The 1038328-nt window shown below is 38.5% G+C and overlaps 4 protein-coding genes and 3 pseudogenes across 9 annotated transcripts in view; 3 read left to right on the forward strand and 4 right to left on the reverse strand.

Moving 5' to 3' along the window:
- Positions 1–29677, forward strand: part of LOC131663400 (Bardet-Biedl syndrome 1 protein homolog) — a 517955-nt gene extending 488278 nt beyond the window's left edge. For both annotated transcript variants that reach the window (XM_058933792.1, XM_058933793.1), the window contains one exon: positions 29026–29677. In XM_058933792.1, coding sequence (XP_058789775.1) covers positions 29026–29658 — 633 coding nt within the window. In that variant the 3' untranslated portion in view covers positions 29659–29677. The remainder of the gene's footprint in view (positions 1–29025) is intronic.
- Positions 29678–112565: 82888 nt separating this feature from the next.
- LOC131663410 (arf-GAP with dual PH domain-containing protein 1-like) lies at positions 112566–113787 on the reverse strand (annotated as a pseudogene).
- Positions 113788–160617: 46830 nt separating this feature from the next.
- Positions 160618–939780, reverse strand: LOC131663397 (NADH-ubiquinone oxidoreductase 75 kDa subunit, mitochondrial). Of its 3 annotated transcripts, none has more exons than XM_058933788.1 (12): positions 939652–939780; positions 938740–938916; positions 862749–862856; positions 752261–752626; positions 631629–631850; positions 631434–631569; positions 561743–562095; positions 514760–514945; positions 415515–415704; positions 323450–323625; positions 218563–218697; positions 160618–160901 (listed from the first exon to the last, which is right to left on the reverse strand). In XM_058933788.1, exons 2-12 carry the CDS (start codon positions 938911–938913, stop codon positions 160746–160748), a joined length of 2202 nt encoding a protein of 733 aa, XP_058789771.1. In that variant the 5' UTR covers positions 938914–938916; positions 939652–939780; the 3' UTR covers positions 160618–160745. The 3 variants fall into 3 exon arrangements, with proteins under 3 accessions (XP_058789771.1, XP_058789770.1, XP_058789772.1); XM_058933787.1 differs by lacking the exon at positions 939652–939780 and adding an exon at positions 939395–939526; XM_058933789.1 differs by lacking the exons at positions 752261–752626; positions 939652–939780 and adding an exon at positions 939395–939526.
- On the reverse strand, positions 476397–478195 carry LOC131663398 (uncharacterized). The gene is made up of 2 exons (XM_058933790.1): positions 476669–478195; positions 476397–476585 (listed from the first exon to the last, which is right to left on the reverse strand). Exons 1-2 carry the CDS (start codon positions 477383–477385, stop codon positions 476574–476576), a joined length of 729 nt encoding a protein of 242 aa, XP_058789773.1. The 5' UTR covers positions 477386–478195; the 3' UTR covers positions 476397–476573.
- A 14690-nt stretch (positions 939781–954470) lies between the features above and the next one.
- On the forward strand, positions 954471–955893 carry LOC131663403 (pre-mRNA-splicing factor SPF27). Of its 3 annotated transcripts, none has more exons than XM_058933799.1 (4): positions 954471–954582; positions 954653–954913; positions 955001–955266; positions 955355–955893. In XM_058933799.1, the coding sequence occupies exons 2-4, from the start codon at positions 954839–954841 to the stop codon at positions 955662–955664; spliced, it is 651 nt and encodes a 216-aa protein (XP_058789782.1). In that variant the 5' UTR covers positions 954471–954582; positions 954653–954838; the 3' UTR covers positions 955665–955893. The 3 variants fall into 3 exon arrangements, with proteins under 3 accessions (XP_058789782.1, XP_058789783.1, XP_058789781.1); XM_058933800.1 differs by having other exon boundaries at positions 954533–954594; positions 954653–954917; XM_058933798.1 differs by having other exon boundaries at positions 954533–954594.
- Positions 955894–967309: 11416 nt separating this feature from the next.
- LOC131663412 (hydroxysteroid dehydrogenase-like protein 2) lies at positions 967310–970367 on the forward strand (annotated as a pseudogene).
- Positions 970368–981990: 11623 nt separating this feature from the next.
- Positions 981991–983070, reverse strand: LOC131663413 (hydroxysteroid dehydrogenase-like protein 2; annotated as a pseudogene).
- Between the last annotated feature and the right edge of the window lie 55258 nt (positions 983071–1038328).

Below are 1038328 nucleotides of genomic sequence, written 5' to 3' on the forward strand. Positions count from 1 at the left end.
CTCGAACGATAGAAAACTACTCTAAAATGTCATGTTTTATTACACCATAGTATATGGCAAGGTTTCATTTTGTGTTATGTGAAACGCTTTAGTTCTTTCTTACAAATTAAAAAAAATTTATTTTCTTTTGGCGTTACAAACCTTTCTATTTTATCTCGACTATGAATGAATGACGCTTTTATTGAGATTAACATTTGAAAACGAATTCATATAATTTTGCATTTGATTATTTAATTTTTATAAAATATAATTATCATTATTTATGAACTTGAATATTTTTGCAAGTTCCAGCGGCACTGGTCTTTTCTTTGAGTCTTTAAGGCTGTTCGTACACGCACAGCCTTCTTATTTTCTCTGCTTCCTCTTTCGCTTCTGCGAAAGGTTTTTAATACAGGGTGTGTAACGGGGAATCTTAGTCGTCCTTCTGCGGATGGCTCGCGACTGCCCGCACAAATTATTTGTTCGGGGATTCGGGAAGCAAGAGTCGTTTCCACGGCCGAATATCGCGTCGAGCACACGCGCTAACCGTAAGCGGATTGTCACGCGGGACCAGGAGTGACTGTGAGGAGAATAAACGAGACCAATTCTGAAGTAACAGTAGTCTTTAATAATAGCGGCGACAAAATGATAATTAATTAAACTCAGTTGCGGAACGGATCAATCAAAACAAAAGAAATTTAAATGGAGTACAAACTAATCAAAAAAAAAGAAAGAAAGAAAAGAGAAAGAAAAAAAAAATAGAAATACAAAACAAATGTTAGAAATACAAAACAGATGTTATAATAAATAACATTAATAAATAACACGCAATAAGAAAGGCAATATGAAATGACGGAGTGTGAGACAATAATATCACACTGATAAAATAATATAAATAACAATACAAAACTGGAGATACGCAGGTCGCAGAGTACAGGAGAAAATAAGTCGCATAAAAGAAAGAGGGAAGAGAATCGTGTGAGCAAAAAGGATAGGTGGGCCTCAATAAATGACCTCAAGGAGGCAGATAAATCTAGTTGGTAACGACAATTAATGCGAGTCATGTGACAACTACGTTGGAAGGATAGAAGGAGGAGAAGAGGGAGAAGAAGAAATAAGATCTAGACAGAAGACGGAGGAAGATTCAATATTCTAGGTTTTATGAGTTGAAGGGAGGGAAATTATAGGAGAGGTAGGAACCAGGTGTTTGCAGGTAATTTGGACTGTCAGTGAAGACTGAGACGTTGAAAGGAAGGGATACTGTGGGTAATTTTCGAAGGGATGAGAGATTTGTTAAGGATTCGGACGTGACCCTCTGGATGAAGTGCTGATGTTCCAGGACCGTAAAGAGGGAGAACAGCCATGACTTGAGCTCCTTATATCTGGAAATGTCAAAGTCAGTTATGGATAGTTGATTTAGCAGGTACATGGAACGAACTGTAAAAGAGAGGTTCTAAGTAGAAGTACGTGGAGCTGGATATGAGAAAGCTGAAGGTGGATTGCGAGAGGAACGTTTTAAATAAAGACAGTTTGGAGATTGGAAATAGGTAGTAAGGTATGAGGGATGAGAAAGACAAACTGTTTTGTACGCAAGAAGGATTAGTGAGATATTTCTGTGAGATTCAAGGGAGAGCCATCCAAGACGCAGTCTATGAAATCGTGGGATTCAATGTCAGGAGATGGGATGTAACCAGTAGCAAAACGGACGCAAGCGTTGTGAGCAACTTGTAGAGCAAGCCGCCTGGTTTTATCCAGGTTGTGGAAAGCAATAGAAGCGTAAGTGAAGTGAGGGAAGATGAGGGATTTGATTAGGTAGGATGGGGTGGAAATCGAAAGGGACTTCCTGTAAAACTTAAGTCAATTTAGATTCATGTAGATCTTTTTGAGCGTATTGTTGATGTGAGTTTTCCAATGTAATGATGAGGATATCGTGAGTCCAAGGCTTTTTACGGATGAGGAAAATGGAATGATGATATTATTGATGAAGATTTGGGGGAGGGAGTCAAGATGTAAAGAGGATAAGTAAAGCTCACTGCCGATAACAATGACACGGGTCTTGGAAACATTTAGTTGCAGACCATTTGAGGTAGCCCAGTCCACGACTTCCTGGGCGTCAAGTTGAACTTTAGTGAGGGCTGGAATGATTTCAGAGGAAGAGCAATTATGATAAATTTGAGTGTCGTCAGCATATATCATATGCTGACAGAAATACAGTACCTTGGGAAGATCATTAATGAAAATGGAAAATAGAAGAGGTCCAAGAACGCTGCCCTGGGGCACTCCTGAACAGACACGCAGCCAGTCAGACAATGAGCCCGCTCGATCAACCACAGCCTGCAACCGACCCGACAGATAGCCAAAAAACCAGCGAAGTGCTGAGTCAGCCAGGTTACAGGCCCGCAGCTTCCGGACAAGCAAGTCATGGGGAATACTGTTAAACGCTTTGTAGAAACCAAACAAGACAAGGATCGTGAGCTGACGCATCTCAACAGCACGTCTGACATCCTCCAGCAGACCAATCAGAGCGGTCTCAGTAGAGTGCCCCTTGCGAAATCCAGCCTGTCTTGGGTCAAAGAAATTGCTGGCCTCCAGATAGTTCAAGAGTTGCTTGTGAAGTAAGCACTCCAGGACCTTAGAAGACTCGCAAAGCTGAGCTACTGGATGATAGTGCGTTTCCAGGCTGAGGGAAAGACTGAAGTGAGGATGGATTGGTTTATTATGAGTGTGAGGAAGGAAGCTAGAGAAATAAGACCAAGTTTTAGCATTTGGGAGGAGAGGCCGTCGTTTCCTTTGCCTTTGGAGCGAAGGGCCATGACCTCGAACTCAACTTCACGCTGGGAGACAGTAGAGAAGGTGAAGGATTGTGGAAAATGAGAGGGAATCGGTTCGAATATAGGAGCATTAATTATGTCATCGAAAGCTTGTTTAGTTAGAGCAGGGTGACGAGAGGCAACTGAAACGTAGTAAACATTCAGAATGTCAGGGGAAAAGAGAAGTAGTGGAGAAGGAAGAGGGTTGGAAGCTACACCCATGTCCCGGAGGGCTCCCCATTCGTGTGTGATAGACTTTGCATTGTGGATGGCGTCATGAATGAAGGAATTCTTTGCAGTGTCTAGGGAATTTGAGATTTGATTACGAAGTGACCGGTATTGGGAAAGTACTTCAATAGAACCTGTCTTTTTGTAGCGAAGGAAAAGATGATCACGTGTGCGCATCTTGGATCGTAGCTTCCCAGAGACCCAGGGCTTTTTCATGGATGGGATAGAGATCTTGCGAGGTGGGGCAAGCTGATCAAAAGCAGCAAGTACATTGAGAGTAAAGATAGATTCAAGCTGATCAAGTGAGTGTGAGAGGCCCGGTAAAGGTCCGGAGGAGAAAACTGAGAGATTAGTGTCGATTATCAAATTAAGGGCTGAGGGATCAATGTGTTGGAGAGGACGGGAGGAAAAAGTTTTCATGGTATTTTTGATGTATGTAGCTGAGATTGAGACAGCGATTAAGTCATGATAAGGTACAAAGGGTGAATTAGATTGAGCAAACTGTAAGATGTTAGTTGAGTAGTTGGTGATAAATAAATCAAGGGTTGTGTGTGTGATTTCCCCAGTGGTTGAGATAGGATGATGTGTAGGTACAGTAGAAACAACCCTTAAAGCAAGAGAGTCCAGGTGATCACGAAAAGCACGAACATGTGGAAGATCAGAGCTGAGATCACAGTTGAAATCACCTGTGATTAGGATATCGTTGTAATAAGGAAGAAAAGTAGAGATGGAGTCAAAGAAGAAAGTAGGGATGGAGGCTGAGGGACGACGATAAACTACAGCAAAAAGTAGCCTATTACGTCGATTCAGTTGAATGTCGGCAATTATAAATTCAGGAGTATTGTCATAGACGGGATCAGACTCGGCTAGTATTTTGATCATCAATGGGTTCCGCGCAAAAAAACCAACACCTCCACCCTCCCTGCCCACACGATCATGTCGTACAAAATTGTAATCCGGAAGAGCAAGGTGAGCATCTGATACAAATTCATTGAGTTTGGTTTCGGAGATTGCTATTAGGTCGTAAGGGATGGTCAGGACTTCAGCCTCAAGAAGAGAGAAATGTGAGAGTACATTTAATCCATTAATATTGACGTGAGCAACAGTGAAAGATGAGTTTGACTCAGCTAAATTGTTGGATTTCAGTGAATTTCGGACTGCGTTAGTGTTAATTTGATGGGGCAAAGAGGGTAAGGGGGACGGTCGTCTGTGAGTATGAGTATGCTGAGAGGGTGGCCTCACGGCAGACGGTGTCACGCGTTGGAGAGGCATGAGCCCGCGTAAGTCAGCCTCAGTTAAAATGGGGATCAGCTTAGAGCGCTGAGTCTGCCTGCAGAACACTCTCAGGTTACGGACCACTGGCCAGGCATAACCAAGCTCAGCACTAACCTTTCTCGCTTTTGTGAGAAGATCGAAGACCGGCTTCGGCCATATAGGGCGAACGTAGACTCTCGTCGGTCCACCGGTACCAAAGATTGACTGGGCGGTGTGCTCCTTTAACTTCGGGGAGAAACGAAGAATCCTATCCCGGATCGATGGAGAGTCCACAAGAAAAGCGAATGAACGGCCAGACCGACGAGCAGCGCCAGGAAGTGATAGTGAGCTTTGGGAAGAGACTGAAGAATGGTTCCAATCATGCATGTTTATGATTTGCGGCAGATTGTGCATCCCGCCAAAACCGAGCGCAACAAGCAGTGAAGTTGCTGCCTAGAACAGTGTGCCCTGATAGTCTGAGGGAAGACCGTGGACGAGGAGTTCCGGCTCGTTTGTGACTGCAAAAAGAGCATCTCTGACCTGGTGCTCCAAGCGCAATTGGGACCACAAATCGCGCATCTCTTGATGTCTGCCGGCATTTAGTTGGGCCTCCCGCTTGAACCACTCAGGTGCATCCGCCATGGTAATAGAGTGATCTGCGCCTTGATAAGAGATTGAGTGCGGGGACGAATGCAGGCGGTTCTGATTCGTAGCGAAGACGTTGGTTGCAGGAACGAAGGAATCAGGTGACGAATGATGAGGCGCAGTACAATGTTGCTTGGTTACCGGCGACAATAGCGGCCGAGTAGGCGAGGCTAGGCGTTTCTTAGCCCGCAAGAGTATAGATGGAGAGTGTCCGGTAGGCGTGGCGAATAGCGCGGCTGTATTGGCGATCGGTAATTGGTTGGAAGGTGACAAATCAGTACAACATATAAATTCAGTATTTTTCGATATCGGCCTAGAATTTGGGGATATACAATTAAGGTGGTAAAGGGAGTTGCAGGAGCCGCACAAAAGAGATCTGTCGAGTCGTCGCAATGGAAGGTAACACTTTGCACAATCTCTAATTGACATTAAGAAATCGTAGCGAATTACAAGTTTAGGAATTAGAGGATTAAGAGGGAGTCGAACTACGTTAAACTCAAGAAGTAAATAAACTGGAGTGGAAAGAGCGAATTAACGTAGTCGAAAAGGTCAGGATAGTATGTGTGTGGCAGATAGAAAATTTGACGCGAACAAGAGTAAACGAGATCTGCGACTCCTACCTGCAATAAGATGAAATGCAAGATGTTTCGGAAATCGTGGAAAATGTGGAAAAATTCGCGGGAATGTTAATTGGTAGAGGAACTTAACCTAAATGGCGCTCAGAATTATGAGTACTTAAAATTAGTCGCTTAATAATAAATTGGCTGATAACTAACAGAAACAACAAAACAAATCACTCAGTCGAAACGGTAATGATGACGTTATAGGAGAAATTGATTAAAGGGCGCAGCCGGATAACGAGACGAGAATTAGATAAGATAGGGTAAAATAAGATTAGCGATTTTGATGTATCTCTCTCACGAAGCGGTGTGTAGGCGATGATAATGTGTTTTAGTAGCCGATGTTGCAGGAAACCGGTGTGCAGGTCAAATAAATGTAGTGATGATAGATGAAACCAGTAGCTGCTGAAGTCTCACGTCCGTTCAGATTAAGGTGGATCAGGTTATGTGACAACTGTAGATTGAGGTAATGTGTAATTCCAGGGCAAATTATGCACTAACTAGCTCAAGCCTAGCTGCCCCTTGGACAACACATCACCTGGAACAAGTTGCTCGCAGAGGTGCAACAAAATTATGTTAGTTAAACTGTAAAAACCTGGAGCCGATGTGAAGTGCGGGCGGCGCTCACCAGAGAGAGAGAGAGAGACGAAACCACGGCGACCTTTATCCTCGTTGACGGCGAAACGTTCTGGAACGAAAAACAAAGGCGGATGGATAGATACTGGTCCTCTTCTACTCCTCAATTCTCCTCCCGATTAAGGCTTGGCGATGTTGTTGTTGTTATTGATATTATCGTTGTTATTGGTATTGTCGTTGTTATTCCTGTTGTTGTAACTGTTGTTGACGTTGACGTGTTGGTGTGTTGGTGTATTGGTGTGTCGGTGTGTTAATAGTCTCCGAATGCGTGTGTGTAGCTGGCCGTTGTTGAGTGTGTATGTGCCTGAAGGTCTGCGTTGGCTTGTGCCTCGACTCGTGCCCAGGATCGGCGAGGAACTCTCGCTCACCGTAACTCACCAAGATGGCTGCACGCGCGCACACTCCCGCGTCACCTCGCCGGTTGCCCACGTGCACTGGTTCCGGCTCCGCTACCTCCGCGGACAAATATCCGAACAACCCACACTCCGCGCACCGGGCACGTATCCTCGAGAACCACGAGTCTTCGGCGACGGCGCGGGGACTCACTAATCACCAACGGAGCCAAGGAAACCAAAAAAAATGTGCGCGCGGCGGACCGTACGGCTGCTCAACGGGTACTGCCATCACTCCTCTTCACGCCAGCGAGATGCGCGCGCAGGTCTACTGACGCCTCGCTGGCTTTCGCCTATCCTCTATCTATCTCTCTCTCGCTGCGCTCTCCACGTCGGCTCCCTCCGATCGCTGCCGTAGTCGTCGCACCTCAAAAGAAAAGAACAAAAAAAAGAAAAACGGAGCGATTAGAGTGTACTCAACTAGCGCACACTCTCAGCTCGGCAAGGCGCACGGGGGATCAGTGAGAGCCCGACGGAGAGCAACGGTCGAGCCGTGATTCTCCGTCACAGGTGGTTCATTTGAATCGATGGGGTCGATTATTTTCTTTCGGAAACTTGATAGCAAAAAATAGTTCAGGTAAAAGTTGTAGGGCTCAGAGGAGGGGGGGGCTGATTGATGGTGACCTTCAATGTGACCATAAACTTGTTCTTTAAGGTCAACTTTGTTTTGTCATATTGGAACCCCAATTTTTGATCTCAGGTTCGGATAGAGCGGGGTATTCTATATTCTGATAAGGAATCATATGTGGAGTCCGGTCGATCCTACAAAAATCAGGTAGAGGTAATCTTAATCTTTTCTTGATCTTTTTTTCTGAATAACAGATCAATTATAAAGTTTAACTGAGACTTTTGTAGCAAAAATTTTCTAACTCAAGCCGTGATATATTTTCATAACCTTACCTTTATCTTTAGTGATAATTTTAAAGTTTACGTAGTCATCTGTAATGAACATATAAATCATTGAATAAATCATTTAGTATACTTTCTACAATAAGACGATTGAGTCTTAGAGGACGGGGATGGTCCCTTTTAGGATCACCACATACATATCACTATTTGATGTTTTTTATAGCAAAATTTGGCGTGTAAAATATAGAAAAAAAATGTAAAAACATTCTAGTGTGATCCTTGTCATTGAAAATATTTTCTCAAGGTCAAATTAAACTATTACAGTACAATTGTTATAGGTGGAATAAAAACTAGACACGTATTTATTAGAACGAGTGTTTTAGATTTATTTTAATTCCAAATTGCGTCAATAAGCGGCGTTTACAAATCCGCAAGAGAAAATTAACCTTTGAAAACTTATAATTAGAATTGTCGCTGCTTAGAATATAATTTTTCCATTGTTGAAAGTGTCTTTTTTGGTTCACACATACAATCATTTTAATATTATTTTTGTATTGGTTGAAAATAATACTCTTATAATTAGTAATAGAGAGTCTGAACGGAAGGAAAATCTAGATACAAAAAGCGAAGAAATCAATGACATGATTTAGAAAATTATTCTAACAAAGAAGAATTTTTTGAAGTCCTACATTTTTCTCAATTAAGGATTTCGAAGAAAGTTCCAAAATAAATCCAAATATCTTTATTCCAGGGAATAGACCAAACGATTAATTCAATTACTTTTATTCTTCTTTAATTGAAAAAATTATACAACAGATGAATAGTTAAAAAATACAATATAATGAAACATCATATGATTATACGTCACCTTGGAAACCTCTTATAAATAATAAATTTAAAAAATTTTCTTGATCTTTCAATTTTAATGAGCCACGTTCGCAATGACAATTTGAAAAGTTCTTAGATTACAGATCCTATGATTCACACTTTAATTTTTTCTCAAATATCTTGCAATAAATATACTTAAATTTTACGATAATTACATTTTTATGATAATATAAAAAATGTGAGACACTCTTTAGCAAAAATAAAGCCGATAATTGACCACTAATCTAAAAAAAATTGTTGATACTCTTATTCCAGGAGAAAATGTGTGCATAGATAAAAGTTTGTTGTTATAGAGAGGTAGGCTTCACTTCAAATAATATCTTCCTTTGAAGAAAAACTTTGGCATCAAGATTTTTATATTCGTAGATTGTGAAACTGAATTTATATTAGGTTTTTTTTTATACTGCTGCAGACACATATTACGGTAAGTTTGGTTTCAAAATTACACGCGATATTGTCACTCACTTTCTACAATTTCATTTTCATAAGAGTCATGGACAATTCGTACACATCTCCTACAGATACAAAAGGTACAAGTTGCTTATACTGATATTTGATAGCGATAAAATTTGAAGATAAACGTAGTGTTCGTATGCTCACTAGTATACATCAACTTCAATTTGAGATCACTGGAAAAAGCACTATAAAACAAAGAAAGATATTGTAAAACTAAAATGTGTTATTGATTATAACCTATTCGAGGTCTGTCCGGAAAGTATCGGGCCTACGTTTATATCTTCGCGCCATAGTGTTCGAGCGACCTCTACCGGACAAAAACGTCAACAGTAAAGCCTCACGAATCTATTGGTTACTTACTGACACCTGCCGAACGTATAGTTCATGCGCAGCGTGTCTTTGTTTGCTGTGCCTTTTTCGCGTTTGTCGGATTTTGATATTGTTAAAAATGACTGAAAAACAAGATCAACGAATTTGCATCAAATTTTGCTTTCAACTCGGAAAAACGAGTTCGGAAACTATTGAAATGATGCAAAAGGCCTTAGGAAGCGAGTGTATGAGCAAAACACGAATAAAAGAGTGGTATAAACGGTTCAAGGATGGTCGCACTTCTATCGATAGTGATTCTCGTTCCGGCCGATATTCGACGACAAAAACGGCAGATAATATTGAGCGGGTGCGACTTGCAATCGAACAAGATCGTCGTATGACTGTGCGAGAACTAGAAGAAGACCTTGAGATACCAAAAACTATCATTTAAAAAAATTTAACCGAAAATTTAGGAATGAAACGCGTGTGTGCGAAATTCATCCCAAAATTTCTCACAGAAGAGCAGAAGAACATTCGCTTAGAAATCGCTCTGGACAATCTGGAAATGACCAATAATGATGATAATGTACTTATAAAAGTTATTACAGGTGATGAATCATGGGTTTATGGTTATGATCCTGAAATAAAACAACAATCTTCACAGTGGAAGCATTCTGAATCGCTAAGACCAAAAAAAGCACGTCAAAGTCGGATCAATGTTAAGTCAATGTTGATGGTTTTTTTCGATTGTGAAGGTGTTGTACACCACGAATATGCACCAACAGGTCAGAAAATCAATAAAGAATACTACGTTCAAATTTTAAAACGTTTGCGTGATGCAGTAAGAAGAAAACGGCCGCACTTTTGGGAAAGTGGTGACTGGCTTCTCCATCACGATAATACGCCAGCGCATTCATCCAATCTTGTGCAGCAGTTTTTGAACAAACACAATATCGCATTACTTCGACAATCTCCATACAGTCCCGACATAGCCCCTTGTGACTTTTGGCCGTTTCCAAACCTAAAAAAACTACTCAAAGGACACCGATTCGATGACAAAACAAGGGTTGAAAACAATACGACGAGTGTACTTAAGGCTATCCCTAAAAGTGAGTTTCAGGACTGTTTTGAAAAGTGGGAACATCGATGGAATCGTGTTATTCAATCAAGTGAGGATTACTTTGAAGGATGCCAGCCACCAGATGATAAAGAATAACGCTAGCACGAAAATATAAAGGTAGGCCCGATACTTTCCGGACAGACCTCGTACATAGGTGGTGTAGACAATATCGATAGGCAATTATCAATAACAGCATTAATAAGAAAAATAATGAAGTGGTATCGGCAACTTTTGTTCCATCTCATCGATCTATCCTTATCTAACGCTAATGTTTGATACAAAATGAAAAAAGGAACCTCGATTATTTCCATCATTCGGAATGGAAATCGTAAGAACATTATTGGAACTTGATCCTACTGAAAATGCTCGTTACAGCAATGAATCTTCTAGCAAATTATCAGGTCAACATTTTCCAAAGCACTCCATAAAAAGAATATGCTACTTATGCAGAATAAGTCAAAATATAAGGTGAACAAATTATATATGTTCCACTTCATTTGTAACATTTCATTTGTAACGGTCTAGGCTGGTCATGGCCAACACCGTCCGTCCCTTCACTCTCTCTCCGATATCGACAAGGGCTCATGGCGGGCATCTGGCGCATGTGTGTTTCGTGCCTGATGCCAGTCTTTTGTTTCAGCATCGGTTTCTCTCTTCGTCAAGAAAGAAAAAGAGAGCAACAACAGTATTAGTGGCCAGGAGTGCGCAACAACATGCGCTCTCGTTCGTCATCGAGAGAGAAAAAGAGAGAGAGAGAGAGAGAGTGTTGCTATAGTGCAACTATAGTGCGGCTAGGCGCGCAACACTTGCCACACTTGGCGGTGCCGCGTGCCTCCGATTAGGCAAGTGAGGGGGGAGGGCGTGAGAAGCAGTCTTTCACGCACTATTGAGTCACTTCTCGCGAACATTAAGGAATTGATCCTGCAAGCGAGAGCATACCAGCTAACGCACCAGAAAAGTATCCTCGAGAGCGGCCCTTTGTCCACCAGTCACGCCATATCGAAGGAGGTCACCGGCCGGCAGAGAGACGGTCAACTCGCCAGCCCAGAGGACTTCGCCAATTAACAGGTAATACTCTCTCCTCTCGTTTCTCTTCCTTAATCGGTTTGAACCCTTTTTGGCTATTCGCGACTTGTGCGCTCTGCCAGGCCCTCGCGGGCCGGCACAGCTGAATTAGTGATTAAGTTTTCATTCTTTTATATCTAGCCAGTCGTGAGATGGCAAGGCGCTAACGTGCCGGTCATCTCATTTAGTGATAAGAAGTTATTGTGTATTACGTTAAGGTTTGATAGATTGTTTTATTCGCCATCGCTCGAGGTAGCGATTTTATAATAAACATATTTGGTTGGTAAAAGGTTTGAATGTTTATTGCGATCGTCTTTCCTCTTCTGCCTTGCTGGGAGCGATACACCGCCTCTCTTACCTCCCCCTCAAAGAATTTGGTGATAGCGGGAAAGGATTATCGGCCAAGAATGGCTGACGCTATTACACATTATGCATAGACCCATGCTTCAAAATGTGTCGCACTACCGATATTACCAGGAAATTAGATTTCCACAGTCGAGCAGTAGGAGCTTACGGAATAAAACACCCCAACGTGAGAGGCAAGGAGACTTGCGGAAATAAAGCACCCTGAAGGGATCGTCAATTTTCCATGTCCACGTCGTAAATTCTGGGTAACGCTATGGCTAAAATAGGGCTTAGTAGAAATAGTGGCTATTGCGAAATATCAATTTTGAAGGTAAAAAGAATCCTGTGCATCAATTTCTCTATTTTCGTCGTATTCAGCGCACCATAACACACACTTATACCAAATTTTAAGTTGAAATGATAAAAAATACAAATTTCACCCAAAAAAGAGTGACTGCCAATGTCAATTTGACCTTGACCTGTAGATGGTCAAAGTCAAATTTACTCTCTGCATCTTTTTCTCATTTGAATTCGAATTCATAACTCAAAAAATAGGTATATTAAATTTGCGGCTACAATAAAGCAAACAAATTTTTTTCATTGGCTTCCTTATAGGGACCACTTGCTGAGTCATGCATCAGCCGATAAAATTTATGACTAAACGTTAAGTCCACCAAGATATGCTGCTCCTTCCGCCACGGCGTGTTCGAGAGCTCCGGGTATTGATTGCCGTCTCCTAGACCTCGCCGAGGCTGTTCCACGGCGAAGCACCGACATCCAGTATGTTTGCGGACACTGATTCGGATCTACTCGACTGCGATATACAGCTCGCGTGTGAGCGCTATTTCTTTTTATATATTCGCGCAGCAAATGCGATCACGAAGTGCTGTATTTGTGTGTGCCTGTGGAATTGTGTATGCGCGTAAGGTGTTAATTGAAATAGTGATAACCATTTCATGTTCGTCTTCGTAAGAAATGAAGGTTCAAAACGATTTTATGTGGACGAACAGATTTAATGTACGTAGGTGTCTCGCGACGTGGTTCGGTTTCCCTGAACAGCCCATAGTCTCTACTAATTATCGGGCTGGCCTTTTGGATTGGTTAGCTCCGAATGCCCATCTTATAATTGCCTAAGACTAAATTTTACAGTCTTCTAAAAGTTAATTGCCAAAATAATGAACAGAACAAAACTACATTTAAATTTTTGGAGTCAATTTGAATTTCTTATAATTTTTTCTTACTGCATCAATTACGTGTGACGGAGAATCATGACATGGTCAGTGTTTGTGTTCAAGCTCTCACCAATGTCCGCGTATCGCGCCAAGCTGCGGATATGTACGTGTTGAGTACACATTCAAGCTTGTTTTTGTTTATGTTGAGGTACGGTGCAGAACGAGTGACAGAGTACAGGTGGTTAGGGGACGAAGAGCGAGAGAGGGATAGAGAGAGATAAAAGACCAAAAAGAGAAAGAGCTAGAAGAGAAAAAAAAGAATAAGGAGTTATACGCACACCCGTGCGCCGACTTTAGTCAATATCTGCAAGTTTATGCAGTGGGCCGTCACGTGCGCTGATTCTTTTAACGTTTTTTCCCGAATTTTCCCGTTACTTCGCCGACGAGGAATTTTTAAATACATGCCCGGTGCGCGGAAGTGATTTTAGTTATTATTGGCTGGGTCGCGCTCGCCCATTTTTTTGAAGTTTTGCTCGGTACCGTTGTATGCGTGAGATTTCGGTGAGGTAATTTAGGTGCTCAGGTGAGCGGCCATTTCCGCAAGAAGTGCGTCAGTAGCAATAGGCAGCAGCTACGAGTAGCGAGGTGTACGACAACACCAGCAACAACAATAGTGACAGGAGCAGCGACAATAACACTGACAATCATGACAACATAAGCAACACCAATAACAGTAGACGACGACAACAAGAACAGCAACACTACAATAATAGTAAGGACAACGACGACAATAGCGGCGACACCAACGGTGACAGCAACGGATCAAAGAGACAACGGACGAGGTCGGTACCGTGATTTTCTCTCTCTCTCTCTCTCTCTCTCTCTCTTTTGGCGCATGTTTGGGACGCCAGCTCCCAGGGGGCAACGTGACAGATATCCCAGTTACTCCATCGGCCGTGATCGACTAATTCTCTGCATGATTTTATTGCTGTGTTAATATTAAGGGTACATAAGGAAATCGGGTGGCAGCCCTTTAGATTTAGATCGCCCGGGCATTTAGATAGTCATTGAATTTTGTCACATATATATTGTTGTTATTTGTTTTCTTTTCTTTTGAATAAATACCTTGTAAAAACCTTTATGTTAAATGACTGTCACAGTCGTCTTTCACCAGTGTCACTCCTCATCCCTAATTCAACTTGCGCGATTTACGTGTTAATGCTCGGCGTGTCATTTAATCGTAAAAGCATTCGCGCCTCCCGAACTCCTGTTTAAAATAATTTTTACCGGCGACCGCGAATTATTCCAATACAGGAACGGTTGTAACTCCGTTACTCATATAAAATCATTTATACAATAATTTTTCACTGTATTAAATCAAATTATATCAATGATATTACCGATAAATTCTACAAAATAAAGCAATAAGTTGTTATCACAATAGAAAACAATTCATTACCATTTTTTTATACGAGAAAGCTTATTATTCATAGAAGTACATTGTGTACATTGTACACTGTGTAATCGTTTTCGATATGGCTGACTTCATTCCTACTGAAATTGTTGATATAATGTTGATTTTCGAAGAATGGCGTGGCAATTATGATATGGCTGCTAGACTTTATGTACAGAAATACCGACGCAGACGTTACCCAAATGCCAATTCCATTCGGACTATAAAAATACGAGCACGAAATGGTCATTTTGTCGCCAATGACGATATCATGAGTATGGAGCGAATAACATTTATGTTTTGGTAATATTAGTACTTCACGTAAACTCGCGTCAGATAGTGTGAGAAAAGGGCATTCAAGACAACGATTCTAAAGATTTTGCGAGCCCAAAAAAATTATCTATGCGATATTACCTTAGTTCAAGCTTTAACATCCAATAATTTGTCAGAACGTACTTATTTCTGTCAATGATTTTTACTAATGAGTGAATTGGATCAAAGTTTTATTCAATTTGTTCTTTTCTCTGATAACGTAAGATTTAAAAGTAATGAAAGCTTCAATCGGCATAACTGCCATTATTGATTAGATGAAAACCTTCACTGCTTTTGATCAGTTAATCATCAACATCGCTAGAGCAACAACGCCTGGTGTGGATTCATGAATGGTTACTTGGTTGGATTTTTTTCGATGACAATATAAATGGACAAACTTTTTGAGAATTTCTCCCCAATTAGTTCTCCCCAATCTGCGCTACTACAAGATGTAGATATACGAGGTGTGATCAAAAAGTAAGGTGAATTTTGAAATTTAGCGGGCTACGTCCGTTCGATCTTCGACTTTTTTATTTGGTTATGTCGGTACACTCGTCTAGAACATACGTTCCAAATTTCAGCTTTGTAGTATATTTGGTTTGTTTGTGAGAGGCATCAAGGTTAGAAGTGTTTTGCGTGCTCCACGATTTGCTGCTGTCTAAAAACATGGATCAAAGAGTTTACATTAAATTTTGTGTGAAAAATGGAATCAAATGTTCCAAAACACTTGAAATGCTGAAAGTGGCATACGGTGAGTCTACTTTAAGCCAAAAAAATGTTTACAAGTGGTATAAACTCTTCCAAGAAGGCCGAGAAGACACCGACGACAAACCTCGTTCTGGACGCCCCAGCACATCAACAACTGATGAGAATGTTGAAGAAGTGAAGAAAATAGTGTTGGGAAATCGTCGAATTACCATTAGAGGAATTGCTGATGATATTGGCATCTCATTTGGTTCGTGCCAATCAATTTTGACGAGTGTTTTAGACATGAGACGTGTGTCAGCGAAGTTTGTTCCGAAATTGCTCAATTTCGACCAAAAGAAACGTCGCATGAGCATCGCCCAAGAGCTACTGAATGACGTCAACGATGATCCAGATTTACTCAACAGGGTTATAACAGGTGACGAAACATGGGTATACGGTTATGACGTCGAGACTAAGACTCAATCGTCCCAGTGGAGGCATTCTGGATCACCAAGACCAAAAAAAGCACGCCAAGTTCGATCAAATGTAAAGGTTTTGCTTACAGTTTTCTTTGACTGCAGGGGCGTGGTGCATCATGAGTTCTTGCCACAGAGTAGAACAGTAAATAAGAAATATTACCTGCAAGTTATGCGCAATTTGCGCGAAGCAATCCGCCAGAAACGTCCGAATTTGTGGAAAAATAAAAATTGGCTTTTGCACCATGATAACGCCCCTGCTAACACATCGTTGCTTGTGCGCGAATTTTTGGCTAAAAGCAACACAGTAACGATGCCACAGGTACCGTATTCCCCAGATCTGGCCCCCTGTGACTTCTTCTTGTTCCCAAAACTGAAGAGGCCCATGAAAGGACGGCATTTTGCCACGATTGAGGAGATAAAGACGGCATCGAAGGATGAACTAAACAAGATCACAAAAAATGATTTTTTAAGTGCTTTGAGAATTGGAGAAAACATTGGTACAAGTGCATTATATCCGAGGGGGATTACTTTGAAGGAGATAAAATAAAAATTGATGAATAAATAAATATTTTTTGAGAAAAATAAAAATTCACCTTACTTTTTGATCACACCTCGTACACTACCAGTTATAAATTTTAGAAAAATTTGTGAAAAAAGCTATTTTTTTAAATTTCCTATTAAGAGAAATACTAATTTTTTATGCGTTGCGAAATTTTATAAAGTCATTTTCTATTTTTTATAGCACTTTAATAAGTATCAATTTTTCAAATTTTTAAAAATTTTTTCAATCACTTGTATTTTTGAAAATATCGGTGATTAGTAAGAAATTCTGATAGAGATCGAAAAATATTGCAAAAACCTACAATTAATTACTTATGACCTTTCTCACTACGACGCTCTTTTAAAAACAAGTGATTAAATATCACCACTAATGAAAAAGTAAATGTAGATTTACCCATTTTAAATGCATACACTCTTACTCAAATAACTCTTCTGAATCTGCAGAAATCAGTAAAATAGTCATTACAAAAGTTATAAGGTTTAAAGAAAAGTATTATGTGGTGAAATTGAATGTTTTCTTGAATTCAATTTTCAAGGTCATATATTAAGGTTAATAGCGGGGAGCAGAAAAGCTTTACACTATGGGGTAATTCAATGAATTTTGTGATAAAATTAAATTTCACGCGACTAAAATTACATAGAAGGATGAATAAACGGCATTTAAAAGGTGAAGGGATGGAAAATAAAGAAAAATCATTCCAGTTTAGAAATTTTGATTCCTATTTTTAATTCAAAAAAGAAACTATATCTAAAAGTATCCAAGAACGAGTAATTAATTAACCACAAATCGGTAACATCTGCCTTACCTGCACAATTGTCGCGATTATGCCCAGACTTACGTCTGTGAAAAAATATCGCTATTCCTTTTTCAGAACCATCCAATATCTTAACTTGAGTAGAAAACTGTACAAACGACTTGAAAATCTGCGGCGATAATCCTTTCATAGATCTCATTGGCTGCCCACGTCAGCGTAGTACGCAATCTATTTGCCTAAAAAGCTACTTGTGACGATTTTTCTCGTCGTTAATGTCCTTCACATTTACTCGGTGGCGGTCCATGCAATATAATTGAATAATTCCATTAATTTTATCTCTAATTTGTACACCAATAAAATTATGACAAAATTCAATATGGCAATTAATAATCAAAAATTTCAATATATGCGCTAGCGCCATAAGTCGGATATGATTAACAAATCGTAGTATTGAATAGCATAATTGTCAGGTAACAAGATGCTTATGACATAGATAATCCCTTACTTGTCAGATAGTTATAATATATTATACTCACAGCAATAGTAAAATGCAACAATAATATTAATTCAACAAATTTTTGTATATATGTTTTTGGTACACTGAAAAACTGATGAGTCTGTCATTTGAAGATTATAAAATTGAAAGTTTTAAGTGGTAAGATACTTGGGGATGGTGGACTTTGGATGTGAGAGCTTGACATAAGAAAAATTTGTTGTTTATAAGCTAAAAATAACCGATGCTAGATTAGGGTGTTAGTTAGTTTAGGACATGGAAGCTTACTCATTTGAAAATATCTATGATAAAAATAAAAACTTCTTTTACTTTATATTTTTTACGTAACGTTTATTCCCATAAAATCATGAATTTTTGTATGTGGGAGGGTAATTTCTTGAGATTTAATCATAAATGAATTAATAGGTCTGCTCTTACATACAAACTCCTTTATCATTGTGTCTGTGAAATATCCAGCTGATAATGGTTTTAGGGCAATGTAATGGTAATTATCGTGCAAAAGCTATGCGGTATACTGATTGTGAGTTGTATCTACAAAGAAAAATATCCTTTGATTGGTTGGGTTTATCAAGGCTTGTTCTACTTGTGACAACTATGACATTTCGCGTTTAGACCATTTTTTAAGCATTTGATCTTAATTGATCCTTATGGAGTCCACGAAAAAAAATGTTTGATGAACGGTTTTGGACGTAAAATTTTGGACGTAAAAAATGATTGTAACCTTGAAATAATCTTGAAAAATTATCTCAAGGTCAAATTGAAGGTGACCAAAAGTTGGCACTAACCATTTTCCTCTACACCATGTTTTTGTATCTGGCTTGCATTCGAAGAGATTTGGCTGCATAGATTAAAATGAGACACCGTGTATATAGGAGACTATAGATCTGATATCTATATCTGTCACACATGTGATGAGAGCAAGCAGTAGCCTGCTTCCGTGGGTCCCTTTCCATCTCCCCTTTTCCCTCGTCCAGGCTCAGTGATCAGTATTGGGCGCACTTTTTTTATGCGCTTAATACTGTATATCTTTTCCAGCCGCCGAAGATTGTCGAGACTGGCCGAGATGACCGGAAGAGAGAGAAAGTGAGAACGTTGCAGCTAAAGATAGAGATATTGATATTGATATTGATATTAACTTTATTAAACCGTAGGATATGACCCTGTATGGTTGTGTGATATACAAGCGATTCAAGTATTACAATGGCTATATGATAATAGCAGTATATTAACGATGACATGAGAAAATTCTTACTTATGTAGTATAATAGAAACAGGGAGAAATGAAAACGCATGATTATAACAATATTTAAGAGCCGCTCGTGTGTGTACAAAATAAGTCGCATTATTATCAAGTAGTCTTATGAGCTAATGGATTAAACTAGACTGACAACGTGTACAATTCTAATCGCTGTACAGTACACGCAGGTGCATAAAGTAAGGTGATTAAAACCAAAAGCTAAATATTATTGGCGAAATCATATCAAAGATAACGACCCGGTACCAATAGGTAGGCTGATGTCTTCGTGAACGCGGCAACATGAAAGGGATATTGAGCCTCGGGCAGCAATACAAAGGCAGGGATATTTACCATGTGCTCGTTTATAACCCTCGCTTTAAAATTTTGGAGCTCAAGAAGCTGCATAAGCTTGAAGAGCCAGTGCCTCAGTTCTTGCTGCCTGTCAGCAGATATGGACGTGACCGATAGCTGATTAAGGAGGTCCATTCCACGGATAGCTAATGAGCGTTTCCAGGTTTCTGTACGTGGAGCGCGGAAGTGGAAAGCTGCTGGCCGGTTTCTTGTGGATCTACTATTGATGGTTTGCTCATCAAGGAGAGACAAGTTAGTTACGAGATAGGCGGGCGCACTGTCACAAACGACCTTGTACAGGAGTCTGGCGAGAGCGATGTTACGCATGGAGGCAAGTGAGAGCCAGTTTAATTTCAACTGGTGGAATGAAACATGTGTTGAGAGGTCACTTGTTGGGATATATGGAATGTACCCAGCAACAAACCGGACGCAGGCGTTTTGTGCGACCTAAAGATCAGATCAGCGCTCTTTATCAAGGTCCATAAAAACAACCGAGGCGTAGTTGAAGATTGGAAATACAAGAGTTCCGACCAGGTTTTTCTTCATGCTCAAAGACATAGATTTCCGGTGGAATTTTAAAGAAGACAGAGAGCCATGAACCTTTCGGATGATATCGGAAGTGTGATACTTCCATTGGAGAGTGGAGGACAAAGTAACCCCAAGACTTTTGGCTGTGTTTGAGAATGTAATCGGTATGCCGTTTATCACAAATTGTGGCAGAATAGCAAAGTTAATCTCTGCAATATACGAGGTGTGATCAAAAAGTAAGGTGAATTTTTATTTTTCTCAAAAAATATTTATTTATTCATCAATTTTTATTTTATCTCCTTCAAAGTAATCCCCCTCGGATATAATGCCCTTGTGCCAACGCTTTTTCCAATCCTCGCATTTCAAAAAATCATTTTTTGTGATCTTGTTTAGTTCATCCTTCGATGCCGTCTTTATCTCCTCAATCGTGGCAAAATGCCGTCCTTTCATGGGCCTCTTCAGTTTTGGGAACAAGAAGAAATCACAGGGGGCCAGATCTGGGGAATACGGTACCTGTGGCATCGTTACTGTGTTGCTTTTAGCCAAAAATTGCGCATAACTTGCAGGTAATATTTCTTATTTACTGTTCTACCCTGTGGCAAGAACTCATGATGCACCACGCCCCTGCAGTCAAAGAAAACTGTAAGCAAAACCTTTACATTTGATCGAACTTGGCGTGCTTTTTTTGGTCTTGGTGATCCAGAATGCCTCCACTGGAACGATTGAGTCTTAGTCTCGACGTCATAACCGTATACCCATGTTTCGTCACCTGTTATAACCCTGTTGAGTAAATCTGGATCATCGTTGACGTTATTCAGTAGCCCTTGGGCGATGCTCATGCGACGTTTCTTTTGGTCGAAATTGAGCAATTTCGGAACAAACTTCGCTGACACACGTCTCATGTCTAAAACACTCGTCAAAATTGATTGGTACGAACCAAATGAGATGCCAATATCATCAGCAATTTCTCTAATGGTAATTCGACGATTTCCCAACACTATTTTCTTCACTTCTTCAACATTCTCATCAGTTGTTAATGTGCTGGGGCGTCCAGAACGATGTTCGTCGTCGGTGTCTTCTCGGCCTTCTTGGAAGAGTTTATACCACTTGTAAACATTTTTTTGGCTTAAAGTAGACTCACCGTATGCCACTTTCAGCATTTCAAGTGTTTTAGAACATTTGATTCCATTTTTCACACAAAATTTAATGCAAACTCTTTGATCCATGTTTTTAGACAGCAGCAAATCGTGGAGCACGCAAAACACTTCTATCCTTGATGCCTCTCACAAACAAACCAAACATACTACAAAGCTGAAATTTGGAACGTATATTCTAGACGAGTGTACCGACATAACCAAATAAAAAAGTCGAAGATCGAACGGACGTAGCCCGCTAAATTTCAAAATTCACCTTACTTTTTGATCACACCTCGTATGCCTCACTGCCAATAATCATAGCTTTAGTTTTGGTTAGGTTGATGTCGAAGCAGTTTGCTGCTGCCCAGTCGGCTACTGCCTGTGCATTAATCTGGGCTTGATCTAGGCCCATCTTGAGGTCATGGGGTGAGCAGTGGACATATATTTGCGTGTCATGAGCATAGATGATATGCTTAGCAAACTGAAGTACTTTCGGCAGGTCGTTTGTACAGATTGCGAAGAGCAGAGGTCCTAAGACGCTACCCTGGGGAACGCCAAAGGCAGCGTGAAGCCATTGAGTGACTGAGCCATTTTCCTCTATTACTGACTGAGTCCGATCGGCTAAATAGTTGAAGAACCAGGTAAGGGCGCTATGAGAGACATTGATAGCGCGGAGTTTCTTCAGGAGAAGAGTATGGGAGATGCAATCAAAAGCTTTCGAGAGAGAGAGAGAGAGAGAGAAAGAGAGAGAGAGAGAAAAAGAGACAGAGAGAGAGTTAGAGAGTTAGAAAGAAAGAGAAGGAGAGCACGCACGTATGCACGCACTATGCAGGCTTAGGCAGGCGTGCAACGCGCAACCAATTAGTGTTTTTGTACGCCGCCTAATAAGTGGAAATAGTTACTGACCGCGTATTAGACTTTCGCATTTGTCTCTCGTCATCAGTGAGTTTTTTGGATCAGTCGGCTAGAAAACTCTCCCTCGTGCTCGCCCATAGCCTTGATCATCCCTTTGTTCCTGCGAGCCGTTTTACCATTTGCCATTTTCAGAACCGGCTGCTCTCTTAGAATTGATGCGCTATTGCGATTTGGAAGACCTACGGAACCGATATGTTAGATATTTATTAACCTTTTAAGGACGGGACGGGTCGATATATCGACCACCAATTTTGTCAGGCACTCCACGTGACATATTCTTTCATTTTATGCACAAATATTGTGCAAAAAAAAAGTCAAATTTTAACTTAAAAATCCCCGTCCTTAAAAGGTTAATTAAGGAGCAACCAGATTTGTGACCGCCGCTGCATTCGAGCGATTTTGCATCTGGCCGAACCCCGAATTTGCTATACAATGAACAGCAGGAAGTATCAGCGGACGATGCACAAAGCGCAATGCACTTCAGCGACGAATTTACGATGGCTGCTGCGCCCTTGGCAGCTGTATTGCAGCGCGAGCAAGAACAAGCGCCGCTGGTAACGTGCGCAGCCATTCCTTGCAAGCAAATCTAGTCGCTGGGTAGAAGCATGGTTGCACTCGATAAAAATGTGTTGCCGTCGGCAGCTCGTCTGCCGTTAGGTAGCACAGAGAGATGCGCGCGCGAGTAGGACGCGCGAGATTAGGGTGAGCGTAGCACTAGTGTGCTAAGCCAGATCTAGGGGGCCCTTACAGCCGTGCCTCGCTAGATTTATAAGCAAGAAGCTAGACAGGGCATCGCGAATGATGCGAATGCAGTTTTTAGAGTGAAAAAAGAGACGGTGCATAGTAGGGGGTTCAGGCCGAGCAGCAGACTTCATTGCCGCCTCAGGCCAGACCGTCTGGCAACCACGTGGCGCTAAAGATGCCCGCGGCTGCGACTAAGCAAGCGTATACGAGCGCACAATGAGTAGGGCAGATAGTACGCGTATCAACGCTGATTCTAGCAGGTCAGCGAGTCAATGACACACGGTGCGCCAAGAGTCAACTCTTGGGTTGAAGACGACTTGAAGCGCGAGGTACGGGCAGCCACTACAAATGAAACACGAGCACCGACTTCATTCAAGAAAAAGTCGGCTGCAGGTAAGAAAAGTATAGTTAATATGAAGTAGAAAAAGCAAGTGGAAAAAGTAGAGATTTTCCAGATAAGTGATGCGAGTACGTGCCTGTCAGATACCAATAGTTACGATACGCGAAAAGAGAGACCGTTAAAAAGAGATCGGGTAAAAAAGGTAGAGAGATCGAGCAGATAGAACAGCCCTCCGCGAGTAAAGTATATCAATGGTATACTTGCAGACGGAATAAGCGCACTCACTGCCTGGTCACTCCGTTTTTCAGGTAAAAGATGGTATGAACACGTTGAGTTTTTTGTCAAGCTTTAACGATTGCCAGTGTTATTACAACATCCCTGACGAGCAGATACTTATCGCGATAGGTAGCGTATTCCGTGATAAGGCACGCTCGTGGTATGAGGTAAATCGTGGCAATTGGAAGACGCTAAAAGACTTTAAAAAAAGTTTTTTTGGCAAATTCTGTGACAGAAAACAGCTTTATGGTGAGCTTAGACAGAGAACGCAAGGCGGAGACAAGAAAATCATTGATTACATAGTGGCTTGTCAGACGATGGTGGGTCATTTCGATCAACCGGTTTCGATTAAGCATCTATCAGTCATTCTCATAGAAGGCTTACACCCGAGATACAGACGGTACCTTGAGATAAAAACGTTTGAAGATTTGAACGGTTTTAAAGAGGCAGGAATGGCGTTAGAAGATCGTATATCACGTTGGAAAAAGTAGCAACGGTAGTCAACAGTTGACGCAACGTTAATACCAAAATTTGCATACACTGAGACCAAGAAGTCTCAAGGTAAGCAGAAATTGGTAGGAGTTATTGAGGACCTTAGTCATGGGGTAGAAGAAGTTTTGATAGAGCCATCAAAGAAGAAAGCATAGCCAAAGAAAAAGTAAGGTGAAAAGAGCGAAAACCAGGAAGATGAAGTTGCCGTGGCTGCGGCCGGCAGGCAGCAACCGCCGGCGACGAGCCAACCTGCGAAAGAAACCGTACCTGCTCAGCAGAGCGCACAGGCTTCGCTAGCATCGGCTTCAATAGCAACCCTTAGCTTCATTCCACAGCAGAGCTCTCAAAGAAATGATACGTTTAGAAGCAATTGAAATACGGTACGGGGGACTGTTTGTGTGTAATTGCAACGTGGTAGGACATAGGAGCGTACAATGTCCGTGAATAATTTGAACAATTATTCTAATAAAATTATTCTAATAACTATTATTCTAATAAAATAAACAATTATTCTAATAAAAATCTAAAAAAAAGAAGAAGAAAGAAAAGATTGTGAGCTGAGCACGTACCGTCGCGTCGATTTTCGGCAGTATTTGCTGAGATACAGTGCGAACCGTCACGCGTACCATTTATTACAGTTTGTTTGGAGTTTTTTTATCTGCGTCCTCGACGACAAGTATTGTTCGGAAACGCGCCTTGTGCGCGGAGTGGATTGTATTATTGACTTGATCGCTTCCAGCTACCGGCTTTGTTTGTTTATCCGGCACCGGTGTGTATATGTTTTTGACGAGGTGACGCGGATGCACGCGTAAACAGCTATTGTCGCTAGGAGTGCGACAAGGTTGGACAACAGCAGTGACAGTTAGCGAGATGTGCGCTGCAACAGCAATAGGTAACAGCAACATCAGGCAACAGCAGCAGATAGACGACAGCGACGACAACATTAACAATAACAGCAACAATAGCGACGAAGACAACCACAGCAACAACGACATTGACGACAACAATGATAACAGCGACGATGTTAGGGAATGGTCAACGAAGTCGGTGTTACGGTTCTCTCTCTCTCTCTCTCCCTCTTGCATGCTTCGGGCGTCGTTTTGTCACGGGTAATGTGGTTGATCTACCAAATTCGGCCACTCGTTATCCTGCTGTTACTGTTACTCGATCTTTTGTTCTTGTTACTCGGAAGTCCTGCGGGTAGCGATAACGGCTGCTCACGCATGAACTGCGTAGCCACACCGGTAGCCCACAGGCATCGGTGCCGGGTATTTACTAAGGACGGCTTGGAAACAACACAGCCAACACAATACTGCTCACAAATCTCGTTCGCGCACGGAGCATGTATCCGTAATAATCTCGTTGGTGAGGTCACGGGAAAACTCAGGATAAACCGTTAGAAAAGGCTCCCGCAAAATTTTAGCAAACACTGCCGAAAATCGGCAACGAAAATGCACATGCAGCTCCCACTTCTCTCTCTCTCTTTGATAGTCATCGCAGTATCTTTTCAACGGCTCTTCCATCTTTACAGTTTATTTACCCATTCTGCATCACGCTTTCGAGTAAACTGTTCCAGATAGTGCATCTCCCACGAAGCCAACAAGCGTACGCCGTTTTCTGCATAATTATTTGTATCTTGCCCTGGAATTTGCATTACTTTCGCAACCGATACAACATAACCTGATCTACATGACGCACAATCAACACTTCTCAACTGTTCAATCTCTCTACTGGATCAATTTGCCGTACCATAGCTGCACCTGGAAACTTCATCACGAATTTGGCCGTTTTTGCTTTACCAACGACGAACATCATCGCTTAAGCATCTTGTAACGGTCCTATTTATGAGCTGTTATTAAATCACTGCAACTAGTCTAACGTATTAATCTGTTTAGTCAAAACAATACATTAAGCGGCGCTACCTCACTGTTTACGCGACTGTGTACAAATAAGAGTCGAGTCAAAACAAATAGCGTGACGTCACAAATAATAGACATAGATATAATGAATCATAACATTGAGAAAAATATGTTAATTATAGATAATTTGAATATAACAAAGTATCAATTATATAGATTTTAACATACAGATTCACAATATCTTATTCAATCATAAATTTATAACGAATATCGATATGTAAAGTTAATTTATTTATTAACATATGAAATATTAGAAAAATATAAATAATTTATATGTAAAATGAATAAGCATAGAACATGAGTAAGAATTGGTTTCATTAATAACAGCTAAATAACAACTGTTATTAATAAATAAACAACTAATAATTTATTTAAACAATAAGCGATATATAGAACGAAAATATTAAGTTAATACTTGATAATGACAATTTTATGATTTAGAAATCTTATATAATTAACCTAATAATCGCATATTAAAATTAAAAGAAAACCGTTACAAATATGAAAAATTAGTCATAATTCAAATGTTATTAATTAATTTAAATAATTAATTTTGGAAAATACTTCCAAAATTAATTAACTATAAAGTTATATGAAATTTTAATAATTTTCTATTGTAAATAATGTAATATCACGTTAATTAACTTTATTAGTTAATAACTTTTGACGACACTATTGGCGATAATTATATATTGTATAAAATCAACAAATAACTAGTTCTGTAAAATTTACATGTGTAAAAAACTTAATATTAATGGTTATTTACTTGTAAATGAAGAAAAATCATTTCTCAAAATTCGCGAATGTCTCTCGAATTTTCGATGAAATCTCTCCTGCAATAATAAGCGGGAAAATCTGTGTATAAATAGGCCCACCTTTGCACAGGCTGGATTCATTCACTTCTAGCCTTGCAAAGTGAGCGCATGAGTTTGAATAAACTTGGATCAACACCTAAGTTCTTTCTCTCATTGTGATTTACTAAGCAAGATTAACCTTTCCTTATAATTTGAGCTCGACTTATAGAACATCTCGCGCTATAAGAAACTTGGGCCGAATTATATCCTATCCAAGAAAGACTTTAGCTCTGCTTATGGGACAACTCGCACCATAAGAAACTAGGGCATTGTCTGACATTCCTCGATATTTTACAATTACTTATATATATTTGATTTACTTATTTATTATATTTGTTTCATTTATCTATATCCTTGAAATTAGAGTAAAATCATCGGAAACAAATTCTTACTCATTAGCTAAATTACGAGAGTTCGAATTATTTTTATTTATAAGTGATACGAACATCACAATCTTTTTCTTTTTCTTCTTGTTTGTTAAGTGAGGGAGATTTTTCTTTGTTTTCATCTTGTCGCCACTCTGTATTCGCTCATTCTACCATTCATTATATGTCATACTTGTTGCGAATTTGTAATTATCATCATTAAGATTAATTTGTAATTATCATCATTTAAGACTAAATTTACTGCGTTCTATCTAGCCTCATCCTCATTTTCATTTTCATTATCATTTTCTTTATTGATCATCATTAATTTTAAGTCGTTTGCGATTCCGGAGATAAGTGAAGTTATTTCGCGAATTTTTCGCGCCAAATTTTCTCTTAATACAATTTTGCGTTCCTTATTATTGCGAGAACCACTTTCTCGCGAATTTTGATGTTTCCGCTACACCTTCTATGATAATTCGCTTTTCCTAGGTAGATGTTACTTTTTCTAGTTTATCATAGCTGGTAGGTTGCGCGTGCCACCACGTCATTTGAATTTGCTCGCGCCCTTGGGCCACTTGAATTTGTGCGCGAATTTGCAAATATCATAAGCATTTCCAAACTATTTTAAATTATTTTGCCTATTTATGTCAAGCCACGTGTGTACCAAGTGCGGATTGATCGTGCGACGACCTGAGCAATTACTCCTCTGTGACTCCTGTAATTCCCTTTATCACAATCTCTGTATTTCACCTAACTAACTCAAGATCAGTCGATCATAATTCTGCCGAATTTAATTGCTGCCTCAACTGCTCGTTGAATGAAGACACACCTCTAAATAATACCGCCTTGGACATCTTCGCCACACCTATTGGACACTCCCCTTCTATCATAGCACTTGCCAGGAAACGTCTTGCCTCGCCAACACAACCATCACTGCTGCCGATCACCAAGCTTCACAGATCTGAGATGGTTTCGACTCCAGGGTATATGGTGCCACCACCAACTTCTTGCACCTCGCAGATGCTCATAGATTCGACACAGATTTCCTTGACTGCGCGTATACAGAACACTAATTACTCTGCTATGTCTGAGGTACCGGAATGGTTTCGCAGGAAGTCACAGCTGAACGTGGAGCATCACGCAAATAAAGCGCAACTCAACTCTGAGCGGTTTGAGAAGCTTTGTGGACTCTGAACCAAAACGCAGGAGGAATTTCGCGACGCCCAGTTTGCGATGGTTGATGAGCCTGAAATCCTGGTCCATGGTTTGCCTGCTGAATTTCGAGGTTCTCTCTTCCAGACCGCAACTTCTATTCTCGTTGCGCTTGATTTTGATGGAGAGCACAACCTGCCTGCGATCATTGCGACGAGGGAGTGGAGTCCCTCAACCACTGCTCGCTCTGCTGCGCCCCCAGATCGGCCGCAACTGTCCTCTCTCTTGAATCATAGCGCTCGTCGGAAGTTGTTTACCTTCCTGCTCAATTCACCATCCTCTCGAGACAGAATAATCAAGTATTCGCCCTGGCTTAAAGAGCATACTGCGCAGACGATCTTTGGCGAATATTGTATTATTTCTATTTTTATGTATGCATCATAACTTCATTCTCATATTCTTTACATATTACGCTTAACCTAAGTTAATATTTGCAAAGAGGGAGGGGAAGAAATATCCTTACAGACACAGCCGAGTGCGCCACTACTGTGCCTCTTGTGATTTATTTAAGGGACCTATTCCTAAATAATAAATTCTGTTCATGACATCGACTACCTCTTCATCCAATTATACAAAAATCATCAAAGGATTTTCACGTCATTCCGTGGTAGAACGTTGTTCCTTCTTTTTATCATTATAGTTGAGCGAAATCAGAGTAGACCGAATTATAACGTGATAAATAAATTTTAATCATAATTCAGTAGGAGTTAAAAATGAGTTTACGAGCGTTAAAAAATTGTTAACGCATAACTGTCCGAGATTGATCCACAGCCCCTTCTCCTTCAATACGTCTCTTGATGTAATACAATATGGTATAGCCCAAGTTACGTAAATAAGTAATATTTAGTATTGGATGTTCCAAGCAGTCCTAGTCATCAGCTTCTCCATGAATCTTGATAACGAACATTTTCTCTTCAACGATTATTTGATGTAGTTTTTAGTATGAAAGATAACATTTTTATAATACTACACTATGATTTTTTCATTTATATATTAGTATAAAATTGTATAATATGAAGTTAATTATATAAGATTCATTTTCAAAAAATCAAGTTTTAAAAATCATTTATGATTTAATAATATTTAAGAATAATTAAATAAAAAAGAAATTTTATGATTTTCAGTACGGTCGACTTGGTCAAGAAGAACGTGCTATTGCAATGATTACATGTAGTGGTGGCTTGAGCGTGAAAATATTGAAACGTACAGCAGATTTTAGCATACAGACAAATCAACAATCGAACTTCAATTTTATATATACTCAACAAAAATTCAGTATTCCAAAAAAAACAAAATTAGTTATCGAACAAACTATTAGGGAAAGGTCTGAACATGCCGAAATTCACACCACATTTCAGCAAGGATTTTTGAGGCTACGCCTTAAAGCAGCTAATAAAGTTCATGGAATGCTTTTATTCAATCAAGCAACTACATCTATGCCAATTACATTACAATTTTCAGTATTAGGTTTCGGACCAGATTATATTATAAAAATTATAATTACCCATACAACATCTGGATATTTCAATAGAAATTTATATTTAGTTTGTAGAAGTGATAATATCATGGTTAAATCAAGATTAATTAAACTACCTTTTCTTATAACAGGAGTACCACTCCCGATAACTTTTTCGATAACATCAAACATTCCTCTAACAAAAAAAATATATATCTTGTTATGTTTTAAAGGTCAAGTAAGACCATTAATCAATTTGACTGTCTTCATGCCAGTTATTGATGAAGATATTGATGCTTAGTTAACCTATATCTATAACATTCTTCTATACTGTAGCTTATTATCAAGAATAAAATTTTGATGATATTACCATTTCTCCGCATCAAATCTATTTCTACATCAAAATGCACATCTTCGAGATTGTTATTCTCTCTGACTTACTACTGTTATAAAAGTTTATACATATTCGTGCCTTATCCCCATCTTCTACATAGTATAAGACTTTGTTAAATAAGTACTGTAACGGGGTGAATGCTCCGTTTTATTCAGATAATTCGTTCGACGGGCGATTGTATCGAGATGCGCCCGGTGATATCGAAGTATTCAAATTCATTAGTTGGAGAGCAGGAGGGGACGGGAGTCAGTCAACCAACTTACTACTGGCTAGAATTGATAACAGTGAAATTATAATTCGAATCACATGCGAGTTAGTTTATTTACTTATACTCTACAATATACTTGGCCCGCGTGTTTATGTTTACGAAACGCGCGCGCGACAATAACATGCAGTGCCGGAGCGTTCACAGCTCTTTGTTCGCAGAGTTAATACATGCACGCTGCCGATTCTTACAGAGTACGAGGGATTAATAATTCGCTCCGCGCAGTCATATACAAAGTCGCAATACTAAGCTGGCCAGCTTACCTTATTATCGGTCGCACTATTAGAAGGGGGAGAAGAAAGTTCGTTTATCCGCCTCCGGGACGTCAGTCCTTGAATGAAGTGTCTCGCACTCTCGGTTTCGTCCTCGATGGCGAAACCTTTCACTCACACACACTCGCACTCTCACAACAGTGACGACAAAAGTACAGCTTTTGTAGATGTCTGTTCAATTCAGCTGGCTCGTTTCAGCACTCGGAAACTCGGGAAAACTCTAGTTGTTAATAACTGCAGTTGGATGCTCCAATGGCTAGTCCTCGACTGGTTATTTTATATTCGCACGCGTTCCGTCTCGTCTCATATCGAGTTCCCTTTTTCTATTTTCCCCAACCAATAGGTGCTGCCCTCGCAGGCAGCCGCATGATTGAGGCGATAGCGCTAACAAGACGTTTACCGTCACAGTACGTTTCTATTTTTATAGCAGTTAGCAGTCAATTAACTATTATTAAGTAATTATGTTTTCTGCTGATTCTTCATTTCTTTTTCTTTTATTTTCTTCTCAACTAATACAAGTGTTTAAGTCGTTTTTATCTTGAATAATTTCTAATTTATTATATAAATACTTACTAGCAACTATCATGATGTTGAATGTCCGCCATTCCACCTTCGCTGTGGCACTTTTAATCATCAAATTTATTTTTGATCCGAGATGGACGATTATTCGTCCTCTTCTGCTCGAGCATATTTTGCATTTAATCATTCTCTGTTACAAAGATGCTTATCGATTTTAGATACTATGCAGAGCTCGCAAGATATTTTAACATTATATCTTCTAACGCGAGATTCTCAAAAATACTGTGTCCATTAATATGTTGTGTCCAATATAATCGAAAGTCTTAGGAAAATACTAGAAAATACTATTGCTCCTTGGTCGATTCTATTTTCGAAAACATTTATTGCGTAATGATGTAATATGCTTATGTGTAGCACCTATACTACAGCAGTGCTCAAAATTATAAGGCACCCCTGATTTCGCTTTATTTTAGAATTTTTAAGCTTTACAGAGCCTTGGAGTTTTGAATTGTCATTCCCAATATTTTTTTTAATCAAAATTGGTGTTTTTCTAAACAAAAAAATGTCGATCCTATGTAGGGTTGATTCACTACAAAATTTTCATACAGATTTGAATTTCAAAAGTAATATTTTTTGAAACAATGAAGTATCGTCGATATCGTTGCACTTAAAACACTCTACAAATGTTATTTCATTCAAAAAATAATTATGGGGAGGAAAGTAGTGCTCAAAACAAAAAAATGACAAATTATTCGTTTGTTCAAAGCAAATAAAAACCAGACTGAAATATCTAAATTATTCAACGTAAGTAGATGCATTGTATGTAAGTATTGAATGTAAGTGTATTGTTTGTAAGTAGAAATTTCAAACCTTCAAGGCACTGTAAAGCTTAAAAATCCTAAATAAAATAAAGCGAAATTAGGGGTGCCTTATAATTTTGAGCACTATTGTACGATGTGATGACCACGGGTTATAATATTCTTTTGCGACTCTATAATTCCATTACACTGCTATGTTTAACTTCTTTTTATTCTTCTTCATAATAATAATAATTATTCGATATTTGAATTCTTGTGTACAGACGTGGATAGACCTCTTACTTTCATTGTTTATTTGCTTTCACTCATATCGGCTTAAACTATCTTGTTTATTTCAGGTTATGTTATCTCCAATACTCCATTGCTGCTGCGAGAATTAGATTTTCTGCCTAAAAGCCAGTAATATTTTCTCGACTGTACAGTGAGCTTTTCGTGTTTGATCCAAATGTAACTCCTCCACATTAGTCGATGTAATAAACGAATAAAAATTTTTCAATATTATACTTTTTTTTAAATATTGAACCTCGCATAAACAACTAATTAGTTTTTAGATTACACCACAATGAAAAATTTAAACACTAGATCATAACGAATAGTTAAAAAAAGTAACTAAAATTTTTAAAAAATATATAATATATAAATAAAATTGTTTTTGCTTTAAAGAAAATATGGAGCCACTCTATTTCTTTATGTCCCCGTCGTTGACTTTGGATAATGCTAAAATATATAGAATTATAGGTTTTACACATCTCGATATATCAATGTTATAATGTTATTCATTGAATCATTAATATTAATCAAATTGTTTGTAAAACAATAGTCCACACAAGACGCCTATGGGAAAAGTGGTTTCGGTTAATTTAGCTGTATTTTTGATATGATACGTTTCGTGGCATTCTGAACAAATGTCTCCATGGGAACAAAGCCCAAAACTAAATGGGTCCTAAGATAAGATTCATTGAAGTCAGTCTAATGGGGTACCAGTTATAATAGTAATTGGTTATGCTATTTTCGCTATTGGAAAGTATACTCGGTCAATATGGTCCAACTTTTAGTACATCATGTCTTTCGATAGCGTAAATCAATGCTGTAATAGTTCCAAAGCCAAAAACTTAATAGGACTCAATATAAGACTGGAGACAGTATAACAGGCCAGCACACATTGGTACAGTATAACGGGGAACCAGTTGTAAGGGTACAGGTGAGACTCTTAATAATATACTTCAAAGGCGTATGTGTATATTTATACAGTAGCATCAAAAAGTATCGGACCTCCGCGATTTTGGTAGGTAGAGTTGGGTTGAACAAGGTCAAGGTCATATCTATAGTAATTTTCAACAAGGAATCGAATAGTAACCTTCATTCTGTCCTTGAAAATAATCTTGACTTTTATTTCAAGGTTAGTTGATAGATTATGAATATGGTGGTATAAGATTTATATTTTATGTATTCTGGATTTTTTTGAGGTTAATAGGTTTCCGTTATGTGGCTTTAGGATTAAAGTTATGCGGGATTATGGTATGTAGATTTTACCTGAGTACAATAACTAATGTATAATAATTTGTATAATATAATAATGTATATTATAAATGTATAATATTTCAGCTGTCAACATGAAAAATAAGGGTTTTCATTGAAAAAACCTATTTGACCTTGAAATGATGGTCAAAGTCATTCTCAAGGTCAAAATGATGGTTACCATTCGATTCCTCGTTAAAAATTATTATAGATATGACCTTGATCTTGTTCAATTCAAGCCTACCTACTAAAATCGTGGGAGAGTCTCGAACTTTTTGATTGCACACTGTATAGTAAAACATATATAAACACACTCTCGAAGCTTAATGATAGACTGATCTGTAATTAACTTGGTGTAATTAATGTAACCATTTGCTATACTTGAAAGTGTTTCCATTAATGTGTCTGAATTTTCAGATATATTAAGTGTCTTGGCAGTTCAAGCAAACCCGTGAAAAAGAAACATTTAAAAAAAATTAAACAGGATAAAAATTAGTTGCTTTTAATGAATAGTTTTGTAACGGAATATCCGTATTCAAACAATAGTCAGATTATTCTGATAGTTTGAATTTGATATAAAATTGATAACAATAGCAGTTTTCAAAATTGAGTTAAAATCAATAGAACAGTCGAATGGCATTAGCAATTAAATAAAATATTTTATAATTATTTAGTTATTTTTAATACGGATATTTCGGATTGAAATTTTAGATTCAAGCTGTTTTTTTTATTTACTCCTAAGGTACATTACAATCTATCTACATGAAGACAATAAGTAAATTTTTATAACTGTATGATTAATTTACATGGATACAGAAGTATACTCCAGTGAGTATTCTTACTAGTTCTTAACATTATCGAGAGATATTCTACAATAATCTATTTAAACTTTCATTATTTTATGTTTCTTGAGTCTGGTGTTTTTGATTGCATCTTTGAGAAGTTTACTGATAAGTTCGTTTGTGTGGCTTTGAAGTTTAGTGTTGTATATTGCGTAGAAATTTTTAACTTTTTCTTTTACTGTTGGAATCTTTAGATCCTTTTGAATGATTTCGTTTGGGACATACCAAGGCGCGCGTACAATATTACGAAGTACTTTTGATTGGAATCTTTCCAGAATTTCAACGTTCGAATTTGAAGAAGCACCCCACAATTGAATGTCGTAGGTCCATACTGGTTTGAGTATAGCTGTGTATAATAAAAGTTTGTTTTTGATTGTCAGCTCCGATTTTTCTCTTATGAGCTAGTACATTTTCTTCTATTTTAATCCTGTTTTCTTTTTGTACATATGTGCTCTTTCCATGTTAATCTTCGATCCAAGTGTATACCTAAATATTTTACTTGTTCGCTTTGAGGAATGTATTTGTCATTTAATTTAATAGATGGACAGGTGTCTTTCCGAAGAGTAAATGTAGTGTATATAGATTTGCTCTCATTTAGTACTGTTCTCCACGAGTTAAGCCAGTAATGTAAATTTGATTTACGTATTCCTGTAATATTTCTGTTGCTATTTTTGTTTCATGATGTGTTGTTAGAATTACTGTATCATCAGCATAAGTTGCTGTTACAATGCTTGGGGACTTTGGTAGGTCCGACGTGTATAGCAGGTATAGCGTTGGGCCTACAACACTTCCATGTGGCACTCCTGCTTTTATTGCTTGACGTTGCGATACCTTATCATTTATTTTAACTTGGAATGATCTGTTATGGAGATATGCTTTTAATAACTTATAGTGACGTTCAGAAAACATTCCCTTAAGTTTATACAGAAGCCCATTGTGCCAAGCTTTGTCAAACGCCTGAGCGACATCGAGAAATATGCCTGTGCAGTACTCTTCGATGGGTTTTATCGCAATGTTAACAATTCTGTTAACTTGTTCAATCGTTGAATGATTGCATCTAAATCCAAACTGATGATATGGTATAAGTTTTTTATTAACAATAATTGGGCTAATTCTAGTTAGGATTAATTTTTCACAGACTTTTAAATGGTTAATAAATTATGTACACAAAGACAAATTCGCATTTTAACAAATCTACTTAAACCAAATAAAAGTTACATTACACTCAAACTTCGCAATACCGCAATACAAATTAACAAACCGCATAATGATACGCCGCATTGCACATACTCTTAACCTAATAAACACAACGACGTTCTTAACACCTATTACAAAAAAGAACAAATTAACTAACTAATCACGCCTACAAATCTATAGAAAACACAACGCGCGTCGCCCGGCAGATGATTGCCTTGACAACGAACAGACTTAAGCTATTTAGCTAAAAGAGAAAGTCGCCCGGCGAGGGATCACCTGGACGATTTCTCTTTGCGCGATTTATTACCCGACCGTCATTAGGGCAGATAGCCGGCGTGTGCATACCTTGCTACCCACCTAATATTAAAAATTACGCACAGTGCTGTCGATGAAGAGAGAGAGAAAGAGAGAGAGAGATTAATTTGAAAACTTGACCTTTATTTCTGGAGCGGAAGTCCTGGATGCGCCCTGCGCACGGTGTAGCATGTCGTAGCTGGGCAACTCCTGCCGGCTTGCCAGGTAGCATCCCGGGTAGATGCAGGACCAAGTCGTCTTCTCCTCTCGGTTTCTTCTCGGCCCTCTGTCCTCGGCTGCACTTCTATCACCGCTTGCCGTCCACCGTCTTGCTCCGATCGACTCGGAAAACCTTCTGAGTCTCTACTCGACTTACTACCGTCTGTGTCGCTCGTTTTTTCTCGTGGCCTACAGCTTCTTCGCCGAGCTTTTCTTTCCCCACTTGACCTACTTATTAAGCGGTGCGCGACCAACGCGCTAATTGGTTCTAAACGCGCGCCTGCCTAATCTTGCGTAGGGCACGCACTCCCCCGACTATTTCTCTCTCTGTTTAACATTTCTATACTATCGTCAGCGTAACAGCTTCGGACGTGCTCGGCCCCGCTCGGCAATCTCCGTCAGTTGAAACAGAGACCATGCATTAGACGCATTCTTAAATGCGCCCAACGCTGGTCACCGTGCCTTGCCGAGAGAGAGGGGAACTTGGGAAAATTTCGACGAGAACAAGCGCAACGCTTCCTCTCGTCACAAATTAAATTATAGGCATTGCAACTCCCGTTTCTAATAAAAATAATCTTGAAAAATTTATATGAATTCCTATTATAACCCTTTATGGTGAAAAATCTTATTTTTATACAGAATCGATAAAAATAGAAAATTATATTTAATCTATATTATCTTACATGACTCTACTTATAACTCATTTGTCTTTGTACCAATTTTTTGATAGAGTCCTGCACACTTACTAATATAAACTTTCGTAAAATTTAATACAATTTAGAAGAAACGGTTTTTTAACATTTTATATTTGTTAAAGTCTGAACAGTAATGATAATCATCAAAAAAATGTTTTAAAAACATAGGGACTTTTTACACCAGCTACAACGTATAATTGCAGCATTTTGGCAGTCTTCGATTTCGCATTTTGAACTACAAGAATCTCCGAAACTGAAATCAACAAATTATAAAATTTTTCCGATTTTCCTCGAGATATCTACTTCTAAACCAAGAATATTTCAAAAGATTTAAATCTCTTGGTGACGAAAATTAATTATGAACCAATGACTGAAGTCTAATAATATTATTTCTCAAATGTAAATCCATATTGTAATCCATTAAAATAACGTTATCTGAAAAACGTTGAACAAAGTTTTTCCACACTCGAAATCCGTATATATCTAATGGTTGGATTTTTCCTGTAGTTCCAGTTGGAATTTTCATAACATTAACGATCTTATTTTCTGGTCTAGTTTCTTCAATTACTTCTCCAAGAACCTAACAGCAATATACTGGTAGGACCAACATTTGGATGAAAAATGTTCTTCAACCAAATTTTAAAAAGATATGCAATGAAAGAATTTGTTCAACATTTTCCTACCAGCATTCTGTTATTTTCAAATTATATCTAATTATTACTTACCTAAAGTTAATTTTCCAGATTTAGATACTTCTACGTATACATTTTGAGGTTTGAACAATTTGGATTCTACAATTGGTCCAAACTGGCCAGATTGTTCCTTCAAAACTAAAAAGAGAGGTGACAAAACTTTTCCTTCACCTGATATTAGGGGTTGTATAGTATAGCTTTGTGTCATTGATGACACCGATTATACTAGACATTGAATCTAACTTTCGCCTTCCACCGCAAGTGTCTTTCCGGAGTGGATTTCCAATTGCAACCCACTTTGATCTGTATTATATGAGGGCGGGTCAATAAGTCTTTACAAAAAGAAGGAAAAAAAGTTTTGCGTAGATAATTTTTTTTTATTTTTTAACATAATCTCCTTGAAGGTCGATACATTTTATTAAACGCCCTTCCAGTTTTTTTAAGCCATCAGAAAAATATGATTTCTGAAAATCCTCAAAATAGGCATTTGTTTCGGCGATGACTTCTTCATTCGACGTGAATCGTTGTCCGGCAAGCCATTTTTTGAGGTTAGCAAATAAGAAAAAGTCACTGGGAGCCAAATCAGGCGAATATGGTGGATGGTCAATTAATTCGAACTTTAAATCGTTGATTTTTGCCATCGAAATTGCACACGTGTGAACTCGAGCATTGTCTTGAAGAAAGAGGCATTTTTTTTGTTCAAGTAAGGACGTTATTCTCTAATTTTTTCTTTCAGCTAACCTAATAATGACGCGTAATAATGCCCAGTGATCGTCTGGCCCTTTTCCAAGTAGTCGATGTAGATGATTCCATACGCATCCCAGAAAACCGTGGCCATAATCTTGCCAGCTAACTTTACTGTCTTTGCCTTCTTTGGAGCTGGTTCTCCTGCGGTAATCCATTGTTTAAACTGTTCTTTGGTTTCAGGAATGTAGTGGTTTACCCATGTTTCGTCTATAGTTACGAGTCGACGCCAAAAGTCTTCCGGATTACGACGTATGCGTGCCACAAGAGCCTCAGAGATGACCACGCGGGTTAGTTTGATTTCAACAGTGAGTAAACGCGACACCCATCTTGCTGATATTTTTTTCATCCCCAATTATTCAGGCAAAATTGAAATGATTGTACCCTTTGATACCCCTGTGGCCTCAACTAATTCTCGCAATTTTAATCTTCTATCACTCAACACCATATCGTGGATTTTGTTGACCATTTCGGGCGTACTCACTTCTACGGGGCGATCTGAACAAGGTTTATCTTTTGTTGTTGTACGGCCGCGTTTAAATTTATTTACCCAGTTATAAACAGTCTTAAACACTAGGGCAGACTTGCAATGAATGGCGTTCAACTCAACTGTGATTTCTTTTAGTGTAAGGTCTTTTAAATGAAAATGTTTTATCACCGTTCAAAAATCTGTTTTTTCCATTTTTCAAATAAACCAATAACTTTTTGTTCAACCAACGATCACAAAAAAACGACTTAATGAATCGAGCTGAAACTTTGTACGATATCTAGTTAGTAGTATTGCTTGCCAAAAACATCATAATTTAGGCGTGACGAGCACCATCTCTTGGATTTTGTAAAGACTTATTGACCCTCGTATGTATTATGAATTCCAATTTTTTGAATAGCTTTCTTCACATTTATAACAAATGTAAGATCTTGTTTCTCTGGTTCTGCTCTACTTTAGAAAGATTTTCGGATAACGAATTTGTTCATTTTTCTTGATACAATTCTGTAAGCAATTTTAAATCTTGATAATCAGTGTTTTGAAGCTTTGAATCTAAAATCTTCAAACTCTAGATCCTTTTTTGCGTGTAATGCCCAACGACGCAAATCTTGATCATGTACAATAAAACCAGCGACAACAGCAGATTTTTAATATTGTTATACATAATCACAAATTTGGGCAATTTTTTCTCTGTATGTACCACCTTAGTTGACTGTGTGAGCTTAACGCCTGTTTTGAGGGTAGATATCATACTTTAAACGTGTTTTTAGAATATTTTTATTATAATAATATCTATAAAGCAGTAACAATTAAAAAACTCGCTTTTAAATAATTTTAATATCGAAAGTTCTAATTTTCTTTAATAGGGGTAGCTTTACCCTCTAAAAACATTTTTTATTAAAAATGCTGGAAAACATAAACTTATTTTTTCCATTTTCTTTATAAATACAAAAATTTGGTAATAATTACACTATTTTTAAAGTTTTTACTGCAGAAAATGTTGTCAATTTTTCAATTTTTATGTATTAAAAATAGGGATTGGAATCCCCAAAAGTCAAACACACTAGAGTTTGTTTTACTTTTTATAAGGATTATTATCCAATTTGTTTTACTAAAAAATATTGACTAGAAGAAAAGTTATTTAAAAAAAATATTTTTGGAGGTGATTTGAGGGTGGATTTCACCCCTTAAATATGTTTTTCTGCCGATAAAAAAAATACTAATCTCTTACTTTTTTTAGTGTACTACAACGTATACAAGAATTATCAAAATCGGTGATTTCGGGTTGGGGCACCTTGGGTCGTAAACTCTGGGTAGTGCTAATGTAAACGGCAACGGTCTTTTAATTTTATTTTGCAAAATACAAAATTTTATTATTATTTTATTATTACTTTTATTTTATGTATATTTGGAATTATTTTCTCAATACATTTAATTGTGGACCTAATTACTATTAGAATAGGTATCGCGTTATACTGTCTCCAGTGACCCGTGAATGTTGTTGCGTTGTACTGTCTGCAGTCTTATATAGAGTTAAATTAAGTTTTGGGCTTTGGGCATTTTGCAGCATTGGTTTGCGCTACTGAAAGATATAATATACCAAAAGTTGAGCCATACTGACTGAAACCACTTACCAATAGAGAAAATAGCATAATCAATTTTTATAACTGGTACCCCGTTAGACTGACTTTAGCGAGCTCTATCTTGGAACTCATTGAGTTTTGGGCTTTGTATCCATAGAAACACGTTCAAGATGCGAAAATACGTACCATATTAAAAATACAGCCAAATTAACTGAAACCACTTTTGTCATAGGCGTCTTGCGTGGTCTTTTAAGTGACACTTAAATTATTTGACTTGCATTAACATTACATCTAACGATTCAAAAAAAGTCTCGCTACTATTATATTAATAACTCCACAAGTACAATTATAAATAATTGCTAAAACCAATTTTTTTATACGTTCAAACGTAGAATATGAAACATAATTTAGTGTAGAGTAATCCCAAAAACATATAAAATAGCCATTTAAGTCACAATTATATATTGTGCAACGGTAGTCGATTCAATCAATCGATACGTTCGCGATTCGGTAGTACTCGCGATCCTAGAGCGACCGTCTAAGAGAGAGAGAGAGGGGGCGCGCGAGAGTTCTAAGTTTCAGTTAAGCCTCAGCTGTTGTGCGATAGAGTACCGCCAAAAGTTTTGCACAGTGTTTTACCGAATTTCAATAGAAAGTTTTCTTGATTTTTAATACGTGCGCGAGTTATCGTAAAAGACAATCACAGCAGCAACAAACGAGCAGCAGCATTAAGTGCAGCAACAGCAGATTGATAGCGAGGTGAACCGGCGCAGCCTTTCCAGGGAGAAATTTGTTGGCCTACAATTAATTTTTTCAACAATTACGGCTGATCACCGTAATTGAACCACAGGGTAGGTGCACCTTCCTTTTTCTGCGAGACAAAATATTTACGAGAATATTTTGTCTATCGTGACCGTTTATGTGTTTGCGCCAAGCGTTAATTTTCGCGGTCGAATTTTGAATTCTGTCTGTCTCTCTCTCTCTCTTATTATTATTATTATAGCAATTATTGTATTTCCCCGTATTATTGTAGCAATTTGTTAATCCTACTCACGTGCGTATGTCTTTCGGTCCATCAAAACGGTAATCTTCTAGTCATAAACGATCTTGATTTTATTTGCTGCAACGTTATTTCGTTTCCTTTTGGTTTAACGGATCCATCACCGGTTAAATTTTGAACCGATTTCATCTAGGGGATTAATTGGAATAAGCATTAGGTCTCTCACACTTAAAATAGATCGAGTGTCACAAGTCAGCTGACTTAAGGTGAGTTCAACTCGGTTGGAAAGAAGACATCGGAACGAAAGTATGAAAAGTAAAGGCGGATACACGTATACTCATACGTGTTTAATGAAGCGGCGGTTAGCTCTGCATCGTGGGAGGTTGTTCTTTAATAAACCCATTTTGTTCCAGCTAATCCTCCCCGTTACAATTGTTAAAATGATAAAAAAGAAATGAAACTAAAACTTGGACGATTTACGTGTGAAACATTGCGTAAAGAAACGGCAAAAATTCATAACTTTGAAGAGTTAGTATTTTGACGTAGGTATCACATAGAATTGACTTACTATAAAAATTCAAAACAACCAAGATTTTTTAATTGGAATGTTTTCTAACATAAAAAAATAGTAATTTAAGATCACAATGAAAATCCTCCATGCATCCTTTTTTGAAGAAAAACAAGATTTTTTAGTTCAAATTCCTGATTGTAAATAATTATCCTGTAAATGTATGTATTCCATGACTGGAGTATAGATATAGCCATGCCTATATGCAATATGTACACAGCATATGTGAACAAAGAATGAATGTAAATAAACCTTAACCTTTTATTAATTTAGGCCGTAAAAAAAACTAATTTATAATTGGTATATTTACATTTCATTCACTGTTTTCATTTTGAAGAGTCCAGATCAATTTTACATAAAGACTATAAAATATAAAACGTATGACTAATAAATCAAACTATTTGTTCTTTGTTATCATCATTTAATTTTGACAATATCTATATAAGCTGATACTATCTTTTTATCGAAATATGTAATAATTTTGTGAAATACTAAGGAATGTTAATGAGATCATTAGAATTTTATATCATTCCTTAATAAATCTAATAAAGTAATAGCCAATTCTGCATAATTTTTTACAAATCTCGTATAAAAATTTTTAAATTCAAAAAATAATTCTAAAAATAATTGCAATTTTTTACCTTTGTTAGTTTTTTAAAATTTTCAATTGATGTTATTTTATTAAGATCAGGAACGATTGCATTCGGTATAAGAATACATTCTAAAAATTTGATTGTTTCATGATAAAATTTTAATTTTTTAAAATTAAAAGTGATATTGTCTTTCTTAGCTTGTTCAAAAAGCAATTCTAGATGACATAAATGTTCATAGAGATTTAGATCTCATATGAACATCATGCACGAATGTCAACAAAAAATCTGCATTCAGAAGTTACTTCACTAAATGGTCTAATTAATGTAGCTGAAATTGTTTTTATGATGAATGTCGAAACATTAAATTCTAACACTCTTGTAACGGGGTGAAACCGTTTAATTATTTAAATCGCGCAATTATACAAAGGGACGCGCGTAATTAATTATGCTCAGTATACGAAACGGAGAGCATGCGAGGACGGGCGTCAGTCAACCAGTAAATTGTCTAATCTAAGGAAAGTGTAAATAACCTATAATCAATCGGGAGTGAGTGGAAGCTATAAGATATGAGAGAATCAAAGAAAACACTTGTTAGTAATATAAATTGGATCTTTTATTATCCCTCATACTCTACAGAAGGTCGGCCCGCGCGTTTGTTTACGTTCACGCTCGCTCATCGACAACACGCTTTGCCGGTGGTACGCTCGCTGCTCTTTGTTATTAGAGCCGTTACATGCACGCATCAAATATTAGAATTAAATTATTGTTCATACGATCGCGATCGCGAAATTAAGCTGGCCAGCTTACCTTATACTTGCAGGCGATCGGAGAAAACGAAGAGCAGTCGCACTGCACGAAACTGTTTATTATTGTTTTGCTCGCGGGTCGCGAATGCGCGCACACACTGGTTTCGCCCTCGATGGCGAAACCTCACACACTCTCTCTCTCGTCCTGGTCTCGAGCTGTCGGATGGATAACACCTTGGCGGCTGCAATCCTGGATCACTGGCTGCTGCTGTTTTGATGTGCGTAGATATCAAGGGCACGTGAATCGGCAGATGCGATAGCGAAAGCGGGCGGACGCGACAATGGTCTATGCTTCACTGGTTCAAATTCTATTGCGCGCGTTCCGTCTGCTTGCGTGCCGAATTCCTTCGTTACCTATTTCGTCCCCCCCGGCAGGTGCTGCCCTCACAGGCAGCAATTAAGCTAAACAATCAGCGCTAATTTGACGTTTACCGTCACAGCCCCCTTCCAGTCTGGACTTATAGGGTCCTCGACGATAATTTCATTAGCGCTGCCCCTTCCGAGGAGGAGAAGAGGAAGGATAATAAAGGGTTATGGTCCAAGTGATGTTAAATTTGTACTTTATTGTACGACAGGGCGATATATCGGTGGCCCTGCGCACGGGGGCAGGGAATCATCACCTAGCTGGTCTCGGTGGCAGTTCCTGGCCCTGGTCGTCCAACGGCGGTTGGCCGCGCGCCTCCCACCCCAGCCTCTCTTGGACCAGGTCGGCGTGTTGCCGCACGCGTGGGCAGCGGTCCGTGCGGGTCACCCCGGGGTAGTGGCATACGTTGCACCCTTCCCACTGAGCACGGGAAAGGGTGCCCCGTGGGAGCCCTCGCTCTCTGGGGGTCAAAGGCAACCCGTTTCTACGATTCGGGGCGGACCACAATGGTCTTTCAACCGTGGAGTCCGCACCCGCGGGGCCTAAAACCACATTGATGTGGATGGGCCCCGTTGCTTGACCGCCCTGGCTCCCGTCCACATTTACCATCAGGTTTACCCCGCACTTTTGCGGGCCCTGGTGCGACGTGATCCTCGATGGCCTGGCGGTGACGCTGCTGAACCTCTCTAATCGCCGACGCGAACTGACGACGGCGGGACACCACCTTATCCCAATAATCTAAATCTTCCGGGTGGTGTCCCGCGGCTGTGTACGCATCGTATTCGGCGTACACAGCCCGTTGGAGGGTGTTGAGGGTCGCCCAGCCATGCTCGATTTCCCTCAACCCCTCGACGATGTCTCCCCAGGTCCGCCCGCCAGACGGGGGTGTCTGACTGGTGAACCTGGGGCGCCAGGTCGCGTCGGCGGCACCCTCCTCCGTCTGGGTGCCGATGGTCGAGGTTGGGGCCTTCCGGGGGATTGGTCCCGATGGGGGCCCGGGCAGCGGTGCGGCGTCACCACGCGCGATGCCGGGGCTTGTCGACGGCACCGCGGTCGGCTCTTCTGCCGGGAGCTCTTCTATGAGCACAGATGACGAGCTCTCGTGAGCTCGCACCCGTGCTCGCTCCTCTTCCTCCTTCTTTGCGGCGAGCAGGTGGAGGACGGCATGCACCACCCCCTCGACGGCGGGACCTAAGTCCAAGCCGATGAGGGCGGCTGCCGCTTGCTCGAATTGTTCGAGCATAATCTGCATCCTGTAAATGTCCAGCGAGTTAGTATCCTGAAATAATTTTGGATATCGAAGGTGGGCGCCTGTTCGGCTGCCCAGGGCCTTCGTCGCCGGAGTCGAAGGTGGGGTCCTTGGCGTCGGTCTCCCAGGTCCTTCGTTCGCCGTGTTTCATGCATCCACGGTTGTCGCTTTCGGTGGTCTGCCCCTCTTCCTCTTCCCGATGATGGGAGGAGGGGCTCGTGTAGTTTGCGCGGACTTACGAGGTCTTCCTCGTGGGCGCTTCGCCGGGTTAGTAGGAGGGATATCTAGTGGGACTCGGCTGGGGGGATTACGGCGAGTACGGCGAGGTGATTTCGGAGTTGTCGCGTCGTCATTTCGGAGTGTATTATCTGAAGTGTCGGCGCTCCCGTTTCCGTGTATCAATGTATCTCTCGCGTTGGGCGGGACGCTCATCGCCTCGGTTCCCTTGGTGGTAGGGGTCTCGTCGTCATCTCGTGTTCGGGATTCATCCTCCGGTGTATCGTCCTCTTGTCCATAATAGGGTTTGAGGTCCTTAGCGTGTATTAGCTCCGTGACCTTCTCCTGTTGGTTGGCGGGGTGATATGAGTTGGCGCCGAGTACCTTCGTGACGATAAAGGGGCCTATGAATTTGGGTGCTAGTTTCGCGGAAATGCCCTGTGCCGCGCAGGACAGTATGCGATTCTTTTTCCACAGCCAATCACCTTCTTTAAATCTGTGGTCCCTGTGCTTGGCATTGTAGTACTTGGACTGCCTCAGGGACTCATCCGAGGCGCTCTCGTGAGCTTGCTGAATGGCGGAACGGTTATTCTGCATGTGTTCGTTCCATTGCCCGATTCGGAGCAAACTCTCCTCTTGCGCGGCGAGCTCATCCATCCGTTTCCGGAGAGTATTCGGGGCTTCCGGTTGTCTACCGTAATTGAGCATGGCCGGACTAACCCCGGTGGAACTATGGACGGCCGTATTCAACGCGAAGATGAGTTCGGGTACCGCTCGGTCCCATTCCCTATGATTCCCCCGCAGATACGACGTTATCATCGTCTTCAAGGTGCGGTTAACCCTTTCCGTAGGGTTAGCCTGCGGGGTATAGGTTGGGGTGAAGGTCCGTTTTATCCCCTGATCTCTCAGGTACCCGTCCACCAACTGATTGCGGAACTCGGTGCCGTTGTCGGACAAGAAGATCTTTGGCGTGCCGAAACGTAGGATTATTCGTTCCCGAAGTTCCTTCACTATCGTCTTGCCGTTAGCACTACGTATGGGTATACATTCGACCCATCGTGTGAATACGTCGATGAATACCAGGACGTATTCGTGCCCTCGTGGGCTCTTCGGAAAGGGTCCGGCGATGTCGCCCGCGACCACTTGCCAAGGCATAGACCATGTTCGGTCCTGCATGAGCCCGCGCGGTGGTCGCTGCTCTACCTTGCACTGTTGGTAGACCTGGTACTTTCGGACGTATCCCTTCACATCCTTGTACATTCCCGGCCAGTAATAGGACTGGGCGACGCGGGCGAAGGTCTTCTCGCGTCCTAATTGTCCTGCCGTCTCTAGGTCGTGATTTTCGAACAACACCGCTTTGCGTTCTTCCGGGGGCACGACGAGTTTCCATTCGTCGCCATATCCGTCTCCTCCTTGATGATCGTAATTCGGCTTTCGGTGATACATCACCCGGCCGACAACCTTCCAATTCGGGTATTGCTCTGGTTGGCTCTCGACGCGTCGGAATTGATCCGTGTACCAGGCGCTGTCCCTTGGCTTCGGCTGGTCCATTGCGCCAACCTCTGCCTTCGTGGGCTCGAAAGCGCGTGATAAGGCGTTGGGCAACACATTGTCTGCCCCCTTTCGATATTCGATCTCGAAAGTATGGCCTTGAAGTTGTAAGGCCCATCGGGCGAGACGTCCAATCGGGTTTTTCAGGTTGTATAACCATTTCAGGCTATTGTGGTCAGTTACCACCCTGAACGGGTACGCTTCTATGTATGGGCGAAATTTTTGGATGGCCCACACGACCGCCAAGCATTCGCGCTCCATAGCTGAGTAGTTTTGCTCAGCTGGATTAAGGACTCTGCTAGCGTACTCTATGATTCGGTCGCCGTCTCCTGCTTTTTGTATCAGGACGGCCCCGATTCCGGTAGCGCTAGCGTCTGTCTCCAGCACGTATTGCCCATCGGGTTCCGGTAATCCCAGGCATGGTGCGGATATCATGAGTGCCTTAATTTTGACGAAGGCTTGTTCCTGTTCCTGTCTCCATACATATTCGCTCTTTTTTCCTGTTAACCTCGTTAACGGTTGAGCGTGTGTGGCGAAGTCGGTCAAGAATCTGCGGTACCGTGAAGCAACCCCCAGGAAGGTGCGCAGCTGTCGCACGTTTCCTGGTCGTGGGTACTCCATGATAGAGCGCACCTTTTCAGGGTCTGGCCTGATCCCCTCGCGGTTGATCAACAGGCCGAGGTATTTGGCTTCAGACTTGCAGAAGACGCTTTTCTCTCGATTGATCGAGAGGCCAGCTTCGCACACCCTGTCCAATACGGTTTTTAGATGTCGTAGGTGATCCTCGAAACTGGACGATACCATTATGATATCGTCCAAATAGGCGAAGGCGAATTCGCCTAATTCGGGACCGATCACACTATCGCTCAACCGCTGGAAGGTGGCACCGGCGTACGAGAGACCGAACGGCATTCGTACGAACTGGTAATGTCCCAGTCCGGGTACGATAAAGGCCGTAATCGGCCGAGATTCGATCTTGAGTGGGATCTGGTGATACGCGCTACTGAGGTCGAGCGTGGATATATAGCGCGCGTTTCGCAAACGCCTTAATATATCTTGCATAAACGGCAAGGGATACGCATTCGGCTCAGTGACTTTGTTGACCTTTCTGAAGTCAATACAAAATCTGTACGAACCGTCCTTCTTGCGTATCATAACCACTGGGCTCGACCAGCCACTGTTAGCTGGTTCGATTACCCCTTGGGTTAACATTTCCCTTACCAGTCTATGCATTTCCTGCTCGACCTTGTGCGATACCGGGTAGTAACGCTGTTTAATTGGCTTCGTATCACCGACCCGAATCTCGTGCTCGATGCCTGCCACACATCCCATGCCCGTCGGGGCTCGGGATAGGGCCTCGTCGATGGTCTTCTGCAGCATGGTCTGTTGTGTAGCCGTAACCTCGGCTAGTCCGATTGTGGCTAATCTCGGACCAGCCTCCAAGCTAGCTACTTCTAGCTCCATTTTGGCCTGCGATCCCTTGAACAGCAACGTGTTATCGTCTGGATCAAGTACCGCTCTGAACAACCTGATGAAGTTCACTCCTAAAATACATTCTTCGACGAGGGTAGGGAGGATGGCTACTCTCGTCGGCATCGTCAATCCTCCCACGGTGAAAGGTAGCATGGCGTGATCGACGATCGTTAACTTACGACCATCTGGTAATCCTGCTGTTCCCGCGTGGGTGGTGTCCAATCTGACGCCCAGCACAGACGCTATTTGTAGAGCATTACTACCCATGGCTGTGGTGGAAGCTCCCGGATCATAGAGGGCCCGTATTTGGAAGTTCCCTATCTTCACCGGTAGCCACCAACGCGTCTCCTGTTCCGGGGAATATCGGGAAACAGCTTCGACGGCTCCACAGCTTTGCTCTTTATTCCTCATAGCGCTAACCATTGTGCTCTCGCGTGGTCGAGTGACGTTACTTGTCGTCCGAGCCCCTTTGGTTCGGACGATCGGAGTTCCCATGGGGTTCTTCTTTGACGATTTATCTGCCTTAGCCCGTGCCCCCGAGGGCGTGCGCGATCCATACGTCACCGCCTCGGCTGGTCTAGGGTCTCTGGCTTTACTAGCGTCGTCACCCTTCTTCTCCAAGTGCACTCTACCGCCACGCTTATCTTTGGCGTCACTAAGGGAGTTCTCTTTCTCGACGCTCAACACGCTCGCTACTAACGGCGTGGACTGTGTTGGCGGAGGCTGCGAGATCTCTTTGACGGGGTTTGGGTTACTGGATTGAGGAATGGGATCAACCCCACCTATCCACTCCTTTGCTCGTTTCCCTTATTGCACTGGGGACAGAACTTCCTATAGTAACCCAGTAGGCCGCACTCGGCACATTTGATCGGCCCTGAGAACTCTCTTCCTCGTTTACGGGGAGTCTCCGGCCTTTTAGTTCAGTCCTCGGAAGTCAGGCTTTTGTCGACGCGGTTATTCTTCATTTCCGCCGTCATTTCCTTGATGGACAACAGCAATTGGTTAAACACGTCGATGGGCAGAGCCTTTTTCTCGCCATCAACGGATTCCAAACTCGGATTAGGTGTCGCCCCCGAGGGCGTCGGTGTATAGACGACCTGGTGCGTCACCTTTTCGAGTACTTTTTCCATGCGGTCCAATCTATCGCTGACTTCCGGTTTGTCACCGGACATTGATGCCACTTTCCCTTTACGACCCTTGCTCGCGTCGGTGCGGGGGTGATACGCCATCTCAGGATACAAAGTCGACTGAGGGTCCGGTATCGTCCGCTCCATCCTCCGCTGATGCAAGTTATTCTGGGCCGTCGTGGCCAGGTCGTTTGGGGTCCGTACGGAGTCCACTTTTGATCTCCGTATTTGGCTTTGGATTTCCGGCAGGAGATTGGCATGTAGCAGATCCAGCTGGCTCTCGTGCATCATTCTGGGGTTTAGCCGGCTCATTAGGCCCATCAAGTTCGCGATGTATACATTCGCGGGTTCGTCTGGGTCCTGGTATCGGCCTTGGACCTCTTTGGTTAGACGTTGCTGTTGTTGCCTGCTGGTCCCAAACCATGCTCTGGCGTCTGCCTCGAAATCCGCGTAGGAGAACCATTCATTCCGCATCGCCTCGAACCAGACGAGGGCAGGACCGGCGAGTAGCTCGGATACGGCCGTGAGCATCTCGTCTTTGGTAAGTCCAGCGCTGCTCCTCGAGTTGTCCAACCTTGATAAGAAGGTGTCGATACTCGCGTTGCCTTCTCCGGAGAACCTGAGTTTCCATCCCCGGACGATGCGTCCGACGTCCCTTGTTGTCGACAACGGGCTTGACGTCTGAGGTATCATTATTATTATTATTATTATTATTATTATTATTATTATCATTATTATTATTATTATTATTATTATTAATTAATTATTATCATTATTATCATCACCGCGAATGCCGGCGGGAGTTTAAACTGGCTGCCTTCGTCAGTCGTTATAGTAATTTCCTTCTTACTATTTGTGTTTTCTTCGCTGTCCAGGGCATTCGCGATGTTTATCGCGGTTTTTTGAACTCGCGATATTACGTCCGCACTCTGTAATAGTTGGGCTAGCGGGTGTTCTCCTTCCTGCTCGGATGCTGTGTGTTCCTGGCATAGGGACACAATTAGCTCCGAGCGTAGGGCGGCTCTTTTGGCTGGACTGCTGTGCTGGTTGTTGACTTCTGCGAAATCTGTTGCCGAGTAGTCACCAAGCAACCAGTTATGTAGTCGCGTAGCTCTCGAGAGCCTGGTCTCGCTTGTTTTGAGCGCCAGTTGCTCGAGGTATTCTTCGATTTCCTCCTCCTGGAGCGTCAATACCCAATTTTCTGTCTCTGTCTGAGTGCGGTCCATGATTGTCTGTTTGATTGCTAGCGTTGGATTTCTTTGTAAAATTTACAGTTATGTTACGCGGGTGCGAGTGTTGTATTATAATTCGTACGCCGAATGGAAAAATAATAAAATTTTATTAGCCAACACTGGGCTTGATCGACGGCGTTTTATGAATTATTTGCCGAAAGATTCTTCGCTCGTTAGTACGCAATATAATTATCCTACCTATCAGACGCACTAACTGTTTGTTAGTACGGCTGTGTGAGTTAGTATTTAAAATATTGTAACGAGCGTTGCGCGTAATCACCAACAACCGCAGTTAATAATATTAAAAAAAACATTTACGTTACGACAATATGATGTCAAAGAAAATTATTTAATTAAATTAATTTTGTTTGAAAATTGCCGGTGTTAGTTTTCCCCGGGCCAACGGGTATAATAATATTATTTGCGGCAACTTTCAAAATTCGTTGGTGTTTACGCTTGAGAATCTTTCGGTCGCACTCGCACGCGTTCACAGCTGTTATTTACAATTTTTCGCCGCGGCGGGCCTTCGCAAGCTAGCTAATACGTTTTGTTTACTAGTGTGGCCTTCGGTGTCAAGTGCGCACAACAACACTTGACTGCCACCTGGGTCGTTGGTTGACTGGGCGCGAGTTTATTACTGAGAACCGGTGTTTTGCACTATCAAAAACACCGTAGGTTCTTTAACGTTGGGCGCCATGTAACGGGGTGAAACCGTTTAATTATTTAAATCGCGCAATTATACAAAGGGACGCGCGTAATTAATTATGCTCAGTATACGAAACGGAGAGCATGCGAGGACGGGCGTCAGTAAACCAGTAAATTGTCTAATCTAAGGAAAGTGTAAATAACCTATAATCAATCGGGAGTGAGTGGAAGCTATAAGATATGAGAGAATCAAAGAAAACACTTGTTAGTAATATAAATTGGATCTTTTATTATCCCTCATACTCTACAGAAGGTCGGCCCGCGCGTTTGTTTACGTTCACGCTCGCTCATCGACAACACGCTTTGCCGGTGGTACGCTCGCTGCTCTTTGTTATTAGAGCCGTTACATGCACGCATCAAATATTAGAATTAAATTATTGTTCATACGATCGCGATCGCGAAATTAAGCTGGCCAGCTTACCTTATACTTGCAGGCGATCGGAGAAAACGAAGAGCAGTCGCACTGCACGAAACTGTTTATTATTGTTTTGCTCGCGGGTCGCGAATGCGCGCACACACTGGTTTCGCCCTCGATGGCGAAACCTCACACACTCTCTCTCTCGTCCTGGTCTCGAGCTGTCGGATGGATAACACCTTGGCGGCTGCAATCCTGGATCACTGGCTGTTGCTGTTTTGATGTGCGTAGATATCAAGGGCACGTGAATCGGCAGATGCGATAGCGAAAGCGGGCGGACGCGACAATGGTCTATGCTTCACTGGTTCAATTTCTATTGCGCGCGTGCCGAATTCCTTCGTTACCTATTTCGTCCCCCCGGCAGGTGCTGCCCTCACAGGCAGCAATTAAGCTAAATAATCAGCGCTAATTTGACGTTTACCGTCACACTCTATTTAATATCATCAAGCTATGTATTTTTTTACTTTCATCCGGTAAACCAAATCAATTTGCCATTAACTGCTTATTAAATCTAAACTTGATATAAATAGTTTTTTCGTACATCGGAATAGTACATCATCGATTGATGGTGGACATTCATATAATTATCCTCCAATTTTTCATTCAACTTACGCGCAAAATATATACAAATACAAAATATAAACTAATGTCGCTGTTATTTTTCGGTACAATAATCATTACATTTATGTAATTACTTCTCAATGATCTAATGGTACCTAATTTCAATATTTTGTTAATCTCTATTTCCACTTTAGTATAATGTATGGGAGCCGAATATGGTTTTGAATAAAATAGCTTATCGTCTTTCAAACGTAATTTATAAGTGTATGTGTTGATTAAACCCGATTTTTTTGAAAAAATATTTTTATATTCTAATATTAAGTATTTCAATTTTACAATTCGATCAAAACTTAGTTTATTAAAGTTTATTTTTAATTTCTTTATTTAAGAGATTAAATACGTTATCATTATAATTCGTACAATCGAAAAAAGGTTTTGGCTGTAATATATTATGATCATTTACGTCATTATTATATTCATATTATGTTCAAAGAAGTGTAATTTCTCATTTCGTTGCTCACGTTATAATGTAATTATTACTTTTTATTATAAAAATTTTTTGTTTGAATATTTACTTATAATATTAACGTTTACTGCTGGGTATCAATAAACATACATATAATAAAATTTCTCTAATATCTCAGTTACTTCCCTACTCGTATCAATTAATACTTCAACATTTGTATTATTGTTCAAGTAAATGCTTATCTCACAACATTGTGTCTCTTGATAATACTCCTCGTCTGAGTCAATATTCTGAACTAATAGTGCAGCAGTCAAAAACTCGACTTTGTTTGGAAACATACGCTTAGTAGTATCCCGAATACATTTATTTTATGTGATGTCCGAGTCTAGAGATACAACAATATTTAGTTTTCCGACTCCGACTTATTTGAATTTAATGCTTCCGACGAATCGAGATCCATATTAAGAATATCTATAGCATCATGAGTTTTTTTGCTATTTTTTGTTAACAAGAGGAATCAATTGTTCTTTGTTTTTTTCTGATTTTTACTTTTATCTTATAACGAATTGAAGTTTCATTCGTTATGTCTCTGTCTCTCCTCCCTTATGTATTAATATAAATATTATATGATACTTGCAACGGTAGTCGATTTAATTAATCGAATCGTTCGCGATTATGCTTCTCGCGCGTTAGTTCTAACAGTTAAGAGAGAGGGGGGGCGCGGGATCTTTTGAATAGGCAGTTTCGCCTCAGTTGTTCACGAGAGTTTACCGCCGATTTGTGTTTTGCACTTTGTTTCGCAAAAATAAAGTTTTCTTTGGGTTAATTACGTGCGTGAGTGCAACGGCATTTCCGTGACAGATAATAGCAGCAGTACAGAAGCAGCAACAAAGTTATATTGAGGCAGATCGAGGCAGCGCAGCTGGTAATCGAGGGGCAGCGGCAGTTGAGAATTTTTGTAACAACAATTACGGCTAATCACTGTAATTGCACCGCATGGTAGATGCACCTTCCGTCATATTAAGCGATACAAGATACATTCGGTATTTTGTATATTCGTGATAGCGTTATTTTTTGTATTCGCGTCGAGCGTTAGTTCGCGGTATAAATCGAATCTTCTCTCTCTCTCTCTCTTTCTCACCGAATATATCTAATTGTAAGATCCTATTCGCGTGCGTTAGTCTTTCGGCCCTACAAAGACTGTAGTAATTTTTATTAATTAAAGTCTGTGAAATTTATTCGCCGTTTTCGTGATTTAATTTTCCTAGCAGCTTAAGTAATTGAAAAAGGCTTAGGTTTTAATCCAATTACATATAGGGGATTAAGAAGATTAGGAGTAAAGTCGCTCACACTTAAAACTCAACGAGTGTCATAAGACACGTTACTTAAGGTGAGTTTAACTCCGTTTAACAGAAGACAACTAGGATAAATCATCTGAGGTTAAGGCGAATACACGTACTATCATACGTGTTTAACGGAGCGGCGATTTGCTCTGCATCGTGGGAATTTGTTCTTATATAAATTTCCCATTTTTTAGATAACCTCCCCCGTTACATGGCGCCCAACTGGTATTAAGACTCGTTTAGTGCGAATAGGATTGTGTGTCGAAGGTCGACGAGAGAGAGAGACGATTGCGCGAGCGTTTAGGAAGGTTTGAGCGGGTGGTAGTGCGAGATCGTGAGCGGTACTCCCTCTGCTGGGGAAAAAACGAAATCACTTCGAACTTTTTACTTAAAAAATTGTTAAGTTGATTGTAAAAAGGGCCGAAAGCGATAAATATAAGTGGGTCGAAGTGATTTCAGGTCGTTTGGAGTAATCAGGTGTTAACCCATTTTAGACATAGTTTGGTGGATAAAGGGGGGTTGGAAGCACCTGAATGACGATAAAAACAGAGAGCGTGACCCAAGCGTGCAGTCCAGAAAATATTAGCCAGGCGGAGCAAGCAAACAGCAGGCTCCGAGCCTACCTTAGGTAGCATATTTTTATAATATTTATAGATAGTTTGCGGAGACTGCACGCGCTCATAATCTCGCGAGTTTGTCCCTTATAAAAAGGAGGCATTAAGGGTAGTTACACTAAATAGCGTATACCCCGCTCATACCTTGGGTGATAGGAAGCGGTAGTGGTCGATTAGGCCGAGAATTTCAAACCTCGACCGCATCCTACACCTATGCGAAGACAAGATGGATGTGTTGTCAGCTCAGATCGACAATTAGGCATTAGAGCTGACCTCCGCACAGCGCGAAAGCTATTTGGCGGATTTAGAGCTGCGCAAGGATGGAAGTGTCATCCAGCAGGCGGCTAGGCTTGGGAGATGGTTGCTAGGAGAGTACACCGTCACAGATTTCGAAAAGACCATGCACAGTAAAGAGGTGGCGGGGCGCAGGAGGCGCACCCGACAAGCGTGGCTCGACACAGTCTGTGACGAGTTGGAAACCCACAGCGCAGACGAGAACAGCGACCATCCCCTGAGGATCATCAATAGGGGGAGAATATCCTTGACAGATATGTCAAGGACATTCGCCTGCCCGGATGAGGCCTCTGAGGGCGAAGCCAGCCGCCAAGAAGAGGATGAGCCCATCCAGAAGGCCCTACGCACCCAGGAGCAGAAGGAGGGGAAGAGGAGATGGAGCAATCCGGATCTCAGGTCGCAGGAATCATGCACCCGGAAGGAACCTCAGGAAGAATTATCCTTGAGTGAAGCTTTCCGGGAAATAGAGTACCTGAAGGAAGGAGTCGACCGTAACCGCAAGCTGGTTGGTCGAATCCTAGAAACCCTTCAGACTCTGCAGGGAATACAGGTGTGTGCGGAGCGCGAGGCACAGAACATGCGTCTACGAATACGAGAGCTGGAAGACGCAATGCATCAGATGGCCAATGCTAGCCGTTCTTCAAAACGCGACTCGGTTCAACCGCTCTCCGGACGTAATGTGGACTTTCAGGACACATTCACCTGTCACTACGATTCTGGGATTCCGGGAAGCACACCGGCTCCTCCAAGACCACTACCCAGAAGAAGGGACGTCACCCCACCGGAAGCTCTCCGAAGAAGAGGAGGTGAAGAGGATCCGGAAGAGTATGGAAGATCCGCACCTGTTCGACAGAGGAGTCGAAGCGGATCATCTGGCACTGGTGCTCAACTATCCTCAAGGCTCTCCATAACCCGAGATGTTGGAAAAATTGTCCGCAGATGGAAATTGAGGTTTGCTGGCAGTAGGGCACAGAGCGTAGATACGTTTCTGTCAAGGTTGGAAGATCTGCGCGTGGGCGCAGGGCTGACTGATGACGAAGTGCTTTGTTCCGTATCAGAGATCCTCGAAGGTAACGCGAGGACCTGGTACGATAACAACAAGTACCAGTGGCTTAGTTATGCAGAGTTCGTCGCTGACGCCCAGGATTGGTTCGGCACTAGTACGCAACAGCAACAAAGGCTGTTGCAGGAAGCCCATAACCGGTTCCAGGGTGAGGACGAACTAGTGCGAGACTACGTGTCCAACCTGGTGGCTCTTGTCAATAGACTAGAACCACCAATGCCCTTGGAGAGGTTATTAAACCTCCTTCCTAACATCCAAATTCAGCTGCGTCGGAGCGAGATGAAGTCGATACGCGAATTCAACAGGAGGGCGACCGAGGGATAAAACACCTTATCTTACGGTCGTCGTCCGCATGTGTACGCCGACCCCAACTCGACGATCTTCCCTCAGCACGCCTACCAGCCGAGCAAAAGAACGGCTGGTAATAAATCCCATACCGCTGCAATGGCCAGCGAAGGGAAGGCGCGTGCGAAAAGGAGGGAGATCCACAGCGCGGACAGGGCATGGAGAACCCTGCCAGGAGGCCTACCGAACAAGTATCGGTAGCGGCTACGCAAGCTTCCACTTCTGATAAGAAGATGGAAGAGCGTCTGCAGGGCATCGAGCGGATGTTGCGCAAGTTGGCCAATGAGAAGCAAGGCAGCCCTCCAGAACAGCGTAAGAGCCAATAGCGTGGGGGAGGGAAAAATTCTCCTTCTCCCAGGTCTCCTGGCGAGCGGCGAGAAGGACAGAGGCGGAAGATCGACTTCACTAAGCCTCTCCAAAGTTCCGCTTGTAACAAACTGGGATTTAGTCGTAAATTCGGCCCAGATTGCAACAAGGGAAACGGCAAGGAGAGCGAAGAGAAGAGGTCATCTTCGCGCCTCCAGTAAATTCGACCTCTCGCTGCGGGTCGCCGATGGGAAACAGCAAGTTGTCGGCGACCCAGGGATCCAAACAAGTCCTGGGAGGGCATCAAGAGAGCCCAGGACATAGCAGTGTATTAGAGCGGAAGGCAATTGAACCCGATGCCAGCCCTCGGCAGAATAGAGCAGTGGTCATTCTGGAAGGACCAGATGGCCATATACAGGTGGTGGAGGAGGGGGAAGATTCCAGGGAAGGCCTCTCCACACAAAAAGCTCCTCTGCCGAAGGGATCCACGAGTAGGAGCCAGTCCACCGTTGTCGCGGCCGCGGAAGGAAAAAAGCCGCTGAAAGGCACGATGAAAGGAGGCAGAGATGGGACTCGTGGATATGACCCTGAGGATGAGACCAGGTGGTGGTTGCGGGTAGACATAGGTGACTTTAAAATTAGAGCACTCTATGATACCGGCGCCTCATCCACGGTCATGAGTCAATTAGGGCTGAGATTGGCATCGGAGATGGGACTCGGATTGAATGTGACCAGAATGGGTGATGCAAGGCTCGCTGATGGGCGCCCATGCCTTATAATTGGTCACGTGATGTTCCCCTTTAAATTAGAAGGAATCACGAAGGAAATCAGAGTCGCCATTACACCACGCTCATGGACGTACTACGTAGGCGCGAACTTTATAAGAGAGTTCCGCGCAGTTTTGGATCCCGACGTGAATGAATTATGGCTTAAGGATACCCAGGTGAAAGTACCAATGGAAGTGGCTGGAATTGATGGTACGGCATTTCTCGCACCGGTAAGACTATGGGAGGTCACGGAGACACAGCTGGAGGAAATAGAAGACTTCGTTAATGGATTGATTCCTGACGGAGGTCAGGCTTTAGGCTGTGCCGTGGGGGTTGAGCACGAAATAGATGTTGCAAATGCTCGACCCATCAAACAGAAATACTACTCAGTCTCTGATAGAGTGCGAGAGGAAATACAACCGCTGGTCAAAGATATGCTGGAAAAAGATGTAATCGAACCAGCGACCAGCGGATGGTCAAGTCCAATAGTAATGGTAAAGAAGACTGATGGAAAATATAGGTTTTACGTGAATTACAAAAAGGTAAATGCGATTACCAAACTTGATGCCTACCTTTTACCATATTTGAACGACATCCTAAGACGGATAAGAGATGCAAAGTTCATATTCACTCTGGACTTGAGCAGTGTGTACCAGCAAATTTCCCTAACGAAAGAATTTCGTCCGATATCAGCGTTTACAGTACCTGGATTAGGGCACTTTCAATTCAAGAGAATGCCCTTCGGACTGTCATACGCAGGAGCGACATTCCAGAGGTTGATGGACAAGGTGATAAGCCCGGATATGGATCGATTCGCTTTTGCTTACCTTGACGACGTAATTGTGGTTTCGTCGTCCTTTGAGGAGCATAAGCGGCACCTAGAAATAGTATTAAAGAGAATTCTAGGTGCGGACCTAACCATCAACAAAGCCAAAAGTCACTTCTGCAAGACGGAAGTCAAGTACTTGGGAGTTCTTATAAACCAGGATGGAGTAAGACCAGATCCAGAGAAGATACGACCGATATTGGAATATCCAACACCCCGGACTGTCCAACAGGTGAAGCGATTCATGGGAATGACCTCGTGGTATAGACGTTTTATACCCGACTTTGCCATGATCGCTGAACCTATAAACCGCCTGACAAAGAAGAATGTACGTTTCTCTTGGGAGGAGGAGCAAGAGCGAGCTTTCACAAGGTTGCAGGAGGCGATGCCTTCCGCCACAATACTGCAATCTCCCGATCCTAACGTTCAGTTTATACTACAAACTGATGCCAGTGACAGTGGGATCGCAGGAGTCCTCACGCAAGATGTCGATGGAGAAGAGCGTGTGATAGAATACGCTAGCCGATCACTCAATAGCGCTGAGAGAAATTATACGGTCTCCGAAAAAGAGTGCTTGGCAGTGGTATGGGCTATTGGAAAGTTCCGGCCGTACATTGAAGGGCATCACTTCAGGGTCATCACTGATCATAGTTGCCTGAAATGGCTCCACAATATGAGAAATCCCACGGGAAGACTAGTGCTATGGGCGCTAGCATTGCAAGGCAATGTTTTCGATATTGAATATCGAAAGGGGGATCTCAATGTGGTGCTTGACGCATTGTCTAGGGCCTATGAGGAGGAGGGGATTGAAGTGAGTGCCATAAATAGTCGGCCGGAGACCACTGACGCCTGGTATTTGCAACAATACCAGGAAGTATGCCAAGACCCACACTCTCACCCTACTTGGAAGGTAGTGGGAGAGAGGCTGTATCATTATCAGCCTGATGAGGACGGTGAAGGGTCCATCGATAACAATGAAGCGTGGAAGCTTGCGGTGCCTAGAGAGAAAAGGCACCAGGTGCTCCAGGAAGTCCATGATGCTCCTACAGCAGGACATCAAGGACGAGAGCGTACGTTCTCCAGGGCTAGGCGCTTGTACTATTTGTACTTATGTATTTTCAGGTCAGGGAGTACGTAAAGAGTTGCCCGGTATGTCAGCAATGCAAGGTGGAACAAAGAGCACCTTGCGGGCTGATGGGTCGTAGACAAGTGTTACGACCCTGGCAGGTGGTGGCCGGTGATATCACTGGTCCATTTCCAAAAAAAATGAATATGTATAATGTTTGAAGGAAAATCAGACTATGCCCTAGTTTCTTATGGTGCGAATTGTCCCATAAGCAGGGCTAAAGTCTTTCTTGGATAGAATATAATTCGGCCCAAGTTTCTTATAGCGCTCGAACACATGCGCCGCTCAACCTCAACTTCGCGCCCCAGGTAGCCAAACAGCGATCCACTGCCGTCAACCCAAAAGACTGCTTCGCAACTTAACACAACGGACAGTTGCTTTAACCGGACAGTGTCTGTCTTTCCAGCTCAGCTATCTGAAGTGGTCACAAATCCATCTCTTCCAGTTTCTGGTCAATGATGCTAGCTAATCCAGGACCATACCCTGCCCTCTGCTTCCCTCTTTGTCGACCACATTAATATAAATAAACTAAATTCCCTCTGTCACTTTACTCTTCTCGAAGTACAAGCCCTTTTCTACATATTTTGACATCATAGCCATTACTGAAACCTTCCTCTCATCTAATTACTCTAACTCATACCTCTCCCTCCCCGATTTCAATTCTTTCAGGCTTGACCGAATTGGAAAACAGGGTGGCAGGATTGACCTTTATGTCAGATCTCACCTTAATTTTAGTTTTCTAGCTACTTCAGATCCAGTTTTTGATAACACACCTGAATTCATCCTTGGCGAAATAATGTCTGGCCAGACCAAGTTTTTGATGGCGGTGGTATACAGACGTCCTTCTGCATGCTCTCCCATACATTTCTTTAACTGCCTGGCCACTTACCTCCCCCTGTACGGCAATGTCATCATTACCGGTGATTTTAACGCCAACCTGAGTTAGCTCTCTGCCTGATGCTCGAGCTTTGGGATCTCTCGTCGACTTACACAACCTCCACATCATATCCACTGATCCCACACATCACTGTCTCAATATAAACCACCCTTCCCACACTAAACTTGACCTCTTCATAATGAAAGACCCTAATGCTATCCAGAACTTTGGAAAATCCGATACTCCCTTAATTGCTGGCCATGATTTTATCTCGCTCACCTATCGTTTCACCACGAACAAACACGTCACCAGAGTCATTAGGTCCCGCGGGTTAAATCGGGTGAACGAAGCGGCCTTAAATGAGACCCTTAGCTGTCTTCTTTCGTGTCTGGTCAACAAATTTCCAGTACGATTGAAGAGCTCTTCGGACCCGCCGATGGATGCAGACTTGCAACTCGGTGCACTCTCTTACTGAAGTCCTTATAAAGTCCTTCGACAAGGTAGCCTTTCTCACGTGCATCAAGTTGTCTTCTAGGCATAAACCCTGTGTGATTCCGAGCATTCTCGCTCTCATAAAAAGGCGTCACACTGCCTATAAACTGGTATTCTCCACCCGCTAAGGTCAGTGACGTCGCTGGGTAACGAAGACTTCGAAATTACGTCTCAAATGCCCTCGACTCAGCAAAAAATTCTTGTATCTCAATCAGGCTCTCCTCCGCAAGTACTAGTAAGGCCAGATGGAGCGAGTTATGAAACTGGGGCGTCACTAAGTGCGCTCTTCCATCTCCGTTTCGATTTTTTCCCCCAGCCGCACTAAATACCCACTTTGCCAACATAGTCAACTCGTCTCCTCCCATGACATATGACTTTTTTGACGCCCTTTTAGCAAGTATCCCAAATGTTCCTCACGCCCACTCCCGATTCAAATTTCGTGAGGTTACTAGCCAGGAGGTTATGGATGCACTAAACTCGTCCTCATTCAGAACATTCGGTCCCGATGATTTGTCTGTCAAGATACTTAAACTCGTTTCTTCTACGAGGGGGGTCAATAAGTATTTACAAAATCCAAGAGATGGCGTTCATCACGCTTAAATTATAATGTTTTTGTCAACTAGATATCGTATAAATTTTTAGCTCGATTTATTAAGTCGTTTTTTTGTGAGCGTTGGTTGAACAAAACGTTAATGGTTTATATGAAAAATGGAAAAAAACAGAGTTTCGAACGGTGATAAAACATTGTCATTTAAAAGGCCTTACACCAAAAGAAATCACAAATGAGTTGAACGCCGTTCATGGCAAGTCTGCCCTGTGATAAGACATTTTCATTTAAAAGGCCTTACACCAAAAGAAATCACAGTTGAGTTGAACGCCGTTCATGGCAAATCTGCCCCTGTGTTTAAGACTCTTTATGACTGGGTAAATAAATTTAAACGCAGCCGTACAACAACAAAAGATGAACCTCGTTCAGGATGCCCCGTGGAAGTGAGTACGCCCGAAATGGTCAACAAAATCTACGATATGGCGTAGAGTGATAGAAAATTAAAATTGTGAGAGTTAGTTGAGGCTACAGGGGTATCAAAGGGTACAATCATTGCAATTTTGCATGAAACATTGGGGATGAAAAAAATATCAATAAGATAGGTGTCGCGTTTGCTCACTGTTGAAATCAAACTAACCCGCGTGGTCATCTCTAAGGCTCTTTTGGCACGCATACGTCGTAATCCGGAAGACTTTTGGCGTCGACTCGTAACTGTAGACGAAACATGGGTACACCACTACATTTCTGAAACCAAAGAACAGACTAAACAATGGATTACTGCAGGAGAATCAGCCCCAAAGAAGGCAAAGACAGTAAAGTCAGCTGGCAAGATTATGGCTACGGTTTTCTGGGATGCGTATGGAATTATCTACATCGACTACTTGGAAAAGGGCCAGACGGTCACTGGCCATTATTACGCGTCATTATTAGGTTAGCTGAAAGAAAAAATTAGAGAATAACGTCCTTACTTGAACAAAAAAAATGCCTCTTTCTTCAAGACAATGCTCGAGTTCACACGTGTGCAATTTCGATGGCAAAAATCAACGATTTAAAGTTCGAATTAATTGACCATCCACCATATTCGCCTGATTTGGCTCCCAGTGACTTTTTCTTATTTCCTAACATCAAAAAATGGCTTGCCAGACAACGATTCACGTCGAATGAAGAAGTCATCGCCGAAACAAATGTCTATTTTGAGGATTTTTAGAAATCATATTTTTCTGATGGCTTAAAAAAACTGGAAGGGCGTTTAATAAAACGTATCGACCTTCAAGGAGATTATGTTGAAAAATAAAAAAAAAATTACATACGCAAAACTTTTTTTCCTTTTTCTTGTAAAGACTTATTGACCCCCCCCCACCCCTCGTACATGTCTGTCGTCTCTCACGCATCTTGTCAACAAATCATGATCGTGTGGCGTTTTCCCGACCTCCTGGAAACGGTCTCTCGTCACCCCTCTTACCAAAGTACCTTCGCCCGCTCTTTTATCGGACATCAGAGCGATAGCAAGGTTATCCGAGGTATCAAAGTTGCTTGAGAGGCTCGTTCGTGCACAATTTTCGTCCTATCTGGACCGTTGCAAGTTGCGTGACCCACGGCAGATCGGTATCGTGAGGTTCCACAGCACCCAGACTGCACTTCTGGATGTCCATGATGACATCAGCAGGACCATTGAAGAGCGTAAAATCACAATGCTCGTCCTGCTGGATTTTTCCAAGGCTTTTGATGTTATTCTTCATGGTCGTTTGATGGTCAAGCTCAGGAACCTATGCCTGTCTGATACTGTTTTAAGATGGTTTTTTAGATATCTGACTGACAGGTTTTAGGCTATTGTGGGGGAGGAGGGCAGGGTATCGGACTGGCTCAGGGCTGCTACTGGAGTGCCGCAGGATAGTATTCTGGGACCATTGCTATTTGCAATTTATATCTCGAACCTGCCCTCTGTCCTCTCCTTCATGAATTATATGTTTTATACCGATGACACGAAAGTCTGACTTCACTGTCATCTCGGTGGCCTTGCGGAGGCTTTGGAGAGGGTGCAGCTTGATGTACAGGCCATAGCGGACTGGGCTCTAAGAAGCGGTATTTCTCTCAACCTCACCAAGACTAAGGTCATGATACTAGGTAGCGAACAGTACGTTAGAGCTATAAATTTCAACGACATCGCGAAGATCATCATTAACGAGGTTCCACTCGATCATGTCACCAGTGCTCGTAACTGAGCGTGATACTAACTCCCACGCTAAATTGGTCCGAACACATGTCAGAAGGTTGACGAGAAGGGCAGACGGCTCTCTGGCTTCACTCCGCTTCCACAGAAAATCTCTCTCGACTACCCTTAGAGAAGTTCTTGGCGAGCAGCTCATTTTTCCGCATTTCGACTACCTCTCAGTGATCTGTATTCAGCTCGATGGAGAGCGTTCTTTTAAGCTTCAAGTTGCCCAAAATTCCTGTGTACGTTTCGTAATAGTATGGATCCCATATATACCTACTCTATCCCTAAACAGCCACATCATCCACCATAGATAAGCTCTAAGCTGGCTATCACTTACCTCGAATAGGTATAGAGCCCTCGCCGTTCTGGCCTACTCTGTTATGTCCCGAAAATCACCACACTATCTAGCTAAAAACCTGTCCGTCCTGCTTGATAGTGTCATTATCCGGCGCTCAGGTCACCATCGGCGTTTGAATACAAGGCCCCTCGAACTGACTCCTGAAACCATTCTTTTGCGATCCTTGCACAGAGGATACTCAATTCATTGAGCGTGACCTTGTTCTCCACCGATCGGATCTCTCACTTCAAGGATTGAACACGTGATCTGTTTTAAAATTATGAGGCTAGAGCATGAATTGAGAGGGTGACTCGCGAAAAACTAATGCTAATGCCGGCACTGTCCGATTACACTTGCATACCAAACAAGGTCAATTCAGTCGTGTTCTCCCAAAATTATTCATCCTCCCACAACCTACCCCTCTATCGACCTTTGGTTCATTAAATAGCTAATTAAACTTGGCTGTTTTTCAGCCAAATGCACTTTTACACCTTCCTCTTTTCAGTCCGTTTTCTGTAAAATAGGTGCCATCGCGCTTTTATTATTTTTATTATTTTTTACTATTTTTATTATTTTTATTATTTTTTACTATTTTGATTATTTTTATTGTTCTTATTATTTTTATTATTTTTATTACTTTTATTATTTTTATTATTTTTCATCTTTCATTATTGTTATTTTTGTTGTTTTATCTGTTATTTTAATTATATTGTTTTTTATATATTTTTATTTTACTATATTTTACATATTTTCTTCTATTTTTCATTTTTATATACATATTCTGAGATATTTTACTGTTATTACCATTGTAAACTCGCTGCTCACCGTACATAAAATTCACGCATTTCATCTAAATTCATCTTCTTTAAATAGTGAAATGCGTTAATATTTATTCTTGCATCTCTTCTTTTGTCATTTTTAAATTTTGTTATTGTTTGATTTGTACACTTTCTAAATTGCCAGACGGGGTTCCACCTCATTGGTGCAATAAACGAACTAATCTAATCTAATCTAATCTCTCTCTCTGTCTCTCTCTTACTTACCTTATGAGCTGCTAGGAAAAAAGGTAATTACATTCGAGTATATAGAAAATGATTGTAATTATGCATATAATTGTAATAACATAATGCAATGATAATTAGGAGAGAGAGACAACGAAAGTAAATCGATCGTTATAATATCTTCTTGTTTATCAATAGTATATGTTACATTGTAATGTTGTTCTTTATTACAAAGTACAATTTTTTCTTCTAATTTGGACCTCGCGTGTGATTGAATAGGTAGCTGAGTTAAAGTATGTTTTTAATATTTTGAGAAAAGGAGAATTAATTCATCAGACAAAAAAGCGTTTGTCTCATAGAAACTAAATATTACGATAGTTTAAGTGAGAATTTCATGGATAGAAGTTCGCTATAGCATCAACGCATTCAGGACGGGAAACCGAGATGCTTCATGGCGCTGTAAAGATCTCTATCACGGTTATCACGCTTCTCCTAAAGGAGAAACTACGGAAATTCTGGAATAGGGATATTCTACTGCTATCAAGTACCTGTGGGGATGGGAAGCCCACAGGAACGACTCACAGGGAGGTAAAGTAGGAAAGGACTTTCAGTAGGGAGCAAAGCATTCAATTCAACGATCAGGTGTTTAGGCTTATTTATTAAGTACAACGTTTGCTCGACCTTACTGAACTATAGCCAGAGCTAGAGTTATTCTAGTGTGGCGAGCTCCTCCTTTTATATCCGTTTCCGTTGGAACCTTCTACACTCAAACCCCCTTTTTATGCTATTTTTGATTTTGTGATCTGAAATGGTATTTATGATTGTCCTAATATTACAAATAAAAATATTTAATTCCTTATAACAATACAGAATAACATGAAAAAATACAATAATATTTTGTACAGGAAATATTGCGTTTAGCTGTATAAATGGAGATATGCAGACTATAATTTATACTTGAATAAGCCACAGTATCATTTCGAAATAGTCATAGCTATGTACAATTTTGTTTCGGTATTGATTTTGATAATGACGGGCCAGACGAGTACTCTTATAAAGTTTATTCGAATTTTGTTTTCACCATTGGAAACATTTCAACGCATGATGGTGTAACAAAAGCTCGCTCGTTATCAATTTTAAAGGTGGGCAAGTGAGGTGCACTCGCTCATAGCAATCGAGGAGGGGGGAAAGGGGGTGAAAGGTAAAGAAATGACATTAATCCAAAAATCACACAAAATCACAATCAAATTAAAATCTAATTATAATCAAAATCACATCTCAAATACCGTAAATAAACAAACTGTATAATTATACTTATAACCAACTATACAAACTCTTAACCATTAATTAACACAACGCTGTTACAAACACGTCGTAACACTACTGACCACAACAGTGTTCCTAACACGTACTACCATAAAAGAACAAAGAAGTAATTACCTAATTTAACGCGCTTACAAATCTAACCGACGTATAGAACGTGTCGCCCGGCAGGTGACCGCTATGACGACGAACCGACTTAGCCTACTTAAACTAAAAAAGAAAGCTGCCAGGCCAAAGGATCGCCTGGACGGTACGCTACCTGAACAAATTTATGACGCCGACCGTAATTAAGGCAGGTAGCTGGTGCGTACGCGCCTTGTTACCTACCTGACTCTTACGATTACTCGCTGTGCCATACCGTTGAAGAGAGAGAAAGAAAGAAATATTACGAGCCTTGACCTTATCGATGCAGAAATGGGAGGCCTGGCTGCGCCCTGAGGATGGTGTTGCTGGCCGTCACTGGGCAACTCTTTATCGGCTCATCTGGGTAGCGTCTCTAGCAGATGCTGGAAAAGTCCTCTGTTTCTTCTCGGCTTCTTCTCTCAACTCCTCGGCAGCGTATGCGTTCGGCTGACCTTTGCGCTCTCAACTGCACTCTGCACCGCCTATCGACTGAAAACCTTCTGTACCTCAGACCGACTAATGATCGTCTGTCCGCTCGTTCGCTTTCGCAATCGACAGCTTCTTCGCTCGTTTTTTCTCTCCCCACTTGACCTACTTATTAGGCGGCGCGCTACCAATGCGCTAATTGATTACGCATCGCACGTCTGTCTAATCCTGCGTGGGAACAAGCACAACGCTTGCTCTCGTCACAATGGTGTTAATGTTAAAAAACGAAATTGAATGAAAGGCCAATCTCTTAGAAATAAGCAACGTAAGCAATGATGCAACACGCATAAAATTATTTATATACCTTACATTTTTTCTATTAATCAAAAGCAACAACATTGATAGTGGGACTAGAGGAACCGCTACAATAGACAATGTGCAATATATATAACAGTTACTTATTTGTGATACTGATGATTAAAATCTAACGTGTTTTGGGGAATAGTATTTCCAACGAGCCATGCTAGGGCCCGTGCCCAAGCGTCGTATCACAAATTATTTTTAAAGGGGAAGGTAAGGGAGACTCTTTCGCTCCTCTGAACGGTGACGATGGGCCTCATCACTAAATTGGCGTTTTGGGCTTTGGTTTGAGAGGAAAGGAATGACAGGCGCACACAATAATCACTCACGATAACCGTTAACAATTTTTATTCTCGACGTTTAACAATAAAGAGCGACGACGCGACTTCACACGTCGTCCTCAACGCCGCGTGCCTGCGCTCGTCCGAAGAATCGCACGGGGGCATGGTACAATGATTTGAGAGGGTTACAAAGGAGGTACTCGTTCTAATCGTGAAATTTGCCGCGCTCGCAGAAAATCGCGAGCACTTCGCCGACGCGTCGCGCACTTGTAAATAGAGAGAGAAAGAGAGAGAGAGAGAGAAACGACCTGACTTGGTGAAGGCTGCTGGCAGGAATTGCTGCTGATGCTGCTGGCAGGAACTGTTGCTGAAGTTTCTGGTAGGACTTGTTGCTGAAGTTGCTGGCAGGAAATGCTGCTAATTCCACTGCAAACAGGAAATACTGTGGGACTGCTGGCAGGCTCGTGGTAGGCTCGGATGTGGATTCCTTGATTCAAGGGTCGTTGGAAGTCCTTTCCGTCATGCAATCTGCTCGTTGTCCTCTGGTTCCTATGTCTGTTTAGCTCTCTTTCACGTGCGCACGCTCGGCCGTCAAACGATCCGTCTAACTCAGAATTTCGGCTCAAACTCTCTCCCCTAATCGTTTGCGCGTCAGCTCGAGAAACGTCGCCGGCTTCGCTCTCGCGAGCGGATCGCCGAAGGTCACTTGCGCTCGCTTACTCTCTACTCGCGACGCGTCATTCTCTCTCTCTTCTTCTTGCTGCAGCCGCTCTCGATACCAATTGGCTTCTAATGACGATTCCCGGCTCAGGTATTGGTCCTGAAATAAAGCGGTGCGAGCATCGGTATCGATTCGTAATTTTCAAACGCTCGCCAGGGCAACAACGAAGGAGCGAGGCTGCGAGAGAGAGAGAGAAAGCCAGACAGGGCTGGCTATTCAAGCCAGGGCCCCCGTCATATCAATTTACTCGTCTAATGCAAATAACTGATTTCACATCGTTCTCTAGTTCATTTCAGGTACAAACTAACATATTTATTTTTTTAGTATACTTATTTGACGTTGTAGCTATAATAAGTGGGGTTATTCGAGTATAACATATTTTTGACAAAAAACATAAATAAGTAGCTATGAATTTGATTGTTCTTATGATTACAGCATTATATTCTACAAAAAAGGCTGGAATAAAATTGTTCAAAGAAACCAATTGTAATGGGGTAGATTAGCTGGTACAAATAGGGTTTATTAAAGAACAAACTCCCACGATGCATAGCTAACTACCGGTCCGTTAAACACGTATGAATATACGTGCAATAACAAGATGAAATCGATTTAAAAATTAACCGATGACGGATCCATTAAACTAAAAGGGAACTAAATAACGCAATACGGCTAATAAAATTAAAATCGTTTATCAGTAAAAACTACAGTCTTCGTTGGGCCGAAAGACTTGCGCACGCGAATAGGATTAATAAATTGTTACAATAATACGGGGAGAGAGAGAGGGAATTCAAAATTCAACCGCGAAAACTAACGCTCGGCGCGAACACACAAACGTTCGTGATAGACAAAATAATCTCGGAAGTATTTTGTCGCACAGAAAAAGGAAGGTGCACCTACATTGCGGTGCAATAATGGTGATCAGTCATAATTGTTAAAGAAAATCGAATTCATTCCCAGAAACGGCTGCGCTGGTTCTCCTCGCTGGAAATTGACTGTTGCTGTGCTTAATGCTGCTGCTTGCTTGCTGTTGTTCTGATTACTCTTACGTATCAAAAAATCCAGAAAGATAACTTTTGATCAGTAAAACGACAGGAACACAATATAAAACTATTTGGCGCTACTGTCATGAATAACAGCTAAGGTTTAACTGAAAAATTGAACTCTCGCGTGCCTCCTTTCTCTCTCTTAGACGTTCGCTCTAGCATCGCGAGTGTTACCGAATCGCGAACGTATCGATTAATCGAATCGACTACAGTTGCGCAATATAGCATGCAAAACTATTGAAGATTGCAGAACGAGTTTGAGTATAATAAAAAAATTATATGATTATTAAGGTAGATTTCCCCTATAGAGGTTGTAAAGGTTGGACACTGTAGAAGTTGGTAGGGCGCTTGATAAGCTATATGCTGGCTAGGTGAGGGCTCTCGGAGAGGGGGCAGCGTCTTTAGCTTGGTAAGCTATATTTTGGCTAGGCGTGAGCCCTTGGAGAGGGGGCAGCGTCTCTAGCTTGCTAAGCTATATGCTGGCTAGGCGCGTATACTATATAGCGTGGATGCTTCTCTCTCTCTCTCTTTCTCTTTCTCTTTCTGTCTCTCTCGCTTCCCTTCGACAGTAGGGCACTCAGTAAGCATATCCTGTCTAGATGCAGGCCCTCGAAGAGGGGGTAGCATTTTTAGCTTGAGGTGCGGTCTCTCTCCCGCTCTCTAGCTTGAGATGTATATAGAGGGGAGGATGCTGCATCAAGCTTATATTGAAAGATAGAGTTCAGTGCCTCACCCGCACTTAGCTCGCCAAGTAGTCTTCTCCTACGCTTTTCCACCCACCCACTCTCCAACTTTACACTCTCTCACCTCCCTTAGATATATTTATTTGTAGTAAGTAGACAATATAATTATTAGCAATTAATTTTCTCTATTTTGAACACTTGTCCTCGTAAATATATTCGAACAATACGATAGCTAACCTAGAAATGAGAACGTTCAATATATACTGTATTTAGTTAGATATCTCTGCAGTCGCTTCCCCACTTTTCAGTATAAGCTACTCCATCTATAGGCCACAACACTAGTTCAGTGTCGCTATAATCGCGTCCCCACTTTTCCGACAGAAGCTATCCCCTTCATAGCTCACAGCTCCGACGCCGCTGCGAACAGCGCCACCGCCTGGCTTTAAAAGTCAGTCCGTCGTAAGAAAGAATACACAATCTGTTAAGACCGTCTGTAGCCATAGTTGGTAGTTAAGAGTAGTCTCTATAGACTACTAGTATGGTAGTCAGGAAAAGTAGCTTAGAGTCCCTGTATAATTCCTAAAGTATCTTAAAAGCAACTATTAATTCACAAAGTAATTTACTGAGTATCTCAATAAAAATGTCTTCAATATCATATTTTGAACAAACTGTGAAAGATCTGTGGTCGGTCTATTATAAATCTCTTGACATAGAAGTTGACGTAGATGACTTTATTAGATGGAAAAATTTAGCGAATTCTACTTTCATTGTTCTTAATCGATATTTGAAGCTGAGTAATTTATCTCGAGCAATACTACGCACAAAGAGGTCAAACTTATACGACATACTTGATTGCCTTAGAAACACAATTTAATAATTTGATAAAAGTCGGTGGAACTATTGTGACATCACAGTTAAATATAGATGAAATTCAAGAAGATGGTGTTGTTTGTGACCTATTTATTCTGCTTTTGGAAATCGTATTAATACTATAGTTAAAGCAAATCAGCATCATGTGGATATAAAGTCGTCTTTAAATGCAGCAAAGAAACTTTTACAAAAGGAAATACCGAAGTTTCTAGCTATCCACAATGCATTGAAGATAAATATGGAATTTTCAGCTCAGTTTATTATTAAAAAGCATAATGAAGAAGATATTCAAATTAAATACTTTAACACTAAAAATCAATGCATTTATAAAAGTAGTGATCTAATTGAATGATCCGAAAGAAATATTGAAAATGTTTTACGTAAGAATATTGAAGAATTTCAAGAAAGAGACTCTCGTTGGTCATTAAAGACTATTGTTAGGCTTACAGTTAACATAAATAAACACAATCCACTCAAACCTTGCTCCTATATTCCATTATCTAAAGCCATAGAAATGAGAAAAGCGTGTATTAATGTTAAGAATATCGACAATGAATGTGTCAAATGGGCTGTACTATCAGAAGAGAATTCATCTTACTGATAGTTATAAAAACCACAGTTATAGAATTAGTAATTATACACGCTTTGAAAAAGAATTAAAATTTGATAATATAACGTTTTCTGTAAAAATAAAAAGTATTCCGAAATTCATAAAGTTAAATGACATCTATACACGTTTACATTCTTAAAAAATACAGAAAAAAATTTCAAGTGTCACCATGTCATGTAACTAGCTGAAAGAAATCCAAACATGTTAATCTTTTAATTTAAAAAGAGTATATTGATGAATATGATGATAAAATCCAAAATATTTGCGATGTAAAATGAATTTCCAACGAGTTTCACTATGTTTGAATTAAAAATTTGTCTGCTCTTGTTAAAAGTCAAATAACCTTACATAATAAAAAATCTATTTTTGTGAACGCTGACTCTACTATTTTACCGTTGGGGATCAATTGATAGCTCACGATATTGATTGTTCACAAATTAATAAGTGTAGAATCAATCTACCTGATTCTACACTTCAAACATCCGAAACGTAAAGAAATGGTTCCATATGTCATATATGGTAACTTAGAATGTTTGTCAAAACCAGTCGACAACAGTCGTGCTTTGCAAGAACACGAAGCTTTTAGAGTTGGATTATATATAAAATGTAGATATGATGGTTGTAATTCAGAGTATAAGTCTTATAGAAAACAAACAATTGAAAAAGAGACGCCTGCTCAATAGCTTATAAAACAATTTAAAATATTATTAGTTCAATTAGAAGAAGTATATAAAAATGCTTTAGCAATGAATCTTTCCATTATAGATAAGTATACATTTAAATGGGCTACGAAGTGTCACATTTGTAATAAAACTTTTAAGGAAGAAGAAAAGAAAGTTAGAGATCATTGTCATTTAACCGGTAAATTTAGAGGAGCTGCTCATAATCATTGTAATTTGAGTTATAAAAAAGCCTATTTCATTCCAGTAGTATTTCACAATTTTACATAGTATGACTCTCATTTTATCGTGACCAGAAATTGCTACTAATCTAGATTTCGAAGGAAAAATTTCTGTTCTAGAAGAGAACAAAGAGCGTTATATATCTTTTACAAAACATGTTCAGGGTTATGTCATTAGTTTACGTTTTATTGATTCATTTCATTTTATGTCTTCATCTCTAGATAAATTAGCATCATATTTACCTAAGCTAGATTTTGTAAAAAGAGAATTCGAGAAAGATAATTTCACAACAAGACATATTGATTTATTTTAAAGGAAAGATAAATTTCAATACGAATACGTTAACAGTTTAAATAGTCTGACAGAAAATCAATAACCTTCTATTGAAGGATTCCATAGTTAATTGACAGATAGTGATATGTCAATGGCAGATTACATCGACGCACAAAACGTTTGGAATACTTTTTAAATTAAAGATTTAGGTCAGTATTTTGATTTTTACCTGGAAACAGACGTTTTACTATTAGCTGATATTTTCGAAAATTTTCGTACAAACTATATGAATATATAAATAAAATCAATTTGTAACTGATATTACAAGGCTAAGGTGTTCACGCTTGAAGTTGAGGGAAAGGAAAATGCTAGAGTGATCTCGGTGAACTAATTTATTTAAAAATTCCCAACGTTTCGGAAAAATTAATTTTCCATTTTCAAGGGCTGAAAAAATTACAAGTGTTTAAAAGGTAGTATACAAAAAAAAAATTGTTTACAAGCGCAAGAAGTACAAAAAACATACCTAGATAAATAAATAGAACACTATTCTATCACAGTCAAATTACAGTACAGAGCAATGCTACTCTGCTTGTCACAGGCGAAATTTATAAACGTATAAAAGTATTGCAACATTTTTCTTAAAAAGAATTATTTGTGTGTAGCGAGTAAAATTGTTCCACTTGTAGTTCGTAAAAGTAAGTGTTAAAACCAAAGAAAGCCAGTCAAAACAGAGCATGCGGTGGGGAGTGATGAGTGTGTATATGTATGTGAAGGACACACAAATATGACACTCACTGACAAAACCGCTACATACTTTTAATGAACCTCTTGTAACTCGATTTTAAATACAACGTATCATCTATGCGGTTTAATGTATGAGAATGTGAATAGATTTGCAACATTTCTGATATGCGAGTTTTTTCAACACTATTACGTTCAATATCTAAAACATTTACTTTATTGAAATCTATTTCGTGACCAGTTTTTTTGTAAAACCTAAGCCTAAACAGTCTAAAGCCTAAACAGTCTTTGCCACATTAGGCAAAGACTGTTTAGATCATAATGAAAAAAGCAATCTAGTTTACCAAATTAATTGCAAACAGTGCAATAGTAATTATATTGGAATGACAGAGAGGAAATTAAAACTGCGAATATCTGAACATAAAAATGACGTAAAAAACACATCAGAGAGATCCGCTCTCTATATGCATGTCAAAAAAACTGGTCACGAAATAGATTTCAATAAAGTAAATGTTTTAGATATTGAACGTAATAGTGTTGAAAAAACTCGCATATCAGAAATGTTGCAAATCTATTCACATTCTCATACATTAAACCGCATAGATGATACGTTGTATTTAAAATCGAGTTACAAGAGGTTCATTAAAAGTATGTAGCGGTTTTGTCAGTGAGTGTCATATTTGTGTGTCCTTCACATACATATACACACTCATCACTCCCCACCGCTGCTCTGTTTTGACTGGCTTTCTTTGGTTTTAACACTTGCTTTTACGAACTACATGTGGAACAATTTTACTCGCTACACACAAATAATTCTTTTTAAGAAAAATGTTGCAATACTTTTATACGTTTATAAATTTCGCCTGTGACAAGCAGAGTAGCATTGCTCTGTACTGTAATTTGACTGTGTTCTATTTATTTATCTAGGTATGTTTTTTGTACTTCTTGCGCTTGTAAACAATTTTTTTTTGTATACTACCTTTTAAACACTTGTAATTTTTTCAGCCCTTGAAAATGGAAAATTAATTTTTCCGAAACGTTGGGAATTTTTAAATAAATTAGTTCACCGAGATCACTCTAGCATTTTCCTTTCCCTCAACTATATGAATGCGTATGAACTTGACCCAGCATATTATTTGATAACTCCAAGACTAACATGGGATGCTATGTTAAAGTGTACAAATATTGAATTCGAACTGTTCAGTGATATTGATATGGTCTTATTTATTTTGTAACAAAGCTCGCTCGTTATCAATTTTTAAAGGTGGGCAAGTGAGGCGCACTCGCTCATAGCAATCAAGACGGGGAAGGGAACGGTCAAGAAATACAATTAAAATACAAATCACGTTTAAAATACCGTTAAATGAACATACCATATAATTATATATTCTACAAACTTTCCAAACCCTTAATTTCTAACGAACACAACGGTGTTACAAACACGCCTTAACCCTACTGAACACAACACTGTTCTTAATACATACTATGTAATATAAGAGCGAAGAACAAATTAACTAATTTACCGCACTTACAAAGATCTAACCGACATACAGAACGTGTCGCCCGGTAGGTGTCCGCCTTGACAACAAATCGACTTAGCCTACTTATACTAACAAGTGAAAAAGCCTACTTATACTAATGAAAAGCGAGGGATCGCCATGACGGTACGCTATCTTAATAAAAATAATGCCGACCGTAATTAAAGCAGATAGCCGGTGCGTTCACGCCTTGCTACCTACCTGACCCTTACACCCACTCGCTATGCCATACCGCTAAAAAGAGAGAGAGAAAGAAAAAATAAAGAGAACGAGCCATGATCTTATCTATGCGGAAAGGGGGAGGCCTGGCTGCGCCCTGCGGAAGGTGTTGCTGACAGTCGCCAGGCAACTCTTTGGCAGCTCCTTCCGGGTAGCGTCCTTGGGAAGATGCCGGTAACGAGGCACTTGTCTTTTTTTTCCCGCCTGGTTTCAGCTCCTTGGCGGCGTGTGCGTTCAGCTGACTTCTGACTTTGCACACTGCACTGACTGCACAGGTGACCGACTAAAAACCGTCTAACCACTCGCTCGCTTCTACAATTGACAGCTTCTTCGCTTACTCTTTCTCTCTCCACTTGACCTACTTATTAGGCAGCGCGCGACCAATGCGCTAATTGGTTACGCGTCGCGCGCCTACCTAATCCTGCGTGGGGCACGCACGCCCTCCTCTCTCTCTCTCTCTTTTTCTAAGACCTATCTTTGTCGTCCATTTAATGACTTCGGGCCGGCTTGGCCTCGCTCGCAAAATACGATGAATAGTAAAAATTTCTGTAGACCAATTAGATGTATATCCTTTTCCAAAAACGTGTTCAGACTTGCTCACTCGCACTTCATTTCCTACCTGGAATTTCGGTTTTTTGAAAAGACGATGATCGTAAGAGAATCGTGTCAAGACCTGCATTTCATTTTCTTTAGTCACGTCTTTAGGCTTCATATTTATTGTGCGATGTTTTCGATTATTATAAGATTCTATTAAACTGGGGAGAAAGTCAATCCACTTATAATTTCCTATTAAACTGAATTTTTTCCACATAATATTTTTCAGTATTCGATTGAAACGTTTACAAATTGATGCTTTAAGATTTCTATAAGTAGAATATAGGTTTATTTTATATTTTTTTATTAGACTTTGAAAATTTGTATTGTAGAACTCTTCGCTTCTATCCACTTGGAGATTTTTAGGAATGCGCCACTTTTTTAATATAGACTCCATTACATTAGTGACATCTGTAGCAGTTTTCTGTTTTATTGGAACTCCGCAAGCATATTTAGAGAACGTATCTATAATAGTTAATAGATAGAGAAAACCTTTGTTCTCTCTGGAATAGCCTTGCATCTCAACAAGATCAGCTTGCCATGTCTCATCTATTCCGCGTATATCGATCGCGTTCATCAACCAATCTTTGATGTTTTCTTTTCAATATATTTGTTAAAATTGATACATAAAGTTAAACGATATATTCTTTAAGTCTTTGTTCTATCCTATAAGAATGACTATCATTTTATATGAATCTGCCATGAAGAACACACTGACATTGAGTCTCTCAGGAACATCATTCGTACTTGAAACACATTATTTTCCACCGATCGAACTGATACCAAACAAAAAATACGTTCTTGGTCTAGTTGAGCTATTAACATTTAATTCAATAATAAACATTGACGTTGGTTATAATAAATTTTGACTGGTAGCTACGAAATAGAAGATTTTAAAAGCTTTTTCAAAGAAGTATTAGCACCTAAAGGTATATCGTTTAGCCTGAAATCAAATAATAATACTTTACGTAGTTTCATTCAATGCAGTCAAGAAATACATTTTGAACTAAAGGATTCTATTAGATCAATTTTAGACTTCACTAGACGCACGCTCATTGGAAATGAAACGCATAATTTTGACTTACCTGTGGCTATTCTCAATGTCAACGCTTTACGTGTAGAGTGTAATATTACGACAGGCTCTTACGGAAGTGATCGCAAAGTACGTGCTATATATGAATTTTTCCCAGCAGTGCCACCTGAATTTAACATTATAGAAGTACCCTCTCACGTCATTTTCCAGTCACCTTCCAGTCGCTGTGAGGAGCATTGATCATTTTCAAATTCGTATAGTTGTGTAAGACGAAAACCTAGTTAAATTTAGAGAAGTCATCACAGTGCGAGTAAATATAAAAGTCATATCTTAGTAATAGGCATCATTTACAATATAAAGACCGGTCGAGGCTATATTAAAAGACAAAAATGTCAATCAGCGACCAGTCAATAGCGAGCTATCAAACCACTCACACTTCAGAACATTCAGTTCCTAAAACACTTGAGACTAAATGTCGTCGAAAATCGTGGAAGAAAATATTGTGCATATTAGTATGCTGTATACAACAACAATAACATGAACGGAATTCTAGACATTCATGAGTTTTCGATGAGTCTATAGCTCATGATGAAGTTCATGCGCATCAGCCTTATTCATTATCATATTCCAATGATAGCAGTGAAATCCATAAAGCAATTCAACATTAAGATTTATCTTTGTATCCATCACGCAGTATGTTTTATATTTGTGATCGGTTGACCAAGCCGGATGGTACTACGCCAATGGAGAACAATTTATTAGTCAACAACTCCCTCCGTCATTTTTTCGAGAAAAAACGATATGAAATACGTGCTATTGTTATTGTTATTGTTATTGTTACTTCAAGAACTACGTCCATGTGGAACGCTGCAGAGGTAAACTAAGTACTTGTACGCATTAGTCTTGGTTCCCTATAGTCATAAATATGCAGATTTACCTCCCCGATCATTTTTTAAATTGTGTAGAAGGATAAAGTTTAATACGCATCATGACTAAACCTACAGTTTATGGTGGAATCCGAACTACCGGAATCACGGTAACAGACTTATGAAAATTTCATTTCTGAAAATCTTCACATGTCCGGGACTCGAATCCGCGACCACTTGCACAGAAGCCTGGGCTCTTACCCACTGAGCCACTAAGAATTTATTGATTATAATTCTATGATTGATAAAATGAAAAATATGGGCTTAACGAGCCTCATAAAAAATTGGCTTTCACTCATCCATGTCAAAGCTCTATCGCTGAAAATGCCGGATAGAATGGTAATAACAATGAAGTTTTGATACTTAATGCTCTAGTTTATTTTGATGTGACTATCCCTCTCAGTATGTTAGTGAACTTTGCTGAAGATTACCGGAAAATTGTAGTTAATGTTAAGCATGAACTTATTCTCAAAAGATCAAGAGATGACTTGAATGCTATTTTAAGTACTCCAGTAGGGAATATTACTGCATCAGAAAAATAAAAAATTGATTTAACTAAGGTTGAATGATTGATACTATGCGTGATGGTTACAGACAAAGAAAAAATCAAATTACTCAATCAGATTGGACGAGATCGTGCAATTACTATGAGTTATCGTACTTGGGAAATGTATGAGTATCCAAAATTACCTCGTACATCAAAGCATGTTTGGAGTGTTAAGACTTCCAATCAATTGGAAAAGCCTCGCTTTGTTATTTTAGCTTTTCAAACTAAACGTAAAAGTTCAGCGAGTGTTAATTCTAGTAATTTTGATCATTGTAATATTAGTAATGTGAAGCTATTCCTCAATACACAATGCTATCCGTATGGAAATCTCAATTTAAATATCAATCAAAATCAGTTTGCTATTCTCTACGATATGTATACTAATTTTCAAAACGCTTGATATGGTAAAGAAAACGAGCCGTTACTCAATAAAAAAGATTTCATTAACAAAGTACTACTAATAGTTATAGACTGTTCCAAACAAAATGAAACATTAAAAAACGTACCAGTCGATGTTCGCCTAGAATTTGAAATTCGGACCGATTTTTCTGAAGATACTGCGGCCTACTGCTTAATATTATACGATCGTATTGTACAATATAATCCCATTAATGGTGATATTAAAAAATTAGTTTAAAATAAATAAGACATTATGTAATCAATGTACTTGTACACAATGCTTTTCAATAAAAAAGAAAATAAAATATATACATTGTTGAAATTTAATACAAACTACCCATAATCACACTATATAACTCAGGAGAGGGGGGGGGGGGGTATGGTGACTACGACACCCTCTACTTTCGAATGGTGAGGTATGGGCTCTATATAAAACAAAGCATACTCGTACATGTACTCTCATAACGGCTTTGGTATCTCGTAGAGTTCGCATTAACTTCTTCATCTGTTCAAATGGATTACGTATTAGATATTCAAAGCTTTCAAGGTTCAAACGAGTCTTTTGTATGTAACGAACTAACCTATTTACCTTTATATATTGATACTTTTCCAACTGTGCTTTTATTTGAATCACCTCATCATTGGTAACTTCTTATGATATGTCGTAAAGTGAATAAATTCTTAGAAATGTTTCATCATAGTATATTACGGAATTCTGGCATTATACTATATAAAAATTTACCACGTGTATTGAACAATCATTTACATAATTCTAGAAATATTTATGTAAAAAGATTGCAAAAGAAACAATGGTTACAAAAAATATTACCTAAAAAGTAAATATAAAAATTATTTTTTGTCAGAAATTAAAATGACTATTAATTAGAAACTTTTTTTTGTCTTTTATAGAAAAATTTTGGATCTCGAAAGTGATATGAGATATCCGCCATTGCGACAATTACCTTTACCATTAAAAACGTTGTGTATATTGTGACTTATTACATACAAGTCGGGTTTTTCTGCGACCCGAAGCGCTCGCGAATCTAAGTTGACGGAGTGGGAAAGCCAAGTGAATTTCCGTCTAGCAAACGAACAGCCTTGTCGTTTACGTCGGGAACTTTTAAAAGGCCGGAATAAAGGAATTTAGTTGTTTTTTACTATTGCGCTCGTACGTATCACTGGTCAGAGGATACATCGGAGCACAATACTCTATCTGCCTCTCCTCTGGCCTGATAGTATAAGGTATTTCGGGATGTATAATGTGATGTTCCTCGTTTAACGATGTGGTCAGGTCACGCGTTAGCAGAGATAGTCACGTCAGTTCGCTAGGAAGGCCAGAGCAAGAGTATCCCACCAAGCTCGTGCGCTCTTCTATATACTGTTTTCGCGTATGTTTCTTATTTACATTTATCCCTAAGCCTATTGAGAGTCTGCGGACTTCGTCAGTTCGTTTGGCTCTCTTTTCTGTGTTTATATTATTGAGTTCGATTATGTATATGTTACAACTGCCCCCCCCCCCCTTAAAGAAAATCGCAAATGAATATGGGGATTTTCTTTGCGTAAAGAGAAAGTGGAAGTAAGCGAACTCAAATAATATTTCTAACTATTAATAACTTTTTCGTGATTAACTAATATGTACAAGCTACTCTATCGTGTATTTCTTGCTTTTCATTTATGAAGTAGCCTACAAGGATTATAGGATCGATTAATATTAAAATAAATAATTTTGAATGTAAGCTCCAAATTTCTCCTCGATCGAGCGTCTGTTCTATCTACGCCGTCGCTGCCTAATATAAATAGAAATGCTCTCTGATCGGTTCAGTTGGTTGTTGGTCATTTAGCTATCGAAATGCCAAAAATTGAGCAAGGCACACAAACCATACCGTTCATCTCAACTCGAGATGTTGGTACACAGGTTTCGCCTGATGTAGCCGCTGTCGTGGAAGCAGCACCAGAAATCAGTCGGAGTTGTTTGTATGCCGGTGGGATTCTGAAGGTGGCCTTCGATATCCCCTTCCAACCAGACGAGCTAGGTTTTTACGAGTAGGGTACTTATACCCAGACCAGCGTAGTATCGAGGGGCACACAAACACCTCTCCAAAAGAATTAGGCATAAAAATGTCGCTTGCCTCGCAAAAACTTTGCAGCGGTACCATCCCAACCGTCGGGCCGATATCACCCATACTTCCGAGCAAGCGTAGGCGTAGCTTCGAACCGTGACGATCTTGACGATCCAAGTAATTTGGCATTATGGATACGACATGTAAATCAACGCAATAGCTCTTAAAATAAATTCGAACTGTTAATTTGCCACAATTAGCTGTGTTTTCTTTTAATCCTTGTATACTATTTCTTTCATGTCAGCCCTATAATAATGTAATTATACCTACGAGCCTGGTGCTATCTACTATATTAAGTTTACATTTCATTTTTATAATTTTGTACAATTGTTCACTTTTTTCGGCGCAATAAGGTTTGAGGTTTTTCGCGTGAAATTGTCCTTTTTCTCGTCCTTCCTCGTCAGCCAAAATATATGTATCTTCTGAGATGATTTTCTTTATTTCGAATGGACCCGCATAAACTTCAAAGAATTTGTGTACTTGATTATCTTGCGCGCTTGATACATTTTCCATTTTTAACATTACTTTTTCACTTATGTTGTATACTTTATGTATTTTATTGCTATTTTTTCGATTTGCTCGTTTAGTTAACATATTATGCATTTTTGTTTTTGCTAGGAACAATTTTCTTTCATATGGTATTTGATCGACATTCTCTATTTTAATGTATTTTTCCCATACTCTAGTCGGTTTTTTATTAAAATGTAATTCTATTGGTGTATATCCAGTCGTGTCATGATATGTTTCATTTATAATTTGACTGATTATATCTATGTATCTCGCCCAACTTTTATGCGCGTCCTTCGCGTAATATCGTAAAAATCTACTAATCTCTCTGTGAATTCTTTCTACAATATTTGACTGAGGATGACGTATTGATGAGAAAATTGATTTAATTCCTGAATTAGCTAATGTCTCTCTCCATTTTTTTTATGTGAATTGCGTACCATGATCCGACATAATCGCTAATGGTTTACCGAATTTCACAATATAATCTTTGAAAATTTTATTGATTACTGCAATTGTATTTGCTTTTTTAATTTTGTACAGTACTACATATTTTGAAAAAACATCAATTGTTGATAAGATATATTTTACTCCGCCCGTCGATGTCGGTAGTGGACCGTAAAAGTCTGTAGATAAGATTTCGTTTGGATTATTACATAATATCGGTTGCATCAAGTTATCATATCGAATTGTTAAGTATTTTGTCCGTTGGCAAACTATACATGATCTTAACAATTGTTTAATTCGTTTGTGCAATTTTGGTATGAAAAACGTTTCTTGAATTATTTTGTACGTTTTAAATGAGCCGATATGCCCGTATGCCGTATGTACATCCGTAATAAAATTTTCAAATATAACTTCTGGAATTACTATCTTATTTCTCGAGTTAACTACTTTATATAAAATATCATTTTTCAATTTGTAACACTTAACGATTGTTTCTTCGTTGTTTTCGATTCTATCCTTAATTTTACTACAATAAATATCCCTATTCTGATGATTTATTATTTCTTTTAAAAGTTTTACTGTATCTTTGCTTAATTCTATCTTAGCTACCGTGTTTATTATGATATCGGTTTCATTGTTTTCATCCGCTTTCGGATGTATCTGCCTGCTAAGATACTTCGCGCTCGAGTTTTGTTTACCTTTTATATGCTCAAGAGAAATATTATAATCTTGAATTGATAAACTCCAACGCGTCATTCTCGCGTTATTGAATCTACTGCAATTTAAAAATGTGACAGCTTGATGATCGGTGCGAACAATAATTTTCTTCGCCCCCCGTAAGTATGATTGCAATTTGTGCAATGACCATACTACTGCGATCAATTCTTTTTCTGTTGTGAAATAATTTATTTCGCTGCCCTTCAATGTGCGACTAACAAAACAAACAATTTGCTCTTCGTTCTTGTCATTTAATTAAGACAATACTGCTGCGATCGCGTAATCGCTCGCATCTGTAGTCAAAATAAATGGTTTGTTTTGATCAATATATCTTTATCAACACGATATCTTTATCAAATGCTGTAATAATCTTTTGGAATGCTATTCTACTATATGTTCCTGCGACCATTTGAATTTAACTCCTTTTCTCAAAAGATTTAATAATGGAATTGTTAGTTCTGCAAAATTATTTACGAATCGCGTATAAAAATTTATAAATCCTAAAAATGATTGTAATTCTTTGACTTTTGTTGGTTCTTTGAATTTTTTAATCGATGTTATTTTATCCGGATCCGGGATTATACCGTTCGGGGTTAAAATATATCCTAAAAATTCAATTGTTTTGTGACAAAATTTCGATTTATCGAAATTAAATGTAATATTATGTTTTTCTGCTTTTTTAAATAATAACTCTAAATGATATAAATGTTCCTCAAATGAATTCGATCTAATATGCACATCATCTACAAATGTCAATAAAAATTCTTGTAAATCGGAGGTGATCTCATTAAATGCTCTAATTAATGCTGCTGAACTTGTTTTAATGCCAAACGCAGAAACATTAAATTCGAATACGCGATTTAAAATCATGAAAGCTGTATATTTTTTAGCTTTCTTCTGATAACCCGATTTGCCAATAACTACTTGTTAAATCTAAACTTGACATAAAAGGTTTTTTTGTGCATCTTAATAATACATCGTCAATTGAAGGTGGACACTCATAATCATCCTCAAGTTTATCATTTAGTTTACGCGCGTCTAAACATAAACGAACATCACCGTTCTTCTTCGGTATGACGATTATCGGGCTTATATAATTGCTTCTCGACGGTCGAATAATACCTAATTTTAACATTTTATTTATTTCAATTTCAACTTTATTTCTATAATGTATGGGAACTGCATAAGGTTTTGTGAAAAATGGTTTATCGTCTTTTAGACGTAATTCATGAATATATGTATTAATTAAACCCGGTTTTTTTGCAAACACATTTCTATATAGTACTTCAATATCAGATTTTTCAACTTTTCGACTTGATCAAAGCTTAGCTTATTATGTGATTCAAGTTTGAATTTAATTTCTTCATTTGAGATTTTAAATTCGTTATCTATATAATTTGTGCAATCGAATAAAGATTTTGATTGCAATGTATTTTGGTCATTTTCGCCTATACTGCTATCTGAATATAATAATTTATGGTCATTTTCGCCATTATTAAATTCTATTATGTTCAAAGAAGAATAATTTTTCATCTCTATACAATCATTATATGATAATTTTTCGAATTGATTATTTACTGATATTGTTAACATTTTTTGTTGGGTATTAATAATCATATTTAATTTTTCTTGTGCGTCTATTCCGATAATACATTTTTTTATTAATTTCGGAACTATTATAAATATTAAATTTGTATTTATTTTGCCTAATTGTATTGACATCATAACCTGCAACTTTAATCTAACTGATTTGTTGCCCGTCGCTGATTTTATAAATTTCCCGCACAATGGCAAAGTTGCGCAGTTTTTAAAATGTTCCAAATTTTCATAATAAAATTTTTCAGATATGGCAGTTACTTCGCTGCCTGTGTCAATCAATGCATTAACATTCGCGCTGTTATTTAGACGTATATTAATCTCCGGGCATTGCGTTTGTTGACAATAGCTCATCTCCGGGTCAATGTCTTGGCATAAGTCTGTCCGCGATTCTATCAACGCGGCCATTAATATTTCTATTTTGTTTGGAAATAAGCGTTTAGTTGTATCCCGCATCCATTTATTTTGCATTCTATCCGAGTCCCGGGATACAACTATACTTAGTTTTCCGATTCAGAGTCATTTGCCTTTGATGCCGGTTCAATATTGATGCTTAAAATATCAATTGCATCATGAGCTTGTTTCGCTATGTTTTTGCTGGCCGGAGGTGTTAATTGCTCTGTCAACTTTTTCGGATTTTTACTTTTATTTATTTTCACCGTGTTTACCGATTTTTGCCACGGTCTTTTATTTTGATCTATATCCTTACTATTTGTTTTATCTTGTTTTACTGCGTTTTGTTCTGTTCTATTTTTTTCAAACATTTCTTTTTTTTTGTTTTCTATCTAACAATTTTTTATCGTCATTATCGTAGTCTAATAATATTTGAAATAGAGTGCTTTTATTTTTTACTCTCTGGCTCGAAAAAGCATGACGGATTCTCTTTTCAAAATGTTCGCATAATTTATCTGTTAATTCTTCCTCAGATAAGAATAATTCCAGCTCTTTTGCATATCCTAGAATTGTTGTCGCGTAACTAATTCTACTTAATTTTCCTCCCAGAAAGTATTGGCCGAATTCGAATTTCCTGCGCGTTTGCCGCTGGATATTTGTGTTCCAAAAACGTTCTTTAAATTCCTTTTTAAAATGGTTATAATCGACAATATGGTCCATGATAATGTACCACCAATCTTTGGCTTCCTCATCTAGTGTTTGGCTGATAAATGCGATACACTCATGTTCCTGAACATTCTTAACGGATATATATTTGTCTAAATCATTTAAAAATTTTACTGGCCTTTCTATCTCTGAACCTTTAAATAATGGGATAGGTATATTTATTTTTGATACCACATCCATGTTTGTGCTAGTATTGAAAATACTATTTGAATTTTGCATCATGTTTCTCAATTCATGTAACTTTTCTTCTAATTCGTTATATGATTCATCAATACGCGTTTGCAAATTCGATTTGACTTGAAGAAACAATTGATCGGTTTCATCAGAATTGACAAAATTATGAACGTTTTGTTTAAGCTTTTCAAATTTATTCGTCTTAAATTTTTCAAAGTCGTCCACTAATGCTTTAAATTTAGTATTCCATGATTTCATGGTATCCGATAACGCGTCTATTTCATCTTTCCGAGTCTAATTTTTGCGTTAACGTTTCCTTTTCTTCGGGATCATCCGTAAACAGATTTAAAATTCTATCGACTTTGTTTTCCAGTCCATTTTGTGCTTGATATAATTCCGTCAATTCGTGCGCGATTGCGTAAATTGTTTCGGCTTGCTTGATATTATATCCCTCCGCGTCATCATCAAAAGACATAGAATGCAGCTCTTTTGATAAACGAAGCGATTTTCGTCGGTCAACCATGATACTTTGCTATTTAAATAAGCGACTTTATAATATGATCAACTTCGCAGATTAAGGCAAGCTCAAAGCAAACACTGAATTTTCTGCCTCAAGACTACTTAGTTTTGCTTAATTCGAAAACGACACACGCCTCGCACCGAATTTAAATAATGAATACTCTATTTGTTCTTCGATATCTTCGAATTTTTGTTCGACACGCTTAAACAAATATACTATGTCTTTTTGTAATTTCGCATTATCGCGCTTCCAGTTGTCTATTTCCTGGTTGCAATCATTTGTCTGATTTTGCGCTATTGTTAATTCTAATTCTAACTCTCGAATTTTACTACTTTGTTCCTTTACCCTATAAATTAAACTATTTATTCTCGAGTTTTCATCTATGTTTGCACGACGATTTAGACGTGATACGCTTTGCTTGATAAACTAGGCTGTTGTTTGCCTAGTCATGTATATGCCTTTCTTTTTGTTTTTGTATAGTCTCCGTAACTGATATATCAACACGTCGCGTTAATACGCAAATTGGTTATTATACCGCGCTAGAGTTTGGGTTCTTATTTTGATTCTCGTTTGTTTTCACTAAATTATATTGTACCCTTTTAAATGAAAGAAAACGTTTTAAACAATTTTAAGTGCGTTTTATCGCAAAACTGACCTTATGAGCGGTAATATTTTACACAGTGTGTCCGAAAAAATAACATTCACCATGATTCTTATAATTCTAATTCACTATAATACTATATTCGCGATTAAACTATGCTTCGGGTCCCTGTTCGGGCGCCATTTTGTGACTTATTACATACAAGTCGGATTTTTCTGCGACCCGAAGCGCTCGCGAATCTAAGTTGACGGAGTGGGAAAGCCAAGTGAATTTCCGTCTAGCAAACGAACAGCTTTGTCGTTTACGTCGGGAACTTTCAAAAGGCCGGAATAAAGGAATTTGGTTGTTTTTTATTATTGCGCTCGTACGTATCACTGGTCAGAGGATACATCGGAGCACAATACTCTATCTGCCTCTCCTCTGGCCTGATAGGATAAGGTATTTCGGGATGTATAATGTGATGTTCCTCGTTTAACGATGTGGTCAGGTCGCGCGTTAGCAGAGGTAGTCACGTCAGTTCGCTAGGAAGGCCCGAGCAAGAGTATCCCACCAAGCTCGTGCGCTCTTCTATATACTGTTTTCGCGTATGTTTTTTATTTACATTTATCCCTAAGCCTATTAAGAGTCTGCGGACTTCGTCAGTTCGTTGGGCTCTCCTTTCTGTGTTTATATTATTGAGTTCGATTATGTATATGTTACAATATATTACGATAATCGAGCTAACTTTGTATGTGCCGTTACAAATGTACAAAAATTGTTTACATGGATTAAAGATAGATAGAAGTAATCTGAACTGGAAGGTATCGATGAAGTTGTTAGTAATAGATATAAAAATTCGATTAAATATTTCGAAATAGCTATGTCGATTACTTCTGAAAATAAAGGTTATAGACAGACTGTTCTGTATTCAATGTATAATAGAACAATAAATTAATAATTAAATGAAAATTCTATGAGTTCTACTAATTAATGATCGCATAAAATTAACTACAGGGAGACTACTTGCTTCGATAGAAAGAGAGAGAGAAATAGATCAGCAACTACGCTATACGGAGAGCGTACGCTGCTAGAACGCATGAGAGAGAGAGAGAGTAGTGTAACGGTCCAGTCTGATTTGCTCTTTCTCCTACTGCAAAATAGCAACCCGTCGTGCACGAGAAAACTAAAGAAAAGCGGTAATTGAGCGAAGGCGCTCTTCTCATATACATGTAAATGTGTTAGGGCAATTTCGGCGAAAACAAGACTATATAAGGAGCGTGACGTCACGAGCGTAGGAAATTTATTGTTTACATTGCAAAATCAACAATTGCAAAGTTTTTTCTAATGAACAAAAGCATGTTTTAGTAAATGTTGATGCGCTGATCTCGAATTTCAAGTTATTATAGTTATTATAGTCATTAAATATGTATTTGGTAGTTTAATTTAATTTACAAGTAAATAATGTTAGTTATTTTGTAACAAATAAGTATATTGCAAATTCGAATATACAATTGCGATCGTAACGTATTAAAACAGAGAAGCAAGAATTTGACACTTTGATAACTAATTTTTGACTGAGTTATCAATAAATAAAAAATTTATAATTTATTTAAACAATTAAAATTGCGTTGCTAAATAGCGATTCAACTGTATAGATCTATAAAATTAATGATAACGATTGTTATCTATTTGCTAATTTTTAAATGGCTAGAAGAGAAATTTACAAATTCATTTTTTAATTATTATTCAAAATTGGATAGTTAAATTAATCGTTTGTATTTTGAATAATGTTCCATTAATCACAAGCGATTTTTTTATGTAAAAATTTTCCATAAATTTATTGTAAATTTTGTGTTATTTAAATATAAAAATTATATCACTTATAACTTTAAAAGGCGATTTTTCCTTAAGGAACGATTTATGTTAAAAAAATTGTTATTTCATACTTAATTTTTTAAATCATTAAATTTCAATTTCGATCGAGCCATTTTGCGACAAAACCTGTACAAAGTTTATACTAATTTCAAAAATAGCGTTGTAGGGGCTACCCAGCGTAGAAAGGAGCCAATTTCGCAAATATAAATGCGCTCGTCGCTGCGGCAAAAGGATTCACTATCCTATCTTGCTTAGCAGCGCGAGCATTGAATCGAAATAAAGACTCAGCTATTTTCTGAGATTAATTTCATTATTCAGTGGTTAGCCTGCTAATTCCTTTCCTTACGATAATCTAAGCGCTCAATTCATAAGACTCTCTTTCTTATGAGAAAAAGTAGCCTTAGAATAGTTCCTCTCTAAAATCATTAATTACCTAAAAATAAAATTGAATATTTGTTGCGGTGCTGTCGGGCCCGATAGATGCAACAATACTCAATTATATTTTAAAACGGTTCATCGAAACAGCGAATATTGTGTTTGCTATTCGGTGAATATTGAAATTTCAATTCTGATAGAGTATATATGTGTCAATTTCTTGCTACTCTCGGAAACGCGATTAGAAATAAAACAGAAAGAGTCTGAACTATTTAATTGACTAACGCGAGATAGAATCAAACGTTACAGTAGCATCGCGTCCCCCTTTCATCTCCAAGCTAACAATTTTAATTACACACTAGTTTATACTATAAATTTATTTATTTATTTATTTATAATATAAATATACAATTTTTTTAATTTCTTGTTTTTCCATATGGCTTGAAAGGCCGTGTTGGTCTTCGAATGAAGCTACTAAAATCCATATTGATGACGTTTTCAACATTTACCACTCTTGGCTTCATCCTCAACGTGCTAACGGTGGTAGTAACAGCAGTGGTGGTGGTAATGAAGTTGATTGCGGTGGAGATTGCCCTTGGAACAGCATTTTCAATGCTGCTCATTGGTTCTCGAGCAGCATTGTTTATCTAAAAATAATAATTTTTATTTTTATTTTTTATTGTAGAATAAAATTTTATAAGCATACGTGTATTATTACTTATCCTCATAAATTTCTTTTTTGGCGGCAAACTCGCAAATAACTTCCTTTTTATAGTTGTTCCAATCCCTGCTTAGGCTGCAGCTTTTTGAACCGCTGCTTCGGTTACAGCCTTTTCTGCCGCTGCCTTTTTGGCCACAGTCCTTTCGGCTGCAACCCTTTCGGTCGCAGCCCGCTGTCTTGCTGAACGATCATCGTACTCCAACTCCTGCTGCAACTGAAAACAAACACAAATTTGTGTGTGTGTGTGTGTGTGTGTATAAAAGACTAAAATTAGTCGGTTTTGAGCTGAATCGACGATAATCGCATGAAGCTGAACAAAAATAATAAAATTAAATTATAATAATAAATATATATATGTTGTAACGGGGGGATAAACCTGCAAAATGAGAAATTTATATAAGAGCAAACTCCCACGATGCAGAGCAAACCGCCGCTCCGTTAACACGTATGTTAATACGTGTATTCGCCTTAACGTCAGCTGACTTAACTTGGTTGTATTCGATCAAGCGGAGTTGAACTCACCTTAAGTCACGTGCCCTGTGACACACGATGAGTTTTAAGTGTACTCGACTTTGCTCCTAATCCACTTAATCCCCTAGCTATGATCGGATTAAAACTTAAGCCTATTTCAATTGTTTAATCTATTAGGAAAATTTATATGACGAAATTGGCGAATAATTTTAATAGATTTTATTGATAAAAATCTCTACAGTCTTTATCGGGCCGAAAGACTGACGCACGCGAACAGGATTTACAATTAATTAACTTTCGGTGAGAAAGAGAGAGAGAGAGAGAAGATACGAAAATTGGCGCGATCTAACGCTCGGCGCGAATACAAAATTATCAACGCTAACGCGGCTGAACAAAATAATAAATATATTTTGACACGCGATAATAAAGGGAGGTGCACCTACCCTGCGGTACAATTACGGTGATCAGCCGTAATTGTTGATGTCAGCAAAATATCAACTGCCTCCGGTCCTAGGTTATCAGCTGTGCTGCCTCGTACCACCTATCAGCTGCAAATCTGCTGCTACCAAAACGCTGCAATCTGTAGGTCTCGTTGTTGCACTCACGCGCGTAATTATTATGGACCAGTAACTATTAGTCGACGAGAAAAAACAGTGCAAATAACTTCGGCGATATCTACTTGTCACAACAGCTGAGACGTAACTGCTAATTCAAAAGATCGCGCGCCCCCTCTCTCTCTCAATACTTAGAAGTAACGCGCGAAAATCAGAATCGCGAACGGTTCGATTAATTGAATCGACTACCGTTGCAGCTCCCTCCAAGTCCTGACTATCCGGGCAGGACGAATACCCGCGATTCGCTGCCATCAGGAACCTGAAAGTAATAAAGAAGGAAAGGAAACAAAATAATAAGTCCCTTCTTTATTTCGGCTAATTTATTTGCCCTCTAGGGCCTATATCATCGTTTGGCTACACCTGGCGCGCGATGTTTCAGGTAGCGCCAGTGTGTAGCCTTCATCGGGCACCGCTGGGAGTTGGTCACCCCAGGCTCCCCACAGATGTAGCAACCCCTCAGCTGCGACCGAGATTGAGCAGCCTCCCGATCTTGTGATGGCTGCTCAGCAGCCAGAGGGGATTGCTGGGCACTGACTCCCTGTGAGGAGGTGATGGTCACGCCTCCCACCGTGGCGGTCGCACGTCCATCCTGCGACCTGACCACGATGGTAGTATCAGGAGCCATGCGCCCGTCCACATGGACCGTGAGCGTCGGTCCAGCGTCAGTAGCTCCCGGGGCTCTCTTCTCTTGAGCCGGCGCCGGGAGCGCTGCGGAGGACTCTTGTCCGTTATCCACCCGCAGCAGGGCCTCTCCATAGGCCCTCTGACGCTGAGCCATCCCTGCCCACTCCCCGAGCAACTCTTCTGCGCCCTGGCGGCTCAAAAAGCGTCTCAGGTGCTCCTGCACCTGAGACTGGAGTTCTTGAGCGAACCGCCAGGCACTCCCCACCTCGTTGATCCCCAGACGCACGTGTCTGAAGTCGAGGAGGAGAGTAGGCTGCTCAGGGATCCGGGGATGATTGCAGACCCAGTGCGAGGCCCCACAGGTTTCCCTGGGTCCTGGGCATTGGCTCGCACTGTCCGACGTAAGGGTTACGCCGGACTTGAGGGTCTGCACCCCCTGGTCCATTGTAGACTTGGGACGTTCGACACTGTCCTGGTCCTTGGTCTGTGTCGAAGCGTCCCGAGAAGCCTTCTTCGGGGCGACCCACGACGAATCCCGGAGAACCTCTGCCACCGAGGCATTACGCCGATCCCTTCGGGTGGTCCCTTCCAACTGGACCCTGGCGAAGCTCCGCAGATCTTCAATTAGCTGCGTCGCATCAGAGCCCAGTTGCAGATCTAACAACATCTGCGTGACCACCTCGAAGGTCTCCTCTTCGACGACGTTTCTCCGGTCCATCTGAAACATCCAAAAAACAACAAAATTCAGATGAATCTCCCTGCGCGAAGAAACAATCCTAATAATAGCCGCATCCCACCGAGTTATACGCTCCCCCGCGATTCTTTGTGGGAACGTCCTGGCCCTCGTCGGTTACCGCTCGGTTTTATCGGCCCAACCGTCCTTTGTACGACGGGTACGGTCCTTCGAGGCCTACCTCTCCCTCTATTCACCTTCACGGGAGAGTTGTTGCCCCTCGCTGGACCGGTGACCGTCTCTGGAACCTTTCGAGGTCGACCTCGACCTCTCTTAGTTGGGGCAGATACCGGTAACTCCGACGTCTCGGTGGGAACTTTATCTACGACCGTGGGGGCTGTTAACTGGACCCGCTCGCTATCTGATAAATCCCCTCTCGGATTTTCGCGCGTATTCGCGGAATCGTTCGCATCCTCCGACGGCAGTTCTTCTGGCGGCTCGCGAGGTTCGATGACCTCCTCGCTTTCCTCATCCTCACCCGGACCATAATATGGTTTAAGGTCTTTGGCATGGAAGAGCTCAGACAGGATCTCCAGCTGATTGCCTAGCCTGTACGTGTTGGAACCACAAACCTCTTCAATCACGTACGGACCGGCATATTTCGGTGCTAATTTAGCTGAACTACCTTGAGCAGCTGAAGATAGAATCCTGTTCCTCTTCCAAACCCAATCTCCGACCTTAAACTCGGGTTGCCGTCTCTTCCGGTCATAATAAGCCGCCTGACGCGCAGCTTCCTCCTTTGACTTGGAGTTAGCTCTCTCCCACAAATTAGGAAGCTTCTCCATATGTTCAGCCCAATCTTCCACAGCCTGACCCTCCGAACATTCAAGGGCCTGCTGATCTTGGGTTCTTCTGAACGTCAAAGGAGGTACCGGCTGACGCCCAAACATGAGCATCGCAGGACTATATCCGGTGGCGCTATGGGTTGCCGAGTTCAACGCGAAGTTGAACTCTGACAGGTGTTCATCCCAGCTCTCATGATCACGGCTTACGTAAGACGTGATCATGGTCTTGAGTGTCCTGTTTACTCGCTCTGTGGGATTCGCTTGGGGATGATACACGGGAGTCAAAGCGCGCTGGATGCCGTTCATCTGCAGGTATGAATCGACCTCCTGATTCTTAAATTCGGTTCCATTATCCGACAAGAATACCTCTGGCGCACCAAACCTAGTGACGATCCTCTCGTGTAATTCCCTTGCGATTGTCTTCCCATTGGCATTGCGTATCGCAACACACTCTACCCAGCGAGTAAACAAGTCTATAAAGACTAAGATATACTCAAAACCTCGAGAGCTTTTGGGAAATGGACCAGTGATATCACCGGCCACCACCTGCCAGGGTCGTGATACTTGTCTACGATCCATCAGCCCGCAAGGTGCTCTTTGTTCCACCTTGCATTGCTGACATACCGGGCAACTCTTTACGTACTCCCTTACCTGATCATACATTTTAGGCCAGTAGTACAAGCGCCTAGCCCTGGAAAACGTACGCTCTCGTCCTTGATGTCCTGCAGTAGGAGCATCATGAACTTCCTGGAGCACCTGGTACCTTTTCTCCCTAGACACCGCAAGCTTCCACGCTTCATCGTTGTCGATGGACCCTTCACCATCCTCATCAGGCTGATAATGATATAGTCTCCCTCCCACCACCTTCCAAGTGGGGTAAGAGTGGGGATCCTGGCATACTTCCTGGTATTGTTGCAAATACCAGGCGTCAGTGGTCTCCGGCCGACTATTTATAGCACTCACTTCAATCCCCTCCTCCTCATAGGCCCTAGATAAAGCGTCTGGCACCACATTGAGATCCCCTCTTCGATATTCGATATCGAAGACATTACCTTGCAATGCTAGCGCCCATCGCGCTAATCTTCCAGTGGGGTTTCTCATATTGTGGAGCCATTTCAGGCAACTATGATCGGTGACGACCCTGAAGTGATGCCCTTCAATATACGGCCGGAACTTTCCAATGGCCCATACTACTGCCAAGCACTCTTTCTCGGAGACCGTATAATTTCTCTCAGCACTGTTGAGTGATCGGCTGGCGTATTCTATTACGCGCTCCACTCCATCGACATCCTGTGCCAGAACTGCCCCGATCCCACTGTCACTAGCATCAGTTTGCAGTACAAACTGACCGTTCGGATCGGGTGATTGCAATATTGGGGCGGAAGTCATCGCCTCCTGCAATCTCGTGAAAGCTCGCTCTTGCTCCTCCTCCCAAGAGAAACTCCCCCCAAGTACCTGACTTCCGTCTTACAGAAGTGACTTTTCTCTTTGTTGATGGTTAGGCCCGCACCTAGAATTCTTTTTAATACCCTTTCTAGGTGCCGCTTATGCTCCTCAAAGGACGACGAAACCACAATTACGTCGTCAAGGTAAGCAAAAGCGAATGGATCCATATCCGGGCCTATTACCTTGTCCATCAACCTCTGGAAGGTCGCTCCCGCGTATGACAGTCCAAAGGGCATTCTCTTAAATTGAAAGTGCCCTAATCCAGGAACTGTAAACGCCGATATTGGACGCGATTCTTCCTTTAAGGGAATTTGATGGTACGCACTGCTCAAGTCCAACGTAGATATGAACTTGGCATCCCTTATTCGTCTTAGGATGTCGTTCATATATGGTAAAGGATAGGCATCAGGTTTGGTAATTGCATTTACCTTTTGATAGTTCACACAAAACCTATATTTTCCATCTGCCTTCTTTACCATTACTACTGGACTTGACCATCCGCTGGTCGCTGGTTCGATAACATCCTTTTCCAGCATATCTTTGACCAGCGTGTGCATTTGCTCTCGCACTCTATCTGAGACTGGGTAGTACTTCTGTTTGATGGGTCGAGCATTACCAACATCTATTTCATGCTCAACCCCCACGGCACAACCTAAAGCCTGACCCCCGTCAGGAATCAATCTTCTGACGAGGTCTTCAATTTCTTCAAGCTGTGACTCTGTGGCTTCCCATAGTCCTACCGGTGCGAGAAATGCCGTACCATCAATTCCAGCCACTTCCATTGGTACTTTCACTTGGGCGTCCTTAAGCCATAATTCATCCTCATCGGGATCCAAAACTGCGCGGAACTCTCTTATAAAGTTCGCGCCTACATAGCAGTCATCTGTGAGCAGCGGCGTAATGGCGACTCTGATTGCCTTCGTGATTCCCCCTACTTTAAAAGGGAACATCACGTGACCAATTATAGGGCACGGGCGTTCATCAGCAAGCCTTGCATCGCCGGCCCTGGTCACATTCAATCCGAGTCCCATCTCCGATGCCAATCTCAGCCCTAATTGACCCATGACCGTGGATGAGGCGCCGGTATCATAGAGTGCTCTAATTTTAAAGTCACCTATGTCTACCCGCAACCACCACCTGGTCTCATCCTCTGGGTCATATCCACGAGTCCCATCTCTGCCTCCTTTCATCGTGCCTTTCAGCGGCTTTTTTCCTTCCGCGGCCGCGACAACGGTGGACTGGCTCCTACTCGTGGATCCCTTCGGCAGAGGAGCTTTTAGTGTGGAGAGGCCTTCTCTGGAATCTTCCCCCTCCTCCACCACCTGTATATGGCCATCTGGTCCTTCCAGAATGACCACTGCTCTATTCTACCGAGGGCTGGCATCGGGTTCAATTGCCTTCCGCTCTAATACACTGCTATGTCCTGGGCTCTCTTGATGCCCTCCCAGGACTTGTTTGGATCCCTGGGTCGCCGACAACTTGCTGTTTCCCATCGGCGACCCGCAGCGAGAGGTCGAATTTACTGGAGGCGCGAAGATGACCTCTTCTCTTCGCTCTCCTTGTCGTTTCCCTTGTTGCAATCTGGGCAGAACTTGCGACTAAAACCCAGTTTGCCACAAGCGGAACACTGGAGAGGCTTAGTAAAGTCTATCTTCCGCCTCTGACCTTCTCGCCGTTCGCCAGGAGACCTGGAAGAAGGAGAATTTTTCCTTCCTCCACGCCATCGGCTCTTACGCTGTTCTGGAGGGCTGGCTTGCTTGTCAGCGGCCAACTTGCGCAATATCCGCTCGATGCCCTCCAGGCGTTCTTCCATCTTCTTATCAGAAGTAGGAGCTTGCGTAGCCGATACCGATGCTTGTTCGGTAGGCCTCCTGACGGGGTTCTCCACGCCCAGTCCGCGCTGCGGATCTGCCTCCTTCTTCGCACGCCCCTTCCCTTCGCTGGCCATTGCAGCGGTTTGGGATTTACTACCAGCCGTTCTTTTGCTCGGCTGGTAGGCGTGCTGAGGGAAGATCGTCGAGTTGGGGTCAGCGAATACACGTGGACGGCGACCATAAGATAAGGTGTTCTGTACCTCGGTCGCCCTCCTGTTGAATTCGCGTATCGACGTCATCTCGCTCCGACGCAGCTGTATTTGGATGGTTGGCAGGAGGTTTGCATGGAGTAGGTCTAATAACCTCTCCAAGGGCATGGGTGGTTCTAGTCTATTGACCAGAGCCACCAGGTTGGACACGTAGTCTCGCACTAGTTCGTCCTCACCCTGGAATCGGTTCTGGGCTTCCTGCAACAGCCTTTGTTGCTGTTGCGTACTTGTGCCAAACCAATCCCGGGCGTCCGCGACGAACTCGTCATAACTGAGCCACTGGTACTTGTTGTTATCGTACCAGGTCCTCGCGTTACCTTCGAGGATCTCTGATACGGAACGAAGCACTTCGTCGTCAGTTAGTCCTGCACCTACGCGCAGATCCTCCAACCTTGACAGAAACGTATCTACGCTCTGTGCCCTACTGCCCGCAAACCTCAATTTCCATCCGCGGACAATTTTCCCAACATCTCGGGTTGTGGAGAGCCCTGAGAATATCTGATGTCCGGTGCCAGATGATCCGCTTCGACTCCTCTGTCGAATGGGTGCGGATCTCCCATAGACTTCAGAATCCTCTTCACCTCCTCTTCGTTGGAGGACTTCCGGTGTGGAGACGTCCCTTCTCCTAGGTGTTGGTCTTGGAGGAGCCGGTGTACTCCCCGGAATCCCAGAGTCGTAGTGACAGGTGTATGTGTCCTGAAAGTCCACATTACGTCCGGAGCGCGGTTGAACCGAGTCACGCTGAGAAGGACGGTTAGCACTGGCCATATCATGCATTGCGTCTTCCAGCTCTTGAATTCGTATGCGCATGTCCTGCGCCTCGCGCTCCGCACACACCTGTAATCCCTGTAGAGTCTGAAGGGTTTCTAGGATTCGACCTACCAATTTTTGATTATGGTCTATTCCCTCCTTCAGATACTCTATCTCTCGGAAGGCTTCACTCAAGGATAATTCTTCCTGAGGTTCCTTCCGAGTGCAGGATTCCTGCGCCCTGGGGTCCGGATTGCTCCGTCTCCTCTCCTCCTTCTCCTGCTTTTGCGTACTAAGGGCCTTCTGGATGAGTTCATCCTCTTCTTGGCGGCTGGCTTCACCCTCAGAGTCTTCATCCGGGCAGGTGAATGTCCTTGACATGTCAGTCAATGATATTCCCCCCCTATTGATGATCCTGAGGGGATGGTCGCTGTTATCATCCGTGGTGGAGTTTTCCAACTCGTCACAGACTGTGTCGAGCCACGCTTGTCGGGATCGCCTCCTGCGCCCCGCTACCTCTTTGCTGTGCGTGGTCTCTTGGAAATCTGTGGCGGTGTACTCACCCAGCAACCATCTCCCAAGCCTAGCCGCCTGTTGGATGACACTTCCATCCTTGCGCAGCTCCAAATCCGCTAAATAATGTTCGCGCTGTGCGGAGGTCAGCTCTAATGCCCAATTGTCGATTTGAGCTGACAACAGAGCCATCTTGCCTCCGCACGGGTGTAGGATGCGGTTGAGGTTTAAGATTTCGGTCTAATCGACCACTACCGCCTCCTATCACCCAAGGTATGAGCGGGGTGTACACTATTTAGTGTCACTACTTTTAATGCCTCCTTTTATAAGGCCTTTTAAAAGGAGATTATGAGCGCGTGCAGTCTCCGCAAACTTTCTATAAATATTATAAAATTATCCTACCTAAGGTCGGAGCCTGCTGTTTGCTTGCCCCGCCTGGCTAATGTTTGGACTGCACGCTTGGGTCGCGCTCTCTGCTTTATCGTTGATCAGGTGTTACCAACCCCCCTTTATACACCAAACTATGGTTGAAATGGGTTAACACCTGATTCTCCCGTACGATCTGAAATCACTTCGACCTATCAATAATTATCGCTTTCGGCCCTTTTTACAATAATCTTAACAATTTTTAACCAAAGGTTCGAAGTGGTTTCGTTTTTTCCCCAGCAGAGGGCGTACCGCTCACGATCTCGCTCTACCACCCGCTCAAACCTTCCTAAGCGCTCGCGCAATCGTCTCTCTCTCTCGTGCGTCGATTACCTTCGACGCACAATCCTATTCGCACGACACGGGTCTTAATACTAGTTGGGCGCCATGTAACGGGGGGATTAATCTGCAAAAATGGGAAATTTATATAAGAGCAAACTCCCACGATGCAGAGCAAACCGCCGCTCCGTTAACACGTATGTTAGTACGTGTATTCGCCTTAACGTCAGCTGACTTAACTTGGTTGTCTTCGATCAAGCAGAGTTGAACTCACCTTAAGTCACGTGCTTTGTGACACACGATGAGTTTGAAGTGTGAGCGACTTTACTCCTTCTCCGCTTAATCCCCTAGACGTAATAGGATTAACACCTAAGCCTATCTCAATTTCTTAAACTATTAGGAAAATCGTATGACGAAATCGGCGAATAAGTTTAACAAAGTTTATTCATAAAAAAATCTATACAGTCTTTGTCGGACCGAAAGACTGACGCACGCGAATAGGATTTACAATTAATTCACTTTCGATGATAAAGAGAGAGAGAGAGAGAGAAGATACGAAAATTGGCGCGATCTAACGCTCGGCGCGAATACAAAATTATCAACGCTAACGCGGCTGAGCAAAATAATAAATATATTTTGACACGCGATAATAAAGGGAGGTGCTCCTACCCTGGGGTGCAATTACGGTGATCAGCCGTAATTGTTGATGCCAATAAAATGTATCAACTGCCTCCGGAACTGTTATATCGGCTGCGCTGTCTCGTACCGCCTATCAGCTGCAAATATGCTGCTACCGTGATGCTGTAATCTGCCGATCACTTTGTTGCACTCGCGCGTGTAATTACTCTTGGTAAAACTATCACTAGGCGAGAAAAACTTTGCAAATAAAAATCCGGCGATATCCTCTCGTAACAACTGCTGAGGCGTAACTGCTAATTTGAAAGATCGCGCGCCCCCTCTCTCTCTCAAAACTTAGAACTAACGCGCGAAATTCAGAATCGCGAACGGTTCGATTAATTGAATCGACTACCGTTGCAATAGATATAATGATTTTGGATATTAAGAAAAATATGTTAATTAGAGATAATTTTAATATAACAAAGTATTGATTATATAGATTTTAGCATGTAGATTCATAATATTATAACAAAAATTACATTTAATTATGAAATAATAATGAATATCAATATGCAAAGTTGATTTATTTATTAGTGAATAAGCATAGAACATGAGTAAGAATTGGTTTCATTAATAACAGCTGAATAATAACTGTTATTAGTAAATAAACAATTAATAATTTATTTAAACAATAAGCTATATATAGAACGAAAATATTAAGTTTATACTTGATAATGATAACTTTATGATTTAGAAATCTTAGATAATTAATCTAATAATTGCATTATAAGATTAGAAAAAACCGTTACAAATATGAAAAATTAGTCATAATTCAAATGTTATTAATTAATTTAAATATTTAATTTTAGAGAATACTTCCAAAATGAATCAACTATAAAGTTATATGAAAATTTAATAATTTTCTATTGTAAATATTGTAATATCACGTTAATTAACTTTATTAGTTAATAACTTTTGACGACACTATTGGCGATAATTGTATATTGTATAAAATCAACAAATAACAAATTCTGTAAAGTTTACATGTGTTAAAAACTTAATATTAATGGTTATTTACTTGTAAATTAAGAAAACTCATTTCTCAAAATTCGCGAATGTCTCTCGAATATTCGATGACATCTCTCCTGCAAAAATAAGCGGGAAAATCTGTGTATAAATACGCCCACCTTTGCACAGGCTAGCATTCACTTCTAGCCTTGTAAGGTGAGCGCATGAGTCTGAATAAACTTGGCTAATACCTAAGTTCTTTCTCTTATTGTGATTAACTGAGCAAGACTGTCCCTTCCTTATAATTTGAGCTCGACTTATAGAACATCTCGCGCTATAAGAAACTTGGGCCGAATTATATCCTATCAAAGAAAGACTTTTCGTCGGTCTATGTTATCGCAGCAAATACAATAACTTATTTTTTAATAAATCAGATTAGATAAAAAAAAATATTGAGAAAGATTTTTAATTTCGTTTACGATATATCTAAGGAATTTGATATAAGAATATTGATTTCTTTTGGCAAATGGGAGTTTATTTGGATTGAACTTGGGAAAATGTATTTATTATTGGAAAATAAATGAGAATTTATAGGTTTCACACCAACGAAAATAAAAATTATATGAAACAAGTGTAGATTAAAATCAGTGAAATAATTTAGAAATTTATTGAAATTTGAATTAGTAAATTAATAAGGACGGTAAAAATAAAAAAAAGATAAAAAGAAATAAAGAGAAATTTTTATATCAGAAAAATTATAAACAAAATAAAATTTGGAATGAAATCTTGTGTTAATAGCTACCCAGGTAACATCAACCGTACCGGGAACGTACCCGCAACTAGTTTTTAGGAACTTTGGTACGAAAGGCGGTGCGGATGGGAATCGTATCGGGTACGTACCAGGATGGGTGACAATGTCCGCTATGGTAGAAAAAATATCGTTTCTGGAACGTTCCGGGCATTGTGTACTGCAAAGTTGCCGCAACGTTCCAATACCGTTCCATAGGATTCGTCTGGGTACGTTCCCGGTACGGTTTTGGAACGATCCCAAAATCGAAAAAAATTTTTATTATGGTATCCTGGATACCGATAAGAACGTACCTGGTACGTACCCAGGATGCAGACAGTGGTACGTAGCAGCCACGAATCCGGTACGTTTCAGGACGAGAAAAATTGCCATACCCTTGCATTAGGGTACGTTCCCGGTACGTACCAGTACCGCATTTTTCAATGGAACGTTCCTGCCCCGTCTATGATACGTTACTATCTCGTTCCTGCTTCGTCGCAGGTACGTACCAACTTTATTTGGAAATAATCAATAAGTTCATATATTTATTAATTCAAACGATATTTAGTAATTCACAGTATTAAAGTACTTATTTTTTCATCGGTAGAAAACTTTATTAATTTTTACAAATGCTTATAAATTTGTACCAATTTATACATAGTATTTCACAAGGTACCAAACTACACAATAATCTACTTAATCTAGAAAACACATTTGGTTTTTACGCTGACATTTTTATAAACTATTTTAACCAATCGACTGTTACATTATTTCATATACGTACAAGTATTTTCAATTGTTCAACTTTGCCTCACGGAAAAGGAGCAAGATAAAACAGGATTTGATCGGTAACTTTGCATCTTTTTTTAAGTAAGATTTTATACATTGACATTTTGGTATCTAATGATAGGATCTAAAACTTACAAGGAAGGTACCCGAGGTGTACCTCACCGATTTTCTTGAAATTGTGATATGTTGTAGAACATCAAAAAATATTCGACGCGTATTTTTTATACGTGCCCATAAGCCCATATAAGGGGTGAAACCCACCCTTGAAGTTCACCCCTAAAAACAAATTTTTTTTAATTTCTCGAATACAATTCGTAATTTTTTACTAAAAACAAAGTGGGTAACACTTGTTATTGAAAAGCACATATTTATGCATTGTTTTTAGTCATCAGACTCGTAACCCCCGTTTTTTATTAATGAAAAACTATATTTGATGACCATTTTTTTCACTATACACGTTCCAAAATCTGTTAAATCTTGACAAAATTAATTGTTTTATACACAATAATCAAAAATAAAGTTGACCTGTTCCGGCATTTTCAAAAAAAAAATCCCTTGAGGGGGTGAGCTACCCCTAACATTTATACTATTATATTTCATTATTCCATTACGATATCATGGTGTAAATCTCTTGGATACTATTAAAATTGTTAAGTAGTTGATGTAGTTTGAAATTTTCTGAAATCAGCCCTTACAAATGAATTCATCCCTAAAACTCAATCTCAAGTATTATTTTTTCATTACTTGAAAATACCCTAGGACTATTCAGTGGCGTAAAACGTGTAATAATATTAGTTCACATCCTTGGTATTGAATTAGAATTCTTCACCCCACTAATGTATCAACCCCTATTTTTCAATAAAAAAATGACACCCTTTTCCATATGAAAATACTAGTTTCTTGAGTTTGACGAAAAAAATTTTGACAGTATGCACAATACGAAATTGACTGTTCTCACCTTAATAAAAATAACCTATAATAAGGGGTGTACCAGCCCCACAGGAGATATTGTCATATCTCTATGATTTTATTCTTTTTCTATGGGACTTTCAAAAGTAATAAAAAATTAATGATTCAAAGTACAAAAAAATTTTAAATTTAATATTTCAATAGTTTCGAGTTTTAATGTTACTTTTTATAATCCTGGCAATAATGATAATCATTAAAAAAATGTTTCAAGCATAATGATTTCTTACACCAAGAGCATCTTACAATTGCTGAGTTAGAGCAACCAGGAACTTCACAACACTCATTACAATCATTACCAAAACTAAAATCTACGGGGTTATCAAATTTATCTGGCTTTGATTCAACGTAGCCACTTTTATACCATGAATATTTGAATAGGTTATTGTATCGAGGAGATGACAATTGATTATGTACCAAGAATTGGAGTTTTATAATGTTATTTCTTTTATGAAGTTCTATATCCTCATTCATTAATGTTACACTGTCCTCGAAGCGACGGACGTAATTTTTCCACACTCGGAAGCCGAAAGCATCTAGTGGCTGAATTTTGCCTGTTGTTCCTTTTGGAATTATTTTTACATCATCAATTTTGTTTGGAGGTGCTGCTTCCTTTACAGCATCAGGGCAATGCCCACTCCACGAATCAATTAATAAGACACTTGAATGCCCAACATTGGGAAAATACACATCCTTCAGCCATGTTTTGAAATGTTCTGTAACCATTGAAAAAACTCATTTTTATTCACATGACATAAGTTAAAAACTGTAATCATCAATAATAAATATCATACCTGAAGTCAGTTTGCCAGAAGCGGAAGGCATCACGTAAATATTTGATGGCTTGAATAATTTGGATTCTACTACCGGTCCAAAGGTTCCTTTACTTTCTTTTAAAACAATGAATAATGGAGAAAGCAGTCTCCCATCACCTGAAATGAGTGGTTGAATTGTGTAACTGTGAGTCGTCGAACTTACAGATTCTACAAGACATTCAATTTGCTTTTCGCCTTCAATAGCTAGTGTTCTTCCCGAGAACATTACAATTTGAAATCAACTCTGATCTGAATTGTAAATTGATTCCAAACCTTTGCTTTTCATTATTTTTTTCACATCTGAAACAAAATCATCAGCTGTTTTTTGTAAATATTCTCTCCCTTCAACAGTCTTTTTTGTTACGAATTTATTTATCTTTCTGCTGACTATTCTGTGAGCCTTTTTAAAATTTTGTAGCCAATGACGTGACGCTTTAAACCTTATATCTTCATGTCCAACGATTTTCTGAGCTTGTAATGCCCATTTTTGTAAATCTCTATCGTGAATTATATAACCGGCATCGGAAGCCGACTGAAAATTATCTAATACAAATTTATTGATTCTTCCAATTTTTTCTTTATAAGTGCCTCCTTTATTCAAAGTATGCGCCCATCGTTTCAATTGTGTAATTGATTGGACTTTTCGAAATCTATGCTGCACAGTTTGCAGAGCGAGATTTTTCGTAACTCCGCTTCTCCAATAGTCCACAGCTTTTCGTTTGTAATCCCAAGATAGATCTTCTGTATCCGCTGTACATACTAGTGAGTGTTCATCAACATCCGCTGACCAGATTTTATCAATATCTTCAACAATATGCATTTCAGTATCCTTAAATGGTTCTTGAAAAGCTAATGTAGATTCCACAATGAATTCTGGATCCTCAAAGTTATTTATACAATCAAGTAATAGTTTTTCTATATTATCCTTCAAAGCAATTTCATCTTTAGTAATGGGACTTTCTTGTATATTCATAGCTTGAAAAGATAATAATAATAATTGTATAACATTTATAGGATTAATAGTCATTTTTCCAATACCTAGAAATAATAATTATTATTTGTTTTTTATATGATGAAATCCGAAGCGCATTAATTTGAATATTTTTTTACAAAGTCAGGCAATAATTTTTAATATCATTTAAATCAACATTACACTGACAATTACGTATCAATTTCATTTCTAATTTCTTCGAACGATAATTGAATATTGAAAATTCCAAAATTTCTTGTCCATCTTTGATCCCTCACCAATTCTGGAAAAAGACCACATAAAAATATGAAGTATTGCATTTTATAACTCTTTATAAGCTATATCTAAATCACTAATTAAAAAATTATTTTCGTCAAATACGATGTGAGTATGAAAATTTTTGAGCTTTTTTCTTCGGAAAAATATTTAATTCAAAAATGTAGAGTAAAAAAAATGATGAAAATAATTTTTTATGGTTTCTTTAGATAGGGCTTGTAAAGAGCTGTAAAATAGAGTACTTTCATGTTCTGTGCGTTTTTTGAAAAATGGCGAGGGCATGTATACAATATCTATCAATTACCGCGTTAAGAAATTTTACGCAAAAGGAAATTTTACTTACAATCAGCAAATAAGTATTGACCAAAAATTATATGGTAGAATTAATATGTACGAATTCCAAAATACTATGTTATACTTTGATGAAATTTGAAGTTTGAAATTTGGTTGCACATTTATTGGATTCCAATGTAATTTCTTGTAAATTCAACAAACACTGCACTCACAATTAATATACTGATTCAAACGAGCTCGATGAAGTTCTGACTAAAGACTGATGATGAGAGGTAATATCGAGTATTCGAGTGTTGTTTTGGCGAGCTGATTGTGAGTTCAAGAGTGTGATCGCATCGTCGAAAAAGGTCTTATCTATCCAAAACATAGCAAGACGATAATTTAACCGTTGAGGTTTTTCCCACCGTCCGATCTCGACAACAACAACAAGAAAATGATAAATTTAATCTTATCTTGTTATTTTAAGCTGTTCACATCTCTTAATTTGATTTCCAAGCGTTTATACGTTTATTCTTCGTATGCATTTATTCGATAATTAGTTAGTTCTTCTTGCTTTGAATCATTAATTTTTTATTACTTTTGAAAGTCCCATAGAAAAAGAATAAAATCATAGAGATACGACAATATCTCCTGTGGGGCTGGTACACCCCTTATTATAGGTTATTTTTATTAAGGTGAGAACAGTCGATTTCGTATTTGAATATTGTGCATACTGCCAAAATTTTTTTCGTCAAACTCAAGAAACTAGTATTTTCATATGGAAAAGGGTGTCATTTTTTTATTGAAAAATAGGGGTTGATACATTAGTGGGGTGAAGAATTCTAATTCAATACCAAGGATGTGAACTAATATTATTACACGTTTTACGCCACTGAATAGTCCTAGGGTATTTTCAAGTAATGAAAAAATAATACTTGAGATTGAGTTTTAGGGATGAATTCATTTGTAAGGGCTGATTTCAGAAAATTTCAAACTACATCAACTACTTAACAATTTTAATAGTATCCAAGAGATTTACACCATGATATCGTAATGGAATAATGAAATATAATAGTATAAATGTTAGGGGTAGCTCACCCCTTCAAGGGATTTTTTTTTTGAAAATGCCGGAACAGGTCAACTTTATTTTTGATTATTGTGCATAAAACAATTAATTTTGTCAAGATTTAACAGATTTTGGAATGTGTATAGTGAAAAAAATGGTCATCAAATATAGTTTTTCATTAATAGAAAACGGGGGTTACGAGTCTGATGACTAAAAACAATGCATAAATATGTGCTTTTCAATAACAAGTGTTACCCACTTTGTTTCAGTAAAAAATTACGAATTGTATTCGAGAAATTAAAAAAAATTTGTTTTTAGGGGTGAACTTCAAGGGTGGGTTTCACCCCTTATATGGGCTTATGGGCACGTATAAAAAAATACGCGTTGAATATTTTTTGATGTTCTACAACATATCACAATTTCAAGAAAATCGGTGAGGTACACCTCGGGTACCTTCCTTGTTAGTAACTACTCGCCAACGCAATACAAAATTTTTACGGCTTTTTTGTTCATTAGGAAAGATTCTTCTAATGATTTAATTTTTTTTGTCTTCAATCGTTTGAAATATTACAGAAATGACAATTTTCAAAAAATACTTATAGCTTATAACGAGTCTTCAGATCATTTCTCGAAATACACTAAACATTTTTTTATGATTTTACATCTATAATAAATTATTTCAATTTCGCATGTAATAATTAGATCAAAACTATCAACAATTTAAGAAGTCGTTTTCCAGCTCAAATTTCAATATGGTTCAGTTCAAACTTTAAAAATGAAGACAGTTAAAAAATATATATCAATTTATCATGAAATTTATAGCAGATTCAGCTACATATTGTACAAAAGTTTGCACGAAAAAACCTCCTAACCTACAACATCAACTTTTCATTGCTATGTGACAGTGAAGGACCGTTTTCAATTTCGATAACATTTAGCATTTAATTTCATTGAAGAAAAAAAGTAAAAATATTCTCCTGATACACTGACAGATGTAGATATATTACAATTAAAATTACACCACTACAGATATATTACAATAAAAATTTTAATGTACTTTCTTTCGATAAAATGTTACTGTAACTATATTATTATTATATACACCTGCAGTCAGCTTGGTAAGCGAAATGTATGCAAGATTGGAAATATCACATAATTTTCTTTATATGACATGATAAATAATTTCGCTGTAATGCTATTTATGTGCCAATATAGTAACTCTAAGTTCTGCTGAGAACTCACAACATGTATTCCTAGATCAGTAGACGAATATGGTAACTCGTACAGTGAGCCAATGATGTTCAAGGTACGTCCGACTACGTACACATCACTATTATTTTTTACTATATTCAAGACTTCAACAGCATGTTTGTTTTCAATATAAACATAATTGTTTTCTCCATCATGACAATTGATTTTAAATAATTTAAGCACTGCTATTTTATACTGAATTGCATCTTTCAGCCTATCTGGTATAGGACCTGAAGTGTGTATGTGCCTTAAATCTGTATTATCATTTAAAGACGATGGTTTTTCTTGCAGCATCTCGATTTCTGAACACCTGTTGATCAACTGTTCCGATACTTTGTTACCACTTCTCAATAGACGTTTTATTCGAGCGATGAAATTTTCAAAACGAAATGCTGAGAAATTTTCCAACTCTCCGTACCTTCTTACATCTAAAGCCAAATGTTGAATATTATGAATATTGTGAGAAACATACCTAGTTCCATATAGATTTCTAAATTGTTGTACGAATATTGTGCTTAGCTTTTCTGCGTAATCGACCCACTGAGGAATGCGACAAAGTATTGGATTACTGTAAATAGTAATAATAATGTGGAGTGTCACAAAATTGTCGTAGATTTCTACGTTGACATTGTTTTTCAAAGCAACAACTCCCGTGTACAATTGAATTTGCCTTAATTCTGTTGCTTTAAATTGTTTGATGAATTTCAAATCTCTTGGTTTACGAGCAAATTCATAAGGGACAAATGGACTTACACCAATAAACATTTCTGAAATTTTATCTATAACTGCTATAGGTAATCTATGTTTTGTAGCAGCAAAGCGTAAAATTAAAAAAATTTTCTTCGTGCTACCAGATACAAGGTGCATTGGATCCACGGGAACTTGAGTCACTACGCCGAATCGTGGGATTTCGCATATTATTGTTTTCTTCAATTGATACCCTTGATTTTTATAGACATCGAAGGCTTGAAATTTGTCGTCTGTGCGCAAAACTCCAACTTCTCCAGGAAAACAAACGCATTCGCGATATGTTCCTCTTATTTCACACTTACTGCAACTGCAGTAACCACTGTGGCATTTTACTCCTAGTATGTATGCCTTAGCTGGTGCATCAAATATCATTCCATCAATTAAAATATTGTATTGAATATCATCTATATCAAATCCATTATTGATGAATAATTTTGCATCTTCCACAAACCAATATAAAAATTCATCAACGTCCTCGGGTTTGGACTTTCCAACATAGACGCCAATAATATATACTCTTCTAGTTATCGTGTCCGAACACAAAATTGGCCATAAATTCTTAACGCAATCGTTACCTAATGGTGCTCCATCTATATTTATTAATAAACCTATATCATTTTTTATAATCCTCTCAAAAATTCTATTCGCAACAATTTTCTTCAAGACATGTTTTAAGCCAAAATGGCAATACTCTCCACCTTTGATTAGATGAACTTTTCCATGTTTTGGCGCTTTAATAATAGTTCTTGGATCAAGAGGTAATTTCAGCATTGGGATATCATCACGTAATTTTCGCAAAAATTTCTTTTGAGCAGCTTTTGGAATCAGGCATTCGATAGCCCATTGACCAAATACATGTTGCAATTGAGTAGATATTTTCTGACAAATATCTTTGGCTGACTCTTCACTATTACATTCGCCATCGAATTCTTCATCACTCTCTTCATTTGAATCAGAATCATCGCAATCACTATATCTATATGTAACTTCATCATCTTGTTGTATGATCGCCTCATCTATTTCATCAAATATTAAATCAATACTAGTTTCAGTAACACTTGTTTCCTCTATAATGCTGCCAACTGATACAAGCTTGGGATCAGGAAAAATTTCTTGAACTTCTGAATTTTTATTTGAATTTTCATTTTTTTCCTTTTTGATCTCTTGAATTTCTTGAACAACTCGAACTGCTGTATTATTTTTAACAATATTTCTCTTCTCATTAAGTATCTGATCAATGAGAAGGGCTGTTCGCTTAGTATCTTTCTCATTTTGTTGTTGAACAAGGCGTCGTTTATGTCTTAGAGAGTAACTTTTGTTACGTGGTCCAGTTCTTCGACTATCCATCTGCAAACAAACAAAAAATCAAATAAAGAATTGGATCATCGTTTTATTTATAAAACAAGGCGTGGCATAAATAATACATTATTGTTCAGAGACTTTTCATAATATATATATAACCATTTTTATAATTTATTTTTGCCCAAAGGAGAGAGTCATCGTAACAACTTTTGGTGACTGCCCGATTAACCCATTAAGGCGTAAATGGTGTTTTTTTCTGAACTATTTTCGGCATCATTTTAGCTAGAATTTTGAAAAATTGTAAATGAAGCAATTTCTCGAGTTATGCAATTGAAACAACAAAAAAAAAAGAAATTTCACACGAAAAAGAATTTTTATTCCTTTGTTTTCGCATTGAAACCGTTAAGAAATTCCTTCAGTTCAAACATTTTCAGCGTCCATGGACCTCCACTTACAAAATCCTAGCATGCGATTTTTAAGATTCAAGATGGTAGCATTTAATATGGCGGTTTAATCTTAAATTTTTGTATATTTTTTATTATCTGTTTATTTAATGCGTATCCATATGGTGATTTTATATATTGGGATTTTTAAGGTCGCTGAATACAAATCTGCTATCAGATTTTATAATTCAAAATGGCGGGTTCAAGACGGCCAATAAATATTTTCAAAAAACGCAAAAGCGAAACATTTTACTTTTGGCAAAGGGCCCTCGTTCCAAACCAAATTGATTTATTATTGTCACTACCTGCTTTACAATTCTTAAATGTACATGATGAAAAAATGTGTATCAAAAGTGTATTCCATGTATCATGAAGACATATTTTGAATATAACTATATGAAAAGTCATGCAGTTTCACGTAAAGAAAGAAGGAAGATCCTTTATTTGGTTACGCAGGAGGCATATGAACAAGGTGAGGCGATGTTTTGATTTTAATTATATGAAAAGCAATTCACTTACATGTAAAATGGGAAATGATTGTGTTATGCAAAAGAGATAAAAAAAGTTATGATCAATGATCAAATGTGACCGTGACAAGGTAATGAGTGTTAGAAGCTGATTTTCGTATTTTCGTCGTTTTTTGCCTATTTTTTGTACATACATGGTTTGCAACGATTACTGAAAATCGTCAGACTCGCGCGAGGTTAATGAGCGGCTAAACGAGAGGAGCCGCGTTCGGTTCGCGAGGGAGAGAGAGCGCGTAGGGGCAATGACCGGGAGAGGAGGCTCCGACCGGCAGTATGACTGTGCCACTCAGTCCGCCTGTATCGTGCAGCTAACCTGTTTTCCGAGCCCTTTTACGTTTTCGGGTGGTGCGAACTTAGAGGTGACTTTGCGAACTTGCGTGCGGTGTGCTAACAGCAGCAACAGCAGTAGCAGCAACAACAACAGCAGCAACAGTAATCGCGGCGGTGCGGCGAGCAGCGAAGCGGCGTTTCAGCGATTTGTTGTTCGGGTACGGTTGGCCACCGTATCCTCATCGTCCTTGCGGTAGGTGCACCTTTCCCCCTTTTATTGTTGTAATTGGCGTGCGATCCCGCGCAGCGTGCGCGAGGAAATTAGTTGTTGCATGCGAGCGGTTAATTCGCGGTAGTCGCGGTTTTCTCTCTCTCTCTCATACGGCGTGCATTGTTATTCGCGCAAGCGTGCGCAAGACTCTCGGCAAAACCCCCGTGTAATTAACGTGCATGAATAAAGTGAACGTTAGCCTTTATTTGATCTAGTAATCATTATTGTGTCTTTCCTTTGTCCGGAGGTCGCGTCAGTGTTTGTTTACAGTTGATTCGAATTCGCCGGTAGCGTAGCACGAATCACGCGAACACCGGTAGACGCGAATCGACATCTTGGGTTCCAGCGGCGGCCGCACGAGCGCTACTAGTAAGGGGCGACAGCGCCGCCAAGCGGTGAGTTGGGGGAACCCAACTCGGAATAGTAAGGAGACTCTGCGCAGGCGCACTCCAAGACAAGGTAGGTTGCTGTGCTTTGAGCACAGAGATAACAAGGCGTCGTCTAGTCGTAGATAAAGGTACGTTTACAAGATTACAGACTAAACGGCAGCCTGTTACAGGTTGTAAATAATAGCGAAAATTTTTTTATACCAATTCCTTGCAACCTTATTCTTGGAGATTTTCTCCGTGTGTTTATAGCTTTTGAGCAAAAAAATCATTAATTATTCAAAAAAATTTTGTGGTTCGGGCGCCATTTTGAAAATACTAAGACCAAAAATTTTATTTTCAAACCATGGATTCTTAAAGTTCAGACATTTATTCCACCGGTTAAAAATATTACCCGTCGATTCCCAACGAGGAAAGCTTTGAAAACTAGATAAAAAAAAATGGGCGGAAAAATCACGCTTATTTTTTATTTTAACGCTATTTTTCATAAATAATATAAATTTTGAATGATTTCGAGTACATTATCGAAAAGAGCTTATTTTAAGCATTCAAAATATATCCGTCTCAATTTTTTCTAACGTCTATAGAATTAGTTATGAGATCCCAACGCAGAAACAATTTTGTATCTTTCGTTTCATAATATGTTCGTATTTGGAACTTTGGGAACATTTCGTTTTTACATTAATTTTAGAATCCGTTAAAATATTGTCTTTGCGTTAATTTAATTGTAATTGTTCAATAATTTGTATGAATTAATCGCAATAAAATGAATTACGGACATATGAAACGACTAAAATTCATGCAATTTTTCATTGGCAAATCTAATACATGGATTACTGTTTTATGATACTAGTGTGAGCACGTACACTCAAAGGGCATTAATTCTTGCAAACACAACCTCGTTTGCTCCATACAAGTTACCTACTGAGTAAATACAAGAATTAATATCCGTTGCGTATGCATAAGTTAAATCTGTATCACTATGTGGGCCCTCGACTCCCACGAGTGCACAGCATAGACATATAAAACTGTTGGTCTATACTTTATATGTCTATGGTGCACAGTCGATTTAGCTTCTGCTACAGAAACCTCGCCGTGGTCGTGAAGCATAACCTGTAAGAGTGCTGACGGCTGCTATAAGTAATTAGCGTCACTGTAATACTAATAGTTTTTTTATTATTTACACTCGCCCATAAGCGTCCCAATAGTCAAAATTTGTAAAATATTGATGCTATACGGTTTTGAAATCATTTCAAGATGTGGCCTGCCAAGTGAATTGCAGATAACGTGTTAATTATAGTTGTAGTTTTATAATACATAAGTTCAATGTATTTTCACAAATAAAAGCTGAATATGAGAGCTGGAATTTGAAGTTTTTTACAAGAACAAATATAAATTTCATGCGTGTAAGCAAATTTTCAAATTAAATCAGTGATGAATGTTTTATATTAATGAAAATTAAATATGTGCTTTTGCTGTGCTAATAAAGATTACAATTGATTAAATAAAGTGTTTGTTTTTTAGTATGATTGTGTTCAACTAATAAAATGAAAAAGTAGCTTAGTGTTGTATTTACAATGGAATAAAAGGCTGATATCGGTTTTTCTTTCTTTAAATAGTTTTTTTCCAGACTTAGAAATGCTCCATGCGCACGCAGTCTTGACCAAAATGACTCTATGTGGACTCAATTTCTTTCTCAAGCCTTACCGAACAAAAGTTGGCTTTGAAAATAGTGATACATGCAGCTGTAAACTGTGTCGAGAGATAAGTGTAAAATCAGAGAAATAAAGAAGATAAGAATATGGTAAATTTGAGGTTTCTATCAGTTTAGTGACATTTTGTGACGTACATCGGCATAGAATTAATTGAAATATTCTCTTGAAGCTAAGCTAAGAAGAGATTGAGTTCCCACAAAATAATTTTGATCAAGTCTGTATGCGCAGAGTTTTTAAATTGACTCTTAATAACAGCTTAATGTTAACCTATAAAATTATTTGCAAATCTTGAGAAAAGTTATGGCCTAAAAATTTGTGTTTTTTTTATGAAGAATCTATGCTTAAAGTTTTAAAAGTCAAAATCCAAAAGTAGAATTATCACTATCAAGTATTAACTACAAAAATAAAATAGAAAATTTTTAGTAACATAATTAGCATGGATGCCCATAAGTTATACAATAAATATCAGTTTTTGTTGTTTTGATAGTAATACAAAAAAGGGTAAATTTCACATTTTCTTTTCTTTTCAAATTTAATAACAAGTGAAAGCAGACATATACTAGTAATTTAAAATACATACCTCTGGGAACAATCATCAATTGGGATCTACCTTCTTCAGTTTAGGCTGAGAGAAGGTAAGTGCGATCTGAAGTATCAAGAGTAAACGAGAAGCCTTAATCACGAGCACCTGGAGGAACTCCTATTTTCACAGCATAACTTTCAGAACAATGTCCTAAGAACATTTCTCCTTTTGGATGAGCATCCTTTAAAAAATACATTTTCAAACAATTAAATATATTTTTGTACCAAGTTCATGAATTATTGATTTGACTGGATAATTAAGAAAAAGACGTCTTTATATTGTAAATATTTAAAATAATTATTTACCATAGGGTCATCATGATACATTAATTTGCAACCATCTAGTGTAAACCATCGTTTTTTATATGCATTACTATGTCTTGGTCCTGTTTTCCATAGAAATCATTCCTTTGGAAAGTCTTTTGTTAGTTGACATAATAATTCTGATTCACTTGTTCCTGGATAAGCAACTTGGAGACGATGTAAGTCAGCTCATTGTATAGGTAAATACCAATTAGTTATTATTTCTGGATTTTCATGATAAACATAAATATGGCATATTTAATTCTGATATTCTTAATACTGCTTTTGGTTCCTGTAAGAGAAAAAATTGTAGCATAATGTTTCAGGAATATTCAAATTCAAACAAGAAAGACTATAATGTATAATTTGTAAATCATATTTTGTAAATTATACCTTATTTTCTTTTACATAATACTTTAGGATGCCATCTGCCTCACTTAAAACAAATTTCCTAGAGTGATGATATCTCGCATCTTCTTTACCTCTTTTCATCACAAACCCTTTCGTCAATCCTGAGACATAATGATTTTATTTATCTACATGGCAAAATTCTTGCCTTTGATACTTAGCTCTGATCTATTGTTCTATTAAAATCCTGCCAATATTAAAACATTTTAAATATGTTGTGCTTTTCAATAAGACTACAAATGATTATGGCACTTACTGAGGTGAGTCTTGATTAGGTTTTTGATAACAAGGGGGAACTCTTTCTTCATAGTGCAATCATTGTAGCAGCATTCTCGTACTCAATTCACTTGTGAGTCTTCCCATTTATCGAGTTTTGGATGCAACTTTTGAAACAGCTGTTGAGAAATATTAATTTCTTTTTTGTTACAACCAAAAGTCCAAACTACTTTACATTATCTATACCTGAAAAAGATACATTTGTAACAATAAATATATTCTTAATTGGAATATTAGTCTTTAATTGACAAACAGAAACTGCTTACAACCCATACTGAACATCTCAGCCGAATGAATGTTTTATTTTTTCCTTAGTTGAAAATTGAAATCCATGTTATGTAGAGATGAATAAAAAAAGAAACAAGTGTGCCATGTAAGTTTTTAAAAGACACTGTTTTAAAAAATGTTTACACTTACTCAGTCAAACAGTAGTGACAGACGTAAAGGCATCATGAAGGGCTTGCCAATTGGGTCGATTGAGTCCTTATTGTAATTGCAACTTCTTAACTTTCCACAGTATCCTTTTTTTAAAAAATTGCATACAGCTCAGATTGATATATGTGACAATTAAAATTGGTATCTATAAAATAATATGGATATTATGAATGAAGCTTGATCAATGTAGTATTTATATAAAATCATTTGAAAGTGGATCAAAAGTATATTTTAAGTACTTATCCAAAAAATATTCATTTCAATTATTCTAAAAACAACTAATATAACATTAAAAAAGATACTACTCACCACTTAATTATTATAGAAAATGTTTTTTCTTTGTGGGCAAAAAATTTGGTTGTTCCAAGATCCTTTCTTATTTTTGTAGGTGTAACGGAAACACATCGTCGTTTATGTATTCGTAATCTAATAGTCAAGAGAACATGCAGCAGTCAATTTGAGTATGTTTATTGGTTTATTAAAGAAAATAATAATAACTCACTTGAATGTTTAACAGATTGCTCGACAGTTAACGAGAAAATATTATACGAATGTCGAGAATACATGATACACACACTGCAGGTTGCTGCCGGTTTTTGGTATGGCGTGCGCAGTTGCCAGATTTATACCGTTTGACCGAGTCTAAAGGTGAAAGCCAGCTTGAAGTAGAGCTGTATTAGGAGCTCTGCTTTGGAGAGGAAGGGAGGGGAGCTGAGCAGCAGTAGGTCTATAGTCGCACGAATGCCTGCTAAAACAAATGAGAGCATGTCGACTGTCAAATGTCCTAGCTTTCAGTAGCCGGCTCTGAACAAAGGCACGTATGGTCAATCTTTTTTACACACGGATGTTCTGTTTCTAAGTTGTTTAATTGACGCATGTTAACAAAATTAATTTACATTTTCTTTTCTTTAGTTTTTTCTTTGATACCAAAGATGCCGCAGTGGAAAATAGTACAATTTAAAAGTGATAAGAAGGTTAGAGCGGTGCCGCTGAATTGGATTTTTCATAATGAAAGTGAATCCACCAACGAACACACAGACTATGAATTTTACTGCCATTGGCCAGATAACGTAAAATTTGAATTCGACTTGAAAAAGCTTGTCAAGAAAGCACGTGAGCCGAAATTAACCTGGCCAAAGCACGACGTTATAATTCACACTACAGCAGGTAAGATGTATTTTTGTTGTTGTAATGTCAATTAATTCAACCTACAATGTATTAGTGACATCTTTTATTTCCATGGTTTTATATATTTTGTTTAATCAGTTCCGTTGCTTATCAAAATAATTTATTGTATTTATAGCCGTAACTTGAAATTTAATTATAAATGGAAACAAAGATTTTGTTTTTGACATTCTTACACACCGCAAATGCGGTTTCGGTATTGGGAATAAAGAATTCCGATCGGTTATTCGCCGAGTTATACGGATGGCTATTTCGTGAAAGAGATCGCGCGATGCCGCGTTTGTTTTAGTGTGATGTACTATACACATTTCCGGATTGTTGGAGTATTTTCTCAAATTCGACAACACTGTCTCTCTTCGTTTGTACATTCCTTTTATTTTCAACGCGCCATCGTTCATCGAATACGCACCCAGAGAAGAAACGCGTCCAAATATAGAAACATACAAATGGCACATGTTTCTTTTTTTAGTGCACGGAAAAGGTCATTCGAGCATTTGTTTCCGCGCACTCACAATTGCTATTCGTACCAACCGATACGTTTGTTTTTTTGATTTTTTTATCTTTGTGAGGTTTGATGTGTTTTTATTTTTGTCACTACATTTTTTATCAAACAATGCTGTTAGACAAAAGGAAACATGCTTGAAAGATTTAAGGAAGAAAAAATAAAAACGCGTTTTTTTACAAATTCCATCGTATGAAAATGTATGTTTCTTTTATACACGGTCAGGTTGAATATCAATTATATGATATTTTTGAATTGAAATAAAATACGCTTTGAAGGTAACGTGTAAATACAAAAAAATCGTTTTTCTATACCTATTATTTCTTCATGACATGAAACCGAAAAAATTATCATTAAAAAAATTTATTAACACTTGCAATGAATTCATAAAGTGAAAGAATTGAACATGATTGAAACCAATAATTTCTTGAGGGGATTTTTTTTACATCATTATTATTTCACTAATGTTTGTAACGATGAGAATTGTTTTTACAGACAATGAATGATCAAAAATTTATTAATTGAAGTATAATATTATCAATTTTAGAAAGCTTTGACGTGGCTGTTTGCAAGGAAGAATTGGCGCAGGTAGTCAGTGGAGATGAGATAGACAAGGAGTATGAAAAATATATGACTAAAAAGTCTGAAAAATGTGGATAAGACAGAAAAACTCGCAAACTACGCCACAAAAGGAAGCTAACAAGCTCGGATAGTAGCTCTGATACATCTGAATCTGAGTCGGATACAAATCCAAAAGAAGCTGCCAAAATTGAGTATCCATCTGTACCTCAGCTTCAAACTTCTGTCAATTCTGCAAAGTCAAACAACGGTGATTCTGAAAATAGAATGCTCACTCCATCACCCCCCAAACGTTTGAAGTTTGAGCCTTCCGTGGGTATGTTCCAATAAAACCCGTTTTTTTAAAAATAATTTTCTATATTATATTATAATTTTATATAAACTAGAAAGATAAATCTATGCAGATTGCCTTTAAAAAAGGTTTCTTTGAAAATTCAATATATAAGAGTTTAATTTTGAGGTTTGAAATGTCAGTCGATAAAGTATTTTTTACCGTAATTGAGAAAAAACGTGTGAAATTTATTTTTTTTTATTTCAAAATATCAATATAAAATTAATGTTTTCAAACGCCTCAAAATTCTGCGAGGTTCGTAAATACCTTATTTTGAAGTTTTGGTGTCCACAAACTCATTATTTTCTTTCGTTATTGTTAAACAATCTTATGCTAAGGTCCTCCCATACCCCTATACAGATATACGAATGCATACTAGTAACGGTCATCCTTTGCGCGGTGATTAAACGTTGGCTAAGCAAATTCGAGACTTGAAAAAATTAACATTATTAGATTTTAATACGTAGTTTACGCTAAATCTGCTCCAATTAATTCCATGCAGCTTTATCAGAAAAAAAATATGACCACGTAAAATCGGGTTATAAAAAAACAAAAGAGCGCTAATGTATAATTTAAACGCGAGTTTATCATTTTCTAAATTTTTCCCTGATAAAACGGCGATCAACTAGATCTGCTTTGGAGCACGCTAAAATTACAATCTATTAATAATGATTTTTTCAAGTCTCAAATTTGCTTAGCCAATATTTAATTACCACGCGAAGGATGGCCGTTTTGTATATCGATGTAGGAGTATGGGGGGACCTTAATATTGTCTCTCCGTATAAGTAGTTTTACTCTGTTAGTTAAACAATTTTACTAAAAACCTTTTTATAAAATATTCTCGAAAGTGAAATTAAAACATGTAAATGTCGAAATGTCGAATTTTTCAACTGAAATGCCAATGGATTCTATAAATGCCAAAATTTCTCCTATTACATATCGAAAACATATTCCAAATATCATGTTTTATATAACCTTCCAGAAAATTATAGTACTACTAAAAATGATCAGAAAACTGAAGTTGAGGTTAAAGAAAAAAATGAGTATTAGTTCTATGTATGTATGTGATGTAATACACATTGTGTATACCCACACACACACACACACACACACACACACACACACACAACTCCGCCACCGCCGGTCCCAAGCCCGGGACCCTGCTACTCAAGATGCAGGGAAGGAGGAGGGGGAGGAGTATCAACCTCGTTAAAAAACCAAGGCTCATCTGGCCCGGATGATAGCACCTTGTTAAAGGGTCCCCGTTCAGGGTAACGGACCCCCAAGCTGAAGGTGTGAAGCGACCCGTGCCGATGTAGCCTTGTTGGCTCTCGGGGGTAACAGAGAGTCTCAAACGGAGCCTTGGGAGCACCTGGCGAAACTCCCTCGTAATTAGCCTTACTCCGGCAACCGGGGCTCTGCCGGAGCGGACCGATAGTTCCCTAGGTACTCGTGGGAACAAAATGAGCAATATAACTAAACCAAATGAGAGAGAAGATATGGAGGAGCAAGCACTTGAAGCTGATAAATGCTTCAAGAGCTTAGAAAAGTAGGTCAAACAGCTGGTGCAGTTCATACTGGAGAAAAAGAACCTCCACGCTGAATTAAAGACCATGGCCAGAAGGGTAAACAGTACTATTGATGAGTACGCAAAGCTACGGTCTGCAGGTGGTACGAAGGAAAATGCCGACAAAACGGCAAAAGATGAAGAGACGCAAACGTCCCCCAAACCAGAGAAAAAGCGAAAAAAGCGGGACCCAAATTCGCCAATAGAGTCGCCAGTGGTCAAAAAGCCGAGGAAAGGGAAGAAGACACCGGCCGACGAAGCAGAAACAACCGAGCAAGAAATAAGGACGTCGAAACCCGGAACAGAAGAGTGGACAGAAGCCAAAAGAAGAGCCACAAAAAAGAAGAAGACTACGGAACAACATAATGACGATAGAAGAAGAGGAAAAATCACGGAGTCAGAACACCGAAAGACCAGTCGAAGAAAACCTCGCCCAGAAGCCATTAAGATCAAGGCACTGGACGGGACGTCGTATGCCGACATTTTGAGAAAGGTCAAGGCAGCACCAAACATGAAGGAGATAGGAGAACGAGTTACGCGAATACGGCGCACCAGAGCAGGAGAGTTACTCCTTGAACTGGGGAAACCAGGGACGGCGTCTCCAAATATCGAAGAGACAGTTCTGGCTATCCTACAGAAGTCTGCAGAAGTCTACCTGATGACCGATAAGGAAACCCTCAGGATCAAAGACATGGATGAGACAACCACACCTGAGGAAGTGATAGAAGCTGTAGCTGCAGTTATCGGACCAGAGGCAGCTGCGAGTAGCAGCATAAAAATCAGAGGACTGTACAACGGCACACAAGCGGCACATATCCAGCTCCCGGTAGCAGCGGCCAGAAAGCTACTTGAAAACGAGAAGCTGAGAATAGGATGGGTGAATTGTAGAGTTCAGCCTTTCACACCGACACAAAGATGCTACCGGTGCCTGGAGAATGGTCACATCGCAAAGGACTGCAAAAGCGATGAAGACCGCTCCAAGCAGTGTTTCAGGTGCAGAAAGGAGGGGCATAAGGCAGCGGACTGCACGGAAGCAAAGACGGAGGGACCTCACGCTAAAAATGACTAAAGTACTCCAAATCAACCTCAACCACTGTGCAGCGGCTCAAGACCTGCTGCACCAGTTGGTAAGGGAGGAAAGGGCCGACATCGTCATAGTTAGCGAAAAGTACCGTGATCTCGATGAGCCGAACTGGGTGAAAGATGCGACTGGTAGGGCGGCTGTCTGGGTATGCGGACACCTACACGTATCGGCAAGAATGATCGATCCAACCTCAAACTTTACGTGGATAGAAGTGGCTGGCATGCGTATATATAGTTGCTATCTCCCACCTAGCGAAGAGATAAGCGAGTTTAAGAAATCCTTGGATGACATTGTTACCAGCGCAATGACATCACGCCTACCGGTAGTCATCGCAGGCGATTTTAATGCATGGGCCGTAAACTGGGGAAGCGCGAAAACAAATGCTCGCGGGCATGCACTTCTAGAGGCGTTTGGAGTATTGGAGCTCGAGGTAGCCAATAGAGGAACGATCCCGACCTATTCCAAGGCGGGGAAATCGTCCATAGTGGATGTTACCTTCATAGATGCCAAACTATTGACGGAGGAGCTCAACTGGAGAGTCAGCGATCGGTACACGGGCAGTGACCATCAAGCCATAACGTACCGGCTCCAGTTGACCAAACCAGCGGTATCCATCAGGACAACGGAAAACAAGAGGAGATGGGCACCAAATACCTTCGACAGAGAGTCATTTCTCTACTCCCTCGAAGGAACATCAGTGTCCGGAACCGCGGAGGAAAAGGCGCAGGGTCTCACACGTGCTCTGAAAACTGCATGTGATGCATCCATGGCAGCAAAAAATAACGCAAGAGGTCGACTACCGGTATATTGGTGGAACGAAGACATCGCAAGCCTGAGACATAAATGTCTCACAGCCAGAAGGCGCCATCAAAGAGCACGGAACAAGCCCAACTTCCAGGCTCTGACCGAAAAATATGAGGAGCTGCGATCACTGCTCAAGGTCACCATCAAAGCAGCTAAGAGACAGTGCTGGCGAGACTTCTGCGAGGAAGTAGATAAGGACCCCGGGTCGGCCGTATAAAACGGTCATGCGCAAGATCAAGCCCAGGAGTGGCGCACCACCATCTTGCCCATTATTCCTCGACAGAGTAGTGCGACATCTGTTCCCAAGACATCGGGAGAGACCAGAATAAACAGGCCTAATGGAAAGAGACGATGTAACCGAGTTTACAGAAGTAACCCAAGCAGAACTGATAGTAGCCGCGAAGAAAATTCGAACCCGGAAAGCGCCAGGGCCGGATGGGATACCGGGAATTGCGATCAAGACGGCAGCACTGAATGCCCCGGAAATAATTCGCGATACATTTAGTGCGTGCCTGCGAGAAGGACATTTCCCAAACTCGTGGAAGCTGCAAAGACTGGTCCTGCTATCCAAGGGAAATAAGCCTCCCGAGCAGCCTTCGTCCTACAGACCACTGTGCACGTTGGACATTATAGGAAAACTGCTGGAAAGAGTAATCCATGCCAGATTGGAGGCAGTTATAGCCGAAGCGGGGGACCTGTCTGGAAACCAGTTTGGCTTCAGAAAAGGCCGTTCAACCTTAGGCGCTATTGGTCGAGTTGTGGACCTGGCCAAAGATGCCATTAGCGGAGGACGGAGCGCAAGACGCATGTGCGCTGTGATCGCATTAGACATCCGAAATGCGTTCAACTCGGCAAGATGGGACATCATTATGACAGCTATGGAAGGACTGAGGGTGCCGCTGTATTTGCGTAGAGCCCTATCGAGCTACTTAAGCAACCGAATCCTGCACTATAACACCGACGATGGCACACACTCATACAACATCACGGGAGGAGTGCCGCAGGGATCGGTGCTTGGCCCCTTGCTATGGAACGTCCTATATGACGGTCTAATAAGACAGCAGTTCCCAAGGGGAACAGAGATAATAGCTTTTGCCGATGATGTAGCACTAGTGGTCACGGCAAAGAGCGTTGAGGAAATAGAATATATAGGAAACGCCTCCATCGAGGTGGTGGCCCGATGGCTAAAAGAGCATGGGCTCAGTCTCGCTGCGGAAAAGACGGAAGCGGTGCTCATCTCCCGCACGAAAGCTCGGAAGTATGCCACATTCACGGTGGAAAATAAGCGAGTACAGTCGACTGACACGGTGAGGTACCTGGGAGTTATACTAGATGCGCGGCTATCGTTTAAGGAACACCTATCGAAAACAGGTGTCAAAGCCACTACCGTTGCTAGGGCGTTGGCAGGTATCATGCCAAACGTCGGGGGGCCAAAGCAACCACGCAGAACCCTCCTATCGTCGGTCGTAAGCTCGGTAATTCTCCACGGAGCTCCTATATGGGCAGATGCGCTAAGAAATAATGCAAGCTACGAAGGGACGTGTCAAAGAGCCTGCAGAGCAGCAGCGCTACGAGTTGCCCGTGCATACCGAACTGTATCGGACATTGCAGTCTCGGTAATCGCTGGAATAGCGCCTATCGACCTACTAGCATGCGACAGAGCAGAAATATATCGTGAAGGAGGTCGTAACGAAGAGAACAATGCTGATAGACATGTCCACAGCAAACGGTGGACGCAAAATTTAATGCGAGAATGGCAGAGAATATGGGACAACGCAGTGAAAGGTCGCTGGACTCATCGCATCATCCCGAACATTGACAAGTGGACAGGCAGGCACCACGGACACCTCACCTTCCAACTGACACAGGTGCTCACCGGTCATGGCTGCTTCCGCAGTTATCTCCAACGCATCGGTGTCTATGCGAGTGCCGAATGCCCAGCCTGTCCAGGCACTGACGAGGACGTAGAACATGTCCTATTTGTGTGTCCCCGCTTCGCTGAAGAACGGATGCATTTCCGCACAGAGTGGAATGATCCAATGAGTCCCGAAGGGCTCGGAGCTTGCCTGCTCGGCTCGCCAGAGGGATGGGAAACGGTAGTGACCTTTGCCACGTCAGTGGTAAACCGGCTGACCGAAGTAAGAAAGGAGGAAGAGAGAAGACGCGACAGGTCTTTCATGCATAGATAGAGCGAGGTGCCAGACTATGGGACTAAAAAGCGCTCCTAAACTACCACAGAGTAGTTGGTAGAGCGCGGTCACCCCATCCGATGCAGAGGAACGTAGGTGTCGAGGTGGAGTCTGTCCAGAGGATGACCGGACGATGCCGATAGAAGAAGACGACCGGACGATGCCGTTGGAAGAAGATGTGTAAATCGATGCCGTAAGAAGAAGACGAGGCTAACATAACCGAAGACGATGAAGATCGAAGAAAACGACACAGCCGAAAGGTAATGAAGAAGACAAGGCTAATATAGCAGAAGCCCCCCCGCGAAGTAATGCCTAGCGGCGGTTCCCGCGGGGGATACAGGCAGGACATAGAGAGATGGGAGTTTAGTGGGTATACCATGCTTAGGGATTCCCACACAGGACGAGCCGGAAGGCCGTTACGTGCATAAAGCATTCTCCAACTCTCTTTTTAAAAAAAAAAAAAAAAAACACACACACACACACACACATACACATCATTAATACCCAAAAATATGAAATTGTAAAAAATAAATTTCACTTTACTCAATGTAGGAGAGGCATTTAGTTTAGAATATGACGAAATTGAAAAGGAATTGAATAAAAATGAAGAATTCTGTGATTTCTCGGACGAAGAGAACAAGTCATTAGATTTTGACAAGCAGGATCTCAAACGTGCTGGTGAAAATAGAATTTCTGATGTTTCTGATGATTTTAAGGATAATGATGAAAAATTAGTTTTATTATTATTTGAATATTATTTGAAGAATGCCAAAACCATGAAGAAGAAAGTAAATTTTTGTTACTAGATTATAAAAAAAAATTTCAAATCAAGTTTCCGTTAAATTACTTATATTTTAGATGCTGAAGGATTTGCTATTATATTATTACAAAATTTTACTCAACCAATTCTTGTACCGTCCAAATGGCAGAGCTTGGATTTTAAGTATTGCTACTGGCCTCCAGAAGGTACGGTAAATATAATCAAAGAGTAAGTAGCGAAAAAAGTGGATCCTAGGATGAATTGGAGGAAAATCGATGTTCTGGAAAATTATACTTATGAAGGTATTAATATAAATTTATTTTTATTTCAAAACTAATAATAAACTTCCCCAAATTCTAGTATGGATATTCATATTTTTTTAGAAACTTACGCAAAAGGTATGAAGACTTTACTCATTGCACAAAAAGTTCATGAAAAAAAATTGAATAAGACAGTTAAACCACGTATAAAAAGTATTGTTACTGTTCCGGGAAGTCACGAAAAAAAGACTACTCCATCTCAAGCAGAATTCGACAAGCTAACTGAACGAGAATTGTTGACAGTCCTTTTTGGTAAGTAAGTTTGTTCGTCAAAGATGGTTGTATCATACTTGGAAGCAACTGACTCACGAAACATCATTTTAGATCAGTTGGAATCAGTAAATAATAAACAAAACAAAATATTGACTGAAATTCAGAATTCTCCAAACGTTTCCAATAACCACGTATCTGTTGTCAATCAAAAAATTGAAGAAATCTATGAAGACATACCCTGTAAAACTTCAGCAGAGCTCGCAAGATTAGAATCAAAATTGGATCAAGATAAAGAGTACAAGGCTGCTTTCGTGAGTAACTTAAAAATTTTATATTATAATAAATAAATGTAACATACGTTGGACGTGCAATTTTGATTTATTTTATTTTTTCGTCTTTTCATATAGAAAAAGCACCTGAAGTCTTTGTCCAGTATTGGTGGCCATCACTTAATGCAGCAAATGCTCAATGCAGTCATGACAACTAGACTTATGACAGAATTCAACTTTTGTGGGAAAAAAGTACCAGACGAAAATAAGGATAAGCAAAAAGTAGCCTTGAAGGATTTATTTGTATGGCCTGTGCTAAAAAGTCGGTCTGCTTTCAAAAGTAATCCATGAAAATTTTATCTTCATAACCAATTCTAACTATAATTACAGAGGCAGCTACTGAAAAATTTTATGAAAAATATTCAGAGTCGGACGCAATAGCAAGTGCCATGGATTGGCTTAAAAATGCACCAAAAAGATTAAAGCGACTCAATAACAAAACAGCAAAGTATGTTATACAATTTTCCATTATGATGGCCGTATTTCTAATGAACTTATATACTTTTTCCTCTAAACAGACCGAAATCTCTGAAAGATTTGTGCAAATCAGGAAAGGTATAAGAAAGTAGCAGCGACCACATGAAGATTTCGCTAATTGAATATTATTATTCGCTAATTGAATATTATTATTATTATTTATAACATTTTTCATAGCTGAATTTATTGGATGGCTGTGATAGGATCATATTGGTTAATGAAAACAGGGGTCGACATTAGGTGGTAAATGTTGTCGACATTGGAAACGGTCCTTCACTGTCACATAGTTTTTTAACATAAGAAAATAATAGCAATGAAAAGTTGATGTTGTAGGTTAGGAGGTTTTTTCGTGCAAACTTTTGTACAATATATAGCTGAATCTGCTATAAATTTCATGATAAATTAATATATATTTTTTAACTGTCTTCATTTTAAAAGTTTGAACTGAACCATATTGAAATTTGAGCTGGAAAACGACTTCTTAAATTGTTGATAGTTTTGATCTAATTATTACATGCGAAATTGAAATAATTTATTATAGATATAAAATCATAAAAAAATTTTTAGTGTATTTCGAGAAATGATCTGAAGACTCGTTATGAGCTATAAGTATTTTTTGAAAATTGTCATTTCTGTAATATTTCAAACGATTGAAGACAAAAAAAATTAAATCATTAGAAAAATCTTTCCTAATGAACAAAAAAGTCGTAAAAATTTTGTATTGCGTTGGCGAGTAGTTACTAAGTTTTAGATCCTACCATTAGATACCAAAATGTCAATGTATAAAATCTTACTTAAAAAAAGATGCAAAGTTACCGATCAAATCCTGTTTTATCTTGCTCCTTTTCCGTAAGGCAAAGTTGAACAATTGAAAATACTTGTACGTATATGAAATAATGTAACAGTCGATTGGTTAAAATAGTTTATAAAAATGTCAGCGTAAAAACCAAATGTGTTTTCTAGATTAAGTAGATTATTGTGTAGTTTGGTACCTTACGAAATACTATGTATAAATTGGTAAAAATTTATAAGTATTTGTAAAAATTAATAAAGTTTTCTACCGATGAAAAAATAAGTACTTTAATACTGTGAATTACTAAATATCGTTTGAATTAATAAATAAATGAACTTATTGATTATTTCCAAATAAAGTTGGTACGTACCTGCGACGTAGCAGGAACGAGATAGTAACGTATCATAGACGGGGCAAGAACGTTCCATTGAAAAATGCGGTACTGGTACGTACCGGGAACGTACCCTAATGCAAGGGTATGGCAATTTTTCTCGCCCTGAAACGTACCGGATTCATGGCTGCTACGTACCACTGTCTGCATCCTGGGTACGTACCAGGTACGTTCTTATCGGTATCCAGGATACCATGATGAAAATTTTTTTCGATTTTGGGATCGTTCCAAAACCGTACCGGGAACGTACCCAGACGAATCCTATGGAACGGTATTGGAACGTTGCGGCAACTTTGCAGTACACAATGCCCGGAACGTTCCAGAAACGATATTTTTTCTACCATAGCGGACATTGTCACCCATCCTGGTACGTACCCGATACGATTCCCATCCGCACCGCCTTTCGTACCAAAGTTCCTAAAAACTAGTTGCGGGTACGTTCCCGGTACGGTTGATGTTACCTGGGTAAGCAGTAAGAAATACAATATATTAGAATAATTGAATAGTTCTGCTGATGAAAGAATATAAACTCTAAGTGGAATAATAATTAGGAGAGATATTTAAAATCTTGAAGAAATCAATTAAACGAATAGGATCGATATTACAAGGGAATTGAATGGAATTCGTCTTGAATTTGATACAGGAAAATAGTTTGAGAACAAGTATAGGAATTCTGAAGAGTGAATTAATGAAATATATATTTTAAATTAATGATCGAAACAAGTTGGAAATTGTTGATAAATTACAAAGAAACGTTTAATGAAAATTGGATTTATGTTAGACAAGAATTGTGGCTGATTAAAATTTACCAATATTTATTAAAAATTAATTTTGTCTTTGAAAACTATTGACTAAGAGAATTTTTACATTATAAATTTTTTATTCGATATATAATTTTGTCGTTACTTAGATAAAATTTTTGCTTTTCTTCTCTTCTAGTTTTCCGTCTCATTTGTTATGCCACCTATAACGAGTTTGATGTCGACTCGTTATGTCTCTCTCTCTCTCTCTACGGCGATAATATTAAGAATATCATATATTGCAACGATTGTCGAAAATCGTCTGGACTCGCGTGAGCTAATAAGCGTGGCTAAGCGTAACAGCCGCGATCGGTTTGGGTTAGAGAGAGAGAGAGGGCGCGTTAGGGGCAATGACCGGGAGGGGAGAGTTAGCTAGCCAGTATGACTGTGACATTCAGTCCGGCTGCATCATAGCGATCGAGTTCCCAACGTTTTACCGTTTTCTGAGTGAGATCCAGGGAGTGCAGCATAATTAGTGAGAGTAGAGCGAAGGGAGTGACAAGTGCGTGCACTGTTAAACGTGCCCGGCTAAAGGAGTTGCTAGAGCAACCTCATCGTCCCCTGCTACCACGCTACAGCAACAACAGAGCTACAACAGCAGATCAGCAACCGCAGAGGCAATTGATCCGAAGCGCGTGCATCGGATACGGTTGGCCACCGTATCCCCATCAATTCCGCGGTAGCTGCTCCGCCTTATTAATTGTAATTAGCGTGCGATCCCGCGCAGCGTGCGTGGTGATATTATTAAAAGCGTGCGAGCGAATAGTCCGCGACGATCGCGAGTTTCGCTCTCTCTCTCCTCGTTTGTATTGTCATTCGAAATTGCGTGCGGAAGACTCTCGGCAAATCCCTCTCTTATACAAGTTTTAAGTAAATAAAGTGATCCGAAGTTAAAACGCAACGATCTCATTGTTTTGTCTTCCCTTTGTCCGAAAGCCGTGTTATTGTTTACGTTCGATTCTAACGCGCCGGTAGTTCAGCACGAACCAATTAAGCAATATACGGCGCTGCTCGCCAACCGAGTTATCGGCAGTGGCCGACGGAGCGCTGCGAAGCGAGCGCGCCAGCGCCCCTAGCGGAGAGATCGCAAACCCAACTTGGGACAGTAAGAGAACTCTGCGCAGGCGCACTCCAGGACAAGGTGAGTTAGTGTGCTTAAAGCACATAGATAACAAGACGTCGTTGACCATACGAATAGATACATTCAATAGGGATTAAAGATTAAACGGCGGCCTGTTACAATATATATATAAATGTTATATTACTTGAATTATGTTTCTCCTTAGCAGCAGCAGACGACGAGTGCGGAGAAGGTAAGAGAGAGCGCCGGCAGAGTGAGGTTGCATGCGCGTGTAGGCATAACGATATGTGACGAACCGCGTGCCGCGTGACGAAGGGTCGGCAATTAGCCGATAGCTCGCGAGCCGTGCAGAGGCATTCGGTCGTGCGTGTCCTCGTTTAGCTTTTAGCTTTTAGCTTTTCTTTGTGAATCACCTCGTGCCAAGAGAGTGACTTTTGACCGTGACAAGTTAGTGAGGTGCAAGTGTGCGTGCAATACCTCCTTTTCTTCGCGACAAGCGACTGTACAGTTAGGCGAATTCTGCAATCTTGCCGAATCGTAATTGAGAGGCTTCGATTGATGTAAGTACCGACCGTTCCTTGGATCTCTGTCTCGCTTTGCCTATCTCGCCTCTCCCTCTCTGAACCGCCTTGTACACTGACACGAACATAAACTATATATATTTGTATACTACTAAAATTGCATGTCTTCTCTTTTGGACTACCCTTTCCTTCCTATCGCTTCCCTCAATTTTCGCGATTTAAGCTGCGCGACCCACGACGCTCTCCGCGGGCCAGTTGTCGATCTGACCTACCAGGCAGATCTTGCGTAGCAAAACGCAATCCCGCAAAGAGCTGCAATAGTGCCAGCCACTACTTGATCTTGGTTTAATTAATATATTGTAGCGGTCTAAATCCTTGTTACACACCTTTTGTAAGTTAACAATTTTTGTTATTAACAATTTTGTTATTAACGATTTTTCAAACGACGTTATTGATACAGTTGATCAAGTAGTTGAATATATTATTTCATTAAAAGATATCCAAGATACAGTAATAGAAATAGTTACTAGATACGACGCTGCGATTACTAAAATAAATGTTAACGGTCGTAATCTTCGTGCACATGTTACACAACTAGAATTAGAAAATTAAAATAATCAAATACGAGCTAGTTTAGAAAATCTTTGTGCAGACTTAACTCAAGGTAAATACCTTCTTGAAGAAACAAGTTAAATCTCTTAAGAAAGAGTTAAAAATTAATAAAAGTTTGTTTAGTAAGAATATAGTTTCAAAAAGGGTTTTAACAATATAAGTTGATAAATTAGCAAAAATATTTGAGCACTTAAGTTTATAAATATTTTCTTTTTTTTAATTTACCATAATCTTTTATAAAGATTAAAAATATTGGCTCTCGCTATTAGATATTTATATAATAAAATTAGATTAAGTACCTATAGCAAAAGTATATGATGTTCAGACTTTTACTAGAATCATTTTAATATTGAAAATATTGTGTTAACACATGTTAAGCGTCTTTGGTTCAGTTTTTTATAGTGAAATCAGGATATAAACCATACAAAACGATTAACCAAAACACAGTGAAGAGCTCTCGGGAGAAGAGTCTGGGAATACAAGTTCGGATCGCCGAAAAACGAATATGAAAGAGGATTAAGAAAAACATTTAGGCAAAACAGAATAGAATCAGCTCGCCGGGTAGTCGTTTTGTCAATCCCAGGAAAAAATTTAGAGTTAAAAAAGGCAGAAAAGGTGCAAAACCCACCCAGATAATCTGTACCTTCACCAAATAATTTACAAATTCTAACTTCAGAAGAAAAGGTCATCTAGTTCCGAAGATCTTTATATTCGCAATCCCGGAAAGTTGTATCCGTTGCCAAGGAAAATTTAGGAAATATTATACAATCCCCTTTTGCAAAAATCAGTATCTAAAGAAAAAATATAACATCAAGGATACTACTTTTAATGTTAGTCGAAGTGACAAAAAATCTAATACATTAATAGACGATATAAAAGTAAATCCTGAAGTTTACGAGGTTTTACAAAGATCCCTACGCGCAATAAAGAAGATTAAAATAAGAAAGGTATCTAAGCTTGAAGTTCCTCCTATGCCAAACAAAATAAAAAGAAAGGCTTTAATAACTCCCCCTACATAACATAAGGAACATTCAATTAACCACAAGTTCTCTTCTTTTAGAAGATTAAAATAAGAAGTAGAAACTTTACGACCATTGAATAAATATAATAATAATTATTTTCTTGTAAAAATAATGTTACTTATAATATCATTAATTTGTAATAAAACCAATTAAATTCAAATTTCATTTTTATTTCCATTTTTTCAAATCATTTTTATTAAGAATAACTTTCACCCAAAATATTTTTAATATTAAGAAAAATTATTTATAAAATACACTTAAACATATTTATTTAAAGACAAAAGTTTCCTTTTCTCTTCCTTTCAAATTTTATAGAATTGATGAGTGATAACGAAAATAACAAGTTATACAATAGTCATTAGTCAGCTGAAGCAGTAAAATTTTGATTGGACTATGGATAAAACTAGCGGAAGTTTAAAGCGATCAATCGAGTCACTCCCTAACAAAGAAAAAAATTAAGATGTCTCTACCTCAAATCAAAATTTTAGTTCAAATAAAGGATTGCATCGAAATAACTCAGTGAGTTGTTTAATTACAAACCTTTATTTGAAATCACTAACCATTGAATAAGGATAGAAAGAAAAGGAACTGAAGTCATGTCCTTAACTGACCTTAGTTCAAGCACTCATTTACCGAATCCTTTTAGTACTTTAGCCCCATTTAATGATAATAAAATGCCGCCAAAATTAGATAACTATAATAATACCGAAGCAGGTACATACGCCGAAATCAAAATAATACTAGGACTTATAGTATCACTAAAAAATTCTCTAAGCGTATCTAAGTTTGCTCGAAGTACCTAAGTTTGACGGAAAATCAAGCCAATGGACCCAGTTTATGGACGGATGCAAAGAAGCGTTAGGCATAATTCTTCCAGGTATTGAAGAAAACTTAACTAAACTATTGTGATCAAAACTAGAAGAAGAGGCGCTTGCTAAAGTAGTAGGATTAACGTTTTCAACTGTAGATGAATTATTACTCCATTTGGCAGATATAATCATTTCCCACTCAAACTCTAAATCGTTAGTTAACGTTCCTAAAGCAACTGATAGTAACGGAAGGATGGTGTTAGACATGAGAGGATTAAATGAAAAAAACGATTGCTGATTCGTACCTGATACCCAATATTACAAAAATTTTTGACCGAATAGGAGGTGCTAGATTCTACGTCGTATTCGATCTTGCGTTGGGATTTAATCAAATCAAGACGCATCCAAAAGATGCACATAAAACAGCTTTTACTACCCTTTTCGGTCACTATGAGTTTGTGCGTACGAGGGAGGGTCAATAAGTCTTTACAAAATCCAAGAGATAGCGCTCGTCACGCTTAAATTATGATGTTTTTGACAAGCAATACTACTAACTAGATATCGTACAAAGTTCCAGCTCGATTAAGTAGTTTTTTTGTGAGTGTTGGTTGAACAAAAAGTTATTGGTTTGTTTGAAAAATGGAAATAACGGAGTTTCGAGCGGTGATAAAACATTATCATTTCAAAGGCCTTACACCAAAAGAAATCACAGTTGAGTTGAACACCGTTCATGGCAAGTCTGCCTCTGTGTTTAAGACTGTTTATAACTGGGTAAATGAAGTTAAACGCGGCCGTACAACAACAAAAGATAAACCTCGTTCAGAACGCCCCGTAGAAGTGAGTACGCCCGAAATGGTCAACAAAATCCACGATATGGTGTTGAGTGATAGAAGATTAAAATTGCGTGAATCAGTTGAGGCCACAGGGGTATCAAAGGGTACAATTATTTCAATTTTGCATGAAAAATTGGGGATGATAAAAATATCAGCAAGATGGGTGCCGCGTTTGCTCACTGTTGAAAATAAACGAACCCGCGGTCACCTCTGAGGCTCTTTTGGCACGCATATGTCGTAATCTGGAAGAGTTTTGGCATCGACTCGTAATTGAAGACGAAACATGGGTACACCACTACACTCCTAAAATCAAAGAACATTCCAAACAATGGATTACCGTAGGAGAACCAGCCTCGAAGAAGGCAAAGATAGTAAAATCAGCTGGCAAGATTATGGCCAATATTATGCGTCATTATTAGGTTAGCTGAAAGAAAAAATCAGAGAAAAACGTTCTCACTTGAACAAAAAAAATGCCTCTTCCTTGAAGACAATGTTCGAGTTCACACGTATGCAGTTTCGATGGCAAAAATTAACAATTTAAAGTTCGAATTAATTGACCATCCACCATATTCACCTGATTTGGCTCCCAGTGACTTTTTCTTATTTTCTAAACTCAAAAAATGGCATGCCGGACAACGATTCACTTCGAATGAAAAAGTCATCGCCGAAACAAATGCCTATTTTGAGGGTTTTCAGAAATCATATTTTTCTGATGGCTTAAAAAAACTGGAAGGCCATTTAATAAAATGTATCGACCTTCATAGAAGTTGTGTTAAAAAATAAAAAAAAATTACATAAGCAAAACTTTTTTTCCTTCTTTTTGTAAAGACTTATTGACCTCCCCTCGTATTCGTATGCTATTCGGCTTAAAGAATGCACCCGCAATTTTCCAGCGTTGAATGGATATGTTAGTCCAAGGCCTAGATGTGTTCGTATATTTAGATGATATAGTCATATATGCTAATACACTGGAAGAATACGACCGCAATTTCCGAATGTTAGTTGAAAAACTACGCAAGGCAGGATTGAAACTGCAAATTGGAAAATGCAAATTTTTTATGCGACTTGTCAATTTCTTCGGTCATATAAGTGAAAATGGTTTCGACCCAGACCCTCAAAAGGTCGAGGCAGTGAAAGAATTTTCACGGCTAAAGACGGTTAAAGCCGTACATCAATTTTTAGGGTTATGTGGCTATTATCGTAGATTCATTAGAGATTTTGTTAAAATCGCTAAACCTTTAACCAGACTCCTGCAAAAAGATACAGTGTTCGAGTAGACAGATAAAATCAAAAGTTTATTTTGTAAACTTAAAGATTTATTGTGTAGCGCTCCATTACTGCTATTTCCAAAGCTAAACAGAGATTACATAATTCGTACAGATACCTGTGGAATCGCGGTAGCAGGAATACTCTCACAAGGTCCAATTGGATGAGATCAGTCTATTGCATACACTTCTCGAGTACTACGTGGACCGGAATTGAATTACGAAGTTTACGAAAAAGAAGCACTTGCAAACATAGCATCAAAGCATTCAAATTACACTTGTTTGGAAGATACATTACAGATAGCTGATCTTAATAACAGGATCTTAAAATGGCCTTTCCAAATTTCGGAATTTGACTACGAAATAATTTACTGTCCAGGCAAAGCCAACGTGATAGCTAATGCATTATCACGGAAACCAATAGAACCACTTGATATAAAGATCTTATGTGAGGATGACAGTTCCAATCAAATATCGGATAGAAAAATTAAAAATCTAATCTATTCTTGTATTAGTAAAAAACAGATGAAGAATTCCTTTTCGTAATAGACTCAACTTCTACCACCAATGTTATTAAATTGTGCTGCATACCAAATGATATACCTATTCAGATAACTAATATTTTGCCCATGCAAAGCATTTTCTCTGAAGATGACTATCAAGAATGTGGATTTGTCAAACTACTGATAGTCGGAAATAAGGTTATATTTGATGCTGTTACAAATTGTCAAATATCATATATTGGAATCATAGGTAAAAACTTTTTGTATGACACCAGCATAAGAATAAATTATAATGACAACAGTATAAACAAGAGTAATACAGTGAAACCTATTATTAGTGAGAGTAACGTGCAGAAACATAGAGAATTTCGGGGGGTCTCAGCCGCATACTCGAAGCTTCCGCCACAAGGCCTGATTGACCCATTTTCCCCGATTAATTATAAGGGCGCCAGACCGCCGTACCTAATTAGGGCGATCGTCGAGGACAGGGCCAGAATATCGCGGCATATTTCTATTCGCCCATGGTGCGACTGCGCAGAGTGGACAGGTATACGTTGATCCGCGATTTTCTTGGATTCAGGCCGTTAGTGTCCAACAGTTCGATTCTTTCCGTCCTCTCGTGTCCTTGAAATGCCGGCAGCTCAGGTTGTGACTCTTTATCTCAGGTCGGAGATTCCTTCGAATTTGCGCTTATGTTACCTAATATCGAAACCGAAAATGGCAAACAAGTACTTCCCGTTATTAACCGTCCGAGACTGAAAATAATATCAGCATACAGGGAAGAGAGGGTAACGAGGCATAAAGCTAAGCGAGCTCTTAAATTGCTCTTCAATTGACAGTGCGAGGTACAGGAAATTCTAGTACTAACTTTGTACGGTCTGGGTCGGGCCGGAGTCCGTCGTGGTCTAATAGAAATCCCAGGCAGTTGAGGCAGGAGAATCCGAATTCATACTTCTTGGCGTTGATCTGTAAACCGACGTCATTTAGTCGCCAGAGTACTAGCTCCAAGAAATGTAGGTGGTCGTCAAAACTTTTTTGATGTCATCCAGGTAATGGAAAACGTATGGTTCCTAGTCCGGTCTGAATAGGGCGTTCGGCTAGTCGTTGAAACGTAGCCGGGGCATTTACAAGTCCGAATGGCATCACCACGAATTCCCATAATCCCTTACCAGGACTTGCGAAAGCAGTATACTGGCAGCTATCTTCTTCTAGGGCGATCTGGAAATAGGGTTGTCGCAGATCTATCTTGCTAATATACCGTGCATGTCTAAGTCAGCTAATATCGAGTCCATGTTTGGTAGTGGGTACGCATCTTTGCGGGTCGCCAAAGTGAAGTTGTTCAAGTCTCGGTAGTCGATACAAAACCTCCAGGTACCGTCAGGTTTCCGGATCATCACAGGTGCGCTCCTCCAGGCGCTCTTAGACGGTCTTATAATTCCTAGGTCGTACATTCTCTTTATTTCCTCTTGAACAACTTTCTGCACGGCTGGTGACATTCTGCGCAGCCTTGTCTAACTGGTTTCGAGTCTCCTACGTCGATCAGATGCTTTACTAATGGGCATGCGTTCCAGCTAGTAGGTCTCAGGTGGAAGCAGTCTCTCTGTCACTTCGTTTAATCTAGCGGTTTGGGCGGTCGTCATCTCTATCAGCCCCTCACATTCTGCGGAGAAGGCTGCGGTATCGCTTGGTTTGCGAGGTCTTAAGTAGTGCCATTGCCCCCATGTACCCTCCTTTCCTGTCCTTAAACAGCAACACCATGTCCCATTCAGTCAAGAAATCTAAGCCTAATATAATCGGCGGTCCGGTCAGATTCGTCGTTGCTTTGAAATGAAATCTTGCCGTATGCCTATCACAGCATATTTGGTGTGGTAGCTCCCTCTAATTCCTTTCTATTACTCTGGTCACTCCCTGTACTTCATTGAAACGTGATATTAGTCGGTCTCGCTACTGGCTGGTGATCGTAGGTCCGATGATAAATACTGACGCGCCTGAATCTATCAGGGCGTTGTATACTACTTTGCCGATTGCAATGGGGATGAAGAGATGGTTGTTGCGAAATGATCTCTAAACCTGGAGGATCCCTGGCTTATCCGTAGCCCCATTCTGGTCAGTTTTGGACTCGTCTAATCGATCGGTCTGTCCGGCGTCGAATGACGTAGTCTTCCCTGAGTAGTTGGCCAGCCCGCATAGCTGGGCGTCCTCCCTCCCTTGAGGTTTGGCTTGTAACTCCAAGTTATTTTTGCTGTCCTCAGAGTCAGCGAAGGTCACCATTTTATTCTTCTTCTTGGTATCAGCCACTATCCGGCCTGGCTCTCAAGTATTCATCGGTACATCCATCGTCCGTTTTTCTGAGTTGCTGCAGCTTTCCTCAGAGTCAACGGTGGTCATTTGCTTCTGCTTCTCTCTCCTGGAGCCTACATCTATCTGGTCTGGCTCCCAGGAGTTTGCTAAATTTCTTATCACTCCTGACTCTGAGTTATCCTTGCTGTCCTCAGAGTCAGAAAAAAGCTCTACCTCATATTTCTCCCTGGGGTCTACATCTATCTGGCCTGATTCCCAGGAGTACTTGCTAACGCCTATTGCTTGCTCTCTTGTAGATCGGTCGCTGGTATCCTAATCATTGTTGACTCTAGGGTTCGATGAATCCACGGCCCGGTCAACAGAGATCAAATTGTCCAGCTTCCTTTTACGCAGGGGTAGATACGAAGCGTTTTCCACCCGTGAGTCGGTTAGAATGAATGTGGTAGGAAGCTCTAGAATGAGAGTGTCAGCTTCCGTAGTAGCTTGCTCAAAGGCTCGTCGTCTGTTCAGAGAGGTCGGACGATGGACATATCTGACTCCTCAGAGCTCGTCTGTAGGCTCACTTGAGACATACGGTTACGGTCTGCTCCATCGATCTGTCTCGTCCGTTGCAAACCAACCGCAAGTATTTAGGTAACCCTAAATACTGGTTCAGGTTCACTGACGACATTATTTGGGCCAGCATCGGTGTGTCAGAAGACTCGTTGGGCGTCGTGGTCATCCTGGCTTTTGGCTTCTGGTCCTGTTCTGATTTTAGATCGGGCTGAGTTTCACGGTCCTTACTCAGCACTAGTTTATTAGATCGGACTGGGGAGACTTTGGCTGCTTTCTTGCTGGTCTTTCGCCGCTGCCGGAAATCGTGTTTTGCTTGATCGAGGGCGTTACTGTTCGTCCATTTCCTCGAGGTTCTCCCACTTACCCCCGTAGTGAGTCAGGTCACTGAAGTGCCGTATGTGCTTTCCGCCATATATTTGCGGTAGGCCGGCAACAGGTTACGTTAAACGATCTTTATCTGTGTGGACGTGGGCAGCGGGTGCTTGAAAAAGCTTGCGATATGTCGGAAGGCGTCGAGGTAGTCAGTGATTGTCTCTTCTTGAGCCTGTGATCTACGTGGCAGCTCCTTCTACATCATCGTCGGTCAATCGACGTCCATAATGATCCTGCAGGGCTCGCTTTAAGTCTTTTCAGCAGTGTATCACCCTGGCCAGACTACGGTACAAGGATGCGACTTCCTGAGTGAATGCAAACGATATCACGTTCAGCAAATAGTTACCAGTCATCCCAGTTCAGGCCTTAACCTCCTTAATTTGACCAATGAACTCTTCCGGGCTATCTGTTCCATTATACTTGATCTTTCTACTTGCTAATATCCTGATGTTTTTTTAGGTCACGCTTAGCTAAGTCGTATTCACCTCCTATGCCTATGTCGGTATGAACGCTGTCGGTGAGGGCTGCTTCGGAGGGCGCTCGAGTACTCGGATTCACTTCTCTCGGACGCGTTGTGCTCAGATTCTCGCCAATAGTCGCAATCATGTCTGCGTTGGTGGCGTGAGTGAGCTTTAGCTGGTCTGTGGTGGCGTACTGAGCTGTCCCGCTTACAGTTGCCGTCCGAGTCTGAGGACGAGTCTCTATTCCGACGAGAACGGCTCGAACGTTGGTCGGTCGATGATCACTAATTCTCACTATTGCGGATCGTTAATTACGGGTACTCCGATGGTGTGGGTCCCACGTTGGGCGCCATTTGTGACGGCAGAGGACAGGGGAAAAACAATTTATTCAGGTTTTTCATGGCCTCGACTGCCACCAGCGGCGCAGTCAGCCAATTATTTGTTGGGTGCCAGCTACCGTCCTCGCGTTAGGAAGGCGGGTAGCGCTGCAGATCGGCTGGTTCTGGTCGCAGAGATTCGGGCGGTTCCACTGTTTTCTCCGCACGTTGGTCTAGCTGATCACCTAGAGATGAAAAAGGAGAGCGTGAAGTCCTATCCAACGTACGAGGAAAATTATGAGCAACGGCTAGTTAATATGTCGGGGGCAAGGGCTCTTCTCTCAGCAGCGGATAGTCGGAGTGGCGTCGCAGGGCGCCAAGTCAGCAATCCAGGGGTAGTGAGACGTTCGGATGAATCAACCGCGTTAACAAAATGGCGTAGAAGCGTTGACGCGTTAGCTGGCTTCGCGCACCCGATCGCGATAGTTACGGAGGATAGGGAAAATTGATTAAGGTTGAATCAATGATAAAAGCATTTCGGCGGGAATTCTCATTTATTATTAAATACTAAACTGCTCTACCCGGGTTAGTCTGAGGTCGGTCATATCGTAGGTCGAAGTAAAAAGGGGGAAAAGGGGAGGAGAGGAGTGCTAATGGCATCCGGTTATCGCGCCTTTAACGTAATTCGGCTTCCTTTTTGTTCAACGTAAGAAACCTATTCGCGGCGGCCTACTTTGTCCGAATCCCCCTAAAAGGCTCGCGGATGGGGCACCACGACGCGATCGCGATTGTTTTCGTGGCGATCACGTAAAGGTCAGGTGGCGAGGGTTAATGCGCGGACGATTTCGGGGATCACACAAAGGTCTGGCGGCAATGATTGATGCGCGGGTAATTCGGTGATTACGGTCATGCGGCATTCCATTGATGTGCGAGTATGAGGGTGGTCCGATAAGTACTTAGCCTACAAAAGAAAAACGTAAATTTTGGAAAAGTGGCGTTTTATTTTTCAACATAGTCTCCTTTTAGTTCGATACACTTGGCCCAGCGATGCTCCAACTTCTTTAACCCGTCTGAAAAATACGTTTCCTCGAGGTCTGAAAAGTAGGCTTCCGTGGCAGCGATTACCTCCTCATTCGACTCAAATTTCTGCACGGCGAGTGACTTTTTCAAGTTTGGAAGAAGTCGCACGGGATTAAATCTGGAGAATACGGTGGATGGGGCAGCAATTCGTAGCCTAATTCGGCCGATTTGGCCATGGCGATGGCGGAGGTGTGAGCCGGTACGTTGTCATGGTGGAAGAGCACTTTTTTCTTCGCCAAATGGGACCGTTTTTTCTGCGATTCGACGTTGAATCGGCCCAATAATTCGGCATAGTACAGCCTTGTGACCATTTTGCCCCTCTCCAGGTAGTCGATGTAGATCACACCTTGTGAATCCCAGAAAACGGTGGCCATCACCTTTCCGGACGATGGGGCAGTCTTCGCCTTCTTCGGAGCACTTTCGCCGGGTAAAGTCCACTGTTTCGACTGTTCCTTGATATCTGGTGTATACCAGTGGATCCATGTTTCGTCGACTGTCACGAAACGACGCAGAAACTTCTTCGGATTGCGCTTAAACAGCGTCGGACATTGCTCTGAAGTTGTCTCACGGTTGCGCTTGTTGTCCGGAGTGAGCAAACGCGACACCCATCCCGCCGACGGCTTTCTCATGCCCAAAATTTCATGCAGGACATGATCCACGCGGTCTTTTGAGATGCCTATGATCTTAGCTATCTTGCGCACCCTCAATCGTCGATCTGCCAATACGAGATCGTGAATTTTTGTCACGTTATCCTCCGTGGTAGCCGTTTTCGGAGCACCTGGACGTGGCTCTTCAAAAATCGACGTGCGGCCACGTTGAAACTCGTTAAACCAATTTTTGACGGTTGCCATCGAAGGAGAAGAGTCACTGTACACAGCATCTAAGCGCTTTTTTATTTCGCTGCGCGATTTCCCTTCCAAAAACAAGAATCGAATCATCGACCGATACTGCTCTTTTTCCATTTTTCAAAAATCAACGGACACACTTGCTTTCACACGCTCTCAAAAATTAACTACAACTCCGATCCAGCTGAAATCTTGACAGTAACCATCGAGAAGGTTGTACTACGTGATAGAATATTTCTTTTGCGAGAGTGGCGCCATCGGGCGGTGAGGCTAAGTACTTATCGGACCACCCTCGTATCTATGATCACGTTAAGGTCATGCGGCATTCCAATAAACACGTGAATATCTAGGCGACCGCGCGAAGGTCAGACAACAATCTAATAAATGCGCGAGTAATTCGGTGATCGCGCGAAGGTTAGGCAACAATCTAATAAACGCGCGAGTAATTCGGCGATCGTGTGAAAGTCAAGCGTCACTCCCGTTGATGCGCGAGAATCTAGACGATCGAGCGAAAGTCAGGCGACAATCTAATGAGCACACGAGTAATTCGGCGATCGCGCGAAGGTCAGGCGTTACTCCCGTTGATGCTAGAGAACTTCGACGGTCGCGCGAAGGTCAGGTGGCACTCCTAAAAATTCGAGGGTCGATTAGGGTGGATGCGAATCAGAAAGAAAAGTGAGAGAGGGAAACAAAGTACTCATTCTTATCCTTTGGATTGTTAGTCGGATGCTGCTGCTGATTAATGCTGCTGTTGCTGCTAGTTAATGCTGTTGCTGCTATCTCTTAATACTGTTGCTGCTTTCTCTTAATGCTGTTGCTGTTATCTCTTAATACTGTTGCTGCTTTCTCTTAATGCTTTGTTCACTGTTCACAGTCACTCTCTGGGCCTACCGGCGCAACCAGAGCTCTACGGACTCTGCCGCGGCTTTTCGCAGCGTCGCGTCGCTTCTTCTCGTTTACTTCCCCTTTTTCTCGTGGGTTTTTATCTGATTGGTTTATTTTATTCCTAAGTCGATTATTAGCGCCGTCTATAATACTATCCTAGCCCGCGCAATTTGACTACTGGCAGGTTATTGGCACCTAATTTCCCTATTTGTTGGTTGGACAGTGTCGGTTTTATTCTATTTGTTAGTCCATCCCTATCTTATTACCGATTGGTTGGTCAAACAGCGTCGGTTTTACTCTATTTGGCGATCTACCCATATCTTATTACCGATTGGTTGGTCAAGTCGCGCGCGATGGTCGGTTTCGTGTCGTTATTAGCTATCTCTTTACCACACGCGCTCGTTAGCGCTACCGATTTCTCCTCGCTCGCGTCCGATCGTTCTCCATCGGTTGTCTCGTTCTCACTCACGCGCTCGATTGCCTCTCTCTCTAGGTAGTCAGGTCTAGCTCTAGCTTGCTATCGGTTGCCTCGGATCAGCTCGATCTCGGCTGCGATCTTTTCCGTCGTCTGGCTTCGTAGGGAAGTATCGGTCCGGGTTGTGAGTGCGCGAGTGGTTGTGCGCGGGCGTACAGGTCGTGCGCGTCGATTTGGTAGACCCTGAGATATTTTTCGCGAGGTCTCGGATATGCGGATGTGTGGGCTAGACGGCATTAGCTGATCGGTCCGCATCCTCTTGTTGGGAGAGGATTTCGCGCGAGCTTAATAGGTCAATTTTACTGTGATGACGTATCAACACAAAGAAATCAATAAGATCAAATCACTAAAATGCCCACGTAAACGGCCGTTGAAAAAACCTGTTGACAATAATAATGAAAATACTACTCTACACCCAGAGATACCTCTTATCAAGAAATTACCTACATCGGAACCCATAGTTCCTTCAACCAAAGAAGTTGTTTTAAAGAGTTATCCTAAGAGAACACGAAAGGATATACTGGATTACGAAGAAAGTGATCTTGACGATAATGAATTTAAAGGTGAAACACGGATTGTATTAGAAATGTCTGTACACCCTGATTCTTCACATAGTATACAGGAGAATGATTCTGAGGAAGACTGGATAAACAGCAGTTCGAACGAATTCGGAAACGATAATAACAACTTCGCTAATATAGTTAAAATTAAAGAAACCATTCATGTTCCTAATGACAATGTCGTTTACTTTATAAGCAGCAATGGACAATCTTTCGAGTAGAGACTCAGAAGGTTTTCCGAGTCAATCGGAGCAAGACGGTGGACGGCCAGCGATGATAGAAGTGCAGCCGAGGACAGAGGGCCGAGAAGAAACCGAGAGGAGAAGACGACTTGGTCCTGCATCTACCCGGGACGCTACCTGGCAAGCCGGCAGGAGTTGCCCAGCTACGACATGCTACACCGTGCGCAGGGCGCATCCAGGACTTCCGCTCCAGAACTAAAGGTCAAGTTTTCAAATTAATCTCTCTCTCTTTCTCTCTCTCTTCATCGACGGCACTGTGCGTAATTTTTAATACTAGATGGGTAGCAAGGCGTGCACACACCGGCTGCCTGCCCTAATGACGGCCGGATAATAAATCGTGCAAAGAGAAATCGTCCAGGCGACCCCTCGCCGGGCGACTTTGTCTTTTAGCTAAATTAGTAAGCGCGATAAGTTAGTTAATTAGTCTTTTGTAATAGGTGTTAAGAACGTCGTTGTGTTTATTAGGTTAAGAGTATGTGTAATGCGGTTTATTCTTATGCGATTTGCTAATGTGCGGTATCGCGAAGTTGATGTGTAATGTGACCTTGAGATGATTGGAATTATATTTGTTTAAATGCGAATGAGTTATGTGTGTATTAATTTATTACCCATTTACTTTCTTTGCCTCTTTCCCCTTCCCGCCTCAATTGCTATGAGCGAGTGCGCCTCACTTGCCCATCTTTAAATAATAGTTAACGAACGAGCTTTCGTTACAAAAAATTATGTACATATTACTTCAAAAATATTTAGCGACTTGCTAATTAGTAGTAATCAAACTGAAGTCTGCATTGCTCAAAATAAATACATAAAGTACTCAAGTTGGTCAGAAATAATGAATTTATTAGATAGTGTTTTTAGAAATAGTGGAATAAAAATAATAATTTGTATGGATAAGTTAGTGTATGTATCCTTGGAGCAACGCGACGCGATTTTTTATGAATTCCATAAATTCCTAATTGGAAGACATCGTGGGATTTCAAATACATTTTACCGAATCAGACATGAATACTATTCGAAAAATCTGAAAGATGATATATAAAAACGAATTCAACAGTGTATAGAGTGTCTATTAAAGAAATTAACCCACTTACAAACCAAACAACTCATGGTAATAATAAGAAACTGAAAAAGTTACCAAACAATAATTATTCGCGCAAGTGCAGTAATTTAATAACAAATTCGCAGTCACTTACACAAGACCAACAATTTTTTTCTCAATCAAGACATCATTCCGTAGCAAATTAAGGAAATAATCATTTATGGAAACCAGTTTTGAAAAAATTCATTTGGTTCTTTATTTTACAGTACTATAGGTTTTAAGACTATTGCAATTATTAAAATAGTTAAAATTATTAGTATGTTCCATATTATATTACCGTATTGCATATGCGCATAATAGTGGCAATTGCAAGTAATGGGTATATAATGTTGTAAGAAGATCACTCAGTCGCCTTAACGCCATCATTCCGTTCAGTTTGTACGTTTGTAACTTCATATTTATATACGCGGCATTTTTGAATCGCTCACTCTCTCTCTCGCTCTCTCTCTCGGTAGATTTTCTATATATATTTTATATATATATATATATATATATATACAGGGTGGTAAAAAAGTATGGAAACACCTGAAAATCTCAGAGGGTTGGTCATAAAAATAAAATTCTTAAGGTCAGGTCCTATATAACTTTCAACGAGGAATCCAGTGATGACCTTGAATTTGACCTTGGACCTTACCTTCAAGGTCATTTCAAGGTCAACCTCATTTTTTCAAATGAGAACCCCTATTTTTGATGCCGGAATCAAAATGAGCGGGAAATTTTACGTCCGGATACGTGGTTAGGTATGAGGTTAAAGTAACCTCTGGAGGTCAAATAGAGGTCAATGTCGGAAAAAGTATGGAAACCCCTGAAAATCTGAGCGTTGGTCGTAAAAATAAAATTGTTAACGTCAGGTCTTATGTAACTTTCAACGATGAATCCACTGATGACCTTGAATTTGACCTTGGACCTCACCTTCAAGGTCATTTCAAGGTCAAATTTCTTTTGTTAAATGGGAACCCACACTTTTGACATCGGCAATTGAAAGAGAGTCAAATTTTACGTTAAAATATGCCTTGAGGTCCAAGGTCGACGTGACCTCTGGAGGTCAAATAAAGATTAACAGTATATTTATATCGAAACTCCAAAAATGTGTCTATTTTGATTATTAAACAAGAAAACTAGTTTCTCAATCCAGAATCCTTCTTTTAGCGCTATCCAGGAACAACGACGTGGACGTAGAAGGATTCTGTTCCCTTTGGGGGGCTTTTTTAGAGTAAGTTCCGCTTGCCTTTCACTTGGGGTGCTTTGTTGAATAGGTTTTAGTATCACTGATCTCGATCACGCTACCCTGAACCTGAATCGGGATACACGGCTACACGGAAACACGGCGATTTCCAAAATTACTGAATAAGTTGGCTAAAATAAGAAAATAATTTAGAAAATCAGATATGTCGTTTGTAATAATTTGCAAAAACGATTCACTTGCAGAAATTTGCAAAAACTATTCATTTACGAAAATTTGCTAAAATGATTCATTTGCATAAATTTGGTAAAACGTTTCATTTGCAAAAAATTTCTAAATCGTAGCCTTTCAAACAAATAGCGAAAACGAAGTTGGATCCCGCAAAAATTCGTTTCTATTTTCATTAACATTCATTTACCATTCAAACCGTTACATTAAAAAAGTATTGCTAAGTTTAAATTAGACAAGAAAAAATTATTTTCGTTACGCCCGCTTCTACAAGAAAGAAAGAAAAGAAAGAAAGCCAACGTATCCACATTTTCAAATGAAAATCCGACGTGTCCGCTTTTACAAATAAAAACTCAACTTGTCCGATTATTCCGCCAAACTGACGAAATGTATCTATAACAAAATAGCTGTCTCATTAAAAGTCGAAAATTCAATATTATGTGTGGCTTTTTCATGTCCGCGTAGTTACATAAATGATATTGTTAAAAAAAGGTTTTCTTTAGATAGAAAATAAATTTATGAATGAATGAATTTTTATTTCAATTCGCTTGACGAATACATTTTTGGTATTACTGCATAAATAACACTCTGTAGTTGCAAGAGATAAAATTTGACAAAATCACCAAATATTTTTGTTGTATATTAGTTTTGTACGAAGAAGTCATTTTGAAACCAAAATGTTTCGATTGTCCGAAAGAGAACGGATATCACTTTTGATGATGAGAGGTTGGGGTGATATGCATAGGTCATATACACAGGTAACTAATCTGTTTAATGCAACATTTCGAAACGATGGTACTCCTATATCAAGAGGAACTGTTTCAAAAACAATAAGACGTTTTGATGACACGGGATCTGTTCGAAATCGTCCTGTTGCTGGTAGACCATCGACAGCAACAAACGAAGAAAAATCTTTACATGTTTTACAGTCTTTTGTAGAAAATCCTCATGAGACTCTTCGATCTGTAGCTTTACAACACGACATCAATCACACATCTGTTCTTCAAATTTTGAACAGAAACAAATTGCATCCCTTCAAAATTAAACTCGTGCAAGAATTAAATGAAGATGATCCTGATCGTCGCACTGAATTTTGTGAGACGATGATGGAAATGATAACTGACAATCCACAATTTTTAGGAAATATTGTCTTTTCAGATGAAGCAACGTTTCAGTTAAACGGTAATGTCAATCGACATAACTTTCGATATTGGTCTGATACAAATCCTCACTGGATGGACGCAACTCACACTCAATATCCTCAAAAACTAAATATGTGGGCAGGAATTGTAGACGACACAATAATAGGTCCCTTTTTTATCGAAGGAAATTTAAATGCACAAAATTATGAACAGCTATTGCGAAACCAAATTGTTCCAGCAATACAAGCTGTAAAAGGAGACGATTTCGAAAACACATGGTTCCAGCAAGACGGTGCAGCACCACATTTTGCAGTTAATGTTAGAGGATTCTTGAATGAAACATTCTTCGAAAGATGGATAGGTAGACGAGGTAGCATAGAGTGGCCTCCAAGATCTCCAGACTTAACACCATTGGATTTTTTCTTATGGGATTATTTAAAAGATAGCGTTTACAGAACAAATCCAGAAAATCTTGATGAATTAAGACGTAGAATTATTGAGGAAACTGCTCTCATTACAAGAGATATGATTCGACATGCAGTTCAGTCATTTTACATCAGGATTGGTTACTGTCAAGAAACAAATGGAGAACAATTTGAGCATCTGTTATAAATTTACTCATCTACTATAATAATTCATAAAAACGCCCTAAGTGAGAGGCAAGGGGAACTCACGATAATCCAGCACCCCAAAGGGAACAGAATCCTTCTACGTCCACGTCGTTGTTCCTGGATAGCGCTAAAAGAAGGATTCTGGATTGAGAAACTAGTTTTCTTGTTTAATAATCAAAATAGACACATTTTTGGAGTTTCGATATAAATATACTGTTAATCTTTATTTGACCTCCAGAGGTCACGTCGACCTTGGACCTCAAGGCATATTTTAACGTAAAATTTGACTCTCTTTCAATTGCCGATGTCAAAAGTGTGGGTTCCCATTTAACAAAAGAAATTTGACCTTGAAATGACCTTGAAGGTGAGGTCCAAGGTCAAATTCAAGGTCATCACTGGATTCATCGTTGAAAGTTACATAAGACCTGACCTTAAGAATTTTATTTTTATGACAAACCCTCTGAGATTTTCAGGTGTTTCCATACTTTTTCACCACCCTGTATATATATATATATATATTATATATTTTATATATATTTTATATATATTTTATATATATTTTATATATATAGTATATTTTCTCTCTGAGTAGCGACACACTGGTTTTTGAGGCTCTCTTCTTTGTTAAACATTTTCCTGCTTTCGCCACTTTCTCGAGCGGCATATTTTTGCAGGCGAGTTCGTCCAGCTGGCCACTGCGCTTCCTGCTCAAAATTCTTGGCTTTTAGTCAATTTTTTGGCCAGTGGATGAATAAACCGTCTGCCTGGTTACAACATAACCTTCATCAAATCACTAAATTTAACGAGTTCTTCATCTACACATCTCTGCAAACAACGCAAACAATAACACAGCCTCCACACCAGGACCGCTACACTTTACACACTACACACTACACACCTCACTGAATGCAACACTTCCAAAGTTGTTTGCTACTAAGTACCTGTATCAACAATTTTTACCGTTAATCCACATATTTCAATCTATTCGGAGAGACTCCTCACTGCCGGTGTTATTTCTTCGCCGCATCACATCTTTTAACTCAATCTGTCTTGCGCTTAGTCATCGCGATGGCTATTTTAATTTTTTTTAATTTTATTTTTATTTTACTTCATCTTGTTTTGTTTTATTTAATTTAATTTTGTTGTATTTTTCATCTCGCGCTATCTGCACGCTAGACAATTTTAATTCTAATTTTAATTTCAATGTAATTGGATCGACTGTGTTAAATCGCGTTTTCTTTTCTACCATTCACTTAATTTGTAATGTAATTTTCTGCGTTCGCTTCATCAATCATTTTCTCATTTCATTTTTGTGTATAAGCTACTTGTTATTTTTGCGTTTTAATCATTTCTAGGTTAATTTGCGAATCCCTTTACCGCCTCTTGTAAATAGCATCATTTTATTTTCCAATCTCCCGCCAATTTTTGGTCCTTAACTAACTGAGTTGGTGCCACTGAGGCGCCAATTTTCAAATCTTTCAAAATCTGACTTTTCACTGTTCCCGTTTATGACTGGTCAGTTACTCAAATTTTCGCGCGAAATTCAAACTTCCCAATTTGTCGTATCAATCTGCCCTTTCAAATTACCTCGTTTATTACAGTTTCTTGTGAAGTTTTGAGACCCGGGGAGGAGAGGTGGGAAACTTTTCGACACAAATTATGAATTTCTATTTTTTGTTTTAATTTGTTTTCAAATTCCAACACCTCCCACTTTTATCAAATGGTCTTGTCTTTATGCGCCGAGTGTTGTGAAGCGCTGAGTTATCGGGGTGTCAATATCTTGCAATGCGAGGCCTGTGATAGATCTTTCCATCAGCACTGTTCCGACATAACCTTAAACCCTGACCTTGCGACCTTTATTTGCCGTACCTGTTCGATTGACTCTGCGGTCTTGGCCAACTCTCGTCAGTCCGGTGGCGTGTTTTTAAAATACCCTCCTTCCACTTAAATCGACTCTGCTTCAGCTGGCACTTTGTCTTTCTTTGAAACCTCAGGCCGAAAGAGACAGGCACCACCTTACGAGCTTTACCCGTCGAAGACGTTGAAGGTGGAATCCCGGAGTGACTTCTCTGATACCGACCGATCGGTTGCCCTTCCCACTGTTTCTTCCCCTAGTGCGGACCAAATCCCCTTGCTCGATAGCATGGCTCCTACCACGGGCAAAAAACCGCCAGCATGGTTTTCCGGTTTCGTGAATAATGAATTCACCGAGTTTAGGAACGAGATTAGAGCCACCCAGACTTCCATCCTGACCAAAGTCAATCGTATCGCCGACGAAGTGAAGAGCCTCAAGTCTGTAGTGGGTCTCAAGGATCGCTCCGAACTCATTATTCTGGGCCTGCCGCGGGAGTTCCAGGGTTCGCTGGAGGAAGTTGCCGGTATGCTTTTCGAGGCGATTGGCTACCCAAACGCTAGGGGCCGCACAGCCGCCACCAGAAAATGGATTTCCACTCGTTCTCATCCAAACCCGACCAATACTACGTCCGCTTTCGTTGTGCGTATCGACTCAACGGTGGTGCGTGATGTCATTTTGAGCGCTCTGGGAAGCTCGCTGGGAAGACGGTGAGGAACGTTTTTAAGTGCGGTCTTGGAAATCCCGTTTTCATCAGCCAGCTGTTACCCCAGCCGATCCACAGTCTCTTTGTGAAGGCGCTTGTGCGTAGTCGTGAGCTGGGTTTCGCGCGCCCTTTCGTCTCGGGTATGGTCATACATATGCGGGAGAATACACGTTCCACCCCTATCCATATAATATCGGAGAGCGACCTTGTCAGCTGTACGCACTTGCCTCTCGACCAACATCCTGTCTCGGCCGCTCCGCGCTCTGGCATCATGTCAGTGGCTGCTACTCCGATCGGCACTCGAAGACACGCGCCACTCAACCTCAATTTCATCCTCCAGGTTGTCAAACAGCGACCCACTGCCGTCATCCCAAAAAACTCTACTCCGCAACTTAACACAACGGACAGTTGTTTTAGCCCGACAGTGTCTGTCTTTTCAGCTCAGCTATCTCAAGCTATCCCTATTTCATCTCCTCCAATTTCTGCTCCATGATACCAACTAATCCAGGACCATACCCCGCCCTCTGCTTCCTTCGTTGTCGGTCACATCAATATAAATAGACTAAATTCCTCCTGTCATTTTGCTCTTCTCAAAGCACAAGCCCTTTCTACACATTTTGATGTCATAGTCATTTTTCATTACTGAAACCTTCCTCTCACCTGATATCTCTAACTCACACCTCTCCCTCCCCGATTTCAATTTTTTCAGGCTTGACCGAATTGGAAAGCAGGATGACGGGGTTGGCCTGTACGTCAGATCTTATCTTAAATTCAGTTTTCTAGCTACTTCAGATCCAGTTTTTGATAACACGCCTGAATTCATCCTTGGTGAAATAAAGTCCGACAAGACCAAGCTTTTGATAGCGGTGGTATACAGACGTCCTTCTGTGTGCTATCCCACACATTTTTTTAACTGCCTGACCACTTACCTCCCCCTGTACGGAAATGTCATCATTACCGGTGATTTTAACGCAGGCCTAAGATCCAGCTCTCTGCTTGATGCTCGAGCTTTGAGATCTCTCGTTGACCTACACAACCTCCACTTCGTATCCACAGATCCCACACATCACTGTCTTGATATAAATCCCCTTTCCCATACTACTCTTAACCTCTTCATAGTGAAAGACCCAAATGCCATCCAGACATTTGGAAAATCGGATACTCCTTTTATTGCTGGCCATGATTTCATCTCGCTCACTTATCGTTTCACTACTAACAAGCATATCACCAGAGTCATTAGGTCCCGCGGTTTCAATCGGGTAGACGAAGCGGCCTTAAATGAGACCCTCAGCAGCCTTCTCTCGTGTCTGGTCGATAAATCTCCAGCATGACTGAAGCGCTCTTCCGATCCGTCGATCGATGCTGCCCTGCATTCCCTTGACAACTCGGTGCACTCTCTTACTGAAGTTCTTATAAAGTCCTTTGACAAGGTAGCCTCTGTAAACTGCATCAAGTTGTCTTCTAGGGGTAAACCCTGAGTGACTCCGAGCATTCTCGCTCTTATGAAAAGGCGTGACGCTGCCTATAAACTGGTATCCTCATCCCGCTCGGTCAGTGACGTCGCTGGGTAACGAAGACTTCGAAATTACGTCTCAAATACCCTCGACTCAGCAAAAAATTCTTGTATCTCAAGCAGGCTCTCTTCCGCAAGCACCAGTAAGGCCAGATGGAGCGAGATACGAAACTTGGAAGTCACAAAGCGCGCTCTTCCATCCCCGTTTCGATTTTTTTCCCCCAGCCGTACTAAACACCCACTTTGCCAATATAGTTAACTCGTCTCCTCCCATGACATATGACTTTTTTGACGCCCTTCTAGCGAGTCCCCCAAATGTTCTTCACGCCCACTCCCCATTCAAATTTCGTGAGGTCACTAGCCATGGGGTTATGGATGTATTAAACTTGTCCTCATCCAGAACATTCGGCCCCGATGGTTTGTCTGTCAAGATGCTTAAACTCGTCTCTTCTACTTGTCTCTCATCTCTTACGCATCTTGTCAACAAATCATTACTATGCGACGTCTTTCCGACCTCCTGGAAACGATCTCTCATCACCCCTCTTGCCAAAGTACCTTCGCCCGCTCTTTTATCGGACATCAGACCGATAGCAAGGTTATGTGAGGTATCGAAGGTGCTTGAGAGGCTCGTTCATTCCCAACTCTCGTCTTATCTGGACCGCCATAAGCTGCGTGATCCACGGGAGGCCAGATTCGTGCGGTTTCACAGCACTCATACTGCACTCCTAGGTATCCTGAATGATATCCGCAGGGCTATTGAGGAGCGTAAAATTACAATCCTCGTTCTGCTGGATTTTCCCAAGGCTTTTGACGTTATCCCCCATGGTCGTCTGATGGTCAAGCTCAGGGACCTATGCCTGTCTGACACTGTTTTGAGATGGTTTTTCAGCTATCTGACTAACAGATTTTAGGCTGTTGTGGGGAGGACGGCGGGGTATCGAACTGGCTCAGGGTTGCTACTGGAGTGCCGCAGGGTAGTGTTCTGGGACCACTGCTATTTGCAATCTATATCTCGGACCTGCCCTCTGTTCTCACTTTCGTGACTTACATGCTTTATGCCGACGACACGCAGGTCTACCTTCACTGTCATCCCGGTAGCCTTGCGGAGGTTTTGGAGAGGGTGCAGCTTGATGTGCAGGCTATAGCAGACTGGGCCCTAAGAAACGATATCTCCCTTAACCTTATCAAGACCAAGGTCATGATATTGGGCAGCGAACAGTACGTTCTGGCTATCAACTTGAATGACATCGTGAAGATCACTATTAACGAGGTTCCACTCGACTATGTTACTAGTGCTCGCAATCTGGGTGTGACTCTAACTCCCACGTTAAATTGGTCCGAAATTTTTCTCATGTCCAATTTCTCATGAAAAATCGAAATGACTTTACCTTTTGAAACCCCGGTGGCCTCAACTGTTTCGCGCAAATTTATTCTTCGGTCACTTAACACTATGTCGTGGATTTTATTGATTATTTCCAGAGCACTCACGTATACAAAGACGGCCTGAACGATGTTCATCTGCAGTCGATGTACGGCCATATTTTAAGTCATTTACCCAGTTGTAAACAGTTGAAAACACAGAGGCAAATGCACCATGAATTGCATCTAACTCAGCTTTGATTTTTTTCGGTGTAAGAAAATCTCTGGCGACAATGAAGCTATTAATCATAGAAGATACAAATTAATCCATACCAAAGAAATTAGCCATTTTTTGATATTTTTTCTATAAAATATAATTATTACGTAAGATCACAAATTTTCGATAATAATTGCATACACCTAATATACGTTGCAATGGTTTTTTATTTTTGGGATTTTCGAAATGTATTTTCATTGAAATTCTATCGGGATCCGGTTTTATGCCGTCTTATGAAACTATAAACTCCAAGAATGATATTTCACGTCATAAATATTTACATTTTTTCAAATTAATAGTGAAACCATTGGCCATTAGCTTTGAAATTATAGTTTGCAAAACTTGTTCATGTCTTTTAAAGGTCGATGTACCGAATGCACAATCATCAACATATGTTACTTTTTTCTCGCCAGATTCATATCAGCCAAGCCTGTGTTTTAAATCTCCCATTCGTGTGCATACTAATTTTCTAACTTTCATTCTTACTTTTCTAATTCGGATTGTATTTGTAATATATCAATGATATTTAAGTTGCGATAAGCGGTAATAATCTTTTAGCGATTATTACGTCCTGTCTTTCTTTTCCATTGATGATCAAGGACTCTCCTTCGACTTCTAATTAATCTTATCGATCGAATGTAAAGGACACTTGAAACACCACTTACAGCCACGCCCACCACTCAAGTCGAGAGGAATTGGCGAAGAGTTTAGATTTTACAATTAATTTCTCTAGAAACTATTTCGGAGGAGAAAGTTTATTCACTCCGCTTCTTTTATTACAAATCTCTCTCTGACGTCTCGTCTTTATCTGCCTTTCCTTCTTGATCTCAAAAACGAGACTCCTTCCCAAAAACTTTCAAGCTCCAATCCAATAGTGAAAAAGTAAATTGCTCATTAGTATGATGTTAATATCACCTATTATTTATATTTTGTTCGTACTCTCGTTGTCTGTCGCGTCAATGAGTAAAATTCGTTTGACTTTGAAAAATATATATGAATATTGAATTTGAAATAAAATCATATAATGAAATATCTATAATTATTAGGATTGGATTTTAAAGAAAAATAAGCTTTACTCTAGTTTCTCATAGCGCGAAGTGTTTTATGAGTCGAGCATAAATTACAATAGAAAAGGAAAGAATTGCTTAGCTAATCACTAGAGAGAAATAATTTAGGTATAAGCCAAGTTTATTCAATCTCGTGCACTCACTTTGCAAGGCTAGAAGAGAATACCAGCCTGTGCAAAACTCTGTGTATTTATACACAAATTTTTCCGCCTATTTTTGCAGAACAACCCTTTTCATGCTGTTTATGCAAGTATGCAAAATCATTTTCCCTTGTTTACAATAGACTAGACAAAGATAATGAAAATGTAAATTATATAAAAAATACAGAAGTTGATATAAATATTTTAAGTATAATTTACAAAAAGTGGAGTTAAAAGTTATTAACGAATGAAGTTAGTTAATATAATAGCACAATATTTACAATAAAATAATAAGAAAATTTTACATATAAAAATAGTTCATCGCTTGTAGAAGTAATTCCAAAAAAGAACTACTTAAAAGAGGAAGGTCAATAAGAGTCGATTTCGACCCCCTCTAAATATGATCTAAACCTATTTAAAAATGTTTGCTAATACTTAGAATAGAATTCTAGAGAATTTAGAGCTTAAACGTAGCATCTGAACATGTAGACAAGGTCATATGAAGGTCAAAATAAGCGAATTCGTGGTCTACAAACCCCTATTCCACAAACATTAAACCCCAAACCCATAAATCATTTCGATGTCATTTGCAGATCATTTTACGATTTTAAATAGTAAACCTACATTTTATATCAGTGGACATTGTTCGGGCACTACATCCGTGATCTTACTTTTAACATTGAACTCGATCTTCAAAGTCAATTGAATATTATTTCTTTATTTTAGTAAAAAGTACACAAACCCTATACTTTATACATAAAAAAAAGAGAAGAGAAATCATCGTTTTACTCGAAATAAAGTAAAAAAGACGTAGTTATTTTAAAATTTAAAGGATCCGACTATCTACCCAGAAAACTAAGACAAATATTACTTCTACAAAAGTTATAGGATTTAAGGAATATTTTTTTCATGCCAAATCGTACAATTTCGTACTAACCTATATAACCCCATATCAATCCATATTATCCCATACTAACATATAGTACACCGAACCAACTCCTGTACCGTATTGTCCCATACTAATCTATATTATTTATATCAAACTATATTACCCTATACTAATTTACCATATCCTATATCAACCTCTATTACTCCATACTAATTATCCTTGGTTTATATTAATTGGTATATATTGATACTTATCTCCCCACTCTTATTCTTAGTAACCAATATTTGTTTATAATAATTATTTTATATTACCTATTAAATAATATTTAAGTACATGAACATTAGAATAAGTAGTCTCGATCCCTTCCTGAATATTTCTTGTTGTCATCTCACATTCACACTATTATTGTCAAAACTATCAACTATTTGTACTCTTTTATTTATATTTTACAAATAAGTTCTTATAAATATTTTTTATCTTTCCTACTAGTACTTTTGCTACTTTTTACTAAAACTGTTTTTTTTTTAATTCCCATTATTACTACATTTTTAATAAGTTCTTTCTATAAATAATTCATCCTATATACAACTTCTTTCCACAACTATTGTACTTTACTAATTCCTGAAAATGAAATACATATAATGGATGATAATCGAGACGACCCACATGATTTTGTCGAATTAAATCCCGAAATTCCTGTCAATAAGACTATTCAGCTTTCTTTTAAACGTACTTCTAAATCTCACAAGTACTATATTATTTGTAAATTTACTAAAAATCTCATTGTAGTACTAGCAAGAGCAAAGTTTGAAGTTTTTATCAATCGTGCCTTAATTATGCAAGGTAAATCGCGGTACTGTAAAAGACATTTACATGGGAACATATTGAAACAAGAGGACTTTTATCGCATCAAGAAAAGCAAAAACTCGACCACAATGAGCGGTACGGAAATAGTTCAGCTTTTGAATGATATTTGCAAACTAGCCCAGCGGCAATCATTAGATTTTGATGAGTCAGAAGCTCTCAAGGATGAGGATTACCGTCGATTGACTGGTATATCCTCGAACAACTTTAATGACCTTTTCAGAAAAGTCAATCATAAAATTCGTAATTTTCAGGAGAGAAGTGCACGAACATGTCTTGCTCTATTTTTGATAAAGTTACGAACTAATATGTCTCCATCAGTACTTTCAACGCTTTTTGGAATATCTAGACGAAAAGTCAGTAGAGTAATTGGTTTTGCCAGGAGAGCGCTTATGGAATGCTTTGTACCCAAACATCTTGAGCTCTATCATATTTCTGGAGATAACTTCATAAATCTTGATACTCGTGATCGCGCTAAATATCTCTTCGCTGAAGGCCAAAATGTTGCTATACTTGTAGCAGATGTGAGTTATATACAGTGCCGCTCACGCACTTTTACCCCCCCACGGGCAAAATCAGTCTAACTTCAAAGTTTTAAATCTCTGGTAGAAATTAACGTACAGAGACGCGCGTAGGTGCGTTTGAAAGGTCTTTCGGAGAGCTTTCAAATGATATGACTCACGGTTGCCATCGATTGTTTTTTTAAATTTTGCAACAATTATGCAAAATTGAAAATTCTGAAATTTTTTTATTATTTTTGACAATTAGCCAATTTTGGAAAAAAAATCGTACGAAAATTTGAAGTACACCATTTTTTAGCTATTACCAAGCCCTATCTGAATCACTCATCAAAAATTTATTTTCGTCAAATATGACGCGCGCACGGGCATTTTTTCCTGGAAGTGACAGTTTTTTTCAACATTTTTTATCTCCGTCAAATTGTAACAATCGAAAAAAATTTATAGGAGAAAAAATGTTTGTTGTTTCACGTAGAATACTGCAATAATTTTTTTTTTGGTTTTTCGAAAAATTTTTTTTTTCGGTTTTTTTCAATTTTTTTTTCTCACAGTCGGTACGCTAAAAAGATGAGAAACCACAAAAAAAAATTTTTTTCCACCCATTCAATAATACTACATAACAAGTATCGTAAATTACATAAAAAAAAAATCTTTTTTTTTTCGACCTTGAAAAATAATTTAAACCGAAAAAAAAAATTTTTCGAAAAACCAAAAAAAAAATTATTGCAGTATTCTACGTGAAACAACAAACATTTTTTCTCCTATAAATTTTTTTCGATTGTTACAATTTGACGGAGATAAAAAATGTTGAAAAAAACTGTCACTTCCAGGAAAAAATGCCCGTGCGCGCGTCATATTTGACGAAAATAAATTTTTGATGAGTGATTCAGATAGGGCTTGGTAATAGCTAAAAAATGGTGTACTTCAAATTTTCGTACGATTTTTTTTCCAAAATTGGCTAATTGTCAAAAATAATAAAAAAATTTCAGAATTTTCAATTTTGCATAATTGTTGCAAAATTTAAAAAAACAATCGATGGCAACCGTAAGTCATATCATTTGAAAGCTCTCCGAAAGACCTTTCAAACGCATCCACGCGCGTCTCTGTACGTTAATTTCTACCAGAGATATAAAACTTTGAAGTTAGACTGATTTTGCCCGTGGGGGGGTAAAAGTGCGTGAGCGGCACTGTATATGGTACATAGAGAAAAGTAGTAGCGTTTCAAAAGTAATACGTTTCAAAGGTGCACGTTTTCTTTTCATAAAAGTAGACCATTAGTGAAATCCATGATGTTAGTTAGTACTACCGGTTACATTTTAGATGTATTTGGTCCCTATTTGGTTGATGGAAAAAACAACGACGCTAATATTTTGGATAGCTTAATAAAGCAAAAAAATTCCGAACTTTTAAAATGGCTGTGGCCTGAAGATAATTTTTTGTAGATCGTGGATTCCGAGACTGTATATCCACTCTAGAAGAATGTGAGCTGATTCATAAAATGCCTCATTTTTTGGGTAAAGGTTTCCAACATCACACTATAAGCGTAAGCGAAGCCTGGGTTATTACTAATATTCGGTGGGTAGTTGAGGCTGTGAATGGCTTAATAAAGATGTGCAAAATGTTGGCAAATATTGTCCCTAACTCTCAAATCCCTTATATTAAAAATTATGTTCGTATCGTATGCACTCTCTGTAATGTATATAGACCTCCCCGCGTTCATGCTTCATCGGACGATGAAATCATTGCAGAGAGAATGTGTATATTAAGTAGAAAAACGAACGTATTTCAAAAGATAGTATAAGATAATAAATGGGCTCATAAGACTGTAATATGGAATAAGATAGAAGCTGGATCTTTACTTGACTTTCCACGGTTAACATTTAACGACCTCCACAGAATCACAGTAGGAGTTTATCAGGTCAAACAGGCTAAATCGTATACGAGGGAGCATATGAACGATGATGGCAGTTAAGATGTTTATGTGCACAAGGAAAAAAGCGATATATTAAGAGTAAAATTACAATCACGTCATATTTCATCGAAGCAGTACCAACTTTGGATAAGATATCTAATAGATGACTTTGATCCAATTAAAGGTTGGTATTGTCAGTATAAGACCGCAGCTCGTACAGTAGGGTGTTGTGCACATATTGCCTCAATTTTATGGTTTCTAGGATATTATCGATATTTACAAGAGAAACAACAATATAATAGTGATAAGTAGTTCGAACACGAGTTAGACGCTATGAACTGGTCTGAATCAGACGACACGTTAGATGACAATGACAATTCTGACAACAGTTAAGAATTATGTATAGAAAAACCCTTTCGATATTGAAATACTTGATAGATTCATCAATCAGTAAAATACTAGCATACAATACAAAGATAGAAACACAGACTGATACAGAAATAAATAGACACATACAAAGACAGAGAGACAGACATGATGTGTAAAACCCGATCGCGCACGGTAATGCCGATGGTAATAATAATTACTATTATCAAATGATTTGATTTGTAGCTTTATGACTTGTGAATGGAAGACATTAAGAATTAACCAAGTTCAAGATCAAGAGCAAGGTCACTGATGTATTGTTCGATCCTACTTTTCATAACGGAGAGTACACTCCTCTAAATATTAAAATGAAATAGGGTCATGATTTATCGTAAACTCCACTCATTTAGATTTAACCTTGAACTCACCTTAGCCATGACTTGATCGAGTCAAACAGATCCCAAATTCAAATTCAGCAACTCCTAAAACATATAATTACATCGGTTTACTTTGTAAGTTGCTCATTCAGTACATTTAACCTTGAATTGACCTTGGTCCTGACCTGATGAAGTCAAACCAATCTTGAATTTGAATTCAGCGACCTCAAAAACATATGGAATACCTAATGTTGTTCGTGATGCACATTTGAAAAGATTTATGGATCTGTGACAGCTATCAGTTTCCTTATTGACTTTTCTCTTTAATTAATAACATTTGAATAATAATCAATTTTCGTAGTTTTGCAAAATCTTATAATATAAATATAAAATCGGTTAATTAAGATTAATAAATTATAACAATATTGTCATTATGTAAAGAATTAACTCTTTCGATTCATATACTATTATATGTTTAAATAAATTATTAATTACGTATTTATTGTAAACAGTAATAACTAAGTTGTTATCAATGAAAAGAATCCTTACTCATGTTTCTCAGATAGTCATCTTGAGTTCAGAGTATCCGCTCTATTATAATAATTAACATTTACAAAGTTATAAACAAATTAAGTTTTCACATTAAAATTTAATACGATTTAGTAGTTAAAAGTAATTAAAAATATTATAATCTTAATCTATGCCCTAAAAACTATATAAAAAATACTTTGTTTCATTGAAATTATTCTTAATAACGCATTTTAATTGAACAATAAAAATTATCATATCTTTATCTATAAATAGAGTGACGTCACGCTCCTTATATGGTTATGAAATTTGACTCTAGCACTAATACAATAATATAATATGTGGAGTGGCGCCATTTAATATATTAATTTATATATGTAGATTCATGAGTTTAACGGGTTGCAGTAATCCAGTGAAAATAAGAGAAGAGCTCATAGATAGAACCGTTACGTTAGCGCGACAACAAACGTCACCGACTAACCAGCTAATCACTTAATTCTCCACACTGTAAAATAAACCGCGAGGAAATATGATTTCCCCTTTCATGCGACAACTCTTGTGAAGGGGAGAAAGAGAAAACAAGTCCAAAAATTAAAGAGAGTGATTACGTTGGAGACGGAGAGAAACCAGAGACGGAATGAGAGAGAAATACTTCTCTCTCTTGCCTTCGCGATTCTATACTTATGAAGTGCACATCGAGCATATACACGTTTGTTAATTCTGCATAAGGCAGCCTCGACTCGCGGATAGACGTGTGTCTTTTTGTGACTGCAGAAAGCAACAAAATTGCGCATTTAGGCATTCTTATTTAAAAAACCTTGACATAAGCTTTCTCATACAAGTGATCGCTTAGTGACACCTGATCGTCTGATGTTTACTCTAGCTTGGGATGTAACACCAACGTGATACATATATTGCTGAAAGACCCAAAAAATCTGTTGTATTCTTTTTAGTTTTACATTCGTTACATTTTCTTGAAATTATTATTTATCGAATCCTCGCTTACCGTAAAAATCTTAGTTCGAATTGATTCTGCATTCGATTCGTATTCTTGCGCATTTGTTCCGATACAAAGAAGCGCATACGCAATAGACCTTAAGCATTGAACAGCAGATCGAGGCGACTATTATTCTCACACTGGGGGATACATTGTTAAAAGAGTTTAATAAATTAACTATCCGTTAAAATATAAATCAGTTATCTTGTTGTTTTTTCCAAAACAAAGAATTTCTGAAGATGGTTGTATAGTTACTGAAACGTTAACATAAAATTAATTTTGCATTGATTGGCTGGTTAAGAAAGATTTTGCCTTGACTGGCTGAGCCATGAAAGGTCTCGCCATAACTGGCTGCACTGTGCAGAATCTTGCTTTCACTGGCTGGACTCTGTAGAAACCTTGATTTGTCCGGCTGGTCTGGAAAGAGTAAAACTTATTTTTTGGATTAGTTATTTTTTTCCATCAAGATAATTGATTGAAGTTACGTACTTTAGCAGTTCTACAAAACATCTGAACAGCCCAAACCACTGTAACCTTAGAATCCAATTATCTTAACTCTCGATTTGTGTAGCCTGTGACCTTATAATCCTAAACCCTTAAAATCTAATTGCCTGAACCCCCAACCCCTGTAACCTGTGATTTTACTGTTGTTCGAAATTGATAAAATATTTAACATCAATTAATGATAGCTCAATGGAAAAAAGATATCACTAATCCAAAAAATGTAGGTTAAGGAATAAGAGTGATGATTTATGATGGTTTTACTAGTTTTAGGATACAGTTTATTCGCAGTGTTACATAATTCAAACATAACAAATAATCGTGATTTTTATACTTTGCAACGGTAGTCGATTTAATTAATCGATCCGTTCGCGATTCTCCTTTTCGCGCGTTAGTTCTAACAATTAAGAGAGAGAGAGAGGGGGAGCGCGATCTTTTGAATGAGCAGTTACGCCTCAGCTGCTCACGCGAGTTTACCGCTGATTTGTGTTTCGCACTTAGTTTCGCCAAAATAAAGTTTTCTTTGGACAATTACGTGCGTGCGTGCAACGACAGTATTGCAGCAGCAAGCAGCGGTGCAGAAGCAGCAGATTGCAGCAGATAAAGGCAGATCGAGGCAGCGCAGCTGATAAATCGAGGAGCAGCGGCAGTTGATATTTTGTATCAACAATTACGGCTGATCACCGTAATTGCACCGCATGGTAGATGCACCTTCCGTTATTATATGCGATACAAAATACATTTGGTGTATTGTCTAATCGTGTTAGCGTTATTTTTTGTATTCGCGTCCAGCGTTAGTTTGCGGTAGAATTCGAATCTTCTCTCTCTCTCTCTCTCTCTCTCTCTCTCTCTCTCTTTCTCACCGAACATAGTTAATTGTAAAATCCTATTCGCGTGCGTTAGTCTTTCGGCCCTACAAAGACTATAGTGATTTTTATTAATTAAAGTCTGTTAAATTTATTCGCCGTTTTCGTCATTTAATTTTCCTAGTAGCTTAAGTAATTGAAAAAGGCTTAGGGTTTAATCTGATTACATCTAGGGGATTAAGAAGATTAAGAGTAAAGTCGCTCACACTTAAAACTCATCGAGTGTCATAAGACACGTGACTTAATGTGAGTTCAACTCCGTTTGATAGAAGACAATTAGGATAAATCATCTGACGTTAAGGCGAATACACGAACTATCATAGGTGTTTAACGGAGCGGCGGTTTACTCAGCATCGTGGGAGTTTGTTCTTAAATAAATTTTCCATTTTTCAGATAACCTTCCCTGTTACAACTTTTAGGTTAGGATATTTCGAGAAACTTAGACGCAATGGATCAGTTCTGAAGTTATGTTCTGATTTAGCGCATCGAATACCTCTGGAAATATACTATCGCGTATCCGGGTTTTTTTAGATGTCGATCTATGTAATCCGATCGAGTTTGATCTGAGCAATAACTTGAAACTGTGTTTTTAAAAAATTATATTTTTTTATTATTTTCTTTACGTACGACAACATTTATAAAATAGCAAAATTTAACGTTTGTAAAAGCATTTTCCTATTAATGACGATTTATCCGCTAATTTATAAATTTGAAATTACTTTTATTTACAATGATGATTTATCTACATTCAATTTTACTTTGCTGTTTCAATACCGCTTGTACACATTTTGCCATAGTTGGTGATGCTTTAGAAATTGAGTCCGTCATATAAAACTGATCTAGAGTCTTTTGCTTGATATTAATAGGCTCCAAGAGAAACGGCTGATGATCGAGCTGAAAATAAAAATATTATTAATTAGTTTCAATAATAGTTGGAGTCATTGTAAATAATATATAAATTTAAATCCTATATTCATCTTAAAAGAAAAAATAAGCGTTATAAATAAATACTATATATATATTTTTTATTTCAAAAAGAAGTATATATTTTAAAAGATCTCATTCAGGAATTAAATAATTTGATAATGTATTAAATTGTAACGGGGTGGATATTACGTTTATTCAATTTAATGCGCACGATCGTATCGAAGAGCGCGCGTTCAACCTATACGTTCAAACACGAAAACCGGAGAGCAGGAGGGTACGGATATCAGTCAACCAACTATCTACTATTGAAATAAATACGATGAAATTCTAATCAATATCACATGCGAGATCATTTATTTCCTCTAAGCTGTACACTGTATTCGGCCCGCGTGTTTATGTTTATAGTACGCTCGCGCGACAATAACATGTGGAGTCGGATCGCTCGCCGCTCTTTGTTTGCCGAGATAATACATGCACGTTTCCTAGCGAGTACGAAAAATTAGTTATTTAAAAATTCTGCCACAATTGCGAAATTAAGCTGGCTAGCTTACCTTATTAACAGTTGTACGGCAACACGAGAGAATGTAGCTCACAATCGAGTTTCGGTAAAGTCTATTGCTTTTTTTTGTTTGCGACGAGAAAACTTGCATTCACGGTTGCGCCCTCGATGGCGAAACTCCTCATTCGCACACTCTTGCACGCACTCATAGTGTTCAGTATCAGGCACGGCTCCTGCAGGCTTAGATCAGCTCGTCTCGGTACTCAGAAAAGCTCGGGAACTATCAACTATCCCACCTTGCACAGCTTAGCGACCGGGTGCTAAGTTTCGACTCCTCTCAGGCGATATCGATAGCTGGTCCTCGACTGACTCATTTTCATACGCGCGCGTTCCGTCCCATCGCGTGCCGAATTCCCTCGTCACCTTTTCCCCAACCGGTAGGTGCTGCCCTCGCGGGCAGCCGCACGGCTGGGCCGTTAACACTAATAAGACGTTTACCGTCACAGCCCCGTTCCAGTTTGGACCTATGAGGTCCTCGATAGAATTATTAGCGCTATTTTTTTGGAGGTTAAGACGGTAAAGGATAATAACAGGTCACGTTCTCCGTGATATTTCGTTTTTATTGGACGTTGTTGTCGGTGTGGCCCTGCCCATGGGGCAGGGATCTTTAACCTGGCCGGTCACTGGGGTATCTCCCGGCTTTCTGCGTCTAACGGGGGGCGCCCGCGTGCCTCCCATTCCAGTCTCTCCGGGACCAGGTCGATGTGCTGTCGGACCCGGGGACAACGATCTGTACGGATCATCCCGGGGTAGTAGCACACGTTGCACCCTTCCCACTGTGCGCGGGAGAGGGTACCACTAAGGAGGCCTCGCTTCCTGGGGGTCAGCGGCAACCCGTCACGTCTGTTCGGGGTGGACCACAACGGTCTGTCGGCCGTGTGGTCCTCACCCGCGGACCTCATCACAAGGTTTATGTGGATGGGTCCAGTTGCTTAGCCTCCATTACTGCTGTCCACGTTTACCACGAGGTGTACCCCGCACGTCCGCGGACCCCGCTGCGTCGTGACCTCTGACCTGACCTCTAGAGCCGCTGGTCTGGCTCCGACGGCTGGAGGCTGGGTGGGACCATTAGGTGCGTCGCTGATCGGGCCCTCGAGGGCCTGGCGGTGTCGGCGTTGAACCTCTTTCAGCGCTTGTGCGAATTGGCGCCGGCGGGACACCACCTCGCTCCAGTAATCCATATCACTGGGGCGGTGTCCCGTAGTCATATACGTGTCGTATTCCGCGTATACGGATCGTTGGAGGGTATCGAGGGTGATCCAGCCTTGTTCGACCTCCTTCAAACCCTCCACTATCTCCTCCCAGGTTCGTTCACCAGGCGAGGGTGCCTGGCTAGTGAACCTGGGGTGCCAGGTCGCATCGTCGAAGGCTCCCTCCGTCTGCGTGCCTACGGAGGATGGTGGGGGCCTCATGGGGATTGCTCCCACTGGTGCTGCGGGTCGACTCTTTGCGCACGACGCCTTGCACTGTCGAGGGGCGCAGTGATTCTTCGCCAGCGACCTCCTCGATAATCACGGATGACGAGCTCGCATGAGCTCGCATCCATGTTTGCTCTTCTTCCTTCTTCTTCTCTCCAAAGAGGTATAGGGCGACGTACACGACTCCCTCGACGGCGGGACCTAGGTCCAGCCTAATGAGGGCGGCTGCCGCTTCTTCGAATTGCTCGAAGGCGATCTTCATCCTGTAACAGTCACGCGTATCAGAATCTATAACCCTTTCCTCGGGTATCGAAGGTGGGCGCCTGTTCGGCTGCCCAGGGCCTTCGTCGCTGGGATTGAAGGTGGGGTCCTTTGTGTCGGTCTCCCAGGTCCTTCGTTCGCAGGGCCTCATGCATCCACGGTCGGTGTTCTTGGCGGCCTACCCCTCTTTCTTTTCCCCACGATCGGAGGGGGAACACGTGGATTCTGTCGATACGGTGTAGTCTGGGTGGTTAGCGCGTTCTTACGAGGTCTCCCTCGCGGGCGCTTTGCTGTGTTAGTTGGACGGGTGGTTATCAGGATCTTATCGGAGGGATCCGAAGGGACATGACGAGGTTGGTTCGAAGTTGTCGCGCTATCATTCCGGATTGCGTTATCCGTAATAACGGCGTGTCCGCTTCCGCGTGTCGTCGCATCGCTCACAGTAGGCGGAATGCTCGTCGCCTCGGTTCCCTCGTGAATAATCAACAAACCAAGGTATGTGGCCTCGAGCTTACAGAAGACGCTCTTCTCTCGCTTAATTGAGAGTCCGGCTCGACATAACCTATCCAATACGGTTTTAAGATGTTGTAGGTGATCTTCGAATTTGGACGATACTACTATGATATCATCCAAATAGGCGAAGGCGAAATCGCCAAGCTCAGGTCCGATCACGCTATTTATTAACCGTTGGAAGGTGGTGTCGGCGTACGAGGGACCGAACAGCATTCGTACGAACTGGAAATGTCCCAGTTCGGGCACGGTAAAGACAGTGATAGGTCGATATTAGGTCTTGATTGGTATCGTATCACCGACCCGAATCTCGTGTTCAATGCCTGTTGCGCATCCCAGTCCCACGGGGGCCTGCGATAAGGCGTCGCCGATGGTCCTCTGCAATATCGCCTGTTGAGAGGCTGTTACCTCGGCTAGTCCGATAGTAGCTAATCTCGGACCAGCCTCAAAACTAGCTACCTCTAGTTTCATCTTGGGTTGTGATTTCTTGAGCAGTAATGTATCATCGTCCGGATCAAGTACCGCTCTAAATAACCTAATAAAGTTTACTCCTAGAATACATTCATCGACGAGGGTAGGGAGGATAGCTACTTTCGTCGGCATCGACATATCCCCCACGGCGAACGGCAACATGGCATGACCAACGATCGTTAACTTACGACCATCTGGTAGTCCTGCCGTACCCAAGTGGGTGGTATCTAACCTGACGCCTAGCACAAACGCTATCTGCAGAGCATTACTACCCATTGCTGTGGTGGAAGCCCCCGGATCATAAGGAACCCGTATCTGGAAGTCTCCTATTTTTACCGGTAACCACCAGTGCGTTTCCTGTTCCGGTGAATATTGCGAAACAAATTCGGCGGCTCCACAGTCCTGCTCATTGCAGATCATAGCGCTAGCCACTGTGCTTTCGCGTGGTAGAGTGACGTCACTTTTCGCTCCAACCACCTTGGTTCGGACGATCGGAGTTTTCATGGGGTTAACCTTCGACGGTTTATCTGCTGCTACCCGCGCCCCCGAGGGCGTGTGCGATCCATTCGCCACCACCTAGGCCGGTCCAGGGTCTTGGGCTTTACTAACGTCATTACCCTCTCTCTCCGCGTTCACTCTACCGCCACGTTCGTCATCGGGCGTCACCAGGGGAGTTCTCGCTCTCGTCGCTCAACACACTCGCTACTATCGGTGTTGACTGTGTTGGCGAAGGCCGCGAGATCTCGTTAACGGGGTTTATTTGGTAGGTTCAAGGAGTGGGGTCAACCCCACCTAACCACTCCTTTCCTCGTTTACCTTGTTGCATTGGGGACAGTACTTTCTGCTGTACCCCAGTAATCTACACTCGATGCATTTGAGTGGCTTGGAGAAGTCTCTCTTCTGTCTTCGAGGAGCTTCCGGCTTCTTAGTTCGGTCCTCTGAGGTCAGGTTTTTCCCGGCGAAGTTATTTTTCATCCCTTCCGATATCTCCTTGAGAGATAGTAGCACTTGGCTCAGTATATTGGTGAGTGGAGCCTTCTTCTCGCCATTAACTGCCTCTAGGCTCGGACTAGGTGTCGCCTCCGAGGGCGTCGGTGTGTAGACGACCTGGCGTGTCACCTTCTCGAGCACTTTCTCCATATGGTTCAACCGGTCGCTGATCTCCGGCTTATCACCGGACATAGATGCCACTTTACCCTTGCGGCCCTTGCTTCCGTCAGTGTGAGGGTGGTACGCTAACTCCGGGTACAAAGTTGATTGCGGATCCGATACCACCCGTTCTACCCTTCGCTGGTGCAAGCTGTTCTGTGCCGCCGTGGCCAGCGTGTTCAGGGTCCGTATGAAGTTCACTTCGGACCTACGCACTTGACCTTGAATATCCGGGAGAAGGTTGGCGTGCATCAGGTCCAATTGACAATCAGGCGTCATCTGGGGGTTTAGCCGCTTCATCAGGCCCATCATGTTAGCGATGTAAACATTCACTGGTTCGTCGGGGCCCTGATATCTCCCTCATTAGACGCTGTTCCTGCTGCACGCTGGTCCCAAACCACTCTCTTGCGTCCATCTCGAACTCAGCGTAGCAGAGCCTTTCCTCCTTCATTGCCTCGTACCAGGTGAGGGCGGGATCGACGAGTAGCTCCGATACCGTTAGGAGCATCTCGTCTTCTGTGAGTCCTGCGCCATTCCTCAAGTTGTCCAGCCTGGACAGGAAGGTGTCGATACTTGTATTGCCCTCTCCTGAAAACTTGAGTTTCCATCCTCGGACAATGCGACCAACATCCCTTGTAGTCGACCAAGGGTTTGGTGTCGGCTAAGATGACCACGTGCTCGGTGGGTGGTTATTTACTTCAGCATTAACTCCACTGAGTTAATGCTGTCCACCCTCTCCGAAAGGGAGCGTCCGGCGGGGGGTCCCGCCGGTGGCCCCCGTGGGCCTCTGTCCGGGTCCAGCTGGAGTACTTTGAGGTAACCTGATGTCGTAATGGTAGGTGAAGGCATCCTGGAATGCTACGCTCCTACGCGTGTTCTCTTGTTGACGCATTTCGCTTGATTTATTCACATTGTCTTGCTGTACATTTCTGTTTTCGGCATTTTCCAGTGCGCTCATCCTGGCAGACAGGTCGTCCAGTTGGCTCTTAACATTGCTGCTGTTGTTGTATATCTGGTCCAATACTTTCGTTAGACTGGACACATTCACTCTTAACGAGTCTAGCAGCTCGAGCTTCTTCTCATTCTCTCTGGACCGGAAAATGAGATCTTGAATCATCACAGCGAATGCCGGCGGGAGTTGGAATTGGCTACCATCATCAGCCGTTATCGTAATATACTTATTACTGCTCATGCTCTCGCCGTCGTCCAGTATGTTTGTGATGTTTATCGCTGTTTCTTGAATTCGCGATATTACTTCCGCACTCTGCATTAGCTGGGCTAGCGAGTGTTCTCCTTCTCGCTCAGATGCTGTGTGTTCCGCGCATAAGGATACTATTAGCTCCGAGCGTAGGGCTCCTCTTCTTGCCGGATTGCTGTGCTGGTTGTCGACTTCTGCGAAATCTGCCGCAGAGTAGTTGCCTAACAATCAGTTTTGCAGTCGTCCCGCTCTCGAGAGCTTATTCCCGCTTGATTTGAGCTCCAGGTGTTCGAAGTACTTGTTAATTTCCTCGTCTTGGAGCGTCAACACCCAGTCTTCTACCTCTTTTTGAGTGCGGTCCATTATCATCTGTTAGTTGTGTTGCGGCTAATTTTAACGAAAATTTACACGCTTATTTCACGCGTGATGCGAGTGCGAGTACTATATTAAAAATCAGTAAACAAGTGAATATTTGGATTTTATTAGCGGACGATAGGCTGAACCAAGGGTATTCACTACTGTATTTACCGAAAGGCTCTTTGCTCGTTATTGCGCAATATAATGATCCTGCCTATCAGGCGCACTAACTGTTTGTTAGCGCGGCTGTGTTGGTTAGTATCTAAAATATTATAACGAGCGTCTGCGTGCGTAATCACCAATAACCGCAGCTAACAATTTTTAAAAATTACATTTACGTTAAGGCAACACGATATCAAATAAAATTTTCGATTTGAATTTCTTTTGTTTGAATGTTGCCGGTGTTAGTTTTCCCCGGGCCAACGGGTACAATATTTATTTGCGGCAACTTTCAAAACTTATTGGTGTTTACGCTTCGTTAAGAGTCATTCGGTCGCACTCGCACGCGCTTACAGCGACTGTTTACAATTTATCGTCGCGGCGAGCCTTCGCAAGCTAACTAACAGAGAGGCTATGTTTACTATGTGGCTTTTAATACAAAGTGCGCACAACAACACTTTGATTGCCACCTAAGTCGCTGGTTGACTGAGCGCAAGGTCAATGTTTGGAACCGGCGTTTTGAACAATCATAAACGCATTAGGTTCTTTTACGTTGGGCGCCATGTAACGGGGTGGATATTCCGTTTATTTAATTTAATACACACGATCGTATCGAAGAGCGCGTGTGATTACCTATACGTTCAAACACGAAAACCGGAGAGCAGGAGGGAACGGATATCAGTCAACCAGCTATCTACTATTGAAATAAATACGATGAAATTCTAATCAATATCACATGCGAGATCATTTATTTCCTCTAAGCTGTACACTGTATTCGGCCCGCGTGTTTATGTTTACAGTACGCTCGCGCGACAATAACATGTGGAGTCGGATCGCTCGCCGTTCTTTGTTTGCCGAGATAATATATGCACGTTTCCTAGCGAGTGCGAAAGATTAGTTATTTAAAAATTCTGCCGCGATCGCGAAATTAAGCTGGCCAGCTTACCTTATTAACAGTTGTACGGCAACACGAGAGAATGTAGCTCACAATCGAGTTCGGCAAAGTCTATTGCTTTTTTTTTGTTTGCGACGAGAAAACTTGCGTTCACGGTTTCGCCTTCGATGGCGAAACTCCTCACTCGCACACTCTTGCACGCACTCGTAGTGTTCAGCATCAGGCACGGCTCCTGCAGGCTTGGATCAGCTCGTCTCGGCACTCAGAAAAACTATTAACTATCCCACTTTTCACAGCTTAGCGACCGGGTGCTAATCTTCGACTCCTCTCAGGCAATATCGATAGCTGGTCCTCAACTGACTCATTTTCATACGCGCGCGTTTCGTCCCGTCGCGTTCCGAATTCCCTCGTCACCTTTTCCCCAACCGGTAGGTGCTGCCCTCGCGGGTAGCCGCACGGCTGGGCCGTTAGCGCTAATAAGACGTTTACCGTCACAAATTATATAATTAAAATAAGTTGAAATTAAAGCCACAAGATCAAAAACGAACTGTAACTCATTCTTACTATGTACGGAGATGATTATTGCAAAATTAATAAATTTCAATTATAGAAAAGAATTTTAGGTCTCAATAACTGCACCTTATATTTATAACTCTTTCGAATAAAAATACAAGTTGTGAAACAACTTTACATTTTTCTACAGGCGCTTTTTGTTGAATTGATATATCAATTGAAAAGTTTCTTTCTTTATTCATTTTTTCCTCAGATTATCTTTTTTATGATAAATAGTTACTAAGATACCCAAATATCTAGTCAAAACCAAGTTTCAACCGTAATGTTGTTATATTAATGAAACTAATTAAAATAGCGATGAATGTATTTGCAAGAGTAGCAATGGTTTAGATAGCTACAGTAACCTAGATAATCTGAATTCAGTTGAATTCACTTTCTACGTGTTCGTTCTGTTACAGTATTCTTGTAACTGGAAAGAGAAAAATTGTAGAAACAATTGTAAAAGCGCTACAATCGTTTGTAACTATCGTAGTATAAATCTATCTCACATGTAACCCTTGCTGGTGACTGCCTCTGATTTTTATATAACTGTAATATGTTGTTGAACATGAAAAAATAAGAGAGAGTTTTTTTTTATCGGTGGAATAGCCATTTTAGGGGCTGAAAACAACCCTTAAAAATCATCCCAAAAAATAAACTTTTTTTAATCTCACTAAAAAAATAGAAAATTAATATAATTTCAACATCAAATTGTTTGTTATAAAATGGCAGTTCTATGACTATTGTTTGTATTTATAGAGTTGCAACCTCTAATTTTTTTAAGTAAAAATATTGGTTTCTTTTACAATTTTTCGAGTACTAGCTTTTTGAAATCGCTAAAATTAAATTGAAATATACATTTTTGTAAAGAAAACTGAAATTATTATCAAAAAATCGATTTACAGCGGTAACCACCCCTATATTTGCAAAATTGTAAGGTCAATAAAAAAAATATTCTTTCACAGAGTAGCTATGCAATTTAAGGATAAACGAGGTTATATAAATTTTAAAGTGGCAAAACAATAAAATGACAGTTCTATAACGATTAAATGTACCCTAAACACTAAGTTGTAATTTCGTGTATAAAATTTCCGTGATAACTCTTACTGATAAAATAAGTGCAAAGCGATCTGAAAAAGAAAAAACAACGTCCATAAAAATCATCTGCATTTTTACACTTTGATAAGCTGTTTTCATTTATTTAATTCCTGTGATAACTTCTAGACATAAGATTAGTCGAATGAGACATTTTAACAAAAAAAAAATAACATCTATCAAAAGCGTCTGGCAGTAAGTGTTTATGTTTCAATTGTGTCAATTGTAAGTATTCTAATATTTAACAACAATGAGAATCAATCCAACTAATATAATTAATCTTCTACAATATTCCAAGTTATGAATGTAAGAAACTCCTGTTAACCATGTAGAATTAGAATTTAAAGAATATTGTTGACGAGGTTATTTTTAGTTGAATGGTTTCTTCTAAAGAAATCACACTCGCTAAGAAATGCCGGTTTGATCGAGGAGTGATAGGGTCGTTGTTGTGAGAAATGTCACCGTGGTTCAAAATAACTAGTTTTATTCACCTTCACGTTTACACAATAAAAAGAGATAAGTTACCGTACAGTATAATTAAAATAAATGAGAACACTTTCACAAACTGGCGAGACCGCACGGAGATGACAGAAGTGCTCTCTTGTAAGAATCACTTAAATGCGAACGTTAACCGCGACCTCTACGCCAGACTGAGAGGCTTCCAATCCGGAGACGACAGCGCAGTTTGACAAGAGTAACCAGAGCAGTCACTATCACATCAGGTGGGCAAGCGCCAGGGCTGTCACGAAAATGAACAGGAGCAGTCGTCGGAAGCGTCATTGTGCAACAAAGGCTGGAGCGTTCGCTGGGTGGTCGACCAGATCTCAGGGGGAGGGGGGGGGGGGGGGGGGTAAGCGTTGCACACCTCAGTGGTAAATATATCGAGAGCTCACTATCACCGCCGTGTCACAAAGTATTGGCGAGAGGCCGAAGCTAGGATGGCCGATCCGCTGGTGAGCAGGAACAGAACTCGCGTGCTAGCTCGCTTGTCTCTCAGGCATCAACTCTGGTGAGCGCCTCGGCGCCGTCTCCTACTCCAGTGAGTGGACCTGTGGAGGGGGCACCGGCGCTATTCCCACTTCCGCGATCGCGGACGAAAACCATCACGCTCGCCGAGAAGTGCTGCCCTCTTGAAGCCTGCAGAGAGAGTAGTAGCCTGTTTGCTGATGTCACCAAGCAAGTTGTAACAAGCAGCAAAATAAGAATACAAAGAAAGAAAATAAAAGTGTTATTAATTCATTCAAAACAGGAAGTAAACAGAAAACAAATTAATGGATAATAGTTGACACTTAGGTGAAACCGGTGTAAACTTTCTTCGAATAACGTCACGGCTTCCTGTTATGTAGTGAGCTAAAATAAATTCGGCCAAAACTGACTTTGCGACGTTCATTCCGACCGGAACAAATATATTTAAAAAGTTTTTTGCAGGCTATGGATAACTTTAACGATAACTTTAATAAGCTACTGATGTTGATCAATATACTGCGGATGATAAAAAATCAAGTTATGAATACAAAAAGAAAGTAGTTGAATATTAAAGATCTGCAAAAACGGAAAATTTACGCATTGATACTGTTAGACAGAAGTATAAAAAAGCAGTCTGAATGACAATTACGTCGTTGGGCAAATAAGATTAATAAAGGCGGTACGTACACTGCGTGTCAATCACTTTTGCCATGCTTACCTCAAAATTAGGCAAACTTGAAAGTTTTGTATCTCGGTCGGAAATCATCGTATCACAAAAAACCGCAGGGCATTTTAAAGGTAATTGCAAAAGCTTCCATTTAAGACGTGCAGAGACTTAAAAATGAAAATGTGTTTTTTACAGTAAAAAAATTGATTAAAAAAATTTCAATTTTTTTAACCTCGACTTAAATCAATGCCAATTTAGAACCAGGCGATGGAGGGCAAATCGACCGGAGGGGTTCGGAGGGTAATGTTTTTACACTTAGTTTTAGTTTTTTTGTGATTTACTACGTCCCTAGACATTTTAAAACGAAGCGTAAAAAAAAAAGTTAAATTCCTTTATTTTTTTAATGCGCTAAAAAACCGAAAAAAAATTTTTTTCTCTATTTCTTTATTTTGACTTTATTTTGGTATTCTTAGGCACAAAATGAAACTTTTTTCTCCTTGGCATTTTTTTTCAAATCGTATGCAAGTCGAAGTAATTGAGGATTGAAAAAAAAGGTTATTTTTTTACAAAAAACGCCGTAACTCGGTTAAAAAACATTGGATAGAACCCCGCGGGGGCTATTTTTAAAGGGAAAGACATTACCCTCCGACCCTCTCCGGTCGATTTGCCCTCCGCCGCCTGGTTCTAAATTGGCATTGATTTAAGTCGAGGTTAAAAAAATGGAAATTTTTTTAATCAGTTTTTTTACTGTAAAAAACACAAATTTTCATTTTTAAGTCTCTGCACGTCTTAAATGGAAGCTTTTGCAATTACCTTTAAAATGCCCTGCTGTTTTTTGTGATACGATGATTTCCGACCGAGATACAAAACTTTCAAGTTTGCCTAATTTTGAGGTAAGCATGGCAAAAGTGATTGACGGGCAGTGTATATAGAAAAACTAAATGCAATTTTTGAATTACTTCTAAAAAATTTTTAAAGATTCGGTAAAAGTGGGCATTATTCATGATACTGATTTTTGCAAATAGACATTGCAAGCCAAGAATAATATAGGTATTCATGATGTAAGATTTCAATTCTTGGACATTCTTGGATATTCAAATTGAAGAAAGAGCATAGAATAGTGGACCGAAAAATAAATAAATTTATGAAAAATAACTTTATGTGATAAATCGAAGTTAAAAGTTGAAGCAAATACATTTGTAGATAAATCACGAAATTATATTCGTTGGTATGGAGAAGATAATATCTATTACTGTGATCAAATTGGATTTGAATGAGAAATTCATTTTAAACGAATACTAATAGAGGAAGAAAAAAAAAGTTTAGTGTATTGTTATATCAATTTCTGCAATAATCGATAGCTATACGGTACAATCAACAATAAATAGGAAAATTATTTTCGCCTTTTTTTTAATTACAAAGGAAACAAAAGATGAATTTGGATCGATAATACTAAAAAATTTATTTAAATCACCAAATATTTACGTGGTGGCATTAAAATCTGATAAATTGACTAAATGTATGTGTATTCTAAAAATACTAATTTTATACAACTTTTTAAGTATTCGTTATATTTACAGAGTATTTCAAAACTAGTTCGAAGTTAAAAGAAGTCTTTTATCCTAATATGAGGATAGTAAAAGTGTACTTCTAATAGACATATAGAGTGAAAATTGTCCAGGAGCTGTTTGAAAAATACTGTCAGAAGATGAAACATTAAAGTTACCTAAAGGTACAGTATTATAGATACAGACTTTAGATGTCTGGTTTTCGAATTTGAAGAAATTTTGTAAGGCATTGCTCCGATAATGTGATATTAGTAAATGAAGATTTTAATTTTCATTTGAAGAACAACATTATAATATTAAAAGCACTTAATCACAATCAAGTGTCTTGATTTAGATATATCAATCTTTTTAAGTACAGCTGGTTTAAAAGTAGTTATATTGTAATGTTTTGTCTTATTCTACGTTATAATAAAGTTCGGACTATAAGATATATTTGAAAATCGCGTTTCCGAGAGCAAGTAAAAAGTTGACATACAGTATTAGATGCTGGATATGACCGGAATAACAGTTGTCGGTGTATTTCAAGAATCGCTATTGAAACCAATCATCGAACAGCAAACATAGTTCGCTACTTCGACGGGCTGTTTGAAATGCAGCTAAGTATTGTTGCATCTATCGGGGAAAGGCCCGACAGCGCCGCAACAGATACTTAGTTGAATCTCTAGGCGGAATTCATTTGATCATCAGGAGAGGTGATAGTCTAAGGCCGCTTTCTTCTTATAAAAGAGAGGTTCTCATGAGTTGAGACCTTAGACTATCATATAGGAGAGGATAACCACTATCATATAGGAGTTAACCACTGAATCATAAATATAGATCTCAGGAAATAGCTGAGTCTTAATTTTAGATCAAACAGTGCTTGCGCTGCCGAGCAAGGTAGGATTCGAAGTACCTTCTAGCCGCAACAACGAGCGAATTTATACTTGCAAAAGAGACTCCTTTTTACGCTTGGTAGCCCCTATAACGCTGTTTTTTATATTTGCACAAACTTTAAACAAGCTTTGCCGCGAAATCGCGCGCATAAAGTTACAAGTAGGTGATTTGAAAAATTAAGTCGAAAATACCGAATTTTTCAGTATAAATCGCTTCTCAAGGAAAAATCGTCTCTAAAAATTATAAACGATTAAAGTTAAATAAATGAAAAATACAAAATTTACAATAAAATTATTAGAACTTTTTACACCAACAAATTATTTATGATACACGGAACATTATTTAAAATCAAAATCACCAATTTAATAAACAGATTTTGAATAATGACTAAATAATTAATTCGCAATTATCTTTTTTGCCATTGTAAAATCAACAATAGAATAACAATCGTTTTCAATAATTTTACATGTATGTACAGTTGAATCGCTATTCCACAACGTAATTTTAAATGTTTAAATAAATTATAAGTTTTTCATGTATTGATAACTGTTAAAAATCATTTATCACAGTGTTAAATTCTTACATCTCTTTCTTAAAGTGCTAAGGTCACTGCTATATATTTCAATTCGCATTATACTTATTTATTGCAAAATTAGCAGGGATATTTACTTACAAATTAAATTAAGTTAACAAAACATGTTAAATTATCATAATAACTTGAAATTCGAGATTAGGGCATTGAAATTGACTAAAAAAATGCTTTCATTCGTTTGAAAATCTTGCAATTATTGATTTTGCATAGTAAACAATAAATTTCTCACGCCTGTGACGTCACGCTCCTTATATGGTATTGATTTTAATCAAGTGTCCTAACACATTCAAGCGTGTATGTTAGGTAACGCCTTTGAATAGTACTTTTTCTCAGTTTTTAAATGTGTGCCGAGTTACTATTGCGCAGTCAACAGCGAAAAAAAAACATTAATCAGACTAGATCGTTACAATATAGTGTGACGGGCGAATCGATCGTTGGATTCGATCGCCCTGTTCGCCTCTCTCTCTCTTCCGCGTGCCTTCCCCTGAGCCGCTGCCACATCGGTCTTGGTTGAGTAAAACCGAGTATCGACGCACGATGTGGCTTTGTTGCAAGTCTGATTCCTGATCGGCGGAGATACCTGGCGCTGGAGGGATAGGCATAGGCGGAGAGCAGAGGAGGAGAGAGAGAAATAGTGTCGCCGGCATGAGCCGCACATGTGTGCGTAGCCGGCGGCGCTCGGCCGTTTTGAGTACCTATAGGGAGGGGCGTGTAAGAAAGCGCGGAAGGCGCGAGATCGCGGGCAGTAGAGTTTTGACCGGCAATTAATTGCCAGCTAGTCAAGCTTCGCGACCATAACGAGTGTTTGTGCGGTTGAGTACCATAGAGTGACCATCAGCAAGAAGGAAGACCGGCTGCATCGAGAATCCTGCCTTTCGAGAACTACATCGCTTACTCAGAGGACGTGGACTTCCGCAGCAGCACTCCCTCTCAAGGTCAGGTACCCTTTTTGGTTTATCGGTGCGCGCCTCGATTTCTCTCTCTCCGAACATCATATAGGCCGAACGCGGACGAGTGGTTAGATGCATGAATTCGCATCGCCCTCGTGGAATTCGCGGGACAAATTGTAAGGTGACGTTCTGTTTCCTGTGCGTTAAGTTGCACGGAACGAACTTAGCCCGGACTCGGCCGACGCACACGTCAAAAGCCGAATGTATAGTATTGTAGCAATAAAGAGAAAAATATTAGAATTGATGAGTTTATTCTGTTCGAACCTGTCTCTCTTATAATTGATTAAATTGCGATTATCTATATTACCGGACGACATAGCCCTCGTTAAATTTTCGCGACGAAGCGAATGCGCCTTCCGAGCCTTTCCCCTTAAATAATTTGTGACGCAACGTTGTTCGGGCTTAAATTATTAACGTACGTGTTACATGGCATCCCTTGTGGGGAAATCGCGGAAATCGGGATTGAGATGATCGCGAGAGGGAGAGACGCTGGGTGACTACCTAACCGCCTTCCAATGTATCGTTCGCCGTTTTGATAGGCCTCCTTCGGAGAGAAGGCAGGTGGCGATTTGCAAAGAAGGTTTGCATCCCACCTTCGCGAGGTATTTGTACGGGAAGTCGTTTGCTACGCTCAAGGAACTGAAGAGGGTAGGCTGCGAATTTGAGCGTCAGCGGGCAAGGGAGAAGAGGTGGCGGCCACCTCCGGCGGCCGACAGCATGCTGGTTCAGGACGCGGCGTATCGGAGCTCGGCGGGACCAGCGAGAAAGTTGGCAAGGACCGCTGTGTTAGAGGCGGAAAAGGGCGCCGAGGTGACACCGGAGGACGGATCGGGTGCGCGACGTTCTAAGAGGCGGTCAAAAGGAAAGAGTGGCGACGCGTCCAAGAGCGAGGTACTCACGGCTGCCGCGCAGCCCGGCGGGGGCGGGGGGCCGACCTCGGGTTCCGGAGCCGGCGGGGGAATCAGTGCGAATAATTCCGCAACCTCGGCCGTTCCGGCGGATCCAGGTGCGGCGCGGACACAGACCCCGGTTCCGCCAAGTTTAGTTCCCCAGCAGAGGGGCGCGCAGCGAGGCGGTGATGGCGCTGGCATGAGTTCGCACGCGTTCGGAGGTAATTGTTTTACGTGTGGAGGCAAGGGACATAGGAGCTCGCAGTGTCCGAATCGCGTTAATCGCGAGGGAGGTAGGCCGCCCCCCACCTGTTATCGGTGTAGGCAGGCCGGACACTTTGCTAATGTGTGTCCGGGGGCCGTGGTTAGTTGCCAGGTTTGCGGAACCGCGGGGGCGGTCTTCCAGAACTGCCCCACGTGTGCGGCTGGTCTGGCGCAACAGGGAAACTCGCAGGCGGGGGCCGAAACTCGCTCGTCGATCCCTGCTTTAGTCTGCTCGGGCGAGCGCGGTTGGCGCTTGAGTTGCACCGGAACAGGGTGGCTCGCGCAACGAGAACCGGTAACGGGAAAATCAATGGGAGTGAGAAGGTCGGGCCCGGGGAGGCTGCGTTGTTGTTCGCGGCCGAGGCGCCTGACCAGAATAAGAATGGCGCGATTGAGGGAACGGCGCGCGGAGTTGGAGGCGCATATCCGGAAATGGCTAAGAGTAGGTCAGAGGAATTTTGGGATAGTCTATCGCGCCGTTATGAGCGGTTGAATGTGTCGGATCTCGAGGATGTCCAGTTCGGAAAAGCGATAGGAAGCGAAAGAAAGGAAGATTGCACTGTCGGGGAAGGGAAGTTCGGAGTAGTGAAAGAGCGATCCGATTGAGCGCAGGATGAGCGCGTGGCTGAAGAGTCACCACGACGCTCCTCGCTGCTCTCGGATGCGCCAAAAACGAGTGAGCGATCCGATCGAGCGCAGGTTGAGCCTGTGGCTGAGGAGTCACCACGACGCTCCCCGCTGCTCTCGGATGCGCTAAAGATGAGTGAGCGATCCGAGCGAGCGCGGGTTGAGCGCGTGGCCGACGAGTCGCCGCGACGCTCCCTGGGGCCCTCGGGTGCACCTCAGGTAGGAGAGGGGTCCGATGGAGCGTGAGGGGGGCGCGGAGAAATGGAACCACCGCGAGCCTCGCCAAGGCTCTCGGACACCTGTGAGCGGTACAGTGGAGTGATGCGACAGGGATCGGTGGGCGAGGATCCGGCGAGCCGTGCAAGGGTGGCGGAGACGCCTTCCGTAGTAGCGGAGGGAAGAGCCGAGCCCGGCTCGGATGATCGGTTAGCGAGCCCGCGTGAGGATGATGACGTGGCCCAGGTGGCCGTAGTAGAGAATAGATTTTTTCTAGCTATCAAGATAAATGGGAAAAATTATCTCGCGTTGTTGGATTCAGGTGCGCAGGTTACGGTGGTGGGCCCAGGATTGGCAAATAGGCTTAGGTCACGGTTGAGGCCGCCAACGATATTTGTAAGAGGAGTGTCGGGTAAGGAACCGGACCCGTTGGGCGATCTGAAATTGTACCTCGAGATAGGGGGAAAGAGTGGGACGCTGATCGCGTGTGCCGTGGCGCAGTGCGCGCACGACCTAATTTTAGACGTGGATTTTTGGAATGCGTGGATGCAGGATATCAGCATCGAGAGACGGGAATGGCGACCGAGAGGCTCGCGAGAATGGATTCCTTTCGCGAATAATGAGGACGGGACGGCGCACGTATTCGCTGAGTGTGCGGGACTCGTGAGTTGCGTGAGCGCGCAACGTGAGCGGGTGTTGGCGTTGGTGCACCGCATCGTACCGGAACCCGGAATTGCTCCGGCTGTGACGAATTCGATTAAACACGTAATAGATGTGGGGGATGCGAGACCGATCAAAACGCCTATACGCCGGATGTCGCCGCCGATCTTAAAGTTTACCCAGGAGGAGACGACAAGAATGTGGCATGAAGGGGTAATCCGGCCGTCAGATAGTCAGTGGAGTAGCGCACCGGTCGTGGTGAAAAAGGCAGACGGGACGTATCGATTTTGTCTGGACTTCCGTCCGGTGAATAAAGTGACAAAGATCGATGCGTACCCGATGCCCAGTCTCGACTCGATTCTGGATCGATTGCGTGGCGCCGTATTTTTGTCGAAGGTTGATCTTAGGTCGGCGTTTTGGCAGATCCCTTTGGCCGAAAACAGTAAACAATTCACGGCATTTGCGGTTCCCGGGTTGGGGCTGTGGGAGTTCGAAAGAATGCCCTTCGGCCTGGTAAACGCGCCCGCGACGTTCATGCGCTTCATGGACGCTCTATTCGGACCGGAGTTCGCGCATAACGTTTTCTGGTATATGGATGACTTATTGGTGGTGAGCGCGAATTTCGAGGACCACATGCAGTGGTTAGAAAGAGTACTGCGGCGTTTAGTTGAGGTAGGGTTGGAGATCAACCTCGAAAAGTCGGACTTCTTTTGTACGCAGGTGACCTATCTTGGCTATAGGTTGGACGGCGAGGGTCTGCGCCCGGACCCGGATCGGATTCAGCTGATTATGGACTACCCGGCGCCTCGTTCGATAGAACAGCTTCGCAGATTCCTGGGTGTGGTGGGTTGGTACGCGCGATTTATCGAAAACGAGAGCGATATAAAGGTACCGCTCACGAAGTTATTGAGGAAAGATTAGTCGTGGGTTTGGGGCGAGGAGCAACAGGAAGCCTTTGAGCGACTGAAAAGAGCGCTCACTGAGGCTCCTGTGCTGGCGAGACCGGACTTTGAGCGGACGTTTTATCTGCATTGCGATGGTTCGTCATACGCGGTGGGAGCGTGTTTAGTGCAGATTTTTGAGGATGGGGAACACCCGATTTGCTATGCGAGTCGTATGTTAAACGCGCATGAGAAACGATATACGGTGAGTGAGATTGAATTTTTGGCGGTTCGATTCGCAGTTCAGAAGTTTAGGCCGTATATCGAGGGATTTCACTTCGTAGTAGTGACGGATCATAGCGCGTTGACGAGGCTTTTAAGCAAGCGAGATTTGACCGGCCGACTCGAGCGTTGGGTGCTGGATTTTCAACAGCTCGATTGCTTGATAGTGCATAGGAAGGGTGCCTTGCATCATGTCCCGGATGCACTCTCGCGCGAGTTTGAGGACGAGGCAGAGGTCGGCGAATTTACGGCAATCAAGGACTCTTGGTACCAGCGAAGATGCCAAGAAGTCCAGGAGCGGCCGGGGAAATATAAAAATTGGAAGGTAGAGGACGGCCTGTTGTATCGCTACATGACAGACTACCTGCTTGATCCAGTTACCAATCGTGAGGAGTGCTGCCGAATGGTTGTTCCGCTCGAGTATCGGGAAAGAGTTTTGCAGGACGCCCATTGTGCGCCTTCGGCCGGACATTTTGGACAGGACAAGACGTGCGATCGGGTCATAAGGGAATATTATTGGCCAGGGGTGCGATATGACGTGCGGACGTTCGTAAATCAGTGTCAGTTTGCCAAAAATATAAGGTCGAGCAGAAAGTACCGAAGGGGTTGATGGGAAGGCGGATGATTGAGCGCCCGTGGGTGGTGGTTGCGACGGACGTGATAGAGTTGCCGCGAAGTAAAAATCGATTTCGGTACATGGTAGTATTCCAGGATCTCTTTACTAAATGGGTCGAGCTCAAACCGTTGAGCTCCGCGGACGGAAAGTCGCTCTCGCACGCGTTTGAGGAAATGATCCTGTTCCGATGGGAAACGCCCGAGTATTTGGTTAGTGATAACGCGAAAGCTTATCAGAGCAAGGCGTTTCAGGATACGCTCCGAGAATACGGCGTTGAGCATGTGTTCTGTCCCCCGTACCATCAGCAGAGTGACCCAGTAGAGAGAGTTAACCGGACGCTGAAGACGATGATAGCTATGTTCGTGGACAACGATCACCGGAATTGGGACCGCTACCTGCACGAATTCAGGCACGCGATTAACACCGCGACTCAGTCTTCTACGAGGGTTACGCCGGCGTTCCTGAACTTCGGTCGGAATCCTCGGCCGGTGAAAAGTTTAAGGAGGGAAATAGAGCGGCGTTCTCCCGTGATCAGGATCAAACCCGAAATTTGGCAGGACCGATTAGAAAGGCTCAATGCTTTGCGAGACTTGGTGGGACGTCATATCGAGAAAGCGCAGGAGAGACAGAAGAGAGAGTATGACAAGAGGCGAAGGGACGTAGTATTTAGCGTAGGCGATTTAGTTTGGCGGAGGAACTACTCGTTGTCGTGTGCCGCGACGGGCAGGAACGCGAAACTGGACCCCGAATACACCGGACCGTATAAAATAGTGAAGAAAGTCTCGAACCTAATATACGAGTTGGAGACTGACAATAACTATCGGATCCCGATGGTCCACGTGAAGGACTTGAAGCGTTACGTTCCGCCGCGCCGTGTGGGCAACGGACGGCGACCGACCGCCGTCGGGTAACGAAGTAGATGGGTTAGATCGGATTTTCGTTTTTCTTCTTTTAACTGTTTTTTTTTTATTTACTGATTTTGACCGAAGAAAGATCAAATAACTAATACGCCTTAAATTTACAGATGGAGGATGAAATTACGACGTTGGCCGCTCTGACAGCCGAAATAGGCGTCAGGAGCGAGCCTTCCCCAGGACGAGACCGGACGGCGGATCCAGAACCCGAGAAATCGGAGGCAAGCGTGGCCGAGCCCTCGTCATCTTTGGCTCGGCCCGAGCAGTCGCTTGCCGGCTCCACGGAGGGTGATGGAGAAGAAGTACTCCCGGATCCGTGCGGCTTTGAATGCACGACCGGGGAAGCGGCTCCCGGGACTCTAGAAACCCGAGGTACGCGAGTGCTGAGGCGAGCCGTGGCCATGGTCCCTGAGCTTTCGGCCTATCGCGTCCTGAGCGTCGGCCCGGGGTTTCCTGAAGAGAAACCGGGCGCCGAGGGAGGAGAGGCGGCTGGCCTGATCGTGGACAGCAACGCAGCAGAAATGGAGCTGGAGGAGCTCCTGCTAAGGAGTCCTCCGGCGCAGCCGCAGGAGCTAGGGGGCGAGACGCCTGTGCGTGAATTCGCACGTCCGTCGAACCCCGGGGGCTCTGCGGACCTGCCCGGCCTACCATCAGCAGCAGCAGCGGACCGGCCCCAGGAGTTGGGCTTTACCAACGGGCGGCTGCAGTTAGAGGGGGAGCCGGTTCCGGGAATTGCGGCAGGCTCGGCAGCGGCAACGGCGGTGGTGCGGCCGGAGAGGCACATCCACGAGCCTATGGAGTGGGTGCCTATGTACCAGCAGCAGCTGGACCCGAGATATAGTTTCCGCCGGCAGGGACCGCCGTCGAGCATCCCGCCTGCCGGGTACCTGGAAGACGAGCGGAGGAGGACCGCGGAGGAGCAGCGGAGCGGCGGCAAGAAGAAAAAGAAGAAGAACAAGGGCCCGGATTTCTCGGCGAGCAATTGCGTCTCACCCCTGACCGAGGCCAGCGCGGAGGAACCGGAGCAGCCGTTAACCAGGAGCCTGGAGGCTCGAGTCGGCCACCGCCGCACCGAGGACGCTGGACCGGGAAATGAGTGCGTAAATTCGCACCGTTTCCATGGCGAGGCGTCCGCGGAGGCGAAAGCATTGGGGAGGCGTCCACGGAGGCTAGAAATAGGACGAGCCCGTGGGCTGCACTGCCCCCGTCGCTCCAGGGAGGCACGTGTTTCGCCTCCGCGTTCCGTTGGGGCGCCAATGGCGGGTGGCCATGGTGACCGTGATAAAGGGGTCTCCGCGAAGCCTGCCCTGGAACCTCGCGAATCGGCCGGTCGGGTGTCAGTGGCCGAGCCGCCACGTCTGGTGTTCCGGGCTGGGCGGTGGATCCGGGAGACGGACGGGGCCCAGCCGGTTTTGGGTTTCTTCCCCCATCACCGCCAACTAGAGTGGGAGATTCCTGAAGAGAGGCCGCCTCCGCCGGGGACCCCGCGCTTGCCTGCTGCTGTCCGACCCGAGCCGCGGCGAGGCGAGGAGGACGGGCCGATTGCGTCGAGTGAGGGCTCGCGGGCCCCGCTGCGGGACGCCTTTCCCGTCGAGACTCCAGCAGTAGGAGCCAGGGAGGAGGGCGTCGTGATGGGCCGATTGACGGGCACCTTTCTGGCCGGCCTGAACTCGGTGCCGTTCGATCGGGAGTTGGACGTGCGGCCGTTTACCTGTTTCAATTGCCGGACTGGGGAGCATCGCCGCTCGAGATGCCCGGAGCCGCTGAACCCGCGAGAATGCTGCAGGAATTGTGGGCGCCTGGACGCGACGGTTGCCCATTGCGTGCGATGCGCGGCCGCTTACGCGAAGTATTTGCGGACTCGATCGGGGGCTGACGCTGTAGCCAGGGCGTCTGGGGAGCAACAGCCCAAGGAGGCGGATGGACCTCAACCACCGAGGGAAAAGAGTGGAGGGGCTCGTAGCGAGGAGGCCGGAGAAGAGACGGCAACCGAGCCGCGTAAGAAGAAGCAGCGACGTGGTGGCCGTCTCCGAAGAGAAAGAATTGAGAGGAAACGAGCTCTCGAAGCTGAGCGGGCCGGTCCGGACGATGCATTCTTGAGGCTGCGAGAGGACGCGCGGCTAGAACACCAGGCTGCGAGTTCTCTTCAGCGAGACGCCGAGGTTGCCCTGCGACGCACTCCGCCGGGATCCAGCGACGATTCGGAGAGGGCTGATCCGGCCCCTGGTCCCTCTGAGGAGCCTCTTCAGCCCCGAGCGGAGATGGTAGGGTCGACGCTTGAGGAGCCGTGGACGGACGAACAGGCCCAGGAACTAGGTAGATTGGCTGGGGCGGTTAATCCTAGCCGCCCCATCACGGCCGAATACATCAAGATGGTGCGGCTGCGACGCTTTGCGTTGCAAGCCAGCACACCTGATGCCCGGAGTGCCGATTAAGGCAAATGGGTGAGTAGTGGTGAAGGTTATATTTAATTGGAGTGAATGTTGAGTATGATTGTTGGCGTGTGCGAGTGTTGCCCTTGTATTATATTTCCGTTTTTGTCCCTCTGAGTTTCCGAGGCCGATGGCGGCGGTGCTGGGGAGGTCGAGGTGGTCGTCCACCGATGATCGGGGGTATCGTTGGACTTGGGAGGGGGTGTGACGGGCGAATCGATCGTTGGATTCGATCGCCCTGTTCACCTCTCTCTCTCTTCCGCGTGCCTTCCCCTGAGCCGCTGCCACATCGGTCTTGGTTGAGTAAAACCGAGTATCGACGCACGATGTGGCTTTGTTGCAGGTCTGATTCCTGATCGGCGGAGATACCTGGCGCTGGAGGGATAGGCATAGGCGGAGAGCAGAGGAGGAGAGAGAGAAATAGTGTCGCCGGCATGAGCCGCACATGTGTGCGTAGCCGGCGGCGCTCGGCCGTTTTGAGTACCTATAGGGAGGAGCGTGTAAGAAAGCGCGGAAGGCGCGAGATCGCGGGCAGTAGAGTTTTGACCGGCAATTAATTGCCAGCTAGTCAAGCTTCGCGACCATAACGAGTGTTTGTGCGGTTGAGTACCATAGAGTGACCATCAGCAAGAAGGAAGACCGGCTGCATCGAGAATCCTGCCTTTCGAGAACTACATCGCTTACTCAGAGGACGTGGACTTCCGCAGCAGCACTCCCTCTCAAGGTCAGGTACCCTTTTTGGTTTATCGGTGCGCGCCTCGATTTCTCTCTCTCCGAACATCATATAGGCCGGACGCGGACGAGTGGTTAGATGCATGAATTCGCATCGCCCTCGTGGAATTCGCGGGACAAATTGTAAGGTGACGTTCTGTTTCCTGTGCGTTAAGTCGCACGGAACGAACTTAGCCCGGACTCGGCCGACGCACACGTCAAAAGCCGAATGTATAGTATTGTAGCAATAAAGAGAAAAATATTAGAATTGATGAGTTTATTCTGTTCGAACCTGTCTCTCTTATAATTGATTAAATTGCGATTATCTATATTACCGGACGACATAGCCCTCGTTAAATTTTCGCGACGAAGCGAATGCGCCTTCCGAGCCTTTCCCCTTAAATAATTTGTGACGCAACGTTGTTCGGGCTTAAATTATTAACGTACGTGTTACACACTGATGCAAGCTACCATGCCTTAGCCGCTGCTCTGTCTCAGTTAAATGAAAATAGCGAGGAAGAAGCCATTGTATTTGTATCTCGAACTTTGAAAGGAGCTGAGCTTAACTACTTTACTTTTTTACTTTAGGAGTTAGCTAGATTTTTATTTGAACAGAGCGCGTGCTACTACTCGGTGAAGCCTCGGGCTCAGACTTCCGCGAGACAGATACGACAAGCGTATTTATAAATGCGAGTTGGGGCTATTTTTCGTTAGATTATCCCCGCTACCTCGCCAGTACGCACAACATTGATTAGCTCATATACGAGGTATGATAAAAAAGTAAGGTGAATTTTGAAATTTAGCGGGCTACGTCCGTTCGATCTTCGACTTTTTTATTTGGTTATGTCCAAATTGATGAATAAATAAATCAATTTATAATACCAATCAGAAATGAATTTTCTTTGCTAAAGATATTTTGATAAGTTGCGCTAAATTATTAGTTATTATGCTTTTTCGTTAAAATATCATCATTTAATAGAATTCAAGTGTTCAAATTATATCCGTGTTAGGAGTAAGATGATTATAAATCCCTTTAATGGCTTTCGACAATATTTCCATTCATTGAAAAGTCCTTGTTTTGAAAACTGTATCGCCAGTTTAAAGGTCTGGCTACCTATGACGTCACGCTCCTTATTTGGATATGAGTTGATCATTTGTTTATGTTATGTAAAGTCAAATATGCTCTTGAGTCTTGATATTTCTTTAGCATTAAACGATGAGTATGCTGTCTTAATACAAAGGCGTTAAACGAGCAAATCATACTGGACTGTTACATAATATGGGTCGAAAGTTCGAGCTCAATTTTTGTATACTTTAGTATTGCATCCTATGTTAAACCGGGTGTTGTATAATAGTGTACTTAAACAAGTTTATATAATTGCACACACGTTGTACGAAAATTTTCAAAAATATCAGCTAATAATAGTACATCGCTTTTTAAATATAAGTCAGAGTACATTTCTAAATCTGTAATATTAAAAGTATTCCAAATATTTTGTGCATGATGATATTTGACTTCATTGATATCCCTATATGTTAATCAACTATATCTACGAAGATAATCAAAGCTCGTTTAATATACCAAAATTATTTATATATTCATGTGGGAAGATACCTTTTCTTTTCAATAATTCGATCTGATCTAGAGTATAACCATCTTTGTTGAATTCCCATGTAACTATATCTAATTTCATTAAATAAGATGGTAATTTCTCGAAAGATGATGGCATAAGGCGAAATGAATCTACAAATCGAAATTGAATTGGACTGTCTTTAACTTGTTTTGTGAAAGATATAGATCTCTCTTTATTTTAAGCTAATACTTTAACAGCACTTTTGAAATCAGGATGTATGGTAATTTCTTTTATAACAAAATGTGAGTCATAGCCAATAAAATTATGGAATACAATAAGTATAAAGGAAACATTTCTGTAATGTAAATTACACTTATTATGAGCAGCTCTTCTCAATTTACCTATTAAATGACAAATAGTTCTAACTTTTTTGTCACCATCTTTAAATTTTTGTAAGTAGTTGTGGTATTTTCTAATGGATTGGAAATCTTGAGCTTCAAAATCTGATTGATTCATTTTTATAGCATGATTATACACTTCTTGTAATTGTGTTAACAATATCTTAAATTGCTTTATAATGCATTGAGTTGGTGTCTGATCTTTATCGGTCTTCTTTCTATATTCTAAATACATAGATCTTAAATTATCAAAACTACTTTTCAAGTATATTCTTATGCTAAAAGCTTTATGCTCTTAAAATGTTCGACAATCATGTAATAGCGTCGGCCTGCAATGCCGATATCTTCACTACTATTACCAATTATTTGAAAGGGGGAAGGCAAGGGAGGCGGTGTATCGCTCCAAGCAAAGCAGGAAGGAGAACAGCGGGCAAAATGACTCCACACACAATTCGTTAACACACGTTTATTATAAACGCACTACCACGAGTGCCGACGAGAACACAAATCACTTATTACTAATAACACGCGAAACTTAGCCTAAACGAGATGACCGGCACGTTAGCGCCATGTCACCTCGTTAACCGGCTCAAACAATCACTTAAATTGCGCACTGCCGAAAACTACGCCGGCTCGGAAAAGCCTGGCGTAGCAACGCGAACCGTGAGAATCGCCGAGGAAAATTAGAGAGAGAAACGAGAGGAGAGGAAAACTAAACCTGACCAAATTCTGTTTGCTGCTTGGCAGGTGGGCTGTAGGTGAGGCGACTAGCGCAAAACGTGGCCCAGTCTTCTTTGTCGTAACGGCTCTCGCACTTCCTCTCTGGTCTGAGGCAGGGAAACAATGGTCGTCCTTCCAGTGCGGCCGATCTCCTCCTTCTCTGTCGATCTAGTGACGAGTGCGTGCGAGTCGGCTTCTCACGCCTTCTCCCACCACTTGCCTAATCGGCGGCACGCGGCACTGCCCGTCGCGACAAGTGCCGCGCGCCAAGCCCAATACTCAAACTATTGCTTCTCTCTCTCTCTCTCTCTCTCTCTCTCTCGCACTCTCAATACTCGAGCGCGTAGTCGCGTCCACGGCTTCTCCTTCCACTCTCGTGCGTAGCTGAAAAATACAGGGCAGGCATCAGGCACGTGGTAAAAACGTGCGCTTGATGCCGGCCGTGCGCCTTTGCCCAGGAAGGAGAGGGAGATAAGCGCACGGTGCAGGCCATGACGGGCCTACACCGTCACAGCCCCTCCGAAGGCCGAAGCTCTCCCTTGGAGACAAGGCCTTACCTCTCTTCAAGCTCTCTTTAAACTCTCTCTCTCTTTCCGGCAAATGGCTCACGGCTCGGTCAAACGCTACAAACTAAAAATAGCTTACACCTAAACTTATAACACTTAAACTAGCTTAATCTAAGTTTCATTATTTAAACGAAGATTCGAATTAATGACCGATCTATACGCGCTAAGTCTTACAACATCAAACACAAGAGCAAAACGATTATTCCAAAAGAAAATGAATCCAATCCAAAAAAAAAGAACTTTTAATTAACACACATCCCGATCGAATCACCGGCGCACTAGGACGCCACCCGCACGTATCCGCCTCATAAAGAATACCATACCTTTCTTTCGGAAACTAATCTCTCCTCTCCAAATACTTAAGACGGAGGGCTCTTAATTCCTCCGCCACTGGGGTAAGGGAGCCAGCACCATTGAGCCGTTGACCGCTCGCGACAGCTGCTACCGGCGGGCTCGCCTCCGATGTTTCCATCGGGGCAACTTCCGCCGGGAGCGAGCTCGACCCGTTGGGAGACCGAGACTCAACGTCGCTCGTCTGCTGCCGAGCGCTTTTTCGGGCCAACCTTTCGCGGTACGCCTTTCCCGAACGATGGCGTTTCTTCCTAACCACTCCCGTGGTGGCCGTCGCGACTGTTGATGGAACCGAAACCTGGGGCTCCGGTTCTCGAGGAGCCTGCTGTGGCGTGAGCCTGTCTGGTGGAACAGACACCACACTCGCCAGCGGCTCACTCGAGACCGAGGCCGGGGCGTCCCGAATCGCTCGCAACTGGGCTTGCTCCCGTGAATACGCCTGGCTACAACGCGGACAGTTGTCGACAATTGTGTCCAAACGGCCACAATTCCGACAAAAGTCGCGTCTGAGTGGCGGCCTCGTGCAGTCAGTCCTGCGGTGGGAGCCCGTCCGGCAGTTGAAACACCGGTACGGTGGGAGATCTAGTTGATCATCCCACGGCACCGAAGTCAACCCGCAGAGGAAGACTCCCCTCGCAAGCCTGACCTCAGGGTTCGAGGCGCCTACTCTAGCCGGCGTATTCATCGGCAACGACCTTTCCGCGCGTACACCCTCGCGCCTTACTGGTGAGCACGCCTCTGATGATGTCGAGGCGCGCTCAACAGTCGGCACGGGGAGGACCGGCGACGGCGACGGAGGAGACGGCGAGGGCACCGACGGCCCATCCACCTCCATAGCGCCGACACCACTCCCGCAGGGCCCAAGCCTTCGAGCCACAATGTGACTCACCGCTCGACTCGCCGAAGCCCCGGTACGTTGGTCGGGGTCAATTGACGCAACGTCCGCGACCAGGCGAGCCGAAGACGGCGGCATTGGGTCCCGCGAGTGCAGCGGCGACTCTATCTTACACGAGGATAGGTTGAGCCGACCTCGATTTCGCCTCCGTCCCGCGTTCACGCGCTCCTCGTGCTCGCGCCTTCTCTCATCGGCCGAATAACCCGCCGGTGCGAAGCCACCCGGGCCACCAGTTCTTACGAACTGGTAGGCCGGGTCGAGCCTCTGAAGCTCGAGAGGCTTCCACGGCAGAGGTTCGTGCACGTGCCTCTGAGGCGCCACCTCAGGCACATCAGCGGCCCGCGCACTCTTCTCAGTCGAAGTACCGTCGTCGTCGAGCATCTCGAGTACCCCGTTCGTGCCCGTGGAACGTGCCGACGGAGATGGCAACGGCGTACGGCCAACTCGTCTTCGCGAGTTCGCGCGCGTCTTCGCGGCTCTCCCTATTACTGGTCTAACGGTGCAACTGGCCGCGGGGAGTCGGTCCGGCGACGAATCACTCCGGGAGTCCTCTCCAGCCGGTGACTGGAATAAACCTGCCGAAGCGGACATCACGCGAGATTTCTCCGCGGCTTCGCGTATCGCGAGAGTTGTGAGTCGGAAGGAAGCGCACTTCCTCACTGCCTCCGACCAGGTCTGCACCGGCTTAGCCAAACGGAGCACCGTTTGCGGAGCCTTGCCTCTCCTAGTAACGCGCACCTGGCGGCCCACTTCGGCCGGGACCGGTCCCGCCGGCAATGGGGGAGGAATCGGTACGTCGCGGCCCGAACCGGCACTGCCAAGCTGGACAGTCGAGGCACTTGGAGGCAGTGGTTGAGCCTCGGCTTGAGAGGCCGCCTGCTCTTCCTGGGAAGGAAGAGCGGCAGGTTTCTCAACCTGGCTCGAATCCACCTGCTCCAGCGCCATCGACTGTTCGGCGCGAAGCGCGGCGCTTAACTCGATCGCGGCAACGGATTGCGCAGAGCGATCAGGCTCGACGGATGCGGCTGCCCCTGACTCCATCGGCGTACCTTCCATAGTACTAATAATATAAAACCTACAAACAAAATAAAACAGCACAAATGTTAAATAATTAAAATAAACAGATATACAGTCTACTCACAACCTTTAACGCTACGAGGTGGTATTTATCGCTTCAGTTCCGACACATGTACTCTCGTGCTACGGTGTTTGCTATCTGTTTGCAACTCATAAATTTCGGGTGAAACTACGCTAATAATTTTAAACGGACCGTCATACTTCGGATCTAATTTCGCGTTCTTACCCGCGGCAGCGTTAGAAAGCGTATGGACTTTTCGCCAGACTAGATCGCCTACTTGGAAAAGTACTTGCTTTCTACCCTTATCATATTGACGCTTTTGCTTTTCTTGAGCTTCTTCGATATGTTTCGCCACTAGGTCTCGAAGCGCATTCAATCGCGTTAACCGATCCGTCCACGCTTGCGTATCAATTTTCGTGATAGGCAACTTCTTTTCTAACTCTCTCCTAAGACTTTTAACCGGCCGAGGATCTCTACCAAAGTTTAAGAACGCCGGCGATACCTTAGTTGACGACTGCGTCGCGGTATTTAAAGCGTGTCTAAACTCGTGCAAATAACGGTCCCAGCTTCTGTGGTCTTTATCAACGAACATAGCAATCATGGTTTTCAGCGTCTTATTGACGCGTTCAACCGGATCGCTCTGCTGATGATAGGCAGGGCACAAAACATGCTCGATGCCATGCTCTCGCAACATACCTTGGAAGATCACGCTCTTGTATGCTTTCGCATTATCGCTTATCAAATACTCTGGCGTTTCCCATCTAAATAGAATTAATTCTTCCAAGGCAGCGGCGAGGGCAGGCCCGTCTGCCGACCTAAGTGGTTTCAGTTCTATCCACTTGGTGAACAGATCTTGAAACACGACCATGTACCGAAACCTGTTTTTGCTACGCGGTAGCTCGACTACGTCCGTGGCTACTACGGCCCAGGGGCGTTCAACTGCACGCTTTCCCATTAAGCCGAGCGGCGCCTGTTGTACTGTTTTGTACTCCTGGCACTTTTTACATTCGGCAATAAAGGTACTAACGTCGTACCAAACGCCCGGCCAGTAGTACTCACGTGCTAACCTATCGTAAGTCTTTTCCCGGCCTAAATGTCCAGAGGAGGGCTCACAATGAGCATCGCGCAACACGCGTTCTCTATGCTCGACCGGCACCACCATGCGCCAACACTCTTCTCTGTTAGTGATCGGATCGAGCAGGTGATTCTGCATGAATTTATAGAGCGTGCTACCCTCCACCCTCCAAGTTCTATACTTTTTCGGCCTAGATAACACGTCCTGTATTCGTTGCAAATACCACTTATCGCTCGTGTCCTCAAACGCGCATACCTCATACTCATCTTCGAATTCCCTAGATAGCGCGTCTGGCACGTGGTGTAATGCCCCTTTCCTATGTACTATCTCGCAATCATGCTGCTGAAACTCAAGTACCCACCTCTCTAACCGACCTGTAAGTTCTCTCTTATTCAAAATTTTCGTAAGCGCGCTATGATCAGTAACTACTATAAAGTGTGACCCTTCTATGTACGGTCTAAATTTCTTTACCGCGAATAGAACGGCTAAAAACTCTATCTCACTAACCGTGTAGTTACGCTCATGTGTGTTAAGCATTCGGCTGGCATAGCATATCGGATGCTCGCCATCGTCGAATATTTGAACTAGACACGCGCCTACCGCAAAAGATGAACCGTCGCAGTGCAAGTAGAAAGGGCGCGCGAAGTCCGGGCGCGCAAGGACAGGCGCCTCAGTCAACGCGCGCTTCAACCTTTCAAATGCGACTTGCTGAGCTTCACCCCAGTCCCACGGTTGATCCTTACGAATCAATTTTGTTAGAGGAACTTTAATATCACTTTCATGTTCAATAAACCTAGCGTACCAGCCTACCATCCCGAGAAAGCGACGCAACTGAGCTACATTGCTCGGAGCCGGATAGTCTACGATCGGTTGCACCTTATTGTCGTCCGGACGCAAACCCTCGCTGTCCAAGCGATAGCCCAAATACGTCACTTCTGTGCAGAAGAAATCCGATTTCTCGAGATTAACTTCCAAACCTACGCTTATTAATCTTTTTAACACCTTTTCTAACCAAAACACATGACTTTCAAAGTCCGCGCTAACCACTAGTAAATCATCAAGGTACCAGAAAACGTGCGGTTCGTATTCAGGCCCGAAAAGTGCGTCCATGACTCTCATGAACGTTGCCGGCGCGTTTACCAAACCGAACGGCATCCTTTCAAACTCCCAGAGACCTAACCCCGGAACTGCAAAAGCTGTATACTGCTTGCTTGGTTCCGAGAGCGGAATCTGCCAGAATGCTGACTTTAAGTCGATTTTCGAAAGATGGACCGCGCCGCGCAACTTATCTAAGATTGAGTCCATGCTTGGCATTGGATACGCGTCAATCTTTGTCACTTTATTAACCGGCCTAAAATCTAGACAAAATCTATAACCGCCGTCTTGCTTACGTACGACTACCGGCGCGCTACACCACTGACTGTTCGACGGCCTGATAATCTTTGCCTTCCACAGGCGCATCGTTTCTTCCTGCAGGAAGGCCAAGATTTTCGGCGACATTCGACGCATTGGCATTTTAATCGGGCGCGCGTCACCGACATCGATAATATGTTCGATAACGTTGGTGACTGCCGGTGAATCGCCAGACTCGGGGACGATCCGGCGGACGAGCGCCATGATCGTCTCGCGCTGAGTCTCTTCGTACCGATTCAAACCTGCGCATTCCACAAACACGTCAACTGCTTCAGTACCTTCGTCAGCAAATTGACACCAATCACTCTGATCACCTGACCGCCAAGCACGATTCCCGAAATCAATGTTAATTTGCCAGTTCTTACAGAAATCCGCGCCTAATATCAAGTCGTGTTTTAAAGTTGACACGGCCGTCACGGTCAGCCAGGCGATTCTACCACCTATCTCAACACACAGTCTAAGATCGCCTAATGTTCGCGCTTTTTCACCTGAAATACCTTGCACGAATATAGTTGGCGGCCTTAAACGTTCCTCGTATCTTTGTGCAAGTCTCGGTCCTACAACTGACACCTGAGCACCTGAGTCCAGCAGCGCGTTATAGACTTCATTGCCTATTTTCACCTTCAAGAAAAACCTATTTTCTGTCACGGCTACTAACGCTTGATCCGACTCTTCCGTTCTTAGTAAAGGTACTGAGCTATCCTCAGTCTCCCCCCTCACCGAAACGGACGGTGCGTCTGTACAGACAACCGGACGCTTGCCCAAAACCACGGAGTTGGCGGGTTCGTCAAATATGTGCGCATTATCTATGCGCGAATTTGTTGAACCGGCCGTGTCGTCAGATGTGGAAGAGTCCACGTTCAGCTGAGTTTTGTTCTTTCCGACCGCATCCCACGCATCGTATTTAAACAAAGTCCCGCTTGTCGCCTCGTCCCGTTGTTCATGACCGGCCCTAGCACTAACGCGTTGAATCGAGGCTTTTCCGCCGCGCGAAATGCTCGATTTTTGGTTTTCTGGCTTTAGGGGCCCGTCCAACGCCGAGGAAATAGACTCTCCATTAACTACGAGATCTGGTTTCTCCAGCTTCTCATCAGCTACATCGTAAACGACCTCACTACCCGGCCTACAAACGACTTGCTTACTTTCGCTTGCATCCGACTCTAACTTCTCGTCTACACCAAATACTACCGGCCTGCAAACGACTTGCTTTCTTTCGTTCGCATCCGATTCTAACTTCTCACCTACATCTAAAACTACCGGCCTACAGACGACTTGCTTTCTTTCGCCTGTATCCGATTCTATTTCTAACCTTACATTAATGATGCGATCGGAATTCCTTATTTCCGACGCAACAACCGAGTTGCTCTTCCTTTTTAGCAGCTCGTCTATCCAAACCGCCCGTTCGATTTGCTTTAAGCAGGAGTCGCTGAGCGGTCGGCGGCTCCTGCACCCGAGTTTCCCTGTCTTACTTGACTACAAGTCGGACAATTTCGGAAGACAAATCCAACGGTCCCGCAAACCTGACACTCTGGCTTGGCCTCCGTCGGTCTCAGTGGGCAATTATTTGCATAATGCCCTGGTTGTCTGCACTTGTAGCAGACAATCGGCTGCGCATTTTGCGCGGCCGGACACTGAGACCTCTGATGGCCGGCCAGACCACACGCGAAACATGCGCCTGCAAAAGGACGTGGTCCTCTCGCGGCACCTGTTTGAGCGCCATTAGCTTGTCCACGCTGTTGTGGAATCAAACTCGGCGCGGAGAACATCGGCACCTGGGCGGCCGGCGGCTGCGCCGCAACGTTCTGCTGAGCTGCAACATTCGGTTGCGCTGCAACGTTCGGTTGCGCAGCCTGCTGCGAAGAGCGGTTCGTCGCCTGCGGCTTCGCACCTTGGGTATTAGCCGCGGCGACTTCGCTCTTCGGCCCTTTCCCCTTGGCCTTTGCCTTCTTTCTGCTAGCGCGCGTTTCTTTAGCCGGTTCTACTGTTAAAACCTCATCTAATTCGTTCGCGACCTGCTCTACCGCGACGACTGCTTTCTTTCCGGCCAACTTCTTAGGCTCGGTGTAAGCAGACTCTGGTACGAGCGTAACGTCCGCGCTCGGTGGACGTTGCCACCTTCTCCAACCTATCATACGATCTTCTAACGCTAGGCCGGCTTCCTTGAATTGACTTAGATCTTTAAACGTTTTCGTCTCAAGATACCGCCTACACTGCGGATGTAACCCTTCCACAATGATAGCTACTTGCTTTTTGTCGGAAACCGGCGGATCAAAACGTCTCAAGATCGACTGGAAGGCCGCTACATATTCGGAGATGCGTTCGCGTTCTCCTTGCGACCTCTGCATCAATTCCCTATACAACTGCTGTCTACTAAGTCGACGACAAAAATTAGCTGAAAAGCTCTTCCTGAATTCCGATAAAGTCGCCCATTGCTTTCGATTAAGCTCGTACCAAGTACGCGCCTTACCACGCAAACTAGTGCCTACTGCGTTTAGCAACTCTTTATCCGGAATTCTATAAAAGCGCTGACAGTCCTCTAGTCCTGATAAGTAGCTAATCGCGCTCGTATTACCGTCGTCCGAAAAACGAAGCGACCAGGCATTTAGCGCACTAACACCATCGGCTGGCACACCATTGATATATTTGACGTGCTTTGGACTTTTCCTTTTTCTTTCAGCTTTCGTCGTCTTGTCGCTTCTACGCGACGCGCTTTTCCTTTGCTCTCCGATCTCTGACTCGGAGGAGCTCGAGAGGTCTACTGTGCTGCCATGGTCCGGCAAAATTTTCGCCTTGACCGGCTTGCACTCCGACGCTCTCGTTGAAGCTCTGGACTCCGAGTCCGAGTCTCCCTTTTCTCGCCTAAACACTCGCCCGCCTACGCTAACGGGCGCTCGCACAGCTCTTTCCCATTCAGAGATCCATGACTCTCTGTCCGATGGTGGGCACTCAGGAAAGAGGACCTGACTCACTGGCTGGGCGCTTGAGTGAACCTGGTAAACAGGGCTGGCGGCCGCTGGCACGTTGAGCGCCGCGCGGCCGGTCGTCGGATCGGCTTGCGACGGCTGTCGAGCCTGTTGCGCAGCCTGATCCGCACCACCCTGCATTGCCTCTCTCTCTACCCTATACACGGTGTTTGTGCCGTCAGTGATGCCTTGTTGCACTTCCCGCCGGTATATCCATCGCGGAACAGCTGTTATCGCATTCCACACCTGGCTCAAGGTGCCGGCACTACGTCTCTCTGACTCGGGCGCATTCGTCGCGCGCGCGCCTCGCTCTGGGGGGGTAGTTCTTACCGGACTGGCTTCCGGCGAGATAACCTCCTCGCGAATGGGCGTCATCGCTCTAGCACTCTGAAGCTGAGCCGTACTGACAGCGCCAGTTGCTGGCAAAATTACCTCCCCGCGTTCAGGAGTCGTAAGCCTAGCGCCCTGTAGCTGAGCTGGCCGATGCAGAGCGGCAACACTTTGTGGTGTCAAAGTCGCCTGCCCTGGCAAGCCTGGCTCTGCTGCCCTAGGTGACGCAACCCTAACGTATTCGACCGGACCAGCCTGGCTTTCGTCGCTGCTAACCACCGCGTGTGCGGGTTCGCGGTGCGAAAGATCAGGCACGCGACCTTCTTTAAAATCGCTCGGTTGAAGCGGCGCTCCTAACTCTGGCCTTTCTATCGCAAGCGTAAAGCGCAAGTAGCGTTCCCTCAACTCCTCGATCTCGCCGTGTAAAGAAAGTCTCCTATGTCGCATTAACTGTAACAATGCGACCGGCTCCGTTGAGTCAATACGGCGCTTGACTTCCTTGACGCGGGCATCGCGGAGAATTCTACGCATGGTTACGCGATCCTTACATGCAAGCGGCATGGTGCGATCGAATCGTTAACTTAAAAAAAAAAAAAAAAAAAAAATAAAATTCAAATGAAATAAATACAGAAAAAAAACTATTTTCAAATTCAACGACGCGCGCGAGTTGCCAACAGACAGCTAACACATTAAAGAAAAATATAAACGGAAAAACTGCACTACATGTAACCAGCCAAAAAAGAACGAAATAAATAATAAACGAATAAAATAATACAAAAAACTATGTTCCTTCAGTGTGCTAGGCCGGCAAGTTATCGCCTTGCCTAGAACGAGAAAGGAATGCAGCGTTCGAACGTAAACACACTCGGACGCTCAAATTCTTAGAAGCGAACACGTGCTGGCGCGAGCGACCTTTGCGCGTCGCGACCTGATACTGACGCTTCAAATTTCCACGTTTTCTCTCAAACAAAGGCGCGTTGTTTTTAACACGCTTTGCCCTTGCTAACAAAACGCGACAAAATCACTTTCACAAACCACACGACCGAATTAACCGTAAAAAAGAAAATGTAATTACTAATGCTACTTACTAACTATTCGCGCACACACATACAAACATTGCTCTCAATTCTGCTTTGCCCTTCCCCACAAGGGATGCCATGTAATAGCGTCGGCCTGCAATGCCGATATCTTCACTACTATTACCAATTATTTGAAAGGGGGAAGGCAAGGGAGGCGGTGTATCGCTCCAAGCAAAGCAGGAAGGAGAACAGCGGGCAAAATGACTCCACACACAATTCGTTAACACACGTTTATTATAAACGCACTACCACGAGTGCCGACGAGAACACAAATCACTTATTACTAATAACACGCGAAACTTAGCCTAAACGAGATGACCGGCACGTTAGCGCCATGTCACCTCGTTAACCGGCTCAAACAATCACTTAAATTGCGCACTGCCGAAAACTACGCCGGCTCGGAAAAGCCTGGCGTAGCAACGCGAACCGTGAGAATCGCCGAGGAAAATTAGAGAGAGAAACGAGAGGAGAGGAAAACTAAACCTGACCAAATTCTGTTTGCTGCTTGGCAGGTGGGCTGTAGGTGAGGCGACTAGCGCAAAACGTGGCCCAGTCTTCTTTGTCGTCACGGCTCTCGCACTTCCTCTCTGGTCTGAGGCAGGGAAACAATGGTCGTCCTTCCAGTGCGGCCGATCTCCTCCTTCTCTGTCGATCTAGTGACGAGTGCGTGCGAGTCGGCTTCTCACGCCTTCTCCCACCACTTGCCTAATCGGCGGCACGCGGCACTGCCCGTAGCGACAAGTGCCGCGCGCCAAGCCCAATACTCAAACTATTGCTTCTCTCTCTCTCTCTCTCTCTCTCGCACTCTCAATACTCGAGCGCGTAGTCGCGTCCACGGCTTCTCCTTCCACTCTCGTGCGTAGCTGAAAAATACAGGGCAGGCATCAGGCACGTGGTAAAAACGTGCGCTTGATGCCGGCCGTGCGCCTTTGCCCAGGAAGGAGAGGGAGATAAGCGCACGGTGCAGGCCATGACGGGCCTACACCGTCACAATCATCATCAATCTTTTTTAAGATACATTCGACATCAGCATATATGATAAATGGAAACTTTTCTGCTCGTTTGAAACTTTTAATTTTAAGCATATTATTTTTTGGTAGCTCAATCTCATATGTATTTATTTTCGCGCAGTCTATCTTATTCAGGCCGATGCGTCGACTTAATTAATTAATTTTAAAAAAAAATTTAATTAATCAACAATTGAATTGAAATAACGCACTCGTATTTTCGCGCATTTTCCTATATGTCCATGGGTTCAACTACCATCGAAGACCCCCACTTTCGCGAATTTGAAAGTTCGGCGCTTCTAGTTTTCGTACTGGATTTTTCTCGTTAACACGAATTTGGAGTACATCCCTTACGCAGCTCAGCACTGACGCTTCACTTTTCAACAAGTCAGCTAACATTTTGCTAACTCAAATTATAATAATTTTCAATCAAATCATAGTATAGTTAGTCTAAATAGTATTAGTTAAATAAAAAAATGAAGAAAAACTCAACAAATCACTTTGTCATTCTCATATATCTATAAAATCCTGCGCTCGACCTTCAACGACCTCAAGAAGTCAACAGCAATTTCCATTCCCAGTTTCCAATACGGCAAATCTTATTTTTCTGAATCTGTCTCCGTGAATTATTACTCTGCGCTGACGAGAGCCAATTTTCAGCAAGAAAAATAACGAAATTTTCATGATCCTCCAAGCCAGATAGTTTTGGAAAGCTAGGAAGTGGGCAAACTTTGTGGTCTTCGTCTTTTTTCTCTCTTTTTATCTCTCTGTCTCTGCTTACATCTTAGCATTTCGACCCAAGAAGTCGATTTCTCGAAATTCCTAAGTTGGATGGTAACAAGCATCTTCTTTTCTCTTTCTTACTTCTGGAAAAACGTCCGCTGGCGTTCGGCCAATCAGAATTTACGAGGAGCCTCGGGATATTCTCAAGACTACCTTCAAAATTTAAAACATGTTCAACGATCGCGCTGCGGCGTTGAACGAATTTGCATCACTGCAGTAAGTCAAGGGAGAAGCAGAAGACTTTTGTTGCTCCAAAGAAGCTAGCTCCCAAATCTCACAGCACACATACAGCCCAGGTGGATGCTAGGGAGGCTAACAAAGTCCACGACAAATCCAGCAAAAAGAAATTGCCTTACTCACGGTTCCAAGATAAGCACTTTGCTAGCTATTGCTCCAAGTTCGTAATGTTGATGGTGACATGAGATGGACTTTGGCGAGGAAAGCGAATTTCTGTTACAACTGTCTCCGATCAAATCGTGGGAGTGCAGATTGCTCCTCCAGTCAGCGTGTAGAGTGGATAATTGCAACTTTGTACATCACACTTTTCTGCATTCTAATAAGAAGTCAACATTTGCGACCTCCATGGCTACCAGTTTGACCCGTATCTCAGCTACTATTGTCTATCATGCCTAAACGACGGGAAAGCGCGCGATTCTCTTGGCCACTGCAAGAATTATGCTAATGACCGATGCTGAGGAGATCATGCTAGTACGAGCTTTCATAGATCCCTGCTCAAAAGTATCTTTCGTTTCTGAGCGAGTGGTGCAGGCATTGCATTGCAAAAGGCATTCCTGCACCAAAATCAGTGGAGTTGATGGCGAATCCATCGCCAAGGCTGTTGGAGAGGTGGATTTCACTGTGAGGGCCGCTTTGGGAGGCAACTTCAAGCTGCATTTAACAGCTCTCGTGCTACTTCGCCTTACTGCGCTGCTACCAAATCAGCCAGTACATCACGCCAACTAGGATCACCTCATAGAAATGGACTTGGATGATCCCAAGTACTATATTCTTGGCGGGATGGACTGCCTTCTTGGTTCTGATGTCTACAACTTGCTGCTACTGGATGATGTAAGGCGAGGTAGTGACGATAAGCCTGTGGTGCAAAACCACGGTGCTAGGATGAGTACTCATAGGCCCAACTACTGCTGCTGGTGCTGAGAGTACCCCAGCGACATTGGTGCATGTCGTGCACTGTTTGCACATCTCTAGCAGCTACTGTCAACTATGAGATGACTTTCGTCATTTTTGGGAGCAGGAGGAAGTGCAGTCCAAACCCATCCTCTCGGCTGCAAATTAGGAGTACAGTAAGCACTATGGTAGCACTCACGGCAGAGATGAGCAAGGGTGGTATGTATTGCTGCTCCCTTTCTCTAAGCAACCTGGCTTTCCAGGATCTATCAGCATCGCTAAGGCTCGGCTGCTGAGTGGCGAACGGTGGTATCAGCGCAAGCCTGAAGAGCGCCGAGCGTATATTGCCGTCATGTAGGAGTATAAACGACTCAAGCACATGTAACGAGTACCAGAAGCTGAGGTTCACAACTCTGATTGTTATTACATCCCGGACCACGCAGTCTTCATGAGCGATGGCCGTAACAAAATTAGGGTTATTTTTAATGCATTGTAACCAACTAAGAACGGACTTTCAACAACTGCTTGCATGCTGGCGAAAAGTTGCAAATCGACATAGCAGTGATCATCACATTGTGGCGATTTTTTAGGTTCACCTTCACGAGCGACATTATCAAGATATTCCGGCAGTTCAGCATCCATTCATCTATAGGACTACTTGTACTCCTTTTCGGGCCATTCGTACTCTCCATCAACTAACCGTGGACGAGCGCACCAAATTTCCTCTCGGTGCCAACGCAATGGAGCTCAGCCTATCTGGTATCTGCATGGATTTGCGGATGCTTCCGAGCAGGCCTACGCCGCTGCTCTCTATCTTGTCACCTGGAATAAACATCGTTGGAAAGCTCCACTGATCATCCGCAAGAGCAAGGTTGCTTCGATCAAAACTGTCAGCCTGCCATGTTTGGAGTTGTGTAGAGCTCTCCTACTCACTCGGCTGATTGCTGCCTTCGTGCCCCAGCTCAGACAAGCACCATCCAGAATACTGTGCTGGCTGGATGCTATGATCCTGCTTGTTTTCTCACTAGTACAGTGGTGAATGTTCCCTTTGTCAAAATGGTGCTGGGCCGTCTGAACTAATTAAAGAGCCCTACACTCCGCCACCACTGTAATCACTTCTTCAACCCGCGAGGCGATTTAGTGTAGATACTAGAGCATCGATATTTACAAAGGGCATGGCTGACGAGCATGTAAGTACCATCGCGTGATTAGGCTCTTTCTCTCCACTTATCCACTTTCTCTCTCTTTACTGCACTGCTTGTACGCTCTAAATATTTTCTTTTATATAAAGCCGATGTTATTTGCATTTGTTGCGTCTTTCTCGATTGTCTGAATCTTTTTTCATTTCCCTGCGGTTTCACTGCGCTTGTGTATACGAGGTGTGATCAAAAAGTAAGGTGAATTTTTATTTTTCTCAAAAAATATGTATTTATTCATCAATTTTTATTTTATCTCCTTCAAAGTAATCCCCCTCGGATATAATGCACTTGTGCCAACGCTTTTTCCAATCCTCAAAATATTTCAAAAAATCATTTTTTGTGATCTTGTTTAGTTCATCCTTCGATGCCGTCTTTATCTCCTCAATCGTGGCAAAACGCCGTCCTTTCATGGGCCTCTTCAGTTTTGGGAACAAGAAGAAGTCACAGGGGGCCAGATCTGGGGAATACGGTGCCTGTGGCATCGTTACTGTGTGAGCAGGGGCGTTATCATGGTGCAAAAGCCAATTTTTATTTTTCCACAAATTCGGACGTTTCTGGCGGATTGCTTCGCGCAAATTGCGCATAACTTGCAGGTAATATTCCTTATTTACTGTTCTACCCTGTGGCAAGAACTCATGATGCACCACGCCCCTGCAGTCAAAGAAAACTGTAAGCAAAACCTTTACATTTGATCGAACTTGGCGTGCTTTTTTTGGTCTTGGTGATCCAGAATGCCTCCACTGGGACGATTGAGTCTTAGTCTCGACGTCATAACCGTATACCCATGTTTCGTCACCTGTTATAACCCTGTTCAGTAAATCTGGATCATCGTTGACGTCATTCAGTAGCTCTTGGGCGATGCTCATGCGACGTTTCTTTTGGTCGAAATTGAGCAATTTCGGAACAAACTTCGCTGACACACGTCTCATGTCTAAAACACTCGTCAAAATTGATTGACACGAACCAAATGAGATGCCAATATCATCAGCAATTTCTCTAATGGTAATTGGACGATTTCCCAACATTATTTTCTACACTTCTTCAACATTCTCATCAGTTGTTGATGTGCTGGGGCGTCCAGAACGAGGTTCGTCGTCGGTGTCTTCTCGGCCTTCTTGGAAAAGTTTATACCACTTGTAAACATTTTTTTGGCATAAAGTAGACTCACCGTATGCCACTTTCAGCATTTCAAGTGTTTTGGAACATTTGATTCCATTTTTCACACAAAATTTAATGCAAACTCTTTGATCCATGTTTTTAGACAGCAGCAAATCGTGGAGCACGCAAAACACTTCTAACCTTGATGCCTCTCACAAACAAACCAAACATACTACAAAGCTAAAATTTGGAACGTATGTTCTAGATGAGTGTACCGACATAACCAAATAAAAAAGTCGAAGATCGAACGGACGTAGCCCGCTAAATTTCAAAATTCACCTTACTTTTTGATCACACCTCGTATATATTTCGGGCTTTCAGCTACCCCAATCCACGACATTCTACGCGGGCCACAAGGCAAATATATCTTAAGTGCAACTTACGAGGCTTGGCCATACACATGAAATTGTACTTGCCCTGTGGCGTTTAACTAATAATTTTTTGCCGAGCAATCAACCAAATAATCCCCTCCATTATAACGGCGAAGTATTTATAAAACCCGTTATAAGTGGTAGGATGTGAAAAAGTAAGGATTAACCCTTCTTTTTTCTTTCCTTTTTCCTTCATTTTCCCTTCTTTTTCCCTTCTTTTTATCTTTCTCTTTCTCTCTCTTTCTCCCTTTTTCTCACACACACAGACAATATTTTATATTATAATACATTTTTTATTATTTTATATTATACGTTATTATTTTATGTTATTTTATTTACTGGAAATTATAAGAAAATGACTACAAATTATTACAAATAATTACACTTATTGAAATCGATGGTTCAATAGCTGTCATCAAAAAAGAGTGATTCCTAAAACGGAAAAGAAAATATATAATTGATTAAAAAATAAATCATTTATAAAAAAATTTAGTCTTATGTTTTTATTACTATTCAGACAAAATATCTCCAGGTATATTTCTATTGAGAATATATTTCAGCAATAATTTATCTGATTTCAACGGGGTAATCTTCTTTCTACTGGTTTAATCGAAAAACAGATTTTATTCCAACAAAATACTTCTTTGATGATTCCCTAAATCTGTTTTATTTTTTTCGGTAATTCTTTTCACAATATTTTCAATACTTGCTATTCCATGAAATTTTTTTTTAATTATTACTGTGTAACCAAGGCTCGTTCGTTAACTATTATTTAAGGTGGGCAAGTGAGGCGCACTCGCTCATAGCAATATTGAGGCGGGAAGGGGGAAGAGGCAAATCAATGAAAATGTTTAGTAACTTTATACACACAAACACATTTGCATTTAAACAAATATAATTAAATCAAACAAAAATTAAATTACACTTAAACTTCGCAAATACCGCACATTAACAAACCGCATAGTGATAAGCCGCATTACACACACTTTAATCGAATAAACACAACGACGTCCTTAACAACTATTACAAAAAAAGAACAAATCAACTAACTTATCACGCCTACAAATCTATAGAAAACACAACGTGCGTCGCCCGACAGATGAGCGCCTTGACGACGAACCGACTTAAGCTAGTTGGCTAAAAGAGAAAGTCGTCCGGCGAGGGATCGCCTGGACGATTTCTCTTTGCGCGATTTACTGCCCTACCGTTATTAGGGTAGGTAGCCGGCGTGTGCACGCCTTGCTACCCACCTAATGTAAAATTCGCGTACAGTGTCGTTGATGAAGAGATAGAGAAAGAGAGAGAGATTAAATTGATATTTAGACCTTGGTTCTGGAGCGGGAGTCCTGACTGCGCCCTGTGCATGGTGTTGCAGGTCGTCGCTGAGCAACTCCTGTTGGCTTCCTCTCGGCCCTCTGTCCTTGGCTGAACTTCTTCGCCGCTAGCCGTCCACCGTCCTGCTCTGGTCGACTCCGAAAACCTTTTGAGTCTCTCCTCGACTTACTAGCGTCTGTGTCGCTCGTTTTTTCTCGTGACCCACAGCTTCTTCGCCGAGCTTTTCTTTCCCCACTTGACCAACTTATTAAGCATTGCGCGACCAACGCGCTAATTGGTTCTAAACGCGCGCCTGCCTAATATTGCGTAGGGCACGCACGCCCCGACTCTCTCTCTAACATCTCTATACTCTCTCTGTCGCCAGTGCAGCCGCTTCGAGCCTGCTCGGCCCCGCTCGGCAATCTTCGTCAGTTGAAACAGAGACCATGCATAAGACACATTCTTAAATGCGCCTAACGCCTGTCACCGTGCCTTGCCGAGAGAGAGGGGCATCGCTTGCTCTCGTCATAACTATATTCAGTGGGGAAATAACGATTTTTATAGATTTTATAATTATTTTACCTAGAGATTGTCTAGGTAAAATAATTTTCTAAGAAATCAAACATTACAAATACTTCATGAAGGCTAAGGTTTTCCTTTTTTTTATTTATAAACTAAGTACACTGCTTAGAATGAACTTTCAGAGTATTTAGCTTATTGTTTAGATCCATTAAATAATCTTCAACACTTAATGTCTATTTGGTTAATGCTACTCTATCAGTGTCAGTCCACGATGAATATTTCGTATCAGAAATACAGGAATCTTCTAATTGTTTACTTATTACAGATAGAATTTTTTCATTTCCTGCACATTTATTACTCTTGTTGATATAACAATCGAAAGTTGGATTAAAACAAACCATTTTTTCTATGCAATTTTTATAAATAGAAAGAGGAGTACTTTTATTTTCAGTCAATTGGTTCAGGTTTTTTGTATCGAACATAAGTTTCATATTTTGATGGATAGTACATACGCATACTGAATGCGTTTCAGATACTCCGGGAAGAATACAATTTTTTGGTTTTAGAAATGCAAATTTATTAAAAAAAATTTCGATTTTTAGATGAGTCTCTTTAAAACAAAAATAGAGTTCTTTTATATTCAATAATAATGAACGTTTACATTTTTCATTCCTGGCGCCATCTTTATTTTTTACAAAAACAACGTCTTTCTTTGATGGCATGATTCGAATGTGCATATCGGTTTTGTAAAATTCATTAATATTTTGCCTAGTTTCTTGGGACAAACTACGACCCGCTTTCGCATCGTTTCACTCAAAACCCCATTCATCGACTCCAGCCTTTTAGACTTTTGAACCAAATATCTTGAAGCATTAAACTCCTGAGCAATCTTTCTCGTGCTCTATGAACTTGAAGCAATAGTAAAAATCCTGACTAGAGAATCGTTCCTGCCCAAAGATGAAAATTTAGTTTTCAACCTATCTAGCATTTTCTTTAGATCAATTTCTCTTTAGGATCGAGCTTCTGGTTCCGATGACCTCTAGAATCAAGCTTTTCTTCATCCTTGGATTTATGAGAATCAACATTATAAGGTACATCAAAATCATTTCTATCAGCTTGAATAAATTCATCCTTTTCATTAGAATTTAAATCAGAAACCCTTTTTCGACAAGCAGCACAAATTCTAGAGTCGAGATGTAAATTAGGGAATTGTTTTATTAGAGCACCAAAAACTATATGAAGATTTTCTCTATAATGACCTTTTTAACCGGGTTTCCTAAACAAATCCACGCATCTGTCTGTTTTCAACTTATCGCACATCTTGATCAATACATTTAAAATATCTGAAAATATAGCGCCCAATATCTCAAAAAAACCGACTATCCTGAAAAAGATTGTGGCTATTGATTTGAGAATATGGGGCCACAAGTTTGAATTGAATCAATTTTACAATTCTATACATTGAAGGAAAATACAAATTTGTAAGTGCATAGGAAGAAACTTTTAAAATTTTATGAATTTAAAACCAATTAGAAACGATAAGGACCGTATAGGATTATATTTATTTTGAATTATATCATTAATTAAATCTCAGATCCGTCATAAAAATCGAACAACAACAAAAAACACATACCAACACAACTGAAGAATTTTTTAAGATCACGTTACCAATTGCTATGAGTCAACAAAAAATTTATTGTAAATTTTATTTAATTAAATCAACAATATAGTCAAGTTAATACTCATGATATAATACGTAGCAATCGGAAAACGCAATACAAATTGCAAGGGAGAAGTTATACGTCACGGTCAGTAAAAGACGGTATAGTTTTACAACGGATAGATTGCTAGATCCGGTGACAAATCGCCAGCAGTATTGGCGTTTGGTGGTACCGTTGGAACATCGAGCTTGAGTGATGAGTGATTATCTTCTATTCTTAATAAACATCAGTAGCTATATTTCATATAGAACTTGTTATATGTAATTTAAAAGAGCACTTGACACAGTAACACTTAGCACAGTCCAAACAAAAGCGTATTGTTCTCAATTGGCACGTCGGAGCAGAGCAGTTGCATGAAAAATTATCTGGCCAATTCAAATTTTATAATTAACTGTAGTTGAAATAATATAAAATAATAACTTTCATATACCATTATAAAATACATTTATTGTGCTACATTATAAAATAGTTAGATAGTTAAACATAACAATCAATAATTATTTATACCAAAAACGAAAATTTTTGATACTTCATAAATATCCGGCCAAACAGAAATTACTCCGTATATGTACAAAAAACTTACAAATAAATAAAAGGATTCATGTTGTTCATCAATATTTAGTAGCCATACCCTTTGCAGCTATCACAGCAGCACATCGGTGAGACATCGATTCAATCAGTTTTATAATTCGTTCTTGAGAGATATTTTGCTCTTCTTCTTGAGCTTTTTCCCACAAATCAGATTTATTTGTACAAGTTTCAGTCTCTCTTCTTAATTTTAATTCTTGCCATAAGTGTTCTATAGGATTTAAATCCGGAGATTGACTTAACCACTCTAAAACTCGGACTTCTTTCTGAGTAAAAACTTGTTGAAGGAGCTGTGATCGATGTTTTGGATCATTATCCTGCTGAAAGATCCATGCTCTTGGAATATTTTTACGTGCATAAAGCAGCATTATATCTAATATAGTGTCCCTATACTTGGTAGAGTCCATAATGCCGTCAATTTTGAAAATTGGACCAATGTCTTTCTAAGAGAAAGCTCCCCATAGCATGATGTTTCCGTTACCGTGTTTCACAGTTGATGTTTAATATCGTGGATCATTTCTGGTACCTTTAGGTCATCGAACATATCTTTTCCTATCGTTTCCAAATAAATGGATTTTAGTTTCATCCGAAAACAGCATTTTTTTCCAGTCCTCAACAGTCCAGCTCCAATGTTCTGTAGCAACTTCTAGTCTAGCCTTCTTATTTTTCTTACTGATCAATGGTTTCTTAACATCAATGCGTCCTAAAAATCCTACTTCGTTTAGTCTTTGAGACACGATACTTTCACTAATTCATAATACAGAATAAATAGCGTACTCAATGTTTATATATCACACGGAGCGAAACACATTATTTCCCGATTAGTAAATACTATTATAAATTTTGGCCGGATATTTATGAAATATCAACAATTTTCGTTTTTTTTATAAATAACACAAACCGACAAGGAAAAAAACCCAGAAACCAGACAGTACGTTCCCAAACGTTTTTGGTGCGCTGAAACCGAATCTGACTTCAGAATTGCTCCATCACCCTAGGTTTTCGAGAAACCCTAACCTAAAAGTTCAAAAAACACGATTTTTCACTATATTTCGCGTAGTATTACGTCGTAAGTCAATTTTATTTTAAAAAACGAGCAATGCTATCTCCAAGTACTACTCTTACCCTTCAAAACCCTTTTTTCAAATTTAAAAAATCTTTTTTTTCCATCGAGATATCGTAGATTGGATTTGAGTGATTTAGCGATTTCGTTACAGCACGAAATAGTGGCGAATTTCCGAATAAGGAGTTATAGTGTAATTATATGTTTTTTTGGTCACTGAATATAATCTCAATTCCCTTAACCCTAGAGCCCCATAACCTGCGACGCTGTAACCCCTGACCGACATACTCCAAAGTCCTTAACTCTCGAGCCCTTTAACCTGCTGCGGTATAACCCCCGACCCTCACACCCCAATTTTCTTAACCCTCGAGCCTTTAACCTACGAAGCTATAACCCCCGGCCCTATCGAGGGTTAAAGAAATTCGGGTTTGGTTGACGGGGAATACCGCTGGATCAATGGAACAATGATAGACGTCATTTCTGCGGTAAAAGAAGGTAGAAGAATTTGTGTCTGTGATAGGAAAATTCATATCCAACTTACGTATACAAGTACAATTTACGTTTACATACAAGTGTCTATAACTTGCGAAATCGATCAGCTAGGATTTTTAATCTTACATTTTTCTGGTCTACTAACGATGAAGAAAGTATCTACGTTAGTAGATATCGGATTCACTTAGGGTCTATATTTCCTTACTTGAGGATAACCGTGTATGACATTGCTCAAAAACTACAAATTTTTGTGCTTCGTTCTTCATCCGTGTTAGGAATCGTGTTTGAGCGGCAGGCTAACGGATAAGTCACTGGAATTGAATTTTTGGTATTATTTCTCGTACAACACTGTGTGCAGTACTTTCATTGATTTTTATTATAACTTCATTTTTCAGAAATTACCCCATTCCGGTATTAGAATAAGTTTATAATATTATTCGTGTTTTAACACTGCTCAAAAACTCCAAGTTTTTATGTTCTAGTCTTCATCCCTGTTAGAGATCATGTTTGAGCGGCAGGCTAACGGAGAAGTCACTGGAATTCAATACTTTCTATTATTTCTCATATAACACTGCGTGCAGTACTTTTACTGATCTTTATTATTACTTTGTCTTCTAGAAATTTAATTATATTTACCCATTTCGTTATTAGAATGAGTTTATAATATTACTCGTGATTTCCAATTAACTTATAAGTTATTGAAGATGTCGGCATGTAGAATTCCATGCAAAGGAAAAATCGATTCCTTTTGTAATATCTGCGGTAAATTTGAGGTAGCTCGACTTCGTCGATCAATCACTGATATCATTAAAGATCAGTTTGAAGAATGTTACGAGACACTTATGAAGAATTGAGACAAACCATGGGTTCCTAAATATATTTGTGAAGACTGTCGCCGAAGTTTGAAAAACTGGAATAAAACTAAAACCGAAGTTGTTCTCCAACCAACAATATGGCGTGAACCTAAAAATCACCATGATGACTGTTACTTTTGTAAATGTGAAACTTTAGGTTTTAATCATAATAACAAAGCTTCTCTCCTTTATCCGAACGTTTCTAGTGTAACAGCAGCTTAGTATGGAAAAATAGAAAGAAAAAAAAATTCTGATTCTGAGCCAAAAAAACATCAACCAATAGAAGTTCCGGTAACAGACAAAAGCAGCAGTAGTGATGAAGAAGATTTTTCTGACTCAGAAAAGCCCAAACTTTTCGACCAAAATTCTTTGGATGATCTGATCCGTGATTTGAATCTTCCGAAAGATTCTTCAGAAGTCTTAGCTTCAAGACTAAAAGAAAGAAATCTTTTATTACCTGAGACAAAAGTTTCTATTTACAGGAAGAGAGATATTAAATTTCGGTCATATTTTACTTGCGTGGATAACCTTGTTTACTGCAACGATATAAAGCATCTCATCAGTTTATATGGAGTGCAAGGAGGTTATAATCTAGAGAACTGGCGACTCTTCATGGATGCATCTGTACAAAGTCTCAAGGCAGTACTTCTGCACAATAGGAATGAGTATGCAGCTATTCCCGTTGCTCATTCCACTGTGATGAAAGAGTCTCACGATAACTTTCGATTCCTTCTTGAGAAAATCAATTACAATGAACACAAATGGCTCGTTTGTGGCGATTTCAAGATGATCAATATATTAGTTGGCTTGCAATCTGGAAATACAAAGCAACCCTGTTTTTTGTGTCTCTGGGACAGTCGTGCACGAGAAGAACATTAGGTTCGGAAAGAATGGACGAAAAGAATCGGAATGGTTGTTGGATCACACAATGTCGTCCATGAGAACCTTGTTGATACTAAACATATCTTGTTACCTTCACTCCATATAAAACTGGGCTTGATGAAGCAATTCGTCAAGGCACTAGATAAGGAAGGCGAATGTTACAAGTATCTTCAGGGCAAATTTCCTAAATTGTCTGAAGCGAAAATTAAGGAAGGCATATTTGTAGGGCCAGACATTCGAGCACTTATGAAAGATGATGAATTCCTCTTGACAATGACGACTAATGAGAGAAATGCTTGGATAAGTTTCAAAAGTGTCACCGAGAATTTTCTTGGAAACCACCGGGACCCTAAATACAAAACTATTGTGTCGACAATGCTACAGAATTTTCAAAAATTAAGGTGTTTGATGAGCCTGAAAATACACTTTTTTTTTCACATTTGGAATACTTTCCGGACAATGTTGGGGCGTTCAGTGAAGAAAAGGGTGAAAGATTTCAGAAACAAAGAGGAACATTATCAAGGTAGATGGAATGAGAGCATGATGGCTGACTATTGCTGGGCTCTACACTGACACGATACATTGACTGATCATCATAGACCCAAAACTCTTAAACGTTCATTTCGAGATAAACAACAGCGTTTTCATGAAAAAAAGAAGTGAAAAACTATAGGGTTGCAGATATTCAGATGCAACACTCACAAACTGAATAAATGAGATTTAAAACGCGTAATTGAAAGCTGCGTAGAATACAAGGCTTGGATATTGAAGGGATTGAAATGTAGAGACATACGGTTATACGATAGCAGCTTGAAGTGCTGATTGAGGAAATTCTGGCAAAGGAGTCTGAGGTTGCAGACTTGCAGGGCTCGGGGGTTGAATATAATTTGGAGGCTTGAGGTATTCTGCGTAGCGAATTTTAGTATGAGGGTTGGGGGTTATAGCGTCGCGGTAATAGGGCTCGAGGGTTGAGGAAATTGGGGTGTGAGGGTCGGGGGTTATAGCTTCGCAGGTTAAAGGCTCGAGGGTTGAGGAAATTGGGGTATGAGGGTCGGGGTTATACCGCAGCAGGTTAAAGGGCTCTGGTTTCTGGGTTTTTCCATTTTTTAAATTTTGTCGGCCTGTGTAATTATTGATTGTTATATTTAATTATCTAACTATGTAATAATATAGCACAATAAATGTACTTTATAACGGTATATGAAAGTTATTATTTTATACTATTTCAACCAAAATTAATTATAAACTTATGATTGGCCGGATTGTGCATGCAACTGTATATCGAAACAAAGATACACTTGCTCTGATTCGACGTGCAAATTGAGAACAATACGCTTTTGTTTGAACTGTGCGAAGTATTATTGTATCAAGTGCTCTTCCAAATTACATATAACAAATTCTATATAAAATATAGCTACTGATGTTTATTAAGAATAGAAGATAATAGAAAAATACATCCAAAAACAAAAAAAGAAAAGAAAAAACATAAAATAGAAAAAAAGGCTCATTAGACCGTTAACCTCCACGTTGGTATATGTTAGGTAACTTGTCTATTAGATGCGGCAGAAAGACGATAGGTGTTTCTGAATTTTTTTAAATTGTACCCTTGATTATTTATAATTGAATGAAGAAAACGTATGTGTGCAATTTCCTATTCCAATTAGATAAAATTCATAATTTAATTCGCCGTGTTAGATCCGTCAATTAAAAATTTTTTGGTTTCAATACTATCTATTTTCAGGATTTCTTCCGCCATCTTGGTTCCACTATCTTGAATTGTGCTAATCTGACCTCAAATTCGTAATTAGCAAACCCAATAACCTATATATATTAATTTTGGTTCAAACTGGTTGAATTTTGAAAAATCGACGTTTTTTACCTAGTACTGGCCGCCATCTTGAATCCGCCCTATTAAATTTCATCTCACTATTCATTTTATTTTTTAGCGAAACACAATATGCTGCCAGATCCAAAGAGTTAGTAATCTACCTTGATGACTTCTTGTTTAAATTGACCAATTGTTGGAAAAAAATATGTAATTATACATTTTTTATTTTGAGCCGCCAAAGATGGCGTCAAATATAACGATTCTAAGGTCTGAATAATCAGATAGAGCGTGGAAAAAATACTAAAATACACTACTAAAAAAATATTAACTTTATAAAAAAAATTTGTAAGGTACTTGGCACAATTACAAAAACAGGACTTATTCAAGGAAGATTACAAAAAAAGATAATAAATCGAACACGTAATCCGCAAGCTCTTTATAGCGTTCGTTTGCGACTGGCGAACAAAATGCAAAAGCAACAAGAAAAAAAGGTATTTCACTAATCACGGAAATCAGCGCGACAAGCAACAAAATAGGAGCGAATATGCCGATAACTTTGCGACAGGTAAGGCCAGAGTAATTTTAAATAAACCAACAGATTAAGGCAAAATTGTGCAGTGAACTCGTAGCCAAGAGCTCAACAATAAGTAAAACCAGTGGAAATACATGATGAACAACAAGAACAATGGCTTAATACAAACCCACATCATCACTTGCTTGGGCGTGCGTGTGACAAGTGACTGGACCGCTCAAGTATCAGCATCAGCTTAATTATCGACAATCATTACTCGAAATTTCGCTCAGAGTCCACGGTTAAAGGAAACAACCACACAGAAAAATATTACGAACTTAATTTGCTAACAAGGAAGGAGTGTTAATCACGTCTTCAATTCGCGTCGCGAGTAGAAAAGGTGTCCGCTCGTGGTCGTTGCTAAAAACTCTCCTTGATTCCTCGCAGATTTTTTGGCTTCTAGTACCCTTCTTCTCCTTCATTCAAATAAGTTTGAGTAGATAGTGGCGAGCAGATATGAGCGTGAGTGTCTGTATTTGGTTGATGTGAGACTAGCAGTAACCTTGATCAATATTGTCGTCAACAGACTGGTAACAAGTGTAGCTTTTATTTGTGTCACTTACTCCTATATTTCGAGGTTACCAAGAAAACAAACAAAATTAGCATATTGAAACATAAAGTTTCGTATTTTTTGAGTGGCCGAACCACCCTTTACACTACTAACAATAAGAAACAAATTCTACCCTAAATGGATTCCCTCATCCCCCCTATGCACCCTGAGCGCCTCTTAAAAAAAAGAATACACTGCTTCTATGAAGGGTTTTTGGCAGAAAACCTAATAAGAAAAATCCAGAAAGATACATATATAGGTTTTTAGGGTCGCTGCTTTCGAATCCGAAATCTGTTGACCTTGAACATATCAGATTCAAGTTACTGCAGATGTGATAATCTATACTCTACATCACACAAGAATAACAAGGTGGTTGTAGTAGATGATTATTCCATTTAAGGTATTTGTTTATCGTTAGTCCCTTTGCCTCTCACTGGAGTGTTCGTTTAACGTGAATTCTCTTTTTATTTATTTGTCACTCCCTTCTATTTCTTTTCCTTCCTCTTCTACTACTTTCTCACGTTCTTCTATTTTTTCTCTGTCCTCTTATTCTGCTTCTTCTTTCTCTTCATCTGACACTTCAAAATCAGCTGTATCAATTAAAAAATCAGGATAGTTACCATTAAAGTTTTGATGGTTATCAAAATGTCTGTAATACCCTAAGTACCAGAGAATAGACTCTATATATGCACAAGAACCTACTACTCTAACGCCATTTTTACACGGGCAATACCAACCATGAATACTGGTAGAAAAATGTTGAACAAATTCTTTTATTGCAGATCTTTTCAAAATTTGGTTGAAGAACATTTTTCATCCAAATGTTGGTCCTACCAGTATATTGCTGCTAGATTCTTGGAGTGGTCACTGCGAAAAAGTAATTGAAGAAACTAGACCAGAAAATAAGATCGTTAATGTTATGAAAATTCCAACTGAAACTACAGGAAAAATCCAACCATTAGATGTATACGGATTTTGAGTGTGGAAAAACTTTGTTCGACGTTTTTCAGATAACGTAGATCTGCCCATCAGTCACATTAGAATGGCTCGTCCTATGTACAGGGTCGGCCTTTCGTATCTTCTTATAACCTGGTATCTTGGCTGGAGTTCAAAAGAACTCAGACCGCAGCCAGGTTTCCCCGGGTGGATTCCCCACTGGCCAAGCCTCCAAAACCGATGGTGAGGGAAGCTCCTATCCCCTTCCTACCTTCCAGCGTCCCTCGACCTGCTAACCCTGAGCCTGTTGCGGAAGATAACAAAAATTCCAAACAACTGCTCCGTAGAGTAAGAAAGCGGATCGCCAAACTGGGGGCAAGAATAGCGAAGAAGGAAGAGGAAATAAAGAGGCTAAAAGAGGAAGCAACCACCAGCACCAAGAATAAAAAATAAATGTAAATAAATGAAAAAAAAAAAAAACAACAACAAATCAGACACCATCAGTCACATTAGAATGGCTTGTCCTATTCGCCATTCTAATGGGGGGCTATGTAACGGTCCAGTCTGACTTGTCCCTTTTTCCCACTGCAAAATAGCAACCGGTCGTGCACGAGACAATCAAAGAAAAACGGTAATTGAGCGAAGGCGCTTTTCTCACACATATGCAAATGTGTTAGGGCAACTCTGCGAAAACATTATCATATAAGAAGCGTGACGTCACGACCGTGGGAAATATATTGTTTACAATGCAAAAGCGACAATTATAAAGTTTTTCGAATGAACAAAAGCACCTTTATAGTCAATTTTGATGCGCTGATCCTGAATTTCATGTCGTTATAATTCTCAAGTCGGTATTTATTAGTTGAATTTAATTTACAAGTTAATATTGTTAGTAATTTTGCAATAAATAATCATATTGTTAATTCGAATATGCGACTACGTCCGCAACATGTTGAAACAGAGAAGCAAGAATTTGACACTTTAGTAACTAATTATTCACTAAGTTATCAATAAATAAAATATTTATAATTTTTTTAAACAATTAAAATTGCATTGTTAGATAGCGAGTTGATTGTATATATCTGTAAAATTGATGATTATGATTGTCACTAATTTGCTGATTTTTAAATGGTTAAAAAAGAAATTTGCAATTTCGTTTTATAATTAATATTCAAAATTAGATAGCTATATTAATCGTTTTTAATTTGAATAACGTTTCGCTAATCACAAGCGATTTTTTTATGTAAAAATTTTCCGTAAATTTATTGTAAAATTGGTGTTATTTGATTATTGAATTGTATTACTTATAACTCTAAAAGGCGATTTTTCCTCGAGAAACGATTTATGTTAAAAAATTCGTTATTTCATATTTAATTTTTTAAATGATAAAATTGCAATCTCGATCGAGCCATTTTGTAACAAAATATATGCAAAGTTTATATCAATTTCAAAAATAGCGTTGTAGGGGCTACCAAGCGTAGAAAGGAGCCCATTTCGCAAGTATAAATTCGCTCGTCGCTGCGGCAAGAGGATTCACTTCCTACCTTGCTTAGCAGTGCGAGCACTGTTTAGAAATAAATCCTCGGCAATTTCCTGAAATAAATTTCTTTATTCAGTGGTTAGCCTACTAATTTCTCTCCTTTCGATATCTAAGTGCTCAACTCATAAGACTATCTCTCTTATGAGAAAAAAGTAGCCTTAGATATCTCCCTACCTCAAATATAATAATTGTTGAGAAATTAAATTGAGTATTGGTTGCGACGCTGTCGGGCTTCTCCCCGATAGATGCAATCACGCTCAATTGCATTTCAAGACGATACATCGAGTTAGAAAATTTTGGGTTTCATTTAGAACATACACGTGTAACTTCTTGCTACTCTCGGAAACGCGATTACGAATACAACAGAAAAAGTCCGAACTATTGTTTTGATAACGCGGGAAAGATTCAAACGTTACACTATTTTCTTTCAAAACAAAAACATCTGCTCAAAACTAAGCCACTACGAAAATTCATGTTAATTTTTCACCTATCAAAAATAGGGGTTGCAACCCCCAAAAGTCAATATTACCAGAATTTATTATACTTTCGATAAGGAATATTACCCATTTGGTTTTACTAAAAAATATTGATTAGGAAAAAAGCTATTTAAAAAAACCTGTTTTTGGGGGTGAACTTTGAGATCTTTTTTATAGTGATTAAAGTTGCAACGGTAGTCGATTCGATGAATCGATACGTTCGCGATTCGGTAATACTCGCGACGTTAGAGCAAACGACTAAGAGAGAGAGAGGAGGCGTGCGAGGATTTGAATAGTTCAGTTAAGCCTCAGCTGCTTTCGCGATAGTATCGCCGTGATTAGTTTTTGCACTGTGTTTCGCCGTTATTTGTTGAAAGTTTTCCTGGGACTGTAAAATACGTGCGAGTGCAGATAAGTAGCTAAGAAGCAGCAGCAGCATTTACAGCAGCAGTATTTCAAGAAGCAATAGATTTGTAAGCGAGGCAGCGCAGCTGATCTGTGGAGCATCTTTAAACTTCGCTTCAGCAATTACGGCTGATCACCGTAATTGCACCACAGGGTAGGCGCACCTACTTCTATTATTGCGCGACAAAATACTTTCGAAACTATTTTGTCAATCGCGATCGTAAATTTTTGTATTCGAGCCGAGCGTTAAATTTCGTGGCAATTTTCGAAATCTCTCTCTCTCTCTCTCACCAAATTATATTTAATAATTGTGAATCCTATTCGCGTGCGTTAGTCTGTCCGCCCGTAAAAGATTGTAGTTTGTGTAAATTAAACTTTGTTAATTTTATGCGCCGTTTACGTCATTTCGTTTCCTATTAGTTTAATAAATCTATAAAAGCTTAAGTCTTAATCCGATTTCGTCTAGTGGATTAAGCGGATTAGGCATTAAATCATTCATACTGAAGATAGATCGTGTGTCACAAGTCAAGTGACTTAAGGTGAGTTCGTCTCGGTTGGAAAAAAGGCACTGAAACGAAATCATCAAACGTAAAGGCGAATACACGTATAACTATACGTGTTTAACAGAGCGGCGGTTAGCTCTGCATCGTGGGAGTTTGTGCTTCAATAAATTTCTCATTTTGTAGGATAACCACCCCGTTACAAAGTTCGGCCCGCAGCAATTTTTCAATTTTCTAAATCATAAGATTGCAAATTCAAAAATCTAATTAACAAAAACCTAAAAAATTTTGAAAATATTTTCTTTATTTGATTTTAAAACGTTTTTATTCTTAGGAAAATTTCGAGAAAAAAATTCATTTTTCAAACCATATTAGAATTTTTTTCTCGAAAACTACATTTTTTACTGAAAATTTTCTAAGAATAAAAATATTTAAAAATCAAATAAAGAATATTCTCCAATTTTTTCAGATTTTTTCAATAATATTTAAAAAAAAAATCCGTTTTTTTTATTTTTGACTTTTTGATGGTAAAAATTTTTTTGCGAGACTTTTAACCGGCATTTTTGAAAAGATTACCCTCTAAAACGTAGGCAATAGTAGTTTCTAAACTTTTTTTGTTCGATTTCATTGCATAGCAACTATTGAAAGGTAGCTCTTGAAAAAGCGTCGTGTCGGTGTTAATGGGTTAAACGCTATAAGAGTTTTAAAGCATAAATTTACTTATATCCGACGTAAAAAGCATCATTATTAATAGAAATGTAGATAATTTCTTCACTTTTCTTATCCGCCATTTTCTTGATTTTCGAATTGTTAGAAATCTGCTCTCAAATTTTCTATTAGTAACCTTAAACACCACTATATTCGCCAAATTTGATAGAGACAGGTTGATTTTTCGAAAATTCGTTCGCCATCTTCGATCCACCATCTTGTCTTTTAAAATTTCAGAAATCAAACTTTGGTGAGAAAATCGTATTCAGTAATCCAGAAACACCCTCCTACATACTGTGACGGTAAACGTCGTATTAGCGCTAATAGCCTAACCTAGTGGCTGCCTGCGGGGGCAGCACTTACCGGTAGTCGAAAAATGTAATGAGGGAATTCGGCACGCGACGAGACGGAACGCGCGCGATGAAAACGAACCAGTGAAGGATCAGCCATCGACACGCTTAGCCGAAAGTGCAGAATCAGCTACCGATACGTGAGCCAAAAGTCGAGAATTAGAACCCGATCACAGGGCTGCGCTACCAAGACTCTTGACGTTTCCCGAGCTTTTCCGGAGTGCTGATACGAGCCGAGTCGGAGCTACGACAGCGGTGCCTCCGCCTGCCTGAAAAGCGTGTGTGTGAGAGTGCGCGTGTGAGGAGTTTCGCCAGTGAGGGCGAAACTGAAAACGCGAGCTTCCTCGTAATAAAGACAGACTTTCCCGCAACGAGAGTGCGAACCGTTTCTTTCGTTCTTCGTACGACTACCAAAAAGGTAAGCTAGCCAGCTTAATTTCGCGGTCGCGATATAATTGCTACACGACTAATCCCTCGATTCGACAAAAAGCGTGCATGTAACATCTCGGCAAACAAAGAGCGGCGAACGATCCGACACTGCATGTTGTTGTCGTGCGCGCGGCATGTAAACATAAACACGCGGGCCGAATACGATGTAATGTTAAGAGGTAATAAAAGTTCTCGTATGTGATATTTACAGTACTTTCGAAGTGTTCTTTTCGTATTTGTAGATAGTTAGTTGACTGATACCCGTTCCCTTCTGCTCTCCGATTTTCGTATTTAACATAGGTAATTACGTGCGCTTTTCGATACGATTACACAGATAAATTAATTAAACGGTATTCACCCCGTTACAATACCAAATTTTGTATTAAAATGTTGATCTTATAAAATTGGATCCGCCAACATTAAATGTAGACTTTTATAAATTTGACTGCAAATTCATATTCAGAAACCCCTAAAAACCAACCCCATATTAAATCAAATTTGGTGTAAAGATGTTAGATTTTTGATATGTTGAACATCATCTTGGATCTGTCATTTTGAATTCCGAAAATATATACGTATATGAATTCCCTCCTCTCAAACAAATTTCGCTCTATGTATGGAGGAAAATATTTGATTGTTATCACCTTATCCACTATATCAGATTTTGATCTGCTATGTTGAATTTGAGTAACCTAAAATATCAACTATTTAGGGACATTCTTTATCAACAATTTTAGCCACAAAAACAATATTTGTGGCCAATTTTTTTGTCTGACAACTCTATTTTTCTTGAATTTCTAGCTGCCATTTTGAACTCTCATTTTGACATTTTCTTCAACGAGAGCAGATATGAGAATCAAAAACCAAAATTTTAAATTCAAAATCATGAAAATATATGAAAAGAAATTTTGGTATATATATATATATATATATATATATATATATATAGATTATATAGGAACTTACGCATATATACAAGTTCTAATACAACAAATCATTAACCTTATAGAGAATTATTAAAAGAAATATTTAATTGAGTTTTGTATGTTATGTTGCCTTAATTTTTATGTATACTTACTTCTGCCAGCTGGTAAACTTTATCTCCATAATTTGTATCTTCAACATCTCCATAACGTAATATATGTGGTGCTACCTCTGAAATTCTTTTCCTTACTTGATGTATATCATCATACGGGAGACAGCTACCAGCAATCTAAAACAGAATATTCCATTCTAATACATAAATATACTATTTACGTGTGACAATCTATCAGTGTAATTATAATTATGTAATTACAATTATGCATAACACATGTAAAACAAGGATAGTGAGAGAGAGAAAGATCTTATCCGAGCCTGATATTATCTAATTCAATTAATACATTTGACATTTGACATATCACACATTATGTACACGATAAGTTTAAATATTATAATATTCACTGCTAAACAATATTATCAATTAATATTATAAATCTTAAAATTGTATATTTTTCGAGAAATACGCTTATACATTAAGATCCGCGATCGCGGCATGCTTGTGGGTCGGTACATGAAATAGCTGTGCAGCCTAGCACCAGGTATATACAATAAGTTGACTAATCAGGACGTTCCCGAAAGTGTTTAATTATTTTATAAAATAAATTCGAAAGAAAAATACAAAAGCAAGAAATAAAATTTTGCTCGTTCGAGAAAATGTACTCGGAAATAGATTAACTGCTGCGGGTCGGCACGAATGTATGCCGTAAATTACTCAAATGGTTGGGCAAACGGAAACTTGGATCGATAACACCTCTGGAGTGCATGCGCACACGGTTATAGAGAAGAGAAGAGAGAGAGAGAGAGAGAGAGAGAGAGAGTAGTTCACGCTGCCGAATTCATTGCCGCTTATGCTGTGGTCGCTGGAACTACTTCTGACACATCTACTGTTGGACATTTCTGGATGCATAGATGGCAGTTGGTTATATGCTAACGAAGCCGTTACAAAAACTATATTTGACCCGGCTCACAAAACTAAACGTCAATGTTCAAATAAAATGGCGTAACGAATCGTTCTACCAGTTCCGCATGCTGATCCCCTCGCGGTCGTCTGCGAGTGCGAGTGCAACGTGGCTCTCAATTGCATTTACTCTCTCAACTTCAGTCATTTAAATGTGTTGATATAATTAATGACAAGTGAGTTATCTCTTGTACTAAAAAAAATCTCTTAATTTACAGCAACAAAAGGCGAATAATGTTGAAACAAGGTAAGCGTTAGTTGAAAGAGAAAGAGAGAGAGAGACGAACAATGCATAATGCACGTGTGCAATGATGCAAACGAGCGAAGTAAGTGAGAGTTAGTTCCTCACAATAATAAGCAGTTAAGTCTAAGAGACAGAGCACATCAGTTGATTGCTGATCTAGTCCTTTTATCTTTACGACTAATCGGATAATAATATTACAAAACTCCTATGACTAGACTACATTACAATATCAGCTGTGGACATATATTATCGTAAGTATATGAAATAATAGAGAAGAACAGAGCCATTAACGTACACTACTGTAAGCCACCTGTAACGGAGTTTCGGATGAGCGCCGATTCTGTGTTGGTATAAAAGATGAACGTTAACTGGTGAACGGGAGAAAAAGTTCGCTGAAAGAGTAGACGTCCGCCCGGCTTTCCTTGAGCCTGATCTTGAATCGAAGATGAGCGTAAAAAGTAAATAAACAACGCGTAAGGATTAAGAGAAAGTCGTTTAATATACAGAAGCATGGTACATGGAGAAATAGCAGCGATAAAAAGAGAAGCGAGAAACGCAGAAAGAGAAATTTACAATAAAACGGCGTGCACTGAATGACCCCGGGGATTCGCTAAAAGTGGTTAGCAATGTTTCTTATGGGCGGCTTCAAACCAACTCACGTCGCGCACTCACAAAGTCGCAAAAGAATATCGCACGCGTCACCTCAAGCTCGTGTAAACGAGTTGTCTCTCCTGGTTTTAGGGACTACCGTTGACAGAACTCTTGACGACACCATAAGATGGAAATCGAGGATGCGTGTGTCAATCCGTATCAGCAAAAATAGGTATAAGTTCGCTTGCACTCTCCCGCGTTGCGTCAAACTTGTACGTCTGCGTGCAGGCGTATGCGTGACCACGTGATAACGAGACAGATTGCGCTAGCCGCGAATTGTCTCTCTCTCCCACTGACTCTCGCTCTTTTACTTACCTTGTGTGTCAGCTGTGGAAAAATACGTATAATATTGAATATAAAATAATAGAATAATAGAGGGAGAGATATAAAGAGGAATTTTCCACTCGTTATATGCCCCTCTCCCAATCACAGGTAGCCAGGGCATACTAGTGCGAAACAATTAGTCTCTGTCTCGGTGCAATACATGAAATAAATTTGGATAAAGGCACGATAATTCTCTTTTTTCAAAGTAATTTATTTTAAGAGATGATTAATCAATAAAATAAATAATACTAAACGCTTAGCCTAATGCTAGGCACTTTTCTCGCAAACATAAAGTACAATTTATATTTATCCAAACGCACAGGTATTGTGAATAAAACTTAAAATAAAAATGCGTCAGTGCTGATTAAAAGGTGAGTCTGGTACGGCGAGAGACGTCAAAAGCCTCTCTGTCGGGCATGATGCACTAGCGCATAAGCGACTGACAAATCTTTACCGGGTAGCTTTGTTATCGATCGTTGGGGCAGCTGGAGGCTCGTTAAACGCCGGTAATGTAACATACGTTGCAGTACCAGATTGTGAGGTTGCATCGCAATCATACCCATTTATCACAGGGATACTCAATCTCGACCTTGAGCTTGGTCTCCAAACCACGGCGTATCGACGTAGTAAAGCGAGCCCGCGATCCCCCTTGGCTTGGTGCCGAGAGGTTCTGGCGTTCAGTTTCTTGCGCGAGAAGCTCCTTTTTGCACAGAAACTCCACGAGCTAAGCCTATATAGCCTTCAGCTCCCTTTACTTAGTCGTCTGCTTCTTCTCTACCTGTCGTCTTTTCTTTTTCTCTCAGCGGCGTCGCTCCTGGTCGACCTAGTTGAGGTTGCTTTAAGCAACTGGTACAGGTTTACGGTACCCTGGATATTTGCGATAACTTCGCCCGCGGGGCTTCAGGCAGGATAGAAACAGAGTGGTGTCAACTGAAATTTAGATAGATAACAGATGAATAAGCGTAATTAATTAACGAGAATCCGATAAGGTGAGCAGGAGTAGACAGAAATAAGCAAAAGGCAGGAAAAGAAGAAAGGAAAGTGGCAAGCAGTAGGAGCATATTTCTAAATAGTTTTGGAGTGCAAGTGCCAAGGTAATACTGGTTGCGAAGTCGAAGCGGCTTCTTGGAGCCGCGCGACCGAGCTCACTTTCTAGGCATCATAGTTGTGGGCAATTCATCCGTTGCCGGCACATCAGCACCAATTATCGGGTATGAAAGAGAGGGGCCTAATCCATGTTCCGTTGCCTCGCGACAGTCAGTTTCGTTAGCAAATTTTACCATCAGTGCCATCGCTGGATAATTGTTCTTTGATGAAGCAAGGTTTTAAGTTACACACGGCAACTATTCCGATATCAACTTCTCGTTCGTTCTGGATCTGATACGTATGTAGACATAAGAGCGCGATTACAACGAAGGATTTTGTATACTTAGGACTGAGGTTTGCCGCTAATGCTTGTGCCGCTGAAGAAAGTACGCGATTCCTTACTCATACCTGATTACCAATGTCGAAGCCAACATCGTGAAATTTCGCGTTGTAATATTTTTCTTGTCTCACCTCAATAGATTTAGAGTTTTCGAGAGCTTTAGCCTAGAGATCATCGACTTTTTGCATATCGTATTGCCAATTGTCGAGCATATGCATCGCTATTTCATCAACAGCAGAAAGCAGAAAGATCAATACATGCACAGTACCCTTGCATAATATTTCCAGACATCATTTCCCATGGACGTGAGAAAACTTGCTTTTCCATTAGTTCCGCTGAAACCTTCTCTTTTACATTAATCGGCTGAATTTGACAATTACGCGGGTAATAGGCAACATCCTTATAAATGTTAGGCTAATAACACAGGCCTGCAAAATAGAGAGTCGTCACTGTTCTTTTACAACTTACGGTCATTTCCGAAGTAATTTTTGGCGTAGAATTAGAATCCGTCGTCAGAATTGCTTCATCACGTCAGGTTTTTGAGTAATCGTCCCCTAAAGGTCGAAAAAACACGTTTTTTGGCCATATTCAAGGCTTGATTACATCGTGAGTTTATATTCTTTTCAAAAACGGTTGACGGCATCTTAAAGAAGCACTCTTACCCTTCAAAACCCATTTTTCAAATTTAAGATATCATTTTTTTTCATCAAGATATCATCAATGGAAATTTGCCATTTTTGAGGTTTCACCATGAGCTTAAAAATTCGGCCAATTGTCCTGGAAGAATACGATATATTTTAAATATAAAGTAAAGATACGTCTTGAGACGTAACAATTTCTTAGTATTTTTTGGATAATTATTCTAGAATCATTATCCAAAAAATACTAAGAAATATATCGTATTCTTCCAGGACAATTGGCCGAATTTTTAAGCTCATGGTGAAACCTCAAAAATGGCAAATTTCCATTGATGATATCTTGATGAAAAAAAATGATATCTTAAATTTGAAAAATGGGTTTTGAAGGGTAAGACTGCTTCTTTAAGATGCCGTCAACCGTTTTTGAAAAGAATAAAAACTCACGATGTAATCAAGCCTTGAATATGGCCAAAAAACGTGTTTTTTCGACCTTTGGGGAACGATTACTCAAAAACCTGACGTGATGGAGAAATTCTGATGACGGATTCGAATTCTATGACAAAAATTACTTCGGAAATGACCCTCAGTTGCAAAAGAACAAAACCTTGCAGGCCTGTGTAATAGTGTAGAACAACTCACTAATGCGTTTTATAACGGCCCAGGTGACTCGCTGTTGGTTCTTCGTGACATTCAGTCAAAACGATGCTCGCACGGCACGATAAGCTTCCATGTATCGTCGTTGTAGCTAAGCAAGTCGTCCACGACAGGATGAGGTCTTTTATTATATAGACAATCACTCACAATCTTCTAGTAGCAGTGCATCCTCGGATTCTCTTGTACCTTCAAAAGGTATCAAGAGTCCTTGCTGGTCTACGATAAGCGATGCGATGATCGTGTCCTGATTCTCATCGGTCTTGAAAATTTAAGAAAGCGTGTCTGGCACGACATTGTCTTTGCCTTTCCTGTGGACAATGTCTAAGTCATAGAGTTCAAGGCACAGCGATCAACGGCCTAGTTTACCATCGGGATACTGCAAATTTCTAAACCACGTCAGGCTGTAATGCTCTGATACTATGGTAATGTGGTAGTCTCCTATATACGGCCGGACCAAATGATAGTCAGACATTCTCGCTCATACATGACGTTCTCGCACGTAAACGCTGAAGCGGTGCCGAAAACATGAAAGTTTTCATGAAGTCCTTCATACATTTACGATATCAAGAAGACGTTCCTAGGAACCTGCGCAGCTGTTAAAAAATCCGCAACTTTACCTTGTTCGGGTATGGACAGATCCCATCTCAGTTAACCTGTACGATAAGATAACATATCTTGGATATACATCTTGGATATGCATCTTGGATATGCTACTTCAGGACTTACAAATAATCACGGTCAATTTTACTTCTTTAACTTATATTAGGACGAACTTGAGATACTTGACACGGTCCGCGAAAATCTTAGTCGCGATTATCGAGTCCAAATATGCGAAAGCATATGGCTACATTTCAGGCATGAACATTTTGTCAATTAGCATCTGAAACGTAGCCAAGGCTTCAGCAAGTTCAAATGGTATTCACACAAATTCGAATAAGCCTACTATAGTAATAGTGAATACGGTAATAAGAACGGCTATCACCATAAGAGAAATCTGCCAAACGGCGCTAGACATATCTAGCGCGCTTATAAGCCTATGTGCTGCGTGCTACATTTTGCGAAGAATAACGTTCATATAAGGTAATATATAGGCATAAACACGCATCAACGCGTTCACTTTTTGGAAGTCAATGTGTGACGAAAGCTCCGCTCGTTATCAATTTTAAAGGTGGGTAAGTGAGGCGCACTCGCTCATAACAATCAAGGAGGGGGGAAAGGTAAAGAAATGAAATTGATCAAAAATCAAAATTACTAAAATCACATCAAATCAAATCACATTTCAAATACTGTATAATTATACACATGACCGGCTTTACAAACTCTTAACCTCTAATTAACACAACGGTGTTACAAACACGTCTTAACACTACTAAATACAACGGTATTCTTAACACGTACTACCATAAAAGAACAATGAACAAATTAACTAATTTACCGAGCTTACAAATCTGACCGACGTACAGAACGTGTCGCCCGGCAGGTGACTGCCATGACGACGAACCTACTTAGCCTACTTATACTAAACGATAAAGCCGCCCGGTAAGGGATCGCTTTAACGGTAGACTACCTTAACAAATTTATGATGACGACCGTAATTAAGGCAGGTAGCGGGCGCGTACGCGCCTTACTACCTACCTGACTCTTATAACTACTCGCTATGCCATACCCCAGAAGAGAAAGAGAGAGAGAAAGAAATTAGATTACGAGCCTTGACCTTATCGATGTAGGAACAGGAGGCCAGGCTGCGACCTGTGGATGGTGTTGCTGGCCGTCGCTGGGCAACTCTTTGTCGGCTGCTTCGAGTAGCGTCCCTAGCAGATGCTGAAAAAGGCACTTGTCCTTTGTTTCTCCTCGGCTTCTCGTCTTAGCTCCTTGACGGCGTGTGCGTTCGGCTGACCTCTGCACTCTCAACTCTGCACCGCTGACCGACTAAAAACCGTCTATACCGTCTGTACGCTCGCTCTTTCTCTCCCCACTTAACCTATTTACTAGGTGACGCGCGACCAATGCGCTAATTGATTACGCGTCGTGCGCCTGCCTAATCCTGCGTGAGGTACACACGCCCCTAACTCTCTCTCTCTCTCTCTCTCTCTCTCTCTCTTTCGAACACCTAATCTTGTCGTCCACTCAACGATTTGGGCCGGCTCGGCCTCACTCAGCAATCTCCGTCTAACAAAGACTATACATTTAGTACATTCTTAAATGCGCCTAACGCTGGTCATCGTGCCTTGCCGAGAGACGGGAGATTGAGGAAAATACCAACGAGAACAACTGCATGCTTGCTCTCATCACACCCCCTTCAAGACCAAAGTTCGTACCGGCGAACGGCCTAATCTCCTCCTTTACAATCTTTCTCTCTCTCGACCGGCAACTGGCAACCAACGCTAAACGCTTGTACTTAACCTATTAACGCGCAAAATCGCATTTTTGTGCACACAATTTCAAGCGCCCGACTCATACAGAAAAAGACGGTTTCTTTTTCCCAAAATACCACCTAGGAGGTTTTCGAGGGTGCTCTTTCAGAATCTGGGACTAGTTTTATGTTAAATTGTCAACAACCCTATTTATTTTGCGTTTTAATAAAAAAAGACCCATTTTTTCCGTTTTTTTTTAAATTTTTTCTCGATTATTTTCCTGTTGCGGTATTCAAATTAATATTTTATTAACAGAAATCGCGGTCCCGATATTTGAGCTTTCAGAAACCGCCCGGGGAAATTTTTTTTTCTTCCAGCATTTTGACAAAATGGCGGTTTTTTATGGCAGTACTCTATGAAAGTTTATATTTTCTTACTCCAAAAGTAACAACTTTACAAAAAAAGTTAGTACTAGAAAAAATACTTCAAATTATTCAAAGAATACATGTGAATTTTTTCAGAACTGATTAAGAAAATTTTGAATTTTTTATTTTGACCATATTTTGAAAAATAAAAAATTTACGTAAAAATTCTGAAAAAATTCCAGCGAATTAACTTATGACAAAGAACTGTAACGTCGGGCCGTTTATTAGCAATAAATTATTTTTTTTCCCTCATGTACTTTAGTGTAGCTTAAATTTTAACTCGGTAAACTAGCGAAGGAGAGCCTTCAGCTGAAGCAGCTGGAGGACACGTGAAAATAGTCGTCCCTTTATCGCGCGCTTTCCGATGTTTACCTCGCACGATCATAAAGTTTTTTGAGTAGGTTTAGATAAAGAGTAAAGGAGCCGCGGAATTCCACCTGCATCCTGTTACTCGATTTCACCCAAAAGATTTCCACTTTTAGAAGTCAAAACTTTTGCTATATAAAAAAACCTTAATAACTAATTTTACATAAATAAATCGGGAAAATAACAGCATGATAGGAAAATTTCGCAGCTTCTTGAAACCTCCCACACACTTTCTGATTAGAAACATAGTTGCCGCGCAATCATTGAAAATAACTCGAAGTTTTAAAATTACAAATTAGAAAAATGAGGTAAATAATCGAAAACAGTTACTTGAACGAATTTTAGCAAATCAGTTATACAGTCCACAATTAAATAATACTCTTTTTTCGTTCGAATTTATTTAAACAACGAAGTGAGTTAATTAATTAAGTTACTAATTGTAAACATGTAGGATCAACAGATTTTCGCGTAAAATATGTTAAATAATAAGGAACTTGCGTTATTTTTAAGAATTAATTGTAATAATTTTATATAATAAATAACTTAATAATTATAAGAGAAACTGTACTAAAAATGGTACTTGGAGAGTCATCTAGCGAGATAAGGCCCAAACTCTTGAACGCGCGCCCCCAATTCTCACCACGCCCCCGAACCAATTAGGGCCCGAAATCCGAAAGAGAAAAGGAGGGAAAATTTCGGTTGGCCAATTAGAATTCACTGGCATTTCCACTCTTCCCAAATTTCGAGGGACTGAAAGAGGGATTTTCCTCCCAACCACCCCCAGGGTTTAAAAGGGCATGCGCAAGCGAAAATCGCTCTCTCACGCTCTCACGCTCCACACAAGCTTTTAAGTGCATCTTATTGACCAAGTGCCAGGTCCAGATTGACTTCTCCAGTACCAGTTAACTAAATAAAAGAAAAGTAAGTTGAAACAAAATTTTATTCACTATCTCTCCTTTTCCTCTTCTTGTTAGAGTAGCTGATCGAAACTCGTGAAAAATAGGTCTTCGAAAAAGTATTTCAGCAGGAATTGGGATACTTTTTCAATAAGACAGTCGCGCCGTTAAACTAAAATAAAATACTTTTTATGTGATAATTCCGGCAAGGTTTGGGATTTTCACATCCAAGTCCCGATTCCATTGGACCCTGGTGTTTGATGGAAGGCTTGTAGTCCAGTTTAATTTTTTCACTCTTTCTACGCGAAACGCGAAGTAGAAAAGCTCTAATTCTCCAATCGCTCGATCCCGGTTTAAGCGTACGCACGCAAACCAAATAGAGCGCCTGAGATTACGTCCACCTCAGACGTACCTGAGATAGTGACCCGGATGTCACAGAACTGAGAAAAATAATGTTTTCTCATTTTTTCATAATCCTAATAAAAGTTTTTATCACGAAAATTGTAATTTTAAATATTTTTTATTATCATTTTTTAAAATATATAAAAATTTTTTTTAATTTTATATTTCAATTGTCTTCTTTTTTGTTATTTTTTTGTAATTGTAGATATTTTCGCAATAATACTATATGTATTACTTTTTGATAAGAACAGATTCAAAACAATTTTTGCAGAAATATAATTTGCACTCTTTGCGAATCTTTCTAGTACTTAGAGAGCAACTTTGATTAGAGCAATTCTTTTGATGGGGACTTTGTTCTGCAATGTGAAGATTTTTTTTTGAAGATTTTTCCTTCAGATAACTCTTAGCAATAGCTAAAATAAGATTCTTTGTTCCAATTTTTTTACTTTTATTTTCAAATGCAGTATTCAATAAAACTGTAGCATTTGTAATTGCCATTTGGATGCATCTAAGAAAAATTACCCAAGTCAACTTTTTTGATCTTTATTACAATGTTGGTCGTGAATATCTATTCCACCCATATGACTATTGTATGCACAAAAGGCTCTTGGTGAATCAAGTTTTTTTTTATTTTCTCAGTTTTATTGTACCTTTCAATAGAACCGGTGAGATTTACACCAGCTGCAGTAAACAATACTGAGACTGGCTTAGAATCCATCACTGTGATATAATTGATACCGCTGTTCTTACCGTGCTTTACTTCATAATTTCCACGTTCATCTTTCTTTTTATCTATGTTGTGCTTTACAGGTACTCTGTCCTGTCTAACTGTTCCAGTACATCGCAATCCTAGTTTTCTTAAATGAACCAAAAGATCTGCAGAACAAAATAAGTTGTCAAAATATAAATAGTATTTTTGCATATTACGTGGTGTAGTTCGAGACAAAAACTGTTTCAATGTTTGAATTACGATACGACTACCAAGAAAAATTTTAGGTAAAATATTGCTTTTGCCATTTTTTCCACAGTATATATCAAAATCGCATAAAAATCCGTTCGCGCTAGTAAGACCTCACATTTTTATTCCAAATCTAATTAGTTTTGATTTGATGAATTGTTTCAAAGAACATCGCCCATAATATTTTATCATCATTTCATCTATTGATAACGCTGTAGAGAAAACCCCAAATTGCATAATATTTTCCCTCATAACATTTATAAAAGCTCTAACCCTCCAAACTTTGTCTTCCTTATTTTCATCATCGGGATGATGGAGTTTTAATTTAGATTTGATCATTTCAAACTGTTTGATGCCCATACATGATGCCACTATATCTGATCTCAAAAACTCCTCTTTTGACCAATAATCTTTTTAAGATAATTTCTTATCGAAGCAACTGAAAATTATGATTCCAATAAATTTGTCCAAGTCTTCCAAAGAAAGTTCATAGCCATTTGCTTTTGTACAATCAATGATATGTTTCTTAATTTCAAATGAAAAAAAAAAACTCAAAAATTTCTGTCAATGAACTATTCAAAATTTTTTTGCGATCACACTCTTTTAATAATATTTCATTTTCTAAACTTTCATTGTACTCAATTTCGCCTTCAACCTAGTCATAGATGTGATTTTTCTCTAACTTTGTTTGAGAATTAGTGTAGCATTCTATAAGTGTTCTAAAAGTTTTCAAAGAGCCAAGCTCTATTATTTCCGTAGAATCGCTTTCATCTTTACCTCCAAAATCGCTATACGACTCAGCAGAATCGTTAGAATCTCCAGATTCTTCGGTTCTGGTATTACAGAGACATCGTAATATTCATCACATTCTGTAACCTGTATTACAGGTTGGCGACGTCTTTTTTTTACATTACCACTTTTCTTTTTAGACATTGTAATTTTCTTCAGCTATACCTTGCAAATTAATCAAAAACTAAAAAGTAAAATATTGGACAATTCTTTTCAGTCCGATAATATTAGTTATAATCCATCAATGTATTTACCTCTCCGCAATCTACTCCAAAAAAGGCCTAATAATATGAATGACTTACTGAGATTTTTCTTTACATTACAAGCATCATTTATGTATTTTAACTAAAGCCAGTTGGTATTTTTCAAGCTGATATAATGAAACCATAAGATATTTTGGAAAAAAGTGATTTCGAACAACGCGTATGAAAGTATGGAAAAAATTTCAGATTTTTTTTATTGAAAAAAATTATTCTACAAAATTCTACAAAATATGCTTATAATTAGTCAGAAAACTCATAGGATATTTTCCAGAATTTTTACGTAAATTTTTTATTTTTCAAAATATGGTTAAAATAAAAAAATCCAAAATTTTTTTAATCCGCTCTGAAAAACTTCACACGTATTCTTTGAATAATTAAAAGTATTTATTATAGTACTAACTTTTTTTGTAAAGTTGATACTTTACAAAAAAAGAGTAAAAACATTATAAACTTTCATACAACACTGCCATAAAAAACAGCCATTTTGTAAAAATGCTGGAAGAAAAAAAAATTTCCCCGGGCGGTTCCTAAAAGCTCAAACATCGGGACCGCGATTTCTGTTGATAGAATATTGATTTGATTGCCGCAACAGGAAAATAATCGAGAAAAAATAAAAAAAAAAACCGGAAAAATGGGTCTTTTTTTTATTAAAACGCAAAATACGAGGTGTGTTCAAAAAATAACGAGAATTTTCGTTTTATGAAAAAAATATTTATTTTTTCATCTACATTAATGTTGTCGCCTTCAAAGTAGTCCCCTTCGGATACAATACACTTATGCCAACGCTTTTTCCAATCCTCGAAACACTTTTGAAACTCGATCTTTGTAATAGCTTTTAGCTCTTTCAGCGATTCGCTTTTAATGTCATCTATGCTTGTAAAACGACGGCCTTTTAATGTTCTCTTTATTTTTGGAAATAGAAAAAAGTCACATGGAGCCATATCTGGCGAATATGGAGGCTGAGGCATCGTTACAGTTTCGTTTTTGGCCAAAAATTCACGAACAAGCAATGAAGTGTGAGCAGGCGCATTATCGTGGTGCAAAAGCCATGAATTGTTTTGCCACAAATCCGGGCGTTTTTTTCGGATTGCTTCACGCAAACGACGTTGAACTTGTAGGTAGTACTGCTTATTGATTATTTGACCTTGTGGCAAGAATTCATAATGCACTATGCCATTAAAATCGAAGAACACAGTGAGCATAACCTTCACATTCGATCGCACTTGTCGAGCCTTTTTCGTTCTTGGCGATCCAGAATGCCTCCACTGGGACGATTGAGCCTTAGTTTCGACATCATATCCGTAAACCCATGTTTCGTCACCTGTTATAACACGTTTTAGTAGTTCTGCATCGTTATTGACTTCATTTAGCGACTCCTGAGCAACTTCCATTCGCCGCTGTTTTTGTTCGAAATTCAACAATTTTGGAACGAATTTTGCTGCCACACGTTTTATACCCAAAACATTCGAAAAAATTTGATGGCATGAGTCAACTGATATGCCAACATCATCAGCGACTTCTCTGATTGTGATTCGGCGATCGTTCATAACCATTTCTTTCACTTTTTTCACGTTTTCATCGGTTGTTGATGTGCTTGGGCGTCCGGGTCGTTCGTCATCTTCAACGTTTTCGTGGCCATCTTGGAAACGCTTATACCACTCATAAATCCTTGCTTTACTCATAGCAGACTCACTATATGCCTTTGTTAACATTTGACAAACTTTACTACACTTTATTTCATTTTTTACGCAAAATTTAATACAAATTCTTTGATCCATTTTTTTTCACAAACGAAAATCGCCGAGCTCGAAAAACACGTCTAACGTTAGCGGCTGCCACTTAAAAAGTAAACAATGAATATTGCTGAAAATTTTATCGTACTTCAGGGGCATGTCTACCAACATAATAAAAAAAATTTTATACAAGCGGACTCTCCAAACCCGCGAAATTTAAAAATTCTCGTTACTTTTTGAACACACCTCGTAAATAAGGTTTTTGACAATTTAACATAAAACTGGTACCAGATTCTGAAAGAGCACCCTCGAAAACCCCCTAGGTGGTATTTTGGGAAAAAGAAACCGTCTTTTTCTGTATGAGTCGGGTGCTTGAAATTGTGTGCACAAAAATGCGATTTTGCGCGTTAATGGGTTAATCGGAACGATTTCTCTTAGAGTTCGAGCGCAATAGTTATATAGTACGTAACGGGGTACGATGTTTGGTGGGCTACGTGGTGCGAAAGTTTGCGGGCTAGCCTCTTCGTGTACGTACAGATTAGCACAAGCTATGCGAGTATCGCCACGCTGAGGGTAATGGCGCACACTTTAGCACTTTCCGTGGGCTGCCCTCGCTGGCAACTGCATGCGCCTCTTTTGCACTGAATTTTGCACCGCGACCTGATCTTGGACGTGTGCTCTTGCTTCCGGGCGAAGTCCCCGTTAATCGCTGCCGGTATCTTTATTAGGCAGGTTCAGCCTTGCTTGGAAGTGTTGTTAAATTCTGTTAGCTAAAAAGAGACGCGAAAGCATAGAGGCATATGACAAAAACAACTATGCGAGTATAGGAATGGGCACTTCTGAAGGGTCAGTAATGATGAAATCAGTCATTCTTAATTATTACGACGGTATTCTTTATTAGACAATGGTCCGATTATAAATCGAGGCCTGTGCAGCGATATTAATTTCTAATACGTGGTAGATGCAGGCGCCATCACCTTGTCCACTGCTACGTGCACGCAACGATCGTTCGCCTACATGCGAGCTATTAATTGTCGCTATTTCCTAGTTCGCGTGAGATCAGCCGTTGACTCATCCGGACTCGCCTTATGTTGCATGCATAAAACAACGACGGATCACGTTAGTGTATTGCACGGAGCTGGCTAGCTTACATCGCGACATCTGAGATTTCGCATCATTGAAATCTCCTTAATCACGGAAGAAGGCTTCTCTTGTCTTTCCTGTAGTTATCGGTACGCTTATAGGAGGTTATGCTAAACGTCTCGTATCATCTGATATTCGCTTAGGAGGCCTTTCTTTTTTTTAGGAAGGTAACGCACACAGTAGCTCCGCGTTCGTCCAATGTCGAAGCTCGACAGATTATTTTTTCTGAATCGACTTTTCTAATATCAATGGTTTTTTGTTCATAGCATTCATTTACAAAATGGTAATGTATTTCTCTATATTTTGAATTTTTAGCCGAATTTCTGAATTTGGCTATAGCAATAGCATCAGAGTTGTCCTCAAAAATATTTATCAGTTTTTCTATATTTACTCTGAAATCATTCAATAAATTTTTAATAAGTTGCATTTCACTAACTAATTCTAATAAAACATATTCAGCAGCTATTGACGATTTAGTAATACTATCTTGTTTTCTAGATTTCTGTATACGATATTTTCAAATATTCTAGTTACATATCCATTTATTAATTTTCTGTCATTCCTATCATTCTGTCGTCGAATACCAGTCCAGTCAGTATCAACAAAACAATCCATTACTTCCAAACTTAAGTTTCTTGCTTAAGTTAATTTAAGATTTTTTGTTAAATAAAGATACGTCAGGATTCGTAATGCATATTTATAGTGAGTTTCATCATAATAGTTTTAGAATTACTTTAATAATGTACGCTATAACTCACGTTCAATCTTGTTTCCGCACTTATGTATAATAATGCTCTAATTATATTTATATATTTCAGATCATTTCATGCTGCCTGTGCAGGCTCCAATGTCAAGTTTTCTTTCATATGATACAATGTTTCTTCTAAAATAGTATATTTCTTTTCCAATGAATCAATATAATCACTCTGAAATGACGTGGAGTAAATTATTAATTCATTGAGATATTTTATACATTTATCTGAAACCCACTAGAAATGTACGTACGAAATTCTTACAGAATCCGTACAGGAACCGTGCGATTTTCCGTACAATATCTGTAAATTTTCCGTACGATATCCATACATTTTCAGTACGATGATCGTAAAATTGTCGTACGGACTTTTTTAGAAAAAAATCGTCTTCAGTGCGGCTTTTGTACGAATTCCGCATAATTTTTGTACGTAATCCGTACAAATTCTACATACGTAATATCCGAACAAATTACGTACGGATTAACTGAAATTAAAAAATAATTTATATTTAAATTTTTTTATCACATCAATAATTATGATGGTATAAGAAATTGATAGAATTAAATAATTAGGGATAATCAACCAATCGTTTTATTTATGTATATTTAATAATCAAATAACATAAATATTAAAAACTTAAATAATATGAATGATGTTTGATATATTTAGCTTACAGTTAATAAAGTAAAAAGTTGCATGATAGATGTTGTAAAATTCTATATTACACAGTCCTACAAAAATACCATAATTTTTTGCACAAGCAAACCATATATATTTTCTCAAAGAATTTTTGGCGCTGAAACCAAATCCGGCCTCAGAATTGCTCCAGCACGTCAGGATTTTGAGATATCTTAATCTAAAAGTGTGAAAATAGCGATTTTTACCTATATTCGAGGTTATTTAGCACCACGACATTATCTACACATAAAAAACTACAAACGACATATTAAAGAAGCAGTCTAGTCCTTTTCAATGCCGTTGAGTTTGCTCAGTTTGCTTATTTTTTCTTTGAGATATTAAATTTCAAAGTTTTTCATTTCATGAATATTGTACCTTTCAGAACATATAGCTTTGAACGTTTCGACGTCGAATTTTGTGTCAAGCGTCTTCAATCAATTACTGTTCTACAACAAAATTAAGATATATACCATGAACAGGTTAACCCAACTTTAACCTAAATTACGTCATCCCCACGAGCCCTTACAGCCCTTATAAACCATCCCTACCTGAGGAGGGGTATATCAGAGACAATGTCAATGAGATATTCATTTTTTTACAGAAAAGCAGTTGATTAAACTCGCTCTACCAAGGGTTAGGTGGGTTAGTTTGCTTGGGGGTTGGTAGAGGGGGTTTCTAAGGGTTGTAGGGTTTTCTGAGGATAGAGTACGTCAAGGAGACAAAAGGTAAGCCTATCTGGTTGAGATTTTACGTTCCTCATAGAAAAGCAATTGATTAAACTCGTTCTAACCAGCGTTAGGTAGGTTAGCCTGCTTGGGGGTTGGTAGGGCGGTTTATGAGGGTTGTAAGGGTATCTGGAGATAGAGTACGTCAAGGAGAAAACAGATAACCCTATCTGTGGTTGAGATCTTAGGTTCCTCATAGAAAAGCAGTCGATTAAACTCGCTCTAGCCAGATTTATCGTAGGTAGGTTAGCCTGTTTGTGGGTTGGCAGGGGTGGTTTTTAAGGGTTGTAAGGATTTGTGGGAATGATATAATTTAGGTTAAAGGTAGGTTAGCCTGTCTATCGTATATATCTTAATTTTCTTGCAGAACAGTAGTTGATTGAAGTCGTTTGACATAAAATTCGACGTCGAAACTTTCAAAGCTGTATGTTCTGAGAGGTACAATATTTATGAAATCGAAAAAATTTTAAATACAATATCTCAAAGAAAAAATAAGCTATTTGAGCAAACTCAACGGCATTTGAAAGGGCTAGGCTGCTACTTTAAGATGTCGTTTATAGTTTCTTGTGTATAGAGAATGTCGTAGTGCTACATAACCTCAAATATAGGCAAAAATCGCTATTTTCGCACTTTTAGGTTAGGATATCTCAAAATCCTGACGTGTTGGAGAAATTCTGAGGCCGGATTCGGTTTCAGCGCCAAAAATTCTTCGGGGAACCATGTATGGTTTGCTTGTGCAAAAATCTTGTCGGACTGTGTTATTATTACTACTCTTTTAAATACACTATTTTTTTTATCAATATTATTTAAATACAATTATATAATACGAAATTTTATAAAGTAAACTGTTACTTAGACGGAGACCTTATTACATGTTACGGTACATTCTTATCAAATCTCTATTTAAATTATTTATGTATTCAAATACACTTTTTTTACGTATCTCAATTGAATTTTACTTTTTTTTACGAATTGCTTCTCAATTTTAGAAAGAAATGAAATCTATTTTATAATAGCACGAAGACTAATTTGTTTAATACACATGGCTTAAACAAATTGACCTTTAACTTGCACACCTCATTTTGGCAACGTAACTGCTCGGTGGGGTAAATCTACCCCAACCCGAAAAATAACGAATAAATCAGAGAATTTTAGATATTGTAACGAGCGGGCTCGTGAAGGCGTGAATGAGCGATCCTCGAAAGTGCGCGCCATGCGCAAAAGACCCGCGCAGCGAGAGAGAGATAGATATAGCTACGACACGCGGGCAGAGTAGTACACGTGAGACCGGCAAGAAGGGAAGGCACGTTCGAAGTCCTATTGTTTGATCGGTGGAAAAAGAAAAACTGAACAGAGGAGCGGTTCTGTGTGGTGACCAACGAGCACGGTGTTGAGTGACTACCGCGAGTGTACGGGAAGACCGACTACGATCGAAGACCGGCGGAAGTCGATTCGAGGTTACCGTGCGACCCGAGGGATCAGGCACGTCGCCCACCATCGACAGGGATCGGCCGACAGGATACCCACCCTCAACGACTTTGGACGACGTCGATCAAATAATTAGGTCGGAATCCAAGGCGTAGCTGTCTGCAGCAGCATTCGCCCGTGTAAGTCTCTTCCGTTATAACAATACTACGTGCGAGAGCTCCGGGAAGCGAGCGTATGCGAACTGCGTCGGCTATGTGCCATTCGAAATTGTATTGTCTATCTCTCTCTCTCACGCGTACGTATGATTAGGATGTGTGCTGCGAATCTCTCGGCCAATATGGAATGCGCGCTAACGTGTAAATAAGTAATGAATAAAACCCGCTGTGAATATACTGAGTAAATCGGCGGATTCATTCAATAGCACCGAATTTTCTCTACGTTCCCTTCTCCTGCGCAACGTTTTCTAAGAACCTACAACCACCGCTCTTTCTTGTTGTTCCGTGCTTTCGCGCTCATTTTCAGGCTGCGCGTCCAGCACAGAGCTGGCTAAAAGAGGAAAACGGCAGTGATATAGATATTTTGTTAACGGATGGCGATTTACTCCCGAAGAAATCAACAACCGTTACAATATATTGCTATGAAAATTTTTTCTAGTATATTTCAAACCGTTTAATACAAAAAAAATATTAAGGTTAACAATTTTTAATGTTACACACACTGAAAAAAATTGTTGAAAAAAAAAAAAAAAAAAAAAATACATTTTTCTTAAAAATTGTCTGGAGTAAATCTAAATGCTATGGGGTACCCCACATAGCAGTTAAGGGTTAAGTAAGCACGCATCTAATAAATCAATGAGTCTGATATATTATTAGAAAATAGAACGGATGCTGAAAAATGTAGCTGAAAATAGCTTTGATATTTAATGTCATAGAACAAGTGATGTATTTATTTTTAAATATATTTTGTAACGGGGGGATAAATCTACAAAATGAGAAATTTATTTAAGAGAAAACTTCCACGATGCAGAGCAAACCGCCGCTCCGTTAACACGTATGTTAATACGTGTATTCGCCTTAACGTCAGCTGACTTAACTTAGTTGTCTTCGATCAAGCGGAGTTGAACTCACCTTAAGTCACGTGCCTTGTGACACTCGATGAGTTTTAAGTGTAAGCGACTTTACTCCTAATCCACTTAATCCCCTAGCTGTAATCGGATTAAAACCTAAGCCTTTTTCAATTGCTTAAACTACTAGGAAAATTATATGACGAAATCGGCGAATAAGCTTAACAGATTTTATTAATAAAAAATCTCTACAGTCTTTGTCGGGCCGAAAGACTGACACACGCGAATAGGATTTACAATTAAATAATTTTAAGTGAGAAAGAGAGAGAGAGAGAGAAGATTCAAATATTGGCGCGATCTAACGCTCGGCGCGAATACAAAAAAATTAACGCTAACACGGTTGGACAAAATACCAAATGTATTTTGTCACTTGATAATTAAGGGAGGTGCATCTACCCTGCGGTGCAATTACGGTGATCAGCCGTAATTGTTGATGTCAGTAAATCTATCAACTGCTTCTGGTCCTGGTTTATCAGCTGCGCTGCCTCGTACCGCCTATCAGCTGCAAATCTGCTGATCACGTTGTTGCACTCGCACGCGTAATTATTCTGGATAAAACAACTATTACTTGGCGAGAAAAACTGTGCAAACAAACTCCGGCGATATCCACTCGTATCAACAGCTGAGTTGTAACTGCTAATTCAAAAGATCGCGCGCCCCCTCTTTCTCTCAATGCTTAGAACTAACTCGCGAAAATCAGAATGGCGAACGGTTCGATTAATTGAATCGACTACCGTTGCAATTTATTATCACAATTCTAAAAATTACACATTGGAATACTTAGAGTTTTGGAAAAAGTGATAGAATAAAAATGAATGATATAATGTTATTTGTAACATTTACGTTAAGTATTAGTCACAAATAACTTAAATACATTTTAGATAACTTTCATTTTTGCCGGGACTCTTGCCTGATTATTATGAATGAAAATTTGTCTTCTGATTAGAATAAATATTAATTAAAAAAATTTACCGTGATTTAAATATTATTACATACTTTTCCAATAAGAAAAATGAATCTGATGTATGAAAATAGATATTGACATGTCATTATCAAACGCACGAATTTATTTTGTAGACCACAAGATGACCTTGAAGTTGTTTTCTACTACTATCTAGTAAACTAATTTCAGTAAATTATAAATGCATTCTTCTGACGATTCGTATTATCAATGACTTTACGTTTTAATCAGTATTTGTTCTTCTGATCTAAACTTGTTATGTTATCCATTACCAAGCTTCTGCAACCGATATACTTAGATCCAGAAAATTTCACGATTTAACCAAAAAGCTAATATCTAGATATTGTAGTTGTAAACTAAAAAATAATGATGTGAAATCATTTATATGGACGTATACACGAGTAGAGTTAAATTGTACGATACGAGTAACATGCATTGTGACGGTAAACGTCGTATTAGCGCTAACAGCCCAACCATGCGGCTGCCGGCGAGGGCAGCTGCTGCCGGTAGGGGGCGAAATGTATTGAGGGAATTCGGCACGAAACGTAACGGAACGCGCGCGTACGAAAACGAACCAGTCGAGGATTGGAATCCGATCGCCGAGCCGTGCAGAAAATATCTTTGACGTTTTCCCGAGTTTTCCCGAGTGCAGAGACGATAAGAGAGAAGCTGTGCCATAGCCTGACGGAGTGGAGCGCGTGCAAGTGTGCATGAGCGGAGAGTTTCGCCATCGAGGGCGAAACCGTAAGCGAGAGACAACATCGCCGGCAAATAAACATTACCGAAAGACATAGCGTGTGCCGAACGAGCCTCCTTCATCTTACTTGTTACCCTTGCGAGAATTAATAAGGTAAGCTGGCCAGCTTAATTTCGCGATCGCGATAGAATTGTCTATAACTAATCTCTCGTACTCGACAAAAAGCGTGCATGTAATAACTCTGCGAACTGTGAGCGGCGAGCGATCCGACAATGCATGTTGTTGTTGTGCGCGCGGCATGTAAACATAAACACGCGGGCCGAATGAAGTGTAATATTAAGAGGTAATAAAAGTTCTCGCTTGTGATACTAACGATATTTCCGACGTATTTATTTCGCATTAGTAGATAGTTGGTTGACTGACACCCGTTCCCTCCTGCTCTCCGGTTTTCGTGTTTGAACGTGTAGGTAATCACGCGCGCCTTTCTGTACGATCGCGCGCTTAAATTAAATAAACGGTATTAACCCCATTACAGCATATATTAAGTAAGTAGATTATATAATATATAAAATTGCTGAAAATACAAGTTATATTATTATAGAATTATTTTTTGTACATATATGAGCTTGATACTGTTGGCGAAGAGGCCCGGCATGAAAGAAAGTTATATAAAATGTATTTAAATTATTGGTGACTAGTACTTAACGTATATGTTACAAATAACAATATATCATTCATTTTTATTCTATCACTTCTTCCAAAACTCTAAGTATTCCAATATGTAATTTTTAGAATTGTGATAATAAATATATTTAAAAATAAATACTTTACTTGTTCTATGACATTAAATATGAAAGCTATTTTCAACTACATTTTTCAGCATCCGTTCTATTTTCTAATAATATATCAGACTCATTGATTTGTTAGATGCGTACTTACTTAATTTATTTAAGTCATGTTTATTAAACAAATTAGCCTTCGTGCCGTTATAAAATAGATTTCATTTCTTTCAAAAATTGAGAAACAATTCGTAAAAAAAAGTGAAAGTCAATAGAGATACGTAAAAAAAGTGTATTTGAATACATAAATAACACAGGCCAACAAATCTCAGAACCTGAGACCGGACCTAGTGTACCCGAAGTATTTTGGTGCGCTGACAACGAATCCGAGCTCAGAATTTAGCCTATACGTCTGAGTTCCGAGATATTCTAACCTAAAAGTGCAAAAAATACCGTTTTTTGCTCATTTTGAGGTTACATAGCATCTTGAATAAATTTTTTTTTCCAAAACGAGTAGAAGCATCACAAAGGAGCACTCTTGTCCTTTGAAATCCATTTTTCAGATTCAAGATGGCTTTTTTTTTCGTCGAGATATCATTGATTGAAGTTAAATATTTTCGCAGTTTTGTAACAACGTTGAAACAGCCTATGTAGCATATGTGAGACTATAAGCCCAATTTATAAGTGATCGTATTCGATCGAAAAAATCTATATATGGGTTTTTGAGGTTGCTGTTAAAGAATATAAGGACAGATTTTGAAAATTCAAAACGTGCGCCATATTGGATCCGCCATTTTGAATTTTCAAAATCTGTCCTTATATTCTTTAACAGCAACCTCAAAAACCCATATATAGATTTTTTCGATCGAATACGATCACTTATAAATTGGGCTTATAGTCTCACATATGCTACATAGGCTGTTTCAACGTTGTTACAAAACTGCGAAAATATTTAACTTCAATCAATGATATCTCGACGAAAAAAAAGCCATCTTGAATCTGAAAAATGGATTTCAAAGGACAAGAGTGCTCCTTTGTGATGCTTCTACTCGTTTTGGAAAAAAAAATTTATTCAAGATGCTATGTAACCTCAAAAATAGCAAAAAACGGTGTTTTTTGCACTTTTAGGTTAGGATATCTCGTAACTCAGACGTATAGGCTAAATTCTGAGCTCGGATTCGTTTTCAGCGCACCAAAATACTTCGGGTACACTAGGTCCGGTCTCAGGTTCTGGAGTTTGGTCAAATTTTGTCGGCCTGTGTAATTTAAATAGAGATTCGTTCAGAATGTATAGTAACATGTAATAAAGTAACCGTCTAAGCAACAGTTTACTTTATAAAATTTTGTATTATATAATTATATTTAAATAAAATTGATAAAAAAATAGTGTATTTAAAAGAGTAGTAATAATAATATAGAATTTTATAAAAGCATTCATGCAACTTTTTACTTTGTGAAAAGTGTTTTTTTAAAGATATCATTTATTTCAAGGTAAGCTATAGTTATTATTGATAATAATAAATATTAATAAGCGATGGTTCAAACAGAGATTTGATAAGAGTAGTATAGTAAAGAAGGCAACTTCTTTTTTTTTTCTTTGTCAAAAGTTTTTTGTTTTTAGATTTCACTAGTTTCAATTTAAGCCAAAATAATAATAATAAAATACGAACTGAAAGCAATCAGTTAGCCTCCATATGTAAATCATTTAAATGGAATAGTTGTTAAATGACAAAAGTATCTTTATTATTTTAGAATTTTAACACTTCCGAATGAATAATAATTTTTCTTTATACGAGGGTGGTCCGATAAGTACTTAGCCTCACCGCCCGATGGCGCCACTCTACCAAAAGAAATATTCTATCACGTAGTACGACCTTCTCGATGGTTACTATCAAGATTTTAGTCGGATCGGAGTTGTAGTTTATTTTTGAGAGCGTGTGAAAGCAAGTGTGTCCGTTGATTTTTGAAAAATGGAAAAAGAGCAGTATCGGTCGGTGATTCGATTCTTGTTTTTGGAAGGGAAATCGCGCAGCGAAATCAAAAAGCGCTTGGATGCTGTGTACGGTGACTCTTCTCATTCGATGACGACCGTCAAAAATTGATTTAACGAGTTTCAACGTGGTCGCACGTCCAGGTGCTCCGAAAACGGCTACCATGGAGGATAGCGTGACCAAAATTCACGATCTCGTATTGGTAGATCGACGATCAAAGGTGCGCGAGATAGTTAAGATCGTAGGCATCTCAAAAGACCGCGTGGGTCATGTCCTGCATGAAATTTTGGGCATGAGAAAGCTGTCGGCGCGATGGGTGTCGCGTTTGCTCACTCCGGACAACAAGCGCAACCGTGAGACAACTTCAGAGCAATGTCCGACGCTGTTTAAGCGCAATCCGAAGAAGTTTCTGCGTCGTTTCGTGACAGTCGACGAAACATGGATCCACTGGTATACACCAGAGACCAAGGAACAGTCGAAGCAGTGGACTTTACCCGGCGAAAATGCTCCGAAGAAGGCGAAGACTGCCCCATCGTCCGGAAAGGTGATGGCCACCTTTTTCTGGGATTCACAAGGTGTGATCTACATTGACTACCTGGAGAGGGGCAAAATGGTCACAGGGCTGTACTATGCTAAATTATTGGGCCGATTCGTCGTCGAATCGCAGAAAAAACGGCCTCATTTGGCGAAGAAAAAAGTGCTCTTCCACCATGACAACGCACCGGCTCACACCTCCGCTGTCGCCATGGCTAAATTGGTCGAATTAGGCTACGAACTGCTACCCCATCCACCGTATTCTCCAGATTTAGCCCCGTGTGACTTCTTTTTGTTTCCAAACTTGAAAAAGTCACTCGCCGGGCAGAAATTTGAGTCGAATGAGGAGGTAATCGCTGCCACGGAAGCCTATTTTTCAGACCTTGAGGAAACATATTTTTTAGACGGGTTAAAGAAGTTGGAGCGTCGCTGGGCCAAGTGTATCGAACTAAAAGGAGACTATGTTGAAAAATAAAACGCCACTTTTCCAAATTTTTCGTTTTTCTTTTGTAGGTTAACTATTTATCGGACCACCCTCGTATATCTATTATAGATGAATGTCTTTTTTGAGGGACATTAGTTTGTTCTAAAAATATTATATAAATATCTTTTGACCCTTTCGACCTCGGTTTTTTAACAATTTTCGAATTAGAAACATTAAACCAGTTAGTTAAATATTCAACGCGTAGTACGTTAAAATATTCTCCACATTCCAAATTTCACCCACTATAAAAAATTGCATTAATTACCTTAAAATATTTATCATTGATACAAATTTTATTAACAATCCATGTGTCTGCAGGTGGCAGTTTCAATTCAGACAATCGATCGAGATCTCGGAATCGATTATCGAGTGCTTGATGATCGAGCATGCGCAGTAAAATTGTTGAATAAATTTTTCACGGTTGGAGAAGAAAATAAAATTAGACCACCTGAGAAATAAGAATGATGAACTAATGAACAATCGTTGATGTAAATAACGAAATTAGTAGTTTTGTCACTTATTCTATTAACTATATTAACTATGAATAGTTTTGTAGATTAAACGCTTAATGAAACGCATAATATTGTCATTGTCCTCTAAGATATTCTTTAAATTATTTAAAGTAAAGCTTTGATTCAGTCATTTCACTCTTTTCAATATTATATTTCATATTGATGCCTAAATAATTATTCACTTGATCCAAATCCTTCATAGTGATTTTATTCGACAATTCAGTTTTGACTTTTTCCATTCCTTTCTATTCTTTCCACGGATCAACAAATCGTCTACGAATAATATCAAATAAATTTCATCATCTCTTTCATTTTTTATATACAAAATTCAATTTTTTAATATTATCATCAAAACATTTATATCAAACTCATTTCTCGCAATCTATACAAAACTTTTTCAATCTTATATACTTTATTCTATTATCATAATCTAATGGTTGTTGTACAAATACTTCTAATTTAACGTAACCATTTAAGAAAGCTGTTTCTACATCCACTTGCATAATTATTAATCCGTTTTGACGACGATAAGACAATAATAATTTTAAGTTTGTACGCTAGCTATAAGTCTTGCTTTCATTCGATTACCAGATTTATTTGTAAAGACCTACTTTAAATCTATTATTTTTTAATTTCTAAGTTATGTTTTTAATTAAGCAATCCATTTCTCTATTTACAGCTTTTATATATAAAACATTTTCATAGCTATTAAGTAGATATGCTATGTTTATTCTGGCGGATGACGTTACGGTGACAGGGGGAGCTGACGAGACACGATTACGATGGGAGCATTACGATGCACACATTACGATGGGAGCTGGTTAAAGATGCCATATAACGATGAGAATTGGCGGAGACGTCACGGGATCGATGGGAGCTGGTGGATGACGTAATAATAAATTAATTAATAAATTTATTGTAGGACGGATGCATTAGTCCCACGATAAATTGTGTATAGTTTTAATCAGTCCTGCTATCAGTTGTATATAGATTGATAAGTCTCGCAATCGGTTATGATAGCTCTGTAATTAGCTCTGTAATAATTTGATATAGTACTAGCAGGAGTATACCTACAGCGAGGGAGAGAGTGTGTAGCAATCAAAGAATATACCTATAGTGAGGGCTATAGTATACATCATTCGGTGTGCTCTAACGTTAGTATGATCCCGCTGAAAGGGATGATGGCGAGAGAGAGAGAGAGAGAGAGCACTCGGACCTAGATATATATCTTTTTCGACATCTCGACTGAGGTATGTCTTATTTGGCAACTAGGCATGATGGGACTGATAAGATAATTGCTAGAGAACTTTAGCAAGGTATTAGTATTTATGATAATACAATATATAGTAAGGATACTTTACACAACTAACTACTAATGCATAGATAAATGATTTTATCACAATAGGGCACCTTGTCTATTTTAAACTTTATCATTGCGTTATGAATTATTATGAATAGATTGATAGCTCGATGGTAATATGATGATGTGCTTATATAGTAAGCGTAGTGCCTACCTATAGTATATAGCATACGGGGCCCTTATAGAGCTAGCGTATTGTTATACTACATAGCGTCCTCACTTAACCACTAATAGTTTGGTTGATGATAGCCCTTTTTATCACTATGAGGTATATTTGCTTGGGTAAAATGCGTTCGTTCTCTATTTGAAATTTGATATAACCGAGATTGTTATAGGTAATTAAGTAATGAATTCCTTAGTATCGTATGTTTCGAAAACTGTGAAAAAGAGGATGGTTCTACTGAACTGTTATTGAAAGAGGATGGTCTCTGAAAAGGAAACGAAAAGAAATAACTAGTGAAAAATAAGAAGCAGCATCTCTATTCGTCGAAAGAGAAGATACTTTCTACAAGCAAGAGCTAGTAGAGCGTTTTCAGTAGTTGTAGCATCATCCGTTTATCTCAAAGCTTACGAATAGCATCGTCATTTTTACTATTGTTTTTTTTTCTATAAAACTAAGTTAGTTTTTGGTGGTCTTATGTCTGTAACCTATGCATTATGTTTTACTACCAATTGATTTCTTTGTGGAATTGTATCAGACTAAGCGAACTAAAAGCAACATGGAGGTATATAAAATTTCTAAGTTTTTATACATAACACACACACACAGACACACATATAACTGATAAAAATAGTTTATTTATATAATCACTTAATCTTTTTTACAGCAATCGAACATGACAGATATCACGAGTTGTATGAGTCAACATCACCTTATTGAACTTGGAGCTAAATGTAACCCAACATATACCAAGAACATTGAGTTATAAAATAATAACCCTTATTATTATGATAGTAAACAAATAACTTTTTTTAAATATTAGCTTTATTAAAAAATTATTAAATATTATTTAAAAACTAAATTTCTTACAGATACATCGAGATTATACGATCGAAAAAGCAGATCATGAGAAAGCTTTAATCCTACAAAAAAAAAGCTGACCTTAAAAAGCTCGATGATATCCGTCGAGCTGAAGTGAGAAGAAAGAAACAAACACTCGCACAGAAACAGCGGAAAAGAAAAACCGAAGAAAATGATGCTGAGTTTGTTAAGCGAGCTAACCTTTATATCGAGATGCAAAAAGGATTTTGCATCTCAAATATAGATGCTATCGTTCCACTATCACCAGAAATACAATAAAAAAAATAGTTATCAAATCAATCTCAGCTTTTATTCTACCAATAAAATTAATAATTATTAAACGTAATTCTAACGATGCAAAATGCCGCATGCCACTGCAGACGGAAAATAAATTGTAGCAGCCTTCTACAACAAACATAGTTATCAAAACTGAAGAGGAAGAGTTTATATATACAAAATTTGCATTCCAGCAGATGAAAATTTCTTGTTCGCTGGTCTGTATATATTTTCACATTCTCCAATACAAAACTATTCCTTATCTGCTAGAGTGGGTACCGCGATAAAGTTATAGAAGAGACGACACCGAGTAATAAAATTATAAATGTCAAAAAAAAACCTATTTGAAAAAATTCAACCATATGATGTTTCTGGACATCGCATTTGAAAGAACTTGGTCCGAGAATTTGCAGCTACTATAACATTGATAAATTCTGATTGGATTTCATATAAAAGAAATCGTATTATTGAACTTTAGTTATTAGTCCATAATAAACGACCTTCACCAACATATACTAATCTTTTTAAATATTTCTGGTTCATTAGTGATTACATCACCGAAAAATTAAAAAAATTTGACTATTCTGTTACTTATAGTTTTGAAGAATTGTGCAACTCGCATTGTGAAATAGGTTGCAAGATATGGCTATTATACGTTGCAGTTAGTGCAAAAAAATCATTATTTTTTAAGCAATTTTATGAAGAATATTGTTATTGCAAAAAGTATATACAAAAAAGAAATCCTAATAATCTTGAGTTCTTTTAATTAAGTACATTACCATTTTAATGCATTAAAAAAATGTTTACTTGATATTAAAAAAATTTTTCATTTTACTTTATGAAGCATCAAATTAACTCTAATAAGAATTAATTCTATTTTGATATACATATCAGTGTAATATTTTACTATTCAAATAGATTTTTATAGGATGGCTTTTATATGATGAGAGTAGATCAAAGAATAATTTCGAAAATGTTAACTTTACCAACTCAATCGATAAAATTACTTTTATTTAATATTTTTGGCAAGATTTGATTTTTTTATGAAAATAGGCAGAAACAGATCCTATTTTCTTTGCTAGAAAAATATAGGGGTTGCGATCTTCGTGGTTCAAACAACATGGATAAGTTTTACGTATACATTAAAAGTGATATAGTGTATATTTTCATTTAGAACCTGTAAATATTAAAAACGTTTTTTGGGGGGTGGTTTTTTTATTCTAATGGTATTTCGAATAATAATCTCAAACGGGTCTTTAGTCTTGTGATTAAAATACGATAATTTTTCCAGTTTTTTTTTTTGACTAGTTTAAAATTTTTTTCATTAAAATAAGCAGAAATCTGGTAGAATTGTTAATAAAAAAATTAGAGTTGCACTCCTTATGCTTGAAAACTCTATGTATTACTTCAGAATTTTCGTCAGAAGTGAAATGATATTTATTTCATTGTAAAATATTAATTAGAACTTGAGATAAATTACAAAATTAATTTTTGAGGGTGAAATTTGAGGGCGGATTTCAATCTTTCATTGATTAGGGTATTTCCTTGTTAGTTTTTTAAGCTTTTTTTTCTATTTGCGTGTTTCTTTTCCTGATATAATCTTTCATTTAAATCATTCGCTGCTTTGTTTAATTTAGCTTTATCTTGACTCCATCTGATTTTATGGCGTCTTTTTCTTAATGAATTTCTTTCTTTCATATTTTGCAGCTATTATATTGCAGGTAAATTGTTGGATTTCTTTAATATTTACAATTATTGAGTATTTATCTATAGCTTCGGTTAATAATAGTTTCAGAGGATTTTTATACTGTTTTCTATTATCTGATTTAAAAAGTACGTTACACGTTAGGCATTTATCAATGTAAAGAGCATATTTTTTCTAGTCTGCGTTCATGTAGCTGTTTACTGTTTTGAGCACTTGTGTATGCAATGTAATTAATACTGGTTCGATGCTAAGTCCAAGCGTGATAATATTTCAAAGAATTTTTTGTTTATAATTGTAGCGATTACAAAATGTATTAAATCTTATAGCTTATTCATATCTTCTGGCCAGACTATCGGTTCTCCGGTACACGTTAGTATGCAGTTATTTTTAAGTATGAGAGTGGATCAATATGTCCTTAGAAAGATAGAATAATTATTGTTTTTGGTAGATTCGTTCTTATTTTTAACATAATCTCCTTTTAACTTGACACTTTCCTCTCCCATACTTTTGTAGACGCCATTTCAGTTTTTCTAAGCCATCAGAAAAACATGATATTGGAAGTTCCACAAAATAGTCATTTGTTTGTGTTATGACGAAGAAATTTAAATCGTCATACTCTCACCAGCTATAATATAATATTCGATAGAAGTTTGTAATATGTATAGCTTGTTTACAGTTACGCAACTGTACGAGAGAGAGAGAAGACGTAAACAAGATGAGAGAGAGGGTAAGCTGGAGAGAGAGAGCTGGGCGGGGATGAGATGGGAGAGCAGAAGAGATACGCTGGCGGCGAGCTCGGACGTTTTTGGGGAAGATCGCGAAACAAGAAATACGATTACCTCGGAAAATACTGTGCTGGAGAACGAACCGGAGGTGGTTAGCGAGAGCGTGCGTCGTGCGTGTGTGACGGCCGATCCATTTTGGAAAATCTGCGAGCGTACGCGCATATTCGTAAGTGCCAGCTCTTATCATATAGCAACTCTCTCTCTCTCACGTTCCAACGTTCTCTCCCTTTCGAATATTGCTCGTCGAGGAGCATTCATTTGTAATTTTCTCTATTCTAATTCTTTTTATTTAATGAATAAACGTCTATTGTTTCGTTATTGAAAATACCATTTGGCTCTCCCACTTATTTGCTGACACCTTCCTCGCAAAATTAAGGACCCTGCCGCCTCCGCAAACACGAGTAAGCCCGTGTTTTAAAACTGCGCTAGCCGCTGCACAGTAGACCAGTGCAAGGTCTGCAACGTCTCGCGAACTCGCGAGAAACGAGACGAAAGTCTCGATTGTTTACGGTAGGTTTATTCGCGAATTTCGCATAAACACGAACTATTCAAAAAATTAACCGCACCGTTACAGTGTTATGACGTTCTCGTTCGAGATAAATCGTTGTTCGACAAGACACTTTTTTAGGTTTGGAAATAAAAAAAGTATCTAGGAGTCAAATCTTGTAAATACGGTAAATGGTGCACTAATTAGAACTTCTATTCCTCAATTTTAATCATTGAAACTGTGAAAATGTACACTCGTGCATTGTCTTAATGAAACAGAATGTTTTTTTCCAGTTAGGACGTTTTTCCTTTATTTTTTTACTTCCTTGGTTTAATAACGAGGCATAATACTTTCCGATTATTGTTTGATTTTTTTTGAAAAAGTTGATAAATTTAATTTCACGTGCATCTCAAAAAACGGTGGCCATAAAATTATTGGTCCAGCTAACCGTCTTTGCCTTTTTAAAATCTGTTCACCTTTAACAATTCACTGTTTTGGCTGCTCCTTCTTCTGCAGAGAGTAATAATATATTCATGTTTGATCTAGTTATGAATTACAGTAGAAAGTAGGCCGAATTACGGTGGATGTGAGTCAAGATGGATTTAGAAGCGACCAAACGACTGCGTTGATTCTCCATTATGAACAAATACGGCACTCATCTTGCCGAAATTTTTCTCATACCTTATTTTTTATACAAAATCGAAATGAAAGCATTTTTTTATACCCCTGTCATTTCAATTATTAGTCACAATTTTATTTTCCGGTCATTCACATCACGTCGTGCATTTCGTTAATCATTTGGAGGGTTTTCACTTCTATGGGATATCCTGAACGATGTTCATCTTTTGTTGATTTATGGTAATGTTTAAAATCATTTACCCAATTTTAAATAGTTGAAAATACAGTGGCGGATACGCCATAAACTGCGTTAGTCTCAATTTTGATTTCTTTCAGTGTAAGATCTTTTAGATAGAAATGTGTTATAACCTCTTGGAACTTACTTTCTTCTATTGTTGAAGGATATGCAAAAGTTGGTTACTTTGATCAACGATAAAAATGGAACCAGCGGATGGATTTAGCTGAAACTATAACAACACTCTAACTAGAAGTGAAGCTTACTGTATTAATATAACTTTTCTTCACCTTACGTGCCATCTCTTGAATTGTCTAAGGACTTATCGACACACCCTTGTATTATTTCATAAAGTATTCTACCTCTGGGGGTTGTAGTTAGTGATCTTTATTCTCACCATGCTTTGCATTATAGTTATCTCATGTTATACGTTGATTTCCTAGTGAGTAAAAAAAAAGTCTGTCTAATTTATTTTTATTATTATTTTATTTGGAAGACAGTAAATGGTCAAATAACTAACACTGGTATTGAACTTTTGTTGTTGTTTATAAGTATACTGGATATTTGTAAATCAATAGTTTGTGCGTGAATGTAATAATTTTCATGTGTTTCGTCTAGTGGGTGATTTGTTTCGTGCACCATATTGTTAAAAATATTGAGAAATTTTTTGATTCAAAAGCGTATTTCGGAAATTAGCATAATTTGGATATTTTCATAAGTTAAAAATTATCTTAATTCAAGATGCCACTCCATAGGACCATTTGCGTCCCAGATAGCAATTTTCAGTTTGTTCATTATGCCATATTATTGATTAGTATTGTTAATAAATTAAGCATTGGGTCCATGCTTTGCATTAATTATTTCATCTCGCGTTTAAGTTTGTTGTTGTCTTCATCACTAGTATGTTTATTTAGATCTGTCTGAAAAATTGTTTATTTTGATATTTTTGTCTCGCTCTGATAATTTTGTTTTGAAGTTCTTTGGAGATATGCAGTTTTTTGTCTCACTCTGTTGATACTAGCCCTTAAATGGCTGAACATATGTATTGTTTTAATTGAATGTTTTATATCGTAATCTAGGAAATAATATTTGTTGTAATTGTTTATGTTCTAGGCATCCTTTACAGCTTGCCACATAAAATTATTTGCATTTTCCACAGATTACTTCTTTTATTGTTTCTTGGATTTGATGCTTTTTAGTTGGGTAATGTTTTGCACATTTTACACATATAGGACTTATATAACGATAATTTTTTAGATGCCCGAGTTCTTAACGATGTTAACATCGAGGAATTTCTCTTTTAATGTTCGGTAATTCGAATTTAATTACTGTATTTAAAAGTTAGTTTACTTTGTAAATTTTGTAGCTCTTAAAATTACGATCTATTTGAATAATATGGTATTGATATTAAGGATGTTAATAGATTTGGAAAACGATGCCGCATATTATAGACGCTTTGTGCACGTGTTTTTTTAGAGCATTTTTTTAATTCTTCAATATTTACTAAGGGACTCATGCTTCTTAATATTACTTTGAAACCTTTATCTTCTTTACGTTAATATAAGTGGAATTGTATATTTTTTTCTCTTAGTGCGTTAATGATTGGTAGATTTCTTTCTTCCCCCGATTTAAAAATTGGGAAGATGTGAGCTTTTTTCCATTCCTCAGGTAACTCCTCTTTTACTTAAATCTCATTTATCGTCTCAGTTAATTCCATCAACCAGCCTTCTGTCATATTCTTGAAGTACTCTCCAGAAATTACATCTTGTCCAACCGCTTTTCCTTTTTTTAGTCCTTTTATTGCCCTCTCCACATTCCCTTTGATTATTACTCTGTTCGTGATACTCTGCTCACTCTATTTCTTCCTCTCACCCCCTCCTTCATTAATTCTCTTCCTTTTTCCATTCCTACCTTATCTATTACCAGCCCCCTTTATCTAACTGGTTCATCCTTCCTTCTCCATCAGGTTTAAGCTACTTCAACCACTCATCCTCTGTGATTCCCGAACCCTTCTTGCTTCTTTTTTTCCTGCAACTTTTCAAAACTTCCTAGAAGTCTGCCCCTCTCTTGCTGTTTTCTAGCCTTGTCTACTTTTCTTCTGCTATTTCCTTCTTCTTATTATTCTCTAACTCTCCCAACTTTCTTCCGTCGTTGCACTCTTCACTGTCCTTATCTTCCTTGGTTATTAAGAATTTGTTAAGTTTTTTCCAAACTCAGCTACTCAAATCTTTATATTCTTTATTTTGTCATTCTCTTGCTTCTACTGCTCTTTCTATCTTGTTTTTTATCTGTCTTGTAGTCCTATTTTTTCCCCTACGTCCAGTAGATTTCTCTTTATTCTTTTCCATCTTCCTTCTGCTATTTTCGTGTTCCAGTTCTCTTCTCTTCTCTACAGCTTCTTTCTGTAATCATTTCTCTTTTATTCCTCCGATCATAATCTCGTAATTTTCCTCTGTTCTCCATCGTCTTCTAGCTCAAAAGTAATGTGTAGATGATCAGATGCTAGACTTCTCTCCACTTTCATCCTTCTCACTATGTCTCCCATTTTATCCTGCCTCTCAGTAATACAGTCAAGAGTAAAGTTGAATCCCGTACCAATGTACATTATTTTGCCTTTCCAATACCCTTCTATTTCCATTTCTTATTATTCCCCCATTTCATTACAAAATTCTATCAACCTCACTCCTTCCTTGTTTTTTTCTTATCCTGTAATTTTCTTGTCCTACCGTCGGCCTCTTCATCATTCCCTTCTCCCACTCTTGCGTTAAATCTTCAGTTATTAGCAGACTGTTTCCTCCTACTCTCCTTTTCTCTATCATTTTTTCCAGGTCCCTCCTCACTTTGTTCATTCCTTCGTTATTATATATTACTGCTACGTCACATTTTCTTTATTCAAAGACTTTTATCCCTTCTGCAATTACTCCACTTTCCATTCTTTCATTTTCACTCCTGATGCTATCTGTTTTCTTACCCCAACCAAAACTCCTCCGCTTCTCCTTTCTTTTCTTTTTGATCTTACTGCTGCCTTCCCTCCCCACATGTGCTCGTCTCCTATTTTCTTCAGAAAGCTTTCCATTTTTTTCTCTTCCAACAATGTTTCCTGCAATATTATAATGTCATATTTTTTATGTAATTCCATTCTTTCCATATATTTCTAATTACCGCTATATTTCAGTCAATTCCCGTAATCTTCATATCCTTCCCCCACTTGTCCCGTCCCGTGTGTTGGCTACCCTTTTCTTTCTGCTCTCACCATAACTCCCTCTTTTCTTCTCCATTCATACCATATCCCCTCCACTACTATTTTCTAGTGTCGTGCTGCTGTTCTTCTTCTCCTTGATCTTTCTTTCCTCTCTGCCGTTCCTATCCAGTCTAGTATCACTTTCTCTCTTGTTGTTAGGTCATCCTCAATTCATATTGCCTTCCCTTTTAACTTGTACTTGTTTTTAATTATTTCTATTTTATCCTGTAGTGTACACATTGTTAAGACGGTCCTATCACTTGTAGTTTTCGTCCTGTAAATTTTAACTGGGATTTTTAATAGGGCCTCAAGTTCCTCCTTGTACCTTGATGATGCTTCCTTGCCTCTTCAACAAATCATTTTCCTCACAAGTATGTTGTTTTTTCTTGCCAGTCTTTCTTTCCTTTCATATTCCTGCTCTACTTCTATCATCTTGTCTGCTTTAGTTTGTAACGGTGAATTAGTGACCGTTCTCGTCTGGGTTGCTCGCGGCCGTCCGTACAAATTATTTATTCAGTGATTCGGGAAGCAAAAGATATTACCACGACTGAATGACGCGTCGAGCATAAACACTGGTAGCATAATAACTGGTAGCCAGCAGGTCTGCCGTGCTACCACCCATAAGTTGGCGCCCGAACATGCAAGAAAGAGAGAAACAAGAGAAAAATACAGCATCAACCTCGACCTTCAACCTCTCTGATGGCTAGAGCGCTCCGCAGTGTGACGTCACTGGTGTGATCCCTGCTAATCGTCTCGCTGATGTTTGTTGTCGTCGCTATTTGTCTTCTAGCTCGTCCTCTCGCTCGCTCCACAATACTGCTGCCTCAATCCGTATCTCGCTTGTTGATTGTTGTTGCTGTTATCTCCGCCGCCTCTCTGTTGGTCGGTACTACGGAAAATCGGTGAAGTATATTTGGGGTAGTTTCCTTGTAAGAGAAACTTAATTGTCACTTTACTTGACTGGCTAATACTTTAGCTTTTCGAGTAGAGCACAGTGTTGGCAAGTTTATTCACCTCGTTGAATGTACTGTGAATAGCTTAAGGATCGTTGCTACAGTTGCTGCCGAACGCCACAAATAGAGGATAAATGCTGACGAATCACTGGTCAACTTGTAAAGGAAGAGTCGGATTTTAAAGTAAATATTTGTCCGCAGTTCTATATATTAAATTATTTAGGCAGGGATTTTGAATGAAAATGCTTTGGCTACTGAGCAACTTGCCGGACATACAGGTTGCAACATTCGCGCGCGAGAGCATGGGAAGGAGAATCAAATCAATCTCAACTTTATAAATTACAAATCCCAGAGCCGACAATTTATTTATTATAAACAAAGAAAATATGAGGAAAATTACAGACTTACATAAAGAAAAAAAAAACGAAGAATAATCATATCAAGAAAAAGAGTCTTTCACGAGCGTGTCCCATGCGGACAAACGCCCAGGGCGAAACGGTGTTCACGGAGAGATGCTCAACTGCAAATCGGCATTACTGCAGGGCATGCAGCGATAAATCTCTCTGACAGACTTGGAAAATGAAAGGTCGCTCAGCGCTTGCAATCTAGTTCACCGCGAAACACTAGTTCGTCCGGAGTCCGCGACACCGCGGTTGTCATACGCACACCGGTGATGAGCCGAAAAACGAGGAAAGAGAGAAAGGAAAGAGAGAGCTCATACTGGATTGATCGACTCGAACTGCTACACCCCTCTCTTTTAGTGGACTAGGACGTCGGTGGTGATGGAGCGAACACTAATGAATCTGCTACAGTACTTATGACAATTAGGCCAAGCAACCTAGCTCTCAATCATAGGGTTTCGTGACAAAAAATAGTACAGGTAACGACTAGTGCTATCGTCTAGATTGTTTTGCGCCCTTTAATTTGGTATACTTTTAAACTCTGAAATATTATCAGAACGTTTGTCAATTAACAAATATATGCGAAAAATTAATTTTTTTTTTGTTATTTCGTTATATCTTTGAAAATAATAAAGCAACAATTACGGTATAAATATGAAAGTTGTAGGTAATTGGATAACGAAGAGAGTGAGCCGTCGCGTGACTTTATAACATTATTGGAAGCCAAGAAAATGTGGAAAAACGATGAAATTTTCATTTTTTTTATAAAATTTATATCTCCGTCAGTTTTTAACTTGGAGAGCCGAGATTTGGAACTATAGTAGCTGGGTATGTATACTTGCAAGTGCGCGAAACCCTGATTCTGTGCACCATTCTTTTTCCGCGCAATTATCTTTTAAACAATTTAAGGCAAAAAATTCGGACAAGTCTCTACTAAAATCGAACAGTTTAATTTTCATTTTGAAAACAGTTTCGAAAACTATACATTTTTCGCTTCAAAATGTATATTCTGAATTAGTAAAAAAAGTATTGTAAAATGCCTTTCAAAAACGCAGAAATTCAACGTTTTCGGCCGAGCGCATCAGAATAGTCGAATGGTGGGGGAACCATCAGCGAAGGATAACGGCGCATATATAGTAATACATGTGCCGCGCTTGCGGCTGGCGTATATTTTTATTGAATTTCATTATAAGAAATAATGATAACAGTCACTTTATAAAAAAGTTTATTGAATTTATAAATGTAAATAAAAAAACTTATTTTTCGTATAATAAACAAAAATAAATAACTTTTCTGATAATACATACATTATACATATTTTTATACACTATAGATGCGCATACATATAATGTTATAATTTATAATAATTCATAATAATAATAATATGCATTTATATTAATCTAATTTTTTTCGCACGATTCAATTCAACATTTTCATCATCATCAAGATCTAACGACGCAATATACTCTATCGTTTCATCATAACTATTCATATCTATTAAATATTTGTTCATTACATCATTATGAAAATCATTTTCTATATTTTCATCCATGCAATCTTGATTTTGCGATTCATCTTCCATACACTCGCTCGCGGGTACAACAGATTTTTCATTAACGTCTAAATTTATGCACGTGTCTTCTTGGCAATTAGTGCATAAATTAGAACACCTTAATCCGTTCTTTCTACAGCGGCAGGCATTGTCTACACAACCCTTTTTACTGCACGAGCAGGAAATTTGATTAAGTAATTTTATTGGGATTGGCGGATCAGTTGTACCTATTGGTACCATACGATTATTTTTGATTTGCCAACCCCAATCGGTTGCTTGTAAATTACAATTACCGAGCCAATTCTGCAGCTGATAAAAGACACGGAAAGCGTGTTGCTTATCGGCTCCTTCTGTTGGAGGCAATTTTTCTAATGCGAATTTCGATTTTATCTTAGCTTTACTATAATGAAGATATCTTAAGTCTCATAATGTGAATGTATTCGCTTTCGCTATAATATTTTTTTCGGCTTTGCTGCTATATAACCCTATTATTATTTCAAAAGCTGCTCTTGAAATTTGCTCATGAGTGGAATTAGCGTCATAAAATTTTAAGGCCAATTCTAGCAACCGTTCTGGTTCCAAGGGATCTATTAATTTATTTTTGCCAATATTATAAAATGCTGAAGTCGTGTCGCACCCGCAAAAGGCATGTAAAAAGGCAACTATTCTTTGTAATATTCTATATTTGAAGCTATTACTATTATACAACTCGGATGATGTCGAACCTTTTATTTCTCTGGAGAAGTATATATTACTAAGGTTTACTGCAAGTTGCGAGAAAATAACTAATAAGTCGGTGTCTTGCCCGACTATCAACACCATACTATTTAAATTTGCACGCGCTTCCTCTATCGCAGTGGTTACGATTAACCCATCAGCATCTTCCGGCACAATCTTACATCTAAAACCCTCTCTACTCAAACTATAAGAAAGCATACTAATAAGTCTTGCTTTATTTCTCTCATTACTAATAAATAATTTTTGGTTCACCGCAATCGTCGTATTCATGTCAAATGCTATATCGCGACCGATGCTTTTAGCTTGCCTTCGAGAACGTTCAACTGATTTAGTTGACATTGATTTATCGTCGGGAGAGCCGTCGAAAACAATGAAACTATTTGGAGAGCAATGCATTTTTACGTACGTCACGTATTTATCTACGATTTCTTATATTTTTAAGTGAGAAGGCCATACAATTTTATGGATGAAAAACCCGCCATCGAGTACATGAATAAGTGGAGTATCGGGATTATCGAGCGCGTCTGACATTTCAAAATTTTAAAAAAATTCCGATTTTTTTGTTTTGCGCATGCCGTTTTCGTCAAATAGTGATAACGGAATCGGTGAGAGTTCATACGAGCTTACGTACTCTTTTATATCTTTTTTTGTTTCTATATTGAGCGTTATTTTTTGAAAAATGAGTAATGGAGAAATGTATACATCTTCGTTGTCAGCGTTTTTCATTGTTGAATTGGCTGCCGCTGAATGTACGATTTTATTTTTTTTATGACACTTAATGTTCGTAAATACTTTATTGGAAGTCGCGTCCATGAACTCTTTGCCAATATCGAAAGCCCTATAACAATTAACATTCGATTCGCCAATAACGCCGGAATAAATGCCAATGATTTTATCAGTGTCTGGAAAAGGCTCGTACATATTAAAATAATCAAATATTTTTTGTAAATCAATGGCATCTCTTGACATACGCGAAACGCGATTATCTACGTGCTGTGCGGAAGATGAAAACGTTACATTACAAAATTATTCCATTGCATTACCGACTTCTAACACCGCGACTCGCGATAGAATCCATTTCGCAATAACACTTTCGGTTAACCCGCGACCGTGCGTTAATCCACCACTGCATTTCATTGCGCGCATAAGGACCTGTTCGATTGTCATGTCCGACCAAATCCCCGACCAAAATCTGTTTAAACGCCTAATTGTGAAATACCCTTGAGTGCAAAATTTCTCATATTCAATTACATCCATAATATTTTCTAAATTTAACATCTATTGTGCATATAGTAGGCACGCTTTCGCGTATAAATGATGGCCCGACGCAAAAAAAAGCACTACAGATTGAATATGTGAATTAAAGTTAGCTGATCTCTCAGCGTCAACGTATCGACACAATAAGAATATTAATTTAAAATAGACTATCCATAATTGGGCAGTGGGGCCACGACTTTCAATTTTACAAACAGCAGCAATAAACTTCTTTTTAATATTTTCTATTAATGGATCTAATAAATAATCATTTATGCTCTCTTCTCCTATTTTTTGTAGCCCATTTTATAAATAACTTTGCTCGTCATGAGTAAGCTCAATAGTTGAAAAAATAATCGATCCTAAAGCAGCTTGAACTAAAAGATGGCCTCTTACAGCCCTTGAGTAAGCGTGACCCGTTAATGCCTTATCTGCCGACAATTCCGCATAAATCGTGAAAAATGTCTCTTGAAGGCCGCTTCCTTTCATGATCGTATTTATCACACCGAGAAAAGACAGGAGAAGATGAAAACCACCGAGTCTAATTATAACCGATAACAAATTATAGTTATCCTTTTCGGGATCAATCGAAGCAAGGACTTCATTCGCCTTCATGTAAAGAGGCAAGTCAAAGGTCACGAAGCAGTGAATTTGATTATTTTTATTTGCTCTCAGTCTCGCATCTATTAAAGCAGTTAATATTGTAGTGTGATTACTGGGCGGCACTTTAATAAAAGGTAATGGGATCACTTTTGATGTACAAAATTCATTATTATAATTATGATATTTATTTATAAACCCTTGCTAATTTGACGTTTTTGTAGGCTCGGTATGCTTCCCGAAAAAATACAAAATGTCTAATGGTTTAATTTTAAACGAAAAATCAATGTCAAGATCTTTCCAATCATGAACTGTCACGGTATTTAATTTGAAAGGGCGACTACTTTTAAAATTAGTTAATGGAATAAATCCCGACGTGCTGTCAATATTTATTTTTGGCAATTCTCCTTTGAGCCGAGCAATTTGGCTTTTACAAGTAACGGATGTTGATGGTGTTACGCACATTATTCCCCCTGTATAATGAAAAGTATTCTTCCCATCGATAGTAGCCGTATTATGATCCGCATTATCATAAACAAATTGTAAATATGAGTCTCCAATTATGTCAAACGTTTCTGGATTATTTACGATGGAAGATTCAAAACGAACAGTTTCTGCATATGATGCGCAAAGGCCTATGTTACTCAAACAATCTATCAACCCTCTTGCTGCAAATTTTGTGTGCATCATACTCGACAAACCTAACAATATGGGCGAGCAAAATGATCTCGGCCTAACAGACGACATTAAAATATGTGCTGATGTTATAACTCTGTTATCCCACTTGTTTATGGAATCATTTTTCGGTTTACGTTTATGAGTCTTAATAATTATATCTAAAAATACCCTAAGCGATTCAGATATATCGGCGTTTACATTGTTGAGAAAATCAGAAGGCGAATTATAATTACTTAAATCAAATTCCATCGCGCGGATGTCTTGAAGGATTATATGGACCGCCATTTCTACGATTCTTTTTTTTTCATTTTTCTCACTATTTTGTCTTTGGGTATACTAATTTTCTTTAAGACATTTACCTAATGTTCTCTTGAAGCAGATAAACCTATCGTTATTTGAATGATGTATAACAATTTCATCTCCAAAATACTCAAGTAACTAATTTTCTATTCGGTCTACTCTAGGTAAATTATTTTTTCCATGTAGTTCCGTGTACTTTTTAATCATATCTCTCATTGAAAATTGACACTCTTCGTCGCCGTTCTGAATGATTCGATCAATAATAAACTTAACTATACTAGACATATCCTCGCTAATTGGCTTACCCTTAGCATTATTTGTCCTATATAAGTAACATTTATTCTGACAGATAACATGGTAATATATTTTGTTATCTATGTAATAATTATCATCGAAATTTTTCAACGGATTCAGCCGTGCGTGAATTAGTTTATTTGATTCTGTTTTCGGATAAATTTTCAGTTGCTCTAAAATACTATCAACTGTCAATTGTTTCGACAGACGCCTAATCTCTAATCTCGAGACAATATTCTTCGAACAGAAAAAGCAATTCTTAGAAAAATAAAAATTCTCCCTTCTATACATTCTCTATCGTGTCGCCGCGATTCTTTTGAGGTTTGCAAAGCTAATTTTATATTAGTATCTCTCGCATACATCACTCTGCAAACTTGATGCACGGTTATCTCCGTGAGATCCTTCAACAACTTATCTTTTTTATCTTTTCTCTTCATACTCGCCTGGATTAAAGTCTCGATGCCACGTTCTTGACAGTACATGTTTTGCATGATGCAGTGATTGGCTTGTCGCACAACATACAATTGTCATCCAATTGTGTGTCTTTTCGTTCTGATGCGGCTTCGGAGTAGCTAAAAACAACATTTTTATGTTAATGTTAATCGTGAAAATTTTTATTTATAAATTACTAGTGTCATCATGCATTTTGCTGAGCGCCTCGGTTTTAACTTGTGCTTTCTCTTTTTTCAAGCGCGCGGGACGACTTCCCCCAACACCACCACCCGCCGTCTACTTGTAGTATAGCGAATTGAAATAAAAATTTTCATACAATTAAAGGAGGATTATTGAAAATGTAGCGGACTTATCAAGCGAACAATAAATAGACAACGAATGGGGATACATAGTCATGAGACGCGTCATATTTTTAAATCGCAAGATTAAAAAAAATTGGCCTCACTCAAACATATATAAAACTATTAAAAAAAATTTTACCTTGTATTATCAGACGTGGACGCTTCGTGTACTCGCTCAATATCACCATCACCGCAAGATTCGTCTTCATGACTAAATAAAAAAACAATATCAATAGTTAAAATTACAGTCAGGTATATATAAATTATTTATAAATTAGAACATGTGTAAAATATTGTTTATATATTTACCTGTCGTCGTAAGACTCTTCTGCACCACTCATTCCATTCAATCCACTTTCGTTAGATTCTATTTTCACACGCCACGTGATGGAAACAGCTCCAAACTCTGACTGAGAAAAACGGCCGTTGACGCTTCCTCTTCCAAATAACGGAATACAATTTTTTAATAAAAGTTTCGCAACACAGTTCGTTTTAAACTTGAACAGGGCACACGCCAAGTGGTGGATATAGCTCAGAAAAATCTAACGACTACGAAAAAGCGACCGTTAGCACTGATTCGCTTCCTCGCATTCCAAAGGCAGCTGGACCCGACTAAGAAATGAGAGGAAAGGGAGAAAGAAAGAGAAGGGGGATATATATATATATATATATATATATATATATATATATACAGACCGATGGACCGACTTAAAAACAGGAAAGGGGGAGAGAGAGATAGATACACTAATGGACCCACAGAGAGATAATACAAATAGACGATATAATAGGATGCCAAGGTCGCCAAGACAATACGATGTATACAATATAATATTTGGAGGAATGTATAAAATATTCGGAGAATGAATGATTATCATCATATAAATAATTGTTAATAAAACATTATTTTATTAACAATTAATAAAATATTATTTTATTAATAAAATATTATTTTATTAATTTACGCCAAAGTTATGAAATTCAATAAAAATATACACCAGCCGCAAGCGCGGCACATGTATTACGATATATGCGCCGTTCTCCTTCGCTGATGGTCCCCCCACCACTCGACTATTCCGATGCGCTCGGCCGAAAACGTTTAACTTCCGCGTTTTTGAAAAGCACTTTATAATACTTTTTTTACTAATTCAGAATATACATTTTGAAGCGAAAAATGTATAGTTTTCGAAACTGTTTTCAAAATGAAAATTAAACTGTTCGATTTTAGTAGAGACTTGTCCGAATTTTTTGCCTTAAATTGTTTAAAAGATAATTGCGCGGAAAAAGAATGTTGCACAGAATCAGGGTTTCGCGCACTTGCAAGTATGCATACCCAGCTACTATAGTTCCAAATCTCGACTCTCCAAGTTGAAAACTGACGTAGATATAAATTTTATAAAAAAATGAAAATTTCATCGTTTTTCCACATTTTCTCGGCTTCCAATAATGTTATAAAGTCACGCGACGGCTCACTCTCTTCGTTATCCAATTACCTACAACTTTCATATTTATACCGTAATTGTTACTTTATTATTTTCAAAGATATAACGAAATAACAAAAAAAAAATTAATTTTTCGCATATATTTGTTAATTAACAAACGTTCTGACAATATTTCAGAGTTTAAAAGTATACCAAATTAAAGGGCGCAAAAAAATCTAGACGATAGCACGAGTCGTTACCTGTACTATTTTAAGTCATAAAAAAATACCTATTGCTTGGCCTAGATATGCAGCAATTCGCGGCGCTGAGAAATCATCTTTCTCATCGTACCACCTACGTCTCTTCGAATAGAATCCAGAAATCCCACTTCTGCTGCTACCACCGATGATCCACCGAGTCAAATCTCTGCATCAAAATTGTTCAAAACCTGTTTTCTTCACTTTTCCACCATTCTCTTTTATTTTCTATTCCCTCACCCCTCCCCGCTCACCTTCCTACGATCAGTCACTCAGGTCATTCATCCTCAGCTCCCTAAGCTGTTAATTTGCACCTCAAATCATGTAAACCGGGCATTAGTAATACGTTAACGCAATGACATCGATGCCCAGCTTAACGGTAACGCGCGCAGACTGCGAGAGGCTAGGTACGACAGGGAAATCATTACTAAACGGTTTTCCTCGTCACAAACTCCAACAACTCTCACACACTTGTGCATTTATTTTTAACGACGTAAGAATATTAAATTATTTAACCTTGAACCATTCATTACAGTCTAAAAATATTTACGTAGCTATATTCATCAAAATTAATAATTTTCCATAAATAGTATAAGGCCTAACGATGTAGCTACATTATATAAATAATGTTAATAGTCACAGTTTGAACATTATATGATAATGATAAAATATATAAATTAATACGGGGTTTCGACTCGTGGAAGGGAGTAGACGTGTCTTGATTGTGAATGCGAATTTTGGTGAGAAAGTTTGAGAGCAAAAGTGTTTGAGGAGAGAGATAGAGGTGAAAAGAGAGTGGAGGCGGAAGAGAAGTGGAGTAGAGAGAGAGAGGCTTGAAGAAGAGCAGGAAAAAGTAGAGGGAGAGGAATAAAGAAAAAAGAAAAGTTGAGGTTAAGAGAGAAAATTAGGAAGCGGGAAAGGCAGGTAGAGAGGAGGGGCGGTAAGAAGTAAAGGCGGAGACAGAAAAGGTAAGACAGGGAATAAAGGTGAGATCACGAGTAGAATAGAGAGACGATTTAAGGTGTACAGGATAGTGATGAAAAGATTTGCGACAACAGACAAATTAAGAGATAAAGGTGAAAGGATGGATAAGAAAGGGCCAGAGGAGGAAAAGAAGAAAAGAACAAAGGTGATGAGGGGGAGAAAAAGCAGAGGGGCTGAGGGAGAATATTCGAGGAGAAATGGGAGAGGCAAAAAGATGCAAGAGTGAAACTGAGGGGAGCGAGATGGAAGGGGTGGGCGGGAGAGGGATTGGATAACACGATAAGAGAAGTGGGAAAAAGTAGTGATGCAGAAGATATAATGGAAAAGATACGGGCAGATATAAGGGATTTAACAGAGGTATTGGAGGTAGAAAGGAGAGAATGGATAGAAATGTTTAAAGAAATGATGGAAAAAATGGAAAGAAAGGAGACAGAGGGGAAAAGAAGAGAAGAAAGATAGGAGAAAGAAATAGGAAAAGTTCGGAGAGAACAAGAGAGAGAGAGAGAGAGAGAGAGAGAGAGAGAGAGAGAGAGAGAGAGAAGAAAGAAGGAGTAAGACGAAAGAAGAAAGGGAAAAAGCAGAACTTAAAGAAAAGAAACTGCAGGAAAAATGGGGAGAGAGGATTAACCAGTTGGAACAAGAGTGCGTGAAACTAAAAGAAAGTATAGAAGGAGGAAACGATAAGCAAAGAGGAACAGAAGTTGGAAATAAGGAAGAAATAGAATATATGAGAGAAAAAATGGATAAAGTAGGATAAACAATATAATAGTGACAAACATAGAGGGTGGGTTAAGATGGGAAAAGAAGGGTGAGGCAGAGGACTGGTTAAGAGAGGAACTAGAAATGAAAGGGGAGATAGTGAATCTGAGAAGAATAGGAGGGACAGTGGGTAGGGATGATCGGAGAGAAAGAGGAAAAAAGATGTGGCAAATTAGATACGCTTCATGGGAACAAAAAGAAGGAATTATGAAAAGGAATAATAAGCTGGGACAGAAAAAGATCTTTTTTAGATCAGGACTGGACGTGGAAGTAGAGGAAGATAAGAAAGGAAGTAAGAAGGAAAGCGAAAGAAATGAAAAGTAAAGGTAAAGAGGTAAAGATGTGGCATAACGGCTTGAAGTTAGAGGAAGAAGAATGGTGGTGGAGTGAGAAAGATGGAAAAATTGTAGGAAAATGGGCGGAAGGGTTTCGAAAACAATAGGAAAAAAAGAGAAAGAGGGGAGGGAAGGGGAGAGAGGCAGTAAAGATACTATTCTGGAACGTGGCGGGGATTAGGAGCATGGAGGAAGACGACTGGGAATATGTTAAGGAATTTGATATAATAGGGCTAACCGAAACCTGGGTGAAGAAGCAAGGGGCAAAAACTGGGGTGGAGAAGCAACTGAAAGGATATAACATAGAGTGGAGAGACTCAAGAAGGGAAGGAAGAAAGGGGAGAGAAATAGGGGAGGAATAATGGCGGTAAGAGAGACGAAAGAGATGAGTAAGGTTGAATGGAAGAAAGAAAGGACAACTGAGGTAATATCAGGAGAAATAAAGATCGAAAGGAGGAAATACATGATAGCAACGGTGTATATGCAACATGAGAAAAAGGAAAACTACGAATATCTAAGCGAAGAGATAGAGGAGAATAGAGGAAAAACAATAATTATAGGAGGAGACTTCAACGCAAGAATAGGTAATGAAGGGAGAGAATGGGAGACAGAAGAAAACCTAGAAGAAATAAAAGCCAAGGATAAAGTGTTAAATGCAGAGGGAGAAGAAATGATAAAATGACTAGGAGAAATGGGTTTAGTGATAACGAATGGGAGAAAAGAAGGAGATGAAGAGGAAGAAATAACATATATAGGAGCGAGAGGAATGTCAACGATAGATTATGTAGTAGGTAACGAGGAAGGTGATTAGGCAATAAAAAGGGTTTAAATAAAAGAGAGGGTAAAGTCGGACGACTTACCAGTTGAAGTGGAATTGGGAGACAAAATAACAGAAGACAGAAAAGAAGAGGAAAAAAGAATGGTAGACGACTGGAGCGAAGAAGGTATAAGAGAGTATCAGAGATGGATAGACGCAATAGAGGGAACAGAAAAATGGAAAGAGATAAAAAATAGAGTGAGGAACGCAGCCGTCAAAAAAAAGATAAGGGAAAAAGAGGATCTAAAAAAAGCTGGTAGAGAGAAGAATGTAGGATAAAAAGGACTAAGGGGGTGGCAGAGTTTAATAAGGTAAGAAAAGGGGAAGAAGACAGAGGTAAATACTTTGAAGCAGAGAGAGAATACAGAGAAGAAATAAGAAAAGCGAAAGAATCTGAGGGGACAAGAGTGGCAGAAAAAATAAGAAAAGATAAGACGAGAAGAAAATTCTGGGATAAAGTGAATTGCAATAAGAAGAAAAGAATTGGATTAGATGAAAACATAGGAAAAGAAGAATGGTTCAAGCACTTCAAGGAACAATTGGGAGAGAAAGAAAAGGAAGAAAGCAAAGGGGAAGAAACCAAAGACAGCGAAGGAGAGGAAGATGAAGAAATCAAAGTAAGAAAAGTAAAAGAGGTAATAAGAAAAATGAAAAAGAAAGAGGCGATAGGAGAAGATGGTATAGCAAATGAAGCGTGGATGGAAGGCACGGAAGGCTTGTTAAAAGATATAACAAAATGCTTAAACGGAATATGGAACGGAGAAGGATATCCGGAAGAATGGAGGAAGGGAATAATAGTACCAATATATAAGAAAGGGAGGAAAGAAGAAGTAAAAAACTGCAGAGGAATAACGATGATGGACTAGGGATATAAAATATATGCGCAAATACTGAGAAAAAAGCTGGAAAGAGAACTAGATGCAAAAGAATCGCTAAGCGATACGCAGATGGGATTCTGGAAGAAAAGAGGAACAATGGACGCACTATTTATATTACAAACAATAATAGGAAAGGAAATAAGGGAAAAAGGAGAAAACTGTATGTATTCTTTGCCGACATGAAGGCTGCTTTTGACAAGATAAAGAGGAAGAAAATATGGGAAATCATGAAAGAGAAAGGGATAAATGGGAAAATCAGGAACAGAATAGAAGAAATATATAAGAAAACAGGGAGTAAGGTAAAAGTTGGAGAAGATATAATTGGGGAGTTTGAGACTTACAGAGGCGTAAGGTAAGGATGCTCTTTGAGCACCACGCTACTTAATCTTGCATACGCCGACCTGGAAATCAAGATTAAACAGATGCAAGCAGGAGGCATAGTGGTAGGAAGGAAGGTAATATGGAGGTTAGGATATGCTGATGATATAGTGATGATGACAAAGAGTGAAAGTAGAATGAAAGCGATGCTGAAAAAATTAATAAGATACCTGGAAGAAAGGGGATTAGAACTAAATGTAGGAAAATCAAAGATGAAAAAATGTAGGAGAGGAGGAGGAAGGGGGAAGGAAGAAGAATTTGAATGGGAAGGTGAGAAGATAGAGATGGTTAAAGAGTACAACTACTTCGGATATGTGATAAGGAGAAATAACGGAAATAAAAAGCAGATAAAGAAGGTAGAAGGGAAAATAAATATGGGACTCGGAAGACTATGGGGGCTAGGAGAAAAGCTATTGAGAGAAAATTGGTAGTTAAGGATCAACCTGTACGACGCACTGGCGAAAAGCGTGATTATGTATGGAACAGAAATCTGGGGATGGAAGAGATATGAAGAAATAGAGAGATTACAACTAAAATACATAAAGTGGGTATTGGAATTAGACAGAAACACGCCAAGTTACTTAATACGATAGGAAACAGGAAGACAAGAAATGAAAGAAACAGCATTAGAAAGAATAATGTGGTATGAAAACAAAATAAGAGAAGAAAAAGATGGCTCAATAAAAAAAGAAGCATGGAGAGAACTAATGAAAAGGGAAAGAAATGAAAAAGATAAAAAGGGTAGGAAGGAGGAGAGAGAGGAAAGGCTAGAAAAAAGTGAAATATACAGAGAGAGGGAAGAGCGAGAAGATATGAGAGAAGAGTTTTGGGAAGAAATAAGAGAAGAGCTATAGAAAAAAGAGGAAAAAGAACTAGAAGAAAAGCTAGAAGAGTCAAGATACATAAACGAGTGGAAAGAACTGAAAGAAGAAATGAAAAAGTATAGATTAAAGGAAATTCAAGGAGAGGGAAGAATAAAAGGCCTACAAATAAAGGAAAGGTTTAGGTTAGGTAACGAAACGAGAGGAAGCAGGTATTTGGAAAAAGAAGAAAATAAGAGATGCAGAATGTATATGAAAGAGGAAGAAAATTGAAAGCACATAGTAGAAAAATGTGAAAAAAGTAAAAAGGAAGGAGAAGAATGGGAATAAATAATAATAGGAAGCAAAGAAAAGATAGCGTGGATGATGGAGCTAAAATGGAAAAGAAGAAGAAATAAAGAAGAGAAAGAAAAACAAAATCAAGAAGACGAAATTACAAGACCATAAGGGCAGACGAAAACAGAAGGTAGAGATACAAGACTCGCAAACACATCTACATACGCACACATACAGACAAAACACGCACACACACGCTAACATACGAGGTGTGATCAAAAAGTAAGGTGAATTTTTATTTTTCTCAAAAAATATTTATTCATTCATCAATTTTTATTTTATCTCCTTCAAAGTAATCCCCCTCGGATATAATGCACTTGTGCCAACGCTTTTTCCAATCCTCAAGGCATTTCAAAAAATCATTTTTTGTGATCTTGTTTAGTTCATCCTTCGATGCCGTCTTTATCTCCTCAATCGTGGCAAAACGCCGTCCTTTCATAGGCCTCTTCAGTTTTGGGAACAAGAAGAAGTCACAGGGGGCCAGATCTGGGGAATACGGTGTTTGTGGCATCGTTACTGTGTTGGTTTTAGCCAAAAATTCGCGCACGAGCAACGATGTGTGAGCAGGGGCGTTATCATGGTGCAAAAGCCAATTTTTATTTTTCCACAAATTCGGACGTTTTTGGCGAATTGCTTCGCGCAAATTGCGCATAACTTGCAGGTAATATTCCTTATTTACTGTTCTACCCTGTGGCAAGAACTCATGATGCACCACGCCCCTGCAGTCAAAGAAAACTGTAAGCAAAACCTTTACATTTGATCGAACTTGGCGTGCTTTTTTTGGTCTTGGTGATCCAGAATGCCTCCACTGGGACGATTGAGTCTTAGTCTCGACGTCATAACCGTATTCCCATGTTTCGTCACCTGTTATAACCCTGTTGAGTAAATCTGGATCATCGTTGACGTCATTCAGTAGCTCTTGGGCGATGCTCATGCGACGTTTCTTTTGGTCGAAATTGAGCAATTTCGGAACAAACTTCGCTGACACACGTCTTATGTCTGTAACACTCGTCAAAATTGATTGACACGAACCAAATGAGATGCCAATATCATCAGCAATTTCTCTAATGGTAATTCGACGATTTCCCAACACTATTTTCTTCACTTCTTCAACATTCTCATCAGTTGTTGATGTGCTGGGGCGTCCAGAATGAGGTTCGTCGTCGGTGTCTTCTCGGCCTTCTTGGAAAAGTTTATACCACTTATAAACATTTTTTTGGCATAAAGTAGACTCACCGTATGCCACTTTCAGCATTTCAAGTGTTTTGGAACATTTGATTCCATTTTTCACACAAAATTTAATGCAAACTCTTTGATCCATGTTTTTAGACAGCAGCAAATCGTGGAGCACGCAAAACACTTCTAACCTTGATGCCTCTCACAAACAAACCAAACATACTACAAAGCTGAAATTTGGAACGTATGTTCTAGACGAGTGTACCGACATAACCAAATAAAAAAGTCGAAGATCGAACGGACGTAGCCCGCTAAATTTCAAAATTCACCTTACTTTTTGATCACACCTCGTACACACACATACACACACACACACAACACAAGTAATAGCAACTACACAAACGAGAGGAAGTAGGTATTAGACGACGGAGCAAGAATGGAAAAGAAGAAGAAACGAAGAAAAGAAGGAAAAAGGAAAACAAGAAGATAAAATTATAAGACACTAAGAAAAATAAGTGAGGTTGAGAAATGGAAGGTAGAGGGAGCAATAGGAAATGAGAAAAAGGTATAAAAGCCCTAATAAGGAGAAAGACAAGAGAAATGATTAGCAAGAAGGAGAGCTAAAGCAAAAGAAAGGCAAAGGTAAAAAGGCAAAAGAAAGTAGCAAAGAAAGAAGTCGAAAAAATAAAATAAGTAAGAAAGAGAAAAACAAAAGAGCGGAAATGGCAGATCTTGGAGAGAGAGAGAGAGAGGAAGAGAAGATTAAGCAACAGAAAAATGAGAAGAAAAGCTGAACAAACAGACGCAGAAGACAGAGACTCAAGAGTTGCAAACACACCTACATATGTACACATCTACACAAAACGCACACACACACGCACATACACACACAAAATACATACATTAACAACTACACAAACTAGACACGAGACACAAATAGTAAAGAAGAATTGTAAACTAAATGTAACATAGGTTGTAAATTAATATATATTTATATATACTCGTATATATATATAAATTAATACATTAATTAATATATAAATCAACTATTAACAAAACTTAACTCGTAATGCAAAATAAATTTGCAAGTTTATTTTAATGATATATTATAACTAGTGAAAATTTCGATATACTATATGCCTCTTTCTCTCTTTTCAAAATTTATATTTATATGTACATTTACTACGTATTACAACGCGAGAAACTACTTCCTTGCCACGAAGCAACGAGTAAGGTAAGTGAGAGGGAGTGAGAAAAGCACACACGCTGTGCTAGGCGTACACTTGCGAGTAAGAGAGAGACAACGGTAGGCCGAATAGTTAGCCGACGGATCAGCAGTAGGCTAGCGAGGAGAAGAGAAGAAAAAAAAGCCTTTACGTGCCGCGTGCCTCACTAATGAACGAGTCTGGTGCTGAACAGAAGGATCGAAGATCGATATATAAAAAAGCAAATTGTTGACGCGTTGGTGTAGAATTGTAACTGGTGAGATTGTCCAAGATAAGAAGAGCAAGAATCGTAACCAAGCCTCGTGGACAATTCCACCTGCAGAACAGGGAACTTTGGCCTTTGTAGCGATTTTCGCAGTTGTACTTGTAGTTATGATTTTCCACCGGTTGAATGGGTGTACGAACGAATCCCTGTACACAAGTACCAGTTTGATAGCTGTCTCCCCCCCCTCTCTCTCTCTGCTTCCCTGCTTATTCACTCTCTCACAAACCGTTTCGATCATTTTCTCCTATTTGTTAATTTTTTATCATGCACTTCTTGGTTTCTTATATTTATTAAAGTTACGTATTATTATTCACTTGCGCCTACTCCTACTCTGACTCTAATAATTTCTCGTCTGTTTCCATAATGCATTTGCTTTCATTTTCTTTCGCGAATTACTGCTGCTGTTTGGATGTATGACGTTCTTCGGAGGAGCAGTGGATTAATTAACCTTCTCTTCTGCTGCTAACTTAATGTAACTATCGGGCTGAGTTTCGTTGTAACCTCCAGCGTGGCTCACATCTTGTCATTGGTTTGTATCTCTCTCCTTCTTCAAATTATTTATATAGCGAGAGGCTCGCTATATAAATATTTGCTTTTCCTGAACTAAATCCCCATGTGTAAATACATGATTTAGAAAAGTTACTATCAAGTGTATTGCAACAAATGCGTATTCGTTATTATGGCGTGCATAAACGCAAGAGCGACCGTGACTTTTATATAGTGAGAGAATAATGAACGAAAATGAACGAAAATTTGGAAACACGGAGAATAGAGACAAGCGAGCGAAATGGAAGGGGGGAGCGGCACGCTAACAGAGGACCGAGAGTATCGCTTCGACCGACAAGAAGAGAAATTTTTGTTTGTTGATCAACCGCTGCTGCGTTTTCAACAAATCGGATGATTATCCGGCCCTTGATGACGGTATGAGGTATTGGCTGTTTCTACGCTCGAATACTATGGTTGATGTCTAGTGGTTTGCATCCATCGAGAGCTCGATGCCCAGTGCCGCGCAAAAAGGAAACGAAAGATTCCGAAACATCGCTCTCCGGACATAGCGTTGAACCGTGAGTCGACGAGTTCCCGCTTTATTTTACCAGCAGAACATTTTCTTCGTTTTTGCCGCTTCCTAGAGGATCATCGATCGCGACATCGTTATCTGCAGTAGCGATACCGATGAACGTCTTTTTCTTCTTGATTGAATTTCAGAAATGTTTTGTTGTGCGAGCGAAGCGATCTCTACTGGTTTGCAACTAGTTTTGGTTTTTTGGTTTTTTGTTTTCTCTCTCTCTGTTTCTCTCATTCTCTCATTATTCATCACGATCAACCAGCGCATTTTTGTTTTTCATTATTTTGCATTATTCAGCATTATTTCGTTTTTCATTTTCTGGCCGACACTTTTTTGGTTTCAAACCTTGTCACGTTTTTTGTTATGCAGACTAATTGTCTATTAATCCCCGCTCGCATAATTGAACCTCGTATTTAATTTCGTTCGTTTACCGTTTTGTTTCTTACTTTCGCGTTCGTTTTTAGTTGTACGAGGCATATGCGCGTCAACTGATCACTTCACAGAAGCAGATCGAAGCGGCGGTTAACTTCGCTCCGCATAATGAGATTAATTTCTTTAACGACAATGAACACATCAATTGGTGTATTTATCCGCCGTTACAATATATCTTTTTACAGATGAAAAATAATTATATGAATTAATGAAAATTAACTAATTTTATGATTACTAGTATAAAAATTAAATAGTAAGAATAAGAATATCTCTAATAGTTTTAAAAAATGCTTTAATGTAATTTTATGAAATATTTAAAACAAAATAACATTTAAAACGTAAATTTTCTCGAAAATTCTCAAAAGCGGGTCATATTTCATGTAAATAATTTTTGAATGACTGATTTAGATAAGATTTGGAAAGAGAAAGAAAATTCCGTTCTCAAAAATTTTTTTTTTATTTCCATGTTATTTACACTCTGTATATCGTATTAATTAGACAATAAATTAGTTTGCTTAAAATACGAATAGGTTAAAAGTTTTATGAGAGAAAGTTCCAGTGAATATCCTAGCTCTATTTTAAATATATAAATTACTTTTAATTACGTACACGCATAAGTATATTTAATAAAATAATTTAAAAATGCGATTGCAAGGCAAATAATTTTATTAAGTGAAACAGAATTATCTGTGGATATGTCAAAATAAATTTCATATACGCATACATTATAATATGTAATACATTAATTCAGTTATTATGAAATTAAAAAGTTAATTATAATATTTGTAACTAATTACCTGATAAATATGAAATTTAAAAAAATATAAAATTATACTATTTTTTTAAATTTTTAGATTGAAATATAGCTTTTATTTAAAACAAAACTAAATAGTATTACAGTTTTTATTTAAATTAATATTGATTTTATTATAAATTATAGAGTTTGTAATCATGTAATATTATAGGAATAAGAGAAAGTAAAAATGAGTTTCATACTATAGATTTTTATTTCATACAAAATATGAAAATCTATTATTAATCATGAATACATATGAAAATATTTATCAGTATAAATACTGAGAAGTAAATAATCTAAAATATGTGAGAACATTAATAACTAAATATGTAGTAAAATTCATAAATTTGCTTGAATAGGCTCTAAAACATAATGCATCGATAATTTTTTTATTTTTAGTCACTAGTGGTTTTCCTCGAACATCTTGTGCTAACAGAATTTTGATTTCTTGTCGAGCTCCAGACGAATAACAATCTAACAAATTGCTGAGACTTATACCAACATTAGCAATTTTATTAATCATGTTATTGATAAACCATGCTTTTGATCATTTGTGTGAGTTAAACATTTCAAAGATTCTTTCAAAGTATTGGACTGGAGCTTTCGTTTTTCTCTTAGTAGAAAATATTCACCTTTTTTTAAATTTTTAATAAAATCTTGTTTTGTTATATTAATATCAGTATGGTCAGTTAATTTTTAGAGTACATCAACATCATTGATTAGATTACGGACACCTTCAACGGGACCTAAAAAAAAAGCTTTTACTGGTCGTTTATGCTTTAATTTTTCTTTAAAAAGTGGTAGAGAATTAGAAAGCAGTAACTACTGATATAAATACTTCTAATAAATCTTCATTTTTCATAAGTGTTAATATAGCAGGTCCATCGAATTTAAAACAATTATGAGCAATTAATATAATATCGTTACCAATGCTTTTCAAGTATTGTAGAAAAGACATGGCACCGTCTCGCTCTGGTTAAGAAATTACAGGCGAACCATTATACAGTAACTGCCCATTTTGAACTGTCATACCGGTGACATTAGATGCTTGATATGCAATTCCTTGTGATGATATTATGTACGTTTCAAATTTAGTACACATATGTGTAGCTGCGAATTTGGATTATTTCTTTCTTTGCTCCAAATCCTGATGTTTCCAAATCAAAAATAACTAATTCAGATGTATTTACATCAGCACTTCTAGAGACTGGATTTACTTGATCAGTGAAATCTATTGCAAGATCTAATCCACAACCAGATTGGTAACAAATACCTTCTTTTTGTGCTTCTTTATTATTTTGGTTTAGTTATATATATAACTTGAATTTTGTTTCACTCGAAACTTTTTGGATAACTTAGTACTTGGTGAACTATTCATTTTTTGGAACACACCATTCATAAAGGTAAAACCTATATTTTTTTGAAGCATTGAAGCACTAACTCGAATATCATTTGAAGAAGATTCTTCATAATAAAGAGTTTTTGGAGCGATACTCTGGCTTGAGGCACATGGACTAAGTTTATTAGCATTTTTAGCAAAGGAATCAAAAATACGAGATTGGAGCTTGCTTTTATTCACATTACCTTTCTCAATTAATCCTTTTTATCCAGGCAACAATTTATATTTATAATTAACAGGATCAATTTTATATGTGCACCAGTCACCACATTTTGAATGGTCATCAATAGCATGAGGAACTATATTTATTATACCTTCCTTAGTTGACTCGGTATTATTTTTGTTTTTTTTAATACCAAACTAAAGCAATATTTAAAGTACGAGGTGTGATCAAAAAGTAAGGTGAATTTTGAAATTTAGCGGGCTACGTCCGTTCGATCTTCGACTTTTTTATTTGGTTATGTCGGTACACTCGTCTAGAACATACGTTCCAAATTTCAGCTTTGTAGTATGTTTGGCTTGTTTGTGAGAGGCATCAAGGTTAGAAGTGTTTTGCGTGCTCCACGATTTGCTGCTGTCTAAAAACATGGATCAAAGAGTTTGCATTAAATTTTGTGTGAAAAATGGAATCAAATGTTCCAAAACACTTGAAATGCTGAAAGTGGCATACGGTGAGTCTACTTTATGCCAAAAAAATGTTTACAAGTGGTATAAACTCTTCCAAGAAGGCCAAGAAAACACCGACGACGAACCTCGTTCTGGACGCCCCAGCACATCAACAACTGATGAGAATGTTGAAGAAGTGAAGAAAATAGTGTTGGGAAATAGTCGAATTACCATTAGAGAAATTGCTGATGATATTGGCATCTCATTTGGTTCGTGCCAATCAATTTTGACGAGTGTTTTAGACTTGAGACGTGTGTCAGCGAAGTTTGTTCCGAAATTACTCAATTTCGACCAAAAGAAACGTCGCATGAGCATCGCCCAAGAGCTACTGAATGACGTCAACGATGATCCAGATTTACTCAACAGGGTTATAACAGGTGACGAAACATGGGTATACGGTTATGACGTCGAGACTAAGACTCAATCGTCCCAGTGGAGGCATTCTGGATCACCAAGACCAAAAAAAGCACGCCAAGTTCGATCAAATGTAAAGGTTTTGCTTACAGTTTTCTTTGACTGCAGGGACGTGGTGCATCATGAGTTCTTGCCACAGGGTAGAACAGTAAATAAGGAATATTACCTGCAAGTTATGCGCAATTTGCGCGAAGCAATCCGCCAGAAACGTCCGAATTTGTGGAAAAATAAAAATTGGCTTTTGCACCATGATAACGCCCCTGCTCACACATCGTTGCTTGTGCGCGAATTTTTGGCTAAAACCAACACTAAAAGTAACGATGCCACAGGCACCGTATTCCCCAGATCTGGCCCCCTGTGACTTCTTCTTGTTCCCAAAATTGAAGAGGCCCATGAAAGGACGGCGTTTTGCCACGATTGAGGAGATAAAGACGGCATCGAAGGATGAACTAAACAAGATCACAAAAAATGATTTTTTGAAATGCTTTGAGGATTGGAAAAAGCGTTGGCATAAGTGCATTATATCCGAGGGGGATTACTTTGAAGGAGATAAAATAAAAATTGATGAATAAATAAATATTTTTTGAGAAAAATAAAAATTCACCTTACTTTTTGATCACACCTCGTATTTGATTAAAGGTGTCCTTAATTTCAACTGATATAAACACTTACAAGGGAACCACCCCAACCCATTCAACTTAGAGGCAATACAACTTGATAAAAATAGTAGCCTTGTATGCCATTAGAATATACTTTGGCAAGGAGCGATGCTGAACTCGTCCATCGGCAAATTTCATGTTACTGTTGAAACTAACAAGGGAACCACCCCAACCCGACCTCACCGATTTGAATGATTTAGGGATATGTTGTAGTACTTGAAAAAAAAATAGATACGTGTTTTTTTTATCGGCCCATAAGGGCTTTTAAGGGGTGAAATATACCCTGAAAATCAACCCCTAAAATCAGTTTTTTTAATATTTCTCAGCATCAAATGAATATTTTTCAGTAAACTCAACGTTAAAAAATTTCTTATAAAAAGGCGCTTGTAAGGACATAACATTTATACCGAAGAATTGCAACCCCCTTTTTAATAGGGGTAAATACACTATTTTTTGTACTGTTTTACGACATGTAATATTGTAAATCAGCTGGAGTGATTTAAAAATCGCACTGATAATGAGAAAATACCAAAATTAAATTGACGTGTTTCCGGATTTTTATAAAAAATATGTCTAAGAGGTGTTTCACCCCCTAGAAACCACCCCCGTCAAACTATCAGCAGGTTAATCCACCTAACCCTGGGATAAACATGTTTAGTCGTTTGTAATTTCTTGAAATAATTTAATCCTATACATCAGCGAGCTACCTCAACTAACCTGTCTCTAACCCACCAAATCTCCATAAATCACCCTTACCGAACCACATGCAGGCTAACCCACCTAATCCTGGGAAAAGCAACTTTAGTCGTTTGTTATTTCTTGAAATAATTGAATTTTACACTATAAGCGAGTTATCCCAGCTGAATCACATACCTCTTATCCACCTACCCCTGACCTATCTAACCCCGACTCTCATAAACCACCCTTACCGAACCACATGCGGGCTAACCTTATATAGATAGCGAAAAATAAATGTATTTCTTGAATAACATTCATGTTGCATAACGATATGTCCCAAGTATTACAAATTTTATGTAATAATTATTATTTTCTTTTCATTATAAATACAAAAAAGATAAAAATAATCAATAACGGCTTATAAATATAAGATTTGAGACTAAAATAAATTATAAATAATTATTAACTATTTTATTTTTTCGAAATTAATAATAACAGTTATAGTATCAGTTTTTTTTTAAATATTATTTGCATTGTATTACATATAGCTGTGTATAAAAGAGTAATAATAATAGTTATTATTTTTTAAACGTAAAGTTAATTCGTAATAAAGAAAAATAACAAGTAATAACAGTTAAAAATTATTAATTTCAAAAGTGGAAGTTGAATATAGTTATTATTTCTTTTTTAATCATTTACAATTTGTCAATCAGAAAAGAAATTATAACAAATAATTGATTATATTAATAGTTATAAATAGTTATTATAGTCTCAATTCCGATACTTATAAACTGTTTACTTTTTTCAATTTTCACTCGTGGTTTAGTTTACTTTTTGTTAGTACTTTACTTTGCTGCACACTTTATCTTATTTACAATTTTGTCTTATCAATGGCTCGAAGAAGATAAGTTATATCAAATCTACGACCCTTACGATAATAAGACATCTGATACATATTTCATAAATCATAGTAGTTGAAGAAAAGTCAAGTATTTTAAAAGTTAAAGTTTTTTTATAGCACTGGAATTATAAATAAACTTATTTCAATATTTACATACAAATTTTCCGAATAAGAAAATATAGTACATAATAAGAAGAAAAGTTTTTGTCTACTACGTAAGTATTTATGTCACTTATTATATATAATTTTATTCAAATATTTTGATTTGTAAACATGTGAAATATAACTGTTAAAAACGAATCGAATTCTATCTATAGACTAGATTTTCTTTTGTCTTTTGTAAAATTATTCAACTGCAAAAAAGAGTATTTATATCTTGATTTTGTTTTAGATTAAAACATGAAGATCAATCCTTTGAACGTAGTCAATTTATTATTAGCATATTTTCAAAGTTTACAAATACCAGATAGCGAGATTAATTTCAAAGAAATTAAATTATCAGAAAAGTTGAAAGGAATATTAATAGATGCCGTGTATGAGTTTAATGATATTGATATGATTGTTGAAGAAACGTTAGATTTTCATGAAGATTATAAAGATACTGACGCTAAAATAATCGAAGATTAAGTTCAACATCACTTTCCTGATCCTGATTTTGCACCAACAAATCAGTGCACAAATGATGATGAAAAAATCACATTTGATTATAAACAAAGAGCCGTAGAATTTTGGAGAAGCGGAAAAAACAAAAACTTAAAACTGGATACTGTATAACATAAATTCAAAAAAGTTTCATCTATAAATCAACTTATACGTTGGGCGAAAACAATTAATAAAAATGAAACTTACCGAGAAAAAATTGCACAAATTTGCCAATACACGTTTGATAAGTTAAAAGCCGCTATTGCAGCTGGTACGATAGTGCATGAACGAGATATACGGAAATGGGCATTGCAAGCTCAAAAAACTGTTGGCCATGAAGATATAAGATTTAAGGCTTCTCAAAATTTGTTACTAAAATTTAAAAAAGCTCATAGAATAGTATCTAGAAAAATAAATAAATTTATCACCAAAAAAACTTTAGAAAGTAAAGAAGAACTACTAATGCTGATGCTTTTGTAGCTGATGTTAAATCATGTATACCCGAAATCGGCATTGCAAACTTTTATAATTGAGATCAGAGTGGTTGCCAATTAGAAATGCACTCGGGAAGAATATTAGCAGTTGAAGGAGAAAAGCAGGTGCAATGCCTGGTACAGTCGGTTTCATCGACAATGCACAGTTATACAATTCAGCCAACTATATCAGCAACCGGGAAACTTTTATCACCACTTTTTATAGTATTAAAAAAAAAAAGTGGTCAATTTGGTCCCATAATGGAATCTTCATTATTTAGACCAGAAAATGTGCATGTGAAAGCATCTAAATCTGGAAAGTTTACGACAAGTTAGTATATTTTTGTTTATTATAATGTAATGACATACAAAAATTTTGACATTTTTTTAGTTTAGATCATTTTAAAATTTGGTTGAAAGAAGTTTTTTACCCAAATGTTGGACCTCAATCTGTACTTTTACTCGACTCTTGGAGTGGACATTGCGATAAAGCTGTAAGGGAAACGATGCCAACAAATAAAATTGTTAATATAAAAAAAATTCCCTCAGGAACGACAGGGAACATCCAACCACTCGATGCTTATGGAATTCTTATCTGGAAAAACTTCGTTCGACGTTTATCAGATCAAATAATTTTGATGGACTATGAAATGAATCTACATTTAAGAAATAACATTATAAAAATGCAGTCTTGTCCATAACCATCTTTCTTCATCAAGATATAAAAATATTTTTAAATACGCTTCGTATAAAAGCGGCTACATTGCTGAATAACCAGCTAAAACAGATAACCCTGTTGATTTTAGTTTTGGAGATTCTTGCAATATACATTGCGAAGTAGAAGCATGTAAAAATGTTGCTATAATACGGTGTGGTTGGTGTAAAAGATCATTATGTTTCAAACACTTTTTCGATTATCATTTCTGTAAGGAATTCGTTGAATGGTACATTTTAATTTACCAATAAATAAAAAAAAGAAAAAGATGAAAATTATTATGAAAATTCAAAATATATGTAGTATCGCGTACGATGGCTCTTACGTAAATATATTTATATATCTACATACGAATATAAACATATATGTATAGATCTATAAATGATAATTAGACCTTGTGTTATTCTCGTGTTTATTTTTAAGAGATATTTCTCGCCATTTTGGTACTATTAAAATAAAATGTTTAAACATATTTTTATTTGTCATAAATTATGTTTGAGCTACAGATATATTTTATCAAAAAAAAAATGGGATACCCCACGTACGGTGTAGAAATCAATTATTTTAAGAAAAAGCGACTGATAAACTCAATTCTCCCAAAGTTGTTCTATTAGCCTACATTTGGTTGGGTAAGGGTGGTTTATGGGGGTTTGGTGAGTTAGAGGCAGGTTGGTTAGTTAAGGTAGCTCGCTCAGGCGTAGGATTAAATTATTTCAGGAAATAACAAACGACTGAACTCGTGTTTCCCAGGGTTAGGAGGTTTAGCCTGCTTGAGTTTCAGTAAGGGTGGTTTATAAGAGTGAGGGTTAGATAGGTTAGGGGTAGGTGGATAAGAGGTATGTTATACAGCTGGGATAACTCGCTTATGGTGTAAAATTCAATTATTTCAAGAAATAATAAACGACTAAAGTTGCTTTTCACAGGATTAGGTGGGTTAGCCTGCATGTGGTTCGGTAAGGGTGGTTTATGGGGATTTGGTGGGTTAGAGGCAGGTTGGTTAGTTGAGGTAGCTCGCTCATGTATAGGATTAAATTATTTCAAGAAATAACAAACGACTAAACTTGTTTATCCCAGGGTTAGGTGGATTAACCTGCTGATAGTTTGACGGGGGAAGTTTCTAGGGAGTGAAACACCCCTTAAATATATTTTTTTTAAATCTGGAAACACGTCAATTTATTTTGGTATTTTCTCATTATCAGTGCGATTTTTAAATCACTCAAGCCGATTTACTATATTACATATCGTAAAACAGTACAAAAAATAGTGTATTTACCCCTATTAAAAAGGGGGTTGCAATTCTTCGGTATAAATGTTATGTCCTTACAAGCGCCTTTTTATAAGAAATTTTTTAACGTTGAGTTTACTGAAAAATATTCATTTGATGCTGAGAAATATTAAAAAAACTGATTTTAGGTGTTGATTTTCAGGGTGGATTTCACCCCTTAAAAGCCCTTATGGGCCGACAAAAAAAAACACGTATCTATTTTTTTTTCAAGTACTACAACATATCCCTAAATCATTCAAATCGGTGAGGTCGGGTTGGGGTGGTTCCCTTGTTAGTAAGTTTACATGATTTTTATCACTCCACTTTTTTATTTCATGATTAGCTTCAGCCCTCAATGTGGCTATAGTACAATATTCATCATCACCAATCAAAGTTCCAAGACGAACATTAACTTCTGAAAAATGAGGATTATGAAGAAATGTCACGAGCTACGAGTATGTCAGTCTCCATAACTTTTGATGATCCACTAAAATTTTTCCTTTCAATGCTCTTACAAGTTGCATAATGTTTGTTCCTAGTACTATAAGCAACTACTTTCCCTGTATGAAAACCAATACCTGTACCATGACCTAGAAGTAATACAATTTTCATAAGTATTACAGAATTTATTTTGGTAAAAAATTAATGTTGTTACATTACCTGTTGTACTGTTGTATGATCGACCAGATCCTTTCTTTTGCCATTCAGCGTCATAAGTAAGCGTTAAATCTACAGTATGACTTTCTGACCAATTACTTGCAAATTTAATAAATTCAAATAAACAAGATTAATTTTAAATAATTCAAATAAAACATATTAATTTAAGAATTACAGTTAATTAAAAAAAGTTTACAATTTAATTATTTCATTAATTAAAAATAAATTAAATTAATAATAAAAAATTAATTGTAAAATATAAAAATGCAATTGCATTCCTCAAAACGAAAAAAAAAATCATACAATTCAAATGAATATTTTAAAGTATTTAAACTACTATTTGTTTATAAATTATATTAAATTCTATGCTAACTCCTTCAAACGAAGGCCTTCCTTTTCAAATGTTATCCCCCTTTGTTCTCTCAAATTGTCTTAACAGCTTTTCTTTGCTAAGTATTCAACTGTAACACCTACTTTTTTTTCACAGCGTGTTAATGTAGAATTGGACATCGGTGGGATATTTATTGATGTAAGTAACTTATTCAGATGAGTTATACCTCTACTACTCTCAATAGTAGCTATTCAATTTGATAAATAAATAGCTTATTAATCTATATTAAAAATTAAATAATAATAATAATAAAAGAGTAATAAAAATTTGCCTGCAACAATTTTTTGAGTTAACCCATTAAGGCCCAGGCCAAAACTGGAAAAGATAGCGTCAAACTAACTATGCCATTCATAGGTAAATCGAAAAAAAAATATCCGTGTTTTTTCTTTTGCCATTTGCAATTGTTTATAAAAAGTTATTTAAACAAATTACCAAAAAAGTAATTTTTTTTGAAATCTAATAGCGGGAATCAATTATACGGGAGAATACATGAAAAAAATATATGTAACAGTTTTTTGTCGGACTTCAATTTCTCATGAAAAACAGCTATCAAACATTGATCATGTAATTCGATTGAATTTTTATTCAGTTTTATTTTCGTGATCTTCTCGGTGTCTTTTGCACAAGGGTATAGCACATTTTTGGCAATAAAATTCAGTTTTCATCTCACACGATAATACCCCACATGTTTTGTACATACCTTGTTTGATTACGTGTTTATGCAATGATGTGTCACTTGATCCCTTTCGCTTGTTAGGACGTTGATTCGCAAATTACTCAAGATAAAATTCACTAACTTCTTGCACAATATCTTTTGAACCTTTAGGCAAGTCTGGGTGCAGCTTATTATAAATCACAGTAGCATTAGTCAATGAAGCCTGAATAAGTCGGAAGAACAGACACCATGTACATTTTTTACTGCTAATTGAAGGCATCAAAGCATTGCAATGTTGATCATGCAAATCAACCCCACCCATGTTTTGGTTATAGGAAAAAAACGCTCGAGGGAAAAGAATGGACCTCTTAGCTTTTTCATGCCATCGCTGCACTTAAATTTTCGGTTCATCCCCAAATTTTGTTGATAACACTGATACAGGTTTGGAATCCATCACAGTTATATAATTCAGTTTGGAATTTTGATCGTGAAGAGCGATAGTTGTTCCCCTCTCAGCTTTTTTCGGCATTTCAACTTTTTTTTTGACGCGGTTTTGTCTGACCGTCCCAGTTGCTGATAATCCAATTTTTTCTAAATATACCATAAGATCTAGATTGGTGAAAAAATTATCAAAATACACATGATACTTAGTAAGATCTTCTTTATTAGTTACTTGTAGTAAAGACGATAGTAACTTGATAATGACTTTCGATCTCAAACAAACAGCAACTAGAGGGTTCCGTTCATCAAGTCCTGCTTTACCTGTATAAATATTCAGTTCATATAAATATCCATCTGAGGAACAAAGGGCCCATAATTTTATTCCAAATCTGATTGGCTTATTTCTAATACACTGTTTTATGCCAAACTTCCTGAAATATTTTACCATTATCTCATCTATTGATAAGTTGTAATCAAAAAAACCAAACTGCATACTATTTTCACGAAAATAATCATATAAACTTCTAATTTTCCAAACTTTATCATTTTTATTTTCATCTTGAAGTTTATAAAATCTTATTTTCTTCTTGATTTCAATAAATTTATTTCTTGTCATAAGTTCAGAAATAACTGGACATTGTAAAATTTTTTTAGTTGACCAATAACCACGGAGATTCTTTCTCGAATTGAAAATAGTAATCATTATGATAATAATAAATTTTTCTAGATCATTGACACTTAATTCAAAATTGTTTTCAGTTGTAGCTTCTATGATATAATTTTTCATTGAATTTGAGAAATATACTTCAAATAATTCCAAAGAGTTTTTAGAATACAAAGAGGAAATGGATTGAACGTTGAAGGGATCATCGTTATTCACAGTTGAAGTATCATTCAAATCTAATACTTGCCAATCGTAAACATGATTGGGTTCTAATAGTTTTTGAGTGCTGCTGTATGCGCTTTTTATATGTTCATACGAACCAACAGGAATCAATTCAAATGATATATTTTCGTCAACATTGCAATTAGAATCCCCATCTGAGCTTTCGTGATCTCCGGGAATGAACGATATATCGACATGAGCTCGGGAATCATCAATATCATCATCCTCAACAAAATCGGTTAAATCTTGAACCATCCGCCTTGTCATCTTTGCTTGGTTCAAAAATAGACAACAATTTACAAGAAATTATAGATTTTCGCTGTAAGTCAGATAGAAATCAAATTTTCGTATCAAGAAACAAAATCTCTAAATTTTCTTCAAAACCGTTGCCCGCCACTCAAACGTGATCTCTAACACGGTTTACAAATTTTTACAATCAAAAAAATTTTTTTTCCACTGAACTGAACTCAACCATCAGGTTAAATCACTTGTGACTGTCGGTATCAATTCAATGCTTGATAGCTGTTTTTCATGACAAATTGAAGTCCGACAAAAAAATGTTACATACAATTTTGTCATGTTTTTTTCCGTAGAATCGATTTCCGCAATCAGATTTGTAAAACAATAACTTTTTTGGTAATTTGTTTAAATAACTTTTTATAAACAATTACAAATGGCAAAAGAAAAAACAAGGGTATTTTTTTTTATTTCCCTATGAATCGCATAGTTAGTTTGACGCTATCTCTTCCAGTTTTGGCCTGGGCCTTAATAGGTCAATAGTGTATGTTGGTTTTGTCGTTGATGATTTATTAAAAGAAGGCTTTTCAACTTTTGATGTGTTTACTTCATATAATTTATTGCATGTAACACATCTTACTGTAAAAACACTTGCACGTGTAGCACCATAATTCTTTTTGGAGTAGTTTCGTATCAAATAAACGTCGCCCTGAAACCGCTGAGAAACGAAAAAATTAATTTATTCAATATTAAATATTTTAAATAATTGTTTTTTTATATACTTATAGATCTACATCAATTTAAATTAGTATTACGAAACTAAAAAATTTTTTAGATTATTTTAGGTTATGTGCAAGTGATTTTCATAATTACCTATAGGCTGTAAACGATTTGAAACTTCATGTCTCGTTTTGTTGCCCTCAATAACATTCTCTCTCCATTTGACAATATTTTTTTACAAAATCTTCCTTTGTAACGACTGTGATTCGGATTCATCTTGATCAATTAATAATATAAAATAAAAACTTATGTTGCATGCTCGCTTTTTTCTACAGTATACACTTTGTGTGTTGTGTTCACTACATATATACATTAAACGTTTAAAATTTGCGGCGTTGCCACGTCTTTTGTTGTCCGTAAAAAGTACCAAAAAAAGTGAATGAAGTTGATACTTTTTTATAATTATTTTAATGAAATAAATGTTAATAATTACGAAAATAGTTATGATAATTTAAAAAGGAATTCTAATAGTAATTTCATATGATCAAATTAAAAAAAATTACTTCTTTTGATTTACAAGTATCGAGTGAACATCCTTATCATCATTACTTGAATCTTCGAAATATTTTCATTCAGCTCTTTCTCTTTCTGAGCCTCTTCATCTAAATATTCCTGTCAATTAATTGGATTTCTGGATAGCGCATCTACATTGCAGTTTAATTTTCCAGATTTATACTTAAATGTATATTGATAGTCCGTAAACTTAAATATCCATCTCATAAGTCTTTGCCCTGGGTCCTTACGATTATGCATAAAATTCAGAGGCTCATGATCAGTAATTAGGATAAACTTCTTGCATAAGAGATAAGATCTAAACTAATTCATCGCATATACAACTACGACGCGCTCTTTTTCTGTTGTTGTATAATTTCTTTCAGTTTTATTCAGTAACCTTGAAAGATAAGTTACTGGCCATTCAACACCATCCACCTCTTGTGATAGAACTGCTCCTATTGCATAGTCCGAAGCGTTGATGGTCAAGATAAAGGTTTTCTCAAAATTGGGAAAAGCTAGAATAGAGGCTTCACAAAGCATCCGTTTTAAATTGTAGGCCTAGTCCATTTTTGTTAAATCATTAAGAGGTTTGGCTATCTTCGAATAGTCCTGAATAAAACGACGGTAATATCCAGAGAGTCCAAGAAAACATCTGACACTTTTCCTCCTTCGGGTGTCAGAAACTTTATTACGGTCTCAACCAATTTAGGATCCGGCTCCACTCCTCGGCCATTGACAATGTGTCCCAAGAATTTCACCTCTCTACGAAGGAAATTCACTTTGTTCGGTTGCAGGATTAATCATGCGTTAGAATGTCTTTAAAATAATTTTTCTACCTTAACTTGATGGTTATATGAATTTTTAGCGTAAACTATTATACTATCCAAATACACTAACATTTCTACATTTAATAGTCCCCGCAGCAACGCATTCATCATTCGTTGCAAAGTCGCTGGTGCGTTCATTAAGCCTTCCGGCATTTTGATATAATAAAAGTGTCCATCAAAAGTCGAGATAGCCGTCTTCTTTTCTCTTGGAATTTACAAACATATATATATTTTATTTAAAAAGAGAGATTGTTGGTTGTTTTTTTTATAAGTAAAAAATATTAACAACTTTCAGAAAAAAAACAAAAGCCAGGGAATACCACGCTCTGCTCCCAGTTAATAGGTGCTAATTCGCGTGAAACGAATTCGCTCTGTAAAATATAGGCCCTTTTCAACAGCTGAGCGGCTTCAGACTCGGGCGGTTGCCAAGCTTTACAGGCACCCCGACCCGCCCATGCTTTACTTGTAGAATATTCAGTTATAACGGGACCGCATGATATCGCAATCCAAACACTTAGACTTTATTATTCATTATTATGAAACTATAAACATCGAAATCACTAGTCGCGAGAGAGAATTCGAGTACAGACTCGGTGAACGGAGAAATACACACACACACACGCGCGCGCGCACGCACGCACACACATATATATATATATATATATATCTGAATTTGCCGTTTTATTACTCGACATTAATACATAAAAATTGAAAATTTATTGATTTAATAATCTGAAAAAGTACGTGGTTTAAATGAACAAATAATCACCAAATCCGTGCGCGCAAACAAGTGGATATAATTCATGTTTATAGCTATATGCAATAAAATAGTTAATCACAAAGAAAGAAAGGTGTGTATAATTTCGCCAAGTAATATCTATCACGAAGAGAAATTATACGAGTACTCATTTCTTTTCATTAATGAGTTGATGGTATATAATATACTATATAGGTCCAATGTATTTTATTTTAATACTGCAGTATTGAACGAAGTAGTTTCACTTTATTACAGTCCAATAAATTGAATGAATCCAATAATAATAAATCCAATAAACCCAATAAATTCAATAAACTCAATACTGTATTTATATGCAACATAATTCTTTCTATTTATTACAACCCAATAAATTTGATACTGCATATATGACTATATATATGACTATATATATATATATATATATATATATATATATATATATATATATATATATATATACAGGGTGTCCAAAAAGTTCCGGGACACCCCAGTAAGTCCTGAGATATAACTATTTCCGAGGAGATTAAGGTCATTCCTGTAGTAACTTTGAATGAGGAATCCAGTGGTGACCTTGGTTTTGACCTTGAGCTTGACCTTAAAGGTCATTTCAAGGTCAACTTTTTTTTTCAAATGGGAACCCCTATTTTTGACAACGGCAATCGAAAGAGCGGGAAATTTTAAGTCCAAAACGGTATTTTAAAATTTTTTTCATGGCCTTTAGAAAGTCGATTTAAGGTCAAATGCTTGAAAAACTGCCTAAAAGCGTTTTTTTAATTTTTAAGATATCGAAAAATGACCTCTACAAAATTTGTTCAGAACAGAGTGGGCCACTCAATGCACCAAAAACCTTTGTACTTTAACCTCATTTTGAAGGTCATTTCAAGGCCGAAGTGTTTTTTGTAATAGAAACCTCTCTTTTTGACTTCGGATTCGCACATAGCGCGAAATCCGACGTTTGGATAAGGTATTATGTTGAGTTTCGATTGATCGACGACGTTCATTGCTAAGGTCATGTGAAATTTGGATCCAATATTATTCGCGAAACATTTACAAAATGTTTCGGGCTAAATTTATTAAATTCTACTGGGAGCATGTTACAGTGACCTTATCTTTGACCTTCAAGATCATTTTAAGGTTATTTCCAGGTCACCTTTGATTGTTTGAATAATAAAGTAACGGGTTATCCAAACCGAAAGTCAAGTTGTTTCAAATGAGGAGCAAGCAGAGACATAGGTACAGTTTTTTTGCCGGATAAGTTTTTTCCATTCACTGCGTTTTGAATGTTTCTTTCTGATTTCGCGCTATGTGCGAATCCGGGGTCAAAAATAGGGGTTTCCATTACAAAAAACACTTCGACCTTGAAATGACCTTCAAATTGAGGTTAAAGGTCAAAAGTTTTTGGTGCATTGGGTGACCCACTCTGTTCTGAACAAATTTTGTAGAGGTCATTTTTCGATATCTTAAATATTAAAAAAAACGCTTTTATGCAGTTTTTCAAGCATTTGACCTTAAATCGACCTTCTCAAGGCCATGAAAAAAAATTTTAAAATACCGTTTTGGACGTAAAATTTCCCGCTCTTTCGATTGCCGTTGTCAAAAATAGGGGTTCCCATTTGAAAAAAAAAGTTGACCATGAAATGACCTTTAAGGTCAAGCTCAAGGTCAAAACCAAGGTCACCACTGGATTCCTCATTCAAAGTTACTACAGGAATGACCTTAATCTCCTCGGAAATAGTTATATCTCAGGACTTACTGGGGTGTCCCGGAACTTTTTGGTCAGCCTGTGTGTCTGCGTGTGTGCGTGCGTGCGTGCGTGCGTGCGTGCGTGTGTGTGTGTGTGTGTGTGTGTGTGTGTGGTGTGTGTGTGTGTGTGTGTGTGTGTGTGTGTGTGTGTGTGTGTGTGTGTCTATGAATCCATACTTATGCGGACGAAAAAAAATTAATATATTGACTGTAACGGGGAGGTTATCTGAAAAATGGAAAATTTATTTAAGAACAAACTCCCACGATGCAGAGCAAACCGCTGTTTCGTTTAACACGTATGATAGTACGTGTATTCACCTTAACGTCAGATGATTTATCCTAGTTGTCTTCTATCAAACGGAGTTGAACTCACCTTAAGTCACGTGTCTTGTGACACTCGATGAGTTTTAAGTGTGAGCGACTTTACTCCTAATCTTCTTAATCCCCTAAATGTAATCAGATTAAAACCTAAGCCTTTTGCAATTACTTAAGCTACTAGGAAAATTAAATGACGAAAACGGCGAATAAATTTAACAGACTTTAATTAATAAAAATCACTACAATCTTTGTAGGGCCGAAAGACTAACGCATGCGAATAGGATTTTACAATTAATTATGTTCGGTGAGAAAGAGAGAGAGAAGATTCGAATTCTACCGCGAACTAACGCTTGACGCGAATACAAAAAAATAACGCTAACACGATTAGACAAAATACCGAATGTATTTTGTATCGCATATAATGACAGAAGGTGCACCTAGCATGCGGTGCAATTACGGTGATCAGTCGTAATTGTTGATGTAAAATATCAACTGCCGCTGCCCCTCGATGAATCAGCTGCGCTACCTTGATCTGCCTCAATATAACTTTGATGCTGTTTCTGTACTACTGCTATTAACTGTCACGGAAATGCCGTTGCACACACGCACGTAATTGTCCCAAGAAAACTTAATATTGGCGAAACAAAGTGCAAAACACAAATCGGCGGTAAACTCACGTGAACAGCTGAGGCGTAACTGCTTATTTAAAAGATCGCGCGCCCCCTCTCTCTCTTAATTGTTCGAACTAACGCGCGAGAAGCAGAATCGCAAACAGATCGATTAATTAAATCGACTACCGTTGCATGACGTGTGTGAATGGTTCAAGATCCAAACTGTATTATATTTATGCAAAGTATATCGTTTTAAACCACCAAGAAATTGATAAATTCAATGTTTAGTAAATTATACATGTTTCCCTACTTATGCAGACATGTCTGCATAAGTCGAATATATAATGTATGATTGTCTTCATAAGTCGGAAAAAACTTATGCAGATATGACACCAACTTCTGCAGACGACCTCATAAGTACTTTAAAAAATTTACCTTCGAAACCATACTTATGCGGACATTATTTATTTATACCAACAATACCCTTTTGTTAATAACATTTCAGGAATCAATATATTTTATTAATAGCAATATATCTTACTTTCATTAAAATCGCTGTCCGTTCTTATCGAACCATTTGCTGGAGATAGCATATCGACTAATAATGTCAAATCGGAACGAATAAAGTACAATCGCATAGGAGACGTTATATTTATTAATAAGGCACGACGAAACCAATTAACAGTTTTAATTATATTTTAAATAAAAAAAAGCTAGTTGTTGAAATATTTGATTCAGTGGACCATATTATAGTGCCATGTTTTAACTTTAATTTGTTACAAAAATAGGAATGTTAGAACTTCAGCAACGGTGTTTTTATGATTGATCATGACGAAATAAAGTTCTGATTGCAATTTCATGAATCACGGTAAGTTTTTATTATTATTTTATTAAGTATTTTGTAATTTGTAATTTTTTGTAAACTCTATATTAGTTTATGCACATAAAACAGTCTTTTAACCGCAAATCCATTATAATGGAAAATAAATTTTCTTTATTTATTTAAAATATTTTTCGTGATTAATCTAGGGGACAATTATTGCTATCCAGCTAATTATATATTAATTAATGATTTTTAACAGTTGCTTTTTTCATACAATGTGAAAAAATATTAACTCTTCAAAAATTCAGTACATTTTTATAAATTAAAAATATGCAATTATTGATACTAATGTCTATTTTTGTTGATTCACGGAGTTAAAATACTGATTTAATATTCTCTATATTTCTATCAATCTTAAATGGTACTCCTGCTCATTTTACAAACAGAAATTTCGTTGTTTTTGTTATAAATGTAAATATGTGTTATTGGGTTATTGGGTTAGTGTAAAATTATATTATTGTTGGTATATTATTATTATTATTATTGTGATAGCTAAAAAGAAGAGGTAGATTGATCTGATATAATTCAAATGAAACCGAAATCTTCCTGAGAAGGTCTACACTCTCATGTATACCAATTATCCGTTAAACCCAGAATTTGACGAAAGACGCACGTGTCCTGGTAATCCGTTCTACGATTACTTTGCCCACGAGTAGAGCTAAAACGAACGGGTAGATTGATCTGATATACTTAAAACAAAGCCGAAATTTTCCTCAGAAGGTTGTAACGAGCGGGCTTGTTAAGAGATGAATGAGCGATTTTCGAAAAAGCGCGCCATGCGCAAAAGACCCGCGCAGCGAGAAAGAGAGAGAGATAGCTACGACACGCGGGCTCTGGAGAGTACACGTGAGACCGGCAAGCGGACAAGACGCACTCGGAATCCTTTTGTCTTTCGGTGTGGAAAAATCGAGTGATATATCAGTCCCGCGGATTGAGAATTTGGGAAGTGCGAGCACAGTGACCGAGGAAGGAACCCAGCAAAGATCCACGCGCGAGGACGAGCGAATCGAAGATCGCCATCCGAACAGTGAGAGCCGGCTCGTCGCCCACAATCCGTGAGGATCGACTCATAGGCCTCCCAACCTCGACGACCCTGGGCGACGGCCTCTGCGTAACCAGGCCCGAGATAAAAAGTGAAGCTGTCTGCAGCAGCGTTCATTCGCGTAAGTCCCCTCCCTTGTTTTTGGGATCGTGAGCGAGAATTCCGGCAAGCGAGCACATGTAAGCAGCACCGGCTGCGTGCCGGCCAAGTTTGTACTTTCTGTCTCTCTCTCACGCGTAAGCACGATTAGGTTGCGCATCGTGAATCTCTCGGTCAAAATGAGTAGCCGCGCCCTTGTAACTGTAAATAGCGAATAAATCCGGCAAAGATACATTATTAAGCCGACATATTTATTCGATAATCCTGGACATTCTCTACGTTCCCTTCTCCTACGCAACGTTTTCTAAGAACCTTCGACCATCGCTTTTCTTTGTTGTTCCGTGCTTTCGCGCTCGTTTTGAGGTTGCGCTTCCAGCACAGAGCTAGCCAAAAGAGGAAAACAGCGGTGACATAAATTTTGCTAACGGACGACGATTTATTTTTGAAGAAATCAACAACCGTTACAAGGTCTAAACTCTCATTTATGTCAATTATCCATTATAACCCAGAATTAGACGAAGGGCGCATGTGCCCTGGTAATCCGATCTACGATTACTTAGTCCACGAGTTGATTTAAAATGAAGGGGCAGATTGATCTGATATACTTAAAAAGAAGCCGAAATCTTCTTTAGAAGGTCTAAACTCTCATTTATGTCAATTATCCATTAAAACCCAAGACCAGACCATAGTAGCAAGGGTCATGAAAATCCGGTCTACGAGTACTTAGTTCACGAGCTGAGCTAAAACAAAAGGGTAAATTGATCTAATAAACTTCAAATGAAGCCGAAATCTTCCTGAGAAGGTCTACACACTCATGTATGCCAATTATCCATTATAATCCAAATTCAAACCATAGTTGCGAGGGTCGTTAAAATCCGGTGTACGATTAGTTGGCCCACGAGTAGAGCTAAAATGAAGGGATAGATTGATCTGATATACTTAAAATGAAGCCGAAATCTTCCTCAGAAGGTCTACACTCTCATGTATGAGACTCTAAGAAGAAGTAAGGGTCTAAATAGAGGAAATTCACTTTTATAAAGTATTTATAACACGATAATATTATGTTTGCATAGTATGCATATAAATAAAATTTCCGGGACGTCGTAGATGTAACTATTGTTCATAAAGAACTTCCAGGACGTCCCAGAAATTACTGACGCGTCCCAGAAATAACGGTTATTTGTAAAAAACGTTCTGGAAATAACAGATACGAATATATAATTTGTATAAAAATTATATTTTTATCAGAGAATGTTTAAATGGCTTTTTTTCCTTTGTGCCTTTAATTATAGTCAATTCGAAAAAAATTCAACTTCACTCCATATTTCTCAAGATAATTTCATCCTAATTTTCTTCAATGTATTAATTAATTGATATATAATTATGATCTTGATAATAATCTACTAATTGATGTAACGTTAATGTGAATTAGTAGTAATATCGTTGTTTTATTCAATCAATATTAGTTTGATCAAAATGAAATTTTATTCTACCACAGTTTTTCTGAATTATTGATATATCAAATAATTTTATAATTTTTCAGATTTGTTATGTTTATATAAATTTAAGTTTGTTAAAATAATTTTGAATTGCGTTGGTCATTTAAAATAAATGTCGGATAAGTGATACATTAAAATTTTTGCAATATATTCTATGACTTCACAACGTTTCTTTGGAAAAGTATGCAGAACAATTTTTGCACTCAACTTTTATTACTGTTTTTCTTGCGTCTTCTTTGATTTTCTTTGCAGGTATTATTATGTTTGTTAATTCTGTATAATGTGCAAGCCCTTGATTTCTAATGATATTTATTGTAGAATATCTTAGTTTCTTATTATTAGAACTTAAAAATCTTTGGTCAATATCTTCATAACTATGTTTATTTCTGAGGTGTCTTGAAAATTTTAATACAAAATCTTCACAATAGATGCAAAATGTGTTGTGACCTTTTTTTTTATTCTGATATTACTTAGTAAGCATTAAATCAATTTTTTCTATCTTTACGTATGCAGGATCAAGCTTTTTGTCTAATTTGACATATTTTGAGAAACCACAAAAGTCTACGTCAAACTCTAAAATTATCATAGTTTAATATTATTTAAAATATCTATAGAAACAAATATAAGGGACCATATCATAAATATGATTGAAGTAGACATCTACAAGCACGTTAGGACATTCAACAGAATATACATTTTTTGATTTATCTGGAAAAATAATTATCCAGCTTGATTAAAAAGATACCAGGCAAAATATTATATTACTAAATTAGCCACTTAATGCTTTTATCATTTTGGATGGATCAAAATTACTTAAAGTGATGTAAATAAATATACTTATAAACATTTGATTTCGAAACTTGAATGGAACTCCTCTTATTTGCGTAATTTTTAAAATAGTAATAGTCTAAGGAAATATTTAAAAAATACATTTTTATTAACCAATATGCCAGTAGATTATCTTATTCTAAGCAAACTTGATTTATATTTGAGTTTTCTTTAAAGTTGCTTCTCACGTTGAATGATTGGTCGAAGAGATTGCAATTTGAAACATTAATATCTGCATTATTATTTAGATAGATATTGACGACATCATTGGATTGAGTAGCAAATGACATGCCATTTTGACATGACAGGGCTTGGTTTGATGAATATTCTAAAATTATTAGAAGTTTGATTGATTTTAAATTTACTAATTAATAGCTTTTAGAAAATAACATATTCTATGATGTTATTATATCACTTGTTACTATATATCATATGAATCAATGTAACTTAAATATGGAATATTTAAGTGCATATATAATTGAATAATATCCGCTAAATTATTTTTAATTCGTCTAATATTCGCAGATGTTATAGGTAACAATTTATTCAATAATTTAAAAATCTTTGATTGAACTTCATCCGAAAGAGAACTATTTTTGTAAATTTTCCGAGTGGCAAATCCAATGAATGAGTTTAAAATTAAATATTTGCATAAATCATCTGTGCTTATTAAATTCCAACAATACATTTTTTTAGTTTTTTCTTTGGTTTTGTTTCTTCACTATTTGACATTTTTAAATTCACAATTATACTATTGGAAAATTTCTTAAGAAATAATGAAAAATCACATAGGCGTTATATACGCCAAAAAATATTTATATCTTCTATATTTATTTATATATTGTATGGTTTGACATACGAAATACAACTTGTGCGTACTGTCTGCATATTTTATGTTGGACTGGGAATTCGACTTATGAAGACTGTCCGCATAAGTATGGAAAGAATAACCATTTTTCCAAGGGACTTATGCAGACGTCTGCATAAGTAGGTGAAATGTCTGCATAAGTCGGTGTGTATTGTGATAAATGTTCTGGTCCTCGCTATTACTCCGCACACTTTAATTCCCACTCTCTCTACTTCACATCTTCTCTCGGTGAGTAGCGACACACAGGTTTTTGAGGCTCTCTTCTTTATTAAACATTTTCCTACTTTTGCCACTTCCTCGAGCGCCATATTTTTGCAGGCGAGTTCGTCCAGCTGGCTACTACGCTTCCTGCTAAAAATTCTTGGCTTTTAGTCAATTTTTTTGCCAGTGGATGAATTAACCGCCAGCCTGGTTACAACATAACCTTCATCAAATCTCCAACTTTAACGAGTTTTTGATCTACACATCTCTGCAAACAACGCAAACAATACAGTCTCCAAACCAGGACCGCTGCACTCTACACACTACACACCTCATCGAATGCAACACTTCTAAAATTTTTTGCTGCTAAGTACCTGTATCAATAATTTTTACCGTTAATCCGCATATTTCAATCTAATCGGAGAGACTCCTGACTGCCGGTGTTATTTCTTCGCCCCATCACATCTTTTAACTCAATCTGTCTTGTGCTTAGTCATCGCGATGGCTATTTTAATTTTATTTTTATTTTATTTTTATTTTACTTCATCTTATTTTGTTTTACTTAATTTAATTTTATTGTATTTTTTATCTAGCGCTATCTACACGCTAGACAATTTTAATTCTAATTTTAATTTTAATTTCTTTGGATCGACTGTGTCAAATCGCGTTTCCTTTTCTACCATTCACTTAATTTGTAATGTACTTTTCTGCGTTCGCTTCATCAATCATTTTTCTCATTTCATTTTTGCGTCTAAGCTCCTTGTTTATTTTTGCGTTTTAATTATTTCTAAGTTAATTTGTGAATCGCTTTACCGCCTCTTGTGAATGGCATCATTTTACTCCCCAATCTCATGCCAATTTTTAATCCTTAACTAACTGAGTTGGTGCCACTGAGGCGCCAATTTTCAAATCTTTTAAATCCTGACTTTTCACTGCTCCCGTTTATGACTGGTCAGTGACTCAAATTTTCGCGCGAAATTCAAACTTTTCAATTTGTCGTATCAATCTGTCCTTTCAAATTACCTCGTTTATTACAGTACTGATACTGACCGATCGGTTGCCCTTCCCACTGTTTCTTCCCCCAGTGCGAACCAAATCCACTTGCTTGATAGCAGGGCTCTTACCACGGGCGACAAACCGCCAGCATGGTTTTCCGGTTTCGTGAATAATGAATTCACCGAGTTTCGGAACGAGATTAGAGCCACCCAGACTTCCATCCTGACCAAAGTCAATCGTATCGCCGACGAAGTGAAGAGCCTCAAGTCTGTAGTGGGTCTCAAGGATCGCTCCGAGCTTCTTATTCTGGGCCTTCCGCAGGAGTTCCAGGGTTCGCTGGAGGAAGCTGCCGGTATGCTTTTCGAGGCGATTGGCTACCCAAACGCTAGGGGTCGCATAGCGGCCACCAGAAAATGGACTGCCACTCGTTCTCGTCTAAACCCGACCGATACTACGTCTGCTTTCGTTGTGCGTATCGACTCGACGGTTGTGCGTGATGTCATTTTGGAGCGCTCTGGAAAGCTCGCTGGGAAAACGGAGAGAGACGTTTTTAAGTGCGGTCTCGAAAATCCCGTTTTTATCTACCAGCTGTTACCCCAGCCGATCCACAATCTCTTTGTGAAGGCGCTTGCGCGTAGTCGTGAGCTGGATTTCATGCGCCCTTTCGTCTCGGGTATGATCGTTCATATGCGGGAGAACACGCGTTCCACCCCTATTCCCACACATTTTTTCAACTGCCTGGCCACTTACCTCCCCCTGTACGGAAATGTCATCATTACCGGTGATTTTAACGCAGACCTAAGTTCTAGCTCTCTGTCTGATGTTCGAGCTTTAAGATCTCTCGTTGACCTACAAAACCTCCACTTCGTATCCACTGATCCCACACATCACTGTCTTGATATAAATCCCCCTTCCCACATTACTCTTCACCCCTTAATAGTGAAAGACCCAAATGCCATCCAGACATTTGAAAAATCTGATACTCCTTTTATTGCTGGTCATGATTTCATCTGACTCACCTATCGTTTCACTACTAACATGCATATCACCAGAGTCATCAGGTCCCGCGGTTTGAATCAGGTAGACGAAGCAGCCTTACATGAGACCCTCAGCAGTCTTCTCTCGTGTCTGGTCGACAAATCTCCAGCACGAATGAAGCGCTTTTCCGATCCGTCGATCGATGCTGACCTGCATCCTTTGACAACTCGGTGCACTCAGGTAGCCCCTCTCAAGTGCATCAAGTTGTCTTCTAGGCGTAAACCCTGGATGACTCCGAGCATTCTCGCTCTTATAAAAAGGCATGACGCTGCCTATAAACTGGCATCCTCATCCCGCTAGGTCAGTGACGTCGCTGGATATCGAAGACTACGTAATGAAGTCTCAAATGCCCTCGACTCAGCAAAAAATTCTTGCATCTCAAGTAGACTGCCTTGCGTAAGCCCCAGTAAGGCCAGATGGAGCGAGATACGAAACTTGGGAGTCATAAAGCGCGCTCTTTCATCTCCGTTTCGATTTTTTCCCACAGCCGTACTAAACACTCACTATGCCAATATAGTTAACTCGTTTCCTCCCATGACATGGGACGTTTTGGACGCCCTTTTAGCGAGACCCCCAAACGCTCCTCACGTTCACTCCCCATTCAACTTTCGTAGTGTCACTAGCCAGGAGGTTACTGCACTCCTGGGTGTCCTCAGAGGTGGCTTCAATGGCCCCTGGAAGGGCTTCATCATGCGTGAACGCTGTTCGGTGAGCTGGTCCTTCCGGCACCACGACCGAAGCGATTGCCTCGGGGATGTGTGATGACGCCTTCGTTGGCGCGCCAATAGCCGGTTGGCTGAGAATACTTGGCAGCCGTGCCAAGTCGGCCGTGGTTGGGGTAACCAAGCCTACCAGGGTAGGTGAAGCTCCTGCTGTCAATAATTCATGCGTCAGTTGCGCAATCCCTTCGATCAGCTCCTGAGACACCCACAGCTGTTGGTCCGCCGACATTATCTGTAATTAAGTTAGATATAATCAGACAAGATTTCAGGCGTTAATAGGAAGGAGGGGAGAGGAATTTAAAAGTCTGTTCCCATCAGGGGTTCCTAGGGCGCAGATATCGCGGGGATGCGGCCACTGGGATTAACGGAGAATTCTTCGATCCTCGAGGGCATCCTCTCCTCTTGGGCACTACGGTCCGTGTAGGTTCCGTTTTAGTGATTTCCTCTCGACTCTTTTCCGCCGCATCCTTCCGCGTAATCACTACCGACCGGCCTAACTGAGGCTGAGTTTCGTCGGGTTCGTCGTTGAACTCGTCATCATCACTCTCCTCGTCATCGGGGAGCTGCGCTTGGTCGAAGTAGGGCTTCAGACCTTCCAAGGCAACCTTGCCGAAGTCTATACCATTCTCATCCTTGAGCTGGTAGGAATTTGAACTATTCTGATGTGCTATTACAAAGGGGCCGCAGTATTTCGGACTTCACTTGGCTGCGATAGCCTTGGCCGACGACGACAGTAGGTGATTCTTCGCCCACATTTTGTCGCCCACGTTAAAAGTTACATCGCGGTGTTTCCTGTTATAATAGATATCCTGGTGATCTTGAGCGGCTCTCGAGTTCTGCGACACCTTTGCTCTGTATTCCTCGAGCCTTTCCATGCGTGTGCGCCAGTCTTCTAGGGCTTCTCCTTGAAGCTCGTCCTCCACTTTCCTTTCCTCGTCCCTCTTCGTGGAGTTAGGCAACTCAGGGTTCCTTCCATAATTCAGAAATGCGGGGCTAGAGTGAGTAGCTTCCTGCACAGCAGTGTTATATGCGAAGGTGAACTCTGCCACGTGCTTATCCCAGGTATTGTGATGCTCTTCGATGAATGCCGAAATCATTGTCTTGATAGTCCTGTTAGCTCTTTCCGTGGGATTGGACTTCGGGGAATAGGGTGTGCATGTCGCATGAATTACTCCCTTAGACTCAAGGAAGCTATCCATAAGCTTCTTCTTGAATGGTGTCCCATTATCCGACAGGAATTTATCAGGGACCGGAATTTATACCGGACAAATATGCGCTCGTTGAGCTCCCTTTTAATAGTCTTCGCATTGGCCTTCCTAATCGGAATACACTCGATCCAACGAGTGAAAAGATCTACAAACACGAGTAGATATTCGTTACCCTGTGACGATATAGGAAATGGCCTCATCGTATCTCCTGAGACTCCCAGGGGCGGTGAACTATATGCCGACCCATGAGTCCCGCAGGAGCCCTTTGCTCGACCTTCACTTGCTGACAGGTGGTGCAATTTCTGACGTAACAGGCCACATCCTTATAAATCTTGGGCCAAAAATACTGTGTGATCGCCCGCTGATGAGTTTTAAAACGCCCTAAGTGTCCGGCCGTTGGTTCATCGTGGCATTTTGCGAGGATGCGTTCTCGCAGCTCTCGAGGGATCACGAGTTTCCACGCGTGATAATCTTGACCCAACACATCATCGACGGCAGGATTCGGCCTATAAGCGAACAGTTTACCCCCGGCGACCTTCCAGTGCGGGTGCTCAAAGGGACTTTCAAGGACTTTTAGTACCATCTTCCTGTACCATGGGTTCTTGATGTTCTCATCAACTTTTAACGAAGCAGCGGCGGCTATCACATCCTCGTCAGTCTCATACATACGAGACAAGGCGTCTGGCATAACGTTATCTTTCCCTTTCCGGTATACGATATCAAAATCGTACGATTGTAGGCGCAATGACCAGCGACCCAGCTTACCGTTCGGGTTGTTCAGGTTACACAGCCAGACCAAGCTATGATGATCAGTCACGACGGTAAAGTAGTAGCCTTCGATGTATGGCCTATATTTTTCTATTGACCATATCACGCTTAGGAATTCCCTCTCCGTGACTGACAGCTTTCGTTCTGAGGCAGAAAGGGTGCGGCTCGCGAAGGATAGGACTTTATCTTCCCCATCGATGTGCTGCAGCAAAACACTGCCTAGACCAGTATCGCTCGCATCACACTCGATGACGAACGGAGCTCGATAGTCCGGACGAGCTAATACAGGCACAGTAGCAACTAACGCCGTGTTTTTAGTTAAGTTAACGCCGTGAGGGGTTCACAGATCGTTGCGTAATCGCCTAAAAACTTCCTATACCACGCGGTCATCCCAAGGAACCTACGTAGCTGCTTGAGATTTCTTGGCGCGGGGTATTCAAGGATGGGACGAGTTCTCTCAGGATTAACCTTCGGGATTGACTAGTATTCCGAGGTAACGTAACTCAGTCATACATATTCGCAACTTCTTGCGATTTATCGTTAGACCGGCTTCTTTAATCCAATGCAGGATCATCTTAAGCCATTTGACATGGTCCGTGAACGTTTCAATCGCGATAATCAGATCATCTAAATATGCAAACGCATAGGATTCCATCTCTGGAGTAATCACCTTATCTGCCAACAATTGAAAGGTCGCTGGTCCACCGGCGAGTCCATACGGCATCCTCGAATAACTCCATACAGGGAACTGTAAACGCTGTGATCGGGATAGACCGCTGGGTCAAGGAAATTTGCAAGAATGCACCTGAGCAGTCCAGGGCCATGATGTATCTTGCATGCTGTAGCTTGCGCAAAATCACGTCCATGTAGGGTAAAGGGTATGCACTGACGCGTGACACTGCATTCACCTTCCGGTAGTCAATACAGAACCTATACGAACCATCAGGCTTGCGTACCATGACTACCGGGCTGGACCACTCACTGGTCGATTTACGAATTATGCCGGCCTCCAGCATCTTGCTCACATGTACGTGCATCTCTTTCTCTATCTTTGGAGAAAGAGGATAGTAGCATTGCTTTATATGGATTGCTTCTTCGACGTCAACGTCGTGCTGGATCCAACTAGTACAGCCTACTCGCTCGCACGAAGACTCTAGCAGCAGTTCTTCAATCACCTTCCGTATCTCTTCGCCCTGACTCTCCGAAACATCTTCTATTCCTAAAGAAGCCAACGACAGGGACTTCTCCGTATGTAACGAAGAAAGAATGGCGGGAATCTCCCTGCCTTCCGTTCCCATTCGAAATATATTCGTCTCGGGGTCTAATACTGCTGCGAAAGCTCGAATAAAGTCGCCCACTAGAGTACACTCCGTATCAGCCTCCTTTAAGATAAGAGTATCGATGAGGTGTGTCATCTCCGCGATTGTGAAGGGTAGCTCTACGTGGCCTAATATGGGTACACTATGACCGTCGACAGCCCGTACGACCTGGTCCGCACTATAGTTCACTCGGCAGTTCAGCGGTGCTGCTATCTGTAAACCTAAAGAGTTAAGGACCGTGCGCGAAGCGCCAGTGTCATATAAGGCTCGGAAAGTGAAATATCCGATGCGTACCGTCAGCCACCACCTGGGGTACTTTTCAACCGAGGCGCTTGCCACAGTACCTCCATCGCCTTGCGTCTGCGCATCCTTTGAACTGCCCGTGGCTAGCTTTGAGTCAGCTACATCGATACGCCGAGCTTTCGTTACTCCTGTGGTGCCATCAGTTTCCAAGGTCCGGGTGTCTAATGGGGCAGTAGGGACCTCATCTACTTGCCCCCCTCCTCGTTTTTTTCTTCGATCATTCCGGGGAGTCGCGCTTAGTGTAACCTGATGAACTACATCTCCAGCATAAGAGCTTCTCTGCAGGACCGGGTACCTGGTCCTTATTCTTGCTACTCTTGGGTGTGCGTGCCTTATTAGGTAGGCCCCGCTGCCATCCGCCACTTCGGCCACCCTTAGGTGTATCCGCCGAAGTTCCCTGCGATGACGCTACTACCCTTCCTCCGGGATCTCGTTGCGATGCGCGGTCCGTCGGTTGTTTCTTCATTCTTGGTGGAGAACCTTTGCCAAAATTAGGATCCATTTCTTTCATCTTCTTCTCGAAAAACTTCTGAAACAGCTTCTCCCAAACTGCTTCGAGGCCCTTGTTCGAGTCCTCGACGAGAGATACCAAGGCTGGCTTACTCTTCTGCGTCTTCGCTTTGAGCTGCCAGGCGGCCTCTGGTAGCAAACATTTCTCCGCAGGTGGAGGCGGCGTGTAATTTTCTTCGGATTCTTCGTCCTCAGCCTCCTGGGCCTTAAGCACCAACTGCTGGAGATCAGAGATTCCCTTGCGGTATCTGCGTATTCTCCAGCGCAGCTTCGGGAGCATGTTTTCGACGATGAGCTCTATTTGGTCTGTTATTGGCCAGGGGTGCTCAAACTGGTTTAAAATGGTATATAGGGAGGAGATGTAGTCTTGCACGGGCTCTTCGAGTCCTTAAGTGCGTCGGTATGCCTCCACAACCAAGTTACTTTTGTTTCTACGCGACTTTCTATACGTTTCCATTGCCGCTTTCCTGAAGTCTTGATATGTACACCAAGTCGGCCTGAGCATCCGGTACCAAAATAAAACTGGTTTTGCAAACAATGGAGTCAGTGAGTCCAACAACTCCTCATTTGACACATGGTCTACACGTCGGTTCTCTTCGACCTGTTCCAAGAATTCCTCGATACTTACGCCGGATTCACCTGAGAACTTAAGTTTTCATTCTCGTATCGTTTTGCCTAGGTTGTCCAAAGCCTGTTCGCACTGTGTCCGAATAGCTATGCATGTTCGTCGTAGGGCTCGTTGTATCATCCGCCGCGCCCACCCGTGTACCGCGCGCTTGCGAGAGCGTGGACTATGGCTCTGGAGCCAAGACCCCCCTCCCCCAGCTCGAGCATGCGGGGACGTCAGCCGGCGAGTGAGCTGCAGAGGCCATAGGCAAAGACGAAGGGTGATGTGCTGGGGGCGATGGCTGTAGGGCTCGTGATACGGGCAGTTTCGTCGTCGAGTGAAAAATTTGAGCATCCGGGTTTAACCTTGAGTCTGGTTGTAACAGTGATAGGTTTTCTATTTGGTCCGGGCCGGGCAACGTCGCAATCCTTCTCTGGATAAGGGCACACACTCCAAAATCGAAGGAAAAGGGAGGCGTCCGGTCAGAACTAAGATCCGAGCAAGGAAAATCGTCGGGACAAAGAACTCTGTCCGCTCGCTCGCTAGTCCACACAACAACAGCTCTCTAGCGTGCCGCCGGCTCGACTCTTGATTTCGTTCTAATGAGTCAATCAGTGCGCGCGGTCACTCGCTAAGGCGTTACTATGTCTCTCTCTCTCTCTCTCTCTTCGCGCTTGGCTGTCGCGCACGGAAGGATCCTTGCGTACTCGCATCTCTCTCTCACCTCACTCACCTTATATCCGAACAAAAGGGTAATTACATATACAGATATAAATAATAAATGAATATAAACATAATAAATTTATAAATACATAGGACAAGTTCGGAGGAATATGTTATATTTACATAACGTTACTAGGGAGAGAGAGATATAACGAGTTTGCAATTTCACTCGTTATAGGTGATAAAAAAGAGAATTTTTAATTTTAACTGCTTTATAGGTGTCGTAGCAGCAACAATATTCTAAAAACACATTTAAGGTGTAAAAACAGCTCTAAAAGTACACCGCCATAAATAGATTTTTTTAAATATTTTCTATTTGTAAACAATATATTTTTGTGGGCCTAAATGTAAATGAATCCATATAAAAAGTGTAGTTAATTCTAGTAGGTTTGATTTTTGGGAACTGCAAATTTATTTTTAATATGTGAAGAATTGGAAAACTGCCATGAACTTTTAAAGTAAAAAAATAGTTCAGTTTTGAAACGATATTCATGGTTAAAAAGAAACTAAAAAAATAGAGTTCTCCAATTTTTAAATTAGCAATAAAAGAATATTTTTTATAGGATAAAACCACTCTCGTAACATTCGTAAAGCAGCTATTTTGGACATTTCTTTTGCCACGAAGTCAAGCCATAGTTAAAATGTAATCTAAGATCTGGTGGCCTTCAATTTAAACGAAACAGAACACTGTTTCAGTATTAAATTCTTTTTATATCTTAGCTATGATAGGCGAAGATCAAATTATTTTATCTTTTTAAGGATGAGATACCATTAGTCGCACCGCTGCAGGCTCCTGAAATCTTTGTCCTAGAAGGCTAAAGGAAGGGGATGGTTTTCCAGTCACCCGATTGAAGTCCAATCAAAGAAGTCGTCACAGGCTTAAAGATCTTGTATCTTGAAATAACTTAAGAGTTGGAGGCTCCTTGATTGGAACAGCTCGAACAACGAACAAAAATTGGACTTAAAGGCCTAATGCACTGTTTTTCAAAGCGAGATTTTACTATCAGAGCTCTCATCCTTATGAGGCCCCTTGTAAGAGATATGGGGCTTATATACTTACAACCAACTAGTGTCGTAATAACAGACAAACATGGCCCAGTAAATATATCTGCTGTTAACTGCCCTCCATTTGTATTTTGCTTTGTATTTTGCTCAAAGTCTACGGGGTTATACCCCACGGCTCAATAAAGCTTATGTATCTATCTATCGATCCAAACAAAATAATAACTTAAGAAATATGAATAACATATTTTAAAAAAACTAGGAAACCAATTAATAATAGGAGGCGATTTCAACGCAAAACATCTGTGGTGGGGTTCAAGATCGCCGACTTCAACATACTGAGGCAGAGTATTATATGAAGTCTTGCAGAAAAACAACTACATTCCAATATCAACAGGCGAACCAACGTATTGGCCATCAGATATAAATAAGCTCCCTGACCTAATTGCTTTTGAAGTTATCAAAGGCATAAATAAAAGATTTTCAAGGCATCCTCCTGCTTGGAATTATCATCAGACCATTCTCCAGTCTTAATAACATTAAATGCAGATATAACTAACTCAGAACATTACCAGAAAATTATTAACTAGGAAAAATATCAAAACTACACCAAAGAACGCTTAAAGTGTAACATATCGTTGAAATCAAATACAAATATTGAGAACAATATTACTAATTTTAAACTACTATTAAATGAAGCTGTTGAAAACTGTTCAGTTAGTAGCAAAAATCGCAGAAGTCAACTATATATCCTCATCAAAATAGCTAAAAAAAATCAAAGAAAAGAGAATACTAAGGAAAAAATATCAGACTACTAGATCATATCAAGATAAAACTAAACTAAATAAAGCAATAATAGAATTAAAGAAAATTTTACACGAGAAAAAAAATGCTCAAATATAGAAATATCTCAGAGGATTGGAGCCAATAAAAGCAATAGACTACTCGTTACGCAAAACTGTTAGGTAGTTGAAAAATCCAAAAACTTTCATTCTATCAATCAAAAAACCCTGTAAAAATAGGCTAGAACAGAAATAATTTAAATTAATTTATAATATTAAGAACAAGAAAGTTCCAGAATACGACAAGGTCGCAGGAAAAATGATTAAAATGCTACCATAAATAGTAATAAGATATATGACAATAATATTTAATGCATGTTTTCGTTTATGATATTTTCCTACACAGTGGAAAGTGGTAGAAATTATATTGATACCTAAACCCGGTAAAGCAGCGGAACATGTAACATCATGCTGACCAATCAGTCTCTTGCCAATACTGTCTAAAATCTACGAGAAACTAATCTTAGCTAAATCAACTTTATAATATTTAATAAAAAGCTCATCCCAGAACATCAATTTGGTTTTAGATGTAACCACTCGACTATAGAACAAGTTTACAAAATAGTATTTGTCGCAAGAAAATCTATCGAAGAAAAACAATACTGCTCTACTGTTTTTTTTTATGTAGCTCAGGCATTTGATAAAGTTTGGTACGAGGAGCTATTACACAAGCTCAAGAATAAGTTTTCTTTTCACCACTATAAGTTGCTAAAATTGTATCTGCAAGGTAGATCATTTGATATTAAAATAATCAAAGTTGTATCGACAATAAATAAAAGCAGAAGTACCTCAAGGCAGTGTTCTTGGTCCTAAATTATATTAAATTTACACCGTGAATTTACCCAAGTCCTCGGGTATCACTACAGCAACCTACACAGATGACACAGCTATTCTAACTTCAGAATTTTCAATTGAGAATAAATTGCTCCTCTATAGTAGTGTGTTTTTAAACCAATTTTGACCTACGGTATCATCTGGGGTGCATCTTCAAATTCAAGTATTGAATAATTGAAAGAATTCAAACAAAAGTACTAAGAAATATTGTACAAGCTACCTGGTTTGAACTAAACGAAATAATTCACAATGACCTTAATCTACCAACCGTGAAAGAAGAAATAATAACATTCTACAAAAATACAAAACCAGACTTCGGAACCATCCAAATTAACTAGTCAGCGAACTCCGCAGCACATCTATTGAAAACTTCAGACTTAAAAAACATAAAATTCTAATTGCGTGAATTTGTTATAATTCTTTTGTAGATTTTTCTGTTTCAAGTTTACCTACTACTGTGGGCAAAAAGTAAGGTGATTTTGTTTGTAAAATGAAAAATCTTTATTTATTCTTCTACATCAATGTCATTCCCTTCGAAGTAATCCCCTCCCGATAAAATACACTTATGCCAACGTTTTTTCCAATCCTCGAAACATGCCAAATAGTCCCTTTCCGGTATAGCCATCAGCGCCTTCTTCGATTCAGCTCTTATCTCCTCAATCGACTCGAAACGCGTTCCCCGGAGTGGTCTCTTGAGTTTTGGGAATAGCCAGAAGTCACACGGAGCCAAATCAGGCGAATACGGTGGTTGCGGAACGATATGCGTCGAATTTTTGGCGAAATGGTCACGAAGAACGAGTGCAGTGTGAGATGGTGCATTATCGTGATGCAAAAACCAAGAGTTGTTGGCCCATAATTCTGGTCTTTTTAGACGAATTGCTTCACGCAAACGACGCATAACGCTCAAATAATATTCCTTATTAACAGTTTAGCCGGGTGGAAGGAATTCATAGTGCACCACACCACGAAAATCGAAGAAAACTGTCATCATGACCTTGATTTTTGAACGACTTTGACGTGCTCTTTTCGGTCTGGCCTCGCCTTTAGCACGATATTCGCTTGATTGGTCGGTTGTTTCAGGGTCGTAAGCATAAATCCAAGTCTCATCTCCCGTAATCATGCATTTGAGCTTGTCCTGATAGTCAGAAAGCATTGTTTCACACACATCAACGCGGCGACTTTTTTGCAAGAAATTGAGCGTTTTCGGTACCAAACGAGATTTGACTTTTCGTAGGCCCAAATGGTCTTTCAAAATTGTTTTCACAGATCCTTCTGATATTCCGATCATATCAGTAAGGTCTCTAACAGTCAACCGACGATTTTCGAGCACTAATTCCTTCACTTTATTGACGTGTTGGTCATCTGTTGACGTCGATGGTCGTCCGGAGCGCTCCAAGTCATCAACACGTTCTCGACCCTCTTTGAAGTCTTTGTACCACTTATAAACATTTTTCTGCGACATGGTAGAATCACCAAAGGCCTTCCGCAACATCCTCAACGTTTCCGCAGCCGAAATTTCATTCCGCAAACAAAATTTGATGGCACTTCTTTGCTCAATTAAATCAGACATTGTAAAAATCGAAACATGCACTCTTGGTCGTTTGGTAAACACAAGCGTAAATATATTACTGATGATGACATTGACATGAAATTTGTCCCAGGTGTCATTCGCAGTCCTACCAACTCAAGAAAAAAAGAACTAGCCCGAAATGTTAAGCCCGCGAAGTTTAAATTGAAAATTCACCTTACTTTTTGCCCACAGTAGTAGCTTCGGATCCAAACTAGGTGAACCGAAGGAAGGAAGCTTGCCTAGAACTCCAAACCTGGAGAAAAGAACGGTGACTGATGAATCTGTCATAGAAATTGTCGCGAAAGACACGGAAGACAACAAATCTGTCAAAGACTCATATTTAGGGAAATATATGCCAAGCGGGTGATACAAGTGGATGCAAGACATCTTAGATCGACTGAACTGCGAAAGTATAAGTGCCAGTGTTTCAAATTCAGACAACGAAGTTAGTACGAAACAGACAACTTTATCTCGGCGATCCTTGTTATCCTCACCTACAGTGGAAGATAAAGATACAAAATACGCTCAAGTCAGCAAGGATGATAGATCTCCGATAGAAGATCCACGGCGTGGTGGCCTAAGAAAAGAGATTAAAGCGGAACCAGGAGAGAAATCAGGTGAAGGAATTCAGAGTGATGAATCGGAGTCTGACAGTGTACCAGAGGATTCGAATACGGAACGAGTAGCGAGTGAAACGGGTACCGAACCTGTAGAACTAGTAGATAGTGGATCTCAAACTAGTGGAAGTTCAGGTGAACTTGAAGATAAGGTAATTAAAGGAAACGAAAGTGCGACCAAAAGATGCGAGGAACGAGCGAACGACGAATTTGGACAATGCATCATTTTATTGGGATGATATAGGACTCGTGCAAGACAATTAAACTATAGAAATGCCCTCTCATTTCTTGGATGGAGATGATCCTCCGCAAGAACTACAGAAAACACTATGGGACCTTGACCCTTACGATGAAGTAAATGATTCGGATGAAGTAATGGTGGACAGGATAATGAAACTAGTGGAAAAATCGCAAAAATTAGTAGGAACCCACCTAGAGCACAGCAGCGATCCGGACATGTACCGCTTGAAACACGAAAGCCAACGTCACTTGGATACTACTAAAGAAATAAGTCCTGGAAAAAGAAGAGAAGTCGAAGAAACCTTAGGGCAACCACGTTATCGTGAGATATCGGTAACCCCGAGATTAAAACAGGGATACCGGAGGCACCCCTATCGTTGAAGGAACTCGACCTGCGATGAGGTTTAAAAGTTTTTATGGTATATCCGAGAAATTAGACCCTAAGAATGAGAGTCCTGTGGAATTACATTTTTCGAAGACGCCAGTGGATGATGAAATATTTTTCATGTTGCCACCACCTGGACCAATCAACCAATACGAAAACCAAAGAATTACAAGAATCCGAGTTCGAGCAGTGATACCACCAATGGTAATATATCATTAGGGTTTGCGAGATATATCCTGTAAAATAATGTAAGCACGAATCAACAGTGCTTGACATGTAAACGGGATAATTTTGTGCATTTTGTGTCTCGAGATTGCAACGATCAAATCTCTATTTCGAAATTACTGAGCGAGGATAAATTCTAACGAATAAATACAAAAATCATAGTATTTTCTCTATTGTTATTAAAGATAAGTATCATGACAATATTAGTATAGAAACTATGAAAGTTGGACTGATGAATCTGACGAAAATATTGCTTGAGAAAAACGTAACGAGCTTCCAAATTGCTAGACAAGGAGACCAGAGATACCAAAAGATCAGAGTACGGTATTATTGGCTGTGGTTGTAGAAAGATGCATTAAATCATGTCCGGAAATGTCCGAATTGTCTTTAGAAGAAAATTGACCGACATAATACTAAGGAACCAATACTGATCATAGATACGCCGATCGAGGCGTTTGACAAAGTATCAATAGACACCGTAGGGAAGATCAAAGACGCCCCGAGAGCAATACTGTCAGATCTTGAAACAAGTTTTCGTTCGGAGATTCTGGAGTCATTACTACACTTGTTTAAAGTTGACAATTTAACGACTTCCGGATATAGACCTCAGACTAATGGCTCTCTCGAAAGAAGCCATGCACCTTTAGTTGATTTTCTACGAATGTACTCGGAGTAATTCGATGACTGGGATCAGCTAAAGCCCATTGCCGTTTTCACCTGTAATACGAGCATACATAATGGAACAGATTACACCGATCTTTGAGTTGGTTTACGGACGAATTACTCGTTTCCCTATGAAGATTCCAGAGGAGGCAAAGTTAGGCATTTTAAGCAATACCTGCATGATTTAATTTTACGTTTGACAGAACTAAGAATAGCAGCAGCCGAGAACCAAATGCGCGAAAAGGAAAAATCTAAGAACTGATCAAATAAGCGCGCTAGACCCATTAAAGGAAAAGTCGGTGATTATGCTCGGGTATTGAATGATCCCAGATTAGGAAAAGCCGACAGTTATTACAAAAAACCCTTAAAAATTATTAAAACCTTGAATCATAAAAACATTATGTTGGAACTACCTAACGGAAAGAGAATACACAAACACGTAAATAAACTTAAGCTTCAGGCATAATTATATGAATTCAAATATATATAATTATATATTTACCTATTCTTACACTTTTTATCTATACTATTTACTTTATTCTACTCTTCCAGGTTCTTTTCTTCCTTTCATTTAATATGTATCTGACTTTATTTTTCTTTATTTCCTTATTCGCCTTGTCTTTTACAAATCTCCGAGCTTACACCATAGAAAAGCAGGACTATATAATGAAAGAATGGATCCTATAAAAATAAAGAGGACGAATTGGAAAATATACATATCTATTAATATAAATTTATTTTTTTTAAGGACCACTGTTATATTTGACCTTCGCTCGTTATTACAAAATCGCACTAGCCATCTTGATGAAACAACGTGTATTAATATAATTGGCAAAGATTATCTTGACCTTGCTTTTGACATTGCTACTAACTGGACCATATTTCACCTAGAATGGAAGAAGTCAGCGGTATACACCAAGAGTCATCGGACCAATTGAGGATCGCCCCACTGCTGTATACGTGAGTTACGATGATTCTCAACAGGAAGCCACGGTCATTCATTTGTTTGAGACTGTAGGAAACATCCGATCAACGCAAATGGTACCATTACCAACGATCACTGTAAATCAAGGAAAGGTAATTATCGACTACCTCTCCGAAGTCGAGTACCTCACAGCAGTAATGAAATTATACTTATACACCACCGGAGACTGGTCCGAAGACAACGACAACGAAACAGACATAGACGAAAACATCCACGATGAAGAAGAAAATATAATGGACACGACATTGCACGAAAGCAAATCCGAAAGGATCCATCTGAAAGAAGATGACGCTGAAACAAGGTTTATCTGAAAGAAGATGACGCTGAAGGCATCTACATTTCTTGGTTCCACACCACGATGAACAGAAAAGACCGTGGCCAAAATAGCGGATATATGACGACTTCGGAAAGTTCAGTCCAATTGGTTATATCACAATATAGGAGGATTCATGCAGATCCATGGGCGTAATTAAATACATGTTCAGCCACAGCGCTAATTCGACGCTAATGAATTCCAACAGAAGATACAAGGCTAAATATTGTTCACCTCGCCACGTAGCAGCAAGCCTTTGAAATAGGTACCTGTATATCTACCTAGAGCGTGCAAATATTATGTAACGAGAACAGAGTTCGAGTCGCATAAAATCATGTACGGTTACCAAAATCGTAAGATACTACGAATCAATTGGTTTTGTGGAAGGGGTATCTATCTCAATAATTGGAACCGTCACTTGAAGACCTGTGATCTGAGGACTTTACGACCTTCGATTACAATGGAACCCCTTACGATGACATCGAGAACCTCACCTTATTCTTTAGAAATCTCTCCGGTAGTCATAATCGGGACCATAATTTGTTGAAGGATCAAAGCTCTTACTCAATCAATTTGAAAGGACATGATATGAGTGCCTGACAAAGGACCCTTCAAGTCACATTACAACGATCAAGAACACAACCAAGACCATGATACAGTCCTCATCAGTAATCATCGTTCTCTCCTAACCATTTATTTTTTGTTTCATTATTTTTTTGTCTTTCTCTTTTTTTTCCTTTTTCTTCATATGAATATTATGGACCATATATATTACCAATGCTATATCAATTTTTTTTTATTTATTGTAATTTACTGTGTCATTAACCCCTAATCGACGTTACCGTGGACGGGAACGGTTTTAAGGGAAAAGGATGTTATATAACGGACCATTTTCTTTTTTTATATATGTCTAAATCTAGAGAGAGACAGAGAGAGAGAGAGAGGTTGCCTGCAAGAGCCTCACTTGCGTCGCGCCAAGGCCAAGAGCATAGCGATAAGATGCTATGGTCAGTTGCACATGTGTGCATGTCTCGGGGAGAATGGGTGCGAAAGACCGAGCGGACTGCTATAGCATGCTGAGGCAGCATACTGCAGTCAGAGTGTTTACCAAGGACTAAGGCAGCGATTAAAAATGCCTAAATCAGAGAGAGAAGAAGTGAAGAAGAGAGAGTGGGAATCAAATGTGCGGAGTAATAGCGAGGACCAGGGTAGTGAATCAGAAGTGAGCGCCCGAGTAGTATTGATTTTGTTGTTTAATAGTATTGATTTTGTTTATATGTACACTCCCGCCCAATAATCTTTGCCCACCTAAGAACAAAACGACTATAACTTTGAAACTCCATATCTCGGCTGGAAATACACCTACAGAGCTCTGCGGGAGCTCATTTGAAAGGGTTTTTCGAGCACTTTTCAATTGTGTATATTAAAATCATGCTTAGATATTTCCCTTGCAGATAGGGCGGCGAATATCAAAACAAAAATTACGAAATTTTTGCTTTTTCTTTAACCGCTTGCCATTTCGAGAAAAAAAATCGTAGAAAAATTCTAAACATAGCATTTTTTAGCTCTTTTTCTGCACTATCCAAAACACTCATTCAAAAATAATTTTCGTCTAAATTCAGCGATTATATGAGCATTTCATTTAAAAACAGCATCTATATTCATTGCTCTGTATCTCGGAAAATTCGAATTGTATAGAAAAAAATTTTCTTGGAAGAAAATGCTCTATTTTGTAAGTAGAATACGTGAACGAAATTTCATAATCATATGAAAACATTTTTTTTTCAGTCGTAATATCAAGTAGTCTAATTTTTTCAATATTTCACTTTGGAATAATAAAACAGATCATTTATACTCGAAGCTATTCTATTAATTGTAGACAAATTTTAATTGTATGCAAATCTCGATCAACGAAAAATCTAAGTAGAAAAATTAATCTAATCTACCAAAACTGACATAACTAATGATTAGTGAAAAAAATTTTTTTTTAATGTTGTTCTAATCTTCTAAAAAATTGTTTACCATAGTAACATATTATTGAAGTATGGCACCGAGAGATTTTAGTAAACGTTATCAAGTTATTGGATTTCACATAAATGGTAAAAGCAATCGTTTCCGCGGTCTACCAGAGCGCTTCTTGTCTTCAACACTGCCGCTACTTTTAAATTTATTTACGTTGTAGTCTACGGTTCGACGAGGAATATTGAGAATACTAGCAATAACGTTTACTAAAATCTCTCGGTGCCATACTTCAATAATATGTTACTATGGTAAACAATTTTTTAGAAGATTAGAACAACATTAAAAAAAAATTTTTTTCACTAACCATTAGTTATGTCGGTTTTGGTAGATTAGATTAATTTTTCTACTTAGATTTTTCGTTGATCGAGATTTGCATACAATTAAAATTTGTCTACAATTAATAGAATAGCTTCGAGTATAAATGATATGTTTTATTATTCCAAAGTGAAATATTGAAAAAATTAGACTACTTGATATTACGACTGAAAAAAAAATGTTTTCATATGATTATGAAATTTCGTTCACGTATTCTACTTACAAAGTAGAGCATTTTCTTCCAAGAAAATTTTTTTCTACAATTCGAATTTTCCGAGATACAGAGCAATGAATATAGATGCTGTTTTTGAATGAAATGCTCATATAATCGCTGAATTTAGACGAAAATTATTTTTGAATGAGTGTTTTGGATAGTGCAGAAAAAGAGCTAAAAAATGCTATGTTTAGAATTTTTCTACGATTTTTTTTCTCGATATGGCAAGCGGTGAAAGAAAAAGCAACAATTTCGTAATTTTTGTTTTGATATTCGACGTCCTATTTGCAAGGGAATTATCTAAGCATGATTTTAATATACACAATTGAAAAGTGCTCGAAAAACTCTTTCAAATGAGCTCCCGCAGAGCTCTGTAGGTGTATTTCCAGCCGAGATATGGAGTTTCAAAGTTATAGTCGTTTTGTTCTTAGGTGGGCAAAGATTATTGGGCGGGAGTGTATATATATATATATTACTGAAGATTTATATTAGCTCAACTTTTTCAAAACTAAATAGTCACTTTGAAGCTTCATATCTTAGCTAAATAATAAAAATTGCTAATTGAATTTATCTCATAATATTATAAAGCTATAATTTACGCTTATGTATTATAGTTTTCATAAAATTTCTCGTTATATATATATATATATATATATATATATATATTGCAACGGTAGTCGATTCAATTAATCGAACCGTTCGCGATTCTGAATTTCGCGCGTTAGTTCTAAGTTTTGAGAGAGAGAGGGGGCGCGCGATCTTTCAAATTAGCAGTTACGTCTCAGCTGTTGATACGTGTGGATACCGCCGAATTTTGTTTGCACTGTTTTCTCGCCGAGTGATAGTTTTACCAGGAGTAATTACACGCGCGAGTGCAACAACGTGATCGGCAGATTACAGCATCACGGGAGCAGCATTTGCAGCATTTGCAGCTGATAGGCGGCACGAGACAGCGCAGCTGAGATAACAGTTCCGGAGGCAGTTGATACATTTTATTGGCATCAACAATTACGGCTGATCACCGTAATTGCACCGCAGGGTAGGTGCACCTCCCTTTATTATCGCGTGTCAAAATATATTTATTATTTTGTTTAGCCGCGTTAGCGTTAATAATTTTGTATTCGCGCCGAGCGTTAGATCGCGCCAAATTTCGTATCTTCTCTCTCTCTCTCTCTCTTTCCCACGGAAAATTATTTGATTGTAAATCCTATTCGCGTGCGTCAGTCTTTCGGCCCGACAAAGACTGTATAGATTTTTGAATAAACTTTGTTAAACTTATTCGCCGATTTCGCCATATGATTTTCCTAATAGTTTAAGAAATTGAAATAGGCTTAGGTGTTAATCCTATTACGTCTAGGGGATTAAGCGGAGAAGGAGTAAAGTCGCTCACACGTCAAACTCATCATGTGTCACAAAGCACGTGACTTAAGGTGAGTTCAACTCTGCTTGATTAAAGACAATCAAATTAAATCAGCTGACGTTAAGGCGAATACACGTATTAGCATACGTGTTAACGGAGCGGCGGTTTGCTCTGCATCGTGGGAGTTTGCTCTTATATAAATTTCCCATTTTTGCAGGTTTATCCCCCCGTTACATGGCGCCCAACTGGTATTAAGACCCGTGTCGTGCGAATAGGATTGTGCGTCGAAGGTAATCGACGCACGAGAGAGAGAGACGATTGCGCGAGCGCTTAGGAAGGTTTGAGCGGGTGATAGCGCGAGATAGTGAGCGGTACGCCCTCTGCTGGGGAAAAAACGAAACCACTTCGAACCTTTAGCTAAAAATTGTTAAGAATATTGTAATAAGGGCCGAAAGCGATAATTATTGATAGGTCGAAGTGATTTCAGGTCGTACGGGATAATCAGGTGTTAACCAATTTCAGCCACAGTTTGGTGGATAAAGGGGGGTTGGTAGCACCTGATCGACGATAAAGGCAGAGAGCGCGACCCAAGCGTGCAGTTCAATTATTAGCCAGGCGGAGCAAGCAAACAGCAGGCTCCGACCTTAGGTAGGATATTTTTTATAATATTTATAGAAAGTTTGCGGAACTGCACGCGCTCATAATCTCGCGAATTTGAGCCTTATAAAAGGAGGCAATAAGGGTTGTTACACTAAATAGTGTATACCCCGCTCATACCTTGGGTGATAGGAAGCGGTAGTGGTCGATTAGGCCGAAAATTTTAAACCTCAACCGCATCCTACACCCGTGCGGAGGCAAGATGGCTCTGTTGTCAGCTCAAATCGACAATTGGGCATTAGAGCTGACCTCCGCACAGCGCGAACACTATTTAGCGGATTTGGAGCTGCGCAAGGATGGAAGTGTCATCCAACAGGCGGCTAGGCTTGGGAGATGGTTGCTGGGTGAGTACACCGCCACAGATTTCTAAGAGACCACGCACAGCAAAGAGGTAGCGGGGCGCAGGAGGCGATCCCGACAGGCGTGGCTCGACACAGTCTGTGACGAGTTGGAAAACTCCACCACGGAGGATAACAGCAACCACCCCCTCAGGATCATCAATAGGGAGGGAGTGTCATTGACTGACATGTCAAGGACATTCACCTGCCCGGATGAAGACTCTGAGGGTGAAGCCAGCCGCCATGAAGAAGATGAACTCGTCCAAAAGGCCCTCCATACGCAAGAACAGAAGGAGGGGGAAAGGAGGCGGAGCAATCCGGATCTCAGGGCGCAGGGAACCTGCACCCGGAAGGAGCCTCAGGAAGAATTGTCCTTGAGAGAAGCCTTCCGAGAAATAGAGTACCTGAAGGAAGGAGTCGACCGTAACCACAAACTGGTAGGTCGAATCCTGGAAACCCTACAGACTCTGCAGGGAATACAGGTGTGTGCGGAGCGCGAGGCGCGGGATATGCGTCTGCGAATACGAGAGCTGGAAGAGACAATGCAGGATATGGCCAATGCAAGTCGTTCTTCTCTGCGCGACTCGGTTCAACCACGTTCCGCACGTAATGTGGACTTCCAGGACACATACACCTGTCACTACGACTCTGGGATCCCGGGAAGCACACCGGCTCCTCCAAGACCACAACCCAGAAGGAGGGAAGTCACCCCACCGGAAGTCCTCCAAAGAAGAGGAGATGAAGAGGATCCGGAAGTTTATGGGAGATCCGCACCCGTTCGACAGAGGAGTCGAAGCGGATCATCTGGCACCGGACATCAAATATCCTCAGGGCTCTCCACAACCCGAGATGTTGGGAAAATCGTCCGCGGATGGAAATTGAGGTTTGCGGGCAGTAGGGCACAGAGCGTAGATACGTTTCTGTCAAGGTTGGAAGATCTGCGCGTAGGTGCAGGGCTAACTGATGACGAAGTACTTTGTTCCGTATCAGAGATCCTCGAAGGTAACGCGAGGACCTGGTACGATAATAACAAGTACCAGTGGCTCAGTTATGCAGAGTTCGTCGCGGACGCCCGGGACTGGTTCGGCACAAGTACGCAACAGCAGCAAAGGCTATTGCAGGAAGCTCAGAACCGGTTCCAGGGCGAGGACGAACTAGTGCGAGACTACGTGTCCAACCTGGTGGCTCTTGTCAATAGACTAGAACCACCCATGCCCTTGGAGAGGTTATTAGACTTACTCCATGCAAACCTCCTTCCAAACATCCAAATTCAGCTGCGTCGGAGCGAGATGAAGTCGATACGCGAATTCAACAGGAGGGCGACCGAAGTACAGAACACCTTATCTTACGGTCGTCGTCCACGTGTATTCGCTGACCCCAATTCGACGATCTTCCCTCAGCACGCCTACCAGCCGAGCAAAAGAACGGCTGGTAGTAAATCCCAAACCGCTGCAATGGCCAGCGAAGGGAAAGAGCGTGCGAAGAAGGAGGGAGATCCGCAGCGCGGACAGGGAGTGGAGAACCCTGCCAGGAGGCCTACCGAACAAGCGTCGGTATCGGCTACGCAAGCTCCCACTTCTGATAAGAAGATGGAAGAGCGTCTGGAGGGCATCGAGCGGATGTTACGCAAGCTGGCCACTGACAAGCAAGGCAGCCCTCCAGAACTGCGTAAGAGCCGATGGCGTGGGGGAAGGAAAAATTCCCCTTCTCCTAGGTCTCCTGGCGAGCGGCGAGATGGTCAGAGGCGGAAGATCGACTTCACCAAGCCTCTCCAGTGTTCCGCTTGTGGCAAGCTGGGATTCAGTCGCAAGTTCTGCCCAGATTGCAACAAGGGAAACGGCAAGGAGAGCGAAGAGAAGAGGTCATCTTCGCGCCTCCACTAGATTCGACCTCTCGCCGCGGGTCGCCGATGGGAAACAGCAAATTGTCGGCGACCCAGGGATCCAAACAGGTCCTGGAAGGGCATCAAGAGAGTCCAGGACCTAGCAGTACGTTAGAGCAGAAGGCGATCGAACCCGATGCCAGCCCTCGGCAGAATAGAGCAGTGGTCATTCTGGAAGGACCAGATGGCCATATACAGATTGTGGAGGAGGGGGAAGACTCCAGGGAGAGCCCCTCCACGCAAAAAGCTCCTCTGCCGAAGGGATCCACGAGTAGGAGCCAGCCCACCGTTGTCGCGGCCGCGGAAGGAAAAAAGCCGCTGAAAGGCACGATGAAAGGAGGCAGAGATGGGACTCGTGGATATGACCCAGAGGATGAGACCAGGTGGTGGTTGCGGGTAGACATAGGTGACTTTAAAATTAGAGCACTCTATGATACCGGCGCCTCATCCACGGTCATGGGTCAATTGGTGCTGAGATTGGCATCGGAGATGGGACTCGGATTGAATGTGACCAGGGCGGGCGATGCAAGGCTTGCTGATGGACGCCCGTGCCCTATAATTGGTCACGTGATGTTGCCTTTTAAAGTAGGGGGAATCACGAAGGCAATCAGAGTCGCCATTACGCCGCTGCTCACAGATGACTGCTATGTAGGCGCGAACTTTATAAGAGAGTTCCGCACAGTTTTGGATCCCGATGAGGATGAATTATGGCTTAAGGACGCCCAAGTGAAAATACCAATGGAAGTGGCTGGAATTGATGGTACGGCATTTCTCGCACCGGTAGGACTATGGGAAGCCACGGAGTCACAGCTTGAAGAAATTGAAGACCTCGTCAGAAGATTGATTCCTGACGGGGGTCAGGCTTTAGGTTGTGCCGTGGGGGTTGAGCATGAAATAGATGTTGGTAATGCTCGACCCATCAAACAGAAGTACTACCCAGTCTCAGATAGAGTGCGAGAGGAAATGCACACGCTGGTCAAAGATATGCTGGAAAAGGATGTTATCGAACCAGCGACCAGCGGATGGTCAAGTCCAGTAGTGATGGTAAAGAAGGCAGATGGAAAATATAGGTTTTGTGTGAACTATCAAAAGGTAAATGCAATTACCAAACCTGATGCCTATCCTTTACCATATATGAGCGACATCCTAAGACGAATAAGGGATGCCAAGTTCATATCTACTTTGGACTTGAGCAGTGCGTACCATCAAATTCCCTTAAAGGAAGAATCGCGTCCAATATCAGCGTTTACAGTTCCTGGATTAGGGCACTTTCAATTTAAGAGAATGCCCTTCGGACTGTCATACGCAGGAGCGACCTTCCAGAGGTTGATGGACAAGGTAATAGGCCCGGATATGGATCCATTCGCTTTTGCCTACCTTGACGACGTAATCGTGGTTTCGTCGTCCTTTGAGGAGCATAAGCGGCACCTAGAAAGGGTATTAAAAAGAATTCTAGGTGCGGGCCTAACCATCAACAAAGAGAAAAGTCACTTCTGTAAGACGGAAGTCAGGTACTTGGGAGTTCTTGTGAACCAGGACGGAGTAAGACCAGATCCCGAGAAGATACGCCCGATATTAGAATATCCAACACCCCGGACTGTCAAACAGGTGAAGCGATTCATGGGAATGACCTCGTGGTATAGACGTTTTATACCCGACTTTGCCATGATCGCTGAACCTATAAACCGCCTGACAAAGAAGAATGTACGTTTCTCTTGGGAGGAGGAGCAAGAGCGAGCTTTCACGAGATTGCAGGAGGCGATGACTTCCGCCCCAATATTGTAATCGCCCGATCCGAACGGTCAGTTTGTACTGCAAACTGATGCTAGTGACAGTGGGATCGGGGCAGTTCTCGCACAGGATGTCGATGGAGTGGAGCGCGTAATAGAATACGCCAGCCGATCACTCAACAGTGCTGAGAGAAATTATACGGTCTCCGAGAAAGAGTGCTTGGCAGTAGTATGGGCCATTGGAAAGTTCCGGCCGTATATTGAAGGGCATCACTTCAGGGTCGTCACCGATCATAGTTGCCTGAAATGGCTCCACAATATGAGAAACCCCACTGGAAGATTAGCGCGATGGGCGCTAGCATTGCAAGGTAATGTCTTCGATATCGAATATCGAAGGGGGGATCTCAATGTGGTGCCAGACGCTTTATCTTGGGCCTATGAGGAGGAGGGGATTGAAGTGAGTGCTATAAATAGTCGGCCGGAGACCACTGACGCCTGGTATTTGCAACAATACCAGGAAGTATGCCAGGATCCACACTCTTACCCCACTTGGAAGGTGGTGGGAGGGAGACTGTATCATTATCAGCCTGATGAGGATGGTGAAGGGTCCATCGACAACGATGAAGCGTGGAAGCTTGCGGTACCTAGGGAGAAAAGGTACCAGGTGCTCCAAGAAGTCCATGATGCTCCTACAGCAGGACATCAAGGACGAGAGCGTACGTTCTCCAGGGCTAGGCGCTTGTACTACTGGCCTAAAATGTATGATCAGGTCAGGGAGTACGTAAAGAGTTGCCCGGTATGTCAGCAGTGCAAGGTGGAACAAAGAGCACCTTGCGGGCTGATGGGTCGTAGACAACTGTCACGACCCTGGCAGGTGGTGGCCGGTGATATCACTGGTCCATTTCCCAAAAGCTCTCGAGGTTTTGAGTATATCTTAGTCTTTATAGACTTGTTTACTCGCTGGGTAGAGTGTATTGCAATACGCAAAGCCAATGGGAAGACAATCGCAAGGGAATTACACGAGAGGATTGTCACTAGGTTTGGCGCGCCAGAAGTATTCTTATCGGATAATGGAACCGAGTTTAAGAATCAGGAGGTTGATTCATACCTCCAGATGAACGGCATCCAGCGCGCCTTAACTCCCGTGTACCATCCCCAAGCGAATCCCACAGAGCGAGTAAACAGGACACTCAAAACCATGATCACGTCTTATGTAAGCCATGATCACAAGAGCTGGGATGAACACCTGTCAGAGTTCAACTTCGCGTTGAACTCGGCAACTCATAGCGCCACCGGATATAGTCCTGCGATGCTCATGTTTGGGCGTCAGCCGGTACCTCCTTTGACGTTCAGAAGAACCCAAGATCAGCAGGCCCTTGAATGTTCGGAGGGTCAGGCTGTGGAAGATTGGGCTGAACATATGGAGAAGCTTCCTAATTTGTGGGAGAGAGCTAACTCCAAGTCAAAGGAGGAAGCTGCGCGTCAGGCGGCTTATTATGACCGGAAGAGACGGCAACCCGAGTTTAAGGTCGGAGATTGGGTTTGGAAGAGGAACAGGATTCTATCTTCAGCTGCTCAAGGTATTTCAGCTAAATTAGCGCCGAAATATGCCGGCCCGTACGTGATTGAAGAGGTTTGTGGTTCCAACACGTACAGGCTAGGCAATCAGCTGGAGATCCTGCCTGAGCTCTTCCATGCCAAAGACCTTAAACCATATTACGGTCCGGGTGAGGATGAGGAAAGCGAGGAGGTCATCGAACCTCGCGAGCCGCCAGAAGAACTGCCGTCGGAGGATGCGAACGACTCCGCGAATGCGCGCGAAAATCCGGGAGGGGATTTAGCAGATAGCGAGCGGGTCCAGTTAGCAGCCCCCACGGTCGTAGATAAAGTTCCCACCGAGACGTCGGAGTTACCGGTATCTGCCCCAACTAAGAGAGGTCGAGGTCGACCTCGAAAGGTTCCAGAGGCGGTCACCGGTCCAGCGAGGGGCAACAACTCTCCCGTGAAGGTGAATAGAGGGAGAGGTAGGCCTCGAAGGACCGTGCCCGTCGTACAAAGGACGGTTGGGCCGATAAAACCGAGCGGTAACCGACGAGGACCAGGGCGTTCCCACAAAGAATCGCGAGGGAGCGTATAACTCGGTGGGATGCGGCTATTATTAGGATTGTTTCTTCGCGCAGGGAGATTCATCCGAAATTTGTTGTTTTTTGGATGTTTCAGATGGACCGGAGAATCGTCGTCGAAGAGGAGACCTTCGAGGTGGTCACGCAGATGTTGTTGGATCTGCAACTGGGCTCTGATGCGACGCAGCTAATTGAAGATCTGCGGAGCTTCGCCAGGGTCCAGTTGGAAGGGACCACCCGAAGGGATCGGCGCAATGCCTCGGTGGCAGAGGTTCTCCGGGATTCGTCGTGGGTTGCCCCGAAGAAGGCTTCTCGGGACGCTTCGACGCAGACCGAGGATCAGGACAGTGTCGAACGTCCCAAGTCTACAGTGGACCAGGGGGTGCAGACCCTCAAGTCCGGCGTAACCCTTACGTCGGACAGTGCGAGCCAATGCCCAGGGCCCAGGGAAACCTGTGGGGCCTCGCACTGGGTCTGCAATCATCCCCGGATCCCTGAGCAGCCTACTCTCCTCCTCGACTTCAGACACGTGCGTCTGGGGATCAACGAGGTGGGGAGTGCCTGGCGGTTCGCTCAAGAACTCCAGTCTCAGGTGCAGGAGCACCTGAGACGCTTTTTGAGCCGCCAGGGCGCAGAAGAGCTGCTCGGGGAGTGGGCAGGGATGGCTCAGCGTCAGAGGGCCTATGGAGAGGCCCTGCTGCGGGTGGATAATGGACAAGAGTCCTCCGCAGCGCTCCCGGCGCCGGCTCAAGAGAAGAGAGCCCCGGGAGCTACTGACGCTGGACCGACGCTCACGGTCCATGTGGACGGGCGCATGGCTCCTGATACCACCATCGTGGTTAGGTCGCAGGATGGACGTGCGACCGCCACGGTGGGAGGCGTGACTATCGTCGCCTCACAGGGAGTCAGTGCCCAGCAGTCCCCTCTGGCTGCTGAGCAGCCATCACGAGGACGGGAGGCTGCTCAATCTCGGTCGCAGTTGAGGGGCTGCTACATCTGTGGAGAGCCTGGGGTGACCAACTCCCAGCGGTGCCCGAAGAAGGCTACACACTGGCGCTACCCGAAACATCGCGCGCCAGGTGTAGCCAAACAATGATGTAGGCCCTGGAGGGCAAATAAATTAGCCGAAATAGAGAAGGGAGTGTTTATTTTGTTTCCTTTCCTTCTTTATTACTTTCAGGTTCCTGATGGCAGCGAATCGCGGGTATTCGTCCTGCCCGGGTAGTCAGGACTTGGAGGGGGCTGCAACGGTAGTCGATTCAATTAATCGAACCGTTCGCGATTCTGAATTTCGCGCGTTAGTTCTAAGTTTTGAGAGAGAGAGGGGGCGCGCGATCTTTCAAATTAGCAGTTACGTCTCAGCTGTTGATACCTGTGGATACCGCCGAATTTTGTTTGCACTGTTTTCTCGCCGAGTGATAGTTTTACCAGGAGTAATTACACGCGCGAGTGCAACCACGTGATCGGCAGATTACAGCATCACGGGAGCAGCATTTGCAGCATTTGCAGCTGATAGGCGGCACGAGACAGCGCAGCTGAGATAACAGTTCCGGAGGCAGTTGATACATTTTATTGGCATCAACAATTACGGCTGATCACCGTAATTGCACCGCAGGGTAGGTGCACCTCCCTTTATTATCGCGTGTCAAAATATATTTATTATTTTGTTTAGCCACGTTAGCGTTAATAATTTTGTATTCGCGCCGAGCGTTAGATCGCGCCAAATTTCGTATCTTCTCTCTCTCTCTCTCTCTTTCCCACGGAAAATTATTTGATTGTAAATCCTATTCGCGTGCGTCAGTCTTTCGGCCCGACAAAGACTGTATAGATTTTTGAATAAACTTTGTTAAACTTATTCGCCGATTTCGCCATATGATTTTCCTAATAGTTTAAGAAATTGAAATAGGCTTAGGTGTTAATCCTATTACGTCTAGGGGATTAAGCGGAGAAGGAGTAAAGTCGCTCACACGTCAAACTCATCATGTGTCACAAAGCACGTGACTTAAGGTGAGTTCAACTCTGCTTGATTGAAGACAATCAAATTAAATCAGCTGACGTTAAGGCGAATACACGTACTAACATACGTGTTAACGGAGCGGCGGTTTGCTCTGCATCGTGGGAGTTTGCTCTTATATAAATTTCCCATTTTTGCAGGTTTATCCCCCCGTTACAATATATATATATATATATATATATATATATATATATATATAGAGTATACAACGAAGTAATAATATAAAAAGAGTACTTGTAACGTTACCTCAGATATAGCTCGAATAATTTTCCAGTCAGATCGTGCTAAACCTGGTGGCGTGATTGCAGCACTAGTTTGTTGAGATCTTCCTTCCAAATTCACGTAGGTGCCATATTTCTCAGTATATGCTGCGCCGGGTAGAACAACATCAGCTATTGAAGCACCATAATCGCCATGACTTCCTAAAAAAGTTACTTTAGTTTATTCTAGATACAGTTCATGAAATTTGCTTTAAAATTAAATACGAAATTCTATGAAAATTTATTCTTAAATGAAGAAAGTAGGATGTTTTTCAGATGAAACTAAAATATAGGCTTAACCCATTAACGTCCAAAATGTCCAAATTTCTTGCACGTTTTCAAAGTGATTTTTTCCTATGTAATTGGCGTTGAAAAAATTCTTGAACCACATATTCTGATGTAAAATTGCATGCTCTTTCAGAATCCGTGGCCAGAATCATGATAAAACTCACAGGAAAAGAGATATGCTCGATTGAAACATAAAAAACACCTAAATTTTCGAAAAAAAAAATTTTAGGATTTTTTTTCGAAGTGTTACGGTGAAGATATCACCTTGCGACCGTGATCAAAGGTGATCATGGGATTTGAAGTTTAACAGGAAATTTTTTTGTTTACCTTGAACCATCGCTTCTTTACAAAATGGCGGAAAAAACGAATTTTTTTTTTTTTCAATCTTCATCAACATTTTTCTCAAAATCTATGGTCTTTAGAAAAAAATTCATAAAAACAAAAATTTCAGAGCCTTAGAATCGCTCGAGGAACATTCTCAAATTTTTTCAGAATTTTTTGAGACAATTTTTGATTTTCCGGGAAACTTGGGAAATGGAATTTTCAAAAATGTCTCCAAAAATTCTGAAAAAATTTTAGGATGTTTTTCGAGTGATTCTAAGACATTTTTGTTCTTATGAATTTTTTTCTAAAGTCCATAGATTTCGAGAAAAAAATTGATAAAGTTGAAAAAATAAAAATTCGTTTCGGCCGCTATGTTCACTTTATCAATTTTTTTCTCGAAATCTATGGACTTTAGAAAAAAATTCATAAGAACAAAAATGTCTTAGAATCACTCGAAAAACATCCTAAAATTTTTTCAGAATTTTTGGAGACATTTTTGAAAATTCCATTTCCCAAGTTTCCCGGAAAATCAAAAATTGTCTCAAAAAATTCTGAAAAAATTTGAGAATGTTGCTCGAGCGATTCTAAGGCATTTTTGTTTTTATGAATTTTTTTCTAAAGACCATAGATTTTGAGAAAAATGTTGATGAAGATTGAAAAAAAAAAATTCGTTTTTTCCGCCATTTTGTAAAGAAGCGATGGTTCACGGTAAACAAAAAAATTTCCTGTTAAACTTCAAATCCCATGATCACCTTTGATCACGGTCGCAAGGTGATATCTTCACCGTAACACTTCGAAAAAAAATCCTAAAAATTTTTTTTTTCGAAAATTTAGGTGTTTTTTATGTTTCAATCGAGCATATCTCTTTTCCTGTGAGTTTTATCATGATTCTAGCAACGGATTCTGAAAGAGCATGCAATTTTACATCAGAATATGTGGTTCAAGAATTTTTTCAACGCCAATTACATAGGAAAAAATCACTTTGAAAACGTGCAAGAAATTTTGACATTTTGGACGTTAATGGGTTAATATCAATAAGAAAAATACCGAATTTAATATTGAATGATTATTACACTTATTTGAAAATATTGATTATTGACTAAATTATAAGACATGGAATATTTAATTATTTATTAAGCAGAACACATTATAACAGGGTTTTTATTTAAAACCGTCAATTTCGGTAGCCAACCGTAATATAAAATAGATTATTAATGAGAGAAGAAAATATAACTACAAGTTTCGAGCCTCGTTGGGATTGTAGTAAAATTCGACCCTACTAAACTTTACAGCAAAATTTCATTCGTTCATCCGGCGCACAATCGGCAGTTGAAATTCGCGAATAAAGAGAAGTGTGATCGTAACCGAAGAACCGACAAGGAAAACGAATTAAGTCAGGCATGGAATAGGCTTGAACAAATAAGTATGCCAGAAGTATGTGTATTAAAATCATTTACTGACAAGCCAATGAATACATTAGCAATAGAAACGGCAAGTGAGAGAAATACTAAGCAAGAAAGCAGTAAGTTAGAGAGAGACAGCTACGGAGTCAGTACTTACATTCGGTGTGAATCACTGCCGTCCTCAATATAAAAATTGTTAATTGACCGCGTAATCGCTAAATCTCTACATAGAGTGGAGGACAATTGTTGGTGAGAGGTAACACGAACATCACCAATACGTTATCTGTCTAATCTTGGTTGCGGATGATTAATTCACTTCACTGCTGGAAATCGATAACGATATTGATCTGCATTCCTTCCTTCTTTATAGCCAACTGCTACTAAAACGATTACAAAACTGCCTGCCACTGTCTCTCTCTAAAACGTGAGTGCCCGCTTGTCATAGCGTGTCTGTCTATTTCTCTCTCATTTACCTTATAAGTTGTTTCGCAGCGTAGAAGTAATTTAATGGTGACCATTGTAGAACAAAGCAAATACATATAAATATCGTAATAATATAATAGAAATAATAGATTAGAAATAGAGAGAGCAAGGTATAACGAGGTTAATTTCCGCTTATTATAACATATACAAATTACTGTCCCGTAATAAATATATATATAAATTATATTTATGACGCAATCCAGCAGGAAAGTAAATTTCTTTGGTAGAGTGATTCGCTAATTTCGTTTATACTAAAACTAAACATCAATTTCAAATCTAAATTTATGATATTTTTTCGCTCATACTTCAGTAGTATAGTACTACTAGACCAAGATAGATAGGTATTGTCCTTTAATGTTCTTATCTATTCTTCTTTACCAGTATCTGATTAGTATCTCAGTCGCTTTTATAAAACATCCTACACCTGTTTTCTTGTCTTTTACGTAAATGATTTTTTCTATGCTATTTAGTTGTGCCAGACATGTAAGTACAATAGTATAAATAACTCTATAGTGAGGAAAAATATATTGTATAGTTATGTCAGAACTTTAAGATGCTCAAAAACTATGTAAATCAACTACTACTAGGTCTTTGTTTGTTCGTTGTAATTTTAATAAATTCATTAAGTTGTTGTTAAATGTTTGTTTTCCTTTTTTACTCTATCAAAGTAGAGTATTGCTTTATTATTAGCTGAGTAATTGATGCTATTTTGGTTGCTATATTGGTTTACCCGGAATAGTTCTTATTTTTGTGGCCTTGGACTTATAACTGTTTACTTTAATGAACTCGTTTATTGTATCGAAAACTGTTTCAATTCGTTTCTATATTTCACTGTTTCTAGTGCTAAGCTTATCAGATTCCTAGATTGATGCTTTAATGAACTTTATTTTTTTTTAAATTTTGTTAGCAGGTTTAGTTACGTAGTGTATGACTGTATTTTGTTTCTTTCCTTCTTTTTAACTATTTAATTTAGTAAATTTATTTTCTATTTTCGTTATAATATTGAATTCTTCAGCTGATCTTTTTTTAATTATTTTCAATTGTATATTGTTACACTTTTATGTGATGTTTTATAGTCTATGTACATTGCTGCAAAGTGTTGCATATTTTATATGCATATAAGTAAGTTCTAACATCTAAAATTAAAATATCTGAAAACGTAGTCTCCTCATGGTCTTCCGAAGTAGATCCTTTATTCCCATTATAACTCATTTTACCTAACAAACGCTTTAATTGATTGCAACTATATTTTTTATCTATTAAGCATTCTTCTTTATCCATTTTTTAACCTTTGCTTCTTTTGGTTTTTCTTGTTGTTAATGTTTCTAGCCGTATCATTAGACACGGTTCATCTAAAGAATGATAAAATAAAAATGTCATATTGCCTTAAGTTATTTTTGCTTATGATTTCTACAATTATATCGACCTCAAGAAGCTATTTATGACCATAACATGACACTTTATATATACAAAAATAAACCGACATATAAATAAAGAGTACATAAAAAAATAATGCAGACTATTCAGTGTCATCAACGCAGAACATTGGGGACTCACAATAGACCCAAGTACAATTCAGCACAATAAGAACGTCGACGATCACTATAGACGAGGAACATGCGGAGACAGACAACGGACAGACGATCGACGGCGTCCAGCTGTTCCAGGCGCACCTCAAAAGGATCGATGCAACTCTTGAGAAGACGGAGACTTGAACGAAGATACAAAAGAACATTTGTACGGATATAACGACGGCCAACAGTGGCAATTGCATGGAATGAATAAACCACCTAAGCCTCTCCCTCGAAAATACCGTATACAAGACAGATGAAGGACAAAAAAGGAAGAGAGAGATCACTGGGGCCAATCCTAAGTAATGCGCAGTTTATTAAAGGATAGCGGATGGACAAGACTAGGTCAGGATTCTCTCCGAAAAGAGACCAAAAAAAAAGAGAATGACACAGCAAACGGACATACAGACACAACGACTCCAACTAGACAGACGATGAACCTCATAATAAAGGGATTGACAGCGTCGGTATCCGCCCAAAAACAAACAGAAACAGACAAGACTCGACCCAAGATGGATGGACCATCCTGAAAAGAGGGGATGAATATTATCTTGGTTCGGCCAAGGGACAAAAAGACATACAGGGATACATTGCACCGACTAAAAACGGATATAAATCCTGAGAGTTCAAAAGTGAATATCTCAGCATATCGAAAAATAAAGGACAGAGAACTGCTAATGCGTTTTCGCAGCGGTCGCAAGGCAGAAACAGAGGTTTGAAAAGAAGTTTAGGCATATCTCTCGAAGATGAAGAAATTGTAAGAGATTTGAAAAATGGACTGACACTCAAGATTTTAAATTTGGACTGTTACAGATAAAAATGCCGTTACGAACGCACTAAAATGAGAAACAAAACAAGAAGTACCCTTTAAGATCCACGTTTTCGGACTAATCAAGAATGACGTCTGCATGGTAATATGCGACAATGATAGAAATACTACACAAAGGCTGCTCAAGAATCAAAATCGGCTGGGTGAACTGCCGGGTCAGAGAAAGAATCACAGTAATCAGATGTTACCGGTGCATTTACAGACGCAATTACGGACACAGACGAGGAGACTATAAAAAACCGGACAGAGGTCAATACTGCTGGAACTTCAGGCAAGCCGGTCATATCAGGAAGACTTATACAATCATACAGCCGACATACTTCCTTTGCTTGGAAGTGCAGGTGAAGGAGAGTGCGTACGTCCCAGGAATGAGAGCAGGCGCGATAGAAGAGTGAAAAAAACAGATTAAAAACGACGGGAATTCTACAAGGTAACTTACGCAGGAGCGACTTTGCTTAGATACTACTCTCACAAATAGCGAAAGAACGAGACGCTGATATATTAATACTAAGCGAGCACTATGGAATCTACGGGTACAAGATGGCTGATTTTGAAACGCCTCTGGCACGTCATCCAATGGATAAAGGAAAATTCGATAAGAAGAATACAGATATCTGCAACGGGGGAGGATTGTACGTGGATGAGCGTGAGCGCTATCACCAACGTTAGTATATACATAACCCCGAACTGCACAGTGGCAGTGTTCGAAGATAAAATCGGCAGATTAGATGAGGTTTTCACAAGGAAGGTAACTGAGGTGCCTCTCGCCGATTTTAGTCTTTTTTTGATATATTGCAGAACATCGGTAATTAAGACACACGTGTTATTTTTTATCTATGAAAGAAATTTTTTAGGAGGTGCGACAGTCCCTCAAAATTTTAGTCGCCAAAGGATGGTTTAAGGATTTTTAATAGAATAACTTAATATTTTTAATTAAACTCAGTGGAAAATTTGTCTTAATGAAAAGGATGAAAAATGTCGACTTATTGACAAGATTTGAGTAAGTATAAATAAATGATTTATTTATAAATAATTCCATAAAAAATGACTTTATAAAGTTAATTTTGAACAAAAAAATCTGAAAAAATATATATAACACGCAAGTATATATCTCAGTTAACGTATTTCTGTATTTTTTCGAAATAGAATTTTTCAAGAAGGTAACCATTTTTCGAATCTTTTACCACGTATCAGTATAAAATTGGGTTCTTTTTCCGATATAATAGCATATTTTAATAGTTTTTTTGAAAAATGAGATCATGATGAGATGACGAACACATCATTTTTTATCTGTGGATTAACGATTTTAGGGGATAAAATAGCCTCTCAAAGTTAAATGTGTCAAAGGATAGTTATTTTAAAGAAATAATGAAGTAATACTGCAGATAATCACATGAAATTTTCTCTTTATTCCAAGCACAATCGAAATAAATAGGTATAATTTATGATACCAATTGTTTGATTTCTTCAACAGTATAGCTACATAAATTACAATCGTTAATATATTTTTCACTTCACACATTTTATTTCACAATTTCAATAACAATAAATAAAGTGAAAAACCGAATAGTGAGACAATGTTTAAGTTTTGTAACGGTGAATTACGGCCGTTCTACTAGGGTTAGCTCGCGGCGACCCGCACAAATTATTTTCAAAAGGGATTCGGGAATCACAAACACTTTCACAACTACATCACGCGCCGAGCATATGAGAATCGTACGTGCTTCGTTCAGAAGAAGGAGTGATACACTAGATAGATGAGTGTGACAGCGACTTTATCTAAAGGCTTTTACTCAAAACAAACTGTGACGGAGAATCTCGGCTAGGCCGATCTCGTCCGTTTGGCTCTCGCAAATATCCGTGCGCCGCGCCAGGCTGACAGTGTGTACGTTTGGCACACACACTCATGCTTGGACCTTTTGTTTGCGAGGTGCTGAACACGGGCTGAGCTGACGACTGGAGCGACGCAGATGGCGCAGAAGAAGAGAGAAAGAGAGAGAGATTAGATTAGATTAGTTCGTTTATTGCGCCAATGAGGTGGAACCCCGTCTGGCAGTTTGGAAATGTACATAACAAAATAATAACAAAATTTAAACATGACAAAAAAAAGAGATGCAAGGATAAATAGTGACGCATTTAACTATATGAAGAAGATGAATTACATGAAAATGCATGAGTAGTATATACGGTGAGCAGCGAAATTCCAATGGCGTTAACAGTAAGCACTAAGAGTATATATATAAAACTAAAAGTAGAATAAAATATGTGAAAATATAGTAAAATAAAATATATAAAGAACAAAGTAAATGAGTTATCAGATAAAACAACAAAATTAACAATAATAAAAGATGAAAAATAATAATAAAATAATAAAGACAATAAAGGTAATAGAGCATAATAAAAGTAATAAGAACAACAAAATACTAAAAGTAGTAAAAAATAATAAAAGTAGCAAAGTAGTGAGGACGCGAATGGCACTTGTTTTACAGAAGGGCGGTCTGAAAAGAGGAGAGGTATAAAGGTGGATCGACGTGCGTTTGGCCAGAAAATAACCGTTCAATCAGCTATTTCATGAACCATAAGTCGATAGCGGGGTGAGTGTGGGACGATGGGTAATTTTGGGAGAACGCGACTGGATTGACTCTGTTTGGTATGCGAGTGTAATCGGACAGTGCCGGTACCGGCATTAACTTCTCGCGAGTCGCCCTCTCAATCCATGCTCTAGCCTCGTAGTTTAAGAATAGATCGCGGGTCCAAACCCTGAAGTTAGGGATCCGATCGGTGGAGAACAGGATCACGCTCAGTGAGTTGAGTATTCTCTGAGCAAGAATAGCAAAGGAATGGTTCCATGCCTCAGTTCGAGGGGCCTTGTATTCAAACGCCGACGGTGGGCGGCGACCCGAGCGCCGGATAATGACACCATCGAGGAGGACAGACAGGTTTTTAGCCAGGTAGTGCGGCGATTTTCTGGACACGACAGAGTAGGCCAGAACGGCAAGGGCTCTATACCTATTTGGGGTGAGGGATAGCCAGCCCAGGGCTAGTCTATGGTGCGTGATGTGGCTGTTTTAGGATAGAGAAGGTATAAAAGGGATCCATCCTATTACGAAGCGTACGCAGGCGTTTTGTGCAACTTGAAGCTTCGACGAGCGCTCTCCATCAAGCTGGATACAAACCACTGAGAGGTAATCGAAATGTGGGAAAACGAGTTGCTCGACAAGAACTTTTCTGAGGGTAGTCGAGAGAGATTTCCTGTGGAAACGAAGTGAAGCCAGACAGCTGTATGCCCTCCTCGTCACGCTTCTCACGTGTTCGGACCAGTTTAACGTGGGAGTAAGTATCACACCCAGATTACGAGCACTAGTAACATAGTCGAGTGGAACCTCGTTGATGGTGATCTTCACGATGTTATTCAAGTTGATAGCCCTAACGTACTGTTCGCTGCCCAGTATCATGACCTTGGTCTTGGTGAGGTTTAGGGAGATACCGTTCCCTAGTGCCCAATTCGCTATAGCCTGCACATCAAGCTGCACCCTCCCCAAAGCCTCCGCAAGGCTGCTGGGATGACAGTGAAGATAGACTTGCGTGTCGTCGGCATATAGCTTATAGTTCATGAAGGAGAAAACAGAGGGCAGGTCCGAGATAAAGATTGCAAATAGCAATGGTCCCAGAATACTACCCTGCGGTACTCCAGTAGCAACCCTGAGCCAATCCGACACCCTGCCATCCTCCCCCATAACAGCCTGAAACCTGTCAGTCAGATAGCTAAAAAACCATCCCAGGACAGAATCAGACAGGCATAGGTCCCTGAGCTTGACCATCAGACGACCATGGGGGATAACGTCGAAAGCCCTGGAGAAATCCAGCAGGACGAGGATTGTAATTTTACGCTCCTCAATAGCCCTGCGGACGTCATCCAGGAAACCCAGGAGAGCTGTCTGGGTGCTGTGAAACCGCACGAAACCCGCCTGCCGTGGATCACGCAGCTTATGGCGGTCCAGGTAAGACGAGAGTTGTAAATGAACGAGCCTCTCAAGCACCTTTGATACCTCAGATAACCTTGCTATCGGTCTGATGTCCGATAAAAGAGCGGGCGAAGGTACTTTGGCAAGAGGGGTGATGAGAGACCGTTTCCAGGAGGTAGGGAAGACGCCGCACAGTAATGATTTGTTGACAAGATGCGTGAGAGATGAGAGACAAGAAGAGGAGACGAGTTTAAGCATCTTGACAGACAAGCCATCAGGACCGAATGTTCTGGATGTGGACGAGTTTAGTGCATCCATAACCTCCTGGCAAGTGACCTCACGAAAATTGAATGGGGAGTGGATGTGAGGAGCGTTTGGGGGACTCGCTAAAAGGGCGTCCAAAAAGTCACGTGTCAATGGAGGGGATGAGTTGACTATGTTGGCAAAGTGGGTGTTAAGTACGGCTGGAGAACAAAATTGAAACGGGGATGGAAGAGCGCGCCTTGTGACTCCCAAGTTTCGTAGCTCTCTCCATCTGGCCTTGCTGGTGGCTGCGGAAGACAGTCTGCCTGAAATGCAAGAATTTTTTGCAGAGTCGAGGGCATTTGAGACATCGTTGCGCAGCCTTCGATATCCAGCGACGTCACTGCCCGAGCGGGAGGAGGATGCCAGTTTATAGGTAGCGTCACGCTTTTTCATAAGCGCAAGAATGCTCGGAGTCACCCAGGGCTTACGCCTAGAAGACAACTTGATGCACCTAAGAGGGGCTACCTCGTCAAAGGATTTTATGAGGACTTCAGTGAGAGAGTGCACCAAGTTGTCAAGGGGATGCACGTCATGCTGCAGTCGTGTTGAAGAAATATCGACCAGATTCGAGAGGAGGCCCCTGAGGGTCCCATTTAAGGCTGCTTCGTCCACCCGATTCAAACCGCGGGACCTAATGACTCTGGTGATATGATTGTTAGAAGTAAAGCGATAGGTGAGCGAGATGAAATCATGGCCAGCAATAAAAGGAGTATCAGACTTTCCAAATGCCTGGATAGCATTTGGATCTTTCACTATGAAGAGGTCAAGAGTGGTATGGGAAGGGGGATTTGTATCAAGACAGTGATGTGTGGGAGCAGTGGATACGAAGTGAAGATTGTGCAGGTCGACGAGAGATCTCAAAGCTCGAGCATCCGGCAGAGAGCTGGAACCTAGGTCTGCGTTAAAGTCACCGGTGATGATGACATTTCCGTACAGAGGGAGGTAAGTGGCCAAGCAGTTGAAAAAATGTGTGGGAGAGCAAGCAGAGGGACGTCTGTAAACCACCGCCATTAAAAGCTTGGTGTTGTCGGACTTTATTTCACCTAGGATGAATTCAGGCGTGTTATCAAAAACTGGATCTGAAGTGGCTAGGAAGCTGAATTTAAGGTGAGATCTGACGTACAGACCAACGCCGCCACCCTGCTTTCCAATTCGGTCAAGCCTGAAAAAATTGAAATCGGAGAGAGAGAGGTGGGAGTCAGAGATATCAGGTGAGAGGAAAGTTTCAGTAATGGCTATGACATCAAAAAGTGTAGAAAGGGCTTGTGCTTCGAGAAGAGCAAAGTGACAGGGGGAATTTAGTCTGTTAATATTGATGTGGCCGACAACGAAGGAAGCAGAGGGCGGGGTATGGTCCCGGATTAGTTGGCATCATGGACCAGAAACTGGAGGAGATGAAGTTGGGATGGCTTGAGATAGCTGGGCCGGAAAGACAGACACTGTCGGGCTGAAACAGCCGTCTGTTTTGCTAAGTTGCGGAGCCGGATTTTTTGGGATGGAGGCAGTAGGTCGCGATTTGACAACCTGGGGCGCGAAGTTAAGGTTGAGTGGAGCATGTCTGCGAGTGCCGATCGGAGTGGCAGCCACTGACATGGCACCAGAGCGCGGAGCCGCCTGGGCAGGAGGCTGACCAGGAGGCACAGGCGCGCAGGTGTCAAGGTCACTCTCCGACGTGATTGGGATAGGGGTGGAACGTGTGTTCTCCCGCATATGGACGACCATGCCCGAGACGAAAGGGCGAGCGAAACCCAGCTCACGACTGCGCGCGAGTGCCTTTACAAAGAGATTGTGGATGGGCTGCGGTAACAGCTGGCGGATGAAGACGGGATTTCCGTGACCGCACTTAAAAATGTCCCTCGCCGTCTTCCCAGCGAGCTTGCCCGAGCGCTCCAGTATGACATCACGCACCACCGTTGAGTCAATACGCACGACGAAAGTGGACGTAGTGTCGGTCGGATTTGGACGAGAGCGAGTGGCAGTCCATCTTCTGATGGCCACTATGCGACCACCAGCGTTTGGACAGCCAATCGCCTCAAAAAGCAACCTGGCGGCATCCTCCAGCGAACCCTGGAACCCCTGCGGTAGGCCCATCATAAGGAGCTCGGAGCGATCCTTGAGACCCACCACGGACTTGAGGCTCTTCACCTCGTCGGCAACACGATTTACTTTAGTTAGAATGGAAGTCTGGGTGGCTCTGATCTCGTTCCGAAATTCAGTGAATTCATTATTCACGAAGCCAGAAAACCATGCTGGTGGTTTGTCGCCCGTGGTAGATGCCATACTATCCAGCAAGTGGGTTTGGTCCTCACTGGAGGGAGAAACAGTGGGAAGGACGGCCGATCGGTCAGCACCACGGAAGTCACTCCGGGATTCCACTCTCGACGTCTTCGATGGGAAAAGCTCGTAAGGAGATGCCTGTCTCTTACGGCCTGAGGTTTCGATAAAGGGCAAAGCACCAACAGAAGCAGAGTCAAATTGGGTAGAAGAAGGGGATTCCAAAAAAACGCCACCGGACTGACGAGAGTTGGCTAAAACCGCGGACTGAAAAGAGCAGGCACGACAAGTAAAGGTCGCAAGATCAGGATTTGAGGTTAAATGGAAACAGTGGCGATGGAAAGATCTGACATAGGACTCGCACCGCAAGACATTAGCACCCAGATCACTCAGCGCTTCACCACACTCGGCGCATGAAGACAAGACCATTTGATAAGAGTGAAAGGTTTGAAAATTTAAAACTAGTTAAAACAAAAAATAAAAATTTATAGATTGTGTCAAAAAGTTTCCCATATCTCCTCTCCGGATCTCAAAACTACGCAAGAAACTGTAACAAGTGAGATAGTTTAAAGGACCGATCGACACGACAAATTAAGCAGTTTGAATTTCGCGCGAAAATTTGAGTCACTGACCAGTCATAAACGGTAGTTGTGAAAAGTCTGGATTTAAAAGATTTGAAAATTGGCGCCTCAGTGGCACCAACTCAGTTAATTAAGGATCAAAATTGGCGGGAGACACGGGAGTAAAATGATGCCATTTACAATAGACGGTAAGGGAATTCGCAAATTAACCTAGAGATGATTGAAACGCAAAAATAAATGAGTAACTTGGACGCAAGAATGAAATAAGAGAAAATGATTGATGACGCGAACGCAGAAAAATTACATTACAAATTACGTGAAAAAACAAGAAAGTAAACGCGATTTGACACAGTCGATAGAATAAAATTAAAATTAAGATTAAAAATAAAATTGTCTAGCGTGTAAATAGCGCTAGATGAAAATACAACAGTATTAAACTAAATAAAACAAAACAAGATGTTGTAAAATAAATATAAATTAAAATGAGCTTAAAATTTAAACAGCCATCGCGATGACTGAGCGCAAGACACAAATTAAGTAAGAGAAGTGATGCGGCGAAGAAATAGCACCGGCTATGAGGAGTCTCTCCGAGAAGATTCAAATATGTGGATAACGGTAAAAATAGTTGACACTGGTACTTAGCAGCAAAAATGTTGGAAGTGTTGCATTCGGTGAGATGTGTAGTGTGTAGTGTGTAGAGTGTAGCGGTCCTGAAGTGGAGGCTGTGTTCTTTTTTGTGTTGTATGCAGAAGTGTACAGATCAAAACTCGTTCAAATTTGGAGAATTGATGAAGGTTATGTTGTAACCAGGCAGGCGGTTTTTTTTATCCACTGGCCAAAAAATTGACTGAGAGCCAAGAATTTTTAGCAGGAAGCGCAGTGGCCAGCTGGACGAACTCGCCTGCAAAAATATGCCGCTCGAGGAAGTGGCAAAATTGGGAAAATAATTATTAAGGAAGAGAGCCTCAAAGACCAGTGTGTCGCTACTCACCGAGAGAGAGAGAGCGCGCTCGAATTGCGGATCGCCGCGGAAAATTGGGGAGTCTCTGCTAAGCGAGGAGCGGAGGAAGTCGCGCGCGCGGATAAAACCGACGGTGACGGTTTTTCAAAGTTGGCCTCGCGACCTCGTCGACGATCGTTCGTTTTGGAGACACGCCCGGTGCGCGGACGAGTATCGGAGTGTAAGGCTGGGTCGCGCCCAGCCGTGTGCCGAAGTATACCCGGCACCGATGCGTGTGAGTTATCGGCGAGGTGCGCGGGTGCACGTGCGAGCAGTCAGGACGTGCTGTCGTCCAGAACAATAAAAAGGCGGCGAAGACAGCAGCAACAACGATCAACGAGCGGGTTGCGGTTGAGGCGGCAATATTGCGGAGCAAGCGAGAGGACGAGCGAGAAGACAGATAGCGACGACAAAAGAATATACCAGCGATACGGTCAGCGAGGAGCACACCAGTGACGTCACGGTGCAGAGCGCTCCAGCCGTCGGAGAGGCTGAAGGTCGAGGTCGGTGCCGTATTTTTCTCTTGTCTCTCTCTCTCTCTTGCATGTTTGGGCGTCAGTCTATGGCTGGTAGCACAGCAGACCTGCTGGCTACCCGTTGATAGCCTATCAGCGAAAAGTGTTTGTCGGGCATTTGTTATAATATCTAGTTTTTATAAGGGAATCGGCAGGCTGACCAGCCACCGATTCACCTTCGCGTTCGCGTTTGTTATTGTACCGCTCGTAGTGTGTAAGTCCGAGGTTGCCGTATTGTAATCGTTTGTTGACAATTAAAGACTAGCGTATTAATCCGCTGTGGTGTTTATTCGCCGCTGTATCACTCCTCATCCCGACTTCGAATCTGTGCGTTTAACGTGTTTAGCTCGACGCGTTATTCAGTCGTGAGAACGTCTTTTGCTTCCCGAATCCCCGAATAAATAATTTGTGCGGACGGTCGCGAGCAACCCAGACGGGTACGGCCGGAATTTTCCGTTACAAAACAATAATACAAAATGGCGATCTAGACGCCGGCTCTTCTACCCCCTCGACAATAATGTTCCCGCGTTCGTGAAAGTGAATCAGTAGCAGGGTTGCTACCCGATTCGGCTATTCTATCCTGACAGCTAATTTAACACCAAGAAAACATTACAACCGTACAAACATTAGTCGACAATCGCAGCCGACAGTGAAGTTGGTTGATCAGCCACACTACCCGCGACAAAACGGCGCCTGAAGCATGTAAAAAAGAGAGAGAAAACCGCAACACCGACTTCGTTGACCAGTTCCTAATACCATCGTTGTTGTCATTCTCGTCGTCGATGTCGTCTGTCTGCTGCTGTTGTCTGTTGCTGCTGTTGCCTATTGCTGCTCCAACGCATATCTCGCTACTTGTCACTGCTATTGTCCAACCTTGTCGCCCTCCTTACGGCAATGGCTGTTCACGCGTGCATCCGCGTCGCCTCGTCAAAAAAAAACTGGTGCTGGATAAACAAACAAATCCGATAGATGGAAGCGATCAAGTCAATAATATAATCCACTCCGCGCATCAAGCGCGTCTCCAAATAATACTCGTCATCAAGGACGTGGAGAAAAAAACTCGAAACAAAGTGTAATAAATGGCCCGCGTGACGGTCCTTACTGAGTCTCAGCAAAAACTGCCGAAAATTGACGCGATGATACGCGCGCAGCTCTCAATCTCTTCTCTCTTCTTCTTTCTCCTATCTCTCTCTGTATTTTTTTCCTTCTTCTGTCTCTCTCTCTCTGTATTTTTTTCCTTCTTCTGTCTCTCTCTCTCTGTATTTTTTTCCTTCTTCTGTCTCTCTCTCTCTCTCTCCGTCTCCTTCTTCCTTCTTCTGTCTCTGTCTTTCTCTCTCCTCGCTTTTCACTCTTCTGCCACTTGCACTATCAAGACTGTCTGATATAACGTTGTTATTATCAGATTTATTCTTGATGAAAACAAAAGAAAAAAAACAGATCTTGAATGGTTGAGCTAAGAGGATGTTGACTTGAAAGCAGGATTGAGAATATGCCACTGACCACTTTGTTATTTCACTGGAAAAGCCTTTGAGAGATCTGTAGCTAGTTGAGTTAATGACCTGAATGATGACAGATGCACTGATCTTTATACCGTTGCTCAGAGCGCTCAGAGCGTTCTCTCCCATTATGTAACATTTCGGGAGAAGAGGCAAGATGGTCCATACGGACTCGCCCTCTGGTGAGTTTTAAGATCAGTTTTGAGTGAATTATCAATATCATAGAAGATCTGATTCCAGTTGTTACTAACCCAAAATATAAAACAAGTATCATCAACAATCGTGTTACGAGTTAACAAGAAGCAAGACTCGACCTGTCGTTCTTGTTTATGGGCGAGATAGGAGACAAGACCAAACATTTATTTTTAATGTTTGTAAAGCCATGATGTCATAACTGTTTACAATGGGTCAATCGATTCGATAAAGAAACCAATCACACAAAAAAACTAAAAATGAGGGGAAAATCAGATAATGCAGGCCTGAACAAAAATAACGATTTAGTACTGAAAAATTTTTAGGACCAATGAGGGACCAAAGGAAACAATTATTTTGATCTTTTACAAAATAATATGATTAATCTTAAGAATGATCATCTAACAACTAAAGTATACTTCGTATCTGTCCATTTTAAACTGATAAATTTGAATTTTAAGTATTAATTACTTATACAGTGCCGCTCACGCACTTTTACCCCCCCACGGGCAAAATCAGTCTAACTTCAAAGTTTTATATCTCTGGTAGAAATTAACGTACAGAGACGCGCGTGGGTGCGTTTGAAAGGTATTTCGGAGAGCTTTCAAATGATATGACTCACGGTTGCCATCGATTGTTTTTTTGAATTTTGCAACAATTATGCAAAATTGAAAATTCTGAAATTTTTTTATTATTTTTGACAATTAACCAATTTTGGAAAAAAAATCGTACGAAAATTTGAAGTACACCATTTTTTAGCTATTACCAAGCCCTATCTGAATCACTCATCAAAAATTTATTTTCGTCAAATATGACGCGCGCACGGGCATTTTTTCCTGGAAGTGACAGTTTTTTTCAACATTTTTTATCTCCGTCAAATTGTAACAATCGAAAAAAATTTATAGGAGAAAAAATGTTTGTTTTTTCACGTAGAATACTGCAATAATTTTTTTCCACCCATTCAATAATACTACATAACAAGTATCGTAAATTACATAAAAAAAAAATCTTTTTTTTTTCGACCTTGAAAAATAATTTAAACCGAAAAAAAAAATTTTTCGAAAAACCAAAAAAAAAATTATTGCAGTATTCTACGTGAAACAACAAACATTTTTTCTCCTATAAATTTTTTTCGATTGTTACAATTTGACGGAGATAAAAAATGTTGAAAAAAACTGTCAAAATTTCAGAATTTTCAATTTTGCATAATTGTTGCAAAATTTAAAAAAACAATCGATGGCAACCGTGAGTCATATCATTTGAAAGCTCTCCGAAAGACCTTTTAAACGCACCCACGCGCGTCTCTGTACGTTAATTTCTACCAGAGATATAAAACTTTGAAGTTAGACTGATTTTGCCCGTGGGGGGGTAAAAGTGCGTGAGTGGCACTGTATATTCTCATTATCTCGTTGTTCGATTTCTAGCGGTCCTAGTTTAAATCCCCTTTGTATCTCGCTACTGCGTAAGCGGAATGAAATGGATGTCCTGTATTACGGTACTGAGTGATCTGTTTCAAACTACTTTTTTCTAATAAATAATGACAAATTATCAATTGAATACTATTTTAATGCATTTTATAGTAGCATAATTTCATATTACAAAAAATTTTTTAATTAATCTACGTTCTACTTTATATTTGTAATGAGAGCTTCATTATAAACTATGACGGAGAATCGCAAGATGACCATCATTCAGCCATCTGTTCTTGCCGAGGTTCACGAGTTAGGCCAAACTACGAGTGTACATATAGAGCACACATTCATGCTTGGTTTCCTTTGTCATGGTGCGGGGTGAGGTCGAGCGGCAAAGGAGTGTGCACGTGACAGAGGAGAGAAAAGCGAGGATAGAGAGACAAACAAAGACAGAACAAAGAAGAAGAAGATGGAGAGAGAGAGAGAGTGAGAGAGAGAGAGAGCAGAAGAAGGAAAGAAAGACAGAGAGAGAGAGAAAGAGAGAGCAGAAGAAGGAAAGAAAGACAGAGAGAGAGAGAGAGAGAGAGAGACAGGAGATGGAAGAAGAGAGAAGAGACTGTGAGTTGCGCGCGTACCATCGTGTCGTTTTCCGGCAGTATTTGCTGAGATTCAGTAAGGTCCGTCACGATCGCCATTTATTACACTTTGTTTCGAGTTTTTATCTCCACGTCCTTGATGACGAATATTATTTGGAGACGCGCTAGTGGTGCGCAGAGTGGATTGTATTATTGATGACTTGATCGCTTTCAGCTACCGGATGTGTTTGTTTATCCGGCACCAGTTTTTTTTTTTGACGAGGTGACGTAGATGCACGCGAGAACAGCCATTGCCGTAAGGAGGGCGACAAGTTTGGACAATAACAGTGACAAGTAGCGAGATATGCGCTGCAGCAGCAATAGGCAACAGCAGCAGCAGGCAACAGCAGCAGACAGACAACATCGACAACGAGAATGACAACGGTGATATTAGGGACTGGTTAACGAAGTCGGTGTTACGGTTTTTTCTCTCTCTTTTACATGCTTCAGGCGCCATTTTTTCGCGGATAGTGTAGCTGATCTACCAAATTCACTGTCGGCTGCGATTGTCGACTAATGTTTGTACGGGTGTAATTTTTTGTTGGTGTCAAATTACCTGTAAGGGTAGAATAACCGAATCAGGTAGCAGCCCTGCTACTGATTCACTTTCGCGAACGCGAGAACATTATTGTCGAGCGAGCAGAAGAGCCGGCGCACAGTAGCTGATTTTGGATTCAGTCGGTCATAACTTCGGTGACAAGCCAATTCTCAACCGAATCGAATGAATCTTTTTTTAAAATACTTGTAATTAATTGTAGTTGTCAACTTTCTTGCTAATTTTCGGTTCTGATTCTTTGAATCGTCGCAAAACGTCAGGAACGTCAAAAATCGTCGGAGGGTAACATCACCTTGAAGCATGTACTACACCTAGGTCATAGGCAGCACTAAAATAACTATTAGATACAAAAGTAAGTTCAAAATAAACATACCCGTATTTTTTTTTTGTCGATTTGAGCAATAAAAATAATTATTTAAACAAATTATAAAAAAAAACATTTTTTTTACATAAAAAATAAATTGCAGCAACCGATTCTACGGATAAAATCATGATAAAAACCTCCCTAACACTTTTTCCTTAGAGCTTATTTAACCAGTGTAAAACGGCAATAAACAATTTCACGATAGAATGTGAATCTCATTCGTCGCCCTCTTGGAATGAGTCTGGGTTAACCATCTTTGACTTTGGATGAACTATTGCTTTCACCAGAAAACTGAAAGAAAATAACAACACTGTTATTTTCCTACATGATTATGAATCATTTGATTAATTCATTCTTTTTTGAATTAATTAATTCTCAAATTGTGAACCGAGAAAAAAATCCTTTTTTCTTATCAACAATTCACGTGTCTATAAGAAAATTTATTTATATAAATAGTTAGTTAGTTAGTTTATTTATTTACAACTTATATGTTACATTTGGTTTACATTTCTTATATTACTATTTGTGTCTCGTATCCAGTTTGTGTAGTTGATTATGTATGTGTTTTGTGTGTATGTGTGTGTGAGTACGCGCGTGCGTGTGTGTGTGTATGTGTTGTGTAAATATGTGCCTTTGTAGGTGTGTCTGCAACTCTTGTGTCCCTGTCTTCTGCGCCTGCCTGTTCCTCTTTTCTTCTAATTTTTCTTCTGATTAATCTTCTCTTCCTCTTTCTCTCTCCAAAATCTGCCTTTTCCGCTCTTCTGTTTTTTTTTTTTCTCTTTCTTGCATGTTTTCTTTTCAGCTTTTCCTTTATTACTTTCTTTTGTCTTTTCACCTTTGCCTTTCCTTTGCTTTTGCTCTCCTTCTTGCTAATCATTTCATCTATCTTTCTCCTTATTAAGGCTTTGACACCTTTTTCTTGTTTCCTATTGCTCCCTCTGCCTTTCCTTTCCTCAACCTCACTTATTTTTCCTTAGTATGATCTTATGATTTGCCTTCTAGTTTACCTTTTTCTTTCTCTTCTTCGATTCTTCTTTTTTTCCATTTTGCTCCATCCTCCAATACCTGCTTCCTCTCGCTTGTGTAGTTGCTATTACTTGTGTCGTGTGTGTGTGTGTGCATGTATATGTTTATGTTTGCGCGTATGTTTGTGTTTTGTGTGTATGTGTGTGTATGTATGTGTGTGTAGATGTGTCTGCGAGTCTTGCTTCTCTGTCTTCTGTTTCCGTCTCTCCTTAGGGTCTTGTAGCTTCGTCTTCTTGCTTTTCTTTTTCTTTCTTCTCTTCATTTCTTCTTCTTTTCCATTTTATCTCCATCATCCACGCTATCTTTTCTTTGCTTCCTATTATTATTTTTTCCCATTCTTCCCCTTCCTTTCTGCTTTTTCACATTTTTCTACCATGTGCTTCCAATTTTCTTCCTCTTTCATACACATTCTGCATCTCTAATTTTCATCTTTTTCCCAATACCTGCTTCCTCTCGTTTCATTACCTAACCTAAACCTTTCCCTTATTTGCAGGACTTTTATTCTTCCCTCTCCTTGAATTTCCTTTAACCTATACCTTTTCATTTCTTCTTTCAGCTCTTTCCACTCGTTTATGTATCTTGATTTTTCTAGCTTTTCTTCTTGTTCTTTTTCATCTTTTTTCTTCAGCTCATCTCTTATTTCTTACCAAAACTCTTCCCTCATTTCATCTCCCTCTTCTCTCCCTCTGTATATTTTACTTTTTTCCAGCCTTTCCTCTCTCTCCTCCTTCTTACCCTTTTTATCTTTTTCATTTCTTTCCCTTTTCTTTAATTCTCTCTATGCTTCTTTTTTTATTGAGCCATCTCTTTCTTCTCTTATTTTGTTTTCATACTTCATTGCTCTTTCTAATGCTGTTTCTTTAATTTCTTGTCTTCCTGTTTCCCATCGTATTAGGTAACTTGGCGTGTTTCTATCTAATCATAATACCCACTTTATGTATTTTAGTTGTAGTCTCTCTATTTCCTCATATCTCTTCCATCCCCAGATTTATGCTCCATACATAATCACGCTTTTCGCCAGAGCATCGAACAGGTTCATCCTTAGCTCCCAGTTTTCTCTAAATAGCTTTTCTCCTAGCTCCCATAGTCTTCCGAGTCCCATATTTATTTTCCCTTCTACCTTCTTTATCTGCTTTTTATTTTCGTTATTTCTCCTTCTCACATATCCCAAGTAGTTGTACTCTTTAACCATCTCTATCTTCTTACCTTCCCATTCAAATTCTTCTTCCTTCCCCCTTCCTCCTCCTCTCCTACATTTTTTCATCTTTGATTTTCCTACATTTAGTTCTAATCCCCTTTCTTCCAGGTATCTTATTAATTTTTTCAGCATCGCTTTCATTCTACTTTCACTCTTTGCCATCATCACTATATCATCTGCATATCCTAACGTCCATATTGCCTTCCTTCCTACCACTATGCCTCCTGCTTGCACCTGTTTAATCTTGAGTTCCAGGACGGCGGATGCAAGATTAAATAGCGTGGTGCTCAAAGGGCACCCTTGCCTTACGCCTTTGTAAGTCTCAATCTCCCCAATTATTTCTCCTCCAACTTTTACCTTACTCCCTGTTTTCTTGTATATTTCTTCTATTCTTTTCCTAATTTTTCTATTTATCCCTTTCTCTTTCATTGTTTCCCATATTTTCTTCCTCTTTATTTTATCAAAAGCGGCCTTCAGGTCTGCAAAGAATACGAACAGTTTTCCTCCTTTTTCCCTTATTTCCTTCCCTATTATTGTTTTTAATATAAATATCGCGTCCATTGTTCCTCTTTTCTTCCTAAATCCCATCTGCGTATCACTTAGCGTTTCTTTCGCTTCTAGTTCTCTTTCCAGCTTTTTTCTCAGTATTTTCGCATATATTTTATATCCCGTATCCATCAGCGTTATTCCTCTATAGTTTCCTACTTCTTCTTTCCTCCCTTTCTTATATATTGGTACTATTATTCCCTTCCTCCATTCTTCCGGATATCCTTCTCCGTTCCATATTCCTTTTAAGCATTTTGTCATATCTTTTATCAAGCCTTCCGTGCCTTCCACCCACGCTTCATTTGCTATACCATCTTCTCCTGTCGCCTTTTTCTTTTTCATTTTTCTTATTACTTCTTTTACTTCTCTTTCTTTAATTTCTTCACCTTTCTCTCCTTCGCTGTCTTCGGTTTCTTCCCCTTTACTTTCTTCCTGTTCTTTCTCTCCCAATTGTTCCTCGAAGTGCTTTAGCCATTCTTCTTTTCCTATATTTTCATCTAATCCAATTCTTTTCTTCCTATTGCCATTCACTTTATCCCAGAATTTTCTACTCGTCTTATCTGTTCTTATTTCTTCTGCAACTCTTTTCCCTTCATCTTCTTTTGCTTTTCTTATTTCCTCTCTGTATTCTCTCTTTACTTCTAAGTATTTACCTCTGTCTCCTTCCCCTTTTCTTACCTTATTTAACTCTGCCATCACCCTATCCCTTTTTGCCTTACATTCTTTTCTCCACCAGCTTTTTTTTGATCCTTTTTTTTTCATTATCTTCTTTTTTACAACTGGGTTCTTCACTCTATTTTTTATATCTTTCCATTTATCTGTTCCCTCTATTGCGTCTATCCATCTCTGATACTCCCTTATACCTTCTTCACTCCAGTCGTCTATCATTCTTTCTTCCTCTTCTTTTCTTTCTTCCGCTATTTTGTCTCCCAATTCCACCTTTATTGGTAAGTGGTCCGACTTTACCCTCTCCTTTATTTGAACCTTTTTTATAGCCTCATCACCTTCCTCGTTACCTACTACATAGTCTATTGTTGACATACCTCTCGCTCCTATATATGTTATTTCTCCCTCTTCATCTCCTTCTTTTCTCCCATTCGTTATCACTAAGCCCATTTCTCCTAGCCATTTTATCATTTCTTCTCCCTCTGCGTTTAACACTTTATCCTTGACCTTAATTTCTTCTAGGTTTTCTTCTGTCTCCCATTCCCTTCCTTCGTTTCCTGTTCTTGCGTGGAAGTCTCCTCCTATAATTATTGTTTTTCCTCTGTTCTCCGCTATCTCTTCACTTAGGTATTCATAGTTTTCCTTCTTCTCATGTTCCATATACACCGATGCTATCATGTATTCTCTCTCTCCGATCTTTATTTCTTCTACTATTACCTCAGTTGTCCTTTCTTTCTTCCATTCAACCTTATTCATCCCTTTCCTCTCTCTTACCGCCATTATTCCTCCCCCTATTTCTCTCCCCTTTCTTCCTTCCCTTCTTGAGTCCCTCCACTCTATGCTGTACCCTGTCAGTTGTTTCTCCTCACCAGTTCTTGCCCCTTGCCTCTTCACTCAGGTATCCGTTAGCCCTATTATGTCGAATTCCCTAACATATTCCCAGTCGTCTTCCTCCATGCTCCTCACCCCCGCCACTTTCCAGAATAGTATTTTTACTGCCTTTCTCCCCTCTCTCTCCCCTCTCTCCTCTCTCTCTCTCTTTTATCCCTATTGTTTTCAAAACCATTCCACCCCCTTTCCTACAATTTTTCCCTCTCTCTCGCTCCACCACCATTCTTCTTCCTCTGATTTCACTCCGTTATGCCACATCTTTACCTCTTTACCTTTATTTCTTATTTCTTTCGCTTTCCTTCTTACTTTCTCTCGTATCCTTCTCTGCTTCCACGTTCAGTCCTGATCTATGTATATCTTTTTCTGTGCCAGATTCTTTTTCTTCTTCATAATTCCTTCTTTTTGTTCCCCTGACGCGCATTTAATTTGCCACATGTTTTTTCTTCGTTCTCTCCGATGATCGCTCTCCGCTGTTCCTCCTACTCTTCTCAGATTCACTATCTCTCCTTTCATTTCTAGTACCTCCCTTAACCAGAACTCTGCCTCTTCCTTCTTTTCCCATCTTAACTCACCTTCTAAGCTGTCACTATTATATTGTTTATCCTACTTTCTCTATCCATTTTTTCTCTCATATGCTCTAATTCTTCCTTATTGCCTACTTCTGTTCCTCTTTGCTTCTTGTTTCCTCCTTCTATGCTTTCTTTTAGTTTCACGCACTCCTCTTCCAACTGGTCCATCCTTTCTCCTCATTTTTCCTGCAGTTTCTTTTCTCTACGTTCTGCTTTTTCCCTTTCTTCTTTCGTCTCTTTCTTTCTTTCTTTTCTCTCTCTCTCTTGTTCTTTCCTAACTTTTCCTATTTCCTTCTCCCACCTTTCTTCTCTTCTTTTCCCCTCTGTCTCCATTCTTTCCATTTTTATCATTATTTCTTTAAACATTTCTGTTCATTCTTTCCTTTCCTCCTCCCATACCTCTCTTAATTCCCTTATATCTGTCCGTATCTTTTCCATTATATCTTCTGCACCACTACTTTTTCCCACTTCTCTTATCGTATTGTCCAATCCTTCTCCCCCCTCCCTTCCCTCGCTCTCACTCTTGCATCTCTTTGCCTCTCTCATTTCTCCTCTATTATTCTCCCTCAGCCCCTCCCCGCTCTCTCTCCCCCTCACCACCTTTACTCTTTTCTTCTTTTCCTCCTCTAGGCCTTTCTTATTTAACCTTCCACCTTTATCTCTTAACTTTTCTGTTGTCACAAATCTTTCCATCCTATCCCGTACGCCTTAATTCGACTCTATAACTACCCGTGATCCCACCTTTATTCCCTGTCTTACCTTTTCTGTCTCTGCCTTTACTTCTTACCGCCCCTCCTCTCTGCCTGCCTTTCCCGCTTTCTGATTTTCTCTCTTAACCTCAACTTTTATTTTTTTTCTTTATTCCTTTCTCTCTGCTTTTTCCTGCTCTTCTCCAGGCCTCTCTCTCTCTTCCCCACTCCTCCTCCACCTCCACGCTCTTTTCACCTCTATTACTCTCTTCAAACACTTTTCCTCTTTGACTTTCTCACCAAAACTCGCGCTCACATCCAAGACACGTCCACACTCCGCTCGAGTGAAATCTAACCTCCTATTTATATAAATAGTTTATTCGTTATTATTATTTGAAAAATTATTATTTGAAATACCAAACCTGTAGTGATTGATTTTATAGAAAAATCGTGAAGGAAATAAATGAATACTTATGATGCTCCTTGACATTGAATTAAATTTTGTAGCTTTCAGTTGTAACTGAAATTAATTTATTTTTACTTAAATATTAAGACAAGTTCATTTTCGATTTGATGATAATTATGGTTATGATTAAGTAAAATCGATTAAAAATGAACGATAGTCTATTTTGTCATCAATTGTTTGAAAGATTTTTACAAAAAATGATTATACGTTGAAAAAAGAATATGTTTTTAGAAACAAGATATTTTTATAAAAAAATTATCTAAGGTTTTACAGTAAAAGAATCTCATTTTCGTACAAAAAAATGGTTATCCATTAAAAAGATTTATTTATCACAAGAATTTGTACAGATGTATTTCATAATATTTAACATAACGTATAAAATATATCACACATTATTTTTCACATTGTTTTAACACACATTTTCGTAGCGTTGCTTGCTAATTATATTTAACAGCTCCATAGCTTCTTCAGTTAATTCTTGGCGATCTGTTTTATGCTGTACTCTCAAAAATATTATTTTTGGGTCCGAAAATTCCAATAAGTAGTGAAGAATATCCTCATTCGTCTTGCGTCTATCAGACATTCGGCTTCTGTGCTGTCGAGCCTCACAAAAGAATTTATTCATTGATTCCTGAGCCTCTTCAGAATACCAACCGCTGGGATGATCGAACCGCTGCATGATATCACCTCCGTGTATCAGGAGTTTATGAACTGATGGCGGCATGGTATACCACCAATATAGTTCTACAAACAACTTGGCAGTCTCGTGGCAATATACTCTGAATTTGCGGATATTCACAATATATTCGCATGATGCAGCTACTTACAAAATAGTATAGAGCCTAGTTATCACGCGTTCGTCCACTCCCGTGATTTCAGAAACCGTTTGAGCGTTCTGAAAAAAAGCTTTCGCAACATTGTCAGTGTTTGTTGTTCCAACTCCTTGCTTTACTCGATCAACCATTAACGACAAACGTTCATTCAGTTCTTTTTGAATTTTCTTCTTGCGTTCCAATGTTTTTTCGTCATTTGCTTTTTTTATAACTGCGATTTCTTCTCTACTTAATCCTCCCGCCTTCGGTTCGTCGATAGCATGATCGCATTCCAGTTGATACGATATATTCAGTACGTATTGCATGCATTTCATCCAGCCATGGAGGGGGGCACATCCTAATTTTAAAAGTTCCTTCTTCTCAATCTTCAGGTTTATAACTGCAGCAATATCGTTGATCTGTCCTAGCTTCACTAAGCATATGTAGCACGATCTAGTAGATTTTTGTTTGGCAATACTATTACACACCTTCCCATCAATCATGGTGCATTCAATGTCCAGGCTTACTTGTAACTTTTTTCCTTGACAATCTACACGAAGAGGTTTTTTTTAAAGTAAATATATCGTTGTACTTCTTGAAAGTAGACTGAATTAATTCGGTTGTTTCTTTTGTGAACTGAAACTCGATAGGTCGAGTGTAAAAAGGCGAATTAGGTCTATCGTTTTGCCAAACAACAATCGACTCAACTTTCAGTTGCAAAGGGCAAAATGTTACCAGAAAAACTGTACTGTCATTTTTCGCATCATCATCACTACTTCCCGAAGACCATCGCTGCCTCGTTGTCTGTTGTCCGTACGCGCCATCCATCCCCCATTTGCCAAAAAGAGTCAACTTTTTACCCGTCAACTTCTCCAAGTTTTCTTCATCTAGAGTTGAAATAATCCTGGTCACAGTGTGTTCTAATAATGGAATCAATTTGACACTGGCTCCATCAGCATCGATCGCGATGTCTTTTTCTTTCAGATAACAGGTTCTTTTTATCTCTGTTATTTTGTCGTAGCCAGGTAGAACTTGATCTTCGTTGATTTTTTTTACGTGCACCCTTATCTTGTTATAATCAAGTTTCGATAGTCGTGCATCGTGAAGCAATGCTAGTGGCTGGTGGTAATCTTTAACATTATTGTTGTTTTCATCTTGAGAAGAATCAGGCTCTGTTGCATTTACTTATTCCGAATGCTTGTCTCTTCGCTTAAGAGCTCGTTTCAATTCTTCGGTACTGTATCGCGAAAATATTTCGTCGTGGCGCTTACACTTCCCTCTTTGTGACAGGTCTTTCAAATCCTTTCGTGAGCGAACACCCTTGTTTTTTATCTTAACTGGTGGGGGCACATTTGGAAACTCAAAACTGTAGGGTCTGAACATGAATGTCACCTGATACTTTTTGATGAATTTAGTTTTAATACGATAAACTTCTTGCCACTTCTTACTATACTCCGTTAGGAAAGATAATTTCAAGCGGTTTTTAATAGCAATAAGTTGAAAATCAGCTACCAAAGGAAGTTCTTCTCTAACATCATCAGCTATGATCTCTTCTCCGGGCTTTTGCTTGTCAGGATACTTCCATAATAGTTCGCACAAATCTCCGAATGTTTTCTCGTACTGCATTTTCAAATGATGTTGCAGAAAATACAGATCGACAAATCTTCACCAGGAAACAAAATTTTCACCTGAAATGATAATTGACTCTTGAAATAATAAAATGATATGCCTTATAACTATTGAATATTAAGTATGATTCTGTTCAATGAAATAAAAAAAATATAAAATAAAAAAATTTAAAAGTTAATTTATACCGTCAGATAACTTCGGGACTTTGAAACATATCCGTGAGACTGTTTCATACTTTCGTTTTTCACGAAACGGTTTGAATACCGATGCTGATCAGCTTTTGTAGTTTTTACGCGGATGTGCCCACGGAAACATTGGTTAAACAATGGAAATATATATATGAAAAACTGATTTTTTATAACTATATATCAAACCAAACAAAGGACAGCAGATAAGAAAAAATTAATATCATTTCAAATAACGGAGTTTCACACCTGCCGTGCGTGCACTGGCCACACATAAACTTTTTTTTGGGAGGGTGAGTTTTCAGGGTATTTGCGGTTTTGTTTTTAGAGCATTAAGAAATGCAAACTGATTTGATTCAATTATATTCTTTTTAAAAATGTTGATCAATTGCTCGAATCTCAAAAAATGCGCATAAAACCTTAAAAAAGTCGAAAAACTTTCGTAATTAAAAGTATGAAAAGTCTTACGGTTATATTCCAAAGTCCTGAAGTGATAGGACGATTTAAAATAACTTTTATATTTTTTAGTACAACGTTTACGATTTAACCCATTGAGGCCCATGCCAAACCTGGGCAAGATAGCGCCAAACTAACTATGCCAATCGTAACTAAATCGAAAAAAAAAATACCTGTGTTTTTTCCTTTGCCATTTGCAATTGTTTATAAAAATTTATTTTAAAAAATTAGTAAAAATTTATTTATTTTGAAAAACCAAAATCACCATTCGATTCTACGAAGAAATTCAAGACGAAAACCTACATGACGTTTTTTTGTCAGACTCTATTTTGTTGGTGTAAAATCGTCATAAGCAATCGGAAATTTTTAAAAATTTTATGATTTTGAAAAAACTAATTGAACCATTCGATTCTATGAGAAAAATCATGAATAAAATCTATTGAGAGTTTTTTCATCAGAATTCATTTTGTTGATGTAAAATCGTTATCAACAAATTTCCATTCAAGTACTGATTCTTGAGCAGTGAATGTTTAAAACAATTTTACACCGGCAAAATAAATTCTGATGAAAAAATACCCAATAGGTTTTCTTCGTGATTTTTTCCATAGAATCGATTGGCGCAATTAGTTTTTCAAAATAATAAAATTTAAAATAATTTCCAATTGTTTATAACGATTTTACGCTAACAAAATAGAGTCTCACAAAAAAATGTCATATAGGTTTTCGTCTTGAATTTCTTCGTATAATCAAATGGTGCTTTCGGTTTTTCAAAATAAATAAATTGTTACTAATTTGTATAAATAACTTTTTATTATATTTTTTTACTTTTTACTTTTACTTTTATACTTTTTATAAATAATTGCAAATGGCAAAAGAAAAAACACGGGTATTTTTTTTCGATTTAGTTACGATTGGCATAGTTAGTTTGGCGCTATCTTGCCCAGGTTTGGCATGGGCCTTAATGAGTTAATAATTGGAATAATAGCTACTCAAACATTATGTAAGATTTAAACTAATTAAATTTGATGAAATAATTAAACTAGTTACATTTAATGAAATATCGTAATTACGTCTGTGTTACGTGCCAGTTTTGATGTCTCTTCAAAACGGGCACGTGTTAGACCGTTTTTAGCTCCGAGTGGTCCCGACTCGGGCAGACTAGACCTTCAGTACGGTACCCCGACCGTGTCGCCGAATGGATCGCGTCTTTACCGATAATATCCGAAGTTCGTCCTTGCGAGAGCCAGGCGGCAGTAATCAGGCGGGAAAAAGGGAGGGGGCTTCGCCGATTGACTTAAATGAACTTACGCCGGTATGTTAGATAAGTTTATGTATATATATTTTAATACGTCGGATAACACTTCTAATAATAATATCGCGCTACTATGTGGTTCGCGATTTATTAAAATAAATATTTTAATTTGCGCGGTCAGCGGTGTTTACACACTTGGTCCCGGTACGCAATCACGTGGATTCACCGAAAGGGGAACCTTGATTATGCTTAGTAATATTAGAGCGCAGAGGGGGAGAGATAATAAAGAAAAACAATAAGGAAGAGATTTCAGCTTATCGAAAATAGAGCCCAAAAGTACTCACTCTGTCGTCTAGGTCCAAAATATTGTTTGATTTGTGATATAGGTAATCACTGGTTTCGAACTCGTTCAATAAACTGGTCCAATATATTTTCTTTATTCAATAATATTCCAATAGTATTCCAATAGCAAATAAAGTGAGTCCTGGTATGACTTTTGTTCACGCAAGAAAAATCGTTAGAAATAACGATACTCGGTATTTCAATATAACTTTACTGTAATAGTTAGCAAACTCTTGCAGGCTTCTTAGTTGAGCGCTGACTTCTGACTGACTAAGGATTGGTTCGTTGTTTACGCCGGTTCGTTATATATCTTTTGTCCCTCGCTTTTCGTCTCTCTCTCACACATATACTTTAAACGTTTACGCTTCTCGTATTGGCTCGTCTTACCTAGCTAAGCACGCTGACCGAAGCATGCCGTCGCAGCATGCTGGCGCAGCGTGAATCAGCCTCTGCCGCACGTTCCCACCGAGTCGCGCACACGAATACTACTGATTATACTATGTCCGAACGGAAGTCTCGGGTCCGAAATATTATTTGACAAAAATAAAAAAATAATACAATGAAGCGTCACGTAACAGTCTGTGATCTTCAATTAATGGAGGATGGCAGCTTAAACTGTCGTGTAATGGTAATTAAGAATCTGAAACGATAGTGCATTAGAATTCACTTGGCTACAGAACACTGATTTGCTATACAACTATTCTCTCCGGAGAAAGGACAAGAAAAGAGTCGACTTCTAGCACTTAACGAGCAAAGACACCAGCAAATGAAGAGTGGAAAATTGAGGGTAATTATAGGCGAAACTTGCAACCAATCACAAGCTGTGTTTTCCAGGTGCACGATTGCACTCTGCAAGCCTACCTCAAGGTTGACCGAAAGGGATTAAAAGCCATGTAAATCGGTGACTGGCTAAGGAGGTAAATAGTCAGATGTCTAGCCTCAGTGTCGCCGACTTTTATGACGGTTAACAGTTTTCAGTGCATCAGCAGGTACACCTTGCCAGATTAGCAAGTGAAATTTCGGGTTGGAGGAAAATAAACTGTTCATGTTCATACAGGTTTTATTGACTTACCTGCTATTGCATATTCACGGAAAATTTGTGCATGCGCCTCTTCCTCATCCTTTCTCTAATCTCTATTTCTCTTCGTCTGTCTGCCTCACTCTATCTTAGCCTTTCCCTCTCACTCTCGCATTCTCATTCTCACTCTCACCTTCTCTTTTCATATCTTGTTGTACTTATACCTATCTCTGTGTATTGGTTGCCTTTTAATAGAAAAAGAATTGTTATCCGATTTATTTTTCTATTCATATAAGTGCTGTAACGGTCCTATATATGAGCTATTTATTAAATCACTGAATCACTGACTGAAACTAGTCTAACGTATTTATCTGTTTAGTCAAAACAATACATTGTGACGAGAGCAAGCAGTACGCTTGCTCTTCGTCTGCCCTTCTTCTCTCTCTCCCTCTTATCGCTCGGCATGGCGACGTGGTCAGCGTTCGGCGCATATATTTATTGCGCCTAACCACTGGCCTTTATGTTTTTCCAGCCGCCGAAGATTGCCGAGCAAGATTGAGAGCGCCCGAAGAAACAAGAGCGCAGCGACTATGAGGTAGAGAGAGACAGAGAGAGAGAGAGAGACAGAGAGAGAGAGAGTGAGAAAGAGAGAGAGAGAGAGAAAGAGAGTATTAGGCCTATGCAGGGATTGGCAGGCGCGCAACGCGTGACTGATAAGCGACGCGTCGCGTGCCGCCTAACTAATAGGTCAAGGTAGGGAGAGGAGCGAGCGCCGCTGAGCGACTGCAAGATGCGCGCAAGAATTAGTGCGTGAGAGAGTCGCAGCCGGGCCTTACTAGAGTGAGGTAGTTCCCGAAAGAAAGTTGAGGAGAGAAGTTGGAAGTAGCAGCGCAATGAGAGAAGAAGTACACGAGCAGCAGTGACCAGACCAGGGCGAGCCGAGGCAACGTGTGGAGGCAACACCTGCAGCAGGGCATTCAGTGTCGCCCTCGCCGCCATGCACGGCATGACTTCCAGGGGATTCACCACGGGCTATGCCGAGGAAGACATCCAGCCAGCGGCCAGGTCAACTCCCCGTTGCCGGCTCATCGCCAAGGACAAAAGTCAGGTTATCTCTCTCCCCCGGTGTTTCTCTCTCTCATGGTGATGCGCGGCCGCGTAGGAACGATAGGTAGCCAGGCGATCACTTGCCGGCTACGCTCATCGTAATGCGGTAGAGAGGTTTCAACGTATTCTTTCCTTTGTAAGGAGGTAAATGGCCAAGGCAATTTAGTCGCCGGGCCATTCGTCCTCCCGCGTTAGTTTAAGTTGTTCTGTATATGTGCGCGTGATGTAAACGTTATTGTAACTGATTTTGTATTTGTTTGTCTGAATAGATTTAAGTTGTACGTTCCAAGCAAAGAAAATTATTTATTCGCACGACCTATCCTCTCGTTCCCCGATTGTTAAAGAGCGAAAGTGCCTCTCTTACTCTCCCCTTAATTAATTAGTGACGTCAGTGCCGAATAAGGCGCTGCCCCCGTTACAACATTAAGCGGCGCTACCCCCCTTTTAACGTGACTGTATACAAATAAAAGTCGAATCAAAATAAACAGCGTGATGTCACAAAGTAATAGACATAGATATAATGATTTATGATATTAAGAAAAATATGTTAATTAGAGATAAATTTAATATAACAAAGTATCGATTATATAGATTTTAACATGTAGATTCATAATATCATAACAAAAATCTCATTCAATTATAAAATAATAATGAATATCAATATGCAAAGTTGATTTATTTATTAACATATGAAATATTAGAAAAATATAAATAATTTATATGCAAAATGAATAAGCATAGAACATGAGTAAGAATTGGTTTCATTAATAACAGCTGAATAATAACTGTTATTAATAAATAAACAATTAATAATTTATTTAAACAATAAGCTATATATAGAACGAAAATATTAAGTTAATACTTGATAATGATAACTTTATGATTTAGAAATCTTAGATAATTAATCTAATAATTGCATATTAAGATTAGAAAAAACCGTTACAAATATGAAAAATTAGTCATAATTCAAATGTTATTAATTAATTTAAATAATTAATTTTGGAAAATACTTCCAAAATTAATCAACTATAAAGTTATATGAAAATTTAATAATTTTCTATTGTAAATATTGTAATATCATGTTAATTAACTTTATTAGTTAATAACTTTTGACGACACTATTGGCGATAATTACATATTGTATAAAATCAACAAATAACTAATTCTGTAAAGTTTACATGTGTTAAAAACTTAATATTAATGGTTATTTACTTGTAAATTAAGAAAAATCATTTCTCAAAATTCGCAAATGTCTCTCGAATTTTCGATGAAATCTCTCCTGCAAATATAAGCGGGAAAATCTGTGTATAAATAGGCCCACCTTTGCACAAGCTAGCATTCACTTCTAGCCTTGCAAGGTGAGCGCATGAGTCTGAATAAACTTGGATTAATACCTAAGTTCTTTCTCTCATTGTGATTAACTAAGCAAGACTATCCTTTCCTTATAATTTGAGCTCGACTTATAGAATATCTCGCGCTATAAGAAACTTGGGCCGAATTATATCCTATCAAAGAAAGACTTTAGCTCTGCTTATGGGACAATTCGCACCATAAGAAACTAGGGCATTGTCTGACTTTCCTCGAAATATTGCACTTACTTATGTATATTTGATTTACTTATTTATTATATTTGATTGATTTATCTATTTTCTTGACTATTAGAGTAAAATCATTGGAAACAAATTCTTACTTATTAGCTAGATTACGAGAGTTCGAATTATTTTATTTATAAGTGATACGAACATCACAGTGCCATTTATTTTTATTGAAAATTTACTGAAAATTTCTACGAAGTGAATTTTAAATTACAATTTGGTCTTTTTAAAAAAGAGATTGTTGCCTTTTGCTTTTTGAAATAATTTTTTTAAAATCATTTAAATAATTGATAGTCATGTAGGAAAATAACAGTGTTGTTATTTTCCTTTAGTTTTGCTGTGAAAGCAATAGTTCATTCAAAGTCAAAGATGGTTAGCCCAGACTTGTTCCGAGACGCGACGAATGAGATTCACATTCTATCGTGAAATTGTTTATTGCCGTTTTACACTGGTTAAATAAGCTCTAAAGAAAAAGTGTTAGGGAGGTTTTTATCATGATTTTACCCGTAGAATCGACTGCTGCAATTTATTTTTTATGTAAAAAAAATTTTTTTTTTTATAATTTGTTTAAGTAATTTTTTTTTTATGGCTCAAATCGACAAACAAAAAAATACGGGTATGTTTATTTTGAACTTACTTTTGTATCTAATAGTTATTTTAGTGCTACCTATGACCTAGGTGTAGTACATGCTTCAAGGTGATGTTACCCTCCGACGATTCTGACGTTCCGTGACGTTTTGCGACGATTCGACGAATCAGAACCGAAAAGTAGCAGGAAACTTGACAACTACAATTACTTACAAGTATTTAAAAAAAAGATTCATTCGATTCAGTTGAGAATTGGCTTGTCACCGAAGTTATGACCGACTGAATCCAAAATCAGCTACTGTGCGGCGTCGAGATCGCCATTTTGTATTATTGTTTGTTTTGAGTAAAAGCCTTTAGATAAAGTCGCTGTCACACTCGTCTATCTAGTGTATCACTCCTCATTCTGAACGAAACACGCGCGATTCTCAAATTTTGCTCGGCGCGTGATGTAGTTGTGAAAGTGTTTGTGATTCCCGAATCCCTTTTAAAAATAATTTATTCGGGTGGCCGCGAGCTAACCCTAGCGGAACGGCCGTTATTCACCGTTACAAAACTTAAACATTGTCTCACTATTCGGTTTCTTACTTTATATATTTTTATTGAAATTGTGAAATAAAATGTGTGAAGTGAAAAATATATTAACGATTGTAATTTACGTAGCTATACTGTTGAAAAAATCTAACAATTGGTATCATAAATTATACCTATTTATTTCGATTGTGTTTGGAATAAATAGAAAATTTCATGTGCTTATCTGCAGTATTACTTCATTATTTCTTTAAAATAACTATCCTTTGACACATTTAACTTTGAGAGGCTGTTTTATCCCCTAAAATCGTTTATCCGCAGATAAAAAATGACGTGTGTCTCATTATTCAAAAAACTATTAAAATATGCTATTATTTTGGAAAAAGATCCCAATGTTGTACTAATACGTGGTAAAAGATTCGAAAAGTGGTTACGTTCTTGAAAAATTTATTTCGAAATAATACAGAAATACGTTAACTGAAATATGTATTTGCGTGTTACATATATTTTTTCAGATTTTTTCACCCAAAATTAACTTCTTCAAATCATTTTTTCTAGAATTTTTTATAAATAAATTGTTTATTTATACTTAATCAAATCTTGTCAATAAATTAACATTTTTCATCCTTTTCATTAAGATAAATTTTTCACTGAGTTTGATTAAAAAATATTAAGTTATTCTATTAAAAATTCTTAAACCACCCTTTGGCGATCAATATTTTGAGGGGCTGTCATACCTCCCAAAAAGTTTCTTTTACAGATAAAAAATAACACGTGTGTCTTAATTTCCAATGTTCTACAACATATCAAAAAAAGTCTGTCATCGACAAGTAATGACGAAACTAACAACTGCTTCGAATGAAGATGTGTAGAATGATTCGCTGTCCAGTTCATCATCGTAACGAAGCCGGCGATTGCGTTCTGCCTTGCAGGGGGATGCTAGGGTATGAGAATGAAGCCATAGTGTGGCTGAGAACGAACTGAGATTGTCCTCGTCAAAGTCAAAAAGTTCTCATACTTAGACCTGAGAAGGTATTCACATATAGAGCACTTCTCACAGAGTCTACGTGATTTCAGGAAGAGCAAGGAGACAGGTTCCATCAAGATAATAAGAAAATAGGAAAAAGATATCAAGAAAGATGAGATGTGAGCATGATGGCTGATTACTGTTGGTCATTGAGAAGGGAAAGCAATGACAAAGAGAAAAAACGTAAAACACAGCCACTTTTACGATATTTTCAGAATAAAAAAGTGAGATACCACAAAAAACCTTAGATAAATACAGGTTCTTGATATAACAAAGACAAGATACTTATAACGATTGCCTTTGATTACACGTATTTTTCTGCATTTGATCTTGAATTGATGTTCACCTTAACTTGATGGAGAAAAATTGACTAGAAATTTAGATTCGGCTAGAAGGATGTTTGTGGGAGTACTTTTAAGAAAGACCAGATCCAGTCTGATTGCAGTAAATTTCCTTCTCTCAAGTTTATTTATTTATTTAATTTGTAGGAAAGTAAATGGAGCAACCATAGTCAAGAAAAGAACAAAGTAGCTTTATAGATAGTTAAAAAGCGTTTCGGGGTCGGTTTCTTACGAATTTTAATATATTCAGGGATCGTATGCTATTAGCTATAACTGAGTCGATGTGTTGTTTGAAGTTTAGTTTATAATCGAGAATTCTACCTAACAACTTTACAGAGTCACTGAATTCTAAGGTTTTCGTAAAAGAAAAATCAAGTCCAAGGTCTGAAAGCCTACACTGAATTATGTTTATAGTTTTTTCGAGCAGTATGGTACGGGATTGGTTCTTTTGGCTACACGGCAATATTGTCAACTAATTGGAATATAATAATACTTTTTGGTAGGCCGTTGACAAACATAAATAAAAAAAAGTAAAGGGCTCAAGACACCGTCCACCGCGGTACCCCACAGTTTACTCTACTTGATGCTGAACTCAAGCTGCGAGTATAGATGATTTTTTCTCTTAGTAGAAACTGAATAAATTTGAGGAGCAGCCGATTTTGGCTAGCTTTTCGAGAAGCAGATCGATCATGACTTTATCAAAGGGACCACAGATATCGAGGAATGCAGCTAGGACACTGTTTTTGTTGGTGAAGCTCTTTTCAGCGAATATAAGAAAGTTAGTGATGTTGTTAGTTGTGCTTTGACGTTTGGTAATTTGTTTTTTATAGAGTTTGTAACGGGGGGGGGGTTAATATGAAAAATGGGAAATTTATTTAAGAACAAACTCCCACGATGCAGAGCAAACCGCCGCTTCGCTAAACACGTATGATAGTACGTGTATTCGCCTTAACGACAGATGATTTATCCTAGTTGTCTTCTATCAAACGAAGTTGAACTCACCTTAAGTCACGTGTCTTGTGACACTCGATGAGTTTTAAGTGTGAGTGACTTTACTCCTAATCTTCTTAATCCCCTAGATGTAATCGGATTAAAACCTAAGTCTTTTTCAATTACTTAAGCTACTAGGAAAATTCAATGACGAAAACGGCGAACAAATTTAACAGACTTTAATTAATAAAAATCACTTCAGTCTTTGTAGGGCCGAAAGACTAACGCACGCGAATAGGATTTTACAATTAGTTATATTCGGTGAGAAAGAGAGAGAGAGAGAGAGTAGAATCGAATTCTACCGCGAACTAACGCTCGACGCGAATACAAAAATTAACGCTAACACGATTAAACAAAATACCGAATGTATTTTGTATCGCATATAACGACGGAAGGTGCACCTACCATGCGGTGCAATTAAGGTGGTTACCCGTTAATATTAAAATCAAATTAAGCATTGAAAAGATTTTTGTATAGACCACGTCTAAGAAGAAAAACTTATTTACGGAGCAGCGTGCAGCAATTGAAGCCTTGCACAAACTTGATGAAAGCAATCGCCAAATTGCATATGATCTGAAAATCCCCAGACATAGTATGGATTATAATACATATAAATTACTGAAACATGGTAACACTAAAAATAGATATAGGGCAGGAAGTCCAAGAGTAAAATCCAAGCAAAATATTAATTATATAGCACAAATTAATTTACGCAATAGATGATTTACTGCGGCTCAAATCAAATCTCAAGTTGAAGCTAAATAGAAAATAAAAATAAGTGAAGTAACTATCAAAAGAAGACTTCAAGAATGTGGATTCTGTGGTCAAGTTACTGTAAAAAAACTTTTACTTTGATAAGTTAACAGAAAAAAAACAGAGAACATAGACATTAGACTACAGCTAATTGGCAAAAAGAACTATGGAGTGACGAATCTAAATTCGAAATATTTGGAAACAAATTGAAAATTTATGTGCTGAAGAGTGAATGAAAAATTTTCAGAAAATTGTTTTTTACCCACAGTTAAACATAGTAGTGGATCAGTAATGGTTTGGGGATTTTCCGAGTATTCCCATGTTGGCGACCTTGTAGAAATAAATGGAATTTCAAAGAAAGAAGGCTATCATAAAGGCATATAGTTCCTTTAGCAACTTGAATAGTTGACTCTAATTTTATATTACAACAAGACAATGAACCAAAATACACATTTAACCCTTTTAAAAAATATTTAATGAGTCTTGAAGAAAGAGAAAAACTTAAATGTATGGTTTGGCCCCTCCTCCAATATCCGAATTTAAATTCTATTGAATTGTTGTGGGAACAGCTTAATCGAGCTATACGAAAGGTATGCCCTACTCGCGGACAAATTTATAGGCTAAATTACAAAAATGTAATAAAATCTCAGAAAATACACTAAACAATCTTATTAACCCATTAATACCCAAGCCGAATCTAGCCGAGATAGCCCTAAACTAACTATTGCATCCATGGCGTAGGTAAGAAAAAAATTACCCGTGTTTTTTCTTTTAGCGATCCCAATTATTTATCAAAAATTATTTATGAAAGTAATGTTTAATTTATTCTCTAGTTCATTGTTATTTATTAATGATGTATCATCATCATTCTGTTAGAACTATTTATCATGCATTATAACGAGTCGCATTCTCGTTATGTCTCTCTCTCCCTGCGGCCAGTTTGTTTATTAATCATATTTATTCTTTACCATGCATTATAATAATTTGTAATTTGTAGCGCAGTTGAAATGTCAGCGAACAAGGTAAGAGTCGAATCCTACGATCTATACTATCGATAGTCCCTAGCGCGGATGTCGCGGAGAGACCGCGATCGCGAAGGAGAGGGAGAAGGAGAACGCGCAATGAGTCAGTTGGCATGCGAGCAGAGACAAGTACGGACGCTAGCATAGTTTGACAGTAAAATCTTTTCTTTTGCGTTACGAGAGATCTCGAAGGAGTAAGCGAGTACGCAGTGGCGATTATACGAGTCCAAAGATCGCCAACGATAAGCGAAGGCGCATAGCTGATGTTGACAGGAATTCCGTCAGCTATAAGGCTAGGAAGCGAGAACGCCCGCGCGAGTGTAGGACAGGAGTAAGCGTGGTCGCGATCCACTGTTCGTGCGTTGCTGCCGTTCTAATAACCGACGACAACTACTGTAAGTACCTAGTCGATTCTCTCTCTCTCTTAGGCTCTCTCTCTCTCCTATTGATTGCTAACTGCATTTGTCACTTTACTTTTTCGCCCGGCTTACGCACTCTGTCATTTTGCTCGGCATTGCGTCTTGCCTCGAGCCACTTTAAGCGAATTCGTTGTCCGATCTTGTTCGGTTGCTGACAAGATCGGCGCGCTGCGTTGCGTCGTCGCCTTGTTCGCTGCCGCTCACATTTCGCCACTACGCACGCTTGTATGTATTCGTAAGTGCCTGAAATACACGATTCGTTTCTACCAAAATCCACAGCAACTTATTCCGATACACCTGCCCTATCGTATAACTACTTCGCCGCGAGACTCTTTAGGTTGTCCCTCACCAAGTAACCTGTGGCTCATGACACTCTCCGCGGGCCGAATTTCTACATAAGGAAGGAGGCAAGCTGATGCGGCTGGACCCAAGCACTGTTCGCACTGGCGCACAGGGTTGCTTTGGATAGCGCACTTCGCTTTGTTAAAATACTAATCCGCGAGGACTATTTATTATATAACTGATTTAGCCCGAAAAGAGCACGAGCTAAAACCCCGTTATAGCATATTTAATACAATTGATAAATAGATTTATATATAATTACGATTAAAAAATAACTTATTTGAAAAAATAATGATTATGTTTTGGAAAACTGTTGTTTCATGATGATATACAGATATAATGACTTTACCAAAAAGTACAATGTTGCTTATATATATATTAAATTTAATAAAGGTCATTGTTATTTGAAAAAATAAACGGTATCTCCTACTAAGATAGTCAAAAAGGTACCCTAAATAGATTGTAAAATAAAGTTCATAGGTGCATTTTATATCGAAAAAGATTAAATAAGCTGCCGACCGGATCTTCCATGACCCCTCCAATATATAGGGTGATTCAAAAACATATGTAAGTACGGATACCCTTGGATTCGTCTTGAAAAGTTATTCAAGACGCCATTATTAGTTTTTTTCCGATAAATAGGTAATTAGATAATTAACTTGAAAGATCGACCAATCAGCGCGCGGCTTTAAAAGCCAGGGCGAGCGCGGAGCGGCTAGGGGGGCTAGCCAGCGCGCGCCGCGGCTATATGAAAGCGGTGCTCAACCTTGATGCGCGACATGAGCTACCCAAGTCGATAGACTCATATTCATTTGATAGATCGAGTCCTATCGATTGATCGACAATACTATAAAATTCTGAGAGGACGCACGATTAATTGACAAAATCAATAATCCAATTATAATTATTTTATAGACCTTGTAAATAATATAGCATCACATACGCTTTAATCCATACGAAAAGCAGCGCCCAAAAGTCAGATTGTTAACTGATAAATTCGTCAACGTGATTATTCGCACCAAGATTATGGTAATTACAAGACTGCAATCATGTAATCACGTCACTTGTAGAGTGAGGTTCTTGGGGTTGGGTTCTGAGTATCAGGTTAATTTTTCGACTAGCCTGGAGTTGCGTAAATTTTCCTGAGAAAATTTCTCCCCGAAATAATGGAAAATTTCTATTTTCGTTTTACGGCCGTTAAGAAAAGTCTATAAAATAATGTTAAATGAATAAAATAATATTCATTTTAAGCTCCAAATCAAATCATAGTATTTAAAACTAAACAAATATTGTAATTAATATTATAAAAAAAAATTAAATAGTGTTTTAGCAGCCATAGTAGTTTCATAATAAATCAGACGAGTTCACAAACAATTAATCATAAGATTTCTGTATTTTTGCGTCATATAAATTTATTATTGATTCCCTAGTCTTAAGTAACAATGTTGAATTGCAGTTAAGTACTGCGACAAACACCTATTTGCTGAAATTAATTAATAATTATTGATAATAAGAGGACTCTTTCCAGGACTTTATCGACGATTTTTTTGAGGACTTTTTCGAGGGCTTTTTTGAGGACTGTTTTGAGGACTCTTTCGAGGACTTTTTCAAGAACTTTATTGAGGAATTTTTCATTTTGAAATATGATATTTATTTTTAAAATTATTTTCGAGCATCATTTTGACATTTTTTAATAACTATACTTTCATTATTTTATTGTCAAAATTAAATACTTATTATATTGTTAAACTTTTTCTAGCTAGTTATTTTTATTTCGGTTACGTAAGTTATTACACATTTTGGTGAGTAATTTTCTGTAATCTTCACTCACGAGCCTTCGATCTGCTGCCAATCGATTATTGACGAATCCTAAAATGCATGAAGGTGGAAGTATAAAATCCAGTATTTTCAGAATTCAACATCTACATACGTTATACTCTATTGTAGATCATTTGCGGGATTGCCGGTGTCTTTCCTTTACCAGTTGGGATCATTTTGAGAAACTCTTCTTTTTTTATTATTAGCTTCATTAACTGGGTTACCATCTTATCTGTCCCGAATTTAGTAGCCACTTTTTCCAATTCTAACTCAACTACGTAAATGTTAGAACCTTCAACCAGTGGTATCTATGAAATTTTTTGATCACAAATATATGTATTAACATGTGCATATGCCTGTAGACATACGTTTTAAGGATAGCACGAGTAACTGCGGTGCATGTAAGTTCGTGCGTCTTTATATTACGCGTAGTGTAAGTGATGGGCTTAAGTGTGTATGTACGCGCGCGCGTGTGTGAGTGTGCGTGCCTGCGTGCGTGCGCGCGCGCTTGTATATGTATGTGTATGTGTATGTCTTTATTTACGCGTACGTGCGTATCAACGTATTTGTCATTGTATTTCTGTGAGTCTTTGTCCTCATGCGTCATGAATGTTTAGTATATACTTTTCCATCCCCTGCTTCGCAAACTGCGGCTTCCAACCTCAATATGTCCTTTAAATCGTGTAATTTATCTTCTATATTTTCTCCTCCTTTTCCTTTCCCTGCTTCTTCTTCTTGTTTTTCTTCTTTTCCTTCATCTTTTCCTTCTCCTTTTCTTTCTTCTCTTTTTATTTTACCTGCTCCGTTTTCTTCTCCGTTTCCTGGTTCTAAGAATTGATTGTTTTATTTCGTCAAGCTTTTTGAATCAAATATATTATGTTTGTAATATTAACTAGCCTCTGATTTTTGACTGTACAGTTCCATCAGTGTAAACATGTAATGTATCCAAGTACGCCTCATCATCTATTTAAAGAATTGTAAATTCATGCAATCATCTTAGTCATTACATAGTGTCTTTTTTTATTGTTACATCACATAATTTATAAGTAGCTTTAAGTTATTTAGTTTATAAGGTTTAAGTTTATAAGTTTATGAGGTTATAGGTATATGGATAAATAATTGCATGTAGTCAATTTAGCGCAAGTTAGACAGTAGTCGTTCCATAGCCGAGATGCGTACAAACTCAAATTCGAAAACCGCCTCAATAATTTTGTACAGCTGCCATCCCAGCACTTATGTGAATGGTAGAAATAAAATCCGTCACGCTTTCAAACTTGAAAGATCTTTATTCAGTGCTGAGGCAGCAATAGTAACAAAATCATCGATGCGCAGTTCAAATTGCAATTTATACGCATTTCGGTTACGGAAATACTACTGTTTCACTTTCGTTACATTGCCGGCGTTTAAGTGTTGAATCACGTGCTCTTAACGTTTAAACTTACGCGCATCTGCGATCGCCAAAACTAAGCTGTTTAACTTATAGTAAGAGGCTGCTGTAGAAAAAATTATGCACTCACCATTAGATGCAACTATTTCGATGTCAAACCACTTTCTTCCATATTTAGCCTGATATTGATTTCCGGCAAGCTTTACATGCTTCGTTGGGACAACACTAAACACTTTCGGCTCTTCTTTCCACAACACTAGACAAAACTTACGTAGCTCTTTCGACATAGTTAACGACACCGAGAATGCACCAGAAATAAAAGTAACGTCTTTGGTTATAAACAAAAAAAACAGCTGTAAATGTAATGTTTTTTTTTAATTTTGACCAATGTTCAAAAATTCAATTTCAAACATTTAATATAATATCGAATTCGACTTTCGAACAATATATGTTATCAGATAGGTGCAATTCCGTGGAACATTTTTCACCGCACTCTAAGCGGACAACAAAATTAAATTAGTTTTTGCACTGACTTTGTATCGATGTGATTTTAATTTTTTTAATGGTAATTTTCAATTACAATAGTTTTGTTAATGTACATATGTAAATATTAATTACTTGAGAAAATTGAATTTATTTATCATAACAGAAAAGTAGCTATTATTTTATTAATATCTACTTTACTTTTATGATAATTAAATAACTTCAATTTCTTCTAGTGAAAAATAATATTTACAAGATGAATACTAATAAATCTATTACGCAGATACAAATGTGATCTCGATCATTACCGTGCTTGTGGTGCAATAGGGCATTTCATGGTGATATCACTCCTAGCAACAGCCCGCTGAAAGAAACTGAGAAACGAAGGTCGACAGAACCAAAACATCGGGTTTTGCAGTCGACGACGTAGTTATCGTAACTATGGTGGCTGATCACCCCGCTTCTGCATTCTTGGAAAGAAACGTGACATACCCTTCATGAATCATGGTATCTAGGTATCTCCCCGAAATTGGTGCCGATGTACATCCAAGTAGGAGCCGTTTCGCTTCCAAACTGTTCGACGTACCAGATTCGAAGTGGCACTGCTGCCGCGTCGAGCTCGTAGGCTGAAAATACCAGCGCGCTGGCTACCTCGGTGAGTGAGAGTTGGCGCGTTGAGCATATCAGCACTATGGCACTCGGCAGCTAAGAAGTTTTTTGCCTAGCTAGATTCTTAATGCGAACCTCGCTCGGCCAAATTTGACTACCGTTTATCATGTATTTCGAGCCGCAAAATGCTAATTTAAAACTCGTTCATTCCAAAGTTAGAATTTTCCAGTGTTCAGCGGTATAATAAAAATTATAAAATATGTAATCAACAGTGTGAGCGAGTTCATATGGTACATTCTTGTTTATTTCGATAGCTACAAATCCACCATGACACTGATTTTTTTCAATTTGGTACACTTGTTAATATCATCAAAGTGAATATTTATATCATCAAATAATTGCAATCAAATAAAATCAATTGAAATTTGTCAAAAAGCTATAACTTCGTTGCTATTGAAGATATCAAGATGAATTTTTTCTAAAAACGTGAAAAATCATGTATTTATTTTTAAAACAATTGTATTTTTTTTAAGACCTAACGTTTGGATTATGAAAATTTTTTATACCATCGCGTTCCTTGAACTTTTTTACATAAGAATATGCAATAAAATTCACCGGCCCATTGTTAAATCACTTGCACTAGTAGCGAAAAAGCGAAGCGTACTGTTTCACGTCACCGCGACTTTCACCTAAATATACGGGCTCGCGCTCACTGCGCGCCATCTATTATCGTACTATTGTCACTCCCCTAGCGTTCCAATTAAGAAAGATTTCTACGAAGATTCAACTCTTTATAATCATTAAGATAAATAATCTTTGAAATAGAGCATTTTTTCCAAAGTTGCGAATTTGTGGCCATAACCGCGCGGCATAGTGCTCGTCGTAGCAGTAACATGATCATCCTTGCGCTATTACGGCGAGCCGGCATCTTTGGGAAAAAGGCTTCATTTCAAAGATTTATTGAATCTAGTTGAAGCTTCATAGGAATCTTCCTTAATTGTTAGCGAAAAAATGTCCCGCTTAAAGTCATTTCAGTCTTAACCTTCTCAGTATACTAAAAAAATAAATAAGTAAATAAATAAATAGCTCTATTGCAGACTAACCTTTGTATACATTCGATGTGTGCGCTAGATAATTACATGCATTTAAAAAAAATTGATTAATTTGGGCGATATTTGACAAAATAAAAGCAATTTATTTTGAAAAAAAATACAAAAATCACTTTCGAAATTTTATAGTTTTCAGTTTTGTCTTTGTAATTTAAAATTAATAAATGAAATAAAACAATTAGCATTTTTAATTATAAATAAAATGGTGATTTTCATTATTGACTACTGTGGGCAAAAAGTAAGGTGAATTTTCAATTTAAACTTCGCGGTTTTAACATTTCGGGCTAGTTCTTTTTTTCTTGAGTTGGTAGGACTGCGAATGACATCTGGGACAAATTTCATGTCAATGTCATCATCAGTAATATATTTACGCTTGTGTTTACCAAACGACCAAGAGTGCATGTTTCGATTTTTACAATGTCTGATTTAATTGAGCAAAGAAGTGCCATCAAATTTTGTTTGCGGAATGAAATTTCGGCTGCGGAAACGTTGAGGATGTTGCGGAAGGCCTTTGGTGATTCTACCATGTCGCAGAAAAATGTTTATAAGTGGTACAAAGACTTCAAAGAGGGTCGAGAACGTGTTGATGACTTGGAGCGCTCCGGACGACCATCGACGTCAACAGATGACCAACACGTCAATAAAGTGAAGGAATTAGTGCTCGAAAATCGTCGGTTGACTGTTAGAGACCTTACTGATATGATCGGAATATCAGAAGGATCTGTGAAAACAATTTTGAAAGACCATTTGGGCCTACGAAAAGTCAAATCTCGTTTGGTACCGAAAACGCTCAATTTCTTGCAAAAAAGTCGCCGCGTTGATGTGTGTGAAACAATGCTTTCTGACTATCAGGACAAGCTCAAATGCATGATTACGGGAGATGAGACTTGGATTTATGCTTACGACCCTGAAACAACCGACCAATCAAGCGAATATCGTGCTAAAGGCGAGGCCAGACCGAAAAGAGCACGTCAAAGTCGTTCAAAAATCAAGGTCATGATGACAGTTTTCTTCGATTTTCGTGGTGTGGTGCACTATGAATTCCTTCCACCCGGCCAAACTGTTAATAAGGAATATTATTTGAGCGTTATGCGTCGTTTGCGTGAAGCAATTCGTCTAAAAAGACCAGAATTATGGGCCAACAACTCTTGGTTTTTGCATCACGATAATGCACCATCTTACACTGCACTCGTTCTTCGTGACCATTTCGCCAAAAATTCGACGCATATCGTTCCGCAACCACCGTATTCGCCTGATTTGGCTCCGTGTGACTTCTGGCTATTCCCAAAACTCAAGAGACCACTCCGGGGAACGCGTTTCGAGTCGATTGAGGAGATAAGAGCTGAATCGAAGAAGGCGCTGATGGCTATACCGGAAAGGGACTATTTGGCATGTTTCGAGGATTGGAAAAAACGTTGGCATAAGTGTATTTTATCGGGAGGGGATTACTTCGAAGGGGATGACATTGATGTAGAAGAATAAATAAAGATTTTTCATTTTACAAACAAATTCACCTTACTTTTTGCCCACAGTAGTATTTTCCTATCTTTGGGAATGGGATTCCTAATGAGTCACATTTCGGAAAGGTCAAAGTATTATTACATACAACCGCATTATACCAGAGATGAAGGGTTGTCTTGACACTTTTTTCTTGGTGCATTTTAATATTAGTGTAATAAAGTGATTTTATCAGATCTACGTGCAGTTTTCATAAGAACGAAGCGTGGATGATATGACCAATGATACAAGTTCAACTTCCTTGTTTATGTATTATAAAATTTATATCCGCTTCCTGTTAAGTAAGTATGATAATATTCTGTAGTAGTTTTATTTTATTATAAATGTGATATAGAAAATATTTAGGTTTTTATATTTAAATGTTGAACGTTTAGAAATGATTCGAAATGACTAGGTTACAAGAGTCGCATTTGTTTTGGTGTATATTTGTTGTTAACGTTTGGTCGAGTTGTTGGTTGATGTTTACAGCATGCATGTTTAATATCGTGATTATTAAATAAAATGGATGAACGTCCGCAATTTACGGTAAAAGAGTACGTAGATATGGTGATTTTTTATGGTGAGGCTGGTTCTGGGCAAGGAAAATGTACTAGAGCTGCTCAACTGTGGCAGGCTCAACATAAGAGGCCGGTCGACGCTCGTACCATCGATACCACCGTGCGAAAGTTCAGGGAAACTGGCGCTGTCGGGGTTAGGAACCCAAATGGTAGTTGTCCACGTAATCAGCGTAATCGGCTCCACAATCCAGTCGTTGAAGCTTTCGAGGCAGATCCCACCATTAGTCTGAGAGTGGTTAGTAGCCAAGTGTCCGAAAACTTAAACGTGAGGTGCACTTATAGTATGGCCCAACATATCATGAAAGAGGACGGTCAGCATACATTCCGCTATCAACGAGTGCAAGAATTGCGTAAGTTTTTTAAAAATATAAAATTTCATTTTATTGCAATTTAAAAAAATATTATTATTGTTACGGATGGTACTCATTCAAGACGATTATCACGAACGCTAATTGATACGCGACATCAATTTAGCACTTCGATAGATACCCCGCCCCCTTTTAACAATTTTCATTTTCGCTACGTGCCCACGCGCTTGCTCCACAAAGTTTTAGACTCTTGAAATCATTGTGTATGTATGCGTGTGTATGCATTAACTTTTATTGTGAGAAAGATAATCAACTATATACATTAACATTTTTCAATATTTTAAACAAAATTAAATTTATTTTTACATGTTTTGTCCTTAAAATACTAACAGCATTTACAACAAGCGATTTGTGCTTGTACGCAACAACACATTTTATTGACACATACTTTACAGACACACTTATGTACAAACTCTTCTATAGGGGGTAATAATCCAATAACCGAATAACCCATGTCTGTGTCAGAGGTGAGTAAAAATACCTTTTCTTCTTTATTAATAGAGCTGTTTATTGATATGAAGCATCATTTTAACGTCTGCTTACTCTATATCATATCTTTGCAAAGAATTTAATTCAATACTATTATTCTCTTGCTGAACTTATACATATTCTTTATTAAAAATAGTACTAAAAACTAAATTTATTCCAGGCCATATTGTATGTGCATTTCGAAAAATACTTCTAAACATTCTTTATTCTTTTTCGATGACCAAAATTTATCATTTTGCTTCGGAAGCTTTGTATTTTCATCTATTTTATATAATTCAATTGTATCTTTTTTGTAACGCCTGCGTCTCTTAGAAGATTTTTGAAAATTATCAAAATAATCATCGAAAACAAAATCAATCCTACTACAGTACTATAGCGTACATTAGATTTTATTATAGAGCAAATGGTTGCAGCAAAATCTTTGAAGGTTGTCAAATTACTCCAATTACGAACCTTTTGATATACGAGTATAACATCTACAATAATAGTTATAACTGATTTATTAATTTCATAGTCGGTTGCTGTAAAATTTTTTTCTAATTCATGAATTAATTCGCTTTTATTGATTTCCTTTGTTGAAAATCCGCTGTTATCGAATAGATAATTATCAGACGTTATGCATAAGAAAGAAGCTGGTTAACGTTGTAGTTTCGTGCTCGTGAAATATCTAAAATACGTCTAAAGTGACTAACCGTTTTTTTACTGTTTGTCATCACACTTGACTTATTTTCTTTTTTATCTAGTTTTGTTCAAAAGAACGGAAAATTTGACTTCGGTATTGTTGTAGTAAGTGGTTTAATTTTCTCAATGATTCTGTCTATTCGGAACTGATTATAAATGTTACATCCATGCTCAAAAATTTATAAAATTGATTTTGCAACTTCAGACTCGACTAACTGCTCAGTAATAATATTTTGAAGAGGTTGGTTACGTACTTGAAAAGGATCTACATGTTGAATTATGTATTGCACAATCTTATTAACAGCTTCTTCGATGAATCTTGTAGTTGTCTCATTGAAGTCATGGTGAACGTGTAATTCATCGTTCGCAATGTTTGTATGAGTAAGCTGTTGATACAGACTAGTACTAGCTTGAGTTTCGTGAAAAGTCAATGTCCACCTGGTGACAGCTGCTTTATTTTGTGTTATTCCAATAACACCCGATTGACAAGATTTACTTTGCTTAATTATCAGCTGTTAAAGTGTTTGATCTGCTGAGGTCGAACTACATGGCGAGTTGGTTTGTTTTACCGTAAAATTCCCTTTTATAAAATATTCATATACGAGGTGTGTTCAAAAAGTAACGAGAATTTTTAAATTTCGCGGGTTTGGAGAGTCCGCTTGTATAAAATTTTTTTTTATTATGTTGGTACACATGCCCCTGAAGTACGATAAAATTTTCAGCAATATTCATTGCTTACTTTTTAAGTGGCAGCCGCTAACGTTAGACGTGTTTTTCGAGCTCGGCGATTTTCGTTTGTGAAAAAAAATGGATCAAAGAATTTGTATTAAATTTTGCGTAAAAAATGAAATAAAGTGTAGTAAAGTTTGTCAAATGTTAACAAAGGCATATAGTGAGTCTGCTATGAGTAAAGCAAGGATTTATGAGTGGTATAAGCGTTTCCAAGATGGCCATGAAAACGTTGAAGATGACGAACGACCCGGACGCCCAAGCACATCAACAACCGATGAAAACGTGAAAAAAGTGAAAGAAATGGTTATGAACGATCGCCGAATCACAATCAGAGAAGTCGCTGATGATGTTGGCATATCAGTTGGCTCATGCCATCAAATTTTTTCGAATGTTTTGGGTATGAAACGTGTGGCAGCAAAATTCGTTCCAAAATTGTTGAATTTCGAACAAAAACAGCGGCGAATGGAAGTTGCTCAGGAGTCGCTAAATGAAGTCAATAACGATACAGAACTACTAAAACGTGTTATAACAGGTGACGAAACATGGGTTTACGGATATGATGTCGAAACTAAGGCTCAATCGTCCCAGTGGAGGCATTCTGGATCGCCAAGACCGAAAAAGGCTCGACAAGTGCGGTCGAATGTGAAGGTTATGCTCACTGTGTTCTTCGATTTTAATGGCATAGTGCATTATGAATTCTTGCCACAAGGTCAAACAATCAATAAGCAGTACTACCTACAAGTTCAACGTCGTTTGCGTGAAGCAATCCGAAAAAAACGCCCGGATTTGTGGCAAAACAATTCATGGCTTTTGCACCACGATAATGCGCCTGCTCACACTTCATTGCTTGTTCGTGAATTTTTGGCCAAAAACGAAACTGTAACGATGCCTCAGCCTCCATATTCGCCAGATATGGCTCCATGTGATTTTTTTCTATTTCCAAAAATAAAGAGAACATTAAAAGGCCGTCGTTTTACAAGCATAGATGACATTAAAAGCGAATCGCTGAAAGAGCTAAAAGCTATTACAAAGATCGAGTTTCAAAAGTGTTTCGAGGATTGGAAAAAGCGTTGGCATAAGTGTATTGTATCCGAAGGGGACTACTTTGAAGGCGACAACATTAATGTAGATGAATAAATAAATATTTTTTTCATAAAACGAAAATTCTCGTTATTTTTTGAACACACCTCGTATTTCAGGCCATGTACTTTTTAAATTCAAAATATCTTCTACGTATATAGCTCCATATATCGAGTAATTAATACGATCCGGTCCTTAAAATATAGATTGTAATTTTAACACAGTATCAATGTGTAATAAGCAAACAAGTCTAACTCATTACATCTTATTTCAATAAATATTAAGAAATTATACTTGATATTTTGTGAATATTGAATGAATATGTTAAGAATATTCTGACCTTTTTCAAATGATTTTTATCTTATACAATCTTTTAACATAGCTATAAGTTCTATTTCGTTTTCATATTTTTTTAAAACAGTTTCAGAAAAAAAAAAAGATTGAAGCTGTAAGCGAATTAATGCTTGCCGTAAAATCAAATATGCTTTGACTGATCTATTGCAGTGCGATCCATTCAGAGCTTGTTCAGTCACGTTTACGTCAAACAATTCAGTTTCTATAAACACATTATCGATATCACTATCTTTCAAAAATTTTCCTATGCATGCAAAAACAACTTTGAGCATGTGGAATCTTCCGAGAAATACAAAAAGATTTTTAAATTCCTCCTTACATGTGATCGTTATATGACGAGCAATTTTGTACACCCCTTCGTCGCAAGCTATAAGGAACCTCATTTTGATCAAGCTATATCAAGCTATACGACTTCATTTGGCATACGCAATGCCGTATAAACAGTATCATACTCTGTTACCGGATGCGGAAGTATTGGTAAAAATCCTGCTTGCTGACACGGTCTATTATCGACAGTAAATAATGAATTGAAAGCTGACCAAGAAGGAATTGTTTGGTTTTCATTGTAATTTAATATCGCCTGATTAGTGATATAATCTAAATTCACTCTAATTAAACTCTAATTTAAAACCTTAGGATTAATAATGCGACGAAAAATACTTGCTTCCACCAATGTGTCATTTAGCTATACCGAAAAATGTTGTAGAAATTTATTTCTTTAGGAATCGTTGGACAAGTCTTTTTTCCTGGCATTTTAAAAGTTTATCGAATGAACGTGAAGTACTTTTTGATTGTTATTTCGGGCTTGTATTTAATAGTTTTATTTTCTTCTTGAAATAAAACCAAAACTGTATCATGCGTACCATGCAATTCTGGTGTTGTATTTTCTTCATAATGAAAGTTGTCTAAATCCGCCTTAGTGAATTTATGTGGATCAAAGTACTCGTAAGTAGGTAAAGGTACGATTGAATCGGATGATTCAGCCGCATACTCTGCTAAATGTCGTCGTATTCTCTCTACGTCATCATAAGATACAGATAATCCTGTGCGATTTAACATAGCTATCTAACATAGCTAGTAAAAGTAAATTATTACTTTTACTTAGATGAATTATAGTTTTTCCGATTAAAACATGTAATAGTCTGTGTTGTTTTCCATCGCCATATAAATAAAAAACAGTTTAGAGTAGCGAAAAAATCTTGAAAGCTCTGGCGTCATACTTGGCTTCGTCAGCAACACAATATTTAAATTTATTTAATCTAGCAATATTTATATTGAAAAGCTTTGAAAAAAATTGTTTCCAAAGCTTAGGCACCTCTGTATTTTTCAAGGATCTTTTTAAATCGTTTGCATCGCAATATTTATTATTTAGATGAAAATTCTCTTCACTTAAAGACTGCTTTAAAGTAGTGGCAGCATGTTCAATGGTTGTATCTGTTCGTAGCTTATGAGCTACATCGAGAGAATTGATTTTTGCGAAAAAAAAATAGTTGAGATATCATTTTCTGGCGCGGATAAGAGGAACAAACTTTTTCGTTAAAATGATCAATTATAAGTTCTTAACATACCGGTTATCTACTACTCAAGATAGGTTTTCGTTAATTCTGTTGTAACATTACTAAGTTCATACGCTACCCCTGCATAAAAATGTAGTTCTAATCTTTTTATGTAATTCAAAGCTGAAAGCCGCGTATCATCAACATTAGTTTCATTCGGCGGATTTTCGTTGTCAAGTAATAAGCTTTCACGAGTGCAGTTTTCAAATGATTCTACATTTTTATCAACAAAAGTCTTATTTTTTAATTTACGTGCGTTATACTCGTATTTATACATACAATTTTTATGATAATAAATCTGAGCTTCCATAACCACTTACGTGTATTATACAAAGCCGATAAACGTATGAAAACTTCGTCATCTTTTATTTTGAATATTTCAAGAATTTTATCTCGACCAATTTGTCCTCTGCAAATTTCGTAGGAACTCTTTTTATAACAATTGATACACAAGCTAACATTTATTTGATTTGTATTAATATGTCTTCTTTTGGCGCCAAAAAAATTATTATTTTGAAAGCTTAAATGTTTTCTCTTCATTCTCATAAATAGTCTTCACTAAAATTTTCATTTTTGGGGAGTAATTTTTCGAGCAGTAATACTGCTGTAGGCAATCTTTGCGTCGACAAACGATAGATATACAACCACGTGCACCACGAACACTCACTCAAGATGAGCTCTAACTTAGAACTTGAAGTCTGACATAGCATCAGCATACCTAGTGAATTAGATTCACCATCGTTAACTCTAGTTTTTAGTGACCAAACGAAAAACTTTTATAACCTTCTTTTTAATAATATTGCCATATTTTTGTAATGCACCGAATATCTAATTAATTATTTATAATATGCTGATTATTTGGTTTTGTGCACAGTGCCTCAAGATCGACGAAACCGCATACGATATAGCCAATGGTTACTTAATGCAATTGACGAAGATAATGGCATTTTGAATCGTATATTGTGGACTGATGAATCTAGTTTTGGCAAAATTGGCACATTTAATCAACATAACGAACATTCTTGGAGTCACGAAAATCAGTTCCTGATTCGACAAAGTACAATTATTTACACTTATAATAATTGCGTTGTGTAATACGGTAGATGTACCTAATATGAGAGTATTGCGTAAATAATTAAATGCCGAAAGATGAAGAATCGAGTTATCACAAGAGTATTTGAATACGGTAAAGTGGTTTAAATGACACATGTTTGTCTATGGGATATTCAATGTAATCAGAAAATTCGCTCGTTTGTGCAGAAAATAGCTGCTGTGAACGGAATTTTGAATTCGAAGATGTTTCAAAACTCGTGGAACTCTTATTATTTGATAGTACGAATTTAATTTTAAAAGCCGATGCGGTCACAAAGTGCTAAAGTTCGAAATCCTATCGTAGTCTCATATTAGATATCATTTCTCATTGGGTACACCCACCTTAATTTTGAATTACAATTTTAGAATTACTACATAGTGTAAATCGATATCTTTTACGATATTATTATAGATCGCTCGCAACTAAGGTACAGCGTTAATGTATGGGCTGGTATAATTGGAAATAGGCTTGTGGGACCGTTTCGGCTACCTCAAAATTTGGACGGTACAGCGTACCTGGATTTTCTGCAACATGATTTTCCGCGTCTCCTCGATGAATTTTTGACTCCTGAGCAACAAGGAAATATGATTTTCATGCATGATGGTGCTCCAGCGCACTTTGTTGTAGAAGTGAGAGATCACCTTGATTTGGTAAGTAGTAGAAAAGAACCTCGCACAAAACTTATGTACTTACTTCGTCAACCAATCTCGTTGGAAATTTTTTCTAAGATAGATTGTTATTCTTTGAAAAAATTCTCGCTTGACCTAAGTCGATCGGAGATATAGATAATTAGAAAAACATTATTAAAGTTGACGATGTCAGTCAGGGTTAGGTTTACAGTCTGCATTCAAAGTAAACCTCCTTTCGATGTTCAAAGCTGCGCTCATCGACAACAACAATTCATCTTGTGTCTACAATTTCTATAATTAATGAAGCATACGAATAACATAGCTGATAAAAATTCTTGACTATAATTCGTTTTCTTATAGATGTATCCTGTGTAGATTGGAGGAACACAGCCATGGCCACCTCGATCATCTGACAATAATCCTGTAGATTATTACCTGTGGGGAGCTTGCAAGGAATGCGTATACCATAATGGCGCAGCCGATACATATGATGAGATGTCGGAGCGCATTCAAGAATGGGCAGAATAACTAGATCCAGGTGAAATAGAACGAGCTACCCACAGTGTCAGACGTAGAGCAAGGCTATGCATACGCCAAGAAGGTGGGCATTTTGAACAATGCCTCAAACAACGACCATTGGGAGATAGTGACGAGGAAGATCGAGATGATGATGAAAATGCAGACGAGGATGAAGAAGAGGTTGCGGATGAAGAAAGTGATGAGGAAAATGCCGAACCTGACGACGATGATCATGCAGATTGGAACGTGGATATGGATTAAGAGGGCCAGATGGGCTTTCAGAGCGGAAAAGTAAGCATATTTTAAATCAATAAACGTGCGAGAATTAAGTAGTCGCGTCTCAGCTGGAAATCGGTACGGTGATATGCCTTTTCGTGCAAAAGTTCTCCAACATAACCCATAATTATTGAGTATACCGTGATTGTGAAGGTACTCAATCGATTCTTATTATTAATTTCTATTAATTAATTAGGATAAAAAAAACCCTCGACGAAGTCCTCAATAAAGTCCTCGAAAAAGTCTTCAAAACAGTCCTCAAAAAAGTCCTCGAAAAAGTCCTCAAAAAAGTTTTCGAAAAAGTCCTCAAAACAGTTCTCAAAAAAGGCCTCAAAAGTCCTTGAAAAAGTCCTCTTATTATCAATAATTATTGATTAATTTCAGCAAATAGGTGTTTGTTGCAGTACTTAATTGCAATTTAACATTGTTACTTAATACTAGGGAATCAATAATAAATTTATATGACGTAAAAATACAGAAATCTTATGATTAATTATTTGTGAACTCGTCTGATTTATTATGAAACTACTATGGCTGCTAAAACACTATTTAGTTTTTTTTATAATATTAATTACAATATTTGTTTGTTTAAATACTATGATTTGATTCGGAGTTTAAAGTGAAGATTTGGTAAAAGAATAGAGAGAGCCATAAGTATTTATAATCTAATATGAAAGATGAAATGATGCACATCGGACTATTTTATTTAATTCCATTCAATGGTAAATTTTAAAGTTTCTTCCAAAGAGAAATTTCGGTGGGAAATGAAATAAAGATTAAATTTCTATGGCCCACACTCTTATCGGCGTGATAGCGTTTCAAGACACATACGCGATAATCGGAGGATCCTATCAACACATGCTAATGGGACAAAGCAGGATAGAACATCGATTGTAAGGCCGGGTATACGCAGGCTTGGGCAATAATCCAGATTTACATAAACACCTTATTCCTGATGTGTTTTCATCATGGGAAACAATAAAAAAATCCTCGACGAAGTCCTCGGAAAAGTCCTCAAAAAAGTCCTCGAAAAAGTCCTCAAAAAAGTTCTCCGAAAAGTTCTTCAAAAAGTCCTCTTATTATCAATTATTATTAATAAATTTCCGAAAATAGGTATTTGTCGCAGTACTTAATTGCAATTCAACATTGTTACTTTAGACTAGGGAATCTAATAAATTTATATGACGTAAAAATACAGAAATCTTATGATTAATTATTTGTGATCTCGTCTTATTTATTATGAAATAACTATGGCTGCTAAAACACTATTTAGTTTTTTTTTATAATATTAATTACAATATATATTTAGTTTTCCTATAATTTATTCAAAGTAGCAGAAAAGTGGTAACCAAACTAAAAAAATCTTTTTAAATTCAAGTCGGTCTCAAATTAAGTCATATTACGTTGCCGGAGTTCATATTGTACTGTTAATTAAATTGTTAAAGCGGAAAATTATTTGAACAAAAAATGATTTTGATCACCCTCTACCAATCCCCAAGCAGACTAACCCGCCTAACCCTTGGCAAAGCGAGTTTAATCAACTGATTTTCTGTAATAAAATGAATATCTCATTGACATTGTCTCTGATATCCACTCCACAGATAGGAGTGGTTTATGAGGGTTGTAAGGGTTTGTAGAGATGAGGTATATCAGGGTTAAACTGGGTTAGTCTATCTGTGGTTGAGATTCCATTTTTCTTATAGAAAAACAATTAATTAAATTCGTTCTACCCAGGGTACGGTGGGTTAGCCTGCTTGGAGGTTAGTAGGAGTAGTTTATAAGGGTTGTAAGGGTTCGTGGGGATGATGTAATTTAGATTTCAGTTGGGTTAACCTGTCTATGGAATATATCTTAATCTTCTTGTAGAACAGTAATTGATTGAAGTCGCTTGACACAAAATTCGACGTCGAAACGTTTTAAGCCGTATATTCTGAAAGGTACAATATTCATGAAACCTTTAAATGATTTAAATAAAAAAACTTTGAAATGCAATATCTCAAAGAAAAAAGCTATTTGAGCAAACTTAACGGTATTTGAAAGGGCTAGGCTGCTCCTTTAAGATGTCGTTTGTAGTTTTTTGTGTATAGATAATGTCGTGATCCTACATAACCTCAAATGTAGGCAAACATCGCCATTTTCACACTTTTAGGCTAGAATATCTCAAAATCCCGACATGCTGAAGCAATTCTAAGGCCGTTTTGCTTGTGCAAAAAATTAAGGTATTTTTGTAAGACTGTGTAATTCTACGACACGAATAAATATTATAAATAAAATGGCAAAAACAAGTATTACCATATTCTACAATACAGATAATTATTTTTAACTTATAAATCACAAACAAAACAACAATTAACTTAGTTGGAATGAAACATTGCAAGCAGAGGCTATAGACTTAAGAGAAGAGAAGAATAGAAGAGGGTATATACCATGAAGTGAATCGCAGATCGTAGTCTATATCAGTTGTAATGAAGAATCACGGCCCGGCCGTTGCTCTCCGTCGAGCTCTCGTCAATGCCTACGCGAGTGCCAGGTTGAGAGTGCGTAGGTTGAGTTCACTCTCATTGCTTAGCTTGTGTGTTTGAGGTGCGACGGCGGTGACGGCGAGCAGGAATGGACACGCAAGACAGAAGATGACAGAGAGAGTGAGAGAGAGAGAGAGACAGAAAAAATAAGAAAGAAAGAGAGAAGGAGTTCCGCACGCATCCTTGAGCTGATTTTCGGGCAGTTTGTGCAACGCTTTTGCACAGGCTGTCACGCACGTGCTGTTTTCACGAGTCTTTTTAGGCCAAGCAACAGAGCATCAAAAGAACGATTTCGTGACATTAATCCTAGTTGCAAGCCGACTGTACCATCATGAGCAGGCCATATCAGACTTCATTAGGTATATGTTTTGGACAACCAAAGCTCATCAGCTTTTTTTTTATTAACATTTTTAACAACAAAATGGCACTTTTTTCGGTTTTTTACTCATAACTGAAAAAGTAATTAGGCTAGCTTAATACTGTCAATATACAAATTGTAGCTAATAATATAACGAATAAAATGCTTTTTCGAACAAATCAATCGGATAATTAGAAGCTGAGAAAACTTCGAAAAATCCGGAAAATAGAGCACATTTTAAAAAATTCATAAAACCGCCATTTTTTAAGTTGGAAAGCTCAGCTTTGGCAGAAATGTAGTATTTGATGTCTAGTTTATGCATGCGAAAGATTGGCGGTATAGGATGATTAGGTACCGAGTTATTGCAATTATAATTTTTTTTATGCCCTTAATTGTAAATCGCTGCTTGCTCCTGAGGTGGTCCAATTTCAATTTTAAAAACGGATTTGGAAAGTACGTAATCCACGCAACAAAATGTATATTTTCATTTTCCATGCAGAAGATGATAAAGTAGAGAAAAACGCGCTCAAAGACAACTCTGAACCGACGCTCGCGCGTTTGTGGTCGTGTAGTGGGGGGAAGCGGAGGATAGGAGAGGCAGCAGTATATAGTAATACAAGCGCGCGGCCCGGCACTACACGCGTCGCGTCGTTTTCTTTTCAATCAATATTTGTTTTTGTATTACTTATGTTTTTTTTACGTTATTTCATGTGTGGGTAATCGATACAATTAAATATGCATAGCGTGCAGTATGAGAAGTAATGTTGTTTTACTAGGAAGTATTAAATTCGTGATGTTCGTATAATATACAAATAGGTTTCTCTATTATTGTAATGTTTGAGAAATACAAAACATTATTGTGTGAGTACATTTATAATTAAAAACATAGCTTTTATTCAAAAAGAAAAAAACAGTAAAACGTATAAACATTTTTTTTACAGCAGTACATATAGAATTTTTCTTTATTATTTTACAGTTTGCTAAAAAATATTTATAGAAAATGGATACATTTTTTTCTATAGTTGAGCGCATACAATAAACTATTTCGTGAGTGTTACGAGTAGAAGTTACAATTTGTCAATCTTATAAGTATTAAGTAAATCTTTTTTTCTTAGCAGACGGCACGATTTCTGCCTTAATATTTAAATGGACATTATCCACCTGTAGTTCGTCAAATTCGTTATCGTCATGCATTAACTCTTCTTCCGACACATTATCATCGTCGGGCGCAATCGATTGGTTATTCGCATCTAAGTTAGAACATGTAGTATCATCGTGGCAATGTGCACATAAGTTAGAACATTTTAAACCGTGTTTTTTGCAACTGCACGAATTGTCTACGCACCCTTTTTTGCTACACGAACACGATATTTGATTAAGTATTTTATCGGGGACCGGAGGATCGCGAGTACCGACAGGAAATAAGTTATTATTTCTAACTTCCCAACCATAGTCTGTTGGTCGTAGGTTTTCGTTACCCAGCCATAGCTGCAGCTGATAATAAACGCGATACGCATGCTCTTTGGCAGCCCCTTCTGTAGGTGGCAATCTTTCCAATGAAAATTTTTTCTTAATGTTACTGTAGTGTAAGTAACGCAAGTCGCTCAAGCTGAAAACCTTAGCTTTATCTATCAATGCCTTCTCCATTTTCGTACTGTATAAGCTGATGATTATTTGAAATGAAGTCCAAGCTATTTTTTCTCGAGTGGCCTGGGCGTCGTAAAATATAGCTGCATATTCAAATAATTTTTCTTGTTCCATGGCCTCAATAATTTTGTTTTTACCAAGATTGTAGAAACAAGACGTCGTATCACAACCACAAAAACAGTGTAGAAACGCTACAAATTTTTTTAATGAAGGAAACTTAAAACTATTGCTGCTATAGTACTCGTCGGGGGAATTACCTTTCATTACTCTCTTAAAAAATATATTGTTCATATCCTCAGACAATTGCAAAAAAATCACCAATAAGTTCGTATCTTGTCTTACAATAATTACTGTATTATCCGAATCCATACGTGCATTGTCCACTGCTGTTGTAACTATCAATCTGTCTGCGTCTTCGACGGCGACTTTCGTTCGATAACCTGCTACGTTCAATGAATTACAAATTAATTGAATTAACCTCGATTTATTCTTTTCGTTATTGAGAAACAGTTTTTGACTAGTTGCTATTATCGTGTTCTCATCGAAGGCGATTTCACGGCCTATATTTTTTAATGTCCTGCGCGAACGTTCAACTGATTTCGTTGACAGAGTATCATCGTCTGGGTATCCATCGAATATTACGTAACTATTGAGATCGTAATTGTTTTTTACGTAAGTTATATATTTGTCTATTATATCTCTTATCATCGTATTACTTTGCCAAACAACTTTGTGCAATAAAAATCCACCGTCAACTACGTACGTTATAGTCCCGAGTGTGCCAGATAATTGATGCGTAAATTCGAAGTTGGAAACAAATTCTGACTTTTTTGTTTTTCTCATGCCATTTTCATCAAATAAAGATAAAGGAATAGGTGCAAGCTCATAAAAGCTAGCGTACTCCTTTATATCCTCCTTCGTTTCAATATTCAATGAAATTTTTTGAAAAATAATTAGTGGTTGGATATACACTTCTTCATTGGATGAATTTTTTATCGTTGAATTTGCTGCCGATAAATGTACAATTTTATCTTGCCTTTTGAATTTAACGTCTGTGAATTTCTTCTCAGACGTATTTTTGAATAAAGCCGTGCCGATCTCGAAAGCTTTATTGCAATTCACAGAAGAATCTGCAACAACGCCGGAAAATATTCCGATGAGTTTGTCCAAATCAGGGAGAGGATCGTAAGTTTCGAAAAATTATAGCACCTTCGCTAAATCTTCCGAATCTCTGGACATGCGTGACACACGGTTGTCAACATGCTGCTCAGATGTTGAAAAAACGACGTTGCAAAATAATTCCATCGAGTTTCCGATTTCTAACACGGCCATTCTAGACAAAATCCATTTTGCTATAACTCCTTCAGTTAATCCACGGCCATGCGTCAAACCACCAGAACACTTCATTGCTCGCATTAACACCTGCTCAATCGTCATGTCTGACCAGATTCCAGACCAAAACCGATTAGAACGCCTTATAGTAAAAAACCCTTGTTTACAAAACTGATCGTATTCGTTCAAGTCCATGATTTCCGGCATTTGTTGAACATACAAAAGACAAGCTTTAGCGTACAAATGGTGGGCAGAAGCGAAAAAGAAAGGAATCATCAACAAAATTGTTTCGAGGTGTTGTTCGAAATTTCCTGACCGTTCAGCATCGACGAATCGTTGTAATAAACAAATAAGTTTAAAGTAGCGAATCCACAATTGACAAGTAGGACCTTTCTTTTCAATCGCATCGACAGTAGCAATGAATTTTTGTTTTACATTTTCCATAATTGGATCAGCTAAATAATCATCGAAATCTGTTTCTCCATTTTTTGTCAAGCCTGTTTCTAAGTAAGCTCTTTCAGTATCATCCAGGTCGATATTTTTCAAAATAATACTTGCAAGAGCAGCTTGCACTATGAGGTGGCCTCTTACCGCCCTTGAAAACGCATGGCCTGTCAAAGCTTTCTCAGCGGATAGCTCTGCGTACATCGTGCAAAATGCCTCGTAAAGGCCACTACCTTTCATTATAACATTTATGCTTCCAATGAATGACATCAGGAGGTGAAAACCCCCTAACCGCAATATAATGGAGCGCAGATTGAAGGGATCGTTAGATAGATCTATCGAAGCTATTATTTCGCTGGCTTTCATGAACAAGGGTAAATCAAAAGTTACGAAGCAATGCTTCATTTTCTTTTCGTCGGCTCTATGTCTAGCGTCGATCAACGCGGTCAAAATAGTTTTATGTTCACTCGGCGGTGCTTTGATGAATGGCAAAGGTATAACTTTCGTTGTACAGTAGTCGGTGTTGAAATGATGGTAGGTATTCATGAAACCATGCCAATTTGCTGTACTATTCGGTGCTCTATATTTTCCGAAAAAATAAAGCACATCAATCGGTTTCAATGTCATCGAAAAGTCATTACTAGAAACTAACAGTTACGCTATCTAACTTGAAAGGTTTATTAGTTTTGAAATCGCTGAGTGGCACAAAGCCCGATGACGTTGCTGTATTTATCTTCGGTAAAACTCCTTTCAAGTGAGGAATTGAATTCTTGCATGTTACGGAAGACCCTGGCGTCGCACACATTATACCGCCCATACAATGAAATGTATTTTTACCGTCTATTGTTGCAGTATTGTGATCCGCGTTGTCATAGATGAATTGAATATACGTGTCGTCTTGTATATCATATTGATCTGGAGCATTGATAATTGAACTCTCCAACCGTACCGTTTCAAAGTATGATTCGCAAAGACCTATGGAATGCAACCCGTCAATCAATCCTCGCGCAGAATATTTGGTATGTATTGTGCTTGCAAACCCAAGTAATATTGAAGATCTAAATGATTTCGGTCTAACGGATGACATTAAGACGTGAGCAGCAGTGACGATTTTTTTCTCCCACTTATCCCAAGAGCCATTTTTAGGCTTGCGTTTATGTGTTTTAATTAGTATATCAAGAAATAGCTGTAGCGATTCTGGAACGTCGTTTTTAGCGTTTTTCAAAAAATCAGATGGCGAATTGTAATTATCTAGATCGAATTCCTTTGCTCGAATATCTTGGAGAATAATGTGCGCTGCCATTTCAACGATCCGTTTCTTTTCGTTCTCTTCGTTCTTACTACGATTATTATACCAGCTTTCGTGAATGGATTGGCCCAATGTGCGCTTAAAACATATGAACCGATCGTTTCTGCTTTTATAAATAACAATTTCATCGTCGAAATGTTCTATTAGCTGATCCTCAATTCTATCAAATCGCGGTAAATCGCAAACCCCACTTTGTTCAGTATAAAGTTGTAACAGTTTTTTCATAGAAAATTGACACTCTTCACTATTTTCAACTATAAAGTTGATCATAAATGAAACTACCATAGACATACTGTCGCTAATTGGTTTACCTCTAATATTACTCGGATTGAACGCATAAAAAGTAGGTAAACACTTACGATGGTAAGAAACATCATTAACAACGTAATAATCATTAGTGCAGTTTTCCAAAATCTTCAAACGCGATGCTATAACTTTATTAATTTCGGTTTTCGGGTAAACTTTTAGTTGTTCAATAACATTGTCAATAGTACTTTGTGTGGATACTCTCATACATTTTTGGCCCAGACTTAATTGATTAGAAGAAAAAAAGCAATGCGTAGAAAAATTGAAATTGCGCCCGAGAACTTGTCTTTGCCGATCGTTCGACCTTGTTTTCGTTATGATTTGTAAAGCAATTTTTATGTTACATTCCCGGCTGTACGTTCTTTGACACGACTGATGTACGCGCATTGTCGCTAAATGTTGAAAACCTAGGTATTTTTTATCTTTTCTTTTAATGCTTGCATTAACTAGTTTCGCAATCGCACGCTCTTTTACTATACAAGACTTTGATGGTTCTATCGGCCAATCGCACAACATACATATTTCTAAATACTCTGTTCGACATGTTTTGTGGACTGTTATTTGTTTCAAGTTTTCGATTTTTAATTTAAATCATTTTTTCGCTTCTTACTTGCTGCTACTAATGCATTAATGTCATCCTCCGTTAATACATCTGCTTCGGAAAGATGCAATGACTTGTCGCACATCGGACACGTTTCAATTGTTTGCTGGTGTACTGCATTATCATCGTTGCTAGAAAAAAATCATAAATATATATTTCTAATTACACATCACGTGTACATAAATCACAAAGGTCGTCTTGAATACATTCGATAAATAATACTTTAATTAAAATGATATTAACCTGGCTTTTCCAGAAACGGAATCTTCATCAACTCCTTCATTTCTTTCCTCGTCGTTAATTTCGTTGTCACCGCTAAATATAAGAAAAAAAAATCAATCTGAAAGTATTTTTTGACTAGAGCTATCGAAAACTATGCATACCTATCGTTTCTGGCTGACTCTTCATCCATTTTAGTTGCAGAGTTCTTCGTTTCAATTGTAGTATGATTCACTAATACAAAACATTAACTTGAAGGGCCAAAAGGCTCTCTCATAAACACGTTGACAATTTTGATGCAACTTCAACAATCAGAACAAAAAAAAATAGGTAATAGTCTTGTTGGCGGCACGTATTACATCCAACTGCTTTCAACACGTGGTTACGACTGAGCAAGCAGCGCCAAGCAAACAACCGTTGGCGTCGCTTTCTTTTTGCTTCAATTTAAAATACTATACTATATACCGCTATACCTATACAGTAGCTAGGCCTGTAGTAAGAATGAGAGAAAGCGAGAGAGAGACGCCACGGGATTACAGAACAGCTGCTCCAAACTCCGAAATATTTCAAATATAAATGTAACTGTAGACGATTCCTGTTTATCGTTAAATAATTATGAATATACACATATAATATATATATATATATATATATATATATATATTATAAATAACAAAAAAAGTAAAGTAACGCACGTTTATAATATATAAAATAAAACGAAATAACTGCGCAAAACTGAGTCCCCAGCCGCGCCCTTGTATCCGAACGCCTGTATTACTATATACTGCTGCCTCTCCTATCCTCCGCTTCCCCCCACTACACGACCACAAACGCGCGAGCGTCGGTTCAAAGTTGTCTTTGAGCGCGTTTTTCTCTACTTTAACATCTTCTGCATAGAAAATGAAAATATACATTTTGTTGCGTGGATTACGTACTTTCCAAATCCGTTTTTAAAATTGAAATTGGACCACCTCAGGAGCAAGCAGCGATTTACAATTAAGGGCATAAAAAAAATTATAATTGCAATAACTCGGTACCTAATCATCCTATACCGCCAATCTTTCGCATGCATAAACTAGACATCAAATACTACATTTCTGCCAAAGCTGAGCTTTCCAACTTAAAAAATGGCGGTTTTATGAATTTTTTAAAATGTGCTCTATTTTCCGGATTTTTCGAAGTTTTCTCAGCTTCTAATTATCCGATTGATTTGTTCGAAAAAGCATTTTATTCGTTATATTATTAGCTACAATTTGTATATTGACAGTATTAAGCTAGCCTAATTACTTTTTCAGTTATGAGTAAAAAACCGAAAAAAGTGCCATTTTGTTGTTAAAAATGTTAATAAAAAAAGCTGATGAGCTTTGGTTGTCCAAAACATATACCTAATGAAGTCTGGTATGGCCTGCTCATGATGGTACAGTCGGCTTGCAACTAGGATTAATGTCACGAAAAAATACCTGTTGCTTGGCCTATTTATGAGTTTCCTGCACCCTCGCCGATAATCGTCAGTTTTTCGAATACGCCCCCAGTACGAGGTAAAGTCTGATGCGCCATCGAACGTCGGCTGGGTCGCGCCCAGCCTAGATTATCTTGTTTTCGGCACCAGTGTGCGTGTATTTCTGGCGAAGTGATGAGGGCGCGCGCGGTGCCGTGTACTCTCTTTCTCTCTCTCTCTCTCTCTTTTTGTTTCCGTTGGTGCCAGAGAATCGGCTCGTAGCGAGGCAGATCTGCCAGCTATGCAGCCGGCCGCGAGTGTTGTTTGTCGCGCCGGGTTATATATATATTTGAGTTAGTTGACGATTCGGCGGATCTACCATCGATTCGTCTCGCGTGCGCGTATCTTTGTTGTCGTTGTGTCGTGATTAGCGACGTGGGGATCGCCGCATGTATCAATTTTGGAAGTATACCGATCTTAAGATAACGCCGTTGACACACTCATTGTTGCCTGAGTGACTTTTGATTCCAAATCCTACCTCGTACGTTTGTCGCATTTGCTCGGCGCGTCATTTAGTCGCGGGGACGTTCGAGCTTCTCGAATCCCCCTCGAAATAAATAATTTGTGCGATTAATCGCGAGCTGCCCTAACGATTTTCATCGTTACATGGCATCCCTTGTGGAAATTTCGCAACGCGTACGTAGTTTTTAGGTCAGGAGTGATTGTTGCCCGAGCGCGCAATCGGATCGCAAGTTTATGGCTACAAACTTTCGCGTTTCGGGTGCACGTGCGCGGCGGCTGGTAGATGTTTGTGATTTCTCCCCTAGTCTGTCTTTTTGTTGAGTTCTAGTAATCGACCTGAGTGCGAACAGCTTGCCTAAGCATACGAGGTGTGATCAAAAAGTAAGGTGAATTTTGAAATTTAGTGGGCTACGTCCGTTCGATCTTCGACTTTTTTATTTGGTTATGTCGGTACACTCGTCTAGAACATACGTTCCAAATTTCAGCTTTGTAGTATGTTTGGTTTGTTTGTGAGAGGCATCAAGGTTAGAAGTGTTTTGCGTGCTCCACGATTTGCTGCTGTCTAAAAACATGGATCAAAGAGTTTGCATTAAATTTTGTGTGAAAAATGGAATCAAATGTTCCAAAACACTTGAAATGCTGAAAGTGGCATACGGTGAGTCTACTTTAAGCCAAAAAAATGTTTACAAGTGGTATAAACTCTTCCAAGAAGGCCGAGAAGACACCGACGACGAACCTCGTTCTGGACGCCCCAGCACATCAACAACTGATGAGAATGTTGAAGAAGTGAAGAAAATAGTGTTGGGAAATCGTCGAATTACCATTAGAGAAATTGCTGATGATATTGGCATCTCATTTGGTTCGTGCCAATCAATTTTGACGAGTGTTTTAGACATGAGACGTGTGTCAGCGAAGTTTGTTCCGAAATTGCTCAATTTCGACCAAAAGAAACGTCGCATGAGCATCGCCCAAGAGCTACTGAATGACGTCAACGATGATCCAGATTTACTCAACAGGGTTATAACAGGTGACGAAACATGGGTATACGGTTATGACGTCGAGACTAAGACTCAATCGTCCCAGTGGAGGCATTCTGGATCACCAAGACCAAAAAAAGCACGCCAAGTTCGATCAAATGTAAAGGTTTTGCTTACAGTTTTCTTTGACTGCAGGGGCGTGGTGCATCATGAGTTCTTGCCACAGGGTAGAAAAGTAAATAAGGAATATTACCTGCAAGTTATGCGCAATTTGCGCGAAGCAATCCGCCAGAAACGTCCGAATTTGTGGAAAAATAAAAATTGGCTTTTGCACAATGATAACGCCCCTGCTCACACATCGTTGCTTGTGCGCGAATTTTTGGCTAAAACCAACACAGTAACGATGCCACAGGCACCGTATTCCCCAGATCTGGTCCCCTGTAACTTCTTCTTGTTCCCAAAACTGAAGAGGCCCATGAAAGGACGGCGTTTTGCCACGATTGAGGAGATAAAGACGGCATCGAAGGATGAACTAAACAAGATCACAAAAAATGATTTTTTGAAATGCTTTGAGGATTGGAAAAAGCGTTGGCACAAGTGCATTATATCCGAGGGGGATTACTTTGAAGGAGATAAAATAAAAATTGATGAATAAATAAATATTTTTTGAGAAAAATAAAAATTCACCTTACTTTTTGATCACACTTCGTACGCAGTCGAGAGCGTAAAGGCCAATCAACGTGCACAGGGTAGGTGCGCAGTAGTCGAGCCGGTTGCGCAGTGCCCGAATAAATTGCATAGGGGCTCGATCGGCTGCACTGTAGCTAGGACGGCTACGGCGTAACCGGATAGGCTGCGCAGTGGCTGGATTGGCTGCACAGTGACTGGATTAGCTGCGCAATAGTTGGTTTTCGATGCGAGGTTTTTCCATTGGAAGAAAAAGAAGTTTCAAGAAATCAGATATCTGCAATGCAGCATGATTTTCAATTAAAAATTTACTATGATGAATATTTTTGTTTTTGAGATATACCTGTTGATCCAAATTATTGCAAAGATATTTTTCACAATTGTGTTAAAAATGTCAGGTAAAATTAAATATATTTTTGTATTAAAAAATTCAATTTTAGTTTTGAAATTATATATATTTTTTGCGATATCTCGTGAAAACTTCATAATTGTTATAATTTCGATTATTATTTGTAGACAGCAGCAGATTAAACTTGATGAGATGAAGAAAATAAATGAAAAGAAGACTAATGTTATGGTCAATAATGACAACTGTATGGAAGACAACGGAATGAGAAATGTCGGAAAAGAAAGATGAAGAGGGAATCGATTAGCAAAAAGAGCGCCAGCTCAAGGTCGTTGTAAAAAGATACGGTCAAGGTATTACAGATCGATCGCTAGCGCCAATTCAAGTAAACGACATGCTTCATCCGGAGATGAAAGAGCTAGTTTATATTTTGAAGTAAACCAATCTTCACAAGATATTGTGGAACTGAAGATGAAAAAGGTTTATATCATGACTTTATTATTTGTCAGTTTTAAAACAAAAGTAAATCTTACGTTCATTCTAATTCAAAAAAAAGTGCTGAAAATAACTGTAATATTCGTATCACTTATTATTTATATTATAGTTCGTACTCTCATGGTCTGTCGCGTTAATGAGTAAGTAATTTTTTCGTTTTTCAAAATGCTTCTAATTTTTATTTTGAAATAAAATAATAAATAATATATATGATTATATAAGTGATATTTCAAGGAAAGATAGACTTTACCCTAGTTTCTTATGGTGCTAAGTGTCCCATAAGCAGAGCTTAAGTCTTTCTTATAAAAGGATATACACTGCCGCTCACATAACTTTGGCCACCCCATCAAAAATCTGTCAAACTTTGAAGTTTTGTACCTCTATAAGGAATCAATCGATCTAAAAAATTCAAAGTACGTTTTGAAGCTTGTACTAAGCCCTTCAATATATGATAAAAATATTTTTATAAATAATGTTTAATTAATTTTTTATAAACAAATGAAAAAAAAAAAATTTTCAATTTTTTTCGTCCATTTTCAAATTGGCATAACTTTGTTAAAAATAATCGGATTAAAAAAAAACAAAATAGAGGTTAAAGCTATGGTACTCCTCTTTAAAGTGCGCTATGCAGAATTTCGGTTTAGTTATTTTTTAGGGAATTTTGTAATTTTATGTAAAAAAAATCACATTTCTTTCAACAGCTCATAACTCAAAAACTATGAGTCAAACTAAAAAAATCATAAGAGCAAAAATTATGCGATTTTACTCATCGAATACGAATTCAATGTAAAATATTCAAATTTAAAAAAAAAATTTTTTTTTTTTTACCAGGAAAAAAAGATTTTTATTTACAATTATTTATTAAACTTTTAGTGAAATATTATATAATGAGTTATACGACTTGTATACGTAGTATAGATTAAAATAAATAACACAGCTCCACAAAAAAAAATGAAAGTATTTTCCCCGATATCTGACTGTATGTTCTTTATGTTTTTGAGGTCGCTGAATCCGAATCCGGGGTCCGTTTGACTCCATCACGTCAGGGTTAAGGGCATTTGAAGGTCAAATTGCGAATCGACCCGTTAAAAAATTTTAAAAAAATTCATAATATATTTTTGGGATTCCTGATTCCAAATCCAATCTTTTTTGAACCTCAACATGTCAGAATCAAGGTCAAACGGAGGTCAAATCATTCAAATCGGATGATACAATATTTTTGACTCCAGATTCTGAAAGAGCGGAAAATTTTACGTCCGAATACGTAGTAACTTTTTTTTTAAGCCGACTTCTGTAGGTCGCGTTGCGGTTATCCAAAATAAGACTTGGATATCTAGTTTTGGCCGGAACATTAAACGCAGATTAGAATTCTGGTTCTTTAGACAGTTGATCTTCATGTTTTTTGAGTCACTGATCACGAAGCTAGTCCTTTTTACTACATCGTAATGTCCGTTTAATTTAATGTCCATTTGTGATAACGGACTTGCTTTTGTTCAAACGATCTACGTAATGGTTTTCTTTTAGGTGTTACTGGAACTGTTTCTATATCTCGTTTTAAATTCCAGCAGTAGTCTGCCATCATATTTATACCCCATGTTCCTTGATAGCGCTTTTCCATATCTTTCATGTCTTGATGACATCTCTCTCCATGCTCTTCACTAAAATCACCTAATTTTTCTGGAAAGAAATCGAGATGAGAGTCTACAAAATGCAATTTGATGCTCATATTACATCCTAAATTCTTATAGTTTTCAATCATAACACCTACTAGTTTTTTATAATTCGGACTTTTATTGTTCCCTAAAAAATACTTAGAAACTTCATGGAAGCTAGTCCATGCCGCTTTCTCTAAATTTGTCATTTGAGATGTAAAATTGGGATCATTGAAGAGTGTTCGGATCTGTGGACCATAAAAAATGCCTGCCTTTAGCTTGGCTTCACTGAGTTTGGGCATTTTTTTCACTATATGTCTAAAGCAATCTCCATCTTTATCTAGAGCTCTGACAAATTGCTTCATGAAACCAAGTTTGAGATGCAGTGTAGGAATTAAAATTTTTAATGTATCTACAAGAGGCGGCTGAATGACGTTGGACGATCCAGGCTGCAGAGAATTTCTCATTGGCCATTCCTTTTTGATGTAGTGATTTTGACGATCCCTGCTGTCAAAAAGGCACAAGAAGCAAGGGTATTTAATATTCCCGCTCTGCATCCCAAGAAGAATTTCAATGATTTTGAGGTCACCACAGATTCTCCATTGATGTTCTTTGTAATTGATTTTTTCTAAAACAATTTTCATATTTTGGTAAGATTCTTTGAGAAGTGCAGAGTGAGCTATGGGTATTGGAGCCAGTACATTCGTATTGTGGAGCAATATCACTTTCAAACTGCGAATAGAAGAATCTATAAACAGTCTCCACTCATTCGGCTTGTAGACATTAACTTTGAAACTATTTATAAGTCCGTTGATATCATTGCAATACACCAATCCCACTGTATCATCTTTAGTAAAGAAACGTCGAAACTCTTGGTCTCTGTTCCTATAAATTGAAATCTTTACACCTTCTTCCAAAAAATTCTTTTGTTTCAGCCTTGAAGCCAAAAGTTCATGAGCTTCCTTTGAAAGTCCTAACTCTCTTCCTGAGTTACTCAATTCATTCTGCGTAGATTTTGCAGGCTCCTTATTCCTTTCATCCTGGTTTTCGTCACTTTCACTTCCTTTGTCTGTCTCTATCTCGCTGTCACTTTCCTCTGTTTGTACTTCTTCGGTACCTATTTCTTCATTGGCCAGGACGTCTACAACAGGATTCTTGGCATTACCACTATTTTTTGAAATCAAAACAGCTGGAATTACTTTATCGGTAAAAATATATTTGATTTTTGATTTATTTTTCCTATTGTATCCGTGAGTAATGGTACTGCAGAAGAAACAGTCTTGTTTTGCTTCTGGCATATTCCATGTCACTGATACAGAGTATTCCAACTTTGAAAGGTCCTTTTTTATATAACATGTCAGCAACATTTTATGACAGCGCAGACAAACGACATGTGGAACCCAATTCTCATCTTGATTCAATATTTCTGATGAAAAACAATAACTAAATGCAGTACGCACAGCACGAGTGATATTTTTCCGGCTATATGGTGGTGCGTATGCAGCACAAACGTAACAAAAATAATTTGGTTTTTCCGGGTTGTCATGCTCATGTCTAGAGGTTCTGGCTATACTTGTAGCTTTATACTTTGGTAAGGCCAAGTTAGCCACCTTAACAAAGCTACGGTCGCATGATGACGACGCCTGCGGGCCCGCTTTCTCACCCTGACCGGCCGCCGATACTGGGGTTCCGACCCCCTGCATCGTAAGTTTTTCCGGTGTGTTTGCCATGACGGCATGAGCATCATGACCCAGGAACTTTGCCGGATAGCGAGACAACTCCGTTGCCCGCCGTCACCACGGGGAGGTGTCCTGGATGCAAACGCATGGAAAAAACCGCTGCCAACAGATTCCAAAAATAGATATCTAAGTCTTATTTTGGATAACCGCAACGCGACCTACAGAAGTCGGCTTAAAAAAAAAGTTACTACGTATTCGGACGTAAAATTTTCCGCTCTTTCAGAATCTGGAGTCAAAAATATTGTATCATCCGATTTGAATGATTTGACCTCCGTTTGACCTTGATTCTGACATGTTGAGGTTCAAAAAAAATTGGATTTGGAATCAGGAATCCCAAAAATATATTATGAATTTTTTTAAAATTTTTTAACGGGTCGATTCGCAATTTGACCTTCAAATGCCCTTAACCCTGACGTGATGGAGTCAAACGGACCCCGGATTCGGATTCAGCGACCTCAAAAACATAAAGAACATACAGTCAGATATCGGGGAAAATACTTTCATTTTTTTTTTGTGGAGCTGTGTAATAGATAATTTTTACAATCGGTATACAATCTACTTTATAATGGTATCGTACCTATGATAATAGTAGTTCGTATACAATGAATGCACGCATATATATACCTTGATATAAAAGTAAAGACTATAAGTTTTGCGAGATTTCTGCGCCGCAATACACTGCTATGTATATGCGAAACAGTGTCTTGTGTTTACAAAAATTTTTTGTGACCATGGTTCAAGAAGAGTTACAAGTTTAATCGATGATTTACTTAGTTGTCTACGAATCTCGATCGATCGATAATCATGGCCAAGCACTTGACAGAGCAAGTTCGTTTGCAAATAATTATTTTGTATAAAACTGGATACAGTAGACGAAAAATAGCAAGTGAACTGCAAATCGCTAAAGGCACTGTAGATTATAACATAAAGAAGTTCTTGACTGAACAAAACATCGCTACAAAACCAAAGAAAAAGAAAAGAAAAACTACAGCAAAAGAAGATGACAACATAGCGCTTTTGAGTATTCGAAACAGACGTCTCACAGCTCCAAAAATCACGGCTCAAGTTAATGAACATCTTGACACACCAATAAGTGTATCTACTGTTAAAATAAGATTTGTTGAAAAAGGTTTACACGGCCGATTTGCAAAGACAAAACCATTATTAAAAAAAGTAAACGAAAAGAAGAGAATGGAATGAGCTAAAAAATATCGGCTTTGGAATTTAAGTGACTGGAAACGTGTGTTATGGAGTGACGAATCTAAATTCGAAGTTTTTGGTTCTAAACCTCGGACGTATATTCGAAAGGCAAAACAACCAAAAATATTTGGAAAGTTGTCTAATTCCATCGGTGAAGCAAGGCGGTGGGTTAGTTATGGTATGGGGATGTTTCGAAAATTCAAAAGTCGGTGATTTAAAAAAAGTAGATGGAATTTTGGTAAAGGAGAAGTACAAAAAAATTTTACAATATAATATGGTTCTGTCTGGTACACGACTCATCGGTCCATCCTTTATTTTTCAATAAGATAATGATCCGAAGCAAACAGCGAAAATATGTAAAAATTACTTAGCAAATCTTGAGAAAAAAAAATTACAAGTTATGGAATGGCCACCACAGTCACCGGATCTGAATCCTATAGAATTGTTATGGGAAGAACTTGATCGAAAAGTACGTAAATCATGTCCAACTTCAGCTGCTCATTTGTAAGAAATTCTACAAGATGAATGGGAGAAAATAGCAACAGAAACACTACACAAATTGTTGGAGAGAATGCCACGGTTGTGCGAAGCTGTAATCAAAAGCAAAGGTGGATTCTTTGACGAAAAAAAGTTTAAATTTGTTTACTTTGTGATATGTTATAACGGGGTTAATACCGTTTATTTAATCTAAGCGCGCGATCGTATAGAAAGGCGCGCGTGATTACCTACACGTTCAAACACGAAAACCGGAGAGCAGGAGGGAACGGGTGTCAGTCAACCAACTATCTACTAATGCGGAATAAATATGTCGGAAATATCGTTAGTATCACAAGCGGGAACTTTTATTACCGCTTAATATTACACTTCATTCGGCCCGCATGTTTATGTTTACATGCCGCGCGCACGACAACAACATGCAGTGTCGGATCGCTCGCCGCTCACAGTTCGCAGAGTTATTACATTCACGCTTTTTGTCGAGTACGAAAGATTAGTTATAGACAATTCTATCGCGATCGCGAAATTAAGCTGGCCAGCTTACCTTGTTATCAGTTGTAGATAGCACGAAAGTAAAAACGCTCGCACCCTAGTTACGGAAAAGTCTGTCTTTGCTGCGAGGTATCTCGCGTTCTCAGTTTCGCCCTCGGCGGCGAAACTGCTCACTCGCACTCTAGCACGCACTCCACTCCCTCAGGCTATGGCAGAGCTTCTTTCTTGTCGTCTCTGCACTCCGGGAAACTCGGGAAAACGTCAAAGGTATTTTCTGCACGGTTTGGCGATCGGATTCTAATCCTCGACTGGTTCGTTTTCGTACGCGCGCGTTCCGTTACATCTCGTGCCGAATTCTGTCAATACATTTCGCCACAACCGGCAGGTGCTGCCCTCGCCGGCAGCCGCATGGTTGAGCTGTTAGCGCTAATACGACGTTTACCGTCACAGCCCCCTTCCAGTCTGGACCTATGGGGTCCTCGACGATAACATTATTAGCGCTGTTCCTTTTGAGGTGAGGAGGGGAAGGGATAATAAAAGGTCATATTCTGTGTGATCTTCTGAGCAACTTTATTGCGTACCAGTGTGGGTGTAGCCCTGCCCACGGGGGCAGGGATCTTCAATCGGGCTGGTCGCTGGTCATCTCCCGTCCTTCTGCGTCTAAAGGGGGTAGTAGCATACGTTACACCCTTCCCACTGGGCGCGGGAGAGGGTGCCATGCGGGAGGCCTCGCTCTCTGGGGGTCAGTGGCAACCCGTCCCGTTGAGGACCACAACGGCCTTTCGACCGTGGGGTCCTCACCCGTAGACCCTACCACAAGATTTATGTGGATGGGTCCCGTTGCTTGACCCCCATTGCTGCCGTCCAAGACATTGACCACCAATTTTACCCCGCACGTCCGCGGGCCCCGGTGTGTCATGGCCTCCGACCTGGCCTCCGGAGCCGCTAGTCTGGCTCCGACGACTGGAGGCTGGGAGAGGCCCACAGGTGTGTCACTCACCGGGCCATCGAGGGCCTGGCGGTGACGGCGCTGGACTTCTTTTAGCGCCTGTGCGAAATGGCGCCGGCGGTACACCACCTTACTCCAATGATCCATATCACCGGGGCGGTGTTCCGCAGCCGTGTACGCGTCTTACTCCGCATACACGGCACGTTGGAGGGTGTTGAGGGTTGTCCAGCCTTGCTCGACCTCCCTCAAACCCTCCACTATCTCTTCCCAGGTTCGTTCACCAGGCGAGGATGCCTAGCTAACGAACCTGGGGCGCCAGGTCGCATCGACGAAGCCCCCCTCCGTTTGGGTGCCAACGGAGGTTGGTGGGGCCTTCAGCGGAATAGCTTCCACTGGAGGTCTAGGTAGCGGCGCGGTCTCGGCGCGCGTGATCCCGGGCGTCAATGGGGAGCTCCTGTATTAGCACGGATGACGAGCTCTCGTGAGCTCGCACCCGTGCTTGCTCCTCCTCCTCCTTCTTGGTGCTGAGAAGGTGTAGGGCGGCGTGGACCACCCCTTCTAGGGCGGGGCCCAAGTCTAGCTCGATGAGGGCGGCCGCCGCCTGCTCGAATTGCTCGAGCGTGATCTGCATCCTGTAACAATCCCACACATCAGTATCCATAATCTTTTCCTTGGGTATCGAAGGTGGGCGCCTGTTCGGCTGCCCAGGGCCTTCGTCGTCGGGGTTGAAGGTGGGATCCTTGGCATCGGTCTCCCAGGTCCTTCGTTCGCAGGGCCTCATGCATCCACGGTCGGTATTCTCGACGGTCTACCCCTCTTCCTTTTCCCGACAATGGGAGGGGAGATACGAGGATTCTGTCGATGCGGTGTAGTGTGTGTGGTTAGTGCCTTCTTGCAAGGTCTCCCTCGTGGGCGCTTCACTACATTAGTTGAGGGGGTGGTTATTGGGATCTTGTTGGAGGGATCGGAATGGGCGTCACGTTGTGGGCTCGAAGTTGTCCCGTTATCATTCCGGAGTGTGTTATCCGTAGTGTTGGCGTGCCCGTTTCCGCGTATCGTCGCATCGCTCGCAATAGGTGGGACGCTCGTCCCTTCGATTCCCTCGGTGGTAGAAATATCGTCGTCATTTCATCGTCGGGTTCCATCTTCCGGTAAGTCGTCCTCCTGTCCATAGTAGGGCTTGAGGTCCTTGGCGTGGACCAATTCCATACCCTCTTCCTGCTGGTTGGCAAGGCGGTACGAGTTCACTCCGAGTACTTTCGTGACGATAAAGGGACCTATGAACTTAGGCGCTAACTTCGCGGAAATACCCTGCGTCGCACTGGACAGCATGCGATTCTTCTTCCATACCTAGTCACCTTCTTTGAACCCGGCGGTCCTGTGCTTGGGGTTATAATATCTCGCCTGCCTCAGGGACTCGTCCGAAGCGTTTTCGCGAGCCTGCTGAATAACGGAGCGGTTATTCTGCACATGCTCGTTCCACTGTCTGATTCGAAGCAAATTTTCCTCTCGAGCAACAAGCTCGTCCATTCGTCTCCGAAGAGTGTTCGGGGCTTCCGGTTGTCTGCCGTATGGCAGGGCTGGTTCCCGTGGAACTGTGGACGGCAGTGTTCAACGCGAACGTGAGTTCAGGTAACGCTCGGTCCCATTCCTTGTGATTCCCTCGCAGGTACGAGGTTATCATCGTCTTCAACGTTCGGTTAACCCTTTCCGTAGGGTTAGCCTGTGGGGTATAGGTCGGGGTAAAGGTCCGTTTTATCCCTTGGTCTCTCAGGTACCCGTCTACCAGCTGGTTGCGGAACTCCGTGCCATTATCGGACAGGAAGATCTTAGGCGCACCGAAGCAAAGGAATACTCGTTCCCGGAGTTCCTTCGCGATCGTCTTACGGTATGCACTCGACCTATCGTGGGAATAAATCGATGAATACCAACACGTATTCGTGCCCTCGAGGGCTCCTCGGAAAGGGTCCGGCGATGTCGCCCGCTACCACTTGCCAAGGCGTGGACAACATCCGATCCTGCATGAGCCCACGCGGCAGTCGTTGTTCGGCCTTACACTGCTGATAAACCTGCCACTTTTGGACGTAACCCTTGACGTCCGCGTACATCCCTGGCCAATAGTAGGACTGGGCGACGCGGGCGAAGGTCTTCTCGCATCCCAAATGTCCCACAGTCTCAAGGTCGTGGCTCTCGAACAGGACCGCCTTTCGGCCTTCCGGCAGTACGACAAGCTTCCAAGTGTCCTCGTACCCATCTGCGCCTTGGTAGTCACAGCTCGGCTTTTGGTGATTCATCACCTTGCCAACTACTTTCCAGTCCGGGTAGTCTTCGGGGTGGTCCTCGACGCGCCGGAACTGTTCCGCGTACCAGGCGTCGTCCCGTGACTTCGGTTGGTCCATTGCGCCAACCTCAGCCTTCGTGGGCTCAAAAGCGCGTGATAACGCGTCGGGCAACACGTTGTCTGCCCCCTTTCGATACTCGATCTCGAAAGTATGGCCTCGGAGTTGCAAGGCCCATCGGGCTAGACGTCCAATCGGGTTCTTCAGGTTGTAAAGCCACTTCAGACTGTTATGGTCCGTTACCACCTTGAATCGGTACGCCTCTATGATGGGCGGAACTTCTGTATGGCCCATACGACCGCCAAGCACTCGCGCTCCGTGGCAGAGTAATTTTGCTCCGCTGGGTTAAGGACTCTGCTAGCGTACTCGATGATCCGGTCTCCGTCTCCTACCTTTAAATTAGGACGGCACCGATTCCCGTAGCGCTAGCATCTGTCTCCAGCACGTACTGCCCGTCGGGTTCCGGTAACCCGAGGCATGGTGCGGATATCATGAGTGCCTTAAGTTTGGCAAAGGCTTGTTCTTGGTCCGATACCCACATATATTCGCTCTTTTTCCCCGTCAATTTCGTTAACGGTTGAGCGTGTGTGGTGAAGTCACTCAAGAATCGGCGGTACCATGAAGCAACCCCCAGAAAGGTGCGCAGATGTCGCACGTTTCCTGGTCGTGGGTACGCCACGATAGAGCGTACCTTTTCAGGGTCGGGCCTGATACCCTCGCGGTTAATCAACAAGCCCCAGTATTTGGCCTCAGGCTTGCAGAAGACGCTCTTCTCTCGATTAATCGAGAGGCCAGTTCTACACAACTTATCCAACACGGTTTTAAGATGTTGTAGGTGATCTTCAAATTTGGACGATACTACGATGATATCGTCCAAATAGGCGAAGGCGAAATCGCCAAGCTCGGGTCCGATCACGCTATCTATCAACCGCTGGAAGGTGGCGCCGGCGTACGAGAGACCGAATGGCATTCGCACGAACTGGAAATGTCCCAGTCCGGGCACGGTAAAGGCAGTGATAGGTCGAGATTCGGTCTTGAGTGGTATTTGGTGATACGCGCTACTGAGATCGAGCGTGGAGATATAGCGTGCGTTTCATAAGCGCCTCAATATATCTTGCATAAACGGTAGGGGATACGCATTTGGCTCGGTGACCTTGTTGACCTTCTTAAAGTCTATACAGAAGCGATACGAGCCATCCTTCTTGCGTATCATAACTACGGAGCTCGACCAGCCACTGTCCGCTGGCTCAATCACCCCTTCGTCTAACATCTCCCTTACCAGTCTATGCATTTCTTGCTTGACCTTGTGTGATACCGGATAGTAGCGCTGTTTGATCGGTTTCGTATCACCGACCCTAATCTCGTGTTCAATGCCTGCCGCGCATCCCAAGCCCACGGGGGCCTTCGATAAGGCCTCGCTGATGGTCCTCTGCAATATCGCCTGTTGAGAGGCTGTCACCTCGGCTAGTCCGATCGTAGCTAATCTCGGACCAGCCTCTAAGCTAGCTACCTCTAGTTTCATCTTGGCTTGTGATTGCTTGAACAGCAACGTATTATCGTCGGGGTCAAGTACCGCTCTAAACAAACTGACAAAATTCACTCCCAGGATACATTCCTCGACGAGGGTTGGGAGGATAGCTACCCTCGTCGGCATCGTCATCTCCCCTACGGTGAACGGCAACCTGGCATGGCCAACGATCGTCAACTTACGACCATCGGCTAGTCCCGCCGTACCCGCGTGGGTGGTATCTAACCTGACGCCTAGCACAGACGCTATCTGCAGAGCATTACTACCCATTGCTGTGGTGGAAGCCCCCGGATCATAAGGAGCCCGTATCTGGAAGTCTCCTATTTTTACCGGTAGCCACCAGTACGTTTCCTGTTCCGGTGAATATTGCGAAACAGATTCGGCGGCTCCACAGTCCTGCTCATTGCAGTGGCGCTAGCCACTGTGCTTTCGCGTGGTAGAGTGACGTCACTTTTCGCTCCAACCACCTTGGTTTGGACGATCGGAGTTTTCATGGGGTTAACCTTCGATGATTTATCTGCCGTTACCCGCGCCCCCGAGGGCGTGTGCGATCCATTCGCCACCACCACGGCCGGTCCAGGGTCTTGGGCTTTACCAACGTCGATACCCTTTCTCTCCGCGTTCACTCTACCGCTACGTTCGTCATTGGTGTCACCAGGAGAGTTCTCGCTCTCGTCGCTCAACACGCTCGTTACTATCGGTGCAGACTGTGTTGGCAAAGGCCGCGAGATCTCGTTAATGGGGTTTGGTTTAGGGGATGAAGGAGTGGGGTCAACCCCACCTAACCACTCCTTTCCTCGTTTCCCTTATTGCATTGGGGACCGTACTTCCTGCTGTACCCCAGTAATCCACACTCGATGCATTTGAGTGGCTTAGAGAAATCTCTCTCTCGTCTTCGAGGAGCTTCCGGCTTCTTAGTTCGGTCCTCTGAGGTCAGGTTTTTCCCGGCGAAGTTATTCTTCATCCCTTGCGATATCTCCTTGAGAGATAGTAGCACTTGGCTCAGTATATCGGTGGGTGGAGCCTTCTTCTCGCTATCAACTGCCTCTAGGCTCGGACTAGGTGTCGCCCCCGAAGGCGTCGGCGTGTAGACGACCTGGTGCGTCACTTTCTCGAGCACTTTCTCCATACGGTCCAACCTGTCGCTGACCTCCGGTTTATCACTGGACATCGCTGCCACCTTGCCCTTACCACCCTTGCTTCCATCCTTCCACCGGTGCGAGGGTGGTACGCTAACTTCCGGTACAGAGTTGACTGATGGTCTGGTACCACCCGTTCTACCCTTCGCTGGTGTAAGCTCTTCTGGGCCGCCGTGGCCAGTGCGTTCAGGGTCCGTATGGAGTTCACTTCGGACCTCCGCACTTGACCTTGAATGTCCGGGAGAAGGTTGGCGTGCAGCAGGTCCAATCGACTATCAGGCGTCATCTGGGGATTTAGCCGCTTCATCAGGCCCATCATGTTAGCGACGTTTCATTCATTGGTTCGTCGGGGCCCTGATATCGGCTCTGAATCTCCTTCATTAGACGCTGTTGCTCCGATACCGTTAGGAGCATCTCGTCTTCTGTGAGTCCTGCGTCATTCCTCAAGTTGTCCAGCCTAGACAGAAAGGTGTCAATACTCGCATTGCCCTCTCCTGAAAACTTTAGTTTCCAACCTCGGACAATGTGACCAACATCCCTTGTAGTCGACCAAGGGTTTGTTGTCTGCTGAGATGACCACGTGCTCGGTGGGTGGTTATTCACTTCAACATTAACTCCACTGAGTTGATGCTATCCACCCTCTCCGAAAGGGAGCGTCCGGCGGGGGGGTCCTGCCGGTAGCCCCCGTGGGCCTCTATCCGGGTCCAGCTGGAGTGCTTTGAGGTAACCTGATGTCGTAATTGTAGATGAAGGTATCCTGGAATGCTACGCTCCTACGCGTCTTCTCTTGGTGTCGCATTTCACTGGAATTATTCGCATTGTCTTGCTGTACGTTTCGGTTTTCGGCATTTTCCAATCCGCTCATCCTGGCGGATAGGTCGTCCAGTTGGCTTTTCACATTGCTGCAGTTGTTGTATATTTGGTCTAATACCTTCGTTAGACTCGACACATTCAATCTTAATGAGTCTAGCAGCTCGAGTTTCTTCTCATTCTCTCTGGACCGGAAAATGAGATCTTGAATCATCACAGCGAATACCGGCGGGAATTGGAATTGGCTACCATCATTAGCCGTTATCGTAATATACTTATTACTGCTCATGCTCTCGCCGTCGTCCAGTACGTTTGTGATGTTTATCGCTGTTTCTTGAATTCGCGATATCACTTCCGCACTCTACATTAGCTGGGCTAGCGGGTGTTCTCCTTCTTGCTCGGATGCTGTGTGTTCCGCGCATAAGGATACTATTAGCTCCGAGCGTAGGGCTGCCCTTCTTGCCGGATTGCTGTGCTGGTTGTCGTCTTCTGCGAAATCCGCCGCAGAGTAGTCGCCTAACAACCAGTTTTGCAGTCGTCCAGCTCTCGAGAGCTTATTTCCGCTTGTCTTGAGCTCCAGGTATTCGAGGTACTCGTTAATTTCCTCGTCTTGGAGCGTCAACATCCAGTCTTCTACCTCTTTTTGAGTGCGGTCCATTGTCATCTGTTAGTTGTGTTGCGGCTAATTTTAACGAAAATTTACACGCTTGTTTCACGCGTGATGCGAGTGCGTGTGCTATATTAAAATCGGTAAGCAAGTGAAAATTTGGACTTTATTAGCCGACGATAGGCTCAACCAAGGGTATTCACTATTGTATTTACCGAAAGGCTCTTTGCTCGTTATTGCGTAATATTATGATCCTGCCTATCAGGCGCACGAACTGTTTGTTAGAGCGGCTGTGTTGGTTAGTATCTAAAATATTATAACGAGCGTCTGTGTGCGTAATCACCAATAACCGCAGCTAACAATATTTAAAAATTACATTTACGTTAAGGCAACACGATATCAAATAAAATTATCGATTTGAATTTCTTTTGTTTGAATGTTGCCGGTGTTAGTTTGACAACGGGTACAATATTTATTTGCGGCAACTTTCAAAACTGGTGTTTACGCTTGGTTAAGAGTCGTTCGGTCGCACTCTCACGCGCTTACAGCGACTGTTTACAATTTATCGTCGCGGCGGGCCTTCGCAAGCTAACTAACAGAGAGGCTATGTTTACTATGTGACTTTTAATACCAAGTGCGCACAACAACACTTTGATTGCTACCTAAGTCGCTGGTTGACTGAGCGCAAGGTCAATGTTTAGAACCGGCGTTTTGAACAATCATAAACGCCTTAGGTTCTTTTATGTTGGGCGCCACGAAACGAGATTAATACCGTTTATTTAATCTAAGCGCGCGATCTTATAGAAAGGCGCGCGTGATTACCTACACGTTCAAACACGAAAACCGGAGAGCAGGAGGGAACGGGTGTCAGTCAACCTATTATCTACTAATGCGGAATAAATACGTCGGAAATATCGTTAGTATCACAAGCGAGAACTTTTATTACCTCTTAATATTACACTCCATTCGGCCCGCGTGTTTATGTTTACATGCCGCGGGCACGACAACAACATGCAGTGTCGGATCGCTCGCCGTTCACAGTTCGCAGAGTTATTACATGCACGCTTTTTGTCGAGTACGAAAGATTAGTTATAGACAATTCTATCGCGATCGCGAAATTAAGCTGGCTAGCTTACCTTGTTATCAGTTGTACGATAGCACGAAAGTAAAAACGCTCGCACCCTAGTTACGGAAAAGTCTGTCTTTGCTGCGAGGTATCTCGCGTGCAATGGCCCTCGATGGCGAAACTGCCCACTCGCACTCTAGCACGCACTCCACTCCCTCAGGCTATGGCACAGCTTCTCTCTTGTCGTCTCTGCACTCCGGGAAACTCGGGATAACGTCAAAGGTATTTTCTGCACGGTTTGGCGATCGGATTCTAATCCTCGACTGGTTCGTTTTCGTACGCGCGCGTTCCGTTACGTCTCGTGCCGAATTCCCTCAATACATTTCGCCCCAACCGGCAGGTGCTACCCTGCAGCCGTATGGTTGGGCTGTTAGCGCTAATACGACGTTTACCGTCACAATGTTTATTTAGTTGAATAAAGAAGACCAAAGAAGTTATTTTTTGTATGACAAATAATTGATAGTTTTGATTGTTGTAATTGATCATAATTTATAAATTGAAGTTAATGACTTAAAAATGATTTATTATGTCAATAAGTGAATTTTTGTAATATGCTTATTGTTATTGTTAATGTGTTTAATGCTAACGTACTTATGTTTTTTGGTTGTATGAAGTTATTTATAATATGAAATTGATGGCTTGAAGTTTGTTATTATTTTAATAAATCTTCGACGTATTTCACTTTATTTGAATAGTTGTATTTATTTTTTAGTTAATACTTATGTTTATTTGCAACTGTATGTATTACCATAGCTTTAACCTCCATTTTGTTTTTTTTTTTAATCCGATTATTTTTAACAAAGTTATGCCAATTTGAAAATGGACGAAAAAAATTGAAAATTTTTTTTTTTCATTTGTTTATAAAAAATTAATTAAACATTATTTTTTGAAATAATTTCATCATATATTGAAGGGCTTGGTACAAGCTTCAAAACGTACTTTGAATTTTTTAGATCGGTTAGTTCCTTATAGAGGTACAAAACTTCAAAGTTTGACAGATTTTTGATGGAGTGGCCAAAGTTATGTGAGCGGCAGTGTAATTCAGCCCAAGTTTCTCATAGCGCGAAGTGTTCTATGAATCGAGCACAAATTATAATAGAAAAAGAGAGAAATTGCTCAGTTAATCACTTGAGAGAAAACTTAATGTGCATCAACTTTATAATGATCAATAGACTTATGATGAGCGACTAGTGTTTGTACAAAAAGTATTTCGATCATCTTTCACTTGACAGCAACAAATGAATACACACTTCAATTTTTCACAAATTTGATGTTTTTTCTTCTTTTTCCCAGAGCAATGTTCGCAATGATATTGAGATTGAATGTTGCGACATATCAGACTTTTGACTATCCGTAGTGCATTGGTTTTCTGAGGACATAATAGGACATTTATGTAGTTACAGCCTACTTTAGAGTTATAAACTATTACCATTATGAAACTTTTTTTATATGTAAACGAATTGTTATGACTTCACCTCAAAAATTAATTAAATAACCGTCTCGATCGACTAAACGTAACTGAACATGATTAAATACATTGACAGTTAAAGGCAAATATATGATCTGTTTAGAAATTTCAACAATCTTATATCCAGGTAATATGGCTGGAAAGAACTCATAATTACTGTGCCGTTATTATGATTGATATAAGCTTCCGATGTCATGTTACACTCGACATATAGAACATTCACTTTGAAAATGGCTACAGGCATGTCGGATTCATGGTTTATATTGGCTTCCAGCAATCGTGTGAAGCCAAGTAAGGATTCAATTGAGTTAGATGATTGAAAATCGTCACTGTCAGTGGATAGTTTAATCTCTTGCGAATCAACTTTGAACTTATTATGACCAACATCAATGTTTGGTATTGAATTGAATGTAAGTAATTCTACTATACCAAGAACATAAGTTTTATCTTTGTCTAATTCAATGAGTGGGAAATAATATGTTTCCAATACAAATGATGTACTAGATAAGCTTAGACTGAATGATTTAACCATGGTGAGTGATTACATCAGAATGAAACCTTTATTTTTCAAACTAGCTATTTATACATGTTGTAATTATTACTATATTCAAATAAACCACATAACAATTTTAAACATAAATGACCGCATACATAAGTATCATAATTCTGATAGTTTTTATAATTGTACTTAATGCGATTGACTTTGTAATATTTGATGAGATCTAAAGGTGATCTTAAATCACCAGAGCTGTCGAAGTAAAATACATCTTTACCATTTTCTTGATATCCAATCCAATGTGTGTCTGGCCCTGAACTATTATTAAAATTTACAATAGCACACTCTTTCACTAACGCGTCCTTGTTTTGGTAGAGAGTTTCTCATATAAACACCATGGGAATTCGGAATCTTCAATTAACGAGCATTCTTTTTTATATCATAATTTATTAAAGAACGATGTGGTAATCTTATTTCGAAGTTTGTATTACCTTCTCATTACTTTTTTTTCTTAACAATAGTTTTATTCTTAGCCTTCATTATTCTACCGGTTTTATTGAGGACTAAGTTAAAACTTTTTTGATGAGATTTCAAATATAAACTTTTGCCAAGTGCTAGAGCTTTAACACATTTATTATGTCTCGTTTATTCTTCCAATTGTTTTTTGGCTGCACTCGCTCGATTTATAGACGATGCTACTCTGGTCGCACCACCGACTAACGATCCAAGTGCGTTAAGTCTAGCAAAAACAGATATAAGTGCTGGAAGAGATCCTGCAATTTTAGGTATTGAAAGAATTCTTGGTAAACTTATAAACTAATATTCTTCTTTTCAACAGCAGTTACGATGGTTTTACGTGCTGCATATAAAGCACTCTTAATATCAATGTTGGAATCATTGTTAGGTGTTGTTATTTTTTTTGTGACGGTGATAAGTTTTCAGAGATCTTTTTTACAATGCTTCTTACCAAGCAGAATTTTTCTTTTATTCTTTCGATTTTTTCTAACACCCATTCTACGAGGGTCGTTTGAAAAATCCGTGCAAAAATAAAAACTGCTTGATTTTTTTTAATAAATGTTTTTTACTTTTCAACATAGTCTCCTTTTAGGCTTATACACTTCATCCAACACTGCTCTAGTTTATTAATCCCTTCCAAATAATAGGATTTGTCCACGTCTGTAAAATAGGCCTTCGTTTCTGCAATCACCTCCTCGTTTGAATAAAATCTTTTCCCCGCCAGCCATTTTTTCACATTAGGGAACAAATAGTAGTCCGACGGAGCCAAGTTTGGAGAATAGGGGGGATGTGAAACGAGTTGGAACCCTATCTCCATCAGTTTTGCGGCGACAATTGCTGAGGCATGAGCTGGCGCATTGTCGTGGTGGAAGAGGACTTTTTTGTGGGCCAATCGTGGACGTTTCTCTAGCAACTCGTCTTTCAAACGATCCAATAGCGATGAATAATATTCGCCTGTAATGGTTTTACCCTTTTCCAGATAGTCGATGAAAATTATTCCTTGCGAATCCCAAAAGACCATCACCATAACCTTCCCGGCCGAAGGAATTGTCTTCGCCTTTTACAGAGCAGATTCCCCCTTGGTAACCGATTGTTTAGACTATTCTTTGGTCTCAGGAGTGTAGTGATATATCCATGTTTTATCTACAGTGATGAAACGACGCTTAAAGTCTTGCGCATTTTGCTGGAACAGCTGCAAACCATTCTTGCAACACTTGACACGATCTCGTTTTTGGTCCATCGTGAGCAATCGCGGCATCCATCTAGCGGATAGCGTTTTCATGTCCAAATGTTGGTGCAAAATATTATGTATCCGTTCGCTCGAGATGCTTACAGTACTAGCAATCTCACGCACCTTCACTCTTCTGTCAGCCATCACCATATCATGGATTTTATCAATGATTTCTGAAGTGGTAACCTCAACAGGGCGTCCAGAACGTTCAGCGTCTTTTGTGCTCATATGGCCACTCCGAAAATTTTGAAACCATTTATAAACCATTCTAATCGAAGGTGCATATTCACTATAATGTTTATCAAGCTTCTGTTTAATCTCCTGAGGCGTTTTGCCTTTGAAAAAGTAATGTTTAATCAATACACGAAATTCTTTTTCGTCCATTTTTTTACAACCATTCGATTGCTTTGATTGAAACGAACATAAAACGCAAAGTAATTGGCCGATCTGGTTGAAACTTGGTGTGTGCTCTTCCAAGATATGCCACTAACTAAAAATAACCTTGATACGCACTAGTAGCGCCATCTCTCTGACTTTGCACGGACTTTTCAAACGGCCCTCGTAAGCTTGGTTTTGGCCTTCATAATGTTTTGTAACAGGATAAGCGGCAGCTTTTTCTCCCAAATTAGTGCTAGAACTACGTACGCATTGCCAAGTTTGTTTAGCTAACACTTTATCCGCAACGTTTCGCGCTTAAATATCTTAATTATATGAATAAGCAATATCGTGTTGTTTATATGCATTATCCAAAGGATTAATGCCAGGATCACCGCGAGATAAATACTTTTGAAGCTTCGTCCCCGGTTCGCAGTATTAATATCCAGGTATATGAGCTTCAAAAAGCAAAATGTTTATTAGATTATTCACGAACCTTCTATATTTTTTCTTTTTAACTTCCTATGAACAATCATCTTAATTCAAGTACTCTCGAATAAATGAACTACAATCTATATGAATAGGCTTTTATATTATTATTTATGATTTTATTTTATTTCAGTTTTTATAATAAATTAGCACGAAAAGAATATTCAGGAACAGTCACTGAAGCTCCTAATAATAAATTTTGATACTCTGATAGAGAGTAAAAAGAAAAAAGTCATCATCATTATAAAATTATAAACAATTTGTATTTGTCGCGTAGTAAAAACTTTTTAGGGGAGGAACAGGAACAGCCCGAAAATAATGAATTAAGCTATAAAAAAAAGGTTTTTGAAAAAATAAATTTGGAAGACTTACAGGAAAGCAATTATAAGAAATTAAAAAGTCACAGTCGTCTTCGTCATCTAACATTTAAAATTTATTATTCTGATTCCGTTTTGGTGCCCAAGTGATGAATAATACCATTCTTCACGTTGTATCCGGCATCGTTCGAAAGATTGAGAATATTTTGTCTCTTGCGACCCAAACCATTCGCATATCGCGAACCACCTAGAACGTATATGGGCCAAAAGATCACATTGCTATCTAAATTTCTAGATAACTCCTAAGTAGGGTTCTTTACAGATTTCATTTGCCTATCTTTTTACGCATCAATATCACCTCTGCTGGTTGCGCGGAATGGTTTTAGCTACGCGCCTTAGCTACTGAAATTTTGATTCATTACTCTAGGGCTTTTAATATTATCTCGTAAGCTATGCATATGCTGTTTAGAATTTGTTACCCATTTTTGGGTATTAGATCACTTCGAGACACAGAATCGATCAGCAACGGATTAAGGTTTTAAGGGGCCAGGGACTAAATTAGCGAAGGGGCCCACTTAAGGGTAGAGAAAATCTCAATTTTTGCCAAAAAAAGTCGGATTTATACATTGATAAATATATTTTTTTTTTTTTTTTTTTTTTTATTTAACGTCGCTCTATTTATGCTTCATCAGTGCTAATCAGCGATATATTTATATATCATAAATATATTTTATACATATGACTATATTTACAATAAACTATACCCACATGAATCAATTTACAATAAACGTTTTGGCACATTTAAATTGAAAACTTTTCTTTCTCGCTTTTTCTAAAGCAAATTTAGCTATTATATCATCAAAATTAATTGATCGAAGCAACTCTTTCTCAATATTCAACCTTGCTAGAGAGCCTAGCCTTTTATTCAGCATTATGGATCTAAAAATATTTTTGATTCTTTTTAAAGCCGAAAATGACCTTTCTGTCTCGTAATTAACTATTGGAATAGTCAGTAGTAATCTATATGCAATGTAGGCATTAGGAAAAATTAGAATCATGTCATTATCAGCTATCCAGTTCAATACTTTCAAAGGACTTATTATTTTGTCATTTTTTTTGTCACTTTCTTTGGAACGTCTTGAAAAAAAAACCTCTCTCGCAAATTTAAAAGTGGAATAAATTGCTTCAACTCAATAAATAATTTCTCATATAAATTATTTGCGTAAACTTCAACAAGTTTATTTGCTTTGATTTGTAAATCATTTCGCTCATATCCAACAAATGAAGAAGAAAACCAAACAATTCAGTGATGTGGTTGTAAGCTGCACATCGTTCTTGCAATTTAAAGACTAGATTGTCTATTATAACGTAATAATATGCAAAATTTATCTGATCCAGATAGAATACAAGCTTGCACTCCATCGTCTGCTAGATTCTTGGTAATTTTACGCTTAGCGTTGTCAGAGTATTCTTGTTTTACTAATGAACTGAGTGTTTTAGCTTTATCTTCAAACTCGGAAAACTTTTCTTGCATATTCTGGATAAAGTCAACTAAAGACGAAAGCGTCCGACTGGCAGAAATCAAATCGACATCGACTTTGTGCCGGTATTGACTTGTGACATCAAAACGATTTAATACACAGTCCCAAAAAACAGTCATGAATGCGTTCTCAAGCCCGGTGATGTGTTTCATTAAAGCCGAAACTTCGTTGCGTACTACCGACTTCTGATTTATGTTATTTGCTATTTTTTTCCAAAGTCTTGTAGATTCCTTCAAAATTATTCATTAAAGTACTGCAAGCATCTGATCGGCGTGACCATCTTGTCAGCAATAAGTTTTTCAAAATCGCATCTAGATCCACTAATATTTTTCACCGGCCAGTTGAAACAGAAAAAAATACATATAACTGTTGCAAAATACCAAAAAAATTTATGGCAATAAGGCACGACTCTACGCAACACTCTCCAACTAAGTTTAATGAATGGCCAGTGCAAGGGACGTAAAATGCTAAGGGATTTTCTTCGTATATGCAAGCTTGGATTCTGTTGTATTCACCAGACATATTGCAAGCATTGTCGTATGTCTGTGCTCGGCAATTTCCCAATTCAATAGAGTCCCTATCTAACAATGTGATTACATCTTTTAATATTGACCTGCCCTTGTGACTTTTAATGGGTATAAAATCAACAAAGCGTTCATAAACACGATCATTGAGATAATACCGAACTACCACCGATAATTGGTCAACATGCGATATGTCCAGAGTTGAGTCCAACACAAGTCCCCAATACTTTGCATTTTTTACTTCATTTATAATTTACTACAACACTTTTTAGTCAGAGCGTCTACAAATTTTTCGTAAGTAGTTTTCGATAAGTATGAAATATTTCCACAACCTTTATTTGCACATAATTTGATATGTTGTTGTATAAACGGATCATATTCGGCAAGCACTTCAATAATTCCTAAAAAATTTCCATTGTTTGGTGAACCGATTTTTTCGTCTGTTCCACGAAATGGAAGGCCTCTTTCAGCGAGGAATCCTACGACTGATAGAACTCGGTACCAATATTGCAATTCAGTTTCAAATGCTTCAAGCGTACTTTTGTCTATGCAAACATTTGTCGAGGATAAAGCCAAATATTGCACCATACACTTATAGTGTTCCTTACTATTTTCATGAGAACAAATATAGTCATTTGCTTTCTTCCAGTTGCAAAATCCATTTTTCACAAAAGGATTTTCAGTCTGATGAAAATAGCTTGCAAAAATAACAAAAAACCGTTCCAGTTGATTCAGAAAACATGAGCCATTTCCTCTCACATTTTTCACCATTCTAAAGATTTTTCTCAAAAAAATTTGACGAAAAATATCGATTTTGATTTTTATATGTTCATTTCGATGTTTTGAAACTAGAGTTTTTATTTTAAAAGAAAGAACAATCATTCTGTAAATATTTATTACGCTCATGGCTATTCTCACATAATTTCAGAGGCCACAAGGCAGGATCTTTCTCCTCGTCCGCTGAAAAATTATTACTAAATTAAAAATTAATCTCAAAGAATATTGACATATCAATTTTTTAATTTTTAAAGTAACATTTAAAATTGGAATTATCGTTTATTTCTTCAACTTCAACGAATATATTTATATTTTGAAAGTAGTCATAAAGTATTATAATTATATAATACTATATAAAGAATATTCATAAGCACGATATTTATTAATAATGTAATAGCTTGAATATACCTTCATTAGTCTCATCTTCAATCTTAAAACCGTAAACGCATTTTCAGCAGTACGTAAATTTACATGAATGTTTGTACTCATATTTTCATCATTAACTAGTTTAGTCTGAATTGACCCTTCTTCAGTGGTATTGGAAACAGATGCATCATTAGCTATATTTTCTATACAAATGCACTGTAAATGATATCTTTTGTTTTTGCATCGATTTATGACATAACTGCATGAAATATATCCTCAGTTGGTTATCCTACCTGATTTTGCTTAATAGCAGACTGAGGGAGTGGAAAATATTTTGTTACACTAGGCAGCTTCTTAATTGCTGCTTCTCTAGCATTTTGTAATTTTATTTTAGCAGCACCAGAAAGAGGCATAATAACCCTTCACAAATGAATACATTAGAGAAAAAAACAACTATTTTGTCACTTTCAGTATAAAATTTTATAAACATAGACAGAAAAGAAAAAAGTAATTGTTCGGACTGCAACTTGCTCTCGATTGATAGTAGGTAAGCTCCCCATGGCAGGCATGTCGAAAAAAATTCCTTTGTTTTTCCGCGAAATGTGTAAAACAAGCAACCCTCTCGCATCGTCATTTGACCTCACAACATAGTCTTATTACTTTTCAGTCAGTTTTGACAAATACTATAATAGTTTCGGTGTATATGTAATGTGTTACATTTTCAGAAACTTTGATCTGAAATACTATTCATTTTAAAGTAAACGATTTCCAAACGCCTAATCTTGTAAATATGCAGCTGAAACTAAAGAAATAACGTTTTTCTAATACATCAAGAAACCAATTTAAAAACTTAATTCAAGCATATACTATTTGTACATTCTAAAAATATGCAAGATGCCTATAGAATTTCGAGTAAATATATAATATAATGTGAACATTTTTGCAGAAAAAAATTTTTTTACTGGCATTAATTTAACGAAAAAATTTTTCATAAAACAATAATCGAATCCAGCGTTTATAGAATTAAAAAGTCGAGTACACTAATAAAAAAAATTTTTTATAGGTATCGTACAATTTTTTGTCTCATATTCTTTATTTGTGTTTATATTTTTCGAGAGTAAGAGGCCCCTAGGATTTCAGGAGCCCGGGGCTCTAGCCCCTACTAGCCCCATAGTTAATCCGGCACTGGAATCGTTCTCAACGATAGCAAGATATTTAAGCACATCAGCAGTAGACTGATAATACAGATATCGGTTGCACCCTCCGAATATTCCCATCATTAGTCAATATACAATTTAGAAAAGATAGCGCTGTTTTACTTGTTGCACCGTTTTACCATTCGTGGCAGGGAGAATTTGAAAATAAAGTACGTATTCTGTTAGGGCGCGAGTAAAGCAATATTATTTGACTGGTTACGGGGCGGCAAGGGACGGGGATGGCTTCTCTGAGGTGTTCCAAATAGTGCAACACTTTCAGGCAAAGCCTTGTAAGGTACCACATTACAGAGTTAAGACGTTTAATTGACTCATTTTCGGCTCCAAATGGTTACGTGTTTCCCACGAAGGTCTACTATTAATAACAAAAAATTAAAAACATGGTAATATTAAAAAAGATTATGATAAATTTGTTCCTTAAAAAAAGAGATAAAAATCAAAGTAAATTAAATGGCAGTACAATTAATAAATCAATTTTTTACAAAGATGATATTTACGTGTTTCAAAAATGTATCATCCCGAATTGTACATGATGCAAAGAGTAGTTAATCTACTCTTTTGAAATGGACTGGTACCTCTCTTAGGTAATGAAAAAGCTTTGATTTGGCAAAAAAGTTGTATGCTGTATCCAAAAATTATTAAGTAGGGGCATTCGAAAGTGATCAATGTAAAAAAACTTTTGAAACAAGCTGATAAATTAACAGATCCTCAAATTTTCAATGATATTGGAAAAACTTTTATCATTTCCTTCGTTGTAACTTTTAAAGCTATAAACAAAATTGTAGATTGCTGTTTCAAAACAATAAAAGATGAAACAAAGAATTTAGAACAACTGATTGAAGAATTTCGAAAAGAACTTTTGGCAATTGACGTGTCCAAAACTCTCAAATTACATATTTTGTTGGAATATTTAAAACAATGTTTGACTTTACTCGGTGATAAATATGGACTTGGACTATGGTCAGAACAAAGTGGAGAGTCCATTCATAGAGAATTTTTTATTTTTTAATAAATTTAATGGAAAATCCTGTATACATAAGTCTTTTGAAAAAAGCAGTTGGACAATTTTTTCAGGTCACATTTAAACCCTTTTTGTACGTATACAATTTTTTTTATAATTATTATACATATATACATATATATAATTATATTATTATATATATGTATATATGTATGTGTCTGTGTAATTATTTATATTTATTTCATTTAAAATTGAGTGTTTATTTAAAAAATCCGTATTTTTCGAAAAAAAATGGTAAATGATCAGATACGAATTACGAATAATGTTTTACGGTTATTGATTGGTTTTTTTATAAGAAAAAATACTATCTACTAAATTTACTAGATTTGATTTCAAACTTTATTTTCGTTTAGGACTGCCGTATATTGCCTTCAATATCCACGTAATCAAATAATTCATTAATAGTACAAGGAAGATTCTAACTTACTCCTATTATTGTGCATGTTACTTTGAATATCTTGAATCACATTACAAATAAAGCAGGGGAATGTGATTAAATTTTTCATCATTCAGATCATTTCAGCTTACCTAAATAAACGATGAAGGTTCCATTAAAATCTTCTTTTTGGATAGACTTATCATCGGCACCGAGAAGAAAAAGAACTTTCGGTTGACTTTTCTTGACATCGTCTAAAGAAATAACATAACCAAGATCCAGAGCAGCCACCTGAGATGCATTAGTATGAAGAATATTCATTACATCCCAATTTTCTGGAGTCTAAATTAAAAATATAACAAATAATTAACACAACATTACCACGTCTCTACACAATAAATTTTTATGCTAAATACTATAAATTATTAATATATTAAATATTTTGCTTCAAAAATTGCATTCATATTGAACGCTATAATGGCCACTAACAAAAGGACAGTCAACCTTCTGCCTGGTAAATTTTGATGAAAGTTTGTGAGGTGTCATCTTTTTTATAAAAAAGAAGGTCCTTCGAAAGATTCCATCCAATGAGCCCTCTGGACCAAGCTATCGATAGGCCAATATTGAAAAAATGTTATATTTTAACAAAAATGCATTATTTTCAACATATCAATTACAAAAAAATTGTATGGACTGATGAAGTAAATTCAGTCAATTGTTAACATAAATGGGTTCACGCACATATACAGTACCGTCCATTAATTTTGGATGGGGAATCCATTTTTTGCTCTGACTTCTCACGCGCATATCTTCTTCAATATTTGTCGGAAATTTTTTTTAAAAATATTATTGGAAAGTACTCCTTAAAAGCTTCCTTTTTGTGTTATTAATTATTTTTTATGCCGTTTTTGAGACTGTGAGACCCTTAAGCAATTTTACAATTTTTACAATTTTTTGATTTTTGTTCAACCAGCTACAGTTTTTTTAGTAATAAAGTTGGAAAAAAACGGAAAGCAGATATGAAAAGTACTTGCGAAATGCCATATGCAAGTATTTTTCAAAAAAATTTTAAGTCTTTTTGTTGTTAAATTTTTACTACGACAAGTCAATCGCTGCCTTTTTTTTATTACGGAGTATTAAATAAAAAAAAACATTTTTGTTTCAAGCATATTTATTAAAATTATAATTTTAGCATTATAACATTTGGATTAACGTAATCAATGTCGTATGGTACGTATATAATTACATTTTAAATATAGTTTGCACAACAAAATATACAATGAAATCACAACTCTTAGAAATCTTTGAACATTCAACAAAAATATGAAACTAGACTCAATAATAGAACAATAAATTATATATTTACAAGCAAACAAAAAAAAATATTAAACTTTTGATTCGTCGAAAAATTCTCCTTTGGCTTTAATCACAGCTTTACAGATTCTTGGCATTCTTAACACTAATTTTTCAAGCACAGTACGGTCAAGAGAGTTCCAGCTGCTTTCAAGGGCATTCCATAATTCGGAAAGGTTTTGTTTTGCTTTCTGCTTTTTCCGTATTCGTCTATCTAGCTCGTCCCACAATAATTCAATTGGATTTAAGTCTGGCGACTGAGGAGGCCATATCATTCTTTTTAATACTCCATTCTCTTCTTTTTTACTTAAATAATTTCTACACAGTTTTGAAGAGTGTTTGGGATCGTTATCTTCTTGAAAATGGAACCCATCACCAATTAAACGTAATGCAGACGGGATAGCGTGTCGCTGCAAGATGCTGTGATACATTTTCTTATCCATAATACCTTCTATTTTCTTCAAATCTCCCACTTGATTACACGCAAAACAACCCCACACCATAATACTTCCTCCACCGTGCTTGACTGTCGGTATAAGACACTGTTTAGAAAACCGTTCGCCAGGTCTACGCCGTACGTACTGTTGACGTTTGCTGCCAAATAACTCGAATTTTGATTCGTCTGTCCACAAAACTTTTTTCCAATCTTCGATTGTCCAATCTACATGTTCTTTTGCCCATGCAAGACGTTTTTTACGATTAATCGGTCGAAGGAGAGGCTTCTTAGCAGCAATGCGTCCGTTTAAGTTTGCTTCGTGTAAGCGGCGTTTCACTGTTGTTAAACTAACTGGTTTATTCTTCGATGCATTAATATTTGCTGTTATTTCAGGAGCAGTTACTCTTCTATCACGTTTACTCGATACAACAATGAACTCGTCTTCTTTGCTTGACGTTTTTCGAGGCTGTCCTTTGCGTGGGCGATCAGCATTATTTTTGAAATCTCGGTATCTTTGACATGCTCTGTATACTGAGCCATATGACATCCCAAGTTTTTTTGAAATTTCAGAATATGATAAATCTTCATTTCGTAAAGCTACAGCTTGTGCACGCTTTTCTTTTTTCGATAAAGCACTAGTTTTGAGTTTGTCTTGTTTGGTTTCACGTTTTCTTGATCTTTTCGACAACACTTTGCACACTCGATAGTAAGGGACGCGTAATTTTTGTGCAATTGCATGGAAAGAAACACCTAATTTTCGTAAATTTCGAATTTGAGATTGCTCTTCTCTCAATGTCCTCACCCGCTGGAAACCCATTTTCAACTTATGTGTGATATAAACATATCGAGCATTTTCACCTTTAGTACCTCGAAACCAAAGACAGGAGTTGAAAACGTAAACAAACATTACGTGTACTCAAGCGTCGGAGTTCTCATGATCGATTGTTATGTTAGAGAAATAAACCTATAGCTTTCTCTAATTATAACTTAAAACAAAATGACTTAAAATTTTTTTGAAAAATACTTGCATATGGCATTTCGCAAGTACTTTCCATATCTGCTTTCCGTTTTTTTCCAACTTTATTACTAAAAAAACTGTAGCTGGTTGAACAAAAATCAAAAAATTGTAAAAATTGTAAAATTGCTTAAGGGTCTCACAGTCTCAAAAACGGCATAAAAAAATATTTAATAACACAAAAAGGAAGCTTTTAAGGAGTACTTTCCAATAATATTTTAAAAAAAAATTTCCGACAAATATTGAAGAAGATATGCGCGTGAGAAGTCAGAGCAAAAAATGGATTCCCCATCCAAAATTAATGGCCGGTACTGTATTTCTTAATATTATTGACTGGTTTGAACCATTATATTCTATTCAATTCATTCATAATTTTTAATTTATTCACATATGTCATTTCTCATAATATAAGAAAAAAGTACTGCAAAAACTTTTCAGACTATGGGCTCTCTTTCTTTAACTTTTGACAGTAGGCTCTCATAATTACATTTAGAAGAATATACTCGTACATGACCAATATTGTAGCAAAGCATCACCATCCATGAAAAGTAAGAAGTGGACTTTTTCAGTATTTATAAGAATTATTGAATCATCTATTACTAATGTGATTATATTGTTTAATGCCGTGCCTCCAGAAGGGACTGAAAAATCGACTGTCAAAGATATTGCAATGAACATTGCACAAAATTATCTATCACAAACTAAATTAAAAAATCACGTCTATCTCAAAACTACCGTACATAAAAAGTGCTCATCCGATTGTGGTAAACGAAGTTTTTGGTATTGCAATCAATGCAATCAATACATTTGTCAAACTTGTTGGAATGACTCTCATGCTGAATGAAAACACTAACTTTTATAAAGAGTTTTATTACTGTTCAAATTATATTAAAAAATTATAAAAATTAAAAAACTATACAAAAAAAATTTTTCAAATTTAAAAAATGTAAAAAAAATAAAAAATAAAACAGACTCTATATCACGTTTACCTCCACATGGTAAGGGTCGGGCAACGACAAAAACGTTTTGTCGGCAAAAAGACGTGATAAAAAAAACGTTGGTTTACATTTAGTTCTTTTTTATGTAATTTATACTAGGTATAAAATTGATTAATTTTTTACTTAAAAACTATTGACTCAATAACAAAAGAGTCTTAAAATTTACCAAGGAGTACTCTCAATTTTTTTCAGATTTTTCCGAGTTAATTTTCGAATTCGTGGAAAATCGGAAAATCGAAATTTCCAAATTCGCTGTAAAAAAATCTGAAAAAATTTGAGAGTATTTCTTGACTAACTATAAACATTTTTGTTCTTAGAAATTTTTCACTAAACTTGATAGATTTGAAGAAAAAAATTCGTCAAGTTTAAAAAAAAAATTTTTTCCTTTCGAACGCCATTTTGTGTTCGCCATTTTGAATTTCGGAAAAAATCCGACGACATTTGAAAGAAAAGACATCTATAACACCGATAACAGTGTTTTCAATGTTGTGTGCAAACTTTTTCCATTTCAAAATATACTTTTTTTAGAAAAAAAACGCGAAAAATTTGTGAATTTTCCGGAAAACCGGCCTATAACGTTTCCGGCTCACAATTTAGGTAAATTTTGTCAACGGCATTCGAAAGAGGAGGTAAAAATCTATAAGATGTGATGCTTGATAAATTTTTCATACGATTTTTTCATTAAAAGATATGAGGATGAAAATTAAAAAAAAATTTGTGTTATTTGGGAGGAAAAGGGTTCAAATGGAGGAAAATGTACTGGCTCATCGGAACAAAATAGGAGCTGTCAATTGAAAACAAACTGCTGCTATATAATCAATATATAAACCAGTCTGTACATATGGCATTCAACTATGGGGTGCTGCTTCTAACTTCAATATCGAAATCCTGACAAGATTTCAATCGAAAGCCCTACGTAATATATTACGGGTCCCATGGTTCGTACTAAATGAAATTATCCAAAATGATTTACAGATACCTACAGTTAAAGAAGAAATTAAAAAATTCTACACAAAATATAATTACAAATTTCAAAACCACCCAAATAAACTTGTCAACAAACTTTTCAAGACATCCATTGCCAACATCAGACTGAAAAAATATAAATTAATGAATGCGCAAATAAACTAACTTAATTGATTTAATCATATTGTAAAAGAAAGAGAGTATACTTACTGGAATATACTGCTATTTATTATATAGACTAATAGCAACAAAATTTACTTATTATCTCGATACGTGAGACAGATTATAAATAGTCTTGGAGTAATAAAAAGAACAAAAAATTAAAGTACTACGTAGCATTCTGTACTTGGAAGCGCGAATATAATTTAAGTATCAAAGCAAAAGAAATTAAGTAGCTTCAAACAAAATTTCCATTATAAGATAAAATATCGATAATTACGTTCAATTTAAGCTTGTTTCACAAATATTGGTTACGGATCGGGTAGTCATATTGATATGACATTTCTTTCTTTCATTTTAGTTGTAAACAAAATTTAAGAAACAAATTTAAAATGATACAAAGTAAATTCTACATTGAAAGAACATAGGAATAATATTCCAGTTGTATTATTTTGAAAAAATGTTATTTGCATCGATAGCAATATCTTAAATCGATGTAAGTACATGCGAATGAACCTAATTTCACATTGGAGTTATCGCAGTATGAAGTTCCCAAGTATGTAAACATTGTTTGAAAAAACAAACTCCATAAATAATAGTTGATAAAAAAACTTACAAAGAACAAAAGTTGGAGCCAGCATGAGTTAGATAAGTATTTTTGTAAATTTGTAGCTTGTATAATTATAAAATATAAATTTTAAGAACTTTAATCTTTGTGCTTATATTTTTTAGATTTAAGAGTATGAAAGATGATTCTACATTGTCCTGCCTATGGTTCGAAAAATAATGTAAAGCAGCGGATATAATGTGAGTTAGAATCTTATTTTATTAATATAATTCTGTATAGGTAAATCATTTGGTAATGCTATTATATATATAAAATCATATATATATATATATATATTTTATATATAGATATACATATATATTATAATGAATATATATATATTCATTATATATATTATTTATATATATATAATTTATTTTTTTATATATATATAATGAATATATATATATTGTAACGGGGGGATAGCTGCAAAAAATGAGAAATTTATTTAAGAACAAACTCCCACGATGCAGAGCAAACCGCCGCTCCGTTAACACGTATGTTAATACGTGTATTCGCCTTAACGTCAGCTGACTTAACTTAGTTGTCTTCGATCAAGCAGAGTTGAACTCACCTTAAGTCACGTACCTTGTGACACACGATGAGTTTCAAGTGTAAGCGACTTTACTCCTAATCCACTTAATCCCCTAGCTATAATAGGATTAAAACCTAAGCTTTTTCTAATTGTTTAAACTACTAGGAAAAATCATATGACGAAATCGGCGAATAAGTTTAATAGATTTTATTAATAAAAATCTCTACAGTCTTTGTCGGGCCGAAAGACTGACGCACGCGAATAGGATTTACAATTAAATAACTTTCGGTGAGAAAGAGAGAGAGAGAAGATACGAATTTTGGCGCGATCTAACGCTCGATGCGAATACAAAAAATTAACGCTAACACCGTTGGACAAAATATCAAATATATTATGTCACGCGATAATTAAGGGAGGTGCACCTACCCTGCGGTGCAATTACGGTGATCAGCCGTAATTGTTGAAGCAAATTAAAGGTGCTCCTCCGATCCAAATCAGCTGTGCTGCCTCGATCGCAAATCTGCTGTTTAATAGCTGTCACTTTTGCTGCTGCTTCCGTGATGCTGCTACTGTTGCTGCTTCCTCGCTCACCCTAGCACAAGTATCCAAAATCCCAGTAAACTTTTTTATTGGCAAATCGTTGTAACACTGTGCTAAACTATTTTGGCGGTACTACACAAGTAATAGCTGAGACGTAACTGCTAATTCAAAAGATCGCGCGCCCCCTCTCTCTCTCAATACTTAGAACTAACGCGAGAAAATCAGAATCGCGAACGGTTCGATTAATTGAATCGACTACCGTTGCAATATATATTCATTATATATGTAAAACAAAATAAATTTATGTTGCAACGGTAGTCGATTCAATTAATCGATCCGTTCGCGATTCTTTTACTCTCGTATTAGTTCGAACGATTAAGAGAGAGAGAGAGAGAGAGAGAGAGAGAGAGAGAGAGAGAGAGAGAGAGGAAGCGCGAGAGTTTGAAAATAGGCAGTCAAACCTCAGCTGTTTTCGCGAGAATACCGCCAATTTCTTTAGTACTCTATTTCGCCGTTTCTTATAAGGTTTTCTGGGACTGTTTTATACGTGCGTGAGTGCAACAGTATTGTAGCGGCAGCGGGCAGCAGCGTTATTGCAGCAGCGAATAGCAACAGATTGGAGAGCGAGGAAGCGCAGCTGATCAATTAGAAGAGCATCGACCGTTGAATTTTCTTCAACAACAATTACGGCTGATCACCGTAATTGCACCGAAGGGTAGGTGCACCTTCCTTTATTGTTGCGCGACAAAATACTCTCGAAAGTATTTTGTCAACCACGATCTTAAATTTTTTTGTGTTCGCGCCGAGTGTTAATTTTCGCCGCAATTTTCGAATTCTCTCTCTCTCTCTCTCACACCGAATATTAATAATTAATTGTGAATCCTATTCGCGTGCGTTAGTCTTTCGGCCCATAAAAGACTGTAATTTTTATTGATTAAATTTTGTTAATCTTATTCGCCGTTAACGTCATTTCATTTCCTATTAGCTTAATCGATTTATAAAGGCTTAAGTCTTACTCCGATTTCATCTAGGGGATTAGGCGGATTAGGCATTAAGTCAGTTACACCTAAGATAGATCGAGTATCACAAATCAAGTGACTTAAGTTGAGTTCAACTCGGTTGGAAAGAAGACACTGAAACGAAATCATCTGACGTAAAGGCGAATACACGTATAATTATACGTGTTTAACGAAGCGGCGGTTAAATTTATTAAATAATATTTATTAAATAAATTTCTTATTTTTTGCTAGATAACCACGCCGTTAAAATGTTTAAGTTAAAGTCCTCGAAAAACTGTTGTTCAATTGATCTACCTACAATGAAATAAATAAATAATTATGTTAAAATATAAATATGAATCTAAATTTATGTATTAACATACGAGGTGTGATCAAAAAGTAAGGTGAATTTTGAAATTTAGCGGGCTACGTCCGTTCGATCTTCGACTTTTTTATTTTTGGTTATGTCGGTACACTCGTCTAGAACATACGTTCCAAATTTCAGCTTTGTAGTATGTTTGGTTTGTTTGTGAGAGGCATCAAGGTTAGAAGTGTTTTGCGTGCTCCACGATTTGCTACTGTCTAAAAACATGGATCAAAGAGTTTGCATTAAATTTTGTGTGAAAAATGGAATCAAATGTTCCAAAATACTTGAAATGCTGAAAGTGGCATACGGTGAGTCTACTTTAAGCCAAAAAAATGTTTACAAGTGGTATAAACTCTTCCAAGAAGGCCGAGAAGACACCGACGACGAACCTCGTTCTGGACGCCCCAGCACATCAACAACTGATGAGAATGTTGAAGAAGTGAAGAAAATAGTGTTGGGAAATCGTCGAATTACCATTAGAGAAATTGCTTATGATATTGGCATCTCATTTGGTTCGTGCCAATCAATTTTGACGAGTGTTTTAGACATGAGACGTGTGTCAGCGAAGTTTGTTCCGAAATTGCTCAATTTCGACCAAAAGAAACGTCGCATGAGCATCGCCCAAGAGCTACTGAATGACGTCAACGATGATCCAGATTTACTCAACAGGGTTATAACAGGTGACGAAACATGGGTATACGGTTATGACGTCGAGACTAAGACTCAATCGTCCCAGTGGAGGCATTCTGGATCACCAAGACCAAAAAAAGCACGCCAAGTTCGATCAAATGTAAAGGTTTTGCTTACAGTTTTCTTTGACTGCAGGGGCGTGTTGCATCATGAGTTCTTGCCACAGGGTAGAACAGTAAATAAGGAATATTACCTGTTAGTTATGCGCAATTTGCGCGAAGCAATCCGCCAGAAACGTCCGAATTTGTGGAAAAATAAAAATTGGCTTTTGAACCATGATAACGCCCCTGCTCACACATCGTTGCTTATGCGCGAATTTTTGGCTAAAACCAACACAGTAACGATGCCATAGGCACCATATTCCCCAGATTTGGCCCCCTGTCACTTCTTCTTGTTCCCAAAACTGAAGAGGCCCATGAAAGGACAGCGTTTTGCCGCGATTGAGGAGATAAAGACGGCATCGAAGGATGAACTAAACAAGATCACAAAAAATGATTTTTTGAAATGCTTTGAGGATTGGCACAAGTGCATTATATCCGAAGGGGATTACTTTGAAGGAGATAAAATAAAAATTGATGAATAAATAAATATTTTTTGAGAAAAATAAAAATTCACCTTACTTTTTGATCACACCTCGTATATTGTGACGAGAAACGTCAAATTAGCGCTAATAATATAACCTAATTGCTGCCTGCGAGGGCAGCAACTACCGGGGAGACGAAAAACGTAACGATGGAATTCGGAGCGCGAGCAGACGGAACGCGCGCGATTGAAATCGAACCAGTGAAGCTATGATCGCCATCACGATCGCCCGCTTGTCTTCTACGCTAATACCGATCCCCGCGCCGTTACGTAAAAGAGATAGGAGAGGAACGCCCAGAGAGTGCCATCAGTAATCGCTGTTGCCAAGGTGCCAGATAGCTGCCAAAAGGAGAAGTCTGAGGCGAGGGAGAAGCGTCGCCCTCCACGGGGCCAACAGAGTGTGTGTGAGGTTTCGCCATCGAGGGCGAAACCGCGTGCGCGCGACACAGACAAATAAAAAAGGAAACAGTTTCCACGCAGTGCGATTCTCCATCGTCCGCTTCATACGCCTGTGATATTAAGGTAAGCTGGCCAGCTTATATTCGCGGTCGCGATACAATAGCCCGAATAACAATTAATTTTCCGACATCTCAAGCGTGCATGTACTAGCTCTTCTAACAAAGAGCAGCGAGCGATCCGACACTGCATGTTGTCGTCGTGCGAGCGTCGAAGTAAACAAAGACGCGGGCCGATCTGATGTAGCATATAATAGATAATAAAAAGTTCTGTTCGAGTCATTAACGAATACTCTCGACTGTACTATTTCATATTGCTTCCACTCGTTTTTTTGTAGGTTAGTAGATTTACTGGTTGACTGACGTCTGTTTCCCCATGCTCTCCGGATTGCGTATTGAGCATAGATGATTACATTCGCCCTCTAATGAATCCGCGCGAATAAAAATAATTAAACGGTATCAACCCCGTTACAATATCGACACCACCCATAAACTTATTATAGGTCGTAAATGCAAGAGGCATTTTAATTTCAACTTTTTTTTTCATTTCTTTGGAATATCTTTTAACTTTACTTTCAGATCCAACTCCAGCAGCAGTAGAAAGCATTGACACTTCTTTTGAGTCCATCAAAGTTATCAAATTCATATCGCTAGTCTGATCATGTTTTACAATAAAAGTCCCGCGTAAAGCTTTTTTATCTAAATCATTCTTTTCTTTCACTCTATCTTTTCTTACAACTCCCGTAGCTCTCAAACCTAATGATTGCAAATGTACAAATAGATCAGGGCTAGTGAAAAAGTTGTCACAGTATCGATGGTATATTTTTAGTTTTTTTCTTACTGTGGTAATAAAAAGTTTTTCTAAAAGACCGAGAACCACTCTACTTCCCAAAGCGCATTTTTTCAAGTTTCCATCGATGGCTGCATTTTTTCCGCCGTAGATTTCACAATCAAATAAAAACCCATCAGCTCCACATAATGCCAACATCTTGATACCGAACCTTACTGGTTTATTACGTATAAATTGTTTGATTACCAACCTTCCGAAAAACTTAACCATCATTTCGTCAACAGCTATGGCAGTATGGAAAAAACCAAATTGTTTCAAGTTTTTCCGGAAAATTTCAAAGATAGTACGTACTCGCCACGCAAAGTTATTTTGATTTTGTTCAGATTTTTTGGAATATAACATTTTCCCTTTGATTTGTTGAAATCTATTATGGGACATAGCTGATTTTACAACGGAGCACTCCAATAATGGATTGGTGGACCAATAGTCACTTATCTCTGGTCTTTTATTGAAAATTGTTAGAATTATTATACCCAAATAAGTATTCATTTCACTCATTGATAAATGCAAATCATTTTCGGCAGAGGCTTCAATAAATGAGTTTTTATCTCGGCAGATAAAAATGTTTCGAACAATTTAGTTGGCGAACTCGCAAGAATCTCATCCCGTTATTTATCAGTCAATAAATATTCATTTTTAAGTGTTTCAGCGCACTTTTTTTCTCCTAATGTCCAATTATATTTATGATTTTCTTCTAGATACTTTTGATCAGAAGAATAATTGTTGGTAATCTGCTTGTAAGATAGTACCTTTTCAATTTCGTTTGACATTTGTTTATCAGATATATCATCATCGCTAAACAAGTCAATCCGGTTATCGTGTTCCAATAACTGACATGAATCTTCGAGCAAAACATTTGTAATGTTTTGGTGCGAGGATTTTGATGATGGTTGTTTTCGTTTCGGTATTGCGAAAAAAATAATTTACGCTATGTTTATTTTGTGAATTTTTAATGATTAGAAGTAACAACTATGGCTTTTAGATAAAACAATATTAATTAAAAATTCAATTTGTGATTTGTATAAAAAATAACTAAAACGAAGATTGCAAATAAAAATTTTTCAATTATTACTATGAAATTTTTAAGTACAACACGAAAGATTCGAACGGAATTCAAACACTACTATAGTTACTCTTTATGAGAAAATTTTGTATGGTTAAGCATGTATCAAGAAACAAAAATTAAAAGTTCTGCTTATAACTGCACAAGAATTTACGACAGAATATTGAAAACTGAAAATTTAACAACTCATAAAACTTAGTAAGAAATAAAATTTCAAAACGTTTACGTAAATGAATGTTTAACAATTTTTCACTGTGGGCTAAAATAAAAAATTTTTGAAAACCTAAACGAATTGACTCTTGAATTTTTTAAATGATAATAATGGCCTTAGACCGTAAAAGTAAATAAGGTGTCAAATTGGCCGAATATTGTCGCCCGAGGTTTCGCCTGATCTGAGGCTTTTTTATTTACGGCCGTGACTGACTACTGAATACTATTCTTCTGCTCCTCTTTCGCCTAAAGTCCTATCGCGTCGCGATCAGGCAAATTGACTTTTAGCGAGGGTAGCAGAAAAAAAATTGTTAGACTTGAAATTTTTTTAAATTTTGTGAAACCAATTTGAAAAAAATGTATACTAGGAATAAAATTGATTAATTTCTTACTCAAAAACTATTGACTCAATAAACAAATTCATAATAACAAGAGTCTTAAAATTTACCAAGGAGTACTCTCAATTTTTTTTAGAATTTTCCGAGTTGATTTTCGAATTCGTGGAAAATCGGAAAATCGAAATTTCCAAATTCGCTGTAAAAAAATCTGAAAAAATTTGAGAGTATTTCTTGACTAACTATAAACATTTTTGTTCTTAGAAATTTTTCACTAAACTTGATAGATTTGAAGAAAAAAATTCGTCAAGTTTAAAAAAAAAATTTTTTCCTTTCGAACGCCATTTTGTGTTCGCCATTTTGAATTTCGGAAAAAATCCGACGACATTTGAAAGAAAAGACATCTATAACACCGATAACAGTGTTTCCAATGGTGTGTGCAAACTTTTTCCATTTCAAAATATACTTTTTTTAGAAAAAAAACGCGAAAAATTTGTGAATTTTCCGGAAAACCAGCCTATAACGTTTCCGGCTTACAATTTAGGTCAATTTTGTCAACGGCATTCGAAAGAGGAGGTCAAAATCTACAAGATATGATGCTTGATAAATTTTTCATACGATTTTTTCATTAAAAGATATGAGGATGAAAATTAAGAAAAAATTTGTGTTATTTGGGAGGAATAGGGTTAAACCTAACTATTTATGTTCAGTAAATATATGCTCTTTTCTTGTAATTCTACATAGTACTTGTATAATAATTAGATATTTTACTTGATTGCTTTGCGGGATATATTTATCGTTTAATCATTTTTAAAAAAATCAAATAGGAGGACAGGTACCTTTTCGAAGTATGAATGTGGAATAAATTTATTTACTTTTATTTACTCTCATTCTCCAGAAGTTAAACCAATTTTGAAAGTGATTTTTTATGTAGTTTTGTAATGTTTTGATTGCTATTGTTGCCTCTTTCGATGTCGATTTAGGCAATGCTTTGCCATTTCTATCGGAATGAAACTTTTTTCATTCGAATGATCATTAAATTGAAAATTTATGCTACATAGCGTTAAATATACTATGCTATTTAATTTAATCATATTGAAAAATATCATATTCAAATATATTCAATCATATTGAAAAATTATTTTTTCTTTTGTTGTTGGGAATATTCGAACAAATCGATGTCTTAGTAACTGTTAAATGTTTATAACCAAATTGCTGATAGCGAAGTGGTTAGTTGGCAATTGTATTTTTTTTGGCTATGGCGGAAAATAAGTATATTTTGGTTCTGTGGAAAGGTGACCCAAAAGAGTATAGTGTTGTGCAAAGCAAAAACGTGAGACAGAATAAGAATAGAATCGAAGTAAAATTTGGGAAGAAATGGTTTGAAGCGGAAATAATAGAAAGTAGTAGTGAGTAATTAAAGTTATTATTTTACTCGTATTAAATAAAATTATGCTGAAACTGGAGCTTTATGCTTTTTGCGGCACAGTATGTACGAGTTACTTGGTTTAATATGGTATTTTCTGCATCGTATAAAAAATAACAATTATATTATTATTTGGTGACATTATCCGTATCAAAATATTCACTCTGCTCTACAAACTAGCAGATGACCCGACAATTGCTTCGCTGTCGCGATTCACCCGAGAATACCGAATCGCAGCCCGCTCTAATGTACCGCTGCGACGGCTGCCCCGAGAAAAGCCTGTGACGAAAACGTTAAATACTGCGCGTGGCCGCAAGAACTGCACACCATGTTGCAATAATGGCGTGATCCGGCGACTGCTAGTGTTCGGGCGCGAGCGAGAGAGAGAGAGAGAGAGAGCGACCGAAGGGGCTCACCGTAGTTGAGGCTGTTAATACTGTTGTTGCTAAGTTGTTGCTGAGTTTTTGTTGCTGAGCTGCGGCACTCAGGTATAGTTGCCCTCTCAGATGTATCGCCCACGATACTTCGTCGTCGTCGTACAAAAATCTTGTGTTGTTCGCTTGTTGCTGCGTGATGCATCTGCTTGCCACTAGCGCCGGATGGAGAAGAATATCTCCGCTTGCGGCGCGGACACGCGTAAAGTCGCCCCCAACGCGCGGACCCCGCTGTGTGCGCGTGCACCACACATGCTTTTCTCTTTTTCTCTCACGTCTTGGCTCTGCCCTCCTCGTCGCCGTTATCGTTGCCGTTGGTCCGTCGCCACATTGCCACGTCGCATCTCCTTAGTGAAAACACCATGTATCAGCAAGAATTCTCCTTGCTCATGACCTTGTGGCGACGGACAGGCACGGTGGAGCGAGAAACTGGGCAAGCTCGTGAGCGAGCATTCCCCGTTACATACTTTAGAACTTAGATGTGTATGAGATCAAACCCGATCAGCGCTTTGATGATTTTACGCCTTTGCAATCTGTAAATTTTATTTGCTATTAGACTCGATGATCACAAAGCAAGTCGACGCCAGAGAGTGTGCGGTGACGGGATTTAAAGTCAATTATAAAAGATAATCAGCGAGCACTTTTCTTTTCCAACTTGAATTTTATTTCGGCAAACAAAACATTTCGTTTCTCGTTTTCATTAAAAACGCGTGACAATTATATTAATCTTGGAGTCGAGTCTTTATCATCATATTCGGATTTCCGTGGCGCATTAATTCGCAAACATTGCTAATTTACAGACATTATCAAAACCTCGTATCGGAAAGGCAATTTGATGCTTACATAGCATGGAGATGTTGAGTCTTCTGTTATCCAAGTTAATCGGGTTCGCTGCGTTTCTGGCGATGATGCGATGTTTGAGATGTTGATAAGGGAAACGGTCTTCGTCCGATATACGTCTTATGACACAGCTTGCCAATAGTAATACCGTTTTAGATAGAATGTTATTTTATAAATAACATGCTATCTCCGGGGTGTTCTAGTTGCAAATGCCTTATCTCTATTAAATCTTTTTCTAATTCGTTTGGGACTGTTACGTCTTACGACGCATCCTTTTTGTAACAAATGCACATTCGTGACATTCAAAGCTGCTAACCTACTCGCACGTCAGCTGACGAAACGCGAGGTGAATGACACTCCGCAATAAAGTGTTACGGCTTAGGACGCATCCTTTTTGTAACAAATGCACATTCATGAAATTCAAAGCTGTTAAGATACTCGCACATCAGCAAAAAGCTGACGAAACACGAGGTAAATGACACGCCTAAATAAAGTCACCAAACGCAAAATTTATATTCAGCAAAAACAAAATGTCACACCATATCGCAATACCGACCTGACAAGAGCTATAAAAGATATAAAAAGGAATGAACAAATTACTCAGGCAGTTGATCAGTAGTCCGTCAATCAGTCAATAAGTACCTGTAAGACTCAACTCCGTACACACCGGTCCGACAATTGATGATTACTTTACTTAAGAAACTCGCGACTGTTACAAAGTAATATCGTGCAAGTAATTATTCAACAACCTACCCAAAACAATTCAACAAGCAGTTAGAGCCTGCTACATTTATATAATTCAACAAGTAGTTAGAGCCTGCTGCATTTCTGTCAACAATTAAAAACTACGATTATCAAGGTAGTGCAATTATCAGACATACATTTTGTTACGTGACGCTTCATTGTATTATTTTTGTATTTTGTCAAATAATATTTCGGACCCGAGATTTCCGTTCGGACATAGTATAATCAGCAGTATTCGTGTGCGCGACTCGGTGGGAACGTGCGGCAGAGGCTGATTCACGCTGCGCCAGCATGCTGCGACGGCATGCTTCGGTCAGCGTGCTTAGCTAGGTAAGACGAGCCGATACGAGAAGCGTAAACGATTAAAGTATATGTGCGAGAGAGAGACGGAATGCGAGGGACAAAAGATATATAACAAACCGGCGAAAACAACGAGGCGATCCTCAGTTAGTCAGGAGTCAGCGCTCGACTAAGAAGCCTGCCATATTCCTACTTAAATACAAGAGTTTGAGAATATAACAGTTAAATTACATAATCGAAATACCGAGTGCCTAATATTTCTAACGATTTTGCGTGAACGAAAATCATACCAGTATTCACTTTATTGGCTATTGGAGTATTATTGGATAAAGGAAATATATTGGACCAGTTAATTAACCGAATTCGAAAGCAGTAATTACTCATATAACGAACCAAACGATATTTCGGACCAGAACAACAGAGTGAGTACTTCCGGCCTTTATTCTCGATAAACCGAAATCTTTTCCTTATTGTTTTTTTTATCTCTCTCTCTTCGCTTCAATACTACTTACCGTATTCAAGGTTCCCCTTTTGGTGAATCCATTTGTTTGCGTACCGGGACCAGGTGTGTAATCGCGACCGACCGCGCATTTTAGAATATTTATTTAATAAATCGCGAACTAGTTAGTAGGCCGATATTGTTACTAGACGTGCTATCTGATGTATCAAAATATATATAAATCTATCCAACGTACCCGTGTAAAATCATTTTAATAAACTAGGGAGCCCCCCCCCCCTTTCTTTCCCATTACTCTCGCTTACCGCTCGTGCGGACGAACCTCGCATATTATCGGCAAAAACGCGATTCATTCGCTGACACGGTCGGGGTACCGTACTGAAGGTTTAATTCGCCCGAGTCAGGACCACTCGGCGCTAAAAACGGTCTAACACGTGGCCGTTTTGAAAAGACATCAAAACTGTCACGTAACAAATGGTAGCAGAGCGTGGTTAGTGCCTTCGATTAATTGCCGATGAATCATTGTGTTTTTTTATTCTATTGATTTTTTTTTATATATATACATTAACATGTTGAACGGGACGCGGAGTTGAAACCCGAACCGTTTCTTCCGCCGTATAAGTTGAGCTCTAGCGAGGAAGAAACTTTCGTTCTTTCTTACGCGTTTGATTTCGTTGAAGTCAGTGGGAAATTAGAACACCCTCGAATTTATAATCTATTTTATTTTCCTTCGAAATATTACTAATCTCATATACAAACAATGGTTAAGGAAAATCCCTCAAAAATGAGGGATTTTCCTTAACCATTGTTTGTATATGAGATTAGTACCCTCGAATTTCTTTTGCTGACTGAGTTTTTTTTCTTTCTTTTCTTTTATCCTCTTCGAGTGAATTCTTCGTGCTTTTTAATTATCTTGCAAATATTAACAAAATTAACTTAGAGGTTTTGTGGTCACCTATATATATTGTTCAATTTTAATTGAAATAATTACTTTTGTTAAGTACTTTTGTTTTAATACTTTTATGAAGGTGGAGTTTTTTTTTTTTTCTATTTTTCTCTTTTTGTTGATAAGTGGTTTGGACTAATTAATTTCATCCTTCTCTTATTTCTTTTAAATGATAAGGATTAGCGAAAAATTTAGATGGGATTAGTAAGAATCCGACACTTTTAACTAATGGGGAGCGACCGATAGAATTTTATTTGCAACTTTAGTCCCCTTTGTTGTCTTATACTTTGCTAGAAAATTTATATTATTCTCTCCTGTTAGGGAGGTTAGATTTAAAATAACGATTCGAATTACGGTAATTTTTCAACTTGTGAATTTGAGATTACTCCTTTTTTTTATTATTATTATAGTAAATATAATTTGAGTATTATTATCATTATTAATCGAATTTTGTTTTTCCCTTAGTTATATTAATTATTATTTATTTTTATATTATATAATCATTTTTGCTTGTAATTTAGTGATCGCGTCTTATATTATTTTTTTTTTCTCTCTCTCTCTCCTCCCTTCGTGTATTTTTGTCTCTTACCACCTGACAACAGAAAAAAAAAACAAAACAACAGAGATGGCGACTGAACAAGCGACCTTAAATCTTCTAACTAGTATGTCAGCAAGTTTTACTTTGCAAAATATTGTGCAAGGAATCACAGAATTCGATGGGAAAAATGTTCCCCTAAAAGACTTTATTCAGGATATCCGTAACGGAAAGGCACTTATAGCTGATACACAAGAAGCAAATTTTATTCGCTTGATTATAGCGAAATTAAAGGGACCAGCGAGAGATTGCACTTACGGTAAAACCGTAAATACTGCCGAGGGACTAGTTAAGATACTCAAGGAGCGCTTTGCCCCGTGTAAGGACTTCTCTTATTATGATTCGAAGATTCATAGTTTGCGAATGAAAAATGGGGACACGGTCGGAGATTTTCACGACCGTATCAATATCCTACTAAACTGCGCACAGAATGCGCTGAAAGAAGAACTTGGAGTTGAATATAGTGATGTTATAATGACCCCGATAAAGAATTCCACACTTAAGACCTTTATTGACGGGCTCCCGAAAGAAATCGGGGACTTAGTCGATATTAAGCAGCCGAAGTCTCTTGAGGAGGCTTACAAGGAAGCCCTTCGCATAGAAACTAGAAATAAGAACAAACCGAAAAATGAGGACCTTAATTTGAGTAAGTGGCTGTCGATTAACCGTGGATTTAACGTTGGCTATATTCAGGATCAGCAAGTTGAAGCTGAGGAACCATATTACGAAGAATAGGAAGAGTTACCCGCGGAAATTCAACAATTTTTTATCCAACGCCAGAATGGACGATTTTATCAGAATAATCAACGACAGCAATACCAGAATCAGAACCAGAAAAGCCAGCCTCAACAACAGGAAAGTTAGTCCCAGGGGCAGAGGCAGTTTATATTTAGAAATTGGAGGGGATGCCAGCAGAATAAAAATTTTCAAGATAATGGCTGTCACCCAGGACGATTGTATAATCCTGACACGGACATGTATCAAAACCCTACGGGACGAAGATACGGGGCAATTGCCTATGACCAACAACAGAAAACCAATGAGTTAAGACCGAACCCACCGTATCAGCACTTCGGAGAAAATGCTGGTAATTTAAACTCCAACAGGGCTCACCCTGGAGTGACGGCGGCGGGCCCATCTCAGACATCCCCGGCTCAGAATTATCGGCAGCAACAGGCGAAAACTCTGATAACGGAAGTTCGACAGATGCCGGAAGTGGAGAAACCGGGAGTACCGCCAGCGAAAGTAATGACGATACTGAAAAATTCGGAGACGTTTTCTCCGAGTCAGTCGTCGTAGTTGCCACAGATCGGGGACTTAGCGCAAGAGATAATAAAATCTATGCGCCTACAAGAGTAAGATTTCGAATACCCGAGACCGATAAACGGTGGACCGTATTTATGGTCGATAATGGATCGGCCGTAAATCTTATAAAATGTAATGCTTTACATTGGACTTTGAGGTTCGACCCAAGAGAGTCGACTACGCTGAGTGGAATAACTGCACACACTGTTCCGACTCTAGGCACCGTACTGTTAACGATAAATGGCAAGCCTGCTAAATTTCATATAGTGTGGAATAATTTCCCCATTGAAGAAGATGGCATGCTAGGAAGGGACTATTTAATAGACACGAGTGCAGTTATATCGTATTGTAATGGAACTCTAATGGTAAACAGTGATTTGATGAATCCGATACCATTTCTACCTGCTAATGTACCTATGGAGTGCTTGCAAGACAATCTTATCAAAGCTATGCGCATAGTCCCAAAAGACGATGAAATATCAGAATTTGGAGCTGATTCGGACATGGATTATGCGATAGAGCGACTTGGGAACGAAGGGATTAGCAACTCTAAGCCCGGTCGGGTAAAGGACGACGTCAGTCACGGTAAAGTCAGGTACACCATAGGACCAAGATCTCGTCAAGTTATTCAAATTAATTTGATCGAAACCGAGTTGACAGAAGGCTACCTGCCCAGGATTGACGTGAAGGACAAAAAGGTATTTCTTGGAGAGGGAGTAGTCGCAAATGCAAATAACACCTGTAAAATTATGGCGATTAATACACATGATGACGAGGAAGTCACCATTGAAGTGGACCCAAGAGAAATTTTACCATTCGAGCAGTTTAAATCGCAGTTTTCCGGCTCTGACGGCGAAAGTGTGTCGGAGTCTAAAGTAGCCGGGCAGGTCAATGATCAATATAAGAAGAGGGGAGAGAACCTCTTACAATTTATTAAGACCGGACATCTTAGTCCAAGCGAGCTCCAAAGCGTTAAGCGACTATTAAAAAGGTACCCACACGTATTTCTACTACCCGGAGAACCATTGCCCTGCACGGACTTAATAGAACACGAAATTCATCTTGAAAATAGAATTCCTGTAAATACCAAACAGTATAGGCACCCTCCCGTGCATAGACAATTTATTTCTCAAACGTTAAGAAAACGATTGGAAGACGGAATAATAGAAGAATCGAATTCACCATATAACTCGCCGCTTTGGATAGTACCTAAAAGCCCGGCAAGTGATGGAACCCCAAGGTGGAGAATGGTCATCGATTTCCGAGAATTGAATAAAAAAACTGTCGGTGACGCTTACCCTTTACCGAATATAGGGGATATATTAGATCAACTAGGGAGATCCCTTTATTTTTCAACGTTTGAACTTGCGAATGGATTTCAACAAATACCCTTAAGAAAAGAAGACAGGCCCAAGACAGCATTTTCCTCGTTTGATGGGCATTTCCAATATAAGAGGATGCCGGAAGGATTGATGAATGCGCCGGCAACATTCCAGAGAATGATGAATGTATTGCTGCACGGGCTGCTAAATGTAGAGATGCTAGTATACCTAGACGACGTAATAGTTTATGCTAAGAACCTTCATGAACATGAAGTGAAGGTTGGTGAACTTTTTGAGAGACTATCGGATGCGGGACTAGTCCTACAGCCCGACAAGGTGAATTTCCTTTGTAGGGAAGTAAAATTCCTTGGGCATATTGTAAGTGGTCGAGGAGTCGAGCCAGACCCTAAACTAGTCGAAGCTGTAATGAAGTTCCCAAGGCTAAAAGGAGTGAGAAGTGTTAGGTCTTTTCTAGGACTGTCCGGATACTATAGGCGATTTATTCAAGATTATTCGAAAATTGCCAAACCCCTCAGTGATCTTACAAAAAAAGGACAAGAATATGATTGGGGACCTGCACAGGAAGAAGCCTTTGAAAAGCTTAAAAAACTCCTATGTGTAGCTCCGATTCTAACATTTCCGGACTTCAATAAACCATTCACGCTAACTACAGACGCCTCAGATTACGCGATTGGAGCGGTACTTTCACAAGAAGAAGATGGAGTCGATAGGCCTGTAGCTTATTTGTCAAGACTGCTAAGTAAACCTGAAAGAAATTATACGACCACTGAGAAAGAGTGTATCTCAGTTTTATACGCGATGAATCAGTTCCGGCCATATCTCCTATGCAACAAATTCACGCTGGTCTGTGACCATGAACCTTTGAACTATATGCATACGCGCAAGGACCCTGGACAACGCCTTATGAGATGGATGTTCAAGTTTACGGATTACCAATACACCTTCAAGTATAAGGCGGGAAAATTGAATTGTAATGCCGATGCACTGTCAAGGAACCCGGTAAATTTACAAGAATACTTCGATGAAAAGGAACAAAAAGAGAAAGAACTGAATGAAAACATACCGAAAATTCAAGTAATGATGCTGAGAAATGAAGTGAGTAAAAGGAAAGTCACTAAAGAACAGACCGAAGAAGATCCAGAACAACCGGTAGCGATACGAAGAAGAGCGCATACCATATCAAACGAGCCTAGACCGAAAGGCAGGCCAGTAGGGGCCAAAACGAATAAAGGAAGACCGCAGCTGGATCATAGCACCGTAGCAGAAAGAACCAGAAGTAAAAGGCCTGTGCCTACGACCTCGAAAGATACTAAGAATGCTCGCCCAAATGCTATCGATACTGAAATACACGAGAAAACCTGGGCGTCAGCCGATAAAGAAAAGATGCGATCGAAAAGAGTCCAAGAGCTAAAGAATTACGAAGCGGAACTTCCCACAGACGAGTCAAGTACAGAACCCATCGAGGAGATCCAACAGAGAAAACAACTGACCAACCAAAACTATGAGTCCGTGGCAAATACTTCCGAAATAGAAATAGTTGTAAACGAAAATGCGAATGAGGACGAGAAACGAAAGTCGGCCCGTCCTAAATTACATTGGCGCGTGCAAGAAATTTTAAATCGATTGGACCGAGAGAGTCAAAGCTCGATTATGTCGGACTCTGAGGCGGATATGAGCAAACGACGGCCCAGTTCCTCGAGACGTTCTGTGATATCCTCTACTGGTGTAGAGGATGGGGACGCGAAAGAAGCTCATGATAGTACAGACAACCGGCCTCCCATAGAGGACCCGGGATATAGCGGACTAAGAAGAGGCAAAGATACGGAAATAGAAGCGAGTGAGGATCAAGAACACCAAACGAAGGGTCCGAAGATAAATAAGGCTAGTGGTACGACGACTGAGGAAGTTCTATCCGAAACAACCGAAGAGTCAATTGAAATACCGATCACTGGACCCCAAACTAGCGGGAGTTCTGAGGAACCTGAGGACGAAATCTCCGAGGAAAACGCAAATAGCGCAGGTCGAGGGGACCACGACGATTTAGAGAAGGGACCAAGGACCAGTCTGACATCAGACGAAATCTGGACATCGGCAGAGAAATTCGAAGCCAGTCTACGTCGACATAGGAGCTTGGACAACGTATCGTACTTTTGGAACGATTTGGGTCTAGCCCAAGATAACAAAACCATAGAAATGCCTGCTCATTTCTCAGACGGTGATGAACCGCTTCCAAAAATACAGGAAATACTATGGGAACTCGACCCATATGACGACGAAATCGAGACTAATGAAGAAATGGCTGGACGAATCAAAAATTGGTGGAAAAATCTCAAAGGGTCGTTGCCTCTCAAATTGAACAGAGTAGTGATAGCAATGAAAATGACGCCTTTTGTGTCCTAGAGAGATACTCTGGAAATCTTTTCGTTGTCGAGGAAGGCTCCGAAGGTCTTAACAATCGTCTGAAAATTCGAAAAATACTCCGGAGGTATCCCCAGTTGTCGAATGATACTCCGAAGGTTTTTTCAGTTATTGAAAGGGCTCCAGAGGTATTCTTAGTCATCAAGAGAAACTCCAAAGGGTCTCTCAGTCGTCTAGAAAGTCTGAACTTCACAATACTGACCAAACAGTAAAAAATTATTCTTTCAAGCATGATGTAAATCTTAGATCGCTTAATTGAAAATTGTTCAGCTTTTATAACATCATTGATATAATTATCGATTGATTAATGACTGTTTAACAAACTATAATCGGTTGGAGTTTTAAGAACATTTTTGAGTCAATCTCTTTATTCGTTCGGTGGAAATATAAATTATTTTTCTCAGTCCCTGCCGAAAACCTTATCCACCTGCATTAGTTGTTCTTTTTCTTTTAAAGTCGAATAATAAAAAAAAGGACTTTTTTGAAGACTTTTTTGAGGACTGTTTTAAGGACTTTTCTGAGAACTTTTTCAAGGGCTAATTCGTAGACTTTTCTGAGAACTTTATTGAGGACTTTTTGGAGAAATTTTTTGAGGACTTTTTCCATGACTGTTTTGAGGACTATTTTTGAGGACTTTATTGAGAATTTTGTTTCGAGAACTTTTTTGAGGACTGTTCTAAAGACTTTTCCGAGAACTTTATTGAGGACTTTTTTTGAGGACTTTTCCGAGGACTCTATTGGATACTTTTTTAAAGACTTTATTGAAGAATTTTTTGAGGAATTTTCAGAATTTTTTTGGAGATTGTTGTGACGAATTGCCTGGGGAATTTTTCAAGGATTTTCCCATGGACTTTTTTGATGACTTTTTCGAGTTATTTTTCATGGAGTTTGCTGCAGTTATTTCTTTTTTAAATAATTGTGATGTGGTACATCAGGCACCCACGTTTCCATAGATGATAAGAAGGTAACAATGGTATCAGATTTAAGTAACGAATAGAGGCCTGCTGATTCATACAAGCACCACTGAAAAAAGTTTCATGTGCTTTGTTCTCAAACACATTGCAAGCCTCCGTCGCTGATTAGCACTGATGGAGCATAAATAGAGCGACGTTAAATAAAGAAAAAAAAAAAAGTAACGAATAATTTTCCATTAATTACAATATACAGTATACAATAATAAATTAAACAGTTACAACTTTTTATGCAATTTTTTATGCAAATAATTAACACATTATTTGTACACATTATTTGTAACACATTATATTTTATAACAAAAAAAAGTGAATGTGTAAATAAGGAACAGTAATATAAGTAAACAAGTAAAACAATGAAACACTGAACCAAATTAGTAAAACATACGCGGTGATTCAAAAACATATGTAACTAATAATTCCATTCGATTCGTCTCGAAAAATTAATTTCGAATTGTGTTCTTAGTTTTTCGAATAAATAATTAGGTAATTAGATAATTAGCTTCAAAGATCGGCAAATCAGCGCACAGCTTTAGAAGAACGCGCGCTTGGTGACGAGCGCGGAGCAGTGAGGGGGGGAGCAGCGGCGCGTGCCGCCGCTAATTGCAAGCGGTGCTCAATCCAGTCGTGCAACACGGAGCTCCCATGTCTACATACTGATATACGTATTCATTGATTGAACGCGTATCAATAATAAGAACGGTTCAATACCGATTGACTAATAACAATGATGCACGTAAAAGCTTTTGTGTTTATTTTGCGAAATAAATTATTTAGTATTCGTGGTCGTCGTTTCTATTACGATAACGAGACAGATGATTACGTGTATCATTTTGGAAGGACGTACTACATTTAAATCTAAGAGTTCATTGGATATAACTATTTTCATTTCATTCACTTTATTTAAATCTAAGGGATCATTAGATGTAACTATTTTCTTTTCGTTCACTTTAATTCATTTAAAATATTAATATTAAATAGAAGAATTACTAATATAAGGAAGACTTTAGACATTAATGTGAGAAAGAACCAAGGATTATTAATAAAATAGACTTGACGTGAGGGAGTGTTGGAAATATGTAAAGGCGTCTCGCCTATTTTGCTCTGCGCATGTGCGTGACTGTACGTCTCGCTCTCTCTTGGCGGCTAGCGGCGTTGCCGCTCAATTCGTTCTAGTCTCTTCCGTGACGCGGACGCCAAAGGCTTTTTCTCGAAAAAAGCATTTCTTTTCTACAACTGTTTATTCACTTATTCTGCCTGCTTTACCCTTCCTTGCCAAAAATTGCATTACGCGATTTCTCCTAATGAAAGTCTTAACGCTCTGAAATTTCATGTAGGATAATTTTGTTGTGGCTTTATGCCAATTATTTGCTGAAGGAAATATTGCGCTGACTTGAAAGGAAATTTAATTACTTTTATATTATTCTTTATAAAAATATAAAAGTCGTTCTAGTACAGATAGCCTTATGAAAATTTTCTACTTTGTATCAAACTTGAAGAGTTTTATTTCCGTCGCTCAAAGATTTTCAAATCTCAATCAAAATCCGCTCTCCTCCTCTTTCCCTTTTATTTCAACTCTACTTTGAATATGAAATTTTTTAATCTCTACGTATGCTGCCAGTATTTTGATTACTCGTACTACTTTAGTCTACAGAAGTTTTAAAACCAACACAGCTTCATTAGTTTACTTCGGGGAGTATGTGAGAGTGCATTCACAGTACAGCGCTAGAAACCAAATATGTATATGTCTGTACATGCACCTGCATGTACAACTGTCGGCTAGAAAAATTATTGGTTTCATAACAAATTTTACGCAAGTATATTAAAATCGCTTATAAAATATTTTAATTCTTCAAGGTATATGGCGTCCATTGGATAGGCAATAATGGTTCAGTACGCTGGCCAGCAAGATCTCCTGATTTGAACCCATTGGACTACTTTTACTGGGAGACATCCAAAGAAGTAGTTTATCACAATGGCGGCCTTAATGACCCAAATGAAATGATTCAAAGAATCCAACATCACGCCCAGCATCTAGAACCCGAAAAAATACATGCAGCTACACATCAGATAAGACGTAGAGCTATTTTGTGTATTCAGCAAAAGGGGGGACATTTCGAACAATACTTGGATGGTGATGATGGTGGTAATAGTGATGATGATGTTGTTGAGAAGGAGGACGTGAAAGGTGATGATGTTGATGTTGATAGCAATGATGAAAATGGAGAAGATGATGTGATGATATGAACAACGATGGTGAAAATGATGGCAGCGAAGACGGTGAGGCTGATGATAGTATGGATGAAGATGATGACGACAGTGGCAACGATTGGAAGATATGAATTTACATGTTTTTTATATTTTTTCTTTTCTACTAAGGTTTTACTAAAAACTAGTCAGCCTAATAGTAGACGAAATTCGAATAATTCGATAAAACGTATACTCTTTGTAAATAAAGATGATTTGTTATTTAAATCTGTTTTTTCAATCATCTCCCTTAGCTGTTTTGGTTGTTCTCAATACGGGTCTCAATTATTTAAATTTTCATACACCACTGAGTTCATCACAAACAGTTATGGATAAGTGGACTTATGAAACATTTTTTCTAGAATTGAGGTAATTAGAAAAATAATTAAAAAGAAGAGTGATAATTTACTCGTTCAACTTCTAAAACTGGAATCAAGACAAATAATTGTGGGTGAGGTGACAGAATGTCAACTGACGAAAGGTCAAATAAGCGTAGGGTGGTGAGACCGTTCTCGTTATTCTACTTTTTTTTCCGCTCTCGTCCTTCCTTTCCCATATTTCCCAAAACATCGACTACGTCTAACTCTTGATCATTGACACTTATACCACAGCTTACCTTTGGTCTGATGTATTACCTGTTCCGCCCGTTACTTTTGTCTTTTCAATATTATCTTCACGTCTTCTACGGCTAAACCAGGCCACACTGTGCTCCTTTGCCTTTCTATCAAAGTCCATGTTTGACTCTGACTCTTCTATCAAGCAGTACTGAGCACATCTGCCCTTCACACAAATCTCTATATGCTTGACACACTTCTGAGACCGTCCTGAGGTTGACCGCTTTTTCTTCCGAGTCGTTGCTCTACCTTCCCATCTTCTTAAACTATGTTCACTCCGCCCTATTTTTTAAGACTCCGATTCGACTAACTCTTTCTCCAAGTCAGAATGGCCTCGTCCGCTCTCTTTTCCGAACCCAACTTCGTCTAACTCTATTTCAAACCTGCATTGGACACATCCGTCCTCTTTTTCCGAGAACCCGCTCCGTTTAATATAATTTCTAGTTAGTAATGTGGTCGTCTGGGATCATTTCCGCGCCCTTGCTCCGTCGGACCCATTCCTAAGACCCTACTATAACCGCCTTATCTTGTCCCCAAGTCGCCTGCTGTTATTGCTCGTCGTTAACTGTCAATCCAAGTTAACACTATGATCGATTGGCCTTTTCCAGCGAAGAAATGGGCTCGACCACCTTCTTATTCGAGCCCCACTTAGCCTGGCCCTTTTCCAAGGCCACCCCTACTCGTCTAGCCTACAAATAGCGCCCTCGCTTTTATATGCCGTTCTTCCCAGTCAGCACTGCGTTTGCCTAAGCGTTTTTCCGCACCCTCACTACGACTGACCCCTTACTAAAGCAGCACTGGGCTCCTTTGCCAATTTTTTCGAGTCTGCACTGCTTGAATCTTTTGCTAGGCCCCCCAATGTTGGACTGGCTACAACCTATGCAACCGCTTCGTCTGTCGTTTTTTCCATTCAGCACAACGCATCTGCACTCTTTTCTGCGGACTCGGACACGGACATAGAGCCCTGTGCTCGTCTACCCTTCTGAATGCAACCCCCCGCTCGTCCGTCCATTTTCACCCAGCCCTTGGCTCGTCTGCCCTTTTTCACATAGCGCTCTGCTCGTCTGCCCTTGAGGATGCAGCTGTCTGCTCGTCCGTTCTATTTCACACAGCCCTCCGCTCGTGTGCCCTATTTCACCCAGCCCTATGCCCGTCCGTCTTATTTCGACGTCTCCCTCTCGCCGTCCGTCTAATTTCGACGTAGCCCTCGGCTCGCAAGCCCTTTTTTTTTTCTCGACGTAGCCGTTCGCGCGTTTGCCTTCTTTCACACGGCCCCTCCACCCGTCCGTCTCATTTTACTGTGCCCTATTTCATCAAGCCCACAGCTCGTTTGCCCTTTCCGACATAGCCCTCCGCTCGTCCGTTCTATTACGACCCGCCCTCAGCTCGTCCGCCCTATTCCGCCCAGCCCCCAGCTTGTCTGTCCTTTATGACGTAGCCCTCTGCTCGTCTGCCTTTCATGACGCTGCCCTCTGCCCGTCCGGTCCGTCTTATTTCGATGTCTCCCTTTCACCGTCCGTCTAATTTCGACGTAGCCCTCCGTTCGTCCGTCTTATTCCAATGTCTCCCTTTCACCGTCCGTCTAATTTCGACGTAGCCCTCCCCTCGTCCGTCTTATTTCGACGAATACATCCCACCGTCTGTCTAATTTTGACGCAGCCCTCTGCTCGTCTGCCTTATATGTCGCAGCCCTCCGCCCGACTGCCCCATTTTACACAGCCCTCCGCTCGTCCGTCCTGTTTTAACATAACCCTCTGATCATCTGCTCTTTTGGATGTAGCCCTCCGGTCATCCGTCTTATTTCACCTTGACTCTCGCTCGTCCGCCCTATTCCGCCCAGCCCTCAGCTCGCCTGCCCTTTTCGACGTAGCCCTCTGCTCGTCTGCCTCTCATGACGCTGCCCTCTGCCCGTCCGTCTTATTTCAACATCTCCCTTTCGCCGTCCGTCTAATTTCGACGAATCCCTACCACCGTCCGTCTTATTTCGACGGATCCCTCCCACCGTCCGTCTAATTTCGACGCAGCCCTCTGCTTGTCTGCCCTTTATGACACAGCCCTCCGCCCGTCTTCCCCATTTTACACAGCCCTCCGCTCGTCTGTCCTCCTTTAACATAGCCCTCTGATCGTCTGCCCTTTTGGACGCAGCTCTCCCTCGTCCGTCTTATTTTACACAGCCCTCCGCTCGTCGGTCTTGTTTTAACATAGCCCTCACATTGTCTGCCCTTTTGGACGCAGCTCTACACTCGTTCGTCATATTGTGATCTAGGTCTCTGCTCGTCTGCCCTACATCATAGAGCCCTCCGCTCGGCCGTCCTATTCTGACGTAGCCTTCTGCCCGTCTGCCCTTCTAGACGCAGCCCTTCATTCGTCTACACTTTTTAACGTTGCCCTCGCTAATCTGCCTTTTTACAGATCCGCACTGAACTCATACCCCTTTATCGTAGCAACACTAGGCTCGTCTGCTCCTTTTTAGAGGAGCACTGGGCTCGTTCGACCTCATCAGACCAGCGCTCGGCTCCTTTGACTTTTCCCGAACAGCACTGGGCTCGTCTGCTATCTTCCCAGCGCCGTTGCTTCGCTTGTCGTATTTTCAGTCATCACTGCGCTCGTCTGCTCTGCTTAATCAAGTCCCAGCTTCCTCCTGTCTATTTCTAAGGCCGCGCCATGCTCGTCTTCTTTTCCTCCCCGAGCCTCTGCTATATGTGACCTTTTTCTCAGAGCAGCTTAGCGCACGTCTGCCCTCTTCGCCTAAATCTCAGCGTCATCAGAATTTTTACTTGAGCCTCGCTTCGTTCGCAGCTTTTCTGAGGCCGCACTGTGGTTTATTATGATCATGGATGAGCAAAAATCTTATGACCGTCGATTTCGGCTCTAAAAAAATTTTTAAAGCATCATGTTTTTCCCAAAAAAAATTTTTTCCATTGTATTTTTTGTCGTTGACCCCGAATCTAAAGTCAAATTGCCAGTTTGACAGTTAGCAGTTGTCATGACAGCTGTGATGACAATTCACTTCAAACTCGCGTCCAGGTAACGCGAAAACAGTAGGGTGACTTTTCTGTTTCCGCGTATCAAATTTTGTCGAACTTTTAAGTTGTCGAAACAATTTAATTTCTGATTCGTGTTCAGCGATGAAAAATACAATGGGAAACACATTTTCGAGATCGAAAAACAATTGTGGAGCGTACAATTGCCAGCGCGACCTTGCTGAAAGCGAAAAACTGAATTTCCCAGTTTTTGACTGTGAGCTCGAGAAAAAGTATCACACCGAATTTTGTAATCGCAAAAATCGGTATCCTTTTTCATTCTAGGCCCTTTAAGATACAACTTGCTGCATTCAAAATTTTTTCAGAGCCAAAATCGACGGTGATAAGATTTTTGCTCATTTTAAATTCAAAATAAACCTCAATGGGCCGCCCCGTCGGCGTCCGCAATTCTCTTAGGTCGCACTGCGTTCGTCTGTCCTCATGCCCCCCTCCCTCATCCTCCGTTCCGTTTATTCTTCTCAAAATGCGCACCTTAGCCACATCCACTACTCTCTCCGAGCAGCCTGGCACCGTTGACTCATTACGGATCTTCTTTCGTATGTTGGTTTTTTAAACGATGAAGTTACCATGCGGAACAGCGGCAACGAGAGATTGATTTTAAAAGAAATTATGGAAATTTGTTTTTGGAATTTCTTTTCACCGAAAAGTGGCGACGACTTTTATAATTTTCAGTTTTTTATTATTTATAATTCTTAATTCAACTTAGAAAAATTGATGTACACACATTTACGCGCTTTATAAAAAGCGTTTCGCTTCCCAAACTACGATTTAAAGTTCTAATGGGTTCTACAATAATCCTAACTATTTTGATAATTGTAGCTTGCTCGTTAGATTGATAATAATATCACTTCTGTATTTTTATTTATGCTAATAAAATTAATATCAAATTGGAAATAATTTCATGACTAATGATCATTACTGAAATTCAAATTTCACTTACTTGATTCGAGACGCCGAGTTGCTGCAAGCCATCGTAGCGACAGCATTTTTGTTTACGAGCCGCCTACTTGCCAAAACGCGTTTTTTCTCGGAAATTTAAAGCTCCTTCTATTATAGGCCCTATTAGAGTCTCACCCATAGTCTCAAATTCAGATGTGACACTATTCGCACGCGTGAGAAATTTTCGGATGGATTTCCTGTGTGTGACTAGTGTAAATCGTCTCGCATACGCGAATTGAGACTTTGTTCCAAGTGTGATGACACATCAGGGGTGAATTTCCCACATGGGAATTTTCAGCCGAGGATTGTCAGTATTTATTTATTATTATTTTATTTCTTAATCTTAAAAAAACGTATAACTAAGCTAATTGGAAACACACTGGACGCCTCTACCTATTGATCTCAATTTTCTCAAACGCAAAAAAAGCAATGATGTAGTAGCCGATCACAGCGATTTTCAGCATTAAATGAATATAATTCTTAAGTAAGACAGCGAGTTTGAATTCGACGACCACGGATACTAAATAACCTATTTCGCAAAATAAACACAAAAGCTTTCACGTGCATCATTGTTATTAGTCAATCGATATTGAACCATTCTTATTACTGATACGCGTTCAATCAATGAATACGTATATCAGTATGTAGACATGGGATCTCCGTGTTGCACGACTGGGTTGAGCACCGCTTGCAATCAGCGGCGGCGCGCGCCGCTGGCCTCCCCCCTCACTGCTCCGCGCTCGCCACCAAGTGCCCGTTCTTCTAAAGCTGTGCGCTGATTGGCCGATCTTTGAAGCTAATTATCTAATTATCTAATTATTTAATCGAAAAACTAAGAACACAATTCTAAATTAATTTTTCAAGACGAATCGAATGGAAATATTAGTTACATATGTTTTTGAATCACCGTGTATATAACAAAGAATGAAACATGAAAATCATGGAATTAAAGAAAAAATTGAATAAAAAAGAAATAAAAAAACTGTAATTGTAAATCTTCAAAGCTTGTTCCGTACGACCGAGTATAATTTAACCGTGGTTTGCGTGCAACGAAATCAAGATGCTTGTGTCAAAATCAAACCGATAACGTGCCGACGATAACATGTGTCTTAATTTTCATGGTGTGTTTCTATTTCAAATTTCTCTCTTTGTCCCATGATTCATAGCCGATATACGATACAACTTGTATACGCACACAAAATCCGATAAAGCCTTCGCTCTCGAATCTACGACCGTACAATCAAGTGTCGCCGAGCCGACACTCGAAAAATTCTTCGGAGAAGAAAAATAAATTGCAACGAAATGTACGCGATTACGCCATCTTTTAATATTATCTCTGCGCCGTTTTAGATTAAGTTTGGCTTGTAAAATGGCAGGTTTTTTCCTCTCAGACGGCGAGGTTTTTTATGCCCGCCATTTATTTAAGTTTTGTTTAATTGTAAACCGTTTCACGTTTTCTCTGCGACTATAACTTGTAACCTCCGTAGTATTAATCACCTAGACATAAGCTGAATGAATGAGCGCAATCATGATTTATTGGCGAAAATTATTGTAAACCGAGCGATTAAAACTATGCGGAATGATGCCAGCCGAGGCGAGTCGAATTATAACAAACATTGAGTAGAATTTGATCGAAAGTAGAACCGTACAATTGCCACATATCATGTTTAAACAAAAAATACGAAAGCTACTGCCACCTGCTCTCAAGCTTGCAACTCGAATCGCATGCACATCCATAGATCGGATGCATACCGCAATATATGCAACCTCGAACATTTATCGTGCAAAGGCATACCAACCTCGAACATTTATCGTGCAAAGGCACACCACCTTCGAATATTTATTGTGCAAAGGGACATCATTGTTGAATTTTTATCGTGCAAAGGCACATCATTGCTGAATGTTTATCGTGCAAAGACACATTCTCATTTAAGCATTTTTAGCGTGTAACATTACACTATTATTTGAACGTTTGAAAAGCCGTGCAAAGACACACGATCAATTGATAGAGCGAGCAGTATGGTGCGCATAGCTACGCGTATAGTCCAAATGATAAGCTGAAAACGAATACTGACGCCTTCCACCTCTAGATCCCTTTGAGGGGAAGAAAAGGATGGAGGAGAATAATGCTTTGGTTTCTCGGCTTGTTCGGCAGGCATCATTCAAGTATTAGTCAGAAAGCTATCAGCGAGGCAAGTTGTCTTTTCGTTATTAACTCGATTCAAACACACTTATAATTTCCGATCGTCTAAAGACATTATTTATTTTTACAATTTGATTTCATTTGTTTATTTATAATAAATAAATACTAATAATTTTTTGTCATAATAATAAATTAGATATAATTTTGTAATTGTTCGCGGCATCTGCGCTCCATGTGCGTAGCACGAAAGTAGAGAGTAATAATTTATAACATTTTTTTTGGTTGTTGTAAAAGTGAAAGTTTATTTAAAGATGCGGTCCTTTGTCGCTTAATGTTTTTTTTTTGCGGATGGGGAAAACCCAGGATATGAACATGTGCGGCATTTCCAACGGTGCGCGCGCGATGCAAAAAAAAAGGGTATGGTCGTCCAGCAATTGTCGCGCAGGTAAACGTTTGGAGGGAAATTCGGTACTATAACCCTGGCATCTCTAATTGGCCCCACGAACAGGCCCAATGCTGGAGAAAATTCTCTGATCCTTTTTCAGGAAGGAGGAAGCAGTCAGTAGTTCTCGAGAACTCGATCCTTGCACCTCGTATCTCTCTCTCTCTCTCGGCACCTCGTTGCACTCTCTTTCAGTTACCTAGTTACTCTCTCAGTTAACTTGCTGCTTTCAGTTGTATACGTCGTTGTGAAAGTTTATTGTAAATCATTCCTTCACTGGTAACGTGTGTGCTGAATGTGAGTGCAAGTTCCTGGTCTTACATCACGTTCTGTGGAAAACAGTTGCGTGCGAGCATAGTGTCATGCCTTTTATCCTGTGACTTGGCCTACCCACGATCGCAACAAGGGCTAAAGGCTCCGTTGGCCTAGCTGAGGATATGCGTGATATCCTCTGAGGCGTCTCCGACCTTGGGCAGCTCAAACAGCAATAACTCGGCCCTACTCTTAGATGCAGCATGTGCGAGCCGTGCCCGTGACCAAGACGTTGGCACTGTGCTGCTCTAGGAGACGACCTTCCTTCTCGCACAAGGTGAAATTAGCGTCGTGTGGTAAGCGAGTAGTTTTAACTTGAACGGCCATTCACAGGTAAAGCGAGCCTGACGAAATCTATTAATTGTAAATAAGTAGTATAACTCTTTGTACATTTGTCGATTGTATTTGCTCATATTTAGATGGCTTTTCCCTACTTATGACTGGGGTTTTTATGCCGGATAAATACGAGCCTAATTATACTTGATAAAAATTTAATAAAATTAAATCCATATCCTTTATTTATTCAATATTCACGCACCATATCCGTATTAATTTTCAAAGAACTTGATATACATGAGACTTATAAATTCTTTCTTATAGGTGATTCGAATGTCTGTGTTGATTATATTTAACTTGGAATTTTTACTAAAGAATTGTCCAATTTGTTCAGTAATAATTGTTTTTATTTACACTACTCTTATCGCGAACAAAGCTCGAAAAACAAAATATATACATGTGCTTGAGTATGCTGATCTGAAATAATACGACACGTTTATAATCTCAAATTTGTTATTATATTACTTTGAAAATTATAATAACTAACTTAGAGACAGTTTTCAAATTGTCGTCCTCCATTTTCAATGCAGCACTGCAATCGGCGTACAAAATTCCGTCTTACTGCAACTAACATTTCAGGCATTACGCTTTCAAACGCCATTGTTATTTTGTTTTCCAGATCTTCTAAATTTTCTATCTCTGTTCCGTATATACAATCTTTAAAATAACCCCATAAAAAAAATCAAGTAGACTTAAATCCGGTGATCGTGGAGGCCAATGGATTTCCCCACCTTGACCAATCCATCTGTTCAGAAACATATGGTTCAGCAGATTAATCACTCCAGCAGCTCGATGAGCGGGAGCTCTATCATGCTGATACCATATGTTTTGCCGATCTTCATTAGGTAAATAGCACAACAATCTCGGAAGCTGATTTTGCAGGAAGTCTATGTAATTATCAGCGCCGAAATAATTGGGCATTTGTACTGGACCAATCTGAATGTGAATATAATAAAAAAATTGTATTTTCAATATACTTGAGATACAGAGACTGATTTAAAAAAAAAAGGAAATACATCAAACGTAATAAGATTTAAGTTTAATTATTATTATTCATGATTGTATTTATTTATCAGGCTGATTTACAAGTGCTACACAAAAGCCTAGTAAACACTCCAACAATAATAACACAAATAAACTTGAACATATCATGCAGCAGCTGATGCAAAGAATGAACACTATGCTCAATCCCTTAACCGTATTAGTAAACAAACTATCAAAATGAGTAGTTTAAAACTCGATATCTGTAACGCAAGTGGTCTAATGCAAAGGTACTTGGAATTAAAATCATTCTTAAACTATTAAAATATAAACATCATGTTGATATCAGAAACACACTTTACAAGCAAGAACTATCTCAGTATACCAAACTACACCTTATATAAAACGAATCATCCACTCAATAAAGCATACGGAGGAACTGCAATAAGAATCAAAACAAAAATAATCCACTACGTTCACACACACACACCAGCGAAATTTACCTTCAAGCAACCCATGTAATAATCGAGGATAAACAAAGTACTATACGAAATATTACAATTAAACAAATACATTCCAACATCCACTGGAGAACCAACATATTAGCCAACGGACATGTTCAAGAAACCAGATTTGATTGACTTCGCAATAGTTGAAGGTATGAATAAAACACATATTTAAGCTTCCTCATGCTTTGACCTTACATTAGATCATTCACCGATAATAGTCACTCTAAACTCTACTGTGCACAAAACTGCAAACAACCTCACAATAACAGACTGGAAAAAATATACAAGCTTCCTAGAGGAACGTATAAATGTAATGTACCTCTCAAATCAACTACTGTCATAGAAGACAGTATACAAATATTAAACTCACTCCTAACTGTAGCTATTAACCAATGCTCCACTACTGTTATGAAGACAGAATATCAACAAATCATCTTTATAGTAGTAGTCGAACAAAAAATCAAAGAAAAACGACTACTGAGAAAAAGGTATTAGATTACAAGATTGAGCCAGGATAAAACGAATCTAGAATAGAGCAGTTAAAGAACTGAAGAAAGTATTGTTCATATAGAAAAATGCAGAATTACAGAAGAAACATTTTGTCCAATCGAAGCAACGAATTACTCACTATGAAAAGCGACAAAAAGATTAAATAGACCAACCTCATTCCTTCCACCCATACGTAAAACTGTGGAAAATGGGCCACATCGGACGAGGAAAAAATGGCAACTTTTGCAAATCATCTAAGCGAAGTGTTCCAACCACATCAACGTATAATCACTGAACAAGAAAAAGAAATCTTACTAGAAGATCATAATGTACAGGCTAACACTCCATCGAAACCAGTTAAACTAAAGGAAGTACTCAAAATTGTGACGGGCGAATCGATCATTAGATTCGATCGCCCTGTTCGCCTCTCTCTCTCTTCCGCGTGCCTTCCCCTGAGCCGCTGCCACATCGGTCTTGGTTGAGTAAAACCTAGTATCGACGCACGATGTGGCTTTGTTACAGGTCTGATTCCTGATCGGCGGAGATGCCTGGCGCTGGAGGGATAGGCATAGGCGGAGAGCCGAGGAGGAGAGAGAGAAATAGTGTCGCCGGCATGAGCCGCACATGTGTGCGTAGCCGGCGGCGCTCGGCCGTTGAGTACCTATAGGGAGGGGCGCGTAAGAAAGCGCGGAAGCCGCGAGACCGCGGGCAGTATAGTTCTGACCGGCAATTAATTGCCAGCTATTAGAACTTCGCGACGATAACGGGTTTTTGTGCGGTTAAGTGCTGTTTGGAGACCATCAGCAAGAGGGAAGATCGGCTACATTGAGAATCCTGCCTTGCGAAGACTACATCGCTCGCCCAGAGGACGTGGACTTCCGCAACAGCGCTCCCTCTCAAGGTCAGATACCCTTTTTAGTTTATCGGTGCGCGCCTCGATTTCTCTCTCTCCGAGCATCATATAGGCCGGACGCGGACGAGTGGTTAGATGCGTAAATTCGCATCGCCCTCGCGGAATTCGCGGGATGAATTGTAAGGTGACGTTCTGTTTCCTGTGCGTTCACTCGCACGGAGCGAACGTAACCCGGGCTCGGCCGACGCACACGTCAAGGCCGAATGTATAAAATTGTTGTAATAAAGAGAAAAATATTAGAATTGATGAGTTCATTCTGTTAAACCTGTCTCTCTGTAATTGATTAAATTGCGATTATCGATATTGCCGGACGATATAGCCCTCGTTAAATTTTCGCGACGAAGCGAATGTGCCTTCCGAGCCTTTCCCCCTTAAATAATTTGTGACGCAACGTTGTTCGGGCTTAAAACATTAACGTACGTGTTACATGGCATCCCTTGTGGGGAAATCGCGGAAATCGGGATTGAGATGATCGCGAGAAAGAGAGACAGGACGCGAAATTCTAAATAGAAAAGTAATTCGCGTAGACAAAAGAATTTGAAAAGGTCGGTTGACGCCGAGAGGGGAGGTGATCGAACGATCGGCCGAGCTGCGTTGAGCCGCGGCTCGAGCGGTGTTTGTTTACATTCCTCATCTCGGGTTCACAGAGAGCGCCGATCGAGAGAGAGATACGAGGCCGAAATTGTAGCATAGTTGTGTTGCCGTCGCTATACTCAGGCACGGGCGAGTGAGTCATCGACCTAACGTGTCGAAGGCCACTATTCATCATACCCACGGTATACGGCCAGTAAAAGGACGGATAGACAAGTCCATTTAAGAAGCGGGTGTTGTTAGCGTAGTTAGATACTTATGCGATATGGCCACTGGGTACTAATCTGTTTTGATCAGCGGATTAGAAAGGTGCGCCCTTGCCTGGGAGCCGCGACGAGAGTGAGAGTAGTTAGTCTTTGTGTTTTTATTTTGAGTTTTATTTTGAAATTAAGGACGCAGAGCAGTGCGTATAATTCGCACTGCCTGAAAGTTTATTTTATATTGTTGATTGAGTAACGGCCGAACGAAAGAAAGCGAATGCGTAGAAGTCGCATTCGCCGTCGATGAGAATTGGCCGGACGATAATTTAGGGCAAGTTAGTGTTGGTCGCTAGTGTTTTTTTTTTTTTTTTTTTGTTTGTTTAATTTCATTTTATTATTTGGACAGTTGCGCGACGCGGTCGTCGGTTGTGCCCACATCGCGAGCGTGATATTGGATCGAGCGTTCGGGCGGTGTGAGAAGCAGAGGGGCTTGTAAGGATGCCGCCAAGCGGGACGGCAGGCGCGATTATGCGCGAAATATTAAAAGATAGGTCGGTGCGGGCTCTTAAGCGGCGAATCAACGAAACGCCGCCCGCGGAGTTGCTGAGTCTCCTTAAGAGCTATGGCCTTAGCGTGACGGGTAGCTTCGGGGTACTTCAGGAGCGCATGCTGCGCTACATGATCTCGCGTGAAAGGCCGGAGCTTAATCCGCCCCTGAGCCCGGGTGACTTTGAGTCGGGCGTTATGCCGGGCCCGCCGGAGGCTATTCTGCGGGAGGAGTCGCGCGAGGTCAACATGGACCTGCAGCCTGATAGAGGCGAGGTGAGCCGCGGACGTCTGGAGAGCCAGATCGAGCCTGCGTTAATTCGCAGGCGAGAAAGCTTGGCATCCTCAGACGAGCGGCCGCCGCCGGTAGCAGCGCAGAGAAGCGGGCCAGAGCATAGGAGCGAAGACGGGCAGGATAGCGTCCGGGTTGCGTCACATGAGGGGGCGACGGCGCTCGCCGATGCGAGGAGAGAGTTGGCGTCTCACGGAGAGGTGGCGTTCCAGGGTGCCGCGGGAGGGCCGAACGTTTTCGGACAGGCGTGGAACATCGTCGCAAGCCTGCCTGGCTTAGTTATGCGGAGGGAAGTACGTGCGGCATTATCGGAAAGCGCGAATAACTTATATCGCGTAGAAGAGGCCGCGTTGGAGATGCAGGCGGGTAGGCGGGATGCGCCGCGCGCCGAGGACATAACGACGACTCGGACACCACATAGACGGGCGCGAGAGGAGCGACGATCTCGCTCGGCGTCGCGCCGGCGGAGGGAAAGTAGCTCGCGGGAGCCGGTTTCGGAAGACGAATTTTTCTCCGAAGTGGAAAGCGACGCCACCGAGGAGAGAGTATTGGGGTCGTTCGACCGGAGAACGAGCACCCCGGCACTGCCACGCGAGGTTGGAGAGGCCATGAAGAATTGGGAGGATTTAGTTAGGAAACTGTTGAAGGACGGCGCGCGAGAAAATTACGCTGTGAAAACCGAGGGAACGTCGCCGCGGGCCAGGCCACGGTTTGCCAACCCAGGGGAATTTGGGGAGAGGTATAGGCCGAGGTGCCCATCGGCAAGCGAATGGGAAGATAGTTGGAGCGAGTTCCCGAGTTCGGATGAGGACGGGCCGGATGGGGCGGGGTTGGTCAGTCGCAGACCGAAGCGCCGGAGTACTTGCAGGCGCTCAGGTCTGCGTCAGCCCCAACGTTATAAACCGGTGGACGCGGTGAAGGCCTTTCGTTCTTGGTCGCTGAAGTTTTCGGGTGACGGGGGAGCGGATGTAGACGGTTTCGTAAGTGATATTAGGAAATGCCAGGATTTTTACAGGTTGAGAAATGAGGAAGTACTCCGGGCGGTAGGCATAATATTAACAGGGAAGGCGGCGCTCTGGTACCGTAACAATGAAAATACTTGGCGAACCCTCGGGGAGTTTCTTACCGATTTAAAGGAGGAATTCGGAAGGCATTATAAGCGGGAGGATTTATATCAGGAGTTACGATTAAGGACGCAGGCAGAGGGAGAGACGCTGGGTGACTACCTAACCGCCTTCCAATGTATCGTTCGCCGTTTTGATAGGCCTCCTTCGGAGAGAAGGCAGGTGGCGATTTGCAAAGAAGGTTTGCATCCCACCTTCGCGAGGTATTTGTACGGGAAGTCGTTTGCTACGCTCAAGGAACTGAAGAGGGTAGGCTGCGAATTCGAGCGTCAGCGGGCAAGGGAGAAGAGGTGGCGGCCACCTCCGGCGGCCGACAGCATGCTGGTTCAGGACGCGGCGTATCGGAGCTCGGCGGGACCAGCGAGAAAGGTGGCAAGGACCGCTGTGTTAGAGGCGGAAAAGGGCGCCGAGGTGACACCAGAGGACGGATCGGGTACGCGACGTTCTAAGAGGCGGTCAAAGGGAAAGAGTGGCGACGCGTCCAAGAGCGAGGTACTCACGGCTGCCGCGCAGCCCGGTGGGGGCGGGGGGCCGACCTCGGGTTCCGGAACCGGCGGGGGAATCAGTGCGAATAATTCCGCAACCTCGGCCGTTCTGGCGGATCCGGGTGCGGCACGGACACAGACCCCGGTTCCGCCAAGTTTAGTTCCCCAGCAGAGGGGCGCGCAGCGAGGCGGTGATGGCGCTGGCGCGAGTTCGCGCGCGTTCGGAGGTAATTGTTTCACGTGTGGAGGCAAGAGACATAGGAGTTCGCAGTGTCCGAATCGCGTTAATCGCGACGGAGGTAGGCCGCCCCCCACTTGTTATCGGTGTAGGCAGGCCGGACACTTTGCTAATGCGTGTCCGGGGGCCGTGGTTAGTTGCCAGGTTTGCGGGACCGCGAGGGCGGTCTTCCAGAACTGCCCCACGTGTGCGGCTGGCCTGGCGCAACAGGGAAACTCGCAGGCGGGGGCCGAAACTCGCTCGTCGACCCCTGCTTGAGTCTGCTCGGGCGAGCGCGGTTGGCGCTTGAGCTGCACCGGAATAGGGTGGCTCGCGCAACCAGAACCGGTAACGGGGAAATCAATGGGGGCGAGAAGGTCGGGCCTGGGGAGGCTGCGTTGTTGTTCGCGGCCGAGGCGCCGGACCAGAATAAGAGTGCCGCGATTGAGGGAACGACGCGCGGAGTTGGAGGCGCATATCCGGAAATGGCTAAGAGTAGCTCAGAGAAATTTTGGGATAGTCTGTCGCGCCGTTATGAGCGGTTGAACGTGTCGGATCTCGAAGATGTCCAGTTCGGGAAAGCGATAGGAAGCGAAAGAAAGGAAGATTGCACCGTCGGGAAAGGGAAGTTAGGAGTAGTGAGAGAGCGATCCGATCGAGCGCAGGATGAGCGCGTGGCTGAAGAGTCACCACGACGCTCCCCGCTGCTCTCGGACGCGCGCAAAATGAGTGAGCGATCCGATCGAGCGCAGGTTGAGCCCGTGGCTGAGGAGTCACCACGACGCTCCCCGCTGCTCTCGGATGCGCTAAAGTTGAGTGAGCGATCCGAGCGAGCGCTGGTTGAGCGCGTGGCCGACGAGCCGCCGCGACGCTCCCTGGAGCCCTCGGGTGCGCCTCAGGTAGGAGAGGGGTCCGATGGAGCGCGAGGGGGGCGCGGAGAAGCGGAACCACCGCGAGCCTCGCCAAGGCTCTCGGACACCGGTGAGCGGTACAGTGGAGTGATGCGACAGGGATCGGTGGGAGAGGATCTGGCGAGCCGTGCGAGGGTGGCGGAGACGCCTTCCGTAGTAACGGAGGGAAGAGCCGAGCCAGGCTCGGGTGATCGGTTAACGAGCCCGCGCGAGGATGATGACGTGGCCCAGGTGGCCGTAGTAGAGAACAGATTTTTTCTAGCTATCAAAATAAATGGGAAAAATTATCTCGCGTTGTTGGATTCGGGTGCGCAGGTTACGGTGGTGGGCCCAGGATTGGCAAATAGGTTTAGGTCACGGTTGAGACCGCCAACGATATTTGTAAGAGGAGTGTCGGGTGAGGAACCGGACCCGTTGGGCGATCTGAAATTGTACCTCGAGATAGGGGGAAAGAGCGGGACGCTGATCGCGTGTGCCGTGGCGCAGTGCGCGCACGACCTAATCTTGGGCGCGGATTTTTGGAATGCGTGGATGCAGGATATCAGCATCGAGAGACGGGAATGGCGACCGAGGGGCTCGCGAGAATGGATTCCTTTCGTGAATAATGAGGACGGGACGGCGCATGTATTCGCTGAGTGTGCGGGACTCGTGAGTTACGTGAGCGCGCAACGTGAGCGAGTGTTGGCGTTGGTGCACCGTATCGTACCGGAACCCGGAATTGCTCCGGCTGTGACGAATTTGATTAGGCACGTAATAGATGTGGGGGATGCGAGACCGATCAAAACGCCTATACGTCGGATGTCGCCGCCGATCTTAAAGTTTACCCAGGAGGAGACGACAAGAATGTGGCATGCAGGGGTAATCCGGCCGTCAGATAGTCAGTGGAGTAGCGCGCCGGTCGTGGTGAAAAAGGCAGACGGGACGTATCGATTTTGTCTGGACTTCCGTCCGGTAAATAAAGTGACAAAGATCGATGCGTATCCGATGCCCAGTCTCGACTCGATTCTGGATCGATTGCGTGGCGCCGTATTTTTGTCAAAGGTTGATCTTAGGTCGGCGTTTTGGCAGATCCCTTTGGACGAAAACAGTAAACAATTTACGGCATTTGCGGTTCCCGGGTTGGGGCTGTGGGAGTTCGAAAGAATGCCTTTCGGCCTGGTAAACGCGCCCGCGACGTTCATGCGCTTCATGGACGCTCTATTCGGACCGGAGTTCGCGCATAACGTTTTCTGGTATATGGATGACTTATTGGTGGTGAGCGCGAATTTCGAGGACCACATGCAGTGGTTAGAAAGAGTACTGCGGCGTTTAGTTGAGGTAGGGTTGGAGATCAACCTCGAAAAGTCGGACTTCTTTTGTACGCAGGTGACCTATCTTGGCTATAGGTTGGACGGCGAGGGCCTGCGCCCGGACCCGGATCGGATTCAGCCGATTATGGACTACCCGGCGCCTCGTTCAATAGAACAGCTTCGCAGATTCCTGGGTATGGTGGGTTGGTACGCGCGATTTATCGAAAACGAGAGCGATATAAAAGTACCGCTCACGAAGTTATTGAGGAAAGATCAGTCGTGGGTTTGGGGCGAGGAGCAACAGGAAGCCTTTGAGCGACTGAAAAGGGCGCTCACTGAGGCTCCTGTGCTGGCGAGGCCGGACTTCGAGCGGACGTTTTATCTGCATTGCGATGGTTCGTCATACGCGGTGGGAGCGTGTTTAGTGCAGATTTTTGAGGATGGGGAACACCCGATTTGCTATGCGAGTCGTATGTTAAACGCGCATGAGAAACGATATACGGTGAGTGAGATTGAATTTTTGGCGGTTCGATTCGCAGTTCAGAAGTTTAGGCCGTATATCGAGGGATTTCACTTCGTAGTAGTGACGGATCATAGCGCGTTGACGAGGCTTTTAAGCAAGCGAGATTTGACCGGCCGACTCGAGCGGTGGGTGCTGGATTTTCAACAGCTCGATTGCGAGATAGTGCATAGGAAGGGTGCCTTGCATCATGTCCCGGATGCACTCTCGCGCGAGTTTGAGGACGAGGCAGAGGTCGGCGAATTTACGGCAATCAAGGACTCTTGGTACCAGCGAAGGCGCCAAGAAGTCCAGGAGCGGCCGGAGAAATATAAAAATTGGAAGGTAGAGGACGGCCTGTTGTATCGCTACATGACAGACTATCTGCTTGATCCAGTTACCAATCGTGAGGAGTGCTGGCGAATGGTTGTTCCGCTCGAGTATCGGGAAAGGGTTTTGCAGGACGCCCATTGTGCGCCTTCGGCCGGACATTTTGGACAGGATAAGACGTGCGATCGGGTCATAAGGGAATATTATTGGCCAGGGGTGCGATATGACGTACGGACGTTCGTAAATCAGTGTCAGGTTTGCCAAAAATATAAAGTCGAGCAGAAAGTACCGAAAGGGTTGATGGGAAGGCGGATGATAGAGCGCCCGTGGGTGGTGGTTGCGACGGACGTGATAGAGTTGCCGCGAAGTAAAAATCGATTTCGGTACATGGTAGTATTCCAGGATCTCTTTACTAAATGGGTCGAGCTCAAACCGTTGAGCTCCGCGGACGGAAAGTCGCTCTCGCACGCGTTTGAGGAAATGATCCTGTTCCGATGGGAAACACCCGAGTATTTGGTTAGTGATAACGCGAAAGCTTATCAGAGCAAGGCGTTTCAGGATACGCTCCGAGAATACGGCGTTGAGCATGTGTTCTGTCCCCCGTACCATCAGCAGGGTGACCCAGTAGAGAGAGTTAACCGGACGCTGAAGACGATGATAGCTATGTTCGTGGACAACGATCACCGGACTTGGGACCGCTACCTGCATGAATTCAGGCACGCGATTAACACCGCGACTCAGTCTTCTACGAGGGTTACGCCGGCGTTCCTGAACTTCGGTCGGAATCCTCGGCCGGTGAAAAGTTTAAGGAGGGAAATGGAGCGGCGTCCTCCCGTGATCAGGATCAAACCCGAAATTTGGCAGGACCGATTAGAAAGACTTAATGCTTTGCGAGACTTGGTGGGACGTCATATCGAGAAGGCGCAGGAAAGACAGAAGAGAGAGTATGACAAGAGGCGAAGGGACGTAGTCTTTAGCGTAGGCGATTTAGTTTGGCGGAGGAACTACTCGTTGTCGTGTGCCGCGACGGGCAGGAACGCGAAACTGGACCCCGAATACACCGGACCGTATAAAATAGTGAAGTAAGTCTCGAACCTAATATACGAGTTGGAGACTGACAATAACTATCGGATCCCGATGGTCCACGTGAAGGACTTGAAGCGTTACGTTCCGCCGCGCGGTGTGGGCAACGGACGGCGACCGACCGCCGTCGGGTAACGAAGTAGACGGGTTGGATCGTGTTTTTGTTTTTCTTCTTTTAATTGTTTTTTTTTATTACTGATTTTGACCGAAGAGAGACCAAATAACTAATACGCCTTAAATTTACAGATGGAAGATGAAATTACGACGTTGGCCGCTCTGACAGCCGAAATAGGCGTCAGGAGCGAGCCTTCCCCAGGACGAGACCGGACGGTGGACCCAGAACCCGAGAAAACGGAGGCAAGCGTGGCCGAGCCCTCGTCATCTTTGGCTCGGCCCGAGCAGTCGCTTGCCGGCTCCGCGGAGGGTGATGGAGAAGAAGAGCTCCCGGATCCGTGCGGCCTGGAAAGCACGACCGAGGAGGCGGCTCCCGGGACTCTTGAAACCCGGGGTACGCGAGTGCTGAGGCGAGCCGTGGCTATGGTCGCGGAGCTTTCGGCCTATCGCGTTCTGAGCGTAGGCCCGGGGTTTCCTGAAGAGAAACCGGGCGCCGAGGGAGGAGAAGCGGCTAGCCTGATAGTGGACAGCAACGCCGCAGAAATGGAGCTGGAGGAGCTCTTGCTAAGGAGTCCTCCGGCGCAGCCGCAGGAGCTAAGGGGCGAGACGCCTGTGCGTGAATTCGCACGTCCGTCGAACCCTGGGGGCTCTGCGGACCTGCCCGGCCTACCATCATCAGCGGCAGCGGACCGACCCCAGGAGTTGGGCTTTACCAACGGGAGGCTGCAGTTAGAGGGGGAGCCGGTTCCGGGAATTGCGGCGGGCTCGGCAGCGGCAACGGCGGTGGTGCGGCCGGAGAGGCACATCCACGAGCCAATGGAGTGGGTGCCTATGCACCAGCAGCAGCTGGACCCAAGATACAGTTTCCGCCGACAGGGACCGCCGTCGAGCATCCCGCCTGCCGGGTACCTGGAGGACGAGCGGAGGAGGACCGCGGAGGAGCAGCGGGGCGGCGGCAAGAAGAAGAAGAAGAAGAACAAGGGCCCGGATTTCTCGGCGAGCAATTGGGTCTCGCCCCTGACCGAGGCCGGCGCGGAGGAACCGGTGCAGCCGTCCAGGAGCCGCCGCCGCACCGAGGACGCTGGGCCGGGAAATGAGTGCGTAAATTCGCACCGTTTCCATGGCGAGGCGTCCGCGGAGGCGATAGCATTGGGGAGGCGTCCGCGGAGGCTAGAGATCGGACGAGCCCGTGGGCTGCACTGCCCCCGTCGCTCCAGGGAGGCGCGTGTTTCGCCTCCGCGTTCCGGTGAGACGCCGATGGCGGGTGGCCCTGATGACCGTGATGGGGGAGTCTCCGCGAAGCCTGCCCTGAGGCCTCGCGGCTCGGCCGGTCAGGTGTCGGAGGCCGAGCCGCCGCGTCTGGTGCTCCGGGCTGGGCGGGAGACGGACGGGGCCCGGCCGGTTTTGGGTTTCTTTCCCCATCACCGCCAACTAGAGTGGGAGATTCCTGACGAGAGGCCGCCTCCGCCGGAGACCCCGCGCTTGTCTGCTGTTGTCCGACCCGAGCCGCGGCGAGGCGAGGAGGACGGGCCGATTGCGTCAAGTGAGGGCTCGCGGCCCCCGTTGCAGGACGCCGTTTCCGCCGAGACGCCAGCAGTGGAAGCCGGGGAGGAGGGCGTCATGATGGGCCGATTGACGGGCACCTTTCTGGCCGGCCTGAACTCGGTGCCGTTCGACCGGGAGTTGGATGTGCGGCCGTTTATCTGTTTTAATTGCCGGACCGGAGAACATCGCCGCTCGAGATGCCCGGAGCCGCCGAACCCGCGGGAATGCTGCAGGAATTGTGGGCGCCTGGACGCGACGGTTGCTCATTGCGTGCGATGTGCGGCCGCTTACGTGAAGTATTTACGCGCTCGAGCGGGGGCCGACGCTGTAGCCAGGGCGCCTGAGGAGCAACAGCACAAGGAGGCGGACGGACCTCAACCACCGGGTGAAAGGAATGGAGGGGCTCGTAGCGAGGAGGCCGGGGAAGAGATGGCAACCGAGCCGCGTAAGAAGAAGCAGCGGCGTGGTGGCCGTCTCCGAAGAGAAAGAATGGAGAGGAGACGAGCTCTCGAAGCTGATCGGGCCGGTCCGGACGAGGCAGTTTTAAGGCTGCGAGAGGACGCGCGGCTGGAACACCAGGCTGCAAGTTCTCTTCAGCGAGACGCCGAGGTTGCCCTGCGGCGCACTCCGCCAGGATCCGGCGACGACGCAGAGAGGGCTGATCCTGCCCCTGGTCCCTCTGGGGAGCCTCTTCAGCCCCGAGCGGAGATGGTGGGGTCGACGCCTGAAGAGCCGTGGACGGACGAACAGGCCCAGGAGTTAGGTAGATTGGCTGGGGCGGTTAATCCTAGCCACCCCACCACGGCCGAATACATCAGGATGGTGCGGCTGCGACGCTTCGCGTTGCAAGCCAGCACACCTGATGCCCGGAGTGCCGATTAAGGCAAATGGGTGAGTAGTGGTGAAGGTTATTTAATTGGAATGAATGTTGAGTATGATTGTTGGCGTGTGCGAGTGTTGCCCTGGTATTATTTCCGTTTTTGTCCCTCTGAGTTTCCGAGGCCGATGGCGGCGGTGCTAGGGAGGTCGAGGTGGTCGTCCACCGATGATCGGGGGTATCGTTGGACTTGGGAGGGGGTGTGACGGGCGAATCGATCATTAGATTCGATCGCCCTGTTCGCCTCTCTCTCTCTTCCGCGTGCCTTCCCCTGAGCCGCTGCCACATCGGTCTTGGTTGAGTAAAACCGAGTATCGACGCACGATGTGGCTTTGTTACAGGTCTGATTCCTGATCGGCGGAGATGCCTGGCGCTGGAGGGATAGGCATAGGCGGAGAGCAGAGGAGGAGAGAGAGAAATAGTGTCGCCGGCATGAGCCGCACATGTGTGCGTAGCCGGCGGCGCTCGGCCGTTGAGTACCTATAGGGAGGGGCACGTAAGAAAGCGCGGAAGCCGCGAGACCGCGGGCAGTATAGTTCTGACCGGCAATTAATTGCCAGCTATTAGAACTTCGCGACGATAACGGGTTTTTGTGCGGTTAAGTGCTGTTTGGAGACCATCAGCAAGAGGGAAGATCGGCTACATTGAGAATCCTGCCTTGCGAAGACTACATCGCTCGCCCAGAGGACGTGGACTTCCGCAACAGCGCTCCCTCTCAAGGTCAGGTACCCTTTTTAGTTTATCGGTGCGCGCCTCGATTTCTCTCTCTCCGAGCATCATATAGACCGGACGCGGACGAGTGGTTAGATGCGTAAATTCGCATCGCCCTCGCGGAATTCGCGGGATGAATTGTAAGGTGACGTTCTGTTTCCTGTGCGTTCACTCGCACGGAGCGAACGTAACCCGGGCTCGGCCGACGCACACGTCAAGGCCGAATGTATAAAATTGTTGTAATAAAGAGAAAAATATTAGAATTGATGAGTTCATTCTGTTAAACCTGTCTCTCTGTAATTGATTAAATTGCGATTATCGATATTGCCGGACGATATAGCCCTCGTTAAATTTTCGCGACGAAGCGAATGTGCCTTCCGAGCCTTTCCCCCTTAAATAATTTGTGACGCAACGTTGTTCGGGCTTAAAACATTAACGTACGTGTTACAAAATCATTAATAACATAAATAATAAAAAAGCCCTCGGTTAAGATATCGTTACAGGAAAAATGATTAAAAAGCTTCCCACGATAGCAATTCGATATATAACAATAATATTTAATGCATGCTTCCGTCATTGCTATTTATCTTCTCAATGGAAAGTAGCAGAGATTATCTTAATACCTAGACCTGGTAAAGAAAATGAACTTGTGACCTCATACAGATCAATTAGTCTACTGCCTGTACTCTGAAAAGTCTCTGAAAAAAACATACTAGCAAGAATAAATCAAATCGTAATAGATAGAAAACTTATCCCGGACCACCAATTCGGATTCAGAAGTCATCATTCCATGATCGAACAAGTGAAAAGAATAGTATCAACAGCGAGGAATTCCATAGAAAACAAACTGTACTATACAGGCATATTTCTCAACATAGGGAGATTTTTCCCAAATGTTACAGTGATTTACTACAATCTTACCTGCAAGACAGAACATTTAAGGTAAAAATCAATAAAAAAGTATCAACATGGCAAGTAATAAAAGCAGGTGTACAACAGGGCAGTGTTTTAGGACAAACGCTATATCTGCTGTACACATCGGACCTACTAAAGTCTCCAAATATTCTGACAGTAACATATGCAGACGATACAGCAATATTAACAACACATCAAGAAACTACAATAGCATGGGAAACACTATAAAATTACGTTAATAACTATCTCCAAAATTGGCTAAATGCGTGGAGAATAATAGTAAACGAGAGTAAATCAATTCACACCACATTTACTCTCCGTAAAAATACGTGTGCACATATTTCGTTGAATGACAAATACATACGCAGAAAGACCATGTCAAATCTTTAGGTATACATTTGGATAGAAGGTTGACATGGAAAGAACATATATTCACAAAGAGGAAATAACTAGGATTGAAATGGAGGAAAATGTACTAGCTTATTGAGGAAAAATCGGAGCTAACAATTGAAAAGAAACTTCTGCTATATAAAGCAGTATTCAAGCCAGTCTGGACCTACGCCATTCAACTATGGGGAGCCGCTTCAAACTCGAACATTAAAATCCTAGAAAGATTCCAATCGAAAGTCCTACACAGCATAACACACGCGCCGTGATTCGTTCCAAGCGAAATTATTTCAAATGATGTACAGATCGCAACAGAGAAAGAAGAAATTCAAACTTCATTCGCAAAATACTACACAAAACTAGGAAAACCATTCAAACAAACGTATTAGCAAACTTCTTTCGGAATCGATTACCAATACAAGACTTAAGAAACGTAAAATAAAGAAGACACAATATAACTCAAGATAAAAAGCAGTACCTTCGCATTACAAGATCAAGATAGAATACTTACTGGAGTACTCTGCTCATAACATGTAAAATTGTCTATACTGTAAAATAATTTATTGATTGTCTTTTTTATTTAAGGTTGACAGATTGTAAATAAATTTTGTAATCAAATAAAAAATATATATATTTGTGTAGAAATATATTTGTATGTACTTACAACTTCATTTTTCACGATTCCACACCAATAATTCAAGGAAAATCGATTCTGGTGTCTAATAGCAAATAATTTACAATAGCTAATCTGGGATTTCCACAGCATAATAATGGTTATTATGCATGTTAAACGTTCCGTCTCTCCCAAACGTCAATTCATCGGTAAATAAAATGTTTTCTAAAAAATGTTCATCGTTTTCGATTCTACGTAATAACCTTTGGCAAAATTCAACCCGCACATGGTAATCTACTTCGTTCAGTTGTTGAACTTTGCGAAAGTGATACGCATGGAGGAAGTTGTCCTTAATGATCCGTTGTACCTAAGTTAAAAATATAGAATAGTGATTAGATATAAATTATCGAATATAAATTAAATTAATCTAACGACAAATAAAACATGTTTTGTGGATTTATATTTACTGCTATTACTAATGTATTACAAATGAAACCATTTAACGATGATGCTGTAAATGTAATACACAAAGGCTCTACACAATAAAATTATTTGAGCAGCCGGCCACTTTCTCTTAATTATTTTATTACTAAGTTTCTCGTTGGACATTGGTAAAACTACTAAATAGAATAGCCAAAGAAAACTATCCTTTGAAAATATTGGGATAAAATAAAATAAATATACAACCAACAGAACATAAAAAAAACATAACAGCGTAAAGAATAGAAAGGATTTAAAGTGATATTGAGAAGTCTATGCATCCGTCGGTCATCATTGACGATTTGAAATCTGCCATACGGAACGTGGATATAAAGTCTTAAGCATTCGGAATATTCGGCATCGCATAATAACTATACGACTACCATTATTCATTGAGTAAATTGAAGATGAATACGTTTTCTTCCACTCCTCTCTGGTTAATGTCAGAGGCTTTTCCGAGCATCGGCAAAAGTTTCACGAATACTTTATGTCCGAATGAAGAAGGTGCCATTCCAGTAAAAGTGTCACACCTCTGCCAAAAACGCCATCTAATTCGCGTAATTTCGTATTCCCAGCTACGCGCTTTCCCTTCTATATGTTACAAGGGACAGAGGCTTTTCCGAACGTCGGCAAAAGTTTTACAGCCTCCAACTATGATCATTCGAATGAAAAAGGTTTCTTTCTGGTAAAAGTGGCAAAACATTGCCAAAATCAACATCGAAGTCGTGTAACTACGTATTCTCGGCCGCGCGCTTTCCCTTCTATGTTGCAAGGGACAGAGGATTTTCCGAGCGCCAGCAAAAGTCTTACAAATGAAAAAGATTTCATTGCAACAAAAGTGGCAAAACATTACCAAAAATGCCATCGCAGTCGTGTACTCCGATATCGTCATAGACCGAACTAGGCTCTTAGGGTTAGTTATTTAAGGGCTGTTATTAAGGGTTATTATTGATTAATATGTAGTTTTATATCACTACTAAGGTCACACGAGTCGACTAAAATAATTAAAAATTAATTTCAAAATAATGTTTTACGTGCAAATTAATGTTACGAACTTCACATTCATAATTTGTTCCGGACGTTCCAAATATCGAGCAAGGGATTATGCAGACGAGAAAGAGTTTTTGAGTTGTACACGTGGTGTGCAGGACGGACCTTTGAAAATGAAAGCGTAGCACATTGGGAAAAATCAAAGAATGGACGAAATGGATCGCGTGAGATGAGACATGCACGTTCACGAGAAGTGTGAATCATAGTCTCCGCACAAACTGCTCGACTTCGAACCTTCGGCCGAAATCCGAAGACGCGCCATAAAAAATTAACTGCTGCTCTCAGGTCTGGGTATTATCACGCGGCGCGACAAGTAGGAAAATGAATCCACGACTGAGTAATTGATAAGTTACTTTAATTATGATAGTTAGTTTAGCTTGCGGTTAGAGGATAAGTCTGTAACGAACTCAGGATCGAGCGGCTTACGACAATTTATTGTTTTCGTTTGCTTGATAGGAGTGGACGTACGAGTACAATCGTCGATGTTGAGTGTGAAAGGTCAAACGAGAATGAATGTCGCAAGGATGTACATCGGGGCGGCTTATTGCGAACCTGCGATCGAGCCAGCGGTACTGCTCTCGGAGCTCAAACTCGACCCATGGACGTGTACGAGCGCGGGATGCGTTACGTGGCCGTGAAGCCAGAATTTTCAGATTCGCGGAGCTTGCTCCCCGAAGGCTGCAGACCCCGTTTGGAGTTTGACTCTTGGTTGTGTGGGTCACCTCATCTCACTTAATGAATTTTACGGATAGGACAATGTTGAGATTGCTCCTAGGACCGGCAGGCTGGCGAGTGAGAGCGAGCGAGAGAGCGGGAACGCAATAAGCGTGCCAGCGAGCCAAAGCGCGCCTGCAAGGCCCAAAAGAAAACATGTGCACGCGGCGGGGCAGCGTTGACGGCGAGGCTGGCGAGAAAATTCGGCAACATGTGACGTGAAACTGAGATGCGAGTCACTTTACGTCCAGATTCTAACGAGACGAGTTGTGCTTCTCTTTGGACTCGTGCGCGTTAACTCGATCCTAGTCGAGATCTTTAATTTGTAAAATAGCGGCTTTTTCCTCACACGGTGAGGTTTTTTACGCCCACTATTTAGTTCTAATTTAATTGTAACTTAGTTTATTAAAAAAAAAGAAATATTAAACTCAGTACTCTTTTATTCAATCTCTCCCGCACAATTGCTCACCCCTAACAAATTGGTGCCCCGGGTGAGGAACATCGTTCAAATTGTGCAAAGTCGAGATTGCTGCTGTAGTGGTTTGTTGTGCGGTTTCTGGTGTTCGTGAAGTTCATCTGTGTGTTTACGATGGTGATGAGAAAACGACGCCCGCCGGTCAACAAGCAGGGGCCACCTGCGAAGCAAGTCCAGCGAAAGGTTGTCGCAGCTGTGACAGCAGCTGCACCTACGGCACCTGCAACTCCTGTAGCAGCTCCGCCAAGGGAAGTTACCCGCACGAGGTCAGGGCGCGGTGGTGCGCAAAGGGCACCAAGGCCCACCCGCCGTCAATGGAAGGGAACAACCGAGCCACCTGTAGTGTCACCGACAGAATCGACTCCATCTGATGAACGGCAACGATCACAGCTGAGTCCTTCGCTCGAGCCGGATGTCAACGTCACTAGTACAGCGTCTTCAACAGCAGCATCAACGAGTTACGTGGTCACCAGCGAGGCGAATCGTCAACTTCATGATCAAGGTAGCGCAAGCGTTAGCGATTTTCAAGGCGTAAATTTACTCGAGAGAGCGGTATCATTATTATCCGGTAGTTTAATCAGTACAGCCAATGTAATCCGCGAAAGCGCAGCAAATAATGTTCTGGCGAGCGATCAATTAGATTATGACAAGCGATTACCGGAATTTTCCGGAAAGCCTCTGCAATGGATTCATTTTCATAGGACGTACGCCGAGTCCGCGAGTAATTTTAGCGATCGTCGTAACATCGGGCGCTTAGAAAGAGCGTTGAAAGGACGAGCCTACGACCTCATGAAGACACTTTTGGCAACAATCGAGGTTCCGAAAGATGTCATAACCGAGTTAGAAAAACACTTCGGGAATAGGTTTATGATATCTCAGGATCTCGTTCGTGACTTGTATGCGCTGCCGTGTCTGAAATCTGGCAAAGGCAAATTGGTTTCGTTCGCGACTCAGCTGAAATGCAGTGTTGATGGGCTGAAGTTACTGAAACTGAACGAATATTTGCATAGCATGGATTTGCTATTAAGCGTGGCTAGTAAGATCCCGGACGAATTGAAATCGACATACTATCGATACGTCGAAAATTCGAGCGACTTGCTGTCCGACGCATCGTCTCTGGAAAAGCTCGCGAAATTTATGAGCAGGGAGTCGGATATAGCAGTGCGTGCTGGGATATTCGACATCCAGATCGCGTCATCAAGGGGCAGCGACGGTTCAGCGAGGAGGCCGAAAGCTGCCGTGATATGCGCTGCAGCGGGGGACGATGAAGAAAGACCACCTGCGGGGAACAGATGTCTGCATTGTCGCCGCGGGAACCATGAATTGAGAAACTGCCGCGAGTTTAAAAACGAAAGTACTAGGCGCAGGTGGTTTTTGGTCAAGCAGTGGCGACTCTGCTTCAAGTGTCTGGGCGACAGGCACACGCGAAGGGACTGCGACGCGAAGAAAACTTGCGAAACTAGCCGTAAACGCCATCACACTTTTTTGCATTCTTTCGGTAGCCACGACCGCCGAAATAATTCTGACCGCGGAGGCCGACGTGATAATGCTGATCGAAGGGAAGATCGCGACAAGAGGGGTCGCAACAATGAGAGAGACCGTGGCGACAAGAGAGACTGCGACGAGAGAAGGCGTCGCGACGAATCACGCATCTGAGATCGCAAGTCAACTTCTCGAAGAAATTGTCTAGCGGCTCGCACGGGCCTTTTACGCGCCGTACCGCTAAACATCGACGGGCCAAAAAGGAAAGCGACGACGTGCGCATTGTTGGACTGTGGAGCAACGGCTACGCTAATCGACAGAGGATTCGCGGATCATGTCGGTTGACGGGGGAGCCCTTTAGGACAAGCATACGCAGCTTGTATGGTATGAGTGTGGTTCGATGCAAGAGAGTTAGTTTTTTAGTCAGCGGGCCGTTTGGCCAATAAAAGATCGCTCGTACGCTAATTGTACCAAAGCTAGATTTGCCTCTGCAAACGTTGTCGATAGAGCTCGTACAGGACGTTAAAAAGGAACACGATATCCCGATATACCCGTACAAAGACGCTAAGTTGAGCATCTTGATAGGACAGGACAATTGGCCGTTGATTATGTGTGACGAATCGCGGCGGATTGGGGATAGCGGGCTCGTTGTTTCACACATGCGATTGGGCTGGTCAGTACACGGATACATCGAAAACAGGCAGAATTCGAACAGAGATTCGCAAATACTCGCGAAATGTTTTATCGCTACCAAGGAGGAGATGACGGAACAACAAAAGCTCGCGGACTTAGAAAAATTAGTTCATGACTATATAGAAATGGAAAATTTAGGAGTAGTTAAAACCGAATCGAAAGACAAAAACAACGAACGGGCTTTAGCGATTTTGGAGGCGACTTCGCGTAAATTTAGCGAGGGATGGCCGGACACCTTCCAGACGTTTTATGGATCTTTTCTCGATTCCGTGATTTTTGAGTAATTCAAAGTTTGCGTATTTTGTTGTATAAGCGTTCTTTTTCTTTTTATATCTGTAATATTCTCGTAGTTTTAAATTGCCTGTTTTTTGTAATATTCATCGTCAAACGGTTCCTTGTATTTGTGAAATTAAATAAATCTAGAGTGTTATAAAAATTGAATCATGATTCGATTATTTTCACCCACCTCACCTGAACATAATTTATGTTACTTACCGTGGACTAAGTTAGATTCAGCATGCCTGCCACGTTTCTAATGCTCTTAGTCGGATCGTCTTCTAATCACTCTAATACATTTTCTTCATTTTCCACGTTGCATACAACACGTGGAGCACCAACTACTCCTTGTCCAGCACCTCGATGAGCAAGGGGAATGAGGTTACCATCCTCTCGACCACGATGTACCGCTCCTAAATTGACATTTGCATCCGGACGCCTTAAATCAGGCGGGTTCCTGCGGTCCAACGCAGCCGCGTACAAACGCGCGGCTTCGTTAGCATTGCACCCAGCCTCGCCGTAAAAAATAATCATTTCCGTATACTCGGCTCCCGTATACGGTGCACCACGACCGACAGGCCTTCCTCGGCCACCCGCACGACCTCCAGCTCGATCTCCACCTCTACCGCTACGACCCCCGCGATCCCATAATTAATGCCGGAATGTAGTTTAGAAATTGCCACTTTTATTCGCACCGAACGCAACTTAAACAAAATTGGTTGCACACTATGATGAAACTTATTGTAAAGGATAGCGCCACCACATGTTTGTAAAAAAAGAACTTTGACAACAAAAACGCATCAAATTTTTCAATAAACATGTTCTGATATTTAATTTTAAATACAAAAGTTTCCGTCAAATTCAATTTTTAAAAATAAAAAATTGTTGAATAATTGATTCAAAATATTTTTTTAAACAACAGCGAATGATAAAGAAAAAAAGTTTTATTCCGATAGAAATGGCAAAAAAATTCCAAAATCGACATCGTAGTCGCGTACTTTCGTACGCTTGTCCGCGCGTATTTCCCCTCTCCTCTGTAGCTAATGTGAGAGGCTTTTCGAAGTGTCGGCAAAAGTTTCACGGATAGTAATGTCACCGTCAGTAATACCGAATGGTGAGCGAGATACAATTAATCTCACTCAATAAGCAATAATTGAAAATAAAAAGTCTCAGTATTAAATTTTTACTTAAATGCTCTTTATTTGTATTTCTAGTAATAACTAAAAGAATCACTTTTGATTTGATTAGAAAAATTATTGTTAATTTATATGATTGTTATAAAGTTATTAACAAAAATAAATGATAAAACTTTCCCTCTCTCCTCTCTGGTTAATGTCAGAGGCTTTTCCGAGCGCCGGCAAAATTTTAGTCTCTCTCCTCTATGACCATTCGAATGAAATAGATTTCATTCGAATAACAGTGACAAAACATTGCCAAAAACGCCATCGAAGGTGGATACTCACGAGGATGCGGCTGCACGGCTTTCTCCCTCTCTTCTCCGGTTAATGTCAGAGGCTTTTCCGAGCGTCAGAAAAAGATTCGTGAACACATCTTATCATGACCTTTTGAATGAAAAAGGTTTCATTCGAATTCAAGTGGCAAAATATTGCCAAGATCGACATCGAAATCGTGTACTTTCGTACGCTTATTACGTAAAATTATTATAAAATTACGTAAAATTACTTTAAATGTATATGTTTGTTATAAAGTTATAAAAAAAATAAATTATAAGACATTGTTAGACCGTTTATTCTAAGAAAATGACGTCTTTACAAGGCGGTTCTTTCTTCGATGTACTGTTAAGCAACCAATGATATTTTGCAATGTTAGTTACCGCGTCGTCTCAATCACCGCTTCGGTTGCTACGGCCAAGTGGAGAGGAAAACAGCAAAAGAGGAGAAATTTGGTAGTCGACCGAAACGGCGCTCTGATTGGTCGAAATTATTAATTTTTAAAATTAATCTTTTTGGAAAGTATTGATGATAAAAATTTTTTGAAAACGGCAATCGATTCAGAAAATGTTTTTCTACAGCCCATTTTCGGGAACTATAATCCTTCTGAATCACCCTGTATATGTCATCAAGTACATTATTTTGTTAAAAGCCTCTTACAACTAATCGAGCTTTATATCTATTATCTATTTTTCTAGTGTAAACCCATTTTATATCAATAACCTTTTTATTATTTGCTCTATCTACTAATTTTCAATTTTTATTTTTATTAATGCATTCCATTTCCTAATCCATCGCTTTTTCCCAATTTTTACTATTCGCGCTATTTATTGCCTCCTCAAATATACAAGGTGTATCAATTTTATTAAAATTTACAAAAATATTATAAACTTCGGGTTCTGGATATCTTACAGTACTTTTCTTTTCTCGCACCAATCTACGCGGAATATTTTTTTCTACATGTTTTTCATTTTTAGTCTGTCCCTCAGACTCATCCCCACTTTCAAAAACGTTATCATCAAGGTCACTATCAGCATCATTCTCTCTTTCTCTACTTCACTCGAGAGTCGAAGTAGACGAAAGTGTATTTTTATTAGGCTCGTTCTTTTTTTCACCAAGGCTTATACATTTTACATTTTCCTCTATTATGTCTACGTGTCTCGCAACAATTACTCATTTCGACGTTCGTTTATGTTCCGGTACTCTGACACAAACTTTACTACCATGTAATCTTAAATGTTTAACGTCTGGCCTTTTCTTAAAAAATATCTCATACGGTGTTTTCTTTTCAATTATGTTTGCTAACGTACGATTTTTCAAATAATTCGCTGCGTAAATAATTTCGGGCCAAAACCGTTCGTGCACTTGAGCCTCTGTTTGTAAGCACCGCGCCATATCCATGATCGTTCGATTAAATCTCTCCGCCGTACCGTTTAACTCATGTACATACGCTGAGCATTTATTTAGACCAATTCCTCTATCTTCTATAAATTTATATATACGATTATTCAAATATTCTGTTCCGTTATCGCATCTTAAAAATTTTACTCTCTTCCCTGTTATATTTGCACTTTAATTTACAAAATTTTTTAAACAATCAAAAATTTCATTTTTACTTTTAATGCAATAAACTTTAGCAATTCTACTATAATCATCAATAAATGAAACAAAATAAATTTCTCCATTTAAACCAGCAATTTTAGAAGCATAACATACATCCGTATGCACTATTTCAAGTATTTTTTTCGCTCTAGTTCTTTTATTCTCAAACGGTAAATTGTGCATTTTATTCTCCATACAAGTTTTACATTTCATATATTCGTTTTCAAGATTGTTCGGAACACCCGTTAGCAACTGATGTTTACACAGCATATCTAAATACTTAAAGTCCACATGTCCTACCGTTCTATGCCATCTCTCCTTTTGACTTATAACATTTTGATTTGCGTATCTAACCGACTTTGTTTCGCGTTCACTTTCAAAACCCCGTAAGCCTTTCTTATACTCCTCGAAGGTTATATAAGAAGAGGAAGTTAAGTTTAACGTACTTTTCATTTTGACAATTTTATCGTCATTAAAGGCAATTGCTGTTACTTTATTATATCTATCAATTATCTTTGTTATATTTCCTTCAGAAATATTATTATTATTATTATTATTAGTATTATTATTATTATTATTATTATTATTATTATTATTATTATTTTTTTTTTTTTTTTTTTTTTTTTTTTTTTTTTATGGTGGTAAAAAAACAGGATAAATCCTCATGGACCATAACGGTTGGAGTGTGACGGCAGTTCACCGAAGCTACCCACCTACACTCTCCCACCCGCCGTGTGACGTGACTCGCTGATCCTCTCAGACCGGGCTGTTTCAAGCGATCTATCAATCGAACGCAAGGAGCCTCCGGGTCGTCGAAGACCAGCTGACCGCCCAAATCCCGCTTCTCTTCAACCGGAGGGTAAACCATCCGGGGAAGAGTAGTAAAGTCCACCTACACCATTCTCCAGCGGGGAACCGCGTAAGCATTACTTCCCGCTGGAGAACCGCGTCAAGTCCTCTCGTTGTCCACGGGTCCTGTATCGTTTCGTTACGTCCGTTTATTCACATTCATCCATTTGTTCATACCATTTACTCCCGCATTCTTCTCGTCTAACACTCGACTTCCAGGCAACCGTCCGCCTTTTTCCCTCGTAGGATAGTCTCAACGTACGTTGCCGTTACCGTCCAGTAGTCTTTGTCTTGTAGCATCTTTGCCACAATGTTGTTGGGCGTGATGTTTCCAAGCGTCGTCTCCAGTCTTTGCCTTTCGTCGTTCCAGTGTGAGCATTTGAAAAATGTATGCTCTGCGTCATCACATTTGTATCCACAGTATTTACAGTCGGCGCTGTTAACTTTGTTTCTGTCAAACAGATATTTCCTGAAATACCCGTGGCCGGTAAGAAACTGGGTCAGGTAAAAATTCACTTCCCCAAATTGCCTCTCCGTCCACGGTCTCAGGTCGTCAATGAGTCGTCTAGTCCATGCTCCGTTCGTGCTCATCCTCCATTGTTTGTTCCAGTCCGTCATCGTCCTAGTTCTTTCGTCCTGGGCAGCTTCCGTTCTGGTCATGTCGCTGTTTCGTTCGTACACGCGTTTCCGCTCTCTGGCGAGCATGTTTATCGGGATAACCCCCGCCACCACCAGGACAGCCTCAGCCGAGACTGTCCTGTAGGCGCAGGCTATCCTCAGTGCTCCCTGTCTTTGTACGTTTGTCAGTCGTTTGCAGTATTTCTTGACCCCCAACGCGTCGGCCCACACCTCCGCCCCGTAGAGCATGATCGAGTGGGTCGTTGTCATCAGTAGTCGTCTCTTCCATTGTCTCGGTCCAAATGTATTTGCCATAAGACGACTGAGAGCGGAAGTCCTCTCTGCCGCCTTCCTCGCTGTCTGTTGTATGTGCGGCCAGAAGGTCATCTTCGTATCTAGGGTCACCCCCAGATACTCGACCGCCCCACTGGTCCGCAGCGATACCTCTCCGACTGTCATGGGAATCAGGGTATTAATCCTGCTTCCCGTCAGAAGGATGAGTTCTGTCTTGGCCAGGGCAAGGCTAAGTCCGCGTTCAGTCATCCATCTATTGATTCGTAACATCGCGCGGTTCAGAAGCATTTGCGCCAGCTCCGGGGTACGGGCTATTATCACCACAGCCACATCATCGGCGTAGGCAACCAGCTCCACCCCCGGTGGCATCGGTAGTCTTAGTAGTGCGTCGTACAGTATGTTCCAGAAGTCGGGTCCAAGGATTGAGCCTTGGGCGACTCCTGCTGTGATTCGTCTGGTCACTGTTCTGTCGGTCGTCTCGTATCGAATCCATCTGTCGTGTAGGTACTCCCTCATCACCCGCATCAGGTATTCGGGAACCCTGAAAGTTTGTAGGGCCTCCAGAATATCCCCCCACCGAGCGGAGTTGAAGGCATTCCTGACATCAAGAGTCGCGAGAAGTACTATTGGCCTCGCTCCGTAGCACACGAGCCTCGTCCGCCGAAAGGCGTCGGTCACTTGTCGAATCGCCCCTATAGTTGAGCAGCCCCGTCTGAATCCGTACTGGTTTCCTGCAAGTCCTCCGTTTGCAGTTACCGCGTTCGTCAGTCTTGGTTTCAATAACGCTTCGTAAAGTTTACCCGCTGTGTCTAGAAGACTCAGGGGTCTATAGGAAGACGGACTATTCGGCTCTCCTTTTCCTTTATGCAGGAGAACCAGTCTAGCAGTCTTCCATCGTCTGGGAAAGATGCCCGCACGTAAGACCGCGTTATACTTATCCAGGAGGAGTCCTGGACGTACGCTCACGATCTGCTGGAGGATCTCTCCCGGTATACCGTCTGGTCCGGGTGCCTTACCAGGCTTGATCGTGGACACAGCCTTAATAAGCTCTGCCCCGACAAACTCTGGCACTGTCGTCTCTTGTTCGTTCGTCATTTCTTCCGTCTCTGGTTGGTTTGGGAAAAGTCCATCTACTATTGCTTTCATGGTGTCTTTGTCTTTTGGTTCAGAAGGGCCAAGGGCCCCCAATTTCTTGGTCACAATCTTGTAGCCAAGTCCCCAGGGGTCCCGCTCCACTTCTTCACACAACTGTCTAGCGCATCGGTTTTTACTGTCCTTTATTTTAGTGGTCAGTCTCTTACGTGCCATCTTGTACGCTGTCGATAGTTCGTCCGCGTCTGGTCTGCTCTTTTTCCGTGCGCGGTTCATCCTCCGGCGGCAGGCAATGCATTCTCCACGGAGGAGGCCAATCTCGTCCGTCCACCAGTACATTGCTCGTTTGTGTGTTCGGCCCTTGCGTCGAGTCATCGTGGCGTCGCACAGTTCCGTTATCAGTTCCGTTGTCTTGTCCGTTATCCATTCGGCACGCTCCCGCAGACCAAGCTCTGCCGGGACAGACTCGGCGGGTAACGGTGCCTCCCTTAGCAGTTTGTCAAACAGCTCTCTATCTTGTCGTCGTAAGTTCCAATACGTTGAAGTCCTGTCTCTAGTTTGTCCGTTTCGTATGTTCGTCGATTGATTTGTCACCTCAAAGACGATGTGCTGATGATCGCTGGCTGTATAGTCCTCGGTCACCCGCCATCCTCTTATCCGCGACGAGATCCTGTCTGACGTCATCGTCACATCGGGTATTGAGTATCCGAAGCCCGGTCGTCTATAGGTCGTTGTCGTCCCTTGGTTGACCACTACCAGATCAAGCCTTGCGGCCATTTCCAGAAGCAGTCTTCCTCGTTTGTCCGTCGTTGTCATACCCCACTCGACCGCTCTCGCGTTCATGTCTCCCGCGACGACAAAGTCACCCGGGAGACCTGTGAGGGCGTCTTCCAGCTTACCGACTTTTTCCTCGTACACTGCCATCGTGCAGTTTGGGGTCAAATATACGCTAACGTAGGTGACGGAATCTACCCTCACCCACGCGTAATCTTCCCCCCTGCCAGACGCTTGTATTCTCCTAGCCGGTTTGCCTTTGACCCATATGGCCGACGTACCGAGGGTATTCGAGAACCAGCCGTCCTGTTCTCGTAAGTCCCACAGTTGCTCGCTCAGTATCAGTATGTCTACGTTTCGTTCCTTCGCTGTCTGTGATATAAGCAGCTGGGCTGCCTCGCACCTACGCAGGTTTCCTTGTAAGATTCCTGTCATTGTCGTGTCTGCTTCCGGCACTCCTCCAGCGCTGCCCGGTAGGCCGCGCACGCTCCCGTTCCCGGGACGTGCGCCCTCTCCGTTGCACGCGCCTCGGAACATAGGAAGCACGTCGGCTGTTTGGTGGGGCAGGCTCTCCCGACATGGCCGGTCCCCCCGCACCTCCAACAGCACTGTCCTCTGTCAGGTCCTGTGCAGTCCGTTCGTCTATGTCCGTATCCGAGGCACCGGTAGCACCTCGGGACCGTCAATCTTTCTCTCAGCCGACAGTTGACCCAGCCGATCTTAATTCTGCCCTTCTTGAGCAGTTTGTGGGCCGTGTCTCTGTCTGCTTCGAACACTGCCATACAAACGTCGTGTTTATTCGGTCCGAAAATGTGGATCTTAAAGTCCGCATCTTGTCCTGTTTCTCGTTTCAATGCGTTCTGTACATCATTCGTGTCTGTAACACAGTCGAGGTCTAGTATCTCTAGCGTCTGTCCGTGTGTCATGTCTCGTACATTACCCTCATTTCCAAGAGTAACCTGGAGTTTCTCCTGGAACTTCCGTCTTGCGTCTGCGTTACAGCGAAAGCGCATGAGGAGTCCTCCGTCCTTAGTCTTCCGATATCCCGAGATATTCACTTTAGAGCCCTCGGGATTAATCTCCGTCTTTAGTCTGCGCAGGGTATCCGCGTACGTTCGTCCGTCGTTTGGCCGTACCAGTATAACGTTGGTCCCCCCCTTCCGGCGGGAACCACCCGCACTGGGCCGGTTCTTGTCCAGCTCGGGCCGTTTGTTCCCGTGGATAGGCGTCGCCGCTGCGGATGTCGAAGCTAGTGGCCTCTCCCTCCGCGCGCCCAGCGCCACCACAGGGGTAGTCTGTTGCGTCTTCTGTTTGAGGGAAGTCGTCTCCGTCGTTTGGTCATTAGTCTTCTGTTTAGACTTCCTCTTTTTTCTATTCGCGGAGTTCACCGTGGTCCAGCCTGACTCGTCCGCAACCCTTTGATAGGCCACGGCTTGCTCAGGGCTGGCCCCCGTGTCCTCCCTCTTTCTTTTCTGTCTTTCTGTCCTCCTGTCGTTTACGGACTCCAGGAGGGGATTTAGGCGGTCGCATTCACTCCATGCAATCTCCACCGCCTCCTTTATTACAGCCATACTAGTCGTTATGTCCGTACTAATATTTCTCTGTATCTTAGTCCGTGCCTCCATCTTTTCGAGCGCGGCATCAATGCGCCTGAGCTGCGTGCGAAACAGCTGGAGGTTTTCTGTCATATGTCCGTTGTCATTGTCCACGTCTTTCATGTCGGCGTCAGTGTTGGAGGTCTGCTTTTCGGAGCCCTCGTTTTTCCGCGCAGGTGGCACTTGTATGCGCCGCAGCGGTACCGTCATGTCTCGTGTATCACTAGTTCTTGTCGGTGTTCGTCCTGTCGTCGGTTCTTGGCCCTCAGCGGCAGAGACGTAGCTCACCCCGCTGCCGCCGCTTGACCCACTGTCCGTCCTCTGTCGTCTCGGTATGTTCAGTAGTTTCTTGTCGTTTTTTCCTGTCTTTCCCCCCATTCCCGTGCACAAAGTGCGGCCCTCAAAATCCGTGCCGCTGCCCGTGGCCACCGGGGCTTTCACCCGATCGGAACCCGGGGTGGATTCCTCCTGAGAAGGAGTTACCACTTGAGGTACATCAATGTTTTCATTGTGCATATTCATATTGTTGGTTTTGTCCCGTTGTGCTGAAGGTCCCTCGTGGTCGCGACTCCACGAACCGCGCTGGGACAGCGCACGGCCCCTGAGGTCCCCCCCCTGTATGTTTACCCTGTGTGTTCAGTGTTCCCCCCTGTGGTGTGTGCGTGTACGTGAGTGCCCATAGGCGAAACCGGGCTTCATTCACGGGGAGAGTCCGTTTAGAGATATCCCCTTCTCTCGCTTTCGGGCGACTTCGTTTATAGGAGTCCCCGACCATTCGCTTTTCGGTAAGACCCGTTTATAGGGTCACCGAGCATTCACTTCTCCGGTTTGCCAGAAGGCGTGTGTGTGTGAGTGTTTGCGTAGTGTGTGTGTGTGTATGTGTATGAGTGATTAATGGTTGGACACATCGGCAGAATACCATTATCTTTTGCGTCATTTGTGAGCCATATCTTCCTCTTGGCCGTATCCGTTATAGCGTTGCTGCTCAGAGCATTGACGCGACGGACAACGTTTCCACCGGGCACGTCGTGGACGTTGGAAGCTAGCATTTGCCCAGTGAGGTGTTACCACTCACTGGACCAGCCCGGCATTATTATTATTATTATTATTATTATTATTATTATTATTATTATTATTATTATTATTATTATTATTATTATTATTATTATTATTATTATTATTATTATTATTATTATTATTATTATCCAGAGTACATATAAATAATTACATAGAAATATCGTATGTATATATATAACAAAATTTTTTACAAAATTTGCAATCCAGCAGAGGAAAATTTCCTGTTCGTTAGTCTGGATGCACTTATTACTATATTAAAACTAATATGGTAGTTTAGATAAATTTTTTATTAAATAATTGCACTTTTTTAGTATTTTCTTTACCAGAATCTAATAAGTGTTGCTGTAGCTGTGGTATAATCTCCTATTATAGCATTGTGGTCCATAATGTGTTTTATTTTTTCACTGAGATTGAATCTTGTTGGGCAAGTAAGTCCAATTACACATGTTGTTCTGTGGTTGGGGAAAATTCTCCGATGTTGCTTTGTAGAGGCATATTGACAGGTTGAGGTGAATACGATGTCATAAAGTTTATAAGGAATAAGAATGTTGACTCGTTATGTCTCTCTCTCTATTAGTTAATTACCTTTCTATGTATTAATATTACTCGTATTATGTTGCATTCGAGATTGTGCAATATAGAATAACATTTACAGTTGTATGCGGATCAATTAATTATCGTTCACAATACTAGCACAAGGTAAGTGAGAGTAGGAAGAGAGAGAGAGAGGTACATATGCGACGGAGTTCTAACGCGCGTGAGTTAGACTGCGAGAGAGATACACGTGCACGCAACGCGAGCTTATTACTGCGCACGCTGATTCGTTGACACAGACGCGCGCGTGGAGAGTTAGTGGGGCCCGCGAGTTGAGTAACTTAGCGGAGAGCTTCGAAAGAGGACGGACGGAGACAGAAAGAAAAAGGGCTCGCCACCTCAGGGTTTTCGTCGACAACACATCTACAACAATCGCAGAGGAAAGGAGAAGACTCCTTATCGTGCATGAACCCTGTGTACGTAGTGACTGTGGCGAGTGCGGTACACGGATCGTAGAGGAAGAGTTGCGACTAGCGAGGACGCATTCGGCGGAACCAACGCTCTGATATATTTGTGACTAGCGAGGACGTAAAACTTGTAAGTACCCGCTCGATAGCTATCTCTTTCTCGCTTGGCACGATATATGCTCTCTCTCCCTCTCTCGTGTATCGTTGTTATCTCTGTATAAAAAATTACATTAAATATATGTTTATCGTGCATCTGTGAGTTGACTCTCTACCCTTTTACCTCGTTCCTCTGAGTCCATTCTACTCGCGCTACGTCGTATTTCGCGCCTTTTCAGCTAATGCGACGTATCCACGCCGTCTGAGCCGCACAACAAACGACGCAGACGCATTCCTGACGGCGCACCTAGCGTGCGTGAGATATAAATACTTACATCTCTTATATCAACGGGGTGAACCAGGCTAATTCCCCATTATAAGTTACAGTTGCCTTGTAAACATATATAGATCCTAACATCTAGTAGTGTCTTGGATTGGAAATTTGTATTCTCATGGATTTCCGATGCCAGATACATTATTCCTTTGTACCATTTAAGTAGTAGATGTTTCAATTGATTACAATTTAGTATATCTTCAATCTTCTCCATATTATTTGCGTTTAACATTGTTATAGATTTTTTTTATCCATTTTATTAGTTTACTTTTTATATTACTCGTATTGTTAATTGTTTTAAGCTAATTAGGTAATTTGTTAAACAGTTTTATGGCCCTTATATAACTAATTTTGATACTTATTTGTTTAGATCTTTTTGGTAGGTTTAAGCAGTTATACCTGGTTTTCTTGCTTTTGTTTTTGTATATTTGTAATAGGTTTTCATAATAATGTACTAGAGATTCCAAGGAAAAGGTTTGAGCAATATTTAAAGGGATTTTGTCAAATATAAAATGAATTTTATTGATTATTTTTATTAGTCTAGTCTGGAGGTTTCGAAGTCCTTTTATTCTACCAGAATATGTTCTGCCCTACGCAATTATGTATTCCATAGGTAATTAAAATATGGAATAGTGCAAAATAGAGCATCCTTAAGATATCTGTTGTCATTATTCTTGATAAATTGTAAAATATAAAAGTGATGTTTTTGATTTTATTGTATGAATTTTGCAAATGAATGTCCTATTTCATATTACTATCGAAATCTACTCCAAGTTACTTTGTGCTATCTACTCTGTTTATTGTCTTACTATGAATTGATATTTTCAGGTTTTTAAGAGTGCTACTACAGTTATTGCCGAATTTTAATGTTCGGTGTTTTGTCTATATTCAGTGATAATATGTTTATTACAAGCCAATCACCGATTACTTTCAACTGTTTATTCATATTTATTTTTACTTCTTGACAAGTTTTACCAATAGTTATTATAGCTGTGTAATCTGCAAAAGAGACAATTGTGTTTTCTGACATTGTTAGCAAAATATCATTTATATATAATATAAAAAGCAGTAAAAGCAGTGGTCCAAGGATAGTGCCTTGTGGTACTCCCATTCTTACTGTTTTTATTTGACTCTGTGTGTTGTTTGTTTTAACTCTTTGTTTTCTGTCTGTTAAATAATTTTTTATAAGATTATAAGCTTTGCCTCTAATACCATAATTAAATAATTTATCAATTAAAATTGTATGATCAACCGTGTGAAAAGCTTTGGCAAGATCGAGAAAAGTTATAGCAATCGGATCACTTTGATCGAGTTGTGGATATATAATAGTTGTTACATAATTTAATGCATCTTTAGTGCTTTTGTTCTTTTGGAAGCCAAAATGTTTACTTGATATTAAGATGAAATCTTCAATATAGCTTAAAAATATTTTGTGGATAATTTTTTCGAAAATTTTTGCTACTATTAGAGATTAGCGATATTGGCCTATAGTTATAAGGAAGATTTTTCTTTGGTTTTGTGTACAGGTATTATTTTTGCTTCTTTTAGTCCATTTGGCCAAATGTTTTTTTTTTCAATGCATAAGTTTATTATGGGAGATATTATAAATTCAGTTAATGTTTTTATTACTTTCGTATTAATGACATCGACTCCACTGTTTGTATTTTTCATTTTGGCAATGATCTCCTTTATTTCATGTGTGTATATAGGTTTCAAAAATACTCTTATTGAGTTTCTTTCTATAATTTTTATGTTATGGTTTAGTGGTGCGTTTATTTTACTACTAAGTTCTATTCCAATATTGCAAAAAATTAATTTATTTTGTCTGTTATTGTTGTTGGTTCAGTAATTTTGCCGTTATTATCAATGATGTAGTCATTGTAATTATTTTTCTTTGTATTTTTTAAAAATTTATTATTAATTATTAGCCATAGGCTTCTAGGATTGTGAGCTGTGGTTTGGATAAGATTTTTATCAAAAGTTTCTTTTTCTTTGTTAATAACGATGTTAAGTTTTTGACATAATTAAAAAAATTTTTTTTTATTGTATTAATTTCGTCAGTTTTACAGATGTTATAAAGTTTTTCTTTAGTTTTACATGATATTAGTATTGCTTTAGTTATCCATACTTTTCTAGGTTCCATGTTATTGTTGTTATTACTTATGTTGTTAACCATTTTAGCTTTTTGTACCCCACTAAAGTGCTGACGTTGTCGTACCAAAATTTAGAAAAATAAATTTTTTGAATATACCAGAGTTTAGTAAGTAATTATGTAACGGAAATTAGAAGCCGTTCCCGTCTGGGAAGCTCGCGGCCGTCCGCACAAATTATTTATTTGGGGATTCGGGAAACGAAAGACCATCCCACGACGGAATAACGCATTAAGCAAAACCACGTTAAACGTACGGATTCGAAGTCGGAATGACGAGCGATACACCGGCGAATAAACACAACGCCGGATTAACACACTAATCCTTTAATTGTCAACAATCGATTACAAGACGGCGATGTCACGTCGATATACTACGAGCGGCAAAATAACAAATGCGAGCCCGAAGGTCAATCGGTGGCTGGTCAGCCTGCCGATCCCCTTTTTAAATTTAAAATTATAGTAATGTCAAAAATCATAGTGTATGACATGACTATAATTTTAAATTTAATGACAGTAATTGCCGTAAAAGTTTGGACTATTAGCAATGGATAATATAAATTTTGAATTTCAACATGTTGCGTTGTTGAAAATTTAATAAAAGACCTGATGAGGCTGAAACGCAGACCAGCGAAACGTTGTCATAATTAATTGTGTATAATTATTTGGTTGGAGTTTTGGGTGTTACTCTCAAAAAACTTTGTAATTTAATTAAAGTATTTGAAAAATATCTCAGTAGTATGTATGTAAAACTTGTGTAGTGCACGATGGAAATGTTATCCGTTCAAACAATCAAGTGAAAATTTCTTACCAGATTGTGTTTCTGAATCAGGTTAATTGTCAGGAATATGTATTGGCTCAAGAAAGGTTCCTGAGGTATTTTCATTTTCTAGCAATAAAATCTCTTTTTTCTCGAAGGTCATTGTTTGTACAGTATCAATAATTTGGCGAGCAATTTCTGTGCCAAGTGTTTGTGTAGATAGTCGAGTGTCGCTAGGGTTGTTATTTAGATAATTGCAAGGTTTTAAAAATGCTACATAGGCTTGAATGCTACCTGTCACAAGTTGTTTTCTGCATTCTGATATATCACTATACATAAAAGGCTCTTCCATTTCAAAGAAAATTATCTAGGAACGAATTCTTTGCACATAAAATAAAAAAGAATCGCAAACACGTAAATTCTTCAATTATGTATTCAATTACGAACGAATCTAAAATTTTATTGAAAAATTACTATTACCTATGCAGCAAATTTATATATTTATTTTCAGTAAACCAAGGCTATCTTTTTCAATAGTACAGAGATATTTTTATATTACATTTTCTGTCAGAAAATTTTTATCTTTTAATAACTAAATAACTACATATCGAAAAAGAAAAAAACGTGATTATCGTAAATACGTTAAACCATTACTCAGGATTACAAAGCTTACAGAACAAAAATAATTAAACAAGCTTTAATCGTTGACGGATTCCGGCTGCATTATTTGTATTCATCAGAATATTGATTATCCATTCAATATTGATAATAAATTGTAAAGCTCACAGAAAAAAATTAATAAAACTAGCTCTAATAATTCCAACCGCTTATAATATTATTAATACGTTCGTCTTAATCTTCTTTCGTAATTGTCGCATACGCATCCGGTAGTCACATTGATGTAACATTTCTTTCATTTGTTTTAGTTGTAACAAAGCTTCAGCAATAAATTTAACATCGCAAAAAGCATATTCTGCATTGAAAGAACATACGAATAATATTCTGGTTGTGTTATTTTGAGAAAATTTTATTTGCACCGACAGCAAAATCTAAAGTTGATACATGTACATGCAAATAAACCCATTTTCACATTGGAGTTATCGTAGTATAAAGTACCCAAGTATGTAAACATTGTTTGAAAAAACAAACTGTGTAAATCATAACCGATAAAAAAACTAACAAAGAACAAAAGCTGGAGCCAGCATAAGTTAGATCAGTGTTTTCATAAATTTGTAACTTGTATAACACAGGGCTACAGCCAAAAAGACGTAGAATCATGACTAGGTACTACCGAAGGTTTTGGAGTCGCTGAATCCAAATCCGGTAGCAGATTTTGTCCATCACGTGAGGTTCCTGAGATATCCTAACCTAAAAGTGCAAAAATCATTGTTTTTGGCTAACTTTGATGTTATGTTAGATCTCTACTAAAAGTTTTTTTTTAAACAGCCGATGGCATCTCAAAGAAGAACTCTAATTCTTCAAAACCCTTCTTTCAATTTAAAAAAAATTTTTTTTTCGTTGGCTAGAAGACTGAAGTTTAGTCCACTTCATCTATATATATATAACCTGAACCACCACATCCCAATATGTTATATCTAAAAAATTCTCAAGAACCTAAATCCCTTATTTTTTTTATAAGAACGATTCCGTTTCTCTGCGAATGATCTTTTACGAGATTGTCGAACATGATTCCTGGAAAAGCTATGTCTTTGCAAAGACCAACAGTGATCCGACATTACTGTTTCGTCCCATCGGCCTCGATAATTTCGTTCTTTTTCTTTGATGGCTTCTTTTTCTTTGTCTCCAACATTCTCAGGGAAATAGTCAAAGTGCGAAAATAGAAAATATAATTTTAAGCTTATAAGACATTTTAAATCTTTGAAATTCTTCAGCATTGTTGCTACCATATTCTTATAATCTGGATCTCTATGATTTCCTAAAAAATTTTTAATAACGCTTACAAAACTTGTCCAAGCGGATTTTTCAGGATTTGTCAATGTTGTTACGAATTGTTCATCTTTTATCAGTGTTCGAATATCCGGACCTACAAATATACCTTCATTGATCTTTGCTTCTGATAGTAGAATGACCAATAGGGAGAGGAGCATATTTAATTTGATTATGTAGGAGTACAGCTTTGAAGCTGCACACTGAAAAATCAATAAAAAGCTGCTAGTGATCTGTGGAGTAATCTTCCAGAGTTCGATATAATCCAACTATATTCTTCACATTATTACAGTAAACAAGATCATCTGCATTCGAAAAATATTTCCAGAATTCTTCATCTCTTTGTCTATAGACAGTAATTTTTGTACCAGGTGCTAAAAGATTTCTTTCTTTAAGTCTTGAAACACATAACTCTGCAGCATCCTTGGGAAGATTCAAGTCACGAATGAAATCATCTAGAGAGTCTTGATCAAACAACTGTGGTTTTCCGACATCGAACGAAACTTCATAGTAATAGGAGGATTCGGTAATTATTTAATTCCTATAATAATAGGTGTTTCAGATATAGCTTTTCTACGAATAAATAATATAATTATTTGACTATTACCTCCTATATTAATATTATTATTATGAAGAATATTTATTAGTACAGGAACAGGAACAGGATGAACTGTTTATCCTCCTTTATCAAGAAATTTATCTCATACAAGGGTTGCTACTTATATTTTGAGCCTAATAATGAAAAGACAGTAATTTATTATATAAAATGGCTTTATTGTTTTCCGAAGATGATAAATGCACTTTTGCATGCGCTCGAACCAATTTTCGTAACACTTTTTCCACTCTGATTGAGGTACCTCCAAAACATGGTTTTTGAATGCATCAACGGCTTCTTCAGGCGCCGAAAAACGTTGTCCACGCAATTTATTCTTGATATGCGGGAATAAAAAGAAATCATTTGGTGCTAAATCAGGGCTGTATGGAGGATGACCTATCAATTCAACGTTTTGGCCAGTTAAATAGGAGGTTGTTTTAGCTGATGTGTGAGAGCTTGCATTGTCATGATGAAGAATGATCCTTCGTTGTCGCTTCTTTTTTCGTATTTCACCAAGCACTTCTGGCAAACAAATGGTTATGTATCATTCAGAATTCACTGTTCTACGATGCTCTAACGGTACAGTTGCCACATGTCCAGTTATTCCAAAGAAACAGGCGATCATCTGCTGCGAAGTGCTTCGCGCACGAATCACTTTTGTTGGGTTCGGCTCGTCTTGGAAGACCCATACAGTGGATTGCTGTTTTGTTTCGGGCTCATATGCATAAATCCAAGATTCGTCACCTGTGTAGATGTTATATACAGCGTTTGATGCACCGCGATTGTATTTTTTGAGCATTTCTTTGCACCAATTGATACGAGCATCTTTTTGAGCTTTTGTTAAATTATGGGGGATCCAACGCGAACAAATCTTTTTTACAGCTAAATGTTCATACAATATCTTATTGATGCTCGTCATACTAATGCCCAAGGATGCCTCAATCTCACGATATGTTACATGCCGATCTTGCTTTATTAGTTCGTGCACAGCATCAGTGTTTTCTGGCACAACAACTGATTTTGGACGACCTTCACGACTTTCATCCCCGAGCGAACTGCGGCCACGATTAAATTCATTATACCAGCGTTTCACAGTGGCAAGAGATGGGGCTTCATCGCCAAAAGTCGAAGTAAGTTGATCGATGCACTCCTGTCTTGATAGCCCACGTCGAAAGTCGTAGAAAATCATCGCACGAAAATGCTCACGAGTTAATTCCATTTTTTGCCCGAGATGAATTTTTCAAGTTACTGTGAACACAAATTGCACTCAAATGAAAAAATGTTCTGAAGAAGGTTATGGTTAAAAATGTCAAACTTTCCACTTGAAACGTGAGGTGGCGCCTCTAAACACTTAGTATTGCCAAGGCTCAAAATATAAGTAGCAACCCTCGTAGAGAAACATCAGTTGATTTGTCAATTTTTTCTTTATATATTGCTCTTATTTCATTTATTATAGCTTCAATTAATTTTATTACAACTATTATAAATATAAAAATTTTGTAACGGGGTGGGTACCGTTTAATTATATTTTTATCCGCGTAATCGTATTGAAAAGCGCACGTAATTACCTATGTTCAATACGGAAGTCGGAGAGCAAGAGGGAACAGGTGTCAGTCAACCAACTAATCTACAGGAGTGGAAACAATACGGAATAGACACGTCGAAAGTACTGGTTAATATCACGAACGAAAACTCTTTATTGTCCTCTCTGAATGTTACACTAGAATTGGCCCCACGTGTTTATGTTTACTGTGGCGCTCGCACGACGGCAACATACAGTGTCGGATCGCTCGCCGCTCTTTGTTAGCAGAGTTACTACATGCACGCTTCGCTTCGAGTATGGAAAATAGATTATTCGGCATGCAATCGCGGTCGCGAGATTAAGCTGGCCAGCTTACCTTTATTTTGCAGACGTACGAAGACGAAGGGAACGATTCGCACTCTCACTGCGGGAAAGTCTGTCTGTTTTATGTCGCGGACCGCGAATTCGCGAGCACGTGGTTTCGCCCTCGATGGCGAAACCTCACACACACACACACTCTGAATTCCGCAGGGAACGACGCTGCTTCAGCTGGCTCAGGTCTGCACCACGTATAGCTCGGTGACAACTATTTGATGAACTTTGGGACACGTACGGGCAATTAGTTCGCGAACCTCGAATTTCGTGGTCTCCGTATCGGTAGCTGATTCTTCACTTTTGGCTAGGCGTGTCGATGACCGATCCTTCACTTGCGGCTCTCCGTATCGGTAGCTAGTCCCATACTGGTTCGTTTTCAATTGCGCACGTTCCGCCTCGCGGTGTGCCGAATTCCCTCGTTACGTTTTTCGTCTACCGGTAAGTGCTGCCCCCGCAGGCAGCCACTAGGTTAGACTATTAGCGCTAATTTGACGTTTACCGTCACAATTTATAAAATTGAAACTATTTCTTTATTTTCATGATCTATAATATTAACAGCAATTTCATTATTATTATCATTACCAGTTTTAGACGGTGCTATTACAATATTATTATTTGATCGTAATTTAAATACATCATTTTTTGATCCTACAGAAGGATGGAAATCCTTGTTTTATATCAACATTTCTTGATTTTTTGGTCAACCAGAAATTTATATTTTTATTTTACCTGGATTTGGTTTAATTTCTCATATAATTAATAATGAAAGAATAAAAATAGAAATATTTTGTACTATAGAAATAATTTATGCAATAATTTCAATTCGATTATTAGGATTTATTGTTTGAGGTCATCATATATTTACTATTGGTATGGATGTTGATACTCGTGCATATTTTACTTCAACAACCATAATTATTGCTATTCCTACAGGAATTAAAGTTTTTAGATGATTAGCATCATTAAATGAAGTAAAAATTAAAATAAATATTAGAAATTTATGATTATTACAATTCATTTTTTATTTACTATTGGTGAATTAAATTTATTATTTTATTATTATTTTATCTAATTCTTCTATTGATATTGTTTTATATGATACGTATTATGTTGAAGCTCATTTTCATTATGTATTATCTACAGAAGCTGGTTATGCTATTTTTGGTAAGTTTATTTATTGATTTCCAATTTTAATTGGTTTATCAAGAAATATTAAATGATTAAAAATTCATTTTTTTATAATATTTATTGGAATAAATTTAACTTTCTTTCCATAACATTTTTAGGATTAAGAGGTATAACTCGGCGATATTCAGATTATCCAGATTTATATTTATATTGTGTGACGGTAAACGTCAAGTTAGCGCTAATTGCTTAACCTTATCGTTGTCCGTGAGGGCAGCACCTCCCAGGGGGACAAAAACATGTAACGAAGGAATTCGGCACGCGAGCAGACGGAACGCGCGCGACAAGATTCGAACCAGTGGAGCCGAGACCATCCTAGAGTCCACCCGCTATCGCTAGTTTCGCCATCAATTCACGTGCCCCGTTATCTGTACGCTTCTTCAATTAGTAGCCAGTGGTCCAGAAATACAGCCGCCAAGGAGCCATCGAGTGTCAGCCGGAGGCCACCGCGAGAAAGAGCGAAAGTGTGAAAGGTTTCGCCATCGAGGGCGAAACCAGTGCGTGTGCGCGCCCGCGACTCGCGAACACCAAAAACGACAATAAAACCGAGTGGTGTTGTGCTAGGTATCCATTGTTTCTCGTCGATCGCCTGCAAATAAAAGGTAAGCTGGCCAGCTTAGTTTCGCGATCGCGAGCATATCACAATAACTCGATACTAACTCTCGAAGCGTGCATGTAACAGTTCTCGCAACGAAGAGCGGCGAGCGTACCGGCAAAGCGTGTTCCGGCGAGCGAGCGTGCATGTAAACAAACGCGCGGGCCGACTCCATGTGAACTTTGAGGAATAATAAAAGATCCGATTCGTACTATTAACAAGTGTTTTCGTTTATTCTCTCAATTCACATAGCTCTTACTCAATTTAATTTAGGTTACAAACGATAATCGGTTGACCGGCGTATGCTTTCTCGTGCTCCCCCGCAATAGTAGTGAGCAATAACGATCCGCGCGTGTCCCCTTAATATAATCACGCGAAATATTTATTAAACGGCATAACCTCGTTACATGGCGCCCAACGTCAAAGAACCTACGGTGTTTTTGATTGTGCAAAACACCGGTTCTTTATATTAACCTCGCGCTCGGTCAACCAATAGCTCAGGTGGCAGTCAAGTGTTGTTGTGCGCACTCGACACCGAAAGCCACAAGTGTAAACAATACCTGTTAGCTAGCTTGCGAAGGCCCGCCGCGGCGAAAATTTGTAAACAAAACCTGTGAACGCGTGCGAGTGCGACCGAAAGATTCTAGTACGTAAACACCAACGAATTTTGAAAATTGCCGCAAATAATATTATACCCGTTGGCCCGGGGAAAAACTAACACCGGCAATTTTCAAACGGGATTAATTCAATTGAATAATTTTGTTCGACATTGTATTGTGTTAGCATAACCTTTTTTAATATTATTAAAAGCGGTTATTGGTGTTTACGCACAACGCTCATTGCAACATTTTAGATACTAACTCACACAGCCGTGCTAACAAACAGTTAGTACGTCTGATAGGTAGGATCGTTAAATTGCGTATTTACGAGCAAAGAATCTTTCGGCAATTAATTCATTAAGCGCCCTTGATCAAGCCCAGTGTTGGCAAATAAAAATTTTTTTTATTTTTCAATTCGGCGCACGAATTTTAATATAACACTCGCACGCGCGTATAATACCTGTATTTTTTTTTACAAACAAATCCAACGCAAGTAACCTAACAGAAAATCATGGACCGCACTCAGAGTGAAATAGAAAATTGGGTATTGACGCTCCAGGAGGAGGAAATCGAAGAGTACCTCGAACACCTGGAGCTCAAAACAGGCGGAACCAAGCTCTCGAGAGCTGCACGTTTACAAAGCTGGTTACTCGGGGACTATTCCGCAGCGGACTTCGCGGAAACCGACAACCAGAACAGCAGCTCAACCAAAAGAGCCGCCCTACGCTCGGAGCTAATAGTATCCATATGCCAGGAACACACAGCATCCGAGCAAGAGGGAGAACATCCGCTAGCCCAATTACTACAGAGTGCGGACGTGATATCGCGAGTTCAGAAAACCGCGATAAACATCGCGAATGCCCTGGACAGCGGAGAAAATAGTAATAGTAATAAAGAAATTACTATAACAACTGACGAAGGATACCAGTTTAAACTCCCGCCGGCATTTGCAATTATGATACAGGACCTCATCTTCCGATGCAGAGAACATGAAAAGAAATGGGAGGTACAAGAATCGCGAAACAGAAATGCGTCTGACCTAACCCAAGTGATGCAAGAAATCGTCCAGACCAACATCAGGGTGCAGGAACACATGGACAACCTCGCAACCAGGATCACGGAACTGGAAAATGCAGGAAGCAAAACTACGCGGCGTGACGATTCGCACAGCTCCAGCGAGGAACCTCGACCGGAAAACACGCGTAGGAGTGTCACATTCCAGGACACTTTCACATGCCATTACGACGCAAGACTACCCCAGAGCACTCCAGCCGGACCCGGACTGAGGCCCACGGGGGCCGCCGGTAGGAACCCCCACCGGACGCCCCATTTCGGAGAGGGTGGACAGCATCAACTCGGTGGAGTTAATGCTGAAGTGGATAGCCACCCGCCGAGCATGTGGTCATCCCATCAGACGACAAACCCATGGTCGACTACAAGAGACGTTGGCCGCATCGTCAGGGGATGGAAGCTCAGATTCTCCGGAGAAGGCAATGCGAGCATTGACACCTTCCTATCAAGGCTGGACAGCTCGAGGAGCAGCGCGGGACTTACGGAAGACGAGATGCTCTTGGCAGTATCCGAGCTACTCGCCGGTCCCGCCCTCGTTTGGTACGAAGCCATGCGTAACGAATGGCTCTCCTACGCGGATTTCGAGGCAGACGCCAGAGCATGGTTTGGGACCAGCAGGCAACAACAGCAGCGCCTAACCAAGGAGGTCCAAGGCCGATACCAGGGCCCAGACGAACCCGCGAATGTGTATATCGCGAACTTAATGGGTCTAATGAGCCGGCTGAACCCCAGGATGACGCATGAAAGCCAGCTGGACCTACTACATGCCAACCTCTTACCGGAAATACAGAGCCAGATACGGAGATCAGAAATTGACTCTGTACGGACCCTAAACGACCTGGCCATGACGGCCCAAAACAACTTGCATCAGCGGAGGACGGAGCGGACGATACCAGACCCTCAGTCGACCTTGTATCCTGAGATGGCATACCATCCCCGCACCGACGCGGGCAAGGCTCGTAAAGGGAAAGTGGCTTCCATGTCCGGTGATAAACCGGAAGTCAGCGATAGATTGGAACGCATGGAGAAGGTACTCGAGAAGGTGACGCACCAGGTCGTCTACACACCGACGCCCCCGGGGGCAGCACCTAACCCGAGTCTGGAAGCCGTCGATGGTGAAAAGAAAGTCCCACCCAACGACGCGTTCAACCAAATCCTGTTATCCCTTAAGGAAATATCGGCGGAAATGAAGAGTAACCGCACCGATAAAAGCTCGACTTCCGAGGACCGAAGTAAAAGGTCAGAGACTCCCCGTAAACGAGGAAGAGAGTTCTCTGGGCCGATCAAATGCCACGAGTGTGGCCTACTGGGCTATTATAGGAAGTTCTGTCCCCAATGTAATAAGGGAAACGAGCAAAGGAGTGGATAGATGGGGTTGATCACACTCCTCATTCCAGTAGCCCAAACCCCGCCGAAGAGATCTCGCGGCCTCCGCCAACACAACCCATGCCGTTAGTAGCGAGCGTGTTGGGCGTCGAGGACGAGAACTCCATTAATAACGCCAAAGATAAGCGTGGCAGTGGAGTGCGCATGGAGGATGAGGGCATCGACGCTAGTAAAGCCAGGGACCCTAGACCGACCGAGGCGATGGCGAAAGAATCGCACACGCCCTCGAGGATACGGGTAAAGGCGCACAAGCCGTCGAAAGGGAGCCCCAAGAAAACTCCGACCGTCCGAACCAAGGAAGCTTGGACGACGAGTGACGTCACTCGGCCATGCGACAGCACAATGGCTAGCGCTAAAATGAACAAGGGGCAAGGTTGTGGAGCTGTCGAAACTGTTTCCCGATATTCACCGGAACAGGAGACGCGTTGGTGGCTACCGGTAAAAATAGGGGAATTCCAAATACGGGCCCTCTATGATCCGGGAGCTTCCACCACAGCCATGGGAAGTAATGCCTTGCAAATAGCGTCTGTGCTGGGCGTCAGATTGAACACCACCCACGCGGGCACAGCGGGACTACCAGACGGTCGCAAAGTAACGATCGTTGGTCACGCCCTGCTACCATTCACCGTGGGAGGGTTAACAATGCCGACGAGAGTAGCCATCCTCCCTACTCTCGCCGAGGAATGTATTTTAGGAGTGAACTTCATCAGGTTGTTCAGAGCGGTACTTGATCCAGACGATAACACGCTGCTGTTCAAGGGATCGCAGGCCAAAATGGAGCTGGAGGTAGCTAGCTTGGAGGCTGGTCCGAGATTAGCCACAATCGGACTAGCCGAGGTTACGGCTACACAACAGACCATACTGCAGAAGACCATTGACGAGGCCCTATTCCGAGCCCCGTTGGGCTTGGGATGTGCGGCAGGCATCGAGCACGAGATTCGGGTCGGCGATACGAAGCCGATTAAACAGCGTTATTACCCAGTATCGCTCAGAGTCGAGCAAGAAATGCATAGACTGGTAAGGGAAATGTTGACCCAAGGGGTAATTGAACCAGCCGACAGTGGCTGGTCGAGCCCAGTGGTCATGATACGCAAGAAGGACGGCTCATACAGATTTTGTATTGACTTCCGAAAGGTCAATAAAGTCACCGAGCCGAATGCGTATCCCTTACCGTTTATGCAAGATATATTAAGACGCTTGCGAAATGCGCGCTATATATCTATGCTCGACCTCAGTAGCGCGTATCACCAGATCCCGCTCAAGATCGAATCTCGGCCGATTACGGCATTTACCGTACCTGGACTGGGACATTACCAGTTCGTACGAATGCCGTTCGGCCTCTCGTACGCCGGTGCCACCTTCCAGCGGTTGATCGATAGTGTGATCGGTCCCGAACTAGGCGAATTCGCCTTCGCCTATTTGGACGATATCATAGTGGTATCGTCCAGTTTCGAGGATCACCTACGACATTTAAAAACCGTGCTGGACAGGGTGTGCGAAGCCGGTCTCTCGATCAATCGAGAGAAAAGCGTCTTCTGTAAGTCTGAAGCCAAATACCTCGGCCTGCTGATCAACCGCGAAGGGATCAGACCGGACCCTGAAAAGGTGCGCTCGATCATGGAGTACCCAAGACCAGGAAATGTGCGACAGCTGCGCACCTTCCTTGGGGTAGCTTCGTGGTATCGCAGATTCTTGACCGACTTCGCCACACACGCTCAACCGTTAACGAGGTTAACAGGAAAAAAGAGCGGATATGTGTGGGGAGAGGAACAGGAACAAGCCTTCGCCAAAATTAAGGCACTCATGATGTCCGCACCATGCCTGGGATTACCAGAACCAGATGGGCAGTACGTGCTGGAGACAGATGCTAGCGCTACCGGAATCGGGGCCGTCCTGTTACAAAAGGCAGGAGACGGCGACCGAATCATAGAGTACGCTAGCAGAGTCCTTAATCCGGCCGAGCAAAACTACTCAGCTACGGAGCGCGAATGCTTGGCGGTCGTGTGGGCCATCCAAAAGTTTCGCCCATACATAGAAGCGTACCCGTTCAGGGTGGTAACTGACCACAATAGCCTGAAATGGCTATACAACCTGAAGAATCCAATTGGACGTCTTGCCCGATGGGCCTTACAACTTCAAGGCCATACTTTCGAGATCGAATACCGAAAGGGGGCAGACAACGTATTGCCCGACGCCTTATCACGCGCTTTCGAGCCCACGAAGGCAGAGATTGGCGCGATGGACCAGCCGAAGCCAAGGGACAGCGCCTGGTACACGGATCAATTCCGACGCGTCGAGGGTCAACCAGAGCAATACCCGGATTGGAAGGTGGTCGGCCGGGTGATGTATCACCGAAAGCCGAATTATGACCATCCAGGAGGAGATCAGTATGGCGATGAATGGAAACTCGTCGTGCCCCCAGAAGAACGCAAAGCGGTGCTGTTCGAAAATCACGACCTAGAGACAGCAGGACACTTAGGACGCGAGAAGACCTTCGCCCGTGTCGCCCAGTCCTATTACTGGCCGGGAATGTACTCGGACGTGAAGGGATACGTCCAGAAGTGCCAGGTCTGCCAACAGTGCAAGGTCGAGCAACGGCCACCGCGCGGGCTCATGCAGGACCGAACATGGTCTATGCCTTGGCAAGTGGTTGCGGGCGACATCGCCGGACCCTTCCCAAAGAGCCCACGAGGGCACGAATACGTCTTGGTATTCATCGACGTATTCACACGATGGGTCGAATGCATACCCATTCGTAGTGCTAACGGCAAGACGATCGTGAAGGAACTTCGGGAACGAATAATCCTACGTTTCGGCACACCCAAGATCTTCTTGTCTGACAACGGCACCGAGTTCCGCAATCAGTTGGTGGACGGATACCTGAGAGACCAGGGGATAAAACGGACCTTCACCCCAACCTATGCCCCGCAGGCTAACCCTACGGAAAGGGTTAACCGCACCCTGAAGACGATGATAACGTCGTATCTGCAGGGGAATCATAGGGAATGGGACCGAGCGCTACCCGAACTCATGTTCGCGCTGAATACGGCCGTCCATAGTTCCACCGGGGTTAGTCCGGCCATGCTCAATTACGGCAGACAACCGGGAGCCCCGAATACTCTCCGGAAACGGATGGACGAGCTCGCCGAACAGGAAGAGAGTTTGCTTCGAATCGGACAATGGAACGAGCACATGCAGAAGAGCCGTTCCGCCATTCAACGAGTTCACGAGAGCGCCTCGGATGAGTCCCTGAGGCAGGCTAAGTACTACAATGCCAAACACAGGGACCACAGGTTCGAAGAAGGTGACTGGGTGTGGAAAAAGAACCGCATACTGTTCTGCGCGGCACAGGGCATTTCCGCGAGGTTAGCACCCAAGTTCATCGGCCCCTTTATCGTCACAAAGGTACTCGGCGCCAACTCATATCGCCTCGCCAATCAACAGGAAGAGGTCACAGAGCTAGTACATGCTAAGGACCTCAAACCCTATTATGGACGAGACGACAACATACCGGCAAATGGGCCTCGAACGCGAGATGACGACGAGACCTCAACCACCGAGGGAGCCGAGGCGATGAACGTCCCGCCTAATGCGAGCGATACATCGGTACACGGAAACGGGAGCGCCAACACTTCAGATAATACACTCCGAAATGACGACGCGACAATCCCGAACTCACCTCGCCGTACTCGCCGTAATCCCCCCAGCCGAGTCCCGCTACATATCCCTCCTACTAACCCGACGAAGCGCCCACGAGGAAGACCTCGTAAGTCCGCGCTAACAACACACACCACACAACATCGACAAACGACACGAGCCCCTCCTCTCATCATCGTGAAGAGGAAGAGGGGCAGACCACCGAAAGCGACAACCGTGGATGCATGATACACGGCGAACGAAGGGCCTGGGAGACCGACGCCAAGGACCCCACCTTCGATTCCGGCGACGAAGGCCCTGGGCAGCCGAACAGGCGCCCACCTTCGATATTCAAAGTTGTTTGTAGGATACTAACTCGCCGGACATTTACAGGATGCAGATTACTCTCGATCAGTTCGAGCAAGCGGCAGCCGCCCTCATCGGCTTGGACTTAGGTCCCGCCGTCGAGGGGGTGGTGCATGCCGCGCTCCACCTGCTTGGCCAAAGGAAGGAGGAAGAGGAGCGAGCACGGGTGCGAGCTCACGAGAGCTCGTCATCCGTGCTCATTGAAGAGCTCCCGGCCGACGATTCGACCGCGATGCCGTCGAAGACTCACGGCATCGCACGAGATGACGCCACGCCGCTGCCCGGACCCCCGGGAGGACCAATTCCCCGGAAAGCCCCGACCGCGACCATCGGCACCCAGACGGAGGAGGGTGCCACCGACGCGACCTGGTGCCCCAGGTTCACCAGTCAGACACCCCCATCTGGCGGGCGAGCTTGGGGAGACATCGTCGAGGGGTTGAGGGAAGTCGAGCACGGCTGGACGACCCTCAACGTCCTCCAACGGGCTGTGTACGCAGAGTTCGATGCGTACACAGCCGCGGGACACCACCCGGAAGACTTGGACTACTGGGAGAAGGTGGTGTCCCGCCGTCGCCAGTTCGCGTCGGCGATCAGGGGCGTGCAACAGCGCCTCCGCCAGGCCATCGAGGGCCCGGCGAGTGGCGACGCCAACAGCCTCCCCCAGTCTCCGGCCGCCGGGATCAGAACAACGGCTCCGGAAACCAGGTCGGAGATGACGCCGCACCAGGGCTCGCAAGAAGGCGGGGTAACCCTGGTGGTCAACGTGGACGGGAGTCAAAGCGGTCAGGCAACGGGGCCCATCCACATTAATGTGGTCCTGGGCCCCTCGGGTGCGGATTCCACGGTCGAAAGACCATTGTGGTCCGCCCCGAACCGTAGGAACGGGTTGCCTCTGACCCCCCGTGAGCGAGGGCTCCCACGGGGCACCCTCTCCCGCGCTCAGTGGGAGGGGTGCAACGTGTGCCACTACCCCGGGGTGACCCGTACGGACCGCTGCCCTCGCGTGCGACAACACGCCGACCTGGTCCAGGAGAGACTGGGGTGGGAGGCACGCGGCCGACCTCCATTGGACGACCAGGGCCAGGAGATACCACCAAGGCCAGCTAGGTGATGATGTCCTGCCCCCGTGGGCAGGACCACCGATACGTCGCACCTCCGTCTAATAAAAAGAAAAATTGTCACACTACTCGGACTATGATCCTTTATTATCCTTCCCCATCTCCTCCTCGGAAAGTATAGCGCTAACGGGGTCATCGTCAAGGACCCTATAGGTCCAGACTGGAAGGGGGCTGTGACGGTAAACGTCAAGTTAGCGCTAATTGCTTAACCTTATCGTTGTCCGTGAGGGCAGCACCTCCCAGGGGGACAAAAACATGTAACGAAGGAATTCGGCACGCGAGCAGACGGAACGCGCGCGACAAGATTCGAACCAGTGGAGCCGAGACCATCCTAGAGTCCACCCGCTATCGCTAGTTTCGCCATCAATTCACGTGCCCCGTTATCTGTACGCTTCTTCAATTAGTAGCCAGTGGTCCAGAAATACAGCCGCCAAGGAGCCATCGAGTGTCAGCCGGAGGCCACCGCGAGAAAGAGCGAAAGTGTGAAAGGTTTCGCCATCGAGGGCGAAACCAGTGCGTGTGCGCGCCCGCGACTCGCGAACACCAAAAACGACAATAAAACCGAGTGGTGTTGTGCTAGGTATCCATTGTTTCTCGTCGATCGCCTGCAAATAAAAGGTAAGCTGGCCAGCTTAGTTTCGCGATCGCGAGCATATCACAATAACTCGATACTAACTCTCGAAGCGTGCATGTAACAGTTCTCGCAACGAAGAGCGGCGAGCGTACCGGCAAAGCGTGTTGCCGGCGAGCGAGCGTGCATGTAAACAAACGCGCGGGCCGACTCCATGTGAACTTTGAGGAATAATAAAAGATCCGATTCGTACTATTAACAAGTGTTTTCGTTTATTCTCTCAATTCACATAGCTCTTACTCAATTTAATTTAGGTTACAAACGATAATCGGTTGACCGGCGTATGCTTTCTCGTGCTCCCCCGCAATAGTAGTGAGCAATAACGATCCGCGCGTGTCCCCTTAATATAATCACGCGAAATATTTATTAAACGGCATAACCCCGTTACAATTGAAATATTATTTCATCAATTGGATCAATTATTTCAATATTTAGTATTATATTTATTTTCTTTATTTTATAAGAAAGTTTTATTAAATACCAAGTTATTATTTTCATATTATCTTTGACTAATTTAATTGAATGAATTATTATATGTCAATTTTTAAATATACATTCTATTTATAAAATTCCTAAAATTTTTATTAAGTAATATTTGATCTTTAACCCATTTCTTCCCAAGGCGCCATTTTGTAGTCGATTTGTTTTTGACCGAGGAAAACCTCAAAATAATCGAAAATGTATACTAGAATTCACTTTTCTATTGTAAAATTTCCCGCTCTTTACGAATTTGTAGTATGAATTAGGATATTTTTCACGGAAAATTACAAAATGGCGTCTTGAATGTTGATGAAAATTCAGTATTACATTAGAATTTTTCTTTCAGAAATTAGTTGCTGAAATTTATAGAATCAGGATGAAAATGTAGATTTACATTGAAAATGTTAGTTCTTTGATAAACCTAGGCATTACGAATTTTCCCGGAACATTTTTCCAAGATGGCGGCCAGCAACATGTTGACAAGCGGGGAAATCTAAAATTTTCTAAATAAAAGCCGATTTAGAGAATGAATATATACTACCTATATTTTCGATGTCGCTGAATACAATGCTAGTGTCAATTTCAATTTTACAAAATGGCGGATCCAATATGGCGTCGTTAATACCAAAATGATGAGCACCAGTGAGTGGGTACTCAATTCCTATGTTTTCAATGTCGCTGAATACAATGCTAATGTCCGTTTTCAATTTTACAAAATAGCGGATCTAATATGGCGTCGGTAGTACCAAAATCAGGTAATGTTGATAAAATTGCGAATCTAATTACTATATTTTTTTCTGGATTCTTTGTCCCTACAGTTGGATAAATCCTTTGTCTTCTCGAGTATTGTAAAGTGTGTATTTCTCTAACGGTCTTTTTCAAGATAGTTGGAGCATATTCACTCTTTTTCTTCGGCTGTCTCTCCAATAGTCCTTTTCAGGATAATTGGCGAGATTTTCCATCTTGTGGAGGATTGAAAAGTGCGTATTTCTCTAACGGTCTTTTTCAAGATAGTTGGAGCATATTCACTCTTTTTCTTCGGCTGTCTCTCCAATAGTCCTTTTCAGGATAATTGGCGAGATTTTCCATCTTGTGGAAGATTGAAAAGTGCGTATTTCTCTAACGGTCTTTTTCAAGATAGTTGGAGCATATTCACTCTTTTCTTCGGCTGTCTCTCCAATAGTCCTTTTCAGGATAATTGGCGAGCTTTACTATTCACCGAGTATTTTTTCAAGATAAATATTTATCAGATTCGGACTCTAAAAGAAGTTTCATAAAACTGGCAAAATCATGCCGAAACGTAAGTCGATGAGGAATGCCAGTGTTGATAGCAGTGTTGTAGAAAACAATGATCATAGTGATGAAGATGAAAATGATCATGAAGTTATGTGGGTACCCGATGATGATAATAGTGACGTAGAAGGTCTCGATAATGACGGAAAAGCTGATGGAACTTCTAGATTCACTGATGCAGTAGCCTTATCTTATGAAGAAATGTATCAAAATTTTTCCGCGAACGAGAAAAAGTTAGAAGCCTCACATAAATACGAATGGATAGATCAAGAAAGACCATACGATGTTCAACTTGAATCAGAAATATATAATTTTGAAGCAATAAAACAAAATGTACTAGGAAAGGAACCTCGAGAATTATTTGAAATGTTTTTTGTGATAGAATGAGAGATTACATTATTGAAGCGACAACTGAAAATGGATTTGAATTAGATCCAGATCATTTCAACAAATTTTTAGGTATTATCATTTTTTCCACTTCCAATATTCGTAAAAGCTATAGAGATTACTGGTCGACTGATGAAATGTGGCATTCCGATGTTGTTTCAGAAACGATGAATAGAAATTTGTTTGAAAAAATTAAGTCTAATTTGAAAACTTCGAAAAATTCGGATAAGACTGATAATGACAAAGTTTGGAAAGTTCGTGTAATTTTAAACATTTTCAGAGAAAATGTAAAACAGTTTGGATTTTTTGCTCTTCTTTTTCAATAGATGAAATGATGATTAAATTTTTCGGTCGCACGCTTCTAAAACAATTCATCAAAGACAAACCAATACGTTTTGGAATAAAATTATGGGCCCTTTGTACTTCTAATGGATTTGTTTTAGAAATAGATATCTATTGTGGAAAAAATGATTGTCAAAGTGACACGAAGTTCTCTAAATGCAGTTTAGGATCTCGGGCAGTGATGAATATGCTTCATGTTTTTCTAACATCGGTCGATAAGAATGATGTAGCTAAATATCATCTATATTTTGATAGATTTTTCACATCCTCTGATTTACTGGTACACTTGAAAAAACAAAACCTGCGTGCAACAGGTACGGTTAGAGATGATCGTGTTTTTAAAGGAGATGTTTCCAAAAGTGTTGGATAAATCAAGTAAAACCTCGAAAACATTGATCAAAAATCCCGAACAGAAGACATTGATAGATAAACATAAACTAGATAAAAAGAAAGCTGTTAGAGGATCTTATGTTGTACTATAAGTCATGATAAAACCAGTGGTATAAATTACATTACGGTAATGGACTCGAAACCAGTGTCCATATTATCTACAGCTGTTGGCGTTACACCTACTATTCCAATGGAACGATTCGATAAAACAGCTAAACGTAAAGTACCAATTGAATTTCCTGGAGCATTCAAGACATACAACAAATTTATGGGAGGAGTTGATCTTCATGATCAATACTGCAGTGATCTAAAAACGAATATTGGTTCAAAGAAATGGACATGGGTTATTTTATGTAGATTGATCGAGTCTTCACTGACAAATGCTTTGATTTTGTACAATATGGTGAACAAAAAGAGAATGTCTAGTAAAGATTTTGCAAAAAGTGTTGCAAAGTCTTATTTAGAGCAACCGATTGAAAAGTTATCAAAGCATTTGAAACTCACAATACCTGATCGTAGACGAATGGGTATAAAGTGTACCATAAGAACAATATTTTATTGCTATGAGTGCAAAACTCATTTCTGTGATACTTGTTTCAGAGAGTATCATCATATCCACAATAAATCCACAAAATCTTCACAAAGAATATGCAAAGCTAGCAATGACTGCAAGAAACGTACGAATATTTATTGCGAACAATGTCAAGAGTATCTATGTGCAAATTATTTTGACTCTTACCATCTTGAAAAAACAGGTACGCTTGATGAATAATTTCTTCCACTATTGCATCAATTATTTTGGAAAATACTAGAAAAAGTGCTAAAAATTCAAGACAAAATGTAGCACTTAGATTTGCGATTTTATCAACACAAACTGATTTTGGTATTACCGACGCCATATTGGATCCGCCATCTTGTAAAATTGAAATTGACACTAGCATTGTATTCAGCGACATCGAAAGTATAGGTAGTATATATTCATTCTCTAAATCGGCTTTTATTTTGAAAATTTTAGATTTCCCCGCTTGTCAACATGTTGCTGGCCGCCATCTTGGAAAAATGTTCCAGGAAAGTTCGTAATGCCTAGGTTTATCAAAGAACTAACATTTTCAATGTAAATCTACATTTTCATCCTGATTCTATAAATTTCAGCAACTAATTTCTGAAAGAAAAATTCTAATGTAATACTAAATTTTCATCAACATTCAAGACGCCATTTTGTAATTTTCCGTGAAAAATATCCTAATTCTGACTGCAGATTCGTAAAGAGCGGGAAATTTTACAATAGAAAAGTGACTTCTAGTATACATTTTCGATTATTTTGAGGTTTTCCTTGGTCAAAAACAAATCGACTACAAAATGGCGCCTTGGGAAGAAATGGGTTAATATAATATGGTAGATTAAGGTGGGTCCCTACCTCAAAAATGACCAAAAAATCGATTTTTTTTTTATTTCAGAAATGTATTCTATGTGTATTCTAGAATAAGAAAAACCAAATCCTAATGCAGGAAAAAATTTATTTCAGGATCAATGAATAAATAATTAAAAAAAATTTTTTTGTAAAAATTGTATTTTTTGTGTTTTTTATATTTTATGTTTATGATTAGTATTTTAAACATTTCATTTCAATATTTGAGCAAAATTTATTATTTAGGGTAATTCTGTACTCCAAAATTGTACAAAAATGTTTATAAAACATTTGATAAATAAGAAATTTTATAAACAAAAAAACAAACGGTCCGTTCTAATATTCTGTATAGCTTATGTGTAGATTCGAGTCTGAGTTCCACGCGCATGCGCAAACATAACTTAGAGTAGGTCTTGGCGGACTATGACTACAGCCATGTAGGCTATATATACAGTATATAACCTCCATGACTAACAGCACAAAAACAACAATGTGATATTATAATTTTAGAGCCTGATTCAGGCCATTAGTTGTAATTATTTATAAGTATAATTTATTAATTACCAAATACTGATTAGTTTTAAGTTTTAATTGGTAAGATGCACAGATTATCAAAAAAGTATAGAAAACCTGTAAAAGATAGAAGAAGAAGAAGATTGGCTGGCGCAGCAAATAATAGTAAAAAAACAAAAAAGAAGGCAACTCCAACAGAAAATACAAATAGATGCTAGTACAAGTACGAGAAAATTAAATTTTTTTAATGAACCCAATGTGCAAGATAGTTTAGCGAATAAGAACAGAAATCCAGTGCCTAATAATGAAACTGAAAGTAATAATACAAAAGATACAAAAGTAACAGATGATAAAAGTCATGAGCCGAAAAATATGAAATCTAATGTGTTCAGTCCAACAAGTCAAGATGAATTTTTTTTAGTACATTCGAGTATCCTTAGCTGTTCATTCAAGAATTATTTTTGTTTAAAGTGCAAAGAGATTGGTGCTCATTTTAAAGTTGTTAATAGATTTGGTTTTGCTAGTGAGTTTCACATTGTGTGTAATAATTGTGATGAAATCATCAATAAGTTGTATACTGCTCCACGCCAAAATAATTCCAGTTTTAATATCAATGAAAAGTTAGTTGACGCATTCACAGAAATAGGAGCTGGTCATGCTGCTATGCAAAAACTTACTGCTGCATTAGATATGCATTGTATGAGTTCAAAAACCTATTATACTCACCTAGAAAAAGTAATTGAAAAAGCAAGAGTTTTAAAAACAGAAGTGCTCGCTAGAAGTAGAAAGAAAGTTAGAGAAATACATGAAGACTTACACAATTTGAAAAAAGGTGAGACAATAAATTTAACTGTTTCTTACGATGGTACTTGGCATAGAAGAGGGCATGTTTCCAATTATGGCATAGCATTTGTTATCGATGTTATTACTGGACTGGTAGTGGATTATGAAATTTTGAGCAAATATTGTCATCAATGCCTGCAAGCTAGTAATGATTTGGGAGCTGATTCACCAGAATATGATTCCTGGTATCAACCTCATAAAAAATTTTGTAGCATTAACTTTCACGGTTCATCTGGATTTATGGAAGTAGCTGCTGCTGACATAATGTGGCGAAGATCAATTTCACAAGGCAACTTTAGATATACTACTATTTTGTGTGATGGAGATTCAAAGACATTTATTCATTTGGAAAAGCAAAACATTTACAATGGAATTCCATTAGTTAGAGAGCAATGTGTAAATCACGTTAAAAAAAGGATGACAACTGCTCTCCATGAAGAAATTAAAAAAGCAAAAGCTCAAAGTAAGTTACTTTTATTGAGAATGTATATTATATTATTTTGCAGATAGAAATTTAAATCTCATCTTTTTAATTTCAGAAGTAACGCTTGGTGGAAATAAAAAAGGTGCCTTAACTGATAAGTGTATTAAACATTTGAGTAACTATTACTTGAGTTGTATCAAAAGAAACAAAAACAACGTAGAGAAAATGAGAACTGAAGTCTTAGCTACTTTAGCTCATTGTTCATCAACTGATGAAAAACATGATCATTCGCTTTGTCCTAAAGGTATATATAATAAATTTTTCAGTATAATTAGATTATTCTACTTCATGAAATAATTTTGAATATTTTATTTTTCTTTCAGGTGAAAAGTCCTGGTGCTTTTTTAATAAAGCAACTACTCTTGGTCTTCGACCTCCAACACACAACAACATGCCTGTTTTCTTAAATTCAATAGTGAATGAACGGTTGAAGCCAATTTTTGAAAGACTCTCTAAAACAGAATTGTTAGCAGGCTATTCTCAAGGTTTAACTCAGAATGCCAATGAAGGGCTTCATTCAGTAGTGTGGAGGTTGTGTCCAAAAACAATATTTGTTTCAAAAGATAAAATTGAAATTGCTGCTGCTAAGGGTGTGGCTCATTTCAACTTAGGTGCATTAAAAACTGCTGAATTATACAAAAAACAAGCTTTGACTGACAACGCAATAAAAATTTTCAATTCTCAAGATTTGAAAAGACAGAGGCAGAGTGACATCAAGAGTTCTATTGAAGAAAAAAAAAGACGCATTGATAACAAGTATGAGAAAAAAAATGTAGAAAAATCAAAAGTGCAATCTGAAGGTGTGAGTTTCGCTAGTGGAAAATTTCATTGAAGTGTAAACAAAGTGAACAATTATTTCTTACAAGTGATGTGATAGTCACTTGAATTATAGTTTCAAATAATACTGTGATTATAAAATGTGATTATAAGATGTGATTCAGTGCTTAATTGCTCTATAAAGTGCTTTAATTATCTGTTTTAATTGTTTTTATCGCTCTTTTTATATAATTTTAGAAATATACGTGTGTTTATACATAGACAGTACATTTTAAAAGACAATATTTGAGGTTGTTTTAAACAGATATTGAAATGGCTAAGAAGATTTTAATGAGAAAATGTTTTATTAAATCAGTGATAAAAAAATTGACTGTTTGAAGAACTTTGTGTATTTTATGAAAAGTGCAAAAATATGATTTAAAATAATATCTGTGATCAAAAGTTCAAATAAAAAGTATTGGTTTCTCAGAAAAGTGATTTATTTGTTAGGTGTATGTTCATATTCATATAAATTGAGCCAAAGAATAGCTTGGTGTAGTTTACGATAGTGAAATAGTGTTTCATAACTTTAAATGCATTTTGTTCAGCTTATTGTTTTTTAGTGTTCAAAATGTTCCTTTCGCATTGGATTTTGAGGAAAATAAGTCTGGGTGGACTCATTTTCTTCGTTGAAACATGAGTAATAAAAGTTACTTACCCAAAAATTGTGAGATGTGATTGGATGTACGGTGGCTTAATAGTTGTGATGAAAAATATGGGAATTTTGAGATTTTTATGGTATTATCGATGTTTTGTGGTGTAATTAAGTATATCACTGATGAGGAAATTTTTTGGTAAGTAACTTTTGTTCTCTGAGTTTTAAGGAAGAGAATGAGACCTCGAACAATAATTTTGGTCAAACTGGAGTGCGCAAGGAATATTTTGAAATAAGGTCTAAAAATGGGTTAAAATGCTTATAAAATAGGTATAACACATGGAAAAAAAATTCTGGGGAAAAAAATATTTCTACATAAAAAAACAAAAATTTGTTTTTTTATGTAGAATATGTGGTTAAAATTTCAAAGATTTTGGTCATAAAATAAAAAAAATAGAGTTTGAGGTAGGGACCCACCTTAATGCAATAGATTTAAATTCTATATATTATAACGGGGTTAATACCGTCTTTTTATTTTAAGCGCGCGATCGCATAGAAAAGCGCGCGTGATTACCTGAATGTTCAAACAGGAAAATCGGAGAGCAGGAGGGAACGGGTGTCAGTCAACCAACTATCTACTAACGGGAAATAAATACGTCGAAAATACTGTTAATATCACATACGGGATTGTTTATTTCCTCTAAATTCTACACTGTGTACGGCCCGCATATTTATATTTACAAGACGCGCGCGCGACAATATGCAGTGTGGTTGCTCGCCGCTCTTTGTTCGCCGAGTTATTACATGCATGCTTCTTATGATGTACGAGAGATTAGTTATCGTCAATTACGTAGCGATCGCGAAATTAAGCTGGCCAGCTTACCTTGTTAGCAGTTGTACGGTAGCACGAAAGTAAAAACGCTCGCACCCTACTTGCGGAAAAGTCAGTCTTTGCTGCGAGGTATCTCGCGTTTTCAGTTTCGCCCTCGATGGCGAAACTTCTCACTCACGCACACTAGCACACACTCGTTCTGGTCTGGGTCAGGCACAGCTCCTAATCTTTTTGTCTCTGCACTCCGGAAAAACTCGGGGAAAACTCTGGTCCTTCTTAACAGCAGCTGAGGGCGCGGGTCTTAATCTTTCACTCGTTTGTTTTCATTCGCGCGTTCCGTCGCGTCTCGTACCGAATTCCCTCAATACATTTCGCCCCAACCAGCAGGTGCTGCCCTCACCGGCAGCCGCATGGTTGGGCTGTTAGCGCTAATACGACGTTTACCGTCACAATATATAATAAATTTATTATTTTTAGAAATATCAATTTAAAAACAAATATCATTACAAGATGCAAATTCTCTAATTATAGAAAATATAATTATATTTTATGATCATGTACTACTAATTACGGTAGTTATTTTAACTTTAATTATATATATATTACATATTATATTAAATAATAAATTAATTAATTTGGTTTTTATTTGAAGGACAAATAATTAAAATAATTTGAACTATTATTCCAATAATTTTTTTGTATTACCTTGTTGTTAAATTAATTTTTTTCGTAGTTGTAGAAATTTTGGCAACATCGAGCTGTTGTTGCTGACGTATTTGTCGTTCATGATGAAAATAAGAGTACCGAGATAAGTTAATCAAATGAAACACAGCACAATTTCACCAGTGAAGAGGCCGCGGATTTATTCTAAATAGCCAAATGTTCAACGTATAAAAGTAGAAATAAGAGATATGTTAAAACTAATCAAATTCACACACACACCAACTAAAACAGTACCACCCCACATTCTGAAACCAAACACAAAAGTCAGATGGACCTTCGAGTCCATCGAATCCTTGGTAACCAACGCCACATATTCTCAAGATGAACTAGATAAACTGCAGCAACAGATAATCTTTCCCATGGAGAAAACATCACTCCAAACTGTTATCGATCGAGAATCGTCTGAGGAACCAATCTCGAAAAATATTTTCACCGAGAAAAACTAGCTGAAAGTACGTGGAGCCTAATCATCAATAAACTCATTACTTGTGGAACTATCTCGTCAGCATTTATTATGCTATTAATTATACTGCATATACAAAAAATTAGTCATCAACACCATAATAGGAGAATAAACATTACATGCAACATATAGCTGGTCCATGCACTTAATAGGAGCAATATCCAGCTCCGTCATTCACCTTCTTACGAGGGGAGGTCAATAAGTCTTTACAAAAAGAAGGAAAAAAAAGTTTTGCATATGTAATTTTTTTTTATTTTTCAACATAATCTCCTCGAAGGTCGATACATTTTATTAAACGGCTTTCCAGTTTTTTTAAGCCATCAGAAAAATATGATTTCTGAAAACCCTCAAAATAGGCATTTGTTTCGGCGATGACTTCTTCATTCGACGTGAATCGTTTTCCGGCAAGCCATTTTTTGAGGTTAGGAAATAATAATAGTTACTGGGAGCCAAATCAGGCGAATATGGTGGATGGTCAATTAATTCGAACTTTAAATCGTTAATATTTGCCATCGATACTACATTCGTGTGAACTCGAGCATTGTTTTGAAGAAAGAGGCATTCTTTTTGTTCAAGTGAGGACGTTTTCCTCTGATTTTTTCTTTCAGCTAACCTAATAATGACGCATAATATTGTCCAGTAATCGTCTGGCCCTTTTCCAAGTAGTCGATGTAGATGATACCATATGCATCCCAGAAAACCGTGGCCATAATCTTGCCAGCTGACTTTACTGTCTTTGTCTTCTTTGGGGCTGGTTTTCCTGCGGTAATCCATTGTTTGGACTATTCTTTGGTTTCAGGAGTATAGTGGTGTACCCATGTTTCGTCTACTGTTACGAGTCGACGCCAAACATCTTCCGGATTACGATGTATGCGTGCCAAAAGAGCCTCAGAGGTGACCACGCGGGTTCGATTGTTTTCAACAGTGAGCAAACGCGGCACCCATCTTGCTGATATTTTTGTCATACCCAATTTTTCATGCATAATTGAAATGATTGTACCTTTTGATACCCCTGTGGCCTCAACTAATTCTCGCAATTTTAATCTTCTATCACTCAACACCATATCGTGGATTTTGTTGACCACTTCGGGCGTACTCACTTCTACGGGGCGTCCTGAACGAGGTTCATCTTTTGTTGTTGTACGGCCGCGTTTAAATTCATTTACCCAGTTATAAACAGTCTTAAACACAGGGCAGACTTGCCATGAACGGCGTTCAACTCAACTGTGATCTCTTTTGGTGTAAGGCCTTTCAAATGAAAATGTTTTATCACCGCTCGAAACTCTGTTTTTTCCATTTTTCAAATAAACCAATAGCTTTTTGTTCAACCAACGCTCACAAAAAAATAACTTAATGAATCGAGCTGAAACTTTGTACGATATCTAGTTAGTAGTATTGCTTGCCAAAAACATCATAATTTAACGTGATGAGTGCCATCTCTTGGATTTTATAAAGACTTATTGACTCCCCCTCGTACAACCCTGGAAAACCCAGAAGATTCGAAAATCAATATAATTCAATAATAAAAAAAAATGAGACAAGAACATCACGAAGTAACAGAACTGTAAGAAGTTAAAACAGAATTATTGAACTTCCAACAGTCAAAACCAATCTCTCTCCAATTTCAAGTATAACACCAATCCTCCCAAGACCGTAATTTTTTGTAAAAAATACAAAATCAATCAAGCCGCACGACATATTGTCGCTTTAACCTAGATTAGACAAAACTTAGGGCCATTGTTTTTTCAGTTGTCTCTCTCATGCTTTAAGAAATAACAATCACTTAAGTAAGGAGGGAAGCGATACAATCATTATTTTTGTTTTTATTTATTCTGGCAATTAATCTTAAATACAAGCAAACATTATAAATTTCGTATTTTATTCCTAATGTTGAGATCAAAAGTGTTAATATACATAATGTAAACATATTATTACTAAAACTTGTTAAATTTTCATCAACAGAAAAAAGTGTATTATTATCAACATTTAGCAAACCTGGTTTGCTAACAATTACTGAAACTTGCAAAATTTTGAAAATTCAAATTTGTAAAATGCAAAAAACGCACTCGCGATCGATGTACACCAATTTACTTTTATTGCAATCCGAAGATAGCAATAAACTTAGCCCTCAACATTTTACATCTTAAGAAGTTAAATTTTATTTGAAAATTAACTTTGAAATGAGTCGAAGTAAATCACGAATAGGTTACAACAAAATACAGCGTAAGCACTTAATGCGAAATATGATGTTCCACGCAATTTTAAAAAGCATAACGATACTTCTATTTGCCACGCTTAGGTTTAACATATCTCTTATTTCTACTTTTGTACATTGAACATTTGACTATTTAGAATAAATCCGCGGCTTGTTCACTAGTGAAATTGTGCTGTGTTTCATTTGATTAACCTACCTCGATACTCTTATTCTCATCATAAACGACAAATACGTCAAGCAACAATAGCTCGAGGTTGCCAAAATTTCTACAACTATGAAAAAATCAATTTAACAACAAGGTACTGTTAACTATATCCTTTTACCTAACAACCTTATTAGATTTTTATTCAAGCTTAATCCATTAACAACATATTGGAACGTCCCATTCATTAACTATTCCTAGTTGGTGGTCAAGATGTAAAATACAATGGTAACGTGTATGCTTCCATCCCGCTACTATTTTGAAACAATATTATTCAAGTCTTAAATTTGTATTAACCCATTAACGTCAAATGTGCACGTTTACTCATGTCCACTTTCAACGCTGTATAGATGAATCAAGATGAGCAAAAATGATCATGCAAACCATGATTTCTGATAGATTTTTCAATGAACTTTTAGAATATGGGGTGAAAATTCTGAAAAAAGCTTTTTTGAGCCTCATTTTTGCAATTGTAGGAAAAAAAATGTGAAAATTTTCAGATTTTTTTTGAAAAACCAAAATTTTGACAGAGAATCCTTTGAACTAGATGTCTAAAATCTCCAGAAATCGTGCACAAACTATTTTTTCTTTAAAATCGTATCTCTAAGAACATCAAAAATCAACTTCGCAAATCCAAAATGGTGTCCGAAAGTCAGAAAATATAAGAAATTATTAACTAATTTTTTACTCAAAAATAAATTACTTTATGAAAAAGTTTCACTGAACAAAAAGTGTTTAGAATCATTTATAGAATACGTGTAAATTTTTTCAGGACGTTCTGGAAAATGTTCTAATTTTTCCGGAAAATGGCCAGAATCAAAAAATCGAAAGTGGCCCAAAACATCTTGGAAAAATTCACACGTATTCTTCGAATGATTTTAAGCACTTTTTATCGTATGAAACTTTTTCGTGAAGCCAATCATTTTCAAATAAAAAAATAGCAAAGTTTTACTCTTGTTGAAACAACTAAAAATGTAGGCTATAAGCAAGGTACCTATGTTATCAGTCTTTTTAGACAAATATATTTTTGCATACCTACAAAGGCCACATAAAAAGTGACATAGCATGCCTATTACATAAAAATGGTGAAATATAAATTTGCTTCTATCATAAACCAATGAGTGCGGATCCAAGAGCTCGTCACTTTTCCTGTAGTTTATGACTCCAAACCGCCCGATAGTTTGTCCTTACTCCTGCATCAACTCATATTTCGGATATAGTGAATTCTCTCACTTTTTCTTTCTTTTACACGGGATTCTTGAACAGTTTTTGCACACGTATAAATTGCATTTTTTACGTAATCATCTTGTTCTCGTTGCGCAATTTTCGATTTGACAAGAATGTTGAGTATCTGCGGATTGAATTTCATGTTTTCCAATAACAGTGTAAGAACCTTTACTCAAATAATTTTCACTGATGCTCAAAACAAATTCTTTCGTTCCTTTTTTCTTTTCTGTGTTTGGAAGTGCTTCATTATATAAAACAGTGGTATTTGTAACAGCAGCTTGAAGCAATCTTATCATGATTATCCATGTCCATTTCTTCGAATATATGCTTGGCCAACACTTGATTTGCATGTTGATCATGCAAATCAACACCTCCCATGAACTTGTTGTAAATGCAAAAAACATTTGGAAATAGTATTGCTATTTTACTTCTCGATTCTTTATCATAACGGCTCACATTAGACATTAGAGTGACTCCTGAAACCGTCGAAAGGATAGATACAGGCTTGGAATCCATTACAGTAATGAAATTTATCCCACTCAAGTTATCGTGTTTTGCTAACCAGGTGCCCCATTTTGCTTTCTTATTGATATCATTTGTCGCTTTTATGCTATTACTTCTTACTGTACCAGTGGCTCGAAGAACAATTTTTTTCAAATGAAGTAATAGATCTGGACAGCAAAATAAATTGTCAAAATAACAATGGTATTCATTTTGTTTCCTTGAAGTGCAGTGGTGTAATAGGTGCTGTAACATTTGTAAAACGACACGTGAACCAAGAGCAATATTTGGTAGTAAATTATCCTTTGCATTCTTTCCACAATAAATCTCGAAGTGAAATAAAAAACCACTGTAGGAACATAAAGCCCATAATTTGATACCGAATCGTATCGGTTTCCCTTTGATGAACTGTTTGAGAACGCATCTACCTTAGTATTTAGCCATCATTTCATCTATGGACACTGCAGTCGAGAAAAATTGAATCTTTTGATGTTTTTATTGAAAATACCAACTATTTTCCGAATTCTCCAGATCCTATCCTCCTTATCTTCGTCTTCTGGCTTAGAATACTTCAAGTTAGATTTTCTTTCCTCAAACTCAGTTCTTCCCATTGCAAATACAACCGGATCAGGGCGTAAGAGAGGATTAGTAGACCAATAGTCTCTTTGAGAATGCCTCGTATTATAAGAAGAAAATAACGAAATACCTAGAAACACATCAAATCGATCGCGAGTAAGTTGATAACCATTAGATTCGGTACATTCTATGATGAATTTCTTCAAATCATCAGAAAAGAAATACTCAAATAGTTCAGTTGGCGTGCTAGATAAAATAATTTTTTTATCCTTCTCAGATAATAAGTTTTTACTAGTTACATCGTCTGGATACTGCTTTTCTCCATCAACCCAATTGTAATGGTGATTGTCTTCCAATTGTTTTTGGGACGAATTTTTGCATAAGTTCTTAAACAACGAAGTACCGTGAGTGGTATTCACGGCCGAAACGGGTTGATTTATAAATGACATAAATTGTAACGGGGTTGCTTACCATTTAATTATTTTTATTACGGTGATCGCGTAAACGCGCTCGCTAACACCTATGTCAAATAAGAAAGTCGGAGAGCAAGAGGAAACGGTTGTCAGTCAACCAATAAACCTACGAATCTACAAGGAGTGGAGTCATTACGGAATAAACACGCTGAGAGCACTTGTTAATATCACGAACAGAACCTGTTATTGTCTATCAGATGCTACATTAGATCGGCCCGCGTGTTTATGTTTACATCGGCGCTCGCTCGACAACAACATGCAGTGTCGGGACGCTCGCTGCTCTTTATTCGTAGAGATATTACATGCACGTTTCGGACGGATGATTAACCGAGCAGCAATCGTATCGCGACCGTGAAATTAAGCTGGCCAGCTTACCTTTATATTGCAGACGTACGAAGTGGACGATAACGAGTCGCACTGCGAGAAAACGATCTGTTACAGTTTTTGTCGCGGATCACGAACTCGCCCGCACGTGGTTTCGCCCTCGATGGCGAAACCTCTCACACACTTCCAAAGTCACAGGACACAGCGCTTTTCCGCCGGCTCCAGTGTGTACTCGTGGCAGCTGCACGGCACCTCGGCAACAGCGGCCACTCGGAATCAGCCTGGTACGGACGTTCTGCTCTTGGAATTCGCCCCTGCGGTTCTTGTAGCGGTAGTTAGCGTTAAGATTGCGGGCGAGCGTAATGATGGTCAAACCCTCACTGGTTCATTTTCAATCGCGCGCGTTCCGTCTGCTCGCGCGCCGAATTCCTTCGTTTCATTTTTCGTCTCCCCGGTAGGTGCTGCCCCCGCAGGCAGCAATTAGGTTAGATTATTAGCGCTAATTCGACGTTTACCGTCACAAAATATAAACTGATTATTATACTCCAAACTATTATACTATAGCTATTACTACATTAATTTATTATGATAGGTCTCGATAGAATCAGGAAATAATAATATTAATGTATAAGAGTGTTCCTTTCGATAGAGCTTTGAAAGTCTAAAAATAATACTTAAAATTTTAGCTCTTGAATAAAAGTGATATTGAATACCTAGCTTAATATTTATATAAACAAATACATATTTCCTACATATAAGCAACATAACATGAATATTTTGACTTACTTCAGTATCATTTTTTAATACTCTACATAAGCATTGAGTCTCTGCAAGGATTCTCGCGCCGTCTTTGCGAGAAAGTTGTTCTGCTCCGAGGATTACCATAGGCTTTTTAGCATTCATCAAAATTTCAAAAAATGGATGTGATCCAACTTGCAATTGTGAGATTATATCAGGAGTTTGTCCTAAATACTGGAAAGAAAGAGATCAATATTTTTAAATTATAATAATTGAAAACATTATTGATTGATAACTATAAAATCAATTTCAAGTACGCAATTCCAATCAGGTAACATGGTCTATATATGGTAACATATTATATATTTTAAATTCTTTGTAGTTTATTAGGTATAACTTTTGTAAAATTTAAAGCCTTTCACTAACTACAAATAAATAACGTAATAATATAAAAAACACATTCAAATAAATAATTATTTTCACTTCATACTTGTAAAAAAAAACATAAGTTTTAACGGGAGTTGAGCCTAGTTTACTCCGTTTAAATAAACATTTATATTTCATATGGCGACTCCGCAATGTGTCTATGCCGTCTGCTGGATTGCGGGAAAAGCGACTCAAATAGTGGTTACCGTAGTGATGTAGAGTAATCAAATCAAAACCATATGATCAATTATACTACACGGTATGTCTAATTAAAATTAAATAAAAAATGATTGTACCTTAAATTTTATTGCTGATCCTGTATCTTGGACCTGTATGGACATATCTTATTGTCTTATGTCTTATTGTCGAGATTTTAAATGTGACGCTTTCTTTTAATAACTCTATATCGATTTTTTAAAAATTCAGTAATTTTTCATCATTTTAAATCATTTTAAAAGTACGTAATCATGCAGGATCTTAAATGAAACTAGCTGAACTCACTACAGTGATATGTTTGTCAGACGCTTTAGAGAAAATTATAAGGAATGACAGCTGCAATTGGTTCAGAGAGTAATGGCTTGATAAAAATTGAAAAAGATTTTTTTTTTAAATTAAGGAAAAAATCCATTTATTTGATGAATTTTTTTAAGTACACAATCTAATTTTGTGAAAGAAAAGCAGAATGTCAAAACTGATTCAGCAGGGAAAGCCGTGATTTGCAAAAACTTATAAGGTTTAATAGATATTGTGATCAAACGACGTGGTTCTAATGAAGTACACATAAAATTTGGTATTGATGGAGGCTGTGAATATTTAAAATTTTGCATGTCTCTCGTATTAATAAATGTGTCAAGCGTTCAAGATGTACAAGAATTCAAGAAGAAAAAAGCTATAATAAAAACTTTTCTGAGAATGGTGTTAAAAAACTCTAATATTTGTATAGCTCCTGATGTTCAAGAGAATTACATCAATACGAGATGGTACTACATTTGCAGCTGACTTGAAAATTGTTAATATGGTCTGTGGCTTAATGTTAAGTGCATCCACTTATTCATGCCCCTATTGCAACGCATGTTCAACTACTTTGCTTAATGTCGGCGATTCAAAAACCGTAATTTAGTGTGAAAAAAATTACAAAGAATGGTTGTCATCTAAAAACTGTTCAAGAAAAAATGCTAAAAACGTCAAAAGCTTTGTGAATTCGCCACTGCTGCCATTTGTAAATACGAAAATTCTATGTTTCGTACCACCTCCTCAATTACATCTTTTATTAGGAACAGTGAATATAATTTTTAACAAAATATCAGCAGAATTAGAAAGTGTTGCTTTAGCATGGGTTAATAGATGTAATGTATCTAGAGCTTGTACTGCTTGTACTTATGGAAACTATGCTTTTGTGGGAAATGACTGTTATGACCTATTAAATTCAATTAATATTTTAGATTCAATCAAGTGCTTAGGCGTCTATAAATATGTTGAAGTATTGAGAAATTAAAAAAGTTGTTAATAGGTGCTTTTCTTTTAAATTAGATCTCAAATTTAAAGAAATTCTAGAAAGTTTCTAGTCAAGGTTTTTAGAATTAGAAATATCAATAACGCCAAAGATTCACATTATTTTTGAAAAAATATTAAAGAATTTTGCGAATGAAGTCAGCAAGGTATATTTATATTATTATTGCCATTGATATTATTATTTTATTTTTATTATCTCGTGACTATCACTATTATTATTTTAGGTCTTGGATACTATTCTAAACAGGCAATAGAAGCTGTTCATTACAATTTCAAGGCAACTTTTAATAATTATAAAGTATCCAAAAATAATGCTAATTACTTCGATAAATTTTTGAGAGTGTAACGGTCCTATCTATGAGCTAGTTTATTATGTCTGTAGTTGAGATCTTAATTTTCTTATACAAAAGTAGTTGAATGATAAATTTTGTAATGATGGAAAGAAGGGAAATAGTGATAGATGGAAAATCACTTAATTTTAATTATATTCAGCAACGTTTCGTCAGCACATTTGCTGACCTCTTCAGGTTTTATTAATAGATAACCAACAAATTATTAACAATAGAGTTTGTACAAGTAATTTTAATGGTATATAATTATATGAATATGTGTATACCTGATTTCTCTCGTAGTCAAAGTAGTTTTTGACAAATTCCTCTCGAAGAAGAAAGTAAAAAATATACAGCATTTATTATCGAAGGTAATACCTACGAATTTAATGTAGTGCCTTTCGGTACATGTACTAGTACAGCAGCATTAGTAAGAGCTTTAAATTTGTCAATTGACGATTTAAAACAATTTATTATATCGTTTGTGGAAGATATACTATGCATTTCTCAAACATTCAATGAACATATACGAGGTGTGTTCAAAAAATAACGAGAATTTTCGTTTTATGAAAAAAATATTTATTTATTCATCTACATTAATGTTGTCGCCTTCAAAGTAGTCCCCTTCGGATACAATACACTTATGCCAACGCTTTTTCCAATCCTCGAAACACTTTTGAAACTCGATCTTTGTAATAGCTTTTAGCTCTTTCAGCGATTCGCTTTTAATGTCATCTATGCTTGTAAAACGACGGCCTTTTAATGTTCTCTTTATTTTTGGAAATAGAAAAAAGTCACATGGAGCCATATCTGGCGAATATGGAGGCTGAGGCATCGTTACAGTTTCGTTTTTGGCCAAAAATTCACGAACAAGCAATGAAGTGTGAGCAGGCGCATTATCGTGGTGCAAAAGCCATGAATTGTTTTGCCACAAATCCGGGCGTTTTTTTCGGATTGCTTCACGCAAACGACGTTGAACTTGTAGGTAGTACTGCTTATTGATTGTTTGACCTTGTGGCAAGAATTCATAATGCACTATGCCATTAAAATCGAAGAACACAGTGAGCATAACCTTCACATTCGACCGCACTTGTCGAGCCTTTTTCGGTCTTGGCGATCCAGAATGCCTCCACTGGGACGATTGAGCCTTAGTTTCGACATCATATCCGTAAACCCATGTTTCGTCACCTGTTATAACACGTTTTAGTAGTTCTGTATCGTTATTGACTTCATTTAGCGACTCCTGAGCAACTTCCATTCGCCGCTGTTTTTGTTCGAAATTCAACAATTTTGGAACGAATTTTGCTGCCACACGTTTCATACCCAAAACATTCGAAAAAATTTGATGGCATGAGCCAACTGATATGCCAACATCATCAGCGACTTCTCTGATTGTGATTCGGCGATCGTTCATAACCATTTCTTTCACTTTTTTCACGTTTTCATCGGTTGTTGATGTGCTTGGGCGTCCGGGTCGTTCGTCATCTTCAACGTTTTCATGGCCATCTTGGAAACGCTTATACCACTCATAAATCCTTGCTTTACTCATAGCAGACTCACTATATGCCTTTGTTAACATTTGACAAACTTTACTACACTTTATTTCATTTTTTACGCAAAATTTAATACAAATTCTTTGATCCATTTTTTTTCACAAACGAAAATCGCCGAGCTCGAAAAACACGTCTAACGTTAGCGGCTGCCACTTAAAAAGTAAGCAATGAATATTGCTGAAAATTTTATCGTACTTCAGGGGCATGTGTACCAACATAATAAAAAAAAATTTTATACAAGCGGACTCTCCAAACCCGCGAAATTTAAAAATTCTCGTTACTTTTTGAACACACCTCGTACATCATTTACGAACATTATTTACATGTTGTCATAGAGATAATTATACATTGAAATTTTCAAAGTCTAAATTAGTTCAAGAAGAAATTGAATTTTTAGGACATATTATTACTCCATACGGTATAAAAACTCAAAAAAGTAAATTAGAAATAATTCAAAATTGTAAAGCTCCAAAAAATTCGTAAAGTTTGCAAAGCTTTCTTGGATTTGTTAATTTTTATATAAAATTTGCAAAAAATTATGCTGAAATATGTAGACCTTTAATGAATTTATTGCAACAAAGCAAAGGCTATCAATGGTTACCTGAGCATGAAACAGCTTTTAATAATGTGAAAAAAATATTTATAGATACTATTACTTTAAAATTTCCTGATCCCAATAAACCTTACATATTAACTACTGATGCTAGTTATCATACTATAGCCGGTGCTTTGTCACAATTAAATAATGAAGGTGATGAAGAAGTTATAACACTTATATCTAGAACTCTAAAAGGAACAGAATTAAATTATTTTACAACTGAAAAAGAACTTTTAGCTGTAGCTTGGTCATGTTTGAAATTAGAAACGTATCTAAGAGGTGCGAAAGAAATAATTATACGTATAGATCAAGCGTTGAAATTCTTAACTACTTGTAAATTTTCGAATGCGAGATTAGTGAGGTGGTGCTTGTTACTTAAAGACTACAACATTACGTACGAGTATTTACCAGGTAATACGAATAAAGCCGCTGATTTTCTATCAAGACATATAACGGACTGCAGCAATGACTACACCGATGAAATTCAAATAGCTATGTTGATGAAAAATCCTTCTCGAGATTTGATGAAACATTTCAAGAATCTGGATTTATTACAACAAAAAGATAAGTATATACAAATCTAAGAAATAAAGAAAATTTTGATCATAGATACATAGTTAACAATAATTTAGTATATAAAAAAGATAAAGTTAACAACAAATTATTATTGCCGGAAATAATAATTCCGGAATTGATCCAAGAAATACATGAAACCTACGAGGGTGGTCCGATAAGTACTTAGCCTCACCGCCCGATGGCGCCACTCTCGCAAAAGAAATATTCTATCACGTAGTACAACGTTCTCGATGGTTAATGTCAAGATTTTAGCCGGATCGGAGTTGTAGTTTATTTTTGAGAGCGTGTGAAAGCAAGTGTGTCCGTTGATTCTTGAAAAATGGAAAGAGCAGTATCGGTCGGTGATTCGATTCTTGTTTTTGGAAGGGAAATCACACAGCGAAATCAAATAGCACTTGGATGCTGTGTACGGTGACTCTTCTCCTTCGATGGCGACCGCCAAAAATTGGTTTAACGAGTTTTAACGTGGTCGCACGTCGATTTTTGAAGAGCCACGTCCAGGTGCTTCGCAAACGGCTACCACGGAGGATAACGTGACAAAAATTCACGATCTTGTATTGGCAGATAGACGATTGAAGGTGCGCGAGATAGCTAAGATCGTAGGCATCTCAAAAGACCGCGTGAGTCATGTCCTGTATGAAATTTTGGGCATGAGAAAGTTGTCGGCGCGATGGGTGCCGCGTTTGCTCACTCCGGATAACAAGCGCAACCGTGAGACAACTTCAGAGCAATGTTTGACGCTGTTGAAGCGCAATTCTAAGGAGTTTCTGCGTCGTTTCATGACAGTCGGCGAAACATGGATCCACTGGTATACACCAGAGACCAAGAAACAGTCGAAACAGTGTACTTTACCCGACGAAAGTGCTCCGAAGAAGGCGAAGACTGCCCCATCGGCCGGAAAGGTAATGGCCACCGTTTTCTGGTATTCACAAGGTGTGATCTACATCGACTACCTGGAGAGGGGCAAAACGGTTACAGGGCTGTACTATGCCGAATTATTGGGACGATTCGACGTCGAATTGCAGAAAAAACGGCCCCATTTGACGAAGAAAAAAGTGCTCTTCCACCATGACAACGCACTGGCTCACACCTCCGCCGTCGCCGTTATTCGTTGGTCGAATTAGGCTACGAACTGCTGCCCCATCCATCGTATTCTCTAGATTTAGCCTCGTGCGACTTCTTTTTGTTTCCAAACTTGAAAAAGTCACTCGCCGGGCAGAAATTTAAGTCGAATGAGGAGGTAATCGCTGCCACGGAAGCCTACTTTTCAGACCTCGAGGAAACGTATTTTTCAGACGGGTTAAAGAAGTTGGAGCATCGCTGGGCCAAGTGTATCGAACTAAAAGGAGACTATGTTGAAAAATAAAACGCCACTTTTCCAAAATTTTCATTTTTCTTTTGTAGGCTAAGTACTTATCGGACCACCCTTGTATGATCATATTGGAAAAAGAAAAATTACAAAGATGTTACAGGAATATTTTTATATTTACAAACTTCGTAAAAAAGTAGGTGTAACAATAAATCGTTGCGATTTATGTAAGCACACGAAATATTATACAAAAAAGACATTACCTATAAATCCATACCAATTTTAGCCACTATAAGATTTATCTTCTTTCTAAACAAATTTACAATATATATAAATGTTGGAGTAAGTGTGCTAATGATTTTGAGACAAGGAGGAATATAATCAACTTAAACGGATTTATCCGATCTAAGGAACTTTTTCCGTTTCCGTCAATATAAATATTAAAATAAAACAATAATAGAAAGCTCATAGAGAACTGAATCATGAGACTTCTTTCTTATAGATCATTCAGTTTCAAGAGGGGGCTATGTAACGGTCCTATCTATGAGCTAGTTTATTATGTCACCGAATCACCGCAACCCGTCAAACGCATCTATCTGTTTACACAAATTAACACCTTAAACGGCGCCACCTCACCGATTATTGGATTGTCTTAGTACAAGAGTCTAATTTCATAACCAAATAAGGAGCGTGACGTCACAAAGTAATAGATATAGATATAATGATTTTTGTTATTTGAGAAAAATATGTTAATTAGATGTAAATTTGATATAACAAAGCATTTCTTATATAGATTTTAGTACGTAGATTTAGAATATAGTAATACGAATTGCGTTTAATTATTAAAAAATAATGAATTTCAATATGCAGAGTTAATTTATTTATTACACTATAAATATGAATTATTAGAAAAATGTAAATAGTCCATATTTAAAATGAATAACTAAAGAACATGAGTAAGAATTGGTTTCATTAATAACAGCTTAATAATAACCGTTATTAATAAATAAATAATTATTAAATTATTTAAACAATAAGTTGTATATAGAACGATACTATTTGTGATAATTGTAAATTACACTAAATCAAACAATAACTAACTCTGTAAAGTTCACATGTGTTGAAAGTTTGGTATTGATGTCTATTTACTTGTAAATTAAGAAAATTCATTTCACAAAATTCGCGAATGTTTCTCGAAGATTCGAAAACTTCTCGAAGAGAACTCTCCTGTGAAAATAGGCGGGAAAATCTGTGTATAAATACGCCCACTATTGCACAGGCTGGGATTCACTTCTAGCCTTGCAAAGTGAGCGCATCAGATTGAATAAACTTGGCTAATATCTAAGTTCTTTCTCTCATTGTGATTAACTGAGCAAGACTTTTCCTTTCCTATAATTCGAGCTCAACTTATAGAACATCTCGCGCTGTAAGAAACTTGGGCCGAATTATATCCTCTACAAGGAAGACTTTAGCTCTGCTTATGGGATAATTCGTACCATAAGAAACTAGGGCATAGTCTGACTTTCCTTGAAACCTTATTCATATTCGCGTATATTTGATTTATCAATTTATTTTATTGACAATTAGAGTAATTTTACTAGAAACGAATTCTTACTCATTAACGCAACTAGATAAGAGAGTACGAATTATTATTTATAAGTGATACAAACATCACAAGAGTCAGACTAGTTTACAGTACTTTGCACTTGTGATAAAATATTTTCACGAGTTTGATTTCATTTCATAATTATGTAATTATATCAAAGTTATTTTGAATGTATAGTTCTGCAATCGTTGAGTTAATAATAAAAGATTTGTTACAGTTTATAAATGAATTATAACTGTCAACCTAACTTATTACGTCGTGTTATTCTGATTATCAATAAGTAAAATGAAAAAATTGTCAAAAATCGATTGATAAAAAAAGCGCCATCTCTATGATTTTGATCGCTTTATAAAACATGCCCATATAGAGCCAGCATACAGTATCAGCAATAACATTTGAGGTAAAGTCATTTTTCATTTAATTTTAACTAGACGCACCGTGGTATATCAGGATTCAAAAGGGTTAGCCTGTCTGTAGTTGAGATCTTAATTTTCTTATAGAAAAGTATTTGAATGATAAATTTTGTAATGATGGAAACAAGGGAAATAGTGATATAGATGGAAAATCACTTAATCTTAATTATATTCAGCAACGTTTCGTCAGCACATTTGCTGACCTCTTCAGGCTTTATTAATAGAAAAACAACAAATTATTAACAATAGAGTTTGTACAAGTAATTTTAATAGTATATAATTATATGTATATGTGTATACCTGATTTCTCTCGTAGTCAAATTATTATAGGCTAAACCGAATAGATCGTAGTACAATCAAGTTACAATAAAGTGAGAAATCAAGTATTTCAACCCATTGTAACAAGCTACCGTTTAGTCGCAAATCCCAGGCAATAATAATTACCGCTACGGCCAACCAGTGCTCTGTTAACTGTATGCTTCGAGCACACTGACTCACCTTACGTCGGTGTGCGCATGCGCCGAGTCCTCGCAGCAATCCAGCTTTGATGCTCGAACTATCCGCTAGAGGCGCTGGTGCACTTGCTTACCAGCGCTCCGTCGGCCGCTGCAGACAACTTGATTGACGAACAGCTCTTTCTATAGTATTCGCGACCTTTGTTGGATTATCGGCGCGTTCGAATCAAAATGTAAGCATAAACACCGACACCGGACAAGGTGAGACGAAATAATAAGATCGTCTCTTATTAGTTAATCACTTTATTGGACGAGGTAAATCCTATACAAGGGATGATTTGCCGAGAGTCTGAACGCACGCCGTATCTACAAAATAGATCGAACGGGGAGAGAGAGAGTTAATTTCGCGTACGTCGCGGACTAAAGTGCAGCGCACTTACCACAGATCTGATGAGGATACGGTGGCCAACCGTATCCATTTACGCGAGCAACGAGATGCCTCTGCAACCGGCTTTTGTTGCTGTTGTTGAGTTGCGCGGTGGATGCTGCTGCGAATCTGTTGTTGCCACAGTCTCTGTTGCTACGCACGAGGTGCAAGGCTCACACTCACTCACACACTCGGCACAGAATATCTTTAAAATAGCCTCTGTAATTTGCTATGAAAAACGTTGATGAAGGACACGATGTAGGAAGTCTGACGAACACTGCTATACAGACTCGCTAGCTCTCCCCTCCCGGTCGTTGCCCCTAACGCGCCCTCTCTCTCTCTCTCTCTCTCTCTAACCTAAGCCGATCACGGCTATTACGCTTAGCTACGCGTGACGGTTCGCGCGAGGCATAACGATTTTCGGCAATCGTTGCACCATATATATACTCTTCATCTATTATCCCATCCTCATCGATCTTAATAAAGGCTTATAGATGTGACTAAGATATTGTATATCCTCTTTTCTATTCAACGTGTTTTTATGTAAGCCAATGTGTAAAATTTCGGATATTCTTAAGGAACGTTTACTTTCATCTATATAAACCGCTGAACATTGTTTGCAGTTAAAACTGTAGACAACCAGTGTTGTCTAATAAATCAGATTTGTCTTTTCCTAAACGGATAAACTCTTGTAATGGTTTTTGTAATAAAGGGATAGACATAATGTTATGTTTTCTGAACACCGATGAACATTTTTTGAAGATGTTGCAATTATTGGGAATAGCAAATGTGCTGACGAAACGTTGCTGAATATAATTAAAATTAAGTGATTTTCCATCTATCACTATTTCCTTTCTTTCTATCATTACAAAATTTATCATTGAAAAAATCATAAGGGAATCAAGACAGTATGTTACGTTTAGAAAAGTAGTTGATTAAACTCGCTTTATCCAGATTTAGGTAGATTAGCCTGCTTAGGGATTGGTAGGGGTGATTTCTACCCTTAAAAAATGGACTTCGCCAAAATAAAAAAACACGGGTTCAATATTTTTTAGTGTTCTAACAATATGCCAAGTTTAGTTGAAATTGGTGAGTGGCACTTGGGTAGGATTACTTTTTAGTCATACGATGTGCGTGTGTCATGTGCTACTCATGCCCCACCTGTGCTACCAATTCTGTTGTATGTAGGTGCTAATTTCAAACTGGTTTAAAATTATTTATAAATATCTTACGTAAAAAAAATATATGGGTCGAGTTGAGCCAATTTTGCGGCTATAGCAATAGGTTCCAGTCGGTTCTCTGATTGAAGCTGCTACCTAGCGTCGTCGTAGGTCGCATGCGTACATTGCAAAATAGTGTGTAGTTATCTGTACCCTATCTATTTTGACATTAAGGTTCCATTTTTGACTGTATAGTCAAGTTACTAAATTTTTATGTACTAATAAAAAGATTTGACTTTGAATAACACAGGCCGACAAAAAATTTTACCAAGAACCCGAGTATAGTTTTCCGAAGGTTTTTTGCGCGCTGAATCCGAATCCGAGGTCAGAATTACTCTGGTGGCTCCGGTTTTCGAGATATCCTAACCTTAAAATGCAAAAAACGCGATTTTTGCCTATATTTGAGGTTATGTAGCAAAGAAAAGAAATTTTTTTTCAAAAAACTGTATACATCAAATTAAAGTATGAGTTTTCTTCTTTCAAATGCCGTTGAGTATGCTCGGATATCTTTTTTTTTCACGAAGTTACACAAATTTGAAAATTTCAAATTTTATGAATTTAAAAAGCACCACACCATTCAGCCCAAGCTATCTAACAAGTAACCATATTAAAGAGCCACTCACCAATTTAAACCAAACTTGGAAATATGACAAAACACTAAAAAATATTGTGAGCATCGTGCTTCTATTTACAAAATGCTCTCTTACGGGTAGAAACCACCCCTGCCAACCCCTAAACAGGCTCACCCATATAACCCTGGGTAGAGCAAGTTTAATTAACTGCTTTTCGATAAAAAAAACTCATTTTCCAATCACAGGTATGCGTACTAATCTCGACCTAGATAAGCCTCATCCCCAAATACCTGCTGAACCCTTTAAAACCACCCCTACCAACTCCTAAGCAGGCACACCCACATGACCCTGGGTAAAGCAAGATTAATCAACTGCTTTTCGGTAAAAAAAACTCATTCTCGGAGGTTTTGGAAACCCTTCAAGTTACTATTTTTCGAGCGAAATATTGATTTCAAATAGTAACTTGAAGGGTTTCCAAAACCCCCGAGAATGAGTTTTTTTTACCGAAAAGCAGTTGATTAATCTTGCTTTACCCAGGGTCATGTGGGTGTGCCTGCTTAGGAGTTGGTAGGGGTGGTTTTAAAGGGTTCAGCAGGTATTTGGGGATGAGGCTTATCTAGGTCGAGATTAGTACGCATACCTGTGATTGGAAAATGAGTTTTTTTTATCGAAAAGCAGTTAATTAAACTTGCTCTACCCAGGGTTATATGGGTGAGCCTGTTTAGGGGTTGGCAGGGATGGTTTCTACCCGTAAGAGAGCATTTTGTAAATAGAAGCACGATGCTCACAATATTTTTTAGTGTTTTGTCATATTTCCAAGTTTGGTTTAAATTGGTGAGTGGCTCTTTAATATGGTTACTTGTTAGATAGCTTGGGCTGAATGGTGTGGTGCTTTTTAAATTCATAAAATTTGAAATTTTCAAATTTGTGTAACTTCGTGAAAAAAAAAGATATCCGAGCATACTCAACGGCATTTGAAAGAAGAAAACTCATACTTTAATTTGATGTATACAGTTTTTTGAAAAAAAATTTCTTTTCTTTGCTACATAACCTCAAATATAGGCAAAAATCGCGTTTTTTGCATTTTAAGGTTAGGATATCTCGAAAACCGGAGCCACCAGAGTAATTCTGACCTCGGATTCGGATTCAGCGCGCAAAAAACCTTCGGAAAACTATACTCGGGTTCTTGGTAAAATATTTTTGTCAAATTCTGTCGGCCTGTGTAATTAAGACGAAAGTTGAGATGGAAAAATCTGTATATGCAAAAAGCGGCAAAAAAGAGTGAAAAAAAAAGTTTAATAATATATTTACGAATGTGACGTTTAGTAGTGAATCACAGACCTGTGCTTAAATCTCCACTAGAGTCTAGGAAACAGAAAGATCTGTGTTTAGATCTCTCGTATTTTCTATAGTTCTCAGGACGACTGGCGAGGTTGTTTCTGAGGTTCCTTTTTCTACAAGTTAAACGCACTTAAGCTCCTTTTAAAACTTGTAATCAATGTCGCATAGGAAGTATAGAGTAATGATTTTCAAGCAGCGAGCATCCAAAATATATGACTAGATGTCGTTACTTTTTACTTCACCAAGCTCAAACCTGTGTTAATCAAGATGGAGTAAATAGATATTATTCGTGAATGTCTAATTTAAAAAGAGCGTTTAGAAGAGAACTAGAAATTATTTAAACACAGTTACCAACTTTTTATTTTTTTTCCTTTTCACTGGTTCGATTTTTTAAAAGTTTTTATAAGTATTGCGCGCTTATTTTCTATTTTTAATTTTTTCTCTTTATCGATCCTTTGAAAAATTGGCAGGGTCCTCTTTCTCCTGTCTCTCTTCTTAGATTCTTGGCGGCTGAGGGCTGTTGACAGTTGGTAGTTGAGCTTCAAAGTGAGCTCCCTAGCGTCTCTTCCAGGCACGTGCACGGTCTTTTAAACCCTTGGAAGGTGACTGGCGGAACATTATGCTGCAGGAGACTATGAAGTCAGTTCCGATTTTCCGGATTAGTCTTTCGGTTTTCTTGTCCAAAATTAGAATCCTAATTGGTAGGAGAGCATGAATTTTCCGGGGAGGCCGGGCCTAACTTCGTAAACTTGGGTCTGTTCCTCGCGAGAGATGGCTCCTCGAGCATCGTTTTCTTATATTTCGTTATGTCTTTAATAATAACAAGATGCGCAAAGCTTTTACATTATTTATCTATGCAAAGCTTATTTTAATTTATAATTATTATGTAATATGTTAATATAATTCAAAGAAATATTCTTTATATAGCAAATAGGTAGTTTATATCGATTCTTTTATAATTAAGAAGTATTACATGGTGAAAGAGACTTAATTTGTCTAAACTATGTCATTTCAATTGATATTTGAACATTATTTTAATATAACTATTTTACTTAAGAATATACATTATACAGGAAAATATATAAAAAGGCATACATTTATATGTCTATATATTGAGGTTTTAAGTATGTGGTGGGGGATTTCGGGGGCCTTAACCGCGCTACCGAAGCTCTTCCGCCACAAGGCCTGGTTGACTCCTTATCCCCGATTATTTAGATCGCCAGACCGCCGTTTGACTAGAGCGATCGTCGGGGATAGGGCCTCACGGGATCGCGTATTCCGTCTTACTTTCACGGCGACTGCGCCGGATGGGCAAACAGGTGAGTACTCGCGATCTCTTCTTCTCCAGGCCTCGGTGTCCACCAACAAGTCGTTTCCTATTTGTCTCCTCGCTTATCATATGCCGGCAGCTCAGATGATAACTTCTTATTTCAGGTCGAAAGCTCGTTTGAATTCGCGCGTATGTTACCTTCGTGGGGTCCGAAAATATAGCGAATCAGCGTTGTCCGATTATAACCGCTCGCGGCTGAAAATCATCAGCATGCAAATGAGGCAGGGTAACAAAAGTAAATTTTATATAAAGAACAATTAATCACTTTTATTGACTTATTTATTAAATCATAAGCAAGTGGTCGGATTGATTAGAGTCAGTATGACTCTGTATAATTATGAAATAGCAAGGACACGAAATAATCGAAATACTAATATTTTTCCGGTTGGTCTTTGATGGACAAAAATGGTGGAATGGTCAGCGTAAATAATTAAATCACGAGTTTTAATTCGTCTACTTCCAATATTCGCAATAAATTACTATACGGGCAAAAGGTCAGCGCGAATAAGTAAATCACGAGTCTTAATTCGTCTACTTTCAATATTCGCAATAGATTATTAATTTGGCGAAAGGTCAGCGCGAATATCTTAAATCACGAGTTTTCTTTGTCTGATCCGAACACTCACGTTTGATTCTGCTAAATGGCGGACAGGTCACAGCGATTAATAGGATCAATGATTTTATTCGTCTAATTCTACATTCGCAATAACTACTATATTAGCGAAAGCTCAGTGCGAATAAATTAATCACTGCTTTTAATCCGTATGATCCTAATACTCACGTTTGATTCTACGAAATGGCGGAAAGGTCAGCACGATTCAATAGGCACCGGCATCGACGGATCCACGCGTCGCGACGATCTACTGCACTGAAAAATCCACTCCCGCACTCCGCGATTAATACTAATGAGTGGCACTTTGCCTACTTACGGTTTTCCTTGCTGAGATTCGTCGAACGAAATTAGCGTGAAAAGAAGGTGTCTAACGCAATTAATCCTGCATGACGAGAGTATCTGGCGCAAGCACCCTTCTGGCTAGAAGAACAGCGGCAAAATGGACGAGAATCGGCTTTTCGCGGTCAAAGATCGGTTTTCTTCTCCTCTTTCCGAGAAGAAATGTTATTATTGGTCGGTATGCTAATTCGGATATCGGTAGCGCCCTCCGAATATTTTATCATTGGTCCGTATGTAAATTAGAAGAATACAGCGCCCTCCTTAACTCTCCTACTTTCATCGTTATTTACCCTTCTCAACCCCCACTAAGATAGCTATCATTAATTGATGGTTAAGATCTACCACTACTCTTATCTATTTTTCTATGCGGACGGAAATCAAATTTTATTCTAATTCGCTTATTGGTCGTGACGTTACCAGCGAATTTCGTCAGAGGTTCGAATTCTGTCGGTTAATTTATTGATTAAATTTAACGCGGTATTTGTCGCTCGCTATTATAATAGGGGGTGTGTCGGTCGCATGCGAATTTTTATAATTCGGTATTTCTTTCACGTTCATTTTCTAATTATAATTTTAATTTTAATTCGTTGTGAATACATATATAATGTATGTCGTTTCAATTGTAGCGCCCCCATCTTTGCATTTACATATAATTCTATTCATCATTTCATATAATCTGTCTCGCTCGCTTTTGTTTAGTCTATTTCGCTCGCTCTGTCTCACTCGCTCGCTCTCAGTCTGTCTCGCTCGCTCTCAGTGGATCTCGATCGCTCATGCTCAGTTCATCTCGGCGCTTCAAAATGGCCGCTCGGTCTCTCGTGTGTATACCTCGTGTTCCCGTAACGGTCGTTGGAGCGCCTCCTGGGGCGCTCCCGTGTCGATTAAGTGACGTGTTCCCGGGTGTTTGTGTGTGGTCACCGTTGTGATTGTGTGTGGCGCTCAAGCTGTCGTCGATGGTATTCGACAGCCCGACCCAGCTGATTGCCGGCTGCCACTTCATCGGCGATTTTCTGCTCGCCCCAGGGGTGTCAGTGTTCTGTGAGTATTGGTGTTGGTGCCTGGGAGTTTAACGGATCTGCATGTGTCATCAACATGCATTTCCGCTGCATTTCCCAGTGAAGTTTTCCGTTTTTCTTTCGCCGGTCGGTAACACGTGGTCGTGAGTGAGTGTGTGCGTGCGCTCTCTTATTTCGTGGTGCGCTCCTTTTTTTCTCTTTTGAGTGTCCGTCGAATCGCGTTCGTCGCTTATTTCGTCAATATCTCCGGTTGTGGTATTCGGGCATGTAAAGGGTTAATTGTTTGTTTTAGTGCGCGTTTATTTACATTTTATGCAACTGGTTACGGGGCGGCAAGGGACGGGAATGGCTTTCCTGAGGTGTTGCAAATAATGCAACGCTCAGGAAAGGCCTTGTAATGTACCACATTACAAGTATAAAAAGGTCTTATAATAGTTAAATGCAGTTACTTTCCAAGTTTAGATGTTTAGCTTAAACTATTTGATTCTTTCTATTTATTTAACGAGAAAATACAGGACAGAGTTTAAAGTAATATAGTTACTATAAGTTGAAAAGGGTAATTTAGCCAATTTTAATATTGTACTATTAGTTTTTACAATTGTCTTGAAATATGCTTTCCAACAAAAATAGTTTCATGTTCTTTATGTCACAAGCAAAAGAAAAAGTTTTGAGGAAAAATTTTGGTAAACAGGATATAGATTGCGTTTTATTGCTTTCAGGACCGGCAGGAAGGCTGGGGAGCGAGAGATATAAAGTATGCCGGTTAGCGGCGGCCAACGCTTATCTTATGGAAGGATTTTTTTATAAAGGTTTCTGACTATTTTTCTTACACTCTAGCTTGCGATTTTTGTTTGAAAACTGAGAAATATTTTTCAAGCAAGAATACTTAACCTCGTTTTCTTAAAAGACAAATGTTCTCATTTCTTAATTTCAATTTGGAATAATTCGAGGGAAAAAAGAGGAGAAAGTAAAAAAAATTACTCGCCGTTACACACGTTAAACTATGAATATGTACTACTTTGATTGCAAATATTAAAACATTTGCTATAATTATTAATTTAATATTTGATGTTATTATTCTAAATGATAACAAAATTATAAAGTGTTATATATTTTATAAAATAAAGATCTCTTATAAGAATATACGAGGGTGGTCCGATAAGTACTTAGCCTACAAAAGAAAAATGAAAATTTTAGAAAAGTGGCGTTTTATTTTTCAGCATAATCTTATTTTAGTTCGTTACACCTGGCCCAGCGATGCTCCAACTTCTTTAACCCATCTGAAAAATACGTTTCCTCGAGGTCTGAAAAGTAGGCATCCCTGGCGACGATTACCTCCTCATTCGACTAAAATTTTTGCCCGGCGAGCGACTTTTTCAAGTTTGGAAACAAAAAGAAGTCGCACGGAGCCAAATCTGGAGAATATGCATGGTGTCATGGTGGAAGAGCACTTTATTCTTCGCTAAATGGGGCCGTTTTTTCTCCAATTCAACGTCGAATCGGCCCAATAATTTGGCATAGTACGGCCCTGTGACCGTTTTTCCGTCTCCAGGTAGTCAATGTAGATCACACCTTATGAATCCCAGAAAACAGTGGCTATCACCTTTCCGACCGATGAGGCAGTCTTCGCCTTCTTCGGAGTACTTTCGCCGGATAAAGTCCACTGTTTCGACTTTTTCTTGATTTCTGGTGTATATCAGTGGATCCATATTTTGTCGACGGTCACGAAACGATGCAGAAACTTCTACGGATTGCGCTTGAACAGCATCAGACACTGCTCTGAAGTTGTCCTACGGTTGCGCTTGTTGTCCGAAGTAAACAAACGCAGCACCCATCGCGCCGACAGCTATCTCGTGCCCAAAATTTCTTGCAGAATATGACCTACGCGGTCTTTTGAAATACTTACGATCTCAGCTATCTCGCGCTCCTTCAATCGTCTATCTGCCAATACAAGATTGTGAATTTTTGTCACGTTATCCTCCGTGGTAGCCGTTTTCGAAGCACCTGGCATGACTCATCAAAAACCGACGTGCGACCAAGTTGAAACTCGTTAAGCCAATTTTTGACGGTCGCCATCGAAGGTTAAAGAGTCACCGTACACAGCATCCAAGCGTTTTTTGATTTCGCTGCGCGATTTCTCTTCCAAAAATAAAAATCGTATCACCGACCGATACTGCTCTTTTTCCATTTTTCTAACACACCCGCTTCTACACGCGGTCACAACAGAACTATGAGTCCGATTCGGCTGAAATTTTGACAGTAACTAACGACAAAGTTGTACTACGTAGTAGTATATTTCTCTTGCGAGAGTGGCGCCATCGGGCGGTGAGGCTGTGTGCTTATCGGAACACCCTCGTAAATACTTGAATGATTTATTCGTTAACAAAGAATTAAAATAATAAGCAATAATTAAATATTATAAAACATAACTTATCGAAACATACGCATTTCCAAACATATTTCTTTGTAATGACTCAGTTGCCTTCGAGCGGTCAGTCGTGCGGCGGATGTACTATGTACGCGTTGCGCGTTCGTAAAAAAATTGCCATGGCTAAACAATAACAGATAATGAGCTGTTTTTTTCAACAAACTTTCTGGACAGCATAACGGACATTTTGGTACAATTAAATAAAATCGTCATTTTGTTTGTATTTATTATTAAAGGTCATACGTGGACTTAACAGACGCGTAATATATCATTTATTATTAAAGTTTATTACTAAAGTTTCAAAAAAAAATTTCGTCATTTGCGAAAGTTATAGCAAGTCGATGTGAAAATGTTTGAAAAAATTTGATCGCTCGAAATTTGCTTTTTATTCAAATAATTCATAAACTATAAAAATTATCAAAACAGTTTATCTGGAAAAAGGATGTGCAATTGCATCTTTTCGTAACCATATTTTTGAAATTAAGTTTTGAATAAGTTGATAATTTATTCGTTTGTACAATACTTGTAGGGCGGATTTTTGTTTCGTCCTCTTTCTGTTGCACGACCTTCAATTGTGTGAATTACTCTAAAAGTACGCGTTCATTATTCGTCAAGAATGCGTTTATTCCTGACGATATTCGAGACTGCGCGATGTCCCGGATTATTATGGTTAGTTAGAGCATATACGTGAGCACTAAGTCCGTGTCTTGATAAATAATTTATGAACGATTTACTCCAGATAAAAAAGCTAGCAATCGCCTTGTTTCGGTGAAAACTTTGGAAGAGCATAAACCACATAATTAAAATAGAAAGAAAATCAACAAACAAAATACATTGACAATATATGCAAATATTTAGCTTACTTAGTTTAACAGTTGAAAAAGCACCTCATTATCTCCAAATGAGGTTATCAACTAGCTAAAATAATATAGTATAATCGGCATATTACCTACTTTTCGCCTCGGCTTGTTAATGGATTAGCATATTACATATATTATTGAACTCTCTAATATAATTTTTCTTATTAATGATAGTACGATGATATTTGATATTCATCGGAAATCAATCATTTTTTCCAATGGCACTCAGACACAAGCTCAGTCAGTTTTTCGATCTGATTTCTAAACTGGGTCAAGAAAAAATTCACTTCATTAAGTGTGCTTTTCATCCACGGTTTCGGGTCGTTGATCATACTGCTCGTTCATGTCAGTCATGCTCATCCTCCATCGTTCATTCCAGTTCGTCATTGTCTTATTTCTTTCATCTTCCACAGCTTGTGTCCTCGTTAGGTTTGGGCTTCGTTCGTATATGCGCTTCCGTTCTATTGCAAACATGTCTATCAGAATCACACCCTCCACCACCAGAACAGTCTCAGCCGAGACCGAACTATAGGTGCAAGCAATCCTCAAAGCACCCTGTCTATGTACGTCCATCAGTCGTTTGCTGTATTTTCCGACTTACTACAGCGCATCGGCCCACACCTCCACCCAGTATAGCATGATCGAGTGGGTCGTAGACATCAGCACTTTTCTCTTACATTATCTTATTAGTCTGAATATGTTTGCTATCAGGTGGCTAAGTGCGGAAATCCTCTCTTTTGCTATTTTGGTTGTATCTGGTACGTGGCCAGTATCAGCTTCGTGTTCAGAATCACCCCCAGATACTTTACCGATCTTCTAGTCTGTGTCTCTTCGACTGACATGGGGATAAGAGTGTTTATCCTGCTTTCTGTTAGAAGGATGAGTTCTGTCTTAGACAGAGCCAAGCTCAGTCCATGTCTGGCTATTCATTTATTGATTTGCATTACCGCGCAGTTCGGCAAAGTTTGTGCCAGTTCAGTGCTTCGTATCGTTATCACTACTGCCATGTTGTCAGCGTAGGCGATCAGCATGTTCTCTGCATTATTAGCATACTGACATATCCAATCTAAGTAGCGTCATACAGTATGTTCCAAAAGTATGGAGCCACAGAACAGACTACTGAGCTGTTACGTCTCGTGCATCAACTACGAATAGCTAATGAATAAGACGTTCTAATATGTTGACTAGTGGTTGGATATGTCTCACTTATAATAAATGTATGTGGAAATGTATGTCTGATAATTGCACTACCTTGATAATCGTAGTTTTTAATGGTTGACCGAAATGCAGCAGGTTCTAACTGCTTGTAGAATTTTATAAATGTAGCAGGCACTAACTGCTTGTTGAATTGTATAAATGTAACAGGCTCTAACTGCTTGTTGAATTGTTTTGAGTAGGTCGTTGAATAATTACTTGCACGATATTACTTTGTAACAGTCACGAGTTTATTAAGTAAAGTAATCACCAATTGTTGGACCGGTGTGTACGGAGTTGAGTCTTACAGGTACTTATTGACTGACTGACGGACTACTGATCAACTGCCTGAGTAATTTGTTCATTCCTTTTTATATCTTTTATAGCTCTTTTCAGGTCAGTATTGCGATATGGTGTGACATTTTGTTTTTGCTGAATATAAATTTTTGCGTTTGGTGACTTTATTTAGGAGTGTCATTTACCTTGTGTTTCGTCAGCTTTTTGCTGACGTGTGAGTAGTTTATCAGCTTTTAATTTCATGAATGTGCATTTGTTACAAAAAGGGATGCGTCATAAGCCGTAACACTTTATTCCGGAGTGTCATTCACCTCGCGTTTCGTCAGCTGACATGCGAGTAGACTAGCAGCTTTGAATTTCACGAATGTGCATTTGTTACAAAAAGGATGCGTCGTAAGACGTAACACCCCAGGGCCTAAGATATTGCAATGTTTGCAAAAAAAAAAATACTTCTGAAATTCAAAGCTACTAGCGGTTTTACAGAAATTTTGCGATGTGTGCACTTTAATTAGTATATAAGGAGCGTGGTTGCTCGACTTTGTACAGTTCAATTTTGACTTGTAATTTACAATGTTTGGATTTCCAAGGAAGCGTCATTTGATGGTCTGCATAAGTATTTTACAAATTGATTGTGGTTCTTGTTACTTAGTTTCTATTTTTTTCTTATTCGTTGTTATTATTATCATTATATATTTTTCTTTGTCCTGTTTGTGGATTGGCAGCATTCCCGTGCGGTAAAGAAAGCCAGACGGGAGGGCTTGCCTTTACCAGTCGCGCCTAAATCCGGGACCCGAAAATATGTGAGAATAGATGTAAGTGTTTTACAATGTATATTTGTATATTGGTATATTGATATATCTGATTAATTTGTTTCCTGTTTGCTCGTTAGTTTCAGAGATGGAAATTAGTGCGTACTCTGAGGCATTGCGATCGAGTGACGCAGACGGCCTTCTTCTTGGGGGAGTACGGTCCAGATGAAGATACTTGGAATCTTCGTGAATTATTTTTTTATGATTTGTTAGTGTATTGTAATGGTTTTCGTCGAGTATGTGTGGAGGTTTTTAGTGAGTTTTACAATGTAATCATATGTCCAAGTGTAGACCATCGATATAATTGTAATTGTATATAAGTGTAATTATATTTGTAAACATAATTGTAATTTTGTAAAAATAAATCTTTTTTTTCATTTTGTTTTTTAGATAAGAAATTTGTTTTTAATTTAGATTCCTAAAGCGAATATCTCGCTTCCCTCCCTGCTTAAAATGTGGCCATGACGTAAAGCATTTGGGGTACTGAACAACACGACAATTAATTAGACTTTTGTTGAAAATAGGTCATGTTTGTATTTGACTAGTGATGATTCGAGAGGTAAGCTTTGTTGAGGAATAGGACAGTGGGTATCAGGGAAAATTTGTATCTTGACGTCTGTGTCGTTCAGGTTTGTGTGTACTGTGTCCAGTTGAATTTCTGCGTTTTATTTGTTATTTTTTGTCATACTGTCATGGTTTTGTCGTCCTAGTATCATTAGCAGGTGGGTTATTGAGCTGAAGAAGGCCCATAGTAGGTTCATAAACCAGCCATAAACCATGTGCAGCGTATATCCTCTGATGATGGTGTCAATCGTCAATTTTATTATTTGCAGTAATATTAATATCATTATGATTACTGACGAGATTGATCCACGCGTGATTAGTTTGTTGAATATGTGATTCCACGTGCTTTCAGCCAATTTCGTAAGTGTATTTTCTGTAAAAATGTCCTTTGTTATTCCTTCTCCTGATATTTCTTTAGCTTTAATATTTAACAGAGATGCTTTTTCCATGGGGAACATTATTTGTTGTTGTAATTGGTCCAATTCTTGTTGTGAGTATATGCCGCTAGTTAATAATGAATCTATGGATTCAAATTTCCATTTTATGTTTGTGTTAGGTTTGAGTGTTTGTGGTGGTATTGTTTCCACTGGTTTGGGCGTTAGTTTTATCCATTTGTTGTTTACTTTGTAGTATGTAGGTATTATGGAGTTGCAGTTCGTTGCATCTCTTCTTTTGGGAATATGTGTTTTTGGAGTAAGAAACCAGGTTTCATTACCTGAAATTACTGGTAATTCGTTGCAGCATTCGCTAAGGTGCTGTGCCTTCACTACAGTAGGGGTGCATTTTATGACATGAACTGCTTCTCCTGCGATCCTGGCAATATATCCAGGTTTCTTCATGATGCTGTATGCGAATTCGTCAGAGGAAAGGGTTGCAAGGGATAGGAAGTTTTGTATTGTTTTCCTCTCTACTTCGCACCTATCTGTAATGATTTTTCTGTAAAGGTCGTTCAGCTGTCTGCCCAAATGCTTTTCGACATATACAAATTTAGAATTTACGTATGTGAATAAATCTATGTTGACCTTGCTTTTGCTAGTAACAGTATCTTTATCAAATTTGTATTTGATGAAGTTATTGTTTTCTTCCACGATAAAGAGTTTTGGGTGTTCTGTTCTTATGAACTCTCTGTAGCATTTCAATATTTTATCTTTGGCTGTTAAAGCAAAGGTCGCGTCGCTAGTGTTTACCATGTATATTATATCGTTATTGTGTATGTTAAAATATTTTGTTACTGGACCTTTATATAAAATATCATAAGTGTTAGTAAAACATTCTTCCTGAGGTAAAATGTCCCAAAATGTATAACCCCCGTCAGAGTCTACGCAAGTTGTGTCTGAAAATTTACACGTCGTTCCTGAGCTTAAATGTAATTTGTCATTACTCAGACAAATTTTCGCATAGGCTTGTATTAATGTGATTTTAATTGTGCCTTGAACAAGTACCTTATTCCATGATCCGAACCTGTCTGCGTAGGCAACGCCGCTGCAGCTTCCTGCATCGCCAGCGAAAACTATGCCCTTGGTTGTTTTGGCGTTTATTTTTAAATCGGCAATTGTATGAAAATTGTCATACTTAAAAATTCTCGTTTCGTGGATAGTTTGGCATTGTTCATGGCTCAATTCATACAAGTATTCTTGTTCTCCGTTTTGTTCAGGTTCGAGGCGTCCGAATATTCCGCATTGGTATACTGTCCAATGGATTTCAATTTTGCATTGATGTACTGGAACATTTCTAAATTCGGCTGCTTGGATAAGTTCTATATTTACTATTGTTGAGTTTATGGTTTCGATGTTAAAGTCGCATTCGTCAGCGTCCAGTAGGGAGAATGTTGTGATGTTAGTGTTTGTGGTGCCGCAATGATATCCAATTTATGCATAAGTAATTTGAAAGAATGTAATGAATAAAGTTATTTTTGAATACATGATTTCTTTGTCCTAAAACAGAGAAAAGTTTATCAGTTTAAATACTCTTGTGTAATATTAATTTATTTGCATGAACTGTATTCGGTTTTCAACCCTTATTTATTGTTACGTTATATTTATCTGTGATGTTTAATATTTCAAAGGGACCCAGGTTGTGATTCTTTTCTAATTTTCCTGGTTTAGGTTCTTTAATGAGCCACACTTGATCTCCTATTTTGAAATTGCAAGGGTTTATGTGGCGAACATAATATTTTTTTGATTTTTCTTTTGCTGTTCTAAGGTTTTCTCGCGCTAAGCATGCAATATCCTGCATGTTTTGTATAAGTGTTGATAGATAATTATTGAATGTTGGTAATTGTTCTGAAGTTTTTAACGGTTCACTAGATGGTAATCGTGGTGGATAAGCGAAGACCAGTTCATGCGGAGTAAATCTATGTGCGCTGTGAACGCTTGTGATGTAATGAAATTGGGCTAATTCTAATAAATTGTCCCATTCAATTTTTTTACTAGAAAAATTTTTCAAATATTCACAAAGGGGGTGATGTGCTCTTTCTAGGGAGCCGTTTGATTGTGGTGAAAATGCGGTTGTTTCTATTTTTGCAAATTTAAATCTACGAGCAATGGCTTTTAAAATTTTACTTGTAAAGTTTGCTCCTCTGTCGGTGAGGACTACTTTTGGTGAACTGAAAATACATATAAATCTTTTGATTAGGGGGTCTGCAATTGTTTCTGCGGTTTGATCAATGAGTGGAACAACTATTATGAATTTTGAGAATAGGTCTTGTATAGAAAGAATGTATTTGTTCTGATTATTAGTAACGTTTCGAGGTCCTACTATGTCCATTGCGATTTTGTCGAATGTTTTCATGGAAGTGTTCGTTATTATCATTGGTTGTCTAGTTTTTATTCTTTTTAGTTTATTTCTTTGACAAGTTTCACAACTTTTAATACGGTTCTCTATATCAGTTTTCAGATTTACCCAATAGTATTTGTTCTTTATTCTGTTACATGTTCTGTTGATTCCCGAATGTCCTCCTAGTGCGCTTGAGTGATATTGGTTGAATATATTGTCTCGGTCTGTGAGTTTTACGTAGTCGATGTAATTTAGGCAAATGATAATTTTAGTTTCAGAAGTTTCGAATGTTGTTGTTGGAATGTTTTCTATTTCGGTCCAATGTATGTTTTTTAATTGTAGGTCTCTTGAGATGCTGAATGTTGTTATTTTCTTTAGAATTATTAATGTTCTTAATAATTTCAAGAGACCTTTGAGATTCTCCTTTATCCTCATAGCGGACTGTCTTGTGTCAAGACAGGCTATGAAGATATTTTTTGTTCCTAACCTTATTATTTCAATTTCCAGGGGCTGTAGATTTTTGTCTGGTTGTATCTGTTTAAATTTTATTAGTCTATCTGTTGCGTTATCTAATGATTGATGTTTGTTGTCGATAAAATGTATAATGTTGTCTTTTCTTGATTCGATGGATTTTTTCGTAAATCGAATGTTATGTTGTTTCTGTATTTTTGCTTCATTATTTGTTTTTTCTTCGTTTTCCATATGTACTTGTGCTTGTGTAATATTTTTATTTCTATTTTCTTTTTCTTTGTCTTGTTTTCTTGTTATTTTGATTTGTTCCTCTTGTTTTTCTTGTACTTGGCGTTCATTTGTTATTATTTCTATTGATTCTTCTTTTGCTTTTTGTGTTCTGGTAACTACATTTATTTTTATATCTTCCATCGGATTTCGTGATAGTGCATCGGCATTTGTATTTATTTTGGCAGGTTTGTAGATAATATCATAATCATAATCTGCTAGTTTTAGTCTCCATTTTTGTACTCTTGAATTGTTATCTGCTGATTTGAAGGATAACAATGGTTTGTGATCAATAACGATGGTAAATTTGTTTCCGTATATGTAATTCTTAAATGTCTTTATTGCGTATACTATGCCAAGTGCTTCTTTTTCGTATGTATGGTATTTTTTCTCTGCTGAATTTAAGATTCTTGATGCAAATGCTATTCGCCTGTCATCACCAATATCTCCTTGAGAGAGTACACAACCCAGCGCGTGGTTTGAAGCATCTGTTGTAATGATGAATGTTTTTTTCATATCTGGGTGTTGAAGAACTGGAGTTGTGCATAGGGCATTTTTTAATTTTTCAAATGCTTCTTGTCTTTCTTTAGTTCAAATAAATGGTTGTTCTTTTTGCAGTAAATCTATGATAGGTTTTGCTATTTGTGAGAAGTGTCCAATAAAGCGTCTGTAGTAGCTTGTTAGGCCTAAAAATTCTCTGATATTTTTGATAGTTTTCGGGATAGGAAATTTCTTTATTGCTTCTATTTTCTTTGGGTCTGTTTTGATGCCTTCTTCACTTATAATGTGTCCTAAGAATTCTACTTCCTTTTGGAGAAATTTGCATTTACTCGTTATAATTTTTAATCCTGCCATTCTTAATTTTTCTGATATAATTTTGAATCTTTTATTATGTTCTTCAACCGTATTTGCAACGATAATTATATCATCGATGTACAGGTAACAGAACCCTTTTTCCAATAGGTCTCCGAGTACTTTTGTTAGTGCTCTTTGGAAGACCCTAGGTGAGTTTATTAGTCCGAAAGGTAATACTTTCAATTCAAAACGTCCCAAGCCAGGGATACTAAACGCCGTTTTATGTATATCTGACTTTTTAATTTTTAGTTGATGAAATCCAAAAACCATATCGATGGTGGTGAAAACTTTGTTTTTTCCTATGCAGTCGAAAATTTCTAATATGTTGGGTATAAGATATGGATCTGGAATAGTTTCTGCATTTAATTTTCGATAATCTATTACCATTGTCCATTTTTTCTTTCCGTCTTTTGTTATTCCCTTTTTTGGCACGATCCATACTGGCGCGTTAAATGCACTTGTTGAGGGTCTAATTAAGTTATTTGTAATTAGCTTCTTTGTTTCATTACATGCGATTTGTTTGAGTGTATATGGAGGAAATTGTTTAACATATACTGGTTTATCATCAGTTAAGTCAATTTCGTGTTCTTCTATTGTTGCATTGACCAAGTTTATCTCCTTCTAACCAGCATATGTCTTCGAATGACAGTATTAAATTTTCTATGTTTTCTTTTTTACGTTGAGTCAGGTGTTCTAAGTTTATTGTATCTATCAATTACTTTCGTCGTATTTTTATTTCGTGTTCTTGTGTCTATTTTTGTGCGATTTCGTTGTGCGTAGTTGTAAATATATGTGTCGATTTTAAATTAGTTTCTTTAGGTGTGAATTTTTCATTGATGTTTTTGAAGTTATTTTCTATATCATTCATAATGTGAATTTGCTGGTTCGACATTTTGTCGTATTTTCTGTCAATCTCTCCTGCAACGTTATCTTTTAACGTATCGCAAAAATTTGAATAATCTTAATAGTGTAATTTTCTTTGGTTTCATTGGATTCGTCTTCCAGGGCTATTAGTAAAATATTTCCAATAAATTGTGCCAAGCTTGAGTGATAGTTAGGTTGAGATAATATTTTTGTTTCTGGATTCCCATATATTTGATCATTCGTACTTTTTTTCGTTTCTTTTTGTATGTCACTTATTATATTTAAGATTTGTGTTACATCTTTATGTATTGATACTTCTTTGCTGTGTGTTGTCGTATTTGTTTCGATATCATTGTTGTCTACTATGTATTTTTTGTCAAATGCTATGGGTTCCCATGTGTCATGATGTTCATTAATTTCTTTTGATGTTTGTACTGTAAATGTGTTTGTTTGATTTCTGCTAGTAGTTTCTTTTAATGGCACTTTTTGGTTGTTTATTTCCAAGTAACCTCTATCTAATCTTAATTTGTGTTTGGATAAAGCATTTATTCCTATTATTCCATCGTAAGGAATAGAAAAGTTATCTGGTGCTACATGGAAATCAAATGGTTCATCTGCAATATGCATTTGTGTTGAGCCTATTGTTCTTATAGCGTCTTCTGTGATTCCTGATATAGATATTTGTTTATTTCTATTTAAATGCTTTTGTGGAATGCTGCTATTTTTGATAATGTTTAGTTGTGCTCCACTATCTACTAGTAGTTGCAGTTTGTTATTCGAATTTGGTTCAAATATTTCTATATACTTGAGAAGGTTTTTAAGTTTGACAATGTATATTTTGGTATAGTCGTTTGTAATTTGTTGGTTAATATCAGTACTGTTTTTAGTTATATCTGTCTGTAGCATGGTACTCTCTATTTTCTTTACATTTTCTTCGAATTTGCTGTATATATCTGTGTGTTGTTTTGTTTGTGTTGGGAGAGTGGATGTTTCGTGATAATTCCTTAGGCGTTCCTTCCCAAAGGAGCTCCAGAGTTTTCCGAGTTTGTCCCATGTTTGTGACATTGTTCTGTTGTATGACCGACACCTTTACAGGTTCTGCAAAATACTCTTTCTTCTTGTAATCTTTTAATTTTTTCAAAGTTATCTATGTTATGTCCTGTTTCGTTGCAACCTTCGTATGTGATTGAAATATTTTGAGGTGGATAATTTTTTAGTGCTTGTAGTTTCCTACATTCACTTGCTGTGTGACCTATATTTTTGCAATAAGCGCAAAATTTTTTCCTTTGATCGTTGTTAAAATTGTTTCTGTAGCCGTTATTGTAGTTTCTATTGTAGGTGTTGTAGTTTTGTGGAGTTTGCTGGGTGTTTGCAGATTGTTGTGTATTCGCGATTTTTCTGCAGAACTTTGCTGTGTGACCTAATTGATCACATAATTGGCACTTGTAACTTGATTTGCTTCTTTGTTCTGTGAAATATATTCGCGCTCCTTCACAATCTTGTTCTTCATGTCCCTGTTCTTTGCATATTCTATAGGGTGATCTATTTTTACCTGTTGTGCAAAATTTGATAGAGTGACCTTTTTTGTTGCATTTTTTACAAAAGACTTCAGGGCACTCTTGCGTTGGATGACCTCCCTCTTCGCAAATATCGCATTTGTTTTCTTTTTGTGTGATCTTGTTTTTACACTTGATGGCTTCATGTCCCGTTTCTCCGCATTTTCAACATTTTATGTAGTCGGCAATGTAGGGGCATTGACCTACCTCATGTCCTAATTCTTGACAGTATTGGCAATGGATATTTCTTCGTTTGTTTAGTGGGCAAGCGCTTATTGAGTGTCCTTTTTGGCTACAGTATTTGCATATCAAATTGATTTTGTCTACTGAATTTTTATAGTTATTGGAAAAGTGATCTGATCCTTTACAATAGACGCATGCTGCAGAATAGCAAAATAGCGCTTCGTGTTGGGTGTCATGACAAATTTGACATATCATAATTTTTTTTGGTAGTTCGGGTCTATTATAATAATCATTGTAGTCGGCATATGTGTTGTTAATTGTAACATTGTCTGTTGCTTTTCTAATATTTATATCATTTTCAATTTCGATAGCTTTTTTGGACATTTTTTGTAATGTTGTCTCGTTGCCTAGTTCGTATTTTATTTCTGCTCGCATTCCTTTCTTAAAGCATTTTGCTGCGTCTGCATCTAATTCTTCATAGAAATTCTTCCTGGCTATTTCATTTGTTTCTTGTATTCTGTATATTTCTTTTATTTCTAATATAAGTTGACATAATCTATTTGTATATTGAATAATTGATTCTGTATTTCCTTGTGTTATTTTGCGTATCCTAGCACGCAGTTCGTGTCTTCTTGAATTGGATATAGACTTCGTATTGCTGTAATTAATTCGTCTATTGTTTCCACACACCTGTTTCCTAAAGCTTCTTCTGCTTCTCCCTTCATTCTCACTTTCAATAGTTCTACTACATTGTGTTCATCTTGGTCATCTACTAGATTTTTTACTCGTCGTAGTCTCCTGATGTACTTTGCGGGTGGCATATTTTTACGATCGAAGTCCGGGACATAATTTACCAATTCTTTGAGAGATAATTTGATTGGATGTGAATTTGCCATATTTATTGGGTTTGTTGCTGGGCTTGTGATACGTTGGTTTCCTTGAATTTTTTTTCCTTGAATTTGCTGAGTGTTTCTTTCACTCTCTTTTCTTTTGTGTATTGTGTTTTGTTTATTTGCCTATTGTCTTTTTTTGAGTCTTCACTGTTCTGGTGTTGGTTAATAGATTCGTCAGAGATTTTTGGTAATGCGTGTTGTGTGTAGACTGATTCTTCGTTTTTGTTTATGGTGAATAATATGTCCTTTGGTGTCCCTAATATTAGACTTTGTTCACCTAAAAATCCTCCAATGTCTCAATATCTATCGTGTTTTTCTAAGTCAAATGTGTCGAACGTCTGGTCTAGTAGTGAGTATCTGTCTGAATCAGTGTAGTCTGTTCTGTTTGTTTGCTTTTCTGTTAAATCAATTAATTGGTCAGCTGCTGGTATGATTTTCCTTATTGCTCCCGTGATTTTCTTTTTTTCTGCGATTTCTTCTTGGGTCTTGATCTTAGTCGGCGATCTTCGTAGTTTGTTACTTTTTTTGAAAGCTAATTCATCCAATCCTTTTTCTAAAAGGTCTTCTAATTTTGGATTCTTGTCGATTTGTGATCGCGTAAGTTTCCTAATTACGGATGATGTGTCCTTCGTTGTGCTGGACTTCTTGCTCATTTGGACATTGCACTTGATAATCAACGGAATAAACAAACGAAATTCGACAAAATCAAAATAGAGTGAAGTAGGGAAAATATATAAAATAAGAAAAATAATTGTTAGCAAAAAATTATGGTAGAAATATATAGAAACACAATTACTTATTGAGATGTTAAAAATAATTTGTTAGATAAATAATAATATATATTGTTTGAGTTTCGTACCGGAACCAATTATTACGTCTCGTGCATCAACTACGAATAGCTAATGAATGAGACGTACTAATATGTTGACTAGTGGTTGGATATGTCTCACTTATAATAAATGTATGTGGAAATGTATGTCTGATAATTGCACTACCTTGATAATCGTAGTTTTTAATTGTTGACAGAAATGCAGCAGGCTCTAACTGCTTGTAGAATTTTATAAATGTAGCAGGCTCTAACTGCTTGTTGAATTGTATAAATGTAGCAGGCTCTAACTGCTTGTTGAATTGTTTTGGGTAGGTGGTTGAATAATTACTTGCACGATATTACCTTGTAACAGTCGCGAGTTTATTAAGTAAAGTAATCACCAATTGTCGGACCGGTGTGTACGGAGTTGAGTCTTACAGGTACTTATTGACTGACTGACGGACTACTGATCAACTGCCTGAATAATTTGTTCATTCCTTTTTATATCTTTTATAGCTCTTTTCAGGTCAGTATTGTGATATGGTGTGACATTTTGTTTTTGCTGAATATAAATTTTTGCGTTTGGTGACTTTATTTAGGAGTGTCATTTACCTTGTGTTTCGTCAGCTTTTTGCTGACGCGTGAGTAGTTTATCAGCTTTGAATTTCACGAATGTGCATTTGTTACAAAAAGGAGGCGTCGTAAGACGTAACAGAGCTACTCCTGCAATGATTCGTCTGGTCACAGTTCCGTCTGTGGTTTCGTATCTGAGACATCGGTCTCGTAAGTAATCCTCCATCATCCGCATCAGTTATGAAGGAACTCTACAAGGTCTGTTCAAAAAGTATCGCGAATTTTGAATTTCCGCAGACTACGTAAATTTGATTTTTGATTTTTTTTTGTAGCGTTATGTTGGTACTGATGTCCCTTACTTATGATGACAAGGTCGGCCATTTTGAATGTTTAGTTAATTTTTGACAGCTGTTTTGCTTGGATATGTTTTAGCTCGTCTTCAATTTTCGCTTATTCTAAAAAATGGATCAAAGAATCTGTACCAAATTTTGTATGAAAAATAAAATAAAGTGCGCGGACGCATTGCGAATATTGACTGTAGCATATGGTGAAGCTACCTTTGTACTTTGGTGGACCAAAGTAACATTTATCGGTGGTACAAAATGTTCTCAGAGGGACGAGAAGATGTGAACGACGAAAAACGTGACGGAGCACGTCATCAACAGAGGAAATCATTGATAAAGTGAAGAAAATAGTATTGGCCAATCGTCGAATCACCGTTAAAGAAGTTTCTGAGGATATAAACATATCGATTAACTCATACCATTCGATTTTAACCAATGATTTGGGCATGAGTCGGGTCGCTGCGAAATTCGTGCCAAAACTGCTCAATTTCAATCAAAAACAGCATCGCTTTAACATTGCTCAGGAGATGTTTGTAACTGGTCGCTCGATTAAGAGCCTTTTAAATAACTGCAGAATGGTCCAAAAAGCCAACGACAGCTCTCCGTACTCCGAATTGCACTAGCGCAACGAATTGTAAAATAATTTACAACTAACAACTATTTATTTTAATTTTTTTCATATGTTGTTACGCGATGAGCACCAGCGTTACAAATTTACTAACTACTAATACCTGCTATTCTTCCACTGACTACTCCGAAAAGTCAATATATGAATTCAAGCACAGGAAAATAATCAACGCTGCTAAAGAAGGAAAAACCATCCTATGTACGCCTACATGATGCAAGAAAAATAAGGAGTCATCAAATGCTAGACGTACACGATATGGAACTCCAAGATCTACGTCCGAAAATGCACATACCATGCCTCAAATAATTATTTTAATCTTGCGTAAGCGTATCGGATATTTTCTTCATGTTGCCTACACACAGAAAATATTTTGTAATTTTGCCTATGGAAAGCAGCGATAACTTTCCTGATTTAATTAATATGCGCAATAATACTCGAAAATTTCGATAATAAAAATATGTAAAGATCGTCTTGATATTTATCTCGAATTTATATACCGAGAGATACAAATTAACCTCTCGCTATTATTTAATAAAATCCATATTAATATTCGTCTCAATTTAAATGCTGCTCGATATGCATATTCATATTCTACGCTAGCCACGCCCACTTACGTCTAAGCCTATGCGAAAAGAACGAGATAGCTTAATAGATAGAAAAGGACGGCGTATCACACTCGGCTTGCCTAGTAGATAGAGACAGAATAATATCTTGATCGATGCGATAGGGAAAGATAACGTCATGAGCGAAAATCATCGAAATCAAATTGTATTGCGACTATGAATATTCATGACTAGGAGAAAGTGGAGAGGGAAGAATTAGCAAGAGTTTGCCGATGGCTTTAGTCAAGTACAGACGTATAGTTCTGTCTCTTTGAATCATTTTGCAGATCTTTTCCTCGTGACTTTCCAAAGTTCAAGTGCCTGTGCACCATAGCTTGCTCGTGCTCACCGTGCCTAAATTTTGAGATTAATTGTCACATTATTGGATGGAATAGGCATTACTGGCGATAAGAGATTATTTTGAGCGTATACCAGATTTACATAAAATTAGAGTGAGTACCGCACGACTTATCGTTACCCAGACTTTTGCCAATTTCATTTCATTATTCATCTCGATCCGCATAAATGTGCCGTATACCAGCGAAATAACTGGCTTAATGAATAGTGCGAGGAAGAGTACGTAATAGCGCATTCGCGTTCGAAAACTCGTCGTGCCTATGTTTATATTGCGAAATCTTGTCTATTTTGTTATTAATAGTTTTAAGATAAGAGCCTATATCCTTAGACTAACATTTACGCAAAATACTATCGTCATTGTATGTTATCTACTCTTCACATTTACACAATCTCTTTGTTTAATAAATCGGCTCAATTAATTTTGAATCTAACTGTATGATATATTCTAAACCTCCCGCCTTGTCCTCTATCCATCCGACCTTGGGTTTCGCTCCAGCTTCGACAGAGAACCAGCGGAGTTAGTAAACATATAACCGATTTTGATCCGACTACTTGCTATCAAGGTAAGCCACGACCAAGCATCGATTGAACTAAGCCGCGGATAAATATCGCGGATAAACAAATCTGTACACCTATTGATTCGAGAATAATATTTTGTCAGCTTCATAGTTCAAGGGGATTAGCCTGATGAAATGCCAAATTACTCTCTATAAAATTATTTACAGTACGGGTTGAAAATTCCTAACGCCCGCCCTTACTACTCAGGGTGGCACTCCCCTGAAGAATCAATCCTGCTTAATTAGTAGTGCCTGGCGCCCAATAATCTAATAAATTAATTATCGCAATTTGTGCTTAACATTCCGCCAAGTAGCATGGTAATCATTTAGTCGGTGAAAGCACCATGTTACATGTTGGACTCGGTCCGTGACGACCCAAATGTGCTCCAGAGGATCATAACTGGTGATGAATCATGGGTTTATGGTTATATTGTGGAAACCAAAGCTCAATCATCTCAATGGAAGCTGCCGCATGAGCCAAGACCGAAAAAAGCGTGCCAAGTTCGGTCGAACGTGAAGGTTTTGCTCACAGTTTTCTTCGATTACAAGAGCGTGGAGTATCATGAGTTCTTGCAACAGGATAGTCAATAAGGAATATTACCTGCAAATTATGCGCAATTTGCGCGAAGCAATCCGCCAGAAACGTCCGGATTTGTGGAAGAACAAAAACTGGCTTTTGCACCATGATAACGCCCGCGCTTACACATCTTTGCTTGTGCGCGAATATTTGGCCAAAAACAACACAGTAATAGTGCCGCAGCTACCGTATTCCTCAGATCTAGCCCTCTATGACTCTTTCCTGTTCCCAAAACTGAAGAAGCCCATGAAAGGACGACGCTACGCCTCGATTGAGGAAATAAAGATGGCATTGAAGGAGGAGCTGAACAAGATCACAAAAAATGATTTTTTTAAGTGCTTCAAGGATGGAAAAAACGTTGGCACAAGTGCGAGGGATTACTTTGAAGGAGATAAAATAGATATTCATGAATAAATAAATAACTTTTGAAAACATACAAATTTCGCGATACTTTTTGAACAGACCTTGTAAAGGTTCGGAGCGCCTCCAAAATATTCCTTCACCTAGCGGTATTAAAGGCGTTTCTAACCTTCAGCGTCGCCAGACAACTATGAATTTCGCCACATTGTATATGCAGCTCGTCCGCAGGCCAGTTTCCGCAGGCAGTTTAATGGCTTCTTTGGAATCTATGTTGGTTTTCCGTCAGTTTACCGTTTGGCGTTATTGCGTCCATCATTCTCGGTTTCAATATAGCTTTGTACAGTTTTTCCGCTATGTCTAGAAGACTTAGGAGACTATAGAACGAAGGATTATTTGATTCTCCTTTTCCTTTATGCAGGAATACCAGCCTAGCCATTTTCCATCGTTTCCCCGCAATCCCACGGAGAAACTCTCTTGAGATACAGTCTGATCCTAGTACCTTGCCGGGTCTAAGTGTTGTCGTAGCTCAGCTAAGATCCGCCTCGGTAAAGTTCGACACTGTTATCTCCCAGTCTTCAGTCACTTCATTCATCACTAATGTATTTGACACATGTTGATATGTATAAGAATATAACAATTAATAGAAATAAATAAATAAATTTACGATGGAATGTGAAATTTTACGTTTTTTTTGTAAAGAAATTTTTTTAGAAATGCAAATTTTTTCATTGAAATTGAATATCATGTTCGAATATGCAATTTCCTTCAGAATTCGAATCTACTACAAATAACAAAGGATGACATTAAAAATTTACAAGTTAGGGCAGATTTGGGCTTATTATAAACATCAGACCCAAAAACTGTCTTTTCAATTTGAAAGAATGAAAATAACTGCAAAAAAAAAGACTATAAAGGTTTTGAAAATTCGAAATTCCTTACATACTAAACTACTAAGGCAAAAAAACCTTTTTTTACACATGTTTAAGCTTATGAAACATCATAAAATAATTATTTTTAAATAAAACGATACAATGTATTTTAAAGTAAGAACCTTTCCCTTCAAAATTAATTGTGTATCGTTCAGATATCTTTGCTTTTTACCAGGATACGATAATTTGAATTTAAAGTTTCACCAACTTACACACTCAAATACAGGATATGTATCTATAAATGGCAACCCTTTTTTACTCTCTAAATTACTACATGAGTCGCTAAAAAAATACGTGTACAATATTTTTTGATACTCTACATGTAATCAAAGTTTAAAGAAAATCAGGCACAGACACCTGCTTACTTTGTGGGACAATATGAAGGTACATGGTGGAAGTAACTCAATATTACTGATAATCGAACTGAACCTAGTAACCATCTTGAACACTGAGTTACGTCACCCATGAGGATCAGAACAGATTCTTCTCCGAGGTCTCGGAAAAAATCGTCAGAAAGCGGCTGACTTTCCAATACAATGGACAGTGGAGCGGTGAAGCTTACTACTGCATACTGGTGTTCAGTTACTATAAACATATGAGCAGTAAACTATAACAAGATCGTCATGTGACTGTGGGAGAACAAGAAAAAGACTTTGGGATACCAAAAACTATCATTTCAGAAATTTTAACCGAAAATTTAGGAATGAAACGCGTGTGTGCGAAATTCATCCCAAAATTGCTCACAGCAGAGCAGAAGAACATTCGCTTAAAAATCGCTCTGGACAATCTGGAAATGGTCAATAATCATAATGTGCTTAGAAAAGTTATTACAGGTGATGAATCATGGGTTTACTCATGTGACTTTTGGCTGTTTCCAAAACTAAAAAAACCACTCAAAGGACACCGATTCGATGACAAAACAACGGTTGAAAACAATGCGACGAGTGTACTTAAGGCTATCCCTAAAAGTGTGTTCCAGGACTGTTTTGAAAAGTGGAAACATCGATGGAACGGTGTTATTCAATCAAGTGGGAATTACTTTGAAGGATGCCACTCACCAGATGATAAAGAATAACGCTAGCACGAAAATATAAAGGTAGGCCCGATACTTTCCGGACAGTCCTCGTAATACTGAAACTCTCCTTCGATTTCAACGAAATCGTTTTTGAGTGTGCTGTTTCAAAATCTGATATGAGTTTTTACATGAGAAGTCACCATTTTGAAATACAGTCTAATTTTCACAAAAAAATGCAAAATTTGGCTAATTTTTTTTAACTCCAAGAGGCTTTTTTAACTGTCGGAAAAAATTTTTCCTAATTTACAAAGTAGTATTTACAGTGGTATACAAGTCTGTAATAGAAAACGCCAACGTTTATTTCCAAAAATCCAATATGGCGGATCCAAGATGGCGCTATTTTCTCAAAATTTGGCATTTTTCCGTCATTTTTCGGACTAAAGAGAATCTATACTTGAATAAAACTCATTTAGGAATTCAAAAGCATGTACTTTATTAGGCGTAGGGATATATTTAAAGAATGCGCTGATTTTTTATCGTAAATGTGTAATGGAGGACTAAAACTGTCACTATTTCCGGGAAATATTCAATTTTTTCACTACTTTTCTTAATATTTATAATGATTTTGTAAAAATAAGTTTATACCTATGTCGAGTAATAGTGACTAGGGACTTTGAAGATTCAATGAAGAAAATGTAGTATCCCAATCTCAAAATTTCACGTTTGTTATTGAAAACCGACGGGTGTTAAGTTTAATTTCGTTGTTTTTTTTCCAAATTTTAAGAAATTTCAATTAGAAGGAGAGTTCATAGCTGAGTCTCGTGAATTTGTATTTCATTATAGTGTTAAAATTCATTCACGTTCATCAAAAAAATATGACTGATAACTACATATTTGTCTGATAGCCGAGCTTTATATCTAACTTCAAGTATGAAATTATTGAAAATCTCATCAATCCTCATCTCATGTATACTACCCGTTTACCACATATACGCAATGCCCAGCATAGTGGAGATCAGCAGTTAAAGAGTCATTTTTTTTATTTTTCTTAAGTTTTTTCTTTTTTTTTATTCTTTTATTTTTATTTTTTTTTTTTTAATTTTTTTATGAATTTTTTCTCGTTCACATTTTTTGTCTAATTTATTATACATTTAAGATAGTTTCATATTTTTGTTTGATTTCTTTGTAACTTCCTGATTCCAATTCACATTTTATTTCTTTATTTTATGTTTGCTATCAAAACAAGGTTTACAATAATATAATTCACAGTTGACACAAAATTTTATTGTTCCTGTCTTACATTTCTTTCAGAACAAGTTTGTCTTTTCTTAGACATAGTTCCATGCTAGGTTACCATTTCTACCTAGGAAATCCTAGGAATACCTTGTTTCGTTGAAATCGAAGGAGTATTTCAATATTATTTTAAGGTATGAACACAAAAGGTATGCAATACTTATTATGACAATTTCAAAAATACTAAAGTATGCCTTCACGAATTCAGGCAACTATTTTTATATGTTTTGAAGATCGCTGAATCTGAATCCACGATTTGTTTGACTATAGCACGTCAGGTTCAAAAGCATTCGAAGGTCGAATTGAGGAAACCATTTAAGGAGGAATCACTAGCATTTTTATGGGTTTGAGGGTCACTGTTCTAAAGATATCAGCAATCAATGACGTTGAAATAACATACAAAGTCGCGATAAAAAATATGCAAAATATTATACCTGAACGTAAAATTTTCCTTACTTTCAGAATCTGTATTCATAATTTAATTTTTTGCACGATATGTACATTTGACCTTAGAAATAATCTTGATTCAGATATGTTGAGGTCAAACAGAATTTAGATTCAGATTCGGCAATCTTTTAAACCATAGAAACACTAGTTACATTTCTTAAAACTACTTTTTCTTGAGTTTGACCTTTAAATGCTCTTAATCCTGACGTGGTGGGGTGAAACTGACTTCGTAATCGTATTCAGCGTGGCAAAACAGATGGAAATATATGTGTTATTTTTGATACTGACTACCTATTTCTTTTTTTGTGTGCCTATATTATCGAACTAGCCTGTGGACAAAGTTCTGAATTCAAAAAAACTGCCTACAAAAGTATGTGTAGGATTCATATGGTATCTGTTAAGAGAATATCATCTTTATAATTCGGAAATATTATCATTTTGAAATTAGCGCGTTTACCATATTTTTCTACATTTACGATATAAAAATGATGCACGCTTAAATTTGGTCTCTTTAAGATTTTTGATTTTTAAATTGTATATGTAATGTTTAAAATTGACAATCAGTAAAAAAATGTTGCAAAATGTGTAATGGGAGCAAGTAAGGTGCTTGCTTCTGTCTGCTCTCTTTCTCTCTCTCTCTCTTTTCCTTCGACTCAGCAAGGCAGAATGGCCAGCGTTGAGCGCATTTTAGTATAGCGCCTAACTAATGGCCTTTGTATTTTTCCAGCCTTCGAAGATTGCATCCCGGCCGAGGTAACCCCAAGAGGAAGAGAGAGAGAGAGTTAGAGAGTGAGAAATTGATTGATTGATTAATTTAGCTTTATTAACCTTGGGGTATAACCCTGTAGGTTTTAAGCAAATACAAAAGGCATACAAACAAAATCAAATAAATAAAATCACTGAAATAAAACGAAGTCAACAAAACTAAAATTAACAAAACTTTTGCACAAAAGCACAAGTAAAGGCAATTGATTCAAGCATTTGAAAATTTAAAATATTAACGTTTTGCAGTAAGATATGTAATTCAGAAAAGATAATATTCACAAAAAATATAAGAATTAACATTAAGATATAAATTTATATAACGATACTAAGTAGCCTAATATATAACATTATTTACATTAAATTTTAGAGACAGAAACGTTAGAAAGCTACATAGGATTCCTAAGTATCATAATTATCACCCTGTAAGGAAGGATGAGTAAAAAATAAAACATCATTAAAAATAGCAGAGGGTTTACTAAGGGGAAGGATAAAGTAGTTAATAGAAGACTAAGGATAGGTAAAGAGAAATTGATCTAGAAAGTGGAGAGAATAATCAGGTGTAAATGTGGAATTAAAAAGATGAGAGATAAAGTTTAGAAGAATTTGTTAAATGGAGGGAAATTGAAGGAAAGGTAGTTGCCAGGAATTTGAAGGTAATTAGAGGAGGAGGTGAAGGCTGACACATTTAATGGAAGTGGGACTGTTGATAGCTTCAGTAGTACAGGGTTATTGGTTAGGAACTCGAATTCAACTCTACATCGAAAAAGTTGTTGTTCCAGGATCGTGAATAACGAAAACAACCATGTCATGAGTTCACTGTATCTGAGGATGTTAAAATCAGTGATAGAGAGCCGATTAAGAAGGAATATGCCACATATCGACGCAGAGTGAAGCCAAGCTTCCGATCGTGGTATTGAGTAAGAGAGAGCCATAAGAGGGTTGCGGTTCGATTGCTTTAAGTGGAGCTGGTATAGGGGGCAATGATACGTTGTGCGATACGAAGTGTGTTCAAAAACTAAGGTGAATTTTTATTTTTACGAAAAAGTATTTATTTATTCATCAATATTTATGTTGTCCCCTTCAAAGTAATTCTTCTCAGATATAATACATTTGTGCCAACGTTTTTTCCAATCCTCGAAGCACTTCTGGTAAGCACTTTCTGGTATAGCCTTAAGTACTTCCAGCGATATTTTCTTTATCTCCTCAATCGTTCAAAACCTCCGTCCTTTCATGGCTTTCTTGAGATTTAGGAACAGGAAAAAGTCACAGGGAGCCATATCCAATGAATATAGTACGTGAGGAATGATTGTGGTTTTGTTTTTGGCCAAAAAGTCCGACACAAGCAACGATGAGTGAGCAGGTGCATTATCGTGATGCAAAATCCATGAATTGTTTTCCCACTATGCTGGACGTTTTTTTCGTATTGCTTCTCGCAAACGGCGCATAACTTCAAGGTAATACTCTTTATTGACCCTACGACCTTGTCGTAAGAACTCTTGATGTACTATGCCACCATAATCAAAGAAAACATTGAGCAAAACCTTGACATTTGATCGAACTTGATGTGCTTTTTTCGTTCTTGGTTTTTTCTCTTCTAGAGTCTTCCATTACGACGATTGGGCTTTAGTTTCGACGTCATAACCATAAACCCGTGATTCCTCACCAGTTATGACTCTTTTGAGCATATCATGATCATCATTGACGTCGTTTAACAGCTCTTGAGCGATGCTCCTTCGACGGTCCTTTTGTTCAAAATTAAGCTACAAGTTTCATGCCCAAAACTTCGGAAAAAATTGCATAGCACGAGCCAACAGAGATGCCGACGTCTTCAGCCACTTCTGTAATAGTGATTCGACGATTTTTTAATATCATTTGTTTCACTTCTTCAACAGTTTCATCAGTTATTGAAGTGCTGGAGCGTCCAGAGCGAGGTTCGTCGTTAGTGTCCTCTCGGCTATCTTGAAAGAACTTATACTACTTGTAAACATATTTTTGAATTAAAGTAGACTCACCGTATACCACTGTCAACATTTCAAGTGTTCGGAGCACTTAATTTAATTTTTTTCCACAAAATTTTATGCAAAGTCTCTGATCCATTGTTTTCGACAGCAGAAAATCGCCGAGCACAATAACCACGTCTAACATTACTGTCTTGGAAAAAAAAGTAAACATGCAAACTAGCTGAAACTGTGAGCATATGTGAGGGACATGTATACCAACATAATAAAAAAAAATATCGATGATCGAATCTACGTAGCCCGCCCAATTTAAAAATTCACCTTATTTTTTGAACACACCTCGTATTCTGGATGCGATGTACAGACTGTTTTGTATGTGCAAAGGATAAGTATGATGTGTCTTAGAGATTCGGAGAGAGGCAAACTAGCTGTGATCTATGGAAGAATATGTGAGACTAAATATTGCTAGAAGGAATGAACGGGATGTAACAGATTATGAATCTCACATAAGCGTTATGGACAACCTGGAGGCAACTGATTTCGTTTTATTCAGTTTGTGAAAAGTCAGGGAAGCATAGGTAAAATGAGGGAAAATGAGAGTTTGGACAAGATATTTTCTGATAGAGATGGCTAGAAATTTTCTATAAAATTTGAGAGAATTTAAGTTTATGTAAACCTTTTTTAGAGTATTTGATAGGTGAATTTTCTAGTTCAGAGTAGATGAAATAACGAGGCCACGACTTTTGACTGGGGAGGAGAAAGGGATGTTAGTATTATTTATGATGATTTGAGGGAAAATATCTGGATTTAGGAGAGAAATGTAAGATTCTCTGCAGAGGATGATTGTTTTCATATTGGCCAGATTTAGCTGCAGGCTACTATCTCTGGCCTAGTCTACAACCGCCTGAGCATCAAGCTAAATCTTGGAGAGGCCTTCAAGGATTTTCGAGGGGAAGCAATGATGATAGATTTACGTATCATCAGCATAAATCATATGTCGATAGAAATGCATTACTTTAGGAAGATCATTGATGACAATCGCAAACAAAAGGGGAACAAAGACACTTCACAGGGGAACACCAGCATGGGATAGCAACTCACATGATCCCGACTCGTCCCGGTTGACCATAGCCTGTGCTCTCTCAGTTCAATAACTGAAAAACCATCGTAAGGATTCAGCCACATTGCAAACTTCAATCCTGAAAACAAACAAGTCGTGAGGGATGCTGCCGAAGGCCTTCGAGAAATCAAAAAGAATAAATATGGTTACTTGACGTAACTCGACAGTATGCCTGACATTGTCTAGGAGGCCATCCAAGACGGTCTCAGTCATTACATAAGCGGTCAGAGAGATTCTTACCAATTAGGGTATTAAGAGCGATGGAATCAAGGTGATTAAAAGATCGAGAGGTAAAAGTTTTAATTGAATTATTTGGCGATGAAGATGAAATTGAGAGGCAGAGTAGGTCATGATATGGAATGAAGGGGGAGGAAGACTATGAAATCAAGTGCACACATGGGCTGATTTGTAAGGAAGAGGTCAAGTGTTGTATGGGTGATTTTCCCACTCTTTGATATGGGATGATGTGTCGGCTTATAAGAGACTTCTGTAAGAGCAAGGGAGTCAAGTAAATCTCGGAGAGCAAGGACATGAGGAAGATCGGACAAGAGGTCGGAATTGAAATCGCCGGGAATAACTACATCATTGAAAAGCGGAAGATAAGGAGAAAGGCAGTTGAAGAAGAATCTGGAAATCGAGGCAGATGTACGATGGTAAACTACTGCGAATAATAATTTAGCATGATTAATGGATTGCACTTGAGCTATAATGAATTCCGGAGTGTTGTCAAAAATAGGATCAGATGTAGTAGGTACTTTAATTTTTGAGCCCGAGTAAGTATAAAGACCGACATAAACACCCTCCCTGCCAGAGCGATCAAACCTTTAAAAATTGTGATTTGTAAGGAAGAAGTAAGCATCTGAGACCAGAAATAGAAACAGCCTCTAGAATTGGTGCAGTAATGTATAGTCTTCGACAGGGGTGCTCGTATTAATTTACTTCATAGCTTATAGCTATATATATGCTACCGACAACGTTGCCCATTCAGTCCGTACGCTCGAGTTGGGGCGGATGGCAAACCATAATGATGAACTCGCTCATGATACCCAAGACTCTAAGGTCACATCAAGCTACTGGAGCTACACAGAGTCACGTCTGGAATTGTCCTAATTCTTTTCTTTTTTTAAGATCAAAAACATTGGTAGAACAGTTCGAGAATGGAAGATTAAATTCTCTAGAGACCAAGGAGTGAGTATTGAAGAATTTCTGGAGCAATTTTAGGAAAATAGGTGCCTGGATAGCGTCACACATGAGGAACTTCTTAATTCTATGACTTCAATGTTCGAGAAATCAGATCTTTACTTGTATCGCACCTTAAAGCCATCATGGCAGGCATACTTTTAAGGACTTTGAGAGAGCAGCCCTCAACAACTAGAGCAAGATTAGGAGGAATAAGCTTATTTACACACTCAAGGTGAGTGACAGTACAAGACTAGATAGTCTCAATTCTCATGATTTTGAGCCTCTTTAGATGTTCAAGATCAGGTTAACTTAGTCCTTAACAATGTACTTCTGAAGCTTAAGATGAAACTGAAAAACTTCACAGACACTTTGACTAATATACAGGAACTTCTAGATAAAGCTTAAGAAGCAGAAGACGACGAAGACAGTAAATGGAGATTCATGACCTCCAGCCGATCACAGTATGCTGTAACGAAAGCACGTCCGTTATCAATTTTTAAGATAGGCAAGTGAGGCGCACTCGCTCATAGCAATCGAGGGGGCGGGGGGAGGGAGAAAGGTAAAGAAATGAAAATAATTAAATATTAGACACAAATCATAATCAAAACAAAATCTAATTCTAAATCTAATCAAATCAAATCGAAATTACACTTAAATTTCAAAAACAGTACATGAACAAACCGCATAATTCTATTTATAACCAGCTTTTATAAACTCTTAACCTAATGAATACAACGGTGTTACAAACACGTCTTAACACTAACGAACACAACGGTGTTCTTAACACTTAATACAATACCAATACAATGAAGAAATTAACTAACTTATCGCGCTTACAAATCTAACAGACATACAGCACACGTCGCCCGGCAGATGACCGCGCCATGACGACGAACTAACTCAGCTTACTTAAACTAAAAGAGAAAGCCGCCTGGCAAGGGATCGCCTTGACGGTTCTCTACCTGAACAATTTATGACGCCGACCGTAATTAGGGCAGGTAGCCGGCGCGTGTACGCCTTGCTACCTACCTGACACTTACAATTACACGCTGTGCCATACCACTGGAGAGAGAGAGAGAGGGAGAGAGGGAGAGAGAGAGAGAGAGAGAGAGAAAGAGAGAGTGAGAGAGAGAGAGAGAGAACACAAAAATAAATCGGCGCGCGCTAACTCACGGTTCTGATATTTACACGGCGAATCGGTGCTAATCCTACCTATTACGAAATTCTATTCTAAATAATTTAACGAATACGGTAGGTATACGTACCCTTAATTGCGGTTACGGTGATCAGCCGTAATCGTTAAAGTCGATCGAAAACTGGTGCTCCTGGTCACTCCTGGCGTTAATGCTGCTGCTGTTGTCGATACAACTACCATGTGGTGGCTGTTGTCACTGCTGTTGGATGTTGCAGTTGCTGCTACTTGTCGAGGCAGATGTCACTTAGCACTTCACATGCAGTTTTTTCCTTTAATCAAGATAAAAGTTCGGCGCCGAAAATTAACGACGTGTACTTGATAATGGCTCAGACGATACTACTTCTAATTCCTGTGCGTGCCCACTCTCACTCTCCTATTAGTAAGCTCGCGCGCCTCGAGCGTTTCCGAATCGCTAATGAATCGATATGTAATCGATTAACATTGCAACAACCTTTTCTTTTTTTAAATCCAATTTTTAGATGGTTTTCAATGTGTAATAATGTTCGAATCTCACTAACCGGTGGTATAAATGTTTAAATATCATGAATAGATAACTCCCGAATCGATTTTTCAACTGGGGTATCCAAATAGTGCCTCGAATACTTAATTTTTTCCGTTATGATCACGAATTTTTTTCTAAAAAACTATAAGCTTAGAGAAAAAATACCAAGGAAGAAAAAATTCTTAGAATTATATAAGGAATACATTTGAAATTTTTTTAAAAGAATATTAAGAAAATTTTTTGTTTTTGCTGTTGGTTAATTTTTGCAAAATCAAAAAATTTCTCAAAAAAATCTTAAAAAATTCTCATATAGTCTTAAACAATTATAGAAATATTTTATTCTTAGTTATTTTTTCTATGTGTGTATCGCTTCAATAAAAAAAATAAATAAATATAAAACTTGTAACGGTGTGAATTCAGTTTTAATTTCTTTGTCTCGCCCGATGTGCAGTCATACCGGAAAAAGCGCGGTGAGATCGAAATAATCAAGTTTTGTTAGCTGACCGAGGAGCAGGAAGGACAGGTGTCAGTCAACCAACTTACTAATAGTAAAGACAACAATAGATTAACCTTTCAATAATGCACAAACTAGTTTATTTATCAAGTAATTTACAACGCATTTGGCCCGCGCATTTACGCTTTTACGGTGTACGCGACGATCTTACGCACCGTGATTTCATGTACAATCATTTTCTTACGATATTCGTTTGCATGCTCGCTCGCTACCGATTTTCTTGTGTTCGCAGGTGTGAGGGGAGAGCGAAGATGTTACGCGCGGTCGCTTATCGAAAACAATAACGCGAAGCTGGCCCGCTTACCTTATGCGATTAGTCGCGCTGTCGAGGGGAGCAGTTCTATGTCGTCTCTCAACGTGCGGCTCAGATTGCCACTTTTCCGCTTAGACACGAGGCTGTCTCTGTCGTTGAGCTGCTTCCGTCGGACGGATTCCACAAATTAGTGGCTGGCCTCCGACGGCGTCTCGGCTAGCCACTCGAATTCGCAGCAGCAACAAAGAACTATCGGCCGTTTAACGTTCACACGCACGCACGTCGTTGCCGGTGATAGAGGCACTTCTAGGTTCGGACACATTACTCGCGACTTTCGGGCCGCTGTACAACTCTAGCGTTAGTACTTCTGGACTCCTGCGCGTTGTTACCGGTGTCAATGGCGCTCTCCCACTGGTCCTTTTCTCTTCGTGCGCGTTCCTTCCCATTTCGGACCGAGTTCCCGTTTTCGACTTACCCGGGCCGGTAGGTGCTGTCCTCGCAGGCAGCCACGCGATCGAGACGGTAGCGCAAACCGGACGTTTACCGTCACAAACTATATAATTACAGTAAAATTACGCATTCGAGGCATCATTTTGGACACAATCAGGAGAAAAATCAATCCGAAAATAATATATTCGTCAAATTTAAACATTTATTTCATCGATTAGTGTGGTTCAAATATCATTACACACTAGAAAACTTTTGATAACTCGATTTAAAAAAAATGGTGTAAAAAATTGGTATGTTTATTCAACTACATTTTAGCCGGATAAACAATTTTTTGTGTAAATTTCGTAGGCGCCATCGACAAGAGTATCTCTTAAATTTTCACAATACGGCACTTACAATTTGTTTGACACCTGTAACATTAATTCTGAGCACTCAAAGACTAGTGTACCGAGAGTAGTGTTTGCGGCCAAAACGGGTTAACATAGCGAGACCGATGTACCGATGTATCGATCTTATATAAATCACTAGAGATGTACCTTAATATATAATTTTATGACAAATAATATGTTTTTAAAATGTACTTCTTGTTGTTTTATAGATAGATTGTAAATTAAGATAGGATAAAAAAAATTCTTGATATTGATATGATAAAACTGGTTGCGCCATAAAAAAAATACATCGAAAAACATGGTTTAAAAAGGTCACGCGATTTGCCTCAAGTTTGTACAAGACAATCATTTTTATTTTTTTAACGCATATTTCATTAATTTCGAATACTTTGAGCCGTGATTCTAAGAGATCTAACAATTTTTATGAATTATTTCCAAGATATGTCGAAGTAATTTTCCGCCGGACCGTATGCTAAATGAATTCTGTTGAATGATGTAATTTCTTTTATGTTATTATAAAATAATTGTTTTTAAATAGATGTTAATCTTAAAAACTACTTACTTGATAGTTATACGAGAGATTGATTTTTGGACCAATTATGCCGATAATTTGTTCGTTATTCAAATAACCCTTTCTAATTCTTAAATTCATAATTGGAGCTTCATATCGTGGATTTGCACCAATTAATAATAAAACATCTGCGTCTTCAAGATTACATATTTTATTATTAAAGAGATAATTTTTGCGAAAATCAACTCCAACACCACTTATTGGGAATGGTTGTTCAGTTGTTAAAAGCTCACTGCCTAAACTATTTAAGAGGTCTTTCATAGCTATTAGAGATTCTGCATCTGTCATCTTTCCAGCAATCGCCGCAGACTCATCAACTGAAAGATCTTGTAAAGCTTGTGCAACTATAAAAACAAAAATACAATATTAATATTAGGGATATATATAGTTTTCATGTCTGTTAACATATTATTAAAAGTACCGAGAATCGTACGAAAGCCAAAAAAATATTAAGATTATATAAGAGAAGAACTTTCTTTCATTAAAGTTTGTCATTTCTATTAAGTATGGACCGTACAAAATTAAAATATTGATTTTATCCAATTTGTGAAAAATACTTACATAATTGCCAAAACTACACTAATTATATATTATCATAAAAAATTAAATATTAATTCATTAAGCAATCATTTTATCAATTAAATATGTCTATATCTTTTAATCAAATGTTCATATCAGTTTTAAAAACATAAAGCTATATGAATGTTAACAATGGGGAATATATAGTCAATATGTTTTTATAAAGAACACACTTATGAATATAAAGTGTATAAAGTGAGATGTTAATATCACCTATTATTTATTATTTTGTTCGTACTCTCGTGGTCTGTCACGTTAATGAGTAAGAATTTAATTTTATCTTTGAAAATATTTATGAATATTGAGTTTGAAATAAAATTATAAATAAAATATCTAATGATTGTTTGAATTGGGCTTAAGGAAGGATAGACTTTACTCTAGATTCTTATAGCGCGAAGTGTCCCATAAGCAGAGCTTAAGTCTCTCTTGTAAAAAAGGATGTAATTCAACCCAACTTTCTCATAGCGCGAAATGTTCTATGAGTCGAGCGTAAATTACAATAGGAAAGGAAAGAATTGCTTATTTAAACACTTGAGAGAAAGAACTTAGGTATTAGCCAAGTTTATTTGATCTCGAGCGCTCACTTTGCAAGGCTAAGAGTGAATGCTAACCTCTACAAAAATCAGCGTATTTATACACAGATTTTTTCGCCTATTTTCGCAGGACAGTCCTCTTCGAGCTGTTTACGCAAGTGTGCCAAATCATTTTCTCTTGTTTACAATAGAAAAGACAGCAATAACGAAATTCTAAAGCATATAAAATTTATAGAAGTAGATATGGATTATTTAAGTATAATTTACACTTATCGTAAAAAGTATAGTCAAAAGTTATTAACTATTAAAATTAATTAATATAATAGTGCAATATTTACAATAAAATAATAAAATTTTACATATAGCAATAGTTTATCGCATGTAGAAGTGATTCCTAAAGAGAATTACTTAAATTAGGTATTTGATTTATAATCAATTTGCGTATTTTTACAAAATCTTATAATGCGAATATTAAATTAGTTAATTAAAATTAATAAATGATAAAGATGTCGTTATTATATACAAAATTAACGCTTTAGATTCATATATAATTATTTGTTTAAATAAATTATTAATTGTTTATTTATTGATAACAGTAATAACTAAGCTGTTATCAAAGAAACGAATACTTACTCATGTTTCTCAGTCATCTTGAATTCAGAGTATCCGCTTTATTATAATAATTAACATTTACAATGTAATAAACCAATTAAATTTGCACATTAAAATTTAATATGATTTGGTAGTTAAATGTAATTGAAAATATTATTAATCTATGCCCTAAAATCTATATAAAAATACTTTCTTACATTGGAATTACTCTTAATTAACGCGTTTTAATTGAACAACAAAAACTACTATAACTATATCTATAAGTAGAGTGACGTCACGCTCTTTATAAGGTCATGAAATTTGACTCTAGTACAAATACAGTCATATAATATATGAGGTGGCGGCGTTTAACATACTAATTGATGTAAGTAGATTCACGAGTTTAGTAGGTTGCAGTAATATAGTGAAAATAAGAGAATAGCTCATAGATAGGACCGTTGCAAAAGCTACTCATTCTTTTATAGACCATTATATTTTGATTGTTGCTGTATATAGATAAAGAGAATGACATAAATAATAAAAAATTATATAAAATAGTTAATATTGATTAATTTCATAATACATGATGCTAACTTGGTAACTGCCCTATACATTTTACAATACCAAAAATAGTAAGTATACCGTATAAAATTTAGTGTTTTAGTATGGAATTTATTATATTTACAATAATCTTTCGAATATCCAAGTAAAAATAGTGTAAGGAATTTTAACTAATCTTTTTCATTCTAACCGATTAATCAGTTTTCCAGCACTTACTTTCAAAAGCCGTTTTCTATTATTAAAATTATGACATTACACATATTTTGCAGAAAATGGTTAACCCTTTTGAAGGCTAATTTCGAAGTCATTTGAATTCTTTATAATTAGTTGGTATTCTTATTATTTGTAACAAGATTCTGCTATTTATCGTTGGGTAAACAGGGTGATTAGGAAATGAAATGACTACGCTATTCATTCCGTATTTAATATCATTGAATCACCAAGAAGAAAACGGTAAGTTTGAAAGTAAATACTGTAAGGTTACTTTTCGTATCCGCTTTCAGCAGCACCTGATGTAAAGTGTGCTCATAAGCCCGCTCACGATTGCTTCAAAACCAATTGAGTAAGTTGGTTCGTCCGAAGAGATTCGTTGGAAGTGATTCGTCAGTTTGAGAACAAAAATTCGGATGTAGACATAAACATACGATTGATAACGCAAGCGCTTTTTTATTACTTGACTACTCTTTGATCAATACATGAACTGTACATTTCAACACATGAGTAGCCGGGGCCCGCATTATCGTTGAGGTAGAGAGAAAAAACTATAATTTACATACTACGATTTTATGCAACTATGGAATCGACTGCGAACAACAAGTCAATCAGTCGTGGCGAATGTCGGTACACGCTAGCGGTATGTATATTTCAATGCTGACTAATTTATTACTCTTTGGTTGGTCATGTTTAGTGATATAATTTTCAATACAATATTGACCAGAAGAACGGTAGAACATGAAGTATTTATATTTTGAAAATTACATTGATTCATAGACTCATTCATTGGCACAACTTTAGCTTATCTGAAAACAAAAATATATTCAAATCATATGAATAACATAGGATCATAAAATGCGATCTTATTGAAAATTAGTTTAGAAAATTAGAAAATAATTTTATGTATTTTTGCCCGTTAAAACTAAATCTCAACTTCTTTAGTTTTCAATACGTCACATTCACGGGTATTTCAAGGTCAAATTTTTAATTTTTGTACAATAAAATTTCGAACTACAATATCGAAAATAGCGGGAAATTCTATATAATTTTATTATTGAGATATAATAAGGGGTTCAGATATAATTTTATTACTTTTTAAGTACTTTTTTCCGAATCATATTGAGGTCAAATATTGCAGATATTATACAAACATACATGTTCAGGTCAGTCGGCCTATATTTCCCAATTTTCATCTAAACATCGTTTTTTTCGTTCAAACCAACGACCAACAGTTAATAATTTATGACGTCATGGTTTTACAAACATTATAAATCAAAGTTTGGCCTCTTCTTCTAGCTCGCCCATGTACGCCAACAACAAGACGAATCCTGCTTCTCGTTAATTTATAACACGATTGTTCATGACACTTGTTATACAGGGTGAGTCATTTTAATTTCCCCAGTCTAATAACTTTTGAAACAAGCAAATTACGCAAAAATGTTTCAGACCAAAGTTGTAGGGGTTCAAGGGGGACATCTAGGGGTGACTTTGAAATTGACCTTGAGCTTGACCTTGACGGTTTTCTCAAGGTCATTTCTATTTTTTTAATGGAAACCCCTATTTCTGATCTCAGGATCAGAAAGAGCGGGAAATTTTACGTTCAAGTATCTATTTAGTTTTTTTTCATAAGAACATAAACAATATTTCAGTTTTTACTTAAGAAATTGAAGCCGCTTTCAAACATCAAAAGGTTTAACGAGCATCGAAGACCTTTGTCGTACTTCTATTCTCAATGTGAAGCAAAGGTCAAATTCTTGAAAATTCTCTTATTTTTGTTACATTTCGAGGCGAAGCTTTTATCGCATATGACCGTTGTTAAATAAACTTCCAAAGAATAAGGGACTGGCCATGTACTAACGATGCTGATGTTTAAGATCATAAACTTCCTATCTTTAGCACTACCCAGGAACAACGACGTGGACGTAATAGGATTATGTTCCCTCTGGGGTGCTTTATTAACGTGAGTCCCCTTGCCTCTCACGATTCGGGGTGCTTTATTAACGTGAATCCCCTTGCCTCTCACGATTTGGGGTGCTTTATTAATGTGAGTCCCCTTGCCTCTCACAATTCGTGATGAAACTAGAATAAACTTATTTCCTATCGGTTTTGCTCGAAATTATTACCATTTACGTCGATGCATTGCCTGAGCCTCTGTTCGAAGCTTTCAATAGTGCGCAGTAAGATATCTCTAGAGATTTGTCTACATGCAACTCTAATCCTTTCTATCATATTCTCCCTTGTTGTGGGCGCTTCGGCGAACACAGTATTTTTTAAGTATCCCCAAAGGAAGAAATCTGGGGAAGTTAAGTCCGGTGATCGTGCAGGCCAAGCAACTGGACCACCTCTTCCAATCCACCTTTGTTGGAAATTTCTATTTAAAGACTCTCGTACAATTAAAGCGAAATGCGGTCCTGCACCGTCCAGTTGTATCCACATTCGACGTCTAGTCTCAAGATCTACGTCTTCAAGTAAAAGTGGGAGATGATCCCTTAAAAGTTCTAAAATAGCATTGCCGTTGACGTTTTCTTCAAAAAAGAATGGCCCGATGAGATGACCATTAACTATTCCACACCATACATTTACACTCCAACGATGTTGATTATCGACTGGTCTGTACCAGTGAGGATTCTGATCAGACCAATAATGACTGTTGTGACGATTCAATTGGCCAGTACTATGAAACGTAGCTTTATCAGAAAAAAGGACATAATTAAAAAAATTCGGATCCTGCAAAATCATCTGTAGAGCCCACCGACAGAAATTTACTCTGTTTCTCATATCATTAGCATTTAATGCTTGCGTTAAGGTAATATGATACGGATGATATCTATTACTTCTTAAAATTCTAATAACGGTTCTTTGAGGTATTCCTGTTTCTCTCTCTATTTGTCGGCTGCTGATATGAGGATTTAGGTGAACCAATCCTAAGACAACCAAAACCCTAGCATCTCTATCATCATACTCATGTCTTGGTCGACTTCTTCGTAGATGCCCTTGTCGAGCTCTTTCTTCAAGACGATGAATGGTACGGTGATCAGGATGGCGCCTTTGTGGGTATCGAATTCGATACAACCTTGACGCTTCACGGTAATTACCTCTACATTCTCCTAAAATCCAAATCATATCAACTATCTCTGTTGGGGTAAAATCAGCCATATTTAAAAGATTTTTTCAAAAAACCTCAATACAAATCAACAAAGGCAAAGATCATAGAAAGGTGATACAAATTAAATATTACTGAAAACAGAGGCAATATTGTCCAAATTAGATTTCATATGATCGATGGCAATAAGAAAGGTCTCTTATTCAAATATGAAGAAATAATGATAGTGATACAATGAACACAAGCATAGTTAAAACAAAAGTAATATTTAAAGCTTTTTCAAAATTGAAATCACGACTGAACGTATTGCGATTACTTTCTAAACGACTTCCAAATGTAATAGATTCTTCATTGAACATGAAATTTATCCTTATGTATTTAACTTTTACTCTTATTTCTTTGCAGAACATCAGATTGATACTGAAATAGTTTCATTAATTTAATAGACTTGTAATAGCAAATTATTAGCAACAACTTCCAATATTTGAAATTTATTAATAATAATCATACAGTCCGGTGAAAAATAAAAAGGATAGGGAACGGAAACAAGAATAGTCCCGTAAAATTTAAAAAAATTAAATTTAAAAAATTTAAAAATTTAAAAAATTTAAATCCTGTAAAATTTCCTGCTCTTTCCGATTCCGAGGTCAGAAATAACGGTTCCCAATAAAAAAATAGACTTGACCTTGAGAAAGCCGTCAAGGTCAAGCTCAAGGTCAATTTCAAAGTCACCCCTAGACGTCCCCCTTGAACTCCTACAACTTTTTTCTGAGTCATTTTTTCGTATTTTGCTTACATTGTTCGATTCTTGTTCCAGGATAGTTTTGACCTTAGCATGACCTTAAGGGTTTATTTTGACCCATGTTAAAAGATGTTATCTGGATGTAAAATTTCCCGCTTTTTCCGATTCCGAGGTCAGAAATAGGGGTTCCCAATAAAAAAATAGACTTGACCTTGAGAAAGCCGTCAAGGTCAAGCTCAAGGTCAATTTCAAAGTCACCCCTAGACGTCCCCCTTGAACCCCTACAACTTTGGTCTGAAACATTTTTTCGTATTTTGCTTACATTGTTCGATTCTTGTTCCAGGATAGTTTTGACCTTAGCATGACCTTAAGGGTTTATTTTGACCCATGTTAAAAGATGTTATCTGGATGTAAAATTTCCCGCTCTTTCCGATTCCGAGGTCAGAAATAGGCGTTCCCAATAAAAAAATAGACTTGACCTTGAGAAAGCCGTCAAGGTCAAGCTCAAGGTCAATTTCAAAGTCACCCCTAGATGTCCCCCTTGAACCCCTACAACTTTGGTCTGAAACATTTTTGCGTAATTTGCTTGTTTCAAAAGTTATTAGACTGGGGAAATTAAAATGACTCACCCTGTATATTTTGGACTACAAGTAGTAATCAGAATCAGATATTCTCTAATGTCACAAATTCACCTAGAACTTATCTAAGAACACATCAGACGGTGACTTATTATAAGCCATCTTTGTTCCTTCTTCCAAAATTAGATATGAGTGAGCTCTCTATACGCTCTGAGCAAGACTATAAAGACTAATGCGCACAGTTATTCTTCCAGTTAACTTTAGCAGCTCAGCCATCTTCAGATAACACCAGCCTCATCTTCAATAAGGAATAGTGATTGCCAGTGACTACCTGTGCCTGCTGCTAACCCAAGAGAGTTTTTTGAAGCTTTTCCGATGGTTTTTCCTCTGATTTTTCCGAGAAGATCACCTGGAACTACCATTGTCTACTGACAAATCAAGAGAGTTTCAAGATTTTCCCAGTGGGTTTTCCAGATACTTTTCTGGAGACATAAACATCAGTGATCAGTGATAACGTTATTCAACCGGATCAACTCAACCTCTTCTCAACTCAATTATCCAAGGTCTACTTTTCATTTTCACCAATGTTCTATCTGGTGACAAGGAACTTGCTTTAGACAGTCTTGATCGTGAACAATAATAATAAAAGTACTCTACGCTCTACGATACTCATACATTTCATACATTTCAAATCTGAAATCAAATATATTCACCGTTTGACCTCATCTTTTTCGGGTCAAGGTTTAAAGATTAAATTAAAAGATTAAACAAAAAATCCAAATTAAAAAAAATGCTAACATAGTCTAGTATATTTCAGTACGCTAATATAAAACTTATTTTCGTGCAAAGATCAGTCAATGAACCACGTGGCATTTAGAATGTTGATTGTGCACATTTGAAATAATCAAGCGCCCTACTTGGTAGATTAGGTTATCTCGTGAGTAAATGTATAAAGGCTTGCCACGGACGTAAAAGTCGTGACCAATCGAAGTAAGAGGCACAATTATAAGCTCGTGCGAATGCGGGAGAGAGATTCTTGGAAATTTAACGCACAATCACCAATACGGTTTGAATGTTATCATACACAGATACTAATCAATATTGTACCATTGGCCTGCTTAGGAAAATAATAATATCGAGAACATTCAAAACAAAAGCTAGCACGGCACGAACCAAAGCAAATCGCAAATGCTGATAAAATCATTTAGGCACGATTTTTCAATGTCGGCGCGCTAACCAGTACTTATTGAAGTAGCTGAGAATTCCCACTAAACTAATACGGCACCACCTTACAGTGATAACGATTATATTGAATGAATTCAAACACAAACACTGTAAGAATATAAACTGTTTTATATTTTTTTAATTAAATAATAGAAATACGTTGTATTAATGTTTATAGCTGTGAAAATTGGTGTTTGAACGCAAATAAGCTCTTTTAGTAATAATTAAGTTTAATAAATTGTAACGGAGAATATGCAACCGTTCCCGTCTGGGTAGCTCGCGGCCGTCCGCACAAATTATTGATTTGGGGATTCGGGAAGCAAAAGAGGATCCCACGACTGAATAACGCGTCGAGCACAACTACGTTAAATGCACAGATTCGAAGTCGGGATGAGTAGTGATACAGCGATGAATAAACACAACAGCGAATTAACACACTAATCCTTTAATCGCCAACAATCAACTACAAGACGGCGATCTTACGCCTATATACTACAAGCGGCACAATAACAAACGCACACGCGAAGGTGAATCAGTGGCTGGTCAGCCTGCCGATTCTTTTTTTAAAACTAAATATTACAATCAATGCCCGACAAACACTTTCCGCCGTTATTTTATCAATGGAGTAGCCAGCAGATCTACCGCACTACCACCCATCAGCTGGCGCCCAAATATGCAAGAGAGAGAAACAAGAGAAAACACGGCACCGACCTCGACCTTCAGCCTCTCTGACGGCTAGAACGCTCTGCAGTGTGATATCACTGGTGCGCTCCTTCTCGTTGACCGCCTCGCTGGTGTTTATTATCGTTGCTGTTTGTCCTCTTGCTCGTCCTCTCGTTCGCTCTATCAATCTTGCTGCCTCACTCTGTTGTTCCGCTCATTAATTGCTGGCTTATCGTCCTCATAATGACAAGAATAAGAGTCGCAAGACTAAAGTGGGGGCACAGGCTCACGAAAAGCCACAGATCAACGATCGACTAGATTGGATGGAAAAGGTGCTGAAAAAAGTGACGCACCAGATTGTTTATACGTCGACGCAAGTGTTACCGACCTTGAGTACGACTCCAGCCGCGATAGAGAACGATAAGAAATATACATAGCCTGTTATCTCTTAAGGAAATATATGGTCCTAGATCCTGACGACGATACGCTGCTGTTTAAGAAGTCACAGACCAGAATGAAATTGGAAGTGTCTAGCTTGAAAACTGGCCAGAGATTGGCGACCATAGGATTAGACAAAGTAACAGCATCACAGCAGGCAGTGTTATAGAAAACCATTGACGAGGCCATATCCCAGGCCTCTGTGAGTCTAGGATGTGCTACAAGGATCGAATATGAATATTCGTGTTGGTGATACAAAGCCGATCAAATAACGCTACTGCCTAGTATTGCATAAGGTTGAGCAAGAGATGCATAAAATGGTAAGGAAAATGTTGGCTCAGAGAGTCATCGAGCCGACTAACAGCGACTGGTTGAGCCCGGTAATAATGATAAGCAAGAAGGATGGCTCGTATTGCTTTTGTATCGACTTTCCAAAGGTCAATAAAGTAACCGAACCAAATGCGTACCTCTTACCGTTTATGCAAGGTATATTGAGACGCTTGCGGAATGCACGTTCTATCTCCACCCTCCACCTTAGTAGCGCGTATCACTAAATACGACTCAAACCCGAATCTTGAGCGATCACCGCCGTTACCGTGCCAGGATTAGGGCAATATCAGTTCGTGCGGATGGCTTTTGGGCTCTCATACGCAGGTACCACCTTTCCGTGGTTGATAGATAGTGTAATCGATCTCAAGCTCGGCGATTTTGCCTTTGCCTACCTGGACGATATCATCGTAGTTTCGTCAAGATTTGAGGACCATTTGCAGCAACTACGGATTATGTTGGGCAGGCTTAACGAAGCTGGACTCTCAATTAATCGAGATAAAAGCGTCTTCTACAAGTCAGAAACTAAATATCTAGGATTATTGATTAACCGAGATGGAATCAGACCCGATCCTACAACTGCGAACTTTCGTAGGGGCTACCTCGTGGTATCGTCCCTTTTTGGGTGACTTCGCGATGTGCGCTAAACCGTTGAGCAAACTTACGGAGAAGGCACGTGAATATACGTGGAGACCAGACCATGAGCAAGTCTTCGCAAGAATTAAAGCAATCATGATCTCCGCATCGTGCCTCGGGCTTTCGAAACCTGAAGGACAATATGTGCTGGAGAGAGACGCTATCGCTACAGGAATCGGAACTGTTCTGATTCTGAAGGCTGGTAACGAGAACCGGATCATTGAGTACGCTAGTCTTGCCTGACACGTGGTCGCACGCATTGGAGCCCTCGGAGGCTGAGATCGGTGCAATGGATCCATGCAAAGGAGGTGACGACGTTTGGTATGGAAACCAATTCCAACAAGTGGCCACCAATCCAAAAAAATACCCTGATTCGAAAGTAACAGGTAAGGTGATGTAATACTGACGGCCAACCAGTGACTACCAGGAAGAATATGAAGACGAAGATGTCTGGAAATTAGCTATACCACCTGAAGACCGAGAAAGAGTTTTATTCGAGAATCACGATACGGATACCGCCAGCCACTTAGGCCGAGAGAAAACATTCGCTCATATCGCCAGGTCCTACTATTAGCCAGGCATGTATAATGACGTAAAAGGGTATGTCAGGAAGTACCAAATATGCCAACAGTGCAAGTCGAACAGCAGCTACCACGCGGGCTGATGAAAGACCAGGTATTGTCCGTGCTGTGGCAGGTCATAGCTGGCGATATCCATTTCCTCGCAGACCTCGAGGACACGAATATATATTAGTATTCATCGATTTGTTCACACGATAGAAAAATGTGTCCCAGTATGTAGCGCAAACGGTAAGACGATCGTGAAAGAACTCAGAGAGAGAGTGACCATACGCTTTGGTGCATCTAAGGTCTTCCTGTCCGATAACGGTACCGAATTTAAGAACCAGCTTGTAAATGGTTACTTGAAGGAACAGGAGATGAATCGGATATTTACACCAATTTACAATCCCCAGGTCAACCATACGAAAAGAGTTAACTGTACATTAAAGACAATGATCACGTCGTATCGGAATTACAAAGAATGGAATCCATTCTTGCCTGAATTCGCGTTTGCGCTAAACACCGCTATTCATAGCTCCACGTAGACCAGACCGGCTATGCTCAACTACAGTAGGCAACCGGAAGCCCCAAAACCCTTCGAAGAGAGAGGGATAAGCGTTCAGGACCATAAATGAGGACCTACATAAGTTGAGACAATAGGACGAGCATATGCGGTGTTACGTCTTGGAGGTTAGCTACCCGGTGAACCTAACATTTAAGACATACCAATATGAAATCTAATGGGCTAAGCTTATTTATTATTTTCATGTAGAAATATGAGCAAAGAGAAAACAGAGAAATAAATGAATGCGTGTTATGGTACCTGGACTCTTATCGTAGAGACGTCTTGTAGATCAGGTTTAAAGGAATATGCAGAAATAAGGTAATTTTAATATTTTCTGGCTAAGTAGAGTTTATTCAATGGTTTTAACAAAATGTGTTAGGCATACTTGCAACTATCATATATACCAATTTTACGTAACAGTGTGAAAACGGAGGACTAAGATGTAGTGTTTTACTTGGACTCTTATGAACTACTTGCTGTGGGGCTTCGCGGGCTTTTATAGCTGCCGAATTTTGTTAAATTATCGATATTTGCAATTTTAAGTAGATTTTGTTTGCTTCATCGTAATTTGCAGAGTAGACTTTTTAGTTTGCCATCTGTCTGAGAGTTCATGAGGGTACAATGACTTTTGCTGACGTATACAGATATTGAGTTTCTTTAAGAGCTTCAGTTTCGGAATTTTATAAAGGAATTTTGGAGGCGTCATAAGACGGAATATTTCAGGACTCGAGATGTTTCGGTTATTATGTATTAATCGCAATCTTTGGTTAAATAATAAAAAATGTAAAAAAGTTATTATAGTTCCGAATGTTCAAGCTCTTAAATTTTAACAATTCAGCGAGTGGCAAGTTTGTTTTCATTGAGTTGTGTTTCGCTTCGTTGACATGTTTTCTGTATATAAGTCGTATGTTGGTTCGCTTTTACATAGTTTAGTTTTATCCTTCGCGAGTGATATAAGTTGTATGCGAGTGTGATAGAGGATGAAATGTTAATGTAAGTATTGTGTGTATTTAAAATGCTATTTTATTATTATTACTATGCTTCTCATTATATGTGTATATAATGTATTATGTGTGTATGTATTATAGTTCGATGAATGGCAGCATACTCGCGCCGTAAGACAAACTAGGAGGAGTGGCTTGCCTGCTTCGCCTGAGCTTAAGGCGGGAATGAGAAAATATCGTTGGATATGTGTAAGTATATAGTTAGCGTGTTGGTGTTGTTGGTATTGTTTATTTAATTTTTTTGTTTTTTTTTTGTTAGTTTCACGATTGGGTTGTTCTGAGATCCGTAAGGCAATGTGATGGCTTTTGTCGACAAGTCTTTTATATGGGGGAGTACAGTCCCGACGAGGATACGCGGAATTTGAGGAGCCTGTTTTTCTTCGAGTTGCAGGTTTACTGCACCAGATTTCGGCTCATATACGAGATGTATTCAAGAAGTAAGGTGAATTTTTAAATTGGGCAGGCTACGTAGATTCGATCATCGATATTTTTTGTTGTTATGTTGGTATACATGTCCCTCATATATGCTCAGAGTTTCAGCCAGTTTGTATGTTTACTTCTTATTGCGAGACTGAAACGTTAGACGTGCTTATTGTGCTCGGCAATTTTCTGCTGTCGAAAACAATGGATCAAAGAGTTTGCATAAAATTTTGTGTAAAAAATGTTATTAAGAGCTCTAAATACTTGAAATGTTGACAGTGGTATACGGTGAGTCTACTTTAAGTCAAAAAAATGTTTACAAGTAGTATAAGTTCTTTCAAGATAGCCGAGAAGACACCGACGATGAACCTCGCTCTGGATGCCCCAGCACTTCAATAACTGATGAAAGTGTTGAAGAAGTGAAACAAATGATATTAAAAAATCGTCGAATCACTATTACAGAAGTGGCTAAAGACGTCGGCATCTCTGTTAGCTCGTGCCATGTAATTTTTTCCGAAGTTTTGGGCATAAAACGTGTAGCTGCAAAATTTGTTCCGAAACTGCTTAATTTCGAACAAAAGGACCGTCGAAGGAGCATCGCTCAAGAGCTGTTAAACGACGTCAATGATGATCCTGATATGTTCAAAAGAGTCCTAACTGGTGAATTCAGTGAATTTTCCGTGATGATGTTTTGCAATGTTTGTTTTCCAGCTGTCTATGACGTTTAAGAGTAATGCTTTCTTCATTGCGAACATTATTTGATTCTGTAGCTGGTCTAATTCTTCTTGAGAGTATATGCCGTTTGTTGCAAGAGATTCGATTGATTCGAATGTTCATCCAGTTTTGGTATGTGGTTTGAGTATGTGTGGGTGTGTTGCTTTAAATGGTGTTGGCGCGAATTTCATCCAATTGGGTATTATTGAATTGCAATTAACTTGTGTACCTTGTTTTTTCAAAATATGAGTTCTGGGTGTCAGGAACCAGGTTTCATTTCCCGAGAGGACAGGTATTTCACTGTAGCACTCTTTGAGATGTAATATCTTGATTGTTGTAGGTATGCATTTTATTATGTGTACTACTATATAAATTTCGAATTGATGTATGTAAAAAGATCTAAGTGTACGCTATCTCGGTTGCTAACGATGTCGTTTTCGAACTTGTAAGCGTTTAAATAGTTATTTTTTTGTGGTGATAAATAGCTTTGGATGTTCTGTTCTAATGAATTCTCTGTCGCATCTTGCTATTTTATCTTTAGCTGGTAGTACTGTAGTAGTATTTTCGCTAGTGTTCGACATATAGATTACTTCATGACTTTTATCACTAGTATATCTTATTACTAGCCCTTTGTATAGGATATCATATTTGTTTTTGAAACATTCGCTTTCAGGTAAGATATTCCAGAATATATATTCTCCTTCTATGTTCAACCAAGATTTTTCTGAAAATTTGGATACTACTCCGAAATTTAATATTATTTTATCAATATTTAAGCTAACTTTTGCGTTTGATTGAACCAGTATAATTTTAATTGTTACTTGGACGAATGCTTTATTCCAGAAGATGAAATTATTTGCATATGATACGATATGCAGGTTTTGCCTTCTGCGCTGCCAGCGAAGTCAACTCCTTTTGATGTTAAGGTGTTTATTTTTAAATTTTCTATTGTGTGAAAATTGTCGTACTTGAAAATTCCTGTGTCATGTATGAGTTGACATTACTCGTAAGTTAATTCGCAAATAAATGTTTGTACACCACTGCGCTCAGGTATAAGGTGTCCATCCCATCTGCATCAGTATACTGAATTTCTACTTTACATTGAGTTAAGTGTATTAATCGAAATTCGGCTATTTGAATAAGTTCGATGTCTATTATTGTTGAATTAGCGTTTGTGTTGTGGAAATCACATTCTTTAGAATCTAGAAGGGAAAAGTTGGTGATGTTTGGTGTTGTTAGTCCGCAGTGATATCCGATGAATGCATTGTTTACTTTACAGTTTGTAGTTAATAGCAATAATTTTATTATTATGATGAAAATTATCTAAAACATAGTAAGAAATTAATATTTTTCCTATGTATAATTAATTTATTTGAATGCACCGTGCATGGTTTTCCACATTTAATTATAGTGATGTTGTTATTATCAGTTTTATTAATGATTCCAACAATCCTAAATTTTGATTTTTTCTAATTTTCCAGGTTTTGGTTCTTTTATAAGCTAGACATAGTCGCCTTTTTTGAAGTCGGTTGGATTAATGAAACGGTCATAATATTTTTTTGATTTTTCTTTTAATAAAATCAGATTTTCTCGTGCAGCTTCAGCAAAATCATTCACATTTTTTATTCATTGCGAAATATAATTATTAAATGTTAGGCTAAAACTATTTCGTGTGGTATGATTTTATGTGCATTGTGTGTGCGTATACTGTAACGAAATTGTGCTAATTCCAGTAAGTTATCCCATTCTATTTTCTTTGAACCGAAGTTTTTTAGATATTTGCACAGTGAGCGGTGAGCTTTTTCTAGTGAGTTACTAAAAAAAAAACAGTATTTGATTGGGGTGAGAATGCTGTTGTTTCGATTTTTGAAAATTTGAATCTTTTAATAATTGCTTTTAATAATTTACTAAATATTTTATAATTTACTAATAATTTACTTATTAAAGATCAAAATTCTTTTATTGATGTCTAGGATTATTACAGAATGAAGATCACACTCGACAATTCAAGCAAGCAGCGACCGGCCTGATCAATCTAGATCTAGGCCCGGCCTTTGACGGATTAGTTCGAGCAGCTCTGCATCTAATCAGCGAAGCCTATAAAGAAGACGAGCAATACAGGTACAAACCCGCAGAGGCTCGTCGTCCGTGCAGATCGAGGAAGTCGAAGATAACGAGATGCAAGCCCCATCTACGTCCTCAAGTATACCCCATGAAGATATCATGGCGCTACCGGCACCGATCACGGGAATAATCCCGAGCCGCGCTCCAACTATATCGATGTCCATACAAACGAACGACGGGGGCATCGACTCAACCTGGCATCCAGAATTTCTCCGCGGCCATGGCGTTCAGGACGTATATCAATCATGCTCAAAAATTACATTAGGCCTACAAGAAGTCAAGAACGGCTGGACTACCCTCAGCCAACTACAACGTGTCGTACATCGCGTATTGAACGCGTTTGTTGCCGAAGAACGCCATCCGAATGAATTCGAGGAATGGACTGAATTGTTCACGCGTCGGCGACAATACGCTGTGGCGCTACAAGGCATACAGTAGCAACAGCGTTCAGCCTTCGAAGAACCACCATTGGAAGAGCCCAGAAAGGCAAGAACGCGTGAGCCGGTATCGATTTCGTCAAACCACAGCCGAGGTGGAATCAACCTTATGGTGAATCTGAGCGGTTCTCACAAGGAACAATACACGGGCCCCATCAAAATTAATGAGGTGATAAGCTCGTCCGCTGAAGAACAGCCTGAGCTTCCCCTGTGGACAGCTCTGAATCGCAGGGACGGGCTGCCATTGACGCCCGAGAGAAGGGACTACCTAGAGCAACCTTGTCACGGGTACAATGGAAAGAGTGTAACATATGTCACTATCCCGGCGTGATCCGTACATTAAGATGCCCTCGCGCCCAACAGTATCCGTAGATCGTTCTTGAGAGGCTGGAGTGGGAGGCCAGAGATCACCCAGCCTCGACGAAGAAAAGGAGGAAGCAGCAGACTTTCATGCCGATTACAGGTCTTGAGGGCTTCTGCCCTCGAGGGCACAGTCCTCGTACTACTATATTTTGTAATAAAATATATTAAATATAATCGGTTTTTCACTGCGTACCTTCCTATCCTGTTTCGATATGGAAGCACGAATGGCTGGATCGTCTCGAACCCCTTCTGGTCCGGACTAAAAGGGGGTTGTAACGATGACAGTTATATTCGCGCACTCGTCTCGTCGATGGAACTGCCCGCGTAGGCAGTATCTGCCGGCTAGGAAAGAATGGCACACGTCGTGTACGCGTTAATACATGGATACGCAAAGTAACGTAGAGACTGCTCTTGTACGCGCTCCTTCTCTTACGAATTCCGAACTTCCAAGCTTCGACGTCGGTCGAGCGCAGAGTCTGCCGTGTGCGATCTCTTCTCAAAAGAAAGAAAGACATCCTGAACGAACCTCAGAGGATACGAGACGGTGAGCATTACCTCCTATAAATATACCAATTTCCATGAGAAGGACAGCAGAACCCTTAGAACCCTTCTTCCCCAATTGAGGAGACATGAGCGACAGCGAAACCGCATATATCGTGAGATAAGCTGACCAGCCTCGGGCAATATATCCGTGCGATCTGTCACTGTTTTACGCATGTAATATAATACATAATCCGAGATGGATCACCGACCGATCTCACGCGAACTCGGAAATCGCGGCGATATAATTGTGCGCGTACCCGTAGGCGAACGATCGCTGCGCGCACGTGGCAGCGGTAAGATGGCGGTGTCCGCATCGGCCACGTGCAAGTTATAATCATCTCTACACATGTCCCAATTTGTAACCGAACCATTGACTAATAAAGGATACAGTCGTGATAATTAAGATCGACTTATCTTAATCATTGACTGACCCTTTAGAAGCGTCCATTCCTATACTCGCATATCTATTTCTGTTATACACCTTTTTTCGCATCTCTTTTCAGTTAGCGGAATTTAGCAATACTTCCAACCGAGGCTGAAGCTGCCCAATAAAAGTAACGGCAGCAACTTACGGGGCACCAATTCCCCCGGAAGCAAGGGCACACGCCTAAGGTAAGGTCTCAGTACAAGGTTCGGCGCAAAAGATGCGCATGCGGTTGCTAGCGAGGGCAGCTCACGATAAGCGCACAGAGCGCCGCTGAAATGGACGCCATTGCGCACGGCGCGGCGATACTCGCACGGCCCGTGATGATTCGTGCGAACACGAAGAGGCTTATCCGTGAACCTTTGCACCGCATAGTCCACCAAACATCCTACTCCGTTCGACTACCTAAAAATATTTAGATTTTTATACAAGTTCCGGAGTAAAGAGTTAATAAAAAAATTTCCATTTTCAAAAATTATTATCAACAATATAAGCTCATAAGCATTTGCTTTTCTAAAAAAAGAAATAGTTTATTGTTTCGAAATCCAAGTAACTTGAAAATTAACCAATAGTCTTAAAATTTTTAATGATGACGAAATATTGTTAAATAAACAAAAGAATTCCTGCTAGTTAGAAATATATAATTTATTTCTAGCAGCCCTCAAGTGTATGTCTTCAATCGTAAAATATAATTTTATAAAAATATATTAATTTTTTTATTTAATCAATAAATTTTATTAAAAAATATAGAAAATGTTACGTTTATTAGAATCGATCAAAGCTACTCGGACAGATTACTTGAATATATGCGTTACATAGAAATAATTTCAGTTGATGTCAGGCAAACATATGCAACCAAACTTCAAGTGTATACAGTCAAACCTCCATAACTCGAACACCCATAACTCGAATTCCTCCCTACCTCGAACTCTTGCCCTAGTCCCTTGACATTCCTAACTGATACATGTAAAAAAACCTCTATAACTCGAACTCGAATCTCCCTAACTCGAACCTCCCTAAATCGAACCTCCATAACTCGAACTTTTCGAATTCGAGCTCATAATTTTGCATCGGCTTTAAACGTGAATAGAGCGTAAACCATCTCTGGGCTTTCCCCGGGTTTTTCCCAACGACTGTCGCCCTAACTTTATTGCCCTACCTGGCCTTCTTTTATAATGGCATTTACTCACACGTACTTTGGAGCATAGACGATTCTTTGGATTTCCCACAAACTGGCGGGACATAATTGCGATACTCAGGTGGTGCAGGGTTTTTACCCAAAACTGTTGTGACGATTTTATTATCCTCGCTCTACATACATACTTGTCGTCACTGGAATGACTGAAATTTTTATTGCATGGTGTATGCTGGTTTTCATTGTCTCCCCCACACCAATCGCAGTCACCGTTCTTCGAACCGTTAAAAGGAAATCGAAAATCTGCAGAGGCAACAGTCTCCATCGGTTTTCCGTTGAGTACGTGTCTAAATTCAGTTTTTATCTTCGTTCTATCTACGTTCCTTGTGTTTTTGCCAGTTACAAAATGACTTGTATTCTGAGTACATTAACTAAAAAAATTTTGAAAACTTTGACTTTAGCTGAAAAAGTTGCTGTGATTAGAGAAGTTCAAAAAGGGATGAAGAAAAAGTCGGAAATTACTGTTGATTTCGGAATTCTTCGAAATACTCTTTCCACTTATTTAAAAAATAAGGATAAAATTATTCAACATTATTTGAATTCTCAGACGAATTAGAACAGAAAAAGATGCCAAGAAACAACGAATGAGGAATTAAATGGATGTGTAATGAAATGGTTTAAACAAGCTCGCGATAAGAAGATCCCCGTCAGTGGCCCGATACTTCAGACGAAAGCTCAAGAGTTCGCTAGCAGTTTGGATTGTTCTAACTTCAAGGCGAGTAATGGTTGGTTGCAGACGTTCAAACATCGTCACAACATTATTGCGAAAAAAGTATGTGGGGAAAATGCAGCAGTCGATATGAAAGTAGCAGAAGAATGGACAGAGAATCTCTTGGAGAAAATTAGAGGTGTCGACCCCAAGGACATCTTTAACGCTGACGAAACGGCTCTTTTTTATGAATGTTTGCCGAATAAAACGTTAGCTTTCAAGGGAGAAAATTGTAGCAGTGGCAAGCTAAGTAAAGTTCGCATCACGGTTCTTATTGGAGCTAATTCTGATGGCACTGAGAAGCTTCCGCTTCTAACGATTGGGAAATCCGCCAATCCCCGATGTTTTAAGAACGTTAAAACGAAACTATGCGAGTATGAGTCTAACAATAAGGCATGGATGACTCGCGATATTTTTGAGAAGTGGCTCCTCAAGTTCGATAGCAAGTTTGCCAGAGAAAAAAGGAAAATTCTACTTTTCATCGATAATTGCTGTACCCATGGATCAATCCCAGAACTACGAAATATCGACGTTGTATTTTTGCCGCCAAATATGTCGTCTGTTCTCCAGCCAATGGACCAGGGGATCACCAATTCCTTCAAGAGTCACTATCAGTCCATTTTAGTGCGTGATGTCTTGAATGAAAATGCAACATCGAGCAGAATTCAGGTGAAAATCAACGTTTTGCAAGCTTTAAGGATGTGTGGGGAAGCGTGGCCAGAAGTTAGTGCACAAACAATTAGAAATAGATTTGAAAAAGCAGAATTTCCTGTTGCAAAAGAGAACGCCGTCATCGTCGAAGAAAGCCTACTTGAAGAACCGAAGTTGGATGAGGAGTACGTGAGGATCGACGAAGACGTAGCTATTTGCGGCGAGCTTACAGAATTCGAGATTTTATAAGAAGTCAAGGAGAAAATGGCTCCACAGTTACCCGATGAAGAAGGAGAAAATCAAGAGCCATTTCCAGTAGATTCATCCTCCAATAAACCTTTGGAATGTCTTGCAAAATTTAGAGTGTTTGCTGAATCACGCTTAGATGTGAATGAAGAAATTTTTGTAGCTCTCAGCAAACTTGATAAATTTGCAACGAAAGAGAAAGTTGCCACCAGTTTGAAGCAATTCAGCATCTCTAACTTCTTAACAAAAAAATAAAATCCCCCACTCCTCTCCACATTATAAACAATCGGTCCTTCTAAGGACCAACAATTATTCGAACGTTAAACAAATAATTCATGAAAAATTATTTTATATAAACATTTATTTGAATATATCTGTATGTATATTGTTCTTATACTATTTATGATTGAATTTTAATTTTTTATATTTTTATGTCATAAATCATCCTTATATGTACATACATACTACAAGTCGAACCTCCCCCTTCCTAACTCAAACACCTCTATAACTAGAACACCTCTATAACTCGAACTTATGTCTCGGTCCCTTGCAGTTCGAGTTATGGAGGTTCGACTGTAGTTATAGGAGAACGGACACTATGTTGTAGTTACTTAGACAGCGAAGCAAAGACAGCGATTCTTTAAATGCTGCATTATGCTGTAGAGCGAATGAGGAAAATATTTCATTGCCTCCGCAGTAGTAAGCTAATTTTAACTATTGATTCAGATCTTAAGCTATTGATTGACATATAGATTAAGATTTTGTATTTGCCTTGTATTCGAGTTATGGTGGTATATAACCATTGAGAAGACAGAAATCTCATGACTCTACCTTTTTAGTTTAAAAAGTTTTAAGTCTTCAGGTATTATTTATTAATAGAGATTAAATTTCAATTTAGTGACTAAAACACCTGAAGAAAATGCATCGGCTCCACAGAAAATTTGTTTGGTTGCGGTCATGCTGTGAAAATGTAGTCAAATGGATCATTTTCAAGTGAAGATATTTCAGCGAAATATAAATATTTTTTAATCCAGAAAATAAGTTTGATAGGGAAAAGATAGAATTTTTTAATGGCAACACATTTTTTCGCAGTGTTATGTAACCTGAAAAATAGCAAAAAACCGTCATTCTTATTCATTTCGGTTAGAATATCTCGGATACCTAGAGTGATAGATCATTTCTGAGGCCAGATTCAGATTTAGTGCATCAATTTCTTGCGGAAACATAGTATCTGCTCTCTGTAATTTTTTCTTTACTGGCCTGTGTAATTAATCCAGAAAACAACTTAGTTAGTCCATAAAATATCAACCTTCCTCCACTAACGTTTTTGGCTTTTCAGGATATATATATATATATATTGTAACGGGGTAAAACCGTTTAATTATATTTTATTCGCGCAATTAAATCAAAGGGGCGAAAGTAATTATCTATGCTCAGAATGCAGTCCGGAGAGCATGTGAAGACAGGCGTCAGTCAACCAGTAATTCTTAATAACCTATAATAAATTGAGTGGAAGCAAAAGAAGTAAGCGAGTCGAAAAACACTTATTAGTAACACGGACAAAACCTTTTATTATTACTCAAATACTACATAAGGTCGGCCCGCGCGTTTGTTTACATCGACGCTCGCTCATCGACAACGCGTATTGTCGGGACGCTCGCTGCGCTTTGTTGATAGCGCTATTACATGCACGCTTCGGAAACGATAATTTATTTGTTAACCACGCAACCGCGATCGCGAGATGAAGCTGGTCAGCTTACCTTATTATTGCAGGCGTACGGAAAAAACGACAGTCACACACTGCGCGGGATTGTTTTTGTTTGTTTGTCGCCGGTCGCGAATGCGCGCACACACGGTTTCGCCCTCGATGGCGAAACCTCACACACTCTCCTTCAGCGACTCGTGCTCCTTCTCTCTGCGGGTGTGTGGCACCACGTCAACGGCAGTTACTATCCTGGCACTTCTCTGGACCACTGGCACGTGCTTTTGAAGACTTTCGGTATCGGCGGCACGTAAATCGGCGTTAGCGAAACAAAGGCGAGCGAACGTAATGATGGCCAGTGCTTCACTAGTTCGGTTTCAATCGCGCGCGTTCCGTCTGCTCGCGCGCTGAATTCCTTCGTTACGTATTTCGTCCCCCCGGTAGGTGCTGCCCCTCCTAGGCAACAATTAAGTTAGGTTATCAGCGCTAATTTGACGTTTACCGTCACAATATATATACAGTAGTGCTCAAAATTATAATGCACCCCTGATTTTGCTTTATTTTATATAGGATTTTTAAGCTTTACAGAGACTTGGAGGTTTAAATTTTCTAGTAGTCATTCCCAATATTTTTTTAATCAAAATTGGTATTTTTTAAACAAGAAAACGTCAATCCGATGTATGTTTAGTCCACTACAAAATTTTCATGCAGATTTGGATTTCAAAAGTAATATTCTTTTAAACAATGAAATATCGTTGATTTCGTTGCACTTAAAACACTCTACAAATGTTATATCAGTATATGACGGCATGATTTTTTTTCCTCATATTTTTTCAATTTTCAGCTTCAACTGATGAAAGTTTCAAATGGCTATGTATAAAATTGTTTAAACCACATAAAAATAACGTCTAATTTTCATATTTGAAAATCGCTAATTTTATTGCATTTAAGACCAATTTTTCAAATACCTCAGTCATTTTTTAATTTACTGCACACAAATTGCAGGAAAATACATTTTCTATTCGTTTTAAACCAACTGGTTTTGAAACAAAAATATTATAGATATTCTAAAATTTTCTTTACGATTTACAGAGGTTACAAAGGTTTGGAAGTCGCGACACGAGACTTCAAATTCTTTTCAACCAAACGCCTGTTTACTATTTGTCTGGATATTTTAACCTTTAGTTCTAGATCTAATTGACTTTTAATATTATTTGCTGTGATAATACGATTTTGTTTGGCTTCTTGAATGATAATTCTATCAATTCGAGAACATGTTGCGCGCGGTCTTCCTGTATTTTTCTTATTTCTCACCGTCTTACTTTTGTGGTAAGCAGTAATAGTATTTTGTACACAACATCTACTTATGTTCAATAATTTAGATATTTCAGTCTGGTTTTTATTTGCGTTGAACAAACCAATAATTTTCCATTTTCGGTTTCGGGCACTGCTTTCCACGCCATAATTATTTTTTGAATAAAACCTACAAATTCATTAGTTGCGTTGACAAAAAAAAACAATAGACGAACATAGAATAAAATATGTTACACTTACCTAAATTTTTTATCAAACGAAATAAACAAGCTATGTAACAATATCAGATATATTGTTATAAGAATCACCTCAATTTTGCCGAAAGATGAGGCACGATGTGATTTACAAGGATCTGAAGGTAGCATTCTATGACGTTTCCTCTTTATAATATCCAAGGATTGCAAAACCTTATAAAAATGTAAAGAAAATTTTAGAATATTTATAATACTTTTGTTTAAAACCAAATGGTTTAAAACGAATAGAAAATGTATTTCCTGCAATTTGTGTTCAGTAAATTAAAAAATGACTGGGATATTTGAAAAAAATTGGCCTTAAATACAATAAATTTAGCGATTTTTAAATATGAAAATTAGATATTATTTTTATGTGGTTTGAACAATTTTATACATAGCCATTTGAAATTTTTATCAGTTGAAGTTGAGAGTTGAAAAAATATGAGGAAAAAGGAATCATGCCGTCACATACTGATGCAACATTTGTAGAGTGTTTTAAGTGCAACGAAATCAACGATACTTCATTGTTTCAAAAAATATTACTTTTTAAAATCAAATCTGCATGAAAATTTTGTAGTGGATCAAACCTACATCGGATCGACGTTTTTTTTTGTTTAAGAAAACACAAATTTTTATTAAAAAAATATTGAAAATGACTACTAGAAAATTTAAACCTCCAAAGCTCTCTAAAGCTTAAAAATTCTAAATAAAATAAAGCGAAATCAGGGGTGCCTTATAATTCTGAGCACTACTGTATATATATACAACGAGTTGATGAAGTAAATTCATTCTACTCATTTTAATGAAGTAAACATCTACATTTAATATCCTGAAGAGGCCACAAATATTTGTACGTTAGAGGCAGGCATCCATTAAGGTAGCGATTAATGCAGTGTCTCCACGCGCGGAGCAATCTCCACAGCCGTGGGCCACTCCGACTAGCAATAATCTTCCCGTAGGATAATTCCGGCTTTGTTGTAATAAAGACAATGTTTTCTGTTGGTAGAAAAGATATTAAATTTTAATAAATAACGAAGATTCCATTCGGTTAGTAACCGGTAGAGGTCTTGCCTTGGCCTATGTAACAAAAGAAATCAAAACCCGTCTGTCACGATTGAGAACGTAGATTTGGAATGTACACACCTATCTACGAGTGCGCGGCAAAACCGTAAGTCGGTAGGATTTACCAACCGTCGGCAAAGACTCGTGTTCAGTGGTCGCTGTTATTATTTCACCCTTCAAGTGAAGGGAGAATGATTGCGACGGTACGGTAGTCTAGAACAGACGCCAGACGACCAGTGAACTCCTGTTTACCGTGCCTAAGGGTAAAGACTGTCGATCAAACTCCAGAGTCTTTACAAAAAAGTGATTAGGCGAATTGCCGTATCACTTGGCTTGACCGATCCGGTTTCTCTTGTATGGAGGTTGCCTACCTAGTATACTTCTGCTACTTTCCAGATGGATGTAGTTTTTGAGGTTCCAATAAAAACAAAAAGAGAAAACTGTTTTATTCCTTGATTATTTCCCGAGGCCTGATCTTTTCAAAATTGATTTTATTATCATAAATGTAGCAAACAAGAAAGCTAATAGATTTCATAATTTTATAAAATTTTTAGTGCTTGAATTTCAAGAAAAAAATAATAAAAAAAATTTACGGTGTTTTATATCGGTGTATTATATTTTATGACCGAAATCATAAAGAGTTGCTGAAAGTAGTTTATGTTATTTCCGACAAACAATAATGGTTTTGTCTACTTAACATTACATGAACATAAAAAGACAATTAAAAATATAATACCTTTTAGCATTCTTGAAGTTTGCAACGATAAACAATTTTTTCTACAAGAAGCATATGTTTATTGGGTCACATAACTGGTGATATATTAATTAGAACACAGAACATTTTTTTTATAAGCTCTCTACAACTTAAACTTCAATAACAAAAGTAATTATGCTATATTCATTCTAGTGGATGACATCACCGTGAGCGAATGGAAGTGGCGGGAGACGTCACATTGCGATGGAAGCTGGCGGAAGATATCATGTGACGATGGAAGCTGACGGAGATGCCGTAGGACCGAGGGAGATGGCGGATGACGTAATAAAATAACACAGGCCAACAAAATTTGACAAAGGTTCAGAACCAGAGACTAGACATAATATATTCGAAGGATTTTGATGCGCTGAATACAAATCCGAGCTCAGAATTGCGCCAGCACGTCAGGATTTTGAGATATCCTAACCTAGAAGTACGAAAATCAAGTTTTTTTGGCTATACGAGGTATGTTCAAAAAGTAAGGTGACTTTGTATTTTTAAGAAAAAATAGTTATTTATTTATCAATATTTATGATGTCCCCTTCAAAGTAATCCCCCTCAGATACAATACACTTATGCCAACGGTTTTTCCAATCCTCAAAGCACTTCTCATAAGCACTTTTCGGTATAGCCTTGAGCTCTTCCAGCGATGCAGTCTTTATCTCTTCAATCGTTGCAAATCTCCGTGCTTTCATAGGTATCTTTAGTTTTGGGAACAAGAAACAGTCACATGGGGCCAAATCCAGTGAATATGGTGGCTGAGGCATGATTGTGGTGTTGTTTTTGGCCAAAAAATCTCTCACAAGCAAAGATGAGTAAGCAGGGGCATTATCGTGATGCAAAAGCCATGAATTGTTTTTCCACAATTCTGGGTGTTTTCTTCGTATTGCTTCTCGCAAACGGCGCATAACTTCAAGATAATACTGTTTATTGACCGTACGTCCATATGGTAAGAACGCCTGATGCACCACGCCATGGTAATCGAAGAAAACAGTGAGCAAAACTTTGACATTCGATCGAACTTGGCGTGCTTTTTTCGGTCTTGGCTCATCTGGGCTCTTCCATTGGGACGATTGGACTTTGGTTTTGATATCATAACCATATACAAGGTGTGTTCAAAAAATAACGAGAATTTTCGTTTTATGAAAAAAATATTTATTTATTCATCTACATTAATGTTGTCGCCTTCAAATTAGTCCCCTTCGGATACAATACACTTATGCCAACGCTTTTTCCAATCCTCGAAACACTTTTGAAACTCGATCTTTGTAATAGCTTTTAGCTCTTTCAGCGATTCGCTTTTAATGTCATCTATGCTTGTAAAACGACGGCCTTTTAATGTTCTCTTTATTTTTGGAAATAGAAAAAAGTCACATGGAGCCCTATCTGGCGAATATGGAGGCTGAGGCATCGTTACAGTTTCGTTTTTGGCCAAAAATTCACGAACAAGCAATGAAGTGTGAGCAGGCGCATTATCGTGGTGCAAAAGCCATGAATTGTTTTGCCACAAATCCGGGCGTTTTTTTCGGATTGCTTCAAGCAAACGACGTTGAACTTGTACTGACTTGTACTAGTACTGCTTATTGATTGTTTGACCTTGTGGCAAGAATTCATAATGCACTATGCCATTAAAATCGAAGAACACAGTGAGCATAACCTTCACATTCGACCGCACTTGTCGAGCCTTTTTCGGTCTTGGCGATCCAGAATGCCTCCACTGGGACGATTGAGCCTTAGTTTCGACATCATATCCGTAAACCCATGTTTCGTTACCTGTTATAACACGTTTTAGTAGTTCTGCATCGTTATTGACTTCATTTAGCGACTCCTGAGCAACTTCCATTCGCCGCTGTTTTTGTTCGAAATTCAACAATTTTGGAACGAATTTTGCTGCCACACGTTTCATACCCAAAACATTCGAAAAAATTTGATGGCATGAGCCAACTGATATGCCAACATCATCAGCGACTTCTCTGATTGTGATTCGGCGATCGTTCATAACCATTTCTTTCACTTTTTTCACGTTTTCATCGGTTGTTGATGTGCTTGGGCGTCCGGGTCGTTCGTCATCTTCAACGTTTTCGTGGCCATCTTGGAAACGCTTATACCACTCATAAATCCTTGCTTTACTCATAGCAGACTCACTATATGCCTTTGTTGACATTTGACAAACTTTACTACACTTTATTTCATTTTTTACGCAAAATTTAATACAAATTCTTTGATCCATTTTTTTTCACAAACGAAAATCGCCGAGCTCGAAAAACACGTCTAACGTTAGCGGCTGCCACTTAAAAAGTAAGCAATGAATATTGCTGAAAATTTTATCGTACTTCAGGGGCATGTGTACCAACATTATAAAAAAAAATTTTATACAAGCGGACTCTCCAAACCCGCGAAATTTAAAAATTCTCGTTACTTTTTGAACACACCTCGTACACATGATTCTTCACCAGTTATGACCCTTTTGAGTAAATCTGGGTCGTCGTTGACGTCATTCAACAGTTCTTGAGCGATGCTCATGCGACGGTTCTTTTGGTCAAAATTTAGCAATTTCGGAACAAACTTCGCTGACACACGTCTCATGCCCAAAACGTTAGAAAAAATTTCATGGCATGAGCCAAGCGATATACCAACATCCTCAGCAACTTCTCTAATAGTGATTTGACGATTTTCCAGAACAATTTTCTTCACTGCTTGAACGTTTTCATCAGTTGTTGACGTGCTTGGGCGTCCAGAGCGAGGCTCGTCATTGGCATCTTCCCGGCCATCTTGGAAGAGTTCGTACCACAAGTAAACATTTTTTTTACTCAGAACAGTTTTACTGTACGCCACTGTCAACATTTCAAGTGTTTCGGAGCACTTTATTTCATTTTTTACACAAAATTTGATGCAACACCTTTGATCCATATTTTTCGATAGCAAGAAATCGCCGAGCACGCAAAACACTTATAACCTTTACGCCTCTCACAACCATACAACAAATGCTATACACTTGAAACTCGGTACAGATGTTCGGGAAGAGCGTACCAATATAACAAAATAAAAAAATCGATAATCGAAAGTACGTTGCCCGTGAAATTTGAAGTCACCTTACTTTTTGAACACACCTCGTATACGGTACCTTATAACATTGCGAATAATTTTTTTCGTGCAAAATTGACAACGGCATCTAAAAAGCAATACTTATCGTACAAAAGCACTAACATTCTTTAGTTTATGTCTTCTTTTATCGTCAATTGAAATGTACTACTTATCAATTGGTTTATACGGCAACGCAATGAATTTCGACTATTATAACTCAAATCTCTCATCTTGGAGCATTGTAACCTGCGGGGCAATAAAACTTGCCCACTTAACCCTAAATCCCTAAATCCCCGAGCCCTGTCACCTTCGATGCAATAATACCCGTCCCCTTAACCCCAAATATTTTAACCCAAGAAGGTTATAACAAGCACGGCAATAAAACCTGCCAACTTAACCCCGAATTTCTTCACCTCGGAATCCTGTAACCTGCGATACAATAGCCCTAGATTCCTTGTGGCGCAAATTACTGGGCTCAGACATTAAGGGATTTTCGTGACGGCATCGAGGGTTATAACATCACAGGTTTCAGGGCTACAGGGTTAACGGATTTAAGGTTAAGGAAGCAGTTAAAGGTTAAGGGGTCGGGAGTTTTTGGGTTAACGGATTTAAGGTTATGGCCACGCAGATTATAGCCTTCTAGAATATCTCGGAATACTGACGTGCTGGCGCAATTCTAAGCTGGGATTTGGATTTAGCGCATCGAAATTCTTCGGGTGCGTTATGTACAGTTTTTAATTCTGAAGTTTGTCGGCCTGTGACAGACAGACAAATATTAGAAATAAAAATTTAAATAATTTGTTTAAATAAATTTAAATGTACAAATCGGACATCAAACTCGTGACTAGTAACCCCCAAAATCATGGAAATGTGGTGCAGCTTGCAAAAATATTCTATTATACAGGAATTTGTTTAAAGAAATTTTTTAAATAAAATATATTTTGCAAATCTGATATCAGATTCATAACCAGAGATCTCAAAAATCAGCAAAAGTACGTGCAACTTGCAAAAACATTGAGTCTTGCAACATTTGTTTAAATAAATTGTTTAAGTAAATTTAAATGTACAAATCGGACATCAAACTCGTGACTAGTAACCCCCAAAATCATGGAAATGTGGTGCAGCTTGCAAAAATATTCTATTATACAGGAATTTGTTTAAAGAAATTTTTTAAATAAAATATATTTTGCAAATCTGATATCAGATTCATAACCAGAGATCTCAAAAATCAGCAAAAGTACGTGCTACTTGCAAAAACATTGAGTCTTGCAACATTTGTTTAAATAAATTGTTTAAGTAAATCTAAATTCACAAATCTGACATCAAACTCGTAATCAGTAACCCCTAAAACCATGGGAATGAGGTGCAAATTGCAAAAATATTCAATTGTGCAAAAATTTGTTTAAACAAATTGCTTGAATAAAATAAGTTTTGAAAATCTGATATCCGAAACGATCAGCGGAATCAAAAACCGTGAAATCTTTCATTCGTTTTTGAAATTCTGTCGATAGATGATGTAGAATATTACGTAACTTGAAATGTATGATTGTATGCTGAAGCTGAGATAGGTGAAAGCTGAGATAACTGAGTTTGTGACATGCTAATCCTTCCGTGTTAGAGATCACGTTTGAGTGGCGGGCTAACGGTTGAATTTCCTGTAAATGCTATTATCTTATTTTCTTCTACTTTATTTATTATAAGAATATTTATCATAAGAACATTTTTTATCCTCTTTGTTATTTATTATAAGAAAAATGAGTTCCAGAAGCCCTTGTCCAAGAAAAATTGATACATTTTGTTATGTTTGTGGGAAGTTTGAAACAACTTCTTATCGACGATCGATTAATGATTCAATCAAAACTCTATATATGAAATGTTATAAGGTTCCGATCGACAATTTAGATAAGACATGGGTACCATCTTCAATTTGTAATTCTTGCAGACTTGCTATGTTGAAGTAGGATGATAATAGCAGCAATATGAATGTTATTGAACCGACCATCTGGCGTGTGCCCAAGGACCATGAAACTGATTGTTACTTCTGCTTTTGTAATACAACGGGTTTCAATAAATAAAATTTAAATAAAATCATCTACCCTGCGGTAGCGAGTGTAACACCAGCCAAAGTAGGAAAGTAAGTAAATCCAGAAAAGAAGTTGGTTCGGCAAAAGTTGAACCGATGGATATTGATACAACTGAAGATGTCTCTTTTGAAGATAGTTCTGATGACGAGAGTCCTAAGCTTTTTGACCAAAGTTCGTTAGATGATTTTATTCGAGACCTCAATCTTCCAAAGGATAAAGCTGAACTCTGTGCTTCAAGACTCCAAGAAAGGAAGCTATTATTGCCTGGAACAAAAGTGTCAATTTACAGAAACCGAGAAGAGGCGTTTATAAAGTACTTTACAATGGAGGATGTGATGGTGTACTGTAATAACATCGAAGAATTGGTTAACTTGTATATCCAAGATTTGTACAAGCCAGAAAACTGGCGTCTCTTCATTGATTCTTCCACACAAAGTCTCAAAGCTGTGTTACTACACAACGGAAATGAGTATGCGGCACTTCCGTAGGTCACTCAACTGTACTAAAAGAATCATACAATAGTTTTTAATTTGGGAGAGCCGTGCAAGAGATAAGCATTGGGTAACAAAAAAATGGCCCACAAGATCAGAATGGAAAATAGGTTCTCATAATGTCGCCTACGTAGGTGTTGTTGATAGAGAGAGAGTATTACTGCTACCACTTCACATCAAATTAGGTTTAATGAAACAGTTTGTGAAAGACTTGAATAAAGAAGGTAAATGTTTCAATCATTTGAAAGCCACATTTCCGAAATTGAGTGATGCAAAAATTAAGGAAGGCATTTTCGTTGGGCCTGATATACGAAAACTCATGAAAGATGATACATTTATCGAAACCATGATTCTCGTTGAAAAGAATGCTTGGTTGAGCTTCAAAGATGTTACAGAAAAATTTTTAGGCAATAATCGAGACCCGCAGTTTGAAACTATTGTGTTCAACATGTTACAGAATTTCCGAAAAATGGGTTGAATTTCCGAAAAAATTCTCATTTGGACTATTTCCCAGAAAATCTTGGAGCATATAGTGAGGAGATGGGTGAACAATTTCACCAAGACTTTAAACAAAAGGAACAACACTACCAAGGAAGGTGGGATGAAAAAATGATGGCCGTCTACTGCTGGTCATTGAATAGGGATGATAATAACCCTACTAGTCACAAACGTAAATCTCTTCAACGATCGTTTGAAATGAAGCGCCAACGTTTTCACAAAAAGAAAGCATAACATCACAGAATTGGCGGTTATAGGTTTAAGAATATACATTCTAAAGATTGTCAGCTTCTTAGTGTAACCTCTCTAACTATATTGGAGCTTAGGTTGAAATGCTATGGATTACAGTCCACTTAAATTAATTTGTCCTGTGCTTTACCCTCACTGTTCACTGCATTTAGTTTAACCTGTTGTGAGTTTAGCGCTCGCAGATCATAGCGAACGTAAGTTCACCTGTAGTGGTCTAGAGCTCGAAGGTTACTGCGCATATAGGTTATAATGTCGTGGATTCTAGTTTGCAAGTTATATCGTAATCAATATACCTGTTGCGGATTATAGCGCGCTTAAATTAACCTGTAGCAGGTTATAGCGAATTTAGGTTAACTTGCCGTGATTTTGAGCTTGCAGGTTATAGCGCACTTGAGTCAACCAGCCACATATTATAACGTACTTAGCTTAACCTCTCGCGGGTCATAGAGCGCTTAGGTTAACTTGTCGTGGTTTTAAGCTGAGTGTAGGTTATAGCGCACTTAGGCAATCCTGTCATGGTTTTGAGCTTGCAGGTTATAGCGCACTTAAGTTAATCTGTCGCTGGTTCTAGAGTTATAGGATTTTCAGTGCATTTAGGTCATAACCATCTGCCTTAGCCTGCCCTAAATTTATAGCTGCTATTTTAAAGTGCATCTAATAAATTCAGCTGGATTCGCCGTAAATTAGTACAATGGTAGACCTTTATATGCCAGTGTAAGTTTTTCCTACTACTGAAGATTGCAAAAATAATCAAGATTTTTCATACTCCAGTATAAATCAATTGATAAATGGCACATTTCAATTGACGGTATCTCTGCTGGAAAAAGACATAAGAAAATTGGTAATGCATTTTCTCGGCCAAGAGTTGCTCTTTCAGATGCCGTTGTCAGTTTTGCATGAAAAAATTTATTCACAATGTTATAAGGCACCGAATATAGCCAAAAAAACGTGATTTTCGCACATTTAGGTTAGGATATCTCAAAATCCTGACGTGCTGGCGCAATTCTGAGCTCGGATTTTGATTCAACGCACCAAAATTCTTCGGATGTACTATGTCTGGTCTCTGGTTCTGAAACCTTGTTGGCCTGTGTAATTAATAAATTATTGTGGGACAGATGCATTAGTCCTACAATAAATTGTGTATAGTTTTAATCAGTCCCGCTACCAGTTATATCGTATATAGATTGATCAGTTTCGCGATCTGTTATGATAGCTCTGTAATAATGTGACAGCAGGAGTATACCTATAGCGAGGGCTAGAATGTGTAGCAGGCGAAGAGTGTACCTACAAGGAGTTTACTTGAGTCACTGCTCGAACAAGTCAAGTAGACGGCGGATGTACGCCTTACTACTCGGTTACCTGACTTAGGCCAAACACGATATTGTAGTTGCCATGAAACGAAAGATTATTAGAAAGAGAGTACTCGCGTGAGACGGGTAGTCAGAAAAAAGGGGAACACTTGACCTTGCTGGACGCCGAACCGCTGACCATGAGGAGGTGAACTGCTGCTGGCGAAGTTGTTTTCTCCTTTCTAGGCCTTTGGCAGGACGTTGCCGCTAGCGATGCTGCCTCTTTTCCTGGCTGCTCGGTCGCGGGCGAAGGTGTTAACCTACGCGTACTCAGTCTTAACTACTTCGACACTTCTGGCAACCGTAACTCAGCTGGGCACGACTTGCCCTGCTGTGACCTCTGACTGCCCACACTGCTGCTTTCTCTTAACTGCTTTCTTGCTCTCTGCCGATTCGACTCACACTCACCTTTCCTAAGCTGACTTGTCACCGCTCGCTATAGCTCTACTGCATTCCCACTTGACCTACTTTTTAGGTGGCGACAAACAATGCCAATTGGTCGTGCGTCGCACACCTGCCTAAACCTGCATAGTTCGTGCGTGCACTCTTTCTCTCTCTCTCTTACTTTCTCTCACTTTCTCCTTCGCTGCTTATTCAAGGCGCTTTCCTTCGGACTTGCTCAGCCTCGTCCAGCGATTATCGGTGGCTAAAACAAATGTCAGTAGTTAGGCGCATTTTCACTATGCACCCAATGCTAGCCACTATGCCTTACCGAGAGCAGGGGAAATTGAGGGACGGCAGATGCAGGACAAACAGACTGCTTGCCCTCGTCACAAATTGAATTGATATATATTGTTTAATTTAATAGTATGTAGAGAGTGATGATGAATGAAGTAACATAATGCTATATTTTATATAATTATTTTCAAATGTTTTTTTTCATCAAACGTTCAATCAGTTTATTATGAGCGGATGTATGAAAGAGCTTTCTAAATAAGTACTGGTTAAGCTTATCCCCATTATTTTTATATTTTAAAAATCCGTCTGAATGGCGCTGTTAGCAGCTGAAACCATCACTTTTCTACACCCCACCACTACAAATTACTTTTCCATGCTGAGCAGCGCCGAAGCCGCTCCGTACAGCACCATCATTTTCCATAAATGGTAAGATTCATTCGTAGTAGGCTCAGTTTCAAGTCACTTGACTGAGAACTTAAATACTTTATTGAATATAACATATACTATAATTTAATATATACTATATTTCACTATTATATATATATATATTATAGTATATATATACTATTAATAGTATTAATAGTATATATATATAGTATATATACTATATATATATATATATATATATAGTAACTGGTCGTTCGATTAAGAACCTTTTAAATAACTGCAGAATGGTCCAAAAAGCCAACGACAGCTCTCCGTACTCCGAATTGCACTAGCGCAGCGAATTGTAAAATAATTTACAACAACTATTTATTTTAATTTTTTTTTTCATATGCTGTTACGCGATGAGCACCAGCGTTACAAATTTACTAATTACTAATACCTGCTATTCTTCCAACGACTACTCCGAAAAGTCAATATATGAATTCAAGTACAGGAAAATAATCAACGCTGCTAAAAAAAGAAAAACCAACTTATGTACGCCTACATGATGCAAGAAAAATAAGGAGTCATTAAATACTGGACGTACACGATATAGAACTTCAAGATCTACGTCCGAAAATATACATACCATGCATTAAATAATTATTTTAATTTTGCGTAAGCGTATCGGATATTTTCTTTATGTTGCCGACACACAGAAAATATTTTATAATTTTGCCTATGGACAGCAGTGATAACTTTCCTAATTCAGTTAATATGCGCAATAATACTCGAAAATTTCAATAATAAAAAGATAGAAAGATCGTCAGATCTTTTCCCCGTGATTTTTTCAAAGTTCAAGTGCATGTGCACCATAGCTTGCTCGTGCTCACCGTGCCTAAATTTTGGGACTAATTGTCACGTTACTTAATGGAATATGCATTACTGGCGATAAGGGGTTATTTTAAGCAACTGTACCAGCTTTATATAAAATTAGAGTGAGTACCGCACGACTTATCGTTATCCAGACTTTTGCCAATTTCATTTCATTACTCATCACCGTCCGCATAAATGCGCCGCCTATCAGCAAGATTACTGGTTTAATAAATAGTGCAAGGAGGAGTACGTAATAGTGCATTCGCGTTCGAAAACTCGTCGTGCCTTCATTTATACTGCAAAATCTCGTTTATCCTGTTATTAGTAGTTTTAAGCTGAGAGCCTACACAATCAGACAAACATTTACACATAACACTATTTTCGTTGTACATTCTTTACTCTTCACATTTACACAATTTCTTTGTTTAATAAATCGGTTTAATATACGTACATTTTTTATGTTTCGGATGATGATGATATTGAATACATTTTAGAAGTAAACTTGGAGTATCCAAAAGAGCTACAAGATACTCATAAAAATCTACCTATGTGTCCTAAGCATAGAGCGCCACCTGGTTCAAATATGAAGAAAATTTAATAACATTATAATACAAAGAGCGCTAAGTCATTCATTATCGAGCATTATAACAGGCTCTGCAATATAAACTTAAACTAAAAAAGATACATCGAGCACTTCGATTCAATCAAAACCTTGGCTCAAGCTTTATGTAAATTTAAATACAGCCTTATGTAAATTCATTTAAATTAAAATTTAAATGAAATGAATTTGATAATTTTTTTATAAACTGATGGTGAATACAATATACGGTACGACAATGGAAGATGAACGTAAACGAAAAGATCTGAAAATAATTAATCGATGAGAGGATCGATTTGGAGCAGAAGTACGTATCGCTCTTCCTAATTTTTATAGCAGCTCTATTTTTGAGGAAAATTTAATTGCAATAGAATTATGTAGACAAGTATAGGTATAAATAAACCGATTTATGTAGAGCTTTGTGTTGTAAATATGTCAAAACACTCATGTATGAATTTCCTTATGGTTATATGTTAAATTGATTTGGCTCTAAATACAAATTATTATACAGCGATACAGACAGCTTTGTACATGAAATTGAAGATGTTGAAATACGTATATCAAATTATGAAAGAAAGTATCGTTAAATTTGATACATCAGATAATCCTGAAAATAATCAATTTGATATGCCACCCGCTACCTGAAAAGTTCTAGGAGTGATGAAAGATGAGTGTGATTTAAAGATATTCAAGAAATTCATAGGGTTACGAAGCAAAATGTACAGTTGTGATAAGAGCAAACAGTATGCTTGTCTTTCGTCTATCTCTCTCTTCCTCCCTTTAATTTTCGGTAAGGCACAGTGGTCAGCGTTGGACACACCATAGTATGAGTAAGAGAGAGGCAGCGAGAGAGAGAGAGAGAGTGCGCGCACGCACGAACTATGCAGGTTTAGGTAGGCGTGCGATGCACTATCAATTATCGTTTTTTGTTGCACGCCGCCTAATAACTAGGTTAAGTGGATATGCAATAGAGCGCTAGCGAGCGGCGATAAAGAAGCCGACAGAGAAGAAGTGTGTGAATAGACTCGGCGATGAGTAAAGAAGCAGTTGAGATCAAGTAGAGTATGTGGACTGTCAAAGGTCACAGTTAGTGTTTGTGTGTGTCACACTTTTCCGATTTAAGCGAGGCACAGCGTAATCAAACATTACCACCCTTCTCTCTGGACGCCAACAGGTTGGCACAGCCCACTGTCTTTCACTCCTTCGCTTTCAAACATTTTTGGAAATCCGGAAGTCAAGTTTGCTGCGACATTCCTGACGCACACAGTGAATCGGGACCTTTTTTTTTAATCTAAGGCGGCGATCTCCTCGAAAGTAGTACCGATCTTTTCAAGGTTCAACGCTCAAGAAGAACGGAACTAAAGGCTTGACCCTCGGTTTGGGCGCGACGGGACTCTAGTTGCCCCAACGTCGACCGTGTCGGAAGCACGCGGCATACAATTCTTACGAGATTTGCTTGACCTGGTACCACTGCTCCGCAGAGGCCAACCTAAATTGGGATGTCGCAAGAGGGACCCGGCTAGGACAGCCAGAGGAAATTCCTAAGACGATCAACCAGCTAGGCCAGCCCCTCCTGGGCTCTCGTTTAAAAAAACCCACCCTGCGTACCTGTATTAAGGGATTGCTCCCGCGACTCACAGATTCATCGCTTCGACGTACCATAGCGCGTCTCCCCATTGCATTTCGGTCTTCCCCGCTCACGCTGGTGGGTGTCCGTCATTCGAAAAGGTTGTATCCTGCCCATATTTTTGCCCATATTTTTGCCCGAGTCTCGGATTTCGCTTTCTATGGAAGGCTTTTATGACTCACTGATATTGATCTCTGCTCTTTCGATTAATATTTTCTGACTTGGGTCAGGGGCCGGGTCTCGCCTAGCCGACAAGGCGAGTTTTCAATATTCCCCAGGCAGTTTTCAATATTCGTGCCAATCATGCCACTCATTTGAATCAATTTCCGAGATCCAGGCTCAAATCAGGTGTTTTAGCGTTCGAAATTAGTGTTCAAATTGTGTTTTCTCACACAAGAGTGTCGGGCCTTACTCCCGGAGCTCGAGGCAAAGAACTTTGGGTGGTTGCTATGACCACGGCCGCGACTCTTTACCCACAATAGTGGCACCTACCGATTGCCAGTCGATAGGGAGTAATTTCTTATCTACCCGAATGAAATTCGGATTGCCGGGATCATTGGTCCTCTGCAACTAGCTCCCGGAGCGGTCTCCCGTCCTCTAAGAGGGCGCGCGGTACCACAATCTCGAGAGATTTCCCCTCAAGTGAATCCCGGATTTTGGCTTATCTGGGCTCGAGTTGAGCTCTTGGGGTGTGGTAGACTCCGCGTTGAATGTTTGGGCGTTTACAGGCCGCACTTCACCACGTGTTGTCATGGTCCGTGTTATTTCTTTTGTTTGGCCGATTGGCCTTTTGCCCTAGGGGCAAGCGTTGTGTATTTTGCTTACTATTTCTTTACAGAGACAGCGTTTTCAGCCCCACCACGTGAAGGTACACACTTCCGCACTTGTGATTGCAAGTCTTCGTTCAAATACACATTGCATTCCCTTCGGGTCGACTAGCATTAGTTGCTTGTCGAGGGCAATCGGTGACGCATTTTGTACTTCAGCATTTGCATTGGCATATTCCCGTACAGAAAAGAGAAGTTTACGATGTCCTCTCTGAAAACAACGAATTGTTTGTTTGAGAAGTCTCCGTTCTCTGTTGAGGAAGACAATTACTGTCCGCCGCTTTGACAAGAGATTTTTGCACAAAGTGACCTGGCCAGCCTCGCGGCTGGCCATATGGTGCACTATGTGCATCATCTATGTTTTTACTAAGCGGACCATAATCGAGCTTCCTGAGAGCGTCGTGATTGCAATCGCCTGTCAAAGGTCACAGCAGGACAAGTCGTACCCAGCAGTGTAGACTGCAATGCCGCAAGCATAAGCAGTAAGGGTAGAGTACGCGCAGGTCAACATTTTCGCCAGCGACTGAGCAGCTAGTAAGACGAGAGAACGTTGCCAGCGAAAACGTCTTGCCAGGGTCCAGAGGGGAAAATACGGTCTGACCAATAGTAGTTCACCTCCTCGTGGTTGGCGGTTCGGCGTCCAGCAAGGTCAAATGTCCCTTTTCCTGACTATCTCTCTCTCATGTGCGCAAGTACTCTCTCCTTACTAATTCTCTTCATGGCAATTACAAGGTCGCGTTAGGTCTGATTTAGGTAGTTGAGTAGCAAGGCGTTCATCTGCCGGCTACTCGATTTGTGGTCCGAGCAGCAGCTCGTGTAAAAGCGATTCCAATACCGGCTTGTCTTTTCGTGGTAATTTTAGGGTAATAGTGTGTTCGTTAAGTTAAAGTTACGATTTATGTTCAAGTTCGGTTCTTCTTTTTATAGTTGTGTTCATTAGATTAAGAATGCGATTTATTTTGTTCGTTCCTTGTGAAATATAGAGCGATCATTTGAAATGATGGTACACAATCATTCAATGACCTATTCTTTTTCTCTCCTTCGATCACTGAAAACGAAAGTGCCTATCTTATCCCTCTTAAAGAATTGGCGGCAAAGCGTGGAAAAGACGCGACAACTTTGTCATATGGCATTCCTTGTGGGGAAACAATGATCGAGGAAAGAGAATGGTCAGATAAATTGAGTATTGCGAATTATTAATGCGAAGATGTTAATTTCTCTTACGTACTAAGGGCAAAAGATTGTTTGTGCAACGAAAGTGTGAGAAGAAATTACGAATTTTAATTCTCGTTATTTCGGATTTCTTTTGTTGTGGACTACCGGTGACTTTTTTAAAGTGGAGGAGTTGGGTGACTGCGCATGCGTTATTGAGTCAGGTTGACGTAAGATGTGGACCCGTTATCATTCAAAGTTCAAATTTTTCATTTTTTTAATTTGTGATAATGTCATTAGCGTGCCGGGATCGAGTAATTATGCGTAGATTATTACGTGATGCGCACTCGAAAAGTCTAAAGTGCAGAATCGATACAACAGAGTCGGCTGTTCTGTTGGAATTGAAGCTCTATCACGGACTTATATTACGTGGTGATTCAGAAGAGTTTGGAAACCGGTATTTACGGGTTACCATAATTAGAGAGCGGCTAGATTTAAGGCCACCGCTACACTACGATGATTAGGTAAAATCCCGAATTTGTTATGCGATGAACAGCAAGAAGCCGAGGTATATCGTATCCAAAGCACGAGTTTTGAAGACGAACTCGTTGCGGCTGCTAAGCCCTTGGTGGCTGGATTACGGCCTGAGTAGAAACAGGCGGCACCGGTAACGAGTGCTGCCATTCCTTACCAGTAAACCCAGTCGTCGGGCAGAAGCATAGTTGCGCCCGATGCCGATATCTATCGCAGATATTTCGAACGAAATGTTAGAGATAGGGTGAACCTATTATTAGCGTGCTAAGCCAAATCTGGTGGATCCTGACAGCAGTACTGCACTGGATATATAGGCGAAATGTAATACACAGGATATCACGGATGGTGCGAATGTGGTTTTTAGAGTTAAAAGAGAGGAGATGTATAGTAGGGCGGTTCAAGCCGAGCAGCAGGCTTCATTGTCGCCTCAGGCCAGCAAACGGCGCTTAATGCGCCCGCGGCTGCGACTGAGCAACTAGCGCATGCAAGCGCATCAATATATAGAGCAGGTAGTATGCGCATCAATACTGATTTAAGCATATTAGCAAGCACAAGGTACCGAGCGCCAAGGGTAATTTCTTGGGTTGAAGACTGGGAGCATGAGGTACAGACAGCTATTAGGAGCGAAGCACGAATACCAGCATCGTTATACGAGAGCTCTATAGCCGACAGAAAAAGTGTGACTCGCGTGGCGCAACGTAAGCATAAGAGGATAAAGCGGTTAAGGAATTATAATGCATGCGATACAAGTACGTGTCCATCTGATACCGATAGTTGTAACACTAGCAGGGTGAGGTCACGGCAAAATGGTAGGTCGATTAAAGTAGAGACTGAGCAAAGTGAGCAACTCTCCACGAAGTGTATCAATGGTACACCCGCAGACGGAGTGAATGCATTCAATGCCTGGTCTCTCCGATTTTCAGGCAAAGACAGTATAAACGCCTTAAGTTTTTTGTTAGGATTAAGCGATTGCGAGCGCTATTCGGATGGGGAAATGCTATAATAGCAATAGGCACCGCATTTCGCGATAAGGCGCGTTCAAGGTATGAGGTAAATCGTGGTCTTTGGAAAACGCTTAAAGATTTTAAGAAGAATTTTTCAAACGAATTCTGCAGCCGATTATATAGAGAATAGCTTTCGGTGAGTTACGACAGTGAACAAGCACAAGAAGATAGTTGATTATGTCGTGGCTTGTCAGATGATTTTGCGCCAATTCGATCCGCCGGTTTCGGTCAAGTGGCAATTAGCTATACTGACTGAAGGTTTACACCCGTGAACAGGCTCTCGTAGTTAGGCGCTACATTAATCTTGCAAGTTGTGTGACGACCGGCAGGCATCTTTCATTGTTTCAGGGGCGACGCCGCCAACTGACAGACCCCGAACCATTTGTAATCATTAGCTTAATTAATAAACATTTCTAGTTACTTCTGAATTCGAGATTAATTAATTAATTAGACTATTCATTCCTACAGCCCGAATTATCCTCCCGGGAACTAGGTGCAGTCCGAGCACGCTCATGGATGCGGGGATTCCCCGCGCATGGTGTTGCGCGACGCTAGTAGCCACCTCCAATGCATGTGTACTCTAACGTTACAAACTTGAGAAGGAGAAACCATGGAGGAAGAAATGGAAATGGCGGCTCAAGTTCGCAGAGTGAGAATGCCCACAATAAAACCGAAAGCACTTCTCAGATGGGCACAGTTGTTCAGTGTCAGCTCAAAACATCAGTCTTTTATTTTCCTTTAATACTCTCAAATCATCATAACTATAATTTATAAAGTATGTTCTATTCAATTGTTCTTTTCTAAGCAATTAAATTAAATTTGTGCCTAATCAATTGAATTATTATTTGTTATAGAATGGGTTTCTTTGCATTAAACAGAGTGGTGAAGGAGTCCTTTCTTTCAAAGAAACCCATGTCGGATTTAAATGATAATTACCAATATGAATTTACAAATGTTCCATCATTAAATATTAGATACGGATTTAGCGCGGTGCTGACGATTGATAATCAATCTCAAGTATTCATTCCTAAATAATTCAGCTCAATATTGGCAGCTGATAAAATAATACTCCACAGTTTGATTACGAAAGCTAAGAAAAGCGAATTACAGATCCGTCACATCAAAGGCAGTACCTTTGAATTTATTTAAAATTATAAAACTAATTTAATAATGCTATTATAAATCACGTATAATGAAATAATGTTTATACCTGCTCTAATCGAAGATACTTTTTAACTTATTTATGTCATTAACCCTAATTTATAATCTCACATTAATATTAAAGATAATATATCTAGATATATCATATCTGAGCGGGTGCGGAGGCTCGAAAACATAATAGTGAGATGATTAAAATCTTTTAAGAACGAGGAGCATTTTGACTAACATCATTCTACTATATACTTAGTTAGTAAAAATGCGGGAAAGGGAAGGTTGGGACTCTCACTATTTATTAATAAATAAAAAGAGCGGGAGGCAACTTTTACAGCTTGAGAAAGCATAGTAGTGAGGTTAGGTCTTAAAATAGCTGTAAGAAGCTAATAGCTTGTCTGTCAGAAGCAGCGGTAAGAAGTAGAACAAGCTTGATCATATTAGCTATAAGAGACAATAAGAGATCTCACTCCTCTTTCAAACATGTACAGTTTGCGAAGAAAGTTAGAATTCATCATTAAAGGAATTTAGGAGCAGGAAGCACGAGATCGAGTGCGCTTCCAAAGGCGCATTACCGAAATGAGCTAAGTTATAACACAATTATTGTTCACGAAACGTATACTAATGATGAATTTAATGCTTGGTCCCATACTAGAAAATCATGATACGATATCTATGTTAAATAAGATAGAAATCTAATTTAAAGTAGAGGAAGGCGGTTGTGGTGGCTCAAAAATAAAAAAAGTAGGGATAAGTCTTGAAAGAGCTGCAAACCTCGAAGAGTTTCATTCTGTCTCAAGAATCGAGTAGGAGTTGTTGTAGCAGTAGTAGCAGACGTAAAATTCTCTATCTCTAAACCTATAGCAAGATACGAGGTCTGTCCGGAAAGTATCGGGCCTATGTTTATATCTTCGTGCCATAGTGTTTGAGCGACCTCTACCGGACAGAAACGTCAACAGTAAAGCCTCACGAATCTATTGATTACTTACTGACACCTGCCGGACGTATAGTTCATGGGCAGCGTGTCTTTGTTTACAGTGCCTTTTTCGCGTTCGTCGGATTTTGATATTGTCAAAAATGACTGAAAAACAAGATCAACAAATTTGCATCAAATTTTGCTTTCAACTCGGAAAAACGAGTTCGGAAACTATTGAAATGATGCAAAAGGCCTTAAGAAGCGAGTGTATGAGCAAAACACGAATAAAAGAGTGGTATAAACGGTTCAAGGATGGTCGCACTTCTGTAGATAGTGATTCTTGTTCCGGCCGACCTTCGACAACAAAAACGGCAGATAATATTGAGCGGGTGCGACTTGCAATCGAACAAGATCGTCGTATGACTGTGCGAGAACTAGAAGAAGACATTGGGATACCAAAAACTATCATTTAAAAAAATTTAACCGAAAATTTAGAAATGAAACGCGTGTGTGCGAAATTCATCCCAAAATTGCTCATAGCAGAGCAGTGAAAATATGGTGCATATTAGTACGAGGGTCGTTTGAAAAGTCCGTGCAAAAATAAAAACTGCTTCATTTTTTTTAATAAATCTTTTTTATTTTTCAACATAGTCACCTTTTACTGGACCTATTATTGTATTCAAGGTCATTTGAAGGTCATATTTTTATCCTACCATTAGCTTCACCCGGGAGCAACGACGTGGATGTAATAGGATGGTGTTCCCTTTGGGGTGCTTGATTAGAGAGAGTCCCCTTACCTCTCATTTTTTTTCAGAATTCAACGTAGGTTTTCAAAGATACCACCATTTTCTTGAATACATAATTGTATTCGCTGCTGAAATTGTTCTAATGTTCTGTGTAATACAGTCCTTGGGATGTTTTCACAAGCGGTTCGAATTTTTTGCATCATGTCTTCTTTTATTGTTGGTTCGTTTTCATAAACAATATCTTTTAAATATCCCCACAAATAAAAATCAGGTGATGTTAAATCTAGAGATCTTGGTGGCCATCGAACATCAAAATCTCCACGCTCGGTGCATCCAATCCACCTGTCACGATAATATTCATTAAGATATTGTCTCATTATTCGAGCGGAGTACTAGTATGTAGGAGCTCCATCGAATTGAGTCCACATTTTTAATTTTGTGTACAAATCTACTTCTTCGAGAAGTACTAGAAGATGGTCTGTCAGAAACTGTAAAAAATTGTGCATACGAGGATCGTTTGAAAAGTCCGTGCAAAAATAAAAACTGCTTAATTTTTTTTAATAAATCTTTTTTATTTTTCAACATAGTCTCCTTTTAGGCTTATACACATCATTCAACGCTGCTCTAGTTTGTTAATCCCTTTCAAATAATAGGATTTGTCCAAGTCTGTAAAATAGGCATTCGTTTATGCAATCACCTCCTCGTTTGAATAAAATCTTTTCCCCGCCAGCCATTTTTTCATATTAGGGAACAAATAGTAGTCCGACGGAGCCAAGTCTGGAGAATAGGGGGGATGTGAAACGAGTTGGAACCCTATCTCCATCAGTTTTGCGGCCACAACTGCTGAGGCGTGAGATGGCGCATTGTCGTGGTTGAAGAGGACTTTTTTGTGGGCCAATCGTGGACGTTTCTCTAGCAACTCTGTTTTCAAACGATCCAATAACGATAAATAATATTCGCCTGTAATGGTTTTACCCTTTTCCAGATAGTCGATGAAGATTATTCCTTGCGAATCCCAAAAGACAGTCGCCATAACCTTCCCGGCCGAAGGAATTGTCTTCGCCTTTTTCGGAGCAGATCCCCCCTTGGTAACCCATTGTTTAGACTATTCTTTGGTCTCAGGAGTGTAGTGATATATCCATGTTTCATCTACAGTGATGAAACGACGCTTAAAGTCTTGCGGATTTTGCTGGAACAGCTGCAAACCATTCTTGCAACATTTCACACGATCTCGTTTTTGGTCAATCGTGAGCAATCGCGGCACCCATCTAGCTTTTTCATGTCTAAATGTTGGTGCAAAATATTATGTACCCGTTCGCTCGAGATGCCTACAGTACTAGCAATCTCACGCACCTTCACTCTTCTGTCAGCCATCACCATATCATGGATTTTATCAATGTTTTCTGAAGTGGTAACTTCAACAGGGCGTCCAGACCGTTCAGAGTCTTTTATGCTCATATGGCCACTCCCAAAATTTTGAAACCACTTATAAACCATTCTAATCGAAGGTGCACAATCACCATAATGTTTATCAAGCTTCTGTTTAATCTCCTGAGGCGTTTTGCCTTTGAAAAAGTAATGTTTAATCAATACACGAAATTCTTTTTCGTCCATTTTTTTACAACCATTCGATTTCTTTGATTGAAACGAATGTAAAACGCAAAGTAATTGGCCGATCTGGCTGAAACTTGGTATGTGCTCTTCCAAGATATGCCACTAACTGAAAATAACCTTGATACCCACTAGTAGCGCCATCTCTCTGACTTTGCACGGACTTTTCAAACGACCCTCGTATGTTGCCTACAACAACGAAATGGACGAAATTCTAAGCATTCATTCAGGTGTCGCCTTTGATGACTCAATTGCTCATTACGCAGTCCATGCAAATAACCTTATTCATCTTTACAATTCAACAATAGCGATGAAATTCGTATAGCAATTCAACATCAGGATTTATGTTTATTACCATCTTGTAGTGTGATTCATATATGTAGTCGATTAATGCAAGACGATAAAGCTTCAACGGTATCCAGAACCGAGCACGTCAATAATGCTCTTTGTCATTTATTTTTAGAAATACGTTACGAAATTAATGCAATTGAGATATATAAACAAAAATTATTATTTTGACGAGTCTTATGAAGAATTGGCTTTCACTCAAATGACAAATAATGATAGCGATTTTGACATTATTATTCCCCTCAGCATTGTAATAGGATTTGCTGAAGACCTTCAAAAAATTGTTGTAAACATCAAGCATGAATTTATTCTTACAAGATCAAGACATGACAAGAGATGATCAAGAAGAATGACATGATTGTCGCTAAAGTTACTCCAACAGCAGGCACTACAGCTATTCTTGAAAAATTTTAAATTAATTTCACTAAAATAGAATGACTGATGCCTTATGTAATAATAGCTGATAGAGAACAAATCAAGCTACTAAATCATATTGGACGAGATAAAGCAATAACTATAAGTTATCGTACTTGGAAGTTATACGAGTATCCAAAATTACCTATTATATCAAAGCATGTTTGGAGTATGAAAACGTCAAATCAATTGGAAAAGCCTCGCTTTGTCACTTTAGTCTTTCAGCAAATTAAAAAAATAATGTCTGTGCTGATGCTAGTTTTGATCATTGTAATATCCGAAATGTAAAACTATTTCTTAACTCTCAGTGCTATCCGTATGGAAATCGTAATTTGAATATTGACAAAAATTAGTACGTAGTATTTTATGATATGTATGCTAATTTTCAAAATGCTTACTATAGAAAAGAAAATGAGTCATTGCTCAAGAAAAATTATTTTATTAATAATATTCCCCTAATAGTTATTAATTGTTCGAAAAAAGATGAATTAATCAAGACTGCACCTATAGATGTACGTCGTGAATTTGAAGCAAGAGATGATTTTCCTAACAATATTACTGCCTACTGTTTAATTTTACATCATCGAATCGTAAAATACAACCCAATTAGCGGTGATGTGAAAAAATTAGTATACGAGGTGTGTTCAAAAAGTAACGAGAATTTTTAAATTTCGCGGGTTTGGAGAGTCCGCTTGTATAAAATTTTTTTTATTATGTTGGTAGACATGCCCCTGAAGTACGATAAAATTTTCAGCAATATTCATTGTTTACTTTTTAAGTGGCAGCCGCTAACGTTAGACGTGTTTTTCGAGCTCGGCGATTTTCGTTTGTGAAAAAAAATGGATCAAAGAATTTGTATTAAATTTTGCGTAAAAAATGAAATAAAGTGTAGTAAAGTTTGTCAAATGTTAACAAAGGCATATAGTGAGTCTGCTATGAGTAAAGCAAGGATTTATGAGTGGTATAAGCGTTTCCAAGATGGCCACGAAAACGTTGAAGATGACGAACGACCCGGACGCCCAAGCACATCAACAACCGATGAAAACGTGAAAAAAGTGAAAGAAATGGTTATGAACGATCGCCGAATCACAATCAGAGAAGTCGCTGATGATGTTGGCATATCAGTTGACTCATGCCATCAAATTTTTTCGAATGTTTTGGGTATGAAACGTGTGGCAGCAAAATTCGTTCCAAAATTGTTGAATTTCGAACAAAAACAGCGGCGAATGGAAGTTGCTCAGGAGTCGCTAAATGAAGTCAATAACGATGCAGAACTACTAAAACGTGTTATAACAGGTGACGAAACATGGGTTTACGGATATGATGTCGAAACTAAGGCTCAATCGTCCCAGTGGAGGCATTCTGGATCGCCAAGAACGAAAAAGGCTCGACAAGTGCGATCGAATGTGAAGGTTATGCTCACTGTGTTCTTCGATTTTAATGGCATAGTGCATTATGAATTCTTGCCACAAGGTCAAATAATCAATAAGCAGTACTACCTACAAGTTCAACGTCGTTTGCGTGAAGCAATCCGAAAAAAACGCCCGGATTTGTGGCAAAACAATTCATGGCTTTTGCACCACGATAATGCGCCTGCTCACACTTCATTGCTTGTTCGTGAATTTTTGGCCAAAAACGAAACTGTAACGATGCCTCAGCCTCCATATTCGCCAGATATGGCTCCATGTGACTTTTTTCTATTTCCAAAAATAAAGAGAACATTAAAAGGCCGTCGTTTTACAAGCATAGATGACATTAAAAGCGAATCGCTGAAAGAGCTAAAAGCTATTACAAAGATCGAGTTTCAAAAGTGTTTCGAGGATTGGAAAAAGCGTTGGCATAAGTGTATTGTATCCGAAGGGGACTACTTTGAAGGCGACAACATTAATGTAGATGAAAAAATAAATATTTTTTTCATAAAACGAAAATTCTCGTTATTTTTTGAACACACCTCGTATTATTGGTGAGAAATATATCTATGTAAAAAAATTATATGAAACAAAATTGATAATGTAATCTCAATTTGTATGAAATTATTATATTATAATAAATGAAAGTTAAATTGAAAAAGAAAATATCTTTTATTTTTTAACTGAGTCAAGATATAGTTTGGTAAGAAACCTAGCGTCAGTTCTATAGGTAGCTACGGACGTCCTAGCATACTCCCCTCTATCAACATTATGATACAGTCGCCGAGCTCTCTCCCTCTCGAAATCGAAATTAAAACTTGAAATTAAAATAATTGAAATAATATTATTTTGTAGGATAATTGTAATTATACTATTAAATAAAACAATACATACCAATTTAATTAATCACTGAGAAGGATTTTGAAACTATAAACATCGTGGGGGTAAACTCAACCAGTACTTATATAGAGCGTTCTTTCATAAATCCGCTCATAATAAATTGATTGGACGCATGAAAAAAGAAAACATTTGAAAATAGTTATATAAAATATAGCATTATATTATTTCATTCATCATCATTCTCTGTACATTATTAAGTAAAACAATATATATCAATTCAATTAATCATTTATTATAGAGAGTAAGATAAAGGGAGTTCGAGTATTAATGCTGATCAGGCTTGGGAGAGTAGCCTGATCGCAGAGCTGTGGCAGTCGAACGACTGCGCTCTCTTGTTCTCGCTCTCTTACTCATCTTCTCGGACCGCGGTAGCGCGCACAACTATCACCCCTCATCTCTTCCAACAGGATCATACAAACGTTAGAATACTATTAACCTCACTATAACCTCAGCTATAGGTACACTCCCGCCCAATAATCTTTGCCCACCTAAGAACAAAACGACTATAACTTTGAAACTCCATATCTCGGCTGGAAATACACCTACAGAGCTCTGCGGGGGCTCATTTGAAAGGGTTTTTCGAGCACTTTTCAGTGGTGTATATTAAAATCATGCTTAGATATTTCCCTTGCAGATAGGATGGCGAATATCAAAAAAAAATTACGAAATTTTTGCTTTTTTTTTAACCGCTTGCCATTTCGAGAAAAAAAATCGTAGAAAAATTCTAAACATAGCATTTTTTAGCTCTTTTTCTGCACTATCCAAAACACTCATTCAAAAATAATTTTCTTCTAAATTCAGCGATTATATGAGCATTTCATTCAAAAACAGCATCTATGTTCATTGCTCTGTATCTCGGAAAATTCGAATTGTAGAAAAAAATTTTCTTGGAAGAAAATGCTCTATTTTGTAAGTAGAATACGTGAACGAAATTTCATAATTATATGAAAACATTTTTTTTTCAGTCGTAATATCAAGTAGTCTAATTTTTTCAATATTTCACTTTGGAATAATAAAACAGATCATTTATACTTGAAGCTATTCTATTAATTGTAGACAAATTTGAATTGTATGCAAATCTTGATCAACGAAAAATCTAAGTAGAAAAATTAATCTAATCTACCAAAACTGACATAACTAATAATTAGTGAAAAAAATTTTTTTTTAATGTTGTTCTAATCTTCTAAAAAATTGTTTACCATAGTAACATATTATTGAAGTATGGCACCGAGAGATTTTAGTAAACGTTATCAAGTTATTGGATTTCACATAAATGGTAAAAGCAATCGTCAGATTGCTAGTATTCTCAATATTCCTCGTCGAACCGTAGACTACAATGTAAATAAATTTAAAAGTAGCGGCAGTGTTGAAAACAAGAAGCGCTCTGGTAGACCGCGGAAACGATTGCTTTTACCATTTATGTGAAATCCAATAACTTGATAACGTTTACTAAAATCTCTCGGTGCCATACTTCAATAATATGTTACTATGGTAAACAATTTTTTAGAAGATTAGAACAACATTAAAAAAAAATTTTTTTCACTAATTATTAGTTATGTCAGTTTTGGTAGATTAGATTAATTTTTCTACTTAGATTTTTCGTTGATCGAGATTTGCATACAATTCAAATTTGTCTACAATTAATAGAATAGCTTCGAGTATAAATGATCTGTTTTATTATTCCAAAGTGAAATATTGAAAAAATTAGACTAGATATTACGACTGAAAAAAAAATGTTTTCATATAATTATGAAATTTCGTTCACGTATTCTACTTACAAAATAGAGCATTTTCTTCCAAGAAAATTTTTTTCTACAATTCGAATTTTCCGAGATACAGAGCAATGAATATAGATGCTGTTTTTGAATGAAATGCTCATATAATCGCTGAATTTAGACGAAAATTATTTTTGAATGAGTGTTTTGGATAGTGCAGAAAAAGAGCTAAAAAATGCTATGTTTAGAATTTTTCTACGATTTTTTTTCTCGAAATGGCAAGCGGTTAAAGAAAAAGCAAAAATTTCGTAATTTTTGTTTTGATATTCGCCGCCCTATCTGCAAGGGAAATATCTAAGCATGATTTTAATATACACCACTGAAAAGTGCTCGAAAAACCCTTTCAAATGAGCCTCCGCAGAGCTCTGTAGGTGTATTTCCAGCCGAGATATGGAGTTTCAAAGTTATAGTCGTTTTGTTCTCAGGTGGGCAAAGATTATTGGGCGGGAGTGTATATATATATATTCATTTCTAAAATTTGTATATATATAATAGGTGAGTAAATAAGAAACAGGGATTGATTTATATGTTAATTTTTTATTTATTTCAAACTTAGATATAAAAATCTAATTACATATCATCACGACTTTTGCGAGCGAGCATCCATCTACTGATAGCCAGCGCGTTTTTAAAGGCACATGGTGGATTTGATAGATACGCGTTATGGTTATTGTATACGGAAATGCTATTGTTTGAAAGATTCTTGAGTGATGGACAACCCAAGTCTTCAACGTTAATCACATTCGTTCTGTAAAAATAAAAGAAGCAAAAATAATCATTGGATATCATTTTTTTTTCTTTTTACGATAATACGCGATAAAAAGAAACTTACTGTGCATTGGTCAACAAATTTCGCAGAAATTTCGTTTTTTTCAAGACCTTTGATCAAAATAGTTGCTCCAAAAAGTGTTTTTCTCATTATTTTTCCAAGGTCGTCGTACGGTGAATTGTTAGATTCTCATGGAATACCATGAACATTTCTCGCTAACCACCGGTTTTCGCACTGATTTTTCTTTAATAACCACTCCCATAGGTAAGGTGGTTTAAACAGAAGCACCGATGGAGTTGGATCTTCTTCCAGAGGACAAACAGCAATCTCCTTGAATACGAATTCGTTTAAGGTAGTTTTGAAGCCCTGTACGTCTACAACAAAATCCATCGTAGTAACTGAGGAATCGACGACGACTGCGTTAATACAGTCGAATGAATGCCTTTTTATGCTGAGCTTTCACTCGTTGATGCCCCATATAATTTTTCGATCAATCACAATCGTTCATCCCCTCCATACTTTTTCCAATCAATCAGCAGTGACGAGTAGTGAATATAACGCGATGGCATTGTCAAATCTGCTCAGTTAAGTAATTAGCGTCATGGCTGAGTATTGGGATCGGAAAAGTTCGCATCAGCGCGCCTAGCGGCCAGATGCACAAGCCTTGGTACTAGGCTCTTCTGCTAAAATTCTCATGTAAACAGATAGGAAGGCTATAAAAGTTATAGTTTAATAAATACTAATAATCATTTTTACTGTTAAAATAGTGTCGCAAACAGTTCAAGATTAACTTATCTTACGACAAAGTATAAAATGTTACGCGAAATACCTACAAAATCAAGAAGTTTTTGCTGTGTAAAAAATTGTAATTCTCGAGCATGCAGTGACAGCTCACTGAGCTTTCATGCGTTACCTTCCACTGCAAAATTCATTTACAGAAAAATTTCCAAAAAGTAAAAGCTTATCTCGTTTCAGCAACATATTTAGAATATTGGTGATTAACCTACAAAAAAAGACATAAATTCGAATTGATTTTACTCGTAATTTTTGACATAAAAAACTGTAATTTTTGAGTGCGATCGTTGAGAATATCATGAAGATCAATTATGTCATAAAATCGTATCGCACTATTTGTTATTAATAATAAATATTGATGTAAACACTTACCCAATTATAATGTACTTTATATGGCGAATTTATTGCCAGCTAGTACCAAGGCTTGCGCATCTGGCCGCTAGGCGCGCTGATGCGAACTTTTCCGATCCCAATTTCAAGAACATAGCCTTGTTGCTTTTGCCCGCATATCGTCTGGCGAATGGTGGTCGTGCTAGTGTGGAAGCCATCGAAAGATGGTTGACACTGGGTTCATTGGCTTTGCGCAAAGCTGATGGCTTTCTCGTCCACCTAGCTTGATTGTATCTAGCTTAACCAATCTCAAACATCTAAATTTAAATACATTTTTAAGGCATGCTAAACCATTATTCCGTGCTCAAATTAAGGAGACCTCGAAGAAACGCTCGATGTAAAGCATTTCAATACGAATATGGCACCGATATAGCTAACTACAGACATAGACGAGTGGTTCATTGAAAACGTTTCAGAACCAATCAGTAAGAGCACGGAAGAATTTCAAGAGCAAGACTTGGGCTGGTCTCTTCGTATTATATTAAATTTAACCGTAAATATCAGCAAGCACAATCCTATCATGGCTGGTTCTTACGTTGAATTGCCCGAGCCTATTGGAAGAAAAAGAGTCTGTGTGAATGTGCAGAACAACGACAACGAATGTTTTAAATGGGTTATCCTTTCGGCGTTACATCCAGTCGCAAAGAATGCATGTCGTGTCACTGCCTATACTGCTCATCAAGATAAATATATTTTCAAAAATCTATCATTTCCGGTACACCCGAAAGAAGTCGTGAAATTTGAAAAAAAAACGATGTTTCAGAGAACTTGAACTTTTTATATTTGAATACTGGATCCTACAATGTTTTGACGCAACATTTGACCGATGAGAAAAAAGATAGGCGCGTGAATCTTCTTCTAGAGGAAAATTATTATATCGACGTTAATGCCGATGTGAACGAAGAGCAAATGGAACGTCCCAGTATACCTTACAAAGTGTACCATGTTTAGATAAAAGACTTATCTCGATTGATCTATCGACAGTTGTCATTTCGCAAATGTAAGTCGTACATATGCGATCGTTGCTTACACTATTTTCTAACTGAACAGAGATTGAAAATGCACAGTATCGACTGTAAAAATGTGAATATGTGTAAAATTGTGCTTCCCAGTGGGAGAGATAACTTTTTATAAGTTGAAAACTTTAAAAATAAGTGCGCAGTACCGTTCGTTGTGTACACCGATTTTGAGAGACTCTTGGAATTGGTGTCCAACGACGAACGGATCTATCAACGTCGAAAAACCGTACAGTGTTGGCTTTTTCGTCAAGTGTAGCTATGATGATTCTCTTTCGTGTTATCGAAGCTACAGATAGAATACCGTCGATGACGTTGGTCCAGCCAAGTGATTCGTTCACAATCTTTACGATTTGGCCAAATATGTGCACGAGTTGTACAAAAGCCCACAGCCTATGAAAAATTTAACATTCCAAGAGACATTTAGCTTTCTTCATGATACGATATGTCATATATGTAATAAGCCTTTGACAAGAAAAAAGACACAAAAGTTCGTGATCACTGTCACTTTACTGGAAAGTAACGTGTAATATTGCTTATTAAGAATCGAGAACTATACCCGTTTTTTTTCACAATCTCAGTGGATATGATACACATCTATTTATCAGAGAAATCGCGAACGAATTTCCAGGTCGAGTGAGCCTCACTCTTCAAACCAAGAAAAAATACATATTTTTTAATAAGAACGTGGAAGGTACCGATATAAATCTGCGGTTCGTCGATTCGTTTCGATTTATGGCGTCTTTTCTCTACAAACTATCGTCGTACTTGGAAAAACACGATATTCTAGAGCGAAATTTTCAGCAAGTTGACGAATACACACTGCCGCAGATTATCTTACTGAAGAGAAAAGGTGTATTTCCGTATGACTATGTATCGTCGTTTACAAAACTTGAGGAGACCACTCTTCTATGAAAGCAAGATCTTTACAGCAGTTTGTACGATTCGGATATCAGTGACGAGGAGTACAGTCACGCGGAAAATGTTTAGAGTACGTTCGATATCACCGATCTGGGCAACTATTCGGATTTGTATCTCAAGATAGACGTTCTCTTGTTGGCCGAAGTTTTTGAAAACTTCAGAGCCAAGTGTCGAATGGTGTATCGTTTGGATCAGGACCACTACTATACGACGCCTGGATTGAGTTGGGACACCATGATGAAATATACGGGTGTAAGGTTGGAGCTTTTGACGGATATCGACATGCTCATGTTTATCGAGCGCGGCATTCACGGTGGAATCAGCCAGTGTTGTAACAGGTAAGCTGCCGCGAACAATCCATACACAGGGAACGACTATGATCCACAGAAAGATGACAAATATTTTATGTATTTTGAGGTCAAAAACCTTTACGGATGGAGTATGACCGAGCTTCTTTCACTCGGTGATTTTGAATGGTGCGACATTGACGCAAACTTGTCTTTCGATATTCCCGATGATTCATCCTTTGGTTACATACTCGAGGTGGATTTGGAGTATCCAAAAGAAATTTACGATGCACACAAAAATATGTCATTTTGTCAGGAGCATAAAGCCGCTCCGGAATCCAAACAGAAAAAGCTCATGACGACTCTCGATGATTAGGAGCGTTACGTCATCCACTATAGAGCTCTGAAAAAAGCAATAAGGCTTGGCTTGCACTCGCGAAGATACATCGGGCTTTAAAGTTTCATCAGAGGCCATGGCTCAAGACGTACATTGATTTGAATAGCAGGATGCGTAAACAAACAAAAAACGAATTTGAAAAAATGCTATACAAACTGTTCAAAAATGCAGTGTACAGCAAGACTATGGAAAACGAAAAGCAAAGCATCGATGTTAAGTTGTTGAATAAGTGGGAGGGGCGATACGGTGCCGAAGCTCTGATAACTCGACCAAATTTCCACAGTAGCAACATTTTCGTTATCTGCAACGACAAGTAGTAAACAGCAGCAGCAGTCTTCTACTTTCATTCTTAGTCAACTTGCTCCAAGGAAAAGAAAATTACTGGAAGCTCGGTTTGTCGATAAAATTAGAAAAAAGAAAATTTCCGTGATTGAAATTATTGGAGGTAATTGTGAGTTTTTTTTTTTGTGTGGGTGTTTTGTTTCAAGTCAACTGAGTTTAAATATCATTTTTTTCTACAGATGGATCTGGTGCAGATGAATAATATAGCTTGTCATCAATTTAAACCCACTAAGAAGATTCGTGAATTCGAGACAGAATCCAAGTATATGATCAACAGACTCAAACAAGCTGTAACACGATTCCGAGCGAAGATCGTCCTCGAAATGAACGAAGAGTTCCAGCTGTTTCTACCACATAAGGTATCGAGTGCATTGATCGTGAATGAAAAGCTGCTGACCGATATGGCAGATTACGCTAATAAACGTATATTATTTCTCATCCATAAAGGTGATGATTGTATAGAATTTACTACTCCATATATATATATATATATATATATATATATATATATATATATATATATAAATGTATATAAATGTACGTATGAAAAAATAGAATAAAATTAAACTTTCTTTATATTTTTTCAAATCAAAATATGTGTTTTTATTTATTTATTAATTTTTCAATATACATAGTTTTCTTTTTTTTACAATCCGGTTCTATTTATCCAACTATTATGCGAATCATCAAATCCTAACCACTTTACGAAAACTTTATTACCACGCCACTTAATAACCTTTTCTACTAGATAGATGTCAGGATATTTGGTTTTCTGAAGTTCCTGTTCATAGAAGCCACATAGGATAGGCTTGCAAATGATAAGTATTTGGATTTGTTGGTGCCACGCGCACAATTGTAAATATTTCCGTTGACCAATTTGTGTATATCCTTTTTCAAATATTTGCTTTTCTTTGACTTTGTTGCCAACTTTGAACTTTGACTTTCTTCTTCTTCCAACGTATTGTATACATTTTTTTAATACTTGAGCTTGATTCGCCGTGGTAATTTGGACAGGTTTCATACCAATAGTTTTGTGTTTGCGATTATTGTAAGCAGCTGTGAGCTCCGGTAGTACGTCGAACCATTTGTAGTTCACACGGAGACTAAACTTTTTCCACATAGCGTCTTCAACGTACGATTAAATCATTCGCATATCGAAGCTTTGAGCAAACTATAGGTAGAGTATAGATTGATATTATATTTTTTTACGAGAATTTGAAAATCTGCATTGTAGAATTCCTTGCCTCTATCCGTATGAAGATTCTTTGGCCGTCTACCTTTCGCTAAAATAGATTTCATGGCCTCTGTCACATCGCGACCGGTTTTCCTTTTCACTGGCACAGTACACGCGTGCTTGGAAAAATTATCAATTATCGTGAGAAGACCATTGTAGCAGTGATTTTGTCTAGAATAGGCCTGCATATCGACGAGATTGGTTTGACTCGTCTCATTAATACCTCGAACATAGTACTTTCGTCTTGGATACTTACGTCTCGTTGGTTTGTGTAACTCCTCCATCACCGCTTCCATCTAAACGATTGTTTTCTAAATTTTGAACATTTAACTTTATTCGTGATAATTCTTTGATAATTACATCCAAATCCTCAAGATCACTCCTCAATCGTGCGATTACGTCTATCGTAGATTTGATTGCCATCTGAACGATGTTTTTCGCAGTTTCGCAATTTATAGCATCTTTAGTCTGCCGCGGAGGAGCAAGATTTTCCAATCTTTCATTCTCTAGATCGTAATGGTACTCACTCGTGAGTTTGAACCCAATACCGGATGGACCGCGAAGACCGTGGACTCTTTGCTCTTTAAATTTACGTCCGAATATATCGACATTCATTTTGATAATGCTCAAACGATAGGTGTGCTCTTAGTATATATACAGGGTGAGTCATTTTAATTTCCCCAGTCTAATAACTTTTGAAACAAGCAAATTACGCAAAAATGTTTCAGACCAAAGTTGTAGGGGTTCAAGGGGGACATCTAGGGGTGACTTTGAAATTGACCTTGAGCTTGACCTTGACGGCTTTCTCAAGGTCAAGTCTATTTTTTTATTGGGAACGCCTATTTCTGACCTCGGAATCGGAAAGAGCGGGAAATTTTACATCCAGATAACATCTTTTAACATGGGTCAAAATAAACCCTTAAGGTCATGCTAAGGTCAAAACTATCCTGGAACAAGAATCGAACAATGTAAGCAAAATACGAAAAAATGTTTCAGACCAAAGTTGTAGGGGTTCAAGGGGGACGTCTAGGGGTGACTTTGAAATTGACCTTGAGCTTGACCTTGACGGCTTTCTCAAGGTCAAGTCTATTTTTTTATTGGGAACCCCTATTTCTGACCTCGGAATCGGAAAAAGCGGGAAATTTTACATCCAGATAACATCTTTTAACATGGGTCAAAATAAACCCTTAAGGTCATGCTAAGGTCAAAACTATCCTGGAACAAGAATCGAACAATGTAAGCAAAATACGAAAAAATGACTCAGAAAAAAGTTGTAGGAGTTCAAGGGGGACGTCTAGGGGTGACTTTGAAATTGACCTTGAGCTTGACCTTGACGGCTTTCTCAAGGTCAAGTCTATTTTTTTATTGGGAACCGTTATTTCTGACCTCGGAATCGGAAAGAGCAGGAAATTTTACAGGATTTAAATTTTTTAAATTTTTAAATTTTTTAAATTTAATTTTTTTAAATTTTACGGGACTATTCTTGTTTCCGTTCCCTATCCTTTTTATTTTTCACCGGACTGTATGATTATTATTAATAAATTTCAAATATTGGAAGTTGTTGCTAATAATTTGCTATTACAAGTCTATTAAATTAATGAAACTATTTCAGTATCAATCTGATGTTCTGCAAAGAAATAAGAGTAAAAGTTAAATACATAAGGATAAATTTCATGTTCAATGAAGAATCTATTACATTTGGAAGTCGTTTAGAAAGTAATCGCAATACGTTCAGTCGTGATTTCAATTTTGAAAAAGCTTTAAATATTACTTTTGTTTTAACTATGCTTGTGTTCATTGTATCACTATCATTATTTCTTCATATTTGAATAAGAGACCTTTCTTATTGCCATCGATCATATGAAATCTAATTTGGACAATATTGCCTCTGTTTTCAGTAATATTTAATTTGTATCACCTTTCTATGATCTTTGCCTTTGTTGATTTGTATTGAGGTTTTTTGAAAAAATCTTTTAAATATGGCTGATTTTACCCCAACAGAGATAGTTGATATGATTTGGATTTTAGGAGAATGTAGAGGTAATTACCGTGAAGCGTCAAGGTTGTATCGAATTCGATACCCACAAAGGCGCCATCCTGATCACCGTACCATTCATCGTCTTGAAGAAAGAGCTCGACAAGGGCATCTACGAAGAAGTCGACCAAGACATGAGTATGATGATAGAGATGCTAGGGTTTTGGTTGTCTTAGGATTGGTTCACCTAAATCCTCATATCAGCAGCCGACAAATAGAGAGAGAAACAGGAATACCTCAAAGAACCGTTATTAGAATTTTAAGAAGTAATAGATATCATCCGTATCATATTACCTTAACGCAAGCATTAAACGCTAATGATATGAGAAACAGAGTAAATTTCTGTCGGTGGGCTCTACAGATGATTTTGCAGGATCCGAATTTTTTTAATTATGTCCTTTTTTCTGATAAAGCTACGTTTCATAGTACTGGCCAATTGAATCGTCACAACAGTCATTATTGGTCTGATCAGAATCCTCACTGGTACAGACCAGTCGATAATCAACATCGTTGGAGTGTAAATGTATGGTGTGGAATAGTTAATGGTCATCTCATCGGGCCATTCTTTTTTGAAGAAAACGTCAACGGCAATGCTATTTTAGAACTTTTAAGGGATCATCTCCCACTTTTACTTGAAGACGTAGATCTTGAGACTAGACGTCGAATGTGGATACAACTGGACGGTGCAGGACCGCATTTCGCTTTAATTGTACGAGAGTCTTTAAATAGAAATTTCCAACAAAGGTGGATTGGAAGAGGTGGTCCAGTTGCTTGGCCTGCACGATCACCGGACTTAACTTCCCCAGATTTCTTCCTTTGGGGATACTTAAAAAATACTGTGTTCGCCGAAGCGCCCACAACAAGGGAGAATATGATAGAAAGGATTAGAGTTGCATGTAGACAAATCTCTAGAGATATCTTACTGCGCACTATTGAAAGCTTCGAACAGAGGCTCAGGCAATGCATCGACGTAAATGGTAATAATTTCGAGCAAAACCGATAGGAAATAAGTTTATTCTAGTTTCATCACGAATTGTGAGAGGCAAGGGGACTCACATTAATAAAGCACCCCAAATCGTGAGAGGCAAGGGGATTCACGTTAATAAAGCACCCCGAATCGTGAGAGGCAAGGGGACTCACGTTAATAAAGCACCCCAGAGGGAACATAATCCTATTACGTCCACGTCGTTGTTCCTGGGTAGTGCTAAAGATAGGAAGTTTATGATCTTAAACATCAGCATCGTTAGTACATGGCCAGTCCCTTATTCTTTGGAAGTTTATTTAACAACGGTCATATGCGATAAAAGCTTCGCCTCGAAATGTAACAAAAATAAGAGAATTTTCAAGAATTTGACCTTTGCTTCACATTGAGAATAGAAGTACGACAAAGGTCTTCGATGCTCGTTAAACCTTTTGATGTTTGAAAGCGGCTTCAATTTCTTAAGTAAAAACTGAAATATTGTTTATGTTCTTATGAAAAAAAACTAAATAGATACTTGAACGTAAAATTTCCCGCTCTTTCTGATCCTGAGATCAGAAATAGGGGTTTCCATTAAAAAAATAGAAATGACCTTGAGAAAACCGTCAAGGTCAAGCTCAAGGTCAATTTCAAAGTCACCCCTAGATGTCCCCCTTGAACCCCTACAACTTTGGTCTGAAACATTTTTGCGTAATTTGCTTGTTTCAAAAGTTATTAGACTGGGGAAATTAAAATGACTCACCCTGTATATATCCACCCTCTCGTAATTCTTCGATTATCGAATGAATTTCGTTGATGTGATTATTGTTTCCAGCTGATTACTCAGCCACTAACAATCGAAGACGATCAACGAGCTGATTCGGATCATCCCAGTATACGTAATCCATATAAGTATTGTTTGGCGCAACCTTGTAGATAGGTAAAGACGTACCAGTCTGTAGCCCCTCGCCTCCTTTTGTATTTTTAGTCAAACTGAATAACGGACCAATTATGTTATTGAATTTGTTACTATTGTGCGCTCGTATAACCTCGTTTGGATTATTTTTCTTACTATGAATACTAGATATCTCCAACATTTTTTTGTAGTTCTTGAGATCATTGGAACTGATTAAACTTTGATCAGATTGCTTTGCTACCAGTAACTCCATTAAACCCTGTGTTTTTGGATACTTGAAACCATCGACGTCTACGTTATTTTTGTCAAAAATCACCGTAGATTTACCAAGCGTGTTGATCCATTTCGTTCTTTACGTACTCCATAAATCAAGTCCACAAAATTCGAATCACTTTTATCCAATTTGTGTACTTGTCACCAGCCAAATGCTCATCGTCGCTCGACTCGGATAAACTGTTATAAAACTGTGTAGTATTGTGCGTGACAGTAGTATCGCTATCTTCGCCACTAGTCTGAGCGGTGTCATATTTGTTGACGTCATCAGCAGAATAATTGATTTCCATTTTGATTTTTTTTTTATTTAGAAATTTCGGCTTTTTAACTGTAACAGCAGCTTCGGGAAGATTTTTTTTCTTCTCACTTATTAAATTTTTGATTGGATCTACTTTGCTTATTATGGATTTAAGAGGATCGACTATTGGTTTGAATGTCTTATTGAAAACTTCGTCGGTATAATCTCTGCTATGCTTCAATAAACTATATTTTTGTCTTATTGCGTCTTGCGCTTTTACGAGTTGAGATAGCACATGTTTTTCCCGTTGATAATCAGCCATGTTGACGCTTCAACTATTGTCGAGAGATTGTATACTGCATTACTATCGTAATATATTTATAACAAAACAATCAAAACCCTTTCGATATCTTCCACAGTTTATAGCTCATAGTTTATAGATAGGTTATCTTTGTCGATCACTAAAAACCCATATTTATCATCCAACCAGCATTTTTTACAAAGTTCTTTAAATTTATTGTAAGTCATATATGAATTCACATGATCGTCGTATATATGCTTCATATTTGCTTCGTTTTGTCGAAAAATTGCCAATAAATAGACGTTATCTCGCATGATATGCTTAGGAATACCCGCGTACGTTTGCGAGAGATAGAAATAGTCAACGCTTCTATGTCTGCTCATACAAAAGAAAGCGCGTACATTGCCCTGTTTCTCACAGGCGATGTCGTCGAATTTCGTAACTGAATTAGGCAATGCATGCTCGGGATCGATTTGTGCTCCTTGAACAGAAAATACTTCACTCCGTCTATCGGCTTTAACATCTCTTCCAATAATTTATACTTTGGCTGATCGAGAGATTTCGAGTACACGTAAACATTTTCAAATCTATCGTCATTGGGGTGAGTGATAAGCGCCAAAAACCTGTTGGTCTTACCACAGTTGGACGGACCAAAAAAAATTGCTCTGATACCATTCGGCATTAAATCTCCGTAACGTATTGGTTACTTATACTCCCGCACGATGACGTCAAAATTTTCTACGGGAAGTTTCACAGTTTGTTCTTTGAAATTCATACTCACGAGACAGAGTTCGAGTGATAACTGACCACATGGTTATATATGTACCTGTTTTTATAGTTTTAAACGTTAGTCGTGTGTTGGAGTTGATCGAATTATGATCATATGCAAACGTCAAAGAGCAAAGAAAGGACGAGGATTGGTTAATGATATCATCAATAAACTTCCATTTGAACTCCATATTTCAGGCTATCAATATTGCGAACTAGGAACTAAGTTACAGACACGTTTAGCTCGCGACGATCCAGGAATCAATCCTCCCGAGACAGCTTGCAAGCAACACGATATAGCGTACTCGAAAAATCGAGAAAATATACAGGTTAGAAATATCGCAGAGAAAATTTTAGCTGAAAAAGTGTTCAATAGAGTCTCCGCTAAGGATTCTAGTTTTGATGAGAAAGCAGCTGCTTACGCTGTATCTAACGCCATGAAATTAATATCAAAGTTTGGTATGGGTCTCACGAAGAGAAGAAAAAAACCAAGTCAAAAGGACGCAAGAAAACTAAAAAGTTAGTTAATTTGAAAAGCGTGATCAAAGCGGCCACATTCAAATGGTCCAACGCTAAATGTGCACGAAAGGTCATCGGTTCTGCTTTGAAAAAAGCTCGTACAACCGTTAAAAAAGTTGGTGAAAAAGCAAGCATCAACGTTCCACGAATTCTATCAATATCAACTAAGATGGGTGGAGCTTGGCCCTTGCTCATACCACTTTTTGCAAGCTTGAGTGCAACTAGCGCTCTAGCTAGTGGCGCCGCGGGAATCGCAAAAGCCGTGAACGATGCAAAGTCTGTAAAACAGCAATTGGAAGAGAACAAGAGACACAAAAGAACGATGGAGGCCATTACTCTGGGAAAAGGCTTGTATCTCGAACCTTATAAAAAAGGCTATGAACTTTACCTCACACCTTATCTGGGATCAGGTTTGAAAAAAGAAAGTTCAAAATAAATCTACTGGATAGAGGGCTCACAAACACCGACTTGATGAAGTATGCACAAATTTTGAACATACCAAATATTCGCGGAGTCTTCATGAGAAATGACTTAACGAGTTTAGGACCATATTATCACAAATCAGTTATAGTCAATCTTGATGACGTCGAAGGAACAGGAACGCACTGGATGGCTTGTCGAAAAATCGAAAAAAAACGTCACATATTTCGATAGCTTTGGAGATCTTAGGCCCCCTCGTGATTTAATGATGTATCTTGGTGATATCGAGATCAAATATATTACGAAAAGATATCAAGATTTCAAATCTGACGTATGCGATCATCTTTGCTTACAGTTTTTGTGCGAGGGTATAAAAGTAAAGGCAACGTGAAAATATTGGTAGTCATGTTCGGACAGTCATGTAGGATTCGTTAACTTTGACTATCTCGGGAAAATTTCATTAATTTTCGTGGTGAAGTCATAACCATCAGATTACACCTCAAAAGCGTATGATGGTAATCGTTTACGATTCAACGAGTGATAGGGGCTATATAAGCACTGAAAAATGCAAACCCACTATCAGTCGTCGACTGAAATTTAAAACATCAAAGCATAAAGTTCCGAAAATGCCGGATGGATAAATATAGAACAAGAGGACCGTAAAATAACTAATGCGAATGGCGGCTTTGATATTTTGATTCCTCTGAGCTTCATACTTGGATTCGCTGAGGACTATCGCAAAGTGCTAGTGAATATGAAACATGAATTAATTATCATAAGATCGAGTACCGATGTCAATGCAGTTTATCAAACGAAGAAGACCGTCAACGACGTTCAAGCTTACGAAGAATTCAAGGATGATGTAACACGTTTTGAATGGCTTATGCCCTATGTGACTGCATCGAATGTAAAGAAAATACGTCTACTCGACTTTCTGAAAAGCGAACGAAGTATTTCAATGAATTTTTGTAGTTGGGAACTGTACGAATATATAGCGCTGCCTGCAAACACAAATCACGCCTGGACAGTTAAAACGACAAATCAGTTGGAGAAACTACGCAACGTTATCTTAATCTTCCAAACCAATCGAAAAAATAAACCAAACTCTAACGCTAGTATATTTGATCATTGTAACATCAGAAATGTAAAACTGTACCTCAACTCTCAGTGCTATCCATACGGTAATCTCAACATTGATTTCAGTAAAAACCAGTATGCAATGTTGTACGATATGTATGCCAATTTTCAAAACTTATACTACGGTAAGGATGCCGAACCGATGCTCAAAAAACTCGAATATAAAAATTACATGCCACTCGTAGTGATTGACTGTTTGAAACAAAACGAATCATTAAAGAATGGTCCAGTAGATGTGAAGAAACTTATTTAGGAGAAGGGGGGAGGGTATTAAAGAATTGACTCCTTCCTTAAGTAGCTCAGTAATAATAGAAAGCTATCGCAATGGAGTACGTAGTGGATATGCAAGGCTTCATGATGCCTGGCAAAACTTATGCTGTTAAAGAGTTGGCGATACTTCTACTTAACTACAACAAAGAACCACTCATACGCTTGTTCAAACCTCCCTTTCCATGGCGAAGACTAACGGAGAAATATAAGCGAGAGAATCTCTGGTTAGAACTCTACTATCATGGATTAACATGGAACTCTGTCAATTATAGATATAAAGAGCATAAATTCATCATCATAGATACACTCAAAGATGCCACAAAAATTTTCGTTTCCACAAATCTGAAAAAAGAATGGTTAGAACGATATGGCTTCAAAGTTTTCGATTTGAATGATTGGGGCTATTCACCTTTCGAAAAATTAAAATCAATTACCGTATGCCCTAATCATAACGGCAAATACGTAACGACATGTGCATATTAAAACGTTAAATTAATAAAAAAAGTTTTACATCGATGGCTGTTGTATGGATTGGGAAGAGAGCGATGAAGTCGTTGAAGGATTTCTATAGTGATTTTGTTTTTTTTATTAAACCATCCAAAAAAAGCGAAATTCTTCGCTGATTCGGCGTAAGTGCTATATCACCATAGCCATGCTCGGCTGCCACATCTGTGCAAGGAGAGTGCCGTGCACAGGGCCAGCGAACATCGCTATAAACTCTGTTACAAAGTGCATCACAGTTATCGATTGATGAAATTCAATCAAATCAGAAATCGCCAGAGCAGTCAAATTAGTACAATTATGAATACTGAAAATCCATAATACGACGAGTGTATTACAAGCACACAATCAATTGAAAGTAATATTTCCACTTTTTCGTTGATTGAAACTATACTCGTTGAAACAGTATGTATGTCATTCTCAAGAAAAATCGCAGCTTATACATACTACTCGTATATCGCTAGATGATCTACAGGATGTATCTTTTGATACGCGCCTGCAAAATTTGTGAATAAGGAAATTTCCATTCCTAGAAGAAATAGGTGTTGCAAGAAACATTTGATAAAGAATAGATTTTATGAAGATGATTTGGCTGCTACAAAAATAGTGACACATAAATCATTAATAGAAACTTCATAAATAGAAAAATTGTTGAGTGTTTAATCAGATTACGCAGATTGTCGGGTTTTAAATCAATTCAATGACGAACATATGACTGAAGAAAGAGTTAAAGCTTTAATAGGTTATACATGGGGTAATATACCTGAATTAAGAAAACTCATGACATCAACGTGCAATTCAGAAAACCGAAATGTCTTACAAGCACCACTCACATTCTTACTCAAATTAAGGACTGGTAATTCAGATCGATGTATTGGGGCTATACATGATATACCTGAAAAACAGGTTCAAAAAAATATTGATGCTACATTAAAGTATTTTGAGAAAGATATTTTATCAAAATACTTTGGATATCATTTTAGAGTATTTTATGTCAATCAAACATCACTAGTAGCGAAGATACTACACAATTTAAAAAATTGGTTACCTATGTTATGCGATGGTACTTATTTGCGCCACCAAAAAAGTGCTAACAACGTATAGCAAAGAAAATCATACTCTGTACAGAAAAAAAGTCCACTAGTTAAGCCTTTCACGATCACTATTACTAATTGATACATAATTTATATTGCTGGGCCGTTTAACGCTGATAAGAATGATGTAACAATATTAAAGGAATTGTTCGACTCACCTTGAGGTCTTAATAGTATACTGAAAGAAGGAGATGTTTTTTTCCTGGACAGAGGTTTTCGAGATATTGTATCTTTATTGGAAGAAAAAAAATTTTAAGTGTTTATGCCAGCTTCAAAAGGCAAAGGAAACCATTTGTCGGTCGAATAATCAAATGCATCTCGATTTGTGACAAAAATAAGATAGGTAGTTAAAGCAAACCATGGGATCATCGGTCAGAAATGCAAACTTCTACACAATCAATTGCATTATTCTCTCCTACACAATGTTCATTTGTATTGTCAGATTGCTTGCTTTCTGGAGAATAGCTTTGGAAAACGTTTGAATTTGGATATGGATTTAATGGAATCAATTATTGTAAGATTACGTCTCAGAAAATAATTGAAGAACACTTTTGCTACTTTCGTAGCAGAAAAAAATTGGAACCGAAAAGCTGTACCGTTTCATATGATATCTTCTGATTATCTACATGACTTCCTAGAAATTGACTACTAACCCATTAAAGCCCACGCTAAGACTGGTTGAGATAGCGACAAACAAAAACTGTGCTATCTTTTGCATAAGTGAAAAATAAAATATACGTATTTTTTTTTATGTTATTTTCAATTGTTTATAACAAATTATTTAAACAAATTACAAAAAAATTCATAATTATCAAAATCTAAATGCGGGAATCGATTCTGGAGGTGAAATCAAGACGAAAACCTATATAACACTTTTTTGTCAGAATTCAATTTGTTAGTGTAACGTAGGAATAAACAATTGCATGTTGGGGAGAAAAAGTGACCATGTCAAGTCCCAAGCAAAATCTATCTGGAATAGCAAAAAATAAACTGTGCTATCCTTTGCATAAGTGAAAAATAAAATATATATATTTTTTCTTATGTCATTTGCAATTGTTTATAACAAACTATTTAAACAAATTATAAAAAAATTTATAATTTTCAAAATCTGAATGCGGAAATCGATTCTGGGGGTAAAGTTTAGACGAAAACCTATATAACACTTTTCTGTCAGAGGCCAATTAGTTATTGTAATGAAGGAAGAAACATTCGGCCTCCTGAGAGTGTTTCAAAAAATCGTATAAAATGAAGCTAATTATTGTATTTATCCATCAATATTGGCATGAATTATTGTAAATATAATCGGTGGGATTGAATTATTGTTCATTGCCATGTCCTTCTTTATGACTTTTGCAAACAGGCATAGAACATTTCTCACAATACCATTCCGTTCTTGTCCGACATGTTGAAATTCCACATTTCCTAAGACTCCCATGTTTCATCACGTGTTCTTGGGATGAAGTTTCACTCTGTTTCTGTCGTTTGGGGGGACGTTTGGAAGATAACTTGTCAATATAATATTCACAAACTTCTTGAACAATATCTTTGGAACCTTTTCTTTCGTCTGGATGTAACTTATTGTAAATCACTGTAGCGTTTGCTAAGGATGCTTGGATGAGCCGTAATACAAGGCACCATGTCCATTTCTTACTTCGAATTGTAGGCATCAAAGCATTACAGTGTTGATCATGTAGATCGACGCCACCCATGTGTTCATTATACATAGAGAAACAATGAGGAAAAAGAATAGATTTTTTCGATGATTCCTGCCATCTCTGCATTTCAACTTTTGGTTCATTTCCATATTTCGAAGAGAGAATCGATACTGGCTTTGAGTCCATAACTGTAATATAATTCAATTTTGAATTCACTTCATGCATTGAAATAGTGTATCCTCTTTTAGCTTTTTTTGGCATTTCGACTTTCACTTTCACACGATTATGCCGAACAGTTCCTGTCGCCGATAAACCATTTTTTTTCAAATGAATCATAAGACCTGGGTTTGTGAAAAAGTTGTCAAAATAAATATGATACTTTTTCAGTTCTTCTCTCTGTGTTTTTTCTAATAAATTCGAAAGTAACTTTATCACCACTCTAGACCCTAAACCAACGGCAACTAAAGGATTTCGTTCATCGATTCCTGATTTACCAGTGTAAATATCAAGATCATATATATACCCATCAGAAGAACAGACTGCCCATTCTTTTATTCCAAATCTAATGGGTTTATTCCTTATACATTGCTTGATACCAAATCTACCAAAGTATTTTACCATTATCTCATCTATTGATAAATTATAGTCAAAGAAACCAAATTGCATACAATTCTCACGAAACATATCATACAGAGTTCTAACCTTCCAGACTTTATCATTTTGATCAGTTTCTTGAAGTTTATAGAATCGTATGTTCTTTTTTATGGCAACGAAATTATTTCTAGACATAAGTTCCGCAATTACTGGACACTGAAGTATTCGCTTTTTTGACCAGTAATCACGAATACTTTTTCTAGAATTGAAGATAGTAATCATTATGATTGTAATAAATTTTTCTAGATCATCCATACATAAATCAAAATGATTTTCAGAAGTGGCTTCAATGATATGGTTTTTCATTGATTTCGAAAAGAAAACCTCAAACAACTCAAAAGCATTTTTGGATTGCAATGATGAAATAGGTGAAATATTGAAGTTGCTCTCGACATGCGGAGAAATATCATTCAAAGCATCATTTTTCCAACTGTACTTATGATTCGGTTCCAACAATTTCTGAGTACTTGTGTATGTACTTTTAACATGTTCGTAAGAACCTGATGGTAATTCATTTGATAATGTATCTTCATTTGGATCACCGTCCGAATCTCCATCTGAACTTTCATATTCATTAGGAATGAATGCTATATCAATATGTTGACCTTCATCACTATCAGAATCTTCAACTAAATTTGGTAGATCGCTAATTCTCCGTCTCGGCATTATCAGTAACGTTACCAATTTAGAACAAAATAAAAACTAAAAGTTTTCCGAAATTATTATTTCAAAGAATAGATCCAATGTATAAATGTTTTCAACCGTTAGCCCGCCACTCAAACGTGATCTCTAACACGGAAGGATTTACGAAATGAAATAAACTTATCCAATTACAGTATAAGATCTCAAAATTTATCAGTAAAAAATACTGATATGATTCCAGATACCATGTGTGAGAATGAAAACACTTATTTGTCAATAGTTTATTTCTACATAAAGATATCAAATTGAACTCTGACAAAAAAGTGTTATATAGGTTTTCATCTCAATTTTATCCCCAGAATCGATTCCCGCATTTAGATTTTGATAATTATGAATTTTTTTGTAATTTGTTTAAATAATTTGTTATAAACAATTGAAAATAACATAAAAAAAAATACGTATATTTTATTTTTCACTTATGCAAAAGATAGCACAGTTTGTTTGTCGCTATCTCAACCAGTCTTAGCGTGGGCTTTAATGGGTTAATGATCTTAAAATATTTTTCACGGGTGCCTATCAACTTGCGCAAGTCATATCATATCTAGCTAAGATGACAACTGAAAATAACACACTAGATCTTCGGTATGTTAAAGAAGATCCGGATATTATCAAATATGAAGCAAAATCCCGTCACCTGAACAGCAAGATGTACTCGTATAAGTGTTATGTATAATTCATTATCAACCACAAACGACTGGTATCAGTGGAATCAAACAATACTGTGCCAACGGTAATAGAACAGTTGGTTCTTGTTCACACGTTACTGCAATCATTTATTACATAATTTAATACTTTTATAAATCTTAATTTAAAATTTCGCAAACCAAGAAAGAAATACGATTCAGAGTGATTTATTTCTTTGTTTTTAAAAATTATTAGGATGAACTCGTAAAACAGAAATAATTTTTTATTTGAAAAATATAGAGATACATTATAAACTCTGTATACTCTGTATCTCGATTGAAATGGATTTAGTCGGCTATTATTATTTAATTGTACAAAATGTATCCTCAAACAAGATTTTAGTTCACGTTAATTAAATAAATTGTTTCTTAAGACCTCACGTAGATATTTTGATATATTAAATTTCATATTATTCAAATTCGGAATAATAAACATTTTATTACAAGTATATATGGCACCAAAAATATGCCACGTAACAGTTTTTCTGAAAATTTCATTAAAGTAAATTACCTGTAACTAAAGCATCTTCCCATTCCACATTTTGTAATTTACCATTTCGTTTTAACATTGGTGTAATTATTCTCTGTCTTTTTAGTCCATCATATGAAAACCGAGCCTTATCTGACAACCATTCTTCATTAATATCCTGTTCATATAAGATAAGTATTACTGTTAATCGTTATAAAATACTATATAAAAAATTACCTCGTTTACTCGTGGAAGAATTCTTAATACTTCCCCTGATCTATGCGATACTACTATATTACTACCAACTGCATCGTGAACATCAATGCTATCAGTTCGGTAATTTTCCCAAGGTCTAGCTACAAAAGCATACGGTTTACTGGTCAAAGCTCCCACAGGGCATAGATCAATAATATTACCAGATACTTCAGACATAAATAATTTTTCAATATAAGTTCCAACCTAAAAAATTTTTCAAAATTATTATATATAAAAATTTCTAATTTCAAATAAATTTATTTGATTCTAACCTTCATTGCAATAAAAAATCTTAGTAGTTACAGAAAATAAAACTTCAAGATAAAACAAAACATTAAAAATAAAATTGTAAAATAACTTTAAAAAAAATACTCTTACTGCCTTATCTGCTAAATACGGGTAAATATAAAATACAATTTTTATTCATGTTAAAAAATGAGTTAATTAAAGATATTTCCAAATATTTTTATAATATTACTATTTTATTTGTAATAAGTAAGTTATGTAATCGGTAACATGGGGAAAAGATATAAGATTTTAGAACGAATGAATGGAAATTGAAGCTTTTACCGAGTATTTTAAAATGAACAATTTCAAAAGAATTTTTTTATTAGTATCATCATAATATGATAAATAAGTATCATAGCAGGAGCCAGCGAGTCAGTAGGCATATCAGTGCCATGAATTTGCTGGTACTAATACACAGTAGGATGGATGATGCTGATCTACGTGATATTTTATTTTTTCTTAATTTCCCCATTCCCTATATAATTGACTGACATATGTATATATACACGCATACTAACGTGCACACATATATATATCTAAGTCAGACGAATATATTACCATTTTTATTTCACAAAAAATTTTAGTTAACTGGTAACTTGGACTATTGATTTGATTCTAACGAAGTCTACTTAATCGCACATAATAACATGGTACAAATCATTAAATTTCAATTTATTTTTCAATATGGTCCCCTTTGAACTCTATACATTTATTATAGCGGTGGTCAAGTTTTTTTATACCTTATAAAAAGTAACTTTTATCAAACTTCTCAAAATGCTCATTTATTGTAACAATTATCTCTTCGTTGGCTGAAAATTTTGTATCTACAAGCCAAATTTTCATATCAAAAAACAAAAAATAATCGAAAGAAGCCAGATTTGGAGAAGAAGGTAGATGAGGAAGTATTTCGTAAATCAATAATTTGGTCGCTGCAATGTAACTGTGTGAGTTAGTGCATTGCCATGATGGAAACGAACTTTTTTTTTGCCAGATGGGGCGCTTTTTCTTCAGTATAGCATCAAGTCGATCTAATAATGAGGCATAAAATACTTCTATAACAATTCTTCCACTCTATAGATAATCAATTAATATTATACCACTTGAATCCTAAAAAATTGTAGCCATAACTTTTTCAGCTGATCGTATCGTCTTCGCTTATTTCGGCGCAGATTTACCTGGCGCAGTTCGACTGATTTTTAGTTTCTGGCATATAATAATGAATCAATGTTCTATCAACAATAACGTAGCGTCGCAAAAACTCCTTTGGAGTACGTTGAAACATGCCCAAACATTGTTCAGAACCAACCACACGAGCTCGTTTGTTACCAGCTGTGAGCAAGCACATATTATAATTTATAGCGCAAACTTTATAATTTTTGACAGCTATGAAGAAGTAGGTACGAAATCTATGGAACGTCTTCATCGTAAAAAGATAGAGGACGAAAATTGAAAATTTCTAAGAAAACAAAGATTGCGCTTTCATCAAGATTGCTACCACTTTTTAGTATATGTTGGACACAAAAGTTTTTCTTTGAGGAATGAATCGAATGTTAGTAAAATGTTGCTGAATATCAGGAAATGTCTGAAGGTGGGTTAAAAATACATTTACGCTTCACTTTGTGAATGTGGAAAAGTTTTTGCATGCAACTTTTATATATGACGCTTCTCACAATATCGATACTTCATGGCACCGACAGCTCAAAGCATGCTCACTCAATATATTCATACGAGTAGTTTTGCGTCAGTGTTAACTGTAACTATATTATAATTTAGTTTGAAATATTATTTTTACTTCTATAATAAAAGTATTTATTTCGTTGTAAAATTTGTAATAGCGTCGGCGTGCAATACCGATATATTCACTACTATTACCAATTATTTATAAAGGGGGAAGGCAAGGGAGGCGGTGTATCGCTCCAAGCAAAGCAGGAAGGAGAACAGCGGGCGAAATAACTTCACACACACAATTCGTTAACACACGTTTATTACAAACGCACTACCACGAGTGCCGACGAGAACACAAATCACTTATTATTATTAACACGCGAACTTATTCTAAACGAGATGACCGGCACGTTAGCGCCATGTCACCTCGTTAACCGGCTCAAACAATTACTTAAATTTACACACTGCCGAAAACTACGCCGGCTCGGAAAAGCCTGGCGTAGCAACGCGAACCGTGAGAATCGCCGAGGAAAGACAGAGATATAGAGAGAGAGGAATCGGTGACCTGACCAAATTGGTGGACGTCGCTGTTGCTGGCAGCCTTGAAGGTGTCCCACCGGCGGCTAGTCTGGAAAACTCCTCGCTGCTGCGTGGCCGGCGACCTGGCAGAAAAGGCTGTCGGGTTCTGCCTCGGTGACGGCTTCTTACAGGGCAGCTGCTGCGTCGCTGGCAGAGGAAGTCCCGTCCGGCCGATCTGCTGAGGAATGCTGACTTCTTCCGGACAAAGGGCAGGCAGCGATGGTCACCAGCTAACTCTCCACTGATTGCTGTCGCGCGCGTCGCGTCACTCTCTGTCGCGAGTGCGTGAGAGCCGGCTTCTCACGCTTTCTCCCACCACTCGCCTAATCGGCGGCACGCGGCAATGCCCGTCGCGACAAGTGCCGCGCGCCAAGCCCAATACTCAAACTATTGCTTTCTCTCTCTCTCTCTCTCTCTCTCTCTCGCACTCTCAATACTCGAACGCGTCGTCGCGTCCACGGCTTCTCCTTCCACCGCTCTCGTGCGTAGCTGAAAAATAAAGGGCAGGCATCAGGCACGTGATAACAACGTGCGCTTGATGCCGGCCGTGCGCCCTTGCCTAGGAAGGAGAGGGAGATAAGCGAACGGTGCAGGCCATGACGGGCCTACACCGTCACAAATTTGTAAACGAATGTAAACGATACATGTATAAAAGTTGTAACGGAGAATTCCGGCCGTACCCGTCTGGGTTGCTCGCGACCGTCCGCACAAATTATTTATTCGGGGATTCGGGAAGCAAAAAACGTTCCCACAACTGAATAACGCGTCGAGCATAAACACGTTAAACGCACAGATTCGAAGTCGGGTTGAGGAGTGATACAGGGGCGAATAAACACAACAGCGGATTAATACACTAGTCGTTTAATTGTCAACAATCAATTACAATACGGCGACCTCGGACTTATACACTACGAGCGGCACAATAACAACGCGAACGCGAAGGTGAATCGGTGGCTGGTCAGCCTGCCGATTCCCTTGTAAAAACTAAATATTATAACAATATATGCCCGACAAACACTTTCCGCCGATAGTCTACCAACGGGTAGCCAGCAGATCTGCCGTGCTACCAGCCATAAGCTGGCGCCCAAACATGCAAGAGAGAGAGAGAGAGAGACAAGAGAAAAACATGGCACCGACCTCGACCTTCAGCCTCTCCGACGGTTAGAGCGCTCTGCACCGTGACGTCACTGGTGTGCTCCTCGCTGGCCGTCTCGCTGGTATTTTCTTTTGTCGTCGTTACCTTCCTCCTTCCCGTCCTCTCGTTCGCTCCACAATACTGCTGTTGTCTTCGCCGCCTCCTCTGTTGTTCGGTACCGCAGCACGTCCAAACTGCTCGCGCGCGCACCCGCGCACCTCGCCGGTTACCCACACGCACCGGTGCTGGGTATACTTCGGGACACGACTGGGCGCGACCCAGCCTTACGCTCCACTACTCGTCCGCACACCGGGCGTGTCTCCGAAACGAATAGACGTCGACGAAGTCGCGGGCCAACTTCGGAAAAACCGTAACCTTCGGTTTTATCCGCGCGCGCGACTTTCTCTGCTTACCGCTTAGCAGAGACTCTCCGAATTTTCCGCGGCGATCCGAAATTCGAGCGCTCTCTCTCTCTTCTTCTGCGCCATCTGCATCGCTCCAGTCGTCAGCTTAACCCGTGTTCAGCACCTCGCAAACAAAAGGTCCAAGCATGAGTGTGTGTACCAAACGCACACACTCTCAGCCTGGCGCGGCGCACGGACATTTGCGAGAGCCAAACGGACGAGATCGGCCTAGCCGAGATTCTCCGTCACAAAGTTTATTATCTATTACGTTACTTTTTATTCTAATGGTAGGTTCAATAAATATTTTATCGCATTTGTTGATGGCGGCGAGAGAGAAAGAAAGATAGAGAATAAAAATAAAGACAAACTCAAACTCATAACGGTCGCACCATTCGCTTGAACGAATAAAAAAAAACCTCGCGCTAATGTGTACTTTGACCTACCTGATATTCGGCATCATTGCTGCAGACAATGATGAGAGAGTAGTTGGTGTTTTTTTTATATCTCGATCGTCTCCAGCATGTGCACGAGGGATTTATGATATAAAACCTGAGAAGCCTTTAGTGCAGATGTTGTAAGAGACCCGAGAAGCCTTTAGCACAGATGTTGTAAGAGACCCGAGAAGCCTTTCGCACAGATGTTATAAGAGACACTAGTGAAAGTATTTCACTACGGGATTTCCTGCACGTGTTGTGGAGCCAACCGCCTAATTACGATGGGGTCCAGCTGTGAGACAGTCCAAGGAAACGGCTATACACTCAACGGGGTCAGTTTCAGATGACACTGACCTCGTTGGTCGCTTGCTAATGAGTGGGCGGACTCTCTGCCCTTTCCTCAGGTTTTTTCTATTCGGTACGTTGTTCTGGCGCGGAGGCTCGTCTCTCAGTAGTTAGTTGTTACCGAGTTGTTACGGGAATAACTACGGCATCTACGTCTCATAATTAGTGTAATATACGTTTTATTCTAAGTTAGTGTTTACTCTGACGCGTTTTTATTTAAGTGTCTGTTAAAGTTTATATTTGTGTGCGCATGCGAGGTTTGAGTGATCATTGAATTATTTGAGGGCTGTACCCTCTTCTATTCCACGGGGCTGTACCCCGCTGGATTAAGTTTCAGTTTCACTGTGTCGTGTGCGACGTCTAGACATAATAGTTTTGTAAGTGCATTAAGTTAAGTTTAATTATTGTAAACTTTAGTATTCGACTTTTTCCTCCACTCATCGAGTGATGGTTTTTTATGCCTATCGTCCTTTGTTGAATATACGTTCCCTAATTTTTTTTTATCTAAATAGTTTCCTTTATTTATTCTCCAGTTCAGACACTCTTACTAACATATATTAATTTGTCGAGGTCAACTCACCAAACTTAATCTCAAGAACAGTTGGGTAAATGTACGATTTTCTGACGTGGGAAAATAATTCGCCGACCTCCTGGTATTGGTAACATCCGGAAAGTGATGATCGGAATAATGTAAACCTTAAATGTCAGCGGTATCAGACGTCTAGGTCTCGACAGCATCACACAACTATGAGAGTAGGAAATACTTTTCTTTTTGTTCACGACTACCTTGTCGAGTCAATACGAAGTATTCTCAAGTCGCTCAAATCGCGTGCCGCTCTCCACCTTCCATTGCACTAGCGTACTTTTCGGTACGCTCACAAATTTTCGACCGGTCTTTCTCTCACTTTCATAATTTTCCGTCACGGTAACTCCTTAATCTACGCGTGTGCTTTAACGAATCTTTATTCCTTACAATATAATTTATTATAATTTGTAACGGGGTGGATACCATTTAATAAATTTATTCGCGCGGTCGTACTGAAAGGCTCGCGTAATTACCTACGTCAGACACGAAAATCGGAGAGCAGGAGGGAACGGGTGTCAGTCAACCAACTATCTACAAACACGGAAAGAACATTTCGAAAATACTGTTAATATTACATACGAGAACTTTTATTATCTCTTATTATTACATCGCATTCGGCCCGCGTGTTTATGTTTACATGCCGCGCACACGACAACAACATGCAGTGTCGGATCGCTCGCTGCTCTTTGTTTGCCGAGATGTTACATGCACGCTTTTTGTCGAATCGAGGTATTAGTCGTGTAGCAATTATATCGCGACTGCGAAATTAAACTGGCCAGCTTACCTTTATATTGCAGACGTACGAAGAACGAAAGAAACGCTTCGCACTCTCTTTGCGGGAAAGTCTATCTTTAATACGAGGAAGCTCGCGTTTTCGGTTTCGCCCTCGCTGGCGAAACTCCTCACACGCGCACTCACACACGCTTTTCTGGCAGGCGGAGGCTCCGCTGTCGCAGCTCCAACTCGGCTCGTATCTGCACTCCGGGAAAGTTCGGGAAACGTCTATAGTTTAGGTAGCGTAGCTCTGCAATCAGGTTCTAATCCTCGACTTTTTGACTCGTCTATCGACGACTTATTACGCACTTTCGGCTAAACGTGTCGGTGGCTGATCCTTCACTTGCCGCTCCTCGTATCGGTAGTTAGGCCTGCACTCTTTGGCTAAGCGTGTCGATGGCTAATCGTTCACTTGCGGCTCTCCGTATCGATAGTTAATCCTACACTGGTTCATTTTCAATCGCGCGCGTTCCGTCTCGTCGCGTGCCGAATTCCCTGATTACATTTTTCGTCTACCGGTCGGTGCTGCCCCCGCAGGCAGCCCCTAGGTTAGGCTATTAGCGCTAATTCGACGTTTACCGTCACAAATTATAATTTATTATAGCTTATAATTCTTTAGTTCTATAAATATGAGAAGAGTAAAAAATTGTTTATTTATATTAATTATTTTCGTTAAAAAAACAATTTTTTTATATTTATTTTCACTATATTATTATTTTTTATCAGTTTTATATCTTTTGAAAATTATTGTTCAATTATATCATTTTTATGATATCTACAACTATCTACATCTAAAATTGTAAAAATAGCGAAAAAAAATTTTTTTCCTATAAAAAATGAAAAAAAAATATTTTATTTTTTAATTTTTACTGTATTTTTTATTGTTTATCCAAAAACAAAGTTTTTTTCTCTCTAGTATTTATTTCTATACATATTGTATTCAAGATATGAAAAAAGTGGAAATAACATTTTTTTTTCAAATAGTTATAACTCTAATTAAAAACGTTACGGTGTCACCTTTAAAATTGCCCTGAGATTTAAACTTATCATCTATTTGTTATTATTTGGTATAAAGTTGAATCTAAGCTAAAAAATCGAAACTTTTGTTATTCGCTTTTTATTGATAAGAAACGCTATTTTTAATCTTTTTATTTGCCATATTATTCAAATAAAAGTTCACACATTCTTCCGTATTGTAAGTGCCTAAATTCCGTATGATTTTCTTAACGGTACAGACTCTGATGTGACCATAATTGCGTAAAAAAATGGTATTTTCGTAGATTTGAAAATAACAAAACAGAAAAATCATTAAAGTTATTCAGAGCAATGTGAATTTTAAAACAAAATGGAAATAAATGCTGCAATAAAATAGAGTAATAGATAATACAATAAAAAGTTTTGAAAATTTTAGTAATCATATGATATCTTATTTAATTCATTGAATTGAAGAATATGTCAACAAAGTAAAATAATAGATATTTTTTACACAGAAATAGATAATAGACAATTTTTATTATAAAATAAATACAAGCTGCAATTTTTCACGCTATTTGAGAAAGCTTACACAAACTGTCACACCATCTAAATTGTTTTTAAATTAAGAAAATACGTAAAATAATAACCATTTATTTACAGTACAGTCATTCATTATAATTGAATTAAAAAAACTACTTCGTGAATTAATGTCTGACGCTGTTTAAGCGCAATCCGAAGAAGTTTCTGCGTCGTTTCGTGACAGTCAACGAAACATGGATCCACTGGTATACACCAGAGACCAAGGAACAGTCGAAACAGTGGACTTTACCCGGCGAAAGTGCTCCGAAGAAGGCGAAGACTGCCCCATCGGCCACAAAGGTGATGGCCTCCGTTTTTTGGGATTCACAAGGTGTGATCTACATCGACTACCTGGAGTGGGGCAAAACAGTCACAGGGCTGTACTATGTCGAATTATTAGGCCGATTCGATGTCGAATTGCAGAAAAAATGACCCCATTTGGCGAAGAAAAAAGTGCACTTCCACCATGACAACGCACCGGCTCACACCTCCGCTGTCGCCATGGCCAAATTGGTCGAATTAGGCTACGAACTGTTGCCCTATCTACCGTATTCTCTAGATTTATCCCCGTGCGACTTCTTTTTGTTTCCAAACTTGAAAAAGCCACTCGCCGGGCTGAAATTTGAGTCGAATGAAGAGGTAATCGCTGCCACGGAAGCCTACTTTTCAGACCTCGAGGAAACGTATTTTTCAGACGGGTTAAAGAAGTTGGAGCATCGCTGGGCCAAGTGTATCGAACTAAAAGGAAACTATGTTGGAAAAGAAAACGCCACTTTTCCAAAATTTTCGTTTTTCTTTTGTAGGCTAAGTACTTATCCGACCACCGTCGTAGTGTTCCAACCTTGCTAGCTATTCTAGTGTGAACGAAAGTAACATTAATGTTACAATAATATATAAATCCACATGAATTATTTATTGAAATATTTGAACTTTATGAATTTCTACTAGATATATAAGCATCTATACAATTTCCATTTGTTATATCATCTGAAGGTTCGTTCTTCTTGGTAAAAACAATACCAGAACAAATTAGTTCACAACATTTTCTTTTGTTAGTTACAGAATGTGCTATATATCCTTCAGCAATTTTTGACTTTATCCAACTACCACGTCTTTCCAAAGTTTTAACGTTAGCTCCAGCATCAATTAAAAGTGTCATAAAAGTCCTTCTAAAATTATAAACTGTATACAATTTCGCATCAAGCAACTCCAAAAATTGAGTAACTGTACCTGGCACTAATCTGAAAATATTAACGCCAATGAGCTGTTGAGTACATTTTCCATCAGCGTATTTTTAAAAAATTAAAGCACTTTTACAAACTATAGGCTTGACTGCAATTTACTTTTTGCAAATACTATAGATCGCTCCACTAACAACTTTAAAAGTTCTTAATACTTTACTTTTAGTAATATTGAATTTGACATATCTTCCACATCTATAACATTATTCTTCACTAAATTAACCATCTTATCTCTTCAGAATGCACTAAGAATTCCAAATAAAACAACTCCCTGTCATAGATATACAAATGATAAATTACAACTACACGAAAATTTTTAATAAATTTTATACCTTTGTAGATAAATACATATCATCTGATGCTTCACTTAAAAACTTTGATATATTTTCACTAGTAAATACTATGGCTTTCTTTGGCACATAACCTTCCTTTATTCTTTTCAAGTACTGTATGAGTAATTTGAATGTGATATTATAACTAGATTATCGAATTTATTTGATAATAATGCTTAGCCTGTTGAAATCCATCACTAATTATTTATTTAGAAAGAAGAGTTTAGAATGTAAGAACACACTCCGCCGAAAATCTGAATGTCGGCCGGATTAGGCAGAAATTCTTGCTGGATTGTATTATGACGAAGGCAGGTTCAGTAATTTACTCACGCATGTACAATGAAAAATACTTTATTCTGTGAAATTTAATGGTAATTGTATAAACAGACAAAAAAGTAAAGCACGACTCCAAGCCAAATGCGCTCTCGATTACCAGAAAAATTGCGATGATCGCCGCGCTAATTCTGACTTGCTTGCAGGTCGCACGTCCGGACAAGAGAGAGAAAAGCTACTCGCTCCTCTTTCTTTCTTCGATCGTGGCTTTTTCATCTTATTATATTCTATAAGTAGTTAAAATTATTTCTATAGTTTGTTTTTAAAATAACAGGTTTTATCATTTCTAAATAGTGAGTGATGCTACTCTCGCGACTCTCAAGAAAAATGCCTTGGTCTGTGACCTCGCTGTGCACCTAAAACGTGCATTCGTCTGCTCCCTCTTACGCGGCTTCACTGGCCGTTATCGATGCTACTGTAGATGTGACTGTGGTTGCTGTTGCTATTGTTGTCTAGACGAGCTGCTATGCAGCTTAGTATGCAGTTATCCCGTTCACTATATCCTGAGCTTTATTGAATTCTATATAGCTAGGAAGGCTCCTCCAATGTGCGCTATCTGTTAACTGATTGTGTTTCTTCTGCATACATAGAAACTCGAGTACGGTTGCCAAAGATATCAATGTTCATACACATGTAAATATAGTGTGACGGGTGGTGTAGGGACGACTAAATAATTAAAGGGATTTCCAAGGCCACGTCCACCGTCGACACCAGTGGCGGCGAGCGCTCGCACAAGAGGGGGGAGGGGAAATCAGATAACGTTAGATTGCAGCTTTATTTGTAAGTAGAGCCGATCGCGATAGCTACGAAGGAGCGGTAGATTACAGGTTATGACGCAAAATTATCGAGAAAGTTAATTTATTTATTTAAACTAAAATATCCAACTGTCTGCCTAAAGTCGAACTTCTTTATGTTTACCACTATTGTGATGCTCTTATTTTCAAATTAGCTCTTTAAGGTCAAGCCTCTTTAAGGTGTAAGCTATGTTACATTCCTAACTGTTGCTATGCTCCTATGTTAAATTGTCTGCCTAAGGTTAAGCTATTCTATATTCCTAGCTGTTACTATGCTCCTATTTCAATTCGCTTAACTACTCTATTGCATGGTCTATCATAACTAGACGACGCGAAAGTCAACCCAGCGATTTATTTAAACTATTCGCGTCGACGCTATTCCCCGCTAATATACGATTCGTCACAAAGACACAGCGTGACGCGATCGCATTCGTAAGGTCAGGTCAGTCGGTCGGCTCGAGAATAAGTAGGAAACGAAAAAAAGGATGGACGACGAGGTACACTCACTGAATCGCGAAGCAATCCGCGAGGGAAGTCGTAATCCTATTCTAATACACGCTCTTCCGATCACGATATATACTTAGCAGTACTCACGATTATCTCCGAAGCGTTCTGTCCTTATTTTCTCTCTCTTTCTCTCTCTCTCTCTCTCTCTCGCTTCTTCGTTTCCACGGCATAATGCAGACAGAAAAATGGCTACTTCTCCGGGAGGTATCCCGTGGCTCAAACAAAGGCACTCTCATTTTGGTACTCCGTTATTAGTTGTCCGTCCTCGGCTGCGGTCTCCAGGGGAATTGGCCGCGACTAGCGCAGCGTTGTGTCGCGTCCCATCGCTTTTCTCACTTTTCGGACACGAACTTTCATTTCATTAGATCAGCGTATCGTCAACCCGATCATCAGCTCTGATTATTTTACCATTTCATTCCGCGTAATACTCTTACTGGTTATTTAGTTAGCGTCGATTTTGTCCTATTCGTTGGTTTACACCTATTTCTATTATCATTGGATGGTGAAGAGTGTGTGCCGGTCGATCTAGCATTACCCATATCGTGATCGTTTATCTTGTTCTCTCACACTCATTAGTTCTACCGGTCGCCTATACTAACATATCGGCATCCCTCTTCGCGCCTACTCTATCGGTTCTCTCGCTCGCACGCACGCTCTCTCCTAGCTCCTGATCGCGCCTATTCTTGCCACTCCTCGGTCGACTCACTCGCATTCAAACTGGAACTTACAGATCATATATGAATTATTAACCTTTTAAGGACAGGACTGGTCGATATATCGACCACCAATTTTGTCAGGCACTCCACGTGACATATTCTTTCATTTTATGCACAAATATTGTGCAAAAAAAAAGTCAAATTTTAACGTAAAAATCCCCGTCCTTAAAAGGTTAATCTTGTTGAGTTCTGAACTCGGGAGACCAGACTTATATTTATAATATAGTATATATTTCTGACGTAAATAATGTAACGACTTATTTATAATCGCTTTCAAACGACAGGAACTTACCTGGTTTATTTATTGCGGATCAATTGGTTACTTGGCTCTATCTCAATGAGGTATAAGTGAGGTCGATAAATAAGAATGCACGAACACTCGGTATTTGATATTTATTTATTCAAAACATTAATAATCAATAACAACGAATAAATTATGAATTTGTCAAAAAGCTGTTCAGCTGTCGCGCGTCGCGAATCAACTGTTGCGAGGATGCCGATATGTTAGTATGGGCGACCGGTAGGACTAATGAGTGTGAGAGAACTAGACGATCACGATATGGGTAATGCTAGATCGACCGGCACACACTCTTCACCATCCAATGATAATAGAAAAAGGGGTAAACCAACGAATAGGACAAAATCGACGCTAACTAAAATAACCAGTAAGAGTATTACGCGGGATAAAATGGTAAAATAGTCAGATCTGATGATCGGGTTGACGATACGCTGATATAATGAAATAAAAGTTCATGTCCGAAAAGTGAGAAAAGCGAGGGGACGCGACACAACGCTGCGCTAGTCGCGGTCTATACCCCTGTACACTGTACTGTATACCCCTACTTTATAGCCACTGACATACGGAATCTAAAACGTTTTAATTTTTTTGTTTCAGATGAACTGTGATCTAGTTTTGCGTCACGCCACGAGCATACCTACTTTTTAAGGGGTCACGTTTGCCAGCTATTATGATGTATCAAATAATAAAAAAACAAATTTTTTTCTACTATGAGACTGTAGTTATCAAACCCAAGAACTTTTATATTGATATATTTAATAATAACTTCAGAAAAAATTCACAAAAATAGCCTTTTTTTGCGCAAGAGCCAGAATGACCCCTTAATATAAAATATTCAGTAATTAATCGATTACATTTTGGTTGTATTAATATTCAATTGTAATGCTACGTGGATCACAATAAATTGTTTTATGGTGTGGTAGATTTTCATTTTAGGATCCTTATTAACATAAATTTTGTTCAATGCAAATCTAATGTGAAAAGTCGAATATTTTGTTTGTTAATTATGGAGATTTCATTTGAAGCGGGATCTGGGAGCGTGATTTTTGGTAATTGGTTGGATAAAATTGGGAGAGTTGGTAATGATTTTGGGGTTACGGTTTCTGTTTTGTCGGTTATTATTCCATCCAATTCATATTCGTTAGTTTTCGATGAAGCTTTGTAATTTTGGCTTGCTAGTGGTCTGTTTAGCACCACGCGGAGATGTGTTATTGAACTAAATATGGCTCTTAATAGGTATGTCGAGAATCCATATATAGCATGTAATGTGTGACCTTTAATTATTACATTGAATAGGCTTTTACCGCATTAAAATATAATGACACTTATAATGGCGGAACTTCTGGAACTGAATTTTGTTAGCTTTGTGATAAATTTATTCCAAGTGTTATCTGCGATGTTGGTCAGTGTCTTTTCTGTAAATATTAGGTTGGATACCAATTCTCCTTGCATGCTTTTCTCGCCTTGCATGCCTCTCGCATTTACGTTTAGGAGTGATTCTTTCTCTATGGGAAAGAGGATGTCATTTTGTAGGCATTGCAGGTCTTCTTGAGAAGAGATACCGTTGATCGGTAATGACTCTAGTTTAGTTGGCTTCCATGTTATTTTGGTAGTTGGTTTCAGAGTTAAGACTGTATTAACTATTTTTCTCGGTGCTGGTGTAAGGTTTATCCATTGGTTTCCTAGTTTATAGTACTGGGGAATGATTGTGTTGCAGTTTATTTCTGTTTCCGTTTTCAGCAGGATGTGTTTTTGGTGTCAGATTAAACGTTTCGTTCCTCGAACTTACTGCATGTTGCGAAATGTACTTATCCATATGGAATAGCGGGACTTTAGTAGGCATACATTGTCCAATATGTACGGCTTCTTCTGCCAGCCGAGCTATGTACCCAGGTTTTTCCATGATATTGTATTCAAATTCGTCAGATATAATTGATGTGAGGGATAGGGAATTATATAGGACTTTCCTTTCTAATTCACATTTTTCTTTCAAAATATCTAAACAAAAGCTTTTTATTTCGGCCCTGAAATGTTTCTCTACATACACGAATTTACTGTTGAAATATGTGAATAGATCATAATTAAGTATTCCTTGCCTTGTCTGAATATCATTATCGTATAAAATGTTGAATTGAGATCGCTCGTTTATAAAAAATCTTGGGTGCTCAGTTTTCATTAATATTCTGATACAAAACCTCATATTTCCTCTAGCTGACAATGCGAAGGATACTTCGTTTGTGCTCATACTAAATATTGTTTTCTGATCGGGTGAAATTATTTTGGTGATCGGCCCTCTATAAAATACATCGTATTGATTCTTAAAATCACAGTCTTCATGTGGTAATAAAGGCCAAAAGGTGTAGCCCTTTTCCATATCGATACAGTGTTGGTCTAAAAACTTACATATTGTACACGAATTTAATCTTATCTTATCATTATCTAGTGTAACAGCTGCATAACTTTCCAATAAAGTTATTTTTATGAGGTCCTGTCCAAAAAAATTACTCCATGTCCCAAACCTATCGGCATAGACCGCTCCCGAGCAAGATTTTCCCTGAATGTTCCCTACTAAATCTAGTCCTACGCTTTTTGTAGATTTAATTTTTAAATCAGCTATGGTGTGTATACTATCGTATTTAAAAATACCATAAATGTACTCTTGGATCGCATTTTCGGTTGGATCTAAATGACTAAATATACCGCAATGAAAAACTGTACGTCTTATTTCTATTTTATATTGAATAGTTTTTGTTGATATAAGTTTTGTTCTTTATAATAATTCTACTGTAGACGATGTCGAATTTACGAGTGTGAAATTTGCGTGACAATTTACGTTTTGTAAAAGTCATACTCTCCTGCGTCCAAGAGAAAATATGTTGTGATGGTGGAGTTTGTTGAACCGCAATCGAAGTCAATGAATCCTGTATTTGTTCGGAGGAAGGTGATTATGCTTAGTATAATCAGTGATTTCCATCCGTGCCATTGTGTTTTCTGAAAGTAAGAGAAGAGTTAATATGTGTGTTTAGTTAGGCTTATTTATTCGCGTGAACTGTTTTTGATTTCCCGTTGTCATTGATTATTATGCTGCCATTGTCAGTTACTTTTAGGATTCCAAAAGGGCTTAAGTAGTCATATTTTTCTAGTTTTTCCGATTTGAGTTCTTTCATAAACATGACTTTATCTCCGATTTTGAAATCTACTCGATTTATGTTTTTGTTTAACTGTTCCTTCGATTTTTTCAGGATATAATTAAATTATCTCTTGCAATTTGAGCAATTTCAGTCATGTTTTTTATAAGGTTTTCTAGATACCCTTTAAAAGTTGGTAGTTGTTCCGATTTTTTTAGTGGTATATTTGATGGCAATTTTGCGGAAAAGCAAAAACTAGTTCATGCGGTGTGATGTTGTGGCCAGTATGTACACTTGTATTATAATTAAATGGTGCTAGTTTTATTAATTTGTCCCATTCGCAGTTTTTCGATGTGAAGTTTTTGATATATTCGCAAAGAGGGTGGTTTGCCCTTCCGACTGACCCGTTAGAGTGTGGAGAAAAAAATGTAGTTTTTATTTTTTTTTAATTTAGCTCCGAAGATGCAAATGAATTTTTTTATAAATGCTTCACTTACTGTTTCAGCAGTTTGGTCTTCTAGTACTACTAAAGTAATAAATTTAAACAATTGGTCTTGAATAGAAAAAATGTAACGTTTACTATTTTTTGTAATGTTAAATGGCCCCATAATGTCCATAGCGACTTTATCAAAACTTTTCAAAGGTGTATCGATTATAATCATTGGTTGTTTCGTCTTTTTACGTTTTTAATTTGTTTCTTTGACACTCTTTGCACTTTGTGATTCTACTTTGAATACCTTTCTTTAAATTTTCCCAACAAAACTTATCTCTATTTCTGTTATACAGTGCCCGGCACGTTCATTTGTCCACCTTGATTCGAAATTTGCCAAATTTTAAAGTTTTATATCTCAGTGAAAAAGAGTCGTAGAATAAAAAACCGACGTCATTTTAAAGGTAATAGCAAAAGCTTTAAATAACATGAAGATAATATTATTTGTACTAGAATTAAGTTTTTGATGCTTAAAAACTGAACATAAAAAATTTCTTTTTTTTTGTCCATATACAAATTTATTTATTTGCTATGGAAATCAGAGAATCATTAAAAATCCAAGCAAAATTAAAAGGTGAAATGTTTCTCTTCAAAATAAGAGCGACAGAACTCATTTCTGATTGATTTTATACAGAAATATAGCTTTTCTATAAAAAAATCGTTTTTTTTTCCATCAGTTCATATCTCGATTGCTATGCATCAAATAAAAAAACTTTAAAGACAGAAGTTGTTTCTTTTTTGGTAAAGAATACAAAAATAAGATCTGAAACAAATTTCTTTTTTTCATTTTTTCATCCTAGCCATTTATGTTATAAATAACTATTTTTTCGTTACTTTGAAAGTATTATATTATTTTTCTTAAAGTTTATTTATTATAAAAAAAGTTGAATTATATTTACATAATAATAATATGATAATAAATAATTAGTATGTATTACTTTATAAAAGTGTCTAGAAATTATTTATTTCTATTTATTTATGTATTTTTTTATTTATTGGTAAACTTAACTAAAAATTCATTATAAAAAATTTATTTGAGACTTTTGATTATATATTTGTATTCTTTATATTTGTATATACTTTATATTTGTATTCTTTACTAAAAAAAAACAACTTTTATTTTTTTATTTAATGTATTTCAATAGAGATATGAACTGATGGAAAAAAATAGATTTTTTTTCTAGAAAAGCTATATCTCTATATAAAAAAAATCAGAAATAAGTTCTGTCGCTCTTATTTCAAAGAGGAACATTCCACCTTTTAATTTTGCTTAGATTTTTAATGATCTGCTGATTTGCGTAGCAAATAAATAAATTTGTATGTAGACAAAAAAATGAAATTTTTTACGTTCACTTTTTAAACATAAAAAATTTAATTCTAGTACAAATAATATTATTTTCATGTTACGTAAAGCTTTTGCTATTACCTTTAAAATGGCGTCAAGTTTTTTATTCTACAACTCTTTTTCGCTGAGATATAAAACTTTAAAGTTTGGCAACTTTCGCCTCAGGGTGGGCACAAGTACGTGCCGGGCACTGTATCGTATGTGCGGTTTATTCCTGAATGTCCTGCTAATTTTGAAAAATAGTACATTTCAAAAATATTGTCTCTGCTTTTTGGACTATTGACCTACTCTATATAATTCATGCAAATAATAATTTTTATTTTTGTTTCTTTGAAAACGTCATTTAACATGTTTTCTATGTTCTGCCAGTGTATATTTCTTATGTTGACATTTTTAGAAATACTAAATGTTGGAGTATCTGTGTGTAACATGATATCTTTTAGATCTTCGAATAATTATAGCAAATCCCTTTTTACTAGGTGAACTGATGCTTTAGTATTTAAGCACAATATGAACATTTTCTGTTTGCCAATATTTAAGATATTTATTTCGTTTTTAAATAGTACGGAGTTAATTATTAAATTCTTTGAATCTATTATACATTTCATATTTCAATCGAGGCTTTGTTTGTTGTCCGACACTATATGTACTATATTATTATTACGAATTTAGATTGATTTTTTGCTATAAACCGTGTTTTTGTTTGAGTTACTCACGTATTTGTCAATATTTCTTACTGAATCATCATTTTTCGTGGTTTGCGTTTTCTTCATGCCACTAGTTTTATGTTGACGTCTCTTTTTATTTTTTATTTGGGCTCTTTGATCGTTCAAAATTTTTATTTTATTATCGCTTGGCTGATAAATTATATCGAAGTCGTAGTCGACCAGTTTTAATCTCCACTTCTGTACTCTACTGTTATTGTCAGCAGATTTTAGGGAGAGCAATGGTTTGTGGTCGGTTACTACCGTGAACTTATTTCCAAATAAATATATTCTGAACGTTTTAATCGCGAGGGATTCCCTTTCGTAGGTTCGGTAATTTTATTCAGCTTTATTCAAAATTCTAGAAGCGTACGCAATGGGTCTGTCCGTATCTAATTCGCCTTGTAAAAGGACGGCATCTAAACTATGGTTTGAGGTGTCTGTTTTTATTATATATGGTTCGTTGAATTTAGGGTATTGTAAAATGGGTGCTTCATATAGTAACTTTTTCAGTTTTTCGAAAGTTTGTTGATGCTCTTTATTCCAAGAAAAATGTACGTTTTTGTGTAAAAGAATAGTGAGCGATTTTGTTGTTCTTGTCTTTGGGCTAGTTAATCGATTTTTTGACGCTAGTGTGTTAACCTGGTTGAATAAACCAACGTCTTTCTAACAATTGTGCCTTGATTATTATTTACTGTTTGAGTGGTTGTTTCATATTGGGGACTCGTCCAAAACTAATTTTCCGTGACTATGAGAGGCACAGAAAAATCACAGAAGACACAGAGGATGCCGATCAAAGTGCCGTTCCAGATGCAAACGAGGGCGGAAACGGTTGCCACTGTTGTTGCTGTTGGTACTGCTTGTACAAGCGGAATAGATATTCTTGATACAGATGTTGCAGAAAATTCTGTTCAGCGACAACAACAACAGGCAAGTGCAGTTAGCTCTTTCGTTTCTGAGCCAGCTATTCTCGCTTTAGGTAGCGTCGATGGTGCTTTGCATACGGTGGTTGCCGAAGTGCATTCTCAAGATGACGTACATTTGCCAACGTTAACGACTCTTCCACTACCTGCACTTCATGAAGCGTTCCTCGAGTTAAACGAGACGAAGGATCAGCTAGATGATTTACACCGTGAGTTGAACGACATCCGAGCTGAACGTGAAGTTGAGCGACAACACCGGACAGAACTTGAGAAGATCCTGAAATATTGTTCTTCGAATGAAAAGGATCTTGTAGCTGAGTTACATGCACACAATGCTGGTATCATCGATGATCGACGAATGATTGAAAAATTCCAAACAGAACAACAGACCCTACATCAACAATTCGCTCAGTTTAAAGAACAATTAAACCAGATAAGTCATGATTCACATATCTCTACACATACATCATCTGCACATGACAACACGACTACGTCCTCGAATAGGTAGATTAGTGATTTGAATATGCTTCTATTATTACCGATTGCCAATTCAAATAGTTCTGCTGTGCCTCCACGCGGTGATGGCGGGCAACGATTTAACAGAAATATGAGTTAAAAATTGCAAATATTGGATAGTCACGTTGACAACTTCCCTCGTAAGGTTGGAGATTTTAGTGAAGAGCAAGCAGAACGCTTCCATCAAGATTTTAAAGACGTAGAACAAAGATTTCAAGGTAGATGGGATGAAAATATGATGGCAGATTACTGTTGGCTCTTGCACAGACGACATAAAAATGGTAAGAAACGCAAAAGAAAGCCATTGCACAGATCATTTGAAGATAAACGAGTACGTTATAAGAGAAAGCGAAACAATGAATAGGTTGCTACCTAATGTAACGTTCGAGCCTATCTCGCGTTATCAAAACAATAGTTCGGACTCTTTGTATTGAATTCGCAATCGCGTCTCCGAGAAAAGCAAGAAGTTGACACGCGTGTAATCTAAATGATATATAAAAATCTTTCGAGTAGCAAACCACAAGGCTTTCTAACTCGATGAATTGTCTCGCAATGCAATTGAGAGTGATCGCATCTATCGAGGGAGGCCCGACAGCGCCGCAACCACTACTCAACTTAATTTCTCAACAGTAAATGTATTTTAGGTAGGAAGATATCTAAGGCTGCTTTTTTCTCATGAGAGAGATAGTCTCATGAGTTGAGCGCTTAGATATCTATAGGATAGGAGTTTAGCAGGCTAACCACTGAATAAGAAATTTATCTCAGGAAATTGCTGAGGCTTTATTTCTCTAACAGTGCTCGCGCTGCTAAGCAAGGTAGGATAGTGAATCCTCTTCCCGCAGCAACGAGCGAATTTATACTTGCGAAACGGGCTCCTTTCTACGTTTGGTAGCCCCTACAACGCTATTTTCGAAATTGATACAAACTTTTCACATGTTTTATCGCAAAATGGCTCGATCAAAATTGCAATCTTATGATTTAAAAAATTAAATATGAAATGACAAATTTTTTAACATAAATCGCTTCTCGAGGAAAAATCGCCTTCTAAAGTTATAAGTTATACAATTCAATAATCAAATTACGCCAATTTTACAATAAATTTATGGAAAATTTTTACATGAAAAAATCGCTTGTAATTGGAGGAACGTTATTCAAGTTAAAAATGATTCATGTAGCTATCTAATTTTGAATAATAATTAAAAAACGGATTTGCAAATTTCTTTTTTAACGATTTAAAAATCAGCAAATTAGTAACAATCATAATCATTAATTTTACAGATACGTACGATCGATTCGCTATCTAACAGTGCAATTTTAATTGTTTACAAAAATTATAAATTTTTTATTTATTGAGAACTTAGTGAATAATTAGTTATCAAAGTGTCAAATTCTTGCTTCTCTGTTTTAATACGTCGCGGACGTAATCGCATACTCGAATTAACAATCTAATTATTTATTGCAAAATAACTAACACTATCTACTTGTAAATTAAATTTGACTAATAAATACCGACTTGAGAGTTATAACAACACGAAATTTAGGATCAGCGCATCAAAATTGACGAAAATATACTTTAGTTTATTGGAAAAACTTTATAATTGTCGATTTTCTATTGTAAACAATAAATTTCCCACGGTCGTGACGTCACGCTCCTTATATGGTAATGTTTTCGCAGAGTTGCCACAACACATTTGCATATATGTGAGAAAAGCGCCTTCGCTCCATTACCGCTTTTCTTTGATTGTCTTGTGTAAGACGGGTTGCTAATTGGCAGAAGGAAATAAGAGACAAATCAGACTGGACCGTTACACTAAGGTTGCTACCTTCTGCTGAATAAGGGAGAAAATGCAAGCAATCTGAAATGACCAACGAGTCATGTGTCACTTTTCACATAGATTCAGAATTCCAGAGATATTACCGATTTTGCTCTGGATTTTGAGGCGGAATAGAAAACAATCAGATCAATTCACAGTATTGTACGAAATCATCTTATTTTGAGTCTTCTCATAACATTGCGGACTATATAGCAAGATGCAAAAAGTATTAATACTATTTATTAGAGTAGGGACTATGATTGTGCTGATCAGAGTACACTTTGACCTCTGCGTGACCTCGAGAGGTGAGGAAAAAATGTATAGAGACATATTTCGATGTAAAATTTCCCGCTCTTTCCAAACCCGTCACGGTGCGCTGGAAGTGCCTTTAAATCGAAGGTGAAGAGCACATCCAATTTTATTGCATAAATAGATTCTACGGTACTTACTGAGTAACTCTCTGCAAAAATTAAAATAATCCCCAGGGCCGTTTTTATTTTTTTTTTAGTTTTAAGCTTAGAAAATCAAATATTGAGAGGTAAACAAAAATTTGACGGAGCGTGGTCGGTGAAATAATTCGATGATGTAGAAAAAATCGTATAACATTTTATTAACTGAATAATTAACATCTGCGGACTGTATGTGCACATCTATATCAAATCTATACATATATACATATGTGTGTATATTTGAAATATATATATTAAATATCCAATAACAAACTATAACAAACAAAGAATAACGAACTATATATGTTGACTATTATATTCTTGCACCGCTTTGAGTAAATTGGCAGCATAATTTTCGTGGGATTTATTCAACTTATATTTCTTCCAAGTGTTTTCAAAATCAGAGTGAACAGACTCCACTGCTTGTTCACTGAAATAACCGAGTCCTCTTTGAGCTTTATCACAAAAATATTTGACATGAAAGAACACTGCGTGTACTTTTGGAATGATACTTATATTTAAATCTTCGTAACTTTTTTTAAAATTATCGATGTATAAACTGAAATTTCGATCAAGTTCAACTGTAAAACAAGAATCGACTACTTTGCAAAAATCTTCGAAGCACTTAACAAATTTCAAACAACCAATGTCTGCAATCGAGCGCAAAATGTCTACCTTCTTTAATAGACTGTGACACGCATTTCCAGCAAAACTAGAAACTCGAGTTCATTGGTTGTTTGAAATTTGTTAAGTGCTTCGAAGATTTTTGCAAAGTAGTCGATTCTTGTTTTACAGTTGAACTTGATCGAAATTTCAGTTTATACATCGATAATTTTAAAAAAAGTTACGAAGATTTAAATATAAGTATCATTCCAAAAGTACACGCAGTGTTCTTTCATGTCAAATATTTTTGTGATAAAGCTCAAAGAGGACTCGGTTATTTCAGTGAACAAGCAGTGGAGTCTGTTCACTCTGATTTTGAAAACACTTGGAAGAAATATAAGTTGAATAAATCCCACGAAAATTATGCTGCCAATTTACTCAAAGCGGTGCAAGAATATAATAGTCTACATATATAGTTCGTTATTCTTTGTTTGTTATAGTTTGTTATTGGATATTTAATGTATATATTTCAAATATAAACACATATGTATATATGTATAGATTTGATATAGATGTGCACATACAGTCCGCAGATGTTAATTATTCAGTTAATAAAATGTTATACGATTTTTTCTACATCATCGAATTATTTCACCGACCACGCTCCGTCAAATTTTTGTGTACGTCTCAATATTTGATTTTCTAAGCTTAAAACTAAAAAAAATAAAAACGGCCCTGGGGATTATTTTAATTTTTGCAGAGAGTTACTCAGTAAGTACCGTAGAATCTATTTATGCAATAAAATTGGATGTGCTCTTCACCTTCGATTTAAAGGCACTTCCAGCGCACCGTGCCGTGGTCAAAAATGAAGTTCATCAACAAATAATCCGTTTGACATTCATTTGACCTTGATCCAGACAAACTGAAATCAAGAAAACATCAAATTTGGATTTAGGAGGTCAAGAGACTAAGAGATTTTCTCAAACAGATGCGAAAAGTTAGAAATCCGTTTCATTAGAATCATAACTATGACTTTGCAGATTAGGGAATACTTTGATACACGAGAGGTTGAGAAAAAAATGTATAAATACATATTTCGATGTAAAATTTCCCGCTCTTTCCAAATCCGTGGTCAAAAATGAAATTCATCAACAAATAACGCAACTCGTTTGACCTTCATTTGACCTTGACTCTGATAAGATAGGATCAAGCGGACATCGGAATCAAATTTAGCGACCCAAAAAACATGTAAATATAGTATTATCTACTAATGGGAAGCTTATTTTTACAATCTGACCTTCACTTAACCTTGACTCTGACGTGATGGAAACAAAAGGTCAGCGGATTTGGATTTAGCGATCCAAAAAACATAAATGTATACCATTCTGTTTTCGAGAACAACTAACTTTTTTATTTTGTGTGCCTGTGTAATCTTCTTACTGCTTTGCTCATGGTTCTTTTGAGTCGTGGTTTTTTCCGTGAGCCGTTGGACGAATGTCAGAGCAGAAACAGAGGCATATATCTACAACGCGTCATTCCCCTCTCTTGTTCAAAGATGTTTGTCGAAGTTTCAACACGTTTTAGAAAAATCATAATAATGATGTTACTGGTGATATGCAAGAAGAATATCAACTTACAAGAGACGGGCCCTCTGGCTGATTTCCAGAGGAGCAGCCCGCTTGTTTAGAAAATAGTTTTTCTGGTAAAGAGATAACTGAAGATATAACTGAAGATTAAAGATTGAATTTCAAGATTCAAGATTTTCTGATTTGATAATGGTTTTGAATTATTCTACTATCAAGAGACGGGCCCTTTGACCGGATTAGTCAAAGGATCAGTCCGCTTGAGAGTTAGAAGATTTTAAGTGGATTTGAAAACGATTTCTGAAAGAAGAGGGAGTAATATGGAATATTTGTTTGGTTCGATTTATTACTAACTTCACTGTTGTTTGTATCTCTTTTGTTGTTCTTGTCTTTGAGCTAGTTAGTCGATTTTGTGACGCTAGTCTGTTAGCCTGGTTGAATAAACCAACGTCTTTCTAATAATTGTATCTTGATTATTATTTGTTGTTTTAGTTGTTGTTTCAATATTTTCAATTAAATTAATAAAGCTTGCGAGATTTTCTAAATCAAAAGAAGTGTAATAGAAAGTTTTGTCGTCTATATAAATTTTATTTTCTGTTAGAACATCTATATCTGATTTTCTTTTATTGTTGTTATGAATTGTTTGTAATCGTAGTTTTCTATGTAGGTGTCGTCAGCTACGAAGTATGTTTCGTTGTTCAATGCTACATTGATATGCTCGATAAGGGTTTCCATTTTTAAGGGATTTTTTTCTATTTGATTTTCTCATGTGTCGTAAGTCGGTATAAAAAATATATTTGCACGAATATTAGTATTTTGTTTCACATCATCCGAGACGTTTTAGAGGAATGGTTCTTGTTTTATTTCATTCCAATTTTTTTCTGTATTTTTTGTTTCTTTCAAACCTTTCGAAATTTCAGTTGTCCTGGGAATTTATACTAGGTCAGGTACTTGTGTGTCAATTTCACTTCTAACAGTGTTTGTGCGCACGTTATCAAAAGTGTCTTGGTTGTTGTTGATGTTTTGTGTTTCAATTTTCCAATTATTTTTATGATTAATTTCTTGTAACATTTTTCCTAAAAACCCTTTACGTTTTTCAGAAACCCTTGAATCTAATTTTTTTTCATATTCATTCGAAAAGGTTTTTTCATTGCTCTTCGCCGATGTGGATTTGGATTTTATTTTAATTTTATTTATTTCTAAATGCCCTTTTTCTAGTCTTAGTTTGTTTATTTTTAGAATTGATACACCTATAATTCCATCATAAGGAATAGAAAATTCTTCCGGTGCAATAAAAAAATTGGATAACAGCTCGCTAATATTTAGTTTTTGTTTCTATAGTTTTGTCTGTAATTTCTGATAATAAAATTTTCTTTGTGTTTATTATTGCGTTTGAAGGTACTTGACTATTTTTTATAATATTTATTTGAGCGCCACTATCAACAAGTAACTTTAAACTCATAGTGGAAAAAGAGATCGGTATTGAAACAATGTGGAGTAAATTTTCTATCTTAACAAAATACGCAGTTACCTCTGGTTCAGATACATTTTCTGTTTCCATTCCTACTTCATGAGTTTTATGGAAAGTGATAATTATTTGATTTTGATCGTGACGATTATTAATGTTTCCAATTTCAACTGGTGTTTCGAGGTGACTTGCTAAAGTAGTTTTTTCAAGGTCACAGAGTTGTTTACTCTCGTCAGCGTTTTCGCTCGTTTGCGGTATTACTATACTATCCTGCGATTCTAATTCTTTGCAAAGTGAAATGATGTTTTTCTCTTTAACGAATTCCTTAAGAGTTTCTATTTTTAGGCAATCATTTATTATGAGATTTCTTTGATTGCAATACTCACAGATTATATCATTTTTGCTCGGTCTCAAAATCTTTTCTTCCTTTTTGCAATTATTTGTTTCATCGTTGCATATTGCGCCTGTAATGTTATCAAAATTTTTATTACGCATTTAATTAAGGTAATGGCCCGACTTGTGATACTCCACGTTTTCAGCGCTTCGCAATGCTATTTCGAAATTGAGCAATTTATAATATGATTCTTTCACGCGCTTGTCTTCGGAAGAATTTATTTGTTTTTTAAGCTTCGATTTCTTGGACAATTGTTTAGGCCGTGTTTGTTGCTTAAGCATGAGCTACAAAATTTTTTTTGATTGTTTTTCTAGCGCTTTTATTTCTGGGAATGTATTAGTTCTGTGTCCTGGCTTTTTAAAAAAAGTACTAAATTCCTTCGATTTCGCGCCTTGCTGGAGAGCTCTAATTTTATAGCTATCATCAATAACGTGATTACTCATGCCGGAGTAATCGCACTTTATGTTATCAATACGTCTTTCATATTTGCTATGTCGTTGTATTTAATTATCAAAGTTACTTCCAAATCTTTAAGTTGGACGTCTATTGTTGTCAAATTTTTTGTTATTATTATCTATATATTTATTATTGTTTAATACTGTTAATGAAGATTTTTACTAGCTTGCAATCTTTCAATTCGTGTCCCTCTTCGGCGCAAATTGTACATAAAATTCCATACCCGTAATTTTGTCGGCCGTTTGAAATTGGACAATATTTTATTGCAAAGCCCACTTTATTGCAGCGTTTGCAAAATGCATAAAGACAGTTTTTTATCGTATGATCGGTCCCGTCGCAAAATTTGCATGAATTCGTTGATTGCAATGACCCAGAGCAGGTACGTAGGTCATGCCCGCTTTTTTTGTATTTGTGGCATATTTCGTATTCTCGTGTAAAACGACATTGTAGAACATCGTATCCGTACACCTGACAATATTGGCAATGACTACTCTTTGACTTGTTAAATTTACAGGCCTTTATTATTGCAAAATTTACAAATAAGTTCAATTTTTTTTCTCTGCAAATTTACAGTTGTAGGATAAATGATCCTTGTCTTTGCAGTACACGCATGCTCCGATATGGCAAAATAAAACTTGGTGATTATAGTCCGGACATATTTGACAATTATACATGATCGATATGCACGCTAAAGCTAATGTGGCGTTAGAAAGACTGGTTAATGTGCTAGGGTTGTCGCTTCTCAATAATTCCTAGTTTTTCAGATTAATTTTTATTTCTATAGCATTTTGTAGTGCTGTGTTTAAGTTATTATGATCTCGCATCTCTAACCGTATATTCTGTTGTAATCCATTTTTAAAATATTTTACTGCATCCATATTTATAGCGGTCTCAAATTCTCCATACTTTTCGTCAGTTATACTTGCTCCTACTCTCTTCATTTCTTTGATTTGTAAGACCAAATTTTGTAATCTATTCGTGTAACTTAATACAGATTCCTGCGGTTTTTGAATAATTTCAGTGAATTTCCCTTGTAAACTATATATATTATCCATCGAGGGGTAAAGTTGTCTTATTGCCTGTATATAGACCTCTTTTATCAATTTTCACGTTAACTAGTGCTGAATAATTTTCTCCATTTGATCTGATTTTCAAAATTGAAATCAAATTTGCTTCATCTAAAGCTGCAATAATGTTTTTCGCGTGTTTAAGCTTTTCAGCGTATTATTTGACAGGCATATTTTTACCGTCAAAATCTGTGAATAAATTTGCAACATATTGTTATGTATTCTCTTCTGATTTCGAACGAAATATGTTGCTAAGCGATTTAGTAGTGTTGTTTATTTCTCAGTGTGTGTTTTTGTGTTGAGACGAAAAACATATATTTATGGTTATTTTAAATAAATACGTTCTCGTTCGTTTTATAACAAAGTTATTATTATTATTTTGTGTAAGTGTACGTGTGAGTGTAACATTTTAGGGGCTCGTCCGGGATTTCGAGATGTCAGGAAAAACGCCGTGCACTCCAACGCATGTACCATTCCAGACAAAGACAAGAGCACAAATTGCCGCGGAGGAACAGTTGCTATTACCACTGCCGCGATTGCTGCTATGGCTGACGTTATGCTTGTTAACAATGACGCCGCTACTCCTATTGAACATCGACCGGAAGAACAAACAAGACCTACTAAAAATATAGGTACTGTTGCTCACACTAATACTAAAACTGCTCATGTCGATTCAAGGGACAACTCGACGGCTGACGGTTCGCGCTCAGGGAGCAATGTCCGGGTAGTGATTACGGACATTTTGCCAACGCCGCCGATGGTCACAGATGCTTCGGGTGCGCTGACCGATGAGTTGCGAACGGAAGCGCTGTTAACACTCAACGATGCAAAGCTTGAACTCGATAAGTACCGAAGACAACTGGAGGTTATGCAAACCGAACGAGAGACCGAGCGAGCATATCGTAGATAATTGGAAGAAAGATTACAACATCGCAGCGTCGAAGAACAGAACGTTACGACGAAGCTTCGTCTACGCGATGATACTGTTGTTGATCATCATCGAACCATTGAGAATCTACAGTCACAACAATGTCTTCTTGAACAACAACTGACCCAGTTCCGTCAACAACTAAACCAGATGAGTTCCTCTTCCTACCTTACTACACAAATTACACCAACAACAAATACAGCAAATACAAGTAACACGTGTACACAACAGATAGGGTTAGATAATAGAACAAATAGGGAGGTAAATACACTTATTGTAAACTCAGCCAAATCAATTGAAGTAGGGTTAGGCTATAACTTCAAACCTGACACTTATGATGGCACAACTCCTCTATGTGAATACTTAAATCAATTTAATTTAATTGCAAGAGCTAACGGGTGGAATGGTGAAAAAAAAATGATAGCATTAGCAGCTTCGTTACGTGATAAGGCAAAAGGTGTATTGAGTAGCTTTACCGATATGGAAGTTTTGGATTTGAAATCATTATTGGAGAAACTAGAAGCACGATTCGGTGAACATTTAGAATCAAGTAGTTATTTCTTGTTTCAAAATAGAAGACAGAAAATAGGCGAAGATCTTCCAACATTAGCTGCTGATATCGAGAAACTGGCATCGTTAGCTTATCCTGAATGTTCATTAGAGATTCGCGACAAAATTGCTTGTGCTCAATTTATTATAGGTATCTATCATACTGGGGTTAGGAAAGTTCTTCAATTAGAGCGTATCACTTTAAAAATAGCTTTAGCTCACGCTCTAGAAGTGAAATCGATCAAAGAAAGAAACAAGATTCCCGTCTTTCGAAATGCGCGAAATTTCCAGAATAACCCAAGTTCTTCAGAAAATAAATTTCAAAATGAAGCAACTAGTATAGATAATAGCAAACAGAGTCAACCATTCGATCTTCGAGAATGGTTGAAGAATATTGAATGCTATCATTGTCATAAAAAAGGACATACACGCTCTCGATGCCCGGAGCAGGGAAACTAGGGTGTGTCGAACTTTCAGGAGCGGGTTTGACATTTAGTGAACAATCTCCTTCCAATAATGATTTGTCGAATATGCGTGTTACTTATTAGAGGTATAAGCAAGTAAAGCTATTAAGGACACAATAAGAGAAAAAGATATATATATATACATATAAACTGAAGGTAATATTAATTGAGGGAAGGTGTATAAGGTAAATGAAACAGTGAATTCTCAGACTAAATGTTAAATTTTACTGCAATTTTTATAAGAAAGTCAGCCGGCATAAAAAACCCCAGTCATAGGTGGGGGAAAAGCCACATTTGACACAAAATACAAAATAAAATACTAAACTTGTCAAAAAGAGAGAACGTGAAAATAATAAGACAATAAACAAACAAAACAATTGCGCAAAATGCAAGCAGGGTAGGCGGTGCTACAAATCTGCACGGAGGCTCGCTTAGCCTTTACAAAGGTCGCGGATTGAATGGCCACTCAATATGTCTTAATACGTTATTGTGAAATTGTTAAACTTATCAAGAAGAGCTCGTTTGAGATTCAGAGTAGTAATGTAGTCATGGAAGAGTTGCACAAGGTAACCACACATAATTATTCAAGACGCAAATATTGCATTTCAATTATAGATGAGCAGAATTCTTCTAGACAAAATCAAAGCTATAATTAGCATCTGATAATCTTCGATAATATACGAGGTGTGTTCAAAAAGTAAGGTGACTTTTCAAATTTCACGAGCAACGTACTTTCGATTATCGATTTTTTTTGTATTGTTATGTTGGTACACTCTTCCCGAACATCTGTACCAAGTTTCAAGAGTATAGCATTTTTTGTTTGGTTGTGAGAGGCGTAAAGGTTAGAAGTGTTTTGCGTGCTCGGCGATTTCTTGCTATCGAAAAATATGGATCAAAGGATTTGCATCAAATTTTGTGTAAAAACTAAAATAAAGTGCTCCGAAACACTTGAAATGTTGACGGTGGCATACGGTGAAACTGTTCTGAGTAAAAAAAATGTTTACAAGTGGTACAAACTCTTTCAAGATGGCCGGGAAGATGCCAATGACGAGCCTCGCTTTGGACGCCCAAGCACGTCAACAACTGATGAAAACGTTCAAGCAGTGAAGAAAATTATTCTGGAAAATCGTCGAATCACTATCAAAGAAGTTGCTGAGGATATTGGTATATCGCTTGGCTCGTGCCATGAAATTTTTTCTAACGATTTGGGCATGAGACGTGTGTCAGCGAAGTTTGTTCCAAAATTGCTAAATTTTAACCAAAAAAACCGTCGCATGAGCATCGCTCAAGAACTGTTGAATGACGTCAACGACGACCCAGATTTACTCAAATAGGTCATAACTGGTGACGAATCATGGGTATATGGTTACGATATCGAAACCAAAGTCCAATCGTCCCAATGGAAGAGCTCAGATGAGCCAAGACCGAAAAAAGCACGCCAAGTTCGATCAAATGTCAAAGTTTTGTTCACTGTTTTCTTCGATTACCATGGCGTGGTACATCAGGAGTTCTTACCATATGGACGTACGGTCAATAAACAGTATTATCTTGAAGTTATGCGCCGTTTGCGAGAAGCAATACGAAGAAAACGCCCAGAATTGTGGAAAAACAATTCATGGCTTTTGCATCACGATAATGCCCCTGCTCACTCATCTTTGCTTGTGAGAGATTTTTTGGCCAAAAACAACACCACAATCATGCCTCAGCCACCATATTCACCGGATTTGGCCCCATGTGACTTTTTCTTGTTCCTAAAACTAAAGAGACCTATGAAAGGACGGAGATTTGCAACGATTGAAGAGATAAAGACTGCATCGCTGGAAGAGCTCAAGGCTATACCGAAAAGTGCTTATGAGAAGTGCTTTGAGGATTGGAAAAACCGTTGGCATAAGTGTATTGTATGAGGGGGATTACTTTGAAGAGGACAACATAAATATTGATAAATAAATAAATATTTTTTCTTAAAAATACAAAGTGACCTTACTTTTTGAACACACCTCGTATATCTAAGCATGCCTGGATGATACCAGTGAAAAAAAAACTAGAAAAGATGTAAAAATAGTTTTAAAATCTGTTTTGATAATGTAATAGTATCAGCCGTTGATGGCCGATTTTCCTGTCGCTATGATAAATTTTTTCAAAAGGGAAATGAGGGAGGCAGCGGATCGCTCCAGGCGAAGGTAGAATAAAAAGTACAAAATCATTTTATCTTATTAGCTAAATTTATACTATTTGCAACTTAATCTAATATACGGCAAGGTGACTAGTCAGCCAGCACGAGCGCGCCTAGCTACCTCACCTCACCAGCCGGCCTTGAAACAGTTCTTGCTTGGGCCAGCTCGTAAAAGCTAGGCCCCGATATCACCTAAATCGCCACTCATTTTATGTTATATATACCTATATAACATAAAATGAGTGGCCAGTAAACCGAAGGAGAAGAGAGTGATAGTCGTGACTTACGTGGACTACGGTAAAGATAACTCGTCTTCGAACTCCCCCAGTCTACTCATTCGAGTTGAGGGGAGCTCAGTGAATTGGCATGAAGCGAAAGTATTAGCTCCTCTACCAAATATCTACATAGAGCCACGCGCCAGAATTGGCTTCCGGGAGATTTTTTCACTCTGCTACGTATGATGAAAGAACAGGCCATATCATTGTCGTCTACGTGCAGAGATCAATATCAATATCGGGCAAGAAGATGATTCTCGGCATACACACAAGAAAGCTAAATAAGAAAATCTGAAATTGAAAACTTTGGTAGAGAAATTTCGATTGCCTACAATCTTCACAACAACCAGGGTCACTTATCGCGAGGTCAACAGTTGATGCACTATGGACCATTTTTTTTTGAGTGTGAAAAAATCAAATATTTCGGTTCAGAATGAAACCAAAAATATGAGCCGGGAAGCAAATAAAACCGAGACTAATGTACAATCCGAAGAAAAATACTATAGAGACAACAGTTCATTATATGACCTTCAAATGACCTTCGAAACTTGATGTAATCAAATTTTTACGATTTTTTCCTACCTTTACGAGTCTTAACCGTTTTAAAATTAATTTCAAAGCACAGTATTTTATATAGTGTAACGGTTGTTGATTTCTTCGGGAGTAAATCGCCGTCCGTTAACAAAATATCTATATCACTGCCGTTTTCCTCTTTTAGCCAGCTCTGTGCTGGACGCGCAGCCTGAAAATGAGCGCGAAAGCACGGAACAACAAGAAAGAGCGGTGGTTGTAGGTTCTTAGAAAACGTTGCGCAGAAGGGAACGTAGAGAAAATTCGGTGCTATTGAATGAATCTGCCGATTTACTCAGTATATTCACAGCGGATTTTATTCATTACTTATTTACACGTTAGCGCGCATTCCATATTGGCCGAGAGATTCGCAGCACACATCCTAATCATACGTACGCGTGAGAGAGAGAGACAGACAATACAATTTCGAATGGCACGTAGCCGACGCAGTTCGTATACGCTCGCTTCTCGGAGCTCTCGCACGCAGTATTGTTATAACGGAAGAGACTTACACGGGCGAATGCTGCTGCAGACAGCTGCGCCTTGGATTCTGACCTAATTATTCGATCGATGTCGCCCAAAGTCGTTGAGGGTGGGTATCCTGTCGGCCGATCCCTGTCGATGGTGGGCGACGTGCCTGATCCCTCGGGTCGCACGGTAACCTCGAATCGACTTCCGCTGGCCTTCGATCGTAGTCGGTCTTCCCGTACACTCGCGGTAGTCACTCAACACCGTGCTCGTTGGTCACCACACAGAACCGCTCCTCTATTCAGTTTTTCTTTTTCCACCGATCAAACAATAGGACTTCGAACATGCCTTCCCTTCTTACCGGTCTCACGTGTACTACTCAGCCCGCGTGTCGTAGCTATATCTATCTCTCTCTCGCTGCGCGGGTCTTTTACGCATAACGCGCACTTTCGAGGATCGCTGATTCACGCCTTCACGAGCCCGCTCGTTACAATAGTTTGCTACTAAAAATCTAAATCTGGCATAAAAAATTGTCTAACATTTTTCTAACGCTGAAAAAACGCCTATAAAGCCTAGCTTCTGCTTACATTTATAGTATTTCGATATTGTTAACGACGGAAATTGTAGAAAAATAAGGAATCATATATTGAAATGTAACTTTTTATACTCGTGACAATTTAATTTTGAAAAAACGCTGTACACAGTGTAGTGAAATGCAGAAAAAATTATTTTTCCTTCAAATAAATATATATATATATATATATATTGTGACGATAAACGTCCGGTTTGCGCTACTGTCTCGATCGTGCGGTTGCCTGCGAGGGCAACACCTACCAGCCAGGGGAAGTAAAAAGGGAACTCGGTCCGAAATGGGGCGGAATGCGCACGAAAAAAGAAGGACCAGTAGAGGAGTACCTCTAGGATCGGCAACAGCGTAAGTGCGTGTGAACGTGATAGCTAATAATCGAGGAGATTAGATACGAAATGGCTAGTTTTTTGTTGTTGCCGTTATCGCGTTACGCAGTTAACACGCCATCGTAGGCCAGCCACGGTGTCACTGAACCTACCCGGTGGAAGCAGCAAGGCGATTGAAGAGGCCTCGTTTTCATTGTAGAAAAGCGGCAACATGAGCCACGTATTGATAGACGACGTTGAATTGCTCCCCTTGATAGCGCGACTAGATATATATAAGCTAAGCTGGCCAGCTTCACGTTATGATTTTCATTAAACGTCCGCGCGTAATATCGTAACTCTCCCCTCACGTCTGCGAACATGAAGGAACCGGTAGCGAGCGGGCGTGCGAGCGAATTGAATGCGCGGTCTCGAATAAATGGCGGCACATGACGCTATCACACATTTAGAATAAATGTTTTGGCGCGGGCCAAATGCGTTGTAAATAAGTACCGTAAATAAACTAATCTGTGTGTGATCGAAATGATAATCTAGTTTTGTCCCTTTCATTAGTTAGTTGGTTGACTGATACCCGTCCTTCCCCACTCCTCGGTTAGTTAAGAAAATTGATTATTTCGTTCTCATCGCGCGCATTCCAGGACGACTGCGCATTAGGTGAGACAAAGGAATTAACACGGATTTTTACCCCGTTACAATATGTATATACGATCTTATATATATACATATATATACACCTTAATTAAGCACTTTGGGGTGATTTCATATTTTCGGAGATAGAATTATTAATATCATAGATAGGTTCTCTACTATTAGGATATTATTGTCAATTAGTCTGTTTCGCTATCTATGGCTTTTTAAACGATCTATGGTCATTTATAATAATGGCACTTCGCGGAGATCTCATTAAATTGCCATCTATGAAAGTAGATTTTCAAATCGACTTTCGTAATGCGTATTTCCCGTGACATTATGTTAAAACTTTTAAACTCTTGTAACATGGTGTTTTGCCGACTAACAATCACCATGGTACTGGGCGTAATATAAACTACAAGTTACGATAATTAATTTATCAGATTATTGGGCGCCAGGCACTACTAATTAATTAGGCATAATTAATTTTTCAGGGGAGTGCCACCCTGAATAATAATGATTGGTGTTAAGAATTTTAGCTAACACTGTAAGTAATTTCATATAGAGCAGTCTAAGATTTCGTCAGGTTAATCCCCTTGAACTACGAAGCTGACAAAATATTATTCGCGAATAAATAAGTGTATACATTTGTTTATCCGCGATACTTATCCGCGGCTAAGCTTACTTTGATGCCGGGTCGTGGCTTACCTTGATAGTAAACAGTCGGAGAAGGTCCAGCTCAAAATATTTACTAACTCCTCTTATTCTCTGTGGGATTTAAATAATATCCAAGGTTGGGTAGACAGAGGAAGCAGGTTATTGGAATAAGTAAAATAATTGGAATGGTATAAAATTGAGCCGATTTATTAAATAATAATTTATGTAATTATTTCGTGCACAATTAATGACCATCGAAATAACCGTTAGGTCATGCACTTATAACTTAAAACTACTAACCAAATAAAAATTTTAACTTTGAAATTAGGCACATGTAGAATGAGTTTCAAACACTAACGCGCTATTACGTACTCCTCTTTGCACTATTTACCTAACTCTTAACTTCGCTACAGTGCAATGCAGTGAAATGAATAGATGTGGAATTGCTGGTTAACAATAAGTCATGCAGTACTCACTTCTTTAGACTGGAGTATATTTGATATTTTTATTCCATCTAAATTGTCTATCGTTAAATTAACGGTTTCCACAGTTAGCAACGTGATTTTGTACAATTAGAAACCAGGCATGGTGAGCACGAGCGAGCTATGGTGCTTCTAAATAATTGCGCTTCGATTCTATGAAAATCACGGGAAAAATCTGCGAAGCGGTTCAAGGACACAGAACTATACGTCTGTATCCATTAAAAGTCATCGGCAAACTCCGGCTAATTCTTCCCCTCCCTCTTTCTCCTAGTCGTAAATTTTCGTAGTCGCAATATAATTTCGGTTTCGATGATTTTTGGTGTTTAATGTTATCTCTCTCTATCGTATCAATCCGTAGACAGGCTTGTCTCTGTCTATTAGGAAAGTTGCGCCGTCCTTTTCTATCTATTAAGCTATCTCTGTCTATTTAACGTAGGCATAGATATAGGTGGGCGTGGCTAATGCAGCATATGAATATGTATATCAAGCAGCATTTTAATTGCTATTACACTCAGGATATATTAGATAGATTTTACAATTATTTTTGATAGATAATTGTGAGAAGATAATTTCGATATTTTGACATACACTTCTGCAGCAAATATTAATACACTTTTACGTATTTTTGCTATCAGAAATATTTAGTCTTAATTGAGTACGCAGACCGAATCATAAAAGCTGCCCTACATTTATATAGGCAAAATTCAAGAAAATATGTTATCAACGTTGGTAGCATAAAGAAAATTTACGATACATTCACGCAAAATTAGGCAATGAATTACGCAAAAATAAAATACGAGTACATGTTAAATATATTTTTTGAACGATCTTCTTGAGTTAATCGACATGTCTGAGTTGATTGCTCCGTAATTCCTTATTTTCTTTCTTGCAATATATGTTTACGGCAGCGTTGGTTAATTTCTTCTTCTAGAAGTGAACAGCCTTTATTGGTATGACGACTTTCTTTTGACGGTTTTGGAAGAATAGCAGGTTTGTAACGCGGTACATTACAAGGCCTTTCCTGAGCGCTACATTATTTGCAACACCTCAGAAAGGCCATCCCCGTCCCTTGCCGCCCCATAACCGGTTGAATAAAATAAAAATAAACGCGCCCTATATAAAACAATTACCCCTTTTTATGTCCGAACAACCACACCGGAGATATTGGCAAAAAAAACTCGACAAACGCGATCCGACGGACACTCAAAGAGAAGAGAGAAAAAAAAAAGGAGCGCGCCACGGAAAAAGAGAGCACACGCACACACTCACTCCCTACCACGTGGCCGACCGGCAAAAGAAAACGGAAAAACTTGACTGGGAAATGCAACTGAAATGCATGTTGATGATACATGCAGATCCGTTACACTCACAGACACCAACACCAACACTCATAAAGCACTGACACTACTGGGGCGAGCAGAAAATCGCCGATGAAGTAGCAGCAGGCAATCAGCTGTGTCGGGCTGCCGAACACCATCGGCGACATCCTGAGCGCCACACACAAGCACAACAGCGACCACACAAACATCCGGGAACACGTCACTCAACCGACACGGGAGCGGCCCAGGAGGCGCTTCAACAACCGATACAGGAACACGAGGCGTACGCGCGAGAGACCGAGCAGCCATTTTGAAACGCCGAGACAGACTGAGAGCGAGCGAGCGAGACAGAGCGAGCGAAGTAGACTAGACAAGAGCGAGCGAGACAGACTGAGACAGAGCGAGCGAGACAGAGCGAGCGAAATAGACTAAACAAGAGCGAGCGAGACAGATGATATGAAATGATAAATAGAATAATATGCAAATGCGAGGATGAGGGATACAAATGAAAGGACGTATATTATATACGTATTCATGACAAATTAAAATTATAATTCAAAAAAAATGAATAGAGAATAGATACCGAATTGTAAAATTCGCATGCGACCGACACCCCTATTATGATAGCGAGCGACAACTATCCCGTTAGGTTCAAGCAATAAATTAACCGACAGAATTCGAACCTCTGACGGAATTCGCTAGTGACGTCACGACCAATCAGCGAATTAGAATAACATTTGATTTCCGTCCGGATAGAAAAATAGATAAGAGTAGGGGTAAATCTTTTCCGACAATTAATGATAGCTACCTTAGTGGGGGGTGAGAGAGGGTAAATAACGACGAAAGTAGGAGAGTTAAGGAGGGCGCTGTATCCTTATAATTTACATAAGGACCAATGATAAAATATTCGGAGGGCGCTACCGATATTCGAATTAGCTTACCGACCAATAATAACATTTCTTCTCAGAAAGAGGAGAAGAAAAGCGATCTTTGACCGCGAAAAGCCGATTCTCGTCCATTTTGCCACCGGTCTTCCAGCTAGAAGGAGTGATTGAGCCAGATAATTTCGTCTTATAGGACTAATTACGCAGACATTGTGTAATCTGAGCGCAGCAATCTGAAATTAGCTAATTTTGTTCACCGAAACAGTAAGAAAGAATCGTAAGTAGGCAAAGTGCCACTTACTTATATTAATCGCGGAGTGCGGGAATAAAATTTTCAGTGCCGTAGGTTGTCGCGACGCGTGGATCCGTCGATGCCGGTGCCTATCGAATCGCGCTGACTTCCCGCCATTTCGTAGATCGAACATGAGTGCTAGGTTTATACGAATTAGAGGTCGTGATTAATTATCCGCGCTGACCTTTTGTCGTATAGAATTTTATTGCGTACGTAGAAGTAGGCGAATAACATTATTGATTAATTTATTCGCGCTGACCTGCTCGCCATTTAGCCGAATAGATTTGTCGTGCTTATTTAATTGTGCTGATCTTCCCGCCATTTCGCAAACCGAATGTGAGCGTTAAGATCAGACAAAGAAAATTCGTGATTTAGGATATTCACGCTGACCTTTCGCTAACAATTTATTACGAACGCAGAATTAGCCGAATAAACTTACCGCGCTTATTTACTTGTGCTGACCTTCCCGCCATTTCGCAAACCGAACGTGAGCGTTAAGATCAGACAAAGAAAATTCGTGATTTAGTTATTTGCGCTGACCATTCCACCATCTTTGTTAATCGAAGACCGACCGGAAAATTATTAATATTTCGATTAATTTGTACCCTTGCTATTTTATAATTATACAGAGTTGTACTGACCCTAATCACTCCGACTTCTTGCTTATAAATTAATAAATACGTCAATAAAGTGATTAATTGTTTTTTTACATATAATTTACTTCTGTTACCCTGCCTTAATTGCATGCTGGTGATTTTCAGCCGCGGGCGGTTATATTCGGGTAACGCTGATTCGCTATATTTTCGGGTCCCACGATAGGTAACATACGCGCGAATTCGAACGGACTTACGACCTGAATTAAGGAGCCATCATCTGAGCTGCCGGCTTACCATACTTGAGGAGGAAAAATTGGAATCGAGTAGTTGGACACCGAGGCCTGAACTGAGGAAATCGCGAGTACTCACCCGCTTGCCTACCCTGCGCAGTCACCGTGAAGGCGAGCCGGGATACCTGCGATGAAACCCCATTTTGGCCCTACCCCCGACGATCGCCCTAATTAGCCGGCGGTCTGGCGCCCTAAATAATCGGGGGTAATGAGTCAAACAGGCTTTGTGGCGGAAGAAACTCGTAGAGCGGTTAAAACCCCCGAAATTCCCCGCCACAGGTTATAATAATTATTTATTAATAGTACCGCTAGTGCTCATCGCGTAACAGCACATGAAAAAAATTAATAAATAAATTGATAATTGTAATTTATTTTACAATTCACTGCGCTAGTGCAATTCGGAGTGCGGAGAGCTGTCGCTGGCATTTCCTGGACCACCTTGTAGTAATTCACCGACTGATATTATTACATCTCAAACAGCCCGTTACACTCTTTGATACGTTTTGATTTAATATAGTCTCATATTCATTAACTACATATTAATCGTAAAATAAATCCTTAAATAATAATTTATTCATTAAGTTCTTTTAATATATATCAATATCATTACGTAATAAAAGAAACTATCAAAAACCGATAGCTATTACAAAAAAAACTACATTGTATTTCTGTTTAGAAATAGGCAATAATTTCACAAATAAAATTTATTCTTTGAAACTATAGACTTAGGCTCTCGACTATTCGTCAACGATTATAATATTATAATATTAAAATATTGCCTATTAAACTCACTTTTTACTGCTATAATACTTTCTTTAATTAATCAATAATAAAATTAACAAAAATTTCTTCCAACATTTAAGAAAATATATTTTTAGGAAGATAAGGTTATAATTTTTGCAATTGCTGGAACTGCTTTTGAGAAAACCTTTTTAGTTTAATATATGTAATCTTATTTTATAGTGTGTGACGGTAAACGTCGAATTAGCGCTAATAATATAACCTAATTGCTGCTTGCGGGGGCAGCACCGACCGGGAAGACGAGAAATGAAACGAAGGAATTCGGCGCGCGAGCAGACGGAACGCGCGCGATTGAAAACGAACCAGTGAGGGTTCATACATCGTCACGCTCGTCCGCTTTAGGCTGTCAACTACCGATACGCGAGCCGCAAAAAAACCGAAAACCAACAACAGAACGTCCGTACCAGTGCCAGTTTGGAGTGATCGCTGTTGTGGAGGTGCTGTGCAGCTACCAAAGGGGCAGACCCGAGCCGACGGAAAAGCGTCGTCCTCTACGAGATCGACAGTGTGTGTGTGTGAGGTTTTGCCATCGAGGGCGAAATTCAATTTACGCGCGAATTCGTGATCCGCGACACGAAACAAAAACAGTTTTCTCGCAGCACGAATTGTTGTCGCCGTCTCCGTCGTCTACAAAATAAAGGTAAGCTGGCCAGCTTGATCTCGCGACCGCGATTGCATGTGTGACGACTAATTCCCCGCGGCCGAAGCGTGCATGTAGTAGCTCTTCGAACAAAGAGCAGCGAGCGTCCCGACACTGCATGTTGTTGTCGAGCGAGCGCCGATGTAAACATAAACACGCGGGCCGATCTAATGTAGCATTTGATAAAGTATAAAAGGTTCTGTTCGTGATATTAACAAGCGTGTTTATTCCGTAATGACTCCACTCCTTGTAGATTCGTAAATTTATTGGTTGACTGACACCTGTTTCCTCTCGCTCTCCGACTTTCTTATTTGACATAGGTGATAGTGAGCGCGTTTACGTGATCACCGTAATTAAAATAATTAAACGGTAAGCAACCCCGTTACAGGTGATATTCAAAATCGACTCCACATGACCTTTATCTTATACTACTCTTTATCTGTTCCATAGCAGAAAATTGTAATACACATTATAAAAACAATAATAACAAATTTGCAACAAATATATCTAATAAAATATGCAAATATCAATATATTGCCACTCAATAATTTAAACATTGATAAAATTTATAAACTAACGAAACATTTGAGTGGGCGGTTAGTGATGTTAATATATCGTTTGCGCATCATTCGTACTAATTATGTTTATAAAAAAAAACAAGTAAAATAAATCTTTGGTGTTGTTGTCTGAATTCAATTTCACTCTCCAAATACGGTGGCTTATAACGTAAAAAAAATTTTCTTTGAATAATCTAATCGAAAGTGCGTCTCAAGCATGATTTGCACACGCAGAAAAAGGTCAAAGAACTTTTTATTTAATTAATTACAATATCTTATCGAACATGCGTTCGTTCCAACCCCCTGCACTTGGTGCTGAAGGTACCGTTCGATATATTGTAATTTCACATTTATGTAGTGTAAGCATGATTTGGAACTGAAACTATTTCATATAAACTACATTTGGATTACATTCGAGTGCACGTATTAATCGAGATGATATAAATTCAATTGTACTAGGTACAAGCAAATACTCTAAAAAATTGTAACTACTACTAGTGCAATTTTTTACATAATTTAATCGAAAATATAAATATACAACTAAATTAGAAAATTTTTGAGTGTTAGTTCTTTAGGCAAATGTCACTTATTTTAATTTATTTTTCAAGAACACTGACATGCTGCTTGAAATAACTGAAGTCACTATAAAAACACTTCTAATAAAGTAAAAAGTTGCATGAATGATATTTAAAAAATCTTTTAATCATACAAAAACGTATTAAAATAATTTAAGTATTACATTAAAAAATTCTCAATATTAAATATTAATTCTCTTCCTCTCCAGTCGTGAAAATTTCTTTCAATCCTACGTTTGCTATCCCTCGATTTCTATCCGTCTCTGCCTTTATCTTCTTACCAATCTACATGCCGACTTTTATGCTTCTGCATCACGTTACTTTCCTCTTTCCGCTACTTTCTTTCTTTTGCATCTTTTCCCCTCTGCTTTTTGCTTTTCCTTACCTTCTTTAGCCTTAATTCTTTATTAAATTATTTTTTCTGATTCTCTCCTTTCTCTCACCTCTCTCATTCTACCTCCTCTTTTGATACTCTTTAACTACCGCAAAGGAAACATGCTGCTCTCAACTTTATTAATTAGATTACTTTATAAAATACAAAGGAATAGATTAGGCATTTCATTAATTTTTCATGTATGAAGTCAAAATTTTCAGTTCTAAAATAAAAAAAGTAAGTTAATTTTGTCAGTTTTCTTTTTATTTCAACTTAACTTGAATTGTATTATTTATCAATAAAATTCAATTTTTAGATTATCGTATAAGCTCATCAGACTCTGAATCTGAGGCTAAAACATCAGAGTCTGAATTTGAACCTTGGAGCGACGAAAGAAATAGCAGTGAAACTGATAAGTCTGATGGATCTAATTCAAGTGAATTAACGTCTGGCTGTATTAAAAATGATATTAGTTGTAGAAAGAAGTTTTCAAAGAAACGAAAAGATAAATGCAATATAGAGAGTGATTTATCTTTTCCAAATGCAGAAGATATATCTTTATCTTTATCAGATTCTAGTTATAAAAGTGAGGATAATTTAAAAATGCCATGTGATAAAGGATTGGAAAAACATAGTCTATTATCTTGTATTACACAGAATCATCCTCCAAATGAATTAAATATTCTAGATGACCATACACTTAGTAGTGCAACTTTGAGAGTGATTTTGGTTCGTCAAAAATTAAGAACTATTCATTTGTGACGGGTGAATCGACCGTTGAGTTCGATCGCCCTGTTCGCCTCTCTCTCTCTTCCGCGTGCCTTCCTCTGAGCCGCTGCCACATCGGTCTCGGTTGATTAAAACCTAGTATCGACGTACGATGTGGCTTTGCTGCAGGTTTGATTCCTGATCGGCGGAGATGCCTGGCGTTGGAGGGATGGAGCGAGAGCGGGAAACGGAGGAGGAGAGAGAGAAGTAGTGTCGCCGACATGCGAGAGCGGGAAACGGAGGAGGAGAGAGAGAAGTAGTGTCGCCGACATGAGTCGCACATGTGTGCGTAGCCGGCGGCGCTCAGTCGTTTTGGGTACCTTTAGGGAGGGGCACGTAAGACGTCGCGAAAAGCGCGAGATTGCGGCGTCAGTATGGCTAGTTAAGCCTCGCGACTGAGAAGTGCGTGAATAGTTAATTGCCACCGAGTGAACAGAATCGAAGAGAAGGACCATCTGCATCCACATAGAGTTCCGCCTTCTGAGGACGACGTAATTGGCCCAGCGGGCGTGGACTTCCACAGCAGAGCTTCCTCCTAAGGTCAGGTACCCTTTTTCGTTTCTCGGTGCGCGCCTCGATTCCTCTCTCTCCGAGCATCGTATTGGCCGGAAGCGGACGAGTGGCTGCATGCGTAAATTCGCATCGTACTCGCGGGAATTCGCGGAACAGTTGTAAAGAGATGTTCTGTATCCTGTGCGTTAATTCGCACGGAACGGACTAGCTCGGACTTGGCCGACGCACACGTCAAATGCCGTATGTAAATTGCTGTTTTAATAAAGTGTAAATAAATGTCTGAAATGATGAGTTTCTTTGTGCAACCTGTCTCTCTCGTAACTAGGTAAATCGCGATTGTCGACACTACCGGACGACATAAGCCCTCGTTAATTTTCCGCGACGAAGCGAGTACGCCTTCCGAGCCTTTCCCCTTAAAATAATTTGTGACGCGACGTTATTCGGGCTTATTTCCCGTACGGAATTCAAAATTATTAACGTACGTGTCACACCTTTCTATCAATGTAGAATCAGTAGGTCCAGTTTTACAAAAAAAAATAATGAAGTTTTATCTGACAATAAACAAGATTTAAAAAAAAACGTCTGTCTATATTGTTTATTGAAATTAATACTTACTAAATATAAAATTATAAAAATTTTGTATACGAAAATTGACTTAGCATTATGAAAAGGCTCATGCAAATGAAAAAGTAATAGTCAGATTGAATGAGATTAAAAATGTTCTAGTAGTTAAAGTACAACCAAAAAGTAGTAACCAAAAACAAAGAGAACAAATATTAAATTATTTAAGAAATAAGGCTACTGATCTAAATAATCGAAGAGCAGAAAATGTATCTAATTTAATTGTTTCTCGGCGACCAAAAGAAGGTAATGCTAATACAGTTGATCATTTAGCTCATGTTACAAATGTAAAAAGCAACTGTTAGTATCATCCCTACGCAAACATATTGCTAAATGTACACGTCTTTTATTCAAGAAGCAACATAGTGTAAAATGTAATTCAAGATCCACTGTAGGGGACTATCACCAAATAGTTTCTGATGAATCCATTAAAATAATATCAAGAATGAGAGAAAATGAAATACTGGATGCGATAAGGTATGGCTATGCAATTTTTTGTGGTTAAATAATAAAGCCTCCATGTATCTCTCTGTACTACATCATCACAAGAAAACAAGAGCTAGTTTTATAAGATTAAGAAAATTAAAATTACTCATGATTAGTATAAATGGCGAGATTACAGAATATAGTGATATTTTTAATGAGGATTTGTATGAAGATCTAATCATGTCAGTAAAAAGTATGGATAAGCTAGACGCAAATACCAATTATTTGCAAGTACCAGCAACTGCCAGCGATATGTATCATTTAATTAAAATGTTGCTCAAGTTTATGACGTCAAATTGGGTTCTAAAAATGAGTTAGAAAGAATAAAAGTCACTAATTTTCTAAAAGCTTTGAAGAAACAGTAGAGCATAGAGAACACAAATGCGAAGTCACAGGCTCAATATCCAAGAAATAAGATAAAATCGATTCCAGATATAGAAGATACAAGCAAGCTACGTAGTTATTTGGAAAAAAATGTCTAACAGTTATTCTCAGCTAAAATTAAAATATAATGATAAAACTTATGATAACTTGAGAGATGCTACTTTATTCTATTTACACATAACAAATTGCAGACGTGCAGGTGAAGTCGAAAGAGTGAAGATTTCAGAATTTGATAAAAAAGCATTAAAAACAAATCAAAGTATTAAAAACAGCTTTAACATAGCTTTTACACTCTTCAGCAATCTATCAAATCATCTTAAAACAATGGTCAACAAAATTAGTATTAGAAAAACATTAAAACAATGGATCAAAAGTAATCCTTGAAACTAGAGTTTTCGAAAACCAAACTGCATAAAATCGATTAAAAAGTAATCAATTAGTCATTAATCATATGGTCAAAGATTTTTTGTATCCTACTTCGGATGTCCATGAGGATACAAATCTCCTTAACAAAATTTTACTGGTCGCTAGAACATATTTATGTGCCTATGATTTATACAACTTATACAATAGAGCCCATAATAGATTAACGTCGTACAACTATACTAAAATGCAACGAAAGAGTGATAAAGTACTAAAAGTTATAACAGACTTAGCTCTCATAATACATTTTTAGAATCACGAACTGACTTAACAGACACTGTGAAAATCGATCTAAAATTAGACATAAAATCCTACACTAAGGGTATTAAATATATACAATTTCTGAAAACAATAATTACAAAATCAGAATCTAAAGAATCCAATTATAAGGCAAAATACGAACCCATCGAAACTATTTTGGACACTATTGATAACATAGCTGTTGAAAATAACAAGATTTTAATGCAAAAGGCACTGCTAACCCCTGGAAAACCATTACAGTGTGAAAACTGTATCAGCAATATCTACGGGTATACGAGGGTGGTCGGATAAGTACTTAACCTACAAAAGAAAAACGAAAATTTTGGAAAAGTGGCGTTTTATTTTTCAACATAGTCTCCTTTTAGTTCGATACACTTGGCTCAGCGATGCTCCAATTTCTTTGACCCGTCTGAAAAATACGTTTCCTCGAGGTCTGAAAAGTAGGCTTCCGTGGCAGCGATTACCTCCTCATTCGACTCAAATTTCTGCCCGGCGAGTGACTTTTTCAAGTTTGGAAACAATAAGAAGTCGCACGGGGCTAAATCTGGAGAATACGGTGAATGGGGCAGCAATTCGTAGCCTAATTCGATCAATTTGGCCATGGCGACGGCGGAGGTGTGAGCTGGTGCGTTGTGATGGTGGAAGAGCACTTGTTTCTTCGCCAAATGGAGCCTTTTCTTTCTGCAATAGGACGTCGATTCGGCCCAATGACTCGGCATAGTACAGCCCTGTGACCGTTTTTCCCCTTTCCAGGTAGTCGATGTAGATCACACCTTATGAATCCCAGAAAACGGTGGCCATCACCTTTCCGGCCGATGGGGCAGTCTTCGCCTTCTTCGGAGCACTTTCGCCGGGTAAAGTCCACTGTTTCGACTGTTCCTTGGTCTCTGGTGTATACCAGTGGAACCATGTTTCATCGACTGTCACGAAACGACGCAGAAACTCCTTCGGATTGCGCTTAAACAGCGTCAGATATTGCTCTGAAGTTCTCTCACGGTTGCGCTTGTTGTCCGGAGTGAGCAAACGTGGCACCCATCGCGCCGACAGCTTTCTCATGCCCAAAATTTCATGCAGGACATGACCCACGTGGTCTTTTGAGATGCCTACGATCTTAGCTATCTCGCGCACCTTCAATCGTTGATCTGCCAATACGAGATCGTGAATTTTTGTCACGTTATCCTCCGTGGTAGCCGTTTTCGGAGCACCTGGACGTGGCTCTTCAAAAATCGAAGTGCGACCACGTTGAAACTCGTTAAACCAATTTTTGATGGTCGTCATCGAAGGAGAAGAGTCACCGTACACAGCATCCAAGCGCTTTTTGATTTCGTTGCGCGATTTTTTCTTCCAAAAACAAGAATCGAATCACCGACCGATACTGCTCTTTTTCCATTTTTCAAAAATCAACGGACACACTTGCTTTCACACGCTCTCAAAAATAAGCTACAACTCGGATCCGGCTAAAATCTTGACAGTATCCATCGAGAAGGTTGTACTACGTGATAGAATATTTCTTTTGCGAGAGTGGCGCCATCGGGGCTAAGTACTTATCGGTCCACCCTCGTATCTCCGATAAAAACATCACTCCTATACTTACGCTTTACAGCGTATAGGTAAAATCGACTTTGACAGATTTTAACTCTTAAACTAAGATCCTTGGAGCTTTGGGCCTATGGAGATTTTTGTTCTATGTGTTAAGGACTATCAGCTTACAAAATTTCAAAAAAATTACCCGAAAGCCATTTCCATAAGGATTCTGCGGGGTCCTTTCAACCAAAACATGAAAACCTAATACTTGTAGATTACTGCCAAATTTAGGCAAGCTGTACAATTGTTGTTTTGTATAAATATTATTTTTCTTAGTTTTTAAATTAAAAATTTTTTTTTCCTTCTTTTCTTTTTTTCTTCTGTAATTATATGCTAGACCATCGCACAAGTATATATTACCTCTGATGAGTTACAATATTTTGTAATGTATGTATGCTTATTGCTAACCATGTAACTTATGTGCTTACTCTGGTAATAAATAAATAAATAAATAAAATAAATAAATGTCTAGGATATACACGTAAGTCGTATTCAGCTGTAATTACTTTATTCTTCGAAATTATCAATCAATGCTGCACATTTAGACGTTTCTGGTAATTCGTAATTTTTTGATTGACATTTTTATTTTGAACTAAATATGATTTGTATACTGGAAAATCACCATTTTTAGTTATTTCGTACAAATGTTTATATTTTGAAATATAAAGATTTGAATATTAAACATTACTTATTAAAGACATGTACTCTTCCTCTAACCTCTCATAACCCTACTAACGTAACTTTGACGTGAAAGAATCAGATGTCACGTGCAATATTTATAATTATCATAGTATCGAATTTGGTCCCTAAATTTTTTCCTGTGTAAGAGTTTTTTCAATTCTTTATTATATGACGTTAAAGGTGAAATGATAACTTTTCCTCCATGACAAAAAATGTTAAAAAATCTTTCATGAAGACAAAATATACCTTTCAAAAATGGATATTGTTCAATTTTTTTTCTATAATATTGATAACACAGGCCAATAAAATTTGACAAAGGTTCTGAAACAGAGACCAGACATAATATATTCGAAGGATTTTGATGCTCTGAATCCAAATCCGAGCTCAGAATTGCAACAGCACATCAGGATTTTGAGATATCCTAACCTAAAAGTGCAAAAATCACGTATTTGGGCTATATTCAGTACTTTATAACATTGCGAATAATTTTTTTCGTGCAAAATTGACAACGGTATCTAAAAAGCAATTCTTATCGTACAAAAGCACTAACAATCTTTAGTTTATGTCTTCTTTTATCGTCAATTGAAATGTACTACTTATCAATTGGTTTATACGGCAACGCAATGAATTTCGACTATTATAACTCAAATCCCTGATCTTGGAGCATTGTAACCTGGGGGGCAATAAACCTTGCCCACTTAACTCTAAATCCCTTAACCCCCCAGCCCTGTGACCTTCGATGCAATAATCCGCGTCCCTTTAACCCCAAATATTTTAACCCAAGAAGGTTATAACAAGCGCGGCAATAAAACCTGCCAACTTAACTCCGAATTTCTTCACCTCGGAATCCTGTAACCTGCGATACAATAGCCCTAGATTCCTTGTGGCGCAAATTACTGGGCTCAGGCATTCAGGGTTGGGATTTACGTAACGGCATCGAGGGTTATAACATCACAGGTTTCAGGGCTACAGGGTTAACGGATTTAAGGTTAAGGGGGCAGTTAAAGGTTAAGGGATCGGGGGTTTTTGGGTTAAGGGATTTAGGGTTATGGCCACGCAGATTATAGCCTTCTAGAATATCTCGGAATACTGACGTGCTGGCGCAATTCTAAGCTGGGATTTGGATTTAGCGCATCGAAATTCTTCGGGTGCGTTATGTACAGTTTTTGATTCTGAAGTTTGTCGGCCTGTGACAGACAGACAAATATTAGAAATAAAAATTTAAATAATTTGTTTAAATAAATTTAAATGTACAAATCGGACATCAAACTCGTGACTAGTAACCCCCAAAATCATGGAAATGTGGTGCAGCTTGCAAAAATATTCTATTATACAGGAATTTGTTTAAAGAAATTTTTTAAATAAAATATATTTTGCAAATCTGATATCAGATTCATAACCAGATATCTCAAAAATCAGCAAAAGTACGTGCAACTTGCAAAAACATTGAGTCTTGCAACATTTGTTTAAATAAATTGTTTAAGTAAATCTAAATTCACAAATCTGACATCAAACTCGTAATCAGTAACCCCTAAAACCATGGGAATGAGGTGCAACTTGCACAAATATTCAATTGTGCAAAAATTTGTTTAAACAAATTGATTGAATAAAATAAGTTTTGAAAATCTGATATCCGAAACGATCAGCGGAATCAAAAACCGTGAAATCTTTCATTCGTTTTTGAAATTCTGTTGATAGATGATGTAGAATATTACGTAACTTGAAATGTATGATTGTATGCTCAAGCTGAAATAGGTGAAAGCTGAGATAACTGAGTTTGTGACATGCTAATCCTTCCGTGTTAGAGATCACGTTTGAGTGGCGGGCTAACGGTTGAATTTCCTGTAAATGCTATTATCTTATTTTCTTCTACATTATTTATTATAAGAATATTTATCATAAGAACATTTTTTATCCTCATTGTTATTTATTATAAGAAAAATGAGTTCCAGAAGCCCTTGTGCAAGAAAAATTGATACATTTTGTTATGTTTGTAGGAAGTTTGAAACAACTTCTTATCGACGATCGATTAATGATTCAATCAAAACTCTATATATGAAATGTTATAAGGTTCCGATCGACAATTTAGATAAGACATGGGTACCATCTTCAATTTTTAATTCTTGCAGACTTGCTATGTTGAAGTAGGATGATAATAGCAGAAATATGAATGTTATTGAACCGACCATCTGGCGTGTGCCCAAGGCCCATGAAACTAATTGTTACTTCTGCTTCTGTAATACAACGGGTTTCAATAAACAAAATTCAAATAAAATCATCTACCCTGCGGTAGCGAGTGTAACACCAGCCAAAGTAGGAAAAGTAAGTAAACCCGGAAAAGAAGTTGGTTCGGCAAAAGTTGAACTGATGGATATTGATACAACTGAAGATGTCTCTTTTGAAGATAGTTCTGATGACGAGACTCCTAAGCTTTTTGACCAAAGTTCGTTAGATGATTTTATTCGAGACCTCAATCTTCCAAAGGATAAAGCTGAACTCTGTGCTTCAAGACTCCAAGAAAGGAAGCTATTATTGCCTGGAACAAAAGTGTCAATTTACAGAAACTGAGAAGAGGCGTTTATAAAGTACTTTACAATGGAAGATGTGATGGTGTACTGTAATAACATCGAAGAATTGGTTAACTTGTATATCCAAGATTTGTACAAGCCAGAAAACTGACGTCTCTTCATTGATTCTTCCACACAAAGTCTCAAAGCTGTGTTACTACACAACGGAAATGAGTATGCGGCACTTCCTGTAGGTCACTCAACTGTACTAAAAGAATCATACAATAGTTTTCAATTTCTACTGGAAAAAATAAATGACAAGACTCACAATTGGCTTGTTTGTGGTGACTTTAAGATGATGAATCTTATAGTCGGCTTGCAGTCGGGAAATACCATATTTCCGTGTTTCCTCTGCCTTTGGGAGAGCCGTGCAAGAGATAAGCATTGGGTAACAAAAAAATGGCCCACAAGATCAGAATGGAAAATAGGTTCTCATAATGTCGTCTACGTAGGTGTTGTTGATAGAGAGAGAGTATTACTGCCACCACTTCACATCAAATTAGGCTTAATGAAACAGTTTGTGAAAGCCTTGAATAAAGAAGGTAAATGTTTCAATCATTTGAAAGCCACATTTCCGAAATTGAGTGATGCAAAAATTAAGGAAGGCATTTTCATTGGGCCTGATATACGAAAACTCATGAAAGATGATACATTTATCGAAACTGTGACTCTCGTTGAAAAGAATGCTTGGTTGAGCTTCAAAGATGTTACAGAAAAATTTTTAGTCAATAATCGAGACCCGCAGTTTGAAACTATTGTGTCCAACATGTTACAGAATTTCCGAAAAATGGGTTGTCTAATGAGCCTTAAAATACACTTCCTTCATTCTCATTTGGACTATTTCCCAGAAAATCTTGGAGCATATAGTGTGGAGATGGGTGAACGATTTCACCAAGACTTTAAAGAAAAGGAACAACACTACCAAGGAAGGTGGGACGAAAAAATGATGGCCGACTACTGCTGGTCATTGAAAAGGGATTATAATAATCCTACTAGTCACAAACGTAATTCTCTTCAACGATCGTTTGAAATGAAGCGCCAACGTTTTCACAAAAAGAAAGCATAACATCACAGAATTGGCGGTCATAGGTTTAAGAATATACATTCTAAAGATTGTCAGCTTCTTAGTGTAACCTCTCTAACTACATTGGAGCTTAGGTTGAAATGCTATGGATTACAGTCCACTTAAATTAATTTGTCCTGTGCTTGACCCTCAATGTTCACTGCATTTAGTTTAACCTGTTGTGAGTTTAGCGTTCGCAGATCATAGCGAACGTAAGTTCACCTGTAGTGGTCGAGAGCTCCAAGGTTACTGTGCATATAGGTTATACTGTCGTGGATTCTAGTTTGAAAGTTATATCGTACTCAATATACCTGTTGCGGATTATAGCGCGCTTAAATTAACCTGTAGCAGGTTATAGCGAATTTACGTTAACTTGCCGTGATTTTGAGCTTGCAGGTTATAGCGCACTTGCGTCAACCAGCCGCGTATTATAACGCACTTAGCTTAACCTCTCGCGGGTCATAGAGCGCTTAGGTTAACTTGTCGTGGTTTTAAGCTGAGTGTAGGTTATAGCGCACTTAGGCAATCCTGTCATGGTTTTGAGCTTGCAGGTTATAGCACACTTAAGTTAATCTGTCGCTAGTTCTAGAGTTATAGGATTTTCAGTGCATTTAGGTCATAACCATCTGCCTTAGCCTGCCCTAAATTTATAGCTGCCATTTTAGAGTGTATCTAATAAATTCAGCTAGATTCGCCGTAAATTAGTACAATTGTAGACCTTTATATGCCAGTGTAAGTTTTTCCTACTACTGAAGATTGCAAAAATAATCAAGATTTTTCATACTCCAGTATAAATCAATTGATGAATGGCACATTTCAACTGACGGTATCTCTGCTGGAAAAAGACATAAGAAAATTGGTAATGCATTTTCTCGGCCAAGAGTTGCTCTTTCAGATGCCGTTGTCAGTTTTGCATGAAAAAATTAATTCACAATGTTATAAGGCACCGAATATAGCCAAAAAAACGTGATTTTCGCACATTTAGGTTAGGATATCTCAAAATTCTGACGTGCTGGCGTCATTCTGAGCTTGGATTTGGATTCAGCGCACCGAAATCCTTCGGGTGTACTATGCCTGGTCTCTAGTTCTGAAACCTTGTTGGCCTGTGTAATTAAGTGTAGCTTACATAATTTAGCTAATTTTTACACTTTCTTCTTCTTCTTGCTATATTTTAGGTCATTTTTGATGTCAAATATTTCCTTCTTGTATTTGTTATTCTACCTTCATTCATATTTGTTGCCAAATCTTTTCTTCTTTTGTTCAATGTTCTATTTCCATCCATATTTGATGCAAAATCTTTTTCTCTCTTCTTCATTAATGTATCTCCATCCATATTTGATACTAAATCTTTTTTTTTTGTTCTTCATTTATCTATCTTTATACATATTTGACAGAACATTTTTTCTTCTTTTCTCCGTTATTCGGTCTTCATCCATATTAGATACTACATCTTTTGTTTTTTTTACTTGTAATCTCTTCTCTGATATATTTTCAATCAAATCTCTTGCTCTTTTCAAAGGCAATTTTTCGTCATTCAAATTCCATACTTTTCTCTTTTTATTCATAATATTTTTATTACGATAATGATAAGACCTCTGATTAAAACGCCGTAAATCCTGATTGAAATATTATTGTAATCGAAAACGTCATAATGCCCATCATCTAATGTCGCAGAAAAATAAAAAAGAAATTTATGGCGATAATTTGATGAACTTGCTAATTTCTATGATTTACGAACTTAACGGTCGGAGACGCTATAGGATATAAATTAACAATACCTAGAAATTTTTATTTCTATACCGAATTTAGTTTAACATAACATATAATCGGGATAAGCATTTGCATGTGGAAAATTATCACTTATAATAAAATTTTATAGATAGATCAATTTTCAACGACATGAGTTATAATCCGTTGTCACAAATCATTGTCTGTCTTGATCATCGTACACGAACTGAACCAATGATCAGAATAAACAATTTTCTTTATAAGAATTTTTATTTTCCAACAGATAAAATGCTGAAACGTATTTCCAAAAGTTAACTCGATCTTTTTCATAGTATTCCATGTAATTATTTGGCATATTATTTTGAAATAAGAATTAATTATATTTTCAAGATATAAAATAAAGTTCCTATATACTCTTTAATGTGAGAATTTGAACATGATATATTTTGTCTCTTTATAAAAATTTATAATAAGAAAAAATTCTAAGAATAATTAAAAAATCATGGCAATCAATACTAAAAATTCGCGGAATACATTTCAAAAATTATGCCAATTAAGATCGGATACAATTGAATTGTATTTGTAAAGTACTTCTCGGATTACTTTAAAATATTATCTTGATACATCGAATTGCATTCCTGTTTGTTTCAACTTATGATCCATCTACATAAAGTACATATTCTAATTATTTTTAAAATTTATAAACTTATTCAAGTTTGAAATATGAATTTCACGTCATCGAATATTATCCTCAAGATAACTTAAATTAACGTTCATAAAAATTGTTTTTGATGAGCTGTACAATTAATATGAGTACTTGAAAGATTAGTTAGCCTTTTTTACTTATTTTTGCTATTATAGTCGGTTTCCATTTTTGGCGGTCCCGATTCTTTATCGAATTTTAGACGCAGACAGAATAAAAAAGAATGATATATAATAAAAAATTATAAGTTCATCACTCCGTGTTTCCTTTCCTCATGTTCCAATTTCATGGTTTCATAGCTTTGATTTTCGGTGAAAATTTGAAAAATTAAATAAATTGGATGTATTCTTATGCATGGAATATAAACACAAATACTATTGGATAAATGAAAAAAACTCATTTTTTTAAAACAGCACTTTTGTCACGTCGTTGTGTATCGTCATACTATACCCTTGGCTGATATAACTTTCCGCACGAGATGAACTTTTCTCCGTTAATTCAAAAAATATCGCCGTCCCAACACCTTCGGCCAAGACAAATCCAATTTTTAACTTTAACTATTCTTAGGACGACTGGCTAGGTAGCGATCTTAGGTCTTTGTGGGTGTTGGGTGGGATAGAGCCACCCAAAAACTCGCCGGGATGTTCTATTTATAAAGACTTTCAGATAGCGGATTTTTCCCTTTTGAAATCAATCCAAGACCTTTGGCTGAAATTTCGTTGAAACAATAATAACAACCTAATTCTAATTCTAATCTAAGGATATTATTCTAAAAATTTTCGCGTCGCGGATGATTCTATGTAAAAGTGAGAGAAAAAAATTAAAAGAAAATTTCTTTTAAAGTTTTACTTGCTTTTTTTCCGACAAAGTCCCTTCACGTTAACACTATTATAAGCCTTATTTTTCTCCTAAGTCTGGGTGACTGACGGTTGAACAGGTAGGCTTCCTTCCTGGAGTAGTGCGAGGAAGCAAACGTGCTTGCAAGCGGTGGGTAGGTCCTTTTTATCCTTGGAAAGGCGAGAGGGTACCTCCATTTTATGTCCCTCGAGAGTGGAAATGCTAATCCGGCCTCTTGTTTCATTATTAGCCCTATTTAATTTTCCGAGCCCTAATTGGTCGGAGAGCGCGAATTTTCCGGAGCTACTTAGGGTATGGATTCTTTATGTTTGGACCTTCTCTCCAGATATGGCTTCTCAAGTATATATTTCTTGGCTTGTGTACGTGTAGTTGTTAATAATAATACTTTTGTTTCTTTATTATTTCTATTTTCTGTTATTGCAAAAATTTTGAATAAATAAAATTGGCCGAAATATTAATCTTTGTTTTACAATTGGATCTTCTATGAAATAAATTTTATTGATCATATAGAGATTCTTCCCATTTTTAAATCTGACCTGCAGTTTTCGAGACGAAAACATTATAAAATTGATCGAAACAAAAGGCGCTACACCTCGTTTTTTATAGAAAAGCAAAGGTTCTTATTTAATTTAAAAAAAAAAAGAAAACGGTCCGCCGTCACACTTTTATAACGTTACTTTAGTAAAGTAGAATATCATCAAAAAGGCTTATTAAATAACAGTTTGCAAAAGCAAGAATATTCTATTCCAAGTTTCAATTTAGATGCTCAGTATTATAAAACATTCATCACATTATTTTCACTATAAGTCTGCAATTTGTAAAAAGAATAATACTACTTGCAACTTTTAAATTTAAGTGTTTAGTATTAAAATTTTTCATTTCAGTCGATAATCAATGTCCAGTCAGTTAAAATTTTTAGAATCAAAAGGGTTTTTAAATAACAACTTGTAAAAGCTATAATTTACTTTTTACATTTAAATTTTTATATTCAGTATTGAAATTTTTCATGCCAGTTGATTTTCTGATTCAAAATCACTGGAAAATATCTTATTCCAAATCACTGGAAAATATCTGTTTTAATTTTTTTTTTTAATAAAAACTATACACAAGACACCAATTTATAGACAACGTCCAATTTCATTAAATAACATAAATAATTTGTCAGTTATCAATACGAAATACGTTTGCAATACAAAATTAAAATTGACAATGAAAGTAATAAAAATATTAGTCTAAGTACAATAGCAATAAGTAAATAAATATTGAAGAAATATTGAACCTTAACATTTGTAACTATGATTATAGCACTGTATGAATATTGAGTGGCAGACACTCGTTCTTCGCGTTTATTGGTTTACTTTTTTTTAAGTTCCTGGTACTCACTGCTACAAAACAGAATAATCACAGCCTCTACCGCATTCTTTACATATTTTTTAATCAGACGGTCCGACAAATTATTCGAAATAAAAATTATAGATTATTAGAATCATATAATGTGTTAGAATATTATTACCCTTAGAATCATATGGTATATTATAATATAAAAATTATATTGTAACATGAAAGTGAGAAAATTCCCCGGCTTACTTTGTATAGTTGACATTACGATTTTTCAAATTATTGAAATTTGAAATCACTGCTATCGTGTCATTATAAAATTTCGAAGCCTAGTAATAATCTGTAAGATATGTCATTCTAAAATCACGGTTTTAGTAAAATAAATGTTGTATTACTAGATTATTATCGTAGTAACTTAAAACCTAACATTTATCTTACAGAAACCGAGATACGCCGACACCATGGATCCTCGCCGAAATACCACACGCACCGGTGCCAGGATAAGACACTGGCCGGGCGTAACCTAGCCATGAACGTTCATAAACTCATATAAATTCACCCACGCAGCGAGCGAGTATCTTCAATAATTTAAAACCCAGTAAAACCATGCCCAAAAACAAACAAGAGACCGTTGGAAAATTGGCGAAGTACCTGATCTGACAACGCAGCTGTTATGTGTCTAGAACATATACCTAATATTTAGGTATTGCCGAGCGATCGCTTGTGTCAGCAAACTCATTTCAAGCTTTCTTTCCTCTCTTGTCGCCGCCGATCCTCTCTCGGCTCCCGCTTAATCACTCGTCTTAATACTTAAACTGACTATTTTTTCACCTTTGCAAGAGCCATCGTACAATGATTTCTCACGGTTGATGTGACATAGTGGAAAGCTAAGTACTTAGCTCATTGAGCGCTGACGTTTATTGTTGCGCCAATGAGCGACCTACCTTAATTTTTATTTATCGGCTATTGGGGAGCCCTCGAAAATGTTCGAAAATGACCCTGCAAGAAGTCTTAACGATGCAACAAAGGTTGAGGAACAAATACAGCGCGACAGGTAAAACAATGGTTCTAATGAGTAGAGCAATCCTTCTGCCAACGGCAAACCATCCTTAAGAAGATAACTAACTGGTGCCCCTTGATTAGCGGAAAAAACCGCCTAGGGAATGCAGATACGAACAACATCAGCGCCGGCTCAATCCGGCCCATAAAGAAGACCTTGAAATTCTAATTGATTTTCGCCACCTTAATTTAACGAGAAACCGTACGATGTAGAAGCAGTTGCACTCATTGTAAAAGGATGGATCGTTATGTAAACAATTGCCTAAGCTTTAAGTATAAGGTGCAAAAAACAAGGAAAAAAATTAGCGGGAAACACAGGCAAATCCGCACCTCCAAGAAATACCAAGACCTGCCATATACCACTCCTCGGTAAATATAATCCTGACAGCGGTGGGGAAGAGTCAATATATCATGCAAATTTAAGATCCTCAGAAGTGATACCGGTAGTCGAGTTTGCATCAAACGACTTTTATTTAAAGCAAGTTGACGCTATATTCGACTCAGGAGCAAAGCCTAATATAATAATGATTTAATAAAGATCTCTTCAGAATTATACAGAATTCGCCTTTGATTCACAGAATAACAGACGGAGATGTTTACGGGTTGGGTACCACATAAGTTTGCCTGGCAGAATCTCAGATTAACTTTATAGTTGTAGGTGACGACTTTTCTATAATTACCACTGCCTTACTGAGAATCCGTTATTTCAAAATTAACAATGCTAGCGTTGATGTCACGTTGGAAACAATATTTGCTTGCACACGGGAGTATCCCTTTTTGAACAAATTAATACAAATTACCAAGCATATGTAACTTTAGTTCTCAGATTGCTCCTCAAGACAATATGGTTGAGTGGATGGACCTATCGGTCACCAACAATAACCCATTTATGGTCAAATTACGCTTTCCAAAACTTAGCGCGTATCCAGAAATTCAAATGAACCTAATGCCTAACTTCCTGATAAACCCGGATGGTCGTGAGTCGACTTGTGATCATGATCTGGAGTCGGTCTCCTCTTTTCTGACTCATTTATTCTCCGAGAAGACAAACGACTAAAAGAACGCAAAGTTAGATCAAATTCCTAACTAAAACTTCGCATGAGATTAATGATTTTAGGGAAGATTTAAATGAAAACACGTACGTGGACAGAAATATATTAGCTAAAAAAGAAACAGTATATGCCGGAAAAACAGAGAACTGACCTCATTTTAGCACTGCACAAATAAAAATGCCCTCCATCACAGTAAACAAATCAAATAAGAATTCAGACAGATCAGTTCAAATAAATTATAATCTTAGAAATAATATTAGACAACAAAAACAAGGTAGACGTTCATTAACTTCACGTTCTTTCTACGTATAAAGTTGACTCAGAAAGTAATACCAACAGTACATTTGACAATACTCCAGCTTACCAAGCCGCAGAACGGCCATCGTTGAATATTGATAGTCTTCAGAATATTAAAATTATTCGAGTTCAAATCGCATTCGAGTTGACCAGATTATGGATTTGATCAACTTCGATGACCTACTCGACGATAAAATACAGAGATTTCGAAATTTAGTTGAAGAAACAAACATGATTTTTCACATACCCAACCCACCGAAAATTTATCTTCTACCAACACGGCAAAATATAGGATAGTGACAACAGACGATATCCCTGTACATGTAGGCCAGTATCCGATTAACCAAAAAATGTTAGAAAGTGAAATTGTTGAACTTTCAGCAGCAGGCATTAAAAAATTTTCAAGTAGTGATAACAACTTTCCTCTATTCGTTATTCCCAATCATCAAAATGTACGGAGAGTTGTCGTCGACTATAAAGAGTTCAACAAAAAAACAAAATCTGATCCCTAATCCATACCAAACTTTAATCAATAATTAACACAGTTGGATGAAATAAACCTGTTCTCGATTCTAGATATGTAAAATGAATTTGATTAAATTGAGTTAGACCCTCGGGATCATCACAAAATAACATTTTCCACCCAGTTTGGCCTATCTTATTTTATTAAAATATCTTTCGATTTCAAAAATGTGCCTAGCACGTTCCAGTATGTATCTAATAGATAATGTATTAAGAAGCATCCAAAGAAAAATTGTATTTGTATACATCGATGTTTTTAAACGATTTTACTTGAGATTTTGATAATTGTGATAAGAAATTGCATTTAACCACCGAACTACTTATAAACTTCAATTCCAAAAAATGCAAGCCTCGTCACAAGAAAACCAATTATTTTGAACACGTCACATAAGGCCTCAACAATAGAAATTTATGAAAAAATAACGACAAAAAGTGAGAAGGGCGTTTCATTTGATATTACGAAAGGTATGAAAATTTACTCGAATCAAAATAATCAGAGCAAAGATAGTCGTCTTTCAGGAAATAAAATTTTTTTAATTTCCTGAATTATTATGTATAATACTACGATGTATTATTGTATACAATACTACGATGCTTCTTGTAATTTCTGTGTTATAATGTTAACTCTATAGTTTAAAACCCAATGAAAATATAGCAGTTTTAAAGAAATTTATGTTATTAACTAAAAGCGCGAGCATAAAATTAAACAAAACGACAAACTTTGTTGATAACTAGAATTTGGACTCGATAGACTTTTATCTCTAAAAGTTATGACCATATCTAAATTTTCAGACCCCTAGAGCACCAGGGGGCAAGATGGGACGCCATAATATTGGTTTGGGTATTTTTGAGATATCTCGGTTAATTTTTGAGCTAGAAAAAAAAAATAAACAGCAATTTGTAGGGTTTCTTAAGCCTTACAAACTTATTGAGCCTAAAAAACTTTTGACACGAAATTAAAATTTTTAAAGCCGTTCGAAACATTTCATTTGTCGCCATAATTTCATGTTATGACGTACAACAGAAAAAATATTTTTAGCACGTTCCTTTTATACAACAAAATGTGTGTGATTTTTTTCAGATTTTTAAAAGTGGCGGAACAATCATAAAAAGTGATAAACAATAAAAAATGCGATATTTCGCATTTGTATAATACAATGATGCTATTTATCGTAGGACTTATCTAAAAGATACTAGAAGCGAAAAAGCTCTGAAAATTACGGTTTTTTTTACTTCTAACGTTATATAGACAAGTTCTACTGTAAAACCAATAGGATCGTATTTTACGCAAAAAATACATAGAAAATATGTATTACATTTTTTGTAGCTATTCAACAATCGAGCATACTTTCTAGCATCTTCCCATCTCTCATAAAGACATTTTCGTTAATATTGTATTGCCAGATGTCGCTTTTTTCATAAAATCTATGTGATGTATGTAGCTTCAATTTTTGTCCCTTTATTATTGTTCAAGTTTTGTGTGACATTAGAACTCACTATACATGGTCGCTATCTCCGATTTCAATTCTTGTTGTAGCCTAAATATGAATATACTCTTCTCTTTCAACTTTAATTAATTGTGTTGTGAAAAAGAGATCATTACTAAGAACACGATATTTAACCATCACTAAAAAGTAGAGAACATTGATTCAGGTAGCAATCTCTGAAAAGTGGAAAATATTCACACAGGTAGCCATTACTCATAAGTGGCAAACATCCAAAGATAACACGAACAAAAATATGTGAAGATACTGATTGAGATTTAGCTTATCTGGTTTACAACCATAACTCCAGTGAGACTTCATAGTAAAGATGATAATCTCTTACTCAATCTAGAGATTTCGGATGTCACTTTCGATGAATCTGAGAACGAGATTATCTGATAAATCTGAGCCTTTAGAAGAACATGATAATGATATTAATGATTCACGAAATAACGAATGGACTTAGAAACTAATCAGTTTTGAGATACACTGATTTATTTAATTCTTCACCGTCTCAATGTTTTCTCAAATGTCTCAAATGTTTGAATTTAGTCTTCTATAGACAATTGTCACTGTTATCTAATAGATACGCAGTACAAAAAAATACTTAGAAATATGAAGAAACCAATATGAATGAAATATTAGAATACATTAGGATGCTCATTCCCATGGGTATCCATTGGTCATGAGAGATAGAAAACTATTTCAGTTCACATCCATTCCTCAGAGTCAAATGTATCGAGAGGTTTCGAACTATGATAAACTTCACAAACTAAGGCTTTTGATAGAACACATCAATCAAGCAAGTGGCGGAGTCTATAATTCTTCAAAAATTGTATCTGTTTATGAAACAATGAGCCCATCCTCTGGGCAATTGTTTTTCATTGAATACATGCCAATAAACGTCGATCATTGTTATGAGATTCGGTGTTAAGCTGATTCGACTACTACTATCAAATCTGATATATGGCCCATTCTCGCTTACGGCGAATGCCTCCAGACCTATATGTCATCGATTTTCATGAAACTTGGTAGGATGATTGTTTATATGAAGAACAATATCCGTACAAATTTTTAGGTCTATATATTAATTATTTAAAAAGTTATTAACAATTAAAAAATTTCAACGAATTTTTTTTTTCTATTCATATCTCGCTAACCGCAAAAGCTATCGACACGAATGTTTTTTTAAAATACGCACAAAACTACATACTTTTAAGATAATAATATAGAAAACCATTTTTTTTATTTTTTCAAATGTTATTAACTTTTGATTATAAAAAGTAAATTTTTTTCGATGACGGTAGTCTTGGATTTCAAAAATTCTTTTTCCATGTATTCCTTGGCCCTTTTTCTATGAAAAACCGTTTTAACATTTTTGTAATCGGCACTTCCAGCCTCGTAATAAACAATAAACTAGTGACGGCGCCGACGCGCCGTTCGGACGGCCGCAGACGCTCGAGCGGCTCACTAACCGATTGTAGCTTTCTTGTTGTATTTGTATTTATTTTTTACTACAATTTGGTCTTTATTACCTCTATTTTATTATACTATTGTTAACCTAATATCAAATTCAGCTTTTATATTAATAATGAAAATGAGGAAAGCTCTAAATAAAATATTCACTTTAATTTTTGTTTTATTTTGAATAAATACATTTGTACATTTATTATAGATATAACAATGGAATTATAATTAAATAACTACAACACGTTCTGTACAATAAATTGATTAGAATATGATACTTTCTTAATTTTTATCTGTTTTTCATTAAGCGGAATAAAAGCATGAGACATTTGTGTTCCACTAATAGTCTTAGCTTTTGCGAAATCTAGTTTTAGTTCTTCTGTTATTTTTGCGTGCTCTTCGTTTGTACAATACGCAAAAGTCATATTCGGTAATGCTGACACTACCCACTCGTACAATTCTACAGCATTGCTTATATATTTGCCTCTTAAACTAGCTCGGCGGGCTAATCTTTTCACAGTTCCGCCTACTCCATCACACGGACTTTTTCCGTGGTAACTTGCAAAAAAGTGCCACTCTGCATGGTTACAATACTTTTGATGATGATGGGCTAAATTAAAAAAATTGTATCGATTCTTGTACTGACTCGCAGCTCCATCAGACACATAAAAAATTTTGTGTACATTGTAGTTCTTACTTTTGATGTAATTAATAAGTTTTTCTTGAAACAACGACACTGCTTGTACGTTGTGTTGAAGGTTTTCGGAAATTATCACAAATGATTCCTTCTCTACCTTACCATTTACTTTTCTATAAATAAAAAATGGATGTACCGTTACTTGAGTGTAACGCCAGCGAGCAGCTTGGACTTCATCTTGATGGGTGCAAACATAATTTTCTGCAAAGTCTGACATCACAACTATTTCATCTTCACTCAAATTTTCTATTGTTTTTCTTACAAAGTCACCCTGATTTTTAGCGATATAATTGTGCAGTCTAAACTCTTTCATAAATTTTTGTCGGAAATGTTGAATGAATTCATTTTTTGTATACTGCACATCAATTAATTGACATCTATTGTCAGTAATAGCCCATTGCTTAAATTCAAGTGTCTCTATTGAATGTGATTGAAGTACATCGAGGATCTTACATAGTATATTATTTACACCAGGACAGTCAAAACATTCATCATAGTGACATGCTTCCGTTGTCTCTGAACATAATGCTTCATCTAAAATTAGTCGATAATTGAAAGGAATGTGGTCTTGCAATTTGAATTTTCTACATATTTTAAGTATAGGTTCTAGTAGCAGTTTAATATTTTGATGACTGATGCAAACACAAACATTATGAAAACGTTTTGATTCGTCTACTAAAATACATTGCGGAGGGCGATATCGACAAAATGTAGAAAACCCAAGGAACTTACCGTATTCCTCAGTAAAAAGAGCAAAAATTTCTTTCATACTGTGTAGCAGTAAACGTTTTTGGAGCTTTTCTGATGACTGTCCTAGTTTTACAGTTTTGGTATCCCTCATACCAGGACATTCTCTACTTATTTCAAAATTGAAGAAAAAATCTTTTACCATCTTGATTTGAACATCTGTTAGAGCTGATGACCTATTGCGTTGCACGGGCTGATAAAATATAGTTTCAGTTTCACGAATTTTTTTTGACTCACGAGCAGCATACATTGTACAACCTATTTTTTTCTGCATTTCAGATAGATTCCAAGTAGAAGGTGCAAATAACAAAATGTTAATTTTTTCTGAATAATTTTCAGCTTTATGGTACTTTAATTTTAAATCCTGCGTACATTTTGTTTCAAAATCACTTTGATTATCTGTAATGGCATTTTTGGAGTCTTTGAGGAATAACTTACTGAGACTTAATGTGACAGTATGTAGCTTTTTCTGTATAACTTCAAAATTTTTCTTATCGGCTGTGCTTATAATATCTATGTTCAATTGTTTGCACAATTTATTCACTGTTTCAAGCACTTCATTTTGTTGCTGACACAAACTTAAACTAAAATCTTCGTCTCTAGTGCCATTAGTATCAATGAATGGATTTTGAAATGATTCCGAATCGCACGAGTCTATCTCCATCGGCTCACCTTCCTGGCCTACTGCAGAAACAGATCTATTAATTTCTGATTCAATTTTGCTCTGCTTTTCTTGTTGTATATTTCTCACATAATCTTCTATCGAACGTGGAGTCTGATTATTATTGATCAGATTTTTTCGTTCTTTCATGATCCGATAACATACTACTCGGCAACGTTCACACAAAAATTCACCACTTTGCAAAAATGAAGAAAAGGCAGCATAGATCCCATCTGACAATTTTTTGAAATTCCCTCTACGGGCTTTTTCATGTTTATCAAAAATATTTTTGCAATATTTAATGCTTATGGGGCTCGTTCTTACCATTTTGAAAGCACAAAACTTCACTGGAATGGCAGACACAACCTTCTACGTGAACGTTCACTAGAAAACTAAATTTGGAGGACGAACCTCAGAGACTTATCTTTCGGCCAGCCTACCTCACACCTACAAATTTTCTTGATAATAAATATTGTCACTCTCACCTACACTATCTATGAGGCCATAAATTAGAACTGTCATTAGTGCGGCACAGCTAATTGCCAGGTGCTTAAGCCTGACGCCAATAAGCTGTACAACCGGCGCGTCTTAGGGCCCTTAATTATTATAGATTTGTATCACTAACACAAAAGCTGAATTTATTTGATATTAGGTTAACAATAATGTAATAAAATAGAGGTAATAAAGATCAAATTGTAGTAAAAAAAAAATACAAATACAACAAGAAAGCTACAATTGGTTAGTGTGCCGCTCGAGCGTCTGCGGCCGTCCGAACGGCGCGTCGGCGCCGTCACTAGTTTATTGTTTATTACGAGGCTGGAAGTGCCGATTACAAAAATGTTAAAACGGTTTTTCATAGAAAAAGGGCCAAGGAATTCAATGGAAAAAGAATTTTTGAAATCCAAGACTACCGTCATCGAAAAAAATTTACTTTTTATAATCAAAAGTTAATAACATTTGAAAAAATAAAAAAAATGGTTTTCTATATTATTATCTTAAAAGTATATAGTTTTGTGCGTATTTTAAAAAAACATTCGTGTCGATAGCTTTTGCGGTTAGCGAGATATGAATAGAAAAAAAAAATTCGTTGAAATTTTTTAATTGTTAATAACTTTTTAAATAATTAATATATAGACCTAAAAATTTGTACGGATATTGTTCTTCATATAAACAATCATCCTACCAAGTTTCATGAAAATCGATGACATATAGGTCTGGAGGCATTCGCCGTAAGCGAGAATGGGCCATATATCAGATTTGATAGTAGTAGTCGAATCAGCTTAACACCGAATCTCATAACAATGATCGACGTTTATTGGCATGTATTCAATGAAAAACAATTGCCCAGAGGATGGGCTCATTGTTTCATAAACAGATACAATTTTTGAAGAATTATAGACTCCGCCACTTGCTTGATTGATGTGTTCTATCAAAAGCCTTAGTTTGTGAAGTTTATCATAGTTCGAAACCTCTCGATACATTTGACTCTGAGGAATGGATGTGAACTGAAATAGTTTTCTATCTCTCATGACCAATGGATACCCATGGGAATGAGCATCCTAATGTATTCTAATATTTCATTCATATTGGTTTCTTCATATTTCTAAGTATTTTTTTGTACTGCGTATCTATTAGATAACTATGACAATTGTCTATAGAAGACTAAATTCAAACATTTGAGACATTTGAGAAAACATTGAGACGGTGAAGAATCAAATAAATCAGTGTATCTCAAAACTGATTAGTTTCTAAGTCCATTCGTTATTTCGTGAATCATTAATATCATTATCGTTGAAATTTTTTAATTGTTAATAACTTTTTAAATAATTAATATATAGGTCTAAAAATTTGTACGGATATTGTTCTTCATATAAACAATCATTCTACCAAGTTTCATGAAAATCGATGACATATAGGTCTGGAGGCATTCGCCGTAAGCGAGAATGGGCCATATACAGTGTTGAGTACGCATAGTTTTAAAAGTGATTTCAAATAAACTTGGCTATTTTGTAACGCAGGACAATTTTTGATCTTCTCTCAGAGTAGTTGAAAAACTCCTTCACTGAGGTATATATTCGATTAGGACATTCCGAAACAATCGGAAAGGTTTGCCCGGGATGATGAAATATAAAGAAAAAATGGCGCGAGGAGAATTCAACTACAGAACTAAAGATAAAGTTGCTGCTACAAAATGGATGGATACCAAACGTGTAACAATAACATCTGCTTTCTACCCTGCAGAGTGTTGAAATTTCTCGGAAACTGAAAGATGGTCGTCGGATTGCTATACCTTGTACCGTATGTGTATAAGCTTAAAATAAAATAATAGGTGATGTTGATCGATATAACTAGTTGCAAGAGGATAGAAGATTAGGAAGAAATCGAAAAAAATGGTTGTAACGGTCCTATCTATGAGTTAGTTGATTATGTTACTGAATCTCTGCAACCCGTCAAACGCATGTGTCTGTTTACTCAAATCAGCATATTAAACGGCGCCACCTCACCGATTATTATTAGCACAAGAGTCTAATTTCATAACCAAAATAAGGAGCATGACGTCACAAAGTAATAGATATAATTATAATGATTTTTGTTATTTAACAAAAATATGTTAATTAGAGATAATTTTGATATAACAAAGCATCTCTTATATAGATTTTAGTACGTAGATTTAAAATATAGTAATACGAATTGCGTTGAATTATTAAATAATAATGAATTTTAATATGCAAAGTTAATTTATTTATTATACTAAAAATATGAATTATTAGAAAAATGTAAATAGGCCATATGCAAAATGAATAAGAAAAGAACATGAGTAAGAATTGGTTTCATTAATAACAGCTTAATAATAACTGTTATTAATAAATAAACAATTAATAATTTATTTAAACAATAAGTTGTATACAGAACGAAAGCGTTAATTTTATACTTAATAATGAAAACTTTATAATTTATAAATCTTAGATAATTAATCTAATAATTCCGTTATAAGATTATAGAAAAAACCGTTAAAAATATGAAAATTTGTTATAATTCAAATGTTATTAACTAATTTGAATATTTTTTTTTAAAAATACTTCTAAAATTAATAAACTATAAAGTTATGTAAAAATTTAATAATTTTCTGTTGTAAATATTGTAATATTACATTAATTAACTTTGTTAGTTAATAACTTTTGACGACACTATTTGCGATAATTGTAAATTACACTAAATCAACAAATAAAGAATTCTGTAAAGTTCACATGTGTTGAAAGCTCATTATTAATGTTTATTTACTTGTAAATTAAGAAAACTCATTTCTCAAAATTCGCGAATGTTTCTGGAATATTCGAAGACTTCTCGAAGAACACGCTCCTGCAAGAATAGGGGGGAAAATTTGTGTATAAATACGCCCACTATTACACAGGCTGGCATTCACTTCTAGCCTTGCAAAGTGAGCGCATGAGTCTGAATAAACTTGGCTGATACCTAAGTTCTTTCTCTCATTGTGATTAACTGAGCAAGACTTTTCCTTTCATATAATTCGAGCTCAACTTATAAAACATTTCGCGCTATAAGAAACTTGGGCCGAATTATATCCTATCCAAGGAAGACTTTAGCTCTGCTTATGGGACAATTCGCACCATAAAAAACTAGGGCATAGTTTGACTTTCCTGGAAACCACATTCATATTCGCATATATTTGATTTTTCAATTTATTATTATTAGCATATATTGCAACGGTAGTCGATTTAATTAATCGACTCGTTCGCGATTCTGCTTCTCGCGCGTTAGTTCGAACTATTGAGAGAGAGAGGGGGCGCGCGATCTTTTGAATAAGCAGTTACGCCTCAGCTGTTTACGCGAGTTTACCGCCGATTTATGTTTTGCACTTTGATTCGCAAAAATAATTAGTTTTCCGAACAAATACGTGCGTGGGTGCAACAGTAGTATTGTAGCAGCAATCAGCGGTGCAGAAGCAGCAGATTTGCAGCATATAAAGGCGAATTGAGGCAGTGCAGCTGATTAAGCGAGGTGCAGTGGCAGTTGATAATTTTGCAACAACAATTACGGCTATTCACCGTAATTGCACCGCATGGTAGGTGCACCTTCCGTCATATTAAGCGAAACAAAATACATTCGGTATTTTTTGTCTATTCGTGATAGCGTTATATTTTTTGTATTCGCGTCGTGCGTTAGTTCGCGGTAGAATTCAAATCTACTCTCTCTCTCTCTCTTTCTCACCGAACATAATTAAATTGTAAAATCCTATTTTCGTGCGTCAGTCTTTCGGCCCAACAAAGACTGTAGTGATTTTTTATTAATTAAAGTCTGTTAAATTTATTCGCCGTTTTCGTCATTTGATTTTCCTGGTAGCTTAAGTATTTGAAACAGGCTTAGGTTTTAATCCAATTACGTCTAGGGGATTAAGAAGATTAGGAGTAAAGTCGCTCACACTTAAAACTCATCAAGTGTAACAAGACACGTGACTTAAGGTGAGTTCAACTCCGATCGATTCAAGACAACTAGGATAAATCATCTGACGTTAAGGCGAATACACGTATTATCATACGTGTTTAACGGAGCGGCGGTTTGCTCTGCATCGTGGGAGTTTGTTCTTAAATAAATTTCCCATTTTCAGATTTATCTCCCCCGTTACAATATTTGATTTATCTATTTATTTTATTGACAAATAGAGTAGATTTATTAGATACGAATTCTTACTCATTAGCACAACTAGATACGAGAGTACGAATTATTTATAAGTGATACGAACATCGCATGGTGGCATTTCATTTTGTATTATTACATAGACATGGCAAATATAAATTCTTATATTTTATACAAATGTTAGAGAGGAGATAATTGTCAAGATACATTGTACAGCCCAACGTGAATCTTAGTCATTAGATCAGACTAGTTTCCGGGAAAATTAAGGTCCCTGAATTCAAATCTGACCTTATAATTACTCTATCACATCAAGTTTTTTAAATATCTTAACCTAGAAGTGCAAAAAATACTGTTTTTCGCTGTTTTGAGGTACAATAACATCTTGAATACATTTTTTTTGAAAATTGAGTACGTTATCTTAAAAGAATACTCTTATACTCTAAAATTTTTTTTTAAGTTTAGAATATCTTTTTTCTGTCCAAGATATCGTCATTTGAAGTTTACTGTTATAGAAATTTCGTTAAAGCCTAAAAATAGAGTGAGTGATTTAAACAATCGATGTAACGTATTTTATTGTCATTTGAATCACCGAAACAATACTCATTATCGAAGTGTACCATAACCTGAGAATCCTGATAACTTAGTCTAAAAATTCGAAAATATCCTATTACGGATACCCATGAGATGTATTTTCTACAGATATAAAGCTAGTGTGGATGATTGAAATAGTATTTTTTATAGGACAAAGCAATACTGGACACCTTTTAATACCTAACGTATATCCACTGATACCGTAGGCATTTGAGCAGACGTCGGTTCAACGATGAACACTCTAATCTAAAGCAACAGACTCTTAGAACCCAATTTCCTTGACCCACGAGCCCGGTATCTTATAAGCAGGTGCTATTCTAACAAGTTCACCTTTTATCCACTTGGTGGCTACTATCTTCGTCTAGTGGAATAGCAGAGTTTGTTCTATTTCACTGAAGAGCTTAAAGGATGTAGTCGAACGATATAGTTCTTACTTGATAATAGCAGTGCAAATATTACTATCCGTGTTAGAGATCGCGTTTGAGTGACTGGTTAACGGAAAAGTATTCAAAATATCGAGAATTCCTTGCAAAGATGAAGTCAATTGTTTTTGTTTTACGGTACATTTCAAACGTTTATTTATTTATTTTGAATTTCTGTTTCTTACTTGATTATATTTATTTATTTTTCATTTTTCATTCTTATTTATTTTTGATTACTTATTTTTACTTCTTATTTATGTTCACTTCATAAAGTAGTAAAGTTGCTATTGTTAAATTAGAATTTTATTTTTAATAAAATTTAAAATTTTTATCCTTGTATTTTCCGTTATATCAAATACTTGTATCTTTGTAAATGGCAGACCTTCATCATTTATATTAAATTAGTTTAAAAACTGAAAATACTATATCTTTATCAATACAATAAACTGAAAACCTTCAGATAACATTAACGTAATCAGGACATTTTCTTAGCATTTCGTATTAAATAGTTTGTTAGTTACTGTTTTAAGTGAAAAACTTAAATTTTCATAAAAAATGTCTTTACGACAGTTTGTGAATGACCCGCAAAAGTTTTGTTATGTCTGTGGTGATTTCGTCCCAACTAAATAACGTAAATTCATAGCAACGTCTATCAAATTATTGTACAAAGTATATTTTTATAATGAATTGACCAATTTAAATAAAACTTGGTTTCATAATATAATTTGCGATACCTGCAGAGTAGGTTTAACATACTAGAAAAATGGAAAAAGAAAGTGTATGCCAGTTGGCACTTCCACAGTTTGGCGAGAACCAAAAAATCACGTTGATGATTGCTATTTTTATTTATGCCACGGTGATAAACAAATCAGTACCTTCAATAGCAAAAATAAATACACTATTAAATATGCAAACGTACAATCTATTACAAGACCTACTCCTAAAAATCCCATTCCTGCTCCAAAAACCAAAGTGGAAACAGTAGAAGAAGAAGAAGAAGAAGAAGAAGAAGAAGAAGATGAAGAAAGAGAACAAAGATATATCGATAACAAAAATGTAAATGAATTTGAAGTTGTTTGTGGTAGTAACGAACTGTGCTCATCGTTTGGTAAATCTTGTATGTTTAATCAGATTGAGTTGAATGACTTAAATAGAGATTTGGGGAATTCGAAAGAATAGTCGATGCTGTTAGCTTAAAGATTGCAAAAAGAGGTGCACTTTCTCTCGAGGTAACTTTTACTTGGTACAAAAATCGCGAGGAAGAATTTCCAAAAAATATTTTACGGAGGCGGAATCATTAACTTTTTGCAACGATGTTTCATGTATAACTCTTAACTGCTATGTGAGGTAGATTTACCCCAGACAAATTTTAACAATAAATAAAAATTTTTTTTTTTTCAACAATTTTTTTCAGTGTTATATAACAAATAAGAAAAAAAACGATAAAAACAAACAAAAAAAATTCATCAAAGTTCGTACTTACAACTTCTTGTAGTAATGGGTGTAAGTGAGTTGAAGGCTATAATAATCCTGCTACAATAACTCTGCACCCAATTTCCTAAAACTTCAGAAACGTTTTACTTGAAAAGTATATGATTAATCAGAAAATTACTAGAAACAGTTTCGACTACGTTTGTGACAGGAGCAGGCGACGACGTTTTATTGTGCGACGCTTCCTCCCCTTCCTTTGCTCTCGGCTGGCCTAGCAAACAACGTTGGGCGCATTCTGAGAGTGCGCCTAATGCGGTTTGTTTTCTTTCAGCGGTTAATAGTGATCAACGAGCCGAGAGAGTGGGCTAGCAAGGATGATAACAAGCGAGAAAAGGAAAGAGAGATAAGGGATCAAATGCCGGTATATTGGGCAATGGTTCGCGGAAGGCGCGCGACCGATTAGTGGTGTCGGATGCCACCGTGAAATTAAGTCAAGTGGGGATGTGACAATCGTGAAGGAAAAAAAAGAGTTACGCGACAGTGAGGCAGAAGTAGTGAGACAGTTAAGGACAGGTAGTTAGACATTGAGGTAAGAAGCAGGCGATTCGGCGAGTAGCGAGTCAGTCAGTGGAGACGTCAGCGGCAGAATCAAGTGCGAGGAGCGAGATCAGCAGAGTTCGTGAGAAGAAGAACTGAGCACGAGAAATAAGAAGTCCAGATGGAAGCTGTACAACGAGAAGACGACGACGCGTCTTCGAGGAAAGGTAGCCTACCGTTTCCCGCTTATCGAGGAGCCGCAGCAGGACAAAGGTCAAGTGCTCTTCCTGAGTTTTCTCTTTCTCTCTATCTCTCAGACTTGGCGATCGTCCTTGTACGTTACGGGTACCGCGATAGTTAGGCGTTCACCTGCCAACTATTGCGACGGTCCTTTGTACCGGTATTCGCGCCATTGCCGCGGCGATATCACACTAGGTAACGAGCTGACTGATTGTCGGGTTTCTTTGTACAGTAAGTTAAGTTATTGTGTAGAATATAGAATAAAATTTGAAATTGACGAATCTACACCCTTTATTTTTCCTTTCTCTTACACTAATCCTCTCTCAATTACTCAGAGAGTGAGTTATTGCCTCTCTCCGTCACGCTAAATGATTGGTGACGAACCGTATTATCTCGTTACACGTTTTCACGTGGAATACAGTAGTATTTCATATTATTTAAAATCTTGGATTTTTAAATTCGTCATCCGACATATTGTAATCGACATGTTGAATTTTGAAAATTTGACCCCAAATTCGGATTTAGCGACGATCGGAACCCTTTAAACTTAATTTCATTTGTCTGCACCGTAGCTACAATCCTTCAACCTGAAAATTGGTTAAAATAATCAGTTTTCATTGAGTTTCAAACTGTACAGTTAACTGTGATGTTCATATAACCTTATATTTATATTATTGTTCGTACTCTCGTGGTCTGTAGTGTAACGGCCCGGAAAATAATTAAATTATTCTCGCGGCCTGTTAACAAATTTATCTTTGCTGCTCGGTGCGAGGCTTACCGCCGCCCCGATCAGCTAGGCGCTTCCTGGTGTTCCGCCGCGTACGGGCGGACACGTACTGCCCTGAAAAGGGATCGCGAAAGTGCGGCTAAGCACGAGAACGTGCGTGGATTTTAACCACGGGCGTGGGAAGGGACAAAGGTGCCTTCCTGGGTACGCCCAACACAATGGCAACAATTGAGTAGGTCAAACCGCACTTTATTCACTCAATCAGATTTTTCTTTTTACACAATACCGCATGCCGAGATTTCGCTTCGAGTACTATCTTAGAGAGAGAGAGACGCTCGCTCGCGCAACTAACGCACGCTAAGTAATCGCTTACGAACGCAAAGAAATTCACCGGGTAGTAGCTGCTGCAGACTACTCCTTCTCGCTAATCGCCCTCGCTATCGCCCTTGTTCGGGCGGACAAGCTCTGCTCCTTGAATCGCCCACCGGAGATGACGGTCCACGGGCCCTGGTGATCCTCGGGGATGGCGTCAAACTTTCTAGCGCACTCACACTTTCCTTTTTCCACGATCGTTTTCCTTTCGTTCGCGCGCGCACGTGACGACAGCTCGAGCTCCCCGGTATCAGTGCCCGAAAATCGTCTCCTCTCCCCACTCTACCGCTGTGGCACGCGCCTCATCGAGTCTCCCTCTGTCTCCCTCTCTGCTTCGCTTCGCGCTCGCTTGCCCGCTTGACCATGCTCGGCCTCGTGCGCGGGCAACTTTCCGCGAAAACGGCCCCGGCCGTTATAGTAGCGTTAATGAGTAAGAATTTATTTCAATTTTCAAAAATGGTTCTAAATATTAATTTTGAAATAAAATTATAATAAATTATATGAATTGGATTTTAAGGAAAGCTAGATTTTATCCTAGTTTCTTATGGTGTGAAGTGTCTTATAAGCAGAGCTCAAGTCTTTCTTATAAAAGGATGCAATTCAGCACAATTTTCTGATAGTGCGAAGTGTTTTATGAGTCGAGCATAAATTACTATAGGATAGAAAGGATTTGCTCAGTTAATCACTTCAGAGAAAGAACTTAGGTATTAGCCAAGTTTATTTGATTTCGAGCGCTCACTTTGCAAGGCTAAGAGTGATTGCCAGTCTCTGCAAAAATCAGCGTATTTATACACAGGTTTTTCCGCCTATTTTCGCAGGACAGCTCTCTTCGAGTTTGTTACGCAATTGTGCGTAATAATTTTTTCTAATTTACAAGAGAATAACAATAATAATGAAATTTTAAAACATGTAAACTTTACAAAAGTAGATATTGATCATATTAGTATAATTTACAATTATCACAAAAAGTATCGTCAAAAGTTATTAACTAATAAAGTTAGTTAATGTATTAGTGCAATATTTATAATAAAATAATGAGAAAATTATACATAGATTAATAGTTTATCACTAGTATAAGTAATTCCTAAAAAGAATTATTTAAATTAGTTAATAACATCTGAATTATAATTAATTTTCGTATTTGTAATGGTTTTTTGTAAAAGCTTATAATGCAAATACTAACATAGTTAATTAAGATCAATAAATTATGGAGTTATCGTTGTTATGTACAAAATTAACGCTTTCGATCTATATACAATTATATGTATATATTATTTATTAATTGTTTATTTATTGATAACAATAATAACTAAGCTGTTATCAATTAAACAACTTCTTACTCATGTTACTTAGATAATCATAACGAAAGTATCCGCATTATTCTAATAATTAATATTTACAATATATTAAACAAATTAATTTTGCATATTAAAATTCAATATAATTTAGTAGTTAAACGTAATTAAAATTATTATAATCTAAATCTATGCTCTAAAATCTATATAAAAAAATGCTTTGTTTCATCGAAATAACTTTTAATTAACATACTTTAATAAAACAACAAAACTTATCATATCTGTATATTTAAGTAGGTGACGTCACGCTCCTTATATGGTCATGAAATTTGAATCTGGTACTAAAATAATTATATAATATATGAAGTGCCGCCGTTTAATATGCTAATTTATGTAAACAGATGGACGAGTTTAGCGGTTTGCAGTAATTCAGTGAAAATAAGAAAATAGCTCATAGATAGGACCATTACATAACATTACAAATTACAAGAAGCATGGTAGGATTATATACAATGCTGTATTATAAATGCAAACATAATAATTGTTTATACAGGGTGAACCATTTTAATCAATGTGGCCAATTATTTCATTCCGGAAGCATGATAGCGAAAAATAGTTCGGATAAAAGTTTTAGGGTTCGGAGGTGGACAGCCGATGATGACCTCCAACTTGACCTTGAACTTGAGTTTCAAGGTTATTGGGTTATTGTAAACTTTGGTTTTTTAAATGGAAACCCCTAATTTTTATCCGAAATTTGGATAGAGCGGAAAATTTTACGTTCAAATTATGTAATATGTGTGAGGTCCAAATGACCCCCACCCCACCCCCAAAGTCATTTTGAGGTCAATCTTACTTTTTAAATGGGACCCCTCATTTTTCGTCGCAGGTTTGAATTTTACGTGAAATTTTACGTTCAGATGATGGGATATTTATGGAGTTCGAATGACCCCCCGAGGGGTTATTTAGATCCGACGAATATTACATGATTTGAACGTAAAATTTCCCGCTCTATCTGAATCCGGGATAAAAAATAGGGAGTTCCATTTAAGAAAACAAAGTTGACCTTCAAATAACTTTGAAACGCAAGTTCAAGGTCAAGTTCGATGTCACCATCGGCTGTCCCCTCCAAACCCTAACACTTTTATCCGAACTATTCTTCGCCATCATGCTTCCGGAACGAAATAATTTGCCACCTCGATTAAAATGATTCACCCGGCATAAATATACGTGAAATTTCTATAAATGAATAACAAAAATTTTATTTTCAGAAAAAATAGAAAGGACTCCGCACAGTCCTTATAGAAAATAGGATCCGCTCAATTTTTTTGGAACTTTCTAAACTAATAGTTCACAACACGCTGATAAAAAATCTCATTGGGCGCAAAATACGAGAACCCCTCCAAGCCCCCCCAAAATCACCCCCTAAGGTCAGGATGCTTCTGACCTGTGCGTTATTATAAATTGTCTTATGGTAATTTCAATACTGCAGTCGAATCAATAGCAACGCCTACAATCACAAGACCCGAGTTATATATCACTTAACACTCGGACCCCTCCCAACCCTTGCCCCTCCCATCCTACCCTCACCACCACAACCTAGCAAGCCATCGATTTGACTTCTTCCCATTTACCAGTTATTATTTGATTTTTTAATTGCGAATTCCATTTCATGGCCAGCTACACGACTACTATCCAATGTTCTTGAACTTCAACAATGAACACTCACCCTCACTCCCACCCCCATCTCCTAACAAGCCAGCTATCTAACTTTCGCTGCTTATGGGTTATGAATTATTTAATTGTGGAATCTATTTCATAGTAGTTGCACGACTACTATTCAATGATCTAATGCCCCAACAATGAACATCCCCATCTCAACCTAGATGATAGGATGAGGTAGGATGAAGTACGAAGTCAGTCATCTGGCTGGCTTGGTAGGTGACTTTTGATATCAGGTTGTGGAATTATTTGATTATTCGTATATACATGTGCAGCAGTGATAATTAACTATTTCGATGTATACAATGTCCCTTTTTTGCATATTTTTTTACAGCAATCCTTTATAGTGTAGTTGGAGATCAACTATGGCGACACTTTTTTTCCAACAGTTCTTTGTAGGATAGTTGGATATCAATTGTGACGACACATTATATTTTTGGAATAGTACTTTACAGGCTCATTGGTTGGTTTTTGTTATGCGAGCCTAGTGGAGCTTGGTTTGGCAATTCGTCTCTACACCTGCTTAGATGATTTTCAGTCTACCGGCTTCCATCGCACGCTGTCACCCACTTTTCAAATCATTCCTAGGAACGATTCTACTTGTGTGGGACTCGGCCTAATAAGGATTCAGTTCACTAACGGATTCTAATCGGTAGATATATGCATTTAGACTAAGAGCAGGTACATCACTGGACAAGGATTCAGAGGCTACTGTTTTCACTTGAAACTCGCCATTAATCAGCGACGATCACTGGTACTATTTAGCGTTCTAGGCCAGCGCTATCCCTTCAAAAGCTGATCCAAAATCAGCCTCGGTCAGAGAAGCGTTGGGCCTCTGGTGAGTGATTTTGCTAGATGGCTTGGTAGATGATGGAAGCAGAGGTATCGCCCTTATTCAAAAGAGAATTAATTAATTGAATAAAAGATATTGGATAGCAGTTGTGTAGCTGGTTATGAGATGGAATGGATGATTAAATAATCAGAATCCATAAATCCGAAAAACTAAGATGACTGGCTAGGAAATAGAAGATGGAGGCGGGAATGAGGGTGAGTATTTATAGTTAGAGTTGGGTTCAAGAACATTGGATAGTAGTCGTGTAGCTGGCCATAAAATAGAATTCGCAACCAAATAGTCAAATAATAACTGGTAAATAGGATGACGTCAGATCGATGGCTTGCTAGGTTTTGGCGGTGAGGGTAGGATGGAAAAGGGTGGGGGTTTCGAGTGTTTAGTGATATCTAACTTGGGCTTTGTGATTGTAGGATTTGCCATTCGACTGCAGTATTGAATATTCCCGTAAGGTAATTAACAATAATGCACAGGTCAAATGCACCACCCTGAAAATTACCACCAAAACCTTTGGGGATAATTATCGGGAAATTGGAAGGGTTTTCGGATGAGCTCGTTGTACTTTTGATCAGCGTGTTGAGAACTATCAGTTTGCAAAAATTCAAAACAATTGGCCGGACAACAGTTAATAAGGATTGTGCACAGTCCTTTGAATGAAAAATGCGTATCCTTGCTCCAATGACCTTCTTTCGACTACATTTTCATACCTTTTGTAATAATAAATGGAAACTTATTCTCACTTTCTGTTGTCATTTTTGTAAAAATTTACGATCAATGTGGCTCTGTGTGCATTAAAACAGATTCCAAGAAAAGCGAAGCGATAGAGATAGATAATTTCCATTATCAAAAAAAGCAACGACTGCGCAATCGTTTCACGATTTGACCTGTTCCTACAACCGATTTATTTCGAATTTTTTTTAAATTGCTAAATTCTTAACAAATCTGCTCAAGTAAGATGTCCGATTTATTTAACGCGTATTTCAACAAAGTTCTTTCAAGTATTTAAAACATTGTCTGATTTCCGTACTTATTTAATTTTGACGAGCGCTTTTTCGTAACACAAATATAGGATGTTATAGAAGAATTTTTAAGCCAATAACGAGAAAATTTGTAGTTACTAATTTCTTTTGCCTCTAGAACATTCACCAAACTTTAAGTAAATTATAGAACAATATAAAAGGAACTGCTCGGTATAGTATATTCTATAAAAAAATTTCGGCCACTAGTCTGGCTATGAAACTTCAAAAACCCAAACTCACGTTTAAAGAGATAAGAATATAAGCTATCGGAATATGATTTCTCTAGTGTCTATAATTCTTCTTTGGCTTTCAATTAATTGCTTCGGTTACTCTCGTAGTACTTATCAAGTCTTGTACTTGGTTCCGTGATCTGTATCTCCCACGATATTAAACGTGTTTGAAGCACCAGTCACATCCATATATACGACACAGAGCGAAAGGGATTGACGGAGTGTTTCGATTTTAAAATTAATATTACTAGAAATATGTTTCACTTCTTTATTTACTTAATTAGAAACTCGACTTGATAGTTCTAATAAAATCTATTCGCGATTTTCGCAAACGTGTGACCACTGTCTTTGACTCGATCTCCGTATCTGCTCCTTTTTTAATGCTCCAAAAGTCGCGTCGAAAATCTTCTCGGGCTCCCGAACAGTCCATCAACGAAAACATAGGTGGGTCGTTCAATGGTGAGACAATAAACGTTACCAGCTGATGGACTAAATACTTAGCTCTTCACTCTGACAAATCAATCGCGAAATATTATTTCCCTTTTCGTTCGAAAAACGGTGTCAGTCAGGTATTAATGAGAATGATTAATTAGGAGCCAAGTAAAAAAGGCGGTGACGAGAGAAAAAGAGAGAGAGAAAAGCGCTTCTCCTCTTCCTCGCTTTCGCAATTCTATGCTCATAAAGTGGGCATCGAGTGCACTCCTATGTATCTTTGTCACTTTTCGCAAAAGGTAATATCAACTCAGACACACATGTGCCTTGTTACGGCTGCGAGTGCAACAAATTTTTGCAACTAGGCATTCTTGTACGAGGAAGCTTGAAATGATTTCCCTCATACAAGCGACTGCTCGATGACACCTTAGCGTCTGGTGTCCGCTGTAGCTTGGGACGTAACCTCAGCTCAAAGTTTCGACCGTTTCTGGCTACGCCAATCTAGTCCATCGTACCTCGAACAAAGAAACAGGCACAATTGTATTTTAATTGAAAAAAAGATATTTTATATTGCATGATTTACTCTTTTTACAAATTTTTCTCTTTGAGTATAAATCAATGTTATTTATATTTCAATAGTTGCGCAAAATTGTTTCGAAAGGAACACGTGAGGCCTAGAAAGAAAGCGAAACAAAACAAGAAAGTGGAATAGACAGAAGGAAAAAAGATAAGAGAGAAAAAAACAGACAGACGGAAGCTGCATCGTGTACATGCGTAGGAAGAGAAGTCAATGATAGCTAAGCCGATTAGACTTTACGGCAATATACATTGCAAGAGTATACATTGATAGTCGTAACGGAGAATAACGGCCGTTTCCACATAGGGTAACTCGCGGACGTCGGCACAATCAGGGTGCGGTGGATGATGTCTGTCCAATTAGCTGACCCCGACGTCGAAGGAGAATACTGACCCATCCCCGAGTCCTGACTAATGGCCTGAGTGAGCTCTGGCAACCATATGGACAGAAAATCCTTGTAGTACAGGTGAGCGCCTGTCTCTGGCTGCAACGCCACCACAGAAGTGCGAAGAAAGCGGTCCTGGAACACGGTCAGCTTTCCTTTCGAGCTCAGGCCCTCCTAGAGCACAAACTTGACCAGCGGGTGTGGCTGCATTCTTAGGATGCACGCTCGTAGCTTTTGGAGCTTCGGCTACGTCGATAGATGGCGAATATGGAAATCTTGTTTCGCTGAGCTGGATGACATCTTCCGTAAATCTTCCAAGTAATGGCGTGACTCAACAGTAAACCCAAAGATCTGCCGAAAACGGCAACAAGGGTGAGATGTCCCGGTGCAGGCATAACCTGCTGGCAGGTCTGCCGATGCGAATATCTTCTGCGAACGCACTAAAAGTCTTTCTAAACAGCCTGCACACACTTGTATGGCAGGTCAGCCCTGCTGGCGTAATATAGGCACCGGTACGGTACCTGTTCCTCACTGTTACGCCTCCGCATTTGCGAGAAAGTACACGCTTCCTACAACCGGCAACCACCAGTTCAAGCAACGAAAAACAAAGAAAACCTAATTTCGTGAAGTATAGGCCTTTCTTGTTTTGGCAATACCCATGTGGCCCTCCGTAGTAGTAATCCAGTCACAGCATTCCGACTTATCGTGCTGCAGTCGAAAATTCAGACTAAAACTTTCTGCGCATGCACCTGAGCCGCTCCACTTACCCTAGAATTGGTCATTGCACATGCCATTGAGTTACTGCGCAGCCAATCTGCTACAGCGCAGCTGATCCTGCTACTGCATACACCAAATGCATCGGTACAGCCGATCCTGCCATTGCGCAAGCCAATTGCCTCTGCGGAGCCGATTCAGCTACTGCGGAGCCGAGTTGGCCACTTTGTTGTCGATTGTCTCTGTGCACGTACACTCTAATCGCAAACTTTTTCTGCCACAACCTGCCGACTCGATCACGCGCCCGAGTAACCGTCACTCCTCACCTACTTTAACGGAAAATCATATGCGCGTTGCGAAGATCACCACAAGGAATGCCTTTAATGATAAATAATAGCTGTTTCCACTAAGTGTATCTTGCGGTCACCCGTACAAATTATTTTAAAGGGCAATTCAAGAGGCGCGAACGCTCTCACGACTGAATGAAACGCCGAGTTATAACGCGTCAATTGCACGAGTTGGATTCAGGATGAGTGACACTGGTAACAAACGAACGTGACAGCAACTTAATATTAGGATCTTTACTCAAAAAATATAACAACAAAACTATATTTACAAAAAATAAAATGGTGATAAATATGCCGGTTTCCCTACGCGTTGAATGAAATACGCGTGAACAATAGCTATGCGCTCGCGAGGGCAAATCGATCGCAGGGCTGCTACGATTCTCCTAGTTACCCTTAACTTTATCACAATAAAAAAATAAAACGCCCGTACAATTCAATTAACGATCATGGCTGACGTCGTAGCCGGCAAATCTGCTACGCTACCCATTGTTAGCTAGTGCCCGAAGTATGCGACAGAGAAAGAGAGAGAGAGAGAGAGAGAGAGAGCGAGAGAAACCACGGCACCGATCTCGTCCGCTGCCCTCCTGGTCTGTTAGCAGCAAGTCCGTTGGTAACGTCACTGGCCCTTCTCATCATCCCTCTGTCCTTCGTAGTTGTTTCTCCCTCGGTGTTGTTGTTGTCCTCCACTATCGTTGCTGTTGTCGCTGTTACTTTTGTTGTTGTCACTTGCTGCTGTTGCCATTGCTCAGTGCCAGTCACTACTATTCGACAGTCCTGCCAACAGCAATGGTCACTCACATGCGCACTCACGTTACCTCGCCAGAAGCTTTACATGCACCGTTACTGGGTATTCTTAAAGAACGGCTCGGCACAACCAAGCCAACAACACCAAAATCACTCATCCGCGCACCGGGCGTGTCTCATAGATAATTTTCAGCGAGGTAGAGGAAAAACTTCAAGCAAAACGGACGGAAAAGGCGCGCAGGTACTGTCCTAAAAATCGACGCAAAGGTACGGACTCAACTCGCGGTTCTTTTGCCATATCACTTCTTTTTTCTTTCTTCAGTTCATCTGTTTCTCTCTCTCTCTCTCTCTCTCTCTCTCTCTCTCTCTCTCTCTCTCTTCTGTCTCTTTCTATTCTTCGCTGTGCTCCTCTTCTCCTTCCCGCCTGTGCTCATCTCCGTCGCTCGTTCTCGCACCGTATCACTACACGAACAAAACAAGCATGACTATGTGCTTAACATGCACAACTCGCAGTTTGGCGCCGCACGCGGACATTGGCGAGAGCTCCACGGCAAAATATCGTCCGTGCCGTATTTCTCCATCACACAGTTTTCCAATTAATCATCAGTTAATATAAATCAATGTTATTTATACATTAACATAGTTAGGAAAAAATGTTGCAAAATTAAAATCTATGCATATTTGTGGGTAACGGAGTATTTGCTTGCGCTTGCTTTGAGAGATACGCATGTACGAGGTCTGTCCGGAAAGTATCGGGCCTAGGTTTATATCTTCGCATCATAGTGTTCGAGCGACCTCTACCGGACAGAAACGTCAACAGTAAAGTCTCATGAATCTATTGGTTACTTACTGACACCTGCCGGACGTATAGTTCATGTATAGCGTGTCTTTGTTTACAGTGCCTTTTTCGCGTTCGTCGGATTTTTATATTGTCAAAAATAACTGAAAAACAAGCTCAACGAATTTGCATCAAATTTTGCTTTCAACTCGGAAAAACGAGTTCGGAAACTATTGAAATGATGCAAAAGGCCTTCGGAAGTGAGTGTATGAGCAAAACACGAATAAAAGAGTGGTATAAACGGTTCAAGGATGGTCGCACTTCTGTCGATAGTGATTCTCGTTCCAGCCGACCTTCGACGACAAAAACCGCAGATAATATTGAGCGGGTGCGACTTGCAATCGAACAAGATCATCGTATGACTGTGCGAGAACTAGAAGAAGACCTTGGGATACAAAAATCTATCATTTCAGAAATTTTAACCGAAAATTTAGGAATGAAACGCGTGTGTGCGAAATTCATCCCAAAATTGCTCAAAGCAGAGCAGAAGAACATTCGCTTAGAAATCGCTCTGGAGAATCTGGAAATGGTCAACAATTATGATTATGTGCTTAGAAAAGTTATTACAGGTAATGGATCACGGGTTTATGGTTATGATCCTGAAACAAAACAACAATCTTCACAGTGGAAGCATTCTGAATCGCCAAAACCAAAAAAAGCACGTCAAAGTCGGAGCAATGTTAAGTCAATATTGATTGTTTTTTTCGATTGTGAGGGTGTTGTACATCACGAATATGCACCAACAGGTCAGACAATCAATAAAGAATACTACGTTCAAATTTTGAAACGTTTGCGTGATGCAGTAAGAAGAAAACGGCCGCACTTTTGGGAAAGTGGTGACTGGCTTCACCATCACGATAATGCGCCAGCATATTCATCCAATCTTGTGCAGCAGTTTTTAGCAAACACAATATCGTATTGCTTCCACAACCTCCATACAGTCCCGACATAGTCTTTTGTGACTTTTGTCTGTTTCCAAAACTAAAAAAACAACTCAAAGGATACCGATTCAATGACAAAACAACGGTTGAAAACAATGCGACGAGTGTACTTAAGGCTATCCCTAAAAGTGAGTTCCAGGACTGTTTTGAAAAGTGGAAACATCGATGGAACCGTGTTATTCAATCAAGTGGGGATTACTTTGAAGGATGCCACCCATCAGATGATAAAGAATAACGCTAGCACGAAAATATAAAGGTAGGCCCGATACTTTCCGGACAGACCTCGTATTGTTAAATTATCGTATATAACATTTAATGATAATAATTTTTTTACAAACCTGTTGGAGTCCGTTGATATACGGTGTTGTAATTTCAGTGTATGAAAGGTATCGTAACAGGTACTTAAAAAAAATTAGATACTACTTTTTAAAGTAGACAATTTGCCCTTTCGAATGCTTTTTCAGTTTTCGACTAAAATGGAAATTAGCAATGTGAGCGAAAAAACACGAATAAACAGTCTCTTTTGCACTGTTAGGTTAGGATATCTCAGAAACTGAGGGTAATGAATGAATTCTGAGGCCAGATTCAGATTCAGCACATCAATTTTCTTCAGGTAGATCTAAAAATTGTCGGTACATGTTATTGAATTATTGTACTTTATAGTTATAAGGATTTACTATTCCTTGGTATTACATGATCATTACTTGTTGTCAAAATATATTAAGAACATAATAATTTTGTGTAAATAAGTATAAATCATATCGTTATTCTTGCTCTCTAACCATCTCAAGACCAGTCTAAGGAAACAGAAAATCAAGTTCAGCGTAAAAGATAGGAAAGGAAAAGCCAATTCAAAAGGAACCAAGTCAAAAGAATAACAGAGAAAAAGATAAGAAGATAGAAAATGAACGAGAGTAAGAGTGAGCCTTGATAAAACCTATAACAAACACAATAAAAGTAAGTTTTTTGAATATTATAATATTTCTAGTTATTTTCCTTTTCTCTTTAGTTCTTGTATATTTTTTGGAAATCCATTAAACGAGAGTCTGGTGGATTTCCATTCAATTTCCATCAGAGCAGATTAAGCGCGAGTCTGGTGTGCTCGTAATAACACTTTGTTATTATTCCTAAGTCGAAAACAGTTTTCTCTAGCAGCAATATTACTCGTCCCAGCTCAAGCATTTTATGCAAGCCAAAGCAGTAATCCTGAGACTATGTTTACACCAAACGTACCTGAAAGTAACTCCAACGTCTCACTAGAATTTTGGAAGCCCCGGCGCGATTAAACTATTATGAGTATTATGAGAATACTATTAGGGTACAAATATCTTTACTTTTCTTTCCTTCGTTTCAGCAGCGAAGGTTATTGTGATTGGTTCAACAACACAGGCCGACAAAATTTAATAAAAGTCAAGACCTAGAGATCAGACATAGTGTACCCAAAGAATTTGAATGCGCTGAATCTAAATATGAGCTAAGAATCCACTCTATACGTCAGATTTCCGAGACATCTTAACCTAAAAGTGCGAAAAACAGATTTTTGCTATACTTTAGCTGTTCTTACATCGCGAATTTTAATTTTATTGATAATCCTAATGAAGACTTCAAAAGGACAAATCTTTTACTTTAAAAACCACTGCCTATTTTTCAGAATTGTATTTTTGCATAGTAAAATATCGTCATGTGAAGAAGACAAAATCTGAATTTTCTATGACACCAAAATACATCGAGAAAAACTTCCCAGGTGTTAGATGAGAAACTATTGCTTAATTTCAGTATGCGAATATCAATTTATAATAGAAGTTACTCAGAAATCATTAAATGAGTACAGCGATCGAAAATTTAAAATGGCGGACATGACGAGCCTGAAATGACATATCAGAAACATCGGAATACCAAACATAATAAATTAAAGCAAGCACTACACGACCTTCGATAATCAGAATCCCGTGGATTTATTACATAGATTCGAGACTACCATTATCTCAAAATATTGGACGCCACAAAGCTTAAACCTATTAAAGAACACATTAATAACAATTTGATAAGACCTGGAGTCTAATCCCAATACTTATGGTCGCTACAAATCTTAAGACTGCGACACATTAAACTTGAAACTCTAACCCTAAGATCCCTGAGCGCTGAAACCTTAACCCAACAGAAGGTTGACCTCGAAACTACAGCTCCAAGAATCCTAACCGTGGTAAATCTCAAACCCGTGACAGATTAATCTAGAAACTCAAATTCCAAGAACCCTGGGCACTGCAAACCTTAAGCCAGCAACCATTTAACCTAGAAAGTCAAACCCCAAGAACACTGGATGCTGTAAACTGAAAGTCCGCGGCAGGTTAGCTTGGAAACTCTAACCTCAAGAAACCTGGGCATTGCAAACCCTCAACTCATGTCAGGTTTACCCCAATGCTAACCCATAAGAACCCCGAATCGGCAAGTGTACAACATTAAATATTATAACATAAGTCTTCATAGCTTATTTTCCATAACCATCCATCCAGATGACTTACATTGCTATAATTTTGGAACTAGCTTAGGTAAATACGTTATTTCGTTCATGCACTTCACTAAAAATGTTAACTTTTTTCTTATGAAAACGTTGACGCTTCATATCAAAGGATCGTTGTAAGGACTTCCGTTGACTAGTAGGGTCATTGTCTTCTGTTTTCAAAGATCAGCAATAATCTGCTATTGTATTCTCATCCCATCGTCTTTGGTAATGTAGCTCTTTTTTATGAAAGCCTTGATGACAACGTTCTTAATGAAATTTAAACTTTATTTCATATTTTCATAGTTTTTACATGGTAGACATAATAAATTTATATTTTTTATCTCGATGGTTACTCAGAAATTTTTCTACCCCTTCTTTCAAAAAAACCCTAGCACTCTATTCAACAAATATCACAGTTTTGATAGTCATTGTCTATATGTAAAATATCCTCCTTTAGTTTTGTATCACTTATTTGAGGAAATGCTTTTTGACGTATTCAAAGTATTTTCGTTCAGTATTCAAAGCTGTAATAGTTTCATTAAATTGCGCTTAATGTGAAGTAGTGCTAATAAAATGTCTTTTCTTTCAACAAGGTTTTCATGAGCTACATTATGTTCTTTAATTTTCCATTCTCTTCTCTCTGACTATTTCGTTGTTATCCAGTCTTTATCTCTTGCACGGCTGTCCCAAAGACATAGAAAGCAAAGATATTTTGTGTTGTCTGATTGCAAATCTAGCACTAAATTTATCAACTAAAAAGTCACCAGATATAAGACATTTATGTGTCTATTATTGTAGCTTTTCAAGAAGAAATCGAAAATTATCATAAGATTCTTTCAATAGTTGAATGACCTACAGGAAGAGCTACGTTTTTATTCCCATTATGTAATAAGATTACTTTAAGGCTATCCGTAGAAGAGTCTATGAAAAGAAACCAGTCTTCTGACTTACATATATCTACTTTATATAAATCAAGAAGGCTATTAATATCGTTAGAGCAAACATGCCTCCTTCCTAACGAAAAAAGTTTAACAAACTCTTGTGCTCTTTTTCGGTATAGAATTACTTTTGTTCCAGGTAATAAGAGATTCCTTTTCTTGAGTATTGAAGCGCACAGCTCAGCTTTATTTTTAGGAAGATTAAGATAGCGAATGAAATCGTCTTATCCAATTTAATCAAACAACTTCGGACTGTGTTATTCAGAACTATCTTCAGAGAAAATGTATTCGGTTTTATCAACATTAGCAATATCCAACGATTGTTTATTAGAATGAATATTTTCTTCTTTGGAAAATCTTTTAGCACCAATTTTGGCTGGGTTCACACTTTTCACATCAGGATATTTGATTTTGTGCAAATATTTTTTGCTAAATATTTGCATATTACATTGAAAAAAGTAGCAATCTGTATCGTGATCCACGTGATTAACGTGAGATAGTTGCTTCTAGTAAAACACATGAAAGGGGTTACTTCTGTACCTATTTTGGTAAGTTTTTTCTATAAATATTATCGTAGCTACCCATGATTTGTCCAAATTTTACATCGACGATCCGTAACACTTCAAATATGAAACTTTGATCGTATCATTAATTAAGGGTGTTGCCTAGTCGGCGGGGTAAAAAAATTGCTATTTTTTGGAATTTTTTTTTGAGTAGATTATGAAAGATATGGATATAAAAATACATAGGTATAATGAATTAGATCTTAAATTCCAAAAAAAAATTTTTTTTTATTCATTTTTTTCAAGTTTATTGTACGAAATACGTAGTTGAATATTGAGCGGTAATTTCAAGACAGCTTAGTCGCAACATGATTTCTCAGTAACAGCTTATCTGAAACAAAAAAATCAAAGTGTTTTAGATTTGGTATGATAATAGCTACAGAATGGAACATAATTATTAAGTTTGGGCTAATTTTGTGGATTTTACTTAATAAAATGTGAAAAGGTGAAAAAAGGGCTTTTTTTTGGCATTTTTTGGAAAAAAAAAATAGTAAAAATCAAAATTATAACTAAAATTTTTTTAAATCAATTTTAGAGCCAACCCGTTGTGAAAAAAATAATAATCAAACAATCATCTCAGGTTACAACACGTGTGTTTCGTTGGTAAATATCCAACCTCATCAGATCTTTATTAAAAAAACAAAACGAGAAAATGGTTACAATAACAGATATAAACCAAAAACAAATAAAAATCACGCTAACAAAACATTTACCTCAATTCGCAAGTCACAATCAAATTAAATATCACAATAAAGTCAAAAATACACTGTCAAACATAATATTAGCTCAACTACACAAAATTCAAATCGGACAACGACTATGAAATAATGCAAATCAAAACAGTGTCTGTTGCCTTTTATACCAAAACAAACCACCGGTAGACACAATCAGATGTATCCCCTCTCCTATGCATGAAAACGGTACATTAAGCATCATTGTACATCAAAACAAAATAATAAAAAATATATTGTAAATAAATATGGGATCAGTCAGCTAAGATATCAAATAAACCTTTATATTGTTTACTCAGTAAACTAGTGTCTTCTTGTCTATTTATAGTGTTATAAGACAAATTAATATAAATCATTTCCGAAATTAATTTCTTACAATAGTTAGACTCTCTATCTAAAATTATTGTGTTGTCCCAGTCAAACGAATGTGTAGGATAATTTTTCAAATGCATCGGAACCGGAAGAGATTTATCTAAAGGTGTCTTCCTATGCTCCTCTATGCGTTTTTTTAAACATCTCTTAGTTTGACCAATATATACAGACGGGCAACTATCACAACAAAATTTGTATACTATATTTATCTCATTCCATATTTATTTACAATATATTTTTTATTATTTTGTTTTGATGTACAATGATGCTTAATGTACCGTTTTCATGCATAGGAGAGGGGATACATCTGATTGTGTCTACCGGTGGTTTGTTTTGGTATAAAAGGCAACAGACACTGTTTTGATTTGCATTATTTCATAGTCGTTGTCCGATTTGAATTTTGTGTAGTTGAGCGAATATTATGTTTGACAGTGTATTTTTGACTTTATTGTGATATTTAATTTGATTGTGACTTGCGAATTGAGGTAAATGTTTTGTTAGCGTGATTTTTATTTGTTTTTGGTTTATATCTGTTATTGTAACCATTTTCTCGTTTTGTTTTTTTAATAAAGATCTGATGAGGTTGGATATTTACCAACGAAACACACGTGTTGTAACCTGAGATGATTGTTTGATTATTATTTTTTTCACAACGGGTTGGCTCTAAAATTGGTTTAAAAAAATTTTGCTTAACAAAATGGAGAGTGTCAAGAATAACAAAATTATAACTTGTAAATGGTCCACTTTGTGGATAATTATGTATAGAATATGTGGTCTAAATTTCAAAAGGATCGGTCCACTGGTTCCGGAGAAATCATGTTGCAGATCCGAAAAAACGTTGTTTTGAGAAAAACGCGTTTTTAAAGTTTTTTTAAACAAAAAATATAAAAAATATCTTACCAAAATTTAATCTGCAATGCCTGCACCGTATGAAGTACCTTCTGATTGATCGAAACCTTGATTTTTTCCAATCTAGCCTTTTTTCTCGCTGTTCTAGACTCTTTGGAAGTATTCAAGCTGTGGCGATTTGCTTCTTGAACACGCGTGGAATCGTGATCAGCGATGTAATTCACAGAGCTCGGCCCGAGTTTCAAACCCAAAAAAAATACACTTATACTGCTCCGATCTTTATAAAAATTTAACACAATATTCTTACATACATTGCAACGATTACCGAAAATCGTTCGACTCGCGGAGGTTAGTAAGCGGCTGAGCGGAATAGCCGCGATCGGTTCGAGAGAGAGAGAGGGCGCGTAGGGGCAATGACCGGGAGGGGAGAGTTCGGTAAGCAGTATGACTGTGTTACTCAGTCCGGTGAGATCGTCTCCACGTTTTGTGCGCCAAAGAACTAGACATTGTTTATCGCCAAGTGAGATACAGGGAGCAAGGGTTAGTGGAAGTGAGTGGAGTGCGGAGTGTGCGTACGCAGCCACAGCAGCAACAACCACAGCAGCAACAACCACAGCAGCAACAACTTCAGCAGCATCACCATTAGCAACAGCAATAACAGCGGCAGTGCAGCGAGCAGGGGAGCAGCAAATCAGCGACTCGCGTATCGAATACGGTTGGCCACCGTATCCTCAACTATCTCGCGGTAGGTGCACCATTTCCAATTTTGTTGTTGTCGTGCGATTCCGCGCAGCGTGCGCGAAGAAATAATTTATAGCGTGCGGGCGGTTAGTTCGCGTCGATCGTGATTTTCTCTCTCTCTCCCACCTAGCGTATTGTCAATTGTATTTGCGTGCGCAAGACTCTCGGCGAATACCCCGTGTATTATTTTCACTCGAATAAAGCGTTTAACTGAGATTCTTAATCGAGTCATTGTTTCGTCTATCCTTTGTCCGGAGGTCGCGTTTGTTTACATTCGGTTCGAATTAGCCGGTAGTCTGGCACGGACCGCGTGGAGATAGCTAGAGGCACATTGCAAATCAAGTTTCGAGCAACAGCCGCCGAAGCGCTGCTAAGCAGGAGCGACAGCGCCGCCAAGTGGCGAGTTGGGAAACCCAACTAGGATTGGCGAGGAGACTCTGCGCAGGCGCACTCCCGGACAAGGTAGGTTGATGTGCTTCGAGTACATAGATAACTAGGCGTCGTTTAGCCATCAAATAGGTACATTCAAGGGAAATTACAGGTTAAACGGCAGCCTGTTACAACATATACATTCGAAAAATGTAAAAAAAAATCGATTTTTTCAAAGTGCCCGACTAGACAACACCCTTAAACGACGGCAAGATTCCATTTTGTACTTTCCGTAAATATAGCAGAATATACTAACTTTCTCAAAACAAACTGTTCTTAAATTCATTTTTCTTCTTTGAATGAAAAATAAAATAAATTTTTGTAAATATTTATAAATCAGACTAAACATAAAAAGAATTAGTAATACGTTAGGAATTAATCTAATATAAACAATGAATAAAAAAAATTAAAAACAGTCGATACTCAATAATACAATACAGCAAAAGTTCAGCTGCTACCCTTGAGCTTAATAGATTTTTGTCTCTATGAATATTCAATCACTATCATCACCCCATGCATCCAACCATTAGCCCGACACTCAAACGTGATCTCGAACACGGAAAGATTTTTACATGCCATATATTGCAACGATTGCCGAATATCGTTTGGACTCGCGTGAACTACTAAGCGTGGCTAAGCGTAATAGCCGTGATCGGTTTGGGTTAGAGAGAGAGAGAGAGAGAGAGGGCGCGTTAGGGGCAATGACCGGGAGGGGAGAGCTAGCGAGCCAGTATGACCGTGTCCTTCGGTACGCCAGCATCGCAGCTAATTGTGTTGAAAGCAACGACGTGACCTTTCTTTCCGAGTGAGATCCAGAGAGTTGGCGTAGATAATTAGCGAGTGGAGAGGCGAGTGTGCACACTGCGGAACGTGTGCACCAACAGTGGTACAGATAATTGTGAGTAGAGTGTCGAGTGCGCACACTGCTCAACGTGTGCGGCCTCGACAGCAGCGAGATCAACCTCAGCAGCTTCAACAGCAACGCGAGTGCCCCAACGGAGAAGCAGTCGCAGAGGCAGTTCATCGTCCTTTAGTATAGTTGGATACGGTTGGCCACCGTATCCCCGTCGATTTAGCGGTAGGTGCACAACACTTTTTAATTGCGTTTAGCATGCGATCCCGCGCAGCGTGCGCGGTGAATTTATTGGTAGCGTGCGTACGAATAGTCCGCGACGATCGCGAGATCTACTCTCTCTCCCCATTTAAATTATTGTGTCGGAATAGCGTGCGTTAGACTCTCGGCAAATCGTCCCTTTTACAAGTTCAGAGTTGATTAAATAAAGTGGTTAGAGATCAACGGAAAACGATCTTATTATTTCGTCTCCCCTTTGTCCGGCATCAGTATTATTGTTTACATTCGATTCGAATGCGCCGGTAATCTAGCACGGATCGCGCGAAAGCATATTAGGAGCTGTTCGTCGACCGAGGTGTTTGCAGTGTCCGACGGAGCGCTAGTAAGCTAGCGCACCAGCGCCACTTTGCGGAGAGATCGCGCACCCAAGTTAGATCGCTGAGTGGACACGGCGCATGCGTACACCGGATCGAGGTGAGTAAGTGTGCTAGAAGCATACAGCTAACAGTGCACCGTCTGGCCGTATTGAGGACTACAATTACGCGGGATTTGCGGCTAGGTGGCAGCCTATTACAATATGCAAATATTAGCTTGAAAGAAATGTGTGTTTTCTAACACATCAATTTATAGAAACAAATTTATAGAAACAACACACAATGTGTAAAATACCTGAGAGAATAGAAAATTGATCATTCTGTTTTTCAAAAATTAGAGTACACAGAATACAATAACATCGAAATCTACATTTTTCAAGCGCCCAGAGGTCTTGGAATTTGAGTTTCTAAGTAAACCTGTGGTGGGGTTAAGGTTTCAGCGCCCAGAGTCCTTAGGATTCTTGGAGTCTAAGTTTCGAAATTAACCTGTCGCTAGTTTGAGGGCTATAGTATTAAACCCCAGGTTTTATGAGGTTATTATTAAATTGAGTTTAAGTTTCGTGGCGTCCAATGTTTTGAGATTATGATAGCCTCGAAGCTATGTAATAAATCCACGGGATTATGATTATAGAAGGTCACGTAAATGCTTGATTTAATTTATTTGGTAACCGATATTTCATAATTTTTTAATAAATTGGTAACAGTACATTTCAGGCTCATCATGTCCGTCATTTCAAATTTTCGATCGTTGTATACGTTTATTGTAATTTAGTTAGTTTATATTTTAAATTGTTATCAGTATACTGAAAATTAAACAAGTCTCTTATCGCACTTCTGAGATATTTTTCTCGATGTATTTTTGTGCCATAGACAGGTCAAATTTTCTCTTCTTTGAAGGACGATATCTAACCTTGCAAAAATTCGATTTTAAAAAAGGGGTAGTGGTTTTTGAAGTATAAGACCTGCCTTTTCTAATACTTTTCCGAGATTCTCAAAAAAAAAATAAAATTCGATATATAAGAAGAGCTCAAATATATGAAAAAACAGTGTCTTTTGCAAATTTAGGTTAAAATTTGTCGTCCTGTGTAATTATTCAAGTTATTAAAATTTGGAAATAGAAAGTTTTTAGTTCTTTTGACGTGCTTAAAAAGTAAATTCTTTTTTTTTTCGATAATTATTGAAGCAGATATAATAAATTTATTTTCGTTTAGTAAATCAATTTAGATAGAAAGAATAGAGAAAATATTTTTATTTTGTTCGTAAGAAATTTAGAAATTTTGAAGAAAAAAAAAAGAAATTTTTTATTCTTTCTTTGGTATGTTGAAATTTAATTGAATTAAATTTCAGGAAAAATCAGAAAACTTCCATTAGAAAAAAAAATCAGTAGTCACATAATAAATTCATAAGTCGAGATTTTAGTGTTGGAAATATTAATAAAAATTTATATTTTGCATTCAGCAAAAATAAAATTTATATAAAGTTAGTATACAAGAAAATCTAGAAATTCGTAAATATTTTATAAATTGTACAATTTCTTTTAAAAATTTTTGACATATCTGTTCCGAAATACTGAAATTGAAAAAATTATAGATTTTTTGTCAGTCAGAAAAATGATAAGCCAAATAAAATTAATTTGCAGTAGAATTTTGTTTGAAAGTAAACTGGGAGAATCTTGATATGAGAAATACAATAAATGTATTATTTGAATCAAAAAACACTTGAAAAGTTCGAATCTATGCTTTGTTCTGAAATCTGTATTCTGAAAATTGTATTTTGAAATAAAAAGCAAATTTAGAAAGAAATAGGAAAAAGGGAAACACAAAATTGAGAAAATAATTTCAATTAAGAAAAAAAGGGGGAATGAATTTCTCTCTTGGTTGCTAAGCAAAAAGAAATATATATTAAAAAACAATAAATTTTAGAGTATAACGATTTATAAATTTCACTACATAATAGAGAGGAAATTACTATGAATTATTATAAGATATTAGTCTTGGCGATACTATGCTCGATTTGCTACCGGGTTTATGCAATGACTCATACTCGGCCGAGCCTGGTTCTTTGCATCAAAACTACCGCGTGGCCCGAGTAGAGTGTCGTGGGTAGATGTAAGAAAAATTGCCAATAATGAATACGAAGGGAATTATCACAGGAAAAGAACAAGAGTCAGGCGAGACAAAAGAATGCATAACCAGTATAACTGCTATTTGTATAAATAAAATTATAAATGTTACAAATGTAGAATTATGACAATGCGGTTTAATGAAACAGCGCAGAGTAAGAGAGAGAAAGCAAGCAAACCGAGAGAGAGACAAAGTACAAGGAGGTACTTACATTTTCCTCGGCCATGTCTTCTTCGAACGCTCGAGCGTCGAAATTCGTTGATGCAACAACGACTCGCTATCCTCACGTAAAACGTATTAATTGTATTCTCAGAACACCGCACACGTACACTTTATCCACCTGGAGGCTATCAGTAGTCGGTATCAATGGCAAAGCAAAAGTCGATATCCTTCTTAATAGAAAAGCCACACGAAATCGGCAAGGCCTCAAAAGCGGCGCGTCAATCGACACGTGTTCGCGGCTTTGAGTCGAACGACTAATTGTCGCTCGCGGTGTCCTTTCTCTCACTTAAGTCTCAGTAGCGCGCGTCCTGACCTGTTAAAACGCTCTCAGCGCGACGTATATGTTAGGGCATATCGCTCTCTCTCTCTTTTTTTCTAACGCGATTCTCTGTTGCTCTCTCTCTCACCTTTTGGTTGTGTCGGCTGCTGTTACGTCGAATACCTATACGAGGTGTGATCAAAAAGTAAGGTGAATTTTTATTTTTCTCAAAAAATATTTATTTATTCATCAATTTTTATTTTATCTCCTTCAAAGTAATCCCCCTCGGATATAATGCACTTGTGCCAACGCTTTTTCCAATCCTCAAAGCATTTCAAAAAATCATTTTTTGTGATCTTGTTTAGTTCATCCTTCGATGCCGTCTTTATCTCCTCAATCGTGGCAAAACGCCGTCCTTTCATGGGCCTCTTCAGTTTTGGGAACAAGAAGAAGTCACAGGGGGCCAGATCTGGGGAATACGGTGCCTGTGGCATCGTTACTGTGTTGATTTTAGCCGAAAATTCGCGCACAAGCAACGATGTGTGAGCAGGGGCGTTATCATGGTGCAAAATCCAATTTTTATTTTTCCACAAATTCGGACGTTTCTGGCGGATTGCTTCGCGCAAATTGCGCATAACTTGCAGGTAATATTCCTTATTTACTGTTCTACCCTGTGGCAAGAACTCATGATGCACCACGCCCCTGCAGTCAAAGAAAACTGTAAGCAAAACCTTTACATTTGATCGAACTTGGCGTGCTTTTTTTGGTCTTGGTGATCCAGAATGCCTCCACTGGGACGATTGAGTCTTAGTCTCGACGTCATAACCGTATACCCATGTTTCGTCACCTGTTATAACCCTGTTGAGTAAATCTGGATCATCGTTGACGTCATTCAGTAGCTCTTGGGCGATGCTCATGCGACGTTTCTTTTGGTCGAAATTGAGCAATTTCGGAACAAACTTCGCTGACACACGTCTCATGTCTAAAACACTCGTCAAAATTGATTGGCACGAACCAAATGAGATGCCAATATCATCAGCAATTTCTCTAATGGTAATTCGACGATTTTCCAACACTATTTTCTTCACTTCTTCAACATTCTCATCAGTTGTTGATGTGCTGGGGCGACTAGAACGAGGTTCGTCGTCGGTGTCTTCTCGGCCTTCTTGGAAGAGTTTATACCACTTGTAAACATTTTTTTGGCTTAAAGTAGATTCACCGTATGCCACTTTCAGCATTTCAAGTGTTTTGGAACATTTGATTCCATTTTTCACACAAAATTTAATGCAAACTCTTTGATCCATGTTTTTAGACAGCGCAAATCGTGGAGCACGCAAAACACTTCTAACCTTGATGCCTCACAAACAAACCAAACATACTACAAAGCTGAAATTTGGAACGTATGTTCTAGACGAGTGTACCGACATAACCAAATAAAAAAGTCGAAGATCGAACGGACGTAGCCCGCTAAATTTCAAAATTCACCTTACTTTTTGATCACACCTCGTATGATTGCATATAAAGAATATTGGCATAATTTATATAAATGATATGGATGATATGAAGGTAGAGAGAGACGTAACGAGTTTAGAAATAAACTCCTTATATCCCCAACCCCAGAATTTGGTAATGAGGGCGGTACCAACTCGAAACTTAGTCTCTCTCTGAAATAAGTGACTCATACATTTTAGAAAGTAAAGTTAACTTTACTATAAAGAACAAAAATAAATAAATATTTAATAGATTTTACTTGCTCTCTCTGTCTCTCTCTCTCTCTCTCTCTCTCTTTCTCTCTCTCTTTTTTAAATAATAATCGGGTAGAAGTAAGCGCAACGGCGCAATCGCAAAAGAGAATAAGCTATAAGGCAATACAAAATAAAACTTAAGGCACGGCCAAAGCAAACAAAAGATTCGCGGGTGGACGAGCGGTGTCCTCCGCATGTTTTCTTTCTTCACTTTGCTTTTTTCATTAATCTAATCATCCTTGTAAGGCTGTAGATCCTTAGCGGGGTGCACCGCGCGGTCCCAGCTCGTACGAGTAGTCGAACTTATGCTCCAATCCCCTTTCAAACTTCCAATGGTAGATGAAATTGGGGCAGTTGTCTGACCTTGAAATGCCCGTCAGGTTGGATCCGCTGCAAAAGCGGATTCCCCACTTCGTCAGGAACGAGCCGTTATACTTGCCGCATGGCCGCTCGTCGTAGCCATGCAGCATGGCATGTTGGGAAGAGCACTATGGGCATGTAGCCTTAGTGTAACTAGGCCAGCTACAAATCCAGCAGAGGAGTTGGTTGACACCAGGACCAGGTTCTTTATCCTGATTTCTGTTGGACACAGCAGTAACGACTGTAGCGCGATTGCCTCCGGAGCGTCCCCAACTTCTCCTATATCCACGTCCTCGTCCATTACTGCGAGATAAGTTTCCCTTGGAACTACTCGCGTTTTCTTTCGAAGATGGTTCTGGCTTCTGACTAGAACCTCCTTTCTTCTCTGGCAAAACAGAGGTCTTGAAACCTTTAAACTCTAGGTTTTTCTTCTCGAGGAACTTCATAAGTATAGATTAATTTGGTCTTGCATACTCCAGGGCGGATCGAGCCTTTTCATAATAGTGAATAACGAGACAGCATATTCGACTACAGGTTTATCAGCGCCTTGCGCACGCAAATGTGTCTCAATTCTTTTGTTCCTCCTTAATTGACTATAGGTAGCGAGAGCGTCCTCTTCGAATTCGCAGAATGTAGTCTACGAGGGCCTTACAGTGCAATACCAAAAGAGTGCTGACTTCTCGAAGAAGGGAGTCATAGAGTTTAACAGCTCCTCACCTGACACTTTATCTAACAGTCGGTTTTCTTCAACTCGCTCCAAAAATTCCTCGATGCTCAGCCCTTCATCTCCGGAGAACTTTATTTTCCACTTTCTTACTGTTTTTCCTAAAGGTTTAGTCCTGAGAGAGTATCCGGAAGACGTCGAATTCAAAGAAGTATTGGAAGGCATATGATTCTCCCAGTGCAAAGATGCAGAAGGATGCATTGTAGACAAAGATGACGTAGTCATCGCTAGCGACAACGGCTAGGGTCATTGTGAGAGAATTGCGGAGGACTGTGTTGTCGAATGGAACAACGGCGCTTGCGGATTGAGTGAGTATCGCATATGAGAATGCGATGTATTACCGAGTTGGCTTGAATGGTTATAATAGTTCATTTCAAAAGTGTCTGCAAATTGAACATTTTTGTTTCGTGTGGCTTCTAGGCATGCCTGCTCCGTAGCTTGATGTTGAGCAGTAGACACCACCGATTTTAATTGTTCCTGCAAATCTTGTTGTATCTTGGCGGAGTTGGCTTGTTCTTGAGTTATTATCCGTTCATACTCTGCTATTTTCGCTGGTACGTTTTCAATCTCCTATTCTAAGGACGATGTATGAATCAGGAAATGTTTATGTGCCAATAACGGATCAATTTCTACTTGCCAGTGTCTTCGAAGTTCGTATGCTACGGCGTAAGGCACAAAATGCGTCTTAGCATCTGGTATCACTATTTGCACGTTATTCATTTGGCTGTATAACTTGCTGTAGAACCGTAATTTAAAGTTGCTACTTTTGTTGACGTGATGCTAGTCATTGTTGCTGATGAAGCTATGTGCTTAGCAGTAGTAGTGTCTTGAGTTGATCCGGTATTTTGTGAGGTTAACTGCCGAGGTCTTGGTAACCATCTATCGTTATCTGCTAGGATCTCTGGTTCTTCGATGGCTCTCTCATGTGGCGAACTCGTAGTTAGATGTTCATTATCCTTTAAGTTCGACTGCCCCATGGCGTTGAGGGCTTCTTCTGCCTCTAAGGCAGTTTGTAAATCATTCCGAAATTCCGCTGGTAAAGCTTCTGACATAAAAAATAAACGACTAAGGTTGTCACGTCTTTCTTTTGCAGTTTCTTCGTTTAAATCATCTATTGTTATAAAGTCCTGAGCTGAGTAGTCGCCATTTAATCTACGAAATAATCGGTTTACTCGCTCATACAGCATTCCGTCGGTTCTTAATTCTAACTAAGTCAATACTCTATCTACTTGTAAGCTAGGTGAGTCTCTGACCCAGTTTGACAGTTTCTTATCAATATCTTCTTTAAAAATTGATAAGTCACTTAGTAGCCATTTTGTACGTACTCATATCGACAATTTATCTACGAGACAATTGAACGGCTTGTTTAATGAAAGCGAAAAGTGAAAAGTATACTTATCAATTCAATATAAAATATTTTAGATAATTTTTAATTTATTAATTAGTTATATTAATAAAAATTATTAAGTTATGTATACAATTGATATTCAAATAGTTATGTAATGATCATTTATATCGCAAGCTGTAAGATTGTCAACAAAAGAAAATATTTCATGATGTTATACAATGTTTTTTATGCGTAGGCGAAGAAGAAGCTGTCGATCGCGGAAGTGAACGAGCGACATAGACAGTAATTCGTCCATCAGTAGTCAAGATGGTTTAGTCGGTCAGCGGTACAGAGTTGCGAATGCAGTGAGAGCAAAAGGGTCAGCCAAACCGACACGCCGCCACGGAGCCGAGAAGAAACCGAGAGGAAAAGAGGACGAGTGCCTTATTCCAGCATCTGCTCGGGACGCTACCCGGAGGAGCCGGCAAGAGTTGCCCAGCGATGGCCAGCAACACCATCCGCAGGGCGCTGCCAGGCCTCCCATTCCGGCTTCGATAGTCAAGGCTCATAATTTTTCTCTCTCTCTCTCTCTCTCTCTCTCTCTTCAGCGGTATCGCACAGCGGGTAGTCGCAAGAGTCAGGTAGGTAGCAAGGCGTACATGCGCCGGCTACCTGCCTTAATTACGGTCGGCGTTATAAAGTTCAGGTAGAGTAAAGTGACCTCTACAAAATATCCACATTTACGATTAAACATTTACAAAATGTTTCTGGCTAAATTTATTAAATTCTACTGGGAGCACGTCGTGGATCAATCGAAACTCAACAGTCGAATTTCGCGCTATGTGCGAATCCGGGGTCAAAAAGAGGGATTTCCATTACAAAAAACACTTCGACCTTGAAATGACCTTCAAAATGAGGTTAAAGGTCAAAGGTTTTTGGTGCATTGGGCGGCCCACTCTGTTCTGAACAAATTTTGTAGAGGTCATTTTTCGATATCTTAAAAATTAAATAAACGCTTTTAGGCAGTTTTTCAAGCATTTGACCTTAGATCGACCTTTTCAAGGCCATGAAAAAAAATTTAAAAATATCTTTGTGGACGTAAAATTTCTCGCTCTTTTCAAATCCGATGTAAAAAATAGGGGTTCCCATTTAAAAACAACAATTCGACCTTCAAATGACTTTGAAAACGATGTTCAAGGTTAAAACTAATTGGACAGATAGATGGCCCTCTTTGTCGTAAACAACTTTCATCTGAAACATTTTTCACAAAAACACGAATTTTCGATTTTAAAATGGCTGTGCGGATGGTCTGGAACACCCGGTACAGTACATTTATTGTGCTACATACTACATAGTTCGATAATTAAATATAACAATCAATAATTATTTATAACCAAAATGAAAATTTTTGATACTTTATAAATATCCGATCAGAATTTATAACCGTATTTACTTATCGGGAAATAATGTGTTTCGCTCCGTGTGGTATGTAAACATTGAGTACGCTATTTATTCTGTATTATCCGGTCAGTTATCATTCGCCAAGTTGCCGAAACGGACGTCATTAGACAAACGTGAATTGGTTTTGAAACTACACAATGAAGGTAAAACTTCACGTGAAATATCGACAACTTTGGCTATAGGAAAATCAATAGTTAATGATATACTCAAAAAACTTGAGACTACTGGTACTATAGAAGCTAAACGCGATCCTGGGTGACCTAGAAAAACGACTCAGCGTATTGATAAAGTGATAAAAAGAAAAGCTGTCTCAGATGTGAAGAAAAATGCTGCTATTATTACACGTGAATTACGAAAAGAAAATGTAGCTGGTATTAGTCAAAGTATCGTGTCTGGAAGACTAAACGAAATAAGACTTTTTGGACGCTATGGTGTTAAGAAACCATTGGTCAGTAAGTAAAATAAGAAGGCCAGATTAAAATTTGCTACGGAACATCGGCGCTGGACTGTTGAGGACTGGAAAAAAGTGCTGTTTTTGGATGAAACTAAAATCAATTTATTTGGAAACGATGGAAGAAGATATGTTTGACGACCTTGTAACGAAAGCTCGTTCGTTATAAATTTCAAATGTGGGCAAGTGAGGTGCACTCGCTCATAGCAATCAAGACGGGAAGAGGGGAGAGGGAAGGTAAAGAAATGAAAGTAATTAAGAATTATACACACCCAATCGCATTCAAATCAAACTCTAATCTAATAAAAATCAAATCAAGTCAAATTACACTTAACTTCAAATACCGCATATGTACAAACCATATAATTATATAAACTCTTAACCTAATGAACACAATGGTGTTACAAACACATCTTAACAATATCGAACACAACGGTGTTCTTAACACCGTTGTGCTCGCCCGGCAGGTGACCGCCATGACGACGAACCGACTTAGCCTACTTAAACCAAAAGAGAAAGCCGTCCGGCGAGGACTCGCCTTGACGGTACTCTACCTGAACTTTATAACGTCGACCGTAATTAAGGCAGGTAGCCGGCGCATGTACGCTTTGCTACCTACCTGACTCTTGCGACTACCCGCTGTGCGATACCGCTGAAGAGAGATTTTTTAGATTAAACAATTTTTATTTTGCCATGAGGTATAACCCCGTAGGCTTCAAGAACAATAAAGTACTATTACAATAATAAAACAATAATATGAATATCGAATGAGCGTTAACAATTAACAATTAAGAGTATTCATGTGCATGTATCAATTATAAGATAAGTAAATATAAGTGACACTATATAACATACGCAATACATTGGCATTATAACAAGAAACATAACAGGATAAAAACGCAATAAGAAAGGCAATAAGAAATGAAGGAGTGTGAGACAATAATATCACACTGGTATAATAATAAGAAAAACAATACAAAACTGGAGATACGCAGGTCGCAGGGTACAGGAGAAAATAAGTCGCATAAAGGAACGAGGGGAGAAAATCGTGTGAGCAAAAAGGATAGGTGGGCTTCAATGAATGACCTCAAGGAGGCAGATAAATCTAGTTGGTAACGACAATTAATGCGAGTCATGTGACAACTACGTTAGAAGGATAGAAGGAGGAGAAGAGGGAGAAAAGGAAATGAGATCTAGACAGAAGACAGAGGAAGATTCAATATTCCAGTTTTTATGAGTTGAAGGGAGGGAAATTATAGGAGAGGTAGGAACCAGGTGTTTGCAGGTAGTTTGGACTGTCAGTGAAGGCTGAGACGTCGAAAGGAAGGGATACTGTGGGTAATTTTCGAAGGGATGAGAGATTTGTTAAGGATTCGGACGTGACCCTCTGGATGAAGTGCTGATGTTCCAGGACCAACAGGGAGAACAGCCATGACTTGAGCTCATTATATCTGGAAATGTCAAAGTCAGTAATGGATAGTTGATTTAGCAGGTACATGGAACGAACTGTAAAAGAGAGGTTCCAAGTCGAAGTACGCGGAGCTAGATATGAGAAAGCTGAAGGTGGATTGCGGGAGGAACGTTTTAAATGAAGACAGTTTGGTGATTGGAAATGGGTAGTAAGGTATGAGGGGTGAGAAAGACAAACTGTCTTGTACGCAAGAAGGATTAGTGAGATGTTTCTGTGAGATTCAAGGGAGACCCATCCAAGACGTAGTCTATGAAAGGTGACGTGGGATTCAATGTTGGGAGATGGGATGAAAGGGATGTAACCAGTAGTAAACGGACGCAAGCGTTGTGAGCAACTTGTAGAGCAAGCCGCCTCGTTTTATCCAGGTTGTGGAAAGCAATAGAAGCATAAGTGAAGTGAGGGAAGATGAGGGATTTGATTAGGTAGGATCGGGTGGAAATTGCAAGGGACTTCCTGTAAAACTTAAGTGAATTTAGATTCATGTAGATCTTTTTGAGCGTATTGTTGATGTGAGTTTTCCAATGTAATGATGAGGATATCGTGAGTCCGAGGCTTTTTACGGATGAGGAAAATGGAATGATGATATTATTGATGGAGATTTGGGGGAGGGAGTCTAGATGTAAAAAGGATAATTAAAGCTCACTGCCAATAACAATGACACGGGTCTTGGAAACATTTAGTTGCAGACTATTTGAGGTAGCCCAGTCCGCGACTGACTGGGCATCAAGTTGAACTTTAGTGAGGGCTGGAATAATTTCAGAGGAAGAGCAATGATGATAAATTTGAGTGTCGTCAGCATATATCATATGCTGACAGAAATGCAGTACCTTGGGAAGATCATTTATGAAAATGGAAAATAGAAGAGGTCCAAGAACGCTGCCCTGGGGCACTCCGGAACAGACACGCAGCCAGCCAGACAATGAGCCCGCCCGATCAACCACAGCCTGCAACCAATTCGACAGGTAGCCAAAAAACCAGCGAAGTGCTGAGTCAGCCAGGTTACAGGCTCGCAGCTTCCGGACGAGCAAGTCATGGGGGTCACTGTCAAACGCTTTGGAGAAATCGAACAAGACGAGAATCGTGAGCTGACGCATCTCAACAGCAAGTCTGTCATCCTCCAACAGACCAATCAGAGCAGTCTCAGTAGAGTGCCTCTTGCGAAAACCAGCCTGCCTTGGGTCGAAGAAATTGCTGGTGTCCAGATAGTTCAAGAGTTGCTTGTGAAGTAAGCGCTCCAAGACCTTAGAGGACTCGCAAAGCTGAGCTATTAGCCGTGTATCAGAGGGAGACTGGGGTGATTTAGTTTTTGAGAGAGGGCAGATGATAGTGCGATTCCAGGCTGAGGGAAAGACTGAAGTGCGGATGGATTGGTTTATTATGAGTGTGAGGAGGGGAGCTAGACAACTAAGACCAAGTTTTAGCATTTGGGAGGAGAGGCCGTCGTTTCCTTTGCCTTTGGAGCGAAGGGCCAAGACCTCGAACTCAACTTCACGCTGGGAGACAGTAGAGAAGGTGAAGGATTGTGGAAAATGAGAGGGAATCAGTTCGAATATCGGAGAATTAATTATGTCATCGAAAGCTTGTTTAGTTAGAGCAGGGTGACGAGTGGCAACTGAAACGTAGTAAACATTCAGAATGTCAGGGGAAAAGAGGAATAGTGGAGAAGGAAGAGGGTTGGAAGCTACACCCATGTCACGGAGGACTCCCCATTTGTGTGTGATAGACTTTGCATTGTGAATGGTGTCATGAATGAAGGAATTCTTTGCAGTGTCTAGGGAATTTGAGATTTGATTACGAAGTGACCGGTATTGGGAGAGTACTTCAATAGAACCTGTCTTTTTGTAGCGACGGAAAAGCTAATCACGTGTGCGCATCTTGGATCGTAGCTCCCCAGAGACCCAGGGCTTTTTCATGGATGGGATAGTGAACTTGCGAGGTGGAGCAAGCTGATCAAAAGCAGCAAGTGCATTGAGAGTAAAGTTAGATTCAAGCTGATCAAGTGAAGGTGAAAAGCCCGGTAAAGGTCCGGAGGAGAAAACTGAAAGATTAGTGTCGATTATCAAATTAAGGGCTGAGGGATTAATGTGTTGGAGAGGACGGGAGGAAAAAGTTTTCATGGTATTTTCGATGTATGTAGCTGAGATTGAGACAGCGATTAAGTCATGATAAGGAACAAAGGGTGAATTAGATTGAGCAAACTGTAAGATGTTAGTTGAGTGGTTGGTGATAAATAAATCAAGGGTTGTGTGTGTGATTTCCCCAGTGGTTGAGATAGGATGGTGTAGGTACAGTAGAAACAACCCTTAAAGCAAGAGAGTCCAGGTGATCACGAAAAGCACGAACATGTGGAAGATCAGAGGTGAGATCACAGTTGAAATCACCTGTGATAAGGATATCGTTGTAATACGGAAGAAAAGTAGAGATGGAGTCAAAGAAGAAAGAGGGGATGGAGGCTGAGGGACGACGATAAACTACAGCAAAAAGTAGCTTATTACGTCGATTTAGTTGAATGTCGGCAATTATAAATTCAGGAGTATTGTCATAGACGGGATTAGACTCGGCTAGTATTTTGATCATCAATGGGTTCCGCGCATAAAAACCAACACCTCCACCCTCCCTGCCCACACTATCGTGTCGCACAAAATTGTAATCCGGAAGAGCAAGGTGAGCATCTGATATAAATTCATTAAGTTTAGTTTCGGAGATTGCTATTAGGTCGTAAGGGACGGTCAGGACTTCAGCTTCAAAAAGAGAGAAATGTGAGGGTACATTTAATCCATTAACATTGACGTGCGCAACAGTGAAAGATGAGTTTAACTCAGCTAAATTGTTGCATTTCTGTGAATGTCAGACTGGGTTAGTGTTAATTTGAAGGGGCAAAGAGGGTGAGGGGGACGGTCGTCTGTGAGTATGAGTTTGCTGAGAGGGTGGCCTCACGGCAGACGGGGTCACGCGTTGGAGAGGCACGAGCCCGCGCAAGTCAGCCTCAGTTAAAATGGGGATCAGCTCAGAGCGCTGAGTCTGCCTGCAGAACACTCTCAGGTTACGGACCACCGGCCAGGCATAACCAAGCTCAGCACTAACCTTTCTCGCTTTTGTGAGAAGATCGAAGACCGGCTTGGGCCATATAGGGCGAACGTAGACTCTCGTCGATCCACCGGTACTAAAGATTGACTGGGCGGTGTGCTCGTTCAACTTCGGGGAGAAACGAAGAATCCTATCCCTGATCGATGGAGAGTCCACAAGAAAAGCGAATGAGCAAGCAGACCGACGAACAACGCCGGTAAGTGATAATGAGCTTTGGGAAGAGACAGAAGAATGGCTCCAATCACGAGTATTTATGATTTGCGGCAGATTGTGCATCCCGCCAAAACCGAGCGCAACAAGCAGTGAAGTTGCTGCTTGGAACAGTGTGCCCTGATAGTCAGAGGGAAGACCGTGGACGAGAAGTTCCGGCTCGTCTGTGACTGCAAAAAGAGCATCTCTGACCTGGTGCTCCAAGAGCAATTGGGACCACAAATCGCGCATCTCTTGATGTCTGCCGGCATTTAGTTGGGCCTCTAGTTTGAACCACTCAGGTGCATCCGCCATGGTAGTAGTGATCTACGCCTTGATATGAGATTGAGTGCGACTCAGGTGAAGAATAATGAGGCGCAGTACAATGTTGCTTGGTTACCGACGAGAATAACGGCTGAGTAGGCGAGGCTAGGCGTTTCTTGGCCCGGAAGAGTATAGATGGAGAGTGTCCGGTAGGCGTGGCGAATAGTGCGGCTGTATTGGCGATCGGTAATTGGTTGGAAGGTGATAAATCAGTACAACATATAAATTCAGTAGTTTCGGATATCGGCCTAGAATTTGGGGATATACAATTAAGGTGGTAAAGGGAATTGCAGGAGCCGCACAAAAGAGATCTGTCGAGTTGTTAGCACAGTCTTAGCATAGTCTCTAATTGACGTTAAGAAATCGTAAGATATTACAAGTTTAAGGTTTAGAGGATTAAGAGGGAGTCAAACTACGTTAAACTCAACAAGTAAATAAACTGGAGAGGAAAGAGCGAATTAACGTAGTCGAAATGGTCAAGATAGTATGTATGTGACAGATAGAAAATTTGGCGCGAACAAGAGTAAACGAGAGCTGTGACTCCTACCTGTAGTTAGATGAAATGCAAGATATTTCGAAATTCGCGGGAAATTTGGAAAAATTCGCGGGAATATTAATTAGTAGAGGAACTTAACCTAAATGGCGATCGGAATTATGAGTACTTAAAATCGGTCGCTTAATAATAAATTGGCTGATGACTAACAGAAACAACAAAACAAATCACTCAGTCGAAAAGGTAACGATGACGGCTACCGGAGAAATTGATGAAGGGCGCAGCCGGGTAACGAGGCGAGAATTAGATTAGATAAGATGAAATAAAATTAACGATTTTGATATATCTCTCTCACTAAAGCGGTGTGTAGGCGATGATAATGTGTTTTTTAGTAGCCGATGTTGCAGGAAACCGGTGTGCAGGAGAAATCAATGTAGTGCAAAATGATGCCAGATGATACCAGTAGCTGCTGAAGTCTCACGTCCATTCAGATTGAGGTGGATCAGGTTATGTGACAACTGTAGATTGAGGTAATGTGTAATTCCAGGGCAAATTATGCACTAACTCGCTCAAGCCTAGCTGCCCCTTGGACAACACATCACCTGGAACAAGTTGCTCGCAGAGGTGCAACAAAATTATATTAGTTAAACTGTAAAAATCTGGAGCCGATGTAAAGTGCGTGCGGCGCTCACCAAAGAGAGAGAGAGAGAGAGAGAGAGAGAGAGAGAGAGAGAGAGAGAGAGAGAGAGAGAGAGAGAGAGAGAAAGAAAGAAAAATTACGAGCCTTGACTATCGAAGCCGGAATGGGATGCCTGGCAGCGCCTTGCGGATGGTGTTGCTAGCCATCGCTGGGCAACTCTTGCCGGCTCCTCCGGGTAGCGTCCCAAGCAGATGCTGGAATAAGGCACTCTTCCTCTTTTCCTCTTGGTTTCTTCTCGGCTCCGTGGCGGCGTGTCGGTTCGGCTGACCCTTTTGCTCTCACTGCACTCGCAACTCTGTACCGCTGACCGACTAAACCGTCTTGACTACTGATGGACGAATTACTGTCTGTGTCGCTCGTTCACTTCCACGATCGACAGCTTCTTCTTCGCCTACGCATAAAAAACATTGTATAACATCATGAAATATTTTCTTTTGTTGACAATCTTACAGCTTGCGATATAAATGATCATTACATAACTATTTGAATATCAATTGTATACATAACTTAATAATTTTTATTAATATAACTAATTAATAAATTAAAAATTATCTAAAATATTTTATATTGAATTGATAAGTATACTTTTCACTTTTCGCTTTCATTAAACAAGCCGTTCAATTGTCTCGTAGATAAATTGTCGATATGAGTACGTACAAAATGGCTACTAAGTGACTTATCAATTTTTAAAGAAGATATTGATAAGAAACTGTCAAACAGAGACTCATCTAGCTTACAAGTAGATAGAGTATTGACTTAGTTAGAATTAAGAACCGACGGAATGCTGTATGAGCGAGTAAACCGATTATTTCGTAGATTAAATGGCGACTACTCAGCTCAGGACTTTATAACAATAGATGATTTAAACGAAGAAACTGCAAAAGAAAGACGTGACAACCTTAGTCGTTTATTTTTTATGTCAGAAGCTTTACCAGCGGAATTTCGGAATGATTTACAAACTGCCTTAGAGGCAGAAGAAGCCCTCAACGCCATGGGGCAGTCGAACTTAGAGGATAATGAACATCTAACTACGAGTTCGCCATATGAGAGAGCCATCGAAGAACCAGAGATCCTAGCAGATAACGATAGATGGTTACCAAGACCTCGGCAGTTAACCTCACAAAATACCGGATCAACTCAAGACACTACTACTGCTAAGCACATAGCTTCATCAGCAACAATGACTAGCATCACATCAACAAAAGTAGCAACTTTAAATTACGGTTCTACAGCAAGTTATACAGCCAAATGAATAACGTGCAAATAGTGATGCCAGATACTAAGACGCATTTTGTGCCTTACGCCGTAGCATACGAACTTCGAAGACACTGGCAAGTAGAAATTGATCCGTTATTGGCACATAAACATTTCCTGATTCATACATCGTCCTTAGAATAGGAGATTGAAAACGTACCAGCGAAAATAGCACAGTATGAACGGATAATAACTCAAGAACAAGCCAACTCCGCCAAGATACAACAAGATTTGCAGGAACAATTAAAATCGGTGGTGTCTACTGCTCAACATCAAGCTACGGAGCAGGCATGTCTAGAAGCCACACGAAACAAAAATGTTCAATTAGCAGACACTTTCGAAATGAACTATTATAACCATTCAAGCCAACTCGGTAATACATCGCATTCTCATATGCGATACTCACTCAATCCGCAAGCGCCGTTGTTCCATTCGACAACACAGTCCTCCGCAATTCTCTCACAATGACCCTAGCCGTTGTCGCTAGCGATGACTACGTCATCTTTGTCTACAATGCATCCTTCTGCATCTTTGCACTGGGAGAATCAAATGCCTTCCAATACTTCTTTGAATTCGACGTCTTCCGGATACTCTCTCAGGACTAAACCTTTAGGAAAAACAGTAAGAAAGTGGAAAATAAAGTTCTCCGGAGATGAAGGGCTGAGCATCGAGGAATTTTTGGAGCGAGTTGAAGAAAACCGACTGTTAGATAAAGTGTCAGGTGAGGAGCTGTTAAACTCTATGACTCCCTTATTCGAGAAGTCAGCACTCTTTTGGTATTGCACTGTAAGGCCCTCGTAGACTACATTCTGCGAATTCGAAGAGGACGCTCTCGCTACCTATAGTCAATTAAGGAGGAACAAAAGAATTGAGATACATTTGCGTGCGCAAGGCGCTGATAAACCCGTAGTCGAATATGCTGTCTCGTTATTCACTATTATGAAAAGGCTCGATCCGCCCTGGAGTATGCAAGACCAAATTAATCTATACTTATGAAGTTCCTCGAGAAGAAAAACCTAGAGTTTAAAGGTTTCAAGACCTCTGTTTTGCCAGAGAAGAAAGGAGGTTCTAGTCAGAAGCCAGAACCATCTTCGAAAGAAAACGCGAGTAGTTCCAAGGGAAACTTATCTCGCAGTAATGGACGAGGACGTGGATATAGGAGAAGTTGGGGACGCTCCGGAGGCAATCGCGCTACAGTCGTTACTGCTGTGTCCAACAGAAATCAGGATAAAGAACCTGGTCCTGGTGTCAACCAACTCCTCTGCTGGATTTGTAGCTGGCCTAGTTACACTAAGGCTACATGCCCATAGTGCTCTTCCCAACATGCCATGCTGCATGGCTACGACGAGCGGCCATGCGGCAAGTATAACGGCTCGTTCCTGACGAAGTGGGGAATCCGCTTTTGCAGCGGATCCAACCTGACGGGCATTTCAAGGTCAGACAACTGCCCCAATTTCATCTACCATTGGAAGTTTGAAAGGGGATTGGAGCATAAGTTCGACTACTCGTACGAGCTGGGACCGCGCGGTGCACCCCGCTAAGGATCTACAGCCTTACAAGGATGATTAGATTAATGAAAAAAGCAAAGTGAAGAAAGAAAACATGCGGAGGACACCGCTCGTCCACCCGCGAATCTTTTGTTTGCTTTGGCCGTGCCTTAAGTTTTATTTTGTATTGCCTTATAGCTTATTCTCTTTTGCGATTGCTCCGTTGCGCTTACTTCTACCCGATCATTATTTAGAAAAGAGAGAGAGAAAGAGAGAGAGAGAGAGAGACAGAGAGAGCAAGTAAAATCTATTAAATATTTATTTATTTTTGTTCTTTATAGTAAAGTTAGAATTAAGAACCGACGGAATGCTAAAATGGCTGTACGGATGGTTTGGAACACCCGGTATAATAGTGTATGAAAGTTATCATTTTATACTATTTCAATCACAGTTAATGATAAAACTATGATTGGCCGGATAATTTTACATGCAACTGTACATAATACGTAAGTTAAATATTTGAATTTAGACAATTTTTGATTTTCATTTCATTTTAATGATAAACTTTTGAGCATCTTAAAAGAAGAAAAATTCGTTAGAAAAAGTAGAGAAACAGGATGTAGTCACATTTTTATAACTCTCTCCTCTTATCGACATGTGTATGCTTACTAGACACGTGTGAGGAAGCTGCATGATCTTATAACGCGTGATAAATCACTCGTTATGTCTCTCTCTCTCTCTAACAACTACTTATATATATAGATATACTTATATATTTGCATTTAAACCTTCCCATGTAATTATATGTACGAAGCCTGGATGTGGCCGTCGCAGCAGACAACAGCGTGCGAGGTAAGAGAGAGACGGCCGCGCGACAAGAACCGACTTAGGTTCGACAGAGTAGAGGAGAGAGAGAGTGGGGGGAACGCTGCCGCGACATTAGCTTGAGACTCGCGTTGGAGAAAGCACGTGTTCTTGCCGACCGGCTTTCAAGAAAGAAAATCGCGACATCGCCCTCCTGCATATAGACATCTCGTTTTGGCCCAGCGGCGGTAGATAATCGAAGCCGGATCTCGTGAATAGTGTACTGTACTTCAAGATAGTGCGTAGGACAATTCACGTGTGAACTGGGTGATTGTTTCCCTGGCAGTCGAATATTTGACACGGCTCATCAGTGGCCCGACGCACTTTTGTAAGTACCTACTTGCGTACCTTGCCACTCTCTCGTTAGCTAATCGTTCTCTCTCTCTTTATCGCCGCACTGCTTTCCTTGTAAACTTATAAGATATATAAATATCATTTATTTTGCGTAACCTCTTTTCTTATTTATACCTGACTCTACAACTTTCCACGCTTTTCCGTCAGTGATTTTACTTAGGGATTAGCTGCTATGCCCACGACGCTCCTGCGGGCCTTAAGGCGTGATTAAGTTTCCGGGCATATCCTCGCGCGGTTGCTGTACACCCGCTTCGAGCCATATAAAATAATACTCGATCTCTCGCGAAATAACGCGGGCAAATATACTCCCCGTTATAATCTTTACATGCGAGCGAAAGAGAACGACAGGCGTAGGAATATAAAAAGAGGGTACCTAAGCCAGTTCTAAGTTTGGTTTAGATTTTATTACCACTTTGAAATTATATAGGAAAATTTTTGCTGTGACGCTTAACCCCAGTCCCTCCTTCTCACGGGCAAAAGTTTATCATTCCGTTCTTGGTTTTAATTCTAAGAAATAAAAAAAATTTTACAATTAGAGTATTTGACCCGTCATCACATTATATTAAAAATTATATATATAATACTTTAAAAATATTAAGAGACTTGTTAATTAGTACTAATCAAACCGAAGTCTGTATTACGGAAAATAACATATAGAAAATTTTCATTGGTCAGAGGTACAAAATTTATTAGATAGTATATTCCGTAATAATGGTATAAAAATAATAATTTGAATAAGTTAGTTTATGTCTCTTTAGAATACCGTGACGTAATTTTTTATAAACTTCATAAATCGTCATTTGGAGGACACTGAGGCATTTCAAAAACAAAGACGATATTCAAAGATGCATACAGCAATGTTTAAAATGTCAACTAAAAAAATTAGTACGATTACCATCTAGACAACCCATGATAATTTCTGATACTTTGGGATACATGGAAGTGTATTTACTATCCTTCATGAAAAATTGAACATGAAAAAGGTTTTTTCCAAGTGGGTGCCGCGATTGCTTTCGATGGAACAAAAACAGCAACGAGTCGAAGATTCAGAAAGCTGTTTATCACTATTTACTCGCAACAAAAAAGATTTCTTGCGTCGTTATGTGATCATGGACGAAACGTGGATACATCACTACACTCCAGAGTCGAAGCGGCAGTCATCTGAGTGGCGCACAGCTGGCGAAAGCCGTCCGAAATGTCCGAAAACGCAGCAGTCAGCTGGCAAAGTCATGGCGTAAGTTTTTTGGGATACGCATGGCGTGATTTTCATTGACCACCTCGAAAAAGGTAAATCAATCAACAGTGATTATTATATTGACTTACTGGTGCGTTTGAAGGAGGAAATCGCAAAAAAACGACCGCACATGAAGAGAAAAAAATCCTTTTTCACCAAGACAAAGCACCCTGCCACAAGTCGATGAAAACAATGGCAAAATTGAACGAATTGGGCTTTGATCTGCTTCCCTACCCCCCATACTCGTCAGATTTAGCCCCCCAGTGACTACTGGCTCTTTGCTGATCTTAAAAAAATGCTCCAGGGAAAAAGATTTGGCTCAAATGAGGAGGTCATCGCTGAAACTGAAGCTTATTTTGAAGCGAAAGAAAATTTTCTTATAAACATGGTATTGAAAAATTGGAAAAGCGTTGGAACCATTGTATCACCCTAAAAGGTGATTATGTTGACGAATAAAAAAAAATTTTGCAAAAAAAATGTTGTTTTCATTGTTAGTCTCGGGACTTATTGATCCATGTGTTATCTATGTATAAAAAATATATAATATACAGTGCCGCTCACGCACTTTTACCCCCCCACGGGCAAAATCAGTCTAACTTCAAAGTTTTAAATCTCTGGTAGAAATTAACGTACAGAGACGCGCGTGGGTGCATTTGAAAGGTCTTTCGGAGAGCTTTCAAATGATATGACTCACGGTTGCCATCGATTGTTTTTTTAAATTTTGCAACAATTATGCAAAATTGAAAATTCTGAAATTTTTTTATTATTTTTGACAATTAGCCAATTTTGGAAAAAAAATCGTACGAAAATTTGAAGTACACCATTTTTTAGCTATTACCAAGCCCTATCTGAATCACTCATCAAAAATTTATTTTCGTCAAATATGACGCGCGCACGGGCATTTTTTCCTGGAAGTGACAGTTTTTTTCAACATTTTTTATCTCCGTCAAATTGTAACAATCGAAAAAAATTTATAGGAGAAAAAATGTTTGTTTTTTCACGTAGAATACTGCAATAATTTTTTTTTTTGGTTTTTCGAAAAATTTTTTTTTTCGGTTTTTTTCAATTTTTTTTCTCACAGTCGGTACGCTAAAAAGATGAGAAACCACAAAAAAAAATTTTTTTCCACCCATTCAATAATACTACATAACAAGTATCGTAAATTACATAAAAAAAAAATCTTTTTTTTTTCGACCTTGAAAAATAATTTAAACCGAAAAAAAAAATTTTTCGAAAAACCAAAAAAAAAATTATTGCAGTATTCTACGTGAAACAACAAACATTTTTTCTCCTATAAATTTTTTTCGATTGTTACAATTTGACGGAGATAAAAAATGTTGAAAAAAACTGTCACTTCCAGGAAAAAATGCCCGTGCGCGCGTCATATTTGACGAAAATAAATTTTTGATGAGTGATTCAGATAGGGCTTGGTAATAGCTAAAAAATGGTGTACTTCAAATTTTCGTACGATTTTTTTTTCAAAATTGGCTAATTGTCAAAAATAATAAAAAAATTTCAGAATTTTCAATTTTGCATAATTGTTGCAAAATTTAAAAAAACAATCGATGGCAACCGTAAGTCATATCATTTGAAAGCTCTCCGAAAGACCTTTCAAACGCATCCACGCGCGTCTCTGTACGTTAATTTCTACCAGAGATATAAAACTTTCAAGTTAGACTGATTTTGCCCGTGGGGGGGGGGGGGGGGGGGGGTAAAAGTGCGTGAGCGGCACTGTATCTATTTACGCGTTTATATAGCATTCAAAAATTAGCCTATAAAAAGTCAGTAAGATCTGAAGAATGCTTTAAGGAATATTATAGTAAACATATTAATCTTAAAAATTTTATGTTAGGCAATTTCGGTTTTTTTAATCAGGACCTAAACCGGGTATAATAAAATCTTTTTCTGATTACAAACACGGTCATGATGTATTTACCTTTTCTAACATTGTCATCTCTAACAATAACTAATCCAGTAATGCCATCATAGGATACGACTGCGGACAAGATCACTCAACATAACTATATACTTATTAGACGTAGAGGAATGTAAAGTGCCTTCCACCAAAATAAATATAACCGAAAAACACATTCAATTATTACAATTAAATAATTTTGAAAATAAAAAAGTTATTAAATGTTAAATCCAAGTAGATCAAACGAATTACACAGGTTTACAAAAAAAAAAAGATGTCCGGATCTTGGGTCAGACCATATTTTTCTTATGTATTTTTTGACGCTGAATTCAAAGAAATTTTTGGTTTTGCTCTATCACGTCAGAATTTTTTGCAAAATCAAAAATATGTCGAAAAAGTCGATTATTTTGTAAGAAATACGACAAACCTTGGACAATATTCAACATAAAGAAAACGAATATGTAATACTACTCAATACATCCAAAATGTTAAAGCACTAACCGTTTAATCAAAAACGTCAACTTCAACGCCGACCCTTAACCCTCTTACCTCCTAACACTACCCCTAACAAACCACAAGCACGCTCACCCACGTAATCCAGAAAACAGTGAATTTAATCGCTAGTTTTTTAGCCATCAATCTGGTATAATACAGTGAGAAGATTAAACTATCAACTTTCTGGTTAAGCAGATGTATCTCACCATTCAGGCCTTATCCTATGAACCCCTAAAACTACCCCTAACAAACCACAAGTAGGCTCACCCACATAACCCAGGGAGCAGCAAGTTTAATCGCCGAAACAATCTGGTTCAATTCAGTTAGATGGTGATCGTTGAATTATACTCAACGAAATCTATAAAATTAATATCTATCCCTACCCTTTCAAATCCCTAACAACACCCATAACAGTATTTCTAACAAACCAGAAGCTAGCTTGCTCACTTAAGGGAGGAGTAGCGACCAAAAAACGCTTTTTTTATGAACTTTTTACAGAGATATGGCTTAAAATATTTTATTAAAAATAAAGGAATATTGTCGTACATCATTTCGACAATCTTTAAAAAATTTTTCATAAGAAAATATTGCAAAATAAGAGAGTATTTGTGAGAGTATTTCTGAAAACGTCTTTTTCAGAAGGTGCTCTGCGGTGTCCATCAGCATTCATCGTAGAATCGTCTGAAATCAAAAAAGTTTGATTTTTTAGATAAAGTGTATTAATCTACGTTGAATTCGGGATCATTTGCTTTGCTGTTCAGCGTCTCTATTAGCCCTCGCAATGCGATCCGCATTTTGCGCTACAGCGTAGACATGAGCGCTCATCCCAACGCCGATTCTCATATCATGCATAAACATTAATAAAGCACCACAACCTTTGTTGAAGATACTGTCAGCAACATTGGCTGCAAACTGAACTAAATTCTTGCTTTCTGATAACTTTTTTGATGAGATAAACAGATCGATTGATTTAAACCTTCGTTGGTGTTCTGCGTATATCCTCCAACACACCTTTCTACAAGTTCATCTTTACTCAAATCCTCATATATAGGCTTGATTGCTTGTATAATATAATCTGGTAGAGGATTATAGCTGTGTGTGAAATCTTCAATCGTTTCTGCTGCTAGAGCCTTTTGGTACAACAAACACCATGTGTTTTGCCGCTCATACATTTGTCGTGCTGCGGTTTTTCATCGGTCGATTGTTGGTGATATACTGTCCCCCAGATGGCAGTTTTCATTTTTTCTATAGACTCGCAATTGTGTCGAATTGTATATCCGTAATACCGACTCAAGTTGTCAATCATTTTCCCACTCAATTCACCTTTTCCACCTAGCACTTTACTTCTTCGTTTTTGGGCAAACTTTTCCCTGATTTTACGACTTTATCGTCTACGGTATTTTTAACTAACTCTCGGAGACGGGAACCCATTCTTTTTTTAACATGCCCAATGCACTCTTTTTTTGAACGATAAAATCTTTGCCATAAGGCGTTGCTTTCAGTAAATTCCCATAGGTTTTGGAGTCCCCGTCTTCAACGTAGTTGACGATTTTTGATTTTTAGACCCTACCCTGCCACTTCTCCTCCCACCCCCCAACCCAGAAAGTAATTTCAAGTCCCTTGCCTTTGACAATCGCTTTAATAAATTATGCACTAAGCCCCTTTGCTGGTCATAATTGTTTTTTTTACTTTTTGCTTTAGCCTTGAACAACGCCGTGGACGTAGTAAATGGATTAACGTGAGTCCCCTTGCCTCTCACCGGGGTGCTTGTTTAACGTGAGTGCCCTTCACTACCTTAAACCCATTAACTTCCTATTTTTAGCACTACCCAGAAACAACGACGTGGACGTAATAGGATTATGTTTCCTTTGGGGTGCTTTATTAACGTGAGTCCCCTCGCCTCTCACAATGTCATATTCTATATCTATTTTTTCTGTTCGAAAGATCTTCTCTTTGATTTTCGTTTATAAGTTGATTTTGTATCTCTCTTAAGGGTCCAACAATAATCTGATAACATAATTTTGTCCCAGAAACCTTGGTAACGTCTTTCAATTTCTTTTAAATCTTGATGAGCACGTTCTCCTTGCTCTTCACTTACAGCTCCAAGATTTTCCGGGAATCTTTCTAAATGAGAATGTAAGAAATGTACTTTTAAGCTCATTAAACATCCCAAGTTTTTGAAGTTGTCAAGCATATTTTCAACAATTTGTTTATACTGAGGATCTTTATTATTTCCTAAAAATTTAGTGACTACTTCTCTAAAACCTTTCCAAGCTTTTCTTTCTAAATCTGTCATTTTTTCTTCAAAAGTTTGATCTTTTAACAATTCTCTTATCTGTGGACCATCAAACATACCTTCCTTAATTTTGGCTTCTGACAACTTGGGAAATTTAGTACGTAAGTAGATGAAGGCATTACTATTTTGAGCTTTTAAAGCTTTTATAAATTGTTTTATTAAACCTAACTTGATGTGTAATGGTGGTAATAGTATTTTAGAAGGATCAACTAATTTCTTTAAAATAATATTTTTATCTCCAGGTTTTAACTCTTCTCTTATTGGCCAATTTTTTTCTATATAGTGCTGTTCATGATCACGACTGTCCCATTTGCAAATAAAACAAGGATACTTAGTGAAACCACTTTGCTGTCCTAGAATTATAGTGACAATCTTTAAATCTGTGCAAATGAGCCATTGGTGCTTTTCGTAATTAAGTTTCTTTAATACAAAACTGATGGATTCATATTCTTCAGTAAGCACTACAGAATGAGCAACTGGCACCGAAGCATATTTATTACCATTATGCAGTAGTAAAGCTTTAAAACTTCTTTTTGAAGAATCCAAGAAAAGTCTCCAATCCTCAGCTAAGTAATCTGCATTTAACTCGTTTATAAGTCCTTTGATATTACAACAATATACCAAAAAGTTTTTTTCCAAAAAATATTTTCTGAAAGGCTCATCTCTATTGCGGTAATGAGTAACCTTAGTTCCTTTTTCTAACAAGTTTTTTTCTTGCAGCCTAGAAGCAAGTAGTTCTGAACGTCTTTTAGAAAGATCTAACTCTCGTACAAGATCGTTTAATGTCAATTGGTTAAATAAAATTGGAGTCTTCTCTTCGAAAAAAAAAAAAAAAAAAAACTGTCATGACAATGAGAATCTTCATGTTCAGATTCAGTATTATCAGAAATCAGAATCTGTAATCTCTTCTTCATCTACAATCACATCATTAGTTTCAAGTTGTTCATTAGATTTTCTCCTTATGGTACTAATTTCATCATTGATGATTGGAAAAGTCACTGAAGATACTTTTGGATATGTAATGTTGTATTTATTTTTAATGTTATAACCCGTAGTGTTACGCAAACAAAAGTAACAATCATTCCTATGATTTTGAGGTTTTCTCCATATCATCGGAGATAAAAAATGTCTTGTGCTATCGTCACCGTTCTTCCACCGTCTTAGTCTGTGAATGCACTTTACACAGATAGTCTGTGGAATCCATGGCTTTTGGATTTCATTTGAAGATTTCTCGTAACATTCAATATACCAAGATTGCAATAAATCCGTGAATTTTTTTCGTTCTTTACTTGTAAGGTATTCACCACACATAATACAGAAGTGATTGGGATCGTTACTACACTGATTCATTTTTTCCATTTTTATCCTAAAATGTTAACGACGAAAAAATATGAATTTACAAAATAATCATAAATAAAGAAATTGAAAACTACAATCACTATCAGACCATCCTCGATACAGAACTTTTCATTAATTACGCATATTTGCAAGTATGTATACAGAATTCAGTTTTGTGGGTTTAGAGAGAACTTGAATTTTTTGGTCTGTGTTAGAATTTGGGATTTGAGGTTTGCGGTTTTGAAACTTGGGCTTTAGAAAAGTAGATTTGGAGTTTATAATTTGTTGTCTTAGGTTTCATAAGCTTCCAATTTATATGCATTCAATTGGGGGTTCTGATTTTAAGCAGCTTTGGATTTGTGGGCTTAAATGCGGTGGGTTTTGAAATCGTAAACTTTGAATTTGTGAGCTTGAAGTTTAAATAACTTCGATTTTATTACATTACAGTTTTATGAGCTTGAAATCAGGGGAACGAGAGTTTAAAGGCTTCGAATTTATTAATTTGAGCTTCGTACGTTTGGGTTTGTGGGTTAAAAGTGTAGAGATATATTCTATAAAATGCTAGATATATTTTTATTGATTAAAATGACATGATATTTCGTAAGCTCAAAAATAGAATAAGATGGTAGGCTACTCATACACGTAAAAAACTAAAAGCAGACCAGCACACAGGGCCCTTCTGATAGTATTGAACTCATTTTTTTTATTTAAAACTACAGATTAAACTTGCTGTTTGAGAGATAGCCTGTTTCAAGTATGTTAGAGATGGTGTAATAGGATCCGAGCGCTAAGGGTAGGTATTCAGGTTAATTTTATTGATCAGAAGGTAGATTTAATTGGATGAAATGAATTGTTCCCAAGATAACTGGCAATTAAACAACTTTTTATCTTATTAATATGGATGAGCAAGCTAGTGGTTTGTTAGAAGTAGTGTGAGGGAGTTGAAGGGTTATAAAAAGGTATTCAGGTAGATTTAGTTAATCAAAGAGTAGATGGTTCAACATTCTATTTGTATTAAACTTGATTATTTTATAGAAAACTGGCGATTCAACTTGCTACTCCCTGGGTTATGTGGGTGAGCCTACTTGTGGTTTGTTAGGGGTAGTTTTAGGGGTTCATAGGATAAGGCCTGAATGGTGAGATACATCTGCTTAACCAGAAAGTTGATAGTTTAATCTTCTCACTGTATTATACCAGATTGATGGCTAAAAAACTAGCGATTAAATTCACTGTTTTCTGGATTACGTGGGTGAGCGTGCTTGTGGTTTGTTAGGGGTAGTGTTAGGAGGTAAGAGGGTTAAGGGTCGGCGTTGAAGTTGACGTTTTTGATTAAACGGTTAGTGCTTTAACATTTTGGATGTATTGAGTGGTATTACATATTCGTTTTCTTTATGTTGAATATTGTCCAAGGTTTGTCGTATTTCTTACAAAATAATCGACTTTTTCGACATATTTTTTGATTTTGCCAAAAATTCTGACGTAATAGAGCAAAACCAAAAATTTCTTTGAATTCAGCGTCAAAAAATACATAAGAAAAATATGGTCTGACCCAAGATCCGGACATCTTTTTTTTTTTGTAAACCTGTGTTATTATTATAGAATGCACTCGTAATAATAGAAAACAGTGCAATTGATTATTGAATTGATATAAGTTGACAGAATTTTTATAATTTGTACAAAAACGGTATTTTATTTTGATAACTTGTATATATTCCGTGACATTAAAGATAACCAAACTACTATTAGACCAACAATACTTGCAGGTAGTGTAACTTAAAATGGAGATTGTACCACAGGTAGTTAGTCCGATGTTTATAGAAGTTGGAGTGCAGCAGTGGTACAAACCAAAATAAAAATAACTTTACAAGAGTATACCCCCTGTACCTAAGTAATAATCGAATAATTTTACGTAGCGGTACCAGATGTAAATTAAGAAGCGAACACTGTACTGATTCCGAAGGTGATCATATCTTTTGGAAAAGCAGGCCTCGTTATTTTTTAGCTTCGACAGATATAACCTGTTATACAATAGTGTGGTCAATGAAATTAAAGGTGAATACATCTATATATATTCTATATATATCTATAAATAATATCTAAATATAAGTGATATGTATGCGGTTATGAGATTGTTGTTACTGAACATCCAAAGTTATTCATTTATGTAGTTAAAGACAATATGCCATTCTTTAGTAGAAGAATCTTTAAGTGATCTAGATATATTTGCGTATGTAAAATCCAAATTTATAATTGTAGAGTGTTATATTAGATCACAACTGATAAATCTGTACAAGAATGTTGTGGTACAACGTTGTAGGCAAGAAAGAGAAATTTTGAAAAATGCACTTGCAATGGCTACACAATTTCTTGACCAGTTTGTATATAATCTTGTGAGGGGACCCGGATACATGGCTGAAACAGCAGGAGACGTAGTGCATATCGTTAAGTGCATACCCAATTGAAAGGAATCCATAACAATCATACTAGATTTTTTAAATCTAAAACTCAGATTTTAAAAGCCTATGGAATAATAGTTGATTGTAATGTTTTGCTATCTATATTCTTTTATTTCAATGAAGATTGGTATAAGTTTTTACTTAAAGTGGTAGAAGCAAAAACAGCCACTACTCTTAAGCCTTTTTCTGGCTTAACCTGGAAATTTTAAATATTCCTTCTCTAGCTACGAGTGGAATATATACAGAAAAGGATTTACATGAACTAATAAATCGCCTCATGTTCTCTATGGAACAAACTTCTGTAATAAAAGATTTAGCCCGAGAAATCCGTGGATAGGCCATAAAAGATTACGATGGGATCAGGAAGATTGATGAATGACAATGTAATGGAACAATTGTTGTCAAAACAGAGAATAAGATGTGGATAAAATTTATTAACTTGGGCACATTTAGTGCCGAAGCACTTGCAATCATATTAATCATCCAAACGAAAAAAAAAAATTATAGAAATTTTTATGAATGGAATAAATCTGCATAGCATTTACTTTCCTTTTCTCTTTAGTCCTTCTTTATTTTTCAGAAATCCATTAAGCGAGAATCTGGTGGATTGACATTAAATTCCCTTAAGAGCACATTAAACGTTAGTCTAGTGTACTCATAATGTTATTATTCCCGAGTAGAAAACAGTTTTTTCTAGCAGCAATAGTACTCACCCTGGATCAAGCATTTAACGCCAACTAAAAGCAGCAATCCTGAGAACACGCTTACTCGAAGCGTACCTGAGAGTGACTCCTACGTCACAATAAGTTTGAAAAAAATATAAAAGAATATATATTAATAGACGTAATAAATGAATATATTGTGTAAGGGCATTTATATGAATGGGGCTAATATGACTTGCAATGTTATGTATATTAACTAAAAAATGAATATTAATAAAAGAAATCCATTAATAATAATGATTCACACAAATCAATAAAATATTTATTAAGAAAATACTGTGAGAAATAATAGCTAATTACCTGCATATCATTCCCTCGACCTGTTGTACCTAAATCATCTATACCAGCGATTTCAGAAGCAAAGCGTATACATCTGGTACAGTGTATGCATCTGGTCATAACGGTTTTGATGAGAGGACCCATATCTTTATCTTCGACAGCTCTTTTTCCACTGAAATTAATATCAGTAAACCGACTTCGATCGTTACCAAAAGCCATACTTTGATCTTGTAGATCACATTCACCTCCTTGATCACAAATGGGACAATCTAAAGGATGATTGACTAACAAAAATTCCATTACTCCTTCTCTTGCTTTACGAGATAGATTAGAATTGGTCTTCACTCTCCAGCCTTTCATCACAGGCATAGCACAAGCCGCAACTGGCTAAAAATTATTCCTTATCTTAGATAAACATAACTTATACATAATCAATTTACCTTTTAATGTTACATAATCTCATAAATGCATTAGCATTTCAAAATATTATTTTACTTTAAAAAAGTTATATTAATATAATAATTTTATATGCAAGATTAAATTATAAAAACAACATAACTATATTTCTAAAGAAATTGTAAAGTTACTTATACTGCATAAATTGAGCTAACTTGCCAAACGTGTCATGTGCGTTATCAAATTGGATGACCGCGAGATGTCTCGGCTAATAATAAGAGCCTTGCCTGGCTTTTTCTCTTATCCACTAAAGCAACGGTCGTACACATCAGGCAGTAACGCACATCGACCGTTTCAAACTCGACTAATGTGAGAGAATTAATGTGAGGTGTACAGAGTTTACACGTTCTATGGTGGTTGTAGCCAGTTTTGTGATTGAATGATAAGCAAGGTAGATCCGCGCCACCATAAATCATACGATTTCAGCTTAGGAGGTGAAGCGTCGAGAGTAGTCAAATTAGCTGGATTTTACTTCATTACAACACGAGCTCAAGAAACCATGGAAGTTATGTTTGAATTAACGATATACGATATACGAGGTGTGATCAAAAAGTAAGGTGAATTTTTATTTTTCTCAAAAAATATTTATTTATAAATCAACTTTTATTTTATCTCCTTCGAAGTAATCCCCCTCGGATATAATGCACTTGTGCCAACGCTTTTTCCAATCCTCAAAGCATTTTAAAAAATCATTTTTTGTGATCTTGTTTAGTTCATCCTTCGATGCCGTCTTTATCTCCTCAATCGTGGCAAAACGCCGTCCTTTCATGGGCCTCTTCAGTTTTGGGAACAAGAAGAAGTCACAGGGGGCCAGATCTGGGGAATACGGTGCCTGTGGCATCGTTACTGTGTTGGTTTTAGCTAAAAATTCGCACACAAGCAACGATGTGTGAGCAGGGGCGTTATCATGGTGCAAAAGCCAATTTTTATTTTTCCACTAATTCGGACGTTTCTGGCGGATTGCTTCGCGCAAATTGCGCATAACTTGCAGGTAATATTCCTTATTTACTGTTCTACCCTGTGGCAAGAACTCATGATGCACCACGCCCCTGCAGTCAAAGAAAACTGTAAGCAAAACCTTTACATTTGATCGAACTTGGCGTGCTTTTTTTGGTCTTGGTGATCCAGAATGCCTCCACTGGGACGATTGAGTCTTAGTCTCGACGTCGTAACCGTATACCCATGTTTCGTCACCTGTTATAACCCTGTTGAGTAAATCTGGATCATCGTTGACGTCATTCAGTAGCTCTTAGCCGATGCTCATGCGACGTTTCTTTTGGTCGAAATTGAGCAATTTCGGAACAAACTTCGCTGACACACGTCTCATGTCTAAAACACTCGTCAAAATTGATTGGCACGAACCAAATGAGATGCCAATATCATCAGCAATTTCTCTAATGGTAATTCGACGATTTCCCAACACTATTTTCTTCACTTCTTCAACATTCTCATCAGTTGTTGATGTGCTGGGGCGTCCAGAACGAGGTTCGTCGTCGGTGTCTTCTCGGCCTTCTTTGAAGAGTTTATACCACTTGTAAGCATTTTTTTGGCTTAAAGTAGACTCACCGTATGCCACTTTCAGCATTTCAAGTGTTTTGGAACATTTGATTCCATTTTTCACACAAAATTTAATGCAAACTCTTTGATCCATGTTTTTAGACAGCAGCAAATCGTGGAGCACGCAAAACACTTCTAACTTTGATGCCTCTCACAAACAAACCAAATATACTACAAAGTTGAAATTTGGAACGTATGTTCTAGACGAGTGTACCGACATAACCAAATAAAAAAGTCGAAGATCGAACGGACGTAGCCCGCTAAATTTCAAAATTCACCTTACTTTTTGATCACACCTCGTACAATGAAGGTCTTCCAGTGGCACATATCCTTTTGAAGTCACTTAAGCAAAATTTGGCTGTCAAACCAAAAATGGATCGTTACATACTTCAAAAAATTGAACTTGAGCAAATAACACATAAGTTTCACGAACAGTATAGCGCCGAGTAACGCGAGATCTATAATACTCACAGATTTCATCAATGAAACTTTGATTTTAGCACTGACCAGCGAAAAGCGATATTAGACATTCCTATCGTCAATTCGAAGGTAAGCTACTGCAGTGTAAGCATGCAACGAATCGTCCGAAAAATCGTGGATCTCAAATGACTTGACACGTGACAACCCGAGCTAACGGTTTATCGACAGCGTCAACAGATCATTGAGCTGCTGATAATAACACTACCACCGTTCATACGTTTGTAATGGGGCGAATATTTGGGCAAAGGGGCGTCGCAGCGTACGTGACCGCGAGTATATGCTTGCGTACAAAGGGTGCTACGTTCGCGTGCAAGGTCATACATGCGGGCAAGACGCTGGATCTTCGCCCTACTACTGTGCCGGCTGCACACTTCGACGACGTTGTTCAACGCAGCTACTACCCCGTTAATTGCTCTCATTTTCTATGTGAGAAGTCGAGAGGCAGGTGATTGTCGAGTGCTAGAAGAGGAAAGATTGCGAAAACTCACGCGACTGATGCCGATACACTCGATGCTCGGGAGTTCATTCGACGAGGGAATGCAGAAAATCGACCAGCAGAAGATGGTTAGAACATCGAGCACCTTGGCTTTATTAAACTGATAGGTAGAGGGTACGAGTCGTCGGTCCGGCAGCCACTATAAACGATTTAACAACGGCGACAATGCCAAACCCGACGCACGCAAACAAGAAATCGCTGTACGTGCGAGAGAGAAAATATACGCGAAGCTAAGTTAAATCGCGCGCACGCTTCTGCTCGTCGAGCTCGGGATTCCGCTCTGGTATTTGAGATGGACCTCGGTCTCGCCAGTAGATCGTCACACAAAAGTGAACGCGCGAAATCGCACGGGAGATTCGTCGCAGTGATTCACAAGAGGCTGCTTACTGTTCGACGCGTGGATATCACGTTAGGTCTGGCTTTTCTTCCCCGCTCTATCAGTCATCAAGCCGAAATCCTGGAAACATTTTATTTCTTTCAAGATTATATGCGGTGACTCGAGCGGACAGGAAAAAACTACCGGTACACATACGTGCGACCCCTCTCTCTGTCTCTCTCTCGCTCTCTCGGTCTCACCGCTTTGTTCGCCTCACAGTTGATGCCACTCCGTCCGCGTGATTCAATTCGTGAAACGAGGAATACTCATTACAGTTTTTATACAAAATATATAAAAATAACATTATAATAAGTTTTTGGGAAAAATATTTTATTCAACTTTATAATATAAGCATTTTACATAAAATAACAAAATAATTTATTAAATAAATAAATTCTGTTATTTAAAAAAAACTTGAAATATGAGGAAATAAATCTGAATCGTAAATACTTTTAATTTTTCTCATCGAAATTATAACACTTAAATTTTATCAACAACTTTTTTTTTCCAAACTTTTTAATGCCAAAAAAAAAAAGTATTTATCTCAACCAAAATTATGAACTCTTTATTGGTAACAACGAGTAACAAAAATAAATCATACATAAACATATTTAACACATATATATGTTTCTTCTAAATGTAATAGTGTATTTAAAAAAATTGTAATCAAATGAAAAACACCTATAGATTTTATTCCTGAATATGATTGAAGGGCCCTTTAGAAAACCATTCCAAATAAAATGAAAATCTAGAATCCAGCCTTTCTTTTTGCTAATTTAATGTTTTTTATCGACATTTTATAGAATTTACTCGTATTATGACGTTTTAATGTTTGAGTAACAAATGGTTATGGTTTTATAAATAAATAATATGATTAATTTTTAACAAAAGATAATTTATTTATACTTTTCGACTATATATATAATGAATTTTACATTTTTTAAAGCAAAATAATGAACAAAAATATAGCTCATCGATTATCATAGCTTACATTGTAAATTCAAAAACGTTATATACTTGAAAATTTAGTAAGAGAACTTGTTCATAGACACATTGGTTGATATTACCGGCTTTATCTCTTTGTTTACATTTTGCGTACACCAAGTATTATAATAAGATAGAGCTGATACTCATAGAATCGGCTGCGATTACTATCAAATTTATTTATTTAACTAAGCTTAGTTCGATTTCCATCGTGCTTTTGTTTGCGCAAATGTGAAAAAAATGATACGTTACTCAAAATACCATGCTTGTACCCACGAAGAAAATCGAACAAAATTGTGTTTATTATGCCAAAAAAATTAAAATAAATATGTCAAATATACGACCAAAGATGACTAGTATAGTTTATACAGTATACAAACACATGTCTTTAGAGTTCAAAAAAGATAATGAGAAGTAGGCTAAAGGTTGTAATATAACATGAGAAATAACTTATGGCGAACCTGCTTTTGCAGGAAATTTTTGTAACACTTTGTTAAACAGAATAGATGTTTTCCGTAGAAAGTGCAATATTAATTGTTTGAAATTCGCTAAATGTTTTACTGATTTTCGATCAGTCGTTGATTTGTATTTTTCTGAAAAGTTAGAAAACAAAAATTTTGTTTATACAATAAAGGCATTTCGTCAAAGTTATTTAGATTTATATATTAACGTTACTTCTATAGCTCATGAAGTATTTCATCACGTATCGTATTTCTGTTTAAAAAATAAAAAAGAGCTTGGGTTTTTCATTGAACAAGCAATGGAATCTGTTCATTGTGATCTAAAAAAAACTTGGATGAAACGTAAAGTAGCTAACATACGAGGTGTGTTCAAAAAGTAAGGTGACTTTTCAAATTTCACGCGCAACGTACTAACACACATATGAAAATTTCATTTCTGAAACTCTTCACATATCCGGGGCTCGAACCCGCGACCTCTTACACAGAAGCCTGGGCTCTTACCCACTATGTACATCTAGAAATATGAATTACGGCTGCCAATTTTGGCACGAAAAGTCAGAAAAGTTTTGCCAGTTAAGTGGTTAATTAAATATTGTTGTAGTATAAATTATATTGTTTGTGGTGTCGAAATTTCGACATATGATGTCTGTTATGTGAAACGTTTATACAAATATTACAGGCATATATAATTTAAATAAATTATTTAATTTTTTATCAACTCTTCGACAATTAGGTGTCATTTCAGACAAATAGATTTAATGATTTAATGAGTTTGTATAGTAATATAATTTCGAATTATGTAAAATTATATTTTGAAGAAATATATTAATGTATGGAAAAAGTAATCAAAATCAGTTTTAACATACACAAAATAGTATTTTTTTCCTGGACAGTTTTCATTATCAGTTTGAAACAAATGAATAACAAGACATTTTTGTTGTAATATTTCAATATTTTTCATATATTTGTTTGTTATTATTAATTATAACTAACTTTATTTAAAAATATTTTATTTGCAAGAATAACATCTTGTATAGCTTGCAACGGTAATCAATTGTAAATATCGATCTCCCCCCGCCCCTCCGACAAGCCCCTACACCTTTCAGGATAAGTAAAGTTCTTCAGGCGAGAAGGCATAATAATCATATAATTTTTTTTATTATACTCAAATTTATTCTTCAATCTTCAATAGTTTTGCATGCTATATTGGTTTCCTTGAACAATATTATTCCAGCCTTTTTTGTTAAATATAATGCTGTAATTGTAAGAATAATCAAATTCATAGTTACTTGTTTATGTTTCTTATCAAAAATATATTTCATAATTGAATAGCAATATTTAGTATAAAAATGGAGGTTCTATCTGTGTTCGTCCGTTCGTGTCGTTCCTCCGTATCTTGTTACGTCGCGTCACTCCGTCTGCTCAGTCATCTGTCAAGCAGTCATCCGCGTTCTTATGTCTCAGTATAGTTTTCATATCGGTAGCGATTAAGCGCCACCATTGGAGTTCATGCAGCATCACCTCCACAATGTTATCGGGGGTGATGTTGCCGACCGTTGTTTCTAGTTCCTGTCTGAGTCTTGTCCAGCGGTCACACACGAAAAATGTGTGTTCCGCGTCGTCTCTTTCGTGTCCACAATACTTACAGTTGGGTATTCGTACTCTATTCATATTGTAAAGATACCGTCGGAAGTAGCTGTGAGCCATCAAGAGCTGGGTGACGTAAAAATTTACATCACCAAATTTCCTTCTGAGCCACAGCCTCAAGTTCCATATCAGTCATTTCGTCCAGTTACCACCTCGTTCTTCTATCCATCGACCTTGCTACATCTAAATTGTCCTGTTACGCTCGGCGATTGTCGCGTTCTTTCATCCTATGTCCACGCTGCTCCCGTAGATCCTTTTTCGTTCAAAGGCCAGGAGATCCACGGGTATTACGCCAGTCACCACCAAAACAGCCTGCGCAGAAACCGTTTGGTAGGAGCAAGCGATTCGCAGTTTCCCGATCTCGGTCCCGTCGTATTTGCTATCAAGCGACTCAAGGATGCTATCCTTTCTGCCGCTCTCCGGGTTGTCTTTTGTATATGAAGCCAGAAGGTTATCTTCATATCGAGGGTTACCCCAAGATATTTGACTTCCCTCTTGGTCTCATCTCGTATGTCCCTACCCTCATGTGTAGTATTGTCTGTATGCGTCTTCTCGTGAGAAACGTCAGTTCCGTATTTCTTTTGCGAGTTATAGTCCGTGGTCTGTCATCCATCGTCCAATTCGTCTCATAGTTTGGTTCAACGTCAGCTGCGCCATTTCGGGAGACCGCTCCGTAATCAACGCCGCCGCGTCATCAGCATAGGTGACGAGGGTCACTGCGAGCGGTATCCCAAGCCAAAGCAAGCTATCGTATAAATTAATCAAAAAGTCAGGTCCCAGTATCGACTCCTGTGCCACCCCAGCGGTGACTTGTCTCGTTACTTGTCCTTCGATCGTCTCATACGTTACCCGTCTGTTTTTCAGGTAATCCTCCACAACCCGAAACAGGTATTGTGGGATCCCGTTGGAGACTTTAGATTGGGTGTCTCCCCTTACCTAGATAGCAGTGGTGTCTGTTTCGTTCGTGATGTATGTTTGGGTCGTCCTTCTTCAGTATGATTCACGCAGGATCAGGATGTCCGCTTCATAATCGTCGGCTATATAAGGTAGGAGCATGTCTGCTGTCTTATTTCGATTCAGGTTTCCCTGAACTATTCTATCCGTCTTCCGGCCGGTCCCCTGTACTCCTCCAGCGCGGCTCGGAACATGGCACACTTGCCGTTTCCGGCAAGGCAGGCGACGCTCTTGTGTCCGGCCTCGGAGCACAGTAGTTAGACCGGTTTGTTTTTACGTTCCGTCACGTAGTGTCCGGATGTACCACACTTGCGGCAGCATTTCGTCCTGTCCTTGCCTGTGTATTCAGCTTTCACATGGCCGAAGTCTAGGCATCTGTAACATTTTATCACCGTCAGTCGTTTCCGAACGCGGCAGGGCACCTAGCAAATTCCGATCCGATCACGCCGAAGCAACGTATCGGATTCCCGCGATTCCAATTCGCAGACCGCCATATACTGTTCAGCGCAGTTTGGACCGAAAATGTGGACTCGGAAGTCCGCATCTCCTCCCGTCTCTCGTCTGAGCGCGTCCGTCACGTTTTCCGGAGTCGCAAGGCAGTCCAGATCCATGATCTCCAATTAGACCTTGGAGGTCATGGCCCTGACACTGCCTACTTCCCCGATCGCATCTTGGATCTGTCGTTCAAACATCTCGCGCCCGTTATTATTATTATTATTATATGAGTAGCAACGTCAAATAGATATGCTGAAAAAATATATATGTTAGTTTGTACCTGCAATAAACTAGAGAATGATGTGAAATCACTCATCTACGTGAGACGAGTAGATCGATACGATTAATAAGTAACTATTATATATACTGTACATTGTCTATTATAGTGGTTCCCATATTTCCAATATCAATGTTGTTGCTTTTGAATAGTGAAAAAAATGTAAGGTACATAAATAGTTTTATGCGTGTTGCATCATCGCTTATGTCGCTTATTTCAAAGAAATTGTACTTTCGTTCAATTTCGTTTTTTAACATTAACAACCTCATGCGTTGAAATGTTTCCAATGGTGGAAACAAAGTTCGAATAAACTTTATAAAAGTACTCGTCGGGCCCGTCATTACCAAAACCAATAACGAAATAAAATCGTAAATAGCTATGACTATTCCGGATTAATATTGTGCCTGATACAAGTATAAATTACAGCCTTTGCATATCTGAAATTGTACAGCTAAACACGATATTTCCTGTACAAGATATTATTGTACCTTTTCATGCTATGCTGTAATTATAGAAGGAATGAAATACTTTTATTTGTAATGTCATGACAATCATATATACTATTTCAGTCATCTTGATTTTGATAACGGCGGGCCCGACGAATACTGTTACAAAATTTAATCGAACTTTGTTTGCACCATTGGAAACATTTTAACGCAAGAGATTGTTAATATTAGAAAACGAAATTGAACGAAAGTACAATCTCTTAGAAATAAGCGACATAAGCAATGATGTAACACGCATAATGGTATTAATCTACTCGTCTGATATACAGTGCCGGTCAGCCACTTTTACCCCCCCACGGGCAAAATCAGTCTAACTTCAAAGTTTTATATCTCTGGTAGAAATTAACTTACAGAGACGCGCGTGGGTGCGTTTGAAAGGTCTTTCGGAGAGCTTTCAAATGATATGACTCACGGTTGCCATCGATTGTTTTTTTAAATTTTGCAACAATTATGCAAAATTGAAAATTCTGAAATTTTTTTATTATTTTTGACAATTAGCCAATTTTGGAAAAAAAATCGTACGAAAATTTGAAGTACACCATTTTTTAGCTATTACCAAGCCCTATCTGAATCACTCATCAAAAATTTATTTTCGTCAAATATGACGCGCGCACGGGCATTTTTTCCTGGAAGTGACAGTTTTTTTCAACATTTTTTATCTCCGTCAAATTGTAACAATCGAAAAAAATTTTATAGGAGAAAAAATGTTTGTTTTTTCACGTAGAATACTGCAATAGTTTTTTTTTCGGTTTTTCGAAAAATTTTTTTTTTCGGTTTAAATTATTTTTCAAGGTCGAAAAAAAAAAAGATTTTTTTTTTATGTAATTTACGATACTTGTTATGTAGTATTATTGAATGGGTGGAAAAAATTTTTTTTTTGTGGTTTCTCATCTTTTTAGCGTACCGACTGTGAGAAAAAAAAATTGAAAAAAACCGAAAAAAATACTGTAACGGGGTTCTTACTACCCCGTTAAGGGTGATGCTAAGCAGCTACTCGACTTGCGGGTAACTCGTTATGGGGTCACGCGAGACTCAGCCCAGTGGCTCAGATATGCCCCTCGAAGGCACCCTTGCCTTCGGCCCGCGGAGAGCGTCGTAGGTCAGGTAGCAGCGGGCGGTGCGAGCCAGCGCGCGCGTAGCACGGGAGAGGGAAATGTCGAGAGGAAAGACACAGCGGTTAGCAGAAAGAGTGTTTACAAAAACGAAGGTAACAATGGAAGCATACAAGTAGCATTCGCAGTGAGAGAGGCAAGCAAGAAGCAAGCGAGACAGAGTCTTATGATCGAGCGGGCACTTACATGACGGGTTCGCAGTAGCCTCGGATTTACTCCTGATATGCGCAGGGGTTCGGCCACGAGGCAGCTCTCTCAGGCTGATCGACAATTATCTGCACGCACGCACGCACGTACGCAGAAAGCTCTTGATGTCTTAGTACGCACGCACTCTGCACGCTCGGTCCTTATCGGCGAAAATACTAGCTGCGTAGCACAAGGCAATTATTCGTCGCGGTGATAGCCAGGCTTGCTTTCGTCGCGAAGGCGGGCAGCGGACTGTCCCTCGCACGCGGAAGGGGTCCCCCTCTCTCCCAGTGGCTATTCGGCAGCGGCGCGTCTCAGCCAATTAGGCAAACGTGCGCGACACTCGAGCGTCCACGCACTCATGCATACACGCGGATCTCTCTCTCTGCTCGGTGCTCTCTTACTTACCTCGTGCCGCATCCACAGCTGCGGCTAGACAGGAAAATTACATAAGAAAAAATACATAAGTTGTTAATAAATTATGATTGGCTTAAGGGGAGAGAGAGACATAACGAGACTCAGCTCGTTATAATACATAAAGTTTCGTTACTAAGGAAGTATTCATCTTATAGAAGCCTCCGGGAGCTCATTTTGTAGGTTCTGTCGAATACTTTTAGGTACATTTTCTTTCGAATCGATTAATAATTTTTTTCCATGTTTTATCAATACATAAAGGAAAGTATAAAATCAAAAATTTTTTGCTCACATTTAAGTCCAAACATTTTTATGAGATGAATTTTCACGATAAAACTAAAAGAAGGATTTCGAAGCTCGTTTAAAAAGCTTTCGAATGCAAGGTAGTGGGATATGTTTTCATGATTAGCTTAAAAGTTACAGATGTTTAAAAAAAACTTTTTTCAAGAATTATTATTTTGGTATAATCGACTCGTACGGAAGAATTTTATTTGGAAAAAATGTGTGATTTGTAGAGTAGAATCAACTTAAACTTTCTCTGATTTATTTCAGAAATTTTTTTTTTCTTACATTTTGGAGTCGATTATTGCACAAATTTGTGGTATTCTTTAACAACTAGAATACTTTATTATAGATGGAAATGATCATTTTCTTAATAAAGAACAATAAAAAAGAAATTAATAATGTAGAAAAAGTCAAATAATCAATTTAGATTAGTCCAGTATCGAAATAAATATAATAAATAAATAAATTATCAATCCATACGTTTTGATAGCTTTAGAAATTCATGTTTCTTGGTAGTAGTAGTAGTAATAGTAATAATAATAATAATAATAATAATAATAATAATAATAATAATAATAATTGTGCACGGGAATGGGGAGAAAGACAGGAATAAACGACACGAACCTACTGAACATACCGAGACGACAGAGGACGGACAGTGGGTCAAGCGGCGGCAGCGGGGTGAGCTACGTCTCTGCCGCTGAGGGCCAAGAACCGACGACAGGACGAACACCGACAAGAACTAATGATACACGAGACGTGACGGTACCGCTGCGGCGCATACAAGTGCCACCTGCGCGGAAAAACGAGGGCTCCGAAAAGTAGACCTCCAACACTGACGCCGACATGAAAGACGTGGACAATGACAACGGACATATGACAGAAAACCTCCAGCTGTTTCGCACGCAGCTCAGGCGCATTGATGCCGCGCTCGGAAAGATGGAGGCACGGACTAAGATACAGAGAAATATTAGTACGGACATAACGACTGGTATGGCTGTAATAAGGGAAGCGGTGGAGATTGCATGGAGTGAATGCGACCGCCTAAATCCCCTCCTGGAGTCCGTAAACGATAGGAGGACAGAAAGACAGAAAAGAAAGAGGGAGGACACGGGGGCCAGCCCTGAGCAAGCCGTGGCCTATCAAAGGGTTGCGGACGAGTCGGGCTGGACCACGGTGAACTCCGCGAACAGAAAAAAGAGGAAGTCTAAACAGAAGACTAATGACCAAACGACGGAGACGACTTCTCTCAAACAGAAGACTCAAAAGACTACCCCTGTGGTGGCGCTGGGCGCGCGGAGGGAGAGGCCACTAGCTTCGACATCCGCAGCGGCGACGCCTACCCACGGGAACAAACGGTCCGAACTAGACAAGAACCGGCCCAGGGCGGCTGGTCCTCGCTGGAAGGGGGGACCAACGTTATACTGGTACGGCCAAACGACGGACGAACGTACGCGGATACCTTGCGCCGACTAAAGACGGAGATTAATCCCGAGGGCTCTAAAGTGAGTATCTCGGGATATCGAAAGACTAAGGACGGAGGACTCCTCATGCGTTTTCGCTGTAACGCAGACGCAAGACGGAAGTTCCAGGAGAAACTCCAGGTTACTCTTGGAAATGAGGGTAATGTACGAGACATGACACACGGACAGACGCTAGAGATACTAGATCTCGACTGTGTTACAGACACGAATGATGTACAGAACGCATTGAAACGAGAAACAGGATAAGATGCGGACTATAAGATCCACATTTTCGGACCGAATAAACACGACGTTTGTATGGCAGTGTTCGAAGCAGACAGAGACACGGCCCACAAACTGCTCAAGAAGGGCAGAATCAAGATCGGCTGGGTCAACTGTCGGCTGAGAGAAAGATTGACGGTCCCGAGGTGCTACCGGTGCCTCGGATACAGACATAGACGAACGGACTGCACAGGACCTGACAGAGGACAGTGCTGTTGGAGGTGCGGGGGGACCGGCCATGTCGGGAGAGCCTGCCCCACCAAACAGCCGACGTGCTTCCTATGTTCCGAGGCGCGTGCAACGGAGAGGGCGCACGTCCCGGGAACGGGAGCGTGCGCGGCCTACCGGGCAGCGCTGGAGGAGTGCCGGAAGCAGACACGACAATGACAGGAATCTTACAAGGAAACCTGCGTAGGTGTGAGGCAGCCCAGCTGCTTGTATCACAGACAGCGAAGGAACGAAACGTAGACATACTGATACTGAGCGAGCAACTGTGGGACTTACGAGAGCAGAACGGCTGGTTCTCGAATACCCTCGGTACGTCGGCCATTTAGGTCAAAGGCAAACCGGCTAGGAGAATACAAGCGTCTGGCAGAGGGGAAGATTACGCGTGGGTGAGGGTTGATTCCGTCACCTACGTCAGCGTATATTTGACCCCAAACTGCACGATGGCAGTGTACGAGGAAAAAGTCGGTAAGTTGGAAGACGCCCTCACAGGTCTCCCGGGTGACTTTGTCGTCGCGGGAGACATGAACGCGAGAGCGGTCGAGTGGGGTATGACAACGACGGACAAACGAGGAAGGCTGCTTCTGGAGATGGCCGCAAGGCTTGATCTGGTAGTGGTCAACCAAGGGACGACAATGACCTATAGGCGACCGGGCTTCGGATACTCAATACCCGATGTGACGATGACGTCAGACAGGATCTCGTCGCGGATAAGAGGATGGCGGGTGACCGAGGACTATACAGCCAGCGATCATCAGCACATCGTCTTTGAGGTGACAGATCAATCGACGAACGTACGAAACGGACAAACTAGAGAAAGGACTTCAACGTATTGGAACTTACGACGACAAGATAGAGAGCTGTTTGACAAACTGCTAAGGGAGGCACCGTTACCCGCCGAGTCTGTGCCGGCAGAGCTTGGTCTGCGGGAGCGTGCCGAATGGATAACGGACAAGACAATGGAACTGATAACGGAACTGTGCGACGACACGATGACTCGACGCAAGGGCCGAACGTACAAACGAGCAATGTACTGGTGGATGGACGAGATTGGCCTCCTCCATGGGGAATGCATTGCCTGCCGCCGGAGGATGAACCGCGCACGGAAAAAGAGCAGACCAGACGCGGACGAACTATCGACAGCGTACAAGATGGCACGTAAGAGACTGACTACTAAAATAAAGGACAGTAAAAACCGATGCGCTAGACAGTTGTGTGAAAAAGTGGAGCGGGACCCTTGGGGACTTGGCTACAAGATTGTGACCAAGAAACTGGGGGCCCTTGGCCCTTCTGAACCAAAACACAAAGACACCATGAAAGCAATAGTAGATGGACTTTTCCCAAACCAACCAGAGACGGAAGAAATGACGAACGAACAAGAGACGACAGTGCCAGAGTTTGTCGGGGCAGAGCTCACTAAGGCTGTGTCCACGATCAAGCCTGGTAAGGCACCCGGACCAGACGGTATCCCGGGAGAGATCCTCCAGCAGACCGTGGGCGTACGTCCAGGACTCCTCCTGGATAAGTATAACGCGGTCTTACGTGGGGGCATCTTTCCCAGACGATGGAAGACTGCTAGACTGGTTCTCCTGCATAAAGGAAAAGGAGAGCCAAATAGTCCGTCTTCCTATAGGCCCCTGAGTCTTCTAGACACAGTGGGTAAACTTTACGAAGCGTTATTGAAACCAAGACTGACGAACGCGGTAACTGCAAACGGAGGACTTGCAGGAAACCAGCACGGATTCAGACGGGGCTGCTCAACTATAGGGGCGATTCGACAAGTGACCGACGCCTTTCGGCGGACGGGGCGCGTGTGCTACGGAGCGAGGCCAATAGTACTTCTCGCGACTCTTGATGTCAGGAATGCCTTCAACTCCGCTCGGTGGGGGGATATTCTGGAGGCCCTACAAACTTTCAGGGTTCCTGAATACCTGATGCGGGTGATGAGGGAGTACCTACACGACAGATGGATTCGATACGAGACGACCGACAGAACAGTGACCAGACGAATCACAGCAGGAGTCGCCCAAGGTTCAATCCTTGGACCCGACTTCTGGAACATACTGTACGACGCACTACTAAGACTACCGATGCCACCGGGGGTGGAGCTGGTTGCCTACGCCGATGATGTGGCTGTGGTGATAATAGCCCGTACCTCGGAGCTGGCGCAAATGCTTCTGAACCGCGCGATGTTACGAATCAATAGATGGATGACTGAACGCGGACTTAGCCTTGCCCTGGCCAAGACAGAACTCATCCTTCTGACGGGAAGCAGGATTAATACCCTGATTCCCATGACAGTCGGAGAGGTATCGCTGCGGACCAGTAGGGCGGTCGAGTATCTGGGGGTGACCCTAGATACGAAGATGACCTTCTGGCCGCACATACAACAGACAGCGAGGAAGGCGGCAGAGAGGACTTCCGCTCTCAGTCGTCTTATGGCAAATACATTTGGACCGAGACAATGGAAGAGACGACTACTGGTGACAACGACCCACTCGATCATGCTCTACGGGGCGGAGGTGTGGGCCGACGCGTTGGGGGCCAAGAAATACTGCAAACGACTGACAAACGTACAAAGACAGGGAGCACTGAGGATAGAGAGCGGAAACGCGTGTACGAACGAAACAGTGACATGACCAGAACGGAAGCCGCCCAGGACGAAAGAACTAGGACGATGACGGACTGGAACAAACAATGGAGGATGAGCACGAACGGAGCATGGACTAGACGACTCATCGACGACCTGAGACCGTGGACGGAGAGACAATTTGGGGAAGTGAATTTTTACCTGACCCAGTTTCTTACCGGCCACGGGTACTTCAGGAAATATCTGTTTGACAGAGACAAAGTTAACAGCGCCGACTGTAAATACTGTGGACACAAATGTGATGACGCAGAGCATACATTTTTCAAATGATCACACTGGAACGACGAAAGGCAAAGACTGGAGACGACACTTGGAAACATCACGCCCAACAACATTGTGGCAAAGATACTACAAGACAAAGACTACTGGACGGTAACGGCAAAGTACGTTGAGACTATCCTACGAGGGAAAAAGGCGGACGGTTGCCTGGAAGTCGAGTGTTAGACGAGAAGAATGCGAGAGTAAATGGTATGAACAAATGGATGAATGTGAATAAACGGACGTAACGAAACGATACAGGACCCGTGGACAACGAGAGGACTTGACGCGGTTCTCCAGCGGGAAGTAATGCTTACGCGGTTCCCCGCTGGAGAATGGTGTAGGTGGACTTTACTACTCTTCCCCGGACGGTTTACCCTCCGGTTGAAGAGAAGCGGGATTTGGGCGGTCAGCTGGTCTTCGACGACCCGGAGGATCCTTGCGCTCGATTGATAGATCGCTTGAAACAGCCCGGTCTGAGAGGATCAGCGAGTCACGTCACACGGCCGGTGGGAGAGTGTAGGTGGGTAGCTTCGGTGAACTGCCGTCACAATCCAACCGTTATGGTCCATGAGGATTTATCCTGTTTCTTTACCACCATAAAAAAAAAAAAAAAAAAAAATAATTGTAACGGGGTGGATTAACTGGTACAAATAGAGTTTATTAAAGAACAAACTCCCACGATGCAGAGCTAACCGCCGCTCCGTTAAACACGTATGAGTATACGTGTATTCGCCTATACGTTTGACACTTTCGATCCGATGTCTCCTTTTCAACAGAGTTGAACTCACCTTAAGTCACCTGACTTGTGACACTTGATCTATATTACGTGTGGACCTAATGTTTATTCCAACTATCCCCTAAATTAAAAATTAACCGATGACGGATCCATTAAACAAAAAGGGAACGAAATAACGCAACGCGGCGAATAAAATTAATATCGTTTATCTCTAATAAACTACAGTTTTAGATGGGCCGAATGACTTGCGCACGCGAATAGGATTAACAACTTGTTACAATAATACGGCGAGAGAGAGAGAGAGAATTTAAAATTCGACCGCGAAAACTAACGCTCGGCGCTAACACACAAACGGTCGCGAGAGACAAAATATTTATGAAAATATTTTGTCGCGCAGAAAGAGGGAGGTGCACCTACCCTGCGGTATAATTACTATAATCAGCCGTAATTGTTGAAGCAAATTATTGTTGTCCAGTGCATTCCTTCCCAGGAACGACTGCGCTGGTTCTCTTCGCTGCAAACTGTCTGTTGCTGCGCTTAACGCTGATGCTCGCTTGCTGCTGCTATGATTACTGTACGATCACTCGCGTCTATATCGAAAAATCCCAGGAAACAACTTTTGATCTGCAAAACGGCAGGAACACAATAGAACAACTATTTGCCGGTACTTTCACAAGCAACTGAAACTTAAAAGTTACGCTGAGGCTTAACTGAAACTTTGAACTCTCGCGCGCCTCCTCTCTCTCTCTCTTAGACGTCTACTCTAGGATCACGAGTGGTACCGAATCGCAAATGTATCGATTAATCGAATCGACTACCGTTGCAGCCCCGTCCAAGTCCTAACTACTCAGACAGGACGAATACCCACGATTCGCTGTCATCAGAAACCTGAAAAAGAAAGAGAGGAAAGGAACCAAATGACTAAATACCCTTTTCTCTTTTCTTTAGGGGTACTTTATTCATCGCCTTTCCGGACCTACACTATTTCTTGGCTACACCTGGCACTCTGTGCTTCGGGTAGCTCCAGTATGTAGCCTTCTTTGGGCACCGCTGGGAGTTGGTCACCTTAGGCTCCCCGCAGATCTAGTAGCCCCTCAGCTGTGATCGCGACTGAGTGCCTCCCGATCTTTTATGGTCTGCTCCGCAGACCCAGGGGACTGCTGGGCGCTGACTCCCTGGGAGGCGGTGATTGTCACGACTCCCACCGTAGCGGTCACACATCCATCCTACGACCTAACCACGATCGTGGTGTCGAGAGCCACGCGACCGTCCACGTGGACCGTGAGCATCGGTCCAGGACCAATAGATCCCGGGGCTCTCTTCTCTTGACCCGTGGCCGGGAGCATGTTCTACCCGCAGCAAGGGCTTTCCATAGGCTCTCTAGCGCTGAGCCACCTCTGCCCACGTACCGAGCAGCTCTTCTGCACCCTGGCGGCTCAGAAAACAGAAAGGTGCATGAGCACTTGAGACTGGAGGTCCACAACGAACCGCCAGGGACTCTCCACCTCGTTGATCCCCAAACGTACATGTCTAAAGTCGAGGAGGAGAGTCTGCTGCTCTGGGATACGTGGGTGGTTGCAGACCCCGTGCTGAGCGCCGCAGGTCGCCTGGGTCAAGGGCACTGGCTCGCACGGACGACGTTTGGGTTATGCCGGACTTAAGGGTGTGCACCCCCTGGTCCACGGTGGATTTGGGACGCTCGAATTCTTCCTGGTCCTCCGTTTGGGTCGAAGCGTCCCTGGAAGCCTTCTTCGGGGTGCCCCACGTCATATCTCGGAGAACGTTCGCCATCGATCCCTGGTAGAGCTTCCTTCGGGTGGCACCCTCCAACTGGACCCTGACGAAGCTACGCAGATCTTCAATTAGCTGCGTCGCATCAGGGTCAGACTGCAAATCAAAGAGCATCTGGGTAACAACCTCGAAGGTCTCCTCCTCCACGACGATTCTCTGGGCCATCTGTAACATTCAAAACAAAAATTTGAATGAAACTCCCTACGCAAAGAAATAACCTACTATGCCGCATCCCACCGGGTTATGCGTTCCCTTGCTTGTCCTTGCGTGAAGACTCTGGGTCAGGTTAGTTACCGCTCCCTTCCCATCTCTTGTTCGGGATGATTTGCCAAACCGTCCTTTGTACGACGGGCACAGTCTTTCGAGGCCTATCTGTCCCCCTAGATTCCATTAACGGAGAGTTGTCGCCTCCTGCCTGACCAGTGACCATCTCTGGGACCTTCCGAGGTCGACTTTGAACTCTCTTGGTTGGTACGGAAATCGGTAAATCCGACGCCTCGATGGAATTGTTACCTACGGCCATGGGGGCTGCTATTTCGATCCGCTCGCTCGATAAATACCCGCCCGGATCTTCGCACACTCTCGCGGAATCGCTCGCCTTCTTCGCCCTCTTCTTCGCCCGGACCATAATACGGTTTAAGGTCTTTGGCATGGAAGAGCTCAGGCAGGATCTCCAGCTGATTACTCAGTCTGTACGTGTTGGAACAACATATCTCTTCAATCACGTACGGACCGGCGTATTTCGGTGCCAATTTGGCTGATATCCCTTGTGCAGCCGGGAAAGTACCCTGTTTCTCTTCCATATCCAATCTCCGACCTTAAACTCGGGTTGCCGTCTCTTCCGGTCGTAGTAACCCGCTTGACACGTCACTTCCCCCTTTGACTTGGAGTTGGTACGCTCCCATAAACTCTATGTTGAACTCTGACAGGTGTTCATCCCAGCTCTTATGATCACGGCTGACGTATGACATGATCATGTTGTTAAGCGTCCTGTTCACTCGCTCTGTGGGATTCGCTTGATGATGGTACACGGAAGTCGAGGCGCGCTGGACGCCGTTCATGTGGAGGTATGAATCGACTTCCTGATTCTTAAATTCCATCCCGTTATCCGATAAGAATACCTCTGGCGCGCCAAACCTAATGACAATCCGCTAGTGTAACTCCTTTGCGAGCGACTTCCTATTGGCTTTGCGTATCGCAACGCATTCTACCCAGGGAGTAAAAAGGTCTACTAAAATCAGGACATACTCAAAATCTCGAGAGCTTTTAGGGAATGGTCCAGTGATATCACAGGCCACTACGTGCCAGGGTCGTGAGCCATGTCTACGACTCATCAGCCCTCAAGGTGCCCTTTGTTCCACCTTGCATTGCTGACATACCGGGCAACTCTTAACGTACTCCCTGACCTGATTATACATCTTAGGCGAGTAGTATAAGTGCCTAGCCCTGGAGAACGTACGCTCTCGTCCTTGATGCCCTGCCGTCGGAGCATCATGGACTTCCTCGAGCACTTGGTGTCTTTTCTCTCTAGATACCACGAGCTTCCACGCTTCCTCATTGTCGTTGGATCCTTCACTGTCCTTATCAGGCTGATAGTGACACAGCCACCACCCAATTATCTTCCATGTGGGGTGTGAGTGTGGGTCCTGGCATACCTCCTGGTATTGCTGTAAATATCATGCATCAGTGGTCACCGGCCGACTATTTCTGGCATCCACTTCAGTCCCCTCCTCCTCATAGGCTCTAGACAATGCGTCCGGCACCACATTGAAATCTCCCCTTCGATATTCAATATCGATGACATTGCCTTGCAATGCTAGCGCCCAACACGATAGTCTTCCCGTCGGATTTCTCATGCTGTGGAGCCACTTCAGGCAACTATAATCCGTGATGATCATGAAGTGATGCCCTTCTATGTATGGCCGGAACTTCCCAATGGTCCATACCACTGCCAAGCCCTCTCTCTCGGAGACTGTATAATTTCTCTCAGCGCTGTTGAGTGATCGACTGGCGTATTCGATTACACGCTCCTTTCCATCGACATCCTGCGCAAAGGCTACCCTGATCCTACTGTCACTGGCGTCAGTTTGTAGTACAAACTGACTGCAAGGATCGGGCGGTTGCAGTATTGGGGCGGATGTCATCGCCTCCTGTAACCTCGTGAAAGCTCGCTCTTACTCCTCTTCCCACGAAAAACGTACATTCTTTATCGGCAGGCGGTTTATAGGTTCAGCGATCATGGCGACGTCGGTTTTAAAACGTCTATACCACGACGTCATGCCCATGAACCGCTTTACCTGTTTGACTGTCCATGGTGTTGGATACTCCAGTATCGATCGTATCTTGTCGGGATCTGGTCTTACTCCGTCCTGGTTTACGAGAACTCCCAAGTACCTTACTTCCGTCTTGAAGAAGTGGCTTTTGGCTTTATTGATGGTAAGGCCGCACCCAGAATTCTCTTTAATACTTTTTCCAGGTGCCACTTATGTTCCTCCAATGACAACGAAACCACAATTACATCGTCGAGGTAGGCAAAAGCGAATGGATCGATATCCGAGCCTATCACCTTATCGATCAACCTCTGGAAGGTCGCTCCCGTGTATGACAGTCCGAAGGGCATTCTCTTGAATTGAAAATGTCCCAACCCTAATACTGTAGACGCTGATATCGGACGCGACTCTTCCTTTAGGGGAATCTGATGGTACACGCTACTTAAATCCAGCGTGGATATGAACTTGGCATCCCTTATCCGTCTTAGGATGTCGCTCATATATTGCAAAGCATAGGCATCTGGTTTGGTTATTGCGTTTACCTTTTGGTAATTTACGCAGAACCTATATTTTCCATCCGCCTTCTTTACTATCACCATTGGACTTGACCACCCGCTGGTCGCTGGTTCGATTACATCTGTTTCCAGCATATCCTTAATCAGCGCATGTATTTTCTCTCGCATCCTGTCAGAAACTGGGTAGGACTTCTTCTATGGTGCGAGAAACGCAGTACCATCAATTCCAGCCACTTCAATAGGTACGTACTTTTACCTGGGCGTCCTTCAGTCATAATTCATCCTTATCGGGATCCAAAACTGCGCAGAACTCTCTTAAAAAGTTCGCGTCTATATAGCAATTATCCGTGAGCAATGGCGTAATGATAACTAGTATCTTTCTTGTGATTCCCCAAACCTTAAAGGGGAACATCATGTGACCAATAATGGGGCATAAGCGCCCGTCGGCGAGTCTCGCATCGCCCGCCCTGGTCACATTCAGTCCGAGTCCCATCTCCGATGCCATTCTCTGCCCTAACTAGCCCATTACCGTAGATGAGACGCCGGTATCATAGAGTGCTCTAATCTTAAAGTCACCTATGCTGTGTTATGATTAAAGTCAGCCGCTGCTACGATGACGAGCTTACTCGTATTCATGAACTCCTTCGGTAAGGGAGCTTTTTGTGTGGAGTCCTTCCAAGATGACAACCCCCTACTCTGGTCCTTCCAAGATGACAACCCCCTACTCTGCCGAGGGCTGGCATCGGGCTCTATTGCCTTCTGCGGAACACTGAAGAGGCTTCGTGAAATCGATCGTTCGCCTCTGTCTTTCTCGCCGCTTGACAGAAGACCTGGAAGGAGGTGAATTCCTCCTTCTCCCACGCCATCAGCTTTTGCGTTGCTCTAGAGGGCTGTCCTGTCTTTCCTTGGTCATTTTGAGTAGGAGCCTCTTTATGTCCTCCAGTCGTTCCTTATCAAAAGTGGAAGTTTGCGCAGTCGATACCGTTGCTTGCTCGGTAGGCCTCCAGGCAGGGTTCTCCACACCCTGTTCGCGCTGCGGATCTCCCTTCTTTTTCGCACGTACCTTCCCTTCGCTCGCTACTGCAGCGGTTTTGGATTTATTACCAGCCGTTCTTTTGCTCGGCTGGTATGCGTGCTGAGGGAAGATCGTCGAGTTTGGGTTCATGAATACGCGTGAATGTCGACCGTAAAAGACAAAGTATTTTGAACTTCGGTCGCCTTCCAATTAAATTTGCGTTTTGACATTAACTCGCTACGACGCAGATGTATTTGGATGATCGGAAGAAGGTTTGCATGTAGCAAGTCCAATAACCTCTCCATGGGCATTGGTGGTTGCAATCTATTCGCAAGTGCTTCTAGGTTGGACACGTAGTCTCTCACTAATTCATATTCGCCCTGGAACCGGTTCTACGCTTCCTACAACAGCCTTCGTTGCTGCTGCTTACTGGTGCCAAACCATTCTCGAGCATCGACGATGAATTCGGCGTAACTCAGCGACTGGTTCTTGTTGTTATCGTACCAGGTCCTCGCGTTACCTTCGAGGATCTCCGATACGGAACAAAGCACCTCGTCGTCGGTTAGTCCTGCGCCCACACGCAGGTCTTCTAACCGTGACAGAAACGTGACCACGCTCTGTGCCCTACTGCCCGCAAACCTCAATTTCCATCAACGGACAATTTTTCCAACATCTCGGGTTGTGAAGAGCCCTGAGGATAAATGGGGAACGGTGCCAGACGATGCGCTTCGACTTCTTTGTCGAACTGGTGCAGATCTCCCGTACTCCTCTTTATTCTCTTCACTTTCTCTTCTTTGTACGGCTTCCGGTGGGGTGGCGTACCTTTTCCTGGGGATGGGTCTTGGAGGAACCGGTGTGCTTCCCTGAATCTTTGAGTCGTAGTGGCTGGTGAATGTGTCCTGAAACTCGATATTGCGTCTGGAGCGCGGTTGAATCGAGTTGCGCTCGGACGAACGGACTGTATCGGCCATTTCATGCATTCAGTCTTCCAGCTCTCGCATTCTCTGGCGCATGTCCTACGCCTCACGCTCCGCACACACCTGTAAGCCCTGGAGGGTTTGAAGAGTCTTTAGGATACGACCGACCAGCTTGCGGTTACGGTCGACTTCCCCATACAGATACTCTATTTCTCAGAAGGCTTCGCCCAAGGATAGTTCTCCTTGGGGCTCCTTCTGAGTCCAGGACTCCTGCGACCTCAGATCCGGGTTGCTCCGTTTTCTCTCCCCCACCTCCTCTTCCTAGGTGTGGAGGACTCTCTGGATGACGTCATCCTCTTCTTGATGGCTGGCTTCAACCTGCGAGTCCTCATTAAAGCAGGCGAAAGTCCTTGACATATTTATCTAGGTTATTCCCTCCCTATTGATGAGTCTCAGAGGATGGTTGCTGTGCTTCTCTGCGTTGAGGTTTTCCAACTCATCGCAGATTTTATCGAGGCACGCTTGTCGGGTGCGCCTCTTACGCACCGCCACTTGCTTACTACGCGTGGTCTCCTCAAAATCTGCGACGCTGTACTCACCCAGCACCATCTCCCTAGCTTAGCGCTTGCTGGATGACGCTTCCGTGCCTGCGCAGCTCTAAATCCGCCAGGTAGTGTTCGCGCGGATCATAGCACAGCTCTACTGCCCACGTGTCGATTGGGGCTGACAACAGAGCCATTTTACCTTCGCACGGGTGAAGAATGCAGTTGAGATTTAAAATTTCGGCCTATTCGACCACTACCGCTTCCTATCACCCAAGGTATGAGTGGGGTATACACTAAATAGTGTTACTACACTTACTGCCTTATTTTCAAGGTGCAAACTCTCGATATTATGAGCGCGTGCAGTTCCTACAAACTGTCTAATTATTAGGTAATATTATCCTACCTAAGGTTGGAGCCGGCTGTTTGCCTGCTCCGCCTGGATGATATTTCTAGGCTGCACGCTTGGCTCTGCACTTTGATTGTCGCTCAGGTGCTTTTGGTCTACATTTATCCACCAAACTATGGCTCCAATGGGCTAACACCCGTTAATCAACAACGATTTGGGATCGCTTCGACCTGTTAATTATTACCGCTTTCGTCGCTTTTTTACAATAAATATTACAATTTATACAAAAAAAGGTCGAAGAGATTCCCTTTTCCCCCTGCAGAGTGGGCACCGCACAAAATCTCATGCTAACACCCGCTCAAACGTTTCTAAGCGCTGGCGCAATCGTCTCTCCCTCCCGTGCGTCGATTACCTTCGACGCACAATCCTATTCGCATAAAACGGGTCTTCATACCGGTTGGGCGCACGTAACGGGGTGGATTAGCTGGTACAAATAGGGTTTATTAAAGAACAAACTCCTACGATGCAGAGCTAACCGCCGCTCCGTTAAACACGTATGAATATACGTGTATTCGCCTATACGTTTGACACTTTCGTTCCTTTATCTCCTTTTCAACAGAGTTGAACTCACTTTAAGTCACCTGACTTGTGACACATGATCTATATTACGTGTGGACCTAATGTTTATTCCAACTATCCCCTAAATTAAAAATTAACAGATGACGGATCCATTAAACAAAAAGGGAACGAAATAACGTAACGCGGCGAATAAAATTAATATCGTTTATCTCTAATAAACTACAGTTTTAGATGGGCCGAAAGACTTGCGCACGCGAATAGGATTAACAACTTGTTACAATATTACGATGACGGATACCCACCAGCGTGAGCGGGGATGACCGAAACGCAATGGGGAGACGTACCTCGGTATGTTGAAGCGATGGACCTGTGAGTCGTGGGAGAAATCCCTTAATACACAGGTACGCAGGGTGGGATGTTTTTCGAACGCGAGCCCAGGAGGGGGGACTTAGTTGGTCGATCGTCTTAGGAATCTTCCTCTGGCTGTCCTGGCTGAGTCTCCCTTCCGACATCCCAATTTGGGTTGGCCTCTGCGGGGTAGTGGTACCAGGTCAAGCAAATCTCGTAAGATTTGTATGCTGCGTGCTTCCGACGCAGTAGACGTTGGGGCAACTAGAGTCCCGTCGCGCCCAAACCGAGGGTCAAGCCTTTAGTTCCGCTCTCCTTGAGCGTCGAACCGTGAAAAGATCGGTACTCCTTCCGAGGAGGTCACCGCCTTAGATTAAAAAGGTTCCGACTCACTGAGTGCGCCAGGGATGTCGTAGCAAACTTGACTTCTGGATCCCCAATGTATTTGAAAGCGAAGGGATGAAAGACAGTGGGCTGTGCCAACTTATTGGCGCCCAGAGAGAGGGGTGGGAATGTCTTGAAGACGCTATACCACCCTCAAATCGGAAAAGTGTGAAGCAACGCATACACTAGCTGTTACAATATTACGGCGGGAGAAGGAGAGAGAGAGAGAGAGAATTCAAAATTCGACCGCGAAAACTAACGCCAGCGCGAATAGCACAAACGGTCGCGATAGACAAAATATTTTTGTCAATATTTTGTGGTGCAGAAAGAGGGAGGTTCATCTACCTTGCGGTGCAATTACGGTGATCAGCCATAATTGTTGAATCAAATTATTGTTGTCCAACGAATTCCTTGTCAGGAAAGACTGTGCTAGTTCTCCACGCTGCAAGCTGGATGTTGTTGCACTTAATGCTGATGCTCGCTTGCTGCTGCTGTGATTACTGTACGATCACTCGCGTCTGTATCGAAAAATCCCAGGAAACAACTTTTGATCGGCAAAACGGCAGGAACACAATAGAAAAAATATTTGGCGGTACTTCCACAAGCAATAGCTGAGACTTAACTGAAACTTTGAACTCTCCCGCGCCCCTTCTCTCTCTTACAAGAAAAGGTACCCAAACCGAACTCACCGAATTTGATGATTTTGATACATATTGTAGAACATTAAAAAATAAGATACACGTATTTTTTTTTATCGGTTAATTTTTACTTTTAAGGGGTAAAAACCTCCCCTAAAGTTAACCCCCAAAAAGCGTTTTTTTTAAATCTTGGCTTAAAATTAATATTTTTTAGTGAAACGAATTGGAGGTTATTTCTTACAAAAGGAGCAAGTATTTCATGGTGATTTCAAGAGTAAGGGTAGCATCCCCTATTTTTTAGGGGTTGAAAACATACTTTTTAGCATAATTTTATAATAAAAAAGTTTAAAGCGACTAAAAAAAATTGAAAAAAAAACGTTTAAACGTCCATAATAACAAAATTTAGTAGACGTCTGTCGGTGTTTTAATTAATATTACCCCTATGGGGGGTAAACCACCCCTAACACAAAATAACTGTAAATATGTAATTCAATACATAATATTTCGTAGAAAGTCTGTATATAGAGGTCTTCGAGATCGCTGATGACAAATCTATTATCAGATTTTGAAAATTCAAAATTGCAGAACCAATATGGCGGACAGAAATATCAAAATAAATTTTATATAATAAAAAAGTTTTAAATGACTACAAAAATTGGAAAGAATTTGTAAACATCTATAATAAACAAATTAAGTTTTTCGGTTTTTTCATAGATACTACCCCTAAGGGGGGGTAAAACACCCCTAATATAAAATAACTATAAGTATACTTCAATCTATAATATTTTGTAGAAGGTTTGTATATAGGGGTTTTCGAGATCGCTCTTTACAAATCTGATATCAGATTTTGAAAATTTAAAATGGCGGAACCAATGTGGTGTACGAAAATATCAAAAAAAATTTTAACTTTCATAAAAACTTGTTTACAAATGTGTGATATTTGTAGTCTGTACATGTGAACTAAAGAGCCTTAAACCCTAAACCCCTAAACAACAAATAGGCTAAATGGTTGTGCTTTTCAACCAAATGACTCCAAACCTTAATCTCCAGAAAGGCCGGAGGCCTATACTTTACTGTAGACACGAATATAGACATATTACTGATATTTTATTCAAAACACAGCTTGTATAAATTTTACCGCTTGCTTTTATTTCAGATTGAAAAATGAAAATTAATCCGTTAAACGTTCTAAACTTATTATTAGCATACTTTTCAGCGTTAAACATACCAAATAGTGTCACGAATTATCTTGAAACAGAGTTAGCCGAAAAAATAAAAGAAGTTTTAATAGATGCAACACATGATTTAAACGATGTAAAAATGATTACTGATGACTCTTCGGGTTTTCAAGAAGAGTAAAAAGACCATAATGCGGAAATAATTGAAGATGAAGTGCAACATCATTTTTCTGATCCGGATATAGCACCAACAAATCAATGTACAGCAGATAATGAAGAACTAGATTTTGAATACAAAAAAAGAGCTGTAGAATTTTGGAGAAGTAGCAAAACGAAGCAAAATTTAAGTCTCAAAACAGTGCAAAACAGATTCTAAAAAGTGTCATCTATTACTCAGCTACGTCGTTGGGCTCATTCGATTAATAAAGGTGGCACGTATAGAGAAAAAGTAGCACAAACTTGTCAGTATACTCTGGATAATTTTAAAGCAGCTCTCGACAGAGGTCCAATTATTCATGATGAAGATATAATTCGATGGGCCTTACAAGCTAAAAAAGAAATTGGTTTTGATGATATTAGATTCAAAGCTTCTAAACATTGGTTACTCACATTTAAGCAAGCACACAGAATAATTTCTAGGAAAATAAATAAGTTCATAACAAGAAAAACGCTATAAAGTAGTGCAGAACTTACGGCTAAAGCTAAAGCAATTATCGATGACGTTAAATCGTGTATACCAAGGATTGGACTCGAAAATTTGTATAATTTAGATCAGAGCGGATTTTAGCTAGAAATTCATTCTGGAAGAAAATTAGCAGTAGAAGGAGAACAGCAAGTGCAATGTCTGGTACAGTCAATTTCAGCACCAACGCATAGTTATACTATACAGCCACTAATATCAGCTTCTGGACAAGTGTTATCACAGCTATTTCTAGTTTTAAAGGAACCAAGTGGCAAGTTTGGCCCTATTGTAGAACAAAACATATTTAGACCAGAAAACGTGTACGTAGAAGCATCCAAATCTGAAAAATTAACAAGTAAGGGAACTAATAACAATTTTCACATTGTAATATCGTTGATCAGTTAATTAGTGAGTTGTTTAATTGCAGATCACTTCAAAATCTGGTTAGAAAAAATATTTTATCCCCATATAGGCCATAACTTAATATTATTACTTGATTCTTGGAGTGGTCATTGTGACAGAGTTATAGAAGAAACGATGCAACAAAATAAAATTATTAACATAAAAAAAATTCCAACTGGAACCACAGGAAAAATACAACCACTTGATGTCTATGGATTCCGTATTTGGAAAAACTTTGTCCGAACATTTTCTGATAATGTAATGTTAATGGATCATGATATGAATTTACATGTGAGAAATAATATAATTAAACTTCAATCATTGGTTCACAACTAACTGTCTTCAACGAGATATATAGATTTGTTTAAATATTCCTGGTATAAAAGCGGTTACGTCAATGAAATACCAGATAAATTTGATAATCCTATAGATTTCAGTTTGGAAAGTCTTGTGCAACACATTGTGAAATAGAAGGATGCACAAAAATTGCAATTGTACGATGAGGTTGCTGCAAAAAAAGCATTGTGCTTTAAACACTTTTATGAGGACTACCATTATTGTAAAAACTTCGTAAAATAATATATTCTATGCTCAATATAAATAATGCACTATGGCAAAAGATAAAAGATTGTAGATTATTATTGTTAATATACTCTAATATTATAAACAAAAATATATCATAAGTTAAATTTATAATAAAGGAATTTCAATAACATACTGATAACAATTTCTACGGAAATTGTAAAACTGCTTCACACACAGAATTATCTTGTTTAGGAATTTGAGATGGTTTGGTTAAAAAGCACAGGCATCTAGCCTATTTAGTTCACATGTACAGGCTACAAAGATCACACATTTGTAAACAAGTTTTTATAAAAGTTAAAATTCTTTTTCGACATTTTCGTTCACCACATTGGTTCCGCCATTTTAAATTTTCAAAATCTAATATCAAATTTGTAAAGAGCGATCTAGAAAACCCCTATATACAAACCTTCTACAAAATATTATGGATTGAAGTATACTATAGTATAGAAATATACTATGAATATAAATATATATAAATATAGTATGAAGTATACTATAGTATATATAGAAGTACTTATAGTTATTTTGTATTAGGGGTGGGTTACCCCCCCCCCCCCCCCTTAGGGGTAGTATCTATGAAAAAACCGAAAAACTTAATTTGTTTATTATAGATGTTTACCAATTTTTTCCAATTTTTTTTAGTCATTTAAAACTTTTTTATTATATAAAATTTTTTTTCGATATTTCTGTCCGCCATATTGGTTTCGCCATTTTGAATTTTCAAAATCTGATAATAGATTTGTCATCAGCGACCTCGAAGACCTCTATATACAGACTTTCTACGAAATATTATGTATTAAATTACATATTTACAGTTATTTTGTGTTAGGGGTGGTTTACCCCCCATAGGGGTAATATTAATTAAAACACCGAAAGACGTCTACTAAATTTTGTTATTATGGACGTTTAAACGTTTTTTTTTTCAATTTTTTTTAGTCGCTTTAAACTTTCTTATTATAAAATTATGCCAAAAAATATGTTTTTAACCCCTAAAAAATAGGGAATGCTACCCTTACTCTTGAAATCACCATGAAATACTTGCTCCTTTTGCAAGAAATAACCTCCAATTCATTTTACTGAATAATATTAATTTTAAGCCGAGATATTAAAAAAAACGCTTTTTGGGGGTTAACTTTAGGGGAGGTTTTTACCCCTTAAAAGTAAAAATTAGCCGATAAAAAAAAATACGTGTCTCGTAATTTTTAATGTTCTACAATATGTATCAAAATCATCAAATTCGGTGAGTTCGGGTTGGGTACCTTTCCTTGTTAGACGTTCGCTCTAGCATCGCGAGTGGTACCGAATCGCAAACGTATCGATTAGTCGAATCGACTACCGTTGCATAATATATATATGTATCTATATACATATATATACACACACATATTACACACACACACACACACACACACACACACACACACACACACACACACACACACACACACACACACACATATATATATACATATTAACAGAAACATCTAAACAGTCGAGTCACTCCTTATAACACAATAGTGAGAATCTCACAAAAAATTATCTATTTGAATTTGATCGAACTATAGAATTATAATACTGTAATTAAATGTTTTTATTTTTCATCAAAATACCACTCTTTGTTCTCGGTAACTGCTTTACAGATTCTTGGCATTCTCAGGATCAAATTTTCCAAGGTGGAAACTAGAATCTTTTTCCATTCTTCGTGCAGTATCATCCATAAATGTTCTATAGACGTATAGCAAATTTTCCATACTGCTCGGTCGAGTTCTTTCCGTAATAATTCAATAGGATTCAGATCAGGTGATTGAGGAGGCCATGTCATGACTTATACTATTTTTCGGTCCTGCAAGCTCTCCAAATAAATTTTACAAATGTTCGAGGTATGTTTCGGAACTTTATTTTAGTAGAAAATAAAGTTGAGTACAAGCAGACGTCTTCCAGAAGGCACTACGTTCCTTTAAAATATACTTTAGTATTTTTCTTTATTTAATATTCCATCATTTCGGATGTAATCCCCTACTCTGGACCGGAACCCTCTAAAACATCCCCAAACCATCACAGATCCACCACCGTGTTGACAAAAGGTACAATGCACTCCCGAGAATGACTCTTATTCTTGCACCTCCCAACATAAACTTACCAATACTTTTAATTACTCCTAATGATAATTCTATAGCTTTAGGCGGCAATTTCGAGTCCTCAAGCAACCTATTATATATTATCATCTTGTTTCTTCATCGTTTTCCTCGGTCTGCCTGCATTTGTTTTTGTGGTCACTGTACCAAGTTTTAAAAACTTTTTGTAATCAACAATACGCCATGATAACTTGAGCGTTTTAGCTATATCCCTATTGCTCTTATCGATTTTGTGAAGAGCCACGATCTCACTACGACTCTCTATTGCTAAATTCGCAGTTTTTTCGATGCTGGCTAAAAAGATTGTGTGAATGAACTGGCAGTTTATTACCTTAGTTTACCTAAAGTATCACGGTGCCATTGCATGTTTATAAACAAAGATGAATTACGCTTGAAGTGAAGTGACCAATTCTTACAGTCTCGAAATTTTCCTATAAAAATGTTCGGACTTAAAAGTGGGCAAAAAATTTTTCATATTTTCTTCAATTTTTGTATTGATAAAACATGCAAATAAAATATTAATCGATTCGAAAGGATATGTACCTCAAAGTACTAGCCAGAATCTACAAAATGAGCTCCCTAAGGCTTCTACAGGATGAATACTTTTTAGTAACAAAACTTTTAATTTTATATAACTTGTTCTCTGAGTGGGTAAATAAATATAGACGGCAGTGTATATTTTGTCAACATACCTGCTTGACGTTGTTGCTACTCCTATAATAATAATAATAATTATTATTATTATTATTATTATTATCATCTTGTTTCTTCATCGTTTTCCTCGGTCTGCCTGCATTTGTTTTTGTGGTCACTGTGCCAAGTTTTAAAAACTTTTTGTAATCAACAATACGCCATGATAACTTGAGCGTTTTAGCTATATCCCCATTGCTCTTATCGATTTTGTGAAGAGCCACGATCTCAATAATAATAATAATAATAATAATTATTATTATTATTATTATTATTACCACTCACTAGACCAGCCCGGCAATAATAATAATAATAATAATAATAATTATTATTATTATTATTATTAATAATAATAATAATTATTATTATTATTATTATTATTATTATTATTATTGCCGGGCTGGTCTAGTGAGTGGTAACACCTCGCTGGGCAAATGCTAGCTTCCAACGTCCACGACGTGCCCGGTGGAAACGATGTCCGTCGCGTCAATGCTCTGAGCAGCAACGCCATAACGGACACGGCCAAGAGATATGGCTCACAAATGACGCAAAAGATAATGGTATTCTGCCGATGTGTCCAACCATTAATCACTTATACACATACACACTCACACACTACGCAAACACTCACACACACACGCCTTCTGGCTAACCGGGGAAGTGAATGCTCGGCGACCCTATAAACGGGCCTTACCGAAAAGCGAATGGTAGGGGACTCCTATAAACGGAGCCGCCCGAAAGCGAGTGAAGGGGATCTCTCTAAACGGGCTCTCCCCGTGAACGAAGCCCGGTTTTGCCCATGGGCACTTACATACACGCACACATCACAGGGGGGAACACTGAACACACAGGGTAAACACACAGGGGGGGGACCTCAGGGGCCGTGCGTTGTCCCAGCGCGGTTCGTGGAGTCGCGACCACGAGGGACCTCTAGCATAACGGGACAGAAAACTATGGAAAATGCACAAAGAAAACATTGATTTACCTCAAGTGGTAATCCCTTCTCAGGGAGAATCCACCCCGGGTTCCGATCGGGTGAAAGCCCCGGTGGCCACGGGCAGCGGCAAGGATTTTGAGGGCCGCACCTTGTGCATGGCGAAGAGGAGGACCAAACGAAACGATACGAACAAAAATACACTGAACATACCAGAACGACAGAGGACAGACAGTGTATCAAGTGGCGGCAGCGGGGTGAGTTACGCCTCCGCCACAGACAACCAAGAACAGATGTCAGGACGAACACCCACGATAAACAAAACACGAGACATGACTGAACTGCTAAGGCTAATACAAGAGACGGCGACAAAAATGGCCGAAGCAGCAAACATACAAAAAAACATGAATATGACAGTGAAGACTGGAATCAAGACAATTCTCGAGACTGTGGACATTGCGCTGCACAAGCGGATGGACACAGCTCCGGAAGGACACCGACGAGACAGCAACAAGACAAGCACGACGACGAACAACAACGCAGAGACGCCACAGACGAAACGGAAACGTTCGCTGACCGGAACCACGCCGGAGCCCTCACAAAAGAGGCCACCGACGACAGATTCGACCAAAGACTGGCAGACCGTTACACGGAAAAAAACAAAAAAGAAAACGGACGCAAGGAATCGACCTGACAAGGACAGACCGGCCCACCAGAAAAGGGGACTCGCTGTCCTCGTCAAACCGGGGACACACGCGTCGTACTCCGATATCGTCCGAAAAATCCGGACAACGATCGATCCGAAGGAGAGTCACGTACAGGTGACGATCCTGAGGAAGACTAAGAACGGTCTGTGCCTATTGAAGCTGCAGGTAGACGCAGACAAACCAGACGGACGTGACGTGTTTGAGCGACAGGTCCAGGAGGCCATCGGGGAAGCGGGCAGTGTCAGGGCTATGACTTCCAAGGTACAATTGGAGATCATGGATCTGGACTGCGTTGCGACTCCGGAAGACGTGACGGACGCGCTCAGACGAGAGTCTGGGCGAGACACAGACTTTCGGGTCCACATTTTCGGTCCTAACCGCGCTGAGCAGTATATGGCGGTCTGCGATATGGAATCGCGAGAAGCCGAGGCGCTGCTGCGGCGCGGTCGGATCGGAATTGGCTGGGTGCACTGCCGCGTCCGAAAAAGACTGACGGTGACGAAATGTTACAGGTGCCTGGGCTTCGGCCACGTGAAGGCCGAATGTACGGGCAAGGACAGGACGAAATGCTGCCGCAAATGCGGCGCATCCGGACATTACGCGACGGAATGCAAAGGAGAACCGGTCTGCCCACTGTGCTCCGAGGCCGGGCATGGGGACGTCGCCCACCTCGCCGGAAACGGCAGGTGTGCCGTGTTCCGGGCCGCGCTGGAGGAGTGCAGGAGGCGTGCCGGAAGACGGACAGAGTAGTACAAGGAAACTTGAATAGAAGTAGGACTGCAGACATGCTCCTACCGTAGATAGCCGACGAACATGACGCGGATATTCTGATCCTGTGTGAACCATACAGGAAAAGGATGTCCCAGACATACATTACAAACAGGACAGAGACCACTGCTATCTGGGTAAGGGGCGCCGCTCAATTTAGAGTCTCCAACCGCGGAGTCGGGGACGACTACGTCTGGGCTACAGTCGGCGCTGTCACTTATGTCGTATTTTTTTTTTTTTTTTTTTTTTTTTTTACAAGGAGTTGCGGAATCCTTTTTGCGGATTCCCCTTAGTCTTGATCTAAGGAGGGTTACGGTCAGTTACAGCCAGGGACTATGTTGATATTACTTCTGACTGGGGGTTCTGTCTGTGTTCCTTCGTTCGTATCGTTTTACCGTGCGTCGTTACGTCGCGTCAATCCATCTGCTCAGTCGTCCTTCAGACAGTCGTCCGCGTTCTTACGTCTTAGTATGGTTTCCGTATAGGTAGCGACTAAACGCCACCATTCGGGTTTATGCAGCATCACCTCTACAATGTTATCGGGGGTGATGTTGCCAACTGTTGTCTCTAGTTCTCGTCTGAGTCTTGTCCAGCGGTCGCACCCGAAAAACGTGTGTTCCGCGTCGTCTCGTTCGTGTCCACAATACTTGCAGTCGGGTGTTCGTACTCGGTTCATATTGTGGAGGTACCGTCGAAAGTACCCGTGGCCCGTCAAGAGCTGGGTGACGTGAAAATTCACATCACCAAAATTCCTTCCAAGCCACGGTCTCACGTCCCGTATCAGTCGTCTCGTCCATTTACTACCTCGTTCTTCTGTCCATCGGTCTTGCCACATGTCGATCGTCCTTTCGCGTTCAACGATTCCCGCGTTCTTTCGTCCTATGTCTGCGCTGCTCCCATAGATCCTTTTGCGTTCAGAGGCAAGAAGATCCACGGGTATTACGCTCGCCACCACCAGGACAGCCTGCGCAGAGACTGTTCGGTAGGAGCAAGCGATTCGCAGAGCGCCCTGTCTCTGTACCATCGTCATTGTCTTACAGTACTTCTTTGTCTTCAAGGAATCTGCCCATATTTCTGCGCCGTATAAGAGGATCGAGTGAGCTGTCGCCATTAGCAGTCGCCGCTTTCCTGGTCTCGGTCCCGTCGTGTTTGCCATCAGGCGGCTCAAGGATGTTATCCTCTCTGCCGCTTTTCGGGCTGTCTTCTGTATGTGAGGCCAGAAGGTCATCTTCGTATCGAGGGTTACCCCAAAGTACTTGACTTCCCCTTTGGTCTCCGTTTCGTATGTACCCACTCTCATGGGTAGTATCGTCTGTATGCGTCTTCTCGTGAGAAGCATAAGTTCCGTCTTTTCTGTTGCGAGTTGCAGTCCGTATTCTGTCATCCATCGTCCAACTCGTCTCATGGTCTGGTTCAACGTCAGCTGCGCCAGCTCGGGAGATCTCTCTGTGATCACCGCCGCCACGTCATCAGCGTAGGCGACGAGGGTCACTCCGAGTGGCATCCCAAGCCGAAGCAGACTATCGTATAGACCATTCCAAAAGTCGGGTCCCAGTATCGACCCCTGAGCCACCCCAGCGGTGACCTGTCTCGTTACCTGTCCTTCGATCGTCTCGTACGTTATTCGTCTGTTTCTCAGATAATCCTCCACAACCCGAACCAGGTACGGTGGAATCCGAAAGTTGCTTTTCAGCGCCTCCAAGATATCCACCCACCTAGCTGAGTTAAAAGCATTTCTGATGTCGAGCGTCGCTAGCAGCACAATGGGTCGCGCCGCATGGCAGTGTCGGTCTAGTTCCAGGAAAGAATCAATCACCTTTTGGATCGCTCCAATCGTCGACAGACCCCTCCTGAAGCCGAATTGCAAATCTGAGAGACCCCCTCCGGCCTGTATCGCGTCCGTCAGTCTCGGTCTGAGTAATTGTTCAAAGAGTTTACCAGTAGTGTCAAGTAAACTCAACGGCCGGTAGGCCGAAGGAGTGCTAGGGTCGCCCCTACCTTTTGGAATAAGAACGAGCCTCGCCTCCTTCCACCGATCGCTGAACGTTCCTGTCGTCAAGCACGTATTGTACAGGTCGAGAAGTATCTCCGACCGTAGCCGAGCCACGAGCCGGAGGATCTCGGATGGTACTCCGTCCGGTCCCGGTGCCTTACCCGTCTTCATCGCATTCGTTGCTCTGATGAGCTCCTCAGCGGTAAAAGCGGGGGGCATTTGTGCGTCCACGTCATCCATCACGTTTGTCCTAATCGGGTGCGTCGGAAACAATCCGTCAACAATCCGTCCTGCTGTTTCGGCATCTTTAAGTTCCGGTGAGACTCGGGCCCCTAGTTTTCCGGTCACAATCTTGTAGCCGGTTCCCCAGGGATCCTCGTTCACCTCCTCGCAGAGCTTCCTCCAGCATCGCGTCTTGCTGTCCCGTATTGCTTTCGTCAGCGTCTTCCGTGCTGTTTTGTATATGGCCTGAAGGTTTTCCCTTTCGGGTCCACCTCCAGCCCTCGTCGCACGTCGCCGATTTGCCAGGCATATCTTGCGTAGCTCGGCTATTTCGTCCGTCCACCAGTATTGTGGTCGTCTTTTTTGTATCTGTCGTCGTTTCGTCATTGTACTGGTGCACAAGTTGTTTATTAATTTCGCCGTCTCGTCTGTCAGTCTTTCCGATCTTCGCCGGCCCGTTAGCTCAGGAGGAATCTTCGACCCCGGGGCTGATGCCGCCATCAACTCCTCCGAAAATTTTTGTCGGTCAAGTTTGTTAAGGTTCCACCGCGGGGGTTGGTGGATTCTCGTTTGTCTCGTTTCTGTCCGTCCCGCCACTTCGAAGATGATGTATTGATGGTCGCTGGCTGTATAGTCCTCGACCACCCGCCACCCCCTCAGCCGTGGCAGGATTCTGTCCGACGTCATCGTCACGTCAGGGATGGAGTCTCCAATCCCTGGTCGTCTGTACGTCGGCGTGTGTCCCGTATTTACTACTGCTAGGTCCAACCTTGCGGCCATTTCCAGCAGCAGTCGTCCACGTCGGTTCGTTTCGTTCATTCCTCACTCAATCGCCCTCGCATTAAGATCCCCCGCAACGATGACATCTCCGGGCAGGTCCCTGATCCCGTCCTCTAACAGCGTCGCCTTCCTTTCGAACTCTGCCGCGGTGCAGTCGGGTGTCAAGTAGACGCTGACATAAGTGACAGCGCCGACTGTAGCCCAGACGTAGTCGTCCCCGACTCCGCGGTTGGAGACTCTAAATTGAGCGGCGCCCCTTACCCAGATAGCAGTGGTCTCTGTCCTGTTTGTAATGTATGTCTGGGACATCCTTTTCCTGTATGGTTCACACAGGATCAGAATATCCGCGTCATGTTCGTCGGCTATCTGCGATAGGAGCATGTCTGCAGTCCTACTTCTATTCAAGTTTCCTTGTACTACTCTGTCCGTCTTCCGGCACGCCTCCTGCACTCCTCCAGCGCGGCCCGGAACACGGCGATTATTATTATTATTATTATTATTATTATTATATTCAGTATTATTATTCAAGTATGAAATATATTTTTGATAAAAAACACAAACAAGTAGCTATGAATTTGATTGTTCTTATGATTACAGCATTATATTCAACAAAACTGGCTGGAATAATATTGTTCAAGGAAACCAATATAGCATGCAAACTATTGAAGATAGAAAAACAAGTTTGAGTATAATAAAAAAAATTGTATGATTATCATGCCTACTCGCCTCCAGAAATTTACCTTTCCTGAAAGGTATAGGGGCCGGTCGGAGGGACGGGCGGAGATTTCATTCACTGTGCTAGGTTCATGGATACTATGAAAAAATTTATGATTCATTAAAAAAACATTTCAAATGAAATTTAATCATGCTCTAAGATTATTTCATATATTTTAAGCTAGGAATTTCGTCGAGCAAAAATATATAGGCACCCTTAGCGCACTTTGGCTATTGTTTCTTATTGACGTATAAATTAGCAACTTTGAACCACTGAATATTCCATTTAAACACATTATAATAATCGCATTTGTGACGGTAAACATCAAATTAGCGCTGATAATCTAACTTAATTGCTGCATCTGAGGGCAGCACCTACCGGGGGGACGAAATACGTAACGAAGGAATTCGGCGCGCGAGCAGACGGAATGCGCGCGATTGAAACCGAACTAGTGAAGCTTAGACCATCATTGTGTCCGCCCGCTTTTCTTTTCGCTACCGACAATTTACGTGCCGTTATCGCCCACTCGTTAAAAAGAAGGACGCACAGGAGTACCAGGTAGCTGTGACTGCCGTCGTCGAGGTGCCATTCAGCAGCCTAAGGGAGAGACCCGAGCCAGCGAGGAAGCACAGGCCCCAGGAGATCGGCAGAATATGTGTGGTTTCGCCATCGAGGGCGAAACCGTGTGTGCGCGTATTCGCGACCGGCGAAAAAAACGAACAAAAACAATTCCTTGCAGTGTGTGACTGTCGTTTTCTCCGTACGTCTGCAATGACAAGGTAAGCTGGCCAGCTTAATCTCGCGATCGCGGTTACATGATTAACAAATAAAGTGTCGTTTCCGAAGCGTGCATGTAATAGCGATATTGACAAAGCGCAGCGAGCGTCCCGACATTGTACGTTGTCGATGAGCGAGCGTCGATGTAAACAAACGCGCGGGCCGACTTTGTGTAGTATTTCAGGAATAATAAAAGGTTTAGTCCGCATTACTAACAAGTGTTTTTCCGAATCGCTCACACCTTACAGCTTCCACTCAATTGATTATAGGTTATTAAGAATTATTGGTTGACTGGCGCCTGTCTTCACATGTTCTCCGGACTGCATTTTGAGCATCGATAATTACTTTCGCCCCTTTGATTTAATTGCGCGAATAAAATATAATTAAACGGTTTTACCCCGTTACACATTGTTTAAAGTCAGTTCCCACGTGGAAAAATCTGCTTATAACGCTTTAATGCTTATTATTTATATTTATTTCTGACCATCGGATATCTTTTATTTTAATATTTGTAATATCCGATACTAGAAATTGTAGAATTAATAGTTTTTTCGGATTCGAAACATTGACTCTTTGGCGAATTTTTTTATTACAACCACTTGCACAAAGTGCATCTCTTTGTAACCACTTACCCAAATTACTATCAATGATATTCTGTAAAGTCTCGCTTATAATAAATAATTACTAACCATGAGTTTCAAGGACTTTAAATTTTAAGTAATTGTAAGTAATATATGATTTTAAATACAATGTTATAGAAAAAATTTTTTAATCCAATTTTAGAGCCAACCCGTTGTAAAAAAATAATCAAACAATCATCTCAGGTGGTTACACACGTGTGTTTCGTTGGTAAATATCCAACCTCATCAGATCTTTATTAAAAAACAAAACGAGAAAATAGTTACAGATATAAACCAAAACAAATAAAAATGAAAACCCTTAGAACGGAAACGTACTATATGTGAAGGCAACAGATCCTCACGTCGACAATTAATTAAAAATTGCAATCTAGCATTTGCCGTAGCAAGGTCAAATCTGAATTCTGTCCATCTTCTCAAAATATTTTTATCCTCAACTCCATATCTAAAAGCAATAAATTTGAAAAAGTTTCTCCTTCTCAGAACCTGGTCTTTATTCCATTGGCGACCGTTAATAGTTATGTTATTCTTAGCACTCTCCATTTTGTTCAGCAAAAAATTTTTTAATCCAATTTTAGAGCCAACCCGTTGTAAAAAAATAATCAAACAATCATCTTAGGTGGTTACACACCATAATTATTAACGGTCGCCAATGGAATAAAGACCAGGTTCTGAGAAGGAGGAACTTTTTCAAATTTATTGCTTTTAGGTATGGAGTTGAGGATAAAAATATTTTGAGAAGATGGACAGAATTCAGATTTGACCTTGCTACGGCAAATGCTAGATTGCAATTTTTAATTAATTGTAGACGTGAGGATCTGTTGCCTTCACATATAGTACGTTTCCGTTCTAAGGGTTTTCATTTTTATTTGTTTTGGTTTATATCTGTAACTATTTTCTCGTTTTGTTTTTTAATAATGATCTGATGAGGTTGGATATTTACCAACGAAACACACGTGTGTAACCACCTGAGATGATTGTTTGATTATTTTTTTACAACGGGTTGACTCTAAAATTGAATTAAAAATTTTTTGCTGAACAAAATGGAGAGTGCTAAGAATAACATAACAATGTTATAGAAGTTATTTGATGATATTCCGAGTGAATTATTTTAATATATAGATCCCCATATCCAAAATTCTATGCATTGTACAGAAAAATAGTTCAGACACAAGTCGCTGAATACCAAGGGGGCCATATTTTGGTGACCTTAAATTTGACCTTAAACATGATTTATCAAGGTAATTTCAAGGTCAATGTTTTTTTTAAATAGGAATTTATTTTTTATCTCGGATAAAATATACCCTTACTTTTTATCTCGGATTCGGATTCTACGTTGAATTGTACGTTCAGATGATAAGATATTTCTGGAGTCCGAATGATCCTCCCCCCACCTCACCCCCAAAGTTATTTCAAGGTTAACCTTACTTTTTTAATGGAAACCTCTTATTTTTCGTCGCAGATTTTAATTTTACGTGAAATTATACATTCAGATGATGTGATGTGTTCGGGGTCCGAATGACCCTTCACCCTACCCCAAAATATTTTCAAGGTCAACCTTACTTTTTTACACTAAATAACGAAGAAGATAAAAATATGAGGACCTTAAAATATGAGACTGTAAATGATCTCATTCGGGATTTGGGACTGCCAAAAGATGGTTAATGAAAAATACCAAAACAGCTAAAAAAATTGGGTCAAAGCAGTCGAATAAAGACCATCGAACTTCTTCTATCGATCATCAACCAACTTCAAACATCTTGAACGCATCTGTGTCAGCTAACACCGCAATTGACGTATGATATCAAGATTGATCGATTTTGTCAGCTGAAACACAAACAATTTTGGTTCGGAGAAAGCAGTGAGTTGGGTGTGAGGGTCAGCCACGTATGTTCATAAGTCCACCTACGAGTATCTTGGACCAACGGCAGTTGTGAAAACCTAAGAGCAATAAGTAGCAACTCAACGACTTGAAGAAATAAGTCGGCAGGCTTGTGTGATAATGATAATATTTGAATTCGTTACGTAAATGTGAAAAATTTATTTGTCGCTTTGAGATACAACGGATCTCCGCAATGGCTTGCTCCGCTGATTGTTCCGCTTCAGTAATTCCTGGAGCAGAGAACTAATCTCATCGGACTGCGCAACGGACCAAGCTGAAGGGGCATTATGGAATTGATTGTACACCAGCCATATTTGTGCACGGTGTATCCAAGTTGCCTGTCACTAAGGTGCCGCTCTCGGTACACAATTGTTTTGCAGCGTGTATTGAAGGAAGGATGCGGAGCGCTTTTTAGATAATGAAGTGACGGGAAGTAATTCAGTGAACGTGACTAACATACTAGTAACTGTAATTGGCGTGGTCAGTGATAAAGATCTTAAATTTTCTATGTAACAGGGGACGACCACTGGCTGACCACCGACCGTTGTGAGACCAGTGCATTGCATCTTTCATGCGCAAGCCCGTTTCAGTTTACGCACAAGATAAATATGTCAATCTTCCTATCAATAACGTTTTAGCTACAGTGACAGGCCAAAAGACAGACCAACGAGGAACAGCTGTTAATTTAAATGTGATATAAATGTGATCTGATAGAGAGAGAGAATGCATGATGAATGATACCACTTTATATATATAAAAGATAAAACATAAAATACAAGATATATACAGTATTTGTCAATACATACAATAATTGCTCCATTTTTACAATCATACCTTATCACAAGGTATCACAAAAATATCATAAATATATGGAAATTTCTTTAATCAATAATTTTAAAGTCTACAAACAAGTAACAAACAGACAGACATATAACTAAACAGACTAGATTTTGACTAGCGTTATGTAATTAAAATTCCAGAGGAAAACATTAATATTTGTCACTGCAGACTAGCTTGCGTATTTCTAACAACTAGTAATGCAGCCAAGAGTTCATTTACGACCAGTTTATGTCATTGAACACTAAATTATATAGTAAATAAATATAATACAATATAAACATATAAAGGATACAACACATAAATAAATAAATGCTACAGTAGCACCCCTGTGTCCTACACGCTTAAAGATGCAAAGTGCTCGCGCGCTCATCTTTTAAAGCTGCCAAGCGACGGCACCTGGCTAAGGTCCAAGGGAAGAGTGTTCCAAAGACGGGCGCCCATCACCTGGAAAGACCTGCGCATCGTTCTTGCTTTAGCAACTCTCAGTTCGGCCTACCTCGCCCTGGCTAGATACCTTGACTTATGTTCTGTCATGAGTTCGGCCAGGTAGCCAGGTTGACGCATACGCAGGCACTTATATAACAGCAGGGACACAAAATATGCCCTGCGCTCGTCCGCGGGAAGCTAATACAACTTCAGTCTAAATGCAGAGACCGAGACATAATTCGGGATACCAAAGATGTATCTGACGCATGCATTGCTCAGTCTCTGCAACCGCTCCCTCTGCTCCGCCGAGACCCCCAGACACACCACTGTGTAGTAGTCTAGGTGAAGTTGGACCGTTAGTGTATGTGTGTCGTTCACACTTTTCCGCTTTGAGGGTGGCGCAGCGTAATCAAACATTACCACCCCTCTCTCTAGGCGCCAATAGGTTGGCATAGCCCACTGTCTTTCACTCTTTCGCTTTCAAATACATTGGAGATCCGGAAGTCAAGTTTGCTACGACATCCCTGACGCACACAGCGAGTCGGAACCTTTTTAATCTAAGGCGGCGACCTCCTCGAAAGGAGTACCGATCTTTTCAAGGTTCGACGCTCAAGGAGAGCGGAACTAAAGGCTTGACCCTCGGTTCGGGCGTGACGGGACTCTAGTTGCCCCAACGTCTGCCGCGTCGGAATCACGCAGCATACAAATCTTACGAGATTTGCTTGACTTGGTACCCCTACCCCGCAGAGGCCAACCCAAGTTGGGATGTCAGAAGAGAGACTCAGCCAGGACAGCCAGAGGAAATTCCTAAGACGATCAACCAGCTAAGCCTCCCCTCCTGGGCTCGCGTTCGAAGGTCATCCCACCCTGCGTTCTTGTATTAAGGGATTTCTCCCACGACTCGCAGGTCCATCGCTTCGACGTACCGAGGCACGTCTTCCCATTGCGTTTTGGTCATCCCTGCTCACGCTGGTGGGTGTCCGTTATTCGAAAAGGTTGTGTCCCAATTTTTGCCCGAGTCTCGGATTTCGCTTTCTATGGAAGGCTATTATGACTCGCTGATATTGATCTCTGCTCTTTCGATTAATTTTCTTACTTGGGTCGGGGGCGAGGTCTCGCCTAGCCGACAAGGCGACTCTCCAGACAGTTTTCAATATTCGTGCCAGTCATGCCACTCATTCGAATCAATTTCCGAGACCCAGGCTCAAATCAGGTGTTTTAGCGTTCGAAATTAGCGTTCAAATTGTGTTTTCTCACACAAAGGTGTCGGGCCTTACTCCCGGAGCTCGATGCAAAGAACTTTGGGTGGCTGCTATGACCACGGCCACAACTCTTTACCCACAATAGTGGCACCTACCGATTGCTAGTCGATAGGGAGTAATTTATTATCTACCCGAATTAAATTCGGATTGCCGGGACCATTGGTCCTCTGCAACTAGCTCCCGGGGCGGTCTCCCGTCCTCTAAGAGGGCGCGCGGTACCACAATCCCGATAGATTTCCCCTCAAGTGAATCCCGGATTTTGGCTTTTCTGGGCTCGAGTTGAGCTCTTGGGGTGTGGTAGACTCCGCGATGAATGTTTGGGCTTTTACAGGCCGCACCTCACCACGTGTTGTCATTGTCCGTGTTGTTACTTTTGTTTGGCCGATTGGCCTTTTGCCCTAGGGGCAAGCATTGTGTGTTTTGCCTACTGTTTCTTTACTGAAACAGCGTTTTCAGCCCCACCACGTGAAGGTACACACATCCGCACTTGTGATTGCAAGTCTTCGTTCAAATGCACATTGCATTCACTTCGGGTCGACTAGCATTAGTTGCTTGTCGAGGGCAATCGGTGACGCATTTTGTACTTCAACATTTGCATTTGCATATGCCCGTACAGGTAAGAGAAGTTTACGACATCCTCTCCCAAAACAACAAGTTGTTTGTTTGAGAAGTCTCGACTCTCTGTCGAGGAAGACAATTACTGTCCGCCGCTTTGACAAGAGATTTTTGCACAAAGTGACCTATGGTGCACTATGTGCATCATCTATGTTTTTGCTAAGCGGATTATAATCGAGCTTCCTGAGAGCGTCGTGATCGCAACCGCCGGTGAAGTTGGACCATCGACTCCACTAATTTATACCGGAGTAGCTCTGTAGTACACTATATAATAAAGCGTAGGCCGTACAGAACCCTTTTAACTCTCGCCGCAACCCGGTCGACGTGCGATCTCTACGACAGCTTAGTATTGAACACGATCCCAAGAATAGTCACCTCTTCACTGAAAGGAACAAATACACCCTCCTGTACCTCAGCGTCAAACAAGTCTTCCACATATATGTAATTTATGTCTTTGTTGATAGCGAATATTGTTGTTTTGGACTTGCCAGCGTTCAAGCGCAGATCTGAGTAGCGGTCCCAATTCCCTACCAATTAGCCGCTTTCATTAGTATTCGAATAACCTCTGTTAATTAATTTCTAGGTATATGTCGATAAATCTGCAAGTCATCTACATAGAAGAGGTGTCAAACCTCTGTCCTCGGAGTATATCTTTCAGGTCGTTGACATACAGACAAAACAAAAGCGGTCCCAGCACCGAACCCTGTGGGACTCCCAGATTCATCTCCAGCCAGTCCGAACTCCTATTCCTTAAGGTAACCCTTTGCGAGCGACCCCGTAGGTAGGACCTAGGTCATTGAAGAGCAAAGTCAGAGAAGCCAAGGCCAAGGAGCTTGCGCAAGAGCCCTGAAGGCGATATAGTGTCGAACGCCGTGCTGAAATCAAATAACAGCAAGAGCGTCACCATCTTATTGTCAACGGTCATTCGAATGTTATAAGTCAGTTTTATCAATCCTATCTGAGTACTGTGATTCCGCTTAAAACCAGCCTGGAGGGGATCAAGAAGATTTTCTTTATTTAGATATTCTGTGATTTGGACATGAGCAAGCTTCTCGACAACCTTTGATAGAAAGCAGAGCAAATCTATCGGACGAAAGTTCGAGGGCGAGGAAGGGGTGTTATACTTCCTCAAAAGTATCAGCTGTGCACATTTCCAAACACTCGGAAATTCCCCCCTAACAAATAAAAAATTAAATATTAACCTCAGGTGTTCACCTATAATCGGAAGAGTCTTCACCACTACCCCATAAGAAACCCAGTTAACGCCGCTCGCTTGTGATGTAAAGTGCGAGACAACTAGGATGACGTCACTAACATCAACGGGTTTAAAGGTAAAACCCCTCTCATCCGCGACATCCACACCGACCATCTCACTATCTGTGTTTTTGAGCGACGAAACCAAAATCCAATCCCATCATTCAGCTCATCCAAATGAAACCCATCCCCACCAGTCCCAGGCAAGAACCCAGGTTCTGCATTTACTTCCAGATATTTTTCCATTCATTAATCCTTAGCCGACACACTCCTGGCGCCAATCATAGCTGACACACTGGGACGTTTTGGACCCCAGCCACATAATCGTCTATTCTAAGTGAACTAAGCGGATTTTATCGTACAAAAATTCACAGTTATATACAGTTGCGGGCAAAAGTGTCCGGTCAAAGTTGTTTTTATGTTTTAATCATGTACAAAGGGTGCAAAGTGGCAACACAAATACATCATCGTAAAGTACTTTTATTATATACTCAAAACATGTAATTTAAGAATTCATTTTAACAATCAACAAAATTTAATATCGATAATAACAATTATGGCTTATTCATAAGTATCCGGCCAACTATGAATGTGGCAATTACAAGTAGAAAAAATATAGTAACATGAAACAAAACAAACTAGAAATGGTTTTAAATGTAACACAGTCATCAGAACTTCGTAGCCATACCCTTAGAAGCTATCATGGCAGCACATCGGTGAGGCATCGATTCAATAAGTGTCACAATCCTACCACGAGAGATATTGTTCCACTCTTCTTGCACTTTTTGCCATAGGGAGGCTTTATTAGCATAGTTTTGATTTCCTAATCTCATTTTTAGCTATTGCCATAAGTGTTCAATAGGATTTAAGTCTGGAGACTGACTCGGCCACTGTAAAACTCGAATTTTTTTCTTACTAAAAACTTGCTGAAGGAAGTGTGTGACCTGTGTTTTGGATCATTATCCTGCTGAAATATCCATCCTCTGGGCATGTTTTATCGAGCATAAGGTAGCATTTGCTCCAATATAATATCCTTGTACATGACAGAGTCCATATTACCTTCTATTTTGAAGATTGGACCGACGCCTTTCCATGAAAATGCACCTCATAGTATTATGCTACCTCCACCATGCTTCACAGTCGGTATTTGGTATCTTGAATCATATCTACTACCTACCGGTCGCCGCACATACCTTCTACCATCATTTCCAAATAGATTGATTTTAGGTTCATCCGAAAAAAGCACTTTTTTCCAGTCCTCAACAGTATAGCTTTCATATTTTTTTAGCAAATTCTAGTCTGGCCTTCTTGTTTTTCTTACTAATAAGTGGTTTTTTCACACCAAAACGTCTAACAAGTCCCACTTCTCTCAGTCTACGTGATACAGTACTACGACTGACGTCTGCTACATTTTCTTCGCGTAATTCGCGTGCAATAATGGTAGCATTCTTTTTAACATCTACGACAGCTTTTCTTTTGATCAATTTGTCAGAACTTTTATTATCTTTCAGAGTGTTAGTGCTATGGAATCTAATAATTATATCATTCACAGTCGACTTTCCTATGCCTAGAATTTTAGATATATCACGAGAAACCTTTCCTTCATTGTGTAATTTAATTACAACTTGTCGAATATCTACAGACGTGCGTTTCGGCATGTTTACCGATTGATACTGATGTCAGAGCATAACTGATAGACAGTTCCAGCGCTTAGATACCTTTGTGACAGATAATGTAAACAAAGCCACGCGAATTGTATCTACGTAATAGTTGGCCGGATACTTATGAATAAGCCATATTTTCTATTATCGATATAAAATTTTGTTAAGCATTATAACAAATTGTTGGACAACATTATTTGAATGCATAATAAAAGTACTTTACTAACAAGGAAGGTACCCGAGGTGTACCTCACCGATTTTCTTGAAATTGTGAAATGTTGTAGAACATCAAAAAATATTCGACGCGTATTTTTTTATACGTGCCCATAAGCCCATTTAAGGGGTGAAACCCACCCTTGAAGTTCACCCCTAAAAACAAATTTTTTTTAATTTCTCGAATACAATTCGTAATTTTTTACTGAAACAAAGTGGGTAACACTTGTTATTGAAAAGCACATATTTATGCATTGTTTTTAGTCATCAGACTCGTAACCCCCGTTTTTTATTAATGAAAAACTATATTTGATGACCATTTTCTTCACTATACACATTCCAAAATCTGTTAAATCTTGACAAAATTAATTGTTTTATGCACAATAATCAAAAATAAAGTTGACCTGTTCCGGCATTTTCAAAAAAAAAATCCCTTGAGGGGGTGAGCTACCCCTAACATTTATACTATTATATTTCATTATTCCATTACGATATCATGGTGTAAATCTCTTGGATACTATTAAAATTGTTAAGTAGTTGATGTAGTTTGAAATTTTCTGAAATCAGCCCTTACAAATGAATTCATCCCTAAAACTCAATCTCAAGTATTATTTTTTCATTACTTGAAAATACCCTAGGACTATTCAGTGGCGTAAAACGTGTAATAATATTAGTTCACACCCTTGGTATTGAATTAGAATTCTTCACCCCACTATTGTATCAACCCCTATTTTTCAATAAAAAAATGACACTCTTTTCCATATGAAAATACTAGTTTCTTGAGTTTGACGAAAAAAATTTTGGCAGTATGCACAATATTCAAATACGAAATCGACTGTTCTCACCTTAATAAAAATAACCTATAATAAGGGGTGTACCAGCCCCACAGGAGATATTGTCGTATCTCTATGATTTTATTCTTTTTCTATGGGACTTTCAAAAGTAATAAAAAATTAATGATTCAAAGCAAGAAGAACTAACTAATTATCGAATAAATGCATACGAAGAATAAACGTATAAACGCTTGGAAAACAAATTAAGAGAAGTGAACAGCTTAAAATAACAAGATAAGATTAAATTTATCATTTTCTTGTTGTTGTTATCGAGATCGGACGGTGGGAAAAACCTCAACGGTTAAATTATCGTCTTGCTATGTTTTGGATAGATAAGACCTTTTTCGACGATGCGATCACACTCTTGAACTCACAATCAGCTCGCCAAAACAACACTCGAATACTCGATATTACCTCTCATCATCAGTCTTTAGTCAGAGCTTCATCGAGCTCGTTTGAATCAGTATATTAATTGTGAGTGCAGTGTTTGTTGAATTTACAAGAAATTACATTGGAATCCAATAAATGTGCAACCAAATTTCAAACTTCAAATTTCATCAAAGTATAACATAGTATTTTGGAATTCGTACATATTAATTCTACCATATAATTTTTGGTCAATACTTATTTGCTGATTGTAAGTAAAATTTCCTTTTGCGTAAAATTTCTTAACGCGGTAATTGATAGATATTGTATACATGCCCTCGCCATTTTTCAAAAAACGCACAGAACATGAAAGTACTCTATTTTACAGCTCTTTACAAGCCCTATCTAAAGAAACCATAAAAAATTATTTTCATCATTTTTTTTACTCTACATTTTTGAATTAAATATTTTTCCGAAGAAAAAAGCTCAAAAATTTTCATACTCACATCGTATTTGACGAAAATAATTTTTTAATTAGTGATTTAGATATAGCTTATAAAGAGTTATAAAATGCAATACTTCATATTTTTATGTGGTCTTTTTCCAGAATTGGTGAGGGATCAAAGATGGACAAGAAATTTTGGAATTTTCAATATTCAATTATCGTTCGAAGAAATTAGAAATGAAATTGATACGTAATTGTCAGTGTAATGTTGATTTAAATGATATTAAAAATTATTGCCTGACTTTGTAAAAAAATATTCAAATTAATGCGCTTCGGATTTCATCATATAAAAAACAAATAATAATTATTATTTCTAGGTATTGGAAAAATGACTATTAATCCTATAAATGTTATACAATTATTATTATTATCTTTTCAAGCTATGAATATACAAGAAAGTCCCATTACTAAAGATGAAATTGCTTTGAAGGATAATATAGAAAAACTATTACTTGATTGTATAAATAACTTTGAGGATCCAGAATTCATTGTGGAATCTACATTAGCTTTTCAAGAACCATTTAAGGATACTGAAATGCATATTGTTGAAGATATTGATAAAATCTGGTCAGCGGATGTTGATGAACACTCACTAGTATGTACAGCGGATACAGAAGATCTATCTTGGGATTACAAACGAAAAGCTGTGGACTATTGGAGAAGCGGAGTTACGAAAAATCTCGCTCTGCAAACTGTGCAGCATATATTTCGAAAAGTCCAATCAATTACACAGTTGAAACGATGGGCGCATACTTTGAATAAAGGAGGCACTTATAAAGAAAAAATTGGAAGAATCAATAAATTTGTATTAGATAATTTTCAGTCGGCTTCCGATGCCGGTTATATAATTCACGATTGAGATTTACAAAAATGGGCATTACAAGCTCAGAAAATCGTTGGACATGAAGATATAAGGTTTAAAGCGTCACGTCATTGGCTACAAAATTTTAAAAAGGCTCACAGAATAGTCATCAGAAAGATAAATAAATTCGTAACAAAAAAGACTGTTGAAGGGAGAGAATATTTACAAAAAACAGCTGATCATTTTGTTTCAGATGTGAAAAAAATAATTAAAAGCAAAGGTTTGGAATCAATTTACAATTCAGATCAGAGTGGATTTCAAATTGAAATGCACTCGGGAAGAACACTAGCTATTGAAGGCGAAAAGCAAATTGAATGTCTTGTAGAATCTGTAAGTTCGACGACTCACAGTTACACAATTCAACCACTCATTTCAGGTGATGGGAGACTGCTTTCCCCATTATTCATTGTTTTAAAAGAAAGTAAAGGAACCTTTGGACCGGTAGTAGAATCCAAATTATTCAAGCCATCAAATATTTACGTGATGCCTTCCGCTTCTGGCAAACTGACTTCAGGTATGATATTTATTATTGATGATTACAGTTTTTAACTTATGTCATGTGAATAAAAATGAGTTTTTTCAATGGTTACAGAACATTTCAAAACATGGCTGAAGGATGTGTATTTTCCCAATGTTGGGCATTCAAGTGTCTTATTAATTGATTCGTGGAGTGGGCATTGCCCTGATGCTGTAAAGGAAGCAGCACCTCCAAACAAAATTGTTGATGTAAAAATAATTCCAAAAGGAACAACAGGCAAAATTCAGCCACTAGATGCTTTCGGCTTCCGAGTGTGGAAAAATTACGTCCGTCGCTTCGAGGACAGTGTAACATTAATGAATGAGGATATAGAACTTCATAAAAGAAATAACATTATAAAACTCCAATCCTTGGTACATAATCAATTGTCATCTCCTCGATACAATAACCTATTCAAATATTCAGGGTATAAAAGTGGCTACGTTGAATCAAAGCCAGATAAATTTGATAACCCCGTAGATTTTAGTTTTGGTAATGATTGTAATGAGCGTTGTGAAGTTCCTGGTTGCTCTAACTCAGCAATTGTAAGATGCTCTTGGTGTAAGAAATCATTATGCTTGAAACATTTTTTTAATAATTATCATTATTGCCAGGATTATAAAAAGTAACATTAAAACTCGAAACTATTGAAATATTAAATTTAAAATTTTTTTGTACTTTGAATCATTAATTTTTTATTACTTTTGAAAGTCCCATAGAAAAAGAATAAAATCATAGAGATACGACAATATCTCCTGTGGGGCTGGTACACCCCTTATTATAGGTTATTTTTATTAAGGTGAGAACAGTCGATTTCGTATTTGAGTATTGTGCATACTGCCAAAATTTTTTTCGTCAAACTCAAGAAACTAGTATTTTCATATGGAAAAGAGTGTCATTTTTTATTGAAAAATAGGGGTTGATACAATAGTGGGGTGAAGAATTCTAATTCAATACCAAGGATGTGAACTAATATTATTACACGTTTTACGCCACTGAATAGTCCTAGGGTATTTTCAAGTAATGAAAAAATAATACTTGAGATTGAGTTTTAGGGATGAATTCATTTGTAAGGGCTGATTTCAGAAAATTTCAAACTACATCAACTACTTAAAAATTTTAATAGTATCCAAGAGATTTACACCATGATATCGTAATGGAATAATGAAATATAATAGTATAAATGTTAGGGGTAGCTCACCCCCTCAAGGGATTTTTTTTTGAAAATGCCGGAACAGGTCAACTTTATTTTTGATTATTGTGCATAAAACAATTAATTTTGTCAAGATTTAACAGATTTTGGAATGTGTATAGTGAAAAAAATGGTCATCAAATATAGTTTTTCCTTAATAAAAAACGGGGGTTACGAGTCTGATGACTAAAAACAATGCATAAATATGTGCTTTTCAATAACAAGTGTTACCCACTTTGTTTCAGTAAAAAATTACGAATTGTATTCGAGAAATTAAAAAAAATTTGTTTTTAGGGGTGAACTTTAAGGGTGGGTTTCACCCCTTAAATGGGCTTATGGGCACGTATAAAATAATACGCGTCGAATATTTTTTGATGTTCTACAACATATCACAATTTCAAGAAAATCGGTGAGGTACACCTCGGGTACCTTCCTTGTAAGATATGTTTGTGTTGCTACTTTGCATCATTTATACATGATCAAAACATAAAAACAACTTTGGCCGAACACTTTTGCCCGCAACTGTATTAACTACTCTTTTTTAGGACAATATGAGTGCTATGCAACAATTTTTCAATTGAGAATATTAATTATTCAATTTAGATATATCACGACAAACCTTTCCTTCATTGTGTAATTTAATTACAACTTGTCGAATATCTACAGACGTGCATTATTTCAATGAGGTTGGATATCTGCCAACGAAACATACGTGTGTAACCTAATATGAGTGTTTGATTTATTTTTACAACGGGTTGGCTCTCAAAATTGGAATTGATTTTACTTAATTTTTCAATTGAATTTGTTAAAAAAAATATAATTTACAAAAAACTCGGAAAAATGACCAATTTTACTTAAAAATTCATAACTATTTCAATTTGCGAATTAGAAGGTGAAATTTCAACAGTATTCTGTCGAAACATATTGCTTTATATAAAAAATATTGTAATAGTGCTCGCTAAAAAAAAAGGTATTTATTTTGAAGAATGAATATCAGAATTCCAGTCATTATTGAAAAGTGCATTTGTTCATTACGAACCTCATTGAATACTGAATATTCACAAAAATAAGTCAAGAAATGAAGAAAAATAGTCAAGTTATTCGAAAAATAAACTTTATTATGACTTAGGCGATGAAAATATTATTGATTACATGCCAGAACACGTTTTACAAAAAATTAAACGGTGATCATCGCAAATAGGACGCTGACAACTTGCGCAACCCTCGTTTGTTTTCCTATCTGTTTGTCGCGAGCAGTCTGCACATCTCATTCTTTTTGGCAATTTCACTCGTTCATATTCTTCTTCTTTGTGAACGGCGAGGCCCAGAATCCCGGCTATGCCGAATTTTAAGTCGCGGCGTAAAGTGACCGTGTCGTTGTACTTTTTCAGTAGATACGGTCTGATCAGTTACAATGAAAGTTTTTCAAGGCAATTGATCGCCGTACACTTATCTTTGGAATTATCAGCTTTGAGTTTGCACTTCAAGAGAATCCGAAAGTTTACGGCAGCCTGGTCAAGCACGCCGTAAAAAATTCTCATCGGCCAGCGATTCGTTCTTCTCGTCACCGAATACGAATGGCATAGATGATCAAAAATGTCGGTTCCTCCTTTTGTTTCATTATAGTGGTGGATAATTTTAGGCTTGCGATCTTGAATCTCTGTTGTGTGCATGTATGAAGAAAGTAGCAGTACGATTTTATTTGTTTTTGGTGTAAAACTGACCAGCGTAAGATTATCTGCATGACAGAACTTGGAGTCTGGCGATGACTTGGAAGCAACTTTCATTTCAGCTGGAATTTCTCTCTTATTCTTTCTCAGCGTCCCAGTAATTGTCACATTGTATGGTGCAGGCAACATACGCTGGAGTAGAGGTACAGACATAAACCAATTGTCACAAGTTACTGTAGGACCAGAGCCATGGATAGGAGTAGTAACGATACGGAAAAAATACTCGTGGATCTTTTCTTTCGAACGATAGTCGATCCCTTGCCTGAATAGGGCACTCCATAGATCTGAAATAAATTAGATTGATATTAAAAAAACTGCTATATGTATTTTATAAAACGAAGACGAAATATGAAAAAATATTTACCAAGTATGAGATTTCTGTATCGTTTAGCGTAACGATTTTCAATCCGTATTTGTCGGGCTTATCTTTCATGTACATCCGAAACACACATTTGCCTCGATAACTTAATAACTGTTCGTCAACAGTGCATTTGTTGCTTGGTGTATAATACTGTTGACAGTTAATCATAAAAACATTCCAGATTTGACGAATTACAGAAAATCTATCATTCTCATCCCTCAACTTCTTGTCGTCAAAAGGCAAACAAGATGTTAGAAATGTAAATCTTTGCCTTGGAAAAACGCATCTGTAGAGCTTAATGCCATTTTTTTATCCCACATTCTGTCATTATCTACATCCGCAGATTTCCAAAGCCCTTGGTAATATAAGACGCCAATATATGCTCTAATCTCATCAATATCAGTCAAATGATGGTAGCTTTCTGCTTTATCTGTGGCAACCAACTTTAAGCAGACTTCTTCAATCTTATTATTCGTATGTTGCACAATGATATTGATCATCTCATCGTTGAAAAGTAGTTTCCAAAACTTCTCAATACAATCCAGATCTGTAGCGTCACCATTTGGCCCAGGCACATACAGAGGTAAAACATCGCTTACTCTATCTGCAAAAAATTGAATTTTCAAACTGCGCTCCATTTTTTCCTCTCTTTCACTCTTGCTTTCTCTCATCCCACTTATATTCCGTTTCTTTTTCTTTTTTTTTTGTTTATTTAGTGTTCTCCTTCCCCCTCTACTCTTACTATCTCGCCTTCTCTTTTATTACCTCTCGCTCGCTCGCTCGCTCTTTCTTTCAGGCGCTTGTACCATCTACTCCGCTACCTGTACAATCCTTCTTTCTAATCTTCCTTACTATGCGTATTATATATCTATAGTACTAACCAGACTGACGCTCAGGAGCTCTTGTCTTCCATTTAAAGCCATTTTTCCCTTTCAAAGTAGAGCTCGGCCGTCCCAGGGCCCTTGACTCCAAAAGACGCTTGTCCAAAGTGGCGTCTTCCATGTCCACATCCGATTTTGAAGACGCATCCGTAGCATCGTAATATTCGGAATCATGCTCAGAAACTTCTCCACTTTCACTCCCTTCGCTCTCTTGAGCCTCTTCGTCCTCAGCAAAAACTACTTGCTTCTTATCGAGGAGTGCGACGTCGAAGATTGTAGGCCATCTTACGTCATTGAAAATATTATTAGTTTGTAAAGAAAAAAAATTCACATTTTTAAAATCTAGTGTACTCACCTTATTCGACGATTTATAGCACAAAAACACGTGAAATAAAAATTCGAAAAACAAGTAAATTTCAACTTCAGCTGGCACACTGGGGTCGCTAACGACCCCACTCCCATTCACGTGGATGTCATAGACAGACTGACGCACTTGACTTACTGAAAACTATACTAAACGAAAGAGCAACTTTTCAACTACAACTAGATGGCACTACGGAACCGGTTCCCGAAAATTAAGGTGGGGGAAATTTGAAAAGTATAAGGCCTGGTCACGAACGACCCTAGTGTGTCGGCTAAGAGTTAAGAGCGCTAAACAGATGATTTTGAAGGAATTAGACTCGCTCTTGTTCCATGCGGACGTCGACCTCGTTGCCGAGACTAAGGGACTCTCCCAAAACATCCGCCTGCCCAGTACACTTGTAGCACCTATGCAAAGCATCACGCCTGTTGCAGTGCAGGAAGGCAAGAATGACCCCGTCCCCCGCTGTCCCATACAATTAGTTGTCCCCACACCCGCAACGCCTTCAGTGGGCCGATGACAAGGCCACGAGGCCCTAACTCCTATCAAGTCCCTATGTGCTAATGAAGGAAGAACGATCTTCAGGACCGCAAGAGCTAGCCTACGCATACCATCAGGGGAATCGTCCAACGCTTCATTGAGGAGGCCATGGATAATGACCTCGCGCCCTTTCAGCATCCTCATCATGCGGTAATGAGACTTCCCTCTGCACAGCAGGCCGCACAGTGTCCCCACCCAGGTCCAAAAGGGCGCCATTGAAGTCTAAAGTAGGTGTTACTTTGTTACTTTGTCTTAGTCGGCTTTAGCTCTGTCAGGTAACGAGTTCTTTCGGCTGCATTTTCTATTAGTAATCCAGCACACACACCGGATATCACCAGACCTGGTCCAAACTTGTTACAATGTTTCTTCCAGCGAGCGATTGCTCTCTAGAAGAGAATCGCATACTTTCTGCAGGTCTTTTACCATCAAGGACTGATCTCGCATCACGCCCTATAGTGCTGTGACACGATCTTCACTGGTACTTTCTTTTTCAATCACAGGTAATGAAGTGATCTCAGAGGTGTTTCCTAGTTCTGGATGCCGCTTCACGAGAGCCTTTACTTCATCGACCTGTCTTTTAATGGCATCAAAACGCCGGAATAATAGTTCTAGGCTGCTTACCAGAATTAGTATATTATTAATACTTGGCAGCTCCGATGTCCATAGTAAGTTTTTATGAATGCTCTTGTGCTCCTCGTTTTTGTTCGACACTTCCACGACAATGTGGCTATTTTGGGATCCAGGTACCTGTGCAGCGGCAACCCATTCCGACGAGTGATTAATTTCGGCGAGCGCCCGTGGACTTGCAACGGTTGGTTATGCCGTCTGCTTCGTATTAGCCAGCCTACTCAGCGGCCTAGGTGAGCGCTTTGGTGATAAGAACCGCCCCTTCGTAGGTGAGAGCGTACTAAAAGCATTCGAGCCACGATTAACTAGTACGCTCGTGACAATATTCACGTCCAGCTTGCTCACCTGAGTTTTCGCTGTCAATGAAGGTTGCGCAGCACTCACACTACCCTTCACCGATTTTCTTGTCGCCGACTTCCGCGTTGCGATACTCGCTGTTGTTGTTGCTGGCTTTAGCGAGTTGACTCGGCAGTTGTTGCAGGGAGCGTCCTTTTTATTGCCAGAACACTTCTGTATCAAAGTTTCTGGCATACTGTGAAGTTTTTCAGTTTCCGACTCGAGATTTCCCCGAAGATGACACATTTAGACTCGTTCATGTTGTTGGAGCGATTTGAAATTTAGTGCGTTCCACTGAGGCGGAGCTGCAGTAGTTGTAAGCACAGTGATGTTGAATTTTGCGCCAAATTTTGTGAAAATTTGCACAGATTTCTCTAACCTCTCTGGAGTAGCACTTATGATTTAGAACTTCCTGGCTGTTTCAAAGGGGCATTGCAGTTAATATTTTTAGTACGGGGAGCCTGCGGCAGACCGGAAAATCTGTAAAATATTTCACTCACACAAGTTTGGTAAGGGCGGAGTTCCAGCCCTTGAACGGGAGAACGAAGTTACACACTATTACATTATTATTATATTACTACACGTCATTACACACTAGACAGAGAGAGAGAGAGAGAGAGAGAGAGAGAGAGAGAGAGAGAGAGAGAAAGAGAGAGAGAGAAAGAGAGAGAGAGAGAGAGAGAGAGAGAGAGAGAAAGAGAGAGAGAGAAAGAGAGAGAAAGAGAGAGAAAGAGAGAGAGAGAAAGGTCAAGGCACTGATCTGCGTACTTTGGTAACCATTTTCAGCAACAATCTTGTTGCTCCTACTCATTGACGTTGCCGATTACACCATGCTACTGGCCACTGCTGCACTTCTCGTATTTTGTCACGCGCGCCCTCAGCAAGTATCTTCACCGGAATATTCACAAGCGCCAATACTGGAATTTGACAGTAGCTAATCCTAATCAAGCTACAAAGCATCAAACCAAATTAGCGAAAACCAACACCGTAATCGAAAAAGAAAAACCGTCGAAAACAAGGAACATCGATCTTTGAATGTCCTTCAATCGCTTTATAGTAGGAGGCAATTATAATGCGAAACATCCGTGGTGGGGAATCAAGATCATCAATTCCGACATACAGAGGCAGAGTGCTCTATGAAATACTAAAAAATAAAAATTATACAGACCAACAAAATTTTACAAAAGTTAAAAACCTGAAACCAGATATAGTAAACTTAATAGATATTCATGCGCTGATTCCGACTATGGGCTCAGAAGTGATCTATCACCCTTGGTTTTCCAGATATCTTAACCTAAAAGCGTCAAATGTACGGTTTTCTGCTATATTTGACTACCTATAACATGACGAAGGATTTTTTCTACGAAATTTTAACCACAGTTCCTAAAAGAACAACTCTTGGGCTAAAAAAAGCACTATTCAAAATTAACTTTATACTTTTTTCAACGGAGATATGGTTGTGTGAAAAATATTGGATCTGAACATTCTACTATACTTATAATAACAGGAAACTCAATATTCACCTCAAATGCCTATAAATGCACATGCATGAGTAGATAAGCAATGTACGAGGTGTGTTCAAAAAGTAAGGTGACTTTTCGAATTTCACGGGCAACGTACTTTCGATTATCGATTTTTTTGTTTTGTTATATTGGTACACTCTTCCCGAACATCTGTACCAAGTTTCAAGTGTATAGCATTTTTTGTTTGGTTGTGAGAGGCGTAAAGGTTATAAGTGTTTTGCGTGCCCGGCGATTTCTTGCTATCGAAAAATATGGATCAAAGGATTTGCATCAAATTTTGTGTAAAAAATAAAATAAAGTGCTCCGAAACACTTGAAATGTTGACGGTGGCATAAGGTGAAACTGTTCTGAGTAAAAAAAATGTTTACAAGTGGTACAAACTCTTCCAAGATGGCCGGGAAGATGCCAATGACGAGCCTCGCTCTGGACGCCCAAGCGCGTCAACAACTGATGAAAACGTTCAAGCAGTGAAGAAAATTGTTCTGGAAAATCGTCGAATCACTATCAGAGAAGTTGCTGAGGATGTTGGTATATCGCTTGGCTCGTGCCATGAAATTTTTTCTAACGTTTTGGGCATGAGACGTGTGTCAGCGAAGGTTTTTCCGAAATTGCTAAATTTTGACCAAAAGAACCGTTGCATGAGCATCGCTCAAGAACTGTTGAATGACGTCAACGACGACCCAGATTTACTCAAAAGGGTCACAACTGGTGACGAATCATGGGTATATGGTCATGATATCGAAACCAAAGTCCAATCGTCCCAATGGAAGAGCCCAGATGAGCCAAGACCGAAAAAAGCACGCCAAGTTCGATCGAATGTCAAAGTTTTGCTCACTGTTTTCTTCGATTACCATGGCGTGGTGCATCAGGAGTTCTTACCATATGGACGTACGGTCAATAAACAGTATTATCTTGAAGTTATGCGCCGTTTGCGAGAAGCAATACGAAGAAAACGCCCAGAATTGTGGAAAAACAATTCATGGCTTTTGCATCACGATAATGCCCCTGTTCATTCATCTTTCCTGTGAGAGATTTTTTGGCCAAAAACAACACCACAATTATGCCTCAGCCACCATATTCACCGGATTTGGCCCCATGTGAATTTTTCTTGTTCCCAAAACTAAAGAGACCTATGAAAGGACGGAGATTTGCAACGATTGAAGAGATAAAGACTGCATCGCTGGAAGAGCTCAAGGCTATACCGAAAAGTGCTTATAAGAAGTGCTTTGAGGATTGGAAAAACCGTTGGCATAAGTGTATTGTATGAGGGGGATTACTTTGAAGAGGATAACATAAATATTGATAAATAAATAAATATTTTTTCTTAAAAATACAAAGTCACCTTACTTTTTGAACACACCTCGTATGTTCTGGGACACAAAGGAGCCGACAAACGATGCCGCCAATGTATAAGGGATACGTGTATATTCTGGGACACCATGGAGCCGCCCGATGAAGGTGTCACCGTAGTGACATCTTTTAATTTATGATCAGACCCCATGCTGAGTGTCTAAAAGGCATTTGATGTACCTTTGACACCTTCCGCGTGCCAGTGGTCCCCATGCTGAGTGTTTAAAGGGCATTTGATGTTCGTTTGACACCTCGCGCGTGCCGCCAATGTATAAGGGATACGTGTATGTTCTGGGACACAAAGAGGCCGCCCGATGAACACATTTAATCACAAATATGAAAGATATTGCAAATTTTGCAAGAGAAAACCTAATAACTACTAAAGAAACATCAAAAAAGTATTACGATCGCTTCATAAACCCAACAGATTTCAAAATTGGAGACCAAGTCTGGCTCATAAAAGAACCTAAACCAGGCAAACTCGAAAAGAACCAAAACCTGGGACCATTTGAAATCTTAAAGGTTACAGACAAAAATAATGTCATCATAAATAAAGGTGGAAAAGCAAATACAGTCCATGCAAATAAATTAATTATGCATAAAAAGAAAATCTAACAATAATTTATGTTTTAGGACCCTTCCAAAATGTATCAACAATTCTTAATACTAATTACAATTATCAAAACAACATCAACCATCATCGGATACGACTGCGGGACAACAACGCCAAACATCACGACGTACTCCCTAGTAGACACGGGAGAATGCGATTTTCACAACATTCCTGTAAATAAATCGAATGTATATATAGAATTAATACAAACCGCGGAATTCCGCGAAATTTCCGTATTACAATGTAAAATAGAAATACATAGAACTGTCTCCACATGCGGAATATTCGGGCACTTAATACCCACACCAACTGGAGAACAGGAATACGTTTACGAAATAAGCTATGAACAATGTAAATTTACCCATGAAACGGGAACTTTCGTATAGAACAATATTCATAAAATTGTTGATCTAAAAATAAACGCAACCACTTCAAAAAGTATCGATTTCGCGGGTAGCGCAGAAGGAAACTCCTGCTATGGAGCAGCCTACGCTGATAGCTTCGGATCATGGAATAAGGTATTTGTTCATGGCTTTATCAAAATAACACTAATACAAAGTAGAGCTAAAGTAAACCTAGATAACGATAAATTAAGACTAAACACAGGGATCGTATGCAAGTTCTCTGACAAAACATGTATAGACATGGAAGCGGGCTATACTTTCTGGGATATTTTACCAGGAGGAGAATGCTTCAAAAACGAATTCGATGTGCTATTTAAAGGCATGGCAACGAAATATTCTAGCGACTACGATCACGAAATAATTTATGCATTAAATTCTAGCGAAATAACATTTGCTCTAAGCGCCAGAAACAAAATACAACGCTGCAACAGAGAACTTGTAAAAACGGAACACCCGAAACTATTTATTGTCGAAAAAGACAATTATATAAACGCATATCAACTAGGAAACGACTTAGTAGGCACAAGAAGCAACGTAAACCTAGACCTATTTACATACGTCAATTCAAAATTCGTATAAGTTGAAAAACATTTAAGGAGTCAATTGAACAAATTATATTTGAATCTAATAACAGAAAGATGCGAAGTTGAAAGAAAGGTAATACAAAATGCCCTATCCATTGCCACCCTCTCCCCCGACGAATTTACATACAACATCATGAAAAAACCGGGATACATCGCAAGAGTTGCAGGAGAAGTAGTACACTTAATAAAATGTGTACCAAAAACAGTAAAAATAGTCAAATTAGAAGAATGTTACAACGAACTCCCAGTAACTTCGGGAAACGAAACATGGTTCCTGACACCAAAAACACACATCCTCAAAAAGAAAGGGGAACAGATAAACTGCAACGCACTCGTCCCAACGTACTACAAGCTCGAAGAAGAATGGGTAAGACTCACACCCAAACCTCAACCATGCGCAGGACCAAACACACTGAGACCTAACACAAAAATAGGATGGAACTTCAAATCAATAAATTCATTAGCAACAAGTGGAGTGTATTCTCAAGATGAACTAGACGAACTACAACAACAAATAATGTTCCCTATGGAGAGAACATCAATACTCAATGATAGCAAGAGAGATAACGGGAGACGTGACAACAAGTGGAAGCATCTTCTCAGAAAATGCTATAAAAAACATTGCAGTCAGCACCTGGAATATGATCATAAACAAAATGATCACTTGCGGATCAATCTCTTCAGTTATAATTATGATATTGATCTTAATAAACACAATAAATTTAATAATAGATACAATAATTAGAGGATATACACTACACGCAATCTACGGCTGGTCGCTCCACCTACTCGGAGCCATCTTCAGCTCTATTACACACCTCCTCATCAAACTTGAGAAACCAAGCGAAGACAGAACAGACAACGACAAAGAAAAACACATGGAACTGCAAGAAATCAAGATTATCCCTACAATACCTATCTCGACACCTAGACACACAACGCCACCTCCTCTACCAAACATACCACCTTTTACCCTCAATAATCAAACCACTGTTTCAACTAAAAATAAACATTTGTTTTCACTAGAGTTAAACTAATACAAACATGACACTCCTCAAATGTAGCCTAATTTTAAGCGGGTAGGGAAGCGAAATATTCGCTATAGGTCTAAGACAATGGAAAAAAAATTCAAATTCAATTTTTATATTTATAAAACACAAACAATCTTTTCATATTTATTGAGTACAAATTGTAAAAAGCAAGAAAAACGGGAATAATAACTTGTCATACATACTAGATACAGTTACAATCATACCAATGTGATATACTTGGCCCGATAAAAACCTTATAATCATCGTCGAATACTTCCATATAAACTCTACGAAACCCGTTACAATATACGCGCAATTCATAAAAAAACATATCACGAAGACCCCAAGTGTCCTCGTCCGGTCCATACTCCCCAAGGTAGTAGGAAGTACGTGTCAGCCGGTCACATTGCCTTAGAGCCCGGATAACAGTCCAATCCTGAAACTAACAACAAGAAAACAAAATAAAACCAACAATCAAGCAAGAATCGGAAAACGGAAACACCTCCCTCTATCCTACGATAGTTCCTCGTTCCAGGCTTCGACGCAACGGGCACAGGCAGGCCCTCCCTCCTGGCACGCCTGACAGCACGAGTATACTTCCAATCTTCAAACTAAAGGAAAGAAAAACCAAAATTATATATACATTATAGACACCTACATACAGCATTTACATACACATATACATATTGTAAATAAGCAAAATACTTACGCAAACCATCGAACAACATTTTCTCGGGAAACCGTACATGTTAAATTCTGTATTCTCGTCTCAAGCACAGAGAACACTTTGTAAACTATCGAAGCGACGCAGCCTTTATATATCAAATAATTTGTACACCTTGCAGAAAAATGATCCCACCGACGCAATCAAATTCCAAAACTTCCGAAACTCGGAAATGCACATAATAAAATAATCTTTTCCACCGAAAACCAACCATTGCAATCAATACATATTAATTGCAATATCTTATGCCCCGAGGTGTTACGTCTCAAGACGTATCTTTATTCATTTACACTCTTTAAAAAGTGCAATTCCGAATTTCGTAAAATCAAAACTATGTACACGTCCACCAGAAAACTATACGGCAGCAAAACACAAAGACCTTACTCAGCATTACACAACGCACATTGAACTCGAAACGAAAATTACCCCACTAAATTAACCCACAGAAATATCAGCGATTAATTAAGCACAAATCTATGTATATAAGACGAACCACCTGTAAAGAGTCAGTCATTATTGTTACTCCGTACACGTCAGTTCGACAATAGACGAATAAACTTTACGTATCGACGCTACAGTCACGTGCAAGCCTGTTCGACAATTTGGCTAACTATTCAATCACTATTTGTCAAACTATACTATTTGATCTTAATAAATTCGCGATCCATTAAAAGTGAGAACGTGCAACTTCATTATTCAACCTAACCAAATACCGAGATCTACAATACTGAAAGTACTCCAGAGACTGTAAGTACAAGAAAATAATAAACCACATTCATTTCTATCCATATATCATATATTACTCATTACTTGTGAGCCTCAACCAGCCACTTGTATCATATTGGTACGTTTCGCACATTCGCTATTCGTAGTTTATGCACGAGACCTAACATACTATCGAGAAGGCTCGAATTTTGAATTTAAAAATTAATCTAGTATAATGTGTACATGTATACATAGTAAGTAAATTTATATTTAAAATTTTAATTATGTCTTTAATCCTAATTTAATTATTCCTTCAAATCCTTTTTTTTAGGCGAGGTTAAAGTAATTATGCGTTCTTTCTGCCGAGTTACTAAGCCAGACGGTACTACGCCAGTGGAGATTAGTCAACAACGCCCTCTGTCATATGTTTGAGGAAATACGATATGAAATAAATGCTATTGAAATTGATAAAGTGAAAAATGTAGGCTTAATGAGCCTCATGAGAAATTGGCTTTCACTCATCCATGTCAAAGCTCTATCGCTGAAAATGCCGGATGGAATGGTGATAACAATGAACTTTTATTAATATGTAATGCTCGAGGTTTTTTTGATGTTACTATACCTCTCAGTATGTTGATGGGCTTTGCTGAAGATTATCGGAAAATTGTAGTCAATGTCAAGCATGAACTTATTCTAACAAGATCAAGAGATGATTTGAATGCTATTTTAAGTACTCCAATAGGGAATCCTGCTGCTTTAGAAAAATAAAAAATTAATTTAACTAACGTTGAATGGTTGATGCCATATTTAATGGTTGCAGACAAAGAAAAAATCAAATTACTTAATCAGATTGGACGAGATCGTGCAATTACAATGAGTTATCGTACTTGGGAAATGTATGAGTATCCAAAATTACCACGTACATCAAAGCATGTTTGGAATGTTAAGACTTCCAATCAATTGGAAAAGCCTCGCTTTGTTATTTTAGCTTTTCAAACTAAACGTAAAAGTTCAGCGAGTGTTAATTCTAGTAATTTTGATCATAGTAATATTAGTAATGTGAAGCTATTCCTCAATTCACAATGCTATCCGTATGGAAATTTCAATTTGAAAATCAATCAAAATCAGTATGCTGTTGTCTACGATATGTATATTAATTTTCAAAATGCTTATTATGGTAAAGAAAACGAGGCGTTACTCAATAAAAAAGATTTCATTAATAAAGTGCCGCTAATAGTTACAGACCGCTCCAAACAAAATGAAACATTAAAAAGCGCGCCAGTCGATGTTCACCTAGAATTTGAAACTCGGACTGATTTTCCTGAAGATACTGCAGCCTACTGCTTAATATTACACGATCGTATTGTACAATATAACCCAATTAGTGGTGATATTAAAAAATTAGTTTGAAATTAACAAGACATTACATGTAATCAATGTATACAATGCTTTTCAATAAAAAAGAAAATAAATTATATATATTGTTGGAATTTAATAAATACTACCTATAACCATACTATATAGTGGCTATGACGCCCTATACTTTCGATTGGTGAGGTATGGTGACTATGGCGCCCTCTAATTTCGAATAGTGAGGTATAGGCTTTATATAGAACAAATACGTGCCTCTACTCTCATAACGGTTTTGGGAACTAGTAGAGTTCACATTAACTTCAGCATCTTTTCAAATGGATTTCGTAATAGATTTTCAAGGCTTTCAAAGTTTAAACGAGACTTTTGTTTGTAAAGAACTCGCATATCTACCATTAGATGTAGATACTGTGTTTTTCTTCGAACCACCATATCAATGGTTTCAACTTCCTTTCAAGTGTCGAAAAGTGAATCATTTCTTAGAAACGTGTCATCATGGTTTATTATGGAGATCTGGTCTTATTCCATATAATAATTTAGCACGTGTACTAAAAATCATTTAAATAATTCTAGAAATATTTATGTAAAAGGATTAAAAAAGAAACAATGGTTACAAAAAATTTTACCTGAAAAGTAAGTATTTTTATTTATTTATTTTTTTTGTTAGAAATTAAAATCATTACTAATTAAAAATTTTTTTCCTTTTTTTAGAAAAATTTTAGAACTCGAAAGCGAGATGAGATATCCACCAATGAGCGCATTCTTACCCATTAGAAACAATATGTACATATCATTACAATAAACCAGCTAACTTTGTATGTGCCGTTACAGATGTACAAAGATTGTTTTTATGGATAAAAGCTAGACGGAAGCAATCTGAAATGGAAGGTATTGATGAAGTTGACAATATTACATATAAAAATTCAAATCAATATTTCAATATAGCGATGTCAACTACTGAAAATAAAGATTATAGACAGACTGTATTATATTCAATGTATAGTTGAATGAGCAATAAATTAATAATTAAACGAAAATTCTATAAGTTTTATTAATTAATATTCAAATAAAATCAACTGTGAGCCTGTAAGGTTCCCGAAATCTAATGAAACTACTATAGCGCTTGCTTAGAGAAAGAGAAAGAGAGAGCAGCATATAGCTTGCCAAGCTATATGCTACCCTCTCTCCAAGGGCCCAAATACCCTACTATTAAAGGAGAGCGAGAGAGAGAGAGAGAGAGAGAGAGAGCAGCATCCACACTATATAGCGTATGCGTCTAGCAAGCTAGAGACGCTATCCCCCTCTTCAAGGGCTATACGGCGCACGCTCCTAGCAAGCAGCTAGAGACGCTACCCCCTCTCCTAGGACTTGCATCTAGTCAGCATGTTTACTATTGAAGGAGAGTGAGAGAGAAAGAGTTGCTCTTTTAAGAACTACAGTCAGAATTGCACAGAAAAAATCCTTCGTTATGTTACAGGTGGTTAAATATAGCAAAAAAGCGTATTTTTGACGTATTAGGTTAAGATATCTGGAAAACCAAGGGTGATAGAGTCTGGTTTCAGGTTCTTAAAACTGTTGGCCTGTGTTATTTTGAAGTGTCATAATATTTGGATTTATCATCAAAGCATTAATAGATACTAATTATTTCACACCACCAAATATTTAATAAAGTAAACAATAACATAAGTCTACTGGAAAAAATATACTCATTAAATAGAGGAACGGATAAAGTGCAACGTTTCTCTTAAAACAGCTAATAATGTAGAAAGCAGCATCAACTCACTCAACGTAATTCTAACTGAAACTATTAACAAATGCTCTACTATAATAAATAGAAATAAAATACAGTAAATCACGTCCACTAAAATAACCAAAAAAGCAATGAAAAGGGATTATTAAGAAAAAGGCATCGAATAAGTAGATCGAGTAAAGACCAAACTAAAGTAAATAAAACAACCAAAAATCTAAAGAAAATGTTATATGAAGAAAAAAACATACAGACGCAGAATTATCTCAGATCATTAAGTCCTGAAAGCAACAGATTACTAATTATGGAAAGCTACTAAACGACTTAGAGACTAATTACATTTATACCGTCTATCAAAAAACCTCGTTGTAACTGGGCAAGATTGAATGAAAAAAAAGTTGAAACGTTCGAAAATCATCTTACAAGGAAACCCCCACAACCCGACCTCACCGATTTCAATAATCTTTTGATATGTTATAGTTCATCAAAAAATAAGACATACGTATTTTTTTTTATCGGCGGTAAAACACTTTGAGGGGGTGAAAACAACCCTCAAAGTTCACCCCCAAAAATAGATTTTCCAATGTATCTCAGCATCTAATTGATATTTTACGACCAAACAAATTTCATATCACTTCTCATGTGAAAAGCAAACTAGCACATGCAATTCCGACCACAAGGGATGCAACCCTTATTTTTTTTATTTAAAATACTATCTATTTCATGGCTATTTTTATGAAAAAAATTGGAAAAAATATTACCCTACATAAAATACAAAAATAAAGTTAATCTATTCAAGCTTTTTTTCAAACTACTCCCTTAAAGTTGAAAAACCACCCCTAAAAAATTGTTTTCAATACATTACAGGTGGTGTTGATAATTTAGTGTAAAATACGTTAAGCATCATTTATACTGTACAAACACAACTATCTCGTGCAGTTTCGACCACAAGGGTTGCAACCCCTAATTTCTGTCATCGAAATTTTTACCTTCTTTGTACCTATTTTTGAAGAAAAGTTCATAATGAGCTTAAAAAAATTAGAAAAAATATTACCATGGATAGAATAAGAAAAAAAAATTTACTTCTCATTTTTAAAACCACCCCTAATTTCGAAAAACCACCCCTAAAAAATTGTTTCCAATACATTACAGGTCCTGTTGATAATTTACTGTAAAATACGTTGCTCATCACTTATAATGCACAAACACATTTATCTCGTGCAGTTTCGACCACGTGGGTTGCAACCCCTAATTTATGTCATCGAAATTTTTACCTTCTTTGTACCTATTTTTGAAGAAAAGTTCATAATGAGCTTAAAAAAATTAGAAAAAATATTACCATGGATAGAATACGAAAAATATGTACCAATTCAAGATTATATCACCCAACAAGACCCAGAACTGGGACAACGTTTTTCCAAAGTATTTTGTTGCGCCGATTCCGAATCTGTCCGGAAAAATGATCCATCACCCAGTAGCAATTTCTAAAACTCCCCTTATATGCCAATGGCAATTTCCCGCACTAACCCGCACTATCAGAATGCTTACAACCCCCCCCTAATAACCCCCTAAAAACCTCCAATGAAAATGCCGTTAGCCCCCCACTAATAGCCCGAAGACATAGCTGAGCCCCCTTGCAACCTTATGGCAATGCTTGCAACCCACCGAATAACATAATGGCAACGTTATCAACCCTGCTAACTACTGGGGTTATTAGGGGGTTATTAGGGGGAGGGTCTTATTGGGGGGGGGGGGGGGGAGTTATTAGGAGGTTAATGGGGGGTTGTAAGCAATGCCATTGGGGGATATTAGGAGGGTTATTAGGGGGAGGTTTATTACCATCGCCATTCGGTGATTAGGAGGGTTGATAGCATTGCCATTGTTTTTGTTGGTTGAGTTTTTCTCCTTTCTTGTGACTAAAATTGTAAACTGCCAAGTAATATATATTTAATTGATTTTTATATGCGTTACTATAATTCATTCAGTTACCAATTAAAAACAATCAAAAAAATTAGGACGGATTTATTGTTCATACTTCTTACAATAATGATATTCTTCATAGAAGTGCTCGAAACATAATGATTTTTTGCACCAACCGCAACGTATAATAGCCACATTTTTGCATCCTTCTATGTCACAATGTGTATTGCAGGAATCTCCAAAACTGTAAGCAACAGGATTGTCAAAATTTTCTGGTTTTTTAGTGAGGTAACCACTCTTGAACCAGGAATATTTAAAAAGATTAGTATATCTTGGTGAAGATAATTGATTGTGGACTAACGACTGAAGTTTAATGATGTTGTTTCTTTTATGTAAATCCAAATCATAATTCATCAAAATTACGGTATCTGAAAATTGGCGGACAAAGTTCTTCCATATGCGAAATCCAAAAACATCAAGTGGCTGAATTTTTCCCGTTGTGCCAGTGGTATTTTTTTAAAATTTATAATTTTATCACGTGGAGTTACAGTTTCTATGGCACTGTCACAATGACCGCTCCAGGAGTCAAGCAACAGCATCGTATTGGAACCTACATTAGGGAAATATACTTTTTACAGCCATATTTTAAAGAGATCTAAAATCAAAAATCTTATTTGTAAAATCATTTATAATGACATTAATTGTAACTAGATGGGATGATGTATACCTGTAGTCAACTTTCCAGATTTAGATGCTTCTACGTAAACATTTTCGGGTCTAAATAAAGTGGTTTCAACAATGGGTCCAAACTCACCGCTAGATTCCTTCAAAACTAAAAAGAGTGGTGACAGTAATTCTCCTGCGGCTGATATGAGTGGCTGTATAGTATAACTGTGGGTTGTTGAAGAAACTGACTGTACTAAACACTGTACCTGCTTTTCTCCTTTAACCGCTAGCGTTCTTCCGGAGTGCATTTCCAGTTGGAATCCGCTCTGATCAGAATTAAACACATTATGAATTCCAATTATTCTTATGCCTGCTTTAACATCAGCAATAAAAGTATTTGCTTTAATCGTTAGTTCTGAATTACTTTCTAGTGTTTTCTTGGTTATATAAACTTATTTATTTTCCGGGATACTATTCTATGAGCTTTCTTGAATTTACAAAGCCAGTTATCCGAAGCTTTGAATCTTACATCTTCTGATCCTATAATCTTTTGAGCTTGCAATGCCCATCGACGTATGTCACGATCATGAATGATGTAACCAGCGTCTACTGCTGCTTTAAAATTATCAAAAGTGTACTGACAAATTCTTGCAATTTTTTCTCTATAAGTACCACCTTTGTTGACTGTATGAGCCCAACGTTTCAACTGACTCACAGATGAAACTTTCTTAAATTTTTGACGTACACTTTCAACACTTAAATTTTTTTTTTGCCACTTCTCCAGTATTCTGCGGCTCTTTGCTTATATTCAAAACTGACATCTTCATTGTCTTTGGTACAATGGTCGGTTGGTGCTTCGAAATCGTCAGGAAAATGGTGTTGAACTTCATCTTCTACTATTTTTGCAGCATGATCTTTGTAATCTTCTTGAAAATCTAATGTATCTTCAACGATCATATCTACTTCATTGAAATCATTCACGGAATCTATTAAAATGCATTTAATTCTTTCCGACAATTGAATCTCTTTATAATTTGTCTCACTTTCAGGTATTTGTAGAGTTTGAAAGTAAGCTAATAATAAATTTAAAACGTTCAGAGCGTTAATTTTCATTTTTTAATCTGAAATAAAAAAAAAATATATATATATATCTTATATATCTTCTATTATATTAAACAGAAGGCGCGAAATTCTCCGTGCGTCCGTCCATCCATCCGTCCCCTTTTTTTCCTTATTTTTCCTCTGTATAGGTCTCTCCTGATATCGCTGGGGAATAAGAAATAAACTGAATAACAAATAAACAAATTAGGATAAAAACAAATAAATAAACAAATTGATAAGTAAACAATAATGATAAACAAACTTATAGAAAACATTCATGAAAAAAATTAATTAATAATGTGACGGCTAGCCGTAACTTAGTTTTTTTTTATATTTAATTATTAAATATGACGAACGGAGTGGGAACCTTCCTGATTTCCCACGATGAAAACGCATTCGAAATATAAACTTTGATAGTGGCTCGAGCCTGCGTACTCAAGCTTACAATCAACGCTCTATCCTGCTTTGTCCCACACGCATGTGTTGACAGGGGCCTACGATCATCGCATATACATCGTGAAGTGTTATCACGCTGATAATGGAAGGGGACCATAAAAATGCAATCTATCTTTTTTTCCCACCGATTTTTAAGAAAATATCCGTAATATTAAATAGATTTTCATCAATTTTGTAAGCCATTATAATGCGCATCTTTTTGTCACCGAATAACCAATAAATAGAACAATAATGTATTTTATAATAAATCGTAAAAGGTTTGAATTTTTCTGAATGTTTATAATAGTCATTATGTATCGTCATAATTAATTAAGTTTAGTACAATTATGTATAAGTAATTATAAGCTATAGCGTTACTCTTGCTCTTAAAAGTGGCACTCCGAGAGCCATCTCTGGAGAAAAGGGCCCAAGTTAAAAAGGGACCGCCCTTTCTCTCTCTGAAAATTCACGCCCACAGACCAATAAAGAAATTCTGGATATGATTAGAAAATTTCCCACCAATACAAAATTTAGCCGTTATCGCTTCATGGGCCTGAGGAAAGGGATTTCCACCCAACCACCCACGGCTTATAAAAAGCTCTGTACAAGGCTCGAGAGTAAGTTAGAGTCAGATAGAGTAAGTGCGGAGTGAGCACCAGGAAGTCCCTAATAAGAAGTAATTACCAGTAAGAGAGTCCCGGAGGAAGCATCAAAGAAGAAAAATCACCCAAGTATATTCAGAGCATATAGAGAGAGAAAGAGGCCAAAGAGCAGAGAGAACGCAACTTTAATAATAACTGATTTGATCAAATAAAAGTAAGTAAAATCTTAAATCTGGCAATCCTTTTCTTTCTTTAAGTAATCCGCCTTTCTTTTGGAAATTCATTAAGCGTGAGTCTGGTGAATTTCCATTAAAGTCCCTTAAGAACACATTAAGCGTGAGTCTGGTGTGTTCGTAATAACATTTGGTTATTACATTCCGCGTTAGCATACAGTTTTCTCAATGCAACAATATTGCTCGTCCCGGCTTATGTGTTACACGATAGCCAAATCAGAACAACCCTGAGTTTACGCTTGCTCCAAGCGTATCTGAGAGTGACCCCGACGTCACAATAAATTAAAAAGTAAACATATTAACTAATAAACAATAATAATAAACAAATCAATCAGTAAACAATAATTATAAACATCATTAATTAATAAATCCTCATAATCAGTGTAATTTCAATTTTTTTAATAACAAATATTAAAAAGCCGTAAAATTATTTGCATATAAAAAATAATTTTATAGTTATACTTACGTAGCAGGTACTACGAAATACGAATTAACGAAATAGTATCTTATTATTATTTGTACTTATAATCTTATATTCTTATTACTATTTATTATGCTGTTAGTTCAATAATCGATACAATACGTCCAACAACAAGAAAGTTGTGTTGGCTACTGATGAAGAATTACTTACTCATATTTATCAATCATGAAAATAACAGACAATTGTCAGAGACGCTGATAGTAGGACGTAAATAAAATTCTGATAATACTATCATTCATATACCAAAATTTTTGCGCATCCGAGAAACTATACTTATCTTCTAGGTATACTTATAATATTATATTATTCTTGACTTGTTTTTTTATATAATAAAAGTTATTTATTATTTGATAGAATTAATAAACGATAGAACGTAAAAAATTTAAAAGAGAGCAACAAAATAGCTATGGAATCATAGCTTATTTGATTTAGAAGAGATTGCAACGATATGTCAGAAACTTTTTTTAGGATGGTTTTTCAACATTGAGGGTGGTTTTGAAAATAAGTTTGAACAGGTAAATTTTTTATTCTTATTCTATCCACGGTAATATTTTTTCCAATTTTTTAAGCTCATTATGAACTTTTTTTTAAAAATAGAAATGGAGAAGGTAAAAATTTCGATGACATAAATTAGGGGTTGCAACCCTCGTGGTCGAAACTGCACGAGATAAATGTGTTTGTACATTATAAGTGATGAGCAACGTATTTTACAGTAAATTATCAACAGGACCTGTAATGTATTGGAAACAATTTTTTGGGGGTGGTTTTTCAACATTAGGGGTGGTTTTAAAAATGAGAAGTAAATTTTTTTTTCTTATTCTATCCATGGTAATATTTTTTCTAATTTTTTTAAGCTCATTATGAACTTTTCTTAAAAAATAGGTACAAAGAAGGTAAAAATTTCGATGACAGAAATTAGGGGTTGCAACCCTTGTGGTCGAAACTGCACGAGATAGTTGTGTTTGTACAGTATAAATGATGCTTAACGTATTTTACACTAAATTATCAACACCACCTGTAATGTATTGAAAACAATTTTTTAGGGGTAGTTTTTCAACTTTAAGGGGGTAGTTTGAACAAAAGCTTGACTAGATTAACTTTATTTTTGTATTTTATGTAGGGTAATATTTTTTCCAATTTTTTCGGGTTATTTTAATTTTATTCATAAAAATAGCGATGAAATAGATAGTATTTTAAATAAAAAAAATAAGGGTTGCATCCCTTGTGGTCGGAATTGCATGTGCTAGTTTGCTTTTCACATGAGAAGTGATATGAAATTTGTTTGGTCGTAAAATATCAATTAGATGCTGAGATACATTGGAAAATCTATTTTTGGGGGTGAACTTTGAGGGTTGTTTTCACCCCCTCAAAGTGTTTTTCCGCCGATAAAAAAAAATACGTATGTCTTATTTTTTGATGAACTATAACATATCAAAAGATTATTGAAATCGGTGAGGTCGGGTTGGGGGGGTTTCCTTGTTAGTACAGTTTTGAAGTCTCGCCAAAGAATAATCACCGAAGAAGAAGAAATATTACTACAAATCTCTGACGTCCGAGACAGTACACCAATTAAATAAAGGAAGAGACAATTAAATAATTAAATAAAGGAAGTATTACAAATTATTAATAATATTAAGAATAGAAAAGCTTCCGGTTTTGATAATATCACAGGAAAAATGATCAAAATCTTGCAACCCCTAATTGCAATAAGATATCTAACAGTTATTTTTAATGCATGCTTTCTAAAAGTTTCTAAAAGTTTTTTGAATTCAAAATATTGATAAAAGAAAAAAAAGACATGTTTGAAGTCTTCAGTTATATACGAGGTGTGTTCAAAAAGTAAGGTGACTTTGTATTTTTAAGAAAAAATATTTATTTATTTATCAATATTTATGTTGTCCCCTTCAAAGTAATCCCCCTCAGATACAATACACTTATGCCAACGGTTTTTCCAATCTTCAAAGCACTTCTCATAAGCACTTTTCGGTATAGCCTTGAGCTCTTCCAGCGATGCAGTCTTTATCTCTTCAATCGTTGCAAATCTCCGTCCTTTCATAGGTCTGTTTAGTTTTGGGAACAAGAAAAAGTCACAACATTTCAAGTGTTTCGGAGCACTTTATTTTATTTTTCACACAAAATTTGATGCAAATCCTTTGATCCATATTTTTCGATAGCAAGAAATTGCCGAGCACGCAAAACACTTATAACCTTTACGCCTCTCACAACCAAACAAAAAATGCTATACACTTGAAACTTGGTATAGATATTCGGGAAGAGTGTACCAATATAACAAAACAAAAAAATCGATAATCGAAAGTACGTTGCCCGTGAAATTCGAAAAGTCACCTTACTTTTTGAACACACCTCGTAAGTTTTCATTGTTATTGAAAAACTGTCACTAAATAAATAGATTTTATTGCATATTTGAATTGGCGAAATTAAAATCTGTTAAATATTATTTCTGTTTTCAATTTTGGATAAATTACGTAAGCTGGAAGAGGCAGATGAAGATTATGTCTCTATTATATTCACGCTATAAAACTAAGTTGCATTACTAATAAGTAACACGAGTGGGTTTTAACTCGTGGAAGGGAGTGGACATGTCTTGGCTGTGAGTACGAGTATTGGTGAGAAACTTAGAGAGGAAAGGTATTTGAGGAGAGAGATAGAGGTGAAAATAGGGTAGAGGCAAAAGAGAAGTGGAGTAGAGAGAGAGGTTTGGAGAAGAGCAGGAAAAAGCAGAGAGAGAGGAATAAAAAAAAACAGAAAAGTTGAGGTTAAGAGAGAAAATCAGGAAACGGGAAAGGCAGGTAGAGAGGGGGGCGGTAAGAAGTAAAGGCGGAGACAGAAAAGGTAAGACAGGGAATAAAGGTGGGATCACGAGCAGAATTGGAGAGACGAATTAAGGTGTACGGGTTAGTGATGGAAAGATTTAGGACAACAGAAAAATTAAGAGATAAAGGTGGAAGGATGGATAATAAAGGTCCAGAGGAGGAAAAGAAGAAAAGAGTAATGGTGGTGAGGGGCAGAGAGAGCGGAGAAGGGCTGAAGGAGAATATTAGAGGAGAAATGAGAGAGGCAAAAAGATGCAAGAGTGAAAGTGAGGGGAGCGAGATGGAAGGGGAGCGGGGAGAGAGATTGGACAACACGATAAGAGAAGTGGAAAAAAGTAGTGATACAGAAGATATAATGGAAGAGATATGGGCAGATATAAGGGATTTAAGAGAGGCATGGGAGGAAGAAAGGAGAGAATGGTCAGAAATGTTTAAAGAAATAATGGAAACAATGGAAAGGATGGAGACAGAGGGGAAAAGAAGAGAAGAAAGATGGGAGAAAGAAATAGGAAAAGTTAGGAGAGAACAAGAGAGAGAGAGAGAGAGAGAGAGAGAGAGAGAGAGAGAGAGAGAGAGAGAGAGAAGAAAGGAAAAAAGAGATGAAAGAAGAAAGAGAAAAAGCAGAACTTAGAGAAAAGAAACTGCAGGAAAAATGGGGAGAGAGGATGAACTAGTTGGAAGAAGAGTGCGCGAAACTAAAAGAAAGTATAGAAGGAGGAAACGAGAGGCAAACAAAAGTAGGCAATAGGGAAGAAATAGAGTATGTGAGAGAAAAAATGGATAGAGAAAGTAGGATAAACAATATAATTGTGCCAGATTTAGACGGTGGGTTAAGTTGTGAAAAACAGGGACAGGCAGAGGACTGGTTAAGGGAAGAACTAGAAATGAAAGAGGAGATAGTGAATCTGAGAAGAATAGGAGGGATAGCGGGGGGGGGGGGGGGTGATCCAAGAGAAAGTGGAAAAAAGATGTGGCAAATTAGATGCGCTTCAAGGGAACAAAAAGAAGAAATTATTAAGAGGAAAAAGAAGTTGGGACAGAAAAAAATCTACATAGATCAGGACTGGACGTGGAGGCAGAGGAAGATAAAAGAGGAAGTAAGAAGGAAAGCGAGAGAAATAAAAAATAAAGGTAAAGAGGTAAAGATGTGGCATAACGGGATGAAGTCTGAGGAAGAAGAATGGCGGTGGAGCTAGAAAGAAGGAAAAATGGTAGGTAAAAGGGCGAAAGGGTTTCGTAAACAATAGGGAGAGAGGGAAGGAGGGAGATAGAGGGAAAAGAGACAGTAAAGATACTATTCTGAAACGTGGCGGAGATTCGGAGCATGCAGGAAGACGACTGGGAATGTGTTAGGAAATTCGATATAATAGGGCTAACGGAAACTTGGGTGAAGAGGTAAAGAGCGAAAACTGGGGTGGAGAAGCAACTGAGAGGGTATAACATAGAGTGGAGAGACTCAAGAAGGGAAGGAAGAAGGGGGAGAGAAATAGGGGGAGGAATAATGGCGTTAAGAGAGAAGAAAGGGTTGAGTATGGTTGAATGGAAGAAAGAAAGGACAAGTGAGGTAATAGCAAGAGAAATAGAGATCGACGAAGAGAGAATATACATGATAGCAACGGTGTATATGCAAAATGAGAAAAAGGAAAACTATGAATACCTAAGCGAAGAGATAGAGGAAAACAGAGGAAAAACAATAATTATAGGAGGAGGCTTCAACGCAAGAACAGAAAATGAAGGGAGAAAATGGGAGACAGAAGAAAACCTAGAAGAAATAAAGGCCAAGAATAAAGTGTTAAACGCAGAGGGAGAAGAAATGATAAAATGGTTAGGAGAAATGGTTTTAGTGATAACGAATGGGGGAAAAGAAGGAGATGAAGAGGGAATAATAACATATAGCGGAGCGACAGGAATGTTAACGATAGATAATGTAGTAGGTAACGAGGAAGGTGATGAGGCAATAAAAAGGGTTTAAATAAAAGAGAGGGTAAAGTCGGACCACTTACCAGTAGAAGTGGAATTGGGAAATAAAATAGCAGAAGAAAGAAAAGAAGAGGAAGAAAGAATGGTAGCTGGAGAATGACTGGAGCGAAGAAGGAATAAGAGAGTATGAGAGATGGATAGACGCAATAAAGGGAACAGAAAAATGGAAAGATATAAAACATAGAGTGAAAAAACGCAGTCGTAAAAAAGAAGAAAAGGGAAAAAAAGGAAAAAAAAAGCTGATGGAGAGAAGAATGCAGGATAAAAAGGGCTAGGGTGATGGCAGAGTTAAATAAGGTAAGAAAAGGGGAAGGATACAGAGGCAAATACCTTGAAACAAAGAGAGAATAGAGAGAGGAAATAAGAAAAGCGAAAGAATCTGAGGGGAAAAGAGTAGCAGAAGAAATAAGAAAAGATAAGATGAGAAGAAAATTCTGGGATAAAGTGAATTGCGATAGGAAGAAAAGAATTGGATTAGGTGAAAACATAGGAAAAGAAGAATGGTTAAAGCACTTTAAGGAACAATTGGGAGAGAAAGAAAAGGAAGAAAGTAAAGGGTAAGAAACCGAAAACAGCGAAGGAGAGAAAGGTGAAGAAATTAAAGTAAGAGAAGTAAAAGAGGTAATAAGAAAAATGAAAAAGAAAAATGCGACAGAAGGTGGTATAGCAAACGAAGTGTGGATGGAAGGTACGGAAGGCTTGTTAAAAGATATGACAAAATGCTTATACGGAATATGGAACGGAGAAGGATACCCGGAAGAATGGAGGAAGAGAATAATCGCACCAATACATAAGAAAGGGAGGAAAGAAGAAGTAAAGAACTACAGAGGAATAACGCTGATGGACACGGGATATAAAATATATGCGGAAATACTGAGGAAAAAGCTGGAAAGAGAACTAGAAGTAAAAGAAACGCTAAGCGATACGCAGATGGGATTCAGGAAGAAAAGAGGAACAATGGACGCAATATATATATTAAAAACAATAATAGGGAAGGAAATAAGGGAAAAAGGAGAAAAACTGTTTTTATTATTTGCCGACATAAAGGCCGCTTTTGACAAGATAAAGAGGAAGAAAATATGGGAAACAATGAAAGAGAAAGGGATAAATAGAAAAATTAGGAAAAGAATAGAAGAAATATATAAGAAAACAGGGAGTAAGATAAAGGTTGGAGGAGAAATAATTGGGGAGTTCGAGACTTACAAAGGCGTAAGGCACAGGTGCCCTTTGAGCACCACGCTATTTAATCTCGCCTTTGTCGACCTGGAAGTCAAGATCAATTAGGTGCAAGAAGGAGGGCTAGTGATAGGAAGGAAAAAAAAAATGGACATTAGGATATGCAAATGATATAGTGATGATGGCAAAGAGTGAAAGTGAAATGAAAGCAATGCTGAACAAAATTATAAAGGTACCTGGAAGAAAGGGGATTAGAGCTAAATGTAGGAAAATCAAAGATGATGAAATGTAGGAGAGGAGGAGGAAGGGGAAAGGAAGAAGAATTCGAATGGGAAGGTGAGAAAATAGAGATGGTTAAAGAGTACAATTACTTGGGATATGTGATATGCAGAAATAACGGAAATAAAAAGCAGATAAAGGAGGTAGAAAGGAAAATAAATATGGGACTCGGAAGACTATGGGGGGCTAGGAGAAAAACTATTTGAAGAAAATTGGGAGCTAAGAATGAACCTGTTCGATGCACTGGCGAAAAGCGTGAATATGTATGGAGCATAAATCTGGAGATGGAAGAGATATGAAGAAATAGAAAGACTACAACTAAAATACATAAAGTGGGTTTTAGGATTAGATAGAAACACGCCAAGTTACCTAATATGATGGGAAACAGGAAGGCAAGAAATGAAAGAAACAGCATTAGAAAGAGTAATGAGGTATGAAAACAAAATAAGAGAAGAAAAAGATGGCTCCATAAAAAAAGAAGCATGGAGAGAATTAATGAAAGGTGAAAGTAATGAAAAGGATAAGAAGGGTAAGAAGGAGGAGAGAGAGAAAAGGCTAGAAAAATGTAAAATATACAGAGAGAAAGAGGAGGGAGACGAAATGAGAGAAGAGTTTTGGGAAGAAATAAGAGAACAGCTAAAGAAAAAAGAAGAAAAAGAACTAGAAGAATAGCTAGAAAGTCAAGATATATAAACGAGCGGAAAGAACTGAAAGAAGAAATGAAAAAGTACAGATTAAAGGAAATTCAAGGAGAGGGAAGAATAAAAGGCCTACAAATAAGGGAAAGGTTTAGGTTAGGTAATGAAACAAGAGAACGCAGGTATTGGGTAAAAGAAGAAAATAAGAGATGCAGAATGTGCATGAAAGAGGAAGAAAACTGGAAGCACATAGTAGAAAAATGTGAAAAAAGCAAAAAGGATGGGGAAGAATGGGCAAAAATAATAATAGGAAGCAGAGAAAAGATAGCGTGGATGATGGAGCAAAAATGAAAAAGAAGAAGAAATGAAGAGGAGAAAGAAAAAGAAAAACAAGAAGACGAAATTATAAGACCCTAAGGATAGACGGGAACAGAAGACAGAGACACAAAACTCGCAGACACATCTACATATGCACACATACACACAAAACACGCACACACACGCAAACATACACATGTACACACACACACACACAACATACGTACTAGCAACTACAAAAGCGAGAGGAAGCAGGTATTGGATGATGGAGCAAAAATGGAAAAAAAAGAAACGAACAAGAGAAAGAAAAAGGAAAACAAGAAGACAAAATATAAGACACTAAGGAAAATAAGTGAGGCTGAGGAAATTAAAGGCAGAGGGAGCAATAGCAAATGAGAAAAAGGTGTCAAAGCCCTAATAAGGAGAAAGACAGGTGAGATGATCAGCAAGAAAGAGAGCAAAAGCAAAAAAAAGGCAAAGGTGAAAAGGCAAAAGGAAATAGCAAAGGAAGAAGTCGAAAAGAAAATAAGCAAGAAAGAGAAAAACAGAAGAGTGGAAAAGACAGATTTTGGAGAGAGAGAGAAAGAGAAGATTCAGCAACTGAAAAATGGGAAGAAAGACTGAACAGACAGGCGCAGAAGACAAAGACTCAAGAGTTGCACAACACCTACATAGGTACACATATACATAAAACACGTACACACACCCACATACACACACAAAACACATACATTAGTAACTACACGAACTGGACACGAGACACAAATAGTGAAGTAGGAAATGTAAACCAAAATGTAACATAAGTTGTAAATAAAAATATATATACTAACAAGTAACACTACCAAACTATCGAATCGGATGAAACTTGCTACACGGAAAAAATATCCAAATATATTAGACACGTGGTGTTTTATATTGACCTAAACGTATTTCAAGGGGTGGAAACCCTACCATAATCTAATATACATAAGCCATCGAACATCGAGTTTAATCGCACGTTTTCCACAAAATAATAGAATTTAATACTAGTAGACAGCTGAACTACCTACCATATAACCATCAAGACCACCTAAATAGCTACCTCTAACCCTTCAACCCCTCCAAGACTACCTCTATCAAATTCCGAGTAGTTCAACCTACATAACCTTGGAAACTGCGAGTTTAATTATTGGATTTCATGTAATTATAATTAGAATTTGATTTGATGTTGTAAATGTTTCAGTATCTAGCTGAACTTAAGCCTCCTAGCTCGTTATAGACCGAGATGCCTAATTGTCGTAAATCACTTTGCCTCTAACGTTTGAGATGCTTGACTATCGCGAGTCTCCTTCCCTTTCACGTTTGGAATGCTTGATTATCATGTTATATTAGACAAGCAGTTCACGTTTTTTATCGAAAATTTTGTTTTCAATGTATTTTCGTTGAAATTAAAGGTAGTTGTGTATTGAAGTATTCATTTAACCTACTTTTTACAGTAATGTGGAAGATTATTATCATTGATGGTATAAAAGTGTTGTATACACAAAGGTATAGTACACCAGGCGCGTTTGATTATTGCCATAATGTCACATTATTTGGAGTAAGCATTAACATTTAAAAAACAGTACTCTACAAGCGTTTGAACTTTATCAGGTTTTTCTGTAATGTAACCACTCTTACACCATGCAAATTTAAACATATTTACAAATCATAAGAATTGTTTGCGAATAAATGATTGAGTATTTAGAATATTGTTTTTTAAGTGTAAATTAATTTCATAATTATGTAATATAATAAGATCAGAAAATGTTTTAAAAAGTTTTTCCAAGGTCTAAATCCATAACATATAGTGATTAGGAAAATCCAGTGGCTCCAGCAGGAATAGTGTACACATTTACTTTTTAGTTTCTTTATTGGTATTAGTAAAAATCTTTTCTATTTGTTGAGTCCGAAATCCCAGGCGCAAAACACTTTCGTTTCCCCTAATCTGTAAGAAAATATCTCCGAACCATTTTCTAGTATGTTTAAATGTTTATTTTTCAGAATTTCTTGATATAGCAAGAATATTTTTGGCTTTATATAAAGTCTTTTTTTTTCAATTGGCTCAAAGTGACTATTAATTTCTAGCAAAATGATGATTAACAAAGGTGATTTTAAAATATCATAAGCAGAAATAAGTGGTTGTGCAGTATAACTATGAGTCAGTGAATTCAGAGATTGAGCAAGACATTCAATCATTAAAGTACATACTATCGCTAATCTACGACCTGCATTAGATTCAAGAACCCTAACTGATTCGAATTATACAAGGTCTGTTCACAAAGTATAACGAATTTTGTATGTTTTCAAAAATTATTTATTCATTCATGAATATCTATTTTATCTTCTTCAAAGTAATCCCCCTTGGATATAATGCACTTGTGCCAACGTTTTTTCCAATCCTCGAAGCACTTATTTTGTCATGCTGAATCCTCATCTGCAGTCAGTTGGACCTCATCACATCAGGATCTAGGGCATTTGAAGGTCCGACTCAGGAAAGTAGTTTTAAAAAATGTAACTAGTGTTTTTATGGTTCTGAGAGTTGCTGAATCTAAATCTAAAGTGTGTTTGATCTCAATATGTCTGAATCAAGGTCATTTCGAAGGTCAAATGTGCACATTGTGCAAGAAATTAAATTTTGACTGCAGATTCTGAAAGTACGGAAGATTTTACCTTCAGGTATAATATTTTTCATTTTTTTATAGCGACTTTGTATGTCACTTTGAGATCATTGAACGTTGATATCTTGAAGATCAAGACCATTTCAAAACTACGAAAATATGCCTTGGTAAAATCAGGCAACTATTTTTGGTTAGCAATTATTTTTGGATAACAAGGTCGTTGAATTTGAATCCACGATCTTTCTAACCATAGCACGGCAGGTTCAAAGAAATTCAAATGTCAAATGAGGTCAAATTTTTCCACTTAACTTTTAAATGTCCTCAAATTTGACGTACTGGGGTAAAACGAATTGCGAATTCCGATTCAGCTACCCTCAAGTTCATAAAAATAGTGGTCATTTGTCCTTAAATGGTTTTTTTCCTCAATTTGACCTGCGAATGATCTTGAACTTGACATGCTACGGTCAAAGAGATTACTGATTGGGTGTCGACCCTCAAATCGAAATTTTGAAATTATACTTAGTGTCAAGATATCAACGTTCAGTGACCTTAAATTGGCATACAAAGTCTCTATAAAAAATGAAAAATATACCTGAAGGTAAAATTTTTCGTATATTCAGAATCTGCAGTCAAAATTTAATTTTATTGCACAATATGCACATTTGACCTTGGAAATGACCTTGATTCATACATCTTGGGATCAAAGAGACTTTAGATTCAGATTCAGCAACTCTCAAAATCATAGAAACACTAGTTACATTTTTTAAAACTACTTTTCTGAGTTCGACCTTCATATGTTTTTGATACTAACGTGGTGGAGTGAAACTGACTGATATATGTACGAGGTGTGATCAAAAAGTAAGGTGAATTTTGAAATTTAGCGGGCTACGTCCGTTCGATCTTCGACTTTTTTATTTGGTTATGTCGGTACACTCGTCTAGAACATACGTTCCAAATTTCAGCTTTGTAGTATGTTTGGTTTGTTTGTTAGAGGCATCAAGGTTAGAAGTGTTTTGCGTGCTCCACGATTTGCTGCTGTCTAAAAACATGGATCAAAGAGTTTGCATTAAATTTTGTGTGAAAAATGGAATCAAATGTTCCAAAACACTTGAAATGCTGAAAGTGACATACGGTGAGTCTACTTTAAGCCAAAAAAATGTTTACAAGTGGTATAAACTCTTCCAAGAAGGCCGAGAAGACACCGACGACGAACCTCGTTCTGGACGCCCCGGCACATCAACAACTGATGAGAATGTTGAAGAAGTGAAGAAAATAGTGTCGGGAAATCGTCGATTTACCATTAGAGAAATTGCTGATGATATTGGCATCTCATTTGGTTCGTGCCAATCAATTTTGACGAGTGTTTTAGACATGAGACGTGTGTCAGCGAAGTTTGTTCCGAAATTGCTCAATTTCGACCAAAAGAAACGTCGCATGAGCATCGCCCAAGAGCTACTGAATGACGTCAACGATGATCCAGATTTACTCAACAGGGTTATAACAGGTGACGAAACATGGGTATACGGTTATGACGTCGAGACTAAGACTCAATCGTCCCAGTGGAGGCATTCTGGATCACCAAGACCAAAAAAAGCATGCCAAGTTCGATCAAATGTAAAGGTTTTGCTTACAGTTTTTTTTGACTGCAGGGGCGCACTATAGGAATTTTCGCCCAAATTTGAACGAAATCAAATAACTCAAGATCTAAAAGGGTTAGAGAAAATCGGGGAACGGCATTTTGAAGCTTTTGTTAAGTAGATTAAGGGAAAAATAGTCCGATTCGAGAAAAAAAAAATTTTGAGCTCCAAATCGAAGGTCAAAACACGAGTTTTTAGGAAAATAAAGCTTTTTTATTTTTTCTAACATACTTACACCATGAAATTTGAAAAAGCAATGCAACAGAAGTGTAGCTCTTGAAAAAACAAGGCAGATAGCATTTTTTGTTTTTTTTTTTTACTTCAAGGTCAACGAAGTAATATTCGTCAAATCATCCACTTACCTATCGTGAGTGATTTAATTGACTTAACACAGTTTTTAGTTCTAGTACGGGTTACGAAGCTCTTGATGTGTGGCAAAAGTTCAAGAAACCATTAATAATAATTTGAAAGTCATTAATACGTTGAAGTACACACACAATTTGAGATAGCTACATTTTTTTACATGAAATAATTTGTTACAAATTCTCGAAATTCGAACCTTTATTGAACCACTTTTAATTTTTTTTTAATTTGATCAAAAAAATATCTCAAACTCACAAACTCCTATCATTTTCAAATCTTGCATAAACTATAATTTTAGATTTACAAAATACACAAAATTATATGATGCTATCGAAATGAGTATTGAAATAATAGTTGAAAACCTGATTCATAAAATATAGACTGATATTTATAATTGAAAGATTTATAATAGAAAAATAAATTACTGAAAAAATGTATATCTATATAGTTTCTCTTAGAAACTCTTTCACTGTACAACAGTAGGTCAGTAGAATGAAATCGTAATGTATACAATGTTTACATGCTTGACTTTATCATTCACCTCTGTCCTGATGAAACTGATGTAAGACATTTTACATTCATTCAAGTGAGTAACTTGTACGAGAATAGTTTTACAGCACGTATATTCATTACGATTGAACTGCGATTATCAATAATTTCCAGTGTTCAATAGAGTGTAATAATTCCGTAAAATTGTATGGTCTAATTTGACGTTTCATAAACTGATGGTAAGTTTAAATTAGCGTTTCTATGATTTTTATTCGCCAATCTCGTGTAAGAAATCTGCTCGTAATACGGTAAACGAATGGAAAATTCGTGATGAGTATTCTGAATATTGTACGATACGAAACTTACATCACCAGGTATTTCAAGACACGACTTTTTTCAAATAAGTAGTAACTCACCATGGGCCGAAAGAATAAAAATAAACAACCGAAAGGAAGAGGCAGACCAAAAAAAGTCCGACGAGATGTCATTAACAGTGGTCGGAAAAAAATCAATGTGCGTGAGATGCGTGTTTCAAGAACTACTTTAAGAAATCGAGCTAAAGATTTGTTGAATGATCCCAAGTACAATGATGAAGTGATATCGATGGCAGAAAAGATGAATGCAAAAAAGATCATAGAAGATCAGACAGAAGAAGAAGGAGAAAAAGAAGTACTGGCAAGAAAACATACACTTAGTTCGGCTTTGGGTTTTTTTTTAGAAAATGACTACAGTAAAAATCAATACGAAGCATTAATATCTGATACAAAAAGCTTAGGATACGATATTTATCCCAGCTATCAAGCACTACTGCAAGAGAAAAAAAAGTGTCATCCGCGAGCTTATCAAGTTGAGAGTGACATTGAGGTTTGTGTACGTTTGCAAGAGCTACTCAATATAACTGCTGAGCGATTATGTGAAGCTGTAGCGCTCGGATGGCCTAATAATACATATCGCAACTTACACATGCGTGTATCGATAGGCTTTGACAGCTCTTCGGGTCATAAAAATCCTCAACAAAAATTTGAAAATGGAGAATTAGAAAACAAAAATGCTCAACTGTCACTATTCGTAACGTGCATCGGAGTAATTCAGCTTTTTGACTCGAAAAATGGCGAGCACAGTTGGATAAATCCAACTCCCATGAGTGTGAGATTTTTTAGACCAGTGAGAATTTGTTATCAACAAGAAACTACTGATAGCGTGAAAGTCGAGTATGATCGGTTGATCAAAGAGATACAATTTCTCACTGCTCATAAATTCATTTTATCAAATGAAAAACAAGTTCGTGTCAAGTTTGAAGTGTACCCTACTTTGTTCGATGGAAAGTGTTTGAATATTATTACTAACAATCCATCTGCGTCAAGATGCCCTTGCTGTCAGCTCACAACATCTACATTTAGTAATTTGAAGAATAAATTTACATCAAAAGGAGATACACTAAATTTCGGATTAGGTATTTTACACTGTCAAATAAAAGCATTTGAGCATTTGATGAATCTGAGTTACCGCAAGCCTTTTCAACAGTGGGAAAGAATCGACAAAGACAAAGGTACGTGTATTTTTTATCATAAATAAGTTTTCAATATTTTGGGGCAGCGTTTCAACTGTTTAACATGACTTAAACTTTATAATTGATGGAAAAAGTCACGAGTCATTTAGCACTCTCCAGATTACATACAGATTAATAGTTTTGTAAAGCAGATTGCTAGCAATGAAATACTATTATTTTACAGATAAATACAAGGACAGAGAAAATGTTGTCAAAGAAAACTTGTACAAAAAGTTAACGATTCGAGCGGATCAATTGCTCCAAGGTACTGGAACGACAAATACTGGAAATTTAGCTAGGATATGCTTTGGAAATCCAGCAGCGTTCGCAGAAGCCTTAGAACTCGACGAAAAATTAGTCGAAAATATAGCAACTGTTCTTGCCGCATTCAAAAGTAAAAAAGTACTCGATTTAGATAAAATGAAAAATTTTACTTTCGATACTTACAAATTATACTATTCGCTGTACCCCTGGGCAAAAATGAATCCAACTACGCACAAGTTATTGATTCATGGATGTCAAATAGCAGAAAATTTTCCTCTTCCAATCGCATATTTTGCTGAAGATGGTTTGGAATCATGGCATAAATACTTCAGATCAAACACAACTCATCATTGTCGTCAAAGTTCTCGTGAAAATCGTACCCAAGATTTATACAATAGAGCAATTGAAATGAGTGATCCTGCAATATCTCTGATGGGCATAAAGAAGAGAATAATCAGAAGAAAGGCCATTCTCAGAAAACATGGAATCCCAGCAAATATTCGAAAGTATATTCAAGAGAAGTGAGTATCAAACATTGAATCAGAGATACAATACTTTTATGGAAACAATAAATGAATGAATAAATATGATTTCCAGTCTTCTCAAGTCATCAATTGAAATTGTAGATTCCGACGAATACTCTGACACTGAAGATGAATAGGGTTATAAGTTCATTACAGGCGCGCAGTCTTATGAGCAACGAGTTTCGAGAATTTGTAACAAATTATTTCATGTAAAAAAATGTAGCTATCTCAAATTGTGTGTGTACTTCAACGTATTAATGACTTTCAAATTATTATTAATGGTTTCTTGAACTTTTGCCACACATCAAGAGCTTCGTAACCCGTACTAGAACTAAAAACTGTGTTAAGTCAATTAAATCACTCACGATAGGTAAGTGGATGATTTGACGAATATTACTTCGTTGACCTTGAAGTAAAAAAAAAAAACAAAAAATGCTATCTGCCTTGTTTTTTCAAGAGCTACACTTCTGTTGCATTGCTTTTTCAAATTTCATGGTGTAAGTATGTTAGAAAAAATAAAAAAGCTTTATTTTCCTAAAAACTCGTGTTTTGACCTTCGATTTGGAGCTCAAAATTTTTTTTTTCTCGAATTGGACTATTTTTCCCTTAATCTACTTAACAAAAGCTTCAAAATGCCGTTCCCCGATTTTCTCTAACCCTTTTAGATCTTGAGTTATTTGATTTCGTTCAAAGTTGGGCGAAAATTCCTATAGTGGGGCGTGGTGCATCATGAGTTCTTGCCACAGGATAGAACAGTAAATAAGGAATATTACCTGCAAGTTATGCGCAATTTGCGCGAAGCAATCCGCCAGAAACGTCCGAATTTGTGGAAAAATAAAAATTGGCTTTTGCACCATGATAACGTCCCTGCTCACACATCGTTGCTTGTGCGCGAATTTTTGGCTAAAACCAACACAGTAACGATGCCACAGGCACCGTATTCCCCAGATCTGGCCCCCTGTGACTTCTTCTTGTTCCCAAAACTGAAGAGGCCCATGAAAGGACGGCGTTTTGCCACGATTGAGGAGATAAAGACGGCATCGAAGGATGAACTAAACAAGATCACAAAAAATGATTTTTTAAAATGCTTTGAGGATTGGAAAAAGCGTTGGCACAAGTGCATTATATCCGAGGGGGATCACTTTGAAGGAGATAAAATAAAAATTGATGAATAAATAAATATTTTTTGAGAAAAATAAAAATTCACCTTACTTTTTGATCACACCTCGTATGTCATTCTTTAAACAAATAACCTTTTTGTTTTGTGTACCTGTGTTATTGATCCAGTGATAGCTGAATTTTTAGATCCTAAATAGTACTCCAATATGACTTGATCACTAAAGAGTGGTACATGAAATACATAACGCATTTTATCTAAATAAAAAACTTTAACGCAAATTATATTTTTTTAGAAAAATTTACTGAATTCTAGAATATTATATCATGAATTATTAAAAGGTTAATTTAATTCAGTCTGATATATTTGTACATAAGTATGTGTTGCAGATAAATGAGATGCAAATATACACTTTGTTGTTGAGACTAAATGTCTTTCACCACCTACACTTTATTATTAAGATAAACAAAATGGGTACTACGAGACGGATAAACTTATTGAAGTTTAACGAGAAAATAGAAAATGAAACCTTTTTACCATTATTTCAAAATTTTAATTTAAAAAATATAGAGTCGTCTCATTATAAAAATTTAAAATAAGTTCCTTGTGATTTTGTTCCGGTTAGTTAAAATTGTCTGGGTCATGAAAAATGTTTGCTTTGCTCATCTGTTGATCGCAACTATTTTTGTTTTTTATTCTGTTTGTCAGGAATCCAAGACTTTTGAGGACTTTTGCTCTTGTTTACTTTACTGGTGATTATTTTGTCAGTTGTTGAAAATGTCACTTGAGAATACAGAGAGCATTTTTAATCAGTTATTCACAATGCCAGCGGAGGATAAGGACTTCTGGAGTTTGCGACGATATGACCAACGATGTCTCATCTATAAAAAGGTTATATAGTGTAATCTTCACCTATCATAGCTAAAAAATGAAACGAACTCTATGGTATAACAGTATTGTGCATTACTTAAATTTAAAATCAGTTCAGTCCACCAGATTTCTGATTAAGACTGCATTGCGGTTTGACCTCGTGACAAAAGGAAATGTCCAAAAGGTTCAGAGATCATAGCCTTCCGATTGTCTCCCAGATCAGCTGAAAACGGGATAGTACATTGCAAATATTGTCGTTAACACGGATAAGGGGGTGAGTTTTCTCAGACTTTTGAAGTTTATACCAACTGTCTTCAAGTGCTGGAGTCTATTAGAAGGTGCTTACCGCTGACCACATATAATTATATACGTGGTTAGTGGTTTGGAACAATCACGAACTAAGGAGGTCTTATTCTTAAATTACTGAAGATCTCTGTTATGTGTATGTCATAAGTCACAGTTAGTCGCCCCCGTAAAAACGACATATGGCTTTAAGCCCCTGAATGCAAAAACTATCTATTTATTACTTCACCTTCAATAAAGAGCAGACAGACTCCTTCAAGAAATTGTTCAACTCGATGGTTAAGAACATTGTTATATAGTCAACATTTGAAAACTCTAACGGCTTTTATCCTGCCTTCAGGATGACGCAGCTACACGACTATGGAAATTCCTCAGATTATCCCTAACTTTGAAGTAACGTGGAACATTCTATTTCAAATTTACGTCAACAAGAGAATAAAGATTGATTATCTGAAACGACTAATTTACATTCCTCTAATATCCACACGATAGGTCTTCAAGGCCAATTCCGAAGTTGTTGGATACAGTGAAGGAAGCCACTTGCTTTCTGAAGATTCGGAAGACCAATCAAGTACTGGAAGTCGATCGTCTTCAATTACTTGTAGCCGAATAATGAACAGATAACAATAGTCATATCAACCAAATCCATTCAATAATTCAGGAACTACGTGAGGGTGGATATATATATATATATATATATATATATATATATGAATGGATACTCTCAATATAAATATATAAATAGAGAGAATCCATTCATTATTAAAATGAGCGTTGATGTATTCGAACGTAAATTTAGCTCGTCCAATTTGTAGAGATGAGGTTAGATACGCAGACCCGACAAGATTAGGAGAAGTCTATCTAGTAACTGGACGTTTTTCTCCATTACTCTGATTTAAAAAACTTTCTCGAGTATAGGTCGCGCACACTTTTAACTTCAAGCATTGTTAGAAAGTACGTCCTTGTCGGAAAAGATTCAGAAGTATTTTAAGACAGCAAAAGTAAATAATGTCCAGTCTTTCAATGGCTCCAATCAGGGCCGAATAACATTCAAAATCAGTAACCAAGAATAACGGTTGAAGATGGCTAAGGATGTGAATATCTATTTTAATTGTCTCCAGTCTGCGCATTCTGCCAAAGATTTCATCTCCAACCATCGATGCAGGATTGAACAGTGTGGTTGCCCCCATTATACCCTTCTACACTTCAATACTTCGGGCAGTGTTGATCTTGAAGCTATCCTCTCGATGCAAGAGAATGAGACCTACTAGCCAGTGACTGTTAACCTCTTAGATTCGAGGATTGATCATTCTAGCCCTGTACTTCCGGCTATAGTCCTTGTTATAATCGAAGAGAATAACGAAGCGCTTCAGATGCTAACTTTGTTGGATCCTGGCTCTTTCATATCGCAGCGAGGAACCTAGGTTCTGCACTCGCGCAAGTAGCGCTTCAATGCATTTATTAGTAACATCTGGCAGCTCGATGCCCTCATTTCGGTGGACTTTAAGAAGCTGACGTCAAATCCTTCAAGTATCACCTGAAACGCGTATTGGATAAGATCACCCTTATGTTTGAGGAGTTTTAAATTCTAATAAATCGGATCGAGACATACCTTAATTCTGAGCCGGTCAGTCCTTTTAGCAACAACGAAAGAGACTTAAACTCACTTACTGTTTGCCATTTTTTGATTGGGATTGCTATGGCGCTCCACCTGAGCCTATCGATGAGTCACAGACTGGATCTACGGTGGAACATTATTGGCTGGTCACGGTGATAAACAATCACTTCTATTGCTGATGATGCAAAAAGGTTTTTCGCGAATATCAACTGCACTCAAAGTAGCTATTCTCTAGCACCACAAAACGGCCCTTGGTGTGTATCGTCGAACTGCACTACGGTCCATATCGTCTACTCAGGGTGACTACGTTGAGGACTACTACCACTACGCTGGATCGGTCCTTTGTCAAGTTTGTACGTTTACTTATCGAACTCAACTCCCACTCATAGCTGCTTATGAAACCTGACTTTGCCATAGCGGACAGGAGAAGTCTATCTACTGATGAACCAATCCTAGAGATGTTATCTTGAACTCTGCCATGCCCAAGCCTCTCAATGGGTTGCTGCTATTGCGGCAAGGTGGGTGGAGTATTATGTCTCTTTCAAATCACACGTGGCGACGAACAACATTTTCCATGCTTGTTATTGACTGCCATAGTTTTATTCTGTACATTGATGTCAACAATTCAAGACTACTCTAGGCTGTTACCGTACTGTTGTTGCTTTGCTAATGGTTATTTTATCAATGGTTGATAACGTCCCCTCGGATTGTAGCGGCTATTTTTAATCAGTTATTCGCATCACCAGCAGAGTTTGATCTGGTGTCGTTTTTGGAATTCCACACATGCATCAACAAGGAGTTGAATAATTAACTACATCTCTGTGACATCATTGCTACATGCACTTGACCGTCTGCCGTCATTAAGGTGCACCTTCTACTGGATGATATTTGTTCCTTACTTATAGCATGAATCTCGGGGGACGGAAGAGGAGGACAACTAGCAATGAAATTATTCATTATAAAAGCCATTGTATGGATAAATCCAGTTCAGTTATTCTAACTATTCTAGCCAAAGAGCCACCAACCCTCGAGGTTGGAAGATCCTTTATTGAAGGCCACTTCAAGATACAGGATCTTCATGCCTTTTACAACCTCTGTGACTGAACTTCAAATGGGTGACTGAAAAACCACCTCCCTCAAACCATCAAGGAGATGGACCTATGAAGCTTGCAACTGTGTTACAACCAGTGCTTCATTTTTAATATTAGATTGTGGTCTTTGCCGATCATCGCCAAGAAATGAAACGAACTCTATAGTGTAATACAAGTAGTGTTGTGCATTATTTAAACCTAACACTAGTTCACTTCACTAGATCTCCGATTAAGTCTTCAGTGCGGTTTAACCTCGTGGCAATAAGAAATGGTGGGGCCTTTTTAATAACCGGATAGGGCAATTTTAACCCTATAACAAAATGAATAGAAAATTTTAATTATGAATGCAATAAGAAATGTTAGGTAGCCAAAGCTATATAGCTTTCAAAATTTGAAAATTAATAAATTTCGAGACTACTGTCAAACATCCATCGAATACTAGGTAAAATAACTTGAATGAAATTAATGATGTTCTTTGGGTCACTTTTTAGTATCTCGGTAACAAAAATGAAAAATATTCATTTAAATAACTTCATTCTGTGTATTTTTATTCGTTTTCTTTTTATATTTTCTAATCATAATTCAATACATTCCGTATAAACAAGAAGTTAATTTATACTAAAATATCTATTTATAATTTTTGCTGTTTTTACCTAGAAACTCAAAAATGTCCCAATGTCCCCAAAAGTATAGTGAATTCAATTCAAAGTCACTTATCTAATAATTGATGAATTTTTACGAGATAAGTTTTCAAATGTTTGTCGTTTGAAACGCTTAAAAGCTACATAACTTTTGCTGCAAAAAGTATATCCTTCGATTCACAATTTCAATTGCCATAATATTAAAAAATTTGAAAATCATACCAAAAATTAAAAAAAAAATACAAAATTTTTTTTGCAAGGAATCGTTGACTGCAGTAGGGAGTTTACCCCAAAGATAAGTATGGGATCGAACGTATCCACAAAACATCAAAATGCTATTTGCAGAAGATACAGTAAATTGTTAAAAACGTCCCGCACTCAACTATAGCCCCACCCCCCCTATTAAGTTTTTCACATGAAATTTATTTTTGTATAATTATATTTTTTGTACAGACTAATTGTTATTGTAACCAAAAATTTTGACATGCTCCGTAAAAAAAAATATTTAAATTTATGTGTGGTATTTAAGGGTTCATTTTTGAACATAAAGTATTATTGAAGTAAAATCCATTTTAATCAATTTCAACATCCTTGTCAATAGATAAAGTACCCCATGTATACCTTAGTGTCAGTTGCTAACAACTTCTTCAATTTCTCTTGTTCTGTGTTCAAAAGTGAAGCATACTTTTTCATTTTTTCCTTTTTGATATTAAAAAAATCGAAAAATGTTAATAATACATTATTTTTCATTTTGCATAATTATTTTGTCAAATGAACGAATTCAATTTGTTTAGAACGAATAGGAATAGTCGGAGAATAAATTACATTTCTCCATCAATTTGATATCCGAAAATGAAAGAAATTGATAGCTTTAGTATTGGAATGTATTAGAATTTCTAAACTTTAAATCTTTGTAATTCAAACTTCAACTTCCTCTATGTTTAAACATAAGAATTTTTGCATAGCTAAAAGACTACTCATTTGCCAATCTCGTCTAAGTAAATTTTAATAAACTAGATAGGTCTACAAATTTATCTTTAAAGTAGCGTCTCGAATATGACTTAATGCGACCATTAGTACAGCAAGTAATTGAAAGTTTCGAATTCTCTCTATCTCTCTCTCTCTCTCTCTCTCTCTCTCTCTCTCTCTCTCTCTCTCTCTCTCTCTCTCTCTCTCCCTCTGTATTATTGTTAATCATTGTAAAATCCTATTCGCGTGCGTTAGTCTTTCGGCCCGTAAAAGACTGTAGTTTATTGGAATTAAACGTTATAAATTTTATTCGCCGCATTACGTCATTTCGTTTCTTATTAGTTTAACGGATCTATTACAGATTGAATTTTTAAACCGATTTCATATCTAGGGGATTAGGTGGAATAAGCATTAGATCACTTACACTTAAGGTAGATCAAGTATCACAAGTCAGGTGACTTAAAGTGAGTTCAACTGTCAGAAGACACTAAAACGAAAGTATCAAACGTAAAGGCGAATACACATATAACCATACATGTTTAATGGACCGGCTGTTAGCTCTGCATCGTGGAAGTTTGTGCTTCAATAAATTCTTATTTTACTAGCTAATCCATCCAGTTACAATATATAATAAAATTATTTTCGTCTATAAATTTTGCCTAATTGGCATCAACTAACAAAAACTGATTTAAATTAAAAACACCCCTCTTATCGTTATATCGAACAATTGACACAATTTAAGTTAGATATGTACAGTACACAAAATGCAAACAATTAACAGTCACCAATAAAAAGATGTAATAAACCATCACACTTTTTATTAAATAATGAACCAACAAATAATATTAACTATTATATTTCATCATGCATTTGTGTTTCAAAAAGAAAATTGAAAATATTAACATATTCTATTTCTAATACCAATAGAAAAAGTAACAACTTATTTATTATTAGTTACTTAGTTTAATAATTAGACAAATTTTGGATAAGATAAGATAAGAAATAAGTCATGAAACCATTTATTAAAAAATTTGTTTGATAGTTTATCGTCGTTCTGATGATTTACTAACAAATAGAAAAGGATTATCGCTAAATAAAAACAATACCATTCTAAAACTCACTCAAAAAGTGAATTTCCTATTCATATAAAAAATCCCATTAAAGTTTAGAAATATAGTTTATAAGAAACTTCCATTCTATTTTTACCTTTTTAGTTATGTCTGCAGTAGAAAGTTCTTTTTTTTCTGCTTACTAAGCTGATAATCGTCACCTTCTGAGGCAGTTTCGAAAGTTTTCTGAGCAAAAATTTTTCTATTTGCAGTATTAATTTTTTTATTAATAGTTTCCTTTCTGTCTGTAAAATAAATGAGCAAAAAATTAATTAACTTTTTTACAAACTAATTTAGGACAATAATTTTTATGTCGTTTCTAATATATACAACATACCTTTATTAAAATAAATTTGCCCACGAACTCTAGCTCCAGATGGATCTCTCATAAAGTATTTGATTGTCTTAACAAAAGGTTTTAAATCAAAATTATGGTCAATCTTGTCAACACCCTGCTAAAACTGACCGATTGGAAATGATTAAAATGAATTAAACATTAATAATTTTTAATAATTTTCAATGAAATGATTGATTTTCAATCCTACGTGGATTAAAGTTAAATTTTTTTAAATACATTTGAATCCTAATAACAATTAATTCCAAATTCTCTGATGACTTTCAATAATTTTCAATCATTTTCAGTATTTTTTTATAAAACATACTATTCAATCATATTTAATTGAATAATTATCAATATACGAGGTCTGTCCGGAAAGTATCAGGCCTACGTTTATATCTTCGCGCCATAGTGTTCAAGCGACCTCTACCGGACAGAAACGTCAACAGTAAAGCCTCACGAATCTATTAGTTACTTACTGACATCTGCCGGACGTATAGTTCATGCACAGTGTGTCTTTGTTTACAGTGCCTTTTTCGCGTTCGTTGGATTTTGATGTTGTCAAAAATGACTGAAAAACAAGATCAACGAATTTGTATGAAATTTTGCTTTCAACTCGGAAAAATGTGTTCGGAAACTATTGAAATGATGCAAAAGGCCTTCGGAAGCGAGTGTATGAGCAAAACACGAATAAAAGGGTGGTATAAACGGTTCAAGGATAGTCGCACTTCTGTCGATAGTGATTCTCGTTCCGGCCAACCTTCGACGACAAAAACGTAGATAATATTGAGCGGGTGCGACTTGCAATCGAACAAGATCATCGTATGACTGTGCGAGAACTAGAAGAAGACCTTGGGTTGGAATACCAAAAACTATCATTTCAGAAATTTTAACCGAAAATTTAGGAATGAAACGCATGTGTGCGAAATTCATTCCGAAATTGCTCACAGCAGAACAGAAGAACATTCGCTTAGAAATCGCTCTGGACAATCTGGAAATGGTCAATAATGATGATAATGTGCTTAGAAAAGTTATTACAGGTGATGAATCATGGGTTTATGGTTATGATCCTGAAACAAAACATAATCTTCACAGTGAAAGCATTCTGAATCGCCAAGACCAAAAAAAAGCACGTCAAAGTCGGAGCAATGTTAAGTAAATGTTGATTGTTTTTTTCGATTGGTTGTACATCACGAATATGCACCAACAGGTCAGACAATCAATAAAGAATACTACGTTCAAATTTTGAAACGTTTGCGAGATGCAGTAAGAAGAAAACGGCCGCACTTTTGGGAAAGTGGTGACTGGCTTTTCCATCACGATAATGCGCTAGCGCATTCATCCAATCTTGTGCAGCAGTTTTTGAGCAAATACAATATCGCATTGCTTCGACAACCTCCATACAGTCCCGACATAGCCCCTTGTGACTTTTGGCTGTTTCCATAACTAAAAAAACCACTCAAAGGACACCGATTCGATGACAAAACAACGGTTGAAAACAATGCGACGAGTGTACGTAAGGCTATCTCTAAAAGTGAGTTCCAGAACTGTTTTGAAAAGTGGAAACATCGATGGAACGGTGTTATTCAATCAAGTGGGGATTACTTTGAAGGATGCCACCCACCAGATGATAAAGAATAACGCTAGCACGAAAATATAAAGGTAGGCCCGATACTTTCCGGATAGACCTCGTACTTGTATTTAAAGAATATTTTTTTGCTGCGTTAATTTAGATATTTACAAACAATGCCTATTTTCATTTGTCGCAGTTAGTGCCACTATTTCTCGTGGGCGAGTTGTACATTTCGTTGTGAGTTAGTTGCCCATTTTTTTCCAAAACATTATTTTGACTATTATCCTGAATACTGCTTAAGGGCAATTCTTGGCTATTTCAAACAGTTTAAAACTTCAAATCACCAATTTTGTTCAAAGTTGGTAGACTTGTTATCTATACAGAGGTCAACATCTGTGCAGAGTTTTAGATCAAAATATTGATAAGGGGCCGACTTCTCAACTGTTGAAAAAATATTGGACTTTTTTTTATTAATTCGGTTTCTCGGAGACTAATAAAGATATGGACATGATTCTTTTTTTAAAAGACGCGGAAAGAGTTTCACTTTTAAAATGTAAATAATAAAATACCAAATCATTTATTTATGCCATTGTTATAAACAATTTTTGAAAAAATTGACGATATCTCAAAAAACGATATTTTTTTTTTTAATTTTTGTACCATCGTGTTCCTTGTCATTTTTGACATAAGAAAACGTTGAGATAATCGAGTGCTTGCTATTAGGATTAAGATAGCACTAAAATGAAACGAACCGCGCGCTAGCCGCTCGGCCGTCTGCTACTCGTGCGGTTCCAACGTTGCTTGCTGAAATTGCCTTCTTTAAGGAATAAATAATTTCATATTCTAACAGTCTATATGTATTTATTTAAATAATATATAAATGTATTAATTAAGTAAGTAATGTAAATGAACTATTTTTTTATACAATCTGATATAATATTGAAATTAAACATTTGCTCTCTCCGTTTGAGCGGGCTTGAGACCGACGCATATTTAGGATGCGGCCGCATTAAAAATGTTTTTTTTTATCGGACCTACACCATAATACTCTTAATAAGTTATTTACAAGTAATTTTACAAAAAAAAACCCTTTAAATTATGCGTCTTATTTCAAATTCAGAAGAGTATGAAGTTTTTCGTACTTTAATTTCCGTTGTATTGCCATCACTAACTGGAATGAATGCATGCAGTGATTGTGTTCCTTGTATAGTAAGAGCATCTTTTAATTGACTATACATGCTACTTTCAAAAATTTCATATTCTTCTTGACTACAGTAAATAAACGTTATTTTAGGCATAGCTTGCTTCACCCATTTGTAAAATTCTGCAGAATTACTTATGATTTTACCGAGCAAGCTTTCTCGTCGAGCTAATCTTTTTATACCTCCACCAATTCCATCACACGGACTTTTACCATGACAACTTGCAAAAAAATGCCACTCTGCTCTAATAGAATAAATTCTGTAATGTCGAACTAAGTTTAGAAAATTCATTTTATTTTTATATTGGCTTCCGGCACCATCACTAACATAAATAATTTTTTTTACAGTATTTTGAAATGTATTTTTGATACAACTTATTTTTGTATACAACGGAAATTAAAGTAAAAAAAAACTTCATACTCTTCTGAATTTGAAATAAGACGCATAATTTAAAGGGTTTTTTTTGTAAAATTACTTGTAAATAACTTATTAAGAGTATTATGGTGTAGGTCCGATAAAAAAAAACATTTTTAATGCGGCCGCATCCTAAATATGCGTCGGTCTCAAGCCCGCTCAAACGGAGAGAGCAAATGTTTAATTTCAATATTATATCAGATTGTATAAAAAAATAGTTCATTTACATTACTTACTTAATTAATACATTTATATATTATTTAAATAAATACATATAGACTGTTATAATATGAAATTATTTATTCTTTAAAGAAGGCAATTGCAGCAAGCAACGTTGGAACCGCACGAGTAGCAGACGGCCGAGCGGCTAGCGCGCGGTTCGTTTCATTTTAGTGCTATCTTAATCCTAATAGCAAGCACTCGATTATCTCAACGTTTTCTTATGTCAAAAATGACAAGGAACACGATGGTACAAAAATTAAAAAAAAAAATATCGTTTTTTGAGATATCGTCGATTTTTTGAAAAAATTGTTTATAACAATGGCATAAATAAATGATTTGGTATTTTATTATTTACATTTTAAAAGTGAAACTCTTTCCGCGTCTTTTAAAAAAAGAATCATGTCCATATCTTTATTAGTCTCCGAGAAACCGAATTAATAAATAAAGTCCAATATTTTTTCGACAGTTGAGAAGTCGGCCCCTTATCAATATTTTGATCTAAAACTCTGGACAGATGTTGACCTTTGTATAGATAACAAGTCTACCAACTTTGAACAAAATTGGTGATTTGAAGTTTTAAACTGTTTGAAATAGCCAAGAATTGCCCTTAAATAGTTATTCCAGTATTCAAATAGCTTATTTCTTGTGAAAATTTGTTGAAAAGAAAGAAAGGTTGAGTAGAGAAATTGATTTGCATGAAGGTTTTGGAACAAATAAGTTAGTCTTGTGTAGAATTTTGTATCTATAATTATACAAAATAGATTTTCGCGCATTATATTATGGTTCTATATGAATACGTATAACAAGCTTATTTCTTTCTGTGCTCACAAAAAAATGTGGCTTAAAAGTATAGAAATAGATATAACTTTTGACTACTTAAAATTCTTAAAGAGCATAATACGTGCGTCTAACATTTTTCACAAATCAATTCTGATCATTTGTTTGTTAAGACTAAAAGTATCTATAATTATGCATCCACACTTTCATGAACACCTTATGAGTTTTCAGCATTTAAAATAAAAGTTAATCCAAGAAAGTCCTTACAATCAGAAGGAAATTGAAATCAAAGATCATTTTCAAATGATACCATTAGATTTACTAGAACCAGATGATAACATAAATATGATTATGAAAGAATCTTTAGATTTTCAAGAGGAGTTCAAAGACTCTAACGCAAATATTGTCGAGGAACAAAATTAGCATACACTACCTGATGATCTTGAGTTTTCTACTGATAGATGAACTAGCCAAAATGACCCATTGAATTTTGAATATAAGAAATGAGCTGTCCACTTTTGGAGAAGCAGAAAAAGAAAAAATCTTTCTCTTTAAACGGTACAAAATCATTTCCGCAAGGTCACATCTGAAACACAACTACGGCCCCGGGGACCTCAAATTAATCAAGGTGACACATATCGAGAGAAAATTGCAAGAATTTGCAAATATACTTTAGAAAATTATAAGGCGACTATTGAATCTGGTTTTATAACTCATGACAATGATTTGAGAAAACGGGCTTTACAAGCTTAAAAATTAATGGGAAATGAAGACATAAGATTTACAGTTTCTAAACGGAGGGTTGCAAAATTTAAGAAAGCTCACAAAATTGTGTCTAGAAGAATAATTAAATTTATAACAAAAAAATTTATAAAAAATAGAAAAGTATTGCAAACAAAAGAGACAAAATTTTTGTCAAATGTCAACCAATTAATTGATCAATTAGGTACTCAGAATACCTTTAATTCAGATCAGAGCGATTTTCAATTAGAAATGCACTCTGACCGCACCTTAGGAGTTTAACGGTAGGAACAAATACAATGTTTTGTACAATCTGTATCATCCACTACCCATAGCTACACCGTGCAACCAACGATATCAGCAGACGAAGAACTATTATCAGCTATTTTCGGTTTTGCAAGAACGTACCGGGGATTTTGGACCAACTGTATCACAAAAAATATTCACGCCTACAAACGTGCATATTGCTGCTTCAAAATCTGGAAAACTGAATTCAGGTAAAATAATTTTCCATGTATTGTAAATATGAAATATTAAAAGAAAATTTACAGGTCTCTTAAAAACATAGTTGAAAAAAGTATATTTTCCTAATGTGGGATCTACAATAATGCTATTAATTGATTCGTGGAGCGGTCACTGTCCAGTAGCTGTAAAGGAAGCTACGCCGCATGATAAAACGGTACATCTAAAACAAATACCCACCGGAACTACTGAAAATATACAGCCATTAGATGTTTTTGGATTCCGTAATTAGAAAAATATTGTTAAGCAATTTTGAGATATTGTCAGCTATATCGACGATGAATTAGAGGTGCATAAGAGGAATAATATTGTAAATAAACCGAAGGAATTTGATGACCCTGTAGATTTTAGTTTTAGAGATTCATGTGCAACGAATTGTAAAATACGTGGTTGCAATAACGTTGCTATTATTCGATGTGGATGGTGTAAAAAGTCTTTGTGCTTGAAGCATTTTTTTGAAGAATACCATTATTGTTCTATTTATAATCCACAAGATTCTGATGAATTTCGTAAATTCATTATTTACGACAAAATTATAATATGTTATGATAATAAAATTTTAATGTAATATCAACATATAAAACTTCTAATAAATAGAAACGCTGTAAACCAATAAACATACATTTGAATAATTAAAGAAAAAAAGGTATTTTTATTTTATCAAAATAATAATAATTCTCTACAGGCATCATTAGTTACCATGGCTCAAATTTAACTGCACCGTATACCGAATTTTGTTGAATTTTGAGGTCGATAGAATATCACGCAAGGATATAAAAAATAAGATTCCATGAAGGCACTACTATAGCTATGTACAAACATTAACATTAGAGTAGTTTTTAGTGAAATAAAAGGTTTATTCATATAAAAATAGATAAGTGTTAGTCAAAAGTTTTGACCTTTTATAGTACGTGTATTACTATATCACATAAATCAGTGATCTGCGGCATTTCGTTTCAATGAAAATTAAGGGTAGCTTACACATACCAGTCTACTTTAGTATTCAACGTCATTCCAAATGAAATAGTACCAGTATTGTTGAATTTCATTTTCAGTATGTTTAGAAAAAAAATTTTTTTTTTTAATTACACAACCGCCCCTACCATATTTAGGGGAAGCAACCCCTTGAAGATTGGTACGGCGCTTAATTTTATTAACTAGTAACAATCAATTTTCAGTTGAATTTGGAAATTTGTTAGGTAGAAGTAGAGATACCCTGAAAAATGTACTTTAAAGACTATTTTCAGGGGTTGTTTTCACCACTTCGAAACAATGCTATCACTATATCTATCGCTATATTATATATCACTATATAAAATAATGTTCATCTCTTGTTTTTCTAAAAATTTATAATCAACCGAAATTCCATTGAAATTTACGGCGCTTTACTCGAACAACAATGAAAATTATCTAAGGGTAGTATACCCCATATATCGTATAAAAAAAAAAGTCGAAACAAGTCAACTTTATTTTTCAATGTCCTTTAAGACTATATAAGTTTTGTTGACCTTGGATCAAATTTGTATTTTAACGAGACAAAAATTGAAGAAAAAAAAACTTTTGCCCTCTTGAAAAATAAGGAATACCACCCTTGCGGACCTTGGTGTGCAGTATGATATTATTATTCAGTAACAAACATTTACCAGTTGTTTTCAGAAAGAAATTTTGTATAGGAAAGAAGATATACTGAAAAAACGGTTTTTGGGGTCGAATTTTTGGGATAGTTTTCGCCCCTTTAACCGTTTATTAGCACATAAAAAAATACGTGTCGCTTATTTTTTAGTCCTCTACAACATATCACAGTTTCATTAGAATCGGTTCCACACACTTCCCTTACTTTCCTTGTGTCAGGGCGCAACAATCCTTTAAAAGAACATAGAAAGCTAATATTTAAGTGTAGAGTAATTCTTATTAATAAGTTTCGTGGCGTAGCTGTAACTCAAAGCCTTAGTTTAAATGCCTTGATTAGGCGTGATGTCGACACATTGTTGAAGAAAATAGGTCAAGATATATAGATATAGAAAGTCAGAATATATAGATCAGTCTAGGATACCTTTATATTTTATAGATACAGATAGGTTTATTACTTATCTGGATTACGCATACATAGACGCACGTAGGTGAACGCACGCGTACACACAACTCCACTGTACCGGTCCCAACCGCTACATAAGAGGCAGAGTAGGAGAGGTAGGAATAGTAACCTCGTTAAAAAACCATGAAATTTCTGGCCTGGATGCTAACACCTTATTAAAGGGTTTCTTCCTAGGACATAGAATAGGAGAAGGAGTCCCGATATATAATTTGAAAAAATTATTCCAATATGAACAGTTAGTAAAAACAAAATTGTATCATGTGGACCTGTAATGACAGGAATACCACCGATAGTTCCAATCGGGTGCAAGTCTTGGTGTCCGTCACCGGCTTCATGGAATTTCAGAGGAGCTAAACTCACTCCAAAAATGGAAAAGAAATTGAGAAGAAGGTTGTCCACGACGGAAATCAAGCGAAGTTCGTGGATCATAGGCAGAAACAGCTAGAGCTACTACGTGACAAAATCCATGAGTTCTTGGGATTTGTCAAAGATCAATATAATGTCCATAAACCGATCAAGGACACATGATTAGAGGCATAAGAGCATCCTATAGGGCTTTCTGCACCGCGGAGGACAATGTACAATATTGCCCGCGACAGGGAAGTAGACCCAGAGTATGCTGGGGCTCGTAAGTACTAACGAATACTTACGCTGGCCAGAGCAAAGAGTAGGAATCTTCAAACGCTTATGGATATCAGAAGGGATGCAGCTTAGATAAATAAGGCAGCAGAGACAAGGGAACAAAGTTAGCAAAGTTGAACAAAAATGTTCACCAAGTCACCAGTAGCAGCAACTAGAAGAAGAAAAAAAGGAGATTTGGCAGATAATTAAAATTACGAGACACTAATAATGTAATGGTGTGAGACGTCAGTCTCGGCGACATCCCGAAATAGGCAAGCGGGCTTTATGATATTGTCATTCACAGACCAGTGTCGAAGGGCTTGAATACTACATCATCGAAAGTCACAAGTGCCAACAAGCTAAAAGCGATAATGAATAGTGAGCTTAAAGAACCTAACCGGGCACGACTTTCCAGACAAATTGGTTTCAATCGGGTAAAACCCTTGGTGGCTGACGCTAACTTAAAGAATTTTTAGGCAAACCCAACTCGTGACAAGATGCAGCGCCTTGAGGAAGTAATTAAAGAGTCTGTAGAGATATTGGAGAACAAACAAGAAGGAATGGCTAATAATACCACTCGTAATTTAACCCGAAAGGTAAAATGCCTTTAAAAGCTTTAGAAGTGAAATACTAAAGGGGCAAGGAAATAGAAACGTGCCCTTATATTTCCTTCGACCAAACAATGGGCGTGGTCAGGAAGGTGCTGTTTGAGACTCCGGTAGAAAAACTCCTATCGAGTTCTACCAAGGACACGTCACAGCGAAAAACAGCTTAACCTTTCTTATATGAGGTAGCTAGAAATAGTAAAAGATCAGATCAGCAAAGCACGACGTTAACTTTAGGGTCACAACCGAAACTTGACCAGCTAGCTGACTAAACGAAAAAATTCACTGTCGCAGAGGACTGAGAATAGTAGAGAAAAAAACGAAAAACAAAAACAAAAAAACAGAATAGAAGGACAAACTACGAAAGAAGAAACGATTCTTACCGAAACGATGAGCGCTGCAGAGCTTGACAAACGCCTTGCTGATCCGAGCAAAAGATCAAATTAGCTATGCAAATATTCTTAAAAAGGGTGGAGAAAGTAGAACGTTTTTACGCATTCTTCACAGAATAAGTAGAACAGAATAAACAGCAGAAACAATAACGGTATTGAGGAGCTCAAAAATGTTGTGGCTAGTGAACTGAAGGGTGTGGGCTGAAGTCGTCAGCAAAGTTCAGGAAGTGGATCTTTAAATTAAATAGATTATGGTAACTAAAGCTGAAATTATAAAGTCCGACCAAGATTCAGTGAGGTCGAAATGGAAAATAACCGAAGACGTACACCGATATGGTGCGGGAATACAATTAACAGCGATCCGATTCCCTGATGAACTTACTAAAAAACTCAAAAGAAGTAAGACTACAGTTTGTCAAGGCTTACTGAATTGCCCTATACGATCAATAAACAAGCCCATAAAATATTACAAGTATTGGCAGCTAGGCCATATTACGATACAATGCAATAGTCAGGAGGACCTATCAAAATGCTGTCAAAAATGGGGGCCAGAAGACCATGGAATCACGCACTAAAAGAACGATGCGCACTTGGCTTTGTACGGAAAAAGGAAATTGAGAAAAATGTGGCTACATCACTGGGAGTTTCAAATGAGTAGTACGGTAAGAGCAAATTTAAATCACACGGAGGTAGCACAGAATCTACTCATGCGGACAATATGTGAGAAAAAAGTAAACATTGCTATAATATAAAAGCTTTATAGACATCTGGACACAAACACGTGGTTGGCTGACTCAACAGGAATGACAGCCTATGGGCCTGTGGAGATCCACGCTTCCACGAAATTCCAGATGGGAAACAAAGTGGATTAATAATAGTAAAGATAGGAAACATCAACTACTACAGCGGTTGTTCGACGACCAGCTTAGATATTGAATAGTAAACAAATTCCTCAATAAACTCTTTAAAGATACCAAAGAGCGCCTCCTAGTCGTTATCTAAGGAAATTTTCATGCCTGGGCTTTAGATTAGAGCAACAAGTCGACCAATAAGAAAGGACCGAATCTACTAAAAGCGATTTCCTCATTAGGTGTAGAGCTGATTAGTGAGGGAAACCAATCGAGATATGACATAGACGGTAAGACATCGATCATGGATCTCACGTTTGCCAATTCTAGTTTTTTGCGAAAAGTACAAAATTAGATCGTAAACCATATAATGAATTGAAACAATCACGGAATGATTTTTTGACAGATAGGAAAAAAACCGGAAACCGAGGAAAAGTAACTCCTATGAATGATAGGCGACGAACTTCCAATCCGATCCGAAACATTTATTGAAATATTGAACATGCTTCCCGTAATAATCGAAAATGTAAATGAAGAGTTAGAAAAAGTTATGAATCAAGTTGTGAAAGCTTGTAATGCAACAATGCCACGGACACAGTCAGCCAATGGACGGTCTCGGGTAAACTGCTAGAATGACAGTATTAGCTCTACATGAAAGAAGCTTTACATCGTGGCTAGGAGTACTCACTTTTACAAAACATTCTAAATGATTTTAATCTTTTCTTGATGTACGGTCACGTTTAAATTTATTTACCCCATTGTAATCAATTGCAAATACAGGGGTGGGTACACCATGAACTGTACTTCAGTTTTGATTTCTTTCGATACAAAATCTTTTTAATAGAAATGATTTATCACTACTCAGAACTCACTTTTTCCACTGTTGAAGGATAAGTAAAAATTGTCCTCTATGACCGATGATAAAAATGGAACCACTCAGTAGATCTGACTGAAACTTTGACAGCACTCTAGCTAGAAGTAACCCTTACTGTAGCAATATAAGTTGTGATATCTAGAATGCCATCTCTTAGATTTTCTGAGGACTTACTGACCCACCTTGCATTCTGCAATGAGTCTTAAGTGTTTAAACGTTTCTCCAATGAATTTATTTGTCTCTGATATTCTACTTACAAGTAACCCTACCCAAGTGTCACTCACCGATTTTAACCAAACTTGGCACATCGTTAGAGCACTAAAAAATATTGAACCCGTGTTTTTTTATTTTGGCCGAATCCACTGTTAAGGGGTAGAAACCACCCCTAATAACCCCTAACCAGGCTAACCCACCTAACTCTGGGTAGAGCGAGTTTGATTAATTATTTTTTCACAAGAAAGTTAACTTCTCAACCCGGATAGGCTAACCCATTTATAACCTGATATAACCGATCCCCACAAATCACTATATCCCTTATACACCATCCCTATCAACCCAACCCCTAAGCAGGCTAACTCACCTAGCCCTGGGTAGAACGAGTTTCATCAGCTGCTTTTCTATAGGAAAATAAAGATCATAACCAGAGAAAGGTCTACAAAATTTTACTTTGTAATAAAACTTTTGTATAAAAAATGAGTTAAAACCTGTAAATTTCATAGAAATAAATAAAACCGCAGCCAACTCGTTGGAAGTAAGCTTCTTCAAATAAAATGTTCATTCGCAAGCTTTTTTTTGTAACAACGACTATACTTTTCTTGGATTATCTTTGTATTTTTTTTAAGGTTTAAAAAGTTGAAAAAAATCTTTTGACCTCAAATATTTTGAGAATAACAGTAACTGTGATTTGAAATTACTTTTTGAAGAACCGTCGACATTAGCGTGACCTAATGTGCACCGCGTGGAGGTTATCGATCGGATTTTGCACATCATTTGGCCATGAAAAGGGCCGTTTGGAATTTCAAAAGATTTTTTATAGTAAGTGGAGTTCGTTTAAATATCATAAAATTAGTGAAGACAAAAGTAACACGAAACAATAAAAAATGTACTATTATTTAAAATATAAAATATTCATAATGAAATTACTATTATTATTTTAATATTTATGTGGAATTAACGTATTGCTTACAATAGTGTGGTTTATCGACATTGTCAAGAGCAAAAAAGTGGTTTATACAAAGACATTTGGTGCACCATGCACATATGACAATCCCAAATAGAATACAAAAGTGGCATTTAACATCAGTATGTTGAAAACAATACTGAACAGGGATTTACCAACTATTTGGTTTTTCAAGTACGTAACCACTTTTGTACCATCCATATTTGAACATGTTTGTAAATCGTGGTGAAGAAAACTGGTTATGCGTAAGAGATTGTAATTTTAAAATGTTATTACGTAAATGTAAGTTAATGCTAAAATTGTACAACATAACTATATCTGAAAAGTTTTTTACAAAATTTTTCCAAGGTCTAAATCCATAGACATCTAAAGGCTGTATCATTCCCGTCGTTCCAGCAGGTATAGTTTTAATTTGAATATTTTTCATACCTGTATCCAATTTTTCAAACACTTTTTCATTTTGTCCAGTCCAAGAATCTAAAATTAATAATTTAATTAATAATTTAATTAGTTTTCCTGATTTTGAAGGTGAAACATAAATATTATCTGCTTTATAAATAGTAGATTGTACCAATGGTCCAAATTTACCATCAGGTTCTTTTAAAACTATTAACAAAGGTGAGTGTAGTTTTCCATCTGCTGAAACGATTGGCTGAATTGTATAACTATGTGTTAAAGAATTTATCGACTGTGCTAGACATTCTACTTTTTGGGTGCCTATGATTGATAAAGTACGGCCAGCGTGAACCTCTAGATTTAACCCTGATTGGTCAGAATTATAAATATTTTTTTTACCTCTTGCTTCCACTTCTGACCATACCTCGTCTACAAATTCAGAAGCTGCTTGTTTCAATTCGTATTGATTTGTCAACTGTGCAGTAGTAACAAACTTATTAATTTTTCTTGAAACTATTCCATGTTTCACTTTAAAATTATGCACCCATTTTGGCGACGCTTTAAAATATTTTGAAGCTAATTGTACACTTTCTTTTGCCAATAACCCCCATCTTTTTAAATCGATATCATGAACAGGTAAACGATTTTCAGTAGCATTATTGAATTGCTGTAAAACGTATTTTGAAATATTGCGTAACTTTTCTAATCTGGATCCTCCTTCTTCTATTTCTTTTTCCCATCTGTACAGCATACTCTCATGTTTTACCATCTTAAAATTTTTCTTTACTGAATCCAAACTTCTCCTTTTTTTAGTACTACTTTTACCCCAAAAAGTAACTGCTCGTTGTTTATAATCCAAATCGACATCCTCTGATTGGTCAGAAATTTCTTTTTCTTCATAGTCATCGAAATCTTCTTCTACTTCATCTTCCACGCTTATAGCATTAGCTTCTACGCTATCATCATAGTAACATAAAGTTTCGTAATTTTCAACAAAAATTTTAGTATTCGATGAAACTTTTATTAGGTCTGTTAAATACGAAGCAAAAGATCGTTCTTCATCTGTTATTTGACTTTGGATATTATATGCTGGGTCATTAAATGCAGAATACAATAAATTCAAAATATTTTTTGGGTTCATCAGCATGGTGGGCTATTTGAATTATTATTGAATAAAAAGAAAGAAAAAGATACTCGTAAGTTATCAAATTATTTATTCCAGACGGTTCTTCTGTTTCTCTTTGAATTTATTTCTTAAAAGTTGATATAAAAAATGATAGTAGATAAATTTAAATTATGTTCTGTTTTTAGTTGGTATAGGTATTTTAAATGATGCTTAAGATTGACGTTTCGATATTATTCCTTAGAATCAATTAATATCATCTGATTGCGCGTAAACTTAACCCTGAAGGTACATACAGGACTAAAATACCCGGATGTAAAATTGAAAAATGTGTGAAAAATTCACTTTTGATCTTGTAAATCTCTAAATATAATATTATGTAACAGGCTGCCGCTTAGTCGATAATCTCTTGAAAGTGCCCTTTATTACGACTAGACGAAGCCTTGTTATCTATGTGCTCAAAGCACAGTAACCTACCTTGCCTCGGAGTGCGCCTGCGCAGAGTCTCCTTACTACTCCGAGTTGGGTTCCCCCAACTCACCGCTTGGCGGCGCTGTCGCCCCTTGCTAGTAGCGCTCGTGCGGCCGCCGCTGGAACCTAGGTTGTCGATTCGCGTCTATCGGTATTCGTGCTACGCAACCGGCGAATTCGAATCCACTGTAAATAAACACTGACGCGACCTCCGGACAAAGGAAATAACGACTATTAGATTCAAAAATAACGATTAAAATGCACTTTATTCATGCGACTAATTTACACGAGGGTCTGGCCGAGAGACTTACGCACGCTCGCGTGAATGACAAGGCACGCAGATTGAGAGAGAGAGAAAACCGCGATTACCGCGAACTACCTGCTCGCACGCAACAAATAAATTCTTCGCGCTCGCTGCGCGGATTCGCATGCAAATTAACAACAAATGAAAAGGGGGAAAAGGTGCACCTACCGCAAAAACGACGAGGATACGATGGCCAACCGTATCCGATCAACACGCTGTTAATAAACTGCTCCGCTGCTTGCTGCACCACCTCGATTGCTGTTGCTGCTGTTGTTGTTGCTGCTGTCGCTGCTACTTCTGCTGTTTCTCCTGCTGCTGTTACTGCTACTTCTGCTGCTATTGCTGCTGCTACTGCACCCACGCACTCAAGTTCGCAAAGTCACCAGGAAAACGAGAAACTCACGAAAAATTGGAGGTTAGCGCGACGCTGACAGACTGAGTAACACAGTCATACTGCCGGTCGGAGCCTCCCCTCCCGGTCATTGCCCCTACGCCCTCTCTCTCTCTCTCGCGAACCGAACGCGGCTCCTCTCGCTTAGCCGCTCGTTAACCTCGCGCGAGTCTAACGATTTTCGGTAATCGTTGCAATTTATACTTTAATAAAAAAATGTTTGTCATATTTCCAGAAAAATTTACTTTTGTTAAAAAATATTATATTTAATAAAATATAAAATATATTTAAATTTAATAAAATAGAAAATTAAATCAAGATACGAATTGTAAAAGAGACCGTAAATACATCCACAGTGTTCCAAACTGAAGCTTTAGGATAGTACACCTTAAAGGTTAATTTAAATTAAGTTTTTTATATTTTTTATGTATTGAAAGATAGAAGCATTTTAATACTTGGAAATTGATAGGGGCGGTTTATGAGGATTGTGCGGATTTGTGCGGATGAGGTACATCAAGGTTCAGGTTGTGTTGGCCTATCAGTGGTTATGATCTTAATTTTTTTACAGAAAAGCAGCTGATGGAACTCGCTCTACCCAGGGCCAGGTAGGTTAGCCTGCTTAGGGGTTGATAGGAGTGATTTATGAGGATTTAACGGGTTTTTTAGGATAAGATATATCAAGGTTAAGGTTGTGTTGGCCTATCAGTAGTTATGATCTTAATTTTCTTACAGAAAAGCAGCTGATGAAACTCGCTCTACCCAGGGCTAAGTGAGTTAGCCTGCTTAGGGGTTGATAGGGATGGTTTATAAGGGATATAGTGATTTGTGGGGATCGGTTATATCAGGTTATAAATGGGTTAGCCTATCCGGGTTGAGAAGTTAACTTTCTTGTGAAAAAATAATTAATCAAACTCGCTCTACCCAGAGTTAGGTGGGTTAGCCTGGTTAGGGGTTATTAGGGGTGGTTTCTACCCCTTAACAGTGGATTCGGCCAAAATAAAAAAACACGGGTTCAATAATTTTTAGTGCTCTAACGATGTGCCAAGTTTGGTTAAAATCGGTGAATGACACTTGGGTAGGGTTACTTGTTAGACTAACTCATAAATCAATAAAAAGTGTCCATGACAGTTGAAGGGAGAACGTTCAGCTCATTTTTGAAATCGTTATGAATGATAGATAGTATTGTCTTGATGTTCTTTTCTCTGTTAAATATTTATGTCTTTATAAGTGTGTATTTATGTAGAATACATGTATAAATACAATTATTTAAATGATTTTGTCATATATGATATATTGTTGAAAATGTGTATACAACTTTGTCAAATACTTCTAAGTATTTTAAAAAAACCATACAAAAATTTATTACATAGGATTTTCAAATTTAAAACAAAAATTACAGTACCTTTACTTGTTTTTCGATTTCAACAAGACACATTCGACAATTACCCGCAACAGCCAGTCGTTCATGGTAGCAAAACCTAGGTATTTCAACTCCAGCTAGCGCTGCTGCCTAAGAACAGAATTACATATATAGTTTTAATCATATTATTTTTGAATAAAAAAAGCTTATGTCATAATCACTTTCATTTTAATATTATTTCAATTCAGTAAAACCATAATATTCAAGAATATTATTTTTATTCTTCACGATATAATTTATAATGAGCGGGCTAATTAATTAATTTTTATAACTTGCAAGAACTTTTGGCTATAGGTCAACAAAGAGAGGAAACAAAGACGAACTCACAGCTAGCTTTCGGTTTTATTTTCGTCTATCCCAATCCCAAACTCGGTGCTTTGCTATCCAAGAAGCAGGTAGGACGGAGGGGAAATGTATAAACTGCGTTAAAATAACTAAGGAACATCGGATCCGGATGATTCCGGCTAATGTATAGCAGGTCTCTGAAGAAAGATAAATTTTTTTGGAAAAAGTAGAGAGGATACATTTACGGTACAATTATTTAAGACGTGCGTTCGGCAGGAGTGGATGGCTACGCTCTTCGACATCGTCTTTGAGAGATCGCAGTGGAAAATGGCTTGAACACTTCGACCTTAAAGCATTTTTTTCTTTTGTTTTATTTACTCCACATTAATTTACAATCTGTAATATCGAGACAATAAATAAATGATATTACTATTTCACATATAATACATATTTTATAGCAGGATACTCTAGTGTGTATTCTGTCTTTTTTTTGTATTGTACATGTAGCGTATGTTTAATTTATTTATACTTTATTTTTTCATTATTTTATGTTTCTTGAATCCGGCCTTGGCTAAAGATGTCTTTAGTAGTTAGCTCAAAAGTATATTTAGATGTTTTTGCAGTCTCATATGGTATTCATCGTAAAACGCTTTGATTTCTTCTTTCACTGTTGCAATCTGTAATCATTTGAGATGATGCCGTTTAGTGATAATCATGAAGTCCATGTGATGTTTCAAAGGACTTTTCATTTAAATCTTTCCAAGATTTCAATGTTCGAATTTAAAACGGCACCTCATTGTTAAATGCCATAAATCCATATTGGTTATGTTATTGTTTTATATAACAGTATTTTATTTTATACTGTTAGTTCCAATTTTTCTCCCATGAGTCAGTATATTATTCTCCATCTCAATCCTAGTTATTTATGTTTCCTGAATATACCGTGTGTCCTAAAAGTAACGATACACTTAATAAATATTACAATAACTTTCTTAAAAAAAGGTGAAAGTCATTACTTAAGTTACTTTTTATGACGAATCCAGTGGTGATCTTGGATTTGACCTTGAACTCTTCCTTCAAGATCATTTCAAGGTCAACTTTGTTTTTTTATTAAATAGGAACTTCTATTTTTGACAACGGCAATCAAGAGCGGGACATTTTATGTCCAAAAATATGCTCAGGTCATAGGTCAAGGTGACTTCAAACCTTCAGCTGAAGGTTATTAAGTTTTACGAATGGACCGGTTCTGATCTGTACATTTTGGCTTAGGGGTATTAAGAAAATTGGAAATGTTTTGGTGGTAACAGTATTCAGTGATGACCTTAAATTTGACCATGAGTTAGATCTCGAAGGTTCTTCTAAGGACAAAGGTCAACTTTTTTTAATGGAAACGGCTATTTGTAAGAATAATAATCAATAGAGCGGTAAATTTTACTCAAACGTGCTATGAATTAACTTCAGTTTGTGTAAAGTTGGAACCTTCAAATAGTAAGATCATTTTTTTAATTTAACCTTACACACAAATAACGACGTGGACGTAGTTAATTCAGTTCACTTTCGAGTACTCGATTAGCGTGAGTCCCTTTGCCGCTCACATTTAATTATTAGAACCAATAACACAAGCCGACAAATCTCAGAACCAGAGAGCAGACATAGTGTACCTGAAGAATTTTGATGCGCTGATTTTGAATCCGAGCTCAGAATTTTCCCTATATGTCACATTTTCGAGATATCATAACCTAAAAGTGCAAAAATACCATTGTTTGCTATTTTCGAGGTTACATAGCATCTAGACTAAATTTCTTTTTAAAACGCGCCAGTGCATTATAAAGAAACAGTCTTGCCCTTTGAAATTCATTTTTCAGATTTAAGATGTCTTTTTTTTCATCGAGATATGATTAATTGAAGTTAAGTATTTTCGCAGTTTCATAACAACGTTAAAACAGCCTATATAGTATATGTGAGGCTATAAGCCTAATTTATAAGTGATAGCATTCGACCGAAAAAATGTGTACATGGGTTTTTGGGGTCGCTGATCTCGAATACGAAGTCAAATTTTGAAACTAAGCTGACCGTAAACCCTGTAACATGCGAGACTATAACACAAAACACGTAAACCCAAATTTTCTTAACCTTTAAGCCCAACCCGGTAACTAGCAAGTCCTCAATCGCCTAGTGTTACACCCCACCTATTTTAACCTTTAACACCCTCGACACTTTTTACCTAGAATATTTTTTCATCCATGAAGTCTGTAATTTGTGAAGTGTCAACCAACTTTTTTAGGTATTGTATTATACCTCAATGAGTTAAGCATAATTCAAGAATTTTTTAACAATAAAGTAATACTCAATCCATTAGGTAGAGAGTTCAAGCAGCTGCTGATCAGGTTTGTAGGTTACGTTTGATTGCCGGCTAATTGATGAATATCAAGATCAGAAAATTCCCATTCTTCTTTTCATTTGTTGTAATCACCGTAAGCATTCCAACTTCGCTTAATATGTGAAACTTTTTAGACAACCAAAACAGAAAATGGTTCTTTTCTGATTTTTTCCTGTTAGGTATGCACTTGAAAGAAAAATAGTTTACTGTATGCACATGTGAAAAAATCTTTTTTTTGTCTACGATGTCTTTGTGTTCATATTTGAGTGATAGACTCATGATCAAATTGATTCAAAGTGATTGGATGCAGGGTCAAAGATATTTATTATGGATCGAAATTAAATCTAAACATTTTTTGAAATCCTTCCCGGTCATGTATACGCATTTATGGCAAATGAATCCATGTGAATACGATTGACAAAATATATCTTTTTGAACTAATCCTTCCATGTTAGAGATCATGCTTGAGTGACGGGCTAATGGTTGGATGCATAGGTAAAGATCAATATCCACTTTATTTCTTTCGTTCTTACAATCACGCTTTTTGTCATACATTCTTAATATTTTATAGTTTATAACGGGGTTTAGCCCGATTTACCCAGTAAATATAAAAAAAGTAAAAAAAGAAAGAATAAATGGGGAATGTCAGAGCGAAGTCTGAAGCCTCCTGGATTGTCCGTCTTCCCAGGTCCGGTGCTCGTCACGCTGGTGATAGGACAGCCAGATCCGCGCAGATTCGTAGTATTGGCCAAATAACGCGAAAGTCGAAGATTCAAGAGCGGGCATCGGCGCGAGAAAAACGGAACGTTCGAAAAAGGCGGCGGGATACGATTAAATAAAAAAAATACTTACGGTGAACAGTATTTTTAATCAATAAAAGAGGATGGATAGAGAGAAAGTAAACCAACAAGTTGGTACTTACAATGATGGTGCTCATCTTCTAGGCACGCAAACGAGTCACACAGTTTGCGTTGACGCGCACGCACGAATTGTAGGGCACCACGTACACTATGCGGCTCGGTTTCTTCTAACGAAAGTTCTTCGCGCAACAAAGTCCTGCTCTACCAGCTACGACCCCCGTGCGTAGATCCTCTGCAGGGCCAGGCGACGTCGCAATTCTTCTCTGGATAAAAGCACACATTCTAAGATCGAAGGAAAAGGGAGGCGTTGGGTTACAACTAAGATCCGAGCAAGAAAAATCGTCGGGACAAAGAACTCTGTCCGCTCGCTTGCGAGTCCACACAACAACAACTCTCTTGCGTACCGCCGGCTCGACTACTCGACTTCGTCCTAATCAGTCAATCAGTGCGCGCGGTCACTTGCTAAGGCGCGACTATGTTTCTCTCTCTCTCTCTCTCTCTCTCTCTCTCTCTCTTTCCGCGCCTTGCTGTCGCGCACGGAGGTATCCCTGCGTACTCACATCTCTCTCTCACCTCACTCACCTTATATCCGAATAGAAGGGTAATTACATATGCAGATATAAGTAATAAATGAATATAACCATAATAAATTCATAAATACATAGGATAAGTTCGGAAGAATATGTTATATTTACATATCGTTACTAGGGAGAAAGAGATTTAACGAGTTTGCAATTTCACTCGTTATAAGTTATAGTTATAGTTTTGAAATAAGATTTGAATGAGATTTCTCTTTTTATTACAACGTCATCAGTTAAATCATTATTATCATTTATATCATTATTATAAGTTACATAAAAATGAATAATCAAAATAAGTTAGATAAAAAAACAAATTCTAGGCTTCCTTGTGCTAGTAAGGTTGATTCACATTCTGTTATATATGCGGGAAGTACGATACGGAGAGTTATCGTAGATCAATCAATAAATCAATTGAAGCTTTATATTTAAAATGTTATGGAATTTCCATGATCAATTTGGACAAATCATGAACTCCAAACTCGATATGTAGTTCTTGTAGACAGGTTTTATTGAAATGTGATGAAATAAGTACGGAGACGTACATTATTATTGAATCAACTATTTGGCGTGAACCAGAAGATCACGTCACGGATTGCTATTTTTGCTTATGTAATACAAAGGATTTTTCGAAAAAGTATCTTAACAAAATTCGTTATCCTGTTGTCAAAAGTGTAACACCAGCCAAGATGGGTAAAATAAATCGATCTATCAAAAAAATTGATAAATCGGTTCACGAGAAAATGGATACCGGTGATGTACAAGAAAGAAAAAATTTTTCATCAGAAGATGAAATGACTCAAGTGACGAAGCTCCTAAGTTGTTCAATCGAGACGAACTAAGCGACTTAATTCGGAATCTCAATCTACCAAAAGAAAAAGTTGAGCTTCTAGCTTCTATATTAAAAGAAAGAAATCTACTACAACCGGGCACGACGGTACCAGTTTACAGAAAAAAAATCAGAAGTTTGTTAAATACTTTTCAAAAGAAAATGAAATCCTTTATTTTAATGATATTGAAGATCTACTAAGTTTTTATAAAATAAATTTTTATAAAGCTGAAGATTGAAGAATTTGTAACTGGTCGGTTCGATTAAGAACCTTTTAAATAACTGCAGAATGGTCCAAAAAGCCAACGACAGCTCTCCGTACTCCGAATTGCACTAGCGCAGCAAATTATAAAATAATTTATAACTAACAACAATTTATTTTAATTTTTTTTCATATGCTGTTACGCGATGAGCACCAACGTTACAAATTTACTAATTACTAATACCTGCTATTCTTCCAACGACTACTCCGAAAAGTCAATATATGAATTCAAGCACAGGAAAATAATCAACGCTGCTAAAGAAAGAAAAACCAACTTATGTACGCCTACATGATGCAAGAAAAATAAGGAGTCATCAAATGCTGGACGTACACGATATAGAACTCCAAGATCTACGTCCGAAGATATACATACCATGCATTAAATAATTATTTTAATTTTGCGTAAGCGTATCGGATATTTTCTTTATGTTGCCGACACACAGAAAATATTTTATAATTTTGCCTATGGACAGCAGTGATAACTTTCCTAATTTAGTTAATATGCGCAACAATACTCGAAAATTTCAATAATAAAAAGATAGAAAGATCGTCTCGATATTTATCTCGAATTTATATACCGAGAGATACAAATTAACCTCTCGCTATTATTTAATAAAAATTATTTTAATATTCGTCTCAGTCTAAATGCTGCTTGATATGCATATTCATATTCTACGCTAGCCACGCCCACTTACGTCTAAGCCTATGCGAAAAGAACGAGATAGCTTAATAGATAGAAAAGGACGGCGTATCACACTCGGCTTGTCTAGTAGATAGAGACGGAATAATATCTTGATCGATGCAATAGGGAGAGATAACGTTATGAGCGAAAATCATCGAAGTCAAATTGTATTGCGACTATGAATATTCATGACTAGGAGAGAGTGGAAAGGGAAGAATTAGCCGGAGTTTGCCGATGGCTTTAGTCAAGTACAGACGTATAGTTCTGTTTCTTTGAATCATTTTGCAGATCTTTTCCCCGTGATTTTTTCAAAGTTCAAGTGCATGTGCACCATAGCTTGCTCGTGCTCACCGTGCCTAAATTTTGGGATTAATTGTCACGTTACTTAATGGAATATGCATTACTGGCGATAAGGGATTATTTTGAGCAACTGTACCATCTTTACGAGGTGTGTTCAAAAAGTAAGGTGACTTCTCAAATTTCACGGGCAACGTACTTTCAATTATCGATTTTTTTGTTTTGTTATGTTGGTACACTCTTCCCGAATATCTGTACCAAGTTTCCAGTGTGTAGCATTTTTTGTTTGGTTGTGAGAGGCGTAAAGGTTATAAGTGTTTTGCGTGCTCGGCGATTTCTTGCTATCGAAGAATATGGATCAAAGGATTTGCATCAAATTTTGTGTAAAAAATAAAATAAAGTCCTCCGAAACACTTGAAATGTTGACGGTGGCATACGGTGAAACTGTTCTGAGTAAAAAAAATGTTTACAAGTGGTACAAACTCTTCCAAGATGGCCGGGAAGATGCCAATGTCGAGCCTCGCTCTGGACGCCCAAGCACGTCAACAACTGATGAAAGCGTTCAAGCAGTGAAGTAAATTGTTCTGGAAAATCGTCGAATCACTATCAGAGAAGTTGCTGAGGATGTTGACGCTTGGCTCGTGCCATGAAATTTTTTCTAACATTTTGGGCATGAGATGTGTGTCAGCGAAGTTTGTTCCGAAATTGCTAAATTTTGACCAAAAGAACCGTCGCATGAGCATCGCTCAAGAACTGTTGAATGACGTCAATGACGACCCAGATTTACTCAAAAGGGTCATAACTGGTGACGAATCATGGGTATATGGTTATGATATCGAAACTAAAGTCCAATCGTCCCAATAGAAACGCCCAGATGAGCCAAGACCGAAAAAAGCACGCCAAGTTCGATCAAATGTCAAAGTTTTGCTCACTGTTTTCTTCGATTACCATGGCGTGGTGCATCAGGAGTTCTTACCATATGGACGTACGGTCAATAAACAGTATTATCTTGAAGTTATGCGCCGTTTGCGAGAAGCAATACGAAGAAAACGCCCAGAATTGTAAAAAAACAATTCATGGTTTTTGCATCACGATAATGCCCCTGCTCACTCATCTTTGCTTGTGAGAGATTTTTTGGACAAAAACAACACCACAATCATGCCTCAGCCACAATATTCACCGGATTTGGCTCCATGTGACTTTTTCTTGTTCCCAAAACTAAAGAGACCTATGAAAGGACGGAGATTTGCAACGATTGAAGAGATAAAAACTGCATCGCTTGAAGAGCTCAAGGCTATACCGAAAAGTGCTTATGAGAAGTGCTTTGAGGATTGGAAAAACCGTTGGCATAAGTGTATTGTATCTGAGGGAAATTACTTTGAAGAGGACAACATAAATATTGATAAATAAATAAATATTTTTTCTTAAAAATACAAAGTCATCTTACTTTTTGAACACACTCGTATATAAAATCGTATATAAAATTGAATACACTCGTATATAAAATTAGAGTGAGTACCGCACGATTTATTGTTAACCAGACTTTTGCCAATTTCATTTCATTACTCATCACTATCCGCATAAATGCGCCGCCAATCAGCGAGATTACTGGTTTAATAAATAGTGCAAGGAGGAGTACGTAATAGTGCATTCGCGTTCGAACACTCGTCGTGCCTACATTTATACTGCGAAATCTCGTTTATCCTGTTATTAGTAGTTTTAAGCTGAGAGCCTACACACTCAGACAAACATTTACACATAACACTATTTTCGTTGTACATTCTTTACTCTTCACATTTACACAATTTCTTTGTTTAATAAATCGGCTCAATTAATTTCAAATCTAATTGTATCCTATGTTCTAAACCTTCCGCCTTGTCCTCTATCCATCTGACCATGGATTTCGCTCCAACTTCGATAGAGAACCATTGGAGATAGTAAACATACAGCCGACTTTGAACCGACTACTTGCTATCAAGGTAAGCCACGACCAAGCCTCGATTGAGCTAAGCCACGGAGAAGTATCGCGGATAAACAAACTTATACACTTATGAATTCGCGAATAATATTTTGTCAGCTTCGTAGTTCAAGGGGATTAGCGTGACGAAATATTAGACTGCTCTATATAAAATTACTTAAAGTGTTAGCTAAAGTTCTTAACACCAATCATTATTATTCAGGGTGGCACTCCCCTGAAGAATGAATCATGCTTAATTAATTAGTAGTGCCTGGCGCCCAATAATCTGATAAATTTATTATCGTAACTTGTAATTTAGATTACGCCGAGTACCATGGTGATTGTTAGTCGGCAAAACACCATGTTACAAATTTTTAACGACTCTTCAATAACCAGTTGGAAAGCTGTCCTTTTACAAAACGGAAATAAGTATGCGGCACTTCCTGTTGGTCATTCCACTACACTAAATGAGTCATATGACAGCTTCAAATCACTCTTACGAAGGTCGTTTGAAAAGTCCGTGCAAAGTCAGAGAAATGGCGCTACTAGTGCGTATCAAGGTTATTTTCAGTTAGTGGCATATCTTGGAAGAGCACATACAAGGTTTCAGCCAGACCGGCCAATTACTTTGCGTTTTACATTCGTTTCAATCAAAGAAATCGAGTGGTTGTAAAAAAATGGACGAAAAAGAATTTCGTGTATTGATTAAACATTACTTTTTTAAAGGCAAAATGCCTCAGGAGATTAAACAGAAGCTTGATAAACATTATGGTGATTGTGCACCTTCGATTAGAATGGTTTATAAGTGGTTTCAAAATTTTCGGAGTGGCCATATGAGCACAAAAGACGCTGAACGTTCTGGACGCTCTGTTGAGGTTACCACTTCAAAAATCATTGATAAAATCCATGATATGGTGATGGCTGACAGAAGAGTGAAGGTGCGTGAGATTGCTAGTACTGTAGGCATCTCGAGCGAATGGGTACATAATATTTTGCACCAACATTTGGACATGAAAAAGCTATCTGCTAGATGGGTGCCGCGATTGCTCACGATTGACCAAAAACGAGATCGTGTGAAGTGTTGCAAGAATGGTTTGCAGCTGTTCCAGCAAAATCCGCAAGATTTTAAGCGTCGTTTCATCACTGTATATGAAACATGGATAATTCACTACACTCCTGAGACCAAAGAACAGTCTAAACAATGGGTTACCAAGGGGGAATCCGCTCCGAAAAAGGCGAAAACAATTCCTTCGGCCGAGAAGGTTATGGCGACTGTCTTTTGGGATTCGCAAGGAATAATCTTCATCGACTATCTGGAAAAGGGTAAAACCATTACAGGCGAATATTATTCATCGTTATTGGATCGTTTGAAAACCGAGTTGCTAGAGAAACGTCCACGATTGGTCCACAAAAAAATCCTCTTCCACCACGACATGCGCCAGCTCACGCCTCAGCAGTTATGGCCACAAAACTGATGGAGATAGGGTTCCAACTCGTTTCACATTCCCCCTATTCTCCAGACTTGGCTCCGTCGGACTACTATTTGTTCCCTAATATGAAAAAATGGCTGGCGGGGAAAAGATTTTATTCAAACGAGGAGGTAATTGCAGAAACGAATGCCTATTTTACAGACTTGGACAAATCCTATTATTTGGAAGGGATTAACAAACTAGAACAGCGTTGGATGAAGTGTATAAGCCTAAAAGGAGACTATGTTGAAAAATAAAAAAGATTTATTAAAAAAAATCAAGCAGTTTTTATTTTTGCACGGACTTTTCAAACGACCCTCGTACTGAAACTAAAATACAATGACCACAATTGGCTTGTGTATGGTGATTTCAAATAATAAACCTCATTGTTGGTTTACAAAAAGGAAACACTTCACATACATGTTTTCTTTGTTTTTGGAATAGTAGGGCAACGTTAGAACATTGGGAATGGAAAAAGTGGCCAGAAAGGTTAAGCTGGATAGTTAATAAAGACAATGTTGAACATAAAAGCCTTGTTGATAGGAAAAAGATATTATTGATATGGTGCCACCACTACATATTAAGCTGTGGTTGATTAAGCAATTCGTGAAAGCTTTGAATGTAGAAAGTGACTGCTTCAAATATATAAGGTCTTCATTTCCACATTTGTCCAATGCAAAAGTTAGAGAAGGTGTTTTTGATATCTGGAAGCTTATGAACGATAAAGACTATACTGAAACCATGACAAATGAACAGAAGAATGTTTGGATGAATTTTAAGGATGTTGTGCATAAATTTTTAGGTAACAAAAAAGACCCACAATACAAAACGATTGTGTCCAACCTGTTGAAAAGCTATAAAGAATTAGAATGTTTGATAAGCCTGAAAATACACTTTCTCAAGTCTCATGTAGACTGTTTCCCAGAAAATCTTGGGGAATTTAGCGAAGAAATGGGTGAACAATTCCATCAAGACTTTCGTGAGAAGGAAGGATATTATCAAGGTCGATGGGATGAAGCCATGATAGCAGACTACGGTTGCTCATTGAAAAGAGAAAACAATGATTCTCATAGCCATAAAAGGAAGTCTCTTCAACGGTCCTTTGAAATGAACCACGAAAGATTTTATTAATAAAGAAATAATGTTAGTCAAATGAAATGATATTTTATAGAATTTCCAATACATTTTCGTACATTTGTCATGGGCACAGCATTGAGGACATAACGATTTTTTACGATATGTATTTGAAAGTGATTTAAAGTGGCAGATGACATAACCAGTAACAAATTTAGCGGGATAAGAAAACGAGATTATGAGATGGCCTTATAAAAATAGACAATGAAGCATAGCATTTTACATCACTAGACCCACGGGTAGATTAAAGTTATATTATAGTCTTGCAGGTGACAGAGTTCGGGGGTTAAGGAAATTGGGGTTTACGGGTTTGGGGTTATAGTCTCGCAGGTGACAGGATTCGGGGGTTAAGGAAATTGGGGTTTACGGGTTACAGTATCGCAAGTTACAGGGTTTACGGTCACCTTAGTTTCAAAATCTGACTTCGTATTCGAGATCAGAGACCCCAAAAACACATGTATACATTTTTTCGTATAAATGCGTTGACTTATAAAATTTAGGTTGCTATATTGGATCTGCCATTTTAAATTTTCCAAATCTGACCTTGTATTATTAATTAGCAACCTCAAAAACACATAAATTTTTTCGAACAAATACGATCATTAATAAATTGGGCTTATAGCCTCACATATGCTATATCTAGGCTGTTTGAACGTTACGAAACTGCGAAAATACTTAACTTCAATCAATGATGTCTCGATGAAAAAAAAGCCATGTTAAATCTGAAAAATGGATTTCAGAGGGCAAGACTGCTCCTTTGTGATACTCTGGCGCGTTTTTGAAAAAAAAATTTATTCAAGATGCTATGTAACCTCAAAATTAGCAAAAAACGGTATTTTTTTCACTTTTAGGTTAGGATATCTCGGAATTGGGACGTATAGGGAAAATTCTGAGTTCGGATTCAATTTTAGCGCATCAAAATCTTTCCGTTATACTATATCTGGTCTCTGGTTCTAGAATTTAAGAAAATTTCGTCGGCCTGTGTAATCACATCTTACTTTACGTGTTTGAAATGTTATCCATCCACTCCTTTGTAGTGAGCTAATCAATGATAACAAATATTAACGCTTTGTAGATTGTTTCAGTAGGAATGAGAGCAGATTCATGTATGATCCTTTGCCATAAAACTTCCAAGCTTTTGGGTTTTCTTTCGTATACCCGATCCTTTAGATAACCTCAATAAAAGCCCATCGGCGCCTTCCGCGGCGGAGCGAATGTGCCTTCCGTACCTTCCCCCTTTAAATAATTAGTAACGCGACGTTACTTGGGCAGGTCCTTGATACGCGAATAACGAAGTCGGGAATTAAATAAACAAACGTGTTACATGGCATCCCTTGTGGGGAAACTGCAGAAATCGGGGTCCGAATGATCGCAAAAAGAGAGAGACAGCTTAAGCTTACATTTAAGTTACATTTTCTCAGCTCGGACTTAAAGCAAGAGAGTCGCGTGCCCGAGCGAGAGAAAGAAAAACTGGTGTACATCGAGCATAGTTGTCGACGCTGCGCTCAGGCACGGCTAAGTGAGTCATTGACTTAACGCGTCGAAGACCGCTAAACACAATATTTACGGCATATAGCCGGTGAAGGAGCGAGCCAGCGTTGAGCTGTTTGTAGGTTGTTGTCGTTTGGTATTTGGATGCTCGACCTGCCCGGAAGTTAAGTATTAATCTTTATTTTAATTGAAGTGTATGAATGTGAATGAATGTGAATGAAGTGAAGGTGCTCCTTTGCTTGGGATCCGCGATGAGTGTTTTGCGGTTTTGGAAAATTGTTGTATTGTGATTTTGAATTACAGACTCCAGGTAGTGCGTGTAATCCGCACTGCTTGGATTATTATTTTAAATTGTAACGAACGGAAAGGAGCTGCCCTTGGCATAGAGAGAACCAACCAATGAATGCATGGAAGTCACATTCGTGGATGAAGCTTTGTGTAGACTCTGAATTAATTAGCCAGCGATAAAAAATAGGGGCGTTGATATCATAGTCTTAAAAGTTTTCTTATAAATAAAACTGCTGGGAGGCGCAGTCGTCGGTTATGCCCACATCCCGAGTGTGACGAGGGTTGTGAGAGTTCGAGGCGGCGAAGAGTGAACAGTCTGTCGAAATGCCGTCGAGTAAAGCGGCAAGCACGATTATGCGCATTTTGCCCTTCATTATTTCGTGCGAGCGCCAGGAATCAAATCAGCCTCTAACAAGGAAGGTAAGGGAAGTGTGTGGAACCGATTCTAATGAAACTGTGATATGTTGTCGAGGACTAAAAAATAAGCGACACGTATCTTTTTATATGCTAATAAACGGTTAAAGGGGCGAAAACTACCCCAAACATTCGACCCCAAAAACCGTTTTTTCAGTATATCTTCTTTCCTATACAAAATTTCTTTCTGAAAACAACTGGTAAATGTTTGTTACTGAATAACAATATCATACTGCACACCAAGGTCCGCAAGGATGGTATTCCTTATTTTTCAAGAGGGCGAAAGTTTTTTTTCTTCTTCAATTTTTGTCTCGGAAAAATACAAATTTAATCCAAGGTCAGTGAAACTTATATAGTCCTAAAGGACATTGAAACCTAAAGTTGACTTGTTTCGGCTTTTTTTTATACGGTATATGGAGTAAACTACCCTTAGATAATTTTCATTGTTATTCGAGTAAAGCGCCGTAAATTTCAATAGAATTTCGGTTGATTATAATTTTTCAGAAAAACAAGAGATGAACACTATTTTATATAGTGATAATTGTTTTAAAGTGGGGAAAACAACCCCTGAAATTTATCTTTAAAGTAAATTTTTCAGGGTATCTCTACTTCTACGTAACAAATTTACAAATTCAACTAAGGACTGCTCTTGGACGAACAAATGGGGAAAGAGGTATCCGATCGAGCGCAGGTGAAGCGCCTGGCGACCGCATCGCCGCAACACTTCTTGGAGCTCTCGGATAGCTGAAGTCGAAGGAATGAATGTGTGTGAGAGAGTTCGGTGTTAAATCATCTGGTAAGTCATGCGAAGATAGCGAAGATGCCTTCCGTTTTAGGGGAGGAGAGAATAGAGGCAAGCTCGGGTGGTCAGCCCGCGAACCAAAGCGAAGACGGTAACTCAGCTCAGTTGGCAGTAGTGGAGAATACATTTTTCCTCACCGTAAATATGAACGGGAACAACTACGTGGCTTGCTGGATTCGAGTGTACAGGTTACGGTAATGGGCCCGGGATTAGCGAGTAAGTTTGCGTCGCGATTGAGGCCACCGAAAATCTTGGTAAGTGGAGTCTTGGGTGAGGAACTGGACCTTTTAGGCGACCTAAAGCTGTATTTTGAAATAGGATAAAAGAGTGGAACGTTGATTACATATACGGTAGCGCAGGGCGCCCATGCCTTGATTCCTGGCGCGGACTTCTTGAACGCGTGGATGTAGGATATTAGCATCGAGAAACGGAAATAGCTACCCAAAGGCCCAGGAGAATGGATCCCCTTCGCGAATAATACAGATAGGTCGGCACACATGTTCACCGAGTACGCGGGACTCGCGAGTTATAGGGACTCTTAGCATGAGTAGGTAATGGTACTTGTGCACAGCATAGTGCCCGAGCCTGGAGCCACCCCGGTCGTGACGAAGTTGATTAAGCATGTAATGGATATAGAGAACGTGAGACTGATTAAAACGCCTATGCGACGGATGTCACCACCGATTCTGAAATTTACACAAAAGGAGACGACGAGAATGTGGTACGCGGGTATAATTAGGCAATCGGGCAGTTAATCGAGTAGTGTACCAGGGGTCGTGAAAAAGGCAGACGGGACATATCGATTTTTTTAGACTATCGACCAGTAAACAAAGTAACAAAGATTAATGTATACCCGATGCCCAGTCTTGATTTAATTTTGGATCAACTATGCGGCGTCGTATTTTTGTCAAAGGTTGATCTCAGGGCGGCATTTTGAGGAATTCCCTTAGACGAAAAAAGCAAATAGTATACCGCGTTTGCGGTTCCAGGGTTAGGACTACCATTCTCGGCCTGGTACGCCCGCAATATACATGCGCTTTATGGATGCGCTTTTTTGACCGGAGTTCGCGTAGATTGTATTTTGGTATATGGATAATTTATTGATGATGAGCGCAAATTTCAAGGACAATATGCATTGGCTAGAAAGAGTATTCGTACGGCTGGTTGAGGTAGGCTTGAAGATCAACCTTGAAAAATCGGACTTCTTCTGTACTGAAGTGACGTATCTTGGTTATAGACTGAACTGCGAGGGCCTGCGCTCAGATTTATCGGAAACGAGAGCGATATTAAAATACCGTTCACGAAATTGATAAAAAAGGACCAACCATGTGCTTGGGGTGAGGAGCAGCGGGAGGTCTTTAAGCAACTAAAAAGAGCGCTCACTGAAGCCCCGGTACTGGCGAGGCCGGACGACAGACGGACGTTTTATTTGCATTGCGACGGTTCATTGTACGCAGAGGAAGTATGTCTAGTGCAGATATTCGAGGACGAGGAGCATCCGCTTGTCTATGCGAGTCGTATGTTAAACACGCATGAGACACGATATACAGTGAGCGAAATTGAATTCTTAGCGATCCGATTTGCCGTATAAAAATTTAGGCCGTATATCGAAAGATGCCACTTCGTAGTAGTGACGGATCATAGCGTGTTGACAAACTGCTAAGCAAACGAGATTTAACAGAATGACTTGAGCGGTGGATGCTGGATTTCCAACAGTTCGACTACAAGATAGTGCATTAATTGGGATATTAGTTTTAAAAAGATCGCAGACATCGATTTGTTTTGCTGGTTGAATTCATATGGAATGGGCCTTATACTAGATTTATTTGTGACGGGCGAATCGATCGTAGAATTCGATCGCCATGTTCGCCTCTCTCTCTCTTCCGCGTGCCTTCCCCTGAGCCGCTGCCACATCGGTCTTGGTTGAGTAAAACCGAGTATCGACGCACGATGTGGCTTTGTTGCAGGTCTGATTCCTGATCGGCGGAGATGCCTATTGTTAGAGGGATAGGCGTGAGCGGAGAGCAGAGGAGGAGAGAGAGAAATAGTGTCGCCGGCATGAGTCGCACATGTGTGCGTAGCCGGCGGCGCTCGGCCGTTTTTGAGTACCTATAGGGAGGGGCGCGTAAGAAATCGCGGAAGGCGCGAGATCGCGGTCAGTAGGGTTTTGACCGGCGACTAATTGCCAGCTATTCAAGCCTTGTAATTAGAATCAATGAGTATTCGGGTAGTTAATTGCCATTGAACGACCATCAGTAAGAAGGAAGACCGGCTGCATCCAGAATCCCGCCTTTCGAGGACGACATCGTTTGCTCAGAGGACGCGGACTTCCGCAGCAGCGCTCCCTCCCAAGGTCAGGTACCCTTTTTGTTTCTCGGTGCGTACCTCGATTTCTCTCTCTCCTAGCATCGTATAGGCCGGACGCGGACGAGCGGTTGCGTGCATGAACTCGCATCGCCCTCGCGGAATTCGCGAGACACGTTGTAAGGTGACGTTCTGTTTCCTGTGCGTTAATTCGCACGGAACGAACTTAGCCCGGACTCGGCCGACGCACACGTCAAACGCCAAATGTATATTATTGTTGCAATAAAGCGTAAAATAGTTGAATTGATGAGTTTATTCTGTTTAAACCTGTCTCTCTTGTAATTGATTAAATTACGATTATCTATATTACCAGACGAAATAGCCCTCGTTATATTTTCGCGACGAAGCGAATGCGCCTTCCGAGCCTTTCCCCTTAAATAATTTGTGACGCAACGTTGTTCGGGCTTAAATTACTAACGTACGTGTTACATATTTTTAAGGCTATTTATAAGTACTTGTTAAAATAACTTGTTAAAATTAGCATTCAGGCATTTGATATTGATACATAATATAATTTGTTTTTCTGTTCTTCATAATTTATTTAAATAGCATGTATCGTTAATAATACAGGTCTACAAAATATGAGGTTGTGATTGTTATGAAGTAGCTGATAGTTATTTCCGAAATAATTTTCGGCGTAGAACTCAAATCCGGACTCAGAATTACTCCAACACGTTAGGTTTTTGAGTAACATAAAAGTGAAAAAAAAAAGTTATTCGCCATATCTGGTCATCCATAACATCGCCATTTTTTATTATCTTTCGATTCTGAAATAACCATGGAAAGGCATTACTCTCCAGCTTTCTATATCACTTTCTATATCACCCCCAAGTCCGTGCCTGACGAACCATCGGTCTTGACAGTATTAGAAATTTTTCCCTTCCTTTTCTTTTTGTTCGCCTTAGACTTTCCTGCCGAAAGCAAGTCTACCTGGGCAACCACGGCACTGGCTGTCCCGTGGTTCATCTTAACCTTACGTCGGTATATGGTATCCTTGATCAATAGGTTGTCCTTCGAACAAGGGGATGCCACCTCTTCTCGTACTTGCGGTGATTCTCCAGCTTCTTCCCGTAATATTTTATATCGCGCAGGAAATAGACTATCTTCTCCCTGATATACTTCCAGTATAGAAGTCTCATTCGCCATATGACGCTCTCGAACGCGGTGAGATAATCCCCAATCGTCCATTTCACCGCCTGCGTTCGTCGAGCTGACCCGCAGTAGAGCTTCTCTCTGGCAAGAGCAATGACGGAAGCTGGTCACAAACTTCTGGAACGTGCGCCACGTTCCGAGCTTGTTGGCCAGCCACACCTCTGTGCGATCGGAGAAGATCACGTTTGAAGCTAGTAGCACCTCGCGATCCCGAAGACGATAAATCTGCACAAATCTCTGCAGAAAACGGTCTGCCGATGAACCCGAAGTTCCGCTGAATTTTAGATTCCACGTGCAGAACGCCGTCATAGTATCAGCCCGTTTCTCATACAAACGTCCCCGATCGCCTCTTCGAAGTGAGTCGCTGGAACTCGACGAGCCCGGCGGTCACGGTGTAGCCAATATTGGTAGCGAGAACGTGGCCTCTCGTTGTACTCGCTGGTGGAACTTTCGTCACTCACCTCGCTAGAGTCTAAGAAGCTCACGTCTCGACATCTACGCTTCCTGCCTGATTTCCCGCGATGTGGTCGCGCCTGGTCAGCCTCGCTCGACAACTTCGGTGACGACACTGGCAGACCCAAAGTTATTGTTGGCCTAGTTCAACATTCCTTACCCTTCGTTCCCGCGGCCGTTATTAGCTGCTTTAATTTGTGCGACATTCCATAAGGATTTGATCGCTTAGGGGACTCAGGCTGATTCCCTATTTGCAGCGACATGAATACCGCGCGCATCGATATTACTCGGGAGATAAGTGGGGCGATGGGATCTGAACCGAATCCCGCGCCGAACCTAAAAATCTAAAGTACCAGCATCAGTTGGTCAAATATAGCCGGGTCCATCTGGGTAATGGCCGACGGCAAAGTAGGGTGTGACAACTCTGATGCTCCGTTACTAACTCGATCTCGAAAATCGACCGAACTACCCTGTGGCATGCCCGAGATAACCACGTACGTCTCGTCCCTCCCTCTATCTCCAATTTAGACGACGCGCTATCAGTTCCCCTTCCAAAACGGTGCGGTGGGTGATATCCGTCCAACCAGATCACCAGGGTGAATCAGAGAGGTCTCATTACCTCCTGAGGGGTTCGAGGTAGTTCTGCGAGCCAACACCAGTTCCAGTATCATAGGAAAGCTCTGATCTACTCCCGAGTTCCTACTCTCCCCCTAAGTGGAGTTCTGTAACCGGCCGGACAAGAAATTCGGGGGGTAAAAGTAAGCATCCATCTCCGGCCTCGATGCCATCACAAAAGCGCGGAAAAAACGGTTTTGGAACACGACCAGCTCCCGTTCCGGGTTCAAGCCCTCCTGGAGCATCATCTCAGCTATCTGCTTTAGGGACATCTTCGGGAAGCGCCCGCAGCTGTTGAAGCTCCAGTTGCCTCGATAGATGGGAGATGTAAAAATTCGATTTTCCACGGTGGGTGACTCTTTCTCAAATCTCCCGAGTAAGGGCGCGACACGTCAGCCAATCCACAGACCTAGAAAAACGTAAAACGGTAACAAGAGCCGGATGTCCCGGTGCAGGACCACCCTGCTGGTAGGTTTGCCGACTCAGACACTTTTTGCGCACGCGCTTACTCCTCGTATTGCGGACCTTCGCACGGCAGATCTGCTCTGCTACCACATAACAGGGACCGATACGGTCTCTGTTTCTCGCTGTAATGTCTCTGCACGTGTGGAGAGGCACGCACCTCCTACGACTAGCAACCAATAACCCAAACAACGAAAAACAGGAAAAAACCTACAAAAAAAAAACTAATTTCATGGAATATGAGCACCCCTTAGTCCAGCAATACCCGTTTAGCCTTGTGCAGTAGTACCCTAGTCAGAACGCCCCGATTTACCGTGCCGCAGTCGAGGATTCAGGCTTAGACCCTTAAAGTTGGCTATTTTCTAATAAGACACTGTGCACTCAATGTACATGCGCTCCACCCACATGTTGTCTTCTGGGCACCCAGATTGCTACTCCGCACCTAGGCTAGCGCACGCAGCGATGCCGAGCAAAACCTCAAAAAGACAGTTAGGCACGACCAAGTCAACATACAAGGCACTTCCGCACACCGGGTGTGTCTCCCCAAAAACTACTCATCAACGAGGTCGCGAAAAAATATTAAACGAATTAGTGCGCGTGATGGTCTTCTGCACAGATTGCAGATACAGAGCCGAAAATTAGCGCGTAAGTGCGCGCGCAGCTCCCGACTTCTTTCTTTTGCTCTTCTGTCTCTCTCGCTCTTCACTCTTCTGTCTTATATCTCTCTCTTTCTCTTTTCTTTCTCTGTCTTCTGTCTCTCTCTTATCTCTCAATCCTTTTCTCCTCGCCGCCTTTGTGTTCCTATATCGATCGTCCTTGCGCCGAACCTCAATAACTGAATGAAACAAAAATAAGTATAAGTGTGTACTTGGGTTTTGTAATAACTTCAGCATAAGAACTTTTGAAAATATTTGTAATTTTGTTTTCTCTTTCTTTGGTTAATAATTCTTCCAACAATCTGTTTTTTTCTTGAGTTGCTTTGTATAATGATTTTAACAAATTTTTTCAATTTTTAATGCTTGAAGTTCATCTAAATTTTCAAAATTTATAATTTCCACACCATTATCTTCCTCATGAATTATTCCAGATATTATAATTTGTTTAATTTTTTCTTCACTCACGAATTTATATTGCGCTATGAACTGTCCTGCTGTTTCGCTAAGTTCACCATATGGTAATTTACAAGTGAGTGCAAAGCTGGGGTAATCTTGACAAATCATAAAAGAACTGTTTATTATTTTCATTGGACTTTCGAGTATCGAGGCTTTGTGTCTTATAATGCATTTAAATCACAGCTATTTCCTTCGTACAGATTCGCTCTTCAAATGAAATCAAAATTATATAATCACAAAAATAACGCAAAACTAATTACACTTTAGTAAGCTGTTCATCAATATATTCAACAAATACATATCCTTGTTTTATTAGCCCCAAATATACCGCACTCTGAAGCTTCAAGACGTCGACAACAGTAAACAGACTCAAGATGTATTATATTATACGCTTAGCAGCTAACTTTTGATCCATGCAACACTCGGTTTCAACTTTCAAACAAGCATGCAATATAAACACTTTAGCTCGCCCGACCGCAGTCCTCAAATGTCACGGTTAGGATTTTTGTTCTCAAAATCTCTACAAGGGATATCCTTTTCTTCTTTCCACGAAGTTTAACCAAATATTTGTGCTTTTACCTTCTCTTTTTTTTTTACTTTTATACTCGTGTAGTTATCTGGCGCACAAGAAATGCGAAGCAATGAGTTTCTAGGTTGCATGCCCAATAGGCCCAAATTTAAGTATTCCTTGTACTGTTAACTAAAATTTTAATTGCGTATAAATTAAAGTGTATTTTTTACCTCGGCAATGTCACAGATAAGAGATTCTCCCTACCTATAACCTTATTCGGTAAAGAGAGAAAAGGAACGGAGCAGAATAATAAATATTGAAGACTCAATTACTTCCCTTAATTACTTGCTTAATTACTTACTTATCTTCGAAGTTAAAGGCGTGTAGCAGTGAGGCGTGTAGCAGTGAGCGGGGAGCAGTGAGATGGACTGCTATGAGCGCGCCACAGCTAAACAAAAACGGTGCTCAACCTTCATGCGTGGCATTAGTAAACGTTATCAAGTTATTGGATTTCACATAAATAGTAAAAGCAATCGTTTCCGCGGTTTACCAGAGCGCTTCTTGTCTTCAACACTGCCGCTACTTTTAAATTTATTTACATTGTAGTCTACGGTTCGACGAGGAATATTGAGAATACTAGCAATCTGACGATTGCTTTTACCATTTATGTGAAATCCAATAACTTGATAACGTTTACTAAAATCTCTCGGTGCAATACTTCAATAATATGTTACTATGGTAAACAATTTTTTAGAAGATTAGAACATTAAAAAAAAATTTTTTTCACTAATCATTAGTTATATCAGTTTTGGTAGATTAGATTAATATTTCTACTTAGATTTTTCGTTGATCGAGATTTGCATACAATTAAAATTTGTCTACAATTAATAGAATAGCTTCGAGTATAAATGATCTGTTTTATTATTCCAAAGTGAAATATTGAAAAAATTAGACTACTTGATATTATGATTGAAAAAAAAATGTTTTCATATGATTATGAAATTTCGTTCACGTATTCTACTTACAAAATAGAGCATTTTCTTCCGAGAAAATTTTTTTCTACAATTCGAATTTTCCGAGATACAGAGCAATGAATATAAATGCTGTTTTTGAATGAAATGCTCATATAATCGCTGAATTTAGACGAAAATTATTTTTGAATGAGTGTTTTGAATAGTGCAGAAAAAGAGCTAAAAAAAGCTATGTTTAGAATTTTTCTACGATTTTTTCCTCGAAATGGCAAGCGGTTAAAGAAAAAGCAAAAATTTCGTAATTTTTGTTTTGATATTCGCCGTCCTATCTGCAAGGGAAATATCTAAGCATGATTTTAATGTACACCATTGAAAAGTACTCGAAAAACCCTTTCAAATGAGCCCTCGCAGAGCTCTGTAGGTGTATTTCCAGCCGAGATATGGAGTTTCAAAGTTATAGTCGTTTTGTTCTCAGGTGGGCAAAGATTATTGGGCGGGAGTGTATATTTTTCATATTCAGCAACGTGTCAAGTTTATAAGGATAAAATAATTGAAATGAAACATCAAAAATGATAAATTTAAATATGATTATTATATCTTTTTTCTTAAATAACTCGCTCTAGCTTCCTGAAATATTATTACAATTGATTCATTATTTTTTTCAAATGCGTATAATGGTTTTGCAAATACGTTAAACATATACAAAAATAATTGTGAAATAATATTATTTATTTGTTTAATTTTAAGTAAACGATTTCGAGTGACATGTTTTTAGTGTACATTCAACGATGATACGTATGCAAAGAAGTTGGAGACTAGAATAACTTTCTGTGAGACATTTATTTAATAATAATCAAGGAAGATTTCTGTAAAGTTTCAGATCGATTCATTGAATAATCACTGAAATAAAGCATTTTTAACATAAACGCGCGATCTTGCACGCGGCATCGTTGTATGCTGCTGTCACGTAAGCATCATTTCGTTGTTACCGCCAGGGCGCGGATTTGGTATAAACGCTCTATTTCAGTGATTATTTGTTGAATTGATCTGAAACTTTGCAAAAATCTTCCTTGATTATCAATGAACAAATGTCTCGCTTAAACTATTCTAGTCTAAATTATTCAAGTATGATATTTATAATAAATGACAAAGACGTTATAATCAGTTCATTGCTTTCTTTGCGATAGTGCAAATAATTGAGGTATTTTTTCAAATTTAGAGTCAGTGGTATTGGTATTTTGTATTTTCAAGTGACTGTGAAAGCTTAACAGTTGTAATAATGATTTTTGCTTAAAATATACATTGGTTAGAAATTAGATGGTGCACGATAGATTTTAATTATCGATAATATAATTTGTTGGTTTTTGGCAATATTAATGTTACATATTTTGCTGAATAAAATTGAGATAAGTAGTCGCATTTTTATAATATTTATCAAATTTTGTGTAAATTGGCATACGGTAATTTTTAATATTCATAAAAAGTCTTTTATTATAATTTTTTAATGCATTATATTGTAGCAAAATAAAAATAAAGTAAGTACAACTTAATATATTTAAGATTATGAAATAATAATGATTATTTAGCTAAAACAAATACTATTGAATTGAATAAAATTTTTCAATATTAATGTTATGATTATTAATGAGTCAAGGACTTCGTATTTCCGTTTTAAATGTTGTTATTATAAAATTATTCAAATTTATTCGGCTTCGAACTGAAATTTCTTAAAGCGCTCTTTTTTTTCGTTATTAATTTTGTTTCAAATGCCGTCAATATCGTTCAATCGTTGTTTTGTTTACATCAACGCGCATCTAAAATGCCTCGTATTAATTATACTGCTGAAGAGTATACAGACATGGTATTGTGTCTTGGTTGGGCTTAAGGAAATCGAGAAGAGGCTGCTCGTGAATATCGTCGCCGTTTTGGACACTTTCGGGAGAACATGCCAACAGCCGAGACTATCGGCAGAACCGAGCAAAGGTTTTTATAAGACAAAATTGCAAATATTCAATTAAAAAAGCTACTAGCGAAGCCGTTTTTTAGTTGTATACTTTTATTTTGTTGCTTTATAGATAGAATATTTTCATAGTAATCAGTAGCGACGATGAATTTAACCTCTTTTTGTTGCTATTTATAAAAAGGTTACGGGAGACCGGGAGCGTTATCGTGACCAACCGTGATGGTGGGCGACCGAGGGAGCTTCGAAATCAGTTGCATGAACCAATAGTTGAAGCGTTTGAGAGGGACCCGACCACCAGCTTACGTCGAGTCGCTACAATAATAACCGAAACTACAGGAATCATTTGCACGTACAGTATGGCACAACGGGTAATGAAGGACGATGGACAGCACGCCTATCATTATAGACGCGTTCAAGCACTTCGTAAGTAAAAAATTAAGACTTGCACAAATGAGAGATAGATAGATAAATGTCTCATTTAAATACTGATTAATAAAATATAACAATACTTTGAAACTACAGTCGAACTCCCGGCACTTCTCGCTCTCGGGAGTCGCTCGCCCCGGCACTTCTCGGTGAGCGGCAGCCAATCAGAGCTAACGGCCAGGTATGGGCATACTGTAGCTTGCCGCGTGGGCCCATGGGGCACTCAAAAATAGTTAGTTCAAAATAAGCAGCTGCGCCTTATATTAAACAAAATTCATACGTTAACAACAAAGAATAATTAATATGATAGTCAACTTTTTTTTGATAATTTAAAAAATTGAACGCAAATAAATTTTATTTATGATTTCTACATATGTATAGGTAATAATTAGTTATTTAATTTCTTTGTAAAACATGAACGAACGAAATACTTCTTTTTTTTAATACCATATTTTTTTATATTTTCGTTACTTTTTTATCATAAAAATAAATCGCTAAAAATTTTTTTTCTTTAAAAAAATTAAAAGCATCAATTAGTTTGACGAGAAAATCTAAGACATTCTCTATCGCGTTTTTTTTTTGTCAGATTCTAATTTGTTAGTGTAAAATCATTATAAAGGGGTTCATAAGATTAAAATCGGATTATCTGCATCCATAAAACTAAAAGTTTGAAGTCGGATTATCCATACATATTCGGAAATCTATTGAAATTATAAAGAGGAAAGAATAAGCCTTCCAATAAGGCCGGAAGAGAAATAGAGACCCCCTGGTATGCAAGGGGCAGTGTACGGCCCTGCCCCTTGAGAAGTGCCGCGTCGCAGCCAGCGAGAAGTGCGGGGGCGCAAGAAGTGCCGCAACGAGAAGTGCCGGGGGTTCGACTGTACAACATTTAAATATCTCATTTTCGTATTCCGTTTTAGTCGATGTATCAATTAAATATATTAAAACAGTATCACATACAAGCATAATAGGAATGCACGCACACAAAGCCACTCTCAAACGGCATACACAATGATTTCCTGTTTATTTAAAAAATGTTATCATTTATATTTTTAATCTAAAGTCAAAACTGTATAAACTTATAAATTATGACAAATATTAATTAATTTCACTAGATAATAGACTTATGTTTCAGACTATAGTTAAAGACTAATACAATGATACATATAATCAGCAATAATTTTACTTGTTACTGATTTTTTAAAAAGTTTTCTTATCATTGTACAAAGTTAAATTACGTACACGCGTCTCGATTTCGGCCGGAGGTAGCAGAAATTGCAGCGATGGAGCTTTGATTGTATTAATATCGACACATCCAGACACGACTTAATTTATTAATTAATTTCTACGCTTTTATTAATAACAGAAATACGTATTTTTTACTATTTATGTTTTTTTTCTATTTGGCAATAGTTTGTTACTGACCTATCAAATCTCGATACTTCAAGGGTTAAAATAAATGTTTGTAAAATTAAAAAAATTTTGTAATTCAACGTTTTTACTATTCTTATATTGCTTTGCTTATATTTTTTTAATATCTTTATAACTAGAATAAATTTGAAGTAATTTTTCTATTTAAATGAAAAGTAATTCTTTTAGTTATTTATAGTAGTTCCAAAAATACTACTGAGTTTAGTATCTTATTTACTTCAAAGATGGTTTTATTATTACTGCGAATTTCGAGTTCAATAGTAAAGAGTAGAGTTTCCTTCTTTGAAATTCTGCTATGAATGTTAATGATATTCATAGCTTTATATCCGATATCATCAAGTTCTTTCTTTAGCTCATATCTGTCGATTAAAGAGTAAATACCTCTCAATACCACTTAGTTATACTTACACTACATTTACATTTAGATGCTAAATAATATTTAATCTGATTTATGATCGGCGCATAATCCACTTATTTACTCGTGCAACTTTCACTTTCTCTAATCTATTAGTTTTCAATGCTAAAGCGAATACGAATACGTCAGATCAGCATGGACACTGACTAGAGACTCATCAAAAAATTATGAATTAATAAGTTACACATTTTGTGACATATTTATGCGATTATTGTCTTTATCACTAGTTAAAAGTTAAGATTCCGGAACAACAAGCTCTTCAAAATCATTTTCTACGTTTGCCAATAACTCCTTATAATCGTCTTAACTCGTCATTTATTTCTTTATTTCTTTTATATTTCATGTTGCTGATATTAATTACAGAATAATTTTGCCAATATGTGGCCAATCCAATAATCAATCGATAAAATTTAAGGTGAAAGACAAAAATAATTAGTCGGTTATTCCTCGTGCTATTACAATTGTTTAATGAATACAATATTATGAATGGAAAAATATGTCAATCGCCTCATCGCTAAGATTACGTTCAGCTCAAACGTTCGGAAATTTATACTCCACGGAATCCTATCACGGAGATAAAATTCGATGATTATAATATGCCCATTTTTCATAACATAGTTGCCAGATTGCAAATCTGGCTCTACTTCCTTCCATAAAAAAAATTTAGATAAACTTACTGCTAGCACTTTATACATGAATAATTGTAGGTATACCGAATAATTTATTAAATATATTGTATTCTAAATTCTCTATTGCATTATTACGTTGACAAAATTTTTGCAATGGTTAAAAGAGAAACAAAACATGAATAATCTCATTGTTAAGACTCATACCACCATGGCATGGACTTCACGCTATTAACGATCAACAACAAAACCATGCTATAATAATCTGATTTTTCTCTCCGTGCAAATACCTCTTTTATCTCTAACCAAATAATCAAAACTTTTATTATAAAAAATGTAACAATTTTAAATATAACTCTTAACATTTTTCAAACATTTTTTCACCGATATTTCGGCAAACACCTACATAAACACGCACAAATATACAGCTTTTTAGCTATAGGAAACCGCCAAACAATTCAACAAAAATTAAATTGGAGCTAGATTTATTAAGTTAGGTGATTGTTATATAGATCCCGGAGACGCTGAGAATCACATGCGGTTCTCTCAGTTTATTTTAGAATAGATTGGAGAAGATCCAGAATACATGGACCGAATTCTATGGACAGACGAGTCGAGTTATGGTCGGGTAGGGCTGTTCAATCATCATAACGAATATTATTGGGATTATGAAAATCCCTTCGTTATTCGAGAAGGTGAATGAAATACTAAATAAATGATTTTTCTAAAATTTAAAATATATGGTAATTGTGCTATTGAAAATTATGAAAAATTTCGACACAAACATACATTTTGATAATTTAGGTTATTGGGTTATTTAGATTTCGAGGTCATACGATATTGATGAATATAAATAAATCGATACAATTGCCAATATTTTTAAAATTGTAGTTATAAGATTGAAATAATATCTGTTGTGATCTTTAGGGTAAATTAACGAAAATGGTGTTAATTATTTTCAGATAATTTCCAGCATCGCTTTTCGGCGAATCTTTGGACAGGCCTGTACCGCGACAGGATCATTGGGCCATTTGAGTTACCGGTACCGTTAACTGCTCAAGCGTACCTCGATTTTTTGCAAAACGATTTGCCAGGAATGTTGGAGGATTATTTAACACGGCAAGAACTGAATGACATGATTTTCATGCACGATGGGGCACCTGTACACATTGCCGCGATAGTTAGAAACTATCTAAACGTGGTAATTTTTCATTTATTTAATTTTAATCTTTAATGGTTAAAAATAATTAAACAATTCCTTAAGTGTCACTTATTAATTAAAAAAAAATTATATATTTCGAGGCATATCCTGGTCGTTGGATCGGCATCAATGGGACAATACAATGGCCAGCAAGATCGCCAGATTTGAATCCGTTGGATTATTATTACTTCGGAGCATCTAAGGAACATGTTTATCATGGCGACGGCCCTCAAGATCTAGATGAGATGCTCCGAAGTATACAAGAATTCGCGGATGATGTACAGCCTGAAGTGATCCATCGGGTTACACATCAAATTGAGCGGAGAGCTAGGTTGTGTATTGAACAGAGGGGAGGGCACTTTGAACATTGTTTGAATGGCGATAATGGTGATATTGAAGCTATCAACGAGGATGGAATGGATGAAGATGATGAAGAAGATGAAGAAAATAGAGAAGAAGACGAAGAGATGGATGAAGAAGATGACGATGATCCAGACTGGGAGATGTGATTTGTTTGATGACTGGGTTGTGTAATTATGTTTTTGATTTGTTTGTTGTATGATTGTGTGTATTATATGCGTGTAATTGTGTTTAACAAATTGTAACTTCATCTATGTAAATATTGTTAATTTCGTTTATAATTCTTATGGTTTATATTTGTTTCTCCATTTTGTTTTTGTTGTTTCGTTCTTTTATTTAATTTCATGATTACAATTGTTAATATAAATTTAGTTCACTGAAAATTTCTCTTGTTCATTATCTTCTTTTCCCCTCATAACACTCCAGCCATAAAACAATCTTTAAAAAACACATAATAAAACGCGACTGTAACCGAAAAAGTTACCGAAAAAGTTACCGTAAAAGTAAACGAAAAAGTAACCGAATAAGTAACCGAAAAAGTAACCGAAAAAGTAACCGAGAAAGTAGCCTGGAGAGCAAACGGAAAAGGCAATAACAGTGATCTATTTTATAAACAAATAACTATTCCAGAAAGTATCCGTGAGAGCAAACGAAAACAAGACCTAAAATGTAATGAAAACATAGTCAAAAAAGTAATCTAGAAAGTAGCCGAAAAAGTAACCGAAAAAGTAACCGAATGAATAACCGAAAAGGTAACCGAAAAAGTAACTATAAAAGCAGTCTTGAGAGCAAACGGAAAGGCAATAATAGTAATCTATTCGAGAAAGTTTCCGTGAGAGCAAACGAAAACAAGACCTATAATGTAATAAAAACATAGTCAAAAGAGTAATCGAGAAAGTAACCGAAAAAGTAACCGGGGAACTAACCGAAAAAGTAAAAGAAAAAGTAACTATAAAAGCAGTCTTGAGAGGAAACGGAAAAAGCAATAATAGTAATCTATTTTAGAAACGAATAACAATTCCAGAAAGTATCCGTGTGAGCAATCGAAAACAAGACCTGAAAAGTAATAATAACATAGTCAAAAAAGTAACTGAAAAAGTAACCGTTAAAGTAACTTTCGGTTACTTTTACAGTTACTTTTTCGGTTACTTTTTCCGTTACTTTATCGGTTACTTTTACGGTTACTTTATCGGCTACTTTACGGTTACTTTATCGGTTACTTTACGGTTACTTTTTCGGTTAATTTTGTGGCTTCTTTTTGTAATTTTGCGTTCGTTTTTTCGGCTATATTTATTTTATTTTGTCTAATTTTTTGTTATTTATACAGCTTATTGTCATAATATATGGATACATTTTTTTGTATTTATTTTTTAACTTTTGGAGAACTTTATTTAACTTTTTCGGCTCCGTATAATTTTTTGTACGTCTGTATATTTTTTAGAATAATTGGTGATAAAATACTCTATGTTGTTTGTCTAATTAAAAAATATGTTTTCGATAGTCTTAACTCTTATATTTAAATCAATACACGAAAAGGTTTTTATATTTTCAAGAACTATTTATTAACAATAACTTAATAAAAAGTAACGATATAAATAAAAATATACAAAACTTCGTTATCGGTTCCTCACATGATTCAACATCCTTTTTAATATTATCCTGTACCTTTTTTTAGAAATGTTCTGTTCCTCACTGACTGCATTATTAACAAATTCTACAACAATAATAAACTCATGTATTTAAATATACGTATATATTTTCCAATTACACATTGTTTTTTTACTTACGTAGTACTCCCTCGAATATCTCCTTTGGAATTTCAGGTGTTTTTCCTTTGCCAGTAGCGGTCATGGCTATGAGTTCCTCTTTTTTAATCAAGGAACTCATCAATTTTGTAACCATTCTAGTACTGTTGTGAGCGTACGTTTTTATGATGCTGTCAAGCTCAACTTTTGAAACGTATACATCAACATCATCCACTAAACGTACCTGAATATATTTTTAAGATTAAGTATGTATGATTTCTAAATGAAACCGATTTATATTTGATTGCGTTATAGTTTTGGCGAGCTTGCGTATGCGTGTGTATAATTTATATACAAACGTTCCGACGTTACGCGTATACACCCAAGCTTATATTTTATATTTTATAAATGAAAAGATATAATTATACATACGCTTCTGTCATTTGGCACACAACTTGCAAACCTGTCCTTAAAATTCGGACGAGTTTTGCCATCTGAGCTTCAGCATCTTTACCATCTTCATTCCTTTCATTTTCTAACTCTTCCCCTGTTACCATTTCTTCAACCTCTCTCACTCGTCCATCTAAAAATATAAGATTCATTTATTTTATTTTATTTTATAATTTGAGAAATTAAAAATGAAATATAATACTATACCTTCTTCCTGATATTGTTCTTCTTCTCTTTCCCCTTCTTCTCTTCTTCCTTCATCTATCTCTCCTTCGGTTGGTCCTCTTTCTTCTTCCAATCCTTCTCCATTTTATCCTCCTTAATCTTCGTTCATCCCTTGCTCCTCTTGTCTTCCTTCTTCCATTTCTGTTTCTTCCATTTTTTCTCCCTCGTCTTCTTCTACTTCTTCCATACCATCACTCTTCTTTTCTCCTTCTCCTGCTCCTCCTCATAAAAATAAGAGAATAATCAATTAATATTATTAGATTTTATAATGCTAGAAATTAGAAGTTCAATATAAAAAATGGGAGTATAATTGAGTGTTAGTAAAGGAATAAATACTAACCTTGATTTTTTGGTAGCACTGTTGCATCCGTAAAAACATCAAAACTCAATAGATATTCTTCATCATCTATAAAATAATTAATAAAGTGAGTATCTGCATGTGTATGCATGTGGAGTATATGTGTATTATTGGGAAGCAGAATCCCTCGATCGCCGAGAATTGTGTGTTCCAATGGGCTGGTGTAGACTGTCCGCACTCTTATACGGGACGTTGCGAATGCATAAATAAAATTCTATGCTGACAATTCTATTGCGAAAATTAAATGGTGAAATACAAGAAAAAAATGCATTATTTTTTGCATTATTGAAAGAATTTCTCGAAACAAACAAACTTGTACTAGATAAACTTAATCTAGAACATAATAGCGATAATATAATAAGTCTGATCCCTTAAGAACTAACTTTCCATCCTTTGCAGAAATTACAAAGTCTAAAACATTTAAAATAAATCATAATCCTGCACTAATTATCAAGCAAAAAAATTTATAGCATAAGGATCAAATACTAAAAACGGTAGCGGACAAACTTCTAAATAATATCATAGTACCGACAGATAAATTAGTTGAAACTAAAAACGATAGTCGTTAACTGTGCAAACAAAGAGGATATTAATATTGTTGAACATCATTTGAATGTTGAATTTGGTAAGGATTATAATATACTACAGAATAAATTAACGGAACCAAGACTGAAAATTTTAAATGTCAATAACCCAATAACTAGTGTACTTCTGTAAGATGTATATAATTACTTTAATCTAATGTGTTTCTAATGGCAAAATAAATACAAAGATTTTTTTGTAATTGTGTGGTTCGAGTTTATAAAGTGTTTATTGTTAAATATAATATTCAAAGAGTTCATAATTAATATTAAAAATACTCACCGCTATTTTTTATAACGTCCGCCGCAAACCACTTTTTCCCAAATTTAACTTTAAATCCCTCTCTCATACGCTTCACATTCGTCGAACGCACCACACTAAACTCCCTCACAACACATTTTCACAAAACCAAACAGTACTTCTTCATCTTACAGTTGATCACTACTGTAACAGCAACTAACGACTTTTGCAACTTGGTTATAATATGAGAAAAAAAATAGTAGCTGACAGATTTATTTGTTTTATATTTTCGATCTGAAACTTTATAGAAATCTTCCTTGATTACACAGGCCGACAAAATTTGACCAAACTCCAGAACCTGAGACCGGACCTAGTGTACCCGAAGTATTTTGTTGCGCTGAAAACGAATCCGAGCTCAGAATTTAGCCTATACGTCTGAGTTCCGAGATATTCTAACCTAAAAGTGCAAAAAATACCGTTTTTTGCTCATTTTGAGGTTACATAGCATCTTGAATAAATTTTTTTTTCCAAAACGAGGAAAAGCATCACAAAGGAGCACTCTTGTCCTTTGAAATCCATTTTTCAAATTCAAGATGGCTTTTTTTTTCGTCGAGATATCATTGATTGAAGTTAAATATATTCGGAGTTTTGCAACAACGTTAAAACAGCCTATGTAGCATATGTGAGGCTATAAGCCCAATTTATAAGTGATCGTATTCGATCGAAAAAATCTATATATGGGTTTTTGAGGTTGCTGTTAAAGAATATAAGGACAGATTTTGAAAATTCAAAATGGCGGATCCAATATGGCGCACGTTTTGAATTGAATAATAGCCACATCATCGGCGTAGGCAACCAGCTCCACCCCCGGTGGCATCGGTAGTCTTAGTAGTGCGTCGTACAGTATGTTCCAGAAGTCGGGTCCAAGGATTGAACCTTGGGCGACTCCTGCTGTGATTCGTCTGGTCACTGTTCTGTCGGTCGTCTCGTATCGAATCCATCTGTCGTGTAGGTACTCCCTCATCACCCGCATCAGGTATTCGGGAACCCTGAAAGTTCGTAGGGCCTCCAGAATATCCCCCCACCGAGCGGAGTTGAAGGCATTCCTGACATCAAGAGTCGCGAGAAGTACTATTGGCCTCGCTCCGTAGCACACGCGTCCCGTCCGCCGAAAGGCGTCGGTCACTTGTCGAATCGCCCCTATAGTTGAGCAGCCCCGTCTGAATCCGTGCTGGTTTCCTGCAAGTCCTCCGTTTGCAGTTACCGCGTTCGTCAGTCTTGGTTTCAATAACGCTTCGTAAAGTTTACCCGCTGTGTCTAGAAGACTCAGGGGCCTATAGGAAGACGGACTATTCGGCTCTCCTTTTCCTTTATGCAGGAGAACCAGTCTAGCAGTCTTTCATCGTCTGGAAAAGATGCCCGCACGTAAGACCGCGTTATACTTATCCAGGAGGAGTCCTGAACGTACGCCCACGATCTGCTGGAGGATCTCTCCCGGGATACCGTCTGGTCCGGGTGCCTTACCAGGCTTGATCGTGGACACAGCCTTAGTGAGCTCTGCCCCGACAAACTCTGGCACTGTCGTCTCTTGTTCGTTCGTCATTTCTTCCGTCTCTGGTTGGTTTGGGAAAAGTCCATCTACTATTGCTTTCATGGTGTCTTTGTCTTTTGGTTCAGAAGGGCCAAGGGCCCCCAGTTTCTTGGTCACAATCTTGTAGCTAAGTCCCCAAGGGTCCCGCTCCACTTCTTCACACAACTGTCTAGCGCATCGGTTTTTACTGTCCTTTATTTTAGTAGTCAGTCTCTTACGTGCCATCTTGTACGCTGTCGATAGTTCGTCCGCGTCTGGTCTGCTCTTTTTCCGTGCGCGGTTCATCCTCCGGTGGCAGGCAATGCATTCCCCACGGAGGAGGCCAATCTCGTCCGTCCACCAGTACATTGCTCGTTTGTACGTTCGGCCCTTGCGTCGAGTCATCGTGGCGTCGCACAGTTCCGTTATCAGTTCCATTGTCTTGTCCGTTATCCCTTCGGCACGCTCCCGCAGACCAAGCTCTGCCGGGACAGACTCGGCGGGTAACGGTGCCTCCCTTAGCAGTTTGTCAAACAGCTCTCTATCTTGTCGTCGTAGGTTCCAATACGTTGAAGTCCTGTCTCTAGTTTGTCCGTTTCGTACGTTCGTCGATTGATCTGTCACCTCAAAGACGATGTGCTGATGATCGCTGGCTGTATAGTCCTCGGTCACCCGACATCCTCTTATCCGCGACGAGATCCTGTCTGACGTCATCGTCACATCGGGTATTGAGTATCCGAAGCCCGGTCGTCTATAGGTCATTGTCGTCCCTTGGTTGACCACTACCAGATCAAGCCTTGCGGCCATCTCCAGAAGCAGCCTTCCTCGTTTGTCCGTCGTTGTCATACCCCACTCGACCGCTCTCGCGTTCATGTCTCCCGCGACGACAAAGTCACCCGGGAGACCTGTGAGGGCGTCTTCCAGCTTACCGACTTTTTCCTCGTACACTGCCATCGTGCAGTTTGGGGTCAAATATACGCTGACGTAGGTGACGGAATCAACCCTCACCCACGCGTAATCTTCCCCCCTGCCAGACGCTTGTATTCTCCTAGCCGGTTTGCCTTTGACCTAAATGGCCGACGTACCGAGGGTATTCGAGAACCAGCCGTTCTGCTCTCGTAAGTCCCACAGTTGCTCGCTCAGTATCAGTATGTCTACGTTTCGTTCCTTCGCTGTCTGTGATACAAGCAGCTGGGCTGCCTCACACCTACGCAGGTTTCCTTGTAAGATTCCTGTCATTGTCGTGTCTGCTTCCGGCACTCCTCCAGCGCTGCCCGGTAGGCCGCGAATGCTCCCGTTCCCGGAACGTGCGCCCTCTCCGTTGCACGCGCCTCGGAACATAGGAAGCACGTCGGCTGTTTGGTGGGGCAGGCTCTCCCGACATGGCCGGTCCCCCCGCACCTCCAACAGCACTGTCCTCTGTCAGGTCCTGTGCAGTCCGTTCGTCTATGTCCGTATCCGAGGCACCGGTAGCACCTCGGGACCGTCAATCTTTCTCTCAGCCGACAGTTGACCCAGCCGATCTTGATTCTGCCCTTCTTGAGCAGTTTGTGGGCCGTGTCTCTGTCTGCTTCGAACACTGCCATACAAACGTCGTGTTTATTCGGTCCGAAAATGTGGATCTTATAGTCCGCATCTTGTCCTGTTTCTCGTTTCAATGCGTTCTGTACATCATTCGTGTCTGTAACACAGTCGAGGTCTAGTATCTCTAGCGTCTGTCCGTGTGTCATGTCTCATACATTACCCTCATTTCCAAGAGTAACCTGGAGTTTCTCCTGGAACTTCCGTCTTGCGTCTGCGTTACAGCGAAAACGCATGAGGAGTCCTCCGTCCTTAGTCTTTCGATATCCCGAGATACTCACTTTAGAGCCCTCGGGATTAATCTCCGTCTTTAGTCGGCGCAAGGTATCCGCGTACGTTCGTCCGTCGTTTGGCCGTACCAGTATAACGTTGGTCCCCCCCTTCCGGCGAGGACCAGCCACCCTGGGCCGGTTCTTGTCTAGTTCGGACCGTTTGTTCCCGTGGGTAGGCGTCGCCGCTGCGGATGTCGAAGCTAGTGGCCTCTCCCTCCGCGCGCCCAGCGCCACCACAGGGGTAGTCTTTTGCGTCTTCTGTTTGAAAGAAGTCGTCTCCGTCGTTTGGTCATTAGTCTTCTGTTTAGACTTCCTCTTTTTTCTGTTCGCGGAGTTCACCGTGGTCCAGCCCGACTCGTCCGCAACCCTTTGATAGGCCACGGCTTGCTCAGGGCTGGCCCCCGTGTCCTCCCTCTTTCTTTTCTGTCTTTCTGTCCTCCTATCGTTTACGGACTCCAGGAGGGGATTTAGGCGGTCGCATTCACTCCATGCAATCTCCACCGCCTCCCTTATTACAGCCATACCAGTCGTTATGTCCGTACTAATATTTCTCTGTATCTTAGTCCGTGCCTCCATCTTTCCGAGCGCGGCATCAATGCGCCTGAGCTGCGTGCGAAACAGCTGGAGGTTTTCTGTCATATGTCCGTTGTCATTGTCCACGTCTTTCATGTCGGCGTCAGTGTTGGAGGTCTGCTTTTCGGAGCCCTCGTTTTTCCGCGCAGGTGGCACTTGTATGCGCCGCAGCGGTACCGTCACGTCTCGTGTATCATTAGTTCTTGTCGGTGTTCGTCCTGTCGTCGGTTCTTGACCCTCAGCGGCCAAGTTCAATTATTTTATTATTATTATTATTATTATTATTAACCAGAGTATAGTACAAAATATTACAATAAGTAGTAATAATTATACAATTTTACATTACAAATTTGTAACCCGGCAGAGGATAAACCTGTTCGCTGGTCTGGTATTTTAAAACTACTAAACACTTAAAGAAAACTAAGAAAAAAAAAAAACAAAAAACTTAAAACTAAGAGTCGGTTTGTATAATAGATTATACTATTTCACAGATGAGGTATGGCTTAATATTGGTAGCAAGAATGCTTCCTATAAAAGCTTACTACACCAATATCTTCGATTTTGTTCTTCTATCTCCAATATCTGATTAACATTTGTCTGGCCGTTACGATTGTCGTCATTGATGCTTTCATTTTTCTTGCGTATGATATTCTTTCGTATGTATTTAGTCTAGCAGGACAAGTAAGTCCTGTAGCACACGTGACTCTATAGTGAGGGAACATTTCAGTATGCTGTCTATGTGAATCACATTTACATGTTGATGTGAATACTATGTCATCTAAGACTATCAAATCTTTATAATTAGGTTGTTGTTCCAGTGAGTACAATGAATTAGTGAAAGTTTGATATCCTCTGATACCTCTATAAAAGTATAATAATACTTTATTGTTTCCAAGATAATTGATGTCTCCATAGGTCATTCGAATATTATTTGTTTGTAGAATCGGTTTTCCTGGTGTATTTTTTGGTTTACTTGTTTCTATTTGCATACTATTGTTGTCTGCAATGTCATCTATTTGTTTAAATACTGTTTCTATGGGTTTATATCTTACTTTATCTGTATTTGGTTCTTTGTGATCTTCTTTGTTTTCTTCTTTTATGAAATGCATATGTTTTTTACCAATTAATTGTTTGTATGTGCAGTATTCACATTTATTAATGAAATTTATGTTGGTTGTATCTGTTTTTGTTAGAATGTAAGTTTCGTTTCTTTTTCCCTCTTTGAATCCGTGTTTTGTTTTGGTATTAATAGTTATCCGTTGTGAGTTCCATGCTATGTTAATCACATTTGCAATTGTTTCTATTATTTTTCTGTAGTTATCTGATACTTTAATTTTTTTCATGTTATATTCAGACATTCGACGATGAGAACGATTGTGATGAAGTGTACAAGTGCCTTGTGAACACAAATATGTCCTTACATCCAAGAGAAACTTATCCTTATCCACTTCCACATGGACTTCCAATGCTGAATTTAGACTATTATCAAAGTTCCCTTGTTGCTTTAGTTTGTAATATATTTGTTGTAAATTGTTGCAATGTATTTTGTGGTTCATTGTATTCCTGTATCTAGAATGGATGGCCTTTTATCCATTTTTTTATTTTGTCCTTTATTGTTTTTGTATTGCTATTTAAAGTTTTGAGGTGAGAAGGTAGTTGATTGAAAGTGGCTAAAGCTCTTGTATAGCTATCTTTAATGCTGATTGTTAATTTTCTTTTAAGGGGCTGTATAGTTTTTTTCCTTGTTACGGAATTTTTCTTCAGGAACATATCTTGCAGGCTGACATAGTGATACACTAGAGATTCCATGGTGAATGTTTGATCTATGTTTAGTGGATTTTTTTCATTTATAAACTTGTTTTTATTTATTATTTGTAATAGTCGTGTTTGTAGAGTTTGTATATATTTGAGTCTTCCAATGTATGCTCCACCCAATGCTATAATACCGTATGTTGTTATGCTATGGAAAAGTACATAGTAAATCATACGTAGATTATCTGTGCTCATTATCCTAGATAATTTGTAGAAAATATAAGTTAGATATTTTAGTCTATTGTATAGCATGTTTGTATGCATGTCCCATCTCATATGGCTATCGAAATGCACTCCAAGGTACTTAGTGTTATCAACTTTTCGAATGAGTGCACCCTTTATATTTATATGTAGATATGTTGAGTTGCTATTGCAGTTATTTCCAAATGCCATGTATACTGTTTTGTCAATGTTTAATGACAGTTTATTCAATGCTAGCCAAATGGATATTTTGTTTAAGTAGAAGTTCATATTTCTTTCGACTTCATGCCATGTTTCGCCTTTCACGATAATTACCGTGTCATCAGCAAAAGCCAACACATTATCATTTGGTAGCAATTGTAACATATCATTTATATAGATTATCAAAAATAAAGGTCCTAATATTGTACCTTGTGGTACGCCAATGTCGACTTGTTGATATTGACTATATTCACCATTAATTTTAACTCTTTGTTTCCTATTACTTAGATAGCTTTTGGTAAGTTCATACGCACTACCTCTAATTCCATATCTATAGAGTTTTTTGAGTAGAATTTTGTGGTCCACAGTGTCAAAAGCTTTCGCTAGATCCAAGAAAGTTGCTGCTATTGATTTACTTTTGTCTAGTTGATTGTATATTGAGTTAGTTAGGTAGTATAGGGCATTTTTGGTGCTAAGACCTTTTCTAAAACCAAATTGTTTATTAGAAAATAAATTATGTTTGTTGAAAAAACTTGTAATCCTGATTTGTATTAATTTTTCAAAAATCTTGGCGATATTTGATATTAAAGATATAGGTCTATAGTTTGTTGATAGATACTTCTCTTTAGTTTTGTGGATAGGAATAATTTCAGCACTTTTTAATTCGTCAGGCCATATTTCTTTTTGTAAGCATAAATTAAAGATATAGGTCAGCGGATCACTTATGTTTATTATCATCTTTAGTACCTGAGTGTTGATGCCGTCAGAACCTCCATTTTTGTTGCCCATTTTTCTTATTGTTTGTTGAACTTCTATTCTATTTGTTAAATGTAGAAAAATACTGTTGTTGTTCATAGATGGTAGAGAGATGTTACTATTTATTGGTTGTCTAATATTATCACATATCTGTTTGCCTACTGTACTGAAAAATGTATCCATTTGTTCTGCAATGTCGTTTGAGTTTGTAATTTTATTATTACCTATTAATAGATGATTTATGTTATTGTTTTTTTTGGTTTTCTTCCCAATTTTGTTGTTGATTATTGTCCATAGTTTTCGTGGATTGTGTTGATTTATTTTGATTTGATTTTTTTCATATTTTTCTTTAGCTAGATCTATGGTCTTTTTTAAAGTTTCTACATAGTTTTTATATTTTTCTCTTTTTGTTCCATTATTGGGATCTTTTTTCCAATTATTATAAAGTTTTTCTTTATGTGCACATGATATCATTATTGCTTTAGTTATCCAATTACTCCTTGGGTTCATTTTATTCTTATTGTGTTTATTGTTATTAGATGATGCCGTAATACATGTTTGAATTTTTTCTATTAATTTGTTCGTAGCTAGATTAGGGTCTTTTATAATTTGTATGTCAGACCAAACAGTTCTTTTGGCTTTATTTTTTAGTTTAAAATAGTTTATTATTTTGAAATTGGTTTTTTGTGTACATTTATAATTATTCCTTAAACTCATCATTATCGGGTTGTGATCATTGAAGGGTACGTTGAGGACGTAAGTTTCATATTTGACTTTTTCTAGCCTAACATAGAAATTATCTATACATGTACCTTTGTTAATATCAATATTGGATGGTCTTGTTATGGTATGTAGTGCAGGGCAATATCCATTTTCTAGCAGTACTTGTAAAAAATCTTGATCTAGTATTTCTTCACTCAATATATCAAAATTAAAGTCTCCCATTAAAATATTGTTTTTATATTTTTTGTTTATTTTCAATAATTCTTTGAGATTCAATAGGAATTCAGATTTAGATAAATCATGAGATCTGTAAATTGCAGACAGCACCAAATTTTTGTTGTTTTGTAGTGTAATATTAGAGTTAATTAATTTTAATTTATCTATTTCAAGAATTTCGATTTCTTCTTTCATATACAAAACAACTCCATCTGATTTGTTTATTTTACTTTCATTGTAATATATTTTATAGTGTTGAATATTTAACATTTCATGATTGTCTAAATTCCATGTTTCTGTGCATACTATTATACATGGTTTTTTTTCGAGGTTCTTCAAAAATACTAGTAATTTATTGTAATTTTTTTTTAGGCTTCTGATGTTTATACAAAGAATGATATTATTTTCTTTACATATATATTTGTTTAGATCATCAATATTATCTGTTTTATGTTCATTTTCAAATATAATATCATATAAGCTGTTATCCATATTGTAATATTGCAGAAAACTATTTAGTATTCCTGGTTTTATTACCTGTTGGACTTGGAGTAGATAATGATGATAACGATAAACTGTTATTTATTCTCGGATGGTTATATATCTTGCGGGTGTTTGTTTCAAAGTTTATTCTACCAAAATATCTTTGATGAGTTGGTTGAATTGGATAATCTGTCATTTCAATATACCTTTTTATTTTCATTTTTAAAATTTCACACATTTCGCTGTCGATTGCACTATGGTTTACGTTGTAGTTTTTACTACATGTTTCATTGTGGAAAATGCAGTTTGGACATTGAAGTATGCTGTTACTACACATTTTTGCTTGGTGCTTGCCAGCACATTTATAACACGTTGGCTCTTTTTTTGCTTTTTCACACTTTCCGCCGCCGTGGCCAAAACCTGAGCAGTTGTAATACGGATATGTGTTGATGACGTCAAAGACTCTGCAGTTTTGACATCCGATAAATAATTTGTTACTATTGTTTTTTATATGTTTATATAGAATAGATGGAACTTCTATTATTGCAGTTACTGTATTATTTTTTTCATTTGTAAATACATGATTTACTTTGCATTTTTCTTCGTATTGACTAAAATTTCTTGCATTAATATCAGTTTCTATATCTTTTACATTTGTTGTGAAAGCTTTAGAAATTCCTACTACTTTAACTATCGGCTTACGTATTTCTTCTTTTAGAACAGTAAGTGCCGATAGTTTTTTTTTGTAAAGTTTTTTAAAGACTGTGACATTTTCTTCGGTCATGCAGTTGATAATTATTGTGTCAGTATTTTTAACTTGTACACTTTTTGTTTGTATGTTTTTGTCTTTAATTAAGTAATGTGCTACTTGATTTTCTAAGTTTATGTTATCATTACTCTTTTTCTTTATTATTAATCTTGGTATTCTTTTGGGTTTAGGTTTTGGTAGTGCAATTGTTTCAGCATATGTTTTTCTCATAATGTTAGTATTTGCATTTTTATTTTGTTTTTCTTTAATTAGTAGTTCATTGAGCAATTCATTTTTTTCTTTTGTTTCTTTGTACAGTTCTTTCAATAGGTTATTTTCGGCTTTTAATTGTTGTAATTCATCGAAATCATTGATCTGTGTTACATCCATATGATCATCTTTTTCATTTAAAATTTGCTTTTCATGCACAAGCTCATTTAATATTTCCTGTTTTATTTGTTCTCTACTTACAAGTTTGAATTGTGTTATGAAAGCACTAGCTTGTTCACTTAAGTCCCCATATGGCAAGTTTGATGTTAGTGCAAAATTTGGATGCTCCTGGCATATTATGAATGAGCTGTTTATTAGTTTGATTGCATTTCCTGCATTGATTTTTGCTACTATTTCACTCGTATGATAGAAATTTCCACATACTAAACACACAACTGCTCCTACTTTTGTATTTGGATGACACTTGAAATGCTTATGTAGCGATGATGCGTCAGGCGGTTGCACTTCCGCACCGCTTGACGGCGACATCGCGACTGAAACCTTTTTATCCTTTTTTTTTATCCTTGTAAACTTGACACGTTGCTGAATATGAAAAATATACAAAGATAGCATTTTTTGTTTATAGGGGTTTTCAATGTTGGAAAATACATTATGAACAAGGCATTTTTTGAAAAAATCTAGTTTCTCAATGACAAAAAATAAATATAGATTAATTAATTTGGCATTACTATTATCATTATTATCATATTTCTAATATTATGAAAACGTATTTCAATTCGTTAGCATCGAAATGTTATGCCACGCATGAAGGTTGAGCACCGTTTTTGTTTAGCTGTGGCGCGCTCATAGCAGTCCATCTCACTGCTCCCCGCTCGCCGCCGAGCGCCTATACTTCCAAAGCCGCGTGCTGATTGGTCGATCTTTGAAACTAATTATCTAATTACTCGATTGTCAAAAAAAATAATAATTGATTCTTCAATAACTTTTGGAGACGAATCCGGCAATACCAATTTCCTTTAATGTTTTTGAATCAACCTGTATATGACGCTATTCGACGTCAATTAGACCAGAAAGCTTGGCCAAAACTCAGAGCATCCAAATTTATCATGCAACGGTTCAAACTGTTCGTCTTAACCAGTACTTTCGAAATATGACTGGTGTTTTTGGTTTTCGATATTAAGAGATTTTACAGAACGTCGAAAAATGGAGCCCATCGCTCAACTTTTTATCCATTTATGCACAAACTTTTATTTCGATAGATATGGACTCCAAAACTGGTACCTGCGCATTTTCGGGGTCGCTGAACATGAATCCGTAATCAAATTTTCGAAATAAAAAATGACAAATCCAATATGCACAAGCAGACCTCTGCACATATTGTAATAATAACAAAAGGACTGGGATCTGAACGATAATTCGAGATGAATTTTTGATATTTCGTACTGGTGAATCCATTAAGGTGTCGGACTATCCGTATTTTCAGCTGAAAATTCCCGTATAGGAATTGACCATCGGTTTGTCCAGCTCAATCGCAGGAGAACTCTACCTGCAATAGACTCTTTGTAATACCTTCAACTAACATAGTTTTCTTAACTAAAATATTTTGTAACTAAAATTATAATTGAAATAGTAAACTTATTTAACCACATAGATGGTTTTATGAGGCTTATCCAGTTATTGAAATGTGTTAAATATTAGTTCCTTAAATAATCGATCTGTAGTATTGGATTTTGAACATTTAATCACTTTAGTTGTTCAATTTAATATAGAAAATGAGCAGAATTTTTACGATTCGCATAAAAATACTACACCAAAATGTATTCTAATGACTACATTACGTATAACCATATCGTTCATTAATATTTGATAATATACCTAAATTTATACTAGTATGTAAATATACATTTTATACATTGCAAGACTTAAGATTTATAATTACGTTTTCACGATTCAATTTATTAATTTTTGAAAGACCAATACCATAAATCATGGAGGCTTAAGTGCTCTCAGAAGCTACAAAGTTGTATACAATTTTCCAATGAAACAACTGATAAACTATAATTCTGAAAATTGTTTTTCCTATATCTACAAAACATAAGTAAAGAGCTTATGGAGTTGTAGAAGCTAAAACCGAGGCTATTGAATAAAATAAAAGGAAGATAAAATACAGTTATTAAAGTTTAACGTCTTTGGTGGTATATACTGCATTTTAAATAGTTTTCGGGCTTCGCAAATCGTATATCATCGCATTTATTTCCTCTAGATCGTCCTTTATATTGCTGTCAGGCTAAAATTTACCTATATATACTTCTTTACTTCCATTTAGCTGTTAACCATTTTCTAACAGTTAGTTGGTTCACGTTTTTAATCGTAGTCACCAAGCTTCTTTTTGATTTCTTATGTCGAATAAATTTTGAAGTTTATGTTTCTCATTGCAATTAAAATGATAAATTAATGTCCTTCAACGATCCAAAGTTACAAAAGTGTCGCGAAGTACTGAAAATTCGTATCGCTTTTAAAATAAAATATAGCGATATTATCTTGCCAAAGGCTATGACTAATAATATTGGTTATCATTGGGTTTGTTGAAAAATTTTTTTAGCAGTTCCAAGTAGTTATTTTAAAAATGTTGATGAACTGGTGGCTCTCTCTCTCTCTCTCGCTATTATTGTCTTTCTAACTTTCTCTACACTCTCTCTCTCTTTACCTCTTGTCTCTGTCACCTTTTGCTACCTGAACGGTTTTCGCATTAAATATAAAAACAATATTTTATTTTTATTAACCGAATCTGTAATTGACTCAGAACAGGTACCGCCAACATATATCTGACATACATCCGTATCTACAATGATAAATATAAACATTTCTATGTATATGTGAAATTTTTAGCTTTATTATAATTATACACTAGCTGAAAACACCGCGCTTGCTACTACTCGTTCGGTAGCATTTTCAATGCGTCTCTTTAAAAAATAAGTTGTAGAATATGCACGAGAATGGATTTGACTTGATATTAGTGAAAATTATATAATGCGATTTACATAATGGAATTATGATATATAAATTATGATATACAAGCAAAGTAGATATATACTGTGATATTTAATTGAAAATATATTTTTTTACATGAAAATTATTATAATTATAGACATTGATTAGATTTAATTAAGTTATTCAACCCATTTATATGTATATTTATAAATAGAATTTTTATATACATGAAATATTCTCAGACACATAAATCCCGTATGAAGCGAATTCATTTATTGAAAATGATAAACTCATCGAAGGAGATTATATTAAATGCACTATACTTCCGTCCGAGTTGAGCGAGGAACCGTACTTGGGTGTGTACGATCAGTTCCCTCGCGACGCGCCCAATCTTCACCTCGCCCAGTTCGTTGAGGGCCGCGTCGGCCATGCCCACCATCATCTCCTCCACGCGGGTCGGGTCTTCGAGGTCTCGGGCCCTGACCAATCTTCTTTTCATCCGGCCCAGGATCTCTGTGACCCTCGTCTGCGCGGAGTCCGATAGGTGGAGGTACTGGAGCTTTTCCTCCATCCAGTCCACGTTCCCTCTGATGATTGTCTCCATCCTGGGGTTGGGAAGGAGGAAGACATCGGGTTGAGGTAGATGAATGATGTTTGACATGAGTATGATATATGATATGATATGTTAGAAAAAGGTAAATGGTTACATCATATGAATTTCTCGTACCCCGGGGTGGGTATTACAATTAATGAGTTCATCCTACGTTTTCCGAGGTCATCCGCGTCTTTGTATGGGAGGCTCGTCTCCCCGCTTTTCACTCGAAGCCGCGCGCTCGACTGCCCGACGCACCACCAGTACGGTTTTCCTTGGGCGACCCCTGCCTCTCTTTTCAGAGATCGAGGCTCCTTGACTCTGTGGTCCTCTGGGGGGCCGCCCACGTCGTCGCCCTCCTGGTGCGTTCCCCACCTCGGAATTCTCGGTTTCCGATTGTGGGGGGTGCATCAATTGAGTCCGTGGTGCGTTCGGGGCCGTCCCTCTCGCAGTTACCGTCGTTCGGTTTGTCGCATGTCGCTGGCGGGTCGCACTTCGCCTCGATGTCCCTCGGCGGTCGAGTGTCTTCGCCTTCTTCTTCCTTGGTCGCCTCGTAGAATGGTTTGAGATCTTCGGCATGTACAGTGCCTTCGATAGTGTCCTGGTGGTTGGCTATTCGGAAGATACTCGCACCCAGTTTTTCGGCGATGACGTACGGGCCTTTATATAACGGTGCCAAGCTAGCCGAGATTCCCTTTGCCGCTGATAACACAGGCACACAAAAAAAACCAAGTCTCTGATATTTGAACGCGACACATATATTCCCATGTAATTTGATCCGCTGATCACGAATCCGCGGTCCAATTGACCCCATGACGTCTGGGTCAAGGGCATTTGAAGGTCAAAATTGAACACACACATTTGAGTTGAAAAAAATGACTAATCTCTAATAATAATTCGAGGTCGGTTTGACCTCAAGTAGTAAAGGTCAAGGTCATTTGACGGTCAAAAGTGTTTATTTTGGAAATAATGCATTTTTGACTGCAGATTCTGAAAGAATGGAAAATTTCACGTCCAAAACTGTATTTTTTTAATTTTTTTAATATGATCCAAAGGTCATTTCAAGGTCATTATAAGTGGTGATGTGGAGAATCAATTTAATCACTGCAAAAATACGAAAATATGATTTTCTTTACCTAATCTACTGTGGTAATATATTTTGGTGGTTGCTGGATCAGAATACGAGGTCTTTTTGACCCCATCACACCTGGGTCAAGGGCATTTGAAGGTCGAAATTGGGAAAAATATCGTTTTAGTGGAATAAACTACTTATCATTATGTTTTTTGGTTCACTGAATTCGAATTTGAGGTCGGTTTGATCTCCAGCTGTGAAGGTCAAGGTCATTTTAAGGTCAAACTTGTTTATTTTGAAAAAAACTGCATTTTTGACTCCAGATTCTGAAAGAACGGAGTAGTATCTATCAGTAATACCTATCTTGTGTCAGCACCCAGGGCACCTCCACGTGGTGACGGCGGAAACGACTTTGTTTTTCTTGTTTGTTTTCCGACTATGCCCTGGGGTGAAGGCATGACGCCGTCATGGCTGGCACAGGAAAGTCTACGATGCAGGGTCTTGGATGCCCAGTATCGGCGGTTTGAGGTCAGGGTGAGCAAGCGGGCCCGCAATCGTCGTCATCAAGTGACCGCAGCTCTTTACTAGTTGATGACTTGGCTTATAAGGAGTATGATGCTACAAGAAGAATTGAAGATGCTGCAAGCCACTTTTGTGGCACTGATAAAAATGTTTTTTGTTACGTTTGCGGGAAATAAGAAGTAAGCGAATATCGTAGGTCAATGAATAAAAAATGTACAGATATATATGAGAAATGTTATAAAAAAGAACTTTCTGTTCAAAATTCAACGTTTGCTCCAGAAACTATTTGCTGCTCTTGTTTTAATATGCTTATCCGATGGGATAAAACCAGAAATGATAAAATTTTGAAATATACTTCACCAGTAATATGGTCAATACCTGAATCCGAGAAAGATTGTTATTTTTGCAATACCAATGTTAAAGGATTCAACGTTAAAACAAAGTCACGGATATCATACGCACTAGTATCTTCCGTTGTACCAGCAAAATCTAGAGTAGAGTGTGCTGACGAAAAAATGGATACGAGTCCATCAATGAATGAAGCTTCAACGAGTAAAGAAACTGATAGGGAGGAATGGTTTGATAGTGTAGAAGAATCTCTCGATAGCTCCGACCAAGATGATCATGAAGAAGAATATATTCCAAAATTGAGGGAGGAAAGAAATTAACCTGTAAAACTACTCAATCAAGAAAGTTTAAGTAATTTTATCAGGGATATGGGGCTTCCTAAAGATGCTTCTGAATACATGGCCGCTGTGTTGAAAAATCGAGGAATGCTTGAACGGGGAACGAAGTCATCAGTCTACAGAAATAGAGAAAAAGAATTCTGACAATATTTCAAGAAAGACGAAGAAGGCACTCTGGTATATTGCACAGATGTTTTAGGTTTGATGAACGAAATGAAAGAAGGTATTTATGTTCCTGAAGAATGGAGTTTATAGATTCCTCAAAACGGAGTCTGAAGGCAGTGCTTCTCAATAATGGAAATGGGTACGCAAGTCTACCTTTAGCGCACTCAACGCAATTGAAAGAAAGTTACGAAAATGCGGAATACGTATTGGATAAAATACGATATAAAGAACATAATTGGCAGATTTGTGGCGATCTAAAAATAATAACGATTCTTCTTGGTCAACAGTCAGGATTTACAAAGTATCCCTGCTTCCTATGTTTATGGGATAGTAGAGATCGCGAAAACCATTATGTAAACAAAAATTGGCAATCAAGAGCACAACTAGTTCCTGGAAGTTACAATATACTGAAACTGCCTTTAGTTGATCCCTCAAAAGTTTTACTTCCACCTCTTCACATAAAACTTGGGCTGATGAAACAGTTTGTCAAAGCGTTGGATAAAGGTGAAAAATGTTTTAAGTACTTAGTGGAGCGATTCCCTCGATTAAGTGAAGCGAAATTGAAGGAAGGGATATTTGATGGACCTCAAATCCGTAAAATGTTTAACGATGAAAAATTCATTGATACCATGAATGACTTAGAGAAAGCTGCATGGCTCAGTTTCCGAGATGTTTGTCAGAACTTTTTGGGAAATAACAAAAGCGATGACTACAAAACTATTGTAGTCATCGCTACAAACATACAAAGCTATTGTAGTAAATATGATAAAAAACTATGTTTGGGATGTTTGATGAGTTACAAAGTTCATTTCATGGATGCTCATCTTAGGTATTTCCCTGATAACTTGGGAGATTACAGAGAAGAACAAGGGGAACGGTTCCATCAAGATCTGAAAGAGGCTGAAACTAGATGGCAAGGGAAATGGGACGTAAATATGTTGGCGGACTACTGTTGGTACTGAAAAGAGATCGAGTGTCAGATGATGAAGAAGATGACGACAGCGCAAAAAGAATTAGAAATCCGCTACACAGATCCTTCGAAAGTAAAAGAAAGCGTTATAGAAGAAAAAACAATAGCTAAGTCTCATATTTATAGTTCTGCAGAGATTCAGTTCTTTTTTTACCTTGATGGGGCGACCCTTATCTTGTCCTTGAGGAGACAGACGAACCTTGTATTCTGGTTCAACGATCACCAAAATATATTACCGCAATAGTTTAGGTGAAGGGAACCATATTTTCGTATTTCTGCATTCATCAAATTAATTCCCCACATCACCACTTATAATGACCTTGAAATGACCTTTGGATCATATTAAAAAAATTAAAAAAATACAGTTTTGGACTTAAAATTTTTCGTTCTTTCAGAAACTGCAGTCAAAAATGCATTATTTCTAAAATAAACACGTTTGACCTTCAAATGACCTTGACCTTTACTACTTGAGGTCAAACCGACCTCGAATTATTATTCAGCGACCCAAAAAACATAAAGATTAGTCATTTTTTTTCAACTCAAATGTGTGTGTTCAATTTTGACCTTCAAATGCCCTTGACCCAGACGTCATGGGGTCAACTGGACCGCGGATTCGTGATCAGCGGATCAAATTACATGGGAATATATGTGTCGCGTTCAAATATCAGAGACTTGGTTTTTTTTGTGTGCCTGTGTAATAGGACGCGGTTATGGTACCACACCCAGTCTCCAACCTTGAACGTGACTTGGCGTCGCTTCCGGTCGAACATTTTCGCCTGGCGTTTCTGTTCGCGTCGCGTCTTTTCAGTGGCTGTTTCGAACAGCTCGGGCAGGTGACTCATGTAATCCGACCAGTCTTCACGTGATTGGTCTTCTTCGTTCTTTGCCCTTACCAACTCCTGTTTGCGCCGGACCGTCGAAGGCGGCACCGGTTGTCTCCCATAATTCAGCATGGCGGGACTAACCTTGGTTGAGCTGTGGACGGCGGTATTAAGAGCGAAACAGAGATCACGAAGTTTCTCGTCCCAATTCTTGCGTTGCTCCTCGAGGTATGATTTGATCATGGTCTTGAGGGTACGGTTATATCTCTCCGTCGGATTCGCTCGTGGGCAATAAATTGGTGTCAGGCCCCGCGAGATTCCATTACTGTCGACATATTCTCACACCAGTTTATTTTTAAATTCCGTGCCATTGTCCGACAGGAAGATCTCTGGCGCACCGTACCGTGTGACTATTTGATCGTGGAATTCTCGTACTATATTCTTGGCTGTGGCCTTCCGAAGGGGGATACACTCTACCCATCGAGTGAATAGATCCACGAACACCAAGATATACTCGTGCCCTCTAGGACTTCGAGGAAGGGGTCCAGCTATATCCGCGGCCACGACCTGCCACGGTTTTCTATTTGGCGGCGCCCCATCGTGCCATAGGGTGGGCGCTGTTCCACCTTGCACTGTTGGCACACCGTACAACTTCTTAAATATTGGGCGGCATCGTCTATGAGAGTTGGCCAGAAGTAAGAACGGCATATCCGGGCGAGAGTCTTTTCCCGCCCAAGATGCCCAGCCGTCGGGGCGTCGTGGCACTCAGCTGAAATTGACTTCCTTTGTTCCTTGGACACTGCTAACTTCCATGCTTCTTCCTCATCGCCCAACTCACCGAATTACGTGTCTGGGCGGTATGTATACAAATTTCCCCCCATGACTTTCCATGCCGGGTTCTTCTCCGGCTCATCCGTCACTGCCTGCAAGGTTTCCAAAAACCACTTATCCTGAGTGCACTCACTCCAGGTCATGGCGCACAGGGTCGAGTCTTCCTCGCTATCCTCTTCATAAGCTCTTGAGAGGCAGTCGGGCACGTGATGTAGGGTACCTTTACGATGTTCTACCTCAAAGGTATACCCCTGTAGTTTAAGCGCCCATCGAGCTAAGCGGCTTGTAGGATTCTTCATGCTCCTCAGCCACTTAAGGCAACTATAATCGGTTATCACCTTGAAGTGATAACCTTCTATGTATGGCCGGAATTTCTCTATGGCCCATACGACTCCGAGGCATTCGCGTTCGGAAACCGAGAAGTTCCTTTCTGGTTAGCTCAACGTACGACTGGCGAATTCGATGACTCTTTCACTCCCTTCTACTATCTGTGTCAGCACCGCCCCCAAGCCTGTATCACTCGCGTCGGTGTGCAGCACAAAGTCTCCCTTCGGATCGGGCGGTTGGAGGAGTAATGCCGTCGTCATTAATCTTTTTATCAGGTCGAATGACGTTTGTTGCTCGGGACCCCATACGAATGAAAACTTCTTTCTCAGGAGCCCGTTGAGGGGTTCTGCGATCGTGGCGAAGTAATCTATGAATTTCCTGTACCACGAGGCCATACCCATGAAGCTACGGAGTTTTCTCCCATTCCTGGGAACAGAAAACTCTAGGATTGGGCGTACCTTCTCGGGATCGGGGCGTATCCCGCCTCGATTCACTAGTACGCCCAAGTATCGTACCTCCGATTTGCAGAAGGCACTTTTCTCCAAGCTTACGGACATGCCGGCTTCCTTGAGCGCCTCTAATACCTTTCACAAATGTTCCTTGAGTTCTTCGAATGTCGATGAGACGATTATTATGTCATCGAGATACGCGAAGGCGAAAGGATCCATATTAGGGCCGATTACTGAATCTATGGCCCGCTGAAAGGTCGCGCCGGCATATGAGAGACCGAATGGCATTCTCACAAACTGGAAGTGACCCATACCTGGTACTGTGAACGCCGTCACCGGACGGGATTCCTTTTTCAGGTTAATTTGATGGTAGGCCGAATTCAGGTCGAACTTGGCATCCCTTAGTCTGCGTAAAATATCTTGCATGAAGGGAATGGGGTAAGCGTCTGGCTCCGTGACCGCGTTCACCTCCCTTAAATCCACGCAGAACCTCCAGGTTCCGTCCCCCTTTTTAACCATCACTACGGGGCTTGACCATCCACTCTAGGATGGCTCGATGACCCCCGCCTTCAGCATTTCGTCGACCAGCTGATGCATTTCCCGTTCGACCTTCGGCGAAACCGGATAGTACCTTTGCTTAATCGGCCGGGCGCTTCCGACGTTGATTTCGTGCTCCACCTCGATAACACAACCTAGCAATTTCCCTGGCTTTGGCAAGATCTTGGAGACCATTTTGCTAATCTCTTCTCGTTGGGCATCCGTTGCTTCCGTGATGCCCTCCGATGCCAGTTGACCCAGTCCCTCGATGCTCGCCATCTCCATACGTATCCTGGCCTTTTCGTCTTTGAGGAAAAGTTCATTATCTTCCGAGTCTATCACGGCTTTAAACGCTTTGATGAAGTTGACTCCAGTGTAGCACTCGTCCGCTAACCTTGGGATGATTGCCACACGGATTACCTTTGTCACTCCACCCACCGTCACGGGCATGAAAACGTGACCTGTTACGGATACCTTTGTGCCATCCGGCAAACGACAGGAACCCAAATCTTTCACCTCTAGCCTCAGGCCCAAGTGCGAAGCGATTTCCAGTCCCAAGTTACCCATCGCAGTACAGGACGCTCCCGAATCGAATAATGCTCTGATCCGGAATCCCCCTATTTTGATGGGCAAATACCATCTCGTCTCATCTTTGAGTTCGTATTCTTTGCTCCTAGGCTGATCTCGACAGTCACCTCTGGCCGATCCGATAGCCGGTGGGGGTGGTCCTCTTTCGCTAGGCGCGCACTGGTTGGCTTGCTCCTTGCAAGTTCCTTCCTCCGTGACGCCCAACGACTCTTGGCCATCCTTCCCCCCCTCCGGGTTCTCCTTTAGATTGGCGCTCGCGATGTCGAAGTCCTTCTCTGTGGAACTCGATACCTCCATACCCTCAGATGATCGATTTATCGCCTTGGATTCGCTATCCTCGCTCGTTTCTTGCGTGTTGATCTTGGTCGAATATTCACCTCTCACTCCCGATACTTTCCCCACCGCCTCATCAGGGGTAGCTGCCTGGTTTGTCTGCGGGATCTCACCGTCCCGCTGACTATCGGAGTGAGGGATCCTCTCTGTTTTTGGAACGGTAGGGACCCCCTCTAACCGTCCCGTGCCTCGTTTCCCGACTTTGGGCTCTCCTTACAGTCGGGGCAGTGTTTGATGCTGAAGCCCAACTTACCACATCTTATACACGTGAGTGGCTTAGAGAAATCGATCTCTCGTCGGGAACCCTTTGGCTTCATCTTTGGGCTTCCACTTTTCTCAGAAGTTATCGGTTTCTCAGCAGGCGGAACCGCGCGTAGATCTCTCCGATCTATCACTTTCGAGATTAGGCTCTCCAGTCCCTGCATCATTGCGGACGGGAAGGTGTGCTCCATCAGGCCCGCTATCTCCGGTACCGTTGGTTCTTTCTTTCCCTCCTCGTCCTCACTCGACATGCCCGCTACCTTCGGCCGACGGTTGCTTGCTGCTACTTCTCCGCCTGCGGGTTGATATGCCCACTCTGAGAAGAGAGAAGCCTTGGGTTCCAATAGCGTCCGTTTTTGGCGGGCGAGGTAATGTCGTTCTGCGCTTCCGTCGCTAACCGGCATAGCTCCCTAACAGATATTGCGTCTCTCCTCTTCACGTGAATCTTTATCTCTGGAAGTAGGTTGGAATACATCAGCTCGAGTATCTCTGCCGGTGGCATTGGTGGATGTAGTTTGCTCACCATTGCCTGTAGCTTCGTGAGGTAGACCTTGGCTGACTCATTATCTCCCTGGTATCTCGATTGAGCCTTTCTTTTGAGTCTCTGCTGCTGTTGGATACTGGTGCCGAACCATTCTCTCACATTCGAAACAAAGTCTTGGTAGTCTATTCAATCTTTGTTGTTGTTTAGATACCAGGTGTTGGCTACCCCGGTAAGTACGTCAGGTAGCCCGAGGAGCATTTCTTCCTCTGAGAGACCAGCTGCCAATCTTTGGGCTTCCAGCTTTTCCAGGAAGACGTCTACACTCTGGTCGTCTCCTCCAGAGAATTTCACTCGCCAGCCTCTCACGATCCTCCCCACGTCTCGTGTGGTTGACAGACCCGTCGACGTGTTCTGCGCATAGCTGCCGGTGTGTCTCGTAAAACCACCTTCAGCAGAATTATTCGCCGTATTCTGCTGTCCACCCCCCCCCCCGCCCGAGGGCTGTACTAGGGGGTCTCCCGCTGTTCTGGGATTCCATCGTGGCTGTTCCGTTGGTGGTGGTCTCTTTGGAGTGCTTCCAGGGATAACGGTGTCATAGTGCAGTGTCGCCGTGTCTTGAAAGTTCACTGTTCTACCGGGCGGCTGTTCTATTTCTTTGCTTGGCGACGATAGCTGGTTTTCCTGGAGCAAGTATATTTCGTTTTCTATATTGCCTATCCTCTGCAGAGCCCTAGTCATCCTGGATGTTTCCGTGGCTTGGGTAGCGCATATGGCTTGTGCCATCTGGGCTATTGATAACACGTACTGGCGCTCTCTTTCCATTGCCTTTTCGACTCTTTGAAGTCGATGTATCCACTCGTTCATTACTTCCTCGATCTCTGCAGGGATTGCAACGGGGTTGCCCCTTTCATTATATAGCGTGGGAATCTCAGTATCTGACGTTATCGAAGCTTGATCTTCTTCGAGCCCGTCGCTTTTTGAGATCCTTTCTGCTCCTTTTGATAGGAATTGGCCCACTGTTAGATTGAGCTTGATTGCTATCTCCTCGTCGGTAAGTAGCTTATATAGGGGGTGGTTCTCGCGATCGGTTGCTCCAGTGTCTTCCGGTGCTTTGCATTCCTTGGAGATGTAGGCGGCTCTTAATTCGTTTCTCCGAATAGGGTCCTGGGCGATTTATTGGGCTATCGTTTCGTCGAAATCAGCAGATGTACGAGGTGTGTTCAAAAAGTAAGGTGACTGTGTATTTTTAAGAAAAAATATTTATTTATTTATCAATATTTATGTTGTCCCCTTCAAAGTAATCCCCCTCAGATACAATAGACTTATGCCAAAGGTTTTTCCAATCCTCAAAGCACTTCTCATAAGCACTTTTCGGTATAGCCTTGAGCTCTTCCAGCGATGCAGTCTTTATCTCTTCAATCGTTGCAAATCTCCGTCCTTTCATAGGTCTCTTTAGTTTTGGGAACAAGAAAAAGTCACATGTGGCCAAATCCGGTGAATATGGTGGCTGAGGCATGATTGTGGTGTTGTTTTTGGCCAAAAAATCTCTCACAAGCAAAGATGAGTGAGCAGGGGCATTATCGTGATGCAAAAGCCATGAATTGTTTTTCCACAATTCTGGGCGTTTTCTTCGTATTGCTTCTCGCAAACGGCGCATAACTTCAAGATAATACTGTTTATTGACCGTACGTCCATATGGTAAGAAATCCTGATGCACCACGCCATGGTAATCGAAGAAAACAGTGAGCAAAACTTTGATATTTGATCGAACTTGGCGTGCTTTTTTCGGTCTTGGCTCATCCGGGTTCTTCCATTGGGACGATTGGACTTTGGCTTCGATATCATAACCATATACTCATGATTCGTCACCAGTTATGACCCTTTTGAGTAAATCTGGGTCGTCGTTGACGTCATTCAACAGTTCTTGAGCGATGCTCATGCGACGGTTCTTTTGGTCAAAATTTAGAAATTTCGGAACAAACTTCGCTGACACACGTCTCATGCCCAAAACGTTAGAAAAAATTTCATGGCACGAGCCAAGCGATATACCAACATCCTCAGCAACTTCTCTGATAGTGATTCGACGATTTTCCAGAACAATTTTCTTCACTGCTTGAACGTTTTCATCAGTTGTTGTCGTGCTTGGGCATCCAGAGCGAGGCTCGTCATTGGCATCTTCTCGGACATCTTGGAAGAGTTTATACCACTTGTAAACATTTTTTTTACTCAGAACAGTTTCACCGTATGCCACCGTCAACATTTCAAGTGTTTCGGAGCACTTTATTAATTTTTTACACAAAATTTGATGCAAATCCTTTGATCCATATTTTTCGATAGCAGGCCGATTCCATTTCAACTCAGGCAGGTATGTAGCACTCATGTCACTAAATGCTACGAAACTCAAAGGACTCTTTTTAGATATAGAATGAGCCGGAAAACTTTTATTTTTACCTCCATATTGTTAAAATTGCATATTTTATGCACTTGAGAAGTAAGCTGTGCATTTTTCGATTTCTAGAAAAATTGTATTTTTATTTTGTAAATCTTTTATATCTCGCTCAATTTTTGAACTTTTTTCACCGCTCCGGTTCCATTTGGTAGCTTTTTACCCCCAATTCAAACCCTTTTTCCAAAAATAAAAAATATGCATAAACAAAAAAGTTTATGCACTTTTTCAAAAAAACAAAAAATGCATTTATCTCGAAAACCCCATTTTTTTCTGGGCTGAAAAAAATCCACATGATTCTTCGTCCCTCGAGATAACTAATCCCATTATCAGGTATGTGCATACATTTTTTTAAAAACGTAAAAAAAATAAAAATGAAAAAAAAATTTTTTTTTCAAAAAATACTTAAAATTAGTGTATAAAATGAAATCGTACCACGTTAATTTTCTTGGAGATAGAATTTCTTATGTATAAATTATAGTAATGATACTAGTATATTAGATGGCGCGCTTTTCACCGCAATCTAACCTTTTGTTTTAATCAATTATGAGTGATCACACACATTTCTTTTGTTCTCTCTACGTGCAGTATTTTAAATTGTGATAGTGATTAATCATTTGTGCTGATCCGCGCAGTCAAACATTTTCCAGTCGACATTTCTACTCTATCATCCACAAAAATGAATATCTTTTCTAAAGATCGCATAAAATGCCCAGATATTCTGAATAGACATACGAAAAGCGTATACAGTAGTAGTAGAACTAAGTTTCGACCATTAAAAGAATTGGCAGCATCAATGAAATTGTTATATCATGAAAAAATATTTTTGGACAATGATAATGTGTGTGGTAACTGTTATGCATTCATCTCAAAAATGTTGGCTAAATTTGATGCAGATGAGGAAAATAGCGATGTTAAAAATGTCGAAAGTGACTCTTCTAGCTCCGATATTAATGAAACAGTATTAAATGATGTAAATTTTGAACCAACTACTCCAGAGGACGTAGATAAAATGAACAAAGATATTTCATTCAATTTTCCACAAATGATGTCACCTTTAAAATTAAAAAGAAACATCAATCAAACCTGTTTAACGTCTTATGTAAACAGGAAAACAAGTGAAATAGTTTCTGCATATTCGGAAGCCACCAGTACAAAGTTACGCAAATTATATGATATTGTAGAAACAAAAAACGAGTCTACTTTTAAACACCCCACATAACAAAGATTGGATTATGAATTATAAAATAGCTCTGGAAAATTGTTCATCCTATTTGGAAAAAATTCGCCTATTGACTCTACTACCGTCTTGTTATTCAAAAAGTAACATACTGCTTCTTTTTCCTGGAGTTACGAAACATATGATTGAAAAGGCAAAAAAACTTGTAACCGAAAAAGGAATTTATACAAAACCAGATGTTTATGTAGGACATTCTGTAGATGAAAATCACGTAAAAATAGCAACTGAATATTTTTTGAATGATGACTTGAATTGCTCAATCCAGAGTCCCAATAAAAACGACGTAATATCCGTGAAGATTAATGGTGATAAAGAGAAGAAAGTCAAGCGTTTTATGACTCGAAGCATCAAGGAAACTTACTCATTGTGTAAAAAAGAAAATCCAGATTTAAAGTTAGGAAAATCGAAATTCTACACGCTGAAACCAAAGCATGTCATGACAAATCCTATGAAGGACTTTTACCTTTGCATCTATTGCGCCAATTTTGAATTATATTTGAGAGCATTGATTGCGTTTCGAGAAAAGAGTTGTACAGACTTGGACAATGTTCGTAATGAAGTTATATCAGCTTTGTTGTGTTCCGTTCCGAACGAAGCATGTCGTTTACAAGAATGTAAGTCGTGTCCACGGGATAAAGGTATTACTTTAGCATCCTTGAATTTGCAAGATACTGATGCTTCAGAAGAAATTTATTTTGCTCAGTGGGTGAAAGGAGAACTGATAAAAAAAGTGGTTACAGTATGTACTTTCATCAAAGAGTTAGCTAGATGTGCTTTATCTACAAGTGTTCACATACACGTTCGCAACATTCAAAGAAATGTTGTCAAAGTAATGAAACAAAAAATCTTGACATCTTCTCGAAATTTACTCGTGCACGTTGACTTTGCTGAAAATTGGACAGTTATACTCAATCATGCAGTTCAAGGTAATCATTGGATAAATAAACAAGTCTCTATTTTTACCGTTGTGTGCTACTTTGGTGATGGAGTGAGAAGTTTTGCTGTCGTGTCCGAAGACAGTAAGCATAATTCAGCGCACGCTTTATTAGCTATGAATAAAGTCGTTGAATATTTGGAAAACTCTATTGGTACTTTTGAGAGTATAACCGTTTTATCTGATGGAGCTGCTGCCCATTTTAAAAATCGTCTTTGCGTAATAAAAATTGGATATTCTTGGCCACAGGGCATGGGAAAGGTGCGGTTGACGGTATAGGTGGATTAGTAAAACACTATGCAACTATCCACAATTTGAAAATTGATTCAACCAATGTCATTCAAAATGCAAATGGATTTGTTACGAGTGTGTAACAAATATTACACAAATATTACACAACAGCTATAAAGTTGATATTGTTAAACAGTAAGCGGTTAGAAGATTTTAGGCAGGAAAAATTGGCGGAATGGAAAAAAGCTAAGAAAGAGGCAGGGATTCAAAAGTGCCACATGTGGAGATGCATTGTCAGCGAGAATGGAAGGGAAAGTTACATCGCTCGTACTGCCAATCATCCCTTTAAAAAACTCAAACATTCTAAAAGCTCGAAAGGACCAAAGGTGCTTGCAGGTAAACTTAGCAACAAAAAACGTGGTAGACAGTCGAAAAAATCATGTAAGAACAAAAAAAAGTAATAAAAAATATTAATACATGATACAACTTCGACTCCGAGTTTTTTTTTCATTTTTATTTTTTTTATGTTTTTAAAAAAATGTATGCACATACCTGATAATGGGATTAGTTATCTCGAGGGACGAAGAATCATGTGGATTTTTTTCAGCCCAGAAAAAAATTGGGTTTTCGAGATAAATGCATTTTTTGTTTTTTTAAAAAAGTGCATAAACTTTTTTGTTTATGCATATTTTTTATTTTTGGAAAAAGGGTTTGAATTGGGGGTAAAAAGCTACCAAATGGAACCGGAGCGGTGAAAAAAGTTCAAAAATTGAGCGAGATATAAAAGATTTACAAAATAAAAATACAATTTTTCTAGAAATCGAAAAATGCATAGCTTACTTCTTAAGTGCATAAAATATGCAATTTTAACAATATGGAGGTAAAACTAAAAGTTTTCCGGCTCATTCTATATCTAAAAAAAGTCCTTTGAGTTTCGTAGCATTTGGTGACATGAGTGCTACATACCTGCCTGAGTTAAAATGGAATCGGCCTTACATTCTTTTCTCCACCAGCTTTTTTTCGATTCTTTTTTTTTTCTTATCTTCTTTTTTACAACTGCGTTTTTCACTCTATTTTTTATCTCTTTCCATTTTTCTGTTCCCTCTATTGCGTCTATCCATCTCTGATACTCCCTTATACCTTCTTCGCTCCAGTCGTCTATCATTCTTTCTTTCTCTTCTTTTCTTTCTTCCGCTATTCTGTCTCCCAATTCCACCTCTATTGGTAAGTGGTCTGACTTTACCCTCTCTTTTATTTAAACCCTTTTTATTGCCTCATCACCTTCCTCGTTACCTACTACATAGTCTATCGTTGACATTCCTCTCGCTCCTATATATGTTATTTGTCCCTCTTCATCTCCTTCTTTTGTCCCATTCGTTATCACTAAGCCCCTTTCTCCTAGCCATTTTATCATTTCTTCTCCCTCTGCTTTTAACACTTTATCCTTGGCCTTTATTTCTTCTAGGTTTTCTTCTATCACACCAGTTCTTGCCCCTTGCCTCTTCACCCAGGTTTCCGTTAGCCCTACTATGTCGAATTCCCTAACATATTCTCAGTCGTCTTCCTCCATGCTCCTCATCCCCGCCACGTTCCAGAATAGTATCTTTATTGCCTTTCTTCTCTCTCTCTCCCTTCCCTCCTCTCTCTCTCTTTTATCCCTATTGTTTTCGAAACTCTTCCGCCCTTTTTCCTACTATTTTTCCCTCTTTCTCGCTCCACCACCATTCTTCTTCCTCTGACTTCACCCCGTTATGCCACATCTTTACCTCTTTACCTTTACTTTTTATTTCTCTCGCTTTCCTTTTTACTTCCCCTCTTATCTTCCTCTGCTTCCACGTCCAGTCCTGATCTATGTATATCTATTTCTGTCCCAGCTTCTTTTTCTTCTTCATAATTCCTTCTTTTTGTTCCCATGAAACGCATCTAATTTGCCACCTATTTTTTCCTCTTTCTCTCCGATCATCCTTCCCCGCCGTCCCTCCTATTCTTCTCAGATTCACTATCTCTCCTTTCATTTCCAGTTCCTCCCTTAACCAGTCCTTTGCATCTCCCTTCTTTTCCCATCTTAACTCACCCTCTAAGTCTGTCACTATTATATTGTTTATTCTACTTTCTCTATCCATTTTTTCTCTCATATACTCTAATTCTTCCTTATTGCCTACTTCTGTTCCTCTTTGCTTCTTGTTTTCTCCTTCTATACTTTCTTTTAGTTTCACGCACTCCTCTTCCAACTGGTTCATCCTCTCTCCCCATTTTTCCTGCAGTTTCTTTTCTCTACGTTCTGCTTTTTCTCTTTCTTCTTTTGTCTCTTTCTTTCTTTCTTCTCTCTCTCTCTCTCTCTCTCTCTCTCTCTCTCTCTCTCTCTCTCTCTCTCTCTCTCTCTCTTGTTCTCTCCTAACTTTTCCTATTTCTTTCTCCCATCTTTCTTCTCTTCTTTTTCCCTCTGTCTCCATCCTTTCCATTGTTTCCATTATTTCTTTAAACATTTCTGACCATTCTCTCCTTTCTTCCTCCCATGCCTCTCTTAAATCCCTTATATCTGCCCTTATCTTTTCCATGATATCTTCTGCACCACTACTTTTTCCCACTTCTCTTATGGTGTTGTCCAATCCTTCTCCCCCCTCCCTTCCATCTCGCTCCCCTCGCTTTCACTCTTGCATCTCTTTGCCTCTCTCATTTCTCCTCTATTATTCTCTCTCAGCCCCTCTCCGCTCTCTCTCCCCCTCACTACCTTTACTCTTTTCTTCTTTTCCTCCTCTGGGCCTTTCTTATCCATCCTTCCACCTTTATCTCTTAATTTTTCTGTTGTCACAAATCTTTCCATCACTATCCCGTACGCCTTAATTCGACTCTCTAATTCTACTCATGATCCCACCTTTATTCCCTGTCTTACCTTTTCTGTCTCCGCCTTTACTTCTTACCGCCCCTCCTCTCTACCTGCCTTTCCCGCTTCCTGATTTTCTCTCTTAACCTCAACTTTTCTTTTTTCTTTATCCCTCTCTCTCTGCTTTTTCCTGCTCTTCTCCAAGCCTCTCTCTCTCTCTCTCTCTACTCCACTCCTCTTCCGCCTCCACCCTCTTTTCATTTCTATTTCTCTCCTAAAACACTTTTCCTCTTTAACTTTCTCACCAAAACTCGCACTCACAGCCAAGACACGTCCACACTCTTCCACAATTCTCCTACCTCCTCCCACTGATAATAATAATATAACATTAAGTTTCAAATTAAACAACACTTTGTATTGTACAATCAAGTGTTCTGAACCTTTCAATTTTCGTCCGCAGAATTCTATTGGACGATTGTTGGATTTTTCACAACGTATATTAGAAGCAAATGTTTCTCACAACTCTGATCTTCCGGTCAGTATTCTCAAGGTGAACGCTGTGAGAGTCCAGTGTAACATAACCTCTGGCTTTTACTTGAACGAAAACACTGTTCACAATATTCACCAATTTTTTTCAGCAGTACCGCCTGGATATAAAATTATTGAAATTCCCTCTCACGTGATTTATCTTCCAGTTACGAAAAAGTCTGTAGATTATTTACAATTACGCATCGTCAATCAAGACGGAAATTTAATTAATTTTCGTGGTGAAGTCATAAGTATTAAATTATACCTCAAAAGTATATGATGGGAATTGTTTACGATTCAAAGAGTGGTAGGGGCTTTATAAGCACTGAAAAATGCAAACCCATCAGTCCTCGACTGAAATTGAAAACGTCAACACGGCGAACTCCAGTTATCAGTCGTCATCGGAAAGCGAAAGCTTTAACACGTCAAAGCATAAAGTTCCTAAAATGTCTTGGGTTAAGAGTAGTTCCTGGTGGAAAATAAATTGCCTAATTTTTTTGCTACTTTCAACGAAACAATGGAGAACATTCTAAAAATACAGTCACCTGTCGTCTTCGATGAATCTTTGGCTCACTGCAAGATCCATGCTCATCAGCCTTACACCAATTCATCGTTTAAAAATAGTGACGAGATTCGTATATCAATTCAACGTTAAAACTTGCGTCTTTTACCATCTCGCAGCTCGTTACACATTTGTGGACGATTATGTAGCAACAATAACACTTTGTTAACGAATATTAATTTTGTTAATAATGCCATTTATCACATGTTTGAATCCCAAGCCCACAAACTTCAAGCCAACAAGTTCCGAAACCCCAAATTCCAAAATTACAAATAGCAAGCCTACAAATCTCAAGCCTACCAACCCAAGTCCATAAATTCCATACCTATAAACCTCCAATTTTTAAGATTATAAACTCCAAGTCAATAAATACCAAGCTCACAAACCCCAAACCTACATACCAAATTCTCTACACTCATGAATCACAAATCCCTAACCTTAAATTCATAAAACCACATACGCTCAAACTCACAAATTCCGAAGGTAGTACTCATAATCACTTGACCAATGAATTCCAAATCTCAAAGCCTAAACTCACAAACTCACAAACCCATAACTCCGAAATCTTAAACCTATCCTATTAAGTTATTTTATATTGGAGAATTATAGACTGAAAAAATAATTTCTCACGAATAATATAAATAAAACTCTAGAGTAAGAGGTTTAGAGAAAACTTAATTTATTCAATAAAATTTTTACCCCTGATTTTGTCTTATAATAATACATATATAAAGTTAAATAATGTAGTTATTATTATTGCAGAATATTATTATTAATGCAGAATATTATTATTAATGCAGAATATTATTATTCGTAATTAGTTCCGCGCAGTCATACTACTGTGGGCAAAAAGTAAGGTGAATTTGTTTGTAAAATGAAAAATCTTTATTTATTCTTCTACATCAATGTCATCCCCTTCGAAGTAATCCCCTCCCGATAAAATACACTTATGCCAACGTTTTTTCCAATCCTCGAAACATGCCAAATAGTCCCTTTCCGGTATAGCCATCAGCGCCTTCTTCGATTCAGCTCTTATCTCCTCAATCGACTCGAAACGCGTTCCCCGGAGTGGTCTCTTGAGTTTTGGGAATAGCCAGAAGCCACACGGAGCCAAATCAGGCGAATACGGTGGTTGCGGAACGATATGCGTCGAATTTTTGGCGAAATGGTCACGAAGAACGAGTGCAGTGTGAGATGGTGCATTATCGTGATGCAAAAACCAAGAGTTGTTGGCCCATAATTCTGGTCTTTTTAGACGAATTGCTTCACGCAAACGACGCATAACGCTCAAATAATATTCCTTATTAACAGTTTGGGCGGGTGGAAGGAATTCATAGTGCACCACACCACGAAAATCGAAGAAAACTGTCATCATGACCTTGATTTTTGAACGACTTTGACGTGCTCTTTTCGGTCTGGCCTCGCCTTTAGCACGATATTCGCTTGATTGGTCGGTTGTTTCAGGGTCGTAAGCATAAATCCAAGTCTCATCTCCCGTAATCATGCATTTGAGCTTGTCCTGATAGTCAGAAAGCATTGTTTCACACACATCAACGCGGCGACTTTTTTGCAAGAAATTGAGCGTTTTCGGTACCAAACGAGATTTGACTTTTCGTAGGCCCAAATGGTCTTTCAAAATTGTTTTCACAGATCCTTCTGATATTCCGATCATATCAGTAAGGTCTCTAACAGTCAACCGACGATTTTCGAGCACTAATTCCTTCACTTTATTGACGTGTTGGTCATCTGTTGACGTCGATGGTCGTCCGGAGCGCTCCAAGTCATCAACACGTTCTCGACCCTCTTTGAAGTCTTTGTACCACTTATAAACATTTTTCTGCGACATGGTAGAATCACCAAAGGCCTTCCGCAACATCCTCAACGTTTCCGCAGCCGAAATTTCATTCCGCAAACAAAATTTGATGGCACTTTTTTGCTCAATTAAATGAGACATTGTAAAAATCGAAACATGCACTCTTGGTCGTTTGGTAAACACAAGCGTAAATATATTACTGATGATGACATTGACATGAAATTTGTCCCAGATGTCATTCGCAGTCCTACCAACTCAAGAAAAAAAGAACTAGCCCGAAATGTTAAGCCCGCGAAGTTTAAATTGAAAATTCACCTTACTTTTTGCCCACAGTAGTATATAAAAAGTCGCGATATTAAGCTGGCCATCTTACCGTGGTATTGGTCACACTATTAGAGGGGGAAAGAAACGAGATCGTTTATCCGCTTTTCAGTCCGTTTATTAGTCTCTGGAAGGAAGCGATTCTCACTCTCGGTTTCGCCCTCGATGGCGAAACTTTTCACTCACACACTTGCACACACTCGTAACAGTGACGACGAAAGTATATATCTCGGTAACTCAGCTGGCGCGCCTCTGCACTTTCGGAAAATTCAGGAAAACTCAGATGACTGTTATTATCTGCAGCTGAATGCTCGGATTGCTAGTCCTCGACTGGTTCTTTCATATTCGCGCGCGTTCCGTCCCCTCTCATACCGAGTTCTCTTTTTCTATTTTCTCCAACCGGTAGGTGCTGCCGTCGCAGGTAGCCGCGTGATTGAGACGGTAGCGCTAACAAGACGTTTACCATCACAAATAATAATAATAATAATAATAATGATGATGATGATGATGATGATGATGATGATGATGATGATGATGATGATGATGATGATAAATTCAGTAATTTATAATAATTATGTACATATAGTAATAGTAATAGTGTGTATGTGTGTGTGTGTGTGTGTGTGTGTGTGTGTGTGTGTGTGTGTGTCAGCTTAGTTAATAATATAATATATAAAGCAGAATAGTTTTTAAAATGTTTACTGTGCAAAATAACCATAATATATTGGTTCAGACTATTTTTGCCATCGTATCTTATCTTGAGAATTGATTATGTAGTCAGTATGTACATAAAGTTTATCTTATCTTTCTCTCCGTTTTATTTTTCATGCTTATCGCTTCGTCGTATAATATTATCAAATAAATTACTTCCATGATATTTTTAATATTTTATACGTCTTAAAAACGTTCGGTCTACTTTTCATGCTTGGTAGATTTTAATGTTTTAATCATTTTTAATATTTCTTTTAAATACATTTTTTGAAAAACTTATTTTGTGTTGTTATTAGAAGATAATTGTCGTATATAAATTTAAACTGATGATTTCATTTTTATTATTACTATAAAGGTAAGTCTAATAAATATACATATAAATTTAATAATTTAATTACAAATTTTTTTTTATGTAATTCTTATTTGATTATATATATTATATTTGAATACTTATAGTTACTTATGTAAAAATAGACTTTAATTTCAATTTTATTAGAAGTAGTTAATTAAGTTTATAGGATTCAATATGAAAATAAATCCAATAAACGTGATCAATGTTGTTCTTACGGCTTTTCAATCTTTAAATATTCCAGAAAGTCAAGTTAATTTTAAAGAAATTCAGGTCGCAAATAAAATTGAAACGATTTTATTAGATGCAATGGATGATTTTAATGAAGTGGAAATAATAACAGAGGAAACATTAGATTTCCAAGAATCATTTAAATATATGGAATCTGAAATTGTTGAAGATGAAATCTTGCATCACTTTCCAAATCGTTCTTTTCAACCAACAAATGAATGTACTAAAGATGAAGAATATATATCATATGATTATAAATGAAAAGCAGTGGAATACTGGAGAAGCAGTAAACAAAAAAAATTTTGAGTCTTGAATCAGTGAAACAAAAGTTTAAGAAAGTAAGTTCTATAAGGCAGTTGCGACGTTGAGCTCATGCTGTGAATAAAGGAGGGACATATAGAGAAAAAATTTCTAGAGTATGTCTATTATCTAAAGCTGCAATTGAAGCGGAATTGGACGTTCATGATTCAGACTTACATAAATGGGCATTACAAGCTCAAAATAGGATAGGCTATGAAGATATTAGATTTAAAGCTTCGAATCACTGGCTTAATCGTTTCAAGAAAACACGCAGAATAGTATCAAGAAAAATTAATAAATTCGTAACCAGAAAAACTTTAGAAAGTGCCGCAGAGTTAGAAAAACATGCAAATGAATTTTTAACTGATGTTGAATAATGTACAGAAGAGGTAGGAATGGAAAATGTATTCAACTCTGATCAAAGTGGATTCCAGTTAGAGATACATTCTGGTAGAACATTAGCTGTTGAAGGAGAAAAACAGGTGCAGTGTGTTGTACAATCAGTTTCGTCTTCAACACTTAGTTATACAATATCATATCTAATATCAGGTGATACAATCTAATATCAGGTGATGGAGAATTACTTTTACCACTTTTCCTAGTTTTAAAAGAAAAACGTGGCCAGTTTGGATTAGTTGTTGAATCTAATTTATTTCGACCTAAAAATTTACATGTTGAAGTATCAAAACCTCGAAATCTGACTTCAGGTATTTATCAATATTTATTTACCGAAAGTAAAATTTCTACGTAAATACACGCAAACTTGTAACGAGCCGACCCGTTACAGGGAAAAATCCGCTGGATATAGAGCCAGCGCGTGCCATGCGCGGGCCAGCTGCGCAGAAAAACCGTGCGCGAGCGGAGAGTAGAGAGAGAGGACGGTGAGGGGTGGGGGTAGTGAGGAGAGACATTCACGTGTGAACCGGCTTACCGAGCGGTAGAATACAAAGGAAGGACACTGCTCGTTAGGGAATAAAAGAAAAAGATAAAGAAAGGTAGCGAAAGAAGAAGTGAGATCGAATAGGAGTACCGAAGCAAGTACGCGAGGAGTGAGTGCCGTCGCCCAAGTGACACCGGATTTAACGAGTGTCGAGAGGATCAAGAGGAGGAAACGCCTCCTGGGCAACGAGAACCGTCACGTGAGCTCGACAACTGAAGAGTTGGCAGCTAAATTTTGCGCGGAATTACAGCGAAGAGAAGTGAGTAACCTCCCCGACACGTAATTAACCGCGAAAAGTTCACGTTAGATTAGGCGTGCGAGAGTAGGTCCGTCTCTCTCTCTCTCTCTCTCTCTCTCTCTCTCTCTGGTACGTATCACACCTACCTTTTTCGCTCTGCCAAATATCGTCTATACTCACATCATTTTCCTCTTCGGAGTGAAAACAAAACTTTGCAGGCAAATCGCCATCTGCGGCTCTCATAAGTGGGCAACAAATTGCAACTTTTATTGCCATTTTCGAGCCACAGATGCGATTTAACACCGGCGTTACAACAACATAACCTAATACACTACACCGTCTCACACACCAACACAACCAACGCCTAACACGACTGCGCCTCAGCACACCTTCACTTCTACACGCCGTGACTTCTGCACTACCCACTGCATCGGCTGCACCGTGACACTACCACATCAACACAACGCATCCTGCAAGTCTCCTAGTCACCGTAGCCGTCGTCAATTACACCTTGCCTACATGTAGGTGAGGGAGAGAGAGAGAGTGGAATTTTGATCATAACCCGTGAATGTTTAACGGTACTCCCTGGGTGTCGCTTACATAAATTCGCTCGACCATACCCGGAGCATTATGCATGTTCAATAAAAACACTCTGTACTGCACATAGCTTTATCGCCGAGTCATGCACATGTAAGGTTATGTTCGCGTTCTGTTCACCGGTCTGTTCATCAATCCAGTCGGTAAATGCGACTCCCACCAGATGGCGCTAGTCGCAAAAATCCACGCGCGATTTTTGAAACCTGAAATTCGACTGTAGCAGATTCGTTCTTCCTTGTTCTTTGTCAAGCTCTCTACAGTCGAAAATTTCTTGTCGTTCGCTTACGTATAGTTTCTCTATGTCCGCCGCGTGTGCTAAGTGTAATCACCTGCTTCGTCGTGCCGATAACACACTACTCTGCTCCGATTGTAACACTCTGTATCACGTTGATTGCGTCTCGCCGTCTCTTCGCCCAAAGAAGTCTGAGTCATTTATCTGTCGTCGACACGTGCTGGTCAGCAGTACTGACTCTTCCCCAGACTCTGTAGTAGCAGCCCCTCCCCTGTCGTTGACCACGCCCCTGTTGACAACGCCCCTCATCAGTGAAACCACGCCGATATCGCTATTGCTCGCCTCCAAAAAGCGCTTAGCATCACCAAGCCTCGCTACCTCTCGCGCTGCCAAACTCCGTTGCAACTCGTCACCTGTGCCTCTCTCTGGACATACCCCTATCTCTCCCACTGAGCATCATTCAGAGCTGTCAGAGTTGTCGCACGTACCAGTCGCTGCACCCGCGTCATCGGAATACCCTGCTGATCCACCTTGCTCCACTATGTCTGATCAACCCCCTACTTGGTTCAGTGACTACGTCAATGATGGTAAAAAAGAGAGGGACCTTGATCGGGCTACCGCACATGAGCACTACGTCTCGCTCGCGGACTACATGCAGCGCTACACACAGCGCTCAGAGGTTGTCGAAAGGCTCGCTGTGCATACTGACAACCCCGAGATCATGGTTCGCGGCCTGCCCCGTCAGTTCACCGGCTCACTCTACGACGCTGCTCGTTTTCTGCTCAGCGCCCTCGGCTTCGGCCATGGCCACGACATGCCTACCATCGAAGCTACGCGTCAATAGAATCTAGCTGCCCATTCCCAAAACTCCGAACCTCTAGTTGATGCCGTAAATGGCCTCCCTCCCTCAGCTCATGACTCCTCAATCATTTTCTCCTTCTGCCTCTCCTCCACGGCTTCGCGTGACCGCGTCATCGCTGCCTCTGGTCGCCTCCGAGAGCTCTCTGCTCAGTCGATCTTTGGGTGCGGTGGAAATGCTCCTATCTACGTACGCCCTATCTATCCGAAACCTATCTTCGAGCTTTTTACCAAAGCTCGTCTCACTTGCACTGCACTTGGCTATCTTCGCCCAGTCGTTCGGAACCTCCGTGTCTTCGTCCGCCAAAACCTGGATTCGGAGTTCATCCCCATCATCACTGAAGAAGACTTGCAGAACCTGCAGCCAAACCCTAACCACCATGGAACTGGCACCCTGAATGCTGTCACCCCCACACGTGGCTCTAGACCGCAGATCCCCCGCCAATCCCAGCGTGCTCATAATCGATCCAAAGCCCAGCAGCCTCGCGTGCAACTACCTCTCTCACAGCTTCACCCGCTACCATTGCGAACTCAACAATCGTACCCCCCGCAACAGTATTTGCTCCCACCATCCTACCCCCAACAACAACAGCAACAACAACAGCAACCCCAAACCCAACAGCAACAACAACTGACAAATCAACAACAACAGCATTGGCACCAACAACCGCAATTTCAACAGCAACAGCATCAAATTCAACAACAACCTCAACTACAACCTCAACAATCCCAGTATCAATTGCTACAACCCCTCCAACATCAGCTCTTGAATCCACCATACCTTCGGCAAACATTCGCCAACCCACCAACTCAAAATCTACGCAAAAACCCTTCCCTTCAAAATCCAGTCAACCAACGGCGCCCACCACTACAACAACCGAATCTTGCCCCTCATCAAACAAACGAGCAACAACAGAAAGCACGCGGCCGCAAACAAGCTTACTTCGCACCACCCATTGCCCCCCCACTCCAACCAGCCCCTTTCCCTCCGCCACCCCCTTTCTTGCAATCCTCACCGAACTCACACCAGTCACAATTACCCCTCGTTGAGAAATCGCCAACACAAACCACCGCTCCACACTCCTTATCTGCTCTGAGCGTTAACGCTGTTGGGCAGAATGAGCCCTCTGCTATGGACACCATCGATCCCTCAGCATCTCGTCTTGATGTCTCAACTGACCACTCACCAGCACCATGACCCACGACGCCCTGCGTCCCGCCACATAACCCACCCCGGATTTTCACTGTTGCCCATGCAAACGTAAACCGTCTCAACCATTCCGGCCACTTTGCGCTACTCGAGGACAGGCTTTCAAATTTTAACTATGATGTCGTAGCGCTCTCCGAAACGTTCCTCAAAGACTCTATATCGGACTCGCACCTGTCACTTCGCGGCTACAACCTTTACCGACACGATAGAACGCTGAAAGAAGGAGGAGGTGTCGCTCTGTACGTACGTGATGTATTCAATGTTAAAATCCTTGCGAAATCACAAGCGTGCGACTACAATCTTTGTGAATTCCTTGCGGCCGAAATAAAGCAAAATCACTACTCACTCCTCGTTGTAGTCGCTTACCGTCGCCCATCTGCCGTTGCTCCCCATAACCTTTTTCAGACTATCCCTATTTTGCTCCCGAACTATCATGACGTGATAATCACTGGCGATCTGAACACGAACCTGCTATCTGACACACTACACTACGCTGCAGCACTCCAGGATCACATTGACCTCTTCGGCCTCAAGGTAGTGTCGCGTCTGCCTACCTGCCACCGTTTTCAGGAAGATCGCTCGTCGCACACACTTCTTGACCTCTTTCTGGTAAAGGACACCATGGACATTCACTCGTTCTCAAAAACTGTGGCTCCCTTCATTGACTGCCATGATCTCATCGAGCTTGCAATCTACGCTACTGCTCCCCCTGACGGTGACAAACTCATCCTCTCCAGGAACCTTCGAGCTGTTGACCCCTTACGTCTGAACTCGCTTGTTGCAGGCTGCTTAGCCTCTGCCTGCCTCAGCGCTGCCCCCTCAAGCTTAGTGAGCACGGAGATCTCTCAAGTTTCCATCGATGCCTTCGAACGCTCCCTATCGTCTTCTGTCCTTCACGCGTTCGACGCCTTGGCACCATTACGCACACTTAACCTATCTGAAAAGGCTAAACCCTGGGTTACTGCAGATATCCGCATCCTCATGCGTGCCAGAAACGCTGCCTTCAAGCGCGCAAAAATCTCGCCATGCCTTGGGAATATTCAGAGATATCGTGATCTTAGAAACCGAGTCTCCAATAATCTGGACACGGCCAAGAACACGTATCTCTCAGCTAGACTCGCCACTGCTAAAGACCCCAAGGCAAAATGGCGTGAGCTTCGTTCTATCGGTATCGCTCAAAACCAAAAACCCTCACCGCTATTGTTTTTCCCCTCCCACAGCTTAAACAAACACTTTACCCGCGTAGTAAACCTGCTACCGCCTATTGATGCCAGCACCCTTGAGACCATCCTTCTCACCCCACGTACTCGGCAGTTTGATTTCCCCCAGTTTGATCTCCATCCTATCACTGCAAAAGACGTTCGCGACGCACTTAGCGCAGCAAACTCAAAATCCAAAGGTGAGGATGGGATCTCGCTTCGTATGTTCTCTATGGTTGCTGACTCGTTTGCTCAATACTACGCTACACTCTTTAATCAGTCCATCACCAGCTCGCTCTACCCGTCACTCTGGAAGCGAACGCAAATCGTCCCGGTCTCTAAGGTCAAATCGCCCTCTTCTCTCTCTGACACACGACCCATTGCGAAGCTCTGTGAACCATCAAAAATTTTCGAGCGCTTGGTCCACCGGCAATTCACAGGCTATGTTGAGTCCCACAGACTGCTTGACGCACGTCAGGCTGGCTTTTGAAAGGGCCACTCAACGGAGACTGCGCTTCTTGGCCTCCTGGATGATGTGCGTTACGCCACCGATAAGAGGCAAGTCTCCATCCTCATCCTCTTTGACTTCTCCAAGGCTTTCGATCGCATCTCCCACCCTCGCCTAATTCGGAAGCTTCGAGACTGGAACGTCTCTGATAAAGCACTGAGGTGGTTCTTCAACTACTTGGCTGATCGCACACAAGCGGTAGTTGACGGCCGAGGAGTCGTCTCAGAGTGGCTTCGTGCGGCTACTGGCGTCCCGCAAGGCAGTGTTCTTGGTCCCCTGTTGTTCGCCGTGTATATTGATGACCTCCCATCCGTGCTGACTTTCGCCAACCATATAATATACGCGGACGATACACAGGTGTACCTGCACTGCTCACCGCACGAAATTGAGCGTGGCCTTGCCCAGATCCAGCGTGATGCTCAGGCTGTCGCCGATTGGGCCACTGAAAACGGCCTCGACCTGAACCTAGCCAAGACGAAGGCTATGATCCTGGGGAGCGAGCTGTTTATCTCCTCCATAGATTTCACCATCTTGCCCCATATCACCGTCAATTCTACCATCATCCCCTTCGTGGCAGCAGCAAAGAGTCTCGGTGTCACTCTCTCCCCGACCCTCCAATGGAAAGCCCACACTACCGAGATAGTGAAGAAGGTCTACGGTTCACTCAGCTCGCTGAAATTCTACCGCAAGTCCATGTCGCTCTCCCTCCGCAAGTCGCTAGTTGAAGCTATCGTCTTCCCACTTCTAAACTTTTCCTCCACGGTCTTTATGGACCTTGACAAAACGCGGACTCATGCCCTCCAAGTAGCGCAAAATGCTTGCGTGCGTTTTGTCACGGGTTTCATACCCTTCATCCCAACCAGCGATGTGACCACCCATGTCACTTATCACAGACTCCGACTTCACTGGCATACTTTGTCTTCTTCGCGCCATCTTGCGTTAGCCAGACTCTTCTACAAAGTTGTATGTAACAACGGTCCTGCCTACCTTACCCCCCATATCACTAAACTAAATGACCTTACTTGCACCCGGCGCTCTCTCCGCAACACTCCAGCCGCCTTTCAATTCCGAGCCCCACGCACAGAATCCTGGAAATGGTCGTTCGCAATTCGAGGTATGGACCTTTTGAATCAACTTGCGGTCACCAACTTTGACCTAAACAGACTCGCCGAATTTAAACACTGGCTGTCTGAACTTCTCTTTCTCCTGGAGCTTGACGAGTTCACCCAACGTGCTTATCATGAGAATATGTGCAACATGAATGCCCTCACTCTTCTCCCACAAGTCCAGCGACCCTATAACGTATCGGCTTTCGCCCCTAACCCCTCCTACCTACTTGTTCCAGGTCGCTACCTCCAGTACAACCTCTCACCTCACCAACCTCAAACTACCCTCTCATCTAAACTATAACCGCCGCATACCTTCAAGCTCTTGCCCATGCGAACTCAGCGTTGTCTAACTAAGCTCTAGTCTAAGTCTCCATCCCCAAACCGCCGCGCCACCCGCTGCGTACCCTCGTTCCATTGCGCTTACCCCAAGTTTAGTAATTTTAAGATAGTTTTAAGTATAAATTGTATTCTCAATGAGGTGCCTCTTGTTACAACCAGCGCGCTCGCCTCTACTAGAAATGTAACGCCATATCAACACAAATTGTATTACTTATCAACCACATATCATACTCATCTGCCTACATCATATAAAGGTATTATATTACCTGCGTGCACTGTATCCTTCCTTAAGCTAACGGGGTCATACCCCACAGCTCAATAAACGTTTAATCAATCAATCAATCAATCAATCAATCTCCCTCTCCCTCTCCCTCTCCCTCTCCCTCTCCCTCTCCCTCTCCCTCTCTCTCTCTCTCTCTCTCTCTCTCTCCCTCTCCCTCTCCCTCTCCCTCTCCCTCTCCCTCTCCCTCTCCCTCTCCCTCTCCCTCTCCCTCTCTCTCTCTCTCTTACGGCAAAACATCGCGCGTTGTAAATGCGCGACTGAGCAGTGCGTCATTCAGAAAAGCTCTCGGCCTCTTTCTTCATGGAATGTGTATCAATCGTTAAGTGAATAAAGGGTGTCTGTAGTTGATCGGCCGCCTTGTTTATTGACGTGGGCAGAAGCACACGTGCCTCCTCTGCCCAGCCACCCGAACCCACCGACTTCCCCGCGTGAGCAGTGCGCCGAGCGCACATTCGACGAAGCAGCCGGCACAACAGCCGGGAGGTGAGTCTTCAATCGACGAAGCGGCGGTTAGCTTCGCAACGTGGAAGCGACGGTGACTGATTTTTGTTAACGGAGACCGATTTATTTCCTCGGATAAATCACAACTGTTACAAACTATACAACAACATTAAAAAATATAATTTTTTTCAGGTCATTTTAAAATTTGGTTACAAAAAATATATTTTCCGAAAGTTGGTCCTAAAAGTATATTATTATTAGATTCTTGGAGTGGACATTGTCCTAAAATAGTAAAAGAAGTTACACCTTTTAATAAAGAAGTAAATATAAAAAAATTCCTACAGGAATAACAGGAAATATTCAACCTTTAGACGTAGTTAGTTAGTTTGGCTTTCGCATTTGGAAAAATTATGTTAGACAATTTGCAGACAAAGTAATTTTAATGGATTATAATATGCAATTATATAAACGTAATAATATTATAAAACTGCAATCTCTAGTCCACAACCAATTTTCATCCCCAAGATATAAAAATTTTATTAAATATTCTTGGTACAAAAGTGGTTACCTTGATGTAAACCCTGGAAAATTTGAGAACCCTGTCGACTTTAGCTTTGGCGATTCTTGCAAAACGCATTGCGAGATTGAAGGCTGCAGTAATATTGCAATAGTTCGCTGTGCTTGGTATAAAAAATCTTTATGCTTCAAACACTTTTTTGAAGACTATCATTATTGTTCATCATTTAAAGAATGAATAAAACTAATTGTGAAAGTTCATAAAAGTTATTGAAAATTAATTGAATATTAGCTGATTAAAGATACGTATTCCCTACTTTTCAGTGCTCTAAAACATATCACAATTTTATCAAAATCGGGGTTTCGTTTATTGTATTATTTATCCACATTTCTTTATAATAGGACTGCTTTATAATAGGATTTAGGGGTAGTTCACCCCCGTAACAAAAGATTATGCGGAAACACCGAAACAGGTCACCATTTTTTTGTCATTTTGTATTTAAAAAACATTTTTTTATATTTTTGTAACAGTTCTGTAAAATTTTACACGAAACAAATACTAGGAAAATACAGCTTAACCCCTATTGAATATTAGCTGATTAAAGATGCGTATTCCCTACTTTTCAGTGCTCTGTAACATACCACAATTTTATCAAAATCGAAGATTCGTTTATTGTATTATTTATCCACATTTCTTTATAATAAGGTTTAGGGGTAGTTCACCCCCGTAACAAAAGATTATGCGGAAACACCGAAACAGGTCACCATTTTTCTGTCATTTTGTATTTGAAAAACATTTTTTTATATTTTTCATGGCAATTATTTTCCATTTTATTTTATTGATAAATGTTGAATAGAACCGAAGATATTGAAAAAAATGTGATTTTGAGGGTGATTTTCGAGGGTGGTTTTTACCCCCTTAAAGTGCATATCCGCTGATAAAAAAAATACGTGCCTTTTATTTTTTGATGAACTATAACATATCTCAGTATTGTTGAAATCAGACAGCGACACCTGGGGTACTTTCCTTGTTACTTTATATCCCAGACCAGCAAACAGGAAATTAATTTCCTCTGCTGAGTTGCAATATTATATTTTAATGTAATTTTATATTATTACTAATTCTGTAATATTTGAAAATCATTTGAAGAATCAACAGGTAATGAATTTCAATAAATATTTCTCCAGGTGAGTCGAATCGTTGTCTGTATTTAATTTGTTTTTGTGAGAGGTAACATTATTGCCCATTATACAAATAAAGAATAAAAAACATTAATATATAAAATAATCAAATAAAAACCAATAACGAAACCTTTAATTAGAATTGATATATTTGTTTGTACAGAATTAGTTTGTCATTATCTGTAAATTTTCAAATTTATGATGGAAATCGACTTTTGAACTCACCATGAGGAATTTATTACAATGTTGTTATAAAGTTACTTTGACAGTTATCGTAATTTTTTATTTTTATTTTGATATTCTTTTTTCTTATTCCATAGTACCTTTATATAATATTGTCTTTATATAATATTGTAATACAGTGTACTTATATAATTATTTGATATATGATGTTAAATAAAATATAACTATGCATCAATAAATATGAAATTCAGCTTTATGAATATAATTTGACTTTCTTTTATCTCTATAATACATAACACTGAAAATGAAATTGATGTAATTGTAAATTGTGAAATGTTTTTAATGTCTGAAATTGTCCTTGCAAGGTTAAAAAACTCATAACTCATGTAAAGTTTAAATTACTTTATGAGTGATTGTTATAATTTATCATACGTAGTGGAATAAAAGTTCAAAATTCAGAATGCTGCTAACTCAACTTTCTCTACCAGAGATATAGAGTAAGTAGGTATGAGCAATGCGAACAAGAAATTATTGTTAATTTTTAATTCATCAAGATATATATTAAAGGATTAATTAAATTATGGTGGGAAATAAAACTACTATTGCAAATGCTGAGATACAAATGCAAAAGAGTAGGAATAAGATACATCATATGATAGAGATCAAGCAGCACTGTGTTAAAGGATCTGTAGCTAGAAAATTAATAAAACTAGTATTAATAAACTAGTAATAAAACTAAAATTAGTAACCAATATGATCACAAGCATAAACAGATGTACAGGAAATACAAGTATAATACATATAATACTTGCAAGACTCATACTTGATGGTAAATGTAAAATTAAATTAGAAAATTCTATCAAAATCCTTTCACTAAACAAATTTCTTTTCTAAAAAGCAAAATAAAACAAATTATTAACAATTAGTAACATATCAAGTAGGCATTAACAAGAGAGTTAATTTTTGATGCTATGTAAATTGGTTCAAAATAACTTTTTTAATAAAAAAAGGAATTTAATGGAAACTTACTTCAAATAGACTCTAGTGTAATTAATAATTGAATAACTTGATAATAATTTGATAAATTTACATAATGACTTACATGATTTTTACAATGTAAATAAAGCATGGTATCATAAAGTATCACAAATGTTTTGATTGTGACCTCAATAAAACTAATAAATTATGAATTCTTTTTAATAAAAAAATATATAGACTCCAAAAAAATATCATTTATATTACAAAATATAAGATTTGTTTACCTTCAAAACTGTTGTTCCTGGAAGAACTTTAACTGGCTTGTCATCAACAAAAAGTTCTACAAGTTCAGGTGTTGTTTGTAATTGTTGTTGTACATAAATACTGCTATGAATATTAGATTTTCCATAAACTGTATATGGTAGTATTTTAACTTTGAGGAAAGACTGTCTCAACATTTTCTATAATTGAAATTATTCATTTGAATAATATATCCTTGTAAGATCATATTACCATTAATTAATTCCTATTCTTTAATATTTAGTTAGTTCAGAAATAAAAAACAAATATTAGAATACATTCTTGAATACATTTTTTCTCTTTCTTTGAATACATTCTTCAGAAACGTTCAATTAAACAATTTTTCAAAAAATAAAAATTAATTAAAATCCAAGTTAAAATATTTAAAAAGGATCATGAAGAATGTATCTTACCAAATTATGCAAAATTATTCAGATAAAATTTATTTTATTACACTGAATAAATGAAAAAATTTAATGTTAGAAAACAGAAGATTACAAATTGTTATATAATAAACTATAAACCTTAGATACATTAAGTGATTTGAGTTAGAACATTTAAATAGTTGATTTGTTAGAAGTATAAAAACTAATCAAATTAAAATAAAAATATCTATAAATGTTCACGTAAAATACCTACTGTCAATTTAGTGTAACGTTGATAACACTATGGTTAGTTTCAATTTTAAATGGTGAATTAAATGATGATAACGATACAGATAACGTTCAACTTCTTACAACATGAATGAAACAAGCTCCATTGAGTTAGCAACTAAAGTGAAAAAATAATTTTTTAAAATATACAAGCTTAAAGATTATTAAATGCTCTTTATGTATATCATTATAGAAATTTCCCCTTTAATTTGATTCCGTTATATTAAATAAAATAATAGTTACTGTCGACGGTATGTTTTTTTATTTTTCCATCTTTGCTCGGTCTGTCTTAGCTGAGAATGAAGTTTTAAAAATTTTGAACATGTCAATCTAATGCATATAATTTTCTCTTTCAATTGGTATAAATATTTTTTAAATATCTCTCAACCAAACACTAATATTAATTTTCATTCTTTCTATACTTATAGATGCTATATCATGTGTATTGTGACGAGCAGATGTCACGTGTCTACATGTAAACGTAATCGTAAAATCATTATTTGATTATTTAAATATACCACCCCCAGATCAGCCCCGAAAAATACTCAAAATTAAAAAAAAAATTTCAATAGAGTCGAATTTTCTCTATTCATCTATCTTGGCCAAATAATTTGATCGCATTATATTTAGCAAAAAAGAAATTTGAAAATGCTACTTTTTTACGCGAACTTGAAAGGAAAATATCTTGCCGAAATATCAATATTTGTTCAATCCAAACATCTTAGAAAATTACTCACTATTACGAGAAATTCACTGTTATGATATATTTGAAAAATACATTATTTTTTATAAAGAAATTTAAATAATATATATACACTAATCAGCAACCGCAACTAACTGTAAGTTGACACATGCACAAGACGACTATTTGACTTGCTTACGATACAATTACATTAATCAATATCATCAATCATTTCTTTATAAAAAATAATGTACTTTTCAAAAATAACGGGTCAATTGTCTTGTGATAGTAAGCAATTTAAAAAATTGTAGGATTGAATAAACATTGATATTTCGGTAAGATTTTATCGTTTAATGTTTGGGTAAAAAATCATTTTGATATTTTTTTGTTGGAAAATATAATGCGTTCAAATTATTTGGCTAATAGAACTCTGTTGGAAAGAAGACATCGAAACGAAAGTTTCAAACGTAAAGGCGAATACACGTATACTCATACGTGTTTAACGGAGCGGCGGTTAGCTCTGCATCGTGGGAGTTTGTTCAATTTAATAAACCCATTTTGTACCAGCTAACCCACCCCGTTACAACTTATATATTAGGGCTTTACCTCAAAGAGCAGATCAATAGCAACAAATTTATCAAACTTGAAAAACATAACTGATAGCTTTTTAATTAAAAATAAAATGTACCATTATAATTAAAAAAATAAAAATAAAATGTAGAATTATCAAATACATGCCACTAGTATCGCCTACAGGTATAAAAAATTATAGTGCCGAAAATTTACAGAATATCAATTTATCATTCTGTTTATGATTTGTTAAAACAAAGTAAATTATATTGCACTAATGCTTTGACTTTTATGAAAATAAATACTGTTTTTTATGCTAAATATGACGTAAAATAATGAAACATACTTTTATTATAATAATCTATTTCTATTTCTATGACAATATTTTATAAACATAAATATTACGCGTAAAAAACTTGGTTAGGTGACGCGAGTGTGAGTGGTCGTACGTGAGGGAGCTCCGTGATTTTTGTTTCTGTAATTAGATATTTCAGTATTTGATGAAACAATTTTCGTGTTTTGTTGTAAAGCTGCGTGCGTTGATTATATAACGGGGCCGCATGTGCCATTGTGCGTGGCGTGGATGTGATCTGTAGTGAAAAAGAGTTGTGCGTGCGTAGAGGTTAGGGCAGTTAGTTAGGTAGGCAGAAGCAGGGAATTGCGTAAATTGGCAAAGATGTATAGAAAAGTCAAGGAAAAGGAAGATACAAAAGTTATGGTCACTAAGAGAAGTAGCGATAGAGGTGAAAAAAGTGAGATGAGTGCGTGTGAAAAAAACATTGGCGGCATTGCGGAATTCGGAGGGAAGGGGGCACTAAAAGGCTCTAGAGAGTCAAAGAGTGAAAAAACCGATGCGGTGGGAAATAAACAGTATACAGTACTATTGAGCATTTGATAAACAGGTGTGAAGTGTGTATGAGCTGGAGGGAAAATAGATTTGAGATAAAGCAAAGTTTAAATAAGTATTCCTACAGTAAATTAAGTACTTTTGAAGTGATAAAGATGTTTAAGCGAGTCGAGAAGGAGTCCCAAAGAGTTGAAAAACGCAAGGAGTCATGCGAGACTCATAGTAGGACGTAAGCGAAGAAATTCCGTGTCGTGTTGCCACGGAATGTATAAGAATGTATAAAAGTGTATAAGGATGTAAAAGAGTGTATTAAAGTGTATATAAGAGTATATAAGAGTGTATAAGAATGTACGAGGGTCGTTTCAAAAGTCCGCGCAAAGTCAGAGAGATGGCGCTACTACTGCGTATCAAGGTTATTTTCAGTTAGTGGCATATCTTGGAAGAGCACACACCAAGTTTCAGCCAGATCGGCCAATTACGTTGCGTTTTACATTCGTTTCACTCAAAGAAATCGAGTGGTTGTAAAAAAATGGACGAAAAAAAATTTCGTGTATTGATTAAACATTACTTTTTTAAAAGCGAAACGCCTCAGGATATTAAACAGAAGCTTGATAAACATTATGGTGATTGTGCACCTTCGCTTAGAATAGTTTATAAGTGGTTTCAAAATTTTTGGAGTGTCCATATGAGCACAAAAGATGCTGAACGTTCTGGACGCCCTGTTGAGGTTACCACTTCAGAAATCATTGATAAAATCCATGATGTGGTGCTGGCTGACAGAAGAGTGAAGGTGCGTGAGATTGCTAGTACTGTAGGCATCTCGAGCGAACGGGTACATAATTTTTTGCACCAACATTTGGACATGAAAAAGCTATCCGCTAGATGGGTGCTGCGATTGCTCACGATTGACCAAAAACGAGATCGTGTGAAGTGTTGCAAGAATGGTTTGCAGATGTTCCAGCAAAATCCGCAAGACTTTAAGCGTCGTTTCATCACTGTAGATGAAACATGGATACATCACTACACTCCTGAGACCAATTAACAGTCTAAACAATGGGTTACCAAGGGGGAATCTGCTCCGAAAAAGACGAAGACAATTCTTTCGGCCGGGAAGGTTATGGCAACTGTCTTTTGGGATTCGCAAGGAATAATTTTCATCGACTATCTGGAAAAGGGTAAAACCATTACAGGCGAATATTATTCATCGTTATTGGATCGTTTGAAAACCGAGTTGCTAGAGAAACGTCCACGATTGGCCCACAAAAAAGTCTAATATGAAAAAATGGCTGGCGGGGAAAAGATTTTATTCAAACGAGGAGGTGATTGCAGAAACGAATGCCTATTTTACAGACTTGGACAAATCCTATTTTTTGGAAGGGATTAACAAACTAGAGCAGCGTTGGATGAAGCGTATAAGCCTAAAAGGAGACTATGTTGAAAAATAAAAAAGATTTATTAAAAAAAATCAAGCAGTTTTTTTTTTTTTGCACGGACTTTTCAAACCACCCTCGTAACTTCTAAGACGAGGATTGTAATAGTCTAATTTATGGAGTTCATTAGGTTGAAATGGATTTTACAATTTTCAATGGAAATGTTGTACCAATTTTGCTGACCCTATTAATACTCTATTAAAATTCGTTCACCAAATATTCAAATTTAAATAACTTTCTTAATAAAACGGTTTCAAAGCTTATTTATTGATTAGTAATTGAAGTTATTTCAGAGAATATTGAGAAAGTCAACGTGAAAGAAGAATTGGCTATTAATGCCAGTGGCAATGACATCGATGATGCTTACAAGAACATTCTTAAAGAGGATTAAGAGACACCAACAAGGAAAACCCGTCATTTACGTAATAAAAACAAAAGTTACCACAAACCGATTACAACAGTGATTTTTCATCAGAGGAGGAGGAATCGAATGATAATAAGGATAAAACGAAGGTGGCTATACATCAGATATTGTAGATGAAGATGAAGCAGAAGAAGAATTAGTAGAAGAGTGTCAAAAGCTTGCCGAAAAAAGTAAGTTAATGTCGATAAATTAAAAAATTACACAATGCTAATATATAAGCCCACAAAAATGTTAAATTTTGTCTTATTTAATGTAATACATGTTTTTTTTAGACAAGAACACAAGGGTTATTACGGGATTGGATGGTTTTTCCAAATAAAATATAATTATAAAGATAAAATATAATTATAAAGATAAAATATAATTATAAAGATAAATAAAATATAATTATAAAGATAATAAATATAAGGATAAAATTATAAAGATTATAAATATAACAATCGATACGGAAATTTAAAAGGTGCATTTTCTTTGATTAATTTTATGATATTTTAGAACCATTTATTATCTTTATAATCTTTGTTTAAAATTACAATTATAATGGCAATAAAATTGACCATTATATTTAAAATAAACAAACATATTTTTATCGCATTCATTATTTATGATTTAGGACGTTTAATTGCTATTCGATGAGCTAGAAATCTACAGTATGCTCTGTTATCAACTGCGAATCTGTATTCATTTTTTGGATTTTAGCAATCGGTTTCATTTTTGAAATACTTAATACTTTTTCAAAGTATCAGGACGATAAAATTGACTTCAGGCTTGTTTAAATTGCACCCTTCCCCCTTACTTTTCCAAAATTATTAATATATGTTACTAAAACAATAATCATAATTTCATTGTATCCTGTTATCAAAGCAGCATTCCCCGTTACCAACTGAGTTTGCTTTCGCGTCTCGCACTTATATATTTTATCTACTATTACAGACGTAGCCTTAGATAGTATGTACGCAATAGCGTTTCATGAGCATGGATTAATAATTATGAAGTTGTAAATGAGTGCATATATTTTTGAAAGAAAGATTACAGATTATTTTTTTAATATATTTAAACACAATTTTTAAGAATAGTTGTAGATTTATTTTACAGCATAATAATGAAATATTAAAAAGTACATATTTATATTTTTGAATTTTTTCTTTTTAACATTGTCCGCCGACTACAAAACAGACAGAATTGATTCGCTAGAAAAAAGAAGGTTTTAATTAATAAAGATTAACAAATCCAACAATAGTTATTCTCACAGTGACCATAGCTACTGCATTATAGATACGGAAAGGGATTATTCAATTAACAATGATAAAGAATTGAAAGAAATAATTTTAGATTTTCAACAGACTATACAAAGAAATTCAGTAAATAAAACTCGTGAGAAATATGTGTCTGCTAAGCCCGATTTCAATTTAATATTGCTGAAATAAAAACAAAAAAGTAGAGGTCAAAAAGTCATCCAATGCGCCATTAAATTACAGGAAAGATCTGCACCAATACATGTGAATTTGACACAATAACAGAAATATTAACACATGCTTGCTTTGAAGTGCAATCTTTTAAGCAATTCATAAAAAATGATATCAATGATGTCCTCTCGATACAAAACTTGTGCTATCCAAGTACATTTATAAATTATGCAAAATCTTCAATAACAAATGCATTATACACTAACAGAGCTTACATATTATATTCTATGCAAGGTAACATTCAAAACATTGAAATAAATTGTGGAACTAATATTAATAATTTATTCTGTTCTTTAATGAAAAATGATAGTTGCATTAAGGAAATCGTAGTATGTGAAATATGTGCAAATACAATAAATAAAAATAAATACACAATTCTAGTGCCCAATATAAATATAGTAATAAAACATAATTATACAACGTTAGAAGAGGAACTAAATAAGTATTTTGAAGGAAAAAGTGCTTTTTATTTAAATTGTAATAGCAACAATGCTTCTATTTCATATACAATGGGGGCTTTCTTATGTATCGATATTGAAGATGCTTAAAAGAGTTTTCTGACATCTGATTACATGAATATGATATTTTTTCTTCTTTAGATCATTTACCAATAACATTAAATATAAAAAGTGAAACCTTTGCTCTGTGCGGTATTGCCAGATACGTTGCTCTAATGTTCAAAGATGGCATTGGTTACTACATTGCTTACTGCAGAAAGGTAAATGGCACCTGACATGAAAGAAATGATCTAATCTCTTATAAAAAGGCAATTACAGACTCTCAATCTAAAAACCTGAAAATAAAAATTAGTCTGATTTTTTATGCAAAATATGTATAATGAATTAAGTATGTAAATTATTTATTGTAATAAAAATTAGTAAATTAACATAACTGTGCATAATACATCAGACATACCTTTCCAAATGTCAAATAATGACTATTCTTTTTAACGTGTAACGATGTTTCTGCTACTACCTTCAAACGGAGTCGCTATTGCGTACAATAAGGCTACGTCTGTAATTGTAGATAAAATATATATAAGCACGAGACGCGAAAGCAGGCTTAGTTAGTAACGGGAATACTGCTTTGATAATAGGATACAATGAAATTATGATTACTGTTTTAGTAAAATATAATAATAATTTTGGAAAAGTAAGGGGGGTGCAATTTAAACAAGCCTGAGTTCAATTTCATCGTCTTGGTGCTTTGAAAAAGTATTAGGTATTTCAAAAATGAAACCGATTCCAAAAATCTGAAAAATGAATGCAGATTCGCAGTCGATAACGGGGCATACGGCTACGTCTGTAATTGTAGATAAAATAAATTGTAGAGGTAAGGAAGCATGCAATAAAATAAAATATCCAGGTTACAATCAAAAGAGTATATTGTAAGAGATGAGTAATTACAGATGGGTAGCACCGCGATAATCGTTTGAGTCTTCCTTCACACACACACTCCGAACTCTGTCTAGTTTCTTCGCTCCGAACAGACCTCTTGCCGGGCGCATGCTCGTAGAGCCGCTTGCTCATACCCAAAGTGTAGTCTTGGATAGAGTAGGGGAAAGCTGTACATGCTTCTCGAACACCCCGATGTGTATGTCTAGCATATATGCCTACCATTATGCACTTACAACTCGGCCATTCTAACCTAAGGTCGTCTCGGCCGTCAAGACATTCAGAGATTACAATGGTTTTATATTTCGCAAATAGTTGAAATTATTACAAAATCATTAAAGTTAAAGTTATTTAATTTTAATTTTTTTTTATGCAAGTTTAATTATTTACCGAAACATAAGGTGACATATTTTCTGCTGCATGAATTCCATTGTAGGGTATTTGTGTTACTTGAAAAGCTTCAATGTCAGTTACAACATATCTATCATTCCCTAATACTTTCTGAACGACATAAGGTCCTTTCTTTTTTGGAATCAATTTTTTGTTTACTCCACTAGTAGTATCAATATTTTTTATCATAATATAGTCACCAACATCATAAACTTTTGCATCTTTTCTCTTTGTATTAAAATTTTTTTCATTTTTAATCTGACAGTTAGCAATACTTTTACTAGCATTTTTTCTGAATATTTCGAAATTTCTCTCATTTTCCAAGTTGTCATTTAACATTAATTTCAAATTGTCATTTATTTCTCCTAGCTGGTTTATGCCAAATAGCAATTTACTAGGTGTATTTTTTCTCGAGCGATACATTGTATTGTTCAGTGCAAATTCTACTGTTTCAAGAGTTTGATCCCATTTTTTTAAATCGTTGGATAATTTTGCTATCATAGGTGTAATTTCTCTATTTAAACGTTCTACTTGCCCATTCGCTCTAGGCATCCCCACTGCAATGAGTACATGTTCAATGGTATTTTCTTTTAAAAATTTTTCGAATTCATTTGATGTAAAAGATGTGCCTCTATCCGAAATTAAACGCCTAGGTTTACTATACATTCTAAAGTATTGATTGAGATGTTTGATAGTTTCATCAGTCTTCGTCGATTTGCTAGGAAATAGTTTTACAAATCGGGTAAATCCATCAATTATAACTAACAAATGTTTAAAACCTTTACTAGTTTTTTCTAAAGGTCCTAGGTGATCAATGTGGATTGTATGAAATGGTAAATCATTTTTAGGAATACTGTGCAAATAACCTTCTCGTTTACCTGAGAGAGGTGGGAATTCAATACATTATAAACAGTTTTTTATGTGATTTTTTACTTTTTCACGCATATTTGGAAACCAGTAAACAGTTGAAATTTTTGTAATTACTTTATCTATACCTATATGACCTAAATCATCATGACATGTTCTAATTACATTTGATTCCATTGAACGAGGTACATAAAAAAATAGCTTTTTGAATCTATCTTTTCGATAAACTAAACCATCACGTAATTCAAACAATGGCATATCTTTCTTTTCTAATTCAGAACGCAGCTTTACAATCTCATCATCCCTATCTTGGCAAATCGATAAAGTCTGCTCAAAAATATTACCTTCAACTACTAGTACACTGTGGCATCGGCTTAAAGCATCAACATGACTCATTCTATTACCTGGGCGATGTGTTATATCAAAGTCGTAACTCTATAAGAACATGACCCAATGTGAAATGCGAGGATTAATATTTTTCTTTGATAGAGTTAATCTAAAACTATCGCAATCAGTCACAACCTTGAATTTTACACCAGTCAAGTACATATCAAAACGTTTTATCGCATTTACCACTGCCACACATTCCAATTCAAAACTATGATATTTTGCCTCAGTCAGTGTTGTTCTTTGACTATAATATGCAATAGGCTTTAAATTGCCATCGTTTTGCTTTTGTAAGAGAATTGCACCATACCCAGACGCACTTGCATCGCAATGCAATTAGTTTCAGCATACGGCGAATAAATCGCTAAAATCGGACAATCTGACAGATGTTTTTTTAACGTCTCAAAAGCATGCACTTGACTTTCGCCAAAATGAAATGGTACTTCTTTCTTTACAAGATGATACAAAGGTTTTGTAATGAGCGCAAATTGATAAATAAATTTTCTAAAATAGCTTGCTAGGCTAACAAATCGCAGTACCTCTTTCGCATTGCGAGGTATCGGATAATTTTTTACAGATTCAATGTTTTCATTCGTCGGCCTAATGCCATTCTCATTGATATGATAACCTAAGTAATCCATTTCAGTCTGTAAAAGTTTGCATTTGTCTAAACGCAATTCAAAAAAATCGCAAAAGCGAAACGTTTTACTTTTCGCATAGGGCCCTCGTTCTGACATTCCTTTTATCATTATATTTTTTATTGATGAAACATGTATTTGTTCAATGTTATTTCATTTTCTCAGGATTTATTTTTTTACTTGTTGGAATGCATGTTGAATTTCGATAAATTATAATTTATTATGTATACAATGTTAAGGTAAAATTTGCATATATACAATCAATTTTGTATAATAACGTTTTTTTCATTCATTGTACATGTAAAAATCTCAAAGAGAAATGTTAAAATAATAATATTGAAGTAAAATTTAGGGTATCGATATATTTTTAATTATATTATAACTAATTTTCATATCAAGAAACATTATAGGCTATAGAATAATAAAAAAATGATATGTCAATTAATCATTAAATGTAGTTTGTCGAGTATTGGTGTGTTCCCATGCACTGTTGTTGATTTTGTACTATTCATGAATTAAATTAATATCATCAAACTATCAATTGCACCGTTTGATAGAAATAAATCTGATTCACGATAGTACTTATTTTATCTGAAAATTTTTTATAAATAATATATTAAATCATTGTAGATTATGTTTTTTTTGTAATTAGTACTTTGAATTGATTATTGAAATCGTTGATCATTCCATAACTTATACTATAATATTAAGAATAGTCATTGTTAATTATTTATGAAAGTTCAATTTCATTTTATGTTTCATTATCGTATTACGAGTAAATGTGGAATATGTTACTGCTGATAATACACCATTCAATTCAAATAAAATAGACTAAACTACTCCTGACATTGTTACATTACTGTTTATATGTTTACATTGGACTGATTCATTATTTTCATGTTTTGACATAATAAATTTGAATATTTTTCATTGTTTGTTCTGCCATTCTTGGAAAAAATATTTTTTATACAATAATTAAAAAATTAAAGTCTTCATTTACCATTGTAATATTCATATATTGATTTTTTAATCTAATATCATTTTGATCCATTTATAAAAATTCTTTTTTTATTCATTTTCATAAGAAATACCGTTTTTGCATTTTTTTCAAAAAAGTCATTTTTTACTACATAAATTAACTGTATTTGTTTTACTTTTTTTGTGAATTATATGTTCTATATCTATATATCATATTTGCTACGTATTCATTTTTTCAAAAAAGTAATGTAACTAATGACAGGCTGAGTTTAGTCTATTTTTATTTGAAATGAATAGTGATTCTAAAACAAATACAGTTCATGTTATCTTTCTATATTTAAAATTTGTAAGACATGTTTCATTAATATAAAAACAATTGGTAATAAAAAATGACTTTCTGTTTTGATATGAAATTATAAATTTGATTAGATCTATGTACAAGCCAAATTATATATAGTATTGTATTCTGAAAAGTGATATAAGTTATGGAATGATTGGCAATATTTTATGTTTTATGGAATTGTAAACCATAGTGGTTTATGATCACTAAATATACTTTCGTATACATTTACGTCGATATCTATTGTACTGAAGCATAAGTCAATTGTTGTGTTATAATCGGTGGTGGAAATATTTGTTGGTGTAACTAAGTGTAGCTTGAACTGTGACATAAATTGGATGAAATTTTTATTAGTTAAAGTATTTTTACTTTTTATATTTATGTTAAAGTCACCTATTAATATGCATTCTTTTGTTTTTTCTTTATTAACTAAATACATAATTTCTTCAATATTTGATTTAAAAATTGTTATTTCATATTTCGGTGATTTGTACAGTGTTATAATACTGATATTGCCTACGTTTATACCTATAAATAAAGTGAATCCATTGTCAGATGTATATAGTTTATTCACAAAACACGTAGTTAAAGTTGGTAAGTCATTTTTTCGGTGATCGACATTTATTGAGGTATATTTGCCATTTGATTATAAACATTAAATTAGAAATTAAGGAGGTTTTAGTTAAATATTGTTATCATTTATAATGACTGTACAAAATATTAATATAAATAATAATAATGGTAGCAGCTTAGAAATTATTTTTCAAATTTACTTGAAAAAAAATAGTAGTATAAATAATAATAACGATAGTAGCTCTCAAATTATTTCTTAAATTTACTTGAAAAATTCCCTTACATTTTAATTTAATGGATCAACTATCCTCACATTCTATATGATGAAACAATATACTTTCTTTACCACTGAATTGATATGAATTAATAAAATTATAAGTACATTCTGATTACTTTTTGTAATTAGAACCTTGAGAATATGGAAAATTTCTCAAATTAATATGCAGTCAAAGATTTTAATATGAAAATAATTTTAAACATGAGTTATTATGATTTGCCATTTGATTATAAACATTAAAACATTAATTAAGAAATTAAGTGAGTTTTAGTTAAATATTGTTATCATTTATAATGACCGTACAAAATAGTAGTATAAATAATAAAAAATGGTAGCAACTTACAAATTATTTTTCAAATTTACTTGAAAAAAAATAGTAGTATAATTAATAATAACGATAGCAGCTCACAATTGATTTTTTAAATTTACTTGAAAAATTCCCTTTTATTTAATGGATCAACTATCCTCACATTCTATATGATGAAACAATATACTTTCTTTACCATTGAATTGATATGAACTAATAAAATTATAAGTACAATCAGATTACTTTTTGTTATTAGTACCTTGAGAATATGGACAATTTCTCATACTAATATGCAGTCAATGATTTAATATGAAAAAAAAATGAGTTATTTGCCATGTTTGCGATGAACATTATTTATTTGATACTATTAATATTTTTCAAACTACTTGTTTTTTGTATTAATTAGAATCATAGTAATATACAATTTTTCAAAGTAATATGAAGTGATATGAATTGATGGAATATCCGTAGTTTGAATTTTTTATTTCCAATCATATGGACTCTTTTTGTGAAATAATATTAAGAATTAATGTGCTAATTCAATAATATGATTTTATATATACAATAAAATTCTGAATTTATGTATATATAAAATGGAATACAGTTGAAAGCTTAAAATGTAAGAAATATATAAAGTTATGATAATCTAGATATATAAAACCAAGATATTGTCCAGTAGAGTAGCAAATTTAGTGAAATTGGGGTAGTCCGTACGGACGGAACATATTTCCAGGATGGCTGGATACGTATACCCTGTGGGAAAAGTCTTGGTTTAACAAGTCAAACTGAATTCCTAATTATACGGAACCACTTTTCTGAGATCAAATTCAATAGGCCCTCTCTATATGACTGGGCAGTGAACGAGGGCCCAATGATTTTCTGCTGCAAGTCTTAGAACTGATTGAAGAATATTTAAATTTTCTTCAATTGTTTCTGTGGCAATCACCAAATCATCAATGAAAGGTATCAACTTCTTGTCATCAATCAACATGGACGACCCTAATGATATGGATCCCCCTGACATAAATTTACACTCCCCTCCGAGTTCACGTACTCAACCAATTATTGATGACACCGAAATGTTACTCATCTGACCGTCCTACCCCTCAAACACAACAGAAGAACAAAATCACAAAAAAAGACCCCGCACACCTACCTACCGACTCCCAGATAACATAAACAGAAACAAACTCCCACACATAAACAACTCACCCAATAACCCTCCCTTCCAACTCAATTTATCTCATAGAATGGAACTACAGAAAATCTCTGAAGACACTAGTGACATTCTTCCCCCATATAAAATCATCCTCCAATCACCACAACATAACGACACTACCATTAAATCTGTCCAATTAGCCGATAAACACATCCCCCTTTTTCCAGACAATGCCTTCGATGAAATTAAATCTTCAGGCAAAAATAGATTTATCATCATTACCCACCAGAAGAAAATTGCAAATAAACTCCTAAAAAATGATATTGAAATCTTAAAAATATATAATTTGGAAGCAGTAGTCCCTCACTCCTTCGTTTATAAAAACGGCATACTCAAAGGTATCCCCACAAATTTAACCGAAAAAGAGATTCTTCAAAACGTAGATATCCCTATACACTTTAAAGGCTCTCACCCTATAAAAATACGTAGATTTAATAGAAAAACATTACATGAAAAAAATCCGCATACCTTCCTACCGAAACCGTCCATAAAACCGCAACTCCCACCATAAAACTTTCTCAATCTTACCCTCTCAAACACTATAATCACATTTATAAAACAACAAAATCACTCTCAATAACAATAACATAATAATGAATCTCAATCATATAAAAATCCTACAGTAGAACACTCACTCACTATGGATTCCCTCCCACTCTCAAATCACACATAACGAAACAGTAGATCAAAATGACATTAACACATTAATTCTGCTCCCATCGACTAATTTTCTTGAAAATATTCAACCCTCTCATAAAGCATCTTTTCAATCCATTGTACTAGATCACGACTTCTGCAAAGGATCTCACTACTTTCATAATTACTACTCATCTACACAATCTAAACCATGGTTCCACAAAACTTACCTTCATAGAAAACATATCACCTCTATTAACAGACTCAAAAACAACCACTATTCTCTAACAGCTAGTCTATACAGAAAGAACTTTATAAATTCCCCCTCATGTCAATGTGGATCTCCAATACAAGACATTAACCATAATGTTTGATCTTGCCCTACGTATTTACCTCAGAGAACCCAATAACACAAGAACGTTTTAAAAACGTTTCAAACACGTTTTCTGGATAACTTTTAAACGTTGATGACTTTTAGTGGAAAAAGTTATTAAAAACGTTTTTAAAACGTAACATATGTCCGCGAGTAATACGTTTTGAAAACGTTTAAAAACGTTTTTAGAACGTTGTCAAAACGTATTCCGATACCAGCCTGTAGTATAAATTTTTATAAAAAATGTTTTTGAAACGTTTGTAAAACGTTTTTAAAACGTATTCTGATACCAGCCTATTATAGAAAATTTTCGATAAAACGTTATTGCACCTGTTTTAAAACGTTTTGAAAATGTTTAAAAAAGTTTTTAAATCGTTTTCAAAATGTATTGTGATACCGGCCTATTGTATAAATGTTTATGAAAAACATTTTCAAAACTTTTTTAAAGCGTTTTCCAAACGTATTATTTGGACATAATCGTGGAAATATATTACGTTTTAAAAACGTTTTAAAAACGTTTTTTTCACTAAAAGTCATCAACGCTTAAAAGTTTACCAGAAAACGTTTATTATACGTTTTTAAAACGTTTTGTGCTAATCGGGTACTAATAAAAAAACTGAACAAATGTTCACAAAAAACTAAAACTTCCTCAGTAACTACAACTATCAATATACTAAAGCTCCCTTCTCAACCCCCATGACTCTTCTTAACCGAATTTCTCAACAAACTCTCAATTTAAAATAAATCCCAAATCACTAAACAAATATGTATCTTCTTCCAATCCTCCTTCTTTATACAATCCTACACTGTTCACAAATCTATCTAACCAATAGAATTAAATTTATCAACTTTAACTATAAACTACTCTTACTATTTAAATTTCAAACTACGAATTCTCCTTGGTCAATACATGCGTTTTGGCATATCGGAGTATCAGCTAAGCGACCCACCGCCATCTAGTAAGCTTAAACTCAAACCCAACTATTTGGAAAGAACATACAATAAACTTAAATTGTTGTTTTTGACATATATATTAATAATTTTGAAAAAGTAAGAGGGGTGCAATTAAAAAAAGCAAGGGCTCAATTTTTTTGCCTTGTTTCTTTGCAAAAATATTAAGTGTTAATAAAGATATCGCAGTTCCAAAAAACGAAAAAATTATCATAATTTTTAATTTTTTTTTAGGACAACTGAAGGGGTTCAATTAAAATAATGAGCATTTTTGGAGGGCTCAATTAGAGATGTTTCGAATGGTTTTTTTTTTCACTGTCCATTGTACTTTGCTGGCTGGGGTAAGGGAGGTAAGCTGATCCTGTTCCAGTTATCCCACTCTCATTTTTTACTACAGGTGACTGAGCTGAATACATCAAATTAAAGTAATTAGCATAGTAAGTTATTCATTTCCTGTTATATTTTTGAAAGAAATATTGATTTTTCTTTTTACAGATTTGGCCAAAAACATCCAAATATTATTTTATTTTTTTCAAAAGGGTCTTTCTAGACATTATTTGTATTTTATACTGCTCCTTTTTTCAATGATTTATAAGTATTAAATATAATAATACATTAATAATTGAATGTGTCTGTGATAAAAAAACAGAACTCTTGAAAGATTAGAAAAAAACAGTTGTAATGTCTGGAGAAGAGTTGGTTGACGCTTTGCCATATATTGATCAAGGTTATGATGAACCGGGAGTTAGAGAAGCTGTATGTAAGATTTCAAAAGATAAATGTAATTTCTAGGTGATATAAATTAGTATTTTTGTAATGAAAAGGCAAATTAATTATTCATAGGCAACTGCCATGGTTGAAGAAGAAACTAGACGGTACAGACCAACAAAAAATTATCTAGAAAATTTACCTGCATTTCAAATAAATATTTTTGAAACAGCAATTGTTAAAAATGAATTTGAAAGATTACAAAATCGTTTTCCAATGGATGTTTTGAGTATGAAACGATATGAATTACCTCCACCTGTACCAGGAAAAATGAGTGATCTCATAGCTTGGAATGAAAGTGTAGAGAACAGTTTTGCGCAACTAGAACATCAAGCTACACGGTAACATTATGTGTTCTGAAAATTAATTTGACAATTATTTTAGATTATTTTTTAAATATAGAAACATATATGAATATATTGTTTTCAGAATCAACAATTTACAACTCATGGTACTATATGGCTCTGAAATGTGGAAATCATATTTAAATGTTTTGATAAGATTAATTAATAACTCTCAAAAACAAATTCAAGAATTAAGAAAGTTAATACAAGAAATTAATTGGCAGCGAAAAGCAAATCAAATACAAGGAGGTCAAAAATTAAAAGAAATGGAATCTCAATGGGTTGGATTAGTCTCTAAAAATTATGAAATTGAACAAGCCTGTGTTTCAATTTTAGATAAAATAAAGTACGAAATATTTTTGAAAAGTAACGTAACAAGAATGATCCATGAATAATACTAATTGTTACAAAATTAACATGTATATCAATAAATATATGGAACTAAATTTGTAGAGTTAGGTAAAATATTTACAAATATTTTAAGTAGCTTGTAAAGTATCATTTAAAAATCAGATACACTTTTTTAGTTTGATGAATACCACATTTATTGCTAAAATTTATGTTAATTTATAAAGAAAGTAAAAAAGATGTTCAAAAGCTTAAAAAATTTCTCCTTGCATTAAATAAATTTCTTCTCTTATACAAATTGTTTATAGTAAGTTGTAAACAGTTTAAATATTTATAATTTTTCTAAAAAATATATTATCTTGATCAATTACATTGTTTAATTTTTCTGCTTATAATAACATTTATTTTATGTTAATATTATTTAATTGTTTAATTATCATTTAGTTTAATTTATTTTTCAATACAGATAGTATTAGCTAAGGATAAAGTAATATTAATTTTTATTAATAAAAAAATGACAAAAGTTGAAAACCCTTGTGGTCATTAGTAATTAAATTTGTGCCGTATTTTCATGTGGTTGTCATAGAAATGTATTACATAGAAATGATATAGACTTACAGTGATGAGAATCCGATGAGGCTACAAAAAATTTCATTTTCATGAAGTTGTATCTCATCTATATCGTTTATACAACTATGCCCAAGATTCTCAGTCGTCAGTCAGCCCATGGAGACTGTACTGTATACAGGAGGCGAGGCAGAGACGATTTATCACCCCCCTTACCCCAGCCTGCAAAGTGTAATGGACAGTAAAAATAAAAAATACCATTCGAAACATCTCTAATTGAACCCTCCAAAAATGCTCAATATTTTAATTGAACCCCTTCAGTTGTCCCAAAAAAAATTAAAAACTATGATAATTTTTTTGTTTTTTGTAACTGCGATATCTTTAGTAATACTTAATATTTTTGTAAAAGAAACAAGGCAAAAAATTGAACCTTTGCTCGTTTTAATTGCACCCATCTCACTTTTTCAAAATTATTAATATATATGTCAAAAACAATAATCTAACTTTATTGTATGTTCTTTCCAAATAACCCAATAACCCAATTATCTATTTGAAAAGAACATACAATAAAGTTAGATTGTTGTTTTTGACATATATATTAATAATTTTGAAAAAACGAGAGGGGTGCAATTAAAACGAGCAAAGGTTCAATTTTTTGCCTTGTTTCTTTTACAAAAATATTAAGTATTACTAAAGATATCGCAGTTACAAAAAACAAAAAAATTATCATAGTTTTTAATTTTTTTTGGGACAACTGAAGGGGTTCAATTAAAATAATGAGCATTTTTGGAGGGTTCAATTAGAGATGTTTCGAATGGTATTTTTTATTTTTACTGTCCATTACACTTTGCAGGCTGGGGTAAGGGAGGTCGATTTATCTAGGCAACTTTCTCTTTTTCTCGGAGGGAATTAGCCGATTTTAGCGCCGCGCTCGGTAGTTAGTGAACCACTAGAAGACTTACAATATGAGCGCAGCTTATCGACCATGGAGATATATACAGTCTCCATGTTATCAACCATGGTACTGTAGGTGACGAAGATAACCCGCCCTTGCATATCTTTTTGTAAAAAGGAATCCATTAATTTTATAGAAAATTAATACTATTTTACGATGAAAAAGTCTTGCAATATATCGTTTTTGTTATTTTTTTGAAATGGTAGAATACGCTTTTCGATCACTCGATTTTAATAATTTGATAGTTTTTTTTTGTTTTTATATTTCCTTATTAAACAATATAATGTCTAATAATAAATAACATTCGATATACTTAACTTTAATGATAGTTACGATGATTAATGTGGTCATTGTCAACTATCCACGAAATTTTTATCGTGTAAAATAATTATCTTTTTAATAGAAAAATATTGTTACGAAAGTCATAATTCAATTGTATAAAAAGCATAGATTTTTAACATAAAAATTTACAATAATTATAATTATTTTTTAATTTATTAGTAATTGTCACCTGTTTTAAATTTAGTAAAAACTAAATGTTGGCAATTACTTTGATTTTGAATGACAAAAAAAAATGAATTAATTATCTTCTTTAGATTGGGAGACGCGACATTTAGACAACGAGTGCGAAAATTGCAATCTGCATTTGGAGTCGTTCTCCAGTGATGCTGCACGCCATCAACTTACAAATGCTAGAGAATTTTGGTGGCTTAATTAAGTCTAGCGACAATGTTTTTGAATTAATTAAGATGGTTGAAAATTGTGTGACCTTTATAATTGAGTGTAATAATGGCATGACTAGAGATAGTATGCAGTTCATTGTTCAAAAAATAATAAAAACGAACTCTCTAGCGTTTGTTGGTTGTACAGATCATGTAATAAAATTAACATACAAATTCATAATTTACTATTTAGAAAGACGAATGAAAATGGCGTGCAAGCGACACAATATTGTCTATGATGTGCAAAAAAATTAAAATCTAAAGAACTACGCAAATAGTCAAAATATTAATTTCAGTTTTTATATTCATTATTTAATTGTTTATATTAAATATATGCGGGAACATCATCATCAATCAAACCCCACACATAATACCTCATCTAAACGTAGAATTTCTCGTTATTCCAAATCCGGAATTAAAAATAGGAGTTCCTATTCAAAAAATCACTGTGACCTTCAAATGACCTTGAAAATCATTCTAAGTGTGTGTGCCTGTATGTAACAATCTCACTTAAACAAACTTCTAAAACTTTTTCGAAAAATTTAGTTATTATATATATATTTTTTTTTCAAGATCGGAAATTCAACATTATTCACTCAACTTTGAAAATGTACATTTAAGAACAAAATAGCAAGACTTTTTTATCGTAAAACAGTATTTATTTTCTATAAAATTAATTTATCCCTTTTTATAAAAAAAGATATTCGCGTGCGGGTTATCTTCGTCACCTACAGTACCATGGTCGAAAACATGGAAACGGTATACGTCTCCATGGTCGATAAGCTGCGCTCATATTGTAAGTCTTCTAGTAGTTCACTAACTACCGCACGCAGCGCTAAAATCGGCTAATTACTTTGGGACTGTGACTTGGGTTTGCCGAACGCTTTAACACGGGCGGTATAGGCCTGCCTCGCCTCCTGTATACAGTCTCCATGAGTCAGCCCATGGAGACTGTATAAAGGAGAAGTAGCGCCATGTATAAGAATTTCCACCTCCCCCAGGTCAGCCCAGAAAATGCTCTATTTTTAAAAAAAAATTATATTTTCCGATTAAGCTGATTTTGCTCGGTTTATCTACGTTTTCCAAATAATTTGCCCCATTCGCATTGAATTGCAATAAATTATCAAAGTAAAAAATTTTTAGCTAATTTGATTTAACAATATCTTTACAAAATATCGATATTTTTTAAATCTTAAGACCGCAAAAAAATGCTCGCTTTCCAAATTAATTTGCCCCGCAGTAAATAATTGAAATATAAATTCTTTTTTTATTAAAAAAGTGTAATAAGCATAATTAACGTTTGATTAATTCAAAAAACGTAATCCGCGCATACGTCAATGTATTCAGCAGTAGCAAGATGGAAGATCAGTTAGTGACTGTTAGTGACGCAGCAAATCTTATGGCGTCAGTACTGCCAGCTGCTCCTGCATTGTTGCTCCAAAAGGTAAAATTAAAGCAATTTCAACATCAAAAATTAAAAGAATAATTGAAATTATAGAGTGAAATCACAACAGTATGGATTAAACAATTTTTTTATTGTGGAAGTGTATTGTAGAAAAATAGTAGTAGAGAATCATATTTCACATTTGACAAAAAATATGGTACTTATTTTCATACTTGGTGAAGTATTGTTACAATATAGTTTGCATGATTTTAGAAGGTCATTTCGCTCTCTCCATCTGCCATTAATTGATCTACAAAAAGCAACGTAATGGCCAATACCACTAGGAGTTACCGGTGGTAAATACCTTATTACTCCACATAGCAAGTATGTTTGATTTTTTATTACCAATTTTTCTGGAATTTCATTTAATTCTGAAGTTAGATTTTTTGCATCAATTTTGTGCATTTTGGCATATGTGGATTCCGTATAGGCATCATCACAATCTATCCATAGGTATGGACCTAATGCATACTGATAGCTAGCATGTACATTTGTACAATTAGTACACGACGTAACCCCATTTTCTAAATAATTATTAATTTCTTGTTCTAAACTAGAAAACTTATCGTTCCAAACGATATGCAGATTTGGTAAGGGCATGGTTCTATTTTTATTGTACCAAGTTTCTAATGCTCTGAGATGAGCTTCTAAGTCAACTTTTCTTTCAAATACTGGTTTTGGTTGGTTACTAGTTTTTTGCCACTTTTCCAACTCATATTTATGGCAACAATACTTATGGATTCTCCTGCTGCTATTCTCAATCCCACATCATTATGCGTAGTCAAGTTCACTGAGTTGAATATGCTTCTGTTACAGCATTCTGCAAAGCTTTGCCTCTGTCTGTCACGACTTCTAATGGAATCTTTGCGCCACACTGGAGCCAGTAATGCAGCCAGAAGATATAAAAAATAGTATCATTTTTCTCGGACAATACTTGAGCCAGTGGAACTATCAAAATTTCAATGTGAGTACATAAAACTGTTAAAAATATATCGCTGGAATCTCCAGTTGGTCTTTTGATTTTGCAAGTCACAGATCCTGTATCATCTAAAGAGAGAGGATTATTGATCATAGTCAGGATATCATTATGTATGTCTACCTGCTCTGGAGAAAAGTAAATCACAAAGACTAATAGCTATTTTTATTGAAATTTTCCAATAAAATTAATTTTATGAAATGTAGTGATAAAACAAATATTTTCCTATTTTTTAGGCATCATGGACTGATGATATCAAGAAAGCTCGATCAGGTGACTACAATGTTAAACTGTATGATGAGGAAAGCTACTCAGCCATTCAGAAACGGCTGCTGCCGTTGCTCTCTGCCATTGTTTTCTACACAGCTTTCACCGCAAAATCCAAACTTGTAGCATAATTTAGCTAGATTTTGTTTTACAAATTTTCCAAGTAATTTATATTGTAAATTGTAAGTTTGTATGGGGAGAACAAAAGTCTTATTAAAAACAAGATTGTTGTACAAAAGGATTTTAATCAATCTTAATATAATTCTCTTGGAGGTAAATTTCCAAACAAAAATTTTCAAGAAGGTGGAAATCGTAATTTACAAGTATTCTTTTCATCTGTAGAAATAAGCTGGAGCCACTGATTGAAATACTTTGTTTCTAATAAATAAAAAAGAAATACTTTGTTAACTCTATAGCATCAGGAATATTGTCACGTTGACTTTGAAATCCTTATAGATTCATGCCCTAAAAAAAATTCTTACATTATTCAGATGAAATAATCGGAAAAAATTTGTTATATCAACGAATTAAAATACTACATACATTTTTAGCAAATTTTCCATGTTAGAAAAATCATGTTGCAACCTCCACCAATTGACCACGTAGAAATTGATGTTCATGGGAAAAACTATTACTCTGATGAAAGCGACAATGCAAATCAGGAGTTTCAGCCACCAGTTAAAAAAATAAGATTAATTCCCAGAAAAGGAACCAAATTAGAATTTCATATTTCATTTACCAAAGCTGAATGGGAAGTAATTAGCCCTATTGAAGAGGAAGACAATAGTACAATCATTTCAATGAAAGAAGGATGGACTGATACATTCAGAAGCAAAGTATGGGAATGTAAAAAATTGCCCTGTGCTTTTGCTTTTGAAAGGCATAATGTTAATACTCCTGATGGCTATATTAAAGCAGAAGGCTATTGCACTACTACGTACAATCCAATAATTTTCACACTTGAAAATAGACCAACAGCTGACACTAAGATTGTTGAATTTCATGTAGTCACAATAGATGACAGACACTTGCCCCACACAAAAAATCTAAACTTCAAAATAAAACAAAATTAGTTGTTGAAAAAGAATTAATTAATCAATGCCCAAAACAATGGAGAAGGCAGCATGCAAGAATTTTAATGGAACATGGCGATGTAGAATCAGCACAGCTTTATAGTTTAACTCAATTGCAAACTGCAAGACAGAATGCTAGATCTAAAGATTTAGGAATAAGACCTGGGGAAAAATTGTTTCATTCTTTAGAAATATTGAAGAGTGGTGTAGAGTACAATAAATTTATAAAACTGATTGGTTATGACAAATTCTTTGTGATTTACTTTTCTCCAGAACAGATAGACATACATAATGATATCCTGACTACGATCAATAATCCTCTCTCTTTAGATGCTACAGGATCTGTGACTTGCAAAATCAAAGGACCAACTGGAGATTCCAGTGATATATTTTTAACAGTTTTATGTACTCACATTGAAAATTTGATAGTTCCACTGGCTCAAGTAATGTCCGAGAAAAATGATACTATTTTTTATATCTTCTGGCTGCATTACTGGCTCCAGTGTGGCGCAAAGATTCCATTAGAAGTCGTGACAGACAGAGGCAAAGCTTTGCAGAATGCTGTAACAGAAGCATTCAACTCAGTGAACTTGACTACGTATAATGATTTGGGATTGAGAATAACAGCAGGAGAATCCATAAGTATTGTTTTAAATATCCAATTAAAAAGAGATATTGCACATGTGATTGGAGCAGTTTCAAGATGGTTATGCTTTAAAAATACTAAACCTAAGGTGTCTTTACTTTTTAAAAAATGCATTGGCTTCATGACCACGATCACAACACTGACAGATTTCACAAATTTTCTTAAAAACACTCTGACGATAGCACATAGCAAATATTGTAACAGCGTATATATGGAAGCTATGAACAGTATCAAAGCTGTAATAAAAACTTTTGAATTGACTGAGAATGATTTGGTATACAAAGGAAACAGTGATGATTTTTTAAATAAACTAGAAGAAGTAGAGGATAACGAAGACAGACTCACTTTGGCATTTGTAAAAAGAATTGAAAAATTTGTTCTGCTACAAGTAAAAAATGATGACCAATCTTTGGGTATACAAGAAAATGACTTTTACTTGTCAGAATTTGCTAAGAGTTTAATTGATTTATGTAAAGAATTTCCATGTTGGACGAATATTCTCAATTCTTATTTCAATAATACAAGAACTGTAGCTTGCTCAGCTCGGTCTGAAGCACTTTTTAGTGATTTTAAAAATGTTTTACAAAAGTTTAGTGAAAGAGTAGATAAAGTTTTAGTCAGGCATTGTAGAATTATTGAGGCAGACATGATATTAGCCAGAGCTGAGTTGGAAAAGTGGAAAAAAACTAATATCCAACCAAAACCAGTATTCGAAAGAAAATTTGACTTAGAAGCTCATCTCAGAGCATTAGAAACTTGGCACAATAAAAATTGCTTAGTACTTTGTGACTTTGATGATTTAATATTCGATCAAAATGAAACAAATGAAGAAATTAATGAAAAAGAAACAAATATTGCTGATAAATCTCAAATAAAAGATGATAATGTATTAAACGTAAGAATAGAAAATATATCAAATGTACTGAGTGATCACAATTACTCAAGCTTCATCAAAGAACTAAAAGAACATTCAAGTTTTTCACATGACTCAAATTCAACAGACAATAAACTTTGTAATGCTAACATTGCACTTCAGCTTACAACTAAAATAAATCAAGAGAATCGAGGTTTTTATGTTGCTCCTGATCCAGAAATAGACATAAGGCTTCAGATTCCAGAGGGAAAAAAAAGAGAGATAGATCCAATATTCAAAATGGGAATAAGTTGAAACCGATGAAAATTCACAATAAGAAAATTTTTTTCTTGAATACTTGTAGCATTGATGCCATAACAGAAATTCTAAGCAGTGCTTGCAGCTACATAAAAGACTTTCGTGAATTTATTATAACAAGCAAAAATACAATGTTAGCTAAAAATCACCTATGTTTTGCAACCATGATATATCATCATCTGATATCAGGTGTCAATAGTGCAGTTTATTCTACAAGGGCTCATTTGCTTGGTTCATTGTTTCTAATAGAAGATGGAATTATAAATAGTACCATCAATGTGACTACTATGTTCACAAGATTAATGCGACAATATAGTTGCATGAAAAAAATTATTCATTGTAGTTTATGTAACAATACAATTGAAATTAATTTATTAACCATGCCCTTACCAAATCTGCATATCGTTTGGAACGATAAGTTTTCTAGTTTAGAACAAGAAATTAATAATTATTTAGAAAATGGGGTTACGTCGTGTACTAATTGTACAAATGTACATGCTAGCTATCAGTATGCATTAGGTCCATACCTATGGATAGATTGTGATGATGCCTATACGGAATCCACATATGCCAAAATGCACAAAATTGATGCAAAAAATCTAACTTCAGAATTAAATGAAATTCCAGAAAAATTGGTAATAAAAAATCAAACATACTTGCTATGTGGAGTAATAAGGTATTTACCACCGGTAACTCCTAGTGGTATTGGCCATTACGTTGCTTTTTGTAGATCAATTAATGGCAGGTGGAGAGAGCGAAATGACCTTCTAAAATCATGCAAACTATATTGTAACAATACTTCACCAAGTATGAAAATAAGTACCATATTTTTTGTCAAATGTGAAATATGATTCTCTACTACTATTTTTCTACAATACACTTCCACAATAAAAAAATTGTTTAATCCATACTGTTGTGATTTCACTCTATAATTTCAATTATTCTTTTAATTTTTGATGTTGAAATTGCTTTAATTTTACCTTTTGGAGCAACAATGCAGGAGCAGCTGGCAGTACTGACGCCATAAGATTTGCTGCGTCACTAACAGTCACTAACTGATCTTCCATCTTGCTACTGCTGAATACATTGACGCATGCGCGGATTACGTTTTTTGAATTAATCAAACGTTAATTATGCTTATTACACTTTTTTAATAAAAAAAGAATTTATATTTCAATTATTTACTGCGGGGCAAATTAATTTGGAAAGCGAGCATTTTTTTGCGGTCTTAAGATTTAAAAAATATCGATATTTTGTAAAGATATTGTTAAATCAAATTAGCTAAAAATTTTTTACTTTGATAATTTATTGCAATTCAATGCGAATGGGGCAAATTATTTGGAAAACGTAGATAAACCGAGCAAAATCAGCTTAATCGGAAAATATAATTTTTTTTTAAAAATAGAGCATTTTCTGGGCTGACCTGGGGGAGGTAGAATTTCCGGCTAGTCCCGAGCCTCAGCCAAGCACTGACCCTCTACCCCCAGCGCCTCTCTCGGTGACCAGACCACGCGAGATACCGCGTTACCGACGCGACCTGTCCCAAAGAGAATTGCATAGTCGAGATCATTATTTGAAAGAAAGATTATTGATGAAAATTTATGTGTAACATAAACGCTTGAGATCGAATGCATGACATTATAAGTAATTATAATTACTAAAACTTAAGCCCCTTTTCCCTTGATGAACTTGTACGATATTCATGTCAACGTCGCTGTCTTGTCATGGTAGCTGCGGTAGCTAAGGCGTCCGTATGATTTTTGGCTATTTTGCTGCCAGAATGTTTGGACTAAACATTCAATTCTTGAACTGAAATAGCGTAGTTTATGCATATTTTGCATGAAAAATCTTTTTCTTTTATTTTAAGGACGCGCTTCGTCGACGTCAGTGGGAAGAATTATTGGGGATATCATTGAACGATAACAGCAGAGTGTGTGAATTACATTTTGAATATAGTGATCTACTGCTAGATGATGACGCTTGCTTTGTTGAGAATGAGTGGTTTGTTTCCATTCGTGACAGAATCAATATAAAGAAAGATGCTTTACCGTTGCGAGATTTAATTAGTCCGGATGAGGTATGCGCTAATGACTATTAATTACAAATTTTCATTTGATCCCGTATAAAAACTATTTTATTTTGTAACTTGTTACATGTCATTAATTAAATTATAATTTCACTGTAGATGCGAAAAAGAAAAGGGAGAGAAAAAGAGCACTGCGAATTGAAGAAAAAATTCTTAGAGGCACAAGAAAGAAGTCGTAAAGAAAAGGAACAACTTGAAGCCAAACAACCACCTTCATTTATGTTATATTATGATAAGTAGTCATTGAATTTCCATAAAATATGTACTTATTCATTTATGCATAGTGAATAATTCAATTAATTATAGTAAGTAATATAAATAAACTTGATCGTTATTTATTGTGCCAACTGATCAACAAAAATCCACAGAAATAAAAAAAAAATTAAAAAAAAAATAAACAAAATGTGATTTGAACCTGCGATCGCAAAATTATACGGACGCCTTAGCTACTGCAGCTACCATGACAAGACAGCGACGTTGACATGAATATCGTACAAGTTCATCAAGGGAAAAGGGGCTTAAGTTTTAGTAATTATAGTTACTTATAATGTCATGCATTCGATCTCAAGCGAATTGTTACACATAAATTTTCATCAATAATCTTTCTTTCAAATAATGATCTCGACTATGCAATTCTCTTTGGGACATGTCGCGTCGGTAACTCGGTATCTCGCGTGGTCACCAAGAGAGGCGCTGAGGGTAGAGGGTTAGTGCGGAGATGTGGGTCGCAAACGTTTTACATGGAGGGGATACGGCCGCTACCTCTCCTTTATACAGTCTCCATGAGTCAGCCATTGTATTTCTCGTTCCGGTTCCAATGTTTGTTTATATTTTCAAAATTCGTTCGGCTTTCTGAGTCACGTTTGGCATTTCAAATAGCAATAGGTACGTAATTTTTATAGTGCGACTGAAAAATCGTTATTAGAGGAACTAGCAAGTTTGAAGAAAAAATGTAAGACAAATAAAATTAAAAAATAACTCAGTACTTATTGTAGGTGCTGGAGGTTCGGGCTGTCCATCGTCTTTATATTTAGCTAGTGTAAGTATTGCTCACATAAGTATTTTTATTTACGATGACATAAAACTCAAAATATTTATCAAGAATTGTGAAAATTAAGCATTTAGAATTAATAACTTGTGTTGTTATTTTCAGTAAATACTCTTTATGCCTCAACACATCCTGAGTATTCAGCATATTTATATTTAGTAACATCAATATCACTAGTTGCCTTGAACCCCATTGGTTTTATTTTTCTGGAAGTGGCTAAGCACAGTGAAGGAATAGACAATCGTACTGAAAGAAGTAATTGGGACATGCTTAAAGCAATGGCCAAAGGGATTGCTTTGAATCCTATACTAGTTATCTAAATCATTAGAATAACTGTTCACGAAATCATTAGAAATCTCATATTCAGTCATAAGTTGCCAACTTTGCTCGAAGTAGTTCTAGAAGTCTTTGGAAATACATTTTCAGCAAGTGCTCTCTTTTAGCTTGAACTCGTGATGGTTGGCAAAATTCACAAGCTCAAGGGTGTAGCATTAGTAATACCAGGAATTCTCATTTTTGTTAAACTTCTAGTCCTTTCAATAGTTATTAGAGAATCTGTGATACTACTGAATGCAGGAGAAAATTCCACCGACACATCTGATTTAAGCACTTTTGGTTTTCTCTATGGAACCATTCCTACTGCTCCAGCTTTATTTATTTTCACACTGCATTATAATAATGATATTGATCTGATTGTCTAGCCTATGGTTGTGTGTACTATCCTGTCTGCCCCTTTGATGTTTATATCAGCAAAATTAATAAGTGCTATTAAAGGAGAAGTATCACCTGCTGATGAAGGTAAGCGAACTTAAAAATTTCAAACATATTGTTAGTGAATATCTTATTTCACACTCATTATGTGAATGCTTTGTAGTTGAAAAGGTTGGTGGAAAAGCTCTACCATGTATAGTTGATGTAAGAAATGAAACTTAAGTTGCCAATGCTGTTAAAAATGCAGTGGATGAATTTGGAGGAATTGATATTCTAGTCAATAATGTCAGTGCAATTTCTCTGACGGATACTTTGAATACTGAAATGAAGAGATATGACCTCATGAATCAAACCAATGCAAGAGGAAATTTTCTAGTGTAGGTTGAAGAGTCTTGTTTCTTATATCTTTTATAAAAAATGTAATTTTATAGGTGAAAAATTTGTCTACCTCATCTGTTAAAAAGTAAAAATCCACACATAATCAATTTAAGTCCACCTCTGAGTATGCATCCAATCTGGTTCAAGAATCATATTGCCTATACAATAGCAAAATATGGTATGTTTATGTGCGTTCTTGGTATGGCAGAGGAATTCAAAGATTAAGGAGTTACTGTTAATGCTCTGTGGCCTAAAAGACTGGTAATAATTATTATATTTAAAACTTAATTTTTTTTATAATTACTTTAGTTAAAACTCATTTATTTTGTTTTTTTCAGCTATTCATACTACAGCCATGGAAATATTGGCAGATTCAGAATCAGCGAGAATTAGTCGGAAACCAGAAATTGTAGCTAATGCTGTTTATGCTATTATGTGCAAGGACAGTAAAGATGTGACTGGCAATTTTTTTGTGAATGAAGATCTATTGAAGAATGAAGGTGTTAGTGATTTTGTTCAGTAAGCTTGTGATCCATGTACGTAATCCCATTCTGCAATATCTTATAAATTCCTAATTTTGTGGAATTATATTGTTTTTAATAATGCTTGATTTCTTCCTAGATGTCGATAAAATAGACCCAAGAATGGTTGAAAAGGAAGTGCAACGGCATCAGAAATTAAGTCAAGCAAGTGGAGGACGTGGTGGAAAAATTGAAATGATATACGAGGTGTGTTCAAAAAGTAACGAGAATTTTTAAATTTCGCGGGTTTGGAGAGTCCGCTTGTATAAAAATTTTTTTTATTATGTTGGTACACATGCCCCTGAAGTACGATAAAATTTTCAGCAATATTCATTGCTTACTTTTTAAGTGGCAGCCGCTAACGTTAGACGTGTTTTTCGAGCTCGGCGATTTTCGTTTGTGAAAAAAAATGGATCAAAGAATTTGTATTAAATTTTGCGTAAAAAATGAAATAAAGTGTAGTAAAGTTTGTCAAATGTTAACAAAGGCATATAGTGAGTCTGCTATGAGTAAAGCAAGGATTTATGAGTGGTATAAGCGTTTCCAAGATGGCCACGAAAACGCTGAAGATGACGAACGACCCGGACGCCCAAGCACATCAACAACCGATGAAAACGTGAAAAAAGTGAAAGAAATGGTTATGAACGATCGCCGAATTACAATCAGAGAAGTCGCTGATGATGTTGGCATATCAGTTGGCTCATGCCATCAAATTTTTTCGAATGTTTTGGGTATGAAACGTGTGGCAGCAAAATTCGTTCCAAAATTGTTGAATTTTGAACAAAAACAGCGGCGAATGGAAGTTGCTCAGGAGTCGCTAAATGAAGTCAATAACGATGCAGAACTACTAAAACGTGTTATAACAGGTGACGAAACATGGGTTTACGGATATGATGTCGAAACTAAGGCTCAATCGTCCCAGTGGAGGCATTCTGGATCGCCAAGACCGAAAAAGGCTCGACAAGTGCGGTCGAATGTGAAGGTTATGCTCACTGTGTTCTTCGATTTTAATGGCATAGTGCATTATGAATTCTTGCCACAAGGTCAAACAATCAATAAGCAGTACTACCTACAAGTTCAACGTCGTTTGCGTGAAGCAATCCGAAAAAAACGCCCGGATTTGTGTCAAAACAATTCATGGCTTTTGCATCACGATAATGCGCCTGCTCACACTTCATTGCTTGTTCGTGAATTTTTGGCCAAAAACGAAACTGTAACGATGCCTCAGCCTCCATATTCGCCAGATATGGCTCCATGTGACTTTTTTCTATTTCCAAAAATAAAGAGAACATTAAAAGGCCGTCGTTTTACAAGCATAGATGACATTAAAAGCGAATCGCTGAAAGAGCTAAAAGCTATTACAAAGGTCGAGTTTCAAAAGTGTTTCGAGGATTGGAAAAAGCGTTGGCATAAGTGTATTGTATCCGAAGGGGACTAGTTTGAAGGCGACAACATTAATGTAGATGAATAAATAAATATTTTTTTCATAAAACGAAAATTCTCGTTATTTTTTTAACACACCTCGTATGCTGCAATTGAGAAAAATTTGAGCAATGAACTTGTGACCAAGACTGGAGCTATCTTCCAGTTTAATGTTAAAGATACGATATTTTTTAACCATAACAGCACCAGAAGTCGGTGATAGATTTATATAACATAGAATTTTAACTTTGGCTTAAATTGCAAGACTAAATTTTTTTTTCAAACGATTTTCGGGTGATGAAGCTGGAATTAATAATCTCAATGTCATCCATGCACTTATGCAACAATCTTCCCGTTGCTTTTCTGAAGGGATTGAAGAAATGATAGCAATGGAGTGTGATTTATTAGTTCATAACGAGCAAGATTTTGTTAACGCTTTACCGGAAAACGTAAGGACTGATTATTTTTGGTTCGCCGTACGAAACATTCAGGAAGAATCTGGGTTTCGCCCATATACAGAACTAGCTGATTTTGCGCTTAGTGTAATCTGTACTCCTCACAGTAACGCATAACCAGAACGTATTTGGTCCAAAGACAAGTACATAAGAAATAAATGGAGAAATAAATTAAGTTTGGCTTTTTGTTAGGAAAATTGAAACCAGCAACAACTGCATTTATGATGGGAAAATTGAAAGTGACCGGAAATATTCAAACGGCCATGAAATTAGAAAAACTGATGGACAGTTTGAAATCCAAATTGTAATCTGAAAAGTTACAAACAATGTTGATTCTTTTTATAAGCAAAGTTTTGTAAAAATGGTTAAATTAGGGTACAGCAACAATGCAGAATATTTATCTATAAAATTTTATTATATTTTATACGTAAAACTTTATATTGAAATAATAAACTATTTTACATAATCTTTTAAAATATTCAACATATTTTTCTAACGAAATTGTAATTAAAAATATTAATTGTAATTATCCAAAACAATTAATCTAATGAACATTGAACGAAGGTACAAACAATTTATAAAATGATTTTCCAGTTATAAATCCAAAATAGCTTTGGACTTTTCGTATATACTATAACGGGGTTTTAGCTAACTCGTCGTTATAATCGAGAGGATAAAATGATTGACAGCTCGGCTTTATCAGTTACGAATGCCACGAGGCTAGTACGCTGGTGCACGTGTGGCCAAGCCCTTCAACTAGCCACAATGTCAAGCAGCCTCGTGGCCCACGTAGAGCGTCGCAGGTAGCAGTGGCTGAAAAGCGCGAAAAGTGGCGACGAACGCAGAGAATTCGCCAAGGATAGGGAGTGAGAGTCGGGCGCAAAGTCAGAGAAACGCAGAGAATAAAAAGGGTAAAAATAATTTATATAAAGCATCCAAGGGAAAGCGTACAGAGTGGTAAATCGGCAAAGAGAGAGAGAAGCGGCAAGCCAGCAAGAGAGAGCCAAACGAGTAGGTACTTACAATACGATGGCAATGGCCAGGCCCTCCGTACAAAGAGTATCCGCTCGTCGAACGGCGTTCCCGGACGCCGGTTGCAGTGGTGGAGAAGCGCGGGACCGCCTAGCGCTAGGTCCCAGCACGCGCACACCACTCTATCAAGTCGCCGCACTACGGTACGCACTCGCAAAACACTTCTAGGCAATGCCAGACCGAAAGTCCAAACTCTCCGGTAAAGAGGACGAAGTTGACGAACGCTAAATCGCGGCGATTGCCCAAGCAAAAGAGGACGGAAAAGCCCTTGCCTCGATGCGCGTCCAGACACATGTCGTCCGCGTTACGTCTGCCAGTCAATTGCCGCGAGAGGCGTCCCCACTCTTTTATCGCACTTTTCGGCAGCGCGACCACACGCATACACGCATACATGCGAGCGCGACTCTCTCTGCTTGTACGCACGTGAGTAGACATGCCGGGCTCTCTCTCTTACCTTACACTTCGACGTTGTCGGCTGCTGCAGGCTGCTGTACAATATAATGTGAATTCAAATATAGTACAAGTATATAAATTGTGTACATGCATGCGTGGGAAGAGAGAGACATAACGAATGAATTAAATTCGTTATAATACCAAAAAAAATCCACCTATTGACATCCAGGTCACTCTAGGAACTATAACAGCAAATAAACTAAAAAATATAGAATATATATCATTTAATTTCACTCATTCAACAAAATAGAAATAAATAATATAAAAAACATACCCAGATGGTCCATTAATTTTATAAATTGACAAAAGTATGTTTACATTTATAATACGATTATTGTTCATCTTCAACTGAATAATCACTATTGAATCCGTCTGAGCCGTCCTCTTCTATATTTTCGCCTTCTTCCCCACCTTCATTATTATTATTGTTGAGAACGTTTTGTCGTATATTATGAATCCTATTCCTGACTCTCGCGATCATGTGAGCGTCAGGTATAAATGTTTATACTTTTTTATTACAATTTCTTAACGCGAGCATTTCTTTAATCATTAAAATTGAACGCATTGAAGCCAAACTTAATTTATTTCTCCATTTATTTCTTATGTACTTGTCTTTGGACCAAATACGTTCTGATTATGCGTTACTGTGAGGAGTACAGATTACACTGAGCGCAAAATCAGCTAGTTCTGTATATGGGCGAAACCCAGATTCTTCCTGAATGTCTCGTACGGCGAATCAAAAATAATCAGTCCTTACGTTTTCCGGTAAAGCGTTAACAAAATCTTGCTCGTTATGAACTAATAAGTCACACTGCATTTCTATCATTTCTTCAATCCCTTCAGGAAAGCAACGGGGAAATTGTTGCATAAGTGCATGGATGACATTGGGATTGTTAATGTGGTAAATTTCCGACAAAGCATTCTGTGGTAACAGGGTTCAGTACATTTATATCTGACCCAAGGCAAAAAAAGTAGACTATACCAATGAGTAGCCAGGTGAATCAATGATCGTCTTATTCTATCCATTACGTGCGCATATTCTTCTTGAGGTAAATCTGCACCTGAAATATAGTAAATAATATTAAAAAATACAAAAAATTGAATCATATTAGTGTTTTGTGACGGAGAATCACGGCTCGACTGTTGCTCTCCGTCGGGCTCTCACTGTTTCCCCGTGCGCTTTGACGAGCTGGGAGTGTGCACTAGTTGAGCACACTCTAATCGCTCCGTTTCTTTCTTTTGTTCTGTTCTTGAGGTGCGACGGCGACGGCAGCGAATTGGAAAGAGCGAGAGCTGACGTAGAGAGCACAGCGAAAGAGAGAGAGAGAGAGAGAGACAGAAGATAAGTGCAAGCCGGCGAGGCGTCGGCAGACCTGCGCGCGCATCTCGCTGGCTTGACGAAGGAACGGGCAGTACCTGCTGAGCTGCCGCACGACCCACCGCGCGCACATGTTTCCTACTAAGTTTGCTTGTGACCTGTGAGTTCTCGCTCCCTCGCCGACGATTTATGTTTTGTTTGGAAAAACGTAGCCGGTGCGCGGAAATTGTGTTCTCGAAGATAGCCTGTGGAGGCAGCTGAACCGGCACCGGTACACGTGGCGACCGGCGAGGTGACGCGGGAGTGTGTGCGCGTGTGGCCATCTTGGAAGTGAGTTCTGTTACCGGTCTGCAGCGTGAGGCGAAACGCTGGCGCACACGGATACACGCACACGGACACACGTACACACATACACGTACACAGTCACATCCAAGGGGGGCTCAACAACTCACCAACACGTCAACGCACTAACGACAACAATAGTAATAACAACGATAACAACGGTAGTGAACACAGTAATGACAACGGGAGCATAACAACAACACCATTAACAACGAAGACGGGAACAGTAACAAGTACACTATTAACAACACCAACCGGAACAGCGAGATCGGCGAGAGAGTATTCAAGGAGCTGAAGGGGACTTTCATCTAGCCGTCGCCTTTGTTTTTCTTTCCAGAGTGTCTACTTGCGGGATCTGCAGGGAGAAGGACGCGACAGAAAATCTGTGTCGATCCGGGCAAGGTTGGTGCGGTGTTTCTCTCTCCCTCTCTCTCTTATCCGAGGCGCCGAACGGACACCTCGCAGTTCGGCAGCTCTGCCGATTGCGAGATCGCGCTTATTGTGTTCGGGCGGTCGTTGTTCGTACACAATGAAGCTTCTTTATTTTTTTTGTAATTTTCCTTATTTTCGAAACTTTCTTTAATTTGTAATTTTCTTTATTTGTATTTCTTTTTATTTGTTCATTTTGATTATTTTGTAATTTCTTTTATTTTGTACTTCCTTATTTTGTATTTATTTTACCGTTTGTTTATTTTGTTTCGCCGATCATTTGAGTTTAATTTCAGTTCCTTTGTTTGATTAATTTCCGCGTTTAAGTTTGCTTACTTTTTTTATTATAATTATTATTAAAGACCATTGTTCCACCTAGTCTCCGCCTCCGTTTTTTGTTTTTTTTTACCCGTACAGTCACTCCTATCCCGGGTACAATAGTCCGCGTACGATGAACGCGTGTGCTCGGCGCGTTATTCAGCCGTGGGAACAGTTTTAGCTTCCCGAATCCCCAATTAAATAATTCGTGCGAGCAGTCGAGAGCTATCCAAAACGGACGACTGAGATTCCCCGTTACAGTTTTATTATATTATTATATATTATATTGTAGTTTTAGTCGGAAATAACGTTATTGATAGCGCGTGATAATTATATGGAACTTAAAACATACTAATACGACGAGCTTCATTGCCAATTCGCATGTCGTCGTAGGGCAAAAAATGATTAGGATCTTGTAAATCAATATACATCAAGTCAATATTTTCAACGTAGTCATGTTCCATGTAACATAATACTACGTCTTTAAAATCAGCGCAAATTCTATTAAAAATTTCCGGAAGAATGACTTCTTCAGTCTGCAAAAATCCATTAAAATCTTCGGGGACTTCAAGAATAAAACATATAAAAGCAATACAACATTGAATTGAAGGTGACCTCAGCCTTTGAAGTAAATCATTTGCTGCAGCATTATTTGGTGCAAATTCTGCTAAAGTAGCATCGATAGCCATTATTTGTTCAGTCATTCGGTATAATGATGGCAATCCTGTCAGCCAACGAGAATCAACGAACCGTAAAAGTCTATGGGTATCTAAATTGAACTGTATCTGATGATGTAGTAGACGATGTAATCGTTTTGCAGATACAAACCAATTATAAACATCTTTTAATAAATGTAAGATGACTGCAAAATACGTTTCCATAAAGTTCTTCGTGCATAAGTGAGCACCATGACACGGGCAAGTTATGTGATTGATATCCTCGAAGTTGTCGTATAATCTCTGACGAACTGAATTATTTACACCAATCATGGTATTGCATCCATCTGTACTTGATGCAACATAATCAGTTCGTCGAAGTGCAGGTCTATTTTCTTCTCTCGCATTTTGTTGGCTGAATAATGACTGTATAGTCAAATTATACAGCGATTCCGCCGTCGCATCACTATGCTCGTTATCATCTCTGTATATGGGAATAAAGGCCCACAATGTAGTTTTAATTTGATACGACCGATCATCAGCAAAGCGAAGAAGTAAGCATCCAGATTTATCGTTGAAAACTGACGTAGATTCGTCGAAAAGGGTTGCAAATTTCGATCTTGACAGCGTTCGAGCAATTTGTTGTTTGTGCACTGGAGCAACAATACACTGTACAATTGTAGACATTGTTGTTCTCGTTAACTTAACATCCTGAAGTACACCTGGATAACGAGCAATTCTTTTTATCAATGGAAGTAGCGTGTCAATTTTTTTATAAGCTATTCCTTCATCCGAAAACCAAGTTGCAAGCAGGACTGTTATGGTGGCTTTTTCGTGATAAAATGCCTCTTCATCCAAATGTGGATCGAACTCAGGATCTATTGGAACATTGATTTCTGCTACATTATTCTGATGAAGTTCAGATTCTTCATGTTCTATAACACTTCTAATATTGGAAATGAAACTTCTGCGGCATACTATACATCTAGAGCGAGTCAAGTCTAACATGTGCGGACTCAACCATACCCATCGATCATTGAGACAGTGCCAATGCCACTGATGATACTGAAAATGTCGATATTTTTTGTATTTGCGCCGAGCGTTAGATCGCGCCAATTTTCGTATCTTCTCTCTCTCTCTTTCTCACCGAAAATTATTTAATTGTAAATCCTATTCGCGTGCGTCAGTCTTTCGGCCCGACAAAGACTGTAGAGATTTTTATTAATAAAATCTATTAAAATTATTCGCCGATTTCGTCATATGATTTTTCCTAGTAGTCTAAACAATTAGAAAAAGCTTAGGTTTTAATCCTATTATAGCTAGGGGATTAAGTGGATTTGGAGTAAAGTCGCTTACACTTGAAACTCATCGTGTATCACAAGGCACGTGACTTAAGGTGAGTTCAACTCTGCTTGATCGAAGACAACTAAGTTAAGTCAGCTGACGTTAAGGCGAATACACGTATTAACATACGTGTTAACGGAGCGGCGGTTTGCTCTGCATCGTGGGAGTTTGTTCTTAAATAAATTTCTCATTTTTGCAGATTTATCCCCCCGTTACAATGCACAACACGTTTCTTTGATTAATTGTTAATCGAGTAACCTCTCTCGCTTTTTATTTTTTCACACAACCAACATACAAAGATCAGTTTATAATTATTTTTTATTACTTAAACGTATAAATCTACGCGTTATTCCCCTAGTAAATTTACATAAAAAATTAGTTAAAATTTTATTTGCAACTGTTAACAATTAATTCGATCAGCTCATAATAAATGTATTTGCCAATTATACACTTTTTAAAATATTAGTCGCCTATCGCTCTGCTTGTGAACTGCTTTTGTTTTGGCAAGATTTTTTTGTAAGAGGGCAGGAGGAAGGAGGATGGAGAATAAGTTGTTTTTTTATACATTAGATAAGATATCCATTGATAAATAGTTTTATAAAGATGAAAGCCAGATAGCCATTAATAAACATATTTATAAAGATGAAGTAGCTTCTGATTCAGGCCGATTCCATTTCAACTCAGGCAGGTATGTAGCACTCATGTCACCAAATGCTACGAAACTCAAAGGACTTTTTTTAGATATAGAATGAGCCGGAAAACTTTTATTTTTACCTCCAAATTGTTAAAATTGCATATTTTATGCACTTGAGAAGTAAGCTATGCATTTTTCGATTTCTAGAAAAATTGTATTTTTATTTTGTAAATCTTTTATATCTCGCTCAATTTTTAAACTTTTTTCACCGCTCCGGTTCCATTTGGTAGCTTTTTACCCCCAATTCAAACCCTTTTTCCAAAAATATGCATAAACAAAAAAGTTTATGCACTTTTTAAAAAAAAAAATGCATTTATCTCGAAAACCCCATTTTTTTCTGGGCTGAAAAAAATCCACATGATTCTTCGTCCCTCGAGATAATTAATCCCATTATCAGGTATGTGCATACATTTTTTTAAAAACTGTAACGAGCCGACTCGTTACAGGGAAAAATCCGCTGAATATAGAGCCAGCGCGTGCCATGCGCGGGCCAGCTGCGCAGAAAAACCGTGCGCGAGCGGAGAGTAGAGAGAGCGTAAGGTGAGGGGTGGGGGTAGTGAGGAGAGACATTCACGTATGAACCGGCCGAAAGAGAAGTGTGAAAAATAGGGAAGGACATTGAGCACGTGAAAAAGAAAAGATAAGAAAAGGTAGCGAGATCGGAAATTAGGTTGAACAGGAACACCGAAAGAAGGAGGAGAGGAGCGAGTGCCATCGCCCAAGTGACTCAAGGGTTAACAAGTGCTGCGGGGACCGAAAGAGTGAAGTATCCCCTGGACGACGAAAGTCGACACGTGAGCTCGACAGCCGGAGAGTCAGCAGCCAAGTTTTGCGCCGCATTACAATCAAAAAAAAAGTGAGTAATCTCACCGACGTGTAATTAATTGCCGAAAGATTGCGTTAAATTAAGCGTCCGCGAGTAGGCCTGCGTACTTCTCTCTCTCTCTCTCTTATACGGCAAAACTCGACGTGTCGTAACTGCGCGATGAAGTGGTGCGTCACTCGGAAAAGCTCTCGGCCTCTTTCTTCAATAAATGTGAATCAAACGCTAAATGAATAAAGGGTATCTACAATTAATTGGCCGCCTTATTCACTGACGTAGGCAGAAGCACACGTGTCCCCTCTGCCCAGCCACCCGAACCCATCGGCTTCCCCGCGTGAACAGTGCGCCGAGCACGCATTCGACGAAGCAGTCGGCACCATAGCCAGGAGGCAAGCCTTCCTTCAACGAAGTGGCGGTTAACTTCGCGACGTGGGAGCAACGATAATTTATCTTGTTAACGGATATCAATTTATCACTCGGATAAATAACAACCGTTACAGTGGCGCCCAACTTAAAGTGACTGGGCACAGGAGTACAAGGCCTCCTACGAGAGCGTCAAGGGCGCGCGTGTTTTATAGCTTTGTTTTGATTCTGAGAGAGAGAGCCGCGGCGACCGATACGTGTACACGTGAGTGCGAGTGGTAAACACCGCGAGGTAGGCGAAGCGTTGTTCGTCGCATATACTCTGGCCTAGGCATTTTGAATTTTGTAAAACTCTTGTAAGGCCGAGAGTAATACTAACAACGTGATAGCCAAGACCAGAGGCGAACAGCAGTCGGTGAGACAAAAGCTGCGCGCGACAGGCGAAACGTAAATACTGCCGCGGGCACAAATAGTCAGAAAGACGCACCGACAAGTGTTTACAAAAATAAACACACAAGTCAACAAGTGCCCATTTACAGGTTTAATTTTAAAAAGTACAGGGCTACATACGTTTTTTTCAGGCTACATTAAGAAAACGAATTAAAAAGTAATACCTTTTTTTTCTATAATTTTTGTTTTGATTGCAAATAGCAAATCTCTATATTTTTTTTTCTTTCTTTCGTGTCCAGGAAACGCCTCAATTAAACCGACTACTAAGAAGCGACGAACAATAGCGAAGAGGGCACGCCCAACAAAAATTAACACAGCTTTGCTAACAAACAGTTAGCAAAGCTGATAGGTAGGATTACTGTTTTTATTTTTGCGTAGTAAGGGTGCGCCAAGAAAACCTCGCGGGATAGAGCCAACGATTTCGTACGGCTAGATAAAATCAAAATAAAGCCGGTGGCGATCAGACCGTTTGTTTTTTTTTTCACGTAGATTTTTCAAAAAAAAAAAATTTTTCAAAAAAAAAATACAACCACTCGTACTCAAGCTCCTGGGGACTAGCCACTGTTTAAACAAAACGAGCGTGCGTAAACAATGGCTAAGTCAACAAATCAAACGCTGTTATTCGACTTGGACACCACGGAGGATGAAATACAGACATGGGTAAGCGAGTTCGATGACAAACGTCTAAAAGAGACGCTATCCGGACTAGAGCTGCGAAGCGAAGGCGACAGAGCCGCGCAAGCTAACAGATTGCAGAAGTGGCTACTCGGCAATTACTCCGAGGCAGATTTCGACCAAACAAGGGCAGTTGATAAGACAACAGACCCAATTAGAAGAACAGAACTGCGCCAGTCATTTATATCCGAAGAATGCAAAACTCTTGAAGATGCAGCGGACCTGGACAGCCATCCGCTATACAGACTGCTGACGGACGATGAAATCAAGACAAAAATGAACTTCACAGTCGGCAAGACCCTATCAAAGGAAGCAGAGAAGAACTCTAAGGATGATGGTAAAACGATCAACCAAGACTCTATGGAAGACATAGAGGAGGAGATGCCCACGTTAAGGAATGCAAAGGGCAACCCAATAACAGTGCCACCAGAGATAGCCAAGGTAATGACGGAATGGATAAAACGCCTCACGAAAATCGAAAGGGCAATGACGAGAGAACGGGAGTACGTCCTGTCAATTGCGCAAATGGCACAAACAATTTGCGCAACACAGGCAACGGAAACCACTCGTTTATCCAAAGCACACCGCATAGGAGTACTAGAAAATGAGATGTACGAACTACAAGAGAGCAACACGTGCACAACAGAAACCAAAGAAGAGAAACAGCCAAGCAAATCAGTGAATTTTCAAGACACTGACGTTTCACTACGACACGGTGGTACCAGGCAGCACGCCAAAAAGGCCACAGCCGCCCGTAGGGGCCCGGTGGCCTGCAGACGACCCCCCGGCACAGCCCTTAGGAGGGGGCAGACAGCAGAATTCCACCGCGAATTCTTCTGTAGGCGCCTACTCAAGACCAACAAGCTATTCAACGCAGAATTACCCATCAGGGCTGTCGACCACCAGAGATATCGGCAAGATCGTCAGAGGCTGGCGTGTGAAGTTCTCCGGCGAAGAAGAGCAAAGCGTCGATGTATTCTTGGAGAAGCTACAGGCACAAAGAGTAGCGGCTGGGCTATCCGAAGAAGAGATGTTGTTGGGGCTACCAGACGTGTTAACTGGAGTAGCCCATACATGGTACATCAACAACTACAAGGATTGGATCGGTTACCAGGAGTTCGTACAGGATGCGAGAGAATGGTTCGGCACGAGCATCCAGCAACAACAGAGGCTGAAGAGAGAGGCTCAAGCCAGATATCAGGGCGAGCAGGAGCCGGTGAAGGTTTACCTGACCAAGCTACAGGCTATGGTAAACAAGATACAGCCTCCGATGCCCAGTATAGAAGTGTTGGAGCTAATGTATTCGAACCTGCTTCCCGAAATAAAGACGAACGTCAAGCGAAGAGACGCGACGTCGGTAAGAGAGCTGTGCCGGTTGGCAACGGATGCACAAAATGATATTGCCCAAGCACGACAGAGGAGAATATTGTTGGAGCCGAAGGCGACGCTATTCCCAGAGTGGGCATATCAACCCGCACAAGTTGGGACGGCGCCGGGTGTTCGCAAGCCTAGGGTATCGGCGATAGCAGCCGACAATGACGAAGTCGAGGAAGACGACGCAGAGATCGAGATCGCGGCGCTGAACGAGAAGCAACCTTCACCAACGGCAATGCAACGTCTGGAGACGATGATCGCGGACATGATAGACCGCAAGCTGCCTAAGCCCTCACCTGGCGAGAAGCCCAATGGGGCGGACGGCGGAAACGGCCAAAGGCAGAGGCCGAGAACGCCCAGGCGCGACGTAGACTATACGAAGCCCCTCGCTTGTTCCAAATGTGGGAAACTGGGCTTCAGCGTCCGATATTGCCCCGACTGCAAAGGAGCAGCGTCATCGGGAAACGACAAAGGAAGCAACTAGACGGGGTCATAGTTGCTTCGAGTAGCGAAGAGATCCCTCACTCTGGGCGGCAGCGCGACGAGATTCCGCGCGAGTCGCCCCCGATATCAACAAGCTCCGCCATAGATGAAAAGGAGCCTACAGAGAAAGTATCAAGAGTGAGAAACAACGGTGATAATGAGATCCAGCCATTACGAGTAGAGGAACGTGCGGCCGAGAGTCAAGATACCAACCCGTCAAGCGGGATCGAAGGAGCTACTTCCTCCCCCAGGGCCCGACGTGCGATACAGGAAGATCCTCAGAACATGGCAGGGAAGTGCAGCCGAAGATCGTCGGACGACACAGAGGCGTTGACCAGCGGGGTGTTGGCCAACACTAGTCCAGACGACGACGAAGGGCGGACTTCCGCAGCCATAGGATCGACCGACGGGAAGCATAAAGGCAGTCAGTGAGGAAGAGCTTATACACCCGAAGATGAGACGAGATGGTACGTGCCCATTAATATTGCAGATTACCGAATCAGAGCTTTGTACGATTCAGGTGCATCTTGTACAACAATGGGCACGTTAGGGATCATGATCGCTGCTCAACTGGGGTTAGAGCTACAGGCGCGCAACGCAGGTACTTGCCGCCTGCCGGACGGCTCAACCGTGGCAGTATTAGGTCATGTTCGCATGCCCTGGACCGTAGGTGGAGTGACAAAGGACATCAGAGTGGCTATAATCCCAGATCTGAAGGACGAATGCTACGTCGGTGTCAACTTCATCAAGGCATTTAAGATAATGGTGGATCCAGAGGAGGACGTGCTATTCATGAAGGATGAAGAAGTCAGAGTCCCATTAACATTAGCAAGTTTGGAGGGCCAGATTCGCACAGCCGCGGTGGACATCGCGAAAGCAACGGATGCCCAGCGCGAGGAAATTAGAGAAATGGTCTCGAAGATAATACCGGACCGAAAAGTTCTGGGTTGTATCACCGGCGCAGAGCACGTGATTAACGTCGGGAATACTAAACCGATCAAGCAATGGTATTACACAGTATCACCAAAGGTAGAACTAGAAATGCACCGACTGGTGAAGGAAATGTTGATCGCGGGGGTGATCGAGCCGTCCAAGAGGGGATGGTCCAGCCCTGTTGAAAAAAAAATTTAGTCTGGCAATTTAAGTCAAACTTAAAATTCTATGTTATATAAATCTATCACCGACTTCTGGTGCTGTTATGGTTAAAAAATATCGTATCTTTAACATTAAACTGGAAGATAGCTCTAATCTTGGTCACAAGTTCATTGCTCAAATTGTTGTCAATTGCAGCAAATATCATTTCTATTTTTCCACCACTTCCACCACTTACTTGACTTAATTTCTGATGCCATTGCACTTCTTTTTCAACCATTCTTGGGTCTATTTTATCGACATCTAGGAAGAAATCCAGCATAAGGTTATCAGCATTTGCTATAAAAATAAAATTTGTTATTAAAAACAATATAATTCCATAAAGTTAGCAATTTATAAGATATTGCAGAATGGGATTACGTACATGGATCACAAGCATACTGAACAAAATCACTAACACCTTCATTCTTCAATATATCTTCATCCACAAAGAAATTGCCAGTCACATCTTTACTGTCCTTGCACATAATAGCATAAACAGCATTAGCTACAATTTCTGGTTTCCGACTAATTCTCGCTGATTCTGAATCTGCCAATATTTCCATGGCTGCAGTATGAATATCTGAAAAAAACAAAATAAATGAGTTTTAACTAAACTAATTATAAAAAAAATTAAGTTTTAAATATAATAATTATTACCAGTCTTAGGCCACAGAGCATTAACAGTAACTCCTCAATCTTTGAATTCCTTTGCCATACCAAGAACGCACATAGACATACCATATTTTGCTATTGTATAGGCAATATGATTCATGAACCAGATTATATGCATACTTAGAGGTGAACTTAAATTGATTATGTGTGGATTTTTACTTTTTAACAGATGAGGTAGACAAATTTTTCACCTATAAAATTACATTTTTTATAAAAGATATAAGAAACAAGATTCTTCAACCTACACTAGAAAAGTTCCTCTTGCATTGGTTTGATTCATGAGGTCATATCTCTTCATTTCAGTATTCAAAGTATCAGTCAGAGAAATTGCACTGACATTATTGACTAGAATATCAATTCCTCCAAATTCATCCACTGCATTTTTAACAGCATTGGCAACTTGAGTTTCATTTCTTACATCAACTATACATGGTAGAGCTTTTCCACCAACCTTTTCAACTACAAAGCATTTACATAATGAGTGTGAAATAAGATATTCACTAACAATACGAGGTGTGATCAAAAAGTAAGGTGAATTTTGAAATTTAGCGGGCTACGTCCGTTCGATCTTCGACTTTTTTATTTGGTTATGTCGGTACACTCGTCTAGAACATACGTTCCAAATTTCAGCTTTGTAGTATGTTTGGTTTGTTTGTTAGAGGCATCAAGGTTAGAAGTGTTTTGCGTGCTCCACGATTTGCTGCTGTCTAAAAACATGGATCAAAGAGTTTGCATTAAATTTTGTGTGAAAAATGGAATCAAATGTTCCAAAACACTTGAAATGCTGAAAGTGACATACGGTGAGTCTACTTTAAGCCAAAAAAATGTTTACAAGTGGTATAAACTCTTCCAAGAAGGCCGAGAAGACACCGACGACGAACCTCGTTCTGGACGCCCCAGCACATCAACAACTGATGAGAATGTTGAAGAAGTGAAGAAAATAGTGTTGGGAAATCGTCGAATTACCATTAGAGAAATTGCTGATGATATTGGCATCTCATTTGGTTCGTGCCAATCAATTTTGACGAGTGTTTTAGACATGAGACTTGTGTCAGCGAAGTTTGTTCCGAAATTGCTCAATTTCGACCAAAAGAAACGTCGCATGAGCATCGCCCAAGAGCTACTGAATGACGTCAACGATGATCCAGATTTACTCAACAGGGTTATAACAGGTGACGAAACATGGGTATACGGTTATGACGTCGAGACTAAGACTCAATCGTCCCAGTGGAGGCATTCTGGATCACCAAGACCAAAAAAAGCACGCCAAGTTCGATCAAATGTAAAGGTTTTGCTTACAGTTTTTTTTGACTGCAGGGGCGTGGTGCATCATGAGTTCTTGCCACAGGGTAGAACAGTAAATAAGGAATATTACCTGCAAGTTATGCGCAATTTGCGCGAAGCAATCCGCCAGAAATGTCCGAATTTGTGGAAAAATAAAAATTGGCTTTTGCACCATGATAACGCCCCTGCTTACACATCGTTGCTTGTGCGCGAATTTTTGGCTAAAACCAACACAGTAACGATGCCACAGGCACCCGAGATCAGATCTGGCCCCCTGTGACTTCTTCTTGTCCCCAAAACTGAAGAGGCCCATGAAAGGACGGCGTTTTGCCACGATTGAAGAGATAAAGACGGCATCGAAGGATGAACTAAACAAGATCACAAAAAATGATTTTTTGAATTGCTTTGAGGATTGGACAAAGCGTTGGCACAAGTGCATTATATCCGAGGGGGATTACTTTGAAGGAAATAAAATAAAAATTGATGAATAAATAAATATTTTTTGAGAAAAATAAAAATTCACCTTACTTTTTGATCACACCTCGTATGTTTGAAATTTTTAAGTTCGCTTAACTTCATCAGCAGGTGATACTTCTCCTTTAATAGCACTTATTAATTTTGCTGATATAAACATCAAAGGGGTAGACAGGATAGTACACACAACCATAGGCGAAATAATCAGATCAATATCATTATTATAATGCAGTGTGAAAATAAATAAAGCTGAAGCAGTAGGAATGGTTCCATAGAGAAAACCAAAAGTGCTCAAATCAGATGTGTCGGTGGAATTTTCTCCAGCATTCAGTAGTATCACAAATTCTCTAATAACTAATGAAAGGACTAGAAGTTTAACAAAAATGAGAATTCCTGGTATTACTAATGCTACACCCTTGAGCTTGTGAATTTTGCCAACCATCACGAGTTCAAGCTAAAAGAGAGCACTTGCTGAAAATGTATTTCCAAAGACTTCTAGAACTACTTCGAGCAAAGTTGGCAACTTATGACTGAATATGAGATTTCTAATGATTTCGAGAACAGTTATTGTAATGATTTAGATAACTAGTATAGGATTTAAAGCAATCCCTTTGGCCATTGCTTTAAGCATGTCCCAATTACTTCTTTCAGTACGATTGTCTATTCCTTCACTGTGCTTAGCCACTTCCAGAAAAATAAAACCAATGGGGTTCAAGGCAACTAGTGATATTGATGTTACTAAATATAAATATGCTGAATACTCAGGATGTGTTGAGGCATAAAGAGTATTTACTGAAAATAACAACACAAGTTATTAATTCTAAATGCTTAATTTTCACAATTTTTGATAAATATTTTGAGTTTTATGTCATCGTAAATAAAAATACTTATGTGAGCAATACTTACACTAGCTGCATACTACAGTGTTACGAGTCTTCCAAATTTTCCGAGAGTACGGACGTGATCTAGCTGGCAGTTACCAAAACTTATACTTTTGTCGCTCCGTTACAAGTGTGTGTGTGGGTGAGGATTTTCGTCATCGTAGGTGATACCGAGGGCGTGAATCTCCTCCCTCAAAAAACTAAGATACCGGAAGCGGCATACGAATCTGCCCCCCCCCTCCTGATAGTGCGACCGATACTAAGGTAAGCTGGCCAGCTTAGTACCGCGATTTTTAATGTATGACTGCGCTTAATTAATTGCTATTCCTTCGTTCCGGCGACTCTGTAAAAATCGATAGCGTGCATGTAAACTAACTTTGCGAAGAAAGAACTGCGGACGATTCGGCGATGCATGTTATTGTCGCGCGCGTTGTGTAAACATAAACACGCTGGCCAAGCGTCTTGTAGAGTTATCGGAAAATAAACTAACTCACGTATGATCGAAACGATAATTTTACTGTTGTCATTATTAGCAAGTAGTAAGTTGGTTGACTGAGTCCCGTCCCCTCCTGCTCTCCGATTAATAAATTCGAATATTTCGATATCACCGCGCACATTCCGGTACGATTGCGTGTCGAGCGAAATAACGGAATAAAAACGGATTAACCACCCCGTTACAGTTATTAATAAACTAAGAAATTATCAATACTCCATGACACAATTTTTGAAAAATATATAATAAAGATTAAAATCAAGAACAAATGTGAAACTATTACTTTTAATCTCGCGAGCGCGGCTTGCTTGTAATAATTAATTTAAGCTTCTGCGAATTGCGAAAAAAGTGTAAATCTAGCTATCAAGCGTAAAATGACGTGACAAATTTCTGTATAAATAAGCGTCCAAGCGTGGCAGTCGAGGTGATAAGCGATTGAGGTGTAAACTGTCTCTACTATCCATGCTCTGGGTGCCCTAAAAAAACAATAAAAAAATAATCGTTACACCTTACTTTTTGAGTTGTTCTTTGTATAGGCAATACAGTAGTGTTATGTCGAGGCGAGGAGATGTTATGGCTAGACGTAATAATGTTTAAAATACTGTCGCGTTGGTAAAAGTTGGATCTCAGTCAGGAGTTAAGTAGAGGTTGGTTAAAGGGATAGCGCCTTTATTATATGTAGCGTGCTTAGGTAGATAACTTAGTTTCTTATCTTGTTAGGACTGGGTTTCAGAAGAGGTTTTCATAAACAGTCTCAGGTATTTGCGCTTGATTCAAGATTTATTGTTTAAAGACAAGTTTATAATGCTTAGCAGGGTATAATTCCGGTTCTGAGTAGCTAGATAACGAAACTTAGAAATAACTAAATCAGTATAAGTATGCGTACTAAAGTATGAGTGTTAATCTGAGCTGCTAATATGAGTGCTAATGTAAACTGTAATATGAACTGTGTTGCGCGGATCCAGCCTTTTTATACCATAAGCTGATGTGCCCCTTCCTGTGCTTCCGCCGAATTAATATGCGGTGAGTAATATTCGCGGAAATATTATGGAGTACGTGCTTAGACTAATCTATCTCGCTAGACAGATTTACAAATGTTCCCGGGAGGATTGATACGATAGAAAATTAAATTACCGATACCCGGTTAGTTATCATAACCCGTTATGTGCGACATTTACTTATCATAGTTCGTCACGTGCGATTTCTTAGTATCGACGTGACAGTAGCAATCATCCTTTCTCAAAATCGGGCACAGACGTTCAACTCCCGGGACTAAGAACAAAAGAACATTTTCAAGAAAAGAAGTGTCCAACATCCTTTTAGTAATTTAACTTTAATTTCGTTCAATTATCATCTCACTGATCCAGCACCTTCAGGTGATGCGTCGGTGATTGTTTTATTCATCTATCTTTATAAAAAATTACTTTATTTATCGGTATTCTTTTTTTTTTTTTAATGTCTACAAAATTATTTAGTTTCTATTTTCAACATGAATATAAGCAAATTCAAACTATGTTCAATTGTTAACCTTTTAAGGACGGGGATTTTTACGTTAAAATTTGACTTTTTTTTTGCACAATATTTATGCATAAAATGAAAGAATATGTCACGTGGAGTGCCTGACAAAATTGGTGGTCGATATATCGACCAGTCCCGTCCTTAAAAGGTTAATAAGAAAAGAGTCCAACTTTAGAAATATAGAATTAGTATAATGAAAAATGGCATTAACTCCCCCCTTAACCCTTTAACGTCACAATTGCACTTTTGGAGAGCACTAACTTTAATTGAATCTAAAACTATGAAAGCGATAGAATTTTTTGATAAAAACATGTACCCTACTATTTTCGAGGGTGCTCTTTCAGATGCCGTTGACAAAAATTTCAAATTTTCCGATTTACCAAGAAAATTTTTAAATTAAAGTGAAAAAAACGCAATTTTATTCGGCAATATTTTTTTGTATTCAAAATTTTCGACTTAATTTTGACATGTTAGTGGGGCAAAAACCTTCATAGATCGTGATCTTTTTATCTAATCTTTTAAATGATACCAATAGATTTTGGAAATTGAACATGAAAATTTCCAAAATGGCGACTCAATCCCGGAAATATTTCAAAAAGTTCAGAAATTTGTTACACAATAATAATGACCTTTAGGAAAAAATATTATTGAACAAAAAGTTCTTAGAATTGATCAACAAATAAGATGGAATTTTTTCAAAATTTTTTTACAACTTTTGAAAATTTTTGAAAATTTTGAAAAAAACCCCGCACAAAACCAATAGAAAAATACTTTCGGTTAATTTAAATCTTACACTGACAAATCGATAGTTCGTAACATACTGATCAAATGTCTCCATGGGTACCATATCCGGAAACTCGTTTTTTAGGGACAAATCAAGGGTGTTAGCTCCAAAAATACATAGTATACGTCTTAGCCATTTTAAGACGACAATGATATGCTTTTATTGAATGCATGTACATTGATTTATATTTTGTGGACATTTGAAAGTCGATGCACATATAAATACTCACAACCTCTTTCTCTGATCCGTATATCTCTTTGTTTTACGCGAAAGTGATAGTGTACGGTGACCCATTCTCAGCCGAATCCAGGATCAACGGCGTGGACGTGATGAGCGTCTGATCCGTGTGTGTGTGTGTGTGTGTGCGTGTGTGTGCGTGTGGGTGTACGTATGCGTGTGCGAGTGCGTATGTGTGTGTGTGTGTGTGTGTGTGTGAGTGTGTGTATGTAAATGTGTAAGTCAGTGTGTGTTTGTGTGTGGGTTTGTGTATATATACGTGTGTGTATAAAACAAAAAAAATAAAAAAATAGAAACAATAAGCATAAAGCCTATTTCCTCTCTCTTCTTTCACATTACTAATCTCTATTAACCGAGAGGATCTATTATTTCAATTAATTGATCAATATCCATCTGTGCATCTTGTACGCTTCGCAAAAATCTGAGCGATGGATAGTGCACCTGATTTTCATGTCGAGCGTATCTCAAATACCAAAGAATAGTTGCTACATGGGCGCAAGTTCCAAAAGTTCTTGCTCCAGCCTTGCATGTACAGTAGTAACCAAGAATAGATTCTTCATCATTTGCAACATCTTGCTCTTGATTATACTCCTCATTAAATGCTATCCATACTTGATGTTTCGCAGCATTTCTGAATCTAGAGGAAATTCTTGTTCTCATAAAACCTGGTTCATTGGTATTCCGATCGATTTCAAAGGTTTGTTCGTCTTCTCCGATTTCTTCTTCATTTTCCAACTCAGCCCTTAAAGAAGAATCCTGAACGTATGAAGGTGCCAGCCCAACTTGATAAGTTCCATAAGTTAATCCTCGTAAATATTCCAAAGTCAAATTCGGAAACAATGGCACATGCATTGCAGTTAGGTTATCCCATTGACCTCGTCTTCGTTGAAGACCTTCAACTTCTACTCGAGCTTGCACTAGATTGAGCTCGTTAACTTTATTTAACATCTGTTCTGCTAATTCTACGTTTGCATCAGGCATCATAATTATTCTATGATATTTATTTATTATAGCACCGGATATACGCAGAAAATCAGTCAAGTTGGGAATATGAGACGTAGGAATAACGTTTGCAAAGAATTTAAATAAACTTTTCAGATGGCCATTTCTGGCTTCCACAATCCATCTAGTTTTTGTGATGATTCGAGCTTGGTTGGCATCTTCTGTTGAGAACTGAGCTTGATTACGATCAAGTAAAGGTGGCATCAATGTAACTAAGCCAATATCCGTTAAAATAGGAATGGCGTCTCGGTATCCGCGATCCAGTATGAAAATGTCTTGTGCTCTAAACCATCTTTGCATTCCGTCAACATCCATTTGGAACTCTTTTAAAAGGATTCTGGCATCATTGTTAGCGGCATTCGAAAAATAAGGTCCTTGAATATCAAGTATATATCCATCTGGAGCTACAAACATGGCAGGTTTTAATAAATGTCTGTTCTAATGAACACAAAACGATTGACGCAAGGCTTTAAAACAAGAACTCTTCTCAATATTTAGATAAGTACAATCATTGTACACAATTGCCGTCGGTTCTTCAGGTGTGGCATTATACAAGCGATTTGCAAATGGTGTTATATGTCTTTCTATGTATTCCTCCCTTGTTATTGATTCAAACCCTATGTTCTCATCTACAAATCTTGTCATCAACGATTGTCGAACTGTACTGATTGCTAAACTCGTAGCTTGCCTTGAAGAATAATGGAACATTACCCATAAAAATTCATCCGAAAGACCCTGTTTTAACTTACACAGGAAACATAGAAGGTCTTTTTTAGACACATAATGATGGCCACCTGGAACGATGACAGGATCAGAGTATGTGAAAAGATCATTAAAGTTATCTTTTGAAATAGGAGAAATAGCTGCAAATTGTTCATCTGTTAAAGTGCGTTCATCTTCATATCTGCGTACAGGGCTATGCACAATTTCTTCACGCATCGCTTGAACAAATGATTGTAATTCTGGACCATTCAAAATGTATGGTCTATTAATGAACTTGAAATCTTCAATAATATTGAGTGGTAATAAACCCTTTTCATCCAAATGCTTATTACAGCAACAGTATCTTGCTGGCACATAAATGTTTCGCTCTACAAAAATATGAACTCTGGATTGCAAACTTAATCTGTGAATGATAATACGTCTATGGCACACCAAACATTCATTATTAGTACGATGAGAAAGAACATTGGGTCGAGTGCAATTGGGATCAGCCTGTAACATTTGAATTTCACGGCGTATTGTTATATTACAATTGTTACAGATCCGAGTTTCAAGATCAATAGGAGCTTCTGGTCTTCCATTCTCCAAGCGTCTTGTAAAAGCGATTTCTCGTAGAAGGTCATCTTCAGCGTTAGCCAAACGTACCATTACTCTAGCATGTAAAGCGTTAGGGCAAATATAGCAAGGAATCCGAAATCTATTAGCCATTTTAACAACCAGAAATAATTATATTCTTTTGCAATGAAATCAAATCAGTACTGTACAGTTAATTATTCTCTACGATGAAGACTTGTATTTTTTGTATTCTACTGTATCCCAGTATACATTGTAAGACATGTAAATCAACAGCGTAAGCATTTATTTCTGGGTGTATAATTAATAAACGTTGTTCAAATAACAATGAATAAGGAAGTCTGAAGAAGACTGCCCTGGATTTATTCTAAACTAAGATTATTTTTAAGAATTGAGAAAAGAAATATTACAACGATCTCTCTACAAGCCACGAACTCTTCTCCGCAATATCCTGCAATGGTGGACTGCAGTGGTGGCAGCCTCATAACCAAGCATATTGAGATTACAATGGCAAGAGTTAGTATTTTTAGAAAAAAAGGAATGTTTTTTTAAAAATATAGAATTGTGTATCGGCTTACGACTACTGACCGGCCATCGTCAGTACGAAACAAGTAGTCGCTTTCGTAGACACATATTGAAAAAAATAACGAAACGGTTCTACTTAAGGATTATGGCAAACAAAAAGTTCTAGAGAGAGTGAGGCTCCTATCTAGTGGTGAAAAAGTGAAATAAAATATATAAAAAGTGAAATGAAATATTGAAACTCGATTACTCCTGGGCTAGTCTCTCAATAACAAGTCGAGTTTCAATATTTCATTGTGCATTTTCTGACACACTAACACGCATAATGAATAACACACACAAACACTAACACACGTAGATAATTACACATGAACTAACCCACACACACATAAACTCACACACACACACGGATCAGACGCTCATCACGTCCACGCCGTTGATCCTGGATTCGGCTGAGAATGGGTCACCGTACACTATCACTTTCGCGTAAAACAAAGAGATATACGGATCAGAGAAAGAGGTTGTGAGTATTTATATGTGCATCGACTTTCAAATGTCCACAAAATATAAATCAATGTACATGCATTCAATAAAAGCATATCATTGTCGTCTTAAAATGGCTAAGACGTATACTATGTATTTTTGGAGCTAACACCCTTGATTTGTCCCTAAAAAACGAGTTTCCGGATATGGTACCCATGGAGACATTTGATCAGTATGTTACGAACTATCGATTTGTCAGTGTAAGATTTAAATTAACCGAAAGTATTTTTCCATTGGTTTTGTGCGGGGTTTTTTGATAAATTTTTAAAGTTGTCAAAAATTTTTGAAAAAATTCTATAATATTCTTTAATCAATTCTAAAAACTTTTTGTTCAGTAACATTTTTTTCCTAAAGTTCATCATTATTATGTAAAAAATTCTTGAATTCTTTAAATCCAGTAAAACTTTGGAAATTACAAAAAATCCGTTTTTTTTGCCAAATACTTCTAATGTTGTTATTTTTTATGACGCAAATCAATAGTATGTAGTGTTATTTATCACATTTCATGAGTTTTTTTATAAATAAACAACCATTTATTGCCGTACATTCCGAAAAATGTGATTTTTTCACTAATTTTTCGTATTTTTGTCCTGAGTTTTGCCTTCTAACGACTCGAGAAGTCTTTTGACGACTATATATATATATATATGAAACATCTTTAGCCATCGATTAATTTTATGATGTTGCCCGATTCTTACCGCGTGGAGGTAGATGTTTTCAAAGAATCTTCTTTTATTTCTTCTTTTTTTGTTTTTTTTTGTTTTTTTTCTTTTTTTTTCTTTTTTATAATTATTTTTTTTATTTAGATTTATGTTTGTGAATTTAGTGTGTTTTCTGTAAACAGTTCTTACAAAAGTATGCCTGACAGTCAATGCAAAACTTTCTTAATCTTATCTCGCAGCCGTGACAATATTGTAAATTTTTATGATCTGTAAATTGATGTAATTGTTTTGGAGTTTGATGAGACTTAGCTAAATACTCTTTTGCAATAGACATTGCAATGTCTTTTGTACTTTTCTTCTGTTTACCTTCATTTACTCTATTATGCATAACAGTTGCACAAGCAATAGACATTTGTATGAACCGTACCAAGATAGGCCAAGTCCATTTTTTGGAACGTATTATTGGAATCACGGCACTGGCCCGTTGATCATGTGTATCTACCCCACCCATGAATTTATTATACCATTTGAATGCACACGGGAATCCTACAGATACTTTTTTTTCCTCTTCTTTGCTGTACCTGTTAACAGAAGCAAGGGGCGTAACACCAGCTGCTGTAGAAAGAATAGATACTTGTTTAGAATCGACTACGGTAATAAAATTTACTCCACTCACCTTATCATGTTTTACTGCAAATGTTCCTCTAGCAGCATTCTCATCAATGTTATTAGACTCAGTTATACAATCTTTACGAACTGTTCCTGTTGCTTTGATACCTAATCTCTTCAAATGAACTAACAAGTCTGCAGAGCAGAATAAATTATCAAAATAAACATGATATTTTAATAATCTTCTAAGCGAACTTCGCTGTAATAGATTCTGAAGCATTTGTATCACTACACGACTACCCTGTGAACAATTTGGTAAAAAGCTGTTATGTGCATTTCTACCACAGTAAATATCGCAGTGAAATAAAAAACCATCCGAACTGCACAATGCCCACATTTTGATTCCAAATCTGATTGGTTTTGTTTTTATAAACTGTTTCAGTAAACTTCGACCATAAAATTTAATCATCATTTCATCGATAAAGCCGTAGAAAAATAACCGTATTTTTTCAAGTTATTATTAAATATATCTAAAACTTTTCTAACTTTCCATATTCTATCATTGCTATTCTCATCGCCAGGTTTCGAAGTCTTTACATGTTTTTTTTATGCTTTCAAATTCCCTCCGCCCCATTGCATCACAAATAACATCTGATCGAAGAAGTGTATCAGTGGACCAATAATCTCGCTGAGAATTGCGCCCGTTGAAACTTGTAAAAATGACAATTCCTAAAAAAACATCTAATCTATCTGCTGATAAATTGTAACCATGCTGTACAGTAGCATCAATTATATACTGCTTCAAAGAGATGGAAAAATAATCTTCAAATAATTCAGTAAGAGAAAGAGATAATATATGCTTCTTCTGCATGTCACTAAGTAAGATATTATTCGTCATAATATCATTATATGTACATTCTCCAGTCATTTAATCATATTTATGATCTGGTTCTAGCTTTTCTTGTTTCGAATCATAACCATCTATTACAGTACGAAATTAAGTTAATTGTAAAGAATTAGTTAGGTCACTATCATCTTCGTCATCTTCATTTTCATCGTCATCGTTACTTTCAGTTTCAACATCATCATTATTATCTTCATTACCTGAATCGTCAGAACCCGAATCATCTGGATCAGGTATAAGTACAGCCTCGATGTAATCATCATTTTCAAATAATTCAACATTCTTGTCCAAGTAATTTTTTTTCTCGTTCTTGAACTTTTTCTCAATGGAGTCACCAAGTTGTCACCACTCTTTCTTTTGCTCATAGTCAATATTACAAAACGAATATAAAGATAAAATACAAGGTTATCGTAAAAATTCTGGATGAGCTATATTAGATTAGAATAAAAACTGAAATATGAAATATGCAGCAAAATTTTATTTATGAAAATAAAGGAACTTACAATGAGGGATATAAAAAAATTGTCAGAAAATTTAAGAATAATATGTAAGTAATATAACTTTTAACAATTAATTATATTATCACCAAATATATTACCGTACAAACTCTAAGAAATATATAGAGGAAAAATACCATTTTCATACTTCCAGATTCACCAAATAAATTTTAGAGTAAAAATACCCATATAGAAAATTTTCAGATTTCATTTCAACACTAAATATTTATATAAATGATACAGTGAGTTAAATATCATACCCAATATGCTTTATATAATGTAAAAATAAGAACACATACAAATATAACGTAAGTATATATCAAAATACATCTCGAGTCGTTTGAATGCAAAATTCAGGACAAAAATACGAAAAATTAGTGAAAAAATCACATTTTTCGGAATGTACGGCAATAAATAGTTGTTTATTTATAAAAAAACTCATGAAATGTGATAAATAACACTACATACTATTTATTTGCGTCATAAAAAATAACAACATTAGAAGTATTTGGCAAAAAAAAACGGATTTTTGTAATTTCCAAAGTTTTACTGGATTTAAAGAATTCAAGAATTTTTTACATAATAATGATGAACTTTAGGAAAAAATGTTACTGAACAAAAAGTTTTTAGAATTGATTAAAGAATATTATAGAATTTTTTCAAAAATTTTTGACAAATTTAAAAATTTATCAAATTTTCAAAATTTTCAAAAATTTTCAAAAGTTGTAAAAAAATTTTGAAAAAATTTCATCTTATTTGTTGATCAATTCTAAGAACTTTTTGTTCCATAATATTTTTTCCTAAAGTCCATTATTATTGTGTAACAAATTTCTGAACTTTTTGAAATATTTCCGGGATTGAGTCGCCATTTTGGAAATTTTCATGTTCAATTTCCAAAATCTATTGGTATCATTTAAAAGATTAGATAAAAAGATCACGATCTATGAAGGTTTACGCCCCACTAACATGTCAAAATTGAGTAGAAAATTTTGAATACAAAAAAATATTGCCGAAAAAAATTGCGTTTTTTTCACTTTAATTTGAAAATTTTCTTGGAAAATCGGAAAATTTGAAATTTTTGTCAACGGCATCTGAAAGAGCACCCTCGAAAATAGTAGGTTACATGTTTTTATCAAAAAATTCTATCGCTTTCATAGTTTTAGATTCAATTAAAGTTAGTGACGTTAAAAGGTTAATTTTGTCAACATGCAAAGTGTTAACAAGATGATTCAGGGAATCGTCAACATGATTAATATCTCTCAAATCATTCATAACATGCTGTATAATCGAACTTGCTTCTATGTTGGATACATTATCTTATATGAAGATGTTATTTAAAGTAGTTACTTGATTAGTAAGTACCTCGTTCCAAATGAAAATGTGTTGCATGTCAATGGTTGTTAGTAAACTCCAATTTTTACGTGTAAATGCTGTACGTTCAATTTTATGAAACGCAATCCCTGGATTGTCTTTAATCAGATGTACGACGGGGTTTTCTTCTCGTCCCCTAACTGCCATAAATCCGAGAAGAAAATACAGGCAGATTGCTGCTTTTTTCATCTTGTTTTTTTTTGTGTGTTCTGCAAACTGCAATTCGATATAGGTTATAATTATTATTCGATAAATTATATGTATATATATATATTTTTATACAAGTTTATAGGACCATTAACGTCAAATACACTATTGTTAATCCATGCTTGGGTTAGGTCGTGTATTATCGTTATTACAATTTTTCTTAAATAATACTCTTTTACAAATTTTATCTAATGAATCAAATACATTATGTGATTAAAAAAAAGATCTTTGAATGGTTTGATGTTGATTAGCTGCAAAATCTGTTGCGTTTGCAATATTTTCTAATTCATTTAGATTGTTGCTAATTTGTTCAGCGTGTGTAACTGCCTCCTGTAATGAACTATAAAATTTGTATTGACACATATATCTTTTTATGCCTTTGTTTAGGTATTCAACAAAACACATCGTTGCTAATTGTTCTCTTTCTTCCATAGTGTCTGTTACTTCATCTAACTGTAATTGAGCTAAATGGCATGCAATCTTGTATGATTTTACTAAGTTTATGGCTCTTTTTCCAAATTTATGAGTTGATTCGTTATTTCTTTGAGCCATACATATTAATTTTGTCTTTATACGAATTGGATTTTCTAGTAATTCGATTTTTTCTGAATCATTCACGATGACAAATCTAATTTTAATACCAATTTTTTTTATTCGTCCTTATCTGAAGGGATAGGGTCCGCTCGTTTATTCCTTGGAGGAATTGATCGAATGCAAGGCTCTTGTAATACGAGATAGAGTCTAATATCTATTAATCTGTTTTCTACCTGCTGTGTGTTGGGTTTAAAGGTACACTCGATTACTTTCGCTTTCAATGCTGGTGCGTCCGGGGAACTTGGAACAGATGGGGAATTTGGAGGGGCATTTACATAACTCTTGTTGGCCACTGATCCCCGCTCGATTTTATTTTGATTCTTATCTTGTTCCCGTTCTTCAGTAGGAGTCCCAGCTAAATGGACAAGCAAATTTGTAAGTGAATTCCACACTGCACCTATTATTTTGATAGATCATTCGAAAAGCGAATAGAGTGCGTATCCATGAATGATTATATCGAGTATAAATTTAATCACGAGAAAAAGCATAATAACGGAAATAATGCTCGCGCTTACCAAAATTCATAAATCTTCCCCATAATTTCAACCATGTGGATTCGGCTAATTTTTCTAGCGCTTTTTCATCGAGCATATGATAAAATGATAATTCTGCTCCAGGAAGTCCGTTCAAAGATACATTTTTTGCTACTTTATTCAAAATCGCGGCTTGTTCGTATCGAAACATGATGTAGCTTTTTAATTTTTCAATATCTGACAAACTATAAATTTCGCTGTTAATTATGGCAATGGATGCTAGATATTTCCATGTTTGTTTTGTCTGAGGCGTGAAAACTCCTGGTCCGTCGCCAAAATAGGTCAGTCGTGGTAACATCTTAAACCATCCACTTGCCACCTTAAAAATTACTGGTACTGTCTCATCACAGACTGTTTCTGTAACGAAAAATTTCAATATGTGTGTGCGAGGTGTCATAAACATAGGTCTACCGTCACGCTCTACAGGTAGTTCTTGATAGCACTTTGAAGAGTTTCTTGTCTGTACATCTACTGGTATGCACTTAATTATGTGAATGACCTCACCTGCAAGTAGGCTCATGTAGCCTGGTCCGTTCATCAAATAATAGGCTAATAAATCCGGACTAATTGTTGCGATATTTGGTGCATTCATTATGACTTTCTTTTCTAACTAGCACTGTTGAAATAATACGTCATAATATAACTTTTGTAAGCTTTTTCTTACGTATTTTTCAAAGAAAGGTATCTTTGCATTAAAATATGCAAATTAATCAATGTTTTTAATGTTTTTATCTTTTATTTCCGGGAAGGTATGTTTATTTTCATCGTCGAGGATAAAAATTCTCGGATGCTCTGTTCTGGTTAAGACAAACCCGCATTTAGGTAATGCTTCTAGATCTTTGAATGCGAAGGACACTCTTTGTGTATCTAACACGTATAGTGGTAGCCTTTCGCTACCCTGTTCTATGACTTGATCTACGTATCCGGTGTAAAGTTCTGTGAACTTATTTTCTTGGCACTCGTGCATAGGAATTGGGTCCCCGAAAGCGTAACCGAGAACGTTATCTATGCATTTATCATCACTGAATTTACAAACCGCACCTGTTGATAATGTGATTTTATTATTATCTAGCGATACTGTTTCCCAGTGTTCTTGCAACGAAATTTTAACATATCCGGTCACAAAAACGTCTTGAAACTCGACATATGGGTCATTATAGTAGCCTGCGTTACTGCATCCACCCGTGCTACCGACTGATCCTACGAAAGTTGTAGCGTGTACTACTGAATTATTCACTAGTAAGGATTGAATGAGGCGATCTCCTATAGATATTGATCTGTGTACGTGCATTCTTTCGCATTCGTCTCTTGATGTTTCGCGTAGGTATTTTATTCTTTCTAATCCAACTTCCATATTATGATTATTATAGCCGCATCTCTTAGCGTCTCTATCTATTTCTATTTTGCAATAGCGCACTCGAACCGACGAATATTCATTGAGTTGCAATAGTGATACTTCGATCCGCGTAGAATTGACGATTGGTGGTGGCAATTCGCAGTCTGCAATATCTACTAAAGAAAAAGATGTAATATTTGCGAACTTCTACGCACAATCATAAGCAATGAAGGCCGTCGCCTTGGTGACAAGTTCCAAGAGCAGTAGGCAAATTAGAAGATTCATCATCTGCAAACAATAAATTTAAGTTATTCCTTAATAGATCTTAATAAGAACATGCAATCTGTACGATTGTTTAGTAAATTTTGCGAAATGATTATTCGGCTGGCCTTATATGCGATATGCGTAAACGGTTCATATGTACAATTTTACTGCGGTTTTTGCCGATCTCAATTCGTACATTTCCGTTGGGCCATACTTCCGATACCAGATATGGACTAGAATATTGGTCATCGAATTTTTTTGGTTCGGGGCCACTTCAAAGCTAAACATAATCGTTTACCTTAATTTCTCTGGGATTGATTTTCTTGTCTATATAATGTTTTGCCTTAATTTTTGCAAGTGTAATTTTTTCACGAGCAATTTGGTGCAAAGCATTCAAACGGTTAATTAGTTGTGACATATAATCGGCATAAGTAGGCACAAGATATTTCGGTTCTGGTGGAGTTGCTGATGGTACTCGTGCAACTCTTGCAAACATGAGTTCATATGGAGTATAATGCGTAGCCTTATGTCTGCTAGTGTTATAATTGAACATTGCCATTTCTACAAATTCATCCCAATCTTCAAACTTATTTGTAAAAACTTTTAAATTTTCGTTTAATGAGGAGTGTTGTCTTTCTTTTACTCCATTCGATTCAGGATGAAAAGCGCTTGTGCGAAATTGTTTAATACGACATCTTTTTACAACTCTTTTCATTAATTTTGACAAAAAATTTTGCCCGCAATCGGTAAGCAAGCCATTTGGTGCTCCGAAAACACAGACTACGCGGTTAATAAAAGCATCTGCTATAGTAATAGCCGTTTGATCAGGTATTAGAATACCTATAGCGAAACGTGTAAACATGCACTGAAATGTTAAACAATAACGATTATTTAGTTTGGTCGTTGGCATCAGTCCCACAATGTCCATTACAGTTTTGAAAAATGGTACTGGCGGAGAATCGGTGACGACCATCTTCTGTTTAGTTTTTTCACGTAGTAATTTTTTGTTGGGCAATCAACACATTGTTGTATAAAACTAAGTACGTCTTCTTTAAGATGTTCCCAGTTCGACTTGTGTCGAATACGATTAAATGTTTTATTAACTCCCGCGTGTCCTCCGACTGCTGAACAATGTGCTTCTTGTATAATCTCTGCTCTCTCATTAGGTAGGGGGTGTTTTACCTGTCCGGTGCATACTATGACCTTAACATCTAGTTTTCCAAGCTTATCTCGTATACAGCTAATAATTTTACTGAATAACACGTTCTCTATGCTTTCACTTTTGGCTAAGCTAAAGGTGACTATCTTGTTATCGTCAATAATGTTCCTTAAATTCATGAGTAATGCTTTTAGCATAATAATTATATCCTCGGTGCCTCTCGTTGTTCGCACCTTAGCGGCATTACTAAATGATATTTTTTCCCAACTTTAATTAGTTTAGCATATCCTACTTTTAAATTTTCTAATCTTGATAATTTATTAACTTCTTTTAAAAGACGAGCTCCTTCATCGAGAGGTTCTCCTTTATCATTGACAAAATACAAATAATTATCTTTTCTCATAAACAATTTTTCGCGACTATCTTAGTTTCGTTTGATTCCTATTCGTCCTCTTCTTTGATAGTTTCTAAACTGGTTTTTAATGGCACACCTGTCCTCTTGCTTTGTACGTCTGTTGCTTGGTTCTCGACTTGTTGCGTACACGATGTGTTGCTATTGGTGTTGTCAGGGATTTCTGACCTCTTGTATTCCCCTTTTTGTTGTGTTGTTACCTCATAGTCAGTGGCACTTTGGTCTCGTCTCTTTTTCTGTTTACTAGGTTTCAGTGCGCTTATAGCTTCTTCGTATTTAGCGCTAGGCTTTCGTCCAGTGCGCGATCGTGTGATCATCCTTTCCGGTTCCGGTACTTTATCATCATTTGCTTCTAATCCTTTTACTATATTTATTAGTTCTTGAATTAATTGCGGATCTAATGTATGTAATTCTATTGGGTTACGTGATAAAATATCTGCATTTATATTTGTAGCTCCGGCTTTATATTTAATTTCATATTGAAAATCTGCTACCTTTGATCTCATTCTAGTTACTCGTGAATTGGGATCTTTGTGCGATCTTAATCCAACTAGAGGTTTATGATCAGTAATGACCGTAAATTTTTTTGCATATAAGTACGGTCGAAATTTAAGAATTCCGAAAACAATTGCTAACATTTCTTTCTCGAAAGTGCTGTAACGTCTTTCTGCATCATTTAACGCTCGTGATGCATAAGCTACTGGCTTATCAAAGTCGTCCTCATCTTGTTTTTGATATAAAACGCATCCTACACATTATCCACTAGCACCTGTTGTTAAAATAAATGGTTTTTCGAAGTTTGGGTGAACCAATAGGTGGCTCACACAATTTACGTTTTAACAGTTCAAAGGCTTTCTGCTGCTCTTCTTCCCATATGAACTGCTGATCTTTTCTTAATAGTTTATGTAAGGGTTGCGCGATGTCGGAAAATTTGTCAATGAATCGTATGTAGTAACTACACAGGCCGATAAATTGTTTAATATTCCTTGGATTTATCAATTTCTTTTCTTAACTCCGGGGGTTATCTAAAAAGTTTTATGCGGATAGGTACCTTCGACGTTAATGGAATTTCGTGTTGGAGTAGATTAGTATATCCTAATTTGTCTCCAGGTAAGTGACAACTGTCGTTGAATTTATTTATTATATCAACTATATGTTACTTTTCATTTAAATTCAAATGATCTAGTTGTGACATGCCGATTAATATTCTTGATGCCCTATCTTCCGTATTCTGATTCATAGTTATTTTGGCTGTCCGCACGTGTTCGTTGACAGTAGGAGGTATTCGTGTCTTCCCCTTCAATAAAAATTTTACGGCGACCAAAAGTTGTAAAACTATTCGTTGTTTATTGGACTTTTGAAGGTGGCTTATAGTTTTATATTTTTCGGCTATTTGTGCCACTTCCTCTAATAATTGTTTAATGTATTCTTTATCTCTGATTTTGTCCAATGTTCCGAGGAGGGTGGTTGCAGAATTAATTACTGATAAAAAGTTACTCACCGAACATGGTTTATTACTTGTATAAGAATTCGTATTATTTAATACATTAACCCTTTCTAATAGGGTAGTTTCGTCAGGATTATCGTAACAATCTACATTTTTGCGATCGTTGTTATTACTTTCTCTAATTTTCGACTTATAGTATGGTTGTACGTATACTCAATTTATTTTCTGTCATTGAGAATTTCATGGGGTGAATTTTATAACCTATGAAATTTGTATGGTGAGTGATTTCATTATGGCTTTGCTCAGCCCTACTTGTTGTATTATTCTGAATAAATAACGAATTAGTTTTCGCGGAACTTGGGCGTGCACTCCCATATTCTTTGTTAGCTAATGCTAAATTACAAACTGAGTACGTACTTTGGTTTTTTCTAATTTCTGATTTTTTACAATTTCTAATTTCGGATGTACAGATTTCAGGTTCACTAATTTTAACTTCGTTAGCTTTTTCCAGTCCAATTTCGGAAATACAAATCTCAGTTTTTTTGTGTGGCAATTTACAAATTTCGAATTTTCGCAATTTTACTCTAATTTTATTTGAACGATTACCTTCGTAACCGCTCTGTCTAATTTTCCTGACATAGTTTTTATCTGGCTCAAAATCTATCTTTGATTCTTCATCGCTTTCCTTATTATTGGGAACGCTTCTCACAAATCTGTCTAAATTGTTACAAATTTGTACTTGATTTATAACTACTCCAGCATAAGTTTTGCAGTTTGCTACTGATTTTGAATAACTATTATCATTTTGCGATGTTGTATATTGATTATCAGTAGTTGTATTGTTTGTGGATAAAGAGAATACTTTATCAGCGATTTTTAAAATATTGTTTTGTGGCGAAAGCAGGCTGTGTGCCGGTCTCTCGTCTGCGTTCTCCCTCCTCCACTCGGCAAGGCGTGTTGGCCAACGTTAGGCGCATTAAAGGATGCGCCTAACACTTGGTCTTTTTGTTTCAGCGCCAAGGACGGGCCAGCGCAGTTGAGCGCAAGAAAAAGTTGAGGAGCGCGGAGAGAGAGTGAGAAAAAGAGAGAGAGAGAGAGAGTATTAGGCCCAAGCAGGGATTGGCAGGCGCGCAACGCGTGACCGATAAGCGGCGCGTCGCGTGCCGCCTAACTAATAGGTCAAGGTAGGGAGAGGAGCGAGCGCCGCTGAGCGGCTGCAAGACGAGCGCAAGAATAAGTGCGTCGGAGAGTCGAAGCCCAGTCCTACTAGAGTGCAGTAGTCCTGCTAGAGAGTGCAGTTTGGGATAGCTGGAAGGAAGGTCAACCCTACCGGCAACAGCTTTGTCTGCGACCGCAGCCAGCCCACCCCTGCAAGGAGAGTCAACGTCGCCTGTGGATACCTGGTCAGCGATAGCAGCCAGCAGCTAGCAACGATCTGACCAGCGACGACGACCGGTACTTCCTGCGGCAGCACATCGCCCGGGATCCACGACGTTGCAAGGAGCGGTGAACAAAGGTCAAGCCTTCTTTTCTTCTTTCTCTCTACACTCTCTCTCTCTCTGGTGATGCGACGACCGGTGCGCGTTGAATAGGATAGCCAGGCATCCACGTGCCGTCTATCTAAAGGTTCGCGCTTAAGCTTAATTTGTAGTAACGTAAGTTGCGACCGGCGAATTGTCCAGGCGCCCACGTGCCGGGCAGTTCATCCGGTATAGGTTCGCGTAATTTGTAAGTTTGTAATAGGTTAAGTGCGCGATTGGAGATTAAGACGAGATGGGAAATATCCATTTGTGAATACTATGAGTAGTTTATTATTCTATTATGTAGTTGGTTAGTTAGTAATTAGACTATGTTATGCGCGCGTATGTTTAGTTTGAACAATGATTAATAATAATAGGTTGTAAGTGAGATTTCATTTCTATCTTTATATAATTCATTTATCAACCTCTCCTCGTTCTTCTCCCTCAATTGCCTTGAGCGAAAGTGCCTCACTTACCCCGCAAAGAATTGGTAACAAAAGATAGAGTTTTGTTACAGTTTTTATAATCTATTTTAGCGTTAAAATTACGTAAACATTCACTGCTGATTAGTCCGTCTTCTTCAATAAGTAAATCATCGGGTACAATATGAAATTAGAATTCTAAATCTTTTATTGTAATATTTATTTTTCCTAATGTTACTACACTGTTATGTGTAATACCTCGTAACTCTAAAATATTCAATTTATTCAGATATGCTTCGTTTGGTTTCTTAGACCATTTCAGTAGAGATGGTCCAGCAACAGTATCTAGCATGATAGAAAGACTGATTTCCCTGGTATTGATTTTTTGATGCAGAGTTCTGATTTGCTTGGGGCGGAGCTACTTGCTGGTTTATTCTGTCTTTATTGGCTGAATTTTGACTATTCATTTGCTTTTGGCCTTCGTTACTATTGAATCTTTCATTTCTAAATTTTGTACTGCCATTGTTACGATAAAAACACGTATCTGCTAAATGATTTGACAACTTAAAAATTTGACATACTTTCGAGTTATCGGTTTTTACTACTTTTACACTTTTAATGTTTGCTAATTCTTTTTTTTGCTTCTGCAAGTACTTTTACTGTCTGGTTGAGATCGTTGGGTTCCTGGATTGCGAAAGCGCGTTCAATCTCTACCGCCTTTGCAGTTGCTTCTTCAAGATTTTTTGCCTGTCCCATTCGCGTTTTAATCACCCTGTGTAAGCCGCGGATAAAAAACTTGACTTTATCCTTTTCTAATTGATTTAAGAATCCAATATTATATCTTTTTTCACGCACTGCTGCGCTTACTAATTCTCGCGCTACTGTTTTAGCTCTGTTTGAGAATTTTACTACATTTTCTAAGGCTTTTTGCTTGAGCATAACCAGTTCACCAGATAATTGGTTGAAAGTTTTGTCTGATCCGAAAAGGTGATCTAAATACATTTCAATCTCGCTAATTGTCTCAAAATGTTTTCCACGCATACTATTTAATGCATCCCCGTATAATCTCATTTTAACTAATCTTGCTAGATCCGCTTCATTTCCGGGCGGAATAACATTATAAGCTTCCCAACAACCGTCTAGAAAATCATGTAGTGGAATGCAGTATCCATCGTATTTAGGAATAAAATCTACGATATCTTTCAAACCTACATTTCTCAAAGGGCTAATTGTGGAATTTTGTACTGTACGGGTTACTTCTTGTGGAGTTGAATGATAAATCGGTCTTGTGCTGGCAAATGATCTGAATGTTGACTTTGGCGTAAAGTATTCTGAATTGCTACTTTTCTCGTTTTGACTTTTTTCAGTAATTTTTGGTATTAAAAATTTAACGTTTTTATGATTTATAAGAGGAATTTCGTTTTTTATTTTATCTATTTTGTCTTTGTTATCATTGTCAATTGTCAAGTTTGTCAAAGCTTGGAAATATTCCTTTGACTTGTCTTCCGTTATTTCCGCGTTTGATTCAATTATTGGCTTAATTTTATTTTCAAATTATACTAGTTTGTCAGTACGATTTACTGCGACTAAAATATCTTTTCGACTTATATTACGTTTTGTTAATTCTTCTACAATGTGTAGTAAAAGTGGATCTTGACATGAATTCCTTATTAATTGTTCATTTATATAATGTTCTAAAATTTTTATTAATTTTTCTAGTTGATGTTGTTTTCTGCCTTCTAATTCGAAACCCAAGTCTTGACGAGCGTGCAGAAATTTTATACATTCTAGTAATGTTGGTTCTCTACTAGTTATAAAATTCGGATCTACTTTTCCTATGCAGTTTCTTAATATTAATAGTGCTTCTTCATTTCATTTATCTCTCAAATCGCTCCCGTAGACATATTTGTATAAAAAAAATTTTACTTTTGCCTAATCCTGCTTGTCGTTAAGAAAGTTTACCCGGAGGGGTCCCCAATTGTTACGTCTCACGTAACGGCCGCGAATTGTCAAGAATTACTGAAACGCGACTGTCTCTTTTCGGTCAACGCGTAAGCGCTTTACCACGGGTGCGAAACTCAAACCTAAGCAGAGCGGCAACGTATCTAAAGTACCGAGTGGATAAGTAATAATTAAATAATTTACCTGCGGTTTAACTGGTCCAGAAACTCGTAGCTCAGAACCCAGAGATGAAAGTGGATTAGGTATAACTCTCAAATAAGTTTTCATAGAAATAGATTTACAATATTTATTGATCAAATTACAGAAAGTGCGTAGTGTCACAGAGTCTAATACAGAATGTTTGTTACAATTGTTTTGCGTTCTATTTTATAGCACAAAATACATAAAAACTAATCGATAAAGGGTTAATTTCAGAAGGGGTAAGTGCGTCACTGAGATTAAAGTCAGCTATTAAATGACTATTGCTTTTAATTACGGGGACTCCCCTTCTATAAAAAATACAAATTTTACCGCCATAAAATAGTCTGACTCGTCCTCGACGTAACAATACTAAAAACTAATTAATATCATGAAAAATTATAATACGATTATTTCAAAATGATTTCTTCATTTCTGCACGTGTTTTCATTGTTTTTTATTCAGAAATATGCATTATCAGAATACTTAGTAAAAAATTCAGTATGGATTCTAGATTTGTGAATCTGACGCCAAAAAATTTTTGAGTTTTCATGAGTTAAAGCGTTTTCTCCCTCTTTTCGGATTAAGTCTTCGCTTGAAATTTTATTTCCGGATTTTCCGTTTTTATAAAAATTGCAAAAGATAATCGAGCGTTTGGACAGCGCGCAATATTTATTGAACATTTTTCTCCTGTTTAAAAAGAAATAATATCGATAGCGGATGATAGCTCCTTATTTCAGGATTACGAAACAATTTTCCTTTCGTCGATTTTCGATCCAAAATTGAGGAAAATGTAAAGATTACGAGGGTGGTCTGATAAGTACTTAGCCTACAAAAGAAAAACGAAAATTTTGGAAAAGTGGCGTATTATTTTTCAACATAGTCTCCTTTTAGTTCGATACACTTGGCCCAGCGATGCTCCAACTTCTTTAACCCATCTGAAAAATTCGCTTTCTCGAGGTATGAAAAGTAGGCTTCCGTGGCAGCGATTACCTCCTCAATTGACTCAAATTTCTACCCTGCGAGTGACTTTTTCAAGATTGGAAACAAAAAGAAGTCACACGGGGCTAAATCTGGAGAATACGATGGATGGGGCAGTAGTTCGTAGCCTAATTAGACCAATTTGGCCATAGCGACTGCGGAAGTGTGAGCCGATGCGTTGTCACGGTGGAAGAGCACTTTTTTCTTCGCCAAATGAGGCCGTTTTTTCTGCAATTCGACGTCAAATTGGCCCAATAATTCGGCATAGTACAGCCCTGTGTCCGTTTTTCCCCTCTCCAGGTAGTCGATGTAGATCACACCTTGTGAATCCCAAAAAACGGTGGCCATCACCTTTCCGGCCGATGGGGCAGTCTTCGCCTTCTTCGAAGCACTTTCGCCGGGTAAAGTCCACTGTTTCGACTGTTCCTTGGTCTCTGGTATATACCAGTGGATCCATGTTTCGTCGACTGTCACGAAACGACGCAGAAACTCCTTCGGATTGCGCTTAAACAGCGGCAGACATCGCTCTGAAGTTGTCTCACGGTTGCGCTTGTTGTCCGGAGTGAGCAAACACGGCACCCATCGCACCGACAGCTTTCTCATGCCCAAAATTTCATGCAGGACATGACCCACGCGGTCTTTTGAGATGCCTACGATCTTAGCTATCTTGCGCACATTCAATCGTCGATCTGGCAATACGAGATCGTGAATTTTTGTCACGTTATCCTCCGTGGTAGCCGTTTTCGGAGCACCTGGACGTGGCTCTTCAAAAATCGACGTGCGACCACGTTGAAACTCGTTAAACCAATTTTTGACGGTTGCCATCGAAGGAGAAGAGTTACCGTACACAGAATCCAAGCACTTTTGGATTTCGCTGCGCGATTTCCCTTCCAAAAACAAGAATCGAATCACCGACCGATACTGCTCTTTTTCCATTTTTCAAAAATCAACGGACACACTTGCTTTCACACGCTCTCAAAAATAAACTACAACTCCGATCCAGCTGAAATCTTGACGGTATCCATCGAGAAGGTTATACTACGTTATAGCATATTTCTTTTGCGAGAGTGGTGCCATCTGGCGGTGAGGCTAAGTACTTATCGGACCACCCTCCTAGTAATATGCGGCAATTATACAGTCTGTACGTACTGTAGAACTCATATAGGGATATCTGGTGATTAGCAAATGTTTGACCTGTTTTATCGACAAACTGCCGCATATTACTAATCTTTACATTTTCCTCAATTTTGGATAGAAAATAGACAAAAGGAAAATTGTTTCGTAATCCGGGAATAAGAAGCTATCATCCGCTATCGATATTATTCCTTTTTAAACAGGAGAAAAATGTTTAATGCATATTGTGCGCATTTTTTTTCGCAATTTTCTTAAAAACGGAAAATCCGGAAATAAAATTTCATGCGGAGACTTGATCCGAAAAAAAGGGAGAAAACGTTTTAGCTCATAAAAACTCAAAAATATGTTTAAAAAAATTTTTTGGGCGTCAGATTCACAAGTCTGTGGATTCTTTAGCAACGCCAAGCTAGAAATATGACTGAGTATTGTCATCCTTTATCACATACACAAATAAAAATTTGTTGCAATACGATTGGTAGTACTTAAAGCTGAACTACCGATAATTTAGTATATATTACTAAAATTATTCTAAAACTGCATATTTTTCTTCTTTTCATATTTTGTGTATTTTTCCATATTTGAATATTATCATATTGCTAAACTGCTTGCAATTCATCAATAATCCACCCAGAGCTGTTATTGGGAAAAGTGTTTATGCATAATACATTGATATAGAATTTATACATATCTTGAGTCTACATTCTCAAATATTCTTGTTTACGAGGGAGAGTCAATAAGTCTTTACAAACAGAAAGAAAAAGAAGTTTTGCGTATGTAATTTTTTTTTATTTTAGAACATAATTTTCTTGTAGGTCGATACAGTTTATTAAACGGCCTTCCAGTTTTTTTAAGCCATCAGAAAAATATGATTTTTGAAAACGTTCAAAATAGGCATTTGTTTCGGCTATGACTTCTTCATTCGACGTAAATCGTTGGCCAGCAAGCCATTTTTTGAGGTTAGGAAATAAGAAAAAGTCATTGGGAGCCAATTCAGGCGAATATGGTGGATGGTCAATTAATTCAAACTTTAAATCGTTAATTTTTGCCATTGAAACTGCACACGTGTGAACTCGAGCATTGTTTTGAAGAAAGAGGCATTTTTTTTGTTCAAATGAGAACATTTTTCTTTGATTTTTTCTTTCGGCTGACCTAATAACGACGCATAATATTGTCCAGTGATTGTCTGGCCCTTTTCCAAGTAGTCGATGTAGATGATTCCATACGCATCCCAGAAAACCGTGGCCATAATCTTGCCAGCTGACTTTACTGTCTTTGCCTTCTTTGGAGCTGGTTCTCCTGCAGTAATCCATTGTTTGGACTGTTCTTTGATTTCAGGAGTGTAGTGGTGTACCCATATTTCATCTACAGTTACGAGTTGACGCCAAAAGTCTTCCAGATTACGACGTATGCGTGCCAAAAAAGCCTCCGAGGTGACCACGCGGGTTCGTTTGTTTTCAACAGTGAGCAAACGCGGTACCCATCTTGCTGATATTTTTTTCATCTCCAATTTTACGTGCAAAATTGAAATGATTGTATGCTGTGATACCTCTGTGGCCTCAACTAATTTTCGCAATTTTATTCTTCTATCACTCAACACCATATCGTGGATTTTGTTGACCATTTCGGGCGTACTCACTTCTACGGGGCGTCCTGAACGAGGTTCATCTTTTGTTGTTGTACGGTTGCATTTAAATTCATTTACCCAGTTATAAACAGTCTTAAACACAGAGGCAGAGTTGCCATGAACGGCGTTCAGCTCAACTGTGATTTCTTTTGGTGTAAGGCCTTTCAAATGAAAATGTTTTATCACCGCTCGAAACTCTGTTTTTTCCATTTTTCAAATAGACCAATAAATTTTTATTCACCCAACGCTCACGAAAAAAGGACTTAATGAATCGAACTGAAACTTTGTACGATATCTAGTTAGTAGTATGAAGTGTGTTCAAAAATACCCGGAATTTTTTAATTTCGCGGGTCTGGAGAGTCCGATTGTCAAAATTTTTTTTATTGTGTTGGTATACATGCCCCTGAAGTATGATAAAATTTTCAGCTATATTCACTGTTTACTTTGTCTGCAGTAGTCGCTAAGGTTTGACGTGTTTTTATGAGGTCGGCGACTTTCGTTTTTTAAAAGAAATGGATCAAAGAATTTGTATTAAATTTTGCGTAAAAAATGAAATAAAGTGTGACAAAGTGTGTGAAATGTTGCAAAAAGCCTATGGTGAGTCTGCTATGAAAAAAACAAGTGTTTAGGAGTGGTATAAGCGTTTCCAAGATGGCTGCGAAGACGTTGAAGATGACGAACGCTCCGGTCCACCCAGCACGTCAACAATCGATGAAAATGTGAAAAAAGTGGAAAAAATGGTTCTGAATGATCGCCGAATAACAATTAGAGAAGTTGCTGATGAAGTTGGCATATCAATTGGGTCATGTCATAACATTTTTTCAAATTTTTTGGGCATGAAACGGGTGGCAGCAAAATTCATTTCAAAACTGCTGAACATTGACCAAAAAACAATTGCATGAACATCGCTCAGGAGCTGTTAAACGACATCAACGACGATCCAAGTTTGCTTGAAAGGGTCATAACTGGTGATGAAACATGGGTGTACGGTTATGATGTCGAAGCCAAAGCACAATCGTCCACCTGGAAGCATTCAACGTCACCAAGAGCGAAAAAAGCACGTCAAGTTCGATCAAATGTGAAGGTTTTGCTTACAGTTTTCTTTGACTGCAGGGGCGTGGTGCATCATGAGTTCTTGTCACAAGGTCATACGGTTAATAAGGAGTATTACCTTGAAGTTATGCGACGTTTACGTGAAGCAATCCGAAAAAAATCGCCCCGATTTACGGAAAAACAATTCATGGCTTTTGCATCACGATAACGCACCTGCTCACTCGTCGTTGCTTGTTCGTAATTTTTTGGCCAAAAACAATACCGTAGTCGTGCCCCAACCTCCATATTCACCAGATATGACTTCGTGTGACTTTTTCCTGTTCCCAAAGTTGAAGAGACCCATGAAAGGATGGCGTTTTTCCTCGATTGAAGAAATAAAGGCTGAATCGCTGAGAGTGCTCAAGGACATACCAAAAAGTGAATATCAAGAGTGCTTCGGAGATTGGAAAAAACCCTGGCATAAGTGTATTATATCTGGGGGGATTACTTTGAAGGGGACTACATTGATATAAACGAATAAATAAATATTTTTTTGGAAAAACGATAATTCCGGGTACATTTAGAACACACCTCGTATTGCTTGCCAAAAACATCATAATTTAAACGTGACGAGCGCCATCTCTTGGATTTTGTAAAGACTTATTGACCCCCCCCCATTCGTACTTTTCAACTATTGTCATTCAATAACTGCTATAATTTTATAGTGCCGTTTTTCGAATAATTTGTCTTTTGTAAATTTTAAGATCGTCACATGGATATAAACGACCGTATCAAAGTTAAAAATTTTATTGTGATTATAGACCTGAAAAAAGTTCATATATACGCCTCTGCCAGAAAAACAACACGTGCTCTATCGTCAAAACTATAAATATATGATTGTAGTATAACGGCAAGTTACTTTTTTGAATTTTTATTATTATTCTCTGCTTTTTTTTCCTGAATCATACAAAATTAAGAAATGAGAACCTTTGTCTAGTAAGGAAACGAGGTTAAGTATCCTCGTTTGAAAAATACTTCTCAAAGATTTCAAACGAAAATCGCAGGCTAGTGTTTAGGAAAGATAATCAGAAACCTATATAAAAAAACCCTCAATAAAATAGGCATTGGTTGACGCTAACCGGCATGTTGTATATGTCTAGCTCCCCAACATTCCTGACGGGCCTGAAAGCAGTAAAATAAAACGCAACCTGTATCTTGATTACCAAAATTTTTCCTCAAAACTTCGCTTTTTTTTCTGTATTTTATTTTCAAGCACGAATCAAAAAGCAATTATAAATATCACAATATTATAGCTGACTAAAGTACTTTTAATAACCTGTACTAACTATATATCACTTTAGACTCTGCCCTGCATTTTCTCTGTTTACACTAAGTGCATTTAATTATTATTAACACCTTTTCATACTTAAAACTTCGATATACAGATGTACAAATAGAGAGCGGTTTGGACTCGTGGAAGAGAGTAGACGTGTCTTGACTGTGAGTGTGAGTTTTGGTGATAACGTTTAAGAAGAAAAGTGTTTGAGGAGAGAAATAGAGGTGAAAAGAGAGTGGAGGAGGAAGAGAAGTAGAGTAGAGAGAGAGAGGCCTGGAGAAGAGGAGGAAAGAGCAGAGAGAGAGGAATAAAGAAAAAAAGAAAAGTTGAGGTTAAGAGAGAAAATTAAGAAGCGGGAAAGGCAACCAGAGAGGAGGGGCGGTAAAAAGTAAAGGCGGAGACAAAAAAGGTAAGACAGGGAATAAAGGTGAGATCACGAGTAGAAGTAGAGAGACGAATTAAGGCGTACGGGATAGTGATGGAAAGATTTGTGACAACAGAAAAATTAAGAGATAAAGGTGGAAGGATGGATAAGAAAGGTATAGAGGAGGAAAACAAGAAAAGAGTAAAGGTAGTGAGGTGGAGAGAGAGCGAAGAGGGGTTGAGGGAGAATATTAGAGGAGAAATGAGATAGGAAAAGAGATGCAAGAGTGAAAGTGAGTAGAGCGAGATGGAAGGGGAGGGGGGAGAAGGATTGGACAACACGATAAGAAAAGTGAGAAAAAGCAGTGGTGCAGAGGATATAATGAAAAGAAACGGGCCGATGTAAAGGGATTTAAGAGAGGTATGGGAGGAAGAAAGGAGAGAATGGACAGCAATGTTTAAAGAAATGATGGAAAAAATGGAGACAGAGGGGAAAAGAAGAGAAGAAAGATGGGAGAAAGAAATAGGAAAAGTTAGGAGAGAACAAGAGAGAGAGAGAGAGAAAGAGAGAAGAAAGGAGAGAGACGAAAGAAGAAAGGGAAAAAGCAGAAATTAGAGAAAAGAAACTGCAGGAAAAATGGGGAGAAAGGATGAACCAGTTGGAAGAAGCGTGCGTGAAATTAAAAGAAAGTATAGAGGGAAAAAAAGGAGAAGCAAAGAGGAACAGAAGTAGGTAATAAAGAAGAAATAGAATATATGAGAGAAAAATGGATAGAGAAAGTAGGTTAAACAATATAATAGTGACAGACTTAGAGCGTGGGTTAGGATGGGAAAAGAAGGGTGAGACAGAGGACTGGTTAAGAGAGGAACTAGAAATGAAAGGAGAGATAGTGAATCTGAGAAGAATAGGAGGGACAGCGGGGAGGGATGATCGGAGAGAAAGAGAAAAAAAGATGTGGCAAATTAGATGCGCTTCATCGGAACAAGAATAAGGAATTATGAAGAGGAAAAAGAAGCTGGGCCAGAAAAAAATCTTCATAAATCAGGACTGGACGTGAAAGCAGAGGAAGATAAGAGAGGAAGTAAGAAGGAAAGCGAGCGAAATAAAAAGTAAAGGTAAAGAGGTAAAGATGTGGCATAACGGGTTGAAGTCAAAAGAAGAAGAATGATGGTGGAGCGAGAAAGAGGGAAAAATGGTAGGAAAAAGGTCGGAAGGGTTTCAAAAATAATAGGGAAAAGAGAGAGAGAGAGAAGTGAAGGGAGAGCCAGTAAAGATACTATTCTGGAAGGTGGCAGGAATTAGGAGCATGGAGGAAGACGACTGGGAATATGTTAGAGTATTTGATACAATAGGGCTAACCGAAACCTGGGTGAACAGGCAAGGGGTAAAAACTGGGGTGGAGATGCAACTGAAAGGGTACAACATAGAGTGAAGAGATTCAAGAAAGGAAGGAAGAAGGGGGAGAGAAATGGGAGGAGGAATAATGGCGTTAAGAGAGAGGAAAGGGATGAGTAAGGTTGAATGGAAGAAAGAAAGGACAAGTGAGGTAATAGCAGGAGCAATAAAGATCGGAGGGAGGAAATATATAATAGCAATGGTGTACGAGGTGTGTTCAAAAAGTATGGTGACTTATCAAATTTCACGGGCAACGTACTTTCGATTATCGATTTTTTTGTTTTGTTATGTTCGTACACTCTTCCCAAACATCTGTACCAAGTTTCAAGTGTATAGCATTTTTTGTTTGGTTGTAAGAGGCGTAAAGGTTATCAGTGTTTTGCGTGCTCGGCGATTTCTTGCTATCGAAAAATATGGATCAAAGGATTTGCATCAAATTTTGTGTAAGAAATAAAATAAAGTGCTCCGAAACATTTGAAATGTTGACGGTGGCATACGGTGAAACTGTTCTGAGTAAAAAAAATGTTTATAAGAGGTACAAACTCTTCCAAGATGGCCGGGAAGATGCCAATGACGAGCCTCGCTCTGGACGCCCAAGCACGTCAACAACTGATGAAAACGTTGAAGCAGTGAAGAAAATTGTTGTGGAAAAACGTCGAATCACTATCAGAGAAGTTGCTGAGGATGTTGGTATATTGATTGGTTCGTGCCATGAAATTTTTTCTAACGTTTTAGGCATGACACGTGTGTCAGCGAAGTTTGTTCCGAAATTGCTAAATTTTGACCAAAAGAACCGTCGCATGAGCATCGCTCAAGAACTGTTGAATGACGTCAACGACCACCCAGATTTACTCAAAAGGGTCATAACTGGTGACGAATCATGGGTATATGGTTATGATATCGAAACCAAAGTCCAATCGTCTCAATGGAAGAGCCCAGATGAGCCAAGACCGAAGAAAGCACGCCAAGTTCGATCAAATGTCAAAGTTTTGCTCACTGTTTTCTTCGATTACCATGGCGTGGTGCATCAGGAGTTCTTACCATATGGACGTACGGTCAATAAACAGTATTATCTTGAAGTTATGCACCGTTTGCGAGAAGCAATACGAAGAAAACGCCCAGAATTGTGGAAAAACAATTCATGGCTTTTGCATCACGATAATGCCCCTGCTCGCTCATCTTTGCTTGTGAGAGATTTTTTGGCCAAAAACAACACCACAATCATGCCTCAGCCACCATATTCACCGGATTTGGCCCCATGTGACTTTTTCTTGTTCCCAAAACTAAAGAGACCTACGAAAGGACGGAGATTTGCAACGATTGAAGAGATAAAGACATTTTATGCATTGCTGGAAGAGCTCAAGGCTATACCGAAAAGTGCTTATGAGAAGTGATTTGAGGATTGGAAAAACCGTTGGCAAAAGTGTATTGTATCTGAGGGGGATTACTTTGAAGGGGACAACATAAATATTGATAAATAAATAAATATTTTTTCTTAAAAATACAAAGTCACCTTACTTTTTGAACACCCTCGTATATGCAACATGAGAAAAAGGAAAATTATGAATACCTAAGCGAAGAGATAGAGGAGAACAGAGGAAAAACAATAATTATAGGAGGAGACTTCAACGCAAGAACAGGAAATGAAGGGAGAGAATTGGAGACAGAAGAAAACCTAGAAGAAATAAAGGCCAAAGATGAAGTATTAAACGCAGAGGGAGAAGAAATGATAAAATGGCTAGGGGTAATGGGCTTAGTGATAACGAATGGGAGAAAAGAAGGAAATGAAGAGGGAGGACTAACATATATAGAAAGAAAGGGGATTAGAGCTAAATATAGGAAAATTAAAGATGAAATCTAGGAGTGGAGGAGGAATGGGTAAGGAAGAAGAATTCGAATGGGAAGTTGAGAAAATAGAGATGATTAAAGAGTAAAATTCCTTGGAATATGTGACATGCAGAAATAACGGAAAGGAGGTAGAAGGGAAAATAAATATGGGACTCGGAAGACTATGGGGGCTAGGAGAAAAACTATTTAAAGAAAATTGGGAGCTAAGGATGAACCTGTTCGATGTACTGGCGAAAAGCGTGATTATGTATGGAGCAGAAATTAGGGTATTGAAGAGATATGAAGAAATAGAGAGATTACAACTAAAATACGTAAAGTGGATATTGGGATTAGATAGAACCACGCCAAGTTACTTAATACGATGGGAAACAGAAAGACAAGAAATGAAAGAAACAGCATTAGAATGAGTAATGAGGTATGAAAACAAAATAAGAGAAGAAAAAGATGGTTCAATAAAAAAGGGAGCATGGAGAGAATTAATGAAACGGGAAAGTAATGAAAAGGATAAGAATGGTAGGAATGAAGAGAGAGAGGAAAGGCTAGAAAAAAGTAAAATATATAGAGAGAGGGAGGAGGGAGACGAAATGAGAGAAGAGTTTTGGGAAGAAATAAGAGAAGAGCTAAAGAAAAAAGAAGAAAAAGAACTAGAAGAAAAGATAGAAAAATCAAGATATATAAACGAGTGGAAAGAACTGAAAGAATAAATGAAAAAGTACAGATTAAAGGAAATTCGAGGAGAGGGAAGAATAAAAGTCCTACAAATAAGGGAAAGGTTTAGGTTAGGTAATGAAACGAGAGGAAGTAGGTATTGGGAAAAAGAAGAAAATAAAAGATGCAGAATGTGCATGAAAGAGGAAGAAAACTGGATGCACATATGAGAAAAAGTGAAAAAAGCAAATAGGATGAGGAAGAATGGGAAAAACTAATAATAAGAAGCAAAGAAAAGATAGCGTGGATGATGGCGATAAAATGGAAAAGAAAAAGAAACGAAGAGGAGAAAGAAATAGAAAAACAAGAAGACGAAATTTCAAGACCCTAAGGACAGAAGGAAACAGAAGACAGAGACGCAAGACTCGCAGACACATCTACATACGCAAACATACACACAAACACACACACACACAAACATGCAAACATACACATACACACACACACATAAAACACAAGTACTAGCAACTACACAAGCGAGAGGAAGCAGGTATTGGATGCAGAAGCAAAAAATTGAAAAGAAGAAGAATCGAACCAGAGAAAGAAAAAGGAAAACAAGAAGACAAATTATAAGATACTATTTTTCAAATCAAATAAAATGACCTTTACTGTAGTAGAAAAAAAAGTTATAAATCGTTTACGCATAATAAAGAAAAATTTTTTATTATAGGTAATGAGAGTGGCATTATCAAATCTGATGAGATAACCTTAATTTGTTTGCGCATGCGCAGTGCGCGAATCGTACACATACTTCAGTTTTTTAATATTTTTTATATAAAAAATTGATTAATTCTCACTGTAATCAACTCGGCAAATTAAAACATTTCAAGAGCAATTTTTTGCATTGTCAGGAATTATGCATTTTAATTTCCAGGCATTACGCTTTCCAGGTAGTTCAATTTCCGGGCATTACGCTTTCTGGGTCATCGCAATTTCCGGGAATTACACTTTCTGGTCATCAGCATGACCGCTGTATAACAAATACGTTTTTATACATTATAAGTTACTATTCATAACGTACAAATCAGGTTCAATTTTTTTATACATAAACCTAAAATTATCTTAAGATCAATATGTTCAGATCACCGTAATCTATTTCTCATTAATCAACTACATGCTGATTCAGAATTTCGCTGTTCAGTAAATTTATTATTAGTATTTAGTATCTATAAAAATCTCTGATGTAAAATTATGTTTAAACACATGGATAAATCTGACGATGGTAATTGCACGATTATATTTATTTTAATATATTATTTTCGAAAACTGTTGTTGAGAAAAATTAAATAACGGAGGAGTAGATTGATCTGATATACTTAAAATAGAGCCGAAATCTTCCTCAGAAGGTCTACACTCTCACTTATGCCAATTATCCATTATAACCCAGAATTAGGCGAAAAACGCATGTATTCTGGTAACCCAGTCTAAGATTACTTAGCCCAAGAGTTAAGCTAAAATGAAGGGGTAGATTGATCTGTTTTACTTAACAGAAGCCGAAATCTTCCTCAGAAGGTCTACACTCTCATTTATGCCAATTATCCATTATAACCCAAATCCAGACCATAGATGCAAGAGTCGTGAAAATCCGGTCTACGATTACTTGGCCTAAGAGTTGAGCTAAAACGAAGAGGTAGATTGATTTGATATACTTAAAATAAAACTGAAATCTTCCTCAGAAGGGTAACACTTTCATGTATGTCAATTATCCATTATAACCCAGAATTAGACGCAAGACGCACGTGTCCTGGTAATCCGGTCTACAATTACTTGGCTCACGAGTAGAGCTAAAACGGTCGGGTAGATTGATATGATATACTTCAAATGAAGCCGAAATCTTCCTTAGAAGGTCTACACTATCATTTATGCCAATTATCCATTATAGGCCAAATCCAGACCATAGTTGCAAGGGTCGTGAAAATCCGGTCTACGATTACTTCGCCCAAGAGTTGAGTGAAAATGAAGAGGTAGATTGATATGATATACTTCAAATTTAGCCGAAATCTTCCTTAGAAGGTATATACTCTCATTTATGCCAATTATCCATTATAATCTAGAATTAGATAAAAGATGCATGTGTCGTGAAAATTCAGTCTACGATTACTTGGCCCACGAGTTGAACTAAAACGGAGGGATAAATTGATCTGATATATTCAAAATGAAGCCGAAATCTTCATTAGATGGACTATACTCCCATTTTATGCCAATCTTATGCCAATTATCCATTAAAACATCAATTCAGACCATAGTTGCAAGGGTCGTGAAAATTCGGTCTACGATTACTTAGACCAAGAGTTGAGCTAAAATGAAGAGGTAGATTGATCTGATATACTTCTAATGAAGTCGAAATATTCCTTAGTAGGTCTACACTCTCACTTATGCCAATTATCCATTATAACCCAGAATTAGGCGAAAAACGCATGTATTCTGGTAACCCAGTCTAAGATTACTTAGCCCAAGAGTTAAGCTAAAATTGAAGGGGTAGATTGATCTGTTTTACTTAACAGAAGCCGAAATCTTCCTCAGAAGGTCTACACTCTCACTTATGCCAATTATCCATTATAACCCAGATTTAGGCGAAAAACGCATGTATTCTGGTAACCCAGTCTAAGATTACTTAGCCCAAGAGTTAAGCTAAAATGAAGGGGTAGATTGATCTGTTTTACTTAACAGAAGCCGAAATCTTCCTCAGAAGGTCTACACTCTCATTTATGCCAATTATCCATTATAATCCAACCCAGAATCAGACGAAAGAAGCATGTGTCGTGAAAATGTGGTCTACGATTACTTCGCCAACGAGTTGAGCTAAAATGATGAGGTAGATTGATTTGATATACTTCAACTGAAGCCGAAATCTTCCTAAGAAAGTCTACATTCTGATTTATGCCAATTATCCATTATAACACAAATCTAGACCATAGTTGCAAAAGTCGTGAAAAACAGATCTACGATTACTTCGCCCAAGAATTAATCTAAAACAAAGAGGTAGATTAATTTGATATACTTTAAATCAAGCCGAAATCTTCCTTAGAAGTGTTATACTGTCATGTATGTCAATTATCCATGATCATCCAGAATTAGACGCAAGACGCATGTATCCTTGTAATCCGGTATACCATTACTTGGCCCCTGAGTTGAGCTAAAACTAAGTTGTACTTTGATCTGATATACTTCAAAACTTAGTTTTGAACGTTGACATCTCGGTTTCCGCAACACATCATTCGAGATATCGGATGTCACATCTGAAATACCTCAGTAAGAAAGAACGTTCGAGGTTTGATCAACTAGGTGAATTATGATACTGTTTCGTACAGTGTAGAAATCGATTAAGGATACAATATCATTTCCAGTCGGATAATGTACGAACGTGTCCTACTATCAAAATCCTAATCTACAGTATATGCTTTGCAACGTCGTTCAATGGCTAGTCGTATGATGACCTCAGAATCTAGTTCTATAATGGCATCACGTTTTCCGAAATAAACGATCGAGATAAAGGTTTTCGCATATGAAATACCTGAAAACAGGAATAGCTATCTAGGTTTCATTCATGTAGGTGAGTTATTCAATGGTTTCGTATAGTGTACGATTCGTTTAAGGAAACAATATAACTTCTAGTCGGATAGTGTACGAACATGACCTACTCTCGAAATCATAATCTACAAGACATGCTTTGCACCGACAGTCAATGGCGAGGCGTATGATGGTCTCAGAATCTATATCTACAATGTCATAGCGGTTTCCGAAATAGGAAGATCGACATAATCGATTTCGCACAAGAAATACCTGAAAATAGGTATAGCTGTCTAGGTTTGTTTCATGTAAGTGAGTTATTAGATGATTCGGTACAGTGTACGAAACAATTAAGGATACAATATCTTTTCCAGTCGCATAGTGGACGAATGTTACTACTTTCGAAATGCTAATTTACAATGAATGCTTACGCAACGACGATCAATGACGAGACCTATAAAAGGCTTAGAATCTAGTTCTACAATGTCTTATGAATCGTTTATCATCAAAATAAAAGAAAAAACCCAACAGAAATTTATTTAGTATAGAATCAATGACAAGAAAGTGATAAAAGCTAGGGATCTTACAGGATTTGGGCGGTTTTAACAACATTCTCTGGGTTCACAGGTCTCAACATTCCCAAGAATAATAATTTATTTAATGTACATTATTTTTATTCACATATCCATCGTTTGTGATGGTAATCGTCGTATTAGCGCTAATAGCCTAACCTAGTGGCTGCCGGTAGACGAAAAAAGTAATGAAAGAATTCGGCACGCGACGAAACGGAACGCGCGCGATTGAAAACGAACCAGTGCAGGACTAACTACCAATACGGAGAGCCGCGAGTGGAGAATCAGCTACCGATACGTTAGTCGGAGAGTCGAGGATCAGCATCCGATCGCTAAACTGTGTGAAAGAGGTTGTCGTTATTCCCGAGCCGTCCTGAGTGTCGAGACGAGTTGACCCGAATCTATATAGCCCATAGCCGTGCTATAGCCTGAAGAAGCTGAGTGCGTGCGAGAGTATGCGAGTGAGGAGTTTCGCCATCGAGGGCGAAACCAAAACACGCGAGTTACCTCGACGCGATAAAGACAGACTTTGCCGCAACCGAAGTGCGAATTGGTTCTCCTGGTCTTCGTGTGACTACTAAAAAGGTAAGCTAGCCAGCTTAATTTCGCGATCGCGATATAATTGCTAAACAACTAATCCCTCGACTCGACAAAAAGCGTATATGTAACATCTCGGCAAACAAAGAGCGGCGAGCGATCCGACACTGCGTGTTGTCGTGCGCGCGGCATGTAAACATAAACACGCGGGCCGAATTCAATGTAACATTAAGAGGTAATAAAAGTTCTCGTAAGTGATATTAACAGTACTTTCGAAGTGTTTATTTCGTATTAGTAGATAGTTGGTTGACTGACACCCGTTCCCTTCTGCTCACCGATTTTCGTATTTAACATAGGTAATTACGTGCGTTCTTCGATACGATTACGCGGATAAATTAATTAAACGGTAGCAACCCCGTTACACGTTTTAATATATTAATATATTTTTTATTATAATTTTTTAAAAATTCTACATTTTTTATAACGTATATATTGAAGAAAATTAATATAATAAATTTTTCAATGTTCTATTCAATTTGTGTTTTATCGAAAAGGTAAGAAGTTTCGAATGTTTATTTTTTATTCTATTAACACAGTCTATTCACAAAATTAATTAATGCAATTGGAGTATTTAGAATGAAAGTTAATCCTTTAAACGTAATCAATTTATTGCTGGCATACTTTTAAACATTGGAATTACCGATTAATAGCCCAACTAATTATCAAGAAAATCAGTTAGCGGAAAACATAAAAAATATTTTAATAGATTCGATGGACGAATTTCACGATGTAGAAATAATTTCAGAAGAAACGTGAGATTTCCAGGAGGTATACAAGAATCCTAATGCACAAATTATCAAGGACGATATAATACATCATTTTCCTCCTCCTGTAGAATTTCCAACAAATTAGTGTAAAGAAGATAGAGAATTTTTATCTTTTGATTATAAAGAAAGAGCAATGAATTATTGGCGAAGAGGGAAAAGAAAAAATTTTAGTCTTGAGAGTGTGAAAAGTAAATTCAAAAAGGTATCTTCTATCAGTCAGCTTCGGCGTTATTAGGTTTACACAGTCAACCAGGGTGGTACATACAGAGAAAAAATTGCCCGAATTTGTGATTATATATTACAAAATTCAAAATCTGCTGTTGACGCTGGTTCTATTGTGCATGATCAAGATTTGCATCGTTAAGCATTACACGCATAAAAGGATCTAGAGTTTGAAGATTTTAGGTTCAAAGTTTTGAAAATACTGGTTATCAAGATTTGAAATTGCTCACAGAATTGTATCAAGAAAAATTAACAAATTCGTTACCTGAAAAACTTTTGAAAGTAGTAGACATATAATATAGATTAAAGTGGATTCTAATTGGAAATTCACTCCAGAAGGACACTTGCGGTGGAAGGAGAAAGTCAGATTCAATATTTAGTACAATCGGTATCGTCAACAACACACAGCTATACTATACAGCTGCTAATATCAGATGAAAGAAAACTTTTGTTACCTCTCTTTTTAATTTTAAAGGAAAAATCTGGCCAGTTTAGCCCAATTGTAGAATCCAAATTGTTCAAACCTTAAAATGTATGTGTAGAAGCTTTTAAATCTGGAAAATTAACTTCAGGTAAGTAATAATTAAACATAATTTAAAAATAACAGAATGCTGGTAGAAAAATTTTGATTTAATTTTTTTATTGCAGATCTTTTTAAAATTTGATTGAAGAACATTTTTCATCCAAATGTTCGTCTTATCAGTATATATGCGATATTTGGCGATAATCGAAAACCTCCTTGAGAAACGATACTTGAGTAAACTTTAACTGAGAAGCATCGGACTACCCTTTCTTATCAGTATATTGCTGCTAAATTCTTGGAGTGGTCACTGCAAAAAATTGAAAAAACTAAATCAGAAAATAAGATTGTTATAAAAATTCCAACTGCAACTGCAGGAAAAATCCAACCATTAGATGTATACGGATTCCGAGTATGGAAAAACTTTGTTCGACGTTTTTCAGATAACGTTATTTTAATGGATTACGATATGAATTTACATTCTAGAAATAATATTATTAGACGTCAGTCATTGGTTTATAACCAATTTTCGTCACCAAGATATTTAAATCTTTTTAAATATTTTTGGTTTAAAAGTGCATATCTCAAAAAAAAACCGGTAAAATTTGATAATCCGGTTGATTTCAGTTTCGGGGATTCTTTTAGTTTAAAATGCGAAATCGAAGGCTGCCAAAATGCTGTAATTATACGTTGTGGCTGGTGTAAAAAGTCTCTATGTTTCAAACATTTTTTTGTTGATTATCATTACTGTTCAGGCTTTAACAAATAAAAAATGTTAAAAAACCGTTCCTTCTAAATTATATTAAATTTTATAACAATTTATATTATCATCCACTTTGTTTTACTTAAAAATATTGACTAGAAAAAAAGATATTTGAAAAAAATGTTTTTGGGGGTGAACTTTGAGAGTGGATTTCACCCCTTAAATATGTTTTTCCACCGATAAAAAAATACGAATCTCTTGCTTTTTTCATGTTCTACAATATATACAAGAATTATCAAAATCGGTGAGTTCGGGTTGGGGTACCTTCCTTGTTAGAAGTGGTTTTTTAACAGCCATTCGACCAAAAAGTCCTTTTTCACAATCTTCGACATACAGTATATTCGCTCATTTTGTTTTTTATTTTTTTGTTAGATGTTCATTATAACAAAAACAGTTATTTCAGGCACTGTTAAACGTCTATTCCGTTATAGATGTTTATTATGTTTTTTTTATTGGCACTTGTTTTCCTCGAATTTTTTCTATTACGTCTGTTTTCGACATTATCCATTTTTATAAATTTTGGAACATTGTAATCTATTGTATGCCTACTAATTTTTAATAACTTGGCGATAACATTATTTGATAATTTGAGGTTATGAAGAACTATGATTTCGGTACGCTTATTACACGACAAATTTTGTTATTTAGCCATGCTTGTTTTGTAACATGAATCTTTATAGGTAGCCGTTGGTAACTATCGTGTAAAGTACGACGCCTCTCCTGGTTTTCTCATATTTGAATTGAAAAAAATGTATTTAAAAAAAATCGAATGCCGCTGATCCTCATTCTCCATTTGTATCATAACAAGAACTGCAATTTTTGATTTTTTTTCCAATAATCTTAACCGTAACTCAGAAGTTCTTTAAAAAAAATCAGTTACCTTACCTCTAATAACTATCCGTAGTAGCCAGAAATAAATTCCTATCGATTCCAAATTTAATAATTTGCAAGTCATGTTCTCAGTTTTGCGATGCATCCTGCAGCACATCAGTTTCTATTTTTTATTTTTTATTTTATTTTTGGAAAATTTTTACACTTCCGTGCCGATAATGTCCAAGTGCCAAGATGACTCCCAGGTAGACGAGAGATCGCGTCCGTGAGGTCGGGCACTAAGTATATAGGCCAAGTACAGTGAAGACTTTCTTGTGATATAAATCTTTGTAAGTAGCCAATGGTTTTATTGTGTAGAGTACGTCGCCCCTTTTAATTTGATATACTCGTATTTTTAAACTCCTGTATTTTGGTCGGAAATTTTTTATAAACAAATGTAAGCAAGAAATCGTTTTTTTTACCTATATCTTTAAAAATAATGTAGAAATGATAATACTATCCAATATATCCTGTAACGGAGGAGGTTAACTGAAAAATGAGAAATTTATTTAAGAACAAACTCCCACGATGCAGAGCTAACCGCCGCTCCGTTAAACACGTTTGATTATACGTGTATTCGCCTTTACGTCAGATAATTTCGCTTAAGTGTCTTCTGTCGAATGGAGTTGAACTCACCTTAAGTCAAGTGACTTGTGACATTTGATGAATCTTATGTATGGGCGACTTAACACCCAATCCACTTAATCCTCTAGATGTAATCGGATTAAAACTAAGTCTTTTACAAATCGCTTAAGCTACTGGGAAAATTAAATGACGTAATCGGCGAATAAATTTAACTAACTTTAATTAATAAAAAATAACTACAGTCTTTATTGCGCCGAAAGACTAACGCTCGCGAACAGGATTTTACAATGAATATTATTTGGTGAGAAAGAGAGAGAGAAAAAATTCGAATTTTACCGCGAACTAACGCTTGGCGCGAATACAAAAACAATTGCTATCATGATTGACAAAATACCGAATGTATTTTGTCACGCAATAATGACGGGAGGTGCACCTACCCTACGGTGCAATTACGGTAATCAGCCGTAATTGTTGATGAAATAGATAAACTGCCGCTGCCCTTCTATTTATCAGCTGCGCTTTCTTGATCTGCGTCTATCAGCTTTTATACTGCTTCTGCACTGCTGCTGTTGATTGTCACGGAAATGCCGTTGCACTCACGCACATAATTGTCCCAAGAAAACTTTATATCGGCGAAACAAAGTGTAAAACACAAATCGGCGGTAAACTCGCGTGAACAGCTGAGGCGTAACTGCTTATTCAAATGATCGCGCGCCCCCTCTCTCTCTTAATTGTTCAAACTAACGCGCGAGAAGCAGAATCGCGAACGGATCGATTAATTGAATCGACTACAGTTGTAATCCGTCCAAAAGTTGTAGGTAAGTAAATAACAAAGCGAATGAGCTGCCGCACGACTTTCTAACATTATTAGAAGTCAAGCAAACTTGAAAAATCCTGGAAATGTTGCACTTTTTAAAAGAAATCGTATCTTCAACAATTTCAAACATTTAAGAGCCGAGATTTGAAACAATAGTAGCTGAATTCATATGTGCTCTAAGTGTGCGAAACCTTGATTCAATGTAACAATTAGTTTCCGCGCCATCTGCATTTAAAAAAATTATTAAATTAAAACGGATAGGATTTCCTCTTAGACAGAGCTGGGGCGGATAGAGATACAACGTCGAAAGTCACGTGTTCCTGAGTAGATTATTTTTTCAACCGAATTCTATTATTATTATGAATTAATATTAATGATTATACGAACAAAAACGAACATTCAAAATAATTTCGATCAAAATATATCTACTAAAAGCTATAGCAATTTTAAATACATAATTGCTAGAGTATTCTTCACGGTTGACGAGATCCTGAAATAACAAAACCTTAATTTTTGAAACCAGATGACAAAACATGAATTTATAAAATATTTAGAAATAAATAAATTATAAAATTTTCAATACTGTACTTGTAACATTCTAGAATATCATAAAAAAATATAGAGAAATTAATCTAGGATCCTAGAATAACGTAAAAATGAATCTATGATCCTAGAAAAATGGAATAATTTATTTAGGATCCTAGAAAAAAGTGATCCCAGAAAGTGGCGTATACACACACAAACAAACACACACACACACACATACACATGTTTGTGAGCTCTTATTAGCCACTAACAAACATTGGAACGTCCCATTCATTTACTATTCGTAGTTTATGCACGAGACGTAACAATAGAACACACCACATATGTTAGCGTATACCTTTCCCAGCAGACTTTGGAGAAAACACGGAGAAGTTTGTGACCGAATCGATGGTTATCTCTGAGTACTTAATAGTGGTGAAAGATTTCATTTCCATTGCAACATAATGGGAAATGGAAGTAAAAAATGTAATGCGGTACATTACAAGGCCTTTCCTGAGCGCTGCATTATTTGCAACACCTCAGGAAAGCCATTCCCGTCCCTTACCGCCCCGTAACCAGTTTCACAACATAAAAAAAAAAGCGCCATATAAAAAAACGATTACCCTTTTTCATGCCCGAACAACCACACCGGAGATATTGGCAAAACAAACTCGACAAACGCGATCCGACGGACACTCAAAAGAGAAAAAAAGGAGCGCACCATGAAATAAGAGAGCGCACGCACACACTCATTCCCGACCACGTGTTGCCGACCGGCGAAAGAAAAACGGGAAACTTCATTGGGAAATGCAACGGAAATGCATGTTGTTGACACAAGCAGATCCGTTACACTCCCAGGCACCAACACCAACACTCACAAAGCATTGACATCCCTGGGGCGAGCAGAAAATAGCCGATGAAGTGGCAGCCGGCAATCAGCTGTATCAGGCTGCCGAACACCATCGGCAACATCCTGAGAGCCACACACAATCACAACAGTAACCACACACAAATACCCGAGAAAACATCACTTAACCGACACGGGAGCGCCCCAGGATGCGCTCCAACAACCGATACGGGAACACGAGGCGTACACGCGAGAGACCGAGCGGCCATTGTGAAGCGCCGAGATGAACCGAGCATGAGCGAGCGAGACAGACTGAGACAGAGCGAGCGAAATAGACTAAACAAGAGAGCGAGACAGATTATATGAAATGATGAATAGAATTATATTTAAATGCGAAGATGAGGGTGCTACAATTGAAACAACGTATATTATATATGTATTCACAATGAATTAAAATTAAAATTATAATTAGAAAATGAACATGGAATAAATACCGAATTATAAAAAAAAAAAATTCGCATGCGACCGACACACCCCCTATTATAATAGCGAGCGACAACTACCCCGTTAAATTTAATCAATAAATTAATCGACAGAATTCGAACCTTTGACGAAATTCGCTAGTGACGTCACGACCAATAAGCGAATTAGAATTTGATTTCCGTTCGGATAGAAAAATAGATAATAGTAGGGGTAGATCTTTCCCATCAATTAATGATAGCTACCTTAGTGGGGGGGGGGGGGGGGGGTGAGAGAGGGTAAATAACGACGAAAGTAAGAGAGTTAAGGAGGGTGCTGTATCCTTCTAATTTACATACGGACCAATGATAAAATATTCGGAGGGCGCTACCGATATCCGAATTAGCATACCGACCAATAATAACATTTCTTCTCGGAAAGAGGAGAAGAAAAGCGATCTTATCTTTGACCGCGAAAAGCCGATTCTCGTCCATTTTGCCACTGGTCTTCTAGCTAGAAGGAGTGATTGAGCCAGATAATCTCGTCACGCAGGACTAATTGCGTTAGACACCGTCTGTTCACGCTAATTTCGTTCGCCGAATCTCAGCAAGGAAAATCGTAAGTAGGCAAAGTGCCACTCATTTGTATTAATCGTAGAGTGCGGGAGTGGATTTTTCGGTGCGGTAGGTCGTCGCGACGCGTGGATCCGTCGATGCCGGTGCCTATTGAATCGTGCTGACCTTTCCGCCATTTCGTAGAATCGAACGTGAGTGATAGGATCATACGGATTAAAAGCAGTGATTAATTTATTCGCGCTGACCTTTCGCCAATATAGTATTTATTGCGAACGTAGAATTAGCCGAATAAAATTATTGATCCTATTAATCGCGCTGGCCTGTCCGCCATTTATCAGAATCGAACGTGAGTGTTAGAATCAGACAAAGGAAACTTGTGATTTAAGATATTTGCACTGACCTTTCGCCAAATTAACACTCTATTGCGAATATTGAAAGTAGACGAATTAAGACTCACGATTCAATTATTCGCGTTGACCCCTCGCCCGTATAATAATTTATTGCGAATATTAGAGATAGCTGAATTACGATTCGTGATTTAATTATTTGCGCTGATCAGTCCATCATTTTTGTCAATCAAAGACCGACCGCAAGAATTAATATTTCGATTATTTCATGTCCTTGCTATTTCATAATTAGGCAGAGTCATATTGACTCTAATCAATCTGACCATTTGCTTCTAATTTAATAAATAAGTCAATAAAAGTGATTGATTGTTTTTTTTTATAATAAATTTACTTTTGTTACCCTGTCTCACTTGCATTCTGATGATTTTCAGCCGCGAGCGGTTATAATCGGGTAACGCTAATTCGCTATATTTTCGGATTCCACGATAGGTAACATACGCGCGAATTCGAACGGACTTTCGACCTGAAATAAGGAGTCATCATCTGAGTTGCCGGCATATCATAAGCGAGGAGACGAATAGGAAACGACTTGTTGGATACCGAGGCCTGGAGCAGAGGAGATCGCGAGTATTCACCCGTTTGCACACCGCCCAGTCACTGTAAAAGCAAACCGGTATACGCGATCCCATTAGGCCCTATCCCCGACGATCGCCCTAGTCAAACGGCGGTCTGGCGCCCTAAATAATCGGGGATAAGGAGTCAGCAGGCCTTGTGGCGGAAGAATTTCGGTAGCGCGGTTAAGGCTCCCGAAATCCCCCATCTCAAGTGGCGCCCAACTTTAAATTTCGCGTATAGTTGCCGATTAGAGATTTGTGAATTAGTCAGACCACCTTATTATTATCACTATATATTGATAATTATATTATATATGTTATTATATGTAATTGATAATTCAAAATAAGCATGCTTATGTAATTAAATGTTGAATTTGGAATAACTATTTAATAAGTTTATTTTCAGCAACGTTTGTGACCATCAGTATACAATACTGATAATTGGCATTTCTGACCATCAGTATACAATACTGATAATTAGCATTTCTGACCTACGGTATATCGATTCTGGTATACGATACTGATAATTAGTATTTCTAACCATCAGTATACGATACTGATAATTAGTATTTCTAACCATCAGTATAAGTTACTGATACCTAGCATTTCTGACCATCAGTACAAGTTACTGATACCTAGCATTTCTGACCATCAGTCTACAATATTGATAATTAGTATTTTTGAACAACAGTATTATTGAAGACAACCAGTAGGTTATCAGAAGAAAATCAGGATAGTACATAAAATCTGACCGATCTTGCATAATCGTGAGAGTCAAATCCGAAAATCCAACACCCTGGCTATAAATGACGGATTTACAGCGAACTGAACTCGACTGTTTTGAGTACTGATAGTTCAGACTTAGATAGTACGAATAAGTTAACACAGATTTTGACAATTTGAAGTCTGATGTGAAATATTATTTTAGATTGCAACGGTTCAAGTTCGTTTAGGGTTCGTATATAGCTTGGATTTGGCTCGAGATTCTGATAGTTCAGATTCTGGGAAGGTATCGGATTTCGACTACGGAATCCGATACGAAAATACGGACCGATTAGAGCTACTGCGATGGGTGATTCGAGAACAAAGACTGTCAGCTAATCCATCCATGACCCGAAGCCAAAGAATTGACAGTTTTCCACCGTTTGCTAGAATATTATGGAATGAAGAGCATGAAACTGACTCTAATACAACTGCCAACCAGCTTCCAAAAACAAATACGACAGATGCAATGTCAACAGCAGGTGAGGAGTTAGAAACAGACGAGCGGCAGACAACAGGCACGAATCAACTAATTGATCTACCACTCGACGTAGATATCGTTCGTCGACAAGCTACGCCATCAAAACAATTCCATACAACTTCGCCAACATTGACATTGAATCAGATCAATGAAAGAGAAACAATCAGTATCAATAGACAAACAACCAGAAATAGAGAGATAGAAATAGCACAAATCACATCAGATGATGACTATTCCAGTGCTCAAGCACGACGTTCACCGACATACAATAAACCCCGAAAAATGCGTACTAGACAGTCAAATTGGTCCGACAGCAACTCTGAATCACCATCAGAGATTGAAAGAAACACACGCAGGCGTTCAAAACCACTACTCAAGGAGCGAGTAACCTGGGGTGTAACCAGACAAATACATGGTCCGTCAAATATTGACCAAAACGGATACAGACCAGACCTTGCCACAGTTAAGCCGTCCAGGACAAAGCTCGCAACCACAGATGAGCTTGTAAAAAGGATCAGACCAAACAATACATTAAAAACAAATTTAGATAAAAATTATACTTTTACTGTAAAACTCGCAAAGGAACCTGTAGAAATAAACAGAGATCAACCAGTCCGGCATAAGAAACAATATTCAAATGAAGAAGAATTTTCCGATGACAATCAACAACGGGAAATATTACGACCAGACAGAATAATTGAAATACATAAAATAAAAAGAATTGACAGAGTAAGGGAACCCCACAAAAATTATTCTCGCAGACAATCTAGTTCCTTCAGCTCATCAAGGGAAACTCATAGTGATAAAGATAACCACAGACATAATAAATAATTAGAAAAAAGAAGACGCGTAAATAAATATTTAGATTCATATAGCGAAGACGATACATCCGTCGACAATCGCTACATTAGAACGCCACAAAGACCCGACCACTCTGACCGAATCCGATCACGACATATCTATCGACATAGAAGAAACAAAAGATATTCATCGGAAAGCGAATCTGATATTGAACAATGGAACAGACGCTCCAAACATCGAATAGACTATCGCTCTCGATCAAGATCATGGTCACAACCCAAACACAGAAATAAATATACAGGTTATCACTTTTCTCGTGAACAATGGCGAGAACCGACCAGATATTATTCTGACACCGAAAGCTCGGCCTTATTTTCAGAACCAGAATATGAATCGAGACATCGCTCACACAGACTAAGAGAACATGACTATGACACTGCCCGACGAGATCTTCGTAATATTAAACTACTAGAAAGCCGTAAAATAAGATTTAATGGCACAGACGGACCTGAAGAATTTATTAGTCAAATCGAAGACCAGAAAAGACGTGTTAGAATGTCAGGTGATAACCTGCTGCAAGCAATAACGGCTGTATTCTCCAAGGAAGTTAATTCGTGGTACCGAGGGATATCAAAGGAAATCTATTCATGGCGAGACCTGAAAAGAGCCCTACGAGACCACTACGGCAGACGAATGACTGATGATGATATTGAAGAACTCAGATGGTGAATACAAAATGAAGGTGAATCAATAACAGACTACCTGAACGCCTTTCGATATATAGCCAGCCATTTTAAACGACCTATTTCCTAGCGACAACAAATTAAAATCGCTAGACGAGGACTCCTTCCGGCATACCGAAAATACATGTCTGACAAACGAATAGAGAGATTCAGTGATTTGACATATTATGGCCGAAAATGGGAAGATTTGGAGGAAATGGATGAACAATACCATCCACCTTCGACCAAGACACACTTTCCAGCAGTACCACCAAAAACCAATAAAAGAACAGCAAAAGCCTCGGCTACACAGAAAATTGAAACAAAACCTCACATGACACGTGACAATCCTCAAAACAATAATGGAAAAGGCAATACAGGTAAGCCAAAACAAAATAATATACAACAACAGACCAAGCAAGGAAATATACATACTGCACCCATGATGGCACAAATTGCAGCATACCAAGGACCTCACCAACACTTGGGCTTCCCACCAGTCAAACAAGAACGAATATGGACAAGTCAAGACAAATTACAGACAGCAAATAACAATCAGACCAATGATAGAATGAATAACCGGAACCAACAGACACAAAATTACAATCAAGGTCAACAAATACCGACATCAAATGGTGTGGAAACAAGATGGAATTTGCCTTCACTGATACCATTTCAAAACGATCAAACAAATAATACAATGAATAATAATAATCACACCGACAGACAAAACAGAGAGCCCTGCAAATGTTGCCCGGGTGATCATAACTACTGACAATGCCTAAAGAATCCTTGTTTCTTCTGTTACCAACCAGGTCATTATGCAGCATCTTGCCCAAAACGAGAATCTTTATTCCCAAAAACAGGAGCGAAAATAAGACAGACACACTGCCAAGTTTGTAAAAATATAGGTTCGCCCTTTGACTTTTGTAAATTTTGCCAACATATTCGCTCAGAATTGTTGGGAAACGCGCAAGGTGGGGAGCAGATGAGTCTATTGCTTCCCCCCGATTCCCAATGATAGGCCAACATGATCACATAGGAGAAATAACCATGAAAATGGCCTCCCACATAGAAATTGATACAGACTCGGAAGAAAATACTTGCCCAATATGGGAAACATCATCAGGTGATGATAAAGGGATAAACGACCAGACATCAGATGAAGATGAAAACTTCACTGACAGACATACCACTCCAATAAATGGACAGAAACTATCCTGGATTGATGAAAAACCACTCAATAAGTTGCTGAAACTCCTTAAGGATCAAGAAACGTTACTATTCGACATGAATGGGGAAATACAAAACAGTGAACAGTTGGTGGAAAACCTAGCATTTCCAGCAGCTGAAAAAGTGACATTAACAAACGACATTGACCATCAGATCCCAACAATAACAGATCAAATAATAAAAATCCCAAACAAAATAGATACTGTCATACTAGGAATACAACCTGAAGGAACGCATACAGGAATGCCTAAAGGACTATTAAAAACCGTTAAATTTCTAGACAATGAAGAAATGATACAAATAGAAGATGAAAAACTAACAATACCCTCACAATCAGACCTACAAACAGCTAAGGAACCTGATAAAAAACAACAGGAAACTGTAGATGAGACTAAAGACAAAAACATGACAGCGATATTGACCGCACCCCCATAGTCGATAGGAGGATTAAGCTCAAACAGTAGGTGTTTCATACCGATTATTATTGGTAATATAGCATATGACGCCTTAGTTGACTCAGGAGCGGAACTCTCACTGGTAGGACCGGAAATAACAGACAGATTCAAAGAAAGACTAACGCCTAGTTCCACTACAATACAAGGAATTACAGGAAAAACTGAGAAAACTATAGTCGAACTCCCCCTACAAATTGATTTTGACGGACATACACAGAAATTCAAATTTAAGGCAATGAAAAACCTACCTGGACCGCCAATTATCTTAGGTCTAGATTTTCTGACACAATGAAATATGCTCATACTTTTTCGAGAAAGGAAATAGAGAGTACATAATGGTAAATGGCATCACCTACAACCTAGACAACTGACACAACGAGAAGCTTTCTACGCAGAATGCGATGGCCTCACAGAAATTACACCTGACCAAAGTAAACAAATCAAAGAAATAACAGACCGTTTAATACCACCTATGACTAACAAACTAGGAAGAACATCGATAGTAAAGCACATAATCGATGTAGGTGATAACCAACCAATAAGACAAGGACTACGACGAATGTCACCCGCAATACAAAAAATAGTACGAACTGAAATACGGAAAATGTATGAAATGGGCATTATCCGACCATCCAAAAGTGCATGGCGTAGTGCCCCAGTAATGATAGAAAACCTGATGGGTCCTGGAGATTCTGCATTGATTTTCGCGACTTGAATAAGGTTACAAGAAAAGACGCATATCCACTACTTAACATGGATTCAATACTAGACAAATTCCGACACGCCAAATATATTAGTAAAATTGACCTTAAACAGGCCTACTTCCAAATAACCCTAGATGAAAACAGCTGTGAATATACAACTTTTACAAGCCCAGGTGAAGGATTGTGGGAGTTCATAGTTATGCCATTCGGACTTGTCAATGCCCCAGCGACCTTTCAACGATTAGCTGACGCATTATTAGGACCTGACTGGGAACCTCAAGTATTTCCATACCTTGATGACATTATTATAGCAACTGAGACCTTCGATGAACATACAAAATATTTAGAATTAGTACTATGCCGAACTAATGAAGCTGGCCTGCAGATAAATGCGAAAAAATGCGAATTCGGCTGTACTCGTTTAAACTATTTAGGTTTTCTGCTAGACCAAGAAAGATTACGACCTGACCCAGACCGGACTAAAACAGTACTAGAATTTCCAGTACCCAAAACGGTAAAACAACTACGTAGCTTCCTGGGAATGGTCGAATGGTACTCGAGATTTATAAAAAATTGTTCGGAAATAAAGGTACCGTTACAAAAACTTCTAAAGAAACATCAAGTATTCAACTGGGAAACTGACCAACAAGAAGCATTTGACAAGCTGAAACGAGCATTAACAGACGCTCCAGTATTGGCAAGACCAAACTTCGCCCGACCATTCACGGTTCAGACAGACGCAAGCGATTTTGCAATTGGTGCCGTATTGACTCAAAACTTTGATAATGGTGAACCCCCAATAGCATACATTAGCAGAACACTAACCGGACCAGAAAGAAATTACTCGGTAACAGAGAAAGAATTATTGTCAATAGTATATGCCATCAAGAAACTAAGACCATACCTTGAAGGATATGACTATACAGTTATTACTGACCACTCAGCGCTGATATACCTATTTAACATTAAAGAACCAAAAGGTAGATTAGGAAGATGGATATGCGACCTGATGCAAGAACGCGTGACCCTTAAACACCGTAAAGGCACGATGCATAAAATACCTGATGCCCTGTCACGAATAGACGAAGAGGCTAACAAAATCGAAGCCTTCAGCAGAGTACAAGACAACTGATACCTGAAAAAACGTAAAGACGTAAAAGAAAAACCAGACAAATACCCTGACTGGAAAATCGAAGACGACATGCTATATTATAACAGACCATACCCGATTATGGACCCGTTAACAAATGGAGAAATGGAATGGAAACTAGTAGTACCTGACGAATACCAAATGGAAATAATGAAAAATGCACACTGCCTCCCGGTAGCGGGACATCTAGGTATAGAAAAAACGTATATGAGAATTAGTACCGAATATTACTGGCGAGGAATGTATACTGACACTTACAACTTCGTCACAAGATGTCCGCTATGTCAAAGATATAAAACCAGCCAATTAGGCCAACAAGGCCTTATGAAACGATGGAAAATAGACCGACCATGGGCAATAGTAGCGGTTGACACTATGGAATTTCCTCGAAGCAAAACACAAAATAAATACCTCTTAGTTTTCCAAGACCTCTTCACACATTGGATAGAAATGGAACCAGAACGCTCTGCAGACGGAAAAACCATTGCGAGAGCATTAGAAGAAATCATCATATTCAGATGGGAAACACCCGACTACTTACTGACCGATAATGGGAAAGAATACGTCAATAAACATTTAGACGGCATGTTACAGGGATATGGCATCAGATACAACACGACAGTACCATATCATCCACAAGCCAACCACGTCGAAAGAAGTAATAGAACGATAAAAACTATTATAGCAATGTTCGTTGAAAATGACCACAGGAATTGGGATAAACACATTAATGAGTTCCGACACGCTATGAACACGGCAATACAATCAGCCACTCAAAGATCCCCAGCATTCCTGAATTACGGCAGACAACCAAAACTAATAAAAAGTTTACGGAGAAAAGTAGAAACAACCGAACTAGAACTGACACTAAAACTAGAGGAATGGACAGAAAGGCTAAAAAGATTGAAAGACCTATATGAACTGGTTGAAAGGAACCTAGAGATAAAGCATGAGAAAATGGCTGACCGATTCGATATTGGGAGAAAGTTGACCGAATATAAAACCGGAGACCTAGTATTGATAAAAACGCATCACCTATCAAATGCAGCAAATAAATTCTCGACCAAATTAAGCGAAAAATATGAAGGACCTTTCAAATTGAGGGGTTGGGTGGAAAAACGGTATAAGTCGAAAAACGTGATTTTGAGAAAAATGAGAAAAACTTGTCAAACCATGATAAATGATTATTTATTTCATCTAATTTTTTTCTCGGGTTGAGTGAACTATTGTGCATAAGTACTATATAACAAATTAAAAAAATATTGTAAAATGAGCGAGATATATTAAAATGAAATTTTCGAGTTATACCGTTTTTCCAAAGATCAACTACGATTTTTTGAGTTTATAGCTATTTATTATCATAAAATTTATTACACATAGTTTACAGTAATTGTTTGATTTATTTGACTTTTATAGTGCCTTTTTTGGATGTTTTTCTATCCTTATTCTTAATCTTACAAATTTTTGTTTCAATATTTTTCGCTGTTTTGATTTCTTTCTTTGTGGTCTTCTTCGTAGCTTTCTTAACCTTTTCTTTTGCGATATTTGACACTGTCTTCATATTTTTTTCATTAGCATCTCTTTTTCCTACTTTTTTTATAGATTTTTCAAAAATAGTTTCAAACCAAGCCTTTGATTTTGAGTCAACAAAAGGCATTAATGATCTTACATCTTTTAATTTTTCGTCAGTCAGTCCAACAGGGCAGATAGGCAATAGTTTACTCGGAATACAAGAAACTTCTAAAACCCTATTCCACAAAGAAAATGTTTCTTTTTTTGACTGATCATCGCTATGAGTAACTTCAATAGATCCATCGGTAGTATACAATAGTCGATTGTAAGATTGAATTTTGAATTTTTGTTTTTTAGCATACGGCTTTGAATATGCATATTTACTCAATGTGTCATGCCATCCTTTTATCAGATCTGTACCTTCAATCACAAGAAACGGTTGAGGCTTTTGCCTACATTTCTCAAGTATATCTACATATTCTAACGCAGTTGGAATTACCTCAATTTTTTTTTTCATTTTACCGTATAAGCCAAAATTTCGATCACACTGGTTGTAAGAATGACCACGCACAGGAAAAATATGTTCTATAGGTACATCATATAATTGACTAAGCCATGAGAAGAAAAGAACCATACAGTGATTTTTGTTCTGACCTCCACAAGAATCAGAGAAAAAAATAATTCTTTTCACAGTTTTGCTTGGTAAAAACTTTTGTAGAAAATCATTCACGAATGACGCCACTGAATCAGGAGACTTTCCAGCATAATGCTCTAGAAACCAATAAAAAGCACTTGTTTTATCATTATGACAGTGAATATTGAAAACGTACATCCACAATAAACGCTTATAAAATTGGGAAGTAACAGTTAATTTTGGTAATGCTAAGTTTTGTCCATAATCAAATTCAAAAATCAATAATGAACTATCTTTTTTACAAGCTGCTAATAAATTTTTCTTCATGTTTTGGTAATCTTCAATATTCTTTGTGTGCTCTTGAAAAGCCTGTTTACATGAGTCATTGGCGTTAACTTTCAATTTTTGTATACATTGTGTACAATAATCACACGTGTCGCTGTGCGGTTCTTTGAAACTGTACGGACTATTCTCTCGAAACCAATGATGATAAGTATTATATTGCATTTTCAAAGCGCTGTTTGTTTGAGCCAAAAAGAAATCTTTAAAACTTAGGTACAGATCATTGACAGTAAGACTTGGATTTTCAAAGTAAAATCGTTGGGATTTGGTATAATGAGATCGCTTGTGCGGAATCAATGCTAAATGTTTCAAAGCTAATTTAAGGACTTTATCTGGTAATTTTTTAGGATTTTTAGCTCTACCTCGCTTATCACTCACATCTACAACTGATTCCTTTTTCCTACTAGTAACGAACGTTAAACGTCTATTCGTAATTTGAAAACATCGCATCAGAAAAGTTTTGCATACGCGCATTCTCACGCCAGATAATTCAATATTATAAGACCACATACATTCTCTATTTTTTCTTACTGCATTTGAAGTTTTAAATTTTATAGGTATTTTATCTATTGAGTTCCATAAAAATAAATCTTGTTTTTCTTTTTCACCTAACAACCAAAATGATTCGAAAAGTTGTTTTTGATTCTCAGCTGTTATTTTAGTAGCACATTCCTTAGAGCAACATTTCAATATAACTTCAAATTTTTTTCCTGGCACCTGTAATAGAAAAATAATGAACAAGCGTAGTAATGAGTATTTATTTACCAGTGTTGATATATTTACTTGTATTT

Source organism: Phymastichus coffea, unplaced genomic scaffold (assembly GCF_024137745.1).
Source record: "Phymastichus coffea isolate CEN01 unplaced genomic scaffold, Cenicafe_Pcof_1.1 PCOF00035, whole genome shotgun sequence".
NCBI classification, from domain to species: Eukaryota; Metazoa; Arthropoda; class Insecta; order Hymenoptera; family Eulophidae; genus Phymastichus; species Phymastichus coffea.

Excerpts from the sequence above, each read along its gene's own strand:
- LOC131663398 (XM_058933790.1), bottom strand. The coding sequence starts at position 477,385 with ATGTTCCGAGGCGCGTGCAACGGAGAGGGCGCACGTCCCGGGAACGGG.
- LOC131663403 (XM_058933799.1), top strand. The coding sequence starts at position 954,839 with ATGTCTGGAGAAGAGTTGGTTGACGCTTTGCCATATATTGATCAAGGT. Across the intron at positions 954,914-955,000 it reads AACCGGGAGTTAGAGAAGCT|GCAACTGCCATGGTTGAAGA; the intron begins GTATGTAAGATT and ends AATTATTCATAG. Across the intron at positions 955,267-955,354 it reads CTAGAACATCAAGCTACACG|AATCAACAATTTACAACTCA; the intron begins GTAACATTATGT and ends TATTGTTTTCAG.
- LOC131663397 (XM_058933788.1), bottom strand. The coding sequence starts at position 938,913 with ATGTTGAGACAGTCTTTCCTCAAAGTTAAAATACTACCATATACAGTT. Across the intron at positions 862,857-938,739 it reads CAGGAACAACAGTTTTGAAG|GCAGCAGCGCTAGCTGGAGT; the intron begins GTAAACAAATCT and ends TTCTGTTCTTAG. Across the intron at positions 160,902-218,562 it reads AAGTTTACCAGCTGGCAGAA|CTCGATCATCAGCCGTTTCT; the intron begins GTAAGTATACAT and ends TTTTATTTTCAG.